Below are 1,153,433 nucleotides of genomic sequence, written 5' to 3' on the forward strand. Positions count from 1 at the left end.
TTTTCAAACACAAAACAGCAAAACAAATGGTTACTTTAGTAATTGTCATTTCAGCAATTAATGTTTTGTAATCGACCAGTACCCTCTACTACCAGTACCCTGGGTACCATAGGTTTTGATCTCACTTTTTGAAAGAGTCTTTTACACCTGAGCTTATTGCCCAAATGGATACGTCCAGGGGCGTAACTATAGAGGGTGCAGGGGATGCGGTTGCACCAGGGCCCAGGAGCCTTATGGGGCCCATAAGGCCTCTCTTCTCCATTAAAGTAGCTCAGTACTATGAATAAAGCATTATAGTTGGGGGCCCTGTTACAGGTTTTGCATTGGGGCCCAGAAGCTTCAAGTTATGTCTCTGTGCAGCATGGTTTAGGTATGGGTACAGGTACAGATACAGATAGAGGGGGGGGGGGGGGGGCCAGATCATGTTTTGCATCAGGGCCCCTGAGCCTTTAGTTACGCCCCTGGATACGTCTTTAATCGATTTAACAACTGGAGTATTTCCAAGTCAACAGTCTCTCTGCACTCTTTTTGTTCTCTCTCCAGACTTGCTACTGGTTCACATACCAGCCTGTGGATCTCTCAAACTCTTGACTGTTTGCCAGAGGGAATTCAGTTATTTTTCACATATACAGTCCTATTGTGTTAAATTCAGCTGAGGTTCTCTTCTGCTGCTTTTCTTTTTTTTGCTTGTCAACTCTCCTCCCCAAACTTACCTCCTGTCTTAAGCAAAGCAAGGGAGCACCTATCATTCTGGAACTAGCTCTGCACATTTGACTTTGGTCTTGCTACACCTCATAGCAGCTTGTCTCTCATTAGTGTCTAGACTGATATGTATGCGAATAACAAAGATGGAACAATACCTCTGCAGCGCCACCTATTGGATAGCAGCATATCTTCAAATCAATGTCTGACCCTTTATACAGGTTTTCACAACGATGATTGGGAATTGAAAACCAAGCCTGAATCCATACACAGACAGCTGCTTCAGGCCCCTCATCAGCGTGCAGTAGGATTCTCGCTGGACTAGTAAGATGCCTGTAGAAATGGGTTGGGAAGGGTATCATCACTCCTTAAGGAGAGCACCCAGAAGGTGAGTGAGGAGATTTATAAGGCCATGCATGCTCCTCTGGAAAATATATGGCTGGCATGCATACATCAACCACTGACTTTAATGTCTGTCTCTCCTTCCAGAATGTTCACCAACTTGCAGATGCTGACCCCTGGAACATTTTCTCAAATCATCTCGGACTCTTCTCTGCTTACTCACAATCTGAAACACACAGGATCGTCCCCCTTTTGTTGCTCTTTTTGTTGATTCACTTTACTTTAATTTTTTCTTCATCTGTGCCGCGATGGGGTGAGATCTTCTGGGCGATGACGCACCAGTCGCATCACCCCGTTTGTCACTGAGAGGGTGGACCTCATTTTCCAGCACTTGGAGCACTTTACAACTTTAGGGGCTTTTTTCCAGCCACGTCACCGAGGGGCTATCAGTCGGAAGCTTGTCAGTGCAGCTTGGCTACTCAGGCTTCGGTGGAGGGAGCAGAGAGCTGCCTCCACCTACCTAGGCACTTCTAGATGTGTATGAGATGCAGAGCAGCCAGAAATGTGGTGTGTAACCTGCAGATATTGGGACATTTTGCTTTCCTTTGCTTCTACGGCATCTGTCGATGTACACATTGTCTCTGCATGCTTCTTCAGTAAGAAGCTATTACTATAGTGCTGTGTGCTCTGACCCAATAAGTCTTCTCTTTGCTGCTCCTTCTTCTGTCTCACAATATCTTAGACATAGACTGAGGAAGACATTCTGCAGCTGCATCCCCCCCCTCCTCTATAGAGGGATTTTTGGTGACCAATTAAGTTTTTTGTATTTACAAACAGGCTACAAAAAGAGCAAGAGGAACCGCAGGTTTCTGCAAAGTGGTAGATGATACATTTCCCTATTGCAAAGTTTTATGTACTCACGTGCACAATGGACAACTTCCTGGTTTATCGGAATTCTGGATTCTGACAATTCCTTTTTTTCCAGCAGTGCCGGACTGTTGGAATAGTAATTGTTATTTTTATCTCCTTCCAGATCGCACACATATATAGGGGAAGCAATACAGTATATCACATAATAGTAGGATGTGGAGGAATAGTTGTGATTGACATCCATTGTCCTGCGGCAACTGATGGGATAGGAAATAGCTTTGATCCCAGTTATTTAACCCTTTCAGCAGTACATTTGGTAACAAAGCCTATGACGAGGGGTCTTCCTTGGATATATGATTGTTGGCAATGGACAACACCATCTTGGAGTCACGGCGAACAGAGGAGTCAGACCCTCGTATATGAGGTTGGATTGATCGTGATTGGCAAGGGCAAGCTACGCAGACACAGAGAGTAGAGGAGATATATGCTGCCTGTGATCATTGTGTTCAAGCCAATACTGAAAAAGGGACAAAACTGTGTAAAGGCCATCACGGAGAAAAGAGAGACGGCAAGTCAATTCAGCAAGACTGGTGTGAGTGTCATAGAGCCCATCACATCAGTTACCTTGTGGCCGCCAAAAGAGGACATTTGTTGTAACATGATTACTAAATAGATTCTGCTTCTTTATGAGTAAAGTTTATTTGATACGCAACAATGCGGTGTCGGAAGCAATCCTTTCTGGCACCCATGGAACCAACTGTTCTATCGAAAGTAATTGCTGGTGAAGTGGAGTATGGTGCAAATGGATATTTGTGAGCGACCAGGGAAGTGTCTTACCAGCGCTGCTGTTTCAATCCACCAACTCATGCTTTGATAGCCTTGGCCTTGAGTCCTGCCTCAATACTGAGGACCTAGGGGCCAGAGAGCGCCATCTATCCCTATCCCAGTATTGCTACCAACCTATGCACTGGTCCAGGTCTGCAGAGAATTCTATCCCATCATGTACCGGCAGCACCTTCTACACTGTGATTTCATCCTAGTCAAGCCAGATCGAATGTTATACCGATACAGCATCCAACAATGGTACCATTACACATTTGAGGCTGAGTTACTGCACTGGAGCATCTCTGGCTGGCACTCTGCTCAACATCTATCGATAGCACTCTGGGTGCCACTTCTGAAGGTGGCACTAAATAAAAACAGCATCCAAGGGCAATGCAATATAATAGTGTATCGCTGGCTGGAACTCTGGAGGGTACCCCTATGGTAGATAATTCAGCCATCTGAGTCTAAGGTATCGTATAGGGGCAATTCTGTAGCAAACACTGTAGAGCCATCTGTTACAATGTATTAGGGCATCCCTGGAGCACTCTAAGAGCATCTTTGGGGCATGAATTTATCTGTAGCTCTCTGAGGCACTATATGGTGCATCTGTAGAATGCGCTCTTGGTGGTATCTATGGCTGTGGGACTGTACCGGTTCATCTTTGGTTGGTGCTCTGGGTGACATCTGTAGCCGACACACTGGGGGGCATCTTTTAAGGTAAATACATATAAAAAGGGCAATGAATAAATTTGTACGCTGCATTCGGCACATAACAGGTTACTTTAAATTTTGCTACTTCGGTGTGTGTGGGATGTTAGGGAGTAAGAAATCTTTGCCCTGGACCCACTTACAATATGCGCTGATGGTATCTTTCATCTAAAAAATATGTTGCTTTTCTGACCCCGCTTGAAACTGAAAGTAGATTGAAAGAAGCAAAAACAACTGGGAGGCATCAATGCAATCCAGGGGAATTGAGAACCTGAACCAGTCTATAGTGCAGGTAGAAGCCATGGGGCGGAGGTAATATACAGTCTACACTAAACCGGGGTTCAGCCTGAAGCCCCCGCTCATTACAGATCCGGCAAATCTACGCAGTATGTATGAATATAAATGAGCTTTAATCCTTTCTACTGCGTCTGTATTCTTACGTACTGAGCTCGCTGTGACTGATTTATCTCCATCCATTAGGAAAAATGTCAAATCCCTTTTTAAAATATGTCCCGCTGAAGTCAGGCTGCGAGGAAAGATTGCCCCTCCTTCTGCTCAGCTCTTCTCGTCACCTTCACACTCACCTTCTTATATCCGCATGAGTCTTTGTCTTTAATGCTGAACCTTCCATAGATTGGAGATGTGATGTCAGCGGCTTTATAGAAAACAAATTAAACCGGCGGCATGTCATATGCGGCGTGTCCCGAACCTGCTGACTGCGGAGACTGTCGTATATGGAACCTAATGGAGAGTTTTCAAAGACAAAAATCCCTGTGAGAGCTTCTCCTCAAGTCTTTAGATGTTAAAATAAGCCGTATCACAATTACACGCTTTGTAAAAAAAAAATCCGGCCCCTAGAAGAAGTTGTCTTTTAGTTGTAAAACTCGGCATGCAGTTCCATCTCAGGCAGATATACAAATGATGGGAGTTGTGGTGATTAGATGAATGGTCTTTTCCCCCGAGGTTCTAAAAGTGGTTCCCCCTTGGCCTATAAGAAGCTCTCGGAGGCTCTTTGTGTGTGGTGACCTCTTCTTCCTCTTGTGTAGAGCTTGTTGACCACTAGACGCCTCTACAATGCAGAGATTTTGCCCCATTACCAAAGTTTAAGAGGGGCGCATTATTGGGATGTGAGGAGCTGGATGGTCATATTGATAAATTGTCCGCGACCTGGACCGTTTTAACCAGACTGATAGGAGGTGTAGGGACCAGTGGGTGTGTGAGGGCACACAAGGTGACTGGGCTCAGCATGCCCCCTACAGACCACCGGTAGAGAGGATCATATAATCATACGACAATCACAAGCAGCTCTATCTGTTTCATTATCCGCCATCCAGAGACTGTTGGCGCCATCGTTACACCCCTGTGTCTATTGGGACCATTTCCAGGTGCATTTAGTCTAACGGCACCTATTACATGCACTGCCATTGTTACCCACCCATTGTTACCTCCATTTGCAGTGCTATTGTGAATAACGAAACTGGACACTATGGAGTGGAACCAGGTTCTCTTCAGCAATGAATCCAAGTTGAGTTTGGGCACTAACAATGACAGTGTTCATGTTTGGAGACCTCCCGACAACATTGTGACACTTTTGTCGCTCCCCCGGCACAAGATTTAGCACCAATAAAGCATGTATGGGATCATCTGGGATGACAACTTAGACAGCTTTAGAGTTTGTTTACACGATCTAGAGGCTCAGTAACAGCGAATGTGGAGCGATATGCTACAGGATACCATATGGAATCTGTATACCTCCCAGCCTGCTCGTATCACTTCTTGTATCAAAGCTAAAGGCGGTACAGCAGGGTGCTAGAGCATTCATACCCAGCCATATCACATCTTGTATCCAAGCTAGAGGTGGTCCAACAGCGTACTAAAGCCTCTATGCCCTCCTGCATCACACCTTGTATCCAAGCTAGAGGTAGCCCAACAGGGTATTAGAGCCTCCATGCCCTCCTGCATCACATCATGTATACAAGCCAGAGAGGCTACAACAGGGTACTAGAGTCTCCATGCTCACTGTATCACTTCTTCTATCAAAGCTATAGGGGCTACAGGAGGGTACTATAACATCCATGCTCTTTGTATCACATCTTGTATCCAAGCCAGAGGTGGATCAACAGGGTACTAGAGCCTCCATGCCCACCCGTATCACATCTTGTTTCCAAGGTAGAGGCAGTGCAACAGGGTACTAGAGCCTCCATGCCCGCCCGTATCACATCTTGTTTCCAAGGTAGAGGCAGTGCAACAGGGTACTAGAGCCTCAATGCCTGCACATATCACATCTTGCATCTAAGGTAGAGGCAGTACTACAGGGTACGTAAGCTTTCATGCCCACCCATATCACATCTTTTATCCAAGCTGAAGGCAGTACAACAGGGTACTAGAGCCTCTATGCCCGCACATATCACATTTTGTATCCAAGCTAGAGGTGGTACAGCAGGGTACTAGAGCCTCCATGCCCGCCTGTATCACATCTTGTATTTAAGCTTGAGGCAGTACAACAGCTTACTAAAGCCTCTATGCCCACACATATCACATCTTGTATCCAAGCTAGAGGCGGTACAACAGGGTACTAAAGCCTCCCTTTAAGTGTTTTCCACAATAAATGCTTTTGGTCTGATGATGTAATCACTTACTAATATCAACGTTACAATCACACAGAGAAAGTTTCATTCGATTCCAATAACTTCTAGGGGAGGGATGGGTTTTGACTAGAGATGAGTGAGTATACTTGCTAAAGGCAATTGCTCGAGCGAGCATTGCCTTTAGCGAGTATCTCCCCCACTCGAGACTGAAGGTTCGGGTGCCGGTGCGGGGGAGCGGTGAGTAGCGGCTGTCAGCAGGAGGGAGCGAGGAGGGGGGGGGGGGGGGGGGGAGAGAGGGAGAGAGAGATCTCCCCTCCGTTCCGCCCCGCTCTCCCCTGCAGCTCCGTGCCCGCTGCCGGCACCCGAACCTTCCGTCTCGAGCGGGGGAGATACTTGCTAAAGGCAATGCTTGCTCAAGCAATTGCCTTTAGCGAGTATACTCGCTCATCATAAGGGCTCCTTCACACGAATGTATTCATGCCCACCCGTATCACATCTTGTATCCAAGCTAGAGGTGGTACAATAGGGTACTAGAGTCTCCATGCCCACCCGTATCACATCTTGTATCCAAGCTAGAAGTGGTCCAACAGCGTACTAGAGCATCCATGCCTGTCCATATCACATCTTATATCAAAGCTAGAGGTGGTCCAGCAGGGTATTAGAGCCTCCATGCCCTCCTGCATCACATCATGTATACAAGCCAGAGGGGCTGCAACAGGGTACTAGAGCCTCCATGCTCACTGTATCACTTCTTGTATCAAAGCTATAGAGGCTACAGAAGGGTACTATTATAACATCCATGCTCATTGTATCACATATTGTATCCAAATTTTGCATGCGCAATATGCAGAGAATAGAATTCATTGACATCAACGGGTTTGTACACATTCTCTGCTTGTGTGCGTCCGCACGCAAAAAAATAGCACAATACGCAAGGGGATGCCCAAAAAACAGAGCAAAACCTGCTGGGAAAAGAAAGCATCTATACGTCATTAGACTTTCCAGTCAGGGCAGGGGTGTGTCGGGAAGGCATATTAACGAGCCCTGCATGCGCAAAAAGTACGGTACAGTGCGCAGACACGCTGGCACAAGAACCCTGTTCACACATATGCCCGCATGAAGGAGCCCCAAGACAGCTCCACATAACCGCCAAGTTGTATATAATTGTAATTTTGCCCCAAAGTAGTCTACGGGGCCATATTGTGCCGGCAAATTAATAGTGTATGATCACACACGGATGCTGTGGGGAATACCCCCACAATATAGAGCCCCAGTCCTCTGTAAACTTCTAGACTCCAGATTGATACATTTACCTGCACTGGTGCATTGTAACAAACTATCGGGACAAGAGAGAGTTTTGTGCTGCTGATATGTTTATCCCATAGAGGATTGTCTAGACTGGATACAATTGTAACGAACCCTCTGCATACACACAAAGATGTTCCCATTCGTTAACAGTAAGCAGAGATCTTGAAAATCCTGGAGAATTAAAGCACAAGGTGCGGTAAAACATTGAAAGACTTTGCATTTCTTGCAACCAATGCTGTTAGAAAATTGGGACCTTCAGGGCTTAAACGGACGGGCGCATCTTTGTCCCGTTATGCGACTGTGGTATTCACGGCCACATAGCGGCAAAAGCGAATCCTCTGACAGCTGTTGCAGAGGATTCCTTCACAGGATTCCGGTGGCAGGAAACTCCTGGACAGCTGTGACAGCTATGGCAGAAGTCCGCGATATTCTCCCTATGTTTTCAATGGCGTAGCGGCGAGCCTAGTTGCATATACGTCCGTGTGAAAAAGCCCTATCTGTGTATTCACAACAGATTTACAGCTGCAGAAAACCTGCAGAAAATACATCCCTGGGAGTTTTGGTGAACTTCCAGTTTGGTTCAAACTAATTAGTACCAAACCAAACTTTTCGTCAAACTGGCCGAACCAAACTTTTCAAAGGTTTGCTCATCACTAGTCCTGGTGAAGAAAGCAGTGGTGTAGGTGGCTTATGGTAGGTCCTCTGATGTATCATTGAGACTTGATAGCATATTTCATAACCTGAGACAAATATTGAGAATGAGGGTGTCAGAGCTTTCTAGTCATAGATGTGCCCCGTCGGCTCCTTCACTCTGCAAATATAACTTGGCGGGAACAGAAATGATTTCCCCTGAAAAAATAACACTGCGAGAGATTATAACCCGATGGTGCTGATCGTATGGAGTGTATAATTATACAAAGTGCTGACTTGCTCTTTAAGAGTTTGTTCATCTTCATGATCAGCTATTTCTGATGTTTCCTGCCTTCTTACCACTGTGATCACAGCGGCACATATGGCGTTTGGAGGTGTTATGTTCCAGTTCTTGTGGCAGAAAGGATTGTAGCAGGTGAGAAGTTCTGTAAGTCTTGGGGGAGCAGTGAAGCTCTGCAGCGTCAGCATCAAGAACAGGAGACATTTACTGAGCGGCACCAACAGATTGCGTCTTCTGAGAGATTAGATAACCTCTCACATGTATCTAATCCGTGATGAGAAGCTCATAAATAATAATGTCAGGTAATATATCACGGATACTGCAGATACTGAGCTGTTATATCATCGACAGAAGGACTATTCTCCCCATTGATCATATTTGCTATCTATCTATCTATCTATCTCAGTATCTATCTCATATCTATCTATCTATCTATCTCATATCTATCTATCTATCTATCTCATATCTATCTCAGTATCTATCTATCTATCTATCTATCTATCTATCTATCTATCTATCTATCTATCTATCCCATATCTATCTATCTATCTATCTATCTATCTATCTATCTATCTATCTACCCCATAGTTACATGTTACTTAACATCTACACTACCATGTGGACTTCCAGGGGGTGGACAAAAATATGGAAACACCGTACAAAATGCATGCCTTAAATCAGGGGTCCCCAACTCCAGTCTTCAAGGACCCCCAACAGGTCATTTTTTTAGAATATCCTATGGTAAGAACACCTGTGGCAATGTCTGAGGTACCGACAATAATTACATCACCTGTGCAACACTGAGGAATTCCTGAAAACATGACCTGTTGCGGTCCCTGAGGATTGAAGTTGGGGAACACTGCCTTAAAGGGGTTGTCTCACGAAAGCAAGTAGAGTTATACACTTCTATATGCCTATATTAATGCACTTTGTAATATACATCGTGCATTAAATATGAGCCATACAGAAGTTATTCACTTACCTGCTCCGTTGCTGGCGTCCCCGTCTCCATGGCTCCGTCTAATTCTGATGTCTTCTGGCGTTTTTAGACGCGCTTGCACTGTGCGGTCTTCTGCTTCTGGTCGGTCCGGGCACGAGCGGCGTTCTGGCTCCGCCCCCTTCTAAGCGTCATCGCGTAGCTCCGCCCCGTCACGTGTGCCGATTCCAGCCAATCAGGAGGCTGGGAACGGCAATGGAATGCACAGAGCCCATGGTGCACCATGGGAGAAAACTGCAGTGCATCCCTGGGAAAGGACCGGCGGCCATCTTGGGAGAAGAATTTTATAAGTTCATCTTTCATCACATCGGTGAGTAGCAAGCGGTTTAAAAACCGCTTTAAAATGCTATTTTATGCCAGGGGGTGACAGGGGGAATGGGCTAATGTAAAATTTTGATGTTTGCCGCGAGACAACCCCTTTAAATTACATGGGATTATAAATCATATTTCATGTGTACTGTATGTACACAGTGACTTCACCAGCAGAATAGTGAGTACAGCTCTGGAGTATAATACAGGATGTATCTCAGAATCAGTACAGGATAAGTTATTCTCTGTTATCAGCCAGAGAACTGGAGTATATTGTAAGTCTTCTCTGCTCACACTGTTGTAATTGGATACCAAAATAGCCCAATTCCAAAGCAACCCCCGTTACTGCTTTTCTCGTAGGTGATAAATTCATTTTACATTAGCTCTTACTCTAAATGTTATCTCCAACCACTAGTTATGAAACTGTGAATAAGCCAGCCCACACTGTATAAGGTGTTAGAATCTTTTTTATAGTCACTCTGGTTTTTGGGATGATGAATCCACCAGGGTCTGTGCGCACATAAAATAAACACCTTTTCCTTTTTCTGTTCACAGAAGAAGTAGTGCAAGCTGTTGCAGGTAGCAGGCATGTGTAGAGATTCAAGAGTCTGATGGAACATTGCAGACAGTTGTTTAGATGAGAAGGTTTAAAGAAATATGTCTGATGATAATGGAGGAATTGTGGCTGATAGACGATTGCTGAAATTGCAGAGACCCGGTTAAGAATGTTTAAATAAGTGATTAGAGATGAGCGAACGTACTCGTTTAGGGCGATTTCGCAATCGAGCACCGCTTTTTTCGAGTAACTGACTACTCGGGCGAAAAGATTCGGGGGGTGCCGGGGGTGAGCAGGGGCTTGCAGAGGGGAGTGGGGGGGAGAGAGAGCTCCCCCTGTTCCCCACTGCTACCCCCGCCCCCCCCCCGCTCCACCACGCCACCCTCCGGCGCCCCTTGAATCTTTTCGCCCGAGTAGTCAGTTACTCGAAAAAAGCGATGCTCGATTGCGAAATCGCCCTAAACGAGTACGTTCGCTCATGTCTATAGGTGATGAAAAGTAAAAGATAGCTGAAGTTACGAGATGGCGATTGTTACATGTGCTTTGTGTGAAAGACAAAGAAGGCCAGTCCTTCTTCACCATCTGAGGGCTTCGCCTTGGACGTGTCACGAATGATGTTTTCTCCCTATTGCCCTGCCCCTAGATGACTGTGTTAATGTGGCCAGTAGCAGTCTGCATACCTTGATACGTGTCTAGTATGTAGTATTCCTGGACCTGACCCTTACCATCGCCCGGTCAGGCCACACCTTCGGTGGCCATTTCAGTGCCAGTCATGGCCCAGCAGCATTTTAGAATCTGCTGTAACAATACCTTTGGCCGCCACCCAAGCGCCATCCTAGCTCCACAGCAGGCACAGGTTGGCTTTTCACCTCCCATCAATTTACCTTTTACCATTGGTAGTAGTGCAATGATGGGTGCCCTCTCCGAATTGCATAGGAATATTCAAACCCCCTCCCCCCACACCCCCGGCTATCTGCCTGCAGCCTGTATTAGCACCCACCTTATGCCATTCTGCCTGGTATTGTGTTTTAATTGCCCTTACATATAGTTGTTAAATGGGGAGAAAAAAGGGAATTTCATTCTCTCATTCATGCAGTTTGTGTCCCCCTATGTCATAAAGCAAGTTCATGCAGAATCTGTGGAAAAATTCTGTCATGTTTGACAAATAACCAGCGTTTGTCCTGTATGTTTTGATGTTACTTTTCTGTCTTAACACTGTAAAGGCCCATTTACACCAGCCGATGATCGCTAAAAAAATCGCTAATCAGCAATCATTTTAGCCATTATCGGTGCGTGTAAATGTGCGCCCATCTTGCGCTTTTCGGGCACTGCTAGCTGATCGTTAAATTCAGTCAGACCTAAAAATCGTCCTTCACCCTTATCAGAAGTTATCCACGAGAGTGCTGATAGCATTGTATCCTCCGCTAGCAGCGCAAGGTGATAGCTCATCTTAAGCGATCATCTTGCACCGTAAATGACACAACGATTATCACTCAAAAGATGTCGCTCAAGCGACATTTGAGCGATAATCGTTGTGTCATTTACCACGCAAGATGATCGCTTAAGATGAGCTATCACCTTGTGCTGCTAGCGGAGGATACAGAAGACAAGCGGGGTTTCCCCGCTTGTCTTCTGCATCCAGCTGTTCCCCGCTCCGAGCGCCCTGCTGTTATACAGCCAAGCGCTCCGTGCCGGGTATGGAGAACAGAGCTGGACCGCTGTGTTCATACCCAGCCTGTGTTCAGGGAGTGGGATACAGCTGAAACAATAGTATCCACTGTGAATCCCTGATAAGGCTCATCGCCGACTTTCAGCGTGCCAACGGCCTAATGAAAACTGCACAATGTAAGTGCGGTTACACACAACGATTATCACTCAAAAGATGGCTTTTAAACGAATTTTGAGTGATAATCATTGGGTCTAAATGGGCCTTTATTACGTGATAATTTGATAGCCTTGAGATAGTGCAAGAGTGTTATTGTGTCACCTTGGGATGCATATAGGAAGAGATGGATGATAATATACATATGTATAGGACAAGGAGAAATAAAAAATAAATCAGTTAGCCTGGGATAAGACAATGAAAAAAAAGGGGGATGTAGGCTTCACTAGCTATGAAGGGGGATGCATTTACAAATGGCTTGATGAGATACAGGCTCGGTGTGGGATGGCTGAGTGTACAAATAGTTAAAATAATGCTTAATTCTTGCAAACCTCTGATAAAGTTGAATTCCACCATGGGATGCTAATAGTGACATTAGAAAAAAGTTACAGCGCACAAAGAACTGTTAAAAATGAAAAAGATGGCTGACTTGGCTGCAGCAGTCCCATTGAGAGAGCCCCCACCCCAGCACAACGCCTGAAACAACCCACCTCCTTCATACGTACAGAAGGGTGGGCCCCAACACCACCCTTTGAGGGAAACTAATGCAGAAGCTGCAGGAAGCATGGTCACTGGAGTAGAGATTGCCCCCTCACTTCCTCTGCTCATACAGGAAGAGAAGGAGGAAGGGGCCAGGCCCAAAATGGCCACTACCAGAGATGAGCACATGGCAGAGCCACTCAGGCCCACCCCCACAACCTCCATCTTGTTTTGCTCCTATTGTTCTGCTGTATGAAGATAATGCTGAATGAGGATGACCAGGTTCCTATTTGCTGGGTCCCCAGGAACCTATGGTCAGAGTAAATGTATGGTGTCATTCTGTGAACTTTATGGTTGATACCGGAGATGATTATTAAGTTATAACTCAAAGAAGTCATTCCTTAATTCCTGTATCCACCGGACAGTCCAATACCAATATTGGAACAGGATATGATGAGAAAACTACAGGCCCAAGTGTCCTTTGAACCGGACAAACAGATACCTTTACAACTTGCAAAACTCCTGCCCACATCCTCTCACTCACAGTGCCTGAGGAGGAAAAATGGAGATTATTTGCTGTCATTCATGAGCCAGATCACTCAAGTCCCACCCGGGATCTAGTAATGAAACTGCTAGGAGAATGGGCAGAAGATAATCCACCAAGACTAGCTCAGAATTGTATGCTATCTTGTGGCTGCTGCTTCTACAGTGATCTCTGTTGCTACTTATCTCCAGTCTGCTGTAGCTATTTGCAACTTGTGTACATTCCAAGTTCTCTGTTACCTACTTTCACCCTCAACCTCTGTTCCTGTTCGGTATGACCTTGCTTGTCAGGACGATGACCCTGCTCTCTGTTAGATACGGATTTCATATTCCTTAAAAGTGCAGGGCTAGCTCAGTCCTAGTTTCCACCTTGTACCAAGCTGTGCGCTAAGGAGTGAGTATCTGGTCTCTGGGTCAGCTGTCAGTTTTACCAAGTGGTTTTTCTGCCCAGAGGGACAACACAGTGTTTCCACACCTGAATTCATAACAAGAATATACCTCTAGTCGCAGTGCAACTGAAGCCAGGGGCACAACTGGTGTCCATTAAGCAGTACCGCCAACCATCTGCTGCATGCCAGGACATCACGCTGCATCTGGAAAAGTTTCTGAAGTATGGTATCCTCAAGAGATGCCAGTCCCGCTAAAACACCCCTCTCCAGCCTGTAAAGAAACCTAGAAGAATAGAGTATCGCTCAGTTCAGGATCTCAGAGCAGCAAATCAAGCTGTGGTTACTTTGCATCGAACATTGCCCAACCAGCCGTACACACTGCTTGGACTGATACCAGGAGAAGCTACTCTCTTTACTGTGCTGAATTTGAAAGATGCTTTCTTTACAATCAGGCTGACAGAGGACGGACAGCTTATTTTTGCCTTCCAATGGGAAAATCCAAGTACTAGAGAAAAGCATTGTTTGCCCCAAGGGCTCAAGAACTCACCCACATTCTTCGGAGAAGCTCTTGCTATTGACCTTAGAAGAATCTCTCTCTCTCCCTTCCCAGCCAGGCAATGTATTGCTCCAGTATGTGAATGACCTCCTCATAACCGAATTTACCTTTGAACAAAGTCTGCAGAACACTAAGACAGTGCTTCGTCATCTCTATGAAGTCAGACACAAAGTCTCAGGGAAGAAGTCACAGATCTGCCAAGCAACTGTCAAATACCTGGGATTTCATATCTCACAAGGGAAGGTAAAACTGGGAGTTGAAAGAAAGTGGGCCATCTGCAATAATCCTGTACCAACCACCAGAAGAAAAAGTCAGAGAATTGCTTGAAGTTGCTGGATTCTACATAATATGGATACCAGGTTTTGCTGAAATGGCCAAACCACTTTATGAAGTCATAAAGGGAGGTGAAGATACCACCTTCTGCTGGAAGCAGGAACCTACAAGGGCCTATGACAACAACAAGCAAGCTCTCCTAAAAGCACCTGCGCTGGCCTTGCCTAATCTGGAGAAACCACTTATTCTTTATGTTCATGAAAAGAAGGGACTGGTTCTCACCCAGATGATGGGATCATGGCATCAACCTGTTGCGTAAATCTTCAAGCAACTTGATAATTCAGCCATGGGATGGCCTCCCTGCCTGAAAACACTGTCAGCAACAGTGGCCTTGGTTATGGAGGCTAACAAGCTAACCCTGGGTCAAGATCTTACAGTACAGGTGCCACATTCTGTCCTTACTCTGATGGATACCAAAGGTTCCTACTGGCTGACAACTGTTTGCATGTTCAAGTATCAAGGCCTCCTATGTGAAAACCCAAGACTGAAGTTGTAAGTATGTACTAGTCTAAATCCAGCGACCCTGTTGCCCACTAGAAATGGAACCCCTGACCATAACTGCTGTGAGGTGGTGGATGAAGTCTTTAGCAGCTATCTTGATCTACAGGATACACCTCTTGAAGCTCCTGATGTCGAATAGTACACAGATGGTAACAGCGTCATAGATGAAGGCACACGCTATGTTGGATGTGCAGTGGTCACACTACAGACTACTAAAAAAAGCAGAACCACTGCCCAAAGGAACTTCTGCTCAAAAGGCAGAACTTATTGCACTTATCAGAGCCCTACAGCTAGCAGCTGGGGTGAAAGTCAGTATCTTCATTGAATCAAAGTATGCCTTCCTTGCACTCCATGTTCATGGGGCCCTGAGAAAAGAAAAAGAGTCTGATCCCTTCAGCGAGTCAAGAAGTGTAGCACACTCCTCTCATTCTGGAACTGTCAGAAGAGGCATGGGCCATTCATTGTAAAGGGAAACAAAAGGGAGACTCACTCAGTGAATGGGGAAACAGAGAGGCAGATGCTGATGCCAAGCGAGCTCCCACTCTCTTAAATCCTGAAAGTCCTGTCAAGCTACAAGCCTTTTTCCTGGTTCCCCTCAGCTACAATAGAAGTGAACAGGAGTGACTAAAGATAGAAGATGGAAAATACACCCCTGAGGGCTGATTCATCCCCTCTGATGGAAAAAGTGTGGCCCCAACAGCACTAGCAACGGAGATTGTCAAGAAAGTGCATGAGGACACACTATGGGTCCACCACTATGGAAGATCTAATCCAAAATGTGTTGTACATCCCAAGACTTACCAGGTGAGCATCACAAAAATGTGAATACAGGAATACAATCTTATGGAGCTCCTCTCTTTCAAGATGTACTAGTGGACTTTATTCAAATACCTGAAGGATGGAAGTATCCCCTGGTCTTTGTCTGCACTTACATGGAGTGGGTGGAGGCCTACCATACTAGGACTGAAAAATTGTCTGAAGTGGCCAGAGCGCTACTGAAAGATATAATTCCAAGACACGGCCTACCGATGCAGAGTGGGTCAGACAATGGACCAGACTTTGCTGCAGAGATCAAACCAGCTGCCAGCTGCCTCACGATCAGATGGAAATTGTACTTTGCACACTACCTACAGACCTCAAAACTCAGGAAAGGTTGAGTGCATGAACTGGACCTTAAAATTTGCCTCAGGGAGGCTCTATCGGGAGACTCACCTAAAATGGCCACAAGTCCTACTCATTGCTCTGATCAGAATCAGATCTGCCCCCCACTAAAATAACTGGTTATTCCCCCCTTAAAATGATGTAGGGAAGGCCTAGACAAGTAGTGTTGGGGATTAGAGCAGACAACAAAATAGTGGGAGAGATGATAAATCACCAGCAGATGCTTGCCCTGGGTAAGACCATGGCAACCTTCACCAAAAGAGCAGGAGAAAAGTTACCTACTTGTTTGAATATTGCTGTGCAAAAAGTTACCTATATGTCTGGATACTGCTCTGCACTTCTTTTTTTTCCAGCAGAAAAAGTCTGGGTGAAAGATTGGCACCAGAGGCCTCTCAAGCCAAGGTGGAAAGGTTCATACATCGTTATCCTGTCTACCCTGACTGTTGTTAAAGTTGCTGAGGTGAGACCTTGAATCTACCAGTCCAGAGTCAAAGTGGCCTACAATGACAGTGCCCGCTTACCACACCCAACAGATCCCCTGAAGTTCACCTTAAAAACCTCCAGAAGTGCCTTGGAGCAGACTGAGACCTTTCCCCATTCTGGAAGCCCAGGATGCACTAGTTAACAGTGTTTTTTACACAGATATAGTGTTTTCTTTATAGAGACAGTGGTTTTCACACAGATACGTTGTTTCTCCCTCAAACACCTATGAGAGGGGAGAGCTACAGCTGCAAGATAACAAGAAGAATTAAGAATTTACCAAAGACTGTGTTGGGGGAGGTGGGATAACCCTATACAGGAAATTTGGACTTGTGTCAATAATTGTGATAAATGTATGCAAGAAGCTAGAACGGGTACACGCACCACAAGAACATTCGTGTACCATACTTACTACATGGGTAAGGGGAGACAAACAGGGGGTTACACATACAATAAGACTACCTACTACATGTGTGAACAAGGTTCACAGATCATATGCTATAATCCAGCATATTCTCCCTCTAAAACATGGATAGACACTAATCTAGCATGGGATACATAGGCTATACTGAAGTCTGTGGGGGGCGTAAACCCCTAAATTAGGATGATAGGCTATAAGTGAGTGATAGCTATCGAAGGGAGAGAAAATGTGGTATGAGGACATAGAAAAATTAATGTATTTTAACTGCTATTGCCTCTCAGTTATCAACCAGAGAACTGGAGTATATTGTAAGGCTTCTCTGCTCACACTGTTGTAATTGGATACCAAAATAGCCCAATCCCAAAGCAACCCCCCTTTTTCTCGTAGGTGATAAATTCTTTCTACATTAGCTCTTACTCTAAGTGTTATCTCCAACCACTAGTTATGAAACTGGGAATAAGCCAGCCCACATTGTACAAGGTGTGCACAGTGGCTCCATCAGCAGAATAATGAGTGTAGCTCGAGAATATAATGCAGGATTTAACTCAGGATCAGTACAGGTTTATCAATCTAAAAGGGCCCTCAGTAATGTTATGTATGTACACAGTGACTGCACCAGCAAAATAAAGGGTGCAGCTGTGGAGTATAATACAGGATGTAACTCAGGATCAGTACAGGATAAGGCCTCAAGCCCACAGCTGGATCGGATTCTGACTGTGCCCCCCAGAGACCCTACAATCACCTGTCCACCATGAGCATGACGCGTCGGTGCTAGGCGGTGTTGCGATTTCCCACGATACTTCTGCTATGCTCACAGCGGAAGTATCGTGGAAGGGATGGCTTCCATTGACTGTAATGGAAGCTGTCCGTGCAATTTTACGTACAAATTAGAACATTCTGTAATTCTCCCCCGCGAGCGGAAATTCGCAGTTGATCTCCACTCATGGGCAGGGGAGAATTGTTTAATATGGTATATCTATGGACGGACATTGCTGCGGAATTCGCAGTGGGTGTCTGACTGCAAATTCCGCAACGATAATCCGTCTGTGGGCATTCGGCCTAAGTCATATAATATATGCACATAGTTATTTACTAGAGATGAGCGAGTATACTCGCTAAGGCTAACTACTCGAGTGAGTAGTGCCTTAGCCGAGTATCCTCCCGCTCGTCTCTAAAGATTCGGGGGCCGGCGGGGGGCTGGGATCGGCGGGGGAGAGCGGGGAGGAACAGAGGGGAGATCTCTGTCCCCCCCGCACCCCTTGCTCACCGCCGCAACTCACCTGTCAGCCGCGGCGGCCCCCGAATCTTTACAGACGAGCGGGCAGATACTCGGCTAAGGCATTACTCGCTCGAGTAGTTAGCCTTAGCGAGTATACTCGCTCATCTCTATTATTTACCTTTCTAGTGTATGTAGGTATTTACTGTATATATTTCATAAACTGTAAATGAGGACAGCTTCCTTCTCATTCTGCAGAATTCTTCAACACATTTAAGTTCTTGTTATCCTGATGGCCTGGGGTGCAGCTCTTCTCGCTGGCACCATGCTGGCAAGGCATCCTTCCCTGCTTCTGCTATGATACCATGGGTGACAGTGGTTATTTTGCTTCCACCACTTGCCTTGAATTACAGAAGTGACTTTGTAGATTTTATCTTCTTCATGATCTGTCAGGTCACATTACCTTAATCCTTGCAATGTGCACAAATGTGTCAGACTTGATGCTGTAAGACCAGTTGTGGCCATGTTCAGTAAGTGCTGTGAACATGCCTGAAAGGGCAGAATGTGCTTGCGACAGTAGTAAAAATAACCTTATATAAATAGCATTTATCAATGAAATCATTCAAATGAAGGAATCAGACCTGCAGCTATTAAAGTCTAACTCCACTTCGGCAGCTGCATCCTAATACAAGTATAGATAATATTTAATATATGTTTATATATTATTTAAATAATATTTAGTAAACTTATACTTTTCTGATTTAATAAATTATATAATTCTGTCATCCTGCAGCCACCACTAGGAATGAACCTAATAGATGTTGTATAAATCTGTATGCAGTGAGCTCCCTCTAGTGGTAGCTGGAAGTAGCCATTATGATTCACATGAAGCAGGTAGCAGTTTTCGGGCACTATGGCCCCATAGTAATCACATGTGGTGACTTTCTTTCTGTGGCACAGTAGTTCACAGTCCTTATCACAGAAAGACTCCTTTCTCCATTCCCCTTTATCACTTACTTGATAACAATCCTTGTTTATTCATTGCACGCCGCTCGCCACCATGGCATTCAGCACTGTTAGCCTATGTCTCCTGGGTCACTTGGCACGTCTTATACTACCAAAGCTCCAGTTGTAGAATGTCTTCTTGTTAACTAAAGAAAGGTACCATCTTCAACCATAGATAAATGCCTAATAGTGCTTCTTGTGCAGAGCCTTGGTTGTACAGACCATGCAGTTTCAAAATACACTAAGTTCTAGTGACTGAAATAGTGACTCCTGGAGAGAAAAGAGAGGCAAGTAATTCACAGGTGGTCACAATGAAGTCAACTAAAGAGAATGACTTTAAAAAGGTTTATATAGTATGGGATAACTAAGATAATACTAGCTTAAGGCTCATTTACATGCAAAGACAATTCTTCAAACGATTGAAAGATTGTCAGTTTTAGCAATCATTTTGCATAAAGTACTAATGGGCACTAATGCCCATTAGCACTTTATCAGCTTTATTTGCGTGCAAATGAGCCTCCCGGAGCTGCTTGCAGAACTCAGCAGGTGGTCTGAGCTCTGCAATCAACTCCTTTGTTCTTGCATGGGCTGATGGCATGAATACAATGTAATCAGCGGCTCCCGTGCAGAACACAGTGTGCAGTCTGTTTTCTCACACAGGCCACAGAGAGAATACAATGTTATCTCCTGCTCCTGTGGAGAACACAGTTTTTTAACTCACCTAAATATCATTATTCAGACAAAAGGAGCGCGATGGTAGCATTTACATGCAATGATTATCACATGCCATCAATTTAACGAATTTTGAGCGATAATCGTTGCGTGTAAATGGGACGTAATATATACTAGGGGACTAGTTACAAAATGAATGAATGAAAGAAAAAAATTCACTGCAGTGGCCCTTTAAGATACCAGATTATCATGACAAGAAAAAAAAGCTAGTAATAGAGTTCCCATTACAGCCTATTACTCAGATATTATTTTACAATTATTTTCTTCTTTGCTAATTCTTCATTTTTTCCCCCAGATTTGGCCACATCCGTCTTACGTTCTCTGTAAATGTCAGTTATGGCATCGATCGTTCGGATTTACATTCCTATAATGGTCAGATAGGTCAGGCTGCTCACATCTGATTTAGATTAAATCAATTCCCTTCTTATATTGCTCTGTTACCAAGATAGCTTCTCCAGTCAGCACCAGCGATCCCTCCATGTAACGCTCTGCAGAGACACATATGATGTAACGGGTCTACATAACGTACTTCAAGTATTTTCTTGTGTTGTGTCATCTATGGCGTAGCGCAGTGGAGATAGTGAAGTTACGTAGTTTGTGTTGTAACTCTAAGGGTGAACACCCACTGGCGTTTTATTCTCTCTTGCGCTGCGAGAGCAAGTGAAAACAATCGCCTCGCAGTGCAAGAAAAATGCTGGAATATTGCCAGTGTTTTCAATGGGACCAGCGGCAGCAGCGCTAGCCCCATTGAAAACATAGGGAGAATATTGCGAACTTCTGCCACAGCTGTGACAGCTGTGACAGCTGTGGCAGAAGTGCGGCATGCTATTCCATTGGTTTCAATGGGGTTGGTGCTGCTGCCGCTGGTCCCATTGAAAACACTGGCAATATTCCAGCGTTTCTCTTGCGCTGCGAGGCGATTGTTTTCACTTGCTCTCGCAGCGCAAGAGAGAATAAAACGCCAGTGGGTGTTCACCATTAGAGTTACAACACAAACTACGTAACTTCACTATCTCCACTGCGCTACGCCATAGATGACACAACACAAGAAAATACATGAAGTACGTTATGTAGACCCTTTACATCATATGTGTCTTTGCAGAGCGTTACATGGAGGGATCGCTGGTGCTGACTGGAGAAGCTATCTTGGTAACAGAGCAATATAAGAAGGGAATTGATTGAAATATAAGCCCTTCCCTGAAAATCATTATTAAGGCCTCGGTCAGACGGGCGATTTTTGGTTCGATCTGCGCATGCGATCGCTGTTTTTATAGAACCATTGCTTTGCAATGGTATCGGACACATGAGCGCTTTTTATGCACTCGTCCGATTTATTATAGAACAGAAATCGCAGATCGCTCCTATCTGCGATCTGCGATTCCTGTTCTCTTCTCTATATGCGCTCAATGTGGCCGGCGGCAGCAGCGCCGACCCCATTGAGAACATATACTAGACAAATCATTCTCCTCTGCTACAGCTGTAACAGCTGTGGCAGAGAAGAATGATGTTTGCCCATTGAATTCAATGGAGCCGGCAATACAGCCGGCTCCATTGAAAGCAATGGGCTGCCGGCGATCGCAGGATGAATTTTTGGGAAGGGCTTAAAAATATAAGCCCTTCCCTGAAAATCATCCAGAAATGTGTAAAAAGTACAGAGTTCAGCCGCGGCCGGCCGGCAGTTCTCCTGAACTGCTGTGAGGAGTATTCAGCAGCCGGGGATTTAAAATCCCCGCCTGCTGAATGAGCTGCCTCTGATTGGTCACAGCACTCACCAATCAGAGGCAGCTCTCACTCACCCATTCATGAATTCATGAATGGGTGAGTGAGTGCTGCCTCTGATTGGCTCAGCACAGGGACCAATCAGGGGCAGCTCTCAGCTGAATGGATTTTGGCCAAAATACTTGAGCTCACAAGCCAATTGTCAAGTAAGTATATGGCCGTTTTCAGTGATTGTTTGTTTGTTTTTATATTTCCCTTTCTGTGATACATTTATATTAGTGTAGAGACTTCCAAAATGCGAGGAGCCTTGACAATTACCAAGTAACGAAAGTCTGTATTTTCTGTTTCAATTATCAGTTTAGTAAATCTGCATACTCTCAGATTACTACCACAAGCTACTGGACTCGTCTCAGTTATTTCATTGGCATTCCATCCTGAGGGTGCGGTAGGTGTACTGGCATGATGTGTGACAAAACAGGCCTTCCTGTTAAGCGTAGCACGGTACGTTCTTTAGGTTGTGCAGAGCACTCTTAGCACCACTGTCAGGAGGGCCCATAGAGCCCCCCCGTGACAACCCATCTGCAAACCTCATGGTCTCCCTCACTTTGGTGCACTCGGTTCGGCCGTTGCACATTTATCCCCTATTCTGTGGATAGCGACTAAATGTCTTTAGTGGAAAAATCTATAGCAATCGGAGAAGTGGAGCACAATCTGGGAATGTGTGAATCAAGAGTCTGACCTATGGCACTCTAACTGATAGAATGGGGGGCTTGCACGGTTTTTGGTCATTCGGTCACTCGTCTACGTCAGAAATGAAAACTTCAAGTGGGTTCGATCTCTGTGGGAGCTGTAAGGGCAGACATGCCATCGGTTACCACCCAACTTTTCCAACCTTCTCAACAAAGACAACTCAAGAAATTATTGATATAGAATTTTTTTTAATTAAAACTTTCAGGAAAAAATACCCTGTAGTAATTTTTCCTGTGATTACAGGGAAGGTGATGGAGCAACATATCTGCACCCGGATGAAAAAAAACTGGAAAGCTGAAGCGTTGGCAAATTTGTTTGTATGTCTAATGTGATGATCCGGATTACTTCACCCCTCGGTGTAATCTCCTTTACCGCTCTCATTAGTATAGTGAGCCATAAATATGATTTACAAGACACACACGGCCCATTTTTTTGCATACCAAGCGTATATATATACTTTGCAATGCCACTGAAGTAATGCCCTTGATTCTTTCCGTCGCCGCCCTCCCCCCTCCCTCCTAATCAGAGACATTTTTTTTATCCATGTTCTCTTACGTGGTGACTCATTTCCCTCAATGACGTACGTGACACAATACACCGGCCCGTTTTAGTTTTTTTTCCCCTTATTTTATGTTAATTCCGTTAGCATTGAGTACTATTTGCAGTAAAGGCCATTCAGGAGTTGAGGGGTTAAATCCCCCTGATAATGTAAACGGATGGCATTCGCCTAAACCTAAACACTGCAATTGTCTTACACTACTATGATTGTCTTCTTGGGTATCATTAATATTTTTGTGGCATCCATTTGTTTCCATGGTAACAGTTCAGCTATGCGAGCGTCACCGAGGTACCATTCGGCCCTTGTCTCCGTGGAGACGCGATCATCAGGGCCTTAGAGGCTGCTGATGTTTAGGATGATGTACCGGGCGGTAAGTCCTGGATTTACATTGTATTAGGGCTCCAGTTTTGCCGCATTGAGGGTTCGAGAAGGTTGACAGCAAATAACTTCAACATTTCCTTTAGCGTAAGGCCGCCTGCACACGGGCGGATTTGCGTTGCAGAATCAGAAGTGGGCGCCCCCCTTCAGATTCCGCAGCAAATACCGCGGGAAAAAAAAAAAGTCGCAGCACATTCTAGTTTTGTGTGGATTCCACAGAGAAGGCTTCCATTGAAGTCAACGGAAGCCGTCTGTTCCGCAATGACATTGCGGAAAGGTCGCAGATTCCGCGTCATTGCTAGACAATGACGCAGGAAAAGCAGAGGTTTAAAAAAAAAATCTGTACTGCGCTTGTCTGACGGCGAGCCATGCGGACCATTCGAAGTACAGAGAAGATTAAAAGAAAGACAGGTATGTGCGGATGCCGGCTGGGCACAGGGTTGGATTCCGCTGCGGGATCTTCAAAAGATTCTGCGCACCTTCTCATCCCTAAAGTCTTCACCTCCTTCACTGGGCATCTGGCGATCTCTAGTAAGCATAGCGCTGCTGGTCAGGTGATGTGGAATTGGCCAAGAGCGCTGCACTCATTAAAAGCTGCCGGTCCTCTGTATATTGGAGGTAAAATGATAGGTTGTGATAAGCCACGCCCCTAGCTACACCTCTGACCACACCCCCATTTTAGTATGGGTGCGTCGTGGGGAAAATTTTTCCCAGGGGTGCCCAAAGGCTGTGAAACACGTTTCATTTCAGCTCATCTAAAAAATAGTTGCTCGTTGATCAAAAGTCGCCCGGTGTAGAGTCACGGTTAGAGATGAGCGAACGTACTCTTTTCGGGTGTTTTTGCACTCGAGCACTGCTTTTTCTGAGTAACTGACTACTCGGATTAAAAGATTCAGGGGGCGCCGGGGGTGAGCGGGGCGTTGCAGAGGGGAGTGGGGGTGGGGGGTGGGGGGGGAGCGAGAGCTGCCCCCTGTTCCCCACTGCTACCCCCTGCTCCACCACGCCGCCCCCCCCCCCCGATGCCCCCCAAATCTTTTCGTCCGAGTAGTCAGTTACTCGGAAAAAGCGGTGCTCGAGTGCAAAATCACCCGAACCGAGTACGTTCCCTCATCTCTAGTCATGGTCCTTTATATTTGAACTACTTGCGAATGAATTAGCCTGGAGATCCCTCTATGAAAGATCTCTCAAGAAACAACTACTGAACAATCAGCACTGGGTAAAAGCTTTCAAACTACCGCCATTCACACGTGTCAACGACTTTTTTTAATCAACTGTCTGAAAGAGAGTAGCTCAGTATGATGTTACCTATAGGGCTCCTTTACACGTGCTCAGACAACCTGCAGAAAATACGCTGGAAAGCCACAGCAGCAAAATGGTCCAAATTTTGCCTCAGATTTTGTAGCGGAAATAGGCGTGCTGAGGGTTTGGAATCTGCAGTATTTTTCAAAAACAGAACTTTTCGACTCCATTTGAAGGAGACTTTTGAAACCCCCTTCACATGGCTTGTACTGTAAATGCCGCAGAAGTTCCATAGCATTTACGGCCTGTATGAAGCCAGCCTTAAAGGGGTTTTCACAATATGTGAAACTGCTTCATAAACCACTCTGGCCTTCATGGTTGCTGCTGACCAGGACATATGACTGCTGCAGCCAATTACTGACCACAGCAGTCACTGGCGTACTCCTAGAGGTCCCAATTGTGAACGGCCCCTAAGCAAACAGGGGCCCACAAGCTCCCTGCCAGATACAGTCCCACGGCCTGTGGCCCGATTGTGAGTGAGGCTGGGGGACCACCGTGGCCCGCAGGCCGACTGTGGGTGATGATAGGGGAGGGAATGGCTGTTACTCAGGAAGCCAAAAGCCAATTACAGGCTGCAGACTTCCCCGATGCGCTCCTCCCTTCCACTGAGAGACTGCAGTTGTGATTGGTCATTGTAAATACTGATTTTTTTTGTCCAGTAAAGTTTTTTTCTTAAAGGGGTTGTCTCGTGAAATCAAGTGGGGTTCAGCACTTCTGTATGGCCATATTAATGTACTTTGTAATGTACATCGTGCATTAATTATGAGCCATACAGAAGTTATTCACTTACCTGCTCCGTTGCTAGCGTCCCCTTCGCCATGGATCCGTCTAAATTCACTGTCTTCTGGCGTTTTTAGACGCGCTTGCACAGTCCGGTCTTCTCCCTGGTGAATGGGGCCGCTCGTGCCGGAGAGCTGGTCCTCGTAGCTCTGCCCCGTCACGTGTGCCGATTCCAGCCAATCAGGAGGCTGGAATCGGCAATGGACCGCACAGAGCCCACGGTGCACCATGGGAGAAGATCCGCGGTGCATCGTGGGTGAAGATCCCGGCGGCCATCTTGGTGAAGGAAGAAAGAAGTCGCCGCAGCGCGGGGATTCGGGTAAGTAATAAACTTTTTTTTTTTTATTTAACCCACCCCTTGGGTTTGTCTCGCGCCGAACGGGGGGCCTATTGAATAAAAAAAAAAAACGTTTCGGCGTGAGACAACCCCTTTAATAAAAACGAGCTGCCTTGACTTACATACCATCCAGCTGATTCAGCTTATAGATGGGGATCCTGACTGGGAGACCCCTTATATTATCTTGGAATTCCCTAACATGTTGTCTAAGTCAGGCATGCTTCTTTACAGCTACTGTGTATTAAAAAAACTGCAGCAGTAGAAGTGAAGCAGGGATGTCAGGGAAAGCCTGAAGCTCCAGATGGATGAGGATTGGTGGAAACGCCTGACGAATGGGGAGTTTACACGGATCAACAATCGGGTATTTTAAATAAACGTCGATCAATAGTTTAAGTGCTTATTTAATATTTTGGGCGGATATTTCGGAGCCGAACAATAGTGAATACGATCATTCATCCCAAATCTAGTATCGTCAGTATTGGTAGCCCATCACCCGTTCACATGGGAAGGCGTGCTGCCGATAATGATTATTTTTTTGGGTGCGTAAACTATTTTATCAGCTGAGGAACAAACGTTTGCTCGTTCGTCAGCTAATCGTTGCCCTATTTACACAGGTCAGTGATCGGGTGAAAGAACATTCTAATGAAGATCACTGGACTGTATAAACAGCTTCTAAATGGTAATTACAGTCATTACAATGTAAAGTGCACTATTTCCTACAGTATTCCAGGACAGAAGATTCTTGCCTTTATATTACCCTCCAAGGTATTTCTGTCTTTTTGGGCAAATTCTTGCCAATTTTCTTTTCTAAGGGCGCCCACCCACTGGCGATTTTTTTTTCTTTGCGTTTTGCGTTTTTTCTCAAGAGCAATTAGAATTGAATGTACTCCTGTCCACTGGCGTTTTTTTTTGCGTTGCGTTGCGTTTTTTAACATAGGAACTGTCAGTTGCATATGTGTCCTTATTTTTCTCCTAATGCACCCATGAAAGTCAATGGAAATTAATGGAAAAGCCGCGAAAACGCGGCAAAAAACGCCGCGAAAAACGCGGCGTTTTTCACGCACGAAAATCGCAAACGCCAGTGGGTGGGCGCCCTAAAACTGCAGTTCCTCTGAAGAAGAGAATCCTATACAACTTCCCACCAGCTAGTGTCAAACAGAAGCAAACCAACCAGGCGCCCTCTCTCCAAAAGCAGCTTCATAGTCTACCTATATGGTATGAAGGCTGTGGTACTTCATTTTTGCTTAAAAACCTCTTATCTTCCTGTCTATTTGACAATTGTTTCAGTACATGAAGCTACATGTCCAGAAATAATCACAGGAAGTTCTATCTGCTGTACAACAGACTGCCTTTCCATGAGGCACAGACTTGTTTAAGGTCTCTCTCACTCAGGCAGCAGAAAGAAATGATTCAGGTTAAGAATATAAACATTCAAGATATAGTGGAGAGGTACAAGGCAACATATTCATAATGTGTGTGCTATGAGGGTGTATTATAGGGGTTTTCCAGGGATCGGGCGCTGACAGTAAGGTGACGACTAGCTGATCGGCCAGGGTCCTGAACGGCAAACCCCAGCTGATCAACTATCAAGGCATATCCTGAGAATAGGTTATCAAGAGTATTTCCTTGGAAAACCCCTTTAACCCTTTCCAATCCACTTTCTGACGTCTAAAGACATTCTAATTGAAGGCTGTACGGCTCTGATGTCGGAAGACGTCCGGCAGGGTATTCTCACTGTAGATTACTTGCTGCTCTGTTGTCAGGGGGCCTCTCTGGCATGTCACATACCGCAGTACTGGGTCTAGCCAGCAGATGGCGCCATTGTATAATGGCAAAAAGAGTAAGCCCCCTAGGAAACCCTGAATCCAAAATTGGATTGCAAAGGGTTAAAGCTGGGTTCACACAAGGCGGAATTGCCGTGGATTTGCTGCAGAATTTCTGTGCGGACCCTCCGCATAGAAATTCCGCTGCATCTTTAAAACCAAGACTGACCACCAAAGTGAAAGAGCTTTTGCAAAAATCCCATTCCCACGCTGCCAACAGTTCGCTGCAGGCAAGCCGCGCACAAACTGACCTGCGGAGCGGAATTCAAATCCGCAGCATATCAATTTTATCGTCGTTTCTGCTGCCGTCTCGCTTCTCTCTATGGAGAGAGGTTTCCCCAGCAGAATAAAGCTACTTTAAATCCCGGGACAAACTTCCGCCACAAAAATCTCACAGAATTCCCATGCGGTCTTGCTGCGGGCATTCCGTGACATTTCCGTCCCGTGTGAACCCAGCTTAAGGGAGACATTTTGTAGCCAACAGAATAGGAATAATAGCTTTTGATGTCCAAATTGTAGAAGTACAAATTAGTAGAACTAAACGTTTTAAAAACTTTTGACATTCAGCTTCAATTGCGAGTGGTGTACGGACTTCACAGACTTTATATGGAGTCTGGAAACTGCACTGAGCAGTGACGGAAATAGCCATATGGGCACAATGCTCAGATGACTACTGCTGCCCTTTGTTTCAGCGATTGGTATGGGTCTGAGCACCCACACCCTCACCGATCAAAACTTCTTACATATCATTATGGCATGTCAAAAGTTTTTTTAAAGTTTAATTATAATTACCCTTTAATAAATGTGGATCCCCTACCCCACAGCCTTAAGGTATGTCCACATAGGGCGGATTTGCCATGGATTTTCTGTGCAGACCTTTTGTATGGAGAATCCACAGCATTTCCAGTAGCACACTGTGGAATAACCTGCTGTGGAAATAGACATGTGGTGCGGAATTTAAATTATAGCACCAGATATTTGGGATGGAATCCATTTTTTCAAATGAGATGGTGAATTCCACAGTAAATTCCACCCAGCCTGGACATACGAGTCAAGGGATCATGAATACTGAGAGGGCCAATACGAGAGGGCCAAATACATGGCAGAGGCACATGGTGTCCCTATAGTTCTGCATATTCTGTGCACTTCCATGAGGCTCTGTGTCCTCGGCTAGAAGCAATAATCCTGTTGGATAATATTTGTGTTATATGGAATTTCATGGGAAATTCAACAGCTTTGATATGGCAGGTAGAATATTAGCTTATAGCAGCCTATTGGCAAGGCATGATGAATCCATAATATGTCCATTTGCATAAAGCCTCATTACTTGTCTCACTTGGGGGTTAACGAACCTACAATGGATATTAAATGACTATTACCTAAAATGGCACATAGTCATATGTCTATAGATACCATCAGACAATTTTCTTCTGGGGACAAAATAATGGCCTGATAAGTTGGAGGTCTTTTTTCCTTTTCTATATTGACTTTCCTGAGCCAGTTGTCTATTTTCCCTTCCAGCTCATGGCTGCATGGTATTCTGGCATTGCATACATAGCATCTTTGCCTAAGCGCTTCTGCACATGGGAGATTTTGCGATGTTTTTTGGGCGCAGAAAAACCGTTGCAGAAGCCGCATACAATTGAATCCATTGATTTCAATGGGTTCCCTCACATTGTTCGCTTTTCTATCAGGTGAGAAAATACACAATATGCTCTATTTTAGGCGTAATTGCACTCCAAAGGCCCAATAGGAGTCTATAGGGGCGCGGAAATGTGTACAAACTGTGAATGAACATACGTGGGAAACATATTTCCGCAGCCACCTGTCAGCGTGCTATGAAGTTTGCAGGTAATTGCAGTCAAGTCACGCAGACATATTTGAGAGTGCTAGGAAAGTGTCCTTTTTGAAGTCTCGATTGAGTGGAGATGGAATTACTCATTAATTTTGTAGATCAGAGGCCAACACCCTGGGGCTCTGGAGAATGAACCACCTCCTCCTTTTCAGAACAAACTCCACCATCTCATGCGCCTGTGAAGTGACCCGGAGGGTACTACAGGGTAGGCTAATAGGCAGCAAAGTCCTTAAATACCTGTTTGTGAGCTCCAAGGGAGCCATAGATGGTACCGTATGGGAGGAAGATATTGTCTTTCTCTGAAGTTTGGACAAAAGCTATTCTGCCTGGAAACCATTCACTTCTGATTGGCTGCTTGCTAGTAAATTCCCTGATTGGTGGAGTGGGAGGAGTTGAGTGAAGTCCAGGAAAGTGAGCAGGGTGGAGGAGAAAGTGTGTCATAGAGGGAAAGTAAGTGCAGGAAAAGCAGCAGGAAGTGGAGGAGGACTCGGTTGGTTGGTTGTCGGAGGTGGAGGAGAGAGGAAGCAGTGTTAGGAACCGACGCAAGTAAAAAGTTACCAGAGGACGAGAGTTGGAGGAAAGTGCCAGAAACAAGTCACAGTGAGGAGCAGGAATCCAGAGAGAAGACTTCTCAAACAGTAAGTGTAATTGCCTCTGCATAGTTGAGAGTCAGTGAAGGTACAATCAACCCTGTTGGAGCCCTCCATTCCTCTCCAGAAAAAAACCCAGATAACTTAGACTGGTGTGATTATCTTCCCAAGCAGAGGAAAGGAATGGAATTATAACGTATAGTCTACTGTTTACAATAACTCTGCTAAAGTTAATGTTCATTGGAAAACTGTCCAGTGTATACTGCCGTTTAATCTTGCAAGCATTAAGTAAACTGCCTACCTTTTGATTTACTTTATCAAACCTGGTTTGGACTCTTTATTCCATCTCCACCAGAACACTTTGTAGAAAAAGAGGTACTGGCGTCACGAGAACATTCAAATTATTACAGTTACCACCATCTCTGTTATTTCACCACTGTACGCTGCCGCCCAGGCCATGCCTAAGTACTCCAGGAAGGGACAGTAGAGCTGCCATTAACAAAAACATCTTAATCCCCACTGTCTCCCCGCAAAGGCCTGCGCTCGGCCGACACACCTGCCAACATCAGCGCGACAGCTACCAAGGCAAAAGAACATCCTCTTCATCAGAAGACGTCTACAACCTCAGCTACTCTCTCAAAAACTCCCAAAGTACCAGAAGCATCACAGGACGGCGTCTCGCCGCACATGTTGAATATTTATGAGTGATTACAGGGGCTGGGTCAATAATGACAGTATGACTTATTGAAGTCAATTTTGAAACAAAACTAGAACTCCAGTAGACGGTTTTGGAATTTGCAAAATGCATTTATTTGTATGATAACAGCTCAATTATTACATTGTACTAATATACTCCAGACTCCAGTGTCTGAGGTCCACACTCCATCTATACAGAACGTGAAGATATCCACTTTTAATTAGATTGTAATCTTCATTGTTATGGTTGTACACACAGGGCATATCATCAATAAGATGTAATGGGTTGGTTGTGAATTATCCCACAAGGTATAGACTCGTGCAAGTGATTTCTCCAAAGTCCACTCCATTATCTTCTGCTCAATATTTGGAGGTCATTATTGTATCAGAGCCTATGGCCACCGGAGGAAGCTCTGGTACTCCTGTGGGTCTGTCCACCTCTGATATCTAATTATGTTTTAACCAGTTGAAATTCTTCTCCGGTTCACAATTAATTGTGGATCCGCAAGAGGTTAATTAACTTTCATGTACAGTGCTCACATCTTTCCTCATAGCTACTATACTCCTACACGCTACATTCTTCCAGATGGCCTAGCACTATGGCAAATCTCACTTTATAGTTAACATATGTCAACAGCATTAACCATGGATGAAATCTGAGGGAATTATTTGCACTTGGATCTACAAAGAACTGGGTAAGCAGAGTCATAACTGTGGACGAATGGAGCAAAACTAAGAAAGTGTCAACTCCGAAAATAATAAATATCAGTGGATCTGGCCTTTTACAGCATACGGTGCTCAGATAATATCACCATACAGAGCCCAAATAATACCATTGTACAGTTCTCAAATAATACCACCAGTGTTGAAATAATACTGCCATACAGTGCTGAAATAATGTCATCATACTGTGGCTAAATAATACTACCATACAGAGCCCAAATAATACTATTATACAGTGTTCTAATAATACCATTAAATACTATTTTAAAATACCACCATGCAGTACTCAAATAATACCACCATACAAGGCCCAAATACTGTAATTCCAGCATAAAGTGCTTAAAGGGGTTGTCTCGCGAAAGCAAGTGGGGTTCAGCACTTCTGTATGACCATATTAATGCACTTTCTAATATACATCGTGCATTAAATATGAGCCATACAGAAGTTATTCACTTACCTGCTCCGTTGCTGGCGTCCCCGTCTCCATGGCTCCATCTAATTTCGGGGCCTCCTTGCTTTTTTAGACGTGCTTACGCAGAAGGGTCTTCACCCTTCTGGTCGGTCCTGGCACGAGCGGCGTTCTGGCTCCGCCCCCTTCTACGCATCATCGCGTAGCTCCGCCCCGTCACGTGTGCCGATTCCAGCCAATCAGGAGGCTGGAATCGGCAATGGACCGCACAGAGCCCACAGTGCACCATGGGAGAAGACCCGCGGTGCATCGTGGGTGAAGATCCCGGCGGCCATCTTGGAGAAGGAAGAAGTAGGAAGAAGGAAGAAGTCGCAGAGCGGGGATTCGGGTAAGTAATATATATTTTTTTTATTTTAACACATCCCTTGGGTTTGTCCTGTGCCGAACGGGGGGCCTATGCAAAAAAAAAAAAAAACATTTCGGCGCGAGACAACCCCTTTAAATAATACAACCATACAGTTGTCAAATAATCTCACTATACAGGGTGCAAATAAGGCTACCAGTGTTCAAAAAATAACACTATACTGTGCTCAACTAATACTAGCATGCAGTAATCAAATAATACCACATTACAGGGTCCAAATAATATCCCCATACAGTGCTCAAATAATATCACCATACAGAACACAAATAAAACAACCAGTGGTTAAATAACACTACCATTCCGTGCTCAACTCAAATCATATCACCATACAAAGCCTAAATAATACCACCATACAGTGCTCAAATAATACTGCCATACAGTGCTCAAATAATACTGCCATACAGTGACCACAATACAGCTCAATACACAAAATAATTAGTATTTGTGATGGTCACAAAGCTCGGCTGCTAGCCCCTCCGTGGTGCCACCTTCAGCAGAAGCTGATGATGTGCCTTTTCTAAGCCTGGAGGTATAACTGTTTGCTACTGAACCCCAATGCTAAATTTTTAAAGGGGTTGTCCCGCGCCGAAACGGCTTTTTTTTTTTCAATAGCCCCCCGTTCGGCGCGAGACAAACCCGATGCAGGGATAAAAAAAAAAAGCGGGTAGTACTTACCCGAATCCCCGCACTCCGGTGACTTCTTACTTACCTTGTGAAGATGGCCGCCGGGATCTTCACCCTCGGTGGACCGCAGGTCTTCTGTGCGGTCCATTGCCGATTCCAGCCTCCTGATTGGCTGGAATCGGCACACGTGACGGGGCGGAGCTACGAGGAGCCGCTCTCTGGCACGAGCGGCCCCATTCAGAAGGGAGAAGACCGGACTGCGCAAGCGCGTCTAATCGGGCGATTAGACGCTGAAGATTAGACGGCACCATGGAGACGGGGACGCCAGCAACGGAACAGGTAAGTGAATAACTTCTGTATGGCTCATAATTAATGCACAATGTACATTACAAAGTGCATTAATATGGCCATACAGAAGTGTATAACCCCACTTTGTTTCGTGGGACAACCCCTTTAATATCAGTCCCACATTTATAATACAAGTCTCTTCTTGTTCTTACCCTCAAAAATCAGAACCCATGTGCAATTGCTAGACTTCTTCTACACCAATAGACCGACACCCATGCCGGAGTATGGCTTTAATGCAGCGGCTCATCTTTTGTAGCATCTCATTACCAGGACAGCAATGATGAGATGAGATGGAAGTGCTTACACCTGGAGTCTCATAAACGTTTGTGCGGCGGCTTAGCTTGAAGTTAAATTGATGCTTTTATGATGGGGACCTACTTCCATTCATTTCGAGAACTCCCTGGGATTTCTTGATGCTGCAGATAGCAGACACCAGGCAGGATTACAGCTCCGCAGCCTGAGCATAATTTTGAACAGCGATTATGGAAGAGTTCTCCACTCTCTTATCATGTGTGTCACCTTCTGCAAGTTAGAAAGCAATTAAAGTACACAGGAATTTCCCAGAACTCTCCTTCCACCACTCGTATTCTCATCAATAAGACTGAGGCCAAAATTCCTGATCTTATACCTTCAATGTTCCAGCTCAAGATGAATTCTCATTTCTCCTGCATTTATATTCAAAGCCTTCAGTCTACTTTATATTCTCGTCTACGGGAAGTATATAAGGTAAGACATTCGTGCGGGGCGCAAATATGGTGCCACTCACGGAGGTCACCAACACGTCAAACCAAGCCATAATTAATGTCCATGATGGGCCAATGGTGATATAATTTTGTCTGATCTGGGGTGTAAATATGGTTAGGGGTCTGGTTTGGGGTCAGAAATTAATATAGGGTGTTTTGGGTCCAAATAGATTTAGAGGGCCGGTTCTGGTGTTTTATACTAATGTAATGGGTGTGAATATATTTATGGGTTCTGAAATTAATGTAGGGGTCTGATCTGAGTTACGATACTAATGTAGGAGGTCTGAATATATTTAGCCTTACCTTTTTATGTAAAAAAGCATTCATTGGAATTCTCATTCCTGGTTTGCAGTGGCCGGATGTTCAAGTGTCGCTCTTCAAGGGCTCTCGCAAGTTGAACTCTGTGAAAGAACATCCTCAAGCTAGCCTGCATCATTGTCGGAGGTCTTTTTGTGCAGGGCATAGGTCATGACTGTCAGTTCCATCTCAATAAAGATGGCCGTTGGGTCTTTAGGGGTCAAGAACCTTTCGAAACGACTTCCATCAGTCAGGTTCCTGGGTGGCAACCAACGTACAATAGAATGAAGACCACATTGTAGTCAAATGTCTTTACTTTGCAAAAGGAAAATAACAGGCGCCGTTTCTGATGTCTCAGTCAGCGTTCAGCCCTGATGGCGGTGACGAGTGACAGCAGAACAATATCCCTTTTTAGAACTCTATCTTTGACTTGTTCAATTTCTGGATAGTCAGGAGATACCTTGCAGCTTCAAGTACTGCCATGTCAGCCACTATTGTAGCTGACAATTACGTATAATTGTCTACATGGCGGAGATCATTGCTCCAGACCCAACACACACACTTTTCTCTTTCATTTTCTCAACTGAATCAGAAACCCTCACGCAGCTCCTTTTATCATTTATGGGGGCCATTCACAAGCTACGGCCGCTGTCTTCATGAATTACACTGTGTCATGCACCACTGTCACCAGCTTATATATAGGGCCAAACATTAAAAGAAATAGCACAAGAACTAAGAAAACAGAGAAACAAAGGACTTAGACTTTGAGTAAATAAAACGTCCATCCCACTATGGCCGGCTTCACACGGCCGTGACGGGCTCCGACGCAGAATTCCGCGGCGCCCCCCCAGAGACCCCAATACTTACCTCCGGATCCGGCGTCCTACGTCCCGCATGGCACTTTGGCGTGCATGCGCAATAGAGCGCGTGACGCGCCCGCAGCGTCACATGACGTCACAGCGTCACAGCGTCACAGCGTCACATGTGACGCGGCTGGTGGTAGGCGGGGAAGCGGTTTCACACTGTGCTACAGCGGAAGATAGCATGACGTACGGCTTCCATTGACTGCAATGGAAGCCGTCCGCGCGTACACCCACGGCACATAGAGCATGCCGCGGGTGAGGACGGGTGATTTTACGGTGCGGAATTCCGCGGTGGAATTCCGCGCCATAAGCATTGTGCTATTAGGTTCAATAGAACATAATAGCTGCGGGCAACGCAGAGGAAATCCGTCCGTGGGAAAGACCCTATGGGTTCCCCTTACATCATGAGTCTATGTGTACTTTGCTGAAAGTGAAGAAGCCCCAGGAACAAGGAGCTCTAAATAAGTCAAGAAGTATCCTTAAGGATCTAAATGCTGCACATTTGTGGTCTAGTTAGCAATTTGAATTTGTTATGGGGTCTTGTGTCTGAATCCATTTAGTCTCATCTCTACAAGATATTGGCACATATGGCAACATATTATATCTCTGGGGCATACATGGTTGCACAGCATATGTAGGTCTAAGGGGGTAGCACCGATGAGCTCCCCATTACAATGTCTTAGCAGCTAAGTTACTAATTTAGAGTTACAGCAGTCGCTCGGACTGGGCTCCGCTCCTTCCGTACAGTAAGTGAGGGAGGCCTCATAAAACAACAAAAAGAGCACACACTGAAAGCAACGTTCTATAGACTTAATAGTTCTGCAAAAATGGAATTCAGAACCTGTGCTTCGATTCCAGTAAATCATGTCTCGCCATAACAAAGGACTAAGTGTGCTAACTGAATGTAGCTGGATACATGGAACTTGGTGGAGTTTGCTGACCTGTGTGTAGTAAACCCCAATTACTAATTACCAGTTTCTGTGGAAGTACTTCTTGCTCCAAATTAAGGATGCATTGCTGACATTACAATTAATTGCTGCTCGGTGTAACGTGTGAGACGTCCCTCCTACTTTTTGTTAGGGCTAGTCAGTTTTCTGTAACAGATCCATAAAGTTAATGTGTTTACTTTACTGCTTTCTATGAATTGCATAAACATTTTCCCTTTTCAGTTTATAATAAAAATGTGTATTTTTGTAACTCCGGCGCCCGCCTTCTATCCTGGTACTTGTGTTGCTGACCACCTACCGCGACATAGCCACCCGTGTCAAAGTATATTTCCATGAAAAAGGAGATGATATAATGTCTGTGTAATGCCACCTGTTGGAAGGTTAGCTTCCCTATGTCTGAGACACAGAAGTTTGATGATGATCTCATGTCAGACTATGTAGGGAGTCGTACATTTTCAATATGACTTGGGAAGAATCCCCTCACCCTAACTTTCATATAGAACTGGTAAATAAACTGGAGGGGCATTCAAAAATTTGCTGTGAAGCCCCAAATTTTCCAGTTACACCCCTGGGGTAGAGAAATGACTGGTTTGGTTAAGACACTGTCTTAAAGGTGAAACTGTGGGAAAATGTTGAAAGTTCAGCTTTTGACTGGAGCAGGGACAGCGATTTCTCTCTCAAAGTAATATCTAATCCATGAGATCTACTTTAGTCACTTCACTTGCATTAGTTTTGATAAATCTCTTCCCCCTAAATATGTCCCTAGAGCAGGGGTACACAACATGCGACCCACAATGCCATTCTGTGCGGCCCCAATCATCTGGACACAGAAATATCTATGCGTGGCTGCTCACATGTAGTTTCCATGTCAGAGTGGAGAGGAGTGGCAAGTAGCAGGACAACAGGAATGGACTAATACTAAGGGTGCCCTGTGTAGCCATATCTGGGTCCCTATATATTAGGACAAGTACTAAGGGTGCACTGTGTAGCCATGTATGAGTCCCCTATATATTAGGACAAGTACTAAGGGTGCACTGTGTAGCCATGTCTGGGTCCCCTGTATATTAGGACAAGTACTAAGGGTGCACTGTGTAGCCATGTTAGGGTCCCCTATATATTAGGACAAGTACTAAGGGTGCACTGTGTAGCCATGTCTGAGTCCCCTATATATTAGGACAAGTACTAAGGGTGCACTGTGTAGCCATGTCTGAGTCCCCTATATATTAGGACAAGTACTAAGGGTGCACTGTGTAGCCGTGTCTGGTCCCTAATATATTAGGATAAGCACTAAGGGTGTACTGTGTAGCCATGTCTGGGTCCCCTATATACTAGGACAAGTACTATGGGTGGACTGTGTAGACATATCTGGGTCCCTATATATTAGCACAAGTACTAAGGGTGCACTGTGTAGCCATGTCTGGGTCCCCTATATATTAGGACAAATACTAAGGGTGCACTGTGTAGCCATGTCTGGGTCCCTATATATTACGACAAGTACTAAGGGTGCACTGTGTAGCCATGTCTGGTCCCCTATATATTAGGACAAGTAGTAAGGGTGCTCTGTGTAGCCATGTCTGGTCCCCTATATATTAGGACAAGTACTATGGGTGCACTGTGTAGCCGTGTCTGGTCCCTAATATATTAGGATAAGCACTAAGGGTGTACTGTGTAGCCATGTCTGGGTCCCCTATATACTAGGACAAGTACTAAGGGTGGACTGTGTAGACATGTCTGGGTCCCTATATATTAGCACAAGTACTATGGGTGCACTGTGTAGCCATGTCTGGGTCCCCTATATATTAGGACAAATACTAAGGGTGCACTGTGTAGCCATGTCTGGGTCCCTATATATTACGACAAGTACTAAGGGTGCACTGTGTAGCTATGTTTGGTCTCCTATATGTTAGGACAAGTACTAAGGGTGCACTGTGTAGCCATGTCTGGGTCCCTATATATTACGACAAATACTAAGGGTGCACTGTGTAGCCATGTCTGGGTCCCTATATATTACGACAAGTACTAAGGGTGTGCTGTGTAGCCATGTCTGGGTCCCCTATATATTAGGACAGGTACTAAGGGTGCTCTGTGCAGCCATGTCTGGTTCCCCTATATATTAGGACAAGTACTAAGGGTGCTCTGTGCAGCCATGTCTGGGTCCCTATATATTAGAACAAGTACTAAGGGTGAACTGTGCAGTCATGTCTGGGTCCCTATATATTAGGACAAGTACTAAGGGTGTGCTGTGTAGCCACGTCTGGGTCCCCTATATATTAGGACAAGTACTAAGGGTGCCCTGTGTAGTCATGTCTGGGTCCCCTATATATTAGAAGTACTAAGGTTGCACTGTGTAGCCATGTCTGGGTCCCTATATATTAGGACCAGTACTAAGAGTGCAATGTGTAGTCATGTCTAAGGCTTTCTGCCCAATTATCTTCTATCGGCATGATATCTACTGTATGTACATGACATGAGCATTATAAACATGTCATAAGAGTTTTGATACTTCTTTCTATTTCTACCCACCATTAGTTCACTCTGAGATGTAGCTTCGCCAGCTTTGTGTCACATGTGGAGGAGCAGTAATTACCAATTGTTAAAGTAACATTCCACACAATGCTATAAGTCTGCACAGAATGATCATTATTGCAAAAGAATAGCTGTAGCACTCTCCCTGAATTAAATGGACTGTTGTTACCATGGAAGCATATTGTGTGCAGTTCATTATTCGTCAACTCATTCATGAGGTTGCATTCTATACTGCAGATGAAGCCCTATGGGTTCATGTGGCCACAGCATGGCTAATCCTAAAATAGACTCGCAAGAGTTAAACTGGATTTACACATGACGAATGTTGGACAAACGATGCCCGACACTTGTCCCTGTGTGTCCTCACTCCCGTGCTCCTGCATGGGAGCTAGTAGTGCTGGCTTGCTCACAGAGCAGGCAGCAGGAGATTTCTCTCTCCTCGCTCCCACGCCCCTCCCCATTGACATAACACATGTTTATGCAGCATAAACGATGGGCAATCAGCTGATTGCTCATCGTTCAGTGTAAGTAGCAGCTGTTCAGTACTGAACATCTGCTATGTTACGTCAATGGAGAAGGGCGGGGGAGTGAGAGGAGAAAAATCTGCTGCAGCCTCCCCGTTGAGAGCTAACGATGCTATCTCGGGAGCTAGTATGTGCGGGGATGAGTTTCGGTCATTGCTTGCCCGACATTCGTCCCGTCTAAAAGGGCCTTTACTGAGTACAAGTCAAAAGTTATTCATTCCATGGTATTTCTTTTTTTTTTTCTTACTACATTGTAGATATATATTGAAGACATGAAAATTATGGAGGAACATGGTAAAAAAAAAGTGTTGAACCAGAATATGTTTTATATTCTTCAAAGTAGCCTCCTTTTGCTTTGATGACAGATTTGCAGACTCTTGGCATTCTCTTAATCAGCTTCATGAGGTCGTCATCTGGAAAGGTTTTCTAATGGTCTAGAAGGAGTTCCCAGAGGCACTGAACACTTGTTGGCTGCCTTTATTTCACTCTGCAGTCCAACTCATCCTAAATCATTCCACTTGGACTTAGATCAGATGATTATGGACAGCTTGATTACTTTCATGACTGCTCTTGTGGGTACCTTCAATGTTCTTGAAGTTTTCCAAAACCAACTGACCTTCATGTCTTCAAGTAGTGATGGACTGTTATTTTTTTTTTTACTTAGTTGAATGCTTCTTCGTATAATATAATATAATAATAATCTTTATTTGTATAGCGCCAACTTATTCCGCAGCGCTTTCAGGCATGGATAAATGCAAAACAATGCAATAATTACAATGTGAGGTACATTGGGTTAGACACAAATGGGTTGGGGGTGGTACAGGAGGTGCAGGGGGTGGGGAACACAGGCAATAGGAAATTTCATGTACAGATCATTTATTAGAAAGCAAACAGGGTAGGGCACCATAGGGAGGGGCGAGGGACTAGGTCAGGAGATTTGGTATGCCTCCCTAAAGAGGTGCGTTTTTAAGGCACGTCTGAAACTTCGTGCTATGGGAATTGTCCGGATGCCTTGGGGTAGAGCATTCCAGAGGATGGGTGCTGCTCTGGTGAAGTCCTGTAGACGAGCATATGACGTTCGTATTACAGGGGTGTTTAGTCTAAGGGTGTTATCCGATCAGAGTGAGCGGGCTGGGTGGTATACTGACAGTAGGGAGGCGATGTATGGTGGCGCAGTGCCATGCAGAGCTTTGTGAGTGAGGTAGAGGAGTTTAAATTTAGTTCTGCAGTGGATGGGCAGCCAATGCAGCGACTGGCATAATGCAGAGGCGTCTGAATAACGACTGGATAGAAAAATGAGCCTAGCTGCTGCATTTAGTATGGATTGGAGCGGAGCGAGTCTAGTGTGGGGGAGGCCGATGAGTAGCGAGTTGCAGTAGTCAAGCCGGGAGTGGATGAGCGCAACCACGAGTGTCTGTAGCCTGTCCGTGGTTAGGAACGGACGTAATTTAGCAATATTTCTGAGGTGCATGTGGCATGTTTGGGCCAGAGATTGGATATGGGGGGTAAAGGAGAGGTCAGAGTCCAGTGTGACCCCAAGGCATCGGGCATGCCGTCTGGGGGTTATGATGGTGCCAGACACTGGAATGGAGATGTTGAGGGGAGGTCGGTTAGAAGGTGGAAAGACAAGGAGGTCAGTTTTAGAGAGGTTTAGTTTGAGAAAAAGGGAACATAGTGTTAGAGACAGCGGACAGACAGTCGGTGATATTTTGGAGGAATATAGATTAGAACAGTAGTTGAATAGAGCTAAACACTGTATGGAATTGTGTACTAACCCGACCTCTGCACAATAAAACTGATTGTCTGAAACACATTAACCTCTTAGTGACCAAGCCTGTTTGCGCCTTAGTGATATTTTGGAAATCTGACATGTTTCTTTTTAACATAGAATAACTCTGTAAAGGTTTTGCATATCCAAGTGATTCTGATACTGTTTTTTTTGCCACATGTTGTACTTCATTTAGATGGTAAAAAATTGACCGAAAGAATTTATGCATATTTATTAAAAGCAATTTTATTATCATTTTTTAACATTTTTAATTGTAATATCTCAAATATGTGCAATACTATTGTACTATTTGTACATACGGTACACATTTTTGCTAAGATATATATTTCCATCTGTTTACTTCTGGACGCACATTTGAAAAACTTTTGTTTTTTTTAACCATTTAGGAGATGTACAAATTTAACATTGATTATCAACATTTTGGGGAACATTTTGTTTTCCTGCACCAAGCCAAGATTGCAAAGGCTCATAGGTGTCAGAATGATAGATACCCCAGCAAATGACTGCATTTTAAAAAGTACATCCCTTAATGTATTCACTGAGGGGGGTCAGGAGTATTTTGACCCCACAGTTTTTTTTGCAGGAGTTAATGCAATTTAGAGGAGAAAAAATAAAATTTCATATTTTTGCAAATACTTCATTTTAAAGGCAGGGTTTTTTCTATAGTGCACATGAAAATGAGGATTTACACACCAAAATGGATACCCCTGTTTTGAAAACTAGACCCCTTAATGAATTAATGTAGTGGTGTACTGTGTATTTTGACCCCACAGTTTTTGAATGAATCTAAGCAAAACAGAAGGAAAAAAATTATGATTTTCATTTTTTTGCAAACTGTGTCATTTTAAAAACAGTTTTTTGTACAGCACACATATGTAGTGTGGAATGAAGACTTGACCCCAAAATGGATACCCCTGTTTGTCCTGTGTTTTGAAACATACCCATTGTGGCCCTAATATTATGTCCTTATGCATAAGGGGGCCCAAATAAAATGGAGCATCCAGGGGCTTTCAGAACAGAAATTTAGCTTGAAGGTGATTTAGGCCCTATTGCCCACTTGTAGAGCCCCTGAGCGGCCAAAACTATGGAGAACCTCCAGAAATGACCCCAATTTGCAAACTAGACCCCTTAATTAATTCATCTAGGGGTGTACTGTGTATTTTTACCCCACAGTTTTTGAATGAATCTAAGTAAAGCAGTACGAAAAAATTATGATTATCATTTTTTGCAAAGTGTGTCATTTTAAAAACAGGTTTTTTTGTACAGCACACATAGCAATGAAAACGTTCACCCCAAAATGGATACCCCTGTTTGTCCTGTGTTCAGAAACATATCCATTGTGGCCCCCGTCTGCTTATTAGACACACACCTAGGCCTATAATGGAGGGAACACCCATTGGATTTCAGGGTATAACTGAATAAATTACAGGCCCCATTGCTCACTTGTGCGGGAAAAAAATTGACTCCCTAAAAATTATCCCCCCTCCACGCCCTTTTTGGCGTTCCCTAAATCTTAGATAAAAGTAATAATGTGAACTGTGTGGTATGTATGAAGACAGGGGTAATTACGAGAGCCTGGTTAAGATGGGCACATGGAGCAATAAAACCGGGTATCCCTCCTCCTCCCATGCTGTTTGGGGGGGGGGGGGGTATTTCCTGACCCCAGTGGCAAGGATGGGGTGTAAAAAGTGGCACTCTGTGAGACTTCGCAAGCTTGCTCAGGTGTGTTGTCTCATACAGAAGGCGCTCAACAAGCTGTTCCTGGAACTGCATGAAGTTGAGCGTTCCCGGGGCTTCCTGTAAATTACGTATTACAGGTAGCGGTCTGAATAACGCCGGGCTCACGCAGCCGTAGGCGGAATCTGCTTGCGGAGGCCCGCAGCGGATGATCCCATCTGTGAGCCCGGCTGTGACCCTGCGTACGGCCGCGTAATGTACTGCGCATAACTGCCTACTCACACAGGCGGTCATGCGCAATACTCCGTTTTTTGTCTTTATCTCCCAGACACCCACATGGGCTGCGAGTATATCTGCGACCATGGAGCACAATTGGCTCTACGTTGCGGACATATGCACGGTAAAATAGAACCTGCTGAATTCTATTTTCTGCAAGTGGATTACGTAATTCCAACCGCTAATGTGCGCGGAATTGTGTAATCCAGTGCATTAGATTGACCTTTGCATTACCGCAATTCAGATGCATGCGAAATCCGTAATTCCTATCTGGTCGTGTGGGACTGGCCTAAGGTAGATCGCTACCTTTTTATCATGTGACCGGGGATAACTCAACGTTTTCTCGCCCATTCCTAGGGACAGGTGAGGCGTATATACGCTGCAGCCTAGAATTACATCGGCTGGGGGGATAGAGTTTAGCGATGCTTTCCCTTTGCCGGCTGATTGCTGCAATAAAAGCTCCCATAGAAGTCTAATCATGCTAAACTCTCCCCCTCTCCCTCCTCTTGCCAGCACCTCTCATAGGCTTCTATGGGAGCTGCCAGTTGATTGCATCCAAAAGATAGGGCAAAAACCTATCTTTTCCAGTTGCGTGTAAAAGCGGCCAACCGGAATTGGCAGCGTCTTTTCTGGCCGCCTGCTTTTACGCGCCAGAAAATCGCCCATCCGAACGAATACATTGGAATCCAATCCTTCAGATTGTCGCGATTTTCGGACGAAGTTTTATAAAACGTTCATGTGAATAAGGCCTAAGAAATCAGAGTGTTCATATATAAAGAAGCAAGAAAATTTATCAGCTGAAATACTTCATTTTTTCCTACTGGGTTGTGGTTTTTGTTGTATTTGCTCGAATCGTATCTCAGTGCGGCAGTAGGAAAAGTGTTTTATCTGGTTCCTGGTGACAGCGAGAACACACAGAATAGATTGTAGCTTTATGTTTTCACCTTATTTAATCTCTCAAGGCTGAACTGGAGATAAAGCAGCTGTTCCTGTGTCAAAGGGAAAAAGTATAGGTATTATGGTGGTATCGTCCTAGCATTAGAATGCATACTTTCAATATGTTAGTTGTCAAAGATCTCCTTTAATAGTTGTCGAAGATCTCCTTTAATAGTTGTCGAAGATCTCCTTTAATGGAGCACTCAAGGTTAAATTATACTGCAAGCCCTGAAAGGCAAAGCATGACAACGGGACTCAACAACAGAGGCTCCCTGTGCAAGACCCCTTGTTTCCTAATTTGATTACAGCCATAGACCGCCTCATTCATTGCTATCCAGAAAGTACCTTAGCAGCCAGTAATTATGAGGCATGGATTGTAATGAGCATATGGTGTCTAAGATCTACTGTATGATTAAATTCACCTTTAGCTTAATTCTGAATGCCAGACCAGTCACGGGTGGACACAATACATATATAGCTTGTCTGCTTACACAGTAAATGTAACTTGGCCCATTACCACCTACAAGTCAAGGGTCAAACATGTCCATTGGAGGATATGATGGCTGGCTGACAATTTTTAACATTAGCTTACTCCTGGGTATAGAACCAGCTCTCCTGCCAACACAACACAGCTATTAATGAAGTAGGAAGTGGCTCTATCATCATTGCAAATGAAGCAGCGGCCAAATGACAAGCTGCTTTCTCTATACGTTCTTGCACCCACTTGGACAGAAATCAGTGGCTTATTATATAAAGAAGTCAACAGGCCTCATTATGGTGTCAGCATTTTGTGTCCAAAGGGCTTCTTCCCCAATGTTTGGCCACATAGCATAGAGCACAATGGGTACCCCCTCATGGAAACGGGTTTTAACACTCTAGACTGAAGTTCCTTGTCTATGATTCCGCTTCCAAGCCCTTCCCATCGTCCCTGAGCCACTTACCAGACAAAGGTGTAACTTCATGCTCTTGGGTTCTAATGTAAAATCTGTAACAGGGCCCACCAGCTATGATACATGATATGTAGTATTGGTCCCAGCTGTGACCACTGCCTCTGCACTCCATATAGTTACACCCATGGTACAAGATTTTAAAGTTTGGGCATCAAGATTATTGGACCATTGGATACTGGACTAATGGAAATTTCTATGCATATACAATATTATTATAGTGACCTAGAAGTGTATCTACATAATTGTACTAATGGTTTTAGGAAATTGTAAAGATGTGACTTTAAATGTGATTTGAATATCTTGTGAAATGCCTCATCTTGAAAGTGGTGAGTAGCATAAAGTTTAGTATAGATAAGGATGTAACATAGTTTCCTACTCATCAGCCAATTAGTATTTCATAGAATACTAGAATGGTAGAGTTGGAAGGGACCTCCAGGGTCATCGGGCCCAACCCCCTGCTCAATACAGGATTCACTAGATAATCCCAGACAGATATTTGTCCAGCCTTTGTTTGAACACTTCCATTGAAGGTGAGCTCACCACCTCCTGTGGCAACCTGTTCCACTCATTGATCACCCTCACTGTAAGAAAGTTTTTTTCTAATATCTAATTCCCTTTGTTTCATCCCATTGCTTCTAGTCTTTCCTTGTGCAAATGAAAATAGGGCTGATCCCTCTGCACTGTGACAACCCCTCAGATATTTGTAGACCGCTATTAAGTCTCCTCTCAGCCTTCTTTTTTGCAAGCTAAACATTCCCAGATCCTTTAACCTTTCCTTATAGGGCATGATTTGCAGACCACTCACCATCGTGTTAACTCTTCTCTGAACTTGCTCCAGTTTGTCTATGTCTTTTTTAAAGTGGGGTGGCCAGAATTGGACACAGTATTCCAGATGAGGTCTGACTAAGGAAGAGTAGAGGGGGATAATGACCTCACGTGATCTAGACTATGCTTCTCTTAATACATCCCAGAATTGTGTTTGCCTTTTTGGCTGCTGCAGCACATTGTTGACTCATGTTCAGTCTATGATCTATTAGTATACCCAAGTCTTTTTCACATGAGCTGCTGCTTAGCCCAATTCCTCCCATTCTGTATGTGCTTTTTTCATTTTTCTTGCCCAGATGTAGGACTTTGCATTTCTCCTTGTTAAATACTATTCTGTTAGTCGCCGCCCACTGTTCAAGCTTTTCTAGATCTTTTTGAATACTCTCTGTCTCTTCCCTAGTGTTAGGTATGCCTCCTAGCTTTGTGTCATAAGCAAGTTTGATCAGTTTCCCGTCAATTCCCTCCTCCAGATCATTTATAAAAATGTTGAACAACACTGGGCCTAGGACAGAGCCTTGTGGTACCCCAGTTGATACATTCTTCCACTTGGATGTGCAGCCATTTATGACCACTCTTTAAGTACGATCACTCAGCCAGTTGTGAATCCACCTGGCTGGTGGGAGGAGTAAAAGTTATATAAGTTCTTGTAATGTTCCAGAAGTTCCTGCTTAGAAAAAGAGAACAGACAGTGCTATAGGGCAAAATGAGCAAATCAGCTGGTTTAGGGGACAGCCGTTTCTGGATCTGATTTCTGGAGGAGAAAAGGTACATAGTGCAGTCTGAATATTCCGAGGTCATGACCAAAAATCTATATCAGCAGTACTGATTCACTGAAACCTAATTTTTAATAAATAATTTGAAATACCAAGCTGATATATCTAAAAATTCAAAAACCATACCCTATCTTTCCAATTCTGAACTAGAAGGGCAGATGCTAAACAAAAGATGGTGGGAGATGGACTCCAAAATACTCGACAAGATATATGGATCTGCCTAATTTTGCTCAATGCTTTCAATAGTCCCTGGTTACTGATTAAATCATCAGGAGCAAAAAGGTCTAACCAGCAATCTAAACTCATATGGGTCTTGGAGACCCTATTGAAGTCTCTTGGGTGTAAAATAATATACAACTGCCCAGCCTTAACCACCGCTGGTCCACCATCAGGCCTGGGTGGTTGATTGAGATTTTCCTATTACACCACTTTTTACTAAGCCCATAACATTGGGCTAATTATTTTGTTATTTTTGTGTCTTCAGCAGAGGAGACCTATCATTACCTCTACTTTAGCTACTTTATTGGAGTTCTGTCCATTCATTAGCAATTTTTGTTATCATTTAGGAACCAGTGTGGTTTAGGAATGATCTTTGAAAATTGTTGGTGAGAAACAAGTATATCTGTTTCCCCATAATGGCAGGTTTTCTCTATTTCTGATTTTGATCCACACATTCGGTGGGGTATTTTGCAGTCTATCTACCACCACGCTTTGTTTAGGATGCGCCATTTTGATTATCATTAACCTCCTTTGCTTTTTTTACCAATCTTTTCTGCATGCATATTTAGAGCAGTTCTAGGACAGGATTGGGAAGATAGGTTTTGATTTAGAATTTTTGGATATATCAGCTTGATATTTAAAATTATTTATTAAAAGTTAAGTTTTAGTGGTTTCCTCAGTGAATTAGTAGCTATATACCATATAGGTTCCCTGTTGCTTCATGGTGATTAATTCACATCTGCAGTATGGAGTATAGAGAGGCAGCAGCACTTAAAGCCACCATCTTCAGGATGAGGCTTGGAAAACTATATTGTAAAGGACTTGAACCTTCATCCTCTGGATGCTGAATAAACTTGAGTTAACTTTTACCCTTCCTGTCTCCCTGGACTATCTTCCACTGATGGGCCACGCTGCACCAAGACATAACACCAAGGAGCAAAGACCAGCCCTTGCCATCAACCCCCAAACATTTCACTGTAGAGTAACTGGGTGGGCCACTGTGAACATCACCCTCCACTCTGGCATACTACATATTGTTTCATTGATTTGTGCTAATTAGGGTTATTTCATGAAATATGGATAACACATTCATGTCATTAGCTACAGGAACAGATGAGAAAAGGTTAAACTAATTCAAGCTTCGCTAACCATTAAAAACAGCTTTGCGTCTCTCTTTCCTCATTGGCAGATTTGTTACCAGTTCCACATTGCACTAAAAAAGCAGCGAAACTCTAATTAAAATCCCTAATTAGAGAAATGTAGAAAGTGGGAAGGGGAGTGGGGGTGGATACAGAGAGTGGAGATATTTGTGTCTTCGGCAGCTTGGTCCCTTGCCAGAAACCAGGCTGTTGGGCTCCTCTCTGACTCCGGATCTCACATTGTTGGTTATGCAAAGCAGGATAATGCCTTATTTTAGAAGACTTTAGTCCCATGTTGTTCCTGCACTTTTATTTAATGATATCTACAGCAGTCATATGTACAGTAGAAGTGACATTCTCATCATTAAACAAAAGCGAAAGAAGTGAACGGCACTAAAAACGCCAAAGAAGATTGTCGCCTTAGTAGAATCCTACTGCTTATTAAACATCTTAGAGACATAAAATCAAAGCAGTGAAGATTTCAAAACATTTAGCCTGCTGCCGTTTTACCAACTTAGCCTAAAAATGTATGAATCTGTGGGTGCAATAATGAGAATGACCTGAAGGTCATTCTCATTATTATAGACTATTTCCCCAGTCTATAGCACATTTGGAAGAACCCAGATCATTGAAGGGTCATGAGACTTTCCTAGCCCAGACAGATGACCTGTGAGCAAAGCTGGCCTTAGGTTAGATAGTACCCTGTGTGAATTTTTTTTGATTCACCCCTTACCCCATTATACGAAGACACGCTAGAGAAAACAGTGGTCCCAATGCAAAACCTGTAACAGTGCCCCCAACTATAATGCTTTATTCATAGAACTGGGCTCCCTATAGGGAGAGGCCTTATGGACCCCCTGAGGCTCCTGGGCCCGGGTGCAACCGCATCCCCTGCATCCTCTATAGTTATGCCCCTGGACAGACCCATTATAGCTAATTAGGCTATTCAGATGGTCATTTTTCACATGAGCCAATAGTCTGTGTGAAGAAAATTGTAGCATTTGCTATTCTGGTCCGTATCACAGACTAGAATTGGACACGTAATGCTCTATGCCTGCCGGTGTCATGCAGTACATAGACATGTGTCTGTGTGCTGTCTGATGCAGGTTGCACTCAAGAATCTCAGGAAGCAACTCACATACGCCTGTGTGAAAGGGTCTTAGAACAGTTACATATACAGTGTAAATGCTGTGGAACTTCTGCAGTGGATTCTGCCATGGAAATCCACAGCATTTACAGCACAAGCAATGTAGTGGAGATAATATAACTACAGCACCAGAACCAAGCTCAGTGCAAAAGTACAGCACCAGATCGAAGATTAATTAAAGGATAAACTGTAAAGTTAAGTCAGCCCCTGCTAGTTAATTTTTACATCCTAATATGACCTGAACAATAGTAAAGTATGATGGGAGTTGTCAGTTCACGCATGGCTTCCTCTAAATACGGTATAACAGTGCAACTCACAGTGCTCCCCTGAGTAACAAACAGCAAGCTGCACTGTCATACTGTAATAATGATCTGCACGGTCCATGTAGTACATAAGGAGTCGTACTGTTCCCCTATAGAAATAGCCAAAATGTCCCCCTTTAGTAATAAATAGACATAATGTCCCTCTGTAGTTATAAATAGCCACATTGTTCACTTTAGTAATAGCCATACTGTCTCCAGTAGTATCCATAAGATCCCCTCTAGTAATAGCCTTAATGTCCCATATAGCAGCCATAATGTCCCCTTTAGTAATAGGCATACTGTCCCCTGTAGTAGCCATCGGCCCTGTTAGTAATAGCTATACTGTCCCATTTAGTAAATGCCATAATACCCCCTGGAGTACCCATAATGTCCCCTGGTTAAAAGATTAAGAGAAGTTGGGGGGCCCAACATGAACTTTTGCACCTGGGCCCATGAGCCTTCAGCTATGCCCCTGCTTTAGTAATAGCCATAATGTCCCTTTCAGTAGCAGCCATAATGTCCCCCTGTAATAATAAATAGCCATAATATCCCCTTTAGTAGCACTAACATCTCCTGTAGTAGCCATAATGTCACCTTAAGTAGTAGCCATACTTTCCCCTGTAGTAGACATAACATCCCCTTCAGTAATAGCCGTAATGTCCCCCCACATTAAAATAATAAACTTACTCACCTCCCCCATTGTCCCACGGTGCATTCCAACCTCTGCTTGGCTTCTTCTGGTCGACATCCTGCCGAACAACGCAGTTAATGTCCTGACATCATTGTGCCGTCTGTATCACATAGAAGATGCCAGGTGGCATTGCAAGGACCCCAGCATGACTTTCTGCACCGGCACTGGTACTATTAATGGTATCCACATCTTAAAGATGTTGGTACAATTAACTGCCCGTTCAGCCATAGAGGACTGCAGGGCAGCCCCGATGGCCCACGAGGCCCTGACAGCAGAACAGTCCACTGGGAATCTGCCTGGTCGGGCCGATTAGCAGCTCAGGCCTGGTGGCGCACCCTTCATTTCAGTGGAATGATGCGCCCTGTGCTATTGCGCACATTGTACACCCCAGAGGCTGGCCCTGCCTGCAAGGTTAGGAGAAGTTTGAATGCAGCAATCTGTAATCTCAAATCGTGTCAAATATCTGTATCATTGATATGTAATATTATAGGCAGGCTGCAATTATTTCTTAGAGTGTCTCCTAATTGGACAACTTTTTTGTTACATCCAGCTGGACATATTTGTTTTGTCCTAAAAAGACGAATATACACATAAAGTATAAATGTGGCTAACACAAAAATGTAAGAAGGAAACATAAAACCGGGAAGATGGGGAGTCTAACCCTAAACGCTAAAATAGGGGAAGACCACATGGTACTTACTAGAGGAAGGCTCGCCCTTAGAAGGGCAACCCCACACTAGGAGCCCTGGTGTGACCTTGACTTTCTCTGGAAAGTGACAGGGAAAAGTAGCAAAGGTTAGGTGACGCTCAATAAGTATTGAACCACAAAAGAACAAGGAATTAGATGTACAAACACCCCACATAAATAGGTAAATCCCCAGCAAACTTATCTTCATAAGAAACCTCCAATAGTACCAGAAACACCTTCAGATTGAGACCATAAAACCATTGTCCTCTGTGAGGAGGAGCCAGAATGAATATGCACAACTAAAATTGATTGGCTGGCTGGGTCGCACTCCTCTAAGTCAACCAAGTTATCCATATGCTGGCAGAGAAGTGTTCTATTTGGTGTCCAGTGTGTAAATGACAGTGAGCATGTGTCGGCATGAGGTTCACATAGACCAGGACTGATGCTGTGACATCAACCCGGTGCCGATTCTCATTCAAGGCCGGGTTGCTGTGACACCTTTCTTAGATCGAAGTTGCACCAGACATCGGTTGATCACCATAAATCCAGCAGTGATAACATCGGAGGAAGCTGCAGGAGATCCCTGCAAGACAAATTAAAGATTACATATGAGGGACAAGACTTTAGAGGGGGAACATGGGGCACATGCCCTTGGGGACCTACAGGGCCCCCACCACACAGGCATTTGGCTCTTACTTTTGGAAATTTAAAGGGGTTGTACCAAAATTGACTTTTATGTTTCAAAGAGTTTTATTGAAATTGAATTTAGGGTTGGCAACACTCTGCCTCACAGACCCCGCGCAGGGGGCGACATTCAATATTGTAGAACAGAGTATCCTTAGAATTAAACTAATTTGTTAGTCTTAATAGAACGGGAGATGGGGTATAGGAGGAGGGGTGCCACTTGGGAGACATGGGGAAAAGGGGGGGGGGTAGAGTGGAGAGGAAGGAAATAAAGGGGTAAAAATATCAAGAACATTAACAATGGACAGGGTACATTCTCCATAAGTAAATTTCTGTTTGTCAGCATCTCATTTTATTTCTCACCCGTGTGGGGGGACCATATCTCACCCTCCTTCTCTTTAATGTGCATGTGAATGTCGGGTTGTTTTAGTGGTTGCTTTATTATTATCCTTTTTTTTTTTTTTTTGCGTGTTATTGCGGGGGATTCTGCCTATAGTCTCATAATATAATTTAAGTTCGGTGCATTAGTGTGGGATATCCAGGGGTTCCATACCCCTTCAAAAAGCGGGACAGTGTCTTGTCGTATGGTTATGAGTTTTTCATTTATCATGGTTTTATTGATGCGAGCTATTAGAGGTTCATATGGGAGCGTTGGTTTACGCCACTGTTGAGCAATCAAAATTCGGGCTGACATCGTGATGTGTTGCAGTAGTTTAAAGGGAACGTTGCGCATTCCCTTGGGTTTGTCTCCCAGGAGTAGCACGAAGGGGTTGTGTCTGAGAGTTGTCCCAGTTACTGTAGCTATAAGGTGGGAGACCCTTTTCCAGTAGGTCTGCGCCACCGGACATGTCCACCAAGTGTGGAGTTGAGAACCCCTTTCGTTGCATCCCCGGAAGCAAGTATTTGGTGTTTCTGGGTAGATTGCATTTAATCTCTCTGGGACCAAATATGTCCTATGCAGGACCCTAATTGATGTTTCTGTCAGGGCTACTTGCCAGCTGTTTTTGCTTATATTTTCGCAGCAGTGATGCCAACGCTCTAGTGTTAAAGACGCTTTTAAGTCTGATTCCCATTGTATCATGAAGGGGTGTTTGGAGTCTTGTAGAGTTTTGTTAAGCATATTATAGAACTGCGAGAGAGTCCCTGGGTGTGTAGGGCGGAATTTGCATATGGCTTCCATCGGGGGCATTTTGGTTTTGGTTGTGGGAGGTAGTATGGAGGCCCAAAAGTGGAATATTTGTAGCTTCCTCCACCATTCCTGTGGTGGTGGCCTATGTTGGCTGGTAAAGGTGTGTATTGAGGTCAGTTTATCGTGTATGAGAAAATCATACAGGGATGTTAGGTTTCTTGTTTTCCACCATGTGAATTGCGATACTTCCAAACCCCGCGGAAATTCCGGGTTGAGTAGTAGTGGGGTAAGTGGAGATGGGATATTTGAGGGGTTCAGTTTGAATCTGGTTTGTCTCCATAGCAAGATGGAGAAAAAAGTGAACGGGGCATGTGTTCTAAAGCCTGGCGGGAGAGGGGTCTTAGTCCAGAGCAGTACTGGCCATGTGTGCGGGGAGAATTGTGATTCCTCTATGGCGGTCCACAGTGGGGCCTGGTGTCCTACATATATAGGTGGAATCTGTGCTAAACGGGCGGCTTTATAGTATTTAAGGATGCAGGGTACCGACAGGCCTCCATATTTTTTGTGTAGACACATTATAGGTTTCGAAATTCTGGGGCGTTTGTTTGCCCATATGAAGGTGGATATTTTTTTTTGGAACGCGTTAAGGATTAAGGTCGGGACTGGGATGGGGAGGGTCCTGAATAGGTAGAGTAATTTGGGTAATAGGGTCATTGTAATGCTGTGTATACGGCCGATCCATGAGAGATAAGGGGAATCCCATCTCCCCAGGTCAAGTTCTAATTGGCGAAATAGTGGATCATGATTGTGCTTGTATAGGGAGTTTAGTGTATTGGTGAGTTTTATCCCCAGATATGGGAGATAGTGGCGTTGCGTTTTAAATTGGAAGTTGGTTTCTATTAGTTTTTGTGTATTGATGGGGGTGTTGCAGTGGAGAATTTCCGATTTTGTCTGATTGATTTTGAGTCCGGAGATATGGCTAAATTTTTTGAGTAGTTTTAGCAGGTTGGGGAGGGATATTGATGGGTTGGTAATTGTTAGTAGGAGGTCGTCGGCAAATAGACTCAGCTTGTTGTTAGTGGTGTCTACTTGTAGTCTTGTGATGTTCGGGTTCTCTCGTATAGCGATTGCTAATGGTTCCATTGCTAGCGCAAATAATGCAGGTGAGAGAGGGCATCCTTGTTGGGTGCCTCTCAGGATTTGTATTGGGGTGGGCTGGGTTGACGGGATTTTGAGGTAGGCAGTGGGTTTAGAATAGAGTGCTGATATGATTTTTAAGAATGGGCCCGTAAATCCCATTTTATTGAGGACTGATTGAAGGTAGGACCATGACAGGGAGTCAAAGGCTTTCTCTATGTCTAGCGCTATTACCGACATAGGGGTTTTGGTGTAATTTGCGTTGTGAATAAGGTTGAGGATTTTCCTTACATTATCGGGGGCCTGTCTTCCCGGGATGAAGCCCACCTGATCCCGGTGGATTAATGAGGGAAGGAGTCTGTTTACCCTGCTCGCTATGATGGAGGTGAAAAGTTTTAAGTCTATATTGAGGAGTGAGATGGGCCTATAATTCGCGGGGATGGTGTGATCCTTTCCTGGTTTTGGGATGGTTGTGATTAGGGCTTGTAGGAAGTCTGCGTGGATGTGGCCTTTGCTAAGGATGTGGTTGAATAATGCTGTTAAATGGGGTTTCAGCAGGGGGGTAAATTTTTTATAGTATAGAGACGTGAAGCCATCTGACCCTGGGGCTTTTCCCCGCTTCAGCCGTTTAATCGCCCATTCGGTGTCCTCGTCGGTTATTAAGGCATTTAGATCAGCCAGGCCGGATTCCGACAGGTGGGGTAGGCTTAGTTGGGAGAAGAATTCTCTGATAGTGTTTTTTGGTGGGGCTTGTTGCTGTTTAGTATATAGATTTTGGTAATATTGGTGGAAGGTTTTGTAAATTTTATCGGGGTTGGAGGTGATTTGGCCTCGCTGCATTTTAATTTTGTGAATTGTGTTGATGGTTTGTTTTTCCCTCAGTTGTCTAGCTAAGAGTTTGTCTGGTTTGTTTGCATATCGGTAGAATGTTGCCTGTGTCCAGGCCAGTGCTCTTTCTGTCTTGTGGGACAGCAATACGTTTAATTCTAATCTGGTGTCCCGTATGGTTTTTCTTAAATAAGGGGAGGGATGTTGCGTGTAGGCAATTTCAAGTTTGCGTATTTTATGTTCTAGTGCTAATTGGGTTTTTGTTTTCTCTCTTTTCTTCTGCGAGGCCATGGCAATCAGGGCACCTCGTATCACGAGTTTGTGAGCTAACCATTGGATGTCCGGTTCTGTGTCCTCTGGTGTGTTATGGTGAAAGTACTCCTCGAGCTTCTGCTGTAGTTCGGTGGCTGAAGCCGGATTAGTGAGGAGGGCCTCATTTAGTCTCCATGTGTAGGGGATTCTTGTTTGTGGGGACAGTAGAAATTCTGCCAAAACTGCGTCATGGTCTGACCACGCACTGACCAGGTGGCGAGAGAAAGATAATAGGGGCAGGGTCAGGGAGTTTGTGAGGATCCAGTCTAGCTTAAAGTGATGTCTGTGCGCTGGTGAGAAGTAAGTGTATCCTCTCTTGGCCTGGTTAAACTCCCGCCAGGTGTCCGCTAGTGTTAATGTCTGGAATATTTCCCTGAGCCTCTTTCTCTGTCCTTTGTCTCTTATAGGGTGGGTTGGGGAGGTGGAGTCAATGCTGGGATCCTTAGTGAAATTAAAGTCTCCGCACCAAATTAATCTGGTGTATTCTAGGGAGATAAGGATGTCACATACTTCTAGAAAAAATTCTATGGGGTTCTCGTTAGGTGCGTAGGTGTTAACCACGCACAGTTTATCATTGTATAGATCCCCTGTTAGTATCAAGTATCGGCCCTGGTTATCTGTAAGCAAATCAATCAGTTTAAAGGGAAGAGAGTTCCGAACGAAGATGGACACCCCTCTGCTTTTTGTGATGTAGCGGGTATGATGGTGTGTTTGGTATCTGGGATGGAAAAATTTTGGGGTGGAGGTGATTGAGAAATGGGATTCTTGTATGCAAATAATGTCGGGTTTGTGCCTTTCATAATCTATAAAAGCTTTTCTACGTTTCTGGGGGGAGTTTAGTCCTCGGACATTGTGGCTTAGTACTCTACACATATTTGTTTGGGTTAGTTAGTGCGCTGGTGTTAAGAGATGGTTGGGTGGGATTAATTTTATATGCGGGCGGTGTTGCATTGTTCCTCTGTATGATGAGATGTGGTGATAGGGAAGGAGTAGTGTACCCTGTAACAAACAAAACAGTCAAAATAACATCGTTGCAAATTTTCCTAAATACTTTAAACTTAAAACAAGATAGGAAGCAAAAGGGGTCCTTAGATCGGACCAGCCAAATTCGCTTAAACCAGTCGGACAGCATTTCGTCCGCATTGGTGGCATTGAACTTATGTAACGTTGGCAGCCGCCAATAGGCCGCTGGGAGGGCAACTCAAGGTCTTGTTCACCTCAACAGTTATTGGGTGGTAGAGTGTCCCGACAGCGACCACCCTGGGTGTCGCAGCATAATGAAGCGGAGTTAGAAGGATCTGTCGTACCCCTGGTGTTCGTCTGTTGGAAGTGGCATGCATGTCAGGGCACCACCAACTCTACTATGTTTGGTAACTTCAGTGTGGTGTCTCTTGGGAAGGGGGTGGACATGGTCTCTGGTGTCTTCTTTCCCATAATCTTGTGGGGCGTTGGGGTTGTGGGGGCTGTTGTTCTGGGGTTGTGACATCATCCATTGGTATGTTTGCGGCCTGGAGTATTTCTTGTCCTTCAGTCAGCGTGTGAATGATGCGTTCCTGGCCTTCAATTTTAAAAGATAGCATGAATGGGAAGCCCCAGCGGTAGCGTATTTGCGCTTTTTGCAATGCCAGAGTGATGGGGCGCAGTCGTCTCCTGCGCTCGAATGTGGATGGGGCCAGGTCTGCGAATATTTGTACACCCTGGTCCACTCCAGGGAGTGGGGATACGTTTCTTGCAGCTGCAAGGATCATGTCCCTGGCTTCTGCGTAGTGCAGTTTGAGGATGATGTCCCTGGGTTGATTTGGATTGCGTCGTTTGCTAAGTGCTCTGTGTATGCGGTCCATACGAAACAAGTTGGGGTCTGCTTGTGGGAGGAGTGCTTGAAAAATGTTAAGTACAGTTTCTTTAAGTGATGTGAAGCGCTCCGGCAATCCTCTAATACGCAGATTAGCTCTTCTGGATCTGTTTTCAAGGTCTTCGAGTTTTAACTGCAGCTGCTCTATCATTTCTTGGTTTTCTTTAATGAGACTTCTGTCTTGGTCTAATGTCTCTATTATTTTGTCGGTTTTATTTTCAATCTCGTCTACTCGTTGGCCCAATTTGTGTGTTTGCTTTGAGAATTCGGAGATTGCATCCTGTACCTCCTTTTTGAATAATTGTTGGATATTATCGTAGAGCTCCTTGATGTCTATGTTAGAGGGGTTAGCGTTGCTTTGAGGTGGATTTGGAGCTTTGTTTTGTGAGGTGGACGGCTGGTCAGAGTCTTGGTCTTCCATTTCTGGAGTAGGTTGAAAGCGGAAGATTTTTGGGATTGTTTGAGACAGGTTTTGTAACGGGACGGGTTTCGGCTATTTCCCGTATTTTGGCATAATATTTTGGTTTCAGTAGTAGAGGCGTTTAGTTCGCTGTGTGTATACTGAGTTGCAGCTTTAAGGAATCACATGCCACCAGGCAGTCGGGGGTTAATACAGTAGGATCGAACCTCCGGGTATGCGTCCGCTGGAGAACTTTTTTGGTGGCTTTACAGTTTAGGACAGGTGGGGGTTTGGTGGTCTTTTATAGAAGGGATTAGGTTAGATGCTGTGGTGGTTTAGGGGGGGCGGAAGAGTGTCTCTCTCTGTGGAGCAGATCCTTTCTGCTGTAGTCTGCCAGGCTGTTGGTATTCAGGGGTTCGTAGTGGGTGTAGTGCCTGTGATTATACTGGAGGTGGCGCAATGCAGAATGTGGCGGCTAGTTGGTGTGGCCCCACCACCATGGCACCCCACCAATGCCCCTTGCTTGACTCTACAGTCTTTGTAAAATGTAAGTGCGTGGGGGGGGGGGGGGGGTGCAATAACACTAACTGTGGTCCACGGAGACCTCTGGACTCCCGGGCCGGCACTGGTTTACGCGATGCTGCTCTCCTCTTGCTCTCTCACTGGCTGGAGGGCAGTTCTTCTGAGCCTCGGTGCCTCTGAGAGCCCTGGTCGGTGCTGCTGGCTTGTTGCCGCCGTCGGGGGCTTGCCCTCTCCTCACCCGAACGGCAGTTGTTTGCAGGTGCCCTGCTGGAGCTCAGTGCTGGCGCTCCTCCGCTCCCCTGCTCCCCCCCTCCTCCTGCTTGTGGTGCGGCTCTCCTGTCTTTCCTCCAGCAGCTCCCCTCGGTCCTCGGTTGCAGCAGCTGTGGGGTCTGGCTTCCCCCCTTTGTATGGTCGGGTCCGGCTCCGCTTGGTGTCCTCTGCGGAGGCTCCTGCTGCCCCGCTGGCCGCACTTCCGGTCTGGCTGCTCACTGCGCTCCAGGTCGCGGCTCCGCCGCTCGAATGGGCAGCGGTTCTTTCCGGCACCCAGCGGGTCGAGTAAGGGCTTATTCTGTGCCTCTTATGGTGGGGGGCCCGGTCCTGGTGATTTCGGAAGCTTTTATGTGTCTTTCTTCTGCGAAAACCGCGTTTTAATGCGGTCCGGCTGGAGGAGACACAGAGCGCGCGTCTTCTCCCGCTCTCCGCTAGGCCACGCCCCCCCCAAATTGACTTTTAGCCCCCTATCCATAGGATAGGAGATAAAAGTCTGATCGATGGGGCCTCACCACTGAGACCCTCACGGATCCCAAGAATGGAGGCCAATGTCCCCCTCTCCTTGTCATTGAGGGCTTGCTGTACACAGCCACAGTGGCATGGAGATTGAAGGTAGCAGTGGTCAAGGATGTGTGGCTCTGCTCTATTAATTTCAATGGAGCTGACGAAAATATCCAACTGCAAGTGCTCAGCTTTCTCTGGCAGTGCCAGTGAAGATTGCAACTGCAGCTCCATTCAGTTGTCTCCTCATTGTGGGGGGTGCAGTGAGCCTGCAGTGAAGAGGAGAGGGGGAGACAGGACTTTCGTTCTTGGGAGCAGGGGGGTCTCAACAGGGATAAAACCGAAATCATGGCACAACCCTTATAAGATAGACACTGGTTCGACAAGCTGTTGTTGTGGTCCCCTCTCCTATATATGTGTCTATAATACTCATGTTGACTCTATATCAAAGATATGAGATGGCTTCACCACCATATATGTTTTTTCCAGGACCCTCCAGGAAGCTTAATTCAGTTGTGTACACTACACCTATTACAATGAATGGATAGATCTATGTAGATCTATTTATGCCAAGTCGACAAGAGTGTGAGCCATACTTGGCAATGTTAGTCTGCTCTCGGTAATAAAGTGGGGTGCAGATCGGGGGGCACCACCTCTGTGACAGGCATTTGCCCTAATAGGACATATGTACATGGACTTTCCTGATTTGACATCCACTTTAATTTACTTTAAGCTAAAGGGGTTTGTCCTGCTAAAGTAAGTGATGATATATTGCAATTCCAATTATCAGGCCCCCCATCAATCCACTTTAGAACTCAACTCATAAGAAAGATTATGAAGGGGCTTAGCTGGGAGGTGAAAAAGACTTATGTGGGCAGTGTTGGTATTAATTTAGATCACACTCAGTGTAGAATTTTTTGGGTACTCCCTGTCATAAAATGTAAAAAAGTATATATATTGCACTGATAGGCAGTCTGTCTCTATTCTGCTAGTGCAGAAAGCAGCAAGATAGCGGCATACCCACATCAGTACAGATCAGCAAATAAATACAGTACCAGAACCAAGCTCATAGCATAAATACAGCATAAAACAATCTCAGTATATGTATACAATACCAGAAGCAAGCTCATAAAAAAACAGCCCTAGAACCAAGCTAATAACATAAATACAGCACCAGAACCAAGCTCATAACATAAATACAGCACAAACCAACCTCAGTGCATAGACACAATACCACAACCAAACGCAAAACATAAGTACAGTAGCAGAACCAAGCAACTGTGTTGCAGTGCATCAAAAAATAAGAAGGGAGGAGACAAAGCCAGGGGGAGCATGATTTATATAGTTCCACAAAACACTGCCACACAGAGGAGGAAGATCATCCGGCCAGGCAGACATAAGGGCGGTGATTGCCCTCAGCCTACATTCTCCTGATGCCCTCTCTACAAACTGGTGACCGGAACCCCGTGCGCATGTAGCTAAGGCCGGCCATGATTGTGGGTAATAATGAACCCTTGACCTATATTGCTTGGGGTTCAACACCGATCTTATTAGATCATTTGCATACTGTAGCTTTTCTGCTGTACTGACCTATTTAGAGCAATAGATCATAGTGCACTTACAGTGATGTCATGTTCACCAGCAGTGTTGTCATATTTAACCCCTGCTGGCATGGATGACTCAGATTACATTACATATATAACATCATTAGGCCATTATAGATCTGAGGACAGATCTGTAACCCCCACTCCAATTTAAAAAAAATTGCCATACGGCATTAATTCTTCGATCTTGTACTTCCAGAAGACACTGTCAGGGATAATAGATATAACCCTGTTGGCTTCCTGCCGTCCTGAGTGTTGGTGACATCACGCGCCTTTAGATAAAAATCAATACCTTGTGCTTTCTTAGAAGGCAGAAAACCTTACTGTATGTCGATGTGTCACTTCCCAGATAGTCAGTGGCAGTCATTGTCGTATACTGGAGATCTGAAGTAATGTAGCAATATATTACACATTTATTACAAGTCGATACATTGTGCTGAAATTCACAATGACTAATATGACTCCAGGAATACCAGTATTCTCCAACCTATTTCTCTCCAGCTGTTGCAAAACTCCCAGCATGTCCTGAGAACTGCACACTGTTGTAAATCCTGAATGCGCTCTCAATGATGGCAGTAGTTGGCTATTCCACGAATGGTACGAACTCTGCACAGGACTCCTTTCCAGATTCTGCAACATAAGCAAACCGGAATGAACGCTCTTCTACACTGAACGATCACTGCATTAGGAAGAATAATGTGGTACCATGTGGTGGTTGTATCGCGATCTGTGCTCAGATAATGCACTGACCTCTTCTCTGCACAGCAGGAGCCAACATTTGGAAGTCTTGGGTAAATGTGGTGACTTGAGTGACTTTGACCACGGGCAGATTGTTGGTGCCCGTAGGTGTGGTGCCAGTGTTTCTGAAACAGTCACACTTGTTGGCTGTTCCAGAGCAAGAATGTACCGAGACTGGATGAACCATGGACAGACATCCGACAGAGGATCACACATTGTCAGGCCATATGTGGTTGATAGTAAAGGAGAGCATCGCATCTCAGCAATAATATGCCACAGTAGACCAACTGTACAACAGTGAGGAAGTTAGACAAATTTCCACAATGACCATGCATTGACTGGGGTTCAGTAACTCATGACCAACAAGGGTTTCCCTGATGACTCTATGTCATCATTAACACCTCCCATAGGCTCCGGAAAGATATTAATGGACCTTGGACACATGGCAGAAGGTTGTCTGGAGTGGCAAGTCTTGTTTCCTCCTGAACTACACGCATGGTTGGGACCACATCTAGTGTAAATACTATGAATCTGTATCCTATGGATGCACCGTTGGGGTTCAACAAGCCAGTGGGGGAAGTGTCATGGTCTGGGGAGTGTTTTCAAGGTCTAGGACCTTGGTCATCATACCACAATCCTTAAATGATGAATACTACAAGGACCTGTTAGCTGACCATCAGCACCCATATCTTGAGGAAGTCTTTCCCAACCACAGTGCCATTTTTCAACAGGACAATGCTCCATGTCATGAAGCTTGAATCACTAAGAAGTAGCTAGAGGAACATGACAATGAATTCTCCACATAGCCATGGCCCTCAAACTCACTGGACTGTAGCTGTATTAAACATGTTTGTGATATGCTGGAAGGGGCTGTGAGATCCGTCTGTTGGTACAAAATGTGCACCAACGGATGGAGCTGCTACATCGGGCATGGGTTGGGTATGAAGGATGTTCGCCACCTTATGGAATCTGTTCCCCAATTCTGATTGCCCAAAAAGGTGGACCAACCTGTAGATGAGTAGGTGTTCCTAATGCAGCAATGTGGCAATCTCTGATCTAAATGATCCTGAGATGGGAGCATGAGTAGTAGATGAAGTAATGCTGGTGTGAACCACCTGACACCTTCTTCCACTCCAGTATAACTAGTTTATGTTCTGCAAATGAATGGAAAATGCTGCCACTTTTCAATATATTTTTTGCGTTAATTCCTCACCACATTCAAGTCCTCTTCTTGCTGTCAGTGAATACACACACATGCATGATTTGCTACGTTGCATTGGAGCTGCTATAGAACAGACAAATCACCTTTGTAAGGTAACATGATAACAGGTTTTTAGTTTCTGGGTGGACTCATACACTTACAGCATGCAGAGATCTTGAAACCGATGAGGAACTGAAACATGAATGGGACTTGTTATGCTCTTTGCTATAGGTCCATAGATTAAGGGAGAGGCCCTTAGGACGAGTGGCATTTGGTCAGACTTTTGTGGTTCTTCTGTGATTTTGCTGTTCCTTGAAACCCGGCAGACTCCATCCTTCAGATCCCTGAGGACAGGTATAAGACAACAAAAGAGACTTAACCAACCACAATCAGGAAGCGCTGGAGTAATCCTGTAACCCTCACACTACATGAGGTTTTCTGAAAGGAGGGGTGTCCCCCTTAATCTCCTATTACTGTTGTACTAAAGTAGGTTTCTGCTGCTTTATGAAATGTGTAAACCAGAGGCCAGATAATAAGGTTATTGCAGCTAAAGATCGAGATCTTCCATTCAGGTAATTGGATGCAGCTGAATCTACTGTCCTCTTATTTACACCAAGCAATACTTCATATAATGCACTGACAATATTGCATTATGCAGTAAGGAAATTATATACTGACCTGCCAAAGCCATGGAGCATCTAGGACCCCTGTAGCCCAGTATATCGATGTGGTATAAATTCCATAAGTGGACAGAAGACATACAGCTCCGTGGTATTTGTAGGTGCAGAACCTGGGTGCAAATGGACCTATCCACCACATCCTATAAATACTCATTTGGGCTCATGTCAGGCAAACATGTAGGCTGCACCATTCATAGGAACTTTCTAAAGCACTCCTTGAACCAATTTTGGACAACGTAGGCCAAATGGCATAGTGCATTATCCTACTGGAATATCTCATCATTGTAGAGGTGCATGAAATCCATGAAGGGCTGCAAGAGGTCACCAAGCACTGAAACATAGCAGGCACCCTTCAATACCTTATTTAGGTGGATGAGTCGATCAAACCCATGCCATGAGAACACAACCCACACCAGTATGGAGCCACTACCAACATGCACAGTGCCCTGTTGACAACTGAGGTCCATGGTTTCATCGGGTCTGCTACGAACACAACCCTAACATCAGCCTTAAACAATTGGTACCATGACTTATCAGACCAGGTCACATTCGGTCCGTTAGTTAACAACCTCACAAGCCTGGGTATCTGTAAATAGTTGCTTGTAAGAGATGCCTATTGTGGAACTAGCAATTGTTTTGTGTCTTTGTGAGTAACCACTGTTCTTCAAGTAACTCTTCAATAAACTACCCTGCTCAAAAAAAATTAAGGGAACACTTAAATCAGACATTGACTCTTTCACATCTGTCACACATTTTCAGTGTGAACCTTCTCTCATCTGTGAAAAGAATGGGGTACTGATTGTGTACCTGCCAATTCTGGTGTTCTTTGGTGAACTCCAACTAAGTTGCATGGTGCTGGGCTGTGAGCACAGGTCCCACTAAAGGACATTAGGCTTTCATGCCACCCTTTGTTCAGAAGCATGCAGACCAGGAGCCCGCTGGAGGTTATTCTGTAGGGCTCTGGTAGTGCTCCTCCTCTTCCTCCGGTCCTGATGCCGGGCTAATGCCCTTCTAATACCCTGTCCAACTCTCCTCATGTGACAGCCCGTGTCCTGGTATCCGCTGCATACTAGTGAGACTGTGCTGGAAGACACAGCAAACCTTCTTGTAATGGTACGTATGGATGTGCCATGCCAGAAGAAAAGGACTACCGGTATAACCTGATTGGGCTGCAGGTAGCGACTCATGTACTGCCTCATTTACCAGTAATGACAAGAACACCAGCAAAGTTAGAGAAGAATCAGTCAGGAAGAAGAGAGGAATTGTCTCCATTCCATATTTGGGGGTGTTACGTCTCGAGGGCACCTGTTGTACCCTCATTTGCACCAAAGAAGGTGAAATTGCTTCCTACCTGGATAGATTTGATATGTCAGAAATATAAGTGACTTGGCGTTATACTGGGATGCTTAAAATGTTTCAAGCAATATACAATCTAAATAACAAATTGCATTGTGTGCTTCCTCTTTCCCATCCTCCTTCCAACCTATTTCTAGGACCAACTGTCCTCAGACCACTTATCTATTCAATTACCAAAAATTCCTCTTATCTCCACTTGTGTGTTATTCCCCGTGCCATTCCTCCTTTGGGTGACACCCCTTGGTTGGCATCACATCCTGGTCCAGTCACATTACATTAGCATACTCCTCTTTGTTTTCTTCCTCTCTATTAATCAGTTGTTACATTGTGTCTGCCGCTTGACATGTTTCTTTCAAGCCGCCCCCTGTGGAACGCATTGATGTCTGCGCAGCGAGATGTGGCTCAGTATTCCGGGACATAATGAACAGTTTCCTACATGCGGAGCCCAGCGTGTCCTGGTGTCTACCAGGTGGTGCGTGCAGCAGAGAGAGAGGCAGCTGCCTGCGCTTATCTGCTCCTTTCATGTTGTGTCAACCCAAAAAATACCTTCAAGTGGATTTACTTAAGTAATAGTGTATAATGATCCTTAAGTACCGAGGACACCTCAGATGCTGGGTCTTGCAGCAAAAAACAAAGTCAGCACTTCTAACTAATACATTAAATGCGACGGTGCATGTTTGGTCTACTCGGTTTATTATATTAGGGGTAAAGTTAATAAAGAAGAAGAAACGGGTATCTTATTTTATGTTTTTAAAAGAAATAATGTTTGGCAATGTTACTTTTGTCAATTTGCTTTATTTTGTAATCCTTCGACTTTATCCACGAATGTCATGTTGGAAGTCTTGAGGAATATGTTCTGACCAGGGGCGTAACTATAGAGGATTCAGGGGATGCGGTTGCACCCGGCCCAGGAGCCTTAGGGGGCCCATAAGGCCTCTCTCCTCCATATAGGGAGCCCAGTACTATGAGTAAAGCATTATAGTAGGGGGTCCTGTTACAAGTTTTGCATCGGGGCCCGGGAGCTTCAAGTTACGCCTCTGGTTCAGACCATTCTAAAATTAATAAAAAAGTTTGTTAAACAAAAGCATGAATTGACATGCTGAGGATTTATCATGTGGAAGAGAATTCTACAAATCTTATCATGTGACTTGTACGAGGGGGTGCTGATAAATCCTTGGCTTTTTGAGCTTCATGTATTTTCACATGAATGAAAGTTATAATCACATGTAAGTTCAATGTTTGCAATACTTTGCGAGCAAATTTTGGCATGAACTCATGTGCCCTTCTTATGTTATACAGGTTTTAAGGCAACATGGGGGAGTCTGAAGCAGATTTCACTGCAAAGAATAGGAGAACATGATGAAGTTCCTGTTTTGGAAAGCGATGTCAGCCAAAGACATTCCCGGTGACACCGTGCAAACATTAAGCTACAAGTGCCCTTCGTACTCCACAGCCAAAATTTGAGTTGTCAAATCTAAAGTCAGCCAGGGAGACCTACAGTGGTGACCATTCCAGAAACCATTGATGCCATCCATGTCATGATTCTGGAAGACTGTCGAATTTCTACTAAGATGATAGCTAAGGCTTTGAACATTTCCAGAGAAAGAGCCAGGTCCATAATTCTTGATCCTCTGGAGATGAGGAAGGTGTCTGCCAAGTGGATCCCAAAATGTGTGACAGCAGATCAAAAGCATGATCAAGTGCAAGCCTCCCATTGAAGTCTAAAAATGCATAGAAAGTTGACCAAGGGTGTTGTGTTCCTGCATGACGATGCCTCGTCCCATAAAGTGACCACCACCACCCAGAGCAGACTGGCTGACCTGGGCTTCAGGGTGCTGAATCATCCTCCTTATTCACCTGATCTGGCACCCTCGGGCTATCATCTGTTTTTTTTTTATTTGGAGAAACACCTCAAAAGTACAAATTTGTCTCAATTTCAGACACATTTTGCAGTGGCTAACGCCTGGTTTGCTGTATAACCCAAGGAATTCTTTCTGGATGGGTTGAAAAAGTTATAACACCGCTGTCAGAAGTGCATTAATATCTGAGGGGACTGTGTAGAATAACTGAAATTTCAATGTTCTATGTCAGTTTTGTGTTGTCAAGTTTAAAGACTTATTAGCCCTTATAGCTCGTAATGCTATACACGGAAGAGTTTCAGCACACAAATCTGCTGAGGAGAATACACAGCGTATAGGCCAAGTGGGAATATACCCTTAGAATGCTGATAAAGTTACCCTCTTATTTACCCTCCATTAATCACAAAGCTTCTCCAACTATCACAAGGCCTCTCCAACTATCACAAGGCTTCTTCAGCAATCACAGGGCCCCTCAAAAAGCACAGGGTCTCTTCAACTATCACAGGGTCCCTATAACTTTTACAAAGCAAATCCAATTATGACAGGGGCTCTCCAACAAAAATCGGCCCTTGAAATTATCACGGAGTCCCTTCAACGCACAGGGCCTCTTCAACAATCACAGAGTTACATAGTAACATAGTATGTGAGGGCAAAAAAGACATATGTCCATCCAGCTTAGCCTATTACCCACCAATGTTGCTCGAGAACATTTTATTGTCTGTACTCTTATTTTGAAGACGTTGTCCCAGTCAATATGGTTTAGGGCATCTCTGAGCTGATCGAACTTTTTTTTCCTAAAGTTTAGTATTTTTGTAGCTCCTCTATAAAACTCTCTCTTGAAAGATAAGTTGAAATATATTAGATTATGGTCACTATTTCCCAGGTGCCCCCTAATTTTCACCCCTGTTATTCTGTCGGATCTGCTGGTTAATATTAAGTCCAAAATGGTCGTCCCTCTAGTTGGGTCCTGTACAAATTGGGTAAAGTAATTATTTTAGTAATTGACAGAAACTCGTTACCTTTATGAGATTCGCAGGTTTAAGCTTTCCAGTTTATATCCGGATAGGTAAAGTCCCCCATAATAATTACCTCATTGTGATTTGCCGCTTCATATATTTGCTTCAGTAATAGATTTTCAGTAGCTTCTGTTATAGTTGCTGGTCTATAGAAAACTCCTATGAGGATTTGTTGTTTTTCCCTCCATGTATTTCCACCCATGGAGACACCACATGTTTATCTCCCTACCATGTATCTTCTCATAATGTGGGCTTTAAACAGGATTTTACATAAAGACAAATCCCTCCCCCTTTCTATTTTTTTATGATCTCTCCTGAACAGACTGTAACCGTGTAAGTTCACCGTCCAGTCACAGCTTTCATCCAACCAAGTCTACGTTATTCCTACTATGTCGTAGTTTTCCTCAGACATTTTTAATTGGTCAAACTTATAGCATTGGACACCATGCAGTTTAGAAGGTTTTGGCTATTTTTTATTTAAGTGTATCCCTACTAACTATTCTGCCAGTTATAACGATACTAACCCCTCCCACTGCTCCACATCAATTTCCATTACTTTGTCCCAGGTCACTGTCTAAACTGTCTTCCCTCCTATCTCTCTGGTTGCTCCCCCCAGTCCCTAGTTTAAACACTCCTCCAACCTTTTAGCCATCTTCTCCCCCAGCACAGCTGCACCCTCCCCATTGAGACATAACCCATACCTATGGTAAAACCTGTAGCCACCAGTACATTCTCCAGGAACCAGGGCCGAAACTATAGGGGATGCAGAGGATGCAGTTGCACCTGGGCCTGGAAGTCTTAGGGGGCCCATAAGGTCTTTCTTCTCCATATAGGGAGCCCAGTACTATGAATAAAGCATTATAGTTAAGGGCCCTGTTAGAGATTTTGCATTGGGGCCCAGAAGCTTCAACTTACACCTTTGCCAGGAACCCAAACCCCTCGTTCCTACACTAACTCTGGAGCCACTTGTTTACCTCCCTAATCTCCCGCTGCCTTTCTGGTGTGGCACGTGGTACAGGTAGTATTTAAAAAAATACTACTTTGGAGGTCCTTGCCCAAAGCTTACATCCTAGTTCCCTGAAATCATTTTTAAGGACCTTCCACCTATCTCTAACTTTGTCATTGGTGCCAATGTGTCCTATAATCACTGGATCCTCACCAGCCCCTCCCAGTAATCTGTTAACCCGATCCATGATGTGTTGAACTCGAGCACCAGGAAGACAACACACCGATCAAAGATCCTGGTCTTTGAGGCAGATTGCACTGTCTGTCCCCCTAATAATTGAGTCTCCCACTATCAGGATGTGTCTAGCTTGCTCTGTGGTCCTATTTCCCTTCTTACTGGAGCAGACTTACCCCTGCCAGTCACAGGCATGACATTCTGCAGCAGTGGTAATCCTGTAATGGAATCTCCTTCATCTTCTAACTTTGCAAACTTGTTTGGGTGTTCCAGCTCAGGACTAGCCTCTTTCCTTCCCTTCCTCTCCTCCTCATCTTCAAAGCACCAGTGCTGCGGGCGGAAGTGTGTGCACCCGAATATCTCCTCCCTCCCCCTCTCCTCCCTTGGAACCAAGGAGGAGAGGTCAGGGAAGGAGGATCCTGGGTGCACACACTGCCGACAGTATGTACACCCGTTGCAGTGCCGCTGAGTGATTACCAGCTGGGGAGCTGCAGCACCCAGGCTGGTAATAACTTTCATGGTGACCCAGCATCTCAAAAGCAGGACAGATGTCCCGAAAGCGGGACAAAAGTCTGTCCTGCTTAAGGACCCTGGGGACAGCAGGACATAGGGTCCCAAAGCAGAACTGTCTCACCTAAATCGGGATATCTGGTCACCTTATCTTATCTGTGGTGCTTCTGTTCCTCCTCTGTTTGGAATGAACACAGGAAGTTCTACAGAGGCAATTTATTAGACACTGATTGAGTTACTCAGCACACACCCCAGACACAATACACTTAGTACACAGCACACTTAGAATACAACCCCGCACACTCACTCAGCACTCACGCTCACTTAGGTTTTGATTTATAACTGTAGCGCTTCTGTTCCTCCAACTATCACAGCGCTCCAACTATGATGCGCCGTTTAGAACACTGGTGTATTCTTATGTGGTAGACGGGCACCAGGACAACTGCCGCAACTCCATCCTCTGCATCCCCGCCGCTGTACTGTGAATGTTGGAGCCATATACATGAATCTATATTCCAGTAATAGGTATACTTCAGGGAATTGCTATTGATGCAAGTCTCAAGAAGTGAGTTTAGGTTCATCATAGGTGAAGCTACACTTTAACAAATCGCAGTGTAACCTGAGTCATGCCGGGTTCCGAGACGTGACATTCATGCGGATAGATCTGTTTTCCTTCAGTAATTGAAGCAATTGACAAATCAATAACATTGAACCGTTCACAACCTCATCGCTTCTTATATGCATGATGTTCTCTCCTCTAAACTATGCAAAGAGATTGTTGTTTATGAACTTGGTATTTGTTAAAAAGTACAAATTCCCCTCTAGCTGCTGAAGTTTAAAGTGAAACACATGGTCGCTTCCTTCCAGATTTAGCGCCATTATTCGCTATGGATCCTGCCTGCCATGATAGTTCAGCCCCATTCACTTAAATAGTATAATACCAGACACGGTCCGTATACGTATTCCTATTATTTTCCATTCATTTTACTCTCAGCATACTAAGAAAAGAAATATCCATTTGCTACATGGAAACCATCAATAAGTTGGTCATATGCAGATGATGGATCTTACAGTGGGTTAACCAAATAACCAGTCTGATTAGGTATTTGTGTGTTCATGGAGTGACTATAAAAGGTGTTTATGAAGCAATCTCAGCAGGACACCATTTTGCACTCAAAGTACTAAACAGGAAAACCAGATCAGTCAGTAGCAGCTTGATGACTGTTTCCAAGAATAGGGTTGCTCATTGTGATTGGTCGGGTGATAAAATTGGGCCGATTTTCACAGAATTGGATCGTCTCACCCAGACACGATTTTTGACAAAAAGCAGCCTCTATATGGAACTTTTATAGTCACTTTGTATTTATGCTTCTACTTCTTTGGAGAAGAAAGAATACATGTGATGGCTCGGTTGTTAGTGGTGCTGCTTTGCAGTGCTGGAGATCTAGGTTCAAATTTGACCAAGGACAATGTCTGCAAGGTGTTTGTACATTCTCTTTGTGTTTCTTCTTCTCATTAAATGTATGCACCATATAAGTGAACTTGTCGTGTCCTCATGTCCGTGACACCAGTTGCAAACTCCAATGATATCTTTATTTATTTTATATTTTTCCCCCTTCACCTGCATTCGGTTTCTGGGGCTGTGAGTGCGTCAAGTGGGCGGTCCCCACCTCTCACTTGCAATGGGTGATGGCAGATTTGATTGACAGTGATCAGTGGGGACGGCTCACTTGATACATTCACAGTGCTGAGAGCTGAATCTACGAAACACTTGCATGGGGGATCAGAAAGAAATATAAACAAAGGAAGGACACAGGAATTGGGAATCTGGTGAGTATGAAGCACAGCTCCCTGAACTCCCCGTTCCCTCCCCTTTGAGCCTCATAATGTTGCTCAATTCTATTCAATCCTATTGAACGGTATATAAAATCAAGGGAAAGGCTGGTGGATCGGCTAGACTCGGAAGTATATGTGAAACCAGAGGCGTAACTTGAAGCTCCCGGGCCCCGATGCAAAACTTGTAACAGGGCCCCCAACTATAATGCTTTACTCCTAGTACTGGGTTCCCTATATAGAGAAGAGAGGCCTTATGGGCCCCCAACAGCTCCTGGGCCCAGGTGCAACCGCATCCCCTGGATCCTCTATAGTTATGCCCCTGTGCGAAACGTTCCCTACTCTATCCCCCACTAGTCCTGCCTAACAGCTGTGCACCCGCCCTGAAAAGGGTAACACAGCAGCCGAAACCCTAATAGACTCCCTATATATCCCTAGGTGGTAAACGAGGTAAAAAAATGGAGACAAAAGACAAATGAAATCTCAAGCAAGGGTTTAATGAGTTAGTGAGCCTCAGAAATGGTGAGACCAAAAAGTCACAGAGACTAAGAAAGACTGGTATATGGAAGTATAACCAGCCTCCACTGGAGAGAGGAACTGGAATAAAACTACTAAACCACACACACAACAGAAGGGAGAAGCTTCTCTCTGGATATCAAGAGTCAGAATGATACTAAGCATGTATTGGTAGATGCATTACAAGATCCAGCGCTGACGCCCTGACATCATACCCAGACTGCGCATGCGCCCGAACGCTACTGAAGAGTGCACAGCGGTTGGCGCCGTAACAGGATGTTTTTGTTTCCATACAACCTCTTTCCCTTTTAGAACCTCATTGTTTTTAGAAACAACTTGTTGCAGAATTCCTTGCATCCATCCCTTTATCTACAGCAGTCTCCTCCGCTTTTATCCGTGCGGTAATTCAGGCCATTGATGGATTTAACTGTTGCCGCCTTGCCAACTCTGATACAGCGAAGAGGCCTACGCCATAAAGATAATTCGGAAATAATATTTATAAAGCGAGCTCTAAATGAGGGGTCACGTCTAATCAATTACCGTCTCATTAGACTGAATCTACAGAGGCTTCTAGCGGAGCTGCTCCTCTCGCTGTCAGCCCGGTACAGTTGCTCTGTCACATAAGCCACAGCTGCTTGTCACCTGCATAATGTCCCCGCAATGAATGGCCCTGTAATTCCTCCCCCGATGCTTTATAATTTGATATAATGGCTACACAGGGAACACATGTTCCACATCTGTGTATGATTGGTCGCAACTTTTATAACCTCTGACAACCCGAGGCTTTATTTACAGTCGGCGCTTCCCCTGGCATTTCCAATGAATACGGTACGCCCTAAATTAGTCATTGCTTCCAATAATGCCCCCGTATTCCCTTCTAAAGGAGATCTGTGGCTTGTTGATTTGCTTAGACTAAATAGTAAATAAAAGGCAGTAAGAAAGTACCTATCTCCCAAAAAACATATAATGTCATATCAACCGATGCGGCAATAATTCTGGCAATCTAACTCCATCCTCAAATAACTCCATCTCTCTATAAAACACCACGTTCTCAGCTATACCAGGAGAATCTATCGAAAACTTAGGACTAACAAAGGCCTCCCGGATTTGCAGAGGCATGTGCATATTAGGACATGGAGTGCCAAGGTCAGGGGCGTAACTATAGAGGGTGCAGGGGATGCGGTTGCACCCAGGCCCAGGAGCCTTAGGGGGCCCATAAGGCCTCTCTTCTCCATACAGGGAGCCCAGTACTATGAATAAAGCATTATAGTTGGGGGCCCTGTTACAGGTTTTGCATTGGGGCCCAGAAGCTTCAAGTTATGTCTCTGTGCAGCATGGTTTAGGTATGGGTACGGGTACAGATACAGATAGAGGGGGGGCCGCAGCTCACCTTTTGCATTAGGGCCCCTGAGCCTTTAGTTACGCCCCTGGCCAAGGTGATAGTCCCAAGTGGGCCAAAAGGAAAAAAAAGGAATGTTAATTAAAAATAAAGTTTAATCTAAAAAAAGCCCCGCCCTCTTAAAAATATCCCCCTTTTTATTGAAAAAATATTTTATTAATTAGGATTCTCCCCCCCCCCCACCATCTTTCCAAAGTATGCTGGAGATGCCACTTTTCAGATGGTTCTCTTACGCCCTTGTGGTGGAACTGAACATATGTGTCAGCTAATTGCGGTAAGAGTGTGTATAGCCCAACACTGGAGAGATAATTCAATCCCATCTTTAATGGATGTGATAAAGGGAGTAAACAATAACTGCTGGTTTGAGTTCGCGAGCTCTAGTACGGTAAATAATCATGAAGGCTTTAGATCTGACTGGAAGGTCTGGCTGGATTGCAAATGTAATTTCTTATCTATCCAAAACATCAATTTAGTCGGGAAAATGTTTGATACTATCTTGTTTGATGATACTTTGTTAACACAATGTTTTTTTTTTCATTGTGCTTCACAATGGCAGCTTCATTTGTTACATTTCTCCAGCTGAGGGCCAACCAGTAAAACTGATAATGCGAGCCCAAGCCTACAGCTATATAAAAATACTGTAATACATAAGTAGTGCAGTGTATTATACAGGCGATCAAACAATATTTCAATTCCCTTGTGGGATACTATCTGTAAAAAAATATCAATAAAAAGTCATTTAAAAATTTCCAAAACTAAAAAGAGATATTTTTTCATAATGTACGCTTTTTTACACAAAAATATTAAGAAAACCTCCATAATTAGCATGGCCACAATAGTAAATAACCAGTCATGATATTTATCCTGTACTGTCAATTCTGTGAAAAAAAACCCCAAAGAAACAACAAAACCAGAATTGCCGTTTTTTTGCTCATATACCCAACAAAAAGCATATTAACTCCTTAACGACACACAATGTACAGTAACATCATGGAAGCGCTGAGTTTGTATGGAGTGGTAATGGGAGCCGATCCTGCTTCATACACGGCGGGTGCTAGTTGTCTGACAGCTGACACCCGCCTGCAACTACCACGATCAGCCTGAATGTTGATGAAGTTATAAAAGTTATGAAAAGGTTTTACCAATTAATAGAAATGATAAAAGGTATTAAAAGTTTACAGAAATACATTTTCCCATATTTATAGGAGAAACACCAAAAGAAAAAAAAACTATAAATTTGGTATTGCTGCATCCTTTAAAATCCGACCTATCAAAGTAAAGCATTGTTTATCCCACACGGTGAATGTTGTCAGAAAAAAAAAAAACCCTGAAAAATTTAAATAAAAAGTGATAAAGTTGTATGTACTCCAAAATTCAATTACAGGATGTCTCGCCAGAAATGAGCCCTCAAACGACTGAAGGCCCACTTAGACACAGCGATTATTGCTCAAAATTCGATCAAAAGCCGTCTTTTGAGCGATAATCGTTGTGTGTGACTGCACTGACATCGTGCAGTTTTCATTAAGCCATCGCTCATCGTTGTCTTTCAGCATCCTGAAAGACAACGATGAGTCTTATCAGGGATTCACAGCGGGATACAGCTGATACTATCATTTCAGCTGTATCCCGCTCCCTGATGACAGGCTGAGTATGAAGAACAGAGCGGTCCAGCTGTGTTCTCCATACCCCGCCTGGAGCGCTTGGCTGTATAGCAGCTGGGCGATCAGAGGATGGAACAGCTGGATGAAGAAGACAAGCGTGGACACCCCACTTGTCTTCTGCATGCTCCGCTCGGAGCGCTTGGCTGTATAACAGCCGGGTGCTCCGAGCAGAGAACAGCTGGATGCAGAAGGCAAGCGGTCCACTTGCCTTCTGCATCCTCCGCTTGGAGCGCAAAGTGATCATGATGTTTGAACGATCATTTTGCGCTGTAAATGACATGATTATCACTCAAAAGACATCTTTTGAGCGATAATCGTTGTATCTAAATGGGCCTTTAGTTGACAGAAAACCAAACAAGTTAAGGTAATCAGAAGATGGCGGCAGAAAATAATTTTATATTTTTTCAAAGATATTTTACTTTTTAAAAGTAGAACAGCAAAAACCCCCAACAAACTATATCAATGTGGCATTGTCGGAATCGTACTGACCCGCAGATTAAGGTTATCATTTTCTATTTCCCTCCACTTAGAAATGTTTAAAAGTTTTTAAAAGACATCTACGTTGATGGGGAAATAAAAAGAGTTAAGATTTTTTTAAATTGGGGAGGAGAAAGCTAAAATCAAAGAAAAAAAGGCCTCAAGGGGTTAAAAAGGAATCAAAAAGTTATATGTACACCAAAGTGTTATTAGTAAAAACTGCAGTTTGCTCCACAAAACACAAGTCCTTGTACAACTCGATCGAAAAGTAGAAAAGTTATGGGTCTTGGAAGTCTGCAATGCAAAAACATATTATTTAAAAAATGTTTTTTATTGTGCAAAAGTCATTAAAAAACTATATAATTTCCGTATTTCTGTATTCGTATCAACTCATGGAAAAAAATTACCATGTTATTGAAAAAATTAAAAAGTTATGGCTTTGGAATGTGACAATGAAATACTGTATATACTCGAGTATAAGCCGACTTTTTCAGCACATTTTTTTGTGCTGAAAAAGCCCCCCTCGGCTTATACTCGAGTGAATACAGTGCCAACCATGCTGCTTACCTATTCACCGTTCGTCTAGGTGCGCCTGCAGCCTCTGTGTGTGGTGGGATGATGTCGCCGTTCTTCATTTCTTCTGCATGCTGGCTGCCGCTGTGTTGTCCGTGTTGGAAGTGGTGTGTGTAGCCAGGTGACACCCCCAGTGGCTGATTAGCTGCACTCACCGGCGGTGAGAGCCTGGATTCACCCCTCCGGCGCTGCAGAGACTTCTTCCTTTGTGGCTGCGGTGAGTAAGCTTCTGCGCTGCTGCTTTGTCCCCTGAGGTGTGCAGGGCCTCCCGGGTGGTGGCACTCACATCCTGTTTCTTCCGTCAGCGCAGGCCCTAGGGGGGCAGGAGGCGGTGATGATGCAGTTTGTGGTGGGATGAAGGGGCGCCGATGATGCAGTTTGTGGTGGGATGGAGGGGCACTGATGATGCAGTTTGTGGTGGGATGAGGGGGCGGCGATGATGCAGTTTGTGGTGGGATTGGGGGCGGCGATGATGCAGTTTGTGGTGGGAGAGAGGGTTGACGATGATGCAGTTTCACCTGAGCCCCGACAGCGGCAGAGAGGTGAGTATTTTTTTTTATTTTTCACACATGTTAGGGATGATTTTCAGGGAAGGACTTATATTTAAAGCCCTTCCCCAAAAAATCACTGCACGCAGCCCATTGTTTTCAATGGGGCCACTGGCAGCGGCGGCGGCCCCTTTAAAAGCAATAATGCACGGACTTCACTCGAGTATAAACCCACCCTAAGCTTATACTTGAGTCAGCAAGTTTTTCCAGTTTTGGGGGGTAAAACTTGGTGCCTCGGCTTATACTCGAGTATATACGGTAAATGGAAAAAAGAATCACTTGGTCATTAGAGCCCAAATTAAGTATCTCATTGAGGCCCCATTCAGACGTAAAAAGGCACCACAGGACAGGACCTGAACAGAATCTAACTGAGCCATTAAAACTGCTGAAACGGAGAGCAAATTTTAGTTTATCACAATATTTTTTCTGTCGCAAAATGCCGGAAATGAAAAAAAATCTGCTGAAACGCAGACCTGTTCGTCTCTGTTTCAAGTAATAGACTATGCAATTTTGATGGGTGTTTGAGTGACTGTTTTTTAGTCAGGACAGACATTTGCAGTCTTTATACAAACATCCCTTACAGCCATGTATTTCTGCTGTAGTTGATGTACTTCTATCTATAAGCAAAGACCCACTGTCCGTGGCTTAAAGAAAAATTACTACCTTTTTCAGGACCACTTTCACCTGCAGACATTTGGGACTGTGATGGGCAGTAATGTAGCTCCCACCAATGCAACAATTTGTATGAATAAATTGGATGTTTATAGACACCACAAGTCTAGATGTAGTTCAGTGATCTCAACCTTTTAAACAATCAGGAAAAAAAGACTTGATTAAGGTAAAACAAATGCAAAAATATGCCAAGCGCCAAAGATATGCGCTATTTTAGGGGTAAATTTATATTAGTACCATAGTTACATAGGGAGCACTATTATACTAGTTATATTCTTGTACATAGGGGCAGTATTATACTAGTTATATTCTTGTACATAGGGGCAGTATTATAGTAGTTATATACTTGTACATAGGGGGCAGTATTATAGTAGTTATATTCTTGTACATAGGGGCAGTATTATAGCAGTTATATTCTTGTACATATGGGGCAGTATTACAGTAGTTATATTCTTGTACATAGGAGGCAGTATGATAGTAGTTATATTCTTGTACATAGGAGTAGTATTATAGTAGTTATATTCTTGTACATAGGAGGTAGTATTATAGTAGTTATATTCTTGTACATAGTGGGCAGTATTATAGTAGTTATATTCTTGTACATAGGAGGCAGTATTATAGTAGTTATATTCTTGTACATAGTGGGCAGTATTATAGTAGTTATATTCTTGTACATAGGGGGCAGTATTATAGTAGTTATATTCTTGTACATAGGGAGCAGTATTATGGTAGTTATATTCTTGTACATAGGGGGCAGTATTATAGTAGTTATATTCTCGCACAAAGGAGCAGTATTATAGTAGTTATATTCTTGTACATAGGAGGCAGTATTATAGTAGTTATATTCTTGTACATAGGAAGCAGTATTATAGTAGTTATATTCTTGTACATAGGAGGCAGTATTATAGTAGTTATATTCTTGTACGTAGGAGGCAGTATTATAGTAGTTATATTCTCGTACATAGGAGCAGTATTATAGTAGCCATATTCTTGCACATAGGGGGCAGTATTATAGTAGTTATATTCTTGTACATAAGGAGCAGGGTTATAGTAGTTATATTCTTGTACATAGGAGGCAATATTATAGTAGTTATATTCTTGTACATAGGAAGCAGTATTATAGTAGTTATATTCTTGCACATAGGGGGCAGTATTATAGTAGTTATATTCTTGTACATAGGAGGCAGTATTATAGTAGTTATATTCTTGTACGTAGGAGGCAGTATTATAGTAGTTATATTCTCGTACATAGGAGCAGTATTATAGTAGCCATATTCTTGCACATAGGGGGCAGTATTATAGTAGTTATATTCTTGTACATAAGGAGCAGGGTTATAGTAGTTATATTCTTGTACATAGGAGGCAATATTATAGTAGTTATATTCTTGTACATAGGAAGCAGTATTATAGTAGTTATATTCTTGTACATAGGGGGCAGTATTATAGTAGTTATATTCTTGTACATAGGGGGCAGTATTATAGTAGTTATATTCTTGTACATAGGAGGCAGTATTATAGTAGTTATATTCTTGTACATAGGAAGCAGTGTTATAGTAGTCATATTCCTGTACATAGGGGGCAGTATTATACTAGTTATATTCTTGTACATAAGAGGCAGTATTTTAGTAGTTATATTCTTGCACTTAGAGGGCAGTATTATAGTAGTTATATTCTTGTACATAGGAGCAGTATTATAGTAGTTATATTCTTGTACATAGGAGGCAGTGTTATAGTAGTCATATTCTTGCACATAGGGGGCAGTATTATACTAGTTATATTCTTGTACATAAGAGGCAGTATTATAGTAGTTATATTCTTGCACTTAGGGGGCAGTATTATAGTAGTTATATTCTTGTACATAAGGAGCAGGGTTATAGTAGTTATATTCTTGTACATAGGAGGCAGTGTTACAGTAGTTATATTCTTGTATATAAGAGCACTATTATAGTTATAATCTTGTACATAGGAGGCAGTGTGCTAGTCAATATATTCTCGTACATAGGAGCAGTATTATAGTAGTTATATTCTTGTACATAGGAGGCAGTATTATAGTAGTTATATTCTTGTACATAGGGTTCAGTATTATAGCAGTTATATTCTTGTACATAGATAGGGGGCAGTATTATAGTAGTTATATTCTTGTACATAAGAGGCAGTATTATAGTAGTTATATTGTTGTACATAGGGGGCAGTATTATAGTAGTTATATTCTTGTACATAGGAGGCAGTATTATAGTAGTTATATTCTTGTACATAGGGGCGGAATATAGTAGTTATATTCTTGTACCTAGAGGGCAGTATTATAGCAGTTATATTCTTGTACATACGAGGCAGTATTATAGTAGTTATATTCTTGTACATAGGGAACATAGGGAACTACAGCACCGCTCACCGAGATGAATAATCACACGTGGTCGATATAAGGCAACCCAGCTCACATTTATAGCAGTAGTTTATTGCACTCTAACCCATATAACCTAAACTGAGGGCATAATAAGTGGCGATTAGTTGGGCAAAAGGATTGTTGTGAAACACATGTAAATTGCAGGACAACCTATGATTGGACAATTTGCATTAAGCCCAAGCTATGGGTGGTCCTTAGGTAGCTATATAAAGCCTAAGAATGCATGGGAGCCTCATATATACTCTAGCCTACCACCAAGGCTATGAGCTACCGCTTTTTTCTTTAGCCTTCTATCTGTTTGCTTATGGGGGGAACCTTTGCAGGAAAAGGGGACAATAAGTTCTATATAGCCAGCAAAATCTAGTACTGTTTAGTAAAGTGTAAATTATGTAGCCTCATATATTTAGCCATAGTTATCTGAGATTGTGCTTTACCTCAATGTAGGGACTTGCATCATAAAGGCAGTCAATGCAAAATATATGCTAATAATTCACACAGAACATCCTCTTGCAACTACCTCTGAAGGGAATATCATTCACCATCCTGCCAGGTGGCTTTATTCTCTGGTTACATGAACCACTATGTTGAGGATTCCCTGATTTCAACATCTTAGGGCAGGGATATTATTTTATTAAAAAACCCCTTCTGCAATTGTGAAACTTATTGATACCTCCTATTGCATATTATCCCCTCTGAGGAATCCATATGAACAAGATTACACTACAGCAACAAATTTATACGAAGCTCACACAAAAACCAGAGGAACTGACCCCTATTAATGGGGGATATTGGTGAATTGAGTGGTTTAAGCGATAAAATCCGCAAATATGTCCTAGGTTTGACCAGTTGGAGACTAATTAGTCCTAAACAAAATTAGTTTATCCATGGTCCACCTTTACATTATATAAACCCCCTCCTCTTGTAAGAAAGAGACGAGCCACATTACCAAATTAGGCATTATACCGCTCCCAATAACATTTAAGCGACTAAGTGGAATATTGGGCATGATCCATCTTATGTTCGATTGAGCAAAACGACCTATATGTGTCGATTAAGAAAATACTATCTATTAGAAATATATTCTGTGTTTATTTTCTAAACCCGTCTATAAAGGAATAAATATACTTCCTGATGAACCGCGTAACTAGCGGGGAAACGCGTCGAAGGTATATAGAAGGTATATATGAAGTTTGATATGAAATACAGAAGATATATATGAAGTGAGACACGAAGTACAGAAACTGTGGTTTCGTGAGACAATAAGCTATATCAGCAGCACCCATGGGAGAATAGTGGTAGTTATCTATGAAGGAGAAAATCCACTATCCACGTTCATGAAGAATTGGTATAAGTAATGGGAGGTTACCCAATCGCTTAATAACCAGTAATCAGCATAACTTTCCGAGAAGTGGGATGTTGGAAAATAATGGATCTTGCTCCACTAATATAAATCAGGGTGGCCTACTGATTAGAGTTTTTTCTCCTCATGCACAGAATGGGGGAATAACATCACCACATCGTCCTGGAGGGCTGCAAATGTTTGTTTGTTTTTGCTTGGTGTGCCCTATGGGTGTATTTTAATGAATTACAATAACATTGAGTTTTAATTATTTAATCTATACTGTGAAGGGCCTTACTACTTAAATAGATTTTTGCCTCTGTGATTAAATCTAGTAAAATATCATCAGCCAATAACATGGTTTTCACTGTTTTACTCCGAACCTTTATCACTTTAATCTCTGTGTTCTTCTCTAGTAATCGAGCTAACGGCTCGATCGCCAGATTGAATAGCAGTGGGCACAAAGGGCATCCTTGCCTAGAGCCTTTTTCTAAAGGAAATCTTAGAGAAAACCTGGAGTATTAATTTGCACCTGGGGGGGAAGAGTATAGCCTCCATAAATAAGAGCAAAAAGGGCCCATGAAGCCCATTCTGTCCATTGAGTCCCTCAGCCATAACCATGAGACATTGTCAAAAGCCTTTTCTGCATCTATCGTGAGGAGGGCTGGAGAGGGATGATTCGTCGAGTGTATCTTGATATCATTAAGGATTGTTAACATCTTCTGTATAGCCTGTTTGCATTGGGGGATATCATGTATGGCATGATAGTGGCTAGATGACCTGCCATAATTTTGGCCATCAGTTCTAAATCAGTATTGATTAAGGAAATTGGTCTGTAGAAACCACACAGCTCATGTTTTTTGGACTATAGAATATCCTGAAAACATGACCTGTGGGGGTCCCTGAGGACTTGAGTTTGGGAAACACTGCTATATTGTGATGAAAGAGTGATGATGACCATGTACTGATGGCCATATAGTCTTCATCACATAGCCGTCACCAAACAGTCATCATGCATCACCATGTGGTCAATATTGCATATTTGTCACCATATGGTCACCATTGCATACCCATCATCACATGGTCATCATTACACATTCATCACCATGTGGTCATCATCACACAGTCAGCACCATATGGCCATCAGTAGACAGTCATCATGATACCGTCATCACCAAATGATCCTCATCATACAGTCATCAACATATAGTCATCATCACACAGTGTTCACCATACATTCATCACCAAACAATGCTCATGATAGTCTTCACCATACAATGCTTATAATTGTTATGTCCCCTGGTGCACTAAGGCGCCACACCTCCACGCGGACGCAGGACCGCAAACACTCACACAGCATTTGCACTCACAGCTTGCACCTCTCTAGGCTAAGATGGTAGAACCCCTGTCCCTTATTAATTAGAGAAAGTGGGACACCCCTTCCTAAAAGCAGGGTAATTGTCCTGATAAGGTTGGCCCCACTGTCTTCATCTGGGACCTAGGTATCCTTGATTCGGGGCCTGGAGATATGCACTAAACACACTTAGGACACGACATGACCCTGTTCATACACACTGAACACAGAACAGGACTGCACATAGAGCACGTCTGGCCACTTGCACAGACATACCACACATGTCACTGTCCACACCAATATACCAGGTTGTGCATAAAACATAGAACAGGAACCCCACCCAGAGCTCACATGCATACAGATGATAAACCATAGCCTGTTCAAGTGTCCTCACTCCATGAGGAACAGAGAGTCAGCCACCGTGCTGATATAGGGAACAGTGTCAGGCATCACCAATCTGACACACACACAAGACATAAGCTGTCTGGAAGCCGCACCTGTCAAAGGGAAGGTAAAAGGGGGTCTGCATATGATACAGACAAGGACTGCAGGTGTCCAGACCGTCTTCAGGGACAGTGAGAGACACACAACAACCTAGTATGCACCATCCCAGCTCTGAGTGGAATAAACACAGAGTAAAACAATGAAGCACTAAAATGACCAGCATCAACTACTAAGAGATACTGGTTGTTATATTCAGCAGACGAGAGGGGATTGGCTGGCAGAGAATACCACACCCAGCCAGCTCAATTAACCTCTACCTGTGAATGTGTGCACAAGGAAAACCACAGGTCCCAGATGCATAGCCTTAGCAATAATACAGTCATCATCATACACTGCTTATCATAGTCTCCATGATATAGTGCCCATCATACAGTCATCATGTAATACCTATCATAGTCTTCATCATTTCCAGCTGCGAACTTGATAAAAGAAAATTTGGAACAGTTCTTGGAATTCTGTTCATTCTCTTTGAGCAATCATACTGTAGATTTGCGGTACATCTGATACTTGGCCAGGTTTCTCCAGGAAGCTGTATATCTACAAGGTCTGACATAATATTACAAGACAAGCCTATATCCAGAGTATTGGGTCCTGGTTGTGTTAGTCTTATTGAGTCACACTACATGAATCTTCTCTGCAGTCATTCTCCCTATGGGTAATAAGTGTCCATGGCATTTTAAAGTGGAAATGTCTTAATATGGCTGCATCTGTCAATAAATACTTACGACAATGAAAAAGCTGAATCATTTTCTCTGGGGTCTTCATTAAATGTTTTTGTCCTGTAATGAGAATGTCAGTGAGAATCAAACAGGGACTAAGGGACCCTTTTCCCTTTTACAAACATCCTGCAAATGAAACAACCACTCTCACTATCCTATATGCCACAAAGTTGAAAACAGATACCCATCTACAAAAGATTGGTAAATAGATTTAAGTTTAATAGGATTACGCATGTTGTACTGGTCAGAGTTACATCCTGTATTATACTCCAGAGCTGTACTCACTATTCTGCTGGTGGAGTCACGGTGTACATACATTACATTACTTATCCTGTACTAGTCCTGAGTTACATCCTGTATTATACTCCAGAGCTGTACTCACTATTCTGCTGGTGGAGTCACTGTGTACATACATTACATTATTTATCCTGTAGTGATCCTGAGTTACATCCTGTATTATACTCCAGAGCTGCACTCACTATTCTGCGGTGGAGTCACTGTATACATACATTACATTACTTATCCTGAGTTACATCCTGTATTATACTCCAGAGCTGGATTCACTAGTCTGCTGGTGGAATCACTGTGTACATACATTACTTAACTTATCCTGTAGTGATCCTTAGTTACATTTTGTATTATACTCCAGAGCTGCACTCACTATTCTACTGGTGAAGTCACTATGCACATACATTACAATACTTATCCTGAGTTACATCTTATATTATACTCCAGATCTGGACTCACTATTCTGTTGGTGGAATCACTGTGTAAATACATTACTCATCCTGTACTGATCCTGAGTTACATCCTGTATTATACTCCAGAGCTGCACTCACTATTCTGCAGTGGAGTCACTGTGTACATACATTACATTACTTATCCTGAGTTACATCCTGTATTATACTCCAGAGCTGCACTCACTATTCTGCTGGTGGAATCGCTGTGTAAATACATTACTTATCCTGTACTGATCCTGAGTTACATCCTGTATTATACTCCAGAGCTGCACTCACTATTCTGCAGTGGAGTCACTGTGTACATACATTACATTGCTTATCCTGAGTTACATCCTGTAGATCTTTTATTATAAAAGTAAAAAACACAACAAAGACAAACTGTAACAATAAGAATAACCATATAAAGCAATATAAGGCCCTTCCCCCACAGTCCGTGATCCATAAACAAACTAAGTGTCCATATCCGGGTTTCCTCCCCGCCGTACACACCCACACACATACACACTCAACATATAACACAATATACAACTATAACACAATATACAAGTATATACCTAAAGTATAAAACTAAGGAAACTATAACTACATAAACCCTGTAAACTATAACTCCAGGTCCAGCCGTGCCGCACTGTACCCGCACAAAACAAATGTAAGCAATAACATAAACACAACATAAATAACATAAATAGCAACATAAATAACCAAATTCAAACATTAAGACCGAGCCAAACTGGCATAAAACTAACTAAAAATATGTTTGGTTTTTTTTGGGTCCCCAGTGCAGCTTGGGGGCCAAGCCTGCTCCACCAGTCCGTACCCAGAGTTCAGCTCAGGACGTGCCAAGCCACACCAGGGTTTTTTTTTTTAAATAAATACCACACTGTGCCCGCCGCAGCCTGGGGGCCATGCGAAGGTCCTTCACTCGCCCTCCTGTCTCCCATTCCTGGAAGAAGGTCCGAAACCATCCCCAGCAGGAGTAGACCCACGGAGGAGCCCTCTCTTGCCAGAGTTCAATGTTCGGGACGTGCCAGGCTACGGCTCAAGGCGTGAATCCCACTCCCCCCAACTCCCCACCCAACCTATCTACCACCCAAAACGTGAATATATACAATATATACAAAACCATAATACACTCCAATACCAACATACATAATATATACTATATACATAACCCGAAAGCCTAAGGTCAGCTCTCCTGCAGCCCTACTTCATTCCATTTTGCCCAAATCAAAGCAAAAAGCTTCATGGTGCACTCACAGCCCCCCACCAGGATTGGAGGTGATAAGCCGGACACAGATATCGCAATGTACTATCCCTTGAATTTAAAAAAGGTCTCCCTATTCTCTCCCTAATTTGCCCTAGACTGTCCTTAGTCTGCCCCTCAGTCTGACCCTGCATAGAAACTGTCCCTGCCCTATCCCTCCTCTCTCCCTATCCTGTCCCTCCTCTCTCCCTACTCTGCCCCTACAAAATTAAGAAAACACTGTCCCTAACGAAATACAAGCCCTCTCCATAGGAGAGAAGCTTTAGAAGTGCCCAGCCTCTCATACTCCACAGAACGCACCTTCACCAGGTCACCCAGGATGTTCTTACATACCGTATCCACGGGGAGGACTTTCAGTTCCGTCGAGATTAAACACCGTGCACTCCAGATGTGGAACCTGACCACTAGGCTAACTAGGAATAAAATGCAGTGGTCCCTGCCACCAAGACCTCTGAAGGCTCCATAAGCCCACTCCGCATAGGAGAGGTGTGCCAGCTGACGCCAGCCTATGGAGACCCCTACCCGTTGGTATACCTCTGTATTAAAAGGGCACTGAAGCAGGAAATGCTCCATGCTTTCCAGCACGTCGCTGCACTCCTGACGGGGGCAACCCCTGTCAATCAGAGGCCTGCTCTTCAAGTTACCCCTTACATACAGTCTGCCGTGAAAGCAGCGCCAAGCCAAGTCCCAAAACTTCACGGGGACCCGGGTTGAATTCAGTAAACGTAACCCTCCCTCCAGGTCCCGGCTTGGGCAGTCCTTGAGCGCCAGGGGCTTCTGGAAACGGGTCAACAGGACTCTTTCGTTGAGGAGCCTCCTCGTCAGAGTCCTGATCTCCCACATCCCCAGACCCCACCGGCGTATCACCTTCAGAACCAAGGTAGAGTAAGCCGGGAGATATCCGTGCTGCGTGCGAAGGTCCTTCACTCGCCCTCCTGTCTCCCATTCCTGGAAGAAGGTCCGAAACCATCCCCAGCAGGAGTAGACCCACGGAGGAGCCCTCTCTTGCCAGAGGTTGCCTATGTTGATCTTAAAAAAGGTGTCTACAAGAAATGAAAAGTTATCTCACCTCCCCGGGAAGCTTGCGGTGCTTGTGGTCTGTATGCGCAGAGAAAATCAACCTCAGATCCGTTTAGCCATCCGGTCCTATGGCTTGTTCAATAGCAGAAGATATGTAGGAATCCGGACACGTGAGTTGAATTTTCCTTGCTTTATTTTCGTCTTAAGCTTGCATAATTAGGTACATGGTATCACAAGAACGCGTTTCGGCGTAATGCCTTGTTCACCTCAATGTATGTTACATGGTTTGCTAATTTATAGATTAAAAACAATTACTACTGATTCCAGATACCTGATATGTTAACTCCTTCATTACATTTGGTTTGCTGCTGGTTCTCATCTGGTTGTCTACCCTGAGGTGTCTACCTGCTCAGGGACAGTTTCAGCCAGGAAAGCCAACATCACTTCCGAATCTAGATCCCTCTTTCCCAAGAGTTGCGAGTAGTAGGATCTGACGACCTCCAGAATCCCTGATCTGGATCGATTCAGGGATCCTGTACTATCGATCAGTCCAGTGACCACTTTACTATTCACTGACATCCTACAGTTTCTGTAAGGGTCGGGCGAGCGGTACTTCCCGAAATCCCTCTCAAAAACCAAGGATGCGTGTCTATCGTACTGGCATTTCTTGAGCAAAGATTTCACTCTGGAGATCTCCTCGCGGCTACCTCCAGTCGAAACGAGATGTTCGAGTTTCCTCCTCAGCCCGTTGTACAGGCGGTACCTGTCCAGGCATCTGAGGTTGGAGAGCTCTCGGAAGAACCTTGCCGCCCTCCTCTTGGACACCTCCCACCTCTCTGACTTACTGCTACAGAGATCCAGTAATGGTACAAGGCTCTGCAGAAAAACCTCAAAGGACTGTCTTATCTCTGCTTCCTCCAGAAGTGATGAATTCAGTCTCCAAAAACCTCTGCCCATCCGGGGGGTCTCTGCAACATTCAGAGAAAACAATATTAGACAGTGATTGGAGAATTCCACCTCAACAACGGACACTGGTGAAGAGATGGCTTCCTCCTTCAAATAAAACCTGTCTATTCTAGACCTGCTCTGACCTCTATAATAGGTGAACCCCTCATGGCCTGGGGTGTGCCGGATGTGGACATCCACCAGGCGAGCTTCGCTAGCTATGCTATTCAGTGCGACGCTGTCAAAAGTCAACCGCCTGTCTCCAGAGCCTCCCCTATCGCGGGCTCTCGTGACTGTATTGAAGTCACCTCCAAAGACAACTTGGCGGCTGGTAAAAAGGTAGGGCTTGATCCTCATAAAGAGACTCTTCCTGTCCTTTTTTGACTGGGGACCGTAGATGTTGACAAGTCTTAATTCTTGTCCCTTCATGAGGACATCTAAGATCAGGCACCTTCCCATTTCTAATTCAATAACTCGTCGGCATTCAACCGCTGCGGTAAAAAGGACCTCCACTCCGCTATACAGCTCGGCCGCAAGAGACCAGTAGGAAGGGCCTGACCTCCACTCCCTTTTTGCCTTATGTATGGCTGCCACATCAGACAGCCTGGTCTCCTGCAAAAATAAAATGTCGGCTTCAACGCGGCCGAGAAAATCAAAGGCCGCAAATCTAGCCATATCTGACTTTATGCTAGCAACGTTAATTGATGCCAGAGTCAGCGGAGTGGGTGCCGCCATCATGAGTGATTAAATTAGACGGCTTTCTTCCTCACACCCGCTTCCTCGGGGTCAGAGGAAAGCCCCTTGCCTCTTTTTTTGGACACAGATGTGTCCATAGCAGGGGATCCCCCGACCCCGTCGTCCTTGTTTCCAGGTTCCAGAGTAGCCTCCACCCCGGAAGGAACTATGCCTTCACGAGGTGGAGGCTCAGCGCCCCCTGTTGACTCTTCCTTTTCCCTAGGAACCTTGCCCTCCGCCTCCCCCTCAGAGGAGGAAGAGATGTCTCGGAGGGCTCGGAACCTATTGGAGAGTCCAACTGGAGGTGAGCAGGCTTTTCCTTCCAGTACTTGGCCCGGGGTGGGAGAAGATCTTGAATCCCCCCTTCGTTTCCTTCTTGTGGCACCTAGCTTACGCCGTTTCTCTAGCCACCTCTTGCCTTCCCCATCCACACTTTCACAGTGGGAGGAATCTGCAGAGTTGGTCTCCTCCCTCTGGATCCTCCTGTCCTCCTCATCTAAATCGCTGTCCTTCAAAGCCTCAGCCGCGAGATTTTCTTCAAGAACAGGGGCCACCATCAACCCACCAGCTGTGGGCGCTCCTGTCAGCTCCCTGCTCCGTCTGCGTTTCTCCTGATGCCTCTGCTCCGCAGGCGTCTTTTGCCGGTTCTTCCCTGGCTCCTGAGCTCCTCCACCTCTGCTGGTTTCCTCACCCCCGGAAGCCACATCATGACCCCCATCAGTAGGTGCTGAGACCGCATTGGCAAAGGAGCACGGACAGCGACTAAATGGGTGACCGAGGTCACCACACAGGTTACACCTAATCTCCGCACAGGAGGCTAGATGACCCAGACCCCCACACAGAGCGCACTTCAAGGTCTTACAAGCGGCGCTCAAGTTTGAGGGGTCACCGCACCTGTCACCTTTCCGTACCTACTGAGCCACGTCATGATGTCAAAGCAAGAAAGTGACTAATTATGAGTCAAAACGGTCACCTTCTTGATATCGTTCTGGCGAGACACCACCTGGATGGCAAAGTCTCGCCAGCCGGGCTCGTTTTTCACCAGCTCGTAATTCCCCCAGAAGAGTTCTAGACCCTCTGGGCGAACGAAGCTGATGTCAAACTCAGACATGCCGTAGGGATGGATCAGGGCAAAGATGTCAATCGCCCTAAAGCCCATCTTCAGCAGAAGCTCCACTACCCTTGCCCTCGGGGGGCATGTATCATTGCCTCTCCAACAAAGACGGACCACATTCCTACGACCTGCGTCCTGCCCGGGTGTCGGTAGGGACCATACGGTCTCCCCCCTTTGCTCTCGGAAGGCACCCAAGCCATGTCTCTCTTTCCAGAGAGATAGGTCCACCTCTCTTCCTCCAACTGTGATTGCACTCTCCCCCTTCCGTAAAGCCTCCAGGAGATGCTGTTACAAAACGCCCTCTCTAGAGCCTGGAGACAAGGAGGACCCACTCCCTCCAGCGCCGACACTGGCATAACTCCTACCAGTTGTTGTCGCCGCTGAAGGGGCGACTGGAACCTGTAACCCCTCTTGCCTTACTGCAGTACTATCCTTTGAACCTCCACCCAAACCAGCATCCACTTGTGTGGCATCACTGTTGCCAGATGTACCTGAGATGCCCGCAGACACAGCAACAGCAGAGGTACAACCAGCACCCCCAGCATCCTCTCTCCCATCACCAGCATTCTCTCTCACATTCACTCCTTTAGCTGGATCTGGACTTTGGGTCTTGGCCTTTCCAGAGGTAGATGGAAGCACATCATCAGTTTTGTTTTTATTCTTTTTAATGTTTTTCCCTTTTTTCTTTTTAGCCTCCACATCGCTGGAAGCCCGAGATCCTGCTTGGCCAGGAGCCCCCTCCGCATCACAGGCCCCGCTTGCAATATTGTTTGTGGCACCGCTGCCACTCTCCATGCCTGTGGCACCGCTGCCACTCTCCTTTCTGTCACCTTGGTCACCTCCAGCTGTACTGGCCTTTTCTGCGCCTTTCTTCCTGACCTCTCTGTCCCCATTACCACCTAACACAGGGACAGGGGGTCTGACCAGCTCAGCGCTTTTCTTCCCAACGCCCCGCTCCCGGCCCACCTCAGAGCCTGAGTTAGGGGGGTTCTTAGGGTCAGAGCCCTGATCCGACTTTTCAGCTGGACCAGTGCTCTCAGAAACCGACACAAAAACCAGCCTCTCCTGCACCTTCTCTGGTTTCTTCTGTTGCCTTCTTTTATGAACTACAGAGTCCTTTTCTGGCAAATCATTGCCAAACATGAAGCCCCCCATATCTGGAGGGGCTTCCAGCTGTGGGGTCTTCTGCACTTGTAGCGCTCCTGTAATCCTTTTCCCCTCCACCTCAGACTCCTCTGATGTCGGTGGCAGTTCTACCTCCTCAGGCTGGAGACTTTTGGCACTTGTGGTGCTGCTCTGGGTTAGTGATTGCTCACCAGAGCACACAGGCTGCTCCCCCAGACTCTCCTGCACATCCTCATACTCCTCTTCATCCGAACTCTCCCCATCACCTGATGTGTCAGTTTGCGCATGGCCACTGCGCCCTGCCGCCATTTTTGCAAACCGATCGTCGTTCATCAGTTTCTCCTTAAAGGGGCGGCTCTCCTCCAAGATCTTCTCTCTGACTTCCTGACACATTTTAATACAGTCTTTGCAGTCTCTTATTGCCCTCCTGGCCACCGCTTTGTCCTCCTTGGATGACTTCTGCTCCTTCATCATCCTAGCAGATTGCAGTTTTCCCTTCTGCAGGACAATCATTTTCCCTGCAGTCTGGTAATCCTGCATATATTTTGCCAACCTGGAGGCCATGTCTATTATAGATTCCTCCTCCCATCTATCACTCCATTTAGACAGTTTTGTTGCTGTCTGTGGCTCACATTTTATCCTGCGGGCCTGACTGCGGGTCACAACCTCACCTGCTGCGACGTCCATTGTGGCCGCGCTGTCAACCCGGGCCGTGTCACTGCACCCACGACCAGAACCCGCTCTCCTCACCGTATTGCTTGTAGATCCAAGCCTCCTCTTCGCTGCTGACATTGCTGGTTTCTCTGGCACCTGTAGCAAAGATGTTGCTGTCGCCGATGCCGCCGCCATCACTGCCCTCCCTCCCTCCGACCGAGATCAGAGGGAGGAGGTGCGGGACTCCATAACAAGCACGCACCCAAGAGAGTGCACTCTTCCTGGGATCCCAGCTAGATCTTCACCTGGGACTCCTGACCACACCCTGGTTCCAGCAGAGCTCTCCAAGACACAACCTACTCCTGAGATGCACTCACTATTCTGCTAGTAAAGTCACTATGCACATACATTACATTACTTATCCTGAGTTACATCTTATATTATACTCCAGAGCTGGACTCACTATTCTGCTGGTAGAATCGCTGCGTAAATACATCACTGATCCTGTACTAATCCTGAGATACATCCTGTATTATACTCCAGAGCTGCACTCACTATTCTGCTGGTGGAGTCGTTGTGTACATACATTACATTACTTATCGTCTACTGATCCTGAGTTACATCCTGTATTATATTTCAGAGCTGCACTCACTATTCTGCTGGTGGAGTCACTGTGTACATACATTACATTACTTATCCTGTACTGATCCTGCGTTACATCCTGTATTATACTCCAGAGCTGCACTCACTATTCTGCTTGTGAAGTCACTGTGTACATACATTACATTACTTATCCTGTACTGATCCTGCGTTACATCCTTTATTATACTCCAGAGCTGCACTCACTATTCTGCTGGTGGAGTCACTTTGTACATACATTACATTACTTATCCTGTACCGATCCTGAGTTACATCCTGTATTATACTCCAGAGCTGTACTCACTATTCTGCTTGTGAAGTCACTGTGTACATACATTACATTACTTATCCTGTACTGATACGGAGTTACATCCTGTAGTATACTCCAGAGCTGCACTCACTATTCTTCCGGTGGAGTCACTGTGTAGATATATTACAATACTTATCCTATACTGATCCTGAGTTACATTATGATTAATACTCAAGAGCAGATAGATGTGAGAGACATACAAACGTAACAGTGCTAATATAGATGTGTGTGGCATGCAGTGCTGTAATGTATTATGCTATTTTGGTAACATTTTCTGTCTCAAATCCATCTATCCATCTGTCTATCTATCTATCTATCGTATATCTATCTATGTATCTCATATCTATCCATCTATCTATCTATCTATCCTTCTGTCTATCTATCTATCGTATATCTATCTATCTATGTATCTCATATCTATCTATCTATCTATCTATCTCATATCTATCTATCTATCTATCTATCTCCTATCTATTTATCTATCTATCTCCTATCTATCTATCTATCTCCTATCTATCTATCTCATATCTATCTATCTCATATCTATCTATCTATCTATCTATCTATCTCCTATCTATCTCCCATCTATCTATCTATCTATCTATCTATCTATCTATCTATCTATCTATCTATCTATCTATCTATCTATCTATCTATCTATCTATCTCCTATCTATCTCCCATCTATCTATCTATCTATCTATCTATCTCCTATCTATCTCATATCTATCTATCTCATATCTATCTATCTATCTATCTATCTCCTATCTATCTCCCATCTATCTATCTCCTATCTATCTATCTATCTATCTATCTATCTCCTATCTATCTCCTATCTATCTATCTATCTATCTATCTCATATCTATCTATCTATCTATCTCATATCTATCTATTTATCTATCTATCTATGTATCTCATATCTATCTATCTATCTATCTATCTATCTATCTATCTATCTATCTCCTATCTATCTCCTATCTATCTCCCTATCTCCCTATCTATCTATCTATCTATCTATCTATCTATCTATCTATCTATCTATCTATCTATCTCATATCTATCTATCTATCTCATATCTATCTATCTATCTATCTATCTATCTATCTATCTCATATCTATCTATTTATCTATCTATCTATGTATCTCATATCTATCTATCTATCTATCTATCTATCTATCTATCTATCTATCTATCTATCTATCTATCATCTCCACAGTATCCACCTATCATGAATCCTATTTTTGCATCTATGAATCATTTCATCTGTTTGATACACTGTGACCAGTCAATAATGATGTGAGGGGATATCACACATGACACACATCCCTTTGGGGTGAGGTACAGACATATTTTGCCTCCTGTGATGTCATGCTGGATGAGCTCACCACTGGCCCTCATCACCTGAACAATGGAAGCGGTGGTCTGGGGTCTGTGTGCAGAACACACCCTGCTCTTCTCCCCTCTGTCTGGAGATGTATAGTACTAAGGGTGGAGGGGCACTAAATGACATAAGCACATAAAGAGATGGAGGGACAGAGGTCTAATATGCCCCCTCTGCCTCTCCTGCACAGGGAAAGTCGTGGGTAATTGGGTACAGATTGTAGGTGTTTAAATATTCATGACAGGGGATTGGGAGGAGGCGGCTGACAAGGATGAGGAGGGGTGGGAAAAGGAGAGACGGAGGAGGCGAGCAGTCATTGAGAGCCAGTGAACAAGTCTGCTGAAGATACAGGGAGCTAGAGAGAGAGACTGGGCGTGCATGTGATGAGAGCAAGGGACCAGACCCTCCAGTCTCTGCGAACCCCCCTACTGCTGTATGTGTGAGAGTGTGTGCTTGTCTATGTGTGTGTGAGAGAGGGGGAGACAGAAGGAAAAGAGGAAGAAAAGAAGGCGACTGAAAGGAAAGAGGAAAGTAGACCAACAAATTCAACCATGCTGTGCTGTATGAGAAGAACAAAACAGGTAAATCTCCTCAATCCTTGCATGGAGACGAAAAGAGATGGTGGTAAAGTCGGTGGTGTAGTCATTCCGTAAAGACCCCCAGCCTCATATCAACACCTTGCTGTGTGTAGTTGACCATGATGGGGTCTTCCATAAGTAGAGCATCCATCCATACCTGATGTAAAGGGCTGCTATGTCAATGGGTGGTCTTCTTTTCTATTTGACACATTGTAACGTTGCCTTTTCCTTCTTTATAGCATTAGCCTGATGGAAAAATTGTTGCGTTAGGGTATTAGAGGCATGTGGCAGAGGATTAAACCTGTTGTTTTATGACCGAGAACAATCAGGTTGATGCTTAAACAATTAACTATGGCGAATTATCTGAAAAAAAAAAAGGGATTTAATGATTTTACCCTATAAATCCCAATCCTAGCCTCTGGAAGAGCGTAAAAGAGTCGGAGATGTAGAGGACCCCGCCCCTAGCACATTCCGGGAGACCTGTTAACAGCCAGGGTGGGGGATTTATACAGGTGACCGTCTTGGTATAAATCCTCAAAAATTCATGAAAAGCATCAAATGTAAAATGTTTCTTATGATTTTGAATGCATGGTCATTTTGATTTAATGTGTAACAAGTGGGGTGTCTGTGGCTTGGATTACACCCCTAAAATGACGCCTTAATTCCTGTCCAGAAAAGGGTTGAAGTGATTGTAGACAAGGGTGTCACCGTGATATAGTGTAGCCACTATTGAGGTAGACTATGTTAGTAGATTTTATACATAGGGGGTGGCACAATGTATCAATGTGAGATATAGTCCTATAAATGATATTGATTTTGATTGACAGATCTGAAGCTCATGCTAGATTGGGTATGCAATACCACTGATCATGACAATGGGGGTTATATTACTAATGACTAATAATTATATGTACATGTGGGATTTAATTCCCTGAATTTTCCACTGGGTTATTCTCCACATTTTTCATGGCTTTCATCCATCCCTGGTGGCTATGGAGGGGTTAAAGGTGTGGCTGACAATGTGTATCACTTGTAGAATAGGGAGTCAAGACCATGGTAGGGTGGGGTTAGTGAGAACCGGTGGGGGGGATGGAGAGGATGAAGAACTGAGCCGGCTTTCATGGTGTACCGCATGCTGAAATGTTCCTGTCATTTAATTAGCTGAGCACACATCGCTGCTTAGGTCTATAATTACAGAAATGGTGGAGGTGCTGATTGTGTCTATGGCTTTGGAGACGGAAAGTGCTTTCTATAGGTATTTTAGATGAGATAGACAGGTAAATTGCTGGTTCATGAGGCATAAAACTACAATGTAGTTATTTCTGTGCCAGTATATGGGCTGGAGTCTTCATCTTGTCATAGTCTAGGTTTTGCATGAGCATTAAGACCTCTCTGTCAGTAGCCGGTGGGATTAGGTGTCTTGCCATCAGTCAGTTAAATTCATTGATAACCTTCAATGCTCCGATTATAATTGCTTTTTAAAATTCAGCTGCCTTGATATCCCACAGGGTAGGAAGGCAACAGTTATTCGCGTATTCAATCCCAGTCTTGCACTATAATGACCACTTTTACCTGTGTCAATTCTATTTTAGAATTTATGGACCAAATTATTTTTCCATTTGTAGCATTGTTGAATAGTCAAAGGTAGTCATTATATTCTCCGTCGTCCTCTGCCGTGATTGGTTGGAATAGGATTTCCAAAGTGTAAGGTGTTGAAGGCTCCTATAGGATGTTGCCACACCTATTTCTGCAGCCACAATGGGTTTCTCCGTCTTCTTAGCCATGCTGCATTTGTAGGAGGTGCCGGCACAGTGACACTTTATTGTTCCATTCATGTCTTGTCAATCAACATGTTGCAATGTAAAGCCTATTACACACAGCATCATCCCTTCTAAGCTTTAAGCCATTTACAAGTACAAGGTATTATGGTGACCTGAACGATTAAGAGAGATTTACTCTACGAATGGATGGAGGACATCTAAGCTGCTTGAATCATTTGGATGAACCATGGACTGGGTCAAGAATTGGAAGGATGAATAGGACATGTTATCCTATGATGGATGGAATGTTCCAATCCCAACATGGAGATGGATTTTTCAGTTGACTGAGAGCCTTTCTGTAACAGCGACTCTTCCTACTCCTGAATGGGGACAAAGTCAATGAACAGAATGGCCCCGGGGATGACATCAAATCCTTGGGTTAAAATAAATGTCTGGCAATAAGGATAGAGCCAGATGGACAGGAAAATGATAGATGAAAGTAGTAGAAATGGCCTCAGTGTGGAAAAATCTTCCTGCTCATTTAGAATTCAAGGAAAACTTCATTACTGTCTCCATGCTCCAGCTGAATTCTCCATTACTGGCAAAGACGTACAGAAGAGAAGGATTAAAGGCTTTAAGGGATGGCAGGACATACTGATGATGCGCTACACATTGCAATTTACTGGTAGAGGTTTTTGGAGCAAGACGCTCATCTTTTTTTTTCTTCTTTTGCCTCAGTCATAAACCCTTAACTCAACATGAGATGAAATGGGTCACTGTCAACTGGTGGTGGCACGTGATGAATGAAGATGCCTTTCAGCTCTTTATATATTCCTGCCTCATGTTCCTGTCTGGGTCCGCTGCCAGGAGACCAGAAGATGCAATGTGACTGTGGGATTTTTGGATTTGCCTTTCAGATCTTGGAGACATGAAGAGTCTGTAGTCAATTGTGAAATTTTGATGGAAAGGTCAATGATTAGGAGATATCTGACAAGGTTTATGCTCTGTTTTTGGACCTTCACAAATTAGTTTACCATGCACTTTGAAGTGACATCGGTTGTTGAGAACAGGGGAGTATGTGGACAACATCGGGCTCCAGTGGAAGACCATGGTCTACCTCCTCTCCAATAATTTTCTTCCTTTATATCTACTTATTGACTAGTAATTATGAGTTATGGAATTCATTAGCCCCTTACGCAATCTAATAGACAGTGGGATGCTGGTATTTGCTTTGGTCGTGGTAGTGGGCCTGCTACGCCCATGGTATATCTGCTACTGAATGAGAATAGATAATGGTGAAGCAAAATGCAGTTTGCTGACAACATTAGATCTACAGCAAATAAGATTAACAATATAATGACATGGAGATTTAGCAGAGCTGAGGTGCTCAGTTGACATGATGATGAAATCACAATGATTGCTTGTAACCTGTTGCCATATCATAACTTGTGAGTTATCACATTGCACTAATGAAATAGTTCAATGACATCTACATATATTACAGTTTTAGAGAAACTGTAGTAAGAAATAGAGACCCTATCAAGCACTGTGTAACATTTGAGCAATACATTGAAGCAGAGTCATCTTTTATCTATCTGATCAGCTAATTCTACCCATAGTATAATTCAATGGATGAACTAGTTGGCAGAGGGTTCATTTTGACAGGCCAAATTGAGCGCAATATAGGTGGATGGTAGATGGTAAAAACATAATTGATCACATTACTAGGATAGCAAACATTGTAGCTATTATGGCGACCCCTATAATAGTAAAAGGGCTTCAGAAATCAGAGGAGATTAACAATCACTGAGCAGGAGAAAAGCCAAGTGTTGAGACCATGGAAGTGAAGACCATAATGATAATAGTCCTTCCATTTATGAATATACTTGCTGCTCATGGTGGTATAGATTGACATTTCAAGCTTAATTATAGGCCTTATAGTTGTAGAATGGTTCAAATGTCAGTGCTGTAATGAGTCCCATTGTAAATTCTGTGACAGCTCCCACCTAAAATATGATATTTATAATATGGGTGTCTTCCTATGTGGAAAAAGGGTCTTTCGACCCTGTCAGGCGGTAGATCTCTGGTGCCACTGCTATCTCTTCCCCCCTTTATAACTATACCTCTGGCAAAGGTAGAGTAACAATCAAAGCAGGGTCCCAACACTTCGGATACCTATTGGTATATAATTACTATGGCGTAACTATATAATACTCATGGAGCCATCTCAGTATACAGGTATACAAATTGATATTTAATTTCTACAGTGTATATAAAAGGGGCATGTTAAGTCAAGGGAGGTTTGTCCACTTGTGGCCAAGAAACATCCTGTCTGTCTCTCCAATAATGCAATGAATGTTTCTCACTTTCCTGGCTTCTAATTGTTTTCAGGATACCTTATTAAAAAATATATTCTTCATCATTAGATTTAATATTGCAAATAATGCCCCAAAGTCGTTTCCTGATATTTGCCATGACAAGGCTTCGTAGATCCATCATTCGGCAGTCTACTGGCCAGGTATAGGCCCCGCTTGATACTGTGTTATAAACTGGGGCAGACATGGCTCAACCTTTACACGGCTCATTTTATACTCAGTGGTAGGGTTTTCTAATTTGGTCATTAGTAGGGGTGTAGCTGTAGGGCGTGCAGAGATTGCAGTCTCACCCAGGCCCTTGCGCCTTTAGGCCCCCAAAGGACACTCTGCTACATAAGATATAATATGACATAACCTTTTTATATGGATGCAAAGAACTGAGTACTAAAGGAAAACTCCAATGAAAATGTGTATATCGCCATTCAGGAGTCCTAGCTCGGAGCTTGCTAAGCAGTGTGATGACCATGCTGGATCTGTGTGGGCACTATTTGTAGATGAGTGTGCTCACCATTAATTCTGCAGAGGTGCCCCAAGGTCTCCAGAGCTGGAAGCTATTAGGAAGGGCTGCAGGAGAGACAATGTTTCACTACTACTGAGATTTTTGCTACAACTGTAGACTAGTGAATATGTTTTGACAATGTATACATTGTATATGTCAATTATTGGGAGATGAGCTTCAGTTGGATTGTTCGACATATTTGCGAATTTGGTGTTAGTAATCACTTTTTGGGTTTTCATTGATTATCTGATTATAACAAGTAGTTATGAGCAAACTTTTCAAAAGTTCAGTTCTGCTGGTTCGCCAAATCTAGGCAAAAAGTTCAGGTCAGCCTGAAATAGTTTGAACCGAACCTGAATTTCACCAATACCCATCAAACTGTTGTATAACACTGTCTAAGAGCCATACAAGCCCTGTATAACACTCTTAGGTCACCTAGGAGTGTATCGAAGTACTTTTGAGCTGCTTTTGAAGCATACTTAATGTCAAAGTTATGGCAAAATATGACTGTGAGTAAATATTTTTAGAAGTAGCAACACGTTTTGTGCCTAGAAATGACTGTTTACAAGATGTCACAAAATTATTCCATTTTGGGGATTATCAACAAGATTGATATCATGTGAAGTGAAGAAGAAATGGCTTTTTTACTAATAAAAAGATGAAAAAAATATAGCTGTTTTTAGGATTACCTGGTTGATCTGCGGTTATGTAGGCCTGGTAGTAGCAGGAGCAGGCCTGGTGGTAGAAGTAGCTGTATCATCAGCAGCAGCACAGTGTTCAACAATGGACAAGACAGGAAATCTGTGGTTGTGTAGGCCTGGTAGTAGCAGGAACAGGGCTGGTGGTAAACGTGGCTGTATGAGCAGCAGCACAGTGTTCAACAATGGACAGGACAGGAGATCTGTGGTTGTGTAGGCCTGGTAGTAGCCGGAGCAGGGCCGGTGGTAGACGTGGCTGTATGAGCAGCAGCACAGTGTTCAACAATGGACAGGACAGGACAGGAGATCTGTGGTTGTGTAGGCCTGGTAGTAATGGCAGTTGCGGGTGTGGTGGACTGGTGGTAGTAGCCAGTCAACAGCAGGGGTGGTGGTAGTAATAGTAGTGAGTTGACAGAAGCAATAGCAGATGTAATCAGTAGCATCAGTCACAGGGGTTTTAAAATAATCAGCAATTCATTTTCACAAAGTTGAGCTTTTCCAAGCTTTTGAGAGACAGTTTTGTTTGCTTAGGGGTGACAACACCATCTGCCATGCTGAATATTCTCTTCGATGCTATACTGGAGGATGGACAATATAGTATACCCATGGCAAACTGGACCAGGCCTTGACAATGTTCCAATCTGCTGACTCAGAAGTCCATGAGGTCTAAGCTTGGTATCTGCCGGAGAAAGGGCACAGTCCATGTACGACTGAACCCTTTTGTTCAGGTTGTGTTATTGGTGAACTTCTCTTTGGTGATGATTTGTGTCAGGTTGGCATATTGAATGTAAAAACTTTGTCATTATGTAATCCTTTCTCCTTCTCCTTTCTGCCAGATGCCATTTTAATGGGTTTGGCTGAGACAAGCCGCCCGAGGTTCGGGTTCCCACTGAACTGAAACTTTAGCAAAGTTAGACCTGATAAAGGATTCCACTGTTCCAACCTTCCTACTGCTCTAGTGAGTCCTTGAGATGGTCTTGTTACTTTGACTGTCTCGAAGCAGGAGATCCTCTGTTATGGTAGTGCTAGGAAATTAGCAGATCCCTTGAACATTGTCTAAATGTTTATGGCTTCCTTGTGATGTGAATTGAGATTGACAGCATCTTGTGAAGCTGCTATCTATGGGAAATGGAGTCTGAGGAACAGAATTTACTTTTTTATGATCACTGAAGACCTCAAGGTTCAGTGAGGAGATGGAGTGAAAGAGGTAAGTTAGAGTTAGGGCTTCGACCTGCTAGCGTTTTCTTTAATGCTGCGATATTGCTGCCTTTTTTACAATGGGACTTTCTAAGGTTAAAATCGCATCGCACAAAGATTGCAAAATTTTGTGATTTTTGTGCGATGCGATTTTAACATTAGAAAGTCCCATTGAAAAAAAAATGCTGCGATATTGCAGCGTTAAAAAAAACGCTAGTGGGTAGAAGCCCATAGAGTTGTACAGAATTAGAAAAACATGGCTGCCTTCCTAAAGAAATTGTGCCACACTAACTGGGTTGTGTGTGATATTGCAGCTCAGCTCCATTGAATTAAATGCGGCTGAGCTGGAATACCACACATAACCTGTGGACAGGTTTGGCACTGCAAGGTAAGTCCCTTCATTCCAATTTAACTTAAGAGATTTCTACTTTGGGCAACTGTTTTTTTTAGAAGCGTTTACAATGATCAACTGATCATAGAGTGAGATCTCCAGTGGTCAACTATATTCTGTGTATAGCATGTGTTCCATTTTGCTGCAGTGCCCCCTCAGGGGTAATGAAGTATTACACATTTTCCAATTGAATAAGTCTGTTGTCCATGTCATACGTAGATGTGCTGAGTCCACCAGAAAGTCAGATACTCTATAGCTGCTATTCAATTTGGCTAATAGATGAGGGTAATCAATGGGGACCCCCAGTATTAACTATCTAATAAGGTATTTGAAAATGAATATTTAAAACCAGACTAACCCTTTACAGTTATGTGATAGTACATGTATATTTAACCTGTAAAGTACAAACTTCTGCTAAGGTGGGCTGTATAGTAAACACTCTTAGGGGGCGCTAGAGTAATCCATGATGGGCATTCTGTAGATGACTGCATGTAATACATGGCTGCTAGTGAATATAGAAGTCACCCCTAGGCTGGTTTCTGACAAGCGTGTTTTAACTGTGTGTTTGGTTTTAGTTTCGCGGACTGTCATACGGAGCTAATGTAAATTTATGGATCTATTCATATGCCCATCTTTTTCACAGCCGCCTTTCAAAAATTGCAGCATAACCTATTTTTTCTGCTTTTGCGTCCGATTTTACAATACGCTCATCTGAAACTGGCTATAGTGCCCATTCAGATTGGTGTATATTCCATCCGTGTTCTGTCCATGTATTTCACGGACTCCACACGGACCCATTAGAGCCAATTAGACTATTCATATGAGCAAGCTTTCACAATTGTCCTATTCTGATCTGTATCATGGATGAGAGTAGGATGTGCAATATCCTCAGCACCCGCCGCTCCGACGTCACACAGGTGTGCGTCTATGTGATGTCCTATACAAGCTTTGCCCAAGACTCTTGGGTACAACTCCCACTGGCCATCTGACTGAGGCCTCATTGTAACATTGAGTTGACCGGACACATGTTAAGTCAATGAAATCTGCCAGCGTTGGGGCTCGGAGTCAATTCTTAGAGCCAACATCATTAGCAGGAAAGGCTTTTAACTCTCCTACTTTTCAGCCTCTAATTGCAGTTGTTAATTGCTGTTTTTGCGGAATACATCAATAAACAAAAACACATACATACTATCAGCCACCTTCCTATCGTACATTGATGTAGCAGAGCTAAATTGGTTATTTAACTCTTCATGGCCTGCATTTCAGGGAATAGTAATAGAAGTTACTGAAGTAGAATGGCAATTACAAAAGGCCCTGAAGATTTGGGGGCCGATGGGCCACCCGACTTTATAATAAAGTACACGCAGCTTCGGTCATACTGCTGTTCAGGTATTCTTTTAATGTGACATAAGAGTCATGTCTTAAGGGCGGGCCCACATGGAACTATTTGTGCACGTACTTGCAGAGAATAGAACCCATTGATTTCAATGGTTTCTATCACACTATGTGTTTATCATACGCACTTTGCACACGCAAAAAAAAAAGCGTAACATGCTCTACCTGGGAGTCTATGAGGGGTGTGCAAATGCAGAGCTGTTACCCACGTAATTGCGCATTATGCTGCACAATTTTGCAGGAAATTGAACACACTAGGGACGAATTAGGTCGAACAGCCTTTTAAGTCACGGCGCGGGTGTGTCCCATGCAGATGTAAAGTTCAATGACAGCGCAAAAGTATAGTAAAATGCACAAAAACCCCTTCACAGCACTAAAATGTTGCACTACTGGGTGCGGTTTTGCACGTAAGGGCTCCTTCCCACGAGCAGAGGCGCGCTATCGCAGTCGTATGGAAGCTGTTAATTGTACTTTCTGCGCTGCCCAGGACCGTTCACATGGGCGTGGGACACACCTGTGCCTTGATTAAGAGGACTGTGCAGCCTGATTAGTTCCCTGCAAAATTGCGCAGTTCATTGACTCCTATGGTGCCTTAGGTGAGCCAAGGCGGACAATAATAGAGCATGTCACGGGTTTCCGAATAATGCATGCACAAAAGTAATAGTATGACAGAACCCATTGAAAACAATGTGTTCTGTTCTTTGTACAACACGCGCGCATATTTTACATGATCAAATGGGCACGGAAATGCGCTTGTGTGGATAAACCCTAAGGCTGTGTTTACATAAGCGATTTTCCAGCAAGAGTTCCGTACAATTGGGATATATGGATGGAACTCACACAGGAAAGGAACCCGCTGATCGATAAGTTGCAGCAGGTCCTATTTTTGGGCAATTCTTGTTCAAGAATCACCCATGATTTTTTATTGAAGCAGGAAAAAAAATGCAATTAAGTTCAATGTGCACAAATGCGCAGGAAAATAGTTCATGCTGCATTTTGTATTGCGCAAGTGAAATATGTGCATGCGAACGAATACGTGCAATACGCTGTGCAAATATGTCCGTGCGACACAGGCCTAAAGGTGACTTAAAGGATGATTCCATAGACTACAGATTAGCTGCAAAATTTCACCTGCAGTTTTCACGCCGAAATTCCAAAGCAACTTGCAGTATAATGTAAGTGACAAACCCCGTTCACTTACAGCGGAGGGCAGTCGTTAGAAATGTGCTATCTGTTGTAGAAATGGCACACGAATGCACTGAATGAATTCTGCTGTAAAACCCGCACCAAATTTTGCAGATTTTGGCGTGGACTTTCACCACGATGTGTGAACATATCTTAACCCTTTGCAATCCAATTTTGGATTCAGGGTTTCCTAGGGGACTTGGTCTTTCTGCCATTATACAATGACACCATCTGCTGGCTAGAGCCAGTACTGCGGTATGTGACATGCTGGAGAGGCCCCCAACAACAGAGCGGCCAGTAATATACAGTAAGAATACCCTGCCGGATGTCTTCCAACATCAGACCTGTACAGCCTTCAATCAGAATGTCTTTAGACGTCAGACAGTGGATTGGAAAGGGTTAAGACATTTGCCACCTATCCTCAAGAATGTTTGATCACTGGGATCTGGCCACGGGGACCCACAGTGATTCCAAGACTGGACCACCTGAATGCTCCATGTGAATGGTGTCAGACATAGTTTGTGTTGAGACGGACATGCTATTGGATATACGGGTTTTGCCGCCGCGCACACGCCATGTATCACAAAGCACAATGCATCGGCCCCGTCAACAGTGCGACAAGGTGTGTTGGCATTGGGCAGTTGAGCAATGGATGAACGTTGTGCCAACAGTTAAGTACGTCGGAGCTTCCATTATGGTCTTGGGATGTGTTACATGTGCATGGCATGGTCTCAGTTCTTTGGTTGTAGTGGCAAGAACCATGAACACGGAAATGTACCTGGACCTTCTAGATAATAATGTGCCGCTGACAATGTGGTAATACTCTGGGAATGGTCAGCCATACTTCCAACAAGTCAACGCGCCTTGTCACAAATCCAACATTGCATTGTGTATTTTTGGTCATATGAATGTTCCATAATTGGACCGGCTGCACAGAGTCCTGACCTGAACCCTACTGAACAGTTTTGGGATTAACTAGGACATCGGCTCAGGAACTATGGACAGCGTCCATCTTCTTTGAGAAAAGTCGCCAGATATTTGCAGGATGAATGGAGGGAAATACCAGTTGAAGTGTATCAGATGTTAGTAGAGTTTGTGATGTCATTAGGTCCAAAGGAGCCCCACTAAGTATTAACATATGGAAATAAATTCTACTTTTGGTAGGTTAGTGTATGCAGTCCCTTGTAAAATATGCTGAAGAGGTTGTCCGGGATAGAAAAGAAGACTCTACTTTTTCTTACAGAAACAATGCCACTCTTGTCCATGGACTGAATATGCTACTGCAGGGATACACTGCCAAAGGAAATTGAAATATAATGTTTATTAGTATTTTTTTAAAAAACAACAACTAGGAGCTATTAAAAAACTATATACTACCTGCTACTTAAGTGAGGAGCACTACCTGATCTCTGTAGGGCCCAGGGACACAACCGTAATGAAAATACACCACATAGAGTATATCTGGTTGGAGTAAAAAAATCCTCCACTCCTCACTCTTAGAGCTCGTTCATACGGGCGTATGCATACAACGCTGCGAGTACTCCACAGTATTGTATGCATTACAGCCCATACGCTCTGCTGCCAGAGAGCTGGCAGATACCACATATGGCACTGTGCATGGCCGGAAATATGACGTCATGTCACAGTGCGGAGGGATCAGCCCTATTCTCATCCGCACAAGGAAAGACCAGAAGCAATGGGATGAAACTGAAAGGGAGGGGACAAAGATTAGATATTAGAAAAAAACTTTGTGACAGTGAGGGTGATCAATGAGTGGAACAGTTTTCAAACAGAGGTTCGACATGCATCTGTCTGGGATGCATATATCTATATTACACTCAAGTTCGGCACTATGGAGCAATTCCTGCAACATCATTGGTTCTGATTCACAATTCCAGCAATCTCATTGGTTGTTTGGCTTGTCTGATTCAAGCTCATTGGTTGTTTGGGTTCCCTAATTCAACCTGATTGGTTGTTAGTGGCGAACTTGAGTGTAATATAGATATATGCGTCTAGGATGATTTAGTGATCCTGCATTGAGCAGAGGGTTGGACCAGATGACCCTGGAGGTCCCTTCCTACTCTACCATTCTATGAACCCTGGTATGTAAATGACCCCAAATCTATCAGTCAAATAAAAGGTGCAAATGTTTCATTTAACCCTTTGGGATCAATGAAGTCCATTCCGAAGACTCATTTTGTTTCCTTCTGGAAAAGTCTCCTATCAAAATCTCCACTCCATCCACTTGATCATAGAAGCTCAGTACCCCAGGGTCTTGAACAAGGGTGTCTTCACGCAGAATATTCTCCAGATGTGCAAAGCTCTACATGTAAATTGTTGAATAATTTTCCCTATATATTTTTTGGAGCAGGGACAAGTGGTCATATACGCATCCCCTGATATCTACAATTGATAGAGTCCAAATTTAGGTATATTCGTTTAGTACTGACACTTTTAAAGGTTGTACTTTTCAGAATGAATTTGCAAGATTTACAATTCCCACATTCGAATGTTCCCATACATCTGTTATTCCCCAGCCATATTCCAGTATTGGATAACAGTTTAAGGCCTTAGTCAGACGGGCGATTTTTCGCGCGATTTGCGCATGCGCATGCGTCCGGCGATTTTATAAAACCATTGCTTTGCAATGGTATCGGACACATGAGCGCTTTTTATGCGCTCGTCCGATAAATTATAGAACAAAAAATCGCAGATCGCACCTATCTGCGATCTGCGATTCCTGTTCTCTTCTCTATATGCGCTCAATGGGGCCGGCGGCAGCAGCACCGACCCCATTGAGAACATATAGAAGACAAATCATTCTTCTCTGCCACAGCTGTAACAGCTGTGGCAGAGAAGAACGATGTTTGCCCATTGAATTCAATGGAGTGGCAATACAGCCGCTCCATTGAAAGCAATGGGCTGCCGGCGTGCGCAGGGTGAATTGTCGGGAAGGGGTTAAATATATAAACCCTTCCCTGCAATTCATCCTAAAATGTGTTAAAATAAAAAAAAATTGTATACTCACCTTTCCGCTGCAGCCGGAGTCCAGCCGCGGCCGCTGTCAGTTCTCCTGAACTGCTTCTTGGCACTATTCAGCCAGCGGGGCTTTAAAATCCCCGCCTGCTGAATGATCTGCCTCTGATTGGTCACAGCCCTGACCAATCAGAGGCTGAAAACACTCACACACCCATTCAGGAATTCATGAATGGGTGAGTGACTGCTGCCTCTCAGCGCTGAGCCAATCAGGGGCAGGTCTGACTCACATCCATTCATGAATTCATGAATGGGTGTGAGTGAGGCATGCCTCTGATTGGCTCAGCGCTGAGCCAATCAGGGGGCAGGTCTGACTCACCCCCTTCACACCCACTGCAGGACGGCCACGCGGAGCTCCGGCTGCCGGCAGAAGGTGAGTATATAATTTTTTTTTATTTTAACACATTTTAAGATGGATTGCAGGGAAGGGCTTATATATTTAAGCCCTTACCGACAATTCATCCCGGGCTCGCCCGCAGCGCATTGCTTTCAATGGAGACGGCTGTATTGCCGTCTCCATTGAATGCAATGCGCTGGACAGCTCCGGCCCGTTTCTAATGAAACGCGGCTAGGAGCAGATTTTCGGGCGATTTGCGGGCGACTTGCGCGCACCGGTCACGCGATTTGCGGATGCGCATCCGTCATGCGATCCGCAAATCGCGCAAAAAATCGCCCGTCTGACTAAGGCCTTAGGAGGCTGTGCACTAACCTATCTCTAAGATTACAACCTCTCCGGTATGTTATCGATGGTTCACTCCTCCAAATATCCCAGAATTGACTTAAAACATCTCTGACCTTCCCGGCCTTATCATCAAAGATACGCATTACTCTGAAAAAATTGCCCCTCCATATCTCTTTGATGGTTGACCAAAAGACTTCCTCAATTTTGTGCTAATGCATGAGAATACGAGGGTTTGAGGACTTCAGGTGGATATCCTCTCCATGAATCTTCTCATCATATCCTGGGCCTTTAATCTAAATGCGCTCAGAGAGGAACAATTATCAACAGATCCTCAGAAATTGTCCCTTGGTGATTCCTCTTCTTAATGAACACGGATGGTGGCTCTTTCAACTCAAAATACTATTTGTAGTTGTTGGTTTACAATACATTGTACTTGTTAATCCACAGTTCTCATTCTTCCTGATGGTGAGATCAAGGAATGTGAGAGCAGAGTCATTAACTACAGATGTGAATTGTAGCACCAGTGTCTTCTCATTTAGATAAGAAACACATTTTGAGCATAATTCCACTTAACAAGGCCACAGAATAAACACCTCATCTATGAACAGTAAAATATTGGAGGTCCACCTTTCATTAGACTCTGCAAACAATATACGCTCCTCCCACCAGCCCAGGAACTAATTTGAATTGTGGTGCCCCAGAGCTGGTGGAGGAAACGCCAATTAAACAAGAAGTAATTATGCTCCGGCAGGTATATCAATAGTTGGAGGACAAAGCATTGTGTGATCCAAATGGAGTTTCTCACTGGGATAGGAAATAATTCCCAGCAGTGCAGCCTCTGTCATGGGGAATTGAACTGTAAAGTGCCTCAACATCCAAATGGCTAGTATTATGTTAGGAGATACCGTGTAGAAAATCAGACTGTTGGCCACAGCACACACGGAACCTTATTTTTGAAGGGAGGACGATCCTGGATTAATGGTGCACGCTCTAGTAGATCCTGGATCATGGATCAGGTACAATGCAAAGCCAAATGAAGAGAGGAAGAGCAGCACTCCAGGGAATTGCGTCACGTAGAAAACTTTATTGTGCCCACATAGACAACGTTTCAACCCCAAGTAACACGGGTCTTTGTCAAGTCCTGACTTGACAAAGACCCGTGTTACTTGGGGTTGAAACGTTGTCTATGTTAGGAGATACCAATATCCATTCTAGTTTCCCTAGTACATCCATTGTATCTCTAACAAAGAAGGGGAGGGAGAGAACGAAGGGACGTACAATTTGATCAACATGTATACTTATATTTTGTGTAACACTATCTATGAAACAATAGGCAATTGCTGCTCCTGATGACATCTTCCAAAATTCTTTGATCACCGTCTCTCAAAAATGTCGATTTGGAGCCACTCTCCGATTTTGTACTTTTAGGTTCAAGGTCTGTGAATGGTCCTTCTCCTATACCTTGTTGTCCCGATATGAAGTATATGAAGATTAGGGAGATCGGTCTCCTCAATACCCATCTCTCTGCGTTTGTTCTTATCATTGATTTCACAGAAGTGAACCCACCTACGCTCACATGTGACCAAGGCTAAATCCTTAACTCAGGAGAATAAATCGAGCTTAACTGTGGGCACAATTGTGAGGTCTTTCTTCAGTAGTTGGAGCTCACTTTCATAGAGTGATCTCTCAGAACGATTAACTACTTGTAATTTACTATCATGATTGCAGAAACAATGCCCCACTTGTCCATGGACTGAATCTGCTATCACAGTTCAAGTGAATGGGGCTGAGATGCAACAGGTACCAACCAGCTCATTGCCAAGAGTCGCACTATTCTTTCTACTAAATCCCGGACATCCCTTTTATGATAGTGCTATCTCTTTGCATTATTTGTGTTCTTGTCTCTTCTTTAAATTTAGGATTCAGGTACATCAGATCAATTACCCGAAAGGGAACAGTCAGTGGCAGCTGGATGTTTTGGAAATATCTGTCACCTCTTCTCCATAGAGGCTTTCAGAACATTCCTCTAGAGGCTTCTCTCCAGCTCTTGTGGTGGAGATTAAAGGAACATTAGAACGCAGGGACAAGAGCAGCTCCTTTCCTCTTTTTCTTTTTGTATATGATGAATAAATATGAGCGTGGGACATCGTCCTTTGATGCTTTCTTCCGCTCCTGGCATTAACATTTCAGTAGAAGTCAGCAGAAAATCTAGAGCAGGTTTGCATATAACACATGATAATCTCCCAATAGCTGACGTGGGATGCCTTATCCGTACTCAGAGTCCCTGTTCAGAGTCAATGCTCAGATCTGGGTCGCCTAGCTTACAGGGCCGGTTGGCTTGCCTTACCTTACCATAGTATATAGAAGTGCCATAAAGGAAATATCAATGTTTCTATAAAGATCAGATTTAGAAGGGTTGTCTAGAATTGAAAAAAAAAAAGAATTTTCCAAGAAACAGTGCCATCTTTGCCTGTGGTTGTGTCTGGAACTGCAGCTCAGCCACATTCATCTGACTGAAAATGAGCTGCAATGTCAAACATAGCCCACATGGAGAAGAATAGCCGGTCTCTGTGAGACAAAAAGTATATTTTTTTCTAAGCCTGAAGAAAACCTTTGCAGATAGGATGATACAGTGACTTTTACTCTACAGCATGTAATAACTCATAGAGAATGTATCTGTCACATCCATTGATAACGGGGTATTGTCACCCAAAGGGCACTTGCTGGTTTTAGATATAGTACAACTGATATGCTGACAATAAAAGTAAAAGGTTAAAGGGTTGTTCTGGCCTTTTTGAACTGATGAGCTATCCTCTAGATGGGCCATTAGTAGTTGATGTACGGGGGTCCGCCTCTTGAGATCCCCATCCATCAGCTGATCATTCAGCCCACTGTCAAGTGCTGCGGATCAAACCTCGCTACTAGTGGTCATGGCAGGAAGTGGGAGCGCCGGCTTCACTCTCATTAAAATCAATGGCAGTGCCATGCTTCTCTTATGGTCAGCACATCACATCCTGTCCTGACCATAATAGAAGCAGACAATAAAGATCACAACTATTATTATAGCACAATGGCTTATTGGTTGCTAATGAGGTAACCCCCACAAATGAATGCTTCCCATTAGTAAGTAATTTATTTCTTTAGTTAATACTCCTAGGAAAAAGTTACACTTTCTGCTAACAGTATAATAAACTGCACTCAGTGTCCTTTCTACTACAGCTTGTGTTGATATGCAGCATTAGACCTATGTCTGTGACCTGCAAGTGATGTCCCTTTTAGAAATAATAGCAGCAGCGATCCTATATAGTTATATAACAGGCCTGTTTCACTGACTCTCTGTTTGAGGGTGAACACCCACTAGCTCTATGGAGGTTGACCTCACTTACGGTCCGTAGAGTACTGGTGGAAGAAAGCATTGTCCCGATATTCCCTAGTCGATCTTCATTTACACAGTCTACTATCACAGGGCCCATTTGCTCCAGCACTTGTATACCCATCTGCTGGCTGTGTCACCTTCAATGCTCTGTGACACCAGCAGACTCCACATAGCACCCGAAGTTCTTCTGTTGAAAATTTTGGGTTCCTCAATTGTCTCGGCATTGTCCTGAGCCCTCTGCTTTGCTACAGAAATCAGGTCCAGCACAGAAATGGTGTTCCTTATCAGCCCCCATATCAGCACCCCTCACAGCAGCCCTCGGGTCTCCCCCCGTGACAGTTACCAAGTCTCATATCTAGTAGTGCTGCTAGAGACTTTTTAGGACCCGTGGAGGGGGCAGGCTTACCTCTATCCACTATCCTCCATGCCTATGGGTGACTTTGAGCTGGTGACATCATAGAGGCTGTGTTAAGGGAGGGTTCACATCTGCACTCAGGGTTCTGCTTTCCTGTTTCGTTCTGCACATTGATTTCAATGTCTTCATTCACATGGGCATATTTTCTGCGCATTTCGGGTAAAAACTAAAAAAACTCAGTATGCTCTATTTTCCTGCATATTTGCGTACCCAAAGCCCCCATAGATATCAGAGGGAATGCGCAAATGTGTGCAACTTTGCTAGGAGATGTGTGAAACACTGCATAATTGCACAGGAAAAAGCAAACATCTGGAATTCATTAGACTAATTAGCCATTTCAATTGGCGCTGCTTTGTTTGCCACCTGCAAATGAACATGTCTTGTGGGCACGAAAAGTACAGTAAAATATGCCAATGAGCGTGCAAAAATGCATTGTTCATTCCGCAAATATGCAGCGCTCAGGCATGCGCAAATACACTTATGCTCGTGTGAAGGGGGCCTAGGGGGCCATTTATATGGCAAGATAAACTGGAACGAGCATGCAACCAGTGCTGATGTAGAAATTGTATAGCATTCGCCTGGCATGCATTTAGATTGAACAATAATTGCGTAGCTTTGATTGTTCATTGGATCATATCCGCACCTCTAGTCAACCGTCTACCGCTACTTCCCAATTCGCAAATCCTTACGACGTCTGTTTATACCAAAGGATCGGACAATAATTTTTAGGTATACATAAAAGATCTATTTACCGCAGATCGTTCGCTTGCTGCACGCGTTTACGCCTAACAATTATCGTGCCGATCACAAGATGCAAAGGGGCCCTAATAAGCCGCTTCTCAGATTCAGGATCCTGTCGTCTCATTTACTCTGAAGAAGATTGTCTAATTCCTGTATTTAAATGAAGCCACTCCTGCTGTTACTGTCATTGTCCGGATGCTGAATAGCAAGTCCAGGAGAGAGTCCAGCAAATTACGGAGTGCAATAATAGTCCCTCCACCCCCAACAGTCCCAGGTGACCGCGGACAATAGAGCCATTGACTCCTCCACTTTATCTGCTGATGGCAGCTGGTTAAGACGTGAAGCTGGATCTATATACTATCCTTCAGGGCGGACTAAAGAGACCTTAAAAGCAATATACCTTCTAAATGAATCATCTTCCAGCAGGAAAACAAGAAAGAATGGGGAAAAAAGGAATCAAGCGACGTGGCTGAATGTCGGCTTTGTGTTCAGTCTCTGTGCGGCCAAGTCTTAAAATAGTTTTTTTGTTTCATGTAAATCAATTTTGATCTATGTGTAATGCAAAGGTCTACACATTTCTGATATTTTGTGGTACGATTCTTCACCATTTTCAAAACCTCTGCTTGCTGTCAGTCTTGCTTATGTTTACAGGTAGCAGTCCTGTACCTAGCTAGCTAGATAGAGTTGTATCCAGTCTAGACAATGCTCTGTGACAGTGTGTAACAATGCTTAGTTACAATGTATCAATCTGAAGTCCAGGCTATTGTGCTCACAGAACATTGTCTAGACCGAATACAAATGTATCCACTTCTTGGCTGAGAGCAGGACTAGTTATATACAGGATTGCTACCTCTAAATAGAAACAGGACTGTTATATATCTTACCGACAGCCAGCAAAGGTTTTATAAATGGTGGGAAATTGAAACATAAAGGCAGAAATTTATATAGATACTAGAGATGAGCGAGTATACTCGCTAAGGCACATTACTGGAGCGAGTAGTGCCTTAGCTGAGTATCTCCCCGCTCTTCTCTAAAGATTTGGGGGCTGGCACGGGTGACAGGTGAGTTGCGGCGGGGAGCGGGGGCAAGAGAGGGAGAGAGAGTCTCCCCTCCGTTCCTCCCCGCCCCTCGAATCTTTAGAGACGAGCGGGGAGATACTCGGCTAAGGCACTACTCGCTCGAGTAATGTGCCTTAGCGAGTATACTCACATCTCTATTACATACTTTAGGACCTTTAAGAAATTCTTGACACTAGAATTCTGCCATCCAAAAATCGCAATTTTGGCACACACACCAAAACTGTGACTTTTTGGGTATTTACATTGTGTCCACCACTATTTCAAAAAGTGTGCAGCGCCAAACTCTAAAGGGAAACGGATATCGAATACTGCAAAAACGTACTCAGAGCTGGCGTATGTCTTCACCCGGCGTATGGAAGTGCCACCAGATGAGATACATGTATTAATAGGCTTGCACATTTGTTACTTGTAACCAGGCAAACACTTTACTTGTACCGGTGTATGAAACACTAATCTAGGTAATTAGGCCCCTTTATTTAGGCACCCCACATTTGTACAACAATTTGTGACCTTTTTCAGTTTTGTGCCATGTTCACCGCATTTGTAAAAGCGTAAATTGTCTTCTATGGCCAAAAATATATAATGTCTGGCACGTGGACTGGTAGAAATGCGCCAAATTTATTAAAAGATGGTCATTTTGAACTTTTAATAGTATACAGAACGCTGGCCAAGGCCAGATTCATATGACCGTATTTGTATGTGTATACCTAAAGTTGAAGGTAACGGTCTGTTGCTGTGGTCACTGCGGAAGTGATGCATGTAAACAGCGGCAGATCGGCGGCTGCACGGAACGAAGAAGAGGGTTCGCTGCGGCAGATAAAGGGTACAGGTTGCCGATACTTATCTGTACCTCCTAGATTTCAGCATTTTGAGAATTTCCATTTTTTGCCCAGAAAACCCCTTTAAGCTCATTACTCCTACACTGAAATAACCCCTAACCCTATATCCATTTATAACCCCATGGAATCGGAAATCTAGTCCTGGAGTTCGCACACTCTTCATTTGCAGCACTGAGATCTTGGGTTAAAAGCCAACCAGAAATAACATTAATATGGAGTTTATATGTTTCCTTACATTCTTATTGGTTTCCTTCAGTTCTCCAGTTTCTTCCTGCACTCCTAAAATATACTGATTACTTATTTAGGTCCTATGAAATATACTCCAGTACTTGTGTATAATATGACGACAAATCTGAACATTAGGCGGGGCGGGACTGGATAATTCCACTTTCTGTGCACGGATGCGGTATATAATGTTATATACGTGATAGGAAAAGTGTGAGCTGTGATGACGGCCATTTTCCTTGTTGCCCACTTCTCCCAGGAGCAGTTATGCGGGCCCTTTTACATGGACCGATAAATCAGCAAGAATCTGAATGCTAAGGCTGAGTTCTCATTGGGCGGAACCCTGCCGCAGCGAAAAACTGAGATTTCCGCCGGAAAAACGCAGCTTTAAAACCCGTGGCACTTAGCTGTGAGTTTTGGAGCGGCTTGGCCACATACTTTCCCACTGCGGCCGGCGCTCCCATAGAGAGTGGCGTGGCTGCAATGGAAGAAAAAAAGACATGCTATGGCCGAGTAATCCACGCCGCAGCGCCAGACTCTGCCGGCTTTGCTGCGACGGATTGGCCATCCCGTGGGGACGAGATTTTTGACAAATCTTGTCCACATGGCCGCCCAATCCCAGGATTAGTGGCCACAGGCGGATTTGCCACAGCGAAATTCTGGACGGAATTTCCGCGGCTAATCCGCCCTGTGTGAACCCAGCCTAACTGTTCAGAGGAAATGCATGTCCCAACTGATAGATGAACGAGAATTCATTCGCTTCTCGTTTAGTTTCTGCCTGCAGAAAACTGAATGACCTATTGATCCGTGTAAACAGGCAGTCATTTATCTAGGAATGACTGCCTGATTATTGTGAATGGAGGCCGGCGACTGGAACGATCTCTGGCCCGCTCTGCATCCGTTCACTGAGCAAACTCATTCCTGTATAAAAGCGGTGTAATGGTTTTCTCTGAGTTGATCCATCGGGAATCTGCGGCCGACAGATCGTCCCGTGTAAAAGGGCCCTAACTGCGAATGACAATAGGCTTGACAAGAGTAGACAACTTTTACATCCACGCTTTTGGATAATGACAAGTGGGACAACTCATTTAGCTGCGCATTGTACTGCGGCAATTTCTTTTTTTGTTAGGCCACGCCCATTATTCTTTAAGCCACACCCTTATTGTTCCCCCACAGTAATAGTGCCTGTTAGCGAGTGACCCTCTCACAGTAATAATGCTCCCACTCAGTAATAATGTCCCTTCAGTAATAATGTCTCCTCAGTAACAATGCCCCCTCAGTAGCAATACTCCCACTCAGTAACAATGCCCCCTCAGTAGCAATACTCCCGATGAGTAACAATGTCTCCTCAGTAACAATGCCCCCTCAGTAATAATGCCCCCACACCCCTCTCAGTAATTATACCCCTACTCAATAATGCCTACTTTTATAGAGCAAAATAAAAAACAGTCTTTGCTCACCTCTTTCGTTCCCCCGCCACTCCAGTCTGCTCCACTCTGGCCCCTTGCTCCATCCAGGTAGTGCATTCATATGATCGCTGCGCCATTGCCCAACCTCAGTGTTGGTACGACTGACACTAGCGATCGGCCGCAGTGGTCACATGTTAGTTAGCATGTGATTGTGTACCTGGAGATGAGCAGGGGACCGGAGTGGCGGGGGAAACTAAAGGGGTTTGTACAGACTACTTTTTATTTAATTCTGTTCCCTGCCACTTGTGCGGGACATGCCTCCAGAATCCAGGACTGTCCTCCCCTATATATGTTACAGCTGGGAGACATGAAATAATGACACTTTCTACTGCATATCTTGTTTTCTCTCTTCAGGTCCTAAAACTGCAGTCATGGAGATGTTCCGCTTGCTCTGGGGGTTGCTACGGCAGATTAACTCTTTTGTGCATGCACTTCCTGCCATGTGACCTACATTCTTATGAATGTGGAGGTTACAAGACAGGAACTGCTTGAAGTTAGTTTGTCGAAGCTACCATGACAACCCCTGAGGAAGCAGAATAGATGAGGGCAGAAAAACAAATTAGACATAAATCAGAAATATCGCATTAAATGTATGGGAGTCAACCCGCCCAACAGCTGCTTTTGGTCAAGGGATTCAGAGCCGGCCAGAAATATAGTATTACATAGCATTCATTGAGATGTAATGCATGCACAGCCTGAGCCTGCCGGACCAACAACTAGTTGGTAGCGATTGGTTTCACTCATTGAGGAGGTCGCTATATAATGTATATATGCACTGATGAGGCTTATTAACATGGGTTCTCCTGAAAAGACAACCCTTTAAATGACACTACCATGTTCCTCTCAATTCACATGACATTTAAAGGTCTGCCCCATTGTACTCACAAACACCCACAAAACCTCCTAGAAATTTCTGCTTTGAGTGGCAAAGCCTTTAATAAGCCTTATTCCCCCCTAAGATCCATTTGGAGATATGAGGCTTCGGGAGGTATGCTGGAACCTTAGGCCGGCTTAATATAGGACAACTATTGTCCAAAATGCTCAAATCAGCGATTTTCAGTGTAAGTATAGAACCCGACAGGGTACTGAGTGAGACGTTGCTCAATAGCCTCTAGTAACCAATGACCGAGTTCTTGCTTTGTAAAAAACTGTCTATTCATAGTGAATGGAGGTGGACGGCCAGTGGAGATCTCCAGCGCACTCCGCCTCCATTTACAGAACGATCACTCCTGTGTGAAAGCACTGTTAAGTCTTGGGATGACTGGTGGACGCTCATGTGCCAGACAGCCGTCCCGTGTAATGCCCCTTTTCAACGAGCTGATTCTCGTTTGAACGAGCGAGTGGCGTCATCACTAACTCGTTTGCAATTGTTCAGGCAGATCATCTTTGAGAATCATTCACTTCTCATTCAGTGTTGAGCGGGGAGTGTTCAACAATTCTCATTGGTCGTTGGCTCGTGTTTAAACTAAACAATTGGCGATCACTTTGACTCGTTTTTGAACGCTTTTTTAATGACAATTGTTACATCTAAATGCAGCATGAGGCCACCCCTTACTGTGGATTTACATGGGATTGATCCAAGCATCCAGACAGGGGTAGTCTCTTAAGACATGATTGCTGAAATCAAGCTTTCCTTTACCCAAGGCAAAGATTTGTTGCGTTTGACCAATATCTAAGTACCATGGGCAAGGTAAAGTGGTGTCGAAGTCTCCTCTGCAGCAGTTAGGCCCAAAACTTTAGAACTCAAGCTGGCCCCTGATCCCCAGCTGTGCCCCTGCTACTAAACTGTTCCCCTGCTGTGCCCCTGCCACCAGAGCTTTATGACAACACACTCAACTGTAGAGCCACCCAATATGTATGTTATAATGGGCCCTGATTTTTGCTGGCTATATATATAAAAGTAGTAGAAAGCGACTGCAATATATGCAGATACACACACACACATATATATACCGTGCTTCCCTGAAAATAAGCCATGTCCCGATAATAAGCCCTACCCTGATTTTCGGTTTCCAGTGCTGCATCAGGCTGCCATGTCCTCAGTATTGACACAGCACTCTCTTTCTGGTGATGGGGCTGTGAATACCCCGCCTCCAGCAAGCGAGTGCTGTGATTGGATAGCAAGTGCCGCTGGCTCAGCCAATCAGAGCCAGCACTCGATCATTCACAGCCATTCAGTGAATGACATCACTGAATGGCTGTGATTGGTTCATCGAGCGCAGGCTCTGATTGGCTGAGCCAGAGGTGCTCATGATCCAATCACAGCACTTGCTTGCTGGAGGGGGGTATTCATAGGAAATCAGCGTGAGAGACTCAGATGCCATGGGCCAGGTGAGTATAACACCCCCTGAAAATAAGACATTGTGCCTATTTTGGGGCAAAAATGAATATAAGACAGTGTCTTATTTTTGGGGAAACGCTATATATATATATATATATGTATATATATATACACACACACACGCTCAGGGTGAAGTCACACGAACGTATATTGGCTCGGTTTTCACGCCGAGCCGATATACGTTGTCCTCGTGTGCAGGGGGGGGGGGGATGGAAGAGCCAGGAGCAGGAACTGAGCTCCCGCCCCCTCTCTGCCTCCTCTCCGCCCCTCTGCACTATTTGCAATGGAAAGAGGCGGGGCTGGGGCGGGGCTAAGTGGTGAGAATTAGCCCCGCCCCCATTGCAAATAGTGCAGAGGGGCAGAGAGGAGGCAGAGAGGGGGGCGGGAGCTCAGTTCCTGCTCCTGGCTCTTCCATCCTCCCCCCCCCCCTGCACACGAGGACAATGTATATCGGCTCGGCGTGAAAACCGAGCCGATATACGTTCGTGTGACTTCACCCTCAGAAAAATCATTCAGTGGAGTTAGGAATAAAAGTCTAAATGTAAAGGCGTCAGCTGTTTTGAATACATGAAATACGCAGGACAAACCAACGTTGAGGTCCCTTTGCGCGTTTCTCCACTGACCTAGTTTTGTAGATGCTATGGTGATGATGAGTGACTGTGAGGCATAGTGTGTAGTTACATAATGCCTACACATGGGGGCAGAGCTGTTTTAATAACAAACCGCACCACATCAGGCTAAGGGCTCATTCACACAACTGTATTTGCGCAGTGTATTATGCACATAATATGCATTAAATAGAACCCATTGAATTAAATTCACTTGTGCTTACTGTTTCACGTAACCGGAAAAAAAAAAGCATCACACCCTCCCTTGGTGCGCATTACGTGTTACAGTAGGCCATCGAGGTGAATGGGCCAGCACAAATATGCAGTGAATACACAGGAAGGGCTTAAACACAATGGCGTGATTTTGTCCCGTTATGCGGCCGTGTTAATCAGGACGAAACACAACCATTGATTGCAATGGATTCATTTTCACTAGCGGTATCCTTGCCCGTTAATAGTACAGGCAAGAAAAGATAGGACTTGCCCTATCTTTCTCACATGTACTTAATACTATATGTGAGGAGGATAGGGCAGACCTAGCTTCACGCTTTTTCCTAACTCGTTCATGTGCAACTACGCACCATAGCGGCGAGTGTGGTTGCGTATACGGCCAAGTGAAGAAGCCCCAAACCTGCGTATTTATTGATTATTTGCGCAGCAAATCAATGTTACTTCTGCATGTAAATACACAGCGTATTTATGTGAAAAAAAACCTGCAGCAATGGCCGAAACACACAGAAAATGGCGATTTTCGGACGCATAAATATGCAGCGTATTTACACGACCCATGCCCGTGTGAAGGGACCCTAGGATGTATATACATACGGATTAGCCCGCTACGGCCTGTTCCACCTACACCGAACTACAAGGGGATTTGAACCTGCCAAGTTCTTTCATTAGCAGCTGTTAGAAAGCAACAGATGTGAGGAGCAGACCGGAGGAAGGTGATTTACAGCCTGGCCTCCGCTGGGACACCCGCTCACACATCACAGAGCCTGCACATTAAACATTACCAGCGGAAGATCATTCACCACAAACGGAAACCTTGGATTTAATATCCCAAGTAAAATGTAACATAAAGACGCAGAACGGCGGCGGCCCGGATCCCATCCATCCCGACCGACAGACAGCGCGGATATAAACAGACGGCGATTGTGTCTCCAGATGTCTCCGCCGTACAGAACTTGTAAAAGTGCTAAACAAGATCTCTGGTTAAAGGAATCATCCGATTTTACAAGTTTGCAGAAGGTCGGCTTCAAATGGGCGTATTTGCGTGTGCAAAATTGGCGCGCACAACACGCTGAGAATAGAACCCATTGATTTGAATAGCGCTTGCGATCTTCTCACGATAGACAATAGGAGTTTCTAATGTTAAAAGCGCATCGCAAGAAAATCACAAGTGCGTGCGTTGCTATGCGATAAAAAGGAGGCTCTGGAGGGAAACATGGGAGATAAAAAAGCAAAAAGCAGAAAGAGAGAAGATGCCGTGATTTTCTTTTTTTTTTTAACACAGGAGTGAAAACATCACAAATCATTGGTTTCATAATTCTGTGACTCCATTTGCTCTCGCATCACGCAATTTTATCGCAAGTATAAAGGCACCCTAAGGTTGTATTCAGACGACCGTATATTGGCTGGGTTTTCACGGCCAGCCAATATACGGCGTCTCTCTCTGCAGGGGGAGGAGGCTGGGAGCAGCTCCCGCCCCCTCTCTGTGTACTCTCCACCCCCCTGCACTATTTTCAATGAGGAGAGGCGGGGTTGGGGTGGAGCTAATTCATGGAACTTAGCCCCGCCTCGTTGCGCCTCTTCTCATTGCAAATAGTGCAGAGGGGCGGAGAGGGGGTGGAGAGGAGGCAGAGAGGGGGCGGGAGCTCAGTGCACTGCTCCCGGCTATTCCAGCTTCCTCCCCCTGCAGAGAGAGACGCCGTATATCGGCTTGGCGTGAAAACCCAGCCGATATACGGTCGTCTGAATGTAGCCTTAAATTGCATGAAAACCTGCCACAAAAACCCGTGTGTGAGTCTCCTGGGCCCCATTCACACAGCAGTATGTTATTGAGGATTTATTTGTTCCAAAATCCGTGGCGAAATCCCAGACACAGGGCTTACATTGAGGAGCTTGGAGGGTAGAGTGGTCACTTGTCACGATGGCACTTACCAGGCTCCATCTCAGAGGGACACACGTGGCCTCTGCCATACCAGCGCTGCCTCTTCCGGACACTCCTAGGAGAGGAATGGCCAATAAACATATGAACAGGAGATAAGGTTGTCACGGGTGACGCCACCATTCCGTTTCCCACCGGAATTACCCTAAGTATTGTCATTTTAGCACTTTATTGAATTCTTTGGAAATCCGCACCATAGTTCATCCGCATCATGAAAAAAAAAAAAAATTGACCACGTTGGGCAACTACAGGTGGATTGGCCCCATTGATTGGGTCAAAATCCATGTAGGATCTGCTTGAAAAGCTGCAGCAGAACGCCGAGGCTCAATCTCAGATTTTGGCTGAGTTCCAAGTGTCAGATCCACGTCAAACAACTCCTGTTGAACGAGGTGTTGGGCTTCCTTCAGACTTTTTGGGGATGGAAAAAAACAAAAGAAAATATCATTAATTATTATTATTTTTTTTTTATACACATGTGGAAAATGAAGCAGAAGTAGCCTATGTTGTAGGCAGATACAATGCACACCATATCCACTATATGTCGAGTCGGGAGGGGTGGAACAGCTGTCTGTGTATGGTTTTCTGGCTTGGTTTTCAATTCCCAATCATTGTTGCAAAGACCTGTATAAAAAGTCGAACATTGATTTGAAGGAATGCTGCCATCCAATAGGTGGCGCTGCAGAGGCATTGTTCCATCTTCCTTATTTGCACATTGAGCAGCCCCGCCATGCCGCACATCAAAAGTGCCCAGTGCCTGGTAAAGTGATAGGAGTCGTAATAGCAGGCCAGGGGAAAAATATTATTCAAAACATTTATTCACTCTCAACACACCAAAAAAGTGGCATTTTTGCAGTAACGACCATGTGACCGGGTGGTTTCCCACACAGCAGGCTTTGGAAAAGAATATCAGCTCTTGTGGCCGTTTTTTCATGCAGTTTTTTTGAGCCAAAGACAGAAGTGGAATAAAAAGGGATGGAAAATATAAAGGAAGGTCTTATACTTCTTCCTGCTGGATCCACTATTCAAAAACTGCCATGCAAACTGTTTGTCCAAAACCCAAGGCCGGACTCACACGGCCGTATTTCTGTATGCAATTCACTGTGCATAGAAGCCATTGATTTCAATGCGTGTATTTTGCGTGTGCAATTCCATCGCCCAAAGGAAATAGAACATATGAAACTAATTAGCCATTTCAATGTATGGGACCGTGACTGGGAGATTTTTGCATGTGCAGCGTCCCGTAGGATAACTCCAGATACAGGGCTTACGTTGAGGAGCTGGGAGGGTAGAGTGGTCACTTTTCATGGTGGCACTTACCAGGCTCCCTCCCGTAGGGACACACGTAGCCTCGGCCAGAGCAGCGCTGGGCCTCTTCCGTACATCCCTAGGAGAGGGATGGCCAAGAATGGGAGATAAGGTTGTCATTACCCACCGGAATGACCCTCGGCAGTAATAAAAAAGCTTCAGTGTTAACGTACCTCAGGTCCCTGGGAACGGTCAGAGCCTGGCAAAACTTTACTTGAAGAAAACTTGAGGAGCTGGGAGGGTAGAGTGGTTACTTGTCATGGTGGCACTTACCAGGCTCCCTCCCGTAGGGACACACGTAGCCTCAGCCAGAGCAGCGCTGGGCCTCTTCCGTACAGCCCTAGGAGAGGGATGGCCAAGAACCGGAGATAAGGTTGTCATTACCCACCGGAATGACCCTCGGCAGTAATAAAGAAGCTTCAGTGTTAACGTACCTCAGGTCCCTGGGAACGGTCAGGGCCTGGCAAAACTTTACTTGAAGAAAACTTGGTAAAAGGCACAAATGCAGAAGACGGCCACGCAGGAAAAACAGCAGATTAGAGGTGAGGGAGGAAACACAGGATGACACTGATCCTGCAGGCCAAGTTATCTAACAGGAACCGCTCCTGGCAGGGGAACTCTCGAGAGGAGGATAGGGGTAGGGTCACTCCACAGTAGTATAGTACCTCTACACAGGGATCTAGGGCTTTCCTGGGCACGCTCACTCTCAAACTCTCTCTCACTTCTTTTGCTCTCTCTCCTCCATGGTTCCTGGTATAGGGACCCTCAGGAAGCACTCCTCTTCCTCCATCACTTTACCACATGAGGGTTGAAGGTACCCCCATGTGGCTCTCTGCTGAAGACTCTGTGATGGACTCAAGACTGACTACCACACCCAAATCACTCATATTTATAATCTCTAGCATACCACATGACAGGACGCAAATTGATACATTTGCAGACATCCCCCAGTCTCATGCAAACATTAACCTCTCACTTGCTGCAGCTGTTGAATACACATAACAGGAGACTAGACCCTTTGCACAGCTCATCTACACAAAAGACATGACATGTATGACAATTATGGCGGGGCCAGGAATATACATTCTGGACTATTGCACATGATTTATGTGCACAAAAAGTACTGTAAAAAATGCAATTGTGCATGCAAATACTCATACGCTCGTATGAATCCAGACTAAGGCTACCTATATACAGGTGAGCGTGATATTGGCCCGTGAAACCCGTCCTGATATCACGGTCCCCAACATGCAATTTACCCGAGGATGTGACGTGATTTTCAGGCAAAAACGCCTTGCATATGTTAAGTTCCGATCTTCTTGCGTGAGTTTCATACTTGATAGAGGATCGGAAATGTTTCCTATTAATGGGAAACCTCACATGCACATCACACAGCATGTAAGAGCCATGCGAGACATTAAAGGTCCCATTGCAATCAATGGCCGATGCGTTCCGAGGAATGTGAAAAAGTAGGACGTACCGCGATTTTTTCTCGAATAATGATGCGGCGTAGGAAGAAAAATTGCTCATGTATATGACTCAAAATAGGACATGCTGCAATATTTTTTATAGACAGCATAGTTCTGTTTAAAAAAATGTACGGCCACTTTAAGGTCTTCTTCACATGGCCGTATTTACGCATGTTGCTGTGTGCAAAACACAGAGAAAAGGACCTATTGATTTCAATGTCTTCATTCTCATAGTGTATTTTGCGCACATAGAAACAAGTAGGACCCATATGGGAGGTGTGCAATTACGTAATAGGGAGCGTGAAACACTGCGCAAAACCGCAAAAAAAAAATCTTCTTAGGCTAAATAGCCTAATAATTCATGGAAAGGGCACTTCGCGCTTGCAGGTGCACTGGCCCTGCATGCGCAAAAAGTACAATAATATGCTAAGACATGCACGCAAATCAACCTCATCAAACACGTTCATGCACAAATACATGGTGCTGCAGCGGGCGGTGCTGTGGATACGCTTGTGTGAAGAAGCAGTAATTCAGTGGGCCGTGTGCTTAACATATTCAGTCAGTAGCAATTATGGACTGAGTACGAACAGAATATACGTTCGTGTGAATAGGCCTCAGGGTGCATTTACACCAGCGGCAGCAAGTCGAACGCAACTCCCATCACACAGGACACGGAAAACCCCATCCATGTGCAGTGCGATGTGCGGGAGACCACACGTGTACATGTTCTTGTGCAGACTCGCAAGAAAATAGAGCATGTACGATTTTTCCGTCTCGCAGCACCATTACAAGAGTAAAGTCGCCCATATAAATTCTTCCACTGCAAATAGTGGGTTGTACTTTACTGCAAGTTTGGAGTGTCTCACAACACACACAACTCACACAATCTTCTCTTCTGTGTGATTACACGCTTATGGAGCTAAACCAACGGCTGCGTCTACACAATAGCTGAGAAGCGACATTTCCAGCACCGGCTGCCACGTTACTATGAGGCAGGAATTTCAGGGTTACAGATGGCTCCATGTCAGGACGAGCTCAGCCAACTTTTATAATTAGCAGTTATAGGAATGCCATGATCTAAAGCCTTTTCTGCACAAAAGGGCTCCTTCAGTCAAGCGTACGCGCAAATATGCATGCTTCAACGCAATGTATTTTCGCTAAGAGCGCGGTTGACTTGTGCACATATCGGCGTATTTTACTAATCATTTTTTGTGCACGCAAGGCATGTTCACATAGGCGGGGGACACCAGCCCCTTCATCCTGGTTTAAAAGGCTATTTAGCCTAATGAGGTGCCGATTAGAGATGAGCGAACGTACTCGTTTCAAGTAATTACTCAATCGAGCAACACGATTTTCGAGTCCTTCAGTACTCGGGTGAAAAGATTCGGGGAGCGCCGGGGGGCAGAGGGAGGCATGGCGGCGCAGGGGGTAGCAGCGGGGAACAGGGGGGAGCCCGCTCTCTCTCCCTCTCCCCCCCACTCCCGGCTGCAACCCCCCACTCACCCACGGCGCCCCCCGAATCTTTTCGGAAGTACTCGAAAATCGCGGTACTCGGGCGAAAAAGGGGCGTGGCCGAGTACGCTCGCTCATCTCTAGTGCCGATGTGTTCTTTTTTCCCCTGCGGTTTTGCACCTTATTTTTTAAGGGTCTAGTCTTAAGGGCTTATTCAGACGACCGTATATGGGCTGGGTATTCACGCCGGCCAATATACAGCATCTCTCTCTGCAGGGTGAGGAGCTGGAAGAGGCGGGAGCAGTGCTCTGAGCTCCCGCCCCCTCTCTGCCTCCTCTCCACCCCCTCTCTGCCCCTCTGCAATACTTGCAATGAGAGGAGGTGGGACAGGGGTAGGGCTAAATTCTGGAAATTAACTTTGCCCCTACCCCGCCTCCCCTCATTGCAAATTGTGCAGAGGGGCGGAGAGGGGGTGGAGAAGAGGCAGAGAGGGGGCGGGAGCTCAGAGCACTGTTCCTGGCTCTTCCAGCCTCCTACCCCTGCAGAGAGAGACGCCGTATATCGGCTGGGCGTGAAAACCCAGCCGATATACGGTTGTCTGAATAAGCCCTAAGGCCCATTTAGACACAACGATTCTTTTGAGCGATTTTTGAGCAATAATCGTTGTGTGCATTTACCGGGCAAGGTGATCACTCAAATGTTGAGCAATCACCTTGCGCTCCAAATGGGGGATGCAGAAGGCAAGCAGGGTGGCTTGTCTTCTGCATCCAGCTATTCTCTGCTCGGAGCACTCAGCTGTTATACAGCCGAGCGCTCTGAGCGGGGTATGCAGAACACAGCTGGACCACTGTGTTCTTCATACCCCGGCTGTTCACAGAACGCTCACCTGGTATACATTTGTCTGTATTTGTTTATTGGGCCTTGTCTGTGAATTGTATTTGTTTAGAGGGTCTTTCCCCATCGAGATTAGCTGTTTGTTGGGTGTTGAGAGTGGGACCCAAACCCCTCATTCTCAAAGAAGCTGTGCATCTTGGCACAACCACTTTAAGGAAGTGGCCTTAAAGGGGTTGTCTCACGCCGAAACGGTTTTTTTTTTTTTGTCACAGAGACGGAAAAAGTCTATAGACTAAATTATTTGGCCCTTATCACAGTTATAGACTAAAATGTATATACTTTAATGGAAATTTAACTTAAAAACATGAATGGGCTCACACACATGCGTATCGCATGGACGAACAAAACAACCACACAAAAACACAAAGGTCGCCTCTTCCTTATCTCAGGAAACTTATGGAGGCTAGAAAAATCAATATTGATAAAGGACTACTAATGTTATGTCCTCTATTTTTTATTTGTATCACATAGGAGGTAGGAGGAAGGCTCTATCTGCTGTAGGGCGCCTGTAAGTATAATGCCCCCCGCAGAGTATTTTAGGTAGGGAACCTCTTCCTAACAAAAATTCGCCCCTCTGTGATTACAATATAGCGCTTAGCGCATGACGAGATGGTTCAAATAGGAGAAACTCCAAGAGAACTAGACCCTTATGCGCAAGAATTACGGCGCAGACCAGGGTTATTCAATTGCAGTATGCTCGGCTCAACGCGTTTCCCCACACGAATGTGGTTCATCAGGAGCACAAATATTTTGAAGAAAGAATGATAAATCAGGATGATAACTGATTCTGCTTTTTGTTGTTTTTTCGTGATAAATAGATATTTTAAAATATTAGAACAGGGTGGCTTGGGAAAGCGCAATTTATGTGCTCGATCATATATAGACTGGATCACAGCATCTGATTTATTCAGGACAATTTCGAGCACTAAATCGCCATGGCGTGTCTCTATAGCCAGGTTCTTGGGAAATCCACACAATGGATAGCTATAGTGAGAAATAACAGTACAGCTAGGGCTGAATGCGATTCACCACAAAAAGCCCACAAGTAGATCTTGCCCAGAACTAGGTATTGATTGCCGCAGGCAAAAGAAGTTGTTGCAGAGATAAATGCAACAGCCCCAAAAAGGCTAATAAGCCCTAGAGATTTTTTGACCCTTATTTGGTGTATTAGCTGCAGATGGTGCAGCCAGTTTCAAGAGACAGCAGCTCATGAACAGCAAATAGTTGTTGCAGAGATAATTGCAACAGCCCCAAAAAGGCTAATAAGCCCTAGAGATTTTTTGACCCTTATTTGGTGTATTAGCTGCAGATGGTGCAGCCAATTTCAAGAGTCAGCAGCTCATGAGCAGCAAATGGTTGTTGCAGAGATAAATGCAACAGCCCCAAAAAGGCTAATAAGCCCTAGAGATTTTTTGACCCTTATTTGGTGTATTAGCTGCAGATGGTGCAGCCAATTTCAAGAGTCAGCAGCTCATGAGCAGCAAATAGTTCTATCATAAAACCCAGTGAGGGTATTAGAGGAGCTATCTAATAGAGCCTGCAAGTAGATGTCAGATATCTAATTCGCCAAAGAATCCCTAAAAGCACCCAATAATAGAAAAACAAATAAATAAAAGGATAAAGCCTGTGGCTCTGATGGTGAGCCACAGGAGTAATGCTGGATTGACTGGAAGTGTGCCCATATATAGTAACTTACTGGAACGCCCCAAGGGAGGGGATTGTAATATGGCCCAATCACTGTTGTCCAGAAAGGACAGGGGCCGGACTATCATAATTATACTATGTAACTCGATCGTAGTGCAACTAGAAGGATGCTGACTCACATCATCACGCCGGTCATGTGATCGCTAGGTAGATCACATGAATGGGAACAAAGTCCCATTGCTAGTAAGGGCAAAGGAGCAGTTCTGGCAGCTGTGATTGCAGATGACAGAAACAGAAGAGGATAAATAGCAGCAATAAACTTTGCACTTTAATTGTATAGTTTAATAAAGATATTAATATTGTATATTCTCAGATTTAGAACATAAAGAGCAATATGTAGTTTACGATAGGTCTTGATATTTTAGCAATTAGATAGACATAATCCAGTAAGACATACTAATAATGATGAAATTGATATTAGATAATCAGACAAAATGAATGATTCCCATAATAGGGTATTAAGAAGCCGAGTGAAGGACAGGGGCGGTTTGTCAGAATCTCAGATATATAAGTAACATCGAGGAGAGTATATCAGATGATTTTTCATTATAAGAAGCAGTTAAAGCATAGGCTTTCGTTCAAGCCAGAAGGGCTGAGGCTATTCATACGAAAGATCCAAGATGCTTCTTTCTGCAAAAGGCGTTGATCTACATTTCCTCGTCTACCGTGTGTGCGCAAAAGCTCAATGCCTTGAAATTTTACGGACTGTGCATCCCCATTGTGTGCCAGCCAAATATGATCCGCAAGAGGTGTGGATTCGTGTCTTTGGATGTTACCAACATGACCAAGAATCCTACGGCGAAATTCCTGGATTGTCTTTCCAATGTAGTTTTTCGGGCACGGACACGTAGCCATGTATATGATATTTCTGGTCTTGCAATTGATAAAGTCATGGCAGTTGTACGTGCGATTAGAGACAGCACAGGTAAAGGAACTTGACTTGTGGATAAATGGACAGGCAGCACAGGAGTGACACGGAAAAGTTCCTCGTGGTCGATTTGACCCTAACCAGGTCATTTTGGAAGCATCAGGTGATAAATGGCTTTTGACGAGGTGGTCTTTTAGATTATGACCACGTCTGTATGTTATACACGGTTTAGGGGAAATGTAGTCTCTGATGTCATGGTCATTCTTCAGAATGTCCCAATAGTGAGATAATATCTCACGTATCTGGAAGCAAGCGGTGTCATAGGTACCTATCACTCTAGAAGAGTGATCGGTAGAGCGTATTCGTGGTGTTAGTAGTTTGGTACGCTGTTGTTGAGACGCAAAGTGGTAAGCCTGCAAAATTGTTTCTTCGGGGTACCCTCTTAAACTAAAGCGTTGCATCAGTTTTTGGCTCTCTTGATGGAATGCAGTTTCATCGGAACAATTCCGTCGTAAACGAAGGAATTGTCCCTTCGGAATACCACGTTTTAAAGGGAGGGGATGGTGACTCTGCCACCCCAATAGACTATTGGTAGCAGTCTTTTTCCTATACAAGGTAGATGAGATGGTACCATCCTCATTTTTGGAGATCTGAATGTCCAAGAAGGGTAATGTAGTAGAGTTAGTCTCACTGGTTACGCGTAGGTTGAGGGTGTTGGTGTTTAATACGTCGACAAAAGAATCGAAGGAGGTGGATGTACCTTTCCATAGAATGAAGATATCATCTATGTATCGTAACCAGAGTACGATGTTGTCTGACCATTGTGAGTTATTGTAGATGACCTTTTCCTCCCACCAGCCCAGGTACAGATTAGCATAGGATGGGGCACATGGCGTCCCCATCGCTGTACCCCTGAGCTGGTGGAAGTACTCGGAGTCAAACACAAAATAGTTGTGTTTAAGAATAAACTCTAGTAGGTCAATGACACACTGATTGTGACTCTCAAAATGTACACCTCTTTGCTGGAGAAAAAAAGATACTGCCGTCAGGCCACCTTCGTGAGGGATAGAGCTGTATAGTGCTTCAATATCCAATGATGCTAATATGACGTCTGATTCAATAGTGATGCCCTCGAGGATCCTCAAAATGTCCATTGTATCTCTGACATATGACCTTAGCGATAAGACATAAGGACGTAAGATCTTATCAACATATAAACTGATGTTCTGGGTAAGATTATTTATCCCAGAGACAATGGGACGTCCCTTGATGGGATTCGTACCTTTATGTACCTTCGGTAATGCGTAAAATGTAGCAATAGTAGGAGACGAAGAGTACATAAAGCGATATTCGTTAACGTCAATATTGCCACTGGTCAGTTTTTGTTGCAACAAGTTACGTAGCTGCATTAGGAACAGATTAGTAGGATCACTCGAAAGGGTGCTATATGTAGCAGAGTCATTCAAAAGTCGGCGACACATGTCCACGTATTGTGCTCTATTAAGTACTACCACATTACCCCCTTTATCCGCTTGCTTTATAATGATCTTAGGGTTTTTTTCCAGAGTTTTTAACGCCTTGATTTCTCCTTGAGTCAGATTAGAGTTTGGTTTATGATTGGTAGTTAGAGTTTTCAGATCATTTTTCACCAATTTCTCGAATATATCAATTTCGGGACTATGAAGAGACGGAGGATTACTTTTGCTAGATGGTTTAAGGTCCGTAAAAGGACCAGAACCCAAAGTTCTAGAGTTTTCGTCCTCAAGGTCTTGTAACATCTGAAGACCCTGAAGATCCGATAGATCCAGGCCCAATTCTTTAAGATGTTCTCTGTTTTTGATGGCAAAAAACTTTTTCCATCTTAATTTGCGAGTGAAGAGGGAGATGTCCTTCGTCCACACGAACGGATCAAAGCGGGTCGTGGGGACGAAGGACAGCCCCCTCTCCAACAAGCGCAACTCCTGCAACGACAGGTTGTGGTCGGACAGGTTGACCACCTTCAACCTATCTTCAATAGGAATTGAGTCCGTCTCAGTTATATGGGTCATATGAGAAATCACTCCTATATTGTCTCTCGAATCTAGTTGAGAGATGGGAGATTGGGGATTAGTTGGTTGTGTCATTGGGTAATAGGCGGTTCTCGTCGCCCCCTCAAAAAATATTGGGATATAGGAGGTTCGGCAAATACTCCTTCTTGCGGTTTTCTACCACGGTTTCTATTTCTGGGTTGAAACCGTGTCTTGAAACGACGCGATGTTAAACGGTTGGAGGGTACCAGTTCACTCTCAGACAGATCCGAAGAACTAGGATCTGTCTCAGAGCGGCCTGAGGTGTTGGTGTAAGCCCTGTTATCCTTAAAATCAAGGAGATCACGATTAAACTGTGTGTGTTTCCTGTCCTTGATTTGTGTCGTGAATTTTTCAATGTTAGTATACAGGACCTTCTCTTTAATAGAGAAATCAGGATCAGAACTGAATGCTTTAACTCGTTCTATCTGCTCCTCCAATTTTTTTTGGTTAGCCCCAAGTGTGGATTTTTCTTCATCCAATAACAATTTGATCAGTTTGAGGGAGGCTAAGGTGGATTCATCTTGCCATTTTTTGAGAAATATGGGATTTTGAAGACGTTTTGGTGGTACAATTGGATTACGGAGGCCCCGGGGAACTATCTGATGTTCGATATATTTTTGCAGGCCCTGGACCTCCCACCAATTTCGTAAATATTCTCGATAGAGAAAAGTCAGTTCTTTAAAACATCTTTCAATAGATTGGTTCTGATGTGTAGCTCTGAATTCCCCTTCTGAAAAAACCGCACCTGCCTCAGACAGCCACTGAGACGTGTTAAAGTCTTTTGAAAGAAAACCCGCCATACAAATAGAGAGACTTGTCACAGAGACGGAAAAAGTCTATAGACTAAATTATTTGGCCCTTATCACAGTTATAGACTAAAATGTATATACTTTAATGGAAATTTAACTTAAAAACATGAATGGGCTCACACACATGCGTATCGCATGGACGAACAAAACAACCACACAAAAACACAAAGGTCGCCTCTTCCTTATCTCAGGAAACTTATGGAGGCTAGAAAAATCAATATTGATAAAGGACTACTAATGTTATGTCCTCTATTTTTTATTTGTATCACATAGGAGGTAGGAGGAAGGCTCTATCTGCTGTAGGGCGCCTGTAAGTATAATGCCCCCCGCAGAGTATTTTAGGTAGGGAACCTCTTCCTAACAAAAATTCGCCCCTCTGTGATTACAATATAGCGCTTAGCGCATGACGAGATGGTTCAAATAGGAGAAACTCCAAGAGAACTAGACCCTTATGCGCAAGAATTACGGCGCAGACCAGGGTTATTCAATTGCAGTATGCTCGGCTCAACGCGTTTCCCCACACGAATGTGGTTCATCAGGAGCACAAATATTTTGAAGAAAGAATGATAAATCAGGATGATAACTGATTCTGCTTTTTGTTGTTTTTTCGTGATAAATAGATATTTTAAAATATTAGAACAGGGTGGCTTGGGAAAGCGCAATTTATGTGCTCGATCATATATAGACTGGATCACAGCATCTGATTTATTCAGGACAATTTCGAGCACTAAATCGCCATGGCGTGTCTCTATAGCCAGGTTCTTGGGAAATCCACACAATGGATAGCTATAGTGAGAAATAACAGTACAGCTAGGGCTGAATGCGATTCACCACAAAAAGCCCACAAGTAGATCTTGCCCAGAACTAGGTATTGATTGCCGCGGGCAAAAGAAGTTGTTGCAGAGATAAATGCAACAGCCCCAAAAAGGCTAATAAGCCCTAGAGATTTTTTGACCCTTATTTGGTGTATTAGCTGCAGATGGTGCAGCCAGTTTCAAGAGACAGCAGCTCATGAACAGCAAATAGTTGTTGCAGAGATAATTGCAACAGCCCCAAAAAGGCTAATAAGCCCTAGAGATTTTTTGACCCTTATTTGGTGTATTAGCTGCAGATGGTGCAGCCAATTTCAAGAGTCAGCAGCTCATGAGCAGCAAATGGTTGTTGCAGAGATAAATGCAACAGCCCCAAAAAGGCTAATAAGCCCTAGAGATTTTTTGACCCTTATTTGGTGTATTAGCTGCAGATGGTGCAGCCAATTTCAAGAGTCAGCAGCTCATGAGCAGCAAATAGTTCTATCATAAAACCCAGTGAGGGTATTAGAGGAGCTATCTAATAGAGCCTGCAAGTAGATGTCAGATATCTAATTCGCCAAAGAATCCCTAAAAGCACCCAATAATAGAAAAACAAATAAATAAAAGGATAAAGCCTGTGGCTCTGATGGTGAGCCACAGGAGTAATGCTGGATTGACTGGAAGTGTGCCCATATATAGTAACTTACTGGAACGCCCCAAGGGAGGGGATTGTAATATGGCCCAATCACTGTTGTCCAGAAAGGACAGGGGCCGGACTATCATAATTATACTATGTAACTCGATCGTAGTGCAACTAGAAGGATGCTGACTCACATCATCACGCCGGTCATGTGATCGCTAGGTAGATCACATGAATGGGAACAAAGTCCCATTGCTAGTAAGGGCAAAGGAGCAGTTCTGGCAGCTGTGATTGCAGATGACAGAAACAGAAGAGGATAAATAGCAGCAATAAACTTTGCACTTTAATTGTATAGTTTAATAAAGATATTAATATTGTATATTCTCAGATTTAGAACATAAAGAGCAATATGTAGTTTACGATAGGTCTTGATATTTTAGCAATTAGATAGACATAATCCAGTAAGACGAAGGACATCTCCCTCTTCACTCGCAAATTAAGATGGAAAAAGTTTTTTGCCATCAAAAACAGAGAACATCTTAAAGAATTGGGCCTGGATCTATCGGATCTTCAGGGTCTTCAGATGTTACAAGACCTTGAGGACGAAAACTCTAGAACTTTGGGTTCTGGTCCTTTTACGGACCTTAAACCATCTAGCAAAAGTAATCCTCCGTCTCTTCATAGTCCCGAAATTGATATATTCGAGAAATTGGTGAAAAATGATCTGAAAACTCTAACTACCAATCATAAACCAAACTCTAATCTGACTCAAGGAGAAATCAAGGCGTTAAAAACTCTGGAAAAAAACCCTAAGATCATTATAAAGCAAGCGGATAAAGGGGGTAATGTGGTAGTACTTAATAGAGCACAATACGTGGACATGTGTCGCCGACTTTTGAATGACTCTGCTACATATAGCACCCTTTCGAGTGATCCTACTAATCTGTTCCTAATGCAGCTACGTAACTTGTTGCAACAAAAACTGACCAGTGGCAATATTGACGTTAACGAATATCGCTTTATGTACTCTTCGTCTCCTACTATTGCTACATTTTACGCATTACCGAAGGTACATAAAGGTACGAATCCCATCAAGGGACGTCCCATTGTCTCTGGGATAAATAATCTTACCCAGAACATCAGTTTATATGTTGATAAGATCTTACGTCCTTATGTCTTATCGCTAAGGTCATATGTCAGAGATACAATGGACATTTTGAGGATCCTCGAGGGCATCACTATTGAATCAGACGTCATATTAGCATCATTGGATATTGAAGCACTATACAGCTCTATCCCTCACGAAGGTGGCCTGACGGCAGTATCTTTTTTTCTCCAGCAAAGAGGTGTACATTTTGAGAGTCACAATCAGTGTGTCATTGACCTACTAGAGTTTATTCTTAAACACAACTATTTTGTGTTTGACTCCGAGTACTTCCACCAGCTCAGGGGTACAGCGATGGGGACGCCATGTGCCCCATCCTATGCTAATCTGTACCTGGGCTGGTGGGAGGAAAAGGTCATCTACAATAACTCACAATGGTCAGACAACATCGTACTCTGGTTACGATACATAGATGATATCTTCATTCTATGGAAAGGTACATCCACCTCCTTCGATTCTTTTGTCGACGTATTAAACACCAACACCCTCAACCTACGCGTAACCAGTGAGACTAACTCTACTACATTACCCTTCTTGGACATTCAGATCTCCAAAAATGAGGATGGTACCATCTCATCTACCTTGTATAGGAAAAAGACTGCTACCAATAGTCTATTGGGGTGGCAGAGTCACCATCCCCTCCCTTTAAAACGTGGTATTCCGAAGGGACAATTCCTTCGTTTACGACGGAATTGTTCCGATGAAACTGCATTCCATCAAGAGAGCCAAAAACTGATGCAACGCTTTAGTTTAAGAGGGTACCCCGAAGAAACAATTTTGCAGGCTTACCACTTTGCGTCTCAACAACAGCGTACCAAACTACTAACACCACGAATACGCTCTACCGATCACTCTTCTAGAGTGATAGGTACCTATGACACCGCTTGCTTCCAGATACGTGAGATATTATCTCACTATTGGGACATTCTGAAGAATGACCATGACATCAGAGACTACATTTCCCCTAAACCGTGTATAACATACAGACGTGGTCATAATCTAAAAGACCACCTCGTCAAAAGCCATTTATCACCTGATGCTTCCAAAATGACCTGGTTAGGGTCAAATCGACCACGAGGAACTTTTCCGTGTCACTCCTGTGCTGCCTGTCCATTTATCCACAAGTCAAGTTCCTTTACCTGTGCTGTCTCTAATCGCACGTACAACTGCCATGACTTTATCAATTGCAAGACCAGAAATATCATATACATGGCTACGTGTCCGTGCCCGAAAAACTACATTGGAAAGACAATCCAGGAATTTCGCCGTAGGATTCTTGGTCATGTTGGTAACATCCAAAGACACGAATCCACACCTCTTGCGGATCATATTTGGCTGGCACACAATGGGGATGCACAGTCCGTAAAATTTCAAGGCATTGAGCTTTTGCGCACACACGGTAGACGAGGAAATGTAGATCAACGCCTTTTGCAGAAAGAAGCATCTTGGATCTTTCGTATGAATAGCCTCAGCCCTTCTGGCTTGAACGAAAGCCTATGCTTTAACTGCTTCTTATAATGAAAAATCATCTGATATACTCTCCTCGATGTTACTTATATATCTGAGATTCTGACAAACCGCCCCTGTCCTTCACTCGGCTTCTTAATACCCTATTATGGGAATCATTCATTTTGTCTGATTATCTAATATCAATTTCATCATTATTAGTATGTCTTACTGGATTATGTCTATCTAATTGCTAAAATATCAAGACCTATCGTAAACTACATATTGCTCTTTATGTTCTAAATCTGAGAATATACAATATTAATATCTTTATTAAACTATACAATTAAAGTGCAAAGTTTATTGCTGCTATTTATCCTCTTCTGTTTCTGTCATCTGCAATCACAGCTGCCAGAACTGCTCCTTTGCCCTTACTAGCAATGGGACTTTGTTCCCATTCATGTGATCTACCTAGCGATCACATGACCGGCGTGATGATGTGAGTCAGCATCCTTCTAGTTGCACTACGATCGAGTTACATAGTATAATTATGATAGTCCGGCCCCTGTCCTTTCTGGACAACAGTGATTGGGCCATATTACAATCCCCTCCCTTGGGGCGTTCCAGTAAGTTACTATATATGGGCACACTTCCAGTCAATCCAGCATTACTCCTGTGGCTCACCATCAGAGCCACAGGCTTTATCCTTTTATTTATTTGTTTTTCTATTATTGGGTGCTTTTAGGGATTCTTTGGCGAATTAGATATCTGACATCTACTTGCAGGCTCTATTAGATAGCTCCTCTAATACCCTCACTGGGTTTTATGATAGAACTATTTGCTGCTCATGAGCTGCTGACTCTTGAAATTGGCTGCACCATCTGCAGCTAATACACCAAATAAGGGTCAAAAAATCTCTAGGGCTTATTAGCCTTTTTGGGGCTGTTGCATTTATCTCTGCAACAACCATTTGCTGCTCATGAGCTGCTGACTCTTGAAATTGGCTGCACCATCTGCAGCTAATACACCAAATAAGGGTCAAAAAATCTCTAGGGCTTATTAGCCTTTTTGGGGCTGTTGCAATTATCTCTGCAACAACTATTTGCTGTTCATGAGCTGCTGTCTCTTGAAACTGGCTGCACCATCTGCAGCTAATACACCAAATAAGGGTCAAAAAATCTCTAGGGCTTATTAGCCTTTTTGGGGCTGTTGCATTTATCTCTGCAACAACTTCTTTTGCCTGCGGCAATCAATACCTAGTTCTGGGCAAGATCTACTTGTGGGCTTTTTGTGGTGAATCGCATTCAGCCCTAGCTGTACTGTTATTTCTCACTATAGCTATCCATTGTGTGGATTTCCCAAGAACCTGGCTATAGAGACACGCCATGGCGATTTAGTGCTCGAAATTGTCCTGAATAAATCAGATGCTGTGATCCAGTCTATATATGATCGAGCACATAAATTGCGCTTTCCCAAGCCACCCTGTTCTAATATTTTAAAATATCTATTTATCACGAAAAAACAACAAAAAGCAGAATCAGTTATCATCCTGATTTATCATTCTTTCTTCAAAATATTTGTGCTCCTGATGAACCACATTCGTGTGGGGAAACGCGTTGAGCCGAGCATACTGCAATTGAATAACCCTGGTCTGCGCCGTAATTCTTGCGCATAAGGGTCTAGTTCTCTTGGAGTTTCTCCTATTTGAACCATCTCGTCATGCGCTAAGCGCTATATTGTAATCACAGAGGGGCGAATTTTTGTTAGGAAGAGGTTCCCTACCTAAAATACTCTGCGGGGGGCATTATACTTACAGGCGCCCTACAGCAGATAGAGCCTTCCTCCTACCTCCTATGTGATACAAATAAAAAATAGAGGACATAACATTAGTAGTCCTTTATCAATATTGATTTTTCTAGCCTCCATAAGTTTCCTGAGATAAGGAAGAGGCGACCTTTGTGTTTTTGTGTGGTTGTTTTGTTCGTCCATGCGATACGCATGTGTGTGAGCCCATTCATGTTTTTAAGTTAAATTTCCATTAAAGTATATACATTTTAGTCTATAACTGTGATAAAGGTTTTTTTTTTTTATTCAATAGGCCCCCGTTCAGCGCGAGACAAACCCAAGGGATGGGTTAAAAAAAAAAAAAGTTTATTACTTACCCGAATCCCCGCGCTGCGGCGACTTCTTTCTTCCTTTACCAAGATGGCCGCCGGGATCTTCACCCACGATGCACCGCGGGTCTTCTCCCATGGTGCACCGTGGGCTCTGTGCGGTCTATTGCCGATTCCAGCCTCCTGATTGGCTGGAATCGGCACACGTGACGGGGCGGAGCTACGAGGACCAGCTCTCCGGCACGAGCGGCCCCATTCACCAGGGAGAAGACCGGACTGCGCAAGCGCGTCTAAAAATGCCAGAAGACAGCGAATTTAGACGGATCCATGGCGACGGGGACGCTAGCAACGGAGCAGGTAAGTGAATAACTTCTGTATGGCTCATAATTAATGCACGATGTATATTACAAAGTGCATTAATATGGCCATACAGAAGTGCTGAACCCCACTTGCTTTCACAAGACAACCCCTTTAAGGTTGTATTTGTTTAGGGGGTCTAGTCTGGAGTCTCTACTTAGAGGGCCTGGTCTGTGACTTGTATTTATGGGTCGTGAGGACTCGTACGCTGATTCAAATGCTCTATATCTGGAGTGGTCCCTGTATAAATGGGCAGGCCGTATGCCAAAATGTTTTTATGAGACGTACTTTATGTACTACTGATAGACTACTTCTCGAAATCCTCCTTGTGTCATTTCTCAAACGTTAGTCACTGTAAGGCCATTTTTCGACATGAAGTCTATTATCTTTGGCTCCTCTATTATTAGCCACCTGTACTTACTGAGCTTGATTGCAATTAACACGATTGCTGAGCGCTCGTCAGTGTGAATCATGCGCACTTTTTAGTTCCGCGTGGTATTATTTTTACCCTAAGACTAATTAATGATTTCTACAAGGGCTGGAAATAAGATCAGCTGGATCTACACGCTTCTTCGCAGTATACAAACCAGAGGTAACATAGCCGCCAGCGCCTGATCGGATCTTGGATGTTTTAGGGATGTTTTTTGTTTGCTTTGGTTGGAAACAGACAGGAGGGAGGAACCGGATAGTGATATAAAGGTCTCATTTAGAAGAATATAAGGGACAGTTAAACACAGCTGCAATCAGTACTGAATTTATATCTTAGGAGTCCGTCGGCGGCGCAGAATACCCCACACCTGATATTTGATACAAGATTTGCATATGAAAACACAACTCACAGATATCTCTTCATATGTAGATGTTCCCTCTAGCAGGTGCCCTTCCTCAAGGGTCAACTGTAGGCACATGCCTATAAGAAGGAGTCTAAGGTTGCCTTCAAACCGGCTGGAAATGCTGCCCATCACTTAACGAGTTGCTGGGAGTATTTACACGAAGGATATATCGCTCCTCGACTAGTTAGGGGGTGTGAAGTTCTTTGGTGGGCATGTAATGGAAATTTCGATCCCTCCCCAATGGATGCCAATTCTACTGAATGCACAGAAATATGCACAAGCGGTCTAAGAGTTAACACTGCAGTCTCGCTGGTTCGAATGAACAGTTGGTGCTGCAGCGAGTGAGACAGAAAACAGCCAGAAACTTTAGCACCATTGTTCTTTTGAACACAGTTCAGCTGAGGATTTCTTGCATATATTTATTTTTTTGTGAAGGGCAAAATGTTAAAAAAAAAGTTGGGAGCCAATCAGAGTTTGGCGAGAGGCAAAGACCGAACAAGCGCTCACCTCCCTGCAAAGTTGTTGGTTAGTCATTGAAAGACAAATATCTGCCTGATTACTCCAGATGATAATTAATCCACCAGCAACTATTTTAGGTGAGCTGAAACCAAGAGACTAGTGAATGAATTCTTGTTTGTAACCTGGTTGGTGGCCATGTTTATATGGAACAGCTGTTGCTTACATTTGCTCTACTGAGTGACTATCGTGATGAGAGATGCCACCTGTAGGAATTGGCATCTATTCATGTGGCATTCTCCATCCTAGCTTATGGTAGTTGTCAAATTCTGGGCTGTTAACACAATGCACGACCTCTTCCTCTTTTATGATGCTGCTTGGCAGGGGCGTAACTATAGAGGATGCAGGGGATGCGGTTGCACCCGGGCCCAGGAGCCTCAGGGGGCCCATAAGGCCTCTCTTCTCAATATAGGGAATCTAGTACTATGAATAAAGTATTATAGTTGGGGGCCCTGTTACAGGTTTTGCATTGGGGCCCGGAAGCTTCAAGTTACGCCTCTGCTGCTTGGGTGAGAAGAGGACCCCGATCTATCACAACTTTCTGCAATATGCTTTTGTATCCCACCTCAACTGACTGTTGGAGATGTGGTTCAGAACTTGGAACTTTGGTGCATGTGTGGTGGGAATTCCCTGTCCTCAAAGGGGTTTTCCAGAGAGAATACTACTGACGACGTATCCTCAGGATAGGTCATCAATAGTTGATCAGCTGACTGTGCACCCACTGACAGTGCCGCAATTACACAGAGGTCGGAGCGAAAACAGTGGAAGTCTCTGCTCCGATCCCTCTGTGAAGGGCCGGCACTTGTAGCTGCAAACAAAACTCCAATTGCTTTCAATGAGATCCGTGCTTGCAGTTACAAGCACCAACCACTACACAGGGGTCGGAGCAGATACTTCCGCTGCTTCTGCTCCGACCTCTGTGTAATTTCGGCACTGTCAGAGGGTGCACATCAGCTGATAGGTCACAGTCCCGTGTGACGGACCCCAGCCGGTCAACTACTGATGAGTGATGACCTATCCTGAGGATACCTCGTCAGTAGTATTCTCTCTGGGAAACCCCTTTAAGCATTTTTGGGACCTAAGTCAATAGACGCTCTGTTGCAGCTCCTATCTATGACACCTGACTTTATCGCTTCCATTAAGAAAGACATTTTACGTCACTTTTTAGTGGTAGCTCGTGCAGTAATTGGTATTGCCATAATTGTACCAGCCCACAGAATAAAGATAACATGTCATTTTTCATTGCACCATATAAGTCATAAAAGCAACCGCTCCCCCTAAAAAAAGTGCGGAATTGTATTTTTTTTCCCCCATTTCTGCCCACTTAGACATTTTTTAAAGTTCTTCAATACATCATATGATTCGTTACCGGTAGCACTTAAAAATATAACTCATCTGGCAAAACAAGCCCTCATGCAGCTGTGTCAGCCAAAAATTAAAAGCGCTATGATATTTTGAATGTGGGGAGTGAAAAATGAAAACAAGAAAATGAAAAATGGCTGCAGTGCGCTAAACCGCAATGCTGCACATAATTTGTGGACAGGTGTGGCGCTGTTTGTAGAAGAAAACAGTTATGTTCTTCTAATCCTGCACAACGCCTCTTAAGGCCGGCTTCACACGGGCGTACACATATGCACGCGCATATTTAAACTGCGCATTTGCGTGATGGGTGTTGTGTTTTTGCGAACATTTGTGCGTATTTTACTGTATGTTTTGCGTGCGCATGGCCTGTGTGCTTGCACATGCCAAAAAACACGCGAGCATGCTCCCATTGATTTCAATGGGCAATTAAGTGTAATTATTTTAATATATGCTATTTTCATGCACAATACGCACAAAAATAGAACATGCTGTGTATATTTTAGCGCCAAAGAAATGTTCGCGCAAAATACGCTCATGTGAACAAACCCAATGAATTCAATGGGTTTTATTCCCTGCGTATTGCGAGCGCAAAGTTTGCATGCGTAATATGCAGCGGAAATGTCTTTGTGTGAATAAGCCCTAACTTCCTCAATGCCATTTTTGGGAGATTTTCAGCCAAGTATTGCCTCATTCACTAACAGCAAGCTGGGATCTGGGAATTGGTGAGGAGCTGGAATACAAATTCTATTAGAAAGTTGCTGAACTTTTCATTATACAGTGATTAACACCAACAAACTCCTGTTTAAATGGACACATCAGATGTTACAGCTACAGGAACCTACTCTGTTAATGTGCATCAAGCAAATAGTTTTTACTTTACTAATACTTTAGATGAAAGCTATGTCGTAAGTACCACATTTTTTGGACTATAAGATGCACTTTTTCATAAGAAAAAATCTTGCTAAAAAGTCTTTGCTACTTATACTGCAGAGACAGGAGGGTCAGGCAGTGCCAGACCTCCCTGTCTGCCACCTTAACGAGGCTGATAAAGCGCTGTGTCAGGTCATTGAGAAAAGTATTCAGCCATATGAGCGTACATATCATGACTGCACATTGCTCTCCTTGATGATGATGTATACAGAACAAAAAGCTAAGCCTCAGCAAATGGGTGTAAGGGAAACAAATGTGGAGTTAACTGAATTCTTAAAAGCACCCCGACCTTCCCCTGGTGCAGCTCCCCTCTTCGGAATACAGCAGAACGGCAGTAGAATACATGAAAGGTCCTACTATAAGCAGAAGGACCTTTCATGGTGTCACAGTCATGTGACCAGTCTTGGCGTTACAAATTAGCCTATAGTAAGAAGACTGAGGCTATTAACATTAAAGGGTTTGTCTCAGTTTTTTAAATTAAGGAGAATTTAGACATAACGATAATCACTCAAAAATCGTTCAAAACCATCTTTTGAGCGATAATCGTTGTGTGTAACTGCGCTGACATCGTGCAGTTTTCGTTAAACCATCGCTCATCGTTGTCTTTCAGCGTGCCGAAAGACAACAATGAGTCTTATCAGGGATTCACAGTGGGATACAGCTGATACTATTGTTTCAGCTGTATCCCGCTCCCTGAAGACAGCCGTGGTATGAAGAACAGAGCAGTCCAGCTGCGTTCTCCATACCCCGCACGGAGCGCTCAGCTGTATAACAGCCGGGCGTTCCGAGCAGAGAACAGCTGGATGCAGAAGACAAGCGGGGCCATCCTGCTTGTCTTCTGCATCCTCCGCTCCGAGCGTTCGGCTGTATATCAGCTGGGCGCTCCTAGCGGGAAACAGCTAGATGCAGTAGACACGTGGGAACACCCCACTTGTCTTCTGTATCCTACGCTGGGAGCGCCGGGCTGTCATACAGCGGGCAACAGCTGGATGCAGAGAAAAAGGGTCCCCCCTCGCTTGTTCTTTGCATCCTCCAGAGCGCAAGGTGATCGCTGAACGTTTGATCGATCATCTTGCGATGTAAATGACACAACGATTGTCGCTCAAAAGACATCTTTTGAGCGATAACCGTTGTGTCTAAATGGGCCTTTATCCAAGATTTCAAATGATCTAGGATAGGGAATAACTTGCTAATCATCAGGAGTCTCACTGCTGAGACCCCTGCCGATCTCGAGAAAATGACTCCTATGTCCTGCACTCCTGCCACTGCAGGGGGTCGCTTCTCCCACCACACTAACTTTACTCTGAAAGGAGCAAAGACTGCACATGTACAGTCAGCGCTCCATTCATTTCAATGAGTAAAATAGAAATACTAGAGCGGGTGCCACTCGGGTATTTCGGCACAACCAGCACTCCATTCTGTCTCCTTCTCACTGCGAGAGTGCAGTAACCCAGCAGTAAGGACGACGGGGACACGGGGCCCTCAGTCTTGAGATCGGTGTTGGATGGTCTCAGCATTGAGTCCACTACCGATCAGCAAGTTATTCCCTATCCTGTGGATAGCTGGGGATAATTTGAAATTCTGGTACAACCCTTTTAGTAAGGGCTTAAACACACTAGGCGCAACTATGCAAGGCGGCACGGAGCGTAGTTGCACCTGAACTTGGGGAACTTCTCCCTGGCCTGCAGTTCAAACTGCTGCAGAGTGTAGTATGTGTATATGGTGTATATGCAGCAGAGCTGGGAATGTTTTGCAGAGCTGTGTGGTTGTGTGTTCTGCAGAGCTTTATGTGTATTTAGTGTACATCTAGCAGTGTTGTGTGTGTATATAAGTGCTGTAGTGTTGAGTTTGAAATGTGGTTCTCCAAATGTAATAAGAGAAGTGCCTTTTGTGTGCTAGAAAATGTAGAATTTTTTTCCTTATCTTCTGTAAACCTGGCGGCCGTCTTATTCTCAGGTGCGGGTAATGAATCGCTATCTTGAACAAAACCTGACTGTCTTAACCGTCTCGGCGTCACCATGACAGCAGGTAGATACTGTAGAAGCGGGCAATCCAGGATAGTCAGCCCTCTGCAGGTAGCTTTGTGTCTCCCTATGGGGGGGTGCATTGATTATATTGAGCTGTGCTGGTTGTGTTGCAATTGTATAAGGAGCTGCTTTGTTGGGCTCCTCAGCTCCAGCGCAGCAGGTACAATACAATTTCTTCTGTGTCGCTGTCATACAGAGACTTAATATTTACCTTGTGAACAGTCCCTCTTTGTAAAGTGTCTGACGCTTTCTTTTACCGAGTTGCTTTTGGCTCTTCGCACTCATTATTAGTGGTAAAATATTACTAGCTGCACAATACATGAGGAGTCTATTGCCAGGGCCCTGTGGCTTCAATGCTGGGCGCAGCCTGAAGTTCTGTGCACAGCTATATTCTTATGAAAGCAGGAGAAAGAAAAGAAGGAGACCTTGAAGTTCTTCAAATGCCTTAAAGGACGTGTACAGGATTAGAAAAACACAAAAAAACACGTAGATAAGCCCATTGACTTCAATAAAGTTGAGTTGTAATACTATGCATGGACAGAAGGGATGCTGTTTCAGGAAGATAGCAGCTATGTTTCTCTAATTACATAGAAACTCTTTTCTTAACCCCTCTACAATTCTTTCAGCAGGAAAACGATATGATAGTTTTGGAGAAATTGAGCTTGTTCTACTTCAAATGGCTGGTTCATTCAGTGCTATTGACATGTTTTCAGTGTCATTTTACATATGTGGCAGCCTGCGAGATATACATTCATGGTACTAGCATACTGGCTGCGTGACGCTCATCACCATGTATTATTTTGGCATGTATGCTCATGTACTACGCAACAAGTTAGGACATGGTGTGATTTTACTTGCACGCGCATTTTGTGAAAGTCGTGTGAGCCGAAAAATGTCCACCTATGGCAGATTGGTACAGCGTATTTCGCACGCAAGACCTGCGCGTGGAATACACTGTGCCGACACACTCACATGAGCTGGGCCTAAAGCCAAGATTCTGACTATTGGCTTTGATACAAAAAGCATGTCGGTAGCACTTACAGAACCAGAGCTACAGCTGTTTGAAGTGGGGCCGGGAACACTGACTTTTCAGCTGTCACCATGTAATCACTGTGCAGAGCAGAGAGGGAGGAGGAGGGGAGATGAGCAGGCAGCAGAGAACAGCTATGTGATTATCCTATTTTTCCCCCTGTTCCACGGGAAAATTTGCATGAATTTTTGTTTACTCTATCACCCCGACATCAATCAGACAGTATATTTGCTCTCTGATTGTCACATGTTTCGGCTGTGACAGCTGCAGCAGGGGATTCCTTGAATGTGAAACCCTTGGATGCTGTCACATCCAGGGGTTTCACCTTGTTGTCAATGGGGCCGGCGCCAGGAGAGCTGACCCCATTGAAAACATAGGGAGAAGATCGCGATCCTCTGCCACAGCTGTGACAGGGGATTCCTTCATCCCTGTGGGGAGTCCCCTCATCACTGAACACTGGCAGAGGATCGCAATGCTATCCCATTGCTTTTAATGGGGCCTGCGCTGCTGCCACCCCATTGAAAGCAATGGGATAAAGGGAACCCCCGAAGGGATTTTCAGTGGGGGACTTGAAATGTAAGCCCTACCAGGAAAATAAGCCCTAGCTGCAGAAAAAACGAAATTTTATACATCAGCTTAGAAGCGCTGTCATCTCTGGTGTCTTCTTCCAGGTCCCCGCACTGCTCTTCTACTGGCTGATGATTTAAAAATCCCCGCCTCCTGAAAGCACTGCCTCTGATTGGCTGAGTGCTTTGTCCAATCAGAGGCAGCACTCAGCCATTCAATGAATGACAGCTGAGCACAGCCTCTGATTGGTCAAAATATAAGCTGTCATACAGTTGCACTGCCGAAAAAAATTTAAAAAGTTATGATGGCTAGAACATAAAAGGTGAAAAGATTAACTTGTTCTTAAGGCTAAAATTAGTTATATCACTAAGGGGTTAAAATGCACTTAAAGTGACTAAGTTCTGCACCAAAGATATTTACATGAGACGCAAATTGAAAATCTACAATAAAAAAAAAGTTACTTTTCTGGAGGGTTTTTAAAAATATAAATTACTTTTAGGGGGTTAAACACTCAGGAGGGATTTGTCGATTTATACAAGTCTTGGGATTTCCTAAATAAAAACATTGCCATAATATCCAACTATTATAATTTGTAACACAGTGACTGAAGACATAGGAAATGACAGGGAGGGAGGAGAAGGGAGATGTAGCTGCAGTATCCCTGTGAGACCTACTGTATACTGTGAGAGGGGAGCAGCAGAGAGAAGGCAGTTGATGTACAGTATGCTTCTGTAGCTTAGCATGAGGAAGAGTTCATCAACTCGACATAGTTACTTTGAAAAGAGCCAATAGAAAAAAAAATGGAAGTGGCATTACACATCTGAGCAAAAATAATCCTTAAAGGGGTTGTCCAGGGTTAGAAAAACATGCCTGTTTTCTTTGAAACACAACACCACCCTTGTCCATGCGTTGTGTCTGGTATTACAGCTCAGCTCCCCTTCACTTCAATGAAGCTGTAATACCACTCACAACCAATGGACAAGGGTGGCCCTGTGTTTGCAAGAAAGCAGCCATGTTTCTCTAACCCAGGACAACCCCTTTAAAGGTGTTTTCCACTAAATACATTTAACCTCCTATACATAGGATGGAGAATAAATATTTGATATCTGGGGGTCTGACCACTGGGAACCCTAGCAAGCGCAAGACCAGTGCACTCGAATGGCTCATATGAATGGAGCGGCAGTGTATATGCATGGCCGTTGCTCCATTCACTTCTAAGAGACTGAAAGAGATTGTCAAGTGCATTGATTTCTGCCTGTACTGTAAATGCAGTGGAGGCCACATATTCACATCACCGCTCCCTTCACATAGGGCATTTGAGTGTATCAGTCTCAGGATTACTGGGGACCCATCTGTTTGATCCAAGCAATTAAACATCCCTTCCCACCCCACCTGTGGATAGTGGTTAAATGCCTTTAATGGTAAACCCCTTTAAGGATTACCTTTCCTGAAATGTGTATAGCCCTTTCCATTTGTTTACTTTTAAATCTGCAGTAATTTTGCCAAATTGCTTCCTAATGTGAAGCTGGAGAAGCGTACTGCGGATCAGCTGCCTCCTTTCTGCTGCTCCCTCTCCCCTCTCACAGCATGAGTCTCATGCATCGACTGAGGCAGATAGACTGCAGCTTCATCCCCCTCTCCTTTAAGGGTTTTTCAAGAATGCAAAGTTTCTATTCCAAATACGAATTCTACAAAAATAATCATCTTTGGTAATATACCAATTCTCACCCCGTCGCATGCCCTCTTCATCTTCAGTGTCCACCACTTCTGGTTAATAGTCAGTAGTGTTGTCCATAAGGACTTGCCATATGACTGCAGCAGCCAATTGCCACCCTCTGTGGACAGATTTTATTCATAGCATTTTCACTTCAACAGATGGTGATTGCCAATTGCAGTCATGTGATGTGCCATCATTATGGATATGTGGGACTGAAGCAATGGTCACAGCTGGAATAGGTGAACATTGGCCATGCAAATACCATATCAGACATTTCCTGAATGGCTGGAAGCTTGCCAGAAGACATAGCTTTAAGTAATATCTATAGCTGAGCCCCCTACCAACCTAGTGTCATTTATAGTTCTGGTGACTTCCTATGTGGCAACAGGGCATTTGGGCTTTCTCAGATGCCAAGACCTGGGTGCAATTGCTATCTCTGCAACTCTTTCAGCTACGGCCCTGTTTATGGTATCTTTTAAGCTTTCGGCACCCCTATCGGTGGAAGGCTTGAGTTGCCGCAATATCCTTTGTGTTGTTTTTAATATTTTTACATACATGGAATGTCTATGAATGGTTTGTAATCATTACATCGAAACATCATTACTCTCCGTGGCATTTAGTAAACCACTTGAGAGTGTTGGGGAGTCCATGAATAATTCATTCCAGTTTGTACTGAAATGACATTTATTTTAATTTAATAGACAACAAAATTCCCCGAGGCTCAAAAATATTGAACTTCTTTGAGTTTTTTTTTTTCTTTTTCAGAAAAATAACGCTTATGACTTGAATCTGATGTTTTTGTTATAAGGCAGCATGATAGAATATTCTTATGTCTTCTCCTAAAGGTGGAAAAAAATGAGGAAGGCGACCAAAAAATTGAACAAGATGCAAACAAGCCAGAGGACAAAGCTCATAAAGCAGCAACCAAAATCCAGGCCAGCTTCCGCGGACATATAATCCGGAAAAAACTGAAGGGCGACAAGAAAGGAGATGAGAATAGTGGAGAACCTGTGGAGAACCACAAAGAAGATGCTAAGGAGAATGCCGAAAAGACAGAAAATGAGGCCCCAAAAATAGAGGAACCCACCAGTGATGGACCTTTGTCTGAAGATGATAAGAAGAAGGCAGATAGTTCTTCGGAAGATAAAAAGCAAGAGGCAGGTTCAGAGGAAGAGGCCAAAAACACAGAAAAATCCCCTTCTGTGGAGAAGCAAACAGAGTCAGAGGCAAAGGGCACAAGTGAAAACTCCTCGGCTCAAGACGCCAACCAAGCAAAGGACGAGTCCAAACCAGCCGATGTGCCTGCTGCTAGTCCAGAAGCTGCCCCGGCAAAAGAACAACCCAAACAAGACACAGTGAACAGCAGTCAAGATGACGATAAGAAAGGAGGTAAGGTCACTAAGCAATTGGCATGTTTTTGTAACAATTTACAACTATAGTAGCAAAAGATACTTATTGGTTCTGTGGAGTCACATGATGTATCAGATGATGTCTTTAAGCCAGTCAGTAGCTCTGACAAGGATCATGTGACATACACCCAAGGAATCCTGAGAAATGTGATTTAGATTGCATCACATGATCCTTTTCGGAGCTGCTGACTGGCTGAGGGGACTGGCTTACCTTCCAACATTTAAATTTACATTCTAAGCCCCACCTACGATCACCCATAAAACCTCTCAGAAATGCTTGTTTTCAGGCACAGCTCCATAATCCCTGCTCAATATGATTTCCGATGTATTGGACAATCCCATGAAAGATAGAATGGTTCGGAAATGTAGTTCATATGATCCACCATGTGATTGCCAAAGAGACGGGAAGTGCTTTTCAGCCCCCTATTAAATTCAGGGGATAGGGTGGGGGCTATTGTGAATAATTGACTCATTAATAGAAAAGATTTAATTTGGGAAGGAGGCCATAGCAGAAGTTGTAGCAAGCAAACTGCCCCACCCCCGGTAGGGGGTTTGGGAGGCCATCTGGTGACATTACGGTTGACTGGTGCCTTTTAAATAAAGTATGATGTAAAGTTGTGATACAGCAGAGCTCAATGTGTGTCTCTCATGAAGGTGGCAGTCCTTGCTGTGTGTGTATTACTCTCAGCAAGATCGGTACTTTCCAGACTCTCCTGTCTACTAATTAATAGCACGCTGGCTACTCCGCCATTCCTGCCAAAGCAGAATTTTATTGGACGTTCCCCAGTGTCCACTCTTTTTGGCATAGAGCTTTGATGTTGGTAATAAAATGAGCTTGACTCATGGACATTCTAGAAATTATCATATGATTCAGACTATATCAATAATGGGTTTATCTAATAGATAAGTAAGAAAATCACCCTATTCAGATGATTAAGTCCAAAATACTCATTCAAATAGTTAATTAAGCCGTCTTTGATAGAGATCGATAGATCGATAGTCATGAGATGATAGATAGATGATAGATAGATAGATAGATAGATAGATAGATAGATAGATAGATAGATAGATAGATAGATAGATAGATAGCCCAACCCAAAGTAATTGGACACATGAGCAAAAATCAAAAATACTATTAATTCCATATGTTAATAGTTAGGCCCTAATGACATTGGCATACTCTCTACTAATGTCTGATGCACATTAGCTGGCATCTCCCTCCATTCATCCTGCAATTGTCTGGTGAGTTTTCTTAAATAAGATGGACACTGTTCATATTTCCTGACCCGCTGTTCCACTTCACCCCAAAGATCTCCAATAGGGATCAGGTTAAACCCTTTGCGGGCCAGTCCAATTGTGGAACATCCATATCCTCAAACCAACATCAGGGTGCATTCACACATAGTGGAATTGGTGCCGAAAATCTTTAGAAAAGTCTGCTTCAGTTTCAGCACCAAAAACATTTGTTGCGGATTTTGATGTGAATTTTGGTATGGACCTGCAGCGTAATTCAGCCCTTCAATTCAAAGGGTAAAATCTGCCGCTGATCCGCAACAAAAACTGCATCAAAATCCACACTAAACAGTCAGGATTTCGACATGGGTTTTGGAGTGGATTCGCACCAAAATCCACACCGTATGAACATATCCTCAAACAGCGTTGGATTTGTGACGAGGCGCGTTGTCTTGTTGGAAGCATGGCTGACCATTCCCAGAGTATTACCACATTGTCAGCAGCACATTATTGTCTAGAATGCCAAGGTCCAACTCTGTGTTCATGGTTTTTGTCACTACAACCAACGGACCGAGGCCACGCCACGTAAAACATCCCCAGACCATAACAGAACCTTTATCGTACTTAACTGTTGGCACAATACACTCAGGCAGAAGACGTTCCCCAGGCTCCTCCACACCCAGGTACACCCATTCGATGTGAAGAGGGAGTAACATGAATAATCACTCCATAGAACGTTATTCCATTACTCAATTACTATCCAATGGCAATGCTCCTTGCACCATTGTAGATGGACTGATGCATCTTGTTTGGGAGAACTGGCCCAATGTTTGCAGGATGAATGGAGGGATATACCAGCTGAAGTGTATCAGATGTTAGTAGAAAGAGTATCCAATGTCATTAGGACCAAAGGAACCCCACTAAGTATTAATAGATAGAAATAAATACCACTTTTGAGTCTTGCTCAGGTGTTCAATTAGTTTTGGTAGAATAGTTTACATATGAGATGATAGATAGATAGATAGATAGATAGATAGATAGATAGATAGATAGATAGATAGATAGATAGATAGATAGATAGATAGATAGAGATATGGGATAGATAGATAGATAGATAGATAGATAGATAGATAGATAGATAGATAGATAGATAGATAGATAGATAGATAGATAGATAGATAGATAGATAGATATGAGATAGATAGATAGATATGAGATAGATAGATAGATAGATATGAGATAGATAGATAGGGGATAGATAGATAGATATGAGATAGATAGATAGATATGAGATAGATAGATAGATAGATATGAGATAGATAGATAGATAGGAGATAGATAGATAGATAGATATGAGGTAGATAGATAGATAGATAGATAGATAGATAGATAGGAGATAGATAGATATGAGGTAGATAGATAGATAGAAGATAGAAAAATAGATATGAGAGATAGATACATGTGAGATAGGTGGATAGATATTATATATATATCTATGATAGATAGATGATATATAGATAGATAAATATGAAATAGATAGATAAATATAGATATGAGAGATAGATAGTGTTACCATGCGGTGGTTGCTAGTCCTCCCAGGGCGGCGGTGTGTGGGGTCCTGCGGTCGGGGCGCGTCCACCCGGCTTGTTGTCTGGCTGCTGGGGGTACGGGTGCCTGGCCGACGTGGGCGGCGTGGTGCTGGTGGCGCACACCTTTGAGCGCAGCTGCAGTGCACGAGCTCCCTTTTGCTGTTTTCTATTGTGAGTTGGCTGTCTCTCTCTCTCCACCCCTGGGCGGAAGCTTTTGTTTAAAGGTCGGGCAGAGACTTGCAATCACGGCCAGTTATTGGTTTCACTCAGTGTGCTAGCTAGTCTGCCTCTGTTGGTCTCATGCCTCTGTCATCTTGTCTGCTATATTTTGCTATTATTCGCCAGGTTTTCCATCTGCCTCAGTTCTGCTTAGTATTGTTTGTGTTGGTTATTTACATCTGCCTTCTCTGTTGGTATTCTACCCTCTCCATCCAGGTACGCCAGCTCCCTTTTTTCGGTCCCTAGTTAGAGTAGGGACCGACGCCCAGTTGACCGCCTGGGGTTAGCCAGGAGTGGAGGCAAGCAGGCAGGGACAAGGGTTGTGGTTGAGATCTAGGGCACCCGGGCTGGCGTATCACGGGTAGTATACCATAACAGATAGATATAAAAAAAGACATAAGATAGAGAGATATAAGATAGATGATATATAGATATATAGATAGATATATGAAATAGATAGATATAGATAGATATGAGTGATAGATAGATGTGAGATAGATAGATATGAGATAGATAGATAGATATGAGATAGATAGATAGATAGATAGATAGATATGAATCCCCCATAGATGTTTTTCTTGTGTCATGTAGAGAAAACACATTTAATTTTCAGAGATCAGATCTGAGTTAGTGGCTTCAGGAGGAAAGTGACCTGATTCTCTCTGTGCACCAGACGAGGCCACAACTTAGTGTACATCAGCTCCATGCCGCAGATAAATAGATCATCTCAATATGCTGCGGGGGTTATATGCTGAAGAAGCATCTGTACGGATCCAGTATATTTCCTAGAGGGTGATTCTGCTTCCATTATACATGTAGAAAGATTGGCTGTCAGTGTATGCTGGGTGTTGTAGTGCCACAAAAGCTGGTGAGATACAGCTATATGGAGTGTAAAGCAGTATTGGGCGTTCAGAGGAAAGGCTCACAATATCTCATAAACATGAGTTATAAAGTTGGAAGGTATAGTTGGGCTTCTTCTGGGGAGAAGGTTTGCTGGAAGTTCCACTGGGGGATTGCTATTTAACCCTTTAAGGATCAGGCTTGCTTTATTTTTATTACATAGTTTGTATTCAGGAGGTCATTACATTTTTGCTTGATGTGGGTTTATGGGGCTTTGTTTTTTGTGGAACGATGTACTTTACTTTATAAAGTTTGACTGGACAACTGAGCTCCGAGTCATAGAGGAGGCTCTCCCCGCCAGCAGGATGCAGAGTGACAGCGCTCTCCCTATACACAAAAGGGAAGAGAGCTGTCAGTCTGCATGATGCAGGTGGGAAGAAGTCAACATGGCCATCCACCATGACTCGGAGCTCATCTTTGAGTCAAACTTCATTAACCCCTTAGTGACGGCCCTGTAGTGTTTTTACGTCCTGCAGCTGCAGGACGTGTATGGAGGGAGATCGCGCTGCAACCTCCATCTATACATCGCGGGTGTCAGCTGTTTCTTACAGCGGACACCCGCTGGCAATACCCCCGACAAGCCTTGCGGCCGATCGGGGCTGTTAACCATTTAAGTGCCGCTGGCAATTATGACAGTGGCATTTAAATCCCCAGAACGATGTTCAGGGGTCCAATATGGCCCCCCTACGATAAGATCGCATGGAGTTGTGCGGGTATCATGGCAGGGGGGGCCTTCCTGAAAGGCCTCAGGGCTGACTTGGCAGTATGCCCATCAAGCCATCCCTGAGGGGTGGCCTGATAGGCTGCCTGTCAGATTGTAGTATGATGAAATGCTACAAGTTATGTTATTTTTGTTGTAGTTTGTGTGCTATTGAAAAAAGCTTTGTGCGCTTTTACTTAATGGGCAAGGCACTTTTGAAACCCACATTTCCAATTTCATCTCCTTATGTGAAACACCTTTCGCCAATTAGTAACTTAGTACGTTGCATTGAAAAAAGACATATGTCCATCTAGTTCAGCTGATTACCACTCCACCCATGTGTTGATCCAGAAGAAACCAAAATAATACCAAGGAGTTAGTTCTTGTAAAAGTCATTAACAAAGAGGTTTACTTATTTTTTTCTCCCAGCACTGTGTATGATTACTCAGTGTGATCAATTAAAGGCAGGAATAGCACTACTTATTTGTTAGGGCTCTTTCAAACAAGCGTCCTTTTGACGCGATGTAGGCTCGCCAAATAATTGTGCCTATTCAAAGCAATAGTTTCCCATGGAAACATGTAGACAGAGAAATTTTAACTGCGCCCAAAAAGCCCTTCACCAAAAAAGAGGACCTCAGCGACTGAAAGTCAGTAACTCAAATCCTCTGCTGCGCAAAAAGAAAGGACCTGCCCTATCTTTGGTGCGCCCTGCACAGCAGTGTCCATTGACTCCTATGGGAGATTATGAGAGCTGGCTGGCCAAAGGGAGAACAAGGAATTCCCTGTAGCCGGGAGAGAAGGATTACCCTGTAGGAGGTAATTACACTGACTGCCATTATGCCTTTTAGCACTTAAACTACCCAGTAGTAGCACAGACATTAATGGGTAGTTTAAGGGCTAAACGGCATAATGACAGTCAGTGTAATTACCTCCTGCAGGGTAACCCTGCTCTCCCTGCTATAGGGAATTCCCTCACAGAGTTTAGAAAGAGAGTGGGGTTGGAGGGGTTTCCCTAGGGAATCCCCCATAGCGGAGGAGAGAGAGGGGGCAGGGGTAGAGAGGGGGCAGGGGTAGAGAGAGGGCAGGGGTAGAGAGAGGACAGGGCTAGTGAGGCTAGAGAGAGGGCAGGGCTGGAGGCGACTCTCCAAGAGAATCCTCCAAAGCAGGGAGAAAGGGGTGGGGCTAGCGGAGAGAGAGTGGGGCTGGAGGGGACTCTCTGTGGGAACCTCCTATAGCAAGAAGAGAGAGGGGGTGAGGCACACCTCTAGCCCTGCCCTCTCTCTCCCTGCTATGGGGATTCCCTTGGGGAATTGCTTTTTGGGGCTTCGGGGCTTTTGCCACAATCTCACTCTTTCTCATCCCTGAACTCTCAAAGAGCAGCACTGTGAATGGGTGATTTTAGTGCTAATTAAGCTCGGGACTTGTGCTCACAAATATCATCCATTTCGGCACGTGTAGGTCCCTCATGTGAATTTGGGCACGCGTAGGTCCCTCGTGTGAAAGAGCCCTTAGCCTGTGTTTGTCTATAATTGAGACTTAGACAACAGTTAGACCACATTTTATTAGTAATTAATGCAGAATTTCAAGTAATTCCAAACAGTTCACCTACATTTTATTGCAATTTCATTTCGCCTTCTTAAAGCTACAGTCAAGATTGTGACATTTAAAGGGTTAAATGGTGGAGATCCGAAATTCCTCACATCTCTGCCATAAGGGCAACGCTGTGTATTCCATCCATCGTCTCCCGCTGTTGGGGCTTCTCTCCACTTTTTTTTTTTTTTTTTTTTTGCATAAGAAGAAATTTAGGATTTCCTATGGAGGACAAATTGAAGGATGTAAATTTTTACCCAGGAGGGGTTTGTTTTATTGCAACATTTTTCTCGCTGAACACTTTGAGCCCCACGCTGTTCATATACAGACAATTCTTGTTTTATTTGCTTCTTGCCACAGACACTGATCCTTCATGCGACTTTCTTTTCTGTCTGCTATTTATTGTTAGCATCTTAATATATAGAGGTGTCACAAATTATTCCTGTTCCCAATATACCTCATGGTGCTTTCTAAATGGATGTAATTACTTAAGGGAAGGATAACACCAACCTAGCAGGTAAAGGGGCCTCCCGCCGGCACCACGTTTATCTTAGACAATTCTGTTCCAGTAAAAGTAATGAGCGGTAACTGGGTTATTGTGATACATTGCTTTCAGGAACAGACCTGATACATTGTGAACATCAGCAGTTTAGAGATTTCACATTGGATTCTTCTCAGTGAACTCAAATTCATTAAGTTGTAATTAATAAACGTGAATAAATTAGTAATTTACGGCCTGCGGAGCCGATCAGTAATTTTTGGTTAATTAAAAATAATAAATGAAAATGGGACCATAGAGAAATATCTACTATAGTTTCTCTTTTTAAGGGGGTGTGCACCTTTAAAGGGGTTGTGTCATGGACTCCAGAATTGGTCTCAGAGCTCACTGGGACCCTTGGTGATCTGAATAAATGTTTTCTGCTCCTTAAAGGGGTTTTGTCATTAAAAATAAATTATCTAAACTTACCTATTCCTTCCCTGTCTGTCTCCTTATCACATTTTCTCCTGGTTGAGCTTCTCCAGTGCCCCAGGTCAGCTCACTGCGGGCTGGGCCCAGCTTGTTATGAAGGCTCCTCATCACAAACTCCTTCCAGCTGGGTCAGTGAAGGTCACATCCCTGTGCTGTAGCTTCACTGCCTAGGAAGGAATTGTAATCTATTTCAGAGACAGTTCGCATGAGCAATCTCTGAAGAAGATAGGCAGTCCTCCTGCTGGCCTGTGAGCTGTGACATAAGGTACATTGGAAGACTGCCAACCCAATGTAACCTCACAGGAAGGAGCAGCATCAGGCAGCTGGAGGTGATGTGACACCCTGGACTGCAGGAGACAGGAGAAGATAGGTGAGGTGAAGATCTGGTAAGTAGACTGACCAGGGAGGAATAGATAAGTATAGAATTTTTCTTTTTTAGTGACAGAACCCCTTTAAAGCAAGGGTGGGGAAGTAAGGGGGCCAATGTGGTTCATGCCACCAGAGCCAGCCCTGATAAAGATTATGACTTTTTAATACATTGAAGCTAATTCAGGGATTAGCTGATCACCATAAAAGATTCTCAGCTAGCTCGAGGGGTACTTCAGCTATGCAATAGATGGATAAGATGAGTCTACCAGGTCTCAATTTTCATCAGGTCCCATTTATCTGATGGAAGTCAATAGAGTGTTGCTTTGGGCAGGTTTTCATTACCCCTTAGTGACCAGTCACACATATTTTACAGCTGACACTAAGGGGCCTTAGGCTAGGCTACCCTAAAAACACGGCACCCCCCCCCCCAAACACACAACACCATCATCCTGCCCCTGTGGCAGATTTTGATACAGATCCACAGCAGATTTCACTTTATCAATTGAAGTGATGAAGTCTGCTGTGGTTCTGCATCAAAATCCACACTGAAAAAAAACACTACATAAAGATTAATATCACCCTCTATGCAGTGACCATATGGCAGTAGATACCAGTTCTACACAAACACTCTGCAGACTGTTTAACTTATTAGAGTATCATTACATGCAGTGATCATAAGTTATGTCCCCTATGACTGGAGTCATCCACCTTCCCTTTTTTTCTCCATCCGGAGCAGACCACCATGATGACTACTACCTGTCACAACTTGCCCATGCAGATTTTGATTAACATACATCTTTGCCTACTCAATTTTTCCAGCAACCTGGCTTCATTTTTCAAACGTTTGTAGCCATTAAAATAAATAATTAGCTATACTCACCTGCATGGGTCCTTCCGCTTCTGGTCTCTTTAGTCCACACCACTGGTCTCCCGTTGACTTCTGGGTAATGTACATACTACAGCTAGTCCCTGGCCTCAGTGTTAGGGAGGCCAGGGACTGACTATAACAATCACGTGTTTGTCATGTGATTGGTCTACACGGAAACAAGCTGGAGAACAGTGGCACAGACTGCAGAGGCCAGGAGTGGGAAGAGCGATGCAGGAGAGGCGAGTATAGCTTTTTAGTGCACTTCCACTAGTAGTGAATTAAAATAGGAACAGTTTGGATGGCTTGAGTCCACCTCGGTCATAGGACAGTCGCCCCTATGATGATCTGTCATTGATTCCACCTTGGGGACCTGCACCTATCTCTAGTTCTGGTCTCCACTGCTCCTGGCTACAACTTTATTTTTTTCCACATCTACATCTATGCAGAGTTACAGATTAGAAGTAACATTATAGAAGGAGCAGCACAGAGTATCTTTTGGAAAGAAGTGTGCTGATCTTGTTGGAGTTCACAAACTTGAGCTATATTCACACAGCCGAATGCAACTTCCGACAGTGACTGCTTTGACAGCGAGTGTACAGTACACTCTATGCCTTTTACATAAGCCTTTGTTCATTTTTTGCATTTTTAACTTGCAAGTATTACCCAAGTGCAATCTGTTTTTCATGTGCATAGAAAAAGGGGAAGGTGGCCTATTTGATGTCGTATAAAACTCCTATTGGAGTCAACATGTGTATGAAAAAAAATGGAAGGGACTTGCAAGCCTCACTCACCTTCTAGGTGCTCTCCCTAAGGAGAAAGGATAGTGTTTCTGACCCAAACCACAGGCCTCTTACTAGCAAAGCCAGACTCCTACTGCACACTGATGAGGGGCAAATACCCTGAAACAGCTGTCTGTGCATGGAGTCTGATTTGGCTTTCAATTCCCAGTCATTGTTACAAGGCTTGTATAAAGAGTCTAGCATTGACTTGCAGGAATGCTGCCTTCTAATAGGTGATGCTGCCAGTCTGTGATGGGAACTTGCACTTGTAAATACACACATTGACTTTAACCCTTCCCAATCCAATTTGTATCCTGGTTTTCCTGGGGGGGGGGGGCTTACTCTTTTTCTGCCGCTATACAACAGCGCTATATGCTTGCTAAAGCCAGTACTGCATAAGGTGACATGTTGGATAGGTTCTGACAGCAGAGAGGCTGGCAATATACAGTGAGAGAACCCCCACGGATGTCTTCAGGCATCGGAGCTGTACAGACTTAAATCTTAATGTCTTCAGAGGTCAGACAGTGGATTGGAAAGGGTTAACGGGTCTGAGTTTTGTCTGAGTTCTCTCAGTTTCAAACTCAGATAGAACTTAAACTTTAAAATTGTCCATCTGAAAAAGCCCTAAGGCTGAATGCACACGACCGGGTCGGATTCTGCATGCGGGACGCCACAGTGGAATCTGACCTGGTGCCTGACCGGTGACCCCTGTGGACCCCTGTGGACCCCTGCGTACCTGTCCGCAGTGTTCTTCATCTGTAATGCGGATGTGCAGACTGACGTGCCGGCGCACATGTGCGCAGTACAGATGACACCATGTTGTCGCTAGGCGTTGACGCTGACACTGTCACTGCGGACGAGTCGCGGATCAGACGGCTTCCATTGACTTCAATGGAAGCCATCCACGCGGAAATATAATGTGCTACGATTTTCCCTCCACGAGCGAAAAAATCACAATTGATTTCTGCTCATGGACATGGCGATTTTCCATAGCATATTATAGGCTTCGAATTCCGCATTGCAAATATGCCTGTGTGCATTGGGCCTAAAACTTATACAGTGGAAGGAACAGTATTCCCAGCAGCACCTAGTATGTGCAGTCCCTGTAGCCCAATAGTGGGCTACCCACTGAGTGCCCTGCTGTGTCTCCTGTCTGTGCCCGCTGATCTCTCTCACTGCTTATCTTCCAAGGAGGAAATGAGTTTATAAGTGAAAGGACCCCTCTGCCTTGTACATTCCAACGCAGACGGCACTCCAAGACACTTCTGCAGAACGCTCAGTTCCGATCTCCGTGATCCTATTTGTTTGCTCCTGCACAATGGATGACATTTATTTTTAATAGCCCAAAATAATTTCGGTCTAAGCGCGGCTTTTACATCAGTTCCTCCGAGTCGCTTCGCTATTTTTGTCAATGGTAAAATATGAAAGTGAATGTTGTCAGGCTGAGCCGATATCGGAGAGAAGAGCCATTAATCAGTGACAGTATGAGTAATTAGAGTTATTTTTACAGGGGGAACGTTCCTGCGCTCCCGGCGGCGCAGTCAATGGTGACGGTCTATTGTTTCATTAGAACATTGTATTTTACAGAGGAAAAGAAGAAGGAAATCAATGTACATTAGCTGATCCTGAGATAAAAATCGTAGGTTTCACTTCTGTGATTCAGCAGTATGGCGCACAGGCAAAAGAGGGCGCTACAGAGCTAGATCTGATTGGTTTGTAGACTTAATTTTTAGCTAAGGCACTCCTATTTTGAGAAACGTCCGTCTTGACAGAATTAGAGAAATCTTGTGGCACATCCACTACTCCTTCAGCATTTGTGATATCAAGCCTTTAACGCAGCGTTGCGATGCGATTTTAACGTTTGAAAGTCCTATTGACCTCCGTGAGAAAAAAATCAATTTTATCGCACGACTTTATCACGGGCAGCAGCGATGCGATGCGAGATTATTCTCCAAAAAAAGTATCGCTGGCGCTCAAAAATCGCAGTAAAGAAAAAAAGAGACGATTTTGCCGCAATTTTCTCACGGCAAAATCGCGATCGCCCATGTGAAACTAGTCTTAGGCCGGCTGCACACGACCGTATTTGAATTGCGAAATTTACAATCGTCACCCGCACCGACGATCTGCGGTATTCCGCACACATTGAAGGAATAGAGCCTTCGTATATATTCGCAAACATGAGCGGATAGCAATTTCCGTCAGCAGTTTTAAAATCGCAGCAAGTTCTATTTTTTTGAGGATTCCGCACAGACAGCTTCCGTTGAAGTCTATGGAAGCTGTCTGACCCGCGGCCCATCTGCAATTGACATTGTGAATAGGCCGCAGGTACCCGTGTCATCGCCTAGCGACGGTGCAGGAAATCAATTTAAAAAAAAAAAGCTGTACTGCGCATGACCAACGGCGAACGTCTATGGTCATCTGCAATACAGGAGAAAGCAGGTATGCAGAATCGCCGGCCGCGGTCAGAGACGGATTCCACTGTGGGCTCCCGCATGAACAAATTGCATGTTGCCCCAGTACTTTAAGTAGTATAATCGCATCGCACTCGCATGCACATGCGATTGCAATATCATTCTTTACCTCCGATATAAAATAATCGTCGATATCGGACAAAAATAGGAAATGGTGCAATTTTCCCGTCTCGTAGCATTGCTAAGAAAAATTAAACATGCAAATCGGCGCATTGTAAATAAGGGGTTCCATTTCCATGCAAGAACTGAACACATCCAGGCTTATTTACTAATATGGTCTAAAAGTTACACAGTGCAAACTTGGACTAGACAGCCTTAAAATGCACAGATGTATCAGAATAGCTCTGCTGAATGATACATCTGTCAAATTTTTGGCCACGACCCTTTCTTCTAGACAAGTCAGAAAAACTGTCCAAAAGTGTCTTAAAACATGTAGTAGGTGTAAGACAGTTTTCTGGCATAATTCATGCCAGAAAACTGTCATATTGTGAATAGTAAATAAGCCCCATTTTTGCCATAAACTACACCAACAAAAAAGATGGTCTAAACTTAGACTAGACAGTCTTATATTTCAACAGATTTATCATTCAGCAGAACTACTGTGAAAAATCTGTTTAGTCCACCTATTAGTTGGCTTAGCTATGCCAAAAATTGCGACAAAATTTTGAGGCAATTTGGCAACATTTTGTGTTCCCCGCACCCCCTTTTTCTGACAAGTTGGAAAAACTTACCAAAAGTGTCTAAATACATAATAAATGTGACAGATTTATCATTCAGCAGAGCTATTCTGATTAACCCGGTGCATTTTAAGACTGTCTAGTCTAAGTTTACACCATGTCACTTTTAAGGCTTATTCAGACGACCGTATATTGGCCGGGTTTTCACGCTCGGCCGATATACGGTGTCCCTCTCTGCAGGGAGGCTGGAAGATCTGGGAGCAGTGCACTGAGCTCCCGCCCCCTCTCCACGCCTCACCACTTTTTGCAATGGGAGGGGGCGGAGTTAAGTTCGAGGAGCAGGAGGGGGCAGGAGCTCAGTGCAGTGCTCCCGCCTCTTTCAGCCTCCTCCCCTTGCAGAGAGGGACACCGTATATCAGCAGGGTGTGAAAACCTGGCCAATATACGGTCGCCTGAATAAGTCCTTAGACAGTACTGGTAAATAAGTCCCATTGTTTCTGTTGTACAGGAAAAAAAGTTTTTTAAAAACTATGCGTATATGCTTTTATTAATTGTGCTTTGAAAAAAACAATACGACTATGTCAAGAGAAAGAAAATAAAAGAAAGTTATAGATCTGAAACTCAAACATGAAAAACAACGAAAAAGAAAAATTGCTGCATTCAAAATAAGAGTAATTAAGATTTGCAAAAAAAATCGCTCCATTTTTATTTTAGATGTATTGAAAAAAGTGAATGATTAATTTCACTTTTAACTCCCAATATCATGTCATCAGCACAGCGACGTAATGTGATGGTTGTCTAGTTCACATTGGGAAAACCGCTGTGCCCACATGATCTGGAGCCGGAGGTATTCATATACAGCACCCACAATTCTGTTACTTGCTCTTGGAAACAGTCAGCAAATCACGCCAACTCTTCCATCAGACATGGGACCTAACATCTGAGTTTGGACTGTGTAAGGACTTGTTCATACTTTTGTGACATCACTCTATAGTCGGCTCCGACCTAGGAGCTGAAAAACAACCCTAGTGGAATTACTGAATCTGCTGGATGGAACCTATTGACTACAATGAGCCGGGGAGTAGCAGGGGGTAACAGGGGGGAGCTCTCTCTCTCTATCCCCCCCTCACTCCCCCCTGCAACCCCCCGTTCACCCCCGGCGCCCCCTGAATCTTTTCGCCCGATTAGGCAGTTACTCGAAAAAAGCGGTGCTCGATCGAGTAATTGTCCTAAACGAGCACGTTCGCTCATCTCTAGTACAAGACCTAATGATCTTCTGAGCTCTTCCAATGCACTGTTCTCTAAGGGTGCATTCACACGAGTGTAGGCGTATTTATGTTCGCACAAGCGCAGCGTATAATCGCCGGAAAGAACGTTTTTCGCCGATCACGACCAGAGCTAGAAAGCGTATTTTCGTTTGTTCCTACTTTTCAAACGGTCTTTTCGGCCATCGAATATGCGTTGGCGCGTATTTCGGTCGCATATGTTCCGTGTTTTTTTTTCGGGTTGCCGCTTTTACGCGCCGTAAAATCGCCCGTGCGAACGAATACATTGGAAACCAATGCCTCAGATGGTCACGTTTATACGATTGGGCGCAAAAACGCGCCGTTTATGCGCTCGTGTGAATGCACCCTCAAGAAGAAAATAGGCAGAAGTCTGAATGCAGTTCCGGATAATTCAGAATCAGTTCAAGATTATTAAAACAAAGAATTTACAAAGTTGCACAATTTTTTAAACTAGACTTTTATTGTGAAGCTGGAGTTTTCCTTTAAGACGCCATATTGTGATCTTACGATGCGGTTTCCTATAACCATAATCCTCTGACTTTCAAGAGTTGGTAATTTATTGACCGTATGTCAAGCACAAAAGTGATATAATCACTGGGATAGATTGCTGCGCTCGTTCCTCAGTCGAGTCCATTATCCGTTATCTGTGATTAACACGTCCCTGCTATTGAGAACTTTTCATCAATCCTCAGAAGGGCAAATCGTTTACTTCTTTCACCGCTAATCACGTCAGGTCATTATCTACTTATTAGTTACCAGGATGTTCTAGTAAATCAGCCACCGAGTCTGGATCATTGGAGAATATTGGCTGTGCCATATATACATATAGTATAACTTAGCAATTACCCATAAATCACTATAATGGGGGGGGGGGGGGGGGCGGGGAGGTCTCTCACACAAAGGGTTTTTGGAAAATTGCCACTGCAAATTTTTGAGCCAAAGCCAGAAGTGGATCCCGCAGGACGGAGAAGTACAAGTCCTTCCTTTATACTTCCCTTATCTTTAGAATCCACTCATGGTTCAAAAAAAACTGTATGTAAAACCTTTGTTTGAAAGCAGCCGTAGGGTGTGTTCACACGGGTCAGACATTATCTGCTGCGGAATTACTGTAGCTGCGGAAAATCCGCAATATTTACAGTACAAGCATCATTGGGGGGGCATTAAAGGGGTTTAGCAGGTGTACCAGAATTACAATTTACCCCTGCTGAGCCCACCACTGATTTTGAGAACGAGGACTGTGTGTTCCCTTCTGCCTGACCCTGTGGGATCACTTCTCACCCGACATTGACTTCAGAATGAATTGAGCACTCCATTCATTACAATGTTCCAGTGAAAACTACAATAGTGGTCTTGTGCTTACACAACCGCTACTTCATTCATTGTGCTCCTTCCTGTGGGGGGTGCAGTAAGACTTCAGTGTAGAGGACGGGAGACATGGGGTCCATTGGGGCTTTCAGTGGTGAGACCTCCACCAATCAGCAAATTATTCCATATCCTGTGGATAGCGGGAAACGTGTAATTCTGGTAAGGACCCTTTAAGAAATCCCATGCACATGCCGTGGAGAAAACCTGCAGTGTAAAGCTGGTGTCACAAGGGCGTATTTGTGTGCGCAGAATTTATGTGCTTAATACACAGAGAATAGAACCCATTGATTTCAATGCAATTGCGAGCACCGGCCGTTACACAGGGATTGGAGCAGTGCTTCCGTTCCGACCCCGATGTATCCCAGCGGGCGCTGCCTGAAAATCTTCTTTAAAAAGGTTGTGCCAAGCTATAAAGTTATCCCTTATTCACCGGATAGAGGATAACTTTATGATTGGTGGGGGTCTGACCACTAGAAACCCCAACGTTTCAGAGGACAAGGGTTTGGTTGGTCCCCAGGTGAATGGAGTGGAGGTTGCACAGGTGCGCTCCCGCTCCATTCACTTAAATGAAAGCACCAGAGATTACCAAACTCAAGCGTTTTGTCAATCTCCTGAGCAGTCACTGAAGTGAATAGAGCAGAGGCACGCCTCCACAACCTCCACTCTGTTCACTCAGAAGCCATCGGGACCCTGGATCTTGGGTTCGGTGGGGGTCCCCGCAGATGAACCCTACTAATCATAAAGTTGTCTCCTATCCTGTGGATAGCTTTATAACTTGGTACAACCCTGTTGATCAGCATATAATGAACATTTGTACAACTTTCTAATATACTTTGTGTTTTCGCGTGACCCTTCAGTCTTTAGACAAAATTTTGTCCTGGGACCAAAGGGGAAAGTTGTATTATCTGCTGTTGCCCTTTCGTGCGGACATCCCTCTGATCCGCTTGCAGGTCCCTTTTTAAGTCACCGAAGATAACCGATGCAATCATCAGACTACCTAATACCCACAGTTAATTGGTAGCATTAGGCTATCAGTACACTGTACCTCTCCTCTGATTGGCCAGCACTGCTCACATGACCTGTGCTGGCCAAACAGAGAGCAATGCACAGTGCTTTCTTTTTTTTTATTTTTAGAAAACCTAGAAAGCTAGAAAATCCATCTTGAGTGGTTAAAAACAAGAACCTGTAACCAGCAGATTGGAGGGACATTGGCAGAGAAGAACAGCAGGTAATATAGTCTCCTCCTCCAGTTCTGGGGCAGAATTCTGTCCTGGGACTTGAAGATCGCTTTAATTCTCTGTCATTTTCAAGCTATATGCTTCATGTCAGTGAATGAGAACATTCTTGTTTATATATTGATTAATTTGAAATTTAGATTGAGAGTCCTGATGGGGACAGAAACTGATGTGAGTGATGACAATCTCTGTACAGTGCTCTGGTTGTAGGTAGTGGTATAGCAGTGCAAGATTCAGGATACAATGCAGCAGATGGAGTAACCAAAGTTTCCATTATTTATTTATAAACACAGGAGGAGAAACAAACAATAAGTAACTACAGCTAACGGAATCCTAGGAACAATACTACTTTGTGCACAATAGAAAATATGATACAGAAGCACAGTAGCTGGTCTCCGGCGGCAATGCGGCAGTCTGCAGTGTCCTCTGTGCTGAGATATCCTCTTCTTTCCGGCTGACGTTGAATACACCGTCTCCAGCAAACCGAGCGCTGTGATTGGGTCGAGCTCCAGCAATCAGTGCCGGTGCTTAATGAACCAATCACAGCCATTCAGTGATGTCATTCACTGAATGGCTGTGAATGATTGAGCGCCGGCTTTGATTGGCTGCCGCTAAATCCAATCACAGTGCTCACTTTGCTAAAATGATTGAGCGCCAGCTCCAGAAAGAAGAGGATATCTCAGCGCGGAGGACGCTGCAGGCTGCCGCATTGCCGCCGGGGGCCATTGTGAGGGACTCAGATGCCGCCGTCCACGTGAGTATTGATGTTTTTTTTTTATGTACTTTAGTTAGGGCTTATATTTCAAGCCTCCCCTGAAAACCAGGGTAGGGCTTACTTTCAGGGTAGGTCTTACTTTCGGGAGAAATTGTAGTTCTTCTTTAATGGGTTTACACTCTACTAGTATCTATACAGCATACTGGAAATACAGCATTCGGACCCCAGTGTATTATGTAAGCTTGTGCCCCTGTAACACTGCCCAAGTTCGTAATTGCAAGCAATTGCAATTTGCTGAATAGCCCAAGTCCCTTAGCATGGCACCTACTATACAACAGGCCTGTTGCTTGACTAATCACATTTCAATATCCCTGCTTGCTGTTAGTTAGCTTTTTCCCATGACTCCATGTCTTCTTGTATAAACTCCAAATCCTCTTCTCCCATTACCATTAGTATTGTAACTCATCTTTCCTGATGCCCCACAATGGTCAGAATTAGAATGTTTTGCTCCTCCTCCTTGTCATCTAAAGAACTTTCTTCTTCTTCTATTGCCTTCTAGAGCCCCCTCCCCGCCCTGTCCCACATCCTTTCATCCTGTAAGATTAGGCTTTTACATCTTGTGTTTTGCACAACTCCTGAAGAAATTGACTGTTTCTCACTGCTTGGATCTGAAACCTTTCATTTGCTCTCACTCTGCCAGTACTGCTGATAAATTGCTTTTACGGATGGGACATATTTCTGAACAAACTTGTCAACAGATCACACCTGGCTGTCAACAGAAAAGAATAGGAGGCTGCAACACAGTATAATAAAGACAGCGAGGAAACAAAGAAATGATCTGCGCTTACCAGACCGTAAAGAAATGCAAAATGTTTGTAGCAGTCATACCAATAAGATAGGCTACATACCATTCAGGCTCCTGCCCAGAGGTGCCGTCTGCAAAGCAGAAAACAGCATTCAGACGGAACCCTAGTTGGCTGCATAGACTGCCAGGTTTCTGCTTGTGTCTGGCATTTTGCCAACTACGCTATTCTGTCCAGCCAAAACACCAGATATGAATGAAAACCTGCTGAAGCGGGGACCATAGCTTACCGCTTTGGTCTTCTTTTCAGTAATGACAGCCTATGGAGCTGTCCAGGGGTCTGTCTGGATGCCGTTTTCAGCATCTTAGATGGAATCCCTGGACAGGAAGCCTGGATGGGGGCCTGAATGGTATGTAAGTGTAGCCTAGAAGGTTAAAATCCCTGCTGCCAGTAGGGGGAGCTCAATGCAGGAAGATTTATTGCAGACTTCAATGGGAGCTGTATATATAATGGCGGAAGCAGGCATGTATGGTAACGCTATGACTATATCTATGGCAAAGTTTGGCATTAAGTGAGGGCCATATAACTTCTTGGATAGTGTTAAACTCTACTTTTCAAAATTTTCATTTGACTGGTTTGCCAAAATTTGGTTCTTTTGGAAGTACTTTGAACTGAATTGGAACTTCACCAATATCCCTAAATATGAGCATATAATGATGGCAGTGGCCCTGTAGCCTTGCAACATTGGGTCCTAGGTTCAAATCTGACAACAGTTTGATGATGTCATATAAGGAACCATCTATATTCACCTATTAATATGTTTTAGAGAACATACAAGCTCCATACAGATGTTGTCTGTTGGAGTAATCACTTAGTTTAGATGGTACTAAAAGCATATCGTAGCCTTACCAATCACGTATGCCTAATTGTATATATGATGCATGGAAGAAGAACACACGTGAAACAGACAAGAAGGCGTTTCAGGCTTCTCTTCCCCTGAAGCCCATTTATTAAGTACATCTTATATAGTAAGCTTGGTACTGACAGGAGCTTATAATGAGCTCGCCTCGCCCCATCAGCATCTAATCAAAATATAATAAGCATTTCATAGCAAATCATAGTAAGGTTATGGTGTCTGCACATTAATAAGCATTTCATAGAGAATTTCTTATCAGTGATGTAACATAAAATAATTAAAGCGAGAAAATGGAGACTTGAAGAGGACGTCTCGTACATAAGCTAGGAATAATGCCCGTACATCTGGAGACATAATTGCAAATACAAGGACCTTTGTTAAGAAGAGCAATTCATTGGAAGCTGTATGTCTTTTCGGTCGCTTTGTGAAATGTAAAGAGTGGCTGAAGAAGTGATGTGCTTAAATCATTACTCTAGGTTACTTTCTCATTGTCCTTGGTCGGATTCAATGATACAAGGCAACAATGCTAACCACTGAGCCTTCATGCGTCTCCTTCCTCTTTCTTATTCTCTCTCCTTCTTCTCCTTTTAGCAAACTTCGACCTGAAGCTAAGTTCAACTGGTTTGGTTCACTCAACATTGTTTTTAGGCACTGATTTGTACAATATAACCAATACAGAGTACCTTGTGGGTATCATACTGCAATGCATTGCATGATGTAGCACTGAGCAATGAATAAATCATGGAAGTCTAAACAAGAAACTCTTCTATGGATAGATAGACAGACGTTTGGAAGCACCATGCGGGAGGGGGAGGGGAGTGAGAGAGATCTTTCTCTCTGTCTCTCACCGCCCCCCCCCCCCCCCATGGTGCTCGGACGAGTAATCAGTTACTCGAAAAGACTGATGCTTCCTCAAGCATCAGCCATAAACGAGCACGCTCGCTCATCTCTAATTGTAAACCGTATTTCAATAAGACATATAGAGAATGATTTTAAGTGGAGGTAATATGACATACTGTAGATGCTGCTGGTCAGATGTAAACATCTGCCCGAGCAACAAAGTTCCTTTGGTTAGGGGTTTCAGTCACTCAGCTACTGATACCAGCTGGCTCTCAAAACCACCCAGAGCAGGGCAAGAGGTGAAGAAAACACAAATTTGGTGGGAAAGCTTTTAGCCAAGCAGGAGTCCAAAGGGCAGCTCAGTGCTAATGATTAAAATCCCATGCATTCCGTACGGTGTTTTCATATTTTTGTCCACCCCCTGTATATAGGCAATGAATGCTAACACTGGCTGGACACCGTGAAAGGGAATTATCATGTGTGTTTTTTTTTAAGTCAGTTATGGTGGAACCAGCGATATCATTGTTTTTGACAAACTTATCAAAAGGTGCATTATGTTTGATACATTTTTTTGCAAGTATTATCAGTTTGGGGTGTTGGGTAAAGTGGAGTATTTATTTGACAAAACCTCTTCCCTGGAGTGAAACTGCACCAAAAGTTGTGACATTTTAAAAAGTTGCAATTCATAAATATGTCTACCAGCCTCACCTTACTCAAACCCCACAATTTCATTGGCCCATACGTAGAGCAGCATACCAAATGCAGGTCTAAGTAAATATACTTTAAGTATAAGTCAGTAAATATATATTGTTTTTGCTTTCACCTCGTGCGGAAACACAGTATATGGATGCTCATAGCTGCCCAGCAGAGTTCCTGTCTCAGGTCTATATACTTGCTGGAGTGCCTACAGATAGATGTCCCTGCCAAAGACATAGACTCATATTTATGAAGTAGTCTGCACCTGTTTTTGTGTAAACTTTGCTAAAAACGTTATGAATTGTGAAATACGCCAAATTTGTGCTAATAGTGAGAGCGTTATCTCTAAATTTAAGTAAAACTAAGCAGAAAGCTTAAAAAAATGATACAAATTTTGGGATAAATCTAGGCCAGGCATAACTTGATTTTCTGACTTGTAGACAGTCTGAGGGCTTATTCAGACGACCGTATATCGGCCAGGTATTCACTCCGGCCGATATATGGCATCTCTCTCTGCAGAGGGAGGAGGCTGGAAGAGCCAGGAGCAGGAACTGAGCTTCCGCCCCCCTCTCTGCCCCTCTGCACTATTTGCAATGAGAGAAGGCGGGGGGGGGGGGGGGGGGGGCTAAGTTCTGGAAATTAGCTCCGCCCCCTTCCCACCATCCCTCATTGCAAATAGTGCAGAGGGGCGGAGAGGGGGTAGAGAGGGGGCGGGAGCTCAGAGCACTGCTCCCGGCTCTTCCAGCCTTCTCCCCCTGCAGACAGGGACACCGTATATCGGCCGGCGTGAATACCTGGCCGATATACGATCGTCTGAATAAGCCCTGAAAGGTACCTAGATGAACAGAAAGCGGCTATTTTGGCATTCTCCTTTTTCAATGTTTTTCTTTTATGGAATTTACCATGCTGAATAAAGAATGTAATATTTTATTTTATAGGTTGTTACTGATGTGACACCAATTATGTGTAGATTTATTAGTTTTTTTATCTTTTCAATATTTAAAGTATTGTGTAAGGTGAAACAATTTTTTTAAATTTTTTCTTCTGTAAAAATGTTTAAATTCTGTGATCAGCAATAACTGTGGGGTAAACAGTGTACATGAGTGATTAGATGAGCAAGTGTTCAGCTTCTCACCCCTTTTTAGAGATATGTGACAAGCAGAGAGCAATTATGTTCTTTGATTGATAAGGGGATCAATGGTAACATGAAGCAAACAGGAGAATCACAGAACTTCTCTGCTGCTGTTTCTCTCCCCTCCCCCTCCGCTCTGCACACACAGACTGAAGTGACAGCTGTAAATTCAGTATTTCTGACCCCACTTCAAATGGCTGTAGCTCCAGTCCTACAGGTGCCACGGATGTGTTTTTGGTGTCAATTTAAAACATAAAATCTAGGCTTTATAATGAGTCAAAAGAATGTTGACATTGTTAGAACTATAGCTACAGCAGTTTAAAGTAGAATGAGCTCTGGTCATCCCAAACTGTAATGCCTTTTCCTGAAGAACAGACCGTGCTTTTCCTAATCTGTTGGGGCGTTTAGAGGTATTCTGTTATTCCATAGGGGCGCAAATCACTTCAACCCTCTCCTTTTTTTTTTACTGGCATAAGAAACGCCAATCTTAGTAAATGTGGCCATACTGCTCTTTTCTGGGGTGTCATAAAAACTCTGTGTTATACTAGGCATAATTTCCTACACGCAAAGTCAAATACATGAGGGGAACCTATTAATGTCATCCTCTTACATCACACATTTAGAGAGGGATGTTGAAACCATCTGAAAAAAAGTCCAACCAAAAGTCGGTATTAGTGTATCTTGACGCCACCAGAAGCTAGGGGTTTTAGGCCTCATGTCCACGGGGAAAATCAGGCCTGCTCCGAATCCGGAGCGGGTCCCTCCTGCCCCGCGGACATGAGCGCTGAAAATAAGAATAAATAAGAATAAACTCACCTCTCGCCCGCTCCGGATCTTCTTTTCGCCGCAGCATCATGTTCTCTGCGTCGCGGCCGGATCTTCTTTCTTCAGCCTGGCGGATGCACAGGGCACGTCGGTTACATGCCCCGCGCATGCGCCGGCCCGAAGAAAAAAGATCTGGCCGCGACGGAGTGGGTGAGTAAAATCCGATTTTTGTCTCTCGCGGATCCGGACGGCTTCCATAGGCTTCAATAGAAGCCCGCGGGAGCCATCCCCGTGGGAGACCCGCACGAAAATGGAGCATGGTCCAAATTTTTTCATGCTCCATTTTTTTTAAAATTACTTTTATTGACCATCCGCGGGTATTTATCTACCCGCGGGTGGTCAATGCATCCCTATGGGATGCGGATCCGCGGGCAGGAGAAGAGTTAAAATCCGCTGCGGATTTTAATTCTTCTTTTGCCCGTGGACATGAGGCCTAACAGGAGGAACACCCCACACCCCCAGCTACTGATAGGGTGAAGTTAGTAAGGTCCTAGCAGGACAGTGTACATAGATTTATCCCACTGCTGCTGCTGTAGCCTCAGGCTGAGGGTTATTATACTTCTTAGGGCTCTTTCACATGAGCGCATAAATGGCACGTATTTACGCCGGAGAAAATACGCTCGCTCTGCATCGGCGTTTAATCGCCCGAAAGGACGTTTTCACGCTCCACCATATTTCGGCCAAAACAGTTCCAGAACTATGTTTTGGCTGGACGCGTATGTCCTATTTTTCACGCTGCCGGCGTATTTGATCGCCGTATTTTCGCCCGTGTGAACGAATCAATTGCAATACTGTGGCTCTATTGCTAGCGTATATACGCCCAGGCGTCAATACATGTCGTTTATACGCTCGTGTGAAAGAGCCCTGAGGGTGCGGGCAGACGAGCGTAGGCGTATTTACGTTCGCACGAGCGCAACGTATAATCGCCTGAGCAATCGTTTTTCACCGATCACGACCAGAGCTAGAAAGCGTATTTTCGTTTGTTCCTACTTTGCAAACGGTCTTTTCAGCGATCGAATATGCGTTGGCGCGTATTTCGGTCGCATATGTTCCGTTTTTTTTCGAATTGCCGTTTTTACGCGCCGTAAAATCGCCCATGTGAACGAATACATTCGAAACCATTGCCTCAGATGGTCACGTATATACGTTTGGTCGCAAAAACGCGCCGTTTATGCGCTCGTCTGCCCGCACCCTTAGGCTTACATTAAAAGCTAAGGCTGCAGCGCTGGGACAAATCTATGCAGACGCTGCAGCCTGTGTGCTCCGTACCGACCACCATTAGTGCCATGCTTGCTCACCTCTCTGTCCCGGCCGGTATTTGTGGCCAGCCTGTTCCGTGCCCACTGACCTCTCCGTCCCGGCCGCCGCTTAACACCTCTATCACGGCCGGCGCCTGACATCTCGGTTCCTCTGGCCGCATCAATGGTCAGTGACGGTCACTCCCGGGAAGCCACTCTAACTTCTGTATGGTCAGAGGGAGGGGTGGGGTTTGCGTTGTTGGCCACCGCTTAAGGTACTCGGTCCTGGGGGTGCGCGGCTGCAGCACAGCTGCCAGCCGCTCTATGCCTTTTGGTTTACTCTTTTTTGGCCTTGCAGGACCTGCAGGCGAAGACACTCTGCAGCCAATCAGCATCAGGGGGATACACTAATACCCCAAAAGTCATAGATTGAACATTTCCATAAACCTCTCTCCCACCATTTCGGGTGTCCAAAAAAATATCACAGCCAGATTTACCCCTTAATTTTATCATTCAGCCCATTTCTCATACACTGGAGTCCATATACCCATGTTCTCAGTGTTCCTTTTCTTCACAAGACCAAGACTTTGCATCTTAAGTGTAATTCACTGTCAGAAGATGAACTGTTATCAGACTGGAAAGGTTTATGAAATAGCGATAAACTCAACACTGATGTATCGTTCTTTATTTCTCAGCGATACATTGTATCCGCTCATGTTCTTCTGCTCTGGATTTAGCTGAGCAAGTATCATGACACGAGTTGATATTATGGGATGACTCAAGGTGTTCGTCAGGATTTGGACAGACGTGACAGCATACAGTAGCTTGATAAGGTGGTGATCTCAAGACTCAAAAAGTCAAATCTAAAGAATTGCATAGCATACAGTTACACTGCGCTTCTAGACAGATGTAGAAAACATTAACTTGACTCTTATTACATTAAATACACAGTTGGAGCAAACTTTAAAATGGTTGTTTAGCTGGAAACTATTGATGGTCTAGCCTGAGGATAGGCCATCAATAGTAGATTAGCAAGAGTCTGCTGCATAGGACTGATGCTGATTAGCTATTTACTGGGACAAGGCATTTGTGCACTGAGCTGATTTCTGTAGGAAGCAGACTGCTCCATTCCCACTGCTGTGGACAGGTTTGGTACTGCAGGTTAAATTCTCACTGAAGTGAATAGAAACTTTGATTGTAATATTAAAGGATTTTTCTGGGCAGCACCTGATGTCAGTTGCAGGATATACTGGGTCAGAGCAGAAGCCGCTGCTCCGGGCTCTTCTGTAGTGGCCAGTGCTTGTAACTGCAGGCGCAGCTCACACTACACACGGGTCAGAGCAGTGGCTTTCGCTCCAATCACATTGTATCCCGGGGTAAATATTCCACTGCAGTTGGATCAGATCTGCTTACTTCTACAGAAATCAGTTCTGTAAATAAGTACTAAATTCCATTAACCCGACATTGTGTCGGGTTAATTTTGCTACATCTGTACTCTTTATCTACCAATAGTGATGATGGCACTTTTGAAAAGTTCAGTTCAGCTGGCTGGCCGAACTTTTGCAAAAAGTTTGGTTCCGTCAGAATTTGTTTGAACAAAACCAGAAGTTCTCAAAAACCCCTAAGACTGTTGAATAACACTGTCTAAGAACCATAAAAGTCCTGTATAATACCCTGAGAGTATTGTACAGGACTTCTATGGCTCGTAGACACTGTTATACACCAGTATTCAGGACTAGTGTTAAGCAAACCGAACCAGTAGAACCCTGTTTGGGGTAGAACTTTACTAAAAGCTCATTTTTTAAATTTTGTACCAAACTAAACTTTTAGAAAAGCTCTCCCCCAAACGGGGCTCTACTGGTTCAGTACATTCAACACTATCTATTAGTATTGGCCATTATTCATTAAACAGGGCCAATGATAAGGTTCTAAAAACGACTTGCCACAGTAGTACCTATGAAGCCTTCTGAAGGGGTGCTTAACTGGTGGGCCATGGTCTGAATTTAGAATATGGACACCAGCTGTTTAGACTTTGCTGTTCGAAGTAGGAGGGGGTCCATCTTCTTGCTTACAAACTCATCCTTCTCAACCAGAATAACAAAGAACAGACTGCACGGTGAATGAGGACTATTCCTCTAAGGTTTAGTGCTACCGATTCCTCCACTACTATGTGAGTGCCCACTGCCACCGATTACATAAAGTTGACACAAGGAGCGTACCAGCGACCAAAAGCTAATACTTTAAAAATGAAGTTATTATCAAGAACATGTACAGTAACTGTTAAAGTCTCAACCAGACTACCACTTTTTCTTTATAAAGTAGGCTGCCCCAGCAATTATCTGATTTCTATTTATAGGGGTTATCTCAAAAACTAAACTTATCTCTTATCCACAGGATAGGGGTTAACAGCATGATTGGTAGGGGTCTCATCACTGAGAACCTAACTAATCCTGAGAACGAGGGTCCTGTGTTCTCCACTTCTCATCATTGCAGGGTCGCTCCTCCCACCTACAGAGATGTGAAACTGAATAGATCAATGGCTACGCATGCGCAGCTGCTGCTCCTTCCACTTCAATGGGGAGGATGGAAATTGCAAAGCACTTGTACTCACTATCTCTGGCAGCCGAATTGAAAGTGAATGGAGCGGCACTATGCATGTGCAACCACTGCTCCATTCAATCTTCTCACTGCAGGGAGTACAGCGAGTCCCTGACGAGGACCCTCTTTCTTGGGATCAGTGGGGGACCCAGCAGTAAGACCCTCACCAATCAAAGTTATCCCCTATCCCGTGGCTATATTATAACTTTAGATTTTGGAATAATCCTCTTGATTGTTAATTTAAGAAAATCCATTTTCATGTAACATATTGGATACTTCTGAGTTGATAGAGTGGGGTCCTCTGTTCAGGATTCTCATCTCCTGGCTAGCATAGACAGTGGTTATAAGAAGTTTCTCGCTCTGGAGACTTTGTCTTGTTTTGTAATACACACACAACCTACTGATGTGAATAGACACTATGTAATGCTTCATTTCCCCTGTGGTAGCACTGCAGGGAAATTTAACACTTATTGCCCGGTTTCCAACTGATCACACAATCACAGTTGATCGTTGAAGGTACCGTCAGGAAGTCATTTTGTCTTCTGCTTATTGTCAGTGGAGCCTTCCAAGAAGTAGAGATTGTTAAACACGGAGAGTCCCGTTTTTTAATGGTAAAAATGTTTCACCTGCATTGGACCATAGTCCAACATCCTGACTGTCAACTGAATGTCACTCTGTCTGACTATGAGTTTTTAGTGGTTTTCCACTCAGTCCAGTATAATGGGGTCCTAAGTGGGGAACTCCATACATGTGGAGCACATATAGAGGGTTATAGGGCATGGTCATGAAAATGATGTTGAAGCTCCCATCTTTACATGTAACGTTTTTAACTAGGAGGAAACAAAAAATAAATAAACCATGTATTAAAACTTACAATTTTTAAAATATATATATTTTTTTTTTTAAACTCCCAGCACCCAGAAAGCTTTAGAAGCAACAGATTTTGTTTTCTTCCTTCCTGGTACTCCTAGGAAATTGTTTAATCGGGTCCACCAGCCAAAGGTGGCAGGTTTCCACAGCAACCATGCAGCTGTTGTCTAGACACGGAGCTTTGTGGGTCCCTGTTGGCGTCATGCCCTTTATATTCTCAGCCCTGGGTCCTGCACACACACTACACTCATATGCATGTCCCAGGGTGATCGCCTCTGACGAACAAGGGGAATGAGAGTATTTTTAACTTGTCAAGTGGAAAAATAGAGAACAATTAGATTAGGCACAAATGTCTGTCTAATTGCATTATGTTATCTTACATAAGCTTCACTTCCACTACAGAAAATCTACAGCAACCCCGGCTCGCTGGGGGACGCCTGGCATTATGCTGCATATCTTTCGAGCAATTTCGTTGTTTATGATAATGCAGTTATAATATTCTTCTATATCATGCAAATTTCAAACTATTCTTTGGGGAATTTGCACCTTATTTGTGAATCTAAGAATGCAAAAAAATTAAATAGATACAAATTTCAATGTAAAACCTTTTTGGGGGCTTTGGGAGAAACTTGGTTAAATCGCTACCAAGTACAGATATGTTACATCAATGCATTCTACATTACTAGTTGCTGACAAGTGGCGCGGCATTCTTATAACAAAGCGCCACTTAGTAACACAGCACCTACCATTGCATTCCTACAGTTATCAGATGTCGCCTACTTCTTCTCAACCACAAATTCACCAGTCCCCAGGTATTCCCAAAACATTGATACAAAATTCTACAAGCTAATCGGTACAACAATTGAATGTACAGGTCCTCTAACTTGGCAATAAGGCTCAATGTCCACGGGCGAGTTTGATTTGTGGAAGATTCGCAAATAAAGACGCCCATAGGGAAACATGGGCGTCCACAAATGAAATAAAGCATGCAGATTTGATTTGCGGACCTCTGGGTCCAGAAAAAAAAAATTGCAGCATGCTCCATTTCCGTGCAGATCCCGCATGGATGGCTTCCATTAAAGTCAATGGAAGCCGTCCGATCCGCGACCCATCCACAATTGAATTCACGGATTCCGCAGGAAAGTAGGAGTTTGAAGAAAAAAAACTCAACAGCGCATGTACTGCATCTGCAGTAAAAAAAAAAAAGGAAGACCAGGACGTGTAAGTAGAAGACCTGCAGTGTCCTCAGCCGCAGGCAGGGTAGGATTCCGCTGCGGGCTCACGCATGCAGAATCCGATCTGCCCATGGACATGAAGCCTAAATGTTTAATTTCCCTGTAGAGCCCTCGCAGGAGAACTGAAGCATTACACAGTGTCCATTCATATCAATGGGTTGTCTGTGTAATGTAGGATAGGACAGGTCCTCCAAAGTGAGAGACGCTCTTTGTAACTGGATGTGAAAATTTAAAGGACTGGAAATGGCACCAGCTTCCATAATAATTCAACCTGAAGCTTATTCATGGAGGGCATACTGTCAAAGACCGTTGTCTCGATGCATAGCATGCTCATCCCCAGAGAAGTAGTGGACCTCTTCTGTAGGAACAGGCACATGCTGTGTGGGTATTCACCAATAAACAGAAAAGTTGGACTTTAATAACCAACTTCAGGTTGAATTATTGTGGAAGTTTGTGCCGTCACCGGTCTTTAAAATTTTCACATCCTATACTCAAGCACCCTCCATATTGGTTGTTTGGAATCTGGATTGGCAGCACTTCTGTGTTTCCTTAACTCTTGACCCTGTTAAGCCATTTGGCTCTATATTCCACCTAGGGGTAGCTCCACCTATTTTCTTCTGCCCACTCTTTGCAACGGCTCTCGATTCTGGCCAAGATATGAAGGTCTTGAACAGAGGACTTCCCTCTATTAACTAATAATTCCCTAATGGATGCATAAATGGATTTTCTAAGCTGGACAACTTCCTTAGGTATCACAGTACCAGAGTTTGTAGAGGGCAGGACTTTACTGTAAATCCCTCCAATGTGGAGCATCCACCCAAAAAAAGATATGCTTGTCCTTAAAGTGGCTTGGTGTCAGGATAGCCCACCTACTGTGCCAAAGAGTTTCTATAGTTGGTGATAACAATTTTTAGAGGGGCTCTAAGAAGGGGAGGCCTTGTGAGCTGGCACCCCGGCATGGCAGCATCTCCCACTCTACAAGGACCCATTCAGACTATCGTTTAGTTTTCTGTTCTTCTGGTCCATCATGGGAACAGAAAAATAGAAAGCAGGATCCGTCCTATGATGGAACTAAATGGAACCACATGGACCTCATTGACTATAATGAGATTCATCCAGCTTTTGTCCTACCCCTCCAGCATTTTCATAGACAAAAAAGCACAACATGCTGCGCTATTTCCCCCAGAATTTTTGGACAGATATGTGCTGGAGGCCTCAAATGGAGCCTTTGGCCCAGATGTGAATGAGCCTTAACAGGTACTAATCTGTGTGACACCGTGCATCAGTATTCTAAAGGCTATAAGGAAAGTTGGTGCCTACTGCAGATTTCGCATTGAGGCCCAGGAGCTTCAAGCTTACACCCTACTTTGGAGAAATTGTATAAATCTTGAACTTCTGACAATTTTCCTGCCACTTTTTTTTTACACTTTTTGTAAGCTTTCCTTGGTCTCCATTTATAGTCTATCTGACGCTGGCTGTGGAAGGTCAAGCATTTGCGGTGTGTACCATGGTCTTGAGCAGCATATTTCAGGCAGAGATCCTATTCCACAAGGTTTACTGCTCTGTAAAGTTTTGCAGTTCCCCACAAGTAAAGGATAGGCTGAGTCTGAACGCTGTACGTCTCTGAGCGCACACATTGTGCTTCGTATGGTGTCGTCAGGTATTGTGCGGTATTTTTAGATGACTGTATATAAGATTACTGTATGACATGAATAGCTGCATCTCACCAGTAATTACTCTCTCAGGGCTGTAATTTTACTTTTGAGCTGTGCATGATCCCAGTATAATAGAGAGATCCTGTAATATTTATACTGTAATGCCGGGAAGGGTTCATTGTTCTCACCTAGAAATTATGGAAGGAACTTGTTTAAATACAGACTCAGTGCTGAGGGTATATCTAAGCCTGTGATCTGTGATACTGTCTGCTGAGTTTGTGTATCTAATCCTTTCATGTGTGATACTGTCAGCTGAGCTGTGTATCTAGTTTTATGATTTTGGATACTATCTGCTGAGATGTATCTAATCTGCTTAGTGTATCTAATTCTATCATCTGTGATACTGCATGCAGAGCGCCTGTATCTAATCCTAGCATGTGTGAGGCTGTCTGCTGAGCTGTGTATCTAATCTTATTATGTATGAAACTGCTGAGCCCCTGTATATAATCATATCATGTGTGATACGGTCTGTTGATCTGCTGTATTTACTTCTAGCATATGTGATACCAGGGGCATAGCTAAGGTGGCAGGCGGGGCATGTGCCCCGGGTACAGCAAGAAGGAAAGTCTGGGGCTCCGGCTGAAGACTGCTGCTGTAAAAGAAAAACGAAGCTAAACTATGTTCAGCCTCTTCACTCACCTGCAGCCCCGGAGATGGGATAATCATGAGACAGAGAAGCAGCTCTGTGCCGTCTGTCCTGCAAACACACTGTAGCTAATTGGCAGAGTAAGGGCTCCTTCCCACCAGCGTATCCAGTATTATGTGTGATGCTGTATAGTGAGTCAGCATATCCAGTATTATGTGTGATGCTGTACAGTGAGTCAGCATATCCAGTATTGTGTGTGATGCTGTACAGTGAGTCAGTGTATCCAAGTTATAAGATGTGTTCTTATCTGCTACACATCACATTACATGGCATTATGTCCTGAAGGGAAATGGCTCCTTCACAATGGGGGCGTATTTGCGCATCATATTACATGCATTTTTTTAATGCACATATTATGTTGTGCTGAATCCCCATTGATTTACATTAGGGTAATCAGCTGAGCATACTTTTCACGCAACTCTTTGTAGTGCAGCTTCTGAGGAGCCAGCCCTCAGCCCAGGAGGCAGTGGGTAGAGTTTGAGCCTTGTCACAGGGCTCTACCATCTCACACCCTGAGGGTAGCACAGGACCCCTCCAAGTTACTGAGGGAAGGTCTTACAAAAGGGTAACCCAGTACGTAGTTTACATTAACAGTTTGTTACTACTGGTGACGCCACCGTTTCTTCCTCTGTGGTGAATCCGGATGATGAAATAAATGGTCCACACTCACAGGGAACTTTTAAATATAAAGCCGGGAACGGTCGGCAGTGATCCTTTACTGGTAGAAAAACTATTTACAGTCCCAGCACAAGTATAAACTCACACCAACAGAAAAACAGTGCATAAATTACAAAGTGCTGCAACAAGGAGGAAATCGCAGGTTGACAGAAGAATCTACAGTCCTAGTTATCTGCAGGGTTTTGTCCCCTGTACCAACTCCATTTACTCTCGCCAGCTCTCTACCAGTCGGCACTCACATTCGGCAGGCACTCCACACTGCGATGGTAGTTCCACTCTCTCCGTTCCTCAGTGGCTCAGGGCACCACTGGCATCTCCTGGGCGAAGCAAGTCCAGGGAAAGCTGAGGTTATCACTCAGTCTCTTCCATCTCGGCCCACACGGGACTGAAGGTGCCCGTGTGGCTCACTTGTAGCTCCACCAACACTCCTCTTGCTTACAAGTCCAAGATCGACAACAGAAGCCCTTGCAAACACCTTACATCCACATATATAAAGCACAATCACGTGACAAACAACAAGATACATTTCTCAGACATCTCACATACCACACAGTTAACTCATTCAGTGCTGCAGTTATGCAATACACATCATATTCATGCAACAGGAAAGACACTGACAATCCAAAGCACGAGACAAATGCATTTATACATTATGGAGGGGCCCCGTTCACTCCAGGCCTCTACAGTAGTGTAGTGGCCTTGGTTGGAAATGCATTGCATTCAATGGGAGCTGTGCTTGCATTACAAACTGGACTGCTGCACTACTGACAGAATTATCTGCTTGCGGCTCTGTCCACAATGACAACAGCCATGATTTCAACTGATTGGCGGGGATTCTGCATGGTGGACCCCTACTGATCAACTATGGACTATCCTGAGGATAAGTCATCAATAGCAAAGTTTGGGACTTTAATTTCAATAGGACCTTTAATACATCGCATGGTTCTCGCATGCCATGCGATGTGCATGCAAGGCTTTCTATTGAAATCAATGGGAAATATTTGCGATCCTCTATCACACATGAAACTCATGGAAGAGGATCGGAACGTCACAGATGCGAGGCTTTTTTACATCTACGGGTAAATCCTACGTTCACGAGCGTGATAGAGTGAGTTTCACGGCCCGACATCTCGTTCGCCTGTGGGTAGGTAGCCTAAGTGGGCCAACTGTTAGCCGAAACATCACTCAAAGGAGTGCTTATTGCCGATAATGGTCACGTGAAAGCAAGATGTAACAGGGAACTGAGAGAGAAATCGCTTATTAGTCGCTTCATTTCATCTCACTGCAACTAAGCGACTGATGAGAGATTTCTCACTCAGTGTAAATAGCTGTTCAATTATGAACAACCGTGTGTTCACAGTGAATGCAGGCGGGCCGAACAGATCTTTGGCGCACTAAAAAAAACAAGCAACTCCGAGAAGTAAACGATTTCTCGCCCAATGCCCTGTTTGCGGCCGCATTTGCACAAAACATTCATCGCCTAAATTTGCGCTTTCCTGCAAGAATTTGGCCGACAATTGTCCCATTCAAAATACCCTTTACTCAGTGACAGACCACTTAACCCTTTCCAATCCACTGTCTGACATCTTCCTACATTCTGATTGAAGATTGTACAGCTCCAATGTCAGAAGACATCCGACAGGGTATTCTCACCGTCTATTGCCAGCCACTCCGCTGTCGGAGTCTCTCTGGCGCACACACACTGGCTTGTATAACAGCAAAAAGAGAAAGCCTTTTAGGAAACCCTGAATCCAAAATTGGATTGGAAAGGGTTAAAGGGTTAATCCCATATAGTATAACACATTTCCTATCCACAGAATATCCACTGGAACTCCCATCAATCAAACACACCTATCACCTAGTGGCAGGGAAAGTAGCTTCCTTTCCCCTAGGACCTTGTCTTACATGGCTTAGGATCCAGGAAAGCTGGGTTCCTCTAGGAAAGCGTGGTTTGCTGGAGTTTGGTGAGATGGGTTCCCGGCCTGGACTTTGGGGAAGGATGAGCAGACTCAGTAAACGGCCTGTTATCCCTGCGGTCTGGTACAGGTTTTCCCCGCAGTCCACAAATGCTGCAGGTGTCTGGGCTCAGCCCGTTACTGGGGCTTACAAGGAGTGCGGCCACCGAGGCTGCGGGCTTATTAGGGCAGATTCACACAGACGTGGTTGTGTGGAATACGCAGAGAATAGAACACGTTGGTATCAATGGGTTAATTTTCACCTCCTGTCCTTTGTACGTGCATTTCTTGCGTGTGCATAAAAATGGAACCTGCTGTATTTTGTGCGCATTTGTGCACAAAAGGGCCCCATAGACGTCTATGGAGGGTGCACAAAACACAGCACAAGAACTGCAGTGAAAAGAGCATATTTGGACCTCATTAGGCTAAAAAGTCTTTAAAAATCACAGCAAAGGTGTGCCCATGTGAACAGGGCCTGCATGGGCAAAAACCGTGAAATGAGCCAATACACACGCAAAAGCACCTTGTTTATGGCACAAATGTGTTGCGCCGAAGCGCAAGCAAAAACACATACACTGACTCGATGCGGTTTTGTGAAAGTCTCATGCAGTTTATTACAGAGGTTTTTTTTTAGTTTTTTGGTGCAGTTTAAAAAAAGCAACAAAACCCGCTAAGTGTGAGCGCAATCTGAGGGCGTGTTTTCTGTCCGCATTCAGTCCGTCCTTTTTACTGACTGAATACGGGTCCATATTCAAGGCTTCAACAGACGAACAGATGCGTAAATTGGTTCACGTTAACAGAGTGTATTTGCACATGAACAAGGTCTGGATATGGCAGTAATCAGGTTGAACATGCGTGATAGTGAGTAGTATTCTAATTTTCGGGCTCGCAATGCCAGTTCACACGCGTGCGTGATACTCCCTTTCCGTGGAATAGAGGAGCTATCTGAAGCCTAATAAGGGCTGCTGTCTTCTTTCCCTAGGTTGACCGCAGCGTCAAACCCTCGGCCTTACGTTTTTTAACCTGCCATAGACTTCTATGGCAGTTTGTTGCGTAAAACCCCAAAAGATATGGCAGGTCCTTTCATTTTCTTGTGAATTTTCTCAGGAATTGCGCGTGAGAAGCACGCTTATGAGAACAAACCTATTGAAATCAATGGGCTCTATTTGTCACGTTTTGTGGATGTGCTTTTCATCCGCGCTAAGACGTGCGCAAACCTATTCATCAGTTTAAGCCCCCAATCAGTTAGGAAGCTGGACTGACTATGGACAAAAAATCCACCCGTGTGAATGAGCTCTGGGGGAGTGTCAAGAAATTGCAGTGAAAATGGATGTTCTGCGCATATTCACTGCGTTTTTTTTACACGTTGCCGAGAGTCAGTGGAAAAAAGTGAAAGCAATTGGGCCTTCTTGCGGTTTTTTTTATAGTAGGGATGCAACAGGGATGTAAAAAATGTGCATAGACACCAAAAACTTACCTAAAATGCACATACATATGCAGTGAAAATGGTGCGTATGTCATGGGCCAAAACGACACACAGCCCTATGATTGGGCCCTACGGGAAAGAATTTGTGTGCCTGTAAAAAGTGCTCCACAGATAAAGCAAATCCTATTAATGAAAGCGGTCACCCAGGAGGCGGAAATCTTGCAGGTAAGCCGCAGCAAAAAACTGTGAGATTTCTACAGGATAAGCGCTGCTTCAAAACCCGTGGCAGTTTGCCGCGGGTTTTGATGCGGTTCAGCCACCGCCATTCTGTTGCGGCTTTTTTCTCCCCATAGAGAGGCCTCAACGGGAAAAAAAAAGAATTGTCATGCTGTGGCTGTCAATTCCACGCCGCAGCACCAGCTCAGCTCAGCGTTGCCGCCCTGCGTGGTGGAGATTTTTGCAAAATCTCATCCACATGGCTGGCTAATCCCGGGATTAGGAGCCGCGGGCAAATTTGCCGCACAGAAATTCCACATGGAATTTCCACGCCAAATCCGTCCCGTGTGAACCCAGCCTAAAGTTTGTACTTCTGGTTGTTTTTTGTTTGCGCGTGACAAAAAAGCCGTGTTTGGACTGAACCGTATTTGTCGCGGTCTCTGATGTCTTCTGCCTGCCTGCTTGCTGATAATGGCCGGCGACACAATGACTGCCCACAAGGATTCCGAACCACACACAAGTTTTTTATCTTTTGGTCCAAGATGTACGTTAATTAATTCCGTTAGTTTACCTCCGATTGACACGCATCTTTTGTAGCAGCCAACGTGCTGTAATCTATAATGTAGGCTGGCGATCTACCCATATTACCGCTAGGCAAATCTTAATCTGCTCCGCTTATTGTATTCATTTTTTCCAGTGAAGTGTTGTTCAAATTACAGCAGGATTATATGGGATTAATGTAATCCTTTCCCTGGAGAAGCTGTAATCTTATTTGTGGATTTTCGAGGTGGGCATGACGGTTTGTAGGATGCAGGCGTCAATCATTTCCCTACTTAACTCACTGAAATCTACAGTTTGGCATTACCTGGATTTATGGAGGTGCATATAACTTATTTTAATAGATATACAGTAGTGCCATCCCACTGGTCTCCGTCCTGATACATTGCGATGACGATTTATATGCAGTGATTATTTAGATGTTGTGCTCATTATAGACCTAAATAGAATATCGTAATTCTCCTAAATTACATAATCCTATATAGGTGGGATGTCATCTAACTCTGTAGGTAATATATTTTACATATAGTATTAAATGATGCATTGTGATGTCATCAGCTTGTAGTGAATGAATAGGCTGCATTCTCAGTGATGTCACAGCTCTCTAGTGAATGGATAGGCTGCCTTCTCAGTGATGTCACTACTCTCTAGTGAATGGCTAGGCTGCATTCTCAGTGAAGTCACTACTCTTTAGTGAATGGATAGGCTGTATTCTCTGTGATGTCACTACTGTTTAGTGAACGGTTAGGCTGCCTTCTCAGTGATGTCACTACTCTCTAGTGAATGGATAGGCTGTATTCTCAGTGATGTCGCTGTCTAGTGAATGGATAGGCTGTATTCTCTGTGATGTCGCTACTGTTTAGTGAATGGCTAGGCTACATTCCCAGTGATGTCACTACTCTCTAGTGAATGGATAGGCTGTATTCTCTGTGATGTCGCTACTGTTTAGTGAATGGTTAGGCTGCATTCTCAGTGATGTCACCACATTCTAGTGAATGGTTATGCTGCATTCTCAGTGATGTCACCACATTCTAGTCACAGTGAATGGCTAGGCTACATTCCCAGTGATATCACCACATTCTAGTGAATGGCTAGGCTACATTCCCAGTGATGTCACCACTGCTCTCTATTGAATACATTCTCAGTGATTTCACCTATTTCTAATGATAGGATAGGCTGCATTTTCAGTGATGTCACCATTGCTCTCAATTGAATGGTTAGGCTGTGTTCTCAGCAGTGAAAAAGGACTGTGGCTGCTGGACCAGGGACTATAGCATCTTCAAGCCTCCTACCTTTAAGGGTGCTTTCACATTGGCAAGTGCGATATTGGTCAGAGAAACTCGTCCTTGCAAACCTACAATTTCTGCTGCGAGTGTGATGCATTTTGCACGGAAAATACGGTGCAGCTCTGATGAAAATTAAATGTAGCTTCAGAAGTAAAAATAAAAAAATTGCATAGCACTCGCATAAAAATCACAGTAACATGCAAGTGTGATGGACTCTTTTACAACTCCCATAGAAAAAAATGGGCAATTTGTTCTAGCCAAATCACCCAGAAATAGGACATGTAGCTATATTTTTTATCTAGGACTATCAGTCCGATCAAAAAAAACATGATCCGGGTATAACCGAGTAGTCTCCGCTGCAGCCACCCCTTCAAACCCCATTTTATCTAATTAACCACAGACACCTTTTTCTTTGAATTAATTTGGCCACAGCAGCCATATTAATTAACAAAGATAGCATTAAACATATCAAACATTTCAACCCAATAGTAATCCCAGGGAGTGATCCTTGGAGCCCCGAAAATTCTCTCACCTCACCAACACGGGAAATAGTTGTAACTGCCACCTGTCGCATACTAACCGACTCAGGTGACACTATTTCCCAAACCATGCCTCCCGCCGCAAGCCAACTGACTCAGGAGACTAGCCTCTAGTTGCCGAACCTTCCGACACCAAGGCTGGATAGCCACTCCCACCATCTCTGCAAGGAACCCCTATCAAAGCCAAGAGGCGACACACCCATGTACTAATCAATCAAAAGGGGGAAGGTAGCTATCCAGCCCCTGTCTTCCCCCCCACCATACTTTTAAGCTGACGCCAAGAACCCCTCCCTCTGATCACTGCCATGACAAGTTTCCCAAAAAAGCCCCCCCCCCAGCCCTTCCGCTAAGGAGGGCAGGTGGTACTCTTCTCATCTCCTCTGCACTTCTTCTCTTTGCTTCTTCTTCTTCACAACTCCAACTGACTCCTCCTTAAGTTCTTTCCCACTGTTTGTCCCACAATACCCCTTTTCTCCACTCCCCCTTTTACGCAGCTTTCCCTTGCCGTGTTTACGCTTTCCCTCCCCGTTAACCCTTTCATGCCTGCATTCCAATTATGCCCTGCCGGCTTCAGTTCCAGCATTCCTGTCAAGGAAATTAAAGCATTTATATCCATCGTAATTTACATGCGTAATATCTGAGTACATTTCTATTGGTCAGTGCCACAGTTGAAAATCGGCCGTGTGAAGGCACTCTTAAAGATATAATCAGTGCAGTTGGGGTAGTGAGGGTGGATTATGAATTAAGATGTTTCATACGAAATACAAAAACAGCAAGAACTAATAAGGCCTAATTCGCACAAGCAGGTTTTAGATCCGAGTTCCATCCAAGTTTGTAACTCAGTATACTCGAACAGAACTCAAACCCATTAAAATCAATGGGGCTATTCAGACAAGTATTTTCTTTTTCATGGACTGCAAGACCACACCAGAATCGCCTATTCAAGTCATCGGGCGTGTGAAAAAATTGAATGTATTCGCATTACATGTTTTTTTTCCCATACATCCATTAACCAATATGTGAGTTTTAAACATCATGAATTAGACCTCCTTCTGTTTTTTTTCATGTGTGTGAAAAACGGATGCAACTTGCATCATACTTGTGTATTAAAAATGCGCAAATGCAAGAAATGGTTTGGTTTAGTTTTGTGCTTGGGTTGGATTATTTTTGCAGATATATACGTGGATTAGGGTCAGGAGTAGAGATGAGCGAGCGTACTCGGTCCGGGTGTTTTTGCACTCGAGCACCGCTTTTTCCGAGTAACTGACTACTCGGACGAAAAGATTTTGGGGCGACGGGGGGCGGCATGGTGGAGCGGGGGGTAACAGTGGGGAACAGGGGGGAGCTCTGTCTCCCCCCCCCCCCACTCCCCTCTGCAACCCCCCGCTCACCCCCGGCGCCCCCCGAATCTTTTCGTCCGAGTAGTCAGTTACTCGGAAAAAGCGGTGCTCGAGTGCAAAAACACCCGAACAGAGTACGCTCGCTCATCTCTAGTCAGGAAATAATCATTAGACTAGCTTCAGATGAGCACGTCTATAATACAGATCCATAATACAGATGTGTTACAGATGACATTACAATCCTATGTCATCACTATTTAATCTGTATGTGCCTAATTGTTGTTATTGGTTTTATTTTCTATTGGGCAAATACTAATCTGCATTTTCCCAATAGAACATAAAACCTATATGGAGGCAAAAACTAATAAAAATTGGGCATGCTGCATCTTTTTACAGCCAAGCGAGTAGATACATGAAATAACATTAACTCTCTATTATGGTCCACAAAACGTGGACCAAATATGGAGTTAAAATAGGCCCGTCTGAAAACGGCTTTCTACTATATACATTGGTACAACAGGGGAGAGGAGAATAGGATTCTGAAGACATGCTTACTCGGCCAGGAAGTGGTCCATGTGAATGGAACTGATTCGAGAATGTTGAGGGATGCCATTCTTAATACAGTTTAAGGCTTGTGGTTGGACTGGATTTGTTTAGTTTTGACCAAAAAATACAAAAAGTTGGTTCCATGACAATTACTACCGATGATGCTGTGTGATTTATTAGCAAGTGGATTGTGAAAGGGAAAAACCCTAGAGCTAACATGATCTTCCATTGATTGAGGCACTATGTCATGTGTAGATTATATCTCCATGTTGCCATGAGTTGGCCACTCAAAACCTCTCTCATTTTATTTTCCAGATGATGTAGAAGGAACTAAACCTAGTGAAAGTGCCCAACAAGAAGAGGCTGCCAGTGAAGAGCCCAAGGCGGACCAAGAAAATGCCTGAACACATTGAAATCCCCACCCCCTTCCCGTTACTCTCCTCTTGGACTCCATCGTTCTACCCTTCCGATTCCTCCTTGACCTTCCGACCCTCTTCCTCACGTGGGTTCCTCCACCTCACTCCCCCTTCTTCTTTCTCTATGTGGCAGAACATGTAAAAAAAAAAAAAAGCAGGAAAGTTTCAGTCAAACAGTGTGGCTTAAACATTTTAAGTGTTTCTTGGTGTTGTTATGGCAAGTTTTCCAGTATGGTCCAATCTGATTCATTTTGGACATTTCTTTCGCACTGTATTCGAGTTTAATTCCAGCTCCCTTGCTCTTCTCTCTCTCTCTCTCTGTTACACTGTGTGCGATGTTCCGTTAATCTATGGGTTACAAAGCAATCCAGTGATTTTCAAAAACACGTCTCTAAGTTTTTTGTCTTTTGTTTTTTTTTTCTTTTTGGATAAATTTTATTTTTTTTAAATTCTTGTTCCTCTTCAATGTGATGGAATGAACTTATCAAAAATAATTAGCCCTCCCTACGGTTTGTTTTCCAAAATAAAGCGATGTGCCAATTAGCGTATAATATCCAGCAGTCACCTGTGTGTTTTTCTTGTCCACCTCACTGTCTTGACTTTGACTCCTCGGAAAATCTGAGATGTCTGCCTATGTTTTCTATTGTACTTCAGATGTTAGTCCTATGTGTTGTGAATGAGGAACACAGTCACTTGCGAGGCATTGAGAATGTATGGTCTGATTTTGGCAAACACAGAGGTAATAAATAGTTTGATCTCCAGTTCTTGGCCGTGTCCTGTGCAATGTGTTACGATGTATTTCATATCAAGTGGATACCAAGTTCTTACAGATGGGTAAACTCATTCAGCCAATCAGAGCTTTCTAAGCTATATACCACCCAACCACTATTTTGTGAACTCACGTGGCATGATTTTGGTGTAATGACTGCTGTAATGAAAACACTGATGTGTTCTATGAACTGCCTAGATTGAGCAAACAGAATATTAGCTAATTGACTTGCTTACCTCTAGTTGTTAGGGTCCGGTCCCAAGTAGTGATCGCTGCGTGGCTGGGTTGTGCCAGTGATGCAGTCAAGAACTGTGCTGTGATGCTGGCCACATGGCCTTCTAATTAATTAAATGTTCACTGGCTATACATTGTTGATGGCCATGTGGTTTAAGGCAAACAGTGTGATCGTTAACATCCTACAGCTAGTGAACACTTAATTCTTTAGCAAGCCATGCAGATCTGAACCATGGCTTGTCCGCCACATCCCAGGAGCAGATACATTGGGACTGTACGCCCACAGTCAGAATCTACAACATCCGGAAAGCTCACAAGTTTTAAAGGGACACTCCAAGGATAACTGATATTATGTCTAATGCAGGACCTGATGGGGTGGTTCATAACGAGGAGCTTCCATCTTTGGTGTCCATCCCCCAGGCCTTGCATTGTATATACCCGCCAATTAGTGTTGGGTGGAACTTGGCTAAAAGTTTGGTTTGTTGCAAACCCCGAACCTTGGGCTTTTCATCTCAACCAAAACCACTAAAAGAAGAGGAGTATGGTGAAGTAAATGTCTTCTTCCTCTTAGTTTTCCTATTCCTTTTTCCTTCTTCGTCTTCTTACTCCTTCCGCCACTTCCATTCTTACTCTACATATTCCTTTTCTCTTTCACTTCCTTTTCCTCTTTCTTTACATTTTCCTCTTCCTTTTCTTATTTTTCTTTTTACTTTTCCTCTTTTGCTTACTTCTCTTCTTCTTTTTTGTCTTCTTTTTCTTCTTTCTCCCAATATACAGGGCTTTTATGGCTCTTAGACAGTGTTATACACCAACTTTATGGGTGTTTGTGAAGTTCTGGTTCAGGTTGGCCAACTTCCAACCTTCCGAAGCCCAAGGATCAGCTGCTACTGCCAGAGTAATCTGACTTTGGCTATACATTTCCCTGCAACAGCCCCTACGGAGGAAATGTCATAAAACATGGTGGCCAGTCAAACTATTTTGCCTAGTATGTGCATATGGACAAGGGTAGTATGATGATTTACTCCATTTAAAGTGTAATATTTCTCCCATATAAGACAGTGGAGACTAAGGTGCTTGGATACCTACTGCATACTCATATCTGCCTCAGTAAAGTATATAAGAGTAACATGGCATTTTTGATAAGAATCACATACTGCAGCAAAACAATGTCACAAAGAGTGTTCCCAGAAGAGTACAGAGACTGTATCAGGATAATAATATCCTACAGGAAAACCTCCCAATGGGTCTGCAAAGAAGTGCGCTGATATTCTTCGTGAGCAATAAGACAATGACGGTTGGGGTACAGAACAATGACATACTGACACTTGGGGTGCCAGATAATAGCATACTGACACTTGTGGTGTAGGACAATGACACACTGACACTTGGGGTGCCAGATAATGGCATACTGACACTTGGGGTGTAGGACAATGGCACACTGCCATTTGGGGTGTAGGACAATGGCACACTGTGACTTGAGGTACATTATGATATTTTTTGTTAGTGTGTCCTCATTCTATACTGCAAGCGTCAGTATGTGAGAGTCCAGGGACAACAACCTGCATTGCTCCTTACCCAATGCTCGTCTGGTAGTGAGAGGGTTACAGAAGTGCAGTACATGGATGTCCTCGTACTCCTCTTTTCCACATTATGTAAAGTATCCGGGGTGCAGCTTCCAGGAGTTCGGATGGCTGCCTCCATTCATTAGGAAGATGCTGACGGCGGAGGATGGAACTGCAAGCCCAGGCGTTTATTTTATGGATTTGTTTGTCCTGATACTGAGCAGAAAATTAAAGAAAAAAATTCTCATGAATTTTTAATTTATAGGAAGCATCAGAACGGAATAGATATGATAGAAATCGCACCGTTCAGATGGTGTAAATCTCTGAGTATGAGACAGCGGAGGCTGTTTACTGCATGTACCTGGATCGTAGTGAATGTAGCAGTGCTCCCCTGACTGTGGCTCTGCAGCTGGCATCAAACCAACTCCCATGTCCTGAGGTGCATGTTGTGGAAGAAGGAACGGATCACCCTGCTATTCCAGCAATAGCACGTCTTGTGGAAGTATGGCCGACCATTCCCAAAGTATTGTCACATTGTCTGCAGCACAATATTGTCTAGAATGTCAGGGTACACCTCTGTGTTCATGGTTCTTGTCACTACAACCCATGAAAAGAGACCATGCCATGTAAAACATCCCCAGACCATAACCTCCACCATACTAAACTGCACTCAGATAAAAGGTGTTACAGGCATCCTCCACACCCTGGTATGTCCATCTGATACGAAAATGGAATAGTGCGATTCATCACTCCATAGAACATTCTTCCACTGCTCAATTGTCCACTGGCAATGCTCCTTGTAGCACTAAAGACTGGATGATCCATCTTCTTTGAGAGAACTCACCAAACATTTGCAGGATTAATGGAGGGAAATACCAGCTGAAGTCCATGAGATGTTATTAGAAAGTATACCATGGAAAGTAACCAATGTCATTAGGGCCAAAGGAGCGCCACTAAGTCTTACCATATGGAAATAAATACTACTTTTGATTCTTGCTGAGATGTCCAGTTAGTTGTATGTCTCGAGCCTCTGGAGTCCTTCTACTGAGTTAAGACCTCAGTGATCCTCATCTGGCATTGCCAGGAAGATGTTTAGCACAAATCTCATAGTGTGAATTAGAAATCTGATAATGTGAGAACTTGGGTGATAAGAAATGATCAAGTGATATCAGGTGCCAACTGCGTATGTCATTCCCATTTGTCAATGTCAGTACAGTCGCTCCGTAGACTTACTGTTCCATTCAGTTTTACTAAATACATTTTCTATTGATACTGAACGACAATCCCAGGACACAAGTATTATGTAATAATAATAATCTTTGTTTATATAGCGCCAACATATTCCGCAGCACTTACAAAACGGGGGGAAGAAAAACAAACCCACGGTTACATCTAGTATATGGAGATAGTAGGGGTGAGGGTCCTGCTCCAACAATTTTGCATACTATAGATAATTGGGGGATACAGAAGGTAAAGGGGCTGGAGATGTGTACAGTATGGCGAGATGGAGAGTGTGGGATGCTATACACATAGACAATGGTCAAATTGAGCAGTATAGTGGCCGAGTCTTTATGTCTGGGGGTGGTTGATTGACAGCTTGGCAGTAGAGATGAGCGAGCACCAAAATGCTCGGGTGCTCGTTACTCGGGACGAAAATTTCGCGATGCTCGAGGGTTCGTTTCGAATAACGAACCCCATTGAAGTCAATGGGTGACCCGAGCATTTTTGTATATCGCCGATGCTCGCTAAGGTTTCAATTTGTGAAAATCTGGGCAATTCAAGAAAGTGATGGGAACGACACAGCAACGGATAGGGCAGGCGAGGGGCTACATGTTGGGCTGCATCTCAAGTTCCCAGGTCCCACTATTAAGCCACAATAGCGGCAAGAGTGGGACCCCCCCACTCCCAACAATTTTTACTTCTGAAAAGCCCTCATTAGCAATGCATACCTTAGCTAAGCACCACACTACCTCCAACAAAGCACAATCACTGCCTGCATGACACTCCGCTGCCACTTATCCTGGGTTACATGCTGCCCAACCCCCCCCCCCCCCCTGCACGACCCAGTGTCCACAGCGCACACCAAATTGTCCCTGCGCAGCCTTCAGCTGCCCTCATGCCACGCCACACTCATGTCTATTTATAAGTGCGTCTGCCATGAGGAGGAACCGCAGGCACACACTGCAGAGGGTTGGCACGGCTAGGCAGCGACCCTCTTTAAAAGGGGCGGGGCGATAGCCCACAATGCTGTACAGAAGCAATGAGAAATATAATCCTGTGCCACCGCCATCAGGAGCTGCACACGTGGGCATAGCAATGGGGAACCTATGTCCCACACACTATTCATTCTGTCAAGGTGTCTGCATGCCCCAGTCAGACCGCGTTTTTTTATAAATAGTCACAGGCAGGTACAACTGGGAATCCCCAACTCCGCAATGGGAATTCCGTGTGCACCCACAGCATGGGTGGCTCCCTGGAACCCACCGGCTGTACATAAATGTATCCCATTGCATTGCCAATCACAGCTGAGGTAATGTCATGTTTAATGCAGGTGGGCTTCGGCCCACACTGCATGCCCCAGTCAGACTGGGGTTCTTTAGAAGTGGACACATGTAGTTACAACTCCGTGTGGACCGACAGCATGGGTGACTCCCTGGAACCCACCGGCGGTACATAAATATATCCCATTGCAGTGCGTCAGCTGTAATGCAGGTGGGCAAAAAATTAATTGGATTACACTGTAGGCGAGGGCCCCAAAAAATTGGTGTACCAACAGTACTAATGTACAGTACCTCAGAAAAATTGCCCATGCCCAACCAAGAGGGCAGGTGAAACCCATTAATCGCTTTGGTTAATGTGGCTTAATTGGTAACTAGGCCTGGAGGCAGCGCAGTTAAAATAAAAATTGGTTCAGGTGCAAGTTTCAATGCTTTAATGAGCATTGAAACGTATAAAAATTGTTTAGAAAAATTATATGACTGAGCCTTGTGGGCCTAAGAAAAATTGCACGTTCAGCGTGATTACGTGAGGTTTCAGGAGGAGGAGCAGGAGGAGGAGGAGGAATATTATACACAGATTGATGGTGATAGAGAACGATGCTTCCATCCGCGGGTGCAGCCTACGTATTGCTTAGGTATCGCTGCTGTCCGCTGGTGAAGAAGAGAAGTCTGGGGAAATCCAGGCTTTGTTCATCTTGATGAGTGTTAGCCTGTCGGCACTGTCGGTTGACAGGTGGGTACGCTTATCCGTGATGATTCCCCCAGCCACACTAAACACACTCTCTGACAAGACGCTAGCCGCAGGACAAGCAAGCACCTCCAGGGCATACAGCGCGAGTTCAGGCCACGTGTCCAGCTTCAACACCCAGTAGTTGTAGGGGGCAGAGGCGTCACCGAGGACGGTGCTGCAATCGGCTACGTACTCCCTCACCATCCTTTTACAGTGCTCCCGCCAACTCAGCCTTGACTGGGGAGCGGTGACACAGTCTTGCTGGGGAGCCATAAAGCTGGCAAAGGCCTTAGAGAATGTTCCCCTGCCTGCGCTGTACATGCTGCCTGATCTCTGCGCCTCCCCTGCTACCTGGCCCTCGGAACTGCGCCTTCTGCCACTAGCGCTGTCGGATGGGAAGTTTACCATCAGTTTGTCCACCAGCGCCCTGTGGTATAGCATCATTCTCGAACCCCTTTCCTCTTCGGGAATGAGAGTGCAAAGGCTCTCCTTATACCGTGGATCGAGCAGTGTGTACACCCAGTAATCCGTAGTGGCCAGAATGCGTGTAACGCGAGGGTCACGAGAAAGGCATCCTAACATGAAGTCAGCCATGTGTGCCAGGGTACCTGTACGGAACACATGGCTGTCCTCACTAGGAAGATCCCTTTCAGGATCCTCCTCCTCCTCCTCCTCTGGCCATACACGCTGAAAGGATGACAGGCAAGCAGCATGGGTACCCTCAGCAGTGGGCCAAGCTGTCTCTTCCCCGTCCTCCTCATGCTCCTCCCCCTCCTCCTCCTCCTCAACGCGCTGAGATATAGACATGAGGGTGCTCTGACTATCCAGCGACATACTGTCTTCCCCCGCCTCCGTTTCCGAGTGCAAAGCGTCTGCCTTTATGCTTTGCAGGGAACTTCTCAAGAGGCATAGCAGAGGAATGGTGACGTTAATGATTGCAGCATCCCCGATCACCATCTGGGTAGACTCCTCAAAGTTTCCAAGGACCTGGCAGATGTCTGCCAACCAGGCCCACTCTTCTGTAAAGAATTGAGGAGGCTGACTCCCACTACACCGCCCATGTTGGAGTTGGTATTCCACTATAGCTCTACGCTGCTCATAGAGTCTGGCCAACATGTGGAGCGTACAGCAGTCGGTGCACTGGCAGATTAAACCAATGTTGCAGGGTCCGCAGGGTGGCAGCGTCCGTCTTGGAGTTGCGGAAATGTGCGCTGACCCGGCGCACCTTTCCGAGCAGGTATGACAAGTGTGGGTAGCTTTTCAGAAAGCGCTGAACCACCAAATTAAAGACATGGGCCAGGCATGGCACGTGCGTGAGGCTGCCGAGCTGCAGAGCCGCCACCAGGTTACGGCCGTTGTCACACACGACCATGCCCGGTTGGAGGCTCAGCGGCGAAAGCCAGCGGTCGGTCTGCTCTGTCAGACCCTGCAGCAGTTCGTGGGCCGTGTGCCTCTTATCTCCTAAGCTGAGTAGTTTCAGCACGGCCTGCTGACGCTTGCCCACCGCTGTGCTGCCACGCCACGCGACAGCGACTGCTGGCGACGTGCTGCTGCTGCTGACACATCTTGATTGCGAGACAGAGGTTGCGTTGGAGGAGGAGGAGGAGGAGGAGGAGGGTGGTTTAGTGGAGGAAGCATACACCGCCGCAGATACCAGCACCGAGCTGGGGCCCGCAATTCTGGGGGTGGGTAGGACGTGAGCGGTCCCAGGCTCTGACTCGGTCCCAGCCTCCACTAAATTCACCCAATGTGCCGTCAGGGAGATATAGTGGCCCTGCCCGCTTGTGCTTGTCCACGTGTCCGTTGTTAAGTGGACCTTGGCAGTAACCGCGTTGGTGAGGGCGCGTACAATGTTGCGGGAGACGTGGTCGTGCAGGGCTGGGACGGCACATCGGGAAAAGTAGTGGCAACTGGGAACCGAGTAGCGCGGGGCCGCCCCCGCCATCATGCTTTTGAAAGCCTCCGTTTCCACAAGCCTATACGGCAGCATCTCCAGGCTGATCAATTTGGCAATGTGCACGTTTAATGCTTGAGCGTGCGGGTGCGTGGCGGCGTACTTGCGCTTGCGCTCAAACAGTGGCGCTAGCGACGTCTGGACGCTGCGCTGAGAGACATTGCTGGATGGGGCCGAGGACAGCGGAGGTGAGGGTGTGGGTGCAGGCCAAGAGACGGTAGTGCCTGTGTCCTCAGAGGGGGGTTGGATCTCAGTGGCAGGTTGGGGCACAGAGGGAGAGGCAGTGGTGCAAACCGGAGGCGGTGAACGGCCTTCGTCCCACCTTGTGGGGTGCTTGGCCATCATATGCCTGCGCATGCTGGTGGTGGTGGCTCCCCAGCTGATCTTGGCGCGACAAAGGTTGCACACCACTGTTCATCGGTCGTCAGGCGTCTCTGTGAAAAACTGCCACACCGTAGAGCACCTTGACCTCTGCAGGGTGGCATGGCGCGAGGGGGCGCTTTGGGAAACAGTTGGTGGATTATTCGGTCTGGCCCTGCCTCTACCCCTGGCCACCGCACTGGCTCGGCCTGTGCCCACACCCTGACTTGGGCCTCCGTGTCCTCGCCCGCGTCCACGTCCTTTAGGCCTACCCCTACCCCTCAGCATGCTGTATTACCAGTAGTGCAGAATCAGAACGCTGTAATTAAATGTGCCACTTATTGGCCTGTGGTTGGAGGCTGACTTCGCTTACGGAACGCACAGCAGAGCCAGGAAATAATTTTGCACAAGCCTGCTGTAACACTTAGCTGGTTGCGTATGAATTAGGACAACTACCCCCAGCACAGACCCAGTACACTGAGGACGGTCACAGGCAGCCCAAATAGATTTTTTTTCCCAAATGTTTTTGGAAAGGCCCACTGCCTATATACACTGTATATGTCTTCTCTCTCTGCGTTACCACTACTGGCCCTGGAGTATGTAAAATAACTGCAGACTGTTGCACTGTGGACTGGAATACAGCGGTGATATAACAGCCAACACAGAGCCAGGAAATAATTTTGCGCAAGCCTGCTGTAACACTTAGCTGGCTGCGTATGAATTAGGACAACTACCCCCAGCACAGACCCAGTACACTGAGAACGGTCACAGGCAGCCCAAATAGATTTTTTTTCCCAAATGTTTTTGGAAAGGCCCACTGCCTATATTCAATAAATATGTCTTCTGTCCCTGCCTCACCACCACTACTGGCCCTGGACTATGTATAATTACTGCAGGGCGCAATGCTCTGCACGGCCGATATACAAAAAAAAAAAAAAATGTGCAACACTGCAAAAAGCAGCCTCCACATGGTTAGATGTGGCCCTAAGAAGGACCGTTGGGGTTCTTGAAGCCTAAAATACTCCTAACACTCTCCCTATAGCAACTCCAGCAAGACAGCACTTTCCCTGATCTCTGTCAGAACGCATCTGTGGCGAGCCACGGGAGGGGCCGATTTATATACTCGGGTGACACCTGATCTCGCCAGCCACTCACTGCAGGGGGGTGGTATAGGGCTTGAACGTCGCAGGGGGAAGTTGTAATGCCTTCCCTGTCTTTCTATTGGCCAGAAAAGCGCGCTAACGTCTCAGAGATGAAAGTGAAAGTAACTCGAACATCGCGTGGTACTCGTTAAGAGTAACGAGCATCCCGAACACGCTAATACTCAAACGAGTATCAAGCTCGGACGAGTACGTTCGCTCATCTCTACTTGGCAGGAGTTTTGGTTGAGGGACCTCAAGAAAGTACATAGAGAGGACGCCGAACTAACAAAAATCTTCTGTAAAACTGGCCTGAGTCTGAAAAGCAGAATGGCTGTGATCTGCCATGTCACATCCAGTGAATATATGCTTAGGGCCCCATAGTACTTTTAACATGCGGTGGTTTGATACTGTACGTACCCTTTCTTACTATATGGAAAAGTACAGTATAGTAGCCAAGGCATCCAGTGAAAAAGCATGCATTGCATGGTAAACTTTTTTGACAATGGAGCCCTATGAGTGATGTATGATATTGTATGTCTATCCTGGATTGGGGTTCCTCAAGCCCACTGTCCATCTATACAGAACATGTGCACATCCACTTTCATTCCACCCACATAACATATCATCAATAAGATCTAATATTATCTTATATAATATTACTTTTGGATTATCCCATAAGAAATAGACCCTAGTGACAAGTGATTACTTCAAAGTCACCTCCAAAGGTGCTTGTGTTCTTCTGGACCTTTAGAGCCTATTATTATGTCACAGCCTGGGTTACTAGAAAACCCTCTGTTATTCAGAAGGGCCAGTCCAATACTGGAGATAAAACTTTGTTGTCCACTAAAAAAGAGCCCATAGTCCCATAGTCAGGGTCAGTTCCAGGTGTAAGTGGGCCCTTGTGCGAAAGACACTAGGAATCCTTAGTTATCTACAGCCTCTGTTGTGCCCTTGTACTCATTTACAGGCCCCACTATGCTCCCTGAGTAATTCATAGACCCTGCTGTGCCCTGAGTCATATATATATTCATTGTGTCCTTGAGCAATTATTAAGGCCTCTCTGTGCCCTGGCAATGGAATAGCATTAACTAACTCACCTCCACCATGCTCCCATGGACTCCTCCATCCTCTGCGTTGGCCTCTTCTGGCCAAGATCATGCGGAAAGATGCAGGTGGCGCAATGACATCATCATGCAAACTGCATGATAGAAAAGGCTCTGCATGGCTACCAGGAAGCACTCAGCTTCTTTGTCATAGTCAAGTTTATCCCTGTCTTTAAAGGGGTTGCCCGGTTTTCAAACATTGCAGAAATAACTCCAGAAATAGCACGTATTGTCGTATCCGTAACGATGCGTACAATACGTTGCACATGCTTTTGACTGTGCATGGAAAAAAGCGTTAAAAAAATGCTAAAAAACTGAGGCAAAATGCTAATTTTTAGCATTTTGCCTCCCTAAAAACGCAATAAGGCCTTAGTCAGACAGGCGATTTTTCACGCGATTTGCGGATCGCATGACGGATGCGCATCCGCAAATCGCGTGACCGGTGCGCGCAAGTCGCCCGCAAATCGCCCGAAAATCTGCTCCTAGCCGCGTTTCATTAGAAACGGGCCGGAGCTGTCCAGCGCATTGCATTCAATGGAGACGGCAATACAGCCGTCTCCATTGAAAGCAATGCGCTGCGGGCGAGCCCGGGATGAATTGTCGGTAAGGGCTTAAATATATAAGCCCTTCCCTGCAATCCATCCTAAAATGTGTTAAAATAAAAAAAAATTGTATACTCACCTTCTCCCGGCAGCCGGAGCTCCGCGTGGCCGTCCTGCAGTGGGTGTGAAGGTGGTGTGAGTCAGACCTGCCCCCTGATTGGCTCAGCGCTGAGCCAATCAGAGGCATGCCTCACTCACACCCATTCATGAATTCATGAATGGATGTGAGTCAGACCTGCCCCTGATTGGCTCAGCGCTGAGAGGCAGCAGTCACTCACCCATTCATGAATTCATGAATGGGTGTGTGAGTGTTTTCAGCCTCTGATTGGTCAGGGCTGTGACCAATCAGAGACAGATCATTCAGCAGGCGGGGATTTTAAAGCCCCGCCGGCTGAATAGTGCCAAGAAGCAGTTCAGGAGAACTGACAGCGGCCGCGGCTGGACTCCGGCTGCAGCGGAAAGGTAAGTATACAATTTTTTTTTATTTTAACACATTTTAGGATGAATTGCAGGGAAGGGCTTATATATTTAACCCCTTCCCGACAATTCACCCCGCGCACGCTGACAGCCCATTGCTTTCAATGGAGCGGCTGTATTGCCGCTCCATTGAATTCAATGGGCAAACATCGTTCTTCTCTGCCACAGCTGTTACAGCTGTGGCAGAGAAGAATGATTTGTCTTCTATATGTTCTCAATGGAGTCGGCGCTGCTGCCGCCGGCTCCATTGAGCGCATATACAGAAGAGAACAGGAATCGCAGATCGCAGATAGGTGCGATCTGCGATTTTTTGTTCTATAATTTATCGGACGAGTGCATAAAAAGCGCTCATGTGTCCGATACCATTGCAAAGCAATGGTTTTTAAAAATCGCCGGACGCATGCGCATGCGCAAATCGCGGCTAAAAATGCCCGTCTGACTAAGGCCTAAAAGTGATCAAAAAAGCTGTATGTACCCCAAAATGGTATTAATAAAAATTACAACTCGTCGCGCAAAAAATAAGCTCCAACAGAGGTCCGTACATAAGAAATAAAAAAGTTACAGGACTTTGAATACAGCGATTTAGAAAAAATAAAGATTTCCAAAAAAAAGTTTTATTGCAGAAAAGTGGAGAAACCTAAAAAAAAGTACGAATTTTGGTATCGCTGTAATCGTACCGACCCGCAGAAAAAATGGATTTATGCTGCATGATTAACGCTGTAAAAAAAAATCTATGGCAGAATTGATGCGTTTTCTCTCTGCTATTATAAAAAAAATTATAAAAGTTTTACAATATAGTCAACGTACCCAAAAGTGGCACCGACAAAAACAACAGTTCACCACGCAAAAAACAAGCCCTTATACGGCCACGTCAATGGAACAATAAAAAAGTTATGACTTTTGAAAAATGGAGAAGAAAATCCGCCAAAAATCGTTGCGTCCTTAAGCCCAAAATAGGCCATGTCCTTAAGGGGTTAAAGAACAATTGAATCTGTACCGCCACATTGTAAGACCTATAACATTTTTATTATTCCAGTAATGGAGCTCTGAGAGTTCTTAGTTTTTGCTAGAAGAGTTGTAGTTTTTATTGGTATCATTTTTGAGGTGTACGTGATTTTTGGATTGCTTTTAATTGCATTTTTCAAAGGTGAACAAAAGAAAAATAGCAATTCTGATGTTACCTTTTAAAATTATTTTTTGCGACTTCCACAATGGAAGATAAATAACAAAATATTTTCATTGTTCGGGTTGTTATGGATGCAGTAATACCTAATTTGAGCTCTTTTTTTATTTTATTTCATTTGCTTAAAAATGTTTTTTGTGGCAAAAAAATGTGTATTTTCCTAAACTAGATTTTTTTTTTCTTTAAAGTAAACTTTATTGAGCTTTTGTGACGCTGTTTTATTCCTTAAAGAGGACTTGAAGTTGTGATCATTCGATTGTAGGGATGGACTGCATCTCAATGGGGAGGGTGCAGCTGTGCTGGGGTAGAAGATGGCTAGAAGGTTGGAGAAGTGTTTAAACTAGAGACTGGAAGGAGGAAAACCAGAGAGATAGGAAGGAAGACAGTGTAGACAGTGGAACCTGGGACTAAGTAATAGAAATATGGGGGGGGGGGGGCAGTGGGAGGGTTAGTACAGTTAGAACTGGCCGGACAGTTAGTAGGGCTACACGAATTATAAAAAATAAACAAAACCCTCTCAACTGTATGGTGACTAATGCTAAGAGTCTGACCAATAGGGTGACTAATGCTAGAAGTCTGACCAATAAGATTGACAAACTGGAAGTAATAATGTCTGAGGAAAACTACAACATAGTGGGAATAACAGAGACCTGGTTGGATGAAAACTGTGACTGGACTGTGAACTTACAAAAATGTCAAGGAGAGCAGCATCCGATGGAGCATATCAAATAGAGATTCTGAAGTCCTCAGCAGTTACAGTCTGTTCAGAAGAGATCGTAAAAAAAGGAAAGGGGGAGGGGTTTGTCTTTATGTAAAATCATGCTTAAAGCCCACATTACGGAAAGATATATGGGATGGAGTTAAACATGTGGAATCTCTATGGTTTGAAATAATGGAAAGAAAAACAACAATAAAATACTCATAGGGGTTTTTTATAGACACCAAACATAACAGAAACTACTGAAAATCTATTAATGAAACAAATAGATAAAGGAGCAAATCACAATGAGGTAATTATTATGGGGACTTTAACGATCCGGATATAAACTGGAAGCTGAAACCTGCAGATCTCATAAAGGTAACGACTTCCTGTCAATTACTAAAGATTATCTTACCCAACTTGTACAGGACCTGACCAGGGGAACGGTCATTTTGGACTTAATATTAACCAAAAAACCTGACAGAATAACAGAGGTGCAAGCTGAGGGGCACCTGGGAAATAGTAACCATAATATAATACATTTCAACTTGTCCTTCAAGAGAGAGTTTTATAGGGGAGCAAAGAAATACTAAACTTTAGGAAGGCAAAGTTTGATCAGCTTAGTGATGTCTGGGTGAGAATGTGTGTAAGTGGGTAAGTAACTGGTCAGTGATAGAAAACAGAGGGTGGTTATAAATGGTACATACTCTGACTGGGACACCATTACTAGTGGGCTACCACAGGGGCCAGTACTGGAGGAGTTACCATTACTAGTGGGGTACCACAGAGGTCGGTACTGGGCCCTATTCTTTTTAATATATTGATTAATGACCTGGTAGAAGGATTTGCAGTAAAATATCAATATTTGCTTATGACACAAAACTATGTAAAGAAATTAACACAAGAGAGGACGCAAGGAGATTGTTAGAGGATCTGGATAAGTTGAGGGCTTTGGCAGAAATGTGACAAATTAAATTTATCACTGATAAATGTGCGGTTCTGCACATGGGCAGAGGAAATACATGTCACCATTATACACTTAATGGGAAACCACTGGGAAACACTGACATGGAGAAGGACTTAGGGGTTTTAGTTAACTGTAAGCTTAACTGCAGTAACCAGTGTCAGGCAGCTGCTGCCAAGGCAAATAGGATCATGGGATGCATCTAAAGAAGTCTGGAGGCACATGATGAGAACATTGTTCTTCCTCTTTACAAGTCACTGGTCAGGCCACACATGGAATATTGTGGACAGTTTTGGGCACTGGTACTCAAAAAGGACTTATTAGAGCTTGAGCCGTTACAAAGGCAGGCAACTAAAGTAATAAATGGAATGGGCGGACTACAGTACCCAGAGAGGTTATAAAAATTGGAATTATTTAGTTAAGGAAAAAGACAGCTGAGGGGCGACCTAATAACTGTATAAATATATCAGGGGACAATACAAAGATCTCTCCCATCATCTATTTATACCCAGTACTGTGATGGTAAAAAGGGGGCGCCCTCTGCATCTAGAGGAAAGAATGTTTCTACAGTCAACAAAGAAGGGGGTTCTTTACTGTAAGAGCAGTGACACTATGAAACTCTATGGCTAAGGACGTGATGATGGAAAATTCGATAAAAGAGTTAGAGAGGGTCCTGGATGTCTTTCTTGAGTGATACAATATAATATGTTATAATCATTAAGAACTTCTAAAGGGTCGGTGATCCAGGGATTATTCCGATTTCCAGATTGGAGTCGGGAAAGAATATTTCCCTTAAATGGGGGAAATTGGCTTCTACCTCATTGGGTTATCTTTTTGCCTTCCTCTGGATCAACATTGGGAGATAATAGGCTGAACTGGATTGACATATGTCTTTTTTTTCGACCTTACATACCCTGTTACTATGATAGTACACTGCATTACGTATGTACTGCATTCTACAAAGCCTATGACACCAGCCTATGAGACTCTGCCTGGTAGCCTAATAGGCTGACTTAAATTGCAGACACGGAAGCCTTTTTCAGGCTTCTGGCTGCCATGGGAAACAATTGGAACCTTGCAATCACACTGTGGGGTGCCAACAAGTGACAGAAGTAGCCACCAACCCCTGTCATCTGCTGGCCTGTTGTAGTCACTATTGGTTGTGGTATGTAAGGGGTTAAACTGCCAGAATCTGAGGTTTTTCTCCTACTGGAGGTTAGAGCAGGAGCCTGGCTGTCAGCAGTCAGCCAAGCCACCGCCTTAAAAAGACGTATGTGCAGGTTTAAAGCCCTTTATTCAAGTCAGTAAAAAGGCATATTGGCCGTCACTAAGGCGCTAAAATAACATTCAGTGCAGTACTCTGCCGTGGGCATTGGCTCCTGGCATCATGGAGTGAATGGGAGAGCTGAGGCCAGGAGGATGGGCAATGACTCTACAGTCTCTGATAACTTCCACTAACGTCATCTTCCAGCAAGGTAACAGCACTGGATCCCCGCGGCCAAGGATGGTACTACTCTGTGTCTTATTTTAAGATAGTTGGATCCATTGCCACAATGTTTCCTGGTAACTGCACAACCCCTTTAAGACACAGATACAATTAATTTCAAAGAACAAGAACTAAATTAAGCCCACCCCTAAGTGGCACCCCCAGGCTCAGTGGGCCCTGGTACCTAGTGGGTTCGCCAGGTGCTGAAGCTGTGCCAGCCCATAATGAATGTGTCTCCTCACTAGTCCTGTTTACAGTGCAAAGTGCAAATTAGTTCTAGGGTCAGACTGGAATAGTCGCGGCGCTGCCATTAGTCATACGGCTTTCAGCAATATCCCTGAATGTACTCATAGAGCAGATAACATTCAGTCGCCCTGCAGCCAACAGTTTCACATGAAATATTTCACAGTCTGCGATTAATGTGTGTGAACTCGGCCTTTATATAGATAAGTGGATAATGGTTTCTTCTTTCACGGGGGAGATGTAAATAGATGAACTGTGAAGTGTTTAGTGGATCCATTGCTCATGCAGAACTCAATTTGCATATATAAATGAATGACCACTTTATTAAAGACGCCCATGTAGTAGCACGTTGGACCTTCTTTGGCATGCAGAACCGCAGCAGTTCATCATGGCATAGATCCCACTCGGTGCTGAAATTGTTCTGCAGGCATTTCGGCCCCGGCGGACAGGAAGCTTCTTACAGTTTCTGCACATTTGATGGAGGCACTGACATGTTCTGACCAGCTTCATGCTGCTTCCACCCTCCGTTCAGCAGTATGAAGTATTTACTTCATATTTACACATTGCCATTGACTTTATATAGGACATGCTGTGATTTTTTTTCATGCGTGTAAATACCCCAATGCAGATCAATGGGGACTCAGCACTGCGTATCATGCAGCATATTTTTGCCTAGGAAGAAGCCCTTAGAAAACAATGGCGCTGGAACCCATCTGTGTTAAGGAATGAGGAGTTGTGTGCTTGGACATGTTAGTTGGCGCACCAGCATTGCATTCAGCTCCAGTTGACTTGACTGTTTGTCAGAATGATTCTCTGACTCCTTTCTGATAAGTTGTTTCCATCTACAGGATTCTTTTCACTGGATGTTTTTCTAAATCGCATAATTGTCGGCATACTTTCCATACTGTTACATGAGAAAGCACACAAGGTTAGCCAAACACGAAGCTGGGGGAACAACTGAGGCATGTGCCCCGGTTGCAGCTTGGACCAAGGGAGCATGGGCACCACATTGGTCAAACACTTTTTAGCTAAATCACATTGCAATGTGTAATTATCCATACCAGACAAGGATATAAGGGTTTATTGAAGGACCTTTGAGATACGGTCACATGACCCTATCTTCCTGTCCTCAAGAAGGATCATCAGCTTGGCAGAGCAGTGCCTACTGTTGAGGGGCTACAAGGGAAAGGAACTGCCAATATGTGCAATGAGGTAATATTGTGATGTTTAAGTAAGAGGGTGACAGAAGTGTACACATGTATGTGTGTGTATGTATAGATGCATGTGTGTAATGTGTCTATTTAAGCATGTCTGCAGTGTGTATATCTTTGGTGTATCTGTCAACAAGGACAGGTTACAATGTGGGCAATTAAGGGCAGTCACCAAGGGTCCAAGGTTCCTGGGGGGCCAATGGTTGCCCAAAATGCATTGGATATTAACTAGACAGCACAATGTTAGTTGCTTCTTGTGACTTGTCTCACAAATGGTGTAAGGTCACATGTTAATAATAATAACACTGGTCAACATGATTTTTTTCAAAATATTTAATGGGGATTCTACTAGTATTTCACCTCCTAAATTCAAATATGTTGTTCCATCAGGCAGGGTTTTTTGTTACTCACATTTCAAGTTTTATAAAATTATTACTAATACTTATGTAAGTCAACATTATGTGAAATTATTTACCTAGAAAGTTTTGGATGGTGACTGATGGGAATAGTTTGCTTGTATAAAGTTGATGATACTTATAAGAAATGGGCCTCACTAGAGATGAGCGAGCACCCAAATGCTCGGGTCCGCGTTATTCGAGTCGAGCTTTTCGTAAAGTTCGAGAGCTCTACTCGAGTAACAGACCCCATTGACAACAATGGGAGACTCGAGCATTTTTGTATGTGGAACGCCGGGTCCCGATCTTTTTTTTTGTTTGCTTGGTTCGTGTGTTTCTCTCTCTCTCTTTCTCTCTATCTCTCTTCCCCTCTCCCTCTCCCCTCTCCCCCTCTCCCTCTCCCCCTCTCCCTCTCCCCCTCTCTCTCCCTCCACCTTTCTCTCCCTCCCCCCCTCTCTCTCCCTCTCCCTCTCCCCTCTCCCCCTCTCCCTCTCCCCCTCTCCCTCTCCCCCTCTCCCTCTCCCCCTCTCTCTCCCTCCACCTTTCTCTCCCTCCCCCCCTCTCTCTCCCTCTCCCCCTCTCTCTCCCTCCACCTTTCTCTCCCTCCCCCCCTCTCTCTCCCTCTCCCCCTCTCTCTCCCTCTCCCCCTCCCCCTCTCTCTCCCTCTCCCCCTCCCCCCTCTCTCTCAATCTCCCTCTCCCCCTCTCCCTCTCCCCTCTCCCCCTCTCCCTCTCCCCCTCTCCCTCTCCCCCTCTCCCTCTCCCCCTCTCTCTCCCTCCACCTTTCTCTCCCTCCCCCCTCTCTCTCCCTCTCCCCCTCTCTCTCCCTCTCCCCCTCCCCCCTCTCTCTCCCTCTCCCTCTCCCCCTCTCTCCCTCCCCCTCTCTCTCTCCCTCTCCCTCCCCCTCTCCCTCCCCATCCCCCTCTCGCTCTCCCTCTCCCCCCTTCCTCTCTCTCTCTCTCTCTCCCTCCCTCCCTCCCTCTCCCCTGCCTGCCAGACAAAAAATTTGCCATTGACGCACGCTGCGTCATGGCAGGGAGGGGCCAAAACAGGCACGTCACAGTGGGGAGGAGCCAAAAACTGGGACAGGGTTGAACACGCCTTGATGCTCCTTCGAGTATCGAGTACGCTAATACTCGAACGAGCATGAAGCTCGACAGAGCATGTTCCCTCATCTCTAGGCCTCACATATAGACTGCTTTTCATGTGTTAAGCCCCATTTTGACAAAATGATTATCGCTCAAATTTCACTCAAAAGTTGTCTTTTGAGCGATAATCCTTGTGTCTAAATGTGTCCATCTTTCAGTTTTCTGCCAAACAACGGTTTTCAGTTCTGCTTAAAAACCGTTGTTTAACAGAACGGCTGATAAGCAGAACCGCAAGCTTATTATCCCAATTTGCCATCTGCAATGAAGCCTGTCTTACATAGCAAAGAGTATCCTGTACCAAAGTGTCCAGATCTTGTGACCGTAAGGGACGGCTCTGACTCTGACCTTACATTGAGGAGGAAACATACAGCAATTTGAGAAGTGATCATACATTAGAAGTTTATCACAACCTCACATCTTATATGAAGAACTTTATGATCGTATTCAGGATTTAAAAACTTGTTCAGACAACAATCAGAAGTTCCAGGCTCAAAGGATGGAATCTAATCCGCAAAGCCATACAAATATGCAGATATCGTAGCCGTGAGAATGATTTCAAACAGTGTGTTTCTGAAGAAAAAGGTGTAAAAAACTGGAACTGATGAAACAATTTGTAAAAGCAATAGATAGTGTAGTGGCCCAGAACACCATCCTGGTCCTCTCCATAAATGTCATGCATGTTTTGTCCTATGTAGATGCACTGTGCAAACCTGTCTTGTGATATCCAGTGTGTGTGTTGCACAACTGCGGCGCTTGAGAGGTTAATTGTAATAAATCATTGCCTGCATGTAAATGTATCAGTCTGTCATGTCATGTGGTATGAGTGAAGATATGAATGTGAGTGCTTGAGAGCGGGAAAGGAGTTGAATTCTGAGTCCATCTTCAGGAGTTTGGAGAGAGTGCTAACACAGAGCAACATGGAAGCACCTTCAGCTTCCATGTAGGTGAAGATGGAGGAAGAGGGGCAATTTCCCGTAGTGTTTGGAATGTGGATTTGAGAGGAGTGAATCCCATCATCAGAGAGAGATAGAGCCCTACAAAAGTTCTAAGCAAGGTACCTGTTCGCACTACAGGCTTTTCCTGTGCAGCCGGCCATAGTTAGGATCACCGCACAGAGGTACTTTATTGTAACACCCACACATCTGTTATGCGGGGTGTTTATTGGCTAAGCCTTCTTTAATAATTGTCTGCCAGAGCGTATGCACAGTCACCCCTACCCCCTTCCTCCTCTGGAGTACTCCCAATCCAGGACCGGTGACATGCAGATAACGTGGAGTGTAGGGCCGTATTCATTCTGTGTATCCTCCCTACGTCTGAGCTATAGCCTGCTAATGTTTAAAAGTTAATTGTACCTGCATTACCTGTTGTAAAAGTTTATTATCCAAGTAAAAGTTATACCGGGCCCTAACCGTTCCTGGGGACCCGATGTACTGTACACAAGTCTCTGTGTTCATTTCTCCACTGAGTAGCATACCAGTGTGTGGGAACAGTGGCGTCACGAGTGATAAGTACTACTACCCCCATCAACCCGTTTATTGGCATTCCCTATCCTAGGGGTGGTCTGTGATTCTACTCTGGCCTTGGCTGCGTGTCACCCCTTCTGGGACCAGAGCCTGGTAAGTGCCGCTGTGACAAGCTAGCACTTATTCCTCCCAGCTCTTCACATTAGCCAGGTGCCCAGGGTCACCCCTCTGGGGTGTTGCATTATAAATTCTGCAGCATTTATGTATTTTAAATCTACATTTCTCAAAGTTAGTAATGCAAAACTGAAAGAAGGAGTTTTTATAGAGCCACAAATAAGACTAGTGATGGATGATGAAAAATTTCAGGTGCAAAAAAGCAGCCTGGTTGTCAAAAATGTCTCCTTTTTTTCTTGGAAATCATAAAACTATTGTGATATAGTGAGTGATCTTGTGAAATCATACCAAGCTTAAAGCTTCATTTCTTGGACTCCCACCTGGACTTCTCCCCAGAAAAGCTTGGAGCTGTCAATGACCAGCAGGGCGAAAGTTTCCATCAGTAGGTTTCTACGATGGAACAGAGGTACCAAGGCAAGTGGAGTCCCGTTATGCCAGCTGACTATTGCTGGACCATGAAGAGAGACATTCCAGCAGCAAAAACTTTCTCTCAATCATCAAAAACTTTCTAAGTAAACTGTATTTCACATAATGTTGACTTACATAAGTACTTAAAGGGGTTGTCCCGCGCCGAAACGTGTTTTTTTTTTTTTTAACTCCCCCCCCCCCCCGTTCGGCACGAGACAACCCCGATGCAGGGGTTAAAAAAACAAACCGCTCAGCGCTTACCTGAATCCCGGCGGTCCGGCGTCTTCATACTTACCTGCTGAAGATGGCCACCGGGGTCTGCTCCCTCCGTGGACCGCAGCTCTTCTGTGCGGTCCATTGCCGATTCCAGCCTCCTGATTGGCTGGAATCGGCACGTGACGGGGCGGAGCTACACGGAGCCGGCATTCTGCACGAGCGGCTCCATTGAAGAGAGCAGAAGACCCGGATTGCGCAAGCGCGGCTAATTTGGCCATCGGAGGGCGAAAATTAGTCGGCTCCATGGGAACGAGGACGCCAGCAACGGAGCAGGTAAGTAAAAAACTTTTTATAACTTCTGTATGGCTCATAATTAATGCGCAATGTACATTACAAAGTGCATTAATATGGCCATACAGAAGTGTATAGACCCACTTGCTGCCGCGGGACAACCCCTTTAATGTGAAATGTGTGTCACGAAAAATCCCTGCTTGATGGAAAAATTCTAACAACGTATTTGAATTCAGGAGGTTGAATACTGCTAGAATCACCATTAAATATTCTCATGAAAGAAAAAAAGTTTTGTTTTGTAGGGTAGTGCAATCTTTATTTATATAGCACCAACATATTCCGTCACGCTTAGAAGACGAGGAATAAGAAAAAAAAAACACAGTTACATGAAGTAATCTATCAATGGAAAATAATTAGAGATGAGCGAGCGTACTCGTCCGAGCTTGATACTCGTTCGAGTATTAGCGTGTTCGGGATGCTCGTTACTCGTAACGAGTACCACGCGATGTTCGGGTTACTTTCACTTTCATCTCTGAGACGTTAGCGCGCTTTTCTGGCCAATTGAAAGACAGGGAAGGCATTACAACTTCCCCCTGCGACGTTCAAGTCCTATACCACCCCCCTGCTGTGAGTGGCTGGCGAGATCAGGTGTCACCCGAGTATATAAATCGGCCCCTCCCGCGGCTCGCTTCAGATGCGTTGTGAGATAGCTGAGGGACAGTGCTGTTAGTGCCGGAGCTGCAATAGGGAGAGCGTTAGGAGTTAGTGTAGGCTTCAAGAACCCCAACGGTCCTTCTTAGGGCCACATCTAACCGTGTGCAGTACTGTGGAGGCTGCTTTTAGCAGTGTTGCACATTTTTTTTTTTTTGGTATATCGGCCGTGCAGAGCATTGCGCCCTGCAGTAATACTCCAGGGATAGAATTGTGTAGGCAGGGCCAGAAGACATATATTATAGATTGAATATACGCAGTGGTCCTTTTCAAAAAAATATTGGAAAAAAATCTATTTGGCCTGCCTGTCACTGTGCTCAGTGTTCTGGGTCCGTGTCTGCTGGGGGTAGTAGTTCTCCAAATAAATACGCAGCCAGCTAAGTGTTACAGCAGGCTTGCGCCAAATTATTTCCTGGCTCTGAAATCGCCGGTCTGTTGCAGTTAATACCAGTGCAACACTGCAGTTCCGTGACACGCACATCAGGGACATCTTGCGCCAAATTATTTCCTGGGGTTCCGTAAACGAAGTCAGCATCCAACCACAGGCCAATAAGCGGCACATTTAATTACAGCGTTCTGTTTCTGCACTAAAGCGCTGCGGAATAAGTTGGCGCTATACAAATAAAGATTATTATTATTACTACTGCTAATACACCATGCTGAGGGGTAGGGGTAGGCCTATAGGACGTGGACGCGGGCGAGGACGCGGAGGCCCAAGTCAGGGTGTGGGCACAGGCCGAGCCAGTGCGGTGGCCAGGGGTAGAGGCAGGGCCAGACCGAATAATCCACCAACTGGTTCCCAAAGCGCCCGCTCGCGCCATGCCACCCTGCAGAGGTCAAGGTGCTCTACGGTGTGGCAGTTTTTCGCCTGACGCCTGACGACCGACGAACAGTGGTGTGCAACCTTTGTCGCGCCAAGATCAGCTGGGGAGGCACCACCACCAGCATGCGCAGGCATATGATGGCCAAGCACCCCACAAGGTGGGACGATGCCCGTTCACCGCCTCCGGTTTGCACCACTGCCTCTCCCCCTGTGCCCCAACCTGCCACTGAGATCCAACCCCCCTCTGAGGACACAGGCAGTACCGTCTCCTGGCCTGCACCCACACCCTCACCTCCGCTGTCCTCGGCCCTATCCAGCAATGTCTCTCAGCGTAGCGTCCAGACGTCGCTAGCGCCACAGTTTGAGCGCAAGCGCAAGTACGACGCCACGCACCCGCACGCTCAAGCGTTAAACGTGCACATTGCAAAATTGATCAGCCTAGAGATGCTGCCATATAGGCTTGTGGAAACGGAGGCTTTCAAAAGCATGATGGCGGCGGCGGCCCCGCGCTACTCGGTTCCCAGTCGCCACTACTTTTCCCGATGTGCCGTCCCAGCCCTGCACGACCACGTCTCCCGCAACATTGTACGCGCCCTCACCAACGCGGTTACTGCCAAGGTCCACTTAACAACAGACACGTGGACAAGCACAGGCGGGCAGGGCCACTATATCTCCCTGACGGCACATTGGGTGAATTTAGAGGAGGCTGGGACAGAGTCAGAGCCTGGGACTGCTCACGTCCTACCGACCCCCCGAATTGCGTGCCCCAGCTCGTTGGTGGTATCTGCGGGGGTGTATGCTTCCTCCACTAAACCACCCTCCTCCTCCTCCTCCTCCTCCTCTGTCTCGCAATCAAGATGTGTCAGCAGCAGCTGCACGTCGCCAGCAGTCGGTGTCACGCGGCGTGGCAGCACAGCGGTGGGCAAGCGTCAGCAGGCCGTGCTGAAACTACTCAGCTTAGGAGAGAAGAGCCACACGGCCCACGAACTGCTGCAGGGTCTGACAGAGCAGACCGACCACTGGCTTGCGCCGCTGAGCCTCCAACCGGGCATGGTCGTGTGTGACAACGGCCGTAACCTGGTGGCGGCTCTGCAGCTCGGCAGCCTCACGCACGTGCCATGCCTGGCCCATGTCTTTAATTTGGTGGTTCAGCGCTTTCTGAAAAGCTACCCACACTTGTCATACCTGCTCGGAAAGGTGCGCCAGCTCTGCGCACATTTCCGCAAGTCCTACACGCACGCTGCCACCCTGCGGACACTGCAACATCGGTTTCATCTGCCAGTGCACCGACTGCTGTGCGACGTGCCCACACAGTGGAACTCTACGCTCCACATGTTGGCCAGACTCTATGAGCAGCGTAGAGCTATAGTGGAATACCAACTCCAACTTGCGCGGCGTAGTGGGAGTCAGCCTCCTCAATTATTTACAGAAGAGTGGGCCTGGTTGGCAGCCATCTGCCAGGTCCTTGGAAAATTTGAGGAGTCTACCCAGATGGTGAGCGGGGATGCTGCAATCATTAGCGTCACCATTCCTCTGCTATGCCTCTTGAGAAGTTCCCTGCAAAGCATAAAGGCAGACGCTTTGGAATCAGAAACGGAGGCGGGGGAAGACAGTATGTCGCTGGATAGTCAGAGCAACCTCATGTCTATATCTCAGCGCGTTGAGGAGGAGGGGGAGGAGCATGAGGAGGAGGGGGAAGAGACAGCTTGGTCCACTGCTGAGGGGACAGATGCTGCTTGCCTGTCATCCTTTCAGCGTGTATGGCCAGAGGAGGAGGAAGAGGAGGAGGAGGAGGGGGAGGAGCATGAGGAGGAGGGGGAAGAGACAGCTTGGCCCACTGCTGAGAGTACAGATGCAGCTTGCCTGTCATCCTTTCAGCGTGTATGGCCAGAGGAGGAGGAGGAGGAGGAGGAGGATCCTGAAAGTGATCTTCCGAGTGAGGACAGCCATGTGTTGCGTACAGGTACCCTGGCACACATGGCTGACTTCATGTTAGGATGCCTTTCTCGTGACCCTCGCGTTACACGCATTCTGGCCACTAAGGATTACTGGGTGTACACACTGCTCGATCCACGGTATAAGGAGAGTCTTTCCAGTCTCATTCCCGAAGAGGAAAGGGGTTCGAGAATGATGCTATACCACAGGGCGCTGGTGGACAAACTGATGGTAAACTTCCCATCCGACAGCGCTAGTGGCCGAAGGCACATTTCCGCGGCCCAGGTAGCAGGGGAGGCGCGGAGATCAGGCAGCATGTACAGCGCAGGCAGGGGAACATTCTCTAAGGCCTTTGACAGCTTTATGGCTCCCAGCAAAACTGTGTCACCGGTCCCCAGTCAAGGCTGAGTTGGCGGGAGCACTGTAAAAGGATGGTGAGTCAGTACGTAGCCGATTGCTCCACCGTCCTCGGTGATGCCTCTGCCCCCTACAACTACTGCGTGTTGAAGTTGGACACGTGGCCTGAACTTGCGCTGTATGCCCTGGAGGTGCTTGCTTGTCCTGCAGCTAGCGTCTTGTCAGAGAGTGTGTTTAGTGTGGCTGGGGGAATCATCACGGATAAGCGTACCCACCTGTCAACCAACAGTGCTGACAGGCTTACACTCATCAAGATGAACAAAGCCTGGATTTCACCAGACTTCTCTTCTCCACCAGCGGACAGCAGCGATACCTAAGCAATACGTAGGCTGCACCCGCGGATGGAAGCATCGTTCTCTATCACCATCCAAAACGGGGACCTTTTTGCTTCATCAATCTGTGTATAATATTCATCCTCCTCCTCCTGCTCCTCCTCCTGAAACCTGACGTAATCACGCCGAACGTGCAATTTTTCTTAGGCCCACAAGGCTCAGTCATATAATTTTTCTAAACAATTTTTATACATTTCAATGCTCATTAAAGCGTTGAAACTTTCACCTCAACCAATTTTTATTTTAACTGGGCTGCCTCCAGGCCTAGTTACTAATTAAGCCACATTAACCAAAGCCATTAATGGGTTTCACCTGCCCTCTCGGTTGGGCATGGGCAATTTTTCTCAGGTACATTAGTACTGTTGGTACACCAATTTTTTTGGGCGCTCGCCTACAGTGTAATCCAATAAATTTTTGGCCCACCTGCATTACAGCTGACACAACATCAGCTGTGATGGGCAATGCAATGGGATATATTTATGTACTGCCGGTGGGTTCCAGGGAGCCACCCATGCCGTGGGTCCACAGGGAGTTGTAACTGCATGTGTCCACTTCTAAAGAACCCCAGTCTGACTGGGGCATGCAGTGTGGGCCGAAGCCCACCTGCATTAAACATGACATTACTACCTCAGCTGTGATGGGCAGTGCAATGGGATATTGTTATGTACCGCCGGTGGCTTCCTGGCACCCACCCATGCTGTGGGTCCACAGGGAGTTATAAATGCATCTGTTTCCACTTCTAAAGAACCCCAGTCTGACTGGGGCATGCAGTGTGGGCCGAAGCCCACCTGCATTAAACATGACATTATTACCTCAGCTGTGATGGGCAATGCAATGGGATATTTTTATGTACCGCCGGTGGGTTCCAGGGAGCCACCCATGCCGTGGGTCCACAGGAAGTTGTAACTGCATATGTCCACTTCTAAAGAACCCCAGTCTGACTGGGGCATGCAGTGTGGGCCGAAGCCCACCTGCATTAAACATGACATTACTACCTCAGCTGTGATGGGCAATGCAATGGGATATTGTTATGTACCGCCGGTGGCTTCCTGGCACCCACCCATGCTGTGGGTCCACAGGGAGTTATAAATGCATCTGTTTCCACTTCTAAAGAACCCCAGTCTGACTGGGGCATGCAGTGTGGGCCGAAGCCCACCTGCATTAAACATGACATTACTACCTCAGCTGTGATGGGCAATGCAATGGGATATTTTTATGTACCGCCGGTGGGTTCCAGGGAGCCACCCATGCTGTGGGTCCACAGGGAGTTGTAACTGCATATGTCCACTTCTAAAGAACCCCAGTCTGACTGGGGCATGCAGTGTGGGCCGAAGCCCACCTGCATTTCATCTGACGTTAGCTCTGCTGTCCAGGGCACTGCAATGGGATACATTTATGTACAGCGGGTGGGTTCCAGGGAGCCACCCATGCTGTGGGTGCACACGGAATTCCCATTGCGGAGTTGTACCTGCCTGTGACTATTTATAAAAAAACGCGGTCTGACTGGGGCATGCAGACACCTTGACAGAATGAATAGTGTGTGGCACATAGGTTCCCCATTGCTATGCCCACGTGTGCAGCTCCAGATGGAGGTGGCACAGGATTGGATTTCTCATTGCTTCTGTACAGCATTGTGGACTATCGCCCCGCCCCTTTTAAAGAGGGTCGCTGCCTTGCCGTGCCAACCCTCTGCAGTGTGTGCCTGCGGTTCCTCTGGCAGACGCACTTATAAATAGACATGAGTGTGGCGTGGCATGAGGGCAGCTGAAGGCTGCACAGGGACACTTTGGTGTGCGCTGTGGACACTGGGTCGTGCGGGGTGGTTGGGCAGCATGTTGCCCAGGAGAAGTGGCAGCGGAGTGTCATGCAGGCAGTGATTGTGCTTTGTTGGAGGTAGTGTGGTGCTTAGCTAAGGTATCCATTGCTAATGAGGGCTTTTCAGAAGTAAAAGTTGTTGGGAGGGGGGCCCACTCTTGCCGCTATTGTGGCTTAATAGTGGGACCTGTGAACTTGAGATGCAGCCCAACATGTAGCCCCTCGCCTGCCCTATCCGTTGCTGTGTCGTTTCCATCACTTTCTTGGGTTTTGCAGATTTTCACAAATGAAAACCTTAGCAAGCATCGGCGAGATACAAAAATGCTCGGGTCGCCCATTGACTTCAATGGGGTTCGTTATTCGAAACGAACCCTCGAGCATCGCGAAAAATTCATCTCGAGTAACGAGCATCCGAGCATTTTGGTGCTCGCTCATCTCTAAAAATAATCATTTACATATAAAAACAAATTTTTGATTTTGGGGTGACCTTTTCCATAGAAATATGGAAATAACAATTAAATTCTTTGTTTTTAGGCATAAGTTCATCAATTTAAGATATAGGAATATGAGGTTGTAAAAAAGTTTTAACGCTAATGAACATCATCCAAGAGACTGGAATTAACTTTCCAAAACCCCCGACCAACATCAGGACGCTCGGTGACTCCTAAACAGAAACACAAGGCCTGGTGGTCTGAGTAATTGACAATTTTCTCACCTATCCCACTAATAGTTTTAGTAGGATTCACAAATACAAAATCTATCCTACTGCTTTTGTCAGCATAACAATATGTGAACTGCGGCCTCTGACCACCTTGTGGGAACACATCAGTCAAGCCGGCCTGCATGATCATTTTATTTAAGACCTTGGAGTCTCTAGTCAATTCTGTTCTGGCAACATTGAAATCCCCAGCCATTACCACAGGTACCAAGGTAAAGAGATACTGCTTCGCCTCATTGACCACCTGGATCCTCGGATTCACTGTTAGTGGGCCATAGATATTAATGAACCGGACCCTTCTACCATGGATGGTGACTTCCAGAACCAAACATCTTCCCATAGTTACCTATGTTAACCTATGTACTGTCACATTATTGATATTGAACAGTATCGCTACTCCGACATAAGGCTCCACAGCCAGTGACCAGAAAGAAGGATCAGACCGCCCTTCTCTCTCAGCCTCACTTATAAGTCCCAATGTTGTCAGACGTGTCTCCTGTAAGAAGAGGACATCTGCATTCACATATCTTAGATGGTCATAAACTGCATGTCTCGTCCTCCTCACTTTAATGCTGTTCACATTGCTTAATGTTAATTTTAATGAAAGCCCCGCAATCAGAATGCAACCCAATAAGAGCTGAGAAATGGATGCCATCATAACAGGTCAGCATCTGAGCCGCTCTGTGCATTACCGGTCTCCATATCTGACTCTACATTACGGGGTTTCCTTTTTGGTGGAGGATGGTACACTATGTCTCTGCCACACTCATTCTCTATTCTTATTAGTTCTTCCTCATAATCACCATCTGATTCTGATAGAACATTATATCTACTACATAATACCATAACTCCTGTGTCATCGCTGACTTTTTTCTTGGCCCTTTGGTCACTGTTATAGTCTCCCTCAGGCTTACGGGAGGACTTGTCTTTTTTCCTCTTGCTCTGTTTATATTGATGCTCCTTAGATACAGATGGTTAAATAGAAGAAGCCACCTCAGGCTGCTGCTGGCCCTGATGGACAACCTCGATGCCCCCCTGTACACTCTCTGAAGGCTACAGTTCTGCTACTACATTACCCGATCCCTGCTGGACCTCTTGTCTTGGAAGTATTGCCCCTGACATTATAGCCTCCTCCTCGTCAACGTCTAACCTCGTAACAAGCTCCTCATCAGGAAGCTCCTTACAGATGTTGTTCTAGGCGTCTGGACAATCCATGTGAGCGTGGCTGATCTTCTACATAGATTGCAGCAGATATTGCAGCATTCTGCACTTACATGACCGACCTTACCATATAGGTTACTCTTCACCTCAGTGCAGATACTTGCCACATGACCAACCTTACCACACTTAAAACATTTTCAGGGTTGACCAGGATAAAAACAGTATCCTCTTTCCCTGCCAATAAAGAATGAGTTGAGCAAGTGCAGCGTAATGTTATTATGGTGGTGCAGTTTGCCCAGAACCTTCCACCCACTAGTCCAGATACCCTTAGAGTCACTATTCTTGGTCAGGTCAGACACCAGATCACAGTGCCTCCGAAGCCACACCACAATGTCCTGATGGGGAACAGACTCTTTCTAGAAGATGACATTCACAGTGATGGCATCTGGCTTGGATATTAGAATAAACATACTTATTCCACCCGTCTGTGTTCCTGCACTTGGGGACGTTGGCTCAGAAGCTATCCAGGTTGGACATGAGCTTAAAGCTAATATCGTACCCTTGCCGCTCTGAAAGATTAATTACTGCCAAGATATCTGCTGGCACAAACTCCATCTTGTGGCACAGGAGTTTATGGATCACAAACCGCTTAACTGGTAGATCTTCTTGGGCGCCTTTGAGCTTAAACCTCAGAACATTCCTTCTTTTGAAAGCCTGACCTGTATAATTAGTGCCAGAGGTGAAAGATGGTGCACCGCGGCTCCAGGCGTTCCTGGGAGGATCCCTCTGGGTCTCATTGCCCGGATTAACAGGGTGAGTATCGGCTGAAGGGAGAACTGTCACACCTTGTGTGACACCTTGTGCAGGCAGAGGCAGGAAATGGTCCAGATCATTCTGTAAAACATCCTCCAGCCTGTCCACCTCTAGGTCATTATCAGACAGTTCTATGTCCCACATGGATTGTGCGCCCCCTGCAGGTACATCAGGACAACTATTCCCTGTTGGTGTCCCCGCAGCAGAGCTCTGCTGTATTACCTTATTGTCCTGAGACCTGAACCATGTGGACTATCCTGCTGCTCAGTCGTGCCCTCTGGGATTTGTGGTACCTTTGCTGACTCCTGAGGCCATAGCTCCTGCGCGGGGGTAACTGTAGGCTTCTATGGCTGTTGCTCTATATTGTCAGGCTTGTATATTCCTCCTTCTTGGAATGAGAAGCTTGCAGGCTGTAGTAAGGGTCTTGTTACCTGCTGGGGGTCATCTGTGGAGGTAAGTGACTGTGATGGAACTTCTGAGGACCTGGACAGTGATTCACAGGTCAGCCAGTGTTCCATAAATCGTTCTTTGTTCCTGTAAGTCTCAGCCAGCGGTCCCATCCTGCCCCGGACCAAAGTGGCGAGTTCCAGGCCAAGAGAGTGAAGCTTCTGTACATAGAGGGTCTGACCTGCTGGATTTGCTGTCTTCAGTCTATATTCACTTGCACCATGTGTTTCTGGCACTTTAGTGCCTCCATTTTCCTCACCGGAGCCAGGATCTCCTCCGCCAGCTAGAGCTCAGGTGCCCGTGCCGCCTTTTTACCCATCTGTCTTGGCTGAGGTGGCTTCTCTGGTTTAATTTATATTTATGTCCTGCTGTCTGTTTAAGGTATATCCCCCTTTCCCATGGCAATAATCTGTTGACCTTATCTCTAAACTTTCCTATTGTAGGAGAGGACTCATGGTACCAATGCTGTGCTTCCAGCTTCCTGGCAATATATAGGAGTCTCGCTATTGCCATTTGCTCTTGCTCCTTCACTGGTAGATCATTTACATATCTCAGGATACATACTAGTGGTGTGAGGTCCAAACTGACACCATGCACATAATTGATCAGAGAGTGCGCCTCAGTCCAATATCTATGTGGTTTGGGACATCGCCACATCATGTGTTTTAGACTTGCAGTATATTTGAGGGACATGCTTAATACCCTTACTTCTCCAATTTTCAAAGTCTTATAACTTATGTAATTCCAATAGGCAGGGGTGCCCCAGATAGGCGTGTACTGTGTGCACCCTTTAATTTCTCCAATGTTTCCACCATACTTTATGTATGAGAGAATTTCCAATAGGTTGCACTGCAGAGGTATTGTTCCATCTTCCTTATTTGCATAAATTACCCAGAGGAGCATGCATGGCCTTATAAGTCTCCTCACTCACCTCTCAAGTGTCTTCTCATACCCCTTCTGGGTTCTCTCCTTGGGAAGAGACAATGCCCACCCACCCCCTAGGTGTCTTCCCACACCTTTTGGGTTCTCTCCTTAAGGAGAGATGATACCCCTCTTGACGGAAAGTGTAGTGAAATGCTTGGCATTGTGCTTATATCTGTGCATCTCTAAAGCTTTGTATAGATGTGTGTTTTTCAAATGTCCCTTTAGTAACTGAAAATTAGCATTCTGCGTCCTTTCCGACTCCCATCCCTTAAAGTGCTGCATTTGTGAGGCTAAGAAATATGCCATAGAATTAGGCACGGCCAGCCCCCCTCCTCTTTACCTTTTACAGAGTTTTATACGCGCACTCCTTTTCTTCCATATACGGTCTCTGAATATGCAGTCAACTTTTGAGAAAAATCAATGGATAATCCATTGTAGTAAATATAGCAACTGTGGCATCCAGACCATTTTAATTAGGTTTACTCTTCCTTCCACCGAAAGGGGGAGTTTACACCTTATCTCTGTTTGCTGGAATCCAATTAATAGTAGTTCTAGGTTTCATCTAGTGTAGTCTGTGATGGTTCTAGACACGTTTACCACTAAATATTTAAACTCCGACATGCAGGCTATTGGAGCCTTTTCGATGCTGACAGATAGGCCAGGATTGTCCCCTGGTAATATTACTGATTTATTCCAGTTGATCCTCAGATTGGGGTAAAGCCCATATTCGCTGATCGTACTTATAGCTGTTTCCAGTGTCTTCCCTGCGTCCCCAAGAAATAGCAGTATATCATCTGCATATAACGCTATTCTCTCTTCAATATTGCCCCATTTGAATCCGACTATTTCTCTGTATTGCCTTAACCTGCTTGCTAGGGGTTCAATTACAATTGCAAAGAGCAATGGGGACAAAGGGCTGCCCTGATGCGTCCCTCTATGCAGCCAGAAGGTGTCCATGCTACTTGCATTCACTCCCACACAAGCTTTAATGTCTATGTATAAGAGTTGTACCCAGCTCATGAAGATGGGGCCAAATCCCATCCTTGCCATTACTTCCCATAGGAACACCCATTCAACACTGTCAAACACCTTGTCAGCATCTTGGCAGCATATTATCTTTTCCACCGTGTTGTCTGTTGGCAGCTGTAGGTTGAGGTACAGCCTTCTAATATTGGTTGTGGCGGATCTTGGTGATATAAACCCACTTTGGTCAGGGCGAATAAGAGTTATGACCCAAAAGTAAGGCGTCCTTTCACGCCTTAGGGATGATAATTATTATCAACTCCTTCATAGATGGGGGCAGTTCGTTCCTACGCTCAGTTTCTCCAAATACCATGAGTGAATGTGCGAGTAGAAGTTCCCCGAAAGTTTTGTATATCTCTATGGGCAAACTGTTGGTGCCTGGTGCTTTGTTATTTTGTAAGGAGGCCACAGCCTTCTGCAACTTCTCCAGACTCAGTGGGGCATTAAGAAATTCCCCCGCTGTTCCTGTGCTAGACAGGTGAGTGCTATACCTGACAGATATTGTACTATTTGTTCCTGGGTTTTCTGGAGTCTGGAGGAGTAGAAGGAGCTCACTGTCTCACCTATAGATTGTGCATCTGTAACAATAATCCCTTGACTATTTATCTGGCCTGTGATAAATCTCAATTCCATTTGCGCTTGAGCTATTGTTGCCAGCATGTGGCCGGTTCTTTTCCCTTCTTCGAAGTAGGTCTGTTTCCTGAAACCCTGTTTGTTTGCTGTGGTTTCTGGTGCTGTGTAGTTATGCAGCATCTCCTGGGCCTCCTTCCAATCAGCCAGGGCCTCGGGTGTACCATTATTCACAAACTTGGCCTCTCTTTCTGCTAACTGGTCCTGGCCCTCCTGGCCCAGCACCTGGCATCTTCGCTTAATCTGTGTAATTTGTTGGAAGAAGAGGCTCCTTAGATGGGCCTTCATAGCCTCCCACCCTACAAATATATTAGTTGTATGGCTATTAAGTGCAAAGCGTTCCTCCAACAATCCCAAAATACCTGGGTGGTCAATAATATTTAGCTAGAGTGCGTTCAACCTCCACGGCATTCACCTGGGGCCGGTTGTAGTTGCATGTTGTATTTTTTCTAGCATTGGTGAGTGATCTTAGAGCAGACGGGGCAAATATCTACACGGTCATACAGCTGGACATTAACCAATGCTAAATTGATAGGCGACAAGGAGCGATCCGTGCTTGAGTGAGAGTGAATAGTGCCTAACACTTGGGTTTTTTGATTGCCATAGGTTGAGCAAAAGAGTCTCTCATAAGAGGCGCCCCAAAGGGGTCAAGCGTCTATCATCGTTGACACCCTCCACCCGTGCCCTATCCCAATGGGGATCGTCAACAGAATTGAAGTCCGCTATCAAGAGAACAGGGGCATCCAGCATTTCTGCCACAAACTCCAGTATTTATTTCATAGTTCCACCGTTATATGGGAGTGGAATATATAGTGAAATAAGTAGGCACGTGTACTTGTATAATTTGCAGTGTAGTAAGACAATATGGCCCTCATAGTCAATCTTCTGCGAGAAGCATTGAAATGGGATTGAATTGTGTATTAATATGCTAACCTCCCTCAAATGACTTGCGTGCGTTGTGTGAAAACTGCTTCCACCCAGTGAACCTTGACATAGTGCAGGGTCTCTCTGGCTAAATGTGTCTCTTGCAGACACTACTCAAGTGGCTGATGTTGTTTTCCCGACTGAAACACTGCGAGTCACTTTCTTGGATCCCATACTACGCACATTCCACAACACTGCCGTAAATTTTTCAGCCGTTTTCTTTGTTTTGTCAATTTTAGAAAGACTGAGGCTTTCTGGACTAACCCCACCAGCCCCCCTCCCAGGCAGGTGGCTTCCAGTTTAATGTTCCCATTAATTTAGTACTGTGGACTTCCATACATGTGAGAGAGTATAACATTATCAAATACTTTCTAACACACAACTTGTAAACTTGGAAATAACTCCTTTACAGGTCAGGGCACCAGTTCTCCATAAGTCGAAGGTTCCTGAGTGGCTGAGCCTTGAAAGAATCGTTTTCAACCATTTTTAACTTTTTGCTGCTCCTATATGTATTCCAGATATGTTGCTTTAAATGTCCCTCTAAGCGTTTCGTTTCCACTATGTTAGTTGCCGTCATCTACTGCTGGCGTACTGGGCCGAGCGTGGTTCATTTTGGATTTGATTTTCATTTTGATCTAGCCATTTGGCTAATTCTCTTGGGCTATCAAAAAAGTGTGTCCCCCCTAAGTGCCAAAATCTGTAGTTTTGTTTGATATAGCATGAGGTAAGGAATACTCATATTCCGTAGGCGCCGTTTTACGTCTTGGAAAGTTCCTCTCTTTTTTTGGACCTGTGCTGAGAAATCGGGGAAGAACGGGATTTTTGCTCCATTCAGCACAACATCTCCTCTTTCTCTGGCTTTGCGTAGAATCATATCACTGTCCTTAAAGTGCAAGAGCTTAATCTGGACAGATTGTGGAGGGGCCCCTGGTGGGAGGGGTTGGAACATGACATGGTGTGCCCTTTCCACCACAAATATAGATGATAAAGTCTTTACCGAAGATGCTAAGTTACCAGGATTCAAAAATGATCCAACAGGCAGTATTGTAGTAGTTAATATAGTAGGAAGAAGTGTTACAATGGTTATGCAAAGGGAGCAGTATTATAGTAGTTATATTCTTGTACATAGGAGGCAGTATTATAGTAGTTATATTCTTGTACATAGGGGCAGTATTATAGTAGTTATATTCTTGTACATAGGGAGCAGTATTATAGTAGTTATATTCTGGTACATAGGGAGCAGTATTATAGTAGTTATATTCTTTTACATAGGCGGCAGTATAATAGTAGTTATATTCTTGTACATAGGGGGCAGTATTATAGTAGTTATATTCTTGTACATAGGGGACAGTATTATAGTAGTTATATTCTTGTACATAGCAGGCAGTATTATAGTAGTTATATTCTGGTACATAGGGGGCAGTATTATAGTAGTTATATTCTTGTACATAGGGGGCAGTATTATAGTAGTTATATTCTTGTACATAGGGGACAGTATTATAGTAGTTATATTCTTGTACATAGGGGACAGTATTATAGTAGTTATATTCTTGTACATAGGAGGCAGTATTATAGTAGTTATATTCTGGTACATAGGGGGCAGTATTATAGTAGTTATATTCTTGTACATAGGGAGCAGTATAATAGTAGTTATATTCTTGTACATAGGGGGCAGTATTATAGTAGTTATATTCTTGCACATAGAGGGCAGTATAATCGTAGTTATATTCTTGTACATAGGAGGCCGTATCATAGTAGTTATATTCTTGTACATAGGAGGCAGTATTATAGTAGTTATATTCTTGTACATAGGGAGCAGTATAATAGTAGTTATATTCTTGTACATAGGGGGCAGTATTATAGTAGTTATATTCTTGTACATAGAGGGCAGTATAATCGTAGTTATATTCTTGTACATAGGAGGCCGTATCATAGTAGTTATATTCTTGTACATAGGGAGCAGTATTATAGTAGTTATATTCTTGTACATAGGCGGTAGTATAATAGTAGTTATATTCTTGTACATAGGCGGCAGTATAATAGTAGTTATATTCTTGTACATAGGGGCAGTATTATAGTAGTTATATTCTTGTACATAGGGAGCTGTATTATAGTAGTTATATTCTTGTACATGGGGGCAGTATTATGGTAGTTATATTCTTGTACATAGGGAGCAGTATTATAGTAGTTATATTGTTGTACATAGTAGGTAGTATTATAGTAGTTTTTTTTTTTCCCCATAGAAGGCTGTAGTACTATGGGTATATTCTTATATAAGGGATAGAATATTATTTAATTCTTGAACAAAATTTCCAATGTGTACAGAAATAGTGACACTCAGACAGAAAAACAAGTTATTCAGGCTTTAATATGTTAACTAGTGGACTAACTAGCAGCAGCTCATTTTAGTGTGAGTAGAGGTCGTTGTCGTATTTGATTCTCTTCCACCCACTCCGCTTTACAGGTCATGACAGCACAGTCCACTCTTACAGCATATTAACCTGCTAGAACCATATGCTGCAGCTGAATAGACTCTCTTCTTAATGGACCCAAGAGGATGGGCGTTATAAAGCATTCATCCATGAAAACACCAGCTGCATGAAACATTTATATCTGACGTCGTCATATTAGAGGGGGGAACACAGAAATGTGACGGGGTCTGGCGAGGCAGACATTTCTCTCTCCAGTAAGCTGCATGGGAGTTATAACAGGACTCAGAAGCACATGGGCGTCCTGGTGCCACAAGCTGCTGCTGGGCTTCTCGCTCCTTCTGCTCTCTCAGGTTATCAGCAGCCTTTTTGTGTGAAGGCTGTTTTAAAAAGCTAAAATATGGCTGAAGTTTTTTTTTCTCTTTTTACATATCTGCCAGACCATATGACTGCTGTCTCCACAAATGGCCAAGAACGCCATATGGAGTTTACTCTGAGTATGATAGCACAGCTCAGAGGGAGGCAGATTTAAAGCAATTCTTTATTAGCGATGGATGGTTGTGCTGTCTCAGGCTCTAGAATGTATCTAACCCCTGGAGGCACCAGAATGCATGCAGCCGTGCAAAATATAGGAATTACAGTGCAGATGTAGCAGAGCAGAGTATGTTATGCATAGTATTGCTGAGTGTGTCAGTTTTAGCAGAAGTTGGGTTAACTCCCTACTATGATTGTCATCTCCCGTCCTCAGACTTTTCCTTAAATATAATAAATATTGTTCACCAATAGAAAGAGAAGTGTCAATGTTTCTATAGACTGAATTGCACCCATTAACCTGCAGTGGCCCAGTACATCATCCTGGTTCCCTCCATAAATGTCATACATGTTTGTCTCATGTAGATGCACTGTGCAAGGCTGGCTTGTCATTTCCAGTGTGAGTGTTGCACAGCTGCAGCACTTGAGAGGTTAACATCTGTAAAATCATTGCCTGCATGTAAATATATCAGTCTGTCATGTCATGTCATGTGGTACAAGTGAAGGTAGAAATAGGAGTGCTTGAGAGCGTGAAAGGAGTTCCATCTTCACTGGGGGTCTAGGTCTTCCATCTTATCTTCTACCAGAGTGACACCTAACACAGAGCCACATGGAAGCACCTTCAGCTTCCTTGTGGTGAAGATGGAGGAAGAAGAGAGATATCCCATAGCGACTGTGTTCTGGATGTGAATGGAGTGAGCCCAGAACAGAAAGCGAGCATTCGTAAGTAATTCTGTAAGTCGAGCCCAGTGAAGAGGTACAAATTCAAGTTTACAACTTTCCTACGTGGTCGTACAAATCTAGGATCCCAGCGTAGAAGTACGCTAGCAAGTTACACCCACGCGTCTCCAAGTGCTGGGTGCAAATACTGAAAGTCAAATTATTTGCTACTAGAGTGTCTGTGGAATGACCCCTACCCTCTTTCTCCTCCTGAGTGCTCCCTGTCCAGGAGCGGTACCTGTCAGATAACGTGGACTGCAGGACCGGTTTCATCCTGTGTAATCCTCCGTGACCTCTGATCCCTCTTCTTACCTGCACTGTGAAGAGTGTACCTAAAATTGCCTTGTAATAATTGTTCACTACCAGTTTACTCAAGTAAAGTTCATACCGGGCCCTAACCATTCCTAGGGATCTGAGGTACTAGAAATCTGTGTCTGTGATTATTCTCCACCGTGTAGAATACTGGTGTGTAGGAACGGTGACACCACCCGTGACAACTACTACCCCCATCCTCCTGTTTATTGACATTCCCTATCCCAGGGGTGTCTTTGGTGTTCTGCAGATAAACTCTGGCCTTGGCTGCGTGTCATCCCACAGGGAAAATAGTCTGGTAAGTGCCGCCATGACAAGCGATCACTTAACCCTCCCATCTCCCTACATATGTCAGGTGACTGGGGTACTCCTCTTGGGTACTGCAAACCCATAAGAGTCACTATTCACTTTGGGTAGGAACATCGCTCTGTTCCCTGTTCACATCAGAAATACTGTCTGACACTGCCTGCAATGACATAACATTCCGTTGGCCGATCACATGGGCTGCTGTGCTGGTAGCCTTGCCCCCTCAGATGGAACAAGCAGGGCTACCAGAAGAGCAGCCCATGCGGTCAGCAGACAGAACATCATCCTGTTGCAAGAAATGCCAGATAGTATGTCTCGTGACAGAAATGCTGCCATCCAATGGGTCTAAAAAAGGAGCAGGGTGGAGCAAACCCGATGGTATCGGAGGGTTTAGTCCCATATGAATGTCTAGAAATCAAAAATGCATCATCCATCCAATAGGTGGCGCTGCAGAGGCATTATTACTTCTTCCTTATTTGCATATATTTCCCAGAGGAGCATGAATGGCCTTCTAAGTCTCCTCACTCATCTTCTAGGTGTTCTCCTTAAGTAGTGGTGATACCCCTACTGACCCATATGACTGAGGCACAGAGCACTGTTCCTACTCCAATTGAATGTGGACTCCTATGAGCGAATGGCTGCAATCCAACCTATAGAAATACTGACACTTCTTTTTCTGTTTGTGAATGACCACTTTTAGGAAATTAAATAACACGGTATGTTGGACCTAAGAATGGCATGGTAAGGGCTCTTTCACACGGGACAGAATATTCCGTCATGCGGAAAAATCCACAGCAACGTCTAACGTATGAATTTTCATGTGTCAAAATCTGCATTTAGACATGCAAATTTTGACAATGGGATATTCCCCATGTCCTGAGGAATATTCTGTTCTGTGTGACGGCACCCTGACGAAACTGAAAATATTTACAGTACCAACAGCTTTTGCCCTATCGCATCGAATTTCAGCACCACAGGCCTCTTTAAATGGGACTTAAAGGGAAATCTTACCCAAAAATGATAACTCTCGTAGCAGTTTGGAGTATTTATGGATTAGAACCTGCAGTACAGACTTGTATGAAGATGGAGCAGAACTATATCCTGCACTTCCAGCCTCTTAATATTTTATTATTCATTTATTAGAAAAACACACATCTGACAAATGACCCTGCGCCAGGAAGATACAAATTGGACAAGATTGGAGCTGAGCTGCCGGAACTGTCAGAGAATCTTCTCTTTTGCATTTCAAATCTTCCAGTGTTTTCTCACTGTCCGTTCAGCTCCATTACAGCTGCGGATTCTGTCTTCAGGCCAAGATTACAGAGTATCACTCCGGAGGAGCCAGGCATAGAGTGCTTCCAAATACTTCCCTCTGGGGGGAAAGAAACAGGGACATTTCTGTGTATCATTAAAACTGAAGTGAATCCTGTCTAATATAAAGGGGCTGAAATGTATATTAGTGTCAGCGGTGAAATTTTTGTGGGAACGTTTTTATTTGCACAAGGGAAAAAAAGGGAAAAACAAATTAAAAAGTAAAAAACATAAAAGTTTCAAACACTAATCATATAAAAAAAAATTAAGCTGATTTAATGAAACGGAATGCAAGACAATTTTAAATATATAATTTAAAAAAAAAACACATTTTTGGTGGTTTTGCTATTTGATAATTATCTATATGAGGGCTTATTCAGATGGGCGTATATCGGTCGAGTTTTGACGCCTGGCCGATATACGCTGCCCTTCTCTGCAAGGGGAGGAGGCAGGATGAACTGGGAGCAGTGCACTGAGCTCCTGGCTCCTCTCCGCCTCTCAGCAATGTTTTTAAAGGGAGGGGTGGGGGCGGAGCGAAGTTACGCCCCCGTCCCATCCCTCCTATTGCAAACGGTGGTGAGGGGCAGAGAGGGGGCAGGAGCTACCATCTCGCCTCCTCCCCTTCAGAGAGGGGCAGCCTATATCGGCCAGGAGTGAAAACCCGACCCATATACGCCCATCTGAATAAACCCTGAAGCTGAAATATTTTAGCATTCACATTGGCAACTAGGGCACACACTAGGCTGACATTTGCTGTCTTCTACAGCTCACTTTTGAAATTTGCAGTATAGACTGGGACAGGGTCAGCAGAGACATTTCATTATTATTAGAAAGTGGGGTCAGCAGAGTTATCGGAGTATCATTAGAAAGTTGAGTCAACACCGTCATTTTATTACCATTAGAAGGCAGGATCAGCATAGTAATTTCACTGTAATTAGAGTCATTTCATAATCATTAGTAGGTTGGGTCAGCAGAGTGATCATTATCATTAGAGGTTTGGCTCAGCAGAGTCATCTCGTTATCATTAAAGAATGCGCTCAGAAGAGTAATTATTTATGTACTTACAATGGTCACACCTATGAATACCAATAACAATGTTTTTGAAGAGCAGATTTATCTGATGTAATCCGAGTGACTCCAGGCAAAGAAAAGACCAGGCAAAGTGTTAAGGTGTCGACTAGAGATGAGCGAACGTGTTCTTCCGAGCTTGATATTCGTGCGAATATTAGGGTGTTCGGTATGTTCGTTATCCGTAACGAACACCATGCGGTGTCCGGGTTACTTAAACTTTCTTCCCTGAGACGTTAGCGCTTTTTTTTGGCCAATATAAAGACAGGGAAGGCATTACAACTTCCCCCTGCAACGTTTAAGCCCTATACCACCCCCCTGCTGTGAGTGGCTGGGGAGATAAGGTGTCCGCCTGATATGAAAGTCTGCCCCTCCCGCGGTTCGCTATGGATGCATTCTATATGCGCTCAATGGGGCCAGCGGCAGCAGCGCTGACCCCATTGAGAACATATAGAAGACAAATCCTTCTTCTCTGGCACAGCTGTAACAGCTGTAGCAGAGAAGAACGATGTTTGCCCATTGAATTCAATGGAGCGGCAATACAGCATGTTCCACTGAATGCAATGGGCTGCCCGCGATCGCAGGATGAATGGTCGGAAAGGGGTTAAATATATAACCCCTTTCCTGCAATTCATCCAGAAATGTGTTACACTAAAAATATATACCGGCGTATAAGGCGACGGGGCGTATAAGACGACCCCCCAACTGTCACCTTATACGCCGGCAATACAGTGGAGCAAAGAATAAAAATCATTACTTACGTTTTTAGATGATCTGCGGCGCTCCTGCAGGCTGTCACTCCCTCCTGGTTCACGGCAGAGTATTGCTTTCTCCACGAAAGACTTTAAATCCCTGCCTCCAGAAGCACACGTGCCTTCAGCCAATCACAGCCAATGACAATGATGTCATTGAATGGCTGTGATTGGCTGTGTTTCTGGAGGCGGGGATTTCAAGCCTTGAAATCCCCGCCTCCAGAAACACAGCCAATCACAGCCATTCAATGACATCATTGTCATTGGCTGTGATTGGCTGAAGGCACGTGTCTTTCTGGAGGCAGGGATTTAAAGCCTTTCATAGAGAAAGCTTGTCTGCCGTGGATTAGGAGGGAGTGACAGCCTGCAGGAGCGCCGCAGATCATCTAAAAACGTAAGTAATGATTTTTATTCTTTGCTCCACTGTATTGCCGGCGTATAAGGTGACAGTTGGGGGGTCGTCTTATACGCCCGGTCGCCTTATACGCCGGTATATATTTTTAGTGTAACACATTTCTGGATGAATTGCAGGAAAGGGGTTATATATTTAACCCCTTTCCGACCATTCATCCTGCGATCGCGGGCAGCCCATTGCATTCAGTGGAACATGCTGTATTGCCGCTCCATTGAATTCAATGGGCAAACATCGTTCTTCTCTGCTACAGCTGTTACAGCTGTGCCAGAGGAGGACGATCTTCATGCTGACAGTGGGGGGGGGGGGGGGGGGGCACTCTTGCCGCTATTGTGGCTTAATAGTGGGACCTGTGAACTTGAGATGCAGCCCACCATGTAGCCCCTCGCCTGCCCTATCCGTCACTGTGTCGTTCCCATCACTTTCTTGAATTGCCCAGATTTTCACACATGAAAACCTTAGCGAGCATCGGCGAAATACAAAAATGCTCTGGTCGCCCATTGACTTCAATGGGGTTCGTTGTTCGAAACGAACCCTCGAGCATCGCGGGAAGTTCGTTCCGAATAACGAACACCCGAACATTTTGGTGTTCGCTCATCTCTAGTGTCGACCAAAAGAAACAGATAGTAATCATTACCATTAGAGGTAGTGTCCGCAGAGCTCATTAGCATTAGATGGCATGGTCAGTGGAGTCATCACATTATCATTAGAGGGTGGGGTCAGAGAAATAATCTCATTCTTTTTTTTTCTCGAAACTATATCTATCGTGTGGTGCAGAGTGTTAAGGGCTCCTTCACACAGGACTATGATTTTCGTCCGTCCTTGTCGTGGTCGCATTGCAGCCAAAAAATGCATGTATGAGAGGCAGCCACAACTAAGTCGCAGCCGCATCTTCCATTTTAGCACCCATACAGACAGCCGGGCTGTGGCAGATATACCCTGCAGGCCAGAATACCATCGGGCAGGGGGAGAGAGTTTAGCTCTGCTAAACTCCCTCCCATTCCCGCCCCCTCTCCGATCCTTGATGGCTGTCGTCAAAGGGAGAGGATGGGGGCGGGAGCTAGTGTGTTAAACTTCTGCCGCCTCTCCGCTCCTTGCCAGCTGCCAGCAAGGGGAGGGCCCAGGAGCTTAGCTGGCAGCCGGCAAGGGGAGGGAAGGGGAAGAGAGTTTAGCAGAGTCACTGCTAACCTCCCTCCGACTTTCTGTTTCTGGCAACTCTCATAGGAGTCTATGGGACCGGCCGGCATAGTCCAGCAAAAGATCATTGCAGTCCTACCTATTCCTGTCAGGGTAAAAGCGGCCGGCCAGAATGTGAACTGTGTGTGCTATCTTTTCCAGTTGGCCGATTTTACGCGACAAAAAGTCACCCATCTGAACAAATGCATTGGAATACAATACTGCAGGTGGTCATGATTTTCGGCCTGTGTTTTATCATGGCAAAATAGCTGCCGCTCTCGCTCATGACCTGAAGGTTGCAAGTTCAATCCCCGCATGGTTCAGGTAGCAGGCTCAAGGTTGATTCAGTCTTCCATGATTCCGAGGTCGGTAAAATGAGTACCCATCTTGGTGGGGGGTAATAAACAAAAATTACCTGAAAGTGCTGCAGAATAAGTTGGCATTATACAAATAACAAGATTTATTTTATTCTATCTATCTATCTATCTATCTATCTATCTATCTATCTATCTATCTCATATCTATCTATCTATCTATCTATCTATCTATCTATCTATCTATCTATCTATCTATCTGTCTCATATCTATCTATCTCATATCTATCTATCTATCTATTTATCTATCTATCTATCTATCTATCTATCTATCTATCTATCTATCTATCTATCTGTCTCATATCTATCTATCTATCTATCTATCTATCATCACTTTGCAGAAGAAGAAAGTTTCCCTTATATATAATATATTTTTTTCTCAGAATGCTTACATCTGTTCATCAAAGACAGATAGAAGACAGATAGAGAAACGTGCCTCTGCTTCCTGCCAGAGAATAAAACTTCCCTCTGTCTCCGGATGATCCCCTGGGTGCCGCTCGCTGATTCATACAGTTTTATTTCCTCCCCCCCCCGCCTGCTGGATAAAGCTTCTACTTTCATGTAGGTATCTTTCCATCTTTTCTACTAGGAAAATCACTAACTTCTTATATACAACACCAACTTCATTAACTGTTTCATGTCCACATTTATCTTTTTATAGGTGGTTGATATGGATTATTATCACTTATATCACCCTCATTAATCGGATACACTTTCATTACTGTCATCAGTCAGTGTTCCTCCCCCTCCCTCCCCCTCTCTGTGCATGGCTTCTCTCATCCATTCCTAGTTACATATTCCTATATTGATTATGAGAATCTAAATCAATTGTGGATTCTTGAGCTGCTCTCCATTACCCACGCACATTCCTTCAAGGACATTACCAGGAGGGTGACCTGTCTAAATCTTGTGCCATGTGCCTAAAGGCTTATTTATAGTTTCATACAAAAAGAAAACTTTGTAGCCTAAAGCAAAGTGTAGCATAATGTGTCACACAACTAGAAGCTGAAATTTACATTCTGTGTAAAACCTAAACCATAAATATTAATTTAAATCCCTTGAGGTCAAGGGTGAAGACACACTGACACTGCATCCAGGGAGTTTAATCCTGTCATTTAGTAGAGGACTTAATGCTTATCAGTGTTTTACTTTACAGCTCTCAGAGAGTGAAAATGGATAAAAAGTAGCAGATGTGCACTATTGGAGTAGTAATATGCTTACACACAGTAGGGCAATATTATAGCAAGTATATTCTTGTACATAGGGGCAGTATTATAGTAATTATATTCTTGTACATATGAGGCGGTATTATAGTAGTTATATTCTTGTACATATGGGCAGTATTATAGCAGTTATATTCTTGTACATAGGGGGCAGTATTATAGCAGTTTTATTCTTGTACATAGGGGCAGTATTATAGTAATTATATTCTTGTACATATTCTTGTACATAGGAGGCAGTATTATAGTAGTTATATTCTTGTACATAAGGGGCAGTATTATAGTAGTTATATTCTTGTACATAGAGGGCAGTATTATAGTAGTTATATTCTTGTACATTGGGGGGCAGTATTGTAGTAGTTATATTCTTGTACATAGAGGTAGTATTATAGTAGTTATATACTTGCATATAGGAGGCAGTATTATAGTAGTTATATTCCTGTACATAGGGGGTAGTATTATAGTAGTTATATTCTTGTACATAGGGGGTAGTATTATAGTAGTTATATTCTTGTACATAGGAGCAGTATTATAGTAGTTATATTCTTGTACATAGGGAGGAGTATTATAGTAGTTTTATTCTGGTACATAGGAGGCAGTATTATAGTAGTTATATTCTAGTACATAGGGAGCAGTATTATAGTAGTTATATTCTTGTACATAGGAAGCAGTATTATAGTAGTTATATTCTTGTACATAGGGGGCAGTATTATAGTAGTTATATTCTTGTACATAGGGGCAGTATTATAGTAGTTATATTCTTTTACATAGGAGGCAGTATTATAGTAGGTATATCCTTGTACATAGGGAGCAATATTACAGTAGTTATATTCTTGTACATAGAGGGCAGTATTATAGTAGTTATATTCTTGTACATAGAAGGCAGTATTATAGTAGTTATATTCTTGTACATAGGAGGCAGTATTATAGTAGTTATATTCTTGTACATAGGGAGTAGTATTATAGTAGTTTTATTCTTGTACAAAAGAGGCAGTATTATAGTAGTTATATTCTTGTACATAGGAGGCAGTATTATAGTAGTTATATTCTTGTACATAGGGGGCAGTATTACAGTAGTTATATTCTTGTACATAGGGGGTAGTATTATATTAGTTATATTCTTGTACATGGGGGGCAGTATTATAGTAATTATATTCCTGTACATAGGAGGCAGTATTATAGTAGTTATATTCTTGTACATAGGAGGCAGTATTATAGTAGTTATATTCTGGTACATAGGGGGCAGTATTATAGTACTTATATTCTTGTACATAGGAGGCAGTATTATAGTAGTTATATTCTTGTACATAGGAGGCACTATTATAGTAGTTATATTCTTGCACATAAGTAGCAGTATTATAACAGTCATATTATTGTGCATGGCGGGCAGTATTATATTATTCATATTGTTGTACATAGGGGGTTATTTCTATTTGTAAGAAAACATACAAATTAAAACACATTTTCAACAATTAACAAAAAAAACGTACATGTCTCTTAAAAAAAAGACTTTCAATAACTTAAACTTAATTAGAGTAAATTGCTCCTAAAGGGAAATAGAACACAAAAAATATTTTAAACACATGACAAAGCTTATACATGCATATTATAAACTGCCCCTGCATTAGTTTATATGTACATTTCTCCAGAATTTCATATTTTTTGTATTTTTCCCTAAATTTCACAAATTTACTCCACTTCAGTTCAGATATGATGAGGTTTACTGCTGATATATGATCAAAAAAGCTCATTTTGTATGGATGGCTTGTATACCAGTGGTAATAGTTGTGACTGTGATGATGAGATATATGGTCTCTTAGTTAAATCCGTTTACATTAGATGGTATACAATATATGATGTCTGGGTATTTTATGGATTACAGCCTGGGGATTGCTTTTAAGACATTTCCTGCCATATTAATTCCCTCCCCAGCCTTCTGATATAAAATGTGCCATTGTCTTCTCCTTGGACATAGGGCATTTTCTCTCTGAGACACTGAAGAAAGATAGTCAAGAAAAATGGTGAAATGGCACGACCCTTTAGATAAGTGTGCTAATATGCAGGAGAGGGTATAAAAGATAGTGACGTTTATTGGATTAAAAAACAGCTAAAAACGCTATGCGTTTTGAGGCAATAAATGCCTCTTCCTCAGTTGAGCTGGAGACACACTGTGCATAACTTACATTAACAATAGTAACATTACAGCATGAAATGGTGTGGGTGCGCATAGTTAAAAGGCAAAAGGAATAAAACTAGAAGGAATAATAAACAAAATATATAAACAAAATAAAATAGAAAAGTATAAGGAGAAATGCATATATGGCAAACATGTATATATTGGCAATTAGTTAATCAATATGAATTAAACATGAAATACATCAATTTAAATCAATTTATCAGTTATACACATAATAAAACTACATAGTAATATTTAATGGCTGTATAATAAAAACTCAGTGCTGTGGTACGTACGTAAATGAAGGGTAGCAATAATGTTAAAAAACAGGTATAATGATAGAGTATAAAAAGATTATGATAAATGGTGTTTAGAAGGCTCTATCAAAATAAACTCAGATGATCAATTGTTGTATATGGAGGGAATATGCTCAATAGGGATAAGGGATAAGGGAATAGGACGGAGGAGTGGGGGGGGGGGAGTGGTGTAGGAGGGCAGCGAAAGAAAACAGGGGCATTTAAACTGTATTCTGGTGGGAAAGGGACTGAGCAGGCCCAGCCGCCATCAGAAAAACTAAGCTCTATCACAGCTGATAGAGCATGCATGCACAGGAGAGAAAGCACAGCTGCAAGCATAGGGGAAATGTGTCCACTCCTTGCTGCTTCTTGCTTCTATGAAAAAATATGCTAAACAATGTAAAAGAGAGACATAGTGTAGCAGTTTCAGGCACTAGGTTGGAGCCTTAGGTGTAGCGGCCTAAGGTGGAGAGTAGTCAAGAGCGAGCCAGGAATCAGCATTGGGAGGTCTCAGGACAGATGGAGGTGGTGGGTATTGTAGTCAGAGGGGAAGCCAGGCGTCAGTATCAGATGATCTCAGTAGAATAGCAGAGAAGCAGGCAGAAAGATCTTGATCACGGCTTACAGCACAATAATCACATTCTGGTGCAGTGGCAGGGTCAGGCTTTTATAATGAGCTTAATCAGGAGCAGAGGCGGGGTCAGGAACAGGAGGCAGAAATTAGATAATTGAGATTAGGGGAAATTGTCCACAGGCTGGATGGGTTAGTAGTGAGAGCTACTGACTGGACGGCAGGAGGTCCCCGGTTCGATTCCTAACTGTGGGCCCCTCCTTTGAGTAGGGCCTCTGGACATCCCAGGGCCTGTTTTACAGGGGTACCTCTTGTGGAATTCCTCTGTGAGCCTTGGAATGTTTATATTTTCTTTTGGCTCCCAAGAATTTTCTTCTGGCCCATACCCCTGCTACTGCACCAGGTACTGAAGTTTTCTCAGTGTTTTCGGGAGTCCAAGATTCCCTCAACAATGAACTTATGACTGTATTCTACCGGAATGGCTTTAGCAGGGACACATGGAAGACTGGGTGGATCCTTAGGTTTGATAAACCTTTGCCCAAGTTTTGGAGAAGGTATGTAGGTATTCAGATTTCTGGTGGATAACCATATCATCTCTCCAACGCGAAAAGGAGGAGCCACTTGGTGGTGTCAATCTGCTACTTTTTTGTCGGCATCCTGAGCTTACCGAAAAGCCTCCTTTAATTCCTTCTGAATATCTGCCAACACTGACAGTCTGTGGCTTACCGTTAGGACCGGAGTTTTCGTAGCAAGGCCAGGAATGAAGACGGATTACATCCCATAGATTACATAGAATGGGCTCTGGGTGGTTGAACTATGTTAGGAATTGTTGTACGTGAACTCTGCTTTGATAAATAATCCATCTAGTCATCCTGAAGCTGGGAAATAAAGCAGCGGAGTTATTGCTCCAGAGTCTGGTTAGTTCTCTTGGTGCGGCCATTAGACTGAGGATGAAAGGCAAAGGAGAGTCTCCTGGTAGTTCCCAGGGCCATGTAAAAGTGTTTACAAAACCTTAAGGTAAACTAAACCCCTCTGTCTAAAACAATATCATCAGGGAATCCATGCATTTGGAAAATTTCCCGGATCATCAACTCCTGGGTGGGAATCTTTTTTTGGGGGATGAAGTGAGCCATCTTCATGATTTGGTCCATGACAACAAGGATGGTAGTCATTTATTTTGAGGGGAGCAGGTTAACTATAAAGTCCATAGATATAGATCCCCATGGCCTGCATGGGACTGGAAGAGATTGTAGGAAACCCAGAGGGCAAGCTTGTGGCATCTTGTTCTGGGACATACGTCTCAAGGGGTGACATACCTCTTCCCATCCCTCCTGCAGTTAGACCACAAGAAAGGAATAAAGCAGGAGTTCCAAAGTCCTTGTGAACGCAAGGTGACCTGCAAGCTTGGAATCATAGACCAGTTTATAGGACTTCAAGTCGAAGAAAAAAAAAAAAACACATTCACTGAAAAAGCCAAAAATACAATACCTGAAGGTCTGCAAAGCAGACACGGTCGCCATAGGCACGATCGCCATAAGGCAGGCACAATCGCCACCGGCACAATCGCCGTAGGGCAGGCGCAATGGCCTTAAGCCCTGAAGATATGTAGTCAGCCAGACAATAATGTGTGGAGGAGCAGCTTGTTCCTGGCAGGCTAATATGCAGTCACCCACTCAACCCAGCCCAGATGGGGAGGAGTGACTGCATATACTAATAGCCTGCACATGTGAACGATACCAAAGATGTCAGCCATAGATGGATGGTGACCCACCATACAGGATATCAACCCTGGCTGATATGACAGCGGGTTGCCCTGTATCTCGCGATTGTGCCGGTGGCGATTGTGCCTGCCTTATGGCGATCGTGCCTATGGCGACCGTGTCTGCTTTGCAGACCTTCCAAGAGGTGCCTCTATTCGGTGAAAGCCACCTTGATGGCCAGAAGCTCCTTGTTTCTGATGTCATAGTTTTTCACAGCAGAGATATGGTGTAGGATAGAAATGCACAAGAATGTAGTTGCATCTTATCTCCAGCTCTTTGTGACAGAATAGCTCCCACTGCGTAGTCAGAGGTGCCCACCTCAACCACAAAAAGCAACTCTGGTCTTGGATGGATCAGTATTAGAGCTGAAGTAAACATAGTCTTTAGTTTCTCCAAAGCGTTTTTTGCCTCTAGAGACCAGGAAAATGTGTGTGCTTTCTTTATGAGGTAGGTGAAGGAAGATGGGAGAGATGACTTTTGAGAAGTCTTTAATAAATCTTCTGTAGAAGTTCACAAAACTGAATGGGCACTGTACTATTTTCAAATTTCTTGGAATGGGCCAATCTAGGATAGCTTTAATTTTGCTGGGGTCCATACTTAGGCCGTCTAGGGAAATAATGTATCTCAAAAATTGCATTTGGGTTTATTCAAACTCACACTTCTTTAGTTTGATGTAGAGATTATTTTTTGGAGTCATACCAAGACTACCCGAATATTCCTCAAACTTATCAGAGAAGATGATGTCGAGATATGCCACAATGAATTGGTCCAACAGGTTCAAAATTCATCATTGATAAAGTACTGGAGGGTGGCGGGAGCATTGCAAAGGCCAAACAGCATCACTAGGTCTTCGAAATGTCCATATCGGGTTCTGAAAGCAGTCTTCCACTCATCCCTTATGCGGATCCGTACAAGGTTATAGGCCCCTCTTAGATTTAGCTTAGTGAAGATCTTGGTGGAGCAGAGTCTCTCTAATAATTCTAGAATCAAACGAAGGGGGTAGCAATTCTTGACCGTAACTTTATTTAACTCCCTGTAATTAATACATGGTCACAGGGTGGAGTCATTCTTTTCCATGAAAAAACATGGGCGGCCCAGGCGGAGAAGAAGAATCCCTTTTTCAAATTGTCGTCCAGGTATTCTTGAAGTACCTACAACTCTGGTTCCGAAAGATTGTTGATCCGCCCAAATGGAATAGAGGCAGTGAGGATCAACTCCACTGGGCAATCATAGGGCTGATGAGGGGGTAGTTGGTCAGCTTCTTCTTGCTGCAAACATCCCTGAACATCTGGTATTGAATTAGCCATCCTCTGGGTCTTGCTCTGGTTTAAGGGCACATGATACTATCTTGCAGTTCTCCTTGCAATATTCTGAAGGGAAGGCAATAGTCCTAGATTCCCAGTTTATAGAGGGATTATGGGTAGAGAACCAAGAGATCCTGAAAATCACTGGAAATTTAGGGGACAAGATAAGCTGGAAGCTGATCCTTTCCTGGTGGTCAGGCTTCATGCGGAACTCCAGTTCAATTATCTCTTGTGTGACCGGTCCCGAGGACAAGGGTTACCTATCTACGGTTTCCATATCGACAGGTATGGGCTTTGGTCTACTTTTAATGCTTTTGTCAAGAGCAAATCTTAAATCCAAGAAGTTTCCCCCTGCTCCAGAATCTAACATTGCCGAGCACTGTATCTTGTGATCTCCCATTGAGATCTCTATCGGGAGAACAAAATAGTGGAAAGGTTTTCACGTGGTCTGGCACTATTGGTGACAAGGCGTGTTTGGCAGCATCTCGTTGTCTTATAACAGCAGAATTGGATGCGACCTTGACATTGGTTAGGGCAACTGTCCTTTGGAACTTATTTGGGCAGTTTAATGTATAATGCCCTGAGCTTCCACAATAAAGGCACAGATTTTCAGCATGGCACCTTTCTTTTTCAGTTTTAGAGTTGGGTTTACAGATGACATCAACCTGCATCGGTTCTGGTGCAGCTACAGTCCTTGGCTGGGGACACAATGTGGATTGACTGAAGGAGTAAGGGGTGTTAGTGACCAAACACCGCAATCTCTCCTTTCGCCGCTCGGAAAGATGCTTGTTAATTCAGATGTATAGCTAAATGAAATCTTCCAAGTTGTCAGGGGTCTCCACTCTAGCTAGTTCATCCTTTACTCACTTAGATAATCTCTGATGGACTTGGCTCTGTTGTGCGGCTTTGTTCCACATGGCATCATTCACCCAGCGACGAAATTCCGACTTATACTCTGCAACTGAACATTGCCCTTGCTGTAGGTTGTTTAACCTCCCTTCAGCTGTAGTACAACGATTTGGATCGTCAAAGATATGGTCATGAAGGCAGCGAGGAAGTCGAAGAGATTACTATTGGTCTTTATGTACGGTGTGGCCCGTGCGAGCGCCTCATCAGTGAATGATGAAAAACACTTTTTTCTTGTTGCTGGTAAACAAGGTGGACTGCATCTGGAAATAAATCCGGCATTAATTAAGGAAGCCTCTATACTGATGACAATCCCCACTGAAATTTGCAGGCAGTGACATGCGGATATCAGACCCTGAGTGATACAAATCCAGAAGTTGCCTCTCTAAACTGATTATTTTCTTTTGTTGATCTAGCACCACTGCCTGTAATCCAGCAAACCTCTCTTGATAGGAGGTACAAAATTCCTAGAGCTCTATTACTTGCTTCTGCAGGGCAGTCACTATGGGTTCCATGTTTGGGCATGATTATTATGTAGTGGTTTCAGGCCCTAGGTTGGAGCCTCAGGTGTAGCAGCCACAGGTCTTGAGAGTAGTCAAAGAAGAGCCAGGAGTTAGCAGTGGGAGGTCTCTGTTCACAGTACAGATGAAGGAGGCGGGTAGCATAGTCAGAGCGGAATCCAGGGGTCAGCAATGGGAGGTCACAGTTCACAGTACAGTTGGAGAAAGTGGGTAGCATAGTCAAAAGAGAATCCAGGGGTCAGCAATGGGAGGTCACAGTTCACAGTACAGTTGGAGAAAGTGGGTAGCATAGTCAAAAGAGAAGCCAGGGGTTGTTATCAGAAGATCTCATTGGAATAGCAGAGGAACAGGCAGAAAGAGCTTGATCAAGGCTTGGAGCACAATTATCATGCACTGGTGCAGTGGCAGGTTCAGGCATTTATAATGAGCCTTATCAGGAACAGAGGCGGGTTCAGGACCAGGAGGCAGGAACTAAATAACTGGGATCAGAGAACAAGGTTGAGTAATGCAGGGGAACTGTTCACAGGCTGGATGGCTCAATAGTGAGAGCTACCGACTGGAGTGCAGGAGGTCCTTGATTCAATTCCTGACACATAGTGTGGTAGAGTAGATGTGGAGACAGTAGTAAGCTGGATTGTGGAGATAATCGTCTAAAGGATTGGAGGAAATGTTGTCCACATTGGCAGCATTGTAACTGCTGATTTAGATTATTGTTGTTAGTGCTGTTGAATATCATCAGGTTATTGTTGATACCAAACAACTTAATACATACAGATATATATAAGGGGTCAAAGGTATCGAGGTATACAAAAAATAAATAAAAGGGGCTGAGATGAACAATCTAGGGCATAATCAAATATTTTAAAATAATGGATAAATTAATAATATATTAATTATATATAAACAAATGATTAGGTGAATAAATAAATAGATAAATAAGTCCTCATGTAACATTCTCAAGGGCTTCATTCAGACCCATAGGAAACAAAGTATTCAGTTTGAAGATCCAGAACATTTCTCGTTTTTTCCAAGTCTTAAATCTGTCTGGGTTCCAAAGCTGTTAGAGAAAAAATTCTGAAGTCCTGGTCGTGGGATAAAGTTGCGTTGTGGGATACACAATTTTTGTGTTGTGTGGCCCACATACTGGAGACCACATAGGCATTGAACGAGGTATATTATGAAATCAGAACAGTTGATGTGAGATTTTTATTTTGATGGTCTCTTTCGTAATGGAGCTAGCAAATTCCATTTTTTTATTCTCCATATTTGAGCGGCATTTGCATGTTTTCTTGTTACATTTGAAGCATCCTAATTTGCTAGGGAAAAAAATATTATGTTTCAGGCCTTTTTCATATGGGCTACAAAATCTCACTACAAAACCCATGTATGCGAAGGCCATGGTTTCCAATGGGTTCTTAAACATGAGCAATGTTTTGTAGCCTGGAAGAACCCATTGGACACCATGGGCTTCACATACATGCGTTTGCTAGCAATGATTTTGTAGTGAGATTTTGTAGCCCGTGTGAAATAGGTCTTATGGGAAGGTTGAAGTTTGTCCTTAATTTACTGGCTGCTAATATATTTATTAAGGTGCATCCTCATCTGAATGTGATGAGGGGTTTGGGAGGAATGACTTTAACCAGATATGAATCCTGTTGGAGTATTGGCCAATATATCTTTTATGGATCTGATAGTTGACTGTGAAGAGTTGTAAGTTGTTATATAATTTAAGTTTTAAGGTTGGTCCTCTGTCTTGTTTTTTGGGCTTATTTCTAGGGCTTTTTCTTGAGATTCTTTTTTAGCTCTGTTAAAAGATGATGAAATCAGATTCCTTGGGTAACCTTTATCTTTCATCCTGTTTTTGACAATATTGCTTTGTTTGATGAAAGCTTCAGTTCTCATCCAATTTCGTCTCAGTCTTTTAAATTGACCATAAGACAAGTTTGTCTTTCACTTTTTGTAGTGGGCACTTTTGAAGTTAAGATAACTGCTTGTGTCCATAGGTTTAAAAAGGTCTTTGACTTTTTCCTTTCTTTCTCTTACTTACATTTTCCAACTTTTCTATGAAAAATTAAGGTTTAGTCCTGGTTTAGAAGTTACAAGCATAAATAAATTGTCCTGCTGTTTTCATAACTTCCATATGAATATTGGTCCTGCGAGACTGAACTTACATATGTTAACAAAATATTGGCCCTGCGAGGCTTTTGCTGAACTTGTAATATTTCACTTTTGATATTTTAAATTTTGATATGCTGACAAAATAAGAAAAAGAAAAATTAATAGAAAGATGTTTCTAAAAACAAAAAAGGTATTTGTCAAGATTGCGTTTTCCTCATGGTAAAGAATGAGGTCCAAGTATTCAATGTGGATATTTGAACTTTTGCTCATAAAAATGGTTATAAACATCCTCATTAAGATAAGGGGTAAAAAGATTAAAATCCTTCTCTATGCTCTCCCATATAAATACCAGATCATCGATGTCTCTTATAAAACGTATTTTTTTCTGACCATCTGTGGTTGGACGTAATGTACTTTTTCTCGAATTGCCTGACATATAGGTTAGAAAAACTCAGTACAAATTTTGTGCCAATGGTAGTAGCTTTTCTGACTATCTTTCTTCATGTTTACACTGGTCAATCATAAAGATTGTATAGTCACTGTCTTGGCAGCACCTGTAATCTGATGCGCGTCTCTCTTTGACCTCCTCATCACATATAAACTTCCCATTTGGAAGAAGAACCACTTTGTCACCTTTTCACTATTGGAGTAGCTTCACTTCCTTTTTTTTTACATTACACTTTCCTTCTCTGAAATCCTGACATATTTTAGGTTTCCTCTATCATAAAGCTTCCCATGCAATGATAACCAAGCAATGTCAAAAAAAAATTGACTGATGAAATTTCAAACTTGCTTGTAGCTAAGAAATTCCCCTTTTTATCGGATTCAACCTGTTTTCCCTAAAGAGCTGAAAAAACAGTCCGAATAGCCTAGCCTAGAAGGATTCTAACGAGGTAAAAAGAACAACATAAACGTACAAGAATACAGGGAACCAGGTAAGTGTTTAACATTTTAACCCTTTCTCTATAGGTCAGCCTCCAGTTCTTCCATTGCTGAACCTTTGCATTTCCGGTTTCCAACTTCTCTTCCCAATTTAGTATGGCATTACTAAAGATTAAGATTTTAATATAGGTGGAGACTTGCGCAAATTGTGGCAGATGAAAGTCAAGATCAGTATTCAATGTCCAGAGAGCTTGACTCTTTTCAAGGTTGACCAGAGACCCTTAGGCCTCTGAGTATCTTCTGTACCTTAGAGGCTCAGATATCACTACCTTCACATCTGCAAAGGCAAGAACTCCGAGACAAACAGTGGGAGACCAGTACCCCCTGAAAACCCCACCCCTGGCGGAAACCTCAGGAATAGGTCAATGACAAAAACATGCAGCAGTGTATTCAAGGGGCAACCCTGCCTCACCCCTGCCTCAATCCTAAAAGTGTTACCCTGCCAACCGTTGATCAGAGGAAAGCTCTCCGCCTCCCAATATAAATTGTCCTGGAATACCGTCCTTTGACAAATCATCCCATATATACTCATGATCTACTCTATTGAAGGCCTTAGCTTGGTCGAGACTCGCAATAAATCTCCCACACCCACGAGCTTTATATCGCTCATACATTTTCCTTATGGAGATAACTGCTTCACAGATGTTCCACCCTTTTACTGTGCCGAACTGACAGCCTGCCAACCGTTCCGGGAGCAAACAGAACTAATACACAAAACAGAATCTCTGCCAGAATCTTCCTATCGACATTCAAGAGGGCAGTAGGCCTCCAGTTCTTGATGTTACTAGGCTCCTTACCTTTAGACAACAGAATCAACAAGGACACTCTCATGGATGGAGGCATCACGTGATTTCTAGACAGGTTTTGTACACATCCACAAGAATTGGAGCCAAGAGGTTTCTAAATGTCTTATAAAATTCTGCTGTTTTACCATCAGGACCTGGTGCCTTCTTCAGATGTAACTTATCAATAGCCTCCCTAACCTCCTCCACTGTTAATTCTACTGTCAAATGAGAAACGTCCAGATCATTAGTATCAGGGATTGGCATTGCTTTCAAGAATTGAGTCATCTTTTCTTTATCCAAAACCTTCTTCTGAAATAAGTCAGCATAGTAAGATCTTACCATGCCCTGGGAGCCAGTGCAACCTGCAACCTACTTGTTTGCCACTTCCTCCCAGCATTTTTTAAAGGGATCAGATGCCCATAAGGACCCATAATCCCATACAAGAACCAGGGATGTATACCAGTTGTACTGATACTGCCTTATCTTTCAGTCGGTCAATCTTTTGTTGGTCATCCCCACCCGCCAAATAGTGACTCTAATTCTTTACACAGCTTGAGATACTGGCTGTACTTACTCTTCCAATGTTCGGCCTGAAGATCTGTCACGTGATGTTCTGGCAACATTGTTCCCCAGCAAACATCACAAGTACAGTGGTAAAGAGGTATTGCTTTGCCTCCTCAACCAGCTGGGTCTTATCAGTCACTGTTTGTGGGCCATAGATATTAAAAAACTGGACTCTTCTACCATGGATGCTGACTCTCAGAACTAAACATCTTCCCATACTTACCTCCATTAACCTATGTATCATCACATTATTGGTGCTGAACAGTATCGCTTCACCAGCATAAGGCTCCACGATCCGTGACCAGAAAGAAGGACCAGACCACCATTCTTGCTCAGCCTCACTTATAAGTCTCAATGTTGTCAGACGTGTCTCCTGTAGGAAGATGAAATGTGCATCCAGATATCGAAGATGGTCATAAACAGCATGTCTTTTCCTCTCCACTTTAATGCTGTTCACATTGCTTGATGTTACTTTTAATGAAAACCCCGCAATCAGAATGCAACTTGATAAGAGCCGAGAAATGGATGCTATCATAACAGGTCAGCATCTGAGCTGCTCTGCCCATCACCTGTTTCCATATCTGACTCTACATTACAGGGTTTGCTTTTGGTGGAGGATGGTCCTCCGTCTCCCCATCACACACGTTGTCTATTTTTTTTAAGCTCTTGCTCATAATCACCATCTGATTCCGATAGAACATCATATCCACTACATAATACCATAACTCCTGTGTCATCATTGACTTTTTTATTTAAAGGGGTTGTCTCGCGGCAGCAAGTGGGGTTATACACTTCTGTATGGCCATATTAATGCACTTTGTAATATACTTCGTGCATTAAATATGAGCCATACAGAAGTTATTCACTTACCTGCTCCGTTGCTAGCGTCCCCGTCGCCATGGATCCATCTAATTCTGATGTCTTCTTGCTTTTTTAGATGCGCTTGCGCTGTGCGGTCTTCTTCCTGGTGAATGGGGCCGCTCGTGCCGGAGAGCTGGTCATCGTAGCTCCGCCCCGTCACGTGTGCCGGTTCCAGCCAATCAGGAGGCTGGAATCGGCAATGGACCGCACAGAGCCCACGGTGCACCATGGGAAAGGACCCGCGGTGCATCGTGGGTGAAGATCCCGGTGGCCATCTTGGTGAAGGAAGAAGAAGGAAGACGTCGCAGAGCGGGGATTCGGGTAAGTAATATGTTTTGTTTTTTTTTTAACACATCCCTTGGGGTTGTCCTGCACGAGACAACCCCTTTAAGCTTTGGTCACTGTTACAGTCTTTCCTCAGGCATATGGGGGGACTTTTCTTTTTTCCTCCTCTTGCTCTGCTTATTCTGACATTCCTCAGATACAGATGGTGATATTGAGGAGGCTATTTCTGGCTGCCACTGGCCCTGAGGGACAACCTCGATGCTCCCTTGTGTACTCTTTGAAGGCTGAGGTTCTGGTGCTGCATTACCTGACCCCGGCTGGACCTCTTGTCTTGGCAGTATTGCACCTGACATCAAAGCCTCCTCCTCATCAGCATCTGCTCCTGCAACAAGCTTCTCCTCAGGAAGCTCCTTACAGATGTCGTTCCAGGCATCTGGACAATCCCTGTGAGGGTGGCCAATCCTTTCACATAGATTACAGCGGATATTACATATAACATTCCGCATTTAACGTGGCTGACTTCATTGCATAGGTTACACTTCACCACTGTGCAGATACTTTCCACATGACTTACCTTGCCACACTTAAAACACTTACAGAGTTGACCCAGAATGAAAACAGATGCCTGTTTCCTTGTCAATAAAGAAAGAGTTGGGCAAATGCTACATTATGTTGTCGTAATTTTACCAAACCCTTCCACCCACCAGTCCGGATACCATCGGAGTCTCTATTTTTAGTCAGGTAAGACACCAGATCACAGTGCCTCTAGATCCACACCACAATGTCCTGAGAGGGGAACAGACTCATTCCAAAAGACAATATTAATGCTAATGGTATCTGGCTTTGATAACGGAATGAACATAAACTTATTCTAGCTGTCTGTGCCCCAGAACTTTGGGAAGTTGGCCCAAAATCTATCCAAGTTGGACATGAGATTAAAGCTGATAATATAGCCCTGCTGCTCTAGAAGATTTATTATCACCAACATGTCTTCTGGCACAAACTCCAGTTAGTGGCACAGGAGTTCACGGATCACAAACCTTCTATTTGATAGATCCTCTTTGGCACCTCTGGGCTTGAATCTCACCACATTCCTCCTATTGAATGCCTGACCTGTATAATTAGCGTCAGAGGTGAAAGATAATATCTTCCAAATGGTAGAAGAGAAAACATGAGGATCTGCAATTTTGGACCTAATTCTTACCAACAGAGAGGGAATGGTTGAGGAAGTAAGGGTGGCTAGGACCTTAGGAGGCAGTGATCATGCTATCCTTGAATTTTGGCTAAAAAGGGGAGGAAGACCTGAGAAAAATGAGAACTCAAGGTTGGATTTCAGAAAGCCAGATTTTAAAGGGGTTGTCCCGCGCCGAAACGGGTTTTTTTTTTTTTCACCCCCCCCCCCCCCCCGTTCGGCGCGAGACAACCCCGATGCAGGGACGTACAGAAAGCTTACCGGAGCACTTACCTTAATCCCCGCGCTCCAGTGACTTCTATACTTACCTGTGAAGATGGCCGCCGGAATCCTCTTCCTCCGTGGACCGCAGCTCTTCTGTGCGGTCCATTGCCGATTCCAGCCTCCTGATTGGCTGGAATCGGCACGTGACGGGGCGGAGCTACACGGAGCCGGCATCCTGCACGAAAGGCTCCATAGAAGAAAGCAGAAGACCCGGACTGCGCAAGCGCGGCTAATTTGGCCATCGGAGGGCGAAAATTAGTCGGCACCATGGAGACGAGGACGCCAGCAACGGAGCAGGTAAGTAAAAAACTTTTTATAACTTCTGTATGGCTCATAATTAATGCACAATGTACATTACAAAGTGCATTAATATGGCCATACAGAAGTGTATAGACCCACTTGCTGCCGCGGGACAACCCCTTTAATGACTTCAGGAAGAGGATAGGAAGAATCCAATTGCTAGATGTTCTGAAAGACTGAAATGTCCAAGAAGGTAGGAAAATATTGCAAAATTAGATTCTTAAAGCACAATCGTTAACAATCCCTAAAAGAAGGAAGAATGGGAAGCATTTAAAGAGACCAGGATGGATGAACACAGAACTTGCACACGTTAAAAACAAAGAAAATATGTTTATCAAATGGAAAGAGGGGGGAATATGCAAATATGAAAATAATGCAGTCTGCAGAAACTGTAGGGCAAGTGTCAGAAAAGCTAAAGCTAATAATGAATTGAGGCTTGCAACAGAGGCCAAAAGCAATACAAAAGGATTTGGGGGGTATGTCAAAAGCAAAAGAAAAGTCAAAGATGCTATTGGATGCTTACAAGATGAAAATGGTGAATTGGTTAAGAATGATGTTGAGAAGGCTGAACTTTTAAAATCCTATTTTGTATCTGTTTTCTCTCAGAAAGTAGATGGAACATCAACTGATCTTCCCTGTGCTATTGGGGGGGATAAAAGAATGCAGACTATCTATAAGCAGAGAGTTGATGAGGGAACACATAGCTAACTTAAATTAATTCAAGTCTCAAGGTCCAGATGAATTACATCCTAGGATACTAAAGGAAGCAGCAAAGGTAATTGCTGAACCACTTGCCATAATCTTTGAAAATTCTTGGAGAACAGGAGAAGTCCTAGAAGATTGGAAAAGGGCAAATGTTGTTCTTATCTTCGAAAAAAGGAAGAAGGTGGATCCAGGAAACTACAGGCCTGTGAGGCTGACTTCTATACCAGGAAAGATCTTTGAACAAATTACTAACCAGCATGTATGCAAGAACTTGGATAAAAATGAGTAATTAACCAGAGCGAGCATGGGTTTGTAACAAACAAGTCATGCCAGACTAATCTAATTTCCTTCTATGACAGAATGACTGGCTGGGTTGACCAGGGAAATGCGGTAGATATAGTATATCTTGACTTTAGTAAAGCATTCGACAAAGTATCTCATGCCATATTTATTGAAAATATGTCCAAATATGGGATTGACAAGGCAACTGTTAGGTGGATTCACAACTGGCTGAGTGATCGTACTCAAACAGTGGTCATAAATGGCTGCACATCCAAGTGGAAGAATGTATCAAGTGGGGTACCCACAAGGCTCTGTCCTGGGCCCAGTGTTGTTCAACATATTTATAAATTATCTGGAGGAGGGAATTGATAGGAAACTGATCAAATTTGCCGACAACACAAAGCTAGGAAGGATAGCTACCCTGTTTCCCTGAAAATAAGACATACCCTGAAAATAAGACATAGCATGATTTTCCAGAATTTTTGAGGATGCAAAATGATTTTTCAGGCTTTTTAAGGATGCCTGAAATATAAGCCCTACTCCAAAATTAAACCCTGCTAACAGTTAATTTAAAAAGTCAATTTAAATAGTGTCCAGGCAGCTATACGTGTAAAAATGTTAAACCTTTTTGAACAAAAATTAATATAAGACACTGTCTTATTTTCGGGGTAACACGGTAATACTAGGGAAGTGAGAGAGTATTCAAAAAGATCTAGAAAAGCTTGAAAAGTGCGCGATGTCTAGCAAAATGATATCTAACAAGGAGAAGAAAAATAAAAAAAGCATATGCAGAATGGGAGGATTTGGGCTAAGCAGCAGCACATGTGAAAAAGACTTGGGTATACTAATAGATCATAGACTAAGCATGAGTCAACAATGTGATGCAGCAGCCAAAAAGGCAAACACAATTCTGGGTTGTATTAAGAGAAGCATAGAGTCTAGATCACATGAGGTCATTATCTCCCTCTACTCTTCCTTGGTCAGACCTCATCTGGAATACTGTGTCCAGTTCTGGCACCCCACTTTAATAAAGACACAGACAAACTGGAGCAAGTTCAGAGAAGAGTTACCAAGATGGTGAGCGGTCTGCAAATCATGTCCTATGAGGAACGGTTAAAGGATCTGGGAATGTTTAGCTTGCAAAAAAGAAGGGTGAGAGGAGACTTAATAGCGGTCTACAAATATCTGAAGGGCTGACACAGTGCAGAGGGATCAGCCCTATTCTCATTTGTACAAGGAAAGACTAGAAGCAATGAATGAAACTGAAAGGGAGGAGACACAGATTAGATATTAGAAAAAACTTTCTGACAGTGAGGGTGATCAATGAGTGGAATAGGTTGCCACGGGAGGGGATACATTCTCCTTCAATGGAAGTGTTCAAACAGAGGCTGGACAAATATCTGTCCGGCATGATTTAGTGAATCCTGCACTGAGCAGCGGGTTGGACCAGATGACCCTGGAGTTTCCTTTCAACTCTACCTTTCTATGATTCTTTGGCACACCGTGGCTCCAGGCATTCTTGGGAGGATCCCAGAGAGTGTCAGTGTCCTGGGTGAGTGCTGCAGTGAGCACCATCGCACCTTATGTAGATAGAGGGCAGAAATCATGAACATGTCCTTAGAACCGTCCACCACTAAGTCATTGTCTGACAAGTCTATGTCCCACATGGATTATGCACTCTCTCCTGCCACTGACCCTTTAGGTACATCAAGACAATTATCTCCAGTCTGTGCCCCAGTAGTAGAGTTCTGCTGTATGACTTTGTCATCCTCCTAAGACCTTGTAAAAGTCCTGCAACTTAGTTGTGCCCTCTGGGACTTGTGGTGCTTGTACTGAATACCAAAGGCCATTCTCCTGCTCAGGGGTAGCTGCAGACTTTTGTGGCTGTTGGTGTACTTTAGCTTGCTTGCATAATTCTCCCTCTTGGAAAAAGAAGCTTGCAGTCTGTATTATGGGTTTTGTCACCTGTCCGGAGTCATCTGTGGAGGTAAGTAACTGTGATGCAGCATTTGAGGATCTGGATGGCGATTCACAGCTAAGCCATTGTTTCACAAAACTTTCCTTATTTCTATAGGTTCATCTTTCTGACCACAGTGACGAGTTCCAGGCCAAGTGAATGAAGCTTCCATACATAGAGGGTCTCACCTGCTGGAAATGCTGTCTTCAATTTGTTAACACAGTTTATCTCCACTTGCACCACTTGTTTCTGGCACTTTAGCTTCTCCATTTTTCTCAAGAGAGCCAGGATCTCCTCTGCCAGTTGCAGCTCAGGTGCAAGTGTCGCCTCTTTACCCCATTGTCTTGGCTGAGATGGCTTAACAGGCTGCTTGAAATCAACAGACTCCAAGTTTTTCACTTCTGCTTTTATGGATCCTCCACCTGCCCCAGACTGACTGCCAGTTGCTGCAGTTGCATAGCACTTTCCGAAGTTTATACTGCTGATCATTTTAGAAACCCTTTGAGACTTTCCTACAGATTTTATGTGCATCACATGCACACTTTTTCTGCTTCCTCTGCCAGACTGCGATCTCGTGCGGCCTGGGCACACTAGGCTGCTGACTATATCATGCTGCTGTAGGTTTTCCTGCAACGTCTGTCTCTCCAGTGATGTCCGCTGCTGTCTGTGTACTGGAGGGTTCAGCTGCACACCTGCTGTATGTGATGTGTTCTGCCTCTCCTCCCGGGCAACTTGCTGGTTCTGCTTTTCATTTTTCATATTTCCAAGTGAAAAATCATTTTACATGCACAGGACTCTGCATACCGGGACGGCAAGCAGCTTTACATCACTCTTAGCCATACTTGCTGTTCCTAATTTTACTTTGTGTGATTGTTCTCAGTAAGAGAAACCAAGTAATCTTGTAGATATGATACCTTTTAATGGCTAACAAAAATACATGATGTTATAGTGAGCTTTCAGGTCTTCTAGAATCAGTTCCATTCAAGCCTGATGAAGGATCAATAGAAGACCTGAAAGCTTGCTGTAACATCATGTATTTTTGTTAGCCATTAAAAGGTATCATATCCACAAGATTACGTGGTTTCTCTTACTGAGAACAATCACACTTTGCTCTACTGGCTAACACCGTACCAAACCTTTTTTAATTTTACTTTTGCTTACTTTCAATTCTTTGTCTTCTTTCTTTGTACTTGTAGTACTTCCATTCATTTTTTTCCTTTGCTCAAACTTCTCTTTGGGACTTACATCCATACCAGAAAGAGCCTGGAAGTTGTCACCCAATGTAGGCCTGGGAGCTACCCTGCCGGCCCTGCCCCACCCTGGGCTATCTCCAGACATGAGGAGAACTACCTTGGAGGTAGGTTTATAGTAGTTATATTCCTGTACATAGAAGCAGTATTATAGTAGTTATATTCTTGTACATGGAAGCAGTATTATAATAGTTCTATTCTTGTACATAGAGGGCAGTATTATAGTAGTTATATTCTTGTACATAGGGAGCAGTATTATAGTAGTTATATAATTGTACATAGGGGCAGTATTATAGTAGTTATATTCTTGTACATAGGAGCAGTATTATAGTAGTTATATTCTTGTACATAGGAGGCAGTATTATACTAGTTATATTCTTGTACATAGGGGGCAGTATTATAGTAGTTATATTCTTGTACATAGGAGCAGTATTATAGTAGTTATATTCTTGTACATAGGGGGCACTATTATAGTAGTTATATTCTTGTACATAGGAGGCAGTATTATAGTAGTTATATTCTTGTACATAGGAGGCAGTATTATAGTAGTTACATTCTTGTACATAGGAGCAGTATTATAGTAGTTATAGTCTTGTACATAGGGGCAGTATTATAGTAGTTATATTCCTGTGCATAGAAGCAATATTATAGTAGTTATATTTTTGTACATAGGGGGCAGTATTATAGTAGTTATATTCTTGTACATAGGGGGCAGTATTATAGTAGTTATATTCTTGTACATAGGGGGCAGTATTATAGTAGTTATATTCTTGTACATAGGAGGCAGTTTTATAGTAGTTATATTCTTGTATATAGGAGCAGTATTATAGTAGTTATATTCTTGTACATGGGGGGCAGTATTATAGTAGTTATATTTCTGTACATAGAAGCAGTATTATAGTAGTTATATTCTTGTACATAGGAGCAGTATTATAGTAGTTATATTCTTGTACATAGGAGCAGTATTATAGTAGTTATATTCTTGTACATAGGAGGCAGTATTATAGTAGTTATATTCTTGTACATAGGGGGCAGTATTATAGTAGTTATATTCTTGTACATAGGAGGCAGTGTTATAGTAGTTATATTCTTGTACATAGTGCAACACCCCAGAGGGGCGACCCTGGGCACCTGGCTAACATGAAAAGCTGGGAGGGTGAAGTGCTGATGTGTCATGGTGGCACTTACCATGCTCTTGTCCTGGAGGGATCACACGCTGCCAAGGCCAGTGTAAACTGCAGCCAAACTTCGACGGGTACCTGTTTCAGTAAAGGGGGGGTTGCATGCTCTCTCTCCTTGGAAGGGACTCACTCCTCTCACATCCACTGTCTAGGCGCTACGGGTAGTCGTTTCTCTTCCTCCAACATGAAAGCTAAAGGTGCGGCTCTTTGTTAGGACTCTACAATAGGAAAGATAGAACCCTACTCTAACACAGATTGAAGAAGACAGACCTTTTCCTGCTCTCAGTTACTCACTTTTTTAACCTCACTTGTACCACATGACTCAGTAGGATCGATACACTCAGCAGCAGAGCTGACAGGCAATGATTTTATGGGAAATAATTAGAGATGAGCGAACGTACTCGTCCGAGCTTGATACTCGTTCGAGTATTAGCGTGTTCGAGATGCTCGTTACTCGTAACGAGTACCACGCTATGTTCGGGTTACTTTCACTTTCATCTCTGAGACGTTAGCGCGCTTTTCTGGCCAATTGAAAGACAGGGAAGGCATTACAACTTCCCCCTGCGACGTTCAAGCCCTATACCACCCCCCTGCAGTGAGTGGCTGGCGAGATCAGGTGTCACCCGAGTATATAAATCGGCCCCTCCCGCGGCTCGCCACAGATGCATTCTGACAGAGATCAGGGACAGTGCTATCTTGTTGGAGCTGCTATAGGGAGAGCGTTAGGAGTATTTTAGGCTTCAAGAACCCCAACGGTCCTTCTTAGGGCCACATCTAACCGTGTGCAGTACTGTGGAGGCTGCTTTTTGCAGTGTTGCACTTTTTTTCTTTTTTGGTATATCGGCCGTGCAGAGCATTGCGCCCTGCAGTAATACTCCAGGGCCAGAAGCGCTTAGGCAGGGACAGAAGACATATTATTGATTGAATATAGGCAGTGGGCTTGCAAAATTATTTCCTGGCTCTGTCTGGGCTCTGAAATCACCGCTGTGTTGCAGTTCACAGTGCAACACTCTGCAGTTCTGTGACATACCCTAGGGCCAGAAGTGCTTAGGCAGGGACAGAAGACATATTATTGATTGAATATAGGCAGTGGGCCTTTGCAAAGAAATTTGTGGGAAAAAATCTATTTGGGCTGCCTGTCACTGTCCTCAGTGTTCTGGGTCTGTGCTGGGTGTAGTAGTTCTCCAAATTCATACGCAGCCAGCTAAGTGTTACAGCAGGCTTCCGCAAAATTATTTCCTGGCGTTCCGTAAGCGAAGTCAGCCTCCAACCACAGGCCAATAAGCGGCACATTTAATTACAGCGTTCTGTTTCTGCATTACTGGTAATGAGGATGAGGCTGGGGACTTCTGCCAACTGTCTCAAGGCCTTTCAGTGGGTGGTGAGGACGATGACGTTGAGACACAGTTGTCTATCAGTGAGGTACTAGTAAGGGCAGTAAGTCTGAGGGAGGAGCGCACAGAGGATTCTGAGGAAGAGCAGCAGGACAATGAGGTGACTGACCCCACCTGGTTTGCTACGCCTACTAAGGACAGGTCTTCAGAGGGGGAGGCAAGGGCAGCAGCAGGGCAGGTTGCAAGAGGCAGTGCGGTGTCCAGGGGTAGAGGCAGGGCCAGACCGAATAATCCACCAACTGTTTCCCAAAGCGCCCCCTCGCGCCATGCCACCCTGCAGAGGCCGAGGTGCTCAAAGGTCTGGCAGTTTTTCACTGAGAGTGCAGACGACCGACGAACAGTGGTGTGCAACCTTTGTCGCGCCAAGATCAGCCAGGGAGCCACCACCACCAGCCTCACCACCACCAGCATGCGCAGACATATGATGGCCAAGCACCCCACAAGGTGGGACGAAGGCCGTTCACCGCCTCCGGTTTGCACCGCTGCCTCTCCCCCTGTGCCCCAACCTGCCACTGAGATCCAACCCCGCTCTGAGGACACAGGCACTACCGTCTCCTGGCCTGCACCCACACCCTCATCTCCGCTGTCCTCAGCCCCATCCACCAATGTCTCTCAGCACATGTCCAGCCGTCGCTAGCGCAAGTGTTTGAGCGCAAGCGCAAGTACGCCGCCACGCACCCGCACGCTCAAGCGTTAAACGTGCACATAGCCAAATTTATCAGCCTGGAGATGCTGCCGTATAGGGTTGTGGAAACGGAGTCCATCAAAAGTATGATGGCGGCGGCGGCCCCCGCGCTACTCAGTTCCCAGTCGCCACTACTTTTCCCGATGTGCCGTCCCAGCCCTGCACGACCACGTCTCCTGCAACATTGTACGCGCCCTCACCAACGCGGTTACTGCCAAGGTCCACTTAACAACGGACACGTGGACAAGCACAGGCGGGCAGGGCCACTATATCTCCCTGACGGCACATTGGGTGAATTTAGTGGAGGCTGGGACCGAGTCAGAGCCTGGGACCGCTCACGTCCTACCCACCTCCAGAATTGCAGGCCCCAGCTCAGTCGTGGTATCTGCGGCGGTGTATGCTTCCTCCACTAAAGCACCCTCCTCCTCCTCCTCCAATGCAACCTCTGTCTCTCAATCAAGATGTGTCAGCAGCAGCACGTCGCCAGCAGTTGGTGTCGCGCGGCGTGGCAGCACAGCGGTGGGCAAGCGTCAGCAGGCCGTGCTGAAACTACTCAGCTTAGGAGATAAGAGGCACACGGCCCACGAACTGCTGCAGGGTCTGACAGAGCAGACCGACCGCTGGCTTGCGCCGCTGAGCCTCCAACTGGGCATGGTCGTGTGTGACAACGACCATAACCTGGTGGCGGCTCTGCACCTCGGCAGCCTCACGCACGTGCCATGCCTGGCCCACGTCTTTAATTTGGTGGTTCAGCGCTTTCTGAAAAGCTACCCACGCTTGTCAGACCTGCTCGGAAAGGTGCGCCGTCTCTGCGTACATTTCCGCAAGTCCCACACGGACGCTGCCACCCTGCGCACCCTGCAACATCGGTTTAATCTGCCAGTGCACCGACTGCTGTGCGACGTGCCCACACGGTGGAACTCTACGCTCCACATGTTGGCCAGGCTCTATGAGCAGCGTAGAGCTATAGTGGAATACCAACTCCAACATGGGCGGCGCAGTGGGAGTCAGCCTCCTCAATTCTTTTCAGAAGACTGGGCCTGGTTGGCAGACATCTGCCAGGTCCTTGGAAAGTTTGAGGAGTCTACCCAGGTGGTGACCGGCGATGCTGCAATCATTAGCGTCACCATTCCTCTGCTATGCATCTTGAGAAGTTCCCTGCAAAGCATAAAGGCAGACGCTTTGCGCTCGGAAACAGAGCCGGGGGAAGACAGTATGTCGCTGGATAGTCAGAGCACCCTCCTGTCTATATCTCAGCGCGGTGAGGAGGAGGAGGAAGATGAGGAGGAGGGGGAAGAGACAGCTTGGCCCACTGCTGAGGGTACCCATGCTGCTTGCCTGTCATCCTTTCAGCGTGTATGGCCTGAGGAGGAGGAGGATCCTGAAAGTGATCTTCCTAGTGAGGACAGCCATGTGTTGCGTACAGGTACCCTGGCACACATGGCTGACTTCATGTTAGGATGCCTTTCTCGTGACCCTCGCGTTACACGCATTCTGGCCACTACGGATTACTGGGTGTACACACTGCTTGACCCATGGTATAAGGAGAACCTTTCCACTCTCATACCCGAAGAGGAAAGGGGTTCGAGAGTGATGCTATACCACAGGACCCTGGCGGACAAACTGATGGTAAAATTCCCATCCGACAGCGCTAGTGGCCGAAGGCGCAGTTACGAGGGCCAGGTAGCAGGGGAGGCGCGGAGATCAGGCAGCATGTACAGCACACGCAGGGCAACACTCTCTAAGGCCCTTGACAGCTTTATGGCTCCCCAGCAAGACTGTGTCACCGCTCCCCAGTCAAGGCTGAGTCGGCGGGAGCACTGTAAAAGGATGGTGAGGGAGTACGTAGCCGATCGCACGACCGTCCTCCGTGACACCTCTGCCCCCTACAACCACTGGGTGTCGAAGCTGGACACGTGGCCTGAACTCGCGCTGTATGCCCTGGAGGTGCTTGCTTGTCCTGCGGCTAGCGTCTTGTCAGAGAGGGTGTTTAGTGTGGCTGGGGAAATCATCACGGATAAGCGTACCCGCCTGTCAACCGACAGTGCCGACAGGCTTACACTCATCAAGATGAACAAAGCGTGGATTTCCCCAGACTTCTCTTCTCCACCAGCGGACAGCAGCGATACCTAAGCAATACGTAGGCTGCACCCGCGGATAGAAGCATCGTTCTCTATCCCCATCAAAAACGGGGACCTTTTTGCTTCATCAATTTGTGCATAATATTCCTCCTCCTCCTCCTGCTCCTCCTCCTGAAACCTCACATAATCACGCCGAACGGGCAATTTTTCTTAGGCCCACAAGGCTCAGTCATATAATTTTTCTAAACAATTTTTAGACGTTTCAATGCTCATTAAAGCGTTGAAACTTTCACCTCAACCAATTTTTATTTTAACTGGGCTGCCTCCAGGCCTAGTTACCAATTAAGCCACATTAACCAAAGTGATTAATGGGTTTCACCTGCCCTCTTGGTTGGGCATGGGCAATTTTTCTGAGGTACATTAGTACTGTTGGTACACCAATTTTTGGGGGCCCTCGCCTACAGTGTAATCAAATTAATTTTTAGCCCACCTGCATTACAGCTGATGTTACATCAGCTGTGTTTGGCACTGCAATGGGATATATTTATGTACCGCCGGTGGGTTCCAGGGAGCCACCCATGCTGTGGGTCCACAGGGAGTTGTAACTGCATGTGTCCACTTCTAAAGAGCCCCAGTCTGACTGGGGCATGCAGTGTGGGCCGAAGCCCACCTGCATTTAACATGACATTACCTCAGCTGTGATGGGCAATGCAATGGGATATATTTATGTACCGCCGGTGGGTTCCAGGGAGCCACCCATGCTGTGGGTGCACAGGGAGTTGTAACTGCATGTGTCCACTTCTAAAGAACCCCAGTCTGACTGGGGCATGCAGTGTAAGCCAAAGCCCACCTGCATTAAACATGACATTATTACCTCAGCTGTGATGGGCAATGCAATGGGATATATTTATGTACCGCCGGTGGCTTCCTGGCACCCACCCATGCTGTGGGTCCACAGGGAGTTGTAACTGCATGTGTCCACTTCTAAAGAACCCCAGTCTGACTGGGGCATGCAGTGTGGGCCGAAGCCCACCTGCATTAAACATGACATTATTACCTCAGCTGTGATGGGCAATGCAATGGGATATATTTATGTACCGCCGGTGGGTTCCAGGGAGCCACCCATGCTGTGGGTCCACAGGGAGTTGTAACTGCATGTGTCCACTTCTAAAGAACCCCAGTCTGACTGGGGCATGCAGTGTGGGCCAAAGCCCACCTGCATTTAATCTGACGTTAGCTCTGCTGTCCAGGGCACTGCAATGGGATACATTTATGTACAGCCGGTGGGTTCCAGGGAGCCACCCATGCTGTGGGTGCACACGGAATTCCCATTGCGGAGTTGTACCTGCCTGTGACTATTTATAAAAAAACGCGGTCTGACTGGGGCATGCAGTCTGACTGGGGCATGCAGACACCTTGACAGAATGAATAGTGTGTGGCACATAGGTTCCCCATTGCTATGCCCACGTGTGCAGCTCCAGATGGAGGTGGCACAGGATTGGATTTCTCATTGCTTATGTACAGCATTGTGGACTATCGCCCCGCCCCTTTTAAAGAGGGTCGCTGCCTAGCCGTGCCAACCCTCTGCAGTTTGTGCCTGTGGTTCCTCTGGCAGACGCACTTATAAATAGACATGAGGGTGGCGTGGCATGAGAGCAGCTGAAGGCTGGGCAGGGACAGTTTGGTGTGCGCTGTGGACACTGGGTCGTGGGGGGGGGGTGGTCAGCATGTAACCCAGGAGAAGTGGCAGTGGAGTGTCATGCAGGCAGTGATTGTGCTTTGTTGGAGGTAGTGTGGTGCTTAGCTAAGGTATGCATTGCTAATGAGGGCTTTTCAGAAGTAAAAATTGTTGGCAGGGGGGGGGCCACTCTTGCCGCTCTTGTGGCTTAATAGTGGGACCTGGGAACTTGAGATGCAGCCCAACATGTAGCCCCTCGCCTGCCCTATCCGTTGCTGTGTCGTTCCCATCACTTTCTTGAATTGCCCAGATTTTCACAAACGAAAACCTTAGCGAGCATCGGCGATATACAAAAATGCTCGGGTCGCCCATTGACTTCAATGGGGTTCGTTATTCGAAACGAACCCTCGAGCATCGCGAAAAGTTCGTCTCGAGTAACGAGCACCCGAGCATTTTGGTGCTCGCTCATCTCTAGAAATAATCCTTCAGACACTGCAGCTGTGCAACACACATACAGAAAATGACAGGACAGATTTGCACAGTGCATCCACACAAGACAATACATGTATGACAATTATGGAGACAACCAGGATGTAGTTCTGGGCCACTACAGTTCCCCCTACTTAAAAATAAGCCAACTAAAACAGAGTGTATACATCCGGAGATGTGCCATCTGAAGTGTATTACTTCACTATCACTGGAAAAGATTCTGCACAGTCACGGAATGTGCAAGGCAAAACCTGTAAACACAATTCCATCCTCTGGTTACCTATGTATAAGGATTAACCCACTACCAGTGTACTAGTGACTCAAGGAAGTGTCATTTTCATGTAAGACTTTAAGTTCATGACAGTGTGTAAAAAAATGACTTACAAGTACTTGTTAAAAATCTACTAGTTTGAGCAGAACTCTGTACTCTAGTATTGCTATGAAGCATCACACATGACTCTTTACTCCAAAGACTAGTGAAAAATGAGATAAGCTGAATGAACATCACTGTCTCTTTAAGAGAGTGAAACACACTGTGACCTACAACAAAAATTAGAAGAGGTGACTGGCAGACAAAGAACACGGGCGCAGTGTCTGTGACTGAAAAAGTGGTAGGAAGGCCCCGCCCCCTGAGACAGGCTGATGACAAGCTGCAAACACAAAATAATGCACTAAGGGCTACACGAGAGACCTCCAGTCACACACAATGAACTATCACTCTATACACAAGGAGACTGTACTGGATTTGCATGAAATCAGCATTAATCTGATATTATACTAAACATTAATCAAGCATGAATGTGCAATGACTTTAAGCATGTAAAATTACTTTGACTATTAAAAAGAGAGCATGAGCAATTAAACTTTTTAAACTGTATACTCCTGTACTCTACTCCACCAGCACATATACTGTAACAATATTATAATGTTGCATAACTTTTATGAAGACTTTTCAACATGAAAAATACTTTGCAGTTTGTGGTGCATTAGAGTCTTTTGCAACAAAAACATGAAAAACAAGAAAAATATGCAAAACGGAGCAGTGTCTCTTACATTAAGAGTCTTATGGCTGAGAGTCCATTTTAAAACCGAAAGTGCCTCTTGCCGCAGTGGATCACTTGGGCCACCAAGATCTCCTTCTCTTCTTTCTCTGAGATCCAGCCGGAGAGTGAGGCAGCGCTGCTCCAAAAGTGCATCCCCAGCGACATCACTAAAGAAGGGCTGTCTGGGCCTCTCTTGTTCTTTGCCACTGTCCTGAGTGGCGTGGCCAGAGAAAGTTCCTCTATGGTGGCTGGCCTAGACAAGGGAGAGTGCAGCTTCCTCCTAACTAGCAAGTGCTCTCTGGCACTGCCACAAACTTGTATCCCAGGGCCCTCAAAATCCCGGGCAAAGAGATGCAACAGTGGGGGTAACAGTGCGCAAGCCACCTGGTTATTTTTGTGGACCACTATCCAAGGGAGTGGTGGCTCTTCTCTCTCTTCTGGCCACAGCAGCAGTACTCTTCTGGGTCTCTGCAGATCCTGCGATGGGATGGTCGGCAACAACATGGCCTCCACCGCAGGCTTAGGTGACCTCCGTGGTCTACATGGCTATAGCCTCACCAGAGTGATGAATCTCTTTTTGGGCAGTAATCCCGGTGTGATGCCTTTCATCATTTCTAAGAGGTCCAGCTCATCACCCCATTAGTAAAGGGGTTCAGGTTGGGGATAACCCATTGGCACCCTACGGATCACATGGCTGCTTGCATCTGTAGCAGAAGACATGTTTCTCACTCTCTGGCCAATAATGCTTTGAGCCCAAAAGTTCAGATAAGGGATTGGAGCTGCCTCCAAGAATTGAGTCATCTTATCTTTATCCAAAACCTTTCTCTAAAAAAGGTCAGCATAGTATGATCTCACCAAACCCATGATACCCTCCCAAGATTTCTGCAAAATTCCCTGGGAGTCAGTGAAACCTGCAACCAACTTGATTGTCACTCACTCCTGGCAGTTGTCAAAGGGAGCAGATGCCCCTGAGGACCCATAATACGGCCTTATCTCAGATTTCAGTCAGTCAATCTTTTGTTGGTCTTCCCCACCCACCGAATAGTGACTCTAATTCTTTACACAGCTTAAGATACTGGCAATACTTATTCTTCCCTCTTTTTACTGACAGTCTCCGTAAATAAAATTTGATCTCCTCCTTGAAGTTCTCCCACCAGTCAGCCATGTTGTCATAAAAGTTCATTCTCTCTAGTATCCTCCCAAGATTGCGCCTCACATCAAAATCTCCTCCTTGTTAGCATCCAGAATCTGGCCCTGCCACAAGCTTCTCATCAGGAGGCTCTTTACAGATGTTGTGCTAGGCATCTGGACAATCCCTGTCAGAATGGTCAATTCTTCCACACAGATTACAGCGAATGTTGTAAAATTCTGTACTTACGTGGCCGACATCACTGCATAGGTTACACTTCACCACCATGCAGATACTTCCTACATGACCACCTTGCTACATTTAAAACACTTAGAGGATTGACCAGGAAAAACACAGACACCTCTTTTCCTGCCAATAAAGAATGAGTTAGGCAAATGCAGTGTAATTTTATTATGTCCAGATACCATCAGAGTCCCTGTTTTCTGGAGCCACACCACAATGTCCCGTAGGGGGAACAGACTCATTCCAGAAAATTATATTGTCGGTGGCGATATCTGGCGTTGGAAATTGGAATGAACAAACTTATACCAGCTGTCTGTGTCCCAGAACTTGGGTAAGTTGGCCTTAATTCTATCCAGGTTGGACATGAGCTTAAAGTTGATATCATAGCCCTGCCAGTCTGGAAGATGTAGTACCGCTGTCAGCGCAAAAACTACATTCCAGGTATATTTAGGTGTTTCAATTTATAACAGAATGAGATGAACTACTTCAATAAACTAAGATATGTTACACTTAACTTGGTGTACTCAAGGAAGTTCTCTTTATTATTGCTATGTCTCAATTTATAGTGTTGTTGTTTATTCGTTCAGTCCCTTCCAACTCTTCATGACCTCGTGGACCAGTCCACGCCAGAGCTTCCTGTCGGCTGTCAACTCCCCCAACTCCACCAAGGTCCAGTCCATCACCTGAAGGATATCATCCATCTTGTCCTTGGTCGGCCCTTCTTCTTTTTGCCTTCCACTTTCCACAACATCAGCATCTTCTCCAAGGTATCCTGTCTTCTCATTATGCGGCCAAAATACTTCAGTTTTGCCTTTAATATCATTCCCTCCAGTGAGCAGTCTGGCTTTATTCCCTGGAGTATGGACTGGTTTGATCTTCTTGCGGTCCAAGGCACTCTCAGAATTTTCCTCCAACACCACAGTTTAAAACCATCTATTTTCCTTCGTCAGCCTTCCTTATGGTCCAGCTCTTACATCCATAGGTTACAATGGGGAATACCATTGTTTTAACTATGGGGACCTTCATTGTCAGTGTGAAGTCTTTGCTCTTTGTCAGTGTGAAGTCTTTGCTCTTAACTATTTTATTAAAGGGGTTGTCCCGAGGCAGAAACGCAAAATTTCATATTAGCCCATTCCCCCTGTCACCCCCCGTCATTAAGCAGCCCTTGTTAGCGGTTATAAACCGCATTGTACTCACACGTCCGCAGAAAAAATGACTTTTAAAACTTCTCCCTCTAAGATGGCGCCTGCTGAGTCCCTGAGTGCGTTCCACGGTGCACCGCTCGCTCTTCCTGGATGCCTCATGCGCGCTCCCGAGACGCCGGTCACGTGAGCAGGTGACTGACGTCATCGGTGGAGGCGTGTTCTTCTAAATGAATGGAACGCCGATCCAGCCGCCTGATTGGCTGGTCGGCAGAAAGCGTCACAGCGGGGAGGTGCTGTCTACCGGAGAAAACAGCAAACAGCTGTTTCTCCCATCTCCTGACTACACAGAAGCTCCGGTAAGTACACCTCCCCCCTCCCCCCCCCCCCACAGCGCCCACAGCACCCACAGCTCCCACAGCACCCACAGCACCCACAGCACCCACAGCTCCCACAGCTCCCACAGCTCCCACAGCTCCCACAGCTCCCACAGCACCCACAGCACCCACAGCTCCCACAGCTCCCACAGCACCCACAGACAACTCACTTACCCAGGCGGCTGTATTGCGTTCGTCCCGGTTGGCGGCTGCTGATCCCGAGTGGCTCCCGGCTGCTGATCGTCCCGGCTGGCTGCTGATCGTCCCGGCTGGCTGCTGGTCGGTTGTCCCGGCTAGCTGCTCCTGGATGGTCCCGGCTGGCTGTTGCTGATTCGGGGTGAATCACCCCTGTTTAAAGGGACGCCGGGAGCTGAATAGCCGCCCCTGCGCGCTCCCGTACAGCGATAGCTCGTCTGCGCATGCGCAGACGAGCTGTATCGCACGGGCACGCTGGAGAAGCTCGTACACAGAGGGAAGAGAGAAGACTGCGCAAGCGCGGCTAAAATGGCATGCTGTGGCAGAAATTAGTCGGCACCATGGCGACGGGGACACAGAGACAGCGCGAGAACGGAGGTAAGTAATTGAATAACTTCTGTATGGCTCATATTTAATGCACAATGTATATTACAAAGTGCATTAATATGGCCATACGGAAGTGCTTAACCCCACTTGCTGTCGCGGGACAACCCCTTTAAGATTGGTCATTGCTCTCCTCTCAAGAAGTAAACGTCTTCTGATTTTCCTGGCTGCAGTCCGCGTCTGCAGTAATCTTTGTGTCTAGAAATATGAAGTCTGCCACTGCCTCCATGTTCTTTACCTCGACTTGCCAGTTGTCAATCAATCTGATTGCTATATTTTTTTTTAATGTTTAACTACAACCCAGCTTTTGCACTGCCTTCACCTTGGTAATAAGGCTCCTCAGCTCCTCCTCTCTTTCAGCCATCAAAGTTGTATTATCTGCATATTTAAGATTGTTAATGATTCTTCCAGCGATTTTTTAACTCCAGCCCTGGATTCATCAAGCCCCGCTTATCGTTTGATGTGTTCTGCATACAAGTTGAGTAGGTAGGGTGAGAGTATACAACCCTGCCGTACTCCTTTCCTAATCTTAAACAAATCTGTTGTTCCATGGTCTGTTCTTACCGTTGCTACTTGGTCATTATACAAATTCCTCAGGAGGCATACAAGGTGACTTGGTATCCCCATACCACCAAGAACTTGCCACAATTTATTATAATCCACACAGTCAAAGGCTTTAGAATAATCAATAAAACAGAAATAGATGATTTTCTGAAATTCCCTGCCTGCCTCCATTATCCAGCGGATATTGGCAATTTGGTCTCTAGTTCCTTTGCCTTTTCTGAACCCGGCTTGTACATCTGGCAACTCTCGCCCCATGAATTGCTGGAGTCTACCTTGCAGAATCTTGAGCATTACTTTACTGGCATGTGAGATAAGGGCCACTGTGCGATAGTTAGAGCATTCTTTAGTGTTTCCCTTTTTTGGTATGGGGATATAAGTTGATTTTTTCCAATCTGATGGCTGTTCTTGTATTTTTCAAATTTGCTGGCATATGGCATGCATTACCTTGATTTTAAACAGTTCAACTGGGATACCATCATTTCCTTCTGCCTTATTATTAGCAATGCTTCTCAAGGCCCATTCAACCTCATTCCTCATGACCACACCGTCATAGCTATCTTCGATATTAATATCCTTCCTGTACATATCTTCCATATATACTCACCACCTTCTCTTGATCACTTCCGCTTCTGTTAGATCCTTGCCATCTTTGTTTTTGAACATGCCTTTTTTTGCCTGAAATTTGCCTGAAATTTAAAGTGTTAGGTTACCAAATATATTTCTACCATGTGCAGTAAGCTTCTTTATCATATAAATATTAAAAAAAATCTTATTTGTATAGTTAACTTATTCCACAGTGCTTTCAGGTAATTTATTTATTATTAGAGATGAGCGAGCACCAAAATGCTCCGGTGCTCGTTGCACGAGTCAAACCTTTTGTAATGCTCGAGAGCTCGTTTCAAGTAACGAACCCTATTGAAGTCAATGGGTAACTTGAGCATTTTTGTATGGGACCGATACTCCGCATAGGTGATGACTTGTCAAACACCAGAAAACATCAGAAAGTCATGGAGACACCACATAAACTGATAGGGAAGGGCAGGGGCAGCATGCATGGCTGCATCTGAGGCTCACAGGTCCCACTATTAAGCCAAAATGGGGGCAAGAGTCTGGCGTCACCCCCCTAACACTTTACTTCAGACAAACCCTAATTAGCAAGGCACACACGCTGGCACATCTTAGCTAAGCACCACACTACCTGCAACAAAGGACAATGACTGCCTGCGGGTGACACCGCTGCCTCTTCTCCTGGGTTACATGCTGGCATTGCTATCCACCCCCCTACCCCCCGCACGACCCTGCGTCCACAGCGCACACAAAATTTTCCCTGCGCAGCATTCAGCTGCCCTCATGCCACACGCTTGCTGCATAGCCACACCACCCTTATGTCTATTTATAAGTGCGTACTGGATGAGGAGGAACCGGAGGCACACACTGCAGAGGGTTGGCAGGGCCAGGCAGCGACCCTCTTTGAAAGGGGGGGCAACAGCCCACAATGCTGTTGAGAATGGATGATAAATTGACATACGATCATCATTCCAATCCTGTGCCACCTCCGTCACAAAATTGTCAGGAGCCGCAAACGTGGGCATTAAGGGCACTCAGGTGCCAGCACTTCTCCACATCTCCACAATGCAGCAATACTCTGTGTGGGAAGCACGTGAGCGGGCCCAGGGTCAGGCTCAGTCCCAGCCTCCACCTTATGTGACCCAAGGTGCCGCGAGTTACATAGCAATGGGAAATCCATTTCTACCCTAGTTAGTCAGTGTATTTGTGCCAGACAGGTAAAACACCGCAATGGGAAGTCTTTGTGCACCCACAGCATAGGTGAGCCCCTGGAACACAAGGAAAGTATTACATATAAAGAAATCAGAGCGCCCAAACATGGCAGAGTTTCACCCCACCAGGGACCTCGGGCCACATTTCTACCCTAGTCAGTCAGTGTATTTGTGCCAGACAGGTAAAACACCGCTATGGGAAGTCTTTGTGCACCCACAGCATAGGCGAGCCCAAGGAACTTAAAGATGGTATTGCACATAAAGAAATCAGAGCGCCCAAATATGGCAGAGTTTCACCCCGCCAAGGACCTCGGGCCACTTTTCTACCCTAGTCAGTCAGTGTATTTGTGCCAGACAGGTAAAACAACGCTATGGGAAGTCTTTGTGCACCCACAGCATAGGTGAGCCCAAGGAACTTAAAGATGGTACTACACATAAAGAAATCAGAGCGCCCAAATATGGCAGAGTTTCACCCCGCCAAGGACCTCGGGCCATATTTCTACCCTAGTCAGTCAGTGTATTTGTGCCAGACAGGTAAAAGACCCCAAGCAGGAGGAGGTGGCATAACAAAGACAAGAAACCATGACCGGAGTAGGACCCGCAATACTCTGTGTGGGAAGTACATGAGCGGGCCCTGGGTCAGGCTCGGTCCCAGCCTCCACCTTGTGTGACCCAAGGTGCCGTGAGTTAAATAGCTATGGGAAATCCATGGGTCCCACACACTTCATTCTGTGTAGGTGTCAGATAGCTCAACACCGCAATGCGAAGTCTTTGAGTTCCTTGGGCTCGCCTATGCTGTGGGTGCACAAAGATGGTATTACACAGGAAGAAATCAAAGTGCCCAAACATGGCAGAGTTTCACCCAATCAAGGACCTCAGCCTTGGGCCAAATTTCTGCCCAAGTCAGTCAAACACCATGATGGGAAGTCTTTGTGCACCCACAGCATAGGAAGACCCCAGTAACATTTCTGAAGCAAGAGTATAGGCGGACCCCAGTAACATTTCTGCAGCAAGAGTATAGGCGGACCCCAGTAGCATTTCTGTAGCAAAAGTATAGGCAAACCCCTCAAACCATTCAGTAGAAACTGCATAGGCGGACCCCAGTAACATTTCTGTAGCAAAAGTATAGGCTGACCCTTGTAACATTTCTGTAGCAAGAGTATAGGTGGACCCCAGTAACATTTCTGTAGCAAGAGTATAGGCGGACCCCAGTAGCATTTCTGTAGCAAAAGTATAGGCAAACCCCTCAAACCATTCAGTAGAAACTGCATAGGCGGACCCCAGTAACATTTCTGTAGCAAAAGTATAGGCTGACCCTTGTAACATTTCTGTAGCAAGAGTATAGGCAGACCCCAGTAACATTTCTGTAGCAAAAGTATAGGCAGACCCCAGTAACATTTCTGTAGCAAGAGTATAGGCGAACCCCTCAAACCATTCAGTAGAAAAGGTATAGGCAGACCCCAGTATCATTTCTATAGCAAGAGTATATTCGGACCCCAGTAACATTTCTGTAGCAAATGTATAGGCAGACCCCTGTAACATTTCTGTTGCAAGAGTATAGGCGGACCCCAGTAACATTTCTGTAGCAATAGTATAGGCCAACCCCTCAAACCATTCAGTAGAAACTGCATAGGCGGACCCCAGTAACATTTCTGTAGCAAAAGTATAGGCAGATCCCTGTAAAATTTCTGTAGTAAGAGTGTAGGCGAACCCCTGAAACATTGGTGCACCAAGAGTATAGGCGAACCCCTAAAAAAATTTGGTTACCAAGAGTGTAGGCGAGGGCTAGAAAAATTGGTGTACCAAGAGTACGAGTGCACCCCTGAAAAATTGCTCAACCGCGAGGGCAAGTGAAACCCATAAACATTTTTTAAAGATACAGCTCACTGTTGCTTAATTTGCAACAAAGCCTGGAGGCAGCCCTGTGAAAAAAATTGGTTTCTGTTAAAGTATCAATACTTTTTACAAAATTGTAAAAAACTTTTAAACAGAGCCTTTTGGGCCGCAGAAAAATTGGCAGTTCAGCGTGATGACATGCTGTTTTAGGAGCAGTAATAATATTCTAGAGTGATTGACAAATTCCCCCTTTTTTGTGGTGATAGAGGATGCATTTTTCTCCTGTTGCAGCGAAAAGAATCATTAGATTCTGCTTCTTTCCGCTGGTGGAGAAGAGAAGTCTGGGGAAATCCAGCCTTTGTTCATCTTTTATGAGTGTAAGCATGTTGGCACTGGCAGTTGACAGGCGGGTACACTTATCCGTGATGATTCCCCCAGCTGCACTAAACACCCTCTCTGACAAGACGCTAGCGGGCAGGGCAGGCAAGCACCTCCAGGGCGAACAGCTCAAGTTCGTGCCACGTGTCTAGCTTTGACACCCAATAGTTGTATGGAGCAGAGGCATCACGGAGGATGGTGGTACGATCGGCTAACTACTCCCTCACCATCTTTTTACAGTGCTCTCTCCGACTCAGCCTTGACTAGGGAGTGGTGACACAGTCTTGCTGGGGAGCCATAAAGCTGGCAAAGGCCTTGGAGAGTGTTCCCCTGCCTGCGCTGGACATGCTGCCTGATCCCCGCTTCTTCCCTGCTACTTGGCCATCTGAACTGCATCTTCTACCACTAGCGCTGTCAGATGGGAACTTTAGCATCACTTTTTCCACCAGGGCCCTGTGGTATTGCATCAGTCTTGTACCCCTTTCCTCTTCGGGAATGAGAGTGGAAAGGTTCTCCTTATACCGTGGGTCGAGAAGGGTGTACACCCAGTAATCCGTGTTGGCCAGAATGCGTCTAACGCGAAGGTCACGGGAAAGGCAGCCTAACATGAAGTCAGCCATGTGTGCCCGGGTCCCAGTACGCAACACATCGCTGTCCTCACTAGGAAGATGACTTTTAAGGATCCTCCTCCTCTTCAGCCCATACACGCTGAACGGATGAGAGGCAAGCAGCATGGGTACCCTCTGCAGTGTGGCTAGCTGTCTCTTTCCCCTCCTCCTCCTCAAAAACGCGCTGAGATATAGACATGAGGGTGGTCTAGCTATAAAGCGACATACTGTCATCCCCTGTCTCCTGTTCTAACTGCAAAGCATCGGCCTTTATGCTTAGCAGCGAACTTCTCAGCAGGCAAAGTAGTGGGATGGTAACGCTGATTGCCGCATTGCCGCTCACCATCTGGGTAGACTCCTCAAAGTTTCCGAGGACCTGGCAGATATCTGCCATCCATGCCCACTCCTCAGTAAAGAATTGCGGAGGATAACTACCACTCCGCCGCCCATGTTGCAGCTGGTATTCCACCATTGCTCTACGCTGCCCGTGCAGTCTGGCCAACATGTGCAGCATAGAATTCCAGAGTGTGGGCATGTCGGTGCTCTGGCAACTGAAACCGGCGTTGCAGGGTCCTCAGGGTGGCAGCGTCCGTGGTGGACTTGCGCAGACGCGGCGCACCTTGCCGAGCAGGTCAGACAAGTGGGGGTACTTTTTCAGAAACCGCTGAACCACCAGATTGAAGATGTGGGCCAGGCATGGCACGTGTGTGAGGCTGCCGAGCTGCAGAGCCGCCACCAGGTTACGGCCATTGTCACACACGACCATGCCCGGTTGGAGGCTCAGCGGCGAAAGCCAGAGGTTGGTCTGTTCTGTCAGACACTGCAGCAGCACAGGGGCCGTGTGCCTCTTGTCACCTAAGCTGATTAGTTTCAGCACGGCTTGCTGACGCTTGCCCACCGCTGTGTTGCCGCGCTGCGCGCTACCGACTGCTGGCGACGTGCTTACACTTCTTAATTGATTGGTAGAGGTGGCAGAGGAGGAGAAAGGGAAGGGTTTGTTGGAGGTGGCATAAAACGCCGCAGATACCAGCACCGAGATAGGACCTGCTATTCTGGGTGTGGGTAGGATGTGAGCGGTCCCAGGCTCTGACTCGGTCCCAGCCTCCACCAAGTTCACCCAATGTGCCGTCAGGGAGATATAGTGCCCCTGCCTGCCAGTACTTGTCCATGTGATCGTGGTTAAGTGGACCTTCACAGTAACTGCATTGGTGTGGGCACGATTAATGTTGCGGGAGACGTGCTGGTGTAGGGCTGGGATGGCACACCGGGAAAAATAGTGGCGACTGGGGACTGAGTAGCGCGGGACCGCCGCCACCACCATCATGTTTTTGAAAGCCTCCGTTTCCACAAGCCTGTACAGCAGCATCTCCAGGCTGATTAATTTGGCAATAAAGCTTGTGCATGCGGGTGGGTGATGGTGTATTTGCACTTTCGCTTTTGTGACCCAGAGGTGGTAAATGGCCTTTGTCCCAACTTGTGGGGTGCTTGACCATCATATGCCTGCGCATGCTGGTGGTGGTGAGGCTGGTAGTGGTGGCTCCTCAGCTGATCTTGGTGCGACACAGGTTGCACACCACTGTTCGTCGGTCGTCCGCGCTCTTACTAAAAGACATCCACACCTTTGAACACCTATCCCTCTGCACGGAGGCTTGCCGTGAGGGGGTGCTTTGGGAAACAGTTGGGGTATTCTTTGCTCTGGGCCTGCCTCTACCCCTGGCCACTCCATTGCCTCTTCCAACCTGTCCTGCTGCTGCACTTGCCTCTCCTTCTGAAGCCCTGTCCTCAGTAGGCTTAGCAATCCAGGTGCGGTCAGTCACCTCATTGTCAAGCTGGTCTTCCTCCGAATCCTCTGTGCGCTCCTCCCTTGGACTTACTGCCCTTACTACTACCTCACTGAAAGACAACTGTGTCTCGTCATCATCCTCACCCACAAAAAGCTCTTGAGACAGTTGCCGGAAGTCCCCAGCCTCATCACCCGGACTCTGGGAACTTTCCAAAGGTTGGGCATCGGTCACGACAAACTCCTCAGGTGAGAGAGGAACCGTTTTTTCTCACTCATGGCAGGAACCCGAGAACAGTTCCTGGGAGTCTGCCTGCTCACAATGTCATTTTCATTGAGTGAGGAGGCTGGGAGGAAGGAGGAGCAGCCAGAGGATTCAGAGTTGCAGTCCCTAGGCCGGGAGTAGTGGACTGCGTAGAAGACTGGGGGGTCGATACATTGCTGGACGTGTTTTCTGCCATCCACGACAGGACCTGCTCGCACTGCTCTGTTTGTAATAAAGGTCTACCACACGGACCCGTAAATTTTGATATGAAGCTGGGGACCCCAGAAACTTGCCTCTCTCCTAATCCCACAGCAGCCGGCTGTGATTCACCACACCCAGGAACTCGGCCTGTGCCCACACCCTCACTTGGACGTCCGCGTCCTCGACCCTTACCCCTACTCCTCATCATGGCGGATTAAGAATAGAGCAGGGCCCAAATAAATTACCCCACTACACAACACTGACAACTGTGGCTTAATTCACCGCACACAGAGACTTGTAGATAGCGGAGGCTCTATGCTGTGATTTGAAAAAATTAACCCGCTGTCTTGCGCTGATACCCAGGGGTAATTTACTGCTCGCAGAGACTTGTAGATAAGAGAGGCTGCATGGAGTGGGAGAAGACTCTAAAGCCAGTGGATAGTGCTGGTAACTGCGGCTATCTCAACCCTACCATGGAAAGGGTATTGTGAGACACTCTGCACAGCGGCAGAGCTGAAATACTTTGCAGTGGCCCAGGAAATATTACAGTTCTATTTAGCGGTGAGACCTCTGTCTAATGCACTGCAGACATAGAACCTTATAACTGAAATAGTTTGCAGTGGTCCAGGCAATATTACAGTACTGTTTAGCGGTGAGACCTTTGTCTAATGCACTGCAGACACAGAACCGTATAACTGAAGTAGTTTGCAGTAGGCTAGGAAATGTTAGAGTGCAGTTTCACGGTGAGAGCTGGTTGTACGGCACTGCAGGCTGAGAACGCTATTACTAAAAGGCTGGGAGCAGGCCTGGATGCGAAATACAAAAATTGATGCACTACTGCTCCCAGCCAGCCACAACTGTAAAGCACACGGTCAGATGTAAACCTAAGAAGGACCATTGGGGTTCTTGTATGGAGGATCGGGACTGTATAACTTTCCCTATAGAATCAGCTCTGTCCCTAAACTCTGCGTTATGCACTGCAGACTGAGAACGCTATAGTTGAATTGGCCTGCACAGCCCGAGATGCTTAAAAAAAAAATTGGTGCACTACTGCTCCCAGCCAGCCACAACTGTAATGCACACGATGAGGAGTAGCCCTAAGAAGGAACTTTGGGGTTCTTGACGACAGGATCCTACTCTAACACTGTCCCTATATCAGCAGCAGCACTTTCCCTAATCTCTGCCAGCGTGTGCCTGAGGCGAGCCGCAGGCGGGACTGCTTTAAGTACTCGGCGGTCACTTGATGTCGCCAGCCACTCACTACTATGGGGGGGAGAGGGCTGGCACGTCACAGCAGGAAGTGGTAATGCCTTCCCCACATGTATATTGGCTAGAAAATGGTGCTAAACATGCGGGGAAGGAAATGTAATTGACTCGAGTACAGCGTGGTGTTCGGCTCGAGTAACGAGCCTCTCGAGTACCCTAAGGCTGGGTTCACACAGGGCGGATTTGCCGCGGTTTTGCCGCGCGGAATTTCATCAGGGCAGATCCGCCCGCGGCCGCTAATCTCGGGATTAGCGAGCCATGTGGATGAGATTTCTCAGAAATCTGGTCCACACGGGACGGCCAATCCGCTGCGGTAAGTCAGGCTGGAACCGCAGCTGCGGCGGCCGCAGCCGCGGTTTCAGAATATGCAGCATGTCTGTTTATCTCTACTTTCCGTCGCGGCCACGCTCTCCTCTATGGGAGCGCCGGCCGCAGCGGAAGAGCGAGTGGCTGGGCCGCTTCAAAGCCGCCGCGAGTCAAACCGCGGGATTTCCGGTGGGCATACACCCAGTGTGAACTCGAACGAGCATCAAGCTCGGACCAGTGTGCTTGCTCATCTCTATTCTTAATCATCTATTTAAAAACATTTTCTTGGAAAACTAATGCTGATAATATCAAGGTCAATAGGCTGGATTTCTTGTCACAAGTTGCTTAATAACCAAGGTTGTTTTCCACCACTTTGGCAAAGCTAAGACAGTATGTTTGAAAATGCTCTAGTTATGGAAAATTACAAGTTTATGATATGTCAGACTGAAGCATATAAGATGGATACAAGATACAAAATGAATACATATTTACTGCCCTCACAGCACCAAGATGTCTGCTGGCACAAACCCCATCTGGTGGCACAGGAGTTCACAGATTACAAACCTCCAGTCTGGTATATCTTCTTTGGCATCTCTATGCTTCAACCTCAACACATTCCTCTTCTTGAACACCTGACTTGTATAGTTAGCGCCAGAGGAGAAAGATGGCACACCACGGCTCTAGGCATTCCTGGGAGGATCCCTGCAAGTCTCAGTCTCCTGACTCACAGGGTAAGTGAGAAAGGGGAAACATCACATCTTGTGTAGGTAAAGGTGGGAAATCATGTACATTATTATGTAAAATGTCCTCAAACAGAACTATATCATACACAGATACTCTGCTTCCTCTTACCACCAACCCTACAGGCACATCCAAGCAACTACCCCCAGTCTGTTCTCCGGCAATAGTGCTCTGCTCTGTTACCTTATCATTTTAATAAATTCCCACTGTCCAGCTGCTCAACCATGCCTTCTGGCATTGGTGGTAGCTGTGCTGGTTCCTGAGATCCATGCTCTTGTATAGACTTTTGTTGCTGATTTTTAACTTTGGCTTTCTTATAGATCTCTTCAACTTGGAAAGAAAACCTTGCAGGCTGTAATATGGGTCTTGTGACCTGCCGGGGGGTCATCTGTGGAGAAAAGTGACTCTGATGGAGCCACTGAGGATCTGGGCGGTGATACAGAGCTCAGCCTTTGCCCCATTAAGTGGTTTTTTTTTTCCTATATGGCTCAGCCAGTGGTCCCATCTTGTCCAGGATAGAGTCCATATCTCTTACCACAGTGGCAAGTTCCAGGCCAAGTGCATAAAGCTTCTGCACATAGTCTCACTTGCTGGATTAGCTGTCTTCGGTTTATAGATGCAGTCTAGGTAATGCAATCCACCTGCAGCATTTTCTTGGGCACTTTAACTCCTCTCTTTTCTTCACTAGATTTCCTTTGCCAGCTGCAGTTCAGGTGCGCATGCCATCTCTTTACCTAGCTGTCTTGGTTGCGGGGGCAGCATCTCAGGCTCCTGCTTTCCCATGCCTGCCTTCATGGATCCTCTACTAGCCCGAGATTGATTAGCAGTGGATGCATTTGGATCGCACTCACCAAGGTCTGCACCAGTGAATGCTTTAGAAGCTCTCTGGCATTTTTCTGCACGTTTTATTTTCATCTGTGGTGAAAATGTATAAAAGTTGCTATTTGCAGCCCACCGTCTGGTGTCTTAGTAGCCATGAATATAAACTATGATGATTGTATAATTTAATTTCCCATAAGTATATCATTGTATGGACTATGAAGCTCTCTGTAACAGACCAGGTTAATCCAGGGCTAATATTACCATTGTCTGAAGTAGGGTCTTGTTTGACCAGACTTTATTACACTCTAAAGGTGGCCACTTTGGATGTGTGATAAATATGCAAGCTTAGGGCATAGTAGATGACTAAGCTATTTTATAGTGCCTAAAAGATTGGAGTTGATGCATGGAAGACAGAAGCCGTGGACCTATGAGTAGAGGACGCTCTCTCACAGTGTAGTTTCCCAGGGGCTCTCTGTCTTCCGCTGCCCGATTCTCCAGCTGATGCCCAGACAGATGATGTGTTAAGGCTCCTACAGATGGAATTGGTTCCCTGTTTTTCACTGCTTCTTCTTGCAGTTGATGTACCAAGACAGATGATGTTTTTGTGTTGTAAGTATATTCATGTGTCATGTGAAGGTGTTCATGTATCCCTTTGTGATATCAGTACTTAACCTTTGCCTAAGAAATATTGTAAAAGTGTATAACATATCACCTATTTCATGTAACTTAGTTTAATTATCACTTATTTTATATCATTTTGTTCAATTATCTTGATAAAATTGAGTTGCATCCACCCATCTGTCCTTCTTCAATGCCGTATCTGAACTTGCTGCCTTTCAACCTGGCAAAACATTATCATGTCCACTATTCAAACTTTTTTTAGCCCACTTTCACTAAGGGGAAAAAAATCGCGGGATTTTCTCACTTTGCGACAGTGCTACAAATCGCATGTATGTGATGCCCATGCTTTCCAATGGGTTCCTTCACATTAGTGATGTTTGGTCAGCTGCTACATTGCGAGAAAAGAAAAATCGAAGAATGCTAAATATTGCCGCGATTTGCTAAATTTTGTAGCCCAAGTTTCTTTATGGAGTCTTCCTTTGTGTTGCATCGCATCGGATGAAAACGCCTTTTTTGTGCAGTGTGATGCAACTTTTAAAATAGGAAGTCCTACTGTCAGGGTAATATAATTCTATATTCTAAGTACAGCACCAATCAGGCCCACCCCACTTGCCCCGTTGCCGGCGGTAAGAATAGACACCACACAGAGGTCTGGTATAGTTTCTCACACGGGACATGGCTGCGCTTTGCCGACGTGCTTTATTACAGATTACATGAGATCTTATACCCTCTGTCCCATCACCACCAGGGGGTGATGAGCTCATAACCATATATGGGAAGTCCGGATTTCCGGCCTGAGACAGTGAGGCGCCTCTGGCTTATGTACAGAAAATCACGTATTTAATTAACTCCAGTGCAAAGAATCACCCACTCAATTCTAAGAAAGCGGCTTAAGCATGCATTCTTCGTATCTCTTTCTCCCCTCTTCCACTTCGTCCTTCGTCTGGTTCCTTTGGACATTCTTTCTCTGTTTTGCCTTGCAAAGCATTGGAATATCTGATGTAAGGCGACATATAAGTTTTTTCTCATTTGTAATTGAATAAAACTTGCATATAGGTATAAAAGTATAAAGAACATATGGCAATGTATATATATATCCTCACACTACTGTTTGAGCCCTAAAATAAACTCTAGCTGCAACAAAACAAAACACAATAGATCACCTAACAGGCGCTCCGCCGCACATCATCTTCTAGCACACTTGTCTGTAGTCTTCAGCCAGCGCTTCCTGGTTTGGGGGTTCAGAATCTCCGCCTCCAGGAAGCGCTGGCTCTGATTCGTTTTCGAGTGCTACATTGAATGGCTGTAATTGGTTCATTGAGAGCTGCAGTGATTTGCTTAGCCGCAGCACTTGAGAAGCAATCAGAGCCAGCGCTTCCTGGAGGTGGGATATTTTACAGTTGGGAAAAAACTACAAGCAGGTGTGTCAGGGACCTGAGGAGTAGTGCAGCGAAGCAGACAGCGCCTGTTAGGTGCTGCATTGTGTTTTTTTTTCCTTTTTTTATGCAGCCAGGGCTTATTTCCAGGTTGGTGCTTACTTCCAGGGGGTTTGAAATATCATTTCAAGCCCCACCCCCCACCCTACCCCCAATAAAATCACGGCAAATAAGCGCGACTGATTTGCACCAAAAAAACATGGTTTCGTCATGAGAAAACAGCGATATCACCGTGAGAAAGAGGCCTTAGGTCTTGTGGCCATATTGCAATGAGCATAGGAGCTGTCTCCCACTGTAGGTCTGGAAGCCAGGGACTTGCTCGGACAGCTGCCACACCCAGGGGTATCTCCAGACATCTGGAGAACGACCAGAACACAACCTCATAGCTTGGAGGCAGTATTATAGTAGTTAAACTCTTGTACATCGGAGGCAGTATTATAGTCGTTATATTCTTATACATAGGGGGCAGTATTATAGTAGTTATATTCTTGTACATAGGGGGCAGTATTATAGTAGTTATATTCTTGTACATAGCAGACAGTATTATAGTAGTTATATTCTTGTACATAGGGGGCAGTATTATAGTAGTTATATTCTTGTACATAGTGGTAGTATTATAGTAGGTATATTCTTGTACATGCAAAGTAGCATTATACTGGTTATATTATTGTTCACAGGAGGCAGTATTATTGTAGTTATATTCTAGTATATAGAGGACAGTATTGTGGCTATTATATTTTTTCTGAGGTCTGTCTCTCCACATACAGAGAGGTCAGAGTGGAAGGTTCTCTGGATAGTGGCTGGCGCTTGTTACTGCAGGCAGTGCTCTTATTGAAATCATTGTGAGCCATATCTGCAGTGTGGAGGCTTCCGCTTTAACCTCTCTGTATCGGGTGGGACAGACCCCAGCCAATTAACTATTAATGACCTATGCTGATGATAGGTCATCCATAGTATTTCCCATGAAAACCACTTTAATGGCCCACCCAGAGAGGCATGACAAACACATGACACAGGGGAGGCCCTTGATGTGGGCAGTATCCACTCCGATCAACCAAGACACTGACCCTGATAGCAACCACATTGGTTGCTATAGCAATTCAGTATGCTGTTGTCCCGTCCTGGGTGAAGGGAACAATCTATTTGTGCATATGCCCTGAGAGGCTCAACCCAGACACTGCCCCTGGTACCAACCGCATTGGTTGCTACAGCAACTCAAGACACTTGTTGTTGCATCCTTGGTGAAAGGAACGATTTATGGGCACAATACATCAGGAGGCTTCTCCCCAAGGAGGACTGTCCAATGAGGATAGCTCCACCCTATGTCAGCACAATGACATTAGACGCTGCGCGATGACATGTCCCATTCTGGGAATTCCCGGGGGCTATCAGCCAAGCAGAGTATAGGAGAAGATGCAAAATCATCCGCGCATGCATCCAGAGATTCTTTAGATGGCCCATACAGATTAGTCACAGCTAGATATTTGATCACAATAATAGCAATCAAAAATACAGATTTATGAATCCAAACCATAATTAAAACAGTGTATCATCTGGATATCTCCAGAGATACTACAGTCCACCATTCATCAAATAAGCTTTAAATCAATCAAATGAATATCAAACTACATATTACATATTAATATATGGACCGAGATCAGGAAAGAGACCACTCATTGAGACCATCAGGAGACAACAACTTTATCCTATAGATCCAAGCTGCTTCCTTGCAGAGTAGCATCATGTCTGCGTTACCGTGTCTTCCAAAGGTACGGATCACTTCAATACCCTGAAGTCATAGTTGTGTGAGATCACTGCCGGGACATTGCCGCATATATATCCACCTACCTTCTGATGTTTCGCTCCTTAGGCTGCAATAGGGGGAGAGAAAGATCTGATTTGGAGGCTGGCTTTTATGTCAGCTGATTTCACATTACATTCTCTGCGACCAAAGGGAACAGACCTAGGAGAGGGTAGCCTGAGGACCTGGTAATGCATCTGTATCCACTGATGGTCATACTATTGGTAATGGAAGCAGAGATGGTAACATGCAAATCATAAATCTATCTAGGAGAACTCTATCTGAGGGGGAGATCAGTGTGTTGAGGAAGGGACTATCTTTCATCCCCACTACTAAATTTGATAAATTTGTGTTTATCAGGGCTATTTCCCTGTTTCTACATAAGTAAAGGAGTATGGTCTGCAGGTCAGCTATTTTTCCAGATCTTAGATTATTGGAGGATCTGTATGATGAGGGGCAGAGACCCATTTGGGCAGGACCATTCTTGGATTTGAAACTTAAGTGCGCGAGGAATCCACCACCTATACAATGTCCCCATATAGACCTTTTCGAGAAAATGGTACTCACTGACCTGGAGAGATGGTGAGTTCTCCTTCAATGTAAAGTGTTCAAACAGAGACTGGACAGACATGGTATGATTTAGTTATCGTGCACTGAGCAGGGGGTTGGACCAGATAACTCTGGAGGTCCCTTCCAACTCTACCATTCTATGATTCTATGAGCTATGGGGAACCCGTGTGCCCCCTCATATGCTAATCTGTACATAGGCTGGTGGGAGGACAGGCAAGATGGACAGGCAAGATTCTTCTCTGGCTTTATTATATAGACACTGTACTTATACTATGGGCAGATACTGTGCCCTCTTTCCATGAATTTGTCAGGCACCTGAACTCTAACAATTTAGGATTAAAAGTTACATCAGAAATTAATGAGACAGCAATCGCCTTTCTGGACAAATTTATTAGAAAATACAACAAGGGTGCCCTGGCATCTATGTCATACCGTAATCCAACAGCTACTGATAGCTTATTGACCTGGAAGAGCAACCACCCATTTCCACACAGGAAAGGCATCCCTAAGGGGGCAGTTTCTTTGAGTTCAAAGAAACTGCTCAGGTGACTTCTTGTCAGAAAGCTCTAGATTGTGTGAGAGATTCTTGCAGAGGGATTACCCGCCTGAAGTGGTGGATCAGGCATATAAGTATGCGTCAGAACAGGATAGGTCTGACCTCCTGATACCACGCAAATGGGAGACGGAGGATGCACTTAGGTTTATCGGTACATTTGATAGCGAGTAGCCGCAGATCCGGACTATTTTTGAAAGATACTAGGCTATACTCCAGGAAGACTGTTTACTTGCATATCTGACCATTGCAGAAACATCAGAGAAAGAATAGTTAAAGGCCATCTGATACATACTCCCTCAGATAGTATGTGGTTAGGCAAATGCAAAATAGCCAGCACCTTCCCATGTTCTAAATGCTCCCCATGCCAGTTTATTAATAAAATCTCTAGGTTTGAGAGTGCATCAACAAATTAAACATACCAGAATAGGGGATTTATAAATTGCCGTTCATCAAATGTAATCTATATGGCGAGCTGTTCCTGTCCTTTAAATAATGCAGGCAAAACCACTCAGTAATTTAGAAGAAAAATTCTCGCCCATATTGGAAACATCAGAAAGTAGGAGGATACTCTGTTTGCTACACATAAGCGGCAATGCCACAGCGGTGACCTCACACAACTATGGGTCCAGGGTATTGAAGTACCTTTGGAAGACGTGGTAACGTAGACATGAAGCTACTCTGCAAGGAAGCAGCTTGAATCTTTAGGGGTATAGTTGGTGTCTCCTGATAGTCTCAATGAGAGACTTTCCTTCACCTGCTTTTTATGATGGTAGCCTTGTCAATTCTGAATTAATTGACTTTTTTCTTTCCTGATCTTGGTCCATATACTGATATGTAATATGTAGTTTGATATTCATTTGGTTGCTTTGCAGCTTATTTGGTGAATGGTGGACTGTAGTATCCCTGGAGATATCCAGATGATATACTGTTTTGATTATGGTTTTGATTCATAAATCTTTATTTTTGATTGCTATTATTGTGATCAAATATCTAGCTCCAACTAATCTGTATGGGCCATCTAAAGAATCTCTGGACACGTGCGGATGATTCTGTATCTTCTCCTATACTCTGCTTGGCTGATAGCCCCCGGGAGTTCCGAGAATGGGACATGTCATCGCCCAGTGTCTAATGTCATTGCGCTGACACAGGGCAGAGCTATCCTCACAGGGCCATGTGTGAGCCTGGCCCTCCGCATTGTGACATCATTGGGCGCACCTCCTGGGGGTGGAGCCTGCTGATGTATCGCAACAATAGAAGGTATTATGTCTACAAGATTACTTGGTTTCTCTTACTGAGAACAATCACATTTTGCTCTACTGGCTAACACGATACTATACCTTTTTTTAGATAATTCCCTTCACCCAGGATGCAAGAATAAGTGTCCTGAGTTGCTATGAAACCAATTTGGTTGCTATCAGACACAGTGTCTGGGTTGAGCCTCCCAGGGCATCTGCACCGAGGATCGTGCGCTTCACCCAGGATGTGACAACAGCATCCTGAATTGCTATAGCAACCAATGCAGTTGCTATCAGGGGCAGTGTCTGGGTTGATGGGAGTCGATAGTGCCAACATCAGGGGCATCCCCCATGTCATGTCTCTCTGGGTGGGCCATTAGGTTTGATTGATCGGATTGCAGGATATGACCAAACCTCCATTGGGAGGGTCTATCATCTGGCTATATAGAGGTAGGCTCTTGAGACAAATTCAGATACCACTCTAGCTGTCAGTCCGCCATTAGGGTTAACAGTCTTGCTATTTATTGTTTTGGTTAGTAAAAGGGGGATTGTCTCTTGTCGGATATAGGATGTTTATATTGGTGCTTTTGGACCTATGTCCCGATAAATAACATCAAAGCAACTGGGGACCTATGTGACACTGGGCTTTTTACTAAGCCTTGTCTTTTCTATCTGGATATTCTCTCCAGGTCATGACCAGTTATCTATTCAAATTTGAAAGAGAAAGGTTGCAGCACACCACAGTAAACCACCTAGTGGGGGATCTTTCAGAAGCAAATGGGTGCACAGATTCTATAGGTTTTGGGTCTGGACTCACTGACCCAATCACAGCAGAAACACCAGATCATATAATGGCGAAGACAGCACTCCAGGACTCCAGGAAAAACGTACAAAAAGTTATTTTTAATCCTCCATAACAACCGCTGCAAGTTATCTACACTGCAGCTTTTGAGTCTGCGATTTGGGTCAGGGATAAATAGGGCCCTCCTCAGGCTGTGAACTTCTGTCCTAACTCGCGACATTAAGGGTGCAAATGAGCCTGTAAGATATTAGAACATTGGGTTCCTGATGAATCAGGTTTACCTGAGGAAACACGTCGAACCAAAAATTGTGCTTTATCAGTAAAAGAAATGCAAACAAGAGCACCCTAGTGGCACTCTCTAGAGTCTTTCTTGGAATATCAGGAGATTGACCTAATCGTCCGTATCAGACTGCAACTCATATACTTGCAGTGGATGCTTTCTATTGGACTGTGAACCTACAATGAGTGTCAGCTTGATTAGTAGAATACTCCTCTTCTTTTGTTGGATGAAGAATATACAAGTCCATATTATGCAAAGTGAGATGGCCATTTCAATCCTGTTTACCCTCCACTATCAGGGGACTGGTTGATCCAACTGGCCAACTCATTTATCCGTTATGTTATGTACTCTGGTGATATCTTATAGTAGATATCTTTTTGAGATTCTGTTCGTCTGTCAGTACTTGGGATCTCATTAAGCTTGAGAAGTAGGAGCAATGTATATGTAGATCTGGACCCCTTTCGGTCCAGATCTGTGACACACGCCCTTTATTGTTTCCTCTCCTCTTCAGAGATACCATTACACTTCTGTCTGTTCCTATAGCCCTATTTTAATATTTTTTCAATAAAGGTAAAATAATTTTAAAGGTTTTCTCCTTCTCTGAAGGGCTTTCGAATGAATACTTTTGGACATCTCTGCCACGGTGAGTTATAATATTGTAGATAGAAGCAGTTTTATCAAACTACTATAGACCATTTGTCCGTGAGTATGTAAGTGTGGCGCTGCTTATCATGCTCCGCCCCTTGGTGATATCATCGCACCGCCCCCTGGTGATGTCATCACATGTCCTTCAGTATGTATAAAACACAGATGGTGACCGACAGAAGAAGAACAAAGTTAGGGCTCTTGGAAGGGGAGGACAAAAATTACAAAATGAGAATACATCTCAAGATGTTATTATCTCAGACACAACTCAGTGGTCCTAACAGGAGACACCAACCTATTACTAGAACAGAGATCTGGCAGGCTAAAGGACCTGCGGTGACATAACTACTGTGGGAGGGGCCATTCTGGAGTTTGATAGAAAGTACTGTGTACTGGATAACATGACAGCAGCTACCCAGACCTGTGATGACATCACCGTCATGGGATCAATTGTGTGGGTGGAGTCAGGAATCACGTGACCAGGGGTTGATCACTGTATCCAGGAGCTGTGTGTGTCATGTGTGGGAATCAGGATAAATGTAGTAGAGCTGTGTGTGTAATGCGCTGTGTGTGTATAATGTGTGGGATCAGGATGGATGTAGTAGAGCTGTGTGTGTAATGTGCTGTGTGTGTAATGTGTGAGGTCAGGATGGATGTAGTAGAGATGTGTGTGTGTAATGTGTGATAATTCGCATGGGTGTGGTAGAGCTGTGTGTAATGTGTGAGAATCAAGATAGATGTACCACAGCTGTGTGTTTGTGATGTGTGTGAATCAGGATGCATATACTACAGCTGTGTGTGTCATGTGGAAATCCCCATGGATGTAGTACAGCTGTAATGTATGGGAATCAGCATGGATGTAACAGAGTTGTTTGTATCGTGTGGGAATCAGTATGGATGTAGTACAGCTGTGTGTATGTAATGTCTGGAAATCAGAATAAATGTAGTACAGCTGTGTTTGTGATGTGTGGAGTCATGCTCGAAGTAGTAGAGCTGTGAGTGTGATGTCTGTGAATCATAATGGATGTACCATGTAGCAAAGCTGTGTGGCGCATTGCGCCACCATAACCACAGGTGCTACAATTACTAGTAGTAGTTATATTCTCGTACATAGGTGGCATTATTATCTATTTTTTTCACCCGAATTACTAGATTTTGCCACTTTAAAAATAGAAGAGTTGACTCTTTTCAATTAAATATCAATATTATATATTAGCACTATATTGTTGAGTGACATTTGTTTTGGTAAATAATTATCTTGGTAAGGAAGTTGTAAATTGATTCTGAAAATATTTTATAGTGGTTATAGTTTTGTACATAGAGGGCAGTATTATAGTTGTTACATTATTTTACATAGAGGGCAGTATTATAGCAGTTATATTCTTGTACATAGAAGGCAGTATTATAGTAGCTATATTCTTGTACATAGAGGGCAGTATTATAGTAGTTATATTCTTGTACATAGGGGGGCAGTATTATAGTAGTTATATTCTTATATTTAGGAGACAGTATTATAGTAGTTATATTCTTGTACATTGGAGGCAGTATCATAGTAGTTATATTCTTGTACATAGAGGGCAGTATTATAGTAGTTGTATTCTTGTACATAGGGGGCAGTATTATAGTAGTTATAGTCCTGTACATAGGGGAGCAGTAATATAGTAGTTATATTCTTGTACATAGGGGAGCAGTATTATAGCAGTTATATTCTTGTACATAGAGGGCAGTATTATAGTAGTTACATTTTTGTACATAGGAGCAGTATTGTAGTAGTTATATTCTAGTACATCGGGGGCAGTATTATAGTAGTTATATTCTTGTACATGAGAGGTAGTAGTACAGTTATGTGATTATACATAGGGACAACATTTCAGTAGTTATATTCTTGTACTCATAAGGGCATTGTTATAGTACCTATCTTATTGTACGTAGAGGGCAGTATTATTGTAGATATATTCTTGCACATAGGGGGCAGTATTATAGTAGTTATATTCTTGTACATAGGGGGCAGTATTATAGTAGTTATATTCTTGTACATAGGGGGCAGTATTATAGTAGTTATATTCTTGTATATAGGGGCAGTATTATAGTAGTTATATTCTTGTACATTTGAGCAGTATTATAGTAGTTATATTCCTGTACATAGGTGCAGTATTATATTTTTTCCCATAGGGGGCAGTATTATCTAATTTTTCCCCCGCAGTATTTGATTTAGCCAGTATAGGAATAGAAGCTGACCGTGTTCCACAAATACCTATATAATGCATTAGCACTATGTTGATGAGTGAGATTTGATGCTTTGATAAATAACTATCTTGGTAATGAAGTTCCTTGTGGGGATTTTCATTTAATATAAGTCTGTAGAACCTTCTTTGACCTCAAACTGTTGTAAATTGATTGTCAAAATGTCATAAGTATTTATAGTGCGGTCTGCTCACAAGATGTCTTTATTTCTTCTCTTTGAAGATATGTTAAGACAACGCAGCAGGGAGTCCAAGGCTTTGCTGAAGTCTTAGCAGACATTTGCTGGCTCTTTGGATTATTTGCTGTACATTCTCAAAGCTTTGGAAGAAAGGTTGAAATAAATATGTAAATGGAAGATTAAATTGTGGTTTGTGGATACGTAGGATTTAGTTCTGCAGGACCATGGACAGCTCTGGGTGTGCTGAAAGAATTTTTACACCTTGTATTCATTAGTGTAACTATAACAGTCTATACATTTAGCCAATTGGGAGACCTACTGTGTTCCTATCATGATCACAATATTGATGAACATAGTTTAATAGGGTAGGACACACTCTTATGGCAGGACACAATTTACTCTATGTTATGTTTAATTACTAGAGATGAGCGAACGTACTCGTAATGAGTACTTACGCACCCGAGTACCGCCATTTTCGAGTACTTCAGTACTCGGGCGTAAAGATTCGGGGGGCGCCGGGGGGCTGGGAGAGGCGCGGCGGTGCGGGGGGGGGAGCAGCGGGGAACAGGGGGGAGCCCTCTCTCTCTCCCTCTCCCCCCCACTCTCCACTGCTACCCCCCGTGCCGCCACGGCGCCCCCCGAATCTTTACGCGCGAGTACTGCTGTACTCGAAAATGGCGGTGCTCGGGTGCGTAAGTACTCGTAACGAGTACGTTCGCTCATCTCTATTAATTACCTGATACCAGCCTCTTTAGAGCTCATCGGATTTGAGGGCCGTATTTCAAAATCAAAGTAAAAGGCAATTTGCATCTTTACACCAATAAAATCTCGGTAGATTACCAATTGGAGTAACTGTTCCTTTGCAATTATACCATAAAGTAAATCAATAAGTGCATGCTACTAGTATCAAGATTAGGAGGCTATATAAAAAAGTGTCCTCTTCCCCCTGCAGTCCAGTTGTCAATCCCAATAGTCTGAAATAATGTCATGCCCCAGAGGAATTCTTTTACAGTGAAGGGAATTTGAAGACTTGTTCTTCATGGTTACTTTAAACTTATTATGCTGAATGTTGCCACATTCCATTCTGATTTTGGGCAACCTGTGGAGGCAGTGCCTGGGGAACCTTAGTTCTCACCCCATGACCTCTACAAGCGGGATGTGGTCTTTGCTGTAGGCTTCTCAGGCAATTACTTATACAGATAGAACAGGTGTTGTGGCTGCTTAAGTTTTGCAGGGCCGTAGCGAGGTACCTGATGGTGTGAACTGGAGTTTAGTGGCTTAACAGGCAAAGGTCATGGAAGTCAGAAGTCAGAAACAAAGAGCAGACAGATGGTTATGGCTGGCAGTAATAGCATTGTGCAAGAAACAGAAACAAGGTCAGGGAGCACAGAGGTCAGAATAGCTGGAATCAGAGCAGGAGTCAAAAATCAGAATGCACAAACTGGGGCTTTGTCGCAATGGCTAATGTAGACCTGTTGTTTAGTCATCTGGTATTACTACAGCATGTGTCCACATTGCCATTTAGCATGTGTCAACGTAAGGTTTTTAATAAAGAACCAAAGTCAAACAACAAGAAACAAAAAGAAAAAGAAGTTCTTGTAATAGCCAGAGGTGGAGCGGTATTGGCTGGGGACAATATAATGGAGCATGTGTTGGCTCTTCATACAGGAGTGCATGTGAGCCAAACAGGCTTATATCAGGGGGCGGGATGTGGAAGCTGAGTGTAGAGTAAACAGAGCCCAGCGTGTAAGGTGAGTGGAACCGCGGCGCCTGACCGCAGCTCCAGTGATGTTGTCAGTCGCAAAGGTAGCTTGCCATAACATATGTGATTTTACAGTATATTAATTCATTTCTGAGTATAAAAAACTTTGAGTGTTAGCACCTTATCACTGTATATATTGCATTATACACTATGCATTGGCTGCAGTGGTCACCTGACTTCTGGTGACTTCAGGTCTCACAACAAGTACTCAAACCACATTGGGGCTGCAGCACTGGATCAGGGAGGCAGAGGACAGGTAAGCAAAGCTCTTTTTGTTATTTTAACGCAGTTTCAGCTATCGACTGAATGTTGTCCAGTAGCCAGAGAACCCCTGTAATTTCCAGCTAACATAACCAGAGGGTAATCAAAGGATAGAGGTTCATAGGTCGCTTTTCCAGACTTTCGGGATTGACAACCGTTGTCTAGACTGGTGGAAAAAGGAGCTGTTTTCCCATATACACAGAAATGTTGGTAGAGTGCACCAATTATTTTATTTGAAGGTTCGAGGGCCCATCTGAACTATAAATAAAGCCTTCAAAGTTAGAACATTACAGGGGTATTCCAATACTAAGACATTGATGACCTATCGTCAGGATAAATCATTTAAAGGACCCTCTTGGTTTCAGACAAAATTCTGTCACTAGACAGGAGGGACAAAAGAGTATATTACCCACAGTTTTTCTCTGCTGTCCCTCTGATCTGCCAGTTTTGGGCTTTGTTCTTGGCTATCCAATATGGCTATTGCAATTTTCTAACTACCTAATGCACACTCTGCACTGCTCTCTGATTGGCTAGTACTGATCACATAATCTAATCAGAGAGCAGGTATATTCAATTAGTAGTCTAACACGAGCAATGCACTATGAGTATGAGTTAGTCTGAAGATTGCATTGACTATCTTGGATAGCCAAAAACAAGACCCAAAACTGGTGAATTGGAGGGACAGCAGAGAAGAACAACTGCAGGTAATAGACTCCACTTCTCCTCTAGTCCTAAGGCAAAATTCTGTCCCAAAACTAGAGGGGCACTTTAATATTAGGACAGCGGGTATTAGAGATGAGCGAGCATACTCGCTAAGGACAATTACTCGATCGCGCATTGTCCTTAGCGAGTATCTCCCCGCTCGGAAGAAAAGGTTCGGCTGCTGGCGCGGGCGACAGGTGAGTTGCGGCAGTGAGCAGGGGGAAGCCGGGGGGAGAGAGAGATCTCCCCTCCATTCCCCGCCCACCGCCGGCAGCCGAATCTTTTCTTCAGAGCGGGCAGGTACTTGTAAGGGCAATGCTCGATCGAGTAATTGCCCTTAGCGAGTATGCTCGCTCATCTCTAGCGGGTATCCATTAACACAAGTTAATTTTTTTTTTCCATGTCAGAGGTGTCCATAGTCCATGAAATTCTTCACTCATGACACAATCACTCCTACGTTTTTGTACAATCAGAGAGTCATGGTAGTCATTGTTGGGGGTAGAGTAGTGGAAGATTTTATTATTTGTACATTAAATGATTTTTTTAAATTTTTCAGTTAAGAAAACAACACACTGATTAATCTGGTGCCCCGAGTCATTTTCTGAAGCTCTCTTAATTTTTTTTTGCTTTTGTATTTTTTTTAAAGGTGGGTATAGATATTAAAGAGAAGAAGCAGAGAGAGATGCACCATGAGATAACTGATCACCAAACAGTCAAATACCAAAATCGTTCAACAAACTATTTTGCTGTGTACACTATCCGTGAACTTCCATTGACCAATAGAAACCTCAAATACATTTGTTTTCTAGATGCAAAAATATTTTTCTGATTTTCTGGTCCAGTGCAAAAATGCAAATTCTATCAATGCCAAGCAATTACAATTTTTCTAAATGTGCAACATGCAATCACAGGCGGACGTGATGTTAAATATTTGCGTGATAACAATATTTAAAACAAAAAGTTGAAAAATTAAATCGTATCTAACTAATTTTTAACAAATACTTAGCACCATAAATGTGTGTCAAGTCATTTGTGTTAACTGTATTTGGTTGGTGGTTATGTATTATGAAAGCTGCTTTTATTGTTCAACTATAGAAGAAGCCCATTTATTAAAACACATTTACCAGTTGTGAGAAATGGCAAAGATGTGGTAGATTTTTGAAACTTGTGTCCAAAATACAAAAGGCAGCTGAGTGAACTGTTGCTCCTCCACATTTTATGTACCATTTTCGACAATCGAAATGGATCAACGTGCCCAATTAATAAGAAATTACATAAAGTTGTGTCAATTTTCAAAATGTGGCTAACTGTTGACCATGTCTATTTTACGTAACATTTTCTGCAACGCTAGCCATCCCTGCATGTTACACATATGATATTAGATTTGTAACATAAGTCATCTATGTCGTTTTGTTACACAACTGTTTGATAAATTTAACCCGATTTGGTAAATATGCTCAATATCATCAATGTGGTAAATTTTTCAAAATGCTGCAGGAATCATTAGAGGTTTTGGATAACTGTCAACTACGCCCAGTCCTACAATTAGTGTGGTTTTTATAGTTGGCTCCACTTACTTGGCATTCATTATATCCTTTTTTTCTATGTTCCTACTAGAATTTACTTTTACTTAGTACTGGAAAGTGTAAATATGCATTTCTCAGCAAGTGATTTTGGCTTTATGGATGCTTCATTGTGCATTTTTAGGGACAGTACACTTTATTAGCAGCTCAGTAATGTGCTTTGTTTCTTATGGATTTACAGTTCCAAGTGTCTTTATTGCCATTAGTTACCAGACATTTGTGGGCTTAATATACTAAAGATTTTGTTTGTTGTGAAATCAGTGGGAACAAATCATTTTCCATTTAAATTCCATCACCCAGGGACTAAAACAGCAGCTCGTGAAGAAGAGAAGGTAAAATTTTTGATTTTGTGGTAAAGATGAGTGAACTTTTAAAAAGTTTGGTTTGGCCAGTTTGACAAATTAAAAAAAAAAAGTTTGGTTCAGTTCGAATTAGTTTGAACCTAAAATTCATAAAACCCCCTAGAACAAGTATTGAACACTGTGTAAGAGCCCTGAAACGATGGTGGCGGTAGTGGTGGTGGCCCTTCTTCAATGGTTGTAGCGCTGGGGTTCTAGATTGAAATTTAACGAAAGACAATTAAAAACTTCAGGCAGATTTGAACCTAGGAATCTATCACGGCAAGTCAACTGTGCTAACTAGTGTTGAGCGAACATACTCTGCCGAGCTCGATGCTCGTTCGAGTATTAGCGTACTCGATAGTGCTCATTACTCGAACGAGCATCAAATCGTGTTCGACCCCGCCCCAGCTTTTGGCTCCTCCCCGCTGTGACGTGCATGTTTTGGCCCCTCCTCGCCGAGAGAGACAAGAAAAAAAAAAAGCTCGGGACCTGGCATCTCACATACAAAAATGCTCGAGTCTCCCATTGTAGTCAATGGGGTTTGTTACTCGAGGAGAGCTCTCGAATTTTACGAAAAGCTCGACTTGAATAACGCGGACCCGAGCATTTTGGTGCTCACTCTTCTCTAGTGCTAACAACTGAGCTACAGCCACTGAAGAAGGACCACCACTGTTGTTTCAGGGGTCCTAGACAGTGTTTAATTCTTGTTTTAGAGGTTTTTATGAACTTTCAGTTCAGGTTCTCAACAAACCAAATTTTTAGCAATGTTTTTACAGGTTCTACAGGTTCGGTTCATTTATATCAAATTTAACTATTGGTAATTGTCAACACGTTGACAATGATGGATCATACAGGTGAAAAATGTGGCAAAGGGTTTATTTAATTTAAACATTTAAATTATATCTTTTCCATCTAAAATAATTTAAAAAATAATCAAAAACTATAAAAGCAAAAATGCTTGGTTTTGATTAAAATTCACCAAGACCTCCTATTGGACCAGTCGGGAGATTTGGAGACTCCTGCCGCCAATCCATGGCATGTACTGTATTACTACTATGAACGAAAATTCCATTCCACAAAAACTTTTAGATTTTTTTTTACTTTAGTCAATTTTAGCAAAATTAGTTATGTTCTATATTTATAGTTACGTTTGACTGTTCTTTAGTTTCCTTTTCCAATTTCCACTCAACCTGAAAATGATTACAGACATAGAAGCACGATGGAATCGATAGAAGAGTTACCTGCCTTTGAAAAAGCATTAGGGAATGCTGAGTTAGTAAAGGGGGCATACCTTCATCTATTAGCTCTGCCACTGTCAGGGCACGATGGGACTTGTATTTATACATCTTCATATTTTAGAAAATTTACTTCTTAAGTTAATAATATTATTAAACTACCTCGGGAAGCAGCACCTTCAACATCAAAGTTTGGAAGAGAACGGAGACTAAATGGCTCATCCTCAGATCACGCCAAACAATTATAAAGTTGTTTCAATAAAAGATAATGTTTCACAACCTCCATGAAATCCAATTACTCCTCAGCAGCCGCAGTTCTGGCTGTTACCATCCTACTTGTTATATTATCATTGATTAATTCAATTCATAAAGTGTGATACCCGCAGACTCATTGGAAAAATAAATTACAGCCGTAAACGGGATGGGCCAGGAACAAATGATTTTCTATTTGCAGCGGACTATTTAGTAAGCAAAATTGGTTATTTTATGTCATCAAGTATTTAGAGCGAAGAATCTGCTGGCTGGTTTATTCCTATTCCGAGGCAATAAATTACTTGCTTTGAAATATTATTAACCCCATTAGGGGCACAGAAATAGCACTGGTTTCTTAAAGCGGGCAAAAGCCCCCTTTCCTCCAAGAAGGCCACCAATATTATAAATGGCATATGGTTGGCCTGGAGGGCTTTGTTACAGATGCTGCATTGGGGCCCAAGCGTTTCATGTTACACCTTTTTCGTCAGCAATTGGCTACAGATTGATAGGCATTCATTAGAACTGACAAGAGTAAGTCCCCTTGTAACTCTAGGTTCGCAATGCAAAGTCACTGACAGGGCCATCAACTATTATGCACCATTTATGCTACACATATCCTATTAATTGGCAGAGACTATCAGACACCCTCAAGTACCAAGGCCCAGGTACACCTCCTATGCATATGCCTCTACATCCTAAAAGTAAATGCAGTTGAATGAGATTAGAAAAAAGATCTACTTGAGGTACATTTCTGGTATTGCATTTCAGCCCCCTATGGGGCTGAATTTCAATACCCAACACAGACCATGAACAGAAGTGGCACTATTTTTTTTTGGGAAAAAATAGTAGTTCCGTTGAACTGCTCATGTATAACCAAGTTAACTTACTGTATCTGGAGCCCACAGTTTGTTTTCTCTTTTTTACCAGGCACAGCTCTGTACGTTTAGTAGTGTGTGCACCTGGTATTGCAGTTTACTACAATTTGGTTCCATTTAAGTGAATGTGCTGTAATAACAGACACAGCCATTACAAAACCTATGGAATTGTATAACAGACACAGCCATTACCTAAACTATGAAACTTGCTGGAGCACCGTGGCACCCTCAGTCAGCTGATCCCTGAGGGTGCTAGAAGTTAGACCTCACCATTCTGATATTGATAACCTACTCTAAGGACAGCCCATCAATCATGCAGTCCCTGAAAGATACTTTAATAAAATTACTATTACCAATTATCATTTCACTGCTGTCAACCACCTTATACCCCTTAAACAACACCATTCTTGTCCATTGGCTATGTCTGGTATTGCAGCTAAGTGTCTTTCAAATGAACGCTATACCAAACATAGCCTATAAACAAAAGTAGCGCTGTTTCTGAAAAAAAAAATCTGAGTATTTTCTTTTAATTTGGACAACCATTTTAAACTTACAATAGTCAATATCATCAATTATTGAAATGGAATAGGTTAATTATAAGTCAACACATTTCATTTTCTGGTTATATGACTAATTGTTTTAATTTTAGACCTGTTTTTTTTTTACATAATTTTTAAATGTAGAAATATTTTATTACAAGATTTCTTAGTTTTCTTTCCTAAGTTCATTAACATTTTGTTTCCTCTATTTATATGAAAAATTGTAAATGTCATAAGCCAAGAGTAATGATAAGATTACAACCAACCTTGTGTCTTTTAAACCTTAAACTATTACTTCAATCAAACATTTAAAAAGTTTAACTTTAAATAAAACTTTAAGAGTTATATTTGATGCCTAACATTTCTTTCGAGATAGTAAGTCCAACAATACACTGCAATACGCAATACGGAAATGAGAGAAAATCGTCAAATGTGTAAGTAATTTAACTATTGGATTTTTTTTTTAATTGGTGGTTTCTGAATCTCAATAGGAGCAGGCATGGGCGTAACTATAGAGGATGCAGGGGATGTGGCTGCACCCGGCCCAGGACACTTAGGGGGCCCATAAGGCCTCTCTTCTCCATATAGGGAGCCCAGTACTATGAATAAAGCATTATAGTTGGGGGCCCTGTTACAGGTTTTGCCATGGGGCCCAGAAGCTTCAAGTTATCCTTTGGGAGCAGGCATTATAGCGGTTACTACCTGTTTCTTATAAAATGGGGTCAGTGTCATGGTTTAGAGTTTTAAATACTGTAACTTTGAATGAGACCTTGTCTATAATATAGTATCTGCTTTTGTTCTGGAGACTCCAGTATAATGGATTGCTCTCCTGTCTCTGGAGGATACACAGGTCCAGCATTATAACTTTTCTTTAATCAATACTTTATGCACCTTGAGCAGATTAGACTCTAAATTGCTGAGAGAGTTCAAGAGCCATGATTAATGTTTTACTATTAATCTTTGAATATGACAGATGTTTAAACTCTGGCTACGTCAATATAAATGGCAAATGAATCTAGCAATAATGGAATTTAAAAAGCATGAGACAACACTTCTTTTAACTCTTTAAAGTGTGGATTGGTGGTTGACCCACCATACGATAATGCCCCACTGAATCATAGCTCATTGAGCACATTAAGTTCTGTAAACAAAAGCTGCCTGTTTCGAGCAACCAGTGTTTGAAAAAAACCTGCAAATGATCGTTCACAAACCATAGTCTGCCAAAATCATAATCCATCACATTGGAAGATGTCACGTACGGACGGCTAAAAAGAGAAGTGCATGGCAGGATCACTCACCACTTTGCACAAACCAATTTCTTTTTTTTCACTTTTTTATACTGTGTCCCTCATTGACTAGTTTAGTTTGGCATAGGATCCTTCATACAAAGGCTTCCGTGGATGACTGATTGGCTAGTTGCAGCCAATGAAAGTTTAATATGTATGACCAGCTTAACACTCTGGGTAAAATTGTTAGACTATTTTAAGGCCTTGGGGAGAAGATCATGACTTAGATGGTCAAAGATCACCAAACAGAGAAGCACTTTGCACATGGTCTCCCCACCACCACCACCACCACTCCAGGCCTTTCACAAGGCATAAGTCTTTAACCTTGTTTGCACCAGGATAAAAACAAGCAGTATTAAAAATAGAAGCTGATCATGTATAAGAACTGAGCTTTATAGGTTGATTGGTCAATGAGTGTAAGATTCCATAAAATTCTGTGAATTAAGTATAGTGAACATGGCAGTGCTTTAGTGGAAGAATCCCAATGGAACTTTTAACTGATTGCAAATGCTACACAATGGGGGCAACTATTGTGTTGCCAAATTCTTAAAATACAGCCCATCCATATGGTGATAACCCAAAGCCATAATGTGAGTATCCTGGGCCCAAATGGAGTATCTGTAGCAGGCAAATCACCAGGTATAAGGGCAGAGATGTGACTTCTACCTCTGTGCCAGCTATAGCTATATCATTTTGATAGCAACTTATGTTGCAATAAAATAATGGGCTAACAAATGACAAAAAAATCAGTCCAAATCAAGGCAAAAAAAGCTTGGCAGCTATGAAAGATACCATCACATATTGGTTTTTTTTTCTCGTTTTTTTTAATATCTGGGTTTGGTGTAATATTATTTAAGCCATTGAAATGTCAAAGTGCAAACATGTTTTACAATTGTAACTAAGAAATTTCACCCACACAGTGAAAATTACAGCCTTGTAGCTCTCAGATTTTTATAACTTTGGTCCGCCCCTTTAGACCAAGGCTGTTATTATCCATTCAGTTTAGCACTTTGATTATAATGGTCTCAGGAAACAATGTATCCTATTTTTCTAGGCAAGTTTCTATTCTTTGTTCTCCTCTGTAATTGTAAAATTTATCTTTGATAAAAGTGGAATCTCTTTTCTTAACCTCTTAATACTATAATGGAGATATATGCTTTTTCTAGTGATAAATCCTGAATCAAAAAGACTCTATTTTCATTTTAATATTTTTAAACCAATTTTAAATTTGAGTAGAATTCACCCAACATGATCTGGACCACGAGCTGGCAAGGAAATAAAACTGTGTACCAACCATGACCCATAGTAGACTATTATAAAATGTAAGGTTCAGGACCTTTGAACCAGTAATTTGGTTTTCTTGTAGGAATCCAAAATCAGCTATTCTGCTCTTAACATCTAAAAAAATTCTTCAACACCCCAAATTTCCAATCTTTGCATGTTCCTTCCACCACTTTCTAGGTTTCATCCACAATTCAAACGCAAAGCTAAAAACCTTCGACTTGTCTACATTTTATTTTCCTCTGACCATCACCTTCTGTTTCACTTCAATTATAGGATTGACCTACAAAACTTTAAGGCTCAAACAGGTTCTCTGGGACTTATGCATTAGTGGCCTAGGTTATTAATGTTTGATCATTATGGATCTGACCTCTGTGACCCTCCATCGTTCAGCATAATAAAAGAGCTGTGGCATTCCTCAGAGGGTCAAATCCCATTTATTGTTTACACACATGCAGTAGCTGGTGCCACAGCTTAGTGTTTTTCAGTCATAGTCAAGTGAATGAGATAAAGTATAGTAATAAGGCTTTGTGCTTATGGAAACAATCAATGGGCAGTGCTAGCAGGAGATGGAGGTTCCTTTACTATGATGATCAGTATGGATCTCAGAGGTTAGACCCTCCACAATCACATTAATGAATCAAAGTCCCAGAAAACTTTTTAAAGAGAGCATATCTTAAAGTCTTTATACAAAGAGTAATCTGACCAAAATTTGACTGCCAAAATAAATGTGAAAGAGCCCATCCTTCTTGAATTTCTACACTATCAAAATCATACTTGGATCAATTTTATTTGTAACTGGAAATGTACAAGTCCCACTTATTTCCTTGATGGGTCCGGTTTTAGGAGAATGTGCTGGCCTATTGTCTTCTTAGAATTACTAATTTTCAAGTTGTGAGCATTTTTAAGAAATTTGCCTTTGGAAAACTACCTAACTTAAAAGGGGTTGCCCAGTTGTAAACTACTGATGATTTATCATCATCAGACGATCAATGAGGATACATCACCCAGGACCCCGGCTAATCTGATATTCTCTGTGTCGGTGCACTCATACACTGAGCTGATTTTTGCAGGAAGCAGACAGCTCTGTTCCCACTGCAGTGGACAGACTTGCTATCGAAGGCCGTGTTACCATTGAAGTGAATACAAACTTTGCCTGCAATACCAAGCCTGGCCACTGCAGCTGGAATGAAGCTGTCTGCTTCGTGAAGAAATTAGTTCAGTGCATGAGCACTCTGGCCCAGAAATACCTGGTCAGTGATGGATCCCAGACAATGAAACCCCGCCATTCTGCTATTGATGGACTATTCTAAGCATAGGTCATCAATAGTTCATAATTTGACAACCCCTTTAAGATAAACATTTATGGCGAAATGAGGGTGAGCATGAAAAAAGGAAAAGCAGTAATAGAATCAGCAGAGCCATGGAGCCAGTCCCACTGGCTTAAGAACATGACAAGTCCATTTTAATACAATGCGATACATAGGCACACATAACACGCCATGGAGTGCTTATGGCTCCATACAGGGCCATATTAATACCACTTTCCCTTGTGTAAGCTTCTTGCAAATGACTCTGCCCCTGTATTATACCCCCATTAATTATGGAACTACAGTACTATCTGTGGGCAGACCTTGAGCTGCCTTTTTTATTGTGTTTGTAATATTTACAATCGTGGTTGTAAGATTAATGACTGAATGATTATAGTCAATTACATCACTCACTACTCTTTGATTAAAACAATACCATTTACTGGAGATTATGGCAGAATAAGTATTACTCATCATGAATCAGATTATATAGAAAGAATATTCAGATTACATTATTGGGAATACTTGATAACATATCTCTCAATGCTTCAATGAGTGATTCCATTTGCAAACAATACAGTTAACGCGTGCAAAACAGAATTGTCCCAAAGTTGAGCCCTATCTGTTTTACCAATCAAATCACTATTAAAAGTCGGGAGGGGAGTGACTCTATGGATACGGTGGGTTTACAATTCACTTTCTTATTGTACAATTGTTTGGTAAATTGTATGAATAGTAACCATTTGCCATAGAGAGCTAAAGGCCTAATGGAATGCATTATTAGTCTGGTTTCAGGGGCCAAAATTTTGGAAACATTTTATTTTCCATATAATGGCCGTAATACTTGGACCACTGAGGTTCTACTGACCATAGGATCTATCATGATCTAAAAGTGCCCATAAACAAAACTTCAATTAATCTAGCCATTTTGTTGGGATTGACTGGTGATCTAACATGTTTGGGAGGTTTCTGATCCTCTCTTGATGGTAAATGTCGGGGGAAAGAAAGCACCGACATCTTCGGTTCAGTAGAACTGTGGAGGGTCCAGTTATTAATGCCATAATGCAAAAGTGCAGTTGTATTAAGAGTATCCAAAAAACTGTTCCTACTCATGGATATCCATAGATATTGGCCATTGGTTGAGAGTTTGGACAATGTTGAAAAACATACATTTACCAAGAATTAACTTTTTGATTAAGCACAGAGTCATGGTGTCTCCCTTATATAACTCAACCACAAGAGAACCATACGTATACTCATTTAAGTAATGCTTCATTATAATGTCACTTCAAAGGCACTACATACTGAATACAGAGCAAAACCATTTGCCATGGTCCTCGAAACTAGTAAATTATAGAGATGACATCAACTTTATTCAATGACAGTTCTACAGCGCAGGAAATAATGACTCTCGAAAAGTAACCCCCTCTACAAATACATTTGTTCTTTCATGCACCGTAAAGAAAAAAAACACACGTTTCACAATAGTTACATATATTTCAAGTGTATCTAATGTGTAATGTTGACAATTCAGACCCGGCTAGTCGATGGAAAACAATCGGGAAAACGGGATGGGGGAAGATAATGATGGTTCCATCAAGAAAGAAGAACTGCTGTGTCTTATTGAATCGATCAGCTCAATTCCTATCTCACCAATTATAAGTAGAAGCACCATTGGGATAAATTGGGCAAATCCATTTTATATTTGTGGTATGTGAGTAGAAGAGAAAAACTGGCAAAGAGATTCCCCTGTTGTATTCTAAGGTCAATATTGGTCAATAGGGCAACTCTTAGAGCTGAGCGGATCGATTCATTATCTAAGATGGAGTCAAGATGGAAACATTAATTTAATAGCCATAACTGTAAATTTTTATTCCTCTTGTAGCAGATACTGCCAAAAAATGATGTCTGCACCCTAACTGATAGATGTAACAATGAGAATAATAGTCTTTTTTTAGGTAAACTGAATTTTGGGAATTAAATTTTCTGTAACATAGATTTGGGACTGTCACTAGCATAGCCAATGAATTTAGCAGTGACACAAGAGGTCGCCAGCTATATCCTACTTCTTCAAGTCACTTCTGCTAAGAAGAAGCCATATTATAGACAAAATGTATTATAAAACTCTCTCTAACTCTTCCCAATGATTTAATGGGAATTATGGAACACAGTGAATTTAATCTATAATCTCTTAAACTTTATGAGATCATTGAAATTGCTTCAATGAGAATCTGACCACTGTAGACTATGGTCACTGATGGTGTGAAAATGAAGGTGCTGGTAAGTAAAGTGAATTTTGGGAACTCCTTTTCATATCAAGTCAATTTGGGATCCACAGTACTTTGACCACCCAATGAGTAGAGAATTGACTCAACTGACCACAAACTAAATCAGACTCACTTCTAATAAAGAGGTACTTTATGTGGTCCAAAATAACTTACTCTTTCCAATGGTTTATCTAGGATTCAATAGGAAATATGCGAGTTAATATGGAATGTTTGACTCGCTAGGTGAGTCATCCATCATCCGTCATGAATATTTGACTCGCTAGGTGAGTCATCCATCATCTTCAATGAATGTTTACCTGATGGATATAAAAAGTCAAGTGTGGATTTACCATGAAACATCATCCTCTATGAAAAGAGCTGACTCAATTGGTCACCATCTAGATTATGTACCATAAAAAAATTATTTTCATCTTACTATATAAAGAGTACTGTATATAGTCCAAACCCCCTTGCTAAGATTTTCTAAAGGTATGAAATTTGGGAGACATTGGCTTTAGTATATCATCTTTTGATCATTACATGATTGTTTAACTGCTTCCAGGAAGATTTGCCCACCAGCTATTACTCATATAAAAAGACTCCATCACATTTAGCTAGATATGCGTAATTAGATCTGTAAATCACGTCACCACCTCAATACCACAAGTCAATGCAAACTAACTGCAAACTTTTCCTTTCAAAACTACTAGTCTGAGGTATGAAAATGATTTTTTTAATAAAAACCCTGTAAAACCAATTTGTTATCTACACCCCATTAACCTGTGTGCAGAGACAGCGGCTGAAATAATGCTTGTCTAATTGCCAGGTAATTTCTTATGTCCCTAAATTTTGCGGTACATGAGTTAAGATGCTAGTTGAAAAGCCATTGGTGATCTGCAAGGTTCTACGTACATGGTTCATCAATAAAGCACTCTGGTGGGGTCGAGAGCAATTATTATACAATTTATACCCTATGGCTATTGGTTGAATGCTCTCCTAGTGCCTATAGGCTCCTTACCCTATCATGCAAAAACGTATTTAATAAGTGCGGTAACTGGCTCTCTATGAACAAAACCCTGTTTGTTTTGATATGTGTTAGTGTCCCTACGGCAAGCTTTGCACACACTCACGCACACACACGAAAAGCAGGCAAGAAAAGCAGTCCCTGTAAGATTTGAGCCCAGAAGGGTTTTAAACCCTTTGCCCCTCTAGTGTTTTTGTTTAATTCTGGGTGTGCGCTGGTGTATTTCGATCAAATTCCCTGGTTGTCTCTAAAATAGAGAAAAGGGAATGGATTAAACTGTTGAGCGTAAAAACTCAACATGAGACAAATATAAGAATGTTGTGCCTTTTATGGTGGAAGTAGAGGCAAAGGGATTAAACGTGGACGCTCAACTTGTGAAGAATATAGATGTCACGTGGAGGACACCAAGTTCATTGCAGTCTAGTGGTAAAAGACCTCAGAATGATCAAATTTACAAAAAACTAATCTATATATCCTATCTTATAATAGTCATGTGTCCTTAGTAGAGTCAGGAGTTCCTGAGCCCTAAGTGTCTACAAAACCAAGCTCAATGTGATAGCTACCAGCACGTTCTATAGGTAGTGAGGTCATCAAAGTAAAATGTGTGTCCTCCTAGTATGCCATCTACTGACCACACGGTTGAGCCAATGCTAGAACCTGTTTGTAGTAGGAGAAAACTCGAAAGGGTTTCCTACTTCAAAAAGGCTTAGGGACACCAGAAAATCAGGGTAAATCTTATCGTTAATAAGAGTCCATCGGGAATGAGCGAGAGAGAGAGGCTGGAACACCAGAGATAGACAATTACATGAAAAGAATCTCAAACCGAGAAAAGAAAAGACAGGAAAATTAAAAACAAAATTTTTACAACATTTCAATGTTCTCAGCGTTAATTGGTTCTTGACACAGATTTCAGTCCCTTCATCTTGCATGTTGTTTAGGTTTCTTGTAGAATTTTCTGGTCTTCTTTATTTTTATATTTTTTCCCCAATGTATATATTTCCGTTGCTTCTCAACACACTTTGTGAAGGAAACAGTCCCGTCTCTCTCTCCTCCTCTCCCATATTACATTTTTTTTTCTGCATTTTCTTTTTTTTTCTTGTATATATGTATTTTATTAACATTTGCAAATTAGGCAGAAGAGGGAAATAGCCATTAGCCAGATGGAAGCAGCCAGGTTGGTGGATCCATTGTCTGCTATCACCGTCCCAGGTCCTGTCAAAAAGCCAAAAATAGGAAGGTCATTGGAAATTTATATACATAAAATTCAGCAAATATTAGGACATTTCATGAAAAATCAACTTATCAAGAAGTTACTCCCTTGTTTGATGATTAAAGAGGCTGTCTCCTGAAAGTAGGTTATCTTCTTTCTACAGGATAAGGGCTAGCTTGCTGATTAGCGGGGATCCGACCATTGTATCCCTTAGCAATCCCAAGAACTGGGGTCCAGAGTACTCTGCAATGAAGGTAGCTGTGATCATATATGCATCCCACGGCTCTATTCATATTAATTTGGGACCACTACTGCCTTCATCCTGGGTTGCTCTGGACTTCAGTTCTCGGGATCGGTGGGGGTCCCAGTAGTCTGATCCTCACCGATGAGCAAGTTATCTCCTATCCTGCGGATAGGAAATATCTTGCTTTGGTGGGAAAACCCCTTTACTGGTTTATTCCTTTAAAATAAAGGCTCAGTTTAAATGGCTATCTGAATATATGAAGTAATTATGTGATGCTAACTACTGGGAAGCCCAACAATCTTCAAACTGAAGCATTAGTTAAAGGCTATATATCTTTATACTTTTTTAATCAATGTATTTTTGAAAATGAAGACTTTCTGCACTTGTATGGTTTTCTAATTGATTAATTTCTATACGGATTGCAAAATAGGTGACTGAAATCTCAGCAAATTCTGTAGTCACAGTAAACTGACTGCCCTGCTAGCCTGCTTCCCTGTTGTGAATATGTATTCATTGCCTTTCCACTAAGCTACTATAGAGTGCTGTATAACAATGCAAGGGATGATTGAGGAGAGGAGAAAGCTACTATTATAGAAGGCTATAATTAACTCCAGCAGTTATATCAAGAGAGAACGAGATAGAGAGATAGCTGTGTAGTATTGTGTGGGTGTGGTTATGCTACACAGCCTCTGAAGGAGGACAAGGGAGGGGGAGCTGAGCTTGTGTGCATTCATGAGCCAATCAATGCTGGGAATGCTCTTGAGCCAGAAACTTGAATGTGGAAGAGCCTGCAAACCAAATATGAGGCTTTCTAAATGCATGAGAAGAAGAACAATGCAAAAAAACAGATAAGTGCATAATTCTTTTCTGCAAGGAGTTACTAAGACATGTGTATTGATTTCTAATGCACAAAGGTTATCATAGTCTATAATTGAGTTACTTCACATCTAATAATGTTATGGCATTTCAATAGGACATACCCTAACATTGACCAGTGAAAACCCGACTTCTGTAATCAATGGTGATCATAAAGGCAAGGGGGCCAAGGCCTCTTTGGGTTATTCCTCACACAACGATGCTGCTAACCACCTGCATAATGAATGGGGCTGTGTTGCATTGAATTACCTGCATGGCAAATTTACTAATCCTAAGGCCTTAGTCAGACGGACGTTTTTTCGCGCGATTTGCGGATCGCATGACGGATGCGCATCCGCAAATCGCGTGACCGGTGTGCGCAAGTCGCCCGCAAATCGCCCGAAAATCTGCTCCTAGCCGCGTTTCATTAGAAACGGGCCGGAGCTGTCCAGCGCATTGCATTCAATGGAGACGGCAATAGAGCCGTCTCCATTGAAAGCAATGCGCTGCGGGCGAGCCCGGAATGAATTGTCGGGAAGGGCTTAAATATATAAGCCCTTCCCTGCAATTCATCCTAAAATGTGTAAAAATAAAAAATATATATATACTTACCTGCTGCTGGCAGCCGGAGCTCCGCGCGGCCGTCCTGCAGTGGGTGTGAAGGGGGTGTGAGTCAGACCTGCCCCCTGATTGGTTCAGCGCTGAGCCAATCAGAGGCATGCCTCACTCACACCCATTCATGAATTCATGAATGGATGTGAATCAGACCTGCCCCTGATTGGCTCAGCGCTGAGAGGCAGCAGTCACTCACCCATTCATGAATTCATGAATGGGTGTGTGAGTGAAACTGGCCTCTGATTGGTCAGGGCTGTGACCAATCAGAGGCAGATCATTCAGCAGGCGGGGATTTTAAAGCCCCGCCGGCTGAATAGTGCCAAGAAGCAGTTCAGGAGAACTGACAGCGGCCGCGGCTGGACTCCGGCTGCAGCGGAAAGGTGAGTATACAATTTTTTTTTATTTTAACACATTTTAGGATGAATTGCAGGGAAGGCTTATATATTTAAGCCCTTCCCGACAATTAACCCCGCGCACGCCGGCAGCCCATTGCTTTCAATGGAGCGGCTGTATTGCCGGCTCCATTGAATTCAATGGGCAAACATCGTTCTTCTCTGTCACAGCTGTTACAGCTGTGGCAGAGAAGAATGATTTGTCTTCTATATGTTCTCAATGGGGTCGGCGCTGCTGCCACCGGCCCCATTGAGCGCATATAGAGAAGAGAACAGGAATCGCAGATCGCAGATAGGTGCGATCTGCGATTTTTTGTTCTATAATTTATCGGACGAGCGCATAAAAAGCGCTCATGTGTCCGATACCATTGCAAAGCAATGGTTTTATAAAATCGCCGGACGCATGCGCAAATCGCGGCTAAAAACGCCCGTCTGACTAAGGCCTAAGGCTGCATTCACACGAACGTATATCGGCTCGTTTTAACGCCGAGCCGATATACGTTGTCCTCGTGTGCAGGGGGGAGGATGGAGGAGCCAGGAGCAGGAACTGAGCCCCCGCCCCCTCTCTGCCTCCTCTCCGCCCCTCTGCACTATTTGCAATGAAAGGAGGCGGGACGGGAGTGGGGCTAAGTTCTGAGAATTAGCCCCGCCCCCATTCCAGCTCTCTCCATTGCAAATAGTGCAGAGGGGCGGAGAGGAGGCAGAGAGGGGGCGGGAGCTCAGTTCCTGCTCCTGGCTCTTCCACCCCCCTCCCCTGCAGATGAGGACGACGTATATCGACTTGGCGTGAAAACTGAGCCGATTTACGTTCGTGGGAATGCAGCCTAAAGGTTTTGCCACTCACAAACGTGATATTGATTCCTTTCCTTCAATAAATACATGACCAAGTCTAATACTTTTTTACTCATTTGTTTCATTTTGCTCACACTATTTACTTTTAGGAACTGTGTAAAAATCTGATGTAGTGTTTGGTCAAATATAAACCAAAATATGTAAAAATCTGAAAGGTTCACAAACTTTCAAGCCTCACAGTAAAGTTGCAGTAGGGTGCATAAAAGTAAAGTAAATAGGGAGATTTGATATGATACTTTTGTTGCAGACGTTTGTCTAATTTTCTGCTATTATATATATTTACTACCGGGTTAGGGCGTATTCACATGGGCGTATATCGGCTGGGTTTTCACGTCCAGCCGATAAACGCTGCCCCTCTGATGCATTGGCTTTCACACCAGCAGTGGCAGTTGCATAGACTCCTATGGGAGCCTATGCTAGCTACTGGGGAGAAGGGAGGTGGGAGGCAGTTTACCAGCGTGACTGCTAAACTCCCTCCCCCTTCTCTTCTCCACCCCTTGCCACTGTTTGCAATGAGAGGGGACAGAAAGGGGGCAGAGCTAAGTTTCACCTGCTTTGCCATGTCCCATTGCTGGCTGTGGACAAGGGGCAGGAACTTAGCTCCACCCCTGTCCCGCCCCCTCCTATTGCAAATGGCCAGAGGGGAGGAGAGATGAGGTGAGCCGGCGAGGGAAGGGGGAATGCCTTGGTGTATATAAGCCGGGCCCTTTGCCGTCCAGTAATTTTTATGGCACCGGCGGGCACATGTAAAATGCCTACGGCCACGTAAATAGGCCCTTGAGGTGCGGCTCACACTCTTTTCATGTCACTCCCCCATGTTAGACTACCAATGTGCTATACTTGCTCACTGATTGGCCAGCACTGCTCATGTGATTAGCACTGGATAATCAGAGGGCAGAACATAGTGGGCATTAGGTAGCTAGAAAATTGCAGCAGCCATCGTGGATGTCTGAAAATAGGATTGCGTGCTGAGTGTGTCATGTATGTATCATGTGATGTGCAATACGAATTATGTGTATGTGCATATGTCTCTGTGCCCATGTACTTTGCATATGTTATGCATATGTCTGTATGCCATGTGTGAATTATGTTACAGCAGTGTATCTGTATGATATGTGTTGTGTCTGTATTCCAAGTATGGGTCATGTGCATATCATGTGTTATGCCTGTACTCCATATGTGCACACCTCCCAACTGTCCTAGGTGGTCTCATGTGTGTCCTGGCTACTCCTTCTTCCAGCCCCCACCATAATCCTTCCATCAGGTTGGGCTTTGCTGGTGCACAGTGCCAGTGCTGGAAGCTACATTGGGCTCCGCCGCCCAGCACCTTCTATGTGACACAGGGGACAGAATGATGTCATTGCGTCACCTGCATTATTACACAAGAAGAGGAAAGTGCTGCAGGACTGTGGGGGAGGTACGTTTATTTTACTATGGGAGGGTATTAAGTACGTGCCTCCAGTACCATCACCTCCTCTTCCTCCCAGTCACAGACATAGAGCAGTCAGTCCGCACCAGCCAGCCATAAGTCTCCTCCCTCTATTTCACTTCGTGCCAAATCCCCCACACGCTCTGAACCAGGCAACAAGGATAAGTCCGAGGAGTTGATTGATCGTTCAGTATCATGGATGTCAACTGGACAGTCCAAAAGACCAGAGGGAGAAGACCAAGACATTTAATGCACTGATGCCCAACCATTTTTCTCCTCCGAAGAGGAAGATGAGTGTGAGTCAATAAACGCGGTCAGACCCCCACAGGCAATGTGTACACAGGGGGATGTTGAAATGGAGGTGCCAGCTCCCGATGCTCACTGTGACATAGAGTCCACGTAGGAGGGGAAAGACGACAAAGAGGAAGAAGAGGTAGAAGATAATGAGGTGCTAGACCCAACATGGGCATACGAAGAGTGTCAAGATAGCCCACGATAGTCCAGGGGGAAGAAGCGGGCATAGCAGGGCAGCACCCTGCAGAACAGTGAGTTGGGTGTCGCAGAAAAACAAAAGGGCAGTGCCACCACCCTCAGCTACTACTAGTTACAGCAGCAGCAACGACAGGCCCTCAGCTAGGTCTGCTCATAGGACTTGTACAGCCTGGGCATTCTTTGAAACCATAGCTGAGGACAGAAAAGCGGTCATCTGTAAGATCTGCAGAAGGGTTTATAATGCAGCAAGAACTTAAACAACCTTATCACAATGTGTATGAACAGTCACATGAACTCCCACCACCACATGCCTTGGAGAGCCAACCTGGGCCAGAGGGTAAAGTCAGCCACATCCTGCTCCCTCTTCCTCCATCTCCCTCCCTCTTCCTCCATCTCCCTCCCTGGTTTTGCTGTAGCCTCTGAGCACAAGCAATGGAAATCCTGCCCTTCAGGCCATCCATGCCCTGCAGCACCATGTGAGTGATAACATGTCCCTAGTATTGAAGAATGCTGGGAGTGGCAGGATGCTCGTGACCACGGACATGTGGACTAACAAGCATGGCCAGGGGAGTTACATATCCTTAACAGCACTGTGGGTCAAAGTCTTGCAGGTGGGGTATATCACCTTTCAACACCCTCTACATAGCACAGATATCTGCATGTGCCAACATCAACCTCCATACAGCAGTGCATGTGGTATATTCCAAAATGTTGTCCTAAAACTCATTTGTCTAGGGGAGCGCAGCCACGTGGACGAAGAACAATTGACTTCTCTGCAGGCCCAGGCAGACACATAGCTGACCCCACACAATCTGACGCCAGACAAGGTCATATGTTACAATGGGGCCAACCTGCTGGCAACCCTTCACTTGGCAATCCCATACACTTACCCTGTCTGGCCCATGTAATGAACCTGGTAGTGCAATACTTCCTAAACCAGTGGTGGGGAACCTATGGTATGCGTGCCAGAGGCAGCACGCAGAGCCTTCCCTACTGGCACGTGCCGCCATCGGCCGCTCACAGAGCCCTCCCTACTGGCACGTGCCGCCATCGGCCGCTCACCACTTGTGAATACCAGCAGGGTCCGCGGCTCCCCTGCCGGCATTCACAAACAGCGCTGCTAGCCGTGCTGATCCTGGCACATACTGCGACTTCAGTGTGCAGCAGGAACCTCCTCCCCCTCATCCGGCGTCTCCTACTACTTGGTTCCGCGAGAGCATCCGGGGGAGGTGGCGTCCGACAGTACACTGACGTCACAGTGTGTGCCAGGAGCATATTAACTTTTTCTTCCCCACTTCTGCCGCAATCAGCAATTCCCAGCAACCTGATTGGTTGTTTGGGTTGGCTGATTCACCAAACAACCAATCACGTTGCTGGGAATTACCTATTGTGGCAGAAGTGGGGAAGAAAAAGTTAATATGCATGCCGGGACTATGGCCGACCAGAAGAGGACCTGAGCTTCTAGGAAGAGAAGGAGGAGGGGGTAAGTATGTGGGTCTTGGGAGGGGTGCTGTGGGGTGTCTTTAATGCACTGGGGGCCGCAGTGGAGTGTCTTTAATGCACTGGGGGCCGCTGTGGTGTGTCTTTAATGCATTGGGGGCCGCTGTGGGGTGTCCCTAATGCACTGGGGGCCGCTGTGGGGTGTCCCTAATGCACTGGGGGCCGCTGTGGGGTGTCACTATTGCACTTGGGGCCATTGTGGGGTGTCACTGTTATACTGAGGGGGTGTCACTTATCGCTAGGGCCGCTGGGGGGGTCACTATTACCGCTGGGGCCACTGTGGGGTGGGGGGGTCACTATTACCGCTGGGGTCACTGTGGGGTGGGAGTCACTATTACCGCTGGGGCCACAGTGGGGTGGGGGGCCACTATTACCGCTGGGGCCACTGTGGGGTGGGGGTCACTATTACCGCTAGGGGGTGGGGCTCACTATTTCCGCTGGGGCCGCTGTGGGGTGGAGGTCACTATTACCCCTGGGGCTGCTGGGTGGGGGAGAGGGTCACTATTACCGCTGGGGGGGTGTCACTATTACCGCTGGGGTATATTTACATGTGGCAGAAATGGGCAGGGCTGTTTCATAATAGGCAGGGTGCAGATTTTGACTGCTGTTTGGATGCGGAAATGCTGTAGAATTTTCCACAGAAATTTCCGCTGAGGACATTCTGCAGTATTTCCGCATCCAAAAAGCAGTCAAAATCTGCACGCTGTCTATTTTGAAGCGGCGCTGTCCTTTTTAGAACGTAAAATCATATGTTGTGATAAGCCCCGCCCCCTGCTGTGTTGGCACTTTGCAATAAAGAAGTGGGTTTTGGGTTGCAGTTTGGTCCCTTGGTCTCTGAAAGGTTCTCCATCACTGTCCTAAACCATTAACCAGGTTTACATCCAGTGCTGGAAAAGGGCAGAAAACGGTGTTCCTCCCCGGCCACCTCTCGTCTGGTAGAGGTGCAGCAGCAGTTCGGGCTACCAGACAACAGTCTCATCTGTAACGTGCCTACACATTAGAAGTCCACATTGCATATGTTGCAGAGGCTATGCCAGCAGCAGAGAGCGATCATGGAGTACCAGATGGTGTACGCCTGTGGATGGCTGCCGATCAAAAATGTGTGTGATGTTTTAGTCTGCTTTGAGGAAATGACCGAAATGGTCAGTTGTGATGACCAATTGATCAGTATAACCATCCCTGGTGTCTGCTTGCTGGAACAGACGCTACAGGGCCTCAGGGACAATGACGTGTTGTCACAGGAGGAAGCTATCTCCCTACTGTCTAGCCAGTCCGCCACTACTTAACACCATGGAAAGAGTGACTTTTGGAAGGATAGGGAGGAGTCTTCTCCAACATGGGAGGAGGAAGAAGAGGAAAATAATGTATATCCACAGACAGGAGAAGGGGCTATGCTATGTTCCTTTCATTCATCACTAACTCCCGCTATTCTATATGCTAATGAAATTCTTAGGCCTGACCCTAAGGAATGTGGGCCATCACTCTTAAGCATAGGGTGATTTTATGCTGCAGTACTTGCAGAAGGTCCGTCACATAGCCCACATCAAAACATCAGATCATTACTGGATGGCCACCCTCATCAATACCTGCTACAAGGCCAAAAGAACAAATCTCATTCCAGCAGTGAAGAGGGACTGCAAAATGTGGCATTATTAGGACACACTGTTGAGCAACTTAAGCGCAGCATTTTCCCATGGTATGCATTTGCAATGAATAGTTTTTTTCAGCCCACTGCAGCCTGCAGCAAAAGCACAGGGTAGGACTGACAGTCACAGGCAACACTTCTCCATGATGGTCCAAGAGTATGCCATCATTGGCCTCTTTGACTCCTCGGTGTCTAAGCTGGACGAGTTGCTACAGCTTGCATAACATGCTTTAGAGGTGCTTGACTACCCCACTGCCAATGTGCTATCAGAAAGGTGTTCAGCACGGCTGGGGTGGGATGACTGACAGATGTATCCATGCTTAACTTTTATAAAAAATGAACCAAACGGGGATTTCATTTGACTTATATCAAACACCACATTGTGCTCTCATGCTGCTGCTGGTGGTGGAAATACTGCTGTTCTTCTCCACCATGTTTCCTCCTCTTTCTCTTTCTCTCAAAATGTGAACTTTCTAAACCAGAGAAACAGTTGTAGCTTTACAACTTTTCCGTGGAGGAGGTCCGTGCTCGGCTGTTCTGTTCACCTGGTAGAATTTGTCTTTTGCAAACCTTATGATATTGTTTTTAAAACAAGCAGCCCGCCTGATGTCTTGCATAGAGACATTTTTGTTAACTCTACAGCTGTTCCTTGAAGCAAGTCCGTGCTTGAGTGTTCTTCTTACAGAGTTTTTAACATTACTTTTAAAACAAGCACCAAACCCGGTGTCTTCCTTGGTGCATTTTTTGATCTACGATACGCTATGTGGCTTTCTTTTGTTTTCCGTGACATCGCTGTGCTACAATTGCTACAATATTGTACGCCCTACACCATTGTACAATTTTTTGACCAATTTATTGGAGAAGCACAGAGTTCCCCAGATGTGTGGCTGTATCCCCATGCAATTTTAGGGGCTTTGGATGCATCGGAGACCTTCAGGATTGCAAATTAGTGAACCTAATTTTGATTTCCATTGACTTTAATGAGAGTAGGAATTGGCTCTTGCAAGTCCTGATTATTTTTGTGAAATCGGGGCGATACCAACACAAACTGATTATTCCACTAATCGCTCATCAGTAGTGATAAGTGCTATGTGTGCATTATGTGTGTCTGCATTCTATGTGTGCTGTATCGTGTTTTATGTGTGTCAATTTTCCATTTTTGTCATGTGTGCCATGCGTCTTATTTGTGTCTATGTTCCATATCTATGCCATGTGTTTTTATGTATGTTTATGTGCCTGGGTGTGTTTTAAGTGTCTGTGCGCTTATGTGTCAAGTGTTTTATATGCGTTTTTGTTATAGTTAATATGGATTACCGACTCCAATCCTCTCTGCTGTTGCGTTACTGGGGCTCTCATCCTCTCTGCTGCTGTATTACTGGGGGCCCTATCCTCTCTGCTACCGGGGACCTGTCCACTCCCCCGCCGCATTATCGGGTCCCCATCCACTCCACTGCCGCAGTACAGGAGCCCATCCACTCCACCGCCGCATTACTGGAACCTTGTACACTCCACCGCCGCATTACCAGGGTCCCACCCACTCTGCCGCTGCATTACTGGGGCCCATCCACTCCATCACCGCATTACCGGAGGCTCCATCCTCTCCCCACTACTGTATTATCAGGGGCCCCATTCTCTCTCCGCTACTGTATTACCGGGGGCCCCGTTCTCTCCACTGCTGTATTACCGGGGGAGCCCCATTCTCTCCACTGCTGTATTACCAACGCCAATCTCTGCACTGTGGAGTTTTCCATCTACATTGTCCTCATATTGGAGGAGCGGTACCCGTCAGCTTTGATATTTCCATTATAAGCAGCAGGGTGGGGCTCAGAGGCAGCGAGGGATCCATCACCCTGACACATCATAGAGGCCTCATTCTGCGGAGCCCCCAGGCGGGAGACAGACACGACCCAGGAATGAATCCGCCTCATTTCCTCCTTTTGCTGCTCAAGTCTTTGCATTTTTCATCCAGATTATCCGGCGAGCAGCGACCAGACTCCTCGTGACAGATAGCAGCGTAAGATGATTCTCCGCAATCTCCAGACACCCCCCCCCCCCCCCCCCCGTAATCCTCCGCCGGAGCGCAAACCATCTCTGAAGTCCCTGACATTCTGTCATATGTTGGAGAATCAATACAGGACAGATGTTCTCTTTAGACAATAGAGAAAGGGCTTCACGCAGAACTACAGACGGAGCCCGGAACGCTGCGGACAGATGTAGCAATCATTAACATGACCCATCGTAAGAACGGTTTACACAAGTGGAGGACATTGTAGTTGAGTTATCATAATGTGTTAAATGCCAAGTTAACGTTTGCTTCATCTGTTGTATCTATGTATTGTACCAGAGACTGTACGAGGCGCGAGGCGCTGTATACCTCAAACTCACTACTTCCTCTTAGGGTTGCAATTTCCATATTCAGCAGAATGTCCATGAAGTGCCTCCTGTCTCTAGAACCTAATCCAAAGGAGGAAGTTAAGTATTGGGTTTAAGGGGTATTTCGGGCCTTTAACCCCTTGCAGTATTGATGACCTATCCTTAATGTAGGTCATTAATAGTTGATAGGCGAGGGTCTGCTGCTCAGGACCCCCAGCTATCAGTTGATCTCAGCCCCCACACTCACAGCAGCTGGTTGACAGCTCCGCCCACATCGCGGTCAAAGACGGAAGAGCAATAGAACGTATAGTTCCCATTCATTTCAATGGGAGCGAAACCTTCTATTGCACTTCCGGCTCTAATCCCAATGCGGACGTCTGGCCCTACTGCAGTTAGTGCGGGGGCTATGATCTGCTAATTGGTGAGGGTCTGCAGCTAGGGACTCCTGCAATCAACTATACCTAGGATAGGTCATCAATAGTGTAAAGGGTTAAATGCCCAGAAAACCCCTTTAACATCAAATTAGCTGCATAAGTGGGCTAACATGGCCATATGTATGGGGGTATGCAGAGAACTGTCTGCGAAACGTGTGCATCAGCACCTGTACAGAGGGGAATTTTCCCAAAATATGCCCCCCCCCCCCCCTTCATTTGTGTAGCTGTTACTTTTATGGATGAGAAGAGAGAAAAGGAGAAGAAACATGAGTCCTGATTGATAATTTTGACACATAATCAGGTATGCTGGAAGTGGCCACTAAATCTCCGGATCCACTCAGAGGCTTGGATGTTGGGATTTATAAATTTTAATAAGTCCTTGCATATTCCATCAGCCCCTTTATTAATATGCATCTCCGGTATAATTATGACGCTACATGTAGAGTCGAATAAAGGGATTTGTATGTATCTGCTGCCACCTGCTGGACAAAGTGAGAAATTACAAAGCTGCTGCAACTGGCTCTACAAAATACACTGATGGCTGTAACTTGCACCTGATTATGTCGAGCAGTGTCATATTGGGGTACCAGAGCCCCCTGAATAATTACATACAAATGTTACGGTTTTTATGGTTCGCAAATTTCCAACCGCCATGTTCTCCATACATATCAATGGAGGTATGGTTGCTTCCTCGAGCAGGAGGACTCTGGTCCTTCCACTAAGTAACTTTCAAGTCTGTGATGTCTGAAGGTTCTGGAAATTCCACGTTTTTTGAGCGTCAGTGCTGCTTTTTCTTGCAAATAGATGGTTGCCGCTTGCGACTTTCTTGTACAATTTTGCAGCAATTTCCCCTCCGTTCCTCCCCGCTCTCCCCGCCCGCAACATCAGCACATTCCTCTTGTTAAATACTCTGCACTGTTGGGGCTTGTTTGTCCACCCACAGTATGTAACGCTCAGGCCAGGCTCACGCGACCGTAAGATCGTTGCGTTTTACCTGCGCAGTTTCTGAGTGCATTTCCCATACACTTTACAAGCCGCGTGAAATCCGCATGCAAAAAAATGGTGGCAGGCACTATTTTAGGGCGCATACACCCCAAGATGTTATATTGGCTTTTCGCGGTACGCAGCAAGTACGGATTGTCATTGAGTACTTGCTTTTGGCTCATGCGCAGAAACACGGCCGTGTGAGCCGGGCCTCCGCCTGTGACCCTCCTGGAACTCTCTGTGCTGTTGGACCTTGCAGTCTATGACCGCTCATATATCATGGGAAGAAAAGAGACAGTTCTAAATGAACCCTTCAGAGGGACAGCAATAAAGATGCCAGAAAGAGAGACATAATTGCTACACATCAAAGAAGTGATGAGAGAAGACAGGGGGCGCTATCGTTGTACAATACCTTTCTGTTTGAACCGGGTGCTGCTGTCTCTTTCTAGAAGGGAAATATTTATCAGATGGTTATTATACATTATTATGCACTTCCTGCTTTACTGCAGTGCTGCGAAACACTTCATTAATGAGTTAGTGATGAATCGTTGTTAAATTAACTGGTTAATTACTAAGTGCTGATATAGCTATGTTAGTGTTATCTACGGAGAGGGCTATGCAGCCAGCCTTTTATGTCCTGTAGACCGGAGGGGGGTATTTCATCCTTGTATACTTATATATACAGGGGGTGGCTAGAAGAGGTGCAGAGGAAGAAGTTGCAGCTGGGTTCCAACTCCTGGGGGTCGATGGACCCTGATGCTGCATTAAAAAAAAAAGCGCTTCTTTTCATCAAGTCCAGCAGGTGGCGCTGCATTACTGCAACCTAAGACCATATAGGATAGCAACCTGAGGCTGTCTTCGGCTCAGGTTACATGGCCAGTTTAGCTGCAACATGGGCCACATGACCAAAGATTGCTGCATAGGCCTGCGATCTTGCACGATCATTCAATGCAATGAATGGGGTCATGGTGCGACTTTCGGTTGCCATATTTGTGACCCGCAGATTGCAAAAATTCTGAGAATGGATTTTTTCTAACCCATGGGCTGAAGCAACTTGCGAATTGAATCCTGACCCCATTCAGTTCAACGATAATGCGATGTCGCAGGGATATACAGTGCTCTATTGTCGTGTGACCTGTGTTGCAGTCAAGATTGCTGTATAGTCGCAGCCTTAAAGGGGTTGTCCGAATTACGAAAGGCTATCCTAAAGAGTCCCCCATGGCGTAAAAGAACAAAGAAGTTGATGCTCACCTCGTTCCCTGTCGGCAGCTCTGGTCTCTTTGCTGATGCCATCTTTGCAGGCTGCTGTCAGTCTCACCCGTCTCCAAACAGCGATCATTACTGAGCACTGTCATTGGCTGCAGCGGCAGGTTTACGGGACTTCATTGGCTGCAGCGGCAGGTTTACGGGACGTCACCGGCTGCAGTGAACAACAACACCACAGAGACCCAAAGCTGCCAGCAGGGAACGAGCGGGGAGAGGGGAGCATCAGCTCTTTTGCTATTTTACACCATGGGGGAGCCCTTGGGATGGCCTTCCATTACTTTGACAACCCCTTTAATGATCCTGGTTTTTGCAAAAGTCCAAATTGTTAGGCGTTTCTGATTTCAAGTAGTGATCATCAGCATGCAAAACCTGGATATTACAACATATCTATGCATAGACTCACGCCACTGTTATAATACAAACAATAATGTGCACTTAAAGGGCTTGTACCAAAATCGAACGTTATCCCCCTATTCAAAGGATAAGTTTATGATCAGTGGGGGTCTGACCATTGGGATCCCCACTGGTGCTGAGAACAGGGTTCCTGACGGTCCCTGCATTAAGGAAGCGGCAGTTACACATATATGTGGGTTAATAGTATGTGAGGGAAGTCAATACCTAGATATTAACAATAATACAATATATACCATATTACATACTAATTACATACATTGTATAATGTACTGTACTCTTGTGTGTCAATTGTTTCCCTTTAAAGGGGTTATCCCAAATTCTAAATTCATCCCCTAACCACAGTATAGACGCTGATGTAAGCAAGCCCTTAGCTGCATATGCCAGCTGCACTAATCTCTCTGTTGGTGGTTTGCTACAATGTATCAGTGCAGATAAAATGTATCAATTTGGAGATTGGTTAAGGCCGGCTGGACACAGCAGTGACGGGCTCCGCCGCGGCGCCCCCCCAGAGACCCCAATACTTACCTGCGGATCCGGCGTCTTCAGTCCCACATGACACTTCAGCGCACATGTGCAATAGAGCGCGTGACGCGCCGGCCGCGTCATATGACATGCCCGCAGTGTCACATGACGTGCCGGCCACGTCATATGACGCAGCTGGCGATGGGCGAGGAAGCGGTTTCACGCTATCTTCCGCTGTGCTACAGCGGAAGATAGCGTGACGTACGGCTTCCACTGACTGCAATGGAAGCCGTCCGCGTGTACACCTGCGGCAAATAGAGCATGCCACGGGTGAGGTCGGGTGACTTCACGGTGCGGAATTCAGCAATGGAATTCTGCACCGTAAGCATTGAGCTATTAGGTTCAACAGAACCTAATAGCTGCGGGCAACGCAGCGGATTTTCGACGCATATTACGCGGCGGAAATCCGTCTGTGGGAAGGAGCCCTAACAGTCAAAAGGGCTGAATACACAGTAACATGATAGCATACAGTAGTGTGTAAGGATAAAATAAGACATGTCCATCCAATTCAGTATCATTAGATACAATTATAACAATCCCTAATTTGTGGAAGGTTTATAAATGTTATCAGACTCTAAATGTAAACAAAGAATTCTCCCATTCACTGACAGCAAGCGTCTTGAGAAATTATTATAGGAAACTGCAGCAATAAAACATTACATAACTGGAGTGCCGGTCAGTTCCTCATACATTGTAGTTGTCACAGCCTGTGCAGAGCCTGCCATCTAGTGCTCATTTTTATGTATTACATTAGAAAGCAACATAAAAATAAAGACTAGGATCGGCTTCACACAAATGGATGTGCAATTGCACGCACCTTAGCGCAACATATTTGCACACTGAGCGAGGCTTTTTTGTGCGCGCATCGACGTATTTTACTGTATTTGCTCTGCCCGCAGCGCATGCTAATTTACGTGTTTGGGGCACGAAGACGCACCAATTGAAATGTCTAATAAGTTCCAGATGTGTTCTTTTTCCAGTGCAATTACGTAGTGACTCACGCATCTCCTTGCATATTGTGCGAATATTTGTTCATCCTCCATTAACTTATTTGCTGCGCAAATATGCAAAAAGCTACGTGTGAAGCCTGAGGCCAGCAGAGAATAAAATCCATTGATTTCAGTAGGTTTCTTCCGATTTCTGTATTTTGTGTGCATATTTCAGTTGCGTAGAAAAAGTACAGCAAAATACACCGCTATGTATCTGCATGGAGCGTCACACGTTTGGCCTGGCACCCTTTATATGCTGTACGTGCAGGTGTAGCACTGGGTGGCCACTCCCCTCTCTATGGGTCATGTGAGCAGCTGTTCGTTAGTGCCTCGCACCTGTTGTTCCTCCATGTAGCACTTGCGCGGTCTGCATCTATCGGGTGGCGGTGGATTTGCCTTCCCATCTGTGTCCTACTGGTTTTTGGTAAGTAAATATGGACATACTTTTTTCTGTGACTTTGAAATCATTTGAATGTGTTAATTCACACGAGCGACTTCGTCTTCGGGACCGACCGCCCGAGTTAGAAAAATCGCCGCATCCTATTCTTGTACGATTCTTCTTCAAGGATTGCTCATTATTTTTTATAAAAGCGTAAAAAAAAAAAACTATCACAATCCCATGCGAGTGCAATGTGTTTTAAACACCGGTTACCATAGGGAGCGCATTAAAAGAGACCCAGGAACTGCAAGGCAGAGAAAAATACACAATAAGGGCTTATTCACATGAGCGTATATCGGACGGCGTTTTCACGGGCAGCTGATATAGACTACCATGTGATGCACGGTCCCGCCGTATGTGCCACCGGGCAGCGGGAGGCAGCTTAGCTCGGCTAAGCTGTCTCCTCCCTACCTCCCTCTCACCGCCTCACCTCCTCTCTCGGGACAGAGGCGGAGCTAAACCCCCGTCCGATCCCTCTCGGCAGCCAACAATGGGGGTGGGCGGGGCAAAGCTTAGCTCCCCTCCCCCTTTTCCGTTGCAAATAGCCAAAGGGGAGGAGAGAGGAGCAGAGAAGGGGGAGAGAGTTTAGCAGTCATGCTGCTAATCTCCCTCCCACCTCCCTTCTCCAGCCACTGTCATCAGCTCCCATAGGGGTTGATTGCAGCGGCCACTGTCCAGCCAGGAAGATAGTTCCAGGATTATCTTTTCTGCCCGGCGGGTGCTTTTACGCTGTGGTAATACGCCTGTCTGATTGTGTTGCATTGGAATCCAATACATAAGATGGTAGTGTATATTGGCGTTGCCATGAAAACGGCGGCCAATATACGCTCGTGTGGTATTTTTTACGTGCGTGAAAATAGCATAGAAAATGGTCACTTTTTCACTGACCAAAATCGCACTCGCCCGTCTGAATTCTCACCCGTAAGAAATTGCTGTCACCATCTTTCAACCTCTACAACACTTTTGTATTTTTCCGCCTATGGGCCCATCATCTGCGAGGTGCCTGTAGTTTGCATGGATTCTATTTTGGGGTAAGATGACTTTTTGATAGCTTTTTATTCATTTTATTCTTTGAGTAGGGGTGACCAAAAAAAGAGTAACTCTGATACAGCATATTGTGTTTTGGGGCTTTTTTATGGTGTTTACCGCACAGGATTAGTAATGTGATGTCTAACTAAATTGGACTTTTATAGATGAGGCAATACCGATTTTTAATCTTTTTCTAGCTTTTTATTTTTTGATGTGATGACTGGGAGAAGTGGTGTTTTTTTATATACTTTTACTATTTCTTTTTTTTATTCCAAGTTTTTTTTACATTTTTTTCCCCTAGACTTGAACTTCTGATCGTCTGACCGCTTATACGGTATGCTGCAATATTATTGTATTACATTATACTGCATTCTGACCAACGTTCTTAATAGGCGCTCACGAATGGCAGTCCCGGGGGCACCTCATGATCTCATCATGGGGAAGGGGCGGAGGCTGTTTAGGGCATTTGATAGCATCATTAAAAGGGTTATCAGCCACGATTAGAGCTATCTTCAAGCGCTGCTGTTGCAGGTGGGTTTCAGCCGTCAAAGATAGTGGACATCCGCTGCGTACTGTATGTACTGAACTCAACGCACACGCTGGGAAGGGGTTAATACGAATATTTGGTCAGTTTGGGTTTTTTAAAGTGTGCTTTATTACACTGTCCTATTTGGCTTTTTCCTATATCAGGATGGCTTACATACCATCCTACCCTACAGTTGGGCTTTCAACACTGGCGTAACTATAAGGGATGCAGAGTATGCGGTTGCACCTGGGTCCAGGAGCCTTGGGGGGCCCATAAGGCCTCTCTTCTCCATATAGGGAGCCCAGTACTATGAATAAAGCATTATAGTTGGGGGCCCCGTTACAGGTTTTGCATCAGGGCCCAGGAGCTTCAAATTACGCCTCTGGCTTTCAATATACTGTATATTCCGGGGATACCTCAACTGTGATTGGACCATACAATATGTCAAACATCCCTTAGTCACTACTTGCCAAAAGAATGGAAGACCTTATACCCACCCTGGTCAATCCTGAGCAAACGGGATTCGTGAAAGGCAGAGAAGGAAAAGATAACTGCATACGCCTATTACATGCAATAAAATATGCCCAAAAACACAACACCCCACTGGCCCTTGTTAGCACCGACGCCGAAAAGGCTTTTGACAGGGTGGACTGGACCTACATGGAGAGAGTTCTCTCAAATTTTAACTTTCCCACCCCCTTTATATCTGCAATATTATCTCTATATATAGAGCCGCACACTAGACTAACAATAAATGACACCCTATCCCCCCCCCCCTTTGACATTTGTAACGGCACCCGCCAAGGCTGTCCCCTCTCCCCCACTTTATTTATACTTACAATGGAACCTTTACTCCAATGGGTGAGGCAGGACCCCGTAATAAAGGGATTATGCATGGCAAACACACACTCTCCTCAGCAGCTTTCGCGGACGATATAATGTTTGTTGTAACAGATCCGGTAAGAAGTTTGCCCAGACTTACCTCCCTCTTAAATGATTTTGGTGCCTTTTCGAACTTCAAGATAAATTTCTCCAAATCAACAATACTAAATATCTCAATCCCAAAGAAACACTGTAATTTATTGAGGTCCAGTTCCCCCCTGTCGTGGTCAGAGACCTCAGTCGACTATCTCGGTGTCAAACTCACCAAGAAAATAGAGAATATACTTGGCCAAAACTTTCTTCCCCTGATTGACCAGATCAAAGCACTCTTACGCACATACGACTTGCCAGCACTATCCTGGTTTGGCAGGAAAAACGTGTTAAAGTCCTATGTGCTCCCTATAGTAATCTACAAACTTCGTATGCTCCCGATACACCTACCCTCGTCCTTCTTTAAATCCCTACGTATGGCCTTCTCCGGATTTGTTTGGAGGCAGAAGAGGCCTAGATTGGCATATAGTTTGATGATTAAGAGGAAAAATGAGGGTGGCTTGGATCTCCCATCCATCCAAGACTTCTATAGAGTAGTCCAACTTAGATATTGGATAGATCTAACAAACCTATCGAAAGACCCACTGCTGCACGCTCTTGCTGAAGGGGCCCACGGGGATCACTATCTGGAAGACCCCTGGTTTCCAAATAAGAATACATATAGGGCAAAGGACTTCAACCCATTGCTCAGAGGCCCATGTGAGATGTGGGACGGGCTAAGCGCCCAAACCATCCCCAAAAACGCCACTTCAGACCTTATACAAACTGATGGGGCTTCCACAAGACCCAGTGATAACTAGCATCTGGAGAGGGGCGCATAATAGACAATTAGAAGACTTGCAAGCCTTAAGTCATAAAACCCCTGAGGAAATAAGACAGAATCTACTCCCCTGCCAAACCTACTCCTTCCTGCAGAAAAAGCACATCCACAAAACCCTTAGTGAATTCCAAGCAAAATATAAATCCACCCGTCCCAAAACTTTATTTGAAAAAACTCTCACTGAAAACAACTCTAAAACGCTGAAAATCTCATACCTGAGAAAACAGTTTATCGCACCTCCGCTATCTGCCAAACCCACCTTTCTCATATTGTGGGAAAAAGAATTGGGAATATCACTATCAAATGCAGACACCGCTCTTATCATGAGGACGGCCTATGGCCTCACTCCATGCATTCTCATGCAAGAAAGCCATTACAAGTTGCTTGTCAGATGGTACAAAACTCCACAATGGCTTTTCAGCTATAAACTGGCACCCCACAACAGATGCTGGAGATGCGATTCTGGTATCGGATCCTACTCTCACATCTGGTGGGATTTGCCAGATATTACACCTTACTGGAGGGGGGTCGAGGACGTTGATCCAACCAAACTTATCCTTAGGAGCAAAAATGATCTTCCTTTGGAAACCCTCACATGTCTTCCACCCCTTAAAAAATAGATTGACAACCTTCCTCCTGGACACGGCCAAAGCACTAATCCCGCTACACTGGCTGCAGAAGACACCCCCTACCATATCCCAATGGATGGAAAAAGCGGACATGTTATGCAACATGGAGGAACTCCTGAGCAGGTCAACAAGCTCTCATGACAAGTTCCTCCAGATCTGGTCCCCATGGAGAAACCTGAGATACAATCCCTAAAGAAAGGGACGCCCCAAAAAAGAAAAAAGAAAATAAAATACCAGGACCCCACCCTCTGGGAGGGGTACTCTGGATGGGACAACTCACATAAAACATTACACCCAAGGAGACCTCGAGACCTCGGATGTTCGGCGCTTAACCTAGGCCAGGGAATATAATCAGACTTAATGCCCCGCTGTCCCGGGAGGTAAGACTTTCCGGATATATATCCAGTGGATGCTCCCCGGGCCTACCTACCGGCTTCCCCCCACTCCCTCTTCCCCATACCCCCATCTTTCCACCTACCCCTTACATTCCAATCCCCCCTCCCCCCCCTGTCTTTGTTTTTGTGAACCTAATCGCAAATTGTGTTCCACATTCCTAGTTAGCGTACCGGCAGTTCACTGGTACAATTATTATTGAGAACATGAGTTATAGACACTTGTTATAAGTTTGAACTAAGCGGTTTTTTGAAAATGATGTCCATCAACCTGATTATAACTGTAAAACTGCTGATAGATTTCTTGCTAAAATGAGTAACATTCGCTATGTCGGCTTTTTCAATGCAATATCTTTTGTATGGATTATCTATAAAAATGTAATAAAATTTGATTTAAAAAAAAAAAACATCCCTTAATCACAGTGGTGTACATAAAAGAGAGGGGAACCAAAATGCTTATGTGGCCATTGCTTCGTTGTGGGGATCCAAGCATTCGGATCCCCCAACCAATCATAAGCTATTCCCCATGAATAGGAGGTTCCTTTATAACTTGTCCCATCCCTTTTTACTACAATACTCTAAATCTAGTTCTCATTCTGCGCAGTCATGTTAACGATTGCTGCATCTGTAATGTTCCCTGTAACAGAATAGAATTCTATAATTCCATATAGCTTTATGCGCCACCATACACACCCTCCAGTATAGAGAGCCCCATTAAGTCCCACTTGTATAACTTTGACTAAGTATTACATTATGATGAAAGTCTATTCATCAGCCGCTGACTGATACATAGAAGAGACAGAGGAAGAGAGCGCCGGGAGTCTCAGCTCTGTCTAATGGGGCAGCGATAATGGAAATGGCATCTGTCATTACTGCACATCATTAAATGTTTCCAGGGGGTGCGCGGTCATTGTAGCCGGGGCTGCTACCTCCACCAGACAATGTCTCTGTAATGAGGGGAATCTATTGCTCAAGATGCAAATGAGAAGGAAACATGGGGTACCCTGTCCCCCCAGGCAGATGAGACTGCATAGATGCCTTGGTGGGATAAGGAACTGGAACATTATGATACAATGGCTGCGGTTTGTCCCCTGAGGGATGTGGATGCCTCATTGTCTCCTTAAGCCTATTCGTCATAAACTATCCCAATGGTGTATAGTACTTGCCACAGAACAAAGCCAAGAACTCTTATGGAGGCTGTGGGGAGTGACAGGACTAAACAGGGTCTACTCCAAGCTCTGAGTTCTCTTTCTCAGGGGATGGGCATTTTGGACATGGGGTCCAATTCCAAGACCTTAAAAGGGTTTTCCTGTAGGATATGCTAGCACTTCCCAATTCATTGGGGTCTGACTGCCAGGTCCAACATGATTCTCAGAAGGAAGGGGCTACAGTGTTAGTGTGGTGCTACGGCTCCTCCATTGCACAGTGATACCCCACCATCCACTGAGCAAGGAACACTTGAACTGATTTGTTTGCTGTAAGGGTCTGCATGTCAAATTAACCCCGTTTAGCCTTCATCACGTGAAACTCCAGGTATTGTGTAAAGTTTATTGCAGATTTCTCAAACTTATTTAAAGTTGTGTCACACTGTCACTTATTAGTTATGACTTGACAAAGTTGTAATGACATGCAACAGCACATGACATGGGCCGCTGTGTATGTTGGGACATGGCTGTGTATGCTAATGGGGTTTAATATAGTGGGTTCCCGTGCAGAACGAATTGTTAAGATGATGAGACATGTCACTCCAGCACCGCTGCATTGTGTGTTGGCACTAGATGCGGAGGAGATGGATTTGTGCTCCTATGAGTGCTGTTGCTGTGTAGGACCTGTGGAAGGGTCCTTTTACATGGGATGATTGTCGGGTACTTAAGTGTCTGATAATCGTCCAAGTGATAAATGCTCCTGTTCTTTCACACATAGATAACGACTCTGTTTACACTGGCCAATCGTTGCTTGATTTTTATGCCTGCAGAAACTGAATGACTCCATAGAAACCCCGATACTGGAGTTCTCCCTGGCTCATTTGGTGAGCCTGAAGTCCAGTTGCATTGCAGAAAACTGTCAAAGGGACTTCTGTCCTGCCATTGTAGAGACTTGTGAGAATCCCAGAGGTGGGACTGCCACTGATTAGAATGTAGAATGTCCTAGCGACAATGTTATAATAACATGGACATTGCTCTTTAAGGACTGCCAGGGACAGTATAAAACACCCCCAAATGTGCAGGCAAATGATCGTTCAGTGTAAATAGCAGCCGTTCAGTATTGAACGTCCGCTGTGTAAAGTCCATGGAGAGGGGCACGGGGGAGCGAGGAGTGAAATCTCCTGCAGCCTCCCTGCCACCCCCTGCTGGCCACTCTGTCAGACAGCCAGTGGTACTTGCTCCTGTGCAGCAGCATGGTAGCAAGTGTATCAGGGACGATTGTTCGGCATCGTTTGCTCGACATTCATCCCATCTAAATGGGCCTTAACACCCCAGGGGCTAGATTACCTCCTGGAGACCAGAACAAAAGAGTCAGACATTGAAATTTATTGCTGCTGATTAGTGCGGAGTGAACTTTTGAAAAGTTCCACCAGTTTGCATAGAGTTTGGCATAAAGTTTGGTCTAAATTAATTTGAAGCAAACTAAAACTTTGCCAATATCCCTAAAACTGATATATAAAACTGTCTAAGAGCCATAAAAGTAATCCACCTCCTTCCTTTTCTCTTCCTCCTTTTTCCTTTCCTTTTTCTCCAGAGAAAGAAGTAGAAGAAGAAGAATGGTGGCTCAGTGGTTAGTACTGTTGTTTAGCAGCACTGGTGTCCTAGGTTTAAATCTGACCAAGGACAACATCTACAGTTTATGAGTGTTCGTAGAAACCCACACAAACATCCATGCAGATGTTGTCCATGGTCAGATTTGAACCTAGGATCCAAGTGCTGCAAAGCAACACTGTTACGGTGCCTTCACGCTGGCGATGAAGTCATACAAGTTCCCAGTGCTACAAGGCTGCGAGAAATCGCTAAATTGTGAAGCCAATGGCTGCCAATGGCTCCATTCACTTGTGATGCAGCGTGAAAACAAAATTGCAGCATGTCCATTGTTTTTGCGATCACGCCCACTGTTTCCAATGCGGCGGGCAGCAGCAGTGCCAGCCATATTGAAATCAATGGGAGATGATCGCAATCCTCTGTCGTAACTTGTATTAACAAAAAGAAGCGCCGTCATCTCCTTAGTAGTGCTGTCATCTCCGACACTCTTCTTCAACTCCTCTTCTGGCCGGGGATTGAAAAATCTCAGCCTCCTGAAAGCGTTGCCTCTCATTGGCTGAGCACTGTGACCAATCAGAGACAGCACTCAGCCATTCATTGAACCTCTGGCCCCATTGAAATCCATGGGAGAAGATCACTACCTCCTGCTGTGGCTGTGACAGCCACGGCAGGAGATTCCTTCAGCCCTGTAGGGATGGGAGGCTGTTTCCCTGTGGAAATGCCTCGCATCCAGGGCTTCAGAAGGATTGCGAGAGCGATATTGGGGCGTCAATCACATCCCGATATCGCTCTTGCCAGTGCGCAGGAGCCCTAAATCACTCAATGGAGGAGAGTAAATAATTTTAGCGTGACCGGATACGATAAACTGCCTGGGGTTCTAACCGAACTTTTAGCAAAGTTCAACCAGTTCTCTTTGCTCAGCACTACACCTGACACATCTTTTTTTTTACATATTCTTCTACCCCCACCCATTATAGGGGCTCTAACACAGAGCACTAAGTGTTTCTATTAGACATGCAGTGTCTAATGTAATAAACTAAATCTCAAATGCAGTGACTCTTATCTCCACCATGTGGTCAGACTTGGTATTACAAGAAAAGTTTGACACAAGGGGAACTGATCCAGATTTCTAATTCTAGTAATCAAAACTGTGTTTGGAGCAATTGTGACCTCCACAGTCTAGAAAGAAAATTCAAAATCTGGTAGCAGCGCAAACTTCGCCAAAACAAATATCAGGCTGAAGTGAATTAGTTTAAACTTCTCTTTCATTGGTAAAAGCCCAGCACATAGAACACGTTTCAGGGTGAATGATCCATTCCTTAGGAACGGAACACAGCATTGTGTTAGGAAAAGAGTTGGCCTCTGAGTGACAGTGAGTCCAACACACTGCTCTTAATTCTCACTCCAGGTCATAGAATGCCCCCTAGCTAAGCTAAGGAAGGCGTCATTCACCCCAAAACGCGTATTATTTGCTATATGTTTACTAATAAAATATCAGCCTGGTATTTGTTTTGTGGAAGTTTGCATCGCTACCAGATTCTGACTTCCAGCTATGGTCTACACTAAGCCCTCCCCTGAAGGAGTGGCGTTTTGTCTGGATTGGCACCACTTCTTTATTACCTCCACCAGGGTTAATTCATCCTTGGCTCTTTGAACTCCATAAACTTACACTCAGGGGTAACTAAACCCTTCTGTCTCCTATCACACTCTAGACACACCCAAATCAGCATTCAGAACTATTTTGGATTCTGGCTGCACTGAGGGATGAGTTGGTCTATTATTGAAAGAAAGGTTTTACAGTTTTATGTAGATGAAGCTTAAAGGGGTTTTGTCATTAAAAAAAAATTATCTAAACTTACCTATTCCTTCCCTGTCTGTCTCCTTATCACATCTTCTCCTGGTTGAGCTTCTCCAGTGCCCCAGATCAGTTCACTGCGGGCTGGGCCCAGCTTGAGGGCTGCTTATCACAAACTCCTTCCTGCTGGGTCAGTGAAGGTCACATCCCTGTGCTGTAGCTTCACTGCCTAGGAAGGAATTGTAATCTATTTCAGAGACAGCTCGCATGAGCAATCTTTGAAGAAGATATGCAGTCCTCCTGCTGGCCTGTGAGCTGTGACGTAATGTACATTGGAAGACTGTCAACCTAATGTATGTAACCTCACAGGAAGGAGCAGAATCAGGCAGCTTGAGGTGAAGTGACCCCCTGGACTGCAGGAGAAGATAGGTGAGGTGAAGATCTGGTAAGTAGACTGATGGGGGAGGAATAGATAAGTAGAACATTTTTCTTTTTTAGTGACAGAGCCCCTTTAAGTTCATGTGAACGTGCCCTAAAAATCAACCCCCCTCTCCCCTGATTGGTTGGAGCATCAATGAAGCTTACAAGATTAATAGAACATGACTGATTTCTTCCAAAAACAGTGCCACACCGCTTGGGTCTGTTATTCCAGCTCAGCCCCATTCACTAAAGCTAAGCTACAATACCAGAAACCGTCTATGGATAGGTGTGGCACAGTTTCTGGAAGAAAGTCGCCATTTAAAAAAACTTGAAAGTTTTTTTAAGAGGTTATCTGAGTCATTTTTTAATTAGTACTCCCCCTGCCAAAACATAAATTATTCTATACCCACCTCTCCTAACTTCATGGCCCACGCCGCACCTTTGGTGCCAGATCTGCTTACAGGCTGCAGAGCAGTCTGTGAATGGGAAGTCACAGGCTGCTGCAGCCAATTACAGATGTCGTCACTTGAACACTTAGGCCTGCGATTGGCTGCAGCAGCCTGTGACATCCTGCCAACAAGTTGATTGCAGCCTGTAAGCACAGGAGATGCAGTGGATCTGGAAGAGGTGAGAATATGATTTTTGGCATTTGGAGCATTGATTAAAGTGCCCTCCGGGCCCGGATAAGCAGAGGTGGACGCTCCGCTACCTGATGGACACTAGCATGGATCGGTAGACTAAGACTACATGCTGCTCTGACGCACTTGTACTTGCCACATAGACAGCACTGGTCAATCACAGCAGGTATAGGGTCTTTAGAGCTCTTTCACACGCCTGTATGTATTTTTATGGTCGCCCGCACGCGCCGTTAAATCACATTAAGGAAGAAATGACACGATCAAGTCCCGAGCTAAATTAGCGATTTCTCATCCATTCATACGCCAGATATGACATATTGGCAAAAAAACCCGCCGCAGCCCAGAAATCCCTCGCTCGGCATGAATCATCGGAATGACTTCTAATGCGTAAATAGACGTACATGTAAGGCTTTCCCTGAATTGGACGCTGCTAAACTGTCTCCACCTCCCTTTTTTTCCAGCTCCCATTAGAGTCTATGGGAGCCGGCGGCGTATTCCAGCCGCAAGATAGAACCAGCACTATCTTTTCTGGCTGCACATCAAAGCAGTGTATGTGCTATTTTTCCCATGTGAATGCATGCATTGGAATCCAATGCCTCAGATGGCCTCGATATTCGGCCAGGCGTGATAATGCAGTTACATAGCCGCGTAAAAACACTCGTGTGAATAAATCTTTAGTCTAATGATGCAAACTAATGCACAGTTCACTGGAAAAGAGCCAAAAATGTAATTACTGTATATACTCGAGTATAAGCCTAGTTTTTCAGAGCATTTTTTTGTGGTGAAAAAGCCCCCCTCGGCTTATTCTCGAGTCACGGAAGGCTTAAAAAATATCCTCCATACTCACCTCCCAGCCGGCGTCTGTGTCTCCGGCGGCGGTGCGGCAGGCTGCTTGAATTCTCTTTGCTGTCATCCCCCACCGTCCTCTTTGCTCGGCTTTGTCATCCCCCGCCATCAGCGCTTTGTAAGTAAGAGCTGTGATTGGATTGAGTGTCAGCCAATCACAGCTGGTGCTTGATCATTCACAGCCAATCAAGCTTATTTAGAATTCTCCATGCTATCATCTCCCTGCTCGGCTTTCAAATCCCCTGCCATCAGCCCTGTGTAAGAAAGCGCTGTGATTGGATCGAGCACCAGCTGTGATTGGCTGGCGCTCAATCCAATCACAGCACTTACTTACACAGCACTGACAGAGCCAAGCAGAGAGGACAGCGGGGGATGACAGTGGGGAGAATTCAAGCAGCTTGTCACACAGACGGCAGCTGGGAGGTGAGTATAGAGGTTTCTTTTTACCTAGTATATACTTGAGTATAGCTCGGCTTATACCCGAGTCAATAAGTTTTCCCAGATTTTTGTGGTGAAACTTATTGTCTCGGCTTATACTCGGGTCGGCTAATACTCGAGTATATACGGTATATAAAGTCTGCAGTGGACAATTTAGCTCCTCCGGTTTATAGTCTGCCTTGCTGCATATTGTTAGGTTTTATGGCCATTGTGCCGACCCTACGGCCATTGTGCCGACCCTACAGCCATTGTGCCAACACTACGGCAATTGTGCTGGTCTTATGGCGATTGTGCCTGCTTAGCAGCGGTTGTGCCTGCTCTGTACCCTATCAGGTATTGCATTTTTGTCTCTTTTCCAGTGACATATGTTTTTGTGTTCCCCCTCACCTCTGTGATTTTAAACTAATTCACAGTGTGCATCAGGCAGTCAGAGAAGCTGGAGCGGCCATCTTTGTCTGTCCAGGACTGGAGGGTTGCTTCAAAAAGGAAAAAATGATTCAAACAAGCCTTTAATCATTGTACAAAGACACGATCCTCTGTTTTACTGATTTGAGGATCTCTGCTTGCTTCCAGTGATTGTACATATTCTGGTTTACATCTGAAGATTGTAAATCTTTTATAGACCTAATACAGTGGAGGGTTTGTTACAATTGTATCCAGTCCATACAATCCTTGTGGAGTAAATGCATCAGCAGTACAGATGTCTCCCCAGTCCTGATAGTTTGGTACAATGTATCAATCTGGAATCTAGAATGTTTATTTCACTGAGGATTGTCTAGACTGGATACAACTGTAACAACTCCTCAGGCCGGACTCAGACGGCCATATGTCGTCGCACACAAGAAACAGGTACTTGCTGTGTGCCACCAATGCCCATGCACTATCTTGGCATGTATGTGCATGCACTAACTCCAAGATAGAGCATGCCGTGACTTTTTTTGCACGTGTAGTATAATAGTATAAAAAATCCAGGTGTGAGTGGCCCAATAGAAACAAATTGGCATTGCGTGTCGAACGCAACGCGCAATGCCAATATGCCCACAGCGGCCACAGTTATGAGAATGATTAAGTCTATGCAGGTTTTCAGCCTCTGGATGAAAACAATAAATGTTCACTGACAGCAAGCGGAGAAGGTTTAGAAGGTTCCGGATTTTCTAACCACGCTTGCCAGTGCGAGTTGCAAGTCTCCTGCCGAAGTTTGTATCTGGTGGTGGTGGGAGATGCGGCATCAAACGGGACAACCTGGTGAGCAAGGCGTCCCCTGCTGCAACTAGTAATTAGTGACACTGTCCCTTTAAGAAAGTGACACATTGTAATTGACACAAGGTATAACATTCTCTTCTGTAATCTACATGTTGATATTTATATATTCATGGTGTTTTTAATCTGTACCCTGCCTCGCCCCTTCCCCCTCGCCTCGCCGTACTGCTTAGCGCTCGCACTTATGGAAATGGCTTCAATTTACTCCTCATTTGTAATAAATAAATCTAAATGAAAACAAATGAGCGGAGGGACGCGGCGAGGGCGAGCAGTAAAGCGGAGAGAGAGCGTGCTTTCTCGGCGTTTTTCGCTTCTCCTTGCGTGATGTTTCTTTAATCGTCTGCTTGCCCCAGTCAGTGTAAAGCTGATGATTACTGTCAGGAGGAAATTGAACACTGTAATATCTTTCTCCGGCTGTTTTTTTTTTTTTTTCCTTGTCACAATGGTAAAGTCTTTCGAGGAGAGGAGACGTATTCAAGACCCTCGGCAGCCATTACACTAATGATAGAGGTCTGAGGATAGCGGCCTGGATCGTATTAGCGTCCATTACCGTGCAAATGATATTAGTTTACATTAATGTGAAGATCGAATTCTACTGATAGGACTTTATATCTTTGCATTAGCCCTCCCTCTTCCTCTAATCACCTCCACTTGTAAGGCGATATTGAGTCGGGATGGACTGCAGATCAGCCAGATTTCTTAAATAACGGCAATTTCTGTTATTGTCCCCGTCTATCAGAGCCGAGTCTTTACTGTTGGCCTTTTATGAAGCAATAGCGAGACGCTTCTTGTATATTGGATGGGGCTTGTCTGTAGGGAAATGATCCGCGGGTGCAGAAAACAACAAACACTTTTAGGGGAAGCTAAACTTTTCAACCTTAGTTAATACTTATATCGTTTTAACAGTGAGATTCCATTGTGTTAACACTATATCTCCCACAATGCAGTACAGCAGAGCTTTCTCTACACAAATTCTTAAGCCAACAGGGGGCAGCTGAGAGTTATATAATTGAGTAACTTTTCAGATGACCTTTCACAATAAGCTGCCATTTGTTTATAAACAAGGAATAAAGCTGATGGTTATACAGGAGGAGCAGGCGCCAAACGACCATTTTGTTTAACATGCCAAACAGTCCTTTAATGCCTTATGCTACATCCATAACCCAGTGTAACAATGTAACATGTCACGAGAGTCAAGTTAAGTAATACATCTGTTTGCTTGTATCTTGTACTTTCCCCATTTCCCCCCCTACCAAGTATATATCTGATTCTCAGTCTTCTCAGGACTGGTGGGGAAGCTGGACTGCTATTCTGTGTTCTACAGACTGTTCAGAGAGAACTGCAGATGCTGCTCTCTAACTGTCTGTAACACATACAGACATAAAATCATCATGTAGGACAGTGAGCTGTGGAGATGTGATTGATGTAGCTAAAACATAGTTAACAGTGACTCAAGGCCCATTTAGATGGCAATAATGTTGGGCAAACAATGCCTGACACTCGTCCCTGCACATACTCGCTCTCGTGCTGCTGCACGGGAGCTAGTATCGCTCGCTCACAGCGAGGCAGCAGGAGGAGACTTCTCTTCTCGTGCTCCCCCGCCCCTCTCCATTGACATAACATAGCGGCCATTCAGTACAGTACTTTCAATGAACAATCAGTGATCAGCTCATCGTTTATGCAACATAAAAGATGGACAATGAGCTGATCACTCAGTGTAAATAATAGCCGTTCAGTATTGAACGGTTGCTATGTTAAGTCAATAAAGAGGGGCGGAGGAGAGCGAGGAGAAATAGACAGGGGTGGAGGAGAGCGAGGAGAAATATTTCCTGCAGCCTCCCCACCCTCTTGCTGGCAGCTCTGTGAGTGAGCCAGCGATACTAGCTCAGCATTCCTCCTGTCCAAATGGACCCTTTACTATTAGCTGCAGGCAGCATTTGTGTAAGTCCCCCCCCCCCTTCCCTCTGCTGTCTATGCAGTTCAAAGCGGATCCTAACTCCTCCACCTCCTTTTCTGCCTTTGGTTGGTCTCTTGTAACTCATTGGAGAGCAGACAATGTACAGAAAGCTAGGAGGAAGAGAAGTGACAGCATTTCAGCTTGATTTTTTTCACAGTCATTTGTCATTTTAGGTTAATAAACTAACATTTTAGGTAAATAAAGTAACAGTTATCACACTGGTTATCATATTATCATTTAGCACATGTTGTTTGAAAAGTTAGTGACCATTTAAAGCACTGCTCTCCTTGCTTAATAGTGGTTTTGAGTTATAGCATGTTTTATGCTCCAGTCACATCCAGAGCTGCATTCAAAGATTCTACTGGCTGATACTTAGAATTTGATAGAACTTTCCTATCAGAAAGCATCTTGGCAGCTGAGATCTGAGATAACGTATCACACTGCAGTATGGGGGAAATAACCTCAGTCCTTGAATGGGCACACTACATCTCCAGCAATGCAGCACAGCGCAGCATTCCTTGTATCAATTAAAGAGCACACAACAGCATCAGAAGTCCCTTTTTTGGGGAGGGGTCCTTTCTCATGGATGGATGCCTTTGCACACTATAATAATCTGCATGAAGACACATTATGTTTTTTGCCTTTTGCATAGCACTGCAGGTAAACTGCTATAAAGCTATCATTATCATCACTGCATTACAGAACATGCTGGCTTTAAATATTCCTTATAGCAATATATGGATGCAGCAGAGCTGGGTTTGTCATTTGGCATAGAATTGCAGTAAACCTACTACATTATCTCCATTCTTTCTCTACTGATCTTAGACTATAAAAACAATAAGTATGAGAAGTAGAACAAAGCCCTCTGCTGTTGCTACTACAACATACACCCATATAATTTCCTTAAAGGGCCAGCGTCATGGCCCTATATCCACACTTCTGAGCTTCAGGACCACGGACAGTAGCGATCGCCCTCCATGAGATTGTCTGTAGAGCACGCGGCTTCTATACTACTGGTATGGGATGGTGACAGGTTGACTTTGGTTAGATGATTCACGACTCATCTCATGTGTTAGTAAGATTACCATCTACTGGATCTACTTCTACAGAGAGGATCTACTGCAAAGGAGGACAAGCCTGGGTCATACTCCAAATCCCGAAACACGTGAACTTACTCTAAAGAGCAACTTTTTGAGACTCCCTAATAATAACTAAGAATCCCACACCGGTCTAGGGGTGACAGGTGTGTGGATAGCTTTATCATAGGTGCAAAACTGTGTGGCGGTGGAGCTGTTATCATGTATTATGTTCCAGTCACATCCAGAGCTGCATTAACAATATTCCTAGTGTCCTATGCAAGACTTCCCATGGATTGCCTGCTCATCCATCATGGGTCTGTGTTACAGGTGTAGCAGAGATAAGGTTGTCACTCAGCACAACTTGTGGGGATATCAGAATATATATATATATATATATATATATATATATATATATATATATATATATATATGACTACAGACAAGTGTGCCAGAGCTTCAGAAGCAGACGGGCGGCAGAGTGGAGAGCGCCTGTTAGGTGATGTATTGTGTGTTTTTTTTTATGTAGCTAGGGTTTATTTTCGGGGTAGGGATTATATTTCAAGCCCCCCCTGAAAATCCTGGCCAAAGAGCGCTGCAAAGTCACGCGATTTTGTAGCAACACAAAATTGCAATATGGACACTACAAAATGCAGTGAACACAGCTGTGATATCACTGCGATTTTCTCACGGCGACATCGCTGTCGCCCGTGTCAAAGAGGCCTTACTATTCATGGCCTAATCTCAGGATAGATCATCAATAGTTTATTGACAGGGGTTGGCCGCTAAGACTCCCTATTGATTAGCTGATATGTAGTGCTGGAAGCAGATAGTGATGTCGATGCTGTGACTACCAGGTTTGGTACTACAAGCACAGCTCCTATTGAATTAAATGGAAGTGTGCCTGCAGTACCAAACTGAGCCTCTGCAATACGGACAGCGCTATCTGCTGCCAGTGGGCCTGGGGATCAGCTGATTAGCAGGGATCCCACCGATCAACTATCTATGATCTATTCTGCGGAGAGGCTAGCAATATTAAGTCTCAGACAACCCCTTTTAATCAAAAAAGCAATATATAACACATTCAGCTCTGCTACATCTGTTTCTATAACATGGCTGTCTTCATTTTGAAATCATATTTTCAGTAAGGTCTGCACTAGATAAAGGCTTTATGGCAGAAGCATAACTTGAAGCTTCCAGGCCACAAGGACAAATCTGTATCAGTGCCCTTACCTACCACACGCCATTTATAATACTGGGGTGCTCCTAGATGGCAGTGGTATGTTTGGGTCCCACGGGCACCAAGTGATACTATTGTATCTCTGCACCCATTTCATGGACTCACATGATCAGTAGAAATGCATTGACTCCCCCAGGAATGGGGCCACTTTATGGTCACATGACTTCCATAGAAGTAAATGCAACCCAACAGAATATAACTCTGCTTTCTGCAAAGCCGTCATCCCTGACGATGCTCACCTTACCTTACGGACTCGTGTCATTTGACTAATGCCCCCTGTCTGCTAAGATTTAGAGGCTTCTTGCGCTGATGACCTCCTATCCAGGAACAATATTGGCTTTCTCACCAGCCGACTAATTAAACATTATAATTAATGAACTGACAACCCTTCCCGTTTTATAGCGGCGGCGGCAGGTCAGGGCATTTACACAGGTGCACAGATGTCATTATTCTCTCTGTGACGCTGCTGAATTATTCACGATCGCTTCTGTTATTTGCACATTTGCTCTAGATGACAGAGGAAGTCTGATAAATGACTGCGGCGACTTCATGTGTGCAACGTGTTCAGCTCCGGCGCCGACTTCTAGTGTTATCCCTTCCCTTCATGGCGGAGCATATGGCCCTGTTACACTGCGGCTTATGTGATCCTAAAATGTGTATATCCACCATTGAATACCATCTCGGGGTGCCAGTACAGGAGCGCTAGCTGCGGCCCCTAAAGATCCCAATTTACTGCTAATTGCCGGGCTGCACCTGGACTTGCTATTGTTGCAGGTGCAGCCCAGCAATTAGCATTACACTGCAAGCATTAGCGGCAGCAGCGAACGCTCACGAACTGGCACCTAGCGCTCATTCACATGGGCGTATATGCATTTGGTCATCTAAATGTGTTTAAGCAACCGAAAATCCTATTTCCTGCTTTTTCAGTCCTTTTCGTAAAAAATAAGCACACAATAGGCCATTCATTCCCCGCATTAATACCCGTGTTTCATGCATGTGCACTTGGGCATTTACGCTGGCCCATTCATTTGTATGGTCTATTTTTGAAAATCCCGCGATCAGGGCTTATCCATAGGTCCGTATAGCGGCCGGGTTTTCACACCTGGCCGATATACAGTGTCCCTTTCTGCTTGGGGAGCAGGCAGGCAAGGTCAGGCCGGGAGCAGTGCACTGAGCTCCCGTCCCCTCTCCGCCCCTCGCCACTGTTTACAAAGGGAGGGCTGGGAGGGGGGCGGGGCTACGTTTCCCCCTCCCATTGCAAATAGTGGGGAAGGGCTTAAAAATCGCTAAAGAAAAATCGCAATTGCAATTATGAAGAAGCCCTTACTCAGCAATCGCTGCTAAGTGCCACCAGCGCCAGTCAGGTGATGTGGAAGTGGGTGCATCACCTGACCGGCGACCGCAGTGCTTAGCAGCAATTGCTGGGAGAGGGCTGCTCCATGCACTGCTGATTGTGACGCGAAAGGAGCGGCAGGCGGAAATCCGCAGATGATAGCAAGTAAAAATCTGTATCAATGCTGCAGACTTTAATCATTACGGATCTGCTGCGGGATTTAAACGTTGCATTAAAAGCATAAATAGAAATGTTGCGGATTTAGAATTTGCAGCATTTTTCAAAAACACTGCAAATTGCTTGCGGAAATTTTCCACATCACGTGAAGGCGATTTCTTAAGTCCCCTCCACACGCCTTGTGCTGTAATGCTGCAGGATATCTGCAGTGATTCCACCATGTGTGAACGAGGCCAAACTTCTGCGCTGATACATTTTATAATGGATCTTTATCAAGCGTTTCGTTTTTTGTGACAGAGCTCCAAATCCTCTATATAGACCCTGGGGGAAATTTACTAAGACTCCTGTTTCATACGCCCATCTTAAGCCAAAATACGCTGGAAGAAACTGCGCCAAATTTATTAAGATGTGCATGCCTTGTAATAAATTTGCTGTGTATTTGGCTGTCCATGCACCAGAAGTGAAATCTACATTGGCTATAAGCAGGCATATATTTGCACTAGACTTTTTGCCAATTCTGGTGTATAGCGAATCTGTCAGATTGATGTTGGCCCCGCCTCTTTCCATTGAACCCTCCCCAGATTTCGTGATATTTTTCAAAAGTGATGAGCGAAGAAAAACCTTTTAATACATTCCCCACATAGAGCTACAATTCTAGTTCCAATAAAGGTTGAGACACTGCATAAAAAATGTAACTAAATGTAGGCAAAAAAAAATGCGATGATTTGCAAATCTCGTCTAACAATAATTTGTTCACAATAGAACATCAGAAGAGGAAGGAAGAGCTTTGGCTATTTCAGTTTTTAAAAAATTGTCTCATTTAGAAATTGATGGCAGCAACACATCTGAGAAAAGTTGGGCCAGCACCATGTCTACCATTGTGTAGCATCTCTGCGTCTTTTTACAACAGTCTGTAAATGTCTGGGAAGTGAGGAGAAGAATTGCCGGAGTTTAGGCTGGATTCACGAGCGCATATCGGCTGCGTTTTCATGGTGGCTGATATACGCTACCCATTGATTTCCAATGCACCAGTTCAGATGGGCGTATTCCTGATGCATAAAAGCAGCCGGCAGAGAGAGCTGTTTTTACGCCATCCGGAAAAGATAGTTATGGACCTATCCTTTCCGGCCGTCGCATGAACTCCTATGGAAACCAATGACAGCTGCTGGAAAAGGAAGGTGGGAGGGTATTTATCAGTGTCTCTGCTAAACTCTCTCGCCCTCTGCACCCCTCGCCAAATGTTGACAAAGGGAGGGGCGGGGTGAGAGATTAGCACACTAGCTCCTGACCCCTCCCATTGCAGACAACCGGCAAGGGAGGGAGTTTAGCGGAGCAGAACTCTCTCCCTCCACCCGACAACATGCCAGGTGCAGCATATACATGCCGGACTCGGCAGTCTGAATGGTCACATAAACAGGAGATGCAGCTATCACTTGGTCACGGCTGCCTTTCGTTCATGCGATTTTCGGTCACGCTGTGGTCATGGCGCGGCCAGCTAAAAATCACAGTGCTCATGTGAAAGAGCTGGTAGGGAGAGGAATGTTGTCCCATTCTTGTATTATGTAGGATTCTAGCTGCTCTACAGCCCGGGGTCGTCTTTGCCGGATTTTTCATCATTCACCAAATGTTCTATTGGTGGAAGGCCTGGACTGCAGTCGTCCGGTTCAGCCCCTGGACTCTTCTTCTGGGAAGCCATGCTGTTGTGATGGATGCAGTATGTGGTTTAGCATTGTCTTGCTGAAATATGCAAGGTCTTCCCTGAGAGAGATGCTGTCTGGTTGTAGCATATGTTGTTCTAATACCTCTATATACTGCTCAGCAGTGATAGTGCCTTTAATGATGTGTACGCTGCCCATGCCATAGGCACTAATGCCACCCCATATCATCAGAGATGCAGGCTGTTGAACTGTGCGCTGATAACAAGCTGAATGCTTCCTCTCCTTCTCGAGTCCACAGGATATGGTGTCCGTGGTTTAAAAAAAAAAGTTTTATTCATCTGACCACAGAACTGTATTCTATTTGGCCTCAGTGCATTTTAAATGAGCTCTGGCCCAGAAAAGATGCCGGCATTTCTGGATTGTGTTGACATATGGCTTCTTCCTTGCACGGTACAGCTTTAACTTGCATTTGTAGATTGCACAGCCAACCGTGTTAATAATGATATCCGGAAGTATTCCTGAGCCCATGTAGTGGTTTGCATTATAGAATCATGCCTGTATTTAATGCAGTGACGCCAGAGGGCCCGTAGATCTCAAGCATCCGATATTCACCGTCTGCCTTATCACTAGTGCACATGAATTTCTATAGATTTTCTGAATCCGTTGATGATATTATATACTTTAGATGATGGGATATTCCAAGTCTTCGCCCTTTTACATTGAGAAACATTTTTCTGAAATTGTTCGACAATTTTTACACGCAGTAGGCAAAAAAAAAATGCGATGATTTGCAAATCTCGTCTAACCTCTGACCATCTTTGCTTCTGAGAGACTCTGCCTCTCTAACATGCTCTTTTTATACACAGTCAGAAAATTGATCTTCCAGCCGTGTTTCATTAGCATCACTTACTTTTCCATCCTTTTATTACCCGCCACAACGTTTTTTTTTTAGATGTATTGCTGCCATTAATTTCTAAATTAAAAATAAATAAATAAATGGAAAAATCTCTCCCTTTCGCCTTCTGATATGTGTTCCATGTTCTACTGTGAATAAAATATGGTTATGAGATTTCTTTTTTGCATTTACATTTATTGACATTCTCTTTTTTGCAATTGGGGTTGTACATGGCAAAATTCTGGCTAACAGAAGCCACCACTAGGTGGAGCTCAATGCATAATGATTTATACAAGCTCCATTGATCACAATTTTGGATAAATTCACATGTACGGAGCTCCCCCTAGTGCCAACTGGAGACAGGAATTATCGTATTATGCCTTTTAGATTAAAGGAGTTGTCCGGCCACACAGGGTAAAAATTTTTATAATGCTGCTGCTTCCCTTTCAGTAAGGATAGTAACAGACAGCATACAGGGGCTCAAACCGGCAGGCAGATCAGCTGCAATGTCAGTTTATTACCTTAGACTCTGATCTTCTCTGCAGCTTTCAAAGATGGCGCCTCTGTGCTGCCTTCTCACATGCCCTGCGCTCTCCCTCCTCTGTGTGCGCGCTCCCGATGGTAGTAAGAGACATGAAAGGCAGGATTTCCCTCAGCTCACGTCCTAGCCCCGCCCACGACACGCCCACCTCTATTGAACTGCTCTACAGTCTCTCCCCGCCCAGGCCCCGCCCCCTGCTATAGTAAAGTAAAACATTTCCCCACACACACATGCCCTCGTAGTGCCCCTCTCACAATGACCCCCCCCCCACACTTCTGTCAGCCGGGTCAATGCACATACACATCACTGCACCCCCCCCCCCTGCACACATCCATCCATCCATCCATCCATTGATCTCTCCCACTCCACCCCCCCCCCCCCTTCCCCCGGGACTTCTGTCAGCCGGTCCGTGCACACACACACACACATCACTGCACCCCCCCTGCACACACACATCCATCCATCCATCGATCTCTCCCACTCCACCCCCCCCTTCCCCCGGGACTTCTGTCAGCCGGTCCGTGCACACACACACACACATCACTGCACCCCCCCCCCCCCCGTGCACACATCCATCCATCCATCTCTCCAACATTTCTCCCCTTCTCCCCTACTCCCCCTACTCCCCTTCTCCCCTTTCACATACTTTACAAGTCCCGATGGTGTCTTCTTGGCTCTTGTCCAAGCAGCAGCGGCAGGCAGTCACTCACTCCGCTCTGGTATATGAAACCAGGAAGTGAGTGTACTGCGCATGCGCCGACCGGCGGCGCGCGTCCCCTGCGATGATTAGGTAAAGAGGGCGGTCCCGGCGGAAGAAAGAAGGACTGCGCATGCGCGGAAGGGAAGAGGAGCGTTCCAGCGCCGACGAGAGCTGCTGCCGGCCCGACAAGAAATGCAGACGATTTCTTGTCGTAACCACGGACGACCGAGGGTCAACACAGGGGGGGGGGGCACCCCTAAAGGTAAGTGAATAACTTCTGTTTGCAACATTTTCAATGCACAATGTACATTACAAAGTGCATGGAAATGTGCAAACAGAAGTAATGAGATATGATGTTCATGGCCGGACAACCCCTTTAACTCTATGCAGGCGATTTGGAGCTCTGTATCAGAAAAATCAAATAATGAACCATATAAAGATAAACTACAAAATGAAGCACCAAATAATTTTAGATCTAATATGATAAAAAAGAAAAACATGGATATTCACTTTTAAAGTTGATGGAAAAAATCTAGTAATAAATGTGTAGGTTCCTATTATGCTGTTAGCTCTGGTCTTTAGACTTCTAGATCAGGGCAGGACTTGCACACATAATACAGACATCAAAAAGTTTAAATTGTAGATGGTCTGCCACCCAGGACCTTGTTTTGATCAGCTGTTCATCAGTCCGCTGTGCTTGTGTACTGAGATAATTTCTGCAGGAAGCAGACAGCTCCATTCCCAATGTAGTGGACAGTCTTGGTATAATGCTAAGTTCCCATTTACTTCAATAACACTGTTATCTGTTATAGTAAGCCTGTGAACTGCAATGGGAACAGAGCTGTTTGCTACCTGCAAAAATCGGCTTGGTGCACTCTCAGGGGATCTTGGGTAGCAGACCCACACTGATCTACTATTGTTGGCCAATGCAGTTGATAATCCATTGATAGTTTACAATGGGACAACCCCTTTAAAGTGCGTCTATTATTGTGTGAATTAGGGCCTTACACAGGTTTCATTGGACAGGTTCATGCAGTGATTTGACAACTAAAGCCGGTGACACACTACATATTTCGACCCCCGTTTTGCATCCATTATACGGAAGTACATCCTGGCCTGACCGCCGGCTTCCTAACTCAAACTCTGAGCATCATAGGAACGTATGATGCTTGCAGTTTGGGTAAGGAGACCAGCAGTCAGGCCAGGATGTACTTCCTTATTACGGACACAAAACAGGAGCTGAAATAAAGTAATGTGTCATCAGCCTAAGGTCGGCTTCACACGGCCGTGACGGGCTCCGTCATGGAATTCTGCGCGGAGCCCGTCATGGCACCCCCCCCCCCCCCCCCAGAGACCCAATACTTACCTACGGATCCGGAGTCCTACGTGCCGCGTGACGCTTCGGCGTGCATGCGCAATAGAGCGCGTGACGTGCCGCAGCATCATGTGACGCGCCGGCCGCGTCATATGACATGCCCACAGCATCACATGATGCGCCGGCCACGTCATATGATGCGGCTGGCGGTGGGTGGGGAAGTGGTTTCACGCTATCTTCCACTGTGCTACAGCGGAAGATAGCGTGACGGACGGCTTTCATTGACTGCAATGAAAGCCGTCCACGCGTACACCTGCGGCAAATAGAGCATGCGACGGGTAAGGATGGGAGATTTTACGTTGCGGAATTCCGCACCATAAGCATTGTGCTATTAGGTTCAATAGAACCTAATAGCTGTATTACGCGGCGGAAATCCGCCCGTGGGAAGGAGCCCTAAGGGTGAGAAAGATTTATAAAATGTCAACTAAAATGCATCATAGGATGTATCTTTACATTTGCTTTTACATGTCTACTCATTGCTGATCTCCTAAAGGTGAGCAGCAAAATATTTGACTTAAAGGTAACTTGTCATGTTGAGCATGTAGTCTGATCTGCAGGCGGAGCTGAGAAGATTGATATATAGTTTGTGGGGAAAAATTCAATGTCTGGTAACTTGAATTGTATTTATTTACATCTTTGCTAATTCTGGCATGAAGAGTCCAGTAGGCGGGCCTTGGACTCTCCGCCCACAGGACTCCTAGGCACAGAAATGGCAAGGATTGAAATGAATAAAGTACAAGTTATACTGAATCGTTCCCCACTAAACTGTATATCAATCTACTCAGCTCTATAACATGCCTGCATGACAGGTTCCCGTTAAAGATTTCTTTGACTAGTCATATTCTAAGACTTCAACCCCGGCAGACATTGATATGGCATTGTGTGAGTGTTTACTATTCGTAACATATAGGCTACCATAATAAAAATTTAATTGTGTTCTTATATTCTGGCCAAGAGAGTAGGATGTGACTGGATCTGTAGCAGGTCTCCTATGCTTTGGATAATGACCCAGGCGTTGTCTCTAGTCCATACACAATATACTGACCTGCGGCAGAGATAGGTTTTGTGGGTATGACACGTTCTGGAGAAGAAAAGAAATAATAAACAAAGGCATAAAAAATAAAAGGAGACAAGCCAAGGGATCGGTATAAAAGACACCCAGCGGCATTGTAAGCCTCGATTATGGGACACAACAAGGGAACGTTACTTACCACAAGAGTGGAAGCCACCGGATGTGATATACTGTCATATCGACTGAATGAACATTTCATGAAAACAATGAAGTAACTGTACTGCATTTAGAAAGTCTTCAGACCCTTTCACTTTTTTTTTTTTTTTACGTTTTGTTATGTTGTGACCTTGTGGAAATGTCAAAAATGTCAAGTTTTTTTTCCAATCATTCTGCACTCAATACCCGATAATGACAAGGTGATAACAGAATATTATAAAAAACTAATATTTGGCATAAGTAATCGCACCCTTTGGTATCACATTTGAAATTTAGCTCTGGAGGCCTCCAATTTCTCTAGATCATCTCTGAGATGTTTCTACACCTCAATTAGAATCCATTTGTGGTTCATTCAGTTGCTTGGATGTTAAGACACTCCCATGTCTATATAAGGTCTTCCAGCTCATAATGCATATCAGACTGAAAACCAAGCGATGAGGAGGAAAGAACTGCCCGTAGAGCTCGGAGACAGGATTGTGCGGAGGCACAGATCTGGAGAAGGTTCCAAAACATTTCTGTTGCAGTTAAAGTTCCCAAGAGCCCAGCGGCCTCCATAATTCTTGGAACAACAGGCCTCTTCTTAGAGCTGGTGGACCCACCAAACTAAGTAATTGGGGGGGGGGGAAGAGTCTTGGTCAGAGGTGACCAAGAACCCAATGGTCAGTCTGGCTGAGCTTGAAAGATCCTGTGTGCAGGTGGGAGACATGTCCAGAAGGTCAACCATCACTGCAGCCTCCACCAATCTGGGCTTTATGGCAGAATGACAAGAAAGGAGCCACCTCAGTAAAAGAAACATGAAAGCTGCCTGGAATTTGCCAAAAAGCACTTGGAGGACTCAGATTGTGGGAAACAAGATTATCTAGTCTGATGAAACCAAGATTGAACTTTTTGGTCAGGGTTGATGGAAAGCTGAATGGAGATATTCTTAATGAAAACCTGATCCAGAGGGACCTCAGACTGGGCAGAAGGTTTACCTTCCAACAAGGCAATGACCCTAAGCACACAGCCAAGGGAACACAGGAGTAACTTAGGGACAACTCTATGAATGTCCATGAGTGGCCCAGCCAGAGCCCCGACTTGAACCCAACTGAACATCCATGGAGAGACTTAAAAATAGCTGTCCAGAGACGGCCCCCATCCAACCTGACAGCTTGAGAGGATCTGCATAGAATAGTGGCAGTAAGTCCCTAAATCCAGGAGTGCAAGCCTTGTGGCTCCATACCCAAGATCATCAGAGGCTGGAATCACTGCCAAAGGAGCTACAATTCCTAAAAGTGCTGAGTACTGGGTGTGAACACTTATGTCCATGCAAAATGTTAGTTTTTCATTTCTAAGAAATCTACAAATCTTATTTTCTCCTTGTTATTATGGGGTATCGAGTGCAGAATGATGGGGAAAAAACTTGAATTGCTTTTTGTTTTAATTTGCACAAGGCCAGACCATAACAAAATGCAAAAAATCTGAAAGGGTCCGAAGACTTTCAAAATGTATTGTATAGTAGATATATAAAATGTAAAACATATTTAAATACTTTACTGTTCTTGTGATCTGGCATAGGAGGCTCAATGGAACCACCATGTAATGGAGCCAAATGGCCCTCATTAACTATAATCAGGTCAGTTCGGTTTCCGTCTGGCCAGCCTTTTTCCAGATTTGAAAGGACAAAATAGTGTTGCATGCAGCGCTATTTCATTCTTTTGGGGGGGGGGGGGGGGGGGGGGGGCTCCCAACAGAATCTCAGGCGCTGATGTGAACAAACCCCAAGACTGTTTACGACTGCCTCAAAGGTCTGTCGTATTTGACAGCAAAAGTAGCGCAGCATTAATTGCTTTTCTTACTGCCAAAGCAACAAATACCACAACGGTGTCAATTGTAACTGTGTCAGGCGCTGCTTGTATCGTTCATATGATAGATCCAGCATTACATTATGGCTTCTGCTATATATGGAAGCCACACTGCATAGCTGAACAAACTCGAATGTGTATATAATTAATTTTTCACATTGACACTTTCTGCTTGCTGTCAGTGAATGAAGGCATTCTGGTGTATATGCAACTTAAGTTTGTTACATTTGTATCCAGTTTAGACAATCCTCTGTGAGCTCAACAGCCTGGACCCCAGACTGATACAGATTGCCTGCCCTGATACATTGTAGCAAACTATCTAGAGAGATTTGTGCTACTGAAATGTTTAGCTCACAGAGGATTGTCTAGACTGCACACAATTGTAACAAACTGTCAGCAATGAGAAATATTAAAGGTTTTACCCAACCAGCAACATTTATCTGCAGAACTGGTGATAAATGTATGATCAGTGGGGGTCCGACCTATGGAACCCCTACTGATCATGAGGACAGGGGTCCTGAGTCCCCTGTATGAATGGAGCAGTGGTCACACAGGTGAAGCTCCATTTATTGTGTGTGGGATTGATGAGGCTACCATCCACTGCACAGCATTGGCCATGTAATTGATGGTTAATGAGTAGTGATGGGCAAACTTTTGAAAAGTTTGGTTCAGCTGGTTAGTCAAATTTGTGCAAAAGTTTGGTTTGATCCAAATTAGTTGGAGCTGAACCAGAGCTTCACCAATACCTCTAAAACTGGTGTGTAACACGGTCAGCCATAAAGCCCTGTATAACACCCTGGGGTCACCTAGGAGGGTGTCTAAGTACTTCTGAGTTGTTTGTAAAGCAAAATAAATGAAGAAAGAGAGAAGAAAAAGAAGACAAGAAATGAGAAGGAGAAGAAGAGGGAAAACGAAAAAGGTAAATTGTTTTTCCTTTTCCTTTCTTGTTCTTTTTTTCTTCTGTTCCTTTAAAAAAAAAAAAACTGGAAAAAAATAAGAAATTAAGCGAGACAACCCGCCCGAGCTTGGCGCTCACACTGAACTAAACTTTTGGTAAAGTTTGACCTTAAGCAGGGTTCCACCCTTTTGGTTCACTCAGCACTATTAATGACAGTATTTCTTTCTGCACTTCTCCGTTTTGATGATCAATAGAAAGTATAACTGTCACAATTTACTTGCACCTTATAAATAGAGCTTTTGGCACCAAATTGCAGAAACATCCGTAAATTGCAGTGTTTCAAATGTCACAGCAGACATTTGTGCCCTTCCTTACATAACTAAGAACAGAAAGTTAAAGTCATGGGCAGCCATCTTGGAGGCTAAAGCCAACAGGCGTTTGTCACCCAGTCCCAGGAGTCCTACAATTATGCAAATAGACCCTGCTCTCTCCACCCTTCACTTCTCCAGGTCTTCTTGTGTCTGTCACTCCCACTTTTGCATCTTAGTGGCTCTTCAGGTTAGCACACTTGTGAGATATGGTAGAAATGACCATATTACAGTCCACAGTGGGAGATATTAAAGGGGTTGTGTCAAGTTATAAAGCTATCCCCTATCTGCAAGACCCCAAAAATGGGCTGTAATCCCTGAGTGAATGGAGCAGGGAAAGAACTAGCAGAGCATGACTATAGCTGGTGGCCGGGCTGAAAGCTAGTGCTCATGTGCTCCTGAGATCCCGGCCATCAGACTTAGATGAAAGAAGTGCCCACCTGATGCCAATGCACATTCCTGCCACATTGGGTGTCTAACGGCAGGGCATTGGAGTTTGGACTCTTCTGGACTTTTGTTTCTCAATGAGGTTCAGGGAACACAAGGCCAGTGTGTTTCCTGCATGTCCCCATATCCAGAAGACGGGGAACAGAGATCTAACGGTAACACCCTATGATCCCTGTAGAAGGGCATGCAGGTAAGACACAGACTGCATCACCTCTGCATTCCCTATAGTCCTCTCTTGACGCAGTTGAGCTGATATGGTGACAGTCTGATCCAGCTAGTGCCATTGTGAGCAATGAGAAGAAATATCGGGATAATGACACAAGTACCGTGCCATTAATCACTTAACCCATTAAAATACCAGAGTGTTTCGGTCCTTAAGGATAAAGCACTTATTAGCGATTTTACGCATGTGGTTTTATAGCCTTATTTTTTTCCTGGGGCTGCCAAAATTTTGCTGCCTTTTTTTCAGTTTTTTTCTTTTAATTAGGTGTAATTTGTAGAAAAGCTTTTTATGTATATTTTTAGTATTTTTACGCTAAAATAAAGTATGGGTCCCCATTTTATTTTGGACATTTCTGTATAATTTGTATAGTCTTGAATTACAGGATGGATATGGTAAATGTTTAGGTTAGTGTGAGCGGTGAGTCGTTTTCTTTTTCTATATATTTTTGTATTTTATTCTGTAATTTTTTTCCTTAATTTGGAAGCTATTTTTTTACATCTCTGTCTGCCATGATGGCCTACAAGACCGCAGCAAGACATTCACTATGTTTTTTTTTTTCAATTTTGCATTTTTCCAGTGTAACTAGGGCATCCATCCTCATAATGTGATTTTAATTACTAGCAGAGCTGGGCTGGGGTTTGCAAAAACCCAGCAGCCCTGCCATGCTAGGGTGCTCCCGGCGATCACGTGATGGCCAATAGAGTTCAAGAGAGGAAACGGCACCGCCGCTTTCTCAGTTCTCTACACCGAACCAGAGGTGTAACTTGAAGCTTCTGGGCCCCAACTATAATCCTTTATTCATAGCACTGGGCTCCTCATATGGAGAAGAGAGGCCTTACGGGTCCCCTAAGGGTCCTGGGCCCTGGTGCAACCGCATCCCCTATACTGGCATTCTGAACACTAAGTAGACTGAATTAGAGAAGTTAGTAGCAGGTATAAACCACTTCTGTCTTCTCCTCTAGGTCCTCGGCTGTCAGAGACAGTCGAGCACCCAATCCGTTTCTGCTAGATTGCGGGAGCTTTAAATGTGTGCAGTATTTACTACTGGTCAGGATCGAAGTGCAGAACCAAGTGCCGTATGGGATGGGTGATACTGGGTTAACATCTGACCATAATCTTTAACATTTTACATTCACTTACAGTAGGTCCATCGTCTGTGTTTGACGTCAGTAACCCACATGGTATATTTATGGCTCCTTCCATTTATTGATTTACAAGATTTTTAACCCGGCGGAGTGGAGATTATAACGTTAATCCGCCCATAATATGTAGCCGTAATATAATCCTTCAATGAAGTGCAGGCCTGGATATAGATCACGGTATATTAGAATAATGTAGAAGCTCAACGCTGCCCAGACGGCAGATGTCAGGGTCACAGTTTGCCCTCACAAAGCTTCCGGTGTAATAATTGCATTAGACCCCAGAGCTTGCACTCAAAGTACTGCAGCTGTAAGCACAATCTGCTGTAATAGACAGTATATGGCATACACATATCTTGAAATAACTTTTATATTAAATCTTTTGTCTTGTTTATAACAACTGAGCTGCAGCATCAAAACCAACCACTAGGTGGCGCTGCAGTCCAGCCTGAATTTTTCATATTTTGATATTTGGGATGTTTGAGAGAGCTGGGAAGTGTAGGTGTATTGTGTAGATACAGAGTGTTGTGTTTGTGCACAGCGGTGTGTGTCCTTGTGTTCCCACCCATTAATCTATAAACACCAGGGGGCAATAGAACGAGGTGCACTTACTTCTGTAGCCATACAAATCTTTTCATCATGTATAACAATTAGGAAAGGGTCAGAGCTGCACTGGATATAAGTGGACTGCCTCACCCGTTCCATGGTTTAGTGGAATATGCTGTAACAAGATTTGCTGGTACTTGTAGTAGGCCTGGGATGAGGGGTAGGCGAGAGTAGGAGACCACCTAGGGTGCCAGCTTGCCACAGGTGAGGGAAGGGAGTACAATTGTAGTGGGGTAAAAAAACAAATTCTTCCAACACTTTCTATAAAATGACCAATCCCATCAATGTGGGAAGCAGAAATTCTTGGAGGAGTTCCTGGGAGTAGTGAGCATCTTTTGTATTGCTCACCGATGCTCTCTCCCAGCTAGTCCTCCTCTGCTTCAGGCATCGGCGCTGCACTGAGATCCAATGCCGCCCACGTCAGGATGTAGTGTGCATCACTGTCAAGACGTGGTGTAATGCCCGTAAGCAGAGGAGAACCCAAAGGACTGGAAATGTTTCAGCATCAAACTCTGCAGTCTTTGGGAAAAATCACCAGGGCGGTCTGGGCTAAATGGAGAAGAAAAGTGAGTCACCAGATTAAATATTTATTCTGCCTGTATGTTTCTTTTAAGATGCGTTTAAATCTTTTTCATTAGAGAGCAATTTGGCATTTACTCAATATTAGTGGTTGAGGAGATGTCAAATTCCTAAACTGCCTGGAGCACCGAATCGCCTTGTGCCAGCCCTGACTTGTAGCGTCTTATCCAATACAGAACTTACCTTGTATATCTCTGTGGGAAGAGTGTAGCATGCAAGCATATAGCATGGCAGCAGCTTGTGCTTGGATATTCTGCTTAGGCTTGTGGTTTAACTGTATGAGGGCACTATATGGCAGCATTATGTTGGCATGGAAAGTATGTGGGCACTGTTACAGTATGTGCCCATAACATGGCATTGATATCTAGGCACTGGATTTACTATTCTGTATGCTGGCATCTCAGCATTAGACGTTCACTGCATGCCACTATTATCTGGTCATCATATAGCATCATTTCTGTATGGGAGCCTTATATAGGAAGTTCATGTCACTTTATGGCAACTTTCTGATAACTGAACAACCCCTTTAAAGAGCTTTTTGCAATCCTATATGAGGGCAGCATGAGGCAGTGACCGGCACGCTGATTACAGTGATATGTCTGCTGTGTGCCCTCCTTTATCCGTATCAGCAAACGCATAGAGGACTCCTTAAAGTAGTCCTGGATACTCATGAACTGCAGGCTAGTCACACCCAACCCTGCTCTCCAGCCACTGATTGGCTGGTCTCTGCCTACTAGTCTGCATAAAGAGAGGGAGCTGCCAATCATTGGCTGGAGGGTGGGGTGGGTGTGGCTAGGTTACAGCTCATGAGTATGCAGGACTACCTCTGTGTCTGGATGCTACTAATAAAATACAAGTTTCTCCCAAACTACTGCACAGAACTAGACAGCAGATATATCACTGTAATCAGTGTGTCGGGCACTATCCTATGCTGCTCTCAGTGAGGGCTGCAAAAACATGGTGACAGATTCCCTTTAAGGAATTGCCTTATGGTGGGTTCTGTAGGCATGGTGTGGGTGAGTATGTTGTTACATGCATGTTATGGTTATATATTCACTGGATTAGATGTTCACAGTATAAATTACAGACAGCCATTATATACTAGAAATAATCGTGCAACGCATCACACTATTAGGCGTGCATGCCACTGATCAATACAGTATATGTATGTTATTTGAGCATTATTATGGCAGTATTACTATTCAGTACAGGTGAACATGGTGGCCGTAACACTGATACAGTGCTACATTGTATGATATAGGGGTAAGGAGTATCATATACATTTCTTGGCCTGATGGGATTTGGCTTCTTATGAAAACAACTCTGCCAATTGCAGCGCAGCTTTCATTTCTTATACTGCTGAGTTAACATAAAAGCTGCGCTCTGATTGGTTGGACAACAAAGACTACTGCCATAGAAGCCATTGAGTGAAGGGGTTAAAATCCTTATTTTAAACCTTCCGACAATCCAGTATTTGTATCTCTGTCAGCCATTCCCCCCAACACATTGTTATGGTAAGATTCCTCTTCAACCTGACACATAAACGGCTTCAGATAAAGTCTCCGATGATTCGCGGGACCGGTGCTCTAAAGCGTCTTCTTCCTCCTTAACCTAATGACATGCTGCCACTTATTACAAGCTGCAAAGCACTCAGCGCATTAAACTGAATTGCACTTTTAAGTATTGGACAAGTTATAGAGACATTTAAAAGCTTCTCAAACATTTAGGGCTTTCCAAAAATCCCATGTCACGGAGCGTCGGTGCAGCCGGCCGCATCATGCATATTTAATAACCCCGCAGGATCCATTATTTATGACTTCAACAAACAACTGTATCTTTAAATCTCCGGAGAACGGGATTATTTTATTCATCACACTTGGCATAACTTATTGTTCTATGGAAATTGTATTCACCAAATGTATCGACTGGGTAATTTATTTATAGGGAATTTACAGGTTACTATGTGGCCTACATATGAATAATGGAGGATACAAATACTACATACGGCATTCAATAACTCAGGAAGTCTCATCATGCCGATCAGAAGGCCAGCTATAATGCCACCTTCCAGAATTGGGAGCTTCTCAATATGTGGTTATGGTCTGGTTTGAAGAACTTGACCCGACCTCAATAAGAGGCAATCAGATGGGATATATCGCCCAATGTACACACCCAACGATGATCAAGGGGGAAGGAAGAGGCTCAAAGTCAATGCCTATTCAGGGTATTGGTTAATTGGTTATTCTCACAGCAGAGGTATAAGCTGATATGTGTGTATTAGAGATGAGCGAGCATACTCGCTAAGGCACATTACTCGAGCAAGTAGTGCCTTATTCGAGTACCTGCCCGCTCGTCTCAAAAGATTTGGGTGCCGGAAGGGGGCGGGGAATGGCGGGGGAGAGCGGGGAGGAACAGAGGGGAGATCTCTCTCTCTCCCTCTCTCCCCCCCCTGCCCCCCCCCCCCCCCCCCCCCTGCTCACTGCCGCAACTCACCTGTCAGCTGCAGCGGCACCCGAATCTTTAGAGACGAGCGGGCAGGTACTGGAATAAGGCACTACTCGCTCGAGTAGTTTGCCTTATCGAGTATGCTCGCTCATCTCTAGTGTGTATATACCAGATGTATGTGTATTGATCATTTAAAAAGTCTTCACACCCCTGGTAAAATGTCCGGTTTTTGTTAAAAAATCTGCCAAAAATGAAGCATTTCAGATTTATTTCCCTCTTCGATGTGACCCGTTATCTGTACGATTCCAATGAAAAATAGACAGAAATAATGTAGGGTGGACATCCATTACATTCATTTTGGAAGGGCCCAGCCAGAACCTAGACCTGAATCCCATTGAGGATCTGTGGGTTGACCTGAAGAGGGCACTATACATGAGTTGCCCTCTCAATCTGACAGATTTGGAGGGCTTTGGCAAGGCAGAGTGGGCAAAGATTGCCAAGTCAAGATGCTGTCATAAAGTCAAAGGGTACATCAGCAAAGTATTAGTTGTGGGGTGTGTATATTTATGCAACCACACTCAGAGTTTTTTTTTTTATTTTTCCACCCTTAAAGAATCCAGTTGGTTTGTTAATGGAATTGTACAGATAACGGGCGGCCGTGAAGGTGGAAATAAATCTGAAATGATTTCTCTTTGGCAAATTTGCCAACATCACAAAAACTTGGCATGTTAAGTGGGGGTAGACTTTTTATATCCACTGTATGTGTGTGTTGGTTACATTCACTATAGCGGTATAGGTTGGTGTGTGTGTTTTGGTTATGTTCACTATAGCGGTATAAGCTGATCTGTACTCTATATACAGTGTGGGTATTGGTTATAATCACTATAGCGGTATAGGTTGGTGTGTGTGTAATATATATGTTTTGGTTATGTTCACTAGAGCGGTATAAGCTGATCTGTACTCTATATACAGTGTGGGTATTGGTTATACTAACTATAGAGGTGTTGGCTGGTATATGTACATGTTTATACTGTAGGTATTGGTTATACTCTCTATAGCGGTATAGGTTGGTGTGTATGTATTGGTTATTTTCACTATAGCGGTATAAGCTGATCTGTACTCTATATACAGTGTGGGTATTGGTTATACTCGCTATAGAGGTGTTGGCCAGTGTATGTACATGTTTATACTGTAGGTATTGGTTATACTCACTATTGGCTGTTGTATATACACCGTATGTATGTGTATTTGTTTATACTGATTATTATCGTATAAGCTGATGTATATACTATATGTATTTAAGATTCAAAGATGCTTTACTGGCAGGACTAAATAGACATCAGTATTGCCAAAAGAATTAGAACATAGGGATTGGGGATAGCAGATTGGGCTATGGTTTAGTGGGTAAGTAAAAAGCATTTCCGGGGTGTGGGGTATACAGGAACATGGCATATCATGTAGGGGAGACAGGAGTCTATGGCATATAACGCTCCTCTTAGTATGTATATGTGTTGGTTATATTCACCACTGAGGTATAGGCTGGTGTGTAGATATACTGTATTTATTGGTTAAACTCACTGTAGTGGAACAGTGTATTGTATTATTGGTTATACTCAGTATTGAGGAATAGGCTGGTGTAGGTATATACAGTATGTATACTATATGTATTGGTTATACTTATAGCAGTATAGGCTGTGTGTATACTGTATGTACTTGTATTGGTCATAATCGCTATGGAGGCAAAGACTGGAATTTAGGCTGGTGTATATCTGTGTCATTTACACTGTATGTAGATGTATAGGTTATACTCGCTATAGAGGTATAGGCTGGTGGGTATAATATCATACTCTGTATAGCGGTATAGGCTGGTGGGTATACTGTATATATGTATGTATTGTTTATACTCACTATAGAGGTATAGGCTGGTGGGTATACTGTATATATGTATATATTGGTTATACTCACTATAGAGGTATAGGCTGGTGGGTATACTGTATATATGTATGTATTGGTTATACTCACTATAGAGGTATAGGCTGGTGGGTATACTGTATATATGTATATATTGGTTATACTCACTATAGAGGTATAGGCTGGTGGGTATAATATCATACTCTGTATAGCGGTATAGGCTGGTGGGTATACCGTATATATGTATATATTGGTTATACTCACTATAGAGGTATAGGCTGGTGGGTATACTGTATATATGTATGTATTGGTTATACTCACTATAGAGGTATAGGCTGGTGGGTATACTGTATATATGTATATATTGCTTATACTCATTATAGAGGTAGAGGCTGGTGGGTATACTGTATATGTGTATATATTGGTTATACTCACTATAGAGGTATAGGCTGGTAGGTATACTCTGTGATTATATATATTGGTCATACTCAGCATAGAGGTATAGGCTGGTGGGTCTACTGTATATATGTATATATTGGTTATACTCACTATAGAGGTATAGGCTGGTGTATATATGTGTCATTTACATTGTATGTAGATGTATAGGTTATACTCGCTATAAAGGTATAGGCTGATGGGTATAATATCATACCCAGTATAGAGGTATAGGCTGGTGGGTATACTGTATATATGTATATATTGGTTATACTCACTATAGAGGTATAGGCTGGTGGGTATTCTGTATATATTGGTTATACTCGCTATAGAGGTATAGGCTGGTAGGTATAATATCATACTCTGTATAGTGGTATAGGCTGGTGGGTATACTGTATATGGGTATATATTGGTTATACTCACTATAGAGGTATAGGCTGGTAGGTATACTCTGTGATTATATGTATTGGTCATACTCAGTATAGAGGTATAGGCTGGTGGGTATACTGTGTGTGAGTGTTGTGTGTGTGTATATGTGTATATATATATATATATATATATATATCATACTCAGTATAGTGGTATAGGCTGGTGGGTCTACTGTATATATGTATATATTGGTTATACTCACTATAGAGGTAAAGGCTGGTGTATATATGTGTCATTTACACTGTATGTAGATGTATAGGTTATACTCGCTATAAAGGTATAGGCTGATGGGTATAATATCATACCCAGTATAGAGGTATAGGCTGGTGGGTATACTGTATATATGTATATATTGGTTATACTCAGCATAGAAGTATAGGCTGGTGGGTATACTGTATATATGTATATATTGGTTATACTCAGTATAGAGGTATAGGCTGGTGGGTATACTGTGTGTGAGTGTATATGTGTGTATGTATATATATATATATATATATATATATATATATATATGGGTCATACTCAGTATAGCGGTATAGACTGGTGGGTCTACTGTTTATATGTATATATTGGTTATACTCATTACAGAGATATAGGCTGGTGGGAATACTGTATATATTGGTTATACTCACTATAGAGGTATAGGCTGGTGGGTATACTGTATATATGTTTATATTGGTTATACTCACTATAGAGGTATAGGCTGGTGGGTATACTGTATATATGTATATATTGGTTATACTCACTATAGAGGTATAGGCTGGTGGGTATACTGTATATATGTATATATTGGTTATACTCACTATAGAGGTATAGGCTGGTGGGTATACTGTATATATGTATGTATTGGTTATACTCACTATAGAGGTATAGGCTGGTGGGTATACTGTATATATGTATATATTGGTTATACTCACTATAGAGGTATAGGCTGGTGGGTATACTGTATATATGTATATATTGGTTATACTCACTATAGAGGTATAGGCTGGTGTTGGTGACACCCAGCTTGTTAGCGGCCACACAGGTGTAGTTTCCATAGTGCTCCTCAGTGACATTTGCAACCACCAAAGTGGATCGGTTCCCCATACTCTTAATCTCCAGTCCTTGTGCGCTGTTTATCCTGAAAACAAGATCAATGAAAGTGACATAGCAATTAATTAAAAGTCAGAGATTTTGTTTCTTGCCTTCTTTTCCACCTTATTCTTGTCTGGAGATTATATTGACTGCTGTTACATGATCAAAATCAACAGCTCCCCTGATCTGGTGTCCCTATGACAACACTTCCTGTCCTTTATTTTAGGGCAGTTCAACAATGGGATGCAAGATGTGTGTAGGCCCCTGGCTGACAGATAGTCCGCTACCTGCCTCCCTTTTACTTTTTCAGATAATGTGTCTCTATGCTTGACAAAGACCGTGTAGGTCGAAACGTCTCATCTATTATGGAGTGAAAATAAACCTGTTGGACTTTTCTCTAAACTGCCTGAAGTGGATATGGGTTCCTGGGTGCCGCACCTTTAACAACTGCCAGGGGGGTCGACGGTCATTTGGTTGCGGGCACCAAACCTGTGCTTCTCTTCCCCACTGCGTGGTTACCAAAAGGTGTGCCGCTGGCTAACTTCTCGTTTCTTGGCTTAGCAACCAATCTGACTTAGAATATCTAGGTCTTTAAGTGAAGACCGGAGCGGTCCTGTAATGTGAGCGGAGGCGGCTATGCTCTATGGTATATCTTCCTGCCTTCATAATCAGATTTTCAATGAAACAGGTTTGTGCTGTCATGCATGGTTCCCAACCATCCCAGATTTGGGGCACAGTTCTGGGGGGGCAGGAGGCGTATCCTGCCCCCCAACAAGCATTTAACTCAGTTGGTTTGTAGTCCCCGTCCAGTGAGGGGCGGCCGCCGCCGTTGTAATCAGTGTAACCCCCCCAACCTGTACACAGCACAGACCCTGGGCGGAGAGGCCACAGCCTGACTACAGCAGCGGCAGCCACTGCCGCCAGACCAGGACTGCACACAAGGTGAGTTAAATGCTTGTCGGGTTGTTACCCAGCTGGAAATACACTATAGGGCTCACTATTAGGACTTGAGGCACTATGGAGGGTCACTATTATTACTGGGGCCACTCTGAGAAACACTATTACTAGAGGAGACACTATGGGGAACACTATTACTACACGAGCTACTTTGAGGGTCACTATCAATGCTGATGCCACTATGGGGTCAATATTACACTGGGGCTCTATTACTACTGCAGGCACTATGGGGATCAATATTACTACTTGGGCCATTAATTGGGGCATTATTACTACTGGGACAACAAACAGGTGCACTATTACTGGTGTCACTATGGGGAACACTATTACTACTGGAGTCACTATGAGGGTCACTAATAATACTGGGACTACTATCGGGTCACTAACATTGGGACAACAGGGGCACTATTTCTACTGAGGCCACTATGGGGAACACTATGAGTACTGGAGCCACTATGGGGAACACTGAGTACTGTAGCTACTATGGGGAACACTATTACTACTGGAGTCACTGTGAGGGTCACTATTAACACTGGGACTACTATTGGGTCACTAATATTGGGACAACAGGGGCACTATTTCTACTAAGGCCACTATGGGGAACACTATGACTACTGGAGCCACTATGGAGAACACTGAGTACTGTAGCTACTATGGGGAACACTATGACTACTGGGGCCACTATGAGGGTCACTATTAACACTGGGACTACTATGGGGTCACTAATATTGGGGCAACAGGGGCACTATTTCTACTGGGACCACTATGGGAAACACTATGACTACTGGAGCCACTATGGGGAACACAATGACTACTAGAGCCACTATGGGGAACACTTACTACGGTTCTAATATGTGTTTGTATCTTGTGTTTTGGGGGCTTTCAATGACTGTAACATGAGTGTCCCTTTTGCAGGTAAGGTGGCGCCATTTCACACTTCACCTCCGGCAGAATAAAGGCTTGGTGCAGTCTTGGTAGAAAGCGATCCTCTATTTCCCTGTGTTCATTCCCCATGCTGGGACTGCAGCCTCTCAGCACTGCTGTGTATATGGACCCCCCCCCCCACCCTTCCCCCCCACAGCGTTCTCAGAGCTCGATGTGGGGGCTCATGTACCCAGCGTGAGCATGAAGGATGAAGACGGGGAGATGGAGGTTACGCTGCTAATATTCACGGGGACTGTTTCTTCTCAGATGAAAGATCAGCCGTAATTCCAGACATGCCCTTACACTGGATAAACCCGAGGGTCCCAATATTGCTGATTAATAAACCCATTTCAGTCTCTATTACTGTGAGGGGGTCACTGAAGGGCATTATTATAGGATACACCCAGTATGATATGATTTATGACCAGTGCACAATGGAAGATTTACCTTGTGTCATCTTTGTACCACTCAAAGTCCGGCTTGGGCTCAGCGGAGGCCTCGCAGCGGAGGTACGCCTGCTTGCCTGTGATAGCCTCAATGCTCTTGGAGTCGGTTATAATAGGAGGGTCTATGGAGTAAAAAGAATCCTGTTTAGCATCAAGTAGTCCTCCTCAAAGCACAAGACATAACACAAAAGTACAGATGAAGCAGACTTTAGTGTATAAAATATGCGTCGTAAACCGTTAGCTAGTTAGATGAAGATTTAGCATCTGATACACATTCACATTTCCTGCTTGTTCAGTGTCTGCACACAGTTTGCTCTGGTGATATCTTGTCTTTGCACAAGGATCTGTTCACTAATCTGCTCAGTGGTTTCAGGACATTTCATTCAGTTGCTTTCTTCGTCCAGTAAGACATTTGACATTTAACCTTTGATACTTTATGCCATACTTAAGAAAAGGGACGTGTTCTTAAAGGGGGTTTGTCATCTTAAGACGTTGTCCTAAGTGCAGGCATGATGATATAGAGCAGGAGGAGCAGAGCAGATTACTATATAGTTTTTTTGGGAAATATTTAGTATAACTTGTGTTTTATTCATTTATATCTCTGCACATTCTGAGCTGAACAGTCCAGTGGGCGGAGCCATCAGTGATGGACAGCCTTCTCTGTATGTAAAGTCATGCAGGCACCGCCCATTGGACTGTTCAGCTGATATCTGGTATATAAGGTATACTTATATCTGGCGTTCAGACTTTACAGATAACAGAGGCATTGCATACCCCATAGTGGGAACGTCATTATGACTCAAACTGTTTACTGGGTTTTATTGTAACAAAGGTAATAGAACAGGCCCTCCTATACGACCTTTGAAATACCTTAATCTGTTTATGAGCAGCGGCAGGAGAAAGGAACCCTCCTTCCAGAATAATACAAATATGTGGGAGACCGTTGTTCCGAGAGTTCAATTCTTGACGGAACACCAATGGCAAAAGCCAGATTTAACGTGGCCATGAGAGCTTCATGAGTCTCTTACCCGTCTGCATGGATAAAGCCACCATTACATCCATTACCACCCAAGACCTGGTGCAGACAGAGATCTCAGTCTCCTGACCCTCTATGGTATGGTAAGCTACCCTTAAAGCCCCTGCTTGATAGTTTATGGCATATTAACACAGTAACTCCATCAGCAGAATAATGATTGCTGCTCTGGAGTATAATACAGGATGTAACTCAGGAACAGTACAGGATAAGTAAGGTAATGTATGTACACAGTGACTCCACCAGCAGAATAGTGAGTGCAGCTCTGGAGCATAATACAGGATGTAACTCAGGATCAGTACAGGATAAGTAATGTAATGTATGTACACAGTGACTCCACCAGCAGAATAGTGAGTGCAGCTCTGGAGTATAATACAGGATGCAACTGAGGATCAGTACAAGATAAGTAATGTAATGTATGTACACAGTGACTCCACTAGCAGTATAGGGAGTGCAGCTCTGGAGTATAATACAGGATGTAACTCAGGATCAGTACAGGATAAGTAATGTAATGTATGTACACAGTGACTCCACCAGCAGAATAGTGAGTGCAGCTCTGAAGTATAGTATAGGATGTAACTCAGGATCAGTGCAGGATAAGTAATGTAATGTATGTACACAGTGACTTTATCAGCAGAATAGTGAGTGCAGCTCTGGAGTATAATACAGGATGTAACTCAGGATTAGTAAAGGATAAGTAATGTAATGTATGTACACAGTGACTCCACCAGCAGTATAGGGAGTGCAGCTCTGGAGTATAATACAGGATGTAACTCAGGAACAGTACAGGATAAGTAATGTATGTATACATTGACTCCACCAGCAGAATAGTGAGTGCAGCTCTGGAGTATAATACAGGATGTAACTCAGGATCAGTACAGGATAAGTAATGTATGTATACAGTGCTCCACCAGCAGAATAGTGAGTGCAGCTCTGGAGTATAATACAGGATGTAACTCAGGATCAGTACAGGATAAGTATTGTAATGTATTCATCTTGTGGTGTAAAAAAAAACTTTTTTTTTTTTTTTGCACAAGTTAAAGGGGTTGTCCCGAGGCAGCAAGTGGGTCTATACACTTCTGCATGGCCATAATAATGCACTTTGTAATGTACATTGTGCATTAATTATGAGCCATACAGAAGTTATAAAAAGTTTTATACTTACCTGCTCCGTTGCTGGCGTCCTCGTCTCCATGGTGCCGACTAATTTTCGCCCTCCGATGGCCAAATTAGCCGCGCTTGCGCAGTCCGGGTCTTCTTCTTTTCTGAATGGGGCTCCGTGTAGCTCCGTGTAGCTCCGCCCCGTCACGTGCCGATTCCAGCCAATCAGGAGGCTGGAATCGGCAATGGACCGCACAGAAGCCCTGCGGTCCATGGAGACAGAGGATCCCGGCGGCCATCTTCAGCAGGTGAGTATGAAGACGCTGGACCGCCGGGATTCAGGTAAGCGCTGTGCGGGTTGTTTTTTTAACCCCTGCATCGGGGTTGTCTCGCGCCGAACGGGGGGGGGGGGTTAAAAAAAACAAAAAAACGTTTCGGCGCGGGACAACCCCTTTAAGTTTGTTGTGACTTTTTGGCCTTTTTACACCCTGCTCACCACTTTTCTTAGCTTAGAAAAAAAGGTCATGGTATCCTGTGGCCCACTGGATTCACTATAATTTATGCTACAAACTAGCATAGATTTCAGTGGAGATTTATGCCAGCTCATAGCTGGCATAGATTTCACATTCTGTTGCACAGATTATGGTCGGCTTCTTAATAAATTTGTCAAACTTCTCACTGGCGTAAACTCTACTTTGACTGGTATATAGTAAAGTTCCTCCAAAGGTGATAGAACCCTTATAGACTGATGGACAGGGCTGCTCATTTACAGAAACACATCAGGTCTAACATTAGAAAGTAACTTTCACAATATTTCCACAGAATAATAAACTTTTCCATGAAATATGCACCACTGTGCAGTCTTATTCCAGAGCACAGCTAGAAAATACATTAGGTATAAGGCTTCAAGGAACTGTCCTGCTGAGCGCTGCGACATCTCTGTAGTGACTGGCAAGGCTGACAGCTACAAGCACAGGCCTGATGCTCGTACGATGGAGAACTGTACAGCATGAAGGTGGAAATCTTCCTTATAACTCAATATAACAGGATTCCCAGAGCTTTCCAAGGGCAATCAATTTATATATTGCTGTAATCAGCATACCTCTATTTATACTAAACTAGGGCATCAGTAAAAAGAAAATTGCCTCTAAAGTGATGTTTTTGTGACCTTGAAAGTTGTACACTTGATGCATTGTGGCTGGAGGTAGGAGACCCTCACCTGCTGGTACATGAAGGCCGAATCGGATTCCGCATGCAGGATCCCGCGGTGCTGGCTAGTGACCCCCACGTACCTGTCAGGGTATTTTCTTGTGTGTTCTGCAGATGTGCCTGCGAAGTGCAGAGAATGCCGCGACAGTGATGACGCGGATCCGCTGCAATTCCGAAATTGTTATTTTGGAATCGCCGCGGGTCAAACGGTTTCCATTGACTGCAATGGAAGCTGACCGTGCGGGTCCCGCATGTAAATAGAGCATGCTGCGATTCTTCCTCCGTGTGTGGAAATTGCAAGTGATTTCCACTCGTGTGCGTGGAAGAATCATTTTACATTGCATGCTATGGACGGACATTGCTGTGGACACGACACTGTCCAGAACACTTTAGCAACTCTGTTACAGTCCTTAGCACAAGCACAGGTCTGCTGTAAATTGTTCCACCTTACACTTAGAGCAGGGGTCCCCAACTCCAGTCCTCGGGGACCACCAACAGGTCATGTCTTCAGGATATCCTATGGTAAGAACACCTGTGGTAATGTCTGAGGCACTGACAATAATTACATTACCTGTGCAACACTGAGGAAATCCTGAAAATATGATCTGTTGGCGGTCCCTGAGGACTGGAGTTGGGGAACACTGCCTTAGAGAACCTGAGGATCTTCTAGCAGGTCCTGGATCTGACAGGATAATGGGATTCATCCTCAACCTGCCCAATGAAATCCATCAGCAGACAGCTACTTCAGAAATGGACAACAAAACCGGTTATTGGGTTGTGAGATTTGTTTTGGGGATTATTTCCCGATTATGGTACTACAGGATTTAGGTTATGCTATTTGTCCCAATTTTGAAGGACATGTGAACGTTTAAAAATACATTACCTCTCATATACTGATCCTCAGTTACATCCTGTTGAATATTATGCTCCAGAGCTAAATGCACTATTCTGCTGGTGGAGTCACTGTGTACATACATTACTTATCCTGTACTGATTTTGAGTTACATCCTGTATTATACTCCAGAGCTGCACTCACTATTCTGCTGGTGGAGTCACTGTGCACATACACTACATTACTTATCCTGTACTGATCCTGAGATACATCCTATATTATACTCCAGAGCTGCACTCACTATTCTGCTGGTGGAGTCACTGTGTACATACATTACTTATCCTGTACTGATCCTGAGATACATCCTACATTATACCCCAGAGCTGTACTCACTATTCTGCTGGTGGAGTCATTGAGTACATACATTACATTAGTTACTGATCCTGAGTATCTCTTTTTACTGAAAACAGTCAGCAAGCTTGTGGACAGACATCTCCCTTACAGTATAGGTAAGCTTATATACATAGCTGTATAATTACTGTAGTGTTTCCCTTCAGATGACTGGTGTAAGGATTACATAACCAGAATGGAAGTCACCAGATGGAGCTTTCTGCAGGCACTGAGCAAGCAGGGAACTTATTATGGCTGCTATATCACATCCATTGGAAATTCAATATATTTACTGTAGACTTAAAAGGCACCTGTCACCGACTATAAACACCACAAACTAAGTTGTAATGCATAAAGCTTAGGTGATATGGAGTTCAGGGAGCCTCATTTCTTACTCACCCGGTCCCCTGCTCCTGTAGTGTCCCCCAGCAAAGTCAATATGGACACACCAAGGGTTGCTCTTTTCAGAAGGCTGTGCATGCACTCCTATTCATCTCTATACAAGTTTGCATGCACAGCCTTAGGAAAAAAAAGATGGCTCTGTGCGCATTGACTTCACCAGGGGCCACCACAAAAACGGGGCATCAGGCGAGTACGAGATGCAACTCCTCAGACTCCGCACCATCTAAACGATAACCATCATTACTTAGTTTATGGTGGTTATTATTGATGACAGGTTCCCTTTAGGCCACTTTCACACGGGCGACCGTGATATTGTCTCGAGAAAATGGCAGCAATATCATCTCGGTGTTCTGTGCGATATCACTGCATTTTCTCGCAGCAATGGTGTGTGGCTCTTTTGCCGGGATTTTTAGGAGGGCTTGAAATATAAGCCTTACCCCGAAAATAAGCCCAAGCTGCATAAAAAAACAAATACATCACCTAACAGCAACACGTCTTCTCTGCAGGTCCCCAACACTTGTCTTCAGTCTTCCAGCAATGCTTCCCAGTCAAAGGGTTGAAAAACCCCGCCTCCAGGAAGCGCTGCCTCTGATTGGCTGTGCTGCGGCGCTTGAGAACCAATCAGAGCCAGCCCTTGATAAAGCAATCACAGCAATTCAATGATTGGCTCTGATTGGAGAAGAAGTGCGGTGGAACTGATAGCAGCTGTTCGGTGATGTATTTTTTTTAATGCAGTTAGGGCTTATTTTAGGTACAAACAGTAGGATTTCCTACTGTAAAAGTTGCACCGCACAAAAACCACGTTTTCGTGCAATGCAACAGAAAGGAAGGCTCCATAGGGAAACATGGACTACAAAGGATATATTCAGCACCCCATGGTTTTTTTTTCTCTCGCAATGTACCAGGCTACAAAACATCACTAATCTGAAGGAACCCATAGGAAAGCATGGGCTTCACATACATGGGATTTGTAGCATTGTCTCATTAGGAAAATCACACGATTTTGTCGCCCGTTTGAAACCGACCTTAAAGTGACATCTCTTCATGGTAAATCCAGATTATTACCACTTTATAGCTAAATTAGACTTATCTGACCTCTATGGCCCAATGTCCACGGGCGTATCTAATTTACGACACCTGTGCAGGAGATCCGCAAATCAAGTCGCCCATAGGGATGCATGGGCACCCACAAAGCGGTGAAAAGCATAAGAGTGTGATCTTTTTTTTTCCTGGCGCGTGGACCGCATGCACGGGAAGAAATCGCAGCATGCTCCATTTTCTGCGGATTCGGCGTAGGCGACTTCCATTGAAGTCAATGGAAGCAGTCCGATCTGTGGACCACCTGCAGCTGTCACTTGGATGTGCCGCGGATCCACGGGAAAACAGGAGATTTTAAAAAAAAAAGAGTGTGCACATCCGCCGTGGTGAAGAAGATCCGGCTGCGACGGAAGAGACCCGCGCTGGATCCGGAGAGGTAAGAAAATGTCTTTCCCTCTCTATGTCCCTGGGCACTTTCAGATACCACTGTGGGATTCAGCAGTGGAATCCGTGTGTTCAATTTGACATTGGGCCTATATCATTTGCAGATGTAGCTAACATAATATTTAGGAGTATCTGCAAGTAACATACAACAAACTCAGCTCTGCTACATTTATTGATCTCCATTAAATTGCAGAAGATTTCTAAAAGCTCGTGTAAATACGTCTTGCAGGTGCCTTGATGCATTCTGTAGTGCTGATTGGTCTACCTGTGGCCCCCCATTTGATAGGGCATCCTGAGAGTCGTAGACTTGCAAAATCCGAGGAGCCACAGGTTGGAGACTGCTTCTCTAATGTATACAAGGTGTCAATTTGGAACTCGAGGACATAAAGAAACATTGCTGCTTCTGCCTGCCATTAATTTTAATTTCTGCATCTTATTTTCTGCAGTCGAATCCCGGTTTATGTTCCCGCAGATGATGTGCTGAGCCTTTAAATGCTGCAGATAGATATAATCAAATTTACCTTCCTCGGAGAAAGATTTGTCACAAACTCCTGGAGCCAGTTAGGTAACTTGGTCCAGAGCTCGTGTTACATAGTGGCTCAGAAACTGGAAACTATCTGTGACCTACAGAAATAGGAAGGCTGTAGAGCAGCTCTCTGACCTCAGACTCTAAGATGATTAGTAATGATTTCCATTTATTTAGAGTTGCCTAAAAACATAGTAATTTACTAATGCAGAGTAAACAGAAAACTGGGGATTTCTATCAAATAATATAATCTACAAAGAAGGAATGTACCAAGTTATAAGGATGGGGGTTGAGATTCCTCAAGGATAACTGGCAATAACTTAAAGGAGTTCTGTAGTCAAAACAATTCCCTTTTCTCTCCTGATGATCATGGAGAGTCCAGCTGTTGTGACCCCCCAGTGATCAGCTATAATCTGTATAAAAGTTATCGGGAAGTATTTGTTCTTCCTGTAGCACCACCACCCCTGGAAAAATCAAGAGTTATACAATATTCATTAAAATGAACAAATAAGGGTCTTGAATGAGTTTCCTGATTCTGCCCTTGCTGCCTTCTGGTTCTGCCTCTGCTCTCTAGGTCCTGGCCCTGCCCTGCCCTGTCCCATGCCTGCTCCTGTTCTTTCCCTGTTCTGCTTCTTTTTATCCCATATCCTGTTCTCTCTTCGTTCCTCTCTGTCTTACCTTTATTCTTTCCTTGTCTGTATTCTAACTTCTGCTTCCTCTTTCTCGTGCATTTTTTTTCAATTTTGCCTTCATTAGCTCTGGTTCCGGCCTGGCCCCTGCTCTGGTTCCGGTCAGGCCCCTGCTCTGGTTCCGGTCAGGCCCCTGCTCTGGTCCCGGTCCGGCCCCTGCTCTGGTCCCGGTCCGGCCCCTGCTCTGGTCCCGGTCCGGCCCCTGCTCTGGTCCCGGTCCGACCCCTGCTCTGGTCCCGGTCCGGCCCCTGCTCTGGTCCCGGTCCGGCCCCTGCTCTGGTCCCGGTCTGGCCCCTGCTCTGGTCCCGGTCCGGCCCCTGCTCTGGTCACGGTCCGGCCTCTGCTCTGGTCCCGGTCCCAACTATATTCTTTCTTTGTCCTGTCTCTTTTCACCCCATATCCTGTTTTTCCTCTTCCCCCACTCCCCCTGTCTTACCCTTATCCCTTCTTGGTCTTGTTTGTATTCTTGTGGCTATTCCCTCTATATCATGCATTCGTTTTCTTCTATTCTTGCCTTTGTTTACCTCTTGTCCTACCCTATTATCTACTTGCCCTTTCTGTCCTGTCCCTGCCTTGTTCTGGCTGAGGTCCTGTTCTCTCCTGTCCCTGCCCGTTTCCCTCCTAGCCCTACCTGGTCCTGCCACCTTCTTCTGGTCTTGCTTCTCTTTTCCAGCACTGCATCTATTCACCCCTTAGCCTATATCTTTTCTCCTGGACTTCTGTTCTGTCCCTTTTCCACTTACTTTTAACTCTATTCATTCTTTTTTATTCACAACATTTACTACTTCAACCAAATGGGCCATATCCTTATAAGTTTAAAAACCTTGTTGACCGCACATCCCAGCTACACTTTGGTAAATCCAGTCATATTTTAATATATAGAAATTGCCTTCCCTGTTTGCGCACACTGTACCTCCACTATAAAACTTCCTCCCATCAACAAGGTCCAAAAAATCCAATTGATTCCCAATGAAACTATCAATGAAGTAGATGTTAATGGCACCAAAACTGCTCTACTGTCCTAGGGGTTTACAATACTCACAGTTCACAGTGACTCGGACTTGTTTTACATCAGCTGAAGCTACTTCGTTGGCCGCCTTGCACTCATATTTTCCAGACTGCTCTCTAGTGATGCCTTGGATATCCAGATATTCCTCTTCTGCTTCAAAGTCTCTGGCTGCAAGAAAGGAAAAAAATCTGGACATTAGCAATTCCTTATTTCACTCGATGTTAAGTATAAGATGGCATTGCAAGGGCAAAATATATTAAAAAGCATAATAAAAAGTAATTAGAAAATTAATTTACGATGGTTGGATATTGTAGGGCTTTACCGAGGGTCCACCAGAGTGGGAGAGACCATGAGTGCAACATTATATACAGTATCAAATGGTAGATTTTACCAGGTCATACCAGCAGGGATGAAAGAATGGACAAATAGTAATGTTATATGGGAGAAGTCAAGTAGATCTGAGGTCAAGACTACAGTATATTATCTCAAAATCGACAGCTGACATATATACAAATAGAAGGCTGGAGTGTAGGCCTTCAGATTAAACTAAAAGACTGGAGTATGAGCCCAAAACAGGGGTTCAATTATAATGGATGATGATGTGGTTGCACCCAGGCTCTGGAGCCTCAAGTAGCCCAAAAAGGTGTCTCTCCACCATATATGGAGACCAGTACTATGAATGAAGCATTATACTTGGGGCCCTGCTTCAGATTTTGCATTGAGGTCTAGCAGCCTCAAGTAATACCTTTTGGCCCTAGTAAATATTGGCCTAATACTGGTGGCACGTAATCAAGTGAATCTACTGTATACTAAAGTATATGATTATGATAAAATAGGCAGGGGTTTAGGGAATAGAGAGGCTGCTTCCGCACCTTGGCCTGATATCAAAGGTGGCCCAATGACCCCTTTTCTACATAAGACATAGGTATTACAAATGGTACATGATAGATGAAGGCCATTGACCAGATTATACAATGGAGGCCAAGAACTCCAAGTTTGGCTATGTTCCTATTTGCATCTCTGTTTGGAGTGTCTGGCGCAGATTTAGCTTGAAATTCCAGATGGAATAGTGCAGCAAGCTGCACTACTTCATCCAGAAAAATTTCTGCTCAAATGCTGAAAGCCAACTGGACCGTCTTATAACGAGGTCTATTCGGTGCCGTCCAGGTACTGCATATGCCGGATCCAGCATTTCAAGTTTTTCTGTTGTTTAGCTTCAGGGATGGAAGTGAACAATGGAAAAGAAAGCAATAATGTGAACCTAGCCTTAAACCTTTGGAAATAGATGGTGCACTGGAAGCAGATATATCAGGTTAGAAATGTTAAACAGGTACAATGCCTCTGCAGCAGGGGCATAACTCTAAGGCAGTGGTCCCCAACCTTTTTTGCACCAGGGACCGGCTTTAAGAAAGACCATTTTTCCATGGCCCAGCAGAGCGGGTGGGGGTGGGGCTTTGTTCATATTGGGGCGGGGTTTCAGTGGGTTTAGTAGTAATGCTATTACTACTGGGGCCTATATAGGGGACACTATTACTAACAGGATTTCCTATATCAGCCCCATTAGTAATAGCGCCCCCCCCCCCCCGAGACCCATATACTTATCCCTTCCTCCTCATGCAAATGCTGCGACTCCTCTGCTCAGCACTGCTAGCGGTACTGATAATGGTGCACACTGTGATGTCAGTGTGCTGCCGCATGCCTCCTCCCTCTGCTCTCGTGGAACCAAGTAGGAGACATTTGGGGAGGGAGGAGGAGGATCCCGGCTGCACACTGATAACAGTGTGCACCGGGATCAGTGCTGCTAGTAGTGCTGCTTAGTGAATATCGGCAGGGGAGCCGCAGGCCCTGCCGGTATTTACTACTAACGTGGTGATTGTCCAACGGCAGCACCGCGGACCGGCAAAAAAACCCCAATGGCCCGGTCCTGATCCGCGGACCGGTGGTTGGGGACCCTGCTTTAAGGGATGCAGAGGACGTGGTTAAACCTGGGCCCAGGAGCCTTAGGGGGGTCCATAAGCACTCTCCTTCCATACAGGGAGCTCAGTACTATGAATAAAGCATTATAGTTGGGGGCCCTGTGACGCGTTTTGCATTGGGGCCCAGAAGCTTCAATTTACACCTCTGCTCTGCAGCGCCACCTATTGAAAGGTAGCTCCCCCATAAGTCAATGCCTGAGCATCTCATAGGCCTTGCAACACGGCTAAGAATTTTAGGCCACACTAAAGTCTTCTCTGGGAGGATCAGAGACCAATCTACAGACAGGCAGTTTTGGGGTTCTTGCCCCTCGTCGGTGTACAGTAGATTTCTGGTTGACTGGGAGGGAGGCGTCTGATGTGGATCGGGAGGGGTGCACATTCTTCTTGTGAAAAGTGCCAAGTAGGTATTATAAATTAATGACCGCATTGGAATTGTTGTGGTTGTCCTGCAGCTTTCACATTGAGCGTCGATAGTATCAAAAACTCACCATGGAGCCCCAGCTTTATTTTACATTATTTACTTCTTTATTTATTGAGAACCAATCATAAAATTGCAGCTTTCACTAAGAATTACAAGAGCAGCTATGACACTGTGATACGATCAGATGTTTAGATCGCTGGGCTCTGATAGAGTTAGCGGCCTCCATCTTATTTACTGTTACACTGTGTCTTATCCCACCGCAGGAAACCAGATTATCTGGGAAAAATATAATAATCTTTTGTGGTATTTTAGCAGAATGAGGAGAGAAAACTAAAATCTATAATTCCCATTTGTATGCTAATGCGGTGACATACTTGTCAGACGGCGGGCTCGAGAGGGAGCTCTTCCCAAGCGCACAAGAGTTTTATCTTCCCTGAGACAGACTCCTACGTGGAAGTGATATTTACAGAAGAGAGGTACAGAGAAAATCGCCAACACAAACCCCAGGAACGATCACAGCGCACAAATAATCAATACTATCAACAGTTTGGCGAACAACAAAACCAGTGGTCTATACACAGTTTTTGGAGTAAAGCTCCACCACCTTCATGCATACACTACCTAAATAGGACTAAAAGGGGTATTACTTATTGCAAACTTTCATGGCATATCTATAACATAGGGCATGAAAGTCTAATAGATTGGGACTCGCAACTATCTCTAGTTCTGGCCCCCATCCCCAATAGCACGACTGAATACAAGAATGGTCAAGACTCATGGAAGCAGATGAGTAGATTTCATAATACTGTTTCCATAACTCATGTAGATGTCAAAGGGACACAGTGTAGCACAGCGAGCTCTGCTGTTTCCACAACTCCCCCCCAAGTTACAGGAATGGAGCAGCTTCTGTGCCACACTTTTTCCGTAAACTCATGTTGACTTCTATGAGAGTTACAAAAACAATGTAGTGAATCCTGCTCAGTAATTTCCTTAAAGGGCTATTCTAGGCATTTACTATTGGTGGCCGATTCTCAGGATAGGTCATCAATAGTTGACCAGTGAGGATCTGCCTCTCTGGATCCCCACCAATTGGCTGATTCTCCAGCTTGCTATAAGTGCAGCGGGGCCAGACATCCGCATTGGTGGTCAGCTGAAAGTGTGATAGAAGGCTTCACTCCTATTAAAATCAATTGCAGTGATGGCTTCCATTAGTCTTTGGGTTCCTTACTGTGGCCAGAGCTGGGAGGTATTGATACATTGATTTCAATGCACTGACAGTAGACCGGAGAATCAGTTGATCAGTGGACCCCCATGATCAACTATTGATGACATATCCTGATAGTAGGTTATCAGCAGTAAATGCCCAGAATACCCCTCTACTTCTGTTACCACATACAGCGGGGTCCAGGGCGGTAGGGGCCAAAACTACTGACAGGTGCAGGTCCTAGAGGTGGGACCCTTATATAATATATAAGATTTTCATGGCATATCCTGTGTGTATGCTATGAGTGCCTCAGATGGAAATACCCCATTACAATTATACAAACACATTTACAATATGCATATTAGGGCATGTTCCCACATAGTGGATTTACTGTGAATTTGCTATTTAATTTATCCACAGTGGAAAATCTACAGCAAATCCATCACATGTGAACACACCCTAAAATTATAAAATAGCTGTTTTTTGGCAAATTTTCACATTACAATCATTGCAAATTTTACTTGCAGTACTACTCCTGGCCACATGGTGTGCTGATAAGAAAAATCACAGGGCCAAACAGCACTTCCATCCTGCCTTACCCAACACAACACTGCCCCCAGTGGTAAAATACTATAACAATGTGCACATTCTGGACTATAATGCACAGATCATGGGATCATAAATAGAGATGAGCGAGCGTACTCGTCCGAGCTTGATGCTCGTTCGAGTATTAGGGTGTTCGAGATGCTCGTTACTCGAGACGAGTACCACGCGATGTTCGAGTTACTTTCACTTTCATCTCTGAGACATTAGCGTGCTTTTCTGGCCAATAGAAAGACAGGGAAGGCATTACAACTTCCCCCTGTGACGTTCAAGCCCTATACCACCCCCCTGCAGTGAGTGGCTGGCGAGATCAGGTGTCACCCAAGTATTTAAATCGGCCCCTCCCGCGGCTCGCCACAGATGCATTCTGACAGAGATCAGGGACAGTGCTGCTGATGCTGCTGCTGCTATAGGGAGAGCGTTAGGAGTTATTTTAGGCTTGAAGAACCCCAACGGTCCTTCTTAGGGCCACATCTGACCGTGTGCAGTACTGTTAAGGCTGCTGTGAGCAGTGTTGCACATTTTTTTTTTTTTTTTTGTATATCGGGCGTGCAGAGCATTGCATCCTCAGTCTGCAGTCCTTGTACATAGTATAGGGCCAGTACTGGTGAGGCAGGCAAAGAGATATACTGTGTATATAGGCAGTGGGCTTTTTCAAACAAATTTAGGAAAAATACTATCTTTGGGCTGCCTGTGATCGTCTTGAGCGTACTGCGTCTCTGCTGGGGGTAGTAGTCCTAATTATTACGCAGCTAAGTGTTACAGCAGGCTTGCGCAAAATTCTTTCCTGGCTCTGCGTTGCCCGTTACATCACCGCCGTCATCCTGTCCAGAGGGAAACAGTAAACATATATACGCTGCCTACAGTATCTGTCTGCTGTCCCAGCTCAGCCTTTAAAAAAATAGAAGCAAAATACTTAAGGCCTACTAGTGGCCCACCTGCATTAAACCTGATGTTACCTCAGCTGTGATGGGCAATGCAATGGGATATATTTATGTACCGCCGGTGGGTTCCAGGGAGCCACCCATGCTGTCGGTCCACACGGAGTTGTAACTCCATGTGTCCACTTCTAAAGAACCCCATTCTGACTGGGGCATGCAATGTGGGCCGAAGCCCACCTGCATTAAACCTGATGTTACCTCAGCTGTGATGGGCAATGCAATGGGATATATTTATGTACCGCTGGTGGGTTCCAGGGAGCCACCCATGCTGTGTGTCCACAGGGACTTCACATTAGGGAGTTGTACCTGCCAGTGTCTATGTATTAAAAACCCCGGTCAGACTGGGGCATGCAGTGTTGGCCGAAGACCACCTGCATTTAATCGGACGTTACCTCAGCTGTGATGGGCACTGCAATGGGATACATTTATGTACAGCCGGTGGGTTCCAGGGAGCCACCCATGCTGTGGGTGCACACGGAATTCCCATTGCGGAGTTGTACCTGCCTGTGACTATTTATAAAAAACCCTGGTCTGACTGGGGCATGCAGACACCTTGAAAGAATGAATAGTGTCTGGCACATGGGTTGCCCATTGCTATGCCCACGTGTGCAGCTCCAGATGGAGGTGGCACAGGATTGGATTTCTCATTGCTTCTGTACAGCATTATGGGCTATCGCCCCGCCCCTTTTAATGAGGGTCGCTGCCTAGCCGTGCCAACCCTCTGCAGTGTGTGCCTGCAGTTCCTCCTCATGGCAGACGCACTTATAAATAGACATGAGGGTGGCGTGGCTATTAGGCCAGCGTGTGGCATGGGGGCAGCTGAAGGCTGCGCAGGGACACTTTGGTGTGCGCTGTGGACACTGGGGCGTGCGGGGGGGGGGGGGGGGGCAGCATGTAACCCAGGAGATTGTGCTTTGTTGGAGGTAGTGTGGTGCTTAGCTAAGGTATGCCTTGCTAATGAGGGTTTTTCAGAAGTAAAAATTGTTGGGAGGGGGGGCCCACTCTTGCCGCTATTGTGGCTTAATAGTGGGACCTGTGAACTTGAGATGCAGCCCAACATGTAGCCCCTCGCCTGCCCTATCCATTGCTGTGTCGTTCCCATCACTTTCTTGAATTGCCCAGATTTTCACAAATGAAAACCTTAGCGAGCATCGGCGATATACAAAAATGCTTGGGTCGCCCATTGACTTCAATGGGGTTCGTTACTCGAAACGAACCCTCGAGCATCGCGAAAAGTTCGTCTCGAGTAACGAGCACCCGAGCATTTTTGTGCTCGCTCATCTCTAATCATAAACACAAAAAAAATCAAATGTTAACATAAATTTCATTTATGCCTCATCTGTCCCTAGTGAGAGTATTTGTAATCTCCCATATTAGGCTTTTGCTATATTAGCTAGTGTTGTGTTACAGTAGAAGCTCTACTGTATAAGTATAAGTGCCCTCTCTTATTATGATACATTTCCTAAAAACAGCAAGTTCTTGCTGCAGGCGAGTAGAGGATTTTATCAAATCTGCATTAATACAAACCTGTCATCCGCACCTTTAGCTGCCTGAGACCACAGTGCAGTCTGCAGCTGTCTGCAGCCCGAGCGCCCGTGACAAGCGGGATGTAAATAAACTGGACGCATGATCAAGGGTGCAAAGCGCAATTGGAAAACGGCACTGATTTGTCTACTCTGCTATTTAGCCCTCATGTGTGCTGACAACTTGTCAGGCAAAGTGAGGGCCTCGCTAAATGTTCCATTTTCTGTAAGTACTGCAGTACAAGCAAGACACTGCCACAGATGGAGGAGATAAATACCATATCCGTTCCCATATTTTAATACAAAGCCAGATGCACGCACTCATCTGTTTACTCTTCTTTACCCAACTCCTCGGCTGGATTTACATGTACCGATTTTCACCATGATCCCGACAAAACTTTTCGTTGACCTGCAAGGCATTTCTTAGCTTAGCTTTCAGATTGCAGTAATAGTACTGTTTATGGTGCAATTGGACCAATAGTGGTAGTTACATCACTTGGTGAAGATCTGTCAAGGTGAGGATGGTTGCATAGCTGTGGCCCTGCTTATTCAAGACCCTATGCTGTCTATGTGTTAAGTTGGCACTGCCCATTCTCAATGGGTGTTGTCGAACTCGATTGACAGTCTGACATGACCCATTGAGGGTGAGCGGTGGGGACTGCCCACTTGACACACTGACAGATCCGAAAGACAGACCTAAGAGAAGCTTACCTTGGTGAAAGGAGGCAAGTGTGACGAAAAAAAAGAATAAACTTGGAGCCAATGGGGTGACATCCGTAGAGCTACGAAGACAACTCCAACCGATTTTACTCTATGACAGATCCTCTTTAAAACAGCAAAAAACTACTTAGAGTCTCCTACTCTGGAAGACCCGACATATCCATATATTACACAGACAGTCAATTAAGTTTAATAAGAGCAGTGTAATGCTTCCTTTTCCCTGTGGAGGCACTGCAGCTCTTCTCTTGGGGGTTCCACCAGCAAGACACTCTGTGGTCAGCTTATCAGTGAGGAATCTTCTAATAAGATGCAACCGTCCAATACCAAAGACACACTTTTCTCTGTTGTGGGAGGACATTTGGGTCAGGGCATCTTATGGACCTTCAAGCACTTATTACAGGGGTTTTCCCAATCGAGATATTCATAGCATATTATTAGGACAGGTCATAAATGTCTGATCAGTAGAGCTTTGACCATTTCCGTACCTCCTATAGTCTTCATTGGGGGCTCTGCTGAGCTAGGAGACTGCCCCCTCCTCCTTTCTCAATGTTCTTGAAATCTAAGCCGTCAGATGTGTAAAGGACTTACCATAAACCCCTTTACACTGTCTCTGTATATTAGACTTTTGGTGGTGGATAACAACAATTTCTTATTTCATATGGAGGCAAATGGAATTATAAAACTTGATAGAGGAAAGAAATGGGATACAGTGGGTACATATATCTCTGTTTATTATTTTCACATGGGGATACCCTGAGATATATTTACCCATCTGCAGCTGCTAGGATCCAGCATTGCCACCTGCTGTGGTCCCGCTGATTCCTGTGACAGTTGATGTCATCTGACCGCGAAGGGATAAGCATATCTCTGCTTATTATTTTCATACAGGGGGTCCTATTGAAAAGGGGTTGTCCAGTAACCGGACAACCCCTTTAAGAGTTATACAGCCTTCATGCTCTACCATTCGCCACATGCATGGCTGATGTGCACTTAAACCCTTGTTGTCATCTGACATACATGCACATTGGGTGTGTGCGGGGGTTTGTATGCAACAAGCTCTGGAGCCTGCGATACGTCTTCATAGAATGCCTGTCAAAATACAATATAATGTAACAGAATTGTATTTTGGTAAACTGTATAAGCGAACAAACAATCGCAGGTTCGCATCCTCGTAGGGGATTAAGAAAAAAAAAAGGAAAAAATAGTGGGAAATTTTTTTAATAACCAGAAAAAAAATACATAATAAAAGTTTTTTAAAAAGTACTTTTTTGGAATAAAAAACTTTAAAAAAAGGTATTTGATATGACATGTCTCTAGTAGTTGGCCTATTAACATAATGCATTATTTATACCACACGGTAAATGCTGTCAGAAAAAAATTCGCAATTTTCCCTGCTTTCAAGTGAAAAATTTGACAAAAAGCAATCAAAAAGTCGAATATACGTGTGAATAAACCCAAAATGCAGCATATTTTGGATGTAGTCGTTGGACTATCTTTATTTCAGCATTGTGATGGCGCTGCATAACCAGGTGGAGCCGCATAGCATCAGCCCAACGCCTCCTGCTGGGCCTCAGATGACTGTATATGTTGTGATGCAGCTTAGATGATATATAAAAGGCTCATTGTACAAGAAATTAGCTCCAGGCTTCCTAGAGGTATTACCAGAATCCCGCGCATTAACCCCCACTGTGAATAGATGGTGATCAAAAACCCATCTAATTCATAGAAGAATGGTCGAAAATGCAACGTTTCTGTATGCTATGACCAGAGGAGGTCAATGCTATGGAATGGTGCAGAGCGCCCGGCGCCGCTTACGTACTACAAGTGCATCGAAAACATATTAGCATTTCTTAGCTGAGGATTATAGGGCTGTATATGTCTAAGGTGAAGTAATTAGCTAATGTGTTCCATTTGCATATTCACTCAGGCTACAAGCATTATGGGATTGAAGGGGGGGTATAAAAGATACTGATTAATAATGATCCATCTGCTCAAAGACTGATGGAAGATCCATCCTCTAGCAGGGAATTTCACCTTGAGTCTTGTCTTTCTCTCGGCTCTTATTAAATGCAGTGTTTTCCAACAAAGCGATTAATATGCAGGAAATTAAGTGAAGTTTGTTGTTTAATAGCATATCTGTGGGACGTGAGTGACAGTGAGTGATGATGCGTGTAGACATGTGCAATTTACCTGCCAATGACTTTAGGATGAGTCTTAGTACTTCTATGAGGTCCCCTACTGCTAATTAAGGAGGCATCGTGGAACAGGGTAAGTATAGGATTAAAAGCAGATATCAATATGCTATATGGTGTCAAGAACAAGAAAACTGCAAGGAGCAAAAGTCCTTTAAAGGAGTCCTCCAACTTTTTAAAAAGCTCAAATACAGTTGCTTCTTAGAATTCTGGTCCTCTGCTCCTTCTTGTTTTTATTGCTGTTTGATGATGCATCATCCTAAACTACATGATGGTAGTGGATAGAGATGAGTGTACTTAAAAAAAAAAAAATTGGTTGGGATGGTTCACCGAATTTTATCAAAAAGATTGGTTTAATCCCAAAAAAGTTTAAACCAAGCTGGAAGTTCATAAAAACTCCTAAATCTAGTAGTGAACTGTGTCTAAGAGACCTGAAATGATGGAGCGGATGGTTCTTCAATGGATGTAGCTCAGTGATTAGGACTGTTGCCTTGCAGCGCTGGCATCCTAGGTTCAAATCTAAGTACAAAATCTGTATGGAGTTTGTAAAACTTCATACAGATGTTGTCCTTGGTCAGATTTTAACCTAGGACTCCAGTGCTGCAAAGCAACACTGCTAACCACCATACCTCTTCTTCCTTCTTCCTACTCTGGAGGAGAAAAAGAAACACAAACACATGGGGAACATACAAACTTCATCCTGATGTTGCCTTTGGTCAGATTTGAACATAGAACTCCAACACTGCACGGCAGCAGCGCTAACCATTGAACCGCATCCATTGAAGAACCACCACTTTGTTTCAAGGCTCCAAGACAGTGTTCAATAGTAGTTTCAGGGATTTTTATGAACTTCTGGTTCATCTGAAATGAACCGCCTGAGTTTTGCGTTCTCACTGAACTGATTTTTGAGCAATGTTCAACCCAAAAAAAGGTTCTACTGGTTTGGTTTGCTAAACGTTAGTGTTGGATATCACTACCAATGAACCACCATGACTATGACCAGTGGTCTGCTGTAGTCACATGGCAATGGGCTGCACATCCTTGAGTAGTGATTACAACCGGAGACAACCTAGGCAACCTGGTGAATGGCAGTGCCAAATCTTGGGCAACAAGAACCGTTGGTGTATGGCTCAAATATAGTTAGTAAGTAGAGAACCAATTCCTAGTTCTCATCTGCATACTATATAGAATTACATTCACTAGAACTGATGGATCTCACACCAGTCTAAGTAAAGAAAATACAGGCGGTTGGAGAGATTTATGGCGAATTTATTAGTTGGATTGGATAATCAAAAAATCATATATATACCTGTTATGAGTATTGCACTAACACTTACACTATTATCAAACTTGCTACTTAACAAATTTCAACCCTTTAAGGGAGAACTGTAATAATGTGAAGAAGTAATAAAGGTAATCTTGCTTGCCAGGCCAGGCCTCTGGTTTGGGTGCATAATATGTAGGCCAATAATCAAAGCTTGGTTTCAGCAGTCACAATCCATGCAAAAGCAGGCAGTCCTGAGGCAGTCATTTGCAGGAAAAGTGCAGGCTCCACAGTCCGCTTCTTGGACACAAGTAAGGAAGAAGTACAAAACTCTGGTTCCTCCTGAAATAGTTGTTTAGAAGCTCTTCAACGTAGTCAGGCACCGTCCCCCCTGTGCAACAGTGTTGACAATGGCTCCATGGAGAGAGGACTGGTTCAGCTACCATCTGCCACAACGCCCTCCGCAACCACCCCTATTCACATGAGTATATGTATGGACGCCTAGGGCGTCAGCATGTCATTTATCTGCCATGAAGCTATGTTTTCCCTGCCTGACTGCCGTGTCACCACCAACTAATCAGGAGTTTAGACATAGCAGATAAAAACATAATGGGGCTTATTTACTAATACTGTCTAAAAGTTAGACAGTCAGTTACACAGTAGTAAAATGCACCAGTTTATCATAGTGGCTCTGCTGAATGGTAAATCTGTTTAATTGTAAGACTGCCTAGTCTGAATAAGGACCACATATGAGTTGGCTTAGTTTACACCAAAAATTGTGTCAAAATTTTCGCACCATTCACAGCAATTTGGCACGATTTTTGCACAATTTAAGCCACACCCTATTTTTGGACAAGTCGGAAAAACTGTATGAAAGGGTCTATAAACACACAGTAAATGTGGTGCAATGCATTCAAGGCACTTGTCTGGCTTAGTTTGGCGTAAGTTGAATAGCAAATAAGCCAATATGCGTCGGAACCACAAGAGGTCGCCGTCAACCACATATATGCTAATATAAATCGAACACACTCCACAAACCAAACAGGAGGGAAGCAACAAAACCCCCGTTACATATCAGCTGTAGAGAAACCACACCGCCCGGCGTGCCCTGACAGATCATGCTGGGAGTTGTAGTTTTACACCATCCGAAGAGCTTTGGATTCGAGAACACATACAAAACCTTTGCTTTTCTTTTTAAACACATTTTGCTTTTTCCCATGCAATATATATAAAAAAAACAACATAAGAATAACAAAGTAACAAAATAGCATTTGAAATCTCAAGATGAAGAGTAACAATGATAGCGGGACTCGGCTCATATGTATTCCACAAGTCCGCTCTCTTATTCTCTTCTCTCTGGTTGAAATCAGTCATAATTCATGAAAAGGCTTTTCAGACTAAGAGCTCTCAAGCGTTCAGCACCCCGGACAGCGGCGGTATATGAAGGCTCAGTGTCATCCTGACTCTAGGTCTATGGGATGAGTGATGGGAGAGTGAGGGCGATAAAAATAGTCCATTCTCAGGGGAAGGCTGTCTGGGGGGACGCAGGCTCCTGAGATACCAGGTTGATAAAGGTTAGCCTGACATGGAACAAGTCGTCTCTCTTAGCATCATTTGCACTTCAGTTCGTCCTGCTAATTGTTTCTGGCTGGCGAGTATGGTCTTGACAGCAGAGCATTGTTCGCTTGTCACTAGGTGGAAGGGAGCCAGTCGCTGATGCAGCAAGGAGCTATGTCTTGGTGTTACACAACCTCCGACATGACTTCTTCAGCCAAGCACCTTGAACACATTGTGTTCCATTTCAGAGCCTCTTCCCAGGAAGAAGAAATAAAGCACAACCACCACTATTCATCTTATTTCTTGAGCCATAGGCCCACATAGATCTATTTCTGCTGTAGTATCAGAGACCCCCAAACTTCTATTTTTTGTCACCTCTTCCACCCAACCCAATCCCTAAATAGCTCAAAAGTGTTTTGCGTGAAATGTTGCAACATAATGGATTAAAGGAACACTCTAGAAATAACTGTCATGCCCAGCACAGGGCTTAAAGGGGATGGGAATGGCACCATAACATACAGAAGAGAAAATCCTGTGTTTCCTACCTACAAGACCCTGCAGAAGACATTGGCACAATGATTTAGTATTGCATTAAGAGCTTGACAAAGACCCAGAAGGGTTATGGAAGACTAAAAAATGATGCACTAATTTGCACCTATCTATGCTGCCATTCTACTCCTTCTGCATTAAGAGCGCCAGTCACTTTACAGTGCACTAAACCATTTGTTCTTCCCATTCATGAGGTCACTGACTACACCAATGTGATCTACTGACCTTCGACTTGTCATAAGACCTTTTTGTTAGGTTTGCCCTTAAAGGGGTTGTCCCGCGCCGAAACGTTTTTTTTTTTTTTTTTTAACCCCCCCCCCCCCCCGTTCGGCGCGAGACAACCCCGATGCAGGGGTTAAAAAAACAACCCGCACAGCGCTTACCTGAATCCCGGCGGTCCGGCGTCTTCATACTTACCTGCTGAAGATGGCCGCCGGGATCCTCTGTCTCCGTGGACCGCAGGGCTTCTGTGCGGTCCATTGCCGATTCCAGCCTCCTGATTGGCTGGAATCGGCACGTGACGGGGCGGAGCTACACGGAGCCGGCATTCTACACGAGCGGCCCCATAGAAGACTGCAGAAGACCCGGACTGCGCAAGCGCGGCTAATTTGGCCATCGGAGGGCGAAAATTAGTCGGCTCCATGGAGACGAGGACGCTAGCAACGGAGCAGGTAAGTATAAAACTTTTTATAACTTCTGTATGGCTCATAATTAATGCACAATGTACATTACAAAGTGCATTATTATGGCCATACAGAAGTGTATAGACCCACTTGCTGCCGCGGGACAACCCCTTTAAAATAATATCGGAATAATTTTAATGCTTTGTATCATCCTGCTGCAGCTCTACCGTAGACTGATAATAAAGAAAGTTATTGGCCATACAACCGTAACTGTCCATACTAGTTCCCCATCCAGAAGAGTAACAATAGTAATATTAAGGAAGATTTGTAGTTGCAGAGAAGAGAGCTATGTATGCTTTACTATAACTTCTAACAATGCTTCTTTGTATAAATAGAGAATTTAGGGAAATCTAAACCTATGCGTCATACACTGAACAGCAGGCTGTGGCGTTGCGTGGCTTATCAAAAAGATACATTAAGTCACATAGGTGACTAAAATGCAAGCAGGGAAAGGCAGTAAGCCAGAATTGGTTCCACATAGCTAACAATCAGATAATAAATTCATTTTGCAGCCTGCATTAGGAAGATGTACACAGTAATAATGTCTGCTTTTCTTCTCCCACAGAATAATAATGCCACCTTTTCTGACCCCATCAGCGGTAATGCTGCCTTTTATGCCAGCAGTAATGCTTCTTTTGTTGCCCCCATTAGCAGTAATTCTCCCTTTTTTGCCTCGTCAGAAGAAATATTCCCCTTGGTGCCCCAGCAGCGCTAATGCTCCCTTTGCTGCCCCCATTTGTGCTAATGCTCTCTTTGCTGCCCCCGTCAGTGCTAATGCTTCCTTTGGTTGCCCCAATCTGCGCTAATGCTTCCTTTGGTGGCCCCCGTCTGCACTAATGTTTCCTTTGGTGGCCCCCGTCTGCGCTAATGCTTCCTTTGCTGGCCCCCATCTGTGCTAAAGCTTCCATTGCTGGCCCCCATCTGCACTAATGCTTCCTTTGCTGGCCCCCATCTGCACTAATGCTTCCTTTGCAGGCCCCCATCTGCGCTAATGCTTCCTTTGCTGGCCCCCATCTGCACTAATGTTTCCTTTGCAGGCCCCCGTCTGCACTAATGCTTCCTTTGCTGGCTCCCATCTGTGCTAATGATTCCATTGCTGGCCCCCATCTGCGCTAATGCTTCCTTTGCTAGCCCCCATCTGCACTAATGCTTCCTTTGCTGGCCCCCATCTGCACTAATGCTTCCTTTGCTGGCCCCCATCTGCACTAATGCTTCCTTTGCTGGCCCCCATCTGCACTAATGCTTCCTTTGCTGGCCCCTGTCTGCACTAATGCTTCCTTTGCTGGCCCCCATCTGCGCTAATGCTTCCTTTGCTGGCCCCCATCTGTACTAATGCTTCCTTTGTTGGCCCCCGTCTGCGCTAATGCTTCCTTTGGTGGCCCCCATCTGCGCTAATGCTTCCTTTGCTGGCCCCCATCTGTGCTAATGCTTCCTTTGCTGGCCCCTGTCTGCACTAATGCTTCCTTTGCTGGCCCCCATCCGCGCTAATGCTTCCTTTGCTTGCCCCCATCTGCGCTAATGATTCCTTTGTTGGCCCCCATCTGCGCTAATGCTTCCTTTGCTGGCCCCCATCTGTGCTAATGCTTCCTTTGCTGGCCCCCATCTGCACTATGGCTTCCTTTGCTGGCCCCCATCTGCGCTATGGCTTCCTTTCCTGGCCCCCATTTTTTTGTAAATATCTTCCACAGTATCCAGTCTCATGCATAGAAATAGGCATGAGACTACTTTTAAAGCGTAAATTTGCCTGTACATGCGTTATTGCCCCTTCTGGCCCCATCAGTACGCATCTTTTCCTCCACTACTTTTGGCTAATCATTCTTTCAATCCAAGACCAAGGATAAGATTCACACACGTCTTTAGCAATTGATATGATGGTCCTGTCTCTTCTTTAAAGAGGTTTGACTGCAGCTAAATGATGAACCCCTATAGGGTATTCTCCATCAGTTGCAGAAACGTTGTGAGAAGATAAGAACTTCAAACTGTTATAAGGGTAGTAGTTGAGGGAACCAAGATGCTGCTAAAGGAGCCACTAAAGTGAGCAGTTCTAGATATTGATAGAACTTCAGCTCAATAACATGGTAGACCCTGGGCTGGGGATCACTGTAACTAGAGGGGTAGTGACTAAAGCAGGAAGAACAGCTGGTCTGGTGTCTAGTAGCACATCTCCACCAAGTGGTGACGCCAGGTACTAACCCTGCGGATGATGGAAAGGAAGAATGGAGGGAGCAGGGGAAAAGGAAAAGTATATTACTGGGAACAAGAAGAAGACATAGGAGACTGAAATGAGGCAGATGTAATCAGCAACTCTTTAGAGTATGTTTGGATTTCTGCTACAGGTAGACGGGAACCCAGTTCAACATTTTGCTATGAGGGCCTCATGGTTGTGTAGGTCAAGCACAACATTAATGAAGGTATGTCTAGTTAACATTATGTACATGGTAGCAGCTCCCAGTAATTTAATTGCGTAGTAGGAAATCATGGAACTAAATCCGCCGTTCACAGAAACGCTACCAGCGCCCCAATATGGATATAATAGTTTTATATAGGCAAAAGACTACATGTTTCAAAAAGGGATGTATTTAGAGATGAGCGAGCGTACTCGGTTCGGGTGTTTTTGCACTCGAGCACTGCTTTTTCCAAGTAACTGACTACTCCGACGAAAAGATTCGGGGGGCGCCGGGGGTGAGCGGGGGGTTGCAGAGGGGAACAGGAGAGAGAGAGCTCCCCCCTGTTCCCCACTGCTACCCCCCGCTCCACCACGCCACCCCCGGAGCCCCCCGAATCTTTTCGTCTGAGTAGTCAATTACTCGGAAAAAGCGGTGCTCAAGTGCAAAAACACCCGAAGCGAGTACGTTCGCTCATCTCTATATGTATTCCTTCCTCAGTGACTTGTAAAGGGCGCTCATGGTGGAAGAAGGTCCCATTCCAGCATACAATCAGGGACACCCATGTGCAATATACTGGTGAACTTGCAAGTTGCAAACTTACTTGAACTTGTAAGTTGATGGTACTGATTGAACTTTTGTTACCCCCGAATAAGTGTCACCCCACATCATGCCAATAAGAAAGATGCTGTTATATAATAAGGTATTGCTCTTTCTTTATTGTTATGAAGTGTTTGAAATTCAGAATCCGGTCATGTCAGCCTAATGCATATTGTAAAGTGAGAACAGCGAAAAATTTTCTGACTCGTGAAAAGCCTTGGAAATTTGCAAGCAAGTATTTTGCTGGCACGGGTACGGTGTTCTTTCATGTGCATTCTTCAAACAATGCTTCTAAGGGGAAGGAAAAGAGGAGAAACACAAAAGGTGCATTCTGACTATTTATTTTGTGCTTAATTATGTATGTAGCTAAGAATTGGGTTTTAAGCATCTAGTTATCAGAATTCATCGCTTCTTGTGCCAACATAAACATCTCCCCTGACTTTCAATGCACATTTATGATGCTTGTGTTGAGCAATTTATGTCCAACTCTAAGCAAATCTGCGGTGCTAAGGAAAAAGGGAAAATAGGGCATTTTTCTATGCTATTTTCCAGTATTTGAATGGCTGATTAAAAGGTTGTGCCAGCAGGTCCGCTCTATTGCATCTACTTTGTATACACTGCCCAAATGCTGTATATGAAGACTGACTAAAAGGAAACTCTGTGGGACTGCGAGGTCTTGAGTGCCACTATGCAAAAAGTTGTTGTCAGTGCACAGATGTGATGGGGGATCCCTGCCCTAATAAGTCAAAACCAAAATGTTTTGCCCAGAGTAATGGTACTCTCTTCCCCTACTCTATTCTTCCAACAATTCCCTTAAAGTGGTTGTCCAGTTGTAAACTATTGATGGGTTATCCTCAGGATAGGTCATTGATATTAGATTGGCAGGGATCTGTTTCCTGGAACCCTTGCTGATCAGTTGTTTGCCTGAGCACTTTTGAACTGATTTATGCAGGAAGCAGACAGCTCTGTTCTTACTGCAGTGGCTAGGCTTGGTATTGCAGGCCAAGTTCCCATTAAAATGAACAACTTTACCTTCAATACCACACCTGGCCTCTGCAGCAAAAACATAGCTGTTTACAGAAATGAGCTTTGTGCATAAACACACTGGTCTGGTAAACATCTGATCAGTGGGGATCCTGAGCAATAGACCCCTGCTGATTTACTATTGATGATCGGTGCTGAGGAAAGTCCATTAATAGTTTACAACCCCCTTAAGAGGACGTAGGGCAATCTTCTACTTCTTGCAGCATGAGTGATGGAATAATCCTCCATAGCGCCCCCAATTGGAGGGTCTAGTGTAGAGGAAGAACAATGGTTGGAGCAACCCTAAGTTGGTGCCTAGAGGTTTGAAATAATTTGACGTCTATGCACAGAGAATGGAGGTAAAGTTAGAATGGAGGTGCTGCCCACAAAGTGGACGCCTCAACCAGCAGGGTGGGTGTGTAAAGTAACTGTAAGAATCCTAGTACACAGCATAACCCTCCAATGGATATACTCTTGGCCAGCTGATAATGAATAATAACTTTATTGGATAAAGCGCCAACAAAGAAGCATGTTTCAAGGCCGAAGGCCTCTTCCTCAGTCAGACTGGGATATTGACAATATAGACTGCAGTTAATACATGGGTCATTTGTGCTGAAGATACTTCATTAGACACCAATTGCAGCAGATATGGCCCACACTAACCGACACCACAATAGCCATATCTGCTACAACCATAGAAGCCATGTAATGTATATACAGCTATTTCAGGTTTCTTGCCATCCATTTGGTTTGGCAACCCTAGGCATATTGCAAGGCCTGTTAAAGGGTAGGTCATTGACTCATAGGATAGCTACCTCCCATTAGACAGTGCTATGGAGGATGATGCTATCACTCATGTACATCGCATTTTCCCAGGAAGCATTGCGTGGCCTGTAAGACTCCCAACACCCTTGAAGTGCGCTCCACAAGAAGAACCATTACCACCCCAGGGGCCATAAAGAGAGTAGTATGAAGAAGAACATGATATTATATATTCATAAAGGGGAGGCTAAGGTGTCCGCCGTGCACTCCATGTTTTTTTAAACTCTCGCTCTCCCGCGCTGGAGAGCAGGAATTCAGCTGCGGATGTGCCGTGGATCTGGACGGCTTCCATAGGCTTCAATAGAAGCCTGCGGGAGACCCGCACTAAAATGGAGCATGCTGCGAGTGCTTTCCTGCACACGCAATCCACGCCTCAAGGGAAAATGACATACCTGCGGGTGTCCAATGTATCCCTATGGGGCATGGATCATGCATGCGGGTGACCCGCTGCGGATCTGTCCCCGTGGACATGAGGCCTTAGTGTCTATCCTTGCTTCCAGACACAAGAAAACAGGATTCACCTAAATTCATTCATATAAGCAAGTTGGGGCCGAGATCATGATTTTGCTATTGGTGCCCCCCCCCCCCCTTCCCCTCATTGAGCACAACCAATGGCCTTGGATTACTGACTGCAGGACTTGCCATCCGCCAATACTGCACTGATAGCACAATGTAAAAAAATGGGTTGATTTTCAATGTTGTTGGTGAAATTTGAACATTTTTCATGTTTTATCTTCTGCAGACATTTTTCTGACTTTCATTGTAACAGTCTGTGAAAAATACATAAAGACTGGGGAAAAATTGAAAGAATATATAAAAATGATAAAGAACGTATAAGAATGGCAGAGAGGTTATATATGAGTTACGTACATCCAGCCGAAAAACTGTTATTCAGCTCAGAAATGTTTCTCCTGATAGGTCATAAATTCATTCCTCTTAGGGGACTTTCACACGGGATGGAATTACGCAGCAGGACGCAGCCAAATTCACAGCTCTGGATTGCTGCACCAAAATCTGCAGGTCTACCTTCAGATTGTGATGCAGAATTGCAGGCAGATTTTAAGTCCTTTTCAATTTCACATTAAAATCTGCAGGTAGCCTACGGATTGTGATGCCGAATTTACCTCGGCTTACGGTGCGTCGTGTGACCTCAACTGCCTCGTATGAAAGGTCCCTGGGGATGTAGCTGGATCCTACAGGCATTGATCTCCTACAATGTACTGCACTTTGCAATTGCTTGCAAAACTCAGAATTTGGACCCTGACATTTTACATATATTCAGATTCAGCCCGGAGTTCCATCAACATTTTGCAATTTGTATGTGATCTAGAAAAAAAGCACATTTGAGTCACATTTTAAAACACATGACTTTATTCATTCTGTACTGATCTTGAGTTACATACTGTATTATACTCCAGAGCTGCACTCAGTATTCAGCTGGTGGAGTCACTGTGTACATAACATTACTTATCATGTACTGATCCTGAGTTACATCCTGTATTATACTGCAGAGCTGCACTCACTATTCTGCTGGTGGAGTCACTGTGTACATACATTACATACATTACATTGCTTATCCTGCACTGATCCTGAGTTACATCCTGTATTATACTCCAGAGCTGCTCTCACTATTCTGCTGGTGGAGTCACTGTGTACATAACATTACTTATCATGTACTGATCCTGAGTTACATCCTGTATTATACTGCAGAACTGCACTCACTATTCTGCTGGTGGAGTCACTGTGTACATACATTACATACATTACATTACTTATCCTGCACTGATCCTGAGTTATATTCTATATTATACTCCAGAGCTGTACTCACTATTCTGCTGGTGGAGTCACTGTGTACATACATTACATTACTTATCCTGCACTGATCCTGAGTTACATTCTATATTATACTCCAGAGCTGTACTCACTATTCTGCTGGTGGAGTCACTGTGTACATACATTACATTACTTATCCTGTACTGATCCTGAGTTACATCCTGTATTATACTCCAGAGCTGCAATCACTATTCTGCTGGTGGAATCACTGTGTACATACATTACATTACTTATCCTGTACTGATACTGAGTTACATCCTATATTATCCTCCAGAGCTGCACTCACTATTCTGCTGGTGGAGTCACTGTGTACATACATTACTTATCCTGTACTGATCCTGAGTTACATCCTGTATTATACTACAGAGCTGTACTCACTATTCTGCTGGTGGAGTCACTGTGTATATACATTGTATTACTTATCCTGTACTGATCCTGAGTTACATCATGTATTATACTCCAGAGCTGCACTCACTATTCTGCTCATGGAGTCACTAGGTACATGCATTACATTACTTTGTTTCCTGGTTGACGCTGAGTTACATCCTGTATTTTATAGATAAAGACAACAGTTTCCAAATCCAAAAGACAAAGAATGAATGCAGTGCAGACAACGAACAAGCAGGAAATACTGAGAGATTTCAGCTCTGAAGCCTACAGAACTCTGAATGCAGCTCTGGAGTGTAATATAGAAAGAACCATTCAGTTTAACAAATGAAGGTAGGTACCGTAGACTCATGTGAAGCTTGAACTGTGGAGGCTAGTCATTTACTATAAGACGTGACACAGGGGGGGTGTGGTAACAGTTGCAATGGAGCCTTTACCCCTAGGGAGGTTCCAAGCTACAGCTCCCTTACTGGTTTGCAGTAAGTACAGTATTATGGCAGGCACAAATACTGGATTTTGTGGGAAATGTGTGGAGTGTGTAGACTTATAGATCCTATGCGCAGAGTATAAAGAGACGATGTTTCCCCGGAGAACCACGCGGGCTACGCAGAGTTACAGCAACTGTGTTAACTTGTATCTCTCACTAAAAGCATGAAAGCCCCGAGGCTCTTCCCTTTAGGACAGGAGTCCTGATTAATTCCTGAGCTGCATCGCTCCCTATGACACAGCTACAATGGATTCATTAAAGGAGGCCATGCCATCAGTTTACATTCACATTTAAACTCATCTTAACAATTTACAAGTTCAGGCCGTCCAACATAAACATAAAGGTGTAAGTACCAAATCCTCTCAGTGGTAAAGATTAGTGTGAAATACCCTAAATAGATTATTCATCCACACGTATACCGCTCCCCACATAACATACAGCAGATACGTCTGCAGATAACAGATTCATGATATGACAAGGGTGGTGGAAGGGGAGGGGGAGATATAACTAAAGTAGTTATATTCTTGTACATAGGGGGCAGTATTATAGTAGTTATATTCTTGTACATAGGGGGCAGTATTATAGTAGTTATATTCTTGTACATAGAGAGCAGTATTATAGTAGTTATATTCTTGTACATAGGAGGCAGTATTATAGTAGTTATATTCTTGTTAGAGATGAGCGAACGTGTTCTTAACGAACACTTACGCACCCAGACACCGGCTTATCCGAGGACTTCAGTGTCCGCGCGTAAGTATTCGGCCGGCGCCGGGCGGCGGGGGGAGGTGCGGCGGCGCGGGCGGCAGCAGCGGGGAACAGGGGGGAGCCCTCTCTCTCTCCCTCTCCCCCCCACTCCCCGCCGCACCCCCCCGCGCTGCCACGGCGACCCCCGAACTTTTTTCGCCCGAGCACGGAATTGCTCGCAAAGTTCGGTGCTCGGGTGAAAAGGGGCGGAGCCGAACACGTTCGCTCATCTCTAATTCTTGTACATAGGGGGCAGTATTATAGTAGTTATATTCTTGTACATAGGAGCAGTATTATAGTAGTTATATTATTGTACATAGGGGGCAGTATTATAGTGGTTATATTATTGTACATAGGGGGCAGTATTATAGTGGTTATATTCTTGTACATAGGGGGCAGTATTATAGTAGTTATATTCTTGTACATAGGGGTAGTATTATAGTAGTTATATTCTTGTACATAGGAGCAGTATTATAGTAGTTATATTATTGTACATAGAGGGCAGTATTATAGTAGTTATATTCTTGTATATAGGGGGCAGTATTATAGTAGTTATATTATTGTACATAGGGGGCAGTATTATAGTGGTTATATTCTTGTACATAGGGGGCAGTATTATAGTAGTTATATTCTTGTACATAGGGGTAGTATTATAGTAGTTATATTCTTGTACATAGGAGCAGTATTATAGTAGTTATATTATTGTACATAGAGGGCAGTATTATAGTAGTTATATTCTTGTATATAGGGGGCAGTATTATAGTAGTTATATTCTTGTACATAGGAGCAGTATTATAGTAGTTATATTCTTGTACATAGGGGGCAGTATTATAGTAGTTATATTCTTGTACATAGGGAGCAGTATTATAGTAGTTATATTCTTGTACATAGGAGCAGTATTATAGTAGTTATATTCTTGTACATAGGGGGCAGTATTATAGTAGTTATATTCTTGTACATAGGGAGCAGTATTATAGTAGTTATATTCTTGTACATAGGGGGCAGTATTATAGTAGTTATATTCTTGTATATAGGGGCAGTATTATAGTAGTTATATTCTTGTACATAGGGGCAGTATTATAGTAGTTATATACTTGTACATAGGGGGCAGTATTATAGTAGTTATATTCTTGTACATAGGGGGCAGTATTATAGTAGTTATATTCTTGTACATAGGAGGCAGTATTATAGTAGTTATATTCTTGTACATAGGAGCAGTATTATAGTAGTTATATTCTTGTACATAGGGGGCAGTATTATAGTAGTTATATTCTTGTATATAGGGCACAGTATTATAGTAGTTATATTCCTGTACATAGGGGGCAGTATTATAGTAGTTATATTCTTGTACATAGGGGGCAGTATTATAGTAGTTATATTCTTGTACATAGGGAGCAGTATTATAGTAGTCATATTCTTGCACATAGGGGGCAGTATTATAGTAGTTATATTCTTGTACATAGGGGGCAGTATTATAGTAGTTATATTCTTGCACATAGGGGCAGTATTACAATAGTTATATTATTGTACATAGGGGACAGTATTATAGTAGTTATATTCTTGTACATAGGGGGCAGTATTATAGTAGTCATATTCTTGTACATAGGGGGCAGTATTATAGTAGTTATATTCTTGTACATAGGGGCAGTATGATAGTAGTTATATTCTTGTACATAGGGGCAGTATTATAGTAGTTATATTCTTGTACATAGGGGGCAGTAATATAGTAGTTATATTCTTGTACATAGGGAGCAGTATTATAGTAGTCATATTCTTGTACATAGGAGGCAGTATTACAGTAGTTAGATTCTTGTACATAGGGGGCAGTATTATAGTAGTTATATTCTTGTACATAAAAGGCTGTATTATAGCAATTATATTCTGAACCATTATCATCGTCAGCACAGTAATCAATGGGCATTAAAAGGTACTTCTTATTGTTAAAAAAAAAAAGAAAAAAAAAGTTACTTTTGTCAGGCAGAATATGTACAAGAGCAGTTTTAACTCTTCTTCCCTTATTTTTCCTAGTAACTCATACAATATAGATTATACTGGAGAGGGCGGCACAGAGCAGAGTTGAAATCTGCATTCAGCAGGATATAAAATCTTTGTTCTTTTTTATGCATTGCGGGAATGACGTTCAGAATAAAATAAAATGTATTTAGTTAAACCTCTAATAAAAAGAACTATGCAGTATGTGGCTTAGGGCCAGGTCCAAGTTGTTCCTCGTTTGAGCTATATAACAGAGTGTTGAGCAGGACAGAAGACAGCCGCTGATCTCACTCACTGTGATTTGGATGACAGGATTTTAATTAACTCATTACATGATCATTCATCTCATAGAGAAGGTCATGTGATCATTGCTGACATTCTAGCGTCACTTTTAAAGGACATGTCACATTCTGCACCCCAGGAGCTGTGGATATTAGATGGAATCTTAATTCTCAAGAAAATGCATAAAAAATGAACTTCAGATTTCAGGTCATAGCTTTATGATGCCGCATTCTTGCTCAAACACAACAGTCTTTTTACTGGAGGGACAGCTTGTATAGTAGTATCCTGGTACAATGAACTGGGCTTGGCATTTCACTTGGCTCTGATCTAACAGCAAAGCAGTCACTCCATCAGTGGCTCTACTCCTTGGGCATACAATACTTCCAGCCGACATGAGCTGCAAAAAGGTAACTGTTTGCAGTCTTCAAGGAAACGCCACAACCCTCAACTCCATGTCCTCTCACCCAGCTGCTTGCTGTTTCTCAACAGACACCGTTATAGGCCTCTGACTCAGCTTTTACTGCAAAAACACAATGTGTATCCGCAATCCACTGCATTACATCAGTAGTCATCATGGGAGCCGAAAACATCCCTATATAACATCATGTAGTAAACCACATCCTTCATCCACTCAATGACACCGGCTCAGAACATGGTGTCCGCACAATAAAATATGCTTCGCCACTTCTTTCCAAGAGGAAAATGCACTGAATGAAGTTAAATTGATAACGTAGAAGTACAGCGGATAGATAGCAAAACATCATCGTACAAGTTCTTCAATTTGCCCATTTAGATAGATATCAGATAGACAGATAGAGGTAAGATAGCTAGATATCAGACAGATAGATATAAGATTGACAGACAGATTTGAAAGGGAGAGATAAATAGATATGAGATAGATAGGTAGATGTAGATAGATATCAGACAGGCAGACTGATAGATGGATATGAGACAGCTATATAGATAGATATCAGACAGATAGATATATAGATATATGATTGATTGATAGATAATAGATAGATTTGAGATATCGATAGATATCAGACAGACAGATATGAGAAAAAGATAAATAGATATGAGATAGATAGATATAGGATAGATAGATGGATGGATGGGAGATGGATGGATAGATAGACAGAGAGATAGATTGATATGGGATAGATAGATAGATAGATAGATAGATAGATAGATAGATAGATAGATAGATATGGGATAGATAGGAGACAGATAGATATGGGATAGATAGATAGATAGATAGATAGATAGATAGATAGATAGATAGATAGATATGGGATGGATAGATATGGAATAGATAGATAGATAGATAGACAGACAGCTAGATAGGGGATAGATATGAGAGAGATATATATGGGATAGATAGGAGACAGATAGATATGGGATAGATAGATAGATAGATAGATAGATAGATAGATAGATAGATAGATAGATAGGAGATAGATAGATAGATAGATATGGGATGGATAGATATGGAATAGATAGATAGATAGATAGATAGATAGATAGATATGGGATAGATAGATATGGGATAGATAGATAGATTGATATGGGATAGATAGATAGATAGATAGATATTAGATAGATAGATAGATAGATATGGGATGGATAGATATGGAATAGATAGATAGATAGACAGATAGCTAGATAGGGGAATAGGGAATAGATATGAGAGAGATAGATAGGGGATAGATAGATATGGGATGGATAGATATGGAATAGATAGATAGATAGATAGATATGGGATAGATAGATATGGGATAGATAGATATGGGATAGATAGATAGGTATGGGGTGGATAGATATGGAATAGATAGATAGATAGATAGATATGGGATAGATAGATAGATTGATAGATTGATATGGGATAGATAGATAGATAGATAGGGCATAAATAGATTTATTGATATGGGATGAATAGATAGATAGACAATGGAGACCTAATAGTTACAGATAGCCTCTCTCTCCTAAACAATACAGTAAAGTTCAGTAAATGAGCCCCGATGACATTTTTTGCAGGAACTGTTTACGTGTAAAGGTTACATTGCTAAACATCCAGTCTGAGTCTTCTCGCTGCTTAACACTGACCCCACATTCTGCCATCTAATGCCAGTGCCTAGCAACAGTTACCAAGCAGACGAGCCTACTTTGCGAAATTCTAAGCAACCCCATTGCCAAGTGACCCAGGTTCATGGGCAGCAAGCAGTGGGCTCAGCATGGTGTACGGTTTTCACCGGTTGCTCCTTTCATTTAGGAGGACAGCACGATTCCAGCCATAATCAGTTAGGGCAACTCGGATGACCCCTACAATACATGCATCCCAAAGTGAAGGGGTAATAGAAGTCAACAACAGAAAATAAAAGCTCATCGGCTGACCTGACTCCGGGCCAGAAAGAGCTATCGGGTCACGGTTTTGCAGAGTAGACTATATAGCGGCCATTAATTGTCTGCATGGTGTTTTCTATAGAGCGGTATATCTCGGCTCAGCACATTGCTCATGTGGAGAGGTTAGAGCAGCATTCATTCTCCCCGCAGATGATTCTACTGTAGACTGCCAGCATCTGGCACAGGAATGAGCCTGGCAGTCTGATCTCTTCAAGTCTGCACTTGGGCTGAATGAACAGGCGGTGTTGGTTGTTCTCGTTTGTGCTTTTCCATAACCCATTATTACAGGGGTTACTCCTACTTATATTATATTCTGCATCCAGATTGGAGTGGACCCTGCCTCCTCTCCATGGACACTGGCCGTGAATGGAAGATTACAGTACATGACCACGATTGGGGAGTTCATAATTTTCTTTATACCGAAAAATATAATTAATACCTAACCATCGGTGGTGTATAAGCTCTGGCCCTCCAACTGAGGTTAAACTACAATATGGAGGGAGTAGTAGTCTCAACGCAGCTGGAGAGCTGCAGCTCTATGCATTATGAGTAGTCATTGAAATTCTACAGATTTATCACGTTATTCCCTATCCGGTAACTTCCTGGTGGGAGTCTTACCGATCCTGTGGACGGGGGTTCAGTGTCCCCTATCCTCCTCACTGTGGGCTTACTGCACCCCCTGCAGTGAAGAAGAGACTGAATGGAGCGCTGGTTGTGCAAGCATGCTGCTTGCTGTTCTATTCATTATCAATGGGCCTGGGGAGATAGCCGAGCGGCAGGTGCTGGGTATTTCCGTCAGCGCCATTGAAGTGAATGGAGCAGTGGCTGCTAATGCTCAACCTATGCTCCATTCATTTTGACATCACTGTGAGGGGTGAAATGTCCCTGCAGTGAGAGGAAGAGGGGGACATAGGATCCTCGTTCTCTAAATCAGAGGGCGGCTCATGGGGAGACCACCTGTGGAAAGGGAAGAATTTGTGATTCTGGTAAACCCATCTAAAATGAGATGTAGCAGAGGTAAATTTGTCCCTTTAAGTGACCTTTCACTTGGGCAGAATTTGGCCGCAGGATGCACCACAATACATAAAAAAAATCTGCACCAAAATCTGCATGTTGAGTTTTAATGCAGAATTGAAACTAACTTAATTGTGCCGGCCATTCTGCATCAAGATCTCTATGGAGCCATGTGGATTTTGGTGAGCATCTCTACATGTTCTGGCCCATGTGAAAGGCCCCATTGGGTGGGTATATCAATTAATTCGATAAAACTGTAATCAGTGGCAGTACACCTCTTGAACTCCACCACATTTGTCCTAAAATGAGCTCATGGAGGACAGAAACCTCATACGGAGCAGAAAGGCTCACCACATGGACGACATGCTCAGCAAATCTGCATGATCCCACCTTACTAAAGATTGTACAGCATAAGGGCTCAGTCACATGGGCGCATCGGCATCCGTACACTGGCGCCGATGCGCCCGTGTGACTGACAGTTAGAAGACGGCCGTCTCTCTCCAGCGCTGATCATAGAACACATGACCGGCAATGGAGCCGGTCACATGTTCTTCCTCCCGGCGCTGCAGAGAGACGGCCGTCTTCAGGTACGTCCCTCTGCTGGTGTCAGTCACACGGGCGCATTGGCGCCGGTGTACGGGTTCCGATGCGCCCGTGTGATTGAGGCCTTAGAAAGACTTGTCTTTGTCCATTTATAAACAGCACCACACCTGTGCACAGGTTGTGTATGCTATTGCAGCTTATCCAATTCACTTTACTAGAGCTGCGTTGCAATACAAGACACAACTTGCGGATAGGTGTATGGTAGATTCTGGAAGAAGGCAGCCATGTTTTTCTAATTCTGTACAAGTATAAGGGATAAAATACCCAGGAATATATATCTATGTATATTATTGATGAACTTTTATATATGTTCTTGCTAGAGCATTCTAGGAGGTCACATGACTGTTTTTTTTTTTTTTAATTAACAATAGCTTTGTTGCTGTGGATTAGAAGGGAGTAAGCTGCCCTTCATTGACTAGAAATGAAAGGCAGGTCCTGTCCTCAGGCTGTGATGTGACTCAGCACTTTTTGCAGAGAGCCTTATGAGGAGTGAGCTGTCCCAGGTCTACTGGAGAGTTGGGTTTTCCTGTACTAGAGAGAGAAAAAAAAGAGAGAAACAGCACAACTTAAATTCCCGGAGTGTCACTACCCAGCTGTTGCAAAGTGAGTGCCAGAGGGAGGTAGAAAGGAAATGTTAGCTGCAATAACTGACTGCAAGAACTGAGCCATCACCTGGAGGGAGACCACCAGTGGGGGACATAGACTAACAGCAAATATCAAGATATTTCAGTTTCGGTGGTGTTTAATCATGAATGCCATCACCTAGGCTCTCCACCAGGAAATCTGATTATTTTGACTTCATCAGTATACAGCCTCCCCAAAGGTACTTGTCACGTCCATGCAGCACACAAGCACCATGCTCAGCACGGACGCAGGGTGATGTTCACACTTACTGCAGTTGTTAACACGATGTGCTTTAGAACAGTGCGCGCCATACCAGGAATTTGTAAGCCAGTATGTAAAGCCCATGCAGCACAAGAGTACCATGCTCAGCACGGCATAGGACAACGTACATACTGCTGGAAATAGTAGAACACCACGTTATGCTGATAAGTAGCACCACTCCAGGGAGAAAGGAGCCTGGCCCTAACCTAGCAGGGAGGTGAAGGGTCCCTGCTTAAAAGCACAGTCATCGCCTTGATAAAGGTGGCCCCACTGTCCTCTTCCTTGGCCGTGATTGTCCCCATAGGAGTCCCTGAGACAGCAAGCAATACAAAAATAAAAACAGAAATACAACTGAATAGGAAACTGCAGCACTTATCTGGATAAGTAGCAATACACCCAGCACTGAGGAACACCCCTCTCCAACTACTCCTCTATGGAACTGAATAAGCTGCGGTGAGGTAATAACACTGTGCACCAAATTTTTAAAAACTTTTTATAACAGAAAGTAATTGATATGTTTCTGTAAAACTAAAACAGGCTGATTACACTGATAAAACTGAATAATAGCTCATCTAATGTTCAAGTTATTTAACTCCTTAGTGACCAAGGATTTTATTTATTTTAATAAATCGTAACTCCTTTATTTATCCATCGACATCGCTGTATGAGGGCTGGATTTTTTTTGCGGGACGAGTTGTATTTTTCAATGCTGCTATTTAATGTACCATATAATGTACTGAAAAACTTTTAAAAAGTTCTAAGTGGAGTAAAATAAAAAAAAAAAAGAAATTTCGCCATCTTTCTGTGCGTCTTGTTTCTACAGCCCACAAACTGCCACAAAAATGACTTGATAACTTTATTCTATGGGTCAGTAGGATTACTATGATACCAAACTTATGTAGTTTTTTTTTTCTTTTTTGGAATCTTCTGCGTAAAATAACTTTTTTATTTTTCTGTCCACATAGTAGTGCTAGAGCTCATTTCTTGCAAGGCATCCTGTAGTTTGTGTTTCTACCATTTTGGAATACCTACAACTTTTTGATCGCTTTTTATTGCATTTTTTTCTTTGAGACAGAATGACCAAAAAAGCGCATTTCTGGCGTTCTTAATTTTTTTTCGGACAATGTTCCCCGTGTGGGGTAAATAACGTATCACTTTGATAGATTGGATTTTTACGGATGCAGTGATACTAAACATGTATTTTTGTTTTATCACTGTGATTCTTTTATTTAGTCTAACCAATGACCTATAAAAACACAATTCATTAATTACAACTTACTGGTGGATGATTCGCCGTGTTTCTGCCCCATGGAAACATACCCTATATGTTACACAAACCTACCCTTATGGTGTTCAGTCAGCACGTGGCTTGTAACAGTGATTGTGAAATAGTTGCACAATCACTTTTGTTATTCTTTTTATTAAGCAGGTTAATGGTGAGCCGACTGGATTAATTGTATAGGCAGATTTCCAAAAAATACAATACAACGACAATTGGGTTACATTATTCCCCATAATTGGAAAATCTTATATGGCAGAAAACAATGGATATCAGATTTGAATGCAGTGCACTAACATGACTATAAGCCGCCTAACTGCTTACCTGTTACAATAATTGTGTTGCACAGTGTAATTTGTTCAGGTAACAATCACTTCAGATAATGAATTTAGTCATTAGTTAACCCTTTCCAATCCAATGTCGGGCCTGCCCCGACATCATCATTTCCCTCCACAGTTCCGATGTCGGGACAGGCCCGACACTGCAGTGCAGGAGTGCATCTGCGCCCGATCATCAGACACATCGGGTGCAGATACACTCCTGCACTGATCCTCATCAAGCACCCCCGAGGAGAAGGCAGAAAGGGTTTTTAACCCTTTCTGTCTTCTCCTTTACACATTACATAGTGCTCAATTAGCACTATGTAATGCACAGAGATTCCGGCCGGCGATCACGTGACCGCCGGTGTTACCTGACCCCCAGCGGTCACATGAACGCCGAGCCGAGAGCCTGCACCGTGGGGGGACCTGCTTACCTGTCCTTCGTCTTCCGCATTCTCAGTTCTGCCTCCCGGCCTGGCAATCATGTGACCGCTGGGTGCCACCTGACCCCAGCAGTCACATGATTGCCGAGCCAGGAGGCAAAAGGGAGAATGCGGAAGACGCCATACAGGTAAGCAGGTCCCTCCACGGTGCAGTGAGCACCTGCACCCTCCTGAACTCTGTCAGTTCAGGAGGGTGCAGGGAAAATGTATTTTTTCTCATCCATTCTCCCCAGCTCCAATTTATTTGGAGCTGGGGAGAATGGATGAGAAAAAATAATTGGATTGGAAAGGGTTAAACTGACCTTCCTGCAGGACAGAGTTACTTCAGAGCAGACGCCTATTTTCAACCAGCATCTATAGAGCTAATTACCCCCGGCCAGGGTAAACCATTTATTGACTGTGGTAATTCTAGATTGCATGCACAATATTAAAAACGCCCTGTTTGTAGGATACAGAACGAAATATAGTGTTTAATCAAATGTTAGTAAACTGTTTACATTGTATCCAAATAATGGACTTGGTCACATGCCTTCTCTGCATTGAGGGAAAGAAGCAGAGAAGGCGTCAGAGTTCTTTGGATAAAGTTAATAATAATGTGTACAAATCTGTGGTTAGCGTTAACGGAGTACCTATCATTAACAAATCCTACCTGATCTTCAAAAACCAGAGTGGGTAAAATATCCGCCAAACTAGTAGCTAAAATTTTTGATTTTATTTCCAAGTCCGTGTTCCATAATGATATAGGACAGAAGTCTCCAGTTCTATCTGCAATTTCTTCCTGCTTTAGGGAGAGTAATAGTCATTGCGTGTAACATCTCTTTGGGGATTCTACCTGTTGTTTGTATATTGCTAAAAAGAGAACGAATATGAGGGGATAAGGCAGACAGAAAAACTTTGTAGTAATCGTTTGTTAAACCATCAAGGCCATGGGTAAAGCGACTTGATAGCTCTATTGATTTCTGCTAGAGATATAGGGGCAAATAATGTTTCAAACTGCTGTGCTGACACCTTTGGGAGCAAAACTGAATTTAAAAAGTAGGATATTTCCACAGTGGTGGGTTGGGGACTAGATCGGCAGTCTCAGAGTTTAAAAAGTGAAGCGTAATAATCAGCTATAATATTGGTTATAGTTTGAGGGTCGAATATTTTTTTCATTTTGTGAATTAAAAATCAAAGCTATTTCAGAGTTATCTGCTCTAGATTTGAGGCACGATGCTAATAATGCACCAGCTTTATTATTTTGACTAGAACAGCTGGTTTTAATATTCAGCAGCACTTGCTCATATTTATATAAATCTAGTTGATGTAACTGATATTGGAGGTTACATACCATGTCTGATCTAGCTGGGCAGTATTTTCCTTTGTTTAATTGACTCAGATGAATATTATTTGAGAGATGTAATCCTACCTTGTTCTTCTCTGTTATCTGCAGCTGCTAAGCTTATAAAGTATATCCTAATATAAGCTTTATGAGCACACCATATTGTGGATGGCTGGATCACAAGCGTGCATGAAAAAAATCAAGGAGTAGGGAGGACATTTTGGTCAAGCATTTAGAGGAATGTAACAAGAAATTCTTCAGTTTCCAAGGCATAGTAGGGGGGTTATTATATGTTTCAGAAATAATTAGAGAGAACAGCGCATGATTGGACCAAGACAGTATACTCATTTTAGAAGTTAATATACTTTGAAACAACAAATCAGTGAAGAACATGTCTACGCGAGTGTAGATCTTCTGTGAGTGTAATGTGTAATCTTTTTCAGTAAGGTGTTGCAACCTCTTTAGATTAAAAACAATATTTTTGTGACAATTGATATAAATCGGTGGGTTTATCTGTCAAACTAGAAGCAGACGAGTCTAGAGGTGGTCACATAACTTTGTTAAAATCTCCTGCAATTGCGACCGACCAATTCTTAGAATGGTTGATTTTCTTGAAAAAAGCATAATAAAATTGAGTTTGTTTTTTGTTTGGGGCATAAATGACCCCTATAGTATAATTAATATTATTTATTGTACAAACCAAGACCTTTGCTAGGTGACTGAGACAAACCCACACCAATACACAGGCAGGGAGGAGGATCACCAGCTCAACTAAATAGGAGGGCAATAGCCTATTACCCTGCAGCTGGGCTTAGAGCACTGGGGAGGATTAACCCCTGCTGATGGAAAGTACACAGCTATGAGCCCACTCATATAGGAGGAGCAAAGCGATGCCCGCTTCTGCCCGGAAAAGCAAGAGGGTGGCAGACATGGGTTGCTGGTCTAACAAGTCCGTTTTTGGCATTGAGCTAGATTATGTAAAAAAATATTTCTACAGTTTATATAGTGAAACACCTTGTGACCAGCTAATATTCTATATGTGGGTATAGAATATGCTGTGGAAGCCTAGAAAATTGCAAGCACAATTCAAAAACTGATAGTTACATGAATTAACACCAAACACCACAAACATATGTTTGAGTATGCAACAACCCTTTAGTAATGATTCAAAGAGGGTATAAGAAGTTAAGAACATCTAACCAAAATGTGTGTATGCTACTGTAGGGCTACGATGCATGCAGTATATAAGGCATCCTCGTAAGGATACTCAAAAGATATACGAACAAAATTAACAAAATGTAATCATGATAAATGTCGTTATAAGGTAAGAAATAGTTATGCATGTTCTTCAAACCACACAAACAGAAGGTGGTGTATGGCCACTGATATAATTTACATCTCCAAGGGCTCCTTCCCACGGACGGATTTCTATTGAACCTAATAGCACAATGCTTACAGTGCGTAATTCCACCGCGGAATTCCGCACCGTAAAATCACCCGTCCTCACCCATGACATGTTCTATTTGCCATGGGTGTATGCGCGGACGGCTTCCATTGCAGTCAATGGAAGCTGTCCGTCACGCTATCTTCCACTGTAGCACAGCGGAAGATAGCGTGAAACCGCTTCCCTGCCTACTGCCAGCCGTGTCATATGATGCGGCCGGCGCATCATGTGATGCTGTGGGCATGTCATATGACGTGGCCGGCGCGTCACGCACTCTATTGCGCATGCGCGTCGAAGCATCACGCAGGCCGTAGGACGCCGGATCCGGAGGTAAGTATTGGGGTCTCTGGGGGGCACCGAGACGAGCTCTGCCACGGAATTCCGCGGCGGAGCCCGTCACGGTCGTGTGAAGCCGGCCTAAGTGGTTGATTTTTTCACCCATTCATCTTTCAGTCTCATAGCTTGCTTTCCTCTAAATACATTTGGGACAGTAGTGAGTCCCCCAGTCCTGAGTAACTCTGTCAGCTCTGTCTTCTCCTCTCCTGTTTCCACTAATTTCACAGGAACACCCCATTTATGGGAGATATTGTTGGCAAGCAAAATTGTCATGGCAGTAGCAAATGTGCGATGTCTTGCCAGAGTGGCCACAGATAGATCAGTAAACATGGAAATGTCTTTAAATCTGTCTGGAAGGTTTTGTACATTCTGAGCCGCTAGCATCAGTTTATCTTTAAAATGGTAGAAATGTAAATGGGTGATAACATCTCTTGGAGTTGATGCAGGCAGAGATTTAGGTTTTGGTATTCTCTGCACTCTTGTCTATTAACAGATCCACTTGAGGTGTATCTGGAAGGACCATGACAAAGAAATCTGCAAGATATTCTGCAAGATGCCCTGCTTTAACTGTTTCAGGTGTGCTGCGAAACCGCACGTTGTTACGGCTAGACCGATCTGCCAAATCTGCTATTTTCAATTTTTAGCTCCGACCTCCTCCTCTGGGGCATTATTTATATCCAATAATTTATTGTGAGCCGTTGAGAATTCTGCCATTTTAGATTCATACCATGTGAAAGGTATGAAAACTTGGTAAACTCTGCTGATATATGTTTAAATTGCAGCATTAACCCTTTCCAATCCATTGTCTGATGTCTTCAGACATTCTGATTGAAGGCTGTACAGCTCCAATGTCGGAAGACGTCCGGCAGAGTATTCTTACTGTATACTACTGGCCACTCTCTTGTTGGGGGGCCTCTCCAGCAAGTCCCATACAGCAGTACTGGTTGTAGCCAGCAGATGGCACCATTGTACAATGGCAGAAAGAGAAAACCCCCTAGAAAATCCTGAATCCAAAATTGGATTGCAAAGGGTTAAATGTCTTTCTAGAGTGATGTTCCCAACTCGTAGCTTTAAGAGATTCCGCAGACACTAGTTTGATGGAGGACGAACAGTGTCGTCATCATACTGAAGCAAATTCTGCTGAATAATGTGTTCCTGATCAGATGCAACATGTGCAGCCACCAATTCAGAGTTGGCTGCAGCACTTAGGATGGTTTCATATCTGTGCTTGGGGTTCTGCTTTCCTGCTCCATTTAGAGATCAAGAAAGAGAATTTCCACGGTCAACAGACCCCATTGACTATAATGGGTCGATTTGGCTTCTGCCCAGCTGCCCGGCTTTTGGATGGAAGAATTTTGAGTCAGATCTGTGATGGAACCTCCAGTCGGAGATTCCAACGCAAATGTGCAACCAGATTTACATATCTAGCAAGTTTGGGTCCAACTTTCTGCACTATAAGTACCAGCAAAGGAATGAGATAGGGAATTACAAGGGCTTCCTTGAAAAGGATCAGGTGAGGAAGCCGGTGAGGACACTTGTGAAGCTGCAATGCTACTGCCCTCTAATTCAGAGCTCCCTCATGTGGGCAATCGTGATATCGCCGCAAGAAAATGGCAGCAAAATCACGACTGTTTCCCGTGATTTCTGAGCATCAGCGCTGCTTTTTCTCGCAAAAACATCACTGCCACATGTTAAAAACGCATCACACGAAAATCACGAGTTTGTGCTTTGCAATGCAATAAAAAGGAGGCTTCATAGGGAAATATCTCTGTGAGGCCGGCTTCACGCAGGCGAGATTTGTGCATTGCGAGACACAGATTTCACATGAATATGAGCCTCATTTTTTTGAATAGGGTTATACACATAAGTGATTTTTTTTTTGTCCCACATGGCACCGCGATGTGATGCGGGAATCAAATCGCGTCATGTCCTATCCTGTGCGTGCTCTTGCATTGCACCATTTGCTAGCTGCATGCGATGTGATGCAAGGTCTCCTATTGAAAACAATGGGAAAAACTCAGCGAACCTCGGTCACGGTGACAGCAGCGCCAGAGTTGATTTTTTTTTTATCCCAGGGCTTTGGAACCTGTGCTTACTGCATGTGCGGCAGGCAGCGCCTTCCGGTTCCCATTTCATTATTTTTTTAACAGAAGAAATAACACTACAGACTGCGCTATTTGTTTAAAAAAAAAGAAAAACGGAAATATACCGTAACGGAAGCAAGCTGAAAACTTTCTGTTTGCCTTCTATTTTTTTTTTTTTTAACCCATTGAAATCAATGAGGGGGGAAAAAAAAAGAAACATTTATTCCAGTTTTAATTCTGTTTCCCTGCTCCAAAAACAGAACACAGAGACGGATAAAAGGCGCAGAAAGCTGGTAATAACCCCGAGATCTCCCGCTGATAAACCCTCTCCTCCAGATGAAGAATACACAATAATCCATACATTTCCAGACAGACGTCCAGCTTGTGTAACGGCCGCCATCATAGTAATTACAGCTGCTGGGGAGCGGTAATGAGATCACTGACGGATGTCCTGCCTCTCATACGGGTAAATAATCCGATATTATTGCTGGGTCCTGCTGAATATTTATGTGCTGTCATAATATCCGCTCTCCACAGCGCAATTCTTCATTGTCGGATGGAGTTCACTAATTAACTAGTAATGTTCTGTTCCGCGTTGGAGCTTTGTTCAGGACCTCTGTCGCAGTTCTGTCCGGAAATCCTGGTCGAAATAGTGCAACATGCTGCACTGTCTCGTCCGGACAATATAAGAGAAGCCGGACAGATCCCATTATAGTCAATGGGATTAGTCCGACACTGATGGGTTTTATCATAGGGTTTCCCTTTTTCTGTTGCTATAATGGAACAGAAGAATGGAAATCTGAATGCAAATATGAACAGAGCCGAAGGATAAATTCACTGTTGCCTCAATGAACAATATTTAGTTGTTCCCAAGATCATGTGACCTGCACTGGCCATTCACTATTACAGTATGTGATAAATAAAGCCAATCTGTGTATAGTAGAGGGTTCACCTCGAATGAGGGAACATGGACACTATTACACATATATCTGCTGGTGTAATAATGTCTGAGATTGGAAGCCCCTGATCATATATTAATGTGGCTATGGTTGGCACTTGTGGCAAGAAAATCTCCTGGCATCTGTGCCAAATGTAAAGGCCTGATAGGTGCCGATGTGCACCGTATCAGTGGCAAAAGTCACCCGTAGGAAAATATAGTGAATACTGAAGCAAACAGTATGCAGTTAAAATAGATAAACCAACATATATCCACCATACGGGTATCAAAGAGTTAAGCTGCATTTACACACACAGATGATCGCTCAAAATTCGCCAGAAACTGACAGTTCTGCGCGATCTTTTTGCATAGGTATAAATGGGCTAAATCAGTCCTTTAGTACTTTATTATGTGTATTTAGAGAACAGCGGGTGGTCTGTTCTCTAAATACATTGCTATTGTTCTCCAGTGGGACGGCAGCTGTTAACAGCTATTAAAGAATGTTATCACCTGTTATCAGCACTGCCCGAGGAGAACACAGCGTGCGGTCCGTCTTATCTTATCATCCTGAAGGACTAGGATTTCATGTGGACCTGAAGTCAGCGATGGACAAAAAGTGCATGGTACATTTACATACAATGATTATTGCTCAAAAGATGGCTTTTGAGCGAATTTTGAGCGATAATTGTTGTGTGTAAAAGGGCCTTTAGTCTTTGGCCGGCCACTATTGCGTGTATTAGGCTCCTTTTACATGGTGTGATAAATAGTTCAAACAATCATTTAAATTTGCTTGTTTACTGGTGCGAACTGTTTATACAGGCAGAGAAATCTTTTAGATTTCGTTCATAAGATGTTCACATTCAATGTAGAGTGAATGTGACTGACTGAACGATCACTGTTTACACGCAACAACGTGTAAACGAGAGAACAATGAATTTTATGCCTAGGTAAACTGAACGAGAAGCAAACAAATTCTCATTCATCGTCCATGTTTACACTGAATGATTATCATACAAATTTGCACGATCCAATGGTTTCTTGAACAATTATCGTTCGGTGTAAAAAGGACTTTAATTAACCCTTTGCGATCCAATTTTGGATTCAGGGTTTCCTAGGGGGCTTTCTCTTTCTGCCATTATACAATGGCGCCATCTGCTGGCTAGAGCCAGTACTGCGATATTGGACATGCTGGAAAGGCCCTCGACAACAGAGCAGCCAGTAATATACAGTAAGAATACCCTGCCGGACATCTTCCAACATCGGAGCTGTACAGCCTTCAATCAGAATGTCTTTAGACGTCAGACAGTGGATTGGAAAGGGTTAAGAATTATGGACATATACAACATGCACTGGGAGGTAAAAGGTTAAGAATTCAAAGTTTTAATTTAATTATGAATACTACAAAGTAACTAAAAAAGCACAAAGAAAAAAAAAAATGCAGAAAAGGTTCTCAGCGGGAGAAGTCTAGGAGATGGACGCTGGGAGCCGGAGGTCATCCGGGAATATACAAACATCTTACAGGGCGATAATGTGTGCGGCTCTCTGCGGTAATTACCCGCTATATTATCAGAGCACGGCCAGGGATATACTGTATGGTAGAGGAGGCGAGGGGGAGAGAATATATGCAAACCTTTGTACAGTAGCTGCAGAGCAGATAGCTCTATAATCAGACAAGGAGGAGGAGGGGGTCATTCCTGGCAACTTGTATGTAAGGTGGAAACTCACATCTCTATATCACTTCTTGAGAATCTTATTGTAGACACACAAACTGTTTTTTATTCATCCCATAGAGGACTGGCAACATGCGGTGTGGTCTGATGAGTCATGGCACCATTTGTTTTGGGCTGATAGGGTTCAAGCTTGGCACAGATCCGATGAAGCCATGGATCTCAGTTGTCAACAAGGCACTGTGGTGGTGGTTCCATACTGGTGTGGGGTGTGTTCTCATGGCATGGGTTGGGTTCACGTAAAAACCTCATTGACCAGTGTCTACTACGTTTCACTACTTGTTGACTATTTGCCACCCTTCATGGACTTCATGTACCCCCACAATGATGGGATATTCCAGCAGTACAATTCACCAAGCCATTGGGCCCAAGTTCCTACTAATTCTGTGACCTGCATGTTCGCCCAACATGAACCCAATCAGGCATGGTGGTGAGGTCTATTCATACACGAGATCCTGCACCTCCAAATACCATGGAGGTGTTGGTGGCAATCATAACGGCATGGCTCAACATCCCTCCAGACGTCCTCCATCCCCTTGTGGAATTGAGGCCATGTCAACGTACTGCACTTTGCTGGGGTAGGGAGCTTCCTACATGATTACCGTATCTGTCCCATAACATTTGGCAAGTTAGTGTATTTCAAGTCAATTCTATCCATCCATCTATTCCATTGCTTGGATCCGTTCAGATATCTGCTGGTCTGACCACTTGGAAACAAACTTCCTCCTTTTACAGCTAGGTGCTCCTGAGCATATTTTGGGTCCATAATCCCACAGACAGCAGCCCCATTATAGCCTATGAAGCTATAGATCTTAAAGCATATCCTATTCTTGTCCATTTCACAAATGAGGAATTGGACATGCCAATACATGTGAATGCGTGGAGTCCATAAATATTGGACAGCACATAGACTGGTGTCCATGTGCTGTCCAACATGAGTTGCACTCGAGTTTCTCGGGTGCAACTCGCAGTTATGGCGGGTATACCATAAGCCTTAGGGAAGAGTTACACAACATGTCGTGCATCCAAAAATCTCAGTGTCATGCTGCTACTTCACAAGTAATGAGCTTGATGTGGTCACTTTGGGATCTACAAATTACGACGGCCAATACACAACAGTCGGCATAACTCCAAGCCTACTGGATTCCTTTGTGACCCGTTAACTTGCATAAGCTGCGATATACAGTAGCAGCGCGATACGGCACTCTTTGGCTAAGCGAGGTCTAGCCCTAGTCAAAATCCAGGATTACCTCTCACAAGGTCTGGGGGGCTTGCAATCACCTCCAGTTCACTATATAAATGAGCGCCCCCTTGCAGTGCCCTTTACTGGACGCCTTCCAGCTATGGAGCTGGAGACTTGAGGCTGAGAACAGGTTAGGCTAACAGAGGCCTATTACAGGGATAAGTAACATATTGCTCATTAAACATTAAAAAACAACAGTTGCCGGCTGCTTCTGCCAATATTTTGAGACTGTCAGTTTTACCGCTCCGCTCCTGTCTGTAGCACGCTATGCTTTATTCATGATGTGAGATGCAACGCAACAGACTCCACGCTGAGCCAGAACAGACAGGCCGACTTGTTCTGTTCTTCCAGCAAAGACTCATTCACTCCTCTCTCGCTAAACATGTTTGTTTTCTCCAGCTAATTAAAGCTGCAAAATCCGTACATTTTTCAGTTTCGCCGGCAGATGATCCAAATACATAGTATGATCCCATCAGCCTCGTGGAAGGAAAATGTCTCTCCGCAGTATAAATCTGCATATAATGCTGAAATAACTCACAAATACCTTCCTTTACTTACTTCATCTACTATAGACACATCCAAAGGAGCATTCCAAGTAACGCCTGTATCAGGCAAGCGGATGCACATTTGCACAGCGTTTTTTCGCATTGCAGATTTGTATGCGCAACCGCATTTTTTACTGTACTTTTTGCACATGCAAGTCCTGTGCAATTCACGTGCGAAGGAACCCGCACCTATGCGTCAGCCACTGAAATGGTCAATTAGTTTAATGAGTTAAAGACGTGTTCTTTTACTGCGCAAATGTGTAGGAAAATAGGGTACGCTGTGTTTTTGGTTTTTTTTTTGGCGTGACGTAATTGTTCACGCTAAATACACGCTTGCGAAGAGAACCATTAAAAGCAATGGGTTCTATTTTCATATTTGTGCACAAATATGTTTGAGATCACCGCTGGGTTCTCGCTCAGCCCTTCACATTCCATGCCAAGTCTTGAGCTAGGTGCATTTACACCTAGAAGGTGAGTGAGTGAGGAGCCTTATAAGGCCATTCCAATAGGTGGCGCTGCAGAGGTATTGTTTCATCTCCCTTATTTGCATACTACCCAGAGGAGCATGAATGGCCCTATAAGTCTCCTCACTCACCTTCTAAGTGCTCTCCCTTAGGAGAAAAGATAGTGTTCCTGACCCACATCACAGGCCTCTCACTACCTAAGCCAGAAACCTACTGCACATTGATGAGGGGCAAACACCCTGAAACAGCTGTCTGCGTATGGTTTCTGGCTTTACTTTCAACTCCCATTATTGTTACAAGGCTTGTATAAAAAGTCTAATATTGACTTGCCGGAATGCTGCCTCCCAATAGAGGTATTGTTCCATCTCCCTTATTTGCATATTACCCAAAGGAGCATGAATGCACTCACTTTCTAGGTGCTCTCCCTAAGGAGAAAAGATGGCGCTCCTGGCCCTTAAAGGGGTTGTCCCGCGCCGAAACGGGTTTTTTTTTTTTTCAACCCCCCCCCCCCCCCGTTCGGCGCGAGACAACCCCGATGCAGGGACGTACAGAAAGCTCACCGGAGCGCTTACCTTAATCCCCGCGCTCCGGTGACTTCTATACTTACCTGTGAAGATGGCCGCCGGGATCCTCTGCCTCCGTGGACCGCAGCTCTTCTGTGCGGTCCATTGCCGATTCCAGCCTCCTGATTGGCTGGAATCGGCACGTGACGGGGCGGAGCTACACGGAGCTACACGGAGCCCCATAGAGAACAGGAGAAGACCTGGACTGCGCAAGCGCGGCTAATTTGGCCATCGGAGGGCGAAAATTAGTCGGCACCATGGAGACGAGGACGCTAGCAACGGAGCAGGTAAGTATAAAACTTTTGATAACTTCTGTATGGCTCATAATTAATGCACAATGTATATTACAAAGTGCATTAATATGGCCATACAGAAGTGTATAGACCCACTTGCTGCCGCGGGACAACCCCTTTAAGTAAAACACATTATAGTTTGTCCAGCACTGTGCAGTCCAAGTTGCGAGTTAACCGCTTAGCTCTACTTATGTTATTGTCATGTGAACACAACAATGTACTTTACTTTACGAACAGGCAGAATTTATATACAGATTTGGATGTGAATAGAGAAAAAAAAACTATAAAAGTAAAGCTGAGTAGTATGCACAGCTAGTATGCATTAACATGCAAGCAATTCAATAACGTATACACAGCCCATAGAGCTGCATAAATAAAGTACTCACCGTATGAGGTTAACACCACTATAGAGATGGAATGTAAAATGTGCCAAAAGTGGTGCCAAAATCACTGCATGCATCAACATTTATGCCAAATTTTGGCACAGCAGAACTCAGCATGTTAAATGTACACTTGCTGATTCGCTGAGGTCTGACCATAAAAGAGACAATTTTTTGCTGTGCAACAAGAGTGCAAAGGCTGGAGGCAGAGTGAGAGGAGCTGCTGCCTGATGAGCTGAGAAAGAAGAAAGCGCCAGATAGGGGGACAAATGGTGGCTGGCTGAGAAGATACAGCAATGAGGATGCTTCATCCGGAAGAGCAGAAGACCATACTGAAACTAACCCAAGGACTCTGAGTGGAGGCTGTAATGAGTGTTCCTGAACCCTCAGGCAACGGTGTGGAACAACTGGGGTTGGTAGAAGCTGTGGTCCCTACTTGATAAACCGTAAGTGAGACCGGTCTCAACACAAACGCTAGGTGTGCATAGAGACATAAATAGTTAACCAACAGGCCTGTTGCATGAGGCACAAACTGTGAAGAGGAAAGAGGACTGTGTAGCAAACTGCTGATCCTCACACTGCTGCTTACGCAGTGAGAAAATGTTTAAGTGGCACTGTGCGAGCCGTAAGTAATAGAGGTATCTCGATTGGGATCTGTATGCGGTATTTCCAAAAAGTCATATTGCCACTAGTGGTGTACTCACCCTTAATAGGAAATGGGAGACTAAATTCCACGATCTGCCTTTCTATGAAATGGGACTGATATTAGCGGAGTGTAACTGATATTGTTATCAGAGTTTTGTGTTACCGTATTGTGCGTAAAGGGTTTTTATTCAGAAGTTCAAGCTAGCAGTAGATATTGCTTAGGTATCTGTAGGTAAGAGTTCAATTGCTTAATCCTTATTATTCTATTGTTCACTTTTTTTGCCATGTTCTTAAATAAATATTGTAGATGTTGGTTACTCCTTCTGCTGTATCGTACCCTGAATCCTGCTTTGCATCCCACCACCTGAGGCACATAGGAGCCCTGTAGGTAGACCACCTTAAAAGAATATCAGCAGCGCCTCCTAAAGTCTATTAGGTTACATATAGGGACTGAGCTTGTGTGTTTCATGGCTCACAACCATGGATGGATTGCAAAAGAAATTAGTTTACTTATGAGGGATTTGCTACCGAGACATCGGGGAACTGCACAGGCCCAGACTGGGGGACCAAAGGGCATAACACTTTTGTAGGCCTGTTGCTGTTTTGGGAAAGGGGGAAATCGGCAAGTTGTAGAGACCTAAGTCTCAAGTAGTTGTGCTCTGTTGAGCAACAACATCTGTGTGGCCCGTGGATGACGCAGTGGGAGGTACGAGTAATACTGCCGGCCCTTAGGCAGATGTATCAGATTAGAAAAACACACCCGTTTTCCTCTAAAAAAAAAAAGTGCCATTCCTGTGCATGGATTGTGTCTGGTACTGCAGCACTGCCCCATTCAAACAGATGAACTTCAGTTGCAGTACCGTTCACATCCCATGGACAAGAATAGTGCTGTTTCTGAAAGTAAGCAGTCATATTTTCTTAATTCGATACAACACTTCTAAGGGCCTTTTGCACTGGCCAGTTATCAGGCATGAAAGTTTGCCCAAATATTCGATTACTCACATGTCACTGAGGACCAGACATATGAGCAATGTGTCAGGTGATCACATTTTTTTATGTGGCACAAAAAGTCATCATTCTTGACAATGTGAAAGTATTCAGGTAATTTGTTTCACTTGGCATTCATCAGTTAACTTTAAGTCCAAAATTCTTAAAGCAGCACAGACCTGATTGAGCTATTCTTGGTAATAAAGGAGTTTGAACATTTCCTGGAGGCCATATTTAGTCCTTGTGTTCGCTTTCTTGTACTCTTCTCAGTAAAGGATAATTTATTCATCTGTAAGTCTTAGACTTTTGTAGGATTTGTTACTTTTTACAGCCATTAGTTGTAACTTAGGGTGTTTGTCCTCTGTGATTGGACACTATATTTTCTTTTGTTCAGTTTTGCACACTAAATAAAACTAAGGGCTCTTACCTACTTGCATGTTTTTAGCGCTGCGATATCGCTGCATTTTTTTTACACTATTGTCAATGGGACTTTCTAATGTTAAAAACACATCGCAACTTTGTGCTTTGCGATTTTTGTGCAATGCGTTTTTAACATTAGAAAGTCCCATTGACAATCGTGTTAAAAAAACGCAATCATACCGCAGCGCTTAAAAAACCGCAAGTGTGTGGGAGCCCTAACACTGGGCTGGGCTCATTAGAAAGAGCACAGTGGTGACTTCACACAGTTGATGCCTCTTGTTCTTTCTCTACTGATCATCAAAAATTATTTTGGACATGAGAGAAGTCAGATCCCAGTGGCCTTATTGCCGATTGCAAACTGAATGATCGTATAAAGGATCATTTATTCCCTAATAGGGTCTGAACTGGCCCGTGTGAAAGCCAGGCAGACGAACGTTTATCTCCTTGACCAGTGCTCATTTACTGGAAGCAAGTTGCTCCATGGAAAGGACCTTTTGGGTGCCTTCACACTGGCGAGGAAATCCTATGATTTCCCAGGGCTGCGAGGCTGTGAGAGTTTGCAAAATAATTAAGGTGACAGCTTCCAATGGCTCCATGCACATTTGCGATATTTTAACGCTTGCGATAAAGCGTTAAAACAAAATCGCGGCATGTCCATTCTTTTTGCGATCTCGCCCATTGTCCCCAATAGGGCCGGCGCAGCAGTGCCAGCCCCATTGAAAGCAATGGGTGAGGATCACGATCCTCTGCACTGCTGTGACAGCAGTGGCAGGGGACTTTCTGCAATGAGGATTTTCGGGGAGCGGGCGTGGGGGCAGGGAATATAAGCCCTACCTCGAAAATAATCAATAACTGTAGAAAAAAAAAGAACAATACATCACCTTAGTAGCGGTGTCGTCTTCGGCGCATCTTGTAGCGGGTCCCCGCACTCTTCTTCTGCTGCTCTTCTGACCGGGGATTAAAAATCCATGCCTCCTGAAAGCGTTGCTTCTGATTGGCTTAGCGCTGTGACCAATCAGAGGCAGAGCTCAGCATTGAATGACAGAACTTTTTAAAAAGTTTTGACATGTCAGTGCAACATGTCAAAAGTTTTTTCAGTTATTGTGCCGCTTCTGAGACCTCCCTGATCGCTTAAAAGACGGTGCTGAGGTGCTCACCTGAGCACTGTGCCACTTCGGCTGTTTTTGTTACCAACTTACTCCTCTCAGCAGCAGAAAACGGATGCATAAAGGTTCATAGACATATTCTATAGACCTCTATGCATCCGAACCAGCAAGCAACAAACACAAGCAAAGGGGCACAGTGCTTAGGTAAGTGCTGCAGCCTTCTCATATCAGCGAGCAGCAGGGGTCTTGGAAGTTGGATCCTCACTGATCAAAACATTTGACATGTTAAAAGTTTGTAAAAAGTGCAGGTCCTCTTTAAGACTTGCAGGAATCACTCAACTAAAATTGTGGTCTATCCCTGGCCAAAAACATGAATCATTCTTTTATAACTTTAGCAAAAAAATTAAAACCTTGTTTCTTTTTATTCAATTTTTCTTTTTCATATCTGAAGAATTAGAAAAGCTAGCATGCAGATTTCCCATTGTCCTCCCCTGGATATCCTGCGTGTGCAATAAGCAAGCATGAATATGGTTTCTTTGTGGCAGCGATTGTTCTTTTCTGATCGATGCTTCTATCTGTTATTGATCCCGCGGCTTTCTCTGTGGAGGATAATCTCACAGAGTCCAAGATCTATTCTGCAAATGGTTATTGATTCTGCAGCGTGACCGTGTCTTGTTACTGGGCACCCTACAACCTCCTAGTAAATGCTGATGAGGATTATTAAACCCTGGGGGTTGCTAAATGGTGTCTGTTATGTAAACAGCCTTGCAACTAGGGTAAGGGGGGTTGGGGGGTGTATTGCTATTTAAGGGTCAGACAACTCATTGAAGGAGCGCATATTGGACGTTGAAGGAATCTAAGTGGACTTGGCATTAAAGCAACCCTCTGATATCGGTACAAAATTCTGTTCCAGGACTGGATATGGGTACTGGTGCACTATGTCTCCACTACAAATATGGGTGGAGACATACACAGTGACAGTTAACGCCCCAAAGCTCCTGATTGGCTGGCCTCCGAATCTGGTAGCAGTGAGGCCACACAGGATCTGAAGCATCAGCTACTATTTGGACGCCGAGAATGCCACAGTGGGGTGAGTTGCCTAGGCCTTTCCAGGACCTGTGGAGGAGAAGTCTCAGTGTAAGCAGGAGTAAGCGCCAGCTGGTAAGACCAGTGGTGGAAGAGCGGGAGGAGGTGGCGAATGAGTGGCATGCTACACCCAGATTCAAAAAAGTGACAGCGGAGCTGGGAAACTGCCGCCGGAGAGAGGCAAAGCAGGGCTGGAAGCAATGACAGCTGCGAGGTCGGCAGGGGAGATAGCAGTGGACTTGGTTACAAAGGAATCTGCATTACAGCATCAAGGTTGGCAGGCAGGCGCAGATGCTGAGCCTGTGAATCTCAACTCAGCTAAGCCATGTCTCCACCCATGCTTCTGGTGGAGACATAAGGCACCAGTACTCTGGATATGGTAGGGGTATATTACCTGTAGTTCTTCTTTTCTGCTGGAGCTCTAATCTGCTGGTTAACAGTACTGTTTTCAGCCATCCAAAATGGCCGTCAAATTTCTAATTACCTAATGCACGCTGTGCACTGCTCTTTGATTGGCCAGCGATGGTTGCGTGAGCAGCTTTGGCAAAATAGCAGAGCAGGTATAGTGCATTGGTAGTCTTACACGACCAATTCACCATGGGGATAGGTAGTTTGAAGATCGCATTGGCCATCTTGACAGTTAAAAATGGGACTTCGAACTGGCGGATTGAAGGGCCAACAGAGAACTACTGCTGCAGGAAATATATCCCCTCCCCCTCCGGTGCCACGCTACTATTTTGCCCTAAAACCATTGGGTTGCTGTAAGTGTTGTCCAAGGTTGTTCATATCATAAAGGTAGACCGTGGGACTTTTATTGGTCCTTTGTATAGAGAGGGTTCATCCCTGGCTGGTACCATTAACTTTGCTATTGGTCGGCACTTGCAATCTGTGAGCACAGTGCTGAAAGACACAATCCTAACAGCTGGACTGAAAATCTATAATGCACAATACACTGCACTCTGTTGTAGTGCTTTGTGGGAGAGGTATATATAATATATATCAGACTACATAACAGTACATGGTGTGAACTCCTCAAAAAATACTTCAGTGCTCTAAATAAACAATTAAAGGGGGTTTCAGGCAAATACTAATTTTACCTGCAGTTATGAGTGTCGGCCACTACACAGGGATCGGAGCAACTGCTTCCATTCCATACCCTTATGTTTTGTGGTGTAGACAGTTCTGCCCAATCAGCTGCTTGGCCGAGACCTCAAGTGGTATACCTCAGCCAATCAACAGTTGATAACATATTATGAGAATAGGTCATCAATAGTATTTGCCTGTAAAAGCCCTTTAACTAGCATTGGGCAGCTTTTCATGTGCAGCCATGTTTAACCAAACTCTGAACGCATTAAGATAACTTTTGTACTACATTTTATTTGCACTTCTAATAGCTTTTCAATGGCATTTGTTATGTTAATATACAAGAATAGACTTTCAATGGCTTAGGATAAGATAGCTTGTCACAAAAGGTTATCACAGCAAAGTTGTTTGGACACTTCTAGATACATTCTTTGCTCGGTCTAACAAGAGGTGTGGCCTAAATGTGACCTCTTGCAATAAATGGGCAACATTTTATTTTCAAAAACACTAGTACAAAACAAAACCTACTAATGGGTATGTAAAGTTAAGGCCCATTTACATGCAACAATTATTGCTGAAAATTCGCTCAAAAGCCATCTTTTGAGTAATAATCGTTGTGTGTAAAAGTGCCCATCTTTCACTTTTCTGTCAAACAATGATTCTCAGTTTGGCATAAAATCCATCATTCGGCAGAAGAGCTGATAAGAAGGACTGCACGCTGAGTTCTGCCTAGGGAGTGCTGATAGCATTGTCTCAGCTGTCAGCCCTGCAGCAAAACAAAGGAAATGTATTCAGAGAACAGACCACCTGCTGTTCTCTCAATACAGCTCCCGTCAGCCCGCACGCATTAATAAGCTACTAATTGGCATTAGTACCAATTAGTAGTTTATGCGGAATGATCGCTCAAAAGCCATCTTTTGAGCAACCGTCTTTGTGTGTAAATGGGCCTTTATACTAGACCCACTAAATATGTGCCAAATTGATTATCCAGCATGAGCCATTATCCTAAATGTAATTAACTAAGATTGTCTAGTCTAAGCATCTAAGCATGCACTGCCCAACTATTAGATAGCATTCCTAAATCTCCCCCATTCGGTATGCATACCTATACCTTTAGAGTTAACGGGAATTCAACATCATTTTGAGAGCAGCTCTGGACAGAAAAGGACTATAATGTTTTATTAGTAAAACTAAAGCTGAGGCATAGGTTAAGAATGGTAAAAGTGAGACAAGGAAGCTTTTAAGAGGACCGTGACTGTACATTTAAAGGGGTTATCTAAGTTTAATGGTAAGAAAAGTTTGTGGAATGTGAAGGAAAAAAAAGATCAAAAACTGCGGGTGCCTGTACTCTAGAGAGCTGCAGAATATAAGAACTGCTACTAATGTGGCTACTTAAAAGTGATGCCAATGCCGATTCTTCTGCTGTCCGAGACTACGGAAGGGAGGAGGCCTCCGAATGTGGAAATGTGTTTTCCACAGATAGAATTTTTATCAGCCGGGCTCTGTGGAGCTGCATGCGGCTGAGTTGGAGAACGTGTGCGGTGGCATCGCTTTTATAAATGACTGTGTTTTCCTTTAGCAAGCTGTTTTACATTAATGATTTATTTGGCAGAGGGACCGCTGGTGGTTGAGCGCGTCTGTCTCTGCAGCTTGCAGTGTTTGGGTTGGAGTTACGCTTTTCGACTGCAAACATTTAAAAACATTTCTGTTAAAGGGAATAAATAAAGCAGATTTCTGCCAAGAAACCAGACTCCTTCATTAGTGGAAACTTGGGAGAGCCACCCTGATAAAAAAAAAGATTGATTTAGTCAAATGGATGGCCTTGTCCCCTATGTAGAAGGATAAAAGTGCTAAAGTACTGACCCTCATATGTACAAGAATATAACTACTATAATACTGCCCCCTACGTACAAGAATATAACTACTATAATACTGCCCCCCTATGTACAAGAATATTACTACTATAATACTGCCTCCTATGTACAAGAATATAACTACTATAATACTGCTCCTATGTACAAGAATATAACTACTATAATACTGCCTCCTATGTACAAGAATATAACTACTATAATACTGCCTCCTGTGTACAAGAATATAACTATTATAATACTGCTCCCTGTGTACAAGAATATAACTACTATAATACTGCCCCCCTATGTACAAGAATATTACTACTATAATACTGCCTCCTATGTACAAGAATATAACTACTATAGGACTGCTCCTATGTACAAGAATATAACTACTATAATACTGCCTCCTAAGTACAAGAATATAACTATTATAATACTGCCCTCTATGTACAAGAATATAACTACTATAACACTGCCTCCTATGTACAAGAATATAACTACTATAATACTGCCCTCTATGTACAAGAATATAACTACTATAATACTGCCCCTATGTACAAGAATATAACTACTACAATACTGCCCCCCTATGTACAAGAATATTACTACTATAATACTGCCTCCTATGTACAAGAATATAACTACTATAATACTGCTCCTATGTACAAGAATATAACTACTATAATACTGCCTCCTATGTACAAGAATATAACTACTATAATACTGCCTCCTATGTACAAGAATATAACTACTATAATACTGCTCCCTATGTACAAGAATATAACTACTATAATACTGCCCCTATGTACAAGAATATAACTACTATAATACTGCCCCCCTATGTACAAGAATATTACTACTATAATACTGCCTCCTATGTACAAGAATATAACTACTATAATACTGCTCCTATGTACAAGAATATAACTACTATAATACTGCCTCCTATGTACAAGAATATAACTACTATAATACTGCCTCCTATGTACAAGAATATAACTACTATAATACTGCTCCCTGTGTACAAGAATATAACTACTATAATACTGCCTCCTATGTACAAGAATATAACTACTATAATACTGCCCCCTATGTACAAGAATATAACTACTATAATACTGCTCCCTATGTACAAGAATATAACTACTATAATAATGCCTCCTATGTACAAGAATATAACTACTATAATACTGCCCCTATGTACAAGAATATAACTACTATAATACTGCCCTCTATGTACAAGAATATAACTACTATAATACTGCCCCTATGTACAAGAATATAACTACTATAATACTGCCCCCCTATGTACAAGAATATAACTACTATATTACTGCCCCCTATGTACAAGAATATAACTACTATAATACTGCCCCCCTATGTACAAGAATATAACTACTATAATACTGTATCCTATGTACAAGACTATAACTACTATAATACTGCTTCTATGTACAAGAATATAACTACTATATTACTGCCCCCTATGTACAAGAATATAACTACTATAATACTGCCTCCTATGTACAAGAATATAACTACTATAATACTGCTCCCTATGTACAAGAATATAACTACTATAATACTGCCCCTATGTACAAGAATATAACTACTATAATACTGCCCCCCTATGTACAAGAATATTACTACTATAATACTGCCTCCTATGTACAAGAATATAACTACTATAATACTGCTCCTATGTACAAGAATATAACTACTATAATACTGCCTCCTATGTACAAGAATATAACTACTATAATACTGCCTCCTATGTACAAGAATATAACTACTATAATACTGCTCCCTGTGTACAAGAATATAACTACTATAATACTGCCTCCTATGTTCAAGAATATAACTACTATAATACTGCCCCCTATGTACAAGAATATAACTACTATAATACTGCCCCTATGTACAAGAATATAACTACTATAATAATGCCTCCTATGTACAAGAATATAACTACTATAATACTGCCCCTATGTACAAGAATATAACTACTATAATACTGCCCTCTATGTACAAGAATATAACTACTATAATACTGCCCCTATGTACAAGAATATAACTACTATAATACTGCCCCCCTATGTACAAGAATATAACTACTATATTACTGCCCCCTATGTACAAGAATATAACTACTATAATACTGCCCCGTTATGTACAAGAATATAACTACTATAATACTGTATCCTATGTACAAGACTATAACTACTATAATACTGCTTCTATGTACAAGACTATAACTACTATAATACTGCCCCCTATGTACAAGAATATAACTACTATAATACTGCCCCTATGTACAAGAATATAACTACTATAATACTGCCCCCTATGTACAAGAATATACCTACTATAATACTGCCCTCTATGTACAAGAATATAACTACTATAATACTGCTCCCTATGTACAAGAATATAACTACTATAATACTGCTCCCTATGTACAAGAATATAACTACTATAATACTGCCCCCTATATACAAGAATATACCTACTATAATACTGCCCCCTATGTACAAGAATATAACTACTATAATACTGCTCCCTATGTACAAGAATATAACTACTATAATACTGCCTCCTATGTACAAGAATACAACTACTACAATACTGCTTCTATGTACATGAATATGACTACTGGTTGCTGCTGATCTGGACATGTGACTCTGCAGCCAATCACTGGCTATAGCAGCTCACTGCTCTGGCCAGTGATTGGCTGCAGCAGTTACACATCCTGATCAGCAGCAACAAGGAAATATGGCGTGACCGTTGAGCAATTTTAGGTAATGGAAAAAACCCTGATGTGAAAGTTATTCCCTAGCTTATCATGGCACAACTCCTGTAAGATCTCACGTAACCAGGTGTCTTAGCGCATGCTCACATGTCAGTTAGGCCTCCTTCCCACGAACGTGACGGGGTCCGCCGCGTAATATTACGCAGTGAAGCCCGTCACGGCGCCCCCCAGAGCCCCTATACTTACCTGCGGGAGATAGCGTGAAATCGCTTCCCCGCCGACCGCCGCCGCGTCACCGCCCGTCACCGCCCACCGCCGCCGTGTCACCGGCCGTGTCACGTGCACGGCCGGCCGTGTCACGTGACGCAGCCGGCCGCGTCATATGGCGTCATATGACGCGCGGCGGGAAAGCGTTTTTTCACGCTATCTCCCGCTGGTTACAGCGGGAGATAGCGTGAACGGACGGCTTCCATTGACTGCAATGGAAGCCGTCAGCGCGTACAGCCCGTCCTCACCCGCAGAAAATAGAGCATGCTGCGGGTGAGGACGGGAGAAATCGCGGTGCGTAATTCCGCGGTGGAATTACGCATCGTGAGCATTGTGCTATTAGGTTCAATAGCACAATAGAACCTATTAGGTTCAATAGAACCTAATAGCTGCGGGCAACGTAGCGGATTTTCGCCGCGAATTACGCGGCGGAAATCCGTTCGTGGGAAGGAGGCCTTAGAGCCTACATGTGGTGTATACATTGGGAAAAGCTTTTGGCATCTACACTAAACACAGCATTTATCCAAGGGGCCCTAAAAGAACGTATTTTTCCTCTCTGTGAAGCTGGCTGGCCTTTTTTTTCTTTTTGCGGTATGGAACACCATAGTGGATTACACCATTTCATCCTAAGGTATACAGATTTAGTAAAGTTTAACATGACTTAATGCATTATGATAACTTTCTGTGCTACAGTTTTTTTTTAACCTGTTTCAATTGCTTTTTAATGGCCTTTATTGTGCTAATATAGGAGAACAATAGGTTTTAATTAGCGTAAGATAACATGTCACAGGAAGTTATCACAGAAATTAAACTCTGCTACATCTGTAAATGTGATACGAACAGAAATTTAGGGACTTTGCTTAGAATTTTTTTCTATTTTAATTTCTGTGTTTTGATCATTTCCCTTTTATCTCCCATTGTATCTTATAACAATGAGCATCTACCCATACAGCTCACATCGTACCACCCTCCCCACAGAAGCCCATTGTGTTCCTTCCCTAGAGACTTCATAAGAGTGGATGTAACAATAAGAATTTTATTTTACCCATAATCCTTTGCACCCCCTTTTCCCCAAGGGGATTGATAAGTAAATGTAGTTTGGAGACCTATATCTCTGGAGAGCGATCGTTTGTTCTGTACAATCATTCGGATCAATGTGACTCCACTGGTGTGATGGTGCTACAGGTGCAGATAGCAGGCAGATTAAATATGTTATAATTACAGATCCGGGGGACGTTAATGGTTTTTCGCTTTCGCACTGGTTTTATTTTTCAAGACCTATCAAGGCAGAAGAATACAATTTAATTCTCCGGAGATGGGTGGGGGAGGGGGATCAAAAACGCAACCTGATTAAAATGCTGATAGCCATTTGTTGAAGGTGAAACATCTTCTACAGTGATGAGAAATTACATTTAATCTGCAGATGGAGAGATTAATTTGCTCATAATGTGAGTGAGTGACAGGAACGGCTTAAAATGTAGCCTACGTCTTTTCAGATCGCTTTGTGTTGTCTCCTATCTGTTCCATGGTGGAGATGATAACAAACTATTTTTTTATTAGATAATGTCTAAAACATGTTTTAATTATCTTTTGCCAAGAAAATATTCACACAATTTTTTAAAATCAAGATGTCCAATTGCTGACAAATCTTTTAACTCGCTTTTTTTCTGAAATTAATTTAAAAACTTTAATTAAAAATGTAATCAAAAATACTCAAAAATAAAAAAAAACTGTAAATGAATGCTGGTCCAGAGATAGGGGAAGATTTAGGTGGTTTTAAGATCCTATTAATGCATTTAGTAAGCCAATGAGATTAGACCATGTAAAGGGGTGGTACTGGTAATGTTATAGTTTCAAATTACATTTTTGAGAAATCTTAAAGGGGTTGTCCCGCGCCGAAACGGGTTTTGTTTTTTCAACCTTCCCCCCGTTCGGCGCGAGACAACCCCGATGCAGGGGTTAAAAAAGAACACCGGACAGCGCTTACCTGAATCCCCGCGCTCCGGTGACTTCTTACTTACCCGGTGAAGATGGCCGCCGGCATCTTCTCCCTCGGTGGACCGCAGGGCTTCTGTGCGGTCCATTGCCGATTCCCGCCTCCTGATTGGCTGGAATCGGCACGTGACGGGGCGGAGCTACACGGAGCTTCACGGAGCCCCATTGAGAAAAGCAGAAGACCCGGACTGCGCAAGCGCGTCTAATTTGGCCATTAGATGGCGAAAATTAGACGGCAACCATGGAGACGAGGACGCCAGCAACGGAACAGGTAAGTGAATAACTTTTGATAACTTCTGTATGGCTCATAATTAATGCACAATGTACATTACAAAGTGCATTAATATGGCCATACAGAAGTGTATAGACCCACTTGCTGCCGCGGGACAACCCCTTTAAATAAAAAACAGCCATAAAGGCAGAATTTTAAATTTTAGGTGTAGCTCAGTGGGTAAATATTAGGTTCTAAGTTCTAACCCTAAATACCATTTCAATGCAGATTAGAATTACAGCCAGGCTGTTTGTCTCATGCTTTCCTTCATATGAATGACCAATAAGCTTTTGACCCCACCCACGCGGATCCCATATACAATTATAGACAGTAAGTAGAATGCACCAAGTACATGGATTGAATAGGATAATGACATAAAGCTATATGTCATAGGGAATAAGAGGAGAACTTGAAAGGGCAAAACATTTACAAAGATATAAAGATAGACCTACTATAGAGGCGGACCATGTGGCTGCTATTTGGCCCTTGAAGACAGAGTGGTAAATTGGTTCCTATTCATTTGCTACTGCCAAGTGAGAACCTGTGCAGACGAGCTGCATTGTCATCCAGAAAGATGTTGGACAATTAGCCCAAAGACCTTGGAAAGCATGTAGATGGTGAAACAAACTCCAACATCTTTTGTCTTGCAAAACATATCCTTTTTTATATTTGCTATGCAGTCCCCTGTTTGTGACCAAATCTAAAGCCAGAATATGTGCTATTGCTGTCTCCTAATCATCATTGGCATCTATTCATGATAAAAGGAAGATTTGTAGAAACATTTAGATGTTTGCTCTTTGGAAATGGTGTAAGGTGAAGGGATCTGAGTTGTTTAACTTTCCAAACCAATTACAACCCAGTAATACTAGTGGCACCATTGGTATTAGTCTATGTTTGGCCAAATGGGAACATGTATGTTAGTGGCTTTGATTATCTCATGTTTGTTGATTGCGGAAAAAACGGGCAAAGCAACTTGAGTGGAGACAAAAGCCAACTATAGGGCACAGGTGTATTATACTCCATGGTTAGCGGTTAGGAATGAGCACTGTCAGCCTGAAAATGCTAGTTGACCTAAGGTCGTATTAGCGTCATGTAGTGAAGAGAAGGTGGAGGAAAAGATTAAACCACTGGGCGAAGTCTTGAATAAGAAGTGCTGAAGTACCAGCTTTAGGTAGAGATAGATCATAGTGAGGTGTAAATCAGGTCCCGATTAGGGGCAAAGTAGCAAAATCAAGCATGATAAAGGTCACAAATTAAAAAAAAAAAACTTTGGTGAAATCCAAAGTTCGAATGAAGTGAAAAGATTTAAGCTTTCACCTGTTAACTTGACATGTAATGCCTCATTCACAACTACACTGAAGCCTTTTGTGTGACTTGTATTGTTCATCTCTGTCCTCGGAGCTGAAAAATGAAAATATCGGAATCGCTGGGAACGGCTTCACATGGACCACCATTGACTTTAATTGGTCCATCTGGCTTTTGACTTGCTGACTTACCATTTCATCTGGTATTTTGTGCTGGATCTGCCCTGGAGGCTCCGAATGCAACCTCTAACACAGATGTAAATCGGGCCTAAACTGGTGACTTAACTACTTAGTGTTTTGTATAAGCAATGTGATGTTAATACTGGCAATAGACATGAGATGGAAACCATTAGTATAATTACAACTTAAGCCAACTCGACTTTTTGTCAACTGCATTATAGACAAATTCAACCAAGTATGTACAAAGACCCACTATGGCTACTCCTTTGTAAAGTCCCAGCAGTCATTTGTAATAGGAACTTCAGATTATGCCAACTATTGGCCAAACAATCCAATAGGATGACCATCATTACAATGTGTCATTGGCCATTGATCTATTCGTGGAAAGGATGTGACCAATAAATGGAGGACAGCTTGATACTTCCCAACCAAGAATGTGTACAGTTGATTTATAAGGCCACCACTTGCAAGCTTTAGTGCCATGTCTTGCTAAGCTTCCCTTTCCACACTCTCCACAATGAGACTTTTTTTCTGCCTAGTCTTATGGAAGAGAGTCAATTGCAAAGAGTAGCAAAAGAAAGGAGAGTAATAATATCACGGCGGATGTGAAAAGCATAGAAATGGTAATCTGACGACACAATATTTCTTTGTCTCCAATATTCATTACTGATTCCAATCTTGTATTTCATCTTTTTGTTGTTGATTTCATTGTGTAACGTATCCGATATTGATGACAGTTTCCCCCTATTGATCAAAGTGCGGAGACGCTGCAAAGAAAGCGCTTGAGTCTATTAAAAAAAAATGGACCTGTACAGGTGGAGCTATGGAGATGAATTGTTTTTTACTTTTATCCTGACAGATCGCTATTTGATTTTCAGAGGAAATGATCACAGTTTTCTTATTATGGAGAAATAAATAGCAGCAGCTCCGATGGGTGGGGGAGGGGGAGAAAAAATGTTTGTAAAATGTCCAATTTTGGCTCAATTATTCATATGCGATCTTGAAGAGAAGGACACTTTATTAAAGGCGCTCTGACAGTTGCTGCTTTATTCTTCATACTTCTAAAGGCATTAATGTAATCATTAGTAGTACTGAACTTCTGTGACAACTTGTTACTTGCAGAAGAAACTTTTCTTCTTAGAAAAGACTGCAAGACTAGTAACTTTCCTACCGTGCTTGTGGTTCAGTGTCTATCCTGTAGTCTTCTGGAATGATCTAACTTGATTCCAAGCATGCGTATACTGTAAACCCTGTGTAGGGGTCTTCGAAGTGAGTAGCTGCCGATCATTGGTGGAACTGATTGAGAACATCTTCATTTTTACTCTCCTTCCCTTAATTGCACCCCGTGCACAGAATCTAGAGAGTAATTACATATATAGGAGTTCCATTGTTTAATGTAAACATAGAGCAGAGGAGACCCCATAACTACAATCAAAAGGGGGCCTCTATTGATAAGGATTCATGCTGTCACACATTTTATTACCCTAGGCAAGTCTCTGGGACCAGTAGTAGCTGTGGGAGCTCCTGTGTATGTAATTACTCTGTAGACTCTGCGGGGGCGTACACTTCAAGAGGAGGGACCTGAAATGAGGAGGCTCTCAATCAGCTCCACCCACACTCAAGACCCCACCTCTGCTCTATATTTGCTGAACAGTCATTTACTGTTTTATTCTTTATACTGGACTTAAAAATACATTCATGTAATCAGCATTAGTCAACTTTTAACAACTTGTTACTAGCAGAAATAGATTTCCTCAATAAGGTCACAAAAAAAATTAAACATTGCATTATTGGCTTCATCAGTACTTGTGGTTCAGTGTACATCCCAGAATCCTTTAGTATATTGGAATTCTCTGACTTATGACTCCCACCACGGTTATACTATTTGCTTATATACCCTGCGACGCCTTTGTATTGGGTAGGTATTAATCATTGGTGGAGCCGATTGAGGATATCCTCAAGTTAGTTCCCTCCCCCTTAAGTGTGCACCCCTGAACACAATGTAGCGAGTAATTACAAATATGCACTCGTAATTCCCACAACTAGTCATCTTTGGGGCTAGACCTTCCTAATTTGAGATAAGAGAGCCATCACCAATAGAAATGGGATCTCTTCTGCTCCATATGAGCAGAGGAAACCTCATAAAAGAAATTAAACATAGGGATAATAGTAATGGTTCATGCCATCACACTCCTAATCCCAAGTCAGGAAGACCTAGCTCATATAGACCCCTAATTTTCTCATTTCTGTCTGTTTTGTCTATGAAGAAAAATGATGATTACCTGAAATGTGACTTTGCCACATACATTTGTAGGCTCATTATAAAAGTTCCTTAGATGCAGCACATGATTATCAAAGAGTTACACATTCAATGACCCTTGCACCCCATAACCAAGCACAAGCATATCGTCAGCACGCTGGGGCAATATTGTTTTTCCTACCTCTTGCGTTAAGAGTGGCAGATACAGAATACACATAGTCACAGCATGCCGCACAGCGATAGCATTACTATCTGCTACCTCTCTATCTGTACCCCCCCCCCCCCCGTGATAACCACATACAATTATCACCTACAGTGATACTGTAGGTACAAGTCTCATATACAGTATTATAGAGTGCAGCCACACATGCCCATATAAAGTCCAGCATGTCCTCCATACAAAGTGTTGCCACATGTGGTCCCATACTGATTCAAGCCATATGCACCAGTAGGTACACAGTGCTGCTCTAAATTTTAGGCAGAGATGTAGACTAAAGGGTCTGGGACCAAAATTAAATTGTTCTTAATCAGCTCCACCACTTAACACCCATCCACTCTAATGGACCCACCCCTGCTTTGCACTTGGCCAGCTTCTGGAAGTATTTAGCCTCTGTGGTACATACAGCTCTGAGTCTATGGAAGAAGGCAGAAGTTCCTGTTTAATAAAGTGCAGAATAAGAAAATTGTGTCTCCAAACCAGGCAACAATTGGAGATTTTAGCTGTATGTACCGAGAGGTGAGAGTGCTGCACTGATTCTTCAGCTATGATGTGCCGGGGTCACCGCTTTCCCGCTCCTGAGCTTACACATCCCTACCTCCTCCAGAAAAACCTGTCATTTCTGCTGATTTCTGCCAGCTCTTACCGCCACTGTGACCTCTTCAGAGATAAAAGCTTTCTTTAGGACATTTGGACATATACAACCCCCCCATAGAGGGGGTTGTGGGTTTTATTATTTATAGCCCCAAATTGCATCTAATTGCATTACAATGAAACCTTTATTTATATCTGGGATAGATGTGGAACAATATGGCCAACGAAAAAAACAAACCTTTTCCTGCTGCAGATGTGTTATTCAAGACTCCAAGAAAGTTGGGCAATAAGTACTAGAAGGCTGTTGCTGTTACCCAGCTTAAAGTAACTGATTTAACCCTTTCCAATCCAATTTGTATCCTGGTTTTTCTAGGGGGCTTACTCTTTTTCTGCTGTTATACAATGGCGCTATCTGCTGGGTAAAGCCAGTACTGCACGAGGTGACACATTGGATAGGCTCCGACGGCAGAGAGGCTGGCAATATACAGTAAGAGGACCCCGACAGACGTCTTCCAACATCGAAGCTGTATAGCAATAAATAATAATGTCTTAAGACGTCAGCCATTGCATTGGAAAGGGTTAAAGGAAGACTCTAAGCTAAGTGCATTGCTTGAGGAGCGGAGCATGACGTAAGCATCCAAAAAAAAGGAATCTAGTGTCATGCTCTAACTCCTGCCCCTACATTAGACATACTTCAGCACAATGTATCAGTTTTGCTGGAAGTGTTTTGTTAAATCAACACTCCACTTTGGAGAAAGAATTCTGTCCCAGAGCCTGAAGGTAGGGTGTATTACCTGCTGTTGTTCTTCTTTGCCAATATCCATCTCATCCGCTGGTTCGGAGTGTTGTCTTCAACCTTCCAAGGTGGCGGCTGCAATTTTCTAATGACTAATGCACACAAGATAGTGCACTGGCCAATCAGAGAACTGATATAGTCCATTAGTAGTTTAACACTACCAATGTACTGTGGGGATTAGGTAGTCTGAAGATTGCATTAGTCATCTTGGATGGCTGAAAATACGGCCTGGAGCCGGCAGATCAGAGGACACCAGGTAGTATAACTGCCTGCTCTAATCCCAGTGCAGTCCTAAACTCTTGCTCACAACCTGAAGTTTGTGAGTTCAATCCCTGTGTGGTTCAGGTAGCTGGCTCAAGGTAGACTCAGCCTTCCATCCTTCCAAGGTCAATGAAATGAGAACCCAGCTTGCTGGGGGGGGTAAAAGATGACTGGGGAAGGCCATGGCAAACCACCCCGTAACCACATTCTGCCTAGAAAACGTCACGATGTGACGTCACCCTAGGAGTCAGTCATGACTCGGTGCTTGCACAAAAGGACTTTACCTTTACCTACCAATCCTAGTGCAAAATTTTGTCTTGAAACTGGGGAGGGGGTTGACTTTAACTAACAAAAAAGCTGAACTGAGTTTGTTATTCAGAGAGCAGTGCACTGTGTAGTATTAGCTAGATCAAAAATAGCAGCGCCCATCTTGGACCAGGACCAGGGTACTGGATGGAAGACAGAGAAGAACAACTACAAGTAATATATCCCTAGCTCCTCTGATACCAGGACAGAATTTTGCCCAAAAGCAGAAGGTCACTTTAAGGACTTACAAGGGATTTTGTGATTGTAGAATAAATGCTGGGGAAAGGGGAAAGTAGAAGCATAAAGTATTCCCTCCCTCTGAAATCAGATTCAGAATGAATGTGACCCAAACAGGACCCTAAGCTGTAAGAATGCCTTGGTTTTTCCGTTGTTCATCTCTAAGTGCAGGCCCCTACTCTGATATTATATAAATTCATAATGCCTATGTACGCAGCACATTCTGATTCATGATGAAAGCCCCATATGCTAAAATGTCGTCAGCCTTTGAGGCTCCATAAATAATTAATATAAATCTTTTCAAATCCTAAGATAAAGAGAACAGTCTGAACCACCGCCACCGTGGCCTTAATTAAGCCTGACTTTCTTCATAAAACAGCACATTTAGGTTACCGTGAAATGGACTAAGATGATATTGCCTACGGGAAAACGTCTGTCCGCCTAGGTTCATCCTAAATCTAGAGATAAAGTTCACGCAAAATCAAATGGTAATATAACAGCCACAAAAATTGTACTATTGATGACCTATCCTTAGGACAGGTTATCATAGGTGATCGGTAGGATTCTGCCGCTTGGGACACCCAGCGATCAGCTGATCTCAGTCCTTGCATTGCAGCTAAGCTAGATGTTAACAGCTCTGACCTCATTACGGCTGAAGCCAGAAGTGTAATAGAAGGCATAGCTCCCATTGACTTCAATACAGATGGAACTGACAACACCCGACTTGAACACAATAAGTGAGGGGTTGAGAGCCCCACCGATCAACTATGATGACCTGTCCTGAGGATAGGTCATCATTAGTACAAGTGTAAAAGAATATTCCTTTAAAGAAGCTATTCCATGGAGCAGCTTACCAGTAGTGGGTGCCTCAAAGACTTTTATGCACTGCATAGGGTTCGAATTTTAAAGGGGTTGTCTATTGGTTAGGTCAGTTGGTCAAACATTTGCAAAATGTTTGGTTTGGTCTCAATTAGTTCAAACCGAACTGTAAGTTTACCAAACCCCCTAAAAGTGGTATATAACGCTGTCTAAGATCCATAAAACCCCTGTTTAACACTCTGAGTGTATTATATAGGGCCCTTACAGCTCTTAGGCAGTGTTGTACACCAGTGTTCAGGACTAGTGTTGAGTGAACCAAATCGGTAGAACTTCACTAGAAGCTTAGTTTCGGTTCATCCAGAACCACACTTTTAGTAAAATTTGACCCAAAACCGGGTTTAACTGGATCAGTTCACTCAACATTATTGTGATCATGAGAATGATGATGACCTTATGGTGGTGGTGATAAAAATAATGATGGTGGAGAAGAGGATGGTGAGAAAAAATGATGATAGTGGTGGTGGTTAAGAGTAGGATGATGAAAATGTTGGTTATGATGAAGATAATGACTGTGATGACTAGGATAAACATGATGAGGGTGATTATTATGAAGCGCCGGTGAGAATGTTATTGACCATTATCATGGTGATGAAAATGATGTGATCATGATGGCCATGGTGATGATGATGAAAACAAGAGCAGAAGTGATGATGTTGGTAATGAAGGATCCCAGGGAGGTTGGTGGTAACATTGAGTAGGCAATGGACAATGTTGAGTGGAGATTAACAGGGAAGTCAGAGGGAAGCTGCTGGTAATTGACATGAGAAGGTGATTGACAATGATTAGTGGATACTGTCAGTATGGTGCACGGGAGCTGGTGGTAGAATTAAAGAAGTGATGGATGATGCTGAGTGGATATTAGCATTATGGATCCAAGAAGGTTAGTAGGGGAAATATTAAGACAATATCCGATGATAAGCGGAGATTGGCAGTATAGTCCCATGTAGACTGGTGGTAAAAAATGAGAAGGTGATAGTATCCAGTAATCATTGTCTATCAATATAGTCTTATGGAAGCTGGTGGTAGAAATGAAAAGCATTGAACAATGTTGAGTGGAGATTGGCAGTATAATCCCAGAAAGGCTGGTGGTAGAAACTGAAATCGATGGACAATAGAGAATAATGGCAGTATAGTCCTATGGAGGCTGGTGGTAGAAATAAGAAGGCAATGGACAATTTTGAGTGGAGATTGCCAGTATAGTGGTAGTATAGTCCAGCAGAAGTTAGTGGTACCAATGGGAAAGCAATAAAGAATGATTAGTGGATACTGTCAGTATAGTTCCATGAAGGTTGTTGGTAGAAATGAGGAGTTAATGGACAATGTTGACTGAAGATTGGCAGTATATTCCCAGGAAGGCTAGTAGTAGATATGAAAAGCAAAGGACAATGATTAGCGAATTGTGTCAGTATAGTCCAATGCAGACTATGGTAGAAATGAGAAGGCAATGGACAATGATGAGTAGAGATTGCCAGTATAGCGGCAGTATAGTCCAGTGGAGGCTAGTGGTTGAAATTAGGAGATGATTGACAATATTGACTGGAGACTAACAGTATATTTCCAGGGAAGCTGGTTGTAAAATGAGAAGCAATGGACAATGATTAGTAAATTGTGTCAGTAAAGTCACATGAAGGCTATGGTAGAAATGAGAAGGTAATGGACAATAATGAATGAAGATAGCCAGAATAATCCAGTGGAGGCTAGTGGTAGAAACAGGAAAATAATGAACAATGATTACTGGATACTGTCAGTATAGTTCCATGAAGGCAGGTGGTAGAAATGAGTAAGTGATGGACATTGTTGACTAGAGACTGGCAGTATATTCCCAGGGAGGCTGGTGGTAGCGATGAAGAGGTGATAATGATAAGTGGAGAATAGTAGTATAGCACCAGGGAGCCTCCCAACAGACATATGAGTCATTTGATGCATACATATTGTTGCCAGTAAGAACAGGAAGGTGTTAGCTCTGGTGGTGAATGGGTGAAGGCAGACAATGAATGGTAAAAGGTGTTTGGCAGGGAAGGAACTAACTGAGCAGTTAAGCGGGCAGCGCCATTGTTAATATGGAAATAATATTTCTCCCTCCGCAGGCAGTGAGAGTGCAATCACACACTGAAGAGAGGAACATGCTGCTGTCTTTAGGTTATATAATCGTGTGCCTCAGGGAGATTCCATTTTCCTCTGCATGGGAATTATGAAAAGTGGAAGGTAATTGCCAAGGCCTGAGAGACGCGAGGAATGTAAAATTCAGCTGAACCAAGAGCCTTCGTGTAGCACCGTATGTCCTGCAACGTGGACTGTGACCATAGAGGCAGTGAGGAAAACCAAAAAAGTAAGACACCACAGAAGTACCTATAAGAAAAAGTAATTGAACTCTTTGCAGTTATCTGGATTTCTGCATTGACTACTGTTAGAATGTGTTCTGATTGTTATCACTGATATAGACCAACACAATCTAACTAAACTAATAACCCACAAACACTTGTACCGTTCTTGCCGTGTAATCAGCACATTGAGTAAATAGCCGCAGTGCAGGGAGAAAGAGTAAGTAAACCTCTGTATTAATGAGTTCTCCAAGAGCTAACTGGCAATAATTGCTTCAGTTAAGGATATGAAAGTGTCTGTATCACAGGAGCTCTGCCCATTAAGTAAAGGGCACACAAAGCCTGGTTACTGACTAATCTGTTCTTTTGAAGAAAGATTGGTCAGTGCGAAGCTTGCCTTGATGTAAACAACTTTCAGAAGACATTTTGCAGAGGTGCAGAAGGCTGGAAAAGGCTTCAGAAGCACTGCTAAAGACCTAGGTGTACATCAATCCAGCATTAGACAAATCATCTACAGATGGAGAAAATTCTGCACTGTTGCTACTCTCCTTAGGAGTAGGTGTCTTTTTAAGATCACTTGAAGATCACAAGCAGTGGTCTACATAGAAAATATTGGACCCCATAGCAAAATCTTAAATAGGCCCCTCGTTATGGTGTGCAGTTTTGCCACCCCACCCATGGAAGAGCCTGATGTTTGTTTTCAATTCCATGCCCTTTAAGATGACCCTTAAGCCAATTCTTTACCATCTTCTTTGCTAACAATGCACTTCCTCTTTGAAGAAAGGTCCTGGTTTTATATACGTTCTCAATATCCAGTAGCAGCCCCTTTAGACAAGCACCCCCAACATTTTGAAAAAATGAGGAGGCCGGCCAAAGAGCTAAAAATACACAAATTTTTGTGCAAATACCTATTTTCAGAAAAGTTTGTGACTTTTTTTTACGCCAGAAAGTGGTGTAAATGCTTTCATAAATGTATTCCAAAGTGTGTAATGTGAGATGGAGACCTCTTTGGTCTTTGTTTCGCAAGGTTTCCGTCTTTGTCAATCCTTTTAGCTGGATGGAGAAAACGGGGATTTTCTATCCAGCTAAAAAGACTGACAGAGATGGAAATCTTGTGAAACGTAGACCAAAATGGTCTCTATTTCACACATTAAGAATGATGGTTCCATTCCAATTCTGTCAAGGCTTACGACTCCGTGCTGCTTTAGGCATAAAAGATGGAAACCCATGATGAAACCAGCACTCGATTCAACAACACTATGTGAAAATAGTCTTACAGCTAACAAATCCAGTGATGATAACTTTTCAAGACTCAGTTCATCTAAAAAACTCACCTTGGGGTAAAACTCAGCTCTGCTGTTTCGCATTGGACTTATTATAGCCTATGAGGCTATTCACATGTGCAAGTTTTCACACGGATCGATGGCCCATGTAAAGAAAAATGGCAGCATGTCATATTCTAGTTTGTGCAAATAAGGAAGATGGAGCAATACCTCTGCAGCGCCACCTATGGGATGGCAGCATTCCTGCAAATCAATGTACAACTTTTTAAGAAGTCTGCAAAACAATGAACAGGAAACCAAGCCAGAAAACCATACATAGACAGCTGTTTTAGGGTGTTATGCCTGAGCATTTCGAGTACAACTTGCTAATGGTGGTCTGAATGTGGCCTTAGCTCTGATACAAAACTAGGGTGGTTGACCATGCTATTCTATGTGGCACAAATTCCAGAAATGAATGGAAAACTGCTCAAACGTAATGAAAGTTTATGACTCAGTTCCAGGCTTTGGTGTGAACCACATTTCCAGAATCCCTGGATGGAGATGAAAGCATGATACAGTTGCCCTCTAAACTTTACAACTTCTGCAGAATTTGGACAAACCCAACTGTGCCAAACTGGAAAAACTCAGCTATACTGCAACTAACAATCTCAGTGTTGCTAAATTTTCAAGACTCTGCTCTACTCCATCTAAAAAGCTCACCTTTGGAACAACAGAGCTCTGTTATATATTATTCTACTAAATCTATTTGGACCCCCTATCAGTAGAATGGATTAAATAATATTAGAATATAATATGTCCTAAACATGCTACATAAGATGTAGACCCTCGGAGGTATCAGCTATAGATGTGAGAGGAACTGCACGCTAGTGGATATATGGGTTATGCCACTGCACACAAGCCGTCCATTGTGAAGCGCAATGGCGCAAGAAGCGTTGTCATTGGACAGTTGAGCAATGGAAGAACTTAATGGAGTGATGAATCACATTACTCCATCTTTACATCGGATGGAAGTATCTGGGTGTGGAGGAGCCTGGGGAACGTCTTTTGCCTGAGTGTGTTGTGTCAACAGTTAAGCATGGGGGAGGTGCTGTTATACTCTGTGGGTATTTTACGGGGCATGATCTTGGTCCATTGGTTACACTGACAAGAAACATGAACACGGATGTATATCTTGGCGTTCTAGACAATAATCTGCTGCTGGCAATGTTGCAATACTTTGGGAATGGTCAGCAAGACTTCCAACAAGACAACGCATCTTGTCACAAATCCAACGCTCTTTTATGTTGATCTGGGGATATGGATGTTCCATTATTGGACCAGCTGCACAGAGTCCCAACCTGAATTCTACTAAACATCTTTCGGAAGAAGAGGAATGTCAGGTCAGGAAATATGAACAGTGTCCACTAGAAAACTCGCCAGACATTTGCAGGATGAATGGAGGGAAATACAAGCTGAAGTGTATCAGATGTTAGTAGAAAGTATGCCATGGAAAGTATCCAACATCATTAGGACCAAAGAAGCCCAGCTAAGTATTAACATATAGAAATAAACACTACTTCTGATTCTTGCTCCAGTTACTTTTGGTAGGATAGTGTATTCAGCAAACGTAATGCTACTACACATGAATACATCTGGCACTTAGCTCTACTTCACCTGACAAGTTCATCTGTAGTGCATCAAAAAAATATTAATATTAAATGAATCTGAGAAACTCTGCTGCGCTTCATCTGGATATACGGGATCATTGTAATTTGGCAGCACCGGCTTCCTTTTCATACACCACAAAGATCATGGATAATAGTGGCGGATGCATGATGCGGGGTCAGACTGCACTAAAATGTGGTTTGAGGTAGTGAAGGGCGAGGATGAATGTACTCAGCTGGAATTATATTGTATCTAGAAAGGGCGAGCAGATTGCAGTCAGATGCAACGCCGGCGGACAGCTCGTCCCTCAGATGTGAACGTTACATTAAATTCTGCTGCACAGTGGTGGCCGAGTCGCTGCTGCTCTTTGTAGCTTTTCAAGTCTTGAGCTTCCATTTAACTAATAATTTCCTATATCTTCATAGGGAACATGCACCCCTATCATTCCACATACTACTTCCACTACTTCCCCAATTGATAGGCACAGATATGTACCTCTCTTCTGAAGACCTTCTCCCCCACTTTATCGACTGGTAGATGCTGAACAAGCACAAAATCTTCCCTCTGCTATTTGCATAGCCTTTGCATTCTAAGGCTCCTTGCAGTTCTTCTCAAGTCTAAGTCTAGTAATTCCTTTCTCCAGTGAAGCGTCACAGTTCAGCCCAGCTCAGCAGTCTCCAAATGAAAGCCATTCCTGCTTTCCGGACTCTTTCGCAGCTCTATGTTCCTCCTCGCCATCTTTCTGTGGTTTCTAAACTTTTATCCTGCTTATTCTATATCACAACTATCTTAAGACTGAAGATAGTTGGCCGGACAATCAGAAGGCTGGCATCTGCCTTCCCAGACTCCCCAATAAGCATGCCTCCAGTACTGGATGTCATGTCTATGAAGGGAGGGAGGTGGCAGTTATCGCATCTCAGGGCAAATAAAATGTTGAAGGCTTTAGGAGCTGGTTGGATCTTTCTTGTATCCAGACAATGAAAAGATTCAAAGATGTGAATAAAAGACGATCCAAAAAGTTAAGCATTGGCAACAAATTATTGAACAGATTAGCTACCTATGGACACGTGTCCTGCGGTCTTTCCATCCTTGCCATAGGGAAAACAGGGTCCAATGGGTTACCATCTGACCTGTCCGACCATGGTTCCTTGACTGGAGACGTGTTTGGGGGACAGAAAAAGCTGTCCCAATGGACATGACATTGTCTATGTTCAGCTTATTATGCCCACATTCATTAGATGGAAGTTGATGAAGGCTTCTGATTTCCGACTATCTGATGTGTCTGGGGGTGTCCTGATGCTCCTTCGATGTCGGGGAAAAGAGGTACTGTGTATTTTGGTATTCAAGCAATTCTTTGCTTGTATGGAAGATTATTTTTATTCCTCTATATGCTTTGCAAACACAATAGGGAGGATTTTTTGGAGGGAGTCGGAGGAAAAGTAGTCAGCAAACATGTATTCGGTGTAGTCTACATTAAAGGAGATGTCCCGCGCCGAAACGGGTTTTTTTTTTTTTTAAACCCCCCCACCGTTCGGCGCGAGACAACCCCGATGCAGGGGTTAAAAAAACCACCCGCACAGCGCTTACCTGAATCCCGGCGGTCCGGTGACTTCAATACTTACCGCTGAAGATGGCCGCCGGGATCTTCTACCTTCGTGGACCGCAGCTCTTCTGTGCGGTCCACTGCCGATTCCAGCCTCCTGATTGGCTGGAATCGGCACGTGACGGGGCGGAGCTACACGGAGCCCCTCTCTGGCACGAGCGGCTCCATAGAAGAAAGCTGAAGACCCGGACTGCGCAAGCGCGGCTAATTTGGCCATCGGAGGCCAAAAATTAGTCGGCTCCATGGAGACGAGGACGCCAGCAACGGAGCAGGTAAGTATAAAACTTTTTATAACTTCTGTATGGCTCATAATTAATGCACAATGTACATTACAAAGTGCATTATTATGGCCATACAGAAGTGTATAGACCCACTTGCTGCCTCGGGACAACCCCTTTAAGCGTTGTCATCTCTGCTCTGTCCTAAGTCCTGTGCAGAGGTGGACATCTGGTGAGCAGAAGATGCCGGTACGTGTAGTGGGGAGGACCCAATCTCTTGTGTGTGGAATGGTTCCCTGACCATGGTTAGTATCGTTGATTGCTCATTGATGCTTGATCATCATGAATTTGGACTTCATAAGTTGTTGACTGTGTTTTTCAGAGAAGGGTCAGTTCTAGCAGCTGAATGGAGGGGAGAGCACTGCAAGCCGCGGGCCTAGTAGCATTGTGTGTCAGTTGAGTTCCATGATAAGCAATTAAAAAAATGGTTTCCGCATAGATGCATTACATGGTTATTTCCACCAAAACGTTGGCTGGGGATTTTGTGTTCAAGCCTGTTATAGTGCTCACATGGCTGCAGGATGTACCTGATATGCTGGGCCCCACCGACACCGGTCTCGATCTGTGACATTTGTTCTGGTCACCCAGCCCCGATGCCCTCACCACTTGCTCAACCTACCCCACTGCCAAAGCCTGCAACCCGAGCCCATTCCTGCATACAAACCATGTGAGTACTCACCTGTAGGCGGCACATATACTCAAAGTCATTGACTGTGAGGAGCAGATATGTGGTGCAAAGCAAATATTTATGCACTAAACCTCTAAACCCTAACTAGGCCATTAAGATATATTAAGGAATTTGCTTTCTATAGGCCACATAAGTTCCCAATGGCTCTTACCCCACCCAAAACAATGAAACATAGAAGTAGCAACCTGCATTCTGAGACATGATGAAAGTGCATTTCTAAACTGAATGGAAGGTATTTAGCCAAACCCATACTTAATATTTCTTTCCAATCTAATTTGCGAATGACTTCAACATGATTGACAATCTAGTGTGGATGGAACTGCCCTTGAGGGGAAAACTTTACTGTAGTTCAACCCAACTTTTCCAGATAAACTTAGAAACTTTTAAAAAGTAAAAAAAAACCTAAAATATAAAAAACAACTCACAAAAACGGATTGAATCCTACAACAGAAGATGTGCTTGAGACGTTGAGGGTGAAGTTTTAAAAGGAAATGGAATTTACCTGAATAGTGATTTAATGGAAATGAAGAAAAAAGTGAAGACGACGTCAGGAGGAATCGTCGGTGCTCCCCGCTGGGATTAATGCGTCTACGAACGGGGCAGGGACAACCTGGGTGATAATTCTGGCAGAGGATTGATATTATCTCAGGAGTGAGGGAGAGAAGCGGCGAGGACTGAATTATTATTTGGGGAGTTGAGAAACGTTTTCTGTGTACCTTCCACTCCAACTGCATCCTGATTTATCACAGCACTTGCCTGCTTTTAGTGTATATTATTAAACCGTCTGAGAAAGCAATCTCTCTGGCAGAAGGCAAGGAGAAGAAGCCATTAGGTTCACAAGGGCTCTCTCACTGCTAATCATTATCCTTACCTAGCCCAGGGCTGCCGAGAGCACAGAGCTATGATTGCATCTGGGCAGCACAATGTCTTACACCGACGTTTACTTTTTTCTTTTCTCCTTCCATTTAACAAGAATAAAATAAATCATTGTCTGGGTCTGAGAACAATTGTAGGGAGAGATATTTTACTCAACCTTATTTAACCTGGACGTAGGACAGGGGTGGGGGTAAAAGTTCACTCCTTCCGAAGACTTTCACTGCTCCTCTGGAGTCTAATTCAACTCTTTAAAGTCCTTTTTAGACAGGTCAAGTTCTTGATCCAGTCTAATGAGCACCGATCGAAACTCGTGTCAATCAGCTCTCGTTTTAGTTTCCTTCACATGGGCCAAGAATTGGTTTATGGCCATGAATGATCGTAATTATGATCATTTGTCCCCATAGGTGTGCTGTATATCTCCCCATTCAAAAGTAGAGATGTACAGGCAATCAGTGATCAGTATCATGCCAGCTGAAACTGAACGATAAGTTGACAAACAGAAGCTTTGGCTTCTTTGTTGGCTGATCATTAGTCATTTTACATGGCCTGCTTCTCAGGAAAAGAGGTATTCAGAGAAATGTTTGGGCTTGATCAACCCATGTAAAAGGACCATGGTCTTCAGACAACATAATCCCTCCTGTGTCCTAAGATAGGAAGAACCAGTATGTGTGTCACCTCCATAATCCAGGGCACCAGAAGATAGTGTTTGTGCCCCTTCTTTACACGAGGGTATTAAGACTATGGGGGGGGGGGGGGGGGATTTATCATTTAGATATGCCAGTTTTCTTTCATAAATTAGTCAAATTTTGCCACAATCCTTACTTAAGCGTAAATTTGCGACTTTTCAATTCTCCACCACCCTCTCCACTTTTATTTTAAAAACAATGGATGGGGCTTAGCTTGAAGTGGCAGACCACCTGCCGCCCATCAGATTTACTGCAGTTTATGCCAAACATTGACATAAATTAGGAAGGAAATCAATGCCAGTTATAAATTGAGGTAAATTTCAGTTTGTGGCTCATGCACAGGCCAAGACTGGGACCGCCACCAATTAGCTGATTAGAATGAGCTGCAGTTGGCTAGAACTGTCCATGGCACAGTGGCACAGTTTGTTTGTGCAGCTGCCTCCCATTCACTTCAATGGGAGAGAGTTGCATTATCAAATCAGTCCACTAAGGTACAAACCACATTTTGACAGTTCCTGACATCTGTGCCAGCTTCTCATCAGCTGATCAGTTGGGGTTTCAGCAGCAGATTTCTGCTGATCTTCTCTTAGTGATCTATCCTGAAGATAAGTCACCATTAGTTTGTCTTCTGGAAATTCCCTTTAATACATTAACCTCTTGCAGCAGACTGCGGCTTAAGACCAGCATATAAACAAGCTGTTGTTAATGAATCTGCCCCTCCAGATACCAGGATATGAAAAAGTTCCTGTCCCCATTTTATTTTAGGACATGAAGGTATAACGCCTGTCTCAACTTCCCACCTCAAGACATAAAGACCTAGTACTTGTTTCACCTTCTTATGCTAGGAAATAAAGGCATGGAAATTTGTGCCAGTGTCCTATTCTAGGACATGGAGGTAAAAAAGTTGTCTTAACTTCCCATCTCAAGATATAAAAAGCCAGTGCTTTTCACAAGTCACAATTCCATGAAATGAAGACCAAGAGCTTTCCTCCATCCTGGGACATGAAAACTCATGGCTCTTCCCCCACCCCATCCGAGCACATGAAGGACCAGTGCTTGCTCCACCTCCATATCCTAGATAAATGTTATTGTACATGAGCAGATATTCTACTTGTGCTAACGACCAGTGAACAACAATGTGCATGTCGGTCAGTGCTCATTTCCTCCATGTACACAGACAGGTTATTTGTGGATGATCGATCGTTACCATGATTGTTGTTCTCCATACAGCTGGCCTTGATCGGCTGCACATCTCCTCATTTACATGGAGAGATGTGCAGCCAACCAGCGAGCAGTTTTATAGTCACCTAAACTACACAATAAGCCTTGTTGTTCTTTTGCAGCACCCAATTGTCAGATGAACAAGTGCTTGTAGCAAGGTTTGGGTTGTGTAAAAGGACCTCAAAGAAGACCCAAAGCTTGTCCTAATACTCCAGGATATGAGGTCTAGAACCTTCCCTCCATCTCCATTTTAGGACATGCAGTCCAAGTGCTCCTTCCACCTCCTTTCCCATGAAAGTCTAGTCCTTCTCACCCGTCTACCCCTTTTATAACAGAAGGAGCAACACGAACCTTTGGCATCACCATACAGAGCCCAGGATGTAGAGTAGTTAAATAGGTTGCAAGAAAAAAAAGTAGCAGTCACACCCATTCCCAAAATGCCTAAGGGAGGCCCAAAGTTCCCTCAGCTATATAAGACGACACCAGTATTATAAATGACACGTAATAGGTGGGGGGCCGTTTGCATTGGGGACAAATCAAAGATATCTGTTTTCAGGAGTGTGAGGACAACTCAATAATATTATATAAGAGCAGAAATAGTGAACACATTCCCCGTAGAAATAGTGCCTCTAAGTGACAACCCAGACGCCAGAAGAAGCTTGCACTTCTGACACCTTAAGAGTAAGACTCCGATAGGTAAGGAAGAGTCATGTGACTACTTGGACTGCTGGACAAGAGCAGAGTTCTAGAAGTTACTTTTTATGGGTTTGATCATCACTTTCGGAGGCCATTGAGATTTAGTATTTAGTGAACCGAACCAGTAGAGCCCTGTTTTGGGCCGAACTTTGCCAAAACGTCTACCTGAAACAGGACTCTATTGGTTTGGTTCGCTCAGCACTGGTTCTGACCACTGGTGTATAACACTAAGAGCAATAAAAGCCCAGTGTAATACTCTCAGGGTGCTCTACAGGGCTGTTATAGCTCTTAGACAGTGTAAAACACTAGTTTTAGGGGTTTTCGGTTCAAACTAATTTGGACCAATTCAGTTTCAGACTAATTCAGGTAAAAGATTGGCAAACCAGCCGAACTGAACTTTTCAAAAGTTTGCTCATTACTAGTTACAGATGTTGCAAATGTTAACTTGACATTCAACACATCATCATATCTCAACTATTATGTACTATAAGGGCTTTTTCACACGAGCGTATAACGGCCACCGTTTTCACGGCCGGCTGATAAACGCCACCATCTGATGCATTAGATTCCAATGCATCAGATCACATGCCCGTATTCCCATGGCGTAAAAGTGCCCAGCCGGCCCAATATAGCGCCAGGCGCTTTTATGCCGGGCCAAAATGATAGTCCTGGAACTATCTTTCTGTCTTGAATACATCGGCGGCTGCATGGGCTCCTATGGGAGCCAATGACAGCGGCCAGAATAGGGAGGTGGGAGGGAGTTTAGCAGCGTGACGGCTAAACTCCTTCCCCCTTCTCTCCTCCTCTTTCCCCCCCTCCAGCTATTTGCAATGGGAGGAGGCGGGGTGAGGCGGAGCTTCCCATTGCTGGCTGTGGACAAAGGGCGGGGAGAGGTGGGACCACTGCAAACAGGAGGAGGAGAGAGGAGGTCAGCCAGCGAGGTGAAGAGAAGGGGGAGACAGCTAAGCTGTCTCCCCACGCCCAACGGCATTGCGGTCTCGGCTTATATGCTCCAGGGCTGTGCTGTCTGTATGGGCACACAAACGGATTTGTGTGTCAGTTCACACGTTTTTATGGCGCCGGCGGGCGCATGCACGAGCGTGTGCAAGAGCCTTAGTACTGTAAGCTGAGTTATGATGATGTACAAGTCTTGTTAACGAATGTTACACATTTAGATAAGTAGTTGCTCCCAATAGTAGTTAGACACCTCTCATTAGTAACATTCTAGTGTCTTCTTGCTCTGTGTACACAACGCTCTTGTTTTCCATACTCGGCAACAATCTCCCCCCAAAAAAGCCTGAAGTATTAATAATGTAAAAAAAATGCAAATGCTATTCCTTTCATACTTGTTGAAGCAGCAGAATTAATTCATTAGCATATTTGCAAGGTTAATGTAGTATACTTAATAAGATAAATACGGCTTGTTGTGCTAAGTCACCAAGACACATCCTGCTCGCTCGGCGTTCGCGGCGCGCCCCCTCACCAATATACTTTTACTATTAGAAAATAAGATGCCGAGATGCCTCGGATTACTGGGTTAGAAGAGGAGCTTTAATGGATGTTCGGAGTCCTCCCATACTTGGGTGGCTGCTGCGGGTTGTGGTGACATTACAAGTGGCAGCGGCTGCATGTAAAGTCTGCATTGATAAAATGAATTAGCGAATGTTCGGCAGGTATTAGGAATACAAGCTATCTGAATATTTCTAATTAGGAGATTTAGCATCTAAGCTTCTGTAGTCACATACTAATTAACATGATTGTCATTTACCATGGCGCATACGGATGTAGCAGAGCTGAATTTAACACTTAAAGGGGCTTCCTTGTTAAATGTGCAGTACATGAAGTGGGGTCATGGTGTAATGAAACCTTCTAAAACTCTCTGATATACTATGTGGGAATTACGCAATGCAATTGGGCTGCTTTATGGTGTAAATTGTGTCAAAAATTGCTGTTAATTTAATGCACAAAAATTTTACTTTTTTGCATTGCACCAACCAAAAAGCTGAAAAGTGGGCGGGGCTTACAGAGAGAGGCATGGTCTAATATTTGGACAGATTTATTAATACTAAAAAAAAAAATGACACATTGTGACATAAATCTACACCTGCTTATAGCAGTCATAGATTTAATTTTTCTGACTTTATGGCAAACCAAAATACGCCATTTTTATTAAGAGGCGTGCATTTGTGCAATAAAGTCCAACAAACTTTTTCTTTTAGATGCCCATCTTAATAAATGTGGGCCTTAAGGGAGAATTATTCTGGGTACTTTCACAAGAGATGGACATGGCAAAATATTCCACTGTGTGGAGAAATCTGCACCAAAATACACGTGTCTGACATGCAGATTTGGATGTGAAATTGAAAATTACCTAATTCTACGAGCAAGCTCAGTCAATTGACAGCAGAATATTCTGCAGCATCCGGTGGGATATTCTATCCCTTGCAAGAGCACTCTGAGGGCTTATTCAGACGACCGTATATCGGCCGGGTATTCACGCCGACCGATATACGGCATCTTTCTCTGCAGGGGGAGGAGGCTGGAAGAGCCGGGAGCAGTGCACTGAGCTGCCGACCCTCTCTGCCTCCTCTCCACCCCCTTTCCGCCCCTCTGCATTATTTGCAATGGGAGGGGGCGGGACGGGGGTAGGGCTAAGTTCTGGGAATTAGCTCTGCCCCCATCCCGCCTCCCCTTATAGCAAAAAGTGCAGAGGGGCAGAGAGAGGGGATGGAGAGTTGGCGGAGAGGGGGCGGGAGCTCAGAGCACTGCTCCTGGCTCTTCCAGCCTCCTCCCCCTGAGGGATGCCGTATATCGGCCGGCCAAGAAAATTGCGTGAGTTTTGTGTGTTGCAAGATGCACAAATCTTGTACGAATATGAACCTCATTTTATTCCCATGGTGCGAGAATAAATTGCAGCATGTCCTATGTTCCCTCGGAATGCCTCGCCCTTTGTTTTCAATGGGACTGGCAAAAATATTGCACAGTCTACGAGGTGCACAAAAGGGCGATGCGAGGTTTCCCATTGAAAACAATAGGAAACACTTGTCGAGCTTCACGGCCCAATTTTGCTCTCGCCCGTGTGAAATTAGCCTAAGGCTACCTTCACACATTGTCAAATCGCTGCAGACATTCTGCAATGGAATTTCTCAGTGATTCCGCTGGAAATCTGCGGTGGCCAAATTCGCACCTAAATGGTTTAGATTTGTCCGAGTTTTATATAGTGGTTCAGCTGTGGAATTTAACCCCTCATAGCCATCTGGAGGATTGTTACTCACTTGGGATCATTGTCCCAAGTCTATTCTGGCAGCACTTAGAAAACCCACACAGACCAGTTTGAGGTGAAAGTAAACGTTTATCAACAACATTCCATTCAGTTGTTCTCTCAGGAACCATCTGAGGGCAGAAAAACCTATAAACTAATCTCTGGGATCTCACAGGCACTAATCCCAGAGACAGCAATCTCCTCTAGCATTGAGGAGACTCCACAACAACCCATGAGTGTGGCAGGAACTGAAGTAGTTACCTTCTTTCCTGCCGCACCCACAGAGATGTTCTCTCTCATTAGTTAGTAGAATGACCACTTTGGAGCCCTCTGCTGGTCACTATGCTAACTACACTACCACATCTTCTATTTCACAGGTTGAATTCCGCAGCATAAATAGACATGCTGTGGATTTAGAATCCACAGCATTTTTCAAAAACACTGTGGATTCATTGTGGAAAATTTCGGTATTATGTGAAGGAGATTTCTGAAATCTCCTTCACATGGCTTATACTGTAAATGCTGCTGAATTTCTGCCATGATTCTGCTAGCAGAATTTCTGCAGCATTTACTACCCGTGTGAAGGCGGCTTTAGTGTTCACATCAAAAGGACCTAATACTTCTCACAGCTGAAAGCTTGTTGCAATTGTATCCAGTCCACACAATGGTCTATGAGATAAACACATCAGCGGCACAAATCTCTCTTCTGTCTGGATAGTTTGTTACATTGTATCAGTGAAGATAAAGTGTATCAGTCTAGAGTACAACCTGTTTACCTCACAGCTTGTTATAGATATACAGCTTGACAGGGATGAGCAACTCCGGGAGTTTACTGGGGACTTTAGGAGAAAACACTTAATGCACCCCCACCGCTGCCTCCTACCATAAGACCTGCACTATATTTTCTCTTCTTATGAAACTTCTGCTTCAAAATAATATTGTTTCTTTGCAGAGAAAGTTTGCCGTAAGTTGATTTGTAGAGAAGTTGACAGAGTAAATTGAATTCTCTGTTCCACCCAGGAATGATAAATTGAGCCCTTGACAAGCTCACACAGCGCTCCGTTATATATACTGTATCAGCCGCTGTATCACGCACTTCAAGAAAAGGTAACGCTAATTATTAAAGGGCTCGTCCAGTCTTACAGAAATAGAGCTTAACCATAAGTTTCTTTCTTCTTCAATTCCTCTCCATTTTCAAGATCTCTGCTTGCTGTCCTCAAACTCCAACTTAGTTCTGCTATCACAGCTGAGAGTTTGTCACAATGTTTTAGACTGAGCATTTCCCTTTGAATTAAACACAGCAGCAATACATCCTCCGTCCTGGAGTCCATTCTGACAGATCTCACTTAGGCTGGGCTCACGCAACCATATGCTCACTGCATATCACTCGTGCAGTTTTTGGGCCCATAATACGCTGTAGCACAATCCCCATGACTTTAATTATGCCGCTCACACAAGCTACGCGACATACGCACACAAAGAAAATTGTGGCATGCACTATCTTGGCACATATTACGTGCGCATACACGCCAAGATAGTGTAGAAGGATTGGCGGAATGCAGAATGTCATTCCATACTTGCTGCACGCTCACGCATGAGAGATACGGGGTTTTGTTGTTCGTGAGTTAACTCTTTCAAAGTTCTGAAATACATTCACTGACAAAAAACATAATGCACCAAGAAGGAGTTTCTCCGTGTGGCTGTAATGCTGATATAAGTAAGTGATTATAATATTAGAGCGAAAGGAAAAGATACATTTATAGTAGAAAACTGTACAATTCCGAGGAGGCCCTAGTACCCTGTTGGACCTCCGCTAGCCTGGATACATGATGAGATAGAGTCAGGCATGGAGGCTCCAGTACCCTGTTGTACCGCCTCTAACCTGGATATATGATGAGATACAGTCCACCATGGAGGCTCTAGTACCCTGTTGTACCGTCTCTAGCCTGGATACATGATGAGATACAGTCGGCCAATGAGGCTCTAGTACCCTGTTGTTCCGCCTCTAGCCTGGATATATGAGATGTGGTCTGCCATGGAGGCTTTAGTACCCTGTTGTACTGCCTCTAGCCTGGATATATGATGAGATACGGTCTGCCATGGAGGTTCTAGTATCCTGTTGTACCGTCTCTAGCCTGGATACATGATGAGATACAGTCAGGCATGGAGGCTCTAGTACCCTGTTGTACCGTCTCTAGCCTGGATACATGATGAGATACAGGCGGCCAATGAGGCTCTAGTACCCTGTTGTAACGCCTCTAGCCTGGATATATGAGATGTGGTCTGCCATGGAGGCTTTAGTACCCTGTTGTACCGCCTCTAGCCTGGATATATGATGAGATACGGTCTGCCATGGAGGTTCTAGTATCCTGTTGTACCGTCTCTAGCCTGGATACATGATTAGATACAGTCAGGCATGGAGGCTCTAGTACCCTGTTGTACCGTCTCTAGCCTGGATACATGATGAGATACAGGCGGCCAATGAGGCTCTAGTACCCTGTTGTAACGCTTCTAGCCTGGATATATGATGAGATACGGTCTGCCATGGAGGCTCTTGTACCCTGTTGTACCACCTCTGTCCTGAATACATGATAAGATATGGTCGGCCATGGAAGCTCTAGTACCCTGTTGTACCACCTCTAGCCTGGATACATGATGAGATACGGTCTGCCATGGAGGCTCTTGTACCCTGTTGTACCACCTCTAGCCTAGATACATGATGACATATGGTCAGCTATGGAGGCATACAGGCTCCATATGTTATTCTGCGGCACATCTGCATACAGATGTTGTAACTGTGCAGCTAGATCCTTAACACTCATAGGCTGCCGAAGCTGGTGTCCCAGCTGGTTCCCTAAATGCTTGATCAGCGTAAATGTGCCAACAAGGCAAGCCAAGGATGTGTGGCAGCCTGGAGGAGGCATTTCTGGGAAACCCTTGCTGTGTGCTGGGAAACACCGCTTGGATTCCCTGCCATGACAGCCAATCACTCTCGATTAATACTAGGGGTGACTGGCTGTGGTATGCAATGGCTCCATAGACCAACACACCAGCAGTTGGGGAAGTGTGTTGCTCCACAACAAAGAGAGGATTGAAGCGTTCACCAAAAGACCCCCATACTCCAACACGACCATCATCAGCTCCCAATGGTTCAGACAGAGACCAGGTTCTGTAAGGATGGCGCCACCTGTCAATGGATTTCGAACAATGAAACAGTTGGATCTACTTGTGCTTGTTAGCCAATCAAGCAATTTTCTTTGCTTGTGGTCTGTCTGGATTGTCCAGACCCTGTTTGTCATGTGTGCCTGCCCTCACATAACTACTGCTCCCAACACCTCCTAACAGCTTGGTCAAAACGGCCTAGATGCGCTCAAATTGTTGAAATAATCATCCTCCTTCCTTAATTCCAATGATGTGCCCCTCTCAAAGTCTATTATCGAGGCAAAATATCTTTGAGTGCATCAAAGCGACGTCTAGTGGTCAACAAGCTCTCCACAAGTGGTCCACTACACAAAAGTAGGCTCTGAGAGCTTTTATAGGGCAACGGGGGAAAGAGAAGCACTTTTATGGTGATGGGACCCCGTGTCTAAACAGTCCCCAACTGTAGTCACCTACATATCTGCCTGACACATAACTGCAGGCCACGTTTCGTAGCAGTCCAACATTTCTATCTGGGTGAGTTATACTTTTTGCCAATGAGTGTAAATTAATTGAGCAATGAGAACCAGTGTTATACATTGTTTAAACTTTCTATTTGTTGCTGCTCTTTTTTTTTTTGCTTCTGGAAGTCACATTCTCCAGGGAGATGATTTACCCCTTTAATAGCCCCTATTAAATCTCTCTGCGTAGACCCTTTGGCTTGTCACAGACGCTTCTCAGTGACTCCTTGTACTGACATCAGCACATCCACACTGTGTCTAATTGTTCATTCCAGTGATTTGCATAGTTAGCAAGATCCGCATGGTGATATTTGTTTTCGGTTTACATGTTTTTTGTTCATTTTCAGCAGATTATGTTGCACATAAATCTAAATAAATAATGTGTGGCGCATAAGTCGCTCTTACTATGCTGGTTGCCCTTCACAAAAGAAAACTCCTACTGTAAAAGAGGTGATGGGGATTCTGTAGTGAGTAATGCTGACTATATAGATGTAGTAGATGGAGTAGTAGAGGTGCGTTATAGTGCCGCATCAGGGCATGGCTGCAGGTTGGCAGGGCAGGAGTCCTGCGTGTTGAGTGCCAAGAGGTACAGAGAAACCACTCTGCTTTGGCCCGAGTATATAGATAGAGAGCTAGGCCAGCAAACTGAATCTTTTGGCCCAGTTGAAGGAAAGTCTCGAAAGACCAATCTGGGATCCAGGAGAATGGGTTGTAGTAGTGGTGATAGGGGGTATGTGATTGGAGATATATGGTGGCCCACCCTTGTGACGAGACCTAGACAATGGGCTGGGCAGCTACTTCGGATCAACTCTTTTCACCTATTTTGTAAGGGTGCCCACATTATATCACCTCCATAACATGAGTGATTGCACAGAGCTTCTACCTGCATATGTGGAGCAGCTTGCGTATGACAGCTGTACCTTCTCTGAAGAGACCCTCAGGTGCCAAGTTTGCTTCAGGCTTTTTCTTGCCCACTCCTTAACCCATAAGGCAGGAAATGTCCTTCACAAGGATGACAATGTGTTTTGGTTTCTTAAAGGGAAGCTATCACCTCCGTGCTGCACCATAAACTGAGTTTCCATGTTGTTCCCCTCTGAATATAGAGTGGTGCACAGAAATATGACTCTTTTCAGATTGATGTGAGTGTGATCTTCCATACAAGTCTATGGCAATTACACTAGTGGTATACCATTATCAGATTCATCAAACGACATAATGGAAAGCTCTATGGCATTAACAGCAATGGATACCCAGGACTTGTACCCCTAATCAGCCTGCATAACCCAAACCATGATGATAAGACCCCAGTGTCTTGCAAAGCTGGCCATCAACAGCAGACTACCAAGTACTAAGAGCAGGATGACAGATGGCGACTGAAGTGGCGCTAATAGTTTTCGAGTGCATGTGTTGTGTCTTACATAAGTATTAACACCCCTCTTTCTCCAATGTTGCCAAATAATAGTAAGATGCAGGTTTTATAGCCCTAAGCCGGTAGGATAATCACCTTCATCTGCCTTGTAAATGCCTGATAATAGCCCCGGTGTAAATCTACCCGGCTGGTTAACATCAGCGGCCCTGCTCTCCAGGATTGTGAAATATAGAATGGAGATTGATCCAGACAGTAAGAAATGAATGATCTTATCCCAAGGGAGATGGAACTGGAGTTTTGCTACCAGAGATCAGATTGCCTGGCTACAATAACACTTAGTCTTTATCGCTGTCTGTTTATTTTCCTATACGTTGGGGATAAATTATCGACGGAGATCTGATAAAACCTTCAATTACCTTCTCATTTTTTTCCTTCAAGGGCGACAAAATTGTGTAAATTGTGTAAATTATCCACAAAATCCATATCCATTATCTCATAGACGAGCTTCTATCTGATATCATATGACGCTTGATAGATTGGCGGTAAACTATTTAGATAATCTAGAATCCAATTGCTTTAATCTGAGATTAACAGGAAGTGATAGGTGACGGATTATCAGACTATTCTGGGTTATTGGTTGGCTTAAAAAAACAACAACTCAAAAATGTTAATATAGGACCGGCTGCTTTTCCTAAACAGAGGAATCCTATAATTCTCTAGGCGCTTGTGAGATTCCAATTATAATCGTTTTCCAAATGTCAGACTATGAGACTACAGTTTTAGAGCTGTACGGAAAAGTAACATATATATTAAAGATGTTCCAAAAACAGGATGACTTTCTTCCAAAAATAGTGACTACTATTGATTGTATGAGTTAAAGTAACTCGGCCCCATTCACTTCAATGGAGCTGAGCTGCCATACCTGATGCCACCTATGGGCAGGTGTGGCTCTGGTTTTGGAAGAAAGCTGCTATGTTTTTCTAATCCTGGCCAATCCCTTTAAAGGAACTCTGCTAAATAAATTAATTATTGGTTCCAGTTGGGCTGGAAGAGCTACCGGTAACTTTTGTAGGGAATAGGTTCTTAACCTGTGGTTGGTGTATCACAGGAGGTACACACAGTGTCGATAGGGGGGGAATGAGGGATGCAGTTTCTCCTTGTGAAGACGACCTAAAGGTATGAGAAGACTTAAAAGGACAAGCATGCTCCTCTGAGAAATTTGGTATGCAAATGGGAGATGTTGGAAGGTAGCTTTCCTACAAGTCAATGTCCAGCCATTTAACAGGCCTTATAACCTGAGTGGTAAAAGGTTAGACATTGACTTCTGGAAAGCTACCTTCTAATGGGTGGCCCTGAGAAGACATTGTAATATCTCCTATACTAAATTTCCCAGAGGAGCATGCATGGTCTTTTAAATCTCCTCATATCTTCTAGGTTCTCTCCATAAGAGGAAACTACCCTTCCTCACCCATGTCATAGGCCTATCTCCCAGCCAACCAGAAACCTACGGCACACTGATCAGGGGTCTGTGCATGGCTATCTTTTCCTTCTGGACAAGATTTTGGTTTTGGCTTATATTCCCAGTCATGTTAGAAGACCTGTTAGAAGGTTAGAGATTGACTCGTAGGAAAGCTACCTTCTAATAGGTGGCTGGGCATTGTACCATCTCTGATTTGCATGTAGGGAGTACTTGCATTATCTGCATACAACTAAGTGTATGACCATTACCTAATTTAAGAAACAGGATTGGAGATGTATTCACTCCCTTGAACCCCTTGTCGCATCAACAGCATTCAGTCACCATAAGGGCACAAAATCTGCTCCAATTCTGCTATCTGTTAATGTACTCTAGAGTCTTTGGCATTGCAAGAAAGAGATGAACACAAGCACATGGCTAGAAGGTAGCATGGGCAAAAATAGCCAATGCCATAGGTGTTTCACCATTTAGTGCTCTCCATTCCATCTCTAACCCAACAATCCAATCCTAAACTACTGGCATATGACATCTAAAATCTAAAATTAATGCCCCAGCTTTAGTGTTAGAGTCAAAGGTCACCAACAATCTTGACCTAGCCTTGCACGTTTGAGTATACCATAAAAGAAGGACTCTCCAATGTGTAGGGAAAAGCTGTAGGTTGATGGATTGGAGATGTGGTGACCAGGGATGTTAATTGGAAGTGACATAATCATCCTAGCCATGATACTTCCCTATAACATGTATAGGGAGTCTATAGAGCATCACATAATACGTTTAGGGTGCCCCATTAATACTTTTGCCCTTGGGCTTAGAAGCTGCACATCTGAATACTTCTGTGTTCCACATCCCCCCATTTTTCCTCTACATTTTTGCTAATTTTCAGAGTTCCAGCGTTGTGATCCGGATAATTTATATTCGGGGTTTCAGTGCATAAAATCGTCCGCGTTCAGTCTAAGAATTCTCACTGGAGATGAAGTTCAGCATCTTAGTGTTTGGTGCCTGCAAATGCAAATCTCTCATCCATAATTGGTTATTTTCTTGTATCCTCATGCATTACTTCCTGCAAATATCTCATTTTCATCTCCTGTTTATGTCGGGGAAGCATTATCTACGTCTGATAATTCTGTCACTCACAGCTAGAGGGAGGCATCTCCAAAAAGTTCTAATATTAGTCGTGGTTTCAAGGAGCTGAGGGTGAAATTTGGGTCTGCAAACACAAGTCAAGCCAGACAAGGAGGATTTATTTAAAGAAGGTTCAGCTGAATACAAAATCTTCATGTTCTGTACACCAATATGTCAGCTTCATTTAGGTTTATTCACACACCCTGTACATGAGGCGCAGTATTATAGCAGTTATATTCTTGTACATAGGGGGCAGTATTATAGTAGTTATATTCTTGCACATAGGGGGCAGTATTATAGTAGTTATATTCCTGTACATTGGGGGCAGTATTATAGTAGTTATATTCTTGTACATAGGGGGCAGTATTATAGTAGTTATATTCTTGCACATAGGGGGCAGTATTATAGTAGTTATATTCTTGTACATAGTAGGCAGTATTATAGTAGTTATATTCTTGTACATAGGGGCAGTATTATAGTAGTTATATTCCTGTACATAGGGGCAGTATTATAGTAGTTATGTTCTTGTACTTAGGGAGCTGTAATATAGTGGTTATATTCTTGTACATAGAGGGCAGTATTATAGTATTTATATTCTTGTACATAGGGGAGCAGTATTATAGTAGTTATATTCTTGTACATAGGGGGCAGTATTATAGTAGTTATATTCCTGTACATTGGGGGCAGTATTATAGTAGTTATATTCTTGTACATAGGGGCAGTATTATAGTAGTTATATTCTTGTACATAGGGGGCAGTATTATAGTAGTTATATTCTTGCACATAGGGGGCAGTATTATAGTAGTTATATTCTTGTACATAGTAGGCAGTATTATAGTAGTTATATTCTTGTACATAGGGGCAGTATTATAGTAGTTATATTCCTGTACATAGGGGCAGTATTATAGTAGTTATGTTCTTGTACTTAGGGAGCTGTAATATAGTGGTTATATTCTTGTACATAGAGGGCAGTATTATAGTATTTATATTCTTGTACATAGGGGAGCAGTATTATAGTAGTTATATTCTTGTACATAGGGGGCAGTATTATAGTAGTTATATTCTTGTACATAGGGGGCAGTATTATAGTAGTTATATTCTTGTACATAGGAGGCAGTATTATAGTAGTTATATTCTTGTACATAGAGAGCAGTATTATAGTAGTTATATTCTTGTACATAGGGGGCAGTATTATAGTAGTTATATTCTTGTACATAGGGGGCAGTATTATAGTAGTTATATTCTTGTACATATAAGGCAGTATTATAGTAGTTATATTCTTGTACATAGGGGGCAGTATTATAGTAGTTATATTCTTGTACATAGGGGGCAGTATTATAGTAGTCATACTCTTGTACATAGGAGGCAGTATTAAAGTAGTTATATTCTTGTACATAGGGGGCAGTATTATAGTAGTTATATTCTTGTATATAGGGTGCAGAATTATAGTAGTTATATTCTTGTACATAGGGGGCAGTATTATAGTAGTTATATTCTTGTACATAGGGGGAAGTATTATAGTAGTTATATTCTTGTACATAGGGGGCAATATTATAGTAGTTATATTCTTGTACATAGGGGGCAGTATTATAGTAGTCATATTCTTGTATATAGGGAGCAGAATTATAGTAGTTATATTCTTGTACATAGGGGGCAGTATTATAGTAGTTATAGTCTTGTACATATAAGGCAGTATTATAGTAGTTATATTCTTGTACATAGGAGGCAGTATTAAAGTAGTTATATTCTTGTACACAGGCGCAGTATTATAGTAGTTGTATTCTTGTACATAGGGGATAGTATTATAGTAGTTATATTCTTGTACATAGGAGCAGTATTATAGTAGTTATATTCTTGTACATAGGGGGCAGTATTACAGTAGTTATATTCTTGTACTTAGGGGGCAGTATTATAGTAGTTATATTCTTGTACATAAGAGCACTATTATAGTAGTTATATTCTTGTACATAGGGGGCAGTATTATAGTAGTTATATTCTTGTACATAGGGGCAGTATTATAGTAGTTATATTCTTGTACATAGGGCGCAGTATTATAGTAGCTATATTCTTGTACATAGGGGCAGTATTATAGTAGTTATATTCTTGTACATAGGGGACAGTATTATAGTAGTTATATTCTTGTACATAGGGAGCAGTATTATAGTAGTTATATTCTTGTACATAGGGGGCAGTATTATAGTAGTTATATTCTTGTACATAGGGGGCAGTATTATAGTAGTTATATTCTTGTACATAGGGGGCAGTATTATAGTAGTCATATTCTTGTACATAGGGCCAGTATTATAGTAGTCATATTCTTGTACATAGGGGACAGTATTATAGTAGTTATATTCTTGTACATGGGTGGTATCATTATAATGCTAATATTCTTGTACATAGAGGGCAGTAGTATAGCAGTTATATACTTGTACATGGGAGGTATCATTATAATGGTAATATTCTTGTATATAGAGTGCCGTGTTACATTTATATACTAAGAATCTAAAATTCAGCACCGACAACAAAAATATTAGTGTGCATTTAAACATGATGAGTCGCCATTTAGGAATGAATAGCCATTTCTGCGTAATGAGGTCTCTGGATCTCATGAACACCTTGTCAGAAGTAAATATTGCTGGACAGGTGAGTCATGGATAAGACGTTGCTGCAATCGGGAGTTGGGAGTTATCTAATGTAGTCAGAATTGCCCTTTAACGGGGAGTGTGAATTTGATAAGGCAGCTGTACATTCCTTGGACTAGGTGTGGAGATGAATGCTGTCACATTCACTGGGAAATGTCTTCTTCTAATACAGAATTGTCTACAACCACAGGCTCCGATCACCCAGGAGGAAGGCTAAACATTGTGTTGATGGCAGCTCTTTGATATAAACAAACTTTCAGTGATGTCCATCCTTCTGTCACCCAGCATGTTGTGTTCAGAGCCTGGAGCCACAGAAAACAGCTGCTGGCCTTTAAGAAACCACTGTGCCATCTAATATGCTGGGATGAACAGATGGACCCTTATTAGGGGACGTTTGGATTTCACAACGTGGCTGGGGCGAAGATTAAAATTGCTGACACATTTGCTGGTGTTGGGAAGGAACACTCATTACAGAAATACAGATATTTCTGGCAGTTTAAGTCTGTTCAGTATTTTCTGCATCGTCCTCAAATAATCTCTATGCTGGAACGGAAGAATCCGGAGGGAGAGATGGGATTATGGGTTAGAGAGCCATCAAGTGAGCAGTCTTCTGTCTCTCCTCTTGACAACATCTCAAGGATCCCGGAAAGGAAAACAGAGCAAAACGCTTCAATTGGCTCTGATTTCACTAATATTAATGGAGACATTTCAGAAACTCATTAGCTTTAAGGATTTTTTTTCCCCGAAATATCAACATTTTGCCTTCTTTACATCATAATATCAAAGAATCCGTTAACATCAAGAACTAAAGAAGAAAGAGTTAAGATGGTCTTTCAAATTTACATTGGAAGGTTCTTTTACTAAAGCAGGCACATTAGGGCATCCACATTCCTTGCCATTGTTACCCAGTTCTCAGCTCACATAATATCGCCATATAGTGCTAACATAACATTGCCATATACGGCCCACACAATACTGCCATATAATCTAAATAATACACAGAATCTAAATTAGACTCCCTCACAAAACCTGATTAGCCTGTTTGTTGGGATCGCCCCAATCATTAGTTATTATCACTCGAGGAGGTGCTCAATAATAGGTTCCAAAAATTTCCAAATTGCCTAAATGTTACAATGCGTATTTTTTGGCAATTTTTGGTGTAAACAAAGCTAATAGGTGGTATAAGGTTAATCTAGACGGGCTAAAGATTTGACAGTTTTATGATTCAGCTAGACTCAAGTAACTTATCTGTGTGTGCATCGGGAGCCGACTATACAGCGCTGGCGCGTGACTTTAAAGCAGTGCATGGATGATGCTAACAAAAATGCCCATTTAGGGCTCAGTCACACAGGCGCATCTGGGCGCTGATGCACCCGTCTTCCTGCAGGATAAGACGGCTGCACTGCAGGTGCGGGCGACTCTCCGCACCGCCGGCAGAGAGAACACATGACCGGCTCCATTGACGGTCATGTGTTCGTTCTTCTGGCGCTGCGGAGAGTCGTCCACACCTGCAGTGGGGCCGTCTTCTGACGGCCCATGTGACTGAGCCCTTACACGCAATGATTATCGCTGCCAAATTCGGTCAAACAACTGCAAATGAGTGATCATTGTTACGTGTAAACGTGCCATCGTTTACTTTTCGGCTGAACCATGATTTTAAGATGAGCTTAAAATCCAGTGTTCACCTGGAGAGTAGGTAACACAGACTAAACGCTGTGTTCTACATGTGAGTCGGAAATTCAATTTTATTCCTCCAACAGCCCATGTGAGAACAAAGGAGCTTTGCGCATAGCCTAGTCAACATGCTGTGCTCTAAAAAACAGCTCCCACATGCCCTTTTACACGCAAATGAAGCTAATGAAGTGTTAATGGACAATAGTGTCCATTAACACTTTATACAAAATGATTGCTAAAACTGACAATCTTTCAATCGTTTGAAAAATTGTCTTTACGTGTAAATGGGCCATTAGTCATCCACGTCACAGGAGGCTCTGATGGCGGACTGTAGTGAAAAAATGCTGTGGGTGGGAACGGTCCGGCACGCCCATGCTTTTGAATGAGATAAATTACTGCTCGAAGAAGCCTATTAAGCAAAAGATTTTAGAGGCTGTAGAGTATGCAGAACTACACCCAGTAGTTCAGGGGTTTTAGGGCATTACGAAGGTTTAATGAATAAAGAGGTGTTGTTTTGCTGACAGGTGTTCTTAAAACAGAGAGAATAGGTTCAGGAGGGTCAAAGAAAAGTCCATCACCCTTTATAAATGGAGATCTACATTAGTATTGAAAGCACAAAATTCTGATCCTCCTGGATACCAAAGGACCCGGCGTCAATAACAGGGTATTATCTCAGGGGAAACATTACTGATCAATTGTTTCACCTCTTTAAACAAATCTCTTTCAGCAGTGAACCCATTTCATTCTGATCAGATGTCTCATTGTTCAATGTTCCAGCAGAAATCTATTCCACAAGGAATCAGAGCTTCAAGGACTTTTAAGATTGGCCATTGTTATGAATTGTCTGCTCAACACCTTCTCTGCTCAGCACTTGTAATCACAGGTTCTTATATCCCAAACATAATGAATTGAATGAAAATGTCTAAATGTCAAAAAGAGTTCAGAAACACCAAGAAAGTGTGCAACACATGACAGCATGCCTGTCTTATACTAGTTCTATTCTTCTACATAACGGGGCAGGGTTATACTAGTTATAGTCTTCTACATAAGGGCAGTATTATAGTAGTGATATACTTGTACATAGCAGGCAGTAGTAGTTATACTCTTGCACATAGGGGCAGTATTCTAGTAGTTATCTCGTACTTTAGGCCCCTTCCAATTATAAAGCCACCCCAACTTTTCTATACTAAAGCAACTACTATTAGGGGAGCTATAATCGAACCCTGAGCTTACAGGATGCAAATGCTGGAACTTTGAATTTCTTTGAATATGGCAGCCACTGCCATAGACTCCTATGGGAGGCTATAACAGCTGCTGGAGAAGGGAGGTGAGAGTGAGTTTAGCAGCATGACTTGCCAGCTGTCTGCAATGGGAGGGGGAAAACGGGGCAGGAGCTAGTGTGCTAAGGTCCTAGCCCCTTCCCTTGCTGGGAGCTCCTATAGGCTGGAGCGGAAAAGGGGAGGGACTGGCTTTGCTAAGCTCCCACTCCCTCCCCTTGTCGTAAGCCGGCAAAGGACAGAAAAGGAAGCGGGAAAGGGGTGGGAGTTTAGCAGAGCTAAACTTGTACCCCCATCCAACGGTATACTGGGGCTGCGGCGTATATGAGCCACAGCTCAGCCATCTGAACAAGGGTTAGAACGGAGTTGCAGCTTGACTTGGTCTCATTTACGGTACTTTCAGTCGTGCTGTGGCCGTGTGACAGCCGGCAGAAAATCGTCGCGCCCGTGTGAATGAGGCCTTAACCGTGGTCTACTGACCGAAACTCATTAATCCCTATGATGCAATGAATATTGGCAGTAGACCCACAATAGAGCTCATCATTGTGGCCATAATGCACTAGTGTGAAAGTGGCCTAAAGAAATATATGAACCCTACATTTACATCAAATTGAAGCTCACTGCAGTACACGCCGGCCGTTGTATTACTGCATATTCCAATTATATTCTTGCAGCATGTCTCATATGCAAACAACTAAGATAGCTCTAATGAACTTTACACTGTGCGAGTCCGCAGCGTGATTAGTAGGGAGATTCACACAATTATCTGATGATCAATCAATTAGGAGCCCGACTCTGTTGTTGTGAGGAAACGTTGGGAGGTATAAATGTCAGTTCATTACACACTTGTAAGATGGGGGTCATTATATGGAATTATTCCAGACATTGTATTAAAAGGTTTTAACCAGAATTAGAAAAAAAAAATAATCTACTGTTTTTCCAGAAAGTATAAACTTTATCTGTTGGCGATGTCTGATATTGCAGCTCGGCTGCATTTACTTAAAGCGTGCCTACACTTTCAGGTGACGCTTTAGAATAAGATAGCATGTGTATACATTTAGAATAACACTATATCTGGCCATTATATGACTTGTATCTTCTATTTATCACCAGTTTTCCCCTCTGCTGACTTCATCTCTAGTTCTCACTTTTCCCTGAGCTGTAGGGTGGAGACTGCTGTTTTGCTGTCTTCTGTACACTGCACATGGAGAAAACAGGATTTCTTCTCTAACACTCTGTAGCACACATAGACATGACATCAGCACTGAGGACAATGTAGAACACGACTGATGTGTGGATGTGATTCCAGTAGCTGTTCCACAGTAAATCACTTACTATTATCTGCAGCCATGTTTATGTGAGTCTCTTTTGCATCTCCTCCCCGTTCTCTCTCCATAGACTTCTCTGTGCGGCATAAATCATCACCCTCTCAATTTCCTGCTCTGCGTCTTCTTATCTCTGTTACTAGAGACAGGAATCACTTGACAATAGACAGTGGATAGGAAATTAGAAGGGAAGGAGACCCTTAGTGTTCATCAGTTTTTAAAGTGATTTTTCACCACAAAAATGTCTTTTTGCAGAAATCTGAGTTCAGCTCTGAAGTATAATACAGCATGCAATTCAGGATCAGTACAGGATAAGTAATGTAATGTATGTACGCAGTGACTCCAACAGCAGAATAGTGAGTGCAGCCCTGGAGTATAATACAGGATGTAACTCAGGATCAGTACAGGATAAGTAATGTATGTACACAGTGACTCCACCAGCAGAATAGTGAGTGCAGCTCTGGAGTATAATACAGGATGTAACTCAGGATCACTACAGGATCAGTAATGTAATGTACGTACACAGTGACTCCACCAGAAGAATAGTGAGTGCAGCTCTGGAGTATAATACAGAATGCAACTCAGGATAAGTACAGGATAAGTTATGTCATGTCTGTACACAGTGACTCCACCAGCAGAATAGTGAGTGCAGCTCTGGAGTATAATACAGGATGCATCTCAGGATCAGTACAGGATAAGTAATGTCATGTATGTGCATAGTGACTTCCCCAGCAGAACAGTGAGTGCAGCTCTGGAGTATAATACAGGATGTATCTCAGGATCAGTACAGGATAGGTAATGTAATGTATGTACACAGTGACTCCACCAGCAGAATAGTGAGTGCAGCTCTGGAGTATAATACAGGATGTAACTCAGGATCAGCATAAATATTGCAGTGTGTGGGTTAAGTGGGGGTGTTATAAATTTTCAACAGTATTGTAAGATGTGAATTTGGTGCAATTCACTAGTCAATTTAGGCTCTTTTCTCATTACCATACCTCATTGCCAACATACATGTACACCAATATTCTGCACCAAAAGTATTGTACATCTTTATTTAGTCTAGCACATTTTAATATCATATGAATGCACTAGTATTACAAGTGGCACATGGTAGGAGGGGTCCTGTTCCATATTTTGCATTAGGACCCAGGAGCTTCATCACTTTATGCCATTGTGCCATTTTTCATAGACGGATGCTACACGATGCATAGAGAATTACAAGCCGCCTACATCAGTCTTATTTTTTTCCTGCGTGATGGAAGGATCTGCTTCTCTCCTCTAAATCCAGTGTCACCTTCCAGCACAACCCATAGACCCTGGCACAGTAAACAGGCCTCTTAGTATCACCCCCCGGGCATACAAAGTGAAGCAGCTGTCAGTGTCAATGCACTTTCCCGCTCACTGCTCTCACATAGCAGGACACCCACAGGGGCTGCCGGTCATTGGCGTCCCTTTTGGCACTGGAGAGGCTCGGCTGACTCCCCGTCGTGTTATTGGGAGCCTCCGTCACTCTTGAAGCCATCAGCCACGAGATATTCTCAGCCCGTCCCTGCGTGAAGAGCGACCTATAAATATCTTTGGTGCCATTATCTCTCAAATTGTCTCATCATTACCTTAAAAGTAACCCTACATTTTCGACAAGTTGGAAAATATATCAGCAAGAGCCTCTCTATTCTCTACTAGTGCAGCACATCATAAAGCTCTGACATGTCACCAGGACGGATGTGCATATTTTATTTAATACCAGGAATATGCATTGATCTTTTATAGGCAGTAATAAAAAAAAATGTCACCTGTCGTAGGCTGCGGCGCCGAGCGCCTGTATGCATAATGGATGGCAGTCAGTCAAGTTACTTTTTCCAAGGAAAAAGAGTTTTAATATTTAGAAGGTAGGATATAAAATCTGTGAGTCTGACTATATCTGACATTGGACTACGTGCCGGAGGATTTAAAGTCTAACTCCACTGCAGTAACTGCAGACACATAGCATTATTAGTGAGACATAGCTGGCAGGATCAAGGGGTGTTTTATTCTCTCTTGCTGCCCCTGTATTGAAGGCTGGTTTAGTTCAGGTGGTCCAGCAAGCAACAGACTGGGTAACTACCATGTGGCTACAAGCACTGAGGTGGTCACAGAGGTCGCTGCAGAGCACACTGCCTCTACAGGCTGCACAGACTTGCTCTTGGGCCTGGCTGTATTCTAACAATGACTGGGAATTGTGAGCCAAAGCCAGAATAACCATGCACAGACAGCTGTTTCGGGGTGATTGTCACTCATCAAGGCTTGTTTAAAAAGTGATTGTCACTCATCAAGGCTTGTTTAAAAAGTCTCACATTGACTTGCAGGAATGCTGCCATCCAATAGGTGGCACTGCAGAGCTATTGTTCCATCTTCTAATTTGCATATTTCCCATAAGAGCATGGATGGCCTTATATGTCTCTTCACTCATCTTCTAGGTGCTGTCCTTAAGGAGAAACAATACCCTTCCTGACCCATTTTTTTTCCAGCACCTCAGCGGACCCCCATGAACTCCTGGGAGTTAAAATATCCATGTCCTCATCACATTAAAACCATGTCAGCATCAGACATAGAGTTCTAATGCAGAATGAGTCATGTCAGTCCTTCTTCATAGCAGAGCTGAGCTATGAGGAAACACCAACATATCTTGAAGATGCATCCGTTTACACGTGAAAGTGAAAAGTTTGTGTGATACCAACATGGTTTCATTGTGTTGAAATAGAGACAATGGGGTAGATTTACTATTGAAAAGGTGCCAGTTTCTTAGTTCAAATTGCACCAGAGTGTCTTACATGTTTTGCACCACATTTATGATTTGTTTTAGACACTCTTAAACATCTTTCTTTGCCAAACCTGAAAAAGGGGTGTGGCTTTGTGAGAAAGGGACGTGCCTTTGTGTGAAAGATGCAAGCCCTACATGTGATTTTTCACGCCATAATTTTGAGACAAAATCTGTCGAAAAAACTAAGTCAACTGATAGTATAAAAGTTAGACTATAAAAGTTGCGCCAGATTAATTATCCAACAGAGGGGCTTAATCACTAATACTGTTAAGAAGTTAGGCTTAAAAGTGTAAGGTTATCATAGTGGCTCTGCTGAAAGATAAATATGTTGAATTTTAAAGGTCCATTCACACACACAGATATCTTTTAAAAGATTGACAGATCGTTTTGTACTAATAGGCATTATTTGCTATTAGTATTTATCAGTTTTATTTGCATGCAAATAAGCTTCTGGGAGCTGTTAGAGAAGTTAGCAGGACATTGAGCTCTGTCATTAGCTGTATTGTTAATCCTTGGGCTCCCCTTGGAGAATTCAGCACCATGGACAGCAGACACAGCTTGTGGTCCTGCTAATCAGCTGTTCTGCTGAACAAGGGTTTTCTAGCAGAATTGAAAACTGTAGCTCGGCAAAAAACTAAAAGATGGGCGCATTTAGACACAAAGATTATCACTCAAAAGACGTCTTTTGAGCGAATTTTGAGCGATAATCGTTGTGTCTAAATGGGGCTTAAGACTGTATATTAACTAACTTAGTTTATGCCAAAAAAAATGTGGTGCAATTTGCGTAAGAGCGGGGGGGGGGGGGGGGGGGGGGGGAAGGGGGGGGGGGGGCGCCTGGCAGCACAATAACATCACAGTGTGCACCCAGGATCAGCACCAGCAGCAACGCTGAGCAGAGGAGCTTCCACGAAGAGGAGGGGGTAAGTATATGGGTCTTCGGGGGGGAAGCGGGGTGTCACTATTACACTGGATGCTGCTATGGAATGTCACTATTATACTGGGGGCCGCTGTGGGATGTCACTATTACTACTTGGGGCCACTGTGGGGTGTCACTATTACTACTGGGGGCTGCTGTGGGATGTCACTATTATACTGGGGGCTGCTGTGGGATGTCACTATTACTACTGAGGGTCACTGTGGGGTGTCACTATGATACTAGGGACCGCTGTGGGGTGTCACTATTACTACTGGGGGCCGCTGTGGGATGTCACTATTATACTGGGGGCTGCTGTGGGATGTCACTATTACTACTGGGGGCCGCTGTGGGGTGTCACTATGATACTAGGGGCCACTGTGGGGTGTCACTATTACTACTGGGGGCCGCTGTGGGATGTCACTATTACTACTGGGGGCCGCTGTGGGGTGTCACTATTATACTGGGGGCTGCTGTGGGATGTCACTATTACTACTGTGGGCACTGTGGGGTGTCACTATGATACTGGGGGCCACTATGGGGTGTCACTATGATACTGGGGGACGCTATGGGGTGTCACTATGATACTGGGGGCCACTGTGGGGTGTCACTATGATACTGGAAGCCGCTATGGGGTGTTACTATTACCATGTGGGGGGGGGGTCACTATTATACTGGGGGCCGCTGTGGGATGTCACTATTACTGCTGCGGCCGCTGTGGGGGGGGGGGCACTATTACTGCTGGGGGGATGTCGCTATTATCGCTGGGGCCGCTGGGGTATGTTTACGTGTCGTGGAAATGGGCAGGGCTGTTTCAAAATAGAGAGGGTGCAGATTTTGACTACTTTTTGGATGTGGAAATGCTGCTGAATTTTCCACAGAAATTTCGGCTGAGGACATTCTGCAGTATTTCCGCATCCAAAAAGCAGTCAAAATCTGGACCCTGTCTATTTTGAAGCGGCTCTGTCTTTTTTAGAACGGCGATGGTAAAATCATACGTTGTGATAAGCCCCGCCCCCCGACCTGTTGGCACTTTGCGATAAATAAGTGGGTTTTGGGTTGCAGTTTGGGCACTTGGTCTCTAGAAGGTTTGCCATCACTGGTCTATATGAGCCAAGCAGATAATCCAAGATTATGGAAGATCACTCTTATGGAACATCTCTTGGTTGATGAAACATCTAACCACCATCCTATATGTATGTTCACCTTGGCTTAGATTTATTCACAGGACACAATCGTTTAAAAGGAACACTCTTTTACGTATAATTATTGAACTACTAATATTTGACTTCTAGAAACTGGGAAATGCATGTATTTTGGTTACAGCAACAACTGTCCTCTAGGAGTCACACCAAGGACAACAACATCAACCAAAGATCTATAAGATCTATATAAGATCTTGTGGGGCAACTACTGTACAATTGCACAGCATTCATTAAATACAATATGTTTCCATTGTTGTTAATGGTAGAGGATGGTCCTCCAGAGCCAAGAGCAAGATTTGTACATAATTAGTATTGAGCAATTATTAAAATAATTGGTTCGGGAGTGACCGACCCGAATTAAAAAAATAATTGTGAATTTGGATTCCTGATTTTGACTTCCATTTAAATCAGTAGAAGTAAAAGTCGGGTTTTTCAAAGTTTTTCAAGAGGCAAAATTAGAGGTGGTGGTGGCCCAGTGTTTGCACTGCTACCTTGCAGTGGAGTGGGTCCTGGGTTCAAATCCCCATCAAGGTCAGATTTAAACCTGGAACTCCAGCAGTGCAAGGCAGCAGTACTAAGCCAACACACCTGTACTTTCTGCCCCATGTAGAGGACCAATATTTTGGTAAATTTTGCTAAAAATCTAATTGAGATATTCCAATCCGATCTAGCAGAAATTAGCTTAATTTTATCCCCCAGCCAATCACAACAATACAAATGGTGGTCTTAACTGGCGGAGTTTCTTTAATTGGTCAACATTACTCTATTAGGACGTACTGTATGAGAGCATTATTATCAGAGGCAATGAGTTCTATTAAAATTCATCTCTGCTCTATCCAAGTATCATAGCTCGTAAATATAGCTGACCTGGAAATTGAGCCCTGCGACATTTGATCTAATAATTTTTGAGCGCCAGTCATTGCACTCAGAGAGTCAGATTTCAAGATAGTGAATCATTCTCTGCCTGCGATGACCTGAGCTCCAGCGAGTCAGACGTCACCTGTTCCCACGGTCTCCGCAAGAGTAGTAGATATGACCCTGTGAACCGTGTTTCCATGGGGATAGACAGTGGATGGAGAATTAGAGAAATGATACCACGCCACGCATTTCATACCTTCAGGAATGTAATATTGTTTTTTTGTTATTTACAAGGGTGGAAAGATACAACAGGTAACAAATCTCTTTACTAAGCTGGATACCCTCTCTAAAGTGGAGACCGAAACACTGATTACTAATGCCTGATGGAATGCTGAATCACTCAGTCTATCTAAAATAATGTAATATGTATGTAAGGGCAGTAATATAGTAGGTATATTCTTGTACATAGGGGGCAGTATTATAGTAGTTATATTCTTGTACATAGTGGGCAGTATTATAGTAGTTATATTCTTGTACATAGGAGGCAGTATTATAGTAGTTATATTCTTGTACATAGGGGGGCAGTATTATAGTAGTTATTTTCTTGTACATAGGGGGCAGTATTATAGTAGTTATATTCTTGTACATAGTGGGCAGTATTATAGTAGTTATATTCTTGTACATAGGTGGCAGTATTATAGTAGTTATATTCTTGTACATAGTGGGCAGTATTATAGTAGTTATATTCTTGTACATAGTGGGCAGTATTATAGTAGTAATGTTCTTGCACATGTGAGGCAGTATTATAGTAGTTATATTCTTGGACATGTGAGGCAGTATTATAGTAGTTATATTCTTGTACATAGTGGTATTATTATTGTAGTTATATTCTTGTACATAGGAGGCAGTATTACAGTAGTTTCTTGTACATAGGGGCAGTATTATAGTAGTTATATTCTTGTACATAGGATCAGTATTATAGTAGTTATATTCCTGTACATAGGAGGCAGTATTATAGTAGTTATATTCTTGTACATAGGGGGCAGTATTATAGTAGTTATATACTTGCACATGTGAGGCAGTATTATAGTAGTTATATTCTTGTACATAGGGGGCAGTATTATAGTAGTTATATTCTTGTACATAGGGGGCAGTATTATAGTAGTTATATTCTTGTACATAGGCGGTAGTATTATAGTAGTTATATCATCGTACATAGGGGCAGTATCATAGTAGTTATATTCTTGTACATAGGGGCAGTATTATAGTAATTATATTCTTGTACATAGGAGGCAGTATTATAGTAGGTATATTCTTGTACATAGGTGGCAGTATTATAGTAGTTATATTCTTGTACATAGTGGGCAGTATTATAGTAGTAATGTTCTTGCACATGTGAGGCAGTATTATAGTAGTTATATTCTTGGACATAGTGGTATTATTATTGTAGTTATATTCTTGTACATAGGAGGCAGTATTACAGTAGTTATATTCTTGTACATAGGGGCAGTATTATAGTAGTTATATTCTTGTACATAGGATCAGTATTATAGTAGTTATATTCCTGTACATAGGAGGCAGTATTATAGTAGTTATATTCTTGTACATAGGGGGCAGTATTATAGTAGTTATATACTTGCACATGTGAGGCAGTATTATAGTAGTTATATTCTTGTACATAGGGGGCAGTATTATAGTAGTTATATTCTTGCACATGTGAGGCAGTATTATAGTAGTTATATTCTTGTACATAGGAGGCAGTATTATAGTAGTTATATTCTTGCACATGTGAGGCAGTATTATAGTAGTTATATTCTTGTACATAGGGGGCAGTATTATAGTAGTTATATTCTTGTACATAGGATCAGTATTATAGTAGTTATATTGTTGTACATGGGGCAGTATTATAGTAGTTATATTCTTGTACATAGGAGCAGTATTATAGTAGTTATATTCCTGTACATAGGAGGCAGTATTATAGTAGTTATATTCTTGTACATAGGGGGCAGTATTATAGTAGTTATATTCTTGCACATGTGAGGCAGTATTATAGTAGTTATATTCTTGTACATAGGGGGCAGTATTATAGTAGTTATATTCTTGGACATAGGGAGCAGTATTATAGTAGTTATATTCTTGTACATAGGAGGCAGTATTATAGTAGATATATTCTTCTACATAGGGGACAGTATTATAGTAGTTATATTCTTGTACAGAGGAGCCAGTATTATAGTAGTTATATTCTTGTACATAGGGGACAGTATTATAGTAGTTATATTCTTGTACATAGGGGGCAGTATTACAGTAGTTATATTCTTGTACATAGGACGCAGTATTATAGCAGTTATATTCTTGTATATAGAGGGCCGTAATATAGTAGTTATATTCTTGTACATAGGAGGCAGTATTATAGTAGTTATATTCTTGTACATGGGGCAGTATTATAGTAGTTGTATTCCTGTACATAGGGGCCAGTGTTATAGTAGTTATATTCTTGTACATAGGAGGCAGTATTATAGTAGTTATTTTCTTGTATATAAGGGCAGTATTATTCTACTTATATTCTTGTACATAGGAGGCAGTATTATAGTAGTTATATTCTTGTACATGGGGCTGTATTATAGTAGTTATATTCTTGTACATGGGGCAGTATTATAGTAGTTATATTCTTGTACATAGGAGGCAGTATTACAGTAGTTATATTCTTGTACATAGGGGCAGTATTATAGTAGTTATATTCTTGTACATAGAAGATAGTATTATAGTAGATATCTTTTTGTACATAGGGGGCAGTATTATAGTTAGTTATATTCTTGTACATAGGGGGCAGTATTATAGTAGTTATATTCTTTTATATAGGGGGCAGTATTATAGTAGTTATATTCTTGTATATAGGAGGCAGTATTATAATAGTTATATTCTTGTACATAAGGGGCAGTATTATAGTAGTTATATTCTTGTACATAGGGGAGCAGTATTATAGCAGTTATATTCTTGTACATAAGGGGCAGTATTATAGTAGTTATATGCTTGTACATAGGGGGCAGTATTACAGTAGTTATATTCTTGTATATAGGAGGCAGTATTATAGTAGTTATAGTAGCGTTTTTGCACTCGAGCACCGCTTTTTCCAAGTAACTGACTACTCGGACGAAAAGATTCGGGGGGCGGCGCGGTGGAGCGGGGGGTAGCAATGGGGAACAGGGAGGAGCTCTCTCTCTCCCCCCCCACTCCCCTCTGCAACCTCCCGCTCACCCCCGGCGCCCCCCAAATCTTTTCGTCCGAGTAGTCAGTTACTCGGAAAACGCGGTGCTCGAGTGCAAAAACACCCGAACCGAGTATGCTCGCTTATCTCGAGTTTGTAAAATTAGAAAGCCCCATAGATACCTGGAAAAAAAACTCAGCAAATTCGCAAACGCTAGTGGATAGTCACCCTTAGTATGTTTTTGGAGGAGAAACCAGAGTACCCAGAAGAATCCTATGTAAAAAAGGGCAGAACATACAAAATCCATGCAGTTGTATTATATACATTAGGATATAGTATTATACTAGTTATATACAGTGGGGGTCTGTAGCATTAGTGCTTATGGGTGGGAAACCACTTGAACAATTTTTAAGGGGTGTAAGATTTAAATTGCTATGTAGTGACTTCTGTTTCACATTGAGTTATTTAACACCTTTTTTTGATAACTTATTAATTCTTAGCCAGTGCTCTTTAATTAATGCTTTTTGATGTAAACCTCGTCTAGCCAGTCAATATTAAGAAAATAGTATAGCTGAAAAAATAAGAAATAAGCGATTCCCAGCCTCATTTACTTACATGAGGAGTGATAAATTCTGCTCTGAAATTACCAATTAAAATGGTTTCATGTAAGTCACTCTCTGCCATCATTTCTCAAACTGAGGAATAGTTTAATTACCTGCAAAACTAAAAGGACAAAAGATTCCCAATTTAAGTGTTTGCAGTAGCGGAACACAAAAGTTAAATCCCTCACTCCCAGGGGGCTGTGTACCCTCATCTCACCCTGGACGTGCCGTGGCCTTTGAACCTTTCCTAATGGTCTATGTGAGTCTATTGATGAATTAGGCGGAAAGCTTAAATGGAAGCTCCTCCCCTTTTTAATATTTGCTTTTTTTTTTCAGCATTGAATTCCCCTTTAATCATCATAACTGAATAGAAATATTCACTTTTTTAATATAAAGCTCTGTTTTATAATTCCAGCCAAGTTCTGTCCAGGGATTAGAAGGAGGAGTTATTTTACCAGATGTTGGACTTTGTGCCGTTGTCCAACCGATCTGCCAGGTCTGGGCCCAATTTTAGGTCATCCAAGATGACTACCGCATTCTTCTGACTGCCTAATCCACACAGTACATTGGTAGTCTTTTAGACTACCGCTACATTACACCTGCTCTCCGATTGGCCAGTGAAGCTTACATGATCAACACTGGCTTATCAGAGCAGAGCACAGTGTGCAATAAGTAGTTAGAAGATTTATACTTCTATCTTCGATGATAGAAAATAGGGCCCAGTACCAGTAGATTGGAGGGAGAATGCTACAGAAGATAAAATAATTACCCCTCCTAGCTTTGAAGGGGTGTCCCTTAAAGGAGTTTGAAGGGAGGCTTTAAAGGGGTTTGCCAAGAACACACATTGCTGGCCTATCCTTGGGATAGGACACCAGTTTACGTTCAGTACAGGTCTAACCCAAGGGACCATTGTCATCAGCAAAACTGTACCATACATATTGTGCTTTTGTAGGCACAGTAGTGCATCTGTATCCGGCCAGCCTTAGCTATGTGTACGGTTGTGCAGGGCACCAGCTTGTAGGGAGGGAACCAGGTGAATGTAGGATGAAAGAGATTACCCCTCTTAGGTCTGCCCAGGCAGATCATCCTCTTTTATGCGGCAGCGTCTTGTAGAGCTACATGAATCTTCCTCCTCCTGACTTAGTCTCCTTCCCTCTCACATTCTGAGGCGCTGCTGTCAGCCCATCAGCGCCTCTGCAACACAACGTCTTAGTTCTGTTACTGTATTTAAGCTAAGAACTGGGGCTGTATTTCTGTTATACATTTGATTCTGGTATTGTATGTATGTGCTAAGGTTACTTTGTGATGTATTTGTGTTATGAGCTTGATTCTGTTGCTGTATTAATGTTATGTCCTTGGTTCTGGTATTATATCTGTGTACTGAGCTTGGCTCTGGTACAGTATCTATTCACTGAGCTGTGCTAGTGTGAGTATGCTGCTATCCTGCTGTTTTCTGCTCAAGAAGAATACAGGTAGACTACCTATCAGTGCGATCGATAGATAGATAGATATGAGATAGATAGATAGATAGATAGATAGATATGAGATAGATAGATAGATAGATAGATAGATAGATAGATGGATATGAGATAGATGGATAGATATGAGATAGATAGATATGAGATAGATAGATAGATATGAGATAGATAGATAGATAGATATGAGATAGATAGATAGATAGATATGAGATAGATAGATAGGAGATAGATAGATAGATAGATATTAGATAGATAGATAGATATTAGATAGATAGATACAGGGGCGTAGCTAAAGGTTCATGGGCCTGGGTGCAAACGTTTATCTTGGGGCCCCCCGAAGTCTCTCAACCCCCAGATAGATAGATATGAGATAGATAGATATGAGATAGAGAGACAGAAAGATAGATATGGGAGAGATACATATGAGAGAGAGATATGTGATAGAGAGATTGATAGATATTAGATAGATGATAGATAGATAGATATTAGATAGAGAGATAGATGGATGGATGGATAGATAGGAGATAGATATGAGGGAGAGACAGAAAGATAGATATGAGAGAGAGAGAAAGAGAGATAGATATGAGAGAGAGACAGAGAGATAGATATGAGAGAGACAGAGATATATAGATAGATAGATTTGAGAGAGACAGAGATAGATAGATAGATATGAGAGAGAGGGATAGATATGAGAGAGAGAAAGAGAGATAGATATGGGATGGATAGTTAGATAGATATAAGAGAGAGATATGAGATAGATAGTAGAGATGAGCGAACACCAAAATGTTCGGGTGTTCGTTATCCGGAACGAACTTCCCGCGATGTCCGGGTGTTCGTTTCGAATAACGAACCCCATTGAAGTCAATGGGCGACCCGAACATTTTTGTATTTCGCCGATGCTCGCTAAGGTTTTCATGTGTGAAAATCTGGGCAATTCAAGAAAGTGATGGGAATGACACAGTGACGGATAGGGCAGGCGAGGGGCTACATGGTGGGCTGCATCTCAAGTTCACAGGTCCCACTATTAAGCCACAATACCGGCAAGAGTGCCCCCCCCCCACTGTCAGCATAAAGATCGTTCTCCTCTGCCACAGCTGTATCAGCTGTAGCAGAGAAGAACGATGTTTGCCCATTGAATTCAATGGAGCGGTAATACAGCAGGTTCCACTGAATGCAATGGGCTGCCCGCGATCGCAGGATGAATGGTCGGAAAGGGGTTAAATATATAACCCCTTTCCTGCAATTCATCCAGAAATGTGTTACACTAAAAATATATACCGGCGTATAAGGCGACCGGGCGTATAAGACGACCCCCCAACTGTCACCTTATACGCCGGTAATACAGTGGAGCAAAGAATAAAAATCATTACTTACGTTTTTAGATGATCTGCGGCGCTCCTGCAGGCTGTCACTCCCTCCTAATCCAAGGCAGACAAGCTTTCTCTATGAAAGGCTTTAAATCCCTGCCTCCAGAAAGACACGTGCCTTCAGCCAATCACAGCCAATGACAATGATGTCATTGAATGGCTGTGATAGGCTGTGTTTCTGGAGGCGGGGATTTCAAGCCTTTCGTGGAGAAAGGAATACTTTGCCGTGGATTAGGAGGGAGTGACAGCCTGCAGGAGCGCCGCAGATCATCTAAAAACGTAAGTAATGATTTTTATTCTTTGCTCCACTGTATTACCGGCGTATAAGGTGACAGTTGGGGGGTCGTCTTATACGCCCGGTCGCCTTATACGCCGGTATATATTTTTAGTGTAACACATTTCTGGATGAATTGTAGGAAAGGGGTTATATATTTAACCCCTTTCCGACCATTCATCCTGCGATCGCCGGCAGCCCATTGCATTCAGTGGAACATGCTGTATTGCCGCTCCATTGAATTCAATGGGCAAACATCGTTCTTCTCTGCTACAGCTGTTACAGCTGTGCCAGAGAAGAAGGATTTGTCTTCTATATGTTCTCAATGGGGTCAGCGCTGCTGCCGCTGGCCCCATTGAGCGCATATAGAATGCATCCATAGCGAACCGCGGGAGGGGCAGACTTTTATATCAGGCGGACACCTTATCTCCCCAGCCACTCACAGCAGGGGGGTGGTATAGGGCTTAAACGTTGCAGGGGGAAGTTGTAATGCCTTCCCTGTCTTTATATTGGCCAAAAAAAAGCGCTAACGTCTCAGGGAAGAAAGTTAAAGTAACCCGGACACCGCATGGTGTTCGTTACGGATAACGAACATACCGAACACCCTAATATTCGCACGAATATCAAGCTCGGACGAACACGTTCGCTCATCTCTAATAGATAGATAAATATGAGATAGTTATGATATGAGACAGATAGATATAGTTTTTCTCATGATGGGGGAGTGCAGGGGCGTAACTATAGAGGGTGCAGGGGATGCGGTTGCACCCGGGCCCAGGAGCCTTAGGGGACCCATAAGATCTCTCTTCCCCATATTGGGAGCCCAGTACTATGAAAAAAGCATTATAGTTGGGGGCCCTGTTACAGGTTTTGCATCGGGGCCCAGAAGCTTCAAGTTACGCCTCTGGGGGAGTGTTAAATTCTGTACAGGGTGTGATCTAACCTACGGCCAGCACTGCGTCTATAGACGTTTGTGTCTGATACTGCAGCTCAGCCCCATTTATTTGGGGGTACGCCAGTAATGTATTCTTGGAGCATAAATCACATCTGCCTCTGACGCGGTTTGTTTTCTGGCAGTATATGCCGTTTGTAAAAGTGAAGCACGAGTTTTAGGTTCTGTAGGGAGATTTCAGAGCAGCTTTCAGCATGCAATTCTAAAGAGGAGACCACTGGAAGAGAAGGATGTAAAGGGAACATCATGTGCCGACTTACCACAAAACACTGCAGCAGATGAAGGCTTCTGACAAACACAGGATGAAACACGTTTCTTCAGGACACAGAATCTTCCCTGCCTGGAAAAACCTCAGAGCTGCGTCTGGTTCTGAACCAGACAGGATCACACAGATGTCCAACGGGATGGACTCGGGACTGGCGGGGGGTAAGGACCCTTGCACTTCAATAAAGCTGCATACAGGTCCGCTCTCCTGATCAGTCTGCAAATGTGAGCCGACTTAGATATTAAGCACTAATTATTGGACAGCAGGGAAGTCAGGGGTGGTGACATTGTCACTTTCAAGTTTTGCAGAAGTTCCAAAAAGGCTTATCAAAGTGATTCCTGTACTTTTATAAGCTCAGTCATTATACACGGAAAAGTTCTGAAACTTTCTAATAGCTTGTATTTCAGTTCTCACCATTTTCAAGGGCTTTGCTTGTTGTTCTTCTTTGACTTATAGAGACCCCCCCCCATCAATAGTATTGGCCAGAGTGCCCAAACTATAGTCTGAGTGCCTCACTAATAGCATGTTACCATATTAATAGTGTCAATATGTTTCCATGGATAGCATAAAGCAGACTCCCACTAGTGCCATCAGGGTGTGCCTGTGAACTGTATCACAGTTCATTCATGAATAGTGCCAGGTAAGTTGCCTCTATAACAGAGTGCCCTCTGTAATAGTTACAGGCACATTACCCTTATGATTGGTGCCATAGTGCACCCATAAATAGTACCAGAGTGCATCCATGAACGGTGCTAAAATAAAGTACCACTATGTATTGTCAGAGTGCTCTCATAAATACTGCCAAGCAACTTAATGGCTGTGAAGACTACCCGGATGCTCGCATGAAGAATGCCAGGGTGCCACCATGAAAAGTGCCAAACAGTGTCTCTAAAATTAGTGCCTGAGTAGCCTCATGAATAGTACCGAGCAGAGTTCCTCTTGAAGAGTGGAAAATTGCCTCCATGAAGAGTGCAACACAGTACCCTTATGAATAGTGCCTCTCATCAATAGTATCATGCAGAGCTCTCTAGATATGAAGAGTGCCAATGCGCCCCCATGAAGAGTACCAAACAGAGTGTCCCTATGAACAGTGCTTGAGTATCCTCATGACTAGTACTAAGCATGGAGCCAATTTGAACAACGTGTCCCCATAAATAGTGCCAATCAAGAAAAGTTACTGACAAGGATATTCTTTGGATAGTGATAGGGGCCAAGAGGGGCTGAAGGAGTTAATATATGTTGCTTAATAAATCCATTTTAGCAAAATGAATATATTGCAAATATTTTGTATGTGAACAGAACTCATGACTATTGAGTAATAGGCTTGTGATTTCTCTCCTAAGTTGTACGTCTGATCTAAATGGAAATCAGGAAGTTCACCATAGCAGATGTTCATAAATGTAGCAAGAGATGGCCTAACCACAAGAGAATTTATCAGCAATTTCTTAAAGATGTGTTTGTCTGAGTCATATATCACACGTCTAAAGTTAAATGTCAAGTTATAAGATGTAAAAGTCATGAGTTTGAGATGTATGTAAAATCACGAGTTTTTCCTTGTTTAGCCACAAGGGGGACTGGCTATAAAAGCTAAGAGATACAGACAATAAAATAGAGTTCATTGTTTCAACCATATACCGTGTGTAATGGTCAATGCTTTGACTCTCAAGGGAGCGCTCCTACTTAGGTCAATTTGGAACCGGACAACATCACTGACCAGTCTGTTTGAACAGACTAACCCTCGACAGTTTTTGGCGCCCAACTAGGGAGCGGGGCTTACCTTTACGGGACATCGCAACCAGTAGACTGAAACAAACTCCTGGCCCGTTGACGTGGATACTGGATCCTGAGACCCCAGACTGAAAACACCGGTGTAAAGGTAAGAGCTTATCTTACTATTATACAGTCTGGATTCTTTAGATCTCTGTGTGTCTCTAACGGACTAGAGGTTGGTTGTTGCCTGTTTCCTATATTTTCTGCCCCGTCCATATTTTAGAGTGAATAAGTTCATTTAACTGTCCTAGACGGAAGAACTCACTCATTGGGACTTAAAGAGTCATGTTGTCTGTATTGGAGATTGAAATAATTGTTATTGTTATAGTCTCATTTCTGGCAGTCATATTGTTACTCTGGATCTGTTATAATATTACTAAAAGTTCCCTAAGAGGCGAAGTCTGGTCTCCCCTGAATCCTAGTGTTTGAAGTTGACCACGTTTTAGTTCTGTAAATCTATTCCGGGACAGGGAACTGTGTGTTCCCAGATAATCTCAGTGATTATCTTAGTTTACTGTGTGAAATATACGTCCTGTATACTTAGTGAAGAATAGTTGGAAGTGGTCAAGCATGGGGTCTGAACAATCTAAGATATATCAGACTCCTATTGAAATAATTAAAGATAGAGAAGGGGAGGACATTTGCAGACAAGCCTATAAAGTTTACAAACGCATAGGCCTCAAGAAGGCGGGAACATTCAATTATGAATTTTGGTCACAATATGAGGATAAGCATAGAAAGGAAATAAGAAATAAGGGTTTGGAAAAGGGCATGAAGGCCATCCTGGACTGCTCTAAAACAGCAGAAGACGAACACTGGGACTCCGAGTCCCGAGGCGAGGGCATTTTAGTTTATTGTCCTATGGCCCGGCCACCAATAGACGTTCCCATGGAAACCCCTACGGTTCCATTAGTCTCTCCTGTCGTCCCGGCCGCTCCACCAATGTCTCCTAATAATCCCTTTAATTCTCTGTATCCCAATTTGCCGCCCCTGCCTCCTACGTATCCACAGGCTACTGCCCAGATGGATACACCTCCCTACAGCCCTCAATCAGGATCCCCGGGCCCTGAAGTAAATAGAGGTCCGGCTTGGGACTGTCCACGTTGTGGTCAACAGAATGCCTGTTTTAGAGAACTCTGTACGGTATGTGGGACTCCACGTCCCAGGGACCAGTGTAGACAACCGGTTCCCTTGTTTCCAGTTACAACCTCCACTACCCATTATAGAGAACCAAACAGACCGAGTCCACCATTGGGCACGGTCAGACAAGAGGACACCGACAGACCATCGTCTTCTAATGACAGACCCACGGACGCACATAGACCAACTCCCGGGTCTACAGTCACTACATGGCGACCCTGGAGCGCCACAGACCAGATGGCACTGTGTCAGCAACTGCCCGATCCCCAGACGGAGCCAGCAGCTTTCCATAGAAAGTTGGAAGTCATACAGAAAAATTACTCTGCCACTTGGACAGATATGGAAAGTCTTATGAATGTAAAATGTCCTCTGGGCCTTTACAATAGTATTGCTCAATTTTGTGGTCTTGAAGATCGCCCAGATGACCCCCAGACATTACTTAGTGGTACTCAATATGTGGACAAGGTTAAAGCCTGGTTTAAGGATAAAGCCCAAGAGAGACGTACAGCCCTAACCCAGTGTAGACAGAACAAGGGCGAGTCTATTGAATGTTACTTTGGCCGTTTAGAGGAAGTTGGCAGAGATCTGGGCTTGTATGATTGTCCAAAAGCCATACGTAATGCTGCTTTTTGTGAAGCCTTTATGCAAGGAATAGATAAGCGCCTGTCTGACCGCGTTAAAGCATGTACCCCCGATTGGCGACAGGCCAAACCGCGTGATCTATATAAGAAAGCTGTAGGATTTGTCATGGACACAGAAGACCACGCAAAGGGTGTTATGGTTAAACATTACACCATGGAGGGGGACACAGCCCGACTTACAGACCCCAGGCGGGAGACCCGTAAGTGTTATAACTGCGGGAAGACTGGACACTTGGCCCGTAATTGTAGGGCCCCTAAACGCCCTAGACAGAACATGTCAGACGAAAGGGGGCAACAGGGAAGTACGGCCAATACCACATCATCCCGCCCACAGGGAAATAACGGGTATACCAGTTACCAATGAAGGTCTGGCACTCCTTCCCCCGTGTCCCTTATGGTTACTGACACATGTGGACCACAAATTTTTCAGCCTCTAAAAATCCAGGGGAAGGAGGTGCCCTTTTTAATTGACACAGGGGCCACTAAATCATGTGTCAGTACCTCACAAGTCAATGACCTTAGTATTCCTCTCTCAGACTCCATAGCCATAGCCGTTGGAGTGTCCGGTGAACCAACACCCATGCGTGAGACCGAGCCCATAGAAGTCTCCTTTCAAGGGTCACGAGTCCTCACTCGCTTCCTGGTGTCACCCGCTGGGGATTGCATCATGGGAACCGATGTGATGGGACCCCTGGGGTGCTGTATTCAGCTCCATCCTTCCGGTGAGGCTCATGTCAGTACCTCTGCGGCCGACCACCAGGTATTCTGTCTCATGGCAGCAGACTTGGTCACTCCGCCTCCTTCTTGTACTGTATATGTGTTGACCCCAGAAGATACACAGGTTCTCTCAGCAGTGCCAGAGACCCTATGGGCAAAAGGGAAGACAGACTTGGGCCATCTCCACGTACCCCCAGTCATGGTATATCTCAAAGATGGGGAAAAAGCCCCCATGATCCGCCAATATCCCCTAGCCATGGCACAGGAAGACGCAATAGCCTCCACTATTACAGAGTTATGTGCCTTGAATGATTTAAAACCTTGCGTCTCACCCGCTAACACGCCACTCTTCCCGGTTAAAAAGAAAGGGAAGAAAGGCGAACCTGATACCTACCGGATGGTTCACGATCTAAGAGAAATTAATAAGGTGACCATCCTAGAAACACCTTTGGTCCCCAATCCCTACACTCTGTTGTCCACCATACCCTCCGGAACCTGTTGGTACACTCTGGTCGATCTCGCCAATGCATTTATGTCCGTCCCGCTCCACCCCGATTGCCAGTACCTGTTTGCCTTCACGTTCCGAGGAAAACAGTACTGCTGGACTGTTCTACCACAAGGGGCACAAAACAGCCCAAATCAATTCACCCGATGTATGAGGCTTGTACTTGATGCATGGATGGTCCCACCAGGTGTGGCCCTGCTTCAGTATGTTGATGATCTCCTACTCTGTGCACCGGACAAACCTACCTGCGTTGCGGCCTCACTCAGCCTCCTTTGTTTTCTTGCAGACAGCGGGTGTAAAGCCAGTAAAGACAAATTACAGTTTTGCAAATCTCATGTTGTGTTTCTTGGTCACTGCCTAGGTCCTGGTACAAAACACCTCACGCCAGAACGTACCAAGGTGGTGGAGGACATGCCACTCCCCGCCTCCCATGCTCAGTTGTGGACATTTCTGGGGTTAGTTTCATATTGTCGGCCATGGATTCGCTCTGCCTCCATGACCATGCAGCCTCTGTACGACTGCCTGAGTTCTAAGCCATTTGCTTTGACCCCGGAAGCCAAGTCAGCTTTCCATCAGCTGAAAATACAGATTACCAGCGCTCCAGCACTGGGTCTGCCAGACTATGATAAACCCTTCCAGATGTTCGTGACTGAGATGGCGGGACATGCTACTGCCGTCCTCACACAAGAGCATGGTGACAAAAAGCGCCCTGTAGCATACTACAGTGCACATCTTGACGCAGTAGCCAGGGGTTCACCCTCCTGTGTACGAGCAGTTCTGGCTGTACAAGCACTACTTGAGAAAGCTTCTGAGGTGGTCCTAGACTACCCTCTTGTGGTCCTCACGCCCCATGACGTACATGGAATTCTGACACAGGTGAGCCGTAGACATCTGTCTCTTGCTAGACAGGTCAAAATGGAACTTGCAGTACACTCTTCATCCAATGTCTCATTTCAACGTTGCACAACTTTGAATCCGGCCACCTTACTGCCATTAGGTGACACTGATTCAAATGGGGGAGTAAGCACAGGGGATCAACTTTTTGTCAATTCCCTAGGCGAAGAGGAAGCTTTTGACACCGAGCACCAGCATGACTGTGCTGCTCTGATGGAGCAGGAGACAGCTGGATTTGCTCATGTCACAGATAAGCCTCTCCTGAACCCCCACCTTGAAATGTTTGTGGATGGATCACGATACCAGAATGAGATGGGCAGATTTGTGACAGGGTTTGCTATAGTATCAATGAATGAAGTACTGATAGGCCGCGCCTTGCCCCCACATATGTCAGCACAGGAAGCGGAGCTGTGCGCTCTGACCGAGGCCTGCAAATTAGCCCGGGGAGTCACTGCTAATATCTACACGGACTCCAGGTACGCGTTTGGCGTTGCGCATGACTATGGGCCGATTTGGCGCGCGCGGAGCTTCCTAACAGCTCAAGGCAGACCGATAAAGAATGGTGAGGCAGTAAGTAGTTTAATGTCAGCTATCATGCTCCCGAAGCAGGTAGCCATAATAAAGGTAAAGGCACACACCCAAGGGGACTCCTTGGAAAGCAGAGGCAACGAGAAGGCAGACGGAGCAGCTAAGGCTGCAGCCCTGCTGGACTGGAGGACACCCGTGTGCAGAGTTCAGACCAGGTCCTGCCCAGCGGAGGAGGATCCTGATCCCCCTGCCAAGGACCAGACTCCCTCTGTCCCACCACAGAAGGAGGTGGACCTACTCCCCTCAGGGCAAGAGCAGGAGCGCTGGGCAAGTGCAGGGGCAGTAAAAGGAAATGAAGGTTGGATGATGGGTTCCCGTATGTGTTTACCTGCGGCTGCCCATCCTAGTATGGCCCTTTTGGCTCATGGAAAGGTGCACGCTTCTCGTAATGCCATGGTAGCCCTGGTGGAGAAAATGTGGTACGCTCCGGGATTTGACAGGATGGCAAAGGCATACGTCAAGGCTTGTGAAATCTGTGCACTACACAACCCCGGTCAAGTAGTAAAGACCCCTCGGAAGTGCACTCCGCGACCTTTGTACCCCTTCCAGAGACTACAGATAGATTACATCCAGCTGCCCCAGTCAGGAAGGTATGAGTATGTCCTGGTATGCGTTGACCTCTTTTCTGGGTGGGCTGAGGCCTACGCGGTCCCGAAGGCCACTGCCCAGGCCACTGCAAAAAAACTTGTGTCAGAGTTAGTGTGCAGATTTGGGGTACCAGAGACCATTGAGAGCGACCGTGGTACTCACTTCACTGGTGAGGTAATGAAGGAAGTCATGTCCGCCTTAGGAGTAGAGCAGGCGTTTCACACCCCCTATCATCCACAGAGCTCCGGAAAAGTGGAAAGACTCAATGGCACCCTAAAACTTAAGATACAGAAAGCCATGGTTGAAACAGGAAAACCTTGGCCCGAGTGCCTACCTCTGGCACTCTACTCAGTACGGACCACGCCAAATAGGAAAACAGGACTGTCTCCTTATGAGATTCTCTTTGGCTCCGTGCCTAGGTTAGGACTGTATCACCCACAAGCTCTATCCCTGGGTCATGATAAAGTTACTTCCTTTGTGCAGGACTTATGCCAAAAACTAAAAATAACACACGACCTAGTTTTCTCTTCTATTTCAGACCCTGATAGTTTGGAAGGATCCCACTCTCTGAATCCCAGAGATTGGGTGGTGGTAAAGAGACACGTCAGAAAGACTTTGGAACCTCGCTTTGACGGACCATACCAAGTACTGTTAACCACTCCCACCTCGGTCAAGCTAGAAGGCAAACCCACTTGGATCCATGCCTCACACTGCAAGAAAGTTCCAACGCCTCAGCACCACGAGGGGGGTGGAGAATAAGCCCAACCCAGGGTGGGGGAGGGGGATGGCAACCTGGACACCAGCACTGATAGCCTGGATAGGTGTATTATTTACCCTTTGTTTTCTTGGACTACTCTCTTTTCGGGACAATTCCTCATCAACTGTCGATGTAAGAAGAAGATGGACTGTTTGGGCGGAAGGACACCCCAACATGTGGGAATACTTTGCAAAAGACGTACTGAATATCTCCCACATGTGCATGCCCAACCTTCGGAGTGGGGAAGATATTTTACGGACTTGCTTACTGTCTATCCCCACTCCAATAAAGACACTTCGCGATATATATTCAATAGTGCATAACGATAGTGATGTGGAAGAGAGCAATGTTGTTCAAGAAAATACCTTTCTTAATGTATATGAATATTGTCCCTATTGTGATGCGGTCAAACATACACTTTATATTTCACACAAACAAATGGTTAGAGATTTGTTTAGATTCTTGAAAGCAATAATACATTTTAAAAAAAATCAAAAAAAAAAATCTGATGTCGGCTGTGATCTTGGGACTTGTTCCGATCGCCATATTTGGGGTCAGGAAGGAATTTTTCCCCTTTTATACAAGGATAATTGGCTTTTTCCTAAAAGGGTTTTCGCCTTCCTCTGGATCAACTCAGCCTCAAAATTCCCCATAATTGTCATGCTGTTGTGTATATATATAGTAATCAAAGTCATAATCTCTTGTGTGAGCAAATGTACGGCAAAAGCCTTTACAGCCCCTGTGTAGGCCGACCCCTGCTGGAGGTAGGCAGAACATACGGCGGTTCCTTCCAGTCTTGTCACTAGGTAGTGTAGGGTCAGGGTAAGGCGACCTGGACGTGTTCACCATTAGGACTATCTCCAGGAGGGACATTGGTGTGGGTGAAGATTAGGGAGTCCCACGCCGTGCGTACCTGTGCACGCTACTAGTATTGTAACATCATACTAGAGACGCCTTATAGGGACTAGTCGACCAATAGGACCTACCTCGACTATGACTTTTCAAAATAGAACTGGACCCTGCGTGTGTCTTCCTGATGTCCAAAATGGGGGAATGATAGGGGCCAAGAGGGGCTGAAGGAGTTAATATATGTTGCTTAATAAATCCATTTTAGCAAAATGAATATATTGCAAATATTTTGTATGTGAACAGAACTCATGACTATTGAGTAATAGGCTTGTGATTTCTCTCCTAAGTTGTACGTCTGATCTAAATGGAAATCAGGAAGTTCACCATAGCAGATGTTCATAAATGTAGCAAGAGATGGCCTAACTACAAGAGAATTTATCAGCAATTTCTTAAAGATGTGTTTGTCTGAGTCATATATCACACGTCTAAAGTTAAATGTCAAGTTATAAGATGTAAAAGTCATGAGTTTGAGATGTATGTAAAATCACGAGTTTTTCCTTGTTTAGCCACGAGGGGGACTGGCTATAAAAGCTAAGAGATACAGACAATAAAATAGAGTTCATTGTTTCAACCATATACCGTGTGTAATGGTCAATGCTTTGACTCTCAAGGGAGCGCTCCTACTTAGGTCAATTTGGAACCGGACAACATCACTGACCAGTCTGTTTGAACAGACTAACCCTCGACAATAGAAAGCAGTCCCGAAGAGTCTATGCTGGCCATGCTAGCTCTTCACTATCCTCAGCAGAGGTGGACTGCAAACTCCACAAGACTTCATCAGCACAGCCCGCCCCCTTAATCACTGGTCCCAGTGAAAGTTCTACCTCTATTTTCCCAGATAACCTTGTAGGTATTCTGGTCCTGAAACTATCCAAATAACTATTGTACTCAGTAGCCCTTATTTAATACTACTGTCTAAAAGTTAGACAGTGCAAACTTAAAAACTAGATACTGACAGATAGTCTCAACATGCTACAGATTTATCTAGTCCAAGTTTAGACCACCAATTAGTTAGCTTAGCTTTTGCTAAAAATTGCAACAAAATTTTAGTGCAATTTGCGTCAATTTGGTGCATTTTTTATCTCCATTGAAGCCATGCCCCTTTTTCGGCTGAGTCTAAAAAAATCCCCGAAAGTGTCTAAAAACACATGATAAATGTGGCACAATCATGTAAAATAATTTTCTGGCGTAGTTAGCACTAGGAAACTGGCATATTCTAAATAGTAAATAAGCCACATTGTGTCCTCAATAAATAGAAGCGACAGATGTGAAAAATTACACAAGGTCACCAAACTGAGAGGAGACAAAGGGAAACCAAAACAACCCCCCCCCCCCCAACTACTAATAAAGAAGCCGCAGAAGCAAAATAATAAAAATCTCAAGCAATTGGCTGGGGGGGAGGGGGGATTTCATTTTCTCCGCAGCCTCATTCTTCCACCCCAAATAAGTATTTCATCTTTTCACAATGAGCCAGAACAATGAGCAGGAGGAAGAAGCAGGTTAAAATGTAATTTCTCTGGCGACAAAGTCCAGCGAAGAAAAATGAAATAGATTTTATTTTGCAGCCTGCAAGTCACTCGCTATCTATCGCTTTCTCAAGGTCTAATAGTTTAGTGGTAATTCTTCTCTGACCCTGCTAGAGTGCCGCTGACTGTATTGTTGCACATTATTATACTATTACAGCCACTCGGCAAACAGCATCTCGGGAACAGCGGGAGCCTCGCACTTTAATAATGTTGCAACGTGTGTTCCATTCAGTTTGACACAATGTGTCTGAGTGGGACTCATCCACCGGGCTTTCTACTTTAATAGGGAGAAATGTTATATTTATGTTGGAGCAATATGGATGTGAGTTTGCAAACAGGTTGCATAAATGGGACTCTGCATCTTCCAAGCATTCAATACGGGGGGCTTCATACAAAAGAACTTGAGTTTATGGGGCTCATGTATCAGTCTGTCGATATATAGTCTGCAAATGTAAATATATGTAGCAATCAAAGCCATTGCCAAATTCATCAAAGTAGAGCACCACCCTCATCCCAATACCATTAGCTTCATTCAGACAATGGAGAAAGATTTATGGGGTTGTTCAGGACATTATACTTAGCACAGACCATCAATGTATGATCGTGGGAGCCCGATCCCAGGGCAAGACACAATGGGGCTCTGGAGGGCTGAGCTGCAGTACCAGACAGAAACACACCCATGTATATGAGTACTATGACCCCTTTCTTCCACTGATTGTGGATGTCTTACAGATTTGATTACTTACTACCAGTCATATACTGAAGGCCTATTTTAAGAATAGTCCATAGATGAATGTCTTGGGAAGCTCCTTATAATCTTGCACCATTGTTTGATCATCGTCGATGTTGGTCATCAACTAATGCCCTACCTTAAGGATGAGCAATCAACTGAAAGTCTCAGACAACAACTTTAAAGGGGTTATTGGTTTGTTGTATAATGAGAAGTCCTTCAATTTTCTCATGCAGCGTGGATTTTATCTTGTGCGGAGTTTGCCCAGTCATACACCTGTATGGATGGGTGGTAAGAAAGAATAGCTGTTGGCTGAATGAGTATTCGGTCAACAGTTATCTAAGGTGTACAGCCAGCTTCAAAGAAGACAACTTCAGGATGGTCAAGTTTCAACAAGGCTGATTTGGTTTGTCAACCTATCAAGATGACCTTCACTTATTGGTTAGGATATCAACAATTGCTTCTCATATCAAAGTTATATGAGTGGTAGATTCTAGTAGTGTGTATGAGAAATAAAGACAATATTAAGAGTCTTTGCAAGCCAATAACTGGAGAAGACTTTGGTGGCCATGACCTTGTGTCTTGAAGACTGGATCCATGGGGTTGAATCCAACTGAGTTACCATCTGTTTGGACTGTGTTGCAATTAGGTTTTCTTAGGTTTTCTTTGATTAAACTATTAGCTCCATTAGTAGAGACATAGAAGAGAGGGAATCCCATAACGTGATTAAAATGGTACCTCTAACTGTTGCTAGTGTATGCTTTTCCAGTAGACAATGCTTATTTAACATCCTCCTGCTTCCACTTTGAGGAGAAGCTGTTCTCCTGAGCTTTGGTTGCTTTCTCCCACCATTGGTTCCCTGATGAAACTGGGTTTCTTGTTGGTCCTAATTCATGCCATAACAGTAACAGAAGAGTTGATAAATCATCAGCATGCTTCCCATGTGGGAGAGAAGATCCTCACGACTTGATTGCTTTCCACCACCATTGGTTTGGTAAAGAAACAAGGCCTCATGGGGATCATCACACCCCAGTAACATAAGATCCAATTCTTGTTCAGGCCCCTTCCGATGCAGTTCAAATTATCCTCTGTTGCTTTCCTTAACTGTTGTTATGGCCGTATGCTTGGCAATGAGGATAGAATAAGCCTTTATAGGCTGACACTGCCCATGAGAAGAAAGCTGAGGGCTATCTGAATTGGAATGATCCTTCACAAGCCACATGGCAGCATTGTGTGCCGTCTCTATTGTATGTATGCCCCTGGGTAGAGGTGACTATGTAAGTGAATATACTAACTACAGAGAAGTGAATCATTATCTGTCCCAACAGTAGGCACATGGGGTGATTTGTTTCTGCAAATAATGAGCTAATTGATTCACCCCTCGTATCCTATGGGCTGGTACACTGACACATTAGGCCAACTGCCTATCTGTAATAATGAGAGTGATAAGAATAATAATAAGCTTCGCTATTGTGCAGGAACATAAAGAAAAACAGCAATGTATCGTAGACCCGCAGGTTAGCAGAGCCTTTTAAAGGCTTTGCGACCTCATCCGCTCCCAGGGAAGCAAATTATGAGATGGTTGCTAAGTTCTCTGTAACGATCCTATTATATTTTTCTATGTACTGTCATCCGATATGATGAGTTCAATTTCAAAAGCATAAAAGGAAACAAGTTGTTATGTTCTGGACAAACGAGGACAAATTCTGCTGTATTCCTCTGACTGGAAAAGTCAACTTTTTTAGCTGAAGAGTAAAAAAAAAAAATCTGTAAAACATTCCTAGTTACTGGGGCAGGATAGTAATCAGCACTTTGGTGTCCAAAATCAGTGCTTTAAAAATCCCTGGTGGTCTAGGGTAGAGAAAAGCTTATTTTTACATCCCCTCATGGTCTAGAGTCATGGGTATGAGTCAATGATAACTTCAGGGTCCTGTCCTAGAAGTCATGTTATTAGAGGGCCTCCTACAAGATGGGGGCCCTGGGTAATTACCCAGTTATCCACCCCCTAACACCTGCCTAGTAGTTGACAAATGTCTCAACACAGTACTAAATTTAGTAAAAATTCAATACCTCCAAGGGAAATCTACTTCCAGCATTGGAAACGTCACAAGCCTGAATGCCAGAAGCACAGGGTTTCTTGCTTATGGCACCATAAAGATGGCGGAGGTCCTGGAGCCTTTAGTGTAGAAGTGTCAGTCTGCAAAGTAAGCACTTGTCTGAGACTTATTAGGTGGGCCACCTGTTTTAATCACAAAGAGGGACCTAAGGTGGGAACATGAGAAGAGGGTACGGGGCTAGGCACTGAAAGCTCTTTCGAGTAAACACTGAATAGGTCCAATAGTCAAGCAAAACGGACACACTGAGGTGAACTTGAAAAGGGCATTAAAAAACACATGGTGCAGATGAGGCAAAAGGGACAGCCACAGCTTTTAGGGCATGGTGGGTGTAATGGAGTAGTTTCATGAGAGCTATAGGTTGGATCTAGACCATATTTTGTGTTGCTAAAGCAACTGATCCGGTCAACGTGGCTCACATGCTGGTAAGTGTCAATATAAACCTCCTTAAAGTGATTCCTCATGAAGACAACTGCTTTAGAAGTGGAAGAATGCTTGGCAGTCAGCTAGTCTCCGCAGGTCCAGGTTCTCTAATGCCCTATGGTCAACTGGGGCATTACATGGTGGTCATCCAAATGAATGACTGACCATGTTACAAATAGATGGCCAGCTTTGACAGGGCAGCTGAGGGTGTCTTTATATAATAACCATTTGCACAAATTGGACATACGGACAGGGGTTGTCTTCATGATAGTGCTCCATTAAACATAACATGGAATCTAGTAATTTCCTACAGAAGACGATGAGTCCTATTTAGAGATGAGTGAACTTTTGAAGTTTTTGTTTTGGCAGGTTCGTTGGGTTTCATGAAAAAGTTTGGTCTGGTCCGAATGAGTTTGAACCAAACTGGAACCTCCTATAACTGGTGTATAACCCCGTCTAACAGCCATAAAAGCCCTGTATAACACTGTTACGTCACTTATGAATGTATCTAAGTACTTCTGAGCTGTTTTTAAGATAAAAGTTAATGAAAAAAGTAAGAAAGAAACAGAAGAAGAAGGAAAAGAAGAAAATAATTTGTAGTGTGCTAGGCTGAAAAACACATGCTCCTTTAGTTCAGCCTGTTGTCCTACAATGTTGATCCAGAGGGAGGCAGAAGAAAAAACACCCATGATGTAGAAGTCAATTTTCCTAATTTTAGGTAAAAATTCCTTCCTGAGTCCAAATTTGACAATCAGAATAAATCCCTGTTTCAGATGCATAACTAGAAGCTTTTGGGCCCCAATGCAAAACTTGTAAAAGGGCTTCTCCCTAGCATGTGTCATTTATAATACTGATGTCCTCTTGTGTGATAGAGGGGCCTTTGCACCTTCTAAGCTCTCCAGGGCCCAGTAGTGACTTCTGCTTCTGCACCCCTATAGGAATGCTCCTGGCCTGGATCAACGGCCCTTCTGAAATAATCAGTGACTACAACATGTAATATTATTACACTCATCACCACATCCTCAGGCAGGAAGTTCCATAGTCTCACTGCTCTTACAATAAAGAACCCCTTCTATGTCGGTGTAGAAACCTTCTTTTCTCTAGACATAGAGGAGGCCCCCTTGTTACAGTCATAGTCCTTAAAGAAGAAGGAAAAGGTAAGCTAAAAACCAAGCCATTCCGACAAGTGAGCAATTCTCCGTGTTTACACATGACGACAGTCGCCCATAATCGTTTTATTGAGCGGTTACTTGGGCGACTATCGACCTGTGTAAAAGTGCAATAAGGCAGTCATTTGATTGGCAGCACCTCCTTTCAATTCTCAGTCCACATTTCTTGACCTTCCATGGGTTGCTAACCTCATCAGGCTGTCAGACGCTACCAAGGGGTTGCTCCTCTCATTCTCCTTGTCCTTTGCACCAGTTTTCATCTCATACCTATGGCCACCTTAGGAGTCAATTACCTGTAAATTGAGCTCCTCCTGCCATCTCTCATCTCCCTTTGCCCATCATGTCTGTACTGGGGGAGAAGGTTGTCTGCAGCAGGCTAACAGATGTTTTCCAAGTTGCTTAGCAAGGGATTCTGATGGGTAATAAAGCATTGGTGTCAGAGCCCGGGCCTCAGTTACTGGTTCATCATGTAAAAATATAGCCCTCATTACCGCAGCCTCATAAAAATGCATTAACACCTAAATATTCATTTACACTTCTACATCCCGGCTCCAAACTGTTTTTTTTATTTTTTTATTTTTACAAGGTCTCGACTTCCTCTGTAATAACACAGAGATTATTTTCTACTTAAGAGTAAACTATCAGAGAAATGTTATTATTAATGCACTCGTGACTTCCCGTCTGATGATTTATGGAGACGCTTTTTTTGTATTTCTATTTTGCTGCCTGCATTCATTAAATTAGATAATCCTCCTCTTCAGAATAGGAAAATTTAAAGGGACATCACCGGACTAAAAAAAAAAAAAACCCCAACTCCCCATTTAATCTCTTCCTCAACTTCCTTCCACTTTGTCTCATATTGTAATCAAAGCCGTGAGAAGTGTACAAAGATTTCTCCTATGAGTACTGGAACCTAGGAGATCATCCATTCCCATCTTCCTTCTTTCTTAAAACCATAGATCTGACCTGTGACTGTCTGCAAGGCAACGGGCTGCAGCAGAAGCTCCACCCCCCCTCCCCCCACACTCTGTCTGCAATAGGACACCAATGGCATCTTCATTATTGCACTCCGAGCATGCTCGGAGCATGGAAAACCTAGAAACCAGGACTGTCAGCTCTTTCCCTCCCGCTACAGGCTCTACTCCAACTCTTCCCTGATATCACTACCATTAACACTTCCCCTGACCCTCTCTGCTCGCTGGACTTGTTGGGATGAACCCTTTGAAGGCAAACACAACCTGGGAGTTCTGTGACCTGTGTACATGCACTTGGCACATGACCCTTCAGAGGATTGATCCCCACAGGTTCAGTGAGCACACCTGTCAGGGTGAGGCCGGGCTCACACAACCGTATGCGTAAAACGCTGCGTGAGTCCTGCAAGGTTTAACCATTGTGGAGCCGGTGGTGAGCTGGCCTACTGCCGCAATTTTGTACTGCGCATGACACCGTATCTCACGTGCGCTGTCAGGCGCAGTCTTACATTTTTTTTTTACAGTCCCCGCTCAGCTGCTTCGCAGTGACGCATATCAACACCACCCATACGTAATGTAATTGCATATGGACAGCGTTGATTATGCGCCCATAGAGAAGAATAGGCTCTCTATTGTGCGTAATAGAACATGCTGTGTTCTTTTTTGCGCTCACTTAATTCGGAATGCATACAAACAAATGTGAGCAAAATAGTATAAGTCAACTGATTTAGTTGCCCATGAATTACCATATATCATACACACGTAATACACAATTCAAATACGCTCATCGGAGCCCAGTCTGAGTGTTACTTGTAGCGATACCATGGGGGAGGCTGAGTACAACCAGCCAAGAGTGGGAGGAAGAGGGCTGACAGCAGCCACTGCCCGATACTACAGTACTGGATTTCAGGTTTTTCACGCTCCGAGTGCAATGATGAATACGATACGGGAGCACTTGGCCCCCCCAACCTAACAGTCTACACCCTTTTCTATGTCTTAAGCTGGCCATGGACCTTCAATATCTGTCACCCAAAGGCTCTGTGTAATAAATATAATCCCATGGTGACTTGAATCATAATAGATGTGGTTTTTCAGTGAGTGCAGAGATTCTGAACAGTTTTCAGAATCTCCAAACTCACTGAAAACCACATCTATCATCATGCAAGTCACTATGGGAATAAACGTATTACACAGAGCCTTTGGGGGACAGATATTGAAAGTGTATGGCAGCTATTTAAGTTCTAGACCATGAGCCAAACTCAAGGCTTACAGACCGAATCTAGCCCATCATGTCATGTTATTTGGCCAAGTTATAGACGCAGAAGGACTGTCTTTCCACTTTCTTCTGAGAAAGCAGCCAGCACTTGGCAGAAGGGGTGGCGGCAGCACAGGGAACGGGTGCCATCTTGGATTCTTAGCTCAGGTGCACAGATCTACATCGCTGTGCTCAGCAACTTGCAATAGTGGCACAGCTCTGACAGTCCTACCTGGGCACCCTAGCCACCCTCCATGGTAGGAAGCTGGGTGCAGAAGAGGTGGAATGGGAGAAACCCCATCATAGTGCATAACGCTCCTTAGCCATTGTAAGGAGTAGTTCCATTTAGGACTTGCGCAATTTTGGTCTGAGATATATATATATATAGAATTTTCAAGGACTGAAAATATACATATTCACTCCATATTTGGACCTCCTTGCGTTTTTTAACACATTTGCTGCGCTTTTCATGTGCGCTAATAATAGGCAAGAAGGTCCCATAAATTTCTTCAGCCTTCATATGTAAATACGCATGCTTAATTACTTGATCCCATTGACTCTAATGGGCAATTATGGTTCGTCATATGGTCCAATATAGGACATGCGGCAATTTTTTTCACACATGTAAAATGCGTGCATGAAAAACGTATGCAATAATATGGAACGCAAACATGTCTGTGTGAATAAGCCCTTATACATGGCCTTTGAAGACAACCATAATGCTGATGTGGGCCTCGGGAAAAATCAGTTTGGCACCCTTATTATAGACTATGTAAGAGCCAGTTATAGAGGACGGAAGCATTGGATAAAGAGAAGCTGGGGTTTATAAACTAGTAATCTGTGGAAATACTAGGGCTGTTTTAAAGAAGACCTGATATGTCCTCATGTCAGCAGGGTTGGCTGTATAGCTTTGCAGTCACAGCCCCACTGACTCCTATGCTGTGAATGTGTCAGCTGGGCGGGTCCGCACTGCTCACTGTCGATCGAGTCTGACATCCCCCATTGATAGTGAGCAATAGGGACTGCCCACTTGACACATTCACAGCACTGGGAGTCTATGAAGAGGAGGATCGGGTTGGAGTCAGCAGGGTGGTGGCTATAAAGCTGTACAGATGGCCCCCTGACATGAGGATTGGACCAGTCGGCTTATAGCTATGGAGCACATGGAGTTCCTTCCACTATTGCAGTTAATGCAAAATGACAAGCGCCGACTTCCAACAATGCTGCCCTCATCACCTGCTACATTGTTATTTCTGCAGTTATATTAGAAGAAGCATTAGTAATATTCCCAGAACTGCGGAAAATGTGAAAGACAAATGAATCCTTCAATATCTCTAGTCTGGACGCAGTGTTCTGTACTTCCAGCAATTCATATGACTTATGGGAGTAGCCTTAGTAATAGAGACAGTGCAAAGGACCTCCACACCTTCTAATGACCCCCATACAATGGAGAAAACACGGAGATACCGCGGCTCAGCGGAGCATTCAACCTGGAGGCGATTGTATAATGAAATCCAATAACATAGCATGATGGGGGGGTGTAGTAGTATGCGGCTTGCTGAGACTGTAGGAGGATATTGGCTTGAATGAACTGTTTAATCAGGGAATATCCCATGATAGGCTTAGATACACTGGCTCATCATATAATATAGTACATGATAAGCTTAGATACACTGGTCATCTTATAATATAGTACATGATAAGCTTAGATAGATTGGATCATTATATAGTATAGTATATGATAGGCTTAGATACACTGGCTCATCATATAATATAGTACATGATAAGCTTAGATACACTGGTCATCTTATAATATAGTACATGGTAAGCTTAGATACATTGGCTCATTTTATAGTATAGTATATAATAGGCTTAGATACACTGGTCATCGTATAGTATAGTATGTGATAGGCTTAGATACACTTGCTCATCATATAGTATAGCACATGATAAGCTTAGATACACTGGCTCATCATATAATATAGTATATGATAGGCTTACATACACTGTCTAATGATACAGTATAGTATGTGATAGGATTACATACACTGGTCATCATATAGTATAGTACGTGATGATCTTAGATACACTGGCTAATAAGACAGTATAGTACATGATGGGCTTAGATATGCCACCTCATCAGACAGTATTGTATATGATAGGCTTAGGTACACTGGCTCATCAGACAGTATCATACAGGGTAGGCTTGGATACTCTAGTTCCTAGTTAGACACAATGGATCATCAGACAGGATCACACATGACAGACTTAGATACACTTGCTCATCAGACAATAATACCTGGGACAAGCTTAGTAAATACATTGACTCATCAGACAATATCACACAAGCCTGGCTTAGATACACTGGTTCCTCAGACAGTATCGTATATGATAGGCTTAGATACACTGGCTCAACATACAGTATAGTACATGTTAGGCTTAGATACACAGTATAGTATTAGGCAGTATCAGATGTGACATACTTAAAGCGACCCTTCACTTTTGGGAAAGAATTCTGTCCTTGGACGGGAAGGAGAGTAAGCATATTACCAGCAGCTGTTCTTCTCTACCGCCCCTCCGATCTGCTGGTTTTGGACTCTGTTTTCGGCCATCCAAGATGGTTGCAGCAATTTTCTTACTACCTAATGCGCACTGCACACTGCTGTCTGATTGGCCAGTGCTGAATACATGAGGAGGTCTAGCCAATCAGAAAGCAGGTATAGTGCATTGGTAGTCTAACACTAGCAGTGACTTTGGGGATTAGGTAGTCTGAAGATTGCGTTGGCCATCTTGGATGACTGAAAACAAGACCCAAAACTGGTGGAGCAGAGAAAAGCAAGGTAATACAATCCCCAACCCCACTGGTCCTGAAACCAGAGGGTCACTTTAAATATACAACTCGGCAGGTTGAGATACAGCAGTATCACACGTGACCGTCTTAGATACGGTAGCTCATCTGAGAGCATATACTTCTGCTCTTGTTGATTTACGCTTTAGGTTCAGGAGACTGAAATTGATGAGTTCTGAGTTTTCCCAAGTTTCCCCGAGACGATGAGGACGGATGATTTGACTTCTCAGTTGCACCACAAGCACTTTATTCAGCTGGCAGGTGAAGACATTGAAGTTGTCAATGTCACATCTCTCTCATTTACCTCGCGGAGTGATTCCTGCGCTCTCATTGGTCACTCTGAATTCTCTCCCTGCCATTTTTAAGCAATCTGCTCTCCATCTCTGTAAATTAAGATTGCATCCAACCCGGAGTCACCCATCTGTCAATGTGCCTGAATCTTGTGTTATTCCTCCACTGTCTGGGGACTCGTCCGGCATTGTCTCAAAGATATTCAATTACTCCTCAAGTTCTGCGCTGACATCAAGAGAATAAAAGTAAATGGGGACGGAGTCCTGGAGAATTTAGAGGAAGACTGGTGGACACATCAAACTTTAGCCCTTGATCCGTAATGTCTGAAGAGACAATCACAAGTTTTCTGTGGCTAGTACTTTGCAAACAAAAGTCTCCACTTACTCCTTACTGCTTCTCCTAAGGGCTCATTCACAAGGGTGTATGCCATTCTGGTCCATGAAAATGTGCACTGTTTTCACTGCGTGTGTGTTTGCGTGTTACATGTGTTTTTTTACGTCTGTATTAAATCTATATTCACTGCATTTTTAACATGCGCAAAATTTAAAAAACTGCAAAAAGCCCAATTGACGGCAGTTTTTTTTTTACGCTGTCTCCTGTTAATACGCAATATTTTTACGCAATCTCATAGAATGTAATGGGCAATTTTGGACCAAAATATATTTAGCTTTTTTTTTTTACATAGAGAAAAACCTTCATTTGAATACAGCAATGCGAATCCATGATGTTGTATGCTGTCTGTGTCACGTCTGTAAAAAGTCCAGATGTAATACAGGCAGAGAATATGCCTGTGTGAAAGGGGCCCTTAGTGTGAAGCCAAGGCTGCACAGGCAAAGCTGTCCATAATCAGTGGAGCAAATGACTTTTGGTTGGCAGTCTGGGAATATCTATGGTGGGCACTCTTAGGGGCATCTGTGGCAGGTACTCTGGGGCATGTATATCTAAGCACTAGTTGCAACTATAGCTGGCACCTTGAGAGTACCTATGATTGGGTACATCTGTGGCTGGCACTCTTGTGGGGATCTGTGAAACACGGAATACATGGAACTTTACTGTAGACCAGGAGTGAGCGACAGCCTGCAGCAGCGCCACAGAACACCAGGAGAAGTGAGTAATGATTTTTATTCTTTGCTCCACTGTATTACCGGCGTATAAGGTGACAGTTGGGGGGTCGTCTTATACGCCCCGTCGCCTTATACGCCGGTATATATTTTTATTGTAACACATTTCTGGATGAATTGCAGGGAAGGGCTTATATATTTAAGCCCTTCCCGACAATTCATCCCGCGATCGCCGGCAGCCCATTGCTTTCAGTGGAACCTGCTGTATTGCCGGCTCCATTGAATTCAATGGGCAAACATCATTCTTCTCTGCCACAGCTGTTACAGCTATGGCAGAGGAGAACGATCTTTATGCTGACAGTGGGGGGGGGGGGGGGGGGCCCACTCTTGCCGCTATTGTGGCTTAATAGTGGGACCTGTGAACTTGAGATGCAGCCCAACATGTAGCCCCTCGCCTGCCCTATCCGTTGCTGTGTCGTTCCCATCACTTTCTTGAATTGCCCAGATTTTCACAAATGAAAACCTTAGCGAGCATCGGCGATATACAAAAATGCTCGGGTCGCCCATTGACTTCAATGGGGTTCGTTACTCGAAATGAACCCTCGAGCATCGCGAAAAGTTCGTCCCGAGTAACGAGCACCCGAGCATTTTGGTGCTCGCTCATCTCTAATTACAGCCCATTATTACCTCATGCCTATAGAGAAAAAGGTTTTAAAAATCTTGCACCACATGCAAGTTAAATTTGAACGGTCAGGTAGTTGTACCCAAACGATCTCGGTCTTCTGGAGTCTTCAGTGTATCCAGTTACTCTGCCTCGGAGTTACGTAGATGATGTCCCCTATGTTATCTACAGGCCGGTATAGACACTGATCTGCAGGGAAATCAGGGGGACCACTGCATGCGTGGAGCAACCTGACCTGTAGTGAGCAGACTCACAAGGCTCCTCTACATACGTGTTGGCTTCTGACTTCCGGACACTGGGTCCTCGCTGGCCTCTAAGAAGTAGCCGCTTAACCATTTCAAGACCAGAGATTTATTTATTTTTTGTTTTTTCCTCCTCTCCTTACAAGGGCCGTAACTTTTTAAATGTTTCCATTCACATGACCGTATGAGGGCTTGTTTTTTGTGGGACGAGTTGTATTTCTTAATGGTAGCACCTAATGTACCATATAATGTTTGGAAAAACTTTCAAAAATGTTTAAGTGGGGAGAAATAAAAAAAGCAATTGCGCCATTTTTGGTGTGTTTAGTTTTTGCAGCGTTCACAGTACAGTAAAAATGACATTTGAACTTTGTTCTGAGGGTCGTCAGGATTTTTAATTTTTTTTTTTTCTGTTTTTCTAGTAAGTAAAGAAAATTTATTCTTAGAAAAAGTTACAGGTCTCAGGATACGGCGACGGAAAGCAATTTTGGATTACTCTTTTGTCGATTGAGCTCTGTGAGGGCCCTTTTTTTTTTGCAAACTGAGCTGTAGTTTTTATTATTACCACTTTGGGGCGCATTAAATATCTTTGATCACCTTTTATCAAAATCTTTTGGCATTCACAAAAAAAAAACAAAAGTGTAATTCTGGAATTTCGTCTTTTTTTTTTACATCCTTCCCCATGTAAGATAAATATTGTGATATTTTAATTAATAGTTCTGATATTTACAAACACCACAATACCAAATATGTGTGTTTTTGTTTTTGTTTTTTAATAGGAAAAATGGTAAAAAGAGATTTTTTTTGTACCTTTTTAAATATTTTTACATTTTTTCATCTGTTAAAAAAACTTAAAGGCTTTTTTTTACAGTTTTAATTAGTCCCCACAGATGGCTTGAAATTACAATATTTGGATTGCTTGTACTATACACTGCAATACTTCAGTATTGCAGTATAGAGTGATTTATGATGCTTCATTTTAAGCCCTGCCAGGGACAGAACTAGAAAAGTATCTATACATGGCATCCCTGGGAGCCTTCAGTAGGCTGTGGGCCTCTGTGTTAACCCATCAACACCCTTTGATCGCGCTGTAGGAGGTGCCTATTGGGGGTGGCCCCCTGCTGCTGACTGTTTAGACACGCAGTCACCTAGACAGTTATCTGTGGCAATTAGAGCTAACTCCTGAGCCTGCTCCATGCACAGTTTAGAACCAAGAGATGTTTATAGTCAGTCGCCGATCCTGGAGTGGAGGACTCTCTAGACATTTTTTATAAACCTAATAAAATAAATAGCATCTTCATTTCGACGGCTATCCCCTTATACTGGTAGTTGTGGTACTCCAATCAGCCAAAAAAGCCACAATTTATCTCACTCTACCCAAATGCATCCACGTTCTAAATCAATAGCCCCATAAATCAGGATGCGATTATGGTCTCGCACTTACAGTCAGGCATTGTGGGCTCGAGCAGATGGATGAACGCTGATTTATGTTTATTTTTGTATAAATATATTGATATAAGCATAACAAAACAATTTACTGCCGCTCCGGTAGCATCTATATAAATGTCAGCGCTGAGGGAGTGACGGATACATTCCATCCTGGATAACATATGGCGAGCCGGGCGCACCGCGCGCTGCATATTGTACCTTCAGCATCCTCACTGGTCACAGTTCTAGCTGAGCAGCTTTATGCTGTTATAAATCTCTTATTTCCTTGGACGGCGCTACTATTTGGGAGCCTGGCCGGTTATTTATGACAGATTCTGCTCTCATAGATCCCAGATCTGGACTAGAAATAAAGTTACTGCTGTTGGGTCCTGGATACACGTTGATATTTCAGGATATTCTCTCTGAGCTCTGGCTGTAAATGTACAAATATTGTCATATTGATTCATTTTTGAACATATTTTTTTTTTAATGGGGCATATAATAAATTCTCCGAAGACTTCTAAATTCATGACTGGGGGCCATAGGGCTATGAGCAAAGTATGTTAATCTGAATGTCCTTGGTGACTGATTGGCCAAACGGGATCACATGGCAAGCTCCACACATTTTTACTACTCTTTCCACTCAATCCGACGAGGGGCTTATTTACATGAGGGGGGTGTCAGTTCAGTAATAATTATCTTTATACCGATCCTAAGTTACAGCCTATATTATATTATCATACCAGAACTGAACTCACAATTCAACATGCTCCAGAGCTAAAATCTACCAGCACCACCTGCTTGTTCAGTGTCTTCACAGAGCTTGAACAGTTGATTTTCTTTTTGGAAAGGCTAGTTTTCAGCCAAGCTCTAATACCAGAGCTGCACTCACAACTCCACAGGCTTCAAAGCTAAAATCTACCACTATTCCCTGCTTGTTCAGTGTCTTCACAAAGTTTGAACTGTTGATTTTCATTTTGGAAAGGCTAATTTCCAGTCAGGTACTGATACTAGAGCTGCACTCACAACTCTGCAGGCTTCATATCTAAAATCTACCATTATTCCCTGCTTGTTCAGTGTCTTCATAGAGTATGCACAGTTGAGTTTCTTTTCGAAAGGCTAGTTTTTAGACAGGCTCTGTACAATAGAAAACTAACTGCAATGTAAGAGCTCAACTAAGCTGCTAGAGAACTGCCGACAGGCTTGCTGATGGTTTCCAATAACAACTAGGAGAATTATGAATGCAGCTCTGGACTACAGAGTTTACAGAAGCTATTATACAGGATTAGTACAAAAAGTACATGCAATGATATAAAAACTAGGTAGACGTTCTGGCCATTGGAACACCCCACCCCCTTCCTTGGTTAATATTAATGCTAGTGTACTAGTAATTATTAGGAAATTATAGTACCAGTGTTTCTGGTGGTGCAATGCGCCACACATCTGTGCTACATGGTACATCCATTATTATCCCCACGCATCACACACACAGCTCTGCTACATCAATCCTGATCCCACGTATCATACAGCTCTACTACATCCAGTTTTATTCCCACACATTAAACATACAGCTCTTCTACATGGTACATCCATTATGATCTCCACACATGACACACACAGCTCTACTACATCCATCCTGATTCCCACACATTACACACACCTTCCCCTCCCCAACCCCTGCCTCCTCACTGCTCTTGCTCTGCCTTTTGTATCAGTCTTCACTGTGTTTCTGCCATTCTATTCATGAACCAAGACGTCTTGGATAAAGAAAGTCATACAATATAAATATGTAGACCTACAGTAAAGAAAAAAGTAACACATTGTACTATTAGAAATTCAGTTCCACAACATCTTTATATATGTGAATGAGTTCTGACCTCTGGAGATATTTCACGTTCTCTAGTGAATTTCAGACTTTTCGCTTGCACATTTAGGATATTAAATACATGTTATTCCAGGTCACATTTTGCCTCATTTATTTATAGTATCTTGTAATTGCAAGAAACTAAATGTAGATTTGTTATTAGAGCCCCCGGCACTGTGTAAGCTACAGGGGATTGTCTGCTCCTCCAAGAAACTACCGCTCAACGAGAATTCACACTGACTGTTCCTAAATCTTACAATAGATAATTATAAAGTCCTTCACAAAACAGAAATATATCAAGACTGTGAAGCGTTATGGGGGTCAGACAGGATTAGAAAAAAACATGGCTGCTAGAAATAGCACCACACCTGTCTGTGGGTTGTATCCGGTATTGCAGTTTACCTCCGTTGACGTTAAGGCCTCATGTCCACGGGGAAAATCAGATCCGCTGCAGATTCTACATGTAGAATCTGCAGCGGGTCCCTCCTGCCCCGCGGACATGAGCGCCGAAAATAAGAATTTAAAAGTATTTACCATCCGGCGCGGGCGGAGAAGATCAGCTGTTCCTCACGGCCGGATCTTCATTTTCGGCCGGCGGAGGAATTCCTGACGCCGGCGGCACGTCGCCGGCACGTCGCCGACGTGCCGCGCGCATGCGCCGGGCACATCCGCCGAGCCGAAGCAAGGAAGATGCGGCCGTGAGGAACAGCTGACCTTCCCCGCCCGCGCCGGATGGTAAATACTTTAAATTCCTATTTTAGGTCTCCCGCGGATCCGGACGGCTTCCATAGGCTTCAATAGAAGCCCGCGGGAGCCGTCCCCGCGGGAGACCCGCACGAAAATGGAGCATGGTCCGGATTTTTCCATGCTCCATTTTTTTTTAAATCCCTTTTATTGACGATCCGCGGGTATTTATCTACCCGCGGGTGGTCAATGCATCCCTATGGGGTGCGGATCCGCGCGCGGGAGATCCGCTGCGGATCCTAAATCATATTTTGCCCGTGGACATGAGCCCTAAAGGCCCTTAGCTGGAATACCATATAAAACTTATGCAGTAGTATGAAGATCACTATTTATAGAAGAAGGGGCCATGGTTTACTAATTCTGTGGGTCTGGAGGGGTATCATCTCCCCTTAAAGAGCACCTAGAAAGTGTGTGAGGAGACACCTAGAAGATGAGTGAGGAGACTTATAAGGCCATCCATGCTCTTCTGGGAAATATGCAAATAAGGAAGATGGAGCAATACCTCTGCAGTGCCGTCTATTGGAAGGCAGAATTCCTGCAAATCAATATCAAACCCTTTATACAAGACTTTATACAAGACTCAGTATTATTGTTCCATCTTCCTTATGTATTAATTCTGTTTTAAAGGGGTTGTCTAGTAGTGTTGCTCATCATGATCGGCTAAGCAATAATATAGGGTGGATTTTCGCAGAATCTGATCAGGTCAGCCTGCCTTGGCTTTTCCATGTGTGTATCTTCCATGAATGTGGCTTAAAACAATATCTGGACTTTGTATGTGCTCTTTGTATTTCTCCTTCTTCTTTACCTTCCTTAGTCAGACCTCATCTGGAATACTGTGTCCAGTGCTGGGCACCCCACTTTAAGAAAGACAAAGACAAACTGGAGGAAGTTCAGAGATGAGTTACCAAGATGGTGAGCGGTCTGCAAATCATGTCCTATGAAGAACGGTTAAAGGATCTAGAAATGTTTAGCTTGCAAAAAAGAAGGCTGAGAGGAGACTTAATAGCTGTCTACAAATATCTGAGGGGCTGTCACAGTGTAGAAGGATCAGCCCTATTCTCATCTGCACAAGGAAAGACTAGAAGCAATGGGATGAAACTGAAGGGGAGTAGACACCGATTAGATATTAGACAGGGAGGGGGATCAATGAGTGGAACAGGTTGCCACAAGAGGTGGTGAGTTCTCCTTCAGTGGAAGTGTTCAAACAAAGGCTGGACAAATATCTGTCTGGGATTATCTAGTGAATCCTGCACTGAGCAGGGGGGTTGGACCCGATGACCCTTCCAACTCTACCATTGAGACGATCCCTGTCTGTAGCATCCAGACATTATTTGGAAATCCAAAGGGGATATATCTCATTTCCTCATTATTAATTCATTAGTAGGAGTGGCCATGCTTTTGTTATGTCATATCCCGTTTCCCTTTAAATTATTTCCTTCTTGTACGAGTATAGGCTATTGGTTACGATTAAGGCTTAATGTTTTTGTCCCAACGCGGCGGTCCCTCTTAGCAGATGTGAGCGCTTTTACCTTTTTATGGATATAGTCTAATAAAGATTCATTTTTTTATGAGAAGTGTTTGAGCTACATACATTGTTTTTTCTACATTGCATTCCTGAGAAACCAGCTTGGCTGTTTGGCGTACCACTGCCGATCGAAAGATTTGGTGAGCTGTATTTTACCTTTTTACTGTCTGTATATAGCACTCCCCTCAGCTTGTCCTTATGTGCTTAGCATCCTTCTACTAAGCGTCTATCCCTTGCAGAGGGTCTTGACCACCTATCTGCATGCGGAACTCCACTTGGAAATAGAAAGGCAAGACACCAATGGTCAAAAGAGCAAAAGTTGGGTCACTGAGCAGTAGAAAAACATCTCCTGGTCAGATGAATCCTGATTTCTATTGCCCTGTGCTGATGGTAGGGTCAAGTATTTGACGCAAAAAGCATAAATGGGTTAACCCCTTTAACCAGCTGTTCAGAGCATGCCAGTACTTCCATCTAATCTGCAAGAAGCTTCCTGTCCATAGGGGCCAATATACCTACAGAACGATTGCAACACCTATTGGAATCTATGCCACGATGAATTGCTGTGGTTCTGAAGGCCAAAGGAGGTTCAACGCGATTCAGTTTATTTCACTCATGATTGATGGGGAACCAACCTCTGGGTTCTCCATTAATGCCAAAGAAAAAGGGGTCTCAAGCTTGATTAGCCAGCTATGATTGAGGAGCCAGTCTGCAAAGGGATGAACGAGAGCTGTGGATAAAGCTCAGTACTGTAAGTATACTCAGCTCTTCCCATTACTCCCATGCAGATGACAGGTCATAAGACTGAAGCATGTCCAGTCCGCAGAGAACGTCTTATTGTCCCTGGACATATCTTGTGAGAGGGTTAGAATCTAATCCATCAGATCTTATATACCTCAGAAAATAAAGTGGCGCCTGAGATATAATACATAATAAGAATGTTTCTGGAGGACTTAGGTAAGATACGTATTGGCCAAACCGCTATCAAGTATAGAAGCTAAAGAAGTATAATGTTCAACTGTAGAAAGTGCCCACCCCCCTCTGCTTTGCACCAGCACATTGGCATTGATTGCCCCTAGATAACAGACATACTGTAGATAACAGAAATAAGTCAAGTTCGGGGATCATAATCCAACAACTCTTAAAGCATATCAGACTGCAAGATCTGTTGAAAGGTGAACATTTTTGAGCGGTTTGACCCAAAAAGTCTCCTAGCAGGTAATATCAAGAGAAGCTGAAGCTCAAAACCGGCAAAAACCCTCCATTCTAGCAATGTCTTAACGCCTATGCAGAGTTTTCAACCCAGGAAAGTTCAACGAATCTCACCCCAGTGTTCTATTCTATGTTCTCCCTTTAGGCTCTGAGACATCTTAGATGATTATTGTGTAATTTCAGAAGACAAGGAACCTCTAGAGATGCAAACATAGCCCGACGGACAGAAAAAAAAGTTGATTTCTAGCCTAAGGAAAATTCCCTTAGCTGCAATAATATGCTGATCAGATGCAAATCTATCTCATAAACAGACGGAAACAAACCTAGTGAAATCCTAGGAGAGCTCAACCAGTTTCTTGTGTTATTCAAGGTGGACAAGATCCTGCAAATGGAATTCAGTCACAAGATGCGTCTGATTCTTGGAGGAATAAACCACAGCGGTGATGTCGACAGAGTCATTTCTGAGGAAAGGAAGACTCCTGCAGAGTATCCTATGGATGTGTCAGATTGGAACATGCAGTAATACTTCTAATAAAATGTAACTGAGCATTAAGAGCAGTGAAACGCGTCAATAGGAAGAAAGATACATTTCTTAAATATTCGGAGTTCCTTCTAATTTTCAGTACAAGTAGGCTTGAGTCTTAAAGGGCCGTCCTGGCGAAAACACATTTTTCCATCCCTGCCCCCTTCATCTGATTGCCTGTCACACTCAGGAGGTCTCCTCTGTGTATTCCAGCCACTTCCCTGCAGTGCAGCCCCCTGTCTGATGCTTAACAGGCACCATATTAAGACTCAGATTTTTTTTTTTCACTTTCAAGCAATTCCATGATCCATTAGCACTACATTAGCCCATGTTATACCATTTTGCCTGCTGGAGAAACTAATTATCATTAACTTTATAAGCTACAGGCCATAAGTATATATTCAGGATGATGAGCGGTGATATCCCCCATCATAATTGTGTGACAAGAGCTATGTGGCCATCTGCAGTAACTGATAGGAGTGCCTGTCTGCCCCTCTAAAGATCTCGTGTGAATCCATAACCCCCAACTGAGTGAGTCAGAATTGACATCACATGGCCATCTGAGGAAAGAGAGGCCAGGAGTTTAAGATAGAAATAAAAAAACTAACCAAGGCAACACTAGCTCATTTACATATACTGGGGGAATAGGTACACAATGAATGAAAACCAAAATCACCAGAGTGACCCTTTAACAATGGCTATTGATGAACTCTATTGACCAATATGTGCATGCTGATAGCCGGAGAGCCTCCAAGGACTCCCTAATAGAGTGCATACAATAACACCCTGCTTATTAATGACAAGATCGCTTAAGTGCCATCTATTAGCAAAGTAGACCAAGTGAGAATACACAGGCGACTGTGCACAAATTGTTTGTGACTAGTCCCGATACAACTTGGGTATCTTCTCTGTATATTTATATACTTACAGCTGGTATAAGTTATACATCTCCTGTATGTAGTGATATGGACCATGCTGGTATAACATGGGGATCGCCTGTATATAATTATATATGTACAGCTGGAATACATTATACATCCTGTATATAATGATATGGACTATGCTGGTATAACCTGGGTATCTTCTGTATATAATTATATATGTGCAGCTGGTATAAGTTATACACCCTGTATATAGGGATATGGACCATGCTGGTATAACCTAGGTATCTCCTGTATATAATTATATATGTACAGCTGGTATAAGTTATGCATCTCCTGTATATAGTGATATGGAGCATGCTGATATAACCTGGGTATTTTGTGGTATAATTAAGGTTATTTATTATGCTGGTCTAGCATAGCTAATGTTATGAGTCCAGCTGAGAGCTCCCAGACCCATGGTGCAGGGAGGGGGTGAGTCTGTGCATTTGCTCATTTATTTACCTGTGTGGCAGTTGCAGTTTCACATTGGTAACTAATAAGTTACACCTAATGGCCCGTGCAGATATTAGACTGTACCTGTTCACACTCTGTAGTTTTACAATGATCATGTATCTTTCTCTGCTTCGCCCTCCTTTGGTGACTCTGAAGAGTCTGACTGCTCTCTGTAGTTTACTGTATAATTCTGAACTTGTGATACAAGAAATAATACGGCCCTTGGGAGATCTCCATGCGCTCGGCTTCATCATGTCTATGTATAAACCACATCTCTAACTTACATTCAGGTCGCAAGAAATTTCAGAGAATTAACTGAGCTGAAATTTTTGCCAATGACAATTAATCTTCAGATTTTAAGGTAGTGATTACACACAGTCCGTAAAATGTCAATATGAAGCAAGAGAATTAGGCATCAGGAGGAGTGCGGTATCTTCAATGTACTGTGACATATAAATCCTAATGTATTATCAATTATATTACTCACTGTGATACTGCAAACACCAGTCACCAGGAGGTAAAGACCAAATGTACAGCATCAGATGCTCTATATAGCTGGGGTAATCGGGTCCACATATATTAATAGAGGGCAGTATTATAGTACTTATGGTAGTATTATAGCAGTTATATTCTTGTACATAGGGGGCAGTATTATAGTAGTTATATTCTTGTACATAGGGGGCAGTATTATAGTAGTTATATTCTTGTACATAGAAGGCAGTATTATAGTAGTTATATTCTTGTACATAGGGGGCAGTATTATAGTAGTTATATTCTTGTACATAGGGGGCAGTATTATAGTAGTTATATTCTTGCACATAGGGGGCAGTATTATAGTAGTTATATTCTTGTACATAGAGAGCAGTATTATAGTAGTTATATTCTCATAGATAGGGAGCAGTATTATAGTAGTTATAGTCTTGTAAATAGGGGGAAGTATTATAGCAGTTGTATTCTTGTACATAGCGGGCAGTATTATAGTAGTTATATTCTTGTACATAGGAGGCAGTATTATAGTAGTTATATTCTTGTACATAGGGGGCAGTATTATAGTAGTTATATTCTTGTACATAGGGGGCAGTATTATAGTAGTTATATTCTTGTACATAGGGGACAGTATTATAGTAGTTATATTCTTGTACATCTTGGGCAGTATTATAGTAGTTATATTCTTGTACATAGGGGGCTGTATTATAGTAGTTATATTCTTGTATATAGGAGCAGTATTATAGTAGTTATATTCTTGTACATAGGGGGCAGTATTATAGTAGTTATATTCTTGTACATAGGGGCAGTATTATAGTAGTTATATTCTTGTACATAGGGAGCTGTATTATAGTAGTTATATTCTTGTACACAGGGGGCAGTATTATAGTAGTTATATTCTTGTACATAGGGGGCAGTATTATAGTAGTTATATTCTTGTACATAGGAGACAGTATTATAGTAGTTATATTCTTGTACATAGGGGGCAGTATTATAGTAGTTATATTCTTGTACATAGGGGCTAGTATTATAGTAGTTATATTCTTGTACATAGGGGACAATATTATAGTAGTTATATTCTTGTACATAGGGGCAGTATTATAGTAGTTATATTCTTGTATATAGGGAGCAATATTATAGTAGTTTTATTCTTGTACATACGGGGTAGTATTATAGTAGTTATATTCTTGTACATAGGGGGCAGTATTATAGTAGTTATATTCTTGTACATAGGGGGCAGTATTATAGTAGTTATATTCTTGTACATAGGGGGTAGTATTATAGTAGTTATATTCTTGTACATATGAAGCAGTATTATAGTAGTTATATTCTTGTACATAGGAGCAGTATTATAGTAGTTATATTCCTGTACATAGGGGGCAGTATTATAGTAGTTATATTCTAGTACATATGAGGCAGTATTATAGTAGTTATATTCCTGTACATAGGGGGCAGTATTATAGTAGTTATATTCTTGTACATAGGGGGCAGTATTATAGTAGTTATATTCTTGTACATAGGGGGTAGTATTATAGTAGTTATATTCTTGTACATAGGGGGCAGTATTATAGTAGTTATATTCTTGTACATAGGGGGCAGTATTATAGTAGTTATATTCTTGTACATAGGGGCAGTATTATAGTAGTTATATTCTTGTACATAGGAGGCAGTATTATAGTAGTTATATTCTTGTACATAGAGGGCAGTATTATAGTAGTTATATTCTTCTACATAGGAGTAGTATTATAGTAGTTATATTCTTGTACATAGGGGCAGTATTATAGCAGTTATATTCTTGTACATAGGAGGCAGTATTGTGGTAGTTATAAAGATAGCAGTAATTCTTGTACACGGAGGGCAGTGTTATAGTACTGATACAATGTACTGTTCCATAGAGGGCAGTACTTTATGAGAAGAGACTGTTTCTAGTTATTTAATGTGAGATGATTTGATTCCTTCTACAAAACGTGTTTCTCTGTCTTCCAGTCTATGGAATGATCTCTTGTATTGGATCAAGTAGGACGTGTGATATCTTTAGACCTAATAGTAAAAACCACAACCTATTATGTCTATAAGTTATCCTTATAAACCAGGGACGTATCCCATACAATATTCATGTAACAGTGATAAAACATAAGCACAGCTCTTTTATTCATCCTCTGTTTCCTTGGTTCATTCCTTGCTGACTGTAATGAATTGCTTATTCCTCAGGGCACAGTCTTTCTTTCTGCTGGGTTTTTTGGCCACGTGTTCTCCATAAGTCTATCATGAGACAATTTTAGGCCATTTAAAGGTAAAGCATTTGTAATGTTATAGCCTCATGCAGCTTGTACAATTCTCTGTCTTTGCAGAGCCGAATGTCTTCATAAAACACAATGACAGCACATAAACATGCCAGTCAGGCCGCCCGACGTAAGTGATGTCTCCGCATCCTCACTCTGCTAATTGGGAGGACTTATTTATGCCACTTTTATCAACTTAATACAGCTGTTCGGTTATCTGCCAGGAGAAGAGGCTCTGAGCGAGATTCATCTAAAAACTGTAAAACCAAATGACCTGAGAATGTTTTATTACACCCAGTCTCATTGTTACGTGTTTCAGCAAAACTCTTTAAAAAGTTTCATTCAAGTCTATTAATATTTTGCAACTATTATACTTTCCGTTGACTGTTACTAAAATGTTCCTTTTTGTTAGTAAATAGGAACAGTCTTGTTTACCTTCACAGGATGGAAACCCTACACAGACCTAATATTTCTCATAGCCGATGCTTCGCTACATGTGTTTACAAGCTAATCAATGTTTAGTGGGCTAGGTTAATAAACTGCAAGGGAATGACCATGGAGGCAGATCAAGTGACTGCTGTAGGGCCCCTGGAGATAACCATCTTTGTCCTGCTTGGTCCCATCCCCATTGTTATTAGGAGGTTAGAATATATATACTATCTTACCAAAAGTAATTGGACACCCAGATAAGAATTAGCATTTATTATATTTACACATATTATCACTTAATGGGCCATTCTTTGGTTCTAATGATATTGGATCCTCTCTGTGGTATACTTTCTACTAATATCTGATACACTTCAGGTAATATTTCCCTCCATTCATCCCGCAAATGTCTCGCAAGTTCTTTTTAAGAATATGCATCTACAATGGCACAAAGAGCGTCGTCAGTGGATAGTTGAGCAATTAAATAACAATCTATGGAGTGACGAATCACACTACTCCATCTTCACATCAGATGGATGTACCTGGGTATGGAGGAGCCTGGGAAAGCCTTTTGCCTGGGTATCTTGTGCCAAGTGTCAAGTAAGGCGAAAACTCAGTTATGGTCTGTGGATGTTTTATGTGGCATTGACTCAGTCTTTTGATTGTAGTTACAAGAACCATGAACATAAAGGTGTAGCTAGATATATCTACACAATAATGTGCTGCCAAGAATGTGATAACATTATGGGAATGGTCAGCCATACTTCCAACAAGACAATGTGCCTTGTCACATATTAACGCTGTTTTACGTTGGACTAAGGATATGGACGTTCCATAATTGGACCGGCTGCACAGAGTCCGACCTGAACCTACTGAACTTCTTTGGGACAAAGTGGAACGTCGGGTCAAGAAATATATACAGCTTCCATCTTCTTTGAGAGAACTCACTAGATGTTTGCAGGATGAATGGAGGGGAATACCAGCTGAAGTGCATAAGTTGTTAGTAGTAAGTATGCCATGGAGAGTAACCAATGTCATTAGGGCCAAAGGAGCCCCACTAAGTATTAACATGTGGAAATAAATATTATGTTTGATTCTTGCTCAGATATCCAATTAGTTCAGTAGGGTAGTATAGAGGACTCCCCTTTCCAAGAAGCTGCAAAGTTAGCAAAAAAGATTGCGGGGCAATTGACCCAAAAGTCATGCAAAGGATGTGGAGGAGAAAACAACCACCAAACCCTTCTATCCAACGAAGCCTGGTACATAATGATGGGCCTAGTTTTGTCTTTGCCATAGGGCTTTCTTTGTACTGTGTGCTCCACTGACCAGTGCAAACCTCCTGCCCGTGATAATAGCCTGGCAGTTTGCTAAAATGTATCAATGTACATAAAATGCATCAGATTAGAGTTCTATCTCTGCCGGCTGCACAGGATGAGACACACATATTGTGGCCAAACCCTTAGCTGTGAAAAGAACAGTACTAGCGCAGCGCAATTTTACTTCCTCTTTATATAAACTGTTTCCCTCCGCTGTCAGCAAGCAGAGCTCTTGAATATGAGAGATAAAAACACATTGGGGACATTTGTTATGGTGAGCATTTCATAGATGTCTCCAAGAAATCTGGCACATCTTAGGCTGTCTGTGTGCTAGTAGAGCAAATCTGTGCCAGCTCAAAGCAGAAGTCAATGTGCGCCATAATATGCAACAATATCTGTTGGTCAGCAGGAGGCGCTGCCTCCACCCGCTAAGTCCAACCCATTTTTTCATTAAAGTCTGACAATGGAAGTGTAGAATAGCCAAAAGTCACACGCTTTTATGCAAATGGGATGTCCACTAAAATTTTTTTACTTTGTATACCAGTTTGTCATATTTTGGCTAAATTCTCTCCCATAGTACTGTATATTAGAAGGTCATGCAATTAGAAAACCACATGAAGGATACATTTACAGACGACATTAATAGTGTGGCAAGAAGACATGCAGATGTATCAGTGTAGGGGGTGCAGAGGTAGCTGTCACACCCAGAACCTGGTGCCAGATTGGTCCCAAAGATCCCTTTTCTACATGGAGAGCTTTGAGCCGAAAATACTGTACCAAAGATTATTAGAATGAATGGGTCATGAAACTCCAGCCGCTTAATGGTGGGTGCTGCATCGTGCTGGTAAACTGTATGGCTACTCAAGAGGAACAATGGACAGCACTGAGCATGCCCAACTTTTCAGATGACTTTTCAGAATAACCTGCCATGTATGTACATCAAGAATAGCCATTACACGACTTGGATCCTGTATTTTCCTCATTTCCCCTCTGTAGGATATACATCTGATTGTCAATCCTCACAGGACTGGTGGGGAGCCTGGCACTCTGCTGGATTCTGCATACTGTGCACACAGTTCAGCAGATCCTGCTCTCTAACTCTCTCTCTGTAACACACATACAGGCATAAAAGCATCATGTAGTACAGAGTTCAGCAATAGTGCGCAGTGGAGATGTGATTTCTGTAGCATAAACACATTAAACATAGCTTGCCATTAGTTGCAGACATCATCTCTGCGAGTTTCTCTTCCCCTTCTCCCCTTCTGCTCTGCTCTGTATACAATTCAATAAGCACTATGTGTCATTCCACTCCTCTATCCCTATTTCTAGGTCCTGCTAATTATCTGAGAGCAGACAATGGATTGCAGGCTAGAAGGAAGAGGGAACTCTATTGTCCAACCGTTTTTAAAGTGATTTTTAAGCACAAAAACATTTTATTTTAGGTAAATAATTACGCTGGCTGTTATATAAGCAAAAGTTGTTTGAAATTAGGGACCATTTAATTACTCTGCGCATCTTGCCAAATATGGTGGGTCCCCTCCATCCCATAAAGTGCTGAGGGGCTTTAATCACCAAGGATCTCCATTATCATCTTCCAGGAAGGTGATCAATAGAGGCTGCAGTTGCATGAGGACACTGGTGGCTACTTCTACATAAGAGGGCACCTGGACTATAAAAGGCATGGCATAGCGGAGGACCCTATTGATTTTGAATTGGGGGCCAAAACTGTAAACATGAGATGTCAATGTATTTAACCCTTTCCAATCCATTTTCTGACGTCCAAAGACATTCTGATTGAAGGCTGTACAGCTCCGATGTTCGAAGACGTCCGGCAGGCTATTCTTACTGTATATTACTGGCCGCTCTGTTGTCAGGGACCTCTCTAGCACGTCCCATACCGCAGTACTGGCTCTAGCCAGCAGATGGTGCCATTGTAAAATGGTAGAAGGAGAAAACCCCCTAGGAAACCCTGAATCCAAAATTGGATTACAAAGGGTTAATACACACAATCATGGCTTTCCTACTGATCACTGATTGCACTTATGGTCCGGCATGCAAAATCTTTGTCCTACAGCCTCATGTGTCAAATACTTTATTATGAGGGCTCCTTCACACGGACGCATGCGTAGTTGTGCACATCTCAGTCGCAATGTATTTGCGCTGCGAACAATTTTTCTTTGCATGCGTATTGTGTATTTTTGTGCATTGTGTATCTTTTTGTGCAGTTTTTGTGCCCGCAGGGTATTTCTTTTGCACACAGGACACAACTATATTCCGATTTAAATGGCTATTTAGCCTTATGATCTCTACATGTGTTCTTTTTCCTGCGGAATTACATAGCACATTGCGCATCTCTTTGCGAATTGCGCACCACACATAGACTTCTATGGGTACCTTTTGGTGTGTAAATGTGCAGAGTAGAACAAATATTTACACACCAAGTAGAACACGATATGTGTTTTTTTTCACATGGGAAAACAAAGCAATGTAAATGAACCCATTGAGATTTCTGCATGTTGCACACAAAAGGAACGCCAATACACCTGTGTGAAAGCGCCCTAAGTGTAAAATGGGCAGGTAACGGTTAAATCATCTCCCCGCTTAACATCTGCATAGTAAAGCATTTCTGTCCAATGCACTTAATACAGAGTCGCCGCTCCTCAATCTCCCCAGCTGATGTCTATTAACAGCATCGAACGTGTCTGATTGTAAGAGCGCTTCATGGTCGCCCTACTAAGTGAGAAAAATCATTCATGATAAAGGGGACCTGTCCGGCCCTCCGACTCGTCTGCAAATCCACAATTATCCGCAGCGCCGAGCCGGTAATTGAAGGCATGTGTGATCAATGCTCCAGCCATTTCCAGTCCGCTGTTATCTACAAGAAAACATGTGTTTGTTACCAATGGATATTGGAGAAAGTTGATTGGGCGGCACTGTCTGGCTGCCGATGAATGACCATCCAGCTAAGAGATAGAACGCTGTTTTATAACATCAAGAACAATGCAGATCAGAAAATAAGTGAACCCGGAACGTTAACCTGTTTACACTCATCTCTGATTACTGTCAACGAGAATTACTCTATGTTTAACTCCATAACTTCAAAAATGTATAAACTAAAGGTGTAACGTACTGTATGTGCCGGCCGGTGTAAACAAGAAAGCTCATGTCACAATATATACAGTAAGAGGCAGGATTATAGTAGTTCTATTCTTGTACATAGGGGGCAGTATTATAGTAGTTATATTCTTGTACATAGAGGGCAGTATTATAGTAGTTATATTCCTGTACATAGGGGGCAGTATTATAGTAGTTATATTCCTGTACATAGGGGGCAGTATTATAGTAATTATATTCTTCTACATAGGGGCAGTATTATAGTAGTTATATTATTGTACATAGGGGGCAGTATTATAGTTGGTATATTCTTGTACATAGGAGACAGTACTATAGCAGTTATATTCTTGTACATAGGGAGCAGTATTATAGTAGTTATATTATTGTACATAGGGGGCAGTATTATAGTAGTTATATTCCTGTACATAGGGGGCAGTATTATAGTAGTTATATTCTTGTACATAGGGGGCAGTATTATAGTAGTTATATTCTTGTACATAGAGGGCAGTATTATAGTAGTTATATTCTTGTACATAGGGGGCAGTATTATAGTAGTTATATTCTTGTACATAGAGGGCAGTGTTATAGTAGTTATATTCCTGTACATAGGGGGCAGTATTATAGTAGTTATATTCCTGTACATAGGGGGCAGTATTATAGTAATTATATTCTTCTACATAGGGGCAGTATTATAGTAGTTATATTATTGTACATAGGGGGCAGTATTATAGTTGGTATATTCTTGTACATAGGAGACAGTACTATAGCAGTTATATTCTTGTACATAGGGAGCAGTATTATAGTAGTTATATTATTGTACATAGGGGGCAGTATTATAGTAGTTATATTCCTGTACATAGGGGGCAGTATTATAGTAGTTACATTCTTGTACATAGGGGGCAGTATTATAGTAGTTATATTCTTGTACATAGGGGTGCAGTATTATAGTAGTTATATTCTTGTACATAGTGGGCAGTATTATAGTAGTTATATTCTTGTAGATAGGAGGCAGTATTATAGTAGTTATATTCTTGTACATAGGAGGCAGTATTATAGTAGTTACATTCTTGTACATAGGGGGCAGTATTATAGTAGTTATATTCTTGTAGATAGGAGGCAGTATTATAGTTGTTATATTCTTGTACATAGGAGGCAGTATTATAGTAGTTACATTCTTATACATAGGGGGCAGTATTATAGTAATTATATTCTTGTGCATAGGGAGCAGTATTATACTAGTTATATTCTTGTACATAGTGGGCAGTATTATAGTAGTTATATTCTTGTACATAGGGGGCAGTATTATAGTAGTTATATTTCTGTACATAGGGGGCAGTATTATAGTAGTTATATTATTGTACATAGGGGGCAGTATTATAGTAGTTATATTCTTGTAGATAGGAGGCAGTATTATAGAAGTTATATTCTTGTATACAGGAGACAGTATTATAGTAGTTATATTCTTGTACATAGGAGCAGTATTATAGTAGTTATATTTTTGGACATAGGGGTCAGTCTTATAGTAGTTATATTCTTGTACATAGGGAGCAGTATTATAGTAGTTATATTTTTGGACATAGGGGCAGTATTATAGTAGTTATATTCTTGTACATAGGAGCAGTATTATAATAGTTACATTCTTGTACATAGGGGCAGTATTATAGTAGTTATATTCTTGTACATAGGGGGCAGTATTATAGTAGTTATATTTTTGTACATAGGGGGCAATGTGTGATAGTCTCCTATTCCTAGACTAGCCCCGACCCTAGTCCGTCAGTACTGCATCTAGCTTCTGTTCACTCTCTATACTTAGACCAATGACAGAGGAAGAAGTCTTCAGACTGCTCTCCTCTACTCGCCCCACTACCTGTGCTAGTGACCCTCTTCCCTCACACCTCCTGCGGTCCCTCTCCCCGGTGGTCATCTCCCACCTCACCACTATATTCAATCTTTCTCTGACCACTGGCATTTTCCCATCCTCATTCAAACACACTATCATATCCCCGTTGCTAAAGAAACCAACTCTTGACTCGGCCAATGCTGCCAACTATTGACCTATCTCAAACCTCCCCTACATCTCCAAACTACTAGGATGCCTGGTTTACTCCCGCCTTATAAGCTATCTATCAGAAAACTCTCTTCTTGACCCTCTACAGTCTGGCTTCCGACCCCAACACTTGACAGAAACCACCCTGACTAAAGTGTCAAACGACCTCCTGACAGCCAAATCGAGGGGCGACTACTCCCTACTGATCCTCCTTGACCTCTCTGCAGCATTCGATATTGTCAACCATGAACTGCTCCTCAGTATGCTTCACTCTGTTGGACTAAAGAACACTGCCCTCTTTTGGTTTTCCTCCTACTTATCCGACCACTACTTTAGTGTCTGATTTGGTGGCTCTACCTCCCCTCCTCTTCCCCTTGCTGTTGGGGTTCCCAAGGGGTCGGTCCTCGCCCCCCTCCTCTTTTCCATCTACACAGGCCCCATTGGACAGACCATCAGGAGATTTGGTTTCCAGTACCATCTCTATGCCGATGATACTCAGCTATACACCTCCTACCGGGATGTCACAGCAACATTCCTCCAGAACACCACTGACTGTCTGTCTGCTGTCTCTAACACTATGTCTTCTCTCTACCTAAAATGGAACCGCTCTAAAACTGACCTGCTGGTATTTCAACCCTCCACTAACCGACATCATCCTGACATCTCCATCTCAGTGTGTGGCACCACCATAACTTCCAGACAGCGTGCTCACTGCCTTGGGGTCATTTTTTACTCTGATTTTTCCTTTTCTCCCTACATCTAATCTGTCGCCCAAACCCGTCAGCTGCACCTCAAGAACATTGATAGAATACGCCCTTTTCTCACCATGGACACGCTAAAAACACTCGCTGTTGCCCTCATCCACTCTCGGCTTTATTATTGCAACTCGCTGTTGATCGGCCTCCCCTGCATCAGATTCTAGCCTCTCCAATCCATCCTGAATCCGGCAGCCAGGCTCATCTTCCTATCCAGCCGCTACTCGGACTCCTCTGCTTTGTGCCAGTCACTGCATTGGCTGCACAATTTAAACTCAATACCCTCATCAACAAAGCGCTCCACAGCACCGCACCGCCCTACATTGTTTCCCTCATCTCAATTCACCACCCAGCCTGCACCCTCTGCTCTGCAAATGAAATTAGACTGAGTGCCCCTTTAATTTGAACCTCTCATCCCACCTCCAAGACTTCTCAAGAGCAGCACCTGTCCTCTAGAACGCGCTACCAAAAAATATATGGGCAATCACTGACACACTAAAGTTCAGGCGTGATCTAAAAACGCACGTCTTCAGGGAGGCATACCACATCCCCTAAACAAACCCACCGGTACTCCACCTGATAACATGCTACCTGACCTACGGACTGCAATCCCTGCTAGCCGTAATTAACCGGCACCTGCAGTCATCCCGATTCTGCCACTATACGGCCTGACTATTGTCTATGTGTATATCATCATAGCGCCATACCATGCATATCTCCAGCCCCTTTACCTTCTGTATCACCCCATTATCTGTTCGCGCTATATAAATAAAGATAAGGGAGATAGAATAAATCCTCTACAGTGCCACCTATTGAAAGGCAGCATTCCTTCAAGTCAAAGTCAGACTTTTTATACAAGACGTGTTACAATGACTAGGAATTAAAAGCAAAGCCAGACTCCATGTACATACAGCTGTTTCAGGGTTTATGCCCTTCATCAGTGTACAGTAGGAGTCTGGCTTTGCTATTGAGAGGCCTGGGACGGGGGTCAGAAACGCTCTTTTCTCCTTAGGGAGAGCAACTATATACTATAAACTAAGTGAGGAGACTCAAATGGCCATGCACGCTCCTCTGGGTAATATGCAAATAAGGGAGATGGAATAATTAGGTCTTATTATTGGGGTAGGACCTATTTTCGGGGGAAACGTGGTAGATAGATATGAGATAGATAGATAGATATGAGATAGATAGACAGATAGATATGAGATAGATAGATAGATGGATGGATAGATAGATAGATAGATAGATATGAGATAGATAGATGGATATGAGGTAGATAGATAGATAAATAGATAGATGTGAGATAGATAGATATGAGATAAATATGAGATAGATAGATAGATATGAGATAGATAGATGGATAGGAGATAGATAGATAGATATGAGATAGATAGATAGATATGAGATAGTTAGATAGATATGAGATAGATAGATAGATAGATAGATGGATAGATAGATAGATAGATAGATAGATAGATAGATAGATAGATAGATAGATAGATAGATAGATAGATAGATAGATAGATAGATAGGAGATAGATAGATAGATATGAGATAGATAGATATGAGATAGATAGATATGAGATAGATGGATAGATAGATAGATAGATAGATAGATGAATAGATATGAGATAGATAGATAGATAGATAGATAGATGTGAGATAGATAGATAGATAGATAGATAGATAGATAGATAGATAGATAGATAGATATGAGATAGATAGATAGATATGAGATAGATATGAGATAGATAGATATGAGATAGATAGATAGATATGAGATAGATATGAGATAGATAGATATGAGATAGATGGATAGATAGATAGATAGATAGATAGATAGATAGATAGATAGATAGATAGATAGATAGATATGAGATAGATAGATAGATAGATAGATGAATAGATATGAGATAGATAGATAGATAGATAGATGAATAGATATGAGATAGATAGATAGATAGATAGATAGGATATAGATAGATAGATAGATAGATAGATAGATAGATAGATAGATATGAGATAGATAGATGGATAGATATAACGGTAAGATATGAGATAGATAGATATGAGATAGATAGATAGATAGATAGATAGATAGATAGATAGATAGATAGATAGAGCAGGTTATTACAGTTCTCCTAATCTAACCTTATATGACAGGTATCAGTATTTTCCTCGTGTAAATGTGACTTTAATGAGGTTTGGAGGGGAATAAATAAATCTGCAGCCTGTCTGTTATTATGTCTTTTAGGTTTACTCCAGGCGCTGGGATCCGCTGTGTGTGCAAAAATAACACAAACTCCTTTTTGTCCTGGAAGGATAACAGCAATGAATATGATGAATTTGCAGCTCACAGTTTATTACAGGCGCTGGAATCACTTCTGTTCAGGCCTCCTGTTGTAATTAACACTTTAGAACCATTTGTGCAATTTGATTGGACATAAATTAATAAAATCACCTAATAAAGTGACAGTAGTGAGGACAAATTTAAGGGAGGTTCTACCCTGAAGTAATATTTTAGACATTACATTAAACAACCAATGTGCCTCTCTGATATGTCTTCATTACCTGGTTGTTTTTTGGTTACGGTTGTTGATTTGCGATGTGCGTTATACACCACATGGAAACAGTCAGTAAGTTACTATGGATAGATTTGGTTGCTTCTTTGTGTGGTTCTTTAAGGTACTTTTCGTGCCTAACAGTACTTGTCTTGCTTGAAGCAACCCTCCACTTTTGGGACAAAATTCTGTCCCATGACAGGAGATGGAGAGGACAGATTACCTGCAACTGTTCTTCTCTGCTGCCCCCTCGATCCACCATTTCCAGGCCCCATTTTAGACTTCTAATGTTCTAACTACCTAATGCACACTGTGCTCTGCTCTTTAATTGGTCAGTACTGATCCTGTGACCAGCTCTGGCCAATCAGAGAGCAGGTATAGTGCATTGTTTGCCTAAGACTACTAATGCACTCTGTGGATTAGGTAGTCTGAAGACTGTGTTATCTTGGATGACCATAAACCGGATCTGGAACTGGTGGATCGGCTGAGAAGAACTGAACATGATATATCCCCTCCCTCTCTGGCCTTGGGACAGAACTTTGTCCTGAAACTGGATGGTCACTTTAAAATAGACTGGGACTTGGAATGTTCTATTAACTTGGTAAAAGGGTTATTCTGGACTTTTTCTATTGATGATCAGCAGCTGTCCGCTGATCTGGATCCCTGACAATCAGCTGATTTTCGAATCCTGTACCGAGCAGGGGGTTGGACCAGATGACCCTGGAGGTCCCTTCCAAGTCTACCATTCTATGATTCTATGACAGCGCAGGCAGCAGATTGCTCTGACCATAGCGCAGTGGCACATCTCCTATTGAATTAAATGGGAGTTGCGTCTACAATACCAACTTAGGCTGCTGCAGTATGGTCAGCGTGTTTTGCTTCCTTCACTGAAGTGACTGTGGCCCCAGGAATCAGCAGATCAGGTCCCCAACGATCATCTATTGATGATCAACAACTTGAATACCTGTTATTTAGAATGGACATATTAGTAAATATGGTCTGTGGAAAACAGAGCCACGAGATCTACAAAGATTTTAGGTGTGACTGTTAATTGTTCATGAATAGAATGCAAGAATAGAAGCACAGCAGTGAAATAATGTAGGTTTATATGTAGAGATGAGCAAGCGTACTCGCTAAGGCAAATTACTCAAGCGAGTAGTGCCTTATGCGAGTACCTGCCCGCTCGTCTCTAAAGATTCGGGTGCCGGTGGGGGAGAGCGGTGAGTTGCGGGAGTGAGCAGGGAGGAGTGGGGGGAGAGAGTGAGAGAGAGATCTCCCCCCCCCGTTCCTCCCCGCTCTCCCACGCCGCTCCCCGCCCTCCGTCGGCACCCGAATCTTTAGAGACGAGCGGGCAGGTACTCGCATAAGGCACTACTTTCTCGAGTAGTTTGCCTTAGCGAGTACGCTCGCTCATCTCTACTTATATGTCTATAAGGGTCTGCAAAAAAACGTATCCACAAACTCCACAGGGCGATATAAGGGGTCATTGATGGTTTACAAATAGAATTCCAGAACTATGAACCAGAAGTATGACAGCAAAGCAATAGGAGTGAGGGAGCTGTTCAGGGGTATTACTATGAGGATGCATTCACACGGCTGAGAGTGGTATATGTCTGAGAAACGCGGATCAATATTGTGCCTGTAAAATCGTGATTCTGGATGTGAGCAGGATGTGTTTTCTATTTTTAAATGCGCCGTCTCTATGCGTTTATGATTTTTGCGTGCATGAAAAACAATCGCAAGTGCTTGTAATAGTTTTCAATTGTAAAAAACACATTGCACTCGCATGCCAATCGCCTGTTATGTGAATGCGGTGCGACTTTTTTAAAGATCCCATAAGAAATAATTGGTAATTCTTCATGCGGAATCGCCCACAATGAGGACATGTGCAGAACCTTCAATCTCGCAGCATCGCTGCAATAAAAAAAAGTGCTAATTTGGATAACTATATAGAAATCAATGTATTATTAATAGAGATGAGCGAGTATACTCGCTAAGGCACATTACTCGAGCCAGTAGTGCCTTAGCCGAGTATCTCCCCGCTCTTCTCTAAAGATTCGGGGGCCGGCGGGGGGTGGGGAGCGGCGGGGGAGAGCGGGGAGGAACGGAGGGGAGATCTTTCTCTCCCTCTCTCCCCCCCGCTCCCCGCCGCAACTCACCTGTCACCTGCGCCGGCCCCCGAATCTTTAGAGACGAGCGGGGAGATACTCGGCTAAGGCACTACTCGCTCGAGTAATGTGCCTTAGCGAGTATACTCGCTCATCTCTAATTATGAACAAGTGCGAGTTCCGTCCATACCGCTATCGGACAAAACTGCCGCGTGAAACTTCTGCATGTGAATACACCCTTAGGCCAAATCTCCACGGGCGGATTTCACTTGTGGAATCCGCCGGGGTCACCCGCACAGTAGATCCATAAATCAAGCCACCCATAGGGATACTTCGGTGTCCACAAGTGAAATTAAGCATGTGGATTTGATCTGCAGGCCTTTTGGTCCGGAACAAAAAAAATCGCAGAATGCTCCATTTCAGTGCGGATTCTGCATGGACGGTTTCCATTAAAGTCAGCTGAATTGCGGACAGGCTGCGGATTATGTGGGGAAGGAGGAGTTTAAAAAAATAAAATAAATTCCACTGCGCATTTGTAGCGTCATGCCGGCTGGCGCTTCCCCACACAACCGTAGTGAAGAAAAGAGAAGACCTACAGAAGACTCAGACGGGTAAGTAGAAGTCCCGCAGGGTCCTCAGCCACAGGCAGGGTTGGATTCCACTGCGGGGTCCTGCATGTGGAATCCAATCCACCTTACTCTGCTATTCAGGGTGTGCAGAAAGCTGATGGACCGATAACCTCTTTGGTGCTGTAACGGCTGCCATTAGGGGTTGTCATGTAGCATCTGTTACCCAGGAAAGAAGGCACATTTTGGGGGTTACATTTTGAAGTTCCCTTGAACTCCTTTGTGCCTCCAGTCTGTGTATGTGCATTGTCTCCGATCATCTGTAAACTTTGGTTTTCTGCCAGTTTTAAGAGCAGCGACAATGTGTCCATGGAAGCCGTAACGCCGGCCCGAGAGAGCTGTAGAGCGCAGTTATTTACGGGCAGCCATGTTTTTCTAGTTCATATTAAATACTGTTTCCCGCACTCCAGTGTATATGCCCTCACATAGATCTCAGCTCGGGGACGACTCTATATTTTCCAGTTTTAGAAAATGCTTCCCGGGTGACAAGTTAATAATTGAGGACATTAATTATTCTACAGCTTTTTTTTTTACCACCTCTGAGTTCTCTGCCCATAAAGAGAGTAGTATAAACAATGGAGTGACCGCAGCGAAGGTATCTATCTATCTATCTATCTCCTATCTATCTATCTATCTATCTATCTATCTATCTATCTATCTCATATCTATCTATCTCATAGCTATCTATCTATCTATCTTATATCTATCTATCTCCTATCTATCTATCTATCTATCTTATATCTATCTATCTATCTCACATCTATCTATCTCCTATCTATCTCCTATCTATCTATCTATCTATCTATCTATCTATCTATCTGTATCCTATCTATCTTTCTATATCTAATATCTATCTAATATATATCTGTCTCATATCTATCTATCTATCTCATATCTATCTATCGATCTATCCATCTATCTATCTCATATCTATCTATCTATGTCATATCTATTTATCTAATATCTACCTATCTATCTCATATCTATCTATCTATCTATCAATCTCATATCTATCGATCTATCTATCTCATATATATATATATATATATATATATATATATATATATATATATATATCTCATATCTATATCTATCTCATATCTATCTATCTATCTATCTATATATCTCATATCTATCTATCTCCTATCTATCTATCTATCTATCTATCTTATATCTATCTCTCTATCTATCTATCTATCTATCTCACATCTATCTATCTATCTCCTATCTATCTATCTATCTATCTCATAGCTATCTATCCAATATCTATCTATCTATCTCATCTATTTATCTAATATCTATCTAATATATATCTGTCTCATATCTATCTATCTATCTATCTCATATCTATCTATGTCATATCTATTTATCTAATATCTATCTATCTCATATCTATCTATCAATCTCATATCTATCGATCGATCTATCTCATATATATATATATATATATATATATCTCTCATATCTATCTATCTATCTATCTATCTCCTATCTATCTATCTATCTATCTATCTATCTATCTATCTATCTATCTATCTATCTACCTATCTATCTATCTATCTCATATCATATCATATCATATCATATCTATCTATCTATCTATCTACCTATCTATCTATCTCATATCATATCATATCATATCATATCTATCTATCTATCTATCTCATATCTATCTATCTATCTATCTATCTATCTATCTATCTATCTATCTATCCCATATCTATTTATCTATCCCATATCTATTTATCTATCTCTCTCATATCTATCTATATCTCATATCTATCTATCTATTCCATATCTATATATCTCATATTTATCTATCTATTCCATATCTATCTATCTATCTCTCTCATATCTATCTATCTATCTGTTTATCTATCTCATATCTATCTATCTATCTATCTCATATCTATCTATCTATCTATCTATCTATCTATCTATCTATCCCATATCTATTTATCCATCCATCTCATATCTATCTATCTATCTATCTATCTCATATCTATCTATTTTAGAATGGGAATAAAATAGGCATATTTCAAGTTTGCTGAAGTTAGACAAATCTATCATTCACATAGCTTGAAAAACTATTCACATCCCAGCAACACATCAAGCGGGTGAATCATATATATCCTTATTTTTTCAAATTGCCTAATTGCTCTGTAATGCCTGTGGCCTCCTGTACAAGTACAATGCAGAACAGATCTGACGTTGATCATTTCCATGTGCATCCGGTGATGTACTTGTGTGCTGCTTGGGAGCCCTCATCTCTGTAGTATCATTGCCCCGTCTTGTATCCGATAGGTATGATCCTTATGGATTCCTCCCTGGATGGGTCCTTGTAGTCACTTCATGATGCTGCTGCTTTGTGATACTTGCTTATAATGAATGAGAGCCTAAAACCATATTCAAAATACTTGAGTGAAATGAATAATGAGTTATCTTGTGGCATTTGAAGCATCAGGCAATAGAACATGTCTGAGTAAATGGAAGACGCTTCCCTCACATAATGCCATGACTTGTTAATGAATTACCGTGTCAGTGTAACAGCGCGCGGCATTACTCACGCAATAAAGACAAATGGAATTGTTCTGGAATGGAGATTTCCTACCTCAGCGTTACTGAATGGGCGCAGGTAGTTGCAGTGCGGCCGCCTCTCTCTTACATAACATGCTGGATTTTAGCTATATGGGGTAGGATATGAGATAACTGGCATAACTACTGCACAACACATGGTGTCTCTCATATCATCATGTTGTTTTGGGAGGTTGCACTGCTTAAAGCCTTGTTTTTCGATTCATCGTTCCAAATGCCAAAAAGGTAGGAATAAATGATGAGCTACTTTCTACCAGATGCCACCACTAGAGGAGGCTCATGAGCCTACTCCATATACACTGTACTCAGTAATAACATAGTAAGTATGACGTCATCCTTAGAGCTCCCTCTAGTGGTGGCTGCAGAATATTATCTTATCATGCTACTTTATTCAGAGGCAAGCGCAGACTGGCCATTTATTGTACCAGGAAAAATACCAGTGGGCCGATAAGGAACTGAGGCCGATAGCAGAGGGGGTCCAGGCTGCTACATGAGGCACAGCAGCTGGACCCATCTGATTTTTTTTTTTTTTTTTAGAATGTGTGTAATAAAATAAAATATAGGCCATACTAACCTTCTCTGTTGCTCTCGAGCTGCTGTGGTCAGCGCTGTTGTTCCCCGCTGACTTCCACGTTGTGTGATCATGTGACAAATATGCACAATTGCTGCAGAGATTGCCCAGGCTCAATCATGAAGAGGCCGGGGATTGACTGAGACGACCATGTGTGTTTGTCACATGATTACATAATTTAGAAGTCAATGGGGGCCGACAGCGCCGACTACAGTGGCTTGAGAAGGTGAGTAAGGCCTGTATTTTTATTTTATTACACACAAAGAGCTTTATTTCTGGAGGGGGGGGGGATATTATCAGTATATGGTGACATTATTATTGAGTGGGGGAATACAGAAGACATTATTGCTAAGTGGGGATACGTTTACTGTGTGAGGGTCACAATAAGCAGTGCTAACTGTATGGGGCCTACAGTGGGCAAAAAAATAATGAAAGTGCATAACATAGGGAGGGTGCTGGACAAGTGAGGATCCAAACGTGTGTGTCATATTCTGCAGAAACAAGCTGGGAGATGTCATCATAGTGGTCTGGGTTGGATGCAAAAGAAAAGGGAAAGTGAACGATTCAAGTAATAGAGGAGGTCACCTGTGATTACTGAATATAACGATACTGTAATTAATTATATGCAAAGCGCCTGTATACAGCTGGTATTTGCCCCTGTACGGTCCCTGTATGGGATAATATTGGTCTTTGCATAGTGCTTTTTTCTGTAAACGTATAGTGGTTGTATGTGGTCAGAGTGTGAGGTATTTTTTGCCCTCATATAGTGTTATTATCAGTAATAGTACAAATATGTGGCACCTTAAAGGGAATCTCCTACCTGCCTAAACTACCATACACTAACTCATGGTGCTGTCAGGTGAGTTGACAGGGAGCCGAGTGCTGTATTTTTGATATCTGCCATCTTCCTGGTCTACGTCGGACAAAAATCTTCCTCTTTTCAGAGTCTCGTGTGCGCTGTCTCCTATACAAGTCTATGGTGTTCTAGAGTGCACATTCACCGATTCTGCCAGGCAGCTTCTATGCGGTCATATAAGGGATGGAAGGGCAAATAAGCCCCTCAGTCCTGGGACAAGGGGGTACGTCATCCTGAACCCTCACTAATATAGTAGGAACCCCCTACTTCTGCATGTACAGCTCTGCTTGTAAGTATGTTATTGGGAGTTGGGTTTCTATAATGAGAGAAATGTTGATGAGTCTCGGCAGTGATAGAGTTAACAGGCGACTTTTTGAGGGTAACGGTAACTTTTATTATGCGCCGTTTTAATACATATAAATTATTCACATAATGAATCAACTATTAATTTCTCAGCCTATTACTGAGCTGCCATGTACAATGCAATGTCACATCCGCTCACAGTCAGCTTCACTGCACACACGTGTATAATGTGTGCGGGTGCCCAACCGTGCCCGGATCAAATCCCCTGTGCCCCTCTGTCTGAGCTCTTTAGAGGAAATGTTGTGCTCTGCAGTCTGTATAATCACAGCAGTAGTGTGGGGCAAAAACAGCAGCCGATTAGGGTTCTATGGACAAATCTGACTATATTGGCAATCCACATACAGCATGCCACTGGGGAGTACATTGTGCAGCCATGTTTCCCCAGATATGGGGAGCTGTCTGGTGGGGTGCCCACACTGCAGGGCTGTGTTAACTGCAAGGACCACTATGGTAATCAACTAAAAGTGTGTTTTTCCTTAACAATATAGGTAGTAATTATTTAGGGTTGTAAAACAATCATGGAGAGCTGCAGTGTAAAGCATGGAGGTGAGGCAGTCTGGATTTCACACTCCACAGAATGGGGTAGATGCATTATTAAAAATTAGAGTTTTCTGGTGCACATTAGCACCACATTTACTATGGGTTTGGGACACTTTTTATATGTCTTGGTCGACACAGGGACGTTCCTCCATGGAAAAGGGGTATGTGCGTAAGTGCAGCATTGTGCAACAAAATTTGCACCAAATTTTGGCAAAATTTTTGGCGTAAACTAAGCCAACAAGTAGGTGGTATAAAGTTAGTTTGGGTAGTCTTAAAATGTCTTCATGCGGAAATGCACAGAAACACGTTGGATCTGCATGCAGATCCAATCGAAAAAACTGTAGGAGGAGGAGGAATGAGGAAGGAGAAAGAAGGGGAATGAGAAAAAAAGAAGGAAAAAGGAATGACAAGGGAGGAAGAAGAGAAATGAAAAAACAGAAATGAAGTAGTAGGAAGAAGAGTAATGAACGAGGAAGAAGAGAAATGAAGAAGGGCGAAGAAGAGGAATTAAAAAGGAGAAAGAGGAATGAAGGAGGAGGAAGAAGAAGAGGAAGAAGGAAGAAGGAGGAAGAAGAGGAATGAAGGAGGAGGAAGAAGAGGAATGAAGAAGGGGGGAGAAGAGGAATGAAGAAAGAGGAAGAAAAGCAATGAAGGAGGAGAAAGGAGGGAGAAGAGGAATGAAGAAGGAGAAAGGAGGGAGAAGAGGAATGAAGAGGGAGGGAGAAGAGGAATGAAGAAGGAGGGAAAATAAGATGGAAGAAGAAGAGTAATGAAGGAGGATGGAAGAAGAAGAGGAATGAAGAAGTAGAAAGGAAGGAAGAAGAAGAGGGATGAAGAAAGAAGAATGAGGAAGATGACAACAGTTTTATGCACCAGTTTTAAGAATATTGGTGAAGTTCCAGTTCAGTTCAAAGTAATTGAGACCGAAGTTAACCTTTTGCCGAAATTCAGTGAACCAACTAAACTAAACTTTTCAAAAGTACATTCAACCCTAGTGGTGGCGGGACATCATGGCTGCAGCATCGCAAACAAGGATCATCAGGGAGCATCGGTGCGGCTGCGCTGCAGCAGGTGATTTATGCTTCTTTTATTGCTTTACTCCATTTCCCTCCCTCTTCAAATTTTTTTGCTGATCCGGGACAATCCCTTCAAAGCGACCCTCCAGCCCTGAACAAACAAAGATGGCCGCACTGCCTCTCTGACCACCTGATGCACACTGTGCATTGCTAGTGCTTCATTTGTCCAGGACACTATACCATGCTTTGATTAACCAGTGCTGCCCACATGAGCGGCATGTAATGCCTTAGACTACCAATGCATACTGGGCACAGTGCTCGTCAGGTAGTCAGAGAAGCCGTGCGGCCATCTGTGTTTGCCCGGTCCGTAGGGGCGCTTTAAGTCGGAGTGACTGATCATAGCAGTGTCCTAAGGAAGCAGAGAGGCAGTTTAAAGCAACGACTGAAGATAATAAATGGACAAACTGGGCAGCCACTATACCCACGTAACAAAAATTGGAAAATGCCCTTAAACTGCGAATTTTCGATAGAATTGAAGTCTTGGGAGTCCTGGGTGTTAAAGAGTTAAACAGAAAATACGGATGCAATTTTTCATAGAGAACGCTGGCAAATGTGAATGAGTGGAGAAGACAGATAGTTTAGCTAATCTGGGGCCAGTACTGTATGCCATGGCACCGTGCCACCCTATCAGTGAGCAGCACTTTGTGCCTCTTACAAAATAGCTACTTACTAACACATGATCATATTCCAAAAACAACCACACTAAATGTACCCCTCCTGCCGGAGCCCCCTGCGCCCGCCGCCACCTCAGTCACAAACAAATCAAGTCCCTTTCATTGGTGTCCAGAAGACTTGGAGCTGGCGGGCGCTTGAAATGACACAAATCTGCCAGATACATATTTCCCAAGGATGGCAGAAAAATGGCCCTTTCAATAACGCTGCGAGTGCCAGTCCAGGAGCCCGTGCCAGGAAAGCACAGCGCATTCAGAAAAAGCGCTTGAAATCAATTATGGCGGAAAACAACGCTGATTGTTCTTGTCAAAAAGCCCCTCAGGACGAAGTGATAACCTCTCACAACGAGAGCTGCATCCGTGCAAAATACAATTATGCTGGAGAGAGGGTTCAGCTGCACTGGAGAAGCCTCGCTGCAGCTTTATCCGGTTCTTGTGATTTATACGTGACTGATTCCTGCGCTCGACTGCTACAGATGTGGGACCGGGAGAGAAAAAAAAACTGCGACTTTGGATGATACTAAGGAGAATAAGTCAGCAAAGTGATGGTTGGTTGCAACTTGCAATAAACAAGATTGTCTTTGCAGCTTTGGATGTGACTGGAGTATAAAAGAAGGAATGGGGAAAAAATACAGCATGCAGGGCATATAGATATTATAGTTATTAGGGGTATCTGTCAGTACTATATTGATGGATTACAGGAGAAGGGCAGGAGAATTGTTAAATACAGCTTTGGATGTGACTAGAATATGACAGAAAATATAAAAAGCAAAATTGCACATATTACGGGATCTCAGTTTAGCTATTCGAGTTTTGTAAAGTGCTGATGGCAGGCAAGGAGGTTGTAAATGGCAGGCAGGAAGGTTGTAAATGCAGCTCTGGGAGTGAGTAGAGCATAAAAATGTAGATAAAGTAAGATTTCCAAATGCAATGCAAGAAATTGCAGGGCATTGCAGGATCTTGGCTGAGCTTTCAGTGCATTGTCAGTCAACAGGTTCCTAATACATGTAAAAAAAACCAGGATAATTGTTAATGCAGCTTTGGATGTGACTGGAGTATTAAAGAAGGAATGGGGGAAATGCAGCATGCAGGGCATTATAGATATTATAATTATTAGGGGTATCTGTCAGTACTGTGTTAATGGATTACAGGGGAAAACCAGGAGAATTGTTACATGCAGCTTTGGATGTGACTAGAGTATAAGAAATGTAGAAAAAAATAAACATTTCAGAGTTCAGTGCAACAGATCACAATTTATTCTGGGGTTTTAGTCAAGTGCAGTATCTGTATGCAAGGTGCTCAATGGTCACAAGTAAATGCCATGAGACTTGTAAATGCAGCTTTGGATGTGAATGTAGTAATAAAAATGCAGAAGAAAAACATTTTTGGGACTGCAGTGTATTATAAGATCTTAAATTTAAGTTTAAACTTGTGGTGTAGTGTCTCTTAGCAAGGTGCTGATAGCTTGCATGTGAAAGCTAGGAGAATTGTAAATGCAGCTCTGGTTGTGACTGGTGTAAAAGAAATGTAAAACAGTTTCATGCATCTCCATAAGACATTGTGTGTGGTCATCTGAAAGTTGTTTGCATCCTGGCGTGGTTCACCCTAAGACTTAATTTACAACTCAACGACTGCACGACGGCTGACGTCACGCCAAGTTGTTGAGCGGGGAGCGTTTAAATGCAGCGAGACGTTAGCGATCCAACGGTGACTTTTATGCTGGTTGCAAATGAGCAACAAATGAAAACTAAACTGATAGGAAACAATGTTTTGCATTTAAACAAATAAGGAAGATGGAACAATACCTCTGCAGCGCCACCTATTGGAAGGCAGCATTACTACAAATCAATGCTTGATCCTTTATACAGGTCTGTAGAGCAATGATTGGGAATTGAAATCCAAGCCAGAATCCATACACAGACAGCTGTTTGGGGGGTTTTGGCCCTCATGAGTGTGCAGTAGGATCCTGGCTTGGCTAGTGAGAGGCCTGTGACATGGGTCGGAAGGGATTTCATCACTCCTTAGGGAGAGCACCTAGTAGGTGAGTGAGGAGACTTATAAGGCCATTCATGCTCCTCTGGGAAATATATGCAAATAAGGAAGATACAGAGCTATTGTTCCATCTTCCTTATTTGCATATTACCCAGAGGAGAATGGATGGCCTTATGTCTCCTCACTTACCTTCTTGGTGCTTTCCCTACAGAGAAATGATACCCCTCCCGGCCTTGCATTTAGGCGTAACGATTATCACACATTTTTGTTTGTTTGTTTGAGCGAATTTGAGCGCCCCATGTAAATGACCCTTAACTAGAGATGAGCGAGCATACTCGCTAAGGGCAATTATTCGAGCGAGCATTGCCCTTAGCGAGTACCTGCCCGCTCGGAAGAAAAGATTCGGCTGCCGGCGCGGGGGAACGGTGAGTTGCGGGAGTGAGCAGGAGGGAGCGGGGGAGAGAGAGGGAGAGAGAGATCTCCCCTCCGTTCCCCCCCCGCTCTCCCCCGCCACTCCTCACCCCCCGCTGGCACCCGAATCTTTTCTTCCAAGCGGGCAGGTACTCGCTAAGGGCAATGCTCGCTCGAGTAATTGCCCGTAGCGAGTATGCTCGCTCATCTCTGCCCTTAACCAATCTTTCCTGATGAGAAGGAGTTTACTAGTAACCAGTCTTTGGCTACTATAATTCGGCTGCGTTTTTCCGCCATTAAACGCGGGCAGAGCTCCACTGATTGCAGCCGGCATCTGTCCTCGTCATGCTGGGTGAATTGACTAGCACAGGCTCTGGCAGCAATCAGCGCTTCTTTGCCTGTGATTTGCAACTAGGAGACGCTGCTGTAATAGCTGCCGATGTGTGCCTTTATCTAACAGGTAAAATACCTGTATAAGCTGCATTGCCAATCTCATCTCCTTAAAGGGGGTCTGTCATCTCCAACATACTGTCCAAATTGCAGGCATGATGTAATAGAGCAAGATGAGCTGAGCAGAGTGATATATAGTTTTAAGGTTCAGTATAACTTGCTTTTTATTAATTTATATCTCTGCACATTCTGAGCTGAACAGTCCAGTGGGCGGAGCTATCACCTGTATGTCCAGTCATTCACAGGCAGCTTGTCAAACACCGATAGCTCCGCCCACTGGACCGTTCAGCTCAGAATGTGCAGAGATATAAATGAATGAAATACATGTTAAACATTTTCTCATCACCTCTCTGTGTGTTTTATTCTGAAACTCTGTGGCATTTCAGAAGGACATACTTTGAAGTCTGACTTGGGAATGGAGCGCTGAGTCACGGAGGTGGGCTGCACCAACTTCTCCCCATCCGCATCATGTTGACTGACAGCTCTTCCTTTTTTTGTATAGAGAGAGAGCTGTCAGTAGATACAGGTTCAATCCAAGTTCTGTATTGCAGCCAAGGATGGTCTTGTTTGAGTATGGAGACCTCAGGGTGAGTGCCTCAATCCTGCTTGCTGTGGCACACTGCCCCCACTGCTGGTGTGATGGTCTGGGGGGCCAGCGATTTTTCCAGGACATCCTGCAGCCAAATGTATTCCTCTCATGGTGGCTTCCAGCAGGATAATCTTTGACCGCACACACAAGGGGGTCACAGGAATGTCCCCTCCGGGTTACCACATTACCTTGACCTACTTGGTTGGCAAATTTATCACCAATCAAGGATTTATTGGACCAGCTTCGGCAGTCTATGAGTGCAGGATCTAGAAGCGCATCTGTGTGCAACTGTGCCGCAGGATAATATATGGAGCCTGTATGTCTCCCTGGCTGACCGTATCTCATCATGTATCCAGGCTAGAGGCAGTCCAACGGGGTACTAGGGCCTCCATGCCTGACTGTATCTCATCATGTATCCAGGCTAGCGGCAGTCCAACAGGGTACTAGAGCCTCCATGCCCGCCGTATCTTATATATCCAGACTAGAGGCGGTACAACAGGGTACTAGGGCCTCCATGCCCGCCGTATCTTATATATCCAGACTAGAGGTGGTACAACAGGGTACTAGAGCCTCCATGCCCGCCTGCAACATCATGTATCCAGGATAGAGGCGGTACAACTGGGCAGTAAAGCCTCCATTGTCAACCATATGTCATCATATATCCAGGCTAGAGGTGGTACAACAGGATACTAGAGCCCCCATGGCCGACTGTATCTGATCATGTATCCAGGCTAGAGGCGGTACAACAGGGTACTAGAGCCTCCATGCCTGCCTGCAACATAATGTGTCCAGGCTAGAGGCGGTACCACAGGGCAGTAGAGCATCTCAGTTAATGGGCAACATATGGAAACCTATCGCTGTAGGTTTCCATACATATATCCTCTATGTTTTTATATAAAATGCCTTAAAAGGCAACAACAAGTATTCAGCTTCAAAAAAAAAATATATACCTTGAAAAATGTAAAATAGACATCAATTTACAGAAACGCGTGGCTCTCCGTTTATGCTATATGTTTTAAAACTGCACGGATGTGCCTATAATGGCGTACGCCTCTATATGCTGAGATATATTAAATGTGCATGAAAATCCTGTGGGCAGTGCCATGAATAACAACCAGACAGCATTTTACTAGTATTCAATGCAGAAATTCAGGTAATTCCAAAGGGTTCACTTACTTTTTCTAGCAGCCGTATATTGCCTAGTAATTATTATTTACTTGCAGCAAGCCAAAAGTTCAAATTATTTGGTTTTGTTTTTGGTAAAGTTTAAGAAAAGAAACAAAAAACATAAGACCTTATAAAATATGTGTTTACTTTCATCGACTGGTCATTCGATTGGCCTCCTATGTCGAGACAACTGATACAATGATCAGCCTGGTGTGTGCAGCCGTAGCAGGGAGCTCTATATGGCCCGTATAGATCGAGCACATAGCAAAAGGCCTGACATTTCTGTGTTCTATCTAGTTAGCTTCTAAGCCTTCCTACCTATAAAGCTAGAGGGCCGAATGAGGTCCCCCCCTCTGCGGTTCACCAATACGATCAGCCCCGTTAAGGTGAGATGTGTCCTACTTTGAAAGTTCAGCGCCTCAGTCAGGGGCACGGTAATTACGACTGACTTGGATGAGCAGCATCTGCTGTGAGACACCCATAAATTATTCACTAAAGCGTCATAGATTTCTCGCTTATGATAACAATCGTACCGGCTGCAATTTAAACTGTTTTGCTCTATTTCACGGCAAAAAACTTCGAAAATAAGAATAAAAATCAGTTTTCTTTCTCTGTACTGAAATATGAATTTGGAGCTCGGTGAAGAAGAGATGATTCTTCTCGCACCAGGAAATGTCCATCACTAAGGAAACACGATGTTCTCCTCATTGCTAGCCATTTTCACAAGTGTCAATCAATTAATGGGAAAAGGAGACATGACCCGGGTATTATGGAGCCGTTCTGCTGTAGCCTTCCCTCCTACATTAATCCTACACACCTTGTTAAAATAACCACGGACGGATTAAATTGGCCACAGCAGCCATTTATTACAGAACAACAAAACATAAAGTCGTACAACATATCATAACATTCCCAAACCCTGAGAGAAAGGAGATCCTTGGAGCCCCAAATAAGTCTGTCGCCTCACCAACCAGGGAAATATTTGTAGTGCCTTCCCACCGCACACCAACCAACTTTAGGAGACACTATTTCCCAAACCACGCCTCCCACCGCAAGCCAACTGACTCGGGAGGCCCTCACTCACCAATTAGCTTCTAGTTGCCTACCTCTGGACACTGAGGCCTCTAGCCAGGCTAGCCACACACACCAACTTTGCAGGGACTCCGCCCTGTCAAAGCCAAGGCGTGACAGACCCACCTAATGATCAATCAAAAAAAGGGTGGAAAGTAACTATCAATGCAAAATCTGTAAGAGGTCCCCATCTATCATGTGCCATTGATAATACAGGTATCTTCTTATTAGCAAAGGGGCTTTTGACCCCCACAGGCAGCACTGCTACCTCAAGCTCTGATTCTAGACTTTCATTTATTTGGAGAAAAGCTTAAATATCTTTGACTAGTCGTGTAGCTAAATAGCCTGATCAAGTGAGTAAAATCATTTTTGGCCCCGGAGTTTATCTTAGAGGCAAGCCCATTTCTGGCAGGTGCCAACTTCTACTACTGTGACATAGAGGAAGGGGGGGGGGGGGGAATCAGAAACCTCACATTTCTTCTATCTATCTCATCATCTACCCCTATCTATCTATCTATCTATCTATCTATCTATCTATCCCATATCTCTCCATCTATCTAAATCTCATATCTCTATCTATCTATCTATCTATCTATCTATCTATCTATCTATGTCATATCTATCTATCTCATATCTGTCTGTCTATCTCATATCTATCTGTCTATCTCATATCTATCTATCTATCTATCTATCTATCTATCTATCTCATATCTATCTATCTATCCCATATCTCTCCATCTATCTAAATCTCATCTCTCTCTCTCTCTCTCTCGCTCTATCTATCTCATATCTATCTATCTCATATCTATCTACCTATCTATCTTATATCTATCTCATATCTATCTACCTATCTATCTTATATCTATCTCATATCTATCTCATATATGTCTGTCTATCTCATATCTATCTATCTATCTCATATCTATCTATCTATCTATCTATTTATTTAATATCTATCTATGTCATGTCTATCTATCTATCTCATATCTCATCTATCTCATATCTATCTAACTATCTATCTAATATCTATCTCTCATATCTATCTATCTATCTCATATGTGTCTGTCTATCTCATATCTATCTATCTATCTATCTAATCTCTATCTATCTATCTATCTATCTATCTATCTATCTATCTATCTATCTATCTCCTATCTATCTCCTATCTATCTATCTATCTATCTCCTATCTATCTATCTATCTATCTATCTATCTATCTATCTATCTCCTATCTATCTATCTATCTATCTATCTATCTCCTATCTATCTCATATCTATCTATCTATCTATCTATCCCATATCTCTCCATCTATCTAAATCTCATCTCTCTCTCTCTCTCTATCTATCTATCTATCTATCTCATATCTATCTATCTCATATCTATCTATCATATCTATCTATCTATCTTATATCTATCTCATATCTATCTCATATATGTCTGTCTATCTCATATCTATCTATCTATCTATTTATTTAATATCTATCTATGTCATGTCTATCTATCTATCTCATATCTCATCTATCTCATATCTATCTAACTATCTATCTAATATCTATCTCTCATATCTATCTATCTCATATCTGTCTGTCTATCTCATATCTATCTATCTATCTATCTCATATCTATCTCCTATCTATCTATCTATCTATCTATCTATCTATCTATCTATCTCCTATCTATCTCCTATCTATCTATCTATCTATCTATCTCATATCTATCTATCTATCTATCTATCTATCTATCTATCTATCTATCTATCTATCTATATCTCATATCTATCTATCTATCTATCTATCTATCTATCTATCTATCTATCTATCTATCTATCTCTACTGCTGTATATCACCACAGGAATCTCTTTGCCGTCTTATCGCACAGACTTTCCCAATGACCCTCTATAATATTCTGCACATAGCGAGGCTGTCAGTTTATGATTCATTGCAGAATTATGGCTTTCCATTAGTGTAATTCCCCCTCTGTTTACTGGGACATGTATGAGGACAAACACCTTGAACCGTAAATTCCACACTTCCTTCCCATGAATTGATAACTATATAATATTCTCATTTCTATGCTGGATAATAAATCAGGCTGATCCAGCGTTGTGGGCTGGGGTATACAAATTAAGAAATACTACATTCTAATTATCCAGTCCTTTCATATGTGCCAGAGTAGAAAGCCCAATGCAGCGATGTTATCCATAGAGTGCACTTAGTATGGCATCCTCCTGTAGATTTAATGGCTTCCGTATATCTCTCAATCTTAGTGCATTCATCTTGCTATTCGATTATCTCCCAGTGAAGAAGCTACATCTACTAAAAAGATTGCAGGAAGTGCTATCTGCTTTACAGCAGACTGCCTCTCCATGGGGCACAGACTTGTTTCAGATCTGCCCCAATCAGGCATCAGGAAGCGTAACAAATCATTCAAGATGAAAACATACTTGTGAATTCACAATATTGGGAAATATTTGTTGCTAGTTTGTTGCAGGAATGACATTTGCGAGTAAGAAGAAATGGCGCAAAGCGACCAAAATAGTGAGCCCAACATAGAAATATGGGAGTAACAACACACCTGTCTTGCTTATTCCTCCTGAGGGATAATTGCGCCAATATTTTGGGCCACAAATTGTGTAAGTCCATAGTAAATGTGGCCCAATTTTCACCGTACTAATTGAAGAGATCTTTTCAAACTGCGATAGAATACTCTTGGAAATGGCGCAATAAGTTTATTAACGTACCATGACTGTGATGGCAAAAGGACCACACGGCGCAGCTTTTTCCGCAGGACACATGCAGTTTTAAAAATCTCTCTCTGGGACCTTTCACACGGGATGGAATTGTTTGCGGGATGCAGTGCAAATGCAGATTTTAACAATTAGGGCGGACTTTCTTGCATTTTTAACTGGGGAATGTGTTCTGCAGATTGTCTTCTGAAATTTCTTGCTTTTTTTTTTTTTTTTTGCAGAATTACCTCTCCTGTCTGTTAGAAATCTGCAGCAAAAATTCCGCAAGACGTCCTTCATTCCATAGCAGAAAACGTTTCCGCTGCAGAATTTAATCTTGCAGCGGACCCTTTGCATTTTGTTTCGTGATGGAGTAACAATATGGCTGTCTGCTATTCCACTCCCACCTTGTGTGAATACACCCTTAGGGCTTAGTCACACAGGCGTTGTTTCGTGCGATTTTTTTTTTTGTGCACAAAACTGATGGGCACAAAAAATCGCGTGACCGAATTCATGAATGGGTGAGTAAGTCCTGCCTCTGATTGACTAAGGGCTGTGACCAATCAGAGGCAGCCCATTCAGCAGGCGGGGATTTTAAATCCCCGCCTGCTGAATACTACAGAAAGCAGTTCAGGAGAACTGCCGGCCGGACGCGGCTGATTTCCGGCAGCTGCAAAAAGATGAATAATTTTTTTTTTTTTTTTTTTACACTTTTTTGAATGCTTTTCAGGGAAGGGCTTATATTTGAAGCCTTTCCCCTAAAATTAATACAGCGCTTGCCGGCAGCTCATTGGTTTCAATGGAGCCGGCAGTATTGCCGGCTCCATTGACTTCAATGGGAGAACGATCTTTAGTATATGTTCTCATGGGGTCGGCCCCATTGAGCACGTGTACAAGAACACCAGTTTGCGCAGAACGCGGTTACATGCGTTCTGCGAATCATTGTGTCATATAATTTTCAGCACATCCGCATAAAAAACGGACATGTGACCGATCCCATTGCAAAGCATTGGGTATATATATATGCAGATCGCAAGTGCATCTGCAAACTGGGCAAAAAAACGCCCGTGTGACTGAGCCCTAAGGGTATGTTCACATGTTTGCCCCAGGTCCACACTTAAATCTGCAGAAAATTCTGCGCTGCGGATTTAAGTGTAGATTCACACTAAAATCCGTATAATTTGGTGTATTTTTATGCAGTTTTTGCAGTTGATTGCAACCTTTCAGTTGAAAGGGTGAAGTTTGCTGTGTATCTACGTCAAAAACTTGCATCAAGGGTGTGGCATTGGTCGCGGTCTTTGATGTGGAATTCTGCTATGTGTGAATGTATCCTTATAGAGAATCTCCATCATTTCTTATCATATCTATCATTTAAGACTGATCAATATCAAAATTTACATCCACATTATTCAGAGCTATGTATGTATATATATATATATATATATATATATATATATATACACATACATGATAACAATCCTACCTGCTGCTACCACTAGGGGGAGTTTACTATGTACTGTATATACATTCCATTCAGTAACAATAATCCAGTATACAGTAAGCCCCTGAGCTCCCCCTAGTGGTACCTGCAGGAAGAATATTATTTGTGCATGGGATTTGAAGTTCTGTACAATAAAAACAGAACTCTGACCGAGTTAATCAGACAGAGTTATGGATCTATTTGAAGAAAATCTGGTAGCGGTCACATAACATTTTTAAGGAAATATCAAATATGAATAGCGCATGTTGAAATTTTATCTATCCGAAATTCTGTGCAGAAAAAGAGCTGTAAAACGCGTTCACAGCTCATATTTTACAACCAAAGGCCAAATAACCAAAATGCTGGAAATGTCATAAAGCGCATTAGTGCTCACCCACAGGTTCATTTCATTACCACCTGATCTCCTGGTATTAAAGAATTCCGGCTTATTGCCGCCACTGTCACTGATAGAAATTAACATGCAGGATAAATAATTGCGAGGATCCCTTGAAGTGCGCTGTTCATTTATTGCAACTTACATTAAGCTCACTTCAGTAATTTTCTTACATGCTTTTAAGAAACTATTTAAAAATAGTGATTGCTTTTAAAGGAAAACATCGAGCAAAACAGGGATTCGAGTAGGGTGAAAAGTAGGGTGCAAGGAGAAGGCACCAAAGTTTGGACTACAGCAACATCACCCACATTTACATCTAGGACCATGGCGCTGCAACCCACAATGTTGCTTTGGGTTATTTCCACTGCAATCTTTCTTCCAATATGAGTTAAAGGGGTGAATCCCAACTGATACTTGGATGTCATATACACAGGGTATGCCATTAAAAATCTAATAGAGGTAGGTTCAAAGTCTAAGGCCCATACCTATCTCTAGTTCTGGCCAGTAGCGCAACTCTGTTTCCATAACTCCCCTAGAAGTCAATGGGAGTCATAGAAACAGTTGTACAGCGAGCTGCAATGTCTTTGTAACTCAGGAACTGTTGATGTAGTGCAGCTCACTCAGCTATGCTGTTCCTGTAACTCTCATTCGCCTCTATGGGAGATACGGAAACAGCACAGTGGTATAGAATTGGTAATTTCTATAAGTCCTAACCATTACATTCAGCCTGAATGGGCGTGGTGGGGGCTTGAACTAGAGACAGGTGCTGGTCAGCATATGCCATCGAAATCTCAGATGAGAATATCCCTTTAACGCTTAGATTATATACTTCAATTGGTAATAGGTCATTGCAACCTTAAGACCCTCCCCTCAAAAAAATCCACAATATAGTATCATTGATCAAATCTGATGTCATCCATTGACGGTGAGCAGTGTAGACCGCCCACTTGACACACTCTAAGCCCTGAAAGCTGAATCTAAGTAGAGCTAGTACAGAGGAATAGAGAGGATGCAATAAAGTCAGAGGGTCACAGTTGCCCAGCTATGCAGCCACCCTTCCGACACCAGGGCATGGCAGCTCCTCTTTAAAGAAAATTCTTTTCCTGGATGCATTTTGGAGAGAAGCCCCCCAACAATATTTGTCTTCGGAATAAGTATATCAGGAAGTGTCTACCTGTTGGGTTAAGATGCCTCCAAGTGATGATTGGATCTGGACGTCCATTAGCGATGCACACGAGAGTCACGTTACTCCCTTCATTCACAGTGATGTCTGCAGAGATGTTGGAGATCTTTGGTGGAACTGAGAAAAAAAGAACAGTAAAACTTTGGAGTAAATCAGATAAATCACGTGATGCATTTTAAGTAGTTTGATTCAGAGTTCCGGCCAGGTCTATAAAATGCTACTTCTTAGGGTGCATTCAAACAGGTGAGTGCGGTATCGGTCTGAGAAACTCGGACTGATATCATACTCAAAAGCCTGTGATTTTCTATGCATCACATAATGGTACATGTGAATGCACCCTTAGTGGTAGTTCCCATTCAAGTCGCTTATGCACACATTTGTGTTAAGTCACTGTACAAGCTACGAGTTGTATGGAGTCATAATATATAGCACCCATAGACATATATGGGCCCATACTGCTTCCATAAGGAAGGGACTTGTTATTTGTATAGCGCCAACTAATTCCACAGCGCTTTCAGGTAATTTGTTTATTACCCCCCCCCCCCCCCCCCCCAGCAAGCTGGGTACTCATTTTACCGACTTCGGAAGGATGGAAGGCTGAGTCAACCTTGAGCCAGCTACCTGAACCATGTGGGGATTGAAACCCCAACCTTCAGGTTGTGAATGAGAGCTTAGGACTGTATTTTGCTGCCACACGAGGAGAGATGTTTTCTCTGTTGAAGTCATATGAAATTCATAGTAATAATGGTAGCATGTTCCACTGGATGCTCTAGGGTGAAGGGACTGCTTCTAGTGCAGAATATTTCTGTAATACAATGCCATATGGAGGAACAAAACTTACGGAGTCCATATGCTTCCATTGCACATAGTGGTAGGGACCTTACGTATCACCACCTGTTCACACATCACTGATTTTGGATGCAGCTTTTTCTCAAAAACTAGAGTGTAGCCAGAAATGAGAAGTATAACTGAGAATTAACTTTTTGGATCCCTTCCAAATTTCGGCTAAAAGCTTTGCCAATATGCAAAAACTGCAATGAAGTACAATGTGAGTAATAGGTTTGCAACAGCTGTCAACTTGCATCTGCATGATACCACAAAAAAACATCAAAAAAAGAAATTAATAGATTGTACCCAAAATTAACTGAAAACATTTTGATGAAATTTGAGGGAAATCTGTAGAATAGAAATGCTACAGTCAAGTTATACACCAGAGAGCTGAATTATTTCACTCTGATCACAAAGGTTTTCAAATGGCACTGTATACTTCAGACCCTTAACTTCACAGAAAATAACAAAAAGGGTGCATTTCATTGGCAGTAAAGGAGAAGTTGTCAAAACCACACCCTCTTCTCTGACATCACTTCCTGCCATGCAGCCATTGGCTGAAGTTGCACCTCACAAGCTTCCTGCATGTACGGTATACATAATACTGGTGATATGGAGAGCTCTCTGCTCCAATTTTTTCTGCTTTTTCCAGCTTTTGGACCAGAAAATGGAGAAAATATCAGGATGCAGAGAACTTCCAGTATTACGAGTATTATGTGAGGGGAGTATGTAAAAAGAGAATATAAGGTGGCATGATGGCATGGCAAGTGGACAGACGGAGGTAGCACAAGTTTTGCATCAAACTCAAAACTTTGCTGTACATATGACATGACCCCTCTATTCATAGGAGGGTATAAACTTCTTATACTGCTAAACACTGAACATTACAGTCCTGAGGACTAAAACATGTGGATCATCTATCACACAAACAGTCTCTTAAACATGGGCTTGTCACTCAACATTCTGTCCTACTGTAGTCCGAAGAGGGACTTCCCTGATACAGTGACAATGTTAGGAGGCTGTTTTTGTCTTGGGGGGCTATCTTCTCTAGCAATTTCCACTCACCCAGGGTATAATCTTTTCATAAGATGCAGGACTGATGCAAGGGTCAAAGCGTTGACTCCTTTGACCCGGCAGCATTAACCTTTTATGCTCCTTCTCCTGAACCTTAACCTATCTCACCAGCCTCCAGTATTCATTCTGGTCTATTGCCTGGCTTTCGACTGCAGTAGTTTTATCACCACAGCCATTGTTACATCTGTTAATAGGCGGGGGAGCAAGTCCCTCTCCTTCCCATGTGTTGGTGCTCAATAGCTTGGCCTTGGCTGCGAGGTCATTTGTGGCCATCTTGCGCTAGGACCACTTACTTTCACAAACTCAACAGTCGCTGCATTGGCATATACTACTCAACCATTTGGTCTGTTCGCCCATTTTTCTCAAACCACCTTCTGAGTTACGCTGGACCTCTATATTTCAATGGCTGTGGTGGTAGCCCAGCTGCGTAAGTCTTTCACCTGATGCCTCTTGGCTCACTCTGGGTTTTGATCTTCCAGCCCCCCCCCCCCCTCTAATCACGTATTAGAGCATAAGAATGCAGCCAGTGCCACCCCATTGCCGCTTCTTCACTTCTCCACACTAACTCTTTAAGAGGACATCTGTTGGCGCTTATATCAGGCCCCTCCTACTAGTTTATACCACTGCTAAAGTGCTTGCCAGAAAAGATCAAGACCTTTCCTATTGGTGGCCTATTCTTCAGGGTCAGTTACATGCCAGCCACATTACCGCCTGTGTCACATAGGGGGTGGAGCTTAATTTCTTCTGATTCTCCAAGCATCTGACGCACTGCTACAGGTCTACTGCATTATCAAGGGGGCAGAATTTTAAGTCAGGACTTGCCAGAGCACCCAAAGCCACTTGAGTCTTCAGTGGAATGAGAGAACTCTAAATCACCTTACAAGTACGTGCATAGGGTGGGCAGAATAGCAAATGTGCGAGGTGCAGCTTCAGCCAGGGCACTTATGAACTTTTGAAAAGGGACACTTGAGAGATTGCAATGAAGGAAACAAAACATTGTGAACAGCATGCTAAATGCACTGCAAATAAATTATCATTATATACCCCACCCATTTATATAGGACACCCCCTCAACATAGGGTGAAACACATATTGTAAATATGACCCCCTTCCGCCCACCCCAGACTAGACTCCATTGTATGCAGACCCTAGACCAATTCGTTATAGCGGTCCTGTCTGGGGTGTGTGTAGACCTCACACTAGACGTGTAGACCCTTGCACTTCACTCGTGAGCACTGACAGACAAGATCTAGGCTCAATGAGCCGGAGTGGAAAGAAGGGAACGGAGAGAAGAGAGCATGAGTTAGGCATGTTCCCATGTTGCTGATTTGCTGCAGATTTTGGTGCAGATCTGCAGCCGATTTCACCTCTTCAAGGTGAAAGGGTGAAATCCACTGCAGATCTGCACCAAAATCTGCAGCAAATCAGCAACATGCATATTTACCCATAAAGACACTGGGGCATCCAGGGGTGCATATTTCTGGTAGTCTCCTAGATATTCCAGTAGAGTCGGCAAGTATGAGCCAGTAACTACAGAGTAGGAAGTGATAACAAAGAAGTGGGTGTCATTTCAGAAACCCCTCCTCTTCTCATTTACATACCTCCCCGTTTCCTTTGCAATAATTTAGGAAAATCCACCTCATTATGATTTTTCCAGAGAGTTTCTATAACACTTCCCTGTCCCTCTTCCAACTCTGTTTTGCGCCGCCCTACAGTACTGATATGGTAATACAGCCTTAATTCTATGTATTAATTTCCTATATTCACCTAATTCATTAAGATCCTGGCTGCAAACCCTTCCTAGTCACCTGGCAAGCAGACACTAGGATGAATACAAGTGATTGAGCGGCTCTGACAAGGTTATGTATTATATATGCTGGATATTAAAAGAAAACAGAAAAAGCGCCGGCCAATAAATCACAGCTGGCAGGCTGGAGCGCTCACTTTCCAGGCATTAAGGAAGCAGCATCTTCCACTGCAGATGCTGGATATCAAGATTTGCAGGCAGGTGCGGACCTTCAAACCACTAACAATATTTTACATGGACGTTATGGGCAACTGGAGAGATTTTCAGTCCTGTTTGCTGCAGATTGTAGGCTTTTCATTACAGGGAAACTCAGACTTTTACTTTTTACATTGTAAATCTACATATACTGTAAAGTAAATACAGAACAGAAAAGTATTATTTATCTTGTACTGTACTGCAGTGAAATCATCCAGAGCTGGAATCATAATACTGCTGATTTGTGATTGAGTTCATTGTGATAACTGACTGTAGTTGTGGAGTTATAAAGATATAGGACTAACAGCAGGGCTTTGGAAGTCACTGTATAAGTCATAGTTATATAGTATGCTAGACTGAAAAAAGACTTGTGTCCATCCAGTTCAGTCTAATATACTACATTGTTGATCCAGAGAAAGGCAGAAAAATCCCAATGAAGTAGAAGCCAATTTTTCTCATTTTTAGGGGAAAAAGTTCCTTCTGACTTCAAGTCTGGCAGTCAATCAGAGTAACCCTTCGGGCTTGGACGTAATCGCGCCATTGAAAACAGTGGGAAAATATCGCGATCTCCTGCCACGGCTGTGACAGCCACTGCAGAGATGAAGGGAACCCCTGCAGGGATGCGAGCCTGTTTCCATGTGAAACGCCTTGCATCCAGGGGTTTTCAGGAGGATTGCAAGGGCAATCACAGCCCAATATCGCCCTCACCAGTGTGCAGGAGGCCTGACAGAGATGCTGGCAGCACAGTCACTAGAGAGAGCAGTCACTGCATTGGGGTGCTGGGGCCACCTTCACTACTAGGACCACCTATGTAACTACCGATAGTACTAGGACTGCTGGGGAGTAGCCACTACTAGCAATGCAGGGAGCACTGCCATTACTAAGGATGCTACTAGCATTGTCACTACTAGCAATGCAGAAAGGGCAGGCATTGCCGGACATACATTATTACTAGGGATACAGGGATTGCTGGCACTATTGGGAATTCTTGGAGCGCAGTTATTGCTGGGGAGACAGGGAATATTGGGAGCTCCGTTACTCCTGGGAATATTGGGAGCACCGTTACTCCTGGGAATATTGGGAGCACCGTTACTCCTGGGAATATTGGGAGCACCGTTACTCCTGGGAATATTGGGAGCACCGTTACTCCTGGGAATATTGGGCGCACCGTTACTCCTGGGAATATTGGGAGCACCGTTACTCCTGAGAATATTGGGAGCACCGTTACTCCTGGGAATATTGGGAGCACCGTTACTCCTGGGAATATTGGGAGCACCGTTACTCCTGGGAATATTGGGAGCACCGTTACTCCTGGGAATATTGGGAGCACCGTTACTCCTGGGAATATTGGGAGCACCGTTACTCCTGGGAATATTGGGAGCACCGTTACTCCTGGGAATATCGGGAGCACCGTTACTCCTGGGAATATTGGGAGCACCGTTACTCCTGGGAATATTGGGAGCACTGGTATTTAAAGGAAGATTGGGAGTCTAATTAATTCCAGGAATATCAACAGCACTGTTACTACTAGGAGTATTGGGAGCACTGTTACTACTAGGAGTATTGGGAGCACTGTTACTACTAGGAGTATTGGGAGCACTGTTACTACACATGTTTTTCTTTACCTGACCCTTATTGTGATGTGATAACACTTTTGGTTCTGTTGATAACTTTCTGTGCCATGATAGCACAATGAAGGTAACATTTGTTGCATCTATACTAGGATCAAAGAATCATTGAAAACTATGTTACTATCGGAAATATTAGGAGCACCATTGCATTTAAAATATTGGGAGCACCATTACTACTGGGAATATGGGGAACATCAGTGCTAGTTGTCACCCAGGTTGTCCAGGAACAAATATAAGTAGGAAACCAACAGATGAGAACCAAACAAGGTTTATAGGTCATTTTAGGGGACATTTCCCTTAAAGCAGTTGGACCAGAATGACAAGATAGGGGGTAATTTGCTGATTGCTGGAGACCCCTGCGGATGTCGGGAATGAGGGTGACTGCAGAACAAATGGGGTGGAATGACGGAATGGAGTGTCAGCTCGTTTGAACTGCCTCCATTCAGTTTCCTCCTCACTGTGGGGAGGGAGGTGGGAATAAACCCACAGTCAGGAGGGTGGGGGGAGACACGGGGCCCCCACTGATCTTCAAGTTATCCTCTTTCCCCTTGATACGGAATAACTTGTGAGCCTGTTACAACCCCTTAAAGAGGCTTCACCACAATAGGGGATAATTGCTGATCGGTTGGGGTCTGACTACTGAGATTCCACTGATCCTGAGGATGAGGCTCTGGAGCATCCCTGAATGAATCAGGCATAGGTTGCACATGACACCGCGACTCCATTTATTTCAATACCACTATTTGAGATAGCTGAGTTCAAGCACTCCGCTATCTTCAGCAGTCCCATTGAAATAAATGAAGTGATGTTTGTGCACATGTGCAACCACTACTTCATCAATTTGGGGCACTCCAGAGTCTTGGGGTTGGAGAAGTCCCAGCACTGAGACCCCCACTGATCAGCAAGTTATCTCTTATCCCGTGGAAAGGGGATAACCTATTTTCATGGTAAAACCCCTTTAAGGATCCGGTCTCATCGTCACGAATATCCCTCTAATTCCAGCGTTTAACATCCATAAACACGGACATATCGCCGCTCTTCTTGCTAGATGACTTCTCTTTCTACAGCCGTGGCTCGGGCTCCTCTCCTGGGTCTCCAACAAAATAATTTCTTTCATTTTGTGTCTCTCATTTTCAGTTTCTTGGTTGCCGGATCCGTGGGTAGTCAGGAATGAAACAAAATCATTTTCTGCTTTACTTGCTGCACAGTAAACAGAGACGCTGCTACCTGCCTGGTGGTTTTTAATGACGCCTGTATGTTTTTTAAGAAGTCCCGCAGTACACGTGTCATTATGGTAAAGAGCAAGCCACAAAATATTCTTATATTACAGCCGAGGCGAATTTGATAAAAATGATGAAAGCAAAGAACTGAAGTTTATAGTCCTTAAAACGAAGAGTAGTTAAAATGCAAATTGAAGTGCATTTCAATTCATGAAATTCCGGTTCATTTATAGCGTTAAAGGGCTGAACTAAGGGCATGGGCACCATTGGGAAGGGGATGGAGTTATGCAGTGGCAAGGTTTGCATCCACAATATGCAGAGACTAGAAGCCATTTATTTCAATGGGTTCATTCAAACTTCTGTTTCTTGGTGCACATTAAAAAAAACACAGTGTGATCTACTTTTGCGCACTAAAGGTCCGAATAAAAGACTACGGAGGGTGCGCAAATGTGCGCACAATACGCAAGGAGATGTGCAATATACTTTGTAAGGGCTTATTCACATGTCTATATATCGTCCGGGTTTTCACGCCCGGCCGATATATGGTGTCCCTTTCTGCAGGGAGAGGAGGCAGGCCTCACGGGGAGCAGTGCACTGAGCTCCCGCACCCTCTCTGCCCCTCGCCACTGTTCGCAATGGGAGGGCGGGGTGGGGGTAGAGCTAAGCTAAGCTCAGCCCCGCCCTCCCATTGCAAATAGTGGCGAGGGGTGGAGAGGGGGTGAAAAGGGGGCAGGAGTTTAGTACATTGCTCCTGGCCCGCCTCCTCCCCCTGCAGAAAGGGACACCGTATATAGGCCGGGCGTGAAAACCCAGCTGGTATATGGACGTGTGAATAAGCCCTAATCCTGCTGGAAAAAGAACAATTTTGGAACTAATTAGGCTAAGTAGCTATTTAAATAGAGGCGTGGCTGTGTCCTGTGTGCAAAAAATTGCAGTAAATATGCATGCAAGAAAGACTCGTTCATGGCACAAATACATTGCGCTGAGTCATGTGCAATTGCAAACACACACTTGTGAATTAGGCCTCAGATAGACCACATCCAATGTAGACAAAGGAACCACACAATAAGCAAAAGTGGTCGAAGAAGCCTGATGGCGATGCTATTGGAATGGGACTTTTATCTTTTAAGCTTTGGGTGTAAGGGCATGGAGCAGCACCACAGATGACCTGAATTAGATTTTTACTATGTACCCAATTTTTATATGTAGATGCTGTTTTGATTACTTGAAACATCCCTAGGAAGTCCTTTTTAAAGCCCATGGAAACGTTTATACATGAAGAATCAATACACATATCTTACTAAGTCCATGCAGAAAAAAATGATGCACTTATTTGTTTTTTTGCATTGCATTTTATTCCACAAGCATTTAGAAAGCCTCGTACTTGGTTTACTGGCTCTCCTACATTACAGTTTCTGGCTCAGGGGTGTTCCATAGAGATGAGCGAACACCAAAATGTTCGGGTGCTCGTTATTCGGAACGAACTTCCCGCGATGCTCGAGGGTTCGTTTCGAACAACGAACCCCATTGAAGTCAATGGGCGACCAGAGCATTTTTGTATTTCGCCGATGCTCGCTAAGGTTTTCATGTGTGAAAATCTGGGCAATTCAACAAAGTGATGGGAACGACACAGCAACGGATAGGGCAGGCGAGGGGCTACATGTTGGGCTGCATCTCAAGTTCACAGGTCCCACTATTAAGCCACAATACCGGCAAGAGTGGGCCCCCCCCCCCCTCCCAACAACTTTTACTTCTGAAAAGCCCTCATTAGCATGGCATACCTTTGCTAAGCACCACACTAGCTACAACAAAGCACAATCACTGCCTGGATGACACTCCACTGCCACTTCTCCTGGGTTACATGCTGCCCAACCGCCCCCCCCTCCCCCCCACAGCGCACACCAAAGTGTCCCTGCGCAGCCTTCAGCTGCCCTCATGCCACGCCACACTCATGTCTATTTAGAAGTGCGTCTGCCATGAGGAGGAACCGCAGGCACACACTGCAGAGGGTTGGCACGGCTAGGCAGCGACCCTCTTTAATAGGGGCGGGGCGATAGCCCACAATGCTGTACAGAACCAATGAGAAATAGAATCCTGTGCCACCGCCATCAGGAGCTGCACACGTGGGCATAGCAATGGTGAACCTATGTGCCACACACTATTCATTCTGTCAAGGTGTCTGCATGCCCCAGTCAGACTGGTAATATGCACCTTAACAGTAACCGCGTTGGTGGTAATGTGGTGGTGACTGCGGACCTAGTAGCGCGGTTGTATTTTGTTGGTTTTCGGAATGTGGCCAGGATTAAGTGGGCCGTGGCGGGGGGATGGTGTGGGGGCTCTCTTGTTGTGTCGGTAAAGGTGAAATTCTTGGACTGCCACCAGACGAACCAATGCAAAGGCATTTGCCAACAATGTTTTCCCTGTTGGAGGAGGAGGGGGATGTTTTTGAGGCACTACGTGTCCTCTCCACGTGTCCGTGGTTATATGCACCTTAACAGTAACCGCGTTGGTGGTAATGTGGTGGTGACTGCGGACCTAGTAGCACGGTTGTATTTTGTTGGTTTTCGGAATGTGGCCAGGATTAAGTGGGCCGTGGCGGGGGGATGGTGTGGGGGCTCTCTTGTTGTGTCGGTAAAGGTGAAATTCTTGGACTGCCACCAGACGAACCAATGCAAAGGCATTTGCCAACAATGTTTTCCCTGTTGGAGGAGGAGGGGGATGTTTTTGAGGCACTACGTGTCCTCTCCACGTGTCCGTTCCATGTCAGCAATAGTAGCACTCAAGACAGGCCCCAGTAACAATTCTGAAGCAGCAGTATAGCGGGAGCGCAGTCTTCGTTCCATGTCAGCAATAGTAGCACTCAGGACAGGCCCCATTAACAATTCTGAAGCAGCAGTATAGCGGGAGCGCAGTCTTCGTTCCATGTCAGCAATAGTAGCACTCAGGACAGGCCCCATTAACAATTCTGAAGCAGCAGTATAGCGGGAGCGCAGTCTTCGTTCCATGTAAGCAATAGTAGCACTCAAGACAGGCCCCAGTAACAATTCCGAAGCAGCAGTATAGCGGGAGCGCAGTCTTCGTTCCATGTAAGCAATAGTAGCACTCAGGACAGGCCCCATTAACAATTCTGAAGCAGCAGTATAGCGGGAGCGCAGTCTTCGTTCCATGTCAGCAATAGTAGCACTCAAGACAGGCCCCAGTAACAATTCCGAAGCAGCAGTATAGCGGGAGCGCAGTCTTCGTTCCATGTCAGCAATAGTAGCACTCAGGACAGGCCCCATTAACAATTCTGAAGCAGCAGTATAGCGGGAGCGCAGTCTTCGTTCCATGTAAGCAATAGTAGCACTCAAGACAGGCCCCAGTAACAATTCCGAAGCAGCAGTATAGCGGGAGCGCAGTCTTCGTTCCATGTAAGCAATAGTAGCACTCAGGACAGGCCCCATTAACAATTCTGAAGCAGCAGTATAGCGGGAGCGCAGTCTTCGTTCCATGTCAGCAATAGTAGCACTCAAGACAGGCCCCAGTAACAATTCTGAAGCAGCAGTATAGTGGGAGCGCAGTCTTAGTTCCATTTCAGTAGCCTTAGTATAGCCAAGGCACAAGTTACATTTATGTAGCTAAAGTGTAGGCCAACCCCACACACCTTTCTGTACCATGAGTGCAGGCGAAGAACATAGAAATTACTATGATTACACTGTAGGTGAGGGCCCCAAAAAATTGGTGTACCAACAGTACTAATGTACCTCAGTAAAAATTGGCCATGCCCAACCAAGATGGCAGGTGAATCGCTTTGGTTAATGTGGCTTAAGTGGTAACTAGGCCTGGAGGCAGCCCAGTGTAACGAAAAATTGGTTCAAGTTAAAGTACCAAAGCTTTTAAGCGCATTGAAACTTATAAAAATTGTTCAGAAAAATTATTTGAGTGAGCCTTGTGGCCCTAAGAAAAATTGCCCGTTCAGCGTGATTACGTGAGGTTTCAGGAGGAGGAGCAGGAGGAGGAGGAGGAGGAATATTAGACACAGATTGATGAAGCAGAAATGTCCCCGTTTTGGATGGTGAGAGAGAACGTAGCTTCCATCCGCGGGTGCAGCCTACGTATTGCTTACGTATCGCTGCTGTCCGCTGGTGGAGAACAGAAGTCTGGGGAAATCCAGCCTTTGTTCATCTTGATCAGTGTTAGCCTGTCGGCACTGTCGGTTGACAAGCGGCTACGCTTATCTGTGATGATTCCCCCAGCCGCACTAAACACCCTTTCCGACAAGACGCTAGCCGCAGGACAAGCAAGCACCTCAAGGGCATACAGCGCTAGTTCAGGCCACGTGTCCAGCTTCGACACCCAGTAGTTGTAGGGGGCAGAGGCGTCACCAAGGATGGTCGTGCGATCCGCTACGTACTCCCTCACCATCCTTTTACAGTGCTCCCGCCGACTCAGCCGTGACTGGGGAGCGGTGACACAGTCTTGGTGGGGAGCCATAAAGCTGGCCAGGCCCTTAAAGACTGTTGCACTGCCTGGGATGTACATGCTGCTCGATCTACGCACATCCCCTGCTACCTTGCCCTCGGTACTGCGCCTTCTGCCACTAGCGCTGTCGGCTGGGAATTTTACCATCAGCTTGTCCGCAAGGGTCCTGTGGTATAGCAACACTCTCGAACCCCTTTCCTCTTCGGGAATCAGAGTGGGCAGGTTCTCCTTATAGCGTGGGTCGAGCAGTGTGTACACCCAGTAATCCGTCGTGGCCAGAATGCGTGCAACGCGAGGGTCACGAGAAAGGCATCCTAACATGAAGTCAGCCATGTGTGCCAGGGTACCAGTACGCAACACATGGCTGTCCTCACTAGGAAGATCACTTTCAGGATCCTCCTCCTCCTCCTCCTCCTCCTCAGGCCATACACGCTGAAAGGATGACAGGCAATCAGCCGGTGTACCGTCAGCAGCGGCCCAAGCTGTCTCTTCCCCCTCCTCCTCATCCTCCTCATGCTCCTCCTCCTCCTCCTGTACGCGCTGAGAAATAGACAGGAGGGTGCCCTGACTATCCAGCGGCATACTGTCTTCCCCCGCCCCCGTTTCCGAGCGCAAAGCAGCTGCCTTTATGGTTTGCAGGGAATTTCTCAAGATGCATAGCAGAGGAATGGTGACGCTAATGATTGTAGCATCGCCGCTCACCACCTGGGTAGACTCCTCAAAATTACCAAGGACATGGCAGATGTCTGCCAACCAGGCCCACTCTTCTGAAAGGAATTGAGGAGGCTGACTCCCACTGCGCCGCCCATGTTGGAGTTGGTATTCGACTATAGCTCTACGTTGTTCATAGAGCCTGGCCAACATGTGGAGCGTAGAGTTCCACCGTGTGGGCACGTCGCACAGCAGTCGGTGCACTGACAGCTTAAAGTGATGTTGCAGGGTGCGCAGGGTGGCAGCGTCCGTGTGGGACTTGCGGAAATGTGCGCAGAGGCGGCGCGCCTTTACGAGCAGGTCTGACAAGCGTGGGTAGCTTTTCAGAAACCGCTGAACCACCAAATTAAAGAAGTGGGCCAGGCATGGCACGTGCGTGAGGCTGCCGAGCTGCAGAGCCGCCACCAGGTTACGGCCGTTGTCACACACGACCATGCCCGGTTGGAGGCTCAGCGGCGCAAGCCAGCGGTCGGTCTGCTGTGTCAGACCCTGCAGCAGTTCGTGGGCCGTGTGCCTCTTATCGCCTAAGCTGAGTAGTTTCAGCACGGCCTGCTGACGCTTGCCCACCGCTGTGCTGCCACACCGCGCGACACCGACTGCTGGCGACATGCTGCTGCTAACACATCTTGATTGCGAGACAGAGGAGGAGGAGGAGGAGGAGGGTGCTTTAGTGGAGGAAGCATACACCTCCGCAGATACCAGCACCGAGCTGGGGCCCGCAATTCTGGGGGTGGGTAGGACGTGAGCGGTCCCAGGCTCTGACTCTGTCCCAGCCTCCACTAAATTCACCCAATGTGCCGTCAGGGAGATGTAGTGGCCCTGCCCGCCTGTGCTTGTCCACGTGTCCGTTGTTAAGTGGACCTTGGCAGTAACCGCGTTGGTGAGGGCGCGTACAATGTTGCGGGAGACGTGGTCGTGCAGGGCTGGGACGGCACATCGGGAAAAGTAGTGGCGACTGGGAACTGAGTAGCGCGGGGCCGCCGCCTCCATGATACTTTTGAAGGACTCCGTTTCCACAACCCTATACGGCAGCATCTCAAGGCTGATGAATTTTGCGATGCGGACGGTTAACGTTTGAGCGTGTGGGTGCGTGGCGGCGTACTTGCGCTTGCGCTCCAACAGTTGCGCTAGCGACGGCTGGACTGTGCGGTGCGAGACATTGGTGGATGGGGCCGAGGACAGCGGAGGTGAGGGTGTGGGTGCAGGCCATGAGACGGTCGTGCCTGTGTCCTGAGAGGGGGGTTGCATCTCAGTGGCAGGTTGGGGCACAGGGGGAGAGGCAGGGGTGCAAACCGGAGGCGCTGAACGGCCTTCGTCCCACCTTGCGGGGTGCTTGGCCATCATATGTCTGCGCATGGTGGTGGTGGTGAGGCTGTTGGTGTTGGCTCCCCGGCTGAGCTTTGCGCGACAAAGGTTGCACACCACAGTTCGTCGGTCGTCAGGCGTCTCTGTGAAAAACTGCCAGACCTTAGAGCACCTCGGCCTCTGCAGGGTGGCATGGCGCGAGGGGGCGCTTTGGGAAACAGTTGGTGGATTATTCGGTCTGGCCCTGCCTCTACCCCTGGCCACCGCACTGCCTCTTGCAACCTGCCCTGCTGATGCCCTTGACTCCCCCTCTGAAGACCTGTCCTCCTGAGTAAGCGTTGCACACCAGGTGGGGTCAGTCACCTCATCGTCCTGCTGCTCTTCCTCCGAATCCTCTGTGCGCTGCTCCCTCGGACTTACTGCCCTTACTACTACCTCACTGCAAGACAACTGTGTCTGATCGTCATCGTCCTCCTCACCCACAGAAAGTTGTTGAGACAGTTGGCGGAAGTCCCCAGCCTCATCCCCCGGACCCCGTGAACTTTCGAATGGTTGGGCATCAGTGACTATAAACTCCTCTGGTGGGAGAGGAACCGCTGCTGCCCAATCTGAGCAGGGGCCCGAGAACAGTTCCTGGGAGTGTTCCCGCTCCTGAGCAGGTGTCATTGTAGTGGAGTGAGGAGGCTGGGAGGAAGGAGGAGCAGCAGACAGAGGATTCGGATTTGCAGCAGTGGACGGCGCAGAACTGCGTGTTGACGATAGGTTGCTCGAAGCACTTTCTGCCATCCAGGACAGGACCTGCTCACACTGCTCATTTTCTAATAACCGTCTCCCGCGTGGACCCATTAATTGGGCGATGAATGTGGGGACGCCAGAAACGTGCCTCTCTCCTAATCGCGCAGCAGTCGGCTGCGACACACCGGGATCAGGAGCTCGGCCTGTGCCCACACCCTGACTTGGCCCTCCGCGTCCTCGGCCGCGTCCACGTCCTCTAGGCCTACCCCTACCCCTCAGCATGCTGTATTACCAGTGATTTGATTTCACAGGCAGGAAATAAATTGGCGCAAGACTGCAGGCCAAATATAATTTTTGCCCTTTTTGGAAAACGAAAGGCCCCACTGCCTCTAGTGAATGAATAATCTAAGTTTAATAACTGTGCTGTGTCCCTGCTAATGTGTCACAGAACGTGAGGGTAGCAGAGTTATTATAACTCTGGCAGAGCAGGTATTTTTTTCCCAATTAAGGAAAGCAAATGGCAAAGCCAGCAGTAAAGCGTAGCTGGGTGCGTCTGATTTAGCAATGTTGTTCACGCAGCTCACACGTGTCCACAGCCCTTAGGACGGACAGAGGCTGGACAAATAGATTTGTTTTCATTTTTTTTCCACCAAAAGGCAGCACTGCGTATATTCAATGAACATGAGAAGTTTAATAACTGTGCTGTGTCCCTGCTTATGTGTCACAGAACGTGAGGGTAGCAGAGTTATTATAACTCTGGCAGAGCAGGTATTTTTTTCCCAATTAAGGAAAGCAAATGGCAAAGCCAGCAGTAAAGCGTAGCTGGGTGCGTCTGATTTAGCAATGTTGTTCACGCAGCTCACACGTGTCCACAGGCGTTAGGACGGACAGAGGCTGGACAAATAGATTTGTTTTCAGTTTTTTTCCACCAAAAGGCAGCACTGCGTATATTCAATGAACATGAGAAGTTTAATAACTGTGCTGTGTCCCTGCTAATGTGTCACAGAACGTGAGGGTAGCAGAGTTATTATAACTCTGGCAGAGCAGGTATTTTTTTTCCCAATTAAGGAAAGCAAATGGCAAAGCCAGCAGTAAAGCGTAGCTGGGTGCGTCTGATTTAGCAATGTTGTTCACGCAGCTCACACGTGTCCACCGCCCTTAGGACGGACAGAGGCTGGACAAATAGATTTGTTTTCAGTTTTTTTCCACCAAAAGGCAGCACTGCGTATATTCAATGAACATGAGAAGTTTAATAACTGTGCTGTGTCCCTGCTTATGTGTCACAGAACGTGAGGGTAGCAGAGTTATTATAACTCTGGCAGAGCAGGTATTTTTTTCCCAATTAAGGAAAGCAAATGGCAAAGCCAGCAGTAAAGCGTAGCTGGGTGCGTCTGATTTAGCAATGTTGTTCACGCAGCTCACACGTGTCCACAGCCCTTAGGACGGACAGAGGCTGGACAAATAGATTTGTTTTCATTTTTTTTCCACCAAAAGGCAGCACTGCGTATATTCAATGAACATGAGAAGTTTAATAACTGTGCTGTGTCCCTGCTTATGTGTCACAGAACGTGAGGGTAGCAGAGTTATTATAACTCTGGCAGAGCAGGTATTTTTTTCCCAATTAAGGAAAGCAAATGGCAAAGCCAGCAGTAAAGCGTAGCTGGGTGCGTCTGATTTAGCAATGTTGTTCACGCAGCTCACACGTGTCCACAGGCGTTAGGACGGACAGAGGCTGGACAAATAGATTTGTTTTCAGTTTTTTTCCACCAAAAGGCAGCACTGCGTATATTCAATGAACATGAGAAGTTTAATAACTGTGCTGTGTCCCTGCTAATGTGTCACAGAACGTGAGGGTAGCAGAGTTATTATAACTCTGGCAGAGCAGGTATTTTTTTTCCCAATTAAGGAAAGCAAATGGCAAAGCCAGCAGTAAAGCGTAGCTGGGTGCGTCTGATTTAGCAATGTTGTTCACGCAGCTCACACGTGTCCACCGCCCTTAGGACGGACAGAGGCTGGACAAATAGATTTGTTTTCAGTTTTTTTCCACCAAAAGGCAGCACTGCGTATATTCAATGAACATGAGAAGTTTAATAACTGTGCTGTGTCCCTGCTTATGTGTCACAGAACGTGAGGGTAGCAGAGTTATTATAACTCTGGCAGAGCAGGTATTTTTTTCCCAATTAAGGAAAGCAAATGGCGAAGCCAGGAGTAAAACGTAGCTGGGTGCGTATGATTTTTACAGGTTGCAGACGCAGCCGACACGTGTCCACCGGCGTTAGGACGGACAGAGGCAGGACAAATAGAATTATTTTCACTTGTTTTACAAGCAAAAGGCCGCACTGCGTATATTCTATGAATAATAACTGTGTTGTGGCCCTGCCTATACAATTCTTTCCCTGCAGTATCAATGGAGGGTGGAATGCTCTGCAGAGGCGATTTTGAGAAGCCAAAAAAAAATGCAGCACAGCTAACAGCAGCCTGGACAGTACTGCACATGGATAAATATGGCCCTAGAAAGGACCGTTGAGGTTCTTGAAGGCTACACTCACTCCTAACACTCTCCCTGCCTATGCAGCACTTCTGTCCCTAATGCCAGGTGCAACGCTCTGCAGAGCCGATTTTGAGAAAAAAAAAAATGGCACTGCTAACAGCAGCCAACACACAGCTATCAGTGGCCCTAATAAGGACCTTTGGGGGGTCTTGAAGCCTACACTAACTACCAATTCTTTCCCTACAGCAGCTCCGGTACAAACAGCACTGTCCCTCATCTAACTCACCAGGCATCTGAGGCGAGCCGCGGGAGGGGCCGACTTTTATGTTCGGGTGACACCTGATCTTCCCAGCCACTCACAGCAGGGGGGTGGTATAGGGCTTGAACGTCACAGGGGGAAGTTGTAATGCCTTCCCTGTCTTTCAATTGGCCAGAAAAGCGCGCAAACGTCTCAGGGAAGTAAGTGAAAGTAACCAGAACACTGCATGGTGTTCGTTACGAATAACGAACATCCCGAACACCCTAATATTCGCACGAATATCAAGCTCGGAAGAACACGTTCGCTCATCTCTAGTGTTCCACCAGCACTGATCAGCTGGTCTTTCTCATAAATACACACAAGCTCAGCTCCCCCTCCTCTCTCCTCTTTCAGACAAGGAAGGAAAAAACTTTATTTTGGAGGGGTGAATGTGGCACAGCCTTCAGACAAAGATAACTGTGATGTATATTTGCCAAAAAATATCTTAGTTTATTGATAAGAACCGGTTTGTAAACATGTTTCGAGATATGTGAACCTTTTCCTCAGTACTTGTTGGGAATACACATCCCTGATAGTGTATCATACAGCAAGTTCTTTTGGTGCTGTACCTTTCTACATTTGGGTTGTTCCACTTGACATTTTTCTTTTGTTTCTAAATCCTCTCCTCTTTAAGAGGATGTGTAGCAAAACCACGCCCACTCAATACTACACAGCTATCTCTTCATCCTTTCTCTGAGTAGCTGTTGGTCATTCCCCCTCACTGCTGATGCTAAGAAAATTCACCAGGAGTGAACTACAGCCCCATTCCCCTGAACTGTTATACAGCCCTGTGTAATCGCTCAGTGAAAGGCAGTGAATACACATTCAAAAAAGGGGATCAGACTAGAGGAGGAGCTATCAGTTTACTTTGACTGACAGGATTTGTGAAGATTTCAGTTCTCCAGTCTGCAACGGTTTTTAAAAACACTACAAGGATAGAAATCAAACAAACAAAAAATGTCTAAGGAAAACCAATTACAAAAAGTCTTCTTTTCCAAAAATACATTAATTAAAAGGAAAAAAAAGAGTGCAAAGGTGTACATAGCCTTAAAAGAGCAGTATTAACAAGAAACAGATCTTCTAAAAAGCCTTTTAGATGCTAGAAAGAAAATATTGTGAGAGCACAATACTCAACTATAGACTACCAAGAAGCACCAAAAAAAGTAGCCATGACATTAATGGATCTCCACAAGCTTCTAATTTTTAATCATCCTTCTTGTTCTCCCGGAACTAAAGCCTCATTATTTTTTTGTTTTCCTGTTATTTGTTGGTTAAATGGAAATAACAGCCTTAAAAGACAATGGGACCCATTTGGCGTATTTGGTTTTGCATAGGCTATAGTAGTGTTATAGTCATATCCCGAAGATCTAGATTCTGTAAACCACAATCTGTTTGGCACTGGCTAAACTGGGTTATAAACTTTATGAGATCCCCTCATCTGTACTCTAAATGTCTGCAAAGGTATATGGACTTTGCTGCAGGAGGATCCGCAGGTTGTGGTCTCCACAATAGTCATGGATTGGCGGCGGTAGTGCAGACCCAGAAAAACTGTAATCTAGGATGGAGGTAAGGATCATCTTTAGGAGAGTGATTAGGATGCAACAAACCAAACAATGAGAGAGGAGTGAAGTCCAGATGTACCCATTAGGTCAAAAGCAGTAGTAAGACAAGAAGTACCAGGTGACCAAAGAATGAGACAAGAGCAATACCCAAAAGCAAGGCCAAGGCCAGGATCAGAGTCAATTAGAAGTCAATATCAGGATCAGATAGCACAGGAACTGGAGTCAGGAATGAGTTTGAACCATAAAAGCAAGGCATGGCAGGATGATTGTTGACATCACCCTGAAGTGCTAGTTGCCTTAGCACCTTGACACTGCTGTGCATTCGAAGTAGAATAGCCATGGCCAGGGGCATCAGAAAAAGAAGTGTATGGTAGCATAGCAACGAGAGGTGGCCATTGGCAGGGATTACAGAAACTTGTTGGAATGCGGTGTTGGAAATGGGCAAGGTGAGGACCAAAATCACAAGTTATACTGGTTGGAATCCACGTCACGAAAAATAGTGGACCGATGCGTGCAAATCTGGTATACCACCAAATGCAAGCTGAAACCCACCGGCCACAAGGAGAACATTGAAAAGCAGATGGCAACTCCATATGTACTCCCAAACACAGCCTAGGTTAATAATTTGCAAAAGGGCTCAACTTGGTCCCTTTCAGAGGGTTGCTTTGAGCAGTCATCCATGACTGGAATATTATGAGCTTATCTACCAGTTCCCATATCACATGGCCTCATTTGAACATAAGAGATGTCTCAAGGTATATGATACTGAGTTTTTGTACATGACCCTAAATGTGTCCCATCTAACACCCAACCCAACAGCCCCTTAAACAGTGACACCAAATAAATCTGCTTATAGAATGATAACTCAAAAGAAATAAACTATGCCAACCCAATGCAGAAAAAGGGAGCCTAACATTTCCATTATGCGCTCTGCAATGCCCTGCTGAGTTCTGCAATATAAAGGACATTTTTTCCTTTTCCCTAAGGAATTTCAATTATATACAGATACCAAGCATAATTACATTGTTCTCTATGCTCACCGCCCGGGGGTAAAACTGGTTTAAAATGTTCTGAATTATTCAAAATATTAACATTACTTTATATTTCCATCTCACATCATTTTCTTATTCGCCTCTTCCCAGTTTCATAGCCATATTCGATTAGCAATTTTTTTGTTCATTGCATGAGGCTAACAGAAATAATTACTGACAAGTCTGTATGTGTCTAAAGGCAAATGCGCTACAAATGAGACAGAAAACTTGGTGGTGCAATGTGGGTCAGCAATGCATCTAGAATGACAAATCGTACTATGCACACTACACAAATACAGAATGATATTTCATCCGCCCGACATAAACAATTGCTCATAATGTATAGTATTGATCCCAAAATGTAGAATGGAGGGTGCAGGACATGGTGCTTCCCAGTCGCGGGTAGTGCATGTCCTTTACTGCCAATGCCAGGCTGCACCTTCTACTTGCCATGGTTTCCAATAGCAAGTAGAGATGTATCTTTTCTTATCTTGACTTGTATGGCGTGCTATGTCTTTATTGTAGTACACCTATGCTGTTTGCAGAGCCCAGCGGTCAATAGACTATAATTGGCTATGCAAATAATGTAAAGCCAAATATTCATTTTAGAACGGCTACATCCGTACAGGTAAATCCTTTAAATTAGTGCTAAAACACGTGGGCACTCATAGCTGAGACACGCGGGCATACTTACATGGCATCCCACTGAAATCAATGGGCCATCAATTGAATGACATGGGTGCAGAAGGTCTGCTTAAAGAGGTTGCCTGTTGTCCGTTGCATCTATCATTGTGGTAGGACGTGCCGTTTCTCAATCATGCGACTTCCCTTCCAGCTAGCCCCACCCATTAGACATAATGTGACAGCACTTGGACATATACACATACCGGGGCAGAAGACTTTCTAACAGTTAGATGCTGCAAGCTTGGACTAAACAGTCATAAAGTGATCCTGCAGGCCTGGACAAACAAAAATGGCCGAATCACTTTTCTGACTACCTGATGCACACTGTGTATTAGTATGCATTGGTCTTAGACACTACATGCTGCTCTGACTGGCAGTACTGGTTAGTCAAAGCAGGTGTAGCATCTTAGAATAATGGTGCATACTAGTGTAGAGGGTGCATCAGGTAGTCAGAGAAGCTGGGGCGGCCATCTTTGTTTCTCCGTGCCTGCACTTTAAAATGCACCAGATTTATCACAATGGCTCTACCGAATGATAAATCTGTCAGATTTTAAGACTGTCTAGTCTAACTGTATAGCACTTATTAGTTGGCGTAATTTATACCCAAAATGTGGTGCATTTGGGTCAGGCCCTTTTTATCTTCATAGTCAAGCCCTTTGTCAGATGTGTTGAAAAAAGTGTCAGAAAGTGTCCAAAATGCATCATAAATGTGGTGTAAAGTATGTTAAACAGTTTTTTGGCACAATGTGTGTAGACAGTATGTGTGATAGGTGCTGTCATGTTCTATCTAAGAGGTGGGATAAACTGGAGGGCAAATCACACGATCAAAAGATGGGACATCCTGCCATCACAATCAACACCACGCTTTTGGGTCACATGACCGGGGGAGGGGCAATAGGCATCAGAGACACCAGTGAAAATAAAGTGTCACTGTCAAGTTAATTGTATACCTCATTATTATTGTTGACTGGACAACCCCTTTAAGAAAATCCCTATTGCTAATGACATAATAACTGTGGACCCCATAGCAAAATGTGTAAGGGGGCACCACTTTACAATTACCACCATCATGGCTAATAATCATTGCTCTCTTCTCAAAGTCGTTTTGTTTCCTTTGAACTATAAGTGCTCTACATTCCACTTTATGTTACTTCTAAGCTGACCATACACATTAGAAGAAAATTGTCCAAACTCTCTGATATTGAAGGCTAATTGATGTGCATAGGGGTGTTCTGATTCTCACCCAAAGGCAGATTTTGAGAGAATAGAACCATTGGGTGCATGAAAGACTAAAATGAGCAACATTTCTAAAAACTTTTACAGTTTAGATCTACATAAATCTGCAGTATGATTTATATATTTTTTGCTTTTTTGATCTTTGGCTGTTTGGTTTATGATACACAAGTTTGTTTAAGGTTTTTCTAGCTTAGGCGATAGGAAGAAAGACTGCAAAAGAAACCCGCAGTCCCAAGATAAATACATACAAGACGAAGGGGAAAAGTCAGGAATAAAGTTGCTTCAATAGAAGTTAAGCTTGAGGGGTACTCTGTACATTATACAACAATGGGGGATTAGCTTTAAACATATAATTAGAGACAAGCAAGCACCATAAAACGTCTCATCTCCATTTATCCCCCGAAACACAAATCCTTCTCATTCCCTGTGAATCTCAATACATGCGAATGGATTTTGCCATTTCTATACAATATCTACAGGATAATTGGAATTCAAAGGGTTTAGAAAACTAATTTTCCAATACCTTATTAAAAAGTTTTGTTTTAAAGGGGTTGTCTCTAGAAACGGCTACATCCAGTTTTGCTGGGGGAAGGAGCTTGCCCATGGATTTTTGTGGTGGGTACAGCCTGAGCTTACAGAGAAATGAATTCAGATATTCATAAAACCTGTTAAATGTTCTGAATATTGCCAGACTCACCAGCCGAAGTGAAGTGTGAATTGACGTCAGCATCTCCATTAACACATTATTCTCTACAGGAAAATCAAACTTAGTCAAAACTTGCATACTGCTGAGCGAGACACACTGGCTGACCACATCAATGGAGGAACATCTGGGGCTTCTCTTGTGATGAAATCCCAAATGACGGATCAAATCCGCTTAGATTTTCAGTAGATCTAAACAGGGAAATGTATTCTAATCTTCAGAGCCCACCTGAGCAACATTTTTGTTGCGCATCTCATTGGCATGGTTTTGTTATTTTCACATGACTGACACAACTGATCCATTTACAAATATAGATTTTCCCTCTAGAGTTCTGCGCCGAATAGAACTTTTATAGAAAACCTCATTTTCAGAAGTATTTCTTCTTAAAAGGAGTTTTTCTCTACGAAACAAATCCTTTATATATTCTTGGTGTTCCGTCCGAACAAAACCAAAAAGTGGGGGAATGGGAAATCTGACCCTAACCTACCAATGTATTGAGACCCTACCTAAAAGCAGAGCACTTGCCCTGATGAGGGTAACCCAACATCAAGAACCTGGGGTGACCCTGACTCTTCCTAGTTGGAAAACAGGGATAATGTTTGCTACAATAAATAACAATATGTATGGTATACATGTTAAACAAGCACACAAATAATCAAATGAATTACCAATGCAGAAATAACAATTAGTCAGGAGATGCATGTTTCAACATCACAAATATCCTTAACACAAAACAGACTTTATTTGTCAGTGTAAGATCACAGGAGCCGCTGACTTGACCAAAATCACCTTTAGAAGTATAACCAGCGTCCTCAATGAGGAGGAGCCAGAATAATTGCGTATAGACAAGTGCTGATTGGCCAGCTGGGACACACCCCTCCCAGCTGACCAATCCATCCACACACCAGCAGAGATGTGCTCATGTTGGCATCCAATGTCGCGGTGACACAGAGCATGCACTGGCATGTGGATCACATTGGCCAAGTCTGTTGCTGTGATGTCACTCAGATCCTGATCTGATATGGCTGGCGAGCCATAAGATGTAGGGGACATCTGCTAAGGAGCAGTTCTTGTTTTGATGGTTAACTGGTGTCCAGGCATTAATGCCCATTGATGGGTACCATGTAAAAATTAATACTTCCTACAGCATAACTATAGTGATCAGATGGTCTCTAAATTGATAACAGTTTTGAAGAATTTCATTGTAGAGGGAAGATTAACTTGAATAAAAGTGAAATCGGCTATTACATACAGATACACATCATAGTGTAGTCACATCTTCCATGACCAACTTCAAAGGGTAAATCTTAGAAGACTCCTACATTAAGCCACCACTCAGGCCCACTGTGGTGGAGACAGTAGGACATATCCATCATCTGGCTTGCGCCAGAACTGTCGCATCTAAAAAGTTACAAGTTTAGTTCCATTGCTTAAACATTTCCCTGCAATTTTTTTTTATAAAGTGTTCAGGACTTTGCATTAGGAAGCATGGCCCATCAAATTTACTATAATATATGCTATAAATTGGCATAAGTAATAGCTGAAACCTGCGCTCAATTCATGCAGTAGGCTTTGGAACTCCTGTTCTGTTGATTCATGGAGGTCCCCACCGATCATAAAGTAATCTCCTATCCTGTGGATATGGGATAACGTTATACATTGACACAACCCCTTTAAAATTACCCTTTAGTCTCGGGAGAAAATGCTGACCTGGGCCAAGAGGGGAAAGGGAGTATATTACTCACAGCTGCTCTTCTCTGCCATCCTCAATCCATCACTTCCACGTCCTGTTTTAGGCCATCAAAGATGGCTGTGCAATCTTCTAACTATCAAATACCCCACAGTGCATTGGTAATGTTAGACTACTAATGCATTACACCTGCTCTCTGACGAGCCAGAACTGCTCACATGATCAGCACTGGCCAATCAGAGGGCAGTGTACAGTGTGCATTAGGTACTTGTTGCAGCTGTCTTAGACAGCTGAAAATGGGGCCCAGAACCGGTGGATCAGAGGGGTGGCAGAGAAGAACAATGGCAGGTAATATATGCCTCTTCCCCTCTTTAAGTAGAGGTTCTAAATGTTTGGGCTGGAATAACCCCTTAATGTAGCAAAGCTGAATTTGTTATTTTGGGAAATATCATGGGGATAGCGCAGTTTTCTAGAAATGTGATTGTTCTCAGTAAGAGGAACCAAGTAATCTTGTAGATATGATACCTTTTAATGGCTACCAAAAATACATTATGTTATAGCGAGCTTTCAAACCAACGCAGGGTTCTTCCTGGGGCTTAATGGAGTAGATCTAAAGATGTATTTATATTAAAACATGAACACAAGATCACAAGTTTTCTAGAATGCAACCTTCAATCTAAAGTGAACCACAAACTCCTGTATAGTTCTTACATTGGACTCTAGAACAATAAGAAAGAAAATATCAGGTCTTTCTAAGTCCTTTTTGGACTTTTACTCAGTAAGTGAAATAGAAGCAGTCAACAGACACGTTCCATATGTCGCGATGCAGATCCTTTAGTTAAACAAGACAAGCTGTTGAGTTAAAACAAAGCAGTGATTTGCAAGAAAAGCAGAATCTGACAGATGATGTTATTTCACCTTTCTATTTTCATCTGGAACGTCAGACTGTCATTTATTAGAAAAATTAAAAAACAACATCATCTTCGCACCATCTGTGAACACATCGCAGTTTCTTAAAGAAGGAATTATCATTAATGTTTCCTTGTGAAGTTTTCTATATCGTGTGATTTTATTGTGCGGCGGAACATTTTATACTACAGAGGAATAGAACATGTAATATATGGTATTATTATTCTAGATCAATTAGTCTTGAGAAACACTAAAATGCGGTCTGTGTTCTAGAACCTCCAAATAAGCGTTTCCTAAACTAGGCTTTGCAGATCCCTTGGGGCTTGCGAGAACTTCTCAGGGACTCTGACCGAGGGTCTAGGTCTTCGCTTTACTCACTGATGTAGCAGTGTTTGGACAGGCTCTAGTAAGGAACAGAACCTGCTGTGGTATATCAATGCAGATCACATGAACCGGCTGTAGTCATGTGATCCGCGTTGCTATGCAACCGCAGGTCCTGTTTATTAATTTCTTCACTCCGACCTGTTCGGACACTGCTGCAGCGGTGAGTAGAATAGGGACTTATTGCGGTGGCACAGCAATAGGAGGGAGCCCATTACTACTGGGGCAACAATAGGGGGAGCCAATTACTACTGGGAGACAGCAATAGGGGGAGCCCTGTTACTACTGGGGGACAGCAATAGGGGGAGCCCCATAACTACCAAGAGACAGCAATATGGGGAGCTCCATTACTACTGGAGACAGCATTAGGGGGGAGCCCATAATTACCAAGGGTCAGCAATAAGGGGAAGCCCATTACTACCAGGGGAGCAATAGGGGTCACCTATTACTACTGGGGCAGCAATAGGGGTCACCTATTACTACTGGGGCAGCAATAGGGGTCCCCTATTACTACTGGGGCAGCAATAGGCGTCATCTATTACTACTGGGGCAGCAATAGGGGTCACCTATTACTACTGGGGCAGCAATAGGGGTCACCTATTACTACTGGGGCAGCAATAGGGGTCACCTATTACTACTGGGGCAGCAATAGAGGTCACCTATTACTACTGGGGCAGCAATAGGCGTCATCTATTACTACTGGGGCAGCAATAGGGGTCACCTATTACTACTGTGGCAGCAATAGGGGTCACCTATTACTACTGGGGCAGCAATAGGGGTCACCTATTACTACTGGGGCAGCAATAGGGGTCACCTATTACTACTGGGGCAGCAATAGGCGTCATCTATTACTACTGGGGCAGCAATAGGGGTCACCTATTACTACTGGGGCAGCAATAGGGGTCACCTATTACTACTGGAGCAGCAATAGGGGTCACCTATTACTACTGGGGCAGCAATAGGGGTCACCTATTACTACTGGAGCAGCAATAGGAGTCACCTATTACTACTGGGGCAGCAATAGGCGTCATCTATTACTACTGGGGCAGCAATAGGGGTCACCTATTACTACTGGGGAAGCAATAGGGGTCACTATTACTACTGCAGCAGCAATAGGGGTCATCTATTACTACTGGGGCAGTAATAAGGGTCACCTATTACTACTGGGGCCTCAGTAGGGGACACTATTACTACTGGGGCCGCAATGAGGGAGCCTATTACTACTGGGGCAGCAATAGGGGTCATTATTACTACTAAGCCCACCAATTTAGGGGGTCATTATTACTACATGGGGTGGATTGCTGTTGAATTCACAGTAGCTGTAGCAGCAAAGTAGAACAGATTTTGAATATCTCATCCACACTCTATGGAAAAAAGCTGCACAAAACCTGTGCGGATATTGACATGTGGTGCGAGATTTAATTCTGCAGGATGTTAATTTTAAATATAATGTATATCAATAGCCCATCCAGGGCTCCAGTGTTCCTCTCTGTTTTGCTTTTTCTTTTAAACGGCCCTGACCTTGGGCCTGGAACGTAGAATGGTGGACCCTACGCAGAACCTTCGGGGGCTGCTACTGAGCGGCCCCTCATCCTCGGTCGGCCCTCTACCCACTCCCATGCTGGTGACGCTGGAGGTCTGGCAACGGGTCACGAGACTGCCCACTGCAAAGGGGACTGCGCGATCCACACACACTCCCCTCTGGAATAACCCCAAACTGCCACACTTCCAGCGTTTCCCGGAGTCCGCCTTCTGGAGACGCTGGGGCGTCAATGTCCTCTCTGACATAGTGAGCGAGGGCAAGTTCTGCACCTTTATGCAGCTACGGGTTGCCCACGGTCTGCCCGAAAACTCTTACTTTAGGTATTACCAATTGCGAGATGCAGCCAGGGCTCAGTTTGGAGGTTTGTCTATCCCACTATCCATGACGCGACTGGAGAGCTTGGCGCAGATGTGCAATCTCGTCAGGCCGCTGTTGAGTTATTATGCCCATACAGCGCGACACCTGGCCCCACTGAGCGAGAGGGCCGTACAGAGATGGGAGGTGGACATTCCTGATCTGACTTCAGGGGAGGATGAGGATATATTGGACGGATCTGGTCCCCCCCTGGTTAGCGCTAGAGACAAGCTCATCCAAGTTAAGTTTCTGCACCGCATATATTATACCCCCTCCAGGTTGTGCACAATGGGCCTGCTCCCTACTGCAACGCGCCCGCGATGTATGGTGGCAGATGGGACGGTCATGCATGTGTTTTGGGAGTGCGCGGTCCTACAGGAATACTGGAGAGAAGTGCTTGTCTTTATGGAAACTCATCTAGGGACACCAAGGATCATGCATCCTGGAACGTGCCTTTTCGGGCTCGTGGGAGACCTGCCGGTGTCCGCGGCAACACGTACACTGTACAAGCTGCTTCTCTTTTATGCAAAAAAAGTGATTCTACTTAACTGGAAACACCCCGGGAGGCCGACTAGGAGCGCATGGGTCCGGGTCGTTAACGCCGAAATCCCAATGTACAAGCTGACGTATATGGCCAGGGGGTGCCCTGAAAAATTCGACAAGATCTGGGGTGGCTGGGTGAGTTGCCCAGCGACGGCGTCGGGAGAGCCAAGCCAGGTGGTAGGGGGGGAGTGAGAGAGAGAAGGACAAAAAGAGAGACATTTGCTCAATCTACGTTAAAACTCAATGCTCAGAAAACTAGTTCTTTCTTCTCCGCTATTCCCACAAATTTCTTTAAGAGAGTCGCGCCAGGGGGTTGGGGGGGGGGGGATCTGAGTTTAAGTTTTTGCTTTTCCTTTTTTTCTGATTGATCACAATTGATCTATCCAAAGGTTAAATTGGTGTTCAGTAATAATCAATAAAGTTAGAGTTTAAAGAGGGGGGGGATGAAAGAAATAAAAAAGTACTAGCCAGATATAGCATGCTAAGAAGAAATATACCTATGTACGCAGGCGAAGATTGCCTCTACCCTGTTTTCATGCAATGTACTGCCTGCTGAACCTGACACCTGTGGTGCCAACTATTTGTATTTATATGCTTGTTAACTCCTGGCTAAATAAAATTCCTTTAAAAAAAACAAAAAAAAACGGCCCTGACCTTTTTATAAGGATGGAGATAAAAATCATATGCTGTGATAAGCCACTCCCCTAAACCCTCCCTTGACCATACCCTCTGCCCCGCTTTGGGCTACACGGGAAACTTTTGCTTCAAAAAGGGCCCCATTGCTGAAAAAGTTTGGGAACCACTGATTTAATCTATTCCTGGGTAGAATAAAATGTTCCACCGCACTATAAGAACATATGATCTGTTTGTGTCCTAGAATCAGGGGCGTAACTATAAAGGATGCAGGGGATGCAGTTGCACCTGGGCCCAGGAGCCTTCGGGGGCCCATAAGGTCCAGTGCTATGAATAAAGCATTATAGTTGGGGGCCCTGTTACAGGTTTTGCATTGGGGCCCAGAAGCTTCAAGTTATGTCTCTGTGCAGCATGGTTTAGCTGTGGGTATGGGTACAGATACAGATAGAGGGGGGGGGGGGGGCATCTCACCTTTTGCATCAGGGCCCCAGAGCCTTTACTTACGCCCCTGCCTAGAATGCATGATTTTATAGTGTTGTGGAACATGTTACATTAGAGAACAGTAGAAAATACAGTGCAATCCATTTTTTATTCCAAGGCATGTGATTATAAGGAAATGTAGAACTTGTGATCTTATGGGGGTGGTGTTATTTAGCTGAGGGGTATAAAATATAATATTTTATCATCTATGAGGGCGTTACAGTTTCTTAAGGAAAGAATCATTATTTTTGGTTCCTCATTCAAAAAGAAACCAGGATTTTTAGCCTTCTTTGAAGAAAGTCTTGTAAGGAGCAGTCACATCTCAATGCCATAGGAAAAGAAGTCTGAGACCAAGGGTCAGAAAGAGTGCTGATGTTTCCAACTAAGAAAGATGCAGAGAATTCTGTTTGTATGTAAGATGAAAAGATCTTTTGAATTGCTGGAACATTTGATATCAAACGGGGTAGAACATGTGAACTGTTTGCATTCTAGATCATAGAATCATAGAATGGTAGAGTTGGAAGGGTCCTCCAGGGTCATCTGGTCCAACCCCCTGCTCAGTGCAGGATCACTAAATCATCCCAGGCAGATGTCCGTCTAGACTCTGTTTGAAGATTTCCATTGAAGGAGAACTCACCACCTTCCATGACAACCTGTTCCACTCATTGATCACACTCACTGTCAGAAAGTTCATATGGATAGGGTGGGTGGTGAAACATAATACAGTAGAGTACAGCATGAGATTGGTTTGTGCTTTGCTAAAAGGAACCTTGGAAGGTGGCAGAAAATTATATTTGGTAGAAAACTAGAATACATGATCTTGAAGAACTGTAAAGCATATAATTTAATATGGTGGCGGAACTGTCACAGCACCAGCATATGAGATCTGTCCGGGTGGACATCAACCCGGAACTATCCCGGTTTATGTCACGGCATCAGCCTCAGACCTTGTAATGTGTTATTTTTCTCTGGTGATAAAGAACAAACATCTCACTTCTGTTATTATTCTGATGGGCTGGCCGATCTGTCAATTGTCTCAACCAGCCGATCAGTCTCTCTTTGGGGGTATTTATTTAGGCACCTATGTGCAGATGACGCCGGGAATATTTTTCTATACAGGTTTTTAGTAGGTGTTTGGTGGCTTTTGAGCTAGTGCTGTAATATTTGACTCCCTATGTATATGTCTTTGGACTTTTGATGTAACTCTTGCTCTCTCCTTGGGTATTGGCTTTACTCTCTTCTGGACTTTGACTATGGACTTGGACTTTGGCTAGCTACTCTTCTGTTTATTCTCTTTAGAACTGTGTTTATTCTCTTTAGAACTGTGTTTTGCCTGTTTCGGCATTCTCACTCTCTCTCAAGTTACATCTAGGGACATTTAGGGATTTCAGTTAGTCTTCTGCTGTGGGATCGCCCTTTTCAGAGTGCATGCTGCACTCCTGTCTAATTCATTTAGGGTGCATTCAGAGTTAGACCCTTGACTCTCCTCCCTATTCTCACTCTGTCTCTGTCTCACCATTATTTTGCACCAAACGTCTGGCAGACATGATTAATACATCTAGTGCATGCTACAGCATGGCAACGCTGCACCCACTTTTCTAGACACTCTTGAAAAGTATTAGTGAGCAAACAAATAACTGTAATGAATGGCATGTGCGTCATTTTTTATTGCGATTGTTCCCAGTAAGAGAAACCAAGTAATCTTGTAGATATGATAACTTTTAATGGCTAACAAAAATACATGATGTTAAAGAGAGCTTTCGAACCTCTCAGGGCCCTTCCTCAGATATATTTATGCCTGAGGAAGGACCCTGAGTGGTTTGAAAGCCCTCTTTAACATCATGTATTTTTGTAAGCCATTAAAAGGTATCATATCTACAAGATTACTTGGTTTCTCTTGATGAGAACAATCACATTTTGCTTTACTGGCTAACATGGTACCAAACTTCTTTCACTTTTTTATTTTGACACAATTTAATGGTAGAATCGGGAGCGTTCGGAATAGTAAAATCAATGATCTAGATCTCTACTAAGTATATTATTACAGAAAACTAAACCTTTTAATCTTGTAGTGTGGCTTAGAAATGGAAGTCACAGAGTTCTAGAACACAAAGCTACAAGTTGTCACAATTGGCATAATTTAGAAAATTAGAACAAGTAAACTTACAGTGCACAGGAATGTGTTACATAATTGAATACTATCACAAGTCAGCATCATGAGGCTGTAATTCTACAGCTCTAGAACTAGTCATCAGTAGATTGCTAGAACATATATTTTTAGTAGTCATGGAGCGCTGGAACATATATTTCAGGGTTATAGAACAAGTCATCTTGTGTTGTGAGTGCATGGTATTTAATAGAACAAGTCCTACTTTAGTGTTTTAGAATCCCGCATATAACAACACATAAAAAGAGTTTATTTGGCGTAGTAGAGAATCAGGAAGTCATTTTACGGAGCGCTAATTATTACCGGTTTTTGGATTGTGCAAAAGATTGATTGCAACAAGTGCCATTTGTGATCCAAGCAACTCTGTAGACACTTTAAAAGGTTGAAAACTTTTGCAAATGATTGTATATGCAATTTCTTTGATTTTTCATTATGCTATGTCTAATTTGACCCCCATAAAAGAGCCGCGAATATTGTGAATATTGTGAACTTTTTCTGAACTGGAGTCTATGGAGCACATTTACCTCTATTGCCTGCCAAGTACAATGCAGGCGACTTGTAGTAAATAATTCAATTATAAGCCAAAACACACTTTAATTTCACATTGCCAAAATTTACTCTCACGGAGCAGCTTTGTCAGCTTTAATTAAATAATCTTCCCTCTGCTCTGCCTGCGAACAATCCTATTTCCCGGCCCCTTTTCATCTCACTGGCTCGGTAGCTACCTGGTGTTATTGTGAGTAATTTCACCCTCTGGGACTGTGATATTAATGTGGTGATGCACCCACAGCGCTGCAGATTTGGAGCCTTAGTATGTTGCACAAAGGGAAGACTTCCCAGGAATGCTAATTAATCCAATATTGGCCACATGTGTCGGGAATAATGGCAGGAAATAAAATTCTCCGTATGTGATATTACGTTCCAATTGTTGGATGTTTTCTATTTGGACAGATATACCGTAATCTAAATGGCCATATCTGGCAAATAACATATAGGAAGAACCCCAAGGGCAGTTCCCATGCACTGGTATGCAGATCCAAGAACAAAATGTAGCTCTTTCTCCTCTAGACCGGTGACTAGAGCTTGGTCAACCAACACTGGAACTGTAGAACTAGATACAGAAGTGATCGTAAGTGAGACTGAACCCAATCCGTAGAGCGTTCCCTAAAGTTTTACTTACCTGGATCCTTCTGCTCCAGTGATCCCCCAATGTCTGTGATGACTGTAACAACCAAGTAGCGCTGGCATGAGCCACTTGATGGCAGTATAGGAAATGTTATGACTGCCAACTGCAGTTATAGTCTTTTCTACGCGGCCTGCCAGTGCTCCTCCATCGTCATACTGTCATGGTCACAACTGGCCTCAGTCTCAGGTTTGTACAGAACAGTGGAAGAAGCTTTAGAGTGCTAAAGGCAATGAAGCAGGTACCATATATCAACTCTGACAATGAGTTTTCGGCAACTGTTATATTAAGGATGTATAGTACTGTGCGACATTTTAAAAATCCGCCTCACTTTAGCATTACATTAAGTTCATTGGGAACCTGCACCATAGGTCATACAACAAAGATTTTTCTGCACCCGGATTTGAAATAAATGCAATAAATATATAATTTCTTGATGTGGATTCTGCATTGGGAAACTTGCATAAGGATTAGCCTGAGTGCATTGGGTTGAACCTTGGGTGGATCCACAACATCTTCAAATGCAAGTCAGCAGTGGACATCTTAGGCTCAGCCTTCGAATTTGTGTCGCAGATTAGGATGCGACTCTGATTTTTCTGACGTTGATTTTAGATCATGTAAATGAGGTCTAGATGAGTAAAATAAATAATACAGATATGTAAGGTGGGTATTTAGCATAAACAAAACCTTGAACATGATTGACCATTGAACTATGACCCAGTTCAAAAGTAAGTATGTGCCCCTGAGTTGAAGTTCTGGTGCAGTTAATGCTAGACCAAAGATTTCAATCAAAAAATGGATTCCATTGGTCAACTGTTAATCTAGAAATGTCCACAAAAAGACCATCTCCTTGAAAAGATCATCCTCTTACCCAGACCAGATTTATTGTGAAAGGTTTTCAGTTCCATCATATCCCATTAATGCTGGCCATGTTCTAGAAACATGAATGTTTCACTAGGTTAGTCAAAGAGGATGAAGACAACCCCTTTACGGACATAAGGACGTTATAAAAGGATATCAGTCTACTCGGGAACCTTCCAGAGCCCATATCATGTCCACAAGGGTGCAGGAAGCTGAGATATGAGGAGCACGTTGGTGAGGAACCTGTAGCTGCAGAACAAAATTTGTACCCACCAATGGTTTTTGACTCTTTAGCAGAAACATTATCTTGTACATAATGTTACATTGTACTTGACTTGTAGAGGAAACTGTCTGAATCGTGACATTTCACACGGCTCCAACACTTATCCATGATGTTCAAAACTTGGAAGTAAGCAGAATCAGTGCTTGACATTAGGTGGCAGCAGATTGCAAATATCCTCCTTGTGTCTAAAGACTTCACAATGAAAAATGTTGGAGTAAATATTGCAGATCATTGAGCAGCCTGTGTTGGGTAGACAATGTCACTCTGAAGAAATCATGGAAACTCATTTTTTGTTCTTATGTTTTTGTTGTTTCCTAAGTCTAATTATTTTTGTTTCTCGTAAATGTTCTAAGTAATTGTAGGAATGTGAGTTCTACAAAGCATAAGACGTAATGTGAGCATCTTAACATTCTTCTGACTTAAATGAACCATAAGAACTACATATCTGCTCTTGAAGTAAGACGTCTTTTAGAAAATGTGCAGAGAACACATCTGTAAAATTTCATATTTTCGTATGACAGATGGCTGGGGGTGGGGCTTAGCAAAAGGAGGAGCTTAGCATTCTTGGATTCCTGTTGCAAACAGAGCTGTGGGGAAGGGCTTCTGCTTACGTCAGGTGCCTTACAGCCAGACACATAACTCAAGAAAGGAGCAATGTGGTCACAATTAGAAGAGTTCTTTATATTTATATGTTCTGTAATACAGGGTGTTTCAAAAAGATGGATCCACTTTCAAAGCAGTATATTTCACAATGGCAACATGTTTAAATTACACAAAAAGTTACAAATGGTTTAATTAGTGTTCCTAATGGTTTTATAAATGCTCTATGTGCCCTCCACCTGCTGTATGGACAGCATCGAGACAACAGTTATTAGTCCCAAATGTCTCTTAAAGTGTCTTCTTCCTTTAAGGTCACAACTGCCATGATTCTGTTTTTGAGGTCATCCAGATTAGTCGCTAATGGCGGCACAGTCTTTGATATATCCCTCCCGCCCAAAAAAAGCCATGGGGTGTAATAGTCTGGAGATCTTGGGAGCTAAGAGCATAGCACCGAGACTTGGGATCCACTGCGACCTACACAATGTTGAGGCAGTGTCATTTAGAAAATGTCAAACCTGCAGGTGTCAAAGGGGAGGTGCTCTATCTTGCTGAAAAATGAAGTCATTGCAATTTTCCTTACTTTGTAGAAAGAGACAGTTTTGCAGCATTTTGAGAAACATTTCCCCTATAATTGTGTGTCCCTCAAAAGAGAAAGAGCTATAAACTAGAGATGAGCGAGCGTACTCGCTAAGGCAAACTACTCAAGCAAGTAGTGCCTTATGCGAGTACCTGCCCGCTCGTCTCTAAAGATTCAGGTGCCGGCAGGGGTCGGGGATCAGCGGGGGAGAGCGGGGAGGAACGGGGGGGGGGGGGGGAGATCTCTCTCCCACTCCCCCCCCCCCGCTCTTCCCTGCTCACTCCTGCAACTCCCTGTTCTCCCCCGCCGTCACCCGAAACGAGCGGCAGGTACTCGCATAAGGCATTACTTGCTCGCTCAACTCTACTATAAATCTTTATTTTGGAAATGGCACAAAAAATGTTCACTTTTGACAAAATATGCTCATGTTCTACCATTTCGTGCAGATTCTGTAATCCCCATTTGGACAAATTTTGACAGTTAACTTTAGCACTTGGCTTAAAGACTTCTTCATCACTAAAAATGAGCTGTGGTAAGGTAGCGTTGTCCTCTATGTTCTGTAAAATCACATCACTAAATTCAATACACTTTATTTTGTCACTTTAATAAAGAGCCTATACCATTTGCAACCAATATGGCTTCATGATGTCGCCTTAACACATTCCAGTTGTATGAGGGATCTCAAGTTCCTGTCTGAGCTATGCAGAAAAATTTCTTGACGTCTAACATTTTCCTCTGAAGTGCATGGTCATTCTGTGCTCTTCCCCTTACATAAACAGCCTGTTTCCTCAAATTGTTAGTTAGTACCAACCATGAATGGCATTGGCAGATCAATGCCAAAACATTGTTGAAATGCATGCTGCACCACAATTACGGGTTCAGTCTTGCTGAATTGCAAAGTGCCTTGTGTTGCAATGGCGCAATCGTGTGAATGACTGAGGCTAGGGGTTGTTTGTGCAATGGGAGAGGCATCTAGAGGTAATCATTTGAATCTCTATGCCTCGCCCATTCAAGTTGTAAGAGTTTCATTCATGGGTGCTTCGTGGTTGTGAAGAGATATAGCCATTTCAAATTAGGTCCATATTTTTTAAACACTTCGAACAATGTTGATAGTTGTTGGAGTCTCAATGGAATTAAGGTTTGAGAGGAAGAAAGAACTAGGCAAAGTGTCTCTAAACAGCAATAAAATGATGCACTAGCATACTGGATTCAAGAAAGGTAGAAATGTAAGATTCTGCTGGCCTGGTATGCTGGTCCAATGGACCGGTTAGCATTAAGTAACGTGATGAAGAGGAGATTTAAAAGTTAGGACAATGACATGATCCGTCGGTGACCAATGATTCGGATGAGAAGTAGAATCACTAGTGTGTATTGAACTGAAGATGTTATATTTGAAACAAGTGAATGACGCGTTTTGAGGTTTGCTGACCTCTTCATCAGACAGCTGGTTGAACATATGGTAGTATGTTCCACATTCTGGTCCAAAATAAGCAGAGCAATGGAGACCATGATGGACCTGTGTCTTCACTGCCCCGGGCTATTAGGAGTTCTGCTGGTGGTCTAGTGTGGTTGTATTATGGACAAAGATCTTGAACATGCAATCGTATGTTCACCAGCAGTCTGATGAAGAGGTCTGTGAATCTCAAAACATATTATTTGCTGTTTTTTAAATAAAGCATCTTTGGTAGAATACACACTGGTGACTCTACTTCTCCTCTGGGTCATTGACCACCAACTGTCTTAGCTTTAAAATCTCCTCTTCATCAACAGGATCAAAGCAAAGGAGGAGGATTTCTGGGATTTCTTTGTTTTGTAACTTAGAAATGTACTTAGAGCCAGATTACACCCAAAAATCATCTCCGTGAACCTTTTTTTTTTTTTTGCTGAGTGCACCACTTCATATGACCCATTTTTAGAGTATATTTTAGAATTCTTTCCAAAAACCGACAAGATTTTCCCTTTGCGGTTTTAGGTGTTGACACTGTTGGGTATAAATAACATACTGTTCATACAACTGAGTCAACAATAACCAACAAATGCTTTTGCAGGCGAGGATTTGTCTTGCTAATGTCTCCTTCTTAAAACTTCTATAGAAGGAAGGTGTTCTTTTGTTCCTCAGGAGAGTCGCAGACTAGAACAATCACGGTTTGCTCCCTGGAGAAGTTCAGGACCACGGATAGCGACACCTGTATTGCCACATCTGAACAAAACAAGCAAAGTATGAGCTGGAATCTCTCACATCTGCTGTATTGCTTGCAGTATCTCTGGAGATTACAATGAAAAGAAATTTCCTATCACTTTGCACACAAGTCTGAGACTTGCCAGGTCGGTATCTCTCTACTTTGAAGATGTTTGTGATGATGTGACAAGACAGACCCAGCCAAGCTTTCTTTGCTCTGAAGGATCAGAATGGGATAGAAGAAATGCGCCTTAGCTTGAATGTGACTGCTGCTAATGGCAAAGTTTAGCAGAAACCTAAAAGCCCGGTGAAGTGTGAAGAGAAGGAGGCTGATCCTCCAGGACTATATCTCCCAATGATAAAAGCTTGCCCTTTCATCTTGTCAAGTTCTAGTTCCCTGTTTGAGGACAAGACATCCTACAATTATTGGTCAAGCAAGAAACAAATAGTTTTGTCTTTTAAATGTTCATAGAAAAAAAGGAAAGATCACAGAGGAAAAGAAGAGGGTAAAATATTCAATAGAAGACTTAATCCCACGGCTTTTGATTCACGACATTCAGAACAAGCTACAGATCTCAGAACGCTTCCATATGTAGAATCAAGGGAACTTCTGAAGGTGAAGATACTCAAGGTCAATGTAGTGTCTTCTACATAAGAGGTGACAGAAGCTGTAAAAAACAGTTTGCTGTTTATTAGTAAAATGCTTGTATTACACATGGTGTTGTCAAAAAGACCGAGCCAGCGCTATATGTCAAAACTGGTGACTTATATTACAATAACAGTAGTGTACTCGAATAGGAAGGCATGGATGTGCTACACCAGTGTTTCTCAACTCCAGTCCTCAGGGACCGCAACAGGTCATGTTTTCAGGATTTCCTCAGTATTGCACAGGTGATTTAATTATTGTCGGGGCCTCAGACATTGCCACAGGTGTTCTTACTATAGGATATCCTGAAAACATGGCCTGTTGGTGGTCCCTGAGGACTGGAGTTGAGAAACACTGCATTTCAATTTAGTGTCATGGGACCTCTTACAGATCAAGATTAGAACCAAATTGCAAAGTTGAAGAGTAGCATGTGAGAAGCAGGAATCCCTGCTTTCTGAATCTCCCGTGGGACCACTGCTATGACTCTAGGTGGCCTCCTTCTGCTACAATATATTAATGGAGTCATTCGACATTGCAATCCAGGGCTGATGCTATAATTGCGGGACCATGTTAGTGAACAGGGAAACTCCAATTCAGGGCAGAAGCTTTGCAAATTACTGGTAAGAGCGCAACCCAATCGGAAGACAATGCAACTTTCAGCAGAAATGTGTGAGTTGGAATTTGGCGAGATTGCCTCACTGGATCATTCCTGGGATTCTCAATGTGGATGAGCACCTGAATCTCCTGCATATGACGGTGGATGGATAAATGGATGGTTGGAGGAGGATGGAAGGAGGAGGGAGTATGGAGGAGGAGGAAGGAGGGAGGATGGAGGAGGATGGAAGAGGAAGGATGAAGAGGCAGGGGGAGGGAGAAAGGAAGAGGAAGGATAATGGAGGATGGAGGAGGTAGGATAGAAGATAAATAAGGGAGGAGGAGGATGGAAGAGGAAGGATGAGGAGGAGGAGGAAGAGGAAGGAAGGAAGGAAGAAGAAGGAAGGAGCAGATGATGATGGAGTAAACAGAAAGCATTGGAAAATACAGAAAGTAGACAGACCATGAGTCTACCATTTCTCCAGGTAGACTCATTTTACAAGTAGCAGGACTAATTGTCTCATCCTGCTTCTCTTTTTTCCCCTGCCAGCTCTGAATATAATATGTTTATCTCATCTGCAGTGAATACTTGAGAAAGAGTTAAGATACAGTGAAAGTTGTGTTTGGTGAAGCATGAAGGAGAGAGAGTGTGGGCGAGACTATTAAGACAGTAGACACATGCTTTTTTATGTCTGTTGTGAAAATTGAAGTGTGGTTAAAAGAAGGATGAAGACAATAACACATTGTGGTCCATTGTGTCCTCAAGTGTTTCATAAATCTGCAAACCGCTCACCAGCATACACTTCACCATAAACTGCTCACTCTGGTTCTTAAATCCCACGTGGAACAAAGGAAAACACCGAGGTTGTTCCTCTCTTATACGGTCAGTTAATCTTTCGTAATTACATTTCTCAAAAACAAAGCAAGAAAAAGGAAAAGATGTTTTGTTACATCTCCACGAAGAATGCGGAGGAGGTTACAGATGTTAGATATTACAGTGTAATATTATGTTATATTATATCTACTTTCAATTGGCACCATCAGGGAATATAGAACATTCTACTATATTTAATGTAGACTTTTTGCTGAAGTCATCCATTGGGTATTAATTAGAGATGAGCGAGCACGCTCGGTAAGGTCCGTTACTCAAGCGAGCCTCGCTCATCTCGAGTAACTGCCTTCTCCTTCGAGCATGCTCAAGGGGGTGGGGTGGGGGCAGCGGTGGGCGGCGAGGGAGAGCGGAGGGGAGCGGGGGGGGGGGGGGGGGGAGTGAGAGGGATCTCTTCCCGCCCCCCCCCCGCCCGCCGCCCCCGCCCCAACATGCTCGGAGGAGAGGGCAGTTACTCGAGTTAATCCCTTAAAGCGTTCCCACACTTTCTGATGACTCTGCAGAATAAGCTGCCATGTGTGTACATGAGGAATAACATAAGGAATAACACTATTTCTGACCATTATATGCCTGCATTCAGCAGTTTTCCCCCTTCACAGGCTGTATCGTTAATTCTCAATTAGGTTCAGCAGCTCATCTCTGTGAGTCACTATCTCACTCTCCCTCCTTCTCCCCATTGCTCTCCATAGACTTCTATGTACAGCCCGAGTCATCACCCTCCTGCACTTCATGTTCTCTGCCTTGTTATCTCTGTTGCTAGAGACAGACTTCCCTTGACAACAGGCAGTGGTCAGCAAATTAGAAGGAATGGAGACCCCTAGGAGCCATCTCTTTGTTTAACTTTCAGTAATTTTGTACAGGGGGAATGGAAAAAAACTGCAATTCACCACTGATTTTACGCTTTTTCGCTTTATTACAGCAATCAAAATCATATGCAGAAAATAAGATAACACATCATTGAAACCATACATCAGATCAGGTTTTCTTTACTATTTTTAAACAATAAAATATTTCTTTATTTTAAAAGTTTTTTATCGGCTGGGTGGGACTTTTTTATTTTATTAAACTTTATTGAACTTTACTTCATTTTTTCCGCTACTAGGACACTAAAAGTTGCAATTGTTTGATTACTTCTATAATGCTTTGGAATAATGTATTTAGTATTCCCCAGCATCACTACCTGCTAGTGTTACATCGCCTAATAGAAAGTTGCCTCTGGCAGATCTGGGCAATAATTGTTAGGCCTAGGGCTACTATATTAAGCCATCTGTACCCTGCGGTTGTGTTGCTGTAGATGATGGCCTAAGAGAGGAAACCCCTTCCCTTTGTAAAATTCAGATGCTGTGGTCATTAATTGCAGAATCTAAAGGGTTAAACATTCAGAAATGGAAAAAAAAAACAATCAGCACTCACTGCTAATGGCAGGGGTATAGCACCTGCAAGATGAGAAGATCACAATTACAATGCAATAGCATGTCCATTTTCAGGAAGGGGTTAAAAGGTAACTTTAACAAAAACAAGAACGGTTCATACTGTCAATTAGAAGTGAGAGCCGCATCTGTAGGTTTTGTTATTTCGCTTCTATAGAATCTTGAATATCTGCCCAATTATGTAGTCAAAAAAGGAACACAGAAATCATAGGGGCCTAGGGCAAATGCCCCCAATGCCCACTAAGTACAGTGTACTACATCAATAGCAAGGTTACAATACATCATTCTGTTAATAGGAGACATCAGGTTTTTTTCTGACCTGATCAATGATATAATTCTAGCTGACTGCAACCACCACTAGGGGGGGATAAAGATCTATGTCTGTATACAGCTAGTATTAAAAGGGTTGTCTATCAACCTGAAGTCAATTAAACAAGTTTTCCATTCTATAAAACTTTTAAACTTTCTCATATGGTGACATGGTCTCTGTCCGGACGGAGTTGCAAGCTGCAGCCGTGTAATGCGGTTCCTGACTGTTTCCTCCATTTCTAGTAACGTTCTGTACATCTACTGCCCTGCTTAGTTTCAGCCAGGGCAACGCATGCCATGTGACTGATGATAATGTTCATTGCCTAGTCACATTAACTGCTGGTGGAAGTGTCTTACCAGCACACATAGCTACAATCAAGAGGTAGCATTAGTACTGATGGGTACTACTGACCCCTTGGTAGGAACTGACAGTGATGCAGTCAGAGGTCCAATTCCATATCATAGTAGGTGGATGGTGAAAAATGCAGGTAGAACTATATATTTTGGGGGAAAAAAGTAGAAAGAGTGCTTTATGCATTGTGCAGTGCTAAGTGCTATAGACACTACCAGGAAGGAAAATGTGGTTTTGGAATGGGAAAACCCTTTAAGCTCAAGAGAGCTTATGAGGATCTATTCACATCCGTGCTGGAGGCTTCAAATTAGGGCTGTATACTATGCTATTTTTTATTTTTTTGTAATTCACCTTTTTTATTGAAATTTTTTCAAGTACAGAGTAGTAGCATTGTATAGGTGCATATTAGTTGACTGAAGAATAACATTGTGTGATACAGTCGAGTTTTCAACAAACGTATATAAACTTTGCAATATTAGCTAAATAACTCTAATCACTAATCTCTGGTCCCGATGCCCTCTCTGGCCCATTCACCCAGGCTTGAAAGCTTTATTTTCTGGGCCAGGGTTGGCGGTGGTGGCCACTCCCTGAACACGTTCATGCACCTGAGACTTATATTAACTTAGTAAGTTATTAAATGATTAATAAAGTGATGACTAGACAGAGGAGGAAAGGAAGTGGGGGGGAACGAGGGTATGCAAGGGATGGAAGGATAATGGCTAGGTGGGGGTGGGGGAGGGAGAGGTGTCACTGTTATCCGCATTTATACTTTAATTTTATACTTTAACTTTTTATTCTGCAGCTAACTCCACTGTGTTATCTGTAATCTGTTGCTCCGGTGCTCCCAGAAGCGCCCCCTTTTTTCTTTTCCAATTTTAAATTTTGAATTTTACAGCAACTCGCCTGAGCTTGATCGCCCGGGGGTAGATGGCTGTAACTCCGCCGGGGGATTGCAGAGACAGCCGTCCGGGTGACGCTACATTATATGCTCCTCGGGGTAGCGCCATCTCGTGTGCACCAGAGAAACATGGTTCGGCGAGACATCACGTTAGTCATGTCTAGTATCCGGGGATGTGGTATGGTGTAAGGCAGTAAACACTGGTTGGTTCTCATTGTATTTTATTCTACAAATTGTATACACTATATGAGGTAGTTCGTGAACCACTGTTAGCTTTCCAGCTTGCTATTTGGAGATATTGCTAAGCCAAAGTCAGAGCGGTCTCCTCGCCAGTCTGGTGGGATCGGCTGAGAATGGCGAGGTGAACGTCCCGTTGCCGCTAATTTCACTAGATATAAGAAGATTAATCTAGGGAGGAGGACTGATCGGCTGATGAGGTTTTAAGTAGTAACTTTCCCAGGGAGACCAGACGTTCAGGTGCGTAGTATAAGTCGAGTTTGTCCAGCTTAGGATCTCCTCAAACTGGTGGATCTGGTTGATCTTATCTTTCCACATCTTAGTAGAAGGGGGTATTGGGTTTCCCCAATATAGTGGGATTAATGCTTTTGCTGCCGCTATCATGAAAGCAGCGAGTTTGTCTTTCAGGGGGTTAAATGACTTGTTTGGTCTGTTTAATATTATCATGTCTGGGGTGAGATGGAGTGTTTTGTTGAGAATTTTTGCGATTTCACTTTCAATTTCTGACCAGAAGGGTTTGATTTTTTTACAATTCCACTAAATGTGAAGATACGTTCCCGTATTTTCCTGACATCTCCAGCACTTATCTGATTCTGAGAGTTTGTAAGTATACAGCCATTCAGGGGTTTTATACCATCGGGATAGAAGTTTATAATGGTTTTCTTGGAGGCGAACACATGGGGAGACACCATAAGAAGATTTAAATATCGTTTTAAGTTCTGCATCTGATATTCTTATGTCTAACTCCTTCTCCCATGAGGAGATAAAAGTTGGTCTGCCTAAGGTGCGAGTTGCTGTGAAATTTTTGGTTAAGAGTGCTATTTTCCTGGACTCTGTATTTTGAGACTTTATTAACCTTTCAAATTCTGTTGTTGGTCTTGAGGAAAGGTGTTCTTTTTTAAAATCTGCGATTGTGTTTGTAATGTGCGCGATGTGAAGGTCTTGCAGCTTATTTTGTGAGCTTAATGAGTTAATTATGACATTAGGCTCCTCATGTATGATGTTTTGTAGATCATGTATTGACCTTCCCTCAAAAATATTCCAGAGATTCTCTGGCGTCCAGGTTTTAGGGTGCTTGGTGATATATGGGAGTATACTTAAAGGAGCGCAAGGGGATGGCGGGGGAGCTAATTCGTGGGAAAGGGAGTCCCAGGTCTCGCAGATGCCCCTCAGCAGTATGCTGAAGTCTTTTGAGCGATATGTTTTGGGGTTGGGGAGCCACATATCCCTGATGAGGTCGTTGCCGTGAGTTAGTTGTGCGATTTTCCTCAACTTGTTGTTTTTTGTCGGAGCTATCATTTCCAGCCATCTATTTAGATTAATTGCCCTATAGTATTCTAGAATGTTGGGGAGGCCCACTCCTCCATGTTGTCTTCTCTTGGACATAAGTGAGTATGCGAGTCGTGGGCGTTTATATTTCCAAAAGAAACATGAGAATTGTGAGTTAATTTTTTTAAAGAAGGATTTGGGTATGTGTATTGGTAGCATTTGTAATTTATAAATAATTTTGGGTAATATGTATGTTTTAATGAGTTTTTTTCTCCCAAACCATGAGATTATAGGTAAATTATATGAAGTCAGGAGTGATGCGATATCTGTTAATAGTGGCCCCAAATTGCTTTCATACAGTTTTGTTAAATTATTTGTGATTTTGATGCCTAAGTAGTCTATTGAGTGTTCTGCCCAGACATATGGGGAGGATTTCATTACCTCCGCTGCTCTATGAGAGGGTAAAGATATATTCAGTATAACTGATTTGTTTTTGTTAACTTTTAAGTTGGAAAAACTACCATAGGCGTCTAGTAGGTGGTTCAAACTGATGAGACCCTGTGCGGGGTTCGTGATCAGAAATAACACATCATCTGCGAATGCCGCGGATTGTATGCATTCACCTCCTATTTCTAATCCTCGAATCTCTGGGTTTTGTCTAACCGCCTGAAGCAGAATTTCTAGGGTAAGAATGAATAGTGTGGGGGAAAGTGGCAGCCCTGGCGTGTGCCATTTGTTATATTAAATGGTTGAGATAAGATATCATTTATCTTTATTCTTGCATAAGGTTTTGTGTATAGGGAGAAGATGGCTTCAATAAATTGGGGAGGGAAGTTAAATTTGTTGAGGACCGCTCTCATGAACGTCCAATCGACGCGGTCAAACGCTTTTTCAGCGTCTATCCCTAGAAATATTAGGGGGGGTTTTTTTTTTTTTAGCGTATTGTATGGAGTGCAGGAGTATTGCGGAGTTATCCTTACCCTCTCTACCTTTAACAAAACCTGACTGTTCGTTGGAGATTAATTTGGGAATAATTCTGCTCAAGTGGTTAGCTATTAATTTAGCCCAAATTTTAATATCAACATTTAATAAAGAAATTGGTCGGTAGTTGTTGCACTGGGTTGGGTCTTTGCCTTCTTTATATACTAGGGTGATGTGGGCTTCCTGTGATTGTTTGGGGAGCTGGGCACCTTTCATAATTGCGTTTAGTGAGGTTCTGAGGTGGGGTTCCAATATGTGTTGTAGCGTTTTATAATAGCCTGTTGTTAGGCCATCAGGCCCTGGGCTCTTACCGTTCGGAAGACTATTAATAATCTCTGACAGTTCGTCTTTGCTCACAGGGGCCAGAAGTATACTATGCTATTTTGAAATGACATACAACAATAAAGAAAATTGCGTCCAATGAGTGTCGCTTGTACCCAGAAATAACGAGCACACATGAACAGAGCCCAACTCTAGTGTGCTCCCTCTAGTGGTGACTGTAAGTAGACTGTATAACAGTATCATAGCAAGCAGAGGAAGTGCTCAGAATTGGCTCCTCTCCCACTCCAGACCCCATAACAGTCATGGCTCACGTCCCAAACACGCTTCATCCGGCGGTGCTCTAGGTGCGCCGAGCGGCTGTGGAGAAAGTCAAAGCTGCCAGCAGACTTCCTCCACTTCAAATTCATGCTTAAAATGTATAACCTAGCCCTTCACCATGCCAAACAAGTTTACTTCACCTCCCTTGTCTCCTCACTATCCCACAACCCCAAACAACTCTTTGAGACCTTTCACTCCCTCCTCAGCCCCAAGGAACAGGCCCCTGTGACAGACCTGACTGCTGGAGAACTAGCTGCGTATTTCAAAGAAAAAATCGACCACATTCGAAAAGAAATCTCTGAAAGCTGCATGGTTAGCCCTGATCCCAGCTTCATCAGCACTGCATCCAGCACCTACTCACTATCTACGCTAGAACCAACGACAGAGGAAGAAGTCTCCAGGCTCCTTTCCACTGCCCGCCCTACCACCTGCGCCAGCGACCCTCTCCCCTCTCACCTCCTCCGCTCCCTTTCCCCAGCTCTCATTACTCACCTTACCACAATCTGCAACCTCTCCCTAACCTCTGGCACTTTTCCCTCCTCATTCAAACACTCCATTATATCCCCTCTGCTTAAAAAACCAACCTTGGACCCGACTAATGCTGCTAACTACCGACCCGTCTCAAACCTCCCCTTTATCTCCAAATTACTGGAACGCCTGGTCTACTCCCGGCTTACTCGCTTTCTCTCTGACAACTCACTCCTTGACCCCCTCCAGTCTGGTTTCCGCTCTCTACACTCGACCGAAACTGCCCTTACAAAAGTAACAAATGACCTGATGACTGCAAAGTCGAGAGGTGATTACTCTCTACTAATCCTCCTTGACCTGTCTGCTGCATTTGACACTGTCGACCATAATCTCCTTCTCACTATGCTCCGCTCTATTGGTCTAAAGGATACTGCTCTCTCCTGGTTCTCCTCCTACCTCTCTGACCGCTCTTTCAGTGTTTCCTTTGCTGGTTCTATCTCTGCTCCACTTCCTCTCGCTGTCGGGGTACCCCAGGGCTCAGTCCTTGGTCCCCTTCTCTTCTCTATCTATACTGCCCCAATTGGACAAACCATCCACAGATTCGGCCTCCAATACCATCTCTATGCTGACGACACCCAACTATACACCTCCTCCCGTGAGATCTCTGGACCATTCCTCCAAAATATCACCGACTGTCTGTCCGCTGTCTCTAACACTATGTCCTCCCTTTTTCTCAAACTAAACCTCTCTAAAACTGACCTCCTTGTCTATCCACCTTCTAACCGACCTCCCCTCAACATCTCCATTCCAGTGTCTGGCACCATCATAACCCCCCGACGGCATGCCCGATGCCTTGGGGTCACACTGGACTCTGACCTCTCCTTTGCCCCCCATATCCAATCTCTGGCCCAAACATGCCACATGCACCTCAAAAATATTGCTAAAATACGTCCGTTCCTAACCACGGACACGCTAAAGACGCTCGTGGTTGCGCTCATCCACTCCCGGCTTGACTACTGCAACTCGCTACTCATCGGCCTCCCCCGCACTAGACTCGCTCCGCTCCAATCCATACTAAATGCAGCAGCTAGACTCATTTTTCTATCCAGTCGTTATTCAGACGCCTCTGCATTATGCCAGTCGCTGCATTGGCTGCCCATCCACTGCAGAACTAAATTTAAACTCCTCTACCTCACTCACAAAGCTCTGCATGGCGCTGCGCCACCATACATCACCTCCCTCCTGTCAGTATACCACCCAGCCCGCTCACTCCGATCGGCAAACACACTCAGACTAAACACCCCTGTAATACGAACCTCTCATGCTCGCCTACAGGACTTCACTAGAGCAGCACCCATCCTCTGGAACGCTCTACCCCAAGGCATCCGGACAATTCCCGATGCACGAAATTTCAGACGTGCCTTAAAAACGCACCTCTTCAGGGAAGCATACCAAATCTCCTGACCTAGTCCCTCGCCCCTCCCTATGGTGCTCCACCCTGGTTGCCTTCTGATAAATGATCTGTACATAATATTTCCTATTGCCTGTGTTCCCCACCCCCTGCACCTCCTGTACCACCCTCAACCCATTTGTGTCTAACCCAATGTACCTTATATTGTAATTGTTGTATTGTTTTGCATTTATCCATGCCTGAAAGCGCTGCGGAATAAGTTGGCGCTATACAAATAAAGATTATTATTATTATTATATTATGTATCTCACTTGCATAGTAGATATGACATAGATAAAAGTGCAATCAAAGAATCAATACTTATCTCCAGTTATTCTACTATGTGGAAAATAAAGGCTAACACCAACCCCAATAGAAGCAACCATAAAACCCAGCCAGCCCTAAAATATAACACTCTGATAAAGAAGACTTAAAGAGGCATTTTGGTGACATTAAGTTACCCCCTATCTGCAGGATAAGAGGGGGAGAACTGCCTGATCAGATATGGGTAATACCACTGGGATCTCCCAAAATTAGCAGAATGGGGGTCCTGTGTCCCTCATGAGACTAGCAAAGTGAATGGAGCATCAGTGTGCATGCTTGGCCACCACGCCATTGATTTCAATGGGAGCCCCAAAATTAGACGAGATCTGCGGCGCCCTCATTGAAAGGAATGGAACAGTGGCTGAACATGAATGCTGCTGCTACATTCATTTTGCCAGTCTCTCACAGGACATAGGACCCCTAATATGGCGATTAATGGGTGTCCCCTTGGTCGGCCCCCGATAATCAGTCAGTTATTCCCTATTCTGCAGATAGGGGATACCTTAATCTCACAACAATATCTATTTAAAGGAAAACTCCAATCATGATGTAATACTTCTCTGATGACATCATAGACATAAAGCATGTAAAAAAAATTTTTATCCCATCATGCATTCTTCTCAGCTGTCAAATTCCCCCACCCTTGATGGAGTTTGACTGTATGCCAGTGTGATATACTGTATACAATATGCTGGTGTCATAGAGACAGCCACAAGCTGCTGCAATGTAGAAACCATATTGGAACAAAACCTCTACATTTATTCCCTGTCTCTTTAAAGCTTCTCATAGGCTGCTAATGATTTACTCCAAATATCTGTTTTATTGATTCATTTTCTTGGCCGATGCCATGTCCTGACAGGGCTGGGGATGCCAGCTTATTCAGGACACCTCCTGTCCCTGTTTTGCTGTGACAACAAATGTATAAATGTAGAACCAGCGACAATCTGTGCCAGTGACTACTGGATGGTAGACAGGACTGTGTGCCTAGCTGTGCTTGGCTCGGGCTGTAACACATTGCCTACTGATCCAGAGAACAGTTTGCTTTTGTTCCCTGGCACCAACCCATGGTCTGCTGCTGCGCCTCCCGCTGAAACAATTCAGCATCTATCTCCTGCTCTCCCGCTCCATGCCATGGGGAAGAATGAAATCACTTTCAAAAAGTTTCTTCTTCTTTTTTTCTCCTTTGCAGCTTCAGGATTTTTAAAATAATAATTCTCAACAACTTGGATCTGTCCTGTCCGTGCAGAGCAAAAACGGGCATGGAGAAGTAGCCTGGCAGGAAAGATGGCAACCCTGTATCCAGCTGATGATGGCTTCACTGGATCTCTTGTATCTAGTGTGAGGAAGGTGATGTTATAGGACAGAATGCCCAGAGGTGTCATTATATACAGCTAGTATAACCTGGTATAACCTGGGCATCTTCTGTATATAATTATAAATATGTACAGTACATATAATATAAGTTATAGATCCTGTATATAGTGATATGTACCATGCTGGTATAACCTGGGCATCTTCTGTACGTAATTATATATGTACAGCTGGTATAGGTTATACATTTCCCTTTATATAGTGATATGGAGCATGCTGGTATAACCTGGGTATCTCCTGTATATATATATATATATATTAGTATGAGTTATACATTTCATCAGTTATAGATATAGATCATGCTGGTATGACATGCATTTTAAATGGAGGTAATATGACACAGATGCTGCCGGGCAGAAATGAACATCTGCCCAAACAACAAGGTTCTATTGGTCAGGGGTTTGAGCAAATCAGTTGCTGTTACCAGCTGGCCCTCAAAACCAACCAGAGCAGGGCAAGAGGTGAAGAAAACACAAATTTAGCAGGAAAGTTCTCAGTGGAGCAGTGGTCAAAAGGGCAGCTCAGTGCTAATGATTAAAATCCCATGCATTACGAAGGCGTTTCCATATTTTTGTCCACCCCTGTATGTACAACTGGAATAAGTTATGCATCTCCTGTATATAGTGGTATGGACCATGCTGGTAGAACCTTGGTATCTCATGTATATAATTCTATATATACAGCTGGTATAAGTTATACATCCATTATATAATGATATGGAGCATGCTGGTATAACCTGGGTATCTTCTGTATATACTTACCATGTTTCCTCGAAAATAGGTCCTACCCGATAATAAGACCTACCCTGGTTTTCAGAGGGGGCTTGAAATATAAGGCCTCCTCTGAAAAGAAGACCTAGCTAACCTGCATAAAAAAAAATCAATACTTACCTGGTCCGCTGTGTTCCGATAGTCTTCGGTGGCGCTGCGGCAAACTGCAGTGCTCCCCCGCTTGCCATCTCAGCTTCTTTCTGGTGACTGGGCTTTGAATAACCCGCCTCCAGCAAAGCGAGCACTGTGATTGCCTAATCGAGTGCCAGCAGCCAATCATTGAACAGCTGTGATTGGCTCATCGAGTGCCAGCTGTTATTAGCTGCTTGTGCTCGATTAGCCAATTACAACGCTCGCTTTGCTGGAGGCGGGGTATTCAAAGCCCTGTCACCAGAAGAATCTGAGATGGCAGATGGAGATAGCACCACCGGAGACCATCATGAAGCATTGGGACGCCGCAGACCAGGTGAGTATAAGCCCCCCCTCCCCCAAAAAATAAGACACTGTGCCTCTTCTGTGGCAAAAATTAATATAAGACAGTGTTTTATTTGGGGGGGGGGGGACATGGTATATATGTACAGCTAGTTATCTCCTGTATATAACTATATATGTACAGCTGGAATAAGCTATACATCCTGTATATAGTGACATGCACCATGCTGTTATAACCTGGGTATCTCCTGTATATAATTATATATGTACAGCTGGTATAGGATATACATCTCCCTGTATATAGTGATATGGAGCATGCTGGTATAACATGTACATCCTCTGATATGTAACCATAACACCAGGCACCACCAGCTCTGGATATCATAATAGGAGCATCATAGAGTTCCTTGCACATGGCCTCACTTAGTCATGATATGGCATTTTCAAGCTACTGTACACTTGTTACACAATGCATTTCCTGATTATTTGCATTTATTCTTAATTATTTTCATCTCTCTCTTAAAGATGATGTCTTCAGTCGTCCACCTCTTTTAACGGTGGATATCTGTCTTGTTGTCTTTCATGGCACAGGTAGTCTTCTCTTGGAGAAGTCATTACTATGTGATGAAAGAGCTGTGAAGATGTCAGATCCGCCGTCACGAGCAGATTTGTGCCACTATGCGGTAATTGGCCTGCCACACCAATTTAGAAGCTTGGACAATATATGAGCCGAGGAAGGAAACAAGGTCCAAAGCAAAAAAGAGTGATTTCCCTTTAGTGCATTTTCCTCGCCATCAGACACTATAATGTTTTGTCTCCGAATATCTTGTCATGCAGACAAGCTGCAAGTGCCGGCATCAATAAATGCACCTTATTTTTGAGTCATGTTGCAATTACTGGGAACATTGAACAATACGTCTTTTTACATACCTACTTTATCTTTCTTAGAATTTTTCAATGTACAGTGCTTGCGATCTACGCCATCTCCATCATGAATATGCTAGATGCAATGCAAAAAACTATTTGTGGATGGTGTTCATGAGTTTGAAGAGTTTGAATTCAGATAATCACCAGTTATGTTACTCTTATTTGCATATGCTTGCAGACAGTAAAGTTATATACTAGGTTCAGAGGTATGTATCTGGTTCAGTGGTGTACCAACAAAGAAAAAATAGAATAGTAACAATTATAATACGGCCTCCTATGTACAGAAAATATACCCACTGTAATACTAACTCCTATCAACAAGAATATAACTAATGTAATACTGTCCTCTATGTACAAGAATATAACTCCTATAATACTGCCCCTATGTACAAGAATATAACTACTATAATACTGCCTTCTATGTACAAGGACATAACTACTATAATACTGGTCCCTATGTACAAGAATGTACCTACTATAATATTGCCTCCTATCTGCAAGAATATAACTACTATAATACTGCTCCTATATACAAGAATATAACTACTATAATACTGCCCCCTATGTACAAGAATATAACTACTATAATACTGTCCACTATGTACAAAAATATAACTACTATAATACTGCTCTTATGTACAAGAATATAACTACTATAATACTGCTCCTATGTACAAGAATATAACTACTATAATACTGCCCCCTATGTACAAGAATATAACTACTATAAGGCCTTAGTCACACGGGTGCATCGGCACCCGTACACCGGCGCCGATGCGCCCGTCTGACTGTCAGTGAGAAGACGGACGTTCCTGCAGACGGCCGTCTCTCTGCAGCGCTGGATGAAAGAACATGTGACCGGCTCCATTGCCGGTCATGTGTTCTTTCCTCCAGCGCTTCAGAGAGACGGCCGTCTGCAGGTACGTCCGTCTTCTCACTGACAGTCAGACGGGCGCATCGGCGCCGGTGTACGGGTGCCGATGCGCCCGTGTGACTAAGGCCTAATACTGCCTACTATGTACAAGAATATAACTACTATAATACTGCCTCCTATATACATGAATATAACTACTATAATACTGCCCCCTATGTACAAGAATATAACTACTATAATACTGCCCCCCATGTACAAGAATATAACTACTATAATACTGCCCCCTATGTACAAGCACATAACTAGTATAGTACTGCCTCCTATGTACAAGAATATAACTACTATAATACTGCCTCCTGTGGACATAACTGTGTATTATAGCAGGCTTCATTTCCTCTTCCTTACACTTGAACAATATGTGTAAATCCTATTATCCTAACTATTTGTGTGGATTTCATCACTTCTCCATCATTATTATGTGCTGGTAATTTACAGGAGTGCTTTAATCTCTCTTGTGTTAGTATATAGCTTATCATTTACCATAACAAGCTCCTTTTGTACGTGGCTCAAAATGCACTAAAAACGTTGGGAGAAAGGCCTAGTTTATCTAAAAGCCACATGATTATGATACAATTGTGGACCCGAGGACAGGAACAATATATAAACGTCAGCTCTTGTAGACAAATTACTCATGAATGACATGACAGAGACAAAGAAGGATTCCATCTTCAGTGTCAGGATCTTCAAGAATGATTCATGCTGGAGTCTACGGGTCTGAATTGTCCCCGCCATAAGCCAATATACAGTTATTTTTATGTGAGGTTCATGTCATTGTAAGAATTTACAGCCAGTTGTAAGAGAGTGGGTTTCGGAGAATGAGTAATGTTCCTTAATGTGCTAACCATGTTTAACTAGAAGTGGAAAAGCCTGACTCAGGAAGTTATACGGGCTAAAATAAAATTAACAGGCAATTTTCTGCTAGGCCACCACTGCGCTTCTATAAAGCGTAAACATCAATTTATTCTTCCGAATGATCAAAACGAACTGAAATAATGCAGAGAATTAATATGTGATCTGCCCACATGCTTGGAGGTTTAGTCTCTTGGTGTAGACGATGAGGGATCGGGTCTATGCAGATGCATGTCGACAACATCAAATGCCCCCATCCTGGGGCAGGACAACACCACTGTTTGACCTTGTCCCCCTTTTCATCCCTTGCAGGAGAGAGCAAGTGCTTAATTGTCTACCAATTTACCACCCATTGTATAAGATGAAAGGAGGAACGGCACCACAGACTGTTTTGGAAGCAATTAAAAGTTTGTAACAATATTCCATTTCACAATTTTTTCAAAATAATAGTCCTGTGACTGTAGCTACGGTTCGGCATATTGTCCTTGTTTGGGCTCCACACATAGTGGTTCAATGTTAGGCACAATTGTCGAATACAATATATCTATAATTATTTTGTGGAGCCCCAGTCACTTGGGAAACCTATGGGTTTCTTCTGGCCATAACGTTTTTTCATAACCCATATACTAATCTCAAGTGACTGTGACTCCATTGGATATCTCGGCTCTACAGATAGATTGTTTTCGACAATTGAGCCTAACAAATATCCACTTTGTTTGTATGTAAGCCTGAAGAAGGACAGCTAGTCCAAAAGTTTGCCACAGTCACAGTACAATTATTTTGAAACCCTTGTGAAATTAAATATGTTTTATAAGCTTTTACTTGCATTGAAAGAAACTGTGGTGTTATTCTTCCTTTTATCATATATACATTCGAGATCCCAAGGCAGTAGGAATCTGAAGTTGCATACAACACCCCCACCAAGAAGACTGGATCGACCATTGCTAAGTCAATATAAAGGGTGGCCCATAGAGATGAACGAGCATACTCGCTAAGGGCAATTACTCGAGAGAGCATTGGCCTTAGCGAGTACCTGCCGGCTCGGAAGAAAAGATTTGGCTGCCGCCGCGGGGGAACGGTGAGTTGTGGGAGTGAGCAGGAGGGAGTGGGGGGGAGAGAGGGAGAGGGAGATCTCCCCTCCGTTACCCTCCGCTATCCCCCGCCGCTCCCTGCCCCCCACCGGCACCCGAATCTTTTCTTCCGAGCGGGCAGGTACTCGCTAAGGGCAATGCTCGCTCGAGTAATTGCCCTTAGTGAGTATGTTCGCTCATCTCTAGTGGCCCAAAAAGAACTGTATACACACTTCATAGTGGTTTTCAATGCATTTTCTTTTTGTGATCTGAATTGAATTATGGCAGTAATATATAATATTATGTTGTCTCTAAAGATATCAATAGTCACCCAACTGTTAAAGCCACCATGTGACCATCAGGAAAATCTAATAAAATGGCAGAGGCATGCTTGACTTTCGAGCACCGGTGTTGTTGGTGCAGTTGTTTGCCCAAATCAGAAGTGTCTGGATATTAGTAGTGACCACTTTGAGAACTTAATGTAATTGCAGAAATCAAACATGACTTACAGCTATCCTTTGACGACCATACAAATCTAGTAATAAAGCCTTCATGCAGATATTTTTCATGTTAAAGTGGATGAATACATCTTTCTAGGCCAGTTTGTATTTACCACCCATTGGAACACAGGCCAGAGCTGCATCAAGGTAAGGTCTAGTTTGGGTGATTATTTGGGGCCTCTCACCAATTAATTTTTCTCTGAAGTCTGATACCAATGATAGCATGATGTTTTAGTGCTGTCCATTCACTGACTTCATACACATCTAGTAAAAATCTCTACTTTCCTTTCTTCAGACAGTAACTTTCCAAAACTGTTCTCCAAACATTTCCCATAGAAGCGCTTCTGTAGCTCCTTAGCTGATAATCACATCATATCTGAATGAGGATAGATCTACTGTAGCATAAAGCAACTTAGGTAACGGTATAGAGCACAATGAGATCTATCAAAGCCAAGGATCTCATACCATGCATGTTCAAATAATGACCAAATAGGGGATTGACAAGGCAACTGTTAGGTGGATTCACAACTGGCTGAGTGATCGTACTCAAAGAGTGGTCATAAATGGCTGCACATCCAAGTGGAAGAATGTATCAAGTGGGGTACCACAAGGCTCTGTCCTAGGCCCAGTGTTGTTCAACATTTTTATAAATGATCTAGAAGAGGGAATAAAGGGGAAGCTGATCTAATTTGCCGAAGAGACAAAGCTAGGAGGAATAGCTAACACTAAGGAAGAGAGTACACACATTATCACTTCTATCTACTTCCTCATTCTCTTCAGATCTCTGGGTTCAGCCATGGGCAGCCAGCAATCCAACAAGTTGTGTTCAGGACAAACTGAGAACTGGTGGTCCGAGCGGTGTTTCCAATCCCCATATGCTTATCACGCATCTTGTTCAAACATTTGTAATGTCCACTGACAGAATGCTAGAAGTAAACCGTTGGATGTAGGACACACTGAGGACTTTTTAAAATGCTCATAAGGGTTATTGGAACAGTCCAGATCTTCACATTTAGTACGCAGTTGCAGCGTTTCGTGCCAATGCCCTTTGTCAAGCATATGCGGGAACTTGGAGCACTTGAGGTTACTGACGGTAATTCAGCCTGGATATAGGCAACATCCGAATATAGGTCAGCCTTGTGTCAAGGTCCTGTGATATGGTATGAAGAGGAGACTCAGCATAACAAAATGAACAGTTTCAGTAAACCTTCTGAGTATTTAATAACATCCTCAGTGTGTGCTGTCCAATTGATTCCTTCTGATACTGATGGAATCTGAGATGGAGCGACTTTGGGACATTGCTTCACGTCTTGTGCATCTTGAGGATCCTTATGACAGTTGGTTGACTCACACAATGCCTTGATGCCAGTCTCATGGTGCTTTTCTGTGGACTCTGTCTACACCTGGGGATTCGAAACACCACTTGAACCACCAGTTCTCGGCTTCTCCTGGCCATCACTAGTCTTCCTGAACTTCTGGATCAGTCTCCTGATGGTTTGTGGCCTCACCGGATGTCTTCCTGGATGTTCTTGATTAAAGCCTCGGCCATCTCACGTGAACCTTTGTTTCCAACCATCAGGATGATCTGAATTCTGTCTCGGATTGATAAAGGCATCTTCTGGTACCCGATAAGACATGCGATTAGTGGTTTCTATACCTCATAACTCAACATAACTTTAATAATACTCAACATGACCATCCATAACTCAAACATGGAGCAGGCATTGAGACAAATGACTGCACCTATCAATTTCTGGAAGTTTTTCTTGCCATCACATGCTAATAAAGGACTGGAGGGACTGTCTTCCACCATAAAAAATTGAATGTACCTTACTTTGCCGTGTGCCGGAGGTCTTATCTTCACTGAGTTCAATACCAATTCAACTCTGCTACATGTGTACTTTGCATTGTTGAGGTTATGTAAGGGTTGTATTCTCTCACAATATTGTTTGTTCTTTCTTTAAGCTTCCAGGTAAACAACATAAGGGAGTAAAGAATCGCAGCATTGACAAGTGACAATGTGTCTCCCTTCTCTCGAGAGCAACGGATCAATATACACAGAACAACACTTTTTCTCCTTACACCGTCCCTTTCGAGCTCAGTGAAGCAGCATATCCGCCTCTGCATTAAGTCACGGTCGGACCAACACACACACAACACCCCTACCACCCTGCAGCAGAAAATTCCATATTCTGCACAATTTCTAGATGTGTTTTCCCCTGTGATTTACTTTGCTGCATTATCACCAAGTAACACATAAGAAGAGAAATGTCTTGTCAAGCCTTCCTGTTACTCCTGCTGGCAGCCTTAGAAATAGTTTCCGGCAGCTGGCATTTAATTTCACATTCTTACCGTCCTGAGTGATAGACGACTGCATAAGTGTACACTAATATAGAAGGAGACTGTGGAAATATCACATCCTGGTATCAGCTTATTACAAGAAGCGCACCCCTTACTATAGGACTAGGAGTTATCCTTATAATACAGATATAGGACTGCTAGGAAACCCTACCAATTCTCGGCAATACCAGTCCTGTTATATTGTTATGTAGCAAGAAAAAAGAAGCATTCATGTATATATAGTATGCTAATCATTCTAATGTCACAAAGGCAACATATGTGGCTGCTGTTCCGGTATATAGCTAGGGAACATATGTACTTTCCCTATGTACAAGGCTTTGTTCACATGGCAGATATTTTTCACGGAAATGTATTTGCAGTAGAACCCGTGGCCTGAATCTAAGGTTGAGGTTTGGATTCCTACTGCGGGCTTGCAATTTGCACTGCAGCGGATCCTCATGTGGATAAAACCCACTCAATACAAATAAATCCATGTGCAGCTACATGATCAGGAATTCAAGTGGTTTCCAATACAACGCACTTCTTATTCGTGTATGGAGAAATCATTGCCATATGAACTATGCACGGATTGCCATTACAATCAGCTTGATGCAGAAACCACGGCATGGCACCCATATCAGACTTTTTGTGAAATTAACCCATGTGAACATACCCTTATAACATAGTGACATAGGATGAAAAAAGTCATGTCCATCTACTTGAATTTATTGCCTCTCCCCTATCCCCCCAAATGTTGAACTAGAGGAAGGCAAAAAAAAAAAAACCTACGAGGGAAGAGCCAATTTTCCTCTTTTAGGGAAAAAAATTCCTTCCTGATTCTAAGTCCAGCAATCGGAACAATCCCTGGATCACCGACACCTGTGAAGTAATTAGTGACTATAACGTAACATTGTAATGCTCAAGAAAAGCCCCTTCTAAACTCTTATCCAACTCACCATCACCACATCCCCAGGCAGAGAGTTCCATAGACTCACTGGAATGCTGGTCGAATTCTCTGAAAAACCCAAAGCTATAATACCTAATGTATCCATATATAGAGGTAAGCCTGTGTGTCTGCTATTGAAAATGTGCTGAAGGCAAGTCCAGTTTTCGTCCAATTTGTGAGGGAAACGTAAAACAGACTACCTATCTTTGCAGCTCTTAAAAAATATCAAACAAAGAGGCAGAAGCCAGACCAGGTGAGACGTTCACAACCTTCTCTTCTTTAAATGATGAGCAGTTGGGTGGGTAAACAACCATCTGGCACGCGTGATCCAAAATGGGGGACATGTGATAGATTGGGCCAACACATGAATAGGGCCATATTATAATTTCGCTATCATTCCTCATCATCTTCCCTGCTATTTGTCACTCAGTTATATGCCAATGTTGCCCTGTGTGGCACAGAGTGTTAAAGCAGCAGTCCTAAGGTCTTGCTCATGAAGGTTGCGGGCTCAGTCCCCTCATGGTTCAGGTAGCTGACTCAAGGCTGACTCAGCCTTCCATCCTTCTGAGAATGGAAAAATGGGGGACATGTGCACACAGCTTGGTGGGGGATAATAAATTACTTGAAAGCGCTGCAGAATAAGTTGACGCTATACAAATAACAAGATTTTAACAAGAATTTGAAGACCGTAGTACAGTTTTGCACAGCAAATATGCGAGGATGATAGGGCTATTGTCCATTGAGCCGCCTCGGGCTGATTCTACGGTAAGTACTTGCTAAAGCACAAACTTCTGTATAGAGAAGTCTGTCTACATGCAAAGTCTGTCCTTTGTAGTTGTCTAGGAAATGGAAAAGAAATTGTGAAACTGGTGATGATTCTAGAGTTGTCCCAGGTTGATCTTCCAAGTTACTTTTTTACCTTTCCGATCACGTAATCCAACCGTATGAATTTTGAAGTATTTCAAGTCTTAAGTAATTTTACATTTTGCTCCCTGGATGAAAAGATGTGAGAGAAGCAAATCAAGGTAAGGATCACAAATGAGTTTATGTTTTATAACCAAGTTCTCTTGTTCTAGTGTCACTAGGGTTTAATCTGCTTTTTTTTTTTATTTAGCCTTATTTTTCTTATGAAGTCCCTAAGAACTTGATCATCTTTCCCCCAGTCAACCAATTATTACTCTCTACCATAGAACTCGATACATCCAGCAATTCCCACAGTCATTTCAGAAATATAATCAGGGAGGTGACTGTGCCCTTGACTTGTGCTATTACTAGGACAAGAGATGCAGATGTAGCCCTGCTCCCGTCTTCTTCTGATTGCTACTATAACTCATAGAGACCCAGGAGGGTGATATAAAAAGAAAGGGAAATATAAGATGAGCCAGGGCCAGGAGACAACATTTGTTGCAATAACAAAAGCTTGACCTGGAAGACAAATCACTGGTGGCATTTTGACCCAGTTTCTTTTACCGACTAACTGGTAACTGGTATAGAAAACCTAACAACCCATGGTGTTCTAGATGTTTTTGAATGAAAACTGACCGTTAAGTCATGATAAAAATATTGTATGGAGTTTTTAGGTTAACAATAGAATTTATATTACATAATATTATTCAGAAATATACTGTACCAACTATCCAGATCTGAAAAGGTGGCTTAAGATGGCACAATATCTCACCAGTGTTGAGAGGGCATCATCTTTGGGTCACCTATGGCACAGCAAAGAGATATAATGGCTAGCATCCTCATAGGTAGGCTTTCTTTTACTTGGAGCAAAGATTAAGTCTGCTGTCCTAGTCATCCTGTAAGGACTGTGGATGTGGGACCACTGTGTCAACCTACCAGTTAGGTGAAGATCAGATTCAGCATGGCTGACAGCCAACCACAGCGTGGAAGGTAAGATACCAAATGGACACCCCCGTATATAGATAGAAACTAGGGAAGGTATCTTGCCCTGAACTGATAACAAGGAGAGGAAGACCCCTGCCTACAAGCGGAGCACTCGTCCCGATAAGGACGACCCCACGGTTTTCCGCCACTGACTTACCCTGGCAGGCCAGAACACCTATAAGACAAAGATGGAACAACACCAGGGAGTAAAGAAACAAAGAAGGAACAAGTAGACAAGGATAAATAGAGAAGTATACAACGGGAACAACAGACTACAGAGTACATGAATGAAGAACCCAGAGCACAAGCAGAATGTAAGGTAGCAAAGGTAACTGCCGAAGCAGCGGCTGGACATGAAGAGAAGGGCACAAACTCTCATCAACACTGCAGCAAGGTCTGAAAGACCCAGGGCAGCTATATTAGGCGGTGATTGGAAATGGTGTATCAGCTGCACAGGAGGCCTGAAACTAATAACCCTAGGAGTGCTGGAAGAGAGCGAACACAAGCTCAGGGAACAGACAGAATGGGATGACACCCATGTTTGCCAGACACAGAAGCAGAAGACTGTGTCTAAACAGTGCACCTAACACATCCATATACAGTACATACCCTGGTCAAGGCAGAGTGGCTTGTTTGTGCCCCCCAGCACCCAGAACACTTTACCCACCAACATCCTCCCTAGCTAAATCCCACCAGTGAACACAGTCAAATCGCCAAATTGGACTGGGGTCAAACATGAATGACTGGCCAAGTCATAGAAGCTGGAAACCACAGGAAGATACTTGCTTCATAGAAGCCGAGGTAACACATCTTAAGAGTCTTGGCAGAGAAAAGAAACAGATTCATATCTAGAGTGAAAGTTACTTTTCACACTACTATTATCAACATAATGACTATGAGCTTCTCATTGTTATGTCTATAGCCTTAGCTGATCAGGAACCCAAGTGTAAACTTCTGCTAAGTGTCCAGGCTTTCTATCCAATCTCAAAATTGCCAGTTCGATAAGATGATCAGTGTTGACTTTGCTAAATGAAGTTAGCATCTTGAGAAAGACATTATAATTTGGCCTTTGATGATGAGTAAACTCAAAGAGCCATGACTTCCTCCATACATTCCCAATGCTACAACTATGACCTTGAGGCTCCATGGCGACAGTTGCTTCAGTGTTGGCCCCCTTAAGTGGACAATGTTTCCTTATTCAGAAATAAGTTATGGAATAATCATTGCATGTCACCTGCAACTTTTTCCCTTATAGAGAAGCATTAAGGTTGTGAGATAGTTTTTGTAAGCCTTACCTTACCAAGACTATCAACACCAAACATTGTGGAGACCATTAAATTAATGAGAGCTGTACCTACTATTACCAGTGTCAGCCAATACACAGAAGTCAGAGCTATCTGCTTCCTCTCCATACCTTGTGTTTTGCCAATGACAGTGGGCACCCAAACAGCTTATTGATCAGGGTGCTGAGTGGTGGACCTCAGCCAATCAACTATTGACCTATCCTGGGGATAAATAAAAGTATCCTTGAAAATAACTTTTACTGGAACCTGGGTAGCTAAGTTACTTATCCATCTTTCCAGCTGCTACCACACCGAGTATTACAGAGATAAGGGATTGTGCACACCCTATCCTGCTTCTATCTGACCATCATTATCAATATTCACTCGTCTGACTTCTGTACATCTGCTTACTGTAACATACTCAGTCCATCAACCTAATATCATAGGCAGATTTGAAGCACATATTGACACAATACAAAACACAAATAAAAACTAGGGAGTCACCATTAGATGACGGGGGCAAAAAGTGATGGTAACCAAATTAAGATAATGATAATAAAACTGATAATGGAGACTGAAGCAGACAGTATAAAACAGAAATATTAGAAAAATCACATCCCTAATGTTAGCTTTCCCTACGTCTTTCCAAATCTCTCTCTGATACTGACCCTAACACCAGACACCACTATCCCTAAGTAACCCTTCAGTTAACCTAATTGATGACCCTGTCTAAAATACTGTCCCTGAGAACAAGAAAGTAGTAGAACCCAGGCATGAAACAAAAGAAGCAGGCTGAATAATGAACCAAGACTAAGCAGATCTAAACAGGGAATGAGCAGACAAAAACAGAAGCTAGGAAGCAAGGCTAAACTAGACAAAGGAACAAGACCACACTGGCAAGAACAAACATTTTCCGGGTTAGCTTAGGGCTTTGCAATGCAAGATGCGCTGTGTACCCCTATCTATACCACAGTCATGAGAAAGGGGTTCTTCTAGGTGTGGATCTTTCAACACGTTAACACAAGGATCAAATCCTTACACAAACCAAAACATTGGGTTTAGAATCCTTTAAAATTCTAATGACCGGTAAAAAAGTCTCTTAAAGGGGTTGTCCCGCGAAAGCAAGTGGGGTTATACACTTCTGTATGGCCATATTAATGCACTTTGTAATATACATCGTGCATTAAATATGAGCCATACAGAAGTTATTCACTTACCCACTCCGTTGCTGGCGTCCCTGTCTCCATGGCTCCGTCTAATTTCAGCGTCTAATCACCTGATTAGACGCGCTTGCGCAGAAGGGTCTTCTCCCTTCTGGTTGGTCCGGGCACGAGCGGCTTTCTGGCTCCGCCCCCTTCTACGCATCATCGCGTAGCTCCGCCCCATCACGTGTGCCGATTCCAGCCAATCAGGAGGCTGGAATCGGCAATGGACCGCACAGAGCCCATGGTGCACCATGGGAGAAGACCCGCGGTGCACCATGGGAGAAAACCGCGGTGCATCATTGGGAAAGGAGCGGCGGCCATCTTTAAAAGAAGAAAAGAAGATGCTACGCGAACTGGGAAGGAGGTAAGCGTTTTGTTTTTTTTAAATCACAAACGGTATTGATTTTAACGGGGCAGAATGCGGGTGTAGGTTGAAAAAAAAATTGTATTTCGCCGCGGGACAACCCCTTTAAGCTCTCGCCATACATATGAGTTTAACAAAAAGGAAAATGAAGTTTGCATGGCTTCCCCAATCTCTAATGTGAAAGCTGCAATTTCTACAGCAAATCTCATTTGAGTTCATAATATTAAGCCGTCCGGAATGTGCCTGCGCTGCTGTCTGTTTCAGGCACGTCAGCAGCTGTTTCATTACACGGATACATCAGCTCCGCGCGAGGAACTTATTGAGCCTGATAAATCCTTAATTACATGTAATTTATTTCTTATAAGCTGCTGACCCCTGGTCATATCCACTTTCCCTCTTAAGTTGAGCAAATCACACAGGGTTAAGAAAAACAGAGCATGGAGTTTTCTTCTTTTCTTGATCGATTACCCAGAGCATCGCTAATGTAATAAACCCATAAGAGCTGTTCGGTATTCTTGTAATGGGGGTAACTATAATTCTCTGCTGTATGGAATTTTCTAGTTTTTTTCCCCTATTTTGTCATTAAACATTAAAAGAAAGTGTGGCCAAACTCTGGTAACCCACCTACCTACTGTCTCCTGCTATGGCATTCCTGCTTTCGGGAACTCTTCCGGAACTTCATGCATAAGGTAGGCCCCAGTGGTACTGATATGGCTCCTGCAAGTCACCTGATATGCCCATCTTGGAACTTGTTTCTTGAAAGGACTGGCTGTGTTATGACTCGTGTGGCATCATGGGCTCCTTGTAAATTCCTAATCCTATTAACCATCCACATGACCTAGAGAACTTCTCTCCTGACCAAGGTGGGTCTAATTTTAAGGGGTTGTAGCAAGACAGACATTTATCACCTATGCATAGGATAGTTGATATATCTCTGATTGGTGGGGGTTTCACCGCTAGGACCCTCACCGATTTTTGAGAATGGGGGTTCTGTGTACTCATCTTCTCATCACTGCTGGTTTGCTTATCACCTCCAGTGATGTCAGACTAAATGAAGCGCTACCAACTGCTTTATTCATTTCAGTGGGTCTGAAGGAAATAGCTGAGTACAAAGCACTTGACTATCTCTGTCAGCCCCACTGAAATGCATGGAGCGACACCACACATGCACGGCCATAGCTCCATTCAAACTCTTCCTCACTGTGAGTGGGTGGGGTGTGGGTGTAGAAAGCAAGCCTATAGTAAAGAGAATGGAGAAAACGGGATTCCTGTTCTTGGGATTGGTGGGGGTCTCAGTGAGGAGACTTCCTGCAGACATATATTTCCAATGATATGAATAGATACAAAAAGTCTATCTTGGTACAACCTCTTTAAAAAAAACCATGCCCAATTCATATCGAATGAGAACCTTACCCACTCAAGCAGCAGTAGGTGGAGTAAGCAACTGGGCTGCAATTGGTGGGGGCTCAGTTCATGGATTAAAAAAAAAAAAAAACTCTTTATAACCAATTGGATACTATGTCCAAGTGGCTGGTAATTGTGTGGCTGTCGGGGTCCAATGAACAAATGGAGTGCTCTTTGGTGGGAACAGTACTTGTCACAGAGGAATATACTTTTCCCATAGAAGGTAGAAAGAATCGAGTATGACCCTCTGGAAAGGCAATCTATTCTTACTAAAAAGTTGTCACCTATACAAAACATTGAACAATGCGGGGATTTAGTATTAAACAGAATTATTCTCCCCGCTTTCAGGACTTTTTCTTTTAGCACAAAACACTGCAACATAAAGAGATATGTCTGCATTTTGAATGGAGATATCCCAGATTTGGAGGAGTTGTTATTTAGTAAAATGTTAGATTTGCTTTAGGGTTTGAATACTTTGGCAATGCACTATTTTTGGTCAGGAGCGAGGGTTTCTCATTGGCTCCCCGCCATAGTTTACTGTCACAGCTCTATAGAGTTCTATATCCTTCATGTTATTATTTCTGACAGTCAGAAGTTTCTATTTTTCATTTCTTGTGTGTGATGGGAAGTGTCACATCCAGTACAGAGACATCACAACACACCAGTCCTAGCAACCTGTCATCTGTCACCGGCGCTGCTCGGGAGTCCGTCTTACGAACAAACCTAGAAGACTCCATTGAAGTCTAGAATATCTTTTAAGTTTTCTTCTATGAAAGGTGTTCAAAGTTTCCTTCCTTCAGAACCGGAGTAGTAATGTGAGGGCAGGGGGCATAATACTTCAGAACTGGGCAGATTTGCCATTTAGAGCACTACTAAAGCAGGCGTAGTAGATGCATTGTCTGTGAGCCAGCTTTTCTATGGTCCGTCAAGGCAAGCCTGTCTAGTTCCAGGTTGGGGAGGTGTATCCCCAGTGACCATATACCAATGCAGGACCGTGCATGCTTCAGTAGTCTAGATAACAACCCCTTTAAGATCTGAACTAGTATTGTAGCTGCATTGCTTGTCATCCGGCATTTGTTTGTCCCAAATGGCATATCCGTCTAAATACATTCCCTAATTCTATGGTTGCTGCACAACTAGGCATTTTAAGATGTCAACCTCTGTAGGAGCCGTCATGTTTCCACACAATGGTTGTCATCTGGTTTTCCTATGTTTCTGAATAGCAAATCTATCTTGCGATACTGTATGCTGATTCCCTAATCACATATTGGAGATCCAATTCTGTCTCTCAATCTATAGGCGTAACTTGAAACTGCTTGACCCCACGGCACAATGTGTAACAGCCCCCCCCGCCCCCCAAACTGTAATGCTTCATTTATAGTAGTGGTTTCTTTATATGGTGAAGGTAAGCCTTATAGGCCACCGAAGGCTCCAGAACTTGGGTGCAACTACATTTTCTATACACTTTGTAGCTTACCTCCATAATCCCATGCTATACTACAATGCAGACTTTAAGGTGTCCAGGAAATGTGGATGACAACAATTGTGGAGTCAGCACTGGACGTCATATTGGTTGTCAACTAACAATTAGTATATAACAAAGAAACAACTGTATGGAAATCTTCACAACTTCATGACCCATTCTTTAACTACTTCTTGCTGCAGCCCTTATTTGTCTTCTCATTTTTAGTTTCCCCCCTCCCTTTTCAAAAAAACCATAGCTCCTTTTATTTTTCTGACTACATAGCTAAACGTGGCCTTGTTTCTTACAGTGAATGGTACCATATAATGTATAATAGTATTTTGGAAAAATTTCCATAGTTTTCACAGACTTTCAGTCCCCATCTTTTGGCCTCCATAACTTTCCTGTCTTTTCATTAATCGGGTTGTGCGAGGTGATCTGTAGTTTTTATTACTATCATTTTGGTTGCATACGGCTTTTTAATAGTTGTTATTCAATTTTTCTTGTATTTTCTTGTAGTGCTACCGATTTTTACATTTCTTTTATTTATGTTTTTATTTTTTGATGTGGTGACTGTGAACAGTATTTTTAAAAATATTTTTTATTAATAAAAAAAAAAATATTTCACTAATTTTTACATTTTTCGTTATTCCCCACAAGGGACTTGAACTTGCGATCAGATGTGCCACAGTCACGTCTTGATAAGCCATCAGTCATGGCAGCTTTGGGGGCCTTCAGAAGACCCTGTTATCATGGCACCCGGATGGCTCCTCAAGGTCTCATCATCGGGGGCTGCTCAGGACCTCGGCATACCAATTGGGACATTTAAATGCCACTATCAGAAAGTGTAATTTAAAGGTTAACAGATACTATTGGTGTTATCCACGATCACATCTGTTTTGGATGGGTGTCGACTGTCAAAGACTGCTAACACCCATTGTCAATGGAGTTGGCTCAGCTCTGAATCCCTCCCCATACACAGTCACATGTGTGGCGCACATCAGAAGAGGTAAAAGTAATTCTTCATTGTTTAATACTTTTTCTGCATCTACCTCTATCTCTAATCTTTATAGAGGTTGGAGCTTTAATTTTCTGATAAAGAGTTCCAAATTCTCTACATACGTAGTTACATGATAAACTTCAGTCTGCCTGCAGCCACCACTAGAGGGAGCTCACTGCATATTATGCATACATCGAATGCAGTAATGAAGCTGTATGCAGTGAGCTTTCCCTAGTGATGGCTGCGGATAACCAAAATGTTATTAGGTAACTCTGTGCAGATTTATTTAGACCAGTGTTTCATACCGTGGCAATGCCTCCCAACAATAAGCCCCATGTACTTTTAAAGTGGTGAGGTCCATGAAAGCAGTAAGAAAAAATAAATTAATTACATTTTAGGACCTTTGACACAGTTGGTGCAAGCTGGATGATACATGTGACTCTGTAGGGGATTTGGAACTGTGTATCAGAAAAATTAAAGGGGTTGAGCGCCTCCCGCTAACAGCTGATTGCACCAAGGGAAACAGCGCCAGTCTGACTTTTTTCCCTAGAAAGAGGGGGTCTGTAGCATATGAATAGCGGATTCCATCTTGGCACAACGCTTTTAAGCTCCGACCGATTAAAAACATATGAAAAGAGGAATCAGCATTGAACGTTAGACCGAAGAAAAAGGAGCAGAGATCAGTTCACATCTGTGTCTGGATTTCTGTTTATAATGAAAATGATGAAGTGCTGAATCGGTTGCGGGCTCCACAGCGGCGCTGAAATAGTTATTAGACCGAATCGCCGTTCACTCGAACTTCTTTTTTAAAAGGAAGAACAAAAGAAGAAAAATGTAAGAAAAAAATAACGCAGAAGACATATAAAGCAAGACAAATCTCTTTCACATCTGTTGGCTTGCAAGGGTAATTGTGATAAATGGCGGTAGAAAGTCAGTGTGACAGATGTGGGAGGGGGAAGCGGAGGAATAAGTGGTAAGTGTGGGTGACTAAAATAAGGGCAGTCAGGACTGACATAGCAATCCAGGCCAGAAAGCAAGCTTTGCTGTTTCTGATCATGAACGGTTAATAGGTAGTAACAGTTTATATGCTTTAAATAAGGCAATTACTGTCAGCAATTGCGCTACACATTTTCTCTTTTTCAGATTTTTTTTCTTCAAATGCACGGGAATTGTATAACCAAGGTATTTTTTTAGTACATAGGGGGCAGTATTATAGTAATTATATTCTTGTAGATAAGGGGCAGTATTATAGTAGTTATATTTTTGTACAGAGGGGGCAGTATTATAGTAATTATATTCTTGTAGATAAGGGGCAGTATTATAGTAGTTATATTCTTGTACATAGGGGGCAGTATTATAGTAGTTATATTCTTGTATATAGGGGGCAGTATTATAGTAGTTATAGTCTTGTACATAGGAGGCAGTATTATAGTAGTTATATTCTTGTACATAGGGGGCAGTATTATAGTAGTTATATTCTTGTACATAGGAGGCAGTATTATAGTAGTTATATTCTTGTACATAGGAGGCAGTATTATAGTAGGTATATTCTTGTACATAGGGGACAGTATTATAGTGGTTATATTCTTGTACATAGGAGCAGTATTATAGTAGTTATATTCTTCTACATAGGGGGCAGTATTATAGTAGTTATATTCTTATACATAGGGGTCAGTATTATAATAGTTATATTCTTGTACATAGGGGGCAGCATTATAGCAGTTATATTCTCGTACATAGGGTGCAGTATTACAGTAGTTATATTATTGTACATAGGAGGCAGTATTATAGTAGTTATGTTCTTGTACATAGGGAGTAGTATTATAGTAATTATATTCTTGTACATAGGGGACAGTATTATAGTAGTTATATTCTTGTACATAGGGGGCAGTATTATGGTAGCTATATTCTTGTACATATGGAGCAGTATTATAGTAGTTATATTCTTGTACATAGGGGAGGAAGTATTATAGTAGTTATATTCTTGTACATAGGGAGCAGTATTATAGTAGTTATATTCCTGTACATAGGGGGCAGTATTATAGTGGTTATATTCTTGTACATAGGAGCAGTATTATAGTAGTTATATCCTTGTACATAGGGAGCAGTATTATAGTAGTTATATTCTTGCACATAGGGGGCAGTATTATAGTGGTTATATTCTTGTACATAGGAGCAGTATTATAGTAGTTATATTCTTGTACATAGGAGGCAGTATTATAGTAGTTATATTCTAGTACATAGGGGCAGTATTATAGTAGTTATATTCTTGTACATAGGAGCAGTATTATAGTAGTTATATTCTTGTACATAGGGGACAGTATTATAGTAGTTATATTTCTGTACATAGGGGGCAGTATTATAGTGGTTATATTTCTGTACATAGGGGGCAGTATTATAGTGGCTATATTCTTGTACATAGGGAGGCAGTATTATAGTAGTTATATTCTTATACACAGGAGATAGTATTATAGTAGTTATATTCTTGTGCACAGGAAGCAGTATTACAGTAGTTATTTTCTTTTACATAGGAGCAGTATTATCAATAACCTATCCACCCCCCTCCTTCCTCCTTAGGAGTTTATAAAAAATGCATTACATATCAGGGGACAATATTAAGTGCAAGTTAAAACATCAAGAACACAGAAAGCTCTTCATTGTAAATCCAGCTATGTTGTCACATGACATGTGAGTATGTCATACAGTATGAGAATTACATTCTGCATAATATCCACACTTTTCACATTCCAGATGCATTTTCTCCATTATCCAGAGATAACTTAATTCCAAAACTCTTTCTGACCATTATCTATAAGAAATGCCTGGTCCTAAAGCTTTCTTCCCATGGAACTGCAGCTGACAACAGTGCTCATCAAAGAATTACATGCAATTTGCTTACTGTGGATAAAGAGCGCTATGCCTAATTTGTGCACCTGTATCCATTATCGTAATGTCTCCTCCACCAAAGACCAACAACAGATTGAGCCGCTCAGATCCCTGATCTATAGAGCACAAGTCCTTTTTTTCGTATTTAAAGGCATACAATTTACGTGATTGCAATTCTTTTACTCGGCAGGGCCCCAGCACAAAGGGCTTGAGGAAAATGAGACTGTGGAAAGATCTTCTATGTGCAGCCTGTTCTTAGTTGTTCCAGAATTTCTCTTTCTCCTGAAGTAGTTGGAGCACTATTGTTGCTTCCATTCTCCCATTGCTGAGATCATGCGGGTTTGGTCACAGTGGGAGGGAGATTGGTCTCTTTTTGTTGATTTACTATTCTGCATACAATAGACAGGAGGTGTTCTTGTAATTTTTTTTCTTTCACTGAATCAAGATTCTTTCATGCAGACTATTGGCACCTGCAACCCCTTGAGAAGGAAATGTAGATCTCCTCCTGGGCTCTCCACTCCCAGAACTCTTATTTTAAGATTACACTGGTGCTGAGATTGCTCTTGTCTTAAGATAAAGAAGTGTTGTCTTAAAGTGCCACTCTATTGTAGCTAAGGCACATTACAGTTGGGCTTCCTACATTATGTTGAAGCCCCCAGTTTAACTAAAATTTTGGGATCTGTTCTCTCAATAAAATTAAACACAAATCTTAAAGGTCAATGGCCCCACCCGATTCAAGGTTACCCATAATATGCTTTACCTGCCTAGACACAATTAAAGGGGTTGTCCCGCGGCAGCAAGTGGGTCTATACACTTCTGTATGGCCATAATAATGCACTTTGTAATATACATTGTGCATTAATTATGAGCCATACAGAAGTTATAAAAAGTTTTTTACTTACCTGCTCCGTTGCTGGCGTCCTCGTCTCCATGGTGCCGACTAATTTTCGCCCTCCGATGGCCAAATTAGCCGCGCTTGCGCAGTCCGGGTCTTCTGCTTTCTTCTATGGAGCCTTTCGTGCAGGATGCCGGCTCCGTGTAGCTCCGCCCCGTCACGTGCCGATTCCAGCCAATCAGGAGGCTGGAATCGGCAATGGACCGCACAGAAGAGCTGCGGTCCACGGAGACAGAGGATCCCGGCGGCCATCTTCAGCGGTAAGTATTGAAGTCACCGGAGCGCGGGGATTAAGGTAAGCGCTCCGGTAAGCTTTCTTTACCTCCCTGCATCGGGGTTGTCTCGCGCCGACCGGGGGGGGGGTTGAAAAAAAAAAAAACCCGTTTCGGCGCGGGACAACCCCTTTAAGGTTGAAACAAACATGGCTGGAAAATCTGAAGGAAGCGGCCAAAGACAGGGAAGCATGGCGTATGCTGATCCACAAGGTGACCGAAGGTTGGCAACAACTCAACGGATAAACCATCAATCATCATGCTCGTCCTACTTGGCTTAGGATGGGTTTCCATGCTGAGTGGATATATTGATGAGATCTTCTGGCCAACGCAGCTGAGTGGGGTTTTGAAGCTATGTGGTAAGCTCAGCGTGGAAACTCAGGTTTAATGCGGTATTCCTAGAGATAAAATTATCACTTATCCGCAGTCCCAATGGAAATTAATGGAGTGACAGAGCGCTTGTGCAACCAACTCTCCATTTATTCTCCTCCTCATTGCAAGGCTGCAGTAAGGAGGACGGGGGACATGAGAACATAGTTCTCAGGATAGGTGGGGAACTCAATGATGAGACCCCCACAATCAGTTGGTTATCCTCTATCAATTGGTACAAGCCTTTTAAGGTGGCCAAACATATTAGATAGAAGTAGGTTGATGGTTGAAGAGCTGTTGAATGAAACATTGTCTGTGAACCATAGTTTTGCTGACTCAGTGATAGACATTGCAGTTCAAATTGAGCATCACAGTTATTCAAACTGGTCATACAGGTTCAAAAACACTGGGCAATGGACAAAAGATCGTTCTGCAAATGTTCTTTAAGAATGCTATCTTTTCTCCTTAGGGAGAGCACCTAGGTGGTGAGTGAGTGAGGAGACTTATAAGGCCATTCATGCTCCTCTGGGTAATATGCAAATAATGAAGATGGAATAATACCTCTGCAGCTCCACCTATTGGAAGGCAGAATTCCTGCAAGTCAATGTTAGGCTCCTAATACAAGCCTCGTAACAATGATTGAGAATTGAAAGCCAAGCCAGAAATCTACTGCCCATTGCTGAAGGGCAAACACCCACGAAACAGCTGTCTGTGTATGGATCCTGGCTTGGCTTTCAATTCACAGTCATTGTTACAAAGCTTGCATAAAGAGTCTAACATTGACCTGTAGGAATGCTGCCTTCCAATAGGTGGCGCTGCAGAGGTATTGTTCCATCTCTCTTATTTGTTCTTTAAGAGAAACATCATTTGTGGACAAAGGATCTTTTATTTCACTATCAAGTAAAAACTGCAAATGTGGCTGACCTTTTTTCTGTCCGTCACCTGAAACAATCATTTATTGTAGAATGTAACCTGTTTAAGGATCATTTTGGTTGAAATCGTCCATTTTCATCACTTTTAGTCTAGTGTTTATTGGAACCTTTATCTTGGGTGCACTTTTGGAGAAGGATTGCAATTTCTCATAAAGTCATTTAAATACAACATTGTAACATGCTAGGGTGTAATTCACATTCCAACCACTGGGAGGCCACAATAGACAAACATAGAATAGAGAGCACCTGACAGAGTATCACAAAAACATGTTGTTTTGAAAAGCAGGTCATCTCATGAGATATCCAGTCTAGAGCAAGGGTAAAGGAGGATGCATCACTAGAATGGTCTGCATATACTGTAGCAGGAATAATCTCCAAGGTCATGTAACACCGCCAGGCAAGGAGAAAAAAAAATGGGTCAGTATGTTGCACTGGTTACATGTTGGAAGGACAAAGATTCCCAGCTGTGTAATGAGTATCAGTACAGACAGTATAGGGGAATGAGCGGATGCTTTTTATACCTGGACAGGCTTGAAAAATAAAGCAGGCAGTCAATCATCCCCCCTATAAATATAAGCCTGCAGATGCCCAGAGGACAGCACACAGCCAGCTCCGCAACGACTCTCAAAGCAACTTTATTTTAATTGATTTGGACATTACAGCTAATTTTCCTAAGACATCTGTTACAATACATCAACATATGTCATTAGCTGCACGTTATCCTCTGTTGTGGTTCCACAGCTTGAGGTTTTACTGCTGGTTTATTAAGAGCAAGACTAACAAGAGTTAAATCTATAATGACAGAAAAATACAAGAAGATTTAAAGTGAAATTGGGTCCAAAAAATGAACAGCGAGTTATCGTCGTCAGTAGGGCTCAGTCAGGCGGGCGTCTTTTTCTGCGCAAGTTTTATGCATTTGCGTCACATCTATATAGAGCCAATGCTTTTTCAATGATAGGGAAAATTCGCACCAACAAAATATAGAACATATGGGTGTCCATGGATGCGCTCACGCATTTATTTTATGCGCAAAGTACGATTTTTTTTCACGCGCAAATAAAGGCATGTAAAAAACGCCCGTCTGACTGAACCCTTATAGGAGCTGCTTGGAGCGGATTTGCATGAACGATATGTTATGGGGTATAGTTTGGGTATTGTTTTAATGTAGTTTTGGGGGATTTTTTTTAATTGTTGTTGCCAACTGGATTATATGTTGATATGGCTAAAAGGGGATGGGAGCAAGAGCCAGTTGGAACCATACAGAAATCTCCAACTGAATCCTGGGAGGTGGGCAGAGTGAGATGGATGTGGGAAGGCGAAGATGCATTGTAGGTGTTCTACTGTGAGAAGCTGTGCTGTCTCACAAACAGTTGCCCTATGGACGTGAAGGTAAGGAAGAATGTTCTTTGCACCAAGAGGTCTAGACATACTCGTTCCTTGCTCCCTCTTTCCATATGTAGTAAGCACCTTTGTCTCAGACAACAGCCACAATCTTTGTTTGTTTATTTAGCTTTTCTGTTCTTCTTAGTTCTCACATATTCGCTTTACCTCCTTTAACACCTAGTGAATCATTGGGAATCAAGTGAGGTTCCAGAAGTAGGGTTGCCCTTTTCAGAGCAGGTGCTCTGCTGCAAGTTCATTCAGTGCAGACCAGGGAAAGATCTACGGCTTCACCTTCATTTCTACCACTGTTAGTTGTATTGTCTTGCACGCCTAGCTACCAAGTAATCCCCTGTATCCTACACATCATTCTGCTTGTCCCTGTCCCCTTTTCCTGAATCTGTTGGTCAGTTTTTTCTTGACAGAACTGGGTGAATGTGAAAATAGCCACCTGGGAAAAGCCATGAAGACCTCATAAGAGTTAAAATGGTGCAGTACTTTCCTAGAGCCATTACCATTTCATTCAAGTGATTGATGGGAGTTACAGTTGCCAGGCATTCGCCGATGGGACATTGGTGGGATATACCCCCAATGTACCATATATCCTGAGAAAACCCCTTTAAGAAGTTAAAGTAACAATTTTGACTCTCATTCAGTATATTGTAGCCTTTGATATCATTAGGCTTAAACACAGTACAAGAAATGTTGCAAGTAGATATGTACAAATGAAAGATAGTTTGCACCAATGAATTATCTACACAAACCAACTTTTTTCTGTGGTTATCATGAGGATATCATCTGCGGCTGAGGCTGAGTGGTTTCTCTGTCTGTACTTAGTTATAAATTGTCTTCTAATCTCCTGGGGACAGGGTGGAGAGGCATCAGTGAAATGAGTTTTCTGTTGATTGTTTTACATATTCTATAAACTAATTAATGCATATGCAAAATAGCATAATTAGCTTCAATCATGATGGAAGAGCTTATAGTAAAGAATATTAAAAGGCCCATATTAAACCTGTTATTTCTGTTCTTCTTGGTGTTTCTTTCCCCCCCATCCATGCTCTTTTCATGACCCTTAGGCCAATTCCTTAATCCATTGTTTGTGACCCAGTAGTGAAGAGGCCAAACAGGGACTGGCACTTCTCTTCAAGGACCATGTAACAGCCACATGAGTTATCGCTATGGTACACAAGCACTTGCATGAAGCTTTGTGCCTAATTCCACTGATGCGAGGACCCGCAGGAGACATAACATAATATTGGCCCCCTCATCCTGTCTATTCCAGGATCTGCTGTTCCACATTAGCTGGGTAATATAGCACAACCCATGAAGCCCTGCTGATCTCAGATAAAGTAATTTGTATCAAATTACCAAGCACATACTAAATCAATGCACTTTCCATAAGATATATATAGTCTGTTACTATTTCTCAAGAGGTGGCGCTACATTTACAGATAAAAAGAAATACTCTTTGAATTATGCATGCCGCAATATTCTATCCACACAAATAAGCTACAGAAATTACCATTCTCACTGGTCTTACAGTAGAGCTGAATAGGGTAACAACCAGATGTTACAAGAAATATAGATATGAAGCACGTATTACCACAGTGAAAACACAATGTAACTTGGGATTCAGCATTAGATGGCAGGGGCAGAGGGTGATGTTAACTCCATAATGAGAATGAGGATGCTGATGATGAATATAATGAAAGTTGCAATGAAGACTGGAACCAATGGAACTAAATAACAAGCAGAGAAATGCCGAACTGGCTCCCACTATGTCTATCTTTCTCTTTGACACTGTCCCTAAATACCAGACCCCATTATCTCTAAACAGCCTTAAGTTGTCCTTGTAGGTGAACCTGTGTGAAACACTATCCCTGAGAACAAAAGGGCAATAAGGCCCAGAGAAGAGACTAAAGGTCCATTTACACATACAGGTATCTTTCAAAAGATTAAAAGATCAGTGATCGTTTTGCATAAAAGTACTAGTAGGCACCAATTGCCATCAGCTTATCATGCAAATGAGCTTCTGGGAGCTGTTACAGAACTCAGCAGGAGGTCTGAGCTCTGTAATTAGCTGTATTGTTCAGCCGCGGGCTCCCTTTGGAGAATTCAGCACCATGGACAGCAGACACAGCATATGGTCCTGCTAATCAGCTGTTCTGCTGGCTAGGGTGAGAACTGAGAACAGCTGTAACAATGTTATCAGCTGTCATCAGATCTCCAATGGCAGAGGACAGCCTGCGGTCCTGCTTATCAGCCGTTCTGCTGAACCATGGTTTCCAAGCAGAGCTGAAAACCGTCATTTGGCAGAAAACTGAAAGATGGGCACATTTAGACACAAAGATTATCGCTCAAAAGACAGCTTTTGAGCAAATTTTGAGTGATAATCGTTGTATCTAAATGGGGCTTTATGTAGCTAGAAATCCAAGACAGACAGAAACAAACAATGAATGATAAGACAAACCACAAAGCAGGAAAACACAGACTGAATTAAAAAGACAAGAAACAGGACACACTGACTGGTCAGGTTAAACTAGAACAAGGTACTTAGAATTGAGACAAGGAATGCTGGATGGAACACATTATCACAGCTATCAACGACACCACACTGCTGAAACCAAAAGTATCTAAAGACAGGCTAACTAGTCAGACACTCCTCTCTGTAAGGAGGGTCAGCTGAGCAGTGTGGTCTGTTGATCCCCTTCATTGGGTCATAGCAATTGGCTCAACAACAATTTAGAAAATGCAAGAAAACAATGCAGCCTGTATCCTGAGTTACAGCCTCCAGAGCTGTACTCATCAATTCAACAGGTTATTATTGGTAACTATCTTCATTGTTGTTGTTAATAATCCCAATAACAGTTTAGCTGAGCTTCTACAATGCAGTAAGGATGTTGGGTTACTGCAGTCCTGAAGCCTGCAGAATTGTAAATGCGGCTCCAGAGTAGAATACAACTTTAAAATGGTTTTCTGGGCCAAAAAAAAAATTACCAGGATTAAAATTAATTAAAAAATAAGTACACATCTATTCCTTCTACACCTTGTCTAGTGTTGCAGCTCCAATGCCTGCCACACAGAAGCTGGAAGAAGCAGCCAGAAATTGCATGCCGCTCATTATGCATGTGATTGCCCAGCCACTCACAGGCTTCAGCAGCCATGAAAGAGTCACCATTGAAGATTGTGAGTGTCTGAGAAGTCAATTTAGGGCACCTGATTACCCACTGCTTCTTCTGAATTCTGTGTGGCAGGCATCAAGGCTCCTTGCTGGATGGGGGAGCTGCTGGGATAGGGGAGTATTCATTTTCTATTGATCTTAAGCCCTTTTAACCTTTTTTTAAAGTTCCGGAAAAACTCTTAAACTGTAACTCAGGATCAGTTCCGGATAAGTAAAGGATGTACTGAGTGACTCTAGCAGCAGAATAGTGAGTGCAGCTCTGGAGTATAATACAGGCTGTAACTCAGGATCAGTATAGGATAAGTAATGTAATGTATGTACACAGTGACTCCACCAGCAGAATAGTGAGTGCAGCTCTGGAGTATTATACAGGCTGTAACTCAGGATCAGTACAGGATAGGTAATGTAATGCATGTACACAGTGACTCCACCGCAGAATTGTGAGTGCAGCTCTGGAGTATAATACAGGATGTAACTCAGGATCAGTACAGGATAAGTAATGTAATGCATGTACACAGTGACTCCACCAGCGGAATAGTGAGTGCAGCTCTGGAGTATAATACAGAATGTAACTCAGGATCAGTACAGGATAAGTAATGTAATGCATGTACACAGTGACTCCACCACAGAATAGTGAGTGCAGCTCTGGAGTATAATACAGAATGTAACTCAGGATCAGTACAGGGTAAGTAATGTAATGTATGTACACAGTGACTCCACCAGCAAAATAGTGAGTGCAGCTCTGGAGTATAATACAGGATGTAACTCAGGATCCGTACAGGATAAGTAATGTGATATACGTACACAGTGACTCCACCACCAGAATAGTGAGTGCAGCTCTGGAGTATAATACAGGATGTAACTCAGGATCAGTACAGGATAAGTAATGTAATGTATGTACACAGTGACTCCACCAGCAGAACAGTGAGTGCAGCTCTGGAACACAATACAATCAATAACTCAGGATGATGTATACATTTGGGTGGGATTCTATGAACTGAATTGTACACAATGTAAATGGACATTCTGAGGTCACGGAGGAATTTATGCTAATGTACAAGAAACATCTGACTGCAAGCGACGACCTTTAGCTTTATCTCACAGTGCATTAACACCCATAATCCTAATGCGGCATAATGTGTAATAAACACAATGGCCGTGTTCTGCCGCCGCCCGGCATCCTCTTAATATTCATAATAATGCTCGGCTCCTAATGCATTCCGCTGCTTATTATAATTAATCTAAATATAATGAAAGGCAAGAAAATGAAGTAAAAAATTAATTTCAGATATGCTTTTAGAGAATTAAAGACAGATTTTTCATTTTTAAACGTGTAACGACGCTATAAATCACGCCTTGTTTAGCGGTATTATCGCAGTAAACACGAGGAGCCCGGTAAATATTTAGGGCTCTACTTAAACTGTTGCTAAGTGGTTTTCGGCTTAAAGAAAAATGAATGGTAATTACTGCCACTTTAAAATCTTATTTATTTATACGTCTTTAAGGGGGTCTCATGAGATTAGAAAAACCTGGCACCTTTCCTCCAGATACAATGCGTCTCTTGTCCATAAGCGAAGTGTGATATTGGGCTGTACTACCATATACAGCCCATGGACAAGAGTGGTGCTGTTTCTGGAAGGAAGCGGCCATGTTTTCTCACCCTTTAAAGTCACCGAAAGTCTAATAATGCAATCATTCTCTGAGAGAATATACTCACTACCGCTCCCTATAGGCAGGGAGGCCAAAGCAATTTGTCATGCTGTGGTTATACCATACTTGCAAACTCCTAGAATGTGCATGAAGAAATGGAGACACAGTATACTGGCCTCCCGGAAAAGCGTTCATGTCTACCAGGTGTCCCGTTTCGATTTACCTCTTCTCATTCCAGGAGTCCTCTTTACCGATGGACCCCACTCCCTGGATAATATCCGCAGCAGTGCTAAAGTGTGAAGATGGCGTCTTGGGTCTGGATTTATATAGGGGGCTTATCTGAGGTCTAGATTTGTATAGAAGGTCTGGTGTGGGGGTTATATTTTTATAGGGGGTCTGTATTTATACAGAGGGTCTGATCTAGGGTCTTTACTTTTTGTAGTGGGCCTGTTGTCTGTATTATTTAGAATTTCTAATTCAAATTTAGTTAAGGGGTCTGGTGTATATTTGCACAGGGGATCTGCATTTTGGGGGTCTGGTCTGGAGTCTGTATTTTTTAAGGGGATCTGGTCTGGAGTCTATATTTGTATAGGGGATTGTATTTAAGGCTGGGTTCCCATGGGACAGAAATCCCGCGGAAATCTCGCAGCTTGGCCGTACCGAAAAGCCACGGGAGAGACACAGCTTCAAAACCCACGGCATTTCTCCGCAGGTTTTGGAGCGATTCGGCCGCCAGCATTCCATTGCGGCTTTCTCTCCCCATAGAGAGGAATGAGGCCGCAACAAAAAAAGAATTGACATGCTGCGACTGTCAATTCCACACCGCATCGCCGGTTCCGCCAGGCATTGCTGCAACGGATTGCCCACCGCTTGTGGATGAGATTTTTGCAAAATCCTGTTCACATGCCAGGCTAATCCCAGGATTAGGAGCCACGGGCGGCTCATAAATTCTGCACGGAACTTCCACAGCAAATCCGTCCTGTGTGAACCCAGCCTTAGGGCTTGCCCTGGCATTTGTATTTGTTTAGGGGTCTGGTTTGGGGTCTGTATTTATTTATGAGGTCTGGAGTCTGTATTTAAAGGGTATGGTCAGGAGTCTCTACTTACTGTATCTAGGGGGTCTAATTTTGGTTCTGTTTTTATATCTGTGGTCTGGGGTCTGTATTTACTAGATGGGTGTAGGAGCTATATGTGTTGGGGATCTGGTCTGGAGTCTATATTTGTATAGGTGATTTTGGAGGTCTAGTCTGGGGTCTGTATTTGCTTAGGATCTGTGCTTATATACAAAGTCTGAGGTGTATTAACCAGTCTGTATTTGTTTAGACATTCTGACCTGGAGTCTGTATTTAGTGGGCCTTGTCTGTGGTCTGTATTTCTATAGAGTGTCAGGGTCTGTATTTATTTAGGTAGTCTGGTCTGGGGTCTGTATTTATTTAAGGGTCTGGGTTGAAGCCTGAATTTATTTAGGGGTCTGGTGTGGGATCCATAGAAGTGCTGATATGTCTGAATTTATTTAGGAGGTCTGGGGTCTCAGAATGAAAATTTAGAATTGTTTAGTCCCCTTGTATAAAGTTAGGAAAACTTCATGTAGGTCATGAAATATCTTTCGTAGTCAGTGGTTGGAAAGGAGTGTGGAACTAATAGTAGAACGAGTTCACCATAGCGAGATGAGAGAGGAGGCTGAGGCGCAGTGTTTAACCTCCGTTAGACTGGAATTGCTTCCTTCTTGGGTGCTGAGTGACTCAATTACATCTGGGGCTTTCACGGAGGAGGAAGCAATACTGTATTATCACAGTCAACAAGTCAATGGCATCAGGCTGATCAGACACAGAGGAACCTATTTCACATCTCATTGGCTGTCTGAATAAGATGTAATAGGATGTGGGCTTTTATTCACTGGCAGCGGTCTATAGGATTCCAGCTCCAGACACAATCCAGCTATAGTAGCTCTAAAGAGAAGCAGCTGCGGGAGAGGTGATGGTGGCTGCCACTGACCGTGTCATTACCTCTATTAAGGTGCAATTATCTATTCCAGGACCAGTCAATTATAGTGTCATTTCATCCTCCAGTCCCATACGCTTCAGCCGATGGTATTCTCTGAGTTAAATACTAAAACGCATTGGATCATGTAGCAAGTTATGAGCTGAAATATTGGTAGAGATTGTCAATGTCAACACCAGCTGTTATTCTTATTACTAGGATTATACTAAGGGGGTAGAGGATAAATGTCTGATTGCTGGTGGTCCAACTATTGGACCTCAGTGTTCCTGAGATCCGTGCAACCGGAATGGTGAGGAGCCATGGTGAGCATGCATGACCACCATTCAAGCTTCATTCACTTTTATGGGATGGAAGAATATTGCTAAGTGCATCAATATCCCTCTGTTCCATAGTAGTGAATAAAGTGGTGGTGATACATGCACACTGCTGCTCCATTCACATGGGACATATGGGGTGTGCATGTCTCGGGATTGCTGGGAAGACCTATTGGTCATTCTGTGGAGAAGGGCCCCAAGTTCCCGTGTATTTAAATACCCTGACCAAGTCAGATTGGCTTTTTTACTACCCCCATGGCACTCAGTATCTGGTCCACATGCCCTGCCAACTACCACAGCAACACCCCTGACTTGGATGTAATCCTTACAGCTGCTAACCAATTGCAAACACTTTAAAGACCACCCATAAATATTGCATGAAACATGCAGATTTGAACTTTGCTGGTTTTGGTAAAGACATTTTCTCTCTTTCTGTTCACTGGGTGAGAGGGGATTTGCTGATGTGAAATCACAACTGTTCTGTATGCTACAAGCCAATCAGAAGTTTCTCCTACTTCTCTTTCTCCTCTAAAGGCCCATTTACATGCAAAGATAATCTTTCACATGATTGAAAGATTGAAAGTTTTAGCGATCATTTTGCATAAAGTGCTAATGGACACAAACGTCCATGAACACTTTATCATCTTCATTTGCATGTAAATGGGCCTCTGGAAGCTGTTTGCAGAGCCCAGCATGTAAAATGGACTCTGCACACCGCTGCATTATTTTCCTGCAGGATGGTAGTGTTTACATGTAACTATTATTGCTCATTTGCGGTTGTTTGAATGTATTTTTAGTGATAATCGTTGCATGTAAATGGGCCTTAACAGATGCAGTGTACAGGCACACAGACTAAGAAACTGCAGCTACATCCCTCTCTGCTGCAGTCAAGTAAGAAATCCTAACTCCATTCCCTGACCAATGGCTCCTAAACTGATGTAAGGGGGTAACCCCTGTATACCCCACAGGGATTAACAGTTTATGACCCAACAAGCTGCAGTTGTTTTCTTTATTTCAGAAGTGTTTTCTTTGTGTGTATAGCCTGACCTCTACAGGCCAAAAGGTGTGATTGCAATGTTGAGTTTCGTTGCTCATGTCTAGTAACATAATTTTCTTTCTGATTGGCTGGAGTATGCAGATGCTGGGACCACAAAAGACATGAAAAAAGGCATGGATGTGATGTCAGTTGTGATAATTGCTGCAAGGAAGGATTGGGGCTAGCTGGGTATTTGCATCAGGCCCTATGACACAGCAGCGCATCACAGTCCTGTACTCTGGCTGTGGCTGAAGTAATGTTGGATATTCCATTGACAAGGAAACCCCAGTTTACGTTGCACCCCAGAAGCATTCCAGTAGCTGCCGCATTCATTTCTCCAGCCTCGGCTCCCACCTTCGAATCCTCGGAGGATGTTCTGTTAGACGTTACTGCAGTACGTTGTCTGTTAATAAACCTATTTTGAATCATCGACCACGAGTACCTTCGCTTAATGGAGACCCTTTTCTACTTGATACCACACTGTGATTAGGCCCACCATCGTTATTATGGCCTGGAGTCCGGCACTCGAAATGAGGTTTCCCAAGCCTCTTTAATTCCCTCAGGGAAAGACTTATCTCTGCCCCCCCCCCCTCCCCAATACCCTTGGGTTCCAACTCACTGTGTCAGTATGGCACCAATGACTCAGACTCTAGCTTCCACAGGCCCCCAGACAAAGCCCTGCCGGAGGTCCAGCTGCCATCCCCAGAGCCTATTTCACTGGAGTCACTTATTATTCAGTTGCGCTGTTCTTATGGTATCGAGTTAAAGAGCAACCAAAGAAGCAGCATTGAAGAGCATAAAGAACAAATGAACTATGAGCCTTCTTTCCTTTTCTCATTATAGTATTGTTTAATAATTGCTTAGGTCACCATTAACCCCATCATATCCGTTAAAGGTGTTTTCCGAGACTCCGATATTGATGAGCTATCCCCAGGACAGGTCATCATTATCAGATTGGTGAGGGTCTATTGCTTGGGACCCCCACTGATCAGCTTGTTGAAGTGGGTGCAGGGATGGGTGCCACAGCAGCTTCAGTACTTATTAGACATGGCCCCATATATTGTATAGCAGATGTGCCTGGTATAGCAGCTCAATTCTATTCACTTGAATGGGACTGAGCTGCAATCAAGCCGAGTGACCGATGAATGTGACATCACATGCCGGAGAAGAGCCTGTACAATCACGTTAGCGCTGCGTCCTCTTCAAACAGTTGATTAGTGGGGATCCTGAGGATTGGTCATCAATATCGTGGTCTCAGAAAACCCCTTTAAGCCCTGGAAAACTGAAGCTAAGTGATTGCACATCCCTCTATCACCAAACCTGCTTACATTCATCCCTGGTAACTGCAAAAATAGATTTAGCCTTATGATTTGAGAAATATAGCTGAATCCCCTTACGGAATTACATCTGTAATTCGGACTTGCCTATCCCACCATTTAATATATCTGTGGTGGCGGCTCAAAACTCTGATTTAATTAACAAACAGGCTCCTTCTGCCCAGGACGAGTTGATCATATCCACAGAATGGAGCCTTGGGAGCCTCTCGACCTGGCATCAAATCCCTCTCACATTCTCAGTTCTTGTAATGGGCAACAGACAAAATCAATTTAGAAGGTATTTGAGGGAGGGAATGAGAGTATGATGTGAGAATCTCCATAGCAGCAGGCGTCTCCTGGGAGCGGGTCTCTGCCAGTAAAAGTTTCTAGCAAGTTTTCTCACTTTGTACCAGTTGAACTGGAATAAATATGGCATATGGTATAAAGTATAGAATATACCAAGGCCAACCTAATTGTACCTATGCATCTATGTATCAATATTATTGCTAGTGAACAAAAGGGACCCCATAACAAAAATTAAAAATGGGGTCTTCTGCTGGTGCTGGTAGACTTTAGCACACCCCAAGAAAGGTGTATCTGAATCCCAATGGTTGTTAACACTTCCACCACTCCTTTCATATCCACTTGAGCTGAGAGGCACCATTCCTCTTCCACCATGCATGGGGAAAGTATATGTAGGGGCATTAAGAAGCATTGTGATTATATAACTCCCTTCTTAAATTCTGCTCCAGAGCCTAATCAGTTCAATCATATTAAAGCAGTAGTAACAAAATGACACCCCCTGTTTATATGCCCTATTAAGGTACATGAATATCTTAGAAAGGGGTTACCCACTTAAAACCCCCTCCCAGAACAGATAATTGCTCCTTCTGCGATCCTATTTTCACCGGATGACCATTCATGTGAATGGCCAACTTGTGATACTACATTTCTCCCGTAGAGAACTGTCAGGCCGGCCATGACCATTGCTAATGGCCAAGATCCCCATATTCTCAAGGGGGTTGTGCATATTGGCACAACCCCTTAATTAAATAGATGCATATGTAGGATAGGCCTGGTTTCCCTCCCCTTTGAAGATGTTTGGTGTACTCTAAATGAAACTACCATATGTTGTATTTTGTGCAATGAGGGGAAACAACATGGGTCTTCCATACTCTTATCTCGCTATTCTTCCTACCAAAAGGCAATCTAAGAGGGCCTTGCAAGTGGAGCTCACCATAATCTGTTTTTTTGAACAGAAGTCATCTGTATGTTCATTGTTAGTAGGGGGTGATGGTCTCCTCCAGAAGTACCAAAAGCCAGAAGGAACGTGCCTTTGGCAATAGGTAAGAGAAAAGTCATCTCAATGCATGTACTCTTCCAGTTACCTTCCCATATGTAGAAGAGAGGCCCTAAATCAATAAGCTAAATAGGGTTCGCCTCCTATGGTTAGCAACCCATTCCGGGACAGTTAGGACTGCTAGTTTACCCCTATCTACTGCTGAGCGAACCAAACCAGTGGATCCCTGTGTAGAAGTGTAGTACATAGAATGGCCTGCATAGGCTGCTAGACAGGCATTCTGTCTACAGAAACCAGAGGGTTAACACTTGGGTGTGGCAGGAAGCAATATAAAACTTCCTGTCACACTCAGGGGAAGTTACAGCTTAGCAGAGCTGGACAGGCTGCAAGCCTGAGGTCCAATTTGGACCAATGGATGCGGTGTGAAGCCATTTCAGACTCTTGGAGCCTAAGGTCCGGTTCGGACCAGTTTGGGACCCTGTGGGTGGTAAACCCTGAACTTTTTAATGAACTGCATGATATGCTGAATACCTTTGCCATGCTGTGTTTGCCATGGAATAAAACTGGTAGGCACCAGATTTAAAGAAAGTCGAGTCTCCTGAGCCATTTTTACATGTGTGGTGCCCATGTCCGGACCGAGAGGTCGGCTATCCTAAGGCAAGAAACCCCCTTGCCACACCTGTTACACTTCAAAATTTGTTAAAAGTTTGGCATAAACTCAAACGGAGCTCTTGGCAAAGTTCAAATTGTAGCAGGGTTCTACTGAATTGGTTCACTCAACACTAATCCGGAACACTAGCGTATAACATTGCCTTAGAGCCTTAAAAGTCCTGTGTAATACACTCAAGTGTTATACAGGGCTTTTATGGCTCTTAAACAGTGGCATATACCAGTTTTATTGGTTTTGGTGAACTTCCTGTTGAGTTCGAACTAATTCAGATCAAACTGAACTTTTTGCAACAGTGTGGCAAATCGACCAAATCGAACTTTTCAAAACTTTTCAAAAGTTACTTTTACATCTTATTCCTTGTAGAAGAGTGACACAACCATTTAAAAGGCTATCCATGCAGGATACATTTTTGACAGGTTGCTATTATCCATTGGGGAATTAAAATGGAACAACTTGAGCCAAAGCTGCTGCTCTAGGAGGTGCAGAGGTACTAGCTGTACCGTGAATTGGTTATGCCCTACATCTGCTCTGCCACATAGAATGGGCCTATGGTTCAGTAAAGCAGGATCCTGCTATAGATTTTGCATTGGGGCCTAGGAGCTTCAGGTTATATCTAAGACTTGAGCGGTTGGATTTTATTTCATGGCTCCCATAACAATTTTGTGGGCAGGTTCTTTGACCCTTCGGTAAGATTAGTTGTTTTCTTCATTTGGACTGATGTGAACAGTGATACCTACATATAGGCTATAACAGGTGACTTTCTAAACACAGATGTTCAAATGTCAATTACATATAATATAGTGTAACGAGGTATCTTGATGGATTTCTCCTAGAGCAAAGTCACATGCGTGAAGCACCGGCATTCACAAATGCAAAAATCTTGTTTTAAATACTGCCAACAGGAACAAGTAAAATGTTCTTAGATTACCATTTACTGCCATCTACAATGTTGTGGTTAATGAATGCATCTTAAAACAAGATGTCAAACTGTGTAATCTCATTAGCTCTTTAAACTTTAAACACCACCTGTGTTTATAATGGCAAGACTGTAAAACGACGCAACGCTTTCCGGGTAGATGTGTCGATTATGTGACACTTTGTAGCAACAGGACCAGGTTCTCAAACCACTCATTGGTATCCACATTCCTACCATTCTGTAGACTATATTATAAGTAAAAAGGCAGGTCTACACAAAAACCAAGAGCTTTGATGAGTTGATTTTACTTTTCACTTTTTTCTTCCATATAACAGGAAAAAAATGGCGCCAATTTTCAGGTGTACAAAAGTTGCAATTTTGGAGTATTTACCAAAATTGTGACTTTGTAAGCATTTACGCAACAACCCAATACTTTTTAAAAAAATGGGTGGTGCAAACTGTTGGAGGGTGTGACAAGGCAGCCCATTACATTTAGTATAATGTATGCCAGAATATGGCATACATTATTCAAGAAACCTCAGAGCTGGCAAATGTTTCTATCGGGCACAAGGAGGTGCCAACAGATGAGATAGATGTAATGAAAGAAAAATGAGGCTTGCACCTCTTAGTACATTTGTCACTCATATCTGGGAACGCAGTTTACTAGCACCGGAGTATAAAATACCGTTCTAATTTAACATACCCCGATATGAATATGTGTAAGCAATATAACTACTATTATCCTGCCCCCTATGTGCAAGAATACAACTACTATAATATTAAGAATATAACTACTATAACACTGCCTCCTATGTACAAGAATATAACTACTATAATATTAAGAATATAATTACTATAACACTGCCTCCTATGTACAAGAATATAACTACAATAATACTGCCTCCTATGTACAAGGATATAACTACTATAATACTGCCCCCTATGTACAAGAATATAAGTACTATAATACTGCCCCCTATATACAAGAATATAACTACTGTAATACTGCTCCTATGTACAAGAATATAACTACTATAATACTTTCCCCTATATACAAGAATATAACTGCTATAATACTGCCCCCTATGTACAAGAATATAACTACTATAATACTGCTCCCTATGTACAAGAATATAACTACTATAATACTGCCCCCTATGTACAAGAATATAACTACTATAATACTGCCCCCTATGTACAAGAATATAACTACTATAATACTGCCTCCTATGTACAAGAATATAACTACTATAATACTGCCCTCTATGTACAAGAATATTACTACTATAATACTGGCCCCTATGTACAAGAATATATCTATTATAATACTGCCCTATGTACAAGAATATAACTACTATAATACTGCCCCCCTATGAACAAGAATATAACTACTATAATACTGCCCCCCATGTACAAGAATATAACTAGTATAATACTGCCCTCTATGTACAAGAATATTACTACTATAATACTGGCCCCTATGTACAAGAATATAACTACTATAATACTGCCCCCTATGTACAAGAATATAACTACTATAATACTGCCTCCTATGTACAAGAATATAACTACTATAATACTGCCCCTATGTACAAGAATATAACTACTATAATACTGCCTCCTATGTACAAGAATATAAGTACTATAATACTGCCCCCTATGTACAAGAATATAACTACTATAGTACTGCCCACTCTGTACAAGAATATAACTACTATAATACTGCCCCCTAAGTATAAGAATATAAATATTATAATACTGCCCCCTATGTACAAGAATACAACTACTATAATACTGCCTCCCTATGTACAAGAATATAACTACTATAATACTGTCCTCTATGTACAAGAATATAACTACTATAATACTGCCCCCTATGTACAAGAATATAACTACTATAATACTGCCTCCTATGTGCAAGAATATAACTACTATAATACTGCCCCCTTTGTAGAAGAATATAACTACTATAATACTGCTCCCTATGTACAAGAATATAACTGCTATAATACTGCCCCTTTGTACAAGAATATAACTACTATAATACTGCCCCCTATGTACAAGAATATAACTACTATAATACAGCCCCCTATGCGCAAGAATATAACTACTATAATACTGCTCCCTATGTACAAGAATATAACTACTATAATACTGCCCCCTATGTACAAGAATACAACTACTATAATACTGCTCCCTATGGACAAGAATATAACTACTATAATACTGCCCCCTATGTACAAGAATATAACTACTATAATACTGCTCCCTATGTACAAGAATATAACTACTATAATACTGCCCTCTATGTACAATAATATAACTACTATAATACTGCCATCTATGTACAAGAATATAACTACTATAATACTGCCCCTATGTACAATAATATAACTACTATAATACTGCCCTCTATGTACAATAATATAACTACTATAATACTGCTCCTATTTACAAGAAGATAACTACTATAATACAGCCCCCTATGCACAAGAATATAACTACTATAATACTGCCTCCTATGTACAAGAATATAACTACTATAATACAGCCCCCTATGCACAAGAATATAACTACTATAATACTGCCCCCTATGTACAGGAATATAACTACTATAATACTGCCCTCATATGTACAAGAAATACCTTGGTTATACAATTCTGAAAAAATAAAATAAAAAAAATAGAAAGTGTCTAGCACAAATTAATTTCCAAATAAAGCCACCATTCAGCATTTAAATAATACCACTGTAATTCACTTGTGGTCTTCAGCGGTGAAGGTTGATGTGCTCCACTTTCAGATTGTTCCTGTGAGTCTATTCCTTCCTCAAAAAGATATGGTGGTCTTAGGTATTTGCCTGGATTGCCAACTCCTGAACCCAGCGCTGCGCTTCCCTATGTTACTGGTTACTGGTTAGACAGCGCTCTGTTGATGGGTTCGTAGCTGTTACTTTGTTACATTTGGTCTGCGTGTTACCACCTGAGTAGATTCACGACTACTTTGCTACTTGCCAGAAAGTTTTTATTTACAGCTCTGGATCAATAAGAGATAAAGTGCCTTAACTTGTCATTATGCACTGAGCCATTGTTTCCTCACAGTACAGAGTACAGCGGGGCTCCTAGTCACCAAGATCAGACACCCGGGTGTCACATTGAAAAGTGTCCTCTTTCTTTCCCAGTCTTTCAGAGGGACTGACACAGCTGCTATGTCTCCAACTGCATACAAATAACCAATTTATCTACAGGATTTCCTGATTTATGTCTTTTCCCCGGTACATAATGATGCCCGCGGGCTGGGGACATTCTGCCAGGATCAGAACTTCGTGGAGGGATTTGGAACAGGGACAAAGAGATCTGTCTGGTTGCAGCTTCTTGCCAAGTGTTGAGAATATTCCCATAGACAGGGAGCCGCCCATAGCGGCATCCGCCAGCTCGCTCTCGGAGGAAGCATGGCATGGACAAAAACCAATGTTAATATTAAAATGATTCTCTTCCCATTTGGAAGAAGATATTCCAATATGGAATACAAAAAGTTTTCTCTCCTACTTTTATGGCAAGAGGATTGTAGATGTAGAGGAGATACAAATAGCTAAGCATGCTGCTTTGGTATGAGAAACTTACAAGGCCAAGCCAACGCCGTGTCTCCTAGTAACTATAGAGATGCAGTCGCACCTGATCTGTGAATCATGAGCTGGCTTAAAAAGTCTATCTGTGCATGTGAGGAGGCCACTATTATAAATACCAAATTTGAGGTGGGAGGCTCTGTTTAGGATTTTGCATTGGGACCCAAAGGCTTTTAGTTAAACCTTTGGTGCCCCCTTAGACACTAAAGAAGAACAGTTAGAAAAATTGGCATATCTGTGATATAGGCTAGCCAACTGCTCAGCAATCCTGAAAGTCACCATCTTAAAAGGTAACTACATTTTTGTAAAACTTTTGCCATGTTATAGCTACTTATCAGATATTTTGATCAGTGGGGTTCAGTGGTAAGTCCTCCATTGATCACTGAAATGAAAGGTCAGAACCCTTTACTTGGGCACTGTGCCCCTTTGGCTGTATTACTTCTTGGCTCTTCTAGGCAGTTAAAAACGAGATCAAAGACCTCTATAGCTTCTATGAGCCTGTCTTCAGCTGTCGAGAAGAGTCGAGGAGTAATGATCACCGCCAATGGGGCACAGTGCTTGGGTGAGCGCTTCTGCCCCTTCATTTTAGCAATCAGTGAGGGTCTCAGCAGCTAGACCCCCACTGATCACAATTCCCTATATGTTGCTATGACATGTCAGAACTTCCACAAAAGTGCAGTTAGATGTTATTCAGCTGGCCATATTTTATGTGCTGTCTGTATATTTCATGGACAACACACCAATCCATTATAGCCTATGAGACTATTTACATAGTTAAGTTTTAACACAGACCAGTGGTCCGTGTAAAGAAAAAAGAATGCTACATGTCCTATTCTGGTCAATATCATGGATGAGAATAAAACAGGAAATGTCCTGTACCGGCAAATCAGACAATACATGGTCAGGTGTCCATGTGTTGTCCAATGCGATTTGGACCCGAGAGTCTTGGACATAACTTGCATACCGCCTTACTGTTTAAAAGCAACCGAAAAGCAATGCACTCCTGTCAGCAATAAGTAAGACTGAGTCAAAGAACATTCAAGGCGAGTCAAAAGTCGAGAACCACCGAAAGATATATGACATCAGTAAGGTTCAATATTAACATAAAAAATAAGGCAGATATATAAGGTAGGGTGCCCGAAGGATAACTACACCGGCCATGGAAAATTCAGCTTCGGAATAATTATGAATAATCAGAATACAAAATATTGATTAAAACGAGATTCAAATAACACATACTTAAGCATTACAAACACAAACAAGTGGTCCTTAATCATGACAAAGGACCACTTGTTTGGGTTTAAATCAAGTAAGTGTTAATGTCTTCTTAAGATCTTGAGATGTATGTGTTGTTTTAAAGATGCTCTAATTAAGGCCGGACTCACACAAACAATCCAAATTCCGCATGAGTGTTCCCAGCGGTGACCCTGGACGGTGACCCCGCATACTGGCGTTTTTTGTATTTTTTTTCTGCGCTGTTGCTAGGCAATTATGTCAATTGCAGATTGGCTGTGGGTCGGATGGCTTCCATTGATTCAATGGAGACCGCCCGCATGGAGTCCACAGCCATGCTGCGATTTTTCCTCCACTTGCGAAATATGCTATTAATTTGCACGAGTGGGAAGGAAAAAGCGATTTTACATACCATTGAATGCATGCCATTTGCTGCGGACGCTGACCGCGCATTCTGCAATAAAAATCTGCTCGTGTGAGACCGGCCTAATACTTTGCTTTTAACTGGATTTCCCAAGGTCCGCTCCTAGCTTCATCTGATTTGTTCTTAAATACTGATTATTTGTTGGCACAAACAGCCAATGTTGGCAGGACCAACCAATATCTATAGTCCGTATTCGACATTAGGTCATCATCAGATCCACCAAAACTACCAAAAATTATCCATTGTTCTTGGCTATCTTTAGAACAATGGGCATACCAAAATATGTGCCATGTGACTGCATCTTGAAAGTTACCATTGTGAATATAACCTAAAAATATGAAAGGGGGTCATCTTTATGGATTCACCATGTATACTAGATGCATTATGTTTTGATCAACTAGTTGTCCTGTTCTCCATCTCGGAGCAATGCACTATGGTCAGCTGCAGTTAAAACATCACCACTGAACATACAGGGTGATTCAAAGTCAAGACCCAAACCACCTAAATATCCATAAGACATCCACAAGGTCTGTTTGAACTTTAAAGGAATTGTCCAGTTACAAAGCATTGATAGCCTATCCACAAATAGGTATTTAATAGTAGATCGACAGGGGTCTGCCGCCCGAGAGCACCATTAATAAGCTGTTTACTGGGTCGGTGTGCTTGTGCATGGAGCTGATTTCTGCAGGAAGCAGACAGCTCCGTTCTCACTACAATGGCAAGGCTTGGTACTGCAGCCAAAGTTCCCAATGAAGTGAAAGGAAACTTTGTGTGCAATAGCAATCCTGGCCACTGCAGTGGGAATGGATCTCAATACATGTGCTCATCAGTGGGATCCTGGGCAGTGGACCACAACCAATTTACTGTTGATGGCCTATCCTAAGATAAGGCCATCAATTATTTACAACTGGACAAACCCTTTTTATCTAACATTACTATTATGTACAATATACATCTAGTCATAGATATTAGATTAGGGTGGGCATAGATATTGAAATAGGGTGGGTATACACTTTAGTGAATCCTGCATTGAGCAGGGGGTTGGATCAGATGACCCTAGAGGTCCCTTCCAACTCTTCCATTCTATGATATTCAGCCATCTATGATCTACCGTTGACATTAGGTTATCAGCAGGTCCTACCACATTGGGTTGAATCTGCCAAACACCACCCAATATCCATGGCCATCTCCAGAACAATGGGCATACATACCTATGATGTATGATCTCCACTGCTTAGTCATTATGAAAGCACCATTGCAAAAGCAACTTAAATGGAGGTCATCTTCATTCTGTATTCATATAGGCCTAGGCTTTGACCATTACTATTTCTGCTCTCCGTTTGAGATGATGGAAGTAGATAATCTGCAGTCGTCATGCAATACTTTGATTGTAGGAAACATGGTCACAGTCATCGGTGGTCGACAATTCTCTTTTTGCGTACTTATAGAGATAATTTCATGTTCTGGAAGCCACATTTTGGCTTTTGATAACACACAAATTTCCCTATTTCAAGAGAAAAGGGACGCAATGGAGTTTACAGAAACTCATTACTGTGCTGCAGAGGAAAAGTCAATATATATACGGCCAGAGCTGCTATCGCTCCCAGGATCTGTGTGTGAGCTCTTTGAGGAAAGGCCCAGATTTCTCATCTACCAAATGAACACTGTCAAAAACTTTATTTACTGTCTGTCCTCTGACCCACAGCGGAGTCTGGGCTTTCACCTGTCACCAGATAACAGAACCAGAATGACAGCGTCTGCTGAAAGGTAATTTCTGCATAATTACAAAATACCTGTGTGATGTGCTGATACTGCTCAAACCACGCTGCTCTTCACCGGTGCTGGAGACCAAGAAAATGACTTACACTAAAGTGGCCTAGACATAGACTTTTCACTGGCTGTAAATGACGAAGAACCGCTATGCATGGTCAACTTTCAACAAAATATTAGCACAGTCCTTAGCTCTTCTACCTTATAGCGCTGGTTCTATAGGTTTAATATTTGATCAGGATATAAAGGTTGCAAGTTTTTGCATATTAATGAGCTAACTTTCAAGTTAACATTTGCTGCCTGTGTATGTATATGAGATTCCGGTGTTGAAGAGTCATCATAGGCAATCATATAATATGCATTCAGGAAGTAGGAGAAGGGGGTAACACATAGATAAAAGGAAGTTGATTATCAAGGAAGAAAAATCCACCATCTTGGATTCGTCCTGGACTTGTGGCACAGATGGCATAAGCAGTCAATGTTTACTAGATTAGCAATGGGTTGACAAGAGTTCAGTGGTGTGAAGCCATCTATACCACTATATAAAATTCAGTGTATAATACTCGGGGAGTATTAAAGCTGTTCATCAAGGCATCACAGTAACATACTATGTAAGGCTGAAAAAAGATACATGTCCATCCAGTTTAGCCTATCACCCCATTCAATGTTGATCCAGAGGAAGGCAAAAAAAACCCTATGAGGTAGAAGCCAAGTGCTGCGTTACACTGGAGCTGCTGGTGCTGAAGGGACAGTGGGTGGTGCTGAAGTAGAGCGGCTGGTGCTGAAGGGACAGCAGGGTGGTGCCGAAGGGACAGCAGGGCGATGCTGAAGGAGAGGGGCGGTGCTGAAGGGACAGCGGGCGGCGCTGAAGGAGAGGGGTGGTGCTGAAGGGACAGCGGACGGTGCTGAAGGAGAGGGGCAGTGCTGAAGAGACAGTGGGCGGCGCTGAAGGAGAGGGTGGTGCTGAAAGGAAAGCGGGCGGTGCTGAAGGGACAATTCAATTCAAAAATCCCGCCTCCACAACGGCTGTGATTGGTTCATCCAGCACTGCTCAGCCAATCACATATAAAGTCCGCAAAAAAGTGCAAAAGCAGCATCCAGGGGTGTTTGCAAATAAAGTCACTCACATCATCCAGTGAAGGTCATCTTTATTGTGCCCAAAAACGACTAACGTTTTGACTGCATGAACAGCGGTCTTTGTGAAGTCCATACATACACCACAAAAGACTCCAATATATATCCACAAGCAAAGACATGACAGCCAATCATCAATCCCCATACATTTACAATAAAACCTACCTCCAGAATCAATCATCCTGGATGGTGGATCGGAGTACCGGATGCAGGTGTCATGATTTCAACAAATTGTCCATTGTACAATAACTAAAACTCCACCTGGTATCAGCGTCCCCCGGGATCACAAGCGCATGCGCGAGACTACTTCCATTTCTCACGCTAAGTCTCGCGAACAGCTGACCAGACCAGATGATGCCTAGTCGTTTTTGGGCACAATAAAGATGACCTTCACTGGATGATGTGAGTGACTTTATTCGCACACACCCCTGGATGCTGCTTTTGCACTTTTTTTGGACTTTATATGTGGACACGGTTCAGGATCCAGAAGCTGGGAAAAGCGTGCATCCTTCACCCTTCAGTAGAGAAACCTCCCTCACGTTTGAGATTGGTGTGTGTGCTGCTGTCTATCCAATATTGCTCAGCCAATCACAGCAGCGCTGGATGGACCAATCGTAACCAGTGTGTTGTGCAGGCAGCATTTATGAATTAGCTCAGCTGTGGCTCTTTGCCAGACTGCCGCAGCTCATCCATGTGCTCCAGCCAACCCCTGGGACAAAAGGATAGAAGAGGGCATTGACGTTCCACCCATCATTGCCCGACACACCCCCTCTGGCCCAGAACGTAGCAGAAAGAAGAGCCGCGGCTCATCGCCAGACTGCAGCAGCTCATCCATTTCAAAAATCCTGCGTCCACCATGGATGGCTGTGATTGGTTCATCCAGCACTGCTCTGCCAATCAGAGCAGTGCTGGATGGACCAGTTCTTAAAACATTTACAAAGTATTCTTCCTATCATTTTATGTTCATGTAGCGAACATCGGGTCAATCTAGTATAGACTTTATCTGGTACCATTGATCTCGGGATACAGTATGTCCAGCCTTGAGGATACTTGAAGAAGGACGTATAAGGATAATTTATACTTACTGGTTATTTCTTTCTTAGGTTGGCATGCCCTTTAAGAAAGCTCTGTCCCTCTAGTCTAATGATATGACAATATGCAAACCTTTCTTTTCAGCTTTTTTACCCGATCATGAGCTTATTAAACGCTGGGTTTTGCACGGTGATATTTTCTGCCAGGCTTCAGTCCACCATGCATAAAATCCCTTTTCTAAAACAGTTTTCAAAGATGTTCCTGGCTTTAATGACAGCCCTGTTAAGGATAAACAACTCCCTGTCTCTTGCACCCAGGGCCGATCAAAATAACTGACTTTTTAACTACTGAAATAAACATTTCAGACAAGGGCTTTATAACTTTTATGTGGTTAGAAGGAGACAACACATAATTTGTCAGCCTCTCTCTGTGTTTCTGATGTCAGAATTTAGTCAATTAAATCTGTGTTGTCATTTAATGTTACCAAGGAGTTTTGAAGACTCACTTATTTTTGGCCAATTGTTCCAAACTTGTCATAGCTAGTCATATGATATATATCAGAGAATTGGGGGATGGGAAGCACATGTACAGTATATATATAAAGAGGATGACAGAGGTTTGTATTACCAATAAAGGAAATAGAGCCACCATCTTGGATTGGTCCTTGAGTTGGTCCACAGAGGACATCATCAGTCAATGCTGTAAATTAGCAAGGACTTGAATGGCTTCAAACCAAATGGACAGTTAAACCATTCAATACAAATTTAGTCTAAAATGCTTTGGTAATATTAAAAGGTGTTGTTTCGTCAAGACAACCTTTGTCCATAAAGGTGCCATAGAGCAGGGCCACCCACTCAGGACCCCCCTTCTATTAGCCAAAGCAAAGAGCCACTGCTCTGGTGGACTTGGGTGGGCCATGTATGACGTGGTCCATTCAAATAAATATGGTGTAATACTGTATTTCTCCAGCAGTAGGGAAAATGTGAGACTACAACAAACTTTCTTAAAGGGGTTGTCCCGCGAAACAAAGTGGGGGTATACACTTCTGTATGGCCATATTAATGCCCTTTGTAATGTACATTGTGCATTAATTATGAGCCATACAGAAGTTATTCACTTACCTGTTCCGTTGCTAGCGTCCTCGTCTCCATGGTGCCGTCTAATTTTCAGCGTCTAATCGCCGGATTAGACGCGCTTGCGCAGTCCGGTCTTCTTCTTTTCTGAATGGGGCCGCTCGTGCCAGAGAGCGGCTCCTCGTAGCTCCGCCCCGTCACGTGCCGATTCCAGCCAATCAGGAGGCTGGAATCGGCAATGGACCGCACAGAAGACCTGCGGTCCACCGAGGGTGAAGATCCCAGGGGCCATCTTCACAAGGTAAGTAAGAAGTCACCGGAGCGCGGGGATTCAAGTAAGCACTATCCGGTTTTCTTTTTTAACCCCTGCATCGGGTTTGTCTCGTGCCGAACGGGGGGGGGGGGCTATTGAAAAAAAAAAAACCCGTTTCGGCGCGGGACAACCCCTTTAAGTTGGACTCATTCAAATGAATGCTGACTTTTAGCAAATCTTAGTGAGACAAGTCCTTTAAGATTAGCTGGTTGATGACGTATACCAAAAACAGTGTTGAGTGAACTGAAACACTCAAAGTTTTAGATAAAGGTTTGGTTCGGCATGGACTCAAACCTCCAGTAGATCGTCTTAGACGAAACCACTAGAAGGAGAAGAAAAGGAAGTTGAAGAAATCTTCCTTTTCTCCTTATTCTTTTTCCTTTTCCTCTTCAGACTCTTCTTCTTCTTCTCTCTTCTTCTCTTAGACAGTGTTATAGGCCAGTATTAGGAATATTTGTGAAGTTCTGGTTTGGTTCAAATCAATTCGGCAGAACAGAACCTTTTGCTGAAATTTGGTGAATAGGCCAAACCAAATGTTGAAACGTTTTCTCATCGGTAGCTTCAAACTCATACATTTACCGTGTTAACATTAGAACTACTATGATATTTTTTACTCTATTGCTTTTGAACTGCTGAAAGAGTCATAAATGACTCCCACAGTGGTTCTAGTGTTAAGTGAACTGAGCTGACGTACCTGACACTTCCACACTATGAATATTACTATGCCACAGAACTCCAGTGAATGCCCTGCCCATCTAGTTGGGTTTATGGGGTTTTGACCCCACTGATCATACATTGATGGCATCTATCAATAAAAAGTCCTAGAAAACCCCATTAACGCATCTGTGTTTCACCTCAAGATGTCCCTGTTATATGCAGAGGCATCAAAGGAGGAACCATTCCCTACATAAGTATATCGACACAGTAATCAGGGAAAAAATGGTTAAAACAGACTAAACCTATAACAAGATCTTGCTGCGAGTAGATAGGTGTGTGCCAAAACTTTCATCTCCTGAGTTTTATACCCTGTAGAGCTGAAATCTCACAAGCATTTCCCTGCTGTGGCTGATTGTGTAATAAAATCCAGAAGTCACAAGTGCATGGACAATATATTTATCTTAATTGTCCTATGGAGATCAACGGAAGACATTGAACATCTGTCTCAGAGTCCCACAGGGGGCTGAACTAGTCGAATTTACAAAAATTTCTCACTCCAAGAAAATACTGAAGTCTACAGAACTCCAAGGCAGCACAAAAGTTGAGTTCAGAGTCCATCATAGAGCTTTCGAGACATCACAGAGAATGTCAACTCCCTAATGACCATCAGCTCCAAGTTATCCCCTATTCATAGGGAACAGGGGAACATGCTGATCGGTGGAGGTTCTACTGCTGGGATTCCCACAAATCCAGAGATATTAACCCTCAACTCTGGCACGTCCCGAAGTATGGACAAGGAACCATGTTTGTAGCTTATGATCAAAGGCACAGCACCACCATGCAACTGCAAAGGGGTCAAGGAAGAGGGGGCATCAACTCATTTGATTTAATAACACATCTATTGGATGAATGATCTAAAATTAAAAGACAAAGATGAATTGAATATGTACAACCATGAGGCTTTTATGGAGCACAGAAAGAGAAGAATAGTCATCACCACTGGCTTAATATAATGCCATCTTTCATGCAGAGACCAGGGTTGTCACATATTATCTAGGCTCTCAGTTTCATTGCTAAATATCACACCTACACAAACCATGAGTGTAGATCAAGAGTATGTGTACCACCATGAGATTTCTATAGGAGAAGGGCTCAGCAGTACACTGAGGGACACATGACTGTAGCTTCTTATCAAGGGCAAGTTCACCACCTTCCTTATAGACAGTACAAACCCATTCCTATAGCCAATTAAATCTGAGGAGAACCAACTCTCTCCATAGACAACTACATTAGCAACTAAGGGAACCAGCTCAAGTTATTCTTCTCTCTACAAAGAGGAAGAGTCCTGGATCTTCTTAAACTTGAATTTGGAGTGCCGTGGTTTGCATAGCCAGTAGATTACATCTAAACTGGATGCTAAACACCTAGTTTTGATTGAACGTAATTAGTTGTCCAAAAAGGACAGATATACACACAATATATTAATGTACAGAACACAAAATATGAATGATAAAACCAAAATTGAGAGAATGGGAAATCTTACCCTAACCTTCTAATGCAATGAGACCTTTCCTAAAAGCAAACCACTCGCCCTGATAAGGGCAACTACACAACAACAAGCTGGGGCAACCCTGACTCTCCCTAGTAGGCACATAAAAGCCACAGAGAAAAACAAGGAATACAGTTTAGATGGAGGTTTGCACACAATTAACAAGATGACATATAATAGCAATATAGTCAGGATTAGATGTGACAGCACTTCAGAATGTCATTTACACTAAACATACTTATCTGGCAATGGAGTTTGGAGAGGAGCCGCTAATGTGACCAGACACACCATCAGACTAGCAGTATAACCGGCTTCCTCAATGAGGAGGAGCCAGAATAAATGTGCACAGAAAGGTTCTGATTGGCCGCCTAGGACACGCGCCTCCCTGCTGACCAATCCATTCACACCCCCACAAAGAAGTAATCATGTCAGTGTCAAGCAATAAAGTGACAGTGAGTATGCATCAGCACGTCGATCACATGGGTCTAGGCTGATGCTGTACCACCACCAGATCCGATACGGCCGGCAAGCCATGACATGGTATGTGCTTATATATAATGTCCCATACTATATGAGTTAAAAACATGCCAAGGATAATCCACTTAGTCTTTGCCATGACTTGAATACTCCATGCTCCCACCATCGAACATACCCCGGAGAAGGTCGATGCTTAGTAGATTATGGAGGCCACCACTTTATATAAAGAGTTTAGACCCTGGAGGTCCCAGACTTCATTATTACATTACAAGGGAAACATTTCATTCCAGAAAACATCTTTTTGGTCACCCGGGAGATGAGCATTTTGTTTTCTTTTGCACATTATCAATATGGTGAGCAGCAATTCATTCTTCAAGGCTTTTTATTAAATCTTTAGAGTAATTCATCTTGCTTCAATTGAAGATGTATTTATTCTGTGGAGAAGTGATGGTTTTATTACACCTCTTGTATTTCCAATATCTTAACCATTAGGAGGTAAGTGTCATATGTCTCCATGACAGACAGGACGAGCCCTTCCCTTTTTGTATTGTCGTTTCCTTTCTATTAGCCCTTCAATTCGAAATACGTATCAGATAGAACTGCTCATTGCGGGGAAATCTATTTACTCTAGTAAATGATATATTCTGCACTGGCGTAATCACTCATGGCTGGTGCGTTGGCGCTGACTTCATTACTAATGGCTATTTTGCATTTGCTTAACTGGTTGGCGGAGAGGTTATTAACGGGTGTAGTATTCGTCTCAGTTCATTAAGGCAACTTAATTCTCTGGTCTGTAAACAGCTTCTTTGCCGAGAAAATTATAGCCTTGCTGTAAACCCCTCACAGTCGGCCATCACAGCTGACACATTCCTTCGCAAGGATGTGAGAAAAGCGAGGGCAAAAAAAATCTAAATAATCCAACTTAAAGCTTACACAGATTTCTCTATGGTTATGTACAATATCGGGATATATAATATACATGCCACATCGATCCAACTTATATCGTATTTTATTTGTAACCCGAAGCACACAAGACTAGGAATAGAATGCAAGTGATGACTAGGAAGGATCAATCCTAAAGGGGGTTGCAGAACCATCACAACTGCTGATTGGTGGGGCGTTTTACCGCTGAGACCCTCACCAATCCCGAGAACATGGGTTCCATATAGCCCACCCTCCTCACTGAAGGCTTATTACACCCACAGTGAGGAGGAAACTGAATGATGTGCTGGTTGCGCAAGCGTGCTAACATTCCATTCCCTTTTAAAAGGACGGTGGAGATAGTTGAGCAGGTAGCACTTGGGTATTTCCGTCAGCTCCAGTCAAATGAATGAGCGCCGACCGTGCATGCTCAGCCAGTTCTTAATTCAGGAATGCTGCCTTCCAATAGGTGGCGCTGCAGGGGTATTGTTCCATCTCCCTTATTTGCATATTTCCCAGAGGAGCATGAATGGTCTTATGTTTCTTCACTCATTCACCTTCTAGGTACTCTCTCTAAGGAGAAAAGATAGCGTTCCTGAGCCAGGTCACAGGCCTCTTGCTAGCCAAGCCAGAAACCTACTGCACACTGATGAGGGGCAAACACTCCAAAACAGCTGTCGGTGTATGGATTCTGGCTTGGATTTCAATTCCCAGTCGTTGTTACAAGGCTTGTATAAAGAGTCTAACATTGACTTGCAGGAATGCTGTCTTCCAATAGGTGGTGCTACAGAGGTATTGTTCCTTCTCCCTTATGTGCATATTACCCAGAGAAGCATGATTGGCCTTATAAGTCTCCCCACTCACCTTCTAGGTGCTCTCCTTAAGTAGAAAAGATAGCATTCCTGACCCATTCATTCTGACATCATTGAAGGAGACATGATCCCAAAGTGACAGGCAGAGAGGGACACAGGGCCCCTGTTCTCATCAGGAAGGCCCCCATCGATCAGCAAGTTATCCCCTAGATGACTTGTAATCCTGGTACAACCGCTTTAATGATTTGTTCGTAGAAGGGTTTTCAAGGACTAGGTTATTGATGACATGTCCTTCGGATAGGTCATCAATGTCCAATCGGTGGGAGTCCACCACCCTGGACCCCTGCTGGCCAGTTGTTTGAAAAGGCAGAGGCACTTGGGTGAGTGCTGTGACTGCATACTAGGCACAGCACCATAACTGTTGTAGTGGCTGTGCCTGGTATAGAACCTCAATCTCATTTATTTGAATGGGACTGAGCTTCTAAAAGCCAAGTGACGAATGGATGTGACATCACTGCTCTAAAAAGAGACAGCCTCTTTAAACAGCTGAACGGCAGAGGTCTCGGACTGTGACCCCTACCGATAGGATAAAGATGACCAGTCCTATGGATAACCTAGTCTAAGAAAACATCTTTGATTGCTGATTTTTTAGGCTATGCACAAACGTTTGTTAAAGAAAAAGCAGCTGTTTTTTCACGTGTGTGCACTTCTATGAGGCCTCTGTGTTTGGTCAATGTATTCATTTTTTTCCTCTTGTATCTGCCATCTGTTTTTCACATTCGCAAAAAAAAAAAAATGAAAACAAGCACAATTCTTTTTTCAGCATCTTTTTTAAAAAAAAATGAACAGCACACGGATGGCATTTGTCCCTTTTTTATCCCCATTGGCTTGAATGTAAAACAGGTCAGAATAGTGCATACCGTGAGTTTTTTCACAAAGTCCATGTCTGCATGAAAAAAACTCATTAGTATGTGTTGCCACATTGAGTAATATGGGTCCATATGTTGTCACTATGTAGGGTTTTTTAACCCTTTCCAATCCACTGTCTGACGTCTAAAGACATTCTAATTGAAGGCTGTACGTCTCCAATGTCGGAAGACGTCCGGCAGGGTATTCTTACTGTAGATTACTTGCTGCTCTGTTGTCGGGGGGCCTCTCTGGCGTGTCACATATTGCAGTACTGGCTCTAGCCAGCAGATGGCGCCATTGTATAATGGCAGAAAGAGAAAGCCCCCTAGGAAACCCTGAATCTAAAATTGGATTGCAAAGGGTTAATGGACTATACACAGACTAAAAAAAACAGATATTGTGATGGAGGCCTTAGAGTATTTTTTGTTGCTATGTTGTCTGCTTAAACAGGCTAATCAGATTCTGTAGGCATAAAAATTAAACTATCAGCAATGAGCGGGCCATGTAATAGGGCCCATACTGTACCAGTGATTGCAAGGAGCGCACACAGTATGTATGTACACTATGCAGAAGAGGAGAATGCTTCATTTTTGACTGAAGTTTCCTTTCAGTCTGGTTAATGTAGTTGAGGCTGGTGCGCCGCGCTCTGAACTTGGATCCGTCACTTCCACACGGTCACCCCTGTTTCCCAATGGACCGTTACTTTGTGTTACATTGCATCACACAAAAATGTGGTTTTCGGGAAATCCTACTGTCAAAGCCCTAAACTAAGCCCTAGCTGCATAAAAAATAGTTAAAAAAACACATACATCACCTAAGAAGAGCTGTCAGCTCCACCGCGTCTTCCTCCCGGTCCCCGGCAGTTGTTTTCAAGCATCTCTTCTGGTCTGAGATTCGTTCATCGAGCGTTGGCTCTAAATGGTTGAGCGCCACGGCGCTTGGCCAATCAAAGGAAGCGCTTCCTGGAGGCGGGGATTTTCTAATTCCTGACCAGAAGAGATGGTTGAAAACAACTGCAACTGCAGCTAGGGCTTATTTTGGGGGTAGGGCTTGTATTTCAAGCCTTCCCCGCCCCCTAAAAATCTTTGCACATGCGACTTTATAGCACCATTTGCAACTTTGTAGCAACACAAAATTACGATATCGCCGCAAGAAAACGGAGCGATATTGCACGGACCACCGATGAAATATGGTTGCGATTTTCTTGCGGTGAAATTGCATTGCCCGTGTAGAAGCAGTCTTACTGACAGAGGGTAAGAATTACTTTATATACTCTGCTCACGTAGATAATAATGATGTTGGTCTCCGCACAGTAAATACCTGTGTCACTTCCATAAGGCTGGTGTCAGGGACAGGAACAGGTGACGGATTGTCCGGTATATTTTTATATGGCCTATAAATGTTACACTGAAGATCTAATAAAATGTTTTATTACTAAGTAGTAAATTGCTCTGCCCCGGCCTCTCCTGCACATGCCGGATCAACAGTCATCTACTTCCCAGTAAATTCCATCAGCATCCTAAATTCTGTTTGGGTCATGTGACTATTCACGCTTCTTGCGACACAGGTGTACCTGGTCCTATCTGCAAAGCTTTCTGCTACCCTGGAGTTTATAGGTAAGGGGCTACTCTAAAGAACTAAAATGTTGCCATGAATATAGACTGTGACTTGTGCCAAAAATTGCGGCAAAATTACAGCATGCACCAAAAGTTTTGGCACATTGGAACTGAGCATGCTTATTTGGAACTTTCTAGAGACTGGAGCCTAGGTTATAAAGGGGAACCTTTTGTGCTGAGTCACAGTGGAGATACAGTGCTGAGCAGAGTAAGCTAGAGGTATTACTGAAGCCAAGCCTAAAAGAGCTGAGGATCTGGTGCCTGTGAGGGGAAGCTGCTGAGAAAAGACAGTGACTGGAGACTGCCTGGAGTCTGGGGGGAGAGATAGAGTCAGCTTTGTGTATCCAAACCAGTCCGGTCACCTGGACAGTGACAAGGATCTAAGAAAATCATGCTGGAGGAGCGCCCCTGACCCTGGACTAGCCTGGGTCAGTCAAAGTGAGTACACTTATGCAACATATTGTAAGTGAGACTAGCCTCAATCTGACAATAGGTGTGCATGCTAAGGAAAGGTTTAAAGACAGTGTATTAGCAGAACTGCTATAGGAGATAGAGCACAGATTGCAGATACTAACATTGTACAAGTTTCTGAGGTTTAAATCCAAGTTATGGATTATATCATTAAAAGGGCCATTACATGTGAATACGGGAATTAGCTTTTCTAAGAAACTGTATTGGAGTGTTAACCCCTAAGGGGGAGCTGTGTCACTTTTCTATATATTCTATGACTCTGTAAAACAGTCGAGTGTTATTGATATTGCTCTTATAGAATTATTTCCTATTGTGCACAAAGTATTATCCTTACAATCTAGTTAGTTGTAGTTAGCGATGGGGGATTTAACTAAAAAGGTTTCATTGTGTAACCATTATTGCTATACGATTATTGGTCATTTCTATTTCTGTGTTATCATTAAGTATTGTAAACTTTGGTTACTCCATCCACTGCATTGTATCCTGAACCCTTTGTCGAACCACCAACTATTCACTATAATAAGATTGAGGCCTGGATTATAGAGACTTCACAAGTTTGAGTATGGTGCACTAGTTGAAGGATTTCCCATCAAACATTTTGCCCTGGGACCTCCACCAACCGAGATAGGGCCTTTTAGCACAATTGCTCCTTGAAAAGTAAAAATGGTACCGCTTCTTCCTCAAATCTGAGGTGAATGGATTGTTGGTTCTAATAACAGACCAAATGGGCTTACGGAAAGAAGGGGATTTGTATTAGCATATAGATGTAAGGGGCTCAGATGATGCTCCCTTGGATGATATAGGGGCGATCTCTACTGGCCATCATATATTCCTACATTTTGTGTATTTTTCTCTAGTGTTCACTCTACTGTCTTGTTGGATCAGCCTTATGCAATTCCTGCAGTTTTTGCCCTTCCCAGGTCCATGGTGCCTTCATCTACTTCAGGGGCAGAAGTCACCCTCTGTTTCCACGCGGCTTGACATTTTTGGACCCAGGTCATCATGACTTGTGAACATTCCCAGCGCTAATTGCGTCTCTGCCCACATCATCATGGAGGCGGAGCCCCCTCTTCAACCTTGCTGAGGCAAAATACAACCACCCAGTTCCCTTCAACATGGTGTTCATGTTACCTTCACTTTCCTGCCTCCTCCCTCTCTGGCCGGCGGAGGAAAACCTCTGCAGCAGCGCTGATTTGACTGGCGTTGGCAAGTGCCGCTCTCCTCTTCCTCCTTGCTCTCCCTGTTGGCCTGATGCCAGATTGGAGAGGGTGGGGCCTACCATTGGCGGCTGCCAGAGCTGTTGGTAATGGGGGTGCAGCACCGCTTACACAGAGTCCAATACACTTAGGCCTTGTTCACACAAACATGTCTAATATTGATGTGTGAAAAATGGACTGATTATTATTGCATGTACATGTCTGTGTGCTATCCTTATCCATTTCATGTGTCCATTTTACATGTTTATGCATCATCTTTTTTTTCTGGCATGTAATAAAAAAAAAACTGAATGAGGCCCAATTTCTGCTATAGGATTGCTTAGCAATTAAAAACAAATCGATGAAAAACTTCAACAGATTTCTACAACCTGACAAGTTTTTGGAGTTATTGACTAAATGGCCTTTACAAAAAATTCCTATTATTATCCATGAGTTGGAAGACCAAAGTCTAATATCTGTAAACACTTTTAGGGTCCTTTGAGCACCCCCCTATAATTTACAAATTTACGCCCCCCCCATTGCCCGATGAAAGACTGTAATGGGAGCTAATGTGCAACCAGCTAAGTACACAGTGTGGTCACTTTCAGATGGCTGAATGCGGACGGCTTTAAAGGGAAATAAATTAGACGAGTCCCACAAGGGCCTTGACAAAACAGATAACTCAAAAGAGCCTCGCCGGCTTAAATTAATCAGACTGCTGCCCTGCTCCTCGGCCCGACTCACAGATCATTAAAAATATTTCCTGTTTCTGATCTCCTCATCCTTGCAAACATGAAACAGAAGTGATATACAGTTTAATATGAGCGAGCGTGCGAAGAAACATAATGCAAGCCGGGCACGAGTGCCATAGACCAGGCAGGTTGGGAGTTTAATTAGGCCGGCGGGTTCTACTTTTATGTGAGAACTAATGAAAATGGGCTGATCTGAAGGTTTCTGGGGAAAATAATTATCAGTCTTTTTTATTATTATTATTTCATGGAAGCTTAAGTAAAGTTCTCATTTGAAGAAGATATTTTTTTTTCCCAGCGTTAAATTAATTGAATGGCAGAAGATTTAATAATAGGAGATGTGTCTGATCTGGTGAGAGAACGGTTCACACAGGTGGAGAAATTATATTCGGATTCTGCATATGAATCCGGCGCTCTTCTCTCCCTCAGCTTTTTATCCAGATATCATTGCCTAAGAGGAATGCCATGGCAACTCCCTGGCAAAGGTAGGTAGTTCGCCCAACAATATGTTCTTTACCCAAGAGCTATCTCTTTTGGTCATCCAAAGTGGAAGATGGAGAGAATCGGAAATCTAAGAACAAATGTAAGGTAAGGGCTTAGGGTATGTTTACACAGTATTTACAGTACAAGCCATCTGAATGAGATTTTCGTGAGGGGGGGGGGTACAGTTTATAGCTGTTTAATGATAATATGATGTTGTTTTCTTTGTAATGGTACTGTCTCTTTAAGAGAGGCAGGAATGGAGGAACAAAGCTGAGCAAGAAAAAGAGACAAGAAGAAGTTCACAGCCTAGCAGGAAGTGCTGAGCTATTGCAGGGACTGTTCATGCCCCCTGTCTCAGCAATAGATCAGCATTCCTTCCTAGCCAGTGAACGCTACATCACAGGGACGTGACCTTCACAGACCTGCCGGAAGGAGAATGCAAGGAATGCAGGCTTCATAACAAGGAGAAAAGGATCCAAAAGGCTTGCAGTGGACAGGAGAAGATCAATGAGGAGAAGATGTGGTAAGGAGTCTGCCTTTTTTTAATGACAAAACTCCTTTAAGTAAAATGTTCAATAAGTTATCTATGAGCTCTTCATGTATGCAGAATTGTATCAAAAGGCTTTACTGGTGGATGATTTCCACAGCATCGCATTCATCTGCCACTTTTGTGACATAGTCAAAGCAATCAGTGAGATTATTGCACCATGATCTTCCCTCAGTAAAGCCATGCTGTTTAGGCCGGTCTCACATGGACGGGTTGATTTCCGCATGCGGGAGCCCACAGCGGAATCTGTCCCTGTCCTTGGCTGTCGACCATGCGTACCTTGCATATCCTGTATAGTGGATGGGGGACATGTGCAGTACAGATTTAATAAAAAATCTTTATTTTTCCTGCGCCATCGCTAGGCGATAACGTGTGTACCCGCGACCTATCCGCAATGTCAATTGCGGATAGGCAGTGGGTTGGATGACTTCCATTGATTTCAGTGGAAGCCATCCGTGCGGAATCCACACTAAAATAGTGAGCGGACATTCAGATGTTCTATTGTTTGAATGTGTGTGGAATATTGCGGATCATCGATGTGGCTGAGGATCGCGGATTCTGCAATTCCAACCCAGTCATGTGAGTCAGCCCTTAGTGTTCAAGAGGTTGCTGCTTTGTAAGTGGTCAAATATCCTCTTTTTCAGGAAAGTTTCAATAAGTTTAATTAGTACACATGTTAAGCTAACCGGCCTGTAGTTCCCGGCTTCTTCTCTACTACCCTTCTTATGGATGGGTACAACATTGGCCATTCTCCAGTCATCAAGAACATTGCTTATTAGAAGGGACTGGCAAACAAATCAATTAGAGGTGCAGCAATCCACTGCACTGATTAACAGCTGTTTATATGGACTCTTGAACTACCAGTCACAAGTTGCCATTTTTCTGTTTTACTGTCAACTAGTAATTATTATAAAATTATAGTATCAGTGTTTCTGGTGGCACAACGCACCACTTACTAATATAATATAGTGAAAGGGATTGGAGTTGAAAGCACACGGTTGCTGTTTTAGGACCTGCTGGTTTAGGACCTGTGATTGATAATAGATAGCTCTGCTACATGCACATCACATATGCACCCTGCTACACGCATTCAAAAGACACACACAACTCTGCAATATGCATGTCACATACAGCTCTGCTACTCGCACGTCACATACAGCTCTGCTACATGCACATCACACACACAGCTCTGCTTCATGCACGTCACACACACAGCTCTGTTTCATGCACGTCACACACGTACAGCTCTGCTACATACAATTTTCATCCCATACAATAGGGATCACAAGCAGCACATCAGAGTCCTGCACACACTGATCAGCCCCTGGTCACGTGACCCCGGACTCCTCCCACACAGGTGGCTGGTCATATGATTGTGACATCATCACAGGTACTGTAGGCGCATGGCTGCTGTCCAGCTCTGCAGGTTTTTAATAAAGTGAAGGACCTGTGATTATGCCACCATCATGTGATCAGGGGCAGAGCTCAGAGCCCAGGTGACTGATTCCATGAGGGTAGCATCTTCACATATGTGATCAGGGGCAGAGCTCAGAGCCCAGGTGACTGATTCCATGAGGGTAGCATCTTCACATGTAACTCTCACAGTCGCTCACTTACAGACAGGTGGTCATTAGTATTCCATAGCAACTGAGGCCATGGAGGTTTGTAGGGGATGTAGTCTGCCCATAATCTGCACAAGAATGAAGGCCCTGTGATGACATCACTGTCATGTGATCAGGGGCAGATCAAGTAACTCATGTGACTGATCACATGATGGTGACATCACAGGTCCTGTAAGCACATGGCTGTTGTCCGGCCCTGCAGGTTTTTAATAAAGTGAAGGACCTTTGATGACATTACTGTCTTGTGATCAGGGCTGGAACATGTAACTCACTCACTCGCGGATGGACAGGTGGTTGGTCATTAGTATTTCAAGTAGTAATTAGAGATGAGCGAGCATACTCGCTAAGGCAAACTACCCGAGCGAGTAGTGCCTTATTTGAGTACCTGTCCGCTCATCTCTAAAGATTCGGCTGCCGGCAGGGGGCGGGGATCGGCGGGGGAGAGCGGGGAGGAACGGAGGGGAGATCTCTCTCTCCCCCCTGCTCACCGCCGCAACTCATCTGTTACCCGCACCGGCAGCCGAATCTTTAGAGACGAGCGGGCAGGTACTTGAATAAGGCACTACTCGCTCCAGTAGTTTGCCTTAGCGAGTATGCTCGCTCATCTCTACTAGTAATTATTAGGAAATTATAGTACTAGTATTTCTAGTGGTGCAATGCACCACACAGCTTCGCTACATGCACATCACACACACAGCTCTGCTACATGTATATTACATACAGCTGTGCTGCATACATTCTTCATCCCATATAACAGGGATCACAAGCAGCACAGCACTCCAGATAAAGGACCTGTGATGATGTCACCATCATGCTCTGCTCCTGATCACATGACGGTGATGCCATCAGAAGTCTGTCATCCCAAGTGAGTTACATGCTCCGCCCCATATCACATGATGGTGATGGCGTCACTGTCATGTGATCTGGGGCAGAGGATGTAAGACACTCACTAACGGACAAACAAGTGGTCATTAGTATTTAGATAAAGCACTGTTGGTTCAGCAATGGCAAAGTCTGTACCTTATGTCCATCGGGTTGCCACTGACCCAGACAAACCTGGTAAGGAAAAGATCCGCAGCAGAACAGACCTGCGGTGCAAATTTTAAATCCACAGCAAGTCAATTTTTATGCTGTAGATTTTTAATGCGGATTCCATTTTCTCATATGGAGATAAAATCAGTGCCAAAATCCACAATAAAATTAATGCGTTAGATGTGGATTTTGACACAGAAAATCCAGCATGTGTGAATGTCACCTTATGGCATGTTTATACTGCTTGATTTATGTCAGATCTACATCAAGTTCTTCCCATAGAAATCTGACATTTAAAGAGGTTGTGCCACAAAAACAATTGTTTCTAGTTAAATCCAGCCCAAAATTCTGAAGATTTTTTGCTTTTCCACTTATTAAAAAAAATTTCTATTCCCACATATTCCAGAACCAATGTTAGAATAGTGCCATCTACTGTTTGCATCTTGTGTCCACCTCAGTAATTGCTTCATCTACTCAGTCTTGCATCTGTTTCTGCTCCAGAAGAGATGCTGCACAAGTGATAAGAGACGACACTGTTACAGCAGAGAAGTGAGAATGAGTAGGTGTGACCACCTTGGAACAGCAGGTGGCACTATTCTAGCATCAGTCCTGATATATCGGGATAGAAACATTAGGGTTTATATACTTAAATCGCCATTTCATATGCCATTCTAAGTAAACTGTGTGCCCAGCTACCAGTGACAAATGCATTAAAGGGGTATACCAGAGACTGGGCAAAATTTTTAAAATTTCTCCACCTTTCTACTAATTGCATGATTGCAAACTTCATCTAAATCATCAAACTGAACTCCCGTATTTTTATTTTTTTTTGCCAACCTGCGCCACCGCTGCATTCCAGCCAGCTTCAGATTTCCACAGTGTTATTTAAAATGGTCATCTCTAGTCATAACTATTGGATGCCAACCAAGGGCTAAGCAGGAGGGGAACCACAGGTAGCGGAATATCTCTGCAACTTTGGAAAACAAGTTATAATATTATATTATAAAATTACAGGATATCGCCTTATGAAGCATATAACTTTCACTTTAAATGCTGGAATATCCCTTTAAGGCCTTAGTCAGACGGGCGTTTTTTCGCGCGATTTGCGGATCGCATGACGGATGCGCATCCGCAAATCGCGTGACCGGTGCGCGCAAGTCGCCCGCAAATCGCCCGAAAATCTGCTCCTAGCCGCGTTTCATTAGAAATGGGCCGGAGCTGTCCAGCGCATTGCATTCAATGGAGACGGCAATAGAGCCGCCTCAATTTAAAGCAATGCGCTGCGGGCGAGCCCGGGATGAATTGTCGGTAAGGGCTTAAATATATAAGCCCTTCTCTGCAATTCATCTTAAAATGTGTTAAAATAAAAAAAAATTGTATACTCACCTTCTCCTGGCAGCCGGAGCTCCGCGCGGCCGTCCTGCAGTGGGTGTGAAGGGAGTGTGAGTCAGACCTGCCCCCTGATTGGCTCAGCGCTGAGCCAATCAGAGGCATGCCTCACTCACACCCATTCATGAATTCATGAATGGGTGTGTGAGTGAAACCGGCCTCTGATTGGTCAGGGCTGTGACCAATCAGAGGCAGATCATTCAGCAGGCAGGGATTTTAAAGCCCCGCCGGCTGAATAGTGCCGAGAAGCAGTTCAGGAGAACTGACAGCGGCCGCGGCTGGACTCCGGCTGCAGCGGAAAGGTGAGTATACAATTTTTTTTTATTTTAACACATTTTAGGATGAATTGCAGGGAAGAGCTTATATATTTAACCCCTTCCCGACAATTCACCCCGCGCACGCCGGCAGCCCATTGCTTTCAATGGAGCGGCTGTATTGCCGCTCCATTGAATTCAATGGGCAAACATCGTTCTTCTCTGCCACAGCTGTTACAGCCGGCCCCATTGAGCACATATACAGAAGAGAACAGGAATCGCAGATCGCAGATAGGTGCGATCTGCGATTTTTTGTTCTATAATTTATCGGACGAGCGCATAAAAAGTGCTCATGTGTCCGATACCATTGCAAAGCAATGGTTTTATAAAATCGCCGGACGCATGCGCATGCGCAAATCGCGGCTAAAAACGCCCGTCTGACTAAGGGCGCCCACCCACTGGCGATTTTTTTTCCCTGCGAAATTCGCAGCATTTTTTTCTCTGCAGGGGTCTATGGGACTTGTAATGTTAAAATCGCAATCTCGCAAAATCGCGATTTCGCGGTAAATTGCGATTTTGCGCGATCGCGATTTTAACATTACAAGTCCCATAGACCCCTGCAGAGAAAAAAATGCTGCGAATTTCGCAGGGAAAAAAAATCGCCAGTGGGTGGGCGCCCTAAGGCCTAAGATGTGCAGGCCTCTTAATATATTTTTATTATGTAGCAGCACCTGCTTGCGCCAAATGCAAACCTATGCCAGCTTCAAGCTGGAATAGTTGTCTAGTATGATATATTCCCATTTGTGGCGTACATTATACTAAATGGGATGGGCTGCATATAACCACACCCCCTAATACCAGACCCTTCCCAATTTAAACTGCTCAACAAGTCACAATTTTGGCAGATAAGGCAAAACTGTGACTTTTGTGTGCCATAAGGCCGGTTTTACATGGGTGACAAAAATCGCACGATTTTCTCGCGATGTGACATACATTGCTACAGATCGCGTGTATGTGAAGCCCATGCTTTCCAATGGGCTCCTTCACATTAGGGATGTTTTGTAGGCTGCTACATTGCCAAAAAAAATCGTGGGTTGCTGAATATTGTCACGATTTGCGAGGTTTTGTAGCCCATGTTTCACTGTAGACCCTTCCTTTGTGTTGCATCGTGCAGTCCATGCAACTTTTATAGTAGGAAATAAGCTGCATGAAAAAACAATACATCAGCTAAGAGGCTATATCCAGCTCCACTGCATGTCTCCTCTGCATCTCCGTCACTTGTTCAAAGCCCCCCGGCAGAGTTTTCTTGTCAGGACTTTGAAAAACCCTTCCTTCAGGAAACGCTGCCTCTGATTGGTTCTCGAGCGCCGCGGCTCAGCCAATCTGATTAGTTGAGTCATGGCGCTCGATAAACCAATCACAGCCATTCATTGAATGGCTGTGATTGGTTCATCAAGCGCTGGCTTTGATTTGCTGAGTCGCGGCGCTCAAGATCCAATCAGAGGCAGCGCTTCCTGGAGGCGGGGTTTTTCAAACTCCTGACCAGGAAACTCTGTCGAAGGACTTCAAACAACTGCTGGAGATGCAGAGGAGACGTGCGGTGGAGCCGGACAGCGCCTCCTTTATGATGTTTTGTTTTTTTTCATGCAGCTAGGGCTTATTTTTGGGGTAGGGGTTATATGGTGAATTCCGCCATGGATTTGGGTGTAAATTTCATGCCCAAATCCCTGGTGAAATCCACATCATTTTAGCATTCTGTTGAATGATATGAACCTCAGAGCTGCAGTTTATACAGTGCAGATTTTTCCACATGTGGATTTTGAAATACTCGTTGCAGAAAAAAAAGAACTGATATGTTAATTCTTGCTGCGGTTTCTGTGCAGAAACAATGTCTGGCTCCCACGTGCAGATTTGCCCTACTGACAGGGGCTCGATCCACATGCGGAGCCTCTTCAAAATCTGTGACCAAACTCCAAGACTCATCCTTGGAGATCTGCCGAAGATTAAACTATTAGATTCACGTGGGAAAGATCTGACATGGAGAGATCTGCTGCGTGTTTGCATGTGGATCCGCACATGGATTCAGTCTCATTTAATCAAGCAAAGCCGTGTGGAGTTCCAGATGTTGTCTCCGAGCCAAGAATTGACATGTCAGTTCTTTCAATTACAAAATCCACATGTGAATTACGGTGCAGATTTCCATGGCATTCAACTGAATTTTACAATGACGCATATTCGAAATCGGATTTTGGCATGTAATCTGCACTGGGAATATGCTGTGGGAATGAGGGCTCACTGTTCTTTTTCAAAATAGACCACTGACATCACCACACTGGTGACAACTAGTTTATTAAGATCCCCACATCATTCCTAAGTAGAACATGGATACTATAATGTCAGCCACAAATAGATCTGATAACACGACCTGAGCAGAAACAGACCCCCGACACTACCAGACTGGCCAGAAGCAGACTACTTACATCACCAAACTAGGCACAAGTAGACCACTGACATCACCAAACTGGCCACAAGTAGACCAATGACATCACCAAACTGGCCACAAGTAATCTATTAACATCACCACATAATTCACATATAGGCCTTTGACAGCACAATGCCAGCCACAAATAGACCACGGACAATACAACCTGAGCAGAAGTAGACTATTGACATCTCTACCTGGACATAAGCAGACCACTAGCATCACAACCCGGCTGCAAACAGACTAACAACATCAGCACCTGGCCATTAACATTACCAAGCTGGCCACAAGCAAACCATTGACATCACCAAACCGGCAACAAGCAGACCAGTGACATCATCAAGATGGCCACAAGTAGACCACTGACATCACCAATCTGGTCGCAAGTAAACCACTGACATCACCAATCTGATCACAAGTAAACCACTGACATCACCAAGCTGGCCACAACTAGATCGCTCAATAGAGCAGAAACAAGCTTTCTCCACTGCCAGTTCCATAAAGGACTTAATTGCTAAATCTCAATGACTTTTGTAAAATGGGGCTCAATGGGCATTTTCAGCTGTTTCGGAGCTTGATGCTTTAGTCCTGGTCCAAATCCCTTCTTTAACCTAACTATGGCTGAATTGATCAAAATGCCCCCATCATTCCACCTCCTCTCCCTTCACTAGAGATGACTTTTCAATATACATTGTTCTTTCGTAATCACACGCGTTGGCTCAGCCACGGCTCTTATGAATCCATCTCAAGCCTTGAAATATAACCGAGCACCGCTGAGTTACCTTGAAATAATAATGATAATAATTCATTCTTTTACAGAGGTGCCAGTGAACTCAATTCTGCGCTGGGAACTTCAAGGCCCCGGTGAGAGGAGGTTCTCAGCCAAATTGTACTATTCTAAAAAAAATAAATAAAATCTACCGCTTGTTTATTGTTTGCCGGCGAAATTCCAGCGAGACTGATGAAATTTATGCTAAAAATAAAGAGTGAGACAAACGCAAAAGCAACAAGCGTCTTGGAGAGTTTATGTACCTGGGCGCAGTTTGTTAGTGCTTCAGGCTGTAGACAGAGGCGTTGGCATTGGGGAGTGTACCAATCAGGTGGGCACTGCAGATGTAGTAGTGCTGAATTTGTTATGCAACTCAATGGGGATGATTAAAGAAGTTGTACCTGAATTTCAAGTTAGTCCCTATCCATAGGACCACATTATAGACGATGGGGTCCCTCAAGTACAGTTTGGTTGCATCATAAGATGATCCAGCTTTCCTTTTTTCTGTGCCAGAGGAACAAAAGGCATAGCACAGCTGTGAACATAGACTAACTAGACCATGTGTATCTGTCTCTGTGTAGGATGAGTGAGGGCCCCATTTCTTGCAACACACTTTCAATCACCCACACAAAAACATCAGTATTTCATTTTCCTATGTACTGCATTAACCCTTTGCCAGCCCCATTAATCTGTGAAACCCTCATCCCAATTACCCACCACCATGGACCCTCACAGAGCGCAGAGGATTTTGCTAAAATTTGCAACTTTTAGTGTCTGTTCTTAGACACCTTGTCATCATTTTGGGAGAATCTCATACCTGCCATAAAAATAATGGGGATTTTTGGTTAGTCTTCTGGCGTTTCTATAGGGCTAAAGAGTACCGAAGAAAGATTCATCAAGGGTGAAGGGTTTAGCTGTGGTGGGTTCTCTGCCTTGGGCCTCAATGTGTGATTAGGGTGAGGAGACACATAGTCAATGACCCTTGGCCATGAATTGGATTCAATGTGCAGTCAGCATTATTTTCACAGCCGGACGATATACGCTACCATCTGAGCCTTCCTCCCCCTTACCAGTCTCTGCCTCTCTCCTCCCCTCTGGCTGTTTGCAATGGGAGGGGGTGGGACAGGGGCAGAGCCAAGTTTTTGTCCCTGCCGCTTGTCTGCAGCCAGCTATGGGAGGAGGCGGGGCAGGCGGAGCCAGAGGGGAGGAGAGAGGCAGAGAGCCAGTAAGGGGAAGAGCAGCTCAGATGGTAGCGTATATTGACTGGCCGTAAAAACGTCAGCCGATATATGCTCTTGTGAAAAAGCCCTAAATAATTAACTAGACCAGACAAAACTTTTTTCTGTCCACCAAGCCAGTTGCAATTAAAAAATCCACCTAGTGGTGATGACAAAGTATTATTGACAACAGTTGCTGATTTTAAGGCTATGCACACCTTTGCACTCTTTTTTTTAAATCAATGTGTTTATGGAAATTAAGACTTTACGTAATTGGTTCCCATTAAAAAAATCTGATTGATTTCTATGTTTGTATAGTTTTTCAAGGCATTGCAAACTGGAGGACTGAAATCTTAGCAAATTCTGCAATCAGAGTAAACCAACTGACTTCTTGCCTAGCCTACTTCTCGGCTGTGAATGTGCATTCACTGCCTTTCCACCAAAGTATAGCAAAGGTCTATATGATAGTGCTGGGGGATAGTGGAGATGATCAGGAAGACAGAGAGCAGAGAAAATTGCTATTACAAAGGGCTATCATTCACTCCAGGTGAATTTTCCACGCTTATCAGTAGTGAGGTGGAACTAACCAGCTACTCAGAGAGAGAAATGAGAAATAGCTGTGCAGTATTGAATGGGTGTGGTTATGCTACACAGCCTCTAAAAGAGGAGAGGCAAGCAGGAGCTGAGCTTGTGTGCATTCATGAGAGAGACCAGCTGATCAGTGCCTGGAACACCTGAGCCAGAAACTTCAATGTATGAGAAACAGCAAACCAAGTATCAGGCTTTTAAAATGCATAAGAATGAAACACAATGCAGAAAAACAGATAAGTACAACATTTTTTTTCTGCAGGAACTTTGTAAGATATGTGTATTGATTTTTCATGTACAAAGGTTTCCACAGCGTTTAAGAATTTATTTCACATCACTGTAATAATAAAATCCTCATAAGGCTTTTCTATAGTCCACCAAATATAACAGAAGCCATTAAAAATCTATTACTGAGGCAAATAGATGAAGCGGCAAATCACAATGAGGTAGTTATTACGGGGGGACTTTAACTATCCAGAAATTAACTGGGAAGCTGAAACCTGCGGATCTCATAAAGGTAACACGTTTCTATCAATAAGTAAAGCTAGTTACCCAGCTTGTACAGGACTTAACTAAAAGGATGACCATTCTGGACTTAATATTACCCCAAAGACTTGACAGAATCACAGGGGTGCAAGCTGGGGGCACCTGGGAAATAATGACCATAACATAATAAACTTCCACTTGTCTTTCAATGGGGAGCTTTATCATGGGGGGTGACAACAATATTAAACTTTAGAAAGGCAAGGTTCAATTGGCTTAGTGATGCCCTTAACCTTATTAACTTGGACAATAAATGGCAGAACCTCTTAAATACTCAATGTGAGTGGTTCATACCTTACAGGGTTAGTAATAGGAGAATATCAATGAGATTCACTAAAGATGTAAACGGGACAATAAACAACAAAAATAAAGCATTTATATTACTAAAACAAGAAAGCAGTGAAGAAGCACTAGAAACCTATAAAGAAAAAAATATATGTAAAAGGCAGATAAAAGCAGCAAAGGTGGAGACAGAGAGACTTACTGCCAATGAGAGTAAAACTAACCCTGAAGAGTTTCTCAATTACATAAATAGCAAAAACATTAATACTGGAAGTGTTGGCCCTTTAATAAATAATGTACGAAAAATTGTACAGACTGATGAGGAGAAAGCAAATCTATTACATAGTTTTTTCTCCAGCATATTCTTAGAAGAAAATAAAATATGAGAGGAGATGCAGAGTAATAACATAAAGTTTCCAATAAATGTCAGCAGTTTAACCCAGGAAGAAGTGTAGAGCCACCTTAAAAAGATTAAAATAGACAAATCACCAAGTCCCAATAGCATACACCTCCGGTTTCTAAGGGAATTAAGTAATGTGATGTACATACCATTGTTTCTTATATTTAAGGACTCTATAGTGACAGGGTATATTCCATTAGATTAACGCACAGGTGGCGTTCTCTTCCTCTAGAGCCGTGTTCTCAACTCCAGTGCTCAGGACCCCCAACAGGTCATGTTTTCAGGATATCCTATTGCAAGAACATCTGTGATATTCTATTGCAAGAATTACATCACCTGAGGAAATCCTGAAAACATGACCTGTTGGGGGTCCTGAGGACTGGAGTTGAGAAACACTGGTCTAGAGGAAAGAAGGTTTCTACACCAACATAAAAGGGGATTCTTTACTGTAAGAGCAGTGAGACTATGGAACTCTCTGCCTAATAATGTCGTGATAACAAATTCAATAAAAAAGTTTAAGAGGGGCCTGGACACTTTTCTTGAGTGTAATATTACATGTTATAGTCACTAATTACTTCTGAACGGTTGTTGATCTAGGGATTATTCTAATTGCCAGACTTTTTCCCATAAATTAAGAAAATTGGCTTCTACCACATTGTTTTTTTTGGCCTTCCTCTAGATCAACATTGAGGAGGGGGCTGTAATAGGCTGAACTAGATAGACATATGTCTTTTTTCAGTCTTGCATACTATATTACTGGATTGACACAGTCCTGCAGACTTCTTTGAACCTCATAAGCCTTAAATGATTGCTATGATCCTATATGTTGTATATTACAAACATTTGAACATATCCATATATACACTCAGCCTACTATTTTTGTACAACAAGCAACCAGTCAGCATTTTTGTGACCTTCAGCGATGTGATTTGTGGACTGTCCTCTGCAAAACGAGTTGACTTTGGTCACAAATAAAGCAGTTAATGGTTTTAACAAGACAGCATTACTCTTAAAATATATATATATTGTCCACATGCCAAACTCTAGTCCCGGTTATTTGATGTCACCCTGCTTTAAGGCAAGGCGTTTCCTGTGTTTAAACTAGTATAAGTGCAGAAAATCAGTGCATATTTTAGCAGAATTGCTCTGCTTTTTATTGTGCAATTGTAGTTTAATTACAACTATTGATATATTCAAGACCATTTACAACAAAAAAAAACAAAAAAAACCTTTAAATGTTATTTGTACTCTATATTGCTTATGAACTCCTTGTCAGCGCACCATGTGGTCAGGGGTGGTATTGCAATTTTTAATATTGCTTCAAAGGGGCTTGTATGACAACAACTCCTTTTTAATTTAATAAAATCTCAATATGACAGATCATAAAAGTAAATTAGGTCAGTTTGTGAGTTCTGTGATCCCCATGCCTGCTAAGAATTAGGCATCCTACTGTAAATCCACATTCTCAGCTAGAGAGATTGTTGAACATGCACTGTCCCCCTCCAGAGAGATGAAGGGGAGTGTGTAGTCAGTTGGCTATTTCACTCTCTCCTTTACTGGATGGAAGGAGTAGAACAGCACACCAATTCTGATTCATTAATTTTATTTAATTTTCATTTTCCATTTAGCTTTATGGACATAAAAATTCTAGAAACAAATTAGATGGGCAACGTTTCAAGTTTCAAGACCCTTTATCAGGCGTGAGAAGACTATGAGACCCAAGCCGAAGTTAAAAGAATGTCTTTAAGTAGAATCTTTACTGGGTTGCACTAAGGAATACGGCAGGCCTCCCTGTCACTATGGACAAGAGGTGATCAACCCTCCTTGGAGCTAGCACCCATACATCCAATAATTGGGAGTGTGTCATTTGGAATTTGTGACTTTCCATTACTGTGCATGAGACCATTAGTACTGTGTTTCCCCGAAAATAGGTCCTACCCCGATAATAAGATCTACCCGGTTTTTTCGATGGAGGCTTGAAATATAAGGCCTCCCCCAAAAATAAGACCTAGCTATATTACCCCCCCCTCCCCCCCCCCCCCCCGGCAAACTGCTGACACCTCCCCATCTGCTATCTCAGCTTCTGCTGGTGACAGGGCTTTGAATACCCCATCTCCAGCAAAGCGAGCTCTGTGATTGACTAATCGAGCGCCAGCAGCCAATCACAGCCAGCACTCGATGAGCCAATCCCAGCCATTCAGTGAATGACATAACTGAATGGCTGTGATTGGCTCATCGAGCACCAGCTGTTATTGGCTGCTTGCGCACGATTAGCCAATCACAGCACTCGCTTTGCTGCAGGCGGGTATTAAAAGCCTTGTCACCAGGAAGAAGCTCAGCTGTGAGACGAGGAGGATGCAGTTTACCGCAGTGCCGCTGAAGACCATGGGGAGGCATTGGGACGCCACGAACCAGGAGAGTATAATGTTCCCTTGAAAATAAGACACTGTGCCATTTTTGGGGCAAAAATTAATAAAGACAGTATCTTATTTTTGGGGAAGCACAGTATGTTTGGCTGATATTGGCACTTCCACTTATCTTTAGCTGGAGGGACCGTGCATGCTCGTCCTTCTCTCTAATCAAGAACAGGAATATGCGGCTTCCCATTCTGAACAACAGTGGTGGGGGTCACAGAAGTCGGAACATTGCCTAATGATTTCTGTAATAGACGGGTCATAAAAGTAAAAAAAAGAGGCCGGCGTCGATCAACCCCTTTAATGCAAAACATTGTAATTTTTTGATGAGTTAATATAAAATATTCATATTACAATACCTAAAAACAGAAGTCCTGCTGGATAGTGTGACATTTAAAGCCTTCCCCAGAGATACGATAAATGAGTTTGCCGTATTCAGAGAATTACACTCCGTTAAGGTACAATTTAGGGTAAAATGGAATTTTTCTCTGTGCGGTTAAACAATTATTCTAAACATAATGATAGGACCAAGGCTGGACAGAACGTTTCCACAGAAAATCTTTTTGTTCATCTGGTGCCCATTAATTATTAATTCTGAATCAGCGGATTACATTTTATATTAGATTAAATTTCATTTCAGTTTGATCTAGGCTGGAAAAAGAATCACTGGGGCTTTATTACAAAACCTGAAGGGAACAAAAACATTTAAAACGTTAATGTTACAATCTAGATTATCCAAACACAGGACCTGTGGTGATGAATCTAGATGGAAATGTGATACTTCACAGGATATGCTCCAATGTGGCCCTAAGGGACGAATGCTCAGTGGAGCGTCCCCTTAAAAAAATGTCAATATGATTTGACCCAAATCTCAGGCCATTTCTCTTTTTTCACAATTATCAAATTGCAAATGTTTTTTTTTTTTGTATCTGAACATTAAAGGGACTACGTACATTTTATCATTTAACCCTTTCCAATCCACTGTCTGACGTCTAAAGACATTACGATTTAAGGCTGTACAGCTCCGATGTTGGAAGACGTCCGTCAGGGTTCTCTTACTGTATATTGCCAGCCACTCTGCTGTCGGAGCCTACCCAATGCGTCGCCTCATGCAGTACTGGCTTTAGCCAGCAGATAACGCTGTTGTATAACGGCAGAAAAAGAGTAAGGCACCTAGGAAAACCAGGATACCAATTGGATTGGAAAGGGATAATGGGCTAATTGGTTCATCAAGTTTGATTTGCAGCTTAGAAGAAAAAGTTTATGGGTGTGCTAGTCAATCACCTCCTTTTGGTCAAGTTGACAGGTCCTTTTAGACTCGATTATTGTCAGGTCGTTGAGCACCCAACAGTCATCCCAGCAATTATCGCTCCTGTGCTTTCATCGTTCAGTGAATGTAGGTAAAACAGGCCTTAGATCGCTTCTGGCCGTCCGACCCCCTTCTCACTAACAGAGGCAGTCATTCATAGATGAACGGCTACCTGTTTACACAGACAGATTTGCATGATCTAGTGATAATCTGAACCATAACCGTTCAGTGTAAAAGGGCCCTAATAGAGAGGATCAAGAGTAATAGTTGACAGTAGGGCTACAGAGGCTCTTGGGCGAGTTCCGGGTGTATAGGATATCAACTCTTAGGCACACTTTTCATCATGCCCTTGGCTACACAATGATATCTCATTGTTGTCCAGATTGGAATGTTGACACCTACAAAAATGTTTGGGCCTCCTTCTGTTTCTTTTTGAAAGGACGGAAAGGGGATTAATATTTCTATAGTATCTCCCAAATAACAGTACCAAATGCTGCCCTGAAAAATAGCACAAAATATTACATAATGCCCGAATAATGTCTCTGTGAGGGCCATGTGTGGACAAGCACTCATACAGCATCTGCATGCATGGGTGGTGGAGGAGTTGGCCATAGACCTGAAAATAGCCAGCAGCAAAACACTCGTTCAGCCAATGGGTATTCTCCTGATCTCGCCATATACATGCCCAATCATTTTTATCCTTGACATCTACCAAATGAACATCAGTCAAACATCTAAAACACATTAAAGGTCAATACGTTTGGCCAACTTCAGTCTAAAATGTATGGTTGGTCACCTTTAGTAGCTGAGGGCCCTGGGCCAATGTTCAACCGTCAAGGCCAGCAACAGCCTGAAAGTACTCTCAGCTGTATGGCCCTATTAGGAGCTTCCCTTTATGTCTTCATTATATATCAGATATTGTACAGAAGTAAAGACCAGTAGAGTTTGTCCTTACCTTGGACAATCAGATAAACCTGGGTTGTCTTGGTATGATGTTGTGTCTGCACTGAGCAAGTATAAGGTCCTTCATCATAGACGTCCACTTTCTGGATGCGAAGACTGTACTCAAGAACGCTTCTCTTGTCCAGTTCTACTCGGGGATCAAGAGACCATTTGTCCTGTCCGGCAAAAATAATGCCTGAGCGGTTCAACCATGCCACTTTGGAGCTCTTGTCTTCTATGAAACATCTGGAGGAAAAATAGAAACAGAATATATTAAAATGTGATATAAAAAGACAACTGTATCTATAAAATAGTCCTAAACTATTGGAGTTAAGGTGGCCATAGTAGAGCTAAAGAGAGAGATTGTAGAGAGAGATAGTGGAGAGAGATAGTAGAGAGAGAGAGAGAGAGAGAGAGAGATAGTGGAGAGAGATTGGAGAGAAATAGGAAAGAGAGAGAGATAGTAGAAAGAGGAGAGATAGATTGGAGAGAGATAAGCGAGAGATTGGAGAGAGATAGGAGAGCGAGATAGGAGAGAGATAGGAGAGCGAGATAGGAGAGATAGATTGGAGAGAGATATGAGAGAGATTGGAGAGAGATAGGAGAGCGAGATAGGAGAGATAGATTGGAGAGAGATAAGAGAGAGATTGAAGAGAGATAAGAGAGAGAGATTGGAGAGAGATAAGAGAGATAGGCGAGATAAATTGGAGAGAGAGAGATTAGAGAGATAGTAGAGAGAGAGAGAGACAGACAGAGAGAGATTGGAGATAGATAGCTAGATATGAGATAGATAGATAGATAGATATGAGAGAGATAAATAGATATGAGATAGATAGATTGATATGAGATAGATAGATAGATATTAGATAGATAGATAGATAGATATGAGATAGATAGATAGATGAAAGATAGATAGATATGAGATAGATAGATAGATAAATAGATAGATAGATAGATAGATAGATAGATAGATAGATAGATAGATATGAGAGAGATAAATAGATATGAGATAGATAGATTGATATGAGATAGATAGATAGATATTAGATAGATAGATAGATATGAGATAGATAGATAGATGAAAGATAGATAGATATGAGATAAATAGATAGATAGATAGATATGAGAGAGATAAATAGATATGAGATAGATAGATTGATATGAGATAGATAGATAGATATTAGATAGATAGATAGATATGAGATAGATAGATATGAGATAGATAGATTGATATGAGATAGATAGATAGATAAATAGATATGAGATAGATAGATAGATAGATTGATAGATATAAGAGAGATAGATATGCGATAGATAGATAGATAGGAGATAGATAGATAGATATAAGAGAGATAGATATGCGATAGATAGATAGATAGATAGGAGATAGATAGATAGATAGATAGATATGAGATAGATAGATAGATAGATAGATATTAGATAGATAGATAGATAGATAGATAGATAGATAGATATTAGATAGATAGATAGATAGATAGATAGATAGATAGATAGATAGATAGATAGATAGATAGATAGATTCCGGCACTCTGGACGTCTGTATGTGATATAGTAAGTGATATAAAAGTAACAATGTCACTTGACTGGAGAGATACTTAATCAGATGAGCGGCCGGAGAGCTTGCGTATGGCGATATCATATAATTAGAGGTGACACTTTATATTAGTGCTGTCACTACCATGATAAATACTTTCTTAGTTACTGGAGAATCACATACAAAGGACTAAAAAGCAGACGATTATCTCCCCATATAACACAATGGAAATGATACACTAATACCAGCTGCAACTCCGATTCTCTGCAGGACACACTTAACACGATATAATGTAGACGCACTCCCCGCATCACTCCCATTATCCACCATTAATGAGCAGCACATAATTATATGTTATCTGCATTGAACAGACTCTATAGGATACCGTAATGATTATCGGGGGAGTAGTCTAGACCAGCAGTCCGGTCCTCATATACACAAGTGGCGGTTGGATTTGTCTTTGTGTACAATGAGATCTCGATGAGTTAACATAAAGTGGTTTTCAAAGGAGTTTCGTCGGTTGTTCATCTGGAACATCACAAGTGTGTTAGGGCTCATTCGTAAGAACGGATTTTAAATCATGTTCGCATATTAAAAAAATTGCAGAATGTCCTATTTTGACCCAAAATCGCCTATGAAAGTCTATGGGAGCATTTATAAAATGCGGTGATTGTGATGGTCAGGAGACAGTGTAGGAAAAAAATGACATCAATTAGTTCTTCTTGCGTTTCTTTTTTCACGTGTGGAAAATGCAGTGAATACGCACAAAACAAACAAAAAAAAAACATATGCAGCAAATACGCACTAAATACACTCATAAAACACAGTGAAAATTATGCCATTTTCACAAACCAAAACTGCATATGCCCGTATGAACAAGGCCTTACAGTCAGGTAAGTTGTCACATTGCTAGAGGAGTTTTGCAGCTCCAGTAAGCTGCTGCCACCTATGACATCACAATTGTAACTTCATGTGACATCACAATTGGATCAGCTAGTATGACAAATTAGTTTCAATCAGGAAGTTTTCAATGACATACTTGAGTGAGTGATACAACTGGATTTTAGCGACATAAGCAGCAATGAAATCACAAGTTGCTTTCAGTCAAAAATGCAGCTGTGACATGCCAACGGGGCTTCAGTGAAGAGAGCTGCTGTGACATCACAACAGGGCTTAAGTTAGGACTGTGACATCACAACAGGGCTTTCAGTTAGGACGGTGACATCACAACAGGGCTTCAGTTAGGACGGTGACATCACAACAGGGCTTTCAGTTAGGACGTGACATCACAACAGGACTTCAGTTAGGACAACAGCTATGACATCACAAGAGGGTTTCAGTCAGGTGAGCTTCTGTGACATCACTAGAGTGTTTAAAATCAAGAAACGAGCTGTAAAATCACATACGGCCTTCCCTTAGGTCAACTATGGTGACATCACAAGATTGTTTCAGTTAGGTCACAGCTGTGAGATCACAAGTTGGTTTCAGTCAAGTAGGGTACTGTGACATCATAAAAGGTTTTCGGGTAGGTAAGCAGCTATGACATCACAACTGAGATATATTCCAGTTAGCACTGGGATTATGAGTTCTCATCAGATAAACAATTATGACATCACAAGTAGTAAGAGGCTATGCTCATTTTATTCATATTTCACAATCACCGGTAGTCAGAGGCGTAACTTGAAGCTCCTGGGCCCCAATGCAAAACCTGGAACGGGGCCCCCAACTATAATGCTTTATTCATAGTACTGGGCTTCCTATATGGAGAAGGGAGGCCTTATGGGCCCCCCAAGGCTCCTGGGCCTGGGTGCAACCGCATCCCCTGCATCCTCTATACTTACGCCCCTGCCGGTAGTGATACAGAGATCAGGGATAAAGCGACTAAGACTCGGACCAATGCTGTGAATGATATGCCCTGACTCTTGCGCTAGTGCCCTTAGTTGAGTCACCTTGTTCCACAAACCCCACATCATCCTGTCTCCTCAAAGACTCCATTGTATCCTCTACTTCAAAGGTTGTATGTGGACACAATTTACTGTTACGATCAATACGTCAAAAATCAAGAAAACAAGAAAATGTCCACTTTGCCAGATAATTCGGTATCATTAGGATCTCAAGGACAAATACAAGGTCACGTCCTTCTCCCACGCACTTTGCACCTCACAGTGATAAATAAATGAGTTAAAGACAGAAGGCGACTTGTTCTTTCATATAAGAGAATGATCCGGAGAAGCTTGTTACTTTAATTACTGTGGTGGATTCTGAGCGTCTGCCCTGGAACAGACAAGACACTGACAGATCGCCCATGAGGAAACCATAAATCACCGTCTCCCCACATCACAAGCGAGCATTTTTTCTCTCTCTTTTTTTTCCCTTTGCTGCTTGACTCGTTCCCTTTTTCTTGTGTTGTTCTTGTTGGATGGGGCCATTGTCTGGATTAATTTCTCGCTGTTTTGTGCTTGTAATATTTTATGTTGAGTCTATCTGATGTTCTCGCTGCCTTTCCATCACTTGCACTCGTCTTGTTAATTCTAAAGAAAGTGAAGCCGGAGCCGGGCGCCTTCTATAGATAATATCCGCATCAATATTTCTGCTACTCAAGCAGAGCCGCACCGCCACTAAAATAATTGTTATCTTTTCAGTAAACTCAGCAGCGTAAAACTGCGGGGAAAAAAAATGAAAAAGCTAAAAAGACTATAAAGCAGGGGGTTCAAGTAAACTCCAAAAGAAAGGGAGATGAATGTGTAACACTGACGAAACCAGGGCCGGATACGTCTATGGGGCCCCATCCGACCTTTAGGATCCGGATTTCACCTGACGTCCAGTTGCAGCTACATGAGGCAGCAATTCACATGGCGCTATGCACTGACCAATGGTGTAGATAGGAGAGATGGGGTTCCATAGCAAAAACTTAAATGAGCCCCCCATTATGGCCACCGTTTTTCCACCCAGTACTAGCATTTGTTTCCCAATCCACATCATTTAAAGTGACCATCAGGCCAATTCTCCACCTCCTTGTTGCAATAAGAACTGGAGCCCCATCTCAAAAAGCCTCATAGTAGTCACATGATTTGCCACCATGGTACGTAGGTCCTTGCCATTGACTCATCGGAGACTCCTTCTTGGCTTCAAGAGATCACTAGTAGGGGAAACCTATTTTCCACATGTACCATGAGAGGTAATGAGTAATACTCCAACTGCTTGATCAGAACCCAGTCATGGCGCAGAGTTTGGGGAATGAATCTTCCATTGGGTTGCATGCACATGGGCAGGTGCAATATTGGTCTGAGAAACGTGGACCGATATCGCTCTTGTAAACCTGTGACTTTTCTGCGATGTGTTTTGGCTTTAAAAAAGCCTAATCGAGCCCAGGCACGTCTTCTCATGAGCGTCCTTGCGCAGGTAAGTATCCCTTTTTATGCCCTGTTCACATCGGCGTGGGAGACACCCAGGTGGGGCATTCTAATGGGTAGGTGGGACACTGGTGTTAGTAATTAACAGCGCAAAATCATGCAGTTACGAGCGTGATTTCGTACACCCCCCTAGCCTCCTATGGAGCTTCAGGTGCATAAATGCGGGCAAAAACAGAACATATTGTGTATTTTCACTAACGGCAAAAATGCGAGCAGAAAATTAACCAATCTGAGTGAATCCATTGAAACCTATGGCTTTTAATGGTTGCGGGTCCCACGGCCAAATTTTTGCGCAGAAAAAACGTGTGCAAAAGCGATTGTCTGAAGGAGGCCTAACTCGAACACTCTGTCTAAGGGCTCTTTCACACCAGCATATATCGGCCCGCCGTTTTCACGGTCGGTCAATATACGCTGTATTTATGATGCATTGGACTTCAATGCATCAGATCACAAGGTCGTATTCCCGTGACGTAAAAGTGCCCGGGCCGGCCAATATAGCGCCGGGCATTTTTACGTTGGTCCTGGAACTATCTTTTGGGTTGGAACACGTCAGCCGCTGCATGGGCTCCTATGGGAGCCAATGACAGCGGCCGGAGAAGGGAGGTGGGAGGGAGTTTAGCAGCATAACTGCTAAACTCCCTCCTTCTTCTCTCCTCCCCTCCGGCTGATTCCAATAGGAAAGGGTGGGAAGGGGCGAAGCTAAGCACCGCCCCATCCCATTGCAATCAGCCGATGGGGAGGATAGAGGAGGTGAACCAGCAAAGGGGAGGGAAGGGGAAGCCCATATACGTCATGGCAGCCTCCACGTTTATACGCCGGCGCCTATGCTGTCTGAACGGGCGCACAAATGTTAGATTTGTGCCTGTTCACGAGCTTTTACTCCTCACATCGTGGCGTATATTGGCCGGCTGTGAAAACGGCGGCCGATATATGCTCGTGTGAATGAGCCTTAAGAGAAAAATCACCCATGAGTATAATCGCAATGAAAATTACAGGCTCTATACTTGCGTAGGTTCCGTCCATATCACATAAGACGGAACTAGCGCAAGTTTCCCGCCCTTGTAAATACAGCCTTAGGCTACCTACATGGGGTGAGTGCAATGTCAGGTTGAGAAACTCACGCCGAAACGCCTCCCATCACTTTAAAAAAGTAGGGATCCTCTGATGCCGCCTTCAGCTGTGTTAGAGGATTGGCGTTTCCCATTGTGTTCACAGAATCCCCCCCCCCCCCCCGCGCCCAATTCAGGACTTTAGGATTCGCTGAGGTATGATTCCCCTTTAAGGCGCTCGTATATTTTTAGATTTCTATTGTATCGTGTTGTACTTTTTATTTCCAGGCTGCGTTCAGCGGACATCAAGGTCTGAGCTGGAAATGTTACCGAGTCACCAAGAAAAGAAAGTTTGGAGCCAATGGGGTGTAAAATTCCCCGAGCTTGCGATAAGCATTAAACAGCAGGATAAATCCAACAACCAGACCGGCCAAATATATGTTTCCCAATGGTTGCCATAGAGACTTGCCCGTAAAAACCTTTTTAACTATGTAACACTGTGGACCAAGGAGCCTCCTGCCCCATCCGTGGCGCCCCTTCAGCCTAATGAATGTACCGCATTAGCATTTCACATCCCCCCTGCCGAGTGCATTCATGAGCAGGAGCAAGAGGTTCGGGGGGGAAATTTCAGGTGTTTGGTGGATCCACCTTGCGCTATTCACAAAACACAGAGCTGCACGCCCCATTTAAATGGGTGACCTGGGTCACCGCCTGAATATTTATACAGCAAGATTACATTCATCATCTGCCGCTGTCTGAAATGGTCAGACGGTTTAATGGCACAAGCCGAACAAGGAACAAGCAGTAATTGTAGCGAAGGGGGAGTATGGCGGCAGTAATGACCACCACACAAAAGACGCAGCTCTCCGGAGACATCTGCTCATCAACGGCCGAGTCAGCCAATATAATGAAGACTATAAAAGGAGGTGTAAGAATAATCACCAATGTAATAGGAAGAATTACACTGCAAGAGGCTGCGTATAGATTTATATCACTGTAGTCTTACAAAGAGGATTAATACGTACTATATCTACCTGTACATAGGGGGCAGTATTATAGTAGTTATATTCTTGTACATAGGGGGCAGTATTATAGTAGTTATATTCTTGTACATAGGAGGCAGTATTATAGTAGTTATATTCCTGTACATAGGGGACAGTATTATAGTATTTATATTCTTGTACATAGGGGGCAGTATTATAGTAGTTATATTCCTGTACATAGGGGACAGTATTATAGTAGTTATATTCTTGTACATAGGGGGCAGTATTATAGTAGTTATATTCCTGTACATAGGGGACAGTATTATAGTAGTTATAATCTTGTACATAGGGGGCAGTATTATAGCAGTTATATTCTTGTACATAGGGGGCAGTATTATAGTAGTTATATTCTTGTACATAGGGGGCAGTATTATAGTAGTTATATTCCTGTACATAGGGGACAGTATTATAGTAGTTATATTCTTGTACATAGGAGGCAGTATTATAGTAGTTATATTCCTGTACATAGGGGACAGTATTATAGTAGTTATAATCTTGTACATAAGGGGCAGTATTATAGTACTTATATTCCTGTACATAGGAGGCAGTATTATAGTAGTTATATTCTTGTACATAGCGGGCAGTATTATAGTAGTTATAGTCTTGTACATAGGGGGCAGTATTATAGTAGTTATATTCTTGTACATAGGAGGCAGTATTATAGTAGTTATATTCTTGTACATAGGAGACAGTATTATAGTAGTTATATTCTTGTACATAGGAGGCAGTATTATAGTAGTTATATTCTTGTACATAGGGGGCAGTATTATAGTATTTATATTCTTGTACATAGGAGGCAGTATTATAGTAGCTATATTCTTGTACATAGGGAGCAGTATTATAGTAGTTATATTCTGTACATAGGGGGCAGTATTATAGTAGTTATATTCTTGTACATAGGAGCAGTATTATAGTAGTTATATTCTTGTACATAGGAGGCAGTATTATAGTAATTATATTATTGTACATAGGGGGCAGTATTATAGTAGTTATATTCTTGTACATAGGGGCAGTATTATAGTAGTTATATACTTGTACATGGGGGCAGTATTATAGTAGTTATATTCTTGTACATAGGGGGCAGTATTATAATAGTTATATTCTTGTACATAGGGGGGCGGTATTATAGTAGTTATATTCATGTACATATGGGGCAGTATTATTGTAGTTATATTCTTGTACATAGGAGGCAGTATTATAGTAGTTATGTTCTTGTACATAGGGGGCAGTATTATAGTAGTTATATTCTTGCACATAGGGAGCAGTATTATAGTAGTTATATTCTTGTACATAGGAGGCAATATTATACTAGATATATTCTTGCACATAGGAGCTGTATTATAGTAGTTATATTCTTGTACATAGGGGGTAGTATTATAGTAGTTATATTCTTGTACATAGAGGGCAGTATTACAGTAGTTATATTCTTGTACATAGGGGGCAGTATTATAGTAGTTATATTCTTGTACATAGGGAGCAGTATTATAGTAGTTATATTCTTGTACATAGGGGCAGTATTATAGCAGTTATATTCTTGTACATAGGAGGCAGTATTATAGCAGTTATATTCTTGTACATAGGAGGCAGTATTATAGTAGTTATATTAATCAAAATTGGTAGGTTCAGCCAATGCCCATTTACTATGTATGGCCATCTTATCTCACAGTATGATATTATGCCGTGACTAGTCTTTGACTATTGTGAAAGCTGTTCCACCTGCCATATATTTTGTTCCCTCCATAACTGTGTCCTATATAGCAGAGAGCAAAATTTAGCTTTTGTCCAGCAAAATAAACACTACATGACAGGGATTTGGTGAAGAGAGTGGAATTTTACATCATTTACATATTCATGAGCTCATTAGGGGCATGTGTACTTTGCAATAGAAGAGCAGGGTTGTAATGCATAATGACACTTGTGCAGGAAGCTCGGCAGGCCCACCATTAACTAATGGGACCAGACAGAGCCGAGAGGGACAGTCTCATCGCAGTGTAATGGGGCAGCGGTTAGTTCCTCTAAAGAGCAAACTTCATAAATGAATCAGTCACTTTGGCTGTGTTATGTGTAGAAACACAGAATGAAAATGTTCCAAGTGAAAAAGCCTTCACAGGTCTTAGGGACCTGGCAACCGGCGAGGTCTCAGAGGAGGCAGCAAGCGAAAGAATAGCAGCAATTTCGAGGCGTTTGAGTTGGTCTTAAATAAGATCTGAGAATGAAAACCCATCTTCATCCAGTCCTGCTCAAACAGCTGGTAGGTTTGTTACAATGTATCGGGGCAGACAGACAATCTCCTCTTTGAGATGTTTATTAGTAGCAAAAAAAATAATTAGATGAGACGATTTCTCGTGCGAACAGGTGAGTGCCATCACCGCAAGCTGATTCTCTTGGGCAGCCTGTATAGACAGGTAGGTACATCGTTGGCTCCTTGAAAAGGGGAATTCGTTGACTCGCTCACATTCGCTGTACGAGCGAATGAGAAGGACTGAGCGGTTGCTCTTTATACAGAACGATAAGCGAACAATTATTTTTCTGCTGCATAAGGGCTTATTTAGACGACAGTATATATATGTGCAATAGGAGGGGGCGAGACAGGGGTGGAGCTAAGTCCTGGCGCCTTGCCCTCCCATTGCAAATAGTGGATAGGGGCGGGAGCTCAGTTTCTGCTCCTGGCTCTTCCATCCTCTCCCCCCCTGTAGACAAGGACACTGTATATCGGCTCGGGATGAAAACCGAGCCGATATACAGTCGTCTAAATAAGCCCTGAAACGAACAACGAACACAAATTAACGATCATCACTCACGGTTCGGTCATTGGCTCGTGTTTACTCTAAACAATTATCATTCACTTTCGCTCATTTGAACGATTTTTTGAATGATAATCATTCCGCGTAAAAGCACCTTTTATCCCCAGTCCTGGACTCCAGGATGCTGGCTCTAATCTCCACTGATACATTGTCACGAATTGCAGCTGTGTGAGCAGAGCTAGTTTCAGATGCATTTCCATCCTTTGAATGGAGATTTCACTTGAAGGATCACAAAACTTTTGGAAAACTTCTGACATATAGCAACATGTTAAACATGTTGATTGGTGAGGATCCGGGAGCAGAGACCCCCTTAGATTGCTAATAGGAACGGGTAGAAGCGCCCATCGGAGTGCTGCACCTAATCAGCTGTAAGGAACGAGTGCCGTATGGACTCAATAGGGGGCTTTCTCAAAAAGTAAGCATGCAGCAGCGTTGCGGACTTCATCAAACAAAGCAGGTTTTGTAGCGTCTTTAATGGCGGAATTTTTGAGAGATGTTTTGGGAAACATTTTGCATGCTTTTTCTGCAGACTTTAACCTCTTAACGCCACGTCCTGGGGGTTTCTATGGAGCAGGATCAGAAGCAGATCCCATTCCATGCAGGGCAGATGCGAGTTGTCTTTGACCCGTCTGCAACAGCCACGATCAGTGCTCACACTAATCGTGGTTGTTAACCATTTAAATGCCAACATCAATTCTGACAGTGGCATTTAAATGCCCGAATTGGAGTTCGGCGGTCCCAAATGGCCACCCTATGATGAGATTGTGGGGTGCGGTTTAGTAGCCATGACAGTCGGGGAGCTTCTGAAGGCTCCCATGGATGCCATTGCAGATTGCTTACCATCCATATCTGTGGCGTGGCTTGATAGACTGTCAGAATGCTGTATAATGCAATACTATAGTATGAGCTCAAGTTAAGGTCAACTATGTGAACTTACAAAAAAAAAAAATGTCCATAGACATCTCGCATCAGAGAAGTGGTGCGGCCACCTCTGTTTCTCCCTGGAACGGAGGGTCACTTTAAGACCTTTTTTTAAAGGGACTCACACACACCATTTATTGACCAAATTGGACCATCTTGGTTCCTCAAACTATGTTTTATCCCTTCATGCGGCTTCTAAATGATGCCACCTTCCTGAAATCTCAGCAGTTCCCAAGAGACTGTAGATGCTACTAAAGTAGGAGGTATAAAATACAATGCGCTAATAATGGATAAGACGGCTGTCTCCACATATACAAGGGGTGTGATAATTACAAGGTTGCTGACAGAAGAAGGTCAAAAGAAGAAAGATGATGATGAGAAGATAATATAAGGAGAGGGGATATGAAGTAAAGTGCTGACAGCTCTGCTCTATCATTACACCTCTTCCCATCTGACCCTATTCTGTATATAGGACAACCTTGGAGCTACAGCAGGTGATTCCATCCTTCAGCTGCTGTAAACTGATTTTTAATCTGGTGCCTGCTGCGCTAGTATAAGCCAGAACATGGAATTAAACAGAAGCTAGTACAGAAAAGAAAAACATGAATTATGAGCATGAGTGGCTTCACGCTTATTAACATCATGCAGCTTCATTACTGGATGCAAAGAATAAAATCCCCGAGTGACATAACATAGTTGTCTACCTGCAGCTACCATTAGGGGGAGTTTACTGTATACTGTGCAATTACTGAGTTCAATGTAGAATCAGTATCCAATTGGCTCTTGAGCTCCCTCTAGTGGTAACTTTAGGAAGTGCTTTATTCTTTTTTTTTCTAGGTCCGCAGGAAATGTGTTAAACGGGTTGTCCATTTTTAAACAATTTACGACTAGAGATGAGCGAACCTACTCGGCCACGCCCCTTTTTCGCCCGAGCGCCGCGATTTTTGAGTACTTCCGTACTCGGCTGAAAAGATTTGGGAGGCGCCGTGGGTGAGTGGGGGGTTGCAGTGGGGAGAGGGAGAGAGAGAGGGCTCCCTCCTGTTCCCCGCTGTTACCCCCCGCTTCGCCACGCCTCCCCCAAATCTTCTCACCCGAGTACGGAAGTACTCGAAAATCGCGGTGCTCGATCGAGTAATTACTCGAAACGAGTATATTCGCTCATCTCTATTTATGACCTATCTGCAGGATAGGTTATCAATAGTAGATCAGCGGGCATTTGCCACCCCAGAATCCCGCTAATCAGCTATTCATTCCCAAAGATAGGACATGCTTAGAGATGAGCGAACACCAAAATGTTCGGGTGTTCGTTATTCGTAACGAACTTCCCGTGATGCTCGAGGGTTCGTTTCGAACAACGAACCCCATTGAAGTCAATGGGCGACCGGAACATTTTTGTATTTCGCCGATGCTCGCTAAGGTTTTCATGTGTGAAAATCTGGGCAATTCAGGAAAGTGATGGGAATGACACAGTGACGGATAGGGCAGGCGAGGGGCTACATGGTGGGCTGCATCTCAAGTTCACAGGTCCCACTATTAAGCCACAATAGCGGCAAGAGTGCCCCCCCCCCCCCCCCACTGTCAGCATAAAGATCGTCCTCCTCTGGCACAGCTGTAACAGCTGTAGCAGAGAAGAACGATGTTTGCCCATTGAATTCAATGGAACCGGCAATACAGCCGACTCCACTGAATGCAATGGGCTGCCGGCGATCGCAGGATGAATGGTCGGAAAGGGGTTAAATATATAACCCCTTTCCTGCAATTCATCCAGAAATGTGTTACACTAAAAATATATACCGGCGTATAAGGCGACGGGGCGTATAAGACGACCCCCCAACTGTCACCTTATACGCCGGTAATACAGTGGAGCAAAGAATAAAAAGCATTACTTACGTTTTTAGATGATCTGCGGCGCTCCTGCAGGCTGTCACTCCCTCCTGGTCCACGGCAGACAAGCTTTCTCCACGAAAGACTTTAAATCCCTGCCTCCAGAAGCACATGTGCCTTCAGCCAATCACAGCCAATGACAATGATGTCATTGAATGGCTGTGATTGGCTGTGTTTCTGGAGGCGGGGATTTCAAGCCTTGAAATCCCCGCCTCCAGAAACACAGCCAATCACAGCCATTCAATGACATCATTGTCATTGGCTGTGATTGGCTGAAGGCACGTGTCTTTCTGGAGGCAGGGATTTAAAGTCTTTCGTGGAGAAAGGAATACTCTGCCGTGGATTAGGAGGGAGCGACAGCCTGCAGGAGCGCCGCAGATCATCTAAAAACGTAAGTAATGCTTTTTATTCTTTTCTCCACTGTATTACCGGCGTATAAGGTGACAGTTGGGGGGTCGTCTTATACGCCCGGTCGCCTTATACGCCGGTATATATTTTTAGTGTAACACATTTCTGGATGAATTGCAGGAAAGGGGTTATATATTTAACCCCTTTCCGACCATTCATCCTGCGATCGCCGGCAGCCCATTGCATTCAGTGGAGTCGGCTGTATTGCCGGTTCCATTGAATTCAATGGGCAAACATCGTTCTTCTCTGCTACAGCTGTTACAGCTGTGCCAGAGAAGAAGGATTTGTCTTCTATATGTTCTCAATGGGGTCAGCGCTGCTGCCGCTGGCCCCATTGAGCGCATATAGAATGCATCCATAGCGAGCAGCGGGAGGGGCAGACTTTCATATCAGGCGGACACCTTATCTCCCCAGCCACTCACAGCAGGGGGGTGGTATAGGGCTTAAACGTTGCAGGGGGAAGTTGTAATGCCTTCCCTGTCTTTATATTGGCCAAAAAAAAGCGCTAACGTCTCAGGGAAGAAAGTTTAATTTACCAGAACACCGCATGGTGTTCGTTACGAATAACGAACATCCCGAACACCCTAATATTCGCACGAATAGCAAGCTCGGACGAACGCGTTCGCTCATCTCTAGACATGCTGCAATTTTTTCCTGCACTACAATGCGGGGAAAAAAAGAAAAAAAAAATCGCTCATGTATAATTCATATTTGTGCGAGATTTGTGCATCTAGTAACGTACAAATCTCGCACGATTTCCATTGCAGTGTGAAAGTGGCCTTACAGTATGTAGGTTAAGCTTGCATATAGGCACCTCTAGACCTCGTTAAGGGCTTATTCACATGAGCGTATATCGGCTGGTATTTTCACGGCAGGCTGATAAACGCTGCATGGGGTTGGCGTATATGCCATTGGGCGGGGGAAGGCAGCTTAGCTCTGCTAAGCTGTCTCCCCCTTGCCGGCTCACCTCCTCTCTCCTCCCCTTGGACTGTTTGCAATGTGAGGGGGCGGAGCTAAGCCCAGCCCCCTTCACACCCATTGTCCGCAGCCAGCAATGGGAGGGGTTGGGATGGGGTGGAGCTAAGCTCTGCCCCACCCCTTTAATTGCAAAAAATGGCAAGGGGCAGAGAGGACAAGAGAAGGGGAAGGGAGTTTAGCAGTCACGCTGCTAAGCTCCCTCCGACCTCCCTTCTCCAGCCGCTGTCATTGGCTCCCATAGAAGTCAATGGCAGCGGCCATGGTCTGGACAGAAAGATAGCTTCCTGCCCTGCATAAAAGAGCCCGGCCAGGGTGCTTTTACACCGTGGGAATAGGCCAATATGATCTGATGCATTGGAATCCAATGCATCAGATAGTAGCGTATATCGGCCGGCCGTGAAAACACCAGCCAATGTACAATCTTGTGAATAAGCCCTTAAGGTGTGTTCACCCATTGTCGATTTACTGTGGATTTTGGCACTAAAATTGGGACAGATCTGCAGCAGATTTCATCCCTTCAATTTGAATTTAATTGAAAGGCATAAATCTGTTGCAGATTTGCATGAAATTCTGCAACATGAATCCACAGCAAATCAGCAATGTGTGGCTGTACTCTTATGGGGCGAAGTCACCTAAAATGAACTGGAGATATACACTGAATGGCTATTTTATTAGAGACACCGGCCTTTTATGATTGGAGCTTCCCTGTACGGAAGTTAGACCATAACCCTGGGGTGCATAAAATCAAGTGACAAGTTTTCTGTGGATGGGTTTCAGTGTGAATCCACATTAGAATAGGATAAAGGAGCAACTTCTAAGATCTGGTCATCAGTGTTAGACTAACCGGATTTCATTGCCAACCTTGTGGGGTTTTATTGCACAAAAGGTATACAATGGTGTATACGAAAAGTGGTATGATCGAGAAAAAGAAAGGTGATCCTGTGGATGTATGTAACTCAATGATTAAAGGGGTCAGAGGAGGATGTCAAGAATTGTTCTGACGAACAGACAGTGCATAGTCAAGCAAACTGCAGCTGTATACAAAGCTGGTGCTCCAACTAGCATGTCTGACTGCACAACTCGCTGTTCCTTAGTACGGATGGGCTACAACAGCAAACGGCCAGTTCCTGCAACATTGAGTCTAATAGAAAAATAGAAAGGCTCCAAGAGCGCAAAAATCAGATCACTGAGCAGTGGAAAAACATCACCCGGTCAGATGAATCCAGATTTCTGTTGCACCGTGCTGATGGGAGATCAGAATTTGGCACAAGCAGCATGAATCAATGACCCCTTCCTGTCACCTGATTAGAACATGTCAGTATCTCCAACTAATGTGCGACAACTACAAAAAGCTCTCCTGTCCGCAGGGGCCGATATTCCAACATAATGGTCTCAACACCTGGCGGAATGTATGCTACGATGGATTGCAGTATTTCTGAAGGAGGTCCAACGCGCTACTACATAGGGGTCTCTATTAAAGTGGCCATTCAGTGTGTCATCTTTTCTATACAGTCACATCTACCAATGACAGCCATTGCAGTGACCATGGAAGTATCTATCCAGCTTTCTGAATAGACTTGCTTTGATGAGTCTCACCTACTATGTTGCTAGTTTGTCAGTCTTCACTGCAGACCTGACATTTTATTTGCAAACTACAGTAAAGTTCTTTCCAACAGAGGGACAAAATCTCACTACAAAATTATCGCTACAATGTGAAGCCCATGGTATCCAATGGGTTTTTTCACATGAGTGATGTTTTGTAGCAAGATTTTGTATCCCGTGCAGATGCAGGAATTATTCCCACGAGCGCAGGCGTATTTAGGTTCGCACGTCCGCAGCGTATAATCGTCGGAAAGGATGTTTTCCGGGGATCATGGGCAGAGCTAGTTAGCATATTCTCACCTGTTTATACTTCCAGAACTATCTTTTTGGCCACCATATATGCGTTGGCGCGTTTTTCAGTCATCTATATTCTATTTTCAGCGGATCGCCGTTTATACGTGCCGTATAATCGCCCATGTGAACAAATACATTGGAACCCAATGCCTCAGATGGTCACGTATATACAGTTGAGTGTAAAAACGCGCTGTTTATGTGCTAGTGTGAATAAGCCCTTATGGTAACTTTGCCTGTAATACCATGTTTGGCCACTGGAGTGGGAACAAAGTTGTTTTCTTTCTACAGAAATCAGATCAGGGCATATGGACACTGGCTTGGTGAACAGCTGATTGGCGGGGGTTCTAGGCAGTGGACCCCTGCAAATCTATTGATTGCTTATCCTGCAGATGGAACATCAGTAGTTTACAACTGGAAAACTTCTTTAAAGCAAAGCAGTGTTCATCCTGCACTTGCTGGTTTCTGATTAAAATTCTAGAACTGCAGTAAATACTGACACACAGTAGGAGAAATCACTCAGCGTTAAAGAAAACTGGGTGAACACGATAATGTCTGCCATTAGTGAATTTGTATGACACAGGATGGAGAAAACCACAACGTATCAAATGTGCGAGAATTATACTTGCATTACCTGTAATATACAACCGCAATCCTCAATGAGAAGTAGATAAAATGTAGCACAGACAGATGGTTAAAGGCAGGGACAAGACACGAGAGCGAGATCAGTGGCGAGATGCAGCGCACATCAAATGCCCCAAACATAAAGAGACAGATTAGAAATGCAAAGAGAAAATTTAAAAGCGACAGCGAGAGTGACACGCACACATGCTAAAGGGAACTTCAAAGATGTCCTTCTTGATGCTACAAACACAGGAGATCAGTGGCGGGGAGAGACGTGCGCAGGTTGCACGACGAACGTAACAAGATCACAGGAGAGATGGGAGGGGTATAGCCTGGACCTGAATCTGTTTACTGCAGCCAGACTTAAAGGGGCAGTCACAGCGGGGACTGGACTGAACTGACCCCTGCTCATCACTTACCGCATTCGTTAGCATTTATTAATTCATTTTTGGGGTCTCATTTAAAATATCAAAACTCCAGAAAATGTTAATGAGAAGAAGAAAAAAGAGATTAAAAAAAGACATAAAGAAGAAAAAGAAATCACACGCAGAGAAATTAAGTCTCTTCATGGAAGTCCACATTTTAACCTCTTGTTGCTGTTAGGGGTGATATTATACAATAACAGGCTTATAGCATGTCTGTATCTCATATAAAAGGGCAGTTTCTATAATACAGAGTTCCAAATTCCCTGCGTAGACACTGATAAATGATACAATTCTACCTGCAACCATCATTAGGGGGAGCTCAGGAGCATACTGTATACTGTGTTATTATTCAGCTTATTGAGCCCCCCCTAGTGGTGACTACGGGCAAGTCGAATGTTAAAATTTATCTCTATGTCTTTGTAGGGAAATTGGAGTTATGTGTGTGTGTGTATATATATATATATTGCAAAGTAAGAATGCTTTAAAAAATAGGAGTGTTAATAGTTTATTTTTGTTAATTAACAAAAAGGCAAAGACAATGAAGAAAAGAGAAATCAAAATCAGAATAATATTTTAGCGTGACCGCCCTTTGATTTAAAAATAGCATCCATTCTTCTAGGTACACTTGCATAAAGTCAGGAATCTTTTATTATTATAGTCAGGTGTATGATTGACCAATTATACCAAACTAATCTTTTTTTTATATGTAGGTTTAAACACAGTTGTTAACTGGAACAGAAACAGCTGCGTAGGAGGCTTAAAATTGGGAGAGCAGCAGCCAAACTCTGCTAGAAAGGGGAGGTTGTGGAAGACAGTTTCATGTCACAGGGTATATCATGATAAGACTCAGCACTGCAAGACACAGGGTAGTTATTTGGCATCACCTGGCAAAAATTTCCAAGCTAACTGGAGGTTTCAATATGTGCTGTTCAAGATCTTTTCAAGAAGCACAAAGAAATAGGTGTAGTTGTGGACCATAGATGTAGAAGTCAGCCAAGGAAAAAGTGCAGCGGATGAAAGACACTTCATGCTTACTTTCCTTAGAAATCGAAAGATGTCCAGCAGTGCCATCAGCTCAGAACTTGCAGAAACCATTGGGACACAGCTATACCCATCTACTGTTCAGAAAAGTCTGGCCAGAAGAGGTCTTCATGGAGGAATTGTAGCCAAAAAGCTATTATTCAACATAGAAACAAGGCCAAGTGACTCAACTATGTACAAAAACATAAGAAATGAGGTGCAAAAAAATAGCAGCAGGTGCTCTGACTGATGAGTCAGAATGTGAAATATGTGGCTGTAATAGAAGACAGTTTGTTTGTTAAAGGGCTGGAGAGCAGTACATTAATGAGTGTCTGCAGGGAGCAGTGAAGCATGGTGGAGAGCAGTACATTAATGAGTGTCTGCAGGCAGCAGTGAAGCATGGTGGAGAACTGTACAGTAATGAGTGACAGCAGGCAGCAGTGAAGCATGGTAGAGAGCGACACAATAATGAGTGTCTGCAGGTGGCAGTGAAGCATGGTGGAAAGCGGTACAATAATGAGTGTCTGCAGGCGGCAGTGAAGCATGGTGGAGAGCAGTACAATAATGAGTGCCTGCAGGCAGCAGTGAAGCATGGTGGAGAGCGGTACAATAATGAGCGTCTGCAGGCAGCAATGAACCATGGTGGAGAGTGGTACAATAATGAGTGTCTGCAGGCGGCAGTGAAGCATGGTGGAGAGCAGTACAATAATGAGTGCCTGCAGGCAGCAGTGAAGCATGGTGGAGAGCGGTACAATAATGAGCGTCTGCAGGCAGCAATGAACCATGGTGGAGAGTGGTACAATAATGAGTGTCTGCAGGTGGCAGTGAAGCATGGTGGAGAGCGGTACAATAGGGACTTGGGGGGAAAGGAACTTGTTATGTGTATAGCGCCAACTTATTCTGCAGCACTGTCAGGTAATTTTTATTTATTACTCCCCACCAAGCTGGGTACTCATTTTACCGACCTCAGAAGGATGGAAGGCTGAGTCAACCCTGAGTCGGCTACCTGAACTCACAACATTCAGGTCTGTCTGGGATTAACTGAAGAGACAGAAGGCTTTGAGCAAGCCAACATCCACAGAAGATCTGTGGTCAGTTCTCCTTACCAAGTACAGTCAAAAACTGTGTGCAAGTGTAAGAAGAATTGATGCTGCTGTGAAGGCAAAGGGCAGTTACGCCAAACATTGATTTGATTAAGATTTCTCTTTTGTTCAATCACTTTGCATTTTGTTAGTTGACAAAAATAGATTATTAACACTTGTATTTTTGGAAACTTTTTTACTTTGCAGCATTTTTTCCAGACCTGCCTAAAACATTTACACAGTACTGTATATTCTCATTCTATTACACGGTTTTGGCACTATAGACATTCATGGCCACATCAGGGACCCTCATCATTTAGGAGAACAAGAATATCCGGTTTCAGTAATTTAGTTGTCTACAGGTACTGCATTCAGATGGATAGTGGTTAGTGGGGTGGACATGTTTGTGAGGGACTCTCTCCACCCAGGTCTATGCAAGTTATGGAAACAGGCAGGTTAGACATAAAAAAAACATTAAAAGACAGTCCAAGGATAATACAAAAGAATAGATAGCTATTTTTTCGCGATGGCAGTGACACCCCCCATCCACACACTGGTCTGTGCCAACATTTTCTCAGCAGTGTAGCAGTATCCACTCCTGGCCTCTGGTGTCTGTGCCAGCACGTGCAGTAATACGTGGGCAGGGAAGGATATCAAGGCATACGGACCATTTAAAGAGAATACGAACATGAACGTACTGATCGTCAGTCTTTCTCTGATTATTTTGGTAAAATTGTCATTGACTCCAATTGTTATGGATCAGCTGGAGAAGGTGATGTAATTACAAAAAAGAGCAACTTTCTAAGGTAAACTTTGAACAAGGCACCAAGGAAATCCCAGGAGACTGTATGAATGGACCATATGCTATCTCACAAACAGAAGGAATTTATGGTCCATTAAAGTTTGTGGCTGCCACATGCTGGGTACTTTCACTACAAAATGTTTGTCAATCTATTTATAATGCTGTAGCTGCTGCCTGAGATCTGAGGCCAACATGAAGATGCCAACTGGCGAAAGGTACTAAGACTAAAACTCTGAAATTTTCTTAGTCCATATAGTAATATTTACATGTTGAAGACCGAGTCATCATTGTACTATTATACTACCCCTATGTACAAGAATATACCTACTATAATACTGCCCCCTATGTACAGGAATATACATATATTGTAATACTGTCCCTATGTACAAGAATATAACTACTATAATACTGCCCCCTATGTACAAGAATATAACTACTATAATACTGCCTCCTATGTACAAGAATATAACTACTATAATACTGCCTCCTATGTACAAGTATATAACTACTATAATACTGCCCCCTATGTACAAGAATATAACTACTATAATACTGCCCCCTATGTACAAGAATATAACTGCTATAATACTGCCTCCTGTGTATAAGAATATAACTACTATAATACTGCCCCCGATGTACAAGAAAATAACTTCTATAATACTGCCCTCTATGTACAAGAATATAACTACTATAATACTGCCCCTATGTACAAGAATATAACTACTATAATACTGCCTACTATGTGCAAGAATATAACTACTATAATACTGCCCCCTATGTACAAGACTATAACAAGTATAAGACTGCCTCCTATGTACAAGAATATAATTACTATAATACTGCCCCCTCTGTACCAGAATATAACTACTATAATAGTGCCCCTATATACAAGAATATAACTACTATAATACTGCCCCCTATGTACAAGAATATAAGTACCATAATACTGCCTCCTATGTACAAGAATATAATTACTATAATACTGCCCCCTATGAACAAGAATATAACTACTATTATATTGCCCCCTATGTACAAGAATAGAAGTACTATAATACTGCCTCCTATGTACAAGAATGTAACTACTATAATACTGCCTCCTATGTACCAGAATATAACTACTATAATACTGCCTCCTATGTACATGAATATACCTACTATAATACTGCCTCCTATGTACAAGACTATAATTATTATAATACTGCCTCCTATATACAAGAATATAACTACTATAATACTGCCTCCTATGTACAAGAATATAACTACTATAATACTGCTCCTATGTACAAGAATATAACTACTATAATACTGCCTCCTATGTACAAGAATATAACTACTATAATACTGCCCCCTATGTACAAGAATATAACTACTATAATACTGTTCCTATGTACAAGAACATAACTACTATAATACTGCTCCTATGTACAAGAATATAACTACCATAATACTGCCTCCTATGTACCAGAATATAACTACTATAATACTGCCTCGTATGTACAAGAATATAACTACTATAATACTGCCTCGTATGTACAAGAATATAACTACTATAATACTGCCCCTATGTACAAGAATATAACTACTACAATACTGCCCCCTATGTACAAGAATATAACTACTATAATACAGCCCTCTATGTACAAGAATATAACCACTATAATACTGCCTCCTGTGTACAAGAATATAACTACTATAATACTGCCCCTATGTTCAAAAATGTAACTACTATAATGCAGTCCTCTATGTAAAAGAATATAACAACTATAATACTGTCCCCTATGTACAAGAATATAACTACTATAATACTGCCTCCTACGTACAAGAATATACCTACTATAATACTGCCCCCTATGTACAAGAATACAACTGCTATAATACTGCTCCCTATATACAAGAATATAACTACTATAATACTGCTTCTATGTACAAGAATGTAACTAGTATAATACTGCCTCCTACGTACAAGAATATACCTACTATAATACTGCACCCTATGTACAAGAATACAACTACTATAATACTGCCCCCTATGTACAAGAATATAACTACTATAATGCTGCCCCTATATACAAGAATATAACTACTATAATACTGCTCCTATGTACAAGAATATAACTACTATAATACTGCCTCCTATGTACAAGAATATAACTACTATAATACTGCCCCTATGTACAAGAATATAACTACTATAATACTGTTCCTATGTACAAGAACATAACTACTATAATACTGCTCCTATGTACAAGAATATAACTACCATAATACTGCCTCCTATGTACCAGAATATAACTACTATAATACTGCCTCCTATGTACAAGAATATAACTACTATAATACTGCCTCGTATGTACAAGAATATAACTACTATAATACTGCCCCTATGTACAAGAATATAACTACTACAATACTGCCCCCTATGTACAAGAATATAACTACTATAATACAGCCCTCTATGTACAAGAATATAACCACTATAATACTGCCTCCTGTGTACAAGAATATAACTACTATAATACTGCCCCTATGTTCAAAAATGTAACTACTATAATGCAGTCCTCTATGTAAAAGAATATAACAACTATAATACTGTCCCCTATGTACAAGAATATAACTACTATAAGGGCTTAGTCACACGGGCGTTTATTGCCGCGATTTGCGCATGCGCATGCGTCCGGCGACTTTTTAAAACCATTGCTTTGCAATGGTATCGGACACATGAGCGCTTTTTATGCGCTCGTCCGATAAATTAGAGAACAGAAATCGCAGATCGCACCTATCTGCGATCTGCGATTCCTGTTCTCTTCTCTATATGCGCTCAACGGGGCCGGCGGCAGCAGCGCCGACCCCATTGAGAACATATAGAAGACAAATCATTCTTCTCTGCCACAGCTGGAACAGCTGTGGCAGAGAAGAACGATGTTTGCCCATTGAATTCAATGGAGCGGCAATACAGCCGCTCCATTGAAAGCAATGGGCTGCCGGCGTGCGCGGGGTTAATTGTCGGGAAGGGGTTATATATTAACCCCTTACCTGCAATGCATCCTTAAATGTGAAAAAATAAAAAAAAAGGATGTTCTCACCTGCTCCCGGCAGCTGGAGATCCCGGCGGTCGGCCTGCAGTGGGTGTGAAGGAGGTGTGACTCAGGCTTGCCCCTGATTGGCTCAGCCTGAGCCAATCAGAGGCTGAGCTCAGTCACACCCATTCATGAATTCATGAATGGGTGTGACTGAGACTTGCTTCTGATTGGCTCAGCGCTGAGCCAATCAGGGGCAAGCCTGAGTCACACCTCCTTCACACCCACTGCAGGCCGACCGCCGGGATCTCCAGCTGCCGGGAGCAGGTGAGTACATCCTTTTTTTTTATTTTTTCACATTTAAGGATGCATTGCAGGTAAGGGGTTATATATTTAACCCCTTCCCGACAATTAACCCCGCGCACGCCCGCAGCGCTTGCATTCAATGGAGCCGCTGTATTGCCGGCTCCATTGAATGCAATGCGCTGGACAGCTCCGGCCCGTTTCTAATGAAACGCGGCTAGGAGCAGATTTGCGGGCGATTTTTGGGCCGATTTTTCGGCGCCGGTCACGCGATTTGCGCATGCGCATCCGTCATGCGATGCGCAAATCGCGTGAAAAAACGCCCGTGTGACTAAGGCCTTATACTGCCTCCTACGTACAAGAATATACCTACTATAATACTGCCCCCTATGTACAAGAATACAACTGCTATAATACTGCTCCCTATATACAAGAATATAACTACTATAATACTGCTCCTATGTACAAGAATGTAACTAGTATAATACTGCCTCCTACGTACAAGAATATACCTACTATAATACTGCACCCTATGTACAAGAATACAACTACTATAACAGTGCTCCCTATATACAAGAATATAACTACTATAATACTGCCCCCTATGTACAAGAATATAACTACTATAATACTGCTCCTATGTACAAGAATGTAACTACTATAATACTGCCTCCTATATACAAGAATATAACTACTATAATACTGCCCCCTATGTACAAGAATATAACTACTATAATACTGTTCTTATGTTCATGACTATAACTACTATAATACTGCCCTCTATGTGCAAGAATATAACTACTATAATACTGCCCCCTGTGTACAAGAATATAACTACTATAATACTGCCTCCTATGTACAAGACTATAATTATTATAATACTGCCTCCTATATACAAGAATATAACTACTATAATACTGCCCCCTATGTACAAGAATATAACTACTATAATACTGTTCCTATGAACAAGAACATAACTACTATAATACTGCCCCCTATGTACAAGAATATAACTACTATAATACTGTTCCTATGAACAAGAATATAACTACTATAATACTGCCTCCTTTGTACAAGAATATAACTAGTATAATACTGCCCACTATGTACAAAAATATAACTACTATAATACAGCCCCCTATGTACAAGAATATAACTACTATAATACTGCCCCCTATGTATAAGAATATAACTACTATAATACTGCTCCCTATGTACAAGAATATAACTACTATAATACTGCCCACTACGTACAAGAATATAACTACTATAATACTGCTCCCCAATGTACAAGAATATAACTACTATAATACTGCCCCCTATGTACAAGAATATGACTACTATAATACTGCCCCCTATGTACAAGAATATAACTACTATAATACTGCCCCCTATGTACAAGAATATAACTTCTATAATACTGCCTCCTATGTACAAGAATATAACTTCTATAATACTGCCCCCTATGTACACTGACCACTGGCAGATTTGAAGGACATAGCAGAGATGAGCTCATTCATTAGAGATGGACATGTTGATCCGCCATTGGCAGCTCCTGATTAACTTGTTCTATGTGCGTGTTACTCCTCGCCAAGTTCCTTTGTATTACATGTGAGCGTGAAACTCTTCAACAAAGAGGGCGGGGACGACAGTGACAATGGGATGGGGCCTCGTGACAAGATGAGAACATTCACTATTCTGCATTACACATTTCTAAAGTTTTGAGCCTGCCTTGTAGGGGATAATGGAGCGGATTAGAGGGGAGGAATCTGAGAGCTGCTTTTGCACATTAGTCAACAATTTACAGTCTTTGCCTTGCTCATTAATAACTGAAGCTGCTTGGGGGAATCCTTCTCGAAAAAGTCAACAGGAGACAAATAACTCCAGCCTTATTACCATACACATTGTTTCCTGAGCCTGCGCCAAAGATCTGTTGTGTTACTCAAGTACTCCACACATTTGGATGCAAGACAGCTCTGGATCCTGGTCAAAGCGGGCTAATGTTTATTGCCTTACCTAATAGTATAAACAGCTGCCTGTCACTGTCACTAGGGGGCGATCTGTATTCCTCCTTGTTCAAGTCAGTTGGAAACAGACAACTATGCACAGATCAGCCCCTAGTGGTGGCCACTGGCTCTGCCTCACAAAGTGAGAAACGTTTTTCAAAAAGTTGTGCCCAAAAATTTTTGCACAATCCTTATCCTGGTTCCCGGAACCATAAGCAAGGTAAATAAAATACTATGCTCAAAAAAACATCTCCAACATGGGGCAGATCTTCTCTGCAGGCGCTAAGAGAGTCCTTAAAGGGTAAAAAAAGAGACGACCTCCTTGGGGGGATAATATGACCCTGACATCTTTTTAACAAACTGAGTTTGCTACTGAAAATAGTCTATTTAATGGGTCTGTCCACCATAATAATTCACTGAGTTGGACAGTAGCTTTTACCTGCAGTACTATGAAGAATAGACAACTGGGTTGTGCCAAATGACAAATCCAGCTCTGCTACATTAATAAATATCTGCAACATTTTTAGTTATTTTACATTCTTTTATTGTATATACCAGCAGAGTTCATGTTTTGCCATACTATGGGGCACACAAAGGTGTTGCACCTTTATATGCCCCATAGTTGGAACAAACAAAAATTGATCCAGAAAACTGACACACCGTCATCAGAAGAGTGTGCAATGTCTAAAACCACCAGAAAATTGTCACATTTTCAACAGAAAACATTGTTTCTATTTACATTTACTTAAAATAAAAATGTATCAATCACTGGATATTCCAGGACTAATGCTAGAATAGCGCCACCTTCAGTTTATATCCCTAGATGTCCAAGGACTGTTAGAACAGTGCCACCTTTATATATATCCAGATATTGTAGGACTGATGCTAGAACAGTGCCACTTGCTGTTTATATACCTAGATGTTCCAGACCAAATATTAGAATAGCGCCACCTGCTGCTTCTATCCACAGGCATTTCAGGACTAATGTTATGCTTCATTTGCAAGGGATGACTGTCGGCTAAATGACTGCACGAGCAGGTAATGTCACCCCTAGTTGTTAGCGCTTATGCAGAGCATTTAGACAGGCAGATCACCTCTGAGTATCACTCAGTTCTCAGTTACTTCATGCTAAGCTCTTCATATTCTACATGAAACACTGAGCGGGGAGCGTTTACACGCAGTGAGAAGTGAGTCAACCAGCGATGATTTTTATGCTGGTTGAAAGTGAGCGACAAAAGAAAAGTAAACAAATAGCACACAATAGCTTTGCATTTAAATGTAACGATTATTGCGCATTTTCATTTGATGGAATTATTTTTGCACAATAATCATCCTGTGTAAATGGCCCTTCAGAATAGCGCCACCTGCTGTTTCTATCCCTTGATATTCCAGGACTAATGTTAGAATAGCGCCATCTACTGTTTCTATCCCTTGATATTTCAGGACTAATGTTAGAATAGTGCCACCTACTGTTTCTATGCCTTGATATTCCAGGACTAATGTTAGAATAGTGCCACCTACTGTTTCTATTCCTTGATATTCCAGGACTAATGTTAGAATAGCGCCACCTACTGTTTCTATCCCTTGATATTCCAGGACTAATGTTAGAATAGCGCCACCTACTGTTTCTATGCCTTGATATTCCAGGACTAATGTTAGAATAGTGCCACCTACTGTTTCTATCACTTGATACGCCAGGACTAATGTTAGAATAGCGCCACCTACGGTTTCTATCCCTTGATATTCCAGGACTAATGTTAGAATAGCGCCACCTGCTGTTTCTACCCCTAGATTTTTCAGGACTATTGTTAGAATAGCACCACCTGCTGTTTCTATCCCTTGATATTTCAGGACTAATGTTAGAATAGTACCGCCTGCTGTTTCCATTAAAAAGCCGTTCTGAGTCCGGTCCACCCTAGTAAATGTTCCAAGGTGGTTACACATGCTCAGTCTGTTGCCTCACTCTCACCACTTGCTCAGCATCTCTTGTAACATCAGAGATAGAGATGAGCGAACGTACTCGTTTCGAGTACTTACGCGCCCGAGTACCGCCATTTTCGAGTACTTCAGTACTCGGGTGAAAAGATTCGGGGGGCGCCGGGGGGCGGGGAGAGGCGTGGTGGTGCAGGGGGTAGCAGCGGGGAACAGGGGGGAGCCCTCTCTCTCTCCCTCTCCCCCCCACTCCCCACTGCTACCCCCCGTGCCGCCACGGCGCCCCCCGAATTTTTTTGCCCGAGTACAGAAGTACTCGGAAATTGCGGTATTCGGGCGAAAAAGGGGAGTGGCCGAGCACGTTCGCTCATCTCTAATCAGAGAAGATGCAGCAGCTTCAGAAGCAGCCGCTCACCACACCAGAGAACCCTTCACATACCCAATGGAGCAGAGACAGAAGGAAGACTCAGCATGTGGTACAATTACTGGGGTGGACACAGACTAGAAACAGCAGGTGGCGCTCTTCTAACATGAGTCCTGGCATATCTGGGGATGGGAACATATAGTAAATACAAATAGTGGTAAGATTTATGAAGGATTGGATTTAACTTGAAACAAGTCCTTGTGGGACAACCTCCTTTAAAAGGACTTATAAACATTACTGTGACTTTTCCAGAGCATTACACACAGTATGTGCCCTGTGTGATATTACAGCAGATACTCAGTGGGAAGATTTGGAAGTCAATATTGAACTTCAACATTTGCTTTGAAGTTCTGAGTTTCTAACAAAATATTAATATTGCAAGTTCCTTGTGGTAGAAGGAAGAGGATGACATAAAGCTAATAAAAAGAAACGGGAATAGTAATAATCTGTTCATAGAGGGGCTTCCGTCACGGACCCCTTCAATGATCTCATTATGTGCTAATAAGGTGTCCATACAACAATCCTATCATAGTGTGATATAAATGAAGTAGTAGAAAAATAGAATAAATGTGACACACAGTACTGCACCGCACTGCTACATATACAATAAGGGAATAAGTCACATAGATAGATAACACAATTGTATATTTATTACATGACACTAATGCAGATTCTGCTTTAACCCCTTAGTGACCAGCCTGTTTTGTATCTTAAGTGATTTTCATCATCACATTACAAGAGCCATAACCCTTTGCCATAGCCGTATGAGGGCTTGTTTATAGGGGGGCGAGTTGTATTGTTTAATAGCACCACTCTGCGGTACATAGAATGTGTTGTAGAACTTTAACGTATTTTTGGTTGGGGGGGAGTCGATAGAAAAATATGTGCAGAAATTCTGCCATTGTTTTTGCGTTATTTTTTTTTACAGGGTTCACCAATCATGTGATAACTTTCTTATCTGATCAGCACGATTCCTGCGATACCAAGATTATATAGATTTATTTTTTATTTTTTTACTACTTTTGCACAATAAATACATGTTTTTAAAGAAAAGCTATTGGCTCTGCATTGCTGCATTCTAAGTTCCATAATGGTTTTAATTTTTTTTTTAGCAGTGGAGCTTGTGAGGTCTTGTTTTTTGTGGGAAGAGTTGTAGTGTTTTTTGGGTACCGCGGGAGGCGGAGCTTATTAGGTTGAGTTACATGGCAAACAGTGTTTGTCACACTTCCAGCTGCCATCGGTAACCATTGGTACTTTGCAATCACAAAGCAGGGTGCCGATGCGCCATAGATGGATGCTTACATGAGGTCTCTAATGGGTTAAACATTAAAACAATTCATGACACTAATGTTTCTTACTAGTGATGAGCAAGCATACTCGCTCAGGGCAATTGCTCGAGCGAGTATTGCCCTTAGCGAGTACCTACCCGCTTAAGAGAAAGGTTCGGTTGCCAGCGGCGGGCAGGGAGCGGGGAGGAACAGAGGGGAGATCTCTCTCTCCCTCTCTCCCCTCCGCTCCCCCCTGCTCACTGCTGCAACTCACCTGTCACCCGCGCTGGCAGCCGAACCTTTTCTCTCGAGCGGGCAAGTACTCGCTAAGGGCAATGCTCGCTCGAGCAATTGCCCTTAGCGAGTATGCTCGCTGATCTCTATTTCCTACACAAGGGTGAGTGCGATGTCAGGCTGTGAAACTCGTAAACACGTGGGGTACCCGCAGATATAAGGTGTTTCTCTGTCGAAACACCTCAAATCACTTCTGGGAAGTTGCGATCCTCTGACGCCGCTGAACGGTAAAAGTTTACCATTGTTTTCAATGGGAAACCTCGCATCACACTGGCGTGCACACTGTGCGATGTTTAACAGTCCACTGAAAACAATTGGCAATGCGTTACGAGAAACGTGAAAAGTTATAACATGCCACGATTTTTTTCCCGCACCGCGAGCAGAATACTGAATGACAGATCGGCCCATGTGAACAGGCAGTCGTTCGCTTATGAACGACTGCCTGTTTATTGTGAATGGAGGCTGGAAGACCAAAATGATCCCTGGCCCACTCCATCTTCATTCACTGAGCCATGATCGTTTCTGTGTAAAAGCAGAGACTACCTGTTGGGCACGTGCGCCAGACATGTTGTCGCGTGTAAAAGGGCCCCAAGATGGCATTGAGAAAAAAAAAAAAAACATGAACAAACTTTTTATCCTGTTACTTGGCAACACTGTGTCCACCGCATAACTTCTGCAAATTGTATCGTGAATCAGTTCTGTACTTCCTGCCTGTCGGGTCTATTATGACTCTAATCACAGGTGTAATTACATATTATTATCATGCTCTCGCTATGTTTTGTTCTGAGCCTTTTACATGACACTTGCGAGGTCGCAGGCCCGTGACGTCAGTGGCTCCGTTTCTAAACCCATTTTTTTCTCTTTTAATTTTTGAAGCAGATTGCTGAATGTGTTTTAAATGTGCCGATACTGATGAGACGGAGAGAAAAGTTAATGAGTCTTTGTTTGAGATTCTTCATGGAAGCCATGGTAACTATTTACCATTCTTCATGGTAACTATTCTTTAAAGCGACAGCGGACATTGCAGACAGTGAGGAACATAGAGGTCCCAAAGCAAAGATGCAGCACGGAAGGTTGCCACTTATAAGGCGCTGGATTTCCTCTTCCACCTCTTTTATACTACATTTGGGCGAACTTCCCACCCCTATTTGCTAACAATACAGTTTCTATAGAAAGAGCGTCTTGCACAGGTCCTCACCATAGGATACTTTAATACATACGTAAGATTCTATTAGTTATTTTGTTTCGTTTTCTGCTTTATCCACAGATTCCTAATGATAATATGTATTATTTTGTTCTGTAACTCATTATTTTCTTTCACAAAATAAGGGAATTATAGTAACCTGAACTCCTGTTCCTTTTCCTAGGGACATTTAGCCTTGCGTCTATAGAGTTGGGACTGTAGATGTTCCTACACAAATAGCCCAGTGATGCTGCAAGGAAGATTTTACTTTCCAGATGAGTTCAGCTTTCTTACAATCCTCCAGTTCCTGATCTGTCAGGTTTGAAGGAAGCCCACTTGATTTTTCTGACAGTTTTATCCAGAAGAGTAAGTGCACTAGGGGATACAATAGCACAATTCAACGTCCAGGCACGTCCCACTGACTTCTAGACATCTGTGCTGGGAAATCGCTGCCTTGGTTTGTTGGTCAAAAATAAACACAAAACATCACAAATAATAATACACAGCAATCTACAATAGATTCAGTGCGGTGATAAGATGCAATAAAAAAGCACAAAGGAACACTGTTAAAAGGTCAAACATCTATCTATCTATCTATCTATCTATCTATCTATCTATCTAATTAGGTAACTATCTCATATCTATCTGTCTCATACCTATCTAATACCTATCTCATATGTATCTATCTCATATCTATCTATCTATCTATCTATCTCATATCTAATTATCAACCTATCTCTCTCATATCTATCTGTCTATCGATCTCTTATATCTATTTATCTCTCCCTCATATCTATCTCATATCTATCTATCTATCTCATACCTATCTATATCTATCTATGTATCTATCTCATATCTATCTATCTATCTATCTATCTATCTATCTATCTATCTATCTCATATCTATCTATCTATCTATCTATCTATCTATCTATCTATCTATCTATCTATCTATCTATCTATCTATCTATCTATCTATCTATCTATCTGTAGGTCTTTCAAATCGCATGGACGCCCATCCATATGTTGTCTAACCTCCATAGACCCTGCACATTATTGCATGTTCTATGATCGTCTGTGAAAATTCACTTGTCTAAATAGCTTCATAGGTTATTATGGGGCCAAGTAGTATCCATGGAATACACAGCCAGCACACGGCCGGAATATACGGCTGCCTGAATGGGCCCTTAGGGGCGGTCAAGATTCAATACCCATCCCTAGCCGTGTGTCTTAGGGTGGTCTCACATGAGCGTATGCGCAGAAATGCTTGCGATAGTGTGACTTTTTGCGCTGTGAAGCTTGCGCTATCACGTGCATATATGCATGTGTTACTGTACTTTCTGTGCAGGACACACCCGTGCCATGATTTAAAAATCTATGCAGCCTAATTAGTCCCTAGTGTTAATGATTGTCCCACAAAATTGCACAGTTCATTGCGCAATGTCGCGGGGATCGGGTGCCTATTTGCGCGCCCCCATAGACTCCTGTGTTGCACTTGGTGCAGAAATGCTCACCAAAATAGTGCAGGTCACGTTTTCTTTATTTGTGCAAAAGTGAGAATTAACCCACTGAAAAGAATGGGTTCTGTTCTCTGCGCAACGAGCGTGCAGATTTTGAGCACGCAAATGCGCTTGAGTGAGAGAGGCTTAAGTGTCTAAATACCCTGAACAAGGAGGAGTCTGGAAGGATGGATTTATATAGGACAACTATGCTTCAGATAGTCGCTGGAAATAACTGCTAGAGCAAATTGTTGGAGCATGAACAACTGATGTCCACGTGCTTTTACACAGAGTGATTTTCACGGTCGCTGAAGTGCAGCCCTGCAAAGTTCATTGGCTAGTCGTTAAAAGACAAAGGATTGCCTATTTACACCGGATGATCAGCCAGCAATTATTTGTAGGGTGGGCTGAAACAAAGTGACTAGTGATAAAATTCTCACTCATTACTCTGTCTGTGACCGTGTTTACATGGAACAACAATCGCTTACTTCGCTGTAATACTGCCCTAAACCGGAACCAGAAAGTGGGTCATTGTACAGCTCTTCTGCACCCAACCGCCATGTGAAGTTGTAGAATCTAATCAATCTCTCTATCCATCCATCAATTTAATGTCAATCCATCCGTTATCTATCTATCTATCCGTTATCTATTCATATAATATCTATCCATCCATCTAATATCTATCCATCTGTCATCTATCCATCAAATATCTATGCATCCATCTAATATCTGTCCATCCAACTAATATCTGTCCATCCAACTAATATCTGTCCATCCAACTGATATCTGTCCATCTGTCGTCTATCCATCCATCTAACATCTATTCATCCATTTAATATCCATCCATCCATCTAATATCTATCCATCCATCCATCTAATATCTATCTATCCATCTAATATCTATCCATCCATTCAATATCTATCCATTCAAGATTTATCCATCCATCTAATATCTATCCATGTATCTAATATTTCTCCATCTGTCATCTATCCATCCATCCAACATCTATTCATCCATCCAATATCTATCCATCCATCAAATATCCATATATCCATCTAATATCAATCCATCTGATAACTATCCATCCAACTAATATCTGTCCATCCAACTAATATCTGTTCCTCTGTCATCTATCCATCCATCCAACATCTATCCATCTATCCAATATCCACCCATCCATTCAATATCTATCCATCCATCTAATATCTATCCATCCATCTAACATCCATCCATCCATTTAATATCTATCCATCCGTCATCCATCTATCGATTCAATATCTATCCATCCATCTAATATCTCTCCATCTGTCATCTATCCATCCATCTAATATCCATCCAATATCTATCCATCCATGCAACATCTATCTATCCAATATCTATCCATCCATCTAATATCCATCCATCCAATATCTATCCATCCATCTAATATGAATCCATCCGATAACTAATACATCCATCATCCATCCATTCATTCAATATCTATCCATCTATCCAAATATCTATTTAATTTATCTACCATTTAAACCAGATTAAAGCTTATTGTTAGGGGTCAAAAAGCCCCTTATAAAACATCTATGACTCCTGAGGGTCCCAGTACCTCCTGTTTCCTGTGATGTAAGTAAGCAACTCAGAGATGGTTTTCTCATGAACGCTCCTTCCTTTACTGTCCGGTACGGAGCATTCATAACCATGTATGCCCGGAGTATCTGGGAAGCCTAGTATATCTGTGGACCTGTAGTGACCACTGTCTTCGCTTCTTTCATTTCCTGCCCGTCTCATTCCCACAGCAGCGGACATGGAGCTGACCTCGCAGAATGATGGATGACATACGAAATGTAATGTACCAGCCAGATGCTGCGGCGTTTCTCATTATGTTAAGCGCCACTTGCAGTTCATAACCATGATTTAGAGCCTACCTGTCCTCTGAAGCTCTCTCTGAGCTGCAGCTTGTGCAAAGATTTGTACATTTTGTGGACACAGAGAAGAAATAAGCGGAATCACAACATCCCCGTCCTGTCATTGCAGGCATCTGTTAATGCACAGCATAAATATAGTTGTGAAGAGGCATCTCTCAGCATGCACAGTGCAGGCTGGGAGTAGTAGTTTTACAATAGTTGAAAAGTCACCGCTGCAAATCAATGATATAAAACACACACACTGCTATTTTTCAGGTGACCACTAGGGGTGCAGTTTCATCGGCTTCTATAGCTTGCTGGTTTTAGAGGGCAGTAATTCTAGTTAATTCATGGGAGTGTAATGAGGCTGCGAGCGCTGTGCGACTTATATCCATATGGTTTATTGAAAATTCATAGGGCATAAAGCCGATGATAAACTACACTAGGAATGCTTGTAGGGATGCGGCCTAGCCAGAGGTCAATAGGAGAGAAAAGGAGCGGTCACTTATACTACTGGGACTACTATAGGGGTCACTGTTACTACTGCGGTCACTATGGGGGTCACTATTATTATACAGTCTTACAATTACAATCGGCCCTTTGAGGGCAACCATATAGCTGATGTGGCCCACAGTGAAAGTGAGTTTGACACTCTTGCTATAGGATGATAGAGGTAAACTGAGCCTGAGTATCATAGGCCTTATCTCAAATGAGTCAAATCAGATACCTGCTGACCCCACCTTCTAATGGCAATTAGATACCTGCTGACCCCGCCCTCTATTGACAATAAGATGACTGCTGACCCCGCCCTCTAATGATGAGATGACACTGCTGACTCCGCCCTCTAATGATAGTCATTAGACTCTGATGACCCCAACCCAGCCAAAAAAAAAAAATGGCAACTTGACAGAATAAGAACAAAAGACTTTTTTTTTTTTAAACGCCATCTACGGGGGGGGGGGGGGGAATCATTTTTTTCCAATTTTATTTTAGTGTCTCTCCTCCAGAAACCGAGCAAAGAGATGGAAACTCTGAACTGACCCTAACGCCGGTGTGAAAACAGCCTTAACATAATTCTGATCCCACCTCTAACGATAATGTGATGATTTGTCTGACCCCACTCTCTAATACTAATGAGATGACTCTACTGGCCCCTCCCTCTAAATGACAATGAGATGGCTCCGCTGACTCTTCCCAATTCTGTACAGGTGAAGGTGAGCTGCCAGGAACTGTAAGTTTTAGAGTTTCTTTCATATGGATAGTCACGTCGCTCGGTATGTTGATATTTCCCCATCAAAGATGCGCGATGCCATAACATTAAGCGTGAGACGCGGGGACTGAACTGCACGCGTATCCTGTGTGATCAGTGGCATTTACGTCAATTAAGCTGCTCTTACAATCACCGTGATCCGGATTCAGTGACAGTCGCACACTGGAGTCTCTGGAGCAATTTTCACAGGTTTTCTAGGAACAAAGAGATGCTCCCGCTCTTGAGGCGCCGCTCATCAAACGGGGCTTTATGTGTCATACTTCGCAAAATAAATATTGTTCTTCATAGAGAACATTTTCTGCATTTTTATCTTCATTCGCTCAGAGCTTTTGAGAGGGAGACAGTTTTGTTTTTAATCTGTAACCGCGCTCACCTCCTGAAATACTCTGCGCTGCTACTTGACTTTGGCGACCTGTCTTCACCTACATCACATAAGCGGACTATCTGAAATACCCAGTGCTGCAGTGGACAGTGCTCTTTCCACTATGTAAGGGCTCATGCCCAAAGCGTATGCATAAAACACTGCAGGTCGTCCCCCCTCCTGTTCCCGCAGCATTTTACCCATTTTACAACCATACGCTCTGCCAGCAGAGGCTGCGTAGGGCACAGCGCATGCCCACATATCATACGGACACGCGCAGTGTAATTTTTTTTTAAATTCCCCGCACTGATAATCACGAATGCATAATAGGGCAAAGCAAAATGATTGATTACAGAGGAGTTTGACTGGCCTGAGAAGGATGTGCGGGATCGCAGCATGTCTTATTTTTGCGCAATTCCACTCTGAGCATTATTTGTAGAGATGAGCTAGCATACTTGCTAAGGACAATTACTCGAGCGAGCATTGTCCTTAGCGAGTATCTGCCCGCTCAGAAGAAAAGATTTGGGTGCCGGCGGGGAGCGGCGGGGGAGAGCAGGGGGGAACGGAGGGGAGATCTCTCTCTCCCGCTCACCGCTCACCCGCGCCGACACCCGAATCTTTTCTTCTGAGCGGGCAGGTACTCGCTAAGGGCAATGCTCGCTCGAGTAATTGTCCTTAGCAAGTATGCTAGCTCATCTCTACAAATAACGCTCAGAGTGGAATTGCGCAAAAATAGGACGCTCATCTCTAATTACTTGGTATGGGAATAAAAAAAAAAATTTTAAAAACGTATTGCACGCACATGTAAATGTGATTTTTCTGCGAGCGTGATACTTTTTTTTTCATTTTAACTATTAAGGGAACGGGTGATTTTTTTTTTCATCCGCGTAAAAAAATACACGTGCAGTGATCGCGAATCGCAAATCGCACTTTAACGCGGAAACACATCACAGAAGGTTGAAAAATCGCTGAAAAAAATCGGACCTATATTACATTCACCAATGAAAATACAGCCACAGGGCTTATTCACACGGGCGAGAATCTTGCGTGAGTTTAGTGTGTTGCGAGACAAAACTCGCACAAACAGGAACCCCTGTCTTTCGAATAGACTTATTCACATAAGTAAATTTTTTTTTTGGACCGCAGCATGTTCTATACTTTGGCGCTTCTTCCATCCGAACTCTTATTCTACTTGTCTCTGCTGGCCTCCACACGTCCGCCTGCCCCCACTATTAGCACACTCCTCTCCTTAAATATTTTGCGCGGCTGGAAAGTAATGTAGCGCTCATTGCGTTCGCTCTTGTATAATGTGGTAACATATGGAATAATCGGACGCCTCTACTAACGAGGCTCTACGTCTTGCAGTTGATCGCTGTGAACGTCTCCTAAGTAGCGCGACGGCTCCGTGACCTTTTATTAAAAGGACACCTTTCAACCGTATTCATCGCTGTCACCTGTAACTTAAAATGCATCAGCGCTTGCCAAGAGCCGTTTCATCAACTGCATAATGACATCCTTCAGGTGCAGAACCCTGGAAAAGCCACCAGCGAGCGGCACCTCCTCACTCCGACAGGATTAGCCTTAATGCCGCAGATTATCTCCGTGCAACTTGTGATTATTATAGTGTCACTAATTAGAATGAATATAGATAAATGACAGGGGGGGTTAAAAATGGCTGGTGGAGTCCATGGAAATACCAAGCTGCATCCTGAAAGGGAATCGTCAGCTGCAGGCACTTATTTTTGACACATATTGACTCGTTAAAGGGGTTTTCTGGGACTTAAAAAAAAAAGTTAATAAGGCTTAAAATTAATACAATTTGAATATTCACCTATCATTCATGGAGCCCGGAAGGAGCGGCGGGGTGGTCATGTGCCATCCATTGTGCATGTAACTGCTCAGCCGATCACCGCTGTCAGCGGTGATCCTTCTGTGGCCACTGAAGCCTGTGATTGGCTGAACGGGCATGTGCACAATGAATGGCATGTGACCGCCCACCTCTTCTTCCGGGTTTTGTGCGGCTGGCCTTTGAGGCTCATAACATTTTATGGGGCTCAAAGTTGATGACTGGTTCTTTTTAATCATGAATGGCTACCTTGTATTAACCCTTTCCAATCCAATTTTGGATTCAGGGTTTCCTAAAAGGCTTTCTCTTTTTGCCTCTACACAACAGTGCCATCTGCTGGCTAAAGCCAGTGTTTGTGTGCCAGAGAGGCTCCGACAGCAGAGTGGCTGGCAATAGACGTAAGAACACCCTGTCGGACGTCTCTTGACATTGGAGCTGTACAACCTTCAATCAGAATGTAGGAAGACGTCAGACAGTGGATTAAAAAGTATTAAACAACCCGAACCCCCCGAGCCATTTTTCTTTTTTTTTTTTTTTTTATGAAACTTTTTTTTTTGCAGGGCAAGTTGTGTTTTATGATAGGCCCTGTACCATTTAATATACCATAGAATGTACTGAAAACTTCTAATACATTTTTAAGCAGGGTGAAATGAAAAATAAATTAGCTGTTTTTCTTTGGGTTTAGTTTTGACGGCTTTCATGGTAAAAATGACTTATTAGCTTAATTCCGTGGGCCGGTACTACTACGACCATACAAAGCATGTACTTTTATTATGTTCTACCGCTTTTAAAAAATAGATTTGAGATGTGGCTAAAAGAAAAAAAAAATGGTTTGCGATATTTTAATAGTTCGGACACTTTGTTTATTTTTTTTTATTCTTCAGATTTGTTTTTATTAGTAGAAGAATGTTTTTTTTTTTACTATTTTCAAAAATTATATTAAATCTGCATTTACAATTTTTGTCAGTCACCATGGGGGACTAAAACTTTTTTAGCGTTCAGTCGCTTGTATAATATACTGCAATACTTCTATAGGCATGATTCCATGCCTATAGAAGTATTGCAGCATATTATACAAGCGACTGAACGACTGAACTGCGAGCCTTCAGTAGACCCCAGACTGCCATGGTAACCATTGGCACCCTGCGTTCTAGCAGTATTGTCCACTGCATCTAAGGGGTCGCGACTGGAGCTAGCTATTGCAATTGATATTGCTGCCATTGCTTGCATGTATCACTTGGTTAACACAGCTGACACTCAGAGTATGAAGTGGGCTTGAATCTCAGGCCCATGTCATAGACAATATATACAATGTACGCCCTCTTGCATGAAAGCGTTAACGTTACGGGTTACGTAAAAATGTTTAGAAATTTATTAAGACCGACAGTTCAAATGCCAGCATAAATATTTTCTCGGGCGGACGGCACACCTATAAAGAAGCAACCGGGTTCATGCATTAAGTGTACCTCGGTACTTCCTACTCAAATGTACACCAGATCCAGTCTGGCGTCTATTTCTTGTGTAATTAACGTTAGTCATTGACGTAAATTATACATTAATGTGTCAGTCCAGGGCGGCCATGTCTCCTCCTGACAAGCCACAACCCCCCTTTGAAAATTGGCGGACAGTGCCGCTGACAGCAACAAGTCACAGGTCTTTGTGCAAACCCCCACTTGCGCAAAATTTGTAACTTCTTAATGCTAGAAACGAACCTCAAATGTTATGCATGTCCACCTAAGGCTCTGTTCACATCTGTATCGAACGCTCCGTCAAACATCATTGGTGTTTGTCGCGTGATGTATCCGTTACCGCATCATGGTTTCTGTTAACAGAGCCTTATGCATGAGAGTAAGAACACGCCAGACTCAGCAATCAATTCATTAACAGGAAATACATTTTTTTTTCCATTTAATATCTTGAGTATCATATTTTTCCATTTATTGTCCATTTTGTACTGTTATTGGTGAAATTAGCATTACAGATAAGAAAACAGATGTGACCCAAATTGTGAACCCATGATCTGTGAATCATGATGGGATCTGCCCCTTCATTAGCATGCAGAGGAGAACTCAGCCCCCTGACTTGTGTTATAGTGGCCAACTTTGGTATTTCATTGGTGGCAAATGAGATGTGTGCACATTACAGACACGTGACCTTCACCATGCCTGAAGACATCAACCGGCTCAATAACCTCTACTGATTCCAAGAAGGGGTTAACCGTGACTCTGGCCAAAGGTTTCCATAATTTAGAGTTCATCATTCCGCACTTCTTGAAAACACAAATACATCAACATCAAAAGCTTTCCACAAGAGCAAGTCAGAGGTTCCAATTCCCAAGATCTCACACCCTTTGTGAAGGTGGTTAGGCTCTTCAGAAAGCACCTCATCCCCCTCTCTTGCCCCAGTTCTTGGCCCCTTGTGCTTCACCTCCAAGGCAGGCCAGAAGATACTGTCATTGAAGGTGGAATCCCCTTTAAAGACCCTTCTTGAGGTTGGTTCCTTCAGCACTATGCGGTCTCGGCAGCTATCTCCCCATCAGGGAAATAATACTTATTATGTACCTCCATCCCCACATTATACAGAGCTCCCATAGCAGTCAATATCTGCTGCGTTGGCAATCACAGAGTTAAGGCCTCGATGATAAATCACATTGTCTTGCATCCATCCTTGCTCCTGGAAAAGACGCTTCTTATGATGGACACAATCTTACTGCATAAATCACACGTCAGATCTCGGCTGCGCTCAGAGGACGTCATTGAGAAGTTTGTGGAGTCTGGAAAACATTGTCCTCCCGGAAAATAAAGTTCTGAGGCATCGAGTGGAGTCAACTAGAGATGAGCGAACGTACTCGGATAAGCACTACTCGTCCGAGTAATGTGCTTTATCCGAGTACCTCTCTGCTCGTCCTGAAAGATTCGGGACGCGCTGCGGAGCGGGGAGCTGCAGGGGAGAGCGGGGAGGAACGGAGGGGAGATCTTTCTCTCCTTCTCTCCCGCCCGCTCTGCCCCGCTCTCCGCTGCGACTCACCTGTCAACAGCGGAGCACCCCGAACCTTTCGGGACGAGCGGAGAGATACTCGGATAAAGCAAATTACTCGGACGAGTAGTGCTTATCCAAGTACGTTCGCTCATCTCTAGAGTCAACGCATCTCGTTGTCCTGTGCCCCAAGTGTCAGTGTGTCATTGTCCTGTACCCCAAGTGTCAGTGTATCATTATCCTGTACCCCAAGTGTCAGTGTGTCATTGTCCTGTACCCCAAGTGTCAGTGTATCATTATCCTGTACCCCAAGTGTCAGTGTGTCATTGTCCTGTACCCCAGGTATCATTATGTCATTATCTTATACCTCAAGTATCAGTGTGTCATTGTCCTGTAACCCAAGTATCATTATGTCATTACCTTAAACCCAGAGGCGTAACTTGAAGCTTCTGGGCCCCTATGCAAAACCAGTAACAGGGCCCCCAACTATAATGCTTTATTCCTACTATTAGGCTTACTATATGGAGAAGATAAGCCTTATGGGCCCCCTAAGGGCCCTGGGCCCGGGAGCAACCGCATCCCCTGTATCCCCTATAGTTACGCCTCTGCTTATACCTCAAGTATCAGCATGCCATTGTCCTGTACCCCAGGTATCATTATGTCATCATTACCTTATACCTCAGGTGTCAGCGTGTCATTGTCCTGTACCCAAAGTATCATTATGTAATTACCTTATACCTCAAGTGTCAGTGTGTTCCATTATTTTATTCCCCAAATGGTGTGATTATTCTGTAACCCAAGTGTCAGTGTTATTGTTCTGTACCCCAATTATCGTTATGTTAGTACCTTATACCCCAAGTGGCAGTGTGTCTCATTATTTTGTTCCCCAAGTGGCAGTTGTGATTGTTCTAAACCCCAAGAGTCAGTGTGTCATTGTTCTGCACCCCAAGTGTCAGTGTTATTGTTCTATTCCCAAAGTGTCAGTGTGTCATTGTCCTGTACCCCAAGTATCTTAATGTCATTACCTTATACCCCAAATGTCAGTGTCTAATTGTTTTGTACCCCAAGTGTCTGTGTGTCATCATCCTGCATGCCTACTGTCACTGTCTCATTACCATGTGCCCAAAGTGTCAGTTGTGATTGTTCTGTACCCCAAGAGTCAGTGTGTCATTGTTCTGTTCTCCAATAGCCAGTGTATCAGTATCCTGTACCCTAAGTATCAAAGTGTAATTGTTCTGCACCAATAATATCAGTCTGACATCATCTGGTACCCTAAGTGGCAGTATGTCATTGTTCTGTACCCCATGTATCAGTGCGGCATTGTCTGGTAACCCAAGTTTCAATGTGTCATTTTCTTCAACCCCAAGGGTCAATGTGTCACTGTTAGCACCCTAGTTGTCTGTGCGCCATTATCCTGCACCCAAAGTATCAGTGTGTCTTTGTTCTGCACCCCTACTATCAGTATGGCAATGCCTGGTAATCCAAGTGTCAGTGTGTCATGGTCCTATACCTCATATGTCAACATGTCATTGACAGATATCAGTGTGTCACTGTTAGCACCCCAAGTGCCAACGTTTCAGTGTGGTTTACAGTGAAATAGATAAAAAAGGTGAAAATTAACAATTTGCTATATATGAGCGGCTGATCCCCACTGTCAGCCAACTATCACATTGCCCCGTCTTCCCTTCTGCGTTCTTCGCACTCTGCAATATATAGGACTTCTATACTGGCAATTAGTATTTAGCGTGAAGTATGTGAGTGGTACGTGGAACCTGCTCTTCTCACCATGCCCGGTGTCTGTCATGTCTGATTTTTGATGTAGCAGGTAGACTTGCCAGCATGAATTTGGCACGTGCCAGTAATTGGTTAATCAGCTTGTCTGCCCTCATTACCGTTATCCACAATGTGGATTGCCAGGAGGTGACACAAAGTAAAAGCAGTTAGGCTGGAGAATGAAAATGCCCAAACTGAAGCATCCTCATAATTTGCTCTTATCCAGCACTGAACATTTGTGCCTTAAAGGAGAATTTCATCCTAAGTGACCAATTTAGCAGAACCGAGTTTGTACACAACTCATAGATATATCAATGAAGTCTCCAAGCTCGTCTCATCTTCTTACCCTACTACCTTATTAGTGACCCTCACACCTCATCCCGCCTCTATCCCCGCTGTCACGGTCACCTCACTACAATATCTAACCTCTTTCTTTCTTCTGACATCTTTCCCTCCTCTTTTAAACATGCTGTCATATCCCCATTACTAAGGAAACCGTCTCTTGACCCGTCTTGTGCTGCCAACTTCCAACCCGTCTCTTATCTCCCCCTTATCTCCAAACTTCTGGATCAGCTGGTCTACTCCCGTCTAATAAGCTATTTTTCAGAAAACTCGGTACTCAACCCCTTACAATCCCCTTTCATACTACAGAAACCGCCCTAATAAAGTGTCTAACAACCTCCTGACAGAGAAATCCAATAGTAACTTCTCCGTACGGACTCTTCTGGATCTGTCTATGACGTTGGACATTGCAGATCACCAAATTCTCCTCAATATTCTTTGCTCCATCGGCCGTCAGGATACGTCTCTGTTGGGGTTTCCCAGGAGTTGGTCCTTGGCCCTCCAATCTTTTCTATCTACATGGCTGCCATTGGACAAACTGACGGTAGATTTGGCTTTCAGTCCCATCTCTACATTGACGACACGCAATTATATACTTCCTCCTGTGACATCACTCTCACTATTACAAAACACCAGGGACTTTCTGCTGTTTCTAACACCGTGTTGGGTCTACCTGATATTGAAGATTTCAGAAACTGATCTTTTTGTGTTTCCACCATCTACTAGTCAACCTAAACCTGATATCTCCATCTTAGTTTGTGGTACCACCATATCTCCTCTTCAGCACGTCCGCAGTCTTGGGGTCATATCTAACTCCGATTTTTCTTTCACTCCCTATATTCCTTCACCTGCTCCCTCATGTTATCTGAAGCTCAAAACCATCTCCAGAATCTAACCTTATCTTACATTAAAAAGTTTTATAGTCGCTCTGATCCATTCTCAACTTGGGTACTGCAACTTGTTACTGATAGTTCATCCCCTTACTAAACTTTCCCCTCGACAATCCATCCTGAATGCAGCAGCCAGGCTCATCTTTCTGTCCAACTGCTACAGTGATGCCTTCATCCTGCGCCAGTCACTACAATGGCTGCATGTCTACTATAGACTCATCCATAGAGCTCTCCATTGTGCTGCACCATCTTAGCACTCCTCTCTCATATCCATTTACCACCAGAGCCAGCATTGGGGAGGGGGGGGGGGGGGGAATGTAATTTGGCACTTAGTGGTTTGGGCAGCTGCAAAGAGCTGGCACTACCAGGGGTCTCAAGGCCGCCCAAATCTCTTAGGCTGGCTTTACATGGCTAAGAAAATCGCATGAGAAGCGATTTTTTTCCTGCGTAGTACCGCGGCATGTTCTATCTGGCTGCGTGATCTCGCATCACAGCCACATTGCTTGTATTGTGGCTGGTGGCAGCAGTGCCAGCCCCATTGAAAGCAATGGGAGAACTCCATGATTCTCTGCTGCGGCTAGGCAATCGCGGCAGAGTACCCCTTCATCCCAGAAGTGATGCCTGGCTGTTTTCACATGATAACACCTTGTATCCATGGGGCTATTACATGGATGACAAGGGCAATATGTGAATCATGGCCCAATATTGCCCTCGCCCTTGTGAAGTTAGCCTTACTCTGCTAGTGGATATATTTTCTTTCGTGACTGAGGCAAACATAAGCTTATTTCTGGTACAGTATCTATGCAGTAAGCTTAGTTCTGGCACCGTATCTATGGAGTAACCTTGATTCTGGTACTGTATGTAGCAAGTTAGGTCCTGGTGTAGTATTTATGTAGTAACCTTGGTTTTTGTATTGTGTCTTTGTAGTAAGCTTGGTCTTGGTACTGCATCTATGTAATAAGCTCAGTCCTGGTATAGTATCTATGTAGCAACCTTGGTTCTTCTACTACATCTATATACTAAGCTTGGTTCTGGTTCTTAGTTCTGGTACTGCATCAATGTACTAAGCTTGTTTCTGGTTCTTGGTTCTGGTACTGCATCTATGTACTAAACCTGGTTCTGGTTCTTGGTTTTGGTACTGCATCTATGTGGTCAGCTTTGGTTTTTTGTATTGTATCTATGCAATAAGCTTAATTCTGTTTTCATTTACTGAATGTGACTGTATTGGTACAATATATCAGAAATGAGGGCCCACTTTTAACATTGACCAGGGCCGCAATTTGTCTAAAACCGGCCCTGTCTACCACCCTACCCATACTATGCTTATGACCTTGCACTAAATTCCACTGAAATTCTAACCTCCCAATCCAGTCTGCAAGATTTTTCCCAAGCTGCACCTGTTCCCTGGAATGAGCTATCCCAGACAATCAGGGTATTTCTCAACAACCAGAGTTTTAAGCGTGTCCTAAAAACACATCTCTTTAGGGAGGTCGATCACATCCCGTAATTTACCTCTTCTTGATGTACCCTCTTCTATATTCTCCCTCAGAACTCGATCTCCTTCATCCATCGGTAATCCCCAATCCCCCTACACCCCAATACACTTCATATCTGTAGATACCAGCTGGTGAGCGGTGTCCTCAGGCTTATTGTACTAATTGTTTCTTAGGTCCCATTCACAGGGATATATTTTATGTACGTAGTACGTACGTATTAGTCATTGGCCAGCCTTTTATACCTAGAGTCCTATATAAGAACTGGACTGTGCGGTCGGCATGTGGCGTCCTGCGTGGCCAGAAGACAATGTGAGCGGGATACTGATAGCGGCATCGCCCCCCACCCCACACTTATTTATTCCCCCCATTGTTTCTCTACGGTTATGTCCTTTATCTTGTCATTCATTGCTCTACAGCGACTGGATTGAAAAATGCACCCCGTAGTACGAATCTGGCTGTGTGGATTTATATTCACTGCATGGATCACCGAGAACAAATATTTGACTTCGTCAGTCGTACAAGTCTCAGTGATCCACGGAAAACTACGGCAGCTGCTTACTTGTTGTGCGGTGGACTCTGCACTGCATTCCAAACTGTCTGCTCAAATAGACTGGAAGTATAGAGAGAAGCCATCAATCCTAGGGGACTATCAGCGAAAATCAGAGCTCACAGCAGCACAGAGTGTTTACAGCAAATTTATATGTTAGGCTCTATGCACAACTGCCACGGAGGCTTCGGGGCGAAATGGCATGAGATGCCGGATGAAAAAGTTGTGTATTCAAGACTTTTCCGTCTAGTAAAAAGGACAGACAGGAGCAGGAACTGATCGGACCGTATTGTAGTCAATGGGGTCAGTTAGGAAGTACTCTTAATAATGCCATTCTTTAAGTTTCTACTCCCCACCCATATAGCAGATCTCCGATCAATACTGCATAGAAGCAGCACAAGAAATCTCACTCTTGATGTCTCAAAATCACAAAAAATGATGCCTTCTGATCTTTCATGACACTGGCGGGTGGAGGCCTCATAACTGATCTCAGGGGAGGTATAGACATGTGCATGTGGAGGCCTCAGGACTGATCTCAGGGGAGGTTTAGACATGTGCAGGTTGAGGCCCCACGATTGATCTCAGGGGAGGTGTAGACATGTGTGGGTGGAGGCCTCATAACTGATCTCAGGTTAGGTATAGACATGTGCAGGTGGAGGCCTCATGACTAATCTCAGGTTAGATATAGACGTGTGGGTGGAGGCCTCAGGACTGATCTCAGGAGAGGTATAGACATGTGCGGGTGCAGACCTCAGGACTGATCTCAGGTTAGGTATAGATGTGTGCGTGGAGGCTTCATGACTGATCTTAGGGGAGGTATAAACATGTGCAGGTGGAGGCCTCATGACTGATCTCAGGGGAGGTATAGACATGTGTAGGTGGAGACCTCAGGACTGATCTCAGGAGAGGTGTAGAGGTGCAGGTGGAGGCCTCATGACTGATCTCAGGTGAGGTGTAGAGGTGTGGGTGTAGACATGTGTGGAGGCCTCATGACTGATCTCAGGTTAGGTATAGACATGTGTGGGTGGAGGCCTCATGACTGATCTCAGGGGAGGTGTAGACATGTGTGCGTGGAGGCCTCATGACTGATCTCAGGGTAGATATAGACATATGTGGGTGGAGGCCTCAGGACTGATCTCAGGAGAGGTATAGACATGTGTGAGTGGAGGCCTGATGACTGATCTCAAGGGAGGTATAGACATGTGCGGGTGGAGGCCTCATGACTGATCTCAGGGGAGGTATAGACATATAGCTGCAACGTTTTGGCCTCTCGTAAGGTCTTTCTCAAGCGTCCTTGCTTGAGAACGACCTTACGAGAGGTCGAAACGTCGTAGCTTTGTCGATTGATGTTGAGAAATAAAGAAATTTATATGTTTGGATTAACGAGTTCCTGTGTGCTGATCCCGCCTGTTGATGATTTGAATTCTCAGGAGAGGAATAGACATGTGAGGGTAGAGGCCTCACGACTGATCTCAGGTGAGGTGTAGAGGTGCTGGTGGAGGCCTTATGACTGATCTCAGGGGAGGAATAGACATGTTCAGGTGGAGGCCTCAGGACTGATCTCAGGGGAGGAATAGACATGTTCAGGTGGAGGCCTCAGGACAGATCTCAGGTTAGGTATAGACATATTCAGGTGGAGGCCTCAGGACTGATCACAGGGGAGGAATAGACATGTTCAGGTGGAGGCCTCAGGACAGATCTCAGGTTAGGTATAGACATATTCAGGTGGAGGCCTCAGGACTGATCACAGGTTAGGTATAGGCATGTGCGGGTGGAGGCCTCATGAATGTATTCAGGGGAGCTACAATCATGTGTATGTGTTAAGGAGTAATAATTGACTAATGTAGTATGGACCGCTCATTGGTCATGGGCCCTCCGGCATTGTCCCAATGCACAAATGGCCAATCTCCTAACAGATCATTATCAATGAATGCTCTCTGTACAGATCTGCACGGTCTCTACAACCAGAGGCTCATCCAAGCTGCTTAGAGCTCATCATCCCGCCAGTCATCAAGAGTAACCAAATATCGAGTAATATATTAAACACATTGCAGTCAGCGCAGCCACGGCAAGAACAGCAAATCAATACCGCACTGCCCGCCGTAACAGAGTCAACTCCCCACATAATATTTCATGAACTCAGCAGCATTAGCGGCAGTCTGCGCGCCGGCTCTAAGGTTAAACATCCTTTATTCAATCCTTCCCAACACTAGCTCATTTATGGACATGAAAAATCAAGGGAGCGAAGTCATTTACATCCCTCGCAGCCTCAGCTCCATCATACTTAATATGAGGAAACGGTTGAAGCTTGACACAACCCCATCAATAAATCAATGAATGTAGATGTGCAGGAGGTTACACTAACACTTACAGCAAGGTGAACCTACAGGAGTTGATGTAACCCCCCCCCCCCCCAACCCCCCCTCCTATACAATCATAACGTGGCTCAACGTCGGACAATCTTTTTTTAATTGGAAAGGCCCCCTAAAAGTGTGCAGGTCACAGTGGGTCTTGCTCCTGAGACCACCAGCGATTAGCTGTAATCTGCGTAAGAACTTGACACTAAGTGCTTGATTTCTCTGCAGTGCCTCCAGAGGAGAAATAAAGCATTACACTCTGCCAATAAAAGTCTCTATAATGTATGGACATGCTGGGTCACTCAGAGAGAAAAATACTCTTTATTAGTGCTTAGATGCTCCCCACTATGCCTAATAGATGGGGCTCCCAAATGGTAAGACTCAATTTAAGTCCACTAAATGCTACAGATGTTACGCGATTACATACACTATCCTACCAAAATACATATATTAAAACTTAGTGGGGCCTTCTTTGGCTCTAATGATATTAGATACCCTCTGTGGCATACTTTCTACTAATGTCTGATACACTTCAGCTGGTATTTCCCTCCATTCATCCTTCAAACTTATGGCGAGTTCTCTCAATGAAGATGCATGCTAACACGACGTTCATTCTAAAGATGTTCAGTAGGGTTCAGCTCAGGATTTTTTGTAGACCAGTCTAATCGTAAAACAGTGTTGGATTTGTGACAATGTGCGTTGTCTTGTTGGAAGTATGGCCGACCATTCCCAGAGTATTACCACATAGTCAGCAGCATATTATTGTCTAGAACACCAAGATATACCTCCGTGTTCATGGTTCTTGTCACTACAACCAATAGACCGAGGTCATACCTTGTAAAATATCCCTAATCTATACCAGAACCCCAATGTTCTTAACTGTTGGCACAGCACCCTCAGGTAGAAGGTGTTCCCCATCATCCCCCACACCCAGGTACAGCCATCTGATGGGAGGATGGAGTAATGTGATTCGTCCCTCCATAGAACATTCTTCCATTCTCAACTCTCCAATGACGACGCTCCTTGCACCATTCTAGACCAGCCAATCTATCTTCTTTGAGAGAATTCGCCATGTTTTTACGATTCTTCAAAATCTCATCCATGTGACTTGTACTATAAATGTTGCAACTTTTCCATAGCATTTACGCTACATGTGAACATACTCTTAGGCCGGGCTCACACGAATGAGTCGATTCCACGAACTGATATTCACAGCCGAAGACCTACGTATGACCATGGAAGCAAATTGCATATGGTCGCGTATGTGTGTGGTTTTCCGTGCGGATGTACATTTAAGGACACCATATCGTCTGCGTGGAAGAATGAACGCAAGCAGGAAATGACATCAGAAAGTTGCCCAACCCCCTGGAAACGCCCTTCTATCGCCCAGCCAACATTCCCTTGTGCTGTCGTAGTGAGAGCTGTTCTGAGAGCCTTCAGGATGGGAAACTGCTCTCCAGGCTTGGCTGGTTTGTACTACTTTTTTCGGAAGTAGTATAAACCACCTTGGAGAAAAAAAAAAAATAACACTTCTTCTTGTGGAGGAAGAGCCCAGAAGAATAAGCGGAGGTTGCATACAGCAGTCTGGTTGGGTGTGTTGCTCCCCAGACTCCGTTTGTCAACCCACAAATTCCTGCTTTTTTTATACCATTCGTTATCTGGCCATTCATTAGCAACCTGCGTACGAATCCGCGTCCATACGCAATGTAATTTCGCATGCACTGCAGATCGAACGCATCCATAGACATCAATAGAGCTCAAACACGTGGAATCTGTGTTAAAATAGAGCATGCTGCGATTTTTCTTCCGCTCCCGGACTACAAGATTCCTACCCGCAAATGAAGTCAATGTATTTGATATATCGCGTATAATACGCACAGAGGGCAATCGCGGAATCCGCTATTCGCATCTGTTCATAGAATTGTTGAATCCACTGTTCGTAGATCCACTGTAAAATTGTTGCGCAATTTCGGCTGCGGATTGCACACGGAAATTGTACAACAACGTACTGCACAATGCAAGTAAACGGGGTTTTACCAATCCCCATTCACACACAGTGGAAAAATGGATGGGAAAAGGAATAAGCAGACCCGTCCTCCCTCAGTATTTGATATTTAATGGACCCACGTGGGAGGCAGGGTGATTATCTGGGACTATTATGGCAGCTCGTCCAGAATCGGCGTCTCTTCTAATATTTTCTTCTTCCATAAATAGGCTGAGATTGAGTTTTGTAATGAAAATGTCATTTTCTGAAGCAGAATATTGCGTGTTTGTTACTGTAACTGAGCTCCAGCAAATGTCACACTTTCAGAGGCTGCTGTAACCTAATTAAATCTTGTTGCAAGCTAAGCCTTCCGCGCTCGCCACATGAAGAGTTACAGCTGCTGGATCAGCGCTGGCAGCCGGTGAAGAAGAAAAGAGGAGAATTTACCAAACTAACATCACGCTCAGCAAACACCAGGAGTAATGGACTTTGTAGGGGTAAGAGAAAAGTTAAGTCACATCATGGCCGACACAAGACTCATCGAGTCACATGATATAGTGTAGAACCAATCAGAGGTGTAACGCTAAGCTCCTGCGCCCCAGTGCAAAATCTGTACCAGAGCCTTCGCCTACTGTCTTATAATGCTGGTGCCTTATATGGTAGAAGGTTGTTTGGGCATCAGGACTCAGGTGCCTGCTATCTCTGCACCCTCTTTATTTACACCCCTAGGGCCAAGAGGAGTCTACATACTGTATAGGAAGCCTATGCAACTACCATGGGGTTCATAAGACCCAATTTAGGTTTTATTCCACCGCCCTTTATCATGGGAGAAATAAACCATGAAGCCATCCCTCTCAAAAGGCACTGCCAGGAGTAGAGTGCCAGCCTGAGGGTCAAGATCCATTCAACTCTATGAGAATGGGATAGGCTTTAATCCATGATTGCCAGTGTAATGATGGAGTTGGTTGCGATGAGATCCATTAGAGCCCCTTACACCTTACTTATGGGCCCTCTCTTTTTCATATATGCCCTAGAGAAGGACCAAAAACTAGAATAGTATTAGGTGGGCCCATAATAATAAGTCACAAACAGGATTCAGAAAACAATAACCCAACTTGCAGGTCACCTGATGGGGTCAAACACTCACCGAAATAACCCTTATTGATGATATGGCCTATGCATATAACAGTAAGGCCTTAGTCACACGGGCGTTTTTTCACGCGATTTGCGCATCGCATGACGGATGCGCATGCGCAAATCGCGTGACCGGCGCCGAAAAATCGGCCCAAAAATCGCCCGAAAATCTGCTCCTAGCCGCGTTTCATTACAAACGGGCCGGAGCTGTCCAACGCATTGCATTCAATGGAGACGGCAATACAGCGGCTCCATTGAATGCAAGCGCTGCGGGCGAGTGTGGGATGAATTGTCGGGAAGGGGTTAAATATATAACCCCTTTCCTGCAATGCATCCTGAAAAGTGAAAAAAAAATGTATGTACTTACCTGCTCCCGGCAGCTGGAGATCCTGGCGGCCGGCCTGCAGTGGGTGTGACTCAGGCTTGCCCCTGATTGGCTCAGCGCTGAGCCAATCAGAAGCAAGTCTCAGTCACACCCATTCATTAATTCATGAATGGGTGTGACTGAGATCAGCCTCTGATTGGCTCAGGCTGAGCCAATCAGGGGCAAGCCTGAGTCACACCCCCTTCACACCCACTGCAGGACGGCCGCGGGGATCTCAGGCTGCCGGGAGCAGGTGAGTACATCCTTTTTTTTTATTTTTTCACTTTTCAGGATGCATTGCAGGAAAGGGGTTATATATTTAACCCCTTCCCGACAATTAACCCCGCGCACGCCGGCAGCCCATTGCTTTCAATGGAGCGGCTGTATTGCCGCTCCATTGAATTCAATGGGCTAACATCGTTCTTCTCTGCCACAGCTGGAACAGCTGTGGCAGAGAAGAATGATTTGTCTTCTATATGTTCTCATTGGGGTCGGCGCTGCTGCCGCCGGCCCCATTGAGCGCATATAGAGAAGAGAACAGGAATCGCAGATAGGTGCGATCTGCGATTTCTGTTCTCTAATTTATCGGACGAGCGCATAAAAAGCGCTCATGTGTCCGATACCATTGCAAAGCAATGGTTTTAAAAAATCGCCGGACGCATGCGCATGCGCAAATCGCGGCAATAAAAGCCCGTGTGACTGAGCCCTAAAGGATAAATAATTAATCAAAGTTTCTCTTCCATTCATATGTGTTATAAGCTTCGTTCTGGTGCTGTATTGGTGTTATGAGTTTGGTTCTGGTCCTGTATTTATGTTATGAGCTAATGCTGTACTTATGTGATCAGCTTGGTTCTGGTACAGTATTTATTTACTGAGCTGTAGTGGTGTGGGTGAGCTGCTATCTTAAGCAGAATACAGGTGGACTGTCTATTAAGGGAATATATATTGTTTTTTTTTCTTATTACAGGGGGAGGGGAGACAAAAAATAATCCACACAGGGTGCCACGCCATGTTCACTCTATGGGATTATATCTTGGCCATTGACCAAGTTGGTTGTTGTGACCTCTGCATAACAAGAAAGTTCCTTGCAATGACACAGTACAGGCCGGAAGAGCCCTGAGAAGCCACTAATCATTTTCACAGTTCTATGAATGTATAATGGTATTGACATAAAATATCAATGATATAAATAATGCATTCATTATACTGTAATGAATCTGCATAGTAAAATGTGAAATAAATAATGCATCCCGGACTCTGCAGCAACTGCGGCACAGCAGAGCCCAGGCCAGAAAGTGCACTCTTATAGGTCTACACTACAAGTCTATGTGGTAGACAGAGGGGTGAGCAAAGGAAATTCTGCAAATAACTATTATGGCAGGTTAATAAGATTCTGAAAACAAGGGGATTCCAGTTCCCGTTCCTGGTGGAGAGGTAGCTACTCATTGGTTATCACGCTCCATTAAAAAGCATGGGCTATAATAAAGGAGCCGAGCATGCTCACTAGATTGTTTTTAGCATGCCTATAGACGATACTATGGTTAGAAGTGTCAATTCCGTTCCTGTAGATACATAGATCTTCAGTACATCTTCGGATGATAAGGTAACTGAGCTCATTAGTGGAAGGTCTAGAAGGGTAAAGTTAGGATATCTACCTAACAGTTTTTAGTAAAAAAATGATTAGACTCTTTATAGTTCTTTGATGCAATGGAGAATTGGCAATGGGCAGACATCTCACCAATGAATAACTTAATTGGGGCTATGTTGGTTGCAGACATGAGATTGAGAGGACCTATAATGTCCTCTGATCAGTTGAGTGGTGACATAGCCGTGACTGGGTTGACTCACACCTCTTCTTTTCCTTATACACCTCTCCTTCCTCTGCAATGACCTCTGTTAAATTTGGATCCCAATGCTTTGAATCTAGCAAGTGGACAATCTCATCCCTTCACTGGCAATGGGTGACATCAGTTTTTCTCCACCCAGTGATTAGAGGACTTGACAGGTCCTCCTTAACAGCATAGAGTGACCAGATGATAACCCCAACATATTACAGAACTTTGTAGACCACTGAAGACATGTTCTAGCCCCAACTACACATGAGGAATGGCAGATGTTGACATTCTCCATCATGCATGATCATTGTCACTGGTGGCAATCCCAAAAACAGGTGATGGTGAAGAGCAACTGGCTTTCTCATCAAAACTATCTGATCCACATTGATGAATACATGTGGTGATCTTTCACCTTACACAATTGTGAAAAATGTAACTTAATACTTTGTATAATATTGATAGAGTGAGAATATCCTGAATGTTACCCCAATACTTTTATCAAGCACCAACTGTACAGATTTCATACAATTATAAGCAAGTTCCTACTTCTTGATGCTGGTCGCTGCGCATGCAAGATTCTCCTCATGCTGGCTGGAGCATCAGGATTATCCATGTGGGCAGAGCCAACAGTGTGTCCTTGGTTTGTGTTGATTCTACCTCACTCTTTCCCCCTGCATGTGCCAGGCCATTCCGTCATATGGACACCAGACTGAGTAGCAGACGAGACTCTCACTCATCTTGCAGGCAACTGAGCTTGCAAGCTGTGACCCTGGAAATAGTACAGTAGACCACTTACATACTAGTGATGAGCGAACTTGTGAAAAGTTAAGTTCCGTCAATTAGCTGAATTTCAGCAAAATGTTTGGTTCAGTCTGAGTTAGTTTGAACCGGAACATTACCGATACCACCAAATCTGATATCTAACACCGTCTAAGAGCTATAAAAACCCTGTATCGACTTCTTAGGTTACCTAGGAGTGTATTGACATACATTTGAGCTGTTTTTAAGCAAAGTTAAAAAGAAAATAAAAGAAGAAGGGAAAGGAAAAAGCAGGAAAGAGAAGGGTAAATATGTAGAAAAATACCATTCTTATTTTTCTTCTGTTTCCCTCTTTTAGTGAGTTCGGCTAAGGCAAACTGCTCAAAATTCGGGTTTGTGCAACCTTTGACCTAAAACTGAGTTAGACACTGTTTTGGTTCACTCAACACTACTGTTCAGCTTCCTCCTACTTCCAGGATCCTGCCCCATCAGTTGAATGTGCCTTTTTCTCATTGCAGGAGAACTGACCATACATGCTCTTGATAGCATGGCATCACCTATAAACTTGGAGCTGCTAGTGCAAATGCCACAAGCATTAACCCTTTCCAATCCACTGTCTGATGTCTAAGGACATTCTGATTGAAGGCTGTACAGCTCCGATGTCAAAAGACATTCGGAAGGGTATTATTACTGTAGATTACTGGCCGCTCTGTAATCGGGGGCCTCTCCAGCATGTCACATACCGCAGTACTGGCTCTAGCCAGCAGATGGCGCCATTGTATAATGGCAGAAAGAGAAAGCCCCCTAGAAAACCCTGAATCAAAAAACAGCACCTCATTAGTTGATGGTTTGTACTTCATATAATTGTCAATTTTTTGCATGTTGGAATTTTTGATGGGGTAAAGACTGGACTGTTAGGACCTTAGATGTCCCCTCGCCCTTCTTTTGGGTAATGATCTATAAATCGTTGGTGCACCCCCCCCCCCCCCATGTCTCTATAGTTCTGCATACAATACTTTTTGCTTTCAAAAACATTTCAGAAACATTCCAACTAGTTCAATATAGGAAAAAAACATCCCCCATAAGACACCAGCTACTGTATGTGACATTATAATGAGGCTCAGTCTTTGGTATTTCCATTGTCTCTCCTTCTAGTCAACACCCATTCACTTCCTTTACCTTTTTCTCAAACATCTAAACAAACAGTTTTGGTTCTGCGCAGATTGATACATTGTATCGGCCTGACAGCGCAGTGTTCAATGCACCTTGCCAGCCGTAAGAATTTATGCCTATTCCCATTGTAATAATCCCTGCAGTCGCTGCATCTATCTCTTGTCACGATTAAATAAGTAAAACCAACCCTTTGTAGATGTTACTGAAAGGCGTATAATCATTCTGCATCTCAGATATTAAAGACAGGGATATTATGCAGGATTCATATCCGCCCCCATTGTTCTCATATATGTCAAAAAAGTGCTCTACAAATTACTAGATTGTGCCTCGTTTTCAGTGGCATATCTACCATAGAGACGCGGCAGGTGCCTGCTACTGTATGGGGCTGTGCACTGAACCCATTCCTCTGCTCACCCTCCCGGGGACTGAGGCGCTTACCCCGAGGGCTCCAGACACGAATATGGTCATCAGTGCAAAAACTAAACTGGTTTCACTCCGTAGCGTCCAGTTTTGTGGTTTACGACACCACAGTAAAAAGAGGCAACGGTGGGTGGACAAAACTGAGTGAAAATCCACATCAAATGGTGCAGATTTTGATGTGGTTTTTGGTGCAAAGCTGCACCAAAATCTGCAGTGCAAAGATTCTCAAGGTCAGAAGCCCTGAAGGGGGGCACACAGCAGACATGTTAATGCAGAGAGGAAGACACATGGGCCCCTCTAGATTAGCGGCTGGACCACAGCTGCAACCCCTGTGACCCCTAGGCTAGGCCACTGCCTTCAAGTGTTCTCATGCAATGAAAATGAAAATGACCTAGAACTACAGGAGGACATTCCCACACTACTGATATTTGGCTCAGCCAATCAGAATAATAAGCAAGAGATTCCCCTACTTTGATTGGCTAAACACTTTAAAGGTTTAAGATAGCACAAGAAGAAAAAGGTGTGCCCCTTCTCTCTGAACTGCTTATTGTCCTTTCCATGAGGCATTTCTAATCTGTTTTAGTGCTATTAAAGACTCAGAATTTGGCATTAGTATAGTAAAAGTATCCATGGTCTGACGAATCGTCATCAGGCAAATTACAATTATTAGAGTTACTGTTGTTAACCCTTAGGTCATTTTCATTGTATTTGATTAGTTGAAGAGTGACCTTGTATTTAAGAAGAATCTACTCACATCTTCATTTTATTCAGCAACTCCGAGCAAGAGAAGGCAGAGATTCCCAGAATGTCAAAATGTAAGGAATAGAGAACCCCCCCCCCCCCCCTGAATCCAGCTTCCTTTTTAAAACAAAGCTTAGTATTATAGTAGTTATATTCTTGTACATAGTAGGTAGTATTATAGTAGTTATATTCTTGTACATTGGGGCAGTATTATAGCAGTTATATTCTTGTACATAGGGGGCAGTATTATAGTAGTTATATTCTTGTACATAGGGGGCAGTATTATAGTAGTTATATTCTTGTACATAGAGTGCGGTATTGTAGTAGTTATATTCTTGTACATAGGGGGCAGTATTATAGTAGTTATATTCTTGTACATAAGGGGCAGTATTATAGTAGTTATATTCTTGTACATAGGGGGCAGTATTATAGTAGTTATATTCTTGTACATAGGGGGCAGTATTATAGTAGTTATATTCTTGTACATAGGGGCAGTATTATAGTAGTTATATTCTTGTACATTCAAGGTAGTATTATAGTAGTTATATTCTTGTACATAGGGGGCAGTATTATAGTAGTTATATTCTTGTACATAGGGGGCAGTATTATAGTAGTTATATTCTTGTACTTATAGTAGTTATATTCTTGTACATAGGAGGCAGTATTATAGTAGTTATATTCTTGTACATAGGGGGCAGTATTATAGTAGTTATATTCTTGTAGATAGGGGCAGTATTATAGTAGTTATATTCTTGTACATAGGAGGCAGTATTATAGTAGTTATATTCTTGTACATAGGAGGTAGTATTATAGTAGTTATATTCTTGTACATAGGAGGCAGTATTATAGTAGTTATATTCTTGTACATAGGGGGCAGTATTATAGTAGTTATATTCTTGTAGATAGGGGCAGTATTATAGTAGTTATATTCTTGTACATAGGAGGCAGTATTATAGTAGTTATATTCTTGAACATAGGGAGCAGTATTATAGTAGTTATATGCTTATACATAGGGGACAGTATTATAGTAGTTATATTCTTGTACATAGGGGCAGTATTATAGTAGTTATATTCTTGTACATAGGGGCAGTATTATAGTAGTTAATTTCTTGTACATAAGGGACAGTATTATAGTAGTTATATTCTTGTACATAGAGGGCAGTATTATAGTAGTTATATTCTTGTACATAGGAGGCAGTATTATAGTAGTTATATTCTTGTACATAAGGGACAGTATTATAGTAGTTATATTCTTGTACATAGGGGCAGTATTATAGTAGTTATATTCTTGTACATAGGGAGCAGTATTATAGTAGTAATATACTTGTACATAGGGAGGCAGTATTATAGTAGTTATATTCTTGTACATAGGGGGCAGTATTATAGTAGTAATATTCCTGTACATAGGGAGCGGTATTATAGTAGTTATATTCTTGTACATAGGGGGCAGTATTATAGTAGTTTTATTCTTGTACACAGAGGGCAGTATTATAGCAGTTATAATCTTGTGCATAGGGGCAGTATTATAGTAGCTATATTCTTGTACATCGGGGGCAGTATTATAGTAGTTATATTCTTGTACATAGGGGCAGTATTATAGTAGTTATATTCTTGTACATAGTGGGCAGTATTATAGTAGTTATATTCTTGTACATAGAGGGCAGTATTATAGTAATTATATTCTTGTACATAGAGGGCAGTATTATAGTAGTTATATTCTTGTACATAGGGGCAGTATTATAGTAGTTATATTCCTGTGCATAGGTGGCAGTATTATAGTAGTTATAATCTTGTACATAGGGGGCGGTATTATAGTAGTTATATTCTTGTACATACGGGGCAGTATTATAGTAGTTATATTCTTGTACATTGGGGGCGGTATTATAATAGTTATATTCTTGTACATAGGGGCAGTATTATAGTAGTAGTATTCTTGTACATAGGAGGCAGTATTATAGTAGTTATATTCTGGTACATAGGAGCAGTATTATAGTAGTTATATTCTTGTACATAGGGGGCAGTATTATAGTAGTTATATTCTTGTACATAGGGGGCAGTATTATAGTAGTTATATTCTTGTACATAGGGGGCAGTATTATAGTAGGTATATTCTTGTACATAGGGGGCAGTATTATAGTAGTTATATTCTTGTACATAGGGGGCAGTATTATAGTAGTTATATTCTTGTACATAGGGGGCAGTATTATAGTAGTTATATTCTTGTACATAGGAGGCAGTATTATAGTAGTTATATTCTTGTACATAGGGGCAGTATTATAGTAGTTATATTCTTGTACATAGGGGACAGTATTATAGTAGTTATATTCTTGTACATAGGAGGCAGTATTATAGTAGTTATATTCTTGTACATAGGGGCAGTATTATAGTAGTTATATTCTTGTACATAGGAGCAGTATTATAGTAGTTATATTCTTGTACATAGGAGGCAGTATTATAGTAGTTATATTCTTGTACATAGGAGGCAGTATTATAGTAGGTATATTCTTGTACATAGGGGGCAGTATTATAGTAGTTATAATCTTGTACATAAGGGACAGTATTGTTAGTTACATTCCTGTACATAGAAGTTAATATTGAAGTTATGAAAACTGCTATGTTTGTTTCTTCTTTATACATCTATGTATAAAGCCAGTAAATGACGGAACCATAGAGCAGAACATGGTGCAGTAATTAGCGAGGCTCTTACTCTCTCATGAATCCATTGCAGGTACAGAAGTAATAATGTTTGAGCTGAGATTTGGTATTTAATGAGCCTAAATGTAGTTAATTGCTATGTATTTCACACACAGAACAAGATTATCCTTTAATTAAATATAATTTTTAGTTAGCAGCAGTGCGAAGTGTTATTTAGCTTTTTCCGTATGCTCCGCGTTCTCTTCCGACACTTTCCTTTAAATGTTGTCCTCTTAACAGTGTTTCACTCTGCCACTGTTTTGAACAAATGAAATCCTGTGTGATCTATAGGCAATTAATGTGATATTTAATTAAACAATTGTGCTTCTACATAAACTGTTGGCTTTATGTTTTCAGAAACTTATGAAACGCAGCTCGAATGGAAATTCTGATCCCGAAGACGCCCCAGCCAATGCACAGATCTGACGCGGGAATTACAGAGCAGACATGGAGACTGCAGAACGGCTCAATACGGGGTCTGCAAAAGTAGCCCAAAATAGTCAGAGCCGAGTCTCTTGGTGATTCCAATCCAAGTAGGCATGATACTGACCGATTAGTTCAGGTATCTAATCCATTCTTGTTCGATACAGTCTGCTGAGCCACTGTATCTATCATGTGTGATACTGTCTGCTGAGCCACTGTATCTATCATGTGTGATACTGTCTGCTGAGCCACTGTATCTATCATGTGTGATACTGTCTGCTGAGCCCCTGTATCTAATCCTATCATGTGTGATACTGTCTGCTGAGGCACTGTATCTAATCCTATCATGTGTGATACTGTCTGCTGAGCCCCTGTATCTAATCCTATCATGTGTGATACTGTCTGCTGAGGCACTGTATCTAATCCTATCATGTGTGATACTGTCTGCTGAGCCCCTGTATCTAATCCTATCATGTGTGATACTGTCTGCTGAGGCACTGTATCTAATCCTATCATGTGTGATACTGCCTGCTGAGCCCCTGTATCTAATATCATTTGTGATACTATCTTATGACATGTGAATCTAATCCTATCATGTGTGATACTGTCTGCTGAGCCCCTGTATCTAATCCTATCATGTGTGATATTGTCTTCTGACTTGTGTATCCAAACCTATCTCCTGTGCGATACTCTGTTTTGAACTAGTGTTTCTACACCTGTTATGCATTGCTGCTTGCTTAGACAATGTATCTAATCCTATGAGGTGGGATACTATCCACTTATCTGTTGCATCTAATCCTATGATGTGTGATACTGTCATCTGATCTGTGTATCTAAGCCTGTCATGTGAGATACTCTGGTTTGAATTTCTGCTTTTAATCCAGTTGTGCGATACTTCTAATAAGCTAATGTCAACTGAGGCCACTTTCACATAGACGAGAAAATCGTGTGAGATTTGTGCGTTACAAGACACGCAAATCTCGCGGGAAAATGAGCCCCTTTCTTTTGAATGGAGTCATATACATGAGTGATTTTTTTTTCCCGCCACAGTGCATAGTGGTGCAGGTAAAAATCGTAACACGTTCTAACTTTTTGCGTTCCTCCAACGCATCGCCCATTGTTTTCAATGCGAGGTTTCCCATTCAAAGCACTTGCCAATCGCTACTTTACTAAAGGGATAGGAGGCTTTTTTAAAGAAAAACACCTCGAATTTTGCAGATAAATTGCGCGTTGGCGAGCGCGATATCGGGATGAGTTTCATGGCCTAATATTGTGCGTGGCCGTGTATAGGAAGCCTAAGCCATGTTTCTAACCCCATCAAGGGTGATCCTCTCCCCTTAGCTGGTGTAGCTCATTCCATAATGTGTGATACTCTCTGCTGAGCTGCGGTATCTAAGCTTATCATGTGTGATACTGTCTGCTCAAATAGTGTATTCAGTCCTATTGTGTGATACAGTCCGTCTGCTGAGCCGCTGTATCCAATCCTTACATGTGAGATACCGGAGGACAATCCATACATCATCTGCGGCTTTAGCTTCAGCCTTTCTTGCGCATTCCCAGTAATTATCTTGGGCGCTACTCTCCAGAACTAATATTTTCTTCATCCTTGAGAAGAGAACAGTATTAATAATCTATTCGTGCGTTCCTGGTGCGCCGCTCGCAGTCGGGTCATGCACTGGACTGGCATTTGTATTTGAAAAAATATCATTAAAACTAGCGGCTGAGTCCACAGGTTCTCAATGGGCTCACAAACAGCAGGTCAGCAGCGTGCGCCTTCCATCAAACTAAAGGGGATGCGGGCTGTGTACAGACAGGAGCAGCAGACGTCTGCGCCGGGCATGATGGGAACATTGCAATTACATTACGCTGAAAAGGCCAAGTTTATATATTGAGAGTATACTTAAAGTGCACCCATCAGCTGCATACAGGAGACAGTCATATCTAATAGCTAGCCCAACTCTATAGGGAGGCAGGAGGCATGGGATAACTCCCTGCTGAAGCTGTTTGCTGGTTACATTCACATTTCTTATAATATAAAGTGCTGACTGTATATGTGTCAGTCTTTACTGTAATACTAGCATTCTATTTTTGCACAAGAAAGATTAGGTTGAATGCACTGCCATGAAGAGGAGTAATGCAGTGCGTGGGATTGTGGGGAAATGCTGAAACTGAAAACATTTGGATGTGATTATCATCGAAAACCATGTTTGACCCCATCATGGTCAGGATAACCCTCTGGCCAGTTTCTCCTCTTCATTTTATAATTCTGCAGTGCCGGATGAGCCTTTAAGGGGTTGTCCATTGTGCTGATCACAGATTGTCCTGCACTAGGACCTTAAGTAATCGGTATGGAAATCTGGCAGCAAGTGTTCAAATTCCCTACAGCACCCCCACAGGTCAAATGAAGGACTACACAGTTCCATTGAAATTAATGCGCTGTCCAAAGAATGAATGAACATGTTGCGTCCTCCGGAGAGGGGTAGTCTTTGTAGTTGCCCTCTGTTCTGGCTATAGCCAGTGTTACACGACCAGATTTCAATTGCATAATCCGCGGACGATCCGCGGTATTCCGCACACATTGAAAGAAGAGAACATTTGCATATCCCCTCAGATGAGCAATAGCAACTACGATTTGTGCGAGCGGGTACTCGCGTCATCGCCCAGCGCCCGAGCGGAACAGACAATTAATTAAAAAAAAATCTGTAAGGCACATGATGGCGAGCGTCCGCGGTCATCTGCAATACAAAAAGCTAAAGTATGCAGGGTCCCGGTCTGAGGTCAGAGCCGCATTCGACTGTGTGAGAGCGACTTAATAGATGAGTGTCTTAGAATCCTTTGACATGAGACAGCTGTCCAGCACTTAAGTGCCTGACAATCATGGCAATGATTATCGCTTTGACTCATGGCGATAATCATTTAGTGAGGCGGAGCGCACCGAAGATCTCTTCCATCTACCATTCACAGTAAACAGGCAGTAGTTTATAGATGTACAACTGCCTGTTCACTCGGGACGATCGCCATTCAGTTTTTATGCGTGCATAAACAGAACGATGAACGATAAGCGAATGAATGATCGCTCGCCATTCAGCCGAATGAATGACGAGTGAGAGCTGCCTGTGATTGGCTGAGCACCTCAGCCAATCACATTCAGCTCTTTCAGCAGCCGGGGACAGTGCAGAGAAGACGCGTCTGAGCCCCGACAGCTGAAGCAAGGTGAGAATCTATTTTTTTTTGTTTTTACAGCACTTTTACTAGATTTTCAGGGAAGGGCTTATATTTAAAGCCCTTCCTTGAAATCACTGGCCGGCAGCAGAATCCTCTACCGCAGCTGTCGCGTGTGACAGATGTGGTAGAGAATTGAAGAATTCCTTTGCCGCATCTGTCACAGGCCTATAAGGACTATAAGGCCATTCCTGCTCCTCTGGGTAATATGCAAATAAGGGAAATGGACCAATACCTCTGCAGTGCCACCTATTGGATGGCAGCATTCCTGCAAGTCAATGTCCAACCCTTTATAGAAGTCTATTTAACAATGATTGGGAATTGAAAACCAAGCCAGAATCCATTGTTCCATCTTCCTTATTTGCATATATCTCCCAGAGGAGTATGCATGGCCTTATAAGTCGCTCACTCACCTTAAGGAGTGCTGATACCCCTCTCGACTCATGTTTTCTTACTGCTCACATTGACTTGAATGGGTGATTCTGGTTGGAGATTCGCACTAGAAGAGGACAGACATGCTGAGAGATTTCTTTACACGGGCCATCGATCCATGAAAACGGTTTCACATGGATGCACTCATTAACTTTAATAGGTCCGTGTTCTGTCAGTTGCAGTTGGAACTTGAACGTTAAAATCACCCATGTGAATACGACCTAATGGGCAATTAACAAGCGCAAGTTTAACATCTCAGTTCTGTCCAACTTTGCAAGTGACAGAAGTCGGACGGGATTGGGAGCCATTAAAGTGACTGCAGTGCGACTTGTTCTCAGAGACTGATAGTCCATGTTACAAAGAAAAAAAACCAAAGCGTGTCCTATTTTGGCGCATCAACATTGACCATTAAAGCCATTGGGTGTGTGGAAGAAAAAACGGAATGCACTGGCGTGGCATGCATGTGCGCTCCGTTTTTTACTCACGCAGCGATTAACTTCATTGGGCGCTGTACATTACATCAATTGAGCCAACTTCCGTTTTTTTTGGCGCACATGCGAAAAGCGCTACACTTTGATCGTACTTGTGCATTAAAAATGCAACAAAAACCGAATGCAAAAGACAAGTCCCAGAAAAGCGCCTGCCATAACGCCGCATGCACGGCAATGTTCGTTCCAATGAATTACGGAACAAGGATTCAACAAGTAGAAAGGGAAAGCAAGAGAGAAGGCGAGGGAGCGAGATTTACTGTATCCGGCGATGTACATGTCTTCTTGATGGGATTTGTCTGCTCGCAGGAAATAAAGGAATCGCGGCCGAGGTAAGCACTGTCTTGTCGCGCACTTGAAGAAACGCTGTCAACATAATTACTTTGCGGTCATTTGCATAATAGGCCTGACTCTGACAGCCACAAACCGGAGTTGCACAAGGAAGATTAACAAGTGGCGGCGGGTCTGTCTTGGGCAGGGGACCTGAGAGCTATAGGGGCAGCCACTGGATCATCCTCAGCTTAATCTCATTCGAGAGGCTTAGGCTGAATGAAGCTGAGGCCCGGCAATTACAGCAGCAGGCCCCTAATGTACGGCGGTCATAAAGGATTAACCCTTTCAAGGCTGTGCCTGGTGGGGTCATATCTATGTTATGGAATATATCACACGAGGTTCGAATGGGGATACGACTTTTCTATGTCTTCCCACAATTCTATCCATTTTGATGGTTCATGAATCGAATTCCAGAATTGTAGTAAAGACTGACACATGAAAAGGCAAAGATGCAAGGATGGAGAATATATCTTTAAGGTTGCGCTACCATTCGTGTTATAGCGCATTTTACTGTAATATTTTTTTCACTGATGGGGTCCGCTCACATTGGCGCAGGATATACCCGTGCCGTTATTTAAAAGGCTGTGTAGCTTAGGCTAATTTTGTGAAACTCGGCCCGATATCACGCTCGCCAACGTGTGATGTTTCTGCGGCTGTAAGGCATTTTCGTTTTAACACCACCTCACACTTTTGATGAGTAAACCTCGCATCGCACTCCTGTGCACCTCGCGCACCGCGCAATGCTGTGGCGGTCCCATTGAAAACAATGAGTGATGCATTCCGTGGGAATGCCCAAAGATAGGACATGCCACGATTCTTTCCAGCGCCGCTTGTGAGAAAAAAATTGCTCATGTGCATCACCCTATTTAAAAGAATGGGGTTGATATTTGTGCAAGATTTGTGCGTTTTGCAATGCCCAAATGTTGCATGATTTTCTCAGCCGTGTGAAAGCGGTCTTAATTAGTCACTGAAGACCCCCACAGAGTCCTATGGTGCCTTTGGCGTAATAAGCTGCACGATGTGTGCCGACTAGTGATGAGCAAGCATACTCACTAAGGGCAATTACTCGATCGAGCATTGCCCTTAGCGAGTACCTGCCACCCGGAAGAAAAGATTCGGCTGCCGGCAGCGGGCAGGGAACGGCGGGGGAGAGCGGGGAGGAACGGAGGGGAGATCTCTCTCCCTCGCTTCCCCCTGCTCACTGCCGCAACTCACCTGTCACCCGCACCGGCAGCCGAACCTTTTCTTCCGAGCGGGAAGATACTCGCTAAGGACAATGCTCGCTCGAGTAATTGCCCTTAGTGAGTATGCTCGCTCATCTCTAGTGCCGACTAATGTGTAAAGGACTACTCTACTTAGATTTATTTATTGTACCTAGCTCTAGTTACATTGTATCTCACCTTATGCCACATTTATATGGGACGACAGTCGGCTAAACGAGTGCACAAGCTGGTGACGTCACCGCTAGTTGTTCGCGCTCGTCCAGAATGTTTAGACAAGCAGATCATCGCTGAGAATCGCTCACTTCTCATTCACCGCTTTACATTCTATGTGAAACCCTGAGCGGGGAGCGTTTACACGTTGCGAGAAGTGAGCGAACCAGCGCTGATGTTTTTGTATAATGATTATCATGCATTTTTGCTAGTATGAATGAAGTTCGCGCCACAATCACTATGTGTAAATGGGCCTTTACACTCCAGTCACACCCCAAGCTGCATTCTGATGGATTCCTGTAAGAATAGTGTAATCCATGGTGATAGCTCATATAACACACAACTGGAGGTGATCTCTTATGTCACCACATTGCTGGCGATGTAGAGCTCAGTGATGGCTATCTGCTGGCCATGGAAACTAGCAGCAGATTTAACTTTCAGTAAATCCTAAGGGCGTATTCATACGAGTGTATATCGGCTGGGCGATATACGCTACAATCTGATGCATTGGATTCCGAAGCATCAGATCACACAGGTGTATTCCTGTGGCATAAAAGTGCCCGGACGGCAAATATAGCGCCGGGCAGCAAGGATAGTCCTGGAACTTTCTGTCTGGAATACATCAGCCGCTGTATAGACTCCTATGGGTGTCAATGACAGCGGCCGGAGAAGGGAGGTGGGAGGGAGTTTAGAAGTGTGACTGCTTAACTCTCTCCCCCTTCGCTCCTCCCCTTTGGCTGTTTGAAATGGGAGGGGCGGGGCTAAGCCCCACTCCACTATGCCCTTCCCATTGCAGGCTGCAGACAAGGAGCAGGGAGGGGGTGGGTGCGTAGCTCCGCCCCCACCCACTCATTCCCATTGCAAGCAGCCGAAGGGAAGGAGAGAGGAGGTAAGCCACCGAGGGGGAGGGAAGGGGTGGCAATGGCACTGCGGCCTTCTGTACATTATATAGTACATATACAACTCGCCCTGCAAAAAACAAGCCCTCAAACAGCTACATTCATGGAAAAATAAGAGAGTTGTCATTTTTATTTTTGTCAACTGTCTAAGTTGGTTGCAGTAATTTTCTATCTAACTAATGCACACTGGGTCCTGCTTTCCTATTGGCCAGTGCTGATCACATGAGCAGCTCTGGCCAATCAGAGAGCAGGTATAGTGCATTACAACTCTAACACTACCATTGCACTGTGGAGGATTAGGAGGTAGTCTGAAGATTGTGTCGGCCATCTTGGACTGCTGAAAACAGGACTGGGACAGCAGAGAAGAATGACTGTAGGGTATAAACCCCAATCCACCTCCAGTCCAGGGACAAAATTTGTCCTGAAATTGGAGGGTCATTTTAAATAGCAACTATGAAAATAATTTCCTCTTGTTGGAGTTTCCCATGATGCCGTCCAGGACAGATGGGAGCATTCTGAACCAGTCACAGGCAACAAATTATCTTCTGTTAGTAACAGCCATTCCCAACATGCTTTGCAAATATCTGGATAGTAAAAGTTTTGACAAAGTTTTCAGCTGCTGTTCATTCTGCGCAGATAACAATTTTACAGCAAAACAACCTTTAGGAAATGTTAAATGTTTCATTTATTTTTTACGCCTTCGAATCTTATAAATTCAGGTCTGACTGCGTTTCTGGTAATATTGCTCGGCAGACATTGTGCAATATTCCTCATTAGCATTATCTCGCTTTACCTGTCCTCCGTACTGTGCCGAGTGCCTGAGACAGAAGGTGCAATTAATTACAATAAACGATCGTTGAGACGCTTCCATGGGACGGTAAATAATAGCGCCGCTGTTCAGAGTCCCGGCTTAAATTAAAATAACGACAAACATGCCGACCGATCGGATTCACTTAGTGCAAGAATTACCCATTAAACATGCCGTTAGTTTAATGTCCTGTTCTGTGTGATACTGGCCTGACGCTGATAACAGAGGATAAAGGACAAAAACAAAAATATCCAGATATGAGGCACACAATGTTTGTTACAAAACAAAAATAAAAAAACAAAAACAAACCCGAATATCTATCATATACCAGTCACAAAACTATCTGTCTATCGCTATCTCATATCTATCTATCTAATATCTATCTATCTAATATCTATCTATCTCATATCTATCTATTTATCTATCTATCTCATATCTATCTATCTATCTATCTCATATCTATCTAATATCTATCTCTCTCATATCTATCTATCTATCTTTCTATCTATCTATCTCCTATCTATATCTATCTATCTATCTATCTATCTATCTATCTATCTATCTATCTATCTCATACCTATTTTTCTATCTATCTATCACCTATCTATCTCTATATCTATCTATCTCATATCTATCTATCTATTATATCTATCTATCTGTTATATCTATCTATCTATCTATCTCATATCTATCTCATATCTATTAATCTATCTCTATATCTATCATATAGCAGTCACAAAACTATCTGTCTGTCTCTATCTCATATCTATCTATCTACCTCATATCTATCTAGATATCTATCTCATATCTATCTATCTATCTACCTCATTTCTATCTATCTCATATCTATCTATCTATCTATCTCATATCTATCTATATCATGTCTATCTATCTATCTATCTACCTCATATCTATCTATCTATCTATCTATCTATCTATCTATCTATCTATCTCATATCTATCTATCTCATATCTATCTATCTCATATCTATCTCACATCTATCTATCTATCTATCTCATATCTATCTATCTATCTCATATCTATCTCACATCTATCTATCTATCTATCTATATCATATCTATCTATCTATCTATCTATCTATCTCATATCTATCTCACATCTATCTATCTATCTATCTATCTATCTATCTATCTCATATCTATCTATTTATCTGTCTATCTAGTAAAAGAAGGGATTTTGCTACTAATGCTCATGATTTTTCAAAATAGTAAAACTATAGAAATTTGTCATAATGCCCTTTCCTTAAATTCATATCCATGGTGCTGAACCACATTCAAGTTCCGACTCTTAAACCTGCGTTTTCCGCTATTCTCTATTTGCATGTACAGATAAGGGGGCACCAAGCACTCTCAGCAGATTACATCCCGACAGTCTCACAGCTGAGTGATGGTTACAGTTGCTTCCAGTCTAGACAATCTTCTCTGTGCCAAGCACATCAGCAGCACAAAGCTGTCTCCTGTCCTGCTAGTTTGTTACAATGTATCAGCCTGGGGTCCGAGGTGCTTAGCTCACAGAGGATTGTCTAGACTGCAAACAATTGTAACAAACCCTGTGAAAAGTATCAGAGCATGTTCTCACGGCTTTAAAGGTAACCTGTCAGTGGTTTTAACCATACTAGACTACAGGAGCGGACTACTGCATAAAGGCTCCTTCACACAAATGTATTCACATTTGCGCATGCTTCATTGTAAAACTCACGAGGGGATCGGAATTTTACAGATGCGAGTAAATCGCAGGTAAATCGCACATTCATGAGTGCAGTATTCGCCTGAGTTTCTTGGTCCGATATCGCACTCACCCATGTGTAGGTAGCCTTAGCAACAGAAATCCAAGCTCAATTCTACTGCGAGTTCTCATCCGGATTTAGCTCCTTTAACCCCTTTAACAAAATCAGACTGAATGCACCTTTAATTCGAGCCTCTCATTCCTGTCTTCGAGACTTCTCCAGAGCAGCACCTGTCCTCTGGAACGCACTACTTGAGCAATCACTGGCACACTAAACTTCAGGCGTGCTCTAAAAACGCCTCTTCAGGGTGGCATACCATATCCCCTAAACCAAATCCCTCTGTATTCCGCCTGATAACATGCTCCCTGACCTACTGACTGCGATCCCTGCTAGCCACCATCAACTTCCCCCTGCAGTCATACCGATTCAGCCACTATATGGCTCAATTTGGCTATTGTCTATGTGTATAACATCCCTCACTCTCCACCTCGCCATACCGTATACATCTCCAGCCCCTTCACCTTCTGTATCACCCCATTACTTGCAGTATGTAAGCTCCTTAGAGCGGGACCTTCACCCTTACTGTCTCCATCTACTGATTACTACATGTAATTGTGGTTTTTGTATTTTTGTACTTTTGTCTTTCTGTATCCCCCTGTTTTCGTAAGCGCTGCAGAATATGTTGGCGCTATACAAATAAAGATTATTATTATTTGTGTGAGGATACCAGCTCATTATTGGACACGTCAATTCATTTTTTGCAGAATAGATTTTAACATCTGTGCACATAAAAATCTGCACTGCAGCTCGTTCCATTTCACAGGTTCCAATGCAGAGCTAAAATAGCGCAGATTCCAATACAAACTTAGGCTTCTTGGCCGTTTGCAATTTTAACCCGTGAAAAACATGCCGTATTCACCATGCGTGTATGTACGTTTTTGCTGTGTATGCACATTTTTTACATTCATCTTGTATCTGTATTTACTGGGGTTTTCATGCATGCAGAAAAAAAAATGCAAAAAAAACCCAATTGAAGAAACATTTTTTCTGCTGTTTCCACCTCACACAGGCGTATGCGCAAAAATGCATACGATAGCGTGACTTTTCGCACCGTGAATATCGTGCTACTGCACGCATTTCTTCATATTTTATTGTTCTTTTTGCTCTGCTGAGGACTGTTCACTTCGCCACGGGACACATCCAAGGATTATTAATTTTCCCGTGAAATTGCGAAGTTCATTGCTCAATTTTGTGGGGATTGGGTACACCTATTTGCTCCCCCATAGACTCCAAAATAGAGACCTACTTTTCTGTGTGTTTGTGCACCAAAGATCTCCATAGAAGTCAATAGGGATGTGCAAATGTGAGCGCAATATACAAGGAGGTGCGTGATACGCTGTGCATATGCTAGTGTGAAGCCAGCCTAGGAGATGCATCTTCAGCTACACTTCCAATGTTCTGCAAATCTATGACATAGCAGCAATGATCCGCAGAGCTCCAAAGATTCACCTGTAATGTTTTGCTGAGCTCCAGAGATTCACATGTAATGTTCTGCAGAGCTCCAGAGATTCACCTGTAATGTTCTGCAGAGCTCCAGAGATTCACCTGTAATGTTCTGCAGAGCTCCAGAGATTTACCTGTAATGTTCTGCAGAGCTCCAGAGATTTACCTGTAATGTTCTGCAGAGCTACAGAGATTCACCTGTAATGTTCTGCAGAGCTCCAGAGATTCACCTGTAATGTTCTGCAGAGCTCCAGAGATTCACCTGTAATGTTCTGCAGAGCTCCAGAGATTTACCTGTAATGTTCTGCAGAGCTACAGAGATTCACCTGTAATGTTCTGCAGAGCTCCAGAGATTTACCTGTAATGTTCTGCAGAGCTCCAGAGATTCACCTGTAATGTTCTGCAGAGCTCCAGAGATTCACCTGTAATGTTCTGCAGAGCTCCAGAGATTCACCTGTAATGTTCTGCAGAGCTCCAGAGATTTACCTGTAATGTTCTGCAGAGCTCCAGAGATTCACCTGTAATGTTCTGCAGAGCTCCAGAGATTTACCTGTAATGTTCTGCAGAGCTCCAGAGATTCACCTGTAATGTTCTGCAGAGCTCCAGAGATTCACCTGTAATGTTCTGCAGAGCTCCAGAGATTCACCTATAATGTTCAACAAATGCCTACAGAACTACCGGCAAAGTTTAGCAGATCTCACAACTCCCCATAAACTTGCTAGACTGGTAAATACTCTGCAGATCTCTGGAGATCCTCCTGTGAATGTTCCGGATAGCTAGATAAACATCAACATGTCAGCTCTTGTTTCCATTCCTTCCAGGTGTGCAGCCCCTCCAACATCAGCGGTCCCTCCAGGGGGCAGCAGTCATACTCAGAGAACAGAACATGCAAATCACTGGCGGAGCTCCACACATGGACAGAGTGCTGCAGATCCATCTCTAATGATTGTTTCCTTGGGATCTCCAGCAATCTCGCCTCCAACTATATCTGCATCGTCCCTATGTTAAAAAACTCTGAAAATAATCGCAGGATGCAAGTATGGCGACCCTCACGGATGTCATCAACACGTCAAACCTGACGCAATGATTGGCTACAATGTATTAACATATACAATAGGGCCCTCTCACACAGGCTGATGGGGGAATCTGACAGCTTTCATGTAGTGTAAAGGCACGCCCCAACGGAACAACAAGCGCAAATCCGTTTGCATCTCATTTACTGTTCAGTTTATGCATGCAGCAAACTGAACGATCCCCGGCCCCATATATATATATTGTATGAATATGAACACCTTTCTTTTGAATAGGATCAAATGCATGTGTGTTTTGGGTTTTTTTTGCCGCAGTGCGGGGAAAAAAAATCGCAGCATGTCCTATTTTTGGGCGTTCCACTGGAACGCATCACCCATTGTTTTCACTGAGGCCGGAAAAGTATCACACAGCGTGTGAGGTGCAGGCGAGTGCAATGCAATGTGAGGTTTACCATTGAAAGCAATGGGAAACACGTGCCAATCCTCTAAAAGCTGCGCTGGAGGTTCGCTACTTCCATGAAGCGATGGGAGGTGTTTTTGACACAAAAACGGCCTTTCAACTGCAGGGAAATCGCACATTCCAGAGTGAGATATCGAGGCAAGTTTCATGGCTCCATATCACGCTTGCTCGTGTGAAATTAGTCTTAAGGTATCATCACTGGTACTTAAGCTGCAGATAACCACTGCCACACCAGACACCTTAGGCAGGAAAATAACCAGCACCTATGTAGGGGTGGGCCCAGAATAAATACACTTCTAGTATGGCTGATTGGCCAATCCGTCCATACACAACAAGAGGGAAGAAAAGAGGGGAGCATTAAACACTGAGGGATTTCTGACAGACAACACCTAAGGGAACTTCTGCTGTACTCATCGGGGCTGAGCACAGAATGACAGGGGACATCTACCAAAGGTACGATCACATGTGTTGGGGTCGATGTCACGACGCCACCCAGCTCCACTTCCTGATTGCGGCTGGTGAGCCACAACAACCCTACAGTGTACCAGATGGCGCCAACATAATACTATCATATACTGCCTTTTAGTGAATATATAACTATACCATATAGTGCCAATATACATAAATACTATCATATAGTACCTTATAAGCTTTGCTATGCAATGAAGGCAAGACATAATAATGTCAAGCATTGAGGGCATAACACCAGCCCATAATACATTTAGGCTTTTACTATGGGGCCCCATCTCTTCTGTCTACACCCCTGACAGCAGTACTTTACATTGACCAGATAGCACTAAGATAAACAGTCCTGTGTTGTTTATATTGACACATTGTGACCCTGTAACAGAGTCCTCCACTAGATTACCCTATGGTGCCTCATTACTACAGCCGCCACCATTATATGGCAGAGTTATTATTATTAGAACATTTCTATATTTCTTTTCTTTCAAAATATCCCCCGAAAATGTTGCATAAAATGGATTTTTCAATTTTCTTGCGCAGACATCAAAACATGTTCGGTGGCCGCAATAATTACAAACTTTGGAGCCAGGCAGAAATATATTTCATAGAAATGAGGACAATGGAGTGACGGGTTATTTATGCCGCGCTGTAAAGGAAAATAAATCACAGTTAAGCGGAACAGATCTGCCAGAAATAAATAAAAATACTGTAATCAGCCTCATAAAAAACGACAGAATAACAGGATGAGACAATCACTCGGTCAGAGGACTACTTGTCAGATTGGGGTACAGCCGAGCTCCGGGGTCACATGCTCTGTATATGATAATGCTCTTGTAGTTTTTAGTTCCCTGTGGCAGTTTTCCATTGGTTATACATTATATAATGGGACGTCGTTTGGTTTTGGTTTTTTTTTTTTGGTTACTTTAATTTTTTGCAGCATTGCTTTTTATTTTTCATGTTTTTACCTAATTTTATTTTAGAAGTCTCTAGCGGTAATTGGATTAGGTTCACATCTTGTTTAGGATGAAGGTTTGCCACATATGCCAACTGGACTAGTCTTTAGTGATTTGTGATCTGTTTAGCCACACAGCAGGCATCAGCTGCCCCCAGTGAAGGTTGCATCACCCACAAAAGGCCATCAGTTGTCTCCACTGAAGGTTACACCACAAAAAGCTATCAGCTGCCCCCACTGAAGGTTGCACCACAAAAGGCCATCAGCTGCACCCACTGAAGGTTGCACCACAAAAGGCCATCAGCTGCCCCCACTGAAGGTTGCACCACAAAAGGCCATCAGCTGCCCCCACTGAAGGTTGCACCACAAAAGGCCATCAGCTGCCCCCACTGAAGGTTCCACCACAAAAGGCCATCAGCTGCCCCCACTGAAGGTTGCACCACCCACAATAGGCCATCAGCTGCCCCCACTGAAGGTTGCACCACAAAAGGCCATCAGCTGCCCCCACTGAAGGTTGCACCACAAAAGGCCATCAGCTGCCCCCACTGAAGGTTGCACCACAAAAGGCCATCAGCTGTCCCCACTGAAGGTTGCACCACAAAAGGCCATCAGCTGCCCCCACTGAAGGTTCCACCACAAAAGGCCATCAGCTGCCCCCACTGAAGGTTGCACAACAAAAGGCCATCAGCTGCCCCCACTGAAGGTTGCACCACCCACAATAGGCCATCAGCTGCCTCCACTGAAGGTTACACCACGAAAGGCCATCAGCTGCCCCCACTGAAGGTTGCACCACAAAAGGCCATCAGCTGCCCCCACTGAAGGTTCCACCACAAAAGGCCATCAGCTGCCCCCACTGAAGGTTGCACAACAAAAGGCCATCAGCTGCCCCCACTGAAGGTTGCACCACCCACAATAGGCCATCAGCTGCCTCCACTGAAGGTTACACCACGAAAGGCCATCAGCTGCCCCTGCTGAAGCTTGCACCACCTGAGACTTGTTAATTTTATTGTATACAAGTATTATTGAGACACTGTATAGCAGTGATATTAGATGACTTTATACTGTATATGGTGCTGTAATGTGATCACTGTATGTTGATACTGTTTGAGCACGGTATGTGTGTATTACTTGGTCACTGTATGACGGTATAATTCGGTCAATGTACATAGGTATTTGTGAGCATCGCATACTGATATTATGTGGTCATTGTATATTAGCATTATTTGGCCACTGCATAGTGGTGTTATTTGCTTACTGTATGATGACTTTGTATGAGCACTATATGGTGATATTATTTGGCCATTGTATGTTGGTGTTACTTGAACACCATATGGTGATATTATTTCAGCACTGTATGGTGGCATTGTGTGGCACTGGTACTCAGGCATTGAGGAGCCTCTACATTTCAGAGCCCAGAGGAGTAACTTGAAGCTCTCTTATACCCTTAAGGCTGGGTTCACACAAGACGGATTTGCTGCGGAATTTTCGCGCTGATTTACCGCACGGAAATTCCACACGCGGCTCCTAATCCCGGGATTAGCCAGCAAAGTGGACGAAATTTAGCAAAAATCTCATCCACATGCTGCGGCCAATCCATTGCGGAAAAATAGTGCGGAAACGGCTATGCGGTGCGGAAATTAAAGACGCAGCGCGTCGATTCTTCTTCTTTTCCGCAGTGAGGGGAGATATGGGGAGAGATAGCCGCAGCGGACATGCAGGCAGTGAAGCCGCTCCAAAACCCGCAGCTGCGGTTTTCCAGCAGAATTCTCGCGGTTTTCGGTGTGGCCAATCCGCTAGAATTCTCCTGAAAATCCGTCCCGTGTGACCCCAGCCTTATAGTAAGATTTACTCATATGGGACAGAGACCTTTTGGTACCTATTACTCTCCGGCTGTCGTGTGAAGGGCTCATGAAATGAAGATTGCGGGTTTAATCCCCGCATGGTTCAGGTAGCAGGCTCAAGGGTAACTCAGCCTTCCATCCTTCCGAGGTCGGTAAAATGAGTACCCAGCTTGCTGGGGGTTAATAAAGAAAATTACCTGAAAGCACTGCGGAATAAGTTAGGGCTATACAAATAACAAGTCCCTATCTCCACAACCTCTGCACTCCCTATAGTATTGAAGGCTCCTTGCAGGGGATCCCAAGAGCCAGGCGGCCTTAGAGAAGGTTTTGTCTTTCTAAGACAACCCCTTTAAGAAATGGTGGCTGGAAATGATTCACAATGGTATTTTTGCTCTGGACCTTCCTGCCAATCTACGGAGAGATCATCGATATAACATTATGTGATGGCCAGCGCCTTCCGTGTGGAACAAACTCTCATTTAATTCAATTCTCCCTGCGCAGAGCTTTCATCTGTTATTTCATGCGATCACGTTCGTTCTCCGTAACCTTATGCTAAACACATTCTTTTTTATAACAATTAGATTCTTTTCCCCCTTAAGCAGTGGAATGGAAAATAACATATTTTAATTACATTTATTAACATTTCACTATCAATTTGCATATTTATCTTTCTAATTTAAAATGAAAGGAGAATGGGATGTTGATCAGTGTTCCCCAACTGCTATGTGACCTAATTTATAATGTTTGGAGTTTCGTTACAGCAGATGGAAGGAGGAGGGGGATCCCGCTATTTCTGGGGGACTACAAGTCTCAGGCTCTTTTGAGGATCAACACATCAGAAACTTTGGCCATTGAGATGAGTAAACTACTGGGTGGGAATCACTAATGGCCATTATGACCTCCGAAGGCTGCCACTACAGCACTGTAAGGTGGCGTAAAGGCGGTTTCACCTCTGCATTGGAACCTCCGGTTGGAAGTTCTGCCAATAGATCTGGTACAAAATACTGGAAGAAAAAGTGATGTATGCAGCGTTTTTATTTCTGGCTAAAAGCCGGGCAACATGGTCAATGGGGTCTGTTTGGCGCTGTCCAGTTCCCGTTCTAAGACAAAGGTGCTTGGTCATGGGGGATTTCCCTTTCCTGCCCCCCAAATTAAACACAAAGCGGAACACCTGACGCAAGTGTGAAACCATCCTTAGGGCTCCTGCATACAGGCGATTTTGCGCAGCTAATCACATGTACACATGTGAAAATAATGAGTAGAAGAGCCATAATACTTAATATATACATGTTTTATATATATATATATATATATATATATATATATATATATATATATTACACATACGTACACAGGGTGGCCCAAAAATGTTTTAAAAAATGTATACGGACTCCAAGACAAAAATATCTGCATAAGGGCTTAACTACTAGATTTCTACAGACATATGAGTCATGTTTGACTTCCGCAATCTCGTTAGGTTCTCAGTATGGTCCCCATTAACACCCAGTCACTTTTGATTTTGGTGAATTACACTGGTTACAGCGTCCACTGGGATTGTTCTGCGCGGCGTTCCACTTTCTTCCCGTCGTGCAGCCAGTGGAGTCGGTGGCTTCAGCAATCGTGCAGCTGCTGACATCTTTAGAGACAACATAATACTACATATTGCCACTGTAAGTCAATTCGGATTTTAAAGAAGTACCCAGATAACCACTACTGAAGAGTATATCCATTGTCTTGGACTCCTCTGTGCTTCTGTGTATATCAGCGCCATATAGTACACAAATAAAAGTATAACAAATGTCTTGCATATTGTACATCCAGCCCATGCGGACAGGAGATAAAACCTGAAACATAATGCCATAGAGTAAATATATAGCCGCTTCATATAATGGAGTATACAAATACAAGCACGATAAATACAGGCAGTGCCCTCATGTATCTGGCGAGCTAAAACCTCAGTAATATAATATGTCATACAATAAATATATAAAAGTGCCATATAGTGCACAAATAAAAGTAAAACATACACCATGCACACATATATAGGGCCTTGTGACACCTGCTTAAAGGGGTTGTACTAAAATTGCAAGTTATCCCCTATCCACAGGATAGGGGATGACTTGCTGATCAGTGGAGGTCTCACCGCTGATCTTCAGAATGGGACTCTTATACCCCACTCTCCTATCACTATGGGGGTCACCTGTCCTGAATATGCGCTGACCAAGCAAGCGCAGTCAGTGCTCCATTTGTGTCAATGGGGCTGAGGGAAATACCCGAGTGGGTGCTGCTTGGCTATTTTGGCAATCCCATTTATAGTGAATGGAGCGCAAGTGCCTTTGTGCGTCCAGCGCTCCAGTCTCCTCCTCAATGCAGGGATGTAGTAAGCCCACAGTGATGAGGATACGTGACACAGGACCCCCATTCTACGACCCCCCCAATTAACAAGTTATCCCCTCTCCTGCTGATAGGCAATAACTTGCTAATCACAGATGGCAATTTCACTTGAAGGGGTCGAGCCAAAATGTGTGATTGGCAATCTGCAGCTTTGCCTTAGAAATGAACGTAGTTGCGGTACACTTGTGACCGCCGCTCCATTAAAGTAGCGACTTTTAGGACCCTCGGTGGGGGCCATCCCCAATCAGTGAGTTACCCCTATCCTGTGACTTTGGGATAACTTTCTATCTTGACACAGTGACGAACAAGGGCATAGTGATAGTATAGGGAATGCAGAAGTAGTGGTTGCAGCAAGACCCACGTACCTTGTGGGGCCCAAAGGCCGTGGAAGCAGACACCAGTATCAGAAATGTTACATGATTGGTGGAGATCTTGTTGTAGATTTTATACTACACCATAGACTTGTTGATCCGGGGATTATTCCAATTTCCCAATTGGAATCGGGAAGGAATGTTTTCCCTTAAATAGGGAAAATTGGCTTGTACCTCATTGTTGTTTTTTTTTGCCTTCTTCTGGATCCACATTGGCGGGTAATAGGCTGAACTGGATGGACATATGTCTTTTCTCAGCCTTACTTGCTATGTTACTTTAAGTTATGCACTTATTACTGATTTCGGAGTTTGCAAAGCATCATGGTGCTCACTTTTAGGACAATAGCGTGTTTACTGCAATCACGTACAATACATCACTCATGTAGGGAACTGCAGGAAATGGATACTGTCATATAGCCCATGCTTTCCTATACTATATGTATGGGGAAGCAATTTGCTCCCCAGGTGAGAAAGGAAAAAGAAATCAAAGACTGTCCCCCTTGCTGTGAGCAGCTGGAGTCTGGAGAATTAGTGTGATCCTGCGGTGTTGGGGGGGTGGTGGTGGTGGGGAATTGGGGTGCTGGGAACACTGACACTTTGTTACCGCCAGCTTTTCACAAGCTGATTTGCATGTTCACACTGAGAATCCTGGGCTCCCACTGCGCTCCTCACAATCCGGGTAACAAAGAATACCTTTCTTATATTTATCTCAGCCCTATATTCCAGCGAGCATTCATCTGCACTTGGAGTTTGAATGACAATTAGAGAATGATAGAAGGAGGCTCAGCTTGCCAAAATATCCGCTCCTTCACTCTGTCACATTGTATGATTTATTATCAGGGCTCCTCCATTCTCCGGCAGAAGATACTGTTCCTTCTTCGCTATGATTATAAATGATATTGTTAACTTTTATGCATACATTTATACATGTTCTGTAGTTATGAAGCCCGCTACATCATTATAACTGCACATTTGCAGAGGCATCACTGGCTCTTTAGATGTCACCGGGGTCATTTATCAAGCACAGGAACGTGAAGCCAAGGGACAAATGTTATTTTCTCCTCTTGCTTTGTGACATTTCGCAACTATGATTATATAGTCAACTCTGCTTTTACAAAGAGGAGATATAAACTGGGGAGAGGAGGGGGATTAGCAGAGATGGCAAGACAATTACAACGCTGGTCATATACGAGAATAGAACTGCTATAAGGGCTCCATCAGACGAGCCTAGACGCAAATATGGTCGCCTCAGCGCAATGTGTTTGCAAGACCTGCGAAAAATGAGCGCACAGAAAATGGAAAGGAGATTGAAACCATTAAAATCAATGTTATATTCTCTGTGTTTTGCAGAAAAAAAATTTGCGTACGAACTAATGCAAGCAAATACATCCATCTAAAGCAACCCTAATACTGCTTCCTATATATAAGAATATAACTACTATAATACTGCCTCCTATGTACAAGAACATAACTACTATAATACTGCCCCCTATGTACAAGAATATAACCACTATAATACGGCCCCCTATGTACAAGAATATAGCTACTATAATACTGTCCGCATGTACAAGAATATAACTACTATAATACTGCCCCCTGTGTACAAGAATATGACTACTATAATACTGCCCCCTATGTGCAAGAATATAACTACTACAATACTATCATCTATGTACAAGATTATAATTACTATAATACTGCCCCCTATGTTCAAGAATATAACTACTATAATACTGCCCCCTATGTACAATAATATAACTAGTATAATACTTCTCCCTATGTACAAGACTATAACTACTATAATACTGCCCCCTATGTACAGGAATATAACTGCTATAATACTGCCTCCTATGTACAAGAATATAACTACTATAATACTGCCTCCTATGTACAAGAATATAACTACTATAATACTGCCTCCTAAGTACAAGAATATAACTACTATAATACTTCCTCCTATGTACAGGAATATAACTACTATAATACTGCCTTCTATATACAAGAATATAACTACTATAATACTGCCCCCTATGTACAAGAATATAACTACTATAATACTGCCCCCTATGTACAAGAATATAACTACTATAATACTGCCTCCTATGTGCAAGAATATAACTACTATAATACTGCCTCCTATGTGCAAGAATATAACTACTATAATACTGCCCCCTATGTACAAGAATATAACTACTATAATACTGCCCCTATGTACAAGAATATAGCTACTATAATACTGCCCCTATGTACAAGAATATAACTACTATAATACTGCTCCCTATGTACAAGAATATAACTACTGTAATACTGCTCCCTATGTACAAGAATATAACTACTATAATACTGCCCCCTATGTACAAGAATATAACTACTATAATACTGCCACCTGTGTACAAGAATATAACTACTATAATACTGCCCCTATGTACAAGAATATAACTACTATAATACTGCCTCCTATGTACCAGAATATATCTACTATAATACTGTCTCCTATGTACAAGAATATAACTACTATAATACTGCCCCCTATGTACAAGAATATAACTATTATAATACTGCCCCCTATGTACAAGAATATGACTACTCTAATACTGCTCCCTATGTACAAGAATATAACCACTATAATACTGCTCCCATGTACAAGAATATAACTACTATAATACTGCCCCCTATGTACAAGAATATAACCACTATAATACTGCTCCCTATGTACAAGAATATAACTACTATAATACTGCTCCTATGTACAAGAATATAACTACTATAATACTGCCCCCTATATACAGGAATATAACTACTATAATACTGCCCCCTGTGTGCAATATAACCACTATAATACTGCTCCTATGTACAAGAATATAACTATTATAATACTGCTCCTACGTACAAGACAATAACTCCCACACACACACATATATATATATATGTACAGCTATATCATCAGAATCAATATATTCTTTAATCCAGTGAAATAGAAAGTGTGAAAATTATAGCAGCATTGTACATTTGTGATAATCTCCAGCGTTGTAGCATTTATAACCCAGATATCATTTCCTGCGCAGCACAGAAAAATATTCAACACTGAAGAAATTATCAGTAAACAATGCCCTTAGACCGCGCCAAACAAATCACCTCCTGCGCTCTGCTTACGGCTTTACCAGGACCTATAACCATAAAGAGACCTCCAATAAATCCTGGTTCTATTAAAGTCTTGCCGACTGGAAATATCCACAAGTCAAAATAATGTTATTCTGCTTTCAGCTGGGATTCGCGCACGGAATGAAATGATACTTCACCTGTTCTCTCTTACCTTTGGAAGTCTTTCAAAAGCCTTTTGCAATCTACAGTGAGCTGGGTTCATGTCAAGAGCTTGGATGTGGCTGCCTATATACAGCTAGAGAGCCATGGACTGCAGTGTACACATATCCTGTATGGCAGCACAAGTTGTCCCGTTGGGCCCATATTGATGAATCATAGGCACTGTGTATTGCCATATTGTGCCTATGTGATAAAGCACAAAACACACGAGCAAAAAAACTGCCTACATCATATATTGGTACAGTATGGACTGTATTACTGATCGAACATTCCTAATGAGCACAGTATGGTGGTATTATTTCTGCACTGCACGGCGGTATTATTTGAACCTTGTATGTTGGGATGACTTGAGCTTTGTAGAATAGTATTTTGAGCACTGTACGCTGGTATTATCCAATCACTATATGGTGGTATTATTGTATCACTGTATAGTGAAAGGATTTGAGCACTTTATGGTGGTATTATTTCAGCATTGTATTTTTGTATGATTTCGGCTTTGTATAATAGTATTTTTGAGCCTTGGATGGTGGTGTTATTTAGGTTCTGTATGGTGATATTTTTTGAGCACTCTATGGTGCCATTATTTGGTCACTGATGATAAGATTTGATCACTGTGTGGTGGTGTTATTTCAGCATTGTGTTTTGGTATCATTTAAAGGGAAGCTCTCACCGGGTATGAGCACCATAAGCTAAGGTTTGGTGTTCCTATGTCAGGTTCCCTGGAGTCTGGGGAGGTATTTCGTATATTTATCTGGCTCCCCAATCCAGTGCTTTCACCTCCAAAAATCAGTGCAGACTGTGCAATCAATGGGGGTGCACGTGCACAGCTAGTAGCCAGCGGTCCAGCTAACGGTCTGCACTGACTTTCAGGAGTGACAGCGCTGCATAGGCGAGCCGGGTGAGTATAAGAAATACCTCCCAGACTTCACAGAACCTGCCGTATAAGCATCAGATATTAGTTTATGGTGTCATACGTGGTGACAGGTTCCCTTTTAAGTTTTGTAAATAGTATTGTTCAGCGCTGTCTGGTAGTATTATTTAGGTGCTCGTATATGGTGGTATTATTTAGGCCGTGTATGGTGGTATCATTTAAGTTCTGTATGGTGATATTGTTTGAGCTCTGTATGGTGGTATTAACCTGGCAATGCGTGGCCCTTCTACTTAGGCAGGGAATGGTATAGTATTGCAGTGTATGGTGATGGCGGTATTGTTATTTAGGCAATTATGTAACTAAAATATAGCACTATTACTTGGGAAACGAACTGTATGGCGAGTTTTACATTGTATACTAGTAGATCACATGGGAGGTGACTATATGACGGCACCATCCAATTCAGGATCTCTCCTGACATATAATATGGAAATGATAGCACCTGCAGCTACTGTATGTTCACACTTGTGATTGGAACCGTCCACCTATGAAATTACCCACAATTCCACATCCCGTCCAAAGCAAGAATCAAGGGCTGAAATACATCCAGCTATTTAACTAAAGACTCTGTATACCTATGAGATTGCTGCTTGTCGCCCCCTACAGGTAAACAGCTTTGTAACGTTGTATTTTTGTTAGATAATCAAAAAAGTATCTTTCTTTTGTACAAAACTTGTGTTTTTTCCACCTTCTAGATACCAATAGTTCTCTGTAGCCTATAAAATAACCCATTTAAAGGGGTTGTCTGAGATTGGAAAGGACAAGGTCTGCTTTGCTTCCAGAAACAGTGCCACCCATGTCCACAGGCTGTGTCTGGTATTGCAGCTAAGCCCCATTCACATATGCAATACTTTTTAATTATCTAAAGTTAGTATAATTGATTTATGGTACACATGCCATACAATTTGAGAATTAGGATGGCCTCAGTGTTAGGAATGCCCCGGCACTGGCCTCTATAGTCATTCCACCCCATAGTTGTATTGTAAGCCATATCCTGACTGTGCTGACTGCATTCACAGATATTATGCAGTGACTGGATATATGTTGTACAATTGGCTCCCCTTACTGTCCCGCACACACAAGAAATACAGTCACACGTAGAGCGAGCAAAAGCGCCGCATCCCTAAATCATCCCTGAGTAACAGATATGACTGCCTTGAGATCGGTAAATCAAGTACATTTTCTCTTATGTGACATTTACATCTTTATTTCTCTAGATCACGACTAAAACCAGAACAAGTATTAGTATATGCATAAATTTTGATGGTTCTCCACATCTGACAACGCAATATATGCTTAATAGCTGCAAATCAAGGTAGGAAAGGAAAAGTCTGTGCAATTATTTTATTTAAAGTGCACCCATCATTGAAAAAGAACAAATCTCAACCCCTCATTAGGCAGCTGAGGAGGTTCATCTGAGCAGCTGGAAATGTTCCCTTCTCTTCCCACAGACTGAGTTTGACACGGGCTCCTCCTCCTCCCCTCTCACAGCATGCAGTCTCAGGGCTTATTCACACGGGCGTCAGCATTTTTATGTTCTCCCACTGGCACTGTAAAAACGCGTGAACAGGCGCACAAAACTAATGTTTGCGAGTCCGTTCAGAGGGCACATATACGCCAAGCCCGCAATGCTGTTGGGCTGGGGGAGACAGTTTAGCTAAACTCCCTTCCACCCCCCTTCTCCAGCAGCTGTCATTGGCTCCTATAGGAATCTATGCAGCCGCCGACGTATTCCGGCCAGGACGATAGTTTACTATATTGTCCGGTTGGGCGCTTTTTTACTGCAGGAATATGCCGGTCTGATCTCATGCATTGGAATCCAATACATCAGATGGTAGTGTATATCAGCCGTCCGTGAAAACGGCGGTCAATATATGCTGGTGTGAATAAGCCGATACACAGAGGCCTTATTCACAGAAGGGTTTTTATGCAGCTAATTTAGCGGCGATAAAAAAATGGTGCCCATGTGAAGCATTGGACTTCAGTGCATTCATTCACATGGGCAATAATAGCCATGTAAAAACACACGGCCAGCAAAGATAGGACATCAGCAGCCAAATATGCCAGCCGATGTTTTGACACAGCTGGAGAAGATAGATCTTGCCCTATCTTTCGGCCCCAATCAGCTGGCGGCTCCCATAGGCTTCTATGGGAGCTGCCGGCAAAGAGAGGGGGAGGGAGTTTAGCAGTGGCTAGCCCTGCTAAAGCATGTCAGCTGGCTCTATTCAGCCAGCAGAAGGATTTTTGAAGATTTCTCCCAACCAAAGGGATTCCGGGCTGCGGCGTATAATACACCACACCCAGCCGCATGAATGGGCGAGAAAACACGAGATTCAGCTCCGACCTGGTTGCGGCTTCTTCTTGTCCATGCGATTTTCAGCCCGGCTGAAAGTCACAACTCTCATGTCAAACTGCAGCTGCACCCCCCTCCTCCCTGTCTTCTGTTTATTGGCCTACTGTAGATGAACTTTTCGTCAGCTGATATTTTTGAACATTTATAATGAGTCGTGAATGCCAACCAATTCTAAGGGGATCCTAATTTTGGAATAGGGCTTTTGCATAAATGCAATTTACAAAATTCATACTGCGGGGAATGAAGTCTCTGAGAGTCACATTGACTCCATCTATTTCAGTTTGCGGTCGTGACCACTAGATCACCCACCTGGTGACTGGGGCACATGTCTGGTGGTGGTATTCAGGAGATGCTTTGCTCCAACATCTATCTGCTAACTGACAGCGGCTTGGAGGGGGTACATATTAACAAAGCCAGACTCTGAATGGGCCAGCATGCACTTTACTAATCCTTTCCCTGCCAGTCAACTGGTACATTGGCTATATCAGGTATCCATCTGACTCCCATTGAGGATGCCTGAGTTGGTGGTCTCATGATCTGCTGAAGGCGCTATCCTATTGTATACTGAATTTCCGGTTTCTGACTTTGGCTATTCTTGCTTCTGGATTGGAGCCTATGACAAATCAATCTGTGTCAAAGTGGATCTACATTCGCAGACCCTTACAACATAATTTGTGTTAGTAGAGGCTTTATTTCTCTAGACTAGTTACTATCATAATTATCAATGAAGCAGAATGTTACCCACCCAACTAAATGCTTCACAGTGGGACACAAGGAAGGGTCTGTGGCCCCCTCAGTTATGACTGCTTTGCATGGTAGCTCAGTCCACTGCTGTAGCTAGTGTTTTACATATCTGTCTCTTTGCACCTCCCTTTGTCTTTTGTCTCCATTCCTCATCCTTCATATCCCTTCTCTCTGTTCAGTTTTACTGAAGGCGATTCATCTCGTTTTAATGAATTCTTCCAGCTGCCACTAGTCTTAAAAGTATTATTTTTAATTACAAAGCTAAAGGCATTAATTACCACCACAGTAAAAGCCTCAGCGGAGAAGAGATGACCAAACTTTTCAATGCAGTTGGGAGTTAATAAATATTCACACATTGTCTTTTTAACTTATAACTTTTCCTTTTTTGTTAGAAGGGTTCTGGATAATAAGGCGATCACAGGGGGTTTCCTGCTGCTCAAACCCCCAGTGATCAACTATGATCTATCCGAGGTCTAAGCAAGTGTTCAATTCCCCTGCAGTGCCACCACAGGGGAAATAAAGCATTACACATTGGCCACTGCAATAAATTAGCTGTCCATATAATACAAGGACATGCCAGGTCCTCCAGAGTGACTAGTGGTCTTTGTAGATACTGTCTACCCTGGCTAATAGGGACTAATGAGAATCCTGAACTGGGGCTTCCCTCCATAGTAACTAAAAAATCCCTAATAGAATATTCAAAGCCTCTTTAATGAAGGATTTTCAACATCTCTGATTTGGATTTGGTGCCCAATATCTTTGAAAAGGTATTCCAGTCATTAACCCCTTTCAGTATCTTTCCTGATAGGTCACCAGTAGTTGATCAGCCTGGGTCCGTTGTTCGAGATCCTCAACCCCAGCACTCACTGCAGCAGGCGACCATGTGTCAAGTTAACGTTTGCTATATCTGTATGCACAATGAGCTCTAAGGGATCTATGAGTGCACAGTATATACAGTCATGTGAAAGTACACCCTATGTACCAGGACTTAATAAAAAAAAAAACATCTGGCCCGTAGGCCCCCTGCATATGGCAGAGCTGGATTCCACATGTTTTTTGCTTTTCTTGCGCTATCACCTAGCAATGATGCAGAATCCACAATCTTTCCGCAATATCATTGCGGAAGGGCCACGGATCAGACGGTTTCCAATGACTTAAATGGAATTCATCTGCGCGGAATCTGCAGAAAAATGGAGCATGCTGCGATTTTTCTGCACTTGCGGAAACCGCAACTGGTTTCCGAAAGTGTGGAGGAAGAAACGGTTTCCTACATCATGCTATGGGCGCTATTTGCTGCAGATCCGCAGTGCAGGCGCCCGCCACTGATTCTGCAGTAAACATCCGGCTGTGGGCAGGAGCCCTTAGAGGGTCTTAAAAGCAAGTAAACAACCTGAGATGGACAGCAACACAATTACAACATGTCAATATTTAGTTCACAACAACTAGGCCAAAATGCAAAAACAATGTGTGAAAAATTAAGTACGGCTTTATTGTTTCCACAAGAATTAAGAGGGTAAGTGGCAGCCGACTGCTGCTAATCAAATTTCCTTGATTAATTGATCATTAGCAAGTGTGACCACCTCTATAAAAGCAGTTTTGTCATTTTGCTAGTTTGGAGCATTCGGGCATGTGTTAACACAATGCCAAGGAGGAAAGACAGCAGCAATTATCTTACAGAAGCAATTGTTGCTGCCCATCAATCTGGGAAGGGCTAGAAGGCCATTTTCAAGCAATTTGGAGACCATCATTCTGCAGTGAGAAAAATTATTGACAAGTGGAAAACATTCAAGACAGGTGCCAAACTTTCCAGGAGAGGATGTTCCAGCAAATTCACTCCAAGGTTAGACGGTGCAATGCTCAGAGAAATTGCCAAAAAAAACTAAGAGTTCCATATCAGACTCTAATAGCCTCAGTTAGCATGTTAAATATCCAAGGCCATGGTAGCACAATTAGAAAAAGATTGAATATTTGTTTGAGAGGGTTGCTGGAAGAAAGCCTCTTCTTTCTAAAAAGAACATGGCAGCATGGCTACAGTTTGTAACATTGCATCTGAACAAATCACAAGGCTTCTGGAACAATGACCTCTGGATAGACGAGACCAAAGTGGAGATGTTTGGCCATAATGCCCAGCGACAAACATATCACACCAACTGTCACTTACAGTGGTGGAGGGGTGATGATCGTTGATTTTAAAGCCACAAAGCCTCAACACCTTGCACTTATTGAGTGGACTGTGAACTCCTCTGTATACCAAAGTATTCTTGTTAGACATGGGGTTACCACTGGGGGCGCTGGGGTCCACTTGGTGCAGGCTGCTAGTCCTGGTACTGTGAGGGCCCAGGCTGGTGGCTCTGGCCAGGGTTCCCCCACTCTGATGGTCGTCTGCAGTGCGCCTGTCCGCTATTTGGCCGTGCGACGCTCGAGCCAGTGCTTGCCACCAGGGGGAGGCGGCTTTGTGATTCCCTCCGGTCATCATGTGACTTCTCTCCGCCTTTTTGGGTGGAGAGTTCTGCATATATACCTGGCTGGCCCAGACCCTGATTGCCAGTGCTGCCTACACCTTCAATATTTGACCTGACTGCTCGTGTTTGACTTCGGACTTTCGTTTTTGACTCTGCCTCTGGTTTGCCCTCCTGTACTCTGCATGTGTCTTTCGGTTTGACCCTACTTGTTTACGACTACTCTCTTGTCTGCCTCTTTTTGCCTGCTGTCAATTACGTGGTGCTCACCTGCCGGTCTCCTTGTCCCTCCTTCCTTGGGGTCCCTGTCACTAGTGCAGCACAGGGACCGTCGCCCAGTAGTCACCCTGGGGCTCCAGGGGGGCAAGTAGGTAAGGACACGGGAGAGGGCTGGCATAGGGATCCCCTGTCCATCTGCCCCTGCCAGTCCATAACAATTCTAAAGTCAAATGTGAGGCCAACTATCCAAAAGTGAAAGCTTAGCCAAAACTTGGTCATGCAAAGAGGCAATGATCCCAAGCACACCAGTCAATCTACATCAGAATAGCTGAAGAAGACAAGAATCAATGTATAGCAATGGTCTTGTCAAAATCTGAACCTCAACCCAATTGAAATGCTGAGACAGGATGTTAAGAAAGCTATGTGTAAATGAATGCCCACAAACCTCAATGAACTGAAGCAACGTTGTAAAGAAGAGTCGACCAAAATTCCTCCAGAATGATCTAAGAGATTGATAAGGTCATATAGAAAACAGTTACTTCAAGTTATTGCTGCTAAAGGTGGTTCTACAAACTATTGATTCATGGGGTTTACTTAATTTTTCACACACTGCTTCTGCATTTTTGCCTAGTTTTTGTTAAATTAACAATGACACGGTGTAATTTTTCATGCATTGTTATTCAGGTGTGGTTATATTTACCTAATTTTAGGACCCTCTAAAGGGCCAGTTATTTTTTTTTATCAAGTCCTGATACGGAAAATCATAAAATTCTGAGGGTGTACTTAGTTTTTCTCAAGTCTGCTTAAGAGGTATTTCAATAGAAAGGTGAGAAAATCAAGTAACAGAGTTCTGAGCGTTAGCAGCAGTGACTAGTAGACTGTAAATGGAAAATGACTCTCTAATTAATAAGATCATCTACGATCACCAGCGCTAATCATCAACTATACGCAGCTGTAAATACAGATTACGTACGGCAGTCGGTAATGTAGCAAAGACACTTATCTGCTATTATTTACCATCATGAGATAAAGATACTTCCTCATGTTAGAAATGAGGACGGTGATAAGAAAACGCCATTTGGAAATAAAGAGATATTAGGGACGAGCAATAATGAACATTCAGCTCATTTCACTCACGGTTACATTGTAGACTACTAATGTACTGAATCAAAGCAGCAGTTGGAAGCTTTTAACTACAGAGAAACAGTAAGATGTCTTGCAGCCAACTGAAAGGGATCGCATTGGATTTGAAAACAGCATCACACTTGTCTATAGACTGGGTGTGGTACTGCAGGTCAGCACTATTTAAGTGAATGAGCTGCAATACCAGACACAGACTCTGGTCATGACTGGCACTGTATCAGGAGGAAACCAAAAGATCCCTTTAAGAGATCTTAGCAAATGTACAATTTCAACCTCTGATTGAATCAACAGATCAATGGGCACAATTGTGAAGTAATTTACATTTTACCTGTTGGACAAATTAATTTGACATAATGACTCATAGACTATCTTCTATAGGTTGACATCTCTATGGATCAGGAGAATTTCTTACCCCAAGGGATCAATTTCCTTATCTCTCTACAGGATGATGAATTAGCCCTAATTTGTCCTGGTCAGAAGTTCTTATTCCCATTCCCTATGTCATCATACAACTTCACAAATGTATATATTCATCAATTCATTAGAAGATGGGAAGGGCTCCTCCATACTTCTTGTATCACTTATTTTCTGGTAGGGAACAATACCAATGTGACTAAAAATTAGTGATCAGCAAACTTTTCAAAAATTCAGTTCAGCTGGTTTGCCGAATTTCAACAAAAAGTTCAAAAAGTTCAGTTCTATCTGAATTAGTTCAAACTGACATGAAGTTTCACCAATACTCGTGAAACGGGTGTATAACATTACCTAAGAGTGATAAAAGCCATGTATAACACTCTTAGGTCACCTGGAGTGTATCTAAGTACTTTTGAGCTGTTTTTAAGGCAAAGTTCATGTAGAAGAAGAAGAGGAGGAAGAAGAAGAAGGGAAGGAAAGAGGAAAAATTAGAAGAGAAAGAGAAAAAGGAGAATGGAAAGAAAGAGGGAAGAGGAAAAACAAGAAAAAAGAAGAGGAAGACGAATTAGAAGAGGGGAAACAGGAAGAAGAAGAACAAAAGAAGAAGCCTTATGAGTGGATTCGGCCGAGATGAACCACCTGAGGTTTCAGTTCACGCTAAACCAAACTTTTAGCTGAGTTGGACCTGAAACAGGGTTCGGATCGCTCAACACTACTGGATATCAGTGCCCAAGAAGCCATTAAACAATATGGCTTTCCATTGGATGGCACCCTATGTTGACGCCGACCTCCAAATATGAAGTACTACCATACAGTGCACCAGTTACCATACTATACATACAGCATGGGAACCCAAATAACATTGGCCAAATTCTAGTTCCCTACAGCTACATCAGTTACAGTGTTGTTCAGTAACACTACCTGCATACATTGGAAATATAATATATTGGACAGTGTTTCAGTAATAGGGTCACTCAATCTAAATATGGCCATACAGTGCTCAAATACCAACATGTAGTGATCAGATAACTCCGTATCTAGCTAATGTAATAGATAAAAGGTGTATACTGTACGTCACACTGATACCAGGAGAGGCATTTTGCTACTTACTGATGTCGAAATTGTATCAATATTTGTTCTTTTTACAACAAGGACTATTTTTGCTACAAAGAAGAAGTAAAGACGAGGTTTGTCGCATTTGAAATCAGGACAAGAGAAAAGGTAGTATGAACATGTAAGCGGAGAGCCCAGGAGAGCTCAACAGAGTCCACTCTGCGTCTGTACCCCAGATTCAAAAACTAAAGTAAAACTTTGAGAAATTCCCATGGTGCCCGGTTCTCTAACAGTGCCAACAATCACTTTTCCTTCGGCAGAAAGCCGTTTTCCCCAGGAGTTAATTAAGTCAGTTTCGGAATAGCTGCTTTATTTTAATCAGCACTCATCAACTCCAACCAACTTTGTTTCCTTGCCTTGATCACATTGTAATTGTAGTCATGTCCTACTGGATTTCTTCGAGTTTTTTCAGCGTTACAAGAGGAGAGGACGGGAATTTCATTACAAGACAATTCTGATGTGAATTAATAATGCGCATTACCCTTTCTGAGGTCAGCGGCTGCAACCTTCCATTTTCTCTTGGCTCTAAACTTCCTTGCACTATAGAAAGTACTAGAGGATTTTTCCTCCATAGGCTCTACATGGATGGTGACAAGGAAGTGAAAACGCAATGGGGCACATTCATGAAAAAGTTTTTATGCCAGTTCCTGGTGTAAAAAAAAGTAGCCAGTTTTTGTGCAAATGTGTAATCTGTGCCCACGGTATACTGCAATATGCTTCCCATATAATACTACAATTCAGTTTCCAAATATTACCACCATATATCACTATACAATACTGGGTGGTTTTTGCTCCTGGGGTTACCACTCTAAAGATTTTCCTAGTACATGGAGGCCTTGGGCAACTGACTAGTTTGCCAACCCCTCAAGTCCTGCAGAACAGATTTTTGGATATGCAAATGCAAGATGGCACACTGCCTTTATAGCGCCACCTATTAGAAGGTAGCATTCCTGCAAGTCAATGTGAGACCTTTTAACAGGCCTTGTAACAATGACTGTGAATATAAGCTAAAGCCAGAATCTTATTACAAGATTTGTTAAAAAATACAGACGTTCAGTTGCAGGAATGCTACTATCTTATAGGTGGCGCTGTGGAGACATGCTTCGATTTTCTGATTTGCATAAATTTCCCAGAGAAGCATGCGTGGCCTTATAAGGCCTCCTGTACATGGGCGGATTTGCATTGCGGAGTCCGTGGTGGGCGTACACCTCTGGACTTTGCAGCAAATACTTCCCGTACAGCATGCTATGGCAAATTGGGATTTCATCTGCATGAGTGGAAATCGATTGTGATTTTCCACTCGTGGAGAAGAAATCGCAGCATGCTGTAATTCTGTGTGGGCTACGCACAGACGGCTTCCATTAAAGTCAATGGAAGCTGTCCATCCCATGGTACTTCCACAGTAGGTATTGCAGAATTGCCGCGGGATCCGCTGCGGCGCCTACTGTGCATGAGTGACGGAGTGCTGGTTGGTACATCCGAGATACAGAAAGAAGACACCGATCAGGTACTTAGGGGTCACTGGCTGGGCACTGGGTCGAACTCTGCTGCGGGAATGCCGCATGCGAGGTCCGACCCGTCTGTGTGCAGGAGGCCTAAGTCCTCTCACACCACCCAGAGTTTTGTTTTTTTTGTAAATCTGGCAAGTGTTACAACCATATGGGTAAAAGTGTGATATTATAGAACTAAGACTGACTGAGACATATAAGAGTTGTCCATTTGGTAATGAATTTATATAGTGATGGATACCCCATATGTTATGGATAACTACTTAGTTTTACTACATCTGTACATTCCAAAAAGCCCTCCGAACCCTATTTATCATAGTTATTGTATAATTTCAATCTGATAAGTATCATGCATGTAGCAATTAGTATTAAAGGACCTGCGCATGTATCTGCCGCAGGTATACCAGCTCTCTGACCTTCCAAGGAACAACTTGGCTCATTTTCCCACCCTTGTTTCCTTTGTCTTTAGGCTACAGGCGAGTCTCCATGACATTTTGATAGGGAGGGTTCAGTAAGCACAGAGTTGCAGCAATCTATTTGATAGTTGTAATCAGCGCAGTTGACCTTTTTAATATTCCTGCACTATTCAAATAAGCCCTGAAGTATCTGGTTCTAAGAGAAGAAAAGAGTAATGCATCTATCCCAAGGACATAACTCGCACTGCTCTAAGGTCAAAATATGTCTCTTAAGGAACTGGGTCATGGCCCTCACCAAAAAAACACATCCTGGACTATGGAGAGGGGCTGATAAAATAGAACTGGCATACCCATAGCTGGCCTTAGGTTGGTTGGTGTTGTGTGCTGTACTTTGTATTAGCGCATGGCCCTTATAGTGGACCTTTCAGTACCCAAATAATACAATCACAAAGTGCCCAAATAATACAATCACATAGTGCCCCAATAATAAAATCACACAGTGCCCAAATAATAAAATCACATAGTGCCCAAATAATAAAATTATAAAATGCCCAAATACGATCATCAAGTGCCCAAGTAATACAGTGTTCACATAATACCATCATAAAGCAACCAAATAACACAACTACAGAGCTGCTTGATACTTTCCAAAGGCATGCCATAGCTTTGGGTATGACGTGTGATCACTCAGAGGTGCCCAGGCTACCAGGTCCAGTTTGCCCTGCCCACCCTAGAGCCATTACTGGACATACACAACATGGAAATTACTACATGTGGTAGAGAATCCAGGTCAACTTGATCCACACTTTTCTCTATTCAAGAGCGGTATGAACTTAAAGGGGTTGTCCCGCGCCGAAACGGGTTTTTTTTTTTTTTTAAACCCCCCCCCCCGTTCGGCGCGAGACAACCCCGATGCAGGGGTTAAAAAAACAACCCCCACAGCGCTTACCTGAATCCCGGCGGTCCGGCGTCTTCATACTCACCTGCTGAAGATGGCCGCCGGGATCCTCTGTCTCCATGGACCGCAGGGCTTCTGTGCGGTCCATTGCCGATTCCAGCCTCCTGATTGGCTGGAATCGGCACGTGACGGGGCGGAGCTACACGGAGCTACACGGAGCCCCATTCAGAAAAGAAGAAGACCCGGACTGCGCAAGCGCGGCTAATTTGGCCATCGGAGGGCGAAAATTAGTCGGCACCATGGAGACGAGGACGCCAGCAACGGAGCAGGTAAGTATAAAACTTTTTATAACTTCTGTATGGCTCATAATTAATGCACAATGTATATTACAAAGTGCATTATTATGGCCATACAGAAGTGTATAGACCCACTTGCTGCCTCGGGACAACCCCTTTAAGCTAAGCTCTTCAATTCGTCAAGCTATTTTAGAATACAAGGGGAAGTAAAGTGGCCTTAGGGTCAGGAAAGTAAAGTGGTTTGAGGGTACTCTTCTACAAGCAGTCGAATGATGTGGACACTCTTCCAGATTGGAGTTATGGTGGTGCAATAAAGGAAGGAGAGATTTAAAGGCTATGTATAACGTTGCGTTTTTTTTCTTTTAATCTATGTGTTTTTGAAAATGAAGACTTATTGTAATTGGCTTAATGGAAAATTTCAGATTATTTGCTTTCTATGCTTGTATTGTTTTCCGAGGCACTGCAGATTGGAGGACTGGAATTTTAGCAAATTCTGTCAGTCAGAGTAAACTGACAGCCCCTCCCTTAGCCTGTATCCCTGTTGTGAAGTATATTCACTGCCCTTCCACTCAGCTATTATAGAGAGTTGTATAACAGTGATGGGATAGTGGAGTAGATCAGGAGAACAAAGAGCAGAGAAAGCTACTATTACAGAGGGCTGTAATTCACTCCAGAATATTTTTTTGCTCTTATTAGCAGTGAGGGAGAACATGGCAAGCAGATGCTCACAGAGAGAGGATGGGGAGATAGCTGTGTAGTATTGAGTGGGTGTGGTTATGCTACACAGCCTCTGAAAGAAAGAAGGAAGAGCTTAGCTTGTCATGAGAGACACCAGCTGATCAGTGCTGGGAATGCCACCCAGCCAGAAACATGAATATAGGAGCACATGCAAATCAAGTATGAGGTTTTCTAAATGAAGGAGAAGGAAAACTCAATACATCATTTTTTTGTGGCAAGACTTATTAAGATATGTGTGTATTGATCTTTCATGCCCAAATTTTTCTATGGCCTTTAAGATTTTTAGAGTGAAACCCATTCACCGCTTTGTAAACCTCTCATAATTTAATACTCATTTCTACTTTCAGTCCCATGTAAATCAATCAGCCTATGATAGTAAATTGTTCCAAATGTAACACTAAACTCCACTGGACAGGTAAACTGATGCTAAAAACATTTTATGATTTCTTATCTGTGAGGTCTACTGTTTCTTATAGAATAGACCATGATGGCTGCATGCTTGCTGTTTGTGTCCTTCCAGCTTTATCATAGGGCCCCGGATTTTAACACGACCAATGAGATTTCTAGTATTTAATATATATGTCTTATGGATTCTGACTGGCTACTGTAAAGCCTACCGTGCCACTAGGATAAAACATTGAACTCCTAGAGCACAGGACAGAAAGTGTTGTCATAGGAGCACAGGTACAATTAATGAAAAGGCTTTATGATAGATCCATGTTATGGTTAAACACTGCATTTTCTTGTATTTGTAAGCTTCACATCTGATTTTTCCTCTCTTTTTGGGTACAGTCGTCCTTACACGTGACGGGCTGCAGTTAATTTTGGAGCAGTTAATCTTACTTCATATTTCATTCCTTCCCACTGTTCTCTGAGTTTCTTTCTATGACAGGAAGAAGACAAGACAATAACAGGGCTCCGCTCACATCTTCTGCTACACTTGCTCAAAGCAAATCTAGTTTAATTTACCAAAAAAAGTGAAAAAAAGAGGCTGCTTTATCTGACGGGTAATTACATGTGTTTAAATTGTGAGGAATCAGCTTCATGTCGATAAATCATCTGCACTTCTCACCCTGGAAGTATTTGATAAAGTAGAAAAATACAGAAGTATACAGCAGAATAATGCAAAAGGATCATGGGAGGATGGATGGATGAATGGATAGATAATTGAAGAAAAAAATATCTGATGTGTTTCTCCAAAAATAATACCTACCCCGAAAATAAGCCCTAGCATGATTTGGCAAGATTTTCGGGGAGACTTGAAATATATACCCTACCCTGAAAATATGCCCTATTTACAGTAAAAATAAAACAATAGGAATGCATTGGATGCGTGAGAATGTCTGTAAAAATACATTTTTACAGAGCTTTTCGGGTCAGCTGAGTCACTTACCCAGCAGGCTCAGTCCTTCCCACTGCTTTCCAGAAACCTGACACGATTCCCGCAGTCCCCGGCTGCCCATACAGGATCACTTCTAGTTATGGGATTCATTGATCCTTACTCCACAATGCGATGGCTGTGATTGGTTCTGCATTGATTGGCTGAGCCAATCAATGCAGTGCTCGAAGGACCAATCACAGCCATTGCTTAATGAGGAGGGATCTATGAATTGGCTGAGCCGCGGCGCTTGAAGAACCAATCACAGCCATCGTGGCTCAGCCAATTAATAAATCCACAACGCGATGGCTATGACTGGTTCTTTGAGCACCATGGCTTAGCCAATCAATGCAGCACTCAAGGAGCCAATCATAGCCATTGCTTTGGGGAGGCAGGATTTATGAATTCCGTAACTAAGAAGTGATCCTATGTGGGTGGCCGAGGACTGCAGAAACCACGCTGGGGTTCTGAAAAGCAGCAGGAAGGGCCTGGACTGATACTGCTGGGTAAGGAAAATAAGACATTCCCCGAAATAAGCCCTAGCATCTCTTTTGGGGCAAAAATTAATATAAGACCCAATCTTATTTTCGGGGAAACATGGTAGTTGAATGAGTTGAAACAGTCTAACCCTGTTTTGGATAAAACTTTACTAAAAGTATGGCTCAGCAAAAACCTGAACCTTGGGCAGTTCTTGTTGGCCGAATCCACTATAGTTATTGCTCCTCCACATCTTCCATGGTCAGCACCACTAGTGTAACTATAGGGGATGCAGGGAATGCGGTTGCACACGGACCCAGGAGCCTTAGGGGGCCCATAAAGCCTCTCTTCTCAATATAGAGAGCCCAGTACTATGAATAAAGCATTACAGTTGGGGGCCTTGTTACAGGTTTTGCATTGGGGCCCAGGAGCTTCAAGTTACGCCTATGTGTTAAGGGTTTAAGAGAAGTTGGGGGGCCCCAAGACATTTGCATTGGGGCCCATGAGCCTTTAGCTATGCCCTTGGTCAGCACTGTTGATTTGCACCACCTCGGTCACCAAACACAACTTCTGCATAGAGTTTGTATGTTCTCTCTGTGTTTATGTGAGACTGTTCTTCATAATGATCGCTTTTATTTATGTAGTGTATACATTTATCAAGAAGGAGGAGAATAACTTTTATGGCTTTTAGACAGTGTTACACCCCAGTTTTCGGGGTATTGGTGAAGCTCTGGTTCACTTCAAACTAGGTTGAACTGAACCAAACTTTTTGCTTAATGTCAGCCAACTGGCGAAACCGAACTTTTCAAAAGTTTGCTCAACACTACTTGCAGATTTCTATATCATCAGGACTACCAAATGGCGGATTACAGGAATTGTGTGTTTTTGTCTTTCGTGTCTCCAGACAATTTTCAATGACTTCTAAATAAGCTGCTAAACTTCAAGTCTTTTGTGTTTTCGCACTGAAATAGATTTTTTTTTCTAAATAAACCTTTACATGTTTGATGTTAAATTTAGTTTCAGATCAGCAGAAAGAGACAGAAGATGTATTATATTTATTTGATTTTTTTTTATTTTGAGGCACAGAATCCTTAATTGAGTTTCTCTAAAGAAACTTTGTGGCACACAGACATACATCAAAGGCAGCACGGGCAGAAGAAATCACACACCTTTATTTATGTGGTGGGAGAAAAGACGCTCTGTGATCTCCACAAAGACTGAAGCAAGATTTAGGAATGAAAAGCAAGAGAACGAGGAAGGAGGCGGCCCAGCACAGATGAATGATTTTAATTAGAACAGTCTGAACGGGAAGAAGATTATGCTAATGAGCGCTGCTTTTAAGGAGCTTATTTAAAATAAAATAAAGCAAAAAAACAAACACAATTTCATAAATGTCCAAAAACTGGTAATTATTTAAAAGGAATTAGGAGGAACATTAAGAACTTAATAAGACAGGCCCAGCCACTGGCGTAAATTGGTGACCGTGGTCACCGGGATTAGCGAGTGACAGATCCTAGGGACGAGGAATTATTCTGAAGCAGCATTTGGCAGGGAATCACATTTTTATTTAATCCTTGCATTTTTTTTTACACAATTCACTTAATTTTTATTTCTTATTTATGTAATTTTGAAATATATTTTTAAACAGATGTAAGAAGGTTTATTTTGACACTTAATGAGATAAAGGGGTGTTCAGTTAAAGGGGGTATTTTACAAGTTTTCACCCATTCACTGGACCACCGTTGGTACCCCCATGATTCCAATAATAGGGGGGTCCCATTTTCCCCCATTTCTGGTTATACAGGTATTGCTGCTCCGACCAGAGTGAATGGAGAGGTGGTTGCGCATGCGTGGAGCCACTCTGTTCATTTTAATGAGGCTGACAGAAACGCATGAGCGCTGTGCTCAGCTACTTTTGTCAGCCCTATTGAAATGAATGGAGCAGCACTCACATGCGTGGTCTGCTCTCCATTCAAAGAGATGTCATTATAGTCAGATTTGTGAACCAAGCTTAAAACAAATACAATACCAACTTCGAGAGCCTATGATTTTGCACAATCTAAGGGCTCAGTTACAGCAAATGTGGACAGATATGCCACAGGATACCATACGAAACCTGTACGCCTCCATTCCCATCTGTATCGCATCTTGTATCCAAGCTAGAGGCAGTACAACAGGGTACTAGAGCCTCTACGCCTGCCCGTATCACATCTTGTATCCAAGCTAGAGGCAGTACAACAGGGTGATAGAGCGTCCATGCCCGTCTGTATCAAATCTTGTATCCAAGCTAGAGGCACTACAATGCGGTACTGGAGCCTCCATGCCCACCCGTATCACATCTTGTATCCAAGCTAGAAGCAGTACTAGAGCCTCCATGCTCGCCCGTATCACATTTTGCATCCAAGCTAGAAGTGGCCCAACAGGGTGCTAGAGCCTCCATGCCCGCCTATATCACATCTTGAATCCAAGCTAGAGGCAGTACAACAGGGTAATAGAGCCTCTCTGCCCGCCCGTATCACATCTTGTATCCAAGCTAGAGGTGGTACAACATGGTGATAGAGCCTCCATGCCCACCCATATCACATCTTATATCCAAGCTAGAGGCAGTACAGCAGGGTAATAGAGCCTCTCTGCCCGCCCGTATCACATCTTGTATCCAAGCTAGAGGTGGTACAACATGGTGATAGAGCCTCCATGCCCCCTGTATCTCATCCTGTATTCAAGCTAGAGGCAGTACAACAGGGTAGTAGAGCCCCAATGCCCATCCGTATCACATCTTGTATCCAAGCTAGAGGTGGTACAACAGGGTACTAGAGCCTCTATGCCCACCGGTATCACATCTTGTACCCAAGCTAGAGGTGGTACAACAGGGTACTAGAGCCTCCCTTCATGGGTCAGTTTTCTGCAATAAATTTTCCTTTAGCTCTGATATTGTAATCCCTTATATCAACATTACAATCACACAGAGAAAGCCTCATTCCATTCTGACAACTCCTTCTACGTTCTTGGTCTTTTTTGACAATGAGTGTACAAACACTGATTTTCCACCGTGACTGGTGCCCTCCTATGAGCAGCAGGCAGAACCATCTCACGGTGCCATGCAGAGATTAGATGGCCACTCATGGGTGCAGCTAGCTGGATGCACACAATGCACAGGCATGCTTGGCTCTTCTGACTTCTAGGCTGCGGCTGGTGGTTCAGCGTACAGTAACCTTCTCGCTCTCTCCAGTACATCGGATGGTTCTGTCTAATCACCAGGGAAGGAGACGTGTGAGTCCGGATGGGTAAATCTCACTAGAGAGCTGAAAATCTTTAATATTGCTATGGATTTTTTTTTAAGACTTTAATTTTTTGTGTTTTGCTTGCTGTCAGCGGCGGCCATGCTCTGTCAGGTTTTGAGCTTAAAACAAGGAAAAGAAAATGAGCTTGAAATTGCAGCATAGAATCCCAAATGAATGCAAGCAGGAGGCCTCTGTGCCAACGTACAAGCCTGCCAGCCGCCCGGATACGCGGCGATTGTCTACAACCCTCCAGCTTTTGTTCCCTCCATTCACTGCCTGTGTCACATCCACGGGCCAAGCAAATACAATGTGCTCATTGGCAGTCGTTTAACCCATTAATTGCCTGGACATGCCATAGGCGCAGCTGTTTAAGGGCATTACACTAAGAAGCTGATTATATTCCATTACCGCAGGATGGTGACTGCACTGAAAATAATACCGCCACAGTCGGAGTGAATGTAGGAATGTGACCAGGGGCTTAAGACTTTCATATTGCAAGTGGGCTGGGGAGGAGGGGGGTGGGGGGGGGGGCACATGACAAAATAAGGATGGCACTTAATGACTTATATGCATATCATTGACGTTTCTGGGAGAGAGCAGATATAGTGCTGCTAAACTTTTACAGACCTTGACCCTATTCTAGTAACTCCTATAGTTATGTAGAGCTGTATTTACTGCCAAAATACTGCACATGCCCCAGAAAGATAGTGCTATACAGTGTTTTATCAGCTATTTTGTGCACATTTTGTCATATACTGTAATACGTATTACGTTTCATACAGTGCCCAGCCAGAACCTAGTTTAGCACCATTCATCATTCCCATTCATAATGCACACAGTAGAGCGATTCAAAAGTTGGAGCCAACTGGAATATCTTCTGACTGGAAATAAATGTAAGTAGGAAACTTTGTAGAACACTTGGATCGGTGAGGAACAACTTTATGGCAGTATGTCGGTGCCTGTCAGACATTTTGATAGCGACCAGCTTGGATTTAGCCCAAGAAACGTCAATGGAAAGTGGATCATGGGATACATGATTTAAAGGGGTTGCCTAAGTTAAAGGGGTTCTGACATCAAAAATAAAAAATTGTACTCACCTTGCCTGGCCTGGCCCGATCGCCAGGCATGTCCCCTCCAGCCGGCATCTTCTTCTGTGCCTTTAAAGCTGAGCAGGAGCGGTCAAAAAGACCGCTTCCTGCTCTGGTCCGTCCGTCAGGCACTTCCGAGGTGAACGGACGGACCGCCCACAGCAAGCACGTCACAAGCAGTGCTTGCTGTGGGCGGCCCGTCCGTCCTGCTGAACTCCGGAGTGTTGCGCATGCGCAGTGGAGACGCAGCCCGTCCTGACTCCTGTCAGAGGGCACCTCCCCACTGCGCATGCGCACGATCCCGGAGCGGCGCGGCTCGTAGAGGAAGAAGACTGCCTGCCGGGAGATGACCCCCCCGATGTCAACAACAACAGAAGAACAGGTAAGTATTATCTTTTTATGCTTTAGCAGCCATTAAACCATGGGTTCCCTGGGTCCATTAGGCAGACCAGGGAACAATGGCTGCTAAAGCATAAAAACATTATTTGTGTCAGAACCCCTTTAAGGAAACACCTGTGAATGGGTCCCCCATGCATTAATATTAAATATCAGCAGTTACTCACCTTTCTCCACTTCCCTATTCATCCCCTCCTGCCGGCTCCGGTCTCCACTGTCTGTTTACTGGCAGCTGTGATGTCCCATAAACCTGCTGTCATTGGCGGCTGCAGTTTATTTGTGGATGGGATCAGCATGCAAAGTGATGTCACTGGGAGACCAGAGTTGGCAGTTAAGGGCAGAGGTGAGTAACTGCTGATTTTTAATTTGGTATGGATGATGTCATGTTGAGTATTAATAACGTTTTTGTGTTGAATTAGGCGTAATGCTCATGGCCATGACGGACTCTGCCAGTGGGAAACCGCAGCAGAGTCCATCACGGTGCCCCCCCAAATTAGTGAAACACAAGGGCATAGCCAACAAGTTACTTCACTTTCAGTGGAATGTTGATGGTAGTATATAGTACGGTATTTCAAGGCAGTGGAGTCAGAAGGAGCAGCGTTCCAGGAGTTGTTGAGCCCAAGGTTGTAGCTAGTTGTGTTTTGGTAATGGAGTTCTAGCATTCCATTCTCTAGTAATGGCCTCCTTCCAAGAAAAAACTGCGTCCCCTTGTCTTCTATGTGGAACCTGTATGCCGAACACCACAGATGGAACAGAGTACAGAATACCTGTACAAGCCCTAGAGCAGAGCGCCAAGAGTGATGTCTATCTCTCACTCAATCTCTTCCGCAACTCGCCTAAGCCTCTCCTCCAGAAGCTAAAAAGCCCTGGACGGTGAGCTCTTCTGCTATCTCCTACCCTCTAACTCCGCACCCAAATACTTTAAAGGCACAACAGTGCATTAATAACAATTAAAGGGATATATATCAAATAAAGCTGTAGCCAATGCAACAGAAGGGCACCCCCTCTACACAAAGTCCATGACAGTGCCCAATATTCAAGACTATCCCTCCATGCTGATTCCTCCAGACCTCCACTGACAGGCAGCAGTATGTTAGCAGTAGACCATGGCCACTCCTACTACTGAATGTATTTATGAGAGATTGATGGAAATTTTAAAAGGGTTGTACAAGTTTTTTTTTTTTAAATGTCTCTTTTCTTCCCAAAACAATGCCACATTTGTAGACAGCTTGTATCTGGTATTGCAGCTTATTACTATTCATTTCAATGCTGCAATACCAGACCCAACCTATGGACTGGTGTAGCAATGTTTCTGATAGAAGATGAATATTAGAGGTAAAATCCTCTTTAAATAGTTTCCTAAAGCAGAGAAAGAAATTGTATTTTCTATATGAAGTCTTATCTCCTGTAAAAAAAAGCAAGCAATGAGCTCCATATAAAAAGATCCACCAAGCCGATCATTGCGGATTTGCTCATCTCCCCTGGTAAGCAGTGCTGACAACAAGTTTGTGTTCAGAGTTAATTTTGTAGCCATTTCTGATCCCCCACCTGTGAATCATCTTATTATCTATCCATACCTGGTATTATCTCATCTTTCCCTTCGCTCCTAGCCACGGGGGTTCTAGAGCAATTTTCACCACATCAGTGTACAGATACAATTTATATCTCTAAGTGGAGAGAGCTCATTGACGTAGCTGGATATAGAGCTTATGTAGAGCTAAAATACTAAACGACTTTAGAGCGGAGATATTTACACATACTGCAGGAGACGGGGCCGTTAGACGCCATCTCTCCTACAATAAGACAAGATTGAAGCAAAAAAAAAAGGAGAAAAAATAGAAAAATCGGCCATATTCTGCATTTCGCTCCATATCGCTCAGCAGAAGACGTCTTCCTAGGAGCTCCATGAGCTTACGCCATGAAAAAAACCCTCAGTTTATTGGCAACATTGAAAGATTAAAGGTTTCTATCCGCAATACCTGCACTGCTTTAAAATCAGGATAATATGTTTTTTTATTTTGTCGCTTCAGATGAAATCCTTTGCAAATCTCCGGGAAGCTAAGCTGAAAAGTGTTATGAAGTGGTTGGATGGAAAAGAAAAAAAAAGTATCTTCAGAGTTTATAAAGTAAGTTTTGTAGAATGCTCAAAGTTTGAAGACAATAACAAACCATTAAAGGGGTTGTTTCCAGCATCCAAGACAAAAAGGTAGGGGGATGCCGCTTAGCACCAAGCATTTTCCCTGCCGAGCAAGGAGAGATGCAATATTACATGGCAGTCATTCAGGTGAATGGTCATCCATGAAACACAAAAATATCTCAAATCTTTCAGAACCGGAGTCACTAATACAGAGCTGCGCCCCATTCTGGCTCATAGGGGGAGTCCCAAGCAGGTCAACCCCTCCATGATGTCCATGTGCCATAATATATATGGCTAAAGCTGGCAATAGACGTAAGATAGAAATTTGGGTACTTGGCTGACCAGACATGTTTTTTTAACTATAGACAAAGGTCCACATCATTGGCTCTGATTCGAGAAAAACAGCCCTATGGTACCTGGGACAACGTCTAGCAACTATGGCCAGTTTAGAGTCAAGGTGATATAGAGAAACATCCCTTTAACCCTTTCCAATCCACTGTCTGACCTCTGAAGACATTAAGATTTAAAGGGGTTGTCCTGCGCCGAAACGTTTTTTTTTTTATTCAATAGACCCCCCGTTCGGCGCGAGACAAACCCAATGCATGTGTTAAAAAAAAAAAACGTTTAGTACTTACCTGAATCCCCGCGCTGCGGCGACTTCTTCCTTACCTTACTAAGATGGCCGCCGGGATCTTCACCCACGATGCACCGCGGGTCTTCTCCCATGGTGCACCGTGGGCTCTGTGCGGTCCATTGCCGATTCCAGCCTCCTGATTGGCTGGAATCGGCACACGTGACGGGGCGGAGCTACGAGGGACCAGCTCTCCGGCACGAGTGGCCCCATTCACCAGGGAGAAGACCGGACTGCGCAAGCGCGTCTAATCGGGTGATTAGACGCTGAAATTAGATGGCACCATGGCGACGGGGACGCTAGCAACGGAGCAGGTAAGTGAATAACTTCTGTATGGCTCATAATTAATGCACGATGTACATTACAAAGTGCATTAATATGGCCATACAGAAGTGCTGAACCCCACTTGCTTTCACGGGACAACCCCTTTAAGGCTGTACAGCTCCGATGTTGGAAGACACCTGTCCGGATTCTCTTACTGTATATTGCCAGCCTCTTTGCTGTCGGAGCCTATCCAACTTGTCGCCTCATGCAGTACTGGCTTTAGCCACTATATAGGGCCGTTGTGTAACGGCAGAAAAAGAGTAAGCCCTCTAGGAAAACCAAGATTCAGATTGGATTGGAAAGGGTTAAGAAGTTCATGCCAGAGTAGTTTTCCTATGGCAGATTTTCAGTTCTATTATAAACTGTGCTTGATGGATATAGCCTTAAAAGCCTTCAATTTTGGGAGACATTTCTGTCCTGGGACCGGAGGCTGTAGTATATTACGTGCTGTTTGTCTTCTCTGTCAGTGTCCCTCTGATCCGTTCGCTTGGGATCCTGTTTCCAGCTGTGCAAAATGGCAACTGAAATTTTCCAGCTATCTAATGCACTGCTCTCTAATTGGCCAGTGCTGATGATGTAAGCAGTGACAGCCAATCAGAGAGCTTGTATAATGCATTGGTAGTCTAACACTATCGATGCACTGTGGGGATGAAGATGGCATTGGTCATTTTGGATGGCTGAAAACGGGATGCTAAATCAGCAGATTGGAAGAACATTGGCACAAAAAAAACAACATCAGGAAATAAAACTGCTTCTTTCAGTCCCAAGACTCAATTGTGTCCTGAAACCAGAGGGTTGCTTTAAGAGAGGACTTGGAAGAAGAAGAAATACAATAAAATCAGACACACAGGGTACTGTCCCCATACAAAAGAGACTTGATTAGTATGTAGACAAGGGTGTTGCACTCGGTGGATACAACCACCATAGAAGCATGAGTGCATTTAGGGTATACCACAATGGATAAGGTCCAAAGACACATCAGTGATTCGACAACTTGAAGATGCAGTAGGAAAATAGCGTACAATAGTTCTATGAGGCTATTCCTTAGGAATTATAGGATCATCAGTAATGTGATTAGCTTAATTGTGTTCAACTCTATTTATTGGATGCAATAAAACTAATCACATTATCGATGGCCACATCTGCTTATGTTCTTGTAGCGAAAGGGGAGAGCCGTAGAGGGATTGCACACTCTTTTTTCTCCTGCATCTTCTTTGAATTGAACCACCTCCCTAGTAGACAATTTTTCAATGGAATTTGGGTGGTCATCTGAATGGTGTTTAGCTTTACTTTCATAAATGACCGCTCACCCACCATATGCCTTATGCAGTATAATATTAGTGTCTTCTTATGGGACACAGGAACCAGGGGCTGAGTGCAAATGCTGCCTTTGTGGTTTATGGAACATTTAGGAGTTAAAAAACAGTTCAAAACAGTTTGGACAAGTCAGAGCGCCTTGATCAGTGGGCATCAAGGTGCTGAGACCCCTGCTGATAGCTGAAATAAAAGGGCTGCAGTACTCACCCAAGTGCTGTGCCCCTTCAGCCGTCTTCTCAACAGCTGAAGACGGATACATAGATGTCTATAAAAGTCTAAGCATTCAGCTTCAGCTGTTGAGAAGAGCCAACTGGCAGTGAAGACAGCCCAAGGGGCACAGTGGTCGGGTGAGCATCTTCATTTCAGTGATTAGCACTAGAGATGAGCGAGTATACTCGCTAAGGCACATTACTCGAGCGAATGAGTAGTGCCTTAGCCGAGTATCTCCCCGCTCGTCTCTAAAGATTCGGTGGGCCGGCGCGGGTGACAGGGGAGTTGCGGCGGGGAGCGGGGGGAGAGAGATCTCCCCTCCATTCCTCCGCGCTCTCCCCCACCGCTCCCCGCCCCCCCTCCCCCCCCCCCCCCCCCCGCCGGCCCCCGAATCTTTAGAGATGAGCGGGGAGATACTCGGCTAAGGCACTACTCGCTCGAGTAATGTGCCTTAACGAGTATACTCGCTCATCTCTAATTAGCACCCCTGGACCCCACTTGTCAAAACTTTTTAAATGTCATTCTGACATGCCAAAACTTTTTAAAAGGTGCAGGTACTATTAAAAATATATTTTACGCAAAATGTTCTGCATCATTTTTTTCTAACAACTAGAATGGTCCTTCAGACTCGAATTTCCAATGCAAAAGCCTTCTGGGCATTACCAGCTTGCCAGTCTGCATTATTTTTCTCTCCATCCCTAATGACGATGAAATACATTTTCATTTTCAAGGATTATAGAGTTGTGATGCACAGCCTTATAGAATGTTGATTTCTTCACTTGCAGTTTCTCAGAGTTTGCTGAAGACAGTTTAAGCTCCAATAACCGTGTAACACCTTGCTTTTCTGCCTGGGTGATAACCGTAAGATTCAGTTCCTTGGAACTGTTCCCGCTGCGGAATAAGTTGGCGCTATACAAATAAAGATTCTTATTATTGTGAGAGCCACGTTCCACCTTCCATCCTTTATAGAACAGTGCACATCCACTTCACACTGCATCATAAACTTTGTTATCATCATTGCACATAGTGGTGTAGATAGTAGGGAGAGAAGAGCCCAGAGCGAGGATCAAACTGGGTTCCAATAGGGTTCCAGATTTCCCCATATAGATCAGAAGGACCTGTTGTATTCCTCCCTTTGTTTTATGACAATTCCAAGACAGTCGGATCAATGCCCCAACGAAATGTGGTATTGTCCCACAAAATGGGTCACAAAGTGTGCAATAGGCTCAGAAGTTGGTGCTCACTGTGGATCACAGCAGGGCATAAAAGCGTCCTGCAAATAGGGATCCAAATATTAAGAGGTATGTAAAATGTATTTGCTTTGTAGAAGAGAGCACTTAATAAGCAGATGTCCGTCAATAGCAAATGCAATCGAACCTACTAGAGCTGACTTAACCTTCTCCAAGGCCCCCAAAGTGGCCACATGGTGTAGAGCTTAGGTCTAAAGTTAGATCCAAATGGGTCTGTATTCTGCTGAACCTCTGGGACCCATTATTTGTATCCGAGGATGGGCCCATTTGGGATATCTCTGGTCCTATGGTGGGCCATCTAACCATGAACAGGCTTCTGCACATAGCAAGTATGAGAAGATTGTACAAGAAATCACTCAATGGAAGGATGATAAAAAAAAGGAATAAGCAAGACGAGGGTGAAAGTTGCCAGAACAAATAATATGTTTACTCATAGAAAAGCTCGAGGGGAAGACTGTGTAGTAAATGGAGATAGGCTTTAAATAAGAAAATTATGAAAACATCTAATTCCTGCATTATTTGCTTGTTTGTTTCCCTAAAGTGGTTGCTGGTACTCCAGCCAAGAATGTGGATCATCAGCTCGAAGAATTTCTTATTTAAGTAAAACAGTGACACAGACGCTGCACATCTTGCTTCAAGCAACACCTAGAAAATGGTGATCAGCAAGCGTAGCCAATCAGCTTTCTACTCGGCTGGCCGTCCTTCCATGATCAGGAAGCCTAAAGCTACAACGGAAAAGATAATTCCCCAGAACACAAATTCATTTCCACTCCTGTAACATGTTCTACGTCTGCAGAATATCTTATGTTATAGTAGTTATGCTTTTTAGTAAGAAAAATTATTGGGTTCTTCTAGAAAAAAAAAATAGAAATGTTGGCCACAGACAATATATGGATCCGGAAGACATTTTTGTTTTAAGAGGGCCTATCAGGTGTCCCATGCTGTTATATCTGAGGGCATCACATGGAGTGCCCCTAAGCATGGCAATATGTAGTTCTAGCTAGGCTACTGGAAGATCCAATACACTACTCATCCTAGCTGTGTATGTAAATACCCTGGTTAAGATGGAGTGGCTTGTTAGGACCACCCAGCAGCCTGGGCACATGCCTCTTCAGCCCCATTAGCTATGCTCCTTAATAGTGATGAGCAAACTTTTGAAAAGTTTGGCTTGGCAGATTCACCAAACTTTTGCAAAAACGTTGGTTCAGTTCGAATTAGTTCTAACTGAAGCCTAAGCTCATCAAAACCCCTAAAACTTTGAGAGTGTTATACACCAGTTCAGGATAGTGTTGAGCAATCTGAACCAGTAGAACCCTGTTTTGTGTAGAACTTTGCTAAAAACTCAGCATGTTTATGCTGAATCGAACTTTTAGCAAACGTCAACCCAAAACAGGGTTCTACTGGTTTGGTTCACTCAACACTAGTCCCGATTGGAGCAGCAAGCCCTATAAATGTATAAACTCAAGAATAGAGTCCAACTTATCCCTCTCCCACAGGAGTTGATTTATAACTTTCCCTTTATATAGTTTTCTTTTCCTATCCTGGTATATAAGCTAGCAAATGCTATAAAAACAGTGAATGCCATGTTCAGCGGCATCTCCTCTATCTTACTCTGTCTCACATAGGGCAGCATGTTCCTTTGGCAACATCTAAAACGGATTTGTCACCTAATATCAGCTACGTGATGGAACAAATATGGTTTCTTATTGGGAAAAGTTTGCATACATTAAATAATACTCCAGAGGAAAAGAAGGAAGCAGAGGTCAAAATCTGATATAAAATCAGATAAATGCCTCCAAATCAAGAACTACAGAAGATGATCAAAGTTCACATTTGCTTGTATCTGAAATGGAGAAGAAACATCTTATTAAAGGGTAACGTCTTCTGATGCAGTCACAAGGGATCATTATTAGCGTATTCAGGAGAACATATGGCTCAGCTCAAGAGAATCCTGACATACATCTCATGCTTAGCTAATATCTGACCTTCCAGCAGTCTCATTATTTCTTTGACTCACGGAAAATATCTTTGTTATCCAACTGTTCATGATGATGTGATGATGATCCTCCCCAAATTTATAGGGTGTTCTAGAAGACATATCTTCCATTGTGATTTTATATTAGATTTCTAAAGTTTTTAAAGAGACTTAGCACATTTATGAACGGGTGATGAAAACACTATAGAGAAATCTGACTACTATTATGGGTGTTGACCAGCTTTAAACTATGGATGACCTATGCTTAGGATAGGCAATCAATAGTAGATCGCTAGGGGTCTAACACCTGGAATATCCACTGATCAGCTGTTTCACAAGCCAGTCTTCTTGTGCACTCATCTGATTTCTGCAGGAAGCAGACAGCTCCATTCCTACTATGGTGGGCAGGCTTAGCATTGCAGGCAAAATTCTCATTGACGTGAATGGAATTTTGCCTGTAATACCACGACTGGCCACTGCAGCGGAAAAGGATCTGCCTGCTTCCTGCAGAAATCAGATCAATGCCTGTGGTCTGGTAAATAGCTATCTACTATACTAAGGATATGCCATCAATAGTTTACTACTGGACAACCCCCTTAAGACTTTGGACTTTTGAATTTCGTTCCTTACTGAGTCAGTAATTATGATTGTGCATTCATATATAAGCTCTCAGTCAAAGGTGTCTGTTGGATTTTCAAATAATTACGGCAAAAAACTTTTTGCACTTATGTAAAACTCCAAAAATACAAAATCTTCATGATTCTGGAGGTGTCAACCTGGATTATTAACTTCATAGTTCTTTTTTTTACTATGAGGTTTAATCTCTGTAAAGACCAAGCCATTGGATGCTTCTTTGCTAATCCAAGATGATTTTTGTGGGTTACAAAAAATAAGAAGGTTTCATTCTAATAAGGACTTTAACTAAACATACTCTAATATGCAGGGTTAGCCGAAGGCTGACCAAGACATCTGTTCGATACCAGTAGGATTCAGGGAGGATTCTTTCCACTTTATGGAAAATTGGTATAGGCCACTGAATGGTGGTTTTTTTAACCTTTTTCTGAGTCTCCTTGGGTTTTTAACAGAAAGAGCTAGATGGACTTACTTTAGGTCTGTTTTCAGCCCAGTAAATAAGTAACCATGTTCTAACGGCATGACCTATGTAGCCTACAGAATCATAGAATGGTCTACTTATTTGCCTAAATAATTAAGGTTTATAGACTAGTGACCTAACATCTAACCAAGATTTATTATTACTTACCAATAAGATAGTTTTCAGAGTGACTATGCATTGTGTTTCATAAAAATCCATATTTCAAGAGGCTACACAATACTTTTAACAGTCCACTAAATTGGTCAAGTAGTCATTGAAGTATCAGGCTCTTGACCAAGCAATATGAGCTCTTTCGGCATTGGTGATTGGCCAAAAGTCTGGAAATAAAATTACTCTTCTCTGCAACCCCACCTTTCTCCCTTCCCAACACAATCAATACACAGAAGGGTGAACCCCTCCCCCTCTAAACCCCAAATTAGAAAGCCATATAGTGAAGCAGTTGTCACATACTGGTGTAATCATCTCATACAATCTATTTTTGGACAGATGCACTTTAAGTTGGAAAGGCTTTTGATGGAGAAGGCAAATATTCAGAGCTGTGGCTTTAAGGAGGCAAGGATATAAAGAATTGTTTTAATGACTTTACATTAGCATACCTTTTCAGCCTCTAATTACTTGGTGCATTTCAATTTGCCCCAAGCACCAGATATGTCTGTGTTTACAAGTCAGTCTTCACCTGAACAAATCCAATGTTCAAACCATCTTTGTTGACTCTTCTTATCAGTTGCTTTTGTCATTGTTCCCAGTCCAGAATGTTTCCATAATCCATATGTGGGTTCTTCCCAACACTGTCCAGCTCCCACGTTTATCCTATCTAATGCCATAAAATGCGTAATTAATTTCTAAACGGTTCTGTTGAGCCATGCAATTTGTCAAGTCGAGTTGTTAATAGAATTAAGCTTTTTATCAGTGATTAGCAAAAGGAGGTATAAAAAAATTAATTATGGAATTGTATGCCTTCTTGGTTCAAAGCCAGGTTTCGGATTAAATGTTTGATAAAGCTTTATTCTCTCCAATACATATTAAAGTGTTTAGTGGAAGGTGTTTACTGTGTTCCTTCATTAACTGCTTCCTGGAGATTATAAAGTGGGAACCTGAGGGTTTCAAACCCTAATGAACGATGTAGTAGGACATCATGAGATCCTACTACAACTTGTATGAATGGTCAACTTGTAGACCACTTTGGCTGAGGCCTGTGGATTTGTGAGACAACATTAACGTTTTTTTATCAAGAGTTATCAAGATGATTTTAAGAGTGACCATATGCTGTGTTGTTCTAGAATCTCCTATGAGTTGTTTGGAACTTATAAAATAGAAAAATTTCCCCCGCGCTCCTGGGTTCCAACGGAGATGAAGGACACAATGTCCATAAATAATTTTAAATGTTTTATTTTGCTACGCGTTTCTGCGGGCTTACCCGCTCTCTATGCCTGAAGAGAGCGGGTAAGCCCGCAGAAACGCGTAGCAAAATAAAACATTTAAAATTATTTATGGACATTGTGTCCTTCATCTCCGTTGGAACCCAGGAGCGCGGGGGAAATTTTTCTATTTTACAAGTTGTTGCATAAACAGCCGGTTACGGCTGTCAACCCCAAAGACGCTCTCCGGTGATCTGGATTCGGGACTCCAGGGAAGCTACAAGCAAACTTGGATATAAGGTGCCGGTCAATCTCCCGAACAGGAGGTTTGACCGTGCACCAGGTGAGTACAAAAAAAAAGTATCTCACATTTTCTTTGAAATCGTTTTGTGCGAGTAAGGCGCTGATTCCTGTTTTGTTTGGAACTTAAAGCTTCTTGAAGTGTTCATGTATGTCCTGTTAGGAATTTCTGTGATTGTCTTCATCCGTCTTCTCAACCATTGCCATTTTTCCTTCACTGAGTATAATCTATATATATAAAATTGAATGTATGTCTGTCTGCGTGCGTGTCTGCGTGTCTGCGTGTCTGCGTGTCTGCGTGTCTGCGTGTCTGTTTGTCCTTTATGCGCTACTACACCATTCATCCGATCGCCATGAAACTTTGGGAAGTTGTTAAGTACACTCCTGGGAAGATTATAGGCATAGTACAAATATCCTACGATAAATGGCGCGCGAGCGTCGTCGAAAGTTACGCCCCCCCCCCACGTAGATCGAATAAGTAAGCCACCTGCTATTGTGATGTCATCACTGATGTCATCAACATCGGACGCCCTTGAACATGCCCCAACATGTTCTATAAAGCTGCATTGTGATGTCATTAAGGCTCTATTATGACACGTACAGCTTGGAACCACTAGAGCACGCCAGCCAATTACCATTGGAGTTGGAAGTGGGTAAACAAGTACTAGGATATCTTCCTAAGAAGCCACAGCAGCCGGATAAATTGTATGTTCCACCCAACGGCTATTTTATTTAGCCCGCAAGGGGGAAGCAGCGGCCTACAAAATCTCATTCAGGTAGGTAGGTTCAGTTCTTGGAGGTTGGGGAATGCTTATGGGCAAGGCCTTATGTCTCATCCCAACTCGATTATTCAATTCTAAGCGCAAAAGAATTAGCGTCCAAATTTTACGTACGGAATTTAATTCTCTCACTTCCCAATGTCATAGAAACTTGAAATTTGCACGAGCATTGATTATGTCATAAATAGGAAAAGTTAATGGGTCCCAACTCGATTATTCAATTCAAAGCGCCAAAGAATTAGCGTTCAAATTTTACGTACGGAATCTAATTCTCTCATTTCCTGATGTCATAGATAGATAGATAAATAGATAGATAGACTGTATGCAATAACCCTGATAGATAGATAGATAGATAGATAGATAGACTGTATGCAATAACCCAGATAGATAGATAGATAGATAGATAGATAGATAGATAGATAGATAGACTGTATGCAATGACACGTACAGCTTGAAACCATAAATACTAGAGCACGCCAGCCATTTACAGTCAGTCTCCATTGGAGTTGGAAGTGGGCAAACATGTACTAGGCTATCTTCCCAAGAAGCCACAGCAGCCGGATAAATTGGATGTTCCACACAACGGCTATTTTATTCAGCCTGCAAGGGGGAAGCAGCGGCCTACAAAACCTCAGTGGTCGCTGCTGCCGTCATCTATATATATAAAATTGAATGTATGTCTGTCTGCGTGCGTGTCTGCGTGTCTGCGTGTCTGCGTGTCTGCGTGTCTGCGTGTCTGTTTGTCCTTTATGCGCTACTACACCATTCATCCGATCGCCATGAAACTTTGGGAAGTTGTTAAGTACACTCCTGGGAAGATTATAGGCATAGTACAAATATCCTACGATAAATGGCGCGCGAGCGTCGTCGAAAGTTACGCCCCCCCCCACGTAGATCGAATAAGTAAGCCACCTGCTATTGTGATGTCATCACTGATGTCATCAACATCGGACGCCCTTGAACATGCCCCAACATGTTCTATAAAGCTGCATTGTGATGTCATTAAGGCTCTATTATGACACGTACAGCTTGGAACCACTAGAGCACGCCAGCCAATTACCATTGGAGTTGGAAGTGGGTAAACAAGTACTAGGATATCTTCCTAAGAAGCCACAGCAGCCGGATAAATTGTATGTTCCACCCAACGGCTATTTTATTTAGCCCGCAAGGGGGAAGCAGCGGCCTACAAAATCTCATTCAGGTAGGTAGGTTCAGTTCTTGGAGGTTGGGGAATGCTTATGGGCAAGGCCTTATGTCTCATCCCAACTCGATTATTCAATTCTAAGCGCAAAAGAATTAGCGTCCAAATTTTACGTACGGAATTTAATTCTCTCACTTCCCAATGTCATAGAAACTTGAAATTTGCACGAGCATTGATTATGTCATAAATAGGAAAAGTTAATGGGTCCCAACTCGATTATTCAATTCAAAGCGCCAAAGAATTAGCGTTCAAATTTTACGTACGGAATCTAATTCTCTCATTTCCTGATGTCATAGATAGATAGATAAATAGATAGATAGACTGTATGCAATAACCCTGATAGATAGATAGATAGATAGATAGATAGATAGATAGATAGATAGATAGATAGATAGATAGATAGACTGTATGCAATAACCCAGATAGATAGATAGATAGATAGATAGATAGATAGATAGATAGATAGACTGTATGCAATGACACGTACAGCTTGAAACCATAAATACTAGAGCACGCCAGCCATTTACAGTCAGTCTCCATTGGAGTTGGAAGTGGGCAAACATGTACTAGGCTATCTTCCCAAGAAGCCACAGCAGCCGGATAAATTGGATGTTCCACACAACGGCTATTTTATTCAGCCTGCAAGGGGGAAGCAGCGGCCTACAAAACCTCAGTGGTCGCTGCTGCCGTCATCTATATATATAAAATTGAATGTATGTCTGTCTGCGTGCGTGTCTGCGTGTCTGCGTGTCTGCGTGTCTGCGTGTCTGCGTGTCTGTTTGTCCTTTATGCGCTACTACACCATTCATCCGATCGCCATGAAACTTTGGGAAGTTGTTAAGTACACTCCTGGGAAGATTATAGGCATAGTACAAATATCCTACGATAAATGGCGCGCGAGCGTCGTCGAAAGTTACGCCCCCCCCACGTAGATCGAATAAGTAAGCCACCTGCTATTGTGATGTCATCACTGATGTCATCAACATCGGACGCCCTTGAACATGCCCCAACATGTTCTATAAAGCTGCATTGTGATGTCATTAAGGCTCTATTATGACACGTACAGCTTGGAACCACTAGAGCACGCCAGCCAATTACCATTGGAGTTGGAAGTGGGTAAACAAGTACTAGGATATCTTCCTAAGAAGCCACAGCAGCCGGATAAATTGTATGTTCCACCCAACGGCTATTTTATTTAGCCCGCAAGGGGGAAGCAGCGGCCTACAAAATCTCATTCAGGTAGGTAGGTTCAGTTCTTGGAGGTTGGGGAATGCTTATGGGCAAGGCCTTATGTCTCATCCCAACTCGATTATTCAATTCTAAGCGCAAAAGAATTAGCGTCCAAATTTTACGTACGGAATTTAATTCTCTCACTTCCCAATGTCATAGAAACTTGAAATTTGCACGAGCATTGATTATGTCATAAATAGGAAAAGTTAATGGGTCCCAACTCGATTATTCAATTCAAAGCGCCAAAGAATTAGCGTTCAAATTTTACGTACGGAATCTAATTCTCTCATTTCCTGATGTCATAGATAGATAGATAAATAGATAGATAGACTGTATGCAATAACCCTGATAGATAGATAGATAGATAGACTGTATGCAATAACCCAGATAGATAGATAGATAGATAGATAGATAGATAGATAGATAGATAGATAGATAGATAGACTGTATGCAATGACACGTACAGCTTGAAACCATAAATACTAGAGCACGCCAGCCATTTACAGTCAGTCTCCATTGGAGTTGGAAGTGGGCAAACATGTACTAGGCTATCTTCCCAAGAAGCCACAGCAGCCGGATAAATTGGATGTTCCACACAACGGCTATTTTATTCAGCCTGCAAGGGGGAAGCAGCGGCCTACAAAACCTCAGTGGTCGCTGCTGCCGTCATCTAGATATATAAAAACGAATGTATGTATGTATGTATGTATGTCTGTCTTCGCAGCAACGCGCGACGGGTACGCTAGTAGGTAATAAAACAAGAATGAGAAAGGCATCTTTTTCTTCAAGTGGATGGTCCTACTTCACTTGATTGGTAGTTGACTTGTTTTCTTTACTTGCCACCCAGTATTCATTGCGGTCATCAAAGCATGGGAGTTTGAAGATATTAAGAGAGTCAGAAACGCTATCTTTTGTCCTTAGGGAGAGCAACAATTCTATAAACTAAGTAAGGAGACTTAATTGGCCATGCACGCTCCTCTGGGTAATATGCAAATAAGGGAGATGGAATAAATCCTCCACAGTGCCACATATTGAAAGACAGCATTCCTATTTATTCCATCTCCCTTATTAAGATATCAACAGTTATCCTAAAGTTGAGCCTAATATTGACAGACCTAGTGATATACCTAAAAATAATTGAAAGCAGTGTTGAGGGAATCAAACCAGTTGAACACTGGTGTATAACAATGTCTACGGGCGTTTATCAGTCGTCATCACTCACTAATTCGGACTTAGAACCAAACATTTGGCAAACCGGTCTAACCAAAGTTTTCAAAAGTTTGATCGTCACTAATTAAAGGGTTAGCAAATTGATAAAAAATATTAGAACATTCTGCTGAATAACCTTAGAACAGTGGTGGACATGGGCAGTAGAGGAAGCCCTGTACAGAAACAATATGTGGACCCCCAGCTGTCCAAGTAATATCATTTTTTGCCATCTACATGGTCTACAGCCCATGCTTCTCCAACTTCTACAAAACAAACTCTTCCAGTATACCTTGGCAACCAGAGGTTTTTATAGTATACTATGAGTTGTAGTTTTTACAAGAACCATGTGTTGGAGACAACTTAAGTAGACAGTCATATGAGAAATTAAATTTGTTTATGGTGTCGGAAGAAAATTAAATAATTTTTGGGTCCAGACTTCCTTTTGCATTCCAGACGCGTCTTGAGTTTACGTGATGAAAGTTGTTGATTGAACCTGATAATTTATTCTAGAATATCTGACCTTATTTAATCCTGTTGGTTCCTCACAGACGAACATACCCAGCGCTCCCCCATTAGACTGTGGTAACGAGAAATACAAAAACATACACAAAAAACCCCTTCACATAACTGGTTGGTGGTTAGTGTCAGCATGTTAATAAGTGAATCATTTGGCCTTTTAACATCTAAGAAACTTAAGACTTTCTAATCTTTGGAAGTCATCTGCAGCTAAATGTAATTAATTTTGATTTTTGCTAGCAATGAATCTTTAATGCTCCTGGGAAGCCACCTGCAGACACCATTCATTACCAGACTTTTTTTTTATTTTAATGCATTTCTCTTGGTATATGCCCCCCTTCCCCCGTCTCACATTTACTGAGACGTGTTTTGTTCAATTAAGTAATGCATTATTATAGTTGGTCTCAAACTAAACACTTTACTTATAACTGAACATGGAAAACAAGTCAGCTCCAGGGCTAATTACCAAGGAATATGAAGAGGCAGCAAAAACTTATCACAAATACGCATATACTTGGGATGAGGCTTATGCACACTACAGCTAATCTTTATTACAGCTCCTTCCAGTCTCTAAGTTATGTGATACACCACCTATAGAAGTTTAGGGGCTCATACATTAACTCTGATTATACTTCATACATTACCTACATCTAGGGAACAGATTCAGCTTGCTTAGCCTTGTATTTAAATAGCCTTGCTAAAATAGGGAGACTTGCTGGCGCCCCTTGGCAAGCCCCTCCAACATCTCACTACCTACTCCTCCCTGGGTACTACCCCACTATTTTAACCTCTTTCTTGTAATATTACACTGAAGCTAGTGTCAGCTGTCTCCAAAAATATGACCTACCCTGAAAATAAGCCCTACCCTGTTTTGGGGGATTTTCGGAGAGGCTTGAAATATAAGTGCTACCTGGAAAATAATCCCTAGCTGCATTACATAAAAAAAAGGAATACTTACCTAGCAGGCTTATTCTGGGTCCTCACGCTGCTCTCTGGAGCTCCACCGTGCATCCTGTAGTTCTCGTTCACCCAGAGAAGATCACTTCCTGGTTACAGGATTCATAATTCCCACTTCCAGGAAACGATGGCTCTGATTGGTTCTCGAGCACTGCTCAGCTAATCAATGCAGCACTTGATGAACCAATGCGATGATGTTGTGGAGGCGGGATTTATTTATTGGTCAATCAATGCCGCAGCTCAGCTCATCGGAGCTCCAGAGAGCATTGGGAGGGACCTGGACTGAGCCTGATAGGTAAGTATTATAAGACATCCCCTGAAAATAAAACCTACCACCTCTTTTGGGGCAAAAATGAATATAAAACAGGGTCTTCTTTTCAGGAAAACACGATATTACAACATAGTGATGTTGCGGGTTTGGCTTTGTATTACCAGCTGTTGCCATGCGCTAAAGGCTGGGAATGGAGATAACTCCAGTCCAAGCCATTTAAAACCTTAGATGACGTGGTCAATGTATCTGAATGGTTAACAGGTGGGGGCTTCCTCTACCCCCACTTTGTCCCCTACTGTGCAATTATTGGATGCCAATGGGCTGCAGTGACCAAACAATGGTCTTTAGCCATGCCATACCTGTCAAATGTACAGTAACTGAAAAAATACAGTGCAATACCTTACATGAAAAATCAGAGAATCATATGTTCAAGTCTCCTACTGGGGCTTAGAAAAAAGTGGGGAAAAAATGGCCTTTTCTCACTTGTTCCTGTATTAAAAAGAAACTATATATAATTGGTATCCGTAACGACCTATACAACTACAGTAAAACAAAGACATGATGTATCTCACATGGTAAACAGTGTAAATACAAGTCAGACTGCTGGCTTTTGTTCATTCTGCATTCCAATAAATAAAAAAAAAGTGATTAAAAAGTCACATGCACCTCAAAATGAGGCCGAGGAAAATTACAAGTCGTCTTGCAAAAAACAAGTTTATGCACAGTTCCGTCGATGGAAAAGTTAAACTGTTCTGTGTCTTTGAATGCAGTGACATGAAAATAAATTGGTTTTAAAAGTAAATTGCTTTTATTGTGCAGAAGTAGGAAAACCGACGAAAAAGCTACAGCCTATAATTTTTGGAGCTTTGTAATTGTAACAAACTGCAGAAAAAAAGTTAGCATGCAATTCATCCCCCACAGTAAACGCTATTAAAGCAGAACCCAAAAGACAGGGGCGGAATTGATGTGTTTTTGTCACCCTGTATTACATTATAGGCACCCCAAAAAGGGTGCATTCAAAAATACAACTCAACCTGCAAAGAACAAGCCTTCATTGTAGCATGCTGGAAGAAAAACAAAAGTGCTACTTTTGAAATGTGGAGACGAAGAAAAAAAAAATCCAAAAACTGGTCCATATCCTTGAAAGGTTAAAACACACTTTTTAGCTATTTATACAGATTTTTTTCCCCTGAAATTATATTTTTTTTTAAATTTATTTTTTTAATATTTGGTTTTATGCAAATGATGCTCATTGTATGATGAAGATTTCGAATCCCTTAAAGGGGTTGTCCCGCGAAAGCAAGTGGGTCTATACACTTCTGTATGGCCATATTAATGCACTTTGTAATGTACATTGTGCATTAATTATGAGCCATACAGAAGTTATAAGAAGTTATTCACTTACCTGTTCCGTTGCTAGCGTCCTCGTTTCCATGGAGCCACCTAATTTTCAGCGTCTAATGGCCAAATTAGACGCGCTTGCGCAGTCCGGGTCTTCTTCTTTTCTCAATGGGGCCGCTCGTGCTGGATGCCGGCTCCGTGTAGCTCCGCCCCGTCACGTGCCTATTCCAGCCAATCAGGAGGCTGGAATCGGCAATGGACCGCACAGAAGAGCTGCGGTCCACCGAGGGAGAAGATCCCGGCGGCCATCTTCAACCGGTAAGTAAGAAGTCACCGGAGCGCGGGGATTCAGGTAAGCGCTGTGCAGATTTTTTTTTAGGTCCCTGCATCGGGTTTGTCTCGCGCCGAACGGGGGGGCTGTTGAAAAAAAAAAAACCCGTTTCGGCGCGGGACAACCCCTTTAACATTTATAATATCTCATCTTGCTGAATCGAAACATTTATCCTAGGTCCCCACGGGACTGTTTCACTGTGGAAATCTCATGGTTTTGCCGCTGTGAAAAACCACGAGATTTCCGCGGGATAAGCGCAGCTTCAAAAAGCGCGGCACTTAGCTGTGATTTTGGAGAGGCTTTGCCGCATGCTTTTCCGCTGCGGCCGGCTCTGCCATACAGAGGAGCAACAGAAAAAAAAAAAGAATAGACATGCTGCGTCCTGGGACTCCGTGACAGATTGTCCGCCCTGTGTGGCCACAAGGCTGGCCAATCCTGGGACTAGCGGCTGCAGGCGAACTTGCCGCAGGGAAATTTCGCGGAAAATCCACCCTGTGTGATCCCAGCCTTAGGGTATGTCCTTAGACCCCAAGGTTATGTTCCCATATATCAAAATCCATAGCAGCGAATCCACTAAAAATCCACAGCGGCAAAAAACATAAGTCTTGCAGATTTTGTAGCAGATTTCAGTGCGGAAATGCTACGGATTCGCCGCTGACGTGGATTTCCCTTAACTCGGACAACCCCTTTAAGCTTCATATAAAATAGCAATAAAGACTGCTGTGTAGAGATGAGGGAGCGTACTCGCTAAGGCAAACTACTCGAGCGAGTAGTGCCTTATGCGAGTACCTGCCCGCTCGTCTCTAAAGATTCGGGTGCCGACAGGGGGCGGGGAGTGCCAGGGGAGAGCGGGGAGGAATGGGGGGGAGATCTCTCTTTCCCTCTGTCTTCTCCCCCCCGCCCCCCCTGTTCAATCCCACAACTCACCACTCTCCCCCGCCGGCACCCGAATCTTTTGAGACGAGCGGGCAGGTACTCGCATAAGGCACTACTCGCTCAAGTAGTTTGCCTTAGCGAGTACGCTCGCTCATCTCTACTGCTGTGTAAAAAAAATGCAACCGCCTCTAGAAAAATGTTGGTCATTTCTTCTATTTTTTATGAAACATTGAAATACACAATGTGCCCAATTTTGCTGGAAGATCATCCTCCCACGGCAGGAGACGTGGAGCCCGTCCCACATGTTGCTCCATGTTTTTTTACTTTTTTATAGTTTTTTTTTTTATGTGCAGACGGATTATATCAACAGCAGATTTTCCACTGAGGGAAATCCACTGTAAATCTGACGCAATCAAATCCTACAGATTTGCAGAGGATTTCACCCTTTGCATTCCATAGCTAGGTTTTCAATCACTTGGGACAAAATACTTTGCTAACTTTGCTCTGTACCTAAATATCTTTTCTTGCGCCCCCTTGTGGCACATAACACATGTCCCCTCAACCGCACCACTAAACTATATATTGAGTAATGTCCCTTCATCAGTGCATTCAGCTGTTTCCCTGGCAATAACTGGCATTATACAGTACATTGCATTGGACATGAAATGATAATGGGAGTCTGTTGATTTCCACTGAAATGTAAACTGTAATCATATGATTCATATTGTACATTAATTTCCCTCGGGAGGACAAGGTATTTTATAAGATTGCTTTATGAATACATGTATCCATGGCAGGGTGATTAATAGCACTGAGTTAAGGCTCAAACATCGAAAATTAACTGAGCTGGAAGTTCTTCATGCTCCTTCTGCAAGCTAGATTTTCTTACTCACTTTCTCATCAGTTGGTTTTGCCCTTGACCTTTTCTAGCTCGTGAAGCCGGGGTCCAGGGAAAAACTAAATTGCAGCATGCAATACAGGCAGCCATAGAGCAATCATTTAGTCAACAAGGTCATCCAGACTTCATGGAAATGCACAGTCCCCGTTCTCCTCCTATCCACCCCGAAACTTAGTTTGTAGCTCCTCCTGTTTTAAACCAAATTCACCAGAGTGTAGATAAAAAAAACAGGTTGCCACAGGAGGTGGGGAGTTCTCCTTTGATGGAAGTGTTCAAACAAAGGCTGGACAAATATCTGTCTGGGATAATTTAGTGAATCCTGCACTGAGCAGGGGGTTGGACCCGATGACCATGGAGGTCTTTTCTAACTCTACCATTCTATGATTCCATGTAGGCCTTTTTAGATCTGGGGTACACAACCTGCAAACTGGGGGCCATAGACATCTTGCAATGCCATTATGTGCAACGCCCAACTACCGGCTAGCACAGATATGAGGCTATCATGGGGATCACCGTGTGAAGTTTTACTTCAAGCTACCTAAAGGAGCATTCTAGGCAAAACCATTACTGCGTTATGCCTAATGCAAACCATGACTGGTATTCTTTGCTCTAATTTCCTTTGAATTTCCCCTATTTTGACCCCGCACTAGGTGCCAAAATCGTTCTTTAAAGGGATATTCAAAAGGCATGCTCAACAAGCAAACAAGCGACACATTGTCCCAATTGATGAAGCTTTACACTTCTGGGATTCCCACCAACAGGGTATATTCTATTGATCTGCCATACAAGGAATACCTCTATTGTCTATTGTAAGGCCAGTTTCACAGGAGCGTATTGTAACATGTCCGTAATACAGATCCATAATATGGATGTCTTACAGATCACATTACAACCATATGTCATCAGTATTTCACCATTGTTTCGCCTGTATTTGACTCCATATTTGCTGTCGTTAGTTTGATTTTCTACTGTGTGCATACAGACCCATATTTACCCAATACAATAATAATACCAATGATTGCAAATCCGGAGGTAAAAATGGACAAAAGTAATACATACTGCATTTTATAAACACAGCTGCGAAAATACGGCCATGGGAATACATACATAGATTTACATTGGCTCCATATTACAGTCCATAACACGGACCAAATATGGAGTAGAAAAAGGCTTAACTGAAAGCAGCCTTAGAATTTCCCTGTCACGGCACTTCAAGCGCCATCTAGTTCTGGATATGGGTGCAGGTCTGGCATGACGTCATGCCGATAGCGCTGAACCACATGATGCATCTGCCAATGCCGGCGCAGTATCATTGCGCATCTGACACCGAGGGAGAAGCATCTCCCTAGCTGTAGAGTTGCCGATAGGCTAGCTGAGCTGTCCATCGTCTTAGCCAGCCTATCAGGTGTTTTGATGGGTTCTCTAACTGGCCCTAGGTTAGTGCAGATGCCATTAATGCTTACTGTATCCTGGTGGGTTTCAGTTTGGACAGGTGTATTGCCTTGCTGTGGCCATCTCTAGCAAGTTCTTTTGGACCTTTAGTTGCTGTACCCGCGTGCTTGTCGTCATTGTGTCTACTTTTGTGGTCCTTTCTGTATTTTTATCCAACCCGTTTGTGTATTTCTCTTTTCCCCCGTTGGCCTATCTCCCCATTTCAGTTTCGCCCTCTCTTCTGTCTTTTATTGTCTAGTTCCATCTAAGGACATCTAGGGAATCTAGTAAAACATTCCGGATGTGGGGTAGCCCTTTTCAGGGCCGTAGCTATGCTTTAGGCAGGATCAGTTGGGGATGGAGTAGGGCGAGTTCCCTCCTCCCCTGTTCTGCATCAATTCCACTTGTTTTTTCTGGTCCTGTCAGTCAGTCCATCCTTTGTCTGAGGGACTGTGAGTCGGTAGCCCTCTTAAGGACGGTTCAGACATTCACTTTTGCCTTGTACAACACTATGCTCCTCCTTTTGATTCAAAAAGTTTGAGACAGCTTCCCCTTTTCTTACTGCCATGATGTTATCCTTTTCTTGGTCCGAAAATTAAGACATTTCCCCCCTCTCTAGTGCTGCTATATAATCCTCCTAAAAAGGCAAATGGGAAATCAGATCTCCCAAACATGATGTACAGCAGGCCTTCAAAAAAAGGCTTCCCCACTTCTGCAATATGAATTCCTGTGTACTTTTTATTTTTTTTCCTCTTCCTGGAAAGAAAGGGCTTAATTCCCCCTTTATTCCGAATACTTTAACAAAACCTGGTTTTAGTCCTCGCAGATTAAGTATTTGATCTTTGTGTCAATCTGTTAATGTGTTTTTTTTTAGGAAAGTTGGTATAAAATGTATTCAGCTCTGAGAATTAAAATGCCATGGACGGTTCCTTCTACGCTTCATGCGCTCGAGTGTTTTTCCGTTCCTGATGAGAACTGCTTAGTTTTACATTTTGCTAAGTGCTATTCTTGAAAAAAGGAAATGCATAAAAGATCTTTAGCGGTTTAACTCAGAATGTTCACATAGGCAAAAGGTAGCCAAGAAAGAGTAATAAACCACTGCCAAGTAACAGTTGTGCGGTGTCTAGGACGACCAATCAGGTCACGGCTTTCCGTAAAATCACTTCATATCTTTTCACGTTTCTTTACATTTGTATTACTATTGTTTTTAGCCCTTAGGGCTCCCACCCACTGGCGTTTTTTTCTCCACTGCGATGCGATTCTAAAGTTAAAGTCTCGCATCGCAGTGTGAGAAAAACGCAGGCAGATATCCCAAAATCGCTGGGACATTGCCAGTCTTTTCAATGGGGCCAGCGGCAGCAGCGCTAGCCCCATTGAAAAGATATGGAGAATGCTGCTGACTTCTGCCACAGCTGTGACAGCTGTCACAGCTGTTGCAGAAGTCAGCGGCATGCTATGCCATTGCTTTCAATGAAAGCAATGGGATAGCATGCCACTGACTTCTTCCCGCGGGGATGAAGGGAACTCCTGCCATAGCTGTGACAGCTGTCACAGCTGTGGCAGAAGTCCGCGGCATTCTCCATATCTTTTCAATGGGGCCAGCGCTGCTGCCGCTGGCAGCATTGAAAAGACTGTCGCAGCGATATCGCTGCGACTTCTCGCACTGCTCTGCGAGAGTTTTCACTTAATCTCGTAGCGCAGTGGAGAAAAAAACGCTAGTGGGTGGGAGCCCTTATATCTGTGTTTTTCTATTTTAAATCATCTTTTTGTCCAATGAGGGAATTTGTTCTACCCTAGGTGTGCTTTAAGAGATTTTTTGGCTTAAAAAAAAATTGCAAATGCTCTGGGCACACACTTTGTTTTGTTGCATTTTCTTTGGTGTTTTTGGCTTTCATTTTTTTTAGTTTTTTTCTTCTCGTATGCAGCCACATGATAGTCTATCTAGTTAAAAGTCTGTTGTAGAATATGAAGAATGAAGGACTCTATATACACAACCTTTTTTTCTTTTTTAGGGGTTTGTAGCACTTTGGAGGTCATTGTTGCTTTTATCACATAGCAGCATGCTCTAGGTACTGTATGTCATTTTTAATGGTGTTTTTCTCCATAGGCTTTTCAATAGAACTTCAAAACACCTGTGCAAAATGATACGAGCTAGGCCATCAAAAATACTTGTAAAAACACCATAGCGTGTTTTAAAATTCTGAAAAAAAAATGCTATGTGAGGTAGGCATTCAGAAATTCTAAATTAATAGTAGGAGGTCACCCATTAGAGACTCTTATCATTTAGCTTAGAGTGTTGAGCTGAAGTACTGCAATAAGAATCTCTGTCTACGCAGGACTTTGGAAATTCATACATTACACAGATGGGTTAATAATTTTCAGAAAAACTGTGCAATTTTTGTGGCATTCATGTAGAGAAATTTATCTTACAGCTTCTCCCATAGTAATACCTTACTGCCTGATTTTACTAGTTTACTTAGAATACAGCTGTGTCTAGAGCCTCAACATGGCCGAGGCTCACTTCCAGTTGAGCACATATTTAGAGGTCAGGTAACCAGCTCAAGGTTGACTCAGCCTTCCGTTCCTCGGAGGTTGGTAAAATGAGTACCCAGCTTGCTGGGGGGTAAAGTATGACTGGGAAAGGCAATGGCAAACCAACCCGCAAAAACAGTCTGCCAAGAACACGTCACAATGTGACGTCACCCTAGGAGTCAGTCATGACTCGGTGCTTGTACCAGGGGACTTTACCTTTACCTACCTTAGAGGTATTAATCTCTAATGAAAACTCAATAGCCACATGCTCTTTCCAAATCCAGAGCTGCATCATCCTCTTGGTTGATCCTGCCGACTACGCCACTTGTAACACAAATGGAGAAGAGGTGATTGGCCTGGGGCAACAGCACATTCTCCAACAACCATCTTTAAAGGGAGGCTCTGGTAACAATTTCCACATTTTTTGGGAACCTATCTAGTGGTTACAATTGGTATTACAGCCTATTTATTAATTTATTATTTTGCAACCCTTCCAAAAGTGTTTTATCTAATATTTAATTTTGTTTAGTTAATCTTGAATATTGGACCATGCAAAGTCAATTTAAAGTCTAGAAAAATGACAAACGCTAGTTGCTGCAATGGCTGCCATTTTTAAAACGATTAACAACACAGGGAGACGCAAAAGCTAATATTTTTGGGATTTTTTAAAATTTGCAGTGGAAACTCTCATTACGATACCTGTCATTAATGTATGGTGGGTCTCATATTAACCAATCACATGCTAGCTATTATTACTTTACAGGTGTAGTTTAGGATATAATGAATTGGTTGTTATTGCCTAAACTGCAATTATCCTTTACACTTGTTTTGTATAAATGTTGCCAATAGTGAGTCAGCCCATTGCCACTAGACCTCATAGAGTCTTCTATCAGTCTAATCTCTTCTATTCACATGTAGGTATTGATTGGAGCGTGTTGAATACGCCACAGTAGCAAGAAGTCATTAAAAATGAGCCAGACACCAACAATGCTACTGATAATCACCTTCGCTCATGCGTTGAGTAATTGTATTCTATAGCTGAAAAGCTTGCTTGCTCCCTCCCAGACACAATCATAGACACCACAAGCCGCCATTTCCAACTGTTGGATCAATACCTTACCAAACTGGGCTGATTGTAAGACCAGACTATGAGTCCTAATCTCATCAGGTATACAGACATATAAATATCTCCTGATTATAAAGTATTATGTAACTTCTGGCAGCCTCCGGACACATGGGGCTCTTCTATTGGGGATGCGGAGGTCAATCAATGTTTCATGATCCTATTACAAAGCTATTTTTGCTGGGATTAAAGGATTTTATGTGAAAGCACAAACATGCCCTGACACAAGTATATTGTATTGACAATGGACTATTCCTAGAAGAACGATTACAAAAAGGGATTTGCTGCCACAGTCCGGGTCTAAAATTTATTCACTGGATTACAAAATATTATGAAAATCCATCTTTGAAGTTTCAGTCTCTAGAGGACACCCAAGGTGGTTTACAATGGTGGTATATATTGATCTGGTGGAGCTGGTCAACCCAGACTTTGCCAAGTTCAGTGGTGAGTAATAGGGGGTGCTCTCATCCTTGTTACAACAGAAACACAAAAATAAACATACAGTTTTTAATAAAATTACTAAAAAATTCAGTTAATCAGTTTTTAAGCCTGGTTTAGACACAACGATTATCGCTCAAAAGATGTCTTTTGAACGACTTTTGAGCGATAATTGTTGTGTGCCTTTAAGCGATTACTTTGCGCTCTGAGTGGGGGATGTAGAAGACAAGCAGGGCCGCTTGTCTTCTGCATCCAGCTGTTCTCTGCTCGGAGCGCCTGGCTGTTATACAGCTGAGCGCTCCGAGCGGGGGATGCAGGAGACAAGTGGGGCCGCTTGTCTTCTGCATCCAGATGTTTTCTGCTTGGAGCGCCTGGCTGTTATACAGCTGAGTGCTCCGAGCGGGGGATGCAGAAGACAAGTGGGACTGCTTGTCTTCTGCATCCAGCTGTTCTCTGCTCGGAGCACCTGGCTGTTATACAACTGAGCGCTTCGAGCGGGGGATGCAGGAGACAAGTGGGGCCGCTTGTCTTCTGCATCCAGATGTTTTCTGCTCGGAGCGCCTGGCTGTTATACAGCTGAGTGCTCCGAGCGGGGGATGCAGAAGACAAGTGGGACCGCTTGTCTTCTGCATCCAGCTGTTCTCTGCTCGGAGCGCCCGGCTGTTATACAGCTGAGCGCTTTGAGCGGGGGATGCAGGAGACAAGTGGGGCCACTTGTCTTCTGCATCCAGATGTTCTCTGCTCGGAGCACCTGGCTGTTATACAGCTGAGCGCTTCGAGCGGGGGATGCAGGAGACAAGTGGGGCCACTTGTCTTTTGCATCCAGATGTTTTCTGCTCGGAGCGCCCCGGCTGTTATACAGCTGAGCGCTTCGAGCGGGTGATGCAGGAGACAAGTTGGACCGCTTGTCTTCTGCATCCAGCTGTGCTCTGCTCGGAGCGCCCAGCTGTTATACAGCTGAGCACTCCGTGCGGGGTATGCAGAACACATGAATCCCCATGGCTGAACAGCTCAGTCTCTGGACAGAACTGAACAGCGCCGGATGCATGCCATTGACTATAATGGTGTCCGCCCACTTTCCACCCGGCTTTTGGATGGAAGAAAAAGAGCTGCATGCAGGTTCCAACGCTGATGTGAAACTGAAGATATGATACTTTTTAATAACTAACAAACAGTATATTAACAGCAAAGGCTTTCGAGATTACTAAGGTCTCTTCATCATGCTGGTATAGCAAAATATCTGAAGAAACACATATACACAAGAAAGCAGAGACAGCATGTGACGAATTAGCATTTAAAAATAACAATAAGAGGATGACCTTTCGGAGTAAATCCTTAATTAGTCCAGCAGATAAGAGAGTTTTATTGTCTAGAAATTGATGTAGGGTCAGAGACCTGATGCCCCCATTATCCCTCGACCAGATCTCAGATGTAATAACCTGCCATAAATCCTTCAGAAGGACTGAGTTCTGTGTTCAAAATATCACAAGTTTTAATAAACTTGTATTCCCGTCTGTCTCTTTGTGATTTGAAATTGCCTTTTCATATACCAACCCTCGTACGTTCTGCATTGTGCCATTATAGTAAATATGAGGGGTCATGTGTGGCCATGAGCTCATTAATTGAAAAAGTGGCAAGCCCAACGTAAAAGTGCAAAAAGTGTCAGTGCCAGAAAACTAGCTTAGAAACAATAATACAAATGTCTCACTGAGTTTAGCCTGAGTGCATATATAATAATAGTAATAATACCGTATAATAACAATCTTTACAAAGCATCAACGCACTCCGCGGCACTTTAAAAATCAGAGAGTACACGACAGACAAAAATAAGGCATAATACATAGGATTAAACTAATAGACAATTTAAACATTTCCTATATAAATAAGGTATTATACATAGAGCTACACGAGTCAGTAACTGCATCTGTGTATATACAGAGAAGAAGTGCATTGGAGTGTATGGGGAGTGGGGGAAACTGATGGATGAGGGGGTCAGGTTTCGAGGGAGAACATAAAAGAGGGGAAAAGTTTGATTCGAGGATGTGATAAGCCCGCCTAAAGAGATTTGTCTTTAGGGAATGCTTAAAATTGTGTGTTTTAGAGAATGGAGAGCATGAGTAGGGCGGTAGACAGAGATGAGGGAAGAGATATAGGGGAGTGCAGCATTGTGGAGAGCTTTATGGATGAGAGGGAATATTGTATTCTATGGTGGATGGGCAACCAGTGCAGTAACTTGCATCGGGTGAAGGCATCGGTGTAGGACAGAAAGATGAGCCGAGCTGCTTCATTCAGGATGGATTGGAGAGGGAAGAGTTTAGCAAGGGGAAGACCAATCAGTAATGAATTGCGGTAGTCAAGACAAGAATGGATCAGAGCAGCAATAAGAGTTTTCGCCATTTCCACAGTAGGAGAAAGAGCAGATTCTGGAGATGTTTTTGACCTGCAGGTGATGTGAGCGAGCAAATGATTGGATATAGGGAGTAAAGGAAAAGTCAGGGTCAAATACTGTTTCTTTAATATCTCTTCCTACCCTTCTCTTACCAACATGGTTGATTACTGGGAGACTAATTTACTCTTTGTGCTCAATGAATGGAGGCAGAGCGCCTCGGAAATCTCTTTTGAACGGTTGTCTCCATTGAGAGTAAACAGGCAGTTGTTAATCGATAAACGACTTCCTGTTTATATGGGACGACAGTCACTTGGATTTTAGGTGAGCTTAAGACCAAGCAACTCTGACAAGTGAGCGATTCTCATTCACTTGCCCTGTCAGGTTCAGTGTTTACACGGAATGACAGTCGCCTGTAATTGCTCTTTTGAGCAATTACTTAGGAAACTATCACTCCACATGAAAGCACCTTAATACAGATCTGCATTGACCAAAGAGACTATTACAGGGCTTAGGAGGAGGTCAACAAGAAGTAGAGGAATGGTATACAATCGCAGGTTCATATTATACATAGGGTTTGTTTCTAGCCTCTAACCTCGAAGCAGGTTTTGCATACATTCTATGCCCATAGGTCTGCGCTAATGCTGCATACACAAAATAGTAGCAGATTTTTGCAACATTGCTTAATTTTTGTTAGGGTGCGTTCACACGAACGTATATCGGCTCGGTTTTCACGCCGAGCCGATATACGTTGTCCTCGGGTGCAGGGGGGGGGAGGCTGGAAGAGCCCAGGAGCAGAAACTCAGCTCCCGCCCCCTCTCTGCCTCCTCTCCGCCCCTCTGCACTATTTGCAATGAGAGGAGGCGGAATGGGGGCGGGGCTAAGTTTTGGGAATTAGCCCGCCCCCGTTCCGCCTCTCTCCATTGCAAATAGTGCAGAGGGGTGGAGAGGAGGCAGAGAGGGGGCGGGAGCTGAGTTTCTGCTCCTGGGCTCTTTCAGCCTCCCCCCCCTGCACATGAGGACAATGTATATCGGCTCGGCGTGAAAACCGAGCCGATATACGTTCGTGTGAACGTACCCTTAGATGCATTGGACCAAACACAAGCATGATTGTAAAGATGGCCATAAGCTTGACATTGTTTCCAGCAGCCCTTTAACCCTTAGGGAAAGAAAAGAACTGTTGTAAAATATTCTCTTGAATGGTTGATGCAGTAACAGGCAAATAACATATGTGATACAAACTAGCATTTACGTTTGTTAAAACGGGTTATCCTCTGCCCTGTGCCGGTCACTGCACTGGCTGCTCATCAAATACAGAATACAATTTAAACTCCCTACCCTCATCCACAAAGCCCTCCACAGCACCGCCCCACCCTACATTGCTTCCCTCATCTCAATCCACCAGCCAGCCCACGCCCTCCACTCAGCTAATGAAATCAGACTGAGTGCTCCTTTAATTCAAACTTCTCATTCCCACCTCCAAGACTTCTCCAGAGCAGCACCTGTCCTCTGGAACACGCTACCAAAATATATCCGGGCAATCACTGACACGTTAAAGTTCAGGCGTGATCTAAAAACGCACCTCTTAAGGGAGGCATACCATATCCCGTAAACCAAACCCCTCTGTACTCCGCCTGATTACATACTCCCTGTCCCACAGACTGCAATCCCTGCTAGCCGTAATCATCCGGCACCTGCAGTCATCCTGATCCCGCCACTATACAGCCTGACCACTGTCTGTGTGTATAGCATCCCTCACTCCCCACCTCGCCATACCGTGCACATCTCCAGCCCCTTTACCTTCTGTATCACCCCATTATCTGTAGTATGTAAGCTCGTTGGAGCAGGACCCTCACCCCTATTGTTTCCATCAATTGATTACTTCATGTAACCGTTGTCTTGTGTTATTTCCCCTGTATTCTAAGTGCTGTGGAATATGTTGGCGCTATATAAATAAAGATAATTTTTATTTCTGTTATCATTTTGTTACTCTATGGTGAAATTGAAGACAGAAAATTCTTCCGATCTGCTACAAATGTATCACCCCGGGGCATTCACAGATCAGATGTACAGGATACATCATAGTATCACATATCAAGGAGGGAATGGATCGAGGTATTTAAGAAATATAGAGATAGAAAAAAAGATGTTTCTAACAAAACGTATTGATATCAGATCAGCAACATGACATTACATGATAGAGGTGTAAGGAAAGGGATTAAAAAGGTGTCCCCCACCCCTTCAACATTGACAGCACTGAGCACTCATGATACTTATCCCAAACCGTGACAACAGTTCTGTGCCTATCACATGTTACATTCCAACTAGACTTAAAACACATTATCCGGATCAGACACAGTTTGATGTCCTAATAGAATGGACATTCACCCAATATAGATGCAGAAGACAATATGTTTATATTGAAACTTAAAAGTGGGGGACATCTGGCCTTAGCCTACTAATGCAATGAGACCTTACCTAAAAATGGAGCACTCGCCCTGATGAGGGCAACCCCTAGGAACCAACGTTTTCTAGTTGAAAAGTGGGATAATGTTTGATACAATAAATAACAACATTTACGGAATATATGTTAAACAAGCATGTAATGAACCAAGTGGAATACCAATGCAGGAATAGCAATAGGTCAGAAAAAAGCTGTTAGAACACCTGAAATATTCTTAACACCAAACAGACTTATATAGCAGTAGAACAGAACAGGAGCTGCCAATTTGACCAAAAATTGAGGAGGAGCTGTAATAAATGTGTACAGATAGGCGCTGATTAGCCAGCTGGGAGACACGCCTTCTAGCCAACCAATTATCTATGCACCAGCAGAGAAGTGTTCAGTGTCGAATGACACTGAGCATGCATCGGCATGTAGATCATGTGGGCCGAAGCTGATGTCATAATGTCACCCCACTCCCAATCCAGCATGGCTGGTGGTCCATGACAACATCTTTCTACTTACAGCATATATAAGGTTATATTAACCTTAAATTAGAAAGTGCTATCTAAATGTTCATAAACCTGCTCAGTCACCAAAAAGCAATCAAAAGTAATACAGTTCAGTAAATAGGAGAAGAGCAAGGAGATGCAGATGCAGTTTCTCTCTCGCATTATGCCAGTGAGACTGCATTCTGTGAGTGCCAAGGCGGAGCAGCAGTGCAGAAGACATATTCTTGGCGTATATTCTGAAACATATTTTCTTTTTACATTCAGAGCCTTTAAGCAGTTTTACCACCAAATACTTTTATCCCTTATCAACAGAATATAGCAGAAATGTCTGATTGCTTGGAATCCAACCACTAAGATTCCCAGTGATCATGAGAATGGCGCTCGAAAAGTGAAATGTGAGTGCAAAATCATTGTCCATGCTTGACTGGTGCTCCATTCACTTCTATGACACAGGTGGAGATCCATGCACTCAGAAATCTTTCTTTGTCCCATACAACTGAATAGAGCGGTGGTCACGTATGCGCACCACTGCTATAATTACAGTATTAGAGGGCATTATTCTTTGGTTCCCAGTAGTTAAACTGTGCTGCTAATACTTGGTTTGTAGGCTCTCCTGTATTCATGTTTCTGGCTCAGGGGTGTTCCCAGCAATGATTATCCAGTTTCTCATAAATAGGCACATGCTCAGCTTCCCCTCCCTCTCCTCTTTTAAAGGCTGTGCAGCATAGCCCCACCCATTCAATACTACACAGCTATCTTACCATCTATCTCAGTAGCTTTCTCTGCTCTCTGTCCTCCCGATCTTCTCCACTATCTCCCAGAACTGACATACAACCTTCTGTAACAGCTCAGTGGGAAGACAGTTAATGCATGGTAACTAGACGAGAGCAGGCTAGGAAAGGGGCCGAGAGACAATCCATCAATTTACTCTGACTGACAGAATTTGCTAAGAATTCAATCCTCCAGTCTGCAGTGCCTTAAAAAACAATATAAGCATAGCAATCAAACAATTAGAATTGCTTAATGAAAACAAGTTACAAAAGTCTTAATTTCCCAAAACACATTGATTAAAGGGAAAAAAAGAGTGCAAATGAATGCATGGTTTTAAGATAAGTCTAGATGTATTCAACAATTAGTGAAATCAGTATTAACAGGGATTCTGATGAGATTGAAGTATTGACATACAAAGTTACAGAACTTTGCATTACATGATGGGGCGGTTTCTTTCATATAAGACTGACTGATTCTTTAAATGTTTCCAAGACCGCCCCCGGTGTGAGATAACTTTTTTTTTTTAAACAAATATTTTCCCATTTTTTATGTCAAAATCTAGTGAAATCTTCCTGAAATTCTGGCAAAGTTTTGTTACGACTTGAAGCCTCTCTGTAGCACGTAATATATCTAATGATAAGACGATATTCCCATGAACTCACTTACTGAGGATGAAGTGGTGGGTGAATCTCATATAAGAATCAGTTAATTATAACAACACATCTCTAATTAACAGTTCAGATCCTGCACGCAATACGCTAATGAGTCTAGATAACAGCCAAGCAATTATACAGCCCCAGCCCCACTGGAAGAGAAAAGCATCTGCAGGGTGTATTTATCAAGATGTTAGAAACCTTGAAAAGTGCTCATCATGGAGGAGATCTGTCTCATCACTCTTTACCCTTCTACTACTGGGAGCTCTTAATGTTCTACATCTACAACTGCTGAAGGCAGGAACATTCCCCCAAATGTGTCTTTCCACCGTCATATGCTTATTCATAGGTGGCAGTATTATAGCAGTTACATTTTTGTACACAGGGGGCAGTATTATAATAGTTATATTCTTGTACATAGGGAGCAGTATTATAGTAGTTATATTCTTGTACATAGGGAGCTGTATTATAGTAGTTATAAGCTTGTACATAGGGGGCAGTATTATAGTAGTTATATTCTTGTACATAGGGGGCAAGTATTATAGTATTTATATTCCTGTACATAGGAGGAAGTATTATAGTAGTTATGTTCTTGTACATAGGGGCAGTATTATAGTTGTTATACTCGTGTACATAGGAGGCAGTATTATAGTATATTCTTGTACATGAGAGGCAGTATTATAGTAGTTATATTCTTGTACATAGGGGGCAATATTATAGTAGTTATATTCTTGTACATAGGAGCAGTATTATAGTAGTTATATTCTTGTACATAGGGGGCAGTATTATAGTAGTTATATTCTTGTACATAGGAGCAGTATTATAGTAGTTATATTCTTGTACATAGGGGGCAGTATTATAGTAGTTATATTCTTGTACATAGGAGCAGTATTATAGTAGTTATATTCTTGTACATAGGGAGAACTATTATAGTAGTTATATTCTTGTACACAGGGGGCAGAATTATAGTAGTTATATTCTTGTACATAGATGGCTATATTATAGTAGTTATATTCTTGTACATAGAGGGGCAGTATTACAGCAGTTATATTCCTGTACATAGGAGCAGTATTATAGTAGTTATATTCTTGTACATAGGAGACAGTATTATAGTAGTTATATTCTTATACATAGGAGCAGTATTATAGTAGTTATATTCTTGTACATAGGAGGCAGTATTATAGTAGTTATATTCTTGTACATAGGGGGCAGTATTATAGTAGTTATATTCTTGTACATAGGAGCAGTATTATAGTAGTTATATTCTTGTACATAGGGGGCAGTATTATAGTAGTTATATTCTTGTACATAGGGGGCAGTATTATAGTAGTTATATTCTTGTACATAGATGGCTATATTATAGTAGTTATATTCTTGTACATAGAGGGGCAGTATTACAGCAGTTATATTCCTGTACATAGGAGCAGTATTATAGTAGTTATATTCTTGTACATAGGAGGCGGTATTATAGCAGTTATATTCTTGTACATAGGAGGCAGTATTATAGTAGTTACATTCTTGTACATAGGAGTGGTATTATAATAATTATATTCTTGTACATAGGGGGCAGTATTATAGTAGTTATATTCTTGTACATAGGAGCAGTATTATAGTAGTTATATTCTTGTGCATTGGAGGACAGTATTATAGTACTTATATTCTTGTACATAGGAGGCAGTATTATAGTAGTTATATTCTTGTGGATTGGAGGCAGTATTAAAGTTGTTATATTCTCTTATATAGGGGGCAGTATTATAGTAGATATATTCTTGTACATAGAGGACAGTATGATAGTAGTTATATTCTTGTACATAGGTGGCAGTATTATAGTAGTTATATTCTGGTACATAGGGGGCAGTATTATAGTAGTTATATTCTGGTACATAGGGGGCAGTATTATAGTAGTTATAGTCTTGTACATAGGAGCAGTATTATAGTAGTTATATTCTTGTACATAGGGGACAGTATTATAGTAGTTATATTCTTGTACATAGGAGGCAGTATGACAGTAGTTATTTTCCTTTACATAGGGGGGCAGTATTATAGTAGTTATATTCTTGTACATAGGAGGCAGTATTATAGTAGTAGTTATATTCTTGTACATAGGAGGGCAGTATTATAGTAGTTATATTCCTTTCCTTTTAGAGGTGAATAAAAGAATATTAAGCCTAAAGGCATTGTAATAGTGTTTTCTGGACACTCTGCATGTAAGGTATGTACTAGTGACATCATCACTATAAGGCATCATGCGAGATTGATAGGGAGGTTGTTTACATATAAGATTGAGGCATGGGACCTTGAATAATCCACAAAACATTGAAGGCTCTTCAGATGCGTACAGTTATGCAGTATGTATATATCAGGGAATATTTCTCTGCAGTGTTTGGCCATGCGCTGCCGGGGGATTTCACGGTTAGTATACCAATGACAGCTAATTAAACTCTTACCGCTGAAGTCTCCTTCCCAAACAAACAGAGACATACTTGTAATATCTTCCGAGGTCTCTTTTAATGCCCCCTCTCTAAAACCACTCAGATTTATGTTTCCTTTTCCTCTTTACTTAATTAACTTGGCTAATTGCACCTATCAAATCACGACACTGATGAACATGCACATAGCAAATACTGAGTGTCTTCAACAACTAAGGTCTTCCTTTGATAATGGGCCATTGTAGTGCAATCCACGGCTCAGAGCAGATCATTTGGTATTTTTTTCTATTTTCGCTACATCCTCTGATTTGCTCCTACGGTGCCATTAGATTAAGTAATCACTTCCAATAAAGTTTTCCTTTCACATGGCGATGAGAAGAGATTTACTGCGGAGGTCATATATTTTCACTCTATTTAATAACAGTGTTCGCAACGTAAAGGCGTCATATCTGCCTCAAAGACTGGACAATGCTATTTAGATTTGTAGGAAAACAAACATTTTGGGCGTCGTACCCTATGTTTAGTTGTGACCAACTGAAATTGTCTTCTCTTTGGTTGTCAGCTTCAACCCCAAACAAAGTGAAGTGTCTCATTGGCAACAATTATAGGTTAGAAATACAGACCAATCCATTCATTCTGCGAGCCTGTCAGTGGTTCGGCATATGCTGCTATTGTGCCATCTATTCTTCATGCTTGCACAGAATTAGACTGAATTTCTGTGTCTGTATCTCAAACAGATGACAAAACGAAAAAAAGGTTTGACACCGTGTTAGCCAGTAGAGCAATGTGTGATGGCAATTATGGGCCATCCAAACTGGGTTCATTCATTAGCCTGATGAAGGAGGCGAGATATTCCTGAAAGCTTGCTATAACATCATGTATTTTTGTTAGCCATTAAAAGGTATCATATCTACAAGATGACTTGGTTTCTCTCACTGAGAACAATCACACAATACAAAAGACATCTACACTACCCTACTGAAAGTATTCGGAGACCCTTATCAGTGTCTTATTAGCATGTCACGGGTCGTCAACCATGCTAGACGAGATGCAGGCCCTTGGAGGTATCCGCCATAGTTTGTTGCAGAACCAACATGCAAATGAATATACGGGTTATGTTCTGCACACAAGCCGTCCATCATGAAGCATAAGGCATTGGCTCATCTGCAATGGTGCAAGGAGCGCCATCACTGGGCAGTTGAGCAATGGAAGAACGTTCTATGGAGGGATGAATCACATTACTTCATCTTCACATCAAATGCATGTACCTGGGTGTGGAGGAGCCTGAGGAACGTCTGTTACCTGAGTGTGTTGTGCCAACAGATAGGTACGTTGGAGTTTCTGTTATGGTCTGGGGATGGTTTAGGTGGCATGGGTCTCGATCCGTTGGTTGTAGTGACAAGAACCATGAACACGCACATATACTTTGACATTTTGAGAAAATTAGCGTGCAGCCGTAGTTGATTTCTAGCTTGCTAGAAATGAGTGGTGAACGAATAGTGCACAATGGCAGCACATTCGGACACAAAGATTATCACTGAAAAGATGGCTTTTGAGCGATTTTTGGGCCATATTAGTTGTGTCTAAATGGGCCTTTAGCCATAATTGGTGTTAGGTTAATCTGCGATGAGCGATAACTACTTGCTTGTTATTACAACATTACTTGTTTTCATTCATTTGTGCCGAAATAAATATTTCATATTTTTGTAACTCCTTCTGCTGCATCATATCCTGATTCTGTGTCGCAACACTCCCTACTAGCTGTCCATGCAATACACTCTAATATGAGTATAATTTGGATCCTGGTGTAAAATTTGGACCCCTTCTTCATTATCAGATTATTTAGATTACTTTTATTCTACGTGACAGAGAGGCTTTTTGGCTAACAAAGGTGGGTTCCAAATGGAGTCTCCGCTGTTCTAGGGTCTCATGGCAAAGGGACGTCCATGGGAATTCACAGTACAATTAATGTTATAGGGGCAAGTCCCTAATGGATATGACTCTGGGTGCGGCGGTCACCCCATTAAGAGCTGACTCTGCCTTCCTCTTCTGGCTGAATCCGTTCTCACTCGGATGTTTTCTTAGATAACTAATTTGCTGACTGTGTGACTTCTCCTCGGAGGGAGATGGAGCTGAACACGGACGGGGAGAATATTTTCCCGGATAATGTAGAATAAATGCATTTTGGAAATGACTGTACACTCATCACTATTCTCCATTCTCCTCCATTTTCGGAGATTATTGAAGTGAAGCAAGTTTGTGATAGCCGAGCGCTGTATTTCTGTATTTGGAAAATTGCTTTCATCATGACTGCTTACAACAGGTAGCAGAGAAGTTCAGAGCCACGACTAACGCATTATATTATATTCTCCACCATCTGTGAAGAACATTCGAGGCGGGATTGTTTCCAAAGGAGAAATATATGGTGGAGACGGTTATTAAGAAATGTTCCTGGTCCTGTAACTTCCTAATATATTTTTTGGGGGGGGCTGGGTGGGGGGGGAATTTGTTCATCTTTTTACTATTTTTATACATTTTTTTCAACATGTTTATAAAAGAAGGAGGAGCTTAGCAGGAAGCGCGTATTCTCTACGGTGCAACAAATTCACGCCACAAGCTGGAGGATTTCATTTTAACCCTTTCCAATCCACTGTCTGACGTCCGAAGACATTCTGATTGAAGGCTGTACAGCTGCGATGTCGAAAGACGTCCGGCAGGGTATTCTTACTGTATATTACTGGCTGCTTTGTTGTCGGGGGCATCTCCAGCATGTCCCATACCGCAGTACTGGATTTAGACAGCAGATGGCGCCATTGTATAATGGCAGAAAGAGAAAGCCCCCTAGGAAACCCTGAATCCAAAATTAGATTGCAAAGGGTTAAAAAAAATACACAACAGGACCGATTTTCCTGCGCATTTGCGCACAAATATATTGAACTAATTAATGTAATTTCACATTTCAATGAATGGGAGCATGATTTTATTGTATGTGTGAAAAGTACAAGAAAACATGCGCTTGCAAATACGCAACTCCCATTGCGCAAATGTGGCTACGCTCGTGTGACACCAGCCTTACAGAGTATATTCTAGACTGAATATAATTGAAACAAGCCCCCAGCTGTGACACGTTTTGGGTCAGAACAGGTTTTCAGTTTGTGGATGTAAATATAAATACTTAATTTCACTGAGTGCAAGTAGAAATCTTGAAAGTGGTGGATAATTGATACCTAAGCATTGCTCTTGCCCCTTGTTCTTATGATGGTTTGACCACATGGCTTCATCTATTCTTCAGTAAACCAGATTATTTTATGGTTCATCGCTTTTTGTTAGATTCTTGTCTTTTATTGCAAAATTAAAGCATAAAAGTATATTAGAAAATGACAGACCTTCCTCATTATACAAGAGTTAAAGGAGTTGTACAGCATTAAAACACAGCGGTTTTCATTCAAAAACAGCGGTAAACCAGTTTACAGGTTGTTTGTGGTACTGCAGCTTAAATCCAATGAAGTGAATAGGGCTCAGCTGCAGTACCAGGCATAACCTGAGAACAGTGTGGCTTTTGGAAGACGTTTTATTTACATCAGACATTCAGTGGGGCCAGCAAGTTTTCACTTTTTTACACTTTGTTATGCTGTGGCCTTCAGCAATCAAATAAATAAATAAAAAACTTCCAAGTTTTCCCCCAATCATCACTGGCGTAACTATAGGGGATGCAGGGGATGCAGTTGCACCCGGGCCCAGGAGCCTTACCGGGCCCATAAGGCCTCTTCTCCATATAGGGAGCCCAGTACTATGAATAAAACATTATAGTTGGGAGCCTGGTTACAGGATTTGCATTGGGGCTCAGGGGCTTCAACTTACGCCGCTGCGTTAAGCAGTTAAGAGAAGTTGGGGGACCCCAAGATAAACTTTTACACCGGGCCCATGAGCCTCAAGCTATGACCCTGCCAATCATTCTGCACTAAATACCTCATGATGACAAAGTGAAAACAGAATATTAGAAATCTTTGTAATTTTTAAAAAATGCCAAACATTTTGCATTGACATAAGTATTCATACCCTTTGGTATGACACTTGGAATTTAGTTTCGGGGGTCTCACATTTCTCTTGATAATCTCTGAGATGTTTCTACTCCTTAATTGGAGTCATCTATGGTAAATTTGGTCGATTGGACATAATGTTAAAAACACACTCCTGTCTACATAAGTTCTCACAGCTCACAATGCATATCAGAGCCAAAATATTTCTACTGCACTGAAGGAGCACAATGGTATCCATAACTGTTAAAATTATGAAGTATGGCACAACCAGTACTCTTCCTAAACCTGCTGACCCACCAAACTTAGTAATAGGGAGGAGAATGGCCTTGGTCAGAGAGTTGACCAAGAACTCAATGGTCAGTCTGGCTGAGCTCCAAAGATCCAGTGTGCAGATAGCAGAAATGTCCAGAACATCAATCATTACTGCAGCTTCCACCAATCTGGGCTTTATTATAGAGCGGCGAAAATAGAAGCCTCTCCTCAGTAAAAGACACATGAAAGCCACCAGGAATTTGCCAAAAAGCTCCTAAAGGATTCTCAGACTGAGAAACAAGATTTGCTGGTCTGATAAAACCAAGATTGAACTTTTTGGCCTCAATTATGGCCTCATAGGCATTATGTCTGGAGGAATCCAGGCACCGCTTTTCACCTGCCCAATATCATCCATACAATGAAGCATCATGGTGGTGGCATCATGCTGTGGGGTGAATTTCAGCAACCGGGACAGGGAGACTGGTCAGAGTTGATGGAAAGCTGAATGGAGCAATGCACAGAGACAGAGGCGTAATGTGAAGCTCCTGGGCCCCAATGCAAAACCTGGAACGGGGCCCCCAACTATAATGCTTTATTCATAGTACTGGGCTCCCTATATGGAGAAGAGAGGCCTCATGGGCCCCCCAAGGCTCCTGGGCCCGGGAGCAACCACATCCCCTGCATCCTCTATAGTTACGCCCCTGTACAGAGATATTCTTGATATTCAGACTGGGCAGAAGGTTCAGCTTCCAACAAGACAATGACCCTAAACACACAGCCAAGGCAACACAGGAGTTACTTAGGAACAACTCTGTGAATGTCCATGAGTGGCCCAGCCAGAGCCCTGACTTGAACCCAACTGTACATCTATGGAGAGACCTGAAAATAGCTGTCCACAGACGGCCCCCATCCAACCTAACAGCTGGAGAGGATTTGCAGAGAAGAATGCCAGAAAATCCCCAAATCCAGGTGTGCAAACCTTGTGACTCCATACCCAAGAAGACTGGAAGCTGTAATCACTGCCAAAGGAGCTACAACTAAGTGCCAAGTACCGGGTGGGAATACTTAAGTCAATGCAAAATGTTAGTTGGGGAAAAACAGATTTTCTTTCTTTATTTCTTTATTTGCACAAGGCCACAACCATAACGATGTAAAAAAGTGAAAGGGTCTGAAGTAGAAAGAAGGGGTATAGGGGTCTATTTATAAAACACCCCAGTTTCTGATATAAAGTTGCAAAGTTTTGCACAAGGCTTTATTGCACAAAAATGTTGGGACTTTTGGTTGTTTGTGCCGCCTTCTTAACAGGGGGCGTGGCTTCTCTGGAGTCACACTGACACATTTAAATATAATTTATACCAGAAACTCATGTAAATCATACCAGAAATATATGCCAGATCGGACCTGGTGTACATTTCTGTGTACACACATGGAGGTGCCGATATGCGCCTAATATATAAAGAGGATGCACTTCATCATATATTAGGTGCATTGTACCACGGAGGAAATATTAAGACTGGTGTTTGAGATGCCGGCCTTAATAAATATCCTCCATAGGAATGAGGATATGGTCTATGAAAAAATCCATACTTGCGGAGTATTCCTTTTTTACGGGAGACTGGGAAGCCTTTCCATTCCCGAGGTCTGCAGCTACAAAAATAAAAAGCTGGACTTGACAAGAAAACAAGACAGAGCCACAGAAGTGGTAAAACAGTGTTAATAGAGAATGAATGAGATCTTCTTCGGGTGAGAGCTGACTCCATGACACACAGATCACCAGGCTAATTGCAGAAGAAACTGGATCAAGAAGACGCTTCCAGCCGGTGACCTTCACAGCAGCCATCCAGCTAGAGATGGATTCGCTCCGGCTCTAAGAGATAATGCTCCACCTGAAAACACATTCAGGAACAGAGTCCTGGTCATCAGGAAATACAGTGGGCCGTTGCTTCAGAGACAACAATAAGCACCATCAGATTCAGAATCCTTATCATCATACTTATCAAGAGATTACTGCATGCTTCTAGTCGTTGGCTCCAATCTACCACAAGGGTTCACTATTAACTCATGGCATTTTTTAAGAAGCATCCTTAGCAGGACGAAACGTTACTCAGACAGATTTTAGTATAATTTACACCAGGAATTTGCATAAATTATACCAGAAATCTACCGTCACATTTGGTAAAACCAGTTTGCACAGCAAGAAGGTATAAGTCTAGGACTTGAAGATTGACTTAAAATGATAGCTGGTTATATGAACCTTTTTGGACTGAAAAATATTATAAAAACAGAGGGTAATGGGAAAGTGAGGACCTCATAGACAAACCAAGCAGAATGGTCTGAACTGGACCAGTTTCTCAAGCGGAGCATCCACCCCGAAAAGGGCGACCCCACTGTAGGAGAAACACTGGATGCCAGTCTGAGATGAAAGTGGTGACAACTACGTTTAATCCTAAATCACAAGGACAAAATAAACAAAAAGTACAGGCTTGACTAACACTGTACTGCTGAACTCACTGAATACTAAGAACCAGACTAAAAATAAGCACTGGCCCAGCATGGCCAGTTTACCGACAGCATAGCCAGTGCTCTTATACTATCAAAAGGCCAGTTGAACAGACAACCCAGCCAGTCTATCAGCACTGTAAGCAGGGGGAGAATTTACTCCTTCGGTATCCAGCACTGAATAACAGAACATATGTGTTGCCTGGCATTGCCACATGGTCCAGGGTGACGTGTTGAGGTCACCCTAGACCAATAGCAAACCCAAAATTCATGACGCAGACGACGCCTTGGCATCTACTCCAGCTCATGCATTTGTTTTTTCACTGGATGGCCTGCCTGGGATGCACTAGATGCTAGTCATGACGCAGACTGGCTGGCTTGTCGGGAGAAGGCATGACCACATCAGGCGGATACATATATGTGTAATTTATGCCAGAATTTATGCATCCCATGCTGGGAGGCATCCATATGAAGACCAGCTTTTAAAATACCGGTCTTAATAAATTTCTTCCTATGAGTCGGCATAGAATTCAGCTATAACTGACACCTATTTCTGGCATAAGTTATAGCAAATCTAATGGGCTTTAGGTGCAACCGGCCCTCTCAACAAGCCCCATCCCTTTTCTCTAATTTAAAAGAAAAAGTAAAATTTGCAAATTTTGGAGCAAATATGATGTTTGCCAAAATTTTCAACTTTTATGTGCCAATAATCTTCTTTTTGCTGCAAGGTCTGCTTGTCCAATCCTCCCTTGTAGTGCCTCAGCTCTTGATAACCCGGAGCTATGCCCCTGCTCCAGGGTCTTCAGCAATAAAAAAAAAGTGAGTGTGGCCTGTAAAAAGTGGCACGATTCGTAAAAAAAGAAAAAAGTAGGGCGGATAGCCAAGGACTTTTTCACATCGCCTTGAAAGCAATGTCTTAAAGTTGACAAGTTTGGTCTATCCTGTAGGCTGACCTCAATGTATTTCATCCTCAGTGCTAATAATGAGAGCGTGCCCCAAGGAAACGCATGATTACCCTACGATGTCCCCACCAGTACTGTACTGTCATTGAAATGTACTACCGAGTCACATAATACTGACATTAGTAGAAATATAATTTATTTAGTCCCTCATTGCCGCTGGCCTCGGCTGCATAAAATCACATGGCATAGTTAAACAGTTCTATGATCTATTCCTTCACAGCCCCGGGTAACAATTTCATGTACAATTCCCGCTTCTTAAGAAATATGGCTGACCTCTGGCCTGTGTCTGAAAGAAGCACTCGGCTGTCTCCCTGCATGGCCAATTAAGTAGCGTTACCAGTATATCCAGTAATTGCTTAATTGTTAAACACTGTCAGATGTGGCCGTACCTTAGATGAAGTGATTGTTACTGAATTAAGGGACGTTTCCTTAGGTAGGGATGCATTTATTAATGAGATAATAGATGATACAGTGCAATTAACTGAGCTGAGCCTCAAAGACGGAGATTTCTCCCAGAAATAAGAAGAGAACAATTGGTCTATTGTGTGACGGCTCTTCTTATCCTCCGTCCTGAGTGTCCTGTCTTATAGGTTCGTTAATTGCAACTCCAGTAAAAATGAAGCTCCTCCTGTGCCCATGATTCCTTATATTCATTAGCGGTGCATCTGTCTGTAACCTCTAAGGCACAGCTGGTCACCAGTAAACAGCCCAGAGAAGAGCTCTTGGCCCCAGAGGTTAAATCTACACAGTGCGCCCCAGAGGTTAAATCTACACACTGCGCCCAAAAGGTTAAATCTACACACTGTGCTCTAGAGGTTAAATCTACACACTGCGCCCCAGAGGTTAAATCTACACACTGCGCTCTAGAGGTTAAATCTACACAGTGTGCCCCAGAGGTTAAATCTACACAGTGTGCCCCAGAGGTTAAATCTACACAGTGCGCCCCAGAGGTTAAATCTACACACTGCGCCCCAGAAGTTAAATCTACGCACAGCGCTCTAGAGGTTAAATCTACACACTGCGCCCCAGAGGTTAAATCTACACATAGCGCTCTAGAGGTTAAATCTACACACTGCGCTTAAGAGGTCAAATCTACACACTGTGCCCCAAAGGTTAAATCTACACACTGCGCCCCAGAGGTTAAATATACACATTGCGCTTCAGAGGTTAAATCTACACACTGCGCTCTAGAGGTTAAATCTACACACTGCGCTTAAGAGGTCAAATCTACACAGTGCGCCCCAGAGGTTAAATCTACACACTGCGCCCCAGAGGTTAAATCTACACACTGCACCCCAGAGGTTAAATCTACACACTGCACCCCAGAGATTAAATCTACACATTGTGCCCCAGAGGTAAAATCTACACACTGCGCCCCAGAGGTTAAATCTACACACTGTGCCCCAAAGGTTAAATCTACACAGTGCGCCCCAGAGGTTAAATATACACATTGCGCTTCAGAGGTTAAATCTACACACTGCACCCCAGAGGTTAAATCTACACACTGCACCCCAGAGATTAAATCTACACATTGTGCCCCAGAGGTAAAATCTACACACTGTGCCCCAGAGGTTAAATCTACACATTGCACTTCAGAGGTTAAATCTACACACTGCGCCCCAGAGGTTAAATCTACACACTGCGCCCCAGAAGTTAAATCCACACACTGCGCCCCAGAAGTTAAATCCACACACTGCGCCCCAGAAGTTAAATCCACACACTGTGCCCAGAGGTTAAATCTACACACTGTGCCCCAGAGGTTATATCTACACACTGCGCCCCAGAGGTTAAATCTACACACAGCCCTCTAGAGGTTAAATCTACACACTGCGCCCCAGAGGTTAAATCTACACACTGCGCCCAGAGGTTAAATCTACACACTGCACCCCAGAGGTTAAATCTACACACTGCGCCCCACAGGTTAAATTTACACACTGCGCCCCAGAGGTTAAATCTACACACTGCGCCCCAGAGGTTAAATCTACACACTGCGCCCCAGAGGTTAAATCTACACACTGCGCCCCAGAGGTTAAATCTACACACTGCGCCCCAGAGGTTAAATCTACACACTGCACCCCAGAGGTTAAATCTACACATTGCGCCCCAGAGGTTAAATTTACACACTGCACCCCAGAGGTTAAATTTACACACTGCACCCCAGAGGTTAAATCTACACACTGCGCCCCAGAGGTTAAATCTACACACTGCGCCCCAGAGGTTAAATCTACACACTGCGCCTCAGAGGTTAACTCTACACACTGTGTTTCTTTACACAGTGAACCAGAGGGTCACTTTAATAGGCCGGGGACTGATTTATAAGATAGCTATCTATAGATGGCACCGTAGAGACGTTTTTCTTCCTTCTGATAAGAGCTAATTTGTATATCACATGCTTCAACCAATTCCAGGGCTGCATTCAAGATGCTAACCCACCCACCCCTTGCATCCTAACAGATATCCTATAGTACTGGAATATGCTGTGTATTTTATTGTGAATTCTATATTTTCCCCACAATATCCCAGAATAGATCCTGCTCTGTAACAGACACTGAATCAGCAGGGGGTATCAGTAAGAAATAAAGCTGTGTGGCTTGAGAGAAAACTAGTGTTCATCCCACAAAAGCAAGTTAGGCTCTTTCCACAAGATATGGGAAAACTTGCTGATTGGTGGGGGTCTGAATGCTGGGACTCCCACCGATCCCAATAATAGGGTTCAGTGCATTCAGGAATGAACAAAGCAGTGGTCTCCCATGTGCGCCGCTGCTCCATTCACTTTGGTAGAGCTACTGGAGATAGCTGAGTTCAAACACATAAAAGGGGCTACACCAAAATCAACTTTTATCACCGAACCACAGGATACATGAGAAAGCCTGATCCACTCCGAGCCAGGCTGATCCCAAGAACAGGGGTCCCATGTCCCCCTTCCTCCTCACTGAGGGCTTGCTATACCTTCTCCAGCGAGGAGGAGATTGAATAGAGCATTGCCTGAACAGATATGGTGCTGCTTCATTCATTTCAAGGGCCGGGGGGTGGGGGGTCAAGGGGGGAATGAATAGAGTAGACTATAAGCATTCGACTACCTCTAGTAGTCCCACTGAAAATTAATGGAGCAGCATTGCACATGCTAAACTGCCAGTTTATTCAATCCCCTCATTGTAGAGGGTACAATGAGCCTGCAGTGAGGAGAGGGGGACACAGGTTCCTTGTCCTTGGGATCAGTGGGGGTCTCAGTGAACATGGATAGGTGACATGAGTCAATTTTGATATAGTCCCTTCGAGGAAAACTTTGGATGTGGCTGTAGTAAATAGTAACATAGTATGTTAGGCTGAATGAACACAATGTCCATCTAGCTCAGCCTGTTTCAACCCCCCTTGTTGGTCCAGAGGAAGGCAAATAAAGCCCTAACGAGCCAATTTAGCTCATTTGGAGGAAAAGAATTCCTTCCTAACTCTATAATGGCAACCAGAGTAATCCCTGGATCAACATTTGAGATCAACAACCCGCTAGTCACCTAATATCTATATCCTGTAACATCATAGAGCTCTAGAAAGGCATCTAGTCCCTCTTAAACTCCTCAATGGATTTTGCCATCACCACTTCCTCCGGCAGAGAGTTCCACAGTCTCACTGCTCTTACAGTAAAGAACCCGCTTCTGTGTTGGTGATAAAATCTGCTTTCTCTAGACGCAGCGGATGCCCTCTTGCTACCGTCGCAGTCCTGGGTATAAACAGATCATGGGAGAGATCCTTGTATCGTCCCCTCATGTATATATACATAGTTATTTGTTCGCCCCATAACCATCTTTTTTCCAGGGTGAACAATCCCAATTTTAATAGCCTCTCTGGGTATTCTAGTTCTCCCATTCCATTTATTAATCTAGTTGCCCTTCTTTGAACCCCCCCCAATCACTGCAACATCTTTCCTGAGCACCGATGTCCATAACTGTAGATGATGCAATTCAGCAGTAATACCAGGTGAGTTTTTAAAAAAGGTTTCAGAAGATAAAACCTTGGTCATGACCAGAAGGATATTTATTCAAAAAGAATGTAGGGCGGCATTTCTATTGGGACTTTGCCCTGACAATATTGTCTTAATTAGGAATGACCACCTTTGCATCTCCCCTGCATTGTCGCAAAACAGGCTAAAATTCTAACTGCCAACAGCCACCACTAGAGGGAGCTCCCAAGCTTACTGCAGACTGATTTATCATAGAATTCAATGTATAGACAGTATGCAGTTAGCTCTTAAGCTCCCCTTAGTGGTACCAACAGGAAATTACCTTTGAAATCTATGACTATACAGGGAGCTTGGTATTCTAAAAAACATAGTGTTTCATAGGAATGAATCAGCAAAGGACTGAGGACTAAATCACAACATGGCCTTAAAGGGCAGGCATTGAGCCTGTCATGCATATAGCTAAAATGACTGTCTGATCTTGATGACTTCATATCTTACTCTTTTGAATAGGTCTCAATAATAGTTTCCAGAATGCAAATTAGAGCTTTGCCTCCCCCATCCAGCAACGATCGGAGTCATAAAGACTTCTTGTTATATTTGCCTAGCTGCTGTCAGGTATAATACTCGGCTTCGTAATGACATGCATATGTATACGGGTTTTATTTGTCTGGCATTCCCTGGATTCCAGCGCTCTATTTCTGAAGTTATCATCATAAGTAACTTAAACTGTAAAAAGAATTTAAAGCATCTGTCAGAGCTTTTCACAGCCATGTAAAGCCACCATGTAACATTTGCTGGAAATTAGTCTTTTTCTTCGTCTCCAGGAATGTTGATGTTCTCAGCAGTTCTGGGGTTTAGTGCGCAGACAGTCTATAATAATGTATTCAGGGAGAACCTCTCTTCATTGCTGTTTAATTCAGGTTGTCAGCTCACCTCGGGCCACTGAGATACAAAAACCCCGTCTACATGTTTAATACACGGGATTTTTCATGTATTGATTATCTCCGGAGGGGGCGCATATGTCTGAAGCGGTATTAATCAGAACCTACCTGCATTAGCCATGGGATGGCAGCGCATAAAGGTACATTACAAGCAGAGCCTATAAAGCCACAGGAGGCCAAAGGATCTATAAAGCACACCGGTATGCAATAATCTAGAGTAATAGATGCTTTGTATAAAAGGGTTAGGGCTTAAACAGATGGGCGTGTTTTTGTCCCATTATGCGGATATGTGATCATCGCGGCCGCATAATGGGACGAAACAAAAACCATTGATTTCAATGGTTTTATTTTCACTAGCGGTATTCTCACTCTTCGGGTGGATTCAGACGATCGTATATTGGCTCGGTTTTCACGCCGAGCCGATATACGGTGTCCTCATCTGCAGGGGGGGAGGATGGAAGAGCCAGGAGCAGCAAGCTTCCGCCCCCTCTCTGCCTCCTCTCCGCCCCTCTGCACTATTTGCAATGGGGACAGGGCGGGGCTAAGTTCCAAGAATTAGACCCGCCCTGTCCCGCCTCTCCCCATTGCAGATAGTGCAGAAGAGCGGAGAGGAGGCAGAGAGGGGGCGGGAGCTCAGAGCACTGCTATTGGCTCTTCCAGGCTCCCCCCTCCCTGCAGAGAGAGATGACGTATATCAGCTGGGCGTGAAAACCGAGCCGATATACGTTCGTCTGAATCCAGCCTTAATGGTAGAGGGGAGAAATAAACTTATTTTAATAAACTTACTAGAATGGTCCAAAAACTATCTATAAAGTTCCCAATTATATTTTAAAGAGGTTGTCCATTCTTATAACATCCCTTCAATGGGGCTGACTGAAGTAAAATAACAACAGAGCATTACTTACCCTTCGCCGTAGTCTCGGCGTTTGTTGTGACAGCTAGCATCACGTTCACGATCTCCTGGCATTATGAGCAGTGATGTTGCAGCCTTTGATTGCAGCAGTCACATGACTCCCGCCTATGTCAGCTTTCACAACAAACAGCGGGACCACAGCGGGCTGCAGTGTTGGATTCCCAAAGGAGTAAGTACTGCTCAGTTTTTTATTTTACTGCAGTCAGCCCTATTGAAGGGGTGCTGTCCAGGAATCGGACCGCCCCTTTAAACCGCAAATTGTAAACTAGTCCATCATGTGTCGTAATTTGGATCTTAAAAAGGTCTTTATTCTGATGGTTTTTGTGCTAATATTTTATTCAAACTATCCAAGCATATGGATATGCATGGAAAAGTGAATGTCTGGCACAAAGAACGGATTTGCATTGCGGAATTCGCTGTTGGCATCCGCATCGCAGATCCACAGCAAATGCCGCTCATAACATGCTGTGGAAAAGAGGAGGAAAAATCACAGCATGTGCTATTTTTGTGCTGATTTTGTGTGGAGAGGGACATCCTCAGTTAGGTCCTGAAAACCTGCCTCTACCTTCTCCATTAAAAGCCCATGTGACAGGTTTATGGGACATTACTGGGTCTTCTCGTCTGGTGACATCACTTGTATATTGATTTTATATAGTTTTGGGAGTGGGGACCCTTAACTATATAAAAAAAATATGGAAAACCCCTTTAAGTGATGAAAAGCTTATTACTGTGATTTTAATAAGTGGTGGGGATGAAGGACACCCGAAAATGGTGGGGTTGGTGTGAAAAGCTGAGTAGAATGCTGAGTATGAGAGTGGCCTTAGATAGTAACCCCTGGGAGCTACGGTGTGAAAAGTTTGCATTCGGGAGAATAAAAAGAGAGAGGAGAAAATAAACCCATCTCATCTGTAGATATTGAACTCCGGGCAACAGGACTGTATACAAAATAATTTTTCAGCTGTTTCCAGCTCTTCTATAGCCCTGCTCAACCAACCTATCCCAGTGAAGGGTTAAGGCGAAACTCTTAAAGATTGTCATTAGACAATAATTGTTTCCAGTTGACAGCATGAGTCTCGATATAAGTCTTCTACCAGCGCACTACGTTCAACTCCATGTGGGCGAGCCTTGCTCTTGACCCAACCCCCATTGACCCGATCTGGCCAGACCCAAGACTTGAGCTGTTGCAGTCTCACCCTTGCAGTCTAGCAAACCTGTGGATGTGGGACCTATTGCTCCTAGCCTGACTTCACATCATTAATACAGGGGAAAAGCTAAAGGCTCCCCATTTGCTTTGTTATTAAGACAAGAGGGGTTCCCATAGGTTGCACCTCCCACCTCAAATATTATCATGGCATATCCTACTGATATTCTGCACTATCATACAATAGATAGACGAGATGGTTAATCTTCAACATACGTCAAGATGTGTTGAGTTAGGAGTGCGGTAGGCTCAGAGCCAGCTGCATACTTGGCCTTCCAGCAACTGACAAGAACTAATTAAGAATTGAAATATTAGTTAAGTCGTTCTCAATTAAGGACACGATAACATTTCTCTGGCAGTCCCAGGTGCTACAACTACTCGTCCCAAGATCACGGTGATCACATTAAATTGGAGAAAGTGCATAAATATTTGACATATGGAGCAAGATTACAGTAAGTAAGTCCTCAAATGTGACATCTATGTACACGTTCTTCGTCCCCTCATTAACTTTCCTTTCAGAGGAACCATAGACTTATTCTAAAAGTCCAGCAAGCTTCGGTCTGGGGAGATCATGAATTATATAGCTTAGGATGTCTTACATTATATATGGGCTGGGATGAGTTGTACATCTGTCCATGGTTCTTCACAAAATTGTCAGATTTTCCATAGTGTGGGGTCGAAAGGGTCTGGGGATCTACAGTTATGGAAATTGTCAGACCGTTCAGCTCATGGAGATTAGAGATGAGCGAGTAGTGCCTTAGCCGAGTATCTCCCCGCTCGTCTCTAAAGATTCAGGGGCCGGAGGAGGGCAGGGAACAGCGGGGGAGAGCGGGGAGGAACGGAGGGGAGATCTCTCTTTCCCTCTCTCTCCCCCGCTCCCCGCCGCAACTCACCTGTCACCCGCGCTGGCCCCTGAATCTTGAGAGACGAGCGGGGAGATACTCAGCTAAGGCACTACTCGCTCGAGTAATGTGCCTTAGTGAGTATACTCGCTCATCTCTAATGGAGATCCCTAATGTAATCTTACCAATTTTGATAATTAGTAATTTTGATTTCCACTTTAACCACTTTAATGCCAGAGATTTATGTATTTTTCTCATTTTTCATCCCAGCCGTCCAAGAGCCATAAACTTTGTAATTTTTAAGTTGCCATAGCTGTATGAGGGCTTGTTTTTTGTGGGACGAGTTGTAGTTTTTAATGGTAAAACCTAATGTACCGAATAATGTACAGAAAAAGTTTTAAACATTTTTTAGGCAGGGAGAAATGGAAAAAAAAATGTAAGTACGGTATTTTTGCTGGGTTTAGTTTTTACAGTGTTCCCATTGACACATGAGTGAGTAAGTATGATTACGGTGATACCAAATTCATAGAGTTTTTTCATGGTTTTCTATTTTTAAAAAGTTAATATGTTTTTTCTTTCTGCTGCCATATTCAGGGACCCCATAACTTTTTTATTTTTATATTGATTAAGCTGTGTCAGGGTTCAGAGTGAGCTATAGTTTTTTATTACTACCATTTCAGGAAAAGTGTCTTTTTGATCACTTTTTATTCAAATTTGTTTGGAACCAGGATTAAAAAAAAATGCAATTCTGTCTGTCCATCCTTTTTTTATGGCCTTCATTGTACGGGAAAAATATTGTGACATTTTATTATTTCCGATTTTCAGGTACACTGCAATGCCAAAAAAGTGAGTTTTTTAAAATAGTTTATTTTTTTATACAAAAAAATGTGGAAATGTTTTTTTTTTACTTTGAATATAATTTTTTTTTTGCTTTTACTATTAAAAAACTTTATTACCGTATTTTTCATTCTATTAGACGCACCGGTCTATAGGATGCACCCCCGTTTTAGAGCGGGAAAATAGGGGAAAAAAATTTGAACTCACCCAGGGACAGCGCAGGGTTAGTGCCGGGTGACGGAGCAGAGGGAACAGCAGAGGTCTGAAAAACTGGCGCTCCATATCACAGCGGCGTGTGTGTGCAGCAGGAGGAAGCCGTTTGGTGGAGGTGGGGAGCAGCACAATTACCCGCCGGCGCTCGCGACCAATCAGAGGTATGTATGGGCGGCAGTGGGGAGGAAACTAAATAAATCGCATTTGCGCGTTAAATTCGCGATCGCGCTAAAAATGGCGATCGGAACGAATTTTCGGCACATTCGCTTTTTAAGACGCAGGAACTTCCCCCCCCCCCCCCCCCGCTTTGGAGGCGGAAAAAGTGCGTCTTATAAAGCGAAAAATACGGTAAATTTCATTTGACACTTTTATTTAGTTCCCATAGGGAAACTTGTAAAGAATACAATAGGGTGCAAATGACAAAAAGGGAATTGATCAATCAGGCGGCAACTTACCCGGTGTGGACGATCAGCCTCAAAAGTTCTGTCGCCACACCTGGATTCCACGTCTGTGCAGAGATACGAGTCTTGTGCACAGAGGCATCCAAAGCACTTTATGCTTGAGAAAGGCCAAAACGCATTGCATTAGTACTATGTATTTTTTACTTATCTTTCTGTAATATATTAAATATGCACTTCTTTCATTAACAGCTATGGTTGTTTTGGTTGACTTCCCTCAAATATGTTTCTTGTTGAGTGCAGATTTTGTTCTATTTTGCACAGGCAAACTTGTGCTCATTTGATCGCTTGAACTATGTACGGCAATACTTCAGTACTGCAGTGTATAGTGATTTTTGATGTTGCCTTTCAAGCCCTGCCATGTTAGCCCATTGGAACCATCCCATTGTGCTGTGGAGGATGCTGATGGAGCGCAGGACAAGATGCCCCCCCTTTTCCCACTGACTGTGTGCAATAAGCAATGAAAAGAACCCATTGATTTCAAAGGGTTTGTTCACATAAGTATATTTTGCGAGCACATTTTGTTCACGCAGTATACTCTATTTCTAGCGAAAGAGCACATATTGAACTAATTACACTAATTGCCCACTTCAATGAATGGCAGCATTCTTACAGTTTTTTTTGCCATTGCATATACAAAAAGTACAGTAAAGCACGCACAAGTGTGCACAAATAAGCCCATTGCGCAAATATGTGATACAAATGTGCGCAAAAATGTACTTATGCCTATGTGACACCGGCCTAGGATGAATAAACACATCACAGATTTGCTGCAGAATTTCAGCCGAGGAAAGTGAGCCGAAATTCTGCAGTAATGTACCGTACAACATAAGCGAATAGGGTTTTCACAATTTTTTGGATCCACCTAGAAAAATGTGCGCCAGATTATGCCGTGTGACTATAACCATACAGTGGAAAGAATCTGCAGCGGTATGCTCTGCTTCTTACGGAAATGCATTTGTTAAGGTATACTACCCGTGATACGCCAGCCCGGGTGCCCTGGATCTCACCCACAACCCCTGTCCCTGCCTGCTTGCCTCCACTCCTGACTAACCCCAGGCGAGCAACTGGGCGGCGGTCCCTACTCTCACTAGGGACCGAAAAGGGACACTGGCATACCTAGATGGAAAGGGTAGAATACCAACAGAGAAGGCAGATGTAAATAACCAACACGAACAATACTAAGCAGAACTGAGGCAGATGGAAAAACCTGGCGGATAATAGCAAGGTATAGCAGACAAGCTGACAGAAGCAGGAGACCAACAGAGGCAGACTAGCTAGCACGCTGAGGGAAACCAATAACTGGCAGTGATTGCAAGTCTCTGCCCGACCTTTAAGCAAAAGCCTCCACCCAGGGGTGGAGAGAGGGAGACAGCCAACTCCCAACAGAACATACTAAAAAGGAGCTCGTGTACAGCAGCTGCACTCACAGGTGTGTGCGCGGTGCCGCGTGCCACAAGCACCCCGCCGCTCACGCTGGTCGGGCACCTGCACCCCCGGCAGCCGGACAGCAATGCGGATGGATGCACCCCGACTGCAGGACCCCGCACACCGCCGCCCCGTGAGGACCAGCAACCTCCACACAGTAACAGCATTTGGCCCATGGAACATGAGTTGGATAATATACAATATATCTAAGTTGGACTTGCTCTTCTTATACACGGACACAGCTGTACAGGATGCAAAGAGCAGCTACATATGGGTCCTCATAGCTGAGGGACCCAAAGGTACAAGCATAATAAATGGCACATAGTAAATAGGAGGCCCAGAAACTTAGGATTCTGATCATAATTTGACGAAGCAGAAGAGCGGGCCACCGGCAGGTAGGCCTCATCATCAAGGGCACAGCTGGGCATCTACTATGTTGAGTTCTGCTGTCGCTGCATTTTTCTTCTTATTTCTTGCATCAAGGGTGACAAAATAATGAAACAAAATAACGTGATGTAGATCAGTTTTTCTGGCCACAGCAGACTGAATGATAAAAGGCGAGATGATTTGCTTGGGTTACAGATCCAGATCCTGAAAGCTTGATAAGGTCACGATATCAGCACAATCTGTTCTCTGCCTGGCTGCCTCCAACGCACTAAGCCAAGCGCAACAGGTCAAGTTCTGAAGGCAATTTGTAATGTTTTGTGTAGCATCTGAGCAGGTGATGTTCAACATGGAAGAACAGACGAAGAAGTCAGGCAACGGCAATAGTGACAAGGCGCAAAAACATCCAACATCGCTGACCTTAGGAAGCAAGAGACCGTCTTCATCCCAGAGAGGAACAATGGTTAAACTGGCGGCCAAAAGGAAGAAACACAGAGCTGACTAATCAAAGATTCATCAAACATGATAATAAATACAAAAATTAACAAAAAGAAAGCATAACGATAAAAATATTCACCCGAAAGCCCCTGTCATGGGATTTCTGGTTAATGTGACCTCAGCGACATCACCGGTAGAGAGTAAACAGGATAATGAGAGTTTGATGGTAAAAGAAAATGTCCTTTTTATCGCTATAATGCAGGGTCAATGAACTTTCATGACCACTTTTTGGGAAATTTTCTCCAGGGCCAAGGTTACAATTTGAATGTGACAGTAAATTGAGGTAAATTGCAGTACAACGCTAATAGCAAAAAATAAAGTAATACAAAATACTATGAATTTGTGCCCTGGTATAAACTTAAAGAGAACCTGTCAGCAGGTTCATGCTGGGCAACCACGGATGGTGTGAACCAGGGGCAGGTATATACAGGGCACCTGTGGAAGGGTTATTCCGACACAATGTGGTGTCCTCAAGTATTATGCAAGTCACAAGAAGATCAGTGAAAGCAAAAGTAGTCCTCAAATATAGTGCAGACCTCAGGACCCTCATGACAGTGACAACTAAGGTAAAGGCAAGCACAGAGTCGTGACCAACTCCTAGTATGACGTCACATTATGTCATTTTCTTAACAGACTGGTTTGCCATTGCCTTCCCAAGTCATCTTTACTCCCCAGCCAGCTGGGTACTCATTTTATCGACCTTGGAAGGATGGAAGGCTGAGTCAACCTTAAGCTGGCTACCTGACCCCGCAACCTTCAGGTTGTGAGCACCACAAAACAGCTAGGAGGATGCCAAATACAGTGTCTGCCACAGGACTCCCTTAACAGTGAGAGCAAGACATTGTTGGCAGCACAAAATTGTCTACAAAGCCATGGTACACCTTTGTGTTCATGGTTCTTACCACTACAACCAACGAACAGGGGCCATGCCACATAAAATATCCCAAAGACCATAACAGAACCTCCACCGTACTTGATTGTTGGCACAACAAACTCTGGTAAAAGGTGTCCCCAGGCTCCTCCACACCCAGGTACATCCATCTGATGTGAAGATGGAGTAAAGCGATTCGTCATTCCATAGAAAATTATTCCATTGCACAACTGTCCAATGACGACACTCCTTGCAGAATTGTAGATGGGTCAATGCATCTTATTTGAGAGAACTCACCAGACATTTTCAGGAGGAATGGAGGGAATTACCAGACGAAGTGTATCAGATGTTAGTAGAAAGTCTCCAATGTCATGAGGACTAAAGGAGCCCCAATAAATATTAACAGATGTACATTATCCTACCAAGTAGTATTTATTTCCAATGCTAGCCACAGGACCCTCATGGCAGTGATAGCAGGAAGATCCCAAATACAGCACCCACCACAGAATCCCCATAAGATTAAAAGCCACAGAATCCCCATAACAGTGACAGCAAGAGTTGTCCTCAAATACCATACATGTCACAGGACCCTGATGAGAATGACAGCTTGATGCCTCCAAATATATTGCCTGTCACAGAATCCGCATAACAGAATATGTGAATAGTAATTATAATTATCTGTAATTACCTCCGTGACAGCAAGAGGACCCCTTCAATACAATACATGACACAGGACCCTCAAAACAGTGATAGCAAGAGGACCTTTCAAAACAGCAGCCACAGGAGCACCATAACCGTAAAAGCCATGGGACCCCCTATAGCAAGGGAATCCCCCCAAATACAGGGCTTGCCCCAGGATCCATTACAGTATAAATACATATTTCATACTATTATTAATCAATTATATTGTATGAATTGGACATCCTCTCTCTGTATACTGGGTCACTTTGGATTTCTGTGCCCCCTTTCTTTAGCCCCCCAGTTTGTTACATGATGGATGGAAAGAATTACATAAAGCAGAGAATCTAACTGCAGCTCAGAGAGGGGTTAAAAATGGGAGCAGCAACAGTGATTAGTTGCTTCTCCTCTCTTGTCTTGCTCTAGTTTTGATAAATCTCGGCAATATCTGCCCAAACCTTTACTTTCTGTATTAACGCTTTCCAATCCACTGTCTGACGTCTTCCTACATTCTGATTGAAGCTTGTACAGCTCCAATGTCAGAAGATGTCCGACAGGGTATTCTTACCGTCTATTGCCAGCCACTCCACTGTCGGAGCCTCTCTGGCGCACACATACTGGCTTTAGCCAGCAGATGGCACTGCTGTGTAACAGGAAAAAGAGAAAGACTTTTAGGAAACCCTGAATCCAAAATTGGATTGGAAAGGGTTACTTTCTCATAGATTTAAAGATCTCTGCTTGCTGTTATTCAGTAAGTATCTTCAAAATTTACTCCCACTGGATACAAATCCATCCTGCTCCAGGACACAACACTATAGCTTGCTGAAGGGCATTCACATGACCAGAACTTGCTAGTGAATGACTGCAAGCAGAGATCTTGAGAAGAATGAGGAATGATACAAAAAAGGATTTTAGAAATCATGTATTTCATTACACAAAAATACCCTTTACTCATTGGCAGTCACAGATCTATACTTTGTATTATCTACCTGATACATCCGCTTCTTCATACACCGACTACGCCATTTTCCACTCATCCGACCAGCCCTGTTCTGCAGATGCCTACAGAAGCCTGATGACCTTGAAATGATCTACAGCGTTTACAGATGTGAGCAAATATTTAATGAATTTTCACTTTTTCTTGTAGGAGAAAATGATGACCGAAGAAAAGTCACAGAGAGTTCAGCAGAGCGGATTTAAGGGATTTAATTATTATTTGTCTTTCTAGTAGTCATGAACATTTTATTTATTTACAGTGAAGTTAGAAAAAAGCTCCAAATGTTCTCTAAGAAGGAAGGAAAGATCCAGAAATACAGGAGGAATAAAACTAGAAAAAAAGAGTATGTGATTATACTTATCTGTAATCTTGTACATAGGAGGCAATATTATAGTAGTTATATTCTTGTACATAGGAGGCAGTATTATAGTAGTTATATTCTTGTACACAGGGGGCAGTATTATAGTAGTTATATTCTTGTACATAGGGGGCAGTATTATAGTAGGTATATTCTTGTACATAGGGGATAGTATTATAGTAGTTATATTCTTGTATATAGGGGGCAGTATTATAGTAGTTATATTCTTGTACATAGGAGGCAGTATTATAGTAGTTATATTCTTGTACATAGAGGGCAGTATTATAGTAGTTATATTGTTGTACATAGGGGGCAGTATTATAGTAGTTATATTCTTGTACAGAGGGAGCAGTATTATAGTAGTTATATTCTTGTACATAGGGAGCAGTATTATAGTAGTTATATTCTTGTACATAGGGAGCAGTAGTATAGTAGTTTTATTCTTGTACATAGGGAGCAGTATTATAGTAGTTATATTCTTGTACATTGGGGCAGTATTATAGCAGTTATATTCTTGTACATAGGGGACAGTATTATAGTAGTTATATTCTTGTGCATAGGAGCAGTATTATAGTAGTTATATTCTTGTACATAGGACGCAGTATTATAGTAGTTATATTCTTGTACATTGGGAGCAGTATTATAGTAGTTATATTCTTGTACATTGGGGCAGTATTATAGCAGTTATATTCTTGTACATAGGGGACAGTATTATAGTAGTTATATTCTTGTACATAGGAGGCAGTATTATAGTAGTTATATTCTTGTACATAGGGGCAGTATTATAGTAGTTATATTATTGTACATAGGGGGCAGTATTATAGTAGTTATATTCTTGTACATAGGGGGCAGTATTATAGTAGTTATATTCCTGTACATAGGAGCAGTATTATAGTAGTAATATTCTTGTACATAGGGGGCAGTATTATAGTAGTTATATTCTTGTGTATACGGGGCAGTATTATAGTAGTTATATTCTTGTACATAGGAGGCAGTATTATAGTAGTTATATTCTTGTACATATAAGGCAGTATTATAGTAGTTATATTCTTGTACATATAAGGCAGTATTATAGTAGTTATACTCTTGTACATAGGAGGCAGTATTATAGTAGTTATATTCTTGCACATAGGGGGCAGTATTATAGTAGTTATATTCTTGTACATATAAGGCAGTATTATAGTAGTTATATTCTTGTACATAGGAGTCAGTATTATAGTAGTTATATTCTTGTACAGGGGGGGCAGTATTATAGTGGCTTTATGCTTGTACATAGGGAGCAGTATTATAGTAGTTATATTCTTGTACATGGGAGGCAGTATTATAGTAATTATATTCTTTTACATAGGGGGGAGTATTATAGTAGCTATATTCTTTTACATAGGGGGGAGTATTATAGTAGTTATATTCTTGTACATAGAGGTAGTATTATAGTAGTTATATCCTTGTACATAGGGGGAAATATTATAGTAGTTATATTCTTATTATCTATATGGGAAGGTGGCTTGTACTGCTGTTTACATACAACATACCCGTGGATTACTGGTGCTGTGTAATTGTATGATGGTTCTTCTCATTAGAGTGAAGTCATTATTGTGAATTTTCCAGTTTTGAAATTTGAAGTCACCAAGAAATGAGTAATTGGTTTTTCAAGTGAAGTGTAAAAAACGGTTGAATTACAGGAGAATTCATCAACTCTTATGAGGTGATTATTTCCTATTCTAATGTTTAAAATTCGGCAAACTGCTAAAACTAATATCACAACTTTCCGTCTTTAATGAAGAAGTGCAAACTCTTATACAGAGATTGAAAGTGAGCAAGATGCAAATTAGAGGCAAAAGTGTGGCTGTGTGCAAAGTCATAATGCCGGAAATAAGTCCAGCAAATATTCATTAAAATGGAGGGAAAGTTTCTCAATTATCATGTTTTGTCCTCAGCAATCATCATGTTTCTACAAGGATATCTTGTTCTAGCTAACTACACAGCTTCTTATGTAATACGGAACATATTCTGCACACGAACCTTTATTAAAGGGATTGTTAATATTTGACGCCCCCCAAACAATAGATATATATAGATACTCAAAGGTATTAAACAAATCACAGGTTTGACATTTATAGAATCTCTGGTTATAATTTTAAAGAGGTTTTAGAAGACTATTACACTTGTGACCCATCCGTAGGATAAGATCGCTAATCATTGGGCTGCTAGTTGGCAGACCCCTGGAGTCACAATGTGCTGGAACTAGTACAGCTATGCATGATCGCATCCACAGAAGCACAGAGCATGTCAGGACTAAGGGAATGTCCTGAAGAAGAGGAAGAAGAACGGGTAGCTCAATGGTTGGTACTGTTACTTTGCAGTACTGCGGTCTCAGGTTCAAATCTGACCAAGGACAACATCTGCATGGAGTTTGTATGCTCTTCAAACGCCTTCTAATAGGTGAATACAGATTGTGATCCACAATGTGGGCAGAATATATCAAGTGATGTAAAAAACTGTGTAATATGTATGCTATATATACATTTATTATTAAACATAGGGAGAACATACAAACTCTATACAGATGTTCTCCTCGGTCAGATTTGGACCCTGTGTTGGAAGGCAATTTTCCCAAATTTTTCACAGCATGCGAAGGAGATTTCAGAAATCTCTCTTACGTGAGTTATACTGTAAATGCTTCTGGCAGCAGAAATGGTGCAGCATTTCCGCCATGTATGAAGATAGTCTTAGGGCAGCGTCACACAGGCGTATGCGTTTTTTGCGCTATGAACGAGCCTTTTTTGTGTGCATATTGGTGTATTTTACTGCACTTTTTTCACTCGCAGGGCTTTTTTTTTCACGTGGGACACAACCACACCTGATTTAAATGGTTATTTAGCATAATGAGTTCCAATATGTTCTTTGTTTTGTAGTATCGCACAGCATATTGTGCATCCCATTGCACAGTAGTGAAGCATGTCGCGTTTTTTTCGCATTTGCAAAATGCTTGCGCAAAAAAGGAAGAAAGAACAAACCCATTGAAATAAATGGGTTCTATTCTCTGCATATTGCATGCACAAATTTTGTAATTTTGTGCATGCAATTCCAGCCATGTGAATCCGCCCTTGAACTCACATAGCCAACAAAGCAGAGTCCCAGCTGCACAGAGTATTTTAGGAGACTACCGTGTTGACCTTGCATGAGATCACAGCTCTCTGCAAAGATTTGCTATAGCAGTGCAGCACATCCACATGGAGAGAAGACCCATTTTAATGAATAGGGCTACATGGTCACATGTGTTGCACGACAACAAGTTGCATAAAAGTCACTTGACTGTTTCCTGTGATATGGCTGTTTTTTCAAGCCAAATTGCAATCCCGAAAGTCCCAGCCGCACGCAAATTACATTGATGTCAATAGTTGAAAAGTTGCTTGCAACCTGATACCAAAATATAACTAAGCTATATTTTTTTGCAGCTGTTCTGTCGCAGTCCCGTTAATCATTGTGAGTTAATTCCCAGTCATTGTTACAAGGCTTCTATAAAGAGTCTGACTTTGGCTTGAAGGAATGCTGCCTTCCAATAGGTGGCACTGTGGAGGTTGTATTCCATCTCCCTTATTTGCATATTACCCAGAGGAGCGTGCATCGCCATTTGAGTCTCCTCACACACCGTCTAGGTACTCTCCCTTAGGAGAAAAGATTGCGTTTCTGACTCATCATGGGTGACATAGCAGTAGGGATCTACAATCTCTGTTGCCAAGTAATCCTAAATAAGTAGCGTACTACTACTTTTTGCCACAACTTTTTTTAGTGGTGATTCCAGAAATTTGAAAACCTATTTTTTCTGCTGCTTGTAAATGAGAATGCAGAAGCCCCATACATATGTATGAAATGTTGATTGTCCCCAGATTTGCAATGGATATTGGCATGGCATCCACACCGGAATCCATGAAAATCCGACATACCGGAATAGACTGTGAGTTACTTAGTGGGAGGCGCACGATCACCCAGCTGCACAGAGTTTTAGTGGTCAATAGATACCTTTGACTTTATCATTTGTCAACCCTTGCAAATTTCGGCAGAAAACATATGACAAGAATATCAATGTGTCATCCTGCATAATGAACGCCGGTAGGCGTCTTGCACCGAGGTCATAAACATCTGCGGATACGTTGCGGCTCGATAAATAAAGTGGATCCTAGATGAGAAGCGTAAACAAAGAGCGGTATTGGATAAAATAAAGGAATGTAACAGTAGATTTATCAAATTCTTCTATTGTGCGGCTGATTTCTTCAAGAGCGCTGTTGAAGAAAATCCCATAAGTCTCGTGCTTGTCCGACAGACCGAGTGCAAAAATAATTCAAAGAGTCACATTATTCCTTGGGACTCCTTGTCGTCTAGTACATGGCCTCTGGTGTGCAGATCTGCCTACAGTAATACAGAAATAATCATTTTCAGGTATATTAGAAATGGCAAAAACAAATAAGAAGGGAATGATTTCAAAGCGCACATGAAAGATTAGCTGAGCGCGGTGCCAGGCGTCGATAAGTTCTGCTAGATACAATTAAGGCGACTTTATTCTTTATAGCTGAAGGAAACAGACTGCAGGTCTTTCAAGTCACTCGAAAGACGGGATCTCTGCTGGAGGAGCTACGGTATATATCACTAACCATGACTACTTGGGTGTCTATACTGTAGCCACATTGCATCACTAGTGAGATTACCTAAATTTAAGGCCTGGGTTGGCAATAAAAGGAACCTACCTGACCACTATGGACTTTTTTCTTGGCCCATAGCACTAGAACAGCATTAAGACGTGGGTTGGCAAAGACTTGGTTGCATCGTAAGTAGAGTTGAGCGAACGTACTCTGCCGAGCTTGATGCTCGTTCGAGTATTACCTTACTCGATGGTGCTCGTTACTCGAACGAGCATCAAATCGTGTTCAACCCCACCCCAGCTTTTGGCTCCTGCCCGCTGTGACGTGAGAGAAACACGAACCAAGAAGAAAAAAAAAAAGCTCGGGACCCAGCGTCCCACATACAAAAATGCTTGAGTCTCCCATTGTAGTCAATGGGGTTCGTTACTCGAGTAGAGCTCTTGAATTTTATGAAAATCCCAACTCGAATAACGCGGACTCGAGCATTTGGGTGCTCGCTCATCTCTAATCGTGAGCTACTAACCAAATTACATTGCCATTGGGTAGATCCAAATACATGGTCCAGGGCTGAACAATGGCAACAAAGAGTCCCCATGAAATAGCCCTGTGCCCCTTTCTCTCTACCACCTGATAGAGTACTTCCTTCTTGGAAGATGTGGGCTGCATTGACTTGGTTGCATCTTGATCTAGTCTTGCTTGCACCTGGGACTACTTAGCACAATCTGTGATCAGTTGGGTGTATATGCCATCACTAGTGGAATAGGTGGGGACACCGGCAGCAAATAGCCCTGTGCCCCTTTCTCTTTACCACCTGATGAAGCATTATGTTCTTGGGCCTTAACATTTGAACAACATTAGATGTTGGTGGTTGGCAATGACTTGGTTGCTTCTTAACATAGTAACATAGTAGCTGAGGTTGAAAAAAGACATATGTCCTAGTTCGGCCTATTACCCCACAATGTTGATCCAGAGGAAGGCAACTTGAGATACTAATCACTAGCGATGGCTATTTGGCTATCTATGTTGCAGTCAAATTACATTACTATTGCAAATATCCAAATATATGGTGAACACTGGGAACAACGTGGCCCCGTAAAAGAATCCTGTTCCCTTCATCATCTTCCGTCTTGGAACAACATGGAGATGTGTGGTGGCACTGACTTGGTTACATCTTAATCTAGTCTTGGGTACATCTAGGGCTACTTAGATGGATAACTGGGTGTCTACGCCACATCCATGCTTCATCACTAGTGGAGCAGCCAAAATATATTGTCCAAGGGTGGCAACAAAGGGTCTCTTAGAAAGAATTATGTGCCGACTTGTTCTCTACCATCAGATAGAGCAATTCTTTCCAGCATTGGGATATTATTGAAACATTTAGAATGGCGTTAACTTGGTTAAATCTTGATCTAAACTGTCTGCTATTAAATAGGATGTTTTGGAATAGCTAGTAAATTACTGAATTAAGTTGGTGGGTGAATTTGCTCTTCTCTACTTAGAATAATGCAGTAAAGTTTCCTCCCGAGCTGAGTGTATTCTTCTCATTACATATTCTGCTAGGGAGCCGAATACACCTTGATGGGTTATAGTTAGCAATGTCTTAGAAGCTTCAGTCCCAATAATTCTGCTCGGGATGTCACTTGTAGCAGCTCATCATGGAGACAGATGTTGCCCCCATTGCTTTCACATGAAGGATTTGCCCCTCCGCACTCCTTCATTGCTAAGAAGATGACAAAGACGCCTCTAATAATTTAAAATGAAAGGTTAGTAGGTTCTCAGAATGGCATCTGTTCTGTCATCCAGCGCAGAGATTTCCCATTAGAGATAATGTGATTTGCAAAGGCTCCTATTTCACAGGCTTCCTTTACATGAACATAAAAATCACAAGTAAAAACAAAGAGGAAAATGTCTAATCAAGATCCTTACACAATTATCACCACAGGGGGATTGTAGCCGACTCTCTATACTCCGTCAGAAAATGACTTCCTTCTTTCGGCGCAGCTACTTCTGACAAATCCCATTTATTTTATCTGCGTAAGTAGGACCACAGGCCATCATTTTAGGAAATGTAAAAGAGTTTTTATATTCTCTAGGAGAGAGGTAAATTTGTGGCCATGTCAATAATCCAGACAAATAAGATGAAAGTAATAAAGATTCTGGCTTTCCCTAAAAACGGCACAAAGAAAGTTTGGTGGCGCCTTCGAGTTAACGAAATGTTTCTTGAGAGCATTCAGATTTCAGTGGATCTTGATGCTTGTTACACTGAATTACTTGGTTCACCAGTTTCTCTGATTATCTATTACAAATATGGAGCATCCGCTTTTTGTACAGGCAATGGAACTGATAGCTATGAGGACAGTATGTACTGACACAAGGGGCTGGATTACCTTCACGCTCTATGGACTCCACCCCAATGGATTTGCTAAATGTAATCCATTTTAAAAGGGTTATTCCCAAAGTAGACTATTCATAGGATAGGTAATAAAAGTCTGATAGGTGGGAGTCTCTTTACTGAGTTCCCCATCGGTTTTGAGAATGGGGGTCTGATGTCCTCCTCTCCTGCACAATGGGAGATAGGTGATACAAGTCTGATAGGTGGGAGCCTCTCCACTGAGTTCCCCATTGGTCTTGAGAATGGGGGTCTTGTGTCTCCCTCTCCTGCTCAATGCAAGAGAGGTGATAAAAGTCTGATAGGTGGGAGCCTCTCCACTGAATTCTCCATCGGTCTTGAGAATAGGGGTCTTTTGTCCCCCTCTCCTGCTCAATGTAAGATACATGATAAAAGTCTGATAGGTGGGAGCCTCTTCACTGAATTCTCCATCGGTCTTGAGAAAGGCGGTCTTGTGTCCCCCTCTCCTGCTTAAGGCAAGATTACTGCACCCTCTGCAGTGAGAAGGAGATTAAATGGAAAGATGGTGGAGCATGCGTAAGGCCGTTCCATTCACTTCAATAGGGGTGATGGAAATAGCAGAGGGATTGTGTGGATCTCAGCGGTGAGAACCCCACCAATCAGACTTTTATTACCCACACTAAAAGTCTGTTTTCAGATAACGTCTTTTAAAGGATATTACAGGATATAAATCTTAGGTTAATTGTTAATCGGGCTATACGGGCAGGTAGGAACTATTAGCGGTTGATCCAGGGATTGGTCTGATTGCCATTAGGGAGTCGGGAAGGAATTTTTCACCCTAAAGAGCTAATTGGCTAATTGGCCTCTTGTTTTTTTTTTGCCTTCCTCTAGATCAACAACACAGGAGGATAAACAGGCTGAACTAGATGGACATTGTCTTCATTCGGCCTTACATACTATGTTACTATGTTCACCATTCTTTCTAAATATTTATTTTTAAGGATCAGAGCCTCATTATTCGCACATGGTACTTCAAAACCTCTTCTTTCTTTCCCATAATTACAGAGGTATTGATAAAATTTTGGCTGCTTGCAGCCACCACTAGGGGGAGCACTGAGTTTGCAACTCAATGGGAGCTGTGAAAATAATGTGAAGTGAGCTCCCTCTAGTGGTGGTTGTATGCAAACATTAAAGGAAACCTATTACTGGCTATGAGCACCATAAACTAGGTTATGGTGCTCATAGGTTCTCCGAGGAGCCCGGGGATGTATTTCTTTTATACTTACCCATCTCCCAGTTCCTGCCCTGTCGCCCCCAGAAGTCAGCGTGTGGACTGTTCAGTGGACTCAAGCTATATGGTGTGCATGTGCACTTCTATACAGATCAATGGGAGTGCATGCGCAGAGCCTAGAGCTTTGAGTCTGATCCATGATCCCTGCACCAAATTTGGGGGTGACAGCGCACAAACTGGGGGGCTGGTAAGTATAAAAAAATACATCCACAGGCTCCTGGGAACTTGCCCTATGCGCACCATAAATTAGTTTATGCTGTTCATAGCCGGTGCCAGATTCCCTTTAAGCCTATATAATAGACATATGATGCATACTCTGCTCATAGTGAGAGGAGGCAGCAAGGAAGTGCTTTTCCTAGTTGTTGTGACACTGTTACAACTGTGTCTAGAACCACCACTAGGGGGAGCTCACTGTATACATATTATATAATACATTGAATATGATACTGTCTAATGACATTTACAATACAAAAAGGTCTATACAAACATAGTAGAAACGTGTACAACATGTATCACGCACCAAGTTAATAACTGGCGCAAACTGCCACATGACATAAAGTGCCAGAGTAGTCTAATAGGCATTGACAATTTACAAGTGACTCAGTAGCAGGGAAACAGATGTCACCCCGAATATATTCATCACTTTCTGATACATTGTTCTCATCATATGTAATAGTCAATCTATTTAGAGAATATGGGAAAGCGCTGACTCAGTGCGTCCTGCTCACACGGCTTACAGTATGTGCGATAACAGCAGGTGAAATACCAAACCCAAAGGTGAAAATATCCATTAAGGAACACTGCATTGATTTCCATCTGATTAAGAGGGAATGTGGCTGATAAAGGTAACAGGAAGACCAGGATTGCCAAGAGGTAGTAACAATAGATTGACATGGAGGGGAGTTGCATACAAACTTGTGCCCATCTGGCATCCGTGTGTACCTGCCATTCTTTCTGTACTGTGAATGGTCTGCACGGCGAGCAGTCGGACATGCGCAGTACTGTTTTTTTTTTTTTTTTAAATCCCTGCTTTTACCGTGTTGTGGCTAGACAATGATGCAGAATCTGTGACCTTTCCGTAATGTCATTGCGGAAGGGCTGCGGGTCGGACGGCTCGGGTAAAGGCAAAAAAGCTCTTCCATAGCATGTATGTATTTGCTGCAGAATCTGAAAGTAGATGCCCGCTCCAGAATCCGTGATGCAAACTCGGCTGTGTGCAGCGGGCCTAAAGTGAATGTCAGTGGAACATCCTGTCTAAACTGCAGGCATGATGTTATAGAGCCGGAGGAGCTGAGCAGATCGATACATTGTTCTATGGGGAAAGATTCAGTATAACTTGTATTTTAATCATTTTTTATCTCTGCACATTGTAAACAGTCCAGTGGGCGGTCCTGTCGGTGGTGGACAGCCTTCCCTGTATGTACAGTCAAACAGATAGCTGTCCATCACTGATGGCTCCGCCCACTGGACTGTTCAGCTCAGAATGTGCAGAGATATAAATGAATAAAATACAAGTTATACTGAATCTTTCCCCATAAAACTATACATCAGTCTGCTCAGCTCCTCCGGCTCTATATCATCATGCCTGCAGTTTAGACAGTATGTTTGAGCTGCTGACTCACTTTAAGAGGGTGGTGACATCAGACAGAATCCCTGAAGGCTGCATTCTCCATGTAACGGTTTTTCTTTTAACCGCAATTAAAAACCGCATAAAAAAGACTGCATACATTATTAAAGAAACCACATGCTGTTTCTTAATGTGATGTTTAATTGTAGATAAACCGCAACTGAAAAACCACCACGTGTAAATACGCTCCAAATTATGGGTTGTCAGAACAAGCCGCAAACAGACGATTATGAGGGAACAGAGTTGTCAGAGTTTAAAGGGGTTGTGTGAAGAGAAAATGACTTATTATAAAAATCAAATGTCTATGTTAAACATATTTTTCGCATTTTTTTACGTTGTCACAATCTCTATTTTTTTTTAATCCTAAAATCAACCAATTTGCCCCACTGATTACACCTTGTATTATACTCCAGAGCTGCACTCACTATTCTGCTGGTGGAGTCACTGTATACATACATTACGTTACTTATCCTGCACCGATCCTCAGTTACATCCTGTATTATACTCCAGAGCTGCACTCACTATTCTGCTGGTGGAGTCACTGTGTACATACATTAATTATCCTGTACTGATCCTCAGTTACATCCTGTATTATACTCCAGAGCTGCACTCACTATTCTGCTGGTGGAGTCACTGTGTACATACATTGCTTATCCTGTACTGATCGTGAGTAACATCCTGTATCATACTCCAGAGCTGCACTCACTATTCTGCTGGTGGAGTCACTGTGTACAAACATTACATTACTTATCCTGTAGTGATCCTGAGTTACATCCTTTATAATACTCCAGAGCTGCACTCACTATTCTGCTGGTGGAGTCACTGTGTACATACATTACTTATCCTGTACTGATCCTGAGTTACATCCTGTATTATACTCCGGAGCTGCACTCACTATTCTGCTGGTGGAGTCACAGTGTACATATATTACATTACTTATTCTGTCCTGATCCTGAGTTATATCCTGTATTATACTCCAGAGCTGCACTCACTATTCTGCTGGTAGAGTCACTGTGCACATACATTACATTACTTATCCTGTACTGATCCGGTGTTACATCCTGCATTATACTCCAGAGCTGCACTCACTATTCTGCTGGTGGAGTCACTGTGTACATGCATTACATATCCTGTACTGATCCTCAGTTACATCCTGCATTATACTCCAGAGCTGCACTCACTATTCTGCTGGTAGAGTCACTGTGCACATACATTACATTACTTATCCTGTACTGATCCGGTGTTACATCCTGCATTATACTCCAGAGCTGCACTCACTATTCTGCTGGTGGAGTCACTGTGTACATGCATTACATATCCTGTACTGATCCTGAGTTACATCCTGCATTATACTCCATAGCTGCACTCACTATTCTGCTGGTAGAGTCACTGTGCACATACATTACATTACTTATCCTGTACTGATCCTGAGTTACATCCTTCATTATACTCCAGAGCTGCACTCACTATTCTACTGGTAGAGTCACTGTGTACATACATTACTTATCCTGTACTGATCCTGAGTTACATCCTTCATTATACTCCAGAGCTGCACTCACTATTCTGCTGGTAGAGTCACTGTGCACATACATTACATTACTTATCCTGTACTGATCCTGAGTTACATCCTGTATTATACTCCAGAGCTGCACTCACTATTCTGCTGGTAGAGTCACTGTGCACATACATTACATTACTCTTCCTGTACTGATATATATATATACCGTGCCCAGTATGCCATGTACCCTGATATGCTATGAACCTGCATTATGTGTTTTTCACTGGTTACAGTTAAATCTCATAAAAGTCAAACTCAGCTCTGCTACTTCTGCACTGAAAACGGACAATCGTCTTCCTAAGAGATTTCTATGAATCTATTGATCCCGATGTTGTTAATGCGGAGCAGCAGCATCACTCAGCCGACGCTCATGTAGTTTATTCTACCCCTAATCAATCACTCATGGCTCTGGACAAGCGTCAGTCCCATCATCCGGCTGACGGCAGTATTCTCTCCGCTCTGAAACCTCCGATGATTTGCATGAACTCGGTAAAAACAATTCTTTCAAATATTCTGATTTCTGACTAAGCTCAATTTACTAAGATATGAAGAACTTGTGAATGTATATTTATTCCTCCCGCATCCCGCTACATTTAGGGTAATCAATCTCTTGTATGTCACGGAATTGCATACAAATTAAATTACACAATCCGGGCGCTGGGATAGGTGCGCGGGGCACGACAGACACTCATCCAGCTTAAGATTTGGTGATTTGAAATGGTGATTTCATGCACAATTACCACCTATTCAAGGTTTAATAGACGGGTCTAAAGGAGACGGGAGCACTGATTCCACTTCTGCATAGTAAGCCTCGGGCTCCGTGGAAAATTTGTGCATTTGTAGAGGTTAAACCAAGTGCCCCTCTGAGTTACAAAGGAAAGCCAATTCGCAAATCGTTTTTTGCTACGATTTCCATCTTCGCGGTGACCATTGCTTGATGAATGGTGTATGGGACATTCCAATGTAATCAGATCTATTCCTTGTCCCACACCCCAGATATTTGCAGCGTGTCAATGAATAGTCCTCAGTGCTACACAATATCCTCTATGTATTGCTTTGGAAAAAGACAAGCCTATTGTCCATGAACATTCGGCAGAAAAATATTCTCAACCCTCATTTATTAAGAAACTGGAGGCTGTTGAAGGATTGTCAATGAAATATGTGCCCTCTTGACTAAGGATCTTGGCCAAGAGTGGATCAGCTGAGGCTAAAGACTGTCGAAATGACAAGAGAGTTGAAATTTATATACATCCCATAATCAAAGGTCCAGATAGAACGCCGTGTAGATGTCACAAGGATCAATGACCTATTTGTAGTAAAGTATTACACATGGTGAAGCTCCATTAAGATGGATCCCTCGAGATAATTGTGTGAGGACTAATTTTTTTGCGCAACACAGGGGACTTGAAATTACAATCCTTTGATCAGTCATACAGTATAATGTAATACCACAATATTACGTTATAGCATATTTTAATAGGCAGTGTATGAATGCATGCCTTGATAGGCAATCATTCATGTCAGCCCTGGAGGCCTACAGAAGGTCCCCAACTGCCATGATCAGGGGCGTAACTATAGGGGATGCAGGGGGTGCAGTTGCACCCGGGCCCAAGAGCCATAGGGGGCCCATAAGGCTTCTCTTTTCCATACAGGGAGCCCAGTACTATGACTAAAGCATTATAGTTGGGGCCCCATTACAGATTTTGCATTGGGGCCCAGGAGCTTCAAGTTACGCCTCTGGCCATGATACCTGGAAGTCACCATTTGATCTCATCAGGACCCCCCAAACAATAATCTGGGCATTTAATTACTGCTATCAGAATTGACAGCAGCATTTAGAGGGTTAACAGCTGCAATCAGCATCAACACTTGCAGGCGGGTGCCTGCTATCTCAGACAGCCAGCACCCACCTTCTATGGAGTGGGATCTGGTCATGATCCTGCTCCATACAAATCCCACACACCCAGGACATAAATGTACATCCTATGGGGTCAAGGGCTAAAGGGCTTGTCCAGGTCTTTACTATTAATGACCAACCCTGAGAAGGCAATAGAAGGAGCCAGATGAATAAGGAGAAGAAAGAAGAAGCAAGAAGCAGCATGGTGGCTGAGTGGTTAGTGCTGTTGCCTTGCAGTACTAGAGTTCAAATTTGACCAAGGAGAACATCTGCATGGAGTTTGTATGTTTTATTTGTGTTTCTACTTCTTGTTCTTCCCCTTCTTCAGAGATGTAAAAGAAGAATGATGGCTCAGTGATTAGCACTGCTGCCTTGCAGTGCTGTTTTTTTTTAGAAAACTCCATGTAGATGTTGTCTGTGGCCACATTTGAACCTAGGACCCCAGCGTTGGAGGGTGACAGTGCGAACCACTGAGCCACATCCATTATTTCAGGGCTCTTGGACAGTGTCCAATACTAGTTTTAGGGGTTATGAAACTCCAGTTTGGTTCAAACTAATTCGGAACAAACCAAACATTTTTAACGTAATTCAGCAAACCAGCCGAATCAAACTTTTGAAAGGTTCACTTATCTCTACTTGTCAGAGAGCTGGGCACCGAGGCTCATATATTTGGTCAGGGAAAGCCCTATACAGATTGTCACTACCCAAGTATATGGTCCCAGCTGGAGCTATTTTGCACTTCTTCAAAGCCCCCATAACAGCCAAATGGAATTATTCCGTGACGAGTATTTCCGTCCTCCAACCTATTCTCATAGGCGATGTGGTGTAATTTAGCATTAGAAGGATTGACATCAATTGCACATTAGTGACATCTTCACTAAGGCAAATTAAACAGTTTTACTGGGTTCTGGAGCTAATATCTACTAGGACCATTATACACCAGTCACTTTTACGAGGCTGTTAATGGAGCATCTGAGTGAAAAAGACGACAGATTGCCGAAACCTAACTTAATCAAATTCTTCACATAAATGTCACATCCTCGACTCGGCAGTAACCGGCATCTCATCTGGATGAGCATAAATGGATCGTTACAGGATTCTACAAGACAAGTTTACATGAAGGTTAACTGCAGACCATAGAGACGACTAGTCGTAGTCCGAATGCCTTCACTGGTTGTCCATTATCCAACAGGCGGGTAATGAGATTCACCCTCAGTGCCATGAGATAATGTGAGAGACCTCGCGGGATAAGATAGTCTCAGGGTTAATGATGTGACTATTATAGGTTGCCTCTAGGGCTCTTCCATGCACAACAGTTTATCCCAGTCCATGATGTCAATTTGCTAAGACATCATGCACATAGTAGAGCTGTGCGCACTGAACCTGAACAGAGACATGAGGAATCCCCCGAGATCAGGCATTTAAACCTATGGATAGTGTCCCATACAGATCTGCAATACTGTAACCCAGGGGCGTAACCAAAGGCTCAGGGGCCCTCATGCAAAAGGTGAGCTGGGCCCCCCCTCTATCTGTATCTGTACCCGTACCCATACCTAAACCATGCTGCACAGAGGGCAGTCCAACTTCATCCAGCAGCTAATCTATGTGATACTAGGTAAATGTGGACAAGATCCGCAGATTTCCACTGATATAGGTGACTGAACGGAGTCCTTACAACAAGTCCCCGGCATTGGGGATGCGATACATGTGCCTACATGGCAGCATAGTCACAGTCATCTGGGGGGAAACTCAGTCGATTTCGACGGTTTGAGGACACCCCTGAACTTGCACATCTTCTCCTTTAACTTCATCTTACAGGTCATTGGCTAAACGGCTATTGGCCATGCCAGGGGGCTTGTTACAGCACCCAGCTGGCAGCCACATCCTCACTGCAACGACTTGTGGCATGAACTACGTCACATGTAGTACTGTGCACCTATTTATGGTGCCTGCATGCCCCAAATGTCCTAGTAAGCTCAAGGGCCTGTGATGATGCCACACCCCTTGTCATTCACCACAGCCAATAACAGCCCAGATGAGTACACTCTATCGCACAGGTGTCAAACACAAGGCCCGCGGGCCGAATCCGGCCCGCCGCCTCATTTTCTGTGGCCCGCAGGCTATGCAGTAAGTTTCCTCACTCCTCCGTGCTGCTGTCAGTAGGCAGTCTGCTCTCGGCTTGTTCTGTCTAATGCAGACAGTAATAGGGGAGTGCCGATAGCAGACTGACAACGGCCGCGGAGGAGGGAAGGGGGAGTGCAGAGAACATGATCTCTGCAGCAAGGAGAGAATCGCTGAGGAGGAGCAGCTGCAGGGTGAGAGCCTTGTGTGTGTCTATATATGTGTGTGTGTATATATGTGTGTGTATATATGTGTGTGTGTGTATATATGTGTGTGTATATATGTGTGTGTGTATATGTATGTATGTGTATATATGTATGTGTGTGTGTCTGTATATATGTGTGTGTGTCTGTATATATGTGTGTGTGTCTGTACGTATATGCGCAGAATGGTGTGTGGGTGTATGCGCAGAATGGTGTGCGTCTGTGCGGGTGTATGCGCAGAATGGTGTGCGTCTGTGCGGGTGTATGCGCAGAATGGCGTGCGTCTGTGCGGGTGTATGCGCAGAATGGCGTGCGTCTGTGCGGGTGTATGCGCAGAATGGCGTGCGTCTGTGCGGGTGTATGCGCAGAATGGCGTGCGTCTGTGCGGGTGTATGCGCAGAATGGTGTGTGTCTGTGCGCGCAGAATGGCGTGCGTCTGTGCGGGTGTATGCGCAGAATGGCGTGCGTCTGTGTGTGCGCAGAATGGCGTGCGTCTGTGTGTGCGCAGAATGGCGTGCGTCTGTGTGTGCGCAGAATGGCGTGCGTCTGTGTGTGCGCAGAATGGCGTGCGTCTGTGTGTGCGCAGAATGGCGTGCGTCTGTGTGTGAGCAGAATGGCGTGCGGGTGTGTGCGCAGAGTGGCGTGCGGGTGTGTGCGCAGAGTGGCGTGCGTCTGTAAGCGCAGAATGGCGTGCGTCTGTAAGCGCAGAATGGCGTGCGTCTGTATGCGCAGAATGGCGTGCGCGTGTATGCGCAGAATGGCGTGCGTGTGTATGCACAGAATGGTGTACGTCACTGGCCACTATGGGGAACCTTATTACCAATCGGGCCACTGTGGGGTTTACTTTTACTTTACTGTCTTACAATTAGAATCGGCCCTTTGAAGGCAACCATAAGGCTGATGTGGCCCTCGGTGAAAATGAGTTTGACACCCCTGCTCTATCGGGAGACTTAAAACAGTTACATGACAAGACCACTAGAGGTCGCACTTATACAACAAATAGCAAAAATACAACTGAGAGAACATAGCAGGCACACTGAGAATAATACTGTGAGCCCGTTACTTACTGACGAATCTACATGGCATACCCCTTACATAGTATAAGTTGAATGGATTTCCCTATGTCTTTTATCAGGGTAAAACGCTACTATTTACAATCATACCAATGAGCAGAGACCAGCCCTTTACCCTCACTGTAGTGTAGGAGTAACTCGCATTAATGACCACTGTGAACAACTTCCCCGTCCCGGCTCATTACACTCACTCTCATATCATGGAGCCATAGACACTCTGGAACACATTAGGGCTTATTCACAGAAGCGTATATCGGATGCCATTTTTACGGCCGGCCGATGTATGCTACCATCTGAGCTGTCTTCCCCATTCCCTCCCCATCACCAACTCTCTGCCTCTCACCTCCCCTCCGGCTGCTAAGCTCCCACCCCCTCCCCGTCCCTTATCTACAGCTAGCAATGTGATGGGGCGGGATGGGGCAGAGCTTAGCTCTGCCCCATCCCGCCCCATCCCATTGCAAACAGCCAGAGGTGAAGAGAGAGGCATAGAGGCAGCGAGGGAAGACAGCTCAGATGATAGCGTGTATTGGCTGGCCATGAAAACAGTGGCCGATATACGCTCCTGTGAATAAGCCCTTACTAAGCAGTTTATACCATTTGTGACATTGACAGTTAAAAAAAAGTCGCTAATAATGACTTGTGCCAATTTTGCATTCAAATCTGCAACTTTTCTCATCGCTTGCTGGACCTGAAAAGTTATGAGGAAAAGGGGACTCGGCTTCCAAGGTGAAATACGGTAACTTATTTGGAAGAAAAAACTGAAAATGGTGTGAAAATTTTGGTGCAAAATTCTATCCACTGATAACGATCGTAAATGTGATGTTCTGACCATCGGACAGCTCCAAAGTCACCATATGTAGTTAAAGGAGATACCTTTTTTTTAAAAACTAGTGCAAAGGACTTTAACTGTTCTAAGATACACCAATCTTAATAAATGCCGACGTGTGTGCTGCCATATGGTGCTCTGTATAGACACCATTACAGGAGCGAATTGAACGGAGCGGCGGTCAAACATGCGCGGCGCTGCTCCTTTTATTTTCAATAGGACTGCTGGATATAGCCAAGCGCCTGTACTCGACTACTTCCGTCAGCCCCATGGAAATGACTGGAGCAGTGCCACACATATCCAACCACTGCTTCTATCAATCTAATGTCACTGCAGGTTGGTGCATCGATCTCACAGTATCATGGAGGACAAGGGACCCTCGTTCTTGGGATCCGTGGGGGTCTCAGTGGTGAGATCTCCACTGATCAGACTTTTATCACCTATCTTATGGCTAGGTGATAAAAAAATATTTTTTGGTGCAACCTCTTCAAGTCGACATAGAGTACCTGGAGATGTGCGTCGCAGGATGTGGAGACCTGATTCTGTTTAGAGAAGACCTGCTAGTTACACGCTTCCATTGCATTAACCTTTTGACTCTCCTTGTTTTGTTCGGACAATGGCCGCCTTGTTCGTGACCTCCGCTACATTCTGCCCAGTTGAACTCTGGTGAAATACTCTTCATAGTTAAAGGTTTGAGTCACGGCATCTTGCAATTCTTGCTTTCGAGCTGCACTGTACTGGAATTGTTAATTCCATCAGTAATTAATCGTAGGGTTGGTATATTTCATGTGATTACTAGTCTATAAGGCCGGATTCACATGAGCGTATTTGTGCACGAGCAACTTGCACGCGTAAAACGCAGAAAACAGAACCCATTGATTTCAGTAGGTTCATTACCGTACAAATAGTTGTCATGCAAAAGAAATATGGAGCCCGCTCTCAGCTGTCATTCAATAGCTGAGAGCTGCCTCTAATTGGTCCCTGTGCTCAGCCAATCAGAGGCAGCACTCACTCACCCATTCATGAATTCATGAATGGGTGAGTGAGAGCTGCCTCTGATTGGTGAGGGCTGTGACCAATCAGAGGCAGCCCATTCAGCAGGCGGGGATTTTAAATCCTCGCCTGCTGAATACTACACAGAGCAGTTCAGGAGAACTGCCGGCCGGACGCGGCTGAACTCCGGCTGCAAGAAAAAGGTGAGTATGCTTTTTTTTTTATTTTTACACATTTTAGGAAGGTTTTCAGGGAAGGGCTTATATTTTTAAGCCCTTCCCGAAAATTAATCCCACGCTCGCCGGCAGCCCATTGCTTTCGATGGAGCCGGCTGTATTGCTGGCTCCATTGAATTCAATGGGCAAACATCGTTCTCAGAGGATAGCGAGCAGCGCTGGGCCGTTTCAGCGAAAACGCTGCTAGCTGCAGATTTTTCGGCGAATCGGCAGCCCGGTCACGCGATTTGCGGATGCGCACCCGTCATGCGATCTGCAAATCATGCAAAAAAACACCCGTGTGACCGAGGCCGAAGGCCTTATTCACACTTCCGTTTTTTCAGTCCGTGTGCAGTCCATGCTTACAATAGGTTGCACATGGACAGCACACAAACCCACTGACTTCAATGGGCCTTTTCAGAAATGCGATTTTTTTTTCATAGTCCAAGACCACAGCATGTCTGATGCGAGTTGCTGCCAAGAATCTCAGGTGCAACTCAGAATGCCAATGAGCCTTTATAATAAAAGAGTTAATTGTAAACCTGCCTGTGAGACTGATGAGTTGATGACTGAGAAGTCATTTCTACAGAACACGAAGCATCAGACTTTTCTAAGGCTCAGTGGTCAAAGTGAAAACAGCAAGTCTTCAAGATTTAAATATGGAGAAAGATATGAAATGTTAGAAAAACATCATCAAGAAAAGTAAACATGAGTTGTTTTCTTACAACGCATTCCCTTTAATCGAAAAAGTAGAAAAATATGTAACTAGATTTGTATTGCTTTGCCTTCACACTTTGATGCCCAACAACCCCCTGAAGATGCAGTAAGATAAGTGCTATGTTGAAGAAGGCAGCGCTAGAGAACTCGGATATCCCCCAATGCTTTGAGTTGGTGCATTGGGTCTCCACCCCATCTGGGTCATCTGACATTGGAACTATATACAATATGCCATTATTCTGCATTTATAGGATCTTCTAATGTTACTCCCTTTAAGCCACAGAAGAATGGTGGCCCATCTGGCATCTCTATGCACATAGACTGAGAACTACAATAAAAAAGGCAATAAGTTCTGTACTGACATTTCAGATTTATAGTTATTGAACGATGAAAGCAATGTTGATGATTACATTTAGAAACTCTTGAGGGAATGGTGAAAACTTCATTGAAAGTCACACTTGGCCCGAGGGAACAAAGCTTTAGCGAATATGATATAGAAACTCATTCTCCTCCAGCAGTTACCAAGGGTTCTTCTAGAAACTTTGATGAAAGGTGTTAGAATAGCTTTCATCTTGTAAGATATTGGTCTTTGAGACGGCGCATCACGAGTGTAAGAACAAAGAGCGACCGATAACGTTCGCATTGTTGTTCGGGATCTGAACGGCTCATGATATATAAAATCTATGGTTTGTGGGAAGCCTGTGTTATATCAGGACAGCCGAGATAGATTGTGACGATTACACAATGGCTTTATTGTACTGGAGGTTTGGAGGTCAACACATTAATCTCCCACAGATTCCAGTTTCTTAGAAGGGAAATAGTGAAACTTCAAAGACTTTGGTGAACTCAGGATTAGTGATGAGCGAACTTTTCAAAAGTTTGGCTGGGCCAGTTCGCCAAACTCTTGCAAAAAGTTTGGTTTGGTCTGAATTGGTTCAAACTGAAACGGAAGTCCAACAAAACCCCTAACACTTAGCTATACAGGGCTTTTATGGCTTGAAGACAATGTTATACACCAGTGTTCAGGACTAGTGTTGAGTGAACCAAACCAGTAGAACCCAGTTTCGGGTAGAAGTTTGCTCAAAGTTCAGTTCAAGTTCTTGCTGAACTTTTTCAAAGTTGGACCAAAAACAGGGTTCTATTGATTCAGTTCTCTCAACACTATTCAGAATGGTGATACAATTAGCCCACCATCGCTATGACTATTGCAGTGTGTACCCTACTTGACATTCCTATTTGACTGTCTAAAGTATATGAGACATAGTAAAAAGATAAAGAAAGCAATCCAATCATTTGGAATGGATGTCCAGCAATATCAGAGGAACGAGGGGACTAAAGTGTTTGCAATGCCGTTGCTCAAGATTGCATCCCCTTTAAGTGTAGCATTGATAAAATCTGTACATTAGAAGTCCATCAGAAAGTGAATGCCAATGCATTTTGAATGAATACAAGCCCTTAAAGTGACCTTCCGGTCGTGAACAAACAAGTATGGCTGCACTGCTTCTCTGACTACCGATACCTGTGCACTACTATGCATTGTTAGTTTAAATTAAGACACAACACTCCATTTGGATTGGCCAGCACTGTCCGCATGAGCAGTGCTGACCTGTCAGAGCAGCAAGTAGTGTCTTAGACAACCAAGGCATACTAATACACAATGTGCATCAGGTAGTCAGAGAAGCAGTGTGACCATCTTTGTTTTCCAGAACTGGAGTGTCACTTTTAAAGGGATTCCAATTAAAGGGATTTTCCAGGGTGAATACTACTGATGACCTATCCTAAGAATAGGTCATCAATAGTTGATCGTCTAAAGGGGCCGTCGCTCAGGACCTGACTGATCAACTGAGTGGGCGCATGCTGTCAGTGCCGCAAATACACAGAGGTCGGAGCAGAAGCAGTGGAAGTCTCTGCTCCAATCTCTGTGAAGTGGCCGGTGCTTGTAACTGCAAGCACGGCTTTCTCTGTATAATTGCGGTGCTGACAGAATGCGCCCGCTAAGCTGATCAGTTGGGGTCCTGAGCAACGGACCCCAGCCAATCAACTCTTGATGACCTATCCTGAGGATAGGTGATCAACAGTATTCTCCCTGGAAAACCCTTTAAAGACATTTATCCATCAAATGTCTAACCCCTGGGGAATCCCCAGAGACCTGAGATCTGCACATATCGGATGTCCCATGTGATATGGAGCAGCCATGAGTATGCTTGACCCCTGTTCCATTCACTTCCATGAGACAGAGACACTTCCATTCACTTCCATGAGACTTCAATGGCATTGATCTCCTTCCTTCTCGTAGAAATGAATAGAGTGGCTGGAAAAGGCTTGGAAAAAATGCTGCAGAGGTGTGTTGGGGGTGGTGGTGGTAGGATGTCATTTTTGGGCTATATGGAGGCATCACAACCCAACATCACCCCCCATGCCCTTCACACACAGCCATGTAGTGCGTAGACTGAACACTAATCGCGGTTGTGAAGGTTATCAGTGACCTTCCATAGAAGGAGCGACTGACGCTTCATGAACTTTTCCTTTAAGTCTTTTCCAGTTGAAGGGAATGTAAAAAATGACAGGGAAGGACGGGAAATGCGCAGTTTTCAATCTATGTTTTTTTTTTTCCAAAATGTGAATGAACCTCTGTAATCTTTTATCAATTGAAAATCCATTAGCATAATTAGCATGTTGGCCCACATAGGCCTCGTTATTGAAGTATAATTAGCAAAACTTATAATGATGTTATAATTTCCCTTTTTAAAACATCTACATGCGGAGTCGATGCTTTCCATTTGCTCATAATATTCATTTTCTCGTAAGATCTGATTCTGCATTGAATTATTATTTCACATCTATCAGCATTTCTATTAGAATGAACCTTATTAATGTTCTGGGGACGCTTACAAAAGCTGCACCCCACGTTACTGCAGGTTCAAACCATAGAAATGGTTGTACAGGATTAAAAAACATGGCTGCTTTCTTCCCAAAACAGCGCCTCACTCTTCCACAGGTTGTGTGTGGCATTACAGCTTTGCGCGTTTCACTTGAGGTCAAGCTGCGATACCCCTTACAATTAATGGGTGTGGGGCTATTTCTGTAAGGGTGCTCTTACAACCTGTCGAATACAGATACCCAACAGGTTATCCCATCGATGAATGGAGGTGGAGCGGGTCAGGGATCGTTTCAGCCCGCCCGCCTCCATTCATAGATGACCAACTGCCTGTTTACACAACCTGATCCGTTGTTTAGTTTTTATGTATGGAGAAACTAAACAGAAAACAAATTTATCGTTCGGCGTTCGGTCGTACATGCCTTCAGACTAAACAATAATCATTCGGATTATCACTGACCACAGGCATCTCAACAATCTCTCTGTGTAAAAGGGCCCTAAGAAGGCAGCCATGTTCTTCCAATTCTGTAAACCCCTTCAAAGTGACCTTCCGATACTGGAACAAACTTTATCCAGGTAGCGAGGGGGTAGAGTTATATTACCTGTTGCCATCTTCCTTCTGGCTTGGCCTCTAATTTACCTTTTCCTTGCCCTTGTCTTCACATGTCCAAGATGGCCATGGTGATTCTTGGACTACCCAATGCAAATTGAGCACTAGTGGTGCATAAATAGTCTAAGATATTACAAGCTGCTCTAATAAGCCAATGCTGTGCATGTGAGCAGCACTGGCCAATCAGGAAGCAGCATTCATTGTTTGACTACAGATGCACAGTGTGTATTGATTAGTGAAAGGAGCGTTGCAGCCATATTGGAAGAATGAAGAGTTGCCCCAAGATCTGGAAGATTGGGGGCTGAACTGGGAAAAGGAGAATAGCAGGTAATATAACTCACCCCCTCTGACTCTGAGACAAATTTTGTTCCAAGACTGAAGTGTGACTTTAAGCTTATCCTTATTTCCTGCACAATGTCTCCACCATGCCTTATTTTCTTGATCCTCCAATGTAAGGAAGAAGGGATGATTTCACTTTCCACAAGGTTAGAATTTTCCCTGCTTCTCTCTTTTCTCTGTCTTTGGCTTTCACCAGAACTGATTTTAGGAGGTCCAAACTCAGCAATTTTCAAGGACCCCCATTTCCTGGGCAGTAGGACACCAAGGAAAGGACTCACAAAAGCAACCTGAACTTTTTATTGATCTCTCCACTGTTCTAGACCACCAGCAAATATTAAATTAACCTCTTCCTAGACCACCCGGGAATTTAAAATTAACCCTTTCAGTAACCTAGGCCACAGACATTTTGAAATGATGAGGTCTTTCCTACATAAACAGTGGTTTAGTTGAATGAAAGACCCCTAAAAGGAATACTCGTCCGTGCCTTATTACACTACTTAGAATGAACACTCAAAAGTTAAGAAGAGCTTAATCATTAGCGACTCTCCAACCATCCATCCCACCCTGACAGCTCAGTTGCCCATCCACTTCCCTCAGCATTTAATATGGGAGTTGAGTAGACAAGCCTTTAAAAAAAATGACCCAATTGGGGCCTGATCATAAAGGATTTGATCACTCAGCTCTACTTGTATTTATTTGATCTCATGTCAGGCCCAACCGCTCCTGTTAGGAGAAAGATTTTGCTTGTCCTTGACCAGCTGCTTGAGGAATCCCTCTGCAAAGCGAGGCATCTCACGGACAGTCCCAACCTATTACAGAGACTGATTACTCTGGGAGGCCCGGAGATTATTTTTTGGCAGGTTGGCTGTAAGTCTCTGGCCCTCCTCCCTATGCTGTCAAGGACATGAAGCCTATCCTCCCCCATGCCAAATCCTATGCTCATAAGTGTCATGCTGCCTTAGCCACAGGGGAGGTGGCAAGGAAAGAGATTGTGTCTTCTGCAGCTAAAATAGCTACGAGGACACCTGAATCCCTAATCATATAAAAATTGAGAAGAAAGCTTAAACCCAAATACCAAATGCTATGACCCTATAGATTTATCTACAGCTGACCCCAACCTATTGTGACTGAGGGAATATGGGATAAGTATTCTTTTTGCCTGGATTTTGGGGGACCACCTTGGTTGTATTCTTAGTGCAGTCTGGACTTCTGCTTTTTGCCATCAACCTACCTGAAATAATCCTTTTGAATTAATGTTCTCAAAGAAGAAACATATTTTAAATTTTGCTTTATAATAGAAGTGACCGCAGAATGTAAGAGTAGATACTGGATGCCTGGGCTTAGAGTAGTGATGTCATCAGAGTGGTGACATCAGTTAATGTAAGCTTGTTAGAATCAAACTATTGTCAAGAGATGTTAGAGGCTAAAAACGAACCAAGTTTATGATAGACATAAGGGATGGAGAAGTTCTGGAGGTTTTCTAAGTTGTTAGGCCTTTAAGCATTATCCAAATTCCTGGTCACTAAATTTCTTTGTCATGTCACCCTAGGTATATTGAATGCAGCGCTGGCTTTAGGCTTAATTGATTGTTCGGAATTACTTTGCCCCCCCCTCCTAAAAAAACTATATATATAACAGTGATGGGCAGTCTGCCTGTATTATGTTTGTGCATAAACAAGCAGGATAGCAGCACACCCACACCAGAACAGCTCACATAATAAATACTGTAGCAGAACCAAGCTTATAACATAAATACAGCATCAGAACCAAGCTCATAACATAAAAACAGCATCAAGCAAGGTCAATACATAAATACAGCACCATAACCAAACTGATAACATAGCTACAGCACCATAACCAAGCTCAATACATAAATATAGAACCCTAACCAAACTGATAACATACCTACAGCACCATAACCAAGCTCAATACATAAATATAGAACCCTAACCAAACTGATAACATACCTACAGCACCATAACCAAGCTCAATACATAAATATAGCATCCGAACCAAGCTTAGTACATAAAGCAGCACCAGAACCAAACTCATAAATACAACATCAACTAAGCTAAATATATAGATACAAAACCAAGCTCATACCATAAGTACAGCAGCAGAACTAAGCAATTGTGTTGCGGGGCAGTGATTGGCTTATAGTAGTGCCTCAAAACATTGTAGGCAAGAAGACAGAGCCAGGAGAAGGATGATTCATGTATCTCCACAAGATACTGCGACACAGAGGAAGATCATCTGGCCAGGTAGACCTAAGGGAGAAGATCGCCCCTGGCCTACATCTGCCTGCTGCCCTCCTACAAGCTTGTTGCGGATGCCCTGTGCCAGCTTCAGCTACGGCATGCAGCTAAGGCCAGCTGTAATTGGATGTATACACTTAATCAGTTGGGCAGTTGTTAGTTTTTTAACCCCTTCATCCATTTTTATGTGAGTGTTATGTGGAATTTTTCTTTTATAGTCTCCGAAAAGCACCCAATCAGTTTAGTGAAGCGGAAAGTGATAGCAGTGAATGGCCGCCTCCCTGCCCGTATTCTATATAGGCACCGGGCACAGTTAATACATTGTCTGTAGCTCCATATTCCATGCTCCATAGCTGTCTGTTTGATGTATGAATCAGGTTATACATTCTGCAATGAACTTGCTGACACCAGGGTCATGAGATGTTGCCTCAATTTTCCCTGTGAGAACCAGAGAGCATTAAACAAGGAACAGCAGTTATTGGCCGCCATCCAACACATTTCCACTTCCACCCCCCCCTAACTCCAATGCAATAATATAAACTCCTCCTGGACTCCGGGACCTAAATAATGGGCCCTGCTCCCTCCGAAGAGCTGGGCAATATTTACTGAGTCAGACGGCTTCATTATCCCCCTATACCTCCCGCACTAATGGCTGGCTGCAGGGAATTCGGTTGAGAGACACAGAACATGAGCAATGGCTTAGTAGGACCCATGCGACAGGGGAAACGAATGGTCTTATTAAAGGCAGTTTCCAAAGGCCTAAACACCGACCCTTTTTTCTCTGAGTCTGCAAGAAGTGGGTCATTTAACTGTGTGTCAGGAACAGCGGTGGTGGCAGCTCCTGGCTGATCTCCCGGCTGCTCGGATGACTTGTGTACTGGAAGCAAAACAGGGAGAACTACAAAGATCACAAGTAATCATCAGCATTAATTCTGATCACACATAAGCTTCCCTTCTTGATGCCGACTCATCCATTGCATTAACTTGTGATATTGTCATCATCTATAAGTGCACTTACCTCAGACCTACTGTATAATATAATATAACCATAAATGCAGATACTTAGATAGGCTGTTTTTTATGAATAAAGTCTAATCATTGTATTATGAACAGTCGTCTGAACTCCAATTCATCATTTTGTAAGGTCTCTGCTTGCTCTTAAATGAGTTGTCCAGCTTTAAATAATTGATGACCTATCCTTAGGATAGGTGATCAATAGTAGATCAACGGGGATTCGCTGCCTGGGATCCCCACTGTGCAGCTATTTTCTGAGGCGATGTGTTGTGTTTACAACTGATTTCTACGAGAAGCAGACAGCTCTGGTCCCAATGCTATGGCCCGGCTTAGTATTATGTTAGTATTATACACTTCAATGAAAATGTTGCCTGTAATACCAAACTGGGCCACTATAGTAGGAACGGAGCTATCTGCTTTCTGTAGAAATTACGTAGCTGCATGAATCAATGCAATGGCCCGACAAACGGCTGATCGGTGGTGGTCCTGGGTGGCAAACTCTTGCCAATCTACTATGGATAACTTCTATAAACCTCAACAAAGAACACCACAAAATGTTAGACAGGAAATTTTTTGAAGCATTGACTATGTGATGATCTGCTTCCTTAGGTATCCATTTGTATACATATTTTTTCACCTACAACAAGCCACTTTACCACAACTTCTGTTAGGGTTGAGATAGCCGGCTGGACCCAGCACCTAAGTGCCTTTAGATGGTCAAGTGATTGATTCCATGCATACCATCTTGGCTAGGCAAATATCAAGCTCCTCCTGTTCAGTCCTTTCTTGACCATAATAAGATGGACCTTTTCTTCTTCACATTTCTTCATCTTCTAGATGACTTAAGTGACTCTTATTTGCAGATCATAAATCAACAAAAAGTTCCAGCTGTTTTTGGAATATGAAATGATTCTTTTTGCTTTAAGATAAGAAGCTTTTATCATCCCAACATAGTTTAGATATCAGAGGCTGAAAAAGACTGAGCAGCTAGTGGTGTCGCATGTATGGACGCCTTGCACCTAACCTCATCAAACACAACAAAGGTCAAAACTGCTCGAGAGAGTCAACTGTAGCCTGAATAGACTTGTGGTGAAGGACTGTTTACAGAGAAACCTTGTACCCCCGGGGTAATGTAGTGTACAAACAGGATGGACAGGAACCCCCTTTAGGCCAATTAAAGGTGTTTCAAGTCTTTCAATATATTGCACTATGTCACGGGCTTTCTGAGAGTTGTATGAGTTATTAGCCCGGAGAAGCCCTAAGAGTCTCATAGTAGGTCATTCAGAAAAAAGAAGCGTGAATCCTCGGGATAAAAGAAAGGTTTCAAAGTATCACGAACGACATAAGAACCAAGATGTAACAGGCAGAGGAAAACACAAAGCTTAATGGGCACAAGTCCACTGGAGATTGGGGCATTACTAATAAAATGTAACCGTATTGCACTTATTTTTTGTGGAGGCACTTTTTTGTTTTTTTTAGCACAAGTCACCACGTAAGTAACTTTTTGGTTTAGCCAAAAAGATCAATAAGAAAACGAACACATTTTTGCACGAGTCATACTTTTTGACTTTTTTGCACCCCTCTTACAACTTTTCTATGAGTGAGTAGGGATTAGGAAAAGAGTCCAGGCCTCCCACAGTCCCAGAGATTTACTAGAATGCCAATGCATTGTAAAACATAAAAGGGCACTGCGAGTGTAAATGTGGCCGAAAACTTTCAAGAGTTTCTTAGCATGTGTCTACTCGGAGTTTACATTGTGTAATGATCACATGGTATCACTAATTGAAGGTTACTAGATGATATTAGGACACTTTACAAATGACCGCTGACATTTCCCCCCATATGGATACAATACAGTAGTAACTACAGCATCATTGAGGAAAGCCCCCGGCATCCACATACAGCGAGAGAAGCTTAGCAGTGCTCTCCAGAGGAGAGTCCCATTAACTGCTGCACAAATTGTATAGGAGCAGATGTGACCTGGAAATTATGCAACGGAAAAGTCTTCCTTTCACAAAGTGACTTTCATTAGCAGGGATTCACGGTGCCTGGGTCTCCATGTGACTTTCATTCTTTTCTTTTTATAGAGATGTGTTATGGGGCTCATTCTGCCCATTCTCCTTCTTAATTTTAGGACTGGTGCAAAAAAGTGTAACCAATATGTCACTATGTCACTTATTGTACCTTATCTTCTGAAATTTGCACAGTTACAGGGGTTAGGTACAATTCCCGGAATCTGTACGAGAGAATGTTCTTTTGTGTCTGCCCTCTCTACATTGGCTTAACCTTTTGTTTGAATACTAGTAGAACCCTGCCATCAGGGTCTGCAGAGTCCAGGATTGTACCATGGTCCAGGGCGTTTGAGAGAGCTTGACTTGCTGAAAACGTGACACTTGTCATGCTGACTGTCACTTCTCATAATGCTTTTACAGTTTGAGAGTGTTTGCGGCTAACTCCTGTGCAATCAAAATGTGAGAATGACCTGAGGTTTTTACTCTGTTTGCCAAATGAGTGAACAAATGGCTCGATCTTGTATTTGAGTTATCTGACAATTAGAGATGAGCGAACATACTCTGTAAGGCCGATTTCGCAATCGAGCACCGCGATTTTCGAGTACTTCACTACTCGGGTGAAAAGTACTCGGGGGCGCTGTGGGGCGGGGCTTGGTGTGGTGGAGCGGGGGGTAGCAGCACAGAACAGGGGGGAGCCCTCTCTCTCTCCCTCTCCCCCCCACTCCCCTCTGCAACCCCCCTGCTCACCCACAGCGCCCCCGAGTACTTTTCACCCGAGTAGTGAAGTACTCGAAAATCGCGGTGCTCGATTGCGAAATCGGCCTTACCGAGTACGTTCGCTCATCTCTACTGACAATGTAAGAATGACCTGCTGTTATCTTAAAGTTATCCAATAGTATGAGAATGACCTTCAGTTATCTGAGAGGTATGGAAAAGTATGAAAATTACCTTTAGTAATTTGAGAGTTATCAATGTGAGAATGACCTGATGGGTTTTGAAAGTTATACAACAGTATGAGAATGACCTTCAATTATAAAAAAAAATTTCAGTGGCAGGGGAATAACCTGTAGTTATCTGTGAGTTATCCAAAAGTATAATGACCTTTAGTTACAGTATCTGATAGTTATCCAACAGTATGAGAAGGATCTTGAGTTATCTGAGAAATATTCAAAAATATGAGAATGACTTTTAGCTTTCTTAGACTTTATTCAACAGCAGATAACTATAGACCTTTAGTTAGCTGAGTTTTGTTTTGATGGTATATAATGATCTATAGTTATCTGTGAGCTATCAAAAAGTATGATAACGACCATTAGTTACAGTATCTGAGAGTTATCCACCAGTATGTCTATGACCTGTAGCTATCTGAGAGATATTCAACAGTATGAGAAGGATCTTTAGTTATTTGATAGTTATTTAGTAGTGTGAGAATGACCTGATGTTATGTGAGAGTTGTACAACAGTGTGAGAATGACCTGATGTTATGTGAGAGTTGTACAACAGTGTGAGAATGACCTGATGGTATTTGAGAGTTGTACAACAGTGTGAGAATGACCTGATGTTATTTGAGAGCTGTATAACAGTGTGAGAATGACCTGATGGTATTTGAGAGCTGTACAACAGTGTGAGAATGACCAAATGTTGTTTGAGAGTTGTACAACAGTGTGAGAATGACTTGATGTTATTTCAGAGTTGTACAACAGTGGGAGAATGACCTGATGGTATTTGAGAGCTGTACAACAGTGTGAGAATGACCTGATGGTATTTGAGAGTTGTACAACAGTGTGAGAATGACCTGATGGTATTTGAGAGCTGTACAACAGTGTGAGAATGACTTGATGGTATTTGAGAGCTGTATAACAGTGTGAGAATGACCTGATATTATTTCAGAGTTGTACAACAGTGTGAGAATGACCAAATGTTGTTTGAGGGTTGTAGAACAATGGGGGAAATTTACTAAGACCGGCTTTTGCAGTGCTTGTTTTAGTATAATTTCCCCTGGCCTCTCCCTATATTAAATGCATCCCAGCACCTCCGGACAACAGGTTTGATTTGGCATACATTTCTAGCATAATTTACGTCAGTTTCAGGCATAAATTACACAAAAATCTGGTTGTCTGGGCAGCCACGCCCTCTTCACTTTTCGGGAAAGTCACAAGTCCATAAATCATCCCTATTGCAAGAATGATCTTGACTAATCTGAGAGTTATCAAACCATGTAACATTGTCCTGCAGAGGCATTTACAGGAGGATGGTCCTCCCAGGGCAGGAGACGTGAACCTCTATTCGCGTGCCCCATGTTTTTAGTTTTTGACTGGTTTTACAGTTTTTTGCTTTAGGCCTTAGTCAGACGGGCGATTTTTCGCGCGATTTGCGCATGCGCATGCGTCCGGCGATTTTTTAAAACCATTGCTTTGCAATGGTATCGGACACATGAGCGCTTTTTATGCGCTCGTCCGATAAATTATAGAACAAAAAAATCGCAGATCGCACTTATCTGCGATCTGCGATTCCTGTTCTCTTCTCTATATGCGCTCAATGGGGCCGGCGGCAGCAGCGCCGACCCCATTGAGAACATATAGAAGACAAATCATTCTTCTCTGCCACAGCTGTAACAGCTGTGGCAGAGAAGAACGATGTTTGCCCATTGAATTCAATGGAGCCGGCAATACAGCCGCTCCATTGAAAGCAATGGGCTGCCGGCGTGCGCGGGGTGAATTGTCGGGAAGGGGTTAAATATATAAGCCCTTCCCTGCAATTCATCCTAAAATGTGTTAAAATAAAAAAAAATTGTATACTCACCTTTCCGCTGCAGCCGGAGTCCAGCCGCGGCCGCTGTCAGTTCTCCTGAACTGCTTCTTGGCACTATTCAGCCGGCGGGGCTTTAAAATCCCCGCCTGCTGAATGATCTGCCTCTGATTGGTCACAGCCCTGACCAATCAGAGGCAAGTTTCACTCACACACCCATTCATGAATTCATGAATGGGTGAGTGACTGCTGCCTCTCAGCGCTGAGCCAATCAGGGGCAGGTCTGACTCACATCCATTCATGAATTCATGAATGGGTGTGAGTGAGGCATGCCTCTGATTGGCTCAGCGCTGAGCCAATCAGGGGGCAGGTCTGACTCACACCCCCTTCACACCCACTGCAGGACGGCTGCGCGGAGCTCCGGCTGCCGGCAGAAGGTGAGTATACAATTTTTTTTTATTTTAACACATTTTAGGATGAATTGCAGGTAAGGGCTTATATATTTAAGCCCTTACCGACAATTCATCCCGGGCTCGCCCGCAGCGCATTGCTTTTAATGGAGACGGCTGTATTGCCGTCTCCATTGAATGCACTGCGCTGGACAGCTCCGGCCCGTTTCTAATGAAACGCGGCTAGGAGCAGATTTGCGGGCGATTTGCGGGCGACTTGCGCGCACCGGTCACGCGATTTGCGGATGCGCATCCGTCATGCGATCCGCAAATCGCGCGAAAAAACGCCCGTCTGACTTAGCCCTTAGTGTCTTTTTTAAATGATTTCTTAGCATGTATCAGTTATATTCAATTTTTCACCAATCAGTCATCAGTGCTGAAAGATTTCTTTAGTATTCAGTGTTATTTGTGAAGCTTTTGTCAAAGCAGAAGGTAATTTGCCCTGTTTGGGCTCCTGGGCAATTTTAACTTTTATATGTGAGAGTTATCTAATAGTTTGAGAATGACCTTATGTTGTTTGCGAGTTATGAAACCATGTGAGAAAGACCTTGATTTAACGGAGAGTCATTTTACCAGGTATGAATGAACTGCTGTTACCTGATCGTTATATAATAGTTGGGATATGATTTAATGTTATCTAACAGTATTAGAAGGAGCTAATGGTATGATAGACGTGTCCAAAGATGTGAGAATGAGCTGTTGTTTTGACATGACTATGTTGCAGCAAAAGTTTAAAAAATGGACCATATGACCTCCTATTAACCCACCTATTTATCTTAAGCTATTATTGACCGAGTTTCAAGCCATGACCATCTGTTGATACTACATCATAAAACTGTATCTGAAGGCCTCATGTGGTGCACAGTGTTAAGGCAGCAGAGATGCAGCCCTAAGCTCTCGCTCACGACCTGAAGGTTGCTAGTTCAGGTAGCTGGCTCAAGGTTGACTCAGCCTTCCTTATTTCCGAGGTCAGTAAAATGAGTACCCAACTTGGTGGTGGGGGGAAGGGGGGAAGGGGGGGGGGAATAAATACATTACCTGAAAGCGCTGCAGAATAAGTTGGCGCTATACAAATAACAAGACCCCTGAAGTTCAGCTCTGGGCATTTGTGAGCAGCAGACTCTTCTACCCATGTATGTATAATATACAAATATGGGATATGCATTGACTAAATGTGACTAAATGGTTTGATCTGTTCTAATATAGTCCTCTAATTTCCAAATGCCCACCAAAGAGGCACACTTACCTGTCAGGATAGGGGTGCACATACTTTTCAGCGGAGGAAGGCATACACTTTTTGGTTGGGTGCAAAAACTTTTTCAGGGGAAAATGTACATACTTTTTGATAGTTCACAAACTTTTTATTGAGTGTACATACTTTTTTTTTTGGGGGGGGGGACATACTTTTCGGGTGGGGGAACACATACTGTTTAAGAAGTGAGGCACTGCCAATACGTCTAGCCTTTTATATCTGAGACTAATTCTGCATTCCGTACTTCTATTGTTGTCGGCGTTCTGAATAACGATAAACAATTCTATTCTGCCTGTTTTTATTATTCCTTCTTTATAAAAAATTTAAGTGCAGAAACCTCATTTGCCTTTAATTAATAGGTTCTGTGGGGTCTGCACTGATTTCAGGCTTGTGCTGAACTTGCTAGACCTGCTGGAAATAGCGTAAATTATTTAGCAGGTGGAAGGTGTTAATACCCTGCATGCAATTACCTTCCCACCTCTGCAGCCACAATGTATCTCATCACTAGCTGTATTGGCTAGAATGCAATACGTGATGGAACTCGAGAACCAGGAGAGGAAAAGCTCCCCGTCACCTTAGTATATGAGAATAAATAAAGATATGACTGTGGAGGAATCATGAAATGATGCTAAAAAAAGGAGAAAAAAAATATTAACAATCCTATTAAGAAAGCGGCTAGGGGATTTATTAAAGGAGGTGTCCCATATAGACAATACCTTTTTGTTAGAAGAGTCCCATAATGATAAGATGATCACATGATATTCTGTAGGGCGGACTTCAACGTTTAGCTGTAACCTGGAGGAGGAACTTGAAAGCAAATGTTCTGTTTCCCTATGGCGCCACCACAGGGGAAAATAAGAATTACATGTCTATTGAAATGAATGCACAACATGCCAAATCTTCCAGAGTGAGACCAGCTCTTTGCTATGGCCGAAGATGGGGTTTGAAGTGGAGTATCCCTTCAATAAACTTGGAATTCCTTAAGAATCCATTAAAAATTGGATTCCTAAATCAGACAGACATTTCAAAGGGTTGTGCCAAAATAAAAAGTTATGGCCTATAAACAGGGTAGGGGATAACTTTTTGATTGGTGGTGGTCTGACCACTGGGACCTCTACCGGTCCCAGGAATGAAAATCGTAAAGGTTTGTGCAGTTGTCATACATGGATTAATTTGAATAGGAGTGACAGAGGTAGCTAAGTTCAAGCACTTAGCAATTTCTGGTGCTTCTATTGAAATGAATGGCATAAGCGATCACCACTCCATTCATGCAGGAACTTTCTGAGCCCTTGGTCTTAGGATCAGTAGAGGTTCCCAGCAGTTTGACTCCCACCTATCTTATGATTAATACCCATACTATTAGAAAAGGCAGGCTGTCCTGAACCTTCTAAGTATACCCTTATACCCTATTGATGTCTAGAGCGGAAGGATATTACAGGATATAAATCCTAGGTTAATTGTTAATCCGAGTATACAGGCAGGTAGGAACTATTAGGGGTTGATCCAGGGATTAGTCTGATTGCCATTAGGGAGTCAATAAGGAATTTCCCTCCCATAAGGGCTAATTGGCTCCTGCCTCTTGTTTTTTTTTTTGCCTTCCTCTGGATCAACAATATAGAAAGATAAACAGGCTGGACTAGATGGACATTGTCTTCATTCGGCCTTACATACTATGTTACTATGTTACCCAACAAAGCAGTGACACCTCTTGGCTCCCCCAACATCTTAGGGCCAGACCGCTTCTACAAAAGTCATAATAAAAATTAGGTAGTACTTGATATTTTTGCCAAATCATGCAAGCTCACAATTCATGTCAAGGGTTCTTCTCGCATCTCGCCTTTTTGGGAAGTGGTGTACCTGCTCATGTACCTTCATGTGAGTAAGTATAGTCTTTTTCAGTGATTCATGACATGCTCAAAGAAACCTGAGTGCTGCTAAAAGTAGAACTCATTCTTAGGACAAAACAATTCCTGTTGTAGGTTGGTACTTATGATGGTCATCGTCAAACGCAGCCTGTAGACTACCAATGACACACACCATGCTTTCAAAAAATCATATGTCACATGAGGGGGTTACAAAAACTTTTTGTAAACATTTTTTGAACCTCTTTATGGAAACAGCAACAATTTATAAAAGAATGAACGTTTCATTAAGCAACTTTTGGCCTGTATGACTTCATTTGTCTTTACACTAGTTGTGTTCATTTATTTTGCTGATCACAAAAGGACTGCTAAGGGATAGATCCACCAAAAATCTTACTTTAGAGGATCTTTGCTTTGGCTAATAGTGGAAAATACAAATAGAGGACCACTCTCTATAAAGTCTACAGGTCCTATTTGAGCCTTATTTTCATGAATAAATCATGCAAAGGGGTATTCCGGGCACTTAAATCAATGACCTATCCTTAGGGGCATTCTGGGCACTTACTATCAATGACCTATCCTTAGGGGTATTCCGGGCACTTACAATCAATGACCTATCCTTAGGGGTATTCCAGGTACTTACAATCAATGACCTATCCTTAGGGGCATTCCAGGCACTTGCTATCAATGACCTATCCTTAGGGGTATTCCGGGTACTTACAATCAATGACCTATCCTTAGGGGCATTCTGGGCACTTACTATCAATGACCTATCCTTAGGGGTATTCCGGGCACTTACAATCAATGACCTATCCTTAGGGGTATTCCGGGTACTTACAATCAATGACCTATCCTTAGGGGCATTCCGGGCACTTGCTATCAATGACCTATCCTTAGGGGTATTCCGGGTACTTACAATCAATGACCTATCCTTAGGGGCATTCCGGGCACTTGCTATCAATGACCTATCCTTAGGAGCATTCCGGGCACTTGCTATCAATGACCTATCCTTAGGGGCATTCCGGGCACTTACTATCAATGACCAATCGGCTGGGATCTCAAGTGGTGGACTTCCAATAATTAAATATTGATGACCTATCTAAGGATAGGTCATCAATAATCGATTGTGGGGTGCCCACCACTTGAGATCACCGCCGATTAGATGATCCTCCATCCTGCTGTCAATGCAGCGGGGCTGGATATCCACATCAGTAGTCAGAAACACAAGTGTAATAGAAGGCTTTGCTCCCATTGATTTCAATAGAAGTGAAACTTTTTATTCCACTTTTGACTCTGACCATCGATGCAGACATTTAGCCCCGTTACACTAAACGTGGGCAAGAGGATCAGCTGATTGGCTGAGATCTCAAGTAGCGGACCCACATGATCAACTATAGATAACCTATCCTGAGGTCATCAATACTAAATGCCTGGAAAACCACTCTAATTCTTAGGCTAGCTTCATACACTAAAAAAATGCAACAATAGTCTATGAAACTCTTCTTATAGATGACAAAAATACATCCGCTCTGATGAAAGAGTGTTTTGAATTGCTCTAATATGCTCAGTACTCTGGAGAAACCTTAAGGGTTGAAAGGCTAAGAATCACAAACCATTAGTGCAATGGCGGACCTTGGTGTTGACATGCATAGCTTATGGTGCGTGTCACCAGCTAAACCTAACCTTACAGAGAACAGCCTGAGGCTTGAAGTAGAAGATAATGAGAGCAGGAATACACTGGAAATTCTGCAAAGGCTCAGAGAGACAAACCACCTATCATTATACATACCATGATAATACAGTGTGCACTCATGTCCCACAGGGCCTATTATACAGAACTGGCATCCCAAAGAGTTGATTCAGGCTGTGACTGAATATATCTCATATCAGATGTGACATATATCATAGATGCACAAGAAAATGTCTGTATTCGAAATATCATTGGATCACATCCCCTCTCTCTGGAAAAAAAGCTAAATTACTTGTATTTGTTAGTCAATTTTTGTTACCAGTAAAAATCCATTTTCTTCAACAAAGTGGTCAGTAGTATAGTAGTTATATTCTTGTACACAGGGAGCAGTATTATAGTAGTTATATTCTTGTACATAGGAGGCAGTATTATAGTAGTTATATTCTTCTACATAGGGGCAGTATTATAGTAGTTATATTCTTCTACATAGGGGCAGTATTATAGTAGTTATATTCTTGTACATAAGGGGCAGTATTATAGTAGTTATATTCTTCTACATAGGGGCAGTATTATAGTAGTTATATTCTTGTACATAGGGGCAGTATTATAGTAGTTATATTCTTCTACATAGGGGCAGTATTATAGTAGTTATATTCTTGTACATAGGGGGCAGTATTATAGTAGTTATATTCTTGCACATAGGGGACAGTATTATAGTAGTTATATTGTTGTACATAGGGGCAGTATTATAGTAGTTATATTCTTGTACATAGGGAGCAGTATTATAGTAGTTATATTCTTGTACATAGGGGGCAGTATTATAGCAGTTATATTCTTCTACATAGGGGGCAGTATTATAGTAGTTATATTCTTGTACATAGAGGGCAGTATTATAGTAGTTATATTCTTGTACATAGGATCAGTATTATAGTAGTTATGTTCTTGAACATAGGGGGCAGTATTATAGTAGTTATATTCTGGTACATAGAGGACAGTATAATAGTAGTTATATTCTTGTACATAGCGGGCAGTATTATAGTAGTTATATTCTTGTACATAGAGGGCAGTATTATAGTAGATATATTCTTGTACATAGAGGGCAGTATTATAGTAGATATATTCTTGTACATAAGGGGCAGTATTATAGTAGTTATATTCTTGTACACAGGAGCAGTATTATAGTAGTTATATTCTTGTACATAGCAGCAGTATTATAGTAGTTATATTCATCTACATAGGAGGCAGTATTATAGTAGTTATATTCTTGTACATAGGGGGCAGTATTATAGTAGTTATATTCTTGTACATAGGGGGCAGTATTATAGTAGTTATATTCTTGTACATAGGAGGCAGTATTATAGTAGTTATATTCTTGTACATAGGGGGCAGTATTATAGTAGTTATATTCTTGTACATAGGGGGCAGTATTACAGTAGTTATATTCTTCTACATAGGGGCAGTATTATAGTAGTTATATTCTTGTACATAGGGGGCAGTATTATAGTAGTTATATTCTTGTACACAGGAGCAGTATTATAGTAGTTATATTCTTGTACATAGCAGCAGTATTATAGTAGTTATATTCTTCTACATAGGAGGCAGTATTATAGTAGTTATATTCTTCTACATAGGGGGCAGTAATATAGTAGTTATATTCTTGTACATAGGAGGCAGTATTATAGTAGTTATATTCTTGTACATAGGAGGCAGTATTATAGTAGTTATATTCTTGTACATAGGAGCAGTATTATAGTAGTTATATTCTTGTACATTGGGGGCAGTATTATAGTAGTTATATTCTTGTACATACGGGGCAGTATTATTGTAGTTACATTCATGTACATAGGGGGCAGTATTATAGTAGTTATATTCTTGTACATAGGGGGCAGTATTATAGTAGTTATATTCTTGTACATAGGGGTCAGTATTATAGTAGTTATATTCTTGTATATAGGGGGCAGTATTATAGTAGTTATATTCTTGTACATAGGGGGCAGTATTATAGTAGTTATATTCTTGCACATAGGGGACAGTATTATAGTAGTTATATTGTTGTACATAGGGGCAGTATTATAGTAGTTATATTCTTGTACATAGGGAGCAGTATTATAATAGTTATATTCTTGTACATAGGGGGCAGTATTATAGCAGTTATATTCTTCTACATAGGAGGCAGTATTATAGTAGTTATATTCTTGTACATACGGGGCAGTATTATAGTAGTTATATTTTTGTCCGTAGGGGGCAGTATTATAGTAGTTATATTCTTGTACATAGGGGGCAGTATTATAGTAGTTATATTCTTGTACATAGGAGGCAGTATTACAGTAGTTATATTCTTGTACATAGGGGGCAGTATTATAGTAGTTATATTCTTGTCCGTAGGGGGCAGTATTATAGTAGTTATATTCTTGTACATAGGGGGCAGTATTATAGTAGTTATATTCTTGTACATAGGATCAGTATTATAGTAGTTATGTTCTGGAACATAGGGGGCAGTATTATAGTAGTTATATTCTGGTACATAGAGGACAGTATTATAGTAGTTATATTCTTGTACATAGGGAGCAGTATTATAGTAGTTATATTCTTGTACATAGGGGGCAGTATTATAGTAGTTATATTCTTGTACATAGAGGGCAGTATTATAGTAGTTATATTCTTGTACATAGGATCAGTATTATAGTAGTTATGTTCTTGAACATAGGGGGCAGTATTATAGTAGTTATATTCTGGTACATAGAGGACAGTATAATAGTAGTTATATTCTTGTACATAGCGGGCAGTATTATAGTAGTTATATTCTTGTACATAGAGGGCAGTATTATAGTAGATATATTCTTGTACATAGAGGGCAGTATTATAGTAGATATATTCTTGTACATAGGAGGCAGTATTATAGTAGTTATATTCTTGTACATAGGAGGCAGTATTATAGTAGTTATATTCTTGTACATAGGGGGCAGTATTATAGTAGTTATATTCTTGTACACAGGGAGCAGTATTATAGTAGTTATATTCTTGTACATAGGGGCAGTATTATAGTAGTTATATTCTTGCACATAGGAGGCAGTATTATAGTAGCTATATTCTTGTACATAGAGGGCAGTATTATAGTAGTTATGTTCTTGAACATAAGGGGAAGCATTATAGTACAATATCAGTATGGGTGGCAGTGTGGAAGCCTTTCATTTCTTTTTTGAAACTAAAAACAAGAGTTGAGTGACCACCACACATGTATTGCTTGTCTGATAAAAAGAAAATGTGCTTAATATTGTATAATATACGTGTATAGGCCTTGTATGCTATATGTGAAGTAATAAGATCAATAACAATCTTTGTCTTCAGATACTAAACGTTGAATCACTACTATTGGTTCAATTTTATCCCCTTATTGACCACCCTATAGTGTTTTTACGTCCTGCAGCTGCAGGACGTGTATGGAGGGAGGTAGCGCCGCTATCTCCCTCCATACAGCGCGGGCGTCAGCTGTTTATTACAGCTGACACCCGCGGGCAATAGCCGCGCTCGGCCGTTTGGCCGATCGCGGCTATTAACCCTTTAAATGCCGCTGTCAGTTCTGACAGCGGCATTTAAATCCCCCGAATGCTGTTTGGGGGTCCCGCACGGCCCCCCCGCGGTGAGATCGGGGGATCCGTGCAGGTGTCATGGCAGCCGGGGGCCTAATGAATGGCCCCAGGGCTGCCTTAGCAGACTGCCTATCAAGCTATCCACACAGGGTGGCTTGATAGACTGCCTGTAAAAAAGCAGTATGACGTAATGCTATAGCATTACGTCATACTGCAGGAGCGATCAAAGCATCGCATGTTAAAGTCCCCCAGGGGGACTTCAAAGTAAAGTAAAAAAAAGAGCAATAAAGTTTTTTAAATTGTAAAAAAAAAAAAAGTTATAAAAGTTTAAATCACCCCCCTTTTGCCATATCAATTACTAAAAAATCTAAATCATAAAATAAAAATATGTATTTGGTATCGCCGCGTCCATAAAAGTCCGATCTATCAAAGTAGTGCATTATTTTTCCTGCACGGTGAACGTCGTTCGAAAAAAAAAATAAAGAACGCCAGAAATACACTTTTTTAGTTACCCTGTCTTCCAGAAAAAATGCAAAAAAAAGCGATCAGAAAGTTGTATGTATTCCAAATTGATACTATCGGAAACTTCAGGACATCCCGCAAAAATTGAGCCCTGGCACAACTATGTTGACAGAAAAATAAAAAAGATATTGCGCGCACAAAATGACCGCAGAAAATAATTGAAAAAAATTTAATATCTTAAAAAAAAAATACAAGTACTACAGCAAAAAAAAAAAATATATAAGTTTGGTATCGTAGTAATCATACTGACCCATAGAATAAAAATATCAGGTCATTTTTGTTGCAGTTTGTGCGCCGTAGAAACAGGATGCACCGAAAGATGGTGGAATGTTGTTTTTTTTCCCATTTCTCTCTGCTAAGAATTTTTAAAAAGTTTTTCGGTACAATAAATAGTGCCATTGAAAAATACAACTCGTCCCGCAAAAAACAAGCACTCATACAGCGACATCGATGGATAAATAAAGGAGCTACGATTTTTTAAAAGGGAGTAGGAAAAAACAAAAATGGAAAAAAGCAAAAAAGCCTGGTCACTAAGGGGTTATGGCATACAGTTCAGCTGATCAATAAGAAGATGTACCCAATATATTTCCCATAGCATGCAATATCCCTTTGATATAGATTAAACGTCTTTTCCCTGCATGAGGCAATGTCGCTGTTACAATCTATAGCCAAAAAAATGACGTTATTAATAATCTTCTATCCCATAGAATTCAATAGAGAGACCATTAGGACATCGCTTTAAGCCGGAGTTGCTCATTAATGTTAACAAAGTGGCTACATCCATCTATAAAGTAACAAACCTCTGTCTTCCCTGTGTCCACCCAGGATATGATGTGTCCATTTCTATGCTTGAGTTATACTTGGCGCTGTAGGTCTAGGAAAATTGGAAGCCTCGATGACAGTGGGGGATTGTATTTACACCCTTGGGGATATCAAGGATTTGAGAACATAAACCATTATGTTGCTTTTATTCTACGGTACATTTCAGCCAAGGTTTGGTTTATTTTCTGTCTGACATCTATATGTAAACACGAAGGTGTTCTCTCCGAAGAACGAGTCATAATGTAGATCATAAAAAGTAATACTAAGAAAATAGGGTCAAGCCTAGGTGCTGCCAGCAATGGAAATAGCGAATAAGGATATAATTCCTTTCTTAATTGTGGAAGACGCAACGTGTTTCCGAACCGGTTCGTTCATCAGATAATCCTATCATACAACAGTGTGTAATCAACTTAATCAAGGAATTATATCTGTATTTGAGGTCTTGATTGCAGTGCCAGGACCTAGATCTTTTTTTTTTATAGTACTACTTTTTCTATTACTTGGAGACCCTAGATCTGGATGGACTTTGGGCTGCACACTTGGCTATATATTTAAGGCACTTCAGAATGTTGTGCTTCAAGCCGACCACCACCAGGTTGATATTTGTTTGCAGCAAGGATGTTTTTGCTAGTTTATGTGGCTAATGCCCAATAGAATGTGCCCCTTTGTGTATTCTTGTGTTTATAGATTGGTGATACTATAGATCAGGCTTGGATAAGTTCTTGACTATACCAATGTGTTCAACCTTACCTTAAAGGAACACGGTCATCAGCTTTGAGCCCCATAAACTACGTTTAAGGGCTCAAAGGTGAGGGAATGGGGAATCTGGGGATCGGCTTCATACTCACCGGGTCCCCTGTTCCAGCACCATGTCTCTGAGAAGTTGGCGCATACTGGATGGCCTTTATAAAGCTGCTATCCAATGAGACTGTGCAAGGGATCCATGTGGCCTTTATCAAGCCGCTATCCAATGAGACTGTGCAAGGGATCCATGCATGGATCCCTTGCACAGTCTCATTGGATAGCGGCTTGATAAAGGCCATCTATTGGCCGAAACGTTGCCTGAAATTTTACCTATGGAACAATAAAGGTTTACATGCTTCACTAAGATTTACTGCCCCATTTTATGCTACCATATTTCTACGGTGCTGTTTTCCATCTAGTCTTAGCTCTTCCCTGGTTTGCCTCTCTGCTTCCTCTAGATCTTGGTTCTGTCCCTCATCGAACACGAGATTTATTTTTAACAGGTTCATGTTATATGCTTTCGGGCTTAGTCAGACGGGCGTTTTTTGCCGCGATTTGCGCATGCGCATGCGTCCGGCGATTTTTTAAAACCATTGCTTCGCAATGGTATCGGACACATGAGCGCTTTTTATGCGCTCGTCCGAAAAATTATAGAACAAAAAATCGCAGATCGCACCTATCTGCGATCTGCGATTCCTGTTCGCTTCTGTATATGCGCTCAATGGGGCCGGCGGCAGCGGCGCCGCCCCCATTGAGAACATATAGAAGACAAATCATTCCTCTCTGCCACAGCTGTAACAGCTGTGGCAGAGAAGAACGATGTTTGCCCATTGAATTCAATGGAGCGGCAATACAGCCGCTCCATTGAAAGCAATGGGCTGCCGGCGTGCGCGGGGTTAATTGTCGGGAAGGGGTTAAATATATAAACCCTTCCCTGCAATTCATGCTAAAATGTGTTAAAATAAAAAAAAATTGTATACTCACCTTTCCGCTGCAGCCGGAGTCCAGCCGCGGCCGCTGTCAGTTCTCCTGAACTGCTTCTCGGCACTATTCAGCCGGCGGGGCTTTAAAATCCCCGCCTGCTGAATGATCTGCTCTGATTGGTCACAGCCTGACCAATCAGAGGCCGGTTTCACTCACACACCCATTCATGAATTCATGAATGGGTGAGTGACTGCTGCCTCTCAGCGCTGAGCCAATCAGGGGCAGGTCTGACTCACATCCATTCATGAATTCATGAATGGGTGTGAGTGAGGCATGCCTCTGATTGGCTCAGCGCTGAGCCAATCAGGGGGCAGGTCTGACTCACACCCCCTTCACACCCACTGCAGGACGGCTGCCCGGAGCTGCAGGCAGAAGGTGAGAATGCAATTTTTTTTTATTTTAACACATTTTAGGATGGATTGCAGGTAAGGGCTTATATATTTAAGCCCTTACCGACAATTCATCCCGGGCTCGCCCGCAGCGCATTGCTTTCAATGGAGACGGCTGTATTGCCGTCTCCATTGAATGCAATGCGCTGGACAGCTCCGGCCCGTTTCTAATGAAACGCGGCTAGGAGCAGATTTTCGGGCGATTTGCGGGCGACTTGCGCGCACCGGTCACGCGATTTGCGGATGCGCATCCGTCATGCGATCCGCAAATCGCGGCAAAAAACGCCCGTCTGACTAAGGCCTTCCTCTGTAGGAACTCGGTGTTCATTTCCTTGAGCGCAGTCTGTACCCAGGTAGAGCTGTGGATTCATTTGATATTTATTTCTGACTATGCATCATGGTAATTTGTATTTCCATATACCCTGTCTGCTATTATGTTTTATGCTATACTCATTCTCATGAGCCAATTACTATGTACTGATATGTTTTTTTATGCGGCTTGATCAAAGGCATCGGCCCAAAATGCTGCATTTAGTTATGGATGTCTGGAGTATCCTAATAAACCTTATGAGCATCGTTAAAACAGATCTTTAGTGTATGCTGTCCATTTGTATAATTCTGGGTGGCCACAATGGACACATATAGAATACAGATCACCTGACAGAGTATCACAAAATCATGTTCTTTTGAAACGCTGGGTGGAGATATCCAGCAATGAGGATAGGTAAGGAAGGGCATATCAATATTTAGGAGACCCAAGGATAGAGTTTACATAGATTAACCATGGGAGGCTATATATTAATGACCAATATTGAGATAAGATAAGCCAAGGTGGAGTCAATTCCAAGCACTTGGAAATGCCAACCCTCCAGACCAGTTATCCCTTTGAAGGGGTCTCCAATTTAATTCTATCAGATTTTTAATTCCGTGATGAACTTCTTAATATCATACACAGTCTAAAAATATCTTGTGATGGAATCCAAACCAGAGAATTCTGAAGTATATCAAGGAGTTGTGGCATCAAGATTTATCCTTACAATTATCAACAAAGGGAGACGATTCCAGACCTTCACCTTATCCTTAGACTTTTGTACCAATCGATGCCAAATGGGAAAAATAAAGTTTTGAGGCTTAGAAGGTACCACAACTCCCAAATATTTGAATTCCTTTACTATTTGTAATTGTGTATGTTCCAATGAATAGTCCACCAGCAAGAAATCTAAAGGAAGAATTACAGATTTCTTGACATCTTACCAAATATATAAAAATAGACCTAATTGGACTCATTGATCTACTACATCCCCCGTATACAACAACAGATCATCTGCATATGGTGATATGGGTTTCTCAATTTCTCCATATTGCAATCCAACTGCATTGGATGATTACTTTATCAAACCACATATAGGATAGATATCTCCTGACAGAGTATCGCAAAATCATGTTGTTTTGAAAAGCTAGATTGAGATATCCTGCAAAGAGGATAGGCAAGAAAGGAAATATCAGTATTTAGTAGATATAAGCACTGGCGTAACTATAGGGGATGCAGGGGATGCGGTTGCACCTGGCCCAGGAGCCTTAGGGGGCCCATAAGGCCTATCTTCTCCATATAGGGAACCCAGTACTATGAATAAAGCATTATAGTTGGGGCCTTGTTACAGGTTTTGCATTGGGGCCCAGGAGCTTCAAGTTACGTCACTGGATACAAGGATAAAGTTTACATACATAAGCTATGGAAGGTTACATATTTATGACCAATTTGTGATAAGATAAGCCATGGTAGAGTCTATTAATGAGGTGGCTAGATTTTTGGTCTTTTTACCTACCTGTACACCAAAAAAAGAGATGTGGCACTGTTTGTGGAACACAACATTTTTCCAATCCTTGACTAAACCTTTAGGCATCTCAAATACGGAGCTTTCATATTGCGGTCATGTTGGAAGGTGACACCATTGTAGGTTTTGAATTTACTATATGGTTACTTGTGGAAGACCCTTCAGTTTCAGACCTTGTTGCCCCTGCTATGTATAAATTGGCAGTAGCTCTACCACTGGAGCTCATAGGGCTGTATCACTCTATGCATTGGCTTAACCATTCAATGATCAATGCATATAAGGGAATCAAATATAATATTCTAAAATCAAACAGTTTAGTGGAGGTTGAGTCCGGCACATTTATCTTAGCAGTTTTGTTAGCATCCACATAACCAGGTTCTCCCTCTGGAGAATTCGAGAGGTGCATCTAAGACATTATAATACAGAAGGTCATCTTCCATGGCTTACTTTATGAAGATATTGTTTTGTCTTATTTTTAAGGAGACCTAATTAGAGTCTCTAGGGTAATTTATAAATATATTAAAGGGGTTGTCCCGCGCCGAAACGGGTTTTTTTTTTTTTCAACCCCCCCCCCGTTCGGCGCGAGACAACCCCGATGCAGGGAGGTAAAGAAAGCTCACCGGAGCGCTTACCTGAATCCCCGCGCTCCGGTGACTTCTCTACTCACCGCTGAAGATGGCCTCTTCCTCCGTGGACCGCAGCTCTTCTGTGCGGTCCACTGCCGATTCCAGCCTCCTGATTGGCTGGAATCGGCACGTGACGGGGCGGAGCTACACGGAGCTACACGGAGCCCCATAGAAGACTGCAGAAGACCCGGACTGCGCAAGCGCGGCTAATTTGGCCATCGGAGGGCGAAAATTAGTCGGCACCATGGAGACGAGGACGCCAGCAACGGAACAGGTAAGTATAAAACTTTTTATAACTTCTGCATGGCTCATAATTAATGCACAATGTACATTACAAAGTGCATTATTATGGCCATGCAGAAGTGTACAGACCCACTTGCTGCCTCGGGACAACCCCTTTAATCTCAAACTATTACTTTGCTAACATATGGATAGTTTCCCTCCTGGCTAATTAGAAAAAAATACAAAAACAAAGCATCTCGGAGCTCCAAGTAAGACACCCACATCACGTCTCGAACACAAACACAGCTGTGACAGTAGTTTCGGCGCCACGACTGTAAGAAGATGCAGGGCTGAAACCATTAGCCCTGAACTAGTAGTTTTTCTTTCCTGAAAAGATCATGTGTATTCCAGAAAGTAGGAGTATTGTGCCATCAACTGAGATCCTGCCAGGCTGACAAGTCAGAAAACTGGTGACATCATATTATGAAACCTGGAGAGCAAAGAAGGAAAATCCATAATACAATTTATAGTTTTTTTATTCTTTTACGGGGGACGATAAAATTGGGTTACGGAAGACCAATGGCAAATGTAGAGGCAGGAAAATATGATAGTAATTACCAGGCATTACAAAAATATCTGTAATGTGGTCTTCACAGTAACTTGGTATGTAGTAGAGGTTCTGGTTGGGTAGTCTGGAGACAATATGGTAAACACATAAACTGTCACTGGGTGGTTGGAGTCCCATCCCAATTCTGCCTCTTTCAGAAATTCAGAGCACAGCACTGTAGGAGACCTATGGTCACTGCTGTTTTTGAAGGCTGGAAAAGCTATAATGGTGGTGACATGACATTGCGAGATCTTGTCACATATTGACTTTACAAGTACTGTAATACCTAAGAATCTTCATTCATCAAGTTAGCTTTTTAATTTTATACTAGATTTTTTCTACAAAATGTCTACTAATCCAACATGATAGTAATTATGTATCTTTCTATATTTATTTTTATAGCATCAACTTTTTCCGCGACACTTTTATTGGTTAGCTATAGATGTACAGTGTGATTCAAAAGTCAGGGCCGCCCAGAATATCTTGTGAACGAAAAGAGATACAAGTAGGATGATTTGTATAACACTTATTTGAATGGCAGAAAACTTTTTGGCACTATGGCCATACAGATCTGGCCATCTTGGTGGCAGTCATCTTGAATTCAGCCCAAGAAACTTCAATGGAAAAGGGATGATGGGGTACATGATTTAAGGGTAGAGTTTCATCCGAAATTAAGACCTTCAGACATTTTTTCAATATTTGTAACCATTTTCGAATTATGGATGATGTCATGTTGAGTATTAATAAAGTTTTTTGTTAAATTATGTGGTTGTTGAAGACATTAATTGCATGTCTTTGCAGGTATTGGAAAATGCTGTTTTGCAATACAGGACCAAATTGAGATCATCCTGATGGTCGGTAAAAGACGTTCACATGAGCTGGTCAGGGCTTTCAATTAAGAACACATAGCAAGACAGCCAGTGAGCGCACAAGACTGATTCAAAAGTTTAGGGAAATTGGTGATGGCCAGGACAAGCCGAGAACTGGTGGTCCGAGTGTTTACAATCCAAATTACTGATTCAGATTGCTGCCATTACTCTTTCCATCCTAGATATGACATACAACTGCCTCCATGGTGACAAGCAATCATACTAACAATCCTTCATCCCCATACCAAAGATTCTCGGGCTGTGTAAAAGAAATGTAAACGAGTGCCAATCAACATGCTTTGTTGATCTTGCTCATTACACTGGGCCAAAGATTGGCATATGCAAAAGGACTTATATTATTGCTCCCCTCTCACAGCATGCAGTTTAACAGAAACAGAGAAAGAGAGAAGCTGCAGCTGCATCTCCCTCTTCCCTCTCCTCGATTTATTGGGGATTTCTACACTTTTATTATACTTTTTTTTACTCCAGTGGTTCAGCATCAAACAATATAATGTTGAACTATTGGAGGTATCTGAATCATGAAGAATTAAAAATCCAAGAATAAGTCATCCATCGTTGCCCTATTGGTATATTCGTGCAGGGTGCAAGTATTTCACCTCTCACAAACGCCATTAACACGTCAGATCAAAACATCATTAATTAGACCCATATGGACATTTATCACCAGGGAACGCAAGGTAGGGCAAGTAATAGAAATATAGAGATGGAAATACTGTGTCTAACCAACTATGTGTGGCAAACCCTTCCTGCAGCCAATAGGGTGGACCCATGTCAGGAACCTAAGGGGCCTTGCCTGCCCCTAGATGTAGGATAAGGGAGATGTATGTCCTCTGGTTCCACTTCCTGATTGGGGTTGACACACTGCATCACCAATACTCCTCTTCAGCTGGTCCCTACGCATTCAGATGAATTAGAGGAGAAGAAATTGGCTATCGAGTGGCAGACAATTGGAATTGTACTGTAGAAAATCTTTATTCCCACTAAAAGTGAGAAAGAATTGAAATTCTGCTGAAAATCTGTCTAAAAGTTTTCCCAATGTGACTTTGGAGCAGGGCAGGTATTTTTACAAGTTTCCTCAGCTCAGTGTCTTCTAGAAAAGGTTGAAAGTGATTTACATTCTTTGCACTTTCACCTCCCCTAAAAAGACGGATATTTAAAATGCATTTCTATAACATACATTGTCTCATTCCTTATTAACCATGAATATTAAAACGCTGCACTATTTAAGAGGAATATTAAATATTAAGGTTTTTTTAAATGAATATTAAAATATTTAAAGGTATAAAATTAAACAGTGAAGTTAACGTTGGGTAAGACTGAAATCAACATATGAGAGTGATGATTGGATGCCCTTGGCTTTACTTTGTCCGCTCTCTGCTTAAAGGAGAACTTTACTTTTTAACACTTTTTATTAAAATCTACATAATATGTTGAGTACTTTTGTGAGGACTTTGTCTAACATATAGTGCAATGATCGTTAGTGGCATTTTACAGTATCTTGTCCCGCCACATTCAATGCAAACTGGTTTTCGGTTAGAAGATTGAAGCATATTGTGGAAGAAATACAGTTAAAGCTCACCTTTTAGGTCAAATATCCCAACAATTGGAGAATTTAGTGCAAAGGAAAAAGAGGCAGAGCAATGGGTGGGACTAAGAGCTAAGAAAAGTCCTTGGAGGCATAGTGACTTGGATGAAAGATACAATCGTAAGTGATGCCGGCCTAATACTGTTGGTGGACCAAAGGTTGTGCAGCATCAACACACATAGCAAGGAATAAAAGAAATGCTAGGGCTTTGGCACAACCTATCAGGTGTGACTCGTATATAAATAAATGGATTCAGAACAAAGAGTAGCTTTATTCAAAAGCAGCATGTAACACGCTTTGTGGCTGAAGTCTCTTCACCAGAGAGCTGGACAGAGATATTGAGTAGGGAATCTATTTCTTATGGTCTTGAAGCTTAAAATGATCATGACCATTGATGGTCAGTGGTACCAATACGGGGCTGCCAAGGAACATCTCTCTTTAGTTGCCTGATGAAGAGGCTTCAGCCTTGAAACGTGTTACATGCCGGTTTTCAAAAAGGCTACTTCTTGTTCAGAATCGATGGCACTCCTATTTGTATACAATTCACACCTGATAGGTTCTGGAATTTCTATTCTTTCTTGCTTCAACATTTACAGGACAGTCAAAGGGCACCCATACACCTAGTGCTAGTGTGGCTCATGGCCAAAACCGAATGTGTTGTCATCAGTTGTCATGAATGACCAATTTTTTGGCTCAGTTTTTAACCTTATGGTTTATATAGGAACAGAGGAAAAAATCCTATGCTAAATAATTGGCACAAGACAAGTAAAGTGCATTTTGGGTAGATTAAAGGATTGTCCTAATTCTAAGATTGATGACCTATCCTGACAGTGGGCGATCAATAACTTACCGCCAAGGTCAGCATTCTAGTGTTTTTGTCGCCAGAAGGAGAGCGCTCCATAAATTGTCCAGTGGGCCAGTGTGGTACTGCAGGCCCCGTTCCAATTAATTTCAATGGGACCCAGCCAGCAGTACAACACCAAGCCACTGCAAAATATAGAGCTGTCTCCTGCTGGCAACAAAGCAGCTCCATACAATAGAACAGTGGCCCCAGTGATCAGCAGATTGCCTAGGGTCCTGAGCGGTAGAATCCTGCAGGTTAGCTATTGATGACCTATCTTAAGGAAAGGTTGTCAATCCTAAAAGTGAAAAGACCTCATCAAGCTTCTATTATGTTGTGTACCTTGTTTTAAGGTGGAATTTTCTTTGAGGTGACCCCGAGAAAGTAGAAATGAACAGAGCCTTAGGTGTAAACTGCATGCACACAGTAAGTGCTGTAGTAGCAGATGCCGGTTGGGTGAGTGAATGATGTGCGTGACAGCATGTTGAGTGGGTCTGTGTAAGGTCGGTGTCCTGCATATGTGTCTCAGGTGTCTCACAGAAAACATCTGGGCTCTTTGCAATATTAATGAGTCTGGTGCTTTGGACAGACCGGCATTTGCCCATTATCTTGTATCTAATGCACAGTCTGAGGTATCTTTACTGAGCGTAATTTGTTACCCAAGCAAATATGACAAAATACCCCACAGAGAATAAGACCCCGAAACCCGCTGGTTGCAATTCTCTCTAATTGACCTGCCAATGCAGAGCTTCTTTCAGGTTCAGAAAATCTTATGATTTAATGAATTAGCAGATTACAGACCAGAAAAGAATTATATTAATTTTTCTTCTCTCTTGGCAGGAAAATCTCTGTGGACGTCAGAAGACAATCGCCTAAATCATCTGAAAAACTTGGAAGATAACTTATTGCTGTAATTTATTGGTAAAACAACGTACAGTAACTTACGATATATCACATGTATGCTGAATGTTTTAATCACAATGGCAGTGAATTTAGCACAGATTGACAAAATATAGGCTGCTTGACCATAAAGCTGAGTCATCAACATATAAGCTATAGTTAAAGAAAAGCCAGAGCCATCTCTGAAAATGCAGATTTTTTATTCATTGGACAGTAATGACATAGTTCTGCCTACTGTACTGCTCCTTATGTACAAGAATAAAAGTACTACAATACTGCCCCTATGTATAAGAATATAACTACTATAATACTGTCCCCCTATGTACAAGAATATAACTACTATAATACTGCCTCCTATGTACAAGAATATAACTACTATAATACAGCTCCCCCTATGTACAAGAATATAACTACTATAATACTGCTCCTATGTACAAGAATATAACTACTATAATACTGACCCCTATGTACAAGAATATAACTACTATAATACTGCCCACTATGTACAAGACTATAACTACTATAATACTGGCCCCTATGTACAAGAATATAACTACTATAATACTGCCTCCTAAGTACAAGAATATATCTACTATAATACCGCCTCCTATGTACAATATAACTACTATAATACTGCCCCCTATGTACAAGAATATAACTACTATAATACTGTCCCCCTATGTACAAGAATATAACTACTATAATACTGCCTCCTATGTACAAGAATATAACTACTATAATACTGCTCCCCTTATGTACAAGAATATAACTACTATAATACTGCCCCTATGTACAAGAATATAACTACTATAATACTGCCCCCTATGTACAAGAATATAACTACTATAATACTGCCCCTATGTACAAGAATATAACTACTATAATACTGCTCCCCTTATGTACAAGAATATAACTACTATAATACTGCCCCTATGTACAAGAATATAACTACTATAATACTGCCCCTATGTACAAGAATATAACTACTATAATACTGCCCCCTATGTACAAGAATATAACTACTATAATACTGCCCCTATGTACAAGAATATAACTACTATAATACCGCCCCCTATGTACAAGAATATAACTACTATAATACCGCCCTCTACAGGGAAAAAGATGGACTAGCTCAAGTAAGGGAATTTTTATCAGGTGTTAGTAGGTTGTATCGTATTATGATGATGATTATTACTAGCGTCCCATTATGGCTTATCGTCCAGCCCTTGGTCCCTTCTCCAATTCCGCTCCTATATTTCCCGATCACGCTGGTAAGCAGCCCCCTCCCCACCCCTGTCTTCTACATTAACATTTTATAGGGCTTTATTTTATACAGTTACGAGTAAACTCTAAATCGCCCCTAACGTCTGTAAAGCCTTTAATAATTTATTCTAAACTACAGCCCTTCCGAAAACTTGACAGCAACATTAAATGTGACTAATTGGATGCAAAAATCTGCCAGAGACAACAGATGGAAGAGAGAAGTAGCATTTTAGAGGGAATTGCAAAATGAACGGGAAAGTTTTTTTTTTTTTTCATTTTCTCTTTATTTTGCACAGAGGGTCTTGAGTGGATAATGGTGATTATGTTCCAGAGGATGATAGCAGAACTCGGCGGGGAAGTGCAGAAGTGTGGTATTATTTCTTAGCAAAGTGGCAAGCTATCCTGTGAAGAAGAGAGTAAAGACCACACACCTACTGTTTAAACCTCCTACTGCAGTGCGCTACCTCTGTCAATTAATGAAGTACAGCGAGACGCACTGTTCACATAATGATTGTTTTTAATTTTTTTCCTCCAGCACCTGTTGCTACAGGCAGAACCTTGAACATTGTGCGGGTTTAATGTTCCTGTACAAGATGATGACTCAGGATCATAGATAATTCACAGAAATCCCATCTCCAGTATTAACAAATGTGTTAAAGGGGTTCTCCAATTTAGCCAATCACTACTTGTTAAAAGGGTCTCTTAACAATAAGCATGTCATCAATTGAACCCCTGCTGGCCCCCCTAGCAATTAGTGTTAATCTTTTGGGAAAGCAGGCAGTAAGTGTTCAATTTGCCTGCAGCTCCCCCACAGGGGAAATGAAACATTACAGAAATTACACTGAAATCAATGGGTTGTCTGTGAAATATCAGATGGGACAGGTCCTACTAAAGGAGAGAAGCTCTTAATAACGGCTCACTACTCTGATTAACACAGAATTACTTAGTAGCATGTATTAAAATGGGTTTTCTAAGCTGGAAACCCCTTTCAGCACTACCGGGGTAGCATAATTGGATCTACAGGAGTCATAAACTAAGTCGAAAATCAAAACAGTGGCTTGCCCTAGTGGAGGATATCAACTGACTGCATTCAATCTGCAAATTCCACTTATTTCCTATTCCTGAGACATATTCAATACAGATTCCAGCCCCTGTAGTGCTTCCAGTTGTGCAGTATATGGATCTCAAAATTGCTGATTGTGGATGAAAGGAGGGGTCTTTTAACCAATATGTCTCACTGAAGCTTAGCTTTGACATTGGAAATCAATAGTTTAATAGGTTCTTTGTGGAAATGTGATCCAGCTCCAGGCATTCCCGCCATACTATAAACCTCCTAAGGTGATGTCACATTGTGACGTTTTCTTGGCAGGCTGTTTTTGTGGGGTGGTCAACCTTTTACCCTCAGCAAGCTGGATGCTCATTTTACTGACCTCAGAAGGATGGAAGGCTGAGTCAAACTTGAGCCGGCTACTTGAACAAAGTGGGGATTGAACCCACAACCTTCAGGTTGTGAGTGAGAGCTTATGACTGCCTTTCTACTGCCTTAACACTCTGCACCATGCAGAGCTCATATCCAAAGTAATAACATATCATAGTGGCATGCACTGCACCCTGAGGCCTTAGTCACACGGGCGTTTTTTCACGCGATTTGCGCATCGCATGACGGATGCGCATGCGCAAATCGCGTGACCGGCGCCGAAAAATCGGCCCAAAAATCGCCCGAAAATCTGCTCCTAGCCGCGTTTCATTAGAAACGGGCCGGAGCTGTCCAGCGAATTGCATTCGATGGAGCCGGCAATACAGCGGCTCCATTGAATGCAAGCGCTGCGGGCGTGCGCGGGGTTAATTGTCGGGAAGGGGTTAAATATATAACCCCTTACCTGCAATGCATCCTTAAATGTGAAAAAATTAAAAAAAAGGATGTACTCACCTGCTCCCGGCAGCTGGAGATCCCGGCGGTCGGCCTGCAGTGGGTGTGAAGGAGGTGTGACTCAGGCTTGCCCCTGATTGGCTCAGCGCTGAGCCAATCAGAAGCAAGTCTCAGTCACACCCATTCATGAATTCATGAATGGGTGTGACTGAGCTCAGCCTCTGATTGGCTCAGGCTGAGCCAATCAGGGGCAAGCCTGAGTCACACCTCCTTCACACCCACTGCAGGCCGACCGCCGGGATCTCCAGCTGCCGGGAGCAGGTGAGAACATCCTTTTTTTTTATTTTTTCACATTTAAGGATGCATTGCAGGTAAGGGGTTATATATTTAACCCCTTCCCGACAATTAACCCCGCGCACGCCGGCAGCCCATTTCTTTCAATGGAGCGGCTGTATTGCCGCTCCATTGAATTCAATGGGCAAACATCGTTCTTCTCTGCCACAGCTGTTACAGCTGTGGCAGAGAAGAATGATTTATCTTCTATATGTTCTCAATGGGGTCGGCGCTGCTGCCGCCGGCCCCGTTGAGCGCATATAGAGAAGAGAACAGGAATCGCAGATAGGTGCGATCTGCGATTTCTGTTCTCTAATTTATCGGAGGAGCGCATAAAAAGCGCTCATGTGTCCGATACCATTGCAAAGCAATGGTTTTAAAAAGTCGCCGGACGCATGCGCATGCGCAAATCGCGGCAATAAACGCCCGTGTGACTAAGCCCTGACACTTGTTTCATGTTTTCTTCCTCAAGAGAGGATGACGTCATTAGAAACTCTAACAAGAATAACTGTACATTTTGGTTCTCTAGGTGCAATTGGTTTAACCTGCACCCAATTGGTGACGGGTTCCCTTTAAAGTGTACTTGCACTTTCATGTGACTTTTCAGATTAAGCTGCTGTGTGTATGCATGAGAAATAACATTATTTCTGGCCATTATATTACTTTTATCCTTCATTTACTATGCAAACTGCATATCTAGTTTTCAGTCTTCCCTGAGCTGGTGGACATAAACTAGCTGCTTTGATATCTCCCATGAACTGCACATGGAGAAAACTGTAGATTCTGTGCTCTCTAGAACACCCAGAGAAATAACAACACAATGGAGGATTGCGTACAGCAGTACTGACCAGTGTAAGTGGGATTTCAGTAGCTGTTGATAATTTATCAGTTTTGATTAGCAGCAGTTGTCCTGTGTGAATCTCTTTGTCTTTGCAGCAGCTTCCTTCTTCCCCTTCTCTTTCGATAGACTTCTTTGAGCACCTGGAGTCAATCACCCTCCTTAACTTCCTATACTCTGTCAAACTACTAACGATCACTTGACCGTGAGTTTATATGTTTGTGTGTGGGTGCATCTCATGCTTCGCCCCTGGTGACATCATCGCAGGTCCTACAACATATAAAAAACACAGAGCCTGACTGACTGAAGAACAACGAAGTTAGGGCTCTTGGAAGGGGAGGACAAAAGTAACAAAATGAGAATACAACTAAGACATTATTATCTCACACACAACTCAGTGGTTCTGACAGAAGCCACCGACCTACCATCACTACAAAGATCCGGTGGGCTGAAGGACCTGCGGTGATGTCACTGCTGTGGGAGGGGCCATTGTGCACTTTAGTAGAAAGTACTGTATACTGGATAAGCAGACAGCAGCCACCAGGACCTGTGATGATGTCACCATCATGTGATCACATGTGTGGGTGGAGTCATGGATCACAGGACCAGGGACTGATCACTGTATCCAAGAGTTTGCTCAGCTGGTGATGTCTGGAAATCAGCATGGATGTACCACAGCTGTGTGGGAATCAGGATGCATGTAGTACAGCTGTGTGTGTGATGTGTGGGGGTCATAATGAATGTACCATGTAGCACAGCTGTGTAGCACATTGCGCCACCAGAAACACTGGTACTATAATTTCCTAATAATTACTAGTCTCAATATATCTGTTACTAGAGATGGACTTCACATGACCATAGGCAGTGGACAGGGAATTGGAAGTAAGTGAGACCCCTAGTGGTCAGCACTTTTAATAGATTGTTCAGTGAAAAAACATCCTTTTTAGTAAATAAAGTTAATTCAGCTTTTGCTAATTATCACAATGGCTATTATACTGACAGGAGTTGTCTCAAAGGGGGGGGGGGGGTAGCCATTTATTAGGTTGTATATAGTGTAACCCAATAGATGAAGACAAACACAGTGAGTAAAGGAGTTGTGTGGTTTCAAGTTAAAACATTTTTAACAGCTGAGTTGAAATAAAGAAGGAAGCAAACTTGCCTGTTTTTGGCCTCCTCAGGTATAGCTGGCCGACTCCCGCTAACCCCATCCCTCACTACAAACGGTCGCTGGAAGTCAGGTGACCAATGTGGTCAATCAGACGCAACATCACATTCCAAACTCCTGGCATCAGCACTCACATCCTAGGTGCCATGATTCCAGGAGTTCGGGATGGTGATGCTGCTGCCTCCGCTTGGTCACAGCAGTCAGCTAACGGGGCAGTGGGACCAATCAGCTGTACTCCAGGGGGCCGAAGACATGCCCATCCATTACAAAATGTTTGAACTTGAAACCACACAACCCCTTTAAGAAGGCTGAAAACCGAAAGAAATACCCAACGGGAATAAAGGATATTCAGCAAACAACATTCCGTACTATTATTTGCATTCCATGTTATGTTACTATTTTTTAGACTATTTTATATTATTTGGCCATTTTATATCATAGAAATGAGATCTTCCTAAAATTTGACTCAGCGCTATCAGGCATCTTGATATGTAACATTTCTGAAGCTAGGACATGTCACACCACATCTGACTGTACAGGACGGGTGAACACGCCAATGAGCACGCTAGTCACGTACAGCAGAAGAGAGAACCAAACGTAATTTTCACTGCTTTTGCCTCTGTGATAAGCGGGACACCTGGCAGCCAAACTTCATTTGTGCTCATCATAATCGGAGAGAAAATCTAGGTCAGTGATCCATCTGTCTTCTGCACACCGGTACAGTTAGACATGGCTTCTCCTCTGACGGGGAAGGTCCTGCTCTGCTTCGTGCACTAGAAAACCTATCAGCAAGGTCTTAACAAGGAGCTCAATCTATCATGGGTGCCAATAAGGAGTGGAAGGAGCTAATCATCATGAAGGATATATTCTAACTCTTCTCTCACCTGGGAGTTCAATATATTTCTGCCAATTAAGAGGGATTGGTGAGAGTACAGGGGTCATGAGGCACTGGTTGTCTATGACATTATGGTGGTTCTCCAATCTCTGACCATGCAATTACAGTTATTTGTCTTTGAGTGGTATTGTAGGAGATAGGTCAATACTTTAGTAAATGTGGCTGACAATTCGAATTCCATGATATATTTACATTCATTTTCAGTCCAGCACGTTGGTGGGTCTCTGAACGTTGAGTAGCTTACATGTTGTGCTATGTTGCTGTACAGTAGGGGTTAATGTGATGCACTCCTTATTTCAACAAAGAGTATATGAAAGAGGAATGAGAGTGGAAGAATGTATGTATCCTAATGGCCTCTGAAATGCTTCTTCCTGCTGAATTTTGGCCTCCAGCCCACGAACCTTTAGACACTGTTTGGTACCGGGACTCTACATCGTTGTTTTGGGCCAACAATGAAGATGAACCGATGAGGTCATTTGACCTTGAATGGAAGGTAAAGAGTACAAGGTAAAGAGTTAATCCTTCCTCTGAACACAGATGGTGAGGAGATGATGGGGGATCATTTAATTTAGAAGGATGACTGATGATGAACCTTCTCTATGGGCAGTAAGGGTTAATCCTAGGAGTTGATCTAGACTGATGGTGTTTGTTCTGTCTATAACCCCAGATCAGGAGATAAAAAAGCAAACTTAATCTTCTATGTGACCTGTGAAGAGAAGCCAGGGATAATCCTGTCTCGGACTGGTGGTGGCAGGAAGGGGTTAATCCTCTCTGCGCCCTACTGCCGTCACTCTCTGTTGGGTCTCCGAAAGTGATGACATTGCTGAGCAAATATTAATCCTGCCTTCTGTAACCTTGCAGCACATATGTCTTAGAAATGAAGCTATGACACATTGACGTCTTGGGTATGAGGGGGCTCAGCTGTGGCCTGGAGTGTATGGCACGGAGAAGTAAGACCGAGAACATGAGGAACACTGCTAAAGTCATACTAAGAACTAGAACTCCATCCAAACCTGGACGACGGGTTGTAGCTGTTCTGATGGTAGCATGACCCTGAGTATTAATGGGTTAAAAGGCTAGTCCTGGCAAAAGAGACCATCACGATGAAGTGATTGCCGAGGAACTGGCTGCTGATCAACTCTTTTCACCCGTGGAAGATGTCAGCATTGTTACAGGGGAAATATATTATGACACGGCACCCTAGAAATTCAGCGGGTGACCATGTAATGCCCTGTGCCTTAAAGGGATTTTCCCATGACTTAAAATAGCTTCATAACCACTCTGTACTTCCTGGATGCTGCTTACTAGGACATGTGACTATTGCAGCCAATTACTGGCTTCAGCAGTGACGTTCTATAGCTAGTAATTGGCTGCAACAGTCACATGTCTTAGTAAGCAGCAACCAGGAAGTACAGAGTGGTTATGAAGCTATTTTAAGTCATAGGAAAACACCCAAAATCTCTCTGTCTGTCTGTCTTATTTGTTCTCTTTCTGTCTCTTGCTCCCTCTAACGCTCTCTCCTTCTGTCTCTATTGCTGTCTCTCTGGGTCTCTCTATCACTTTCTCTGGGTCTCTCTATCGCTCTTTCTGTTTTCCTATTGATCTCTCGTTCTGTCTATTGCTCTCTCATTCTGTCTATCGCTCTCTTGTTCTGTCTATCGCTCTTTCTCTGTCTATTGCATTCTCTCTATTTGTCTCTCTATCACTCTCTGTATCTCTATGCTCCCTCTTTCTGTGTTTCTCTGTCTCTCTATCGCGCTCTCTCTGTCTGTTTCTCTCTGTCTCTCTATCGCTATCTCTGTCTTTCTATCGTTCTCTCTTTCTGTATCTTTTGCTCTCTCTCTATCACTCTCTCTGTCTGTTTCTCTATCACTCTCTCTGTCTCTTTCTCTATTGCTCTCTTTCTGTCTGTCTCTCTATTGCTCGCTGTCTGTCTCTCTATCACTCTGTCTCTCTATTGTTCTCTCTCTGTCTCACTATCTATCTCTCTCTGTCTCTCTATTGCTTTCTCTCTGTTTGTATCGCCCTTTCTCTCTATGTCTCTCTCACTCTCATTGTCTATCACTTTCTCTCTGTTTTTCGCTCTCTCACTGTCTCTCTATCACTCTCTGTCTCTATCGCTCTCTGACTATGTCTCTCTATTGCTCTCTCTGTCTCTCTATCGCTGTCTCTGTCGCTTTCTCTCACTGTCTCTCTATCGCTCTCTCTGTCTCTATCGCTCTCTCACTCTGTCTCTCTGTTGCTCTCTCTCTCTGTCTCTATCGCTCTTGGTTGGGCAGTGTATGGTGCAGCTTAGCAGTGTATGCTGTGTTGCTTAGCAACGCTTCTCTCATTCCAGTGCATGCATGAAGCACAGCAGCGCCACCCATAGACTTAACATCATAACTTTCTATTCACCTGACAGTCCCTGAATGTACTAAAGTCACATTTGATGATTTTACGGCAGTGGTGAGCGTGTGTGTCATCTAATGACACCAACGTCATACACCAAAGGTAAACCAAAGGGGTCAAAGTGTGGGGAAAGAAAAAGCATGTAGGCTTATTTATAGTAGATTTCTTTCTCTTGTAATATTGAAAAAAAACATCTATTAATTTGCCATTTTCTGACCGCCAATTTTTTTTTATCTTTCCATTGATGGGGTTTTGTGAGGGCTCATTTTTTGCGGGACAGCCTGTGGTTTATATTGGTATTGTACATTTTAGACACCTACCACTTGTGGGTGTACATGTCTGGCATAAAACCCCCAAAGCTAAACCTGTGAGGGTATCATTTGTGGGGTGCCAGAGGGATCTCAGAGTTAACTACAGTCATTCTAAGTTTAGAATGGGAGGACTATTTAATACACCACTCAATGCACTGCAGTGGTGGGTTTAAGCACTAACATCGGGGGAATGGTGGGGATGGTAAGTAGAAAACCTACATCCCCGGACTCAACAGGTCAGCTACTTTGAGCCCATAAGCTTAGCTTTAAGGTTAAATAATGAACATGTTACACACAGTATGGCTTATTTACAAACCATAATCATATAGAAACAGCACCACACTTGACCATGGGTTGTGTCTGGTATTGCAGCTCTATTCAATTGAAGTGGATGAAGCTGAACTGCAGTACCGCACACAACCTGTTGACACGGGAGGTGCTGTTCTGGAAGAGAACAGACATGATTTTCTAATCCTGGACAATTCCTTTAAATTGTAACAAAATTTGTGCATAATACTGTATAAATTAGGAACAGCTGCGGCAATTGATGGCGCGATACTGAGTCACGGGTAGAAGCTCATCAAGTATACTGGTAAAAGATAAATCACGCCGATACCTTATATTCTTACTGATTAAAATTACAGATAAGGATTTTGCAGCTTTCTATAAAATTCAATTTTAATCCATTATTTTCCAATCTACAATCTCTTGCCCCTACTTCACAGGAGGCGCCCAAATCTGCATTCTCTGAATATTACCCCGTGGCACTTTATGACCCTGTTGCTCCTGACAATCAGAAGGAATTTTCATAACAATGTGAATCTTCAAACAGAGAACAGGCTGAGGTCTCCTCCCCGATCAGCGCTTGGTAGGAGAATTTACAGCGGGAAGCATGAGAAAGCATACCGAGAGCTGGAGGCGAAGTCCGTCTTAAGAGGAGAAGCGTTCAGAAAATGAGAAATTATACCAAAATAAGGAGCTATGAAGGGTCCACCAGGCGAGGAAACACACAAAATGCAACAGCAGATTCATTAGGTTTTAGGACTTTGACATTTTGTTATATTACATCATTATCTATTCTCACAGCCAGAAATATTATGAATAATATAGATGATTCATTAGGTATGGCACCATTGTGTATTACAGTAGTTATAGCCTTGCACATAGCGGGCAGTATTATAGTAGTTATATTCTTATACATAGGAGCAGTATTATAGTAGTTATACTCTTATACATAGATGTCAGAGTTATAGTAGTTATATTCTTGTACATAGGGGGCAGTATTATAGTAGTTATATTCTTGTACATAGGGGGCAGTATTATAGTAGTTATATTCTTGTACATAGGGGGCAGTATTATAGTAGTTATATTCTTGCACATAGGGGCAGTATTATAGTAGTTATATTCTTGTACATAGGAGGCAGTATTATAGTAGTTATATTCTTGTACATAGGAGGCAGTGTTATACTAGTTATATTCTTGCACATAGGGGGCAGTATTATAGTAGTTATATTCTTGTACATAGGGGGCAGTATTATAGTAGTTATATTCTTATACATAGATGTCAGAGTTATAGTAGTTATATTCTTGTACATAGGGAGCAGTATTATAGTAGTTATATTCTTGTACATAGGGGGCAGTATTATAGTAGTTATATTCGTGTACATAGGGGGCAGTATTATAGTAGTTATATTCTTGTACATAGGGGGCAGTATTATAGTAGTTATATTCTTATACATAGATGTCAGAGTTATAGTAGTTATATTCTTGTACATAGGAGCAGTATTATAGTAGTTATATCCTTGTACATAGGGGGCAGTATTATAGTAGTTATATTCTTATACATAGGAGCAGTATTATAGTAGTTATACTCTTATACATAGATGTCAGAGTTATAGTAGTTATATTCTTGTACATAGGGGGCAGTATTATAGTAGTTATATTCTTGTACATAGGGGGCAGTATTATAGTAGTTATATTCTTGTACATAGGGGGCAGTATTATAGTAGTTATATTCTTGCACATAGGGGCAGTATTATAGTAGTTATATTCTTGTACATAGGAGGCAGTATTATAGTAGTTATATTCTTGTACATAGGAGGCAGTGTTATACTAGTTATATTCTTGCACATAGGGGGCAGTATTATAGTAGTTATATTCTTGTACATAGGGGGCAGTATTATAGTAGTTATATTCTTATACATAGATGTCAGAGTTATAGTAGTTATATTCTTGTACATAGGGGGCAGTATTATAGTAGTTATATTCTTGTACATAGGGGGCAGTATTATAGTAGTTATATTCTTGTACATAGGGGGCAGTATTATAGTAGTTATATTCTTGCACATAGGGGCAGTATTATAGTAGTTATATTCTTGTACATAGGAGGCAGTATTATAGTAGTTATATTCTTGTACATAGGAGGCAGTGTTATACTAGTTATATTCTTGCACATAGGGGGCAGTATTATAGTAGTTATATTCTTGTACATAGGGGGCAGTATTATAGTAGTTATATTCTTATACATAGATGTCAGAGTTATAGTAGTTATATTCTTGTACATAGGGAGCAGTATTATAGTAGTTATATTCGTGTACATAGGGGGCAGTATTATAGTAGTTATATTCTTGTACATAGGGGGCAGTATTATAGTAGTTATATTCTTATACATAGATGTCAGAGTTATAGTAGTTATATTCTTGTACATAGGAGCAGTATTATAGTAGTTATATCCTTGTACATAGGGGGCAGTATTATAGTAGTTATATTCTTATACATAGATGTCAGAGTTATAGTAGTTATATTCTTATACATAGGAGCAGTATTATAGTAGTTATATCCTTGTACATAGGGGGCAGTATTATAGTAGTTATATTCTTGTACATAGGGGGCAGTATTATAGTAGTTATATTCTTGTACATAGGGGCAGTATTATAGTAGTTATATTCTTGTACATAGGTTCAGTATTATTGTAGTTATATTCTTGTACATAGGGGGCAGTATTATAGTAGTTATATTCTTGTACAGATGGGACAGTATTATAGTAGTTATATTCTTGTACATAGGAGGCAGTATTATAGTAGTTATATTCTTGTACATAGGGGCAGTATTATAGTAGTTATATTCTTGTACATAGGTTCAGTATTATAGTAGTTATATTCTTGTACATAGGGGGCAGTATTATAGTAGTTATATTCTTGTACATTGGGGGCAGTATTATAGTAGTTATATTCTTTTACATAGGGAGCAGTATTATAGTAGTTATATTCTTGTACATAGAGGCAGTATTATAGTAGTTATATTCTTGTACATAGGAGCAGTATTATAGTAGTTATATTCTTGTACATAGGGAGCAGTATTATAGTAATTATATTCTTGTACACAGGAGCAGTATTATAGTAATTATATTCTTGTACATAGGTTCAGTATTATAGTAGTTATATTCTTGTACATAGGGGGCAGTATTATAGTAGTTATATTCTTGTACATTGGGGGCAGTATTATAGTAGTTATATTCTTGTACATTGGGGGCAGTATTATAGTAGGTATATTCTTGTACATAGGGAGCAGTATTATAGTAGTTATTTTCTTGTACATAGAAGCAGTATTATAGTAGTTATATTCCTGTACATAAGAGGCAGTATTATAGTAGGTATATTCTTGTACATAGAGGGCAGTATTATAGTAGTTATATTCTTGTACATAGGGAGCAGTATTATAGTAGTTATTTTCTTGTACATAGAGGCAGTATTATAGTAGTTATATTATTGAACATAGGAGCAGTATTATAGTAATTATACAGTTGTATACAGGTGGCAGATTTGTAATAGTTATGTCCTTCCCCTTAGCCATTTATTGAAGGACAGCTGAGTGCTGCATGTGATTGGTCACAGCGCTCAGTGAATCAGACCCAGCACTTTCAGGAGGTGGAGATTTTAAAATCCTCCGTTAGGCGAAAATGCTTCAGAGGAGTTCCAGGGAGAAGACTCATCAGAGCTGCACAGTGCCAGAACGGTGATACAAATATTTTTTCTTTTTTTTCAAGTTGCTAGGGATTATTTTCAGGGAAGGGCTTATATTTCAAGCCCCTCCCCAAAAATCCATCCGGGGGTTGCCTCCAAACCTTTGTTTTTTAATGGGCTGGCAGCAGCGCCAGCCCCATTGAAAGCAATCGGATAGCGTCGTGATCCGTTGCCACAGCTGTGACAGAGGATTCATTTGTCTCTGCGGGGAGTCCCATCATGACTGAACACATCGTGTCACAGGGATTAACAGAACCCTGCAGGTGTCCCCTCATCCCCTTTCACATCTATAACTTTACGCCTAGCACGGACCTTACAGGCACGTAATGTCCTATTTTTTTTGCAGGTGCGAGTATTTTGTGCCTCTAAAAGACGGTCATGTGAACACTTCATAGGGAACCAATGGCCCTAATATCCCCTTTTTTTTTGCGCACATAGGCGCGCACAAAAAAGGACACTCGTCCGACCGTGGCCCAATGGTAGGATAAAATTTTTTGGTGTGGTTGAATAACCACTAATGTAATGGCATTATATCATGTTCTTTCCTCACTCGTGGACATCATCCATTTGCCTGACCAGTCATTCCGTTATTTGAATAAAATGTATCTTCTTTAGTTTATCAATGTCTATAAGACTCATCAGGCTCACGGTACGTTGGATACAGCAGGTTCTTCTATCATTCGTACCTACATATTGACTAGCACTAGAAGTAGGGAAGAAATACAATGTATCTGATTATCTGAGTGCTACAATCAATTTGTATATCTGAATAACTAAAGACATTATTTTATCACTATCACTAAGAATGGTTGCCTAAGGCACTAGATGGAGTTGAGCTCTAGTTAACATAGTCGAGCCACCTGCCATGGTCAAAGGAACCTTTTTCAAGTTTGTCCTTTCAGAGCTTCATGCAGATGGTGCAACCGTACATTATGGCAATTTAAGAAGCTTTCATTCTGCATGATGGGTTGTCGCATTGCTCCCGGCTCCTCATAAGTGGTCGGGCAAATGGTGGACCCCCTAGAAGATACAAGTTACCTGAATGATACAATACAATGAAAGACGAGAGAAAAAAGAAGAGACAAGGTACCACAGGGGAGACGGAGGACAATACGCATTCCGCATTCAACAGCATTGGCGACATCTTCACCGGATGTGTGCCAAATTTCCATGATGGTAATTAGCTGCAGTGCTCTGACAGATCATTATGAGAACATTAGCAGGCATTAGTGAGAATTACCCATTCTTCACACATTGATTACGTGCCATCTTGTACTCGTTAGTGTATCGGCATCTAAAAGCAGCACTTAGCCTCCCTCTCTCTGCCCGCATCAATTCACTGCAACCTGCAGAGGGGCAAGTGCCACCTGAAAAGTATGTCCTCATATAAGATGTTATGTACGTGAACAAAACCGACAATTATGACCGTAGGAGACAAAAGACGATTAAATGAAGATGTAGCACCTTTTAGATTCCATATGTTACACATTAACCCTTCATTTCCCGGATAGCAGAGACATCTGCACAAAAAACACCTCCTTGGCACGATTTCTTTGCTTGCGAGAAGATCTCGGCTACAATGTATAAGGAGGTGTTAATGGATATTGCACGAGATACAGATATATCAGCTTTTGGAGATATATATTTTTTTTTTGTGAAAAACTTTTGCAAACCCACTAACTCAAGTGATGCTCAGCTGGAATTATTCTCGATGTTGACTGCTTTCTGTTCTGCTCCAAAATTAAGGTACACTTCTATGCCGCGGCTCCAGCTGATCTGAATTGCCTATTGGAGTCTGAAGTACTTAGAGGTTTGCTCATCAGTGGCATGAGGTGCCTTTATATAGGACAATTAATGTCCGAATAATCCCTAGAAACAGCGAATTTGGGTGGTAGTCGTCCTGTGTACATGTGGCCACCGACAAGTGATAATTCACTCATTGGTCACTAATAGGGATGAGCCAGTATACTCGCTAAGGCACTACTCGCTCGAGTAATGTGCGTTAGCCGAGTATCTCCCTGCTCGTCCCTAAAGATTCGGGAGCCGCCGCAGCTGACAGGTGAGTTGCGGCGGGGAGCGGGGCAGAGCGGGCGGGAGAGAGGGAGAGAGAGATCTCCCCTCCGTTCCTCCCTGCTCTCCCCCGCCGCTCCCCGCCCCCCGCCGGCCCCCGAATCTTTAGGGACGATCGGGGAGATACTCGGCTAAGGCACATTACTCGAGCGAGTAGTGCCTTAGCGAGTATAATCGCTCATCCCTAGTCGCTAATCATTCGTCTTTAGCTCCTCTAAAAAATAATCATTAGTTGATCAAAAATTGTCGCATTTGTACAACGTGCAAACTAATTTGCATAGAGATCCCCGCTATGAACAATATTTCAGCAAACAACGATGGAACGATCATCACTCTGTGTAAAAACAAATGTATGATTGTCATTCATACGATTCAATGACTCGCATGTGCAACTATTCGGGAGGTAGTCGCCCCATGGGTATTTTAGGGGCCTTTTACATGAAGCGACTATTGTTCCGATTATCGCTGGATTGCGGTTCTTTTTTCCCATGCTTACACTGCATTATGATCACTGACTCCAGCTTATCTGCTCTGTCTATTGGTGTCTGAAATCCACAGGCACAGCTAAGGGCTCATGGGCCCTGGTGCTTGTACCTCCTCTTCCCCCCCCCCCCCCAATTACCCTGTTTCCCCAAAAATAAGACCTACCCCGAAAATAATCCTTAGCTGCATTACATAAAAATAAAAAAAAAATGTTACCTAGCAGTCTCGGCCAAGGCCCTCCTGCTGCTGTCCGGAGCTCCGCTGTGCATCCTTAAGTCCTTGTTCACCCAGAAAAGATCACTTCTTGGTTATGGGATGCATAAACCCCATCTCCAGGAAGCGATAGCTATGATTGGTTCATCGAGTGCTGCATTGATTGGCTGAGCAGCGGTCAAGGAACTTATCCCAGCCATCGCATTGTGGAGGCGGAATTTATGAATTGGCCAATCAATGCCGCTGCTTAGCATGTCGGAGCTCCGTAGAACAGCAGGAGAAACCTGGATGGAGCCTAGGCATCTCCTGAAAATAAGACCTAGTGCCTCTTTTGGGGCAAAAATTAATAAATGATAGGGTCTTATTTTCAGGGAAACACGGTATTCTCAGTGGCTGCCGGCCATGTTCTGCCTGGATCCTTCTTCAGCATCACTACAGACTAGGAACGCAGGAACCAAGACACATATATTGTCCTAGCCCTAAAAAAAAATATTATCTTTTCCTATGTATCTATGGATGATAGCATGTCTAAAGGACAACTTTCACAAAACAACAGGCTTATATATAGCAGCTCCACTCTATGGGGCACGTTTAAAAAGCTTATTACACCAGTTTTTGCCGTAATAAAAAGTTACAGATTTTTGCAAAAGTGAGTATTCATGCAGAAAATTAGTGAGTTTTCTTGTTTCAACTTCAGCCCCGCCTCTTTTTTGAACAGTGGGCGGAACTTGTTGGAGAGGGCTTGGCCACCCCGGACTGATAGATTTATGTACTATTACCGTTGGAAATTGTACTAAGCACATATAAAAGATACTATTGTACACAGTGATAGTGATTACAGTGCAGTTACCTCTGGTGATCACACGGGACATCTTCTCTGATTGGAGTCGGCTACTATCTGATCCCAGACATCAAAAATTTCCCTCAGCCACAGTTTGTCTCAGCAGAGTCTTCCCATGCTGTCACTACTCCCATTAACCCCATACTGGTAGAGCCCCCTCAGTGCTCCCACATTATAATAAGGCCCTTTCTGTACCTCCCCATGTCAAAGTGCCTCCTCTGAGCTCCTCAAAGTAATAGAATCCCTAAAATAATACAGCCCTTCTGTACTCCATCAAATGGAGCCCTTCTCTGCCCTCTCTCAAAGTAAAAGTGCCACCTGAGCCCATTAAATTAAAAGATACCCTCTCTGATGCCTCTCCTCCCACTCAAGTGAAAGTACCCCATCTGAGCCCCCTCAAAGTAATAAAGTTCTCCTTTCCAACTTCCATCCAGCAGAGCCATCAGGTCGGTGCTCTTCAGCATTCACTGCTTCGGTCGGGCACTGCTGCGGCTCTGTTCACAGCATTGTCAGACGTCTCCCCTTATTTCTTGATGAGAATGTGATCTAAGTGATGGACAACAGGAAATAAGGGGAAGCGTTGGGCTATGCTCAATGTTGAAGAACACTGATCTGACACCTCTGCTCTAATGGACTAAGTAACAGGAGCAGCAGTAGTTGTGGTGCCACTCATAATTGTGACCCCTTCACCCCCTATAGCTATCCCATTGAGTAGCTTCCATCCCATCAAAGGCTCAGGCTTCTACTACTGTCCATCCTCTCTGCTTTATATTGCAGTTCTGCTCCAATAGAGCACAGCTTTGATTTGTGACACCAGTTCAGCAGCATTATCTTAGGTATCCCTTTCTGCCCCATCTGAAGCTTAGACTGCTAATGTCTATTGGAGTCTCAAGAGGGGAGAAATGTACCTCCCATCACATCAGATGTTCAGACTACTGCTCTTACCATTCCTCATGCTTTACACTGCAGTTCAGCTCCACTGCAGCGGCATTGACCTTAGACTGCTGCTTAGCTTCAATGTCTATTGGAGTTGAATACAATGTAAAGTCCATGTTCTCTATCATCTACTACTGGATCCTCATTTTATTTACTTTATACTACAGATCAGCTTGATTGGCTTCTGTGTACAAGCACAAGCCCACCCTAAAATGAGAACGTTGGTAACATCCAAACAGATTACAAAAGCTGGTGCTTCTTAACTTTATACAGTCTACTAGGAATTGTCCACAAATATTAGGGACCATGCTGGATTAAGCTGCAGCCAATCAGGCTCCACAGTTGGGACCAGCGATATAACACTGAGCAATAATGTCACACAATGTAAAATAATCAGAATCAAAAATGTAACTACTAGCATAGTGGACAGAGCAACTGCTAAGGGAACCAGCAGCCCAAACAGTCTACATTCACAATTAGGGCTTAGCCAGACAGGCGTTTTTTCGAGCGATTTGCGCATGCGCATGCGTCCGGCGATTTTATAAAACCATTGCTTTGCAATGGTATCGGACACATGAGCGCTTTTTATGCGCTCGTCCGATAAATTAGAGAACAGAAATCGCAGATCGCACCTATTTGCGATCTGCGATTCCTGTTCTCTTCTCTATATGCGCTCAATGGGCCGGCGGCAGCAGCGCCAACCCCATTGAGAACATATAGAAGACAAATAATTCTTCTCTGCCACAGCTTTAACAGCTGTGGCAGAGAAGAACGATGTTTGCCCATTGAATTCAATGGAGCCGGCAATACAGCCGGCTCCATTGAAAGCAATGGGCTGCCGGCGATCGCGGGATGAATTGTCGGGAAGGGGTTAAATATATAAGCCCTTCCCTGCAATTCATCCAGAAATGTGTAAAAAAAAAAAAATATATATATATACTCACCTGGTCCAGGCAGACAGAGTTCAGCGGCGGCCGCCAGGAGTTCTCCTGAACTGCTTCTCTATAGTATTCAGCAGCTGGGGCTTTAAAATCCCCGCCTGCTGTATGAGCTGCCTCTAATTGGTCACAGCCTGACCAATCAGAGGCAGATCTCACTTACACACCCATTCATGAATTCATGAATGGGTGAGTGACTGCTGCCTCTCATTGGCTCAGCGGGACCAATCAGGGGCAGCTCTCAGCTGAATGACAGCTGAGCTGAGCCAATCAGTGGCAGCACTCACTCACCCATTCATGAACTCATGATTGGGTGTGTGAGTGAGAGCTGCCTCTGATTGGTCAGGCTGTGACCAATCATAGGCAGCTCATTCATCAGGCGGGGATTTTAAAGCCCCAGCTGCAGAATAGTACAGAGAAGCAGTTCAGGAGAACTGCCAGCGGCCGCGGCTGGACTCCGGCTGCAGCGGAAAGGTGAGTATACATTTTTTTTTTATTTTAACACATTTCTGGATGAATTGCAGGGAAGGGCTTATATATTTAAGCCCTTCCCGACAATTCATCCCGCTGTATTGCTGGCTCCATTGAATTCAATGCGCTGGACAGCTCTGGCCCGTTTCTAATGAAATGCGGCTGGGTGCAGATTTTTCGGGCGATTTTTTGGCCCCGGTCACGCGATTTGCGGATGCGCATCCGTCATGCGATCCGAAAATCGCGGGAAAAAACGCCCGTGTGACTAAGGCTTTAAAGGGGCTTTAGACATGAAGAGCAGTTAGTAATCACTGTGCATGATGGAGGTAGTGAGAGAAACGAGAGAAAGGTTGTAATGATGGTACACAGAGTGCAAAAACTTCGAGGAACATAGTAGAAGACACAGCAGGCCAAGAGAAAACCTTAATAACTCCAAGTAGTGATGAGCAAACTATTCAAAAGTTTAGTTCGATTGGCAAAAGGTTTGGCTGAGTCTGAATTAGTTCGAACCGAACCAGAGCTTTACCAGTAGCCCTAAAACTGGTGTATAATACTATCTAAGAGTCATAAAAGCCCTGTATAATGTTCTAAAGTCACATAGGAGAGTATCTAAGTACAGTAGAACTTCAACTAACGTCATTAATCCGTCCGGAAGCAATGGACTTTAGTAGAAATCAATGTTAGTTGAGGACATTATTTCCATAGGAATTAATGTAAACCCAATTAATTTGTTCTAGACGTTTCAAAAAACACACCGAACCCCATTTAATAGAGAATAACTCTGGTCTTTAATACCCAAAACAATAACAATACTGAATGAATATTAAAGACAACTGTAAAGAATAAATTAACATTGCAGGGACATCATTATAGTAGTACGTATCACTGCGTTATCTGTGCTTTGACATAGGACTGCAGGGACATCCTTATAGCAGTACGTATCACTGCGTTATCTGTCGCTTGACATAGAACTACAGGGACATCATTATAGCAGTACGTATCCCTGTGTTATCTGTGGTTTGACATAGGACTGCAGGGAGATCATTATAGCAGTACGTATCCCTGTGTTATCTGTGGTTTGACATAGGACTGCAGGGACATAATTAGCAGCATGCATCACTGTGTTATCTGTGCTTTGACTGAGGACTGCAGTATTTATTTGCAAACTTTTTTTTACTGTACTCATCTGTACAGTACTTACATTTTACAGTACAGTGGGGATTCAGGAGGCAGGCAGCGTTCAGCCGGCACTTTGGGGATTCAGCTGCTGTACTGTGTCAGGAGGCAGGCAGAAACAGCAACGTTCAGCCGGCACTGCGCACTGTGGAGAGGGTAGGGGGAGGAGCAGGCGCACGCTGATGAAGGAGAAACAGGAAGTGACCAGCATAAGCTGCACGCCGGCTCACTGAGCGGCGCCCGGGGTCACGAAGCGGTCGGCGCCCTTATCTGAGGAATGCAACTTTATTTGAGTGACCGCCCTGCCCTGACACATCGACTTAAGTTGAAAACAGTGTTACTTAAGAGCAATGCTACTCAAGGGTTTACTGTAATTTGGAGCGGTTTATAAGGCAATGTTAACGAAGAAGACGAATAATAAGAAAAAAAGGAATAAGAAGAGAAAAATGAAAGTAAAAGGAAGAGGAAAAAGAGAAAGACAAAAAAAATGTAGTGGGTTAAGCTAAGACAAACTGCCCAAGGTTCAGGTTCATGCCAAACCGAACTTTTAGCAAAGTTTGACTGGAAATAGAGTTTGACTGTTTTGCTTTAATCAATGCTAATTCCAAACTTTCTATTTCCTAATCATATGGCAGCATGGGATCCCATTTCAAGTCTCGGGGACTCCGTTATTTGTAATACCCCTGCTAGATTAGTTCTTTGTCAAATCTGTCAAGGGTTAAGGAAGTAATCTGCTATACTGACCCCTTCAGGTGAGGTCCATCACTGCACGCACACATCTCTATGGGTCAGAAGGGGCCACACCAGGCCTTTAGTCCTTCTCCACTTGCTTGCTTAAATCTCTTGGCTAAAGACTAAGAACAAATTCTCTAGGTGATAATATTCATTATGTAGTAAAGGCAAAAGTTCTACAATCTCATCGCGCCGCAAATAACCCTTACGTGAGTATTCTGGAGGATCAAAAACATTCATTTCAGGAATAAATAAGAAAAAAGAGATTTTCTCCTCTGTACATAATAAAAGAAATTAACCATTAATGTCAAATGCAAATGCCAAAAAATATAATCCAGATTTCCCAGCTCAGTTCTTAATCACTAGGGAAGGATTCTGTATTGACCTAGATCCGGAACATCCATAGAGGTACAGGGGCGCACACAGCACTATGAGGCTGTAGATGAGAATGAACCTGTGGGTGCAGCAAATCAGAGGTGGGAGATGGAGTGACTAGAAAATCAACACCTGAGCCAACGAGACAGAAGGTTATGGGAGAATTAGATGGACAGAAGAGGCCTCGGGATGTCCTACACTGAGCAATATTATAGTACATGTATATGTTACTAATACATAGAATACAATGTATCTACAAATAGCAATACACATAATATTATATGTTCTTGACAAGGTTTGGAGGGATGCGCTACATACAGAGTCATAAAATAACTGAAAGTATATCAAAGTATTGTAAGCATTATAGCAGTTACTAGAGTTGAGCGAACATGCTCGTCCGAGCTTGATGCTCGTTTGAGTATTAGCACACTCGATGGTGCTCGTTACTCGAGCGAGTACCATGACGAGTTCGACCCCTCCCCGTTTTGACCCCTCACTGCATTACGACTTTCTGCTGTGACGTCGTCCGCACGTCCACGGCAGTATGTGGTTTGCTGGGAGAGAGAGAGAGGGTAAAAAAAAAAAGCTCGGCACCGGGCGAGTCAAATACAAAAATGCCCAGGCCTTCCATTGACTTCAATGGGGTTCGTTACTCGAATAGAGCTCTCGAATATTACGAAAAGTTCGACTCGAATAACGCGGACTCGAGCATTTGGGTGCTCGCTCATCTCTAGCAGTTACATACTTGCACATGGGAGGCAGTATTATAATAGCTATATTCGTGCACATAGGGGGCAGTATTATAGTAGTTATATTCTTGTACATAGGAGCAGTATTATAGTAGTTATATTCTTGTACATAGGAGCAGTATTATAGTAGTTATATTCTTGTACATAGGGGGCAGTATTATAGTAGTTATATTCTTGTACATAGGGGGCAGTATTATAGTAGTTATGTTCTTGTACATAGGGGGCAGTATTATAGTAGTTATATTCTTGTACATAGGAGGCAGTATTATAGTAGCTATATTCTTGTACATAGGGGGCAGTATTATAGTAGTTATATTCTTGTACATAGAAGCAGTATTATAGTAGTTATATTCTTGTACATAGGGGGCAGTATTATAGTAGTTATATTCTTGTACATAGGGGGCAGTATTATAGTAGTTATGTTCTTGTACATAGGGGGCAGTATTATAGTAGTTATATTCTTGTACATAGAAGCAGTATTATAGTAGTTATATTCTTGTACATAGGGGGCAGTATTATAGTAGTTATATTCTTGTACATAGAAGCAGTATTATAGTAGTTATATTCTTGTACATAGGGGGCAGTATTATAGTAGTTATATTCTTGTACAAAGAGGACAGTATTATAGTAGTTATATTCTTGTACTTAGGGGCAGTATTATAGTAGTTATATTCTTGTACATAGGGGGCAGTATTATAGTAGTTATATTCCTGTACATAGGGGGCAGTATTATAGTAGTTATATTCCTGTACATAGGGGGCAGTATTATAGTAGTTATATTCTTGTGCATAGGGGGCAGTATTATAGTAGTTATATTCTTGTACATAGGGAGCAGTATTATAGTAGTTATATTTTTGTACATAAGGGTCAGTATTATAGTAGTTATATTCTTGTACATAGGGGGCAGTATTATAATAGTTATATTTTTCTACATAGGGAGCAGTATTATAGTAGTTATATTTTTGTACATAAGGGTCAGTATTATAGTAGTTATATTCTTGCACATAGAGGGCAGTATTATAGTAGTTGTATTCTTGTACATAGGAGGCAGTATTATAGTAGTTATATTCTTGTAAATAGGGGGCAGTATTGTAGCAGTTATATTTTTGTACATAGGGGCAGTATTATAGTAGTTATATTCTATTACATAGGGAGCAGTATTATAGTAGTTATATTCTTGTACATCAGGAGCAGTATTATAGTAGTTATATTCTTATACATAGGGGGCAGTATTATAGTAGTTATATTCTTGTACATTGGAGTAGTATTATAGTAGTTATATTCTTGTACATAGGAGGCAGTATTATAGTAGTTATATTCTTGTACATATGGGGCAGTATTATAGTAGTTATATTCTTGTACATAGGGAGCAGTATTATAGTAGTTATATTCTTGTACATAGGAGGCAGTATTATTGTAGTTATATTCTTGTACATAGGGGCAGTATTATAGTAGCTATATTCTTGTATATAGGGGGTAGTATTATAGTAGTTATATTCTTGTATATAGGGGAGCAGTATTATAGTAGTTATATTCTTGTACATAGGGGGCAGTATTATAGTAATTATATTCTTGCACATAGGGGGCACTATTATAGTAGTTATATTCTTGTACATAGGAGGCAGTATTATAGTAATTATATTCTTGTACATAGGGGCAGTATTATAGTAGTTATATTCTTGTACATAGGGGGCAGTATTATAGTAGTTATATTCTTGTACATGCGGGGCAGTATTATAGTAGTTTTATTCTTGTGCATAGGGGGCAGAATTATAGTAGCTATATTCTTGTACATAGGGGGCAGTATTATAGTAGTTATATTCTTGTACATAGGAGGCAGTATTATAGTAATTATATTCTTGTACATAGGGGGCAGTATTACTGTATACTAGGTATATTCTCATAGGTATTTATTAGATTTTTATGGCTGAATATACAAGAAATGTTGGAGTGATTTTTTTCCATCTTATATAAAGTACATTACTCATCAGAGGTGATAATGCGAACTTGAATAAGCTCCATACATGGAACTCACAAGGCCTAAAAGGAGAGTCATTTTGAATGGCTAAAAAGATGTTTAGACAAGCTTTTCCATAAAAGGCCTCTAAATAACAGTTAGGAATGATTCTTGTATCAATGATGATGCTGATCAATAGTAAAATTGCATTTTTGTACTGATGTAGCAATCATCGCCATGACAGGCGGCATGCCATTCTAGTAACAAGTGCATTGCAATAGCGTACTGCATTAATAGTCCAGCGCATAGTCTGTCATTTTAACGATCACTACATCTGTAAATGATTTTATCTCTTAGGTCTAGTTGGGAGAAAAGGTTAAACCTGCGCATGTCAAACTACTATAAACCAAAATTAGCAGCACTCAACCATATTAAACCCTCATCAGTTGCTATCACCTTCATCTTTATAGAGTTATGGTTGGTGCTGGGGACCCTGGCGGGTTCAGGATCGGTGTAATTCACGAGCTGTGTACTGCACATAGTGCAATCCTGTAGAGGCGGCTTCCTGGGCTCAGTGATAATGGACTGACTTCAGGATTTGTATGTTGCCTCTTAACTCATCAGACCTCTCATGGTTAGAAATATCGCCATCTCCTTCACCTTCATGTGGAGCTCTATAAAACAAGGGATGCGGCCTGGCACGCTGTGTTCTCACCCACTGCACTGGGCGCTCTGACAGCTCCCTCCGACCACTACTGATGGATGGCCTATTTGCCGAGGTAACACAGGAAAGGCCATTTCTCTGAAGTGAAATTTTCATCAGATCAGACTTTCTCTTCTTTGTCATGACTTTCTTCTTCCCACCTGTTCATAGATTGTTTTTCCTATTAAATTCTTGACTCTTTCATGGACCGATGCAATGACCTGGACTTATTACAGATTCTGTTGGCATCACTGGGGAAAGGAGAAGTCCAGTAAACCAATCTCAGTAGGCATGTTATATAAGGTATAAACCTATGTGTTCACCGTAGTTACAGTGGCCATTCGGTTACTAGACAACATTTCTTCAAGAGCGCTCATTGTAGCAAATTAAAAAACTGAGCAGAACCGGTACGTTCCTCCCCTACTGGATTCCAGGACTGAAACAGATATAGAGCCAGAAATCAGTGACAGGCTGAATGACATACAAATCACAGGGGTAAGCTGGGTAGCTAGACATGTGAAATAGAACCACGAATGGAGGGAGAAACACAGGTGAGGCCTAGGATCTTCCCATAGATCAGCTTTGACTAGACAAAAAGTGGAGTACCCGCCACAAAAAGGGTAACCCCACAGCGAGAACATAATTTAAAGCCCTATGTGAAATATAGAAGAAAAGGAAATGAAAAGGAGAAGCAAGACAGGCAAAAGCAAATGAGCAAACAGAAGACTGAGTACAAAAGTGACATTAGAAATTCTAAAGAGAAATACTGACCAAAGAAGGGAAAAAAGATTCAAAAAGAAGGGCACAAAATAGTACTCCAAAGTGCAAGTGCAAAAACACACCTTACTAATGAGCAGGAACTGTTTATAAAAGTTTTATTGGAAACCTGAGTCAAGAGGAGCCAGAATAAATACCCTAGAACAGAAACTAATAGGCTGGCTAAGGGGATAGACATCTCACCAAGCCTTTGGGTTCTATTACCAAGGGGAGATGTGCCTGCTGGCACATGCACAATAGCATTGGGCACCACAGGAGGCACATCACATGGTGTGCTGCTGGCTCAATGACGTCAGACCAGAGCAGCTTACACACTCGATGTTTTCACCACTGGTGGGACTAGCATACATTTATTATATATGTAAATAGTCAGAAAAGTTCAAGTTTAATTTTCCAGATACAGAGCTGCAAACCACCTGCATAAACTTAAATTTCAATGGAAAAATTCTGTCGGTGTGCAGCTACCACTAGAGGGAGCACAGGAGTTTATTGTATACTATGTTATTATTGGGTTCAATGAATAACCAGTATGCAGTAATCTCTAAAGCTCCCTCTAGTGGTGGCTGCAAGACGACCATAAAACGTTTAGGGAGATGTATTCAAAAAATTCTCAATACTTTTGCAGCATTAAAATGTCACAAATTTTGGTATAAGCCATTTTTTGTGCAAAAATTGCAACATTTTGCAACAGGGATGTCTTTTTATGCCCCTATTTAGACCCGCACCCATATGCTGCAGTATTTTCTCTTCTCTACACCAAGCAGCTATAGTCTGGTGACAACTAAACGCTTCCCATGATAAGCAAGACTAAAGAATGTATTGTCCAAACAGATGCATCATTGGAAATAACAGAAATAGGAAAAAAATTGCATTTCTACCATATTCAATCCCACAATTGTCTTCCTATGGAAAAGGTGCATTACTGTATCAGTATGCAATGATGCATCGTTTAAGACAACTATAGCACCCCATGTGATGTCAGACTCTGAAATCAGAGCTTTTGTAAAGGGTCCTGTAGCGCCCCTACTATACTCCTCCTGCAGTGATTGGGATGGGGTCATTAGATTCTGACCCCCAGTGAATGTGATTGGCACACCCAACAGACACATTGGGAACATCAGTGCCCTGACCTCACATGATGCTCGACTTGGGTAATGCCATCAGATGTAAAAATGTCTAAATGAAAAAGACAGTGAAATGGTTAAATTAACAAATATATATATATAAGATATTATTCATCTACAGACTCATCGGGGGGTTCACGACTGTAGAAATAATTTCAGTCGGAATTAATCCTCTTCCCCAAAGACTTTGTAACATAATATGTGTGGGCATCGCAGGAGCAAAGCAATAACAGAGAATTTACAAAGTAACGCAGAGCAGCCATTGTGCGTATGTCATGTGACACGCGAGGAGATGGAAACGTTATTTATATCTTGCTGGTAAAGAAATTTTACATAAGATAGATATGAGATAGATATATAGATAGGAGATAGATAGATAGATAGATAGATATGAGATAGATAGATAGATAGATAGATAGATATGAGATAGATAGATAGATATGAGATAGATAGATATTAGATAGATAGGAGATAGATAGATAGATAGATAGATATGAGATAGATAGATAGATAGATAGATATGAGATAGATAGATAGATAGATATGAGATAGATAGATAGATAGATAGATAGATAGATAGATATGAGATAGATAGATAGATAGATAGATAGATAGATAGATAGATAGATAGATAGATAGGAGATAGATAGATAGATAGATAGATAAATAGATATGGGATAGATAGATAGATAGATAGATAGATAGATGGATATCAGATAGGTAGATAGATATGAGATAGATATGAGATAGATAGATAGATAGATAGATAGATATGAGATAGATAGATAGATGGATAGATATACAGATAGATAGATAGGAGATAGATAGATAGATAGAGAGAGAGATAAATAGATAGATAGATAGATAGATATTAGAGATGAGCGAACGTGCTCGGCCCCGCCCCTTTTTCGCCCGAATACCGCGATTTTCGAGTACTTCCGTACTCGGGCGAAAAAATTCGGGGGGCGCCGTGGCGCTGCGGGGGGTTGCAGCGGGGAGTGGGGGGGAGAGGGAGAGAGAGAGGGCTCCCCCCTGTTCCTTGCTGCTACCCCCCGCACCGCCACGCCTCTCCCCGCCCCCCGGCGCCCCCCGAATCTTTACGCGCGAGTACTGAAGTACTCGAAAATGGCGGTACTCGGGTGCGTAAGTACTCATTACGAGTACGTTCGCTCATCTCTAATAGATATGAGATAGATAGATAGATAGATAGATATGAGATAGATAGATAGATAGATAGATAGATAGATAGATAGATAGATAGATAGATAGATAGATAGATAGATAGATAGATATGAGATAGATAGATAGATAGATATGAGATAGATGATAGATAGATAGATAGATAGATAGATAGATAGATAGATAGATAGATAGATAGATAGATAGATAGATAGATATGAGATAGATAGATAGATAGATCTGAGATAGATCTGAGATAGATAGATAGATAGATAGATAGATAGATAGATAGATAGATAGATAGATAGATAGATAGATATGAGATAGATAGATAGATATGAGATTGATAGATAGATAGATAGATAGATATGAGATAGATAGATAGATAGATAGATAGATAGATAGATAGATAGATAGATAGATATGTGATAGATATGAGATAGATAGATAGATAGATAGATATGAGATAGATAGATAGATAGATAGATAGATAGATAGATAGATAGATAGATAGATAGATAGATAGATATGTGATAGATATGAGATAGATAGATAGATAGATAGATAGATAGATAGATAGATAGATAGATAGATAGATAGATAGATAGATATGAGATAGATATGAGATAGATAGATAGATATGAGATAGATAGATAGATAGATAGATAGATAGATAGATAGATAGATAGATAGATAGATAGATAGATAGATAGAACTTTTGAAGCTCTGGTAGAGGACACATGAATGACAATCTAAACTGATTATAGACTAATAATATAAATCTGGCTTTGAATCTTTCAAAGGTTTAATAGGTGAATAAAATAAAATGGCGCCTCCTGTTAGCGGAGGTTGGATGTGCACATTGCTCGGTGTACCCAGCACTGAAACGATTACGTGTAATTTGCCGCTTCTGTAATCAGCCGTAAGCCCTGACACTCAATCTGCGGCTTGAAATCCAACGTCAGCGCCTGCGTTAGATGAGACTGGGATATGCGGTGCGCCAGACTCGCCTCCTGGGGCTAATTCCCTTTTGTTAGTGAGCTCGCCGCGGAGAGGCTGCACTGATGGTTGTGCGCCCGGTAATTATTGGATGATGCCTCAGATGTATTTGGAAATCTTCAGAGGAAATTTTAGATGTCGTGGGGAGAGTAAAACTCTGAAGTTTAGGATGTGCGGCACTTTGTAGTGTTATTTGTATTATCATGATTATTATCATCACGGTTATTACTGTTATATGGAGCCAGGAATAGAGCCTCAATGCCCCTGATTATCTACCGATGTAGCAGAGCTGAATTTCTTAGTGGCATCAAAGAAGTGTGATTGTTACAGCAATGAGTTAGGTCTTACCGAGGCCCTATGTAAAACCAAATGTAACATCAGAAAACATACAGCGATCAGATGTGCAAAATGACAAACTCAGCTCTACTACGTATAAATATGTAGCTGAGCTGAACAGAGACAAGTCTTAAATATGCCTAGAGATGTAGGAGAGCTGAGTTTGTCTTTTGTTCTTTGTAGTTTTTCATAGGATTATGGGTAAATCTGCTTATTATCTTACCCTGTTACCTTAAAAGGGCATTTTAGGCTTTCATTATGGATGACTTATTCTCAGGATAGGTCATAAATAGTTGATTAGTGGGGGTCCGCCACTTGGGAACCCCGACGATCAGCTGATCCTCCAACCCACTGTCAGTGCTGCAGGGCCAGATGTTGCTATTGGTGGTCGGAGCTGAAAGGAAGTGTAGTAGATGGCTTCAGTCCCATTGAAATCCATGTGAGGGATGCCTTCTATTATACTTCCGGTTCTGATCACATTGAGAAGCCGGAGTGTGATAAAAAGGCATCACTCCCATCAGAGGTGTAACTAGAAGCTCTTGGGCCCCAATGCAAAATCTGTAACATGGCCCCCTATGTGCCATTTATAATACTGGTGTGATAGAGGGCCCCCTAAGGCTCCAGGGCCCAGTAGTAAATGTTTCCTCTGCAGCCCCTAGGTCCTATTGATTTTAATAGGAATGGAGCCATCTATTACACTACCGGCCCCAATGTAGAAGTCTGGCCCCACTGAACCAACAGAGGATCAGCAAGGATCCCGAGCAGCAGACCCCACTGATGATCTATCCAGAGGATGAAGCACACCATGTCCTGCTATCTGTGTAGCCAGTACCGATCATGTGAGCAACTCTGGCCAATCAGAGAGCAGGTATAGAGCATGGGCAGTCTAACACTACCAATGTACTTAGGTAGTCAGAAGATTGCATTGGCTACCTTAGATGGCCAAAAACAGGATCAGGAACTGTCAGTTTGGAGGGGCGGCAGAGAAGAACAACGACAGATAATAAATCCTCCTCTCTCTGCCGCCCTGGACAGACTTTTGTTCTAAAACCAGAGGATTGCTTTAAGGAAAGATGTCCTGACTGGTTCCTGAAGTCTTTGGGCTTCCTCTTATGGCACCCAAGTCATGAAACTACAACTCCTATGGTGTCATGCCTTTTAGAATCTCTTGAGTTTTCTCATCTATATCCAGCAGTTAAGGGGTTACAATTGGATCCCTCTTGCAAGCAATCAAGTATGATTTTAATAATTGATAGCCAATCTACAGCCGGTCGGCTTCCTGGACGCCATTAATGCAGGGCCCTTACTTAAAGAAATCACGCAAGCTCCCAACGAGACGCATCACAAGGCCGAGCAGCCACATGCAAGTAATTGGAAGAAAGGCTTTCTGGATGGAAATGGCTCGGAGACTCGGCATCTTTTATTCAGCAAATGAGTTTCAAGGGAGGCAAGATATCACCGAGCTCCCGAGTACACCGCGAATCACACCGAGCGCCATATGTGAGCGCAGGATAAGGAAGCGGACACTTACCTGGGAGGACAATGACTGAAAACAAATCCAAAGACTGCTAAGAATGTGGAAATACATTAATATAGCTCAGATGTAGCAGAGATGTGTTGGTCATTTGGTTCTAGTGATGTGTATAGTCTACAATTTCCTATAGCAAATATACTCCATTATCGTCACCTAATCTAGTATGCCATCAAAATGTACAAAAACAGTAAAATAACACACTCAGCACTGCTACATCCCTCCTGCCTATTCATGCCACCAAGCACACTGTTGTCCATACAACTTCAGCACCACATCCTGCATGGACAGCACCTATATAATGAGTACACACAACTAAACAGCAGGTGGTGCTAGTGAGGTATGAGCTGCTGTTAACTGATAACTAACCATAAGCAGCCAGAACTGTAAATGCTGCTTTGGTTGTGACTGGAGCATAAGCCAGGATGTATCTGAGAAGAGGAGTTCAGCTTAAAGGGGTTGTTCATGACTTTTTGGATTTTTAAGTAATGATGTTCTCTCCTGAGGATGGGTCATCAATTGATGATTCCTATCTCTTTATCAATAGACGATTGACAGGAGTCCGCAGCAATCCAGGTTGGTATTGCATAGAATTCAATAGGATCTGCACCTGCAATACCAACCCAGGCCACTGTGCTATAGTCAGCATGATCTGCTTCCTGCGATATCCATAGTGATGCTGGGAATCAGCTACTCAGCAGAGATACCGAGCGACTTACCCCCCATGATCATGGGGATAAGTCATCAATAGAAAAAAAAAATCTAAAAACCCTTTTAAGAATTGCAATGCAATAGAATAGTGTTATATTCCTTCCAGAGCAATGCTGAAATACTAAATTCCATTCGCATGTGCAAATGTAGCAGAGCCGAGTTTGTCACTTGCAAAACCGATGGCTATTTTTGTTGTTCCGATAGAGGTACAATACACCTTACTACTGTGTACCAGCTTAGCTCAGTCATTGAAATTGAAAGAAACAGTCCAAAAAACATATTCAGCTCTGCTACATCTCTAACTTTTTTTAAATCTAATTTTGGGGAAAGAGATTTGAAATTAATGTTAAATTGAGCAAGATATTTTAGACTAGTTTTTTTCACGCCCATAAAACTCTACAAAAGGATTATGTAAGAATGTAGCAGAGCTAAACACATCACTAGATTGTTACTGTTACACACCATGGTTTGTCATAATGAGATACAATATTGCACTAAACAGTAAACCAAGACGAATGACGCATCGTGAACTGTGTTACATGACACACTCGTCTTTCCTGCAGCCGACACACTGAGCTCTGCTGCATCCCTTCGCATACTACATTACGCCAGTCTATATCATGCATAAATAATGCAGCTATTGACGGCTCCGACTATTTACACGGATGATTGCAACATAGTATTCTCCAAAGCAATAAAATATTAAGCTGCAGTAAAACGGCGTAGAAGTTGGGTCACACCAGGGCGCCCGCTATTATCACATTGGGCACAGATGGGATGGCGATGGTTTTTACACTTGGTCACCTAAGATGAGATGTGACAACCACTTAGTGAAATGTGGTCAATGTGTCATGTGATAGATGGTCCATTAGCAGGAGATGGGTCAGCCACATGGACAGCAGACAGGCAGGGAATACAATGTGCCAGGCAGGGGGCATAAATCAGCCCTGTACTACTGCAATAGGATACTGAATGCAGACATTTAAAGGGAAATGGACCTTAAAATAAGCAGACAATCTCCAATCAGTAGAAGCCCAGGAATTGTTCTCTTCTATAAAGTGTTTAAACCTGCATTATTATCCACTATGGGTGGTTGACAACCAATATGCCCATCATTATAGCTAACACAGGGGTGCCATCCAGATTCTAGGAGGGCAGCTTTATGTATCCACGATGCCCCCTGTATGATTGCATAAAGGATACCTCCTGTCCACTTACCCTACTACAGCTTATGGATGTCAAAAGTAGAGAATTCTCCAGCTGGAGGAACCCCTTTTTTGGGTGCAATGCAGTGTTTAAAGGGGTTGCTTCTGTGACTGCTGAGCAAGTTGAAATTCTCTTGGTTATAACCCCCTTTGATCCCACCTACCCCTTCCACCCACCTCCTGATGGCATGGCTTGACAGTGGTCATTTTACAGAAGCTGTAGGCTGATACAGTAAATTGGGTGAGCATGTTAAAGAGGTCTACTATTCCTCCTCCACAGGGTGGCGCTATTTAGTGGTGAGGGGTCCTTATGCGTCCTGTGCTCCAAAGCCCCCTTACTCTCAAAAATTGGTCTTCTATGACACCCCTGAGGCAAAGGCCAGACACAGGGTCGGATTCCGCTGCGGACGACCCGTTCATATGCAGGCAGCCCAACTTGAGGTGCAACTTAAGGCCACCAGCACACGGGTGGGTTGAATTCTGCATGTGGAATTCGGCAGCGGTATCCGGCACTGACAACAGCGGCGTCCTCATGCGCCTAACTTTCTTTTTTTTCCATCTGCACTGTGGATGGTCTACATGGCTTGCTGTCGGACATGCGCAGTACAGTTTTTGTTTTTTTTAACTCCTGCTTTTCCCACATCATCACTAGGAGATGGCGCAGAATCCGCGACCTTTAATGTAATATCTGGCCTCCCTGGTGCAGTGTGCAGGAGCCGCTTATCCCGACTCTGCTGTCACTTTACTCACCACTGGCCTGGATGGATCCACAGAAGCCAATCAGCAGCTAGGGGCGTGACCACAGTGTTACCTTCAGCTGAGTCCGATCAACCGCTAGCTTCCGGTGGAGACATAATGCACCAGTACCCTAGATGGGTTCTATTTCTTACATATTTTGCATGCAAAAATTTAATGTGCAAATACACCTGTGTGAATCCGGCCTTAAAGGAATATCTGTAGAGAGAAAACCCCTTAAAGGCAGCACATTGCATCTTGGGAAAGGGAATTGGACTCTAAGCAATTCAAATCCCTACACGGAAGGGGCCAGTCATGAGCTGGATCAAAAATCTCTTCTTCAGGATGACAATCGTGCACTAATTAAATCACTTCTACCTTCCAAAAATTAAATCCATTATAACAGCAAAAAGTGGGTGGAGCTACGACAACCTCCAGGTCATTGCCATACATTAGAGAGCGCTTGTCACCTTTTCATCAGTATCGTTATTGATGGCGAATCAAAGTTTCCCTTTAAATTGTTCAAAAATAAAGTTTGTTTAATATAAATAAATAAAGTAAAAAAAATAAAATATAGAACAGTAAAAAAAAATTCTCTTGTATAAAAAAGTCGGCATAGAAGTGTGATATAAGGCGCTGGGAACACAGCGCTCTGATATCAGCACCTCTGATTGATTCTGTGAGAGTCTGATGTAGAAGAACATGATCCAGCGTCCCCCGGGGACTCGGCACCGAGGTGCTCAGATCTCCCCGCTGCTGTGTCAGCCAAAGGTAAGACTGAAGCAGGTCTGGTTTCATCACACAGTACTTACATTATTCCCACGCCAGGCCCTTAACCCTCAATATACCCACAGCGGGGCGCTGAATGCTGCATTGGCTTCCTGTGGTAACAGGATAAAACCACGCGAAAAGGGAACAAAGCACCAAAATATCAAACTTTCATATACATACTATAGACATGATCCCAAGATGCCTTGCACTAGGGCTCCACATACAAGATTTCCCAAAACTAGGTGGGCATGTGTTCCCTTTTGCCTGTCAACAGCCACATGGAAGTACCAGCTGCTCTTAGCTCAGCTGATGGTGTCCATTCATTATCAGAGCACCACCCAGTGGTTACTTATTTGTGACTTTTTTCCCATAAAGGGTATGTTCCATTTTATAATTTGCATATTACGTTTGGTCACTGTGTAAAAAACTTACATATCTTGTAATAATATGTACTTTTGCTTTATTACATTTCATGGGTCCTATCCCTGTTGTTTATTGGGTTGTAAGAACCTGTGCAGGACTCCTCCCCACTGGCATAACTATAGGAGATGCGGCTGCACCCGGGCCAGGAGCCTTAGGGGGCCCAAAAGGCCTCTCTTCTCCATATACGGAGCCCAGTCCTATGAATAAAGCATTATAAATGGAGGCCCTGTTACAGGTTTTGCATTGGGGCCCAGGAGCTTCATGTTACACCTCTGCATTAAGGGGTTAAGAGAGGTTGGGAGGCCCCAAGATAAACTTTTGCACCCGGGTCCATGAGCCTTTAGCTACACCCCTACTCCTCCCGCTGGGGAACTGCATTGTTAGAACAGAAGAGGGTTTGCAATTGCACCAAAGGGAAAAATGAAAAAAAAAATATCAGACCCTTCCGTCCTACATACCAAAACATGGCACCACACTGCAACTGGTGGCCCATTTTATGGGGCTCTCTCTCTTCTCTGCAGCAGCCTTTCTTTTGTGTTTCCTGGGCGTGCTGGGAGTTGTAGTTTGGCAGCAACTGGAAAGTTCCAAGTTGGAGACTACAGCCTTTTAGGCATAGTCAATTTGGTAGCATTTAGTTGGCACCTATAGATTTGGACAGTAGCCATCTAAAATGGTGCAGTTTGCAATTTTACCGGAAAGGGTTAACAGAGCGCCATGGAGGAGCTCCGTGCCACAGCCGGCAATTTGTTAAATTTATTGACAATATCTTCCCATTGACAGAATGGATCATTTCCAACGTGGCAGAACGTTTCCAGGGATAGAATACATCATTGCGTTTTATGGCCTGCACGTTGCCAAGCTGCCCCAGGTAGAGTCACAACGGGGGCATTACCAAGCAGGGCTGCCGCCAAGTGATCCGATCCATCATGAGAGATCCGCCAGCGGAGGCGCATGTGTCGCCCCTCAGACTCCTGCAGGTAAAGCCTTTATGTGGATCCTATAAATGTTATCACTTCCTACAAAGTGTTTCATTTCACATCCTAAATGCTGCGCTTATCTGTGGGCATCTGAGACCGGCTGGTAATCGCCTCCAATGTTCAGGCTGGCAGACATCACAGCTGGGCGGCATTCCGGATCATACAGTTTAGGAACTGTCAGGAGTTTATGAATGTTCTCTGCTTATTTCTAATTAAACCCTATATGCTTATTTTGAGTTATATGGCTGTGCATTGGTGGTGCCAGGTCAGCCGTTTCAAGTGGACACCAAGGAAATTTTCCGGGTCTGCATTGCAATTAGCGCAGATTCTAAGATGCCAGTCTCCAAAGTCACAGTTTTGGAACAGGAAGCAAATTTACATAAAATGTTCTAAACAGAACAGATGGACAACTTAAAAGAAGTTTCCATAACTTTATTGAGTACCCCTGAAAGAAGTCTTCCTGCAACCAAAGCCATAACTCAGGGCCCCAATACAAAATCTGTATTGGGGCCCCAACCTACCATGTGCATTTATAATATCAGCAAGGTCTCTCATGAAATCAATGAGAGCCGTGCCTGCAGTTACAAGCGCCGGCCACTACACAGAGGTCGGCGCTGAGACTTCTTCTTCTTCCACTCCGAACTCTGTGTATTTGCGGCGCTGACAGCGTGTGCCCGCTCAGCTGATCGGTCGGGACCTGAGCGACGGACCCCGGCCAATCAACTATTGATGACCAATCCTGAGGATAGGTCAATGGTTTTTTGCCTGGAAAACCCCTTTAACGCTTCCATTTTTTCAAGCATTCTTACTTTGCAGCATTTTTTTCACACCTGCCTAAAACTTTTATAAAATACTGTAGATTTGCTCCCCTACCTACAACTTCCCCACCCCTACTGTGGATGAGGTCATATTTTCTATGCTGGCCTTAATATAATCCCTGCTGGAGTAAAATGGGCCTAATGTAAGTATAGGAGCTCGTCAAATCATCTGTATGCCTATATATCATTCTATGCCAGTTTACAAGCTGTAGTAGATTTCTGGTATAATTTATGCCAATTTTTGTCATAATATTAAAATTTGTTGGCAGTTTGAGGTCACGCCCCTCTTGACAAGCCACACCCCTTAAAAGATCCTGTGTAGTCTTCAAAAAGTCATATGTTTTTTGTGCAAGCAGGGTTTCTGCCTAAATATGCGACTTGGTTGGGCCACATTCATATCCGTGCTGGGGGCTCCATTTGGGCCTCCGTCATAGATCCCCCATACAATCACAGGACAATGCCAGAGAGCTGGGCTGAAGCTAGATGGACCTATTATAGTCAATGGGGTCTCTTTGGAAGAATTCAGTTCCATCGAAGGATGTTTCTATACAGGCAGGGATTCTGTTTTCTTGCTCCTTAAACACTATATCTCCCATAATGCACCTCAGTAGAATATACTCAATAAGACACTGAGCTGCTGCAGTGAGTTCTAATGCCCTTCAGCTTCTGAATTGTCCCATGACACCTATTTGTTTCCCTTATGTTGCAAAGCCTGTTAAAAGATCACACATTAACCTGCAGGAATGCTTCCCTCTAATAGGTGGCACTGTAGAGGCATTGTTCCATCTGCTCATTTGCATAAAATTCCCAGAGGAGCATGCATGGCCCTATAAATCTCCACACACCAACTAGTTACTCTTCCTAAGCAGAAACTTTATCTCTTTTGACCCACCTCATAGGCCTCTCGCTCAGCCAGTCAGCAGTCTAGTGTACACCGATGACGGGCAAAACCCCAAAACAGCTGTCTGTACATCTTTTTTCCTGGACAAGACTCTGACTATGGCTTATATGCCCAGTCATGTTATAAGGCCTGTTTAATGCCCAGACATTGACTTGAAGTAATGTTCTCTTCAATAGGTGGCGCTGTAGAGGTACTGTTCCATCCTTCTATTTGCATACTTCCCAGAGGAGCATGCATGGCCTTATAAGTCTCCACACATCTCCCTAAGAAGAAACTCTACCCCTTCCAACCCAGACATCACTTGAAATTAACCCTTTCCAATCCAATTTTGGATTCAAGGTTTCCTAAAAGGCTTTCTCTTTTTGCTGTTATACAACAGTGCCATCTGCTGGCTAAAGCCAGTGTGTGTGCACCGGAGAGCCTCCAACAGCGGAATGGATGGCAATAAACGGTAAGAATACCCTGTTGGACGTCTTCTGACATTGGAGCCATACAAGCTTCAATCAAAGTATAGGAAGAAGTCAGACAGTGGATTGGAAAGGGTTAATGCTGAGTAGATGCTTCCAGTCTTTCAAGTGGTTGATTGTCCGTGGTCTCGACAGCAGAACCAATCCCTTCCATGAACCCCCCCTATAATCATTAGCCCATTGTAGGGTATTGTGACCATGAGTTGCTTAAGTTAAACATTACCATAGTCTGAATAATCGCTTGAAAGAGCGAATGCAAACGGCGGTCGTTCTTTATTAACACGGCGCCAACAGGGTGAGGAGCATTAATTCCCTCACTAGTTTCATTTCAGCTCCCCTTAAAAAAAGCAGCCGCTTGTTGATCAAAACTTGTGTGGTGTAACATCACAGTTGTTCGAATTTGAACGACTCGCGAACCAATTTGCATTGACCCCCCCCCCCCTCCTTCCCCCCTTACGAGTGATCTGTCGGCAAACAACTAATAAACAAGAAGTGTTGCGTGTAAAGGTAAACAATTGTTTTCCATGAGCTTCAACACGGAATCTAAATGATAGTTGCTCCGTGTAAAGGTGACTTTTGAATCCTGAGTGCAGCTTTGGAGGTGACTAGAGCGTAAGACCGTATCAGTGAAGCCGGGCATTAGGATTATTAAAGTATAATCTGAAAAGCAGGAAATGTCATTTCTGATGGAAAGAAAAGCCTTGCTGGAGCTTATTTCCTTCTTCCCATCCTCATTGCCCACATGATGCTTCGACAAGCGCAGTAACCTTTCGTGACTTTGCACCCCCCTCCTGCAGTAATGAGCAGTGAAGACTCTTTTGCACATTGCAGAATATTATCTGAGCCCCTCTGTGCTGCTGCAGCGCTGATAAAGTGATATTGTTCCCTCGGTCTTATTTTCTCCCTGACCCGGTAATCCAATCTTAACCTTTTAATCTCTTTTCTTCTGCTCTGCTCTGAGCGGATGTCCATTCAATGACATGAAGAATGACAGGCGAAGAAGAGAGGAAAAGATTTTATTTCAATCTGCGTTTATGACCCTTCTCGAGCTGTCGAGAGATGCGCACGGATGAGCGCCGAAGTCGTCGTTCCACGTCGCTGTCCGTCTGGACTGCAGGGGTTAAACCAAGATAATTGTCATCGAGAAGAAGCCTTCCTCTGCCTGTAGATGGAGGGAGACATTCCGCCTTTTGTGACCCGCCACCGAAAGAGAAGGCTGAGAGTGAAAGGGGCGCAAGAAGAGCAGGGGATTGGCAGATTCCACGATCATCATCTGAAAACTGGAGGTTTTTAAGCGGGCAGCGACCTCAATTCATATCCATTGCTTAACCCCTTCAGGGCCAGAGATTTTTCAACTTTTTTTTTTTTCCGTTTTTTGGTTCTGCCTTCCAAAAGCCATAACTTTTTAATTTTTCCATTGGCCTGGCCTCATGAGGGCTTGTTTTGGCAAGATGAGTTGTATTTTTTAATGGTGCCATTTAATATACAATATAATGTACAGAAACACTTTTTAAGTAGAGAGAAATTTTTTTTGAAATGCGCCATTCTTGGGGAGTTTAGTTTTTTTTTTACAGGGTCAATACGATTACAGTGATACAAAATTTATATTATTCTGCCATTCCGTCTCTTTTTTTTTTTTACAGCCTTCACCAAGCGTGACAAATGTTGGGAAATTTTAATAGTGTTAATTTTTATGTACATGGTGATACCAAATATGTGGGGTTTTCTAAATTATTCAGATGGAAAAAATGGAGAAAGGTCTTTTTTACCTTTTAATTTTTTTTTTACTGTTAAAAAAAAACATTAAATCTTTTTTACACTTTTCTGTAGCCCCCACAGGGACTTGAACTTGTGATCTTTTGATTGCTTCTACTATATACTGCAATACTTACAGAAGTTGTCCCACTTCTAGCTGTGCTGCTGCAGGAAACAAACAGCTCTATACATTGTGCAGGGGCCGGGTTAGTCCCATTCACTTCAATAGGGCTCCGCCTGCACTACCAACCAGAGCCACTGCGCCGTCTGCCTGCTTCTAGCAGCAAAACAGCTAGAAGTGGGACAACCTCTTTAAGTATTGCAGTATATAGTGATTTTTAATGCTGCCTATGAAGCCCTGCCATTGGCCATCAGTAGGCTACGGGCTCCCATACTAGCAGATAGGCACCCTCAAATCGCAGTGCACAGGGTGTTGATGGTTGCTTTCTTTTAGCAATGGTGCCACTCTTTTCTATAGGCTGCAAAGCTCTGTCCAATCCAAATGAATGGGGCGGAGCTAAAGTACTTGCAAAGTTAAAATATACCTGACCAGTGATAGTACAATGACAGCACATATCTCAATCTCTTGCATATTTAATGTATACATTTTTTTCCAACTCTCTTGTGGTACTTAAAGGGGTTGGCCAAGACTCACATTTGCGATTGATTAAACTAATGCAATGACCACTAACTTTTTTTCATATACTTAGCATTAAAAAGATGCTCAGTTCTGCTGATCCCCACAATGGTCACATGTCCACATTGTCAAAAATCCTGACTTTCCACTGATCTCACATACACAACCCGCGAGGCTTTGTGTTTCGGTGCGTATGCATCAGCAGCTGAGTCCCTGGCGGTGAACTGCGCATGCACTGATGTTCTTCTTTTGTGCTTGTGCAGTTCCCCACCATTTTTGACAGCACAGATATGTGACCATCATGTGGATCAGCAGAACTGAGCATATTTTTATGGTAAGTATATAAGAAAAATGTTAGTGATTACTGTTTTAGTTTAATTAATTACACATGTGGGTCTCAGACAACCCTTCAAGCAGCATACCCATTCTGAGCATGAGCTATTGAGTACTGCCTTATGTTTAAATACTCACTGAGATCTAAAGAGTCCCTCAATAGGTGTTTTAATACCACCTCCACCTGACATATTTAAGGCACCTTACTCAATTTTCTGACTTCTTGACTCCATCTGCCTTATAGATTGTAAGCTCCTATTGGCTCCTATCAGATATATCTTGGAAACAATGGGGGACATTTAAAAAGGCTTTATGCCAATTTTCTGATGTAGAAAAGTTGCAAAGTTTGCTGCAAGGGCCACTTGCGCAAAAAGTTTCCACCTTTAAATCTTCTGCGCTGACCTCACCACGTTTGGTGAAAGTGGGAGGGGCTTGTCAGAAGTGGACATGACCACCCCAGATTGGCAAATTTATGAATAATTTAAGCCAGAAATGTATGCCTGGTCGGCATATGGTTCCAGTCTGCTGGGGCCAGAGTGTATATGGAGAGGTTGCAGATTTTAAACACAGACCAGTGGTGTGGACAAGAGCGGTGGTGCTGGACCGTCGGGGACAGGAGTGGTGAGTATGCTTTAGTTTTTAATTTCTTACCATTTTAAGCCCTGTCTTAAATTTTTCGCTAACTTGGAAAACCCCTTTAAGCTTGTATGGTGGTATACGGAGTCGCTATGCTTCTAGAACAGTACCCATCATGTATGCTACCATAGTGCATACAGATGCCATATGCAAACAGTTGGTTTCTATGTTAGTCCACCATAATATCAATATGGCCTTTTATTCTCCCCCAGTAAGTTGCATACTGTACAGTACATAGAAGACCCCATAGCAAAATGAAATGGCTTTAAGCCATTGCTTGACACCATACACCTAACCAATTTGTATGGAACCAGGGGAGTAACTATAGGGGATGCAGGGGATACAGTTGCACCCAGAGGCGTAACTTAAAGCTTCTGGGCCCCGCTGCAAAATCTGTAACAGGGCCCCCAACTGTAATGCTTTTTTCATAGTACTGGGCTCCCAATATGGAGAAGGGAGGCCTTATGGGCCCCCTAAGGCTCCTGGGCCCGGGTGCAACCGCATCCCCTGCACCCCCTATAGTTACGCCCTTGGTTGCACCCAAGCCCAGGACTCATAGGGGGCCAATAAGACCTCTCTTCTCCATATAGGGAGCCCAATAGTATGAATAAAGCATTATAGTTGGGGGGCTCTGTTACAGATTTTGCATTGGGCCCCAAATCTTCAAGTTAAGCCTCTGTATATGAGTACACAGGGAGGAAGAAAGGGAGAGGCAGCTGAATTTTTGTATCCGGGCCCCTGAGCCCTTAGTTCCGCCCCTGCATGGGACAATTGATCTCTATGGGTGTCATATTATGGTTCTATACAACACTGACCCAAAACCTAACCATGTGCCTAAGGTTATCATCAAAAAAACTTTTTTTTCCCAATTCATAAAAGTCTTGAAGAACTGATCTAATGAAAGTCCAAGAAACGCGTCAGCTGATGAGTAAAACACACCAGACAATGTAAATCCAGAAACAAAGCATTAACGGGCCCACAATTTCCTTCCTGCAAAACTGTGATTAAAATGGCTGAACAAAGAGACGGATTCTGAACCTATTTGTTTGAAATTGTATTTTTCCTTTTTTTATCGAGTTTAATTAATCTATTTCTCCAACTATCTGCTCCACACTGCCGGGCTCCATCAAAGCGCACAGAAAATGATCTCATTAAAAAGCTGGCTGTGTCCTGGGAGTTTTCAATAATCAAACATTTTCTGCTTTTTTTCACCCTGAATCTAACGCTCATGAATTACGGAAGTCTGAAGCTCATGTCCCGGCAGCTGGGGCTCCATATTCTGCAATGATCTCCATATTGATATTTCCATAGATTTTAATAAACAAGGATCCTCTTTTTGAGTCGTCCAGGCCATATTATCTGCCCGTCAATCTTCTTCAGCTCAGAAGAAGTAATTTTGAGTTTCCCATCTAAATCCCTTCCGACACATGGTCCAACTGTTAATTAAGACTAGGTCGAGTTATCTACTGTATCACCTCCTCAAAGATCAAGGCTAAATGGCTTGCCACTGAAATCCCCTGTAATTAATTATTAACTCACTAGCACTTGCCTTCCACTGACCCTTATGGAGCTTCCGCATTTAGTCTTTGACTTAAAGTAATTACTTTTTACTGCTGGTTCTAATCACCTGCATAGAGCTGGAGTCCCCCATAGAGAACATGTTATCTCTTCTTACCTAGATTCCACAATTCTTGGGGCTCCTAATAATTGGATGCTTAGGGCAACAGTCAGAGGTGTAACTTGAGGCTTCTGGGCCCCAATGCAAAATCTGTAACAGGCCCCCAACTATAATGCTTTCATCATAGTACTGGGCTCCCTATATGGAGAAGAGAGACCTTATGGGCCCCCAAAAGGTTCCTGGGCACGGGTGCAACTGCATCCCCTGCATCCTCTATAGTTACACCCCTGGAACAGTGTTCTTGCCTAGTATAATCACCAAACACCTATATTAAAAAGCTTCCATCCCATTTTAGGAATGACTTTCTCTTTTTGAGTCACAACAGAGAGGCGCTCATCTGAAAGGTCTCCATTTCAAGGAAGCACAACTCTTTTTCATATGCCCCATTATGGCATATGAACATTATATATGGGAAAACTTTTGAAATGTTTGGTTCAACCATTTTGCTGAATGTCATTAAAAAGTTTGGTTCCATTTAGTGGTGTTGGTGACCTCCTGAAGCATGGTGGCTCAGTGATAAGCACTGCCGCCTTTTAGTGCTGGGACATCTTTGCATGCAGATGTTGTTCCTGGTCAGATGTGAACCTAGAACTGTAAGGCACCACTGAACCACCATGCTGCTTCTTCTTTCATCCTACACCGAAAGGAGGAAAAGAGCAAGAAAAATCCCAAAGACAGGAAGAACATACAAACTTCATGTAGATGCTGTCCTTGGTCAGATTTGAACCTAGGACCCCACAGCTGAAAAGCAACAGTGCTAGCTACTGAGTCACCATGCTTGAGGAAGAAGCCATCACTATATCCTCTTCTTAGACAACGTTAAATACTAGTTTTAGAGATTTTTATAAACTTAATTCTGGCTTGGTCAAAATAAACTATCTGAGGTTCGGGTTCTACGGGTTTAGTTTGCTTATCTCTAATGATCATCATAAAGCAGGTTTCCCCACTCTGGACCCTCCTCTATGACCCAGAACAAGGAGTCGCTTAGTAATAGCAGCTCCTATTCTTCAGGAATTTCTTCTTAAAACATACACTTTTATTGCTTTTAAAATTTTTACAAAAACATACAAAAATCAATGCTGCACAGCATCCAAAAATACAAACGCTTCAAAGGAGTAACAATACCCCACAAGAAAGAGTCTACAAAAATACTTAATTTGAGGAATTTCTTCCATCCTGGTATTACAGGACCATCATTCATATGAATGACCATCCTGTAACGCTACATTTGCCCCTAGTGGTCACTGCAGAAGAAACTTGTGGTTGGGGAGCTTTCCCCTGCAAAATTGCTGAGGGACACATGATGATCAACTGTTTGCCCCGAGTCATGCATTCTGGGAGGCGGTGTGCAGGTTAGTACGACCCAAATAATACCATGCCTTATGGCCAATTTTGGTACAACTAGTTCTAATTTGAAAAGGGTTATACCTGTGATATTGTATTGATTGCTTACTCTTAGGATAGACCATCAAGTTATGATTGGTGGGAGTCCTAATGGGAAGGGCTCTAATTTATCAGCAAAATAAGCATCAAAGGTAGTTTGAACACCAAGCAGCATTGATATGAATGTAGTTGTGTCCCTTCAAGTGAATGGAGATTGGTGTGACTGAGCTTTAGTCTTGGGCACAGGCACAACTACATGGTCATTGCTCTTTTAAATGGTGGGACCATAACTGGTCATACATTGATGACCTGTTTGGAATTATCTAATTGTACTCTCATGTCTATAGGTAGAGTAAAGGATCTTTCACCCAATGGCCAATTTCATAGGGATTTTCTAGGGAAGAGTAACCATGTGATACAGAAACCAGTAGAAGACACCATCATTTTTTCTAGGATTAGGTAAAAGTTTGTAAACAATTCTCTGAATGTCTGCATACATGAAATCAGAGGTGACGGGTCTACGTCATGGGAAATGGATTTCTACTAGTGCCGTATGACCACTCTGTACAACATGCATCTTCTATATAGCAGTGATGCGGTCTTGCGCGTAAGGCTAAAGGCACAATGTATTCTGCAGGCGCAGGTGGAGGAATCAAGAAGTGTATAATTTAATGAAAAGCAAGTTACTCAAGTTTATAATCAATACAAAAGTTAAACCATCCAGAGCCTGAATACTGGACATAAAGATCGGTGTGATGGATGAAAAATGTAGTGTTTATTTAGGATTACTGTACAGTCAGTTCTTCACACTAATCTAATGCTACTTGACCTAACATGACAATATGATCAGTAAACCTCTACAGTTTAAGCTCAGTTATTCAGGGACAGCACATCACAAACGAACGTTCCAGGGTCTAAAGCAGTGCAATCTTTTTAACAGGCTCACTGTTTTATAGAAAGAAAACAGCTCGTATTATACGGTATTCATTCAATGCGTTTGTATGAAAAGGTCACCGGCAACTATAAAATTATAATACAACCAACTGTATATGTGGAAAAGAATATTACTGATCTCATAAGATAAGCATATAAATATTATACTATCACCATAGACAAAGTCGTTAATAAAATCATATTCCTACTACTATAATACTGCTCCCTATGTACAAGAATATAACTACTATAATACTGCCCCCTATGTACAAGAATATAACTACTATAATACTGCCCCCTATGTACAAGAATATAACTACTATAATACTGCCCCCTATGTACAAGAATATAACTACTATAATACTGCCCCCTATGTACAAGAATATAACTACTATAATACTGCCCCCTATGTACAAGAATCAATCCACTATAATACTGCCCCCTATGTACAAGAATATAACTACTATAATACTGCACCCTATGTGCAAGAATCAATCCACTATAATACCGACCCCTATGTACAAGAATATAACTACTATAATACTGCCTCCTATGTACAAGAATATAACTACTATAATACTGCTCCTATATACAATAATATAACTACTATAATACTGCCTCCTATGTACAAGAATATAACTACTATAATACTGCACCCTATGTGCAAGAATCAATCCACTATAATACTGACCCCTATGTACAAGAATATAACTACTATAATACTGCCATCTATGTACAAGAATATAACTACTATAATACTGCCCCCTATGTACAAGAATATAACTACTATAATACTGCCCCCTATGTACAAGAATATAACTACTATAATACTGCCCCCTATGTACAAGAATATAACTACTATAATACTGCCTACTATGTACAAGAATATAACGACTATAATACTGCCCCCTATGTACAAGAATATAACTACTATAATACTGCCCCTATGTGCAAGAATATAACTACTATAATACTGCCTCCTATGTACAAGAATATAACTACTATAATACTGCTCCTATGTACAATAATATAACTACTATAATACTGCCCCCTATGTACAAGAATATAACTACTATAATACTGCCCCTATGTACAAGAATATAACTACTATAATACTGCCTCCTATGTACAAGAATATAACTACTATAATACTGCCCCCTATGTACAAGAATATAACTACTATAATACTGCCCCCTATGTACAAGAATATAACTATTACAATACTGCCCCCTATGTACAAGAATATAACTACTATAATACTGCCCCCTATGTACAAGAATATAACTACTATAATACTGCTCCTATGTACAAGAATATAACTACTATAATACTGCCCCCTATGTACAAGAATATAACTACTATAATACTGCTCCTATGTGCAAGAATATAACTACTATAATACTGCCCTGTATGGATAGGAATATTGGCCTAAATCTATAGGAGATTTTTAAAATCTACTGGCAACTAAACCAAATTTGTCTACAATGACATTTCTGATTATTAGTGCCATCCGACAGATGCTTAGGATATCTGCAGGGAATGGAGGAACCAAAAAGAATTAATTGATGGAGAAGAAATGCTATGTCAGAGGCTGAGGTATGGACGATAAGTCTATATATAGTCATTCAAGTTTTTTTCCTGGCCCTTGAAAAAGTGTAATTGAAAATTCCAGTCAGTAGCATCTTATCTTTGTTTCATCAATCATTATGTCAGCCGGAGAACCCTATGTTTGGGAAATGAGTCCCAGTAAAACTGAGGTGCTCTATGTCTCAGGATAATGACAGTTTGAGGCTTATTAACTACCGGCTTGGAATTTTTGGAGAATGATCTTGTAGAGTGGAGAGGTTTCCAGCAATGAACAGGTCAAGCTGTAGACAGCTAACAGAAGCGTCTGCCAGGAGACAGAAGAGCGACACTCTCATCATATATCATAATTAGGAGTGATGGGGTGGACAGGGAGCTTCTTAATTCAATTGTCTCGAGTTGAGGACAAAGAGCTCTGTCACTACCAGTCCTGACATCTTAACGAGGCAACTGTCTTCAGCCTCAGCGCTGTCTCCTATTTCCCAGTCTTTCCAGACTCAGCCATTGCTGTCCATCTTCCTTTTCAAAACTCAAGATGAAGGATAGCACTAGCTTTTCAGGTCTTGACATCTGCACTAGTTTCAAATTCCATCTAGTCAAGAGGACTCATGCATGAACAAGCTCTTTTCCAGAATGCTATAGCCTCAGAACCTTAGCTAGACTTCCTTCTCCGGAATCAAAGGTTCAGTTTGTTGTCCATACCTTGCAAAGGCACACCCCACACTGGCCTTCAACACCCAAGGTGGGCAGGAGTTCACATAGTTCTCTACTGTGATTGCTACATTTTAATGTGTATAGGAGTCTGTGTCCTTTGGAAGGGATGGGATCAGAGAAGTGAGATCTTTTGGGCACCAGAGAGCAGGAAGTAAGTTAGTTGGGTGTGGTTAGTCAGAGTCTCTCTGTCGAACAATGCTGTGCAGACATTACGTAGTTGGTCCTACAGATTATTCCCACTCTGATAATGGAGAAGTGCTATTCTGTGTTACCGGCTGAAACACCTCTACAGCTATTAGCTCCTTTGGTCCCACTCCTTTCGACATTCGTTGGGTAAACGGGTGTAGTAAGTTTGTGTTGCATTTGGTTAAGACTTGTTTTGGCTGGTTGCAATAAACAGTTTACTGGTTCTCAACATTGCTTCATGTCTTGGTTATGAAATGTTCTCAAGGACACTGTGGTACACCACTTGCAATTGAGCCCACTAGTTACCTAGGCCTCCGGTGGACCTGAGCTATACACAACAGCGTTACCGTTCATGGAAGAAAGATCCTTGCCAGGTAGCAGAGGTAAGCCCAACCAAGGGGCAGTTGATCCAGTCTAGTGAGCCTTTTATTGTGTAGCCACCTACCTTTGACCCCTTTTCAGTGGCACAGACCCCAATAGTCCTCACCCCTAATTACACCCCTGAATAGCCTAATTGTAGTGATGTAGTAATAAGGGCTCTCAGAGGTTGTAACAACACCTGGTACCATATGACTGAATGGCCAAAGCCACTTCTGTAACTTAAGAGTACATTGCTACAAGCAGCTACCGTGTTTCCCCGAAAATAAGACCCTGTCTTATATACATTTTTGCCCCAAAAGATGGACTAGGTCTTATTTTTGGAGAATGTCTTATTTTACTTACCTGGCAGCCATGGTCTGGGTCCCTCCTGCTGGTCTCTGATGTTCTGTAGCTCTGCCATGTGTCCTGCATTCCTAGGTTCATAAATCCCACCTCCAGGAAGTGATGGCTCTGTTTGGCTGAGAGCAGTGCTCACTGAACCAATCAGAGCCATCGCTTCCTGGAGCTGGGATTTATGAAGCCCGTGACCAGGGGGTGATATTCTGTTGGCGGCCGAGGAGTGCAGGATGTGCAGTGGAGCTACGAAACTTAGGAGACCAGTAGGGATGAGCGATTATACTCGCTAAGGCACTACTCGCTCGAGTAATGTGCCTTAACCGAGTATCTCCCTGCTCGTCCCTAAAGATTCGGGGCGGCGGGGAGCGGGGGAGAGCAGGCAGGAGAGAGGGAGAGAGAGATCTCCCCTCCGTTCCTCCCTGCTCTCCCCCGCAGCTCCCCGCCCCGCGGCAGCACCCGAATCTTTCGGGACGAGCGGGGAGATACTCGGCTAAGGCACATTACTCGAGCGAGTAGTGCCTTAGCGAGTATACTTGCTCATCCCTAGAGACCAGCACTTGCAGTAGAGCCCTCTAATTAACTAGGCCTCCGGTGGACCCTGAGCTATACTCAACAGTGTTACCGCTCATGGAAGAAAGATCCTTGCCAGCTAGCAGAGGTAAGCCCAACCAAGGGGCAGTTGATCCAGTCCAGTGAGCCTTTTTCGTGCTTATGTGAAGGGCTTATATTTCAAGCCTCCCCAAAAATAGCCAAAAATCAGGGTGGGGCTTATTTTTAGGCTAGATCTTATTTTCGGGGAAGCATGTTAGTATATAGCCGCCTGCACACGGGCGGAAATCCCGCGGCGGTATTTCCCGCGGGATTTCCGCCACTGAAAGTTTGCATAGGAGTGCATTACAATACGCACTCCTATGCAGACGGCCGCGGTTTGGCCGTGCGAAATCTTGCGCGGCAAACAAACCGCGGCATGTCCTATTTTTGTGCGGGGCACGCACTCACCCGGCCGCCGGCTCCGGTCTGCGCATGCGCCGGCTGCGCGGCAGCCGGCATATGAAAGAGACGGGGCCGCCAGGCGCGGGTGAGTACGTGCTCGTCCCTGCAGGCTCTCGGGTTGGGTCCCGCGGCGAGAATTCTCGCTGCCGGATCCGACCCGCTCGTCTGCAGGCGGCAGTCTAATAATGTCCCAGAAAGTCACAATGTTAATTTTCTCTCGGACTGCAGATAGGCGGATGGCGTTACCATAACTTTGAAGCTAACGTTACATTCAGCACCGCTACATCCGCACTGTGTTACTTTAACTACATAGTCATTTCATTTTAGCTAGAGTAGATTTAGCCACCTCATGATACAAGTAAGGAATTATCATGTCTGGTGTCATTATTGGTGGTGGACCCCGATGCTCAGAAGCCTCAAGCGATGTCTACAAAGTGAAGCCATCATTTGACACTGTGTGTCCTACAGGGTTTCAAAAATAGTTGTCTAAAATTGGTTCCCAGCCATTTATAACAATGAGAAGTGGATCAATAAAGCAAATGAAAGTCCTTGGAATCTCTCCTGTATGTAAAAATAAACCCTTCAAGTTCTAATAGTGTATCCCTGATGTTGTGATAAGACACAATACCCCCAAATCTACAAAAAACACTTTTATAACACAATTCCGCCCCCCCCCCCCTTTGGTTTCTCCTCTTAACTTTCAAAAAAATCATGACTCTCATTTGTCTATTGACTAATGACTAGAGATGAGTGAGTAGTGCCTTAGCAGAGTATCTCCCCGCTCGTCTCTAAAGATTTGGGGGCCGGCGGGGGTGGCGGGGGAGAGCGGGGAGGAACTGAGGGGAGATCTCTCTCACCCTCCCCCCCCCCCCTCCCCGCCGCAACTCACCTGTCACCCGCGCCGGCCCCCGAATCTTTAGAGACGAGCGGGGAGATACTCGGCTAAGGCACTACTCACTCGAGTAATAAGCCTTAGCGAGTATACTCGCTCATCTCTACTAATGGCCCCTTTTACACGGACCGACAGTCTTTTAAAGAACTGCACGAGCGCCAAAGTCACCGCTAAGGTCGTCAGCACTCGTGCAGAGCATTTACACAGGAAGACTTACCGCTGGATTGCAGGCTCCTCGTCCGCTTCTCGCTCAGCGGTCCACCTCCTATGGGAAGCGCTAAGCATAGAGTATTTACACGGGACAAGTGGCCAGCGAGCCAACGAGGTTTTATAAGCTGACTTGTCAGTCAGCTTAACAAATCGCCAACGACAAGTGAGCAATTTTTTCGCATTCACATTGAACGATTATCGCTCAGATTCGTTTGAACGCATTTTGAGTGTGCTGATAACGGAGCGGCCCGGGCGGCGTCCATGCTGTAGGCTTGAAAAAGGTGCATGTCGCACCAAAACGCGTTGCCTTCCTGTTAACTTGATTTTATATAAATAAAACTGGACAAATCAACTTGCTTTCCGCAATTACCATCGGCGACTGAGAGGAGTCAGCACACAGAGGAGGGGGCTTCTTGTTCTATACACCCCCCTCCTTCCGAGTAAGTGCCATTCTATTTTAGATCTCTTCCGTCCCTCACAGGACGGACTCTTTATACATTTTGCTCAACCTAACTGCTTTTCCCACGAGCGCATAACTTTTTTACCTAAAACCTACTGTTAGAATTGAAAGAGGATTTAAATGGTTAAGAGCTGCGATTGGCTGTCAGATGTCAAAGGAAGCTTACACCGGCTTGACTCCCAATCCCACTCCATACAAGCCCCACACACACAGGAGATCCATGCACTTTCTGTAGTGCTAACAGGTTAAGCATGGTACTGTAGCCCAAAGAGTTGTGTCATTTTAAGGGGTCAATAGTAATAGTCCCACTCAGGCCACATAAGTAGACTTGGGTTGTAAATGGTGCATAGGGGGAAGGAGGTTGGGTTGTTAGAGATTTAGCATTTAGTTTTTAAGTTACGCCAATCATGTAATTAATGTTTCACCTCCAGAATTCAACTACTTAGGGCTCATGTCCACAGGCGGTTTTTGACCAATGGAGTTGTTACATCTTGTTTGCAGTGTTATTCTCCTATCCCATGCAGGGTCAGCTAGTGGCCTAGGTACATGGTCAGGTTCACCCTTTTCAGTGCAGGTTACTTGTTTATAGGTAGGTCCCTCCTTTGGGCAGATTCTTTAGAGACAGAGTTTTCCTTGTTGCAGTTGTCTTTATTGTTTACCACTGTTTTGTATTCATTTGCGTTAGTATTTCAGGTTACGGATCCAGCGTATCCTGTTTGGACATGACCGGAGTCAATGAAAGCCAATGGGCTTCCATTGATCCTTGCACATGAGCGTGTACACCCTGCATGTACATACACGCAAGAAATAAATTGTATGTGGCACCTCTCCATTTGTGAAACTCCATGGGACATTTTAAGATCTATCCTCAATATGCTTAATTGCACCACCCAAATATCCAAGATAATGGGATAGTTAAGTGGTTTGAGATAGGACAAGTCTCAGCTGAGAGGCCACAAGATCCACAAGGTCCTTGTTCATAAGGATCTGCCCTCAACTCAAGGGCAAGGCTATATGGAGGGAGGTTAGAAGTGGATCTTGCTTGGAAGGTGGAGCAAAGACCACCTTAGAAAAGGAAAAACAGGAAAAGTTTAGCATATTTTGCAATGGGAACTACTGAGTGGAACTGAACTGCAATACCACACACAGCCACTAGTGCAGAGTGGTGTTATTTCTCGAATAAAGTTGTTACGTCTTTTAAATCTCTCATAACTCTTTGTGTCATAAAGTAATATTATTGCTACATTTTTAATATAGATCCTTCTTAAGCATCTGAAAAAAAAAGCACGCTAAAGATACCCGTGTCCCCGCAGAACGCAGTAAAATCAGATTAAGGAAAATACTAAGGTGAGCGGAATATATAGCAAAGCAATAAATCTAATTACAACTATGTTTTTTTTTCCTCCTATTGAAAAAGTTAATTATAATTAATTTTACACAGCATATTAAAACTGTAATGACTGCACCTTATAAAATGTGTGAGGAATGTAGAAAGCGGCCTCTTGCAATACACAGATCCCGTATAATTATTCTGGAGAATTCTCTGCAGAGTTTAGCTCCGCAGCGTCCTCCCAGACAGCTCATTTTCTTCTGTTCCCAAATTAAAAGGATGTATTAAATAATATATTATGTTACATCCTATTCAGCGAGATTAAAACAGAATGAGGGATGCGCCATTTAATGACTGTACCTGCTGCAGTTTAAAGGGCCACTGATCCTAGAATACAAGCAAACCAGACGATCACAAACGCCGATCAAAAAGTTGCAATATAGTGATGATCAAGCATTTGGAGCAAAGGTTTATTTTTTCAGGAACTTGACTTATTATCGCATAGGTACCATCTAGGATCTATAAAAAAAAAAAAAATCACCCGGAACTCGGAGGTAATAATGACTTGACTGGCCATAGACATTAGAACCCATCTTTTCCGAAGGGTCAGTGATCCAGGGATTATTACGATTGCCGGATTGGAGTCAGGAAGAAATTTTTTTCCCTTAAATGGGGAAAATTAGTTTCTACCTCATTGTTTTCTTTTTCTTGCCTTCCTCTGGATCAACATTGGGGGGTAATAGGCTGAAGTGGATGGACATATGTGCAGCATCTGAGGAGCAGACCCTCAGTCGAAAAGACAGCAGGCTAGAGAGATAAACTTGTCATGGGGCTCTACTGTCTCCTCACTAAGGGTGGCTAGTAGCCCAATCTCATTACCACAGGGGGAGTCTACCAATTAGTAACTGGGGTTAACTTAAGTTCTGTTTCTCACTCGTGACGCCAATGTTCCGTCCTCTGTGGTGGATCCCTCAGATGTAATAAAGTAGCTCACACGCAGGGTGTTTTCTGAACACGAACCGAGAACAGTCGGTCCTGTCTGTTCACTTAAACTCTTGGTATGAAAGTCATTAAAACAGCCTTTTTACAGAAACAACTTAAGACAGGGAGGATTTCTCGAGGCATTTGTATAATCCACAGTCTCAGTTATCTGTCGGATTTCTCTCCCAGCAAAACTCACTTTGCTTCTCGCTAATAAACGGTTGTCAGTCCTCTGGATGCATGCGGTACCTGTGCTATACACTCACACGTTTCCACCATGTCCGGGCTTTCACTCTACTCTGGGTCAGCGGCTATATGGAGGGTTCTGGAAAGGGCTGAACCCAAGCAAGAACAGCAGACTATCGCTCGGCTTCTTCCATCTCCCTACTCACCAACCGACTCCTTGCTACTCTCTCCTTCTCTTGACTTGGTTTGACTGACTCTCACCTCCCTCTCTCACACCTGATCACACTTGTATACAACACTAGACAAAACAATACATTTTCCAGACAACACGAGACATGACCAGACATTAACCCTTTCATGCCTGCAAGTCTTAATACACGTATCTCTGATGCATTCTAGATATAAGACGATGACACAAGACAGATGTGCTGAAGGGGACCCCTAAATCTGGGCCACTACAATATGTCTCTCTTTTTTTGCTTTACATACTATGTTCTATGATGTGCAAAGAACTTGACGTTTATAGGACCAGGGCAATGATTCTACAGCATATCTTGGTTGGGGACATAAGTTCCAATCCTATGGGCTTCAGAGATTGCAGAGATAAGTGGTGCCAAAGTTCTCTGGCAGACACTTATTCATTTTATTCATATTTGTAGTAGATTTTGGCTTCGCTTCTTACAGGTCTGAAATGAAAACAGTTTTTTCTATTACTAAAACTATTTCTACCTAGTTACCCTAAGCAGCAGGTATGGATGTATGTTCACAAGTGCTGATTCAATCTCAAATTAAGCATCAAATCTGCATTTCACTCCATTTAATGGGAATCTGCACCATAGTTCTTTACAACGCATGTTTTTCCCACATGCGGATTTATAAAAGAACTTACATGTCACTCCTTGAGGCGGACTCTGTTCCGTTTCCATGTGGAATCAACATCAGGAATTCCATATGCAGGGTTGCCCATTAAAAATGTCTAAATCCATGTGTGAATTCGCAGCCCTACACCTTCAAGGCTGTGGAAAAAATCTGCAATTCTGCTCGGATTTCTGCCGTGTTTTTTAGAGACAGAAACCATGTAAAAAAATAGTCTATAAAGTCACGGAGAGGCGGACACAACTAAATGGATAGATTGATTGGACCTTACTTCCAGAAGAGAGGTGATCACTTTGCCTCAGGTAGCATCCTTCTTTGACTACAAGAGGCAGCATGATGGCTGATATGGTGTCTGCTCCTGTGTCGCTGGTGGATGGGATACGACACAGGATTCAGGATACGATGCAGCTGATGGAGTAACCAAAATATACAATATTTCTTTAAGAATAAAGAAATAAAGGCCAACAGTATAAAAATGACAGTTAAGCCATTGAACCTTTACCTTTGAATACCCAGGCGCTATTTACTGCTAACTAAAACATTGGATTGGTATAATATTTGGCAGCATCATCTCCAGCCTCTTCAGTTGTCCTTCCTGCATCAGCACACTTCATATCAGCACTGTTCTGTCTGGCTTTACCTTCTACACAGCAAAAATTGTCTTTTTTATAGTCCAAGTATCAACCAATAAGTAAGTGTCTAGTGGGCACACTGAGTTCAGTTTGGAGTGGCCATCTAAGTGCTTCACTGTGAAGCCCAGTACAACCTAGGCATTGCCGAACCTCCAGGCCTTTCGGAGGCAGCATCAACCCCTTACAGACGAGAGCCTTATACCTGCACTAGGACCTGCATTGTCCTTCTAATGCCCTTTCTAGCCTCACAGACATCCCCTTTTGTGCCAATCTCTAACAACATATAATCATAACGTAGGTAAGGCATGACTCCCAACTTCTTGGACGGTCAAAGAAGGACACTTATGGCTGTGTGACAGATCCATTGTTCCATCCGCATCTATATACTTGACATACAGATAGTTTATGGATCAATATGGTAAGTTTAATAATGTAAATCTATTTCCAAAGTCAAAAAGAGGTACATTTTAGAGCCAAAAACAGACAGAGGGTCAAAAAGTGGGACTGTCTCTGCAAAAGAGGATCACTTGGGAGGTACGGGGTAAGGGTAGTTTTCTTACTATGAGGCTAGACCTGTGGCAGGTCTGGCATTATGGGCTGCCACTATGAAGACAATAGATATTCTGGGCCTTACTATGAGGTTGGCATTATGGGCATTAGGATGGGTATTGTAACTACTATCTTGAGGATTTGTCCAGGGGTGATTGAGTGGGTGTGTCCAGAGTCTTTAGGGGTGGAGCCTATGTCTGTCTTGGCATCCTATATTCCGGCTGATCTTTCCAATCTACGGTTTGGAAGGAGAGTATAGGGAATCATTATTTTCTGACTCAGGATGCAGAAAGGCTACAACATCCCCTGAGGGTAACTCTATACAAAGGGACAATAACATTTTCACAAAGCTTCACACTACACGAAGACTGACATTGCTTTGCAGACAGTAGCACATAGGTGGTATATTGTACTGGACAAGAATAGAGAACTTGTATCTACCTGCGGCTGTGTGGTAAAAGGCGATAAAATGCTTTTTATTCCCAGAAACCTGATACACTTCTGCCTTTTATTCCACGTCCAAAAGGATCACAGGGTGACATTTATAGACAGAGAAAATGTCATGTCCTTAGTCACCGCTTCAGAAAATTACAGCCAGAGAGTGAGAAAAAAATCTATTTTAGCATGAAAAAATCGAGATGAAGCAGAGCTGAGTTTGTTTGATGTGCTGACATATCATTAGTTGTTACTGGTTGTTCTAGAACTGCAAATCAGATGTGAAAAACCGGTTAATACAGTGCTGGCTTACAGTATATTGGCTGCACATTCTAAAGACTTGTGCTCCCTCAATCCACTGTTACAATGTGGTTACTAGATTGTAGCAACTTGTGGCCATTGTGTCAATCTCTCTCTCTCTCTATTTGTATGTTTATCTCTGTCTATTTGTGTATTTATCTACTGTGTAGCTGTATGCTTATTTACCAAACTGTCTATATCTATCTATAGCAGGCTGTCAAACTCATTTTCACCGAGGGACCCATCAGCCTTATCAGCTTGTATAGTAATAGTGACCCCAGTAATAATAGTGACCTTGATAGTTACCCCAGTAATAATAGTGATCCCCATCGTGGCTCCAGTAGTAATAGTGACTCCAGTAATAATAGGGTCCCCCATAGTGACCACAGTAGTAATAGTGACCCCCTATAATGTCTCCAACAGTAAAAGTGACCGTCATAGTGGCTATAGTAGTAATAGTGTCCCCTATATTGGCCCCAGTAGTAAGCGGACCTCCCAATCCTATTAGCCTCTTGCCGGGGAGCATCCCTACAGGCATTCTACTTACCCAGCATGCAGCTCCAGTCCGGCGGTAGCAGTCACTTCAGAGTCTGTGGCTGCTCCCCTCGGCATCCGCGATGCGTACAGGATAGCGCACACAGACCCTGGAGGGAAGGAACAATCACAGACTCTTCACTGCCCCCTGACCAAAGTTGCACGCTGCTTGAGTGGAGTGTCGGTTAGGTTGTTGCACAGCCAGCAGGGCACATAAACTGAGGTGGTGGGCCAGATTCAGCCCACAGGACTTATGTTTGACTTGTAATCTATAGTATCTATCTATGTCATTGTATCTATTTGTCCATATATCTATCTATTTATCCAACCATCCATCCATCCATCTATCTTCCACTTGATGCTTGAATACTTCTACATGGAATCACTACTTAGTTCCAGTGGACGTCCATCGCTATCTAACATGTAGCTTTCACTCACTTATAATTCAAAAAAATACCCATTTTCATCCAGTGGATCTCTATTTCATTGGTTACTCTGCCCACCCCAAACTAGGCAGCCCTTACTATGCCCATAGGAGTTGTTGGCAAGCTCTTAATAAAAAGCGATCAGGTTATACAGTATATTGCTATGGAATATACAGTACAGTATACAGTATAATCCACTCAGGGTATGTGGGCAACCTGATAGCCATGACCATCGCTATGGGCATGATAATGATGCCAAATGGTGGTTATCTGCTTTAGTCCAACATCTGTTAGAACTGGAAAACATGCTCTTCAATGCTCTATTCCCAAGGCATCAAGGCTTTTGTAGGTTTTTAACTGTTGCCAGAGGTTTAACTCAAAGCAACTTGGCTCCAATGCGGAATCTGTAACAGGACCCCCAAGTATCGCGGGCAATTAATACCACTGGTGTCTTGCTATGTGAGATAGAGATCAGGCTACAGGACCCTGGAGCAGCCGCTACCCCTGCACTCCCTATATTTACCTTGATGCCTGTTGCCCACCTTTGGTTTATTACATCAGGGACATATTTTAGTGAAAAACAGAATTTCTGGAAAGTTTGAGCCAACACAAAACTGATGGAAACATAAAACAACAAGATCTTGGCTCCTTTCTCTTGGACCATTAAGCGTCTTAGTCTTGGCACTCCCTGGCATAACTGGCTTTAGATCCGCAGCAGATTAAATCCCCTCTTGTTTGCAGAACATTATTTGGCTTTGTCCTAAAGGCTTTCCTGAATTGTGTTTTCCAGTGAGAGACGAATCAGCAATGTCCCAAGTGGAGGGTCCCTGAGATGAGGACATTCATGATGGTATCGGTCCAGGGACCACCACAGCACTGGAAACCATGACCATCCCTTATGCCAGGGCATAACTATAGGGGGTGCAAAGGTAGCAGTCACAGCCAGACCCCGCTGTCTTAGGAGCCCCCAAGGTTTCTTTTCAACCTAAGAAGGCACATGGTAATTGTGTATGTGGGGTGGGTGGGGTGTGGAGGGTATTACAGATTTTGCATTGGGGTGCAAGAACTATAAGTTAAACTTTTGTTAATTATATTCTGTCCACTAGAAATGACTATAGTCCCTTTATTGCCTAATGGGCAATGCAACTAGAAGATTGTAAATGAACAGCAATGCTCCCATCTGTGCTAGATCTGTCCTCAGACCATTACAGAAACCTTTTGTATCACTGGGGTATATAAAAAGATAATGGTATAGTCAATCTATAAATGCCAGTCACTGGGAGGCACATGGACATTCACTATAATGTCTCCCCTGCAGAATGGCCCCCACCCCCCTCTCCCCCCTTGTAAAACACAAAGTACCCTATTGTTCTCATGTTGTACCAAAGATATAAAGTGCCTCTTGTCTCAGGGCCATCATCCTCACGGAGCTGATAAGATATATTGTTACAAGTTTCCAATGGCTTCCTTCAGTACCTACAGATGTAAAATGCTTGACATTGTGTATTAACTGATTGGGACTAAGATAACCAGTAAGTGAGGAGAAAGTCTCCCATTAAAACCAGATATCTGTTCATCTTGCAATACTAAGACTCGCCACATGGTGAACTGTGAAAAGGAAACACATTCCTGAGGAAAAAGTAGTTCAAATCACTTTGGTGGGAAAAAATAGGACACAAATTATTTTTCTTCTACTTTTTGTGCTTTAGAATGTTATAGAAAATGTTCATTAATGGTTGTCAATTGAACATGCTAAGCAAACCTTAACTGGACACAAATAGGATTTTAAGCTGCATAGAAATCCTGCATGATGAGCGTTCAGTGTAAACAGCAGCCGCTCAGTACTGAACGGCCGCTGTGTTAAGTAAATGGAGAGGAGCGAGGGAGAACGAAGAGAGAAATCTCCTCCAGCCACCCCGCTGCGAACCAATGATACCTGCTGCTGTGCAACAGCACGTGAACTAGTAAATGCAGCGGCGAATGTCGTCTGCCCAACAGTCGTTCCATGTAAACGGGGCTTTAGTCAAAACTGAGTCTGCACCAAAAAGAAAAGACCTTCATCTGTACACAATTGTTTTAGAGCTCTTGTCTTGTATTAGTACAGACCATAGTATTGTTCTACTAGGTGAGAAGTCTTGGGGGTTAACTAGTTCTTCTGGTGGAGATTGCAGTAGAAAGTTTCAAAGACCTGGCAATGCTTCCTGGGAAAGTGGGCATTCAAATTAGTTCTGATATAGGCTTGTCACAGATGCATTACAGCTCACACCCTACATTACACAGGAATCAACCCAGGGGCCTAACTATAGAGGATGCAGGGGATGGGGTTGAACCCGGGCCCAGGAGCCTTAGGGGGCCCATAAGGCCTCTCTTCTCCATATAGGGAACCCAGTACTATGAGTAAAGCATTATAGTTGGGGGCCTCGTTACAGGTTTTGCATCGGGGTCCGGGAGCTTCAAGTTACGCCTCTGAATCAACCTACAACTCTACTGGTACTACTTGATGAATGGTCTTCAGCCATAACTAGTACATGTAACATCTAGGAAACATCAATCAAAAGTTTTACCTTCTGGATGGAAAAGGAGGGGGATCTCATCAAAGTTTGTGTGCCCACAAAAGCCACACTGCCAGGGTAGGAAATAGTACCCTGTGGCACTAGCCATTTTTCAGCTTCCACTAACTCATCCCCATTTCAAGCATTGAACTCTAAACCTCCTCCTTCTCAAGGGGATGGTTGCGGTACTGCTACCTGTGTACCGTCTGACGCTACTATTTATGCATTTCTTTTGGCGGTACCATTTGGGCAGTATAAAGCATAACTATTTGGGAAGTATTATGGAAGTACAACTGAACTCATCATCTTCCAGCCATCTACAAAATGTTAGGGAAACACTTTGTATCTCTTCAGCCTCTCTCTATCTTGACTGCCATCCTTTGGTTGCCTATGAAAATGCGGGTGAATAGGGAAAGCATTTGAATTTTCCAAAGTCTTCAGTGAAGTTCAAGGAGAGTTGGCAAGCGGCACTCGATAGCTGCCAATTCCCTCTGCTGGTGGCGAGCTTAACATCCCTGCGCTTCGTGCGCCTGTGTGGAGAAAGGAAGATAATGAGGCTGAATATTACACAGACGCTTGCCTCAAGTGCAGGCAGCAGATAACGACGGAGAGAAACTCAATAGTCTGACAGATGTCGTCCCACATTGATTAATCTCCTTATGCTGCAGGGGAACACAGTCCAGTGTTGCAGAACTGGCTATCCAAGCAGAGGAAGGGTTAGCTGGCCGCCCCAGCTACCTACAGGAGATTGCACGGGCTCCAACTAAATATCTTTTGTGCTGGGTTGTCGTTACAATGGGCTGGTACTCGGTAATCTCCATCTGCAGTTGGACCTGATTCTGCTGCAGTGTTCTGCATTGTTATAAAGAGATATCATTTAAAGGGCCCTATTACATTTCTCATTGTGAAGGGCTTTACCCCCAAATGCAGATTCAGGGCAGGGGTGACATTACTTGCTGGTGGTAATAATCATGTAACGGAGTCCTATTGGCATGTAAAATCAGTACTTGTCTTTCCTATAATTCCATGCACTGCAAAAACATCCTAGGAGTTATTTTCATCCTGAGCCTCCTGATTCATGAATGGCATGCGGCAAGTACAGAAATGCCCGATCTACTGTGATATCGGGAGAACCAGCACTGATCTATTACAGCAGGGTTATAATTGGCACACAGGGCTAGTTTCTTAGAAAATCAGGCACTGCCCAGGAAGCACTCCTACTTAACAAAGTACCCCCCAACCCCCTCACCATATCTGGTCATTTTAAAATCTTGATTAGAAATGAGTGAACTTTTGAAAAGTTTGGTTCGGCCAGTTCTCCGAACCTCTACAGCAAGTTCAGTCCGAATTAGTTTGAACCGGACCGAAAAACTCACCAAAGCCCCTAAAACTGGTGTATAACACTAAGAGCCATAAAAGTGTTGTTTAACACTTTGACAGCATAACATGGGGCTTTTATGGCTTTTGGACAGTGTTATACTCCAGTGTTAGGGACTAGCGTTGCACGAACCGAACCAGTAGAACCCTGTTTCAGGTAGAACTTTGCTCAAAGCTCAGTGCGGTGTTTGTGCTGAACCAAACTTTCAGCAAAGTTTGATGCAAAATAGGGTTTTACTGGTTCCGTTTGCTCAACACTATTCCTGATGGTGCATCTAAAGTAGTAAATGGGTTAAAGGGGTATTCCCATCTTGGCAAGTTATCCCCTATTCAAAAGATAGGGGATAACTTACCGATCAGTGGGTGTTCGACCACTAGTGAAATTGCCCGATTCATCCCAAACTTTTCAGAGCGGTGGTCATGCATATGAGCTACTGCGCCATTCAATTTAGTGGCACACTTGGAGAAAGCCAAGTGCTCAGCAGTCTCTGGCATTCCCAATGAAGTGAATTGGACCACCGAAGATTGCCAACAGCTTGAGCTCGTTTATCACCGGCAGTCCCTACTCAAGCATGCACAGTCACCACTGTTAATATTCAGGAATACGCATAGGGCGATTCCTCTGGATTGGTGGGGGTTCCAGCGCCGAGACCCCCACTGATCAGTAAGTTATACTTAATCCTGTTGATAGTGGATAGCTCACCAAAATGGGAGAATATCTTTAGTTGTAAAGTTCCCGGTGGTCCAAAGCAGTGAAAAGGTTCATTTTACATGCCCGGGTGGGCTAGGATGGCAAAGGGATTAATGAAACATTTAGGAGTCTTCTGGGGGTTAGATTCCTAAAAGATGAGGGCCTTGGGCAATTACCCATTTACTGCTCCCTAAAACCAGTTCACCATGTTTAGCTAGAAAGAATTGGATTATCTTCCTATTTAAATCTACTACTTTTGTATTTTCCACAATTCCAAATGTGGGACAGATGTATAAAACTGTTCATCCTCCTATTCCTGATTCATGAATAAAATGCCAGAACTACAGTGAAGACTGACATGTACAGAGGTAGAGTAAAGGTAACATCAGGTGGAATACAGCTCTGCATACTGATGCATATGATATTCTGGGGCGGATCCCGGTTAAAGTGAACTGGTGGTGATTTCTGCTTGTCATTGGGTTCCTAAACCAGGTAGTGTTTTTATTTAAGGGGAATTTCCCTTTTAATGGGGTTTTCTGGGCAAATACTAAGGATTAGCTGTCCTCAGGACAGGTCATCAATAGTTGATTGTCAAGAACCCTCCGCTCAGGATCCCCGGCGATCAGCTGATGATGGGGCATGCTGTCCGTGCAGCGGGGCCTGACATGGCCATCAGGGTCAGAGGCAGAAGCATCATAGAGGGTATCAATTCCACTACTCCGACCTTGGTGTCAGAGCTGGATGTGCATGCAGTGTAATAGAATGGGAGTGAAGCCCTTTATGATGCTTCTGCCTCCGACCCTGATGATGATGTTTGACCCCACTGCACTGACAGCAGGTCAAGGTGGATCCCCAGCGATCAACGATATCCCGAGGATAGGTCATCAATAGTATTTGCACAGATAAGCCCCTTTAAGGCCACCATTAGTCTTTAGAATGTAGGAAATGGACCTGGATAACGCTGATGTATCTTCGGTCTCCGGCGTGTGGAGGGGGCTGTCAGAAGTGAGGCGTTCCAGTAAACATTTCATTCAACAGCTCTGTGGCTTGTGCGGATGTAAAGGGGGAGACTGCCAGAAAAGGTCTTGCATCTCAACATGTCGGAGAACCCCAGGGGGGCTGTGGAAAGCTGAACGTGATGGTTGGTCAGATTTTTGCAGAAAGGTTAGGACATTGGGGACCCGTTACAGGAGGAAAATAAAATTCATTAAGCATCTTATAAAACGGCTCCAGATCCATTAAGAGAAATCTCGTCGTATATAAAATGAGGTTGTAGATCATTGCTGACACCGCGGTGCTCACTCATATCGTAGACTGCAGAAGGAGGATGAAGAGTGTTTGGTTGGTTGCGGTTTACTGGACTTAAGGACACATACAGGTGGATCAATATTCATGAGGCTGCGTCTTCTCAATACACAAGGATGCTGTGGCACCATTAAACACAAGGCACAGTCTGCCTCGTACCCCAAGAGGGCCATTGGATGCAAATGTACTGCTTAACCATGGCTTTCTACTGATAGACTGAAAGTTCGGCTGCAGTACAGCAAACATCCCAAACTAAAAGTTTACAATTTTTCCCTTTGAAACCAAAGTAAAGGCATGATAAGTGTATATTTCCATCATCTCAAAGTGTGTAAAATTATTCTACTGTACATGGAAAGTAAAGTCACATTACTTATCCTAAACAGATCCTGAGTTACATCCTGTATTATACTCCAGAGCTGCACTCACTATTCTGCTGGTGGAGTCACTGTATACGTATATCACATTACTTATCCTGTACTGATCCTGAGTTACATCCTGTATTATACTCCAGAGCTGCACTCACTATTCTGCTGGTGGAGTCACTGTGTACATACATTACATGACTTATCCTGTACTGATCCTGAGTTACATCCTGTATTATACTCCAGAGCTGCACTCACTATTCTGCTGGTGGAGTCACTGTGTACATACATTACTTATCCTGCACTGATCCCGAGTTACATCCTGTATTATACTCCAGAGCTGCACTCACTATTCTGCTGGTGGAGTCACTGTGTACGTATATCACATTACTTATCCTGTACTGATCCTGAGTTACATCCTGTATTATACTCCAGAGCTGCACTCACTATTCTACTGGTGGAGTCACTGTATACATACATTACATTACTTATCCTGAACTGATCCTGAGTGACACCCTGTATTATGCTCCAGAGCTGCACTCAATATTCTGCTGCTACAGTCACTGTGGACATACATTACATTACTTATTCTGTAATGATCCTGAGTTACATTCTGTATTATGCTCCAGAGCTGCACTCACTATTCTGCTGATGGAGCACTATATCCCATATAGATTCTGTATTATACATTGGAGTATAATACAGGATGCAACTCAGGGTCAGTACAAGATAAGTAATGTATGTACACAGTGACTCCACCAGCAGAATAGTGAGTGCAGCTCTGAAGTATAATACAGGATGCAACTCAGGATCAGTACAGGATAACCAATGTAATGTATGTACACAGTGCTTCCACCAGCAGATTTGTGAGTGCAGCTCTGAAGTAAAATACAGGATGTAACTCAGGATCAGTACAGGATAGGTAATGTATGTACACAGTGACTGCACCAGCAGAATAGTGATTGCAGCTCTGGAGTATAATACAGGATGTAACTCAGGATCAGTACAGGGTAAGTAATGTAATGTATGTATACAGTGATTCCACCAGCAGAATAGTAAGTGCAGCTCTGGAGGATAATACAGGATGTAACTCAGGATCAGTACAGGATAAGTAATGTAATGTATGTATACAATGACTCCACAAGCAGAATAATGAGTACAGCTCTGAAGCTGCACTCACTATTCTGCTGCTGAAATAACTTTGAATATTGTTGGGGGAAACAATCAGTAAGTAATGCCTATCTCCTACAAGTGAAGTGACTGGTAATAGGCATGACACACCCTTCATGGTGAGGAATGATGACAAGAACCAGAAATAACTGGAGACCCATCTACTGCACACCTATAAACACACTACAAACCAAACCAGGGATGCAGAAAATAATAACTCTTTGTGATGCGCTCATTTTTAACCCCACGTTTGCTGAGGCCCCAATAAGGAAAAAAATCTTATTGATGTGGAGACTATGGGTTGGACCCAAACTGAAACCTCTATAAAGGAGAAGCCCAGGGGCTGCTGATCCTCCAGCTCCACTTCACCCTCCTACTTTGGCTTCTTCTCTCATTTCCCCTCTTCTCAAAGGCGGCTTGTATGAGGAATACAATGGCGGGCACTGGGAAAACAAAGCTTGGATTGAGGCAGCAGAGATCCCTGTGATGTGGCAGCTGAAAGGCGTCTTCTGTTAGTATTCCTCCGCGCTCCGCACACACACAAACACTTTCTGGCTGCGAGATTCTCCTGCAAGACCCATAGATTGGAGATGGACACTAACATGGAAGACGGCTCAGCCCCTCTTATTACAGATGTATAACAACAGGTTAACCACTTGTATGCCCGAGAGGAGCCCCCTACCTCTGCTGCTAACAATTTATCCTATGTGCCTCAAGAAAAGCTGGGTGAAAGGTGACATGTCTGCCATTACCGCCCCCAGAAGTGTAGTCTGGTAGCGTTTTCCAATTTCTGAATGCAAATGCTGCCTATCAAGCTAATATTCCAGCCCAATACTAACCAAGTAATTAATAATCAATAAATCAGATATATTGTAGTCAAATAAAGAAAATCATCTGTTTCCACTGAGTAAATACTACACCCATATAGCAGAGTGCACCTGACATAGCAGGCGGGAGTGACCCGCAAATAAAACTGGAATGATTAATGCACTGCAAGGAGTAATTGAAATGATCCTTATCTCTCCCTTGAAATCATGCCCCCTAATTAGCTCTCTTATCTCTGGTGCTCCCCTTGATAAGCCGCACTAGTTACTAGCAAATCCCAGTTCTCTTTGCATACTCAAGTTCTTAAAAATTAAAATCTGAGATAAACTCATCATATATAGTTCATTTAATTTCACAAATTACAATTCTACGTACCTCTAAATATAACTACTATAATACTGCTCCTATGTACAAGAATATAACTACAATAATACTGCCTCCTATGTACAAGAATATAAGTACTATAATACTGCCCCCTATGTACAAGAATATAACTACTACTATAATACTGCCCCCGATGTACAAGAATATAACTACTATAATACTGCCCCCTATGCACAAGAATATAACTACTATAATACTGCCCCCTATGTACAAGAATATAACTACTATAATACTGCCCCCTATGTACAGGAATGTAATTACTACAATACTGCCCACTATGTACAAGAATATAACTACTATAATACTGCCCCCTATGTACAAGAATATAACTACTATAATACTGCCCCCTATGTACAAGAATATAACTACTACTATAATACTGCCCCCGATGTACAAGAATATAACTACTATAATACTGCCCCCTATGCACAAGAATATAACTACTATAATACTGCCCCCTATGTACAAGAATATAACTACTATAATACTGCCCCCTATGTACAGGAATGTAATTACTACAATACTGCCCACTATGTACAAGAATATAACTACTATAATACTGCCCCCTATGTACAAGAATATAACTACGATAATACTGCCTTCTATGTACAACAATATAACTACTATAATACTGCCTCATATGTACAAGAATATAACTACTATAATACTGCCCCCTGTGTACAAGAATATAACTACCATAATACTGCCCCCTATGTGCAAGAGTATAACTACTATAATACTGTCTTCTATGTACAAGAATATAACTACTATAATACTGCCCCCTATGTACAAGAATATAACTACTACTATAATACTGCCCCCGATGTACAAGAATATAACTACTATAATACTGCCCCCTATGCACAAGAATATAACTACTATAATACTGCCCCCTATGTACAAGAATATACCTACTATAATACTGCCCCCTATGTACAAGAATCTAACTACTATAATACTGCCCCCTATGTACAAGAATATAACTACTATAATACTGCCTCCTATGTACAAGAATATAACTACTATAATACTGCCCCCTATGTACAAGAATATAACTACTATAATACTGCTCCTATGTACAAGAATATAACTACTATAATACAGCCCCCTATGTACACGAATATAACTATTATAATACCGCCTCCTATGTACAAGAATATAACTACTATAATACTGCTCCTATGTACAAGAATATAACTACTATAATACTGCTCCCTATGTGCAAGAGTATAACTACTATAATACTGCCTTCTATGTACAAGAATATAACTACTATAATACTGCCTACTATGTACAAGAATATAACCACTATAATACTGTCCCCTATGTACAAGAATATAACTTCTATAATACTGTCTCCTATGTACAAGAAGATTACTATAATACTGCCCCCTATGTACAAGACTATAACTACTATAATACTGCCTCCTATGTAGAAGAATATAACTACTATAATACTTCCCCATATGTACAAGAATATAACTACTATAATACTGCCCCTATGTACAAGAATATAACTACTATAATACTGCCCCCTATATACAAGAATATAACTACTATAATACTGCCCCTTATGTACAAGTATATAACTACTATAATACTGCCCCCTATGTACAAGAATATAACTACTATAATACTGCCCCTTATATACAAGAATATAACTACTATATTACTGCCTCCTATGTACAAGAATATAACTACTATAATACTGCCTCCTATGTACAAGAATATAACTACTATAATACTGCTCCCTATGTACAAGAATATAACTACTATAATACTGCTCCCTATGTACAAGAATATAACTACTATAATACTGCTCCCTATGTACAAGAATATAACTACTATAATACTGCTCCCTATGTACAAGTATATAACTACTATAATACTGCCCCCTGTGTACAAGAATATAACTACTATAATACTGCCCCCTATGTACAAGAATATAACTACTATAATACTGCCCCAATGTACAAGAATATAACTACTATAATACTGCCCACTATGTACAAGAATATAACTACTATAATACTGCCCCCTCTGTACAAGAATATAACTACTATAATACTGCCCCCTATGTACAAGAATATAACTACTATAATACTGCCTCCTGTGTACAAGAATATAACTACTATAATACTGCCTCCCATGTACAAGAATATAACTACTATAATACTGCCCCCTATGTACAAGAATATACACTCAGTTAAAAAAAAAAAAGAATGAAGCCCCCAGAAGCTGTCGGAATGGAATAATATTTTCTCTGTGTGATTGTAATGTGGATATAAGTAAGTGAATATAATATCAGAACACAAGAATAGTTTATTGCTGAGAACTAACCCCTTGAAGAGAGGCTCTAGTAGCCTGTTGTACCGCCTCTAGCTTGGATAGAAGATGGGATACGGGCGAGCATGGTGACATTCAGGTTCCATATGATATTCAGCGGCATATCGGTACACATTTGCTGTAACCGAGCCTCTAGATCATACAAATATATAGGCTGTCAAAGGTGGCGTCCTAGATGGTCCCCTACATTTGTTATTGGAGATAAACCTGGTGTTCGGGCAGCCACGGAAGTGTGGCAATTTTGTGGAGGCTCCTGTGACACTCTTGTGTGCGGCTGAGCAGTGTGGCGCTTCACAGTAAAGGCACGGTTGAGGCGCTCACCCAAGGTCTTCAGACACGACCATCATCAGTACCCAAACTAAACCTGGATTTGTTGCTGAAGACAACCAGGTTCCACTCCGTAGCGTCCAGTTTTATCGTTCATATCACTGCAAATGGAGGTGAATGTGGGTGTCAGGGGCTGTACATGTAATAGGCGCCATGAGACCAAATGTCCTTCAGCCAAGCGCCTGGAAATGGTTCCGACAGACACAGTGGCCAGTAAGGATGGTGCCACCTTTCTCTGGATGGTGGATAAGAAAACAGTTGGAGCTGCTCATGCTTGTCAGATGATTAGACAATCCTCAGTACTGGTGGTCTGTTGAGGGTGCTCTGAGCCCGGTGGTCTTCTTTGCGCCGTAGAGGCTTCTAGTGGTCAACAAGCTCCCCACAAGCGGAAGAAGAGGTCACCACACACAAGGAGCCTCCGAGAGCCTCTTATAGGCCAAGTAGGGGAACCACTTTTAGGGCCTCAGGTGGTAAGACAATTCATCTAATCATGCCGCAACGCTAATCATTTGCATATCTGCCTGTGATGTAACTGTATGCCAAGTTTTGCAGCAGAAGACAACTCCTTCTAGGGGTTTGATTTTTTACCAATGAGTGTATCTACTATATTGCTGCTACTTTTGTATAATTCTGCAGTTTTACATGTGTAATACTGTCCCCTATGGGGATGATTATAGATCTGAGTTGCTATACTGTATCAGTTAGTAGGTATCAGTGTCAGGTTCGTGCTTCTCGCCTGTATAGTTGAGTTTTTGGCCGTCGTCTGTAGATTTTCCGGTTTGTCGCTCTCGTCACTTACGTTTTCCATTTAGGAATTAATCTTAACTCTTCGGCGGCTGCGGAAAAGTAATCGCTTGAATAGATCTAATGGTCGGCCACTCTTCTTCCACAGAGGACAGACAAAATGTGAATATAATTCAGTGAGGGAGACATCCATTATGATGAGGGAGCGCTATCTCACAAGACGGTACGGCTGGAGAGAGCCAATGGCTGCTGGGCTTTTATCATTGGTCGTCTGAACCTCACATCAGTCACCTCAACCTTGAAAGCCGTTCAAGGCAGTTTAGTGGAATTTGGCAAAGCCGATAGTCACGAAGACTATACACCTGCAAATCACCCGTATGGCCGTCCCACATACTGCAGTTTATTAAAGGCTCTTATAATATACAGGGGTATTTGCAGTGGTCTTAAGGGGGATTCTGCTTAACTGATTCTTTTAGCAGTGACTGGGCTTTGCAAGTTACTGTAGGGCTTTAGGTTCCGGGACCACTTGGGCTGACGACACATAAGACCCCATGGGGATGTATTTCCATTAACATTATTTTCTGTAGAGACCCCCTTTAAGTACTCAGAGCTTCGATTTGCAAGATCTTACACCCTTTAAGCTCTGGATTCAGAATCTGATTGGGTCCCATAGTTGACTTTATCAATCCCTCATTCCATAATGTTTTTTGCCATAGTTTTCGATATTGGTTGTGGTTTTACCGTGACCGCATGGGAAACCGATCAACTGGGAGTCTAAGGGCTCCTTCACACGGGCACAAGTGTTTTTGCGCACGTCTCAGCGCAATATATTTGCTCTATGAACAAAGCTTTGTTGCAGCCGTATTGACACATGTTACTATATTTTAGCTCACGCAGGGCGTGTTCATTTGAGCGCAACAGACGAACACGCGCGGATTTAAATGTCTATTTAGCCTAAGGAGTTCCAGATGTCTCCTTTTTTTCACGGAATTGCACAGCGCATTGCGCACCTCCTATAAGCTTCTATGGGGACCTTTGTTGCGTAAATGCATACAAAATAGAGCAGGTCCGAGAAATGTGTACGGAAAAAATGGAAAATCCGTAAGAACCCATTAATATCAATGGATTTTAGGCCCCTCCCACACACACACACTGCTTTTTACAGGATTTAGCGCGACATTTCAAATGCTACACTAAACGCTGTAAAACGCCTCCATTGATTTCAATGGGGCTTTACAGACTAGCGATAGAAATACTATGATTTTTTAACTCTGTCTGCTCTATTTTAGAGCGTTTCAGCACTTTTTAAACGCACCTCATCATCCATTGTAATGATGGGGTGCGTTAAAAAATCAGACGTTTTGAACGTGTTGAAAATCCGGTTCGTAAATGCATTAAAACGTAGTATTTTAATAAACCGTGTGGGAGTGGCCTAAATTTCTGCGTATCACATGTGCGCAAATACACTTGCAAATACGCCTTTGTGAAGGAGACCTAAGGCTGGCTGTCCTTGAGCATAGCGTTTTAGTGGATTTCCGCCATGGGAGAACCCTAAAGTCACCGCGATTTTCCTCGATGAACCTATCATTATGATAGGTTCTTTGCAGAAAATCGCGGGCGAATTACGGCATGTCACCATTTTTATATACGAGCGGAAAATCGCGGCGGATTTCCACTCGTGTGCATCGAGTTATCCTATGGAAAATGTTCCTTGCGGATTATCGCCGTGGATAACACGATGCAGAATCGCCTGTAGAGAAGAGGCCTAAGAAGGAAGGTTTATGCTACATCTTATATAGAGTTACCTATACTGATACATTGTAACAAACCCCCAATTGGAGGAACAGAAATGGTTCTGGATCTGGTTTTCAGCTTCTGAATGGACACAATGGATTTTTTTTTTTTTCTATTCACAGACAGCAAGCAGCGATCTAATTAAGGTTAAGCTGTATATATACTGTACATCATGCTGGCAACTCCTTAAGAAGAATTCTTTGCCTTTCCCTATTGTTGCCAGTGATGCGGGGCGCGGTATTTTGGGACACCTTACAGGTTGGGTGAGATTCTTGAATTAGAGTTCACTTATTATTTCCAGAACCATTTTTGAGATCTGTTTTATAATTCCAAAGTTCTTGCAAAAGTAGAAGTAAATTGTGAGCGCGAAAAACAGAAAGTCTGTGTGAATTAATAATGGATCTCAGGCTTTGTTAGCAGCTAGCTGGCGGCCATCGTCTGCCGCAGAATCCGCAGCGCAGCACATTGCAGCTCCTAATCAGCAGGATTTATAGCGCTTCACTTTCCCATGGAAATCAGCAAGTCAGCGGCAGAACAGACACAGCAAAGGGGGCTCCTGACCTGGAAAATCTAAGGGGGTTCTCTGCTCTCTGCAGTTCAGGAGGAGGGAGCCCCCCCCCCTTTTTTTTGAACATTCAGTGTTTATTGAAAAAGTTTTTCAAATGTTTATAAAATATGAAAATAGACATTCGCTTACCATTAATGTGAGAAAATGTTATAGAAAACATATATATTGTATAACGTGAATATAATATAGGTAGAAAGAAAAAATATTAAAGAACTTGTGGATCAGGTCATCAAACCAAAAGACAAAATTGCATAGTTAGAATAGTTAAAGTAAGTAAGAAATTGGCATATAGCTGGAATTGCTTTAAATCCAGATTTCCCAATCTTTTATATATTTTTGCCACTTTTAGGCTAATCGCAGGACTGACCCTGACCCTAGGACTTCCAGGGATAGTCTTTGAAATTAGGCAAGCAAGTGTTCAATTTCCCTGCAGCATCACTACAGGGTCTTATTTTCAGAGGGTGTCTTATACTCAATTAGCAGGCACCATCCGGGTCCCCCCCACTGGTCTCTGGCACTCTGATAGGCTTCCGTGTAGCCCTCAACGGTGACTGAGCATCTCTTGCTGGTAACGGGGCTTCAATACCCCACCTACAGCCAGCGATTGCTGTGATTGGTTCACGAGCACCGCCTCAGCCAATCAAAGCTTGATGAACCAATCACAGCCATTCAAATGATGTCATTCAACGAATGCCTGTGATTGGTTTATCGAGCATCGGCTCTGATTGGCTGAAGAAGCGTCATGAACCAATCTGGCCAATTGCTTGCTGGAGGTGGGGTATTCAAGCCCCGTCACCAGCAAGAGATGCTCTGTCAGCAATGAGGACTGCATGGAAGCCTGCCGGAGACCAGCGGGAGGGACCCAGACGGCGGCTGCTAGGTGAGCATTGCTTTTTTTATGTAGTATAGCTTGTGGTAGGGCTTATTAGCAGGGGAGCTCTTATTTTCTGGGAAGCACAGTATATAGAAAGCAATATTATGACGATGAGTAAAGGGCAGGATCTTTGAGAGGTTGTTCATAGGACCCAGGATCTTCAAGCTACACCCAGAGAGCCTTGATAGCTAGGAATTAATTATTGAACATGTAGATTTGGCACTCAAGGTTTGCATCATCAGGTTGGAATCATTGGGACAATAAGCCGATTTCCTCAGGTTCCACTATGGCACCTCTGGAAAATAGATGATTTTGCTAGGGAAGCCAAAACAGGTCAGACAAGACCCCCATAATGCCTAGTGGAGGAGAAATGTTGAATTGCATGGTGGCCATACAGGCGATGGCTGTCTGTATAATGCATGGATTGCTTAATCGCTTTTTACAGGCGATTTGTAGATGTTATTGGTAGCATTGCGCAGGAGAGAGTGTACTTTGCAATACGCCCATTTGAAGCCGCCCTTAGGCCCCTATAGCGGACCTCACTATGTAATCACTTCTATAACACTCTATAGTACTTCTACTCACTGGTAGGGTGTAAGAGTGCTAACATGACAGTTTTAGGGTCCTTTTTAGGCCCATAACAACCCATCAACACCCCTCATTGGCATCACGGTGTGCGTGGAGATCATGGGGCAAGAGAGGGAGCCCCTAACTCTGTCTTACTGCTTAGATGCCATGCTTGCTATTGACAGCAGCATTCAAGGGGTAAACAGCAGGTGCCGGACTCGAGTTACCATCAATCTCGGCCACTGAAGTCATTGCAAAAATAATAAAGCCAGGGGGCAAAGAATGTGACCCACTGACAAGTAAAAAAATACACCAAAAGTGACGTCTATAAAAATAACGCACGCGAACATAAAGTAAATCAATAAAGTAACGAAGTGAAAGCCAATACTGCTTTATGATGAAACACAAAAACCTGAACACAAGATAAAATCAATTACAAACACACAAAAACAGAGACCGAGAGTCAATATAAGACAATTGGTCACTACAGGTGCAGCCGGTCACACAATAGAGCCAAGAGGAATAATCCGGCCGGAGGAGCAGGGTTCACTGAACTACAATAAAGTGCACAAACAGTTCAGAGAAGAGTAGGAGCGAGGATACAATGAGCCTCAATGATGCGCTGTGCAGGTGCACGCCGGTCCAGGCTATGGTAGCAAGAATATACAATATGTACCCTGTAGTAGAGACCCTGTGCGTCTACTTCTCTACCTCAGTGCAACGTATTCACACATAAACAAGTCATTTTTGCGCACACATCAGCACATAGTACATACCATTTTTTTGCGCACGCACTGCATGTTTACGCAAAACACCCCCACACTGATTTAAAAGGCTGTTTAGCCTAATGTGGTGCAGATGTGTTCTTTTACCCTCAGTTTTGCGCATTTGCACGGGTATTGATTGCATATCTATGACCCCCCCCCCCCCCATAGACTTCTGTGGGGCCTTAGTGAGCAAATATGCCTCAATCCTTAATTTAAAGCGACCCTCCGGTCCTGGGACAAGATTTTGTGATGGGGCCAGAAGGGCAGTTTTATTACCTGCCATTGGTCTTCTGTGCCACTGTACCTCCAATCTGCTATTTCCTTGGCAGTCCAAGATGGCCAACACAATCTTCAGTCTGATGAATCCCCAGAGGACATTGGTAGTATAAGACTACCGATACACTACACCTGCTCTCTGATTGGCTAGTCTTGTCCACATTATCCATTATAGTGGCAAAAAAAAAATTAATGAACCCTGTAGTAATGACCCGTATATTTCTACTTTCCTCAATTGCTTGTGCATGCATTTGCACTTTTATGTAATTCAGTGAACCCCGGTCTTCCAGCTGTATTCTTCAGATGCACCTGTAGTGACTGCTTATCTTAGATCTGAAGAGGCATGCATATATATACACACATACTTATGACAAGGCACAGACATGGATGTGATTAATTTACACTTAAAAGAATACAATAACAGGATGTGTAGAGAAATAAAAACATACTTAAATAATCCACTGATGAAGATGTGAAAGGTTTATGGTCCCTGAATTAGTGTTAGGGGGTCACCAGGCCAGAGTGTTATCTGCGCTATAGATGTCTCATACTTCCCAGTCACACATGAATCCTCTTGAGGAATACAGCCCTCTGTTTTAAGTGTCAAAAGTTGTTATAACTTTGTACTCCCAAATTCGTCTGTGGCTCTGTGATCTGAAATTGCTTTTAAGTATAAGACCTCTGGAATGAGCTCAGCTCCATGCACTGGCTGCGGTATAGTAGGTTATGTGTGTCACCTGTCGGGAAGAGGTTAAACAGTGATACTGATATAAGAAGTCTGATACATTAGTACAGGTATATAATATTGTATAACAATGTAACGCATCGGAAACAAAAGTGCGAAGAGGAGATGAAGCAGAAAGTTACATTGCACCCGGCGTTGCTATAGTAACTAAAAAAATATTACATTCTCCAAATAATTAAGATAAAGCAAAATGTAATAGGTAAAAAGTATTTGGCGCAGCGCTAATTAATGGATTATCAGATTACCACGGCATTTGAGGATTTACATTTTAAATTTAGACGTAAAGTTATAAAATGTTCTTTGAATCATACAATAATGATTAGCAAGAAAATGTGATTTTCCCTTAAAGGATATGGCGTGTTTATATAACCAGTCAATCAATTAATGTTTCAATTCAGGAGAGCACTTAGGGGGTTATTACACGCAGCGTCTCTCCGCTGCCGAAGCCAGGCAGAGCTGTGCTGATTGTGAGCGGCACCTAAAGCATATGACAAGTCCAGGTCCCGACGAACAAAAAAAAAATCTCGGCACCCAGCGGGTCCCATAAAAAATGCTGGTGTCTCCCATTGAAGTCAATGGGGTTCGTTACTCGAATAGAGCTCTTGAATTTTACGAAAAGCTTGACTCGAATAACGAGGACCTGAGCATTTGGGTACTCGCTCATCTCTACAAACCTCGCATCGCACTTACTTGCACCTCACACACTGTGCAATGTTTTTGCCGGCCCCATTGATTACAGTGGAACGTTCAAAAATGGGACATGCCACATTTTTTTGCCGCACCATTGGGAAGAAATTGCTCATGTATATGACCCCTTTCAAAAGAATGGGGTTCATATTTGTGTGTCTCGTAATGCACAAATCTCGCACGATTTTCCGGCCGTGTGAAAGCAACTTCAATGAAGAATTACATCTCCTGTATGTTAGAAATCTGCAACAACAATTTTCGCATGACGTCTTAATTCTGCAGCAGAAAGCTTTTCCAATATGAAATTTGATCTTGCGGTTTGGAAGTAAAGTTGCGCGGATTATAACAGGTCCGGAATTCAAGTCCCATCGGGATAACATTTTGATGCAGGAATGTTCGCGTGGACTAATTACATCCCATGTGAAAAATTCCTAAGGGTCCTTTTACGTGGCTCGATATGAGCTGTGTAATGTGTGATGATCATCACTTATTTATCTGCCCTTCACACAGGCTGATTCCCAATGTATGGGGGATGAAGAATGGTACATATGACCGTTCATCTTCTATACAGTCTCATCATTGTTGGCAGTGCACCCACCGCTGACATGGAGAGATGAGATGCTGACAGCCATGATTTTTTTTTTTGCAGTTGCACAAATGACATAATCGGTTGATGAACCAGTATTAGCTCATTCTTCATACACAGTCCAATGGTCGGACAAATTAATGTTCTTGCCTGATCATCGGGTTGTAGAAAAGGCCCTTAAAAACCCATTTGCAAATAGCAATTAATGCTAGGAATGTCTCCAATTATCCATAAACATCATGTATTTTTATTTTTTTAATACACTGCCCCCTAGTGGCAAGAATACCATGTAAAAATGGAAAATGATTGAAAAAAAAATCACCTAGCCATTGCTACAACTGAAAGAAACCAAATAACTACAGCAGCAGGAAATCAGATTTTAATTTGCTGTATTTTAACAAATTAAAGCCAAACTGCTGTTGATATCTCAGTTCATAACACTGCCCCCTAGTGGAGAAAATGCTATGCAATACTGCAGAAAATGTAAACTGGAAGTAATATATTTTTGAAATTGTGTATGCCAATAAGCATAAATATTTCTTATACTTAAACCAACCCGCTGTTTCAGCTAATTACACTGCCCCCTAGTGGCTAAAGTATCATGAAATATACTTTATTTAAAGTGACCCTCCGGTCCTGGGACAAAATATTGTCCTAAGACCAGAAGGGCAGTTTTATTACCTGTCGTTGGTCTTCTGTGCCATTGTCCTTGCAATCTGCTGCTTCCTGGTCCGGTTTTTATGGTAGTCCTAAATGGCCGATACAGTCTTCACATTCGTAGTTTAAGACTACCGATACACTACACCTGCTCTCTGATTGACCAGTGCTATCAGTGCCAACCAGAAAGCATGTACAGTGTGATAAATGTTCTTAAAGGGGTTGTCTTGTCCTGAAGACCCGGCAAACACCTGACCTTACTAGGATAAGCCATGGTCAGCCAGGCATTTATCCCTATATGAACAGCTTTAATGGGGGTCTTCCTTCTATAATGCCCATATACTCTAATAAGGCATATTGATGGGGCTTTTTTTACATGGGATAACCCCTTTATATTCAGGGATTCCCTCTATTAAATGACAGTGACATGAGCAAAAGTTTCTTCTAAAGTGACAATAAGGGCCCCTTCTCATGGGCGTATTTGCACTTGCTAAACCTGCATGCGCAAAATGCAGAAAATGGAACCCATTGATTTCAATAGGTTCATTCACATGCGCATGCGCAATTGCGTTGTGCAAAAAAATGCAAGAAGCTCTATTTTCCTGCGCAAAGAACACATCTGGTGCTCTTTACAGAATCTGGCTGCGAGCATTGGTGCGTATTACAGTAAAAAACGCAGTCACGGGTTATGTCTCTCACCTTCCCCGTGTTCACCTTGTTACCAGATAGGGCAATGCCAGAGATATAATACAAGCATTTACCGCATGTGCAAGAAGATTCCACCCGGCTCAGTTAGAAGCCGGTGAGCTGGAAGGAGACGGGGGCCATCAGCTCAGAGGAGAGGACAACTCACAAATCACCAGCAGCTGGCCTTGCCTCTCCCAGACTCAACCACAATTTATTGCACAGTTTGTCTCATTCTTAAGAGAAAATCAATTGCTAACTGAAATATACATGGGATCATTTAACCAGACGCAGAGGCTGCAAAGCCCTCCCGAAACCAAGATCTCTGCATTTAAAGAAGAACGCGCTAAGTAAATGGAACGGCTATCATTAAACAGCAAGTAAGCGAAACACGGAGAGTAATGATACATTTCCTCTTATTTTCTCGCGATGGGATGGCGCTACAAATGGCATGTATGTGAAGCCCATGCTTTCCAATGAGTTCCTTCACATTAGTGATGTTTTGTAGGCTGTTATATTGTGAGAGTACATGTTTTATAGCCCATGTTTCTCTATGGAGCCTTTCTTTGTGTTGCATTACATGAAAATTTGGTTTTCGTGCGGTGCAACTTTTACAGTAGGAAGTACTACTGTTTGAGCCCTAAAATAAGCCCTATCTGCATGAAAAGACAAAACCCCCCCACAATATGTCACCTAACAGGCGCAGACTGCTCCGCCACACTTCTGCTCTGCAGCTCCGGCACCTGTCTGTAGTCTTCAGCCAACGCTTCCTGGTTAGGAGGCTCAAAAATCGCACCTCCAGGAAGCAGTGACTCTGATTGGTTCTTGAGTGCTGTGGCTCAGCCAACCACTGCAGTGCTCGATGAAACAATCAGAGCCATCACATTGAATGACTGTGATTGGTTCAGCGAGCGCTTCAGTGATTCGCTGAGCCACGGTGCTCAAGAACTAATCAGAGCCAGCGCTTCCTGGAGGCGGGGTTTTTGAACACCTGACCAGGAGGCGCTGGGGGAAAACTACAAGCAATTGTGCTGGGGACCTGCGAGTACAAATGCAGCGGAGCTGACAGCACCAGATAGGTGATGTGTTGTGTTTTTTTCCCCCTTTTTTAATGCAGCCAGGGCTTATTTTAGGGGTAGAGCTTATATTTCAAGCCCCCTTGAAAATTCCAGCAAAAGAGCGGTACAAAGTCGTGTAACTTTGAGACACAAAATCACAATATCGCCGTAAGGCTGGATTCACATGAATGTATATCGGCTGGGTTTTCACGCCGAGCCGATATACGTCGTCTCTCTCTGCAGGGGGGGGAGCCTGGAAGAGCCAGGAGCAGTGCTCTGAGCTCCCGCCCCCTCTCTGCCTCCTCCCCGCCCCTCTGCACTATTTGCAATGGGGAGAGGCGGGATGGAGGCGGGGGTAATTTCCACAACTTAGCCCCGCCCCCGCTCCGCTTCCTTTCATTGCAAATAGTGCAGAGTGGCGGAGAGGGGGTGGAGAGGAGGCAGAGAAGGGGTGGGAGCTCAGTTCCTGCTCCTGGCTCTTCCATCCCCCCCCCCCTGCAGACAAGGACACCGTATATTGGCTTGGCGTGATAACCGAGCCGATATACAGTCGTCTGAGTGCACCCTAAGAAAGCATAGTGGTATCGCACAGAATACAGATGTGACGTTGCTGCGATTTTGTCGCGGTGATATCACTGTCGTCTGTGTGAAAGAGGCCTTAAACTTCCAAAAACATCTGTAGCACTTATGTTTTTTACTACTTTAAAACAGATAATAATTACATATACAGCAATTTTCTAATCCGTTTTTATTTTCTATGTGCGTAATATACAGGCTACGTGTGTCCGTGTGAGCGAGCTCTTAGTGAGATGACTATTGAAAACTTTGCTCCACAGAACTGGAAGTGTCAGAGTAGTATTAGGGCTCTGTGGTCAGTGTGAAAACTGCAGGATTCTAGGATTTAAGAATAATTATATATATAATTGAAACTACATAGAGTAAAAAAAAAAGGAACGCATCATTTTTTGTATAATCTCTAACATCAACATAACTTAGACAACAGGTCATTTTCTGATAACACATTCTCTTTAAAGGGGTTGTGCCACAATCGACTATGACGGTGATAAAAGTCTGATCGGTGGGGGTCTCCAACAATCCTGAGAACAGAGTTCCCGTGACCTCTTCTTTTCACTGTGGGTTCGCTGCACCTGCCTGCAGTGACATCAGATTGAACAGAGTGGCGGTCGCACGTGCACAGCGCCACTCAATTCAAGCCGATGGTGCTGATGGAAATAACGGAGTTCAAAGACTTGGCTATCTCCAGCAGTCCCATCTCCAGAAGATGTATGGAGTGGTCCACACATGATCGATCACAGCTCCATTCAATCTCCTCTTCACTGGGGGGAGGAGGCAGTGTTCCCACAGCGAGGAGATGAGGGGAACATAGTACCCCCCATTCTTGGGATCAGTGAGGTTTCAGGGCTGACCCCCACCAATCAGACTTTTATCACCTATCCATAGGGTAGGTAATAAAAGTTGATTGTGTTAGGAGGACCCCTTTAAAGAACAGTCCATACAATGCTATTGTATGCAGTTTTTAGTGTAGGGAGGAGCAGGACAGAAGGATTCAAAGACAACCAATGAGGTTCCCTGTGTCCACTGCCCCTCATGCCGTTTGACTGACCAAATCTATCCTCCGTTTCTTTTATAGGCCACAGTATTTTCTCCCCTAAATTTCTGGATCTCAAATATGAAAGTGAATTAGTATCAGTGGCAGTGTTTGTATAAACTCCCCATTTATACATTGTAACAACTCTCTGCTTGCATTCGCTACATTTACTGCAGTTCATGACTGTTATCACCCAGTCACCTATTATTCAACAGCAGCAGAGATGTGTCAGACTCCATCCCCTTCTTCCTCCTATTTCGAATCTGAAATGTCATTTACACTCCTTACCCTCTGCTGTATACGGACTTGTTTTATAACCAGCTACCATCTTGGCTTTCAGGAGGCGTCGGGAACTTTTACTATTGATGACCTATCCTCAGGACAGGTCTCTAATACTTGATCAGCAGGAGTCCGCCGCTCGGGATTCCCACTGATTAGTTGATTGACTGGCCCGATGGAAGTGCAGACAGTGCTGGAAGCAGAGAGCGCCGTCAACACTGCAGCAGTCCACATTGGTTTTACATTGAATTTAATGGAAGCTGTGCTTTTAGTACCAACCTGAGCTGCTGCAATACGGACAGCACTATCAGCTTCCAGTGCTATTTGCATTGACAGAAGGCCTAGTGATCTGCTGGGGTCCCGATTGGCGGATCCCTGATGATCAACTATTGATGACCTATCCTGAGGACTGGACAACCCCTTTAATATATTAAACCTCTTTAAAATGTTCCTACAGTTAGGATATGGTATTGTATACTTGCCCCACTATTACTATTGGGTCTATGTGGGTAGGGTAGAGCTGTACTGGTTCTACCCAATCATCCAGAGTTGGATTAAACTAACTTGAGCCCACCAGAAAAGATGAGACTGAGACCCCTTCAGTGCTGACTTGTAGGACCTCTGTTGGCAGAATATGACACTGTTTGCCTCTTGAGGGGAATGGACCCACCTACCGATATTACTTCTGACCTGATCGGCATAGACCCCTCCTCTTTATAAATCGCGGATAGAGGTACCTAGAAGACAAATCCTTATTGTTCTTGGAATCTCTTCCTAATAGGTCTTCGTGCCGCTTCCTTGTTTTACGCCTATTTCTGTAAATCATTGTCATCCTGCATATTTAAAGACACGGCGCGGGTCTGCATTGTCCAAAAGTTCTCACTTAGCTCATAAAAATACACCTCGCACACTGGGAAATGAAACACCTGGATACCAACTCCACGGCCCGACCGTAGCTCCATGAAACAGTAACATTATCAATAACAAGTTGGAATTTATTTTCCTGCATTGCCGGTCTAATTCAATAGCAGGCACATCATTTCCATATAAATGTATGTTTGTTATAAGTCGGAATGTGAAATGAGTGCGAGAGACGGAAATGAGAAAATTGAAACTCTCAGCGCAGACAGATGTAGGTTAGAAATATTGCAAGCTCAGCATTATAAATTTTACCACCCCCTGTTTTCCCCGTGCTGGAGAGTGTAGAGTGCTGCTTACATATAGGTAAACGATACTAAGCTGTGCTATGGCTTCATACTGATGCTGGCTACCCAATACAGAGAATACAGAAATGGGACTAGATGGGACTAGAACATGTCAACTATCTAAGCTACAGTCACACAGAGTTAAAGGGGTATTCCCATCTTAGAAAATTATTCCCTATCCTCAAGATACGAGATAACTTGCTGATCAGTGGGGGTTCCCTAGCGATCATGAAAAATTGCCCCCCCCCCTTCCTTCACCGGTGTGTCCCAGAACCTTGACAGCGGAGGTGGAACATGCACGCCACAAAGCCAGTCACTTCAATGGAACCAAGGGAGATAGCCACATACAATCACTCAGCAGTCTCCAATGGTCCACTGAAGTGAACAGGACCATCAGAGATTTCCAATCTCCTGAACTTGGCTATCTCCGACAGTCTTTATTGAAATGAATGGCATGGTGGCGCAGATGCATGGCCACCACAGTCAATATGCAGGTAAGTGCCATGGGCAAAATCTATGGATTGGTGTGGGTCTCAGCAGTCAGACCCCCATCAATTGGCAATTTATGCCCTATCATATGAATAGAGAATAACTTGCTGAGATGGGACTACCCTTTCAATGATTTTATTCTACCTTTCCATCCCAGATTTTAGCTTGAATAGCAAAAAACCGTATTTATATGGAACTCAGATGTAACCATTGACCAGGTAAACTGGAAACCACAGGTCAATGGTAGATTGAGAACATATTAACATGTTCTACATCTTATAAAGCCATGCATTGCACATAATACAGGAGTCCAGAATCCTACAGTGTAGATGGCAGTGCGACATATCTAACATGAAGACCTATAGAACACAATACAGAGAGCACAGAAATCCGAAGGCTGGTCTAGAACATCCTAAACACATGTAACATATATAACATATCTAGAATAGAGACCTACACACTGGACTAAAATACACGATAGATGCAAAGAATACTGTACAGACTTCGAGTGACAAGCCTAGAACTTGATAAACATAGCTAGAAAACAAAAACCTACATAGTGGTCTAGAACATACAATCAGGTGGAGACTTCATAAACCTATAGCTTGGTCTGGAACAATTATCTAATATATAGAATTACATGCTAGCTTAGACGACAAAACACAGGCAAAGAATACAGAAATCTAAACATACTTCTAGAATGTATTAAACATATTTAGAAGAGAATCTATATACTGTAGCAATACACAACAACGGCACATACAGAGAATGTAGAAATATATAGGACTGTCTAGAACTTATGACTCAAATCTAGAACATAGACCAATATATTGGCCTATAGTACACAAACAGCCAGGGAATGAAGGGACCTGTAGATGGGTCTAGAACACTCCATAGGTAGAGGACTTTGTATAATGCTAGTGTACACAGCACTATTTGTTCCATTCAAAAAATGGAAACCTAACAGGGTTTTTTTTTTAAAACCTATTAAAATCAATGGGGAAAAAAAATGAAACTTTTATTTCAGTTTTAATTCTGTTTCTCCGCTCCAAAAATGGAACAGAAAGACGGAAAGCCCTAACCCAGATGTGAACAAGTCCTAAAAGTGTTAAATATAGAACTGTGCATGACGATCTGTGATATATAATAGATGGTAGATGTTTGCAGTTCCACGGTGGGATGGATGGGATATATATATATATATATATATATATATATATATATATATATATATATATATATATATATATATATGAGATTGATATTTATGGGATGGATAGCTGGATAGATGGATAGATGGATAGATAGATAATATAATGTAGACTGGTTATTGATATACACCAGTTAAGAAAATGCCTACATTGACAGTTCAGATCACAAATCTGAAACAGTATCCATACTTTAGGATTATAGTGTACAACACAACTCTATTGCCAACAGAACAGCTCACAAATGTGTGGTATATACTGCAGATCTAGGCTGGATATAGATGTACAGAACAACATATAGATGTAGAAAACAGATACTACAACATAACAGTTTACAATACACATAACAGTACCATTCACATAGGTCTACTATACAGAGTACTGCCCAAAGACATAGTAGAATATACTGCACTGGATATTCTAGATGTAGCAAATATCATTTTGGTTGGGGTAGTAAAGACAAGTTTGTAATTTGGAGCACCAGATTCTACCCTGCAGAGATCATTTTATATATTGAGTATTTAAAACACAACACTGTACATAGAAATTCAGCATACAACACCGGGGTAGAATACAAAGCAGGACACAATACATAATCAGCCGACTATTCTACAGAACATAAACCACATATAATGGCACAGTTCACGTGGCAGACAATATACACTAATCAGCATTCTGTGCTACAATCATGCCATACACGGGCTATAACAATATCACACACAGTTACTGACACACAATCAACAATTGCACTCTCACACAACAGACCACCCAAGTCAATCCACAGAAGAGAGGGAAATATAAAATGTAAGGAGCAACATGGGATTGTTCTCAGTAAGAGAAATAAACAAACTGGAAGATTTGATACATTTTAAGGGCTAACAAAAATAAATAATGTTACAGCTAGCTTTCAAGACTGCTTTGGTTACTTCATCAGGATACTGAAACTGCTTAGATGTAGTTCTTCATCAGGCTTCTTATGGGATTTTTTCTATTAGCAGCCTGATGAAGCAAGCTAAGTAGTCTTGAAAGCTAGCTGCCACCTCCTTTCTATTTGTTAGCTATTAAAAAGTATTGTATCTACAAAGTTATTTACTGCTCTTGCTGAGAAAATCACATTTTGTTCTACTGGCTAACATAGTACCAGACTTTGTTCTTTCTGCATTGAGCAGAACTAATGGGAATGCTGTATATTACATACACACCATATACAGGTGCAAGAGAGATAAATTTGCTACAAAGTTGCCTAGGAAAAGCCATAGATAACATATCATGATGGATCGTGTTAAATGACAAACTGTGACATCTGTATGCATGATATACAAATACATGCAGCAGAGTTGAGTCTGTCATTTGGCACAAATCTTTGTGAGTAATCTATGGTAGTCCAAAGGACTGTACATAAACCAACAGCATGTTCCTAAATAGAGAAAGATTCAATGACAAACTCAGCTCAGCTATATCAATCTCTATGTCCTTTGAATTTGAAATATACAGGCTGGCAAATTCGGCTCTACCATGCTATAAATCTCCGGGAAAGCATTGCCTAGCAGAAACTGTGTTTATGCACATATGTTAATACAGAAATGTAGCAGAGCTAAGTGTGTTGCTCGGCACCGTTTGTGCTGAACTAAATGTCATGATGCCTAAATAATGATCATATTGGGCCTAGATTGTAGGAGATTAAGAAGGGGAGTAGTGAGGCAGCAGATAAGGGTTAGGCAGACATGAGCCTGCTGTTAGGGTCCTTTTACATGGGACGATTGCTGGGTGCTTAAGAAACCAACGGTCGCCCCAATCTGTTCTGCGCATGTCTGACGGCGAGCCATGCGGACCAACTGCAGTACAGATGTCCTAGTAGAAGAGAGGTTTATGCGGACGCCGCCTGCAGACACAGGTCCGCAAGGTTGCTGGGCTCCCACATGTGGAATCAGACCCACCCATAGATATGAGGCCTTTGGCCAGGTGCCAAGGGTCCTTCATGTTTTACAAAGAACTGTAAAAGTTGAAGAGTTTGGGTTTGATCCTATTATCGGCCCTCTAATCTCTAATGGCAGATCAACCTATGATATGGCCTTCAATAAGACGAATGACACATTCAGCTCTGCTGCATCAAAGTTTATTTATATTATGGTAGGAAGACACAGAATACTATTCTTTCCTGCTCCCTCATTCAAATAATAAGTATATAAGGTTTACATCCACCCTTCTTCCCCAGAAACCACACAGTAACTTGTCCCTGCAGGGGGTATATGCTGCTTCAGGAGCACAATATATTTACACCCCCCAGTCCCTAAGGCTACGGGAAGATTCTGAACATGCTTTGCACAACTTGGCTGATCCCGGAGAATGGTCCTTGGGGCGTTTTTAGAAAACTGCTGCTCTGAAATGCTAGGATTGTTAAGGAAATCTGTTCCCATAATTCAGAGCTTTCAAGTGACAGAAGTATATCTCTATACTCTGGAGCCGGAACATATGCTGCGCGCCGGTCGGGTGGCTGGAAATAAGTCATTTAGATGCTTATTAGTAAATTAGGGAGGCAAGTCTTCCAAATCCACCGGGAGAGAAACAACATGCCTTCATATAATGGAAAAGAATCCTTAAAGAAACCCTCAAGTTCTGGTTTGTGGTTCCTAGCACAGAGGAATCTGTCCAAGAATATGCTGTAACTATTATAATACTATCCCTATATATAAGAATATAACTACTATAATGCTGGCTTCTATATCCAAGAAATATCTACTATAAAACTGCCCCTTATATACCATAATATAAGAACAGAAATACCGCCATTTATGTACAAGAATATAACTATTATAATACTGCTCCTATGTACAAGAAAATAACTACTATAATACTGCCCCATGTACAAGAATATAACTACTATAATACTGCCCCTTATGTACAAGAATATAACTACTATAATACTGCCCCCTATGTACAAGAATATAACTACTATAATACTGCCTCCTATGTACAAGAATATAACTACTATAATACCGCCTCCTATGTACAAGAATATAACTACTATAATACCGCCTCCTATGTACAGGAATATAACTACTATAATACTGCCCCTATGTACAAGAATATAACTACTATAATACTGCCTCCTATGTACAAGAATATAGCCACTATAATACTGCCCCCTATGTACAAGAATATAACTACTATAATACTGCCCCCTATGTACAAGAACATAACTACTATAATACTGCCCCCTATGTACAAGAATATAACTACTATAATACTGCCCCCTATGTACAAGAATATAACTACTATAATACAGCCCCCTATGTACAAGAATATAACTACTATAATACTGCCCCCTATGTACAAGAATATAACTACTATATTACTCCCTCCTATATACAAGAATATAACTACTATAATACTGCCCTCTATGTACAAGAATATAACTACTATAATACTGCCCACTATGTACAAGAATATAACTACTATAATACTGCCCCCTATGTACAAGAATATAACTACTATAATACAGCCCCCTGTGTACAAGAATATAACTACTATAATACTGCCCCCTATGTACAAGAATATAACTACTATAATACTGCCCCCGATGTACAAGAATATAACTACTATATTACTCCCTCCTATGTACAAGAATATAACTACTATAATACTGCCCCCTATGTACAAGAATATAACTACTATAATACTGCCCCCTATGTACAAGAATATAACTACTATAATACTGCCCCCTATGTACAAGAATATAACTACTATATTACTCCCTCCTATGTACAAGAATATAACTACTATAATACTGCCCCTATGTACAAGAATATAACTACTATAATACTGCCCCCTATATACATGAATATTACTACTATAATACAGCCCCCTATGTACAAGAATATAACTACTATAATACTGCCCCCTATGTACAAGAATATAACTACTATAATACTGCCCCCTATGTACAAGAATATAACTACTATAATACAGCCCCCTAAGTACAAGAATATAACTACTATAATACTGCCCCCTATATACATGAATATTACTACTATAATACAGCCCCCTATGTACAAGAATATAACTACTATAATACTGCCCCCTATGTACAAGAATATGACTACTATAATACTGCCCTCTGTGTACAAGAATATAACTACTATAATACTGCCCCCTATGTACAAGAATATAACTACTATAATACTGCCCCCTATGTACAAGAATATAACTACTATAATACTGCCCCCTATGTACAAGAATATAACTACTATATTACTCCCTCCTATGTACAAGAATATAACTACTATAATACTGCCCCCCTGTGTACAAGAATATAACTACTATAATACTGCCCCCCTGTGTACAAGAATATAACTACTATAATACTGCCCCCTATGTACAAGAATATAACTACTATAATACTGCCCTCTATGTACAAGAATATAACTACTATAATACTGCCCCCTATGTACAAGAATATAACCACTATAATTCTGCCCCCTATGTACAAGAATATAACTACTATAATACTGCCCCCCATGTACAAGAATATAACTACTATAATACTGCCCCCTATGTACAAGAATATAACTACTATAATACTGCCCCCTATGTACAAGAATATAACTACTATAATACTGCCCCCTATGTACAAGAATATAACTACTATAATACTGCCCCCCTATGTACAAGAATATAACTACTATAATACTGCCCTCTATGTACAAGAATATAACTGCTATAATACTGCTCCTATGTACAAGAATATAACTACTATAATACTGCACCCTATGTACAAGAATATAACTACTATAATACTGCCCTGTAATAAAACACCTGATTCTGACAGAACAACATATGAAGTCATTCAGCTTCTGTTCTGCAGATCATGCTCTTAAACACTGAGAATAGCTTCTACTCACACTTTTTGATATGTAATAGAGCAGAAACACTCACCCATTCATTAAGTCCTTCTCTAAATGTGACGACTCTGGGATTGACTTTCGATCGTGTAATACCAGGGTGCAGCGCAGGAATGTGATTCAGGTAAATCATATTAAACCCAAAATAGAACATAGAGATGCAGCAGCAGTTGGCGCCTTGACAAGACCACTATTACTTGTTGGTTTTCAGGGTCGGTCACATTTCCTTCTGCCTGGTGACAAAAAACTCCGGCTTCTGTTCTTTAAATGGATTTTCTTGTTTACTAAAATCTACATCAGACATTCTCTAAACAAACTCGTTATAATGAATTTTTGATGAGTCCCTCACTGCCGCTATCTGAATGATTCTGTAACAAAGTGTCAGGGCCGATTGTTAAATTGAAAGAATCAGAATAAAAAAATCAAATGTGACAGATGGAAGCGGGAGATCCGACTGTACACCGTGGGGCTTATTTACTATTGAAAATATGACAATTTTCTGGTGCAAATTATGCCAGAAAACTGTTTTTCATACTTGTGCCACATTTATCACATGTTTTTAGACTGCTTTGAAAAGTTTTTCCAACTTATTCAAAAAAATGCATAGCCTAAAACTATGGCAAAAGTTGCTCCAAACTGCCGTGAATTGCGCTAAAATGTTGGTGCAGTTTTGGCATGAACTAAACCAACTGATAGTTGACCTAAACATAGATTAAACTGTCTTAAAATTCAACAGATTTATCAATGGGTGATTAATAAGGCACATTTTATGACTGTTTGGTGGAACTTTGCAATGTCTAACTTTTAGACAGTATTAGTAAATAAGCGCCAGTGTCTGTTCACATCAACAACACACATTTGTATTTATATGCATGTCTGTCCCAAAATACCTCAGCATAGCACATTTTAAATCCATGTTCTGACTGCAGTAGGTGCCGCTTTATTCTATGCTATCTCTCACACCCTTTTGAGTAAAAAAAAAAACAAAACTTTGCATGCTTTGCCAAGAAATGTTGAACAAGGGGAATGACAACTAATTTGAGGACATTTTCAAGTGTGGTTGGAACTTTTCTATTCTTTTCAGCTGATCTTGTACCAACCTGCCGTAAATAGCAAAGCATAGTATTTACTATATGTAAGTAATACGTATATCTACTATAATCCTACTCACTAAGTACAGGAATATAACTACAATTATACCACCCATATGCACAGCATTATAACTACAATAATACTGCCTCCTATTTACAAGCATATAACTTCTATACTATTACCTGCTATGTATAAGAATACAAGTACTATAATGTTTCCCCTAAGTACAAGAATATAACCACTATAATACTGCCTCCTATGTAGAAAATATAACTGCTATAATACTGCCCCCTATGTACAAGAATATAACTGCTATAATACTGCCCCCCTATGTACAAGAATATAACTGCTATAATACTGTCCCCTATGTACAAGAATATAACTACTATAATACTGCCCCTATGTACAAGAATATAACTACTATAATACTGCCCCCTATGTATAAGAATATAACTACTATAATACTGCCCCCTATGTACAAGAATATAACTACTATAAAACTGCTCCCTATGTACAAGAATATAACTACTATAATACTGCCCCTATGTACAATAATATAACTACTATAATACTGCCCCCTATGTATAAGAATATAACTACTATAATACTGCCCCCTATGTACAAGAATATAACTACTATAATACTGCCTCCTATGTTAAAGAATATAACTACTATAATACTGCCCCTATGTACAAGAATATAACTACTATAATACTGCCTCCTATGTACAAGAATATAACTACTATAATACTGCCTCCTATGTACAAGAATATAGCTACTATAATACTGCCCCTATGTACAAGAATATAACTACTATAATACTGCTCCTATGTACAAGAATATAACTACTATAATACTGCCCCTATGTACAAGAATATAACTACTATAATACTGCCCCCTATGGACTAGAATATAACTACTATAATACTGCTCCCTATGTACAAGAATATAACTACTATAATACTGCCCCCTATGTACAAGAATATAACTACTATAAAACTGCCCCCTATGTACAAGAATATAACTACTATAATACTGCCCCCTATGTACAAGAATATAACTACTATAATACTGCTCCTATGTACAAGAATATAACTACTATAATACTGCCTGCTATGTACAAGAATATAACTACTATAATACTGCCCCCTATGTATAAGAATATAACTACTATAATACTGCCACCTATGTACAAGAATATAACTACTATAATACTGCCCCCTATGTACAAGAATATAACTACTATAATACTGCCTCCTATGTACAAGAATATAACTACTATAATACTGCCCTCTATGTACAAGAATATAACTACTATAATACTGCCTGCTATGTACAAGAATATAACTACTATAATACTGCCCCCTATGTATAAGAATATAACTACTATAATACTGCCCCTATGTACAATAATATAACTACTATAATACTGCCTCCTATGTACAGGAATATAACTACTATAATACTGCTCCTATGTACAATAATATAACTACTATAATACTGTCCCTATGTACAATAATATAACTACTATAATACTGCCCCCTGTGTACAAGAATATAACTACTATAATACTGCTCCTATGTACAATAATATAACTACTATAATACTGCCCCTATGTACAATAATATAACTACTATAATACTGCCCCTATGTATGAGATTATAACTACTATAATACTGCCCTTTATTAACACCTATAGAACGACTATAATACTGACACTTATGTACCATAAATTGAGTACTACACTACTGCTGCCACGATCAAAAACGTTTAGAGGAAGAATTGGCTTGGCTTGGTGCACATTTGCATTCTATTAGAGGACATTATTATACAGGATGGACAGATGTCTCATTGTAGAGATCAGCACATTTTTTACACATCTCAGTGATCACCGTTTCGCCTGATTTGCCAGTTATTAGGATGAATTGGTAAATTGTTTCTCACATTGCATTCTATGGACTGGAAAATTGGTGAAAGAGGCAAATTATCATGTCGGTGAACCTTCTACCTGCCAGTCACCATCTGTAGATATTCGGGTTCAGATTCTGTCTTGTCACCTCACCTTTTGTCACCATAGTACAAACTGTATCACTTTAATAAATTAAGCCCCCTATTGTTTTAATCGACCCATGAATATACAGAACATGTGCACTTGTCATCAGTCGCCTCTTGCTCGCTTTATATATTATGTCGATTGCTAATTTCCCCATAGACCAGACAGATTCCATGCTGTGCTCCTGAGACTAGTAAGTGATTCAAGTTGCCAGGAAGGAGAAAAATGATTGAGATTCAGCTTGAGGCTCCAACTCCATTCAACACATTCGAGTGGGAATTGAACCACAAACCATACATTACACTGAGCAACTATATGACATCAAAATGTTCTGTAATATATAACACCATATTTGGAGGCTAGTGATGTCACTTATGTCCCATGACTCATTGTTAAGGAGTTCAGTGAAGAAATCCATAGAGAATCCCTTGAAGTGAAGGTGACATCTCCATAGGGTTCCTTGACAGAAAAAAAATGATCCCAGGCATTGTTATTATATAGGATAGCGCCTGAGAAAATGAAAATGAAGAAATACGTGAAAAGTCTCACCCGGTGCGGACAACTGGGTACCCTAGGGTTCCAGATGCCTCACCTTTGGTTGTAGATAGTCCAAGGATCCTATGCCAGATGGCATCCACTTGTTTGAGGAGAGCTGCAGGATATACAGGGGTCCATACTAGGAGGATCCTCCCATTTATAAGATAGAAATAAAAAATGGGTTATAAAAAACCCTGCGCTCATAGGATTCCCTAGATATATCTGGTTACTTCTATAAACACTCCACTGTATAGTCGTCACTTACTTCGAATGAGGGGGATATGATATCAGAGAAGCCCTCTCCTATATCCGATGATTCCTGTAATAGTTCCATTTTGCCAGTGGTGTAGACAATCAACTTCTTTAATCAGTAGACAATGATAATACAAAGACAGGCTACGCGTTTCGGTGGCTTGAAAAAGGTGTTTAACACCGAAACGCGTAGCCTGTTTTTGTTTTATCATTGTCTACTTTATAAAGAAGTTTATTGTCTACACCACCGGCAAATTGGAACTATTACTGGAATCATCGGATATAGGAGGGGGCTTGTCTGATATCATAGCCCCCTCCTTCGAAGTAAGTGACGACTATACAGTGGAGTGTTTATAGAAGTAATTGGATACATCTACGGAATCCTATGAGCGCAGGGTTTTTTATAACCCATTTTTTATTTCTATCCCAGGCATTGTGGCATTTGTGCCCATCATCATGCATTCCTAATTAGAACATCTTGGAGGCATCATGGATATTGTTGAGCGAACTGAACCAGTGAGACTTTGTATTGATCAAACCTTGCTAAAAAAAAGACTAGTTCGGCACAAACCCAAATTGAGCTTTTAGGAAAGTTCAACCTGAAACAGGTTTTACTGGTTCAGTTCACCAAACACTGGCCCTGAACACTCTCAGGGCCTTATACAAGGCTTTTATAGCTCTTTGACAGTATTGTACACCAGTTTTATGGGTCCTGGCAAACTGTCATTTAGGTTAGAACTAATTTGGATCGCACTGAACTTTTTGCAAAAGTTTGGCGAACCGGCTGAGCCAAACTTATCAAAAGCCTATTCAGCACTACTCATGGATAAAAATCCAAGTATCCAGTTGTCCACTAGTCATTATTCCAATTCCACTGGTCCAGTGCTTTCTTTCTTTTCTCCAGTGTGGTCAACCAATGAGAGCTCTACGCTACGGTCTATACTTTTTAGATTTTTTTTTTACTGAGTACTAAAATTCTTCTTTGTGGCTATGTGAGTTAGTTAAGGCTAAAATTGCACGACCATGCACATGATAAGTATTACACACTGATGGCTTATTATTAGACGCCTGCAGTGTTCTGCCTTTTCTTTATCATAGGATGGAGCCCATCCCGGTTCCTAACAGTTTCTGGTCCAGTTGTTTTGCTTGGAATGTTTCTTGGAAGTAGCTATAGATGCCCTCATGAACTTTGTAGTTGAGATACTTTAGATGAAGGCAACAAAATGGTTATTTCTAACCCATAACAATAAATTATCAGTTGTGAGAATGACATAAGGTTCAGTCTCATTTGTCCTATTTCTCTTTAAAAGAGTTTTTCCATGACCCAAAGGGGTTGTCCAGTTGCAAAACCATTTATGGCCTATCCGTAAGATAGGCTATCAATAGTAGATCATCAGGTGTCTGCCACTGCAGATGCCCACCAATCAGCTGTTTTCCTGACCTGCGTGCCGGTTCATGGAGCTGATTTCTGCAGGAAGCAGACAGCTCCGCTTTCTCTGCAGTGGCCAGGCGTGGTATTACAGGCAATGTTCCCATTGTAGTGACTGGCTTGTAATATCTAGTCTGGCCACTGCACAAATTAGCTGAGTACATTAGTGCACTGGCCCAAGAAACAGATGAATAGTGGCTGTCCCTAGTGACGGTTTCCCACCCATCTACTATTGATAGTCTGTTATAGAGAATGGCTATCAATAGTTTATAAATGGACATCCCCTTAAAATTGCTTCACAACTTCTCTGTACTTCCTGGTTGCTGCTGACCGGGACCTGCAGCCAATCACTGGCCATAGCAGTGACCTACTATAGCCAATGATTCTGCAGCAGTCACATGAACTAGTCAGCAGTAACCTGGAGGCATAAAGAGTTGTGAAGCAATTTTAAGTTGTGGGAAAAACCCTTTTAAGTTGCTTTTCTCACCTTTTGTCTCAGGTGGGCAAACTGGAGAATGACCACAACTCAATATTGAGGATAATGTATGGAGTGGAGGAAGCAATTATTATTAGCGCAGTCATTTGTTCTTTACGGCAGCTGCCTGGCACAGTGCTGAATTGAATTCTTTCCTAAAAAGATACAGAATCCACAAGACGTGTTATTCCAGCACCATGTGGCCCCATACCTAGGAATGATAGATTGCCTCTACCTGTTGCTGACCTATTTTATGAGCTAAGCAAAACGACTTATTGTCAGTAGAAGCATTATCTGCGGCAGCGAGCGGGGAGGATAAATTCGCGGAATTATATTACATTTGTTATTACTCATATTATTTATTTACAATGTGCTCATATATTCTGCCTTGCGCTGCAATATGTACAAATTTACATTATTTAGTGCCCCGTGCCGCCGGTCCCCGAGGGAAACATATAAAAAAAGACGCTCAAAATAATTAAGAATAATTAAATAACAAAAATGACACGACGCAACAAGAATTAAAAGTGTTACATTGGAGCCTCATATGAAGAGAATCCAAATGGTTATCTGTGTAGATTCTTGCCTCTTGGGGGAAAAAAACGTCCAAACTCATTCTTAGGGCCCTTTAACAAGGAACGATTAGCGTTTAAAGAGTCGTTTGATCGGGCGGATTGGAATGCTAATTATTCTGAGAATTTGTTGGCTTCTCATTTGTCGTTTATTTCATGCAAGTATAAGAATAATCATTCGTTCGCATGATGTTGCCTGATAACAGCGATCTTTAAGTCGTTCACATTGACTGGTACAGCGAATGCAAAAAAAAGATGTATAAACAGGTGGCACGAGCGAATGACCGAACTCTGCCATAGCTTGTTCGTGCGAATAACTAATCGCTCCGTGTAAAAGGAGCCTAAGGGCGGCTTCAGATAAGTGTATACTGCATACGTATTTGCGCACCTTCCATAGACTTCTATGGGAACCCTTGGTGCGCAAGTATTCAGGAAAACTGAGGAGGTCCCCAATTTTTTTTTTTTATTGACATCAATGGCTTCTGTTCCCAGCATATTCTGCGCAAATATGTCCGTTTTAAGGAGCCCTGGAATGTATTTCTATGGACTGTGAGCTGCGGAGATGATGTATGCAATCCTGCAATGTATGAGACTATAATGCTGAGCTGGTGCATCTACGCCTTTCATATGTGATATTGTCTGCTTAATCGGTATATCTAAGCATATCATTTGTAATACTGTCTTGTGAGTCAATCCTACAGAAAAGTTGTATCTAAGCCAATCATATGGGATACTGTCTGTTGAGACCATGTATGTAAGTCTATCATGTGTGATAGTGTCACTTGCACTGTATATATGATCCATATATGAGATGGTGTATCTAAACTTATCATATGTGTGATACTCTCATCTCAGCTATATATTTTGTATCTAAGTTTATAATCTATTTACTGAGTATATGTAATCCTATCATGTGAGATAATATCTACTGAGATGGTGTATTTAAACTTATCATATGTGATACTGTCTGCTGAGATGCTGTATTTAAGGCTACCTTGCGTGATACTCTGTGCTGTGTATCTAAGCCTACCATGTAGCATATTGTCTGTTGTGTCGGTGTATCTAAGCCTATCTTGTTGTATACTGTTTGCTGTGTCAGTGTACCTAAGCCTATCATGTAGTATACCATTGGCTGTTTGGTATATCTAAGCCTATCATGTAGTATACTGTTAGCTGTGCTGATGTATCTAAGCCTGTCCTGTAGTATACTGTTTGCTGTGTCGGTGTATCTAAGCCTATCATGTAGTATACTGTTGGCTGTGCCTGTGCATCTAAGCCTATCTTGTAGTATACTGTTGGCTGTGCCTGTGTATCTAAGCCTATCTTGTAGTATACTGTTGGCTCTGTCTGTGTGTATAGGCCTATCCTATAGTATACTATTTGATTTTCAAGTGTATCTAAGCCTATCATGTAGTATATTGTCGGCTGTACCAATGTATCTAAGCCTATCCTGTAGTATACAGTTTGCTGTGCTGATGTATCTAAGCCTATCCAGTAGTATACTGTTGGCTGTGCCTGTGTATCTAAGCCTATCATGTAGTATACTGTTGGCTGTGTCGGTGTATCTAAGCCTATCCTCTAGTATCCTGTAGCTGTGCTGGTGTATCTAAGCCTATCCTGTATTATACTGTTGGCTGTGCCTGTGTATCTAAGCCTATCCTGTAGTATTCTGTTGGCTGTGCCAGTATATCTAAGCCTATCCTGTATTATACTGTTGGCTGTGCCTGTGTATCTAAGCCTATCCTCTAGTATCCTGTAGCTGTGCCTGTGTATCTAAGCCTATCCTGTAGTATTCTGTTGGCTGTGCCGGTATACCTAAGCCTATCCTGTAGTATCCTGTAGCTGTGCTGGTGTATCAAAGCCTATCCTCTATTATACTGTCGGCTGTATTGGTGTATCTAAGCCTATCCTGTAGTATCCTGTAGCTGTGCTGGTGTATCAAAGCCTATCCTGTAGCTGTGCTGGTGTATCTAAGCCTATCCTCTAGTATCCTGCAGCTGTGCTGGTGTATCTAAGCCTATCCTGTAGTATACTGTTGGCTGTGTTGGTGTATCTAAGCCTATCCTGTAGTATTCTGCAGCTGTGCTGGTGTATCTAAGCCTATCCTCTAGTATCCTGTAGTTTTGCTGGTGTATCTAAGCCTATCATGTATTATACTGTTGGCTGTGTCGATGTATCTAAGCCTATCCTGTAGTATTCTGCAGCTGTGCTGGTGTATCTAAGCCTATCCTCTAGTATCCTGTAGTTTTGCTGGTGTATCTAAGCCTATCATGTATTATACTGTTGGCTGTGTCGATGTATCTAAGCCTATCCTCTAGTATCCTGTAGCTTTGCTGGTGTATCTAAGCCTACCATGTATTATACTGTTGGCTGTGTCGATGTATCTAAGCCTATCCTCTAGTATCCTGCAGCTGTGCTGGTGTATCTAAGCCTATCCTGTAGTATTCTGCAGCTGTGCTGGTGTATCTAAGCCTATCCTCTAGTATCCTGTAGCTTTGCTGGTGTATCTAAGCCTATCATGTATTATACTGTTGGCTGTGTCGATGTATCTAAGCCTATCCTGTAGTATTCTGCAGCTGTGCTGGTGTATCTAAGCCTATCCTCTAGTATCCTGTAGTTTTGCTGGTGTATCTAAGCCTATCATGTATTATACTGTTGGCTGTGTCGATGTATCTAAGCCTATCCTCTAGTATCCTGTAGCTTTGCTGGTGTATCTAAGCCTACCATGTATTATACTGTTGGCTGTGTCGATGTATCTAAGCCTATCCTGTAGTATCCTGTAGCTGTGCTGGTGTATCTAAGCCTATCCTGTATTACACTGTTGGCTGTGTCGGCGTATCTAAGCCTATCCTCTAGTACCCTGTAGCTGTGCTGGTGTATCTAAGCCTATCCTGTATTATACTGTTGGCTGTGTCGGTGTATCTAAGCCTATCCTCTAGTATCCTGTAGCTGTGCTGGTGTATCTAAGCCTATCCTGTATTACACTGTTGGCTGTGTCGGTGTATCTAAGCCTATCCTCTAGTATCCTGCAGCTGTGCTGGTGTATCTAAGCCTATCCTCTAGTATCCTGTAGCTGTGCTGGTGTATCTAAGCCTATTCTGTATTACACTGTTGGCTGTGTCGGTGTATCTAAGCCTATCCTCTAGTATCCTGCAGCTGTGCTGGTGTATCTAAGCCTATTCTGTAGTATTCTGCAGCTGTGCTGGTGTATCTAAGCCTATCCTCTAGTATCCTGTAGCTTTGCTGGTGTATCTAAGCCTATCCTGTATTATACTGTTGGCTGTGCCTGTGTATCTAAGCCTATCCTGTAGTATCCTGTAGCTGTGCTGGTGTATCTAAGCCTATCCTGTATTACACTGTTGGCTGTGTCGGTGTATCTAAGCCTATCATGTCTCTGACAAATGGCTTTCCCGCATGGAATGCATTAACTATCTGAGAGAAACAATTGGAGAGTTTAACAGATTTTACTGAGTCAACAGAGAGCCAAGAGTTTAGTGCTGCTCGCTGCGTGATTGACAGCCGAGGGGTTTGTGCAATCCGTTCTCATGGTTAATAACAGGTCTCTGAGACATGACAAATCCTTTCCAGGAACTGCCAAAGAATCATCTTTATATCCTGACAGACTTTGATCCGGACATCCAGCACACAGGTTCACGGCAATGTTAATAATCCAGTACAAAGCCAAAGGAAGTCAAAGAGAGATACACAAGTACAATGTATAATTACACAACTGCCAGAGAGCACATATACAATTATACTGCCCCCATATAGAAAACAATGCTCCGTCACCCCCAGAGCATGGGGGCTCCTGCCGCAGGGCAACTCAGGACTCCCAGGGGGGAGAGGAAATTGTAGCAGAGTCACCGGCTAATTGCCAAACAGAAAAAAAGACTCTCATAGTATATTGACTGGGGTGTCATAAACTTAGATAGGTGAGGAGTTAAGGAAGGAAGGAGAGTGGAAGGGAGGAAAGAAAAGAAGGAAAAAAGGAAGGGAGGTAGGAAGGAAGGAAGGAGGGAGGGAGGGAGGGAGGGAGGGAGGGAGGGAGGGAAGGAAGTAAGGAAGGAGGGAGGGAAGGAAGGAAGGAAGGAAGGAAGAAAGGAAGGAAGGAAGGAAGAAAGGAAGGAAGGAAGGAAGGAAGGAAGGAAGGAAGGAAGAAAATGGAAAAGCAAGGAAGGGAGGAAGAAAAGAGAAAAGCAAGGAAGGAAGGAAAAGGGAGGAAAGAAAAATAAAAGAAGGAAGGAAGGAGGAGGGGATGAAAGAAAAATAAAAGGAAGGAAGAAGAAAGAGAGGAAAGAAAAGGAGGGATGAAAAGAAAGAAGGAATGAACAAACAAAGGAGGGTGAAAGGGAGGAAATAAAAGAGAAAAGAGGGAAGGAAGGAAAGAGAGTGAAAGGGAGGAAAGAAAAACAGAAAAGAGGGAAAAAAGGAAGGAAGGAAAGAGAAAGAGAGAGAGAGAAGGAAGGGATGATAAAAGCAGGGAGGAAAAAAAGTATGGGGGAGGGATCAATATAAAAAGGAAAGGATGAAGGAAGAGAAGAAGGAAGGGATGATAAGTAAGAGAGTGAGAAAGGGAAGAAGAAAGAGGAAAAAGTATGGGGAGGGAGCAATATCAGACGGGAGGTAGGGAAGAAGGAAGACAGGCAAGAAGAAAATAAGAAAGACATGATTAAAAAGCGAAAAAGGGAAGAAAAAAGAGAAAAAGGAGCAAGGAAGGAAGGAAAGAAGGAAGACATGAAAGGATGATAAAAAAGAGGAGGAGCAATAAGGAAAGGAGAGAGAGTAAAGAAGGAAGAAAACATTTTTATGTTTCAAATAAGAGCCCCTTCTCTCTAGTTAGTTTTTTGATTTATGGCAGCCATGTCTCTGTCCACCTATAGAGTACTGTATATTCCTGAAAGGCGGAGGTGGTCAAGCCACGCCCTACTGATAACATTAGTGACCGCTGACACAGTCAGCACATACAATAATCAATATACAGTATGAGAAAGAGGTAAGACGTTTTTAATTAAGTAGCAAAAGATTAAAAACTGTGCTAAGTCTTATGTCTTGTCTTGATGCACGGTCCCAGTTTGGAACCTAAATTAACTCCTTATTTTTTCTATATAATATAGAGTTTACAAAACTAACATTAAATCCCAACACTATTGTGAAAAATTGAGTACAAAATCACACAAGTTGCAGCATTTTCCGCCCATTTGGAGAGTTGTTTTGTACCTTTGTGAAGTAAACTCATTTGCTCACTTGGAATGAAGCCTGTGGCCACTGAATCCTTTCACTAAGCTACGATTAGGATCAAGGATGGTGTTTGCATTCAAGGAGTGTTTAATGCTCTTCTCAGTTTCACTTCTAGATTTGTTTACTATTTTTTAGCACTAAAAAGTACATTTTTGACTTTTTTTGATGCATTTTAGAGAAAATATCAGAATTAGATGAGAAAAGAGATCAAAACTGTCCAAAATGAAATAAAAATCTAACAATGATTTCTGTAATTCAGATCTCTGTTCATAGGGATGCCTTGCCCAGAGACGCTGAGCACTTGGTAAAGCTTGGGTGTTGGGCATTTACTGCTACTACAGATCTCTAGTTCCTTTAAAGGTTATCCACTTTGGACAGTCAGTACAGTACTTGTCAGAAATGTTCTTTGACAATAGACTGATGACAGAGTGTTCCACTGCTGGAATCCCTAGTGATCAGATGTAATCTGTGGGAAAGCCTGGCAGTCAGTATTCAATTTCCCTACAGTGCCCCCACAGGGGAAATAAAACACTACACACTGTCTATTCACATCAGTAGATTGTGTAATCTAGGAAAGGTCTTCCGAAGTTAGTGATGCTCTTTATAACTGCTCGCCATTTTTCCCAAAAGATGAGGATCCTGAACTCGGGACCTCCCTCTATTAACACAGAATTTCCTGAACTTTTCAAAAGTTTTGTTCGGCTGGTTAGCCGAATTTTGGCAAAATTCTCTGTTCGGTCCAAATCAATTCAAACCAAACTAGTACGTCATCAAACGTCTTAAAACTGACGTATAATGCTATCGAAGAGCCATAAAAACCCTGTATAATGCTCTTAGGTCACTTAATAGTGTCTCTTGATCTGTTTTTTAAGACAAAGAAGAAGAAGAAGAGGAAGAGGAAAGTGGAAGAAGGAAGCAGAATAAGGAAGTGGAAGAAGAAGGAGAAAGAAGAGGCCATTTTACTGGGTTTGACCAAGATGAAGCGCCCGAAGTTCAGGTTTGTGCCGAACTGAGCTTTTAGGAAAGACCCGAAACAGGGTTCAACTGTTTTAGTCCTCTCAACACCACTGATAGGGTACATGGAAATGGGTTTTCTAAACTAGACATCCTCATTAAAGAAAATTTCCCTAAAAGAATTGCAAGTACCTTTTGAGGTTCTCACCACTGGTCCAGTCTTCTGCGAACCAACCTAACCCCCCAAATTACAGAGCATATGTTAACTCCAACTCTAAATTGAGTTTCTGACTTTCTTGATTTATAATGTCAGGGCATGGAAATCTTCCAAACACCTGGTAGGAATCTGAGATAGGACACACCATAGATAAAGGAAAATCAGTAACTGAACCTAAGCAATGGCTCAACTCCAACCTACCTTCCACCTAAAAAGTTGGGTTCAAAGTTATAAAACTTCTGTAAACCTATTATATACATATGACAACTATGTAAGAAGTCATTGACTTAGCAATGAAATGATGATTAGTCTTCCATCCCAGAAATAACTCTGATTTATCTACGATTCTGAATCTGCGCTACAGCCAGCGCTGGGAAGTTACATTTGATGAAGAATTCATCATAAATCCATCACTTTTGTCTCTTACACTTTCAGATGTTCTCTCCTAGACATAACCTGCTATTATAAAAGATAAGAGGCTACAAATCTAGATGCCGTTAGCACGCTCTCCATCACAGTAACAGCCCAAGCATCAGTGTAAATCTATATTTTGATGTATCTATAGGGCGATGCAACTTTTTGAACACATTCTTCCCAAGGCTATAAGATACAATGTTAGTTCTTGAGACAGCTGAGTAAAGGTTAAACAGTCTCGAAAGTTTACATTTTTGTTGAGATAAGCAAATAGTTGTCATGGCATCTGTGGTATTATGTATTTCACCTTAATTGTCTCTGTGGGTAAAGAATTCCCACGTCCCAGAGAAGATTGTAATCCAATTCATTTATCTGCATCACGGTTCAGCTCCCAAATGGTGGAATAGTTTCAAAGTATATCGGCCAGGCATTAAATATACAGTTGGTATTGATCCATCATTTCTTTTTCATGAAAGTGCTAAATTATCCATAAATTGAAATGGCGGGTCGCGAGGTTATATTACCTGGTGATAATCTATCTTCGATGGGGAAATCAAAAAATACAACATCTAAAAATAAACAGGTTTTTTTTGCAGTCAGTGATTGTGTTATTGTCCTAAGAGAGAAAATAAATCTTTCATTCAGAGGCTGGAGGTGAAAATTTAGTAAGAGAAAAGTGGGAAGATGAGCTCCAGAAACCAGAATAAATAGATGGAGAGATATACGGGGCGAATGGATGCCAAGTAATGGCTGCTATGGTGTTTTATTCCCTATCTTGTAACCATAAGGGAACCCAGAGTTGGATTGGTCCACCAGAGTAACAGAGGATCCACCGGTAGGACCAAGATCTGGCACAAGACCTGGGCTAGAGTAGATTTTGCCAACTTTGATGATTTATTTCCAACCTTGCAACCATGGGGAAAAACAGAATCAGACAGGCCCAACAGAGTAGCAAAAGACTTAAGGACAACGTACAGATGAGCTCCAGGCATCAGAATAAATAGATGGAGAGATGTAGGGGAGCAATGGATTGTCACATAATGGCTAGAGACGTATATGGCTGCTATGGTGATTTAGTCCCAACCTTAAACTCATGAGGGAACCCAGAGGTGGATTAGCCAATAGAGAAGCAGAGGATCCAATGATGGGACCAGAATCTGACACAGAATCTGAGCCACATAATTTTTGGCCACTATGGTGGTTTACTTCCAGCTTACAGCCAGCCTTGTAACTGTCAGGGAAGCTAGGATCAGACTGGCCCAGCATGGGAGAATCCCGGTTTGGTTCAGTTGGTTCATCAAATTTGGGCAAAAAAGTTTGGTTCAGATTAGTTTGAATCAAACCTGAATGTCCTCAATACCCCTAAAAGTGGAAGAATAACAAAACTACCTGAGGTTCATGTAGAATTGAACTTTTAGCAAGGTTGGACCCGAAACAGAGCTTAACTGTTTAGATTTGCTCAACACTACTCCCAACCTTGCAACCATGGTACAACCTAGAGACAGACAGGCCCAGCAGTGTAGCAGAGGATCTTCTGCCGGGACCAAGATCTGAGACACTAATGAGCCCCAAAGGACTGTTAGTAGAAGACAACCGTACTTGGTGACTTTGAAGCCAATCAGTTACCCCTAGGTTCTACGATATTTCTTATGAAATGATTCAGTAATAACCTATTAGACCTTATTGGTAATATATCATGTGTGCAATGATAAGAACGAAGACTGTAAAGAAAGTGAATATGCCTTCTGTATAAATTGAGGGTAGTCTTTAAATTATCCACTGGTGGGCCCAAGTATCCAAGTGAAACAATATAGTAATTTACAAATATCTGCAGCTCTACTAGTGATCACTAGATGTCAGTATAACTTGTTTGCCATTTAAATTGTATAATATATTTTATGGACTACACTAGGTGGGAATACTATATACCTTCCACTGAAATTCCGATTCTGCTCTGGGTGGTACTCATTGAGGTTTTGTCTCCGGCTTGGACTGTATTTATGGGACTCATGCACATCACTTTTAGATGTTTGCAGAACTAGTTTTATAATAGTGATTTGTGGTAAGGATTTGTGCCTACAACCATAGTCCTTTGGAAGCACAAGGGGAAATTTGTAGGGGATTATTGGTTACTTTGGCTAATTTGTATGTCCTGTACACAATATAATTACAATTGCCCATTTCCCTTAAAATGTTTGGAACTTTTTGGACTAACCCGAAGATTAATTCCTTTTATCAGTAGTGTATTCTTCCTGTATTCACCATTTTACAGCAGCAATTGCAATGAACACCGAACCTTAATTATGAATATTCACTTTCATCCTTTGAAGTCATCCGTGAACTAAAAGTTTGTTTCTACGTATAGAATTGAGAATACCCTTGGTGTAGACTTGTTAGTGAGCCGGGAGCCTCTGCTCTGTGGCGAATCCCTGCTTGTAAGAATCTATAGCGTTTGATCAACGAGGTTTCTCTTTGAATGTTGATATATAGACAGTGAATCGTGGTCGTTCACATGGTGGAAATGTTGCAAGGCTTCTGGCGTAGATTCTGTATTGAAATGCGTATGGCGCCCACGTATGGTACCGTTCATTGAAATGGGAATCCATGTCATATGATGTATGTTGTGGAAAGAAAAAATGGTGGGAACCAAGCGCAATCGGCATTAGGTCACCGCACATGGATTAGTCCCCTGAGTCTCGGATTTCTGCTGCGGATTTTCAGCTTGCACTGCTGGGATCTGTATGGAGATCAGCTTCCTTCAAATAGGCTAATCCTCATGCAGCTACCCAATGCAGATGATGCATCACAGGCTGTGATGCAGATTCTGCTTGTGAACATGGTCTAAATGGGGCCAATTCATGGGCGAATCCTTGGCAGTGCTGACTGTAAATCCACAGCAGAAATCAAAGGCTCAGCCTCGGGTTTCCGTGAAAAAAATCCGCCATATGGAAAACGTAAAGCATCAGGTTCATTATGCATACAGCCAAAGAGCATTCATAGTTTAAGATAATGGGGCCTATTGATTAAGCCCTGGATACCAGAATTCCAAAGTCCATAAGTTGCAGTCTTGGCATATGCACCAAACCTTTGGGTTCTTGAGCATTTATGCCAAGCCCTGACGCTTTTGGGGCGGAACATTGCACAGGTCCATGTTACATGCACTATTATCTACGCCAGAAACCGGCATAGATTATAGCAGAAACTTACTCCAGCTTGAAGCTGGCCTAGGTTCTCATCTGGGGCACAGAAGTGCCACCAAGAGGCTTGTGCCTCTTAAATTGACCCTCTGGGCCTGGACAAAGATGGCCGCACCAGCTTCTCTGACTACCTGTTGCATACTTCACAATAATATAAGACATTACACCTACTATGATTAACCAGGACTGCCCATATGAGCATCACTGGCTAGTACAAGCAGAATGTAGCGTCTTAGACTACCAAAGCATACTATGCATCAGGTGGTTAGAGAAACGGTGCGGCCATCTTTGTTTCTCCAGGATCGGAGGGTCGCTTTGATGCATTTGTTGCTCATAGCTGGGTGCAATGTTTACTTAGACTGGCATGTAAAACACTTGTCTTAGTAAATAGACCCACAATATGTTCAAATATCAACTATTGTAAGATACCCTCAAGATAATTGGGGTCACAATACTAAGGGCCAAACATGAGACTATGGTCAAAAATGGAAAATTGGACTATAGATTACTGTATAGGTTTTATTAGCCATTGCAAAACTCCCATCTTGCCAGGGGTTGTAGTTTTGGAACAGTTGGAGATCCACAGGTTGGGAAACCCTATGATAATGTATAACCCCTAAATATATTGATATAAGTGGGAGACCTGGATTAACCCATAAAAGTTACATTAGATGACTCTTGACTCCATACTTGAATTGTGAAGTCTAATGAAATGATAAAAAATAGACCTGTCTTAAGATCTTAGAAGGACCCTATTAATATTCACTTCTATGGGGAACGTATTCTTTATTAATTGTATTCCTCATGTGTGTTTGTGAAAGATTTCGCTATAAAGTTGACAACCTCTTTAAGCACCTGACCCGAGGACAGCTCTTCCAGCTTGAGAAGTTCAACAAATGCAATGAATTTAATGCATTGACTTTGACACATGACCTGTTGATGAACATGACTAGGAAGTCCAAGTGCAACATGCTAGATGGACATGGTACGTGAAGATGATAATCATGCAACATCTGTCTACACAGATTTGCATCAACGACCCATTACGCACTACAGTATAGTATCCGGCTGTTATAAGACATGGAGTGTTGGGTTCAACCAGAAGGAGTATAAGTATTCTGGATGAGCAGCCATCTATAGCTATAGGACAACGTATGACCGAGAACACCAAATCATTAGTGATACCAACATAATATATGCTTCCATATAGAGGAGTATAGGTGGACATGTAGCCATAGATGGGACATCACAAAATATTAGTCATGGGTGTTAACATGAGCTCAGTCATCACATGGACACTAGGGTTGGTTGAACACATCATGACAAAAATGATATGCAAGTTTTAGGTTTAACCTGGTTAGTATTCAGCTTTACTCAGTATATTGACCATGAGTTGTCAACCTAAAGACTCTACCACCTTCAACACCATGGTATTCACACTTCTCTGTCAGGTTCCAGCGCTTCACACCTCCGTAGAGTATAGTTCTATGTGTTAAGGCTGTACTGTAGATGTGCAAGGTCAGAAGGCTTTGAAGACCTCAACCTTCATAACCAACATGGTCCTTAAAGAGTTAACTCATTGTTCACCATCCGAGACCTACCCCCCCCCCCCCCCAGGACCATTAACGAAGCCTATTTCATATCCTGGATTTTACATGCAGAAGTTAACGTAGAGCACTAATTAACCCAGCTGTCTTAACATGATGCACTTAGCAGCCTCTGAGGACCAAACCCGAGGAACATTGGTCGACGAGAAGAAGAAGACGCTAATTGCATTGTGCCAGCAGCTATAGAGTTAATAGACTTGGCTGCCAGTGTACCTACACGCAGAATGCTGCAGTGCTTCCTAGCATTGTCCAGTGTATATGTTAGTGTCACTGCAGCCACCACAAAGTCTATGGGGCAGGTTTGCACCTCCTTTATATATGGTTCTGCAGATAGTCCTGTGTCATGGCATGGGCCATTCCCTAGGATGAGGGTGAAAATCTGCCTTCACGCCAAGTCTATAGGTTCCTTAACACGTACGCTAACAGCTACGAGGTGTGTTTAATAGTGTCAGCAAATCCCTGCATCCTTAGGAACAACACCGAAGACTTAACCCTCTCCATGCCTGGGAAGCCATGTAGTGTCGCACTAGATATAGGTACCATGCCAGCTCCTCTTGCTAAGCCAATCTCTATGCCTACCTCTCAACAGACATGGATCTACTGTACCATAATAAGTCCTCCGCTCTTCGGGCTTAACCCTTGCAGGATGGCTACACTGTGTGAAGGATGGATGTAGGTTGCAATGAACACGTGATGAACCTTCGATCATCCTCACATGATGAGATGAGTCAACTGAGCATCAGTAAAGGCAAGGTAGACTTTTGGAAAATACTGCTATCAAGAGTGAGGCTTCTATAGATAGCACAACCATTGCACGTCCTTGGTGAGAGGGAAACTATGAGCAATGAAGGAACTCTCATGACATGTTAATGGGCCCCGAGGAGCTCGAAGAAGACCATTGTGGTGGACACCTCTATGCACCACTCATTCATTCCCATATAGTCCAGCAGCATCTTCCAAGACTCAAGTAGCATCCAGCATGTCAAAATAAAGAGAAGAATAAACAGGCAGAGCGCCCCCTACCTGAGTAAAGCTGTATCCCCTTGCCGGACAGTGATGTTATCTGTGCTTCGGTTAAAATCCACGCTGCGGACAGGCAGTCCTGTTGGGAGAAGGCAAAGGAGTCTTAAAAGCAGGAGAGGCAACTGGTTCCTGTCTGCTTGCAACCTCCAAACCATGGTCACCACAATCACAATGCAAAAAGAGCCAAAAAAAATTTCTAGAAACACTTCAAAAAATATATCAAGAAAGAACTTGCTTCCAAAAAAATTCTACCCCCAAAAAAATGAAACCATGAAAAAAAAAATCAGTCTTTTTTAATCCTACGGTCAAATTCCAAGGATCTGAAGAGATCAAGATCTTCACGCAGTTTCCCAAAGTGTGAATTTCATGAGTTCCTACTACAAGGAGAGGGGAGACGGGGGGTTGGATTCTGCAGTTTTTGCTATTTTTGGAATCGTTTTATTTATTCCTTCTAAGTAAAGGATCATCCGAAGGTGTAAATCCGGCAGAACAACCCCGGAGTTCCAAGGAGCAGAGCGGAGGGAATGTGCGGCTGCTGCTGCTGGAACGGAGATTGTGTACACAAGGTTCCTTCACTAACCCACTTTCCCAAGCTCACAGAGATGGATGGAGAGTGGAGGGAAGGGAGGGGGGCGGAGGCGGATCTCAATGAGAAGAGCAGAAACCTGCATGTATTGGAAGGGGAAGAACTGAATCTGGGTTCTCACTCACAACAATCCCCCCTCCTGCTACCAGTTCATCGGGAAACACTTGCATGGCATTAGTCCTCCCAATAGGATCGCAGCGCTGGAGATACTTGTCTCACGCGTCTTCTAGGGTGTTCTTACGTGCCGAGGTCTGTGCATGGCGATAACTTCCTTAAGATGCTGCAGTAGGATCACCTGTGGTCCTATGTAAAAACATATATAACGTCTCATGATGGGGGGGGGGGGGTTTATTAAGCAAAATGCGCCAGTTTTCTGCTTGCCTTTTTGATCATGTGCTTTAGACACTTTTTGCATCTCACTAGACAGTTTTGAAAAGGGGGCGTGGCTAAGTCAAGGCATAAAATGCGCCAGTTTTATTAATGGATTTGCAGCAATTGCGGCACAAAATACTGAGCGATGGCCATATTCACACTCTTGAATTTTGCACGCATCGAAAAAAAAAATTGCATGGGCTTCCAATAGGTAAAGTGGAAAAAAAATTAAAAATCGGAATCACGTGGCGTATGAGTGCCATGTGATTTATTCAAGGCGATTCTCGGGCAAGAAACGAAAAAAAAAAATAGGACGCGCTGCGATTTTTCTATCAATCGCTTGTAAATAAGCAGATTTAAAGTAATGCGTTATTTTCACGTAAGAGTGCCATCCATATCACAGAGGGACAAAAGTCGCGAGTAACAAGTGCCCGTGTGAATACTCCCTAAGGTCCCCTTCACACAAGCGTAAATATGCTCTCAGCCATTGAAATGGCCAAATTCTCTAATGAGTGCCAAATGTTGTGTTTTCCTGTGCAAATGCACAAGAAATGGAGCATGCTGCGGTTTTTGCGTAAAGCAATTGTGCACGCAAATTATTCGCTTCCATTTTCTGTGTATTGTGCGTGCAAATGTTATGTGTGAAAATACGCCCATGTGAGGAGGTCCTGAGAGGTGATGTCAGCAGGAGAAGACTGACTCATACTGCGGGGTGGTTCATTATTAAGATGCAAATTGCGCCAAAAATCTGACATACTTTCTGTAACATTTATGATGCATTTTAGACACTTTTGGACATTTATTTTGACATGTCTGACAAAGGGGTGTGGTTTCATTGAAAAGTGGATGTTGCCTAAATGCACCAAAATGTGTCAAAATTTTGGTGCAATTTTTGACCTAAACTACGCCAACTAGTGGGTGGTATAAGGTTAGACTAGACAGGTCTATCACTCAGCATATTAAGACCAGTATTAGTAATTTTGCCCCTCTATGCCCTGCAAGATTCGCCAAGTCTATCACACAATATGGTAGAGAAACCAGTATGTTGTTTATGTGTGAATGAGCCCTAAGAGGAGTTCTTCAGAACTGAAATATATATGAATATACGGTAGGTCATCAATGTCAGATCAATGGAGGTTCAACCCCTGGCACCCCTGCCGATCAACTGTTAGAAGGCTTGTGGTTAGCACTGCAGCCTTTTCTCATGCTCACCCATCACTTGGTTTGTGCGCAACTTAGTCCCATTCAAGTAAATAGGATTAAGCTGCAATACCATGTACCACCACTATGAGGTGAATGGTGCTGTGCCTGGTATATCACCTGAAGGCCACCATCATCCCGAACAGCTGGTCAACAGGAATGCCAGAAGTCAGAACCTCACTGATCTGGCATTGATGACCCATCCAGAGGGCACTGTAGGTCATCCATATCTATGATAACACCTTTAATACAATACGAATGATAAGTCACCCAACTAACTCAGCTCTGCTGCATCACAATTTGGTGTGATATATTACCACTTTACACAAGACTTATATAAATGTAAAGGTAGCAAAAATAAAAAGCTGTGAGAAAATCACCCAAACTGAGCTCTGCTACATCTGTGCATCCTACAAGATCCTCCGATCCAATATCGCCCGTCATGTTATATAGACAGGCATCTTGTTACCGTGTCTCACTGTATGTCAATTCAGCTTAAACATTGTAAAATGAAAACATTTTGCAACTTTTCATGTTATTTAATTTCTCGCGGTTTTCAAAATTTCTGCTTGCTGCAGAATTACATGATAGAATTCTAGCTTCCTGCAGCCACCACTAGGGGGAGCTTAGGAGCTTGTTCGTGGATTTATCATTGATTTCCATGGGAGCTCTATCAATCTGAATATTATGAGCTCCCCCTAGTGGACATATGTATTAGACCCTAATCACAAACAGAGGAGCATTCCCAGTTGTGTACACTGTAAATCTCCCAGCATTCCTTGCTACTTCACTGTGTGCACAGAGCTTGATATGGTGATGTGCCCCAAAGAAGTGTAATATTTTTACCAGGCATTGCAGAATAATCTTCTCATTCCCAATAATGTCCCATAATGCAGCATTGCAAAGTCAATTATAAAATGCTGGCTGTCTGCAGCTACCACTAGAGGGAGCTTGGGAGCTTACTTATGGATTCATCATGATTTCTATGAGGGCTGCATAAACCTGGGTGTAGTGAGCTCCCCCTAGTGGTCGCTGCAGGACATATTAGTCTTGTCTTTCTAATTCTGCAGAGTGTAAACCTCTTAGCACAGCCTGCTGGTTCAGTGTCTGGACAGGGCTTGCTCTAGTCAGGCGCCATCATTTTCTGATTCTTCAAAGCATCCCATAATGCTGTGCGGCAGAGATCTCTACTGGTTGCCTGCCCACACAAGGCTGACTGATGTTTGTAGCAAAATTTTGAATGCAGCTTTGGATGTGAGGGGAGCAGAAGCCATGATGTCATTGGGGATAAGTACAAAGCACACAAGTGTTCAGTAGCAGGGGTGGGGGATTCCATTTACATATGTAGGGAATAAGTAACGCGACCCTTCCACCTCTGCCATGATGAATGCATGAACCCGCTGACAATGGAACAATCTTTCACCCTATGTCAATGTCACCCCGATTCTTTTGAGTCGCCATGGCCACAGCTAATTCTCTGCCCCCCCTACTACTTGCAGAGGTAACACTTACCGGGCTATTGTTAAAAAGAATGCAAGAAAACCGCCAAGAAAGGAAAGGAGGGAAGTAACTCTAAAGATGTAGCAGAGCCGAGTTTGTTGTTTGCCCTAATTAGTGATGTCCATTGATGCAGGTAAATCTACAATGGCGTCATCCGCCATGTAATTTGCATGCATTTTGCATAGATGCGAGGCGATACGTTTTTTTAAAGCAAAATCCAGAATCGCAGTCGTTTTAAGTGCCAAAACTCAGGCTGCTGTCGCACTCGCCGGTGTGAACGCACCCTTACGCTGCTGTATGGAAGAAAGAGTTTCAGAACTCATTAAGCTCTGCTACATGCTGGAATAACAAAGTAGATTTGAAATCCCTTTACAGTGGGCCGCGCAAAAGTATCCCGGCACCGCACGCTGATGAAAGCTGTCAAAAAGTTAATCGGACTTTGTTGCGCATAGCAGCCAATCACAGCGCAGCTTTCCATTTTTATACTGCATAGATGAAATGAAAGCTGCGCTGTGATTGGTTGCTAGGGGCAGCAAAGAGTGATTTTCTTATAGATCTCTTCCATAAGAGTGCGGGGTCGGGGTCCGTCTCCGTGGCCCACCCTGTAGATGTAATACTTCATCTAAAGCTGCGTCCCTGTTCGGACAGTAGGGTTCATTCCTTCAAGATCTCTGCTTGCAGTCAATGAATGGCAAAAGTTCTTGTTCACTTTATGGGCAGTTCACACATCGCGGATTTGCTGCAGATTTATTGCTGAATTTCTGCAGCGCTCAGCAGTGCAATGTAAGCAAATTGAGTTTAACAGCGGGAGAGAGTTGCGCTACGGATTTGCGAATGTGAAGCTCGCTGTATTTGTTGCAGAAATGCCGCGGATTTTCACCACAGATTTCATGCAATGTAATGAGTGAATGTAAAAATTTGCACCAAAGTCCCCATCCAAACGCACCTGCAAATTTTGGCGCAGATTTTTTCCCCGATGTGTAACTATAAGACCTTGGGCCCGGACGCTGCTCTAAAACTACGGACGAGTTCACGATGCTGAAGGTAACATCTCCAACCTTTTGCTAACATGAGGCTGACTGCTCCTCTCTGCTGCACACAGCAGAACACAGCAGATACGAATTTATGGGTCAGTGTGGCGCCATCTGCTGGTGGAATCTCACATCACACTCAGTGTGTGGAATCTTGTGCAAACGTTCTCCAGCCTGCGGATCTCCATCAGGCCGGTGTCACACCAACGGACTTGTGTAGCGTGCAATGCGCAGTGAATAGAACCCCTTGATATCGCTGGGTTGGTTCACATATGCATATTTTTTTTGCACGCAGTTTGTTCGTGCAGAAAAAAAATATGCAGTTTGCTCTGTCCTCCAGCACATATTGAACTAATTACACTAATTGCCCGTTTCAATAAGGGCTCCTGCACACTTTTCTTGCGCATTTTTTTCACTCAATATCGCTGCATTTTTTTAACGCCAATGTCAATGGGACTTTCTAATGTTAAAAACGCATCGTACAAAAATCGCACATCGCAAAAAGATGGAGCGAGCTGCGATTTATTGTTCTTTCAACATCACATCAGTGAAAACATCGCAGATGGGAAGGAAACCATTGAAAATCACAGGTTTCCTAAACGGCTTTTTACTGACTCTCCAATCAGGCGAAAACCACATGATTTTCTCGCCTGTTTGAAACCATCCTACTGGCTCTTTTCCATGAGAGTATATCAGCCCGCCGTTTTCACGGCCGGACGATATACGCTGTGATCTGATGCATTGGATTCCAATGCATCAGATCCCATGGCCGTATTCACACGGCGTAAAACCGCCCAGCCGGGCCAATATAGCGCCGGCGCTTTCACGCTGGGCTGAAAAGATAGTACTTGAACTATCTTTCCATCCGGAATACGTTGGCCACTGCATTAACTCCTATGGGAGCCAATGACAGCGGCTGGAGAAGGGAGGGAGTTTAGCAGCGTGACTGCTAAACTCCCAACCCCCTTCTCTCCTCCTCTCTCCTCCCCTCCAGGTGTTTGCAATGGAAGGGGAGGAGGGCGGAGCCTAGCTCAACCTCCTCCAATTGCTGGCTGCGAACAAAGGGCAGAGAGGGGGTGGGGGCTTAGCTCCGCCCCATCCCACCCACTCACATTGCAAACAGCTGGAGGGAAGGAGAGAGGAGGTGAGCTGGAGAGGGATCGGGAGAGTAAGGGCGAGGCAACGGCATTGCGGCCTCGGCGTATGTGCGCCGGGCCTGTGCCATCTGAACGGACGCACAAACGTTAGATTTGTGTGCCCGTTCACGCCTTTTTACCGCGCCGGCAGATGCACATAAAAACGCCTAAGGCCGTGTGAAAGAGTTGTTAGGGCGCTCTTGCACAAGCACTTTCCCCACGTGTGAGCACGCAGCAAGTACAAAATGAATTGCGTGGTTGATGCGTGCCGACACTCCCCATACACGGTCTTGGTGGGTTTGTGCGTTTAATGCGCGCTGTGTGTCACCGGCACAATTGCAAGCCAATGTAAAGATGGGCACCACGTATTCCGCGCACATGACCCGCACGCGTTGGGGCTCCCTCAGACGACCGTACCTGCGCAGTCACTCGTGGGCATAAATCCATTCAATAAAATAGCGCTCATATTCGTGCGAGATTTGTGCGAATCACATCAACACTAAGCCGTAACCGTGAGTATTCTCCAGGTCACATGACCGGCACTCTGACGGCTTCCCGTGTTCTGCGGGCAAATTTATATCAACTTTTGCATAGAAAAACTGTCTTTGCTGCCCATCGGGTAAATCACAGCGCCGCTGTCTGTTTTGCAAAGCGAAACACGAAATGAAAACTGTGTTTTGATTGGCTGCTTCGGGCAGCGAGGACAGTTTTCTCTGCGAATGGGACACTTATTAGCTACGGATTTTGCAGATCTGATGTGGAATCTGCAGAAAGTCAGTGCAAGTTCCACGTGGATTCCGCATCAAATCGGCGCGGTGTGACTAGGACCGGAGAAGGTTCCTCCATATTGTTATATAGTCAGCAATGAAGCACTCCGGGCTGCTCTGTACCTCACACACAGTCACAATGGGATATACTGGGATTTTCTGGCTACACTGAACATAGTGGCTTGCATGGCTATCACTGCGCACAGAGGCCATGTCATCCAAAAGGACTGAACAAGACGTTAGAGATCTCTCCAGTTTAACCCTTTGCGATCCAATTTTGGATTCAGGGTTTCCTAGGGGGCTTTCTCTTTCTGCCATTATACTATGGCGCCATCTGCTGGCTAGCGCCAGTACAGCGTTATGGGACATGCTGAAGAGGTCCCCTGACAACAGAGTGGCCAGTAGTATACAGTAAGAATACCCTGCCGGACGTCTTCCAACATCGGAGCTGTACAGCCTTCAATCAGAATGTCTTCAGACGTCAGACAGTGGATTGGAAAGGGCAGCATCAGATGACTGCATGCGCAATTGTGCATGCTTCAGTGCAAATTATTAGTGCAGTGAACGAGGTTGTTGACATAGATTTGCGCACATATTGGCGCATACTACTGTACTTTTTGCATATGCAGAGCCTGTTAACATGCGCACAATACCCACCCACCGTGATTTAAAAGGCTATTTGGCCTAATAAGGTCTATAGGTCTTCTTATTTTCATGGAATTGAACAGAATATAGCGCACTTACGCATATTGACAGCATATTTGCGCACGTCCAATAGACTTCTATGGGGCCCCTGGTGCGCCGGAAAATAGAGCAGGTGCTATTTTTTTCTGCACGCTCAAAATTTGAACCTATGGGTTGTATTCTCTGCATGCTTTGCACAAAATCGTTGTGCATGCAAATACGCGCACATATGTGGTCGTATGAAGAAGGTCGTGCGGGAAAAAAAATAGGACCTGCCCTATTTCCCTGAAAATTTTGTGCACCAAGGTCCTCATAAAAGTCTATGGGAAGTGCGCAAATGTGCGCTCAATACAAATGAGCAAGAGTCTGCGCAATTCCGTGAAAAAAGAACACATCTGGACTTCATAAGGCTATATGGGCATTTTGAATCCCAATGAAGGATTTTGCGCTCATGCGAACAGGCCCTGCATGCGCAAAACATACACTACTATGCGCTAATGTGCAAGCGAATCTAACTGGTTCACGATGCAAATGCAGTTGCGCATACAATCATCTGCAGGAACCCAGAGAGCTTCTTCAGATGGGCATGATTTAATCCCGTTATGCGTCCGTGATAATCAAGGCTGCAGAATGGGATGAAATGAAGCCGTTGAATTCAATGGTTTTGTTTTCACTAGTGGTATTCGTGCCCAGTAATAGTACAGATGATAAAAGATAGGGGAGGACCTATTTTCACATTGTAGTGTGGAGTTTGAAAAGTCCGAAAAAAGCAAAAAAAAGCCCCCGGTTCATGGGCAACTATGCTCTGTAGCGGCAAGTGCAGTTGCGCATACGCCCATGTGTTTTTATCTTAAGGCCTCATGTCCACCGGCTTAAAATCTGCAGCGATTCTCCCGCACGCGGATCCGCGCCCCATAGGGATGCATTGGACTCCCGCAGATAGTTAAATACCTGCGGATGTCATTCTTCCTGTCAGGCGCGGATCCGCGTGCGGGAAAAAAAAATGGACATGCTCCATTTTCGTGCGGGTCTCCCACAGGGACGGCTCCCGCAGGCTTCTATTGAAGCCTATGGAAGCCGTCCGGATCCGCGGGAGACCCGCACCTGAATTAAACTCACCTGCTCCGGACGATGCGGATCTTCCTTCCTTTGCGGCCGAATCTTCTTTCTTCGGCCTGGCGAATGTGCCCGGCGCATGCGCGCAGCACGCTGCTGGCGTGGCGAGCACATCCACCGGGCCAAAGAAAGAAGATCCGGCCGCGAAGGAAGGAAGATCCGCATCGTCCGGAGCAGGTGAGTTTATTCTGATTTTTAGGCCTCATGTCCGCGGCGCAGGAGGGACCCGCTACGGATTCTGAAGAATCCGCGGTGGGCCTGATTTTCCCCGTGAACATGAGGCCTAAGAGTCACAACCAAACTGTATATCTTTATAGCTAAATTTTCCTGATACAAAGCTCCAAATCCTGTGTCCTGACATAGGGGGGAGGGGTTTATCAAGATCAGCATTTCATACTCGGGTCTTAATATGAAAGCAGCTGGAGTAACATAATAACATAGTAACATAGGCTAAAGGGGGGAAATGTCATCCAGCTCAGCCTATTTCCACCCCCCCCCCCCCATCCTTGTTGATTCAGAGAAAGGCAAAAAAGCCCCAATGAGGCAGAAGCCAATTTAGCAAATTTGGGGGAAAAATTCCTTCCAGACTCCATAATCAGAATAATCCCTGGATCAACGTTTGGAAGTTCCTACCCGACTCCAAGACCCGGATCAACAACCCCGCTGGTCACCTAATGTCTATATCCTGTGATATCATAGTGCTCTAGAAAGACATTGAGTCCCCTCTCAAACTCCTCTATCGATTTTGCCATCACCACATCCTCAGGGCTCTTTCACACGAGCGTATATTGGCCGCGTTTTTATGGCCGGCCAATAAACACTTTGCCAATGCATCAGTTCAGATGGGCATATTCCCAATGCGTAAAAATGGCCGGCTAAGATAGCGCATATGAGTGCACATTCCCACTGGCCATTTTTACATCGGCCTGCAAAGATAGTTCTGGAACTATCTTTCCCGACTGGAATACGCCGGCTGGCCCATAGACTCCTATGGGAGCCTATGGGAGCTGCCAGGTAAAAAGGAGGTGGGAGGGAGTTTAGCAGTGTCTCTGCTAAACTCCCACCCCCTTCCCTCCTCCTCTCCGCCCCTTGCCAACTGTCTGCAATGGGCAGGACAGGGCGGGAGCTAGTGTGCTCCCATTGCTGGCAGCCGACAAGGGGCGGGGGGGGGGGGTTAGCACACTACCCCCTCCCCTTGCCAACAGCCAGCGTGGGGGGTGACAGGGGGAGGCAGTTTAGCAGAGCTAAGGTGTCCCCCCTCCCTTTCCCCACGGTATTCCGGGTCCAGTGTATAATTGCCGCATGGGAGTTTTTCACGTAATTTTCAGCTGCGATGTAGCCATGACACGGCCAGCTGAAAATTTTCACACCCGTGTGAATGAGCCCTCAGGCATAGAGTTCCACAGTCTCACTGCTGAGTAAAATGCGTCCATTGTATTAATAGACACGGTGCAGCTCAGTGGTTGGCACTGTTGCTTTGCAGCCCTGAGTTGTGGACATCTGCATGGAGTTTGCACGCTTTCGCTATGTTTCCGGGGGTTTTCTCCACATATTCTGCTTTCCTTCTATGCTGCAAAAAACATAATAATAGGGTAATTTGCAATTTAGATTATGATGAGCCTGATGGGCCTGGCATACAATAAGTGATGACAGGGCTATGGGATGCCTTATATAAATGTAGAATATAAACCTCAGGCTGCCAGTGCACAGAATAAGACAAAAGCAAATCTGTGCCAGGTTGTGACATAAATTATGGTAAAATCTATTGGGCCAGGTGACCACACCCACTTCCTTAAAAAGTGCTATGAGGAGCAAAAAACTGAAAAAAAGTGACAATTTCAGCGAAGAGCATTATGCATCAAAATGCGTGACTTTTTAAAGCCATAAACTCCTCATAAAGTTACATGATAAAATTTGATTTGCCTTCAACCACCACTAGAGGGAGCTGAGGAACTTACTGTACACTGTGTTACAACTGAGTGCTACGTATAAATTGTATACAGTATGCCCTTCAGCTCCCTCTAGTGGTGACTGCAGGCATGCAGAATTCTATAATATACTCTACATGTATTGCTATGTAATAATCAGCATAGACTGTCAGACCTAATGATGACTTGGTGTTACAAGGACATTCACTTCATGGCTTTTAAAGGGGCTGTTTCTTCCCTAGAGTTGGGAGATAAGCGGTATATTTGATACCTATTTTGATTCTAGTTTTCTTTAGCGATATACGGAGGATGTAAGTGCAGAGGATCATGGGAAGAGGCTCCTCTCCGCTTCCTAGAATCATTAGGGCATGTACACAGCCATTCTGTCGCTTCCTTCTTCTCCCTTTGTTTTTACAAGGTGTAATCAATAAAGCAATAAACACTTTAGCTAATGGGCCTTGTATGGATAGACTGGCTCCTCCGTGAACGAGATAATACCGCTAATTACTATTCACGCTGGCATGTTAACCTTCATTCTATCATATCTGCATAATATTATTCAGCCAGAATGAAGGATTCTCCTGATGATGAACAGTCACAAATGTTCTCCACCTTGTGCTAGAACTTTCCGGAAGCTGTTTAGGCGGTTATATATAGATTTATGGCTATGGTGTATTCCAGAGAGCTGGACAATAAACCATTGTCGATCAATAGGGACAATCAAACTGCTACATGTCTTAAACATTTCCTTTCCTGGACTGGAATTTACAGCATGCCTTGTTTTCTAAACAACATTCTTAGAACCTTCCAACTTTACCGGTAGTGTTGAGCGGACTGAATCGGCAGAATCCTGTTTTGGGTTGAACTTTGCTAAAAGTTTGGTTTGGCATGGACCAGAACTGAGTTTTTAGCAAAGTTCTATCTGAAACATTGTACTTCTGGTCCAGTTAGTTCAAAACTAGTCCTGAATATGGGTGTATAACACCATCTAAGAACTATACAAGCGCGATATAATACTATCAAGAGTGTTATAGAGGGCTTTGATGAGCCTTAGGGTGCATTCAGATGACCGTATATCGGATCGGTTTTCACGCCCAGCCGATATACGTCATCCCTCTCTGCAGGGGGAGGAAGCTGGAAGAGCAGGGAGCAGTGCTCTGAGCTCCCGCCCCCTCTCTGCCTCCTGTCCACCCCCTGAACTATTTTCAATGAGGAGAGGCGGGACAGGGGTGGAGCTAATTCCCAGAATTTAGCCCTGCCCTGTTCTGCCTCCTTCCATTGCAAATAGTGCAGAGGGGCGGAGAGGGGGCGGGAGCTCAGAGCAATGTTCCTGGCTCTTCCAGCCTCCTCCCCCTGCAGAGAGAGACGCAGTATATCGGCTGGGCGTGAAAACCCAGCCGATATACAGTCATGTGAATGCACCCTTAGACAGTGTTATACACCAGTTTTAGAGGTTTTGGTGAATATCCAGTTCGGTGTGAACTAATTCAGACTGTACCAAACTTTTTGCAAGAGTTCTGCAAACTGGCCTAACTGAACTTTTCAAAAGTGCACTCGCCACTATTCACCGGTTATAAACTAATGTGACATCTCCAGTCTGTCCAATACATGCTTGATGGGCAGGTAAAAATTTGCTTACTAATTCCCGTGTAGGGGTGGGATCAGACCTGCTGGTGGCCCAGTGAAGAAAAACAACCTCTGTGGCTGAAAATGGAGACTATCACACTGCTACATCCTGTCAGGTGTAATATAGGTGAACGTTAGCCTCTCTTAATAATATAGTTAATGGCAGCCTATGGGCAAAGGGGAAAGTATACCCACATAAAACCCTTAGGGCCCTCTTACACGTGCCGAGAAATCATGCAGGCTCCCAAGATCAGCGAGAATCTGCTTCGATAATTATCATTCAGTGTAAAAGCATGTACCAACTGAACAACAAATGATAATTCATTCATTATTCAGTTTATGCATATCTGAAAATCGAACGACAGATTGGCCTGTGTAAAGAGGGAGTCCTTCATTCAGGTAAAGTCCCCTGGTGCAAGCACCAAGTCTTGACTGGCTCCTTGGTTGACATCACATCGTGACATTTTCTTGGCAGGCTGTTGGTTTGCCATTGCCTTCCCCAGTCATCTTTTACCCCCCAACAAGCTGGGTACTCATTTTACTGATGTCGGTACGGTAGTATGATGGGAGGCTGAGTTAGCCTTGCGCCAGCTACCTGAACCATCCGTGGATTGAACCCGCAACCTTCAGGTTGTGAGCGAGTGCTAAGGACTGTATTTCTGCTGCACTCTGCGCCACACAGGCTCTCTTCATTTACTGCCTGTTTATTGTGGATGGAAGCAGGAAGGTCAGAATGATTCCCGGCCCGCTTCGCCTCGACTCACTAGCGATGATCATTCCTGTGTAAAAGCACAGGAGTGATCGTCGCTGGGATGACCTGTCGGGCATCTGCACCCAACAATCTGTTCCCATGTAGAAGGACCCTTAGGCCTCCTTCCCACGAACGGATTTCCGCTGCGTAATTCGCGGCGAAAATCCGCTGCGTTGCCCGCAGCTATTAGGTTCTATTGAACCTAATAGCTCAGTGCTCACGGTGCAGAATTCCACCGCGGAATTCTGCACCGTGAATTCACCCGCGCGGACGGCTACCATTGCAGTCAATGGAAGCCGCCCGTTCACGCTATCTTCCGCTGTAGCACAGTGGAAGATAGCGTGAAAACGCTTCCCCGCCAACCGCCGCCGCGTCATATGACACGGCCGGCCGCGTCATGTGATGCGGTGGGCGTGTCACATGACGTGGCGGAGGTGGGCGGGGAAGCGTCATGCGGGAGCGAGGACGCCGGATCCGCAGGTAAGTATGGGTCTCCCGGGCGGCGCCGTGACGGGCTCCGCCGCGGAATTTTGCGGCGGAGCCCGTCACGGCCGTGTGCAGCCGGCCTTAGGCAGGGAATGGTAGGCTAGTGGTGTTTTTCAATTCAACCATGTAATGTACCATATAATGTACTGAAAAAGGTAAAAATTTCTAAGTGGAGTGAAATAGAATAAAAAAAGCACAATTTCGGCATCTTTGCGGGAGTATTGTTTTTACGGCGTGCACACTGTGACACGAATAGCATGATCATTTTTTTGTGAGTCAGTACGATTAGGACGATACCAAATGGATTTAGGTTTTTTTCTTGCTGTACTAGTTTTAAAAAATAAAAATTATATATATATATTTTTTTTTTCTGCCGCCCGCTTCTGGCCACCTTGACTTTTTTTATTTTTCGGAGTATAGCGTTGTGTGAGGTCTTGTTACTTGCGGGGCGACTTGTGGTTTATAATGGTCCAATTTCGGACAACATAGGACTTTTTGATCGCTTTTTATTACATTTTTTCTTCGACTCAGGGTGACAAAAAAAAGCACAACTCCGGCATTGTATATATTTTTTCTGCTGATATACACCGTGTGAGATAAATAATGCGTCATTTTGATAGATCAGACTATTACAGACACTATATGTGTCTGTAAATATATGTTTTGGGAGGTTTTTTGTTTCGTGCAGGGGAACAGGGAGAGGTGAGCACGGCTGCTTTCACACCTGCGTTAGGGTCAGTTCACGGTTTCCGTCTCTATGTTACTTTTTTGGTGGAGAGAAACTGATATAAAACGGAAAAAAATGGATCAGTTTTTTTTCCCCATCGATTTCAGTAGGGATTAAAAAAGAAAAACTGGAAAGCAAACAGAAAGCTTTTAGTTGCTCCCATTTCTTTAGATGGGAAAATAACGCTGTAGACCGCACTATTTTCCCTTTTTTTAAAAAAAAAAAAAAAAATAGAAACCTAACAGAACGGAAACAAACTGAAGCCTTTCCATTTGATTTCCAATTGTCTTGAAATCCCATTGAGATCAATGGAGAAAAAAGGGATTAGTTTCCGTTTTTTTCCAGTTTTGCCTCCAAAAACGGAACAAAGAGACAGAAACCCTGAACTGACCCTAACACAGGTGTGAAGGCAGTCTAACTGCTGATTCTGTACTCTAAGGCATTGGGACCCGGTTCCCTTAACCAGCACAACCCCTTTGATCCTCCATGATGGGAGACGGGTAATATGGGCTTGTTGCGCACAACATAATCGCCTTACAAGTCGTTGTCAATAGTAAAATCATCCTGCTAAAATCAATATCCTGAGATTGCAGCAGAGAATAATGTTCTGCGCTTTCGCTCGCGGCTCTAATAGCAGCTCCATGCTTTCGGCGCGGCCCCCAATCCCGATGTTGTTTGGGTTCTCTTATAGAAACATTATCCTGGGGACGTTCTGGAGAAATCTGCTAAAATAAATGTTACTTATAGGTGAAGCTGTTTGTAAATATGCTCAGAGCTACTTTATGCCATTTATAAGGCAACGCTAGGAAAAAAAGGATCCTGTGACCTTCACATACAAGTCTATGGGAAGCCGAGAGGCGAGAAATGGCTGTGGCTTCAGAATGAGCTAGAAATTTCTACAATATGCGCTGAACGCTGGGAGGCAAGTGACGGAATTGCTGCGAAACAACTTAAAACACAGTAAATAGTATTGTTCATGGCCCGAAACAACACATGGCCACCAGCTTTCCATAAAGCCCTTCACGGCTCTAGAACACTAGATATAGACACATCAAAGGGGTTTTCCTCGTTGGTGACCTGTCCTCACAAGAGATCATCAATTGTTGATCACTTAGGACCTGCTGTTCAGGATCCCCGGCGATCAGCTGATCACATGGTCTACTGTCAGTACTGTGGGGTCAGAGATGGAAACTTCATAGAAGGCTTCACTCCCACTGAAATTAATGAGAGCTGATGCCTCCGATAACACTTACACTGGAATTAGACACATAAGTGTAATAGCAGGTGGTGCTCCCACTGATTTCAGTGAAAGCGAAGCCCTCTATGATGCTGCCGCCTCCAACTTCGATAAAGTCCGGTCCCACTGCACTAACAGTGGGCTAAGTGATCAGCTGATCGCAGCAGATCCCGATCTACTGGTCCCAGGCGATCAACTATTTATGACCTATTCGGAGGATAGGTCATCAATACAATGCCCAGAAAACCCCTTTAGCCTCTTTGCTGCCCCAGACCACCATGGGTGTAGATATTATCCTCCTCATCTGCTCTAGATCACCTATGGTTCTGACAATAACCTTGTCACTGACCGAGACCACCAATAGTGCTGCTCTAAACGTCTAAGAATCCTTCAATAAAGCCCTTCTCTACCCTAGACCACGAGGTATTTTGCTGTAGACACTTTCTATTTTATCTTAAAGGGACTCTGTCAGCTCCTATGAGCCCCAGGAACTAAAGGTATCGGCTCATAGGAGCTGGGTTCTGAGCCCAGGAGTATTACTCCTTTACTCATCTTCTTCACCGTTCCCCCACTGTCTGCATGCCACACCACCACTGTATACAGCAGACTACTAATACACATGCTTGTAATGTAAAGGACTAGTCCTGTCATGACCATGTACATAAGTAGTCAATGGGCGAATGGCAAGGGAGGAAGGTAAGTATGAGAGTAAGGCTGGGCTCACACGAATGGGTCAGACTTTGCGAACGGATATCTGCAGCAAAATACCTCTGTATGATCGTGGAAGCAAATTGCATATGGTTGCCTATGTGAGTGGTTTTTCACTTGGAAGTACAGCATTTGACAGCATATTGTATGCGCGGTAAAATGAACGCAAGCAGGGAATGACATCAACCCCCTGGAAACACCCTTCTATTGCCCAGGCGGCATTCTTGTGCTGTTCTGAGAGTCATGCCTTCAGGATAGGATACTGATCTCCTAACTCAGCTGGTTCATAATACTATTTTTGGAAGTAGTATAAACCATTAAAAAAAAACAACACTTCTTCATGTTGAGGAAAAGCCCAAAAGAAGAAGTAGAGGTTGCAGACAGACGTCTGGATGGTGTCCTGCATTGTCTGCCCACAAATTCCTGCTTTCTTTATTCCATTTGTTATCTGGTCTCCTAGCAACTTATATTTGAACCCGTATCCATACACAATGTTAATTGCGTCTGCACTGCAGATCGAACACATCCATAAAGATCAATGGAGCTCATACATGCGGAAACCGCAGTAAAATAGAGCATGCTGTGATTTTTCTTCTACTTGCGGAATCTGCAATTCCTGCCCATAAGTGTGAGCGAAAAGGCGAAAGTCTATGCTTTTGAATGCCTGTGTATTACAACATATCATACACATGGACGGCAATCGTGGAATCCGCAAATTAAATCCATCCGTGTAAAACCATCCTAAGACATATACAGTATAACATTACTTATCCTGTACTGATCCTGAGTTACTTCCTGCATTATACTCCAGAGTTGCACTCACTATTCTGCTGGTGGAGTTACTGTGTACATACATTACATTACTTATCCTGTACGGTTCCTGAGTTACATCCTGTATTATACTCTAGAGCTGCACTCACTATTCTGCTGGTGGAGTTACTCAATACATACATTACATTACTTATCCTGTACTGATCCTGAGTTACATCCTGTATTATACTCCAGAGCTGCACTCACTATTCTGCTGGTGGAGTTACTGTGTACATACATTACATCACTTATCCTGTACTGATCCTGAGTGACATCCTGTATTATACCCCAGAGCTGCACTCACTATTCTGCTGGTGGAGTTACTGTGTACATACATTACATTACTTATCCTGTACTGATCCTGAGTGACATCCTGTATTATACCCCAGAGCTGCACTCACTATTCTGCTGGTGGAGTTACTGTGTACATACATTACATTACTTATCCTGTACTGGTACTGAGTTACATCCTGTATTATACTCTAGAGCTGCACTCACTATTCTGCTGGTGGAGTCACTGTGTACATCCATTACATTACTTATCTTGTATGGATCCTGAGTTACATCCTATATTATACTCCAGAGCTGCACTCACTATTCTGCTGGTGGAGTCCCTAAGTACATCCATTACATTACTTATCCTGTACTAATCCTGAGTTGCATCCTGTATTATACTCCAGAGCTGCACTCACTATTTTGCTGATGCAGTCACTGTGTACATACATTACTTATCCTGTACTGATCCTGAGTTATATCCTGTATTATACACCAGAGCTGCACTCACTATTCTGCTGGTGGACTCACTGTGTACATACATTACTTATCCTGTACTGATCCTGAGTTGCATCCCGTATTATACTCCAGAGCTGCACTCACTATTCTGCTGGTGGAGTCACTGTGTACATACATTACATTACTTATCCTGTACTGATCCTGAGTTACATCCTGTATTATACTCCAGAGCTGCACTCACTATTCTGCTGGTGGAGTCACTGTGTTCATAGATTACTTATCCTGTACTGATCTTAAATTACATCCTGTATTATACTCCACAGCTGCATTCCGTAAACCTATCAACATCCCCACAGCTTAGTTGTGGTCCTGTAATATAAGGTTGGGGGACATTTAGCTTTTTTTAATATCAGATGATTATACGGTACCTGGAGTAAAAACAACGTTTCTCAGAGTGCAGACACTGAACAAGCAGGGACTGTCTAGAGATTTCAGCTCTGAAGCTAAATGGTGAATGTAGCCTTTTCATGTATATACTGTATTTTCCAAGTTAGTAAGGTCACATCTGTCAGTAATCTTACAATCTTGTGTTTTGCTGTGGCAGCAGGTGATGATGTATTTTCCTCCACAGCTTGTGATGGGTGTCCTGTAATGTCTGTGTTTATCTCCGTCCTACGGAGCACTGTCAGCTCTTGGGCTGCAGACAGGTTAATTGCTTAGCGTCTTATCCCCGCGCCCCGTCACTTTAAACGCCGGACAATTGCTTTGTAGAAAAAGAATAAATAAAAATCCAATTTAGGTAGAAAGCGGGAGATGGAGCGATATACTCGCCGGCGTGCGCCTTGTGTTCACAGGATCAACCAAACGAAGCATCCGTCATTATCTGAAGTCACCCCCATGTCACTAGAGGGACACCGGGATCATTTGTCTTAAAGGGAACCTCATCTGCAAATGCTTTGCTTCTTTTATCTTGCACTGATTCTGACATGACAATTATGCTCTAGTTACATCCAGAGCTGCATTCAAAATTCAGCTAATTTCCAATTTGCTGTCCGACTGCAGGATTGTACTTGTATGCGGTGTGATTTTTCTATTTTTCCTATTGAAGCAACATATCATTTTCCTACGCGCTGCGATACGATGAGATGCGATGCGTTTTTCAATTTTTTTTAGGGAAAATCGCATTTTTGTAATATCAGTCCAAGTTTCTCTTACCGATCCTGTGCTCACCTGTGTAAGTACAGGGATTAGTCACTTATTGTTCCCTCTGATCCAGGAGTTACTCTTTTCTTGCAGGCTAGCACTATCGAACTATCACAGCCAACTAGAAGTTGTAACCCAACTTTCTATAAAGTCTCAATGACATATCAATCTGCATTGTTATATAGAGTTGTACCTGACCTTCCTGCTCCCTCTCTTCTACTGAACTGTTCGTGTGTCAGTCTTCACAGCCGGTCTTGCATTCTATTCATAAATTAGGAAATACAGGTTGAATAGATCTACAAGTCTCATCCAGAAAGGAGAGTACTGCATTGCATGGAATTGGGCCAAACCCAAGAAAAACCTGAACAGAAATGGTGAGGGACAGGTATGCTACGATGGGTAGAAGTGTTAACCCTTTGCAATCTAATTTTGGATTCAGGCTTTTCTAGGTGATTTTCTCTTTCTGCTATTATACAATGGTGCCATCTGCAGGCTAGAGCCAGTACTGCGGTATGGGACATGCTGGAGAGGCCCCTGACAACAGAGCGGACAGTAATATACAGTAAGAATACCCGGCCAGACGTCTTCTGACATCGGAGCTGTACAGCCTTCAATCAGAATGTCTTTAGACGTCAGACAGTGGATTGGAAAGGGTTAATAGAAGATTTACATAACTTTCTATAATGATGTATAAATCTGCAGTGTAATATAGCGTTATACCCCACCTTCCTGCTTCCTTTCTTCTACTGTTGTCTTGTGTGTCAGTCTTCACTGTCAGTCTTGCATTCTATTCACGAACAGGACAAACTGACCTACTCTATATCTCATACTTACAGTAATTAATATGGCTGCATTCTCCAGCCCCTGCCCTTTCAGCAACCTATACTAAAGACTTCCACCGCCTCCCCCTGCGATAACCTAGAAACCTCCACGCCACCTCCTACCAATCGCTGCTTTTGCCGATGCTGCATTTTTCACTCAAAATCTATTAATTCAGCTGAAAGTAATGAGACAGGGAGAGAGAGAGAGCAGGTCCTGCGAGCGTTTGACTCTGCAGCAAGGACCCGACGACCAAAATCTTCGTCCATCCAGTAACATTTCTGATAATTACACTATAATTGGCGCCATTTTTTTAATTAACAAAACTTCTTTGAAAATTTCGACACGGCCGCCATGCAGTTAGTGACGCCTCTTTGACATCTCAGTGCAGGACCTTTCACTTCCTCTCCTCTTCGAAGCAGCATTTCTTATTTAGTATCTCCTCGCCCGATGCCTACGGGATTTGTGTTTACGAAAAAAATTCACAATACTGCCTCCGCCAGTGTTAAGCAGCTGAGAGACGCACGCCTCCCGCTAGATCCAATTAATTGGATGTTTTCTGCTTTCCTTACCTGCTCAGTGACCCTTGGACTCAGTTAGTTCGCTAGTTCCATCCTGCAGGGTAGATGGACAAACTGGCCCTGTAATGTTAGGCTTAACCGTATACGCAGCGGCAGACGGTCGGATCGCTGTCATTTTTTATGTATAGGATTTTTTTTTCTCTTCTTCTTCTTACTGCCGGCCCTTGATATTTATTGTCCATGTTAAACTATTTTTCAATAAGTTCTTTTTGGCTCTGCAACTTTGATTTGTTATATATACATAGTAGCAAGAAAAAAGTAAATAAACTCTGGCAACCACCTGGATTTCTGCATTGATTACTAATAGGATGATCTAAATCACAATTATAGACAGATACAATGTAACCAGACTAACTTAGTAACATGTAAAGCCGAAAAAAGGCATATGTCCATCCAGTTCAGCCTATTACCCCACCCCACACACACACGCACACACTCCATGTTGACTGATGACATACAAACGGTTGTACCGTTCATTTCAATTATTGAGTACATTGAGTAATTATCCAAAGTGCAAGGAGAAAAGTAAGAGAACTTCTGTGGTAATGACTTTTCCAAGAGCTAATTGAGAAAAGGCATTTCGATTAAGAAGATGAGATTGAGAGGGTTTGTATCACAGGTGCTTTGTGTGCTATTAAATAAAGGAACACAAAGCCTGGTTACTGACAAATCTGTTCTTCTCAAAAAAGATTTGATAGCGTGAAGCGTGCCTCGGTGCAAACAACTTTCAGATCTCATGTTAAAAAGATATGTTATAAAGACATATAAACCCTGAACAAGAATGATATTCATGGAAGGACACCAGAACGGAAGCCGCTGCTGTCCAAAAAGACATTGAGGCCCCATCTCAAGTTTCCCAAAACCACCTGGATGTCCTACAAGGCTTCTGGGGATATGTTCTGTGGACGGAAGAGATAAAATGGAACTTTTAAGCACAAATGCACAAAGATATATTTTGACGAAGAAGAACACTGCACACCATTATCAAAACCTCATCCAACTGTGAAGCTTGGGAGAAGGAGAACCATGGTTTCCATCTGCTTTGCTGCTGTAGCGTATTTTGGGGCTGGGTTTGGTATAGAGCCACAGGTGTAGTTACGGTGCAGGTCCAGGGAGTAGTTAGAAGGGAAGCCAGGAATCAGCAGCGGGAGGTCTCTGTTTGCAGTACAGGTGGATGAGGCGAGTAGGGTATTCAGAAGGGAAGCCAGGGGTCAGCAGCGGGAGGTCTCAGTAGAATTGCAGAAGAGCAGGCGGAAGAGGAGCTTGATCAAGGGCTAGTGGAGCACAATAATCAAACACTGGTGCAGTGGCAGTGTCAGGCTTTTATAATGAGCCCTATCAGGAACAGAGACAGGGTCAGGACCAGGAGGCGGGAACTAGAAACCTTGAATCATGGAACAAGGCTGAGAGTCATACTAGGGAACTGTCCACGGGCTGGAAGGCTCAAAAGTGAAAGCTACCAACCAGAGCGCAGGAGGTCCCCAGTTTGATTCCTGACAGCTGCCTAATCACCCAGATGTCTTGTGACCATTGAGAGAGCAATGAATTTTAAGGTAGAACATTTTACAGGATAACATAAGGGCGCTGGTCCATGACCTCAAGCTGAAAAGACATTGGGTAATGCAATACGACAAAGACCCAAAGCACACAAGTAAAATAACTAAGGAAAAAGTTGAAAAAGGAGAATATTTGTGTTTTGGAATGGTGAAAACAGAGATCTGAACTTATTCCTATGGAGATGCTGTGGCATGACTTAGAGAGGGCTGTGCACACAAGGCATCTCAGAAATACTGATGAACTGAAACTCATTTGCAGGCAAGAATGGTTCAAAATTCCTCCTCAGCAATGTGCAAATCTTATTTACAGGTACAGGATTCATTTGGAGGAGGTGATTGCTACTAAAGGGGATCGACAGGTTATTAAACTCAAGGGTTTAATTACTTTTCCTCCCTGCACTGTGGATGTTCGCTCAGTGTGCTCAATAAAAGACAGGAACGGTACAACTGTCTGGGTGATATTCGTTAGATTGTGTTTGTGTGTAACTGTGACTTAGATAACAATCAAATCACATTGTATTAGTAATCAGAGCAGAAATCCAGATAACTCTAAAGGGTTCACTTACTTTTTATTGCAATTGTGTGCATATATAATTTTATGCAGATTAATTTCTTAATAGTTTTTAACCGTCTTAAGATGCTTCAAGTCTATTACTGAATCTGCTGGATGATAGATTTTGCACCTCTTTAGACATCTTTGTCTAATTTTAAAGGGGTAATTCACTTCATTCAGGGTTGAACCTATCACGTTAGCTGCATTGGGGCCCTACTGGAATGGGGCCCCGCCTCTGTCAAGAAGATTAAACTTGATTACGGATCCCAATGGCTTACATTTATCTCTGGACTTCATTTTACCAGAGGTATCCGAATTTCTGGATTATCAGATGCTGGATTAGAGGAGTTCTATGCTGTACATTAGCTGCTTTAAAGTGCCTTGTAAAAGACGGCTGATGAGATTTCATTTATCATTGTGTATTTTCCGAGCACTTTATACGGTGTCCTTGTCCTGGTTTAGTTTACCGAGCGCCGACTGTTTTTTCCTCGGCGGTGGCAGCAGTAGAGTTGACTTAGTCTTCACCATTAGTGAATAGCACAAGGCCACTGTTCCCGGTGAGCTCATTACCTGAAGCGCCGATATAAATAAACAAAAACGTTGAAGCATTTGGATTAAAATAAATCTATATAGGTCAAGTAATGAGTGCGCAGAGCCGGCCGCGCCGCCTCCGTTATTAATGAAATCCCTGTTGCAAAATAATAGAGGACATCATGTTTATTTTTAACGGATTGCTGGAGAAACATGACACATTGTAACAAGTCGACCTTCCTTGACATTCTGTCTTGGAATGAATTCATTCTATGGGCCGATGTTTTTCCCTCCTTCTCGTTACGGTTTATTCGGGGGGGGGGGGGCACACTATTTCTGCTCATTAAGTATTTAAAGTATTTACTATTCAGCTACAACTGGTACGATTTTCTATAATTCTGGATGACTAATGTGTATCAGCTCTGAGACCTACCAGACTTTCCAGAATGTGGAATTCAAGGGTCACATAATTAACCCCTTAAGGACGAGGCTTTTTTTTTCAGTTTCCTCCACTATCAAAGAATTTGACTTTTTTTTTTAATTTTTCTCTTGACGCAGCTGTCTGAGGACTTATTTTGTCTGCAGGATGAGTTGTAGTTTTCATTGTTACTATGTAATGTACCATATAATGTACTGCAGAACGTTTGAACATTTTAAGTGAATGAGTGAATGGGGAAAAAATTTAATTTTGTCATCTTGGGGTGGGAGTTATGGTATACCCACAGTGGCAGAAATGACATGATAACTTTATTCTGTTGGTCAGTACAATTACCACAATTCCAAATGTTTTTTTGTTTTTTTTTGCTGTACTACTATTAAAAAATAAAATATATTTAAAAAAATTACCTTCTGTCGCCATCTTCTGACTGCCATAACTTTTTAAACTCTGCCTCATGTCCATGGGCAGGTAGGATTCCGTGTGGGGAATCCCGCATAGAATCCAGTCCTGCCTGCAGCTAGTGGGTATTAGTGTAATATGTCTCCACCCAGAAGTATGGGTGGAAACATGGGTTGGCTACCCTGAGTAGCAGGGGATGGCCAAGCGACGCCTACAGCATTGACCTGGACAGCTGTCCCTTCTGCTGTTTGATCTTTGCTCCTGTAACTTGCTGACAGCTGTCTGTGCCGCTCCCGCTGACAGCTGTGTCTGCCTGCGCTCCCGTCCCCCGGCGTTTCCAGAGATGCTGCCCGCCTCCATGCACACCTTGTGTCCACCAATGCCGTCCCCCACTGACTGCTGTGTTTGCCTGTGCTCCTGTCTAGGGGCTGCTACAGCGTGACTACCGGAGCCACCCTAGCAGGAGCATTTGCAGTGGGACTGCCAGAGCAGCTTTTAGGAGCTGGCCACCCAGGAACAGGAGCGGCCACAGTGGCCCTGCTGAGGGTGCTTCCAGGAGCTGGCCGCAGCAGGAGTGCCAGAGCTGTTCTTAGGAGCTGGCTGGCCAAGAGCAGAAGCGGCCGCTACTGGAGTGCCATGACCGCTTCCAGGAGCTTTTTTCATTGTGGGGCGGGGGGAGTGCTAGAAAACACAACAGGAATGGGAGCTCAGGAGGGCATGTCTCCAGCAGCCAATCAGCAGCTGTGGGTATTCCTTTTTACTCAGGGCGACCAACCCATGTCTCCACTCATTCTTCTGTTGGAGACGTATTACACTCATACCCGCCCAATGACCCATGCTTACCTGTATTTCCCTGGAAGCGTTGTCTGTGCGGATCTCTCCACTTCTGGGTTCACTGTACTGCGCATGGTCCTCACGGCTCACCATCAAACATGCGCAGTACTTTTTTATTTTAATCCCCCGCTTTCCCACAGGATTCGCGGCATGTCTGCAGTGTTAGCTGGGGATGGGCTGCGGATTGGAAGGCTTCCATTGACTTGTGCGGGATCTGCACAAAAATGGAGCATGCTGCATTTTGTTTTATGGACCTTTTGGTCCACGAAACAAATCTGCATAGGGGACTTGAACTTGCGATAGTTTAATGACTCTTGATCCCGCTCAATACAAAGCAGGAGCACCCAGGAAGTAAATATACATCCTGGGGCACTAAGGGGTTATAACGGATTGTTCACTTTAGCCATAAGCTCATTACACTATATCCTATTGCTGGAATCAACTGTGATCTGTTGGAATACCTGGCAACAAGTGTTCAATTTCCCTGCAGCACCCCTAGAGGTGAAATGAAGGATTACATAATATCTCTTGAAATCAATGGACTCTTTATTGAATCACTGGAGGTGCTGGGTCTCCTGAGAGAGAAATACTTGTTATAACCGTTATCCACTCTGTCTAATTGATGAGGTCCCTGTTTAGAGAACCCCGCATCTAGGACACTTACCCCCTACCTTCCAGTCCCGCATCTGCTATAGGAGCTTCTTAAGTTTGTTCACATCGGCATCAGAGGTTTTGGTATAGAACCAATACAGATTTGGCTATGTCATTTCATCTGGGAAAATGCTAGTGGCATTCTGAAGCCTGGTGGACCCAATTGCAGTCAATGGGGTCTGTCATCATCATAGGGCCTTAGTCACATGGGCGCATCGGTGCCCGTGTTACTGCAGGTAGAAGACGGACGCACTTCAGGACAGACGTCTCTGCAGCGCCGGAAGAAAGAACATGTGACCGGCTTCATTGCCGGTCATGTGTTCTTTCTCCTGCGTTGCGGGGAGTCGTCCGTCTTGAAGTACGGCCGTCTTCTTCCTGCAGTAAGGGGCTCAGTCACATGGGCGCATCGGCGCCCGTGTACGAGTGCCGATGCTCCCGTGTGACTAAGCCCTTAAGATGAATTGTTTCTGACTCAGATTGTGTTTTCCTGTTTTCATGCTAGAACAGGATAATAGAAACCCCAAACACAGACGTGAACATGGCCATAGCTGTTAAGGCTTTGTGTTCCCAGTAGTGATTGTTACATTGTAGTATCCCCAATGTTACAATGTTACCAAGACCATGCCACGTAATATATCCCCTGTCCATAACAGAATCTCCGAACTCCGCTGTATTTACTTGTTGGCACAAGACCCTCAGGCAGAAGGCATTCCCGTGCATCTCCTACACCCAACTGATGTGAAGAAGGAGTAGTGGGATTCATCACTCCATAGAACGTTCTTCCATGGCAACGCTCCTTGCACCATTGTAGACGGACTGATGCATTGTGCTTTGTAATGGACAGTTAATGTGCAGCCCCAAAACCCGTATATCCAATAGTGTGCAGTTACCTTCACAAACTATGTCTGACACCTCCAAGGGTCTGCTAATAAGACAATCCATTCTACTGATAGGGGTGTCCAAATACTTTTGATAGAGTAGCATACTTGGCTGATTTGATGATAAATGTTTGTCTTTCTGCTGCTTTTTGAAGGAGGTTCTTTGTGTTTGCAGCGCCGGATAGAGTACCTCTTTAAGTGCTTACTATGTAGAAATGCTCTTTGAATGATTTTGATGCCTCCTGCACACATCTACTTAACACTACCGTGAAAGAAAGTGAATGAGGAGCTCATTTATTTTTTGCACCCGATGTACATTGCGAAACAACAGGGTTTTGCATCAGTGCATCTTGATGATCTGTCAGACGCAGAGCTGGGAAGACGTAGGCAATCCATACTCATTACACACCCCTGCAAAGAACAGAAGGTCTATGGAACAGTAGAGGGGCGCAGGGTAAGCTGCAGAGATAGACACGAGATACCGTACTCTATCCTCATATATGACTGTGAAGGTATAGAGACATGCAGAGCTAATATACAGTAGGTGGTGGAAACCAAGGGAGGGGGAGAAATCAAGAAAGAAGAAAAGACGAAAAAGAAAGGAGGAGCAGGGGGGATGTAAGAGAGAGAGAGAAAGAAGTGGGTAACAGTTGCACCCAGACAATCATGTCTAAGGAGGTCCAAATACTCTACCAGTATTATACGTGACATATGGTAGGTATTGGGTCTGTTACAGATTTGCACTGGGCCCCAAGAGCTTTTTCTTACACTTCCAAGGGGGAGCGAGAGACAGAGGGAGGGAAGAAGGATATTTTAAGGGAGGCTTTGTGATTCCTATAGGAAAAGGTAAAGAGAGTAAAAGAGAGAGAAAGCAAGTGGGGTAAGAGAGTGTAGGATGAGAGAGGGAGGGCATCCAGAAAGAAAGGAAGAGGAGAGAAACAATGGGGAGGGAAAGGGGAAGAAAGAAGGAGTGAGGATGACGGAGAGAGGGAATGAGGAAGGGATAGTAGAAATGGGGTGTTGAGGGGTTAAAGACAGCAAGTTAGAAGAAAGAGAGCTAACAGGAGAGAATGGAAAGGAAAAACAGATGAAAAATGTAGGAAAAGAGGGATTGAGAAAGAATGAAATCTGGACTAGGAATTTGACATATAAAAACAGCATGAGGGAGAGGAAGGAGGACGAAGTATGGATGGAGAGTGTGAGGCCAGGAAGACAAAAGGGGATAGAGAAAGATGAAGGAAGAGGGGAGTAATAGGATAAGACAGAGGGTAAAGAGTAACAGGGCAAAAGAGGAATGGATAAGCGGAGAAAGAGATCCTTCTCATCGAGCAGCCAGAATAATACCAGACTGTGTGTTTTCCAGCATTGTGGAAATGTCAAAAAACCTAGAAGTGAAGCTTCAGAACATGTCAGCAGGAACTGCAGCAAGGTATTTTAGTAGAGTCGGGAATGGTGTTCTACTTAGACAACAGGAGGCCTCAAAGCAAAAATGAAAAAGCAAAATATGACCCCTTCAGGAGCTGCTTGACACCATCACACTGCTGACCACCCTGTGCAACTCTTCACTACACATTAAAATGAGAATGAGACTAAAGCCACATTCACATGGCCGTATGTGTGTTGCACCCAAGGAACGTGCATGCAACTTACAGGGGACAGAACACGAAAAAGTGTCCACAGACCCTGCACATTGCATGTCCTATTCTTGTCTGTGAAAACCGGTGAGAATAGGACATGCAGTAATTATGGCCAGCCTTAGCTACTTGCAATCCATGCAGTCATACAAGGCACTATTCCCAACCTTGTAGAGTGGCTACCAGGAGGATGTAAGCTGGGGCAGTCGACCCCCTTAGGTCTGCCCAGCCAGATTTTCCTCCATACAGCAGCATCTTGTGGAGCTACATGAATTATCCTCCTCCTGGCTCTGTCTTCTTTCCTCTGATGCTCTAATACTACGCTGTCAGCCCATTGGTGCCCCTGCAATACAATCACTTAGTTCTGCTGCTGCATGTATTGTTATAACCTTGGTTCTGGGGCTGTTTGTAAGTTATGAGCTTAGTTTGGTGCTGTATTTATGTCACAAGTTTGGTTCTGGTGCCGTATTTATGTTATGAGCTTGGTTCTGGTATAGTGTCTATGTACTGAACTTGGTTCTGATGCTGTATTTATGTACAGATCTTGATTCTGATATTCTATCTATGCTATGAGTTTGGTTTTAGTATTTTATTTATCTATTGAACTTGGTTCTCAGGCTGAGTTTGGTTCTGGTGCTGTATTTATGCTATGGTTGGAATTTATGCACTGAGCTGTTCTGGTAGAGAGCTGTAGAGAGTGTGACAGCTCAGTGGAGCTGGGGCTGCTAGGCCCAGTGTGTGACTAAGAAGGCCAAAGGTGGAGAGGGAGACACCCCTCACCTCCACACCTAGGAGAGGTGTGTGGTTGGGAGATCCAGGCTGCGGTGATTCCCTTTGTGATCGGAGAGGCGCTGTGGACAAGGCGCTGCAAGAGGTAGCAGGACCCCTGAAGTACGCCTGCCCTGGGACTAAGGGTCTGAAGGCACGACAGACTGAGGACAAGCTGCGCTCTGGACATTCACAGGTCTGTGAGACCCTATGGACCTATATGGTCTCCTCAGCTGAGGATTTATCTGCTTGCCCTACTGACTATAAAGGCTTAAAACTTGAACAGAGACTTTTGCTGTTGCAATCATTTATTATTTATCTGGAGACCCAGTCGTTTATGTTGCTGTTAAAGATTGTGTGAATAAAGTGCAAGTAAAGAAGAGAAGTGACCGTTTGGCGTGATATGTAACCCCCGTGTTGTCACAATATATATAAATTTATTTTTTTAACCTATGGTGGGAGGGAAGCAAAATTTTGCAATTTAATATGAGGTGCAGAGTTAGCGATTTTTTTTTTAATCACATGGACTGTTGGTCCATGTGCTGTTGAAATAGCTTGATAGACTATTATGGTGCCCTGTGCTGTTCATGTAATACGCAGATAGCACACGGTCCAAATATATAGCCGTGTGAATGGGCCCTTGGACTAACTTGAGAGGGGCCTCGTCATTTTAGTTTCTCTTCTTCAGAAGAGGATCTATTGACAGGCTCTCGGGGGGCTGCACCCCAGAAAGCCACGTTCTCTCACATTCTCATTGCCTTTCAATCTTATCTAATTGTCCAGCCAAAACTTTGGGAAACTTTTACAATAACTTCTGTGCCCTCTTGAGCTTCCATGATCCGAAATTACAAAGTTTCCCGTAAAGTCCTCCAGAAGCCCCTTCTCCTAACCCTCCCTATACAGAGCACAGTACGTATACACAATATCATGATAACCGCAATGTATGAGAAAGCCTGAAAAGAAACCGGTATTCTTTATCACAATGTTTGCCAATCACTTCCTATGAAAAGAGATTGGATTATGCTCCGCAGCCCGACTCTCCCTTCCCCCGCTATAGCCCATATTTGCACCCAGACACTGTAAATACATTCTACTCTATCGCTGAATTAAAAGTGCTTTTGTGGGATAAGGGGATGTAAGATTAGGCCGCCCTATCAGGTCCTTCCAACCGCGCTCGCCTAAACTTGCAGACTTTGCATTATGCCGAGACTTTGGAATAATATATACAGAATAAAAACATTTAAATACAGCAAACAATATCACATTCACACCGACTGACAAAGTTCAAATTAAACGTCTCCTTTTGTATTCCGCCGTAGAATGTTTTATCGCTACGCCGCGGCCGGTTAAATAGCGTATTCTCCAGCAAGCATTATTTCCTGAAATATCAAATAAACGGCATTTCTTCAGCATCGCCTTAAGTCTGTTTGTGTTCCCCGGATGCCTCTTATTGGAGTGTTTATGTAAAGAGCACAGGATTGTAGCTGCCTGACGCTTGTTTATGCAGTGGACTGAACTTCGCAGATTTTTCCATGGGGAGCCATGACAATAGGACGGCTCCTGCTGATAGAGGTGGTACAAGTCTACATTGTCAAAGCTATAATTTATAGTAGTGAGAAAAAAAAATCAGAGATAGTCGAAGGAGGCCGAATGTTGAATTTTTCCTTTCCTTACCTGCTGCCGTGACCGCAGGCTTAGTGATTATATCTTACACAGCATGTTCAGCGCAGAGTCTCAGAGCAGCAGAACTCGGCATTCACCGACGAGAACAGAATGACCCTGATATACAGGATTTATAAAAAAAAGGGGGATGACAGGTCCGGAGCCCCGAGACCCTTTCATTAAAACGGATCATCAAAGCCAGGCAGTTATAATATAGGTAGAACGGCGAGGAAGAAATGGGAGGAACGTGCGGGAAATTTAGAGATTAAAATCAGGGGTCTTTGTCAGGAGAAATGGAGTTTTCGGAAAATTGGAATTTCTATACATATGAGAATGGAAGATATATTGAGTGACGCTTTATTAGCAACACAATATGATTGGAACTTCCCTATATGGAGATTATCACCGGAGTGCAGAATAAAAGCAAGTGACAAGTTCTCGGTGGATCAGTTTCAGTGTGAATCCAAATTAGATGGAAAAATTAAGAAATCGGAGCAACTTTCAACAAAGCCTGGTCATCGGTGCTAGACTAGCCGGGGCAGGGATTTCATGGGTTGCCAACCTTGTGGGGTTTTCTCATGTATTGGTGTGGAGAGTATACTGAGAATGATGCGATGGAGGAAAAACATCCAATGAAAGGGATCCGGTGGATGTAAGTAGCTCGTCAAAGAAAGGAGGAGAACGTCATAAATTTCCTGATGAACTGGTGGTGCACAGCCAAGCAAACTGCAGCTGAGTACAACAATGGAGGTCCAACTTTTCCAAAGGTTTGTTGGTTTGGGGGTATGATTCTAGCTTAGAGTGTGAGAGGTCCCAGGTTCAAATCCTGGATTAGCCCAATTTTTGACAATGAGGGTGATCAATGAGTGGAACAGGTTACCACGGGAGGTGGGGAGTTCTCATTTAATGGAAGTGTTCAAACAAAGGCTGGACAAATATCTATCTGGGATGATTTAGTGATCCTGCACTGCGCAGGGGGTTGGACCCGATGACTCTGGAGGTCCCTTCCTACTCTATGATTCTAATGTGTCCGAATGCACAACTCATCATTCCTTAGCATGGATGATCTATTACAGCAGACGACCAGTTCCAGCACCATTGCTGTCTAAGTGAAACAGAAAGGTGGGCCTCCAGTGGACAAAACAGTGCAAAAATCTTATCACCGAGCAGTGGGAAAACATCACCTGGTCAGATGAAATAAAATTTATGTAGCACCATGTTGATGGGAGGGTTGGAATTTGGTGTAAGCAACATGTTTTGATGATCTCTTCCTGTCAGCTGTTAAGAACATATCAGTACCTCCACCTAACGGGCAGCAACTACAGAAAGCTTTCTGTCCACATGGACCAATATTTCTTCAGAACACTTTCAGTGCCTAAGCAAACCTATACCATGATGATTTTTTATGATTCTGAAGGCCAAAGGAGGTCCTACGCACTACTAGATGGGGGTCTGTAATAAAGTGAGCATTCAGTGTATGCACACAAGATTGTATGCAGATATGAGTCAACAATATGATGCAGAAGCCAAAAAAGGCAAACCTAATTATGGGATGTGTTAAAAGCAGCATAGAGTCTAGATCACGTGAGGTCATTATCCCCCTCTACTCTTCCTTAGTCAAACCTCATCTGGAATACTGTGTCCAGTTCTGGTCACTCCACTGTAAAAAAGACAAACTGGAACAAGTTCAGAGAAGAGTTACCAAGATGGTGAGCAGTCTGCAAATCATGTCCCATGAGGAACGGTCAAAGGATCTGGGATTGTTTAGCTTGCAAAAAAGAAGGCTGAGAGGAGACTTAATAGCGGTCTACAAATATGTGAAGGGCTGTCACAGTGCAGAGGGATCAGCCCTATTCTCATTTGTACAAGGAAAGAGACGCAATGGGATGAAACTGAAAGGGAAGATATACTGATTAGATATTAGAAAAAATCGTTCTGACAGTGAGGGGGATCAATGAGTGGAACAGGTTACCACGGGAGGTGGTGAGTTCTCCTTCAATGGATGTGTTCAAATAAAGGCTGGACAAATTTCTGTCTAGGATGATTTAGTGAATCCTGCACTGAGCAGGGGGTTGGACCCGATGACCCTTGAGGTCCCTTCCAACTCTACCATTTTATCAATCTATGGGTCTTCCCCACCCAGAATCCCCTTCTACTAGCCAAAATTAGTATCACTATCAGCTGTAAAGCAACACACTCCTCATAAGATCCAAGATAGAACTTGAAGCTTCTGGGTCCCAGTATAAAATTTGCAACAGGGTCCCTATCTTTTATGTACCATTTATAATACTGGTATAAGTAGGAAGTAATTTGTGTAGCTAGAGTGATAGTCTAATGCTGATGGAGGTTCTTAGAAATGTTCTTCCTTCACAAGCAGTTGGACTTACTGTCAAGAATCTCTTCCGCAATCAACTTCATATGGCAATCAAGTCACAATACATGACCATAGAGATCATTGAAGACAATCAGCAGGTGTCCATTGCCTCACATAACCATTCTTGTTATATAATGACTCAACAATACCATTCATTGTCCTCATCAATTGTCCTATTATAACAGCGCCAATCAACAAATAGAATGTTGAACTTTGCCAATCACTCCTGTTCACACCTACAGAGGGTCACTGGTATGGGGACAAGTAATCGCGACTATGATTGTACATCCCTATATTCAGCAGCATATATGGGTAGATGTGCTGCCGACCCGCGATCATCTTTGAAAGTTACAATCAGCTGACGAGCAAGCATTTGCTTGTTCATCAGTTGATCACCAGCTTCTTCAGACAGACCGTTAATATTATAATCAGGCAAACAAATGTTTGGGTGAATACTCAAAACCAATCTTCCACCCATGTAAATGGGCCTGAAGGTAGACATCCCCTTTATTAGCACAATTGTTACATTGTATGAGTACCATCCTTGCGTCAACAATGTCTTCTAGTTTTTAATATGAATGACCTTGTCACGATGGATGCACCTTTCAGATTTTGCCAACTGAGTAGCATCATGAGAAAAAAGAGCTCTTATTTTCACTAAAACCGGGCAATTGGGCATGGCCTAATCTAATCTATTTCCAGTGGCAGACTATGCTGCAGTATGGTGTGTGTGGCTCTCAGGTTTTCCTAAAAGAGTAGAGTTATGTGAAGAGGGATCTTCTATTATAAACAAGAAGGCACTTGAACGGGGGCTAGTCTAAAACTAGACATCCCCATTAAGAGCAGAACTGTGACTTGGTTTGAATGCCATCTTTGTATTTTCAATGTCATCCATGTCTTCCAGTGGAAGACCATGTAATGCCGGGCATGACTCTCTGGCTTTGCCAACAGAAGGCAATTATGAGAAAAAGGTTCTGCCTATTTTATCTAAAAACCCACCTGAACATGGTCTTGCCTTAACCCTTTCCAATCCAATTTGTATCCTGGTTTTCCTAAGGGCTTACTCTTTTTCTGCTGTTATGCAACGGCGCTATCTGCTGGCTAAAGCCAGTACTGCATGAGGTGACACATTGGATAGGCTCCAACAGCAGAGAGGCTGGCAATATACAGTAAGAAAACCCCGACGGACGTCTTCCAACATCGGAGCTGTACAGCCTTAAATCATAATGTCTTAAGATGTCAGACAGTGGATTGTAAAGGGTTAAAGTCGAGATCACCTTTATGATCAGAGTTGAAATGTTGTATGGATACCATCCTTGTATCAACAACGCCTTCCATAATTTACAGTGACAAATCATGTCGTGCTAGACGCGGATCTCAGGTTTTGCCAACAAAGTAGAATCATGGGAAAAGGGAGCTCCTATTTTGGCTAAAAAGACACTTGAACATGGTCTCATCTGAAAGTAGACACTCCCATTTAAGAGTACAGTTGCATTGTATGAATATGAGCTTGTCTTGACGATGGCTGACCTTCCCAAGTTGTATATGTCTCTTAGCTTTCACCAACAGAGTGGGGTCATAAGAAGGGGGAACTCTTATTTTAAAAGGGCACTTGGACATTATCTTGTCAACAAGTAGACAACCCTGGTAAGATCGGAATTGTCTCTGCATCAATAATGGTTTCCATTACTTACTATGTAAGTCCTTGCCAATCTGGTCATGGCTTGGAGGTTTGCCAACAGAGGGCACTTATGATAAAAATGAGCCTCCATCTTAACCAATATGGCACTTAAACATGTTCTTCTCAGAAAGTAGACATCCTCTTCTAGAGCACATTTGTAACACTGTACTATGGCCGAGCTTGTCTCAGCCATTCTATCCATTTTTTACAATGCCACATTATGCCTGAAGAGGGGGTCCAAATGCACATTTGATCAACATATTATCAGAAAGCAGACATCCCCTTTAAGAGGCAATTAATAAAATCGTATGATCTCTTCTATTGGGGTAGAGTTTCCTTTGTCTATGTTCGGTGTATTAATCTCATCCCGGCACTCTATGGATTACCCATTCCGCCATTGTAGACATGAGCCTTGTGTTCCACTTTCAAAGAGGTTCAGTCAAACCATGATTGCTGTGCGCGGAGATCGCCATGCTCCGTAATGCGTCTGACTTCACAGCACTGGAAGTTAATAAAACCCAACGACCATATCTCAAAGGAAACACTTGTTTTAATCTGCATTGCTTGCAACTTACATGAATACGAAATAGAAATATTAATAGGGGATTGATGTTTTTTCCCCAGTGTGTTTTTTTTTTTCCGTTCCGGTTTGATATGTTAAAATTTTAAAAAGCTGAAGTTATATAATGTCAAAGAAAAATGTGCAAATCACAACCTTATGAAGCCATCACCAATAAAGACGGCTAAACAAATTAGAGGAGACGGAAGAAACGAGAATGATTTTTATACCCAGTGCCAGGAAGGCTGGGCCGATGTCTAATCACTGATTTCCACTCTAAGTGGAATGTGAAAGGCCTTGAGACTCGGCAGGGCAGAGATTGACTTCAGGCCCAACCTCAGCACCCAGCAAACCCAGATGAGGGTATATGCAGTTTTTTTTAATTATATACATGCGGACATTGGTGGCATTATTACTGAAAATGGGGCATTATTTCTAAAAAGGGGGCATTACTTTTAAAAGTGGGGAAAGAGAGGCATTATTTCTAAAATTAGTCATTATTTCTGAAGTGGGGCACTGTTTCTAAAAGGGGGCATCACTAGTGAATGGGGACAAAATGGGCAGTATTACTGAATCAAGGGGTATTCTTATGAGTGGGGACATAAGACATTGCTAAGTGGGGGCACTTTTTTTATTGTGTGAGGATCACTATAAGCAGCACTTACTATATAAGGCCTACAGGGGGCACAAAAATGGGGTATCACAGCTGGCAATATTACTATTGTGGGTACTATAGAAATGGGGATTATGTAAAGGTATAGATTATGTCGGGAGGGTGATAGAAAAGCAAGGAGGGAAAGATGTCCGTGTGTTAAATTCCACAGAGACAGGTTTTGCCCAAGAGAAGTCCCCATGGCGATCTGGGCCAGATACAGAAGAAAAGAAGAACTGAAGAACTCCAATCAGAGAGGACATTACCTGTAATCACTGGATATAATGGTACTGTAATCACATACGTATATGGTCTGCAAAACACTTGTATAGAGCTGGTATCTACAGTTAAATGTCCACTGTATGCACTGCTGCAGATTTACTGAAAACAGCCCTGATCGACTTAATCTCAAAAGTGCCTGCAGCAGCAAAGACATCTCTAGAAGTAAAAAGGAAACTAAGGAAACAAAGAGCTAAAGTAAAAGTACTTAACCCCCAGGAAGAATGGAAGTAGGCAATTATGTTGGGGGCGCTTGTACTAATGCATGTCCATCTATCACAACAAGAGCTACATTCTGAATTCTGCTAACTTTTTCTGAAGTCTGATTTCACTTCTTCATGGAACCCCCTGCTGGTTCAGTGTGTTATGATGAGCAACTATTTTATATGATCAGACATGGGGAACTAACACCCATGGGTAATTAAATCAGGGCACTTGTAATAATGCATGTCCAACAAGAACTTCTCAATCAAAATCTGTGTGTATGGAATCTGTTACATTGTACAAGCAGTTCAATCAGAAAGCAATATGTGATAGAGTAGGAGGAGCTGAGCAGATTGATATATAGTTTTGTGGGAGAAGGTTTAGTATAACTTGCCATTTATTTACTTACATATCTGCTTATTCTGGGTTAAGGAGTCCAGTGGGCGGTCCTATCAGTGATTGACAACCCTCATTGTATGAATGTACATACATATACAGCTGTCAGTCACTGATAGGCGGCCCACTGCACTCCTAAACCCAGAATAAGCAGAGGTCTGAATGAATAAATGATAATTTGTACTGAATTGTTTCCCTCAAAACTCCACACTGAATGGCCACTTTGTAGAGACCCTGCCTGTTTTATGATTGGAGCTTCCCCGTGTGAAAATTAGACCCGGAGTGCAGCAGAAAATCAAGTGAGCAAGTTTTTTGTTGATCAGTTTCAGTGTGAATCTTCATTAGATTGAGAAAATCCAGCAAACTGAGTGACTTCCAACAAGACCTAGTCATTGGCTAGACTAGCCGGGGCCAGGATTTCACACACCGCCAACCTTGTGGGGTTTTAATGTGCAGCGGTGAGGAGAGTATACAGAGAGTAGTGCGATTGGGGAAAAACATCCAATAAAAGGGGATCCTGTGGATAGAAACAACTCGTTGACAAAAGGGGTCAGAGGAGGATGTCAAGAATCATTATGATGAACAGGCAGTACACAGTCAAGCAAATTGCAGCTCAATACAACGCTCATTCTCCAACTAACATGTCCAAATGCACTTCTCGTCCTTCCTTACCACGGATGGGCTGTAACTAGAGATGAGCGAGCATACTCAGTAAGACTATATACTCGAGAGAGTATCGCGTTTTTCAAGTACCTGCTGGCTCGTCCCTGAAGATTCAGGAGGGCCGCGGGGATGAGCGGGGGGTTGCGGAGGGGATCGGCAGGGAGAGAGGGATCTCTCTCACTCTCCTCCCCGCTCCCCCTCGCTGCCTCGTGCCATCTCTGACTCCCGCGGCCCCCCCCCCCCAAATCTTCAGGGACGAGCCAGCAGGTAGTCGCAAAAGGCGATGCTCTCTCGAGTATATCGCCTTACTGAGTATGCTCGCTCATCTCTAGCTATAACAGCAGATGAGCAGTTCCAGCACCATTGCTGTCTGAGAGAAGCAGAAAGATGAGACTCCAGAGAGCAAAAGAGCTAAAAAACTGCACCATTGAGCAGTGGAAAAACATCTCCTGGTCAGATGAATCCAGATTTCTGTTGCACCATGATGATGGGAAAGACTATATATAATAATAATAATCTTTATTTGTATAGTGCCAATTTATTCCGCAGCGCTTAGACAGAATTTAATGCAAGCAGCATGAATTGATGACCCCTTCCTGTCATTTGTTTGGAACACGTCTCCACTTCAAGACGTTTCCTGTCCGCAGGGGCCGATATTCCTGCAGAGTGATTTCAGCACCTAGTTGAATCTACACTACAACAAATTGCTATGGTTTTGAACGGAGGTCCAAAACACTCCTAGATGGGGGTCTCCAATAAAGTGGTCATTCAGTATATATAAACTTTCTCCGCCCCTCCGGCTCTCTAATATGCTATCTGAAGTTTGGGCTGTGTTGTCAACATGGCAGAGTCTATCTACTTTTAGCATTTTCTAGTTGCAGAACACTTTTGGCATTCACTATTTATATGGGTAACACATACACGGCTCGCCTTTGGGACCTCCACATCTCGGAAAAAAAAACAGATTTCCCGATGGCTGTTCTGTGATCCTATCCAGCTAAAAGAGATGAAGACACATGTGCGCCTAAGGCAGTCACCGGCTCTGCTGCTCCCCTAACTCCCATAGAACTTAATGGATAGCGCCACGTGCGTGCCCCACCTTTCCTATATGTTGTTGCTATCAGAGGTCAGGTGGTCAAGGTTCCAGGAGTGTAAAGGGGGCTTTCATAATTTTTCGTCCAGGGCCTTTCACTAAACTTAAAGGGGTTGTCCCGCCTGAAACGGTTTTTTTTTTTTTTTCAATAGCCCCCCGTTCGGCGCGAGACAAACCCGATGCAGGGATAAAAAAAAAAGGGTAGTACTTACCCGAATCTCCGCGCTCCGGTGACTTCTTACTTACCTTGCGAAGATGGCCGCCGGGATCTTCACCGACGGTGGACCGCAGGTCTTCTGTGTGTTCCATTGCTGATTCCAGCCTCCTGATTGGCTGGAATCGGCACACGTGACGGGGCGGAGCTACGAGGAGCAGCTCTCCAGCACGAGCGCCCCATTCAACACAGAGAAGACCGGACTGCGCAAGCGCGTCTAATCGGGAGATTAGACGCTGAAAATTAGACGGCACCATGGAGACGAGGACGCTAGCAACGGAACAGGTAAGTGAATAACTTCTGTATGGCTCATATTTAATGCACAATGTACATTACAAAGTGCATTAATATGGCCATACAGAAGTGTATAACCCCACTTGCTTTCGCGGGACAACCCCTTTAATCTATCCCTGCTTGTTGTATAACATGGTTTATACTCTATACACATCCACAGTTCCATTCTAGTGGTTTCTACTAATCTTCCTTGACCTGTTGACATGACTAAATTTTATATGTACAGTAGATCTCATATTGAAGATACAGTTTAATGAATGGACAGGGAAATTGTATGAATCACATGAACGGCGCCCCCTGCAGATAACAGCTGCTTTGAGTTTCTTTCTTTTTTGAAGTATTCCCCAATTCAGAGTGAACTGAAGTCTCATTATATAAAATTGTTTCCTGATAAGTAGTTTATATTTGAGGTGACAATCCATAGAGTTGCCTTTACAGCTATCCTAGAGTCCTGAATGACAATTTTGTTTAGTTTTTCAGCTGTACATCCTCCATCCCCAATATCATTGATTTTCCCCATAGGGGCTGTCCCATATCTTTCTAACAGCTATGAATGACCAATCTGTTTTCAGCGATGCAAATATATTTGACCCACCCCTGCTTAAATATACCAATCTGAGAAGCCCCGTCCCAGCTTAAATATGCAGATCTGACATAAGTCGTCTCTGCTTAAATATTTAGATTTTATATGCCCTGCCTCTGCTTAAATATACAGATCTGACATGCCCCACCCCTGATTAAATAGTTGAATCTTACATGCCTGATCCCTGCTTAAAAATATAGCTCTGAGTATGGAAATATCTGTTGAAAAGCAATGCAGGATTTGTCATGGTGACAATTGTGGTTGTCACTCAGTAGCAAATGTAAAACAGATACTGAAAATTGATTAATTGAGTGCATTCCACAAGAGGTTTGATTCAATCCAACTAGGATAAAACTTTGGGCAACTGAAAACAATTGTGTCTCCATTTCACTTGAATACAAATGATCAAGGATCATAATGGCCATACAACTATAGCTATTTACTATTTGGGGCACAAAGTGAGAATAGGGACTATGTTACTCAAGTTATATTTCGTATTGCTTCAACAGAGTGACCAAGATGATAAGTTAAAGCCACTGTTTCAATCTAACCCATCAGTGACCAGGGCCAAGACAAGGAGTAGGGTGACTGCCTAGGGTTATTTTGAATTGGAAGGCACAATGGGTGACATAAAGGGGACTCGTCTGTATGTACATATATAGAAATGTTACACACACATATACACTATTTTACCAAAAGTATTTGGACACCATTATCAGTAAAATGGCTTGTGTTTTACTAGCATGTCATGTGTCCTAAACCATGCTACATAAGATGCAGACCCTTGGAGGTGTTGGCCATAGTTTATGACGAGAGCTGCATGCTATTGAATACAGGGGTTATGCTGCTGCACACAAGCTGTCCATCATGAAGCAGTAAAAGGAATGTCATCACTGGACAATTGAACGATGGAAGAACATTCTATTGATCGACAAATCCCACTACTCCATCTTCAAATCAGAAAGACATACCTGGGTGTGGAGGAGCCTGGGCAATGCCTTCTGCCCGAGTGTGTTGTGCCAACAGTTAAGTACGGTGGAGCTTCCATTATGATCTTGGGATGTTTTACGTGGCATGGCCTCGGTCCGTTGGTTGTAGTGACAAGAATCATGAACACAGAAGTGACCCTGACATTCTAGATAATAATGTACTGCTGACAATGTGGTAATACTCTGGGATTGGTCGGACATACTTTCAACAAGACAACGCGCCTCATCACAAATTCAACACTTTTTACATTGGTTTGAAGATATGGATGTTCCACGACTGGACCAGCTGAAACCTACTGAACATCTCTCGGATGAACTTTAAGGTCAGGTTGGGAAATATCAAGTGTGCCTATCTGCTTTGAGAGAACTCACCAGACATTTGCAGGATAAAAGGAAGGAAATACCAGCTGAAGTGTATCAGGCGTTAGTAGAAAGTATGCTGCAGAGCATATCCAATGTCATTAGGGCCAAAGGAGCCCTACTAAGTATTAACGGATGGAAATTAATACTACTTTTGAGTCCTGCTCAGGTGTCCAATTACTGTTGGTAGGATAGTATATGAGCTTTGCAGAGCCAAATACAGCTTAGGGACCAAGGTTGTATGGAGGTGGGCTGCATTCTGACACCCTGCCTTGGGTATCATGATTGTCCCAGCGGTACCAGTGGATAAATCTAAATCTTGTATGCACGTCACATGACCCATTAGATAGTGCTTGTTGCTACAATCTGACATTTTCAGGGGTAGCTACAATTGCTATATGCAGTGGAGTACAGGAACAGGGGGCCCCATAACAGAGATCAAAATGAGACTTTATTGTGGCACTTGGCCTTTTTGTCCTTGTCATACCCCTTGGGCCAGCTTTCTTTTTGGGCCACCTGCTTGTTTACTTGCTATGCAGCTCCTCTGGAGAAAGGAGTCCTACAGACATTGGAAAAGGGGATGGGCCCAACCAGGACAGGACCCTCTCTTGATAAAGGCCCCATAACAGCTACATGCTCTGCATCTATGGTGCGTATGACCATGCCAGCTTCAGATAATACCTTCACAGTTTATGCATAGAGAAAATTATTTGACTTTCCAATATTCTTCCATGTATCTCCATAGTCACATCCCCTTACGTATTCCGGATTCCCACACAGCAAGAGTTAATCTCCCTATTCCCAATGTAAAAATAGGAGAATACTAATGTTCCCTCACACACTTACACGGCCCTGTTTGATATATTGCCCTCAGTGATGCCCTCCAGTTTCTGCAGGAAGTGATGGATCAACAGACGAGATCTCTGCACAGATGTCTGTATGATGCATTGCTCTATTTTAGACTTGCGATTGTATCAAATGTGTGGGATACGAGTTCCATGCATATGATACAAATGGATGGGCTGAAATATTGATGGCGGCTCACATCAGGCAGGTACAGTACCAGGGTGTGAACAGGAAGGGAGCGGGCGGTGTATATACACATCCTATGGGGGAAAATGTCAGCACTGTAAATGAAGGAGACTTAATTATTATTGGCTGTGCTATTATTGTAGTTTTATGTACATTTTTATTGTTGTATAACAATGTCTGAATGTTGTGACGCCATAATGACAAGAGACGGTAAGGCAAGGTGACCGAATACCATAGACTGACATCATGATGATAGAGCAGAGTTTAGTCATTTTGATAGAGTAGAAGAGTGATAACCAAACTTTTTAAAGTTTGGTTCGGGTAAAAAGTTTGGTTTAGTCAGAATTAGTTCAAACCAAACTGGAACTTCATCAATACCCCTAAAACTCTTGTATAACAGAAAAAAAGAAGAAGAAAAAAAAGGAGGAGGGAGAAGAAAATAATAGAAAGAGGGAGAAGAAAAGGAAGAGGAAAACAGAAAAGGTAGAAGAAGAGGAAGAGGAAAAGGAAGAGGTAGGAGAGAATGAAGAGGTAAGAGAAAAGGAAGAGGAAGAAGAAAAGGAAGAGGAAGAAGAAAAAGAAGGGGAAGAAGAAAAAGAAGAGCAAGAAGAAAAAGGAGAGGAAGACGAAGAAAAGGAAGAATCAAAAGAAGAAGAGGCCACGGTTAGTGGATTTGGCCAGACGAACCACACAAGGTTCGGGTTTGCACTGAACCTCTAGCAGTGTTCGACCCAAAACAGGGTTCCACCTTTTCTCTTCACTCAGCACTAGACTAGAGTAAAACAATGGTGACAGAGCAGAAGGACACCAATGTATAATGGCCCCTAAGAAATGTAAGTGACACATAGGTATAGGTAAGGTCCCCTGGTGCAAGCATTGAGTCATGACTGACTCCTGGGGTGATGTTACATTGTGACGTTTTCTTTGCAGTGTGGTTTGCCATTGCCTTCCCAGTCATCTTTACCCCCCAGAAAGCTGGGTACTCATTTTACCAACCTCGGAAGCATGGAAGGCTGAGTCAACCTTGAGCCAGCTACCTAAACCTAATAACTTGGCCCCCAGAAAGCAATGGGAGAAATATTTTTTTAACAGTTTACACCAGTTAAAAAGTTGTAACATTTTGTGTGGGCAATAACTCGGCAAAACACTTCAACTTTTTTGCTTTTCTGTGCTCTATATACCACTTTCTAAGAAAACAAATGGGTAGAGCTTGCCAAAAGAGGTAAGGCCTGCCGTGGACTGCTGTTTTTACTATAACTTATTTAAGATATTGGTTGAAATCTACAACAGTGCGTTGTTGGCATCGATTTCACAGTCTGGATCACAGACTGGCCAAACGTGCGCCAGATGTGCAGATGAAGCAACCGCTAACATGACTGGCGCACTGTGATAACTTGATTTCCTGTATTGTAGTACATTGCAGTTAAGTTATCATAATGTATTAAATATCAAGCTGACGTTTGCTATATCTGTATCTGTATTAATGAGTGCATTATAAAACACCAGTTTAAGTAAATTTCCTCCAAATAACTCTTATTCTGTCACTTTCTGCAGGTTATTTTGATGGGTGGGTGTCTTTAACACTCCATGATCTGCTTGGGGTATGTCTGGACTGCAGGGGTAAAGTAGCATTACATGGCAGCCATTAAAATGACATCACCTGCCTTGGTGATAGATAGATAGATAGATAGATAGATAGATAGATAGATAGATAGATAGATAGATAGATAGATAGATAGATAGATAGATAGATAGATAGATAGATATGAGATAGATAGATATAAGATAGATAGATATGAGATAGATAGATAGATATTGGGGAGATAGATAGATAGATAGATAGATATGAGATAGATAGATAGATAGATATGAGATAGATAGATAGATAGATAGATAGATAGATAGATAGATAGATAGATAGATATGAGATAGATAGATAGATAGATAGATATGAGATAGATAGATAGATAGATAGATATGAGATAGATAGATAGATAGATATGAGATAGATAGATAGATAGATAGATATTAGATAGATAGATAGATAGATAGATGATATAAACTAAACTAGATATGTTTAGCCATGACAGTAAGTTTCCTTTTCTTTCCATTAGTACATTTTATCATTGCTGATTATATGAACATAAGGAGATGCTTTTTGCAATGCGCAGAAGCTTGAAGTCAATCAGTCATGTGAATGGAGCTACTGGGAGTCTTTCACAGTCTATAATGTGACTAAACTAGGTCAGTGGTGTTCACTTATCTATATAATGTACAGGCTGCAGCAGTTAAATATTTCTTTGTCCATCGGGGAAAGTTACAAAGTGCCTTTAAGGCAAAATGATGTGAATCAAGCAGTGTTGGTGAGTCCCAGCCTTCCGTATGAAAGATATCCAGAGCTGTGTGTCCTGAGTGCGGAGGTTGGTTAAGAGGGGAGTATGCTCAGGCTAATTTGCATACATACAAATAAATGCATAAATTAAAGAGGAGCTGTCATGTCCACATATCAGTAGGGTCGGCTGCAGAGCTTTGTTGCCGCAGTCCTGCTGACTCCAACAATGTATTTCTTTTCCCTGTACTCCCTTCCGTTTCCTTGTACAGGCTCTTAGTTTCAGTGTGGATGTGTAAAGTGGGTGGTCTACATTCACTGTCAATCAAGTCTGATATCCCCCATTGACAGTGAGCAGTAGGAACCGCCCACTTGACATATTCACAGCACTGGGAATTGAAACTAAGAAGAGCCTGCACAGGAGAATGGGAGGGAGTACAGGAAAGAGAGATAACAGCCTTTACAACAATTACTGCGATTACATGATTACTGTTACGGTCGAGCTGGATGCAAAAGACCTCATCTGGATTGGATGTAATTAGTTGTCCTAATAGAACGGATATACACACAATATACTAACATGGAAAACACAAATTACTGATAACGAAACTAAAAGTGGGGGAGTGGAAAATCTGACCCCAATGAACTAATGCAATGAGGCCCTGTCTAAAAGTGGAGCACTTGCTCTGATGAGGGTAACCCTATGATAGGAATCTCCCTTTTTGGAAAGCAGATAAATACAAGTTTACAGTGAATCAGATAAACTACAAATGCAAAAATAGCAATATAGTCAGAAATCATATGTCACATCATCTCAAAATATCCTTTTCACCAAAAGACTTATCCGACAATGGAATAAGACGGGAACCACCAATTTGACCAAAGACACCTTCTGACTAAAAGCATAATTGGTATCCTCCATGAGAAGGAGCCATAATAAATGTGTACAGACAAGTGCTAATTGGCTGCCTGGGACACATGCCTCCCAGCCAACCAATTCATCCACACACCCACAGAGAACTACTCATATCCACACCAAACTGACACTGAGCATATGTTGGTGTGTGGATCACATAGGCCAGGACTAACTCCATGATTTCACCTCAATCCTGATCCAACACATCCGGTGAGCAGAAATGATCCTACTTCGGCTGTGTCAGACGCATCAGTTCAATTGAGAAGGCACGCATGCCGTGAATGGTCAGTGAAAGCAGGAGCATAGGCCGCCCAACAGCTCATTGGCTTGATGACGTCAAATCTGACACCAACGTGAGCCGGAATGAACTCAAGGAAGCATTTATCAGTATGGAGGAAAATAGTCCATTGAATGATCAAAAATTGATCTTGATTGGAAGGACAATTAAATTGAATTGACCAACAACGATGTCAACAGAGCTCCTACTGATCTTGTAATCAGAAAAAAAAAATTATATTTCTAACACTTCTACTATCACTACAAGTGGTATAATTAGGACTTGATTATTTTTTAATCATTTCTCTTAGTCCTGCAGCATTTCACAATCGAATCCGTAAGTTTAGTTATCAAATGAAAAGTTTGTATAACAACCGGCCGCATTCGCACAAGGGCAAGAAAAGACAAAAACACCCAAATCCAATTCCACTTTTAGGTACTTGAGTAAACTGAGCCGTTGTTATCTGCTTGCTAAATTTCCACTGGCACAAAACGGCCAGATAAATCCTTTCAACTTTTCATGTGCAAATACATTCTTTTAACTTGCAGCTTTCTACCTATCTCCAGTGAAATGCGAAGGCCAATTTTATTGAACAGGCTTCCTGGCTTGGCAAAAAAAAAAATTGCATCGAGATCATGGATTTTTCTCTTTTCTCCCCTTACTTTGAGTTTTTTTTTTTTTTTGTGCGGAGCTGATGGACTCATGAGCAGTAAATTGCATTCAATTAAAATCTCGGTTGATGCTACATGAGGATAACTAACAACAGGCAATTATGCCATTTAACAGCTGTTAAGTGTTGCTAATTGGATGCTACAGAAAGGCGCAGCGGAAAGGATATTGTGAACTCAAATGAACAAACCGACAAACACAAATAATAACAAATATAGATTAGAATGCCATGTAATAAGGATTAGAAGAAGGAGAGCCCACCCTCTGCGCTCAACCACCACCCACTAATGGCGGAGAGAAAGGGGCAACTGCTGCTCTACTATTATTAGTGGCAAACAATGGGGTGCAGTGCGAGGACTGCTTAGCTGGAAGTAGTGAGTATGAACTACAATGCCCATTATTCTTGACATTCAATGAGGATTACGGTGTTGGGATAGAATGCTGAAAATCACTTAGTAACTTATATAACCTTCGGGGGCTTATAAAAGTCAAGAATGTGAATGGCTAAGCCATAGAGTAGGCCAATAAAGTGTGTTTGATAATGGAAGGGCCGGCCACAGGTCTCACTAGAGCTTTTTCATACTGGTGATTGTGGGAGGTCCTAGTGATTGAAACATCCATGGTCAACAGTATAAATAAAGGTTGGATTGTACAGTCAGACCTCTAGTTTCGTTGGCAATCTGTCCGAAAGCAATCGGCTAAACTTGAAACCAATGAAACTCGAGACAATTATTTCCATAGGAATCAATGTAAATTCAATTAAGTTGTTCTAGACATTCTAATAAACACACCAAACCACATTTTTGTACAGCGTTTGGCACTGCTTTTTCAGCGCAGTGCTAAATGCTGTATAACGCTCTCATTTATTTCAATGGGGCTGTTCACACAAGCGTTTTCGGCCCTGCGTCGCCTATTGAAATGAATGGGCAGTGGTTTCAGTGCTACTGAAAACACGGCACAACTGGGTACCGTGTTTTTTTGGCAGCACTAAATGTCCTAGCTACACTATCTGGGGGATAAAGCGATCAATATTCACCTTTCAGGTGCCGTCGAAGTCCCCACCGTTGCTTTCGGAGCTTCTGGATGGCTGCCGGGTGCTTGTCAAGCCGGCAAAGCATCTTCTCCATCTCCGAGCAAGAGATTGCTCTGATTGGCTGAGTGGGCTGAGTGACAGCCCACTTAGCCAATCACAGCCAGCTCTGGATGCTCCAATCACAGCCATTCATCCATGAATGGCTGTGATTGGACAGCAAGGTTACGTGGGCTGGCGGCGAAACTAGAAACAGGCAACATAAGCAGAGGCGCAATTCTGTGCTGAAGAATCAGCGAAACTGGAAACCAGCGAAAGAAGAAGGCGACAAAAGTAGAGCTATGACTGTACATCCATGTGGAACAGGCAGTATGGAGTATCACAGCCCCCTTAGGCTCTTGCTCACTTCTGAGCAGAGATGGATAGTCTTAACTGCTAGAGCCAATTCCTAATATCTAATCTAATCAGTCTATGTACCTCATATCTATCTATCTATCTATCTATCTATCTATCTATCTATCTATCTATCTATCTATCTATCTATCTCATATCTATCTATCTTCTATCTATCTATCTATCTATCTATCTCATATCTATCTCTCTCATATCTATCAAGTCATTTTTTCAAAGAATTACAGTTTTATTGCAATAGTGTAAGTAAAAATTAACGTATCTGAAGATTATGAGGTTGTAGAAGCTCAAAGTACTTCAAAACATGATGTTTACTTATTAATTGTATTTTTTTTACCAGAAACAATAGAAATATGGAAAGGAACATTTTTCATTATTTATTGATATTTGGGGTTTCCAAAAACGCTTTAGCATTTATTTATTTGACATTTTTCCTTTCGATCTGTAGAAGTTTCCATCGAGTTAAGAACAAAGCACAAAATCAGCTTAAAACATTCTTTCCAATAAAGAAAAATAATCTGACTTAACTTGACCGAGCGGGGTTCCCATTAGCGTTCCGCGCTTTACTTTAACTACACAATTTTGTACATTACAGCTCTTTATAATTTTCGGGCCTGGCGTGTGAGTACAGTAATACGTAGGCCTTTTATGCTTTGTCGAGGCTGCACACAGGGCTGTGAATGCTGCTCGGTATGGGCTTTCTTTTCCTTGGTTACATTGTATGAGACTCTGAGGGTCTTGGCTGTAATTTCTCGATGGGTATTTGATAAAAGAGCAGAGATGTAAAAGAGTGCAGAACTGCTGTGAATCATTGGCCTGTGGGATTATTTGCATTTAATATTAACCCAGAGACTGGTTCAGGGTATTGAGATACATTATGTATAATATTGCACCAAGACGTGCAGCATCGTTGGCTAAGTCATTCTCAGAATTCTTGAGGGATTTGATGAATTCCAAAAACATTTTGATCTCTACAATAAATGTTATTTTCTAGGTCACCTTGTTTAGCGGAGATTTGCCAGAACTGGTTAAATGATGGGTAAAACTGTTAACAGTGGAAATTTCCTTTTATACAGTCATGAGAAAAATTAAGTACGCCCTCCTTGAATTCCATGGTTTTGCATGCAGGACATGATAAAAAAAAATACGTTCCCCAGAAGATCTTAACCTTTTCCAATCCAATTTGTATACTGGTTTTCCTCCGGGGCTTACTCTTTTTCTTCTGTTATACAACAGCGCTATATGCTGGCTAAAGCAAGTACTGCATGAGGTGACACATTGGATAGGCTCCGACAGCAGAGAGGCTAGCAAAATACGGTAAGAGAACCCCGACGGACGTCTTCTAACATCGGAGCTGTACAGCCTTAAATCATAATATCTTCAGACATCAGACAGTGGATTGGAAAGGGCTAAAATTTGGTAAATGCAACTTCAAAGAAAACACAACACATGACAAATTACACATTAACATTATTTAACAAAAGCTTGGCCATAACTTCAGAAGCAGTGTGTGAAAAAATAAGTACTCCCCTACTGCTTCCATAGGAATTAAGAGGGTAAGTGGCAGCCAAGTGCTGCTATTGAAATGCACTCGATTAATTGATCATCAATAAGTGTGACCACTAGAGATGAGCGAGCACCAAAATGCTCAGGTGCTCGTTACTCGAGCCAAGCTTTTTGTAATGCTCGAGAGCTCGTTTCGAGTAACGAACCACGTTAAAGTAAATGGGACAATCAAGCATTTTTCAAGGTGACCCATGCTCTGTATTGTTTTCAATGGAGCCGCTGCTGCCAGTGGCTCCATTGCAAACAATGGTCTGCCGGCACCCCTGAATTGTTTTTCATGGAAGGGATTTACATATAAGCCCTTCCATGAAAAACAATAATTTTAGTGTAAAAAAAAGGAAAACTTACCCTCCGCCGCTGCCGTGTCCCCAGAGGGGATGAAGAACATATCTGCGGCATGCACCAAATGTTTTCTTCATCCCCACTAGTAAAAAGAATTCCCTGCTGTTACATCTGCGACATCTGTGACAGATGCAGCAGAGGAATTCTTCAATTCCCTACCGCAGCTGTCACACATGACAGCTGCAGTTGAGGATCCTGCTGCCGGCCCCCCAGTAATTGGACTTCAGGAAAAGGCTTTAAATATAAGCCTTTCCCTAAAAAAACAGGAGAAATAGTGTAAAAAAAAAAAAAAAAAAATAGATACTCACCTCCCTTCAGGTGCCGGGGCTCAGCCATGTCTTCTCCGTGCTGTCCCCGGCTCTGTAGTGCTGATCTATCAGCAGGCAGGGATTTAAAAATCCTCGCCTACTGAAAAAGCTGATTGTGATTGGCTGAGGTGCTCAGCCAATCACAGGCAGCTCTCGCCAAATAAATGACATTTTTTCTAGCTTTTTACCCCCAATAAAACTAAATGGGAAAAAAAGTCAGTAAAAATGGTATTTAAAAAATAGCCCTATATGTCACAGAAAAAAAAAACACAGCAAAAATTATTTTGATAGCTAAAGGGAAAAAAATAGGGTTGTAAAACCACCACATGGGTAAAATCCCTAAAAAGTGTCTGGTACTTAAGGTACAAAACAGCCTGGTCCTTAAGGGGTTAAGAGGGGGCAAAAACAAGGAGGCTTAAGGCCACAGTCCAAACTACAGCAAGACAGTTGCCTTCTCATTTGCCTTCAATCTGTCTGACAATGTCGGTAAGGAACGGGACTGCCAAAGCCTTATAATCCTGGTGACTCGGTAACAACTGCCATCAATCCTGCTCAAGGGACCCAAATTGCCTGACAAACGGGTAAAGAATCTGGTGCTATTACTGCTATAGCGGATTCCTAGGATTCAGCTAGACACTTAAAGACTTATTTTTCTTGGGAACGGGAATTTTAGCACTGTTCAACTGTATTTTGTAATTAAAGTTCTTGAGCAAAGATGTCACTCCTGAGCCATATGTGAGTTATCCCAGGAGTCTTTGTGCCATGGCCACTCATAGGGCCTACTTCCACAACTGGCCCTCTCACAAACCAGTATGGCCAAAGCCGAGACATGAATCCTTGTTGATGGCCCTGCTTCATATGAGGACAAGGGCAATTTGGTGACTCTAAAAGAACTGTCCCTTCCACTCCTGGCCTTGAAATCGGAACAGTTCACCACACTTGGACTAAATCTCTAGTGCCACTGGAGGAAGGGGCATCTCTGATCCCTGTGCCCTCTCACATAGACATTGGGGTACAATAATTACATTTTTCATGTCAAGTCTGTGGCATATAAAAGTTGCATGTTAAGGGTTTCCATAACTTCTATTCCTGAAATACACAGTATTTCTAGACAATGGAGAATTCTTACATTACTTAGGTATTGGAATTATATGACTTGGAACAAAAGCTGAAATTGACTCCTCAGTGAAAGAAACAAAAGAAGAAAATATCCAATAAATGTGAGGGAGAAGTATACAATGTTTCAAGGCTTGTGACACTCAGCAAGTGTTTAACCGCATGTTGTGAATCACGAATCTGCTCCAAGAGGGGATCTGGCTCTTCCTTCTTCACTGTTTACAGATTGTCCTTGACACTTCCAATGTGTATAATCTGTAGATTTCTGTAGCGACACTATTATTTGGACACCTACCTTTGGAATCAGCATGTTTAAATACCCTGAAGGTCATGTGGGAAACTGTGAATAGCGGGAACGTTTAGATAGAAGGTAGAAGCAAAATGCAAAAATCTATGAAGCGAATTCATTGCATTTATGGAACTTTCTTAATGCTCCTACTTTAAAATAATTATAAAAAGATCATCAGCCCAGCCATGTATGATACTTCTCTAAACTGAGGTCACATAAAAAGGTGTGCTGCGTCATATAATAGAACATAACTTTTATTAAATCAAATATAAAACAAAACACTATTGCACCCTGCCAAATCCCAAACACTAACCTACAAGTGATAAAGCAGGGTAACCGCCTCGAAAAGGACGACCACAAGCAGTAACCTAATTCATCCTACCAAAAAGGGGAGAACAATGTGTTATAATAGGGGTCAAGAAACAGAAAAAAGATTTGATCCAACTAATGGATATTTTACTATGTAGCTTTATACTCCAATTCAATGGCGCTATTATCCTTTAAAGACGTACATAGGATAATTTTGGAAGATTCAAAACCAATGACACCATTAAACCTTGATAGCATATTCGCATACTCACATCTTATGCGTTTCACCCTTAGGGCTTAGTCACACGGGCGCATCGGCACCCGTACACGGGCGCAGATGCGTCCATGTGACTGAGCCCTTACTGCAGGAAGAAGACGGCCGTACTTCAAGACGGACGACTCCCCACTGCGCTGAAGAAAGAACACATGACCGGCAATGAAGTCGGTCACATGTTCTTTCTCCCAGCGCTGCAGAGAGACGTCCATCCTGAAGTGCGGACGTCCTCTCCCTGCAGTAACATGGGCGCCGATGTGCCCGTGTGACTAAGCCCTTAAAGTCAAAGGGCTCATCAGGGACCATAAATGAAAACCCATGTCATGGTTATATCTGCACCTCTTCCAACCATCAACAACAACTGTGTATTAAGCAAGATCCAAAAATCGTATATAAAATAATATAGCGACAAAGGAAAATATGGACCAAATCTTGCATTTTAAATTATTGATGTATCAATATATACATCAATCAATTCTCACTTCTCAACAGGAATGAAGCCCTGATAATGTATCATCCCTGATGAGAGTAGAATGGCGCATTGCACTCATTGCTGGGGGCTATAATGCCTTTAAATAAAGGCTGCACAATATTTGCTATAACTGATCTAAGCTGCACCATGTAGTACTGCAATGCCCCAATGATCTCCTAGGCAGAGGCGTAACTTGAAGCTTCTGGGCCCCAATGCAAAACCTGTAATGGGGCCCCCAACTATAATGCTTCATTCATAGTACTGGGCTACCTATATGGAGAAGAGAGGCCTTATGGGCCCCCTAAGGCTCCTGGGCCTGGGTGCAACCGCATCCCCTGCACCCTCTATAGTTACGCCCCTGCTACTAGGTAACATGTTATAAAGAGACACATATTCCAGACCAACATACATAGTAGATATAAAGAAACATTGCAGATGTAGAAAGACATTGCAAATTTAGGAAAATTGCGTCCCTTCACGTACTACGGGAGACCTGCCATTGTTGGATGGATAGACCCATGCCAGAGACAATGTTTGATATAATTGGCATGATTAATAAAACCTACACCATATAGTACTACAATACCCCACTGATCCCATGGGCATGATATAATAAAGGTATGCATATCTTGGACATACATGCATTGTAGATCTAAAAAAATCTTGCAGATGTAGAAAAGCATCGCAGATGTGAAGAACTCATGTCCCTTTAAATGCTATGTAAGATGGATAGCCCCACACCAGGACACATGTTGATGCTACGTATGAGCCACACAGAGTGATACACTTGCTTTCCTTAAAAATTCACATATCTCCAGGGACTACTACAACAATCCCACATGCCCTAATATCATGGCACTGTCTCTCCCATTCGGCATGGCCAGAGAAAGTCAGTGCATGCGCTTGCCAAAGGGAGCAATGATCCCAAAGAAAAAACTTGCACCCAACATATCTAAAATGCGCATGACATCAAAGATCAAGGAGAAGACTTGTGCATGCGCTCACCAAGTCGAATGATAACCATGGCAATGTATTTATCTTATAAGCTTGTTTATGCTATTGTATCTATGTACTAAGATAGGCTTGTGCTGTATTTACATTCTGAGCTTGGTCTTGGTGCTGTATTTATGTTTTTAGCTTGGTTCTGGTGCTGTATTAACCATTTCAATCCACTGTCTGACCTCTAAAGACATTCTGATTGAAGGCTGTACAGCTCCGATGTTGGAAGACGCCCGGCAGAGTATTCTTATTGTAGATTACTCGCCGCTCTGTTGTCGGGGGCCTCTCCAGCATGTCACATACCGCAGTACTGGCTCTAGTCAGCAGATGGCACCATTGTATAATGACAGAAAGAGAAAGCCCCCTAGGAAACCCTGAATCCAAAATTGGATTGCAAAGGGTTAATTTTATGAGTTTGGTTCAGGTTCTGTATTTATGTTATGAGCTTGGCTCTGGTACAGAATATATTCATTGAGCTGTTCTGGTGTGGGTACAGAAAGCAGGCAGATATATAATCAATAATTGTTGCGTCTATGTTATAATGTGGATTGGGGCACGCTAAAAATACCCCCGCACTGGTTGGCATCTATTGTAAACTGGCAGCAGTGTGCATAGAGTAGCCCAACTCCTTTTCCCATCTCCTGCTCTCTGGTGCTTATGCTTAGGCCAAGAGACAGGGAGAGGAGTCAGTTTATGCTTTGCATAGAGCTACAATGTATCCTGTAGCAGCGTGAGTAAAAATGTTTGCCCCCCATTGCACATACCCCATGTGAAGATGTATGCTATGTAGAGATGAGCGAACGTGCTCGTTTAGAGCAATTACTCGATCGAGCATCGCTTTTTTCGAGTAACTGCCTAATCGGGCGAAAAGATTCGGGGGGCGCTGGGGGGTTGCGGTGGGGAGTGGGGGGGATAGAAAGAGAGAGAGAGCTCCCCCCTGTTCCCACCTGCAACCCCCCGCTCCACCCCTCCGCCCCCCGAATCTTTTCGCCCAAGTAGGCAGTTACTCGAAAAAAGCGATGCTTGATCGAGTAATTGTCCTAAACGAGCATGTTCGCTCATCTCTAATGCTATTTAACAGGAATGTCATATCACCTAATTCGTCTTCACCCATTAGAGCTGTCAAGAATATTGGGTCGTACTTACCATCTTAATGGTGTAGAAGGAGCTCGTGTTTCTTAAATACCCCATTGTTTTCCATTGACTACGTCCAACTACAGTCTGTCAATGATTAAACAATTGTTGGGGTAAACTGAGGGGTGGGCAGGCAGTTTCATCCCATTTTCAGTTTAACCCAAGACTGTGTATGCGTTCATGATGCAGAGATGTGCTCCACCAGATCCCGCTTTACATTACAGCGGATGAAGCATCTGGATTTAATCTTGTATTCTAATGACTTCCTTGTTGAAACGTCCTGTCTCATTAAGAGCACGAAGAATAACTAATAAATTATAGCTGGGGGCCTGCGCATTGTGATTTCATTGGGGGATAAACTACTTATCATGCCGGTTGGGTGTCTCTGCTTACTTCGAAATGAATGAAAAGTGAATGCAGGTTTACGCACGTTTCCTACTGGGTGGTAATGATCATCGGAGTAGTCATGGTCAAATTGAGTCATAGACAGAACACTTTTTTTTTGCTTGTACAATGCGGGCAAGCATCAGGAAAATGATATTTTCTTGATGCGCTTCAAGGGTTTTCTCAATCTGTGATCTTGCTTAGTGCATGCAAGTTGAAATGAGAGGTTAATGCTGCCTGTGACCACACAGAAGTAATTGATAGATGACATAATAAACAGTGGAAGCAAAGTACCAGGGCTCCATGGTCATCGTCCTCTGACTATAGGCACTGTTGTATGTGGGGAGAGCAGACACAATGGAAGGCTATAGGCTATACACAGACTAGATTGTTTGCTCATTTATAGCCTATATAATAACCACCGGACCATCATTAATGCTCCAGAAAAGGACAAATATGCAAAGTACATAAAACAACGCCTTCTACATTACAAAGCCGACTCCTGCTGCAGATTTAACAATAACACCACTTTATGAATTAAGAAACATACTTTAAAGTTTGCCCAGTTGCAAACTATCAATTGGCTTATCCATAGGATAGAATAGCAACAATAGATCAGCTGGGCTCTTCCGCCCAGGATCCTTACAGTTAGCTGTCTTTTGGGTAAGTGAAATTGTGCGCAAAATTGGTTTCTGCAGAAACCAGACAGCTCCGTTTCCACTATAGTGGCCAGGTTTGGTATCGAAGGCCAAGCTGCCATTGAGGAAAATAGAAACTTTGCCTGTAATACTAAGTCTGGCCACTGCGGTGGGAACAGAGCTGCCTGCTCCTGCAGAAATCAGCTTAGTGCATGAACACATTGGCCCAGAAAATAGCTGATTGGTGGAGGTCCTGGGCAGTAGAGCCCTACCAATCTACTATTGATGGGCTTTCCAGAAGATAGGCCCATCAATAGTTTGCAACTGGACAATGCCTAAATGCGGTCAAAGTAAGGGCTTCTTCAGACAAGTACATGTGAGTTTGGTCCATGACAAATGGGCAATTTTGTTGTGTCTTTGTCCAATTTTTACCTTCACATCATCCATGTGTTTTGTTTTTTTTTTGTCATATGTAGAGATGAGCGAACACCAAAATGTTCGGGTGTTCGTTATTCGAAACGAACTTCCCGCGATGCTCGAGGGTTCGTTTCAAATAACGAACCCCATTGAAGTCAATGGGCGACCAGAACATTTTTGTATTTCGCCGATGCTCGCTAAGGTTTTCATGTGTGAAAATCTGGGCAATTCAAGAAAGTGATGGGAACGACACAGCAACGGATAGGGCAGGCGAGGGGCGACATGTTGGGCTGCATCTCAAGTTCACAGGTCCCACTATTAAGCCAGAATACCGGCAAGAGTGGGCCCCCCCCCCCTCCCAAAAACTTTTACTTCTGAAAAGCCATCATTAGCATGGCATACCTTTGCTAAGCACCACACTACCTCCAACAAAGCACAATCACCGCCTGCATGACACTCCACTGCCACTTCTACTGGGTTACATGCTGCCCAACCCCCCCCCCCCCACAGCGCACAACAAAGTGTCCCTGCTCAGCCTTCAGCTGCCCTCATGCCACACCACCCTCATGTCTATTTAGAAGTGCGTCTGCCATGACGAGGGACCGCAGGCACACACTGCACAGGGTTGGCACGGCTAGGCAGCGACCCTCTTTAAAAGGGGCGGGGCGATAGCCCACAATGCTGTACAGAAGCAATGAGAAATAGAATCCTGTGCCACCGCCATCAGGAGCTGCACACGTGGGCATAGCAATGGGGAACCTATGTGCCACACACTATTCATTCTGTCAAGGTGTCTGCATGCCCCAGTTAGACCGGGCTTTTTAATTCATAGACACAGGCAGGTACAACTCCCTATTGTGAAGTCCCTGTCGACCGACAGCATGGGTGGCTCCCTGGAACCCACCGGCGGTACACAAAAATATCCCATTGCATTGCCCAACACAGCTGAGGTAGTAATGTCGTGCGTAATACAGGTGGGCTTCGGCCCACACTGCATGCCCCAGTCAGACTGGGGTTCTTTACAAGTGGACACATGTAGGTTAAACTCCGTGTGCACCTACAGCATGGGTGGCTCCCTGGAACCCACCGGCGGTACACAAAAATATCCTATTGCATTGCCCAACACAGCTGAGGTAGTAATGTCGTGCTTAATGCAGGTGGGCTAAAAATTAATTTGATTACACTGTAGGCGAGGGCCCACAAAAATTGCTGTATCAACAGTACTAATGTACATCCCAAAAATTGGCCATGGCCAGCCAAGAGGGCAGGTGAAACCCATTAATCGCTTTGGTTAATGTGGCTTAAGTGGTAACTAGGCCTGGAGGCAGCCCAGTGTAACGAAAAATTGGTTCAAGTTACAGTTCCAACGCTTTTAAGCGCATTGAAACTTTTAAAAATTGTTTAGAAAAATTATTTGAGTGAGCCTTGTGGCCCTAAGAAAAATTGCCCGTTCAGCGTGATTACGTGAGGTTTCAGGAGGAGTAGCAGGAGGAGGAGGAGGAGGAATATTAGACACAGATTGATGAAGCAGAAATGTCCCCTTTTTTGATGGGGATACAGAACAATGCTTCCATCCGCGGGTGCAGCCTACGTATTGCTTACGTATCGCTGCTGTCCGCTGGTGGAGAAGAGAAGTCTGGCGAAATCCAGCCTTTGTTCATCTTGATGAGTGTAAGCCTGTCGGCACTGTCGGTTGACAAGCGGCTACGCTTATCTGTGATGATTCCCCCAGCCGCACTAAACACCCTCTCCGACAAGACGCTAGCCGCAGGACAAGCAAGCACCTCCAGGGCATACAGCGCTAGTTCAGGCCATGTGTCCAGCTTCGACACCCAGTAGTTGTAGGTGGCAGAGGCGTCACGGAGGACGGTCGTGCGATCGGCTACGTACTCCCTCACCATCCTTTTACAGTGCTCCCGCCGACTCAGCCTTGACTGGGGAGCGGTGACACAGTCTTGGTGGGGAGCCATAAAGCTGTCCAGGCCCTTAAAGACTGTTGCACTGCCTGGGATGTACATGCTGCTTGATCTCCGCACCTCCCCTGCTACCTTGCCCTCGGTACTGCGCCTTCTGCCACTAGCGCTGTCGGCTGGGAATTTTACCATCAGCTTGTCCGCAAGGGTCCTGTGGTATAGCAACACTCTCGAACCCCTTTCCTCTTCGGGAATGAGAGTGGGCAGGTTCTCCTTATAGCGTGGGTCGAGCAGTGTGTACACCCAGTAATCCGTTGTGGCCAGAATGCGTGCAACGCGAGGGTCACGAGAAAGGCATCCTAACATGAAGTCAGCCATGTGTGCCAGGGTACCTGTACGCAACACATGGCTGTCTTCACTAGGAAGATCACTTTCAGGATCCTCCTCCTCCTCCTCCTCCTCAGGCCATACACGCTGAAAGGATGACAGGCAATCAGCCGGTGTACCGTCAGCAGCGGGCCAAGCTGTCTCTTCCCCCTCCTCCTCATCCTCCTCATGCTCCTCCTCCTCCTCCTGTAAGCGCTGAGAAATAGACAGGAGGGTGCCCTGACTATCCAGCGGCATACTGTCTTCCCCCGCCCCTGTTTCCGAGCGCAAAGCAGCTGCCTTTATGGTTTGCAGGGAATTTCTCAAGATGCATAGCAGAGGAATGGTGACGCTAATGATTGTAGCATCGCCGCTCACCACCTGGGTAGACTGCTCAAAATTACCAAGGACATGGCAGATGTCTGCCAACCAGGCCCACTCTTCTGAAAGGAATTGAGGAGGCTGACTCCCACTGCGCCGCCCATGTTGGAGTTGGTATTCGACTATAGCTCTACGCTGTTCATAGAGCCTGGCCAACATGTGGAGCGTAGAGTTCCACCGTGTGGGCACGTCGCACAGCAGTCGGTGCACTGGCAGCTTAAAGTGATGTTGCAGGGTGCGCAGGGTGGCAGCGTCCGTGTGGGACTTGCGGAAATGTGCGCAGAGCCGGCGCACCTTTACGAGCAGGTCTGACAAGCGTGGGTAGCTTTTCAGAAAGCGCTGAACCACCAAATTAAAGACATGGGCCAGGCATGGCACGTGCGTGAGGCTGCCGAGCTGCAGAGCCGCCACCAGGTTACGGCCGTTGTCACACACGACCATGCCTGGTTGGAGGCTCAGCGGCGCAAGCCAGCGGTCGGTCTGCTGTGTCAGACCCTGCAGCAGTTCGTGGGCCGTGTGCCTCTTATCGCCTAAGCTGAGTAGTTTCAGCACGGCCTGCTGACGCTTGCCCACCGCTGTGCTGCCACGCCGCGTGACACCGACTGCTGGCGACATGCTGCTGCTAACACATCTTGATTGCGAGACAGAGGAGGAGGAGGAGGAGGAGGGTGCTTTAGTGGAGGAAGCATAAACCTCCGCAGATACAACCACCGAGCTGGTGCCCGCAATTCTGGGGGTGGATAGGACGTGAGCGGTCCCAGGCTCTGACTCTGTCCCAGCCTCCACTAAATTCACCCAATGTGCCGTCAGGGAGATGTAGTGGCCCTGCCCGCCTGTGCTTGTCCACGTGTCCGTTGTTAAGTGGACCGTGGCAGTAACCGCGTTGGTGAGGGCGCGTACAATGTTGCGGGAGATGTGGTCGTGCAGGGCTGGGACGGCACATCGGGAAAAGTAGTGGCGACTGGAAACTGAGTAGCGCGGGGCCGCCGCCTCCATGATACTTTTGAAGGACTCCGTTTCCACAACCCTATACGGCAGCATCTCAAGGCTGATGAATTTTGCTATGCGGACGGTTAACGCTTGAGCGTGCGGGTGCGTGGCGGTGTACTTGCGCTTGCGCTCAAACACTTGCGCAAGCGACGGCTGGACGGTGCGCTGAACTACACTGGTGGATGGGTCCGAGGACAGCGGAGGTGAGGGTGTGGGTGCAGGCCATGAGGCGGTAGTGCCTGTGTCCTGAGAGGGGGGTTGGATAGCAGTGTCAGGTTGGGGCACAGGGGGAGAGGCAGCGGTGCAAACCGGAGGTGGTGAACGGCCTTCGTCCCACCTTGTGGGGTGCTTGGCCATCATATGTCTGCGCATGCTGGTGGTGCTGAGGCTGTTGGTGTTGGCTCCCCGGCTGAGCTTTGCGCGACAAAGGTTGCACACCACTGCTCGTCGGTCGTCAGGCGTCTCTGTGAAAAACTCCCAGACCTTAGAGCACCTCGGCCTCTGCAGGGTGGCATAGCGCGAGGGTGCACTTTGGGAAACAGTTGGTGGATTATTCGGTCTGGCCCTGCCTCTACCCCTGGACACCGCACTGCCTCTTGCAACCTGCCCTGCTGCTGCCCCTGCCTCCCCCTCTGAAGACCTGTCCTGAGTAGGCGTTGCAAACCAGGTGGGGTCAGTCACCTCATCGTCCTGCTGCTCTTCCTCAGAATCCTCTGTGCGCTCCTCCCTCGCACTTATTGCCCTCACTACTACCTGACTGCAAGACAACTGTGTCTCATCGTCATCGTCCTGCTCACCCACAGAAAGTTCTTGAGACAGTTTGCGGAAGTCCCCAGCCTCATCCCCCGGACCCCGGGAACTTTGCAATGGTTGGGCATCAGTGACGATAAACTCCTCTGGTGGGAGAGGAACCACTGCTGCCCAATCTGAGCAGGGGCCAGAGAACAGTTCCTGGGAGTCTTCACGCAGCTGAGCAGGTGTCATTGTAGTGGAGTGAGGAGGCTGGGAGGAAGGAGGAGCAGCAGACAGAGGATTCGGATTTGCAGCAGTGGACAGCGCAGAACTGCGGTTGGACGATAGGTTGCTCGAAGCACTTTCTGCCATCCAGGACAGGACCTGCTCACACTGCTCATTTTCTAATAACCGTCTCCCGCGTGGACCCATGAATTGTGCGATGACTGTCGGGACGCCAGAAACGTGCCTCTCTACTAATCGCGCCGCAGTCGGCTGCGATACACCTGGATCAGGAGTTTGGCCTGTGCCCACACCCTGACTTGGCCCTCCGCGTCCTCGGCCGCGTCCACGTCCTCTAGGCCTACCCCTACCCCTCAGCATGCTGTATTACCAGTGATTTGATTTCACAGGCAGGAAATAAATTGGCGCAAGACTGCAGGCCAAATATAATTTTTTCCCTTTTTTGAAAACGAAAGGCCCCACTGCCTCTAGTGAATGAATAATCTAAGTTTAATAACTGTGCTGTGGCCCTGCTAATGTGTCACAGAACTTGAGGGTAGCAGAGTTATTATAACTCTGGCAGAGCAGGTATTTTTTTCCCAATTAAGGAAAGCAAATGGCGAAGCCAGGAGTAAAACGTAGCTGGGTGCGTCTGATTTTTAAACGTTGCACACGCAGCCGACACGTGTCCACCGCCCTTAGGACGGACAGAGGCAGGACAAATACAATTTTTTTCAGTTTTTTTCCACCAAAAGGCAGCACTGCGTATATTCAATGAATAATAACTGTGTTGTGGCCCTGCCTACACAATTCTTTCCCTGCAGTATCAATGGAGGGTGCAATGCTCTGCAGAGGCGATTTTGAGAAGAAAAAAAAAATGCAGCACAGCTAACAGCAGCCTGGACAGTACTGCACACGGATAAATATGGCCCTAGAAAGGACCGTTGAGGTTCTTGAAGGCTACACTCACTCCTAACACTCTCCCTGCCTATGCAGCACTTCTGTCCCTAATGCCGGGTGCAACGCTCTGCAGAGGCGATTTTGAGAAGAAAAAAAAATTGCCACTGCTAACAGCAGCCAACACACAGCTATCAGTGGCCCTAATAAGGACCTTTGGGGGTCTTGAAGCCTACACTAACTACCAATTCTTTCCCTACAGCAGCTCCGGTACAAACAGCACTGTCCCTCATCTAACTCACAAGGCATCTGAGGCGAGCCGCGGGAGGGGCCGACTTTTATATTAGGCGGACACCTGATCTCGCCAGCCACTCACAGCAGGGGGGTGGTATAGGGCTTGAACGACGCAGGGGGAAGTTGTAATGCCTTCCCTGTCTTTCAATTGGCCAGAAAAGCGCGCTAACGTCTCAGGGAAGGAAGTGAAAGTAACCCGAACACCGCATGGTGTTCGTTACGAATAACGAACATCCCGAACACACTAATATTCGCACGGATATCAAGTTCGGACGAACACGTTCGCTCATCTCTAGTCATATGCAAAAAAGAAAAATGCAATTTTTTTCTAGCATTACTAGAAAACAAACAGATGTCATCGATATTCACTTTGTGTCTTTTTGGACATCCCGTGGACTTGAATGGGTCGCTGATGTCCAAGAAATCTAAGCAAAATATGACATGGTTCGTTTTCCTTACGCTGACCATTAATCTGTATAAAAATGCAGGTTTGCACAGCCTCGGTGACTGTAATGGCTCAGTGTGCTGTCTGTGTGTAGATAATTGCAAATATGGACAGCACATGGACATGAAAATCGCCTGTGTGGGTAAACCCTAAGCTGCTGCCAGACCCCGCTGGAGGTGGCTTGTCTCCTGCAGGAACAAATTATAGGGTATGCTGAAATTCAGCATGCCTTACTTTTACATCCCTCAACATCTGCCATCGAGAGATTCTGGATGCCCCTACATACATTAGACAGTCAGCTGTCCTGCCAACATCAGCGTGTTTAACCAACTTTCATCATTTTATGTGTTTGGCCACCTTAATGGAACGTAATAAGCAGTTGAATATAATAAGATACAATAACAATGTACAATTTTCATCTGCTCAGATCTTGCCAACTATCATTTTCTTAGCATTGGTCAACAGCCCTGTCTCCAAACTCTTCCATAAACATTCCCATTTACATTGGCCAATTATGGTGGTAGTAAGAGTCATCTGCTGTGAGTTAACTCTCAGCTCAGTGGAAGCAATAAGTTGGATAGATTGAATCATAGAATAGTAGAGTTGGAAGGGACCTCCAGGGTCATCGGGTCCAACCCCCTGCTCAGTGCAGGATTCACTAAATTATCCCAGACAGATATTTGTCCAGCCTTTGTTTGAAGACTTCCATTATAGAATCATAGGATTGTAGAGTTGGAAGGGACCTCCAGGGTCTGATTGAAATATGACCTCCCCTGTTTTTCCATTATGACTTATGTCAGAACGCTGGGACTCCCAGAATGGGGTCTGATCAGTCCCTGGGTGAGTGGAGCAGAGGTCGTGCAGGTGCACCGCCGCTCCATTCTCTTCAAAGCACTTGCACTTGGTAATGTCAGGCACTGTCATGGAAGTGATCAGGGATCAACTAGACCACCTTGCTTAGGATTGGTGGGGGTGCCAGCTGTCAGACCCCCACCGATCATAAAGTTATCCCTTATCCTGTATATAGGGATAACTTTATTACTGGGAATAACCCTTTGAAGAGCTACATAAGACTTTTTTCCAAATTACTCCCCACAGAACCAAAAACTCGAGATTTGCTGTCAGAATCATGAGCTGGGGGCAGCTGTATGAAAAAACACCAAGCTCGGAGTAGTAAAAATATAGCGCTCATGAAAGAATGGGCATCTGTGACTGTAATCTATGAGGTCTCCCGGGTTATAGCTTGAAGCTCCTGAATACAAAATCAGGGTCATCTATCCATCAGATGCCATTAATAGTAATGATATGTTCCACCGCCATAGGGGGTCTTTGACCAACAACAGGTAGCAGAGCCCAAGTACGAACCCAACCTCTACGCCCCTATAGCTATGTCACAGGCTCTTTAAAGTCATTGCATCTTCTTTTGCTGTAACTGATTTTTTTCCTCCCCATTTCGAAGAGCTTATAACCATTTAATTGTGGTTCAACTTTAAACTTCTGTGTTTTGTTCTGCTGGTGTGTGATGCTGGGGTCACCACTCTCGTTTCGGATTCCCCGCAGAGATAAAGACGAGCTCCCCGATGACTTATTCCCATTTTCTTATCTTCCATCTGCATCTCGTCTTTGACCCTTCCCGCCCTTGCCTTTTAACATTACCTGACGGAGCCTTAAAATAACTCCAAGGATTATATATAAATATTCTCTTCCCAGTACTGGATTCAACATTTCTCTCAAATCCTCTGTTTAAGAGCTTTTTATCCCAGGCTGACGTCCTCCCAACGTGCGAGAAGCACAAATTATTTCTTGCTCATCATCGCCTCCTTCATGCCGAGAAGGTCTGAGGAATATTCTGTACTACACTACATGTATAAAACACACAAGACCCCCAACTGTGGACTGGAGGAGGGGAATGAAAACCGGAATGTGAAGGAGACTTTGTGTCTTGAAGATTTAAGAATACGTGCTGGAGCTTAATGTTGCCTCTTTCAACAAATTTGCCATTTCCAATGGAATTTATATTTTAAGGGATTTTTTTTGGTTGAGCAAGAGTCTATTTTTTTCTACATAAACTTGGGCTGTTTCTGGAAAAAAAAGGAGATCTGTGAGTCGTAAAAATATCACGTCCCTGAGGAACAACGTGACTTTCTTAAAAGGGGTGGCACAGATTTTTTTATCTTACCATGTAGACATGTTTAAAGGGGTATTTCGGTAAAATTAAAAAGATTTACGAGGATTGCAAGTTATTCCTTATCCACAGGATAGTGGATAACTTGTGATCAGCGGTAGTCTCTCTGCGGAGAACCTTCCGATCTCAAGAATGGAGGTCCTGTATCCTTATCTGCCTATCATTGAAGGGTGGCTTCTCATCCCGCAGTGACATCAGAATGAATAGAGTGCTGGCCGAACATACGCAGTCAACACTCCATTTATTTCAGTGGGGCCGACGGAAATACCCGAGCACTTGCCGCTCGGGTACTTTTGCAGTCCAATTGAAAGTAAATGGAGCATCAGAGTGCTTGAATGACCATGGCTTCATTCAGTCTCCTCACAATGGCAAGCCCACAGTGACAGGCATGAGGGACATGAGACCCCATTCTCTGGATCTATAGGGGTTTCAGTGGTGGGAACTCACCAATCAGCTTGTTATCCTCTATCCTGTGGGGGAATAACTTGTTATTCTGGTACAAGCCTTTTATGTTATCCCCTACCTGCTGGTTGAAACATAACTAGCTGATGGATGTGGGTCCAACTGCTGGCAACCCCGCTGACCAACACAACAGGGTCCTGTGTCCTTTCAAAGACTGCCAAAGTGCTCGGCCACTGCTCCGTTCATTTCAATGAGAGCACCAGAGATTGCCGATCACTTGAACTCGGCTATTTTCGGCACTCCCATAGAAATCAATGGATGTTTGGCTGAGCATGCCCTCTGCCACTCTTTTTTTTTGTGAGTACACTGGAGACACGAGACCCCCGTTCTGCCAACTGGTGGGGGTCTTGGTGGTCAGACCCCCACTGATCAGCTAGCTATCCTCTATCCTGTAGATAGTGGATAATTTAATGTTAAGAGAATCCCCTTTAAAGACTACTTATGGGAGTCCAAGAGCTGAGTATTTTACCAGTGCCCTCAGCAAAGAATGCCTAGTGGCATGACTTAAAAAACAGTCAAGCCATTCAGCTCTGGCTTAGGTTATGTTCCCACATGGCAGTCCTTTGGCATTTTGATGTCCGTTATTTCAATGTGCTTCACTTGCAGAAGCTAACTGGCAAAAATCTGCAATGTTTTGTGAACAAACCAAAAACTCTATAGGCACTCCTCATGAATGCTATATAGGCACCATGTGGGAACGCAGTCTTACAAATTTCCATACCTAAAGACCCTGTTTCATGGATCAATGATTGTGAATGAGCATTTGTTCGGACGCTCACTCACTCAATGATTTCCCATGTACACTGGGCAGCAATCAGCCGATGTACGAGCAAATGACCGTTTGTTGGCTGAATGCATCTTTTCTTGTAGCACATCCCTAACAAGGTATGTGCTACCAACCAACAGCAATGAAAGTGAAAAGGGGAAAAATGATCATAAGACCGACCAATCATTCCCCAATAGAGTCTGATCATCTTGTGCGAAAGGCCAGTTAAATGACCGCCAATGTCAATATTCAATGCCCATTTAACACTGACATCGGCTTGTGGAAAAGGGCTGTAATGGTCTTTCTACATGGACAGGTCATCTACCCGTGGGCTCAATGATCACTGACCATGAGCTTGTGTACATGATCTGCTGTATGGGAAGGAATGATTGTTAATACCAGCATTGGTCACCCTATAGCTATCATTGGTTAGCTGCATATCTCCCTGTTTACAGGAGGAAATGTGCAACTTTTGTGAATTTTTATGTTCGCACAAACGTGATGATCAGTCGATGAGTTTGTTCATTCATCAGCTGATTGTTTGCACTTCTACATAGTCCAAGAATCAGAAAAAGGAATGTTCAATTGAACATTCGTGCCTATTGATGGGCTGTGTAAAATGATCCTATGCTGTATGGCTATTCACTATAGACCAATGGCCACTAATGTGTGAACAGTTGGAGAATGCTGGGATATTATAAATAATTGTTAATAAATATCAAGTTCCAGGACTTCTTGTTCACAACTTTGTGGTCCCAACTACTGGATTCCCACCAAGTAAATGTGCATCTGTGTCATTGCAATATACAGGGGGCAACAATATTATTGATGGGGATCTATAAGTATTGCCAAAGTAATGGATTGGGAAAAAGTCGGACTAGTTTCCTTCAGTTTCATTCTGAACAATGCTTATGAGACTGCATGAGGGAATAATGGATAGTGGAGAAAATCAATGGAAATAGAAGAGGACATTGTGACCTCTGGAGATATTGACTACTGGTCTTCAAGGTCTAAAATATAAGACAAAAGATGTGTAAAGGTGAGCGCACCCATTCAAAATTATGTAATGAACTCAAATTAAGTGGGTAATGTGCAGAGAATTAAAAAATGTCCCAGTATACTTCAAAATTTTCCTGTACCCCCCAAGTAGCATAGGTACGGCTTTTATGTTTGTTTGTTTTTTTGTCCATGGGAGTATGACATGGTGAGTTGCAATTGGAGGACACATCACATGATCTCATATGGATGCAGAATCACAGAAGTCATTGGAGCACCAAGGAACAATGGTGATCAGTGTTGGAGCACAGAGGATGATTTCAGAAGTAAATCTTCCTGTATTCTCCATAGACCTTTGTGCCATTTCATCCTTAGGAGTTCAATGGCCATTGGAGGACGTAACCATGTGATGTCAGGTGGATAAAGCATTTCTAAAGTAAATGGAGCAACAAGGAGCTATGGAGGCCAATGTTGGTGGACAGAGGATAATTTCCAAAATAAATCTTCCCGTGTTCTTCATAGACGTCTGTGCCATTTTTATCCATAAGGGTGCAGCATCCATGGTTGCAGTATGAGGACATAATTACACAATGCCACATGTATAAAGCATCATTGAAGCTGGAGAGCACATGGATGCAATAATAAAAGTGTTGGTTGACAGGGTAGGTATGTTGTGTTACAGATGGAGCACTTCTGACATTTCTTTTTGCTGTGCGCTACGCTGTTAATGCAGCACGCCTCCACAACTAGCATAGCCCGATAGTAATTATATATCAATGGCTATACAAATTGCGTAATGTGTAGAACTATCATTTGGTGCTTTAAATAAACTTGTGTACATACATCTGTACATACAGTATGGGGAGAATGTCTCTGAGGTGACGGCTCAGTAATATAATACAGGTGATGGCTGGTGACATAGGGCAGTAACCACGTCACACCCTGGACAGGGGTGGGAGCTGTTTCAGGTGTTTTATAGAGGTCACGTGATAAATTGTGGTCTCGAAGGGCATTGAGCCAGGTTGGACCCAAAGCCCCTGGAGGTCTTTTCCAAGTCTACCATTCTATGATACGATTCAAGGGGTTGTGATGCAGTTAGTCTTCAGAAGACTGCCAGAGAGGGCGCTAGAACCAGAGATCTCATAAACGAAGAGAACAAGACAAGTGCATTGTGTGCAAAGCATGCAGTACTCAAGATACCCTAGTTCTTATTCTGAACATGTCTGTATAGGATAAGCAAAAAAGCCATCGTACCATCTTGAACCTATGCTGTTTTTGTCAGCTGTACAGTCGTTCACGACCCTTTGTGACCCTAAAGCTTTAGTCATACACGACCCTCCATGTTTTTCGGTTTAACACTGCTTCTTTCAGTTGTGTGATTTTCATGCCAGTATCAGCTTTGACAGTATCGGCCATCGTCTCCTTTGGCGGCCAGGTCAACCATTGTCATTGATCTGTCTAAGCATTATAGATTTTTCTAGTGACTCTTCCCACATTACATGGCCACAATACGGGAGTCTGAGCCTGGTCATCTTGCCCTCCATGCCGCTTGCCTATAACCTAGTTCCAAGCACCTTCAATGTACCCAATAGACTCCAGAGAAGCCCACTTACACGTATTGTGAGGTCTTTGTTTGCAGGGAGCTTCCTAAGGGTCAGTTTACACCAAAAGACTATCGTTTGAATGAGCTAATGAGCGAACTCTTACATCGTCTGCTCGGACAGCCTGTTTATACAGCAGATACATTGTTGGCTCGTTCAAACGAGAAATCATTCAGCCGTTCACATTCACTGTATAAGCAATTAATAAAGACTGAACGAACGCTATTTAAACTGAACGAGCCAATGATGGGTTTTAGTCCTGCATAAAGTGAACAGCTGACGAAAAGTGAACGATTTCTTGTTCGGTTGTTGACTGTGTTTAGACTGAATGATCATTCACTAACACTCGTCTGAACAAGTTTCTGAATGATAATCATTTCGTGTCTTAACCTTAATAGGTTATTACATCGAGCTATTGAAAATCTTTGTCCATTAACTTTCTGAAAAATGTTAACAAAAGTAGGAATCCGCAAAAAGTCATTTTAGGGGTAAACTTCATCATGTCCTACTGGACAGTACATATCATTTCCTCTAGTCTTGAACAAACCCTTGTACAGAGTTTTAGTTCCCAGGACTTAGAGCGATATTAGAACATCCGGAAAATCCCTGCTGAAATAAAAAAAAAAGGAAAATCTTCAGTACTTTGCCGACTCAACACAATTTCTGAAATTGCAGTACGCTTGTGCCAATACCGGGTGCTTCCTAAATCTGACATTTTGACTCTAGTTATTAATGTTTTGTAAGAATACAACAAAAGTGCTTGTTTTTCAATTATTTGCTTTGTTACGTAGACTCCCTCAGTGGGAACAACCCCCCCCCCCCCGTCCCCCATATGTACCCCTCCCCCAACTAGCGGAGAGTCCTGGCTAGTCATTTATTATTTTATATATAGAATTATGTCCTGTCCTGCCACGTCCGGCGCAGTTATCTATTGTATACCAGGCAGGAGGAAGTCAAGCTGTTCAATGACACATTTGTTGTAAGAGTTAGTCAGGTTTGACAAAGCTCGCCCATTGTCTAATCGTGTGGTAATGGCCGCCTGAGAGGCTAAATTAGGGAGAAAATCTGCTTTTGTTTGTATAACTGCTATTGTTATCCATTTCTTCATAAATACTCTAATTTCCTGGCTGTTCTAGCAGCAGTATAATTGCTAGGCTGATTTAATATTGATTGGTGTAATGTTATTATGGTAATAATAATTTGAAATAATAGCACCACAAGCTGAATGTTGGATTTTTCGTGTAAAATGATTGACTTTGTCCAATGCTTTGGTTAAATATCCATGGTGCTCAGAAAGTAGATTCCATACGAAAATTCAGGTCTCTGAAGGGGAGGAGTTGCCTAATGTACTTGTGTGCAGCTACCAATCACAGACAAGCAAGACCGGCCCCCGAGGAGTGAATAAAAGACAAGCAATGCAATGCTGCAAAGTGTTGGACAGGTTTATATTATGTGGTGTTGAGAAGGTTTACTAATAATATCTAAAAGTTGGACCGTGCAAACTTAGGCTAGATATTCTTTAAATGCACCAGATTAATCACAGTAGCTCAGATGAGGGATAAATGTGTTGAAGTTTTAAACTGTCTAGTCTAACTTTAGACCACTGTTACGTTGTGTGGGCAAACACCGGGCCCACACGAATGTGACCCAAAAACATGGGTTAGAGGAAACTGACCCTGTGCTGAAGGGAAGATGGCGAGGCCCTACCTAACAGTGGAGTGATCGCCTTAATAAAAGTGGCCCAACGCCCTTGCTCTCCCAGAATTGGTTGTAAACAAAACCAGGACAAGTACAGACAATCCAAATGCACAAACAGGAAACTGACAGATGACAAACACACTTACCACTCAATCTTGCACGCTAAAGCAGATGATAAAGCTGAATCTAAAAACGAGGGATTAATTTGTGCATTGGCCAATGAATTTAAGCCGCAAGCCCAACAATCAAGGGTCCTCGTGTATTGTGATCCCTACTCTAGCAAGACATATATCATGGCCACAGCGCGACCGTAAATCACATGAACGGGTGCACAAATCTGCTGTTTGTTCACCTGTTCAGGTGTCCTGGATCCGGTGCATATACGCCGAGCCCGGATTGCCATTCGGCGGGAGGAGACAGTTTTGTTCTGCTAAACTGCCTCCCCCTTTCAGCTCCCTCACCGGCTTTCGGCAAGAGAAAGGGAGCAGAATGGGGCGGGAGCTAGTGTGCTAAGCTTCCGCCCCCTCTCCGCCCCTTGTTGGCTGCCAACCATGGGGGGGGGCAGGGTGGGAGCTTAGCCACTACCTCCCACTCCATCCCACCCCTACCATTGCAAACAGCCAGCATGAAGCAGAGAGAAGGAGGAAATGGGGTGGGAGTTTAGCAGACACGCTGTTAAAGTCCCTCCTACCTCCCTTCTCCGGCAGCTACTACATGCTCCCATAGAAGTGTATGGAAGCTGCCGCCATATTTCGGCCAGGAAGATAGTTCTTAATGCTCTCTAATACGCTATCTTGGCCGGCCGGCGCTTTTATGCTACGGGAGTATGCCCATCTGAACTGATGCATTGCAAAACAAATCCTTCAGATGGGAAGCATCTACCATCTGGGTGTGAAAGCGCGGCCTTTATATACGCTTGTGTGAATGAAGCCTAAACCTGTATATGCTAGCCACAGGTGCCTTTGTAACCCCAATACCCCACTATAATAGAGGGAGAATTTTTGTAAAGATGCCCAAGGTAGAAGTGATGGAAAAAAAAGAACAATGGATATCATAATATCCAGACAATCACCCTTATATTTAATGTCCTTGGGTGAACATATCTCTCTGTTGAGACAACCGCTTTTACAATGAATGGCCATTTTAATAAAGGCATTTGCCTTTTCACGATTGAAACTTTCCTTAATGAAAATTCGACATATATCCCCAGATTGCAGAAACTAATCAAGTAAGTTTTCCTTGGATCCATTTTGGCGTGAATTCACATAAGAATGCGAAAATCCAGCGATCTGAGAAACTTCCGAAAAGACCTGGTCATCTGTGATAGACTAGGATTTCGCACACTGTCAACCTTGTGGGGTTTTCTCATGTAACAGTGTTGAATTTACACTGAGAATGGTGTGATCAAGGAAAAATATTTCTTGGGGAATCTGATGGGCTTAACCAACTTGGCAACTAAAGGGGTCAGAGGAGGGTGTCAAGAATTATTCTGATGAACAGACAGTGTACAGTAGAGCAAATTGCAGCCGAATGCTCCAACCAATGTGGTCAAAAGAGCATCTCATCGTTCCTTAGTGCGGATGCTCTCTAACAGCAGACAACCAATACGAGTGCCTTAGAAGAAGCAGAAAGGCAAGGCTCCAGGGGGCAAAAGAGGACGAAAATCAGATTGCTGAACAGTAGAAAAACATTATCGAGTTAGATGAATCCAGGTTTCTGTTGCACCCTGCTGATGGGAGGGCCAGAATTTGGCGCAAGCAACATGAATCAATGATCCCTTCCCCTCAGGCATCAAAAGTTCAGACTATTGGTTTATACTACATATAGGAAAAGTATGACTGCGGGTGGAAAAGGGGGACTGAACGACGACTCATTTTGAAGCTGGATCTACGACGACGAGCTGATATCTCCATGACACAACCTGGTTGAACTCCCTAAATATTAGGAATTTAAGAAAATGTTATGTAAATGTAAAATATAATGAAAACAAAAAACACACATTTATTCCTTTTTTCTTATTGACCTTCCACGCATTTTAGACTCCGAGAACAAGCCTTAATCTTAATTAAATCTTGTGATGCACGGGACTATACATGAAATTAATAAGGATTTATCGATTAGCTTGTAACCATACTTCAGCAGCTGAGCGCTGTTTAACGCGGAGGCAGAAGAACGCTGATTACAACCAGATAAATATTTATTAAAATACAGCCGTGATTTATGAAGTATTATGGGCCTGAACTAATGCCATGAGCGATCCGGGGTTCATCCTCTAGGCAGCGAGCACTCCCCATTTTGGAGATCCGTCCTATCTAGAGATGAGCAAGCACCCAAATGCTCGGGTCCGCATTATTCGAGTCGAGCTTTTCATAAAATTCGAGAGCTCTACTCGAGTAACGAACCCCATTGACTACAATGGGAGACTCGAGCATTTTTGTATGTGGGACGCCGGGTCCTGAGCTTTTTTTTTTTTCTAGGTTTGTGTTCTCTCTCTCTCTATCTCTCTCTCTCTCGGCAGAGTATGTTCGCTCAACTCTAGTCCTATCATTACTTATCATGTTTTTGGGGCCAGTTAATCTGTTCTGAATAAGAATGTGATCCTTAGCCTTCCTGAGTGTTCGGCTTTAAGTCTTCAGCTGAAATAAATCTGTATTGCATCCCTGAACCAAATGAAAATGAATACATCTGGAGCTTTTAATGTTTAAGAAATGGAGATAATGGTTTGATGTCATTAAGTATATATTGGAAGTAATAATAGGACAGTAAGCTGGGAGGTCAGGAAACCTAAATGTTGGATATTGGGGTAGTCAATGATAGCAGAGGGTAGGGGGAGCTACTGGGTCATGTTCCCTGAGTGTTGGGTTCCAATGGGTTACCATGAACGCTTGTGTTGTGCAGAGTGCTAGGGCAGCAGAAATTCAGTCCTAAGCTCTTGCTCACGACCTGAAGGTTGCAAGTTCAATCCCCACTTAATTCAGGTAACTGGCTCAAGGTCAACCCAGCCTTCAAAGGTCGGTAAAATGAATACCCAGCTTGGTGGGGGGAAATAAATAAATTACTTGAAAGCACTGCGGAATAAGTTGGCTCTATGCCAATAACACAATTTATTATTTTATTTACTTCTGCTTAACCAGGGTATTTAGATACAGAGCTAGGGCAGCAAATTGAACTTTTGGTATTAAAGAGGATAGGGAATGAATGACTCATGGTTGGTGCTCCAGCCACTGGAACCCCCAGCTATCCTGAGACTGGATTTCTTGAACACCCCATGTAAATGGAGCAGTAGTGTGCATGCCCAATCATGGCCCCATTCACTTCTAAAGGACAGATGGAGATCAATACGTTTGTCTTCCCTTCACTCCATAGAAGTGAATGAAGCATTGGTCACACATGCACACTGCCAGTCAATTTTCATGGGCATCCTGGTGTCATGGGTGTGAGTGAAATTTAGATTGGTTCATAAAAATTAGTTCATCCTGATGATCCCTTTATGAACCATGAAACACTTACTAATCTTGTACTTTCCCAGAATGATGGAGACACAATTATTTGCCAATTTATCTCAGAAATGGTATCAGGATGCACCAAGAAATGTTGAGTTTAATTGTTCTGTTTACACGAGATCTGCAAATTCCAATGTGTTTACGCCAAAAATGATATTTTAGCTTGGGAAAATCATTTTGTAGCCAAAAATGTATATGACCATATATCTTACACATGTGACATTTGTATAATCCATCCCATATATATATGATGGTTACGCCTTTCCTTTCCTTTTAATAAAAGTATGGTTTTGGCCAACTGAGAGACAGAACCCCTTTACCAGTAACTGAATTCAGATCTCTAGTCTGAGTCTTTGGTTAATGGCTAAGTCACTTGTGACTCTTACTTATTGATTTTACCTGATTTAGGTGTACTTCTTTAAAAATTCTTTAACAGTTTGGAGGCCCACACCGAGATGCTATTCCTTTACACTTATTACTGAACGGAGAGCAGCGGCCTTCTCCCCTCGGACGAAGCAGTACCCCGTGGCAAGAGTTTTTTTCTCTTGACTTCTCCCAAGAGAGGGCGTCGTCTGCGGTGTCAGTGTCCGGTGTAGAGCTTCAGCATTATTGAACTTGATCCCTATCAGGTAAAATTATCTTTCTGTTTGTTTGTCTTACTATAAGCAGCGCAGTAATGGCTCTGCTACATATCATTTCCTGCCTTGCATTCATGCTTTAACTCTTCCCTTCCCTACTGCTTCCTCAGAGTATCCAATGTCATTGGGGCTAAAGGAGCCCCACTAAGTATTAACATATGGAAACAAATACTACTTTTGATTTTTACTCAGGTGTCCAATTACTTTTGTTAGGATGGTGTACTTTTAATTCTGGCCAGTAGGGTCTGAACCCCCTTTCCTTTTACTTGCTCCCTATTGCAGCGGTAATTAGCTCAGTATTAACCTGCGGATAGCTGCAGTATTACTAACTGATGGCAGAGAGTAGGATATGGAGGTTGAACTGGTCTGCTACTGTGTAGTCCAGTTGTATCGAGTAATACATCTGTATTTGCCATTTCTTATGGGGATATGGAGTGCAAAACAGCTTGGAAACTTGCACTTGGATAAACTTGGTATGTTACATGACCCGTTTTACAGAAGTAGGAGTCATCAATGAATGAAAGTAAAATACACTAGATCCAATCCATTTCCTTCCATCCACCAACTGGCCGAAATGGACTGCAGTTCCCTAAGGGTGATGCTGGAAGCCTCAATGGTCCTCTTGATACTGTAGAGCCAATACCAAGATTGTCATGGAGCCCGAATGTCACTGTTACCAGTTTTATATTCCCTTTCTAGGCAAAACAGCCAAACAAGCAAATAAGCATAAACTTAGGAGCCTAAATGTAAATGCAATATAAAGCTGAGCTAAATGTAACGATGTGTGCAATTCGAGGCTGTTTTGCATGTGTCAGAGACCTTGGCGAATATTCTCCGGCTAACGAGCTAGAAAGATTTATTTATTTTTCTCAGTGGCAAACACAGAATGAAGTTGGGGATTTCTGTGGTTTGTGTGTAAGTCGGTTCCATCTGCTTTTAATCACTTGTGTGTGTTATTCTAGTCACACTGTAATTATGGGGAACACCACCAGTGTGATGACTGTCTCCGAAGGAGAAACATACGCCATTGTCTACTGGATGGTCTGTGTTAGAAGCCGTAGTATGTCCGATTTTTGTGCGTTTTCACACAGCGCAATCACCCATTAAAGTCTATGACTGTGGGAAAAACAAATATAATGCACTGAGATGGCAGGGGTGTGCAATGTGTTTTTGTTTAGTTTTTTTTTACACATTGGAAGTTTTAACCCCTTTAAAGACCGGAGGGTTTGGACCTAAAGGAAGTTTATGCATTAGGTGGTTTTGTGGCCCTATTATTTTCCTCGCCTGTCAGAATTATTTTTGCTGCTTTTTTCTCATCACATATATAGAGGTCATATGTACAACAAGTAAAAAAAATGTAAAAATAAATAAATAAATAATAATAAATAAATATATATATATATATATATATATATATATATATATATATATATATATTTATATTTATATCTACATTGAAGTGCAGGAATGGGTTCCCCATTTTGTTTCAGATGCTTTGATATATATGTGCATAGTTTCGGATTACAGGGCGGATATGCGGACAGCTTAGGTTGGAGTGGGTGATTTTCTTTTAAATATATATATACACACATTTTTTATTTTTTCTAATTTTATACTGTAATTTTTTTACTTCTTTTTTTAACTTTTTTTTTTTACCATCTACGTTCTAAGCCCTAGCAGATCTGACATGCTGATGATCGCCGAGAACCATGCGCTCAATGAGTGCTATGTAGCCCTGCAAAAGAGAGGGCAGAGGTGGTTAAAAACTGCTTTTACCTTTTCCTCTGGGTCCTCGGCTGTGTCTGGCAGCCGAGGATCCGGCCTGTTCCTACTAGGTTGCAGGAACAGAAACTTTAATCCCATGCTTTATATTTACTATGGGCTGCGATTAAAGCCCAGGACCAAGTGCCAGCACTTGGTTCTTAATGGGTTAAATTACATCTAATGGGCCCATTTCCTTTTTTTCGTAAGTGAAAAAAAGATGATACTCGGATGACACTTGTGCGTAAAAAAACACAAAAACTAAACTGATGTAACCCACTGTATACTAGCAGTGAAATCAATCCATTCCCTCCTGCCCAGCCCCGCACTAGCCCGTGTAAATAAGGCCTTGCACGCCACTCATCCGTCTCCCGCAGGCGCAGCATCGTTATGTGGAGGCCCTGCTGTTGATACAGTATTTTCTGTAGTGTCGGAAGCTGCTGAGCTCGCCGCTATCTGATGCGCTAATGAGGGATTTCGGCCTGGACGTTATCAATCTGAGCAGATGTTCTATGATAGAACGTGCGCTTTACAAGAGGTAATCATGAAAGGGTTAAATAAAGGTTATCCATTGTAAAGTGAAAAAATCAGCAAATTTCACTTACATTTCCTCTATCAATTCCTAGCGGTTGTTGAGTGCTTTGCTTGATGTCAGTGAATGGAAGCCATTATTATTTCCTTTGCACCTATGGCATCATCACATGATCAAGAAATATTCTGACCCTCTGGAAATACAGGGTGGCCACGGCAAAGTAGCCGGCACCACAGTCTTAGACCTCTTTCCCACGGGTGACAAAGTTGTGCGATTTCTCGCGTTGCAACAATGCTACAGATCACATCGCTACAGTTTTCTTGCGGTGCGATACAACTTTACAGTAAGAAATCCTACTATAAAAGCCCTAAAATAAGCCCTGGCTACAGAGAAAAAAAACAAAAACACATCACCTAAGAAGCGCTGTCGCCTCAGCCACATTTCCTCATGGTCCCCTTCACTTGTTCTCAGCATTTCTTCTGGTCAGGAGTTTGGAAATCCTCGCCTCCAGGAAGTGCTGCAATGAATGGCTGTGATTGGTTCCTCAAGCGCTGGCTCTGATTGACTGAGCCCCCAGTGCTCAGCCAATCAGAGGCAGCGCTCCCTGGAGGTGGGGATTTTCCAATCCCTGGGCAGAAGACATGCCTGAAAACCAGTTTTGGGGACTGGAGAGAAGACACAGTGGAGCCAGACAGTGCTTCTTAGGTGATGTTTAGGTTTTTTTTCTGCAGCTAGGGCTTATTTTCAGGCTATGGTTTATATTGCTGTGGGCAACAAAGATTTTCTATTACACAACTTTTGTCTAAAACTGTGGTGCCGACTACTTTTCCGTGGCCCATCCTATCCCTCATGCAGGTTTCCATTCACTGACAGCAAGTAAAGATCAGGACAGACTATAATGGTGCTCATAGAATAGAGAACGTGGATTCTGGAGGTGTACTTCTTACCTGACTTCCTGTTCCCTCCCTTTCATCCCTCCGAATTGATGCTTGGCCACTGAGCGCGACTCTTTTTCACAGACTGAACAGCGGCCTCCAGGGCTGACGACACAGGAACGGGGAGCCAGGTTACATATAAGAGGTACATCTCCGCATTCAATGTTATCTGTTCTATGAGCACCATAAATTAGTGCATGGTGCTTATCGGATGTGACAAGCTCCCTCTAACAATGAAGGTTCTTATTCAATGACAACAAGCAGAGATCTAGAAAAAAAACAAGTAATCATACAAAAAATTGTGTATGGGCCCATTCAGATGGGTGTGCATTTGAGCTCTGTGCAGGGAAGACCTAAGCCTTTTTGCTGCCTGGGGCAGAATGTGAAATAGTGCCCCCCTCCCCCTTCCCCGCAAAAAAAAAAAATACAAACACACTAATTTTAAAGGCATTGAGAGTGCCAAGACACCCAACACATATTTGAACCATTGAAACTTGCTTGAAGTGACAGAATAATAGTGACCCCAGAAGTGGCCCCAATAGTCAGTGTCCCCCTTAGTGGCCCCAATAGTAAGAGTCACCCGATTAGTGCTCCCAGTAGCAATAATGACTCCGTTAATGTTGCCAGCAGTAATAGCAACTCCAGTAGTAATAATGCCCCCTTAGTAGTCCGAGTATTAGTAGTATTAGCAGTAACACCCATAGTGGCCCCAGTAGTTATAGTGCCCTCATTAGTCCCCAATAGTAATCATCACCCCCATAATTGATCCAGTAATAATAGTGCCCCTGTTAAAGACCCCAGTAGTAATACTGACCCCTATAGTGGCCCCAGTAGTAATAGTGATCACAGTTTTTAATGGTGTCCCCCTTAGTGGACCTCCAACAGGGCAGCAACCCCACCCTATAAAGCATTTAACTCAATCTGTCTGTAAAAGCTGCCAGACCGAAGTTACAGAAGAAGTGAGTTAAATGCTCAGTGGTGTCGGGTTGCCCGGCCCTCTGGCAGCTGACAATTATTTTTTACTAACCTGTTATATGGTCAGTAAAAATTAAATAGCAGCCTTAATTACCTACTGGGCTGGTTGCAACTCAAATGCAGCCCCTCTAAGGTGCTTCAGACTGCCGCCTGAGGCAACAGGCTCAAGTTGCCTCATGGTAGGGGTGCCCCGGGCTGTGTGTGGTCCAAGTATTTCATGGACAGCACGTAGACTCATTATAGTGAGCTGCTCTTTCATAGAAATTACTGCATGTCCTATTCTAATGATGTGACCTGTGACCAAGGTCTTCTGGTGCGGCTCACATGCAGTCATCTCAAGATAGCCTAACCATTTTCTATACGACGATTATATGCCTTTTTTGCTAAAGCTGGAAGGTTCTGTATATATAGACTAAGATCATCCTCAAAGTCATTGAGTGCAGCCTCGTCCACGTCATTGTGAAACCAATGAAATTCAAAACTGGACACTTTAAAAGGCTTTCCAGGCAAATATTATTGATAATCACCCAAGGCACTCGCTGATCACCTGATCGGATGCCAGCTGTCAGTGCCACAATGCACAGGGTTTAGAGTGGAAGCAATTAGCGCTGACCCCTGTGTAGTGGCCAGTTCTGGTAATTGCAGGTGCAGCTATCATTGATTTTAAGAACTGTGCCTGCAGTTACCAGGACTGCCCACTACACAGGGGTCAGCGCTAACTGCTTCCACTCTGTATCCTATGTGTTGTGGCGCTGACAGCTGATTGGACTCCAGATGATCAACTAATGTTGACCTATTCTGAAAATAGGTCATCAATAATATTTGCCAAAGGAACCCCTTTAAGCTTATGTTCACATAGCAGATTCCATTGTTGAATTTTTCACGCAGAATCCATCAGTATAAGTTATAATTGGAGAAGCCCTCTAACTATAACTGCAAACATCAGCAGATCCATAGATTACTGCTGTAACTACAACTGGATCCAAAAGCTGCTCTGTAGGACAGTTAGGCGTGAGATGCTTGGCCAGACTCTGTTCTGTAATGAAAGACTTTCCATTTGAGGGGTAACTCATGCATGAACCCCAGGACCATTACTGAGCCCCTGTGAACCTTTCCCATGAGTGATGATATGTTGCTGCAGCTGATGTCAGGCGTTCCATCTCATTCCTGTGACACGTTCATTATTCAGACTCACCTTCAGCATGAACTGTCTTTGCAAACCAAGGAGACAAGACGTTAACGGCTTTATTTTAAAGCGGGACAAACACATTTCCAAATTTATGTATTTTATACATTTGTTGTCAAAACAAAATCATGTCCCTAGAAGGAGTTGTCGGAATCAAATGTCACTTTCTATTTGTGATTGTAACATTGATAGAAGTAAGAGATTACAGTAAGGGAAGCAAGAGGATACTTTATTGCGGAATTGTGAACGCGTGAAGGGAGGCTCTAGTACCCTGTTGGGCCGCCTTTAGTTTAGATGCAAGATGTGATACGGGTGGGCATGGAGACTCTAGTACCCTGTTGGGCCGCCTTTAGCTTTGATGCAAGATGTGATATGGGCGGGCATAGAGGCTCTAGTACCCTGTTGTACTGCCTCTAGCTTGGATGCAAGATGTGATACAGGCGAGCATGGAGGCTCTAGTACCCTGGTGTACTGCCTCTAGCTTGGATACAAGATGTGATACGGGCGGGCATGGAGGCTCTAGTACCCTGTTGGGCCACCTTTAGCTTAGATGCAAGATGTGATACGGGTGGGGGTGTGGGCATACAGGTTCCATATGGTATTTTGCAAACATATTGGTCCAAATGTGCTCTAACTGAGCCTGTAGATCATGCAAATGCACAGTTGAAGTTGTCGTCCAAGATGGTACCATACATGTTCTATTGGCAATAAATATGGTGCCTGGGCAGCCACAGAAGTATGGCAACATTGTGAAAGCATTCCTGTGACATCCTTGATGTGTGCGGCCGAGCATTATACTGATGGAAAATGTTTATTGGAAGTCCTGCCATTAGAGGAACACATGTGACTGCAGGATGTCCTGAACATATCACTGAGCTGTCACTGTATTTTGTACTACTACAGTCACACCAGCAGTAGGGGCAGTGTGCCATGGAACAGCAAAGGCAGGATTGAAGCGCTCACCCTGAGGTCTTCAGACATAAACACGTTCGTCATCAGTGCCCAAACTAAACCTGAATTTGTCACTGCGGACAACCTGATTCCACCCTATAACAGTCCAGTTTCATCAGTCATGACATCACTACAAATAGATGCAATGATGGGCAGGTGTCCAAGGCAGTACATATAATGGTTGCTGCGAGACCAAATGTCCTTGAGCCAAGCACCTGGAAATGGTTCCGTCAGACAGAGGGGCCTATAGTGATGGGGCCACTTGTCTCTGGATGGTTGACCATGAAACAGTTGAAGCTACTCATGCATGTTGAACAATCAGAAAATCCTCTCTACTGCTGGTCTCTTGGGGGCATCCTGAGCCCGGTCACCTTGTGTGCATGTCCTCATGATTCTACTGGTAACAACATCTCCTAACAGTCTGGTCAGAACGGCTCAGGTGATAGGCAATTCATCGATATGACCATCCAGATTCTCCCATTCGAATAATGCACCCCCTCTCAAACTGTTAACTGGGTGAAATCTATTCTCTGTGTCATAGAGGCGTCTAGTGGTAATCAAGCTCTACAAGCGGAAGAAGAGGTCACTACACAAAAGGAGCCTCTGGGAGCCTTTTATGGTGACAAGACTGTTCATCTAATCACACCAGAACTCTAATAATTTGCATATCTGCCTGCAAAAAAATGTCAACTCCTTTTTTTCTGGTAATACTTAGCATGATAGTGTCACCAAATAGGCTATGAATAGTGATATCTTACATATACAAGCATAGGCACTATAAGGGTGTATTGGTGTCATAGTGGGGATCCTGCCAGGACTTTATTAGCCAGAGTGGAGGGCTACTAATAAGGGGTTGTTCTTACTTTATCAGACTCAGAATGTATGTTAGATGAATGCTCATTCATTTCAGTAGTTACATGCAACACTAGATTTTTTCTGTATCGCCAGCTCCAACTTCTCCCAATGATATCAACTCTCCTCTGGGGGCTTCTAAAACTGGATGATCAGCTGTCTTAAAGGGGTTGTACCAGGGGTGTAACTTGAAGCTCTTTGGCCCCAATGCAAAATCTTTAACTGGGCCCCCAACTATAATGCTTTATTCATAGTACTGGGCTCCCTATATTGAGAAGAGAGGCCTAATGGCCCCCTAAGGCTCCTGGGCCCAGGTGCAACTGCATGCCCTGCATTCCCTATAGTTATGCCCCTGGGTTGTACCACAGAAAACGTTTATCACCTTTTCACGGGATAGGTGACAAAAGCTTACTTGGTCAGGGTTTCACCTCTCAGACCTCCACCAATCCCAAGAACAGGGGCTTGTATCCCCCTCTTCTCATCATTATGGAGTCTGTACAACCACCTCCACCTACAGAGATTGAAGTGCTGGCCACACATGCGCAGCACCATTTCTTTTATTTCAATGGAGCTGCCAGAAATAGCTGGGTACAAACACTTAACCATCTCCAGAGGTCTCATTGAAATTAATGGAGTGACCCCATGCAGTTGGTGTGCAGGATTTTTATTACAATTGGGGGATGTCTGAACCTTTTTACATCAGAATTCTGGAGTTAAAAAGTAACTATTTTAGCAAAAGTGCCAAATTTTTGACTTTTTAGGGATTTATGCCAGCCCCCACCACATTTGAAAGCCTAGTGTTAGGGGAAGTGGCTGCTTGCAGTCCATCAGATTCCCTATAATTTATGCCAGAGACTTGCCTACTGTAAACTATACCTGAAGCCTATATCAGTTTATAGTTGGCATAAGTTTTAGTCTGGCACACAAACTAATATGCACTAAAGTGAACCTCCACGTTTGGGACAAAATTCTGTCTTGGGATTTAAGAAAGAGGGTCATATATTACCTACAGTAGAACGTCTCTGCTGTCCCTCCAATCTAGCGGTTCCAGGATCTGTTTTTGGTTGTTCCAAATCGCCACCACAATTTTCTACCTACCTAAAGCACACTGTGCACTGCCTTCTGATTAGCCAGCACTGATCACATGACCAGTCTTGGCCAATTAGAGAGTAGATATAGTACACTACAAATGCACTGTGGGGATTAGGTAGTCTGAAGATTGCATCAACCATCTTGGATGTCTGAAAATGGGATCTGGAACTAGGAGATCAGAAGGCCAGCAGAGAAGAGCAACTGCAGGTAATATACCCCGCTCCTCTGGTCTTGGGGCAGACGTTTTCCCTGAAACTGGAGGATCCCTTTAAAAGGCTTGCAACTCTTAATACATGTGTCACTCTTATATCAGCACAAACTTGGATCAATATATGAAATGCTGCTCCAAGTAAATATGACTCTTTCTATCAATTCCATCCTGGGGAAAAATTGAGTTTCCCTGGAGTGGTTCTTTAAGCATTTGCAACATTTATAGAAGTAGCAAAACAATACGTGAATGGGAAAAAAAAGACAGATACTTCTCCTATGCCTAATGGTATAAATACTGTTATTTTGCAGAATTGTAGTGGTTTCCAAGTTTTTTTGCAGCCTCAATATAGGGAATCCAAATCCCTGGCTGCACTTGTGGGCTGGAAACACAATTAATGAGGGGTTATTACTTATTTTCCAGGACCATATAGCTAAAGTGAAGGTCAGTAGAAGATGAAAGATCAGTCTACTTATCTGAATCTAATTATATAGATATTTAAGAATAAGCCTCCAGTCAAATGAAGGTCTAAGACACAAGAACACCCCCTCCCGTCTCCTTCCCCTCCTTGTCTTTGGCCACTCAGTAGAATGAGTTGTTGTTACTAGAAGAGCTTTGAATTTATGCAGATTTGCTCTGAAATGTAAATTATGTTGTAATCCATTATACTGTAATTGGAGATATGTAAATCCAATCATTTGTCATTGGCAAATTTCATGTGGGGAAAATATAGAACGTAAGAACTTCTTCTTAAAGGACCCTCATCAGGGTAATGAGAGAATAGCATGTCTCACTGCTATGACAATCCAGCAGAGCTATTCCCATATACATGCACTTCTCCAAGGCTTTTTTCTGCCTTCCTTCTGTCATTCAATCACATCTTCCCGTCTTCTCCTTTGCTCCCTGCAAAGAATGCTTTAAGTGTAGATGGTACCGGCACATACACTGTAAGTAATGCTTAATGATTGCAAGGTTGGCTGCCTGCAATATTTTCTGACTTCTTAGCAATGTATTTCTCTTCATGCTGGAGACTGAGGGATGATGATGATGATCAGCTTGGCACTGATACTCCTGTTGAATTCATCTTTGAAATAACTGCAGTCATTGGGAGCCCAATGTGAAATCAGATGGAAGAAGTGTCTTCAATATGGATGAATGCAATGCAATGTGTTCAAACCGAACCACAATGGTTTAAACACAGAGCCTCAAATATTCATCCTACTAACTGTGTAGTTAGATATGATAATGCATGTACTGGAATGTATCCTAACTGCATTAGTGGCAGGGAAATGTCAAATGGTGCTTGTTCGTGCACCATTGTCATTGACTTGTGTCATGTGTATTTAACCAGAGACACACATTGAATGGCCACTTTACGTTATTAACCCTTTGCAATCCAATTTTGGATTCAGGGTTTCCTATGGGGCGTTCTCTTTCTGCCATTATACAATGGCGCCATCTGCTGGCTAGAGCCAGCACTGCGGTATGAGACATGCTGGAGTGGCCCCTGACAACAGAGCGGCCAGTAATATACAGTAAGAATACCCTGCCGGTTGTCTTCCGACATCGGAACTGTACAGCCTTCAATCAGAATGTCTGAAGAGGTCAGACAGTGGATTGGAAAGGGTTAAAGCTTCCCTGTATGAAAATTAGACCCGCAACCCTAGAGTGCAGCTTAAAATCAAGCAAACAACTTTTCTATGGATCAGTTTCAGGAAAACTCTACATTAAATGGGAAAATTGTGTAAACTGGGCAACTTGTAATGAGACCAGTTCTTTGGCTTGATGACCCAGAGCCAAGATTTCATGCACTGCCTACCCTGGGGGGTTCTTTTGTGCAGCAGTGAGTATATTGAGAATGGTGTGATAGAGGAAAATATTCAACAAAATAGGATGGTAATAGAGATGAGCGAGCGTACTCGCTAAGGCAAACTACTAGAGCGAGTAGTGCCTTATGCGAGTACCTGCCCGCTCATCTCTAAAGATTCGGCTGCCGGTGGGGGAGAGCGGTGAGTTGCGGGAGTGAGCAGGGAGAAGCGGGGGGGAGGGGAGAGTGAGAGAGAGATCTTCCCTACCGCTCCCCGCCCCCCTCCCCCCCCCCCGACGGCACCTGAATCTTTAGAGACGAGCGGGCAGGTACTCGCATAAGGTACTACTCGCTCTAGTAGTTTGCCTTAGCGAGTACGCTCGCTCATCTCTGGACGGTAAAAACTCTTTGATGAAAGGGGTCAGAACTGGATGGCAAGAATTGTTCTGATGAACAGGCGGTGCACAGTCAAACAATTTGCAGCTGAATAGAACTCAAAATAGGCCTCCCTCATACAGGTATTCGGCAAAACGCCATGATTTTAATTGTGGCGCTTTGCCGTGATTTACTTTTGTTTTGCTGCGTTTGACATCCCGGGTTTTAGCACTCCCCATCATTGATGAGGTGCACTAAACGCTGAAAAATAGAACAGACTCTGCTCAAAAATGCGCCTGTCTGAGAGACTCCATTGAAAACAATGGGAACATTTTACCGTGAATGCCGCAGCGCTAAAAACGCCATAGTAAATCGTAGAAAAAAGCCCTTGTGTGATAGAGGCCTAAAAAGAGTCTGAATACGCAACTTGTCGTTCCTTAGAATGGTGGGCTTTAACAACAGGAACCAGTTCCAGCACCATTACTGTTTAGGCGAGATTCCAATTGGCAAAAGAATGTAAAAATTGGCTCAAAGAGCAGTGGAAGAACATTTCCTGGTCAAATGAATCCAGATTTCTGTTGCACCATGCTGATGGAAAGGTCTGAATTTGGCAAAAGTAGCATGAATTGATGAACCCTTCCTGTCAGTTGTCAGCAGTTCAGGCTGGTGCGGGTTGAGTAATGGTGTGGGTAAGAATTTCTTAGCATATCTTAGGTTTTATGATACCTGTGAATGGATGCCACAATAAATTGTCTTGATTTTAAAGGCCAATAGAGGTCAACACGCTACTAGATCAGGGAGCTAATAAAATGACTATTCATTAAAGTAGCCCTAGTACTAAACCTCCCATCGGATATTGTATAATCCCCTCTTATGCCACCAAAATTGTGGCCTATCAAAGCACAGACGTCACAAGATGAAGTTGTCCTGTTGTATCTGCTATCAAGGCATTAGAAGTAGGATCAAAGTTTTTAAATGGCTGGTTAGCTGCAGGTTGGCGACCATTGCTGTGGGAGTATTTCTTCCATTATTGTTCCAGTATTTTGCCATTAAAGCTCTTTCTATTATGAGTATTTCTGCCATTATTATAACTGTTTCTTAGTATTTGCATTGAGTACACTTTTCTTTACCTTCCTATATTTAATGAGAGATTCTGTAACATTCTGGAGGTCAGCTGGAGCACAAACACTACAGCCTCCCAAGTTATTGCTTAAGGATAAAGAAGCTTTCCTTGGTACACAAAGTCTTGCTTATTCTTTATATTTAGAAGAAGATTTCTCCTATATGTCATTTATAGACATGTGTCATACGCTCCTGGATTATGTGGAGCTTATCTCCTTGCAGACTTGTTCCATTGTTGTAAATCTCAGCACTGCTAGATCCACAGGATTATAGTATTGCACCAGCAATATAATGGGCATATCTCTTGAATTCAGCACCATGGACACCACTGCTAGATCTCTGGAATTACACTATGGCATCTCTAGTGTAATGGACTCCCGATTTCAGCACCATGGACACCACCGCTAGATCTTTGAAATTACAGTATACAATCAATAGCATAATGGACTGATTTCAGAACCATGGATAGTAGCATACAGGAAAATACCACCACCAATATGAAGAGAATGGGGCATATGCATTATGACCTGCAGACCAGATTTATGGTATACAAAATTCACAGTTTTGGCGCACACAGCAAAATTATGACTTTTTCGATTTTTAAGATGGGCCTCAACACTTTTATTAAAAAAAGTTGGTGGGGTCTAACTTTAGGGAGGTGTAAATTACAGCTGCATTCACACTTGCACCATGTTTATCTGCCCATTTTCTGGTTTTATATTCTATTTTTTGAATAGCAGCACTTTGTTTCTAGTAAAGAAAAAAAACTTGCATAGCCAACAGAAGAGAAACAAAAGCAAAGCCTAAAAATTCCATTGAAAGCAATGGGATTTTTCATGGGAACATTTATTTCCATGTTTCTGTTTACAGAATGGTATAGTAAAGCGGAAAATAGGTAAAGACACATTCAACAGGTGTGAATGCAGTCTTAGTGTCCTTTTACACGGAATCATTATCGTTCAAAAAAATTGTTGGATCATGCAAATTTGAACGATAATCATTCAGTGTCAACACGGCCAACAACTGAACCATGAATGATAAATTTGTTTGCTTAGACTAGCATATGAGATGGCAGTGTAAGTAAATTTGCCCCAACGTCCCTCCAATTTAGTACCATGGACAGCACTGCTAATTCCACAGCATAATAAGATACTGCTTCTAGATTAATAGGTATGTATTTGTCATTCAACAACATTGGCATCAATGCTGGACCCCTGAGTTTACAGGACATCAGCAGCTGAGTTACTGTGTGACTTTATCAACATGGATTACACTTCTAGATCCCCCCAAATTACAGGAAACCACTACTAGCATAATGGGCCTCTATCCTGAGTTCAGCACTTAGGCCATCACTGCTAGATGCCTTGGTTTACGAGAAACCACCATTAGTCTTTCTCATATTTTCAGCACCATAGACAGATGGATAGAGACATGGGTTTACAGAAAACCACCACTAGCATAATGGACATCTCACCTACATTCTGCACTTTAGACACACTTCTAGTTCAATGTCATTATAAAATAATTTTCCCCTTCTAGTATAGTAGACATGTCTCCTGAGTTCAGCACCATAGATACAGATGTGTCCATGCTTACTTTAGCTTGATTTTGATTAAGCACTGTAAATCTCATCAAACCCATTCAACACAACATTGGAACATGCTAGCAAGACCCTTAACAGACTTCAAATTACACCACAATCACACACAGGATAGCCACAGATACATATAAATAGCATAGACATCTTCTGACAGAGTGACATGAAATAATGTGGTTGTGAAAAGCTGACCATCTTGCAGCACACATCTTAAAATATGAGCTAAGATGAAATATAAGGAAGGACACATCTGTAGCATTACCTGATTCTTGTGATTATATGATACCACTATTAGTATAATGGACATGCCTCCTGAGTTCAGCACCATAGATATAGCTAGACTGCTGGGATTACAAGATATCAGTACCATTGGAATGGACATGTCTCCCAAGTTCAATAACATAGATAGTGCTGCCAGATTCCGGGGACTAAATACCATTATCAGTGAAATTGTAATGTCTTCTAAAGTCAGCACTAAGGATATTACTGCCAAAGCCCCAGGATAACAAGATACTATAGCTATGATAACGGTCATGTATTCTACATTCTACATTCACGATACCGCCAACAGTATATTCCATGTGACTTTAGCAGTAGAATTAAGCAAACTGAACCAGTAAAACCCTTTTTCTGGTCAAACTTTGCTCAAAGTTTAGTTCTGCATGAACCCAAACAAACTTTTAGCAAATTTTTTAATGAAACAAAGTTGTACTTGTTTGGCTCGACTAGTCCTGAACTCTGATGTTTAACACTGTCTAAGAGCCATAAAAGCCCTGTATAACACTCTTAAACAGTGTTATACACTAATTTTAGGGCATATGGTGAACTTCTAGTATGGTTTGAATGAATTACGACCAAACCAAACTTTTTGCAAAAATTTGGTCAACCAGAAGTACCAAACTTTTCACAAGTTTACTCATCCCTTTGGACAGTGTTACCAGTTAGATTACCACCAATAATATAAATAGTCTTCAGCAGCATGGGGGCATTTCTAGAACTCCGGAACTAAAGAATATTGCTGCTTGTACAATGGGTATTATTTCTGAATTCAGCACCATGGATAGCATTGCTAAATCTCCAATATTATAAACTATCCCTGCTACCATAATAGGCATGACTTCTACCAGATCCCTGAGATTACGCTAAATTATCACTAGCACATATGTTTCCTCCCCTATTTCTTCTCTTGGCTGAATATGTCCAGATATGTATGTCACAAGATAACCAGTTGGTGGAATCAATATGACTTCACAATAATCTGTCACAAGATGTCAATCCTATATATGTCTTTTGTGGTCAGCAAATAATTATGATGTAAATTGCAAAATCCAAGGGTGTTTCTAGCATGCCATGATATTTTATTAAATTAGTTTCATGAGAAATTGGTGTCCTTAACCAAATCTATATAATGAGTCTCCTCTTGAGTTTAGCACCATAGACATCACTGCTTAATTCTGAGATTATAGGAGACCACCACTACTATAATAGACATGTTTCTTGAATTCTGCCCCATGGACAGTGCTTCTATATCCCCATGGTGCTGAATCCAGGAGATGATAATGGTTGCCTGTAAGCTCAGGATATAGCCGTGCTAAACTCTAAGCACAGTGTCTTCTCTTGCAATACTGAGTTCCTGGGTTCAAATCTGATGATGGGGACAATGTTTAGTGATTAAAATCTGTATAGTATTGCAGAATATACATGCACTACAGTGCTGTGTAAATGTTTTGGGCAGGTGTGGAAAGGATGTTGCAAACCACTGCTATATCCCTGGGATTGAAGTATATCACTAGTGTTATGGTACAGCCTTTAGCGCCATGGACAGCACCGCTAGAGCCCTGAGATTGAAGTACAGTATATCACTAGTATAATGTGACAGCTCTGAGTACCCTTGACAGCACTGCTAGATCCTTGGGATCGCATACGACCATTAGTAAAATGGGACAGCCCTCAGCACCCTGTACAGCACTGCTAGGTCCCTGGAATTGAAATATATCACTAGTATAATGGAACAGCATTCTGCACCCTGGACAGTACTGCAAGATCCCTGGGATTGCAGAAGACCAATAGTGTAATGGGACAGCCCCCAACACCCTGGACAGCACTCCAAATCCTTGGGATTGCAGAAGACCATTAGCATAATGGGACAGCCCCCAGCACCCTGGACAGCACATCAGATCCCTAGGATTGCAGAAGCCCATTAGTATAATGGGACAGCCCTCAGCACCATGGACAGCATGGATAGATTCCTGGTATTATACAAAAATAAAATTTGTTTAGCACCTGGGACAGCCCTGCCTGGAGAATAAGGTCCTAAAGGCAGAGGTTATGCAGTTTCATCACAGAGGTAGGTATTATTAAATAAAAATAAATATTCAGGAAATACAATAGTATGTAATTAGACCTTAAATGCAAATTACATTAATTATATAAAAAAAAAAATATTATTTAGTTTAGGCGACAAAATAATCATATTTAATAATTTTATTAGAAATCATTTTCCTATTATCTTAAGTGGATCTGATGAATGCAAGGGATATTTTGATTAGTGAGGCTCCGTTCCTATTCATTTTGATTAATAGTTCTAGCAATTATATGATTTCTCCAGATATCCATCACCTCCTCCATCTTATTGAGGCTCAGGCTATGTGCACCCATTTTCTGTTAATCTTCTTTTAGCTTACAGTCATCGAGCATAGCTGTGCCGTATTGATGAACTGATCGCTCTCCATCAGTCACGCCAAACCTATCTCATTGTCAATCTATCTAATATCTATCTACCTCATATCTCTCAGAATATATATATATATATATGTTCTGATGCAATATGCTCATCACTCTCCGTATTGTTTTCCAATGTACTAAGTAGACATTCTGACATACAGCTAGAAGTAAAGAGATCCTATTTCAGTACTGACACCCTCTGAGTTATCCCTGTGCATTGGTGCAATAGCCAGAGGCATGTGCAGTAGAGAGACTGAATCTAAACTGTACAACATTATGATAATGGATGCTGTCCTGGCTGGGAGCAGACCTGTCAGTCAGCCCTTCTTCCAAAATCATGAACACAGAATAGACAAGATCATTAAAATCATGCTCTGCTTCACTCCATTATTACAAATAAAATATTCATCTATATTGTAAGCCTAACCCACCAAGAGAATGACAATGATAAGCGTTCAGGAAAAATGTAGTTACAGTCATTTTTAGCAGTGATATACAGTGATCTCTGTCCACATGGTACTATTGAAGAGCATATTTAACCCTGTAGTGACCAAGGTTTTTTTTTTTCATTTTTCCATTGTTGTTTTTTTCTCCATCATTTTAAAAAATCGTAACTGCTTTATTTCTCCATCAACGTCACTTGAGGGCTTGTTTTTTGAGGGACAACTTGTACTTTTCAATGGTACTATTTAATGCTATGATACCAAACTTATCTAGTTTTTTTTTGCTGTACTACTTGTAGTTTTTTCAAAGATATTTAATTTTTTTTAATTATTTTCTGCGGCCATCTACTGTTTTTTAAATTTTCCATGGACATAGTTGTGCGGTGGCTCACTTTTTGCAGGAGGTCTTGTAGTTTGCATTGGTACCATCTTGGAATACATGGAACTTTTTGATCACTTTTTATTGCATTTTTTCTTGGAGACAGGGTGACCAAAAAAGTGCATTTCTGGTGTTCTTTCTTTTTTTTTTCTGGTGACGTTCATCGCATTGGGTAAATAATGAGAAACTTTAGAACAGACTTTTATGGATGCAGCAATACCAAAAATGTATTTTTTGTTTTATTATTTAGATTCTTTTATTAGAAATATGGCAAAACTTTTTAAAACTTGTATTACTTCTTTTTTTTAATAATTAGTAAAATGTTATTAATCTTAATTTCTCTATTTTTTTTAGTCCCCCGGGGAACAACTTTCTTTGCTTTGATCGCTCTTGCACTATGATGTAATGCCTTAGCATTACATCATGCTGCTATCAAGCAAACAGTCAAACGGGCATGACTTGTAAGGCATTCTGCTATGACAGCTCTGGGGCCTTTCAGAAAGCCCCTGGCTGCCATGACAATTGCACATCTCCCTGCTATCTAATCGCAGGGGGCCGAATGGGACCCAAACATCGTTTGAGGGATTGAAGCGCCGAGGTCACAATTGAAAGCAACATTTAAAGGGTTAACAGCTGAGATGAGCCACACAGCTTATCGGAGCTGTTGTCAGTGGGTGACAGCTGTATGAAACAGCTGGCGCCCACAAAGTATGGCGATCCCCCTCCATACACACCCCAATGATGCAGGCCATCTAAAGGTGTAACGGCGGTCGCTAGGGTTAGGAAAGCATATTTTAAACCTATTCATATAATTACTGCTTGGCTTACAAACATTGAGGAAAACTCATATTTTTTTGCAGAGTTGATAAAAACTTATGTCTTAATTTTATATTGGTTTGAGTATCTGTGATAGTCTACAATGAGGCCACTATCTACAAGAATATACACTTATTAGTATAATACTGTTCTCTATAAAGAAGAATAAACTGCTATAATACCACCCCTATGTGCGACAATATAACTACTATAATACTGCCTCCTATGTACAAGAATATAACTACTATAATACTGCCCCCTATGCACAACAATATAACTACTATAATACTGCCTCCTGTGTGCAAGAATATAACTACTATAATACTGCCTCCTGTGTACAAGAATATAACTACTATAATACTGCCCCCTATGTACAAGAATATAACTACTATAATACTGCCCACTATGTACAAGAACATAACTACTATAATATTGCCTCCTGTGTACAAGAATATAACTACTATAATACTGCCCCCTATATACAAGAATAGAACTACTATAATACTATCGCCTATGTACAAGAATATAACTACTATAATACTGCTCCCTATGTACAAGAATATAACTACTATATTACTGCCTTCTATGTACAAGAATTTAACTACTATAATACTGCCCCATATGTACAAGAATATAACTACTATACTACTGCTCCTATGTACAAGAATATAACTACTATAATACAGCCTTCCATGTACAAGAATATAAGTACTATAATACTGCTCCTATGTACAAGAATATAAGTACTATAATACCGCCCCCTATGTACAAGAATATAACTACTAAATACTGCTCCCTATGTACAAAAATATAACTACTATAATACTGCCCCCTATGCACAACAATATAACTACTATAATACTGCCTTCCATGTACAAGAATATAAGTACTATAATACTGCCTCCTATGTACAAGAATATAACTACTATAATACTGCTCCCTATGTACAAGAATATAACTACTATAATACTGCCTCCTATGTGCAAGAATATAACTACTATAATACTGCCCTCTATGTACAAGAATATAACTACTATAATACTGCTCCTATGTACAAGAATATAACTACTATAATACTGCCCTCTATGTACAAGAATATAACTACTATAATACTGCCCCCTATGTACAAGAATATAACTACTATAATACAGCTCCTATGTACAAGAGTATAACTACTATAATACTGCCTCTATGTACAAGAATATAACTACTATAATACTGCCCCCTATGTACAAGAATATAACTACTATAATACTGCCTCCTATGTACAAGAATATAACTACTATAATACTGCCCCCTATGTACAAGAATATAACTACTATAATACTGCCCTCTATGTACAATAATATAACTACTATAATACTGTCCCCTATGTACAAGAATATAACTACTATAATACTGCCCCTATGTACAAGAATATAACTACTATAATACTGCTCCTATGTACAAGAATATAACTACTATAATACTGCCCTCTATGTACAAGAATATAACTACTATAATACTGCCCCCTATGTACAAGAATATAACTACTATAATACAGCTCCTATGTACAAGAGTATAACTACTATAATACTGCCTCCTACGTACAAGAATATAACTACTATAATACTGCCTCCTATGTACAAGAATACAACTACTGAAATCCACTGCTTTGTGATGCCTTCTTTTACTGTCAGATGACAATCTCATCTTCTCTCCCTTTGTATTCCTCTCCTTTTACAGAAGGTTTAGTTGCAGTAAATAATTCTTCTCACCTCCTTCTCGCGGTATTGTACGTTTCCTCCTGAACATCGCAGCTAAACAATTGTGATATGCTGCATTGTTTTAATTGCCTGATCAGTCTTAGTGGTGCCATTAAATCTCTGTTTCCTATTTATGGCGGCTGTATAATGGGGCCTGACGCCCTTGTTTTATGCAAGTATTTTAGAGAAGATTTTGCTTCCAGCAAAGAAAGGGGAAAAAGCAGCATTTTTGTCTTCAGGGAATATGATTCACAGTATACAGCGATTTCTCTGATAGATACAAGACCTGGCAATCATCATCATAATAACAGCTTTAATGGAATCTCTTCAGTGTGGAAGTGACTCGACGAGGCTGAGAATAGTGTCCTACCTGGTCTGCTTCCTCCCAGCTGTATAGAACGCCATTACTGACAATGTTTTCTCCATGTATATTTATCAGTCACATAAAAGCAGCATTTTTAGCTCCTAATCTTCTCTATATAGGCATATGTATCCATATTATACTGTATATACAGAACAACTCGAGTGCATTTCATTACTTTCTTTTATCCAGTCGAGATTAAATTGCTACTTTTTCATGGTAATTGGAAGACATGGTAAGAAAAGAGTGAAAAACATGAATTTATAGGTAGACTATAAGTGATACAGAGTTAAAGGGAACCTGCCATAAGTTCTACGGCTCTAAACCCCCTACACCGATAAAACAATGAAGTAATAGACATTTCTAAAATTGCTTTTTTAGACTTCCTGGGCAAAGTATTTCTTTAAAACAAAGGCCTGTGACTGGACCGTCTCTGGTGGGCTGGACTGTCTCTGCAGCCCTTCGTAACTCCCCTAATGCCACCTATCTTTCCTACTTTGATGGGAATATCCTACAGCACAGCGATCAAGCTGTTGGACATGTGTCGGGAGCGGTGCATATATAGTGTATCTGTCCCTTTTGTAGGCAGATTCAGTAGACTCAACTGGACATGTGCTGGTCCTGGAGCTTCTGGCACAGGCATAAGAATTTGATCACTACATTGATGATGTGGAGGATGGCTCCCATCAGAGGCATAATGTGAAGCTTCTGGACCCCGGTGTAAAACCTGTAACAGGGCCCCCAACTATAATGCTTTTTTCATAGTCCTGGGCTCCCTATATGGAGAAGAGAGACCTGATAGTCCCCCTAAGGCTCCTGGGTCTGGGTGCAACCACATCCCCTGCATCCCCTGTAGATACACAACTGGCTCCCATCACAGTAGCAGAGATAACGTACCATGTCGATAATCAGACTGGGCACCATGATTCTTAATGAACTGAATGAACAATTGAGCTTAGTTTTCTAATATTTGTAACATTTTTCCAATCTGCTATTAATTTATGTTTTTTTTCTCATTTTTTTCATTTTTAGATATATCAGTTGTCTCTTGTGTACTGATTACTATTAAGTCTTCAGGATGTGGAATCTCCCATTTGATCCCAATATGGTTATAATATAACTTTATATGATATATCTTTCTATAACTTCAAATGAAGCTTTTATTGTAACATTTGGACATTGTTTTGTGGGGTTTTTTCCCACTCTTATTATAACAATATGGAGTTTTTTCCTTCTCTTCACCAAATGGCCACATTCTCATTGAAACCAATGGAAACTTTACCTGTAATACCAAGCCTGGCCACTGCAATGGGAAAAGAGCTGTCTGTTTCCTGCAGAAATCAGAGAATAGCTGATTAGCGAAGATCCCGGGCAACTGACCCCCACTGATCTACTATTGATGACTGATTTTGAGGATAACCCATTAGTATTTTGCAACTGGACAACCGCTTTAATAGTTTGACAACTGTACCATGATTTTATATGGAGTTGCCATGTCAATTTTTGTTAATATATTTGGGTGGGAGAAGGGAGGACAGTTCCAGGATTGTTTCTGGAGGTAAATATAATTATACATATTAATTAGAGTTGTCCATAAAACTCTAAAACAAACTTAGGTTTTGTTACTTCAGAAAATGCTGAAATAGTGACAGCCGTGTCAATGGCTTGGAAGTAAAATCTACAGGTGGTCTTTTAGCTGGACCCCCTTGAGTGAACTGAGCTGACAGCTTCTCTTTAGATGAGGCATAAAAAGCTTTTCTACCTCAGCTCTCGGGACTGGTAGAGGTGCTAAATCTGCAGTTTTAAGAGAAAATATTGCAATCTCAATAAGATATGCACTGGCGTGCTGTGCGACTGGTATAGCACCAGGTAAGGATTTAAGCCGGATATGATGAATCATATAGACTCTTGGGGTGCAGCTATCATTTTGGATTTGTTACTTTGCACTTAGACAGAGAGCTAACATTAGATTGTTATTCCCATTTTATATTTACTGTCCATAAAAGTAGAATGTTCAGCACCATGGACAGTGGACTATGGATGAGCAAATGTAGATTTTTGGAGTTTGTGTCCCATTACAGAAGTTTTCTAGGAATGAGGAAAAAATGCAAAAAAAAAAAACACGACTGGTCCTCTATCATAAATGTTTGGTGGACAGCCGTAAATTCCATGCCAATTTATATTTACTTTGTGGGTTTAAAGGAGCTGTCCAGTTGTAAACTATTGATAGCTTGTCTTTGGAATAGGTGTGGGTTTGCTGCTCAGGTATTTGGTTGTAAATCAAACCCTGGTGAATGCAGTGGGGACACAGCTGTCTACTTCCTGCAGAAATCCAATTAGAACTAAGACCAAGCAAAGTTCCCATTCACTTCAATGTCTGTAATACCAAGTATGGCCACTGCACTGAAAACAGAGCTGTCTGCTTCCTGCAGAAATCAGCTCATTGCACAAGTGCAGACCTCTACTGATCTACTATTGATGGGCTATCCTGCAGATAGGCCCCCAATGGTTTACAACTAGATAAGCCCTTGAAGTCAGCTCAAGAGGGAACAAAATTGGTTTTCACATGATTGATCATGCGATTATTAATTTCTGGTACAAAGTAGACATAATTCGACCTAGATCCAGACCCCACCAGTAACCTATAGTATACCAGAGTTGAGTTAGCTATAGAAAATGGTCTTCATTATTTTGGAGTCCACAATCTCCAGTATTGTCCAACTGCTCTCTCATCAGTCTTGTTGACAGCCACTATTCACTTTTGAAACACAATAGCATGATTCATAAACATATAAGTTATGGAAAGAGGGAACAACCACTTTATTAGAGACACCAGCCTTTTCACGACTGGAGGATCTCTGTATGAAAATTGCATACTTGGCCCCAAAATGTAGCATAAAATCAAGTGAGTTATCCATAAATGAGTTGCAATGTGGTTTCATGTTAGAATGGGAAAAACATTTGAGTTGAGATACTTCCAATGGGGTTTAGTCAGTGATTGGTGCTAGACTAGCCAGGGCCAGGATTTTACTGTCAACCTTGTAGCGTTTTCCTGTGAAGCAGTGTCAAGAGAATATCAGATCATTTGGATGAACAGCTGGCGCAGAGTCAAGCAAATTGTAGCTGGATATAATGCTGATTCTCCAACTAATGTGTCCAAGCTCAAAACTCGTAGTTTCTTAGCATGGATGGGCTATAACAGGAGATGACCAGTTCTAGTGTCATTGTGTCTAAGAGAAACAAAAAGACCAGACTCTAGTAGGCCAATGAGCAGTGCAAAAACATGGCCTGGTCAGATGAATCCAGATCTCCATTGCACCATGCTGATGAGAAGTTCCGAATTTGGTGAAAGATCCTTAAATTGATTAACCCTACCTGTCAGCTGTTCAAAGCATGTCAGTTCTTCATCTGATTTGTCACAACTATAAGAAGCTTCCTGTCCACATGGCCTTTAGTCTTGCAGAATGATTTCAACACCCAGTGGAATCTATGTCATGAAAAAGTGCTGCAGTTCTGAAGGCCAAAGGAGGTCCAACCTGCTACTAGATGGAGGTCTTTAAGGAAGGAGTTATTCATTGTATTCACTCTATCTATCTATGTTATGTCTTCATCCCAATCCCCCCAACACACACACTCCTAAAAGCAATGGATGAGAAATCAATGAGAAATGGCTCACCTTATTATAGTCTATTCACAAAAAAACAGTTGTAAGGTCTTTTTGAAGAAATTAATTAAGGGGAAAAAAGGCTATAATCTTCTAGCAGTGAAGATGACAATACATGGTCAGGGGAGAGACAAAAAGAATTATGAAGAAGGTTTCTTAACTGGAAAGGGCAGTATTTATAAAGTTATTCAAAGCATAATTAGCACAAAAGACAGAGAACCCTTGTAATTTACATAAATTAACGTCTCAACGCAGAACATATTTTTAAGCATTATCATAAACAATGTAATTCTGGGAAAAGACGGAAAATGAATGCAGCAGCGATGGCTGAGGACTGGCTGCACACCGATACATAAAACTCTCCAAGTTGGATCTTTTATGCCTCAACAAATAGGTAAAAAATAGTCTGAAACATTCTGGAGAAAAATACCAGAAATCAACTTTTTGTCATTTGCTAAATTTGAAAAATCTATATAATTATTACATTTCTTATTTCAAGCCTACTCCTGTATCAGACATGACAGGCAGATTATAGGACATCGGGGGATTATTACAGGACTGTCATGTAAAGGGCAGGGAAATCTTTGCGTCAACCGCCTCAGCATCTTTTAATTCATTTTGTCAGATTTTCATTTCTTAGTTTCTTAAGTAAACTTTACTACTTCCCTGTACTGTATGTGGAAAGTTCTAGATACGTCCAGTGTCATTCCTCTATCCTCATTCACTGCCTATGCAACCAAGCTCATTCACTACATAGAGATGTAGTAAACATTAATTCTCCATTTAATTCGTACTACAAGCTACTACAATACTGTAGATCGAGTTATCATGATGTGCCAATGATGCTAATGGTTGCTACATTTGTACATTGCTTAACCTCTGGTGAGTGATATGGATACGAATGGTGTCTCCAAGTACTCAGATATCCTCAGAAATGACTAGACAGTCTATTGAACAAATATATGAAGCACATATCAACAGTAGTAAGTAGGGTAAAAGTAGGAACACATAAATGAGACAGGCTGGTGATAGTAATCAGGTAATGGCAAAAATGGCTACTGCTGATTATAGCAGATAATGGAGCCAATGGTTGGTGTAAATACAAATAACACCCTGAACAATACCCAACCCTAATGCTAGCTCTCTTTACATCTTTCCTTAAAGGGGTTGTCCCGCGAAAGCAAGTGGGGTTATACACTTCTGTATGGCCATATTAATGCACTTTGTAATGTGCATGAATTATGAGCCATACAGAAGTTATTCACTTACCTGCTCCGTTGCTAGCGTCCTCGTTTCCATGGTGCCGTCTAATTTCAGCGTCTAATCGCCCGATTAGACGCGCTTGCGCAGTCCGATCCTCTCCCTTCTGAATGGGGCCGCTCGTGCCGGAGAGGTGCTCCTTGTAGCTCCGCCCCGTCACGTGTGCCGATTCCAGCCAATCAGGAGGCTGGAATCGGCAATGGAACGCACAGAGCCCACGATGCACCATGGGAGAAGACCTGCGGTCCACTGTGGATGAAGATCCCGGCGGCCATCTTCGCAGGGTAAGTAAGAAGTCACCTGAGCGCGGGGATTCGGGTAAGTACTATCCGTTTTTTTTTTTAAACCCCTGCATCGGGTTTGTCTCGCGCTGAACGGGGGGGCTATTGAAAAAAAAAAAAAACCCGTTTCGGCACGGGACAACCCCTTTAATCTATCCCTGACACTGACCATAACACCAGACACCACTGTCCCTGAGTAACCCTAAAATATCCCTAATAGAAACCCTATCTGAAACACTGACTCTGACAAATAATGAGAGGCCATTAAGACCCAGAGACAAGAAAACCAAAATGAGCAGAATTGAATTAGAAGCAAGACAAGGCAGATACAAACAGGAAAAAGCTAACAAGCTAGAGATGTAGCCAAGTTTAAAAGGTTTTCTTTGGGCACAAACTGGAAATCCATGAGGTACAACTAAGTAGCAGCAATCTTCGCTTTTTATCTTTCACTCTGGACCCCCTTCTTCATCCTGTGCAGCCGCCAATTTGCCGCTGTGTTTATATGCATCTCTTCCACAATAAGCACAGCAGCAAACTGTTACAACTTCCAGCATGCATAGAGCTTTATTACCGGATAGTGTTGCTGCTCCACCCACGGCTAACGGGTCCCACAACTTACTAGCATCAATCTCCCTCTCACTTAGAGTGCCAGAGAAAGCCTGCTGGAGGAGGCATACAGGACCTTCTGGCACTCTGAACTGCACATGAGCAATGCATCACAGTGCTTCTGCTCCTGTCCTCCCATCATGCACTGCTCACAGGATGCTGGAGGCTACGGATAGGGAAAGAAATAGTAAATGCAGACAAGATGTCAGAGGAGGTGGAGATATTTTCAGGTGGAGGGTTACATGACAGATAAACCATGAAGAAAATTAGCTAGACCAGGTACAGTGAGGCTATTACAAAATAACTTTTTGTCATGATTTACATTAGATTTTATTGTTAGTTTGTGTTCAGAATACTTCTTTTACATGACTTTGATCATATTCTGAAACAAGTTATTATAAAAGCATGCAAGGAGTCACAAAGCTATGTTATGAACAAGATGATAGCAGCAAACAAAGAATATTGAATTCAAGTGCATATAGCTTACACTATAACCAGCAACATTCTGCAGAAGCCAGAAATATTTAAGAAGATGCTATCCTATAGAAAACTCATCTCCACACAAGCCTCAGCTTCAGTAGTGTGGCCAGATGACCCACTCTAATGGATCAGCTGTGAGACAGTTGCATAGCAACTGTCCAAACAAAAAACTAAAAGATAAGAGATGATGATACAGCAGGAGAATGCAAGCTGATCATAACACTTGGATGGCTATACATGGGTCAGAACATGAAGCCTATCTTTCCTCATGCTACCGTCATTTCCCCAGCAGATTACAGTTGATTGATGAGGATCCTAGTCGTAAGACCCTATTTTATCTTCAGACTTTTCTAGGAAGAAGAGTTGTCCAAAGAATTGCTTTAGCAACGGCAGTCTCTGTGGTAGCAGAACGACGGGACAGATATACTCCATATAAATAATGAACTGGCAGCATAGGCGGATGTAAGAAAATACAGATATACTGACATAGAAAAGTCACACATTTTTATACCAACCATTTTGCGCAGAAAGAATGTGTGACTTTTTTTTTTTTTTACACCAACTCTGTCACATTTTAAAAAAGCGGACAAGGCTTAGTGCTAGGGAGCTTACCACTTGCGAACTATTACATTTACAGTAATTTACACCGGAAATGGGCATAAATTATAGCTGAAATCTACAGCAGCTTGTAGCTAGCATAATCTTAATATCTGGCACTTAGACAGCCCGAAGATGCGCCAAATGTAATAAGAGGTTTGCTTGCCAGTGCAGCCTTTACTTCGACCAGTAGATAAAATGCTGGTGTAAGTAAATCTACTCCTAAAAGTTCAAGTTTCAAGTGAGTAATGATTACTATTTATGACTGCCCCTTTAAGACCTTGGACACTAATCTCCCTTTCCCCTTGTCTCAGTCTCGATTCTCAATATATTTCTTCGTCTTGATCTTGTAGGAGAATATGGAGTATGGAAATGTTGTGTAAGATTATGACATTCTACAGTCAAGAAGAAAATACAAAAAAACAAAGACAGGGGAAAGTTCCCGTAAAGTCAGTGCCATCTGATCTCGAGGCTCTGAGTGTTGAATAATGCATCTCCCATAAATCTAGCTGTCTCCTTGCGTGCATTTAAGAGCACAAGAGGAAGAAATAGCAACTGTCCACACTTATCACCAATAACAAATAGCAGGGCTCAGCCAGGTGGCAGCAATTAATGTAAATTTCACCCCCCAAACTCCTAGCAAAAGAAATAGAGATTTTGACTTTCTCAAGGGTCATCTGTACTTCTTCTGAGCCCTATTGTAAGAACTTACTGTTGAACCAAGTATATAACAGGTGCATGAGTGGAATCCGATTCTATTACAAAGCTAAGTACATTCTCTCTTATATAACAATCTATGCTGTTTGTATTAGGATTCGCATCTGCCATCTTATCTCATCTCTTTCTTCTGGCAGACTTCCTTGTCTCTCTCTATGCTGCCAGAAGAGCACATGCTTGCACTCTTAAAGGGCCAGCGTGCACCTCCCTAATTTATTCCCTGCCAATCATGGAGCACCAATGGTTATATCAGGTACTTTCACTCTGAGAAATGGGACAAAGCTTTTGGTGCTATTATGTTTGTGCTGATTTCCTAATTTCTAAATGTGGCTATTTCTACCTACTCTGCATTCTCCACTCCTTACCTCGACCTGTTGCATTGAGCATTCTCCTGTCTGTTGCCTGCTCTAAGTCGAAGGCTGTTCTGTGTGCCCTGACCTCTAGATTAAGAGATACAAAAGGGGTTGGGCAAACCCAGTGTGTATGAGGGTTCAGAGCCCAGTAGGATGTCCGAGGACCAGAAGCCTTAAGGAGCTGAAGAGAAAAGAATATTGATCTGTGTGAAAACTAATTTCACTAGGAGGCGCTGCCGACCACATAGAGACACCAACTGGTGGCCAAAATGGAGCAAATGGAGAAACAATACTAGTAGTCTGGTGCCGCCCTCCAAGGAATCTCAATAGGCAGTGGGATAAGATTTATCCAACTTTACTTTTTATTGTGTCAATTAAAATCAACTTAATTGGAACACATATCTGCTGGTTTTAATTGACACAATAAAAAGAGGAGTTGGATAAATCTTATCCCACTGCCTGTTGAAATTCATTGGAGAGTGGTGCCGGACAACCAGTATTGTTTCTCCATTTGCTGCATTCTGACCTCTAGACTGTCCCTTGTATTGACGTTACGCTGGCTACCTCTGTTCGCATGCTCAGGTACTACATCTTGGTCTATTGTCCCATCAGCTGCCACACAACTGGGACCAATTCTGATGTAACAGCCTGGGGACCCTTCAGTGAAGCCCACATCCCAAATGGTGGGGTAAAAGGTTGAAGACCAAGGTTCCTTAGGTGTCACCTTTGGATTTGGCTCAAAGTCTAACAAGAATGTGGCACCACAGATCTTTATCCGCTGATCCTGGCTGTTTGCCACTGAAAATTGCTTTTAGAAATACTACAAGAAATGGCGTACATAACATAGAGCTACACTATGCAGGGGCTATGTGGCCTCTGGGGATCGGGGGCCAAATCCAGATCTGTAAAAGAACATGCAAAGGGATGTGGTCTTTACAAGTAGCGCAATGCTAGCAAGCAAAGTGAAAAATCAGGGATGGGAACACCATGATGTTGTGACTTGAGTGGCCAAAAGTGGCCAAAGAAGCCCCACTAAGTATCAACGTATGGCAATAAATACTACTTTTGATTCTTGCTCCGGTGTCTAGTTAGTTTTGGTAGGATAGTGTATCTGCATCACTGGCTGTAACGGTTAATATTCTTTGTGTTTTATTGCTTGCTCTTGTCTGCACTCTTCTTAAGAACTCTTGGTCCTTGAGTGCAAATTTGAAAAGATGATAGGAGTGTGTTACTTCTCCTGACCCAGTTCTCTAAGTGCTGATTTATTCTGGCGCATATAGCGTTTTAAAATTACCTTTATCACTGCTCCTCTCTTCTTCAAGAGAGTGATTCTAAATAATTGCTGCTTTCTTTGCATTATTTCCCATAGGAACTCAACGGTGGCCTTCGATTCAACCATTTCTAAAGACGTGCGTGTGCACCCTTGCCCTGTGTAGCCAAGTGTGTGTATTCAGTCTATCATGGCAACTAGCAAGATGTATTTTAAAATGGGAAATCTATTAATTGTACTAGAATAGTGCAGGGTGAGCTTGCACGTCATTCTCAAAGGATTAGAACAAACTACGTATTACTATAGATGCATAGAGCTGAGTTTGTCATGTGGTGCTACCGTGTTTCCCCAAAAATGAGATCTGTCATATTAATTTTTGCCCCAAAAGAGGAACCAGCTCTTATTATTTTGGGGGGTGGTATCTTATACTAACCTAGCAGGCGCCATTCAGGCCCCTCCTGCTGGGCTCCGGCAGGCTTCTGTGTAGTCCTCAATGCCGACGGAGCATCTCTTGCTGTTGACAGGGCTTGAATACTCTCATTGGTTCAGGAGCAGCACCTCAGCCAATCAAAGCCGGTGCTCGATGAACCAATCACAGCTATTCAATGATGTCATTGAATGGCTGTGATAGGTTTATCGATCATCAGCTGTGATTGGCTGAGGCACTCCTCCTGAATCAATCAGAGCAATCACTTGCTGGAGACGGGGTATTCAAGCCCCATCACCAACAATAGATGCTCTGTTGGCATTGAGAACTGCATGGAAGCCTGATGGAGCGCCGCAGCCCAGCAGGAGGGACACTTGCTAGGTGAGTTTTGCTTTTTTTTCTCATGTAGTGTAGCTAGGGCTTATTTTTAGGGAAGGGCCTAAATTTAAGGCCTCTCCCCCTGAAAATCAGGGTAGGGTTTATTATCAGCATAGGGCTTATTTTCAGGGAAACATGGTATCACAATATATTATCTGTAGTTTCTATAGTATGAATAATAATCTTTATTTATGTAGAGCCAATATAAGTTGGAGATTAATCTGATTGTCTGGGGTAGTGCTTTCTGATGAACAGATGCAGCTCAGGTAAAATCTTGGAGATGGAAGTGGGAAGTTTGGATTACAAGGTACTTAGTGTAAGGGCATTAGCAAATTGGAGAGCACAGGTAGGGTGGTAAACAGAGATGAAAAGGGAGATACAGGGCACTGTACTGTGAAGAGTTTGGGGCAACCAGTGCAGTGACTGGCACAATGTAGACACATGCCAGTGCAGTGACTGGCACGGGGTGGACACATCAGTGTAGTAACTGGCACAGGGTGGACACATCAGTGTAGTGACTGGCACAGGGTGAACACATCAGTGTAGTGACTGGCACAGGGTGAACACATCAGTGTAGTGACTGGCACAGGGTGGACATATCAGTGTAGTGACTGGCACAGGGTGGACACATCAGTGTAGTAACTGGCACAGGGTGGACACATCAGTGTAGTAACTGGCACAGGGTGGACACATCAGTGTAGTGACGGACACAGGGTGGACACATCAGTGTAGTAACTGGCACATGGTGGACACATCAGTGTAGTGACTGGCACAGGGTGAACACATCAGTGTAGTGACTGGCACAGGGTGGACACATCAGTGTAGTGACTGGTACACAGTGGACACATCAGTGTAGTAACTGGTACAGGGTGGACACATCAGTATAGTGACTGGCACAGGGTGGAGGCATTGATGTAGCAGCTAGATAAAAAGATGAGCCTGGCTGCTGCATTCAGGACAGACTGATAAGGGGAGAGTTTAGTAAGGGGGTGATTAGTAGCAAGTTGTGATAGTCAAAACTTGAATTGATTAGAGCAACAATAAGAGTTTTTGATACCTCCACAGTAAGAAAAAGGCAGATTCTGTAGATGTTTTGAGGTGCACAGGAAAGATTTTAGTCAAATATGACCCCAAGACAGTGGGCATACTGTCTAGGAAATTTGGTGTTACAGTACACTGAAATGGGAAAGCACAAGAAGTTCAGTTTTTGAAAGATTCAGTTTCTGGTAAAGTTTGGACATGATATTATAGACAGCGAACAAACGGTCACTGGTATTTTATATCAGCAAGGGTGTGATGTCACAGGAGGAAGTGTATTATCTGGGGTCATCAGCATAAAGATTGCATTTAGAGACAAAACTGCAGCTAGTTTGTCCAATAGGGGCCATGTAGATGGAAAAGAGGACCCATGACCGAACCCTGAGGAACTCTAAGAGAAAGAGAAGAAAAAGTAGAGCCAGCAAATGATTTGCTTAATGAGTGGTCAGAGCGGTAGGAGAAAAACTAGAAGAGAGCAGTATCTTGAAGATCAACTGAGTGGCTAAAAACATGTTATGTTAGTGAGTCGCCACTAACACGTGCTACAGTCCAAAAGCGTGACAGAATCAGCTCTGCTACCTCAATAAATCACCTGTATATGAATAATGGATCAGGAACTACTTGTTTAGAATATAATGTATTACTGTTTCTGCTTGTTTCCTAGTAAGATGCTGCTAATCTTAGCAGAGGGTTCGATGTGCTGAATTTCAGCACTACATCTATTGAACAGCTCCCACTCTTCATTATTACTGATGGTGCAAGACAATAGATCCCCAGGGAGTCACTTCACTCTAATTGAATCACCAGGATTGAAGACTTTGGAATCAGTAGTTAAAAAGAAAAGCTCACCCATTAAGGAAAACACATATAGAGAAGCACAGGTATAAGGGGGGGATTAGGATTTAGTTTACAGGACTCATAGCACTGAAAACATTAGTGATTGACATTGTACTAATCCAATCATCTGCTGTAAATCCCTGAAGAGCCTTTGAAAAACGCTAGGATCTTCATTTTGTTTTAATGTGGAAAATCAATAAAAGTCTCATAATTCTTCCTTTCTGGACCTTAGTTCTTCTCTTCTCACTCTGCTAAAAATATTCACGTCATGTCTGTATTCCTCCATTCTATGTTGAAAGACAATTGGAATGAACTGTATTTAAGGCCTAGTTAATGTCATGTGTATCGGCTGTGGAGGGAAAGAAGAAGAGGAGGAAAGAAGAAAATGGAAGGAGGGAAGTAAAGGAAATGGAAGGGAATGACAGAAAATGAAAGGAAAATTAAAGGAATGTTAAAAGAAAAGGAAAGGGAATGAAGGAAAAAGAAGGCAGGAAAAGGCAATGAAAGGAAAAGAAGGAAAAGGGAAGATGAAGGAAAGAGAAATGAAAGGAAAGGGAAGAGGAAAAGGAAAAGGAAGTAAATAAAGGGAAAGGAAAGAAAAATGAAGGAAAGTGTTAGGCTGTGCGTCTGGGACCTGCAGTACTATGGGTTTCCAGGAGCACATTTCGACAGGTGTGGCATTATTGTGCTGGCTGGGTGTGGTGGTCTTCAGCCAGAAAATTGCTTCTGTTATGCTGCACTTAAATATCAGCCTCATTCTCTCCTGTGTGTGCTGTCATGCTTGGGGTTCTGTGGGTGTGAGCTGCTAGGTGTCCTGTGTGTCTGCGCTCGTTACCAGACAAGTTGTTTGAACTGTGTCCTGTGATGTGTGAATTGTTTACCATCTAGGATAAGTTAGGTCCATAGGTCCCAGTGTGGGGTCATCCAGGATGATCGCCCTGCATGACAATGAGGACCCGTGAAGTGGGCTTGCAGGCTTAAGTGACTTGGCCAACTCATGAACCAATACCGTGTACATATGATAGCTATTCCTTCTAGTTATGTGTGCAGGTATGCTTGATGAGTGTTTTGGGTACTTGTCAGTCTGGCCTATGTCTGTTTTCAGTCTTATGTCTAATCTACCCATCTGCTGGTTGTTGGATACCTGCTTCTTGTTTATTTGTCCTGTTGTCTATTTGTAGGTGGATGTTAGTGCTTTGTTTATCTGTCTGTTCCTGTGTCTAGCCACCTGTAAAGTAAGCTGACTCACCTGTCCTAACTGCCCCTGTACCATGTGATCCCAGAGTCCTGTTGGCAGCTCAGGACAAATGTAATGGAAAGAAAGAAAAAATGTAAGAAAAGGGGGAAAAGGGAAAGATAGGAAATTAAAAATTAAATGGAAAGGAAGGAAATGGAATCAAAGAAAGGGAAATGCAAGGGAAGGAAGAGAAGGGGAAAGGAAATTAATGGAAAGTAAAAGGAAAATAAAAAAAGAAAATCGAAAGGAAAGGAATGGAAAGGGGAGGGAAAGAAGAGCAAGGAAAGGGAAGGAAGAGAAAGGAAAGGAAGGGCAAGTGAGTGTAAGAGAAAGAAGGAAATGGAAGGAATTAGATATATAACTTAAAAAGGTGTAAAGTTTATCCTTAGGGAGAGCACCTTGTAAGTATGAGGAGTATTATAAGGTCATGCCTGCTCTTCTAGGAAATTTATACAAATGGGAAGATGGAACAATACCTCTATAGTGCCACCTATTAAAAGGCAGTCATTACTGTAAGTCAATGTCAGACTTTTAAACAGGCCTTGTAATATTACTGGGAATATAAGACAAAGCCAGGGGTCTTTTCCAGAAGTGAAAGTGCCCCTCATCAGTGGGAAGTACACTACCGTTCAAAAGTTTGGGGTCACCCAAACAATTTTGTGTTTTCCATGAAAAGTCACACTTATTCACCACCATGCATTGTGAAATGAATAGAAAATAGAGTCAAGACATTGACAAGGTTAGAAATAATGATTTGTATCTGAAATAACATTGTTTTTACATCAAACTTTGCTTTCGTCAAAGAATCCTCCTTTTGCAGCAATTACAGCATTGCACACCTTTGACATTCTAGCTGTTAATTTGTTGAGGTAAGCTTGAGAAATTGCACCCCACGCTTCTAGAAGCATCTCCCACAAGTTGGATTGGTTGGATGGGCACTTCTGGCGTACCATACGGTCAAGCTGCTCCCACAACAGCTCAATGGGGTTCAGATCTGGTGACTGCGCTGGCCACTCCATTACCGATAGAATACCAGCTGCCTGCTTCTGCTGTAAATAGTTCTTGCACAATTTGGAGGTGTGTTTAGGGTCATTGTCCTGTTGTAGGATGAAATTGGTTCCAATCAAGCGCTGTCCACTGGGTATGGCATGGCGTTGCAAAATGGAGTGATAGCCTTCCTTATTCAGAATCCCTTTTACCCTGTACAAATCTCCCACCTTACCAGCACCAAAGCAACCCCAGACCATCACATTACCTCCACCATGCTTAACAGATGGCGTCAGGCATTCTTCCAGCATCTTTTCATTTGTTCTGCGTCTCACAAACGTTCTTCTTTGTGATCCAAACACCTCAAACTTGGATTCATCCGTCCACAACACTTTTTTCCAGTCTTCCTCTGTCCAATGTCTGTGTTCTTTTGCCCATCTTAATCTTTTTCTTTTATTGGCCAGTCTCAGATATGGCTTTTTCTTTGCCACTCTGCCCTGAAGCCCAAAATCCCGCAGCCGCCTCTTCACTGTAGATGTTGACACTGGTGTTTTGCGGGTACTATTTAATGAAGATGCCAGTTGGGTACCTGTGAGGCGTCTGTTTCTCAAACTAGAGACTCTAATGTGCTTATCTTCTTGCTTAGTTGTGCAACGCGGCCTCCCACTTCTTTTTCTACTCTGGTTAGAGCCTGTTTGTGCTGTCCTCTGAAGGGAGTAGTACACACCGTTGTAGGAAATCTTCAATTTCTTAGCAATTTCTCGCATGGAATAGCCTTCATTTCTAAGAACAAGAATAGACTGCCGAGTTTCAGATGAAAGTTCTCTTTTTCTGGCCATTTTGAGCGTTTAATTGACCCCACAAATGTGATGCTCCAGAAACTCAATCTGCTCACAGGAAGGTCAGTTTTGTAGCTTCTGTAACGAGCTAGACTGTTTTCAGATGTGTGAACATGATTGCACAAGGGTTTTCTAATCATCAATTTGCCTTCTGAGCCAATGAGCAAACACATTGTACCATTAGAACACTGGAGTGATAGTTGCTGGAAATGGGCCTCTATTCACCTTTGTAGATTTTGCACAAAAAAACAGGCATTTGCAGCTAGAATAGTCATTTACCACATTAGCAATGTATAGAGTGCATTTGTTTAAAGTTAGGACTAGTTTAAAGTTATCTTCATTGAAAAGTACAGTGCTTTCCCTTCAAAAATAAGGACATTTCAATGTGACCCCAAACTTTTGAACGGTAGTGTACGTTGCTGGTTTGGCTGGGTGAGAGGCCAATTGTACACCGATGAAGGGTAAAACTACCTGAAAAGTCTGTCTGTATATGGCTATCTTTTTCTTCTAGAGAAGACTCAGTCTTTGGCTTATATTCTCAGTCATTGTTGCAAGGCCGGCTAAATGGTCAGACATTGACTCCCAGCAATCCTGCCATCTAATAGGTGGTGCTATAGAGACATTGTTTAATACACCTATTTGCATAACTTGGAGAAAACAAGGGAGAAGTATCAAGAGAATACAATGTAGGGGGAAATTAAATAAAGAGAATAGAATGGATTGCTATGATGGGCATTATACAATGAAGAGGTAGGAAGGTAGGTAAAATGGGTGGATAAAAAGTGACTAGATAGATATTAAACATTATCAATTCCAACCGTAGAGAAAGCCCATCTCCTTTCAGAGGTGCAGGGCAGATAGAGTTGGGGCAGTGAAAGGTGTAATACACTGTTATAGATCACCAGGGCCTGAAGAAAGGGAGTAAACGTTATGGTAAATGGGATAGCAGGGAGAAATAGATAGATAGATAGATAGATAGATAGATAGATAGATAGATAGATAGATAGATAGATAGATATGAGATAGATAGATATGAGATAGATAGATAGATAGATAGATAGATAGATAGGAGATAGATAGATATGAGATAGATAGATAGATAGATAGATAGATAGATAGGAGATAGATAGATATGAGATAGATAGATATGAGATAGATATATATTAGATAGATAGATAGATAGATAGATATGAGATAGATAGATAGATATGAGATAGATAGATAAATAGATAGATATGAGATAGATAGATAGATAGATAGATAGATAGATAGATAGATAGATAGATAGATATGAGATAGATAGATAGATATGAGATAGATAGATAAATAGATAGATATGAGATAGATAGATAGATAGATAGATAGATAGATATGAGATAGATATGAGATAGATAGATAGATAGATAGATAGATAGATAGGAGATAGATAGATAGATAGATATGAGATAGATAGATAGATATTAGATAGATAGATAGATAGATAGATAGGAGATAGATAGATAGATAGATAGATAGGAGATAGATAGATAGATATGAGACAGATAGATAGATATTAGATAGATAGATAGGAGATAGATAGATATGAGATAGATAGATAGATAGATAGATATAAGATAGATAGATAGATAGATAGGAGATAGATAGATAGATAGATAGATAGATAGATAGATAGATAGATAGATAGATAGATAGATAGATAGGAGATAGATAGATAGATATTAGATAGATAAATAGATAGATAGATAGATATGAGATAGATAGATAGATAGGAGATAGATAGATAGATAGATAGATAGGAGATAGATAGATAGATATTAGATAGATAAATAGATAGATGCTATGGTTTGTAGTTGCAGAGAATTAGGCTAAGCAGACTTATCCTGCTTGCAAAGCTTAAAAGCAGCAGCAGCCATAAATTCTGTCTGAGAACAAGTCCCCATCCTGCTCCTCCGTGGTGCTGCTGCCTGCAATACTACAGTATCCTCGTTTATCTCCTACCAGTTAATGAGATGTGAGGTTTTGTTTGGATGAAATTAGCAAATATATTTATCATTTTGCTCATCCCTTCAGGTAACCGCCAGCATAAATGGGGTCTTTATTTTTCCCTAATCTCATGTGGCACCGAGTGCAAAGTTGTTTAGCGACACCTCCCCTCTGCGTGGACGCCTCTCCAATGGCTTTTACAGAGCATATTTGCACATGAAAGTTGTCTAAGTGCTTTGAAGTGACAAGCTGGGGACCACGGCGCAGAAGACATGTCCCTGGGGAGAAGTGCCCCATTCTTTCATCATTTTCTAGTAACTGTATATTTGTCTTAAATCACTATAAGCAGGACTATTTCCGTTTCTTTAGAGATATGAAACATTATGTAACATCTTCTCTGCACATAGAGAGGGGGGAAATAGATGACACGTTATTGTTCATCCCCTAATTAGCACTTGGGAGGTTTTTAGAAAAGTTGAGTCAGTTTGTAATTACATAAAATGTGTTGTTTTTTTTTAAACAGACTCTATATTATGCTCCATAATATAATCCTGTACTGATCCTGAGTTACATCCTGTATTATACTCCAAAACTGCACTCACTACTCACTGGTGGAGTTACTATGTACATACATTACATTACTTATCCTGTACAGATCCTGAGTTACATCCTGTATTATACTCCAGAGCTGCACTCACTATTCTGCTGGTGGAGTCACTGTATACATACATTACGTATCCTGCACTGATCCTGAGTTACATTCTGTATTATACTCCAGAGCTGCACTCACTATTCTGCTGGTAGAGTTACTGTGTACATACATTACATTACTTATCCTCTACTGATCCTGAGTTACATCCTGTATTATACTCCAGAGCTGCACTCACTACTCACTGGTGGAGTTACTATGTACATATATTACATTACTTATCCTGTACTGATCCTGAGTTACATCCTGTATTATACTGCAGAGCTGCACTCACTATTCTGCTGGTGGAGTCACTGTGTACATACATTACATTACTTATCCTGTACTGATCCTGATTTACATTCTGTATTATACTTCAGAGCTGCCCTCACTGTTCTGCTGGCGAAGTCACTGTATATACATTACTTATCCTGTACTGATCCTGAGTTACATCATGTATTATACTCCAGAGCTGCACTCACTATTGTGCTGGTGGAATCACTGTGTACATACATTACATTACTTATCCTGTACTGATCCTGAGTTACATCATGTATTATACTCCAGAGCTGCACTCACTATTGTGCTGGTGGAGTCACTGTGTACATACATTACATTACTTATCCTGTACTGATCCTGAGTTACATCATGTATTATACTCCAGAGCTGCACTCACTATTGTGCTGATAGAGTCACTGTGTACATACATTACATTACTTATCCTGTACTGATCCTGAGTTGCATCTTGTATTATACTCCAGAGCTGCACTCACTATTCTGCTGGTGGAGTCACTGTGTACATACATTACATTACTTATCCTGTACTAATTCCTAAAACCTGGAGTTACATCTTGTCGACTCCAGAGCTGCATTCACAATGCTGCAGGGTTCAATGCCAAAATCTTATATTGCATTCTGGGAAGCAAATATTTACAGGGACATAAATAACCATCTGAACACATAATTAGGTCTCAGCTTGGTAATTGGTGTTATATCTGTCAGCATGCTTGTCCTGTGAGTTTGAAACCCATCACATTCAGATTAGTACACCCTTGTGCACTCAGAGTACTAAACAAAGACATGAAAATATGTAACAGGAATGAAATCAGCAGCAAAAGCTAACCTACTTATTGACTGTTTCCTGCTAATAAAATTTGGAAGCCAATGTTGGGTTGCAATGTGAGAGAAATTAGGAGTCGCAATATGCTCTGGATTTCAGTAATTAAACATTTTTTACTGTTTACTAGTCTGGCACTAAAGATATTTGGCTCCATCTCAAACAGCCTGGATGGCAGAGCTCATACGCTCCTACATGTCATTCCTCATAAAAGCCTGGAAGGAGACCATTCGCCTTCTGCACCGCGTGTACACAGAATGGAGAGGAGGAAGACATGGCTGCAACCGAACAACTTGTAAATGAGGTAACAATGTAGAGAACAGCAACAAGTGAGGCAGAAATATTGTAAATCTGTCCGTCTCTGGGAAGCCGCAAAACTCCGGCTAACCACCACCATCTTTTTGAAAAAAAAGTCTAGAAAAGCACAAAACACTGTAAAATATTGTGGTAATGTAATGCTGCTTTTCAACTCCTAATTTGCATAAGAAATGCAATAATATATGCCTCCTATTGTCTCCATTGGGAATATGGAGCTCCGTATCAGAAAAAAGGAGCAGAATATGTTGGACCTATTAGGATTTTAAAAAAGGTTCCTCAAGTGTTGAAAACATACAGATGTGTCCACCATTTCCTTCGCTCACATGTCTTAAGGATTCCAATTTCTCATCAACAAATTAAACACTTATATTGTCACATGCTGGCAAAACCTTTGATAGATTGCAACTCACACCACCACCACTGGGTGGCTGCAAGAGCAACATATAGTATATAGATCTCCTGACAGAATAACCCAAAATCATGGTTTTTGAAAAGCAGGTTTTTTCATGGTGCACATCTTGGGATATATTAAGCCAAGAGAAAGCATGAGGACACAACTATAGAAGTTCATCCAGCAGTTAGAAAGAAAAGTCAAGGTTTGTAGATATTGTGGAAATGAATATTGAATGTCCTACTCTCATCCGTGATATGGACCTGAATAAGACATTCAGCAATTGTGACCCATATGAACAAGTACTCCTGTGAATAGCCTAGTTTGCTATTATGGGTCCATGTGCTGTGGTATGCATGGACAGCACATGGATAGGATATACACCCGTCTAAATGGGCCTTAACGCTAATGATTTAAGTATCTATTAAAAATTGTCCCAATACAGAAAGGAGGCAAAGCTTAACAACTTCCATGTTTCCTAAAGAACGGTCTCTATTTTATTCTCTGTTATGTCACAAACCTAAGATTTCTTCACTAGATCTTAGCACGGAGATAGCACCTCACCATGTGTGTCCCATCCACTCTAGGAATTCTCTCTATTTTCCCCAAGATCAGTGCATATGTGACATCTTTAAAGGGGTGTTCTGAGCATTTACTATAGATTACCTATCCTCATTTCAGTCAGAGCCTTAAGTGTAATAAAAGGCATCACTTCCATTGATTTCAATGGGATGAAGCCATCTATTACACTCCCAGCTCTGACCAGCGATAATGATATCCGGCTTTCTACGCTGACAGCAGGCCAGCTGATCGGTGGGGATCTCGAGAGGCGGATCCCTTCCGATCAACTATTAATGACCTATTCCAATTGGATGCTGTCCTTCCATTCTGCCCCCTATCAGCCTGCTTGTGCCATTTCTCTGGTAGCCTGCATGGCTATTTTGCCTGGAATGTAATGCCAGGTCTGTACCGGAGGCTCAAATAGGAGCTTCCAGCAAAGATGTGAATGTGGCCTTGCTTGTAACTATGATACACAGTGATATGGATTATTAGTATCATTTTATAATATAAAATACAGACTATTCAGAATGCATATTCTTATTTCTGTAACACAAAATACAATTTTTTATATAAAACATTCATTCTGCGACCAAAAAAAAATAAATACAGGGTGATTTAAATTGAATGGCGCAAAAGAAAAGCTGATTAATTCATACATGAATTGACATAAAACAGCCAGAATGACACAATAAGATAGAAAACACTTCAAGTTTTTAGCCCCTTAACCCTTTCCAATCCAACTTGAATCCTAGTTTTCCTAGGGGGCTTACTCTTTTTCTGCTGTTATACAACAGCGCTATCTGCTGGCTAAAGCCAGTACTGCATGAGGTGACACGCTAAATAGGCTCTGACAGCATAGAGGCTGGCAATATACAGTAAGAGAACCCTGACGGATGTCTTCCAACATCGGAGCTGTACAGCCTTAAATCATAATGTCTTCAGAGGTCAGACGGTGGATTGGAAAGGGTTAATGACGCAATTATAACATTTAAATTTTTCGCTCAACATAGCTGTCTGAGGGCTTGTTCCTTGTGGGACAAGTTGTATATTTCAATGGTGCCATTTAATGCACCGCATAATGTACTGAAAAACGTAAAAAAAATTTACAAGTAGAGTGAAATAGGAAAAAAAACCGCAATTCCACTATAGTGGGTGGTGGGTCCTTGTTTTTGCGGTGTCTGCAATACAGTAAAAATGACATGATAACTTTATTTTGTGGGCCAGTACAATCATGATGACACCTAATAAACATCTGTCCATCCAGTTCAGCCTATTACCCCGCAATGTTAATCCAGAGGAAGGCAAAAAAAGCTGATCTTTGAAATAAAGTTATTTTCTGCCGCCATCCCCTGGCCACCATAGCTTTTTCATTGCTCAGTTGATGTAACTGTGCGGAGCTGTTTTTTCACGGAACGTCATGTAGTTTGGTAACATTTTTTATTGCATTTTTTCCCTGGAAATGAAAAGCGTAATTCTGGGGATTATACTTCTTTTCTGACGACGTTCACCATGCAGGACAAATAATGCATTTCTTGCAGAGATCAGAGTTTTACAGATGCAGCAATACCAAATATGTTATTGTTTTGATTTTATTCTAAATACGATAAAGGGGGGGGGTATACTTTTTAATATCTCTGATTGTTTACAGTTTCACTGACTTTTACTTCTTTTGTTTATTGCTACTGTTTAATCGCTTATAGCATGTTCTGTAATACTTCAGTATTGCAGTATATGGTACTTCTGCCAGTATTGTATTAAAACATGCACGCCTAAGGCCGTCTGCAGACGGCCGGGTCGGATCTGGCTGTGAGAATCCTCGCAGCGGGAACCGACCCGAGCGTCTGCAGAGACCAGTGTGACACTTACCTGCTCCCGCGGCCCCAGCTCTTTCATGTGCCGGCGCATGCGCAGAGCGGAGCCGGCAGCCGGTGATAGATGTTTCTGTGCGGGGCATGCCGCAATTTGTTTGCCACACGAGATTTCGCGCGGCCAAATTGCGTCCGTCTGCATAGGATTGCGTTTGTTAACGCAATCCTATGGCAGTTTCCAGGGGCGGAAATTCTGCGGGAAATCCCGCCGCGGAATTTCCGCCCATAAGGGTCCTTTTATATGGAACAACCTGTTGGGTAGAGATGGCCGAAATGTTGTCCCGGTATTGATCGTTCCTGTCCTTTTACACAGGAATGGTCATCGCTCAGTCAATGGAGGTGAAGCAGACTGGGGATCATTCCGGCCCTCCTGCTCCTTTCACAGTAAACAGGCAGTTGCTCATAGATGATGGGCAGCCTGTTTACACGGGTTGATTTGTTATTTGGTTTTGGGACATGCATAAACTGATGGATTATCTTTCATCGTTCAGTCTGCGCTCGTTTTTACATTGAATAACTCATTGAGATCCTCGCTGATCTCAGGAATCTGAACGACATATCAGTCTGTGTGAAAGGGCCCTTGATAGGCAGAAATACATGGCAGCCCTGTGGGCTGTCAGCTGCCATGACAAATGGGTGGCACCTTGCGATCTCATTGCAGGGGTATTGATTGGGATTACTGATTGAGGGTTTAAGTGAAATGAAAGAGGCATTCAAAGGGTTAACAGCCACAATTGGCGTAAATGTCAACTGTGGCTGTTTTTTGTGGCGTGTCAGCTGTGTATGGAGCTGGACCCAGGACCTACATGTGCTTTACAGATATTCAATGATGGCACCATTGGTGCAGCTGATATCAAGTCAGTAATACAATTCTGCCCAGGCGCATCCCACCATATTCTCTGCAGCAGAGATGCGTTATTTAAGGCCTCTACCGTGTCACCAGCGGCGCCCACATCTAACATCTGAAAGGTGCATTAAGAATGTGAAGAGTTCTTCTATCTCCTCGGGTCATTCTGGCTGTTGTATGCCAGCTCACGTATGAAGAGCTTTACTTTTGCACCATTCTCTTTGACTCGCCCTGTACATGTTGTGACAGATATTACTTACCGTACTTTCTTCCATATTAAAGTATTTTCGCTCTGTAGAGCGTTATTTTAATTTATTATTCAATTGCTGTAATTTATATTCTCTAATCATTTGTTTTATAGCCTGCCTCCAATGCTTGCTGATTGAAATACATTGTAATACACACCTTTAATAGTTTTCAACATCGTGAGCAATACAAAGAATATTATTTTGTGTCACAGAAAACCATTCTATGACGAAGAATATATGGGACGTGCTTTTATTCCGTAAAGGCTGCGATAAAAAATACAATCTTGTGATACTGAACACTTTGTGAGGACTTTGTTACATGCAGGGTGCAGTCAAAAACACGGATCCAGCGCTCTATCTCAATATTGGGGTCCGGTCTTGAAATAATAGCGTCCTTGAGTAGGAAAGTGTGGATGTGCTACACAATGGTACGCAGCACGGGCCCCCAGAATTTCAATATTTTGTTGTGGCCCCTGTAAGAAACAAAGAGTAAAACCCAACTGCAAAGGCTGAAGATTAGCATGTAAGTAACAGAATCCAACTTTTCGCATGTCTTTAAGTCCCGGCAGACCGCTGCTATGACTAAAGTAAGTAAGCATACTCGAAGTGGCCTCCTTCTGCTATGATACCCACATGGAGCCGCCATTGGAGCTGTGCTCATTCCATGGACTCTTAACACAGATCAATGATTGATGACTTCCTGGATGACTTGCCCCGATCGTAGCAGAAGCAGGCCACTTCAAGACCGCTTTCCTTACTTCTGTCATAGAAGCAGTCCCACAGGACCTTGGTCCAATGCGTCCGCTTCCGGATTCCGCAGCAATAACCCTTCTTAACATATGATGCAAAAAAATTCTTCATGCACACAAGCGGCTGAAAAATCACAACACGCTCCATGTTTATGCATTTCCCGCATGAAGGGCTTCCATTGAAATCATCTGATCTGCGGCCCAAGGGCAATTGACATCACAGATGGGACACGGATTCCGCAAGAAAAGCAGGAGTTTCAGAAATTTTTTTTTTACCATGCATGTTCAATGCCAAGCCATGCGGACCATCCGCAGTACAGAAAAAGAAGACACTGACGGATATGCAGGGTCGCCGGCTGTGAGTGGATTCTGAACCGGATTCCCCATGCAGAATCAGTGCGTGCCCGTGTACATTCGGCCTTAGAGAGATGCTACTCTTCATTTTTGAAATCGGGCTTTACTCTCCATCTCTTAGAGGGGCCACAAACAAAATTGAAACCCATGTTCCAGGGCCCCAGGGGCCGTGCCTTATGCCATTGTGTAGCACACCTATGCCTTCCTAGTCAAGTAAACTACTATTATTTCAGTATAGGACATCAGTGCTGAGATACAGCGCTGGATCCGTCGTTTTGACTAAACTCTGTATTTGTTCTGTTCTGTAATATATTGTTACATCTTTAGTAAAACATTGCATTTGCATGTAAATACAAACAGTAGCAAACCATTACAGTAGTTTATAAATATGCAGCATTTCACAGAAAGCGTTTCCTATGGAGTCTGAATGTTGCACACTGAGCCTCCTCACAAACCGGAATCCTTCCTTTTACAGCAGTACTAATCGCTTTCTCTTTTAATACTTTGGTCAGAATCTTCCAGGTGAGATCTAATTGCAGTCATTTTAGATACAATGTTGCAGTCACCATTGGGGTTGCTGACTTTTCCCCATGGCCATTCCTAGGAGTACATAGGAGAGGGACTGATACACTCATTATGTCCTTGTATCTATGTAGCCTGCGGCACTGTTGCCTACCTTAGGTCAGATGGCCCCAGCTCCAATGACCAGGAGGAGCCTTATCTCATTCTAATGCAGCCTGGATGCTGCTGGAGGTAATTTGTGAGCGAACCCCTCGTTATTAGTGACATTATACAATACGCACAGTGCCATTTTTTAAGCATGCAGTGAATGAGGCACCAGAGCCCCCTCAGCAATGTGCATACATATTGCCACTAATAAGCCACTGTTAGCACATTCTCTTATCTGCTTAGCCTTTAGGTAGCATCTATCCTGGCGCTGGGTAATAGCAGAGATGTTCCCATCCCTTGCTATTAGCTGACATGCAGTTAGCAATGCTCCTGCTAATTACAGCATTCAACGAAGGAAAAGCATGGCCGGCAATTAAATCTAAAAGGTGGAAAAACATCTCCAATGGTTATTTGCTTTGGGTAAAAAAAAAAGAGTTAGTTGGCCGCCTGCTTTGTACACAAATGGCTGCTGAAAATATTATCACTATGCCTGTAATAGCTCTGATGTAATTGGATTAACTCTTCCTTTGCCAATCTCTGTCCTGGAGGGAAAGAAAAAGGATGTTCATAAAAAAGGCGAACTCGGTAGCAACCGATAAGTGGATCCGTTACAACTCTTGACATCCGTAGTTGACTACGCCATTCTTTCCGACACAAATGCTGGAAAGTAATGGATGCCTGATCAAACAGAAGCTATGCTAATCACTGTTTGAACAATGAAAGCCTATGGTGACAGTCTAAGGCGCCATTGTCCTAGTATATTCATCTGCGGTTGTGCACAGTCTAAAGGGTTACCTTAAAGGGTTAAAAGACTGATGTGATGATTAACTATGAGATGCGCCAAAAATTGTACCAAATTTCTGCATGTTAGAGTAGAGCGTGCCTAAAGGATGCTTATTGATTGGCTGAGGCTCCTCAAATAGAATAACGATTTCTTGCTGTGCCATAGGAGAGTGCCGGGACTGTGTAAGAGAGAAGAGGACTGGGTAGGAAAGGTGTAAAAGTCTGAAGAAGGAGTTGGATTGTGCAAAGTTGCAGGTGCAGAACGACGGACAAAGAGCCATCATAAAAGGACTTCAGATGCTGTGCTAAAGAACCAGACAGTGCTGACGGATGCAGCGAGGAAACTGAGCAAAGAAAACTACAGTAAAGTTGCTCTCCTGACCCAAGACAAACTCAGACTAGTAGTAGCTGTAACTCTTACAAAACAGAACTGTAAGTGAGGCCGACCTTAAATCTGAATCCAAGGTGTGCACACCATTATCGGGTGCAAACAGTTGCACAACAGGCCTGTTGCATAGGATGTGAACTGTGCTACTGCATGTGCTAATGAACTGGGATAGTGGCACAGGGACATGATCCTTCACTATAGAGACATATTGGTAGGGATTTGAACGCTAATAGTAAAGCATCAACTCTTTAAAGGACGCACTGTGTAATGCATGTTTTGGATTGCCTGTACTGCTGCCACTGATTGCTGTATAGTGTTACTGAATACTGATCTTGTTCTTTTGACTTTATCCTGTACAGTGGACAAAGCACTAATAATCCTAGGATCTAGTCAGCCATAACTAGTGTAAGGTTATTAACAGTTCAAATTCAAATTGTTTAATCGTCACACTTCTATTGTTCCCTTTCAATTTTTAGTTCTTATATAAACGTTGTATATTGTGGTTACTCCATCTGCTGTCTCGTATCTTGACTCGTGCGTTGCGACACTACCAACCCGCAACACACGGTGCTACTGCTCAACTCAATTCAGTGTATAAGATTGACTGAGCCTGACTTTTTGTTCTGCTGGTCATTGGAGTCAATTTGCAACTCATCAGATCAAACATAAGGTGGCACATTTTAAGTGTGTGCCAGCCTCAGATGCCCCCATTCAGTACCTTGCAGCATCACTCCAGAGTGCCAGTCAAACAATCTTCATTTAATGCCTAACCCAGATGCCTACTACAGATGGGTTAAAGTGCCAGATACAAGTGTTTGCCACAGATGTTTACTTCAGTGCCAGCCCTAGGTGCCTGCTTCAGAACCCCAAAGTGCCAACCACAAGTGCTCACTACAGATGCTCACCAGAGTGCCAGTCTTAAGTGCCTACCAGAAATACTCCTATTTTCCAGCCCCAGATGCCTGGTACACAAGCCCCCAAGTATTAGCCACTAGTACATGGCACAGATGCTCACCACAGTGTAAGCCCCAGGTGCGTACAACTGATATTTCTAAGTGGCAGCCACAGGTGCTTGCTACAGATGCTCACTTGAGTGCCAGTTCTCGATGCATGCTTCACATGCCCAAAAGTGCCAGCTCACCAGAGTGCCATTACCAGAGATAATTCTATGTACCAATCCCAGGTACCTACTACGCATTCTCCCTAGTGTTAGCCACCTGTAGTTGGCCCAGATACTCATCACGGTGCAAACCCCAGGTGCCTGCCACAGACATTCCTAAGTGCCAGCCTCAAATGCTTGTCATAGATGCTTACTTGCATGCCAGCCATAGGTGCCAGCTTCAGATACCCCAAAGTGCCACCCCCAAGTGTTTGCTACAAAAGCTCACCAGAGTACCAATTCCAGGTGTCTACCAGTGATACTCCAATGTGCTAAGCATAGGTGCCTGCTACAGATGATGCCAAGTGTTAGCCACCAGTACTTGGCACAGATACTCACCGCAGTTCAAACCAGCTCCAAGTGCCTGCCACAGATATTCCTAAGTGCCAACCTCAAGTGCTTGTGGCTGTTGCATCACACATAGTCCCTGGCACAATTGATCCAAAGAATTAGAGCACGAGATGGCCATCGGGGTGCTGTTAATAGATGCCCCCTAACATTTCCATCACAAATCCGCCTAGAGCCCCTTTCAAAGATGACCTTCAGGTGCCATTTAGAGATGAGCGAGCATACTCGCTAAGGGCAATTACTTGATCAAGCATTGTCCTTAGCGAGTACCTGCCCGCTCGGAAGAAAAGGTTCGGCTGCCGGCGGTGGGCGGAGAGTGGTGGGGGAGAGCAGGGAGGAACAGGGGGGAGATCTCTCTCTCCCTCTCTCCCTCCCCCCCGCTCCCCCCTGCTCACTGCCGCAACTCACCTCTCACACGCGCTGGCAGCCTAACCTTTTCTTCCGAGCGGGCAGGTACTCGCTAAGGACAATGCTCGATCGAGTAATTGCCCTTAGCGAGTATGCTCGTTCATCTCTAAATGGCACCTGAAGCTATGCTGTTGCCCTGAAGGTCATCTTTAAAAGGGGCTCTAGGCGGATTTGTCATGGAAATGTTAGGGGGCATCTCTAGTGCCATTCCCAGATGAATGGCAAATGTCAAAGGACCATGATACTGACTGATATGACAGCATTTTCTGTGAAATTTTACTAGTTTATGACTCAGTGGGAAAGTATTGTAGACTGAACCTGAGCTTTGCCTACCAGTACCCATACCATAGGGCTGAAGCCAATCACCCTCCCTATCTCGCATGCAAGCCAAATGTAAAAACTGATTTTCACCAGTTATTTCCGCAAGTAACTTAAATAAAGAAAGACTGTGTAACGGATATGGGTGAATCCGGTATAATGATGGTATCTGGAGAGGTCTGGATATGAACGACTTTACTTAACAAGCGGAGGTTCTGCTGTGTGTATTGTCTTTGAGATTCAGAGGACCTGAATGAAGCTTTTTCTCAGACTTTGTGACCGTCCAATTACTGTGATCATATTGCAGAAGCAATAAAAGAATAAGAAGAGCTGGAACATGAGTAGGATAGAATAGATGAGGAGATCCTATTGAGAGAAGAGCCAAAACCAGCATATACCGCCATGTTTCCAGTCACCAGGATCAGCAACATGTGAACCGGACATATCGCCATCCCATGTAGTTCTGTATTGTAAGCCTTTCCTACTGCAGAAGCCCCAATGGGGTTTTATTTTCCTGTCTTGGAATTTCCCATAGAATGTTCATCCTAAGCCTGTTGTTTCATATACAGAATGCTGAAGCTACAGGTTTTAAAAGGGGTTTTCCAAGGCAAAATACTATTGATGATCTTTCCTCATGATAAGTCATCCATAGGTGATTGGCCTGGGTCTGCCGCTCAAGACCCTGACGAATCAGTTGAGCGAGCATTGCCTTTAGCGAGTATCTCCCCCGCTCGAGACTGGGTGCCGGCAGTGGGCACGGAGCTGCGGGGCTACTCACCGCTCCCCTGCGCCGGCACCCGAACCTGCAGTCTCGAGCGGGGGAGATACTCGCTAAAGGTAATGCTCACTCGAGCAATTGCCTTTAGCAAGTATAATCGCTCATCTCTACTCATTATGTAACCAGTCCCCCAGTATATTTAAATCAGATAGGATTACCTTATTTAGTTATTCCTTTCTTTCTGAAAATTCCTGGAGCCCTTCTCCTCTGGTCTGGTCATGTTATCTCATTGTGACTGCCTGGGAATTACTTGTCTCTCTATTCTCTCAAGGAGTCACTATTTCAGTCAATGGAACTTCTTGTATGATGAAACTGCATGGACTGAACTGCATAGGCTCGTTAGAGTGGGGACAGAAACTCCCATCAAAGGTACTTCTGATGATTAGAGGCCCATCATATATGTATAGCAAAGAAGATGACAGATCATCCTCCCTGGCTGTATAGTTATAGTCTTTAGCTTATGTAGATGAATATTGAGGGTAATGATAATTGCAGGCAGAGATGGTATTGGCTATAGCTGGTCATATAATGCTGTTCTGATGCATCATGGGATTGCTAGCATGGCATTGAGGAAGAGAAACCAAGAAATCTTAAACCCAAACTGGTACCTGATAAGCATCAAACAGGGTTGCTGAAACATAGCATTTTGTCAGAGCTCGAACCCAGGACCTTCTGCACTCCAGTCAGCAGCTCTCTCCACTAAGCCATCCAGGACTTGCACAGCTCCTCTGCTGAACACCTAGCCATGCTCCTATGTTTTCCTGACTTGCTCCACCCGCTGTTTCCCTGCCTTTACTGTGCCCTGCTCCTGATTAGTGACATCATACAAACCTGGCCCTGTCTCTCCTCCAGCACGTGATTATAGTGCTCCACAGCCTTGTTCAAGCTCTACTCCTGCTGAATCCTCTGCTATTAAACTAAAGATCTACAGATACCAGTCACTGGCTTTCTTCTTGACAACGCTACCCGCCTCCTCCATTTGTACTGAGAACCGAGACTTACAGATACTGACCTCTGGCTTTCCTTTCTGACAACGCTACCCATCTCCTCCATTTGTATTGCGAACCGAGACCTACAGGTACCAACCTTCTGGCTTTCCTGGACTACTCTCTAGACCTGCAGCTACCACACCTACAGCTCCAATCCAGTGCCAGAACGCTACACATTTCCAGAGTGTAACAGGCAATCAGGTGAGAGGGACAGGGATGGAAAAATGCATTAGCACAGCATGTTGTGCTATTTTTTCAAGACACTTAGACAGAACACATAACAGAAACCATCTAATGGAAGTCTGAATAGAGCCTAAAACTGTAGCTCCCCTTTTTTGCAAACCTTCAATTTCCAAAGTGGTTGTAAGTGTTCTTCACCTTTGACTTCTTTCTCCCTTACAAGAGAAACTAGAAGATCTTCCTATAAAGGTGGCTCTATACCTGTGGAGAGGGTTATAACAATGCAGTACTGTAGAGAAAAAGAGGCCAAGAGTGATGAAACCTGTAATGCTGACCAGAAGGGGAAGAAGTCCCTTGAGTCTTTGCCTGTTTTCTTGACCTTGTCTCATAATACTCTACAGCAATGTTCCTCGAACTGTGACTTTCCAGCTTTTGCAAAACTTCAACACCAAGCATGCATGACAATCTTTAACTGTTGTAGTTTTGCAAGAGCAGGAGAGACACAACTCGGAGATCACAGCCCTGTAGTTTTCCTATACTTCTTACAGGAGGCAGTGTTCCAGAATTTTATGCATTAACAAACAAAGACAATGACTTATCAGTCAAGAAGAAAAACTAACAATATCCACCTAGGGAGGGGACTTCCTGCAGATTGACATTACAGCTCCCACTTATTTCTGTGTTCTCCTTAACTCAACGTTTAATATCTGAAAAGATGGCAATCTCATTTCATACGGGAGATTCTTCCCCACAGGCCATGCTCCTGCCAGTGCGCAGATTCATTATGTATGCAGATTCCACTTTCATCTTTGTTGGCTGCATTTAAATAAACGTTGACAATAATAATAACTTGCAAGCGCTAAAATATAAACATCGGTGGTGGCTGATGAAAAGCATTGGATGCTTCCCCATTGCTTCGGACCAGCTGGATCGCTGGCGAGAGCCCAAAGTATGGCACAGCTTGGAAGACTTTAGAAAGCAGAGCAAAGATCCAGGAATGCCAGGCAGAGGGGTAACTCTTTCTTCTAGTAAACATAGCACCATCTGTGGTGATGCATAGCAACCAGGGCTGGTAGAGTCTTCCGAGCACCCACCCTCTCTTATACTGTGAAGTAGCTGGAGAGAGTCCTGGTCCTGAGCCCATCAATGGGCCCACTGCCACATGAGTGAAAGCAGGACTAATTATCTATATCCATCCATCTGTAATTGTATTAGCAGCAACGTTCTCAATGAATTTTAGTTGCAGACTGGACTTCTAATTATGATTGCTCCTAAGGTGTGTTAAACTGACTGTATCAACAACATATGCCTAAAGTGGTTACACCAGAATTAACTCTTTTCACCTATCCACAAGATAAGAGATAAAAGTCTGCTCAGTAGAGGTCTGACTACTGAGACCTCCACTGATCCCAAAAGTTGGGATCCCATATCTGCCTCTCCTCCTCACAGCAGGCTTACTACACCCCCCTCCCTGCGGTGCTGCTCCATTCATTTTCAATAGTACTGCCTGGCAATTTCCATCAGCCCTAGGGAAACTAAGGAAACATCGTCAGTGCATACAAGTCCATTGCACTGTTCGATCTGACATCACTGTATGTGAGAGAAGCAACTCCGGAGTGATGAGAAGAGAGGGAGATGGGTGGCTTGTTCTCAGAATTAGTGGGGGTCTCAGCAGAAAGACCCCATTGATCAGAATTTTATCACCTACCATAGGATAAGAGTTAATTCTCATAAATCTTTAAGGCAGAGGTCCCTAATTTTTAGTACCTTGTGAGCCGCATTCAAATCAGAAATGAAGTAGAGAAATTCTTAGGCTACATAGCGACTTTGGGTATGTCACATTGCCAAAAATGGCTCTATGACCCTATGACATCACATCCTAATGTAAGTGAATGCAGTCGTGTGGCAGCTTGTACATTATTATGACCAGACAAACACAAGATTTCCATTAGTTTTGGATACCCTATGATCGTTGGGTCACAGTAACCTGTAAGTTGCATCAACACAACATTCACTTACATTACGATGCAGTGTAGCAGAGCCATAGTGCCATCTTTGGCTACGTGACGTCTGTAACACCCAAAGTTGCTGCGTTGCCTAATTGTGGAGAAACAAGAATTTATGAAATTGCATACACTTGTTGATTAATATTTCAGTGTGAAATTTGACAGTTTGGCACTATACAGTGAGCAGAACGTCTGCACTAATGTCAATTAGCAGATCATAACTCAGAACTCCCAGGGTAAGCTGCATAAGAAGAGTTCATTCGGCACCACAGCTTGCTCCTAAACCACTGGATGTGGACCACTGACTTAAGGATTAAGATGTTGCTGCCATCTAATGAGCAAATATGAAATCACTGTACATGATAAAGTTATATGAAGTAGTCAAGCACAAATATGCACACACAGACTGCTAGGAGGTGTTGGGACCAGTGGATGCGTAAGGGCACACACACAAGTTGACCAGACTTAGGATGCCCTTGACAGTCCATCAGTAGAGAGGATCTTCTGATTGTCCGACGAGCACAGGTAGCTCCAACTTTTTTGTTATCCACCATCCAGAGACAGGTGGCACCATCGTTACAATCCCCTGTGTCTGTTGGAACCATTTCGAGGAGCTTGGCTAAAGGACATTTGGTCTTTCAGCCCCCATTATGTGTACGGCCTTTGTCACCCACCCTCCCTTTGCAGTGATGTCGTGAATGCTGAAACTGGACTGGTATGGAGTGGAATCGGGTTGTCTTCATTGACAAATACAGGTTTAGTTTGAGCACTGACGATGACCGTGTTCATGTCTGTAGACCTAGGGGTGAGCGCCTGTTTTGGTACTGCAGGTGCAGCTCCTATTGAATTCAATGGGAGCTACACCTGCAATACAAACCCAGGCTGCTGCACTATGGTCAATGCAATCTGTTTCCTGCACTGTCCATAGTGATAGTAGCACTAGTAACAGCTGATTGGCAGGGATCCTGAGCGGTGGACCCCCACTGATCATCTATTTATGACATATGCTGAAGACAGATCATCAAGAGGAGGTGCACATCCAATACATACCCAAAGTTGTTGGTTAGTCACTGAAAGACAATAATTACCTGTTTACACCAGATGATAAGTAATCAACCAATGACTATTTTTAGGTGAGCTAAAACAAAATGACTAACAACTAGTCAACAAATTCTCGTGCGACAACCAGTTGGTGGCTGTGTTTATACGAAACAGCTGTTGCTTACATTCACTCTATCAAATGACTATTCAGATGATAGTTGTCCCACATAGGTAGCTGTAGATATCACATCTGTGGTGGACATCCTCGGGAGAATCTATCCCATAAGCGCACAACATGCAACCCACAATGGCATTCTGTGCGGCCCCAATCATCTGGACACAGAAATATCTATGTGAGGCTGCTCCCATGTAGTTCCCATGTCAGAGCGGAGAGGAATGGCACATAGATGGGCAACAGGAATAGACAAGTTCTAAGGGTGCCCTGTCTGTCTAGCCATGTCTGGGTCCCCAATATATTGGGACAAGTACTAAGGGTGCACTGTGTAGCCATGTCTGGGTCCCCTATATATTAGGGCAAGTACTAAGGGTGCACTTTGTAGCCATGTCTGGGTCCCCTATATATTAGGACAAGTACTAAGGGTGCACTGCGTAGCCATGTCTGGTTCCCCTATATATTAGGACAAGTACTAAGGGTGCACTGTGTAGCCATGTCTGGTCCCCTATACATTAGGACAAGTACTAAGGGTGCACTGCGTAGCCATGTCTGGTTCCCCTATATATTAGGGCAAGTACTAAGGATGCACTGTGTAGCCATGTCTGGGTCCCCTATATATTAGGACAAGTACTAAGGATGCACTGTGTAGCCATGTCTGGGTCCCCTATATATTAGGACAAGTACTAATGGTGCACTGTGTAGCCATGTCTGTGTCCCTATATATTAGGACAAGTACTAAGGGTGCACTGTGTAGTCATGCCTGTGTCCCTATATATTAGGACATGTACTAAGGGTGCCCTGTGTAGCCATGTCTGTGTCCCTATATATTAGGACAAGTACTAAGGGTGCACTGTGTAGTCATGCCTGTGTCCCTATATATTAGGACACGTACTAAGGGTGCACTGTGTAGCCATGTCTGGGTCCCCTATATATTAGGACAAGTACTAAGGGTGGACTGTGTAGCCATGTCTGGGTCCCCTATATATTAGGACAAGTACTAAGGGTGCACTGTGTAGCCATGTTAGGGTCCCCCATATATTAGGGCAAGTACTAAGGTCGCACTGTGTAGCCATGTCTGGGTCCCCTATATATTAGGACAAGTATTAAGGGTGCCCTGTGTAGCCATGTCTGCGTCCCTATATATTAGGACATGTACTAAGGGTGCTCTGTGCAGCCATGTCTGGGTCCCTATATATTAGCACAAGTACTAAGGGTGAACTGTGTAGTCATGTTTGGTACCCCTATATATTAGGACAAGTACTTAGTGTGCACTTTGTAGCCATGGCTGGGCCCCCTGTATATTAGGACAAGTACTAAGGGTGCACTGTGTAGCCATGTTAGGGTCCCCCATATATTAGGGCAAGTACTAAGGATGCACTGTGTAGCCATGTCTGGGTCCCCTATATATTAGGAAAAGTAATAAGGGTGCACTGTGTAGCCATGTTAGGGTCCCCCATATATTAGGGCAAGTACTAAGGGTGCACTTTGTAGCCATGTCTGGGTCCCCTATATATTAGGACAAGTACTAAGGGTGCCCTGTGTAGCCATGTCTGTGTCCCTATATATTAGGACAAGTACTAAGGGTGCACTGTGTAGTCATGCCTGTGTCCCTATATATTAGGATAAGTACTAAGGGTGCACTGTGTAGCCATGTCTGGGTCCCCTATATATTAGGATAAGTACTAAGGGTGCACTGTGTAGCCATGTCTGGGTCCCCTATATATTAGGACAAGTATTAAGGGTGCACTGTGTAGCCATGTCTGGTCCCCTATATATTAGGACAAGTACTAAGGGTGCACTGTGTAGTCATGTCTGGGTCCCCTATATATTAGGACAAGTACTTAGTGTGCACTTTGTAGCCATGTCTGGGTCCCCTGTGTATTAGGACAAGTACTAAGGGTGCCCTGTGTAGCCATGTCTGTGTCCCTATATATTAGGACTAGTACTAAGGGTGCACTGCGTAGCCATGTCTGGGTCCCCTATATATTAGGACAAGTACTAAGGGTGCTCTGTGTACCTATATATTAAGAGAATAAAGTCTCTTGACCCATTTGGCACTCCAGAAATGACTATATGAGTGACAGGCATCGTATATGCAGGTAAATTTCTCCATTGTAGTTTATAGGACTTATGAAATGCCGGGCCGTTACCTCGACATCCATTATCTACAATGTAGAGAGCCATATGCATTGTCTCCTCTCTAGACTATGGATTGGGGGGAAGGTTTTCCCAATTCTCCCAAAAGGTGGAAACCCTGGAAGTGCGACTTACTTTGATTTATTATGGCATATACTTAGGATATACCATAAATGTCTCAGATGGGAATACCCTTGTGGCCCTTGGAAGTGGTAGAGTAACGCAATCTGGCTCTCCAACCATAAAAAGTTGTGCTCCTCTGACCTATTGTATAAGACATCAGCATGTTCTTCCCTCTTTGCTTGAGATTTTGGGATTGTAGTTGGAGCAACTAGAAAAACATATATAAGAAGCAATGGAATCATAAGACGGTGCTTAATAAGCCCCTGAGATGATTAAGTTCTACCATTAGAGCGTAGAAGTGTGATTAACTCACAAAGTATCGCTCCTGTACAACGTGATGCTAAATACATCGAATAAATCCCATTAGTAATGATTAATTGCTTCGTCCATTCATTTATTAAGATCGATATTTGTCCCCATCTTTGCTCGTTATTGTAAATATACAGCAGGAACTCGGTATGTTAATGCACAGTAATAAATAAAGTTTACCTATACAAATGCAGTAGCCTTCCATTTATATCTATTGAAAGTGTCCAGTGGCGTCAGCCATGGATTATGGGTCGTTCCATCATCTGAACGGAGGCACAATCAGTTCATGAAAAAAATTCTACAAGACAATCATAAAAATTCTGCAACATAAAGCATCACTGGTGCAGAACTAAATACTCCAGTAATACCTACAGGGCGTAAGCCAAATTATAGGCTAAGAAGGAATTACTCAATGGTAACATGTAGCAACATCATAGCAGTAGAAGGAAGGTTTGGAGGAATCATAATAATCATGCAAGGGATCCAAGTCATGGAGAAGAGTCATGGCAGACACTGAATGGTCATGTTATTAGAGACATTGGCCTTTTCATAATTGAAACATCCTTGTATAGAAATTAGACTTGTCCCCGGAGTGCAGCATAAGATCAAGTGAATTCACATTAGGTGGGAAAATCCGGCGATCTGAACAACTTCCAACAAGGCTTGGTCATCAGTGCTAGACTAGGATTTCATATACTACCAACCCTGTGGGATTTTCTTGTGCAGCAATATGGATAGTATACTGGAAATGGTGTGATTGACGAAAAACATCCAGGGAAAGGAGAGCCTGTGGATTGAAAAAACTCATCGCCAAATGGGTAACAGGAGGATGTCAAGAATCATTCTGAGGAACAGTCACTGCACAGTCAACTAAACTGCTGAGACATACAAAGACAAGACTCCAGTGGGCAATGAAATGCAGAAATTGTATCACTGAGCAGTGGAAAAACATCGCCTGGTCAGATGAATTCAGATTTCTTTTGCACAATGCTGATGGAAGGGTCAAAAGTTTCACAAGCAGCTTGAATCAATCATCCTTTCCTGTCAAGTGTCAACAATTCAGCAAGGTCGAGGTGAAATAATGGTGTGGGGAATATTTTCTTGGCACGCCCTGGATCCTCTGATACCTGTGGATGGGCGCCATGAAGAACTGCTTCAATTCTGAAGACCAAAGAGGTCCAGTGTGCTGCTAAACAAATCTTGAAGATGTTGCAGCATTAGTTTAGTGCAGTAGACTCTTCACCGGTTTTCCCTGCACAACATTCAGCTCCACTCAAGTGAATATGGCCGCAGTCCAGTTTCTTACACAGTTTATGCCAGTGCAAAGAACATTTTTAAGTAACAAAGTGCTAAAGCAGTACTGGGGTGTGGCCTCTTTATTTCAAGATTGGGGAGGGTCCCAGAATTCGTACCCCTCTGATAATAAAGTGATGGCATATCCTAGGAATATGCCATCATTTTATGAATTGGAATGACCTTTAAGGCTATGCAGATTACATTAAACTGTACTGGTGGGAATCTTATCCCTTCCACTATTGACATCTCAGTGAGCTTCATATTGTCTTTTCAAATTCTGAAACGTCTTCCTGAAAGATATCCAAAATACAGAGGCATAAGATTAAGCTCCTTGGTCCCAGAGCAAGAAATCTGTAAGGTCCTCCAATTACCGCACTCCACTTAGAGTACTGATCTCCTCATATGGATCACATAGGTCAGGGTGCAAGTGCAATCCCTGAAAGCCTTATACTTATGCTCCTGCTCAAAGACTTAGAATGGCCGCACTGCATATTGATAACGTACAATCACTACCTCTCAGTCACCATATTTCCTACATTAAAGGATTCTTACACCCAGACGAATCAGTTGCCACCTTACAAAACCAGATGTATGTTGTCATATTTCTCCAGTTCTAAACTTCTAGAAACTTGACCCACAGTTAGAACTTCATTAGTTCCTTCAACCAGATGACAATTGTTCTTCATGTCCTCATTATTGTACTCTCCTCCAACTGTCATTAAGTTGGACAATTTCCATGAAAATCTAAGTTATCACTTAAGGATTTGGCACAGCCATTGTCCTCTTTACCTTTCGGTTCTTTCGTCCACCCCTTATCTTATATTTGATTGACTTTTAGTGAAATTCAAGGTAATTACCCCTCTTTGCAGTTCTTTCTGTAGAAGCTTCTTGGACTTACTGGTGGAGATATATGACCTCAGCTAACAGTGATGCTAACATCTTCAGACTAAGCTGTTCATTCACTTGATTCAGTAGGTCTGTCAAGAACATGTATGACTGTCAATCCTTAGGAGACCGCATGAGATGTTTAAAGTACCAACTCGGCAGAACCCCAGGTGCTGACACATGGAGGTGCTGAAGGTGACTTTTCCTTTCACCCTTGTCTTTTCCCACTTTGCTGTTCTACAGAACTTAGACACGTTGTAGATAAGAAGTAAGTAGTTTGCCTTCTGCTGTAAAGAAAAATTTAAACTTTTCTACTTTTGCTGTCAGAATCATCCTTTTACTATTCTTGCTTTCATAGTTTTTGACAATATAAAAAGTGTAAAAGAAGGAAAAGAAAAAAAAAAGTCCATCTGTTGTACAATACCGAGAATGAAACAGCACAAAAGCCCTGAAGGAAAATTCTGCATTGCTTAGAAGCAATGTTATCGCTTGCACTGATACAGACTTGTATGCTCAATGTGTTACTCCATTCTGAATTACACGCTTGTTGAGGGAAACACAAAAATGTAAAAGAATGTAACGTTACTTTTAAAGTGGAAACACATTCAGGAAACACCAGAAACAGCAATTTATAGTCAGTAGACAACTTCACAAAAATCGCAAACATGTTCTATTGTCTGTATACACATTAGAAATATGAAATGTGCAATACACTACAAAAACAAATGTCTCTCTTTGCATCCCCAGAGATGACTAATGCAAAACGAATTCCAGTAGCACTCTAATTCCATGGAGTTAAGGAAAAAGTGCAGAATACACTCCCAAGAAACTTGTGACTTCTAAGACGTTTTAATTTAAAATAATGCGGGTTACAGATCAGCAGCCGAATGTAATAAAACCATAAATATCTATAATGTAAAGTCATATTTCTCTTTTAGGAAATATTAAAAAGCTAGTGACATTGGCCCATGAAAAATATAATGTGCTGTGACGGGGTGATGTGACCTCTTCCGAATCCAGACAAGCTTTGTTTAAATAATGCAAAAAGAAGGTAAGGGTCAAAGTAGAAGACGAAAGCAAACAAAATAAAAAGATGTGAATGGAGAGGTTCACTAACTAAATGTCAATAACTATATTCTAGTCACACAGTTCTACAATTTAAAAGACCTATGGAAGCTGTCAGCATTATAAAGCCACATAAAGACAAGGATGGGGCCACAAAACAATAATATAACTAGTATAATTTGCTCTTTATGTACAAGAATATGACTACAATAATACTGCCCCCTATGTATAAGAATATAACTACTATAATACTGCCCCCTATGTAAAAGAATACAATTACTATAAAACTGCTCCTATGTACAAGAATATAACTATTATAATACTGCCCCACATATACAAGAATATAACTACTGTAATACTGCACCCAATGTACAATAATATAACTACTATAATACTGCCTCCTATGTTCAAGAATATAACTACTATAATACTGCCCCCTATGTACAACAATATAACTATTATAATACTGCTCCCTATATACAAGAATATAACTACTATAATACTGCCCCTATGTACAAAAATATAAGTACTTTAATACTGACCCTATGTACAAGAATATAACTATTATAATACCGCCTCCTATGTACAAGAATATAACTACTATAATACTGCCCCCTATGTACAAGAATATAACTATTATAATACTGCCTTCTATGTACAAGAATATAACTACTATAATACTGTCCCCTATGTACAAGAATATAACTACTATAGTACTGCCCCTATGTACAAGAATATAACTACTATAATACTGTTTCCTATGTACAAGAATATAACTACTATAATACTACCCCCTATATACAAGAATATAACTACTATAATACTGCCCACTATGTACAAGAATATAACTACTATAATACTGCCTCCTATGTACAAGAATATAACTACTATAATACTGCCCTGTGTACAAGAATATAACTACTATAATATTGTCCCCTATGTACAAGAATATAACTACTATAATACTGCCCACTATGTACAAGAATATAACTACTATAATACTGCCCCCTATGTACAAGAATATAACTACTATAATACTGCCCACTATGTACAAGAATATAACTACTATAATACTGCCCCCTATGTACAAGAATATAACTACTATAATACTGTCCCCTATGTACAAGAATATAACTACTATAATACTGCCCACTATGTACAAGAATATAACTACTATAATACTGTCCCCTATGTACAAGAATATAACTACTATAATACTGCCCCCTATGTACAAGAATATAACTACTATAATACTGCCCCCTATGTACTAGAATATAACTACTATAATACTGCCCCCTATGTACAAGAATATAACTACTATAATACTGCCCCCTATGTTCAAGAATATAACTACTATAATTCTGTTCCCTATGTACAAGAATATAACTACTATAATACTGCCCCCTATGTACAAGAATATAACTATTATAATACTGCCCCCTATGTACAAGAATATAACTACTATAATACTGCCCCCTATGTACAAGAATATAACTACTGTAATACTGCCCCCTATATACAAGAATATAACTACTATAATACTGCCCCCTATGTACAAGAATATAACTACTGTAATACTGCCCCCTATATACAAGAATATAACTACTATAATACTGCCCCCTATGTACAAGAATATAACTACTATAATACTGCCCCTATGTACAAGAATATAACTGCTAGAATACTGCCCCCTATGTACAAGAATATAACTACTATAATACTGTTCCTATGTACAAGAATATAACTACTATAATACTGCCCCCTATATACAAGAATATAACTACTATTATACTGCCCCCTATGTACAAGAATATAACTACTGTAATACTGTTCCCTTTTCTGTGTTTCTTCATAACATTACAAGTAAAGCAGTTAAACGTTGTCGTTGAGCCTGTCATACGTCTCGGTCAGGCAGAGCCTCCCATGATGCATGACAGCATCTTACATCGTGTTTTAAAACTCACTTCTGTTATAAACAAGTCTTTATCATCTTTTTAGTGGTCTTCTGACAGGAACTGTTAGGTTTAGGGCAAACACATAAGAACGTTTACACCTTGTGTCATCTGGCCTGATGGAGGACGACAGATGCGAGTGATACATACTGATAAATTGGCTTCAGACTGCAGCATGACAGACTGTGTGTGGCAGATGTCAAGGCAGCTAATGAAACATTAGTTTGTGTCGTTACGCAGACCACATATGATGCTCTGTTCTTGTATGGGGACCTGATGGGACCTCGATGAATGACTCAGTCTATTCTGATTCTGACTTGGAGATAATAATAGAAGCCTCCTGCTGCTTTGGGAAAGACAAAGCACCTAATAATAAGGTTTGGGTGGGATCTTCCTGTCTATTCTTGTGGGCACGTATGTGCAGTATATGATATGTAGTCTATTGGGGTATAACCAGTCTCTAGGCCAAGTTAGGAATGAATGGAGTAGCAGCAATCATGATTTAGTATAACTTCCTAAAATGCCCCCTTTCTTCTTAAATGTCTCCATGTATCATTTTGTGGCCTTCTCATAGAGACAGAGGTAGGAAAGTATGTTCTACTGTATGTATCCCACTTAAAGGGGTTGTCCCGCGCCGAAACGGGTTTTTTTTTTTTTCAATAGCCCCCCCGTTCGGCGCGAGACAAACCCGATGCAGGCATAAAAAAAACAAACCGTCCAGTACTTACCCGAATCCCCGCGCTCCGGCGACTTCTGACTTACCTTGTGAAGATGGCCGCCGGGATCTTCACCCTCGGTGGACCGCAGGTCTTCTGTGCGGTCCATTGCCGATTCCAGCCTCCTGATTGGCTGGAATCGGCACACGTGACGGGGCGGAGCTACGAGGAGCCGCTCTCCGGCACGAGCGGCCCCATTCAGAAGGGAGAAGACCGGACTGTGCAAGCGCGTCTAATCAGGCGATTAGACGCTGAAATTAGACGGCACCATGGAGACGAGGACGCTAGCAACGGAACAGGTAAGTGAATAACTTCTGTATGGCTCATAATTAATGCACAATGTACATTACAAAGTGCATTAATATGGCCATACAGAAGTGTATACCCCCACTTTGTTTCGCGGGACAACCCCTTTAAAGGGGTTTTCCAGGTAAATACTATTGATGATTTATCTGCAGGTTAGTATAGTGAAAGGCATTGATTTCATTGGTCTGAGACTTATATTGATTGGTTCAGGGGTTTTGGAAAACATATATTTGAAAGGGTGCAGCATGGATAGAGAGCAGTCCGGTGCTCTGCTCATTAATATTCATAGCCAGGGCCACTTAAACCGTAAGATAAATGGTGAAACTCCAGCAGACCGCATGGCAGCAGCACTGATTTCAACTGTATCCATTTCCTCAAGATGTGAATAAAGTTGAAAAGTTTTGAAGAGGTTAAAAAATAACAAAAAAGCTATGCTCACCTATTTTGTGTCTCCGCTGATTTGGTTTTCACTTATTTCTGGATCCAGCATTCACATGTCTGTTTAAGCATGTGACTGCTGCGGCCAATCACTAGTCTTACTACTTGTTGAGGCCAGTCATTGGCTACAGAGGTCATGTGCTTAGATGGGCACATGACTGCTATACCCAGAGGAGAGTAAAGACCATGTGAAAGCCTGCAGCCTTCTGAGCCTGGGTTAGGTGAATATAATAGTTTTTGTTTTTTTTGTCACATATAAAGTTTGGCGATGGAGGGGCGGGCGGCAACAGTGGAAGGGAGGGGGCTGTTTTAATAGCCCTGTAATGGGCCACTTGCGTATTTCAACATCCCTGTTCACTACTATCTCCCACCATCTCCCAAATCCTGCAGAATAAGTGCTATTATTCACTGCACTCTTTTAAATGTGAGTTTTCCAAAACCACAGAACCGATCAGTATAAGTGGTAGACATGCTTGTCATTCCACAGTAGGATCACAGAGGTGAGGAAAACAACAAAGACATTATTCACTGAAAAAGCCAAAAATGCAATACCTGATAGTCTGCAAAGCAGACACGGTCGCCATAGCCACGATCGCCATAAGGCAGGCACAATCGCCGTAGGGCAGGCGCAACCGCCATAAGCCCTAAAAATATGCAGTCAGCCAGACAATGGTGTGGAGGAGCAACTTGTTCATTGCAGGCTAAAATGCAGTCACCCACTCAACCCAGCCCAGATTGGGGAGGAGCGACTGCATATAATCATAGCCTGCACATGTGAATGATACCAAAGATGCCACCCACAGATGGATGGTGACCCACCATACAGGATATCAACCCTCACTGATATAACAGCGGGTTGCCCTGTATCTCCAAAGTGGGCCACACTGGCTGACATCTTGGGCTCCCCCAACATTTTACAGTAGGGTCCGCAGACTGGGACAATTAGGGACCCAATAGGTTCTCTTTCAAGTGAATCTGCCACCTCCCTACAATGCCATAAACTAAGTTATGGTGCTGTCAGAGAAGGTTGCAGGGACAGGGTGATGTACTTTTTACACTCCTCCTCTCCCTGGTTCCTGAGCTTTCAACTGCTGAAGCTTACGCCCTGCACAGCAACTTAACTCTTCTCAGATTGCTGTGTGTGCGCTGTCCAATAGACTTGTATTGTTACAATCTCCTTAAAGTTTGTGAGCGCGTACGAACGGAGCAGAAGTTGCCTGGATGGAAGTTGTGCCCCTTCCAGGAGTTCTGAGGAGACGCTAAAAGGGATCGGACATGAGTTCCATGGGTCCAGCTAACAGTTTAGTTGACACTCCATCTTCCTCTCTGTCATGCTGGTCAGGCCTGGCTCACAGGTTTACTACCTTCTCTCAGGCAGTTTCGGTTTATGGGCCCTGCTCCACCCGATTCCCCTGAAGATGTGGAAAGCCTTTCATAGGAAAGCCAAAGGAGAGTGGACTCTCCATGCTGCACCACCGTTGGAAGCTGCAAGTTATCACTGCTGCGGGTACTGCACTGCTAATCTGCTCTCGCTACTTACTCACTGTGCTCTTGTACCACTGAATCGAAACAACTGATTCATGAGTTAACAGTCGCTAACTGGTAAGAGAAGGAGCTCTTATATTTCCATTGCACCAGCAAACCTTTATATTACATCCTATGTGTGACACATAAGAATTGCGTCATGCCTTGGCTCCTATCAATCACCTATCCTCGGAATGTGCCTTACCTGGTGGGACCAAGGATTAATGTCACCCATGCTCCAAGTTATCTACAACCTACGGGTGTGGTTAGAATCCCTTGCCCTCGGGACTCTAGCTATTGGTCACCCTGTGCAGCTAGACTCCCTCTGGTACCCTATGGCCCACCCTGGTGACTCAGCTACAGTAAAAAATACATCACCCGGCTCCCCATCAACTCCCCTAACAGCACCATAACTTTGTTTATTGTGCTGTAGAGAGGTGGAAGGTTCCCTTTATGAGGGAGGCAATATAGGGGGGCACTGCGCTGTGGAGGGCTTTGTGGATGAAGGTAGTGAGTTTAAATTGAATTCTGTATTTAACAGGCAGCCAGTGCAGTGACCGGCACAGGGCAGAGGCGTCCGAGTAGCGGCTGGACGAGAAGATGAGCCTGACTGCCACATTCGGGATGGATTGGGGAGGGTAGAGTCTGGTGCAGGGGAAGCCGATCAGCAACGAGTTGCAATAATCTAGGTGGGATTGGATGAGGGCAACAGTGAGCATTTTTAGCGTGTCTACAGTGAGAAAAGAGCGGATTCTTGGAATGTTCTTGAGGCGCAGGACAAATTCAAATAGCGAAGCGTAAACCAAGACTACCATGTACTGTATTTCCTAGATGGGGCATTCCCTTGGTTGGGATGTGATTACCTTTGGACTTCACATATCACGCCTCCCCACATTACTCTGCCACCTCAATAGAAATGAAAGTCCTTATGACAAGCTGCTAAAAATTCAGATCTAGCACCCACCACTATTTCCCCCGCCATATATGAGGAGCAGCATCCGGTATTGGTGTGATACATTACTTAGAACAACACGAAATTTAATTTGTCTTCATAATACATTGCTTCGTGGTTATTTATGGACCTGCTCTGGAGATTATAAATAACTTTGTCATTTATGGATATTTTCAAAGACTTTTTTGTATTAAATCTACTTCTTAGCTACAATAGTTTATGGGAAGGAACTTGTGAAGTTTAGAGTTAATGAATCATGTAAATCTAAATGGGACACTTGGAGGGCTACCTAGAAATCAGCCGAGTGCTTATAATTAGGGGGATTTATTGGGCGTTGTTCCTACAGTAATATTCCTAGAAGCTGGCACTCCATAGCTCAGAATTGTGGCTCATCCGGCATTTGCCACTGTTAGTTTGGCTGCACACCACTTGATAGGTATCAATGTGTTGAAAGAACCAAAAGAGTAGAGCCCTGTTTTTTAGGATGAACTATGCTAATTGTTTGAATAGATGCAAACTTCAACCTCAGGTGGTTCATCTTGGCTGAGCCTACTAAAAGGTGGTGGTCAACCAATTGTGGGTCAGTGTTTAACACTGTTGGCTTGCAGTGCTGGGGTCCTAGGTTCAAATCTGAGTCTGGATATTCTCCCTGCGTATGTAAGGCATGAAACTAACATGTAAATGGCACATATGCAGTGTGTGCATACAGTGTCATGCAGTTATGCTCCACAATCCACAACTGGGGGCATTCTATGGTGTGTATGGATACATTCGGATGCTTCAATATCAGCCACAACAGTTTTTCAAAGACTGGTTGAGGTTTGCAGTCAAGCTGTCCATTGTAAAGACTGCACCATTTTCATGAACGCCTGTAGTGGTGTCACTCCAAAGCTACCTGGTCTGACAAATGGCACATCCTGGTATTCAGTGACAAATGGAGAGTCTGAGCAGTAATGATCTGGAGGCAACATGAGAAACGGGCTAATCCTTCGGCCATTGTGGAGCACCACACAACCATCCAGCTCATCAAGAGGGAGTCATGGTTGGGGGTGCCATTAGCATCTGCGGTACACTGATGGAATGCCGTTATGTTGTTGACGTGTGGCAGCCTACTGCTCTATCACATCACTACCCAACGCCATTTTGAAGCAGCCCCACACATCAACCATCAGCAGCCATGCTTTGCAAGGTGTCCATATGATTCCTTGGCTAGCATGCTCCCCAGATCACTCTCCAATGGAGAATCTGTGGGATACAAGTTACAGCCTTCTAAAGAAGATGAACTGTAGGCTATGGTCAATACTACATTGAATGTGCTCTTTGAATCGATGCCACATCGTGTTAGCTACTGTAGCATTCAACACAATGGCCCCACCACTTACTGATCATCCTGTTTGTTGGGCCAGAGGAGATGTATAATTGTTTGAAATTAAAATTGATTGTTCAGAGCTTAATTATTTCTCTCCATGATGAGTTTTGTCTCAATCCAAGCATTTTTTCATAGTGTGGCATTTTCTCTGTGAGGCAGTGTATGTCCTTTGTGGCAGGAAGTGCCTTGGTTAATGGATGGTACCTCACGAGTCCTCATTAACAGCTGAGCAAACTACTGTATAGATAAAAAATGCCTATTGTTTCCAAGCTATACCTATTCTGACATCTCAATACCAACTTGGCAACTACTTTTATCACAACCTCCATTGGTCAACTCTTTGTTGCTATAGATAACTTTTTCCTAGCAGCATAACCTTCCTTCACTTCAGAAAATGCAAGAATCAATCTTGGCTGATCATCTCATTTTGTAATTGGTATAACATCTTGGGAAACTCTTTGAGACCGCAAAAATGTTTCCTTAATATAATTGGTATCTACACAGAGTAGAGATTTCCTGTGATTTTCATCCAGGTTGACGATAAGAAATCTATTTATTGAACTATTGCTTTTTTTTTTAAACTAAAAGCTTGAAAACTAGCACAAAAGAGGCTGGAGCACTAATTTGGTGGCACACAATACCTGGTATTTGACCTAGAGGGCTCTGATCTCCGCTTAGGTTTTTTTTTTAATAGAAAACAAAGTTCTGTATTTTGTTAGAAAAGATAGAGGCACACAGAAAAATACAAAAGAAAACCAATGAAAAGTTAAATGGAATTATAGCAGCACCACAGCTGAGCCAGAGATGCTGAGCTGAACATAGTTATTGAATAGGCTGAAGAATTAATGGCTATATATAGCTTTGTACTCTTTTTTTTTTTTAATCAATGGGTTTTTGGAAATTAAGATTTTTTTTGTAGTTGTTTATTATTAAACTTTTCTAATTATTTAATTAAACTTTTCTAATTATTTGATTTCTATGGTTGAATTGTTTTCTGAGGACTGAAATCCAAGGAAAGCAAATTCTGTACGTCAGAGTAAATTGACTGACTCCTCCCTGAACCTTCTCCTGTGCCATGAAGTGCATTCACTGCCTTTCCATTAAGCTATTATAGAGGGCTGTATGCCAATGCAGGGTGATGGTGGAGCAGTGCAGAGAAAGCTACTATTACAGGGGGCTGTAATTCACTCTGGGTGAATTTTTCTGTTTTTATCAGCAGTGAGGAGGAATGATCAACAGTGACTCAGAGAGAGCATGGAGAGATAGCTGTGTAGTATTGAGTGGGAGTGGTTGTGCTACACAACCTCTGAAAGAAAAGAGAGGAGGGGCAAATGAGCTTGTGCATCTTCCTGAGTTAGACCAGCTGATCAGTGCTGTGAATATTGCCCAGCCAGAAACTTGAATATAGGAGAGCCTATAAACCAAGTATGAGACTTTCTAAATGCATGAGAAGGAAAACTCAATGCAAAAAAAAAAAACAAAACAGATAAGTGTATATTTTTTTCTGCAGGGAGTTATTAAGATATGTGTGTTAATTTTTCATGCACAAACATTTCAATAGCCTTTAAGGTGGGAAAACAATATTGTATGTCTGTATACTATCTATCTATCTATCTATCTATCTATCTATCTATCTATCTATTTCTCCCTGCTATCCCAATTACCATAACGTTTCTCCCTTTCTTCAGGCCCTGGTGATCTATAACAGTGTATTACACCTTAAACTGCCCCAACTCTATCTGCCCCGCACCTCTGAAAGGAGATGGGTTTACTCTACGGTTGGAATTGATAATGTTTAATATCTATCTAGTCACTTTTTATCCACCCATTTTACCTACCTTCCTACCTCTTCATTGTATAATGCCCATCATAGCAATCCCTTCAATTCTCTTTATTTAATTTCCCTCTACATTGTATTCTTTTGATACTTCTCCCTTGTTTTCTCCAAGTTATGCAAAAACCTATAACCCATAGTGAAACATACTCTATCTTTAAGTTTTTATTTTCTGTAGATTTTGTATTTTATTGTGTATACATGTCTATGGAGATGGCCATCTTGCCTGAGCTACTTTTAACAGCATTTAGATATATGCTTTGCAGCAGCCCCATGATGCATTCACACAATGGACAGGAGAGGATCCAATAACCTCTTTGGGAAAGTGTTGTAGGCATGTACTGTGCCTTCCACAGGTCATTGCTCAGGGAGTGAGAGGAAGTGAGCTAGGAGTGTCACCTATTATGATTGGTAAATCCTGTGTTATCTATATATAGGTATCCCCATTCATTGTAATCCTGCCTAAGATTATAATGAGATACCTACTTGGAAGTGTTCGCTACAAAACAGGAAGTTTGAGCCTATTGCTAGGCACTTTTTCCATCTTTATTCCCCTTTCTTCTCCTTCCTGCCTTCTCCTTTGTCCCTTTTTTTCCTCCCTCCTTATTGCCTTTACTCTTTTTTCCTCTCCTCCACTGATTCGCTACTGTTCATCCTTCCTTCCTTCATTCCCTTCCTGTCTCCCTCCTTCCATGTTTCTCTTCCTTACGTTTTTCTTATCCTCCCTTTCCCCTTTTTCCCCTCCTTTTCCTCCTCCCCCCCCCCCCCATACTCTCTCATGCTGCATTCCCCTCCCTTAGTCTTTATATCACATATGTAATAGTTCTTAATGTATAGTATTATTGTCATGTACCCCTGTTCTTAGAATAAAACATGTTGAGTTGTGGAGTGAAGCGTCCAGATCTGACTGTTCTTCTAGCCTTTGAAGACAAAACTCACTTCACTTCAAAGAGAATCTTAAAACTTATTACAAGCTTAGTTAATTAAATGTGGCGATGTAAGGGGCCGCTCTACATGTGCTTTCTAGATAGGATTTCCACTTTTCTAATGTAACAGAGAAAACAATAGGCGGAATTAGATAGATTCGAGGAAACACAATGACCCTTATCCAAGTGACTTTTCTAGGTTCTGTTCACATTTCGCACCTCGCTCCTTCCACCATGTAACTCTTAGTCAATGATCAGAAAATTCCTGCTGCACCTACAGAACGTTCTGCTAGAATCCCTCATTAAATAGCACCATTTGATGATGCCTCACCTTTAACGAAGGTATTAAGACAAGGAAAGGCAAGAGAAGGCCGGGCGTGAATGCATTACATGGCTACATATTCATACAGCTAATCTGTCCCTACACAGAACAAGGAGATATAACATTGTTATTTTGTCTGTAAAGGAGAGGATTAGGCAGGAAGCTGGACTGAAGCTGAAATCCCTTCCTGCGAGTCTGTGCAGCTCTAATTAATAGCTTAGCTCACCTCATCCACTTGCTTTCCCATGCGAAGTCAAAAGCTTGCAGTTAATTGTGTGTGTGTGTTTTAAGCTGCGACTCTGGAGAAAACAGCAAATTTGCTTAGTTTGGGGAAAACAAGGAGATAAATATGTTTCTGGCACTGAATCTCAATCAGACGACAGATGATTGGGGAAGAGAATCCAAGAGGCGAAAAAATATAACTCAACCTGTAGACATTTTGTTACAGGAAACGGCTGAAAATATGGGAGCGGTTAAACAGTCACGTTCCTCGTCCTGACAGGATAAAATACAGCCGGCTGCATAGCTGAGATTTATGCCACCATGAACTCCGAGTGCAGAATGGATCAAGCCTGGTAAATGGAAGAACATTCCCGTGACTTGTAGTTACTCAGTCGTGGCTACTGCATTTATCGTTACTCCATTTCCTCTATTTCTTCGACTTTTCTTGGTGAATCTTCTTAATTAAATATGAAGTATGCAGAAAAGATCCTAAAAGGGCAGCTCAAGTCAAAATCAAAATTTAACCCAAACCATGGTGTGGATTTACGGTTGTGCTCAACAATATTGGCACCCTTAATTGCTTAGTGGAAGAAAGCCAAGATCTTCAGAAATAAGATGATATGTGAAAACTTTTTCTCATTAGCATATCTCATAGGATGTCCATGTAGACCCCAGACCCATCCAGTCGATCCCAGTTTACCATCCAGCGTATCCTCCCCCCCCCCCAATCAATTTATGAAAAATATATTCTTAGTAATAGACAAGAGAAGGGCCTATTCAATTTTACCATATCCAACATAATTCAACATATGTATCAAGTATAGCCTGACTCCCTCCTAGCCCACCCCTCTTCTGTTTCCCTCCATTCCTCTGTCTCTCACATTTTTTTTCTTATTTTCTTTTCTTCATTCCCTTCATTCAGGGGACTTTGGTAATGAAGAACAGAATTTAGAAATGAACATAAAAATCTGCTATATATCTTCATTTTCTATTGATATTATATCCCCCTGATCTAAAACATGACTGAAATGTTGAATTCCTAGGGTGACGTCACATTGTGACGTTTTCTGGGCAGACTATTTTTGCGGGGTTAATGAATGCAAAAAAAATGCTCATCCGTTGTATCTGTGCTGCTTCCACTTTGCAATTGGGCATAGGATTCCACTTGGACAGCTTTGCCGCTCAATCCACCACGGCCACGGATATAAGGTAAGTTAAAGTTTTAACTTACCTTATTTTTGTGGGGTGGTTTGCCATTGCCTTCCCCAGCTATCTTTTACCCCCCCAACAAACTGGGTATTCATTTTACAGACCTCATTAGGATGGAAGGCTGAGTCAACTTTGAGCCGGCTACCTGAATCACATGGAGATTGAACCCGCAACCTTCAGGTCGTAAGTAAGAGCTTAGTACTGCATTCTGCTGACATAATACTCTGCACCACACGGGGCTCTTTACAAAGGTAGGATACATATATACAGCCCAGGGATCTGATTTTAGAAATTCAACAAGAAGCACCCCCTTCCTTCCGGACATGTTTGGCCAGGTCCCTGGCATGCTCTGCTCCCGTGTGGACACCTAATGATACGGTACATTGTGTGCCTGATTATAATACTATATATTGGCACAGCAGGGGTTTGGGGTTTTTAATCATTTATATAGGTACTGTTAATTTTTAACAGCATCTAATAAAAGTTATATTTTAGAGGACCCAATATAGGGTTGTAATTGCCTTTTGGCATAGTTTTTTTGTCATTAACCCTTTTGGGTCCTGAGCCACCTTTTTTGTATTGTAGTCAAACATAGAATGAGACATGGATAGGATTAAAGGCTCCTTCCCTAATACTTAGTTGGACTACCTTTGGCAAGAGTGACAGCCTCCAGACATTTCTTTGTAGCCATCTGTGAGCTTTTTGCTCCTGTCTGCTGCTAGATTCTTCCACTGTAATTCTCTCAAGCTGTTAAATGTTTGCTGGTTCCTTTTCCCAACAGCTGATTTCAGCTTTCTCCTAATCCATTGAGTTGAGACCAGGACTCATTGCTTGTCAGTTTAACACAGTCCCTTTTTCCTTTCTTGTGTACTTTGGGTCATTATCCTGCTGTAGGATCAACTTTGTTCAACTCAAGCCAAGTTTCCTTATACAGTGGTGCCTTGGGTTAAGAGTTTAATTAGTTTTGTGACGGAGCTCTTAACCCAAAACACTCGCAAGTCAAATCAATTTTCCCCATTGAAATGAATGGAAAAGCCTTCCAGATCGCAAAGCTCTCCCATTGACTTCAATAGAGATGGCGTTGCCCCATTGAAAGCAATAGGACACCGGTACCCCTGCAGTGATTTTCCAGGAATGGCTTTAACCCCTTCCCGCTCCAGGGCGTAAGTTTACGTCCTGGTAGCGAGGTTCTTCCCACAACAAATCGGAAACTTACATCCTGGGGATAGCGCGAAATTAGAAGAGATCTAGCGCTATCCAGCAGTGGGAGCCGGCTGTCACTGATAGCAGGCCTCCCGCTGTTATCACCTTCCCTACCACGGCTGATTGCCATGGTAACAGGATGCCACCTACAGGCGTCCTGTATTACCACTGCCTATGTTCGCTGTAATAAGCGATAAGGCATTGCAGGATAGAAGTCCTGCAATGCCTTATCATAGCGATCATCTGTGCTATGCTGTAAGTCCCCCACAGGGACGCAAATGGGGTAAAAAAATAGATAAGAAAAATGTACAAAAAGAAAAATGTTAAAAAAAAATGTTAAAAAAACCCTTTTTTGTGCTTTTTCTCATATTGACTTCCACTCATGTGCAGGAAAAAAGCTTTTCCATAGCATGCCATGGGCGTTATTTGCTACGGAATCCTGCTGCAGATTCTGCAATGCAAATCTGTCTGTGTGCAGCCTGCCTTAGGCTAATTTCACACGGGAGAGTGCTATGCAGGAAAAAAAATCGTTCAGATATGTGACCCTGTTCAAAGGAATGGGGTTCATATTTGTGTGCCATTTGACGTCTCGCAACGCAAAAATCTCGCGCAATTTTTGCAGCTGTGTGACAGCGGCCTAAGGGGCTACAAACAGATTTTCACGTAGTCCAGATAATGAGTCATGTTTAGAATGCTCACACCAAGCGGCTCCATCATGTATGTAAATTAGCATGGTTTAGGAATGGGTACGTACGGGTACAGATTGAGGGGGGGCAGCTGAACTTTTCCTCCCAGGCCCCTGAACCTTTAGCTACGCCCCTGAATGGGGTTATATACATGAGCGTTTTTTTCCTGCATCGCATCATGGTGTGACAAAAAAAAATTGTGGCATGTCTTATCTTTAGGTGTACCCTCGGAACGCCTTGCCCATTGTTTGCAACGGAGCCGGAAAGCACCTCGTATGCCATGCAACATGAGCTTTCTGCGCCCGTGTTGAATTAGATTAAGGTGTATTGTTGAAGTTTTGTTTCAGTTCAAACTAATTTGGATCGAACCTTACTTTTGAAAAGTTCACTCATCTCTAGTGGTTTCCACCAGTGGCTTGAGGCAGTAGAGTCATTGGCTTGAATATGACCAGGGTAATATCTAATTAAAGATCGTCAGAGCCCAACTGACCTACAAAAGTCCCAGAAGATTCTTCATTAGCCCAGGTTCTGGCAACATAATGTCCCTAAGTGATAGAGACAACCTCATTTGCAGATGACTTTGGAGCCACTAGGATTCATTTCTTATGGAATGATTCACAAATAACCTATTAGATCTTACTAATGGCATGTCCTTTGTCTGCAATGATAATAACAAATATTATAATGCAATTAAGAGTTGACATGTACATGTTCTGTATTGATGGGGGGGGGGGGCGTCCTTTGGTGAGGCCAAGAAACCTCTGTCAGATGTTAGAGATAGCAGAGTTATACCAACATTCCAAAACCAAGTTAATTAGTTTTCTAGGCAATTAGCCCTCAAGTGTTGAAGACAGGAACAACTATTATAAGCTCCATTGAAGACAAGGGCCAATGTAGGTGAACATATGCTGCAGAATATATTGTACCTATGCCATATTTTATTGTGCACTCTTACAAGAACTCAGGGTTACGTTGCCAAGTTTCAGTATAACTTTTCTGTTTTCATCTTAGTATGAGAACTGTGATGCTCTGAACTAATTATGTAGGAAACAAGGTCACATTCCCATGATACAGCTCATTAATTGGGGCCAAAGTCGAGACTTTAGACGCTATGGTCAGTTTGACCTCCGCAGCTATTAGCTGAGATGCTGACTGCTAGTCTTCTGAGACCAAATATATTTTGAAAGCGGACACAAAAGGGAGAGATGAATCTGAGGCTAATGGGAGAGATAAGATGAAAAAACAAGCCTGAAAATGGAATGCAACAATCAGCCGAGCACTTGAGAAAGTTCAGTCATGAAGCTGTTTCCTTCCTCAGGAAATGTCATTCTTTCTCCTCATAGCTGAGCAGTGAAAGAAAGACGATGAGGATAATTGGGATTGTTGCCTTGCCTATGACATGTCAAATAAGAAGAGATCATGGTGTGGATATTCTATTGTGGAGCCGCCACGTAAAATGGTTCATGCTAGTCTAGTTTTCATTTTCATGCCAGCGGTGCCCACAGTATATTATCGACTGCACTACAATTATAACCATGAAATTAATTATTATGGTAGTGCGCCGTTTGTCATGATTACAGTTGCTAGTGATAGTGATATCTCTGTGCTCCCCTCCAGGTGATAGTGGTCCCTCTGTGCTGCCGCTTGTTATTAGTGGTCCCTCTGTGTTCTCCCCCTCAAGTGATAGTTGTCCCTCTGTGCTCTCCCCACCTTAGGTGATAGTGGTCCCTTTGCCCTCCCTCCGCCCCAGTTGATAGTGGCCCCTTTGTGCTCCCCCTGGGTGATAGGGGTCTCTCTGTGCTCCCATTCCCCAGCGGATAGTGGCCCCTTTGTGCTCTTGCTCTCTCAGGTGATAATGGTCCCTCAGTGCTCTCTACCAAGATAAGAGTGGTCCCTCTGAGTTCCACTCAGATGATAGTGTCCCTCTGTGCCCTTCCCAAATCATAGTGGTCTCTCTGTGCTCCAATTCCCCGAGGGGATAGTGGTCCCTTTGTGCTCTTGCCTTCCCTACCAGGCGATACTGGTCCCACTGTGCTCTATCCCCGTCTCAAGTGATGTGGTCCCTCTGAGTTCCCCTCAGATGATAGTGTCCCTCTGTCCCCTTTCCCTTCCCAGATCATGGTCTCTTTGTGCTCACCCTGGGTGACAGTGGTCCCTTTATGTTCCCTCCTGGATAATAGTGGTCCCTCTGTGGTCTTCCCCCAGGTTATAGTGACCCTCTGTGCATCTGACCGGAACTTTCCTTTTTTCATGGAGGATGCAGGATGCACACACAGCCATGAACTGGCACATCTTTGTGTAAGGGATTAGTAATCAGAAAAGGAAATTTACAGCTACAAATAACACCCTGAAAATCTTGAACTATGCAGCCCAAGCCACCCTGGGACGGTGAGCCATGTAGCAGCCACTATGACTGTCATGGTGATAGTTCCACCATTGCTCCCCCTACTTTATGTCAGAGTTACAGATTTTGCTTTGGGGCCCAGAAGTTTCATCTTGCACTTCTGTTCTGAGACATTTTTACTTGGCATGATTTCAATGTTGTCACATCCTTTAAAGGTGTTACCCACAAATTAACTGTTGTTATATCAATTTCTCTTCAGACAAGCAGTGATCAGCTGTAATCTATGGAACCGAGCAGCAATTTATTTGCAGTGCCACCACAAAGGGTAATGGAGCATTACATGTTGGTCTTCATCACTAATAGGATGTCTGTATAATGGAAGAACACAATGCCATAGAACTGTGCCACAAACTCGTAGAACTGGGAAACATTCAGAACAAAACATCCATCCCACCCCAAAAGCCCAAGAACTTGCTTCTATAAAAATACATATGCTACACAGTCCCAACGTAACCAATGCTGTTCAATGATGTTCAAAGTGCCTCTTATTTTTCATTCATGGGAGATAATGACATACTGCCTTGGTTCTAAAGAACTAGTTGTAATGATGACTCAAAAAATGCCTGCGCTCATAAGAAAAGTGTAGTTATCAGAAAAGTACTTACTGGGGGGAAGAGGGAGGGGGGGAGTCTATTACTAGAAGGAACTAGTTTGTCTCCTGTAATCAAGGGCTTTACAGTCAGCAATGTCTTTACAATGTTGTGTCAATGGGCAAGACCAAGCCCATATCCATATAGCGGTACTGGCATTTGATTCCAGAAGTATGACATTAGAAATTTGATATACTACCAAAATTAAATATTGGTAAAGATTAGAGGTGAGTAAACTTTGGAAAAGTTGGTTTTGGCCAGATTGCTGAATTTTGTCAAAAAGGTTGGTTCAGCCCGAATTAGTTTAAACTAAACCAGAACTTCATGGAACCCCCTAAAACGAGTATTAAAAGGGGTTGTCCAGGGTTAGAAAATTATGGCTGCTTTCTTCCAAATACAGCACCACTCTTGTCCGTAGGATTGTGTGTGGTATTGCAGATCAGTTCCATTTAAGTGAATGGGAGCTGATCTGCAATACCAGACACAACCCACAGACAAGGGTGGTGCTGTGTTGGGAAGAAAGCAGGCATGTTTTCCAAACCCTAGACAACACCTTTAAATGCTGCCTAAGAGCCTGATGGTAGTCTCCCCCTCAAGCATGGTAACTCAGTGGTTAGCACAGTTGCCTTGCAGCGCTGGGGTCCTTGGTTCAAATCTGACAAAGAACACCATCTGCATGAATATGAACTACAAATATGAACCTAAGACCCCCAACACTGCAAGAGAACAGTGCTAACCACTCGAGAAAGAGACCCACACAGACAGTGTTTAATATTAGTTTTAAGGGTTTTTATAAACTTCTATTTTGGCGAAAACCAACCACCTAAGGTTCAGGTTCGTGTAGAACAGAACTTTTAATGAAGTTCAACCAGAATTTGGGTTCTACGGTTTTGGTTCGCTCATCTCTAGTCATGATAATACGTCTTAGACCGTTGCTAGGGATAGTCCTGGCCTTAAAATTGTCCTAAAGTACAAAATATATTGCACTAAAACACCATGAAATTGTTTCATCAACTGAGCATCTAATTTCTACATTCGAGGTTGTGCTTGAAGCTTAAGATACCATTTAAGAAGGACTCGTGTCTGCAAGAATTCATGTAAAGAATGAAAATGGGCTGCACACACCAGAATTCCATTAACATGTTGCTCTTTAAGGTTTATTATGCATCTCCAGGTGCCACAAGTAATTGCAACGTTTCGGGCCAACGCCCTTTGTCAAGCATCAATACGGAATGTCAATTGCATCCAAGTATCTGTCACAATATAGTAGACGTTCAAGTGAATATGTGCATCAATTCCATGTTATGACAAGAGAAGGGAGACCCAGGGTCACCACAGACACTTTGGGACAGATACTTGGATTCGATTGACATTCTGTATTGATGCTTGACAAAGGGTATTGGCCCATAATGTTGCAATTACTTGTGACACCTGGACCTGTATCATAAACCTTAAAGAGCAACAGATTAAAAGAATTTGGGCGTGTGCAGTCTATTTTCATTCTTTGGATATTATGGAGTGTGTGACGGTGGACTCATGGATACTGCACCACTAATGGGGTACTACAAGGAGTGCTATCATACTTGGCTTTGTGCAAGAACTCAAGTGGACTTTAATCAATCCATGAATGCTGTAATGGGCATCATCCTTCCAAAGGAACTCCAGATATCCCTCCCAACCCCAAGTTCAGGTTTGATAATTGTCCTTCTGTACAGTGATAGACTTCCTTCTTTAGCCAGATATGAAGCCTTGGTTGACCCATCCTTTGGGTACTTGTACTGCTCACTCATTCTAGCATTGCCCAGTACTCCATCCTTGGATTCCAGCCTAACCCTTATAGTTGGCGAGTTTGTCTCCAACATTTTAAGAGTTCCTGCCTCTTTATTATTCCATAAAGCAGAGTATATAGGCTGCAGAGAGCAGAAAGTTAGCAGATTTCTCTGCCGGAGCTCCCCATTTGTAAAAGAAGTAAATGCTATTACTTGATGGAGTGTTGACTTGTCTGTTCAGAGACCAATTACAGGCTGGCTTTACATTTCCACATGGGAAACTAAAAGGATGAAGGTGAGTTAAGCCTTTAATTAGAGCTTAGGCTGGTTTGGGAAGCTGCCAGGAATCAGCTGTATGCGGAGATTTGCAGAGTCAGAACACAGACAGTTATTAACATAGTGACAGTATCCAGCACATAATATTTCAAATGCAGGTAGAGTGTTAAGCACCCCAGGAGAGGGAGAGTGTCCTTCTAGGGGGGCCTCGTATAACGGTCTGCATGGAAATACACAACATCCATATTTTATAAAGCAGAGGCAGCAGATATATACTAAAGGAGAACAAACAAGACAGATACAAGCAAGATCATCAGAAATTTTGGAAATAATTCAGATATTTTTGCAACATTCACATACAGTGGCAAGTCTTTGGTGTACTCAGTGGATGTTAATGAGTGCTTCTTGGAAGGTTGGGGGCACTGTGGAGATTTGACCTATTTTTCCTCCTATATCCAATGTATAGATGAAGCAGACCTGAATTAATTTGATGTAGTAGTTGTGAGTTTGCCTTTAACGCCAAATCAATGGGACATCAATAGCTTGCAGGTAAACCTACTGAGTTATCTTAAGGGGGCTACCTGTCATGGTGCTACCAGCACTGTGGCTCCCGGGATGTATGGATTGGTACAGGGTGAAGTTAGCAAGGCAGTCCCCGAATGTGTGATGCACAAGGCAGCAGGGGCAGAATTATAGGGGATGCAGGGGATGCGTTGCACCCGGGCCCAGGAGCCTTAGTGGGCCCATAAGGCCTCTCTTCTCCATATATGGAGCTCAGTACTATGAATAAAGCATTATAGTTGGGGGCCCCATTACAGATTTTGAATGGCGGCCCAGAAGCTCCAAGTTACACCTCTGCCAGGCGGCATAGATCCAGTGTCATTCTGCGCTAGGCACTGCCGATGCTGATTGGCTGGCTGGGTTTTCCTGTAGCCCAGTCAGCCTATCAGGTTACGTGTAAAGTTTTTAAGCAAGCCACTTAGTACAAGGGTTGCAGGTTACACATCTTGCATACTGGCCATACACTGTGCCAGTATATTCTGTGCTATAGAGCTTAGTGGGTCTGCGCTCTGAAGTTCTGGTCCTGTATTAAGCTTCATGCTTTGAACCCGAATACCCGAGTGCTCAGTGGTCAGAGTTGTCAGTTTACTACGAACCAATTCTTGGCTCCTCTCCTATAGTGGAATCACCCTTTTTGGGGCAGGTGCTCTGCTTGAAGGGTCAGTCCAGTTAGGTCGGTTCTGGTATATTTTTTTCATCATTGCCACTGTTATTACTTGTAGTCCATTAAGTCTACTATGTTTTATTCTGTTTATCAGTCCACTGTTAATCCCCATGTTCAGCACTAGTATTCTCCCCAAGGTAGCTGCTTGTAATGTGCCAATACATGTGGGGCTTAGGGTCTACTATAGATATATATTTTGTGGCTATTTCAGCCTGCATTTATCTACATTCACTTCCATGAGTATGCATGAAGCCAGCTTCACCCTGGTGAGGGCGATATCGGGGTGTGATTCACAGCCTAATATTGCTCTCGCAATCCTTCTGAAAACACCTGGATGTGAGGCTTTTCATATGGAAACAGCCTTGCTTCCTTGGAGGGCAGAAGGAACCCCCCGCCGCTGCTGTCACAGCCGTAGCAGGGGATCGTGATCTTCTCCCGTTGATTTCAATGGGGCCGGTGCTGCTGCCTCCGGCCCCATTGAAAACAATGAGCAATATTGCAACTTTTTTTATCGCAACTTGGCTTGAAAGAAAACATTGCACATGAGAATGAAACCATTGAAAATCATTGGTCTCATATAATCATGTGTCTTCACTCACTCTCGCATCGTGCGATTTTACCGCCAGTGTGACGCCGGCCTGATAGATAGGACGTTTTTGCTACTTTCCATTCTATTCCATTTGGGACTTTCTATATCTGATTATCTTATGGACTTGCGCTTTATTCTACTATCTCATCCGATTCCATTGGACTGTATACACACTTTAGTTATTATACTATGCGCTCTTGGTAGGAGGTTTATGATTTCCTTGTGAGTTGCCTATAATGACCATTTGCCTTATTGTAGCATAAGCGGTATTTTTTTGAATTTTTGAAGTGTTTTAAATGAACACGTGTTTAATTTCTGAATAAAGCTTGTTCATTGTAGTTTGAGAGTGCAATGATTTTTTTGGGATGTGACTTGTTGTATCACAGCACTAGAATTTGTCCACACTGATTATACAGCCTAGTGGTATCAGACATGATATTACCGCTATTTTTCTGCCCTGGCATGCATTGAAAGAACACTCCAAGCAGCACCGTGTTGTGCCCTATGCAAAGCCTGAGGGGGTGGCGCATGGTAAGAGGCATTGGGGGTCTTGAATGCTTCGGTCACACTCTGCCATCTCCGGTTCTGCACTAGGCATAACATAGTGATGCCCGAAGGGTTCCTTTATCATCCAACTCTGCTGCTCATGTTAAAAAACAAAGAGAAATCTAAAAACATCAATCTCACAGATTATCCAAGAGGACAAATAATTCAAGTCCTTTTCATCAGATATATAGCAGAATGTGTCACCATACCGCAGTTTGTCACTACCAGGCAATGCTTCGTGACATCACAATGCACCATCTGTTCTTTGCCTTAGGAATGTAGGTAAACCTGCAGTACTACGGTACATTATTTAAAGGGTAACTGCACTTTTAAAAAACTTTTGACATGTCAAAGTCATATGTCAAAAAGTTTTGATCAGTGGGGGTCTTGATGCTGAGACCCCCGCTGATCGCTGAAATGAAGAGGCTGCAGAGTGCACTTGAGCGTTGTGCCGCTTCGGCCGTCTTTGTTGCCTGCTGGCTCCTCTTGGCAGCTGAAGATGGACATATAAATGTCTTTAGAAGTCTATGCATCCGTCTTCAGCTGGTGAGAGCAGATGTGAAGTTATGAAGACAGCCAAAGTGGTACAGCGCTCAAGTGAGTTCTGTAGCCCCTTCATTTCAGCAGTAAGTGGGGTCTCAGTAGCCAGACCCCCTCTGATTAAAATTTTTGACATGTCAGTGTACGGTAAGTGCATGATGGGCGCACAACGATTACCGCTCAAAAGATCGCTAGAAAGATTAATCTTGATGGACAAATGTCTTTTTTGAAATTATGTAATTAAGTAACTGAATGAGTTGCACTGAATAACAAGTTCAATTATAAACTCAGCCCTGTTATATCTGTAGTTGTATAAGGTAATAAACTCTTTAAAAAGGACCTGTCATGGGACAGAATTAGTGGGGCCAGCTGCATAGCTCCGCAACTGCAGTCCTGCTTACTCTATGCTAATTTTTTTTTTCATACTCACCTTTGTTTGCCCATATGGGCTCTTTTTAGGTTGTGTTCCTGGTTCTCTCAGTATGTCAAGTACCATATACGGTCAGCCAATCTCAATGGGTAAACTGCGCTGTCAATCAATTCTGATGTCACGCATTGCCAATGAACAAGGGCAACCACTCACTTGACACATTGAGAGTGCTAGGAGATTGACCTATGACAAGCATGTTCAGGCAAAGGAAGGCAAGTATGGACAAAAAATGGGATGGAGTTAACAAGGCCTGGACTGCAGAGTTATGAAGCTAATCCCACTGATTCTATCCCATGATAGGTTTTCATTAAATGTGCGTTACATCCACTTGGTCAACTCAGAGATACAGGCGGGATCTGAAGGAACAATGAGCGGAGCAGAAAGGCAGTGGAGAAGGTGAGGTTACTGGGGCACCTAATGGGGATCACCATCACTACTGGGGCTTCCAATGAGGGCACTCACTGGCGTATCTATAGTGGATGCAGAGGATGCGGTTGCACCCGGGCCCAGGAGCCTTAGGGGGCCCATAAGGCCTCTCTTCTCCATAAAGAGAGCCCAGTACTATGAATAAAGCATTATAGTTGGGGGCCCTGTTACAGCTTTTGCATTGGGGCCCAGAAGCTTCAAGTTACACCTCTGTGTCAAGGGGTTAAGAGAGGTTTGGAGGCCCCAAGATAAACTTTTGCACCCTGCCTATGAGCCCTCAGCTACGCCTCTGGGGGCACTATTATCTACTAAGTCCTCTGTGGTGGTCACTATTACTAATGGGGCTGCTGACGGGAGTATTATAACTACTGGGGCTGCTAACAGGAAAAGTTTTACAGCTAGGACTTCTATAGGGGTCACTATTACTATCAGGGCCCCTAAGGCCATATTTCCTCAGTGCAACTCACATCACACAGCATACAGACACCCTGTCCATGTGCAATGTGAGACACCGCACATTGCAAGTCCAATATTACCATATATAGGGGTGTGGCTTAGTGTAAAAGGGGCGTGGTCTGCCATACAATTATGTTTGTCCCTCCTTTCACTGCTCAAACGTTGGGAGGCATGCTGCCACATATACATATTTCATACTTATTGGAAAGTTACTCTTTGCTCTATTGAATAACATCTACTTGTCTTATTTCAACCACATAAGAGAAAAGTAAACTTGTACGTCAGCGGGTCAGGCTGGTCCACCTTGATAAGTCACAACTAAGCAGAAGAGTTGAGTTTGTTGCAATCATTTGCATTTTAACTGTCTTGAAATCACAGGACCTTCAAGCACAAGACCGGGATCAACTACTTTTATGCGTTTGCTTAAACATTTAGGCTTGGCGCCGTGACCGCTTAATAAGTGGAGGCTCTGGCGTTCCACTGGAAGCCTTAGTATCTCACTCCTATCATAATCATCTCTATTTACAATCCCATTTCACTCCTGACAGAATCCTGTTAACACTTTAACCTCTCCGAGCGACAAATGATGCATCTCTCCCAGAATATTACCGCATCAAATGATAGAGAGAAAAAGCTACAAAAACATTGTTTAAAGCAATAGAGTAGCCAGAGACCATTTCCAAAGGCATCACATGATTTAATGGACTTTACACAGTCAATCAGTGGTGTAGTGTAGTGTTCAGTAGTCAATATGATGCGCTAAAGTGGAGGAAGGTAGGGCAAGATCTCCACCTACAGACAACTTTGATGGAATCAGTGCATGGGGAGCTTTTATTTCAAAGGTTAATGACTATGAGTTTTCTGGAAGATAGACATTACGTTCGAATTAAGCTAAAGTCTATCTCTAGTCAAGGAATTAAAAATCAGATTCTGTTAATGACTAAACCACACCATTTCTTGGACCCTCTTCTCAGTTTTTGAAACCTTAGCCATGGCTCCCATGGTTTGGCCAAATTTTAGCTGCTCTACCAGACCCACCATCTACTGTATCTTCCCATCCAAGAACCTGTAAAGCCTTTCCATTGGGAAATGACATGAAGACATGTTAGAAGACAAAATCAGTATGGGTCCATGAACTTGGGACTGCACTGTTCCCACATTTTACTTTTGCTAGTCTTTTTTTCTATTAAAAAAAACTTTTCAAATGTTCCATTTGTGCATTCTCAGTTATTAGACAGGAAACAGCAAAGAGGCGTAGTCCAAACTGGACATCCCCTTTAACCATTTTGGATTTTGCATTCTCCTTCCAGTTTTAGGGAGTTTGTTTTTACAGTGAAGATGCTGCAAAATAAAATGTCAAGTTATCGTTATTCTTTAGGTCGGTATGACCATGGCAATACCAAGCACGATTCCAGTGTTTTTTTTAAATTTCTGACGGCATTCACTGTGCCAGATAAATAATGTGTTATTTAATTTATCTGACTTTTATGGATGTAGTGATATCACATATTTTTTGTTTTGATTTTTTATTATCATAAACCTTTCTCTATTGAAGATTTTATGATAGAAAAACATCAAAAGATTACAGAATTTTTTTATTTTTATTTTTTCTTCATTTTATGCACGCGTAATAATCATTAATCTTTATTTAATGTTGCTTGTAGTCCCCACACTTGAACTTGCAATAGTTTGATCACTTATACAATATACTGCATTACGTCAGTGCAATGTATTGTATTTTCCTAGGCAGGGCTTAATATGCAAACATCCATGGCCGTCCTGTAAACCTTCTTAATCTGCCATGACAAACAGATGACACTGCTTGATGTCATCACAGAGGTTCCCTTTTGGATGATAGAGGGAGGCTCCTCCCTCTGTCTCACCATTTACATGCTGCTATTAATATTGACAATAGCATCTAAATGGTAAATGGCTGACACTGAAGTTATGTTCAATCCTGGCTGCTACTACGTAAGGAAACCAAAAAGTGGGGAAATGGAGAATCTGATGCCTAATTTACAAGTGCGAAGAGAGACTGGTTAAAAGCAGAATGCTCACCCTGATGGGGGCGACCCCATGTCAGGAACCTGGGGCAACTCGGACTTGCCTTAGTTGAAAACAGGGAATATGGCTACAATAGGTGTTACACAAGTACATGAAAAGCTAGATGTTACACAAGTATATGAATCACAAATGCTCAGGACCAAAGATGTAACAATACCCCAGATAAAGTTGATAACGAAACAGACTTATCTGAGCTGCTGGTTGGCTAGGATATACAGCTTCCAGCCAACTAGTCAATCAACACACCAACACCAAGTGTCTCCAGTGGTATTCAATGCCGAATGAACTGAACATGTGTTGGCATGAGGATCATGTGGACTGGGGCTGATGCTGTCATGCTAGCCTGGTCCCAATCTTCTGACACCATGACATTGACCAATTATATCAGTGCTGTGAGGTCTTGGTCTTTTGTGCCATAGCTCTGTGGTATCCTCAAACAAGTGTCCACTTGAGTGAAAAACCACCATCAAGCAGGACCGGCAAACAAGGCAAAGGTCATTTTTAAAGAGGTCAACTAGTGACTTCAGTAGAACGTAAAGTTTTTCTCCTATGGCTGATTTTCCGTACCTCTGTATGATTTGGTGCCTGGCTTTGAGTACAGGTTGGATCTTATCTTTCGAACAACCTTCAGGTTGCCTGGTCGTCCTGCATTTATCCTGGCAGCTTTATCACTAAATTGTTGCTCTGGAATCAAATACCTTTTATCTCTATTACGCTGCTACCGGCTAATAGTTATGTCGTATTCCATTCAAGAAATACATTTGCGCAAGCAGTTTATCTACACAGTATAGCTCACTTAAAGAAATTACTGTGAACATTCGACTCGGGCATTAACTGCTGTAATCGCTGGTGCCAGGCGGCACATCACAGGTATTAGGAGTCATTGTTACATGTTTACACTAATTAAATGGCTCAAAGCTGTTGTATCTGCTCTTGTAATTAAAATCTCAGCTTTGTTTCCTACATATTATACGGGTTTTGTCAAAGAATAATTAACTTACTGTATGTATCACATACTAGAGCCTGGCAGCAGGGTTATAGTCTGACAGACACACAAATAAATAGGTTTCACCTTCGATGAACTTACTATCGCCCAAAATGCCAGACGTCACTAGTAGTGATGAGCGAGCATACTCGCTAAGGGCAATTGCTCGGGCGAGCATTGCCCTTAGCGAGTACCTGCCCGCTCGAGAGAAAAGATTCAGCTGCCGGCACGGGAGACAGGTGAGTTGCGGCAGTGAGCAGGGGGAGCGGGGGGGGGGGGGGGGAAGAGGGAGAGAGAGATCTCCCCTCTGTTCCTTCCCGCTCTCCCCAGCTGCTCCCTGCCCGCCGGCAGTCAAACCTTTTCTCTCGAGCGGACAGGTACTCGCTAAGGGCAATGCTCACTCAAGCAAATGCCCTTAGCGAGTATGCTCGCTCATCACTAGTCACTACTAGAGATGAGCGAGCATACTCGTCCGAGCTTGATGCTCGTTCGAGTATTAGGGTGCTCGAGATGCTCGTTACTCGGGATGAGCACCTCGCGGTACTCCTCTCGATTAAACAAGCACTGACCATTGAATTCAATGGAGTCGGCAATACAGCCGGCTCCATTGAAAGCAATGGGCTGCCGGCGAGCGCGGGATGAATTTTCGGGAAGGGCTTAAAAAAATAAAATTCATCCAAAAATGTGTAAAAAGTAAAAAAAAAAAAAATACTCACCTTGTCCCTGCAGCCGGAATTCAGCCGCGGCCAGCCGGCAGTTCTCCTGAACTGCTGTGAGTAGTATTCAGCAGCGAATTTAAAATCCCCGCCTGCTGAATGAGCTGCCTCTGATTGGTCACAGCCTCACCAATCAGAGGCAGCTCTCACTCACCCATTCATGAATTCATGAATGGGTGAGTGAGTGCTGCCTCTGATTGGCTCAGCGCCCTTAAGCCCTTCCCGAAAACTCATCCCGCGCTCGCCGGCAGCCCATTGCTTTCAATGGAACCTCACTGTTGTAAAAAGAAAATATTCTAATGTGACTTATTATATAGCCTGCTTGTAAATTATCATTATATCCTCCGTGCGCCGTTAGGCTGCAAGGTACACAGCACACCAACTATTTTTCATCCTGTCACATTGGATAATCAATAAAACACTGAAAATATATAGCAATTTGTGGGCTGTTGGTGAAAAAAGAGAAAAAAAAAATCAAGAGACTGGATGTTCTTATTGTGCCCTTTGCTTGTAAGGTAATTATGATGTGGTCATTAGTCAGACAGATAAACATAATTAGCTGATACAGAGGAAACATTCATTAGTCACTGGTAAGTAAGTGAATTCGTTTATTTATGGATAATGGAAAGTCTCTGGGGAAAAGCAAAATACCTAAAAGTGTTTCTTGTTACAACGAGAGAATAAGTGGACGTGAATTATAGTGGAAATGAAAACATGGCTACTAGGGCAGATTGGGAACTTAAAACGGCCCTGAAAAGAAAAATACAAGTGGCCCCATGTTGTAGTTGGGTCTAAGTTACTAGTAGACGGGCCAACATAAGTATTACCTGATGCTGGATGAATACTTTGAGAGGTCATCTTCTGTAACGTTAAAAACATCTACGATAGCAATGTTACATCTGTATACCGTATACATTCACATAGGCATGCATCATAGAGGGATGACCTCTGCTCTGGACCTTCCTCCATTAGTCAGCCTGCAGAGCTGCTGCAAGGAAAAAATATGGACATTGTCATGAGCTTTAATAGCCAGATATGGGGTATTAACATAATAACATAACTCTTGGGCAGTTGGAATTAATAAGGACTGTTGTGGAGGCCAGGGAGAGCACTGACCTAAAGACTCAGGGACTGCTTTCTATGGAAAGAGAGAAAGTAGCTATGCTACAGTCACAATCTGCTGGACACATCAGGGCTGTGACCAGCAGCATCTGGAACCACGTGGTGCAGTGGTACTGCTGACCTGAAACAGCCTGCATCACTGGAGACTCCTATGCAATGCAACTGTTAGTGAGACCGGCCTTCAACAAATAAGTGTGTCCCACCTGGGACAAATTAGTTAGCCAGCAGGTCTGCTATGAACAGGAACAGAGACATATGGGGTTCAAATGCTGTGTCTCACGTGGACTGTGTTGCCAGTAGTAGAGCGTTAAACCCCTAAAAGACGAATTGTGTGATTTATATTTTTGGCTAACAGAACTAATTTTTTTACAGCTTTATTGATACTGTTTTCAGCATTATTGCTATTTTATATTGTGCATAGAATATTATTGATCCTAGGTGTTATGGGAATAAATCATATTCCAGAAGATTTTACTGGTTTGCTCCAGATTGGTTATAACAAGAAGCTTCATGCATGAATATATGTATTTGAACTCAGGGGTACTCCCTATGAGCTCCCATACCCTTCTGGTTTATTGAAAGGAAGTACAATACAGTTATACTGAATATGACGCACCAATTACATGCCTACCCCTCCCAACATCATAATAACTCATGTTTGGTCTACTATGTAACGATGCTGCTGATTAACATATGTTTATGCCCTAGGTGTATGTTGCTATGTGAACACATAATTTCTAGGAAACGCAACTAGAATAGACTATCAATATCTCTGCCTGGAATAAGGAATCTGAAACAGGAGATAAGGAGCAGCCCCCCTCTTATGAGCGGTGGGCATCGCAGGTCTTTCTCATGAGAAACACATCTCAGAACCTTGTTGTCTTGAGAACTTGTGTTGGAGTGTATTTCAGGATACCAACATAAGAATGAACCAGTTAACCATTTCACTACTACCTATTTTCTATGAAGGTGGATATATGAATATATATATATATATATATATATATATATATATATATATATATGCATATATATATATATATATATATATATATACACACACACATACATATGCATAGGCTGCCTTAAGAGACACATTTATATTATTATTACTACAACATAGGATTTAGTTAGCATCAATGGTAAAAACTGCTCACCTGTTAAGGCCCATCTACATGCAATGATTATTGGTCAAAATTCGCTAAAATTATGTATTTTGAGTGATAATCATTGTGTGTAAATGCTTCCATCATTAACTTTTCGGTCGAATGATGATTTTTGGGTGAGCATAAAATCCATTGTTTGGCCAGAGAGCTGATAGCAGGGACCGCATGCTGTGTTCTCCACAGGAGCACATATTACAATGTAGTCAGCTTGCAGCCCCTGGCAGAACAAAGGAGCTGTATGCAGGGAACAGACCACTTGCTGCTCTCTTCATACAGCTCCCGGAGGCTCATGTACATGCAAATGAAAGTAATAGGCTGCTAATGGGTATTAGTGCCTAATAACAGCTTATGCAAAACGATCACTAAAAGTGTCATTAATATTATACCAATCTTTTGAACAAATTTTGAGCGATCATCTTTGCGTGTAAATGGAGTTTTGTAATAAAATCACTAATTTTCATTCCTTTGTTTGTAAATATAGTATTGTTTTGTAACTCCTTCTGCTGCATAGTATCCTGAGTCTGTGTTGTGATACAGTACCACAGCCCATGGCCTATGAGGTCAATATGAGGTATGGTATGCTTTTCCATAGGCCTCATTGCAATTACAAGTAATTCCTCTATGGCAGATAGCCCCCTTGGGTATTTTCATTCAACAATCTCATTGAATGGATGTCCAATAAGAGCAGAACCCGAACACATGTTATGACATGTAACCACAGGTAAGAGAGCAAGACAGAGTTAAGGTTACACAATCACACTGATTACGGCCTAACCTCTACAAGACCCTTTTAAAAATACCTCATCAAACACTGGCAGCCACCAAAAGAAGAACGCACTTCAAAGATTTAGTCTCCTTCTTTTTCTTGCACCGAGTTTAGATTTCTGATATGAATTCTGTTTGATATAGGAAGAAAGAGCTTCGTTCATCTCATGGGGGAAAGGTCGCCCTAGATTCCCTGAGAGCCACTGATGTGCCAACCTCCTCTCAGCTCTCCTTCCATTGTCTGTCCAACACAATTAGTTACCGTGTGGCACGACACACTTGTCATTTCCATCAGAGACCAGCGGGCGCAGTCTCCGGGAAGCTTTTGTTCTGGTTTTGTCTAAAAGGATGAGAAGAACGTCCAGTAATTAGGACAATGGATTTCCTGCTTATTAAAGGAGAAACGTTGTAAGTTCGGAATGTACATTATGTATTGTATGTAAATGGCAGAGAATCTGTTAAGGGAAAGACAAGATTCATATCTATTGATGAGATGAACAGGCTGGGCTGTAGACACTCATTAGTGCAGGATATGGGAAGTCTAAAAGGAGGATACTTTATAAGTTAGCAAATACACTTGCAATAGTATTACCAAATATGATGTTCAATATGATTATATCACCATTACATATATATATATATATATATATATATATATATATATATATGTATATATATATATATATATATATATATATATATATATATATATATATATATATATATATATATATATATATACATACATACATATATATAAACTAGAAATTTAGCACAACCATTCTTTAGGTGTTAAATAGGAAAAATAAAGGGGTCACAACTCGATTATTCAATGCTAAGTGCAAAAGTAAGTTAGCCTCCTCCCCCCCATGTAATGTACCTAATTTAATTCTCTAACTTCCCAGTGTCATACAAATTTAAAATTTGGCATGACCATTCTTTAGGTCCTAAATAGGAAAAGTAAACTACAATTCTAAGTGTAAAAGTAAGTGAGCCCCCATGTAATGTATCTTCATCTGGAGTACTGTGTCCCGTTCTGGGCACCCCACTTTAAAAAAGACATAGACTAACTGAAGCAAGTTCAGAGAAGAGTTACCAAGATGGTGAGCGGTCTGCAAATCATGTCCTATGAGGAACAATTAGAGGATCTGGGAATATTTAGCTAGCAATAAAGAAAGCTGAGAGGAGATTTAATAGCCGTCTACAAATATCTGAAGGGCTGTCACAGTGCAGAGGGATCAGCCCTATTCTCATTTGCACAAGGAAAGACCAGAAGCAATGGGATGAAACTGAAAGGGAGGAGGCACAGATTGGATATTAGACAGTGAGGGTGATCAATAAGTGGAACAGGTTACCACGGGAGGTGATGAGTTCTCCTTCAATGGAAGTCTTCAGAGGGTGGACAGACATCTGTCTGGGATGATTTAGTGAATCCTGCACTGAGCAGGGGGTTGGACTCGATGACCCTGGAGGTCCCTTCCAACTCTACCATTCTATGATTCTAATGTACCCAATATAATTTTCTAACTTCCTGGTGTCGTACAAATGTGAAATTTGGCACAGCTATTCTATAGGTGCTAAATAGCAAAAGTAAAGAGGTCACAATTTGATTATTCAATGCTAAGTGCAAAAGTAAGTGTACCCCTATGTAATGTACCTAATCCAATTCTCTAACTTCCCAGTGCCGTACAAACTTGAAATTTAGCACAACCATTCCTTACATCCTAATAGGAAAAGTAAAGGGGTTGCAACTTCAATATTCAATTCTAAAGGTGAAAAACTGTGAAAATCCATGATACATGATAGTTCTTTTCTCATGAACCATAAAGCCTAGAAAATGATTTGTATACTGAGGAGATTCTACCTCATCTCTATGCGTATGTACTGAGGAGAATATAACTGACCTCTATGTGTATTTAATGAGGAGAATCTACCTCATTTCTATGTGTATATACTGAGGAGAATCTACCTCACCTCTATGTGTATATACTAAGGAGAATCTACCTCACCTCTATGTGTATATACTGAGGAGAATCTACCTCACCTCTATGTGTATATACAGAGGAGAATCTACCTCACCTCTATGTGAATACACTGAGAAAAATATATCTGACCACTATGTGTATATACTGAGGAGAATATAACTGACCTCTGTGTGTATATACTGAGGAGAATATAACTGACTTGTGTGTGTATATACTGAGAAGAATATAATGGACCTTTGTGTATATACTGAGGAGAATCTAACTGACCTCTGCGCATATATTGAGGAGAATATAACTGACGTCTATGTGTATATACGGAGTAGAATGTAACTGACCTCTGTGCATATACTGAGGAGAATATAACTGACGTCTATGTGTATATACGGAGTAGAATGTAACTGACCTCTGTGCATATACTGAGGAGAATATAACTGACGTCTATGTGTATATACGGAGTAAAATGTAACTGACCTCTGTGCATATACTGAGGAGAATATAACTGACGTCTATGTGTATATACGGAGTAGAATGTAACTGACCTCTGTGCATATACTGAGGAGAATATAACTGACGTCTATGTGTATATACGGAGTAGAATGTAACTGACCTCTGTGCATAAACTAAAAGGCTGTAAAGTACATAAGGAGGCAGCCTTGGACTGTAGGGATGGAGCATGCCTTTATAGCTAAGAAGGCGCTGCAACCACAAGTCTGGGGGTAAATTTGAATAAAAGAGGTGTTACCTTTAAAGGTAAAAAGTGAGGTTAGTGTGAGGGGTGGCAAATTCTGCAGAGGGACATCGGTACATGCAATCTGAGGAGAAGCTAACGCTCCTCCATGTGCATACATATTTTATTCCTCATTTCCTCTTAAGTAACCATGACTCCAAAAAAAATTTCCATGAGGATAACAGCTAAACATCTGTACTAAATTAACTCGGGCGAAGCCGGGTATATCAGCTAGTATAATTATATAATGATGATGGATTTAATCGCTTTTGATGAAACTTTTGTTTTGGGTCACATTTGCTTTACAGGACTTTGACACGGGGTGGTCTTGCCCAGGTTCCTCTCTGAAACTCCTCAGTGGTGGACTAGAAATGAGGACAACTCTACTGGAGAAACTGGTTGGCCATGACAACAGTACCTAAGACATACGTTTACCATCAAGACCAAACACCATATCCAGGGGTTATGTTCACCTCCATTAAAGGGGTTATCTGGTACTTTGGACACTTTTTCTATTGAGGACTTATCTTCAGAATAGGTCATCAATAGATGATCGTCGGGCATCCGCTGCTCACGATCCCTGCAGATCAGCTGATTCCCGAGGCACTGCCAATGTAGTCAAGCCTGAAAGCAGATAGTGCTGACAACTTTACAGCAGCCCAGCTTACTGCTGCAGGCACAGTTCCCATTGTATTCAAGGGCAGTTGTGCCAGCAAAACCCACCCTGGCCACTACCCTACGGACAGTGCAGTCTGCATGCTTAAAAAACTACCTATGTATATGCCCATTTTAACACCTATTAAGCGGTAAGGAGCTGGAAAATGGTGACAGGTACAATATAACACAATCCAGCCAGGAGCATGATAATTCACTTTATATACCCAGAGGTCTATGCAGAATGGCTAAAGTTAAGATATATGGTGCCAAGTAATTGGTATAACTGCTTTACATAATTGGCAATAATTGGTGAACCTAGAAAAAAATCTTAGCAGTACTATGACCTCAGTTTTGCCAGAGGACAACATTGTCATCCTCAGTCGTAATGTTCCTTTAAAAACCTAATAATCAGCACAGGAGAGGCGAGCTCAGTAGGGCTGTGGTGTTCAATATTTAATGGCTGCTCTTTAAGCCTCCATTACCTTCCATAGTAAATAATTTCTGCAGCGGCGGCTCCCGTACCCATTCCGCAGAGTGTATTTTTTAAAAGTCAAAACAGTAGAAAAAGGTTAAAAGTGTTTGTGCTCCGACCTCACAGAAAGAAAAATACCTCTTGCGAACTTCCCCAGCACTTGTTACCCGACTTAATGCTATAGGATAGTTTGTGCCGTATATTTAGAGTTGGAGCGTGCCCTGCTTCCCCTCGGACTCTATTATTCACTTCACCCAGAAGTGTTATTTTAGTGCTGTGTCCCTGCTCAATTGCAGGACTTAAAGTGAATGAAGTGAATGGCCAACCTATACCATCATGCCATTTTTAGGAAAAATTGTTTAACCACCTTCAAGACCAGAAATGTTTTTATTTTATACTCATTTTTTTGTCTGCGCCTTCAAAAAGCCATAACTTTTTTTTTCCATCGACAGAACGGTATGAGGACTTAATTTTTGAGAGACAAGTTGTAATTTAATTTAATTTAATTAATGGTGCTATTTAATGCACTGAAAAACTTGAAAACATTTTTGGGGGGGAGGGCGAGGGAGGGGTATTCGTTTTTACGGCATTCAAGGTGCAGTAAAAGTAACATGAACTTTGTTTTGTTGGTCGGTATGATTATGATGATACCAAATTTATAAAGTTTTGTTATGTTTTACTATTTTTAAAAGTAAAGAAACTAATTTTTAAACAAAAAAATTGCCTTCCATCACTAAATTCCGAGACCCGTGATTTTTCTTATCATTTGGGCTGTGTGAGTTTTTATTTGAAATATTTTTGGGTACATTCATCTTTTTGATCATTTTTTATTCAGTTTTTTGGGAATCTGAGGCATCCAAAAAATCCTGCAATTCTGTCATTCTGTACTTTTTTCTTATAGTGTGCACCATGCAGGATAAATAGTGTGATATTGTAATAGGTAGGACTCTTAGGGCTTATTCAGACGACCGTATATCGGCTGGGTATTCACGTCGGCTTATATACGGCGTCTCTCTCTGCAGGGGGAGGAGGCTGGAAGAGTCGGGAGCAGTGCACTGAGCTCCCGCCTCTCTCCGCCCCTCAGCACAATTTGCAATGAGAGGAGGTGGGACGGGGGCAGGGCTAAGTGGCAAGCATTAGCTACGCCCCTGCCCCGCCCATTGCAAATAGTGCCGAGGGGTAGAGAGGGAGCTAGAGCTCAGAGCACTGCTCTCGGCTCTTCCAGCCTCCTCCCCCTGCAGAGAGGGACACCGTTTATTGGCCGGCGTGAATACGCAGTCGATATACGGTCGTCTGAATAAGCCCTTATGAATATAGTCATATCAAATACTTTTTCTCTGTTTAGATTTTCTTTTTTTTCCATCTAATTAATTTTTTTTCTTTTATTCGTTAAAAATTTTTCTTGAACCTTTTTCTAAATTCTTAACTAGTCCCCATAATGAACTTGAAATTGTGATTACTTGATTTTAAATACCACAGTGATTTTCAGTGTTGCCAATTAAACCCTGCCGCAGACAAGGCTTAATAGGCATCCACATAGCAGCAATGAGAGCCTATGTTAGGATCTGGGCTGCTCTATTAGCTCACTGGCACTATGCAATTGCATCTCAGGGGGGTGATGGGTCAGCAGAAAAGATGGGGCTCTCTGGCTGACTGTTTAGAGGCACGGCCAGCTTTGATCGTGGTATCTAAAGAGTAAACTAGCAGATTAAAGCCATTGGCTTGCGTCTCTCAACTCTTAAAATCAGCTGATGACTGCTAGTATGGTGCAACAGAAATCTAGATACATCTAACTAAACAATGTTTTTCCACTGGTCAGTGATTCAATTTTTGCGCTCTTTTGCACACAGGAGTCTTGTCTTTCTGTTTAGCCTAGACATATATCCCATGGTGACAGGCATAGCCATTGCTATGGAGCCTATAGAAAATTTGGGGTCTTGTTGATTGTCTTCTGAGTTGCAATTCTGGCCTTTGCAAATTAAGGAAAGTAATTTTGGTACTTATTCAGCTTTGTGGCTCTATTAAGGTATCAATAACGATGCAGATGGGTGTGCTAATGTAAAGGGGGAGCGCTGGTTCAGCAGTGCTGAAAGACATAACTTAAGCTGAGATGCAGATGCGGATGGGTGAGCGCCGGGAGTGTCAGGCACATGCAGCGGCGTAACATAAAGCTGCTAGGCCCCAGAGTGAAATCTGTAACTGGGCCCCCAACTATAAAGCTTCATTGATAGTATTGGTTTGCAATATGGGGAAGAAAGACTTTATGGGACCCCTAGAGCTCCTGGGCCCAGGTGCGACTGCACCCTCTTCATCCCCTATATGTACATTCATAGACATTAGAACAGGTGCCCTGGAGTGCTGGTGGGAAACCCAACTTGCCTTCGAGCACCAGAATCAGGAAGCACGGGGGAGTGAAGCGCTGGTGAGAACTGTAAAGATGGTTCTGTCCCCTAGTGATGTTAGCACTGACGCAATTACTCTATCAGCATTGGGAAGCACGTCCCCTTTATAGGAAAATGTGTGGGGCAAAGCCCTGCCTCCAGTATGGGTCCTGGAGACTTCCTAGGTGCCCTGTAGGTGCAATATATATGAATCTTTAGCTGAGTTCAGTGGACACAGCAAGGAGAGAGTGCAGAATAGAGAGGGATAGAAAAGGCCAGCACCACCAGAAGGATCGGCAGCAGCAACATAACAAGCCTAGTGGTGGAGGCCGCTGGGCAGGGAAAGAGGCCAGGAGGCCATGCATTGCCATGGAGACTAACAGCAGCACAAGCCCCATACGTGACTGTTTCCCCATGCAGAGGGGAAGTGGTTAGAGGCCAAATGACTAGAGGGTCCTGATGACCTGGGGGCTAGAGATAGAAAAAAGCCACGTGGAAGGATGCTGATGGCGTCATGGATCCAAAACATTGACAGAGCTGCATGACACTTAAGACTGGTTTGATGTCAAATTAGTGTGCACACACTAGGGACTGTGACGGACTGATGTAGACTGGGGGAGTAGCTCCCCAAAGGGAACTGTGTTTAATTAGGCACTGTGACGCTGGGTTATGAGATTTTAACACTCATCGTTAACACGAGCTATATTACCATGCGAGAAGCAGTGTTATGCGCTAACAAAAGAATATGCGAGATGGAAGGATACAGAAAATGTCATTCTGCACATATAATGCATTGAGTCCGCAGTGACGCAGATCACCTAAACTGGTCATGTACTCTTGCACCTACGGTGCATTGAGGCTGTAATGCTACAATGAAGTAGACCTTCGAGGACATAGTATGGAGTACGACGATCAGGTATGGGGTACTACAAGGACAGAAGTTAGTTATTATTGAAGTTCGAACTGCCTTGTTTTTCCAAAGTGATCCGCTGATATGGATATGTGAAAATATTGTTATAACTGTGGATTCTAGTTAAAAATATGCAATGTTTTAAGAATCAATCTCCTATGTAGAGAAACAATGCCACAATCTATGTCTTAGTAAAGTCTTTTTGGTTCGAGAAAAAAAATGTGCCGCCTCCTCCTTGTCTTTCACCACAGAAGTAATGTACCATCCACCCTCCTTCACCAATATCTAGGATAATTGAGGTCCACACTAATTTGCCTTGGGCTTGCTATGACAGACAAAGTTGTGTGAACAATGAAGAGTTAACAGTTTGCTCCAATTTACTGTGCATGAAATATAGCCATCCCTTATACATAGCCCGGGGTCGCTCGTGTTTTATCTGCCACTGTATCATTCTGATATGCCCTGTCCTATTATAAAGCAATGTACGAGTCTACCAAAGCCTATAAATGAAGTCATCAAGTCTTTGTTACACGGCTCGATTACAAATTTCAGCCCTCAAATTAGTCATTTCACAATGAAAGCGGCTCTCACAATGCGCAGGGAAGAAAGAGGATAATGTGAGCGCTTATGAATATCATGATTTGTAGAAAGGAAACATTCAGCCAAAGAGTAGTAGAACTCATCCAGAATAAATATGAAATAAATCTCTTTTTTTTAATATGACCTTTCAGATTTTCTCAGGATTAATTTTTGGTATGTTAAAGGATCATTATGTGATATATACGATAACAATAAACCAATGTTATCAAATAAGAAATCAAACCATGCCTATTTGATTGAAAACATATGTGTAGACACTGTGTAATACCTGGTGTAATACTGCTTTCTGCATATACCAATACTATAACATCGCTCCCTATGTAGAAGAATATAACACCGTCCAATATGTACAAGAATATAGCTACTATAATACTGCCCCCTATGTACAACAATATAACTACTATAATACTGCCCCCTATGTACAAGAATATAACTACCATAATACTGCTCCCTATGTACAAGAATATAACTACTATAATACTGCTCTTATGTACAAGAATATTATTATTATAATACTGTACTCTATGTACAGGAATATAACTACTATAATACTGCTCCCATGTACAAGTATATAACTACTATAATACCGCCTCCTATGTACAAGAATATAACTACTATTACACTGTCCCCTATGTACAAGAATATAACTACTATAATAATGCCCCCTATGTACAAGAATATAACTACTATAATACTGCTCCCTATGTACAAGAATATAACTACTATAATACCGCTTCCTATGTACAAGAATATAACTACTATTACACTGTCCCCTATGTACAATAATATAACTACCATAACACTGCTCCCTGTGTACAGGAATATACATAATATAATACTGCTCCTATGTACAAAAATATAAGTGCTATAATACTGCCCCTATGTACAAGAATAAACCTACTATAATACTGCCCCCTATGTACTAGAATATAACTACTATATTACTGCCCCCTATGTACTAGAATATAACTACTATAATACTGCCTCCTATGTACAAGAATATAACTACTATAATACTGCCACCTATGTACAAGAGTATAACTACTATAATACTGCCCCTATGTTCAAGAATATAACTACTATAATACTGCTCCCTATGTACAAAAATACAGCTGCTATAATACCGCCCACTATGTACAGGAATATAACTACTATAATACTGCCTCCTATGTAGAATAAACCTACTATAATACTGCATCCTATGTACAAGAATACAACTACTGCAATACTACCTCCTATGTATAAAAATATAACTACTATAATACTGATGCTTATATACAAGAGTATAACTACTAAAATACTGCCTCCTATGTACAAGAATATAACTACTATAATACTGCCTGCTATGTACAAGAATATTGCTACCATAATACCGCCTCCTATGTACTAGAATATAACTACTATAATACTGCCCCCTATGTACAAGACGATAACTACTATAATACTGCCCACTATGTACAAGAATATAACTACTATAATACTGCCACTTATGTACAAGAATATAACTGCTATAATACTGCCCCCTATGTACAGGAATATAACTTCTATAATACTGCCTCATATGTACAAGTATATAACTACTATAATACTGCCCACTATGTACAAGAATATAACTACTATAATACTGCCACTTATGTACAAGAATATAACTGCTATAATACTGCCCCCTATGTACAAGAATATAACTACTATAATACTACCCCCTATGTACAAGAATATAACTACTATAATACTGCTCCTATGTACAAGAATATGACTACTATAATACTGCCCTCTATGTACAAGAATATAACTACCATAATACTGTCCCCTATGTACAAGATTATAACAACTATAATACTGCCCCCTATGTACAAGAATATAACTACTATAATACTGCTCCTATGTACGAGAATATAACTACTATAAAAATGCTCTCTATGTACAAGAATATAATTACTATAATACTTCCCCCTATGTACAACAATAGATCTACTATAATACTGCCCCCATGTACAAGAATATAACTGCTATAATACTGCTCCCTATGTACAAGAATACAACTCCTATAATACTGCCCCCTATGTACAAGAATACAACTACTACAATACTATCTCCTATGTACAAGAATATAACTACTATAAAACTGCCCCTATGTACAAGAATATAACTACTATAATACTGCCCCCTATGTACAAGAATACAATTACTATAATACTGCCCCCCATGTACAAGAATATAAGTACTATAATACTGCCTCCTATGTAAAAGAATAAACCTACTATAATACTGCATCCTATGTACAAGAATACAACTACTGCAATACTACCTCCTATGTATAAGAATATAAATACTATAATACTGATGCTTATATACAAGAGTATAACTACTAAAATACTGCCTTCTATGTACAAGAATATAACTACTATAATACTGCCTGCTATGTACAAGAATATTGCTACTATAATACCGCCTCCTATGTACAAGAATATAACTACTATAATACCGCCTCCCATGTACAAGAATATAACTACTCTAATACTGCCTCCTATGTATAAGAATATAACTACTATATTACTGCCACTTATGTACAAGAATATAACTACTATAATACTGCCCCCTATGTACAAGAATATAACTACTATAATACTGCCCACTATGTACAAGAATATAACTACTTTAATACTGCCACTTATGTACAAGAATATAACTGCTATAATACTGCCCCCTATGTACAAGGATATAACTACTATAATACTGCCTCCTATGTACAAGTATATAACTACTATAATACTGCCCACTATACACAAGAATATAACTACTATAATACTGCCCCATATGTACAAGAATATAACTACTATAACACTGCCCCCTATGTAAAAGAATAGAACTACTACAATACTATCTGGTATGTACAAGAATATAACTACTATAATACTGCCCTTACGTACAAGAATATAACTACTATTATACTGCTCCTATGTACAAGAATGTAACTACTATAATACTGCTCCCTATGTACAAGAAAATAACTACTATAATACTGCCCCCTATGTACAAGAATACAACTACTATAATACTGCCCCCTATGTACAAAAATATAACTACTGTAATACTGCTCCTATGTACAAGAATATAACTACTGTAATGCTGCTCCTATGTACAATTATATAACTACTATAATACTGCCCCTATGTACAAGAATATAACTACTATAATACTGCCCTCTATGTACAAGAATACAACTAATATAATACTGCCCCTATGTACTAGAATATAACTACTATAATACTGCCTCCTATGTACAAGAATATAACTACTATAATGCTGCTCCTATGTACAAGAATATAACTACTATAATACTGCCCCTATGTTCAAGAATATAACTACTATAATACTGCCCCTATGTAAAGAATATAACTGCCATAATACTGCTCCCTATGTACAATAATACAACTACTACAATACTATCTCCTATGCTCAAGAATATAACTACTATAATACTGCCCCCTATGTACAAGAATATAACTACTGTAATACTGTTCCTATATACAAGAATATAACCACTATAATACTGCTCCTATGTACAAGAATATAACTACTTTTATACTGCCCCTATGTAAAGAATATAACTGCTATATTACTGCCTCCCGTGTACAAGAGTATAACTACTATAATACTGCCCCCTACGTACAAGAATATTACTACTATAATACTGCTCCTTTGAACAAGAATATAAATACTATAATACTGCTCCTATGTACAAGAATATTACTATTATAATGCTGCTCCTATGTACAAGAATATAACTACTATAATACTGCCCTCTATGTACAAGAATATAACTACTATAATACTGCCCTCTATGTACAAGAATACAACTACTATGATACTGCCCCCTATGTATTAGAATATAACTACTATAATACTGCCCCCTATGTACAAGAATATAACTACTATAATACTGCCCTCTATGTACAAGAATACAACTACTATAATACTGCCCCCTATGTACTAGAATATAACTACTATAATACTGCCTCCTATGTACAAGAATATAACTACTATAATGCTGCCCCTATGTACAAGAATATAACTACTATAATGCGGCTCCTATGTACAAGAATATCACTACTATAATACTGCCCCCTATGTACAAGTATATAACTAGTATAATACTGCCTCCTATGTGCAAGAATATAACTACTATAATGCTGCCCCTATGTACAAGAATATAACTACTATAATGCTGCTCCTATGTACAAGAATATAACTACTATAATACTGCCCCTATGTACAAGAATATAACTACTATAATACTGCCCCCTATGTGCAAGAATATAACTACTATAATACTGCCCCCTATGTACAAGAATATAACTACTATAATACTGCACCCTATGTACAAGAATATAACTACTATAATACTGCACCCTATGTACAAGAATATAACTACTATAATACTGCACCCTATGTACAAGAATATAACTACTATAATACTGCCCTCTATGTACAAGAATACAACTACTATAATACTGCCCCCTATGTACTAGAATATAACTACTATAATACTGCCTCCTATGTACAAGAATATAACTACTATAATGCTGCCCCTATGTACAAGAATATAACTACTATAATACTGCCCCCTATGTACTAGAATATAACTACTATAATGCTGCCCCTATGTACAAGAATATAACTACTATAATGCTGCCCCTATGTACAAGAATATAACTACTATAATGCGGCTCCTATGTACAAGAATATCACTACTATAATACTGCCTCCTATGTACAAGAATATAACTAGTATAATACTGCCTCCTATGTGCAAGAATATAACTACTATAATGCTGCTCCTATGTACAAGAATATAACTACTATAATACTGCCCCTATGTACAAGAATATAACTACTATAATACTGCCCCCTATGTGCAAGAATATAACTACTATAATACTGCCCCTATGTACAAGAATATAACTACTATAATACTGCCCCTATGTACAAGAATATAACTACTATAATACTGCCCCCTATGTGCAAGAATATAACTACTATAATACTGCCCCCTATGTACAAGAATATAACTACTATAATACTGCCTCTATGTACAAGAATATAACTACTATAATACTGCCCCCTATGTACAAGAATATAACTACTATAATACTGCTCCTATGTACAAGAATATAACTACTATAATACTGATATTTATATACAATAATACAGCTGCAGTAGTAACAATATTAATATTATCTTCTAGACCCATTAGCACAGTGCTATTTTATGGATTGCTAAATCCAGACGGATTGCTGTAATTCAATTAAAACATCAGAAATTCAATGAGGAGAACTCAGCACCTTCCTTCTAGAAGAATATTGAAAATAAATAAGTCATTGAGGTAATGGCTGCTTTAAATATCATCTTCTGCATATTTCCAATCTGCCAAGAGGAATAAAAGGTCGCTGTGTCCTCGGAAAGTCGGGTATGATGGTGACAAGAAGCTTGTGATCTGCTGCATTTCTTCCATGTACAGGTTAGAATAGAGTTGGGTGTCGCTGCGTGTCCTCACTAACAATACAAGGGCTTGTATTATTTTCTCTGGCTCTGTATTACTGACAGACCAGACGACAAATACATGCAAAAGGATAGAAATAATGAGGCACATGGGAGAAAACTGGAAGCAGCAGAAAACAAGAATCACATCTAATATTTAGTGCAATTCTGCCTCATGTAACAGACTAAAGTTCAGCTTTTTCGATAAAAGTTTGTAAAATATGGACTTCTGAAAGCTGTTTTTAGAGAGCTAACCAATGCATTCTAAGTGCAAATACTACAGAGTATTGCATTAGGAAGGTTGTATACTGCTATCTGCTGCCACCTGTAGAAAATAATGTAATTAGAGAGCTGCTGGACACTGGAAATCACTTTCTATGTAGGAGATTGGAGCATCTACAGGGTCCGGTCAGTGTAGCAGAACAGGGGCATCATGTGGTGTCCAAAGTAGCCACAGGTAAAGGGCGGTGCAAAACATTTAATACCGTACTGTAGAGAGGCTCTACTAGACAGCCCAGCAGTGTATGGACATTAGTAATATAATGAAATTTCCATGTTGATTCTGGATTTTCCAGCAAAATGTTAGTCCTTAGTAATTCCTCTGGAGCCCCCTATGTACAAAAATATACAACAGTAAAATAACCCTCCCTATGTACAAAAGCAGAGCTATTATCATACTGTCTTCTATTCCAATATCAAGAATATGACTATGTATTGTACGAGCAGTGAGGAATGCGGGAATAGCACACATTGGAGCTATGAAGAGGAGCAGAAGGGACCTGGACCGAGCCTGCCAGGTAATGTATTCCTTTTTTATGTAGTGCAGCTAGGGTTTATTTTCGGGGTAGGGCTTATATTTCAGGCCTCCACGAAAATCTGGCTAGGACTTATTTTGGGGGTAGGTCTTATTTTTGGGAAGCACTGTATGTACAAGAATATAACTACTATAATATTGTCCCCACATGTATAAGAATGTAGCAACATTTTTAATTATCCAAATGGCATACAATATTTATAAATAAAGAATTTATACAAAAAAAGAATGTAGCAACTCTGATACTGCCCCCTATGTAAAAGAACATAACTTCTATAACAAAACACACAGCTACTATGAAGTGTATGGGAGGGGAGTCCACAACTATAAAAGTTGTATTCAGCGTTTTTACGTCTCTTCAGCATGGAGTGCTCAGTGCACAGTGATGGCAATATTCGGTGTGACTGGCGCCGCTGTTCTGTAACGCGTCGCCCTTTGTAAGCCTCTATAGCTGTGCTTTCTTTCTTCTGATGCAGAGCGCAGATAAACCCTGCAGCTCTTTAGTAAATCACACCACTGATAGAAGGTAATTGTAGAAAATGGCTCTGTAGTCAGATTAAACCCTGATAAAAAGCCATTAGGAATGTGTTGAGTGGTTCGATGAGAAGGACAGCGCTGTCCTGCCTGTATTGAGCCCCAGAGCTTCCCTGGACTACTGTGGGGCATCCATATGACTGATAACACTTTATGAAGGAATGAAGAACTATGCTCCACCTGGCATACACGTCATCACTACTCCTCCTCCTGATGTAGCTGATGTGGGTCTATTCATACAGTCTATGAAATTCCTCCAGGAATATCTCAATTCTACTGGTGACAGTAATGGAGACTTTAAGACATACTGGAAGACATGCTGGCATTAGGTACAGATGAAGCAGAGCTGAGGAGTAAGGTTCATTTATACACACAGATGATCACTCAAAATTAGTCAGAAACTGACAGTTTTCAGCAATCGTTTTGCATTAGCTACTAATGGGTTAATCAATCCACTCAAAGCTATTTAGTGTCATGTGCATGTATTTAGAGAACAGCGGGTGGTCTGTTCTCTAAATACATCACTATTGTTCTCCAGTGGGACAGCTGCTGAAAGAATGTTATCAGCGCTGCCCCCTGGTCCGACCATGGATTTTATGCTGAGCTGAACTCAGCGATGGACAAAAAGTGCATAGTAAGTGCATGATGGGCGCACATTTACACATGGCTTTTGAGCGAATATTTAAGCAATCATCGTTTTGTGTAAATGTACCTTTAAGGCAACCAAACAACATTATTTTAATAAGATCATTCAGTCTTATATAAATAGAGCCCAATTATTGTTTCATTTACGCAGGGTACACAATACAAATCTAATCAGTGTAGGTCTCAAAGCAGGGGCCCCTTCCGATCCCAAGAATAGGGGTCTCATACCCTTTTCCTGTTCACTGCACCCCCCACAATAAGGAGGAGCTTGAATATAAAAAAGCTGAGCAAGCACAATACCGCTCTTTTCATTCTGTTTGTCTAGTTTGTCTGCAGTCACCCCTCCCCTATTCTTGGGTTGATTTGAGTAGCTGCTCATTAGTCAGCACATGAACATATAGCTCCTCCATATTGCAATCTGGCTTTCTGCACGCCACTGGAGTATATTGTGATTGAGCCCGCTCTGCAGTTTATCAGGTGGTGCGTATTTGCCTTCTTTTTCTGTGAGTTATTCTTTCTAATGGGACTGCCAGAGATCGCTGAGTACAATCACTCGGCTGCCTCCGAATGGAGTGGCAGTGCACATGCTGGGACTCTTCTCTAATCAAGCTCCTGTTCCTGTGGAGGTGCAGTGTGGCGAAGTGGGGCACACAGAAAGGACTCAGGGTCTTCGAGGGTTCCAGCAGTGAGACCTGCACCAATCAGACGTTTATCATCTACTGTATACTAAACAGTAGTGATGAACAAACTTGACCGTTTTTTAAAATCTTGGCAAAGAACTCGGTTGGTCAGAATTAGTTCGATCGTAACCAGAACTTCACCAATATTCCTAAAATTGGTGTATAACACTAACAGCCATAAAAGCCCTGCATAACAGAAGAAAGAGAAGAAAAAGAACAGAAAGAGGAAGATGAAGAATGAAGAGGAAGTAGGGGAAGAAAGAAGAGGAAGAAGGGGAAAAAAAAAATATTAAGAAATTGTTTTAATAGGTTTGGCCGAGACGAACCACTGAACAAAGTTCGACAGGAAACGGTGTGTTCAACTTTTTCCATTTGCTCAACACTACTAGGAAGTCTTAAAATGCATTTATCACTGCAGCTCTGCTGAATTTCTAGACTATCTAGTCTTACTATTTTGCACCTACTGGTTGGCTTAGTTTGTAGCACAAATTATGCCATTTTTGGTGCTTATCGTCACATTTTGGCCACACAGTGATTTGCATTATCAGGATTAAAACAATGAATGTTCACATTCAGGGCTTATTCACATGGACATATATCAGAAGGGTTTTCACACCTGGCCAATGTACACTGCCCCTCTCTGCAAGGGAAGGAGGTGGGGCGGGAGCTAGTGTACTGAGCTCCCGCCCACTACCACTGTTTGCAATGGGAGGGGGGGGGGGCGAGGTGGAGCTAAGCTGTGCCCTGTCCCACCCTTAACATTGCAAACAGTGGTGAGGGGCAGAGAGGGGGCAGGGGCTCAGCGAACTAGCTCCCGCCCCATCCCGCCTCCTCCTCTTGCAGAGAGGGGCAGCGTATATTGTCTGGGCGTAAACGCCCGGCCGATATATGTCCGTGTGAATAAGCCCTCACTCACAGCAAGCAACAATATTGAAAATGTTGAGAAATTGAAACACTAAACATATTAGAATTCCCTTGTGTAACTGTTACATTATGTACTCAGGATATCTCATCACTTGTTAACTTGTGACGATCAAACCTTAAGGACTCCTTATTGATCACATGGGGTCTTAAGATACTTTGGGGTATCTAGGCACTGTGCAGAAAATGGTGATGAATTAGCATACAATATATGAATTGCTCCTGGATGACTGCAGTGTGGTGGACAGAAAAATAAATACACCCTTACACTCTTCTGAGCTTGGTAAAATGAGTAGCCAGCTTGAGAGGTTATAAATAAATTACCTGAAAGTGTTACAGAATGAGTTGATGCTATACAAATAGGATTTATTTCATTAAAGATAAGCCATCAATAGATTCCAACTGGACCACCCCTTTAAGAAGTGTTACAATTGCATCCAGTTTGGAGAACCTCTCCATGAGATAAACACATCAGTGGCAAATATATCTCTCCTGTCCTGGCAATTTGCTACAATGTATCAGAAGTTACATTTATCAGTCTAGTCTAAACTGTAGGTCATCGATAGTTTACAACTGCACAACCCCTTTAAACCTAATTACAATACCCTTTAAAGGTCTACATACTCTACATAAAAGCAGAAATCCCTATTAAGGTTTTGGGCTATGACAATAAACCCGCTCCACGACACAATCAGCACTGCTACATCTGCTGCACTCTGTTATTATACTGCGGCCTGCCCTATTATTTATTCCAGCCTTGTAGCCCCTAGATGGACGAACATCATGTCCCGGAATATTTGGCTATGAAAAACACCACGTCTTGTAGGGGATGCTCCGGGACAACCCGGCCTGTCCATATAATTAATAAGAGCGGCCTCTCCTGGGTGCCATATACACAGCCGGCTATTTAGGGTAAGCAAAAGTAACAGAGGGTATTGGCAGTAGATCTTCCTTGATACACCTCCCCTGACAGTCTTATTAAAACCATCATTTCTTCCTGACAGGGCCATTGCATTTCTTCCATGACTGCGGGATTATTAACTTCATAAGGGCTCCGTAGACATGGAGATCGGAGGACAGCGTGAAGCAGGTGGGACGACGACAAGCAATGCAAATAGTGTGAATGCAGATTTGTCTTGCAGGATATTTTTTTTTTGTCCAAGTTGGATTATCAGAATTTTGGGACCATTAAACTGGCCATACATTTAAATAAGACAGTGATTGGCCGCGGCATCATTCCTATGAATGATCTCACCAGCAACAGGAAATGGGGTTATCTGTGGGGGAAAGAAACAGGTCCAGAATGGCGTCATAGAATTAAAGAAGTAAAACTCACCTGCGCCCATTTCCCCAGCGGCCGGCCCTGCTAGTGATCAATTCTTCAACTCAGCCGCAGTAGTCTCATGATCCTACGTTAAGACAGCAATGAACTGGGCACAAGAGGAACGGGGGCGGCTGGTGAAGTGGTGAATATTACTTCTTATTACGTTATTAGAGAGATTTGATCACTATAGCAAAACATTGACGAGATTTCATCAAATCATGCCCTACATTTGTGATTTCATCCACAGTTGGAAGAAGTTTTCCAACCGCACAGATCAGATCTTTCGCAGACTGCGGTTTGCCATTGTCCATCATGAACTATTGTTCATGTTACTTTTTCAAGCAATAGTTGCCTGAACTGGCCAACATCAGCTATTTGTATATGGCCATATAGGGCAGGTTTCCCAACTCCAGTCCTCAGGGACTGCCAACAGGTCATGTTTTCAGGGTTTCCTCAGTGTTGCACAGGTGATGTAATTATTGTCAGTGCCTCAGACATTGCCACAGGTGTTCTTACTATAGGATATCCTGAAAACATGACCTGTTGGTGGTCCCTGAGGACTGGAGTTGGGGACCCCTAATATAGGGTATGTCTACACCAGATGGAAATTGCTGCAGAATGTCTACAATGGATCATCTTCAGCAAATCTGCACCAAAATATGTATCACTTGATGCAGATTTTGTCACGGATTTTGGTGCCGATCGCAGCAGATTTCACCCCTTTAATTCAATTTAAAATAAGAGGGTGAAATCTGCTGTAAATCCATAACAAATTGTGCAGATTTTAGTGTGGATTAACTATGAAATATCCGCTGAGGACAATCAGCAGAAATATCCATCCTTTGTGAATCTCCTCTTAGGTGCCATATTAAAGGAATTGCTGTATAATGAAAAGTTCATCAAATGTCTCATGTATTTGGACTTTCTACTCTTCACCATTTTCTAAATCTGTGCTTGGTGTTTGTAGACAGAAACATTTATTTTCTGAAGCAGAAAAGGTTTACAGAACTACAACTTAACACAGCTGAGGGTTTGTTACAATTGTATCAGGTCTAGACAATCCTCTGTGAGGCAAACAGTTTGGATTCTAGACTGGTAAAATTAACTTGCCTTGATACATTGTAGCAAAGTATCAGCATAGGAGAGATATATGTGCTGCTGATGTGTCTAATAGAGATGAGCAAGCACCCAAATGCTCGGGTGCTCGTTACTCGAGTCGAGCTTTTCATAAAATTCGAGAGCTCTACTCGAGTAACGAACCCCATTGACTACAATGGGAGACTCGAGCATTTTTGTATGTGGGATGCCGAGTCCCGAGCATTTTTTTTTTCTTGGTTCGTGTTCTCTCTCTCTCTGCCATTGACGTGTGCGAGGTGTTGCGGCGGGGAGGGGCCAAAACATGCACGTCACAGTGGAAGGGGCCAAAAACTGGGGCGGGGTCGAACACGGAGTGATGCTCATTCGAGTAATGAGCACCATCGAGTACGCTAATACTCGAACGAGCATCAAGCTCGGCAGAGTACGTTCGCTCAACTCTAGTGTGTATCTTGGAGAGGTTTGTTTAAACTGGATACAATTAAAGGGGTTATCCAGTTGTAATCTCTTGATAGTCTATCTTTAGCATAGGCCTCCAATAGTAGATCATAAGAGGTCCGCCACATATAAAACCCTCTGATCTTCTGTTCTCTGTAATGATGCACATGCAAACCTAATTCATTTTTGCAGGAAGCTGACAGCTCCGTTCCCACTGCAGTGGCTAGGATTGGTATTACAGACAAAGTTCCCAATGCAATTCACTGCAGTGGGAAGAGAGCTCCTCACTCCCTAGAGTGCACAAGGGGACAATAAATGATTTAGAATGGCAAAAAAGATCATATTAGTCAAGGAATGAGTGGGATTGGAGATATGCAAATGCTACACAATACGCATTATTTGACAAAATCTGCAACTTTGCTGCGTCCTGCGGCCAAAATCCGCCCGTCTAAAAGCACCCATACTGAAACTGCAATGAGCAAAGGCCTTTGGCTTTACATTTTCCCATACAGCAGCCGGTTCCACATAGCTGCTCAGTAAGTAGAAGACTCTTCTAGGTCACCCTTGGGTCAATTAATCTCAGTCTTCAAGACACTAACCTATGAAGTGAGTAACCGCGGTGTTCGACCTACGCTGCTCTTCATCAGTCAATTTGTCAAGTTGGGTATATCGAACTAGTTACAAAGCTGTCACCTCCTCTACCATCATCACAGTGCCGGAAGCTGAGGAGGACTGGATGACTGCGAAGCCCACAAGCCACGGGGATTCTTCTGTAATAATACTTGGCAGAAATAAGGTCTCCTGGAATGGAACTCTCTAAGGTAAATGACTAATTCCCTGTGGATTGCCAATGGATCAATATGAGACAAATCAGCAACAGTAACATGTATGGGACCTCTGCAGCATTGGGGTAGACCCCATTTTATTAATACTAAATTAGCAAAATGCTTTACTCCCCCAGAGCTAATAAAGTGCTGTTATACTACACCATAGTCCAATTGTATTTGCATAATGAAGCATATGACATAATTAAGTTGTTTACAGATAATGAGATAAGTAGGAGTATGAAGCGTCGGTCCTAGCGGCATTATCCTTCCTTCCGCAGAGCAGCGTGCATCTATGATGATTACTGAAAGATATATAACCAAAGAGGCTAATCAACCAGCAGAGAAAGGGTTAATATAATGACAGATAAGTGCCTCACATGATCTCTGCTCAATCATTACCATTGATTTTTTTTCTCCTGATGTGTTTATTGAGTTTTGTAGTCTTCTTTCTCTTTTTCAGTCTAAAATTAGTGAAATTCCGCCTTTGATTAACATCAGGCATCCAGTGCTTCATAATTTATATTTATCATATTTTTTACATTCTAGAAACCATCAATAAGTAGATTAATAGCTGCTGGCATGTACTATCCTACCAAAAGTAATTGGACACCTGAGGAGAATCAAAAGTAGTATTTATTTCCATATGGTAGTACTTAGTGGGGCTCCTTTGGCCCTAATGACATTGGATACTCCCCATGGCATACTTTCTACTAACATTAGCTGGTATATCCCTCCATTCATCCTGCAAACATCTGATGAGATTGACAATGTTCATATTTCTTGGTCCGATGTTCCAAATCTGTGCAGCCGGTCCAATCGTGGAACATTCATGTCTTCAAACCAATGTAAAACAGCGTTGGATTTGTGACGAGGCGCGTGGTCTTGTTGGAAGTGTGGCTGACCATTCCTAGAGTATTGCCACATTGTCAGCAGCACATTATTGTCTAGAATGTCAGGGTACGCCCCCATGTTCATGGTTCTTGCCACTACAACCAACAGACCAAGAACATGCTATGTAAAAAATTGACAGACCATAATGGAGCCTAGTTCGTACTTAACTGTTGGCACAACACACTCAGGTAAAAGGCTTCCCCAGGCTCCTCCACAACCAGGTACACCCATCCGATGTGAAGAGGAAGTAATGTGATTCATCATTCCATAGTACGTTCTTCCATTACTCAACAGTTCGATGATGATTAGAGATGAGCGAGCGTACTCGGTTCGGGTGGTTTTGCACTCGAACACCGCTTTTTCCGAGTAACTGACTACTCAGACGAAAAGATTTGGGGGGCGCCAGGGGGCGAGGGAGGGTGTGGTGGAGCAGGGGGGTAGCAGTGGAGAACAGGAGGGAGCTCTCTCACCCCCCCCCCCCACTCCACTCTGCAACCCCCCACTTAACCCCGTCGCCCCCGAATCTTTTCGTCTGAATAGTCAGTTACTCGGAAAAAGCAGTGCTCGAGTGCAAAAACACCTGAACCGAGTATGCTCGCTCATCTCTAATGATGATGCTTCAGCACCATTGTAATCAGGCCTATGCATTGTGCTTGCATTTAAGGCAAAGTTAAATAAACTAAAAAAAGAAAAAGAAGGAAGAAGAAGAAATTGTTTTAGTAGGTTTGGCCAAGAGGAACCACCCAAGGTTTGGGTTCACGCCAGACCGAACTTTCGGCAAAGCTCTATCTGAAACTAGGATAAATTGTTTTGTTTCTCTAAACACTAATGTTGCTAGAAAATTCTTTAAAATTCTATGTCTTGGATGGCGAAAACAATAAAATAAGAATGAAAATATATTGCACAGTAGTGAATCGGTCAAAGAGACTTGTGCTAAAAAGTATGAATTTACAGGCGTATTGGAAGTGAATCAGTGATTGTCTCGGGGCCTCATAACCAATATATCACATAACGGGCTATGGACTAAGCTACAGTATGGCAACGTCCCCATGCAATAATACTTCTCTATACACATTTAGTACAATAGGTTCCCAAACACATTGTATCATGACCATGTCCCCAGAATTCTATAGGACAATACATTTCTTTATTGAATTCTCAAATTTGCATCTTAATTTGCATTTTTGCCGGATAGAAGTCACAGAGCTCACCACATCTGCATCTAAGGCCAAATTATGGTCTGATGATTGTCCAGCCTGACACCTCGAGAGGTTGCCTACTCTTCCTGAAACACCTGTTAGTCACCCAGCCTGGAATTTTTGATCATAGGATGTGTCATTTCCAATTTACCAGTAGAACAGATGGCAGAACCTCACC

General features: G+C 43.0%; 2 protein-coding genes across 3 annotated transcripts; one reads left to right on the forward strand and one right to left on the reverse strand.

The window, feature by feature from the left end:
- Positions 1-92,462: 92,462 nt before the first annotated feature.
- Positions 92,463-186,901, forward strand: GAP43 (growth associated protein 43). The gene is made up of 3 exons (XM_066599342.1): positions 92,463-92,748; positions 146,134-146,677; positions 186,037-186,901. Exons 1-3 carry the CDS (start codon positions 92,719-92,721, stop codon positions 186,123-186,125), a joined length of 663 nt encoding a protein of 220 aa, XP_066455439.1. The 5' UTR covers positions 92,463-92,718; the 3' UTR covers positions 186,126-186,901.
- A 107,444-nt stretch (positions 186,902-294,345) lies between these two features.
- Positions 294,346-968,783, reverse strand: LSAMP (limbic system associated membrane protein). Of its 2 annotated transcripts, XM_066599343.1 has the most exons (9): positions 968,629-968,783; positions 652,389-652,621; positions 531,466-531,591; positions 362,173-362,307; positions 353,468-353,588; positions 351,037-351,185; positions 338,556-338,591; positions 310,862-310,894; positions 294,346-298,636 (listed from the first exon to the last, which is right to left on the reverse strand). In XM_066599343.1, the coding sequence occupies exons 1-9, from the start codon at positions 968,781-968,783 to the stop codon at positions 298,539-298,541; spliced, it is 1,086 nt and encodes a 361-aa protein (XP_066455440.1). In that variant the 3' UTR covers positions 294,346-298,538. The 2 variants fall into 2 exon arrangements, with proteins under 2 accessions (XP_066455440.1, XP_066455441.1); XM_066599344.1 differs by lacking the exons at positions 310,862-310,894; positions 338,556-338,591.
- Positions 968,784-1,153,433: the final 184,650 nt, after the last annotated feature.

The sequence above is a fragment of the Eleutherodactylus coqui genome, chromosome 4 (genome assembly GCF_035609145.1).
Source record: "Eleutherodactylus coqui strain aEleCoq1 chromosome 4, aEleCoq1.hap1, whole genome shotgun sequence".
NCBI classification, from domain to species: domain Eukaryota; kingdom Metazoa; phylum Chordata; class Amphibia; order Anura; family Eleutherodactylidae; genus Eleutherodactylus; species Eleutherodactylus coqui.

Excerpts from the sequence above, each read along its gene's own strand:
- GAP43 (XM_066599342.1), top strand. The coding sequence starts at position 92,719 with ATGCTGTGCTGTATGAGAAGAACAAAACAG. Across the intron at positions 92,749-146,133 it reads GTATGAGAAGAACAAAACAG|GTGGAAAAAAATGAGGAAGG; the intron begins GTAAATCTCCTC and ends CTTCTCCTAAAG. Across the intron at positions 146,678-186,036 it reads AGATGACGATAAGAAAGGAG|ATGATGTAGAAGGAACTAAA; the intron begins GTAAGGTCACTA and ends TTTATTTTCCAG.
- LSAMP (XM_066599343.1), bottom strand. The coding sequence starts at position 968,783 with ATGGTTTGGAGGTTGCAAGCAGACAGGAACCAGTTGCCTCTCCTGCTT. Across the intron at positions 652,622-968,628 it reads GGGGATACAGCTTTACTCAG|ATGTTTCATAGAAGACAAGA; the intron begins GTAGGGGGCGCT and ends TTTTTCCTCCAG. Across the intron at positions 351,186-353,467 it reads TGGTACAAAGATGACACAAG|GATAAACAGCGCACAAGGAC; the intron begins GTAAATCTTCCA and ends TCTTGTTTTCAG.